General features: G+C 44.9%; 2 protein-coding genes across 11 annotated transcripts; both read right to left on the reverse strand.

Moving 5' to 3' along the window:
* Positions 1 to 1,084: 1,084 nt before the first annotated feature.
* GALNT17 (polypeptide N-acetylgalactosaminyltransferase 17) lies at positions 1,085 to 110,281 on the reverse strand. The gene is made up of 11 exons (XM_053366492.1): positions 108,065 to 110,281; positions 73,006 to 73,189; positions 57,402 to 57,568; positions 51,449 to 51,623; positions 45,318 to 45,515; positions 24,756 to 24,873; positions 15,162 to 15,347; positions 14,145 to 14,282; positions 7,039 to 7,134; positions 5,270 to 5,437; positions 1,085 to 4,026 (listed from the first exon to the last, which is right to left on the reverse strand). The coding sequence occupies exons 1-11, from the start codon at positions 108,300 to 108,302 to the stop codon at positions 3,898 to 3,900; spliced, it is 1,797 nt and encodes a 598-aa protein (XP_053222467.1). The 5' UTR covers positions 108,303 to 110,281; the 3' UTR covers positions 1,085 to 3,897.
* A 41,388-nt stretch (positions 110,282 to 151,669) lies between these two features.
* On the reverse strand, positions 151,670 to 841,214 carry AUTS2 (activator of transcription and developmental regulator AUTS2). 10 transcript variants are annotated; one of them, XM_053367367.1, is made up of 19 exons: positions 840,784 to 841,214; positions 711,452 to 711,661; positions 582,930 to 583,031; positions 567,521 to 567,556; positions 372,944 to 372,973; positions 216,520 to 216,568; positions 186,457 to 186,931; positions 184,877 to 185,127; positions 182,998 to 183,218; positions 181,254 to 181,298; positions 175,572 to 175,667; positions 172,093 to 172,164; positions 169,895 to 169,924; positions 167,962 to 168,033; positions 167,252 to 167,393; positions 165,998 to 166,075; positions 164,012 to 164,095; positions 160,786 to 161,008; positions 151,670 to 156,031 (listed from the first exon to the last, which is right to left on the reverse strand). In XM_053367367.1, exons 1-19 carry the CDS (start codon positions 841,132 to 841,134, stop codon positions 154,795 to 154,797), a joined length of 3,804 nt encoding a protein of 1,267 aa, XP_053223342.1. In that variant the 5' UTR covers positions 841,135 to 841,214; the 3' UTR covers positions 151,670 to 154,794. The 10 variants fall into 10 exon arrangements, with proteins under 10 accessions (XP_053223342.1, XP_053223341.1, XP_053223340.1 ...); XM_053367366.1 differs by having other exon boundaries at positions 165,998 to 166,090; XM_053367365.1 differs by having other exon boundaries at positions 182,977 to 183,218.
* Between the last annotated feature and the right edge of the window lie 248,698 nt (positions 841,215 to 1,089,912).

The raw sequence follows: 1,089,912 nt of genomic DNA on the forward strand, positions 1-1,089,912 counted from the left end.
TGTGAGATGTGGGCTTACAGGGAACCAGGTAGAGGGCCTTCTTGGTGGTGGTGCCCACCCTGTGGAACACCCTCCCATCAGATGTCAAGGAAATAAACAACTATCTGACATTTAGAAAACATCTGAAGGCAGCCCAGTTTAGGGAAGTTTTTAATGTTTGATGTTTTATCCTGTTTTTAATATTCTGTTGGGAGCCGCCCAGAGTGGCTGGGGAAACCCAGCCAGGGTATAAATAAATTATCATCATCATCGGTCATCAGGCAGAAAGCAGAGGCAGGCACAGCAGGGCAGGGGGGGAAACTGCAAACAGGCCAAGACCAACCTGTCATCACTGGCTTTGTCTTCCAGGTGAAGGAAGGCCCAACTTCCTGCTGGCTTGATGCTTTTACCACACAGGATAGGCCCATATACTTAACAGCTGTGTCAATCCTGGGTGGGTCAGTCCTGAAGGATGTGGGTGACGCTCCACAAGCAGGTTTCCTTTAGGAATGCTGCTTCCGGAGCATCACCCACACAGGACCGGTCCCCATCACCAGCACAGGATAGACCCTCCCACCAGAAAATTCAATTCAAATTTCATGGAAAGAAGAGATCCAAAGGAGTGGGAACTTTGGTTCTGTGTCTCTCAGCTGTGAGCCTGAAGTGGCTGTCAACAGACATTTGCAACACAGCAGGAGAGTCTCTTCTTCATTATTGGGTAGCACACCTAAGATAGTTCTTCGGCTCTGAATCAGAACACCTGGTGCTGAATCAAACATTTCCCCCTTTTAAGAAAAATTTAAAAAAATTCCCAATACCAATTTATCCTAACTAGGGAGCGCAGTCATACATGGAGGTACCCCTAGGACAAAGTTGTAGTTTCTGCAAACCATTTAAGGAGAAATTGGGGGCATTGCATGCAGGGAGGTGGTGTTGTGGGACAACCTGCCAGCTGAATGTTTTCATGGAGTGGGTGACAGTGACATCTCGTGGCTGCCAGCTGCTATTGTTTTTGCTCCTTCACAGCAGAGCAGGAAGCAGACATACTCTCCTCACTCATCATCACGCAACACGGTCATGAAGCCAACCAAAATGAGGCCAAAACTTTTAGAGCCAGTTGGGAATTCATTTATTTTCAAAGCTGCTGGAACTCTAGCAAATGCCACTGGGGGCAGAAATGCTAGGCTCTGGCTGTGCCTGGTTTTCTTTCAAAATGTCACAGTTTAGGGAAACAGTTGGAAGAGTCAGGATGCATTCAGACACAGGGAATGTTGCTTTAGCTTTCCTGATACAATGCCAGTGCTTCTTTCCCATTTTCTCATGCTCCTTTCATACTGCAGTAGCTGCTGTGTTACAGAACTGTTGCTTTCTGAGCAATACACCGACACGGCGTGCTAAATTTTGCACACATCAGCCTGTGTTGTGTGATGCAGAAATAAACGTCATCGGACAACATTTCCACTCCCTCACCCTTTTCCCACGTGCATGCTTTGGTTCTCCCATGAGCCCCCCACGAAAATGGCAGGGAAGAACTGTATGCTAGTATACCACCCCAAATTTTGTCATTTCATTCATGGTTTTCTGGTTTGCAGATGTAAACTTCCACTATGTTCCATTAGAGTTCCAAAAGTGGCTTTTACGCTGCATGCAAGCTCAAATATGCTACAGAAAGTAACAGGGAAATGTTACTGTGTTTTGTGTGAATGCAGCCAGAGTTAGGCCAAAAGAGAGTGACTGGCCAAATACCTCCTGGCAGGCTTTATGGCTGAGCGAACTTTGGAAGGAGGGGGAATATTCGTATGATTTCCCTTCCACTGACTGTTTATGTTCTTAGGACATTGTGACTTTTGGGATTGCCAAACAGGCTTGCTCTTTTAAAAAAAAATGCGCACGCAGGGATTTGGAAATCAAATGAATGTGCAGGCATCTGAAGATAAAAGCAGCCTTGCTTTCAGAGGAAAGTTCTATCTTCCCAGTGGTCAACTGGATGCATCTGGAAAGCAACTGGACTTTCACATTGAATGGTCCCTTCACAAACATCTGAAGTTCTACTGATGCCCCCAGCAACTGGTCATTGATTCTTGAGTTTACATAATTCCCTTCCAAAGCTATCTAAGTTGGTGGCCTTCACTTAGGGTTGCCATATGTCCAGAATTTCCCAGACATAGCCGGTATTCAGCCCTCATAAACAGCATCTGGGCGGGAATCACTTTAATGTCCAGGAAATTCTGGACGTAAGGCAGCCCATGTCAGAAATTCTACTTCACTGTATTGTCTGGCAGCAGCTTCCAGAAGTTAATTATACTGTGTGTCACTTATGTAGGATGACCAGGTTTTGTGGTGACCCAATACCCCAATCAGCATGGTCAATGGTCAGGAATGATGGGTGTGCAGTCTACAAACATTTGGAGGGGCACAGCTGCCCTGTCCCCACACAATGATAAGAAGTAGTTTCTTACAGCCAGTGTGGTGTAGTGGTTAAGGGCAGTGGACTCATAATCTGGGGAACCAGGTTCGTGTCTCCACTCCTCCACAGGCAGCTGCTGGGTGACCTTGGGCTAGTCAGACTTCTTCGAAGTCTTTCAGCCCCACTCACCTCACAGAGTGTTTGTTGTGGGGGAGGAAGGGAAAGGAGATTGTTAGCCGCTTTGAGACTCCTTAGGGTAGTGATAAAGCGGGATATCAAATCCAAAACTCTTCTTCTTTAGTCTAACCCAGCAGTGGGAACCTTTGGTCTTCCAGATGTTGTTCAGCTACAACTCCTACCAGCCCTAGCAAGAATGGCCAGAGATGGTAGTTGTTGTTCAGTAACATCTGGAGGTCCAAATGTTCCCAACATGTGGTGAATCTGAATTTACTGATCATCAGCTTTATTAGATGGCTTAGGAAATGGAGAAAATGTTCTCTAACCATCAGTGACCTAATCCCTCTTTTTTTTGGAGGGATTGTGTGTCCTCAAATCCTTCCTTTTCCTACACCCCCAGATGTAAATCTGTTGCTAAAGTCCTTTATCGCCAGCTACTGGTTAAGGAAGAAGATTGCCCTCCAGAGCCACGGACATGGCATAGCAGAACATTTCTGGTCTCTAAAGCACAATTGCACAAAATTAAACTAGGAGAAGCAAAGTTAATCTGATTATTGCACATTTAAAAACCACTCAAACACCCAATTAATCATTGTTGCTTTGGGTGGGGATTTGTCATGAAATTATTCCTTCCCTTCCCTCTTGGCATGTTCATGGAAAATAGCACACTTCTCTTAATGACTGGGTAAAGGATGAAGTGCCTGTGCCAAAAGGGGCCTTTTTGTAAGTTCTGCTGATTGCAGCAGTGCACGGTTGGCATTCAGGATGTCCCCCTCACACATACATCAGGCTTCACAAAAACAACAACAGCAAGTTGTGCTTAGTATGGAGGAAAAGGTTCTGCAAGAAGCTTATGAAATGTGCCTTTAGTAGTCCAGGATTCTCCCCAAAGTTTCTCAAAACCAGCTTGAAGTAGGATTGAAGGAATATTTCTAGGGATCCTACAGTAATCGTGGCCTTCACGGTTGATATATTATCACTTGCGAATTGCTCATCCTTTGATTCTCCTGCATCTTCTGCGGGCCCATTTGGAGAAAGTAATATTGCTCTGGAAAATGTTTAAAGCATTTATTACAGTTCTTCAGCAGAAATGCTAGTTGAGCGCTCACATAATGATAACTGCAGACCTAGAATGTTTTCTTCCAGCTGGTTGGAGTCAGCAGAGAGATAATCAAAGTTCAATAAATAATTATTTTTTTGAAAAAGAAAGAAAATATTCTCTTCCCTTAAGAGTTTTCCCTGATATTGTGAACAGAGCAGAGGAGATGGAAGGATGTCTACCCTTGTGAAAGATCTAAATTCCATCAGTTCTTGAGCAAAGGAGAAAGGGCATTCTACTTGATGAAATTCTTAATTGTCCACCTTTGTCCTGTGCAGCTTCGAAGAATAAGATCCATACCTGACATGCCTTTATTCTCAACTTCCAAACAGCGGCCTGTCCCTTTGTTTAGAATTGCACCGTTCTGAAAAAGAAACGGGAAAGAAATCAATGCATGGAACCATAAGTAGGGGTATTGGAGAATCCAAACAACTACAAATAAACAGAGATTTGAATTGTAAGCATTGACTTATTCTATTTCTGGAACAGTAATCCAGTGCGTATGATTGGTACACACTGTCGGTTGTTGTGTTCAGTTTGCAAACAACACATGATGGATTACATCAACCATCCATTTGCACTGCGCTTCCTTTGCATGGAAATGAACGAGGAGGAATAATGCAAGTCATCATGAGATGAATAATGTAGTTTTTTCACAGGAGATGAACTGCAGCAGAACAGAAACAGAGCTGCATGTACAAATATAGGGCAGAATGGAAAAGGATGTCCGTTAGCCATCAGTCTAACTTAAAACACATGCCCCATATGTGATGCGGGTGGTGCTGTGGTCTAAACCACTGAGCTTCTTGGGCTTGCCAATTGGAAGGTCGGCGATTTGAATTCCCTTGATGGGGTGAGCTCCTGTTGCTCTGCCCCAGCTCCTGCCAACCTGGCTGTTCGAAAGCACACCCGTGCAAGTAGATAAATAGGTACCGCTGTGGCGGGAAGGTAAATGGCATTTCTGTGCACTCTGGCACTTGTCACATTGTCCCGTTGCACCAGAAGCGTGCAGCCTGCTGGCCACATGACCCGGAAAGCTGTCTGTGGACAAATGCCAGCTCCCTTGGCCTGAAGCGAGATGAGCGCCACACCCCACAGTCACCTTTGACTGGATTCAACCATCCAGGGGTCATTTACCTACCTACCTTTTACCACCCCCATTGGGAGACCCAGAGGTCAGTGGTCTCAGAATCCCAACTGTAGAACAAGCAAAGAAATTTCTTCCACTTGGCTGGTTGGCACCCAGGCTGGGAGCACTCCATGCTGCAACTCTTTGTTGTTAGAGCTCACGTCTAATGTATCTGCTTTGGAGATTTGGCTTCAGCAGGAATGCTTGGAATGAAAATATACCTAGATGTCTGTTGAAGTATGAACTGGATTCCACTAAATTCTTGTGCTTAGTGGGAGCCAGTCCAAGGCATCTCACTGGCTGCCTCTGTATGCCCCCATGTCCCCCACACCCCAAACTGGCTTTACGGGGTTCAGGAGAACCCTCAGAACAGCACACAGGGGAGGAGAGTGGAGGTTGTTTCATCAGGCGTGCTGATGGAACCATCACCTCAGCATAACGCCCTGTGACACTCTGCGAAATGATGGAAGTCACAAACCTGTATGAAACTCCAGCGCTTATGTAGACTGCTCTTGACCTTTTCACAGTCCAGGAGTTGTGGGAATCGGTTTTTCATATTATCCACCAAGCAGCGGGTATCAGGCAGGAGTGTCGTGGTCCCAAGAGCACCCAAGTGAAGATACCCTTCTTTGGTGTAGCGGGCAAGCTGGGTGGGAATAGGTGGGGAGGGAAAAGAGGCCGGGTTAGAATCGTGAATCTTATCTACTTCAGTCCCAGTATGTCTCAACCCTCGGTTTCTCTAAGGAAGCTCACACATATTTCCTACGCTCACAACAGCTCTGTGAAGCAAGTTCAGGGGAGGGACAGGGAGCACTTTGAGGGGGAATTTGAACCCAGTACTGCACCAGCCTAAGGCCAACACCCTAGTCAGGACATAATACCATATTGAAAAAAAGAGAAAGGACTGGCAGCCGGAGGGAAGGGGTGCGCTTTATCCTCTCTCTAGGGCAGGAGTTGGAAACATTTTTCAGAGAAGGGGCCACATTCCTGTCTGGGAAAGCGTCTCACGGCCAGATGTCTGTGGTGGGAGGAACCAGAGGCAAAAGCAGGCAGAACAATGAATGTAATGTTGACCCTTGTTCAGAAGGCTAGCTGCCACTCCCACCCACAGCTCTCTCTAGCCTCCATCCAGGCAAGCAGGGGAAGTTATTATGGCTAAAGGACACATTCCAGTCAGGCCAACTCTAGGGGGCCAATGTTTCTTTGACCCCCTCAATATTGGGCCTCTTGTGCATTATGTGTGCATGATGTCACGCACCACAGCTTCAGCACCCGGCTACACCAGAGGGCTCGGCCTCCTCTAGAGGACACAATATTGCACACAGGCCTGTGCAATGTCAGGAGGCACCGTGGGGACCGGTGTGGCCTGGTGCAGGGTCGCACTGTCCTGCACAGCATTGGGCGACACTGCAGAGACTAGCACAGCCTAGCAGAAGGCTGCAGTGGCCTATGCAGTACTGGGAGATTCGTGTGATGTCACACACAAATGGCACACACCAGGCCCCCTCAATCTTGGGGGCAACCTGGCACCTCTGCCATCAGTCAAAAATACTTGAGACAGAAATCAGGGTCAGTGAGTGGTGGGGCCCAGGGAGAGTTCTGGGAGCTAGACAGAGGGGCCTGGCGAGTGTCACAAGGCCCACAAAGTCTGAGGTTTCCCACTCTTGTCCTAACGAGGAAAGAAAAAAGAGCTACTTGATTGAAGAAACTGGTGGGTTGTTGTTTTTGCAACTCTACCCCAGTAATTCTTGTCCCTGGAGTGATGTGGATTGGGGAAGCTCAAAAATGTGGAAACCCCCCAAGCCCCCTCCCCAAAGGTCTGGGTCCATTTCCAGATGGGTCCGACTCACTTTGAGCTAGACCAAATTCACACTTTAACATTGAGGGCAGGGTTCAAATTGTGTGTTCCTCCCCACCTGTTTTTCCTCCAAGAAAGAAAACCTCACCTTACCTTGGGAAAAGTGACTACAGGTAGGAAGCGATCCTACATAGGATAGGCCCCACAAAGTCTCTTTATTCACCCCTCCCCCAAGCTTTTAGTCTTTTCTCTTTATTAGGAAAGGTATGGGATGACTGTCAAGGAAGAGGGAGCCACACCTCTTGCTAAGCTACAAAGAATTCTGGGAATTCTTGTTTCATTTTTCTTGGTTTCAGATTTGGCCACATGGGGCAGATGCATGTTGCGAATTCCCCTGAATTGAGATAGCTGCTGGTATCACATAACAGTTAGCTCATGTGTATTCTAACCTGTGGCCCCCAACCATGGCACGGATACAGGATGGCTGTGTGGTTCTCCTGTGGTCCTTGATCAAGACAGACATCTTTCACCTTGTTGTTGCGCAGCTGTAATGAAGGCAAAAGACTAATCACTGCATAGATCATTGAAGAATAATCACGCATAATGCTGTGTACAGAGATGCACAAAGGCAAACATATAAAACTGCTTTGGGACTGTTGAGGGGGCTCAGAACTTACAGGGTTAAGAGTTCTGAGTGATGACGCCTCACATTCTGAGGGCGGGCATAGAACACGGAAAGGGAGTGGTTTTCTCTGTGTGCTTTCAGTCTGCGTGTTTGCTTCAAGGAGAGAGCAAGCGAGATGTCGGCTCTCTCGCCAGGCAGGAAATTTATAGCTGTTGTGTTTTGCTAAGGAATAAAGACTTTAAAGATAAGGACACTGCCTGTCAGCCTGAGTTATTGCTACCACACGACAGAACGTTCAAGCTTCTACTTCCGCTGTGTTTTACGCTCTGCTGAGTCAAAGGTCCCGGGGGAAGACCAGAGCTACGAGAGGGAAGTGTGCCGGACCCCGGTCGAACTTGACCCCGAACAGGTTATGGCGATCAGCAATAAAGATAAGCAACGTTCGTGCGTGTGAGGAGGCTGCAGTCAGAGGCCAGCTGATGAGACGCTGGGGAAGTGAAACTTCAGGCACAATCGGCTGAGGAGCAGCCAAAGGCCAGCTAAGGAGTAGCTGGAGCCAGCCGGGAGGAGCTGAGATCTGCCGGACCGGGAGGTACCTGTGAGTAAGCTGGGCCCCCGGGGGAGAGATGGCAGACAGCCATGAATCGCGTGCAGTCCCTTTTGAAGAGGCAGACGGGAAGGAGCCCTGGGTCGGTTGGCAGGCACTGAAAAGAGTGGGAGCCACACCAGAGGGGGCTAGACGCCAGCCTGAGGGACGCCCAGAGGGGGCCAGAAGCTGCACAGAAGCTGGGGAACGCCCAGAGAGTCAAGGAGGGGCTGAGGAATGCCCAGAAGGCCCAGAGGGGGCTGGGACTGTGTTGGAGGGCTGCCGGAATGCCCCTACATATGAGCTGCATGCTGGAAAGCTGCTGGAAGCTGGGAAGAGGAAAGCAGTGGCTAGCTGTTCCTCTGGAGGTTGTGCACCCAAGTTTGGGGGTGCAGGCCAGGAAGGCCAGTCCAAGGGTCTTGAGAGTGCCCAGGCTGTTTGGCAGGAGCTGGAGGGGGTTTGCAGAGAAACCACAGCAGAAGCCAAAAGCCATTTTCCCAACGGCAGAAAAGCCTCGAGGAGGATTGCTGCTGGAGAGGTTGGGGGGGCAGCGAAGACCAAAGGCACGTTTGAAAAGTTTTCCATTCGTTGCTGTTTTGTTTGCGGTTCTCCAGAGCACCTGCGCCGAAGCTGTCCACAGCGAGACAAAGGGCAGGAAAGTCCCAAGGACATTTCCCATGGGAACCAGTCGGGTTTCCATGGCAACAGCGCAGGCAGGCGTGTGAAAGTTTATCAACTGTCTGCTTCGATGGCGGTTTTGGACAGCAACACCACCTGCAACGAGAGCTCCAAGGTCGGGGGCAGCAGGAAGTCAGTTGCTAAGGCAACAAAGAAGGACAACTCCGGTGGGGGGAGAGTGCTACGTTGGGTTGTTGACTCAGCTGCGAATGCCCATTTGGTAACAGCGCCACCTGATGGACAAATGTGGAACTGCAAAGCTGTTTCAACTGAGAAAACTGTTAGATTTGCTACAGGTGCACAGGGGCGTGTAACCCATGTTTCTAACATGTTCGTCTCTTTTTTACAGGCTGAATTGAAGGTTTATGTTCTCCCTGAGATAAAACATTGCTTGCTGTCTGTACCTTCTCTTTTACAGGAGGGATATTCTGTGAGTTTTGAAAAAAATGTTTGTACAATTTCCAGAGGTGGAGAGCAACTGGTACGTGTTGAAAAAAATCAGAACAACCTCTTTGTTCTGGAATCACCTCTCGAGGGTGAGGGGAAAGCCACTGACCACACTCATGTGTCGTGTGCTTGCGTGTGGCACAAGAGGATGTCACATGGGTCCTGTGAGGACGTTCAGATGTTATCAGAATGCACCAAAGGTTGCAAGGTAAAAGAATGTGGTAAACCTTTGAATTGCAAGGCTTGCAGGAAAGCCAGAAACAAGGGATTTAATGATCCCAGGGTAGAGAGAGTAACCACAAAGCCTTTTGAGCTTGTGCATGCAGACCTTTTAGGTATGCCACAGCCAAGTCTGGGCAAGGCCAAGTGGCTGATGGTGCTGACAGATGATTTTACTAGGAACGCATGGGCTTTCACGCTGAAAGCTAAGGTGGAAGCAGCGCAACTGATCAAAGATTGGGTTGCAGAGGTGGAACTAAGGTTCTCCACCAAGGTGCAAGGTTTCCAGTTTGACCGTGGTTCTGAGGTCACTGGGTCTGCTCTAAAGGGTTTCTTTCGCCAGAGGGGGATACGTCACAAGGTGACTTCTCCTCAGGAGAGTGGCGTGGCAGAGCTGAGGAGTAAAGCTCTGGTTCGAGCATCCGAGATTCTACTGGATGACTCTGGTTTGCCTCACAGTTTTTGGGGGGAGGCGGTAAAAACGGCCAATTTCTCGTTGAACAGGTGCTACAATGCAGTGGTAGGTGACACCCCATATTTCTTGCTCAACGGACAGAAGCCACAGGTGCATTTCTTCCGTTCTTTTGGTTGCAGGGCCATGGTGCCTGTACCAAAGTGGTTGCAGCAAGAGGGTGGTCCAAAGTACCAGGAAATGATCTTCTGTGGGTATGAACCCGCGACCAAGGGGTGGAGATTCGCATACCCAGAAGGTGATCAGACCAAGCTTCTGGTCAGTAAACAGGCTGAGTTCTTTGAGCAGGATGGCTGGGCAAGGCGCAAAGTGCGCTCTGACGTTCACTCAGATTGTCTGTACGACTCTGAGGAGGAAAGAGAGCCAGAGCCTGAACCTGCTGGTGGAGACCAGGTCCCTGAACAGAGTAGGGCGTCTCCACAGGTTGTTAAGGGAGTGTCCAAGAGTGAGCCCTCATCTCCTGTGCGCATAATGGAGAAAGCTCACAGACGTGTCAAGTCAGAGGGGGAGTCTTCTGATGAGGAAGACGCACAAGCTGGCCCCAGTGGGTCAGGAGGAGCACCCCAGTTTGTGCCCAGGCGGTCTTCAAGGGCTACAAAGGGAATTCCACCTGAGAGGTTTCAGGTCACAAATGCGTGGGTTGGTTTCGCACAGTGCGAACCTGAGGTTCGTGAGGTTCAACAGGTGCCTAACAACGATGCCAGGAAGGGGCGGAAGGCAATGGGGAAGGTGTTGAACACTCAGAAGTCCTCTCAGAATGTGATTCGAGAGGGGGTGTTGAGGGGGCTCAGAACTTACAGGGTTAAGAGTTCTGAGTGATGACGCCTCACATTCTGAGGGCGGGCATAGAACACGGAAAGGGAGTGGTTTTCTCTGTGTGCTTTCAGTCTGCGTGTTTGCTTCAAGGAGAGAGCAAGCGAGATGTCGGCTCTCTCGCCAGGCAGGAAATTTATAGCTGTTGTGTTTTGCTAAGGAATAAAGACTTTAAAGATAAGGACACTGCCTGTCAGCCTGAGTTATTGCTACCACACGACAGAACGTTCAAGCTTCTACTTCCGCTGTGTTTTACGCTCTGCTGAGTCAAAGGTCCCGGGGGAAGACCAGAGCTACGAGAGGGAAGTGTGCCGGACCCCGGTCGAACTTGACCCCGAACAGGGACTTTGGTAGGTATCTCAGAATTTGGGCATGTCCTGTCCATGAGTGTGCTGCACATCTTGAGTGTGTGGTGACTGAGCCAAAACCATTGGAAATGGATAGTGGATCAGGATTGCAGATCATATGGTCTAATAAAGCCTGGAACAGACTACTGCTCCCAAGTCCCAATTGCTGCCAAAACAGTGGAGATCCTTAAAGGAATAGAATCATAGAATTATAATATTGTAGAGCTGTTAGGAACCCCAAGGTTATGTAGTGCAATGCAGAAATCTCCACTAAAGCATCCCTGACAGGTGGCCATACAACCTCTGCTTAAAAATCTCCAATGAAGGAAAGTCCACAACCTCCTGAGGGAGTCCATTCCACTGTCAAACAGTTCCTCCTGTCAGAAAGTTCTTCCTGATGTTTAGTCGGAATCTCCTTTCTTGTAACTTGAAGCTATTGGTTCAAGTCCTACCTTCCAGAGCAAGAGAAAACCAGCCTGCTCCATCTTCCATGTGACAGCCCTTAAGATATTTGAAGATAGCTATCATATCTCCTCTTTTCCAGGATAAACATACCCAGCTCCCTCAACATTCATCATAAAGCTTGGTCTCCAGACCCATGGTCATCTTGGTTACCCTCCTCTTCACATGTTCCAGCTTGTCAACATCCTTCTTAAATTGTGGTGCTCAGAACTGGACACAGTATTCCAGGTTTGGTCTGCCCAACTCAGAATAGAGCAGAACTATTGCTTCCCTTGATCTGGACACTATACTTCTGTTGATGCAGCCTGGAATAGCATTAGTTTTTTTGCTGCTGCATCACACTGTTGACATGCTAAGCTAGTGCTCCACTAAGACCCCTAGATCCTTTTCACATGTATTACTAGTACATGGATAATTCACAAGCAGGCTAGTACTCGGTCACCTCTGAGCAGTTCCTGACTTCTGTTTTTGCAGGAAGGCAATGGGGACCTGTAGGCCCTTTAGGGAATTCTGGTTCAAGATGTGCTGCCTATGGGGGTCCCAGTTCAGAGGGCTGTGTACCAAGGGGCTTCTGGTTGTTCCTCTTTATTAGGGATGCAAGAATGAATTATTTTCCATTCCACTCAGTATTTGACACATGCAGCACTGTCTCCATTCTGCTGCAGTTCATCTTCCACTCAAGGCTACACTTATCGTCTTGCTGTCAGCAATTAATTATGTAAATTACATTGTCATTGCATTATTCCATCCCATTCAGTCAATGCAAAATGGGGTGAAAATGCAATCAATTACGTATCATTTGTGGACCGAAAGCAACAACACTGGATTTATTTCCACTGTAGCCATGGAACAAACATGTGAATATCGGCAATTGCTACTCCCATTTCCATTTTTGTTGAAATTCACTGAAAATCCAACTCCTAATCTGGTTGGATCTTTCTCATATGCCTGCCAAGCATCTTGGCTGTGGCTTCCCCTTTATCTTACAGGACACTGATGATTTCATATTTTTTTTAATTGTCTTGGAATAATGTTTACAAGCACCAACAATGAATTCCAATTACAGCATAGTTAAAAGAATGATCAAGATTTTCCTCCCCCCACAAACACACCTTTAAAACATTAGTTGACACAAATTTGGTTGCAATCCTAACCATGTCCACTCAGAAGTCCTTACTCACAGGTAGGTGTGGCTAGGACAGCAGCCTTAGTTGCCTTGGAATAATTGGCATGGATACCAAAAATGGTACCCGTGTAAATCATGCTTCTAAGTAAGAGACAACAGGTGGAGAAGGTGCCTAGATCTCTCTTTAGAGTACTGGGAGGGCAGAACTGGATGGAGAAACCAGATTGGAGGGAGCGCATAGCATGCTACAAGTTTCTGGAGGTGAAGCATGGGTAGGAAATGTTATTGAGCAAAGATTAGCAGACATTGAAAATCAACACAACCTCGCCAGTGGTGGGGGTGTCTGCTCCCCCAGGTACCACGGAATAACCCCACCACTTGGCCTTCCATCATACATGTCATCTCTTTCATCAGTACCACACTGACTCGCATTTATTCGTGCAAGGTTCAATGTCTTTCCATCGAACCTGCTGAGCCACAGATTTTCCAAGGGTTTGGTGTCTCCGCTATGCGTGTGTGACGGGAAAACTGTTGAATCTCTTCCACATATAATGTTCAACTGTCCCCTACATAGCATAGCCAGGACTAAATTCCTGGGTCCTGCTTTACTGCGCTTGGTTGGCAGGCCTGTTGAGTTACACGCCGCACTGCTTTTGCAGGATACAGATCCTTCTGTAACTCTGCAGGTGGCGAGATTCCTGAATGCGGTTATCTCATACACAAAAACCACCAAAAAACAACAAAAACACCAAAACTAATCGGACTGTTATGATGAGAGTGCATGTCAGATCTCGTCTTCAGTTTTTCTTTTTCTGTGAACCGTCCCTTGGAGCTCTCCTGGCCCCAAGCTGTCATTTGGCTCTGCTCAATGACCCACCCTTGCATCGTGGTGTTCACCTTCTGTTGTCGGATATATCGGTCTTTATGTCTCTGTGTTTTTTATGTTTGTACATATTTTATGGGCTAATAGCCATAAGTAAATAAATTTAGGTAGGAAATGAGATCTTACCTCCCTGCACTCTCACGTCCCTTTTGTCTTTCCTAGTTTCCTGTCTCTCTCCACCACCTTCTTTTTTAATAAAAAAATTATTTTTGCATCTGCTATTTTACATAAACAAGCAAATTAAATACACAGATATATAATCCCTTTTGACTCCCTTCCCCTATTGTGGATCTTAATATAATGATCCCCCCTCTGCATCTATTTCATGGATGATTTCAGCTCCCATTTGAAATTGTAAGTGAGAGGATTTGAATTTTCACAAAACCCACATTGTGTTATTTGGACATAAAATCCTAAGTGATGGTTTGCATTTGGAATGCACTGTCAATGGGAAATGATTTATGGGTTGAGTTAGTTTTGTCTCTTTCCTTTAAAATGAGAGCATCACCGTCTTCCTGAGCTAACAGCACTAGTGGCAGGACAGGTGGTTCAAACACTTCTAAAGGATGGGGATCCCTGGCAATTTCCCAGGTGTAACAGAGGGTTTATCTGAGGTACAATTAAATTCACTGTAACTGAAATATGGGGTGATTGCCATTAGATCAAGTAATGCCCACAATCCACCTGATCCTCAACAATCTGAAAGCAGGGAATATGGCAAAAGATTATCGTGACCAGCCAAGATGATTCTAAGAATGGTCTTAAGAGAGTTAGACACATTCAGAAATCCCCCATAGATCTCATTAAAAATATTGGAAACAAACAGAAACATGTATTCAACCTGAGTCCCTAGAATGGGCATGCGTGCTCAGTGTCGTGCTTTCCTCTCCTAATTACCTCTCCATATGCAATGGTGTTATTGTATCTTCTCATTTCTGGGTAGACGTGGTCTAAGTACCATTGGAAGTTCTTGCACTTCAAGCTTTTTCTGAGTGCTTTTCGCTCTGAAACATCTCCGATATCAATTCCAGGATTCTGAAAGAAATACATTATTGGTCCTTAAAAGATTGGCGTGAGGGCCCCAGTATGGCATTTTGGAATGTAATTCAGTGGCTGTCTGATTCACACTGGGAACTAATTTGAACCCTAATTTAGGAAAATCAAAGCTTCATGCCATCCCATGTCTTTTTGTCTTTTTGTCACGACTTAGTGAAATCTGAAGTCATAGTAACAGCTCCTGAATGAACAACACTTGCCAAATTCCAGATAAATAGGTGTGCAGAGTTTTGTGCTAGGCACCCGAAAGAAGGAAACATTCTGAGCGGGACACGTGTTTAATGGAACAGTCTAGGTTGTTCTTGTTGTTGTTGTTTGCATAAGTGCTTTAAATTTGCAAGCATGGCAGTCATTCATTTTTTAAATGGTTTTAATCTGAGTTATAAAGTATTTAATGCTGCCAGTGTGCTGTCCTTTGTCATTAATTGTTGTTTTTTAATTATGATTACATATTTTGCCTTTTTCTTTTTTTGTTGCAAGCTACCCGGTGATGTTTATTGATGGGCAGCTATTTAAATTTAATAAGTAATAATAATGAGGATCAGGTTATATGAACTCCCCACCTACTGATGCCCAATTAGCCCTATACAAAAAGGGTTTAGGGCCAGGATATCTACAATATAAACTCCTCCCATATAAATCTATATGCAGTGAATTAGTATCTACTTGGTGCATCTGACAGGAGCATGGGACAGGAGCCTTTTTAGCCGTTATCCCTAGATTGTGGAACCAGTAGCATAGTGGTGGGGACCGGGGGGCTGTTGCCCTGGTCACACAGTTGGAGTGTTTGTGCAAAACAGGCAACCCCCCACAGAGATCCCCATGATTGTTCTCACAAGTGAAGCTATGTAACTGTACCTCCAGTGGCAGGTTCCACGCAATGTACACATGGGACTTGTAGTCATCCATCCACACCTCGGCCACCCGCAATGCGTTCCTCTTTGTGTAAAAGCCAATGTTATTGTTGTAAGGTTTCTTCTTGCGCTCAATGTGGGCAACTCGAGAGCAGGGCAGGACTTCCATGCTGCCACCGCAGAGCCATACCTAGAGAGGGAGAGAAAATGGGAGACAGACAAGGAGTATGTGGAAGCCAGGGAAACCAAGGCAACATCTATGACCAGCTGCTTCGCAAGAGGATCATGTCTTATGTTCACCTGGTGCCATCATTAGATATCTTTAGGTGCCAGGATAAAACATTGATCTCCATCAGGCCTTTGACTGATTTGACTTAGATCCAAATGTGAAGTATGTATACCACTTTGAGTCCATTGGAAGAAAGGTGAAATAAATCATCACCATCATCATTTTGATGGATCTACCTTGAGTCCCGAAGGGATGCGGGTGGCACTGTGGGTAAAACCTCAGCGCCTAGGACTTGCCGATCGCATGGTCAGCGGTTCGAATCCCCGCGGCGGGGTGAGCTCCCGTCGTTCGGTCCCAGCTCCTGCCCACCTAGCAGTTCGAAAGCACAATTAAGTGCAAGTAGATAAATAGGTATCGCTTTCTAGCGGGAAGGTAAACGGCGTTCCGTGTGCTGCTCTGGTGCCGGTTCGCCGGAGCAGCTTCGTCACGCTGGCCACGTGACCCGGAAGTGTCTGCGGACAGCGCTGGCTCCCGGCCTCTAGAGTGAGATGAGCGCACAACCCTAGAGTCTGTCAAGACTGGCCCGTACGGGCAGGGGTACCTTTACCTTTACCTTTTACCTTGAGTCCCCATCTACACTATACATTTATAGCCTCTATACATTTAACAGTCATGGCTTCCCTCAAATAATTCTGGGAATCATAGTTGGTTAAGGGTGCTGAGAGTTGTTAAGAGGACTCCCTCCCCCAATTCCCCTCACAGACCTCCAATTGCCAGTGTAATAATGATAATGATAATGATAATCTATACCCCATTTTTCCCCTGATGGGGCACAGGGCAGCTTACAGATAAGAACTAGAATTGCTAAAAACATAGGGGAAATAAACAGTCATTAAAATAATAATAATTAAGCATTGATAAAATTAAAGTGTTCCTCAAGAAGGGGGATTTCTGGGTAAACCACTCCAAGAATTGTAGTTCTGTGTGGGGATTAGGTATCATGGCGCTTTACATGTGTAGTGCAGATTGGGCCCAAAACACAGAAGAAAAGTATCTGTTCACCCAGGCCATTACTTATCCTAATAAACAGTCAGCCCCCGGTCTGAATCATCAGAGCACTAGGAGGTAATTATATACTATTATAGTTGATAACAGCAATGGGGACGTAAGAACACTTTTACAGTAATTTTTCTTTTGGGGGGTGGATATGGAAAAACTTGCTTCATTTAATTACACAGCTGGAAAAGACCATCGTGCCAAACCCTGCTCAGTGCAGCGTTTCACTACCGCATCCTTGAAAGGTGGTCATCCACGCATTGCTGACAAACCTCTCGTGAGGGAAAGCATCCCACTTCCAGAGACAATCTGTTCCACTGCCAAACAACTCATACCAGTAGAAATATGCCTATGGATACCAGTTGCTGGCAATTCCAAATGGGCAGAGCACTGGTGAACTCAGGTCGCGTGGCGATCCTCAGGATTGGAAGTGGGTTTGCCAAATAAAGGTAAAGGTAAAGGGACCCCTGACCATTAGGTCCAGTCGTGACCGACTCTGGGGTTGCGGCACTCATCTTGCTTTATTGGCTGAGGGAGCCGGCGTACAGCTTCCGGGTCATGTGGCCAGCATGACTAAGCCGCTTTTGGCGAACCAGAGCTGCGCACGGAAACGCCGTTTACCTTCCCGCCAGAGTGGTACCTATTTATCTACTCGCACTTTGACGTGCTTTCAAACTTCTAGGTTGGCAGGAGCAGGGAACAAGCAACGGGAGCTCACCCCGTGGCGGGGATTCAAACCGCCGACCTTCTGATCGGCAAGTCCTAGGCTCTGTGGTTTAACCCACAGCGCCACCTGCGTCCCTTGCCAGGTTGCCAAATAGGCAACTCATAAAGCCCATATAGCAGAGGGAGGAAGAATCCTGTTTGGGGAGAAACCAGCTCCCTCCACATCCCAATTGGCCCAAGGACCCAGCTGAACCTTCCCTAGCAACTCCCCAAGGAAAAACCATTTGGAGTCTTCTTTCCAGGGGCAGTTGAGGTTGGGCAAATTCGCTCCCACTTGAAGGTGGAAATAATGTTGTGGCTAAGAACATCAGAGAACTCTTAATGAAAACAGAAATGTGAGCAGACATTGAATACATTCAGCATTTGTTTTTGGTGCTTTAGGTCTGCAAGAAATATGTAACTGATTACAGCCCCACCCCACCCCATTTGCATTGCATTTAAATGTTTCTCAAACTTGGGTCTCCAGCTGTTGTTGGACTACAACTCCCAGCATCCGTAACTAGCAGGACCTGCAGACCAACAACAGCTCGAGAAACGCTGATTTAAATGAATGGGGCGCTATAAAGAAAACATAACTTGAGTAATTCATGTAATTTACGTAATTTTGTCACAGCAGAGAGTGAGGTGAATAATATACTTTTTGCAAGAAGATGAATTGCCGAGGGACAGAAACAGTACTGTATTCCACAGGGCTGGATGGAAAGCAATGTTTTCTTACCTGTCTAATTGTGGCATCTTGTCAACAGTAAAAAGCTTACCCAATAGGAATTGCATCCTTTGTTACTACACAGGAGCAATTCCTAGTGAGAATGTGTTCCTCAGAGACTCTAGATCAGTGTTTCCCAAACCTGGGTCTCCATCCCTAGCTAGCAAGACCAGTCGTCAGGGATGATGGGAACTGCAGTCTGAAAGCAGCTGGAGACCCTAGTCTGGGAAACATAGCTCTAGCCTGAGACATTCCACCATCCACCACCAAATAGCAAGAGTGGAAAATGTGGGAAAGTTTCTTAAAAGTTCACTGGGAAGTCTCAATCTCCATGCAGCTATGTTTTAATCTCATAGCCACCTGAACAAAGAAGTCTGTGTCTTCTCTGATGCCTCAACAAAAGTAAGAGCAGTGGTGGGTCTACTTGGTCACCAAAGGAGAAGACAGGAGCTCATGGGAGTTGTAGCTCAAAACATCTTGAGGGCATCAGCTTGAGGAAAGTTGGTGCATACAATACTGAGTTAGATGGACTCTATACAAAGCAACTTCATAAATCCCTAGCAGTTAAATGAAAAGGGGTGGGGACTCACACCTTGAGATGAAACCTATTAATCTCCAATCCAGCTCTGGCCAGAGACCCTTAACATGCAGTGAAAGGAGAGCTATGATTTCCAGCTGAGTGAAAGTACTCTTAACAAGTAAGAATTCAATTAGAGGGTTGGAATTGGGTTTTTCTGTTCACCCGAATGCAGATGGCACCTCAATTTCTGCTCACACTTAACCGAGTGGAAAGAAGGAGCCTTAAATCCCAGGATCCTGAAAGCCAATCTAATTTTCTATAGACCCCATGTTCACCTACTGCTTCAAGAGAAAGGGCAGTGTCAATCTATTAGTCATTCTATCAGCTCTGATGATGAGAGAGTGAATGCGGTATTTAAAGCTGAACATGATGAAAAAAATGATTAGAAGGACAGGGAATTGAGAGCAAGACATGACTGAAATAACAGGAGGTTGCAGTGAGCAGAATTATCTCGGGCAGGAGTTCTCTTTGTACCGTGCTGAATCTGTTTTCTTACACACAGATACACAGATACACACACACACACACACACACACACACACACCTTGTTATCAGTTATGGCATTTCTGGATGTTTTTTGTGTTACAAGACTGGTTCTAAAATCTATTTATTTCCTGCTGAATGTATGTAAAACTAGCCAAATGTACAAAGGCAAAACTTACACCTGTTGCTTTGCCTGTTTTTGCCTGTCATGACCCCAGTATCCAGCACTGAACTGGAAACAGAGATGGAGACTACAGGAGCACCAAATGGGGAGCCAGGGCATGTTTAGGGCTCACAGCTGATAGTGGAAGAGAGGGAGACCATTGCACCTGAGGTGACTAGACAAGAACTGGGCCCTCATGAACATCTTTCCCTGAACATGAAGAACCAGGTGCCTCCCACCATGAATCCCCACGGATGAATCCCCATGAAAACCCACGGATTGCCGTTAGTTCTGATTTAGAGCTAAAAGTGGAGGGGGAAAGGTAAAACTGCTTGAACCTGTGCCTGGAAAGTCCAGGACAAGGAGAAAACTGCTCAGACCCCCCCTTCTTTCTTTCTTTTTGGAACAAGCAAAAGTATGGACAAGTCCTTACTATAAGAGGACTCCTCTAAGAAGAAAAGTAACGCCCCTTTCCAAACTTCAGGCCAATCATGAAGACAGGATCACTGACAAGCAGTAAGCCCTTAATGTTACATTTTACAAAACCCTAATTTTCATCCAAGTAAAATTTAATAAATCAAACAGATTTCAATGCATTAGTCTGCCTGTATCAATCAGTGTTTTGCACTAAGTCTTCACTGTTTTATCTCCTCTTACCACAGAAGATTTGACTGTGGTGCTGTTTTGCTAAATAAGCAACGGATCTCATGCCTAAATGTCAGGAATAGATGGTATAACAGCTCTGAGCATAAAATGTGTCTGTCAGCTGGCAGAAACTAAAGTCTCTTAGAAATCAACTAAAGTTCATGGCACTTTGAAGAATTGCCAGGGAGAACTATGTCAGAAAGCAGCCAAGATCTGGGGCGAGGAATGGTTTCAATTATTTTGTTGTGGGGAGAGGGATTAACTTTTCTATTCCAGCACTTCATATGGAATATTTATTGTTTTTAGTCGTATTATGCTGCCGTGCCAAGAGTGACTTTTTCCAGAAGAAGAGGAAGAGGAAGAGGAAGAGGAAGAGGAAGAGGAAGAGGAAGAAGAAGAAGAAGAAGAAGATTTTGAAAAGTTTTTTGTTGTTGCAAGAATGCAAACTTTTGGCAAGGATGATGCAATTTTTTGAATTTGGGGGTCATTGTAGGGTAATAAACATAGAGGGTTGGTGTTGTGTGGTTCCTTTTTGTGACAAAACAGGCAGCTTTTCAAACACCAAAGCACCAGTGATGAGGAACGTAAAGGAAACATGCTGATGGCTGATTTTATATGCAACTTGGTGACAGGGGTCACATTAATCTATTTCATCTGGTAAGATAAGGTACTGTATGTATTTCCTTTCCTTATTTTATCCACTTGGCATCCCCCCCCAAAAAAAAACCCCCCAGCAGACTAGCACTAAATGCAAACAGAGGGATGAATCTAACATTCTGTGTCCACCAGCACAAGCACATCTGTCGTGGATGCTTTAGCTAAGATTCCTGCATTGCAGAAGGTTGGACTAGATGACCCCTGGGTCCCTTCCAATTCTACAGTTCTATAATTCTTGCAGTAGCAGATGGGAGAGTGTTAATTTTGCACAACAGAGCACTTTGCAGTAATCCAGTCTCATGGTTTACTTGTACATGGACTGCAGAAGCCCATCACCACTTGAAATATACAGAAGAAGCAGAAAGGCTGTTCGGAAGCTGTAGCAACTCTGTGCAACTGGAAGATGGGAAATCTATAGTGGCCATTTAAATATTCTCCAAGTCCTCAGATGAAATGAAATAAAATGATGTTTTGATTTTTCTGATTTTTTTTGCTACGGTAAAGATATCGGAATGGATTAGATTCACTTTATGAAGTAATAAATACATTGTAAATGGATGTCATGATGGCCACTTGAGGAATATATTGATCATAACAGCAGCCATGTAATAGGGCATAGTAGATTGGTTTTATTGGAATTCAGATATTTGTTTAATTACGGAATGATAAGCAATTAAAAGATGCTAATAAAATTGAGTGCAAAGTACTACAGATAGGGATACCAGAGAAATTCCAACAAAAACAGAAATGGGAGGGGCAATTGCCGCTTATTTATCCCTCGTCCAAAGCAGAAGGTAGGTAATGGGGCAGATAACGTAGTTTCTGGAAGAGGATGAACTGCAGCGGAACAGAAGCAGTTGTTGCAGGCAAGAAATACAGGGCAGGATGGAAAACGGCACCCTCTCACACCCCTCTCCACAGGTCAGAACGAAGCACCCATTTTGAAAGGTGCAAACATCCAAAAAGCAAAACTGTCATAGGACATCTCCACATTTGGCAGACATACATCCTGGCTTGGGTTTGACCCAATGATGTATGCAGTAACGCTTTGTGAGAGACACCATCTGCCTTGAAGATCTGAAACTTTACTGCTCCTCCATTCAATATTTCCAAGCAGAATATTATTAGTATTACAAGTACGATTTCCGCTGTCAGCTATAAAGCTCGCTTTCTTCTCTCTTTTCTAGCCTGCTCGAGGAATGATATGGAGAACAGTTGTTTGAAAAGAAAGGTCCTGCTGCAAAAAGAGAGAGAGAAGTCTGCTCGGAGAAGGCTTTCAGATCTCTAATCATTTCGGTATGCTAATTCCAGGCATCAATGGTCACCCCAGTAGATGCTGATTGCCTCTTGAACATCGTCTCTATCAAAATATAATTAATCTGACCAGTGACTCTACACAGCTAATAGCTTAGAACCAATTCAAGATTTGTTTAGTTGATATAGGCTCTAATCCTTTTGCAGAGCACGAAGGGCAAATATTCTGTAGTGGTTGCTCCACATATTCAGGCCCTAGCAGCCAGTGTTTTCCTGTTTTACCTTTTCCTACCTCCCCTGATGTGACAATGGATCCCCCCACCCATAAAAGATATTCATCCCTCAAGAAATTGGTCCCTTCTAAGGAAATGTTTCCCTCTTCCTCAAGGTGATGGACTCCTTCTGAGAGACCTTAATTGTCTCCAACAGCAGGGGAGATGTCATTATGGTAGTGGGGCACATTTATAATGTCCCCCAAAGCTTCATCCACCATTCTCACTACATTTCTTACCTTTTCCGGGTCTGCTGTCTTGGCCTCAAGGGAATAAACTTGTTCCCAGAGAGCCAGGAGCTCACTGCATTTTAGGCATACCCAATGAGGAGACTGTCATACATATTGCAGATAATGCAAAACACTTCCAACCTTCGTGTTTCTTTGTTTTAGTTTATGAGAGTTTAGGATTTTGCTGGGCAGAGTGGGGTGCCCTGGCGGCTCTGCTGCTGAACTCACACATCTGCCTAACTCACCTTGACCCTTTGTCAGCTGGGGCTGAGACACTTCATCAACCAGAACTCCCTCTAGTTGCATGGAGGCACCATTGGAGGAAATGTTGTCTGGAGCCTTCTAGTTTGGGTTCAGAAGGGAATTGGTCCTGGTCACCCTGGAAAATGACCTTGTTCGAGGCAGATACTGCAACTCTGCAGCTGCTGTCAGATCTCTCTGCTATTGACCATGGTATCCTCCTGGACTGCCTCTGCGTGGTTTTACAGTGGCTCCACTCTTACATGCAATTACTGGCACCAGAGAATAGTATTGGGGGACTACATGAGACATCTTGGCAGCTTAGCTTTGGGGTGCAGTAAGACCTGATTCTGTCCCCAATGTTATTTGACCTCCATATGAAACTGTTGGGAACAGTCATCAGGAGATTTGGGGGTACAGTGTCATAGGCATGATGATGTCTTTTTCATTAAATCTGAGTCAAGAGAGGCTGTGCGTAAGCTGAACCACTGGCTGGATGCAGCAGTGAAATGAATGAGGGTCAATAAGCTGAAACCTGAATCCTGCTAAGACAGAGTCAGTGCGGGTAAGTAGTTTCTAGGTCTGAGAATTGGGGAGTCTGTCTGTTCCAAGCTGGTAACGCCACATGGACTTCAGATGGGCTGAATATCATCACAGAGTGGGGGAAAAAATGCCCTGCTTCTATTTCTGAACATGACACCATTCAAAGTACAACCTAGTCATAAGTCATAAATTCAGTGACACATCATTGTATTATAAAAATGATAACAGGGCATCATTGTTACTATAAGTGCACCCGGCGAAAATGTTTTACATGAATATAATAGAAGCCAGATTCATTGTTCTGGTGGGTGGATGGGATTCAAAAGGGCTGCTTGTGCATCAGGTATAATGAAACATTCACATGCAGACTCATCAGCTATTTATATCCTTTGGCATTTATATATATGCCTTTGTTTCTCAGGCAATTATCAGGTACAAATTAATTCTCCTCTTAACATCTCCATGTTGATATGGCTCCAGCACTTTTGCTGATTGTTTTAAGCCTCCTGCATGTGGCCAATTCTAAATTTAACTTAAAAAAAAAAAGGACTTTTGTTTGATTGCATAAGCAACTTTCCAAATGTTAATCTTCCAACAGCGACTCAAGATGAGTGGGTGCATGGAGGGTCTGATCTGTCTCATAATTGGAGCTGGAGGAAAATGACTCCCCCTTCCCCACACACATTTAGGGGAAACAGTTCATCTCTCGAGCCTAGTCAGAGCTGATTTGCCCCATTGCCACTAGATTTAATGTTGCCTGTTCCTTGATAACTCCTTCACTTGAACTTCTTTCCCTTTGACTAACCTCTCAACCTAGGCTGAATTTCTTCAGCTTTGGTAGGCTGTAAACACATGACATTTTATTCTAGACTCAAGAGAGACTCAGTGCTTGATTTTACTATGTAGCCCCCACAGTCTAGATCTATGGCTTATTCTTTGCCCTTCCTGAAAAAAATGGTTTGATTCCAAAAATAAAAGCTCATTGCAGATGGATTCCTGCTTGTCCCATAATGTGTCCATTTGGAAACAGGTGAAAACAAATGTTTGTGGGGTGTATGCGTATCCATACCTGACAATGTTGTTGTGGGGGGGGGCTTAAAACAAGACTGCAAGAAGAAGAAGAAGAAGAGTTTGGATTTGATATCCCGCTTTATCATTACCCTAAGGAGTCTCAAAGCGGCTAACATTCTCCTTTCCCTTCCTCCCCCACAACAAACACTCTGTGAGGTGAGTGAGGCTGAGAGACTTCAAAGAAGTGTGACTGGCCCAAGGTCACCCAGCAGCTGCATGTGGAGGAGCGGAGACGCGAACCCGGTTCCCCAGATTACGAGACTACCGCTCTTAACCACTACACCACACTGGCTCTCAATCACCACTGCAATCACCACCTCCTTCTTTATTCACTTGGAGAATGTGCAGGGAGGGAAATACATGGGTAACCAAACTGAGAGGAGGGTTTTCAAATGTGTATCAAGTCACCATTCCCATCCTTGTGAAGGTCAGGATCTGTAAGCAATCTAGATTGGAAGCAGCATGTTGAGGAAGAGCATGAATGATTCCAGATTGAGGAAAAACTACATTTTTATGCTACAGATAGGTTAGTGTTTACATAGCCTAGGTCTGAAATGAGAAGATTCCTGAGAACCACTGAGTGAAATTTACTACGACTTTTTTTTGCAATAAAGATCCTAAAAATGGCATGTAATATGTCACAAATCATATTTCTAGAGTGATGGCATGAGAGGAAGCAGGAGAAGGATTTCAGTCTTATTGGCTCCTAACTTTCATCATCTAATTGCAAGCTTCTCACTGACCTTAATTCCAAGCTCTATGTTCTCTCCACCATAAACATCCATTCCTGGATCAAGAAGTCCAATTTCTCCAAAGAACTTCCGGTTCACCACAAAAGAACAGCCTATCATAGCTGGAGTCCTAGAGGAAAAAGTAGGAAAGAAACGCAAAACTTCCCATTATTTTGGTGGAGGAATGCTACAAAACTCAAGTTCATTTAATCTAAACAGAAGTTCTCAATTCATGATCCAATTGCAACACATGTTCGGTTGATTCACACAACTCATAGAATCAAAGAGTTGGAGGGAGGGATTGCAGGGCGTTGGGACTAGATGACCCCTGGAGTCCCTCCCAACTCTATAATACTGTGATTGTATGAATTTAATTCATCATCTGTTATAATCAAATGCATTTTCCTTAATTTTCACCCAAGAAAACTGAAACACCAACTCGGACAATTCTATTGGAGAGGCAGAGCTGACTCCTCCAGCCCCACTCCTAGTTTGTATTTTTTCCTTGTTCTAAGAGACAGCAAGATTTATTTTATGCTGCAGATTTCACTAATAAGACCGTGGAAATGACTGGAATCTCACAGAGATGGATGGCCAACTCCAGCTTGATTTCAAGACACACTGCAGTGCTTCGTGGCTTGCTATTTAAGAATCCAATTTCACCGTCTTAAGTTGTAGCACGATAACTACCATAAGCTGAAACAATTAATTTTCAAAGTGATAATAACATTAGAGGTGCCAGACTCTTAACAGCTCCATTATTCGTGATTACGAGCAAGAATTAAGACAAAGGGGAAGGAAGGGGCTTCCAGAAGAGAACAAGTTAACAAAGACTTTGGAAGGGGCTTGGCTGTGGGGGAACAGAAAGCTGAAATAAGCAGGCCTTTCTGTTTGGGAGGAAGATGTATGGCTAAAAAGGGAGTCATTAGGTGTGGTATAGTGGTTAGAGTGTATAACTAGGACCTGGAATTAGGTAAGGTAAAGGGACCCCTGACCATTAGGTCCAGTCGTGGCCGACTCTGGGGTTGTGGCACTCATCTCGCTTTATTGGCTGAGGGAGCCGGCGTACAGCTTCCGGGTCATGTGGCCAGCATGACTAAGCCACTTCTGGCAAACCAGAGCAGTGCATGGAAACACCGTTTACCTTCCCGCCGGAGCGGTACCTATTTATCTACTTGCACTTTGATGTGCTTTCAAACTGCTAGGTTGCCAGGGTTCAAATTCCCACTCAGCCATGAAGCTCTCTGGTTGACTGTGAGCCAGTCATTGCCTCTCAGTCTAAGCCACCTCACAGGGTTATTATGGGGATTAAATGAGGAGGGGGAAAACCATGAACGCTAGAAAAATGTGGGATATAAATGCAATTAACAACAACAGCAACAACAAGTGCAAGCCGAACAAACTTGCTTCTTTATTATTAATTAATCCATTACCATTTACATATATAGGTGGTATCTAAATAAGGGCTCACCCATACTTCTTTTTGTGCTGTCTTGCACCTAAGATTGAGGGGGCCCGGGATGCATTGTGCGCGTCACACACATAGAATCATAGAATCATAGAGTTGGAAGAGACCACAAGGGCCATCGAGTCCAACCCCCTGCCAAGCAGGAAACACCATCAGAGCACTCCTGACATATGGTTGTCAAGCCTCTGCTTAAAGACCTCCAAAGAAGGAGACTCCACCACACTCCTTGGCAGCAAATTCCACTGTCGAACAGCTCTTACACATGTGACATGTTCAGGAGGAGCCGGTCACTGAATTGCACCACGCTTGGTTCTGCGCTCAGTCTCCTCTTGCTCCTCATCCACATTGAGGGGGCCTGGCCCCCTGCCAGCAAATATTGAGGGAACCGAAAAAACCTCTGCTCCTACGAGTTGGTGCACCCGATGAGAGCCATCTTCAAATATCTAAAGGACTATCACATGGAAGATAGAGCAAGCTTGTTTTCTCCGGCTCCGGAAGGTAGGACCTGAACCAGTGGGTTCAAGTTGAAAGAAAGGTGATTCTGACTAAATGTCAGGAAAAACATTATGATAGACGAAGAGCTGTTTGACAGCAGAGAGGACTCCCTTGGCAGGTGGCGGACTCTCCTTCATTGCAGGTTTTTAAGCAGAGGTGGGATGGCCATCTGTCATGTGGAGATGCCTGCATTGCAGAGTGTTGGATTGATGACCTTTGGGATCCCTTCCAACCCTACAATTCTATGAAAGTATTTTACTGAACGAGATTTAGCCTCCCATTCTCTCAATGTTAATATGCACAGAAACACATGCACTCTTCACAGCACCATTATTTCTGACTATTTTGGGTGTGGGTGTGTGGAGGTGAGGAATCCCCAGTATTAAAAATCAAAACTGTTCTCTTGCTCAGACCATCTAGTATAGTCATCATGTGATCCAGGAAGAGCACCACGAGGTCTGAAGATCCTCCCCCATTGTAGGCACTCATGGTCAAAACCAGAAGAGACCCCACAGGATCAGACAAAAGACCTCCCTAGCCCGGCATTGCTAGTCACCAGCCACATGTTTTCCAGGAAGCCTGCCAGCAGGTCACTAACACAACATCCCCCTCTATCACAACTCCACTATCAATGCCAACAATCTTTATGGCAGAGGAATCAGGGGTGCAGAACCAGCATGGTGAAGGCAAGCGATGTTGGGGAGACCATCCTCCCCCACTCACATTCCATTTATTTCATTTCATCCACAAAGCAGGTTGTGGACCAATTCAGAGGCATGAATGCCATCCAGAAACGCCATCTGTCCTAGGACCTTTGTGCAATTGACTGGGCTGCTGTAATTTCTTCATTTCCACCTAGTAGGCTATTATGGTTTACTTTTGCAAACATACTTTTTTTGGGAAACAAGCTTTCATTGCAGCTAGCCCAGAACCTCCTGCATCTACATGTCTGAAATTTCACAAAGTTAATCCCTTCTTTGGGGGCTACTATATTAGCAGGTTCTGTGTACATGTGTGAAACAAGCCACAGAGTTAGGGCCCATTTGTCAATGGGAAGACTGAAGGTTTGGTGTTCCAACTATTGCTGTGGATATTGGGTCTGTGGCGAGCACCCCTTCCCCAAGATCTGAATTGAATAAGGAGGCCAATCAGAAGTGCTGAAGCAGGCTCTGGAGCACAGCCTTGGTTAATACTGTCTCCCAGTGTGCAAATACAGACCGGGTGCATCAATTCTCCTTGCTGTGCACCAATAACCTGGCTTAATTATCTGTTTCAAATGGACTTTTCTTCCTACTCTCACTAACAGCTTGGGTATCGGAGAAGCAAATTAAAAACACCAGAGAAGATCCCATAAAAGAGCTGTTAGATTAAGTGTATCTCCCACCCTTAATTCTGCAGGAGTTTAACAAGCCTTTACATATATATATATATATATATATATATATATATATATATATATATATAAGCACGGGTCTTAGAAGCCTAATCTTACGGCTGAAATTCAGTCTTCAAGCCTGCAAGCTTTTCAGACCTGCCTGCTTTAAAATGATGTTGGTGTATTTATTAGTACAAGAGGAGTCCAGAAATGGAACCCCCTCCAGTTTAGAAATTGGCTAAATGGTGCAGAGAGCTGATTGGCCAGAGAACAGGAGATTGACAGAAATATCTCCAGAAACCAGTCTCCCTAAGTTTAAATGGGAGGATGTGGGCATCTGTGGACCAGGAAAGAGTGGGGCGTTGGGATTGTCACAGAACTGTAGAATTGCAGAAGTGGAAGGGATCCCAAGGGTGATCAAAAAATGTTGGTTGTCACTTCACCAGGTGAGACAATTCTCCAGTAGCAGAGGCACCAGCTTCTCCAGAGGATTGGAGAGGCCCGAGTGCAACATCCTCTGAATATTGAGGGGGCCTGGCCCCCTAAAGACATATATGCAGGGAGCCAAAACTGCCTTGGCCACTTAGGGAAAATACTTATGTCCACCTTTTTGGCCACCTTTCACAGACATCGGAAGGCAGTTCTGTATTGGGAAGTTTTTAGTGTCTGATGTATTGTGTGTTCTTTTATACTCTGTTGGAAACCAGATTGGCTGGGGCAACCCAGTCTGATGGGTGGGATACAAGTTGTTGTTGTTGCTGTTGTTCCACTGACCTAAAGCAGCCCTTGGTGGGACTCTTCCAATAACACTAGGCCTTGGGCACAAGAAACTAACCACAATTACCTTGAATTTCTGCTTAACCCTCAAGAAAAAGGGGAATTTTCGCTGGCCAGGTTTAATTCAAATCCATCAAACCTCCTTTGGGGAAGGTTCTCAGGCAGGGTGGAAGGAGAAAGAACTTGCCCATGTGAAGACCACCTGGTGGAAACACTTACACATATAGTTCTTAATTGTAAACTATATGCTGATCTCCATCAGCAATTTCTAGATCAACTGTGTATCCCCAAATGGAAACCAGAGTTGGAGGTCATACATTATCTATTACTGGGGAATGATCAGGAGCTCACCAAGCGGACACGGAGCAATGGATCCAAACTACAAGAAAGAAGATTCCACCTAAACATTAGGAAGAACTTCCTGACAGTAAGAGCTGTTCGACAGTGGAATTTGCTGCCAAGGAGTGTGGTGGAGTCTCCTTCTTTGGAGGTCTTTAAGCAAAGGCTTGACAACCATATGTCAGGAGTGCTCTGATGGTGTTTCCTGCTTGGCAGGGGGTTGGACTCGATGGCCCTTGTGGTCTCTTCCAACTCTATGATTCTATGATTCTAAGTTAGTGGCTACATATCTCTATTTGGTTTTTTGTTGTCAAAATACACTGCTGACGTCTGATCTCCCTGGAGACCTAGAGATGTGACGATAGACTGCTCTGCCTACTTTCTTTTAGCAAATGTTTTGTGCCACTGGGGAAGTGGTAATTCTGTATTGATTTGTTTTGGATGTTTGCATGTGATGCTAATAAAAGGTTTGAGGTTGATGATGATGAATAACATTAGGCACTGCTTGGTCTACTAAGCTGCAATGGAAGTTCTCCAGGAAGTAGCCAGGTGGATGGGTCTACTCACACGACATTTCCTACATTGCCCAAGTCAGTGGCTTTATTATTTAAAGGATTGTCTAGTTCTAGTTGCTTGACATTACTCTGAATGCCAGGCTGTAAAAAATAATGACAAAAATAAGAGTGGCTGGACAGGCTCCAGCAGTGGGGCCTGCCAGAGTCATGAGGCCTTGACAGGTGCCCAAGGATGCCAGGGGCTGACATGAGCTCTGCCTGTGCCAAAAACATTTATGCCACCTTGTAAGCCCTCTGCATTCCCTCAAGAGTGATTTATTGCTGATTTCCCTACAGATAATGAAGCCTGAGAAAGGTTGCGTGTGTTACGAGATTTTGGAACGGCAAGCAGAGATCAATAACTGAATATTTTAATATACATGGGGAGAAATGATTCAAGGGCTGGAAAATATATAGCAGATGACAGGCGGAATATGTTCCCGCTCCTTAAGTAACTGAACATTGAGAAATTCAAGGAACAGATAGTTTAGGAGGGAGAATATATGCAGGTCCCCTTTCAGATATAAATCTCGGCTGGCTGCGAACAGTTTGGATATGACAAGTGGAAAGGGGCCAATGTAGCAGGAGAATGATGCTGGAAAAACGTTAGATCTTTGGCACACAAAGGAAGCCTGCTGGGATCAGCTGAGCTACAAAGTTCCCAGTGGGGAGCTGTGTAGCACAGCCCATCACCGCAGGCCTGCTGTCACCAACCATCAGCTGATTGGCACTGACAGCAAGCATCCCTTGACATTGCCAAGGGGCTCCCTGCTGTTCTTTGGCAGCATTATTATTATTATTATTATTATTATTATTATTATTATTATTATTTATTAAATTGGTATACCACCATTCCTCTGAAGATCACAGGGTAGTTCACAACATAAAAATATAAAATGGGGACACTAAATACACAATAAAACAAAAGCAAACCAACGAGGCCCCCTCTCACAAACGCATTAAAAGGCCTAGCCCTAGATAAACGTTTTCACCTGGTGCCTAAAAATATGTGATGAAGGCACCAGGTGAGCCTCCCTGGCCATTCCACAAATGGGGAGCCACCACAGAAAAGGCTTGTTCTCATGTTGGCTGCCCTCTGGATCTCTCATGGAGGAGGCACACAAAGAAGGGCCTCAGGTGATGATCACAAGGTCCAGGGGCATTCCTTGAAGTAATGCAGTCCATGTTTCCACCTGTACCCACACCTGAGGCCAGGTACAACATCCGGTGTGGGAGAACTGGGCATGGCTTGGGGGAGATTATTATTGTTTTACTTATTTACATCTATTTGACACTTCTTTTTTTTACAAAAGTGACCCACTCTGAAACCAAGTATTATTTATTCAAAGAATTTATATACGGCTTAACATCCATAGTCTCTAAGTGGTTTACAAAGAGACACCTTTGAAAAGGCCTCTTCTCGTGTTGCCATCCTCTTGGAGGCAGCACAGCCATTGACAAGAAGTGCAGGGCCTGAGTAGGTTCATGTGGAGACAGGCGGCCTCCTTGAGGTATTGGGGTCCTGAGCTGTATTAGGCTTCATAGGCCAAAACCGGCACTTTGAATTGAACCTGGAAATTTATCGGAAGTCAATGCAATTGTGACATGATTGGTTTCACATGCTTAGATCATCTTGCCCCAGGTTAGCAACTTGACCATTTAACTCTCCACCAGCAGCAGTTTCATACCTTCCCATACAAAGTGCCCCAACAGCAGGACACTGTCTTTCGGGGCTGCACTCCTGTGTGAGTCACATGACCCATGTGAGATTCACCCCCAAAAGTGATTTGGGGGGGGGCACAGCACCTCAAAACACTCATTTTGGGGCGCTGTGCAAGATTGCTGCCCCCAAACACACACTGCCGTCTCAGAGCTTAATGCTGTTCTGAAGTGGGGACATTGGAACCCTCTGTTGATTCCCAATGATGGTTTTTCTATATCTGTTCTTATTACAGAATGACAAAGCCTGAGGAGAACAAAGGCATTAGTGGATAGATCTTTCATTTCTTTTCAGGGAAAGGGGGGGGGGAAGCAAATGGAAAATCTCTGCAAAAGCGTCAGGACTATGCTGCCATTTGCATTTCTGGTCACAGATATTTTTGTTTCCCACCGTGATGCAGGACAGAATTTAGTCATTTAACTTTGCTGCACCTCAAACTCAAGGCAACATCCAATCTGTTTGAAGTGGTGGATTTTGCAGTCAGCCCTGGCAACGTTCCAGCAGACTGCAGGCCCTGCGACGACTCAGACACAAAAAAAGCTGCAAGTGGGAGCAGCATGTGTGCACACAGTGTGGTGCTTTGAAAGGCTGTTAAAGGGGAAGTTGTTCCATCTTTTGAAGGTTGCCCTTTTATCTTCGGAATCTCACAATTCTGTGTTGAATTACAAACCAGATGAAGGATTTGGAGTAGGGGGTGTTGGTGTGTGTTTGTGTGTGTGTAGGGCTACCCGGGACATTTAAAATTTGGGACCCTAATCCTCTCATTTCCCCGCTCTCCACATACACACCCACATAACTCCGAATCACTCTCTCTCTTTAGCCCAGCTACAACATAACATGTTTCTTTCATGCAAACAGATTTCAAAAGATTACTGCGGAATAAAAGTGGTGAAATGGATTGCACAGGCTAAGCAGAGAGATGGAAGGTGGGGACCACAAGTAGATTTTGCTGAGGTATTCAAAGAGCAAGAAATGACTGTTGGGTCGTCATTCTTTTTAGCAACCACAGCACATCAGTGACCACATCTCTGAATACCAGGCATGAGCAACAATTTCGCTCCCCCAACAACCCTCCAAGATACACTGCCGGGGTCTTATTTCACAAAGGGGAATGGAGCAAAACATTGAGGGCCTATTTCCATGGGGTGGCTCATATGCTCAGGCCTCGGTCCTGTATACCTGAAGGAGCGTCTCCACCCCCATCGTTCAGTCCAGACACTGAGGTCCAGCTCCAAGGGCCTTCTGGTGGTTCCCTCACTGCGAGAAGCGAAGTTACAGGGAACCAGGCAGTGAGCCTTCTTGGTAGTGGTGCCCAGCCTGTGGAACACCCTCCCATCGGATGTCAAAGAAATTAACAACTATCCGATTTTTAGAAGACATCTGAAGGCAGCCCTGTTTAGGGAAGCTTTTGATATCTGATGAATTATTGCATTTTAATGTTTTGTTGGAAGCCACCCAGATTGGCTGGGGAAACCCAGCCAGATGGGCAGGGTATAAATATGTTGTTGTTGTGGTGGTGGTGGTGGTGTTGTTGTTCTTGCAAAAGCAGTTGTCTGAGGGGCGACAGCTGAGGTGGGGCTGAAGCCCACACTTCAGATGTTGTTGAACTGCAATTCCCATCATTCTGGATCATTATCCCTGCTGGACTACTAAGGAAGGAGGAGGAATTCTATTCAGTTTGCATTTAAAGGTGCACCTACACAATCTGCACTTTTAGAAACAATGAGAACTGAAACACAGCCATCCTGTGCTTGTGAAAAAATTGACTCGTGAAAGCAAATCATCATCATCCTTCTTCAAAATTTGAACTTCTCTGAATTTCGCGATGCACTTCTTCAGCAACGCAAAATGTACAAAGAAGCATCTACTGAGGTAAACTGTCCATAAAAATGCACATGATAGTGAAATTAACATACAAACTTGCATTATTTTAGGGGAAACTGCTTTTTTAAAAAGCCATGTACGCTAGGCAAAACTGCATACAAATGCATATATTGAGAGAAATTGGCAATGAAATGCTTATGAACCTTATGAGGACTTTTTTAAAAAATCACAAAAAGATGACAACTGAACTTAAGCTTGGAAAAACAAGAAACTGAAAGAAACCAAAACTGACAACCTAGCAACATGAAATATATTTTGAGTCAATGCAATCCAGTTCAGCCAAGCCACACAATTATCTTCCATATGGTTTTAAAGCCAAGGCCTCCACAAAACTAGAAATGTGGCAATCCTTAACGTGTTTGCGGTCTCCCACAGGATACTTACTGCAACTTACATCCAAGTTTGCTATTTCTGTTGGCTGCCCAACACTCAAATTCAATTGTGTTTTTGGTAAAATAAAATAAAATAAAATAAATAAAATAATTATCTAGCAGGATTAAGGCCCTACAGCAGGTGTTCCAATTAGGGTTGTCTCCAAGTTCCCAGGTGTCCATGGGCATCAAGCCTTCCTGAGTCTTCCTCGCTCCCTTTCCTCAGGTTGCACTCCTCCTGCTTCTTTGCCTCACCTCTTTCAAGTCAAACTAATATGGCAACCCCCTATTGTGAATTAAAAGCAATACAAACATCTCTCTTTACCAACAGCAAACCCACTGCGTGCTTACTTTCCCTGGTACAGTATAAGGCAGCTTTCTATGTTTCTTCCTAGTGGGCAGATATGTGAGGAGATCAAACATGGCTGCCACTTTGAACTGAGCCTGTAGTAAGTGTGGGTGGTATTCAACTAAGCCTTGCTCAGAGAAGACCCATTGACATTAACGGACATGTTATTTTCAGTGTGCCTACTGTCGGCAAAAAGGGACGTGGGTGGCGCTGTGGTCTAAACCACTGAGCCACTTGGGCTTGCCAATCATCAGCAGTTTGAATCCCCATGATGGGGTGAGCTCCTGTTGCTCTGTCCCTGCTCCTGCCATCCTAGCAGCTTGAAAGCACACCAGCGCGAGTAGATAAATAGGTACCGCTGTGGTGGGGAGGTAAGTGGTGTTTCCATGAGCTCTGGCAGTTGTCACGGTGTTCCATGCACCGGAAGTGGTTTAGTCATGCTGGCCACATGACCCGGAAAGCTGTCTGTGGACAAACGCCGGCTCCCTCGGCCTGAAAGCAGAGATGAGCACTGCACCCTATGGTTGAATTCAATTGGACTTAACCATCCAGGGGTCCTTTACCTTTACTGCCAGTAGAACCTAGTTCAATACTACCCAAAATGTATTCACTATTCACAACAGTCTTATCTCCTCTATCACAACTTAGCAAATTCCAGGCCCTAAAGTATGTTCAGACTGAGCTCCGGTGTCCATGACTACCACAAGAGTAAGTCTGTTTCAGAGAGAGAGAGATGTCTCAGGCAGACCCCCTCAATGCCCCTATTTTCCAGGGACAGCCCTGGATTTACAGAAGCCATTCCAGTTTCTGATTTCATTCCAGAATGACCCGCTTTTCCTTAGGACTTCCCTATTTTCATTGGAGAAATGTTGGAGGGTATGGTCTCAGGTACGACAGAAGTAATATATGGAATTCCCAGCATCTATTTCCTGCATGGTAAGAAGCCAAGGTCTCCCTAAGCTTGATACAGGCCATAACCAATCTCCACAGCTCCCTAGACAAAACCCAGGGGATCTAATTTCGAAGCGACAAAAAAGATTTTCCTAGTATGGTTGCAAAAACTGTGCCTCATCCATTATACATGGGGAACAGGCTGTGCTTCTCTGCATTCATTACTCCATTCCAGCCATCACCATTCCACAAAGAGTACATCATACATCAGCCCAAGAGATGTAACATTTATTTGTAATGTAACTCAGGAGTTGATGCTAGAAAACCAAGTTTTAATATGCAGTGATGTTACTGTGAGTGTGTTGTGTACGTGTGTATTTTTTCCCCTACAATTACTGCTGTAATGCCATGATTTTTATTTTTTTAAAAAAACATGTTTATGGGCTCATTTAGATACCCACAATCCCACAATCTTATACCTTTGGTGTTTATTTCTGGTTGACTTTAACTGGTGTTTAAGTGACCCCAATACTTTAACTGTATTATGCAATCACATTCTATACATGCTCATTATAAGGACCAGGATTAATCCTGAGAGATATTGGTTGTCATTTTCTTTCTTTTCATATATATATATATATATATATATATATATATATATATATATATATATATATATGACAGTGTGAATAGATGCTTAGAAGTGTATGGCTAGCCAGGAGATTTTTTAAAAAATAAATATTATTAACATGAACACATAGAAATAAAGTAGAAGTGATAAGTGTAACAGATAAAAATGCATATAGAAATAGAAAAAATAAAACAGAGGTACAATGGAGAGGAAAACCTAGGAAACAACTAAGAATACAATACTGCATTCAACTATCACATACGAAAAGAAGAGAAGAGGGAGAGGAGGGAGAGTAAATTCAGTTCTCAGTAAAACCTCTCCACATATTTATCTGTGGAATAAGAGGTTTAGTGGGCTGTTCAACTGAGTTAGCAAAGGAGAAAAACTTACACCATGCTGAGTAAAAATGATCTTTTTTTAATGAAGCCTTAAGGACTCTCCATTTGTACAGATGAAGGGCGGTATACAAATTTAATAAATAATAATATAACATAATATACTAGTAACAGTAATATTAATATGTAAGATGTTCTGACAGTGCAACGTCCCATACTTGCACCAGCCACTCCTCTTGGGAAGGAGTTGATTTGGCCTTCCAATGGGAAGCCACAGACAATCTGGCTGCAGCAAGAAGCCTAAACACAAGAGATTTATTTATATATGATGGGCAAGTTGGTACCATGCTGCCAGGGCTGAGTCTGGGGAGAAAGTTCAGTGTTTCCAGAGGAGAGTTCTGCAGATATTTAATGGTTTAGGATGGGATTTCGAATGTAGCAATACAAAAAACCAAAACCCTCCCACAAAACTACTTCTTGCAACCTGTTCCGCTTCTCAGTCCACTGTGAGTGTGGGGCTCCCCCCCTCCATGGGTCCCATGTGCCCACAGAAACTCTGCACCTGCCTTTTATCAGAGGGTTCTGGTGAACGCTTCAGAGTCTCATGCTAGACTCTAGAGGGTTCTCATTCCCAGGGCTGGATTTAGGTTTGATGAGGCCCTAAGCTCCTGAAGGTAATGGAGCCCTTTATGTGTCCAGCTGTCCTTTGTCAACAACAAATTGTTCCTGGTTTTTTGTGTTGAATATATGCTATATGGTAATTTATGGATCTAACAGGTATCTAAAGCATTTGCACATGTTGCCATGTAACCAGTCCATGCAGAATGTAGGGACCCTGTATATAGAAATGGGTAAACCAGTGATATTTTAGGGAGCAGGCTAGCAGGCGGGGCCCATTACTTACATCATAGGAGCCTACACAACACAAAATACTGTTGCTATATGTAGGTTTTATTTTATTTGTTTTTTATCTTACATTTTGGAAATGTACACCCAGGGTTTTTTCCCTTTAATTTTTTTTTGGGGGGGGGGCCGAAGAGAGTGGGGTCCCAAGCTAAAGCTTGTTTAGCTTATACATAAATCCGGCACTGCTCATTCCCCATCTTTGCATAGCCATCAAGTTTCCCTGTTTACTTGGTTGCATATCTTTTGCATACCCTCCAACATCCCACTGTTCAAAATCGGAATGTTCCTTTTTTTGGTCTTGAGCTCTCACACGAACCAGCCAGTACATACAAGAGTGTGAGAAAAAACAATGAGCATCATTTGGTCCAGAGCTCTGGATTGAGCCAGCTGACTCATGCCAGAGTGGTGGACCAAAAAAACCAGGGTAGATTCTGTGATTCCAGGATGTCCTGCTGAAATCAGGAAGGTTGAGAGGTATGGCTTTGGGGAGAATTCCACAGCTCAATAATAAAGCATCTGCTTTGCATGCAGAAGCTCCCAGGTGCGATCCCTGATATCTCCAGGTAAAGCTGGATAAAAGAAACCCTTTTCAAACCCTGGAGAGCCACTTTTTCGTTTTCAAACTTTTACAATTATTTATTTGAAGCTCTGCAAGGCTGTTTGCATCTCAACGCAAAAAGAAGGCAATATAAAGGACAAAGGGAAATGGAATTTAAACAGGGAGCGGAGATTGTTACACACTGTGTATCACCATCATATTATTTCACAGCACATCTCAGAAGATTTCGTGGAGAAATGGAAACATATTGCGCCTCTGCTTATTTTGCACAGCAAAATGCCACAACTTATTTGTCCAAGTACAGAATTATGCATGCCGTGTTAGGTAGCAGAAACTTTTAAGGGCAGCTTAACCAAATTGTGGAAACAGAGAGATTATTGCAAGACCTACTTGCTATGCTAGTATCACACTGGGTGATAATGCTAGCTCATTTTCTGCCCCGGAACTCAGTGTGCACAAGAATCACAAGTTTACTGTATTCAGGGACCATGGAGGCAGAAGAGGCTGTCTCCCATCAAGTCAGGCCTATGGATGTAGGAAGGCATCGTTTTCCATTTGATCCTGTATTTGACACCCACAGCTCTATTCCCCTCTTAGAGCTCCAATTCCCAGAGTTCTCTGAAAAAAGGAAACCACTCTGGGAATTGTATCTTTAAGAGGGGGAATATGGGTCTCCTAATAACTCCATAGAAGCACCATAGAATTCCCATGATTCTTTGGTAGAAGCTGTGACTATCCAAGCAGTATAATAGTGCTTAACAAGTACAGTGTGGGTGTGGCTGCAGTTAAAGTGTGATTATTCCTGACTTTGAATCAACATATAGAAATTAACATCTCCAAATTTTAGGCAACAATATCTCCTCTCCCCCCCCCCCCAGTGATGGCCACCCTACTGTTTTGTACAAGTAATTTGGAAGTAAAGCTCCTTGAATTCAAGAGGGCTCACTCCCAAAATAAGTGAGAACTGAAACACATCCTAAACAACAGAATATCAGATACTATCAGATACAGCAATGCTCATTACACTTGCATTACACAGCTGCTGCAACTGTTCCAATTTGTCTCTGACCTCTAATGGCCTTCTGCACGAGATAGGAAAAAACCCGTTTTCCTGTTCCACAGATCATTGTCTTCCAGTTTGTAAATTCTTCCACGCTCCCACATCAAACACTATCTATTGTGCAATGAGAGGCTTTCCTGAGGCTATTCAGCAATTGTCTGCCACAATTTGGCAGCTATTTGCTCATTACCCCACCCCACCTCCGACTTGCATACCTTCAGCAAGCTCAGAGCAATGAAATGTGCATTGGAAACCCAGTGCAGGGCATTTAGGTGTACTACGTGCTCTGCGGGGCCAGCTGTACCCTTTTGAGAAAGCTTGGCAAACAGCGCAAACCTTCGGGGCAAGAAGCACAGGCGACGGAGAGAATGCTATCCAAAAGTACAGGCGTGTCACTAGCTGAAGAACAGTCCTGCAGTCAAAACAAAGAATACAGCCACCTGCAGAGTTTTTTCTCTCTCCATGTCTTGACATAGTGCCCTGCTGTAAGGCGCTAAGAATGACCTGGCCACACCAGCACACTGCCCTCCTGCGACTGGCTTTCAGAAGCGTATCTGCACACTGAAGGCAGAACATAACCCAGCACCGAGGGCCTTCTAGCGGTTCCCTCACTGCGAGAAGCGAAGTTACAGGGAACCAGGGAGAGGACCTTCTCAGTGGTGGCGCCCACGCTGTGGAATGCCCTCCCATCAGATGTCAAAGAAATAAGCAACTATCTGACGTTTAGAAGACATCTGAAGGCAGCCCTGTTTAGGGAAGTTTTTAATGTCTGATGTTTTAATGTACATACTTTTAATCTTCTGTTGGAAGCCGCCCAGAGTGGCCAGCCAGATGGGTGGGGTATAAATAAAATGTTGTTGTTGTTGTTGTAGATGATGATGATGATGTTTAGGGTTAGTAGCCCTTGATAGCCTTAAGTCAACGTGATTTTGTCTTAAGGGCACATCCTGACTTCCTTTCACTCCACGTTTTGAAGCGTTGATTGTGCTTTAGGCATTGGGAAAGCCTTTGTTTGGACGGAGGGGAGGTTGTAGACTCCACCTGCCCCTGCACATTAAGGGTATCTTGTTAAAGGGATCCGGGGGTGTAAATTTTGTCTGATGCCTGGACATGGGCTAGGACCATGCCACTACTCCAATGGGGACCCCTCGGAGTGTCCCTAATTGATGTAAGTCATAGGGCTCCTCCAACTGGTGGTTTACCCTTAGATGGACTCCCTGAAGATGGGCAGGAGTGTAATATAGCCTGGCTTCACCCCAATGCCCAAGCCAAACCGCTCACATCTGTAACCAATAAAGCTGTGGCCTATTTGAATCCATAAACCAAAATACTTGTGCCCGTGTGTTTATTATCCATCAGGGAACTGCGGGTTGCAGGGCCTTGGCACGCAAAGCTCAATGTTCCAGCAGCCCCCTTCCCTTGTGAAAATCCACTCTTTACTGCTGAATCAGAGCAAACAGCAATCCACAGGAAAAACCCAAATTGCTTTTTGTTCCAATTCAGCGCTAAAGAACAGGTTTTCCTGGGGAGAGCATGAAGGCAAAACAAAAGAGCTTGGATGTGGTACTTTAAAGGGTGGACCTCATCCTAAAAAGCATGGTGCAAAAGGTAGGCATGCATGAGCTCTAATCCTCTTTTAGAGCCACTCAAACAGTTGGCCTCCATAACATTTTCTGGGAGCAAATTTCAGTGTTTAAGTATGTGCCGTGTGAATGAGCGCACAGGTGCTCCCACTGTCTCAATTTACTAGGGCTATAGTCTGTATTTTCTGGGATCTGTCCTTTAAAGTAAACTACAGCTATGAGGACCGATATCAGACTGCAAGAAAAGAGGTTCGTAAGTAAACTGTGGAACTCACTCCCACAGCAAGCGGTGGTGGCCACCAACCTGGGCAGCTGTAAAAGAGAGGATTGGACAAATTCATGGAGAATAACGCTATCGAAGGCTACTAGCTGCTATTGCTCTGTTCTGCCTTCAGAGTCAGAGGCAGCACAGATTAACGTCCCCAGGTTACATTCCAAGCACTGCGTGTTTAAGCGCAGTTGCGTATAATTGAAACACCATTGGAAAAGCCTGCAAACATCCCGTCCCACCCCTTACCCCCTTTGGTGACTTTTCAGGTCACTTCTGGCTTAGCATAGTGACACACATATCAGATGCACCTAAAACATTGCAGCCTGTACTGTTTCTGAATACCAGTTGCTGGAAAATGCAGGAGGGAAGCATGTCTGGCTACTGTGGAAACAGAATGGTGGACCTGATGCACCTACCGTGGCCTGGAAGGTGCGTGATAGATTGGACAGAAGGATAATGCAATTTTAATAGTAGAGTTATGAAATGGCTTATAGTTGCAAATATTAATTTGCAACTATACAAAATTTATCTGTGATGGGCTGCTTGATCCTTTTGAAACCAATTGTAATTCTATTTATATATTACAAAAAGAATCATGTGGGGTGTAGGGAGTGGCCAGTGACTTTTGGAATGAGAATTAGGGAGTTATAAGCCTGTACCTATTTTTATCTGTGGACATACTGATGGGGTGGGTGACTGCTGGCTGGGTTATTGCAAAAGCATAACAGTTTCTGGGGAATTACTCCCACAAAACACATCTGTGCCTGGAAGAAACACAACTACTAAACAACAACAAAAGTACTATTAGGATCTGCCTCACCGTGGGCCCTTTTTGTTCTGGCATCTAGTGCCATGTTCTTGTCAAGTCAACTTAAGGCAACAAATCCAAACAGATCCTTGCCCATTAAAACCCCATTGGCGGCATTATGCATGTAGCTTTTTTCAAGCGGAAGAGACTGCAGTGCATTTTTTAAAAGTTGTTTTTTTTAAAAAAAATGGTACTTTGTCTTCTCAAGATCAGCTTTAATAAATTATCACCCTTTAGCTCAAAATACAACTTTTCTCATGCTTGTGTATCTGTGAAAGCCCACCTGCTGGGAAGCAAAGGAAATATTCACATACTCCTTAACATCTCATTCTCTCTGACATGCTGCATGGTGCTAAGAGTTCATTTGGGGGTAGGTTTATTCTAAATGGGGAATAAACCCCGAGGAATAAATTTGCAAGCCATCCCTGTTTGTTTTAGAAGGGATGAACAAGACCAATATGATACAATGAATCACCATGGGTTCACAGGAGCCCAAAAGGTCAGGTCTGCCTGAAACCTGGTTGAAACAAGCCTTAATGGCCATTGGTTGAGGTGCTGTGATGTCATGGAATGCTCACCTATTCAGAAGTGGTCTGTAACTAATTCACATGGCAAAGGACTTCCCTGTGGTTCCCTGCCAATATTTACATTATACTGATATGACCCAGTGACAGACAGCTCTGGGGAACTCATTCTGGGCTGCTAGCCTTACCCACATACCTGGGAGCATGTCCCATTGAACAATCGGTTACACAAATTCATGGAACATAATGTCATCAGCAGCTACTAGACAGGATACCTATGTTCACACTCTGCTATTGGATGTGTTATAGCAGTTTGCAGGGAATCACAGGTGAGAAGAGTCCTGTTGGGCTCAAGTTCTAAACTAAATGAGTCCTGGTCCTAGTGCACCAGAATTCTTATGCAGTTATGAAATGGTAAACATGCCTAGGATTTTGCTGTTAGAATTTTGTTCTCGTCTTCACCCCCATCACACACACCCAGTTAAAATGAACTCAAGTTTGCAACATCTGCAGCACTAGAAACATCACATCACTAATCTGCTAATCTGCACAGTGGTGTGGGAGGGAGAGGAAGCAGATACGCAGCAGCACATTTCAATATAGCTCATCTGCTAAAATGGAAAAACAAAACAAAACCCTGCTTTGTTTCATACATCTCTGTCACACAGTCCCAACTCATGCCAAAAAATCTCACCAGGAACAGAGGTGGAGAGTTCTGCCAAGCACACTGTTACGATGAATGGAAGTTGGATTGAGTACGCCCTTTAAGGTGAGGACTGTTGTACCTCCAGCTCCTTCCATCATAATTCTAAAATTGTACACAGTTCTCTCAGGCCATCTTTTTTTCCCCCACTTGATTTGCTCATGTGTAGGTTTCTTTAAAAAAAATTTGGTTCAGAAATAGCAAATTGAATCAATGGAACAATCTTTTTGAGTCTGCTATCCACTTGAGCCAACCATCTGCTTTCTGCGTCTCGACGTCTTCCAGGGGATGTGTAATATTGATTGGAATCTGGCTCTCTCTCACACACATACACACATGAAATATGAACCTTCTTTTCCAGACAGTTCAAAGCTGGGATACAGCTAGGAACAGGAATGGAAGGATCTGTCCATTTTGGTTCTCATCGTTTCTCATTTCTCCATTCTTCAGTTCAGTTCCTCACGCTTCTACAGCAATTTATTTATTTTTTATATAAAAACAAATTCTTCAGGAACATTATTCAGCATTTTAGTGCAAATTTCTCTCAGTAAAAATACTTTCCCCCCCATGTATAGTGTGCATTTCTTCTAATATGATGAATTTTTGTATGTTATTTTACTCATTTATTCATTGTGATGCACATTTCCCTCTAAATTACGCATTTCTGTGACACCTCTGGATCTGTTGTAAGAGGGCAGGAAGGTGGCTGAGGACAGACTGAGCTTTGGTGCCCCATTCACCTTAATGGATGAACCTCAACTGGCCTTCCCTCTGATCTTTAACACAAAATTCTTGATGATACTACTTGCAAGGAAAGTATTTTGCTTTCCTTTTTTGTAATAGATCAAGCAAGCACTTTTCTAGAACCACCACCTGAAGTTCATTTCTGAATGAAGCATTTTATTTGATTCCAGACAATTTGCCCCATGAGAGAGATCCTGTATGCTTCTTCAATCAAAGGAAAATCATTGCACAGACAGTGTGCGAGAAAAATGCGTTTCAAATATACCAGACCTTCTCAGGGGAGTTGTTCTTCTTCCACCAGCCGCCATGATGACTCAGCCTACAAAAACATTAACTCTATTCTGATGATCTTATCTTGCCCAATTCCAAACTTTGGGGTTCATCTGTCTTCCTGCACACATGTGATGCTCTAATTTCACTTTTTTTTGTTTCCAACACTGTTGGACAGGCTGTGCTAATAGAAATGGGAAAGTTTTCCAGTGTTCTCCTCAGACTGAGCACAGGCTCAGGAGTGGGAGTCTCTTTCTGCCCACTGTCATGCAGTCTAATGGCACACCTCTTCTCCATTTATTTGAATGGGGACAGGCAGGCAGATACTGTATGGAGGGGTTGGATCACAGGGAGGAATGGCCATCTGCCCATGAAGGACCCATCCCCTCTAATTTTGTCCCAGCAGAATCTCACCCCCCAGGGGGAAAGGGGGAATGAGGCTCCCAAAATATGCAGCAGAGGCAAAATCAGAGGATGAGGGAGGAAGACTGATCTTATTCTATCCCCATATCTTTAACCAACAAGTGCTTCTTTGTTTTAATTGTATTTGTTTTGCCAAAATCTTGCAAGGGCATTTTACTTTGGAAATCAGGGCTGAAAAGAGGGTGAACACAACAGGCTAATGATGTAGGTGGCCATTGTGGTTCTTACACTTTTCTTCCCCATGAGTCACTTGAAAGTTGCCGATGATCTGGGTGAACCGCTTAAAAGATTTGTCTGGCTGTTGCAGCAATTGAAATGTGCTGTGTATGATTTTAAGCACATTTTTAATTGCTGATTTTTTAAATTGTATTTTATGGCGTTACAATCTGTGTTATATAGAACTGAAATTGCAACACAGCAAAATGCAATCGAAGAACTGAAAGAAGCAATAAAAATACAATTAAAAATCAAAATGACTATTTAAAGCAGACATGACACAAGACAGTTGACTTAACCTAACAGAACACCAGTGAACCACAGATTTGGGAACTCCTGCAATGCTGCCCATTATGCACCTAAGTACTTGTTCATGTGACAAAATCATCAGACGCGTGCCAGTATGCAAATTCTATATAAATGAAGGATTGCTCTCACTCGTAATCCTTTCTTATGGCGTACAGCCAACATGATTTTGGTTCAGTTGGTTGACAGCTCTCCAAGCCTGCGGCATCTGGGTTGGATCTGCTTTTTCAAAACTCTTGCTAGTCTCCAAATGTCACACAGTACATCCCAATCCTTTTACTATTAACTGCTACACTCAACTCACATTTGGAGTTTTAAGACTTTCAGAACACAAGAAGCAAGATGGCTCCAAGAACAGCAGACTATGCAAGGCCTCAAAAGTGCTGATGTTTCCATTCCATTCAAAGTAATCTAGAATAAGATATTGGCTACATCTTGCACACTTCATGTGGAAAGTATCTGCAATTAAGCTGTTGGAAAATCTGATTGTTCTGCTAGAGATTGCATGGAAAGCTGGAAAGGATTATTCAGCCACTTGCCATCTTTAAAGTGTTATGATTTATCCTCATCGTATCTCTCCTTGACATATCATAATGCCTGCTCCTCACCTTTCCCATCTCTTATGGAGAACAGTCACAGAATCATAGAATTGTAAAGTTGGAAGGGATATTGAGGGTCATCTAGCCCAAACCCTTGCAATTCAGGAATCTTTTCCCCAACGCAGGGCTCGAACGCATGACCCTGAGATTAGGAATTGCATGCTCTACTGACTCAGCTTTTCCAGAAGAGATAAGATCTGCAATGGACAAAGGTCAGTAGGAGCTCCATTGTCCCTTCCCAATTTCTCCACTTGTTTCTGGGAGATTTTTGCTGAATTCTCCAGTCATAAAGACTGGCCGACACATCAATGTGACAAGTAACTTATAACCAGAATCTTAATGTGGGTAAATCTGAATTCACAGATTCTCATTGAAATGCCTGCTATTTCACATCATGCTGTTCTGCAACCAACCTGATTGGTAGTGAAGGGTCTCCAGCATCCCACCAGTCTTTCGGAGGGCTAATGTACATGCACCACAGTTCCCAACTGTATCCATGGGCTGAATTTTCATAGCGCTGAACCTCAAAGGTGTCCTGCTTGATATTGTCAATAGAAGGAAGAATGACTCTTTTCCGGTTTTCCTGGATCCGTGAAAGAACAGGCTCAGCCCTGAAAAGGAAAGCAAAACAGCTTTGAAGGACGTAGGCATCTCAATCCTAACTAGGGTGGGGTGGGAGACGAGGAGTGGCAGCTGCTCCTTCGCTTCTGAAGGCCTACCTGCCCACATCGACTAGGGCAAAAGGTAGGTGCTTGTGGATTACTGCAGCCGTGCCGTGGGGTTTCCCCCAGACAGACCCCTAGGAACGTCACACTCATCGCTGAATGACATAAGAACTTTGGGCTGTTGAGTAAAACAAAATTTCAAATCTAGCACGGCAATAGATTCTGACAGGATATAAATAGAATCATCTATGTATGATATTTGCATTTGAAATGTAATGACAAAACCTGCACAGCCATAACCATACAAGTGCAAGGCTTCTTCTTTTTCTTTTCTTTTCTTTTTTTGCGTTCAGGGCTTTTACACAGACTGCTTCAGGGAAGGTATTTACAGTGGCTATGTCTACTCAGAAGCAAGCCCCATCAAGTTCATTGGGACAGCCCCCCCCCAAAAAAAATTAAGAGAGTACAGAATTACAGCCTAAATCTGTATTTGTGTTCATTTGCCTGATTTGATTTATACACCCTGCCCTTAACAGCCCCCTGTTGTCAACATGCCCCAAAGCTTTCCTCTGCTTTTGTGAAGATGAGAAACCATGTACTTGAGTCACCTTGAGATAACACAAAATGTAGGTAGCTGAAATGCTAAGCCCTTCAGCAGCATCACCTGCTGTTTTCACAAAGCATTTATGATGGTGTTCTCAGGATAATAATAATAATAATAATAATAATAATGCTTTTGTATAAGCCAATTCTTATTGCGACTGTGAACACTGAGTGTGGGGGGGTGTAACTTAAGGAAGGCCACATCTGCATCACATTTTTAAAGCACTATTATACCACGTTAACAGTTACAGAGTCAGGAAGCTATTGTTTGTTAAGGGTAGAATTGTTAGGGTTGCTGAAAGTTATGTGGAGACCCCCATTTGTCTCACAGAACTACACTTTCCAGAGTTCCCTGGGGAAAGGGATTGATTGCTAACCATTCTAGGAACTGTAGCTCAGTAAGGGGAACGGAGTCTTCTAACAACTTGGGAACTGTTGTTGTTGTAACAACAACAACAACAACAATAATATGCAACAACAATAAATGTGTATTTCATCCTTCATTTGTATATCTCAGGGTGGTTCACAACCTAAAACTACAAGATAAAAAACACAAAATGCATAATAAGAACAAATCAATAATCCTCTTCCCCCCTTAAGCCAGCATGGTGTAGTGGTTAAAAGCGGTGGACTTGTAATCTGGTGCACTGGGTTCAATTCCCCACTCCTCCACATGCAGCTGCTCGGTGACCTTGGGCTAGTCACACTTCTTTGAAGTCTCTCAGCCCCACTCACCTCACAGAGTGTTTGTTGTGGGGAAGGAAGGGAAGGGAAGGGAAAGGAGAATGTTAGCCGCTTTGAGACTCCTTAAAGGGAGTGAAAGGCGGGATATCAAATACAAACTCTTCTTCTTAAACTACAGTTCCCAGAATTCTTTGTGAGAAGTATTGATTATTAAAGTAGTATGCATATGATTCTATAATTCTACCCCAAACCCAACTTCAAATCTTGGTAGAAGGTGTGTGTTTAAATTTGAGGGCCCCTTCATAGCTTCCATTTGGTTCTGAACATCTACCTTGCGCACATACATTGGAATTCAGAAGGGGTCAATGATCTTTGGAGGTCCTTCTATGTCTTACGGCTTTGAATAAAGCAATGGATCCCCCCATTTAGACTCATATGCTCCATCCCCATAACCATCTTGCCTGTGAGACTCAGAAGACCTGCTCCCTGCCTTGCAGACCTTTTCCCACCTGACTGATTCCAGCTACAAAAGGTGAGGCTGCAGACCCAGGTCATCGAGTCTGAGCTTCCACAGCCACTGCCCGCCATGAACCACCATTGGCAGGATCAGGAGCAACAGCAGCAGATACGTTCCATGCTTACAATGACATTTCATCTCATAAGAATCATAGAGTTAGAAAGGTCCTCCAGTCCAAACCTCTACAATGGAATTTAGAATCCCTTATGGGGATCGAACCTGCAACCATGGAGCTGTCTGCACCACGTTCTAACCAACTGAGCTATTTATTCCCTTGCTAATTATGCTGTTCTAAATGCACGTTTTATATTTGACTTCCTTCTCTGATGTTTTATTCTGGATTGCTTTATTTGATGTAGGTTGTAAACAGCTTTTAGACACCCCACCCCTTAAAAATATAAAGCAGTATCGAAATGAAATGAACAACAATAAAAACAGCAACATAATCCAAAGCAAAGTACTGCTGTAATTGTAAAGCTCTCTGTGTAGTAAAACACAAGGGGGAATTCAATGCTCCATACATCAAAGAAGCCCTTTCAAAACACAGGAGTTCAGTCAATTATAGTGTCCTCCTTGCTCCACCTACCTTGCATGAGTGAAAAACCCAGTTCTGAAGTGCAAGTGACTTGAGCGATAATAGCATTTAGCTTAGCTCGGTGTACAGGTGCGAGCATTGAAAATAAGCCTTCTGAACACATCCTTCAGCTTTATTGTTCAAAGGAAAGCTCAGGTGACTCCACTCAAAATCTGTCTCTCCTCCACCTTGCTTGTTGTGTAGATATGCCACTATTTTACTCCTGGGTGCTTTCTGCATCTTTTTCAAGGCACACAATGAAACATGCATTATAGGCTCACGTGTCACACATATTTCAAGAAGAGCAAGGGAGATGGAATTTTCTTTTTTCTTTTTCTTTTTTTTAAAAAAGAAACATAACCTGTTCTGTTGTAAAAACATAGGAAGAGGAGGGGGGAGCAGCACTTCTCTTTCAGCACACAGAAGTAGAAACAGCATAAAGCCCTTTCATAGCCTTGACACTCCAGAAAAAGAAGCGTGTGTGTACTGTGGAAGCATTTTGCAACATGTCATTGACACAAATTAGCAGTCAATTTATCCTGGACTGTCCATACAGTGGCGCCCGCCCTATGAAACACCCTCCCATCAGAAGTCAAGGAAATAAACAACTATCCGACTTTTAGAAGACATCTGAAGGCAGCCCTGTTTAGGGAAGTTTTTAATGCTTGATGTTTTATTCTGCTTTTAATGTTCTGTTGAAAGCCAGCCAGAGTGGCTGGGGAAACTCAGCTAGATGGGCGGGGTAGAAATAATAAATTATTATTATATTATTATATTGTACAGCATTTCTCCTTATTAAGAACTTAAGAGTTTTATCCACTGCTAGACCCATTCAAGTGAATAGGTGCGGCTAACTTAGGCTTATTACTTTTAATGGGTTTACTCTGAGTAGAACTTAGCTGGTGACAATACGTAAGTATAGGCAACACCCACCCACCCCTTTACGCAGGGGTTACGTTCCAGGACACCACACGCATCTGTGAAGTCTTATCTATTTGAAACACCTCTGAGAAAAGCCTGGAAATACCCCGTTCCACCCCTTTTTGTGATGTTTCCGGGTCACTTCTGGGTTTGGCGTGATGTGCATATGCGAGGCCGCATATTGAACATGTGTAAATTGGCAGGTTTACATAAGTAGAGCATTGTTGAATCAGGCCAATGGCCCAACTAACCCAGCACCCTATTCTCACAGGGGCCAACCAGATGTCCATCAGAAGACCACAAGTGGGGCCTGAGGGTATGAGTATTCTCCTCACCTGTGATTCCCAGTAACTGGTATTCAAAAGCCCTCACTGAGTCAGAGAATCATACAATTGTAGAGTTGGAAGGGACCCTGAGGATCATGTAGTCCAAGCCTAGGCAAACTCGGCCCTCCAGATGTTTTGGGACTACAACTCCCATCATCCCTGACCACTGGTCCTGTTAGTTAGGGATGATGGGAGTTGTAGTCCCAAAACATCTGGAGGGCCGAGTTTGCCTATGCCTGATGTAGTCCAACTCCCTGGAATACAGCAATATGCAGCTGTCCCATATGGGGATCAAACCTGCAACCTTGGCATTATGAGCACCACGTGCTAACCATCTGAGGCATCTGGGATGTCCATAGTACCTCTGGCAGCGGAGGCAGAACATTGCAACTGTGGCTCGTTGTTTTGTGGGGATTCCTGAACGATAATACCACCTTATTGCTCTCTGGCAGGGGATTCTTGAGCTATAGCACAACAAAAGTGGGACGAAAAACAACCACACCTGGAACATCTGCGTTATGAAAATTTGCAGGATTCAGCAGAATGTGACAGGTGAAAGGTAAAGGTAAAGGACCCCTGACAGTTAAGTCCAGTCACGAACGACTCTGGGGTTGCGGCGCTCATCTCGCTTTACTGGCCGAGGGAGCTGGTGTTTGTCGGCAGACAGTTTTTTCGGGTCATGTGGCCAGCATGACTAAGCCGGTTATGGCGAAACCAGAGCAGCGCACAGAAATGCCGTTTACCTTCCTGCCGGAGCAGTACCTATTTATCTACTTGCACTTTGACGTGCTTTCGATCTGCTGGGTTGGCAGGAACTGGGACCAAGCAACGTCAGCTCAATTAGAAATTAAGCCAAATGTCTTCTCCAAAACTTTAGCAGATACAAACGGCGTTGAAAGCATGGCCTTGCATAACTATCCCAATGCCATCACGAGCACAAATTATCATGAATGCGCGTTTATGTCTAGAGAAGTCCCAGGAGAGGCATTTTAAATGGCTTTCTGCTGCCTCCCATTTATTCTTAGTGCGGGAGACTTAGGCTAATGTAACCATTACTAACTTAAAGGGCGGAATTCATTGTTCCACTGCTACAAATTTTCCATCCATGCAAACATTGCAGCTTGACCGGTGGAATTATCTTCCCCCCTCGCCCCCTTCCCCAGGTTCTAGAGGTTCTGGAGGTTCTCCCACCCACCCCAAGCCAATCTTGGGGTACACCGAAAGAAAATGGACGGAAAGCCCAGTTGCATAAGCAGAGGTCCTTGCAAAGGGCTTTCACTGGTGGGGTACGTTAGGTGAACCCCATCCAGTGTATTCCTGGCGTGAGCTCTTGAGGCTGAATTTGAGTCAATGAAGGGTAGGGATGGAGGGAGAATGTGTCCTTGTTTTTACATCTTCATACAAGCCAACCTAATTTTCACTTCTCCAAATTCTGTGATACGGTTCTCCAACAACAACAACAACAACAAATGTACATATTATACGGAAATGCACCCAAAAATTAATGTATGAGTGAAACATATATATATTTTTAATGTATTGTATTAGGGAGAATTGCTTGCCCAAATACATATATTATGCAAATGCATTTACAAATGCAGCCTTAAATGGAAACAGACACCTTGGTTGCCAAACAGTGGCAGACTTTGGGCTCTCAAATTTCAGCAGCGGCCTGTGTGATGCTAAATTTGGCGCCACACCCTGCCTCTAATAATAATAATAATAATAATAATAATAATAATAATAATAATAATTTGCTTAAAACCTGCCCATCTTGCTGAGTTTCCCCAGCCACTCTGGGCAGCTCCCAACAGAATATTATTATTAATAATAATAATAAAGCGATAAAATATCAAACATTAAAAACTTCCCTAAACAGCGCTGCCTTCAGATGTCTTCTAAAAGTCAGGTAGTTGTTTATTTTCTTGACATCTGATGGGAGGGTGGGGAGGGTGTTCCACAGGGCAGGTGCCACTACTGAGAAGGCCCTCTGCCTGGTTCCCTATAACTTCCCTTCTTGCAGGGAGGGAACCGCTAGAAGGCCCTCAGAGCTGGACCTCAGTGTCTGGGCTGAGTGATGGGGGTGGAGACGCTCCTTCAGGTATACTGGGCAGTATCGTTCTGGCAACCCCTGCAGTGTGGCGCCCAGAGGGACTGCAGTGGTCACACTATCCTGAAGCCATTTCTGTTGCATGATGACCAGCACATTGTTCTGCTAATGAGTTAGCCCTGGGGCCTTAAGCGCTTCACGTACCAGCCTGCCGTGAACTCCACGTGTGCGTCGAAGAAGCCAGTGATCTGGCCCAAGGCAACCTTCCAGCCTTCAATGCGAGCTCGGATGAGGCCTTCCCTTTTCTGATTGCGGACCACCTTCACCAGGCCAGGGTATCGCTTGTTGACATACTCTTCCAGGGGCGCCTTCAACTCCTCTAGAATGAGAAAGAGAAACCCAAAGAACTGGAGTGACGCAGAGACTTTGGGAGTCAAAGCAGAAGCTGAGATGTTCTCATGTAGGACACCATCTCAATCAAAATGCCATGTGTCAGACTAGGGTCTGTGCACACCTGGATTGAGAACCGATCATCTTGGCTTCCAATTGCATATTTAAGCCATGGTTCAGAGCTGCTGGACTGCTTCACTTTCTCATAGATAGATAGATAGTAGATAGATAGATTGAAAGTTTTTGACATAAAATACAAGAAGAATCAGACTAGTCTACAGAACAAGAATAATAATAAAAAACCCCCCAAAAAAATAAAAACCAGGAGAAAAAGAGAAAGAAAATAACTATAAGGCCATTTACCATATTTATATCATATATTAGGGTTGCCATATTTCAAGAAGTAAAAATCTGGACACAGTTGCTCAACTTCTTTGGGGCGATAGTCCAAAAAGTTGTTGAGCTTTTCCTGAGCAACCATCCAAAGTTGTTGAGCTTTCTTTGGGGGGACGGCAGTGGTGGACGGCGGGCTTCTGAAATCATCGTCTAGGAGGCAACAAGCTGCACAGTGCTTCCGCCGGGGAACAGATGAAACCCCGGACATTTACTATTATTTCCCCCCTGGTTGATGTCACCCCCCCCGGGTGACATCACCGGAATTTTGCGGTACATATGGTGACCCTATCATTTATCCACACACAGAGAGGCAGACTCTCACATCTCCCACTTACAAGCATACAGTGGTGATTCAGGTTACATACGCTTCAGGTTACAGACTCCGCTAACCCAGAAATATTACCTCGGGTTAAGAACTTTGCTCCAGGTTGAGAACAGAAAATGTGCTCTGGCGGCACGGCGGCAGCGGGAGGCCCCATTAGCTAAAGTGTTGCTTCAGGTTAAGAACAGTTTCAGGTTAAGAACGGACCTCTGAAACGAATTAAGTATGTAACCAGAGGTACCACTGTACTTATTCTCTCACCCTGGACACCCCCCTCCCTTCTGACTGTCCCCTTCCTGTGTCTGTCCTCCTCAGTCCAAGGTAAAGGACTTCTTCCCCACTCACCCACCAGCTTTTCATCTAAACTGCTCTCACTTTTCATCTGCCCAGGCTCTCTTTGACATTCCCAAAACAAGCCATGGCAGGCCACTGTTCAACAGGTTCAGCACTCCATGTCAAATAATATATATTGGGGAAACCCCCACCCATTGAATTTCTGTCTGTTGTGAAGCTGTTAAAAGCGCGGAAGTGTCACTACAAAAACCAAGGCAACAGCAACCCAACCTACTGAAACTGGCTTAATTCAATTATAAATCACTGCTGCATCACAGCAAACTACTTCATTGCAGTTGAAGATGGCAAATTGACTGAGGCATGATTTTCATTCAATAATTAGAAAAGACGGGGCTAATTTGAGAGAAGCACTAAATCAAAATAGGTTTTTTTCATTCAATGCACTTAAAAGTTATTTTTGTTCCTCACACAAAGTACTTCGCTGCAGTTAAGGCTGGGAAATATATATTAAGCATTCTTCTGCTCCAGCCCTAAACATTCACCATTTCCATTAGGAAGAGCAGCATAGAAAATAGTTTGTATTTCATGTTCAACATTGGGGAAATCCAATTCCCCATTTTCATTTTTTAACTAAAACTATAAGAGAGGCAGAGACACACACAAAGCGAGAATCCTTAGATCTTCTGAGGTGAAATGAGGGAGAAGATTTAGATACTCATCCATGTAGGAAGCCAGTTGCTATCAAGGCTGTAAAAATAGCATAGAGAAAGTAAATAGAGAAAAGTTTGTCTCCCTCTGTATGGGAAATGTGTCCAGAAGACAAAAATGTATCGAGGAGTTAGTGATCTGACAAGGTTACCCTTCCTGCGTCTGTTCCTTCTCCCTCCCTTGCTCTTGTTAAGTTTTTTGAAATCCATGAATCTGTTAGAATTCCTGCTCCATGTTTGCAGTCATGGGATTTTTGTCTTTCACATGACGGTGACTTGAGCCACACCTGCACCATCCATTTAAAGTACGGCTATACTGCAACTGTTCCTCATCTCCCCCCTCCACTACACCCCCACAGCACTTCTGACAATGAAAGGTATCATCTCTCAATCAAATCCGCCTAGAGATTCTCATCTATAGTCAATGCCTTTTGATATTAGGCACCACATTCAAGTTGCAATGAAATGGCTGGTTTATGTGTGCTGCTTATCTATTATCCAAGGTGCAATGGATATCAAGGTTCCATGTTATATATTTAAAGCACTATGTGACCATTTTAAATGTCATGTCTTCCCCTAAAGTATTTTGGGGGGCATAGTTTGTTAAAGCTTCTGAGGGTTGTCAGGAGACCCCTGTTTCCTTGGAAAGTTCCCTGGAAAGACAGATTGATGTTTAAACCACTCTGGGAACAGCACCCATAACAAACTATGTTTCCCAGGACTCTTCAGGGGAAGCCATGACTGTTAAAATGGCTCCTATGGGTGAGAAATTGGCTCTTTAGTTCCTGCACACCCTAAAAGGTTTTTGTTCCATTCCACTCTTTTCTCCAAATACTGGTGGGGGGAAAACAATCTCACTGCAGAACTTCAGGAATTATTCCAGTTTCTCTTTCTCAGAGTCTACTGCTGGTAAAGACATTTGCAAGGTCAACATGCTTTGGAGATAAGTGGCAAAGCAGGCTGCTACTTCAAGAGAATGTAGGAATAAGAAATAAAAGGAGTGGTAAACAGCAGAGCGAAACCTCATGGGCTCAGGCTGAGATGGCGTCAAATGAAATGGGTTCAGGGCTCGCACTTTGAATGCGCAGACTTCTTGTGTGTGCAAATAAAGCTGTATTTGCAGGACACAGTTCCCCTCACGCTGCACAGCCATTGCCCCCCATTTATTGCCCTGCCTTTTATGCCAAAGCGGAGATGCAGGAACAAAAGGGGAATGTCAAAGCAGCTGCGTGGCAGATTCCCACTCTGCCCCTCTAAACGGAAGTCACTTCCCTTCTGAGGAAATTCAAAGAGGCAGAGATTATAAATTGTCTCTAAGTCCCATAAGGCTGGTGTTGGGTTTCTTCATAGCATTGTTTTGACATAAGGCAATGCCATTAATATTTCAAAGTGCAGGCTTATGGCACAGGCTCAGCACCACCCAGGCTGCAAAAAAAACAAGGTTTAAGTTGTTCATGAAGGAACAGGAGGCAGCTGAAAGTAGAATGCAAGCGAGATAAGTGGGAATTCGCAGTGCAGTGGGATCCCAGGTTGAATTCCTGGCAGCTCCAGGTAGGAATGGAAAAGAACTGTCTGAAAGACTGGAGTGTCCCTGACAGCCTAGCCCCTCTGGGCTATACATTTAAGCATCATTATACCACTTTAATGGGACGCGGGTGGCGCTGTGGGTTAAACCACAAAGCCTAGGGCTTGTCGATCAGAAGGTCGGCGGTTCGAATCCCCGCAACGGGGTGAGCTCCTGTTGCTCGGTTCCTGCTCCTGTCCACCTAGCAGTTCGAAAGCACGTCAAAGTGCAAGTAGATAAATAGGTACCACTCCGGCAGGAAGGTAAACAGTGTTTCCGTACGCTGCTCCGGTTCACCAGAAGCGGCTTAGTCATGCTGGCCACATGACCCGGAAGCTGTACGCCAGCTCCCTCGGCCAATAAAGCGAGATGAGTGCCGCAACCTCAGAGTTGGTCACGACTGGACCTAATGGTCAGGGATCCCTTTACCTTTACCACTTTAAATCACCATGGCTGCCCCTCCCAAAGAATTATGGGAACTGTAGTTAGTTAAGGGGCTGAAAGTTGTTAGGGGGCAACCTATTCCCCTCACAGAGTTACAATTCCCAGATTTCCCATGCAGATGGATGGATTGTTAAAGCAGTCTAGAGACTGTAGCTCTCTGAGGGGAATAAGGATCTCCTAACAGCACCCTTAAACTATAGTTCCCATGATACTTTGGGGGGGGAGAGCCACAACTGTTTAAAGCTTTCAACAATGAGGCAATATATATTTGCCTAGGCTTACTCAGAGAATGGCGTGCTCTGGTCCATGGGGTCACGAAGAGTCGGACACGACTAAACGACTAAACAACAACAACTCAGAGAATTGATGCTACATTGCATCAATTGAGGTTACATTCATTAAGAGGCTGGTGAATGTAATGTAAATGAATAATTGAGAGCACAAACTACAGTTCCCAGAATTCTTTGGGGAAAGCTAGGACTGCTTATTTTTTTTAATTTTTGAAAATGTATTTATTTGGTTTTTCAAATTAAAATTTTACAGAGAAATATCAAATATAAATAATAAAAACAAGATTCCAAGGAATCTCCTGGACTTCCACCCTCCCTTTTGTGGATCCTATTATTAATCTGTTCCTCCCGCATCTTTTATGGTGATCCATATCCTTTACCTCTTCCGTTACGTCCATAATTCAACGTTAAACTACAAGTGATATTCCAATCCTACTAACGATTTTAACTGTTTACAGTGGTCTTTAAGATATAAATTCTCCCCATTCCTCATTAAAATTTTGGTCTTCCTGATTTCTGACTCTTCCAGCCATTTTCACCATTTCAGCATAGAAGCTAGGACTGTTTAAAGTGGTGTGAGACCGCTTTAAATGTATAGTGCAAATGGGGCCTTGGTTGGCTCTTATTTGTCCTTCGCTCTGGTTCCATGCACTGTTTGAACTCCCTGCCTCCCAATGGACTCAAACCACCACTGCTGGGTATGAAATTCCCAAACCCACCCCACCAAGGTCACCCTTTCAAGCTGAACAAGTTCGGTTGAGGGTTTTCAGTTCAAATGCCTTAACACATCCATTTCATTGCATTGGGAAAGATGCCCTATCTAGAATTCCCCATGCAACCAAATGATCCACAGATAGTCTACTTCATGGGTAGGCAAACTAAGGCTGGATGTGGCCCAATCGCCTTCTAAATCCGGCTCGCGGACAGTCCAGGAATCAGCGTGTTTTTACATGAGTAGAATGTGTCCTTTTACAGTGGTACTGCAGGTTAAGTACTTAATTTGTTCCGGAGGTCCGTTCTTAACCTGAAGCTGTTCTTAACCTGAAGCACCACTTTAGCTAATGGGGCCTCCTGCTGCCGCCATGCCGTCAGAGCACAATTTCTGTTCTCATCCTGAAGCAAAGTTCTTAACCCGAGGTACTATTTCTGGGTTAGTGGAGTCTGTAACCTGAAGCAGATGTTACCTGAAGCGTATGTAACCCGAGGTACCACTGTATTTGAAATGCATCTCTGGGTTATTTGTGGGGCATCAGAGTTCGTTCATATATAGTCCGGCCACCTACAAGATCTGAGGGACAGTGGACCGACCCCCCACTGAAAAAGTTTGCTGACCCCTGGTCTACTTTTTATTAATAGCATCTGTGGCACCAGGCGTGGGGAGGAGGGCAGATATATACGTAAGGAAGAAACATATCAAATTTACCCTTCTCAGCCCCTGTCCCTAATGCACCTTTCTACTCCTAGGAAGGATGTCCCCCTCCCTCAACACCGGGTGCTTCCTAGTGGGTTTCTGCATGGCCAGTCCTGTATGATTCATGAGGCAAAGAGATAAGAGGGCAAAATAAAGAAGTGTGGTTTGAACACAAGGGAGTGCTAACTGGCTATGAAAGGCAGCGGACAGTTGTACAACTTGCAGGTAGCTCTGGAGTCCAAGTGAGCATCCATTGGAGGTTGGTCCATCAGGGCAAAAGGATGACTACTTTGAGAATGGCCTGCACTCATTGTCCTCCAAAGGGATGAGCTCACTTACCTTCGTCACTGTTGTCATCTACGAGAATGATCTCCTTCAGCAGGTGAGCAGGTGTGTGATTCACTGCACTGTGCACTGAACGCAGGATGACCGACAAGGCCTCGTTCACGAAGATAAAGATAATAGAAATCTGCGGGAGATCCTTTGGGTATTTCAGCTCTTTACACCTGTAAGGCAGAGAGGGAGCAAAGCGAAGTTAGCCAAAGACTTAGGACTCGGCTACATTAGTCAAAAAACAGTGTTCTGAATGCATTATAAACATGCAACACCAGATAGCGCTGGGGAGCAAAAAATAAATAAATAAGAATCTAGGTGATTATCCATAACCTTTTTCTTTTGTTATAACAAATTAATTTCTCACTTATTTATAGCGTTTTTTTCCTGTGTGTGGATCAACCCTTAGAATACTTTCTATAACCATCAGAAGCAGAACATCCACAAGAACTGTTATCGCATTGAACCAGGGATGAACGGATCAGCCAATTTGTTTCCATGTCACTTTTGCCTGTGTTTTTTTTCATAAGTCTGTCCCAATTTTGAGCCAATCTGTTTTTGGTTTTTTAATCTATGTAGAAATTTGCATTTAAATACATATTTTCCAAACCTATTTTCTTGCAAATTACACATTTGAGCAGAGAAACTGCATCAGAAAATTTGAGGAGGGCAAAAGCCAGAGGAGAAACTGGGTTCCAATCTGCACATTAGTCTGAGAGATACTAATCAATTAATCTGCAATTAGTCTGAGAGATACTAATCAAGTCAGTTCCTGTCTGAAATCAAAGCTGAAATCCAATTCCTCAAGCATCCTGGGAAGGACGTCCTGGGCTTCCCTCCTGCATGGTTGCAGGATCAGGTCCACCAGTCAAGCAGGGCTTGCTTGTGGAAGATGTCTGGGAGATGAACCGGATGTAGAAGACTTGGGGAGAGACACCGCTGTTGACAAAGCTGGCTTGTTTCCACTAACTGTAGGGATAATGAACCATCATTTATGTTCCTACAACATGCTAAAGTACATCAAGCATAAAAGAGAAGGAGAAACCTTCCATCTCCTCCTCAGGGCTGCAGTGGATGACAGGAGAGTACATGAGCTTCAATGCTGCTCAAACTCCTACCACTAAACTATGGCTTAGCATGACATCTAAAACAAGTTCAATGAGTTCACTTTTCACCCTGAGATTTAACTTTGACTGAACTGACCCTGTTAAGTAGCAGCAGATGGGATGCATAGATACTGCATGCAGCAAACTGTATAGATTTAGAATCCTACATGACACTAAGAGCTGTTTGACAGTGGAATGGCCTCCCTGGGGAAGTTGTGGCCTCTCCTTCTGTGGAGGTTTTTAAGCAGAGGTTGGATGGCCATCTGTCATGGATGCTGTAGCTGAGATTCCTGCATCGCAGGGGGTTGGATTAGATGACCCTTGGTGTCCCTTCCAACTCTACGATATCCACTAGGGTGTAACTATTAACCTCTAACGACAAAAATGGGGACTAAGGAGAATGTTGGGAGGGGATACCTGGTAGGTTTTATCGTATGTAACACCACTGCAGCAATACATCTCTCAGGCGATTCCACTTTTTCCACTTATGCAGTAAACTAAGTGCCCATAAACATATTTCAACATTTCGCCTTTGAATTATGGCAAGCGTTGCTGTGCTTTCTGAAGTAAAGCACCTCTGGGGCTTCTCCCCAACAGTTCTATGCGCCACTATGACTTGTGGGATTAAAGACCTAAGCAGGCAAATGGCCTTCCTGGTTATAGAGATAAACAACATTGGCCCTCCTTTGAATACTGTTATATTGATGGAAAGTCACCTGAACTATGCCAAACTTTCATGGAGCAGGCCTAGCTACTAGCAGCAGCAAAGGCAGCTCAGTTTTAGCAAGTTAATAAATTTCCTTAATGTCTCCACTTTGCATCCCACAGAGATTTCTGGTACCATATTAGAATATAGGAGGCAGAAGGATGAGAGTGTTTTGCCTGGAATAGCTTCAGAGCTCACGTTAAGAATTCTTTTAAGTGCTTGCCATTTTAACAGAGAGGTATACTACCATCCTTGTTTGCAAGCAAATTGGTGTGGTAGAAAATTCCCGTATTCAAGAGGTCAGGGATGCTTCCTATATACAGTGGTACCTCGGGTTAAGAACTTAATTCGTTCTGGAGGTCCGTTCTTAACCTGAAGCACCACTTTAGCTAATGGGGCCTCCTGCTGCACTGCCACCACGCGATTTCAGTTCTCATCCTGAAGCAAAGTTCTTAACCCGAGGTACTCTTTCCGGGTTATCAGAGTCTGTAACCTGAAGCGTCTGTAACCCAAGGTACCACTGTAGTTGGCTTAATGACATCAGAGCATCAGAACATTGCTTGGAGATCCCAGTGTAATGTGGATTAATTCTTCACACACAGGTCTGGAGAACCCATTCCAATCAGCATGGGGGCACAATGGCCCCTTTGAGGTCTTCCCCACGAATCCACTGAGCCCCCCACTCACCTCCCCCTTGCTCATGAGATGTAGAGGATAGCTTCCTTTCTCTCTCTGGAAAAGTACAGAGAGCTGAAGGAGGAACTTAGAAGAATGACACTCTTTCCCACTTCCTCTTTCATCTTGGTGGTCTCCAAGGTGAGAGCAGAGCCAAGCACAGTGTGGCTTCAGTGGCCAGCTCCTCCTGAGCACACAAAAGGAGGAACCACCTGCCATTGAAGACATGCTGCACTGAGCTCCACACTCAGCCTCCTCCCAATGGTGTGATGTCATGTGCATGACATAACATGTGCATGGTGCACAATGGGCCTGGTCAGTCTTGGGCACAGCTTGGCACCTCTGGCCACAGCTCTGTCAAAGAGTGCATACGTTGCATAGCAAAGGTCTCCCGTTTATGAAGCAAGGCATTTGTAAATTGGAAAGATTTCTAGTAAATAAAAATAACAATGCATACCACCAATTGCCACAAGGTGTTAGCGGTGAGAGGCAAGCCCAAAATAACTTCAAATCATCCAGAAATGCAATACAGCTTTTGTCCACCACCACTTACTCTTCATAATAAAAAGCTATTTGTCAAGTTGCTTTTGATTCTCAGATGAAAACAACCCTCTTTCAAATATCCATTCATACCCAGAGTGTTAGTTATTGCCTCGATTAAAGCGGCTGAGTTGAAGGATGCTTGATTAATTTTCTTCCACACAAACACCGAGATCAACCAGAAAATTAACTGAGCTGTGCATAATTACGCAGAGCATCTGAGAAGTCGTTAAGAGAGAGAGAAACTTCAGAGTTATATTTATGAGACGTCCCTTTCCCAGCTTCCCTAAGCTGAACGACATGCTTTGATTTAGATGCTTATTTTCCTTTGTGCTTTGCTCGTTCCTTTACGCCTGCCACCTTTCAAAAGGAAGATATCCATAGGAAGTCAGTTTATGTGTAATTTATGAAGCACCAGGTAAGAAATCTTTCCTCTGAACAAAGATGCTCTTCTCCCCAAAGACTTGATGATGAAATCCTTTGACAGAGTTGGCAGCAACAGAAGCAGCGCCAGAGTTACGTTACATGTAAGGACAGATGAATATGGCCGTTTCAGTTTCTCTCGGCTCCTCATTTTCTCAATCTTAAATTCAGTGCTCCAGTTTTGCAGCAACTTACAATTCCCTCCCTGCCCCAAAACACTCCTCATGAAAATTCATCAGCATTCTAGCAGGGATTTTTTTTTTCTAAACATACCCATTTTTGTACACAGTTTGGACTAACACGCATATTTTTTGCAAATATTTTTCCTTCCGCATTTTTTCATTCTATTCTCATTAAGGTACGCACTTTTTTGCACACCCAAATAAATGATTTTTTTGTGTGCACGTCGGTTGGTTGGAGAACTGCATCGTGAAATTCAGGGAAGTGCAAATATTGGCTCCCCTAGAGTAGGAAGAGAACACTTTCCCATTCAGGGTGGGGTTTTCCCTGTGCCATTTTGACTCTTAGTCCATAGCTGCCTACAGGTATCTGCACAGATATTGTAGGCTCTCTTCAGGCCTATTCATGCATTCAGGGCAAATGCATGAAGCCTCAACATGGGTGGGTGGGTGGAAATTGGCAAGCATATGTAACCCAAGGTACCACTATAAAAGGACACATTCTACTCATGTAAAAACATGCTGATTCCCGGACCGTCCGTGGGCCGGATTTAGAAGGCGATTAGCCCGGATCTGGTCCCCGGGCCTTAGTTTGCCTACCCATGCCCTAGGGTTTGCAGTACAGTGGTACCTCTGGTTACATACGCTTCAGGTTACATACGCTTCAGGTTACAGACTCCACTAACCCAGAAATAGTGCTTCAGGTTAAGAACTTGGCTTCAGGATGAGAACAGAAATCGTGTTCCGACGGCGCGGCAGCAGCAGTAGGCCCCATTAGCTAAAGTGGTGCTTCAGGTTAAGTACAGTTTCAGGTTAAGTACGGACCTCCGGACAAATTAAGTACTTAACCCGAGGTACCACTGTATTAACAAGATTTTAGGGAGGGGAGACAGAGTCTAATGAGGACTGAGCATGCTCGGTGGCCAGTAAATGCCAAGTTAATGTGAGATGAGGGGATGCAAACCTGAGAGGAGAAAATGAGTACTCTGGCCAAGAGTGCAATATTTTGCTACAGGTCCCACTGAAATGATATATCAATTGGGCCCTAAATATGGGGTGGGAGATTAATGGGAAAAGAATGGAAGGAATCAACAGCTTTCTCTTTCTCTCTCCTTTTGTATGGAAAACTATTTGATATGTTGTCAAGGGGACAGGTTAAATTTTTTTGCTTGGTTGCAACTCTTCTTTTATAAAACATTCCTTTTTTAAAATTGTCTTTTGCAGCGTGGGGTTTGCAGAACCGCGTTTTCTATTCATACCTTAACACACTCTCATTGTTACCTCCCACACGCGGGAAGAATTCACAATCAACCTTCAGATCCATTAAGAAAACGCTATGGCAAAGTTCAAAGGAAGATACCCAAACAAAGAAGTATTGTATTGGCAGGAAGCAGTGGGAGAGAATCAGCAGTGAGAGAGTCTATTGCTTCCAAATTTCTGTATTCTTGTTGAATCTGGGTAATCAAACTCATAAAGCTATATTCTTGCCTCCAACGCCAGAAGAGGCAAGGCAACACAACAAGGTGTGCAGGAGATGGGATCTATTTATTTGCACCCAATCATGCAGGGTCGTTTTTTGTTTGTTTGTTTTTTAAAGCACATTTTCCAACTGTACAATTTCCCCATCAGACACCCCCTGCAAAAAAGAAGAAGAAATGAAAAAAGAAAAATTAGAACACGCACAACATACGCTTTCCTCCTTAGGAGAGGAGTCAGTAGATCTACTATACCTGTACAGCCAAGATTCATTTATGAGTCTGCCTTAGTTTAATAACTACCAGGCACACAAAGGGGAGTACTTTAAGGGCATGCTATGAAAATAATGGTGAAGAAGAGGAGGTTCATTCAAAAAGAAGGTGTTTTGTGCTACTTCCTTTAAGTATGGAAGCTGAGTGAAATCTATTCTTATATAATAAATTCTGAACATGCTGTCCTTGTTATTGCCTGTCATTTAAGTGCTTAATCAAGTACAGTGGTACCTCGGGTTAAGTACTTAATTCGTTCCGGAGGTCTGTACTTAACCTGAAACTGTTCTTAACCTGAAGCACCACTTTAGCTAATGGGGGCTCCTGCTGCCGCCGCGCCGCCGGAGCACAATTTCTGTTCTCATCCTGAAGCAAAGTTCTTAACCTGAAGCACTATTTCTGGGTTAGTGGAGTGTGTAACCTGAAATGTATGTAACCTGAAGCATATGTAACCCGAAGTACCACTGTACATACAAACAACATGATTAATTCCACCCCCATTTTTTTAACTGCTATTTTTTACCCCTGATTACCACATTTGGTTCGTAACATGCACACACACATGCACACACAACCCTTGCCACTAACCATAGAAGAGAAGAAGAAGAGTTTGGATTTGATATCCCACTTTATCATTACCCAAAGGAGCCTCAAAGCGGCTAACATTCTCCTTTCCCTTCCTCCCCCACAGCAAACACTCTGTGAGGTGAGTGGGGCTGAGAGACTTCAGAGAAGTGTGACTAGCCCAAGGTCACCCAGCAGCTGCATGTGGAGGAGTGGAGATGCGAACCCGGTTCACCAGATTACGAGTCTACCACTCTTAACCACTACACCACACTGGGAAAGCAACTCAGAGCTGCATCTGAGCAAAGCCATAAGTTGTCCTTCAAGCGGCAGTTAGCAGGATCACAATCAAGAACAGGAGCCCAGGCTCCAAGGAGGAAGGAGCAGCCAGATCCATCATCACCCAGCAGCACCAGAGGTCAACACAGGACTACCACAGGCCAAGGCCAGCAGCTCAGCAGTTCCTGAGCCCAAGATCCCCAAATAAAATCTCTGGTGCCCATTATCTACAGAAACAGCACCCCTCTGATGTACCACTGGCAATAGCTGGCTTTCAACACTGTGATATATAACCAGTTAAACATCGCAATATACCGCTATAGCACAATGTCTGAAATAAGGATGGAGCTACGTAGAGGCATTGGGCTGGCTTCACGGTTCTTCCTGCATTGTGATTTTTGCCGGTGCCTGCTATTGTGATTCGCTGCCCCCTGAAGGAGCCAGGGCAGGGCTGAACCGGCAGGGACTGCAGGAATCGAGAGAAGCGTTGGCTGCCTTCATGGTTTTTCCCACACTGCATGCATGCAAACACACACACACACACACACACACACACACACCACCATCATCATGATTTGCAATATGTTGCCTGGTCAAAAATTATGAAACTGATTTCATGGTAAGGACCAGAGCCATCTTTCCCATTGGGTTTACTGGCGCATTGCGCCAGGGCACCAGCCTGCCAGGGAGCTGTGCGGCTTTGCTGGTGGCCTCCCCTCTCCCTCCTGCATGCCCGCCACCTGTGCCCCATCAACCATATGGCTGGCTGGCGTCCAGCTTGCCTCCCAAGCCTCCTTGGAAGGAGAGCAATCCCCACAGAGGCTTGGGAAAAGGTCGACAACTCTGGGAAATGGGGGGTGGGGTGCCAGATGAATCTTTGCACCATGGTGCCAGATATGCTTAAGACGGCCCTGGTAAGGATTCTAAACCAGTTTTGGACAATTTATCAATATATTGCCCAGCCCTACCCATTAGCCGGGACATGGGTGGCGCTGTGGGTTAAACCACAGAGCCTAGGACTTGCCGATCTGAAGGTCGGCGGTTCGAATCCCCGCAATGCCCCCGTTGTTCGGTCCCTGCTCCTGCCAACCTAGCAGTTCGAAAGCACATCAAAGTGCAAGTAGATAAATAGGTACCACTCCGGTGGGAAGGTAAACGGCGTTTCCGTGCGCTGCTCTGGTTCGCCAGAAGCGGCTTAGTGATGCTGGCCACATGACCTGGAAACTGTATGCCGGCTCCCTCGGCCAATAAAGCGAGATGAGTGCCACAACCCCAGAGTCGGCCACGACTGGACCTAATGGTCAGGGGTCCCTTTACCCTTTACCTTTTACCCACTAGCCACTGAAAGCCAGGGATACAAGGTCAGTCTGGCAGCACAAACTATGCGCTGAGAGGGACTTGTCAGAGTAGAGAAGGAGTACTAATTTCTGAGCCTTCTGCTCCTCAAGGAATCAGCAGAGCCTGGCAGGGAGGTAGTGATCTGGGACCTGGAAAAGCAGGGATGAGGAGATGTTTCATTCCGTTTGCATTTAAATGCAAATCTACTTAATCCACAATTTCTGAAGCAACATGTGAACCTTCTAAATCTGTATTTCTGGCTTTTGCTATGCAGTTTTCCAACCATATTATACAATATGCATATAAATGCACATATGAGTGAAAACAATACACAAGCATGCATTGATGTAGGGGAAATTGCTCATCATCAAAGCCAGAAGGTCGAGCCAAAGAACATTTTGGCCACTAGCCCTGGTGACCATGCTCTGCCTCCTCAGTTGGAGACAGCAATGCTTCTGAACAACAGCTGCTGGAAATCGCAGGAGGGGAGAGGGCTCTTCTGCTTGGGTCCTGCTGGTGGGTTTCCAGAAGAGGCATCTGGTTGGCCACTGTGTGAATAGGATGCTGGATTAGATGGTCCACTGGCGTGATCCAGTAGGCTTTTTTATGCTCTTAATTTTGAATGTCTCAGTCAGGAACAACTATCCTTGCCCAGGCAAATTCTCAACCTGAACTGGGAAGCTTTTGTAGATCTGTAGAGGTGAGCCAACTTTAAGCCCAAGAAGGTGGCATGGTTATACTACTCAACCTCTAGCCTTCATGGCTCACTACAATGTGCCTTGGTTTTCTTGATTCTCATCCCCACAGCTCCTGACAGTATTTATCATCCAATCTACAGTGATGAAACACAAGGTGTATTGCACCTGAAGCAAATGGATTCTGGGGCTAACATCAAGCAACGTTTCTTTAGAAGGTTACTTTGCACTTCTGAGATTCCTTAAGCTGAAGAAAAGGTCAAAACTACTTTTGCTGAAAAGAAAAACACAGGTTTTTTTGTTATTATTATTCAAGAAAATGGCAGATCACAAAACAGGAAGGGAGGCTGCCAGCCTCCTTGAATCTGTTGGTTTTGCAAATTGCCTAGTGGTTTCTATGTGTCTATGCATGCTTTCAGAGCTATGATTAGATTAATACACAGTTTCAAATAAGCCAGAGGGGGGCTTAGCCAGTTTCCCCTGCTAATAGAGCAATTTGAAACCCATTTGAGCTGAATTCCTTAGACTTGTATATATTTTAATCAGATGCTAAGATGAGTTAAGCATTTAGGTTCCCCACCCCTCATTCGCTTTTAACTTCTACAAAAGACTCACATTCTCTCTCCCCCCCCCCAAGAATATATATACATGTAACTTGCTTTCTGAAAGGGAGGGAGAAAACAGGAAAAGCCATGTCTAGCAATATCGTGGCATATTTTTTAACAGAATTAAGTTTTCCCACATAGGCACATTCAAGTCTTCTTCAGACATTCAAAATAATGCAAAATGTCTCAAAATGAGCAGAGGTGCATGGGTGCACGACCAAAACCTCTATGCGCTGCCACTGCTCTTTGAAGAAGGAGTCTTCAGGGAGACTCTGTGTTCAACTAAACAGTCAAGAACCCAGATTGTTTAGGGTTCCCAACATCAATGATGATCAGGAGAGAAGATCAGCATGGGAGGATATGTGCCTGTGTGCATATCTCTCCTAACTTTAAGTTCACACATGCTGCATATTACCTGAAACCAGCATGTGGGAGAAACAGCTATGAAAGTGCAAGTGTGGGAAAAAATAGAAATGCCCCCCCCCCCCACTATTTTAGCTTTGCGACTCCAGAGTTTGGCAGACATGTCTGGCTCTTGTTTCCTTTGCCAAAAAGCACTCTGGGTGCTTGGCTATTGTGGGGAGTTGTGTGTATGGGGGGGGGTATCAGAACAGGTACTGACAATCACTGCCTAGGGCATCTACCCCACCATTTAGTGCTATTGAAGTTGCTTGCTATACTCACTATCTTGGCAGCCACTTGCCTTCTAATTTTAAAAGAAACATGTTTGTTCTTGTCAAAGAGAAAAGCATGGCCGTCCTAAAATAGGTTAACCTTTTGATATATAAATTTGGCACTCGCAGGGGGATGAAATACCAGGCTGTGTGCCGTTCAGAGAGTCTGCGTGCCTGCATTTAGATATACGTGTGTTACGAGAGAGAGGATGGCTCTCTAACAAGGACAAAATAGGGACAGAGATTTGCCAAGTCCCCAGAATACAGGGAGCTGCCCCTGGTAAATAAGGCAAGCTGGAGAAAGTGACAGAGCTAGGTGCCATTAGCATATCGAGGGCACTGAACACAAATGCTTTGGGTGGCAGCAAGAACCTGAGAAACTGTTGTGGGTACCACATACAGCCATGCATATACAAAAACCCACACATTCCCTGACCACACTTATTCCTCTCTGATGCCAGCAATTATGCTTCATTCCAGCAGAGGTGAGGCCACATACCCAATAGTACCTTTTTTCAAGTCTAATTGCCGTGGACAATTGTATCTTCAGCCAGGGAGTGTAACCCTTTCATTTCCCAAATCATTCCTCCATCTTAGACCCCATCTGCACTGCACGTTTAAAACAATATCATGCCTCACAGAGCTACAATTTCCAGAGTGGTTTAACAATCAAATCCTCTTCATGCAAGAATTGTAGCTCCGGGAGGGGCAGCTGCAGAGATAAGAAATGAAGAGTTGTTCCATTGTCTGGAGAGGCCACTTCCTGATTTGCCTGGAGAAGCCATTTTCAACAGAGCCCAGCAATCGAAGCCTACAGTTGTATTGATACAGCACTAGGTGTTGAAATTTTGCTCCCCCTAACAATTTTGCACCCAGGGCAACCACCACTGGTCTGAACCAAACTCTAATTTGTTAATAGCCACCCCCTAGCAGCAACACGCCACATAACAGAGGCATGGGGACCAGATGCTGCAACAAGCCCAGATATCAATTCTTTTCCCAGGACTTGCTGATCGGAAGGTCGGCGGTTCGAATCCCCATGACGGGGTGAGCTCCCGTTGCTCGGTCCCAGCTCCTGCCAACCTAGTGGTTCGAAAGCACATCAAAGTGCAAATAGATAAATAGGTACCACTCCGGTGGGAAGGTAAATGGCGTTTCTGTGCGCTGCTCTGGTTTCGCCAGAAGCGGCTTAGTCATGCTGGGCACATGACCCGGAAAAACTGTCTGCAGACAAACGCCGGCTCCCTTGGCCAGTAAAGCAAGATGAGTGCTGCAACCCCAGAGTCATTCGTGACTAGACTTAATTGTCAGGGGTCCTTTACCTTTACTTTTTAATCATGCCACACCCAACCAGAGCCGCCCATGGGGCGGGGCGAAGGCAGGCAAGCTACCCATAGGGGTGGAGCACACCACGGGGCCTCCGGATTCTGCCTGCCTCCTCCCACTCAGCCACCCTAAAGCTGGGGGACAGGCAGTAGGAGGACCATTTGGCAGCACAGAGCCTGCATGCACCCAAGCCACTACGTCTTTCCCAGGAGAGACGTGTGGCTAGGGCACTCTGCAGGCCCCATGGTGAGTGCCACCCAGCATTTCATAACCCCCTTAGTGATGACACCCAGGGCGGATAGCACCCACCACACACCCCTTCCTCCGCCGCTGCACCCAACATCCCCACAGCCCTTCCCTAAGGCTAACATTTCTCTTTCTCTCTTTTTATCTCTCCCACCATACATCTAATCAAGTCGATTCTGGTCCATGAAACCTTGTTTTGTTTTGTTTTGTTTTGTTTTGTGCAACAGACTAACACAACAATCTTTCTGGGAGAGGCTTATCGTTGAAATCTGTTAAAGGGGGCCACAGCTTGGAAGAAGATCTGAAGGTAAAGACAAGAAACAGTACTTCTGAGTGGTGAGAGAGGCGTATGATCATGCATAGGAAATAAATCTTAGTTGATCAATCATGTGAGTTTTACTCAACTAAATAGCATACCTTGCAGACAAGGGGGGAAATGTACTTTTTTTAAAAAAAATGACATTCAGGTGAGGGAAGTGTACAGCATAACATTCATCTTAGAAGAGGCATTCGCTCCTTCAAGAGGAAGGAGGTTAGGCTGTATCCAATTTCTACTCAGAGAAAACCTACTGAAATTAATGGTCCTATGCTAGTCATGCCCATTAATTTCAGTGAGGAAAAGTAAGTTGGTTTTACAGCCCAAAGCCTTGAAACAGGTTTTGTAAGTAGTTCAGGGCTTGTTCTCTCTCTCTCTCTCTCTCTCTCTCTCTCTCTCTCTCTCTTTTTTTTTTTCCCCTTTCTTCAAAGAGAAGCCATTCCCAACATTTAGAGTTCCAAAGGTGGGTGGGAGGGATAGAAGAGCAATTACAAAAGAACATCTGCACAGTTGAAAAATTCAAGGCATGCAAAAATTCAGTTCTGCCAAGTGCATGCAAGCTGTTAGGTTAACAGAGCTAAAAATGACTAATGGTGATGTGAGACGACGCCAGGAAGCTGCCTTGCACCATTGGCCAACCTAGCTCATGTATTCTTAATGCCAGAGGTGGGAACATGTGACCATCCAGGTGTGATCAGACTCCAAGTCACTGACCATTCTGGCTAGGGCTGATGTGAGGGCCACAGGCTTCCAACCCCTGCTAAACAGTGAGCAGCTGTGGTCTTCCCAGGATTTCAGATGGGAGTCTTTCACAGCAATACCTGGAGATATCTGGGATTGGCTCTGGGACCTCCTTCCTGCAATGCAGTGCTCTACCACCAAGACACAAACCTTTCCTCCAGGCTTCGCTACAACCCCAGACTCTGACCAAGCTTTCCCATTTCTCCTTCCCTGGCCAAAAACACCCTGCACCACCTGCTCTACATTGTTTTGCCTGAAGGCCTCCAATGCTGTGTTTCTGTTGCTCCCACTCATTGGCAGGAAATAAATTGTTGCACACACAACCCCTTTGTGGGAAGCCGAGTGCTGGTCTATCCCAAGGGGAGCGGGTGGGGAACCATAAGGGCAGATGGGTGACTGAGCAGCTATTTATGCCTATTCCACCCCCTCCTCTTCATTGAGCTTCTACACACCCCATAACTCTACAGTGGTTCTCTCTCTCTCTCTCTCTCTCTCTCTCTCTCTCTCTCTCTCTCTCCCCCTTCGCAAGCCACTATTGCTGGGGGTTATCTAGGGATTTGTCTTGAGTGCAGGGAACCCAACTCCCCATTTTTGCTGATTTCACACTGTAGGGTCCTCCTGGCTTATTCATTATCTGTGTCTTTGGTCTGTTTGGCATTCAGTTTGGAAAGGAAAGGCAATTGAATGGCAACCTGAGGCATTATGGAACTAATGTCACACTTGAGTCGCATTCCCAAGACTTCAAGGTTGCTGGTGTCTTTGTGGGGGTGCTTTTTGGCCTACCTTGGACAGCAAGGCCTGGGTGCACATTTTGGATTCATGTACCCAAAGCTCACACAGCAGGGAGGGTGAATTTACTCCCAAATCCTTAGCTGGGGAGCCATGGAATCGCCATCATTATTATTTTTAGATTTTAAGCATCTTTATTGAAAGTTCAAAAAGTGCATAATTATATGTGAGACATAAATAAAAGAGAGAAAAAGAGTAAGAGAAACAGAAGGGAAAATAAAGCGGTGGGGGGGGGGAGACCCCAAACGGTATATTTTACAAGGTTGTTATTGTACTCCACCACATCTAAACCTATTACAGTATTTGTAAGAATGGATTCCAAATATCATTGAATTTGTCTGTGGCAGGTCTGCATTTATATGCAAGTTGTTCATATGTTGCGAGACTGTATAAATCTTCAAACACCAGCATTATTTTATTATCTGTACTGCACCCAATTGACTGGGTTGCCCCAGACACTCTGGGCGGCTTCCAGCATAGACAAGAACATAACAAAACATTAAACATTTAAAACTTCCCTATACAGGGCTGCCTTCAGATGTCTTCTAAAGGAATGTGGCTTCCACATGCCCAGGGGGGTTGAGGGATGCTTACCTCCTGGATGTTAATTCAAACTCACCTGCCTGTACTTGCATACTTTGGTTATTTATTACCAGGTGTTTTGTTTTGGTCCATTTCATTCCGTTTCATAAATGGGGCATTTCCACCATTGCATATCTCTTTCAGAGTGTGTTGGCAATGCACCCGTCCTCCCCCCATGTTTAAAATAAATAAATAGATCCCCTCACTCAGGGTTTCATAGGAGCTCATGATCCCACTTGGGTAAAGCTTCAATACAACACTCATCTTCATTAGAGCCATCGGGAGTGGATGTCCTCGCCTTCTGTGTGGATTTCCAAATGTTATGGAATGAGACTCCAAGCAACAGAGTACATGCCTACACTTTACATTGCGGGATCGCACATAGTGCTACAGTTCCTAGGGAACTTACTGGCTAACGGGGACTGGCCTGCTTCTCAGTGTTATTATTAGGAGGTTCGCGTCCAACCTCAGTAGTCAAGTTTCACTGCTGGGAGGTGGGGCCAGTCCCAATTATATATATAGGGGGTGGAGCCGACAGTAGCCAGGTAGTCGGCTCTGGAGATTCACCCTCCAACCCCTCCCTTAGTTTAATGTCTTCTTGTTTGCAGGTTAACTTTTTCTTCCTGTTTAGCGGGCGCTGCTATGGTCTTTGACTGGTTGCTGTTGAAGGACTGGAGAGAAAATTTTCCTGCATTTGGCAGGTTTTGTCTTCCCCGTAGCTATTCGTCCCCACTTTTGCGGTTTATGGCCTTGGGTGGAATCCTTTAGTCCTTTCTTCCCTATATGGGGGAGGACATGAAGTGGTGATTCCCCCCCCCCCTGCGGTGTCGATTCCAGGATCCCCTCTTAAAAGAGGTTATATAATGGGTGTCACTGGCCATACACCAAAAGGCTGTCAGTGAACTACCCTGCATGCAGGGATATGGGCTGCGCTGCCTGCTACACATATGTCTCACAGTGCGCCCCCATATTCCATTTACCCTGATATTCCCCAGTTCCCCAGCTGGAGGGCTGGGGGGGTACATGCCCAAGGCCTAAGCCGAGGTCTTCATACATTTGGAAGTTTAATAAAGTTGTGGCCTAATTTAATTCCCTAACATGTTGTCAGAGTCTTTATTCCTTTCTTATGATCCCTGGGGGCTGGGAATGTCACGGCCTGGTCACGCAATTCTGATCACAACTGTACTGTGCCAAAACTTCCCTTTCTAAAAGCCCTGTGTATTTGAAGTAATATTAATATCTGTGCATTCATTATATATAATGTTAGGAATGATAAGTCTTCCTGCATGCTCCCTCACTGAGCTATCGCATACCCCCCAACCTTTCTCCAAAGAAAATAGGGCATCCTATTCCATAATAATGATTATTATAATTTTATTATTTATACCCCGCCCATCTGACTGGGTTGCCCCAGCCACTCTGGGTAGCTTCCAACATATATAAAAATACAATAAAGCATTAAATATTAAAAATCTTCCCTGGGGGGCATTGGGACTGGAAGGGCAGAAGAAAGGAAGCCCACCGGTAGGTGGAGTCAAAGCCGATCTATTCGTAGGGAGATTAGGCAGTAGACTAACATTTCATAGAATTATGAGAGAATGTTGTCTGTTTCGTGATCATTCATTCTGAGGTTTGATGTTGCAGCTTCAAAGCATGTATTGCGTGTTCAATAGGAGAAATTCACACTAAAATGCTGATAATTGTTTCATGAGCAAAAATGTGGAGAACTGGATCAGGGTTCAGAAAAATACAAAAACAAGAGCAGAAAAATGGACCAATCCATTGGTCCCTAGTATGAAAGGACAGATCCTGAAGCTGAGGCTCCAATACTTTGGCCACCTCATGAGAAGAGAAGACTCCCTGGAAAAGACCCTGATGCTGGGAAAGATGGAGGGCACAAGGAGAAGCGGACGACAGAGAACGAGATGGTTGGACATTGTTCTCGAAGCTACCAGCATGAGTTTGACCAAACTGCGGGAGGCAGTGGAAGACAGGCGTGCCTGGCGTGCTCTGGTCCATGGGGTCACGAAGAGTCGGACACGACTAAACGACTAAACAACAACATGAAATGAGGGACTTACTTAGTTGGTCGATAGTCTGGTATGGTACGGTCCAGTGATATTTTCTCACTGAGGTAGGAATTGTAGCCATATTTCTCATGCGGTCCCTTGGCTTTTTCTTCCTCCTCAGGGGAAAGCGTGGCAGGAAGCCCTCCTTTCCCACGGCCACCATAGCCTTCAATGAGCCCCAGTGATTTGGATAGACCTGGAGAGAGAGAGAGACAGGATCAGTTTTCAAAAATGGGAGTCAACCATTGCTACTTTATCCCAGAATCAAAGATGTAACCCAGGCGTTGCTAAACCTTCTGGGCCTGTGAACACACTTCATCTTTTTTGAGTGAGTGTGTGTTGGGGTTCCCACTCCTTCCCCTGGTAATTTCTGTCCCTCACCTTTCCCCAGATCAGCTGTCCCTGCTGCAGATAGTGTGTGTGTGTCTTTGCACACACACATTTACTTCACTTTTCCAAGTGATTAGGGTAAAAGCAATATCCAATAGAATTAATCTGAGCCTTGAATAACACAAAGAACTGAAAGAAGGAAGCTGGAAAAAATGGCACACCCTCTCTAGGGATGTAAGAAGGTTTCATTTTCTTTTCCACCTTGTATTCGTCACACACAACATTGTTTCTGTTCCACTGCATTTCTTCCACCAATACCTACATGATTCACCACCACCACCATGGTCATTTGTATGCTGCCTTTCCATAGGTAAAGTTCTGCTCAAAGTGGCTGACAACTTATATCTTTTTAATTACAAACATAACAAAAGCAGTCATGAACAATAAATAAACTGCATTAAAAAGCACACAACCAAATTGAGGGATTTCCGCATAAATCATAAGATCTAAAAGTAAACATAAAAAAATAGTATTAACAACAGCAATGAAACTCCCTAAACAGTACCTCAACTCCAGCAGCCTCAGCTTTTGTAGCTGGAGTCAGTCGGGGCCCTGCCCACTGGAAGCCAAAAGAGAGAAATCTCCCAGCTGCGCCCTGCCTTTCATGGGCAGGCCACACCCCCTGACCGACCGGATTGGCCGGCCCAGCCAGTGACGCAGCTGGGAAACCCCAATCGCGCAGGGTTGGCCACCCACCCCCTGCGCACATCGAGGGGCTGTGAGAGCCCACAACACCACCTCCTCTTAAGGCGGAAGTGGCCTTGCTGTCTGCTGTGGGAAAAATTATTTGACCTATGTAATGTTCCATTCAGCTACTGACCGAATATGAAGATTTATATATGTGCCACGGAGCTATAAGTGCCTGAACCCTGTCGAATGACTGAGCCCATGTGTCTGGGCTGAAATTAATTTTGCAATGGCACAACGGAACAGGGACTCTTAGCAATACTAGAACTTGGGGACAACCAATGAAGCTGAATGCTTGAAAAGTCAGAACAGGAGTACTTCTTGCAAGACATATTACAATTATGGAATTTGCTCTCACAAGAGGGAGTGAAGCATCAATTGGATGGCTTTAAAAAGGATTAGACAAATTCATGGAAGATCTGGCTGTAGGTTGTTTTGAATTAAGTCCTAGGGCTGAGCAATGCCCAGTTTTCAGCATCAGTGGTATACTGATATAGCACGATGTCTGAAATAAGGATGGAACTATGGAGAGGTGAACTGGGTAATGTCCTGGCAAATGCTACTCATTAGAAGACACACTTTTACTTACCCAGTTTAGCATTTTGTTGCACCTGTTGTTTTATAGAACAGAGCAATAGGGGCGGGAGAAATCAGGAGAGAAGCGGTGGTCAGCTTCATCATTTATCCCACATCACAATTTTTTACACAGCACACACATGCGCATTGTGATTCACGATACATTGCCATGTCCAATATTATGAAAACGTTTCCACAACATGGACCCATTTTGGATGATGTCTCGATACATCACCCATCGCCCTATTAGAGTAGACCCTAAGTCACTCCCTTCTATTAACTTCAATGTTTAGGGGTAATGTTGAATGCCACCCTGGGTTTCTGCCTCCCCTGTTTGAGGCAGTTTGCTGTTCGGGTCCTGATTTTGAGCTTCGCATAGACACCTGCTTAGCCACTCTGAGAACAGGATGCTGAGCTAGGTGGCTCCCTGGCCTGATCCTGCAGGGCTCTAATAATAATAATAATAATTTATTTATTCCCCAGCCACTCTGGGCAGCTTCCAACAAAATATTAAAATACAATGATGCACCAAACATTAAAAGTTTCCCTAAACAGGGCTGCCTTCAGATGCCTTCTAAATGTCTGGTAGTAGTTGTTCTTTTTGACATCTGGTGGGAGGGCGTTCCACAGGGCAGGTGCCACTACCGAGAAGGCCCTCTGCCTGGTTCCCTGTAACTTGGCTTCTCACAGTGAGGGAACCACCAGAAGGCCCTCGGCGCTGGACCTCTTATGTTTTTACCTTTATTGGATTCCTCCAGTCCACCCCCATCTATTATCGGTATCATGATTTAGCTACTTCCCACTGCTTTGCTGAAAAGGGACTAATTCAGAGAAAGGGAGGAATTGCCAAGTAAATACCTATCTTTTCGGTGAATGAATCATAGGATTGCAGAGTTGGAAGGAAATTCAGGGATTATCTAGCCCCAATCCCCAGCAATGCAGGTACCATGTCTGGCAGATGGCCATCCAAGCTCTGTTTAAAAACCTCCAAAGGAGAGTTCACCACCTTCCCAAAGTAGTCCGTTCCACTGAGCTAAAATGAATGCAGATATAATGGCCAATTTAAGCTTTCAAACAAATAAATAGGACACAGCATGCACAATACACAAGCCTTGGACTTTCTGCAACACAAAGTGTTTTTTCCTCCACTCTCTTTAAGGAAAGAGCTAAGGGGCAAGAGCGAGTGTCAAAGAAAGAAAAGCCAAGCACATTAAGAAGGGATGGAAAGACAAAGTAATATTTTATGACATGCTTCACTGTGCATTATAGAGAGCAGTAGCACCTGACATTTTTACATTTATTTTTAGGAGAGATTCACACCTCCCTCATTGTCAGGCACTACTGAGCACTTTGATGGATGATTTTTATTCTTAGCGGTGATATTTATTTTCTCATCGCTTCGGCTGAGGGACCCTGTGACCCCTCCAGGCAGGCCTTTTGTGTCGTTCCGTTATTTCGACAGGAGGTGAACAAGAAACAAAAGAGCGCAATGCCACAAGATCTGGATTCATGCGCTCCCCAATGTGATGTTGCAGTGCTGGTGTTCTCTTCCTTCAAGGCACTGTGTGTGAGAGAAAGGGCGGGGGGAGGCAATGTCAGGGACGGTATTTTAACCAATTAAATATGGTTAAAATGCAATCAGTTTCCATACTTAAAAACAAACCGTCCAAATCATCTTCAAGTATATTCTTCTTACCCGAACCTCCAATTTAGGCCTTCAACTCAAAAACGGGCATTCTGGGGGTTTGATGTGGGAGAGACATACCTACTGCAATCCATGTTTGGCTCAGTAATATGATGACCCAGTGGTGGAGGAAGAGGGGGGCGGGGGAGCACACTCCCCCCCACAGTGCGATACCAGTGGGGTGCCATCATGGATGCCCACTGCTTGCACTGAGTGCCATGCCACCAGGACACATGCCACGCCCCTGCGGGCAGCGTGCCACACCCCCAGGATGCGCACCAGCCATGCCCCCCAGTGCCTGCTCTCCGCCACTGTGATGGTCTAGGGCCCAGTCTTCAAAACACTGGTCCACATGCATCTGCCAGCTGAGCTAGCAGCAGCCCCTCCCAGAGGCTCCTTAATAGATCTTGCAACATGTTCCTATAGTCATGGATCAATCGGTTGCCTTACACAGCAATTCCAGCTCCTGGAATCCGTGAAATAAGTTCAATGCATCATAAAGCCAGTCCACTCCTATCAGGAAAAGTTCCACTGCACCACACTCCTTTCCAGGTCATTTCCTCCCCATCCCACATCTCAAAAGGCACCCAGAGCCATTGTCACAAAAACTTAAGTGTTCTCAGGTGAGATGCAACCGTTTGGATATGTGCATTCCCATTCTGCCCCAGCCCTGCACGTCATCCCACTCGCCACGCTCCCCGTTGCCAGATCAGCCTGTCAGAAGAGATTCACTAAGGCAGTCAAAGTGTCACTTTGTTTTAAAGTGTATGCAACGGCAGATCCGCAAAACGTAGACAGGTGCTCTTGGTGGGAGGAATATATTAAGTGCCCGGCATCAAGATTGGAAAAGACAATGTGACTCCGCAGTGATTGAAAAGTTGTCTTTGAAATACCTGGCCTTGGAAAAGGAGGAATCAGTCCTAAGGCTTTCCTGAAGGAAAATACCTCGATTCATTCGAGTATATAGTGGTTGATGGGTACTTCAACCCCTCCACCTTGGAAACTAGGGAGCTTCTGCAAATGGGATGCTTGAAAAAGCTTGAACTCTCAAGGCACCTCTCAAGGATTTGCAAGGAAAATGAGAAAAACATAAAGGGTTTCATGCTCCTTCCTCCACCACACTCCGCCACAGTAAACAAACAAAAGGAAGACTCTTGCGGTTTCAAAATGAGAGGAGTCACTAGCAACAATGTGGACTGACAATGCTGAAATTGGCTAATAATAATAATAATAATAATAATAATAATAATAATATATTTACAGTGGTACCTCGGGTTAAGTACTTAATTCGTTCCAGAGGCTCGTTCTTAACCTGAAACTGTTCTTAACCTGAAGCACCACTTTAGCTAATGGGGCCTCCCGCTGCTGTCGCGCCACCGCACGATTTCTGCTCTCATCCTGAAGCAAAGTTCTTAACCCGAGGTACTATTTCTGGGTTAGCAGAGTCTGTAACCTGAAGTGTATGTAACCCGAGTTACCACTGTATATCCCATCCATCTGGCAGGGTTATCCGAGCTACTCTGGGCTACTACATTCTAAGCCTACTACAAAACCAGTTCCTCCGTCATAAGAACAATATATAAGAAAATAAACAGAACCTGCTGGATCAGACCAGTGGCCCATCCAGTCCAACATTCAGTTCTCACAGTAACCAACCAGATGCACATAGGAAGTCCACAAGCAGGACGTGAGCATAACAGCACTCCATTCACCTGCAGTTCCCAACCACTGGGACATAGTGCCTCTGATAGTTGGTAGCGATCCCTGACTCTTGCGGGGGGAAATTCTATAATTCAGCTGTGTGAAAAAGTACTTTCTTCTGTCTCTCTTGAATCTTCCAACATTCAGCTTCCTTGGGTGACCCAAAGTTCCGATGTCATGGGAGATACTAAGAGTCCCTGTTTTGTTGGGCCATTGAGAAATTCACTTCATCCCAGGCACAAGGGCTCAGTCACTCAGTCATTCAACTAGGAATGCCAGTGTACTCTGATAAAAAAAGTTTTTATTAGGGTTTATAAAGAAAAATACAAAGTTTTTTATCAAATATCTCTTTTTTTGTCCAAATTAAAACATTAATCAAAAGAAAAGAAATAAGTTAAAGTGAAATTCTTTAAGCTCAGGTTCAGACATGTTCTTCAATGGCTCATGAAAGCCCACCTCAAGAAAGAAGTGAACTTGTATTGACTTCTATGTTATCTTTTATTAAACCACCTCAAGGCAGTTTACAATAAAAAACCTTTATAATACAGTTAGAATTTTAAAAACATAAACCAGCAGTATTAACAGTCAGTACAATTGTTGTAACACACTTAAGGCCTCAAAGTTCTCCATCGTGAAATAACACCCAAACCAGGGAAGAATTAAATCAGCAATACCAGGGAAATCATGTACAGGTGGCCTCGAGCTCTGATGTGCGCTGCCGCCAGGTTTCTGCTCCAGTCCTGCAGTGAGAGCTGGAGGACTGTTGTTTGGCAATCTGTTCATGCACAAACTCCTGCAGGCTAACTGCTTAATTCTGCTGACCCATCCCTGCTGAACGTATGTGGGCTTGGACACCGTAATTAAGTCTCTGGTGCCACAGAGTTGAACGTGGGGTTCAAGGCTCCATTGAGCACCACCAACAACGTCATGCTTAGGCATGGTGACGGTAATGATGGTAAGCCCAGTTGCTGGTCATGGGCTCTGCTGCGACCAGGCCCTTGCCCTGGTATGCCACATATTGGTACTGGTCTTGAGAATTTCCTAGCACCTAGGAAGGCAGGAAGCTGCCTTATACTGGTCCGCCAAGCTCAGTATTGTCAACACTATACGACAATGGCTCTGCAGGATTCCAGAGTCTCTCCAGCTCAAGCTGGAGGTGCCAGGAATTGAACCTTCATGCAAACCAGGTGATCTGCTACTGAGCTACAGCTACTGAGCTGCAAAGCAGGTCCTCTGTTACTGAGCCATGACTACTTAGCTATGATGCACTTCCCTGGAATTTTGAGATCAAAAGGGAGTTCACCTCGTCATGCAGATTCGAACCGCCACCCTTCCAATCATCAAGCCCAAGAGGCTCAGTGGTTTAGACCACAGCACTACACGCATCCCTTGGTCCTGTACATTATATCATAGGGATGGCCCAGGGCACAAGAACTTACTAGAGGCAGATTGAAATAGAACGTGTCAAGTGATTTGGTGAGTTCCCCGAGATTCTAGGGCATGCTGCTCTTAACCAGAAAGCATAGACCTGTTGCCAAGTATGGAGCAAATCTTACGAAAGCTTGGAGGAGCAAGCCATGCACCCAGACACTGGTTTTCAAAACACAAGTGAAACAGAAGGATTGTTGTTGTTTATATTAAATAATAAAAAATACAAGAAGCAAAGATAGAGATGTTTAGTGTATCTGAGCACTTATGAAACCCCAAGTTCCCTCCTGTGTCATCCTATCTCCAGATTAACAAAAGACCTGGGGGATGCTCGAGGTTTTGACTCAGATTTATTATACAAGCTTTCCATCTAGAAGCTTCTGTACACCGGTGATTTTTGTCATTGAGAGAGCTCTTAACTTGTCTCTCCTTTTTCCTACATCCAAAATACATGGTACTTCTGTTTGACTGAGTGATGGTGACACTCTGCAGCAGCACTGAAAAGAAAACACAACCTAGTATTCCTCCATGTGAAGAGAATGTTTATTAAAGAGCTTTTTTCTGTACACTGCAGAAAGTCCACTAAAACTGCTGCTACTAATTAGATTATTTAGCAGTCATGTTGTGCCTGATGTTGTACAGATCATACAAGTGACACAGTAAGTGCCTAGAGCTTTTTTTGATCTTATGGCATCTTCAGGCAGGACTGGGAAAGACTCCCTCGTCTGAAATTCTGGAGAGTCATTGCCAGTCGCTGATGGCAATGCTGAAGTATGTGATTGTCCAACCTCTGCTTGAAAACCTCCAATGACTTTCCCCAAAAAACCACAGTCCTTCCTGTTGGGAATAATCCAGACTGAAATTCCCAGGTGTCAGAAAAGGTTATTCAATAGATTTTATTGCATTAGCCGTGTGGCCATAGCATGATATACATAGAAATAACAACATAAAATGGGGGTGGGGAGGTAAAGGTAGATATCGTCCTAGGCAAATACTTACAGGGGAAAAAAGAAAAAGAAAAAAAAGAGATAACAGAAGCGACAAGAGATTTAAAACATCGAGTGACCGATAGTACAAAAACAAAAAGACAAAAAACTGCTGAGGGTGGAGGAGAATCGTTAAAGGGGTCCTTCAGCTCCTCAGATTTGTCCTAGCTCCATTGACCTTGTACAATAAAGCTACTTGGAACTTCGTTCGATTGTGCAGCGTATCAACTGCAGGTGTGGTGTTAAAAATGAAGTTAGTGAAAAGGTTAAAGAAAAGGTTATTTATGTATGCAACAACTGCAGCCCGTGTTTTGTTAGCCCCAAAATGGAAAATGAGCGAGGTCCCAACCAAAGAAGATTGGCAGCTTAAGTTGACAGAATATGCACAACTTGCAGACTTAACATATAGAATAAGAGAACAAGAAGAACATAGGTTTAAGGAAGATTGGAAAACGTTTATTGAATTTATGGAAAATAATTGCGTACGCTGGCAGCATTAAGATAAATTCAACGGTGTAAATAAGTTTTGATGGATGTAATAATGGAAAGCTGATTGGTGTAGTTTTTCTAAAATATTCAGGGATATAAGGTATGCAAAATGAAGCATGGAAAGAGAAGAAGGGAAGTCACTGATATCTTAAGTATTTAAATGTTTATTTGAAATTGTAAAAGAGATAATTCAATAAAAATCATATTTTTTTAAAAAATGAAAACCTCCAGTGAAGGAGAGTCCACCACCTTCCCAGGTAATTTCATTCCACTGTTCAACAGCTCTTACCACCAGAAAGTTCTTCCTAATGTTTAATAGTAATTACCTTCCTTCGAATTTGAATTCATTGGTTGGGTCCTACAAAGATCACTGGTTTAATTCACCATAAGGCAGCAATACAACGCAGGGTTTATCGCTCAGTGGTAGAACATTTGTTTTCCAGGCAAAATTTCCCAGTTCCATCTCTGGCCTTTCAAGGTAGGGCTGGGAAGGACTCCTCCCTGAAAAGAGTAGAGAGCCACTTCCAGTCATTGTGCAAAGAAGACTAAGCTAGACGGACCAACAGTTTGGGCATGTGAAGGAAGAAGAGTGAGGGTGAACATAGCACAGCACTATTATCTGCCGCATCTGTTCTGTCTCTTGCATGCACATGTTAAAAGGTGGGAGAAAAGATTCTCAGTCATATGGCACCATTCTGTTATGGCTGAGAGCCTGGTCCATTTCATTTTAGGAAATTAGAGTGCTGCGGCAGTCCGAAACTGAGCTCTGAAAAACAATCACGTTCAGCATCTCCGAAAGATGTAGAGGAAGGAAGAGGATATAAAGCACCAGGCACAAAAACCCTGCCTTAACTACATCAGAGAGCTGGACCGAAGGCTATGGGGCAGTTAAGTGCTTCATAATATTTATCTTCCCTGAGTGAAAGGAAATACAACAATTCATGGCTGGTGGAGACGGAGGGATCAAATTTCTCTCTCCACTCAAGGAGATTAACATCATAAAAGATCCAAGTCGTCATGCGTCATTACAGAGACACATTGCTAAGTTGTGAAGTAAGGACACTTTTGGCATTTTCCATGAAATAGGACTAATAATATTCAGTGGGGATTTTTTTTTTGTTTTGTTTTTTAAAATGAAAAGTTGGAAGAGTGAGATTTCCTGCAAGCTGGAATCTGATGTCCATAACTGTAGCCAGGAAGAGAGCTGCTGGAGAGTTTATTGATGTGGAAATGAGTCAAGGAATGCAGAATATTGTGGCAATGAGTGCAGCCACTTTGTTGATTCACTCCTCCCCTTAAAACAATTCATTGGAGAGACCTGTCAGGAGTAAGCATGGACCAATGGTACCAAATAGTATGGGAAACAGCCCTACTGGAAAAATTAACTAATAAACTGAAACTGACACGGGGACAAACAGAAGAAGACACCTTCACCCCGGTATGGCTCCCCTTTATCACATACACAGCCCAACAAGACAATGACAATAATCCACCAACAGCATACAAATCAATATGGCTAACCTGATCCAAAACACCCACCCACCTCACTCACACACGAAAATAAAGATCACCACAGCCAATCACAAACAAACAATCACACCCTACGCCAACCCCAAACTCTCTCACCACCAAAGGAACACAAGTGAACAACACAAACAACGCTGACACCAAACTCTACATACACTAAGCATAATAGAAACACCACCACCTGACCCCACCCCCATCCATCTTCCCTCCCTCCACCCCCTTTCTTTTTCCTTTTTTTTTCTTCTCCCCCTAATGCCTCAACAAATGAAACGGATTTGTAAAAATGTTACATGGGGGGGGGGAAATACGAGGCATTACACTTCTGTAAAACAAGAAAATCCTAAATAAAATATTAAAAAAACAATTCATTGGAGTGCAGATCAGATGCTGTGATGTGCCACAGCAAGGCCCACCCAGCAGGTAAGATGAGGCCAGGTGGGAGAAGGTTCTGGCTGACTGAAGGTAAGGCAGGTTTCAGGCTAGGTTCTGGGGCAGTAGTCTGCATCCTTTTTCACCCCAAACATGCATTTCGGGACCCATTACATGAACCCATTTCGTGACGCGGGTGGCGCTGTGGGTTAAACCACAGAGCCTAGGACTTGTCGATCAGAAGGTTGGCAGTTCGAATCCCCACGATGGGGTGAGCTCCCGTTGCTCGGTCCCTGCTCCTGCCAACCTAGCAGTTCGAAAGCACATCAAAGTGCAAGTAGATAAATAGGTACCGCTCTGGAGGGAAGGTAAACGGCATTTCCATGCGCTGCTCTGGTTCGCCAGAAGCGGCTTAGTCATGCTGGCCACATGACCCGGAAGCTGTATGCCGGCTTCCTCAATAAAGCGAGATGAGCATCGCAACCCCAGAGTCGGTCACGACTGGACCTAATGGTCAGGGGTCCCTTTACCTTTTTCTTGAACCTTTGCCATATATGTGCATGGTGGTAGGGCACCTGTTGTGAGCCACCTTGGATCAGACAATGACCCACTGGTGGGTCCTGCCCCACCAGCTGAATTCTGGGGGAATGTGGAGCTCTGAAGTTGCTCCAGCAAGGAACAAGCTGAAACAGAGCCCTGCTATGACTGCATAGCAGCTTCATTGTCAGCACTGCAGGATTCTCCAGTAATCTCCAACTGTAATGGAGCAGGAGCCTCAGGTCTTTCTAGGTCTTCTGCAGGAGAGTCCTCCCAGTCAGGGGATGGCAGTGCTGCATCCTCAGGCCAAGGAGTCCTTGGCCCAGTAGGTTCATCTGAGAGTGTTTATGAGCCTGCTCCTGCATGTCCTCCCCCTCCTGCTTCAAAGCCCTCACCCCCAACCGCTGAAGCTGAGGAATCTGACCAGAGGTGGAACAAAAGAGGTGAACAAAAGTGGCCCGGATTGAAATGGCCTCATTTGCATATTTAACTAGGCACTTAACTTAAATTATGATGGATTTTCATGATGACGTGTGTGTGTGCGTGGGTGGGTGGGTGTGGGTGCATGGCTGGGAGAGTTAAGGAACATTGATTCTAACGCACCTCTGAATGCATGCTTTACCCTAATATTGGTTTTCAGTATACCAGCTCAGAGCTCTGGCCTGCAACAACACAACTCCCTCTTCCTTTGTGACAACACTCTTACCCTTTCTTATTTGGTGGAGGCATTTCCACTGTGGCAAATGGAATAGTGCACCACTAAGCTCAGCCTGCCCACCTCCCTCGCTCCTAACTTATAACCAGTCCAGGGGCAGGTCCCAGCATTGAAAGTTGTGGGAACAAATCCAGAATTCATTTGCTTTCTCCAATATTGGCTCCTCTTCTTTCTTAGTCTCAGTACTGCCCTTGCAGAACTCAGCCGGCAGAAGGATAAGGACTAAACTGGCATGACTTGGCTCTGCCTGTTGTTGGCTCTGGCGCCACCTACTGTTGGGCTCCCAGCCTTCTGCGCCACTGGTTCTAATGAGCACCAGCCTTCGCTTCTAAGGAACACCTGCACTAAGTAAGAACCCCCTCACGTTCTCCGCCATTCCTGCCCCCACATACTCACAGTTGCTAAAAGATGTTTATTCTTTTATCAGGAGCACTTCAACCTGCTAAGAAGAAGGGAAAGTGATCTTGAAAGATCTGCCATTAATCCTTGGGCTGACAGTGTTAAGTGGGTCAGATAGGTGGAATTTAGAGTGTAACCGTTGGAGGCAGATGACATCAGATGCCAATGAGATATATTTAATCATGCACCTTCCTGTTCAAACAAAACCCAGACTTCTGAATTTTAAAATGAAAGATGCAGTATCACAATTTAAACAATTTTGGAAATATACTTTAAAAATGAAACCTGGGCTCTGCAGTGCTTCAGATGGGGCAGCGCACTCACCAGTCCCACCCAGGGACTGTGGACAAGCACCAAGTAATAATGAATTAAGCCACATGAGGGGAGCCAGTGAGTCTCCAGATGTTTTAGATTGCCCTGACCAATGTTCAGTTTGGAGGCAATTTTAGGGTAGCATGACTGGTTTGGCTGCACTGGATGCTGGGGGGGGGGGCAGCACAACGGAGGAGGAGCCCACTAAAAATTGAGATCCACCACTGTTCAGTGATGAATAAATTTGTGGAGCAGGAGGGTCACAAGTTACTGACTCTTGTTGCATTGTATTACAGTGGTACCTCAGGTTAAGTACTTAATTCATTCCAGAGGTCCGTACTTAACCTGAAACTGTTCTTAACCTGAAGCACCACTTTAGCTAATGGAGCCTCCTGCTGCCGCTGTGCCGCCGGAGCACAATTTCTGTTCTTATCCTAAAGCAAAGTTCTTAACCCAAGGTACTATTTCTGGGTTAGCTGAGTCTGTAACCTGAAGCGTATGTAACCCGAGGTACCAATGTATTGGCTTAAATACCACACAATGAACAAAGCATCTCAGCAACAAAGTAAGCACATTCACAAAACAGCTTGCGAAAACTTAGCCAGCATTTGAAAGTGACACACAATAACACACACACACACACACACACACACACACCCTCAATTCTTACTGACTTTCTCTCTCACACACATGCAAACATATGTAGTGCACAAACACTAATAAACAGGATATAGATGATAAAGAACAACTAATCTTGGAATATATAAGAAATGAATTACAGAGTGACTATTGCAGACTGTCAATATGAGGACCAGTATCCTTTACCCTAATATTTTCTTTTCCTTGTTCAGCAAACTCAGAGGTGAATTAGATGGAGGCCAGCCACGTTCCTCAATGTTTCTGAAAAACAATGAAATCATGCCATTCTGCCCAAACCAATTATTTCTGCACTGGCCTTGTATCACCTTAAACTTACATGTCACATTTCCAAGTAAGGCTACCTCCCAGAGCTTTTGGTGCCAGAAATCCCTAGTGACTCCGCAAAGTCATGGCAAGCCTGTGCCACCAATAACAAATGGTTTATTTAGCTCCCAACTTCTGCCTGAAAAATAAATTGAAGAGAGCCAGTTGCAGAGAGGGTCGCATTGTCTTGCAATTAGGGCTGGTAGGACTTGTCAGTTTGGGTTCATTTTTGCAACTAAATTCAAATACCTACATTTCTGCAGCAACCCTCATAGAAAATTATTCAGCATTTTAGTGTGAATTTATCCAACTCAGGCAAAGCCTAAAGGTGTGCGGTGAAATTAGGGGAGCAGTTAAGGCCAGAGGCACCAGCTTGCAAGGGTAATTGGGGAGGGTGACATCATGTGTGTGACATCAAGACATCCCAATGTTGTGTGCATGAACATTGTGGCTCCCTAAGCCAGGCAGAAGCTTCCTGGGCTTTGGGGAGGAGGCACCAGGAGAACATTTAGGGGAGTAGCCTAGTTCTCCTAGTCCAGGCATAGACAAACTTGGCCCTCCAGATGTTTTTGGGACTACAATTCCCATCATCCCTGACCACTGGTCCTGTTAGCTAGGGATCATGGGAGTTGTAGTCCCAAAACATCTGGAGGGCCGAGTTTGCTTATGCCTGTCCTAGTCCACTGATCACACACCACTCGGCAATCCCCCCCCCCAAATCAGCCAAATTTAGGCACAGACCTAGTCATTCTTTTGTTTGAGAGCCAGTATCTTTTATCATAAAATGTAGATCTCCTCCCTCCCCATACACACTGAACAATACAGTCATCCCAATTGTTTGAAAGAGGAGGAAGAGAAAGCTGAGGGCAGACATAGCTCGGCGGTGGAGAATTTATGAGGGAAGAAGAAAGGCAGAACACATCCCATTTAAAGCAAAATGATAGTGGGAAAGGGATAATTTACTCCAAGCCAATTAGAGGGTCATTTATAATGCTTTCTGCTTTCTTCCGATTACCAGTAATTAGAGGAGAAGGGGGGGGAGAAAACAGAGAGACAAGAGTAAAGAAGCAAAAATATTTGTTCGTGGGTAAATTTAAACAACACGGTGCCACCTCCCCCGCAGTCAACACCACCTCACACATTTCCAAAGCACAAGAAGACAGAACTCAGGCATTTCTGCGCTCTGATGATGGATACACGATGAGGAGAGAATTACAGAGCTAAATGGGACCAGAATGCAATCAAGTTCAACCTTTCGCATCAACCCACACACTTCCCCAGAGATTAACCCATGAAGACCACAACTGCTCTGTTGTGTAGCACAGCACCGCTCAGCACAGAGAGAACATCCTATGAAGCAGTTCCTGCTTTGTTTTTTGAATTATTATTATTATTTCCCTCGAAGTCTAATTAAGGACTCCAGACAGAATCGCCATTTGCTGGGGCCTGTTCCCAATAAATCAAGGATCCCCATCCGTCCTCCACATCCAAGGCTCACTCTCACCCACTCCCACCAACCACATAGATAATGAATCCCTGGACAACCCACTATTGGAGAGCAGGTATTTGACCTACAAAAACAATTGTGCACAGAGGACGGTGACTGAGATGTTCAAGGGTCTGGGAACCAAGCCTTATGAGGAGTGGTCGAGGGAGTTGCGTGTGTTTAGCCTAAAGAAGAGAAGACTGTGAAGGCCACCTTCAGATATCGTAAGGGCTGTCACATGGAGGATGAAGCAAGCTTGTTTTCTCCGGCTCAAACCTATGGATTTAAATTAGAAGGAAGGAGATACCTACTAAATATTAGGAAGAACTTTCTGTTGCTAAGAGCTGTTTAACAGTGGAAGGAACTACCTGGTCAGGCTATGGGCCATCGACCTCTGCTTAAAAATATCCATTGAAGATTCACTGGAGATTTTTAAGCAAAGGTAGTTGGCCATCTGTCAGGGATTCTTTAGCTGTGATTCCTACATTGCAGGAAGTTGGAACAGATGAACTTTGGGATCCGTTCTAGCTCTACAATTCTCTGAGCGTGGAAGCATTAGAGCTATGTCTGTGTTTTGTGCTCTGACGTTATTCAGAAACGTCAAATTGGCTTGCTTTTTAAAGCTAAACATCTGGAGGTCCTGCTAGCCTTGCCCCTCAATGAAATCCCGCCCCTTCGATTCATCCCTCAACAACCCTGCCAGTAATTATACACCACTCATTTTCTCCTACTGGATAATACCTTCAGCTGCTACAAATGAAAGCAACTTGCAAATTCCAAAAAGCAGCTGTGTTTCAGTTTACATATTGTGTTGGAAAGTGCAGGTTCACCTTTACATGTGAACGGAATCTCCCCCCATTTTTAATTATGGGGAAATTAGAATGACAGCTATGCCACCCAGTCCAACCACTTGGGACCATGACTTCTGTTAGTATCAGGAAAAATATATATGGGGGGCGGGGCGGCTCAGTGTCATTTGTGAGGTGGGGGCAGGGACACCAGCATTTGTCCAATTATGCGATGCACTGGTCTTGGCCCTGTCCTCAAATCACGGACAGCCTGACAGGTCTGAGGAGATTTTTTACAGGAAAGCTGTGATAGGACTTTCTAAAAACAACAACAACAAGAAGAAGTGACCTGTTATTATATTACCCCAAAGCCACAACCTTCACCCACCCACCCGCCGTCTCTTGTTAGTCTCTCAGCAGCAGCTGGAGAGAAGGGAGATAAAATGTGTTTTAAAAGAGATGAATTGCCTTCCTACCTTCTGGCCTGCATGCTGGATCACAAATATTAAAGGTCCAATGTCAGGCAACATTATCATCAACTGTGTGTGTGTGTATTATAGATATATGTCTGTCTATAGATAATGCAACATAAACAAACACCCCCATCTCCTCCCTGCCCCCGAGGCTTTGCTTCCTGCTCTTGGGAAATACAGTGGTACCTCGGGTTAAGTACTTAATTCATTCTGGAGGTCCGTTCTTAACCTGAAACTGTTCTTAATCTGAAGCTCCACTTTAGCTAATGGGGCCTCCCGCTGCCACTGCGCCGCCGGAGCACAATTTCTGTTCTCATCCTGAAGCAAAGTTCTTAACCCGAGGTAATATTTCTGGGTTAGCGGAGTCTGTGACCTGAAGCGTACTTAACCTGAAGCGTATGTAACCTGAGGTACCAGTGTTCATAAATTATGGAATAATTGTGGTAATAATTTGACCATATTTATTTCAATTGTCAGATGAGGGTAAAGCATGACCTGGTCAAGTTCAACTGCAGCACCACATTAACCTTTGAGAAGCCGCAGAGAAAATGTGGAGTTTGGAAACTTCTCACACTTCTTGCATTCAGCAAAAGTACCAAAACGAGCCCAGAAGGCCAAGAAAAATAGAAGGCAAATTATCTCGAACACGGGCTTCGTGAGAGAAAATTATCCATCCCCATCTCTGTAAGGATTCTCACAGAGCTAGACAATGTGAGGAAAATGGCAACCTTGGAGGATCTTGTTGCCTAGAAACAACAAACTGCCAGTAACAAAAGGTTGCTTCCATAATGGGTCAAGTAAGAGCCAGTGGCTCCGTCCCACTTCTTTGTTTCAGAGGACCTCAGCAGGAGTTGCTTCCTGGTCTACCACTAGAGAAGGACAAGGGCAGGAAATGCTGCCTGTGTGACCTTCGTTCCATTAAAAGCATCATGCAATTTCTGTTCCTGTACTGGCTTTGAGTGTGATTTTATTTTGAGATCCCTTTGCAAGCCACCAAGGTAATACAGAGGTAGCCTGGAACCAGACAAATCTTTTCACTTGTGATTTGTCTCAGTTTCCCAAACTTAAATCAGTTTGCATTAAGCCAGCATTTTAGTGCTAATTTCTCCTAAAATACACATTTTGGGGAGCAATAATGCATCTTCTATGTTATCTTCACTACCATTTTATGCACACTTTCTGCTAACATATGCATTTGTGTACACAATATTTGTTTGGAAAACTGAAGTGCAAAACTGTAGAGAAGTGCAAATTTAGCCAAATTTCAGTTTACATGTTATTGCAGGAAATGCAAATTAGACATATTCGCATGAAAATCTGAATCAAACTGAACTTTTGCACCATCCCTACACATGGCCCAGGGGGAGGGGAGATTATTGGGGTTCTTTTCCTGCACTTCCCCACAAATATTATCAGTAGAAAACATATAAACACAAATTTAAGTATTTATATCATTATTATATGCATGTATTAGTTTAGTTCAAGTATATCTAATGCGCTGCCTACCACATGTTGTTGGACTCTTAACTCCCATCAATCCCAGCTAAGGTCCTATCTGCAGTATCTCAAATTAAATCAAAGCAGTATCATACCATAAACATGGCTTCCCCCACAGAATCCTGGGAGCTGTAGTTTGTTAAGGGTGTTGAGAGTTATTAGGAGACCCCTATTCTCTCACGGAGATACAATTCTCAGAGGGATTTAACAATCAATCTCTCTTCCTGGGGAACTCTGAAAATTGCAGCTGTGCCAGGGGAATAGGGTATCTCCTAAAAACTCTCAGCAGCCTTAACAAACTACAGCTCCCAGGATTCTCTGGGGGAAGCGGCAATGGCTTCAAGAAGTGGGATACCGCTTTAAATGTATCATGTGGATGGGCCCATAATCAAAGGCCAGGGATGATGGAAGTTGCCATCCAACAATATCTACATGACATCACATTGATGACCCCTGGTTCAGTATGCAACAATTAATGATAAGCTGATTAATAACCATGAATAATGTCAATTCACTAGATAGGCAAACCACTTCAATGGAAGAACATCTTGCAACATCAGAAAATTATAAATCATCATTTTCTCTATCTAAGTAATATTGACAATTGCACAATTGCTCAAATTAAGAATAGATAACATCAAATATTTGTTCAATGCAAACACAAGTCCTTTATTAGAATGATTAATGAATCATTTAGTACTAAAGAGGCAACTGGCTTGAATTACTTCTTCCTTGCCTTCATTTAGGCAAACTTATCAATGAAACTGTCAAAAGAGATTTGGCTGGCAAGCTATGAAAATAATAATCTATATATGGTCAGTAATTCTATCCTTTCTTTCCACCAGTTTTCCTGGAACAGGCATTAGGGTGGTCACCCTGTAATTTTCTTCATCCCCTTTTTAAAGGTTAGTGTTACATTGGCCACATTCCAGTTTTCAGGAATGGAGGCTGAGCTTTGTGTTGGGATACCAGTAATAATAAAGAGGCCAGAGAGTATACATCGGGTAAAGTAGGACCACTTTAGTAAACTATATCTTAAGAAATGATGCACTTAGTCTTACACAATTGCACAGAGGGAAATGTACCCTGTGTGGGAAATCATCCAAAAATCTATCAAGTTCTGAAGACCACTTACTAAGTGACTCTACCCTACAGGCAGTAAAAGTTGACTCAAAAGCTGATTCTTTCCCCTGCCATTCCCCTTCAAGTGAGAAGAGGACATTCCTGATTCTTGGCCCCATGGAGCCACACAACCCCAAGTGAGTGGTACAGGTTAACCCCAAAAGTGATTCATACCCTGCCCCATAGGTCACAGAACCCTGTGTGCAAATCTCTGCAGTCATTTGTCACCTGAAGGTGCCTCAGGGTGCTTGCCACCTCTTCCCTTTCCCACCCACCCACCTTCCAAGTGACTAAACCAATTAAACAAATCAACCTAATTAATCAATACTCACCACTAACTACACCTACCCAGCTCTACAATGTGGAGTAGTCGGAAATATATCCTACTGCTGGCCAATCGCAGAAGGAAGCAACCAGTTATACTCACACTGCATACTGACAGAGCAGTCTGGGTGCTGCTTTTGGAAGAAGGAAACTGGGAGGTGAAGCCTTAAATACCCTCCCATCCACTCCTCTCCTGTGCTGGAACGAGCCAGCTTCAGGAGACCAGAAGGAACTTCTTGCCAGTCTTCTGGTCCCACTGCAAATGAGTTGTCACCTGGACTCCTTTTGGAGTGGGAAAGGGGGAGCATTTCCGTCAATTTCACATTTGACTTCTTCAAGAATCCTGAGGTGGGTGCCATCCACATTCAACAATGTGTCAGTTTTTATTTTATCATTAAGTCCTAGAATATCTCTCTCTTGCACTGCTATTTGCATCAGATTCTCAGCCTCCCTGTGAAAGCTAATTCAAGGCATAGGCCTTACATTTGCTGTGAAGACAGAGGCAAAGAATTCATTCAGCTTATCTGCAATCTTCCTTTCCTCCTTTAGTACACCATTGACTCCCTTGTAAGGCAAAGGTCTAAGTAGCTTCCTAGCTGCTTTTGTTATTCCGATATATCTAAATACAGTGGTACCTCTGGTTACAAACTTAATTCATTCCAGAAGTCTGTTCTTAATCTGAAACCGTTCTTAACCTGAGGTACCACTTTAGCTAATGGGGCCTCCTACTGCTGCCGCGCCACTGGTGAACTATTTCTGTTCTCATCCTGAGGTAAAGTTCTTAACCCGACATACTACTTTACAGTTAGCAGAGTCTGTAACCTGAAGTGTTTGTAACCCAAGGTGTTTGTAACCCAAGGTACCACTGTATATCCTTTCTAAGGCAGTGTTTCCCAACCTTGGGCCTCCAGGTGTTTTTGGACTACAACTCCCATCATCCCTAGCTAGCAAGACCAGTGGTCAGGGATGATGGGAATTGTAGTTCAAAAACAGCTGGAGGCCCAAGGTTGGGAAACACTGTTCTAAGGAATCATTTCCATTTTCCTCAGTGTGGCACTGTCATCCCCCCCCCACCCCAACACCTCATTCCACAGGGCAGCATGGAAGCTGCCATCTGGGAGCAGGATCCATCACAAATTAAAAGAGGTGGGTAGTGTGAATGCCAGAGGAGTGCTATTGAGCCCAGGCGATTCCTTACAACGGAGATGGGAAACATCTGACCCATAGGCCATTGTTTGCCCCACCAGGGGCTCTAAATTGACCCACATCTCTGAGCCCTCTGTACCTCAGCTGCCACTGATGCCTGCAGATTCAAAGAGCAGTGCGAGCAACTCATAAAGCCCTTTCAAAAACAGCTCAATGCTGCTCTTAAAACCTCTGGAAACTGGATATTTAAAGGGCAGCCCAGGGCTCCTGAGGGGGGAAAGGGCTTTCAAATCGCTGTGTGCTGCACTTTGACACCCAACACTCAGAGTTTCAAAACAAACCATCCTCCGTTGTCACTGTGGTTGGAGTTTGCCTTATATATAATGCAGTGCAGAGAAGAGATAGTCTGGTAAGATGGCTGGTTGAAAGAATAAGGAAACTTAATAAGGTTTATTACTCCCGAGTCCTGGCAAACAAAGCCATTCCGAGCACAAGCTTAGAAGTGGCCATCACAGAGTCAGGAGGTTCACAAAAGGCAAGGTCTAACATGAACTGAAGCGACAGCAGGAAGGAAGTCAAGTTGGAGAGGAAAAACCATCTACGGGTAGTTACTCAAGAAGGAACCAGTGAAGGGAGAATAGGTTGCCTTTCTTTCTCTCACCCACCACTGGTTCGGGGCTCTCCTTGATTAGAGGCTTTTAAGCAGAGGTTGGGTGGCCATCTGTCATGTACGCTTTAGCCTGAGATCCCTGCATTAAGATTCCTGCACTAGATTACCCTTATACTCCATTCTAACTCTACATGTGTATGGCTCTATGATTTTACGAACTATGATGTCAGATGATTGCCAGATGGGAAGCCCCATCCACCTGTCAAATGTGCTCCTCCAAGGATGGGGAGATAAGCATCTGGGCTGCTGATCAGAAAAGTTTCTCCACCCCTCCCTTACAATAACCATAAGTAACTTACGGCCCAAACCTAGACAGCATCTTAAAAAGCAGAGACATCACCTTGCCAACAAAGGTCCTTATAGTTAAAGCTATGGTTTTCCCAGTAGTGATGTATGGAAGTGAGAGCTGGACCATAAAGAAGGCTGATCGCCGAAGAATTGATGCTTTTGAATTATGGTGCTGGAGGAGACTCTTGAGAGTCCCATGGACTGCAAGAAGATCAAACGCATCCATTCTTAAGGAAATTAGCCCTGAGTGCTCACTGGAAGGACAGATCCTGAACCTGAGGCTCCAAGACTTTGGCCACCTCATGAGAAGAGAAGACTCCCTGGAAAAGACGCTGATGTTGGGAAAGATGGAGGGCACAAGGAGAAGGGGACGACAGAGGACGAGATGATTGGATAGTGTTCTCGAAGCTACCAGCATGAGTTTGACCAAACTGCGGGAGGCAGTGGAAGACAGGAGTGCCTGGCATGCTCTGGTCCATGGGGTCACAAAGAGTCAGACACGACTAAATGACTAAACAACTTACGGCCCGTTGGTTTCCCTCCATCTGACCTATGGCCTCCCCTCCTTGGAGCAAACGTGTGACTGTTTTCAAGCCTAATTGCTCCCTTGGGGGGCATTTTTGGGGGGCAGGGAGGGTTGTGTTAACCCTCCCAATCTGGCCATTTTGTCTGAAAACTGCATCCAATGAAAGGCTGTTTACAAGCCTAATTACTTGGTGGAGAGCCCTTTTTCTGAGGGGGTTGTCGCAGCTGGGGCGAGCTAAAACCGAAGAAAGGTCGTGGAGGGCAAAATGCATTCATTTGCTTCCACGCTCATTTGGTTCCTGCCAGGGAAACTTCTGAAAAGGGCCAGAAAATGCAACTTGTCAACAGAGATCTTTAAAGTTAAATAAAGTAAGGAGTGTCTTTAAAAATCATTCTTTCTGCCTTTAAGTAGGTCACTCTGTTTTCGCTATGGAAATCAGAATCTCTTCAAAAAGCAGACTTGGCTCTGCTTCTCCCTTATCTACTTAATGCTGGAAGTCTGGGAAATCATCTCTTAAGAGAGGAGGAAAGGCTAGAGCTGTGAAAGAAACACATTCAATTTACCCCATAAACATGTGAAGGAAAACTGATTACTTTTTAATCAGAGATGCACCTAATTTTCCACTTTTTAAATGTTCTGATTAATATATTTTATTTTATTTTTTTAAAAAATGTTATTTCAAAGGGAATGGAAACTGGATGGAGTAGCTTTAAAAGATGAGGGGTTCTGTTGGAAACACGGCAACCCTGTTTTCCATGAAAAACAGCCAACATGGGGTAATGGGTATATGACGAGAATGAAATAGGCACACGCAAAAAAGAGAAGAACAAGCTAACTAGCACCTATGCATTAGGTATGCTTGAGGGGTTTAAATTCTGGGAATACTAATGTGAACTGACCTGATCCACAGCTCTTGAACTAATGCGCAAATTGAAACATAATTATCTTCCCCATTTTTCACTTCTCTGACGTCTGCTCAGGAAAAAAGTACCAGATGTCGTATTTTAAAATAAAAGACGTTTTTAGAAACGCACCCATTAATATGCTACTTTTCCCCCCCAAAAAAGAAAATGTGTACTTTGTTAGATATTTCATCTCAACATATGCACTTATAAATGCAGTTTATCCTAAAATACACCAGGGGTGTTTAGAAATGCATAGACTGACGTTTAAATAACGATAATATGGATTTTAATGTAAAATAAAAATAATAATGCAGCATTTGCCTGGGGAGCTTGTAGCCAGAGCTGTCGCAACGAACAGCCACACGAGCCTTTGGGAGGCAGAGATGCGACAAGGCATCAGAGGAGGGAGGAAACAAAAGAGGGACAGAGGCCTTTGTTGCCCATGGCACCCCTATCATTCAAGGCACCCCAGGGTGCTACAGCACACTGGTGAAAACCACTGGGTTAAGGGCAGTCTTTGGTCACCCTACAACTGCATTGATTTGTGGATCTCTAAAAAGGGAAAGGGACCACTGACCATTAGCCAGTGTGGTGTAGTGGTTAAGAGTGGTAGTCTCGTAATCTGGGGAACCGGGTTCGCGTCTCCGCTCCTCCACACACAGCTGCTGGGTGACCTTGGGCCAGTCACACTTCTTTGAAGTCTCTCAGCCCCATCACCTCACAGAGTGTTGTGGGGGAGGAAAGGAAAGGAGAATGTTAGCCGCTTTGAGACTCCTTAAAGGGAGTGAAAGGCGGGATATCAAATCCAAATTCTAGGTCCAGTCGTGGCCGACTCTAGGGTTGCGGCGCTCATCTCGCTTTATTGGCCAAGGGAGCCGGCGTACAGCTTCCGGATCATGTGGCCAGCATGACAAAGCCACTTCTGGTGAACCAGAGCAGCTGTTATGCTGATCAGTGGGGCCACAGGGCACTTATAGGTTCACATGCCCAAGCCTCTCATAGCAAGGAAGAAGCATTCCTTCCGGTCCTTGGTTGATTCAGTTAATATTCTTTATTTCTGCTTTTTTGCAGATCCCCTATGTTGTTACATTTAAATAAATATAGCATTTGTTTCCACCACAGTTATAGTGTCTCAAGTCTTCACCATATGGGCATGATGGCAATTTCTCTTAAAAACAAACTTGGGCAGGGCACCCCTTCAAATAGAGAACTGTCCTCTAAAATAGGACAAACATCCCTGTATTCCATATTCTAGTCCATTGTGGGGAAAGAAACACAACACAACAGAACAATTTAATGCAGTGCTCCTGGGCTTGAAAAGCTCTCTCTCCTCCTTGAAGTATTCCTTTTATGGTCTGCAAAAGAAATGCAGGATTTGTCAGATGACATCAGGAGTTCAGCTGTTCCACATGCCATGTGAAATCCTTGTCCCAGTTTGCACTTGGTTTCAGCACAACTTTCGGTCATCATGCCACTTCATTACTGCATTATTTTTAGATAATTGCTACCACCATGATAGAACGTGGGTCAATAACTCTGCCAGTTGGAGCAGTAAGAGAGATAAACTATCCAACTAGGAATATAGGAAGCTGCCTTATACTGAGTCATATGTTGATGCTGATGATTGTTGTTTAGTCGTGTCCGACTCTTCGTGACCCCCTGGACCAGAGCATGGCAGGCACTCCTGTCTTCCACTGCCTTCTGCAGTTTGGTCAAACTCATGCTGGTAGCTTTGAGAACACTGTCCAACCATCTCGTCCTCTGTTGTCCCCTTCTCCTTGCACCCTCCATCTTTCCCAACATCAGGGTCTTTTCCAGGGAGTCTTCTCTTCTCATGAGGTGGCCAAAGTATTGGAGCCTCAGCTTCAGGATCTGTCCTTCCAGTGAGCACTTAGGGCTGATTTCCTTCAGAATGGATAGGTTTGATCTTCTTGCAGTCCCTGGGACTCTCAAGAGTCTCCTCCAGCACCATAATTCAAAAGCATCAATTCTTCGGCGATCAGCCTTCTTTGTGGTCCAGCTCTCACTTCCATATATCACTACTGGGGAAACCATAGCTTTTACTAAATGGACCTTTGTTGGCAAGGTGATGTCTCTGCTTTTTAAGATGCTGTCTAGGTTTGTCATTGCCATAACAGTGTAGTGCAGATCATTAAGACCAAGTTGTTAAAGGAACTCCAAGATCCCTAAACTTACCTCTTGAAACCCCTAGGGATTGTGTCTTGCACACTTTCACTGCTGGGTCTTTGACAGCAGAGTAAATTTGTGCTTCAAAGAGTTCTGTTTACACCCACAAACTCATCTGATGAGCCCAAATCCACATTGGATTCCCTTCTCTAACAGTTGGAGGGAGGGCTGTAGTTTAGTAGTTGAGCATCTGCTTGCATGCAGAGGGTCTCTGGTTCAATCTCCATCTTCTCTAGGTAGGGCTGGCAAAGACCGCAGTGTGAAATCCTGAAGAGCTACTGCCGAAGAATTCATGTTTTGAAAACATGTCCCCTTCCCTGCAGTGTTGGTGGGGTTTTAGCACACAGGACACCTACTGCCATGTGTAGGGAGGCTGTATTCATGTAAGTAAGAGTTGAGGTTTAGTGGTGATGGAAATTGATTTAATTACCAGTTGAAGAATCTTACTAGACCCTCAGCTTTGCTTACATTCCCTGTTTGTGGGTGGTAACTCTAATGGTCCTTGTAAAACTCTGATTACTCATTCGCTGCTCACCGACCACTTGGTCACAGCTCAGGGTTGGCAGGGTACTTTTACATATGCTGGTTTTACATACAAACTGGTTTTAAAAGCTCTTGTTTATTTCCATATATGAAAAACTGAGTCATCAGCTGTGGGTTATTCAGGGAGATGTGGATCCAGTGGAATTTGCAGCCATGAGATGGTTACTTGCAACTTATATGGCAAAACAAACACAGGAATGGCAAATTCCATCTAAATGTGATGTTAAATGGAGATTATATTGCTTTGCAGATTGTACACATTGCCATTGTACTCTCTGTATGCCATTTATCTTGCTGAGTTTGATCTATTCCAAGTTCGTTCTGTTATATGGCTCCATGTATGCTTTAGTCCTCTTTTATCAATAGAATTTTTGCAGAAAGAGTGAACTGCTTGAAGGGAAATAGAAGAATCAACACACACACACACACACACACACATCTAACCAGGTACAACATGGACATACGGATATAAAAAGCTGAAAATGATGTGTTCCTTTCCAGGCATCACAGCAGTTCTAATTTCTGTAAACCACCATTGCTTATGTATATAGCCATTTTAGATAAATGTATTTATTTAGGATTTCTAGATCTTCTTAGCCTAAAGTATGTGCCGCATTACCCTGCATGTCAAAAATAGATGGATTAATTGGCTATTCTAGTTAATATTTGCTGACATTCCAATCCTTTTGCATTTCCCCCCATAATCACCCTTTTAAGTCATTTAATCCTAACATTATTTTCCATGGGCTGAACTACCATCATTCATTGAGCCAGCCCTTTATGCTTCACTATAGCACTCAATAGCTTCAACCACTGTCCTAACAAGTTGTATCAATGAAAAGAAGCTTTATGTCGGACTGCCAATCAATCAGTGCAAGAGCAAACAGTGCAAGCAGCAGTTTTGACTCAAAGTTCCCTAGAAAAGAGGCAGTTTCAATAAATTTGACAGATGCTGTTCTTATGAACAGGGCACATCTCAGATCCATTGAACCTAATGGACACAACTAACTTGGGGCCATTGGTTTCAATTGGTCTATTCTGACTACAAATTAGCTGGAGAGAAGCTAATGTATTACCAGTCCGCAGACTGATAGGCAAAGCTGAGATAGAGCCGCATCCTAACTGCCTTTGAGACAGTCTAAACACTATGGGCTCCCCTGTTCTGTAAAAATGCTCGTGCTTTGCTGTTTCTTGTAGACATGCATCACTCCAAGCACATGGCTCAGAGGAGCCAACAGACAAGAGGTTGTCTCTCTCTGAAAGTCGACCCAATGCATGTTAAGAGAACCGGGCAGGGCTTCGGAATACAGGGCAGCAAAAATGCCTGGTTTCAGCACTGTCCCTGGCAGAATCTCTGTGGACAGCTCCCTGCTCTCCTGCTTTACTGCAATGGGTTATAGCTCCTTTGCCTGGTCAAAGGAGTTTCCAGCACCTATATAAGCACCAACTTGGACCAAACCTGGAACTCAGGAGGAGTTACAGTGCTATTGAGTGATGTCCCAGTTCCTTCCTGCACCATTGGGTGCAAAGTCTCACTCCTTAGAAAGCAGATTCTGACTCAACACCAGGAAGAACTTTCTGACAACAAGAGCTGTTTGACAGTGGAACAAACTCCCACAGGTGGACTCTCCTTCCCTGGAGGTTTTTCAGCAGAGGTTGGGTGGCCATCTGTCATGTATGATCTAGTTAAGATTCCTGCACCAGGTTGGACTTGATGACCTTCCAGCTCTAGAATTCTGTAATTCTATTGGATGAAGTTGCTTTTGTTTTGGGGATGTTCCATAGCCCTCAACTTTCATTACTCAGTAGGAGCTTGGCTAGGGGGAAAAGCTGGTTTACGATTCTTAGGACTACAAAACCTATGATGCAATACAATGATTAAGTATCTATATATGTGGTGGGTGGAATACACCAAGACTGTAAAGGAGCCTAAATGAATCATCCAGCCCAGACACTGAGGTCCAGTGCCGAGGGCCTTCTGGCTGTTCCCTCGCTGTGAGAAGTGAGGTTACAGGGAACCAGGCAGAGGGACTTCTTGGTAGTGGCACCTGCCCTGTGGAACGCCCTCCCAGCAGATGTCAAGGCAATAAGCAACTATTTTACTTTTAAAAGACAACTGAAGGCGGCTCTGTTTAGGGAAGTTTTTCATGTTTGATGCTGTATTGTTTTTAATATTTGGTTGGAAGCCACCAAGAGTGGCTGGGGAAACCCAGCCAGATGGGCGGGGTATAAATAATAAATTAGTAGTAGTAGTAGTATGTAATCACAAAGGCAAGCATAATGGTGAGGGACACCAGTCCATTGAGTTCCACAGAAGTAACTTCACTGCACGTAGCAGGTGGAAGTGGAAGGATTTTATAGCAGCATCCACTAGAAGCTTCAAATGAAATGTGCCTGGATTCAAGAAAAATGTCCAATCCTGAGTCACGCCCAATGGTCAAGGTGCAAAAGAACTTGATTGTCCCCCTCAACCAGTAAGAGCAACAGAAGTGAGCAAGAACTCGAGCATGCACACATAATATAAAAGCTCAAATAGGTGAGCTATAAATGGAATATAAAGAATTACCCAGCATCTAGATCACAGATGTAAACATACACATAGAAGTCACAAGGTATCAAAACTGCAATAGTGTTTTTTTTTAAAGAATATCCATCTTTATAGCTGGTGGAGCACATTTTTACATCCTGCGCTACTTAGCCTTGCCTGAGAAAAGTGAAATGGAACTCACCAATCCACACACAAGTGGAAATATACAATACACAATGGAATTAATCCAGAGCATCCCTGTGTGAATTCTTGCCCTTGTGAAGCACTAGCAAGCATTTCCATTCTGCTCCAAACCACATAAGTCTGCAAGCCCCTGATCACCAGAACAATCTGGTTGGTGAACAGTTTTCCACTCCCCCCCTCGAAACTCAGAACATGAAATCCATTCATAAGAGCAGGCAGCACTCAAAGAATAATAAAAAGTAAAACACCCAGTAAAAGATAATAGATGGAAACAAATTGCTCATGCGTTTGAGCCTCTCCTTGTGTCCTTTTCACTGAGCATCCATCATGCCTGGTGCCCATGATGCTATAGGGGCAGTTATATGTATTTTGCTCTATAAGACTCACTTTTTCCCCTCCTAAAAAGTAAGGGGAAATGTGTGTGCGTCTTATGGAGCGAATGGAGGCTGCACAGCTATCCCAGAAGCCAGAACAGGAAGAGGGATCGCTGCTTTCGCTGCGCAGCAATCCCTCTTGCTGTTCTGGCTTCTGAGATTCAGAAAAATTTTTTTCTTGTTTTCCTACTCCAAAAACTAGGTGTGTCTTATGGTCTGGTGCATCTTATAGAGCGAAAAATATGGTAGTTGTGTTTTCAAAACCATTTGGGAAGGTGGTCATACTGCTCTGTTTGCAATAGGTGCGTTTCCCATTAAAATCCTGTATGTTTTCATACCAAAAATGTTCCGGGGTTGTTGTTTTGTTCAACTTCTGTTGTACTATAGTGCTAGAGTTTCCCACCAAATGACCAACGGTAGGACCGGCCCTGTAGTCTCCACTAAAATCAACAATCTCTCATCTTCTGAAAGATTCCCACTTCCCATTGCAGTTTAGGGAATGGCAGCCTGGTGTGAGCTGGTCCCAGTGAAATTCGCTTTCCTAGATTCTACCTCTTCTTTGTAAAATACAGGTGGATCATTGTAATGGTGGATGAGCATGTATAAACAAGGATCAACAGGATGATTGCCTCTCCTCTGAAATGCCAAGCCGATTCGCAAAGAAAACACCATTCTGTCCCTGTGCAACCATGCATTAATTTAATGCTCAAAACTCAAGGAGAGAACAGCTAAAGTTCAGGCACACCGCACAGAAAGTTAAAGGTGGTGGGGTGTTGTTTTTTGCTTTTGTTTTTTTCCAGTGCACACAGCAAACTGCTTTTAAGCTCTGCAAGAAACAAAGCTATCAAAAAACAGCGCTTGGCATCAAGATCACGCCTCAATTTGCAAATCCATAGGGGATGCTTAAGAAGAGAGGGTGGAGCTGGTGGCCTTTGAGTCAGCTTTTAATTAGATCTCTCACCTAGATTCCTTACAACTTCCAACCATGTTCCTGCATCCCACACAGCAGCTTTAAAGCTCCCTCCCTACATCTCAAAAGCGTTGTACCTTGTGAGATTGTAATAGAAATATCTCCACTGTGCCATAAAAAGAAATGTAGCTTGAGGATTTAATTAGCAGCTGTCAGGGGTGACCCATACGTATTGCTGAATTGTTTAACTTGTTCCAAAAGGTACAAATCACTACATTGTGGGGCAGGGGGGGGGAGTGATGTTTCAGAAACTTGACATCCCTTCAATCCCCATCTTTTTCTCCCCAACACCATGACGTTTCTGGTAATCAGAAATTGCTGCTCTGCTCCATGGACACCATACATAAATTATTAACACCCACATCACCAACCTGTAAATGAAGCCAATATTAAAATCACACACAAATAAACCCCACAGGTGCATCTGAGAAAACAGAAGAGAGGGGAGGGAACCTTGCCCCATATGTGCCCACTTGACCACTTTGATCTGTGGAACTGACATTATTACAGGTGCCATGTAACGCTCATTCCTCAGCTGTCAATCTTTAACTGTGACAGAACCTATACACTTTGGAACTCCCTGCCAATTGACAACAGGCAGCTGCCTTCACTGCACACTTTTCTTGCAGCTGCCTAAAACATTCTTTGTTTAGACAAGCCTACACAGACATATATAAGGTTAATGCATTTCAATTTCTGTTTTCTTAATTTTAATTCTCTTCAAATGTCCTTCGTTGTTTTTAACACTCTTCAGTGTTGTTGCTAATATTTCTTGTAAACCGCTAAGAGGTTTTACTACAGTGAAGCTGCATATGCGTCTTGTCAAATGGAAACCATAAAGAAAAAAAAATATCTAAGCGAGTGCTGCTTGCAGAAAGCCCCAAGTCGTCTTCCCAAATCCCTCTGCATCTTAAGTGTAAAGGGTCAAGTGATGGGGAGCACCTCTGACTGGGGATCAATTGTGCTGTGGGCTCTTTAAAACAGAGATTGAAAACATGGGAGTCAAGGTGTGGATCAGAGCCCTGGGTGATGGTGGTGGGACAGGAGGCAGATAAGAAGTTTAAAATCCCTATCTGCATCAGGGCCCTGATCAATATGAACCTCCACACCTGCATTATTATTGTTATTATTATTATTATTATTAGCCAAATAAATTTTGTGATTCGCATCTTGTCAATGACCCTGAAACTTTGGAGAGTAGGACAATTATCTGCTTCTGAAAAGCAGGTGATCACAGCAGGTGTTGTGCAAAATCCTCTTGGGTGCCTGCAACACTACAGGTTTATTATTTATATTTTATTTTGCATTTATATCCAAGGAGCTCAAGGTGGTACTTCACCTCTGCAATGAATACTCACAACCCCCCTGTGAGGTGGTCTTCTACTTCTTCTTTGGCGATCACTCATAGCCGAGTAAGATTGTCTTCCACAAACATGGTTTTAACAGTGAGTCCATAAGTGACTGTGGAGGCCAATTCCGGCTGCACACGTCCTTCCACAGTGGGGACATTGGTTTCCGGGTGGGAGTTGATCACGGTGTGGGTTTGCCAAGCATGCCTTCCTCTTAGCATGTTCCTCCCTTTCGTCCTGAGTTCGAGCATCTTCAAAGCCCATGACACCTTTGGTAAAGGCTATTCTCCAATTGGAGCACTCACAAGTCAGTGTTTCCCAGTTGTCAGTGTTTATACTATTTTTTTTAGGTTTGCCTTGAGAGAGTGGATGCCGATGAAGATATTAACGAAAAATTGTTTTATTCTCAGCTGGATACCATCCTATCAGAGACACCTAAGAAGGATAAAATTATCTTCTTGGGTGATTTTAATGCAAGAATTGGGCAAGATTTCTGTCTGTGGCCCCTGTGAGGTAGGTTAGGCTAAGAGGCAGTTACTGGCCCAAGGTCACCCAGAAAAATTTATTGCCAAGTAGGATCTTGAGCCCTGAGTGCTTACTAGAAGGACAGATCCTGAAGCTGAGGCTCCAATACTTTGGTCACCTCATGAGAAAAGAAGACTCCCTGGAAAAGACCCTGATGTTGGGAAAGATGGAGGGCACAAGGAGAAGGGGATGACAGAGGACGAGATGGTTGGACAGTGTTCTGGAAGCTAGCAGCAAGAGTTTGACCAAACTGCGGGAGGCTGTGGAAGACAGGAGTGTCTGGTCCATGGGGTCACGAAGAGTCAGACACGACTAAACGACAACAACAAGGATTTTGAACCCAGGTCTCCCAGGTCCTAGTCCAACACTCTAACCATGATGCTGTGCTGCTCAGGCATATTAAGCCTAAAATGGAAGACATCGGGATGTGATCTTGCACAGTCTCTGGGCACCTCCAGATTATCAGTATTTGGCACAAGAAAATCAAGTGCCTCCTGGAACTTTAGGTATAGGGTTTAAGTGGGTGGAAGGGCTCTGTTGAGGTTTTTTTTAGGGGGGGAACCCAGAGTTGCTGAGCTTTTTTAAAAATTCACTGATGAATATCTCACGCAGCACTAAAGCGATCATTACTTCCGGTTGCCAACGACACCACTGTACACTGCTGAAGGGGTGGCGGAAGACGGAACTAGCGCCAGGGGAGGGGAAACGCAAGATTACTTGCCCAAGATTGCCCAGGATCAAGCAATCAACCTGCAATTGACCAGGGACACCCAGTGATTTACCTGTAGATCTCGATGGACTGGTTGGACTTGTCTGCCCTAGTACAACAAAACCACTTTTAAGAAATAATAATCTGACCCTCAGTGCTTTGGAGCCAGATGGATTAAAAAGTGTGGGAAGAATGAATGAATACTGGGAAGGCATGTGAACACCCCACAAGTGAATCAGGATAAAATGAAAGTGAATGCCCATTGTGATATAACCATCCCACGAACAAATGCTGACTAAAGGCTTGATATAATGTAACCTCCGTGTAAGCTTTGTGCAAGAGAATAAAAGAATGCTCTATAAATAAGTCATCTGGAGGGGCCTTCCATTGAGGCATGGTACTGTTGACTCTGATCACATGACTTCAACCACTGAAGTCTGAGCTAACACACCAGCCTCCTGCTAGCAGGAGGCATCATGCAAAAGGTGGTGAACTTTCATACACAAAATCCTGCTAGGCGTCCACAGAACTTCATGTTATATAGTAGCAGACAAATGACATGAACAAGACCTACATAATTTGTTGAAGCAGAACAGCAGAGATCATTCAGTTTGTAACTTAATGGTTAATTCAGTTTTCAGTAGGTCAGCTGATGGGGGGAGGTGTTTCTAAGCAACCAGGTGGAGTGGCATGATGCTTGCTGAGGTAACATGTCCCCCTATTGGCTATGTAGTTCTGAGGGACTCTTTCCTTTGTAAGTTTGTTTGAATGTCTCCCTGCTATGCACCACGCCTGAATTAAATAGGTAAAAATTGCTGTTCATTTCTCTTCAAATCATACATTGTTTTTGTTCAGTTTCCTCAGCAAAATCTTATAAGGATTTCTTGTATTGTGTTTCAATTTGCTGGAAGCCACCCAGAGTGGCTGGGGTAACCCAGTCGGATGGGAGGCTTGTAAATAATAAATTATTATTATTTTCTTTCTGGATTGTTAACACATGGTTTGCTTCGTGATCTGACCGTGTGCTCCAAATTCCATCTCTTGTGAAGTACAGCTGCCTAGACACCCCACTGGTGTTTTTCTACAGAGAAATAGTGCCGCCATCATCCCTGTCTTAATACTTTAGTCTGAAAATGTGGACAATCTAATTTACAGTATTACAAAGTGGGAAAGTGACAGGCTTAAGTCAAGACTGCCCTCCCTTTTTGAGGCAACGCCTCATTATTCATATGCAGCTTTCTAATACAGAGACATTTGTTGAGGGTTTCAAAGGAAATGGATGGGGGCCAAGACAGGATGACAACTATCCCAGAATTTACACATACACACAGGGGGAAAATACTTAGCATATGGTTAAGGTCATAAAATAACTAAGAGAAGAGGTACCTGCTGGATCAAACCAAAGGCCCATCTACTCCAACATGCTGTTCCCACAGTGATCAACTAGACACCCCCATGTGAAGCCTACAAGCAGGTAAAAGCTAAAGGTAAAGGGCCGCTGGATGGTTAAGTCCAGTCAAAGGCGACAATGGGGTTGTGGCGCTCATCCGGAGCCAGTGTTTGTCCACAGACAGCTTTCTGGGTCATGTGCCCAGCATGACTAAACTACTTCTGGCGCAAGAGGACACCGTGACACAAACCAGAGTGCATGGAAATGCCGTTTACCTTCCCGCCACAGTGGTACCTATTTATCTACTTGCACAGGCATGCTTTCGAACTGCTAGGTTGGCAGGAGCTGGGACAGAGCAACAGGAGCTCACCCCATTGCAGGGATTCGAGCCACCGACCTTCCGACTGGCAAGCCCAAGAGGCTCGGTGGTTTAGACCACAGCACCACCCGTGTCTCCTCAGTTGCAATTCCCTGCAACTAGTACTCAGAGGCAACCTGCCTCAACAATGGAGGCAGAACTTGTACATGTTTACTCAGGATTAACCCCCACCCCTTAAGTGTGCATAGGGCTGTGGCCCCAGGCATTTCAAAAAAGTGCTCCATAAATCACACCTGAGTGATTATCTTATCAGGACTGGGGGAGAGGAACACACGCTGGAAGCCATTACTCCAGGGTAGGTAAATCTGTTTTACTCCAGGGTAGCTTCCTTTCTATTGCCAAGTTGCTGAAGTGATAGAACATAGTTGCCTCCTGGCAGATTCTCCCTCCCCTTTTGCTACCAACAGACGCAACAAAGAGTGAGCATTAACTTTGCCTGTAGGGAGTCCGCATCAAAAAAGCAAACGCACAATGGCTGCAGTTGAAAGCTTGGTGAGGTTCTGTAAAGCTTTCTGTGCTTCAGAAGTAGGTAATTGTGCTGGGTTTTCACACAATCATGTGCACAGAGATAACACATGTTGAAACCACTGTGTGTACAGATAATCCCCCTCCCAATAATGATTCTAAGTGGGGAGGGGAAGAGGACTGTAGTGAAGGCAGTAGGTATCTACAAAAGCATAGAAGGAAGGCAGCCACCACACTTCAGAGCACACATCTTACTTCAACTCAAGGAGCATGTCCTGCTCATTTCAAGCTTGGAATGCTTTGTTAACATCTGGGAGTCCTCACCAGACTTCAAAGGAAAAGAGAGAGCATGCAGGATTTAACATATAGGATGCTGTCTTCTACCAAGTCAGATCATTGGGCCCACCTAGATCAGGAGTGAAGAAGATAATGGACTCCAGATGTTGGATTATAGCTCCCATCATCTCTGACTATTTGTCATGGTGCCAGGGGCTGTTGGTGGCTTGCAGTCCAGCATCATTGGAAGGCCACAGCTTCCACACCTTTTGATGTACACTGACTCCCAATGGCTCTCCAGGGATTTAGATGCAAGTCTGAATCCGAATATGCCAGGGGCAGAACTGGGAACATTTGCAAGCAACACACGTGCTCTACGACTGAGCTGCAGCCTCTTCTCAAAACATTGGAAGTTAAGAACATAAGATGAACCTGCAGGATCAGGTCAAAGGGGGTCTACCTAGTTCCTCATCCTGTTCGCACAGTGCCCAACCAAATGCCCACAGAAAGCCCACAGGCAACAGCTATCTGAGTGGATAGCTCAGTTGGTTAGAGTGTGACACTGATAATGCCAAGGTTGCAAGTTCGATTCTCACATGGGACAGCTGCATATTCCTACATTGCAGGGAGATGGACTATATCAATCTCAGGGTCCCTTCCAGCTCTGCAATTCTATGATTTTGCCTCTGACTGTGAAAGCAGAACATACCCATCAGAGATAGCAACCACTGATAGCTTTCTCCTATATGAATTTGTCTGATACTTTTTAAAAGCCATTCAAGTTGGTGGCCATCACTGCTTCTTGAAGGAGCATATTCCATAATTTAACTATGCACCATGATGCCTTATAGTTGTCCTAAGCATTTATACCATTAGGACTATTAGTCCATATAGCCCCAGAATCATTTACTCTGACTGGAAGCAGCTCTCCAGGCCCTCAGAGAGGAAATTGTCCCATCACTTGCTATCTGATCTTTCAAGCAGCTGGTACCAGTGGTGGAACCTGGAGCCCTAGCCATGCATCTCACGCACACTGGCCTTTAGTTATATTATCTTCCCAATTCATCCCCCATCATCCAGCTGTTTCTTTGCACTGCAGCCTAAAGCAGGTCTAACCACAGCAGAGGTACAGATAAAAGAAAGCAAGTTCCTCTAGATTAGGAGAAAAAGAGGGTGCACACCTACCATTGAGCTGTCTGTAGACAATGTCTTCGAGAAGCGACAGCCTTTTCAAAACTGCATCCTGAATGGGGTTTCCAGCACGGGCAGTCAAGTTGGACACTTCTGCCCTGGGGTGGATTTCGTGGAAGGAGTCCCCACTCTTCACGATGATGGGCCTGCACTTGGCCAGGAAGAGGACGAACCCAGCGACTGCAATCAAGTTTAAGACCAGCAGGACTTTCACTCTCCTCAGAGAAGCCATCAAAGAACTGCCCAAAGTGGGAGATGCAACTCAGGTGACTACTTGGGCAATAACCAAAGGAGAAAGGTGGAAGCAGAAGTTGGATGACCTGCTCTCTGGCTACTTTCACTAGGAGCAAGAGAAGGAGGAGGAGGAAGGGAGGAGGTGAGAACACATTTCCCCATCAGCTTGTCCTTGTGGGCAGCCTCCCTCCTTTTTCTCCAGCTTGCACAGCTGGGCTATTCACAGCAAGGGGAAGCGACAAATGTTTGCAGGTGGCGATAATCTTGAAAGGCAGCTCAGATCAGCTCTGCCACTCCAGAAATAGGTGCACCTGCTCCTGGAAAGAAAGCCAACCATTGCTCTCTGCAGGTCCCAGTGAAGCAGGGAGGTTTTGAAAATGTCCTTTGAGTTTCCAATCCCTATTGGAAGGAGATACCGGAAGACCTCTTCAGCAGCTGCCCCCACCCCCCTACTTGCCAGCAAGAGCCCCTTGACACTACTGGATTTCGGAAAAGCAAACAGCTCAGACTTGCATGAAAACTCTTGCAGAAGGAAACAATTCAACTTCGTTGCAGAGGCTTTGTACTGCTCCCGTGGTCTTTGAAATGGAACTTCCTTGGCAGCAGAAGATCCAAGTGTCCCAAGGAAGGAGGCCCCGGGATTGTGGGTCAACCCTTGAGGTCCTTTAAAATAAAGCAATAGCTGGACAAGGAAGAACCTTATCCAATACAGGATCGGCTCAGTTCGCAAGGGACTCAAATGTTGCAGGAAAAACAAGATAGAAAGCAGGGAGGAATGGCAAGAGAACACAGTATAACTTGCACAGGGAGGGGGAGGAATCCTAAGTGGGGTTACTGGGAGGCTTCCAGACTTTAGGAAGGGGGCCAGGTGGTGAGAGGGATGACATTCCCCCAAGAAAGGTTGTATCCTGCTTCTCCAACAACTGGGGTAGGGGCAGGCAGGGGCTCACAGAGTCTCTCCAAAAGGAGAAAGAGCAAACAAACACGCGTCTCTTCGCTTCTCTTTACCAATACCTTAAGAACCTTGGGGGGGGGGGAATTAAAGGCTCAAAAAACCCACTAATTGTTAGGAAATGCAGAGCGGGGGGAGGGAAGAGGGAGGAAACGTGCAGACAGACAGTGACAAAAGACTTCGTAGGGAGGGGTAGGGAGAATCTGCAGAGAGACAGAAGAGGAGAGAAAGTGACTTTAACAAAGATACGGATAAAAGGAGGCGAAAGGAGGAAGCAAAAGGCAGCAACCCCCCGTTCCCATTCCGCTTGGACCCCCTTCTGAGATGCTTTTAATTGGTCTTTAGGGCGCAGCGCCCGCAGCTAGAATGGGAATCGCCTGCGCTCTGGATGTGAAAGCGACATCGCGGGAAAGGGGGGGGGGAGGCGGAAGCAGGTGTTGCTAATAATAGGACCCTCCGCCGCCTTTCTTCGCTTTCGCTCTCCCCTCCCTGGTCGCAGCCCCTCGCCGGCTCGCCAGACGCGCATTCCCTCTCCCGCCGAGGGGGGTTCGGTGCTGCGGCTGCCCCCCACCCCACCCCGCAGCTCGCCTCCGGTGCGCAAAGGATGTATATCTAAATGGTGGCGAGGCTGGAGAAGAGGATGTGGAGGAAGAGGAGGATGGGGGGCGGTACCCCGGGAAATCAGGTCATCGTGGCCTCCACGAAGCTGTTCCGAGGGATCTTCCGGGGCCCGAGCGAGGAGGAAGATGAGGAGGAGGAGGAGGAAGCAGCGGTAGCAGCAGCAGCAGCGATGGTGGTGATCGTGGCGGTGCCTGCGCGGCTGATGGTCCTGCGTTGCGCTCCCCGGCCGCAGCTTCCCATCGCAGCCGCCGTTGGAGCCATCCGCTTTCACTGTGCTGGGAGGAAAGGGGGAGAACAAAATCCCCCTTGCATGGCTCAAAGGAGGCGTTGCAAAGAAAACCTGGGCTGGGGAAAAGAAGGGGAATTGGCCACCGGTTCGCGATTGGAGGCCGGGCTTGAAATGATGCTCTCAAATGCTGCATGCAGGCAGAAAGAGAGGGGTTCTACGGAGGAGGTTTTAACCCCCCCCCGCACCTCTAGGAGTTAGGCTCTCTGAACACCACGACACAGGCGCACACCAGATTTTGCCGAAATTAATTCTATTCGCCCAATCCTGCTGGTTGCCAACTTTTAAACCAGACCGGGCAGCTTTCCTTTTAAGCACAGTTTAATCTGCAAATGCCCAGGTTTTAAAAACGCCCTGAGATGGTGACGAAAGCTTCTGCTGCTGCCTTTGGATCGATCCAATCTCTCCTGCTAAGGGACCCAGCCTTTAGTGTGGCAAGCTTTGCCCTGTGGAACTCCCTGCCAGGAGAGGTTTTGGTAGGAATCATTCAACACCTCCTTTCAGACGGCTCCTAAAAACTTTGTGATACAGACAGGCCTCCGCAATATTTTTAAAGCAACCAATATTTACTGAATATTTCACTGGTGCTTTTAATTGCAGTGTTCTGTGCTGTATACTGTCTTGCTGTATTTTTTTATGGAAGTGTGGCCTGCAAAGTGGTGCAGGGCCCGGTGGTGCTTTGTGAAGCTGGGAACATTCCAGCCTTGCAAAGCAGCTCGGGTCTAGCGTCGCTCCAGCGGTGTCAGTGGCAAGGGCCGGGCTAACATGCAATGGGCTCCTTTCACCTTCTGCCCTGCACACACACACACACACCACACACAGGTGAGCCCTGGGCGCCATTAAAGCATGCTCTGCCACTCCATGGGAGTTGGGTGTTCACCAGTGGTAGGTACTGCCAAGGCACAAAGAGGATGGAGCAAAAACCAAAGTTGAGTGGAGCCATAAGAAGATCCTGCTGGCCAGTGGCCCATTTAGTCCACCATCTTCTCACAGTGCCCACAAGCGGGACAGGAGAGCAGCCATGCCCTCCCCACTTATGTTCCTCAGCAACTTATATTATGGCACCCTGACTCTGATCCTGGAGGTAATTTACAGAAGAAGAGCCTGCTGGATCAGGCCAATGTGGTGTAGTGGTTAAGAGTGGTAGACTCGTAATCTGGGGAACCGGGTTCGCGTCTCCGCTCCTCCACATGCGGGTGCTGGGTGACCTTGGGCTAGTCACACTTCTCTGAAGTCTCTCAGCCCCACTCACCTCACAGAGTTTTTGTTGTGGGGGAGGAAGGGAAAGGAGATTGTTAGCCGCTTTGAGACTCCTTATGGCAGTGATAAAGTGGGATATCAAATCCAAACTCCTCCTCTTCATCATCTAGTCAAGCATCCTGTTATCACAGCGGTCAACCAGATCTAGGAAACCCGCAAGCAGGACCTGAGCACAACAGCTCTCTCTGCTCCTGCAGTAACTGGAATGTAGAAGCGGGCTGCCTCCAACAGTGAAGACAGAGCATGGCTGGCAGGGATAGCAGACCTTGATAGTCATATCCACTGTGATAAACACTCATTCAGACATATTTACACTTATTCACCCACACAAGCACCACAAGTGAGCAGAGTGATGGAAGAAAAGAGACCTCTGCCATCATACTTAATCTTTTTCATGAAAAAAGAAAAAAAAGTTTCTTTTTTTTAAAAAAGTTAAAACTTCTTACATTATATATATAATTATATATTATTATATATATTGTATATTACACACACACACTTCCCAAGTGGTGCATAAATCCATATAATATATGGATATAACATTATATTATAATTATATTATATTATATTATATTATTTGCCTTTGGTGGTGCTCTTTGCTGATTATATTCTAATACATTGTACACTATGTTGATACATTTTTATGACACTGTAGATATGCATAATAAACAAAGACATGACTGAAATACAAACCCATTTGAAAGTGGCCTTTCCCTAAAGTAGACAGTTTCCTCTAAAAAAAAAGAGTCTGAATTCCAGAAGTGGGTGGGGCAGAAGAGCTGCTTTCCCTACTGTTCTGAAAGCCTAAGTGGTATGAATTGGTTAACTAGCAGGGAGCCTAGGGACAGAGTTTATGGATTTAATTTACGGCCTCTGCAAACTTTCTTCCAACAATCTGAGCACTGATGAACAACACATGTTTTAATGGGCTTCACCCAAGTCAGCATAATCGTCATGATTATTGGAGCACAATCAATGTCCACTAGCCTTTACACATTCAGTAGAAGAAAACAGTGCCTTTCACTGAACTTCCTGTTCACTTACCAAATTTGGTGGTGGGGGAACCTCCAAGAGCTACATCTCCCCCATTGCTCAGCGTTTGGGGGGTTGAAACTCCTGGCTCCTATAATCTGCTCACCCTCCTGTTTCTCCTTGAACCAATCAGCAATGAATGGGAAGTCTGAATCTACATTCACTGTGCTTGTGCCCTTGAGTGCTCACCAAGGCAGCCATCCACTGCCCTGCCCACAATGGAGTCAGCATAAACTCAGTTAGGATGCATACCATACATTTGAACCACACAGCTCCAAGAGAATCCTGGAAACTGTAGTTCCCCGCCAACAGAGCTACAATCCTCAGCACCCTTAACAACAAAAATTCCCAGGATTCTCTGGGGGCAGCTATGTGCCTTAAGTGTGACTCTGCTCACCTGCTGACTACCAGATCAAAAAGCCCTTAGATTGGTAATAAAGAGATCACACCTTCCCCTAAAAAGACAAACAATTGTCACCTGTGGGAAGGAGGAATAGACAGTCAAATTCTATAACGTGCGAAATAAGATCCACTGTTAGCTGTGGTGAGCCTTGGGCTTGCCGATTGAAAGGTTGGAGATTCAAATCCCCGCGACGGGGGGAGCTCCTGTTGTTTGGTCCCTGCTCCTGCCAACCTAGCAGTTCAAAACATGTGAAAGTACAAGTAGATAAATAGGTACCACTCCAGCGGGAAGGTAAACGGCATTTCTGTGCACTGTTCTGGTTTCACCAGAAGCGGCTTAATCATGTTGGCCACATGACCTGGAAAAACTGTCTGCAGACAAACGTCGGTTCCCTCAGCCAGTAAAGCAAGATGAGTGCCGCAACCCCAGAGTTGTTCACGACTGGACTTAACTGTCAGGGGTCCTTTACTTTTACCCATGGGTAGACAAACTAGGCCCGGGGGCTGGATCAGGCCCAATCACCTTCTAAATCCGGCCTGTGGACAGTCCAGGAATCGGCATGTTTTCACATGAGTAGAATGTGTGCTTTTATTTAAAATGCATCTCTGGGTTATTTGTGGGGCATAGGAATTTGTTCATTCCCCCCCCCAAAAAAAAATATAGTCCGGCTCCCCACAAGGGACAGTGGACAGGCCCCCTGCTGAAAAAGGTTGATGACCTTCCTTTACTTTTAAGATCCACTATCAACCAACAACAATCCCTTTCCTGAGCCCCATCTCTCATATCTCAGACCAGACAATTACGAACTCTTGGCGCCCAGGACGATAGCTGCTCCAACTCCTTCTGAATTTTATGAGGCCCATCCCTTTGACGAAATCATTCTCATGAAAGTGGATCAATAACCCATTCAGGACAGCACCTCTGGCCAAAAGATGACATGAAGTCAACACACACACACCGTCATCCCTGAACATGCTGATGGAAACTGGAGTCCAACATCTGGAGAGTTACAGATTCTCCATCACTGCCCAACAGGGTTAAAAGAAAGGTAAGTGACCAAGAATCAAGTGAATTCTTTGGGATTTGAGCACTGATGCTTTTTTGGGGGGGGGGAGCAGGGCGGTTAATGTTGGAGGAAGAATACCAAAGCTACTTTTAGAACAAAAATGCTTGAAATGTGGATATAAAAAAGACTTCGGCTTCCAGAACTGTCAGCCCCAACACAATTCTGCTGCAGTAAAATGAGCTTAAAACTGTTCTAATCACATCCAGACTTGTTTATCTCACAAGAGCAGCCACGTGGCAGTCAAAGCACTGGGGACAATGCGAGTCTCTAGCATATTTTTAACTGCATGGAATTTCTGGGGTGGGGAGAGGGGAGAACAGAAAAGAGCAAGCCTCTGAAACTTCCATATGGAAAGGGGGGAAAAAAACAACTGTTGAAGTTGGATGGCTTTGCTATATATGGCTCCAGCATTTCTGTTGCCACCTTTTTGACGGTGAAGTTGGACGGGGTGGTTTTCTCCACCATGTGCATGCATACTTTTCACGGTGAGTCTCCTCAAATATATCCTTTTAGCTGTACCAAAGTGACACAACACATTCTATAAATGGAATAAGTAATAACAAAAATTCTCATTCTTCCAGATGGCATCTGCACTGGCCTAGATTTGCCAATTCCACACACACAAACCACAGCCAAGACTCCTGGCCTGTTTAGCAGATTGTGACAGGTAGTAATCCACCAGGTAAAGCTCTACTTGCTAAATCTCGAGCTTTCTCGAGCAGTCATGCAGTCTGGTCCAATCAATATTGATTGCTTGTAGGCACGGACCATTGCAAACACAGTAAAATGCCTATTGGCACACACATAAAACACAGATAAATATACACACTGTTTTAAATGCAGTCAGTTAAAAATTAAGCTTAAAACTTCTTGGAGTTACTCGTAGATTTGGTTTGCTCAGCTTAATGAGTCACCTATACAAACTGCGGACATTTGGTTCAAGATTCATACCCATATTTTCTGTGCTGCAGTTGCAAACAGTGCAGCTTTATAGAATTGACGCTCATATTCACAGGCGGGCAAATAAATTAATATGGGTTGTATCCAGTGCGATTCTTACTCAGACTAGACTCAATGAAGATAATGGTCATGGCTAACTTGGGTCCATTAATTTCTCTTGGGTCTACTCTGAGTAACACTTAGTTGATGAACCTCTGTTCTGTTTTGGCCATTGTGGCACAATTTCTTTCTAGGAAACAGATGCACCGGGCAGTGCAATGCACAATGTACAAAGTCCTCTATAAAACCTGCTTCTTGCAGGGATATGATGATACCTGTCACCCGAATACGTACAGTGGTACCTTGGGTTAAGAACTTAATTCGTTCTTAACCTGAAACTGTTCTTAACCTGAGGTACCACTTTAGCTAATGGGGCCTCCCGCTGCCATGCACCGCCGCTGAGTGATTTCTGTTCTCATCCTAAAGCAAAGTTCTTAACCCGAGGTACTATTTCTGGGTTAGCGGAGTCTGTAACCTGAAGCATCTGTACCCCGAGGTACCACTGTAGAGGAACCTTGCCAAGAAAAAGTTTGCCCGCTCCCTCTCTTCCCTAGAACCAAATCCCTCTCTGACTTACAATCTTAGAATGTTAAGAATTGGCACAGAACTTGGAGGTCATCCAATATGAGCTCCTGCTCAATGCAGGAGCTACAGTGCTGGATACAACCACAGCAGGTTCCACCAACAGTGGGCACATTTAGAATATTGGAGGGGGGGAGAGAATACCATGGATGCAAACCACAAAAGAGCTGCTATCATTGTGCAACGTAACCGAATGGCTGCCACATCTGAAAGAGAGAAAGGCACACCACCATCAATACCCCCTAAAATAAATGAGAAATAAACCACACATAACCATCAGTTGGAGATAGGTACATTCCACTCCAGTGGAGGATTGCATAACTTCCTCTCAAAGATGAAGAATTGGGTGATGGAGTTCGTCTAGGCTACTTTGGCCTTTGTTAACTGCCCATTTCCCCTTCATGGATCACTGCCTTGTTGCGGTGAAGGGGCTTGAATAACTCAAAGAAGCTATGAGCCATGCAGGGCCACCCAAGACAGACAGGTCATAGCCGAGAGTTTAGACTAAATGTGATCTACCTGGAGAAGGAACTGGCAATCCACTCCAGTATTTCCATGGACATAAAAAAAGGAGACAATTTGAGAAGAAAGTGAGAGTTTCCAAGCTATGCTATGGTTCATGGTGTCATGGAGAGTCGAAATCGACTAAGACGGTTAAACAACAACCTGCCCATTTAGGTTGTGTGCCAACAACTGTGTTTTGAGATGAGTGCAAGATTTCCTTCTTACATTTTAATAAATACCTATCTTTTGACCAATACCTGTGGTTGAGCCTTCATTCTGGGTGTGGGGCAAAAGCCATAGCCATATTTGTTCCCAGATAGAAGCTCTCGCACCTCTCAGAGAAGATGGCCAATCCTGGCATCCAGTGAAATATGGCATGTTTCAGAGGGCATGTTCAACAGAGGAGAGACTGAAGCAATAGGAGCTGAGCAGGAAAACCAAAACAGTCTCTCTTGCATTGTAGATTTTTGAGGAAGTATTTAGTAAGATCTTTTGTGGATGCCATGGGGAATACTGATGATGGACACTGGCACCCCCTGAATTACAGCATCTCTGCCAGATCATTGCCCAGCCTCTGCTTAAAATATGTACAGCAAAGAAGAGCCCAGCACCTCCCAAGTCTGTTTGCTCCACCGCTGAAAAGCTCTTACCATCAGGAAGCTACCACCAGGACCTAATAATTAGCTGAAATCTTGCTTCCACACAGTTTCAACCCATTGGATCTAATCCTGCCCTCTAGTGTGTGTGTTTGGGAGGACAATGGACCTCAGGCCCGTGGGACAATCCTGCGCTGCCAAGCCATCCTGAGGCCATTTTCACCAAATGATGCCCACCTGCCCATCTGCTAACATCTCTCATTATGTCATCTAATGGGTGGGAGAGCAGGGTTAAACCCTGCAGGGGGCTGCACAATTTTGTTCTGAGCAGGAACATGGACACACAGCCAAAGCAGCAGGATTTAACCCCCGCTTGCTAGCTGATGAGACAGTGGGGATTTAAGTCCTTCTCAGTTCAGCCAGATCCCATGCAAAGCCCTCTCTGATTCAGGAAGGGATTTGCATTGCAATCCCCTGCTAAAATGAAGGTTGTTCCTCCTGTCTTTAGCAAAGCTTCTGAGGCAAACCCCATTGGATTCGCATTGAAAGCCTTGCTTAAATAGAGGTGGGGGGGTAACTTTCGTTTTAGCAGCTCCTTTCAAGATGCTTTGAAATCCTTGCATTTGATCTTATTGTGATATCAGGAGATTGACAGGTGGGTGTCTCCTCCCACCTGTCGAATTTGGCCTGCAAGGCTGAGGGAACCAAAGAGACAGAGAACAAGCCTTTGAATGACAGCTCTTCAGATATTTGAAGGCCGTTATCCTGCCTTCCCTCAACCTTCTCTTCTCTCAGCTAAACACAGCCAGCTCTTTCAACCATTCCTCATAGGACTTGATATTCAGAGGCACTTCACAATCCTGGTTGTCTTCTATGCTCTTCCAAAAGTAGCTGAATTTTGCCTAATACTGAAGGCTCATATTTTGTCTGATTCGTTTTTGACTTTCCAAGGCACCCGTGCCTCCTAAAAATATCAGAGCTGACAAAAAGCAGACATCCCTTGGGCTTTAAAACCGTGCAGGGCCTTTGTAACAAATATCCCCTTAGCAAATCCCAACTGCTTGCAGATGTTCCCGGTCTCCTGTTTCTCTTTAAATCCTCCATTTCTTTGTTAGGAAGAGCAATGGCTGTGGAGAATCACAGCCCTTGAACAGTTAAGAGTCCACAGGAGAGAGATAGAGCTTATTGTTTTGTACCTGTCTCTCTGGGTATTGCTCTGATAAGTTTCTACATTTCCCTTAAATTTGGAATGGGGTGAGGAGGAGAAATGGCTTCCCATAGATATTATTGTTTCTACCCCGCAGTGAACAGAATCAAAGAACTCACAAATAGGGGTGGGCAAATATCTCAATTTCAGTTTCTCTTAGGGTTGCCATATTTTGAGGAGGGAAAAAAAAGAACACTATGACGGTCATTCAAAGCAAATAAATGCAATTTGTCTCAAATTTTTACCCCTGAGTAAGAGGAAACATGGCAACCCAAGTTTCATATTATTCCAATTTAAAAAAAAATAAAAAATGCTGGAACTGAATTTAAGTCATCATGAAATTTCATCAGCATTTCAGTGAGAATTTTTTTTTCATTTGCACATATTTGCAAAGCAATTTCCTTTAAAATGATGGGGGGGGGTTGTAGGTTATTTTCATTAATGTGTTTAATTCTATGGAAACTTTACCCAAGTTGGCTTTCAAGTATTCTGCACTACCAGTTCTGCAAGATGGGAGGGAGATCCTTTCTGTCCAGTAGGCTGGATTCTTCTCTCTCCAGTCTTGGAGGGCCAAATTTGACAGGTGGGCAAAGCCCCCAACCTGTCTATCACCTAACATCATAGTGACAACATGACATGCTGCATTTTGAAGCCCTGGCTGTTGAAACTGCAAAGCACAGCACAGGGCTGTTTGAAAGCCCTTTTGCAAAGAGCTCCACAATGCTCTTTAAAACTCCAGTTTATTTAGGTTTAAAGATCAGTGCAGGGCTATTTACAAAGGGGCTTTCAAAGAGCCCCACACTGCAGTTTGGCTCCACATGCCCATTCCCAGCAGGTGCACACAGCCAAACGAAGCAGGATTGAACCCTCTCCTCAGCAGAAGGGCAGGAGTTTCAATCCTGTTGTCTGCAGAGGTCTCTTTTGCCATTTCTTCCCTATAGGAAAGACACTAGAAAAACAGAGTCCATTCAGTGGCATCAGGGGGAATAGTATTGTGGGCAAAAATTGGTCCATAGGCTGGATGTTCCCCACCAGCCCTCACAGCTCCTACTCACTTTAACATTCTATACTTCAAGCCCTCTCCTTCCACTCCCCCCCCCAAACACAAGCCCTAAACGTGGTTCATTACACAAGAGAAGACAGGGGGAAAGTCAGCTGTTCATTACAGTATTTTACACACTGCCCATAAAATTAACCAGTGTGTGTGTGTGTCAATAACTCCCTACCATTAAACCCAGATACAAGGTCATCACCCATGTTCTAAATTGCCCACCCTCATAGATAATGGCATCAAAGAAAACAAAAGCAAGTGTTTTATAACTCTTCCATGCAGAATAAACACATTTCCTCCTGTTTCTTGACCTACTTATCTCTCTTCAAAATCTGCCGTGGTTTTTTTCTTTGTTTGTTTTTTGCTGTGTTGCTGGCTTCTTTAATTTTTTATAACCATCTTTAAACCCTCTCTCTGAAATTTATTTGTAATTTCTTCGCAGACGAAAACAAACAGTATGCTGCTTGTAGTTAATATGCCAGCATCAGACAACCAGTTAGAAACATCAAATTGGACTAAAAATGACATAAATAAGAGGGACTGTAAACTCTTTCAGTACGCAATAACAGCAGCGAGAATATTGATGGCCCAAAGATGGAAACAAGAAGAACTACCAACTCTGGAAGAATGGAGAGCAAAACTAACAGACTATGCAGAACTGGACAAATTAACTGGGAAAATCAGACTTCAAAGAGACCATAAGTTTCTAGAGGACTGGGGAAAATTCAGAGACTATTTGAAAACTGTATGTGAGGAAAATACAACGCTAGTGTGTTTTAAAGAAGCTTTGTGAAGAAAATAAGGAATATTGCAAGAATGTAAAAGAGGATAGAAAAAATGTATTTAAAGGCGATACTATAATTAAGGAATGTGAAGATAGAAATTTAATTATGGATGATTGTCAGAGGAGTTGAGGGAGGTTCAATAAGTCAAAATATGTGATGTGAAAATTGTATGATTGGAGATATTATGGAAAAATTTAATAAAAAATTATAAAAAGAAACATCAAATTGGAAGGAGCACAAGGATTATCTTGTCCAGCCCCCTGCAATAGGTTATGGGTGCCCAGCGCATGCACCATGATGTCATGATGTCACATGTCATACGACCTTGGAACCTGAATTCTGGTGGCACTGGAAGGCAGGTTCTGAGGTCTTGCAAGGCCTCAGACAGCATCTCCAAGGTCTCATGAGGCCTTGGACCTCCATTGCTTTGCAGAATTTTTTCTGTTTGCAGCAATACTAAAAGCATGGGAATTAGACTATAAAGCTTTGTTTTGAGCAAGTCCTGCTATCGAAGGAAGCTGGCTTCCCCCTGCTTCCCCCACTTAAGAAAGAATCAGGCAACAACTTGTAAAGTAAGTTTAACAAGAATATTTACTTACTTTATAATCATGCATTGGTTCACTGAAATGACAGCAGTAAAAGCTATGAAGGCAAAATACTTATATTTACTGTATAACCAGTTTCAGGCATGTACCTAAAGCTGGAGCAGGCAGAGGCATGTCTGCATCCAACACTGGTCAAAATAAGAGAGAGAGAAACAGTAGAGGAGGGGAAATGACATCACACAGAGCCCTCTCTACCAATTGTATTTTCTATGGTCTTAGAACCTACCTATCAGCAATACATCTCTGTGGACTTAGTCCTTTCTCATGCTAACTAGCAACAACATGCATTTTAAAGGTTTGGCTGCTAATCTTCCACAAAGCCCTGGCTTCAGAGTTCCAAAGGAACCTCCATATCCATTTATTGCTGACCCTCCATCCCTTGCTGAGGACAAAAAAACCTCCACAACCCCACATGGTTTTATAATACATGCTGTTGCCTTGTGGTTTTTAAAATTACTATCACTGCTGCCATCAGAGCTTGTGTTAAATGCTGCTCTGTGCTGTGGAGATCATTTTCCTATAAGCCGACATGGAGTTCAATGAGATTCCTGTATTGTTTTACTGTACAACAGCTCCTCAGTTTTGTAACTGTAGTGGAATTAATTGTTAGATTCATTTTTGACCTGCATCCTGCTGCAGCAAGTTCCTCTCTTGAGCGCTAAATGGAGCCTTTGAATTATGACCGTAGGCGGTTAGCACATAACCCTTTTAAAAATACAGGGTTCACTTTCGGCAGACCCATGACATACATTGAAAGCACACCCAATGCACATTTGAAGCAGATGGCTTCCTCAAAGAATCCAGGGACCTCACAGAGCTACAATTTTCAGACCCCTTCACAACCTACAGTACCCAGGATTCTTGGGGGAATCTTATTTTTCAGTGGCCCTGTTTTATCTCCGCTTCTCTTGGCACTCACCACCTGTATTTGATTTCTTTTTAAAAAAAAAAATGGTGAATTTTATGTCACACTTGGTTGTAATCAAAGCTCAAAGTGGTTACAGGGAACATGCTGGCAAAGCAGCCCCAAAGAAATAGGTATGACATCATCATGTAGCATAGCTCCTGGGGGCTGCCGGGAATGGGAACCAGCCGAAAACATGACACATTCTGGCTGCTGTTGGTGAGTTTTGTAGCCCATGCTGCAAACTTAGGGCTCGTCCAGACTTCTGCTTGTCTCCTGCCTAGAAAGTACGGGTCTGAGTGTTTTTGCCTTTGCCACTTCCCCCCACCCTTTCGCGCTAAATCAGAATAAACAGCAATCCATGGAAAACTCTTTTGCCATTTGTTCCAGTTCAGCACTAAAGATTGGGTTTCCCAGGGGAGAAATGGCTGGGCAAATGGAAGTGTGGATCAAACCATAGACAACTCCCTCCCACACAAATTGAGAATCTACCCTGCTTTCATCGTCAAGGTAAAAACAGAGAACCGCAAATGAATTGTAAGTTGTGGTGAACTGCAGACACAACAGTTGCAGAATTAAACTTTAGAATGGGGCGGGGAACGTTTTTCAGCCCAAGGCCACATTCCTTTCTAGGCAACCTTCCAAGGGCCACATGCTGGCTGTAGTTAGGAGCCAGAGGCAAAAGAGGGTGGTGCAATAAAAGTGAATGTTGCCTTGCTACAGTAGGCTAATTGGTTCACACCCACACTTCCTTCTCTGTTCTCTACCCAGGCAAGTGAGAAGAATCATCAGGATTCAAGGACAAATTTGAGCAAGGCAAAATCATTCAAGAAACTTGCAAAGTGGGGCAAGTGAGGGGTGTATGGCTCAGGAGGATGCATGGACTGGGTAAGAGGCAGAGGCAGACAGAGATGGGTGGAGGGGTCTGAGCCTCCCCATGCCTGCTTTAGAAGTTCACCTTTGTGCCGACCTGCCTGGAAGAGTCCGCGACCAGAAGGAGGAGTAGTACCAGGAAGAATGGAAGAAATTTAAAGGCTATTCAGCTAAGTATGTTAAGATAACTTAATTGGAAAAGCTTGCAAATATTAGATAGGCTTAGGATTTAAGTATGCAAGGATAGGATTTAAGATGTTTAAACCTAAATTAGAAAGAATGAAAGATGTTAAGTGATCAAGTTAATTTTTTATTTTTTTTTGGAGAAAATTGATTTTGAAAAACTGTTAAAATGATATATAATGAAATTCAACCAACGGGATTCGAGGAAGTCACTTAATAATGTTACCAAGATCTAAACGGTATGTATGTATGTTTGTTTGTCTGTTTGTTTTAAACTTTTGGAAAATTAATAAAAAAAATGGGGAAGAAAGGAGTTCACCTTTGTGAAACTCAAAAGGTACGGAACACAAAGCAGAGGAAAACCAAGGAACAATCAGAGCAGTCCTTTGAGAACAGAAGATCCTGTCTGGTTGGAGCATGCCACTGACGTATCTAGTCAAGCATCCTGTTCTCACAGTGGCCAACCAGATCTCAATAGGAAGCATGCATGCAGGACCTGAGTGCATTAAAAACATAATTCTCCTGTTGAAGAGAACTGCTGTGTTGGAAATGAATTAAGAATTTTGTTTGCAAGGCAGCATTCTCTGGACCTGCTATGAGATGAGTCTCCTGACTAGCCCTGGGACATAACAGAATGCTGGTGAACATGTACCTGTAAGTCCACAGACAACAGGTGCTTCTAATCCAACTCCTGGTCTTGGTTTCATCAGTTGCTAAGAGTACCTCACTTGAAACAACTTAGCAACATCAGATGAAAAGATTGTGGAGCTGCATTCTGCCTTTAACTGCCCCCCCAACAGCAACCCAAGGAAGAAAATGCTTAAGAAAGCTTGTAAAACTCCTCATAAATTTTATTGCACCACAGGACTGCAAAATGCTTGCTGCAGTGGTGGGTGAAAAACTAATACTGGACCAATCACCTTCAGAGAAGCTATTCTTGCTTAAATGATAGATAGATAGATAGATAGATTCTTTATTGTCATTACACACGTGCAACATTGCACAAGTGCAACGAAATTGGATGCCATCCCTTAAAAACAACAAAAACAAAACAACAACAACAACCAACAAACCACATTCCAGCCACACCCACACCCATCAATCTCCCAGGTCACACTATCGAGTTACAGCATTCAAAAGGGCCACAGCTCTCGGGTAAAAACTGTTTTTCAGTCTATTTGTCCTTGACTTGATGTTTCTATATCTCCTGCCAGAAGGCAGTAGTGCAAACAGACTGTATCCCGGGTGAGATGAATCCTGCAGGATGTTGTTTGCTTTCCTAAGACAACGGGAACCGTACAATTCTTCCAAAGATGGGAGAGGTTGACCAATAATCCTTTGTGCTGTGGTTATGACCTTCTGGAGCACCTTCCTCTCCCTAGCTGTACAACTGGAGAACCAAGCACAAATACAGTATGTAAGAATGCTCTCTATGGAGCCTCGGTAGAAGGACACCAGCAGTCTCTCACTCAGATTGTTCTTCTTTAAAAGTCTGAGGAAATAAATTCTCTGCTGGGCCTTCTTCACCAGAGCAGTGGTATTTGCGCTCCAAGTCATGCCCTGATCGATAGTTACTCCCAAAAACCTGAATTCCGCCACCCTCTCCACCCGTTCCCCATTGATATGCAAGGGCTGAATGTCCGCCTTTTTTTTCCTGTAATCCACCACTAATTCCTTGGTCTTAGCCGTATTAAGAGCCAGATTGTTCTCTCCACACCAAACACAGAGCCGCTCCACCTCGTCCCGATAGGCGGACTCATCCCCTCCTGAAATGAGCCCTACCACCGTAGTGTCATCAGCAAACTTGATGATTTTGTTGCTGGAAAACAAAAGCAGCACAGAATTTGATTAGTGGTGGTAGTGTTTGAAAGCTCTAAAATGTTTGGAATTTATTTGCAAACCCACGTTAAGTGGGTGGAAAGATGTTGGAATGAGATTTGACATGTTTTTGTATTGGTATTTTGGTCTGCACTGCTTTCCTCTCACTTTCATTTATCCCTGAAATATGCACATAAAACTGTAACGGGCCTTGAACAGTAAATAAACCAGGGCCTTGTCACATGTTACATTGGCAGAGCCAAACTGGATGTGATGCTGGAAGCGCCATATTTTTAAACCAGGATCACATCAAATCAGATAAAAAAACTAAAGTTGGAGTATGTTTGTCCAGCAGCAATTGGGAAGAAATTAAATTAGTAGTAGTAGTAGTAGTAGTAGTAGTAGTAGTAGTAAAATTTCTATACTGTCATTCATCTGAAGATCACAGGATGGATTTGCAATATAAAAATACAAAAATACATACCATAATATGAAACAAAAACAATACCCTCACCTTCTGCAATCATAGGCCCAGAAATGCCCTCCTTGAGCCCTGTCTAAGAACTAGTGCTCCAATTGGTGATCCTACCTCAAGGGATGTTGTTGGGGCCTGTAAAGAAGGAAGTAGGCTGAGCAGAGCAGATTCAAGTGGGATTAACTTTGGTCCAGTTAAGCAGATGTGGTAAAAGTTAGCCAAGCTTCAGTAAGTCTAGGTATAGGTAAGTCTAGGCATTACAAAGCTAAGTCAGTTCACTATTGCCTTAGTCTTGGCAGCAATCAGAACCACGGATAGCTCCAGCTGCAATCTTCTAGCTGAGCTGTGTAAAGATGTTGCTTCAGCAGAGGACCAGAATAATAAGAAGTCCTTAAAAGGTTTGCAGGTTCCAATCATCAGTGGTTCCACCCCCTGGAAGGTCCTTTAATGGGCCTGTAACTGATTCTGTAATTACAAGTTCCTGCATGGCTATGGAGGAGGAAAGACTACCAGGGAGTCACCCCCAGACTTGAAGGATGATGAGAGAACAACATTCTCAGGCTTGGGAGAATGTAAAATCGAGTGTCAAGGCTTTTCCCAGGAGCAGAATGATCTGTAATTCGTCCAACTATGGATCCACCTCAGGGGCATGCTGGGATCCAGAAGCAGGGGAAATGACAGTAGGAAATACTAAAAGGTAACCATTTTATCCTGCTGTCACCTGTTATCAAGGAGCCCACTAGAGTGGGGGCTTCCGGAGCGTACTTGACCGATTTGAATCTTTAACAAGAACACACAAACTGATGGTTTTTACAATCAGTGGAAGACTCGCAACCAAATTCATCCGTTCCTTTATTTATTTCAACTATAGGTCACTGTTCAAAATATATTATCTTCCCATGGCAACTTACACAACAAATAAGAAGTTTAAAACTGTATAAAAGCAACACACTGGTAATAATAGCAGCAGCAAAACGCTTCACTTCTTCTAATCCAATTCCGCCAGCCAGCTGTCCTAATCAAAATAGAGAGGCTTACCTTTTAAACGCCCCCACTAAAAGCAATTGGGAAGGGAAACATTTAGAGCCCAGATGAATGCCAGCAAGGAAAGGAGTGAACTCATGTTCCACAGCCACAAGTCAATCATGGAAAAGTTCCTAACCCTTGTGCCCACCATGCAGCAATGTGGAAAAATGGTGCTTACTGTAGCTTTCAACAACAAACACTAGCATGTTGAGAAAGTGAAATCATTGTGCAATTATCCAGTGGTGAAAACCAGGGGTTGGGAATCTTCTTCAGCTTAAGGGCCACATTTCTTTCTGGTCAAGCTTCTGAGGGCCAAATGCCAATCCAAATGCCCAGATTGGACTGATTGGAAGGGTGCATGCCTGTTGCATCCTCCTGATGCCCTGCTAGCCCCACGCTGCTTTGCGAGGCTGGGGTTGGGGATCACACAGGGTCCCCGGACGTTTGACGGTCTATTGATCCCTGTGCCACCACTGATTGCTTTCCCGCTGCCACCAACCCATTTCTCTCAGGTACACATGGAGTCCAGACAGTTGTTAACATTAACAAATAATCAAGTTTATTTTATAGGCATGAACAAGCTTACGGTTTCAGTTATTTTTTCTTGGCAGTTTCTTAATCTTAGTTCCTTTACTGACCTATACGTTCCTAACAACTTCAAACTGATTATCCCAACTATCTATCTGACTCCACCTAACAGTTCCTCTCACTCTCTCACAACACAACTCGACCAATCCACAGACTTATCCTCCCTCTTCCTTCTCCAACTCCCAACCCTCAACTGACTTCCACACAACTCTGACTCTAACTCTAACTCCACCCCTTGGGTTCCCACTGGCCAATCACATCACACTCATTTAACCCTTTCCTTATGACCCACCTAGGAGGCAAACGCCACAGTGGGATCAGACTCACAAAGCAGCACGGGGTTGGCAGGGACAGTGTGAGGAGGAAAATGTGCCCTAAAAAAAATAATGCCTGGGGCAACTGCCCCTCTCGCCCCACCCATGCCATGCCTGTGTGGCCAAGTGGTGATTTCTTGTTTCCCAGTTTCTAGGTTTACCACTCTAACCGGAGAATTACACTTGCTCTCACAAGCACATCCCGTTTTCATTTTGGAAATGTCCCTTGGATAAGCAAAATGCTAATGATGTCATATCAGCTTCTGCTTCATAAGGCCTAGGGCGGGAAGCCATATTCTGAATTATTTCTTTACCCTAATTGAATGCAGAGAATGCTGGTATACGAAAACAGATCCACCAAACATTGCAAGGAAAACCTACTTTTTCAACAACAACAACAACAAAAATAGCTTGTAATCACACCAGGGGAGAAAACAAGCTGCTTACACCCTTGGCATTCCTTCTGTTCAGCAGGCACAAGAGGAACACAGAGCTGACTCACTCCAACACAGCTCTCACTGACTCGATAAATATTTAACGCCAAGGAGCTATCAGAGATCGGAGGGAGGCCGTTTCTGGGAAATGTGAGCATGATCCACATGTGCCAGGTAAACAAAGCCCTGGGAGGATGGCTCACTACTGTGAGAAACTGAACAGAGGCTAGTCCTATCACTGTGTAAACTCATCAGTTGAGTATTGGTCCTATCCATCTGGCCAACCGTCAAGCGGAAAGTGGAGCTTCAGAAAGTAGCGAGTTTCTTACAGCTTGCACAAGTACGTAAACATTAGCCGATAGGACGTGAGCATGGATCATTTGCCATGCAGATTGTGGGCGAAGTTCATTCCTACAAGGCACTGGGGTGGAGTTAGGAGGTTTCTGTATACACAATTTGCATCAGAGCCAATTAGCAGATTTCAGGGAGAAATCCAACACAGTCCACTTAGGGTACTGCAAATGATGAGGTTCCTCCAAGCCTGTGAATACCTAAGAACATAAGAAGAGCCCTTTTGGATCAAGTCAAATGCCCATTTAGTCCAGCATTCTATTTTCAGATATCTGCTAGGAAGCCTCCAAGCAAGAATTGAGCCCCACTTGGGATTCCTAGCAACTGGTATTCTGAGCCATACTGTCTCCAGGAGTGGACCAAACTTGGCCATGCTCATTAATTTCAGAGCATCTCTTTCGTGTTTGGATGGAGTTGTTCAGGCTGTATTTACCACCACTTGCATTTTGTATTCCATAGGAACGTACAAAGTTGCTTCATACTGAATCAGACCATTGGTCTATCTGCCATAATGGCTGGAAGAGGCTCTCTAGGGTTTCAGGCAGAGGTCCCCCCACCTCTGCCTGAGATCCTATGTTCAATCCCCCACCCAGGGATTGAACCCAAGACCTTCTGCATGCAAGGCAGATGCTCTGCTTCTGAGCTACTGGCCCTTCCAGTCTGCTTTGGGGTGATTTTATTCACTCAGTGCTGCTGCTGGCTTATTTTATTGTTTTAATGAGTTGCAATCTTGGGTTTCATTGGGTTGTGGCCAATGAGATTTTAATCAGGGCAGACCCACTGAAATTACTAGAAAGGAATTAATCATGCCAATTAACCAATAGGTATACTCTGAGTGTGGCAAACATTGGATCAAAACCCCATTGTTTGCTTTGTAAGCTATTTTGGGAAAGTACATTCCCCGAAATGGTGAGATTTATTTTATTTATTTTTTTGAAAAAAAATCTGTTAAGTGGAAAAACAAACATATTTGCAGCTTTTATCGTCCCTGATGCCTTTCCATTAACATATTGTAGGGGAGCTGAGCAGAATCTGGGATCTCAGCAGCCCAGCAGTAAGTAGCGTACCATTTCCAGTTTCCTATTTTCGCTGTAACACTCTTCGTGGTTTTGTTTGCAGATTTTCAATCTGGAAACAACAACAACCTATCATATTATGACAGCCTCTTTTGCACCATCACTCTCTGCTGTTTTTGTATCATCTGCACACTAGATTGAAATAATGAGAGTGTCTAAGCAGTCTCAGCCCACAGAGCTACACACACATGCACACACAGCTACCTGCATATATGTGACTGGGTGAGGTGTGGGGTTTTGGCGGTGCATTTGTCCTAGAGAGTTGCAAAATCCAGTCATGTTGCTTTGATTCCCCCCGCCTTGTGTGGGCAAGTTTTAATAACAGGAGAGCACCGACAAAGGCTTTTGAGGAATGTTATCAAAAACTGGAGGAGGAGAGAGAGAGGAAAAGTCTCCACTTGAGCACTCCGTTCATGTTGTCTGACAGGGTCTTTTTGTGGTAGGTAATACAGTCAGAGGAGAGCCTAATACCATCTACTTCCGCATCCTAAACACAAAGCAGGGACCTTCAATAAACTGACCCCTTGATCCCATCTCCCCCGCCCACCCCACAAAACATCACAGACCAACCTAAAGTATACGGCTCACTTAAGTATCATTGATTCAACAGGACACAAGTGCAACTTTTTTCAGGTTGGAATCAAATCTGTTGGATCTTCAAAACAATGGACCATGGGTAGCCATATTAGCCAAGCTATGCCCACCTGTCCCATACTTGAGGTCTTATATGGTGTCACCCAAACGGGTTGATGGATGGCCATCTGTCATGGATGCTTTAGCTGAGATTCCTGCGTTGCAGGGAGTTGGACTAGATGAGCCTTGGGTCCCTTCCAACTCTATGATTGTCAGGTCTTTCAAAGCCCCTTGCAGAGTGTTCTGCAAGACCTGGCAATCAGCTACCTATCAAGTCCTTCTGTATGTTCTGAAGGCTCAACAGCTGTGTGTTTGCCTGCACTGTTTGATTTCAACATGTGCAAGCAAATAAAAAGTGTCAGCTGACATTATTGTGCTGTCAGGTGATTGAGAGGCATGTAACCCCACCACCAAGACCTGTCAAACTTGCCCCCACCCCTTGAAATAGATGTACTCAATTGTTCAGTTATGGCAACACTGTGATCCAAACTACCTGCCTGCTCTTATGGTCTGTAATTGTATTAGGGAGGAAAACTGTTCATCTCTCTGCCTCACCTAAAATTAAAGACATTCATCTACTTCATGTTTTTATCGTGAACTGGCTGACTATTTTTATGCTGTCTAAACTTTTCCTCTAAGCCAAGGATGGGGAACCTGTGCCCTACAAATGCTATGAGGCTTCAACTCCTATCTGCTCTGACTGATTTAAAAATCATATAAAGGTTAAATCAGTTTCTAGGTTCAGATGAGAATATTAACTCTAATACTACATTAGTGTTAGGGAACCTCTGGACCAGGGGCTAATCTTGACCCACCAAACCACTCCAACCTGCCCATCAGCTGTTGTCACCAGCAATGTCAGTTGATGGATGGAAGGACATTGGCTGTGCACCCTTTTCCCAGCATGGATCAGGCATCCCAGGCAGCAGGATTTAATCCCTGCTCATCAGCTGATGAGTGTAAAGAAAAGCCGCTTGCATTTCTCCTTTATGATAGTGGCAGATGAGCAGGGTACTCCCTCACCCCACTCCTACCGCCTGCATAAAGGAGAAGCAGAGATGCTTCAAAGAGTGCTTTTGCAAAGGGCTTTGAGACAACCTCTCTCCCCGCTCCCATTTCAGTCTGTTCCAGAGCCTTAGATGGGAATGCGGGGGCTGCCTTAAAGTCTTTGCAAGTCTCCCCACAATCCCCTTTTAAACCTCAAAGATTGGCAGTTCACAGGATAGGGGAGACTTGCCAAGATGTGCAAGGGATTTTCTTCCCCAGCCCTGCACTACATCATATGAAGCTGCCTTATACTAGGTCAAACTATTTCCTCATTTAGTTCATTACTATCAACTCAGACTGTAATTGGCTGTCCAGACTCTCCAGCAGAGGTTCTTTCACATCACCTGCTTCCAGATCCATTTAACTGAAAATGCTTAAGATTGAAGCAAAACATGTGTTCTACGCGTTGAGCTATGGCCCCACTCCTAAAATGTACAATGATCTTAGCCTGAAACAGGGCTTGTCAGGAATATGAAAACAGGGCTTCTCATACTCTAAGTGAGAATCATATGCCTAACCCAGCTTTCTCCTACCTGATGTCTTCCATTCATTTTGGACTCCAGCTCCCATCAGCCTCAGCCAGCATGGCCAATGGTCAGGTGTGATGGAAGTCATCATCCAAAAAGTTTAGAGGGCATCAGGTTGGGAAAAGCTGGATTAGGCCAATAGCCTACTAGACCATTATATGCTCTGTGGTCTTCAGGTTGCATGGAGATTTACTAGTTTTTACACATGAGATTAAAATATGAGGCGGCAAGAGATATTGGCTGGTTCAGAAGATACTCACCCCAACTGACCCAACATGTGAGCACAAAGCTAATCTCCTCCCATGTTGTATGCAGTGTCTCCACTTCTTCCACTTCTGCTTGTTCATGTGGGGGAAATAATCCAAATGGCATCTCTGTGCATGCACAACTGTGTGATTGATTTAATTAGGGAATCAGCCCCACAATTTTGTGGGGTTTTTAAATCATTTTTATTAAATTTTACAATTTCAAATACTCATTTTACATCCTTAAGATTATCAGTGACTTCCCTTCTTCTCTTTCCATGGTTCATTTTACATATCTGAACTCCCTGTATATTTTATAAAAGCTATACCAGTTTTCCATGATTGCATCCATCAAAACTTTTTTACACTTTCAAATTTATCTTAATGCTGTCAGTGTTTTCAGATGTACACAATTCTTTCCCATATATTCAACAAGCGTTTTCCAATCTTCTTTAAACGTACGTTCTACTTGTTCTCTTGTTCTATGTGTTAGGTCTGCAAGTTGTGCATATTCACGTTAAGTTGCCATTCTTCTTTGGTTGGGACCTTGCTCATTTTCCATTTTGGGGCTAACGAAACATGGGCTGTTGCATACAGAAATATGCCCCACAATTTGTACATTTCTAAACTCTAATTGGATAATCTATCCCTTCATGTACAGGTGGAGATAGCACACCGGGGAGATGTTGAGTTGTAAGAATGTTGTCTTCTTCTTTATAATATTTATTATGTTTTCCATTTTAACAATCCAATAAAAACCACATTAATAACATTCCAAATTATAAAAGAATCAAACAATCCAAATTTTATGCCAAATTATAAGTCTTTGGTTGGCTTCCCATGCTCTGAGGTTCAGGAGGTGATGAGGATCTCACTTTTATGCTGCTTCTCTTAATTAGTCCAGGTAGCTCCAATAAAGCAATCCGATTTAATCCTTCGTTTATTTTTAACAGCCTCTGAGTTAGTCTGGCAAGCAGGTTAGACCAATAAAGAATGTTGTCTTCTTGGGATATCTTCATAGCTCCAGTTATGATGCTTTGCTCATGCATCCTGGATCAGCTTACAGCTGAGCCTATGCTCTTATGAGCCTAAATCTTGTCCATACTCTCAAGTGAGAACCACTGTTGTTGTGTTTAGCGACAGAAACCTGATATTGGGTTCAGGTTATTTGAAGGACCATCTCAATCTTTTTTGTCCATACGCCGATATCTACTTCAGGGATCCTTTTGGGATCCGCACACCTTTATCCGTTGGGTTGGTATGCCCAGGAGCCAGAGCCATCACAGTGGGCAGCTCCAGAACTATGAATTCCTCTCCAATAAAGTTACACTTCACCCCTTCATCTCTGGCATGATTTAAGTAGGCCTTAGAGAACTTCCTCTTCCCAGCTGCTTTTAATACCACAAATCCTTGGTTTCTCCAAAGCAGCCTCTCAATTTAATCTGTACAATGTGTTCTGCTGTGTCTGATTTTTCTCATAAGGACACAGGATAGCGCCTTATACTGCATCACCCGCTAGGTCTATCTAGCTCAGTATTTCCTACACTGACTGGCAGTGGCTCTCCAGGGTTCCAGGCAAAGAGGATGTAAATGCCATTGGGGATTGAACCCAGGGACCTTCTGCATCCAAGGCAGACACTCTGCCACTGAGCTTCAGTCCTTCATTTTAATATAAAACCCTTCTCTCTCATTGTACACCACTTTGTGAAGTCATAGCTCTACAGAGTCGCTTAAAATACTAAACACAAATGCATACTGTTGGCTGTTTGCAGTATGGTAACGCTGCAGAGAGCTTGCTGGGAAGACCATGCATTAAAAAGAAAGGACTCAAAAATAACTTAAACAAGGTTTTAATAAGAAAAACAAAAACTCCTTTTACACTAAATACATTAACAACCAAACCAGACCCAACCACCAACCCATCCCCCAGGGTAATGGGAGAGCTAGGTGCTGCTCCTTATATACTACACCCAAATGCTGACACACCTTAATCAAATACAACTCAGCAGCACCTGCTATGCTTCACAGCTGTAAAGCTGGGTCTCGTTATCTTACTCTGGCCCTTGCTCTGGCCCCTTAAAGACATACACATCGGGTGGAACAATGATGAACCTTTACATTTAAAGAAACCATTCAACATTTCCCCTGCGGTTCATCATTGTGGAACAAAAACATAAAGCATGCTTTGTACATGTCTTTCATGTGTAACCTTTGGAAGTGCTTTAGTAAAAATGTCCGCAATTTGATTGTCACCTGGAACATATTCAAATACAATCATTTCGTCAGCAATTAGTTTCTTTACAAACTGTAAATGTAACCTTAAGACTCTAGTGCGCTGCGTATTGGTCTCTGAACACAGGATAGCAAGTCCGCTCTGGGAATCAAGGTAAACTTTTACTGGTAGTGTTACTTGCATCTGTAGGTCTGCAAATACTTGCAGATACCATTCTACATCACGAGTGGCCTGAACGCATGCACATAATTCACTCTCTGTTGTGGAGAGACAAATAATGGTTTGTGTCTGGGACTTCCATTCAAATGGACAACCGTTATAACAAAACACCATACCAGATACACCCCTGCAATTATTTTGTTCCACTGCATGAGATGCATCGCAGAAAATTTCAAAACCTTTGTCGATACATGTTGTAAACTGCAACCTATAATGTTTGGTGTGTTTAAGGTAATTTCTGAACATCACTGTAGCTTTTTGGCTCAAAAACTGCCTTATTGGCATACACAGTATTAAAATGTTCATCTGCAAAACGTTGTGGCTTCTGCCTCTTTCTATCTGAACGTCTCAGTCCGGAAGGAGAGTCAGACTCCTCAGACTTAATGGGACTAAGTGAACCACTAGTTTCAGGTTGTAAATCATTGTCAGATTGAAGAGATGCCTGTAAGCTAAGCTCACGGTCAGAAAACTCAAGAGAATCTAACCTCCCCTTGGGTGCCTTTGACTTTAAATCATCAAACAAATCAGATTCAACAGACTTTTTGTCTTTTCCCATTAATTCAGAAGCACCATTTCCTGCTGCTGCTGCTGCTGCTTCCTCTTCTTCCTCAGTATTATCTATACCATCAGTATCTTGGAAGACAGCAACTCCATTCCAATTTACAGTTTGTATCATGCTTCTGGTAATATAAAATTTGCCAGTTGCTGGTATGTAAATTCTGTACGCCCCCTGCTGGTAGCCCATTAATTTTCCCTGGACACTACGTTCACCCAATTTCTGCTTAGCGGGATAATGCATAATTACATCTGAACCCCAAATGCGTAGGTATTTCAGATTAGGGCGTTTTTTAAACAGCTTCTCATAGGGGGTGACATCTAAACCAGAATGATAACTGCGGTTTCTAACATAACAAAACGCATTAAGCGCTTCAGCCCAAAAGTCTTTGGGCAGATTAGCATCGTGCAGATACGTTTTAACCCCTGCCTGTAGGTCACGCTGCACAACTTCAACAAGCCCATTTTGCCAGGGACTTCGGGGGCAAGATAACTCATGAGTAGTCCCCTGCGCTTCCAGGAATTTCTCAAAATCCTCAGAAACAAATTCCCCGCCCCGGTCAGAAAACAGGTTCTTAATTGATTTGTTAAAGTGCGTTTTTACCCAGTTGCAAAAAACTTTGTACTTCTCAAATGCTTGGGACTTCTCAGCTATTGCATAAGTCCAACAATATCTACTATACTGGTCTATCAGAGTAAGCCAGTACTTAGAACCTCCTAATGATGGTGGGAGTGGCCCAACTAAATCACAATGTACACGCTCAAATGGCTCAGTTACTTTCCTATCTGAGCATCTACCCTTGCGTGCAACCTTAATCTTATTCTTGCAACAGGATAGACATTGCATAAAGAATTTACATGGTTTTAAGTTGAGGCCATTAACAATATTCTTTGTCTTAATTACATCAGCAAAATTCAGGTGTCCCAGAATTCTGTGTGCCTCATGGACACACCCGGAATGTGGCCTTACATTCCTCAACCCCTGGCTTGACTGTGCTGCTCTGCAATTTACAGGCGATTGGGAGTAGGTGCGAAAATACAGTCTATATAAACCATCAGATTCCCGGGCATATAATAGACGTTTGTTCCCATCAAAAAACTCACACATTGACTTTAAGAAACGCACAGTTATGCCTTGACGAGCAAAGCACCTTACTGACAATAAATTGTCCACTGACGGGCAGTAAATGCAGTTCGCTATTGTAATGTTTAAAGAGTCAAGTTTAACAGTACCCCTGCCAAGCGACTGCAAGACTTGTGAATTGGCTAAATGTACATTACCAATTTCCTCTTCGAAAGAAATAAACAAGCTTCGATCGTTGCAAATATGCTGAGATGCTCCTGAGTCCACAACAAAAGACTTCCACTTGGCACGTTTAAGTCTTTTACGATCTGTTGTCCTAGCATGGAAAACTCGCGGCTCGTTTCTGTCTCTACTATACGATGTCGGCTGCTGGGCTGACGACCGTGACTGACGAACAGAAACAGGCTTGGGAGTACTTTGCTTTCTTTTGGATCTGCAGTCCTTTGCAAAATGTCCTTGCTTATTGCAGAACCAACAACGCTTGGCAGCTTTAAATACAGTTGTATCACCACAAGTTTGCATATGGCGTTCCTCATTCTTTCTGGAAATAGGAGTGCTTATGGCACAAGCCTCCCTTCTATCCAACTCGCCCATTAATCTTGCCGTCACCCCTTCCACAGTTAATTGTGCTGGTGGAACGGCAGATATCTGGCTAGCTATACCATCGAAGTCCTCATTAAGGGAACAAAGAATGATAAAAACATACTGAATATCAGGTATGTCCATGTCCCTTCGAATTAATTTGCAGCGTATTGCCTCCAGACATCTCAAGTGTGCTGCCAAATCACCACCAGGCTGCAACTTCGTCTGGTACAACTGCTTGAAGAACGTCAATGCAGATGCTGACTCTTTTCTAACATGCACTGCTGCAAGACTGTCCCACATTTCTTTGGCAGTTTTCTTATTTCTTATATAGACTACTTGCTGGTCGCTGACTGCCAAATTAATTATCGCCCTGGCTTTTGCATCTCCTTTCGACCAAGCATTAGTCGCAGGGTCAGGAGGGTCATCAGTTACATAGGTCCATACTTCTCTAGAGGTCAAAAGCGCCTCCACCCGAAAAGACCATAAACTATAGTTCTCATCTGTTAGCTGTGGGAAGACCAGAGCCTTCTCAGCTTCAGGAACCCGGTCAACCATTCTGGAACTCTTCCAGACCCACAGAACTACGCTAACAGGAGAAGGAGTTTTCAAACCTTTCTCAGAGTCCAAAAATATGCAGTCATCCACTCAGCAGCTGGGCCCATAACCAAAGATGTTGGCTGTTTGCAGTATGGTAACGCTGCAGAGAGCTTGCTGGGAAGACCATGCATTAAAAAGAAAGGGCTCAAAAATAACTTAAACAAGGTTTTAATAAGAAAAACAAAAACTCCTTTTACACTAAATACATTAACAACCAAACCAGACCCAACCACCAACCCATCCCCCAGGGTAATGGGAGAGCTAGGTGCTGCTCCTTATATACTACACCCAAATGCTGACACACCTTAATCAAATACAACTCAGCAGCACCTGCTATGCTTCACAGCTGTAAAGCTGGGTCTCGTTATCTTACTCTGGCCCTTGCTCTGGCCCCTTAAAGACATACACATCGGGTGGAACAATGATGAACCTTTACATTTAAAGAAACCATTCAACAGTGGTACCTCGGGTTAAGAACTTAATTCATTCTGGAGGTCCGTTCTTAACCTGAAACTGTTCTTAACCTGAAGCACCACTTTAGCTAATGGGGCCTCCTGCTGCCACCGTGCGATTTCTGTTCTCATCCTGAAGCAAAGTTCTTAACCCGAGGTACTATTTCTGGGTTAACGGAGTCTGTAACCTGAAGCGTCTGTAACCCGAGGTACCACTGTGTGTGTGTGTGTAATATATATATGAATGAATGAAATAAGGAAGCCAATTTAAGGGATGAGACAAGAGGTAAAGAGAAAGGGCAACCATCTGATCCAGATCATTATTTGTCTTTCCTCACACAACGCAGAACACATTTGCATGTCATAAAAGAAAATTACTTTCTTACAGTCTTCCGTGAATACCAGTTTGATTTATTATCTTTTACATAGTGTGTGTGTGTGTGGAGGGGGGCAAGAAACAGCTACATCCAAAGGTGCCTCTATCCTCATTCCATGATAAGGATCAAACTATTCAATATGCCTGCCCCAAGATTTATTTCACTGTTTATTTCAGCAACAAGTAGTAAGGAGCTCTGTCAACCCAATTACCTCAAGTAGTTAAGCACATTGAGACACCTGGAAGGAAGAAATGTGGGGTGGTTGCCTAGAGACGCCACAGAGCAAAAGTGTAAATAGGACTTCATCCTGGGGAGGGAGGAAGAAAGAATAAGATTGCATTAGAAGAGTGGACTCTGAAACCAATATGAGTGGGTGGGGAGCGTAACTATGATGAATAGCATACCCATGAAAGCAAACAGGTACTAGATATGAACTCAGAAGGATGGCTGGGGAGAAATTCAATTCAGCTGGAATTTTAAGACAAACTGACCCCATTCACACTTTCTGAAGCAATCCTTGAGCTGAGACAAAGCCATCGTTCAGTATTCACACATCTCTGAATTTCTCCAGTCAAGTAGTATGTATAAAAATGCATATAATAGAATAAAATCTGAACTGAAACACATACAGTCATACCTCATGTTATGTCTGCTTCATGTTATGTTCTTTCGGGTTACGCCCCTTGGTGACCCGGAAGCACCAGAAAGGGTTACTTCCGGGTTTCGCTGCTTGCACATGCGCAGACGCGCAAAATGACATCATACGCATGCGCAGAAGAGGCAAATCGCAACTTGTGCACGCACAGACGTGCCACTGGTGGTTGCATTCTTTTCATGTTGCGAACAGGCCTCCGGAACAGATCCCATTAACAACCAGAGGTACCACTGTACATTAGTGGTATGGAGCACACAAAAAGTTAAGGAAACTTCTTTCCAAAAACATGTTACATAAAGAAGAACTGCTTACTGAGGACCAGAATGTTTGAGGACTACACATTGACCAAAAAGAGGGTGGTGATCAGTTCCTCCTTGTTGGTGAGGATAAGGTTGAAGATAGCTGACCTCCTTGTTGCTTCTTCCACCTTCTGCGAAACAAAACTGTCGGTGAGGCAATTGAGGAATCTGTTGGATGTCACATTCCTGGAAGAGATTAAGTCCCAACAGATATCAGGGTAGTTGAAGTCTCCCATGATTATTATAGCTCTCCTTATTGTACATTGGGGAATGTGCTCTGGAAAGGCATGGTCCAAGTCTTCATTCCAGCTCGGAAGTCCATAGCAGACTCCCACAGTAACGTCACTGTTGTTTCCCTCTCCGACAATTTTTACCCATATACTCTCAATATGGATTACTTTTTTCACCAAACAGTGTTCAGCATTAATCACAGTTTAATGCACGGAGGAAGGCACATTGGCCTTGTCATGAAGCATTGGGGTGAAGCCAAACTGCCGCTACTATTGGTGCAGGCAGGAAGGAGGCAGCTGGAAAAGGAAAGGTAAGGCTCCATTTGTGATATACCACCAGGTGAAGGCGCCATCACACACTGGCCCTCAAATCAGTCCTGGACAATGTATCCATACATCGCCCAGGCCTAACACACATGATAGCAGCCATTTTGTGACTGGAGACCACAGCGCTTTCTCAATGTTCCAAATGAGCCCACCAGCTTACAAATTGGATGGGGAGAATCTCCGAAGCATCCCCTACTCTGGAGAACGCTTTCACAAATTCTGTCCAAAAATGCCTCAAATTTGCGGTTCAAATGCTGATCAAAAAGCATTTTGGCACTACAGTTCTGTATCCATTAAATACGAAAGCTGGGATGGAGGCAGCATTGAATCCCAGCAGAGGCAACCTCAGAATGAGGTGTGTTTGCATAGCACTTGAAAGCTAAAGCATCGATCTTCAATACAAATTACATTAACTTGAAGCAGGGGTTTTGCCAACAATAGCAAATAGGGTCCCACCCCCTTCCCTCCTAAAAAAAGCCTTAGGACAAATCCTCAAAGTCTTTTAAATAAGAGATTTGATTATATGCCTGCTAATGAGTGTTCGAAGACAGGAGTGCCTGGCATGCTCTGGTCCATGGGGTCATGAAGATTCGGACATGACTAAACGACTAAACAACAAAATGGGTGTTCTAGCTAGACAACCTTTTCTATGTTCTCATACAAACCCAGAAATCAACCCAGTGTGGTATATAGTGCTTAGAGTGTTGGACTAGGACCCAGGAGCCAAAGGCTCAAAACTTTGCTTATTGGGTAGCCTTGGGCAAGTCACAGTCTCTGAGCCTAACTTACTATTATTGTATTTTTATTTTTTTATTAAATTTGAATACCACCCTATACCCACAAGTCTCAGGGCAGTTCACAACATAAAATCAAAATATAAAAACACAAAATACATAATAAAAAAAACAAGAACAACTCAATAATCCATTAAAATTTGGATATTCTCAACCAAAAGAGCAGCACAAACAGTCAAGAAGAGGAAGAGAAGATTTAACATATCAATCACCCCAGCTGCAGAGGACATGAAGGCTGCGATGCTACCCACAGGATTGTCGCAAGGATAAAATGCTTAGATGGGCTTCGACAATCTTTGCTTTCTATGCAGACTGGCCACTGTCATCTGTCTGCTTTTGTGTTTTTTTGTTGTGGTGCAATCCTAGGCCAGCCTACCCAGAAATGCACCCATCTGAGTTCAATGGGACTTACAGGGACGTATGCATGGCAGGGACCTCTGGACACCTCTGGGCCATGAAAGGTCTCAATTAATATCCATGATCCACCAGAGAATAGTGGTTGTTCTGCCTGCTCAGTGCCTGTTTGCACTGGCCCGTTTCTCCTGCACTGAGCAATATAATGAATATATTCTGTAGACTGGTGGACATCCATCCTGGCATCTTGCTTCCTGCCACAAATAGTACAGAACAAATGCCTCCCAGTTGGAAAAGGAGCATCGTTTTCCCATTTTTAAAAAAGGGGGACAGGAGCGACCCTCATAACTATTAGCTTCCTAGGTATTTCCTCCAAGCTTTAAGCTCCGAATCTTCTACAAAAATTATGAGACTGGTTGCAAACAAAGAAGAGGCAAAAATTAGGAGAGGATATAACACCATGGATCAATGCTTTACTCTGAACCACATAAAAAACTCCACACTTAAGAATTTTAAGAATAATCTCTGTGCAGCCTTTCTTGATCTTTCTGCTGCTTTTGACTCTACAAATCGAAACAGTGGGAGAAATTATCAAGTTCCAACGCAGACCACAGACTTTTGCTATCGATTCAAGAATTATATAGCAATAAGGAAATGGGGGCCAGAGTTGTTCTAAATGGAGGTATGACTGAAGGCTTTAAAACTTCAAGACGAGTGAAACAATGGTATATATTGGCTCCCACCCTTTTAAACATTTATATTAATGAATCGGTACCACAGCTGGCTTCAGCAAACTCTCCTTTCCCAGTGATTAGGGATAGGCAGATATTCATTTTGATGTAGGTGGATGAACTGGTGCTTCTTTCCTTCTCCTGCCTGAGTCTCAAAAGTTTATTTAGTATGTCTTGCAAATAGGGAAGTTTAGCCATAAACCACTCTAAAGCTCAGATTGTGGTTTTTCACAGACACATCCCTAGGCATAAATGGTTTTCAGACCAGCAAGTTATAGAACAAACCCACTCATTTAGATATCTGGGTGTTCACTTTAGGGAAATCTTTTCGTGAAAATGGCATATGGAGGCATTGAAATCTAAAGTACAGAAAACAATAGGAGCTTTGATGAAATTTTATCATAACAAGGGAGGTCAACCGGCCAAACCTGCCCTAAATATTTTTGATAGTAAGGTGATTACCCAAATGCTTTACGGTGTGGAAATTTGGGGCTCAGATTCTAATTCAATCAAAGCCTTAGAAATAGTGCATAATAAATTTCTTCAGAAACTTTATTCCCTCTCTTCAGGTATCTCTGGAGCTCTCTTACATACAGAATTGGGGTGGCCAAGAACTAAGGCAATGGCTGGCTGTGCCCAGCAAAATTATATCAAAATGAATTGCAAACTCAGCCTACTGAATGTTTTCTTGCTTTGTGTTATATGGAATGGGGTAATAACCAACAATGGAAGTCTATACGCCAAGACCTCATAAATAGCTATTACTCCTCAGAATTGAATTCTGCTCTGACCATGAATGAAAGAACTTTGGGATTGGCTTTTCTGGATAGAATCTAGAAGGCATTTCTGAAAATGGAGCATTTTAGAGCAAGTGTCAATCACTTCTTCTACCTAGGCAGGTATCTTTCCACAAGGGCTAACACTGATGCCGAAATCCAGCACCACTTGAGCTCTGTGAGTACGGCTTTCTCCTGATTGAAGTGCAGAATGTTTGAGGACCAGGACATTCGCAGGGAAACTGAAATGCTTGTTTACAAAGCTATTGTACTACCAACCTTACTATATGCTTGTGAAACATGGACCACTTATAAATGCCATCTCCAACTCCTGGAAAGATTCCATCAACGGTGTCTCCGAAAAATTTTACACATCATTTAGGAAGACAGGCAAACTAATATCAGTGTACTGGAAGAAGCAAAGATCACCAGTATTGAAGCAATGATTCTTCAACTCAACTTTGTTGGACTGGTCGTGTTGAGCGGATGCCTGATTATTGTCTTCCAAAGCAACTACTCTATTTCAAACTTAAAAATGGAAAGCGTAATGCTGATGGTCAACAAAAGAGGTTTAAAGACTGTCTCAAGGCAAATATAAAAAAATGTAGTATAAACACTGACAACTGGGAAACACTTGCCTGCGAGTGCTCCAGTTGGAGAACAGCCTTGACCAAAGGTGTCATGGGCTTTGAAGACACTCAAACTCAGGACGCAAGGGAGAAACGTGCTAAGAGGAAGGCACGCTTTGCATATCCACACCATGATCAACTCCAATGTCCCCACTGTGGAAGGACATGTGGATCCAGAATTGGCCTCCACAGTCACTTACGGACTCATTGTTAAAACCGTGTTTATGGAAGACAATCTTACTCGGCTACGAGTGATCGCCAAAGACGACGATAAACTCTTTGAATGATTTCTGAACTGTTATAAAACTTTGCACACTATCTACCAGATATCTTTTCGCTATGTATGCAGAAGCAGATTGTGCCAACTGCACCCTCGAAGTGGACCTCATATCAATTAGACCAGCCTTAAGCCAACAAAGCTTATAAGGCAAATAATTGGAAATGGTTCTTCCTGGTAGATATGCTGTGGGCAATAACCACCTTGAGTAAAGACTTAGAGCCTGAAAGGAGGCTTCAAAGATGACAGTAATGAAGGCCAAAAACACAGAAAATGATTGACGTCACTTTAAAATTCCTTTGGCCCTGCAGCAATGTTTTCTTTTGAAGCATCAGATTCTGCCTTAGCCTTCTTTTGTAAGCATGTCAGTCTCATTACATTAAACTTAAAGCAGTCATGGGCAGGATTCCAAGGCTAAACACCAAAGGGATTTATCCCTTGGAGGAGTGACAGCAATGAGGGTGCTTCCTACCTTGGTTTCTGACTCCCATATCATCCTGTTCTCACAGTGGCCAAAGAGATGCCTATCAGAAGCCCACAAGCAAGACCTGAGCACAATGGCAGTCTCCCCTTCTGCAGTTTCCAGCAACTGGAATTCAGCCTCCAACTGTGGAGACAGAACCTATCCATCATGGCTGGTAGGCATGGATAGTCTTCTCCTCCATGAATTTATCCAATCCTCTTTTCAAACCATTCAAGTCGGTGACCATCCCTGCCTCCTGGGGAAGCAAATCCCATAGTTAAGCTATGCACTGTGTGAAAAAGTCGTTTCCTTTGTCCTGAATCTTCCAACATTTAACTTCATTGCAAGTTCTAACACAGAAAAGGAGGAAAGTCTTTTCTCTAGCCACTTACTTGACACAACGCATGATTTTATACAGGTCTCTTGCTAGCCTTTTCTCTAAACTAAACAGCCCCAGATACTGTAACCTCTTCTCATAGGCAAGTTGCTCCATTCATGCTGGGGAATAACTTGGTGATGGGTTCACCTCTGTTACAGAAGAGGAACTTCACAGCGACGTAGTTCACAGAATTAAGCTCACTGAGTGCTGATGGTAAGACTCTTAGGCTCTGCACACATTTCCATGCCTCTAGCACCACCTGGCGACCATTTCACTGTGCAAACCTTACCGTCAATAAAATAGATGTGAGAGATGCAAATCCATTTTAAAAAAGAAGTCGGAAAAGGCAGAGTTTGGGTCTCTTTCACAACTGGTTGTAGGCTGAGGTTGATAGGTTAATCTCCCATTCACCCTAATGGCTCAGGCTCCACTGAGTCTGACCTGCATTGACTTGCAGCAACTCTTTTGGGACTCAGGCAGAGGTCGTTCCCAACACTACCTGACCTGAAGATGCCAGAGATTGAACCTGGGATCTTTGGGATGTCAATATTCTTGGAGCATCATGCAGCATAAAAAAAAAACTATATAAAAAAACAACATTGAAAACAATCAATATAAAACAGAGAAACGTAAAACCATACCAACATCAGATCAATTGTGGCTCAAAACAGAAAATGGAAGAAAGCCTCTCATCGTTCGGTGGGCCTTAAGGACCATATTTTTCGCTCTATAGGACGCACCCAACCATAGGATACACCTTGTTTTAGAGGGGGAGAACAAGAGGGGGAAAAAATCTCCCCCTCTCTGCGCAGTGCCCCTTAGCTGAAGGTGTGCTGCGCCTTAGCTGAAGGGGCACCTTCAGCTGCACTCCGGAGGCTTCAGGCGGCTATCTTTGAAGCCTGGAGAGCAAGAAGGATTGGTGCGCACCGACCCTTCTTGCTCTCCAGGCTTCAGCAGAAGGCAACCCGAAGCCTCCAGAGCACGGAGGGAGCTCCCACTGTGCTCCGGAGGCTTCAGGCAGCTATCTGGAGAGCGAGTGGGTTCCTTTCGTCTTCGGGTTCCTTTCGTAAGACTCTCCTGGCTTCAGCGAAAGGAACCCGAAGCCTCTGGAGCACGGCGGGAGTGCTCCTACTGCGCTTCGGAGGCTTCGTGTTGCTATCGCTGAAGCCAAGGAGCCTGCATTCACTCCATAAGACGCACACACATTTCCCCTTAATTTTTGGAGGGGAAAATGTGCATCTTATAGAGCGGAAAATACGGTAAGTACACATAGGATTTCAGTGATAATCCTAATACCACTGGAATTATAATGTAACGGTGGCATAGTGTAGGTCGCTGGCACCCGGGGTAGGACAAATGTTATGCCCCCCCAGTGGATTGTGAAGCTGGAGTGGGGGCATGCATGGGGGGGGCATGGACCCCATATTGAGGGTGAATGGAGCCCACCTCCAATAGGCTCCTTGTCAGCTGCCTCCATCCACCTGCCCATTAGACCAATATACCCACTGCCATGTCTCACCCACCAGGGCTGCATACCTGTCATGGGGGTGCCAGATTGTGCCCCTCAAAAATGTGTGCCTGGGGCCATGGCCCCCTGTCCCCCCCCCCAACTATGCCTCTGTAAAACAATATCCCTCCAAGCAAGAGTTCTCCTCTATTCCCCACCCCATCACCTCCCATCAAGGCTCAATTCCCCTTGTAAGGTAATCAGAAAGAAAGCACAAGGCCCCTGAACTTATACAGAGTGCCTTAGAGTGGCCACAGAGCACTTCAGGCACTGAAAACAGCTCTCTGAACATGTATTGAAATCACCTTTTTTATTGTCTGCATGGATACTGCAGTAGTTCAACAATTTTAGAATAAAATTAACAACATATTAACACAATACAAACAACTATGCCAACACATAAATCAGCATAAAAACCATCATGAAACGCCGCTCCTTCTCCACTTAAGACACTCTCTCCCCTTTTAAGACTCCCAAACACAATGCTGACAGAGAGAGGAGGTGAAATATCGACATAAGTATTAAATCCTTCTCAGCTCTAATGTCCAAAGTTCCCTGGAGAGACGGGTTGATTCATAAACAACTTTGAGAATTGTAACTCAGTGAGAGGAAAAGGGGTGACCTAACAATTCTCGGCACCCTCAGCGAACGACAGTTCCCAGGATTCTTGGGAGGAAGCCATGACTATGACTGCCCTTCAAGCTTGCTCTGTGGGCATAGGGACAATAAATGTGTTTAAGATGCTGCCTCTGGATATTAAAAGTACAGTGGTACCTTGGTTGAAGAACAGTCCGGTTTAGGAACTATTCGGTTTACAAACTCCACAAAACCGGAAATAGTGTATTGGTTTGAGAACTTTACCTCGGTCTACGAATGGAAGCCAAAAGGTGGAAGGGCACCAGTGGTGGGAGGCCTTGTTAGGGAAAGCGTGCCTTGGTTTAAGAATGGTTTCTGTTTAAGAACTGACTTCCGGAACAGATTAAGTTTGTAAACCGAGGTACCACTGTATACCACATTGAGTGTACATCAAAATGTTTCTATGTGCACCAGAATAACTGGACTGATGTCGATGCAATGAACCCCTTAATGAGATGGTGGAATGCACTTCACCCACAAAGCACAGATCAACGAGAAAGAGAGAGAGAGAGAGAGAGAGAGAGCCTTTGCCTCCAAATCTGTACCATTAAAAGCACTGAACAGAATTACTCCCTAAAGTGGAGATGCAGATATTTGTCCCTGCTCTTTTGCACCTGTTAAAATAGAAAGGGTAGCAACTCTAGAACCCTCACCCCCAGCTGGGGTTTACCAAACTGTTCCAATTAACCATCAAACTTGTATTGCAATTTAGCTTAAGTGAGCACTGCACTTGAACCCACTGGGGATAACACCACTCTTTCCCCCTTCTCAAATTAAACACCTTGCATGCTAGGATTTGAAATCTTTGCTCCACCACCATCTAGCGGCTTCACTAAAGCATGGCAGCTCATATCTGTAAAGAGAAATAAAACAGTTTGTGGCACTGGGTGCTTCCCCTTACCTTAGAAATCGTGGCTGAAAGATACGTGTATTGTATTGCCATTAGCAACAGAGGCTGCTTCTTTAAGGCAATTGCCCAACCAACTGCAGCTTGCCCCCAAGCCAGCCCTGACCTGCCCACCTTCACCTTTGCAACTGGTCCAGACTGCCAACTTTCTCCTCCTTCGTCTGCCATGTTGCCCTTGCAGAACTCAACCATGGAGACGATGGGGATAAAACTAGAATTAACTGGCAAAGATTCCACCTACCATTGGACTCCCTGCAGTCTGCTGTACAAGTCCTAACGGTCATGAGCCACCACTGGTTATGAAGGAATGGATGATGGGAAATGTTGCAGATATTCATCCTGGGGAGCTGCTGGAAGTGAGTGTAGCTTATATTAAACCTGATGGACAAATGGTCTGAGATGGTAGAAAGCAACTTTTTATTGAAACAGGAGGGTGCAGATGAGCAAGGCAGAGCTTAATGTTTGGCTCACCTGAAACTCTTGTCCCTTAAGTGGTTGTCCCACATTCAGGTGGTCTGTGGCTCGTGATGAATTAAGAGTCACCTGGCAATCTTTGGTGGGATATTAGAAGCCAACAGGCTGCACTCTTTTTTAATATTCTCTTCAGAAATCAGCTTGAGGTCATTATTCTTTAACACACTTATTTTATTTTAGGCATTTCTTTATGAACAGTTTAATTGTGTGTGTTTGCCTATGAGATGCTTTTCAATGCATAAGTATGTTAGAGGAAGCTGGGTTTTAATTTGATTTCATGGGTCCTAGTGCAGTTGTAAACATTTAGATTGTTTTAAACAATTCGTTTAAATATAGGTAGTTGAGAGTTTATTGGTTATTGAGGGGATTTCTCTCTCTCTCACACACACACGTCCCACCCTGGAATATTAAGGTTAAGGGTAGGTAATTAATAAACAGTAATAATGGTGGTGATAATTAATAATAAATCTGCATGCTGCACCTTTTGGGAAGGAGCTTTGAGTTCATAAAGGGACATTTAACCCCTTGCAATGGGTATTAAGGAGTGTTGCGAGGTGATCTCTCTATATGCCTACTCTCAGTCTAAACAAAGGAGGAGAGGAGGGAGGCCAAGAGAAAGGGATGGGTCAGGCTTGTGAAGAGGCATAGGAGTCTAATCTATGAGGACATGACCTCCTGGGGGTGAGTTCCTGAGCTCATTAGGCCTAACACTCTGCCAAGTCTATGCAGATCCTGTTCTTGCAAATAAAGAGTTACATTCGTCGTGAAAGGTATGATTTACTGCTGGCTCGCTCCTGTCAGTTGGACACAACCATAATGGTTTAGTCTGGGGTCACCAACATTTTGGGGGCTGTGGGCACATTATGAATTTTGAGAAGGTGTCATAGGCTCCACTCACAAAATATATTGTTGTTCAACAGATTGCACAACAAGAACCAGTTGTTGTACAAGAAGTTTCTGCTAGCACAACAGTTGCATTATACTTCTTTGCTGCACATCCTTTAAACCCTGCCATTTTCTAGTACAAGGGCTCTTGCACCAGTGAACAGAGAACACTGAATATGGCTGCTATTCTGCTAAGTGATTGGTCCAAGGTCACTAAGAGAGCTTCATGACCGAGTTGAGATTTGAGCTTCAGAAGTTACTGGGCTGTCCTTTGTTAAGCCAACCACCAGGGATTCCAGAGCAGCAATGGGCTACCTGTATTGGACCTTTGAGGTCTCTTCCCATGCTAAATTTCTTTGATACTGGGCCTCCCCAGTCCTTGTTCAACACTCTAACCACTGCACCACATTGTTTCTCTTTCAACCCACATATCGATGGGACTCTGTGAAAGCAGAATGTGGACAGAAGAATACTGAAGAAACACAAGAGAGATGGTACGTCATCTGAACCCGATATGTCAACTCTGCATTCAAATGTACACCTGCAGTGGCTTTTGGAAGTACAAAGCTCAGTGCTGACAATTATGGCAATGGTTAGTAATATCACGGATGTTTCTCTGAGCACCAGCAATGGAGATTTTCCTGTCCTCCCAAGCCATTTATTTATTTGCTTATTTTAGAGAAAGACCGCTCCCTTTCAGAAAATGTCTTTAATTTACAAAGTCTGTTCCCTAGTGGCTGCAGCATGGTTCACCATTTCTCCCTCTTCCTTCTCTTGCTCCCACAACAATTAAACCACCACCATGAACTTCCCTGTCAATGGAGCTGTCTCCTCAGTCCGAGCCAAATAACGCTATTGCTTTGATCAGGAGATCCCGGGACGTCAACTTCTTTCCACATGACGATATGCAATTTTAAGTAATACTAAGAGCACATAATTGTTTTATCTTTGGAGCGATAGCGGAATAAGTTACATTATCCTTGTAAAAGCAAATATATAAAAATCAAGGGAACAATCTGCTTGCAACCTGTGTTTGAGTCAGACGTCGTCCTTCGCTTGCCTCTGCTTGCATTCCTCTTTCTAAATTCTTGCTTTTTTATTTCTCTTGAATAGCCAACAGTCGCAGGGAGAAAATCAGGCTGACCAAAGCTAAAGGTTTCTTCAGCTATGTTTGAAGCAAGAGGAAGAACAAATAGCAGGTTCTCTGCATGGAGAAGTTGCAGAAACTGTCCTAACAGCATCCACATTATAGAAGAAGAGTTTGGATTTGATATCCCGCTTTATCACTACCCGAAGGAGTCTCAAAGCGGCTAACATTCTCCTTTCCCTTCCTCCCCCACAACAAACACTCTGTGAGGTGAGTGGGGCTGAGAGACTTCAGAGAAGTGTGACTGGCCCAAGGTCACCCAGCAGCTGCATGTGGAGGAGCGGGGAAATGAACCCGGTTCCCCAGATTACGAGACTACCGCTCTTAACCACTACACCACACTGGCTTCCTTCCCACTTTGATCAGTCTTGGCTTTCCTCAAAGAACCCTGCGAGCTGCAATTCCTTTACTATTTATTCATTAATTAAATTAAATTAATTAAATTTATATCCTGTCCTTCCTGCTGAGTGTTGTTAGGAGACCTCTGTCTTCCCCTCACATGGCTCCAATTCCTCAGAGTGGTTTAACAAGCATTCCCTCTTCCCATGGAACTCTGGGAATTGGAGCTCTCTGAGGGGGCAGAGGGGGCTGCTAACAAGCCAGCACCTTTCACATACTTCAATTCTGAAGATTATTTGGAGGAAAGCTAGGGTTAGAGGCGCCACCTTCTCCAGAGGATTGAGAGGGCCCACTCAACATCCTGACATGGCATATGGGGGCCCTATGAACACTGAGGAGGCGGCAACCTTGGTTAGGTCTGTTTAAAGTGGCTCGACACTGCTTAAAATGTCAGAGATCAAAGAGAGACAGCACGGTTGCATGAAGCAATCACTTACCAAACTGGCAGGTACTCTGATGAATGTGACGTTTCCTCAGCATCACCAAAGCTTGAGATGAAAACGGAGAACTGATTAAAAACCACTCATCCAGAATATAAGCAAGTACCGTATTTTCTGCTATGAAAACAAGAGTACAGCAGCCGTTTGTTCCATTTCCCTATTCTTCCACGGTGTGATGGCCTGGGATTCGGACTCAGAGGCTGAACCTGAGGAATCCCAGCCTGCACAGGAGTCCCCGCCTCCAGAACCAGCTGAGCCTGGGCTGGGGCCTGAGCCTGAAGGGTCCTCACCTGTGCTGGATCCTCAGGTGCAGGCACCAGCTGAGTCTGCTCTGGCCACTGAGGTGATGGAGGACCACAGGTGCTCCACTCTCAGCCCCGTCAGGGGAAGAGGAGGTTGCCTCTGGGTCCGGTAACCCTCCAGCCTCTCCTGAGCTGCAGAGGCTCAGGGCAGAGAGGCAGAGGGAACGAAGTTCCTGCAGGAGGAGTGCTCGCCTCCAGGCCAGGAGAGGCGAGTCACCTGTGGACCAGGGCTGCCCTATGCCTCGGGGCAGGTAAAAGCCAGTCAGCCCTAGTCCCAGGTTGTGGGAGCAACATTGTTGGTAGCCTGTTCCTGCCTGCACCCTGTCCTGCTCTTCTGCCAGAGTTCCTGACCACACCCGACTCCTTGCCTTGGACCCCGCTTCAGCCTTGACGGACAGCCTCCATACCACACCCTTGACCTCAGACTGGACTCAGACCTCGCCTCTCGGTTAGCCCCCAGGACCAGCACACACGGTTGGCTTTCACATTATATTTGGGGTGTCGCAACGTGTAGAAGCTACTTCCGGAAATCTAGCACGATATATTGGAAGTTTGGCACTCGCTTCCATGTTGAGTTGATTCTGGAAATAATTTGTTTGCAGCCCCATTCACTTGGGAAATCGTGGGAGTGGAGGGGAGGGGAGTGCTCTGCCAGCATACAGTTCTTCCCTGCCATTTTCATGGCTGAGTTATTGGGGAATGCCTGTGTGGAAGGGATGGGCAAGTAGCAACATTGTCTACCAAGGACTTTGTCATGCCACACTCACTGAAGTGAAAGATATTGAAGCATGACATGCCAGATCTGAAATTCACTGCATGCTAGGATTTAAAAGATAATTTCATGAAAATGCTCTACAGGTGGTACCTAACACCTGCAAAACTGGCCAAAATGTATAAATCTAGGGAAAACATTTGTTGGAGATACAGGGAGGCGGAAGGCACTATGATCCACATGTGGTGGAACTGCAAAAAATAATAATCAGGGAATTTTGGGAAACAATCTATAACGAACTTAAAAAATAATGTTTAAATGTTCTTTTCCTAATAATAATAATAATAAATTTTATTTATATCCCGCCCTCCCCAGCCGAAGCTGGGCTCAGGACGGCTAACAACAATAAAATAGTACAACATTCTAAAATCATTTCATTATAAAAGTAATTCAAATCAAATTGATGGCAACCATTGGGCCAAAGTTCTGTGAAGATTGCCAAAGGAGGGAGTCAGGCTGTGCCCTGACCAAAGGCCTGGTGGAACAGCTCTGTCTTGCAGGCCCTGCGGAAAGATGTCAAGTCCCGCAGGGCCAGGCCCTAGTCTCTTGTGACAGATTGTGCCACCAGATTGGAGCCACAGCCGAAAAAGCCCTGGCTCTAGTTGAGGCCTTCCTGCTAGGCATACTGAGCAATGAAATTCCAAAGAAATATAGGAGAATTTTTATGCAAACAATAGCAGCAGCTAGGATTCAAATCGCACAGGGATGGAGACTCCACTTCATCCAAATTAGACTGGCAGAACAAAATGTGTGAATACGCAGAATTAGCAAGACTACCAGCAAGACTTCGAGATGACACTGACCAAATATTTAACAGAGAGTGGGACGTGTACAGAGTTTCTCTAAAAGAACATTGTAAAAATATAGATTCTCTGACAGGCCTGGATTGACTTTCTGCATGAAATAAGAGAACTTTATAAAATTATTATAACTGAAACAACTTAGGAGAGATAAAGATAAGTGTGTAGTTAATAAATGTAACTTAGGAACCACAATGAGGGGGCTGGAAGTCATGTGGAAATTAATCATAATTTTGTTACCTATAACTATCAATTTTGGATTGATTTTTCCCCCTCTGTTGATTGATTTGTGTGGTTTTGTTTTTGAAATCACTAAAGCATTTTTTTAAAAAGAAGAAGAAAGACATTGAAGCATGATATGCCAATATAGTAGTCAAGAAGCCTGTTCCACAACACAACAGGTACTGCAGAGTGAAAGGAATGCTAGCAAACAACTATTCCCCATGTCTGAATACACCACTCTAGCAGGAGTGGAAGACTTCGGTTCTGTTGATGGTCACGTTCTGGCAGGAGCTGCCTACTGGGAGTGGGCGGAGCCACAGCTGGGAACGGGTGGAGTCAGTAGATCCTATGGGCTCCCACCAACCTTCCTAGGCCTCCTCTTGAGGGTCACTCCAAACAAAGAAGCGCCTACCAGTTTAGTTCACATTTTTTAATAACATGGCACAGATTTACATTACACAAGTCTTCGCTCATGAGGGAACATGCTGTGGATTGAATGTCGCTTCAGGGTTTTTTGTATTTTTTGTTTCCTTTTCACATAGGATCTAGAAAGGACTTTATTACATACAGGAGAAACAGCAAAAAGATTTGTATATAACAATTTCTTTACAATACTGAAAGCTATCACTACAGTGCCAGTGTACATCCCCCCCGCCCCAGGATTTTCTTACGTCTTTTTTTTTGTCCGTTTTGTCTTGTTCTTTATAAAACACTGCACAACATCTGGAGTTCACAAAATCTGAAGTTTACAACTAAAACTTTTTTAGTTGACTACTAAAATAGAATTCTGATCATTAGAAACAGCTGTCTGTAATTAGACTTCTCTTTTTCTTTTTTGTCAAACAGGAAAACAACTTGAGATACCACTTTAATACACTAGAAGACCAATGGAACTATTTTTTTTATTCCATACATATATATTTTTTTTACAGTCCAGTAGTAGACAAGATATTGTAAGCTTCCTGATAAAGTCATATTCTCTCCAAATTATTTCGAAACACAACGTAAAAAATAAAACTTATGAAAACAGAGGTTTTCAAAAAGGCTAAAACAATTTCCATTCTTTAAAATTAATATATATTTATCTTTTATCTTGTGAATCCATTGCCACTGTGGTTAGAACATGCTGAGCTAATAGCAGAAATTACAACCAAAAAAATAAAAAAATGAAATGAATAAACTAATCCAATAATTGATTGTGCAAGAAAGAAGTATCAACATACAGTGCAATTGTTTCTGAAAAGCCAGTGCAATCCATACAGGCCTACTCAGAAGTGAGTCCCATTGAATTCAATGGGGTGGACTCCCAGGTAAGCATATATACCATTGCAGCCTAAATGTCTTGTTTAATGAAGCAGATTTCTGCTGACCAGGGGAAATGGGAAGAGAGGAAATATGCATCCAACCCAAAACAAGAGGCATGAATGGCTGCCCCACTGCTCAGTCCCCACAACACCAATGAAATCCAGAATAACCAGACAATTCCAAGAAGAGCTGCGTTAAAAATTATACTGTGCATATCCCTAGAAGTGCCAGGTTCATAAACCCTGCATTTAGAAATAAATTGGATCAATGTTACTGTGGTGCCTATTTATGTCCTGCCACTCTGCAGATTAAGCCCACGAGCTTCCAGAAGTAACAATATATAACAAAAGGAAACAAGAACACATTAGTTCCACTGTTTATTTTCTTTACAGCCTGTTCCTGGGACACTGTTAAAACCAGGGCTTGGGGGGGGGGGGGCTCACAGGAACTCAGTTCCAGCACCGCTCAAGTGGGTGCCATTGCCATTCTAAGAGAATGAGGGAGGTGTTCATGGTGAGTCACGGCACCTCTTTTTCTAGAAAAATAGCACTGGTTAAAACCATCACATTTTGGGGAGCAAGGTCCAATGTGGGTGTGCTTTGTCATCACTATAGTCTAGGTGTGGCTAATTTCAGAAAATGGATGGAGTCACCAGGACAAGGCCCAATATCTTGGGGCATCTGAGACATCTCTTTCCTATTCCCTCCATCTCAATGCTCCTTCAAATTCAACTGGTGGTGGTTAAGAAGTACACCCCTCCCTTTTTCCAGCAACTGATGAGTTGCTTGGCAATGTAGCACCTTTGGGAAATGGCTTCATCCATCTGGGAGAGGCAGTGGCAGGCAGGGAAGAGCAGGAGGTGATTAGAAACCAGCCAGTGGGATATACAGGTAGTGACTGCTCAGCACCACTCTATGAAGTCAAATGCCTCATTTGCTGAATGGAGTTATGTTAGCCCCAGAGTTCTGGCAACCCTATAGTTGGACCAGAAATTTGAAGGTGACATCAGGGACTGGAGGAGTTGCCCATTGGCCTCAATTAAGGGATCACTGCACATATAGCTGAGCCATGATGTAGCACCCTTACACAAGCAGGCACCATCATTTTCCCTGGTAAGATACGGGGCTTTAGCAAGAGAGAGAAAACGTAAAACCATGGACAGAAATTTGGTTTTGGCTCTTGGAGACACGAGTTCAGGCCTGGCCTGGCTAAGGATTCATTAAGTTGCTTTGAGCAAGTCCTTGCCTCAGACTTAAATTCCTGATTTGCAAAATGTGAATCCTAGTAACCCCGGTAGGGCTACAACAAGTTGGACGGACATGATCAAATACTGTACAACACTTTGCAACTGAAAAGCACAAGACAAAAGTGGTAATAAGCAGCAGCAGCAGCAGCAGCAGCTGATACTAAAGTTCTGTTTGCTGAAGTTTGGATGGCTTACTTTTTTCATCAAAAAAGGTGGCAAGCAGGTGAGAAAAGTATGTTCAGGGAAAGTATGACTTCTAAGTGGGTGGTTGAGTTTGTTGACAAGGCTCCTTTGAGTTTAAAAGAGGCTTTTGTGAAAAGCCCTAGAATTCATTGCATAGCTGAAGGGATTTAGCTGTCATATAACAAGAGAAATGCTGCAGGCAACTCAGCAGTGGCCTTGCACGCCATTAAAAGTCTGCAAAGAGCACAGTTTAAGAAGTATTAATGTATTATGTTACTTAGTTTTCTTTCTATTTACATATTTACAAAGTAAAGCTTTCATCTTACCCATTTTGCATAAATGACCCATTAACCCATGAAGTAATATGGGGGGGGGGCGGGGGGAGGAGGAAACATCTTGCAGGGAAAAGAAAGATCTACAGTTTTCATCATTTTAGCATGGGTGGAGGGGGAGAAAAAAGAGGGAGCACTTTGCTTTTTTTAGAGCCAAGATACTGACTTGCAGCATCTTACTCCTGCTGGGGGGGTGGGGTGGCGGTTCAAAACAATAGAAAAGAATTAGGGGGGCATAAAGAAAACGCATCAAATTTTTTGTCTAAAGTTTCTGAAAACATATAATATACAACCCAACATAATATCATCGTCATTATTATTTTTTTAAAAAAACCAACAAATATATTTGCACAATTGAGTCTATACATTTTTATACAGTTGGGTCATAACCAAAGTCTAAATTTGTTGAGTAAGAAGATCTGCACTGACATTCCATTTAACAAAATGTCCTCTCCTGGTCTGATTCTGTTTGCCTTATCGTGCTTCTATGTCCTTGAGTGTGTGTGAGGGTGGTCTGTCCCGCATTTCTGACGACAAAGGGGTAGTCCTGCGTGGGGAGCTAGGTCTAGGTCCCAGAGTCGAAATGAGAGGGGGAGGGGCACTTAGAGCCGCCGTCGGGGGGCTTTTATTGAGGATCCCATTCTGAAGTCCTGAGGAGGGGCTGACCCTGGGATAGTGCATGCTTGGAAGTCCTGGGGTGATTAAGCTAGGGTGAGGCAAATGGCCGTCCAGAGCTGCAGGGTGAACAGAGTGAAGCCGTACGTGCTCATAGTCCTCTCTGAGCATGTGCAACCTCTCCCTCTCGTCTAGGTGGGCCCCCCTTTCATGCTCACGGCGAGGGTCGACCGAAAGTGGGTGGTGATGGTGACTGTAGTCATGTGGCTCTCTGTCCCTGAACGACCTCTCTGCATCATATAACCTCGGTGCAGAAAGACGGTGCAATGGGTCATTCCTCAGGAGAAACTCTCTGCCCAAAGGGTCTCTCCGGTGGATATCCAAGTCTCGGTAGGGATCTCTCAACGGATCCCTCATTGGGTCCCAATGGAAGGAAGGGTAAGGGAATCGTTCGCTGCCTGGAATTGGGCTGATCCCCATAAAAGGTGTCATCATGCGAGTCCTGTCTAGACCGCTGATATTGTTCATAGGATGGATGCCGGTGACACCCACAGACATGGGCATTGACACCAAAGGGCCTGGATGAACATTGGAGGTGGGCATTGGTGGTGGTGGTGGTGGTTCAGACGGCCTGTGTGTCTGTGGAGCTTCAGGTGGGATGTCATGATCCTCCTTCCTTTCCTCCTTCACTTTAACTTCGCTGGATTTCTTCAGACTCTCATACGCAGGCTCACTCTTTTTCTCGGTATCTCGGCTAGAGGTGCTGTTAGGTCTGGTGTTCTCCACAACAGCAGGCCTGGTATAGGGTGAAGGTACCCGAGAAGATTGCTTAGACTCTTCCAGTGGTCTGTTCTCATGGGTTAGACCTTCTTTTTCTGAAATATAGTTGTCCTTTGCCTTGTGCTCATCAACGTTAACATCTTTCCGAGGTTCGGACTGATCCCTCTCGCGCTCTTTGGGTTTCTCTTTTTCCCGTATCTCTGGGTTCAGGTGGCTCCTTATCTGCTCAGCTGAGCTACGGCCATGTCCAAGGGAGCTCACAGAATGGACAGGTGCAGGAGAAGGATGGCTGGAGTGTCTTTTCTCTATACTCTCCCTAGATGAAGGAAAGCACAACAGTTATCTGTTGCAGGACACTACAGAAAGTAGAGGTCTATACCCAAAGCTTGCAACTCATTTCTCAATAGCATACACCAGGTGTGGAGAACCTTTGGCCCTCCAGGTACTGCTGAACTACAACTCCCATCATCATGGCCATCGGCCATGCTTGCTAGGGCTGATGGGAGCTGTAGTTCAGCAACATCTGAAGAATCAATTGTCATCACACCTACCATACACTGAAGTCTCTTTAATTTCAGTAGAGTTGACAACTCAGAAGTCCAAATGAGTTACAGTGAGTTAGGATGGCAACACACACTTTGTTGTGTCCCGGGACGACAACAATATTTTCTATAAGAAGAGTCCTACTGTGTAAGATAAAATTTCTATCTAGTCCAGGATCCTGTTTCCAAAAGTATCCAGCCAGATACTTTTGTTGAGGGGGCTCAGAACTTACAGGGTTAAGAGTTCTGAGTGATGACGCCTCACATTCTGAGGGCGGGCAGAGAACACGGAAGGGGCGTGGAATTTCTCCGTGTGCTTTCAGTCTGCGTGTTATGCTCCAAGGAGAAAGGAGCAACATGAGCTGCGTCTCACCGGGAAGATTTACGATGTGTTGATCTGTACAGCAATAAAGACTTTAAGATAAGGAGAGCTGCGTGACAGCCTGAGTTATTGCCACCACACGACAGAACGTTCCGGCTTCTGCTTCTGCTGTGTTTACTCTGCTGGAGTCAAAGGTTCCAAGGGGTAAGAGCAGAGCTGCGCGGAGGAAGCGCGCCGGACCCCCTGGTCAAATTTGACCCCCCGCATAGGTTATGGGAGACCAGCAATAAAGATAAGCAACGTTCGTGCGTGTGAGGAGGCGGCAGCCGGAGGCCAGCCGATGAGAAGGCCAGCTAAGGAGTAGCTGGAGCCAGCCGAAGGGAGCTCGCTGGGAAGGATCTGCCGGACCGGGAGGTACCTGTAAGTAAGCTGGGCCCCCGGGGAGAGATGGCAGACAGCCATGAATCGCGTGCAGTCCCTTTTGAAGAGGCAGACGGGATGGAGCCCTGGAGAGGTTGGCAGGCACTGAAGAGAGTGGGAGCCACACCAGAGGGGGCTAGACGCCAGCCTGAGAGAGGCCCAGAGGGGGCCAAGAGCTGCACAGGGGCTGTGGGACGCCCTAGAAGCCCAAAGTGGGCTGGAGCCGTGTCCAAAAGCTGCTGCGATGCTTTGACACGCCAGAGAGACAGGCAGCCGTGTGCTGGAAAGCTGCTGGAAGCTGGGAAGAGGAAAGCAGAGGCAAGCTGTTCCTCTGGAGGCTTTGCACCCAAGTTTGGGGGTGCAGGCCAGAAAGGCCAGTCCAAGAGTCTTGAGAGTGCCCAGGCTGTTTGGCAGGAGCTGAAAGGGGTTTGCAGAGAAACCACAGCAGAAGCCAAAAGCCATTTTCCCAACGGCAGAAAAGCCTCAAGGAGAGCTGCTGGAGAGGTTGGGAGGGCAGAGAAGACCAAAGGCACTAGGCGATGTTTTGTTTGTGCCTCGGCTGAACACCTGCGACGCAACTGCCCACAGAGAGCGAGAGAGCCAAGGCAGGATGCGCCCAAGGTCGTTTCCCATGGGAACCAGCCCGGGAGAAGAGGCCAGCGTGGAAAGTCCCAGGGTCGGCCGGAAAGGGAGGAGAGCGTTTTTCAACTGTCTGCTTCGATGGCGGTTTTGGACAACACCACCTGCAGCGAGAGCTCCAAGGTCAAGTCAGTTGCTAAGGCAACAAAGAAGGACAACTCCAGTGGGGGGAGGGTCCTACGTTGGGTTGTTGACTCAGCTGCGAATGCCCATTTGGTAACAGCGCCACCTGATGGACAAATGTGGAACTGCAAGGCTGTTTCAACTGAGAAAACTGTTAGTTTTGCTACAGGTGCACAGGGCCATGTAACCCATGTTGCTAACTTGTTTGTCTCTTTTTTACAGGCTGAATTGAAGGTTTATGTTCTCCCTGAGATAAAGCATTGCTTGCTGTCTGTACCTTCTCTTTTACAGGAGGGATATTCTGTGAGTTTTGAAAAAGATGTTTGTACAATTTCCAGAGGTGGAGAGCAACTCGTAAGTGTTGAGAGAAATCAGAACAACCTCTTTGTTCTGGAATCACCTCTCGAGGGTGAGGGGAAAGCCACTGACCACACTCATGTGTCGTGTGCTTGCGTGTGGCACAAGAGGATGTCACATGGGTCCTGTGAGGACGTCCAGATGTTATCAGAGTGCACCAAAGGTTGCAAGGTAAAAGAATGTGGTAAACCTTTGAAGTGCAAGGCTTGCAGGAAAGCCAGAAACAAGGGGTTTACTGATCCCAGGGTGGAGAGGGTCACCACTAGGCCTTTTGAGCTTATGCATGCAGACCTTGTAGGTATGCCACAGCCAAGTCTGGGCAAGGCCAAGTGGCTGATGGTGCTGACAGATGATTTTAGCAGGAACGCATGGGCTTTCACGCTGAAAGCTAAGGAGGAAGCAGCGCAACTGATCAAAGATTGGGTTGCAGAGGTGGAACAGAGGTTCTCCACCAAGGTGCAAGGTTTCCAGTTTGACCGTGGTTCTGAGGTCACTGGGTCTGCTCTAAAGGGTTTCTTTCGCCAGAGGGGGATACGTCACAAGGTGACTTCTCCTCAGAAGAATGGCGTGGCAGAGCTGAGGAGTAAAGCTCTGGTCCGAGCATCCGAAATCCTACTGGATGACTCTGGTTTGCCTCACAGTTTTTGGGGGGAGGCGGTAAAAACGGCCAATTTCACGATGAACAGGTGCTACAATGCAGAGGTAGGTGACACCCCGTATTTCCTGCTTCATCGGCAGAAGCCGCTTGTGCATTTCTTTCGCACTTTTGGTTGCAGGGCCATGGTGCCTGTACCAAAGTGGTTGCAGCAAGAAGGTGGTCCAAGGTACCAGGAAATGATCTTCTGTGGGTATGAACCCGCGACCAAGGGGTGGAGATTCGCATACCCAGAAGGTGATCAGACCAAGCTTCTGGTCAGTAAACAGGCTGAGTTCTTTGAGCAGGATGGCTGGGCTAGGCGCAAAGTGCGCTCTGACGTTCACTCAGATTGTCTGTCTGACTCTGAGGAGGAAAGAGAGCCAGAGCCTGAACCTGCTGGTGGAGACCAGGTCCCTGAACAGAGTAGGGCGTCTCCACAGGTTGTTAAGAGAGTGTCCAAGAGTGAGCCCTCATCTCCTGTGCGCATAATGGAGAAAGCTCACAGACGTGTCAAGTCCGAGGGGGAGTCTTCTGATGAGGAAGACGCACATGCTGGCCCCAGTGGGTCAGGAGGAGAACCCCAGTTTGTGCCCAGGCGGTCTTCAAGGGCAACAAAGGGAATTCCACCTGAGAGGTTTCAGGTCACAAATGCGTGGGTTGGTTTCGCACAGTGCGAACCTGAGGTTTGTGGGGTTCAACAGGTGCCTGACAACGATGCCAGGAAGGGGCGGAAGGCAATGGGGAAGGTGTTGAACACTCAGAAGTCCCCTCAGAACGTGATTCGAGAGGGGGTGTTGAGGGGGCTCAGAACTTACAGGGTTAAGAGTTCTGAGTGATGACGCCTCACATTCTGAGGGCGGGCAGAGAACACGGAAGGGGCGTGGAATTTCTCCGTGTGCTTTCAGTCTGCGTGTTATGCTCCAAGGAGAAAGGAGCAACATGAGCTGCGTCTCACCGGGAAGATTTACGATGTGTTGATCTGTACAGCAATAAAGACTTTAAGATAAGGAGAGCTGCGTGACAGCCTGAGTTATTGCCACCACACGACAGAACGTTCCGGCTTCTGCTTCTGCTGTGTTTACTCTGCTGGAGTCAAAGGTTCCAAGGGGTAAGAGCAGAGCTGCGCGGAGGAAGCGCGCCGGACCCCCTGGTCAAATTTGACCCCCCGCATAACTTTCTCACAAGTTCAACTGGCAGGTGTCAACCATCTGACATGTCTCCCAGTAACTAGTTTTCAGTGGGACACTAGCTGTGAACATAGAAAGCTGCCTTTCAACTGAGTCATATGGTGGGTCCATTTAGCCCAGAATTGTCTACACAGTGACTGCAAAAAGCTCTCCAGACTGAACGTGGGACCTTCTGCATGCAAAGCAGATGCTCTACAAATGAGTTGTGGTCCATATCTATCTATCATCTATCTATCACCTATCATCTCCTACCTCTTTCCACCACCCCAGGAGATAATAAATAAAAGTAATTAAACTATAATGGAATTAAAACAATGCCAAAACAAATCTATTAAAAAGCGGATAGTATAATTAAAAAAAGCAGTTGGTTCCCTAAAGCTTGAAGGAACAGTCTTCACCTACAACAAGCAGGAGCTACCTCTAGTAAGCCTAGCAGCAGCCGCTGAGAAGGCCCTCTCCTGCATCCCTATCAAACATGCCCATGCGAGAGGTGATCATGAGAGAATGGCAGTATCACCACCTGGGCTGGTTATAAGTAGATGGGCAGGCAGGTTGGAGCTGGCTCAGAACAGACTGAGCTTGTTGGGACAGTGCCCTGTTTGCCCTCTTGGACCAGCCTCCACTGATCCGGAGTTTTCTTGCAGAACCAGCCAATCAAGGGGACCAATACTATGGCTGCAGTTCCATTCTATGTCTGAAGAGGGCTCTGCAGCCAGTCAGCGTGGCCGATGATTAAGGAACTTCTGGGAAGACCTGGTAGTTGCATAAGTAGGAATGACAAGCCTCTCGGCTCCTTGCCCCGGCGTTGCGCTCAACGATGCTCAGAAAAGTGTTCTTTCATACCTGTCTTTGTCATCTTTACTAAGAGAAGAGTCTCCTTTATCTACATCTCTATCTCGCTCATGAGCTGCAGCAGACGAACTGCGTTCCAGCTCACCTGGCTTGAGCCAGGGCGGAGGGGTCGGGAACGAAGGAGGAGTTCGGTGCAGGCGGTTCCAGGGCTCATGTGGGTTGCTAAAGCTCTGCATACTGGGGCAATCCTTGTGGCCGAACATAGTGTTGGGCGCTGAAATGGTGAAGGGGGGAAAGAAAAAAAGAAGAAGCAATATGCTCAGTCGATGGTACTTACCAATCAAACCCAACCTTTTTTTTATTTTTACAGCACTCAGAGTTTAAAATGAATACATATATTGGGGAGCTGGAAAAAGGAAAGGAGATTAACAGATAAGCATTAGCATTGGGTAATCCTCACATTTGGAAGGCAACTTGCCATTCAATCTTATTTGTGCATTATGCATCTGTGAAAGAGACTGCCTTTTTGAGGGTGGCACATCAGCTTTGGAATACCCTAACCCGAAAGGAGGTAAGATGGGTATTGTCCCTATATCCATTCTGGATGCCTTATTTGCCCAGTATTTGAAATGATACTCCATCATTTTGGCTGGTTGGGTCATTTCAGTCTTCAGATTTCATATTGGGTTGTACCTAATCAAGTTCTACTCAGACCCACAGGACTTAATGGACTTGAAGCTAGTCATGTCCATTGATTCCACTGGGACTGGACAAGTGAATACCAGCATTTTTTGCTTTTCTTGGAATTCTCTGACATCCTTACTTACTAGTGACACAAACACTGGAAACCAAATATGGCCTCCGATAATTTGGTACAGTTGGAATATTTGGGGTGTATTCAGAATTGTAGAGTCGGAAGGGACCATAAGGATCATGTAGTCCAACCTCCTGCAGTGCAGGGATCTTTCACCCAACATGGGGCTTGAACCCATGGCCCTGAGTTTAAGAGTCTCATGCTCTACCATCTGAGCTATCTCAACTAACTTCTGCTCCACTGAAATGAATGGAGCTAGGTTAGTCGTTAATTTCAATGGTTCTGCTCTTTGCATGACTTGCAGTGGATACAGCCAAGTCAACTAAACTTCATTCAGAGTAGATCCAAGTTCGCAATACCCAATATTTTCAATGGGTCTACTCTGAGTTGGATTAACATTGGCTAGAACTCCGCTTTGTTTTCAAACACTTATACTGTGGCTTTTCTGTTCACAGTGAGCAGCTGACACAACTAGAGGAAACCAAAGGAATAGATACATTAAGAAATAAGCAAGCATAATGGTCATTCATCACAAAAACCTCTGCAGTGGCAGAAAAAAGGACACAAACACAGTAATACAAGGCAGAGGCCCATCAGGACAAAAACAAGAAGAAGGAGGAGATGACAGTGGAAAACTAGGAACAAGATTGGACCAACCATGGTTTCCCCCAAGGAAAACTGAGAATTGTAGTCTATTACGGGTGCTGATAGTTGTTAGGAAACCTCTATTCCCTTCATAGAGCTACAATTTCTAGAATGGTTGAGAATCAATCCCTTTTCCTAGGGAACTCTGGGAAATACAGCTCTGTGGGGGGAATAGGAGTCTCCTAACAACTCTCAGCATGCTTAACAGACTAAAGTTCCCATGGTTTTTTTTTGGGGGGGGGACTATGGTTGATTCAAGTGGTCTGATACTGCTTGAAATGTATAGTGCAGATGGGGCCTTGTATAAACCCAAATCCAGAGTCTCTTCAGAGTCAAAGATGAGCCAATTTAACACCTGTTCCATGATTTTGGGTTCTCTCAGCCAGCTGTTTCTTTTGCCCACACTGTATCCAAGACCAATGTAGTCAACCGCTTGCTAGAATTTGTTTTCCAACTCAAGGGAGTAGAACAAATTCTAGCCCTGTCAATGGCCTACACTGGAAACAACCCTCCAGTCTCCATCTCATAATTTTCAGAAACATGAAAGCCTATTTTTCAAAAGTTGTGGATTTCTATGTTGGTTAGCATGATTTGCAAGCAAATCCCATTGTATAAAAGCCCTTTTAAATATGACCACTTTTTACTTTAGTAGCTTGTGAATGTACCAGAACTTTCCACAATTTACAAAACATTCATAAAAGCAGGAGTGCTATATATGCTATATTACTTGAACCTTTATAGTTTGGGGACCGGGGATGTAGGTGAAATTTGACTGGATCAGGCCTGAAAACAAGATATAGCAGCTCACCAGAAATAATGCAAGAGCATCCAAAGTCCACAAATTCTTCTCCAGAATGGGATTGCCCCTTCTTTGAAAAAAAATCACCCTTTGGTATCCTAGGGTTGGCATGCAAAACTGAGTGAGGTGTATATCCTAGATCAGAACAGCTTGGCCTCAGTTGTTTTCCTGGGCTACTTCAACACACTTTACTTGGGGCTGTGAGTCTACTCTGAGTAGGCCTTGGTTGGACTCAACTGTGCATTTCAATGTCTGAAAAGAGCCTACCTTGGGTAATGTCTCTTCTGAAAATTCTCTTTATGGTGAGTTTTCTTTAAATAAATAAACCCAGCCTACCCCTGTTAACATTTAGTACAACTTACCATGTGAATTGGGGACCACTGCTTGCCAACACTATTGATGAAGGGATTTCATAGTGTGCTGGCTCCCCCAATGCACATGGTGAGTTATTTTACATTTTATGACTCTCATGTGTATATCCAGTTTCAGTTATTATTATTATTATATAAGCAATACGACTTGGAGTTTCACTACTTCAGACTGCAGGCAAGGCATCACGTCAATGAATGCTCCTTGCATACAGAGGGCTAGTATATCAAGTGAAATGACAACATGCTGGTTTCCTATGTGCAGCAGACTTCTTGTGTATGTGTAGAGGAGCATGTTGAGCCCTCCACATATAGACTGAAGTGCTGCAGGAGTGAGGAACCTGTGTCTATAACTCTATAACTTCTTGGACTCCCAACTCCTACCAGCTCACCCAGCATGGTCAAGAGGGTGGTCAAGGATGCTGAGAGTCCAGCGCTGCCTGCAGGGCCATTAAGATCCTCATACCTGCCCTAGACTCAGGTTCTCCATACCTGTGAGAACTAGGCCATGGAAGAGGGTTTCAGGAGGCCCAAAGGTTTAGAGAAACAGAGGCAGTCCTCTCTTTTTGGGGGGACACCAATTAGCCATGGTTTAGCATCCTTGATGATAATGCAAACCAAACACAGCCACAGCTGGGAGAATTTACTCACTAACGGCAGGGTTCCCGAGTCCCCCGAAGGCATTGCCGCTCACGGCTGCAAGGCTGGTGAACGTCGTGGGCCGATTAAATGTCTCTGAAACCAAATGGAAAGAGACTAATGGGAAGGGCGTTACCTATGATGGAGCATTTGTGGCTAGATGTGTGTTACAAAGAAAACACAATTATCTATCCCAGGCTTCCTCAACCTCGGCCCTCCAGATGTTTTGAGACTACAATTCCCATCATCCCTGACCACTGGTCCTGCTAGCTAGGGATCATGGGAGTTGTAGGCCAAAAACATCTGGAAGGCCAAGGTTGAGGAAGCCTGATCTATCCAATGCTAGCTCGACTCAAGAATAGACCTATTGGCATTGATGGACATGGCTAATATAGGCCAATGGGTCTATTCCAAGTAAAATTTAGGTGGATACAGCATTCTTCCCAGGGTCACCCATGGATAATTTGGGTAGGTGATTCCTTTAGGGTGGAAACCCTATTTTCACCCCAGTGTCCTGCCTCATAACCCCCAATATAAGAAAGAAGTGGCCTCTCCCCAGCTCTACCCAATATTGTCTCATAATGCTTATATCCCTTGAGTTCCACTCTGCTTGTTTCCCAGGAGGAACAGCAGATTTTGAAATGTCAAAAGTGGAATGTGTGTGTGCACTCTCACTAAATAGCAAGGCCTCATTCACACATAACAATAAGCTGCAGTCAGGAATAAACCCTGGGCAGTTTCCAGTGCACTCATTCCAGTAGCACAAGGATTTACTCTTGCACAAGAGAACCTTCTTCCCTCTCCGCCTCCACATATATGCTCCCCAAAATCTCTTTCAGCCCTTATTGCAGAACAGGGGGAGGAAGGGGGGAATTCCAGGGATCTTTTAAACCAGGCAAAGGTTCTCCTATTGATTCTACCGGCAAAACTCATAATTTTTTTCTTTCCCAAAGAGGGCAATTGTAATCCTACAGCAGCTGCACGCAACCTTTGGCCTTTAAGATATATATAATCCTCACACCTGCCTCTTTTCCCCTGCTGGGTATTTTTTCCTCTTTTGGCTCTTTTTTAAAAAGTGTATTTTGTTTCACTCCCTTCTTTAAGGTGCTGCCCAAATGACTGTGAATTGAAGAACGACGTGAAAATAATATAAATATAATAGCACTCCTGAATATGTGAATGTCACGAGATGCCCCAGCCCCCATGAAGTGTATCTGCAGGGCTGAAATGCAAAAGATGAAGCAGAATTTCCAGGACTAGGATTGCAGGGAAATAGCTGGACACTCAGACAAATTTCCTAATTATAAGAGCTATTTGATGAGAACTGATGGCCTCTGGAGATGGTGCAATCTCCTTCACTGTTGGCATTTAAATGGGGCGGGGGGAGTGTCAGAATGATAAACCACTTTGGGAGTTGTAGCTCTGTGAAGGGAATAGGGGTCTCCTAATGACTCTCAGCACCCTTAAACTACAGTTCCCGGGGTTCTTTGGGGGGAAGGCATGCCTGTTTAAAGTGGTATGATACTGCTTAAAATATACAGTGGTACTTCAGGTTAATAACTTAATTCGTTCTGGAGGTCCGTTCTTAACCTGAAACTGTTCTTAACCTGAAGCACTACTTTAGCTAATGGGGCCTCCTGCCACCGCCGCTCCACCGCCGTGCAATTTCTGTTCTCATCCTGAAGCAAAGTTCTTAATCCAAGGTACTATTTCTGGATTAGCGGAGTCTGTAACTGAAGCGTCTGTAACCTGAAGCGTCTGTAATCCGAGGTACCACTGTATGGTTTAGATGGGGTCTTAGAGGGAGCCCATGTTGTGGCATCCTGGTGCACTCTGGCTCCCTTCGGTCCCAGTCAGCATAGCTAATGTACAGCAACATCTGGAGGACATTGTGTTGGCTCCTTCTGCACTAAATCATGTAAAAAATGCTCTCAAGGGTGATGGGCCCATTGCCACAGTTGCTTGGCAGCTTATTACAAGTTGGTAATGCCTACTTACCTAAATGAGCAGCAGGGTTGAGGAAGTTGCTGTGATGGGGGTGAGGGCCAAAAGGGGGTGCGGCTGGGTGGGCAGCACCTATCAGGACAAATTCAAAAGCAAAAATAAAACAACACTTGAATAGCAGGTTCAGAGAAGATACACAGTGCCAACATATCACAATGCTGAAAGCAGGTCCTGTCTTCTAGAACTGAGGGGTATACTGTATATCGAGACCTTCCCTTGTAGCCCAGTAAACAGTTTGATGAAAAATGGCTGACAAACGTGTTTATAGTCACTGGACGTCGTACACAGGTGTTTCTGGCAAAACTGGGATTGCATTCCAAATTTGGTTCACCTAGATGCTGTGTTGGTCTTGTCACCTGATCTCATGCAGATGTATCATTAGGACACTTCCAGCATGACTCTCTACAGGAGGCTTTTGAGAGACTCCTTTGCTGGAAGCATTTAAGCAGAGGCCGGACTGCCCTCTGCCAGGGATGCTACACTCGCATTGCACATTGTAGATCCTGGGACAACCAGCTTTAAAGCCATGGTTATGCACAGTTCTGAAATTGCATGGGGAGTCTGCACAAGTTTGGAAGGCTCCTTGCGGCAGACATTCAGCTCCCCACACATAGAGGGTGGTGAGGCTCTGCAGAACAGGTGTGACTAAGGGTGTGGGCCCACTCTCACCCACACTTGATTCCAATTGGAAGTGGAGGGGAGCAGTGAATCATTGGAAAGATTTGCCTGTTTGGAGCTATCCAGGGTCCTGAAATTCCAGCCTGACCCTTCCTGACTAAGACAGCTTCAGGCATCCCCAGGGACTCGTAGTCAAGACAGATTATTCCTATGCATGTTTTCGGCTTTCCTTCAGAATTGCTCTGAGAAGACTGGCCACATTCCTTTTTTCCACCTTTTATTTAGTCACACAGCACACATGGAGTTTGCTCCCGAAGGAGGCAGTGACAACTACCAACTTGGATGGCTTTAGAATAGGATTAGACAAATTCGTGGAGGACAAGACTAACAAAGGCTACTAGCCATGATGGCTATGTTCTGCCTCCACTGTTAGAGGCAGCAATGCTTTTGAATACCAGTTGATGGAAACTGCATGAGGGCAGAGGGCTCTTGTGACTGGGTCCTGCTTGTGAGTTTCCTCACAGGCATTGGCTTGGCCACCACAAGATGCAGAACTAGGTGGGTCTTTGGCCTGATCCAGCAGGCTTGTACTATGTTCTTCAATAATGGATCAGTGATATGCATACTCACTGGCTGCAGAGAAGAGAGTGGAGGGCCGAGCTAAGTCATGGGGATGGTGGATGGCCCCAAAGAGACTAGGACCTGGTGGCCGACTCAGAAATTCAGGTTTCAGGCCAAAATCCAGTTTATGGGGATCTGATTGCATCTGTTTCTGTAATAGGAAAAACGAACAGGAAACAAACCACAATCATGAACAAGACATTGGCCCAGCCCAGTGGAATGCTCTGCCAACAGAGATTAAGCACATAGCTTTGGTTTTAGTTTTGAAACATCTGCTGAAAACTTTTCTATGCCACCAAGTTTATGCGTGGAATTAAGAAAATATCTATGGGTAAGAGTTGATCTTTGATTTTAATTTTTTACATGGCTTTTATTGTATGTATGTTTGAGGTAAACTGCTTTGATTAATTTTTTTTAATAGTAGCATACAAATATTTTTTATAAATAAATCAATAATGAGCAAAATACAGGGGAACATAAAGAGCTACCTTAGACTAGGTCAGACTACCTAGCTCTGCTCTAACTAGCAGTGGCTGTTGGGAAGCAAAGGGTCTTCTCCATCATCTGCTATGTGATCTTTCTAAACTAAGATGCCAAGGACTGGACATTGCACCTTACTATACAAAGCACATGCTCTGGCTGTGTAGCTTTGGCCCCTCCCCCTAAACATGCTCCTTTGTATTCCCTTAGGAAGGTTTCACTTGCCCAAAGGGACTCACCTTCACTTTCTGTTGATGATGGTATATTTGCCAAGCAATATGGACATGCATAGCGCACCATTTTCCTGGTTTCTGTAAAAGAAGCAAAAACACAAGAGGCTATGAAAATGACACCACTTAGCCATAACAGTAAGATCTGAGCCTCTTCTCATTTAACAGCCATTACTTTTTACATTAAATGCCATGCCTTTCTTCCATTATGAATCTTAAAATGGTAAAAATCTCGTGGTTGTAAAATCTCTCATGGTTGTAAAATCTCTCATCTCACTCTCATGGTTGTCATCCAATCCAAGCCCTGGCCAGACCATGACCTGCTTTGCTTCAGTTGTCAAGCACTTTCAAAGCCATGCACTAAGAAAATAATGAAACAGACTGAGCTGGTGAAGGAGACAATTCAGACATTAGAAGTGAGCATAGAGTGGTACTCTGCAAACCAGGAATAAGAAATCTGTAGCCTCCAGCTGTTGTGGGATTCCAGCTCTCATTAGGTCCAGCTAGCAATGGTCAATGACAATGAGGATCAAAGTTCAACCACATCTGAAGTGCCACTGGTCTACAGTAGATCCCTGTTGTAAAGCTCTTACTGATTTATTGGTAAGTGGGAAAGTGGAATCTGGCTACTTAGTGAGGTTAATTATATTATGCCCCTACATGACACAGTAAATTCACTTTCCCATGGGTCCGAATGCTGCATATGATTGGTGCTTCTATGGCTGCATTCATCTCATGTTTGCTTTATAAGAGGGAACCCTATCCTAAATGGCGTTCCACATACACTCAAGTCAAAGTCCCAGTGAGACGACTTTACTGTATCAATGTGGCAAATGTTTGAATGCACACATCACGCTCCAATAATAATAATAATAATAATAATAATAATAATAATAATAATAATAATAATAATTTATTTGTACCCCACCCATCTGGCTGGGTTTCCCCAGCCACTCTGGGCGGCTGCCACAGAGACCAAAAATACACTAAAATCCAAGTCTTCAGTAGTTAAACATTTTGTTGTGGGGATGCAATAAGCACACTTTTATAAGGACTTGGCAAAAATGTGAATTTTGTGAATGGGGTGCATCTGCACATTTCTGCCTTTTCCAGAAAGGTGATACATTCATGTTCCATATCCTGACATTGCAATTCTACTCAGTGTACCCTTGAGAAAGGCAAGCTCAAGTTCTCCTAATCTTAGCTATGAGTCCTGGAAGACCTGCTCCCTGCCTTGCAGGCCTTTTCCCACCTGGGAGGGCAGGTTCCTGACTGACTCCATCTACAAAAGCTGAGGCTGCTGAACAGACCCTTGGGTTGGGGTATTGTTCGAAGGGGGCTGTTGCTGATATTGATATTATTTTTTTGTATATTTAATCTTTAGATCTTATTGTGCTTTATGTGGAAATGGTTCAATTTGATTGTGTATTTTTGGATGTTTTATTTATGACTACATTTGTTACATTGTAACTATGCATTTTTTCATGTTGTAAGCCACCTTGAGCATGGTTTTAACAATGGAAAGGTGGCTTACAGATAAAATTACGTATGCATATTTGTATGTATGTATGTCATCAGTTCTTTCCAACTGGATATACAACCTTCAAAATGGCCTAATAACCAAGCAGCTCTCCTTATTCCAAGTTTCACTCTCATCTTCCACATGCAACCTCTGTCCTTATGAGGCTGTTATAAGCTGGACATAATACGAGTCCTACCAGATTTGACCAAAAGCCTATCTAGCCCTACATATTGCTTTTCACAGTGGCCAACGGGATGCCTCTTGGAAGCCAAGAAGCAAGATATGAACAGTCACTCCCCAGCACCTAGGGCAGGGTTTTCGACTACAACTCCCATCACCCCAAGCTAGCAGGACCAGTGGTCAGGAATGATGGGAAAGACAGACAGACAGAGGTCAACCAAGACTTAGTGGACTTCTTACCCTCAGCATAGGTCTGAAGGGATCTGTCAACTGCAAAGAGAAAGAAAGAGGCATAGTCAATAAAGGAAACCTTGCCACTCAAACAGTTGCTCATCTAATCTGTACTGTTTCACTTGGGAGAGTGGAAATTAAAATATTAGCATTTTCATTTCACTTGTAGTCTCTTTCAAAGTCTTAGCAGGCATGTTGCTTCATCTTGACAAGGTGTGGGGAGGTTTTTTACTCTCCTGATGTTGCAGAATTGCCGCTCCCATCATCCCTGGTCATTGGGGTTGATGGGAGTTGTAGTTCTGCAACATCTGGAGGGCTGCAGGTCCCCCATACCTGATCTTAAGGGTAAATTACTCCCACGTTCACTCCTTTCCATCTCTGCGCCAACAAAATCTGGAAGGACACAGATTCCCCCGCTCTGCTCTGCAGGATTTATGCTTCCAAGTGTTGACAACCTACCAAACATGGCCCCCAAGAGGCATTCTGACCTGGAGTTTGCCTGCTAATTCACTCAATTTAGCACTGTAAAATAGGAAACAATGCATTTTTTTAAGTGACCTTTTGATGGACCTTTTGAAGATATAGAGGAGGGCAGTATTTTGGAAGAGGCTTACTTTTCCACACACAATTGCTAACAGAAAAAAATTCAGTAACTATTACAACAGGAGGAGCAAACCCCCCTCCCCCGTTTTGTTGGACCATAACTTCCATCATTCCTGAACATTATGAGGGGTCTGATAGGAGTTTGAGTGAACCACAGTTTTGTTGGACCTCAACTTCCAACATCTTTGACATTATAGAAGACTTCACTCAGCAACACCTGGAGGACTCCACTGTGGTTAATGCTGGACTGCACATACCCCTCCTCTTTTAAAACCAGTTCCGAGTCACCCAATTATAAAAAAAGCAAGTCAAATGATACAGACTGGTATAGACTGGTTGCTCTGTGGTGCAGATTTTCACACTGGAACAAATGTGGATAAAAAGGATTCATACAAAAATACTTTTTGACTCCCTTCCCACCCCCTCAAATCCATTCAAACCCATGCTGAATGGGAGGGCTCCTCTTGGGTCACAAGAAGAGGCCTTTTCTAACCCTGCTACCTGAAACGTCATTTAATTAGAGGTGTCAATGAGTCTTCCCAAGATCATACATGGTCAGGTGCTCCACATCGAGGATGGCTAACATCATCATCCTGACCCTGACTTGAAGACATCTGGAGGACAAAAAGTGTCATCTGTGGAAGTGCTGAACCTAAACCCAGGCCTCAACACTGAACCTGAGCTGAAGTGTGTCAACCTTGACCCTCTCCCTAAAGCAGAAACCCCTGGAGGCAGAAACCCATAAGAAACAGTCTCCCAAGAGCATTATGCTTTTCAAAGCCTGCAAAACCTTTGAAAGAAATGCAGAAGGCTGAGATGTAAGAGCCTCTAGGTCAGAAGTCTACACCTTTAAGCCTTTCTGCTATTCTGGATGTGGGTGGAGTCTTGGAGGTGAAGACTGGTCCAAGAGCAATGAAACACCTCGGCTGAGCTCTAGATGTAATCACAACACCCTGTCTGCTTGGAACTATCTGTGGTCCTGATACTATAGTCTTATGCTCTCTGGCACCCTCAGGTTATCTGTCACACCCTGTGCACTCCCACTCACAGCCCGTCCACTTAAGGACCATGAAAGTTAGACCCTGTGCTTTATGTTTTCCAAATTCCACACTTTCTCAATTTAAGCTCAGATCAAATAGCAATAAGGGACGCGGGTGGCGCTGTGGGTTAACCCACAGAGCCTAGGATCAGAAGGCCAGCGGTTTGAATCCCTGTGATGGGGTGAGCTCCCGTTGCTTGGTCCCTGCTCCTGCCAACCTAGCAGTTCAAAAGCACGTCAAAGTGCAAGTAGATAAATAGGTACCGCTCTGGCGGGAAGGTAAACGGCGTTTCCGTGCGCTGCTCTGATTCACCAGAAGCGGCTTAGTCATGCTGGCCACATGACCCGGAAGCTGTCTGCGGACAAACGCCGGCTCCCTCGGCCAATAAAGCGAGATGAGCGCCGCAACCCCAGAATCGGCCATGACTGGACCTAATGGTCAGGGGTTCCTTTACCTTACAAATAGCAATAAAAGGTGGAGTTAGGATAACCACCTCAGCTTCATTCATCATTCAATGGTTGAATGGCCCTTGGTTTGAAGAGGCTGTAACATTTTAGAACTTACCCTGGGATCTTTCTGCAGTAGGGTGTGTGGAACAGCTCCAGGTCTCGCTGCAACATCAATAGGATTCGAAGTCTACAAATGTCACATACACAGAAACAACGGCAGTGTAAATTTATGTGCAAACTTTTAAACTTTTAGAAGACCTCAAAAGAATTAGTTAGGCAGTAAGTGAGGATCTCCATAAAAAAAGAAAGGAACTGAAGAGTATTTATCCAACTATTCATTTAGTTACAGCAGAGATGGAAACCTGGTGCCCTCCAGATATAGGGACTACAACTCCCATCAGCCTCTGCCAGTATGGACAATGATCAGGAATGATGGGAGTTGGAGTCCTGAAAAATCTGGAGGGTCAAGGTTCCAAACCTTTGGACTACAGTTTCATGTACTCAGAAATGTCATTTCCAGAGTGCCTTGCCTTGGTGCACACAGAGTCATAATTTCTGCCCTAGGTTAAAGACGGTCTTAGGTTAAATGAGTCATAGATCTGTTTAGCTTTAGAAAATGAGATCTTGGCTCTCTAAGTTTCACCATGTTTTCCTGTTATATTTGTGAGTATTCAAATCTGTTCTTTTTGTGTGTTACAAGATGCCATTGAACAGCCTTAACTGGCGAAAAACCCATCACTCTCTCACTGTTGCACAAAGCAAGCTAATAAGATTCACACATGTCTTCTATCAGTTTCTTCTTTTCTAACCCAACAAACAAACTATGTTGTGTTCACAGGTTTTCAATTCTCAGGTGTTCCTTCTGCAAAGGGCTCACAGTTGTTGTTGGAGACAAGCCTCCTCCCTCTGTTGAGGTGCAAATGCATGTTGCAGTGTACCCACTTCAACAAACACACACCTCAGCACTATTCACACTGTGCCTTGCTTATTTATTTTCCAGGTCCGAAAGTAAATATACCCTTGAAGCACTAGGAGTCCCCTGGAAGCACTCTGAGTGTAGCTTCTGACAGCATCTCCTGGACCACAACTTCCAGCATTACCTACCACAGTACCGCCCATGCTAGGGTTTTTTGGCCAAAGTTGTGGAGCTTTCTTTTGCAAAATCGCAAAGAAATTGAAAATTTCTTAGCTATTTCTGAGGAAAATTGGCAAAAATGAAACAGCCAACATAGGCTGCCATACGCATGGATTTTCCCGGACATTTCGCCAAATTCTGCTCTGACACTGCTTGCGGATGCAGTGTTCAGGGTATCCCATACAAATTTCCCGGACATATGACAACCCTATAGCCATCCAGCAGGATGGGAAGTGGATTCCAACCAGAGCTGGTGGCCTTCCATTCACACAGAAGCAAGGAGCATAATAAAAAATACAGGCTCACTGATAGTACAGGTGAGAAGCAGGTGAGAAGGGAGGGAATGCCAAGCTGGAGGTGGGGGTTGGGAAAGGGGAGTCAAATGGAATATTGCTGGGATAAAAATCCAAGCAAGAGAGGGACAGTGTGAGGGACAGGAGCTGAACAGTGAACAATTTGGGCTTGCACCAATAAAGGGGGTCAGAGAGAAGGGGAAGCAGTTCATATCTAGACAGCTGCCTATAGTTGTGGGTACTGAAATAACTTCAAGTGTTGGGAAATAGCAGAACGTTGGGGCATATAGAGAGCCAATGAAAGGGGAACATAAGACCATGAGCCCTGCTGGATCAGACCAAAGGCCCATTTAGCCTGCCATCCTGTTATCACAGTGGCCAACAAGATGCCAACTGTCCTCTCCCAGAAAATGGCTGAAGGTCTTGGCAATCTGACTGAGAATGTGGATAAGGGTTTGAAACAGATGGAACACATAATCCATCAATCCCAAACTGTTGATTTTGACATCAGTAGAGGCAGATGTCTCCATTCACAAAGTAAGAATCACCAAAACCGTCTTTCCAGAATAGAGCTTTATAATGTAGTCATGAGAATGTTAAAACCTGACTTGCGAAGAACCCCACACAACATTTAAAAAACAACAGCCATACACGCAACCAAATACTAGTAAATGGTTAAGCTCAAATGGATTCTTAATAGCCTAATTATCATACATATGAGGACCTTTACTAATGAACCACAATCTGCATATTTAAGAAGCTTGAGTGGTGGAGCGGGGATAGTTTTCAGATTGGACAAACACAGCTCAACATCTAGCCTCAAAAGATTAAATTTAAAATACACTGGTGAACAATGAGGATTGCAGTTCTTTAAGCAGAATGCATAAGACTGACGTCAGTCTACCCCTGGGCTGAGAAATACAATACCTGGTATAAAAGAGCAGAAACAAACAGTTTAGAACATCCCTGAATACCTTGAGTTCCATGATAGAAGAAAGGGAAGATATAAAATGAAAGAATGGAAGATTGCATCACATGTTCATAAGTGAACATTTTCAGATGAAAAGATGCTTTTTCAGGGCTCCTAAAATGCCCCCAGGGAAGTTTTACTGCCTAATTTTGTTTACTGCTAATTCTAGGCCACTGCTTCAGCCCAAAGTATGCCCCCACTCTACCAGATTTTGGTTCTTCTGTGCAAAGCTAGCTAGTCAATCAGCAATCACATTGAAAATGTAATGGCAAAACAGCCCAATAGTTTTTCTAACTGGGCCAGCATCACCAAGAAGTGTAGACTTTCCAAGGTATGTTTTGTTGAGACTTTGCCAATCGGTGGGGAACCTGCGATTATCCAGATGTTCTTGGAAACCAAGTCCCATCATCCCCAGCCAACATAGCTAATGGCTAGGGATTATGGTGACCACAGTCCAGTAAGGACCCGAGGTACTACACCACACCTCTGATATAGGGCTTTAAAAGCAAGAACCAGCACCTGGAAGCCTACCGGAAAGCAAGTATCAACATACCTCTCCACCCCGCCTCTGCCTCCCCTGCCGCCTCAGTAAATGAGAGTGAATCAAGGGAACACATGATGAAGGTTCATGCAGAGCTCTTTTCAACTGATTTGCCCATCATCCCCAAGAGAGTTTGAGTCCCAATCAAGCTCAAAGGAAACTCTGGGATTTTGTGCCCCACATTGACCTAGGGAGGAAATGCCTTCCTGTAGACTCATTCATCTCTCCCAGCAGAGCCATCTCCAAAACCAAAGATGGGGAACATTTGGACCTCCAGGCTACAGCTGGACTACAGCTCCCAGCAGCCTCAGCCTGCATAGCCAACAGTGAAGGATGATGAGAGTTGAAGTCCTGCAGCATCTAGAGCAGCGGTTCTCAACCTGTGGGTCCCCAGATGTTGTTGGACTATAACTCCCATCATCCCTGAGCTCTGGCCTTGCTAGCTAGGAGTGATGGGAGTTGTAGTTCAACAACATCTGGGGACCCACAGGTTGAGAAAGGCTGATCTAGAGGGTTGCAGGTTCCCCATGCAGGCCCAAGGCAAATAAAAGCACTGCTCCTCACCTGGAACTGCAAGAAACCACAAAGCTACAAGACACATGTCCATAATAGGAAAGAGTCTACACAACACACACAAAACATGTTTACAATTTACCTTGGGTTGAAACGCCCCTTGTAGTGAGCCAAAAGGACCAGTTGGAGGAATCATTGGAGGGATCCCTGATACAGCAGGAGGGTACGAGTGGAATAACTGTGACAAAGGGAGGATAACATCAGCAAAGGACCCCACACACATTTTCTAATTGCACATCATGCAATTTCAACTCAGAAGAAAGCAAAAGAGACATGGAGGCAGTTTATGAATTATGCAGTTCACATGATTGCTGCTGTTAATCAGTCAGTGATCCAACTGCATAAAAATCAGTGCTGGACCACTGATGTTGGGTACTTGGTAAAGGAGGTGGCGATAAGCCTAGGAAAAAGACAAAGGCATCTGACAACAGCAATGAATAAGGGATATAATGGACATTCACAAAATGTTAGACGACAAGATGAACAGATTTGTGTGGGAAGAACAGATTATTTGAAAGCGTAAGGGGTAGAGAGCTGTCTCAGAATGGATTTTTATAATGAGGGTTATTATTATACTGTATTATAATACTGCATTACAGAAAAAAGAGAGGATGCAATGGGAAGGAACTGGAGGAGAAACGTGATCTCATTGTCAATTGCATTAGTTGTAGCAGTTAAACAACAGGAACAAAGGAAGCTGCCTTAATATTGAGCCATGAGACTGTAAGAAGAGCCTGCAGGATCAGGCCATTTCTCACAGTGGCTAATAAAATGCCTCTGGGATAAGCAAGAATGACTTGAGTGCAACAGCACTTTCCCCGTCTGTGGTTTCCAGCACTGGAATTCAGCCTTCAACAGTGGAGGTAGAACAGAGGCACAGATAGCATGGGCCTCCATGAATTGGTCTAATCCTCTTTCAAAACCATCAAAGTTGAGGACCACCCCCGACTCTTGTGGGAGCAGATTCCACAGCTCAACTGTGTGAAGAAGTAATTTGTTATCTGGTTTGAGTCTTCCAACTTCCAACTTTATTTCATGGTCCATGAGTTCTAGGGTTCTGAGAGAGCATAATTTTATAAACTCCTATCATGTCTCCTCTTACTCCTCTTAGTACTTTCTGTAAATTCAGATGACCCTAATGTTGTAACCTTTCCTCAGAGGGCAGTTGCTCCATCCCCTTGATCATTAAGATTGCCCTTTTCTGGTCAAACCCTTGGCTCTATCGAGCTCCAGGGTCTCGCCCTGAAGTCTTTCCCAATTCTGTCTGGAGATGCTAGAGATTCAGCCTGGGACCTTCTGCATGCAAGTTATGTGTTCAACCACTGAGGGGTGGCCCTACCCAACATTCACCACAAGGCATGGGTAGGACGTTGACAGAATCCAATGTGGGATGCATGCCAATAGTGGTGTGGTCAAAACAAAAGTGGGTGCAGCCAGAGGGCACAACCTCCCGCCCACCAATACAAACAGAAAAAAATCACATACACACAGGTAGTTTGCATCTTATGCTTATTTTACTTACCCAATTGCAGCTTTGCATGGGGGTGGGTTGGGGTGGGATAAATAAATGGAGAGCAGAGCAAACTCATTTTCCATTTACTTATTCCCCCTCCCCATACCTGTGCAAAGCTGCAGTCATGAGCTTACCCAGCTGTGAGAAGGCAGTGTGAGGGCTCTGGCAGCATCCCAGAGCCCTTGCGCCCCTTCGTCAATTTTCCTGAATTGCCCTACAGCAGTTTGGCTTGGGAAAAGCCTTTGGCCAACAGATGAGGCCTTTTTCTACAAAATCGCAGTGCAATTCCCTTGCAAATGCATTCCACTGACTCATGGTGCCTGCCTGAGCCAAAGATCTAAAAAAGCACAATAGTCAGTTTCATTGTATTGTTCCATGAGGTGCACCTAAGCACACTGAAGCATATCTCTCTCTCTCTCTCTCTCTCTCTCTCTCTCTCTGCAATTAACATCATTAAGAAAATGCAACAATTTTAAGGCTTTCACTGAACCACCTGGCCCAGTTCCTCTCCCCACTCCTTTCATAGATCATTGCCGTCTTTTAATTCTATTTCGCTTCAACGTGAACTTCCAATGGCGCAGAAAACGTTTCCAAGATTAGATGATATTGAATAGAGGAGCTCTCAAGAACCCATTAGGCAGGCAAGCGTCTTGGGTTGCAATCACTTTTTAATACTGAAAATGAGCATGTTAAAGACTCTAGCATCCATAACGCTTACTGTTCTATATTAACATGCCAGTTTACAAAAGCGAAGGGAAGTTAGAAATTTCATTGTATGCTAGTTGTTAACATATAGATGGTGGGAAAGGATGGGGACCTTTCAGAGTGTCTTGGAACTGCCACTGCTGCTTGAAGGCTTGGATTCCCATGTTGTCAACAAAAGTAGAGAGCTATCAATGACCCATCTTAGCTGGGCCCCAAGTTGCAGGACAACTTTTAAGTAACACAGCTTCTGTAGGTTCAGGAAGCACCAACAGCCAAAGCCAAACCATGATCCCATCCCAGGCAAACTGGGGTTCAAGTGAGGGCTTAGACAAGAGAAAAGTTGAATGGCAGCCTAAGGTCCACTGGCAGGCAGGCAGAAAGTTTGATGCAAGGGACATACAAATACATCCCAACAGCTTTTCCAGCCTGGTGCTGAGGCTCTTGAACTGGAGCTGCCAGAAGCACACCCAGGGCGCAGCTGAACTCCATCTTCTGTCATCAAAAGAGAGGCGTCATCATGAAGAGGACTTTATTTGTGAGGAGACCTTGACTCCTGAGGAGTGTTCTCCCGAAAACTGGAACGTCTCCTCGTGGGAACATGTATCCACCTGCCATTTAAGGTACTGTCTCTTGTGGGCTGGCGGCCAGTTCAAGTCTCAGTTTCTGAGTCTGAATTGCCTCTCCTTGTCATTCTAGTAAAAAAGCTTCAGCCTGTGATCTGGTGGATCAAGGATAGCAAGATCTGTCCCTCTGCTGCCTGCGTGAGTAGAACTCCTGATAGCAATTAGTTGAGTTGTTACCTGCAGAACTGCTTTACCTGTCAGTAGCTAGATTAATCCTTTAAAGTCCTCATCACCTCTCTCTCTCTCTCTCTGAAGCAGGAATGGAGAAACTGTGGCCCTCCAGATGTGGCCAGATTCCTTGCCCTGTGAAGCTTGGTCCCACCACTACAATTGCCTTCCACTGGCTGACAAAGACTTTAATGGTTTAGCAGGTTTTTAGTTTTCCCGGTAGACGACCTTTTATTTGAGATTTACTTTTACTTTTAATTATTTATTAAAGTATTTTAAGCCACATTTCAGGGTACATTAGTAATTCTTGAAAGAGCCTCTCCACCCCCAGCATTCAGCCCGGACAGGTCCAGCTCCAAGGGCCTTTTGGTGGTTTCCTCAGTGCAAGAAGTGAGGTTACAGGGAATGCCCTCCCATCAGATGTCAAGGAAATAAACAACTATCTGACTTTTAGAAGACATCTGAAGGTAGCCCTGTTTAGGAAAGTTTTAAATCTTTGATGTGCTTTTAATTCTGTTGGGAGCCGCCCAGAGTGGCTGGGGAAACCCAGCCAGATGGGTGGGGTAATAATAATAATAATAATAATAATAATAATAATAATAATAATAATAGTTATTATTATTAACCAACCACATTTTTAAATGGTCTCATTTTTGTAGATTGTTCCTAACTTTTTAAAAAATGTTTTTAATTGTTCTCAACATGGTTTTTTGAATATTGTTTTAATATTTTGACATTTGCCACCCTGAGCTCCTTTGGGAGGAAGGAAGGGCTGCAAATTTAATAAATTTAAATTATGCAGCAAAAGGGGGGGAGTAGCATTTTTTAAATGAAATAACATAATAACCATAGTTAAAAATACAGATGCCATACGGTTCCCGAATCACACTTTCAGCATCTTGTGTTAAGAAAGCACATTCCAAACCGAAGGTAAAACCGCCAACAAATGTTTTAAGAAAGGAAGAAAAAGGAGCAATTCTACTTTGCCTACAAATTTAGACCGTAATACCTTTTGATCTGGCCCATTAAGTGAAATCCACTGGTTAATGCATTTTTAATAACATGCCAGTTAAAAGTTTCAAGTGCTTTAATCTTGTAGCTTTTAACCTCTGTTAACCATTGAAATGGAACAAGCCATCAGGTTAGATACATCTGAGGCAATGAAAGAGAAACACAAATGACCTAACACTCATTTGGATTCTGTGATTTCTCACCTATTGGAGAAAGGGAGGGTGTATAACCATTTGGATCAACCATAAAGCTTGGCTTTCAGGGTGCTGTCAATTCCTTAAGATTCCTTTGGCACAAAGGCCCCAAGGTAGATATCTGTGCCTCTTCAGGCCTGCACAGGGATCTTGCATGTGTCTGGAGGTGTCCTAGTCCTCTGAGTGGAGGGAGAACATAAGGGCTGAATGAATCAATTCATTTGGGGCTTGGTGGTGTTGTGGTCTAAAGGTTGGCGGTTCGAATCCCCAAAACAGGTTGAGCTCCTGTTGCTCTGTCCCAGCTCCTGCCAACCTAGCAATTTGAAAGCACGTCAGTGCAAGTAGATAAATAGTCACCACTGTGGTGGGAAGGTAAACAGCGTTTCCATGTGCTCTAGTGTCCGTCACAGTGGTCTGCTGTGCCAGAAGCAGTTTAGTCATGCTGGCTGCATGACCCAGAAAGCTGTCTGTGGACAAATGCCGGCTCCCTCAGCCTGGAAGCAAGATGAGCACTGCAACCCCATAGTCACCTTTGACTGGACTTAACCGTCCAGGGGTCCTTTACCTTTTTACCTTCATATCAGGGCAAGGACGTTCCTATAGAAAATCAACCCTAGGTCTTTGCTGTTTCAGTGTGGTGTTAAGGTAAGCTGCAAATATTTTTATGTGGTCTTTGTTAGAAGGAAGGTTTTGCTGTTGTTAACTTTATTTTGTTAGTTTTCATTATTGCATTTCGTATTTTTCTTTATGAAGTTTTGCATGCCGCCCAGATAATTTTTTCTAATGGGAGGCCATATAAATTTAACAAATCTTTCATAGCACTTTGCATTTTTTTAAATTACCAAAAATGCTATTTAAAACCAATATTTTATTGTGTTTTTCTCCTAAGAAACATTTTTTTTTGCATGCAGTTTTGACATTTTTACATGCAACTTACCCCAGTAAAATGCATTTTGTATGCTATTTTCAGTAATACAGACCTTTTTATAATACTTTCTCCATATTATATGTATTCTTGTACATGTTGCTTTGTTGGAAAACTGCATTGCAAAATTCAGAGAATTGCGAATTTCAAAGGTAAGCCTGTGTTTCGGTTTGCATATAAGTTGAAGAAGTGTGAATTAGGTAGTTTCTCATTCAAATGCAAACAAATCCCTCATCAACCCAGGACTTCATATATCTTCATTACCACATTGGAAGCTAGAGAAATGGTCACAAAGATCTGCTTGTGCCATTGAAATGAGCAGAGAAGACAGCAATAACAGAGAGAATCTGGGCACCTTTGTAGTCTCCAGTTCTTGATTAAAGAGTTAGATTTAGGCATAGCTTCAGAGTTTGCTTTTTCTTTTTAAGAGATATCACATCTTTCAGAAGACGAAAAGCTAAAGCAAATGACAATATCGATGATGGACTTTTTAGAGTGATGGACAGAAAGGGAGAAGGAGGGAAACAGAAAATGGGATGTTCTGCCACTGATCTGAGTGGTGATCTCAGCCCACCAATGGGAAAAGAAGCAATTAATACATTTTAAGGCAGTAAGAAGAACTCACACTGTGTCGGTAGAAAGGGTCAACTTTTGTAGGGTATTTGTCAAACTGCAAAAAGGATCAAAACACAAACTCATTATGTTGTCTTCCTAATGGGGCATACATTTCTTTGATTCAGTCAATGGTTGGGAACTGGTGAAAAAACTGGCAATCGATGGAGATGTGGGGAAAGGGGAGGATATACCTAAAAATGGCAGGTGTTCAGAGATGAAAGTATGGACAGCAGTGAGAGCAGGAAGAGATCAGGAGCAATTTAGATAACAAAAATTCCAGGTGCAAATTAAGTAGAATGATTGGAACCAACAACATAATACTACAATATATTCCCTACATAACAGGACTGCTCCTGACCAGTGTTCTAGGCAGCCATTTTCTGCAAGGAGGACATTTTCCCCGGGCTCTCTCCCCACCCTGTTCCATTTTCCCATTTAATGTTTTTCTTTCCAATCTGTCACTCATTTGCCTGCATCCTTTTTTTTACGTGTGTGTGTGTGTGCCTGTTCCCAAACTCTGCAGTTCCCTGAGCATACTGACAGCTCCTTCATGTTTCTCAGTGAGTCCATTTGGACTCCATGTCCTCCAACACTCACCACTTGAGCTTGCTATCTGAGGGGGAAAGGCCATGGGTTCCTGAGGCCCATACACCTCTTTTTCACCTCTTTAGTTAGGCAAACAAAGCAGTGATACCAGCAGGCTGAGGTTCATTCCAGACTAGTCCCTCCACCCTGTGAAATACTATCGTTTCCTCACTCACCCTTTAGGAAGAATGCACATGCCATTACCGAATGGCTGTATATCAATCTTTTCTTCTCATCCTCCCCCTCCCCCAAGCCTGATTTCTGACCTTTTATTTTGGCAGTAAAATGCAATCGCAATGTCCAGTGTGGAACAGCAGCGTGAAATAATCAAGACATGGCAGAGTTACTGTGCTTTTAACCGAAAGCTTCCTGTTCTGCAAGTTCACTGCTTACTTTTTCACTGCAGCTAGAGCATGCTGTCTCCAACATGGCGTGGAGATTGGCATGGTGGGAAGATGCCAAAGGAGTGGGGAACTGGAAGATGCCAGGGATTGAACCTGTGAAGTTTATTATGTTCTACCTCTGCTCCATGGCCCTTCCTCAAGAGCTTAAGATTGGTCCAGAATGAAGGGACCTGTGTTCTGAAACATCTTCATATCTCTAATAAATTCTATTAGTAGGCACCAACCAGTAAATGCGGTGGGGGAGGGGGGCAGCCTGCCTTGCACCCGCTAAGTGTTTCTGTTGCCTTTGAGTTTAGTGGAGGACACTGCCCCACTGCCAGTTTGGAGTAAGACTCAGATGCCAGTCAACCAGCTGGCCATCAACCCTCTGGGCTGATGTCGCTCGCACTGTGCCACATTGTTAGTACTGTACTGCCTTCCATGACAAAACATAGAAAGCAATTACGTTAGAATGGAGGGTTCAAGTTTAGCTTTATGGCCTCACTTTCAATTTGCACCACATTTTTTGCAAACAAGGGAGCCACATGCATGGGAGCCTCTAGATTCTGACACGGAACTTCCCAGAAATATCGAACGTTTCTCACTTTCCGAATTCCCCGAGTTGCAAGGTGGGAGGAGCATGCTTCCTTCCTCCCAGAATCTCTTCCTTCACGCGGACATCTTCCCCCATCGTCACAATTTTATCACCATTTTGCAAAAGGAAAGAAAAAGATCCAAAGAGAGTTGTGCTCTACTTATCCTCACATTTCTGCCTGGGGTACGCACCATGGGAGGTGCCGGCGTTGGCATGATGGCGGTGGGCGGGATCGCGTGGGGGAAAGGCGTGAAAGTGTGCTGGTGCGTATGTTGGTGGGTGTGCTGGTGCTGGTGCTGATGCTGGTGGAACTCCGTCCTCAGGTAAGGCGGTGGGCCCAGCGAGGCGCCGCGGTCGGCACTCTGTGAAGCCAGAAATCGGGTGTTCAGCTCCTGGCGGAGAAGATCTTGCTCTGAAAACCAAGACAATGGCAACATGAGGTTTTATCCTTCTCGTTTATATACCACTCAGTCTTTCCCTTTTCCTTTTTTGGGGGGGGAATCACACTTCCACAATGCGCAATTGATCTTTGTTAATAGATGGATGTTTCCCTTCATCTCTGTTCCTCCATTAGTGCCAGCATGATGATGGAGAACCTATGGCCCTCTATGTGCTGATAGACTCCCACATGAAACAGCAGCCACCGGCATGGGCAATGATCATGAAGTTTGTTGGACAGCAACATCTGGAGGGCCACAGATTCCTCAGCCTTGTGCCAGAGTTGAGTTTCCCAAACTTGCATCTCCAGCTGTTTTTGGACTACAACTCCCACCATCCCTAGCTAGCAGGACCAGTGGTCAACTGTAGTCCCCAAACAGCCTGAGACCCAAGTATGGGAAACCCCATGCTAGAGGAAGAACAGAATAGCTTGCTTTTCTGTTTTAAATTCTCCTACTGGAATTTGGTACAACCTGCTTGCGTAAAATATGTCCAAACCCAAATTTAAGAAGGATACGTATTGTGGGTGTGGACAGACTTCTGGCTTGTCAGATCGATTCTTGGTTTTTTGCCCCTGTAGAACCCTAAGATCTCACAGCCAGAATAAGCAGTGGTGGGCTGGTGCCCATCTGGACTGGTAGGATCATCAGTAACTATAGCCGAAGCCAATGGCAGGCAGAACCAACTAATTCCAGGTTTCTCTCCATCTTCTTCCTCTCTGCTGAGTTCTCCAAGGACAAGACTGAGACTTAGGAGGAGGATGCAGACAGCCAGGACTGTACACTGGGTTGGTTGGTTGGTTGTAAGTAAGGAAGCGGGCAGGTGGCAGCAGGCTGTGGGGAGACTCGTAATTTGGTGATGGAAATCCATTCATCCATTCATGAATCAGCTTCCATTGCTGAGATGGGTTCCTCCTTCCTTCCCCTCTTACTCAGCCCCCCAACTCATCTCTCTAATTCCCTTCCATCCCCCTCTCCACCCCTCTCTCCCAGAATGTGCTATCCCTGTGTGTATTTATGTGTATGTATGTATGTATGTATGTATGCATGTGTGGGACGCAGTTGGCGCTGTGGGTTAAACCACAGAGCCTAGGTCTTGCTGATCAGAAGGTCGGCGGTTCAAATCCCTGCGACAGGGTGAGCTCCCATTGTTCGGTCCCTGCTCCTGTCAACCTAGCAGTTTGAAAGCACGTCAAAGTACAAGTAGATAAATAGGTACCGCTCTGGCGGGAAGGTAAACGGTGTTTCCGTGCGCTGCTCTGGTTCGCCGGAAGCGGCTTAGTCATGCTGACCACATGACCCGGAAGCTGTACGCCGGCTCCCTCGGCCAATAAAGTGAGATGAGCGCCGCAACCCCAGAGTCAGTCACGACTGGACCTAATGGTCAGGGGTCCCTTTACCTTTACCTTGTATGTATGTATGTATGTATGTATGTATGTATAGAATCGTAGAACTGCAGAATTGGAAGACACCACAAATGCCATCTAGACCAAACCCTGCAATGAAGGAATATTTTGCCCAACCTGGGGCTCAAACTCACGACACTGAGATTTAAGAGTCTCATTCTTTACCAGCTGAGCTATGTAGCCCCATTGCATAAAGTATCTACCAGTAAGTATATGCACATTCTTACCTGAGTAAGCACTTCCAGCAGGATGACCTGGAACTTGCAATGTCCCTGACGTCAGAGGAGGAGGAGGGGGCAATGCCGTGGGAGGGGCAAACATATTGGGGTGATGGGCGTGCGCAGGAGGTTGGAGGGTGGGGGTAAAGGTATTGAGCGGGCTGTGGTTTGGCAAAGAAAGGGGGAAAGGTGATGCTGAGGGGTGGTGGCCTATATGCGGAGGGGGTTGAGTCTTGGCAGGAGTGCTGCTTCTGCTGCTGCTGTTGGTGGAAATAAAAAAGAGGTGGGGAGGAAATGTTAGGAAACAGAGCTCCCGGAAGGTGTGAGAATCACGAAGCAAGAAGAAAACAGAGAACCATCTAACCCAACATGGTACCATGAAGCGCAACCAAGTCTTCCTCTTCCTTGTCCCACCTGCCCCAAAGCAACAGATGGCCTGATCTTTTCCTCTGGGAATGGTGATGCAACGTGGCTCTATTATCTGGTCAGCTACACCAGGATGGAGGAGTCTGGAAAAGATGCAGATCTTCCTTCTACCAGGCCAGCAGCCTATCTAACTTTGCACAGTCCACTCTGACTCACAGACTATTTCCAGGATCACAGGTAGAAAGGAAGGCTTCTGGGCCTGAGATAGGCTTTCTTCATTCACACATTTATATGTAGTGTTTCTTCTGACATGGAGCCCAAGCTGATGTGTGTGGGCCTCTTCCAACAGAGAGCTGCCCAGCCTCTTCTTGAAGTCCTCCAGTGTGGCAGTGTTCCCCTCATGTCTCACCCCAGCAGCTGGCTCCACTGTCAGACTAATCCTGCTGTCAATCAATTCCTCCCAAATCTACTGTCCTGTAACTTGAACCCATTGGATCTTGTCCTCTCCTCTAGACCAGCAGGAGAGAACAAGGCTTTGCCCTCTATGTGTGACAGTCCCTGAACAGTGCTATCACCCGTGCCACACCCTCAACCTTCTCCTCTCTAATAATGCCCAGCTCCTTCAGTATTCCTGACTGAATCTATTTCATTTTGTCTATACTCTTCTTAAAGCAAACCACACAAACCTGGACACAGTACTCCAGATCAATAGTAGTGGGTGTCAATTCAGTGTTAGAAGCTCAGGTGTATAAGCTAATTGCCAAATGGCACCTTAAACCTGGGATGCAGTCACCACAATGGAATGTCTAGGCACCCTTCTCCAGCGAAATTTGTTGTTGTTGCTTTCATTTCCATACCACATTATAGTTTAAAGAAGACATCTCAAAGCTCATTGAAACATTTTTTAAAACCCAGAATAAAACAAATGCAACCTTCAAGGAGAATATGTCGAAGTGACATTTCGTTTTCCCCATATTAATTTACCTACTTAATTTATAGGAACTGCCCCTGAGCAGAAGGGCTCTAGGAAGCCAGAGTGGTACAGTGGTTAGAGTGTTGGACTAGGACCTCAGAGTTCCAGGTTCAAATCTCCTTGCAGTCATGAGGCTCCCTTGGGTTGGTGGGGCAGTGCCCCATTTGCCCTAATGGACCACCCTCTGTTGCTCTAGGTAGCACCTTCAACAACAGCAGATGCTTGGAAAATGCACCCCAAGAGGACTCACCTCAGACTGTTGAGGCTTAAGCTGCTGCTGTTATATGCCGACAACTGCTGGGCGAGGCTGCGGGAGGGAGGGCGGAGCTGGGCAGGTGGCAGGTTTTGACGGGCAGGCTGCCCGGGAGAGGGCGGCCTTGGCGGGCGCTGTGTGGGAGTCGGAGGGCCGGTGGAGTGCTGAACCTCTCCCGAGGCCTGCAGTCTCTGGGGGGCTTCAGGTTGTGATGGGTGGTGAGGCTCCTTTGGCTGGATGGCAGCAGGACTAGGAGAATGTGCCTCTGAAGCAGGTTCCAAATGAGGCAGGATCCAAGTCTGAGAAACCTGAGGAGAAAGCTCTTTAGGTGCGACAGGGTCAAGCAGCGGATCTCTCCCGCCCTCCTGGCTCTTCTCTTGACTCCGTTCTAATCCCGATATTTTGGGGACTGCCAACGCCCTGGCATCTTGGTCCTCATTTTCCGTTAGTATGCCAGCTCCTATATCAGTATCTGGAAACAGGAAGAGATGACACAAAAGAGGGTTAAGGTTACACCATGCCAAATTCATAAACTGAAGCCAGGGTTTCCAGCACATCTTGAATCCAGTCTTCCACTACCTGCATTCAACTAGTGGCACTGAGGTTATGTTCTCTCCCCCAAGAAAAATGAAGTTGGTAGAAATAGAACACTCACAAACAGTCCAATTTTGGTGTGAAAGAGAAGTGGAAGGAAAGAGGAAGGAAATGAAGGACTGTAAAGCTGATTGGAAAGAGATCTGTTGTAGGGATGAGGAGAAAATTGATTTGGTTTGGATTTAACGGCCAAGCTCCCTCATGTGCACTTCCTGAAAGCAACACGCTAACTGAAATGCAAAATTCACACTTCTCCGAGCTTTGCAAGGCAATTCTCAAACCAAGCAATGCATACAAAATGTGCAAACTTAGAATAAACTGTGGATAAGAATGCCTGTATTTGTAAAATAACATAAAAAATGCATGTTATGTTAGGGGAAACTGCTTGCAAAAATGAACCTATTAAGCAAAATCTGCACTAAAATGCTGGTGGGTTTTCAGTAGGACTTCTCTAAATAAAGTAATTCTTGAAATGATGTGGAAATCTGCAAAATTGAACTGGGAAAATGTGTAACAGAGAGAAACCAAAATGGCCAGATTTGCCCAGTAACACTGTCTTCACCAAAGGGGGTTAGTGCAATTTGGTCTGTCCAGGTCACTTAGAGCCAAAAGAAAGGAGGTGTTCCCAATTGGCTCTCTAGATGTTTTGAGGATGCTGTGGCCAGATCTGAATTTAATCAAAGAACTGGAGCTGAGAGGGGGCTGGCAACCAGTTCGTCCCTCAGTGCAATTTCCCTGATTTACCATATTTTTTGCTCTATAAGACTCACTTTTTCCCTCCTAAAAAGTAAGAGGAACTGTGCATGCGTCTTATGGAGTGAATGCAGGCTGCGTGGCTATCCCAGAAGCCAGAACAGCAAGAGGGATTGCTGCTTTCACTGCGCAGCGATCCCTCTTGCTGTTCTGGCTTCTGAGATTCAGAATATTTTTTTTCTTGTTTTCCTCCTCCTAAAACTAGGTGTGTCTTGTGGTCTGGTGCGTCTTATAGAGCGAAAAATATGGTAATTCCCCCACCATCACCACCAAAAAAACAACACTTACTCTTAGACCCACGATGGAAAGCATGCAGCTAAAAATGAAAATGTCAAGATTCCTGGATTTCCCTGTTTATCTGTTTGCTTGCTTTTGCCAATGTGAGTTTACTCAGAAATAAATTCGACTGTGTGTCCAATGAGCTTCATTCCCAGGGAGGTGTGTTTAGGATTTCAGTGAAAGAAAAGAATAGGGGTCTAAGAGATAGAAGAAGGGGATGCTGCAGAGAAAGGTAGTTGGAGGGGAAAGAGAACACAAGAAATATCTGATGGATCAGGCCAGTGTCCCATCTAGTCTCAGCATCTTGTTATCATAGTGGTCAACTGTGGGAAGCCCAGAAGCAGTGTTAGAAACTTGCATATATAAGCTAGGCACCAAATGGCTCCTTAAATCAGGGTTACAGTCGCCAAAACAGAATGTCTAGTTGCCATTTGGGGGTCAGTGGTATTTTTCAATAAAACGTTTGGGTTTCTGAAATTCATTCTGAATGTGCAGATAAAGTATCATGGATAGAATTCTAAAGGATGTTAGTGTGTGAAAACAGACAAGATCCATGAATCCCTCAGCATGCACCTCCAGATGGTGGACATGTTAGGCACCATCCTGGTGCCCAGGCATCTTATCTTGGTTGCATGTGGCCAACAGCCAGGTGCAAAATTCGCCTGGCGCCTGACTAATTTTGAAAGCTGCCCAGAAGCAGGACCCAAACACAAGAGCACTCTTCCCTCCTGCGGTTTCCAGCAATCGTCATTCAGAAGCACCACTGCCTCCAACAGTGGAGGTAGAACATTGTGATCTTGGCTAGCAGCCATGGATAACCTTATCCTCCATGACTTTGTCTAATCCTCTTTTACAGCCATCCAAGTCGGTGGCCATTACTCTTGTGGGACTGATTTCCATAGGTAATGTGCTGTGTGAAGAAGGACTTTATTTTGCCTGCCCTGAATCTTCCGGCATCCCACTTCCCTGGATGCCAGGCCAACCACAGAGGGCAACAACCAGTACATAGTGCCATCAAGAACCACCTTTCCAGAAATAAAAATTGTAATACTGAAGGAAAGGGAGGGGGAGAGATCACAATAATTAGAGAGTTATGCCTTCCTGTTAGAAATCCCCCGTGAAGAAACTTTCTCCCTCCACCCCCACAAAAAAAGGGACAAAGCATTTTCCAGTGGAACTCCCTGACACACAGAGTGTTCCACTATCACCTGGGTGTTAGATGTCTGGTCTCTCTCAAATGCCAGATATTTGTCTGATTCTTGAATAGGAGTGTGAAGCATAGACTCCAATCTTTCAAACATTTTTTTTAAAAAAAAGCTTTCCTTCTTCAAGGTAATGATAAAACAACTTATAATTTAATATAAATCTATTTGCTCCAATAGGGCCTGGTGCAGGGGGGTCTGTTAGAAGGCACCATTTTTCATTCCGCTCATTTTTGTTGCATGCAGCACTGCTTCCATTCCACTGCACTTCACCTCCCAACAAAAACCACATTATTCATTGCACGGTCTGCTGCAGCAAAATTACATAACTTACGCTGTTATGTACAAAAACCACATTGTCCTCGTGTTATTCCATCCCAGTCATTTCAATGCAGAGGAAAAACAATGCAAATGGCGGGCAAGGAGACATAATCTTATTTTTTCTTTGCAAACCGAAAGCAACAACTACCGGGAAAGCCAGCTGTATTTGCAGGATTGATTTCTGGTACCTATAAGTGAACATGGGCGATTTCCACTCCCGCTGTCATCAGAATTCTCAACTGCAGCCCCAAACTGCAAAATTTAGGAGCAACTTAAAAGCATCACAGCATCAAACAGGACTTGACTGGGGGTAAGAACTGCAGCGTTGGTTCCTTTTACCAGATTATATGGGTATTGGATGCTGGAGACAGGCTATTTCTTTGCCCATTTATTAAAGTTCTTTTAACAAAGGTTTTGCTTGTGTAGGCTTCCAAGCTCCTTTCCCAGAGGGCAAACTTGGAGCGTGGCCTTCCACCTGTCACCTTACCAGAGGCACGTGACTTATCCTGGCTGCTGAAATTGGTGAAGACATGTTGAGGGAAAGCTCCGTATTGGTTTTGCTCAAATTAGCTCTGTAAAAATGGGGAGGTGTAGCGATGAGAAGGGGGTTGGCAGCCCGTACAAAGATTCCATTTTACGCTTGTCGTTTTGGGTAAACATTCATTACGGATCAGGAAAGTCTGCATTGACCTCAGCCCCCATCCGCACCCCCTTTCACCAGGCCTCAGCAGGATAGGAGGCCTTGTATTACGGAAAACCCTGGTAATTGGGAGCCTGGCTGGCAGCGCCAGGCATTGCTCAACGAGCAAATCAGACTTTATTAAAAACAGCTGAATTTTCTTCGGCCGCAGTCTCTAAATAATGGAAGAAAACCATGCAACGGGACATGGTAAATGAAACCGTATCAACTGCTCTCACGGGGAACTCGTTTTTCTGTTTCTAGAGACAGCTGTGCCCATTGTTAGTCCTACTCAGAGTAGACACACTGAAATGAAAGGGCACAACTAAATGAGATCCACTAGCTTCAATAGGCCTACTGTGAGTAGGATTTAGTTGGCTTCGTCCCCCACCTCAATATAAAGAGAACTGTTGGATCAGGCCCATCTGGTCCAGAAAGAAGAGGAGTTTCAAGAGGACTGGAGGAAATTTAAAGACTATTTGAATAAATATTGTAATATAAAAAATTAGAAATTACTTGAAAGAAACAAATAGGCCTAGGATTAAGCTAAGTTATAATTAAATAAATGGGATTTAGAATGTTAAGAAAAGTGAATAAGATGGACTATAATTGAAAATTGTTTTAGTTTAATAATGATATTGGAAAGCTGTTACTTTTAATTACAAGGAAACTCAGAAGGGAGGGATTTGAGGAAGTCAACCAAGATGTTTAAAAGGTTGGATTTGTGAAGAATTAAGTTTGTTGTTATTGTTTATCTGTTTATTGTTCCCTTTTTGTTCCCTTTTTCTGTTTTTGTGTATCATTTTGCTTTGTGGTTTGTGTTATCATTGTGGAAAATCTAATAAAAAAAATATTTTTTAAAAAATATATACTCATTCATTGTTTGGAACCTTCTTGAATTGTCCACTTAACAGTGCAAAAGGTGGTATTTGGTAGTTTAGAGGGGGGCAAACAACAGATCACGGTATTCTTGGGGGGACGCTATGTGCTTTAAATGTGTGGTATGGACGTGACTCAAGTCAGAGGACTGGTCCCACTAGCTCAGCATTGTCTACCCTGCCATATGGTTAGTCTTTCCCAACCACACTGGCTGAAATCCTTAAACGGCAAAAGCCTGGGGTCGATCTTGAGCCCCTTTTGCATGCAGAACATGTCCTCTACTGTTGAGCTTCCCAGACATCCCATTTTGCCATCTCTGGGAACTGCAATTTTTAAAAGGAGATTAATACCAAGTTATAATAAGCACCTCCAGCACAGCACTCAAAGACGCTTTGCTCCCCCAGCATGGGAAATGAGATTACAGGCTCCAAGTGTGCTGGAAATGCCACATGAAGGCAAAATCTACGAGCTTTGCTTGCCGACATTGCAGGAGCCTCTGCTGAAATGCAAACACGCAACCGCCTCCATCAATTATGGTAATAAAACAACGTGTTTTTCATCCTTCAGCCAAGTTCTGCTCTGAAAACTGGCTCCCTAGAGTGCAAATCCTTCCAAGAACATAATACCCCTCTGTTGTTTCCTTCTTGAATTTGTTCAGCTGTCATTTGGGATAGACAGTAAATGGGCAGTATGGGTTTAGCTTCCTAACTCTTTGTGACACTCTGTGGAGGGAGAAGATGGAAAGAGGGACATAAACCGTCTCAGCCCTGGACAAATCTATATTTTAAACAGCTGGTTTCCTAACCACAAGGGGGCCATTTCTCCACATGCAGATAAACAGAGCGCATTATTAAATCAAAAAGTGGTACTTTAAAAACAAAACAAAGCCCTAATTCTAGGAGCTACTAACTCAGGGCGGGAAAGCCACACATTAAAAACAGAAAGTATTAAAGCAAGTATCCAATATTGGATATTGGTGTTTTCTGAAATAACTTCCTCTAAAAAGAAAGCTAAATGAAAACTTTTTTTATGGGGGAGAGTCTGTTATGGTTGAAAAGCTCAAAGTCAAGCTTGCCTTACAGATCTTTAGTGTGCAAAATCCTATATAGCACAGGTAGTCCACGGGGTCTCTTTCAAGGTTTTTGAAGTACAACTCCCATTGATATCCCCCCAAAAGCTAGATAAAAGCAAACATAGCCTCCCATCTCCAGATATGGGCTTCAGCTTCCATCAGCCCCCAATTCTCAGCCTGACCAGAGGTCAGGAATGGTGGGAGTTGTAGCCCACAACATTTGGCTATCATCGCATCAACTGTCCCTGATGCATAGCAAGTATTCATGATCATCCAAAAGGGAGAAAGGAAGGTGGACAACTTCACAGGCTAACAAGCAACTCTCAAAATATCTCATATGCAAAGTAAGAGACAGCATATGTCAAAGCGGAGATAGCCTGGCTGCAGTAACCTATGCTGTGATAACTTCTACAGTATATTGTATGTAGGTTTGCTTTAGAAGGCGGGACGTGGGTGGCGCTGTGGGTTAAACCATAGAGCCTAGGACTTGCCTATCAGAAGGTCGGCGGTTCGAATCCCCGCAACAGGGTGAGCTCCCGTTGCTCAGTCCCTGCTCCTGCCAACCTAGCAGTTCGAAAGCACGTCAAAGTGCAAGTAGATAAATAGGTACCGCTCTGGCGGGAAGGTAAACGGCATTTCCGTGCACTGCTCTGGTTCACCAGAAGCGGCTTAGTCATGCTGGCCACATGACCTGGAAGCTGTACGCCGGCTCCCTCAGCCAATAAAGCGAGATGAGTGGCACAACCCCAGAGTCAGTCATGACTGGACCTAATGGTCAGGGGTCCCTTTACGTTGCTTTAGAAGATGGTTTGGAAACTGCAGGTGATCTAGAATGCAGCCTCAGATGCTGGAGGCACCCAGTTTTGCCTATCTTTACTCACAACAGGTCTTTGCAAGGTCTTAGGTAAATGTGTTCTTTGCCCATTTCAGACGCTTTTAGCAGGAGGTACCAAGGACTGAGTCAGAAACATTTGGGAAGCAAAGACTGTGTTTTGCTCCTGAGCTTTAGCCTAGGGGTACAGAGTCTTTGGCAGGGGGGATGAGAGTTGTAGTTCATCTGGAGAGCCCAAGGTTCTCCACACCAGTGGCATGCAGTGTAATTCTTTGTAGGAGAACATTTAGGGCCAGAGGTGCCAGCTGGTGAGGGCAATGGGGGGCCAACATTGCACATATAATGTTGTACATGTGAGCATTGTGCCACCCTCCCTAAGCAGTGCCGAAGCTTTCTGGGCTTTGGGAGGGAGGTAACAGGCTTCTGATTGAATGCTGGAGCCCTGCTGCTTCCTTCCCAATTCTGCTTTGGGAAAGTGGCAGGAGGGCTCTTGGACCCCTGTCGGAGCATCACACCTTCCTCCCTAAACCAGGCAGAAGCTTCCTGGGTTTTGGGAAGGCGGCACCAGACTTTAATGCTTTAATGCTCTAAATTACCGGGAACATTTAGGGGACTAGCCTGTTTGCCCTACCGACTACAGTGGTGCCTCGGGTTACATACGCTTCAGGTTACAGACTCCGCTAACCCAGAAATAGTGCATAAGATTAAGAACTTTGCTACAGGATGAGAACAGAAATCGTGCTCCAGCGGCGCAGCAGCAGCAGGAGGCCCCATTAGCTAAAGTGGTGCCTCAGGTTAAGAATAGTTTCAGGTTAAGAACGGACCTCCGGAACGAATTAAGTACTTAACCCGAGGGACCACTGTACACGCCATTGCTTCACACCTGTGCTAGCCTGTTCACTAGCAGCAATTTGATGATTACACTCATGGTCTTTTCCCAGGTTTCCCTTCACACAGACCCTTCACTCCTGTAATGATCAACACAGATATCCCATCTGATGTTGGAAGGCTGTTAACAACATCTACATGAAGTTCTATAGCTGCCACTAGCAACAATAGTGTCTGAACAGCTTATAGAACGAAAAGCAAAAGGTTATGCTAGAGGAAGCTTGCTGCACACCTGCTGATTCCTGTTGTGCAATCTGTTGCACTACAATCTTGCTCAACAACATTTCATCAGTGCAAGAGGTGTACCATCAAGCGACTTTAACTTAATGTTTAATGGAACCCAATGGTCTTTTTAAAAACAACACCTAAAACAGTGAGAGCCCAAGGTTTATTTGGAACACAAGGTTGTTTAAAAGTTTGCTTGATAGCAAGGCAGGCAGATAGAGACACCATCAGGGTCTGCATTAGTCAGATGGTTCCCTGCCCCCCTGCCATGGGTCAATGGATGTGATTCTGCCCCAGGAGAAGGAAGGAAGAAGGCTGGTAGTGGGGTTGCTTGTGTTTTATTTTTAACTGCTGGTGAGTGAGGTAGGAGAAGTGCAAAACTGTAAATTGTAAAAAATGCAAACTATTTAGTGCCTTGGCAAAAAGATGGGATATAAATCCAAAAAACAAAGCAGCAAACAAATTAATAAATAGCAAAAGGTCTGGAGGAATAAAAATCTATTCACCTGTTGTGAAAAATGACACAGAAAAAGTGCCAGGTGAGCCTCCCTGGGGTGACAACTCCATAAGTGAAGTGTCACCACAAAGAAGTTCTCTCCTTCATAGACAGCTGACTCGCATCATTTGGTAGTTGTCACCCAACAAGACCTCAAAAGAAGATCTTTAGATCTGGAAAGGTGTTTCTCGGAAGAGTCTTGCCGCATCTATTCACAACATCAATTTCTTCTTCATTGTAACTGAAGGCAAGAGTTTACTTGCTTCGGGGAAGCTAGATCAGCACGTCTGATGCCTTGACAGCAAACAAAACAATCAATGCCTTCACATTCATACTATTGACTCTCCTCCAGCAGCCCAAAGGCATGAAGTTTAAAATTTCATCTGAAGGAGGTTCAAACTGCACCATTTTCCAGAGTCTGCACATTTTACCCAGGCTTATATAGAAATTCCCCCCGCCTCCCACCCAGACTTCTAGAGAGAAGTCAAAGACAATAGGAATGCAGTGGCTAGAAGGCAGGAGCCATAGAATTGAAGAGTTGGAAGGGACCCGAAGGATCATCCAGTCCAACCCCCTGCAATGCCACATGGAGGGAAGTGGGTAACCACTAGGGAGAGGTCCTTTTCAGTAGCGCCATCCTGGTTATAGGGCATCCTTCTCAGGGAGATTCAGCTGGCACCATCTTTGAGATCATTTTGGTACTAGGTTGATAGGGATGGGGGGGGGGATCTGATTCGGTTTGCATTTAAAAGGCGAACCTACCAAATTCACCCTTTCCTAAACAAGATGAGAACCAAGACACAGTCGCCCTTTGTAATCTGCACTTCTCCAAATTTTGCAATGCTGCTGTATGGCCACGTAAGGGGCACAAGAATGCATACAGTAGGGTGAAAGGTGCATATAAATGAATATATTAGTGAAAATAACACAGGGGAAAGTGCCTTGCAAAAATGTGTGTTAGACAAACTTGCATTCAAACAAGTGTATATTAGGAGAACTTCACACTAAAATGCTGATGAATCTCCAAGAGTTCTATAAACTTTTAAAATAAATAAATAAATAAATCAGACTGGTGTGGAAATGTGGAGAGATGAACTTACAACTGGAAAAATGGGTGAAATGGCTGGATTCTTCCATCCCTACCAAGCGAAAACCTTTTTGTTTACCCAGACCTTTAAATAAAATCTTGGTATGGACCTCTGTGTTGTTGGTTTTTAAAAAATAAAAATAAAAATCTGTTTTTAAACTGAGGGCATGTTCTTTTTCCTTATATTCATGCAGCATTCATTTTTCTTTTAAAAAAATCTTACTTTGCATTTTAGCGCTCTGTGTGTGTGTGTGTGTGTGTTTGTGTGTGCTTACATATTTATTGTAAGCCACCTACAGAACACTATGCTAGGGGGTGGCATAAATAAATTTAATAAAGTGCATCTGAAACACTCAGGACTAGAAGCTTGGTCTCCACCATCAAAGCTTGCAAGGCAACTACAGTGGTACCTCAGGTTACATACGCTTCAGGTTACATACACTTCAGGTTACAGACTCCGCTAACCCAGAAATAGTACCTCGGGTTAAGAACTTTGCTTCAGGATGAGAACAGAAATCATGCTTTGGCGGCGCGGTGGCAGCGGGAGGCCCCATTAGCTAAAGTGATACCTCAGGTTAAGAACAGTTTCAGGTTAAGAACAGACCTCCAGAACGAATTAAGTACTTAACCCGAGGTACCACTGTTCCTGACTATAATTGAGGCATTAATACAGCTAAGTTATGGCAAATTTATGTTTAAGACATCCACCACATAGGTGCACACACGCACACACACCCCAAATAGGATTAATGATTCGAAAACCACACGCTGCTAGAGGCCATGGGGAGCTACAGATAGCAAATACCTAATTATTCCCTCCTGGCTGTTCAGGTGTCAATCGACCTCCCGCTCATATTTCTCAGCTGCACATTTCGTTTGGCAAAAAGATCTCCTTGGCTTTGTATAAACTTACCAGCCTAATCCTCCTGCTTCATAAAGGCCACATTAGCTTTGCATTTAGCATACAAGCACACCTCCACACTTCCCTCCTTGTCAGGCTGGCAAGAGAAAGCTCTTAATCTTCTTGAAGAGACTGAGGGTGCGTAGGATGGCTCCGAGAAGATGTCAAGCCCCACGCATGGAGATAAAGCAAGGTGGCATTAAGCGCCACTGTTGATCTTGGCAGCTGCCACCAAGCTTAAACTTCATATCATCATCAAACATCTGCAACCTCAGCAGGGAGTTTTTCTTAGTCTCCCACCGCTCCTTATTAATTTTATTTATTAAATTTATATCCCACCTTTGCTCCTGGAGGAGCCCAGAGTGCCAACTACACAAGTGATAAAACAATCATAACATTAAAGCTATTCCAACACCCATCAAACCCTAGTATTGAAGAAATGTAAACAGGGAGCAAATAATCCCAAAGTAAGGTTGAGGGCAGAGGGAGAGAGAACGAGGAGCTGTAGAAATAAATAATGGTTTTACATCCTCTCGATAAAGTTCTGCAGTGCCCATAAGACAAGAGATGTAGCCCATGTATTTGCATTATATGAGAAGATTTTGCCTCCTCCCACATTTACCTAACGAAACACTCATCTCACGATCCAAGTCCAACCTTTCTAAGTGCCCTTTGCCTGGAGAAGTACAGAAGGAGGATGCTATGGACGAAAGTGCATTTTTGGCAACGTCCCCTCCCTGGTGCCTACGTTAATAACTTTTTCAGAGCCGGGATGGTGGGGAGATGAGGGAACTGTAAAATAGGTTGAAGTCCTTTCAAATTACGTTATATAGTTTTAATTCAGTTTAGATTTCTGGATTTTCTTCCCCTCCGCTATTTTAAAGCTGTGGTTTTGTAACGGTGATGTGTTAATTGAATTTGGGTTCTTTCTTGTTTTGGTTTTGGGTTGTTTGCCTTTGTATCTGTAAGCTGCATGCAGAACTTCAGCTACACAGTGACCTATAAATTGCTATTTATCAGCCAGACACCATCTCCCTATAACAATAACAATAATAAATTTTTATTTATACCCTGCCCTCCCCGGCCAAGACCAGGCTCAGGGAAGCTAACACTGAATATAAATACAGCAAAAACATTAAAAACAAAAAAATACAGTTGATTAAAATATGTTAGAATATAGTTTAAAATGCAGCTTAAAATGCATTTAAAATGCATTTAAAATATTCTCTTTTTGGCATCTTTTGAAGACATTCTACAAGCGCAGGGTTTGTTTGTTTTTAATCTCAGTTGGTACAGCTCTTGGATATGTTCCTACTGTATTATGAAGTCATTTTCAAATGTTTCATAGGAAGTGACCTGAAAGATCACCTCACCCTTTATATACCCAATTGATCGCTGTGCTCTGCAAGTGAAGGCATCTTGCAGATCCAACAGTTAGGCACTTAAATTGTAACTCCATCCAGTTACACATCAGACAGCTGCCATCTCTGTTGCCTTTTCAGTGCCTACTGAATAGCTTGGTTGGTAGAGCACGTGACTCTTTATCTCAGGGTTGTGGGTTTGAGTCCAAACTGGGCATAAGATTGCTGCACTGCAGGGGGTTGAACTAGATGGCGATCGTGGTCCCTTCCAACTGATTCTATGAAAACCCAAGAAGTCCTTTAAGACGAGATCTTCCCCAGTCTGGATCTGTATTGGAATTGTTTTAAGATATTTTCCAAGTTTTATGGAAGATGGAAACTTGTTTTCTCCTGCTCTGGAGTGTACAACCCAAACCAATGAATTCAAGTTACAAGAAATGAGATTACGACTAAACACCAAGAAGCACTTTCTGACTGCAAGAGCTGTTCAGCAATGAAATGGACTCTCACAAGAGGTGGTGGACCTTCCTTCCTTGGAGGTTTTTCAGCAGAGCTTGGAAGGTCACCTGTCATGTATGATCTACTTAAGATCCCTGCATGGCGGTGGGGGGGAAGGTTGGACTAGATGACTCCTGGGTTCGTTCCAGCTCTACAATTCAATGATTCTATGTGTTTGCTTCCTTGGGTTCCACTGGAAGGAAGGAAGGGTTATAAATCGTAAGCAGCAGCAACAACAGCAACCTGTTTCCCTTGTCTTTTCCTTAAAGAAACAACAACCCAGGGAAATGAGAAGCTTTATGTTCTTAGCCTAACACATTTGTAAAAAGGAACAACTGCTCCCACTCTCCCAGCTCAACATCTGTTCTAGGAAATCAGCTGCACAGCTAGATGTCACCAGAGACACCTGCCTCTGCATGTGCTGTAATGAGGATCCTGTTTTCTAGGGCTGTCATTCTGGGATGTCAGCACCAGCGACTCTTCAAACAATTCATCCTGATATGCACCAGGAGTGAGCTGACTGTTGCGATCGGCAAGCCCACAATCCTTGTCAGAAAGTCCTCCGAGCCGAAGGTGTGATGCACCCAATTATTTGTTTGTCAAAGATCTAGAGGCTGAAGGGGGTTCAGCACACTTTGTCAAAAGCTATTTTTGGCCCACACTGCGACAGCAATGTATAATGAGGCCCCAGGTGGCTGCTGATCATGCCAGGTTGTGATGGGGATGAGCAAAGGGGTTGAAAAAATCCAGATGGCAAATTAGTGGGCTCGAGTCAGATAAGAGGAGTCAAAGTTGCTGGCAAGGAGAAGCCACCATGACAACTATGGTGCGTAGGAAGGATATTAATATATTTTTTTAAGACAGTAAGAGGGGGAAGCAAAGACAAAGACTGTTATCCTTCCAATCCCATATCCACATGGTATAAAATAAAGGTTAATTTCAAAATAAACAGATAAACCAGATAGTGGGACAACATTTGTGGGGTTTGACAAACCAATTTACGAAGTCCCGAGTTACGCAGAACCCTTAGCAGGTGACAAATGTGTTCTTTGCTTACAACGAATGGAGTCAAAGCCAAACTACCCAAGTTTCAGAAGATCTATAATCAGATCTCTGTTTTCACCAAAAAAAAATGGCTCCAGTTTGGATGGGACCGTTAGGGTCCTTGCCTTCTCCATCCTTACCCAGTGAGGTTTCTCTTGTGTGGAGGAGGCAACATAGCTGGGGCTTGGAGGAGTCTGAATACCTCCATTAAAGCTCAGAGAAAGGTCACAAGGCAGAAACTACAGCTAACAAGGGTACTTCCCCGCTCCCCAGTGTCTCTAACCCCCCACATTTCAGTTGGAGGGTTGGTAGAGAGAAGGAAGAGGTGCCAAGTCACATGAATGCCTGGAATGGGATTAGTAGTAGAGCACCTGCTATTCATGCAGAGGGTCCCAGATTCAATTGTTAGTGTCTCAACATAGGACTGAGAAACCCTGGGGAGACAACAGTGAGCAAGATGGACCAATGGTTCGACCCAGTGTAAGGCATCTTGCAATGCTCCTATTGGGGTGAAAAATCTCACAGGCGTTTTAATGATGCAATCCATACTTGACATTTTCAATCACTCTGAATTGTCACCTTGCAAGGGTATGCATATGTGAGCCTGTTTGAGTTGTTTCATAGAATCATAGAATTGTAGAGTTGGAAGGGAACACTGGGATCAGCTAGTCCAAACCCCTTGGAATGCAGGAATCTTTTGCCCAACATGGGGCTTGAACCCATAACCCTGATATTAAGAGTTTCATGCTCTACCAGCTAAGCTATCCTAGAGCTGGCTTGTCAGGTGGATAGTCATGGCTTAAGAAAAAGATTGTGACTGTCAAAGCTATTTTCAGTTTCTTTCATAAACGCAGGGAGCTGTTCCTGTCTGGATGGGAGGCCATGCATTTCTCTTCCCTGTGGAAATATATTTTCTCTACGGGTAGCACAGAGGTATGTTTATTTAACTAGGTCTTGGGTTTGTTTTGGAGTTGCTTTTCTAAAAACTTCTCCTCAATCTGGATTGCATTCAGTCAGCTATCACTCCAATTAACTAACAATTATTTAACATTAACAGTAATTACAGACACCAGTTAAGCGCCTACAGATGTCAACTGTTAGCTTTTTGTACCTAATCACTCAATGAAATGGAGAAAGTTCAACAAACTTCAATTAGGAAACCAATTAGTTTGAGTTAGAAGAGTGCACACTATCATGAGTGAGCTGATTCGATTTATTTTCTTTTGGCAGGAAAAGGCGCATTGGCCAACAAGCCTCTATACACTACTGAGATAAGATAAAGCTGCATTACACAATGACAACCTTTTTTTAAAAAAAAACCAAAACATTTTCACTATAATGTAGGAATGACATGATCCGTCATAGGTATTCTGGTACAAATCTCTATTCCAACCTAGTATAGCAACAACCTTCCTAACACACACAGTCCATTGTCCAGCCCATACTCTGATATTATTAGATTGATTTTCCTTATTATTATTATTATTATTATTATTATTATTATACTGCCTTATACCCACAGGTCACATGCCATTAGGTTTGCAAACAGCCTCTCTTGCACTGCCTTCAGGGCCAAAAGTTTAGCTAACTAGAATTAGTTAAAACAAAAAAATAAAATAAAAATCATGTTTATCTTCTATTTCCATTTCTTTTCAAGATTCTCAATTAATGGATGTTGCCTGATGGAGGCAGATGGGCTGAAAGTGCAATGAACAAGCTGATACTGAACTTGTATTGTCCATCAACAAAATATGAGGGCTTCCCCATGTCCGTGCTTGGAAAACACAGCCTTGTGTGCTAGTTCAGGCTTGCAAATAGCCACTTGCCCAGTCAGCAGATTGCCTCCAAGCAAGTTGAAGAAGGCTTTGTCAAATGGAAGAATAGCTTCTGTTATTCTTGTTAGACATGAAAAGGCCCACAAATAACAGACAGTGTGGTGTATTTACTCCCAAGGGGCTTACTCCTGGAGAAGTGGGCCACAATCCTATAAACACACCGACCTGGGAGTTAAGTGCACTGAAAGCACTCTCTATTTACAGTGATACAGTTAATGTCTGGTCTTTGTAACTGATACCCTGGACATTTCATCACCTGTCACTGTTATTAGAGAGCAAGGGTGGGGTTTTCCACACTAGTAGTAGGTTGTGCCTACTATCTATGGGGAAAGATTCTGTGGGTATGGTGTCACCCCTTACATACCCTTGTGTTCCTCCAGCCAGTAAATGTCAGAGTTATGAGCATGCATAAGATAGCCTTTTTGCTGCATTTTTGGGGGGTGTATTTAATGCCTAGGGTTCCAGAATTCTACTCTGGAGATTAGAGGAGGAACTCAGTGTCTACCTGAGCCATGGCGAAACAGGTTGTTGTGATGGAATTTTGTCTGCAGCTCATGTTCGCTGCCATGGGCAGTGCTTTGACTCAGTATTATTGTCTCTACCAGCCACTTTTCTCCTCTTAACCGAGGTTGCCAACTGATAGCTCTCACCAATCCAGAGGGTTTGGGGACAAAAGCAGGTGTCTTCCAAGCCCCACCCGTCAGCCACCAATGCCTCCACACAGAAACCAGGAGGATGTTTGTACACATGTGTCACAAATGAAGATATTGAGGATCCATTCCTGATCTTTTGCAACAGTCCTTTCTTTCTTGCAGTAGGGGGGGGGGAGCATGTCGCTCTCTAAATACATTATTCTGGAAGACTAGCTGAATGTTGTGCGACAGAATGTAAAAAAAAAATCTCCCCAAACCCTGTCAACTGCTTTAAATGGTAAGGGCAAAAAGACCCTCTACAGTATGTACAGTGGTACCTCAGGTTAAGTACTTAATTCATTCCAGAGGTCCGTTCTTAACCTGAAACTGTTCTTAACCTGAAGCACCACTTTAGCTAATGGGGCCTCCTGCTGTCGCCATGCCGCCGGAGCACAATTTCTGTTCTCATCCTGAAGCAAAGTTCTTAACCCGAGGAACTATTTCTGGGTTAGTGGAGTCTGTAACCTGAAGCATATGTAACCCGTAAGCGTGTGTAACCCGAGGTACCACTGTACATATGCATAGGACTGCAGTTAGATAACTAAAAAAAAAAAAAAAAAGGCTAATGACTAACAACGTTTTTTTACTGGCAAGTAACAAATCAACACATTTCCAGCTGGTTAAATGTATCCCGCAAAATCAACATTTCAAAAAGTAAAAACTGATAACCTTAAAAGAAGTGAATCCTGAAATTCTGCCAGGATTTCATGGCAGTTGTGCCGCTTTAAGTGCAAGTGATGTGTGTGTGCTTATGAACGTAACAACCTCTGTGTTGAATGATACCAAAGGTGCAGTGTCAGAAACTCAGATATATATCAGCTAATTACCAAATGGCACCTTAAACTTAGGTTACGGACACCACAGCAGAATGTCTAGACATCCATTCCCCCCACCCCAATGAGATTTGTTGCTATTGTTAATTTCGTTATTATACTGCTTTATATTTTAATGAAAAAGATCTCCAAGCAGTTTGCAACACATTAAAACAGGCATCCCCAAACTTGGCCCTCCAGCTGTTTTGGGACTACAACTCCCATCATCCCTGACCACTGGTCCTGTTACCTAGGGATGATGGGAGCTGTAGTCCCAAAACAGCTGGAGGGCCGAGTTTCGGGATGCCTGCATTAAAACATCAAATAAAATAATCCAAAATGAAACAAATTCAGCTTTCAAGGAAAATATTTCAGATCCTTCTCTAAGTGACATTTTGCTTTCTCCATATTTATTTATCTACTTAATTTATATAGCTGCCCCATGTTGTTGTTTAGGTTTAGATTTACATTAAAAAAGTAAAAGGTAAAGGACCCCTGGATGGTTATGTCCAGTCAAAGGCGACTATGGGGTTGCGCCGTTCATCTCGGTTTCAGGCTGAGGGAGCTGGCGTTTGTCCACAGACAGCTTTCTGGATCATGTGGGCAGCAGGACTAAACCACTTCTGGCGTAACAGAACACTGTGATGGAAACTAGAGCGCATGGAAATGCCATTTACCTTCCCACCGCAGTGGTACCTATTTATCAACTTGCACTGGTGTGCTTTTGAACTGCTAGGTTGGCAGAAGCTGGGACAGAGAAATGGGAGCTCACCCCGTCGCAGGGATTCGAACCGCCGACCTTCCGATCAGCAAGCCCAAGAGGCTCAGTGGTTTAGCCACAGCACCACCCACATCCTTCATCACAAGATCACAGGGCAGTTGAGAGTTGCTTTTGAACAGTAGTCAGCCAGGAATTTCACTAGCAGGAAGGCAAATTAGGAGTCCATGAGGGCACGGTAACCTTTAGCCTCCTTTGCTCCATCCTGTCTCATAGGCTCTTCACTGGGACCTGGACAGGAAATCCTTGTGGGTTCATGAAGGGAAGGAGGCTTACAAGGCCCAAGAGCAAGATGTCCTCCGCTCTCCAAGCTAATTCTCATCCTGTCAGCGCTACAGTTCTGAATTAGCCACTTGGGGAATTGCCATCTGGATGCACCCTGATAAATCAATCATGTTTCAAGCTGGGCTTTCAGAATGTTTATACTCTGTACAGACAGACACAAAATCTGGTGTTGATAAGTCTTTCCTGAGAAAGTTAAATAAAAGCTTAATCTCTTAAATAAACACTGCCGTCAGGACAGATAAAAAATTATGCATTAGTAAATATTACCATTTTTTTTTTGAGCTGGCAGTAGATTAGACCGACTTGGCTAAAATCAACAGGCTCAAATTCTTAAGAAATCAGAACAGATATCACAACATCCATTTCTCACAAAATCTTCATGGTAGTATAGATACATAAACACACACACACACACACACACACATTACTGTGACTAAATGTTGTACTACTACCAAGGCAGAGAAGACCCAAATATATTAGTATTTTGTCACAAATTCACAGATAAAGTGTTTTATTACTTCTCTATCAAGGTCCCTGCTCCTGCCAACTCAGCAGTTCAAAAGCACCTCAAAGTGCAAGTAGATAAATAGGTACCACTCCGGCGGGAAGGTAAACGGCGTTTCCATGCGCTGCTCTGGTTCACCAGAAGCAGCTTAGTCATGCTGGCCACATGACCCGGAAGCTGTATGCCGGCTCCCTTGGCCAATAAAGCTAGATGAGTGCCGCAAACCCAGAGTCGGTCACGGCTGGACCTAATGGTCAGGGGTCCCTTTACCTTTACCTATCAAGGTCACAATTCTATACAGCAGGGATGAGCAACCTGTAGCCTTCTTAGTGATGTCCGACTACAACTACCATCATCCCCAAACAGTGGCTAACACAGCAAGAACGGCCATCTACATCTACATGAGCCCTGATTGCATCAGTGTTTATTAAGGCCCAGGTAGCATCTCACATCCCACATCACCTTAAGATGATTTACAATTGTGCAGGAAGTCTACTAGCACAGAGCAGGTTCCTAGATACAGAAGCTCAGGCAACCCAATCTCTACTTCTTGTGGGGAAGAAGCTGTAGAATTGCAGGTGTGTGGCTGGAAGCATGGCCAATGGGTGTGTCTCCATTTCAACTGCATACTCCCCTTGCTCCATGCCTGCCAAACTGTAAGGTCCATCCCTTGTTGATACTTCCCAGTATGATCCCTCCACCAGAGGTGGATGCTGCCCATTGGAGTGGTGGGGCAGAAAGCAGGAAGTCCACCCAACAGTGGAGCCAGAGCCGACGTCAGGCAGAGCTGGCTAATTCTAGTTTTGTTCCCATCCTTCTCCCTGCTGACTTATACACTGAAACTGAGAGGGCAGCTGACATGCTCAGTTACCTCCTGAGTGGGTTTGCAAGTAAGATGGGAGACAGGTGAGGGCTGGTTGTGGGCAGGCTGAGGTTGGTAGAGAAGGGCCCCCAATGGACTAGCCTCCACTGCCCGCCCCCCAGGAAGTAACTCTTTTTAGCAGTGCTGAGAAATTAAAGTCACAACAAAATGATCTATAATACAAGGAGCCCCGACAAGCGCAGAATTCAGCACTGAGTACTAGTGATGGGAGGAGAAGTTCCATTTGGTAAGCATTTTAATGAGAATCGACTGAATTCCCAATATGCAAAATGAAACACATCTCTCCTTTGAAATGTGCACTGATATGAATTGTGTGCACAGCCAAGCATTATTGGCAAAAATGAATATATTGTGCAGGGGGGAGAAGGCACAACAATGGTTATATTGATAGAAAAACAAAAACAAAATTCACAATTCATTGTATTAGGGGAAATTGATTCCAAGAAAGTGTATATTAAAAATCACACGAAAATCCAATTGAATTTTCACGAGGATTAAAAAAAAATCACAAATTTTTGCAGGGAACGGAACTTAACCTTAGAAAATTGGGAAACAGAGAACTGAAAAGGCAGCTTTCCCCATCCCTACTAAGCATAGGATCTAGCATTTGGAATCCATTTGTTTTGAAGAAGTGAAGTTTTTGACCCTCGTAGCACAAATTTCAGGAACCAGGGAAAGGGGGACAGCAGAGCAGAATTTTCAGTGGTCAGAACTTCTAGCACAAAAATATTCCTCTTCTCCCAGGCCTTGGCTAATTAAACAACCTACAACCTTTTAAATTGGCAAGGGGTGTGTGTTTTCATTTGTTATTGTGTTATGTATTTTTGTGTTTTTATATTGTAGACTGCCCTGTGGTCCTCGGACGAAGGGCGGTATAGAAATTTAATAAATAAAAAACCAAACTATCATCCACACAAAATTCCCATGATTTTCCAAGTTAAGTTGCAACCTTTTCTCTCACACGCATAGAAATGAGCCCTAAACTTCCACTAGATTCCCAGAAGTGGCTTTAACACAGTGTTCAAAACTGGGACAGGAATGCTAGGTGCCACATGGTGCCTGGAAACTGGGTTCAGGGTGCCAAAACAGAATGTCCAGTTGCATTTGTGCCCCATGGATCTGCCAGCTCGCACAGCAGCCAAAGGGGCATGTCCTGATGTATATTTTGCTCTAGGAGGCTTTTGCTCTAGGAGGCTTAGGAGTACAGTGGTACCTCGGGTTAAGTACTTAATTTGTTCTGGAGGTCCGTATTTAACCTGAAACTGTTCTTAACCTGAACCACCACTTTAGCTAATGGGGCCTCCCGCTGCTGCCGCACCACCGGAGCACGATTTTTGTTCTCATCCTGAAGCAAAGTTCTTAACCTGAAGCACTATTTCTGGGTTAGCGGAGTCTGTAACCTGAAGTGTATGTAACCTGAAGCGTATGTAACCCGAGGTACCACTGCACACACTTCCAGAGTTAGCGCTAAATGCTTTGTTTCTAGTAAATGAACCACCATAGCTGCTGGAGGACTGTGAAAAATTGTGTCCTGGGCTTTTAAGACTCATCTACCCATATACTATCTGAAACCCAAGGTCCATTGGTTGTCAGATGTGATTTTTGTAAAGTTCTCCTACCCCACTATATTGCCTTCTCCAACTTTTCCCAACTTGGTGCTCTTCAGATGTTGTTTGATTTCCATTATCCCAGACCACTGGCAATGGTGCCTGGGGCTGATGAAAGCTGTAGACACCAGTTTTGAGAAGGCTACCCTAACCTGATTGACAGTGAATGTATGAATACAGAAAGCTGCTTTATACAGAGTCAAACCATTTGTCCTTACAGCTTAGTAATGTCTGCACTGGCAGAGGCTCTCCAGGATTTTAGGCTTGGGTCTCTCCCAGCCATAGCTGAGGATGCTGGGGATTGAATCTGGGATCACCTGCATCCTAGGTAGATGGTCTACCACTGGGCCATGACCCTTCCCCCATGACTCTCCAAGTCCTGGGACAGAGGTCTTTCATATCACCTGCTCCCTTTAACTGGCAACGTCACTGGTGCTACTTCCATGCAAAGTCATTTGCCCTGCCACCGAAGGGCCAGTCATCTGTGTGACACAATTAAAGCCTCTCTGACCTTCGTTCATTCACAACCCTCAAGGCACAGAAGCAAATCAAAGGAAAAGCTTCTCAAGTTACATTGAGGAAATAATCGCACTCCACCTGAGCATTGCTAACCACCGGTTATCCTTGCAAGTCCTAAGTAGCAATTTGTTTGGCTAAGGTTTTCTGGCTTTCCAGTTGACCTCTTTTTCCGACAGTGCCGTTGCCAAGGCATTTTGGACTTCAGCTACCATTCCAAGAGAATTTGGCGTTTGTGAAGCTGAGCCACAGAGCTCTCGAGTTTCTCTGGCTTCCAGGCCACACAGTTCTCAAAAGCGCAACAATCCAGGATGGTCTCTTTGATGGCAAAAAGAAGATGTCAACAAGCAAGAAGGTGGGGGGGTGGGGAGTTTGCAACAAAAACCTGTTTGAGTCCATCTGGCAATTCCTGAGTGTGTTTGGCCAAGTGGCTGGCTTCCAAAGTTGAGGAATTCGGCATGGGAAGAGGACACAGTTTAAAACACAAAGAGGGAGAATGAGAGAGCTCACAATGGATGCCCAGTCATGAAACTAGATGAAATAAACCCTTTGTGAAATGGATAGAGAGGACAGCAATTTGCTAGGTTGAGAGATCCACTGCAGTCTTTTCAGGAGAAGGCCGTGAATAAGGATTGTGGGTGCAGGGAGAGGTTCAACTAAGTTTGTAGTTAAAGGAAGTTTACCCTATTCACACATTCCAGGGTTGGAATACAGCCACCCGTCAAAATCCATACTTCTCCAAACAAGTAACGTGTTGTTGTTGTTGTTGTTTACTCATTTAGTCATGTCCAACTCTTTGTGACCCCCATGGACCAGAGCACACCAGGCACTCCTGTCTTCCACTGCCTCCCACAGTTTGCTCAAACTCATGTTAGTAGCTTCAAGTAATGTGTACAAAATTGCAAATACTAAAGTATGCATATATGAACATTCTATGTATCTATTTATAAAAAAATATTAATAGACCGTTGAAAACACATATCAATTAACCAGTGTGGCATTTTAAATCTGAAACAGAAGGTGATTGTTGAATCTCTGTTGGCAGAGCATTTCACAATATTGGGTTAATGCCACTAAAGGCTCGGTTTTTTTATATATCAAATGAACCTTACTAGCTTGGAAAGTGATCAACAATCCTCCTGCAGATGATCTTGGTGATCCCTGGCATATCCTGACCCAAAATTGTTGAGGGTTTTGTAAATCAATACAACAAGCTACTGAAGTATGAAAGGAATGTCAGAAACCAGGGCCAAAGTACTAGCATTATAACTGGGAAATCTAACACACTGAACCCCATATGCGAATGCAGCCATAGTTAGAAGTAACATGGAAGCCAAGGCTTCCATCCCATAATGCCTGCCCTTTGCCATTAAGGCCACTCTGTTCCATCAGACTCTCCTCCTATTTGCCAGTACTTTGAAACCAGTGTTAGAAATTCAGATACTGTATATATCAGGTAATCACAACATGGCACCTTAAACCTGGGTTATGGTGGCTGCAATGGAATGTCTAGGCACCCTTTTCTAACAATGACATTTATTGTTATTCGTTTCTATTATTACTTTATATTTTACAGAAAAAAATCTCAAAGCTGTTTACAACACATAGAAACATCAAATAAAACAATCCAGAATCAAACAAATTCAAAGGAATTCAAAGGAAAATATTTCACATCCTTAACATTTGGCTTTCCCATATTTATCTACTGATTTAATTTATAGAGTTGTCCAAAAGCAGAAGAACTCTTGGAAGCCAGTATGGTATAATGGCTGGAGTGGCAGACTAGGACCTGGGAGATCAGGGTTCAAATCCCCCCTCAGTAATGAAGTTCACTGGGTGACCTTGGAGTGAGTCACAGCCTCTTAACCTCCCTGACAGGGTTATTGTAGGGGTCAACTGAGGCGGGGGTGTACCATACACTTCTTGGAGAAAAAGGTGGAATAGAAAAGCAATAAATAAGCTCTTCTGCTTGCCAGCTTAAGAAAGCCGGAGGAGTCAGCAAAACGAAGTTGTCAGTCGTCAACCTGGCATCCAGAGATCTCTGCGTGGTCCCAACTAGATTCATGCAAAATACACCTGGCATCTGGCTAATTTCTAACACTGTTTGAAACCATAGCCAAAAGAGCTAGACTGTTCCCACAAGTTTGGCCTCAGCCCAAATAAGAGCCCTGCTGGATCAAATCAAAAGTCCATCTAGCCCAGCATAGCGGTGAGACAGAGGTTTCTAGCAGGCCCACAGTAGAACATGATTGCAACAATCCTCTTCTCCTATAGTCACCCCCTCCAGCAAGAAGTATTCAAACACATCCAAACCCTACAAGATCCCCCCCTTCAGCACAATGATCTCTGTCTTTCAGCTGGGATATGCATCTTGCTAACAGATGGCTGATGTACCAGGGCAGAAGGATTCATAAAGTTTACATGAACCTCCTGTAAACATAAGCCGAACATTTAGAAAGCCCTAGCGCAACCAAAACATGCTCTCAATCAAAGGGAAACTGCACCCCAGCACACAGACCGAAAACCTCACCCAGTTGAGAGCAGAGCTGTCAGTTTAAGAGACTGCTCTCCAGTTATTTATTTAAAATGCATGAGCTTTGCACTTTAACTGTCTGAAACATCGAAGGGTGTTTATTTCAGCTTCGGAGACACTGCACTTGAACTCAATTACGCCAAAGAAAGTGACACCACATGATTTGGATCAAAACCTTGAAGGATGCCCCAAGTGTCACATTTCCATGCAAAGTCTCTGGTTCAGACTAGAGGAACAAGCTACATTTTACATATTGAATTGCAGGCCCCTGATGACAGACTTCCCAGTTGGCACCATAGCCGCTAAATGTACTGAGGATAATGTTATCTACGTATTACTATTACAATATACTATATATAATATTATTACAAGGTGACCCTTAATCCAGAAGAATAACAGCTTCAGCAAATCATATTAACAACAATATAACTAGGCAAGCCATATAAAAGGCTGCAGACAATGTACAGAGATTATACACTGTAGGTGGGGATAAAAGGAAGAAATTCCCTTAAAAACAAAATCAGTGAACACACTGATCTCAGGCACTTAGTAGAAGACCTCTCTAGCTTCTCACATGCATCTAGTTGGCCACTGTGAAGAAAAGGTTGGGTTTGTTTTTGACTTAGGAAGGGGGGACACCTTGGTAAGCAAAACCCCACACCTGATTAAATTCTAAAGATATTCTGAAGAGTGCTACAGTTTAGGCTGAACAAGGGTAAGAAAACTTGCAGGTATTGGAAGGTATGTTTCAGCACAGCACAGAGACCCTTCTGCAATGTTGGAGAGATACTGCCAGTGAGTAGAGCAGGGCAACATCTGGTTTTCAACATCACCATGTACCACCAGCTAAACATCACAATACATCAAAGTATCACGATGTCTGAAATAAGGATGGCACTATATAGAGGCAAACACAATGAGCAACCACCAGGAATGGCTAACTCATGGCTCCCCAGATGTTGAAGGACAGCTCCAACTCTGATCAGCCCTAGTCACCTTGGCCACTGGCCAGGGATGATGGGAGGTGATTTATGTTGACAATTTATATACCACTTAATTATGATGGTATTTAAGCGGCATACAAGAAACTCAGTACGATGCAAACAAAAACCAGCTAAAATTGTAAGATCAGACTTCAGTTAAAATGTCTGCTGGGATAATGATTTTGAAAAGGCATTCAGTAGGTGCTAGCAGTTCATCTGGAAGGAGTTTCATAAAACTGGACATACAATACTGAATGCAGCACAGCTCCTGGTGGAAATGAGCCACGGGGGACCACTAACAGTGACTCCCTCAAAGACCAAGCAGGGATATAAGCTTGTTCCTAAGGTATCCTGCAGCTAAGTTGCTAAGGGCCCTATAAATTAATATGAGAACCTTGAAGCTGGCTGGAAAGCATAGGGATAGCCAATTTAAGCTTTTGAGCACTGGACATATGTGATAGATTAGGTATGTTTCAGTCCAACAACACCTGAAGGTTAGCCACCACTCCTGGTGTAGGCAGTTCTGAGTTAGACGGACCATTGCATTTCTTATGTTACTGTGATCTAAAGCAGAAAGAGACGCATACTTAAGCCACCAGTCAAGAAAAGAAGAAGAACAAAGACTTGTACTCTCATTAAACACCCATAGCAAATGTGATCTCTCCTGTGGCTGTTTTACTTACCTCTGGACATAAAAGCTAACTCAAAGAGGCCTTGAATTTCAAACAGAAACTGCAAGCTTCTCCGTGCAATAGGGGATAGGAGAAGAGAAAGAAAGAGAGCTGAAAACTGCAATACAAATATCTACCCCATTCAATTACCCATGGAAGGCAAGAAGAAGCACTTCTCTCCCTGGGTTTGCATCCTGACAGCTGGAATTCTAATCCTTTACAACAAAACTGTTCCCTTATGCTTTGAAAACAAGGGGGGGAGCCACTCTCTCTCCTCTTAATCTCGCTTGGTAGTAAAAATGGAGTCAGCCTGGTTTTGAAGCACCTGGATTTTCATGGATTCTTTCCTGGTCATTCATGTACCCAACAGGAATTAGCTAATGGCACAAAGATGGAAATTCTGGCGGCCGAGAAGAAAAGTCGCCATTTCGATGGAAATCAGGAGCAAAATCGTAATCTGCCATTGGCAAAGAAAGAAAGAAAGAAGCTTATTTGTGTACAGCTTCCCAAGCAAAAGGCAAAGAAAGACCTCGTGTTGACTTTAGGCTGACACAAAGGAATCCTTAATCCTTTCATGGGAACTAAATCACCCCAGCACAAACCCCCGAAAGACCCAGGAGAAACAAGTCTCCCCTGTCAATGTGAGGTTCATTCACAAACAAAGAGATGGCATGAATCAAACTAAGTAAGTAAACAAAATAAGAACCTGAGGTGGGGTGGGGGAGAGAATAAGGAGAAAGGGGGAAGAAAGGAGAAAGGGGGAAATGTACCCCCTCTCTATCCATCACTGCCTGTTCTTCATCTGAAGGAGAGCAGCGCCTTCTTCCTGGTCACTGTCTCTTCCTCCGAAATGTGGCTTCCATTTCTGTTTGACTCCTTTCTCAAGATCAGGCATCCTTGCATTCCACACACTCAAAAGAAGGCATTAGCAAAATAGAGATGCACTCACCATGTTTACTGGGGGGCATAGAGTGGGGAGATTTGACCTGTTTGAACAAATACAGCCTTCCCACCCACCCCACTTGCCATCCCCAATTTTGACCTCTTCTCAATGTAAGAAGAAGCTCATCTGTGTATGCCAAGACAAATAAATCTATTTAGCTTTCCCCCCCTCTATCTCCCCCAGCCCTCTAAAAAGGGGTAGGGAGGGGAAAATCCCTTAGTTCAGAACTTCAAAGGGATGCTAATACATGAAACAGGACCAGTGCTCCATTATGCAATTAAAAATAGATATAATTCAATATACATCAAAGTCATTTCAGAAGGAGCAGCGTAATTGCCAAGAGGATCACAGACCTAATGAGTGGGCTTGAGTATTAAGCCTTGCATCTATTCCTAAGGCTAGAGAGAGAGACTGGCCGGGGCGGGGGGGGGGGGCGGGAGTGCACACAGAATAATCCATCACAAAACACAAGCTATACATTAAAAATAAGCCAGTAAGCAGTATGAATCACGTACGAGAACAAAAAATAAAATAAATCCATCACAACTTAGTCACTCTTTAAAAATATGCCGGTAAGAAATATGGATCACATATAATAGCACCAGAAGACCAGTATCTAAATAGTAGAAAGTGACAGTGTTAAAATAAAAAGCTTTCACCCTTGCATACTCCTAACAACTAACTGATCTGTTTGCTAACCCACATTTCTTTTAGACGGGAAGCAAGACCCATCCATTCCACTGGAGTTTTACAGAGGTATGCATAGGGTTGCGATTGGAGACTTGAGACGGATAATGACTTAAATCAAGAAATAATTAGGTTTCCGTGTCAATGAAGCATTCATCTTGCCACACCCACATCCCGAAAGGTAAACTCAAAAGAACTTACGAAAACAAGATTAGGAACAACTGTAAGGCTCTCAAAAATATGTATAAGAAAGAAGATCCAACTCAACTCGACCCCACTAAAACATAAGGAGAAAATTAAGACCCAAAGGCCTGTGTAAATAAAGGTGTTGTTGCCTGGTGTCTAAAAACAGGTAGTGATGGCGCCAGGTGTGTCTTGCCGGGGAGAGCATTCCAAAAACAGGGAGCCCCCATGGAGAAGGTGTCACACACACACACCTCCCTTGGAGAGGGAATATTTAGAAAGATCTCAGCCAAGCATCCGTCCATGGTTCTCAAGCTATTCTGGAAACCAAAAGCCCTTTTCGTTTCTGTTCTGACCAAGCTTCCCCAACCAAGTTATCATGACCATCAGCAGTGCCAACCTAGTCTTGTACGTTCCACGCACCTAGCACAATCCTGCATTCCTACACCATTTGTAGAGGCAGAGGACATTTCAAGCCCAAACTGGAGATGCCAGCGCTTGAACCATCCATGCGAGGGGGGTATCGTTCCTATTTATTATTATGGTATGTATTGGGGGGGGGAGGCTATATCATAAACCGCCCTCTGTGATCTTTGGATGAAGGGCAATATAGAAATTTAATAAATAATACTAATAGTGCCAGGCTGATGCTCTACCACTGAGCTTTGCCTCTTTCCCCAATCAGAGCATCGGCAAGAACATTAGGGCTAATAAGCTGAGCTAAATTTTGCAGACCCCTCTCCTATCTCCAAGTACCTATGACTGAATAGAGGGTTTGGCCTTTTGACTTGGGGGGGCATGTGAAAGTGGGAGGGAGAGAAAGGAACCTTGGTGATGAAAAGACTGACATATGAGCCATGAGATAAGAGCGACTGCAGTTAAGACCATGTGCTCTGTTGCACAGAAATGTTTACAAATCACCTCAGAAGCAAGTGGTGTATGTGTTGAAAAAGCCCAAATAGCTCATGGTCACAAATTACAGAATGTTATCCTGGTGTTCATGCGCAGACTGGTGTAGAGTCTTACTGTCTTACTGCATATATATATAAGACTCTACACCAGTCTGCACATGAACACCAGAATGTTTTTAACTGCAATCCCCATCACCCCCAAATATAAAGATAAGAAATATCTGTGGTTGTGTTATGGTTTTCAAGGTCTGTGATAGCTGAAGGGTTATAATTACATTTTTCAACACTCACACACACACACACCAATAACCCAAAGTACATTTTTGTACCATTTTGCAAAGTAATGACATTTTGCTTAAAATTTATGGACAAAGTCCTTCAACACAAGAGCAATGAAAGCCCAGGGTTTTCTTCAAGCAGATCTTGCAACTGCGCAAATTCCCCATCAGACACCCCAATAATAATAATAACAATAACAATAACAATAATAATAATAATGTCAAATGAGCACAACACATGCATTGCTCCTTGTTTACATCCTGTATCGGTGGCAGTTTCTCTGTAGGAGTGACTAGTTCTTATCTACTATACAATGATCATTCATTTATGCTTCTGCCCTAGTTCAGTAACTAACAGGTTCAAACCCAAGAGCAGTTTAGGGGTATCTGAGAGGATGATATGATGAAGCATGACCTGCCCAAAGTTAAAGGTGAAGAAGAGGAACTTCTGGCCAAAAAAAATAAGGTGTTTCCGCATGGCTTCAGCAGTTTTAAGTATATAAACTAAGCTTATTCTGCCCTTAAATAAATTGTGCATTTGCTGTTCCTGGCATTGCCTGTATAGGCATCTCAAGGTATGAATCCACTTTCTACTGAGACAGGTCACTGGTTCACCTAGAGTAGATTATGGGCATCTTGTCTGCTTCGACTGCCCACAGCTCTCCTGTGTTTTGTTTCATGTGGAAGGGCCCTTCCCATCACCTGAACCTTTTAAACTGGAGCTACTAGGGATCAAGCAAAGCATTCCACCATTAAGATGCAGCCCCACCTCTACAAAGGCTGTCAGGCTTTTTCAGGATACAATACTCTGGGAAAGAATGCCCTCTCTATGCTACTTCGTTGGCTCAACAAAATCCACGAGAGATGAGAAAACCAGAGGTTAAAAGGAGTCTCACCACATGAATTAACCAACTTACCAGCCTCCATACTATCATAATCAAAAACCAGAACACTGCATGCAAAATTCCGACCCCACAAAGCACCACTGCAATGCTTGCTATGATCTCCATTATAAAAACAAACATTTGGAAGGCATTAATGGAACAATGCATTTGTTAAACCTGTGTTTCTGCCTGCCTCTTATTGATTGATCCCACCAGACAAAGCTGAAGGTAACAACTGCTGCCACACACATTCCAGATATCACGTAACAGTAACTGCCTGCCCTACAAACTGGCTATTCATAATTCTGTATCCATCACACAAGCTGATCAAGAGGCAAAGCATATTTAAACATTCCCCAAATCGACACGTTATTGAAATGAGCTCAAAACTGAAGCCTTTTTAATGCTGTTTTTTAATATATTATGAATTCATGCCTGGCCATCCAGATATACTTTATGAAAGGTTTTAAGCACACCATACATTAAAAGCACTATGATACCGACTTTAACAGTCACAGCTGGGAACTGTAGTTTCTTAAGGGTGCTGAGTTTCTAGGAGACCCCCTATTTCTCTCACAGAACTACAATTCCCAGAGTGGTTTAGCAATCCCTCTTCCCAGGGAACTCTGGGAATTGCAGCTCTATGGGGGGAATTAGGGGCCTCCTAATAATGCTACAGCTTCCATGATGCCTTTTTTGGGGGGAGCCATGACTGCTATAGTGGCACCATCATGTTTAAAATATATGTGTGGTGCTGGTGTGCTGTGTAGATTTTTAACGTTTTGTAAAAAAATGCTTTTTTTAGCAGAATAGCTCAAAAATACCCAACAGCTGGGAGAGTCTCAGGAAATACTGGAGATTCTGAGCACAAAACCTTTGGTTTAATTTGTGACTGCACATACAAAGATGTGATGCAGCAAGCAGGCAGGCCTGGAATCAGATCTGGGAAGATTATACTCTTACCTTTGTTTGCAACAGTGTTGAACAACTTTTCAGAACAGGAGTCAGAGACCTAAAAAAACAATTGAAAAGAAATACACATTAGATTGTTAAGTCAAGTATATACCAACATGAAGGCAGTGTAGGGGAGAGATATTTATTGTTTTACACTTCAAGGGCACAAAAAAGAGATTTTAAGTCACAGACAGAAACATAGCTGTCAACGTTTCCCTTTTTTAATGGAAATTCCCTTATTCCGAATAGGATTCCTCGCAAGAAAAGGGAAAAATTAACAGCTATGGACAGAAATAAATTTTGGTGGAGGAGAGTGAAATATGGATCTCAAACCCTAAATGCCCAGAAGATGGTGCTATTGGGCCATGTCTTAATTACTACAGTAGATCTGCCAGTGTTTTCTGGGGTTTAGGGAGAGAACGCTGAATATTTCTGCGGGTCTGTTTTTAATTGTTGCATATTCAAAGCAGCAGCAACATGCACGCACGCACAAATATATATATTGTGTGTGTGTGTGTGTTTTCTCAATACAATACGAACTCTAAGCAATTACAAACCACATTGCAATCCGAGAGAGATATGGCAATAAACATTTGTATCCCGTTCTATCCAAGCAGACCTGAGAAGGCACACAGGAAGCTATCCATCTGGAGGCACACCCTCTGAAGTAGGTTAGACAGAGGCATGTTTAGCCTGCTCACAACTGAGCGCAGATTTAAATTTCCACACCGATGATAATCTGATGTCACAAACAACCACAACAGGTCCTCCATACAAACTCCTTGACTTCCTTTAAAACATCTTAGACCAAGGTTAGGAAAGCAGTGGCTTTCCCATCTCTGCCTTAGTACCTGCTCATTAACCAAACTTGGAACATTTCAGAACGTCTGCGCATCACATCGCTGTGCGCACCCATCACTGCTGTGGGATGTTTTATCAGACCAAGCCGCAAACAGTTGCCACCATTTCAATAACGCATTAATCTTGGTCAAAATAAGCAGGATGAAAAACCACTTTTCTCAGTTGCATTGATAACTACTATTATAACAATAAAAATACTATTGCGTGTGTTTCTTAGTCATGATGCCAAATTTGAAATAAAAATACGAATGGTTTTAATCAGCCATTCTGGAGCTTTGTTTACAAGAGAGCTCATTTGCTGTTCGACATTATACAAGCAGACTAGAAGCCACCTGAACACTAATCTCACCTCTTAAATCTCTCTAAAGACTTCCTGAAAAGCAACCCCCTCCCATAATAAAAAGAGAAAAGCAGTCTCCATTGAGCAAATCTATGCAAATTGATACGCAAACGCACATGTTTTAGGATATTTTGCCAAACAACAGGCATCCAGCTAATTTGTTAGCACAGTCTTCCTCAACCTGGTGCTCAGTAAATGTTTTGACTATAATTCCCAGCAGCTTCAGCCACGACCAGCATCGCTGACCATCAGCCATGTTGCTTGGGACTGGCAAGAGTTGGAATCCAGACTGCACATTGACTAGCCCTGTCATAGTGCAATCCTATGCATGTGAGTCCCGCTCTCTTCAGTAGAATAAGCGTACACACCAAATGGCAGGCTCCCACGGTTGTAGCCACAGGAATATAATCTCTCTTTCTAACCGGTCTTGTAATTCACAATTGCCTTCTCATTTGAACCCTCTTCTTTCACTCATGGAACACGTTTACTAATGCAAAATTTGTCAGGTAGTAGTATATTGTGGGGCTCAGATTTAACGGCTTCTGCGGCCGCTAGATTACGTTCCAAAGCCTAAGAGATTCACAAGCATAGCTGCAGTCAAGATCCACCATCTATATGCTCACAGGAAATTGCTTTCATGAGTGGGAAAAGATGCCATTCCAGCCATTAAGATTTCCTGCTAGCAATTAGTGTGAGAGAAAGAGAAAGCTTTGTGCATGTGAAAAACAAATTAAGAACTCGACAAAAGCCAGCTATTTGTGCTCTATGCGTCGGCAAACAATGGATAAATGGTAAGTTAAATTGAACGTTAATATGTAGCGTATGAAGAAATTAAAGCCACACTCATACATTTGTGAACATCAGGGATACTAACTACTTGCTTCTACAGCTGACCCTACACATGTTAACTTATAGGTAAGTTCTAACAGGGATTACACTGAAATAAATTTACACAAAACTGCATCCTTTATCATTGAAAAGCCGACCGAAAAGACCAAAAATGTTTTTATTTACTGGTAATTCTTCATTTGGTGTCTTGTTGTTTTTAAGGCTTTAGTCTCAGTATTCTGAAGTGATTTCAGCAGATTAGGACACAGCAATACAAAATACATTCCAACCCCCATTACAAATGTTGGGTGTATTACCTGCAGACAGATTCATCCTGCAGAACAGCCAAGCAAATCAACCAGAGAGAAGTTTGCCTTCAAGAGCAGAGGAGTCACCCAGTTTCACCCAATTTGAGAGGTTCCTCATTGCTTTCCTAACCTTGCCATTCAACCGGATCTGCAACGCAGAAGAATAGCTTTCCACACTGGCTTCACCCGCTGCCATGCGTTCGAATCCAGCTCTCCCCCAGAGATCCAAAGCAATGCTTTGAGTGCATGTTGTGTGCTCATTCCTCCCCTATTTAATTTGCAACTTTCAATAGTTTAAAGGAAGGTTTATTATCGTAACTGCTATGTTACAGTATTTTGATACTTTGGATGCACAAGGTAACTTGTATTTAACACATCCACCCTACTTCGGCGGGTGGGGGGGGCGGGTAGAGAGTTCCCTCATGTTTGCGATGACAGCAAATAATTAAGAAAAACACCTTATATCTATGGAAGACTCCTGCAGTCTCTGGCAGAAACCCTTTCTCAATACCGCTGCTGAGGTTGCTCGGGGTATTTGCAAATCACAACACAACACAAAACAGATATTCCGTCCAACATTGCGCTCAGAGTCATATCGACTTTTAGTAGCATGCTCCCCAACACCATTTAAGAAATAAATTATTGAGGGGAAAGAACACCTGAAAGGAAAGAGGACACATGCTTTGAACTTTTGTTTGGACTATTTAGGGGGTGGGGGACAGGAGGCATTTGGGAACTCCTTTACAAATCCGATTTCCTCCTTTAGTCAAATTGCAGAGTGCAAACCCCTGTCCTTTTATTCTGAATGATTTCCTATTTTCTTCAGCAAAGAGAAGCTGGAGAAGCCAAGATAAGAAGGTGTCAAATGGGTTCCACTCTCAAATGAACTCAAGTTTTTTTATATACAAAAATAAATAAATAAATAAATAAATAGGGAGAGGCATGGGGGATGATGGGCAGGAAATCAATTTATTAGCAGCAGCAGGAGGAAATTTACTCTCTCCGGGAGAGGAACAGGCAATGGGATCTGCAAAGTTCCATTTATCAAAGGCCATTTTTTTCCAGATGGGAAATTATAATTCTGACACGGGTAGGATAAACGGGGCCTCTTTTGCAAGGTGGCAGGAGGGGGACGGGACCCTTTCATTTCATTTCTTCTCAAGGCCTTCTTTCAAAAGGCGATGGAAAACGCGTGCCCTGCCTTGTTTGCCATTGGGGAGCCAAGTGTGTTCGGATGCGCTAACGCCAAGTTCAAGGTACATTTTGACAAGCAAGTCTCTCGACAGATAGAGATAAGGAACGTAAGACTCTGCCTCATCCTAAGTCAGAGCATTTGCTCCATCTGGCTCAGTGCTGCTTACACAGACTGGCAGCAGCTCTCCAGGATTTCAGACAGGGAGTCTCTCTCCCAATCCTACCTGGGGATTGAACCAGGACTTCCTTCATGTGGGGCAGATGCTCTACCCCCAAGCTATGGCCCTTGCTCCCCCAGCAGTGCCTTCAATCCAATCCTGCTTTTGACAAAAGCATCATCAGCTCTTCTGGCTACAGACATTGTGCGGACAAAGATGAGTTTGGGGAGGGAGCCACCATCTCCCTCCCTCCCTCCCTCCCTCTTTCATTTTCTCCTTGCCTTTAAGGTTAAACCTTTTAGCTCCCAAGCACCCCCCTCCTTCATTCCCCTTGGACTCCAAACGTTAAAAGTCAGCAAACCTCCAGGCTAAGGAAAATCAGTTCCTCCTCTCTTCCATCAAGGAATTTATTGCCATACAGGGGGATGTATTACTCAAAAAATATTTCCTGTCCAGACAGAAAAGGGGTTGGCGCTTTGCTTTCTTGGCATGAGCCAAGGCCAGGCACTTGCAAAAACATCAGCTCTGACATGAAAGGCTTTTTGAAAGCGGGATCCAGCCACCGCAAGCCACCTCCCGCCTAAAGGGGGGGGGGGAGAGAGAGAATCCTCCAAGCCATAATTAGGGGCCGAGAGACTGCTTTGCATCAAGGAAAGCCTGCCCTCGCAGAACAGAGACTCTGCACGCTGCAACCTATTAGCTGAGTGCGCAGAGATCCTCTTCCCCTGCTCTCGGCCCATGAGCACAAAACTGGGAGGGGGGGAGCAACACCCAGATGCTTTTCCATTCATCCTCCCAACCCAGGGATCTATTTTTTTCACAATCCTAACCTTCATCCCAGAGAGCAAGAAAGCAGCCTCTCCGTTCCTCAGACACCCCGTTCTTCCGACACCACACAGATGGAGGCAAAGAAGACAATGGAAGTTCTGGTTGTTTTTAGAGACCTGAAAGCAGGCATACGACATGTTCTGTGGACATATATCTGGTCCAAGAGACCCACAGCAGGTCAGGAGATATATGTATATATATATATCTCACTGCAAGACCGCTGCAAGGACGCCAACCTATTGAGGGTGATGGTACTTTACCATACCATAATCCAGTCTCTGGCGAGAGAAAATGACCCATCCACACAGCCTACTGGGAGACCTTGGGTCAGCCGGTACCTCTTTTTCAACCTAACCTACCTCACAGGGGTATTGTGAGGACTAGGAAGGGAGCAACAGTAAGTGTGTGTTTTGTGTCTCCCCCTGGATTTCTTGGAGGTAAAGCAAGATAAAAGGAGTAAGTAGCAGCAGCAGCAGCAGCAGCAGCAGCAACAAGAACCCCTTTTTCGCTGTGCCAGAGGATAGCCGCTGTGTTTATCTACATCGGAAGACCCAGACAGCAGGGGGATTGGCCAGGCATGGTCTGAAAAACAGACAATAAGGCAACTTGGCTGAAATCAAAGCAGGTCTGAGGAACGGCAAGATAGAAAAGCCATGAATTTTGAAAAGAGGTGCCCAAACCAGGCAGGAAAGCCTGCAGTGAGATCACCCCATAACAAAGTAGTGTGCTTGACAGGCTACGTGGAGATGCAAGAGAAATACTATTTTGGGTGGGAGTGCAACAGCGCTTTATTTATTTATTTATTGCTATGTACCTTCCATAGGCAAGCACCAGTGAAAAGGAAAGAAGGGGGACCACTTTGGAGTTAATTCCTTATGCACAACACCAGCCTAGCCTCAATCAGGATGTAACAGCAGCAATATGGTATCATAATGAGGATATGCATGCCATATACACTGAGGGTGGGGACAGTTCACCCAAAGGAAACCACCACCAAGCCCATCAGGTAGAGAGAGAGAGAGAGATTTGCGGATGTCAAACTCATTCGGTCTCCGAAACCTTCCCAATCCAGGTTCCACGCTCATGCATAACAGGACAGAGAAAGAAATTAAGTTTCTCCCTTCAATTATTTTAAAAGCCAGTAAGCCAGGACATGGAAACTGTTCGCTCATCTATTCAACAAGAGCCCTCCAGATACTGGAACACTGTTCCCAAACAGACTTTGGGACGTTGTTGTTTTCCCAACGAAAGAGGACACCCTCTTCTGCACTGATGGATTGGATTGGCTTTGTTTTCTTTTAGATGAGGAAGGGACAGAGGTGATATGACAGGCTTGTGGCTGTGGGACAAACCTGCCCAGCCCTCTCCACCACCACGAATATTTTTCTTGAGGGTGGTGGGCAAAAAGGCACATCCCCCATCCTTTCAACTTGCGCCATTTCAGCGTGGACTGCAAGCTAGCCACAAGGAATTCTGATTCCAAGAAGAAAACAGGGGAGAGAAGCACAGCAACCACAGCCTCCGCAAGACCATGGTTTGTGGCAGGTCTGGGGGGCAACTTTCAATGCACGAAGCCGCTACCCCCATACACACACACACACACACACATTGTACTAAACCAAGTAAGCCTCCCTCTCACCAGACACAAACGGTGCGTTAAAGAAAGCAAAGGTACAATCCACACAGATACACAGAAACGCACCACACCTAGCGGGTCGTTCAAATTTTGCCCCGAGCGCAATTGGATGAGGCCATTTACCTGATCGCGCAAAGGGTTAACCCCAATTGACAGCCCCCAAGTTCATGGTGTTTTGTTTTGTTTTTTAGAGGGGCGTGGTGGAGATTGATTCTCCGACAAACTCGGATCCGTCTGCTCTGAAGAAACGCTTATTCCCAAAAGAAAAACCAAACTATTCCATCCAAGAGCGAGCCTTTCCTTGTTGTAGGTCTTCCAGAGTGCACGGCCATTCCGGGAGGAAGAGTTGTTGCGACGGAGTGGCTTTGTGGGTTGGGGTGGGGGGCGTAATCGCCGGTCTTTCGATGGTTAGGGAGGAAGAAGAAGCCGCCGAAGGGCTAAAGCGGCTAAGGAAGAGGAGGGGCTGGGGTGGAAATCAGGGGCCGTGCTGGGAGATTCCAGCCGGCAGAAGAAAGGGAAGCATGTGCGCCCAGGGCGCAAAGAACCCCTTTTGGCACCGCGCGGTTTGGAGAGGCTCCGGGCGCCCAAAGACGGCGGCGTCGACTGTTCCCGTGTGGTTGCCTCTCCTCCTCCAGAAGGGAAGAGAAAAGGAGCTCGCAGATCCACCGCCTCTTGTTCGCGCACACAAAGCGCCTCTCCAAGCTGCCCCCCTCCCCGCTTCAAGTGAATTCCATGGGCACCGAGGCGCGCCGGCAGCGGAGCGATCCCATAATCCAGAAAGTCCAAAAGCGTGGCCCAAAGCGAAGGCGCCCCCCTCCCCGGACGGCCCGGGGCTCCGGAGCAGAAGCCGCCGAGGAAAAAGCAGCGCCTGTCCGCCGGCTGCCGCGCGCCCGCTCCCTCCGACGGCTCCGCAATCTGGCACGGCTGCTTTCCCACCGCCAGCCAGCAGCGCCGCCTCGCCCGCCCGCTCCGCCCCGGCGCAGGCTCCGCCTCCCGCTTCCCCGCCTCCGCCGCTTGGCTGCGCCGCGCGCCTCCCCAGTCCGGCTGCAGCCCGGAGTTTCGTTGGAAACAGCTCCCGGCGGGATAACTGTAAGGCAGCTGGCGCCCGCGTGGCAGAAAATCTCCCCGCGCGCGACGAATCCCTGAAAATAATTTAGCAGAAGGGCGCCCCCAAGCCGGAGAAGTGGGTTGAGGAAGTGAAGTAATACACCCAAAGTGTCTTTTGAGTCAAAAAGCACCTAAGGCCACGTAGATCATAGAATTGGAAGGGACCCTGAGGGTCATCTAGTCCAGCCCACTGCAAAGCAGGAAGATGCAGCTGTCACAAACGGGGGGTCAAACCAGCATCCATGGCATTATCAGCACCATGCTCTGCCCAACTGAGCACTCCAGGCTGTCAGATCTACACTTTACATTTAAAGCACTACAATACCATGTGAACACTCTGGGTTTCTCCGCCACCCAACACACCAATGAATCCTGGGAACTAGAGTTTTCTATGGGTGCCATAGCAGCCAATTCCTAGGGGCTGAGGTCCCTTTGCTCCCCCCCATAAAATAATTGAGGGGCTGCCCTCCCCCAAGTTGATGGGCATTGTCATTCAAATAGTGTGGGTATGCCCCAACATGTGATCAGTTATGCGGCGCATGGTTTACCTCTCCCCACTCCATATTTTATTCAAGTTGACACTAACACTATTTTAGGATGCATCACCAGAAGTACGTATAGTGTCCAGATCAAAGGAAGTAATAGGATCACTCTATTCTGCCTTGGGCAGACCACACTTTGAATACTGTGTCCAATTCTGGGCACCACAATTTAAGAAGGACGTTGACAAGCTGGAACATGTACAGAGGAGAGCGACCAAGATGATCAAGGGCCTGGAAACCAAGCCTTGAAGGAGCTGGGCATGTTTAGCCTGGAAAAGAGGGGACTGAGAGGAGATACGATAGCCATCTTCAAATATCTTAAGGGCTGTCACATGGAAGAGGGAGCATGCTTGTTTTCTCCTGCTCTGGAGGGTAGGACTTGAACCAATGGCTTCAAGTTACAAGAAAGGAGATTCCAACTAAACATACGGAAAAACTTTTTGACAGTAAAAACTGTTTGACTGGAACAGACTCCCACGGGAGGGTGTTGGACTCCCCTCCATGGGAGATTTTTAAGCAGAGGTTGGATGGCCATCTGTCATGGATGCTTTGGCTGAGATTCCTGCATTGCAGGGGGTTGGACTAGATGACCCTTGGGGTACCTTCCAGCTCTAAGATTCTATGATTCAATGACACCCCTGATGGGTGCTGAGAGCCCTTACAAGGTAAAGGGACGTCTGCCCGTTAGGTCCAATCGTGGACAACTCTGGGGTTGCGGTGCTCATCTCGCTTTACTGGCCAAGGGAGCCAGCATACAGCTTCCGGGTCATGTGGCCAGCATGACTAAGCTGCTTCTGGCATACCAGAGAAGTGCACAGAAGTGCTGTTTACGTTCCCGCTGGAGTGGTACCTATTTATCTACTTGCACTTTGTTCTTTTGAACTGCTAGGTTGGCAGGAGCAGGGACCGAGCAACGGGGCCGTCGTGGGGATTCGAACCGCCAACCTTCTGATCTGCAAGCCCTAGGCTCTGTGGTTTAACCCACAGCGCCACCCGCATCCCTTAGGAGAGAGAGCCCTTAGGAGGCCCCTATTCCCTTCACAGAGCTGCAATTCCCTGAGTTCCCTGGGAAGAGGGTTTTGTCATTAAACCACTCTGACAACTGTCACTCTGTGAGGCGAATGGAATCTCCTAAGAACTCTCAGTACCCTTAGCAAACTACAGTTCCCAAGATTCTTTGAGGGAAGCCATGACATGACTCTTTAGTGGTATGATACTGCTTTAAATGTATAGTGCAGTTATTTATTTAACAAAATTTTTATACTGCTTGAGTGTAGTAAAACCTGGTTTACAATAAAAAATAACCAATAAAAATAGTTTAAAGCAATTAAATATATTTAAAGTTAAATTAAATTGCCGGTAAAATAACCAATAAAAATAGTTTAAAGCAATTAAACATATTTAAAGTTAAATTAAATTGCCGGTAAAAATGAATAAATAAATGCAGCCACATCTACATCTGTGGATAGGCTTGCCTAAGCAAGTATGCTTCAAGCAGGCACTGAAAAGAGTGCAGGGGAAGTGTTTGCCTGGTGTCAATAGGCAGGGAGTTCTAAAGTGTAAGGTAAAGGTAAAGGGGCCCCTGACCATTAGGTCCAATCGTGGCCGACTCTGGGGTTGCGCCGCTCATCTCGCTTTACTGGCCGAGGGAGCCGGCGTACAGCTTCCGGGTCATGTGGCCAGCATGGCAAAGCCGCTACTGGCAAACCAGAGCAGTGCACGGAAATGCCATTTACCTTCCTGCCGGAGCGGTACCTATTTATCTACTTGCACTTTGAAGTGCTTTCGAACTGCTAGGTTGGCAGGAGCAGGGACCGAGCAACGGGAGCTCACCCAGTTGCAGGGATTCGAACTGCTGACCTTCCAATCAGCAAGCCCTAGGCTCAGTGGTTTAACCCACTGCGCCACCCGCGTCCCTCCAAAGTGTAGGTGCTGCCAAAAAGAAACTGATTTCTTACAACTGAAATAGTCGAGTGGGCACATACAGGGTAAGGCAAACCTGTGAGTAAACTTTAATAAATTCTAAATTACTTTATTAAATTTAAGAGTCGTGGGCTCGCCTTGCTGGAGATCTGCCCCAGAATTCGGACAACCACATTCAAACACCACTGCTGGAGGCAATATGCCTCTGAGTACCAATTGCCGGCAACTTCAGGTGGGGAGGGTGCTGTTGCACCCATGTTCTGCTTGTGGCTTCTGGTTGGCCTCTGTGAAAACAGGATGCTGCATTGGCAAGGCTTATCTGGCGCTCTTATAGGTTGGGGGTGTTTTTGCTCTCAATTTCCTGCCTTGAGCCCCCAACCTCCAACCACCAATGTCTCACAAGACTTGTTCCAATTCTACATTTAAAACTGTTTTAGTTTGGCTGGGGCGTGCGCCCTGCAAAGAATCAGATTGTTTTGACTCCTTAAGAAAACCGAACCCCGAACCCCCTAACAGGGTCTACATTATGCGGCCGTGCAAACTTTAATTGTTCCCATCTTTCTCATGAAAGCATTGTTTTAGGAAATGTATCAGAGTGCAGATGGGAGACCTACTTTGTGTTTCACCACCGAACAAGAGCTTAATGTTTGCATTACACGGGAAATGGTACTGCTTTGCAGTGGATAATAGATCCTCTTTGTGCTTCACATCTACACCACATATTTGAAACAGGTTTAAGAAACATGGCTTCCCCAAAACAATCATGGGAAATGTTATGTGCTGGGAATTTAAAATTGGTGTGGGATGATGAACTACAGCTCCCAGGGGGAGAGATCCTGTGTTTCCTGACAAGGACAGGAAAAGGTATTTTAAGGTATGGGGTGACCTAGGGCTGTACAACTGCTTTGCCTGATTCCCAGGGTGAGGGGGGCATATTTGGAAAGAAGCAGAGGCCATTTGAGATGAGGCTAGGTGAGGTGAAGCAATCTGAAGCTCTTCAAATATTTTTTTTAAAAAACACCCAATTTCCACAGGGATTAAAAATATCCCCAATCACAGCTTGCCACATAAATGTTGAGAACTGAATTTAAACCAATGACCCAACAGTGAAACCCCCTGTGATGCAGAATATGCAGCTGTCCTACACAGGGATTGAACTTGCAACCTTGGCATTATCAGCACCTTGCTCTAACCAACTGAGCTATGTATTGAGGGCCCTCCTGCTTATTCTGCTAAATGGGACCCTGGGATCTGGCTCCAGAAGCCTTCCTGCAGGTCACCACTGCCTAAACCAATGTAGTCCTGTGCACAGCCTCCTCCCCTACAGGACCCAGGAAACACCCAACCCATCTAGGATCTAGCCTGGATCTGGTCCCAAATCAGTTTTAGGGATAGGGCTTATGTTTAATTAGTTTTAAACCCAAGTTCAACAATGGCCAGGAGGGGAAGGGGGACAGGCAATGTTGCAAACTCAAGCCCAACGCAGAAGGGTTCAGTCCTGCTTCACACACTTGCAAAGGAGCAGTCCTCTGGATTGAGCCCTCTGCTTAGCAGATTAGTGAGCAGAGGGCTCGATCCTGCTGGGTGCTGCTCACCCAGCATACTGTCTGCATCATACACACCGGCAAGACAGCTTTCCCATGCAACACTCATTGCCTCATAGCCCTGGATTGCTCCAGGCAGCCCAACCTAGAGGTGTCTCAACCCAAATGGGCCCGATTGACCCAACTGGAAGTAATTGTTACTACCTGAAAGAGTGTTATGTGGCAAAGCAGAGTTTATTCATGTCTGGGGACCCCCAAACTCCAGTTCTATCATAAACCAGTGCTCTGAATGTCTGGAAGGAAAACTTATGGTCCTCAAGACCAGTAACTCCCTTATGGAATACCCATAAATGATGGCCGTCTTTGGTCCAGGATTTGATGTTTTGAATCTGTGTGCGGAATACACAGAGATCTGTATATACTGGAGCTGGCTGTCTCCTTTTTGTGTGTGTGTGTCTCTCATTTTGACAAATACTCCTCTCTCTTTCTCTTTCTATCTCTCTCCCCCCCTCCCACCTCCCCTACCCCCGTCTTTCCTAGGGGGCTGTGACTGACAGATTAATATATGTCTAGCTACGTGTCTTCAAAATCAAAAGGAAGGTGCTGTCAGAATTGCTTGTCAGAAAACGAGATTAGGTGCACTCGTCATTTCAGAGATAAGGTTGCATTTAATGAGCACAAAAAGGCTGCTTGTGGGGGAAAGAAAAGGCAGTGGGTAGGGGGTGGGGTGGGAAGAAGAGTGAGCCCCCCCCCCGTGTCAGCTGAGTGCTTTTTTGTATGTGGTTTGATACTACAGCACCCTGTCAAGGCCGTGATAATGGCTTTGGGGCCTCTTGCACCTCTTCAGCATCAAAAGGGACGGTGGAGTGGTACCCTGGCTTTTAAACTCTTCTCGGGTGTCTCCTTAAGGGGAGAAGGAAAGGTGAGGCGTGAGAAAGGGAGGCAAAACAGATGTATATATTTTAAAGGAAGGAGCCTGAAAACATCAACAACCGCGTGGTTAAATGGATCGCTGCTCTTCCCCACATAGATATATATCACAGTGGGGGTTCTGTGAAATATGGAACTTGTCTAACAAGTGAAGGGTAACTAATGAGAAACAGAGCACGATCCCATTGAAACCAATTGTGTTTTGTTGTGGAAAATATTTATCAAGTGCTCATTTCCTTCAAGCCCCCATGCTGCGATTTGCTGGTTATCTAACAGAGCCGTAATCAGAGCTCCGTTTGATGTGGTGTTCTGCATCCCTTCCCTTGCCCAGCTCTGTTGCTGTTTTGCTGTTGGGATGTTACTGTTAAAACTCCGCCCCTGAATAGTTCCTCACCCTCCCACCTTCCACAAGGTGAGGGTTCATATTTAAAGAAGGAGCATGTTTCTCCTGTCTGTTCCTTTGTAGGTCTGTGGGCTTACTCTGCTCCAAGTTGCACACCTTCCTCTTTAGCTCAAGAGGATTTCTAAAATCCATTTAGGGATTTCTGGAGCATTTTTCAGCAGCTGACAGCTTTATATATTTCATAAAATGTATATTCCGCTTGAGATTGTTAGAATGGAAAGCCTCAAAATGGTATACAAAACCAGCTTTCAGTTCTTTCTGTTTATTTCCATGGCAAATACGCTTCTGCATATTGTTGAAATGCTGCAAAGCGGAATCTTATATGGCTCTGCACCCCCACCCCTAAATCTGACTGAGGGCCTGATCTGGTGGTGAGCAGACGGTTCAGCCCTGCTGGGATCTGCTTCATCTGTGCATTCCCTCAGGGTTCCCAAGACTCACCACCTGATAAGTGGGATGTTAAATCCTGCTCAGTTTGGCTGTGTGTTCCTGTTCTCCTGCCAGCAACAGGTGCCCATAGTCAAAGTGTGGGGCTTTTTGAAAGCCCTTTTTCAACCAGCCCCAGGCTGCCCTTTGAAAAGGCTGTTGTGTGCCTCTTCTTGGTATGAAAACCAGGCCTTATGAGGAATGGTTGAGGGAGTTACCGGTAGGGATGTTTAGCCTGGAAAAGAGGAGACTGAGAGGAGATAGGATAGCCACCTTCAAATATCTCAAGGGCTATCACATGGAAGATGGAACAAGCCTTTTTAACCTGCTCCGGAGAGTAGGACCCAAACCAATGGCTTCAAGTTACAAGAAAGGAGATTCTGACTCAGGAAGAACTTTCTGACCATAAGAGCTGTTTGACAGTGGAACCTCAGGAGGTTGTGGACTCTCCTCCCTGGGAGGTTTTTAAGCAGAGGTTGGACGCCCATCTGTCATGGATGCTTTAGCTGAGATTCCTGCATTGCAGAGGGTTGGACTCGATGACCCTCAATGTCCATTCCAACTCTACATTTTTATTATTCTATTTTCCTACTTGCTGCCTGAGGCCCTGCCTTCTAACAGCCCTGGATCACTCTGGTGCATTATGTAGGCAAACTAAGGCCCGGGGGCCGGATCCAGCCCAATCACCTTCTCAATCTGGCCTGCGGACAGTCTAGGAATCAGCGTGTTTTTACATGAGTAGAATGTGTCCTTTTATTTAAAATGCATCTCTGGGTTATTTGTGGGGCATAGAAATTCATGTATTCCCCCCCAAAAAAATATAGTCTGGCCCCCCACAAGGTCTGAGGGACAGTGGACCAGCCCCCTGCTGAAAAGGTTTGCTGACCCCTGTGAGTCTGGTGGACCAATGTGACCCAGGGTTGTCTCATCCCAATCTGTCCAAAGCTCAGATCCCTCTGAATCTGCCCAATTCACTTTGGGATCCAGTACTCAGCCAGATCAGGTGCACAACGTGTGTGGGGGGGGGGAGGAGAGAGAGAGAGAGAGAGAGAGAGAGAGAGAGAGAGAGAGAGATGGGATTCTATGTGCATCAAAACATGCTTGATTCAATCAACAGCCACAGCAAGATGGTTGTCAGGTTCTTGGGGGGGGGGTTGCAATTTTTATTTATGTGCCTAATAATGCTTTCCTGCACGTGTCCCCCAGCAAGTCCTTCCTCTGATCTTGGGGGGGGGGCAGCACATAGTCTTCACAACTAGCAGCCCTTATTGTTGCCTTATGCTCTCCATGAATTTGTCTAATGCTCTATTTAAAAGCCACCCAAGCCAGTGCCCACAAGAGCTTCTTGCAATAGGACAACAATTATTATCATTATTTTTATTCATCGCCCAGCACCCACACATATCTCAAGGTGATGCGAAGTTTGGAATAATTAGCTAAACCACGTCTTAAAGCCATGCACAATGTGAAGAAGCCTTTTCTTTTGTCTGTGCTAAATTTCCCACCATCCAGCATCACTGGAAGTTCCTAGGTTCTACTCGCATTAAATAACATGGGGAGCCTTTTCCCATACCATGCACACTTTTATAAATTTCTGTTACGTCTCCTCACTCCGGTAAGTATAGAAGCACCAAACATTGTAACCTATTTCCACACAGGAGTTGCCCAGCACCTGGATCACATCGGGTGCCATTTACTACACATTTTCTGACTCTGCAATGGCCCATACCCTCCAACATTTCTTTGATGAAAATAGGGACGTCCTGTTCAATAATAATAATAATAACAATAATAATAATAATAATAATGTTATTATTTAAACCCCACCCATCTGGCTGGGTTGTCCCAGTCACTCTGGGCGGCTTCCAACATATATAAAAAATATAATAAAACATTAAGCATTTTAAAACTTCCCTGTACAGGGCTGCCTTCAGATGTCTTCTAAAGGTTGTAGAGTTACTTAGCTCCTTGGCTCAGGAGTCACATAACTCCATATCCTCTGATGAAAATAGGGACATCTTACCATACTCTCCCACATTTCTCCAATGGACATAGGAATGTCCTAAAGAAGGCTGATCGCCGAAGAATTGGTGCTTTTGAATTATGGTGCTAGAGAAGACTCTTGAGAGTCCCATGGACTGCAAGAAGATCAAACCTATCCATTCTTAAGGAAATCAGCCCTGAGTGCTCACTGGAAGGACAGATCCTGAAGCTGAGGCTGCAATACTTTGGCCACCTCATGAGAAGACTCCCTGGAAAAGACCCTGATGTTGGGAAAGATGGAGGGCACAAGGAGAAGGGGGCGACAGAGGATGAGATGGTTGGACAGTGTTCTCGAAGCTACCAGCATGAGTTTGACCAAGCTGTGGGAGGCAGTGGAAGACAGGAGTGCCTGGTGTGCTCTGGTCCATGGGGTCACGAAGAGTCGGACATGACTAAACGACAACAAAAGGAAAAGTGGAACAATCTGGGGTCGAATCAGAAACCGGGACGGCTTCTGTAAATCCGTGACTGTCCCTAGAAAATAGGGACACTTGGAGGGTCTGATGTCCTGGGAGGGTGCTTTACACAACCATCTGCACTTTTGTCTGATCCGGCTGCAGTGGAAGGGCCTTGAGCCTGAAAGTATCAGCCACACTGAGCTATCTAAGGATTCCCTAGTGGGAAACCGGGAAGCAGGGCATGATTGCTCAACTCTTTTCATCTTTGTTTCCATTTGAAAACTCCCCCACCCCTCAACCCAAAGAACCCTCATAAAATTGCTGGCAGAGCAACTGCCTTGCTGTTTGGCTAAATGAGAATTCCAGCGTTTTATGCTAATTCACTTTAGTTTTCTTTGAACCTGCAGTTTATGGCCCTCTGCTTAAAACTGCAATCTGTTCTGGATAAAAGGGAGGGATTACAAAGTGTTTTTTAGTTTTGCAAAGGCTGCAGAAAAAAAATATAACCAATGTAATGTGGTAAGGGGGGGCAGGAGTCTAGGGTTGCCATTAATACTATGAAACAAAGGGTACTGTTTTTGCCAAGTTGCAAAGAAGAAGCAGGAGCCTTTTACCAAAGCGCCTATTGTTCTTGGTTATCGGTGCTTGCTGAAAACTGACTTCTAGTCCCAGGCTTTTGCTGGTTGTTAATGAGGCTAACCTGACTGGCCACATCCACACCATACATTTGAAGGACTATGATGCCACTTTGAACAGCCATGGCTTCCTTCACCCAAGGAATCCTGGGAACTGCAGTTTGTAAGGAGGGTGACAGTTGTTAGGAGAATTTTATTGCCCTCACAGAGCTACAATTCCCAGAGTTCCAGTGACTGACTGCTGAAGCACTTCAGAACTGTAGCTTTGTGAGGGGAGTACAGTGGTACCTCAGGTTAAGTACTTAATTGGTTCCGGAGATCCATACTTAACCTGAAACTGTTCTTAACCTGAAGCACCACTTTAGCTAATGGGGCCTCCTGCTGCCACCACGCCACCGGAGCACAATTTCTGTTCTCATCCTGAAGCAAAGTTCCTAACCTGAAGCACTATTTCTGGGTTAGCGGAGTCTGTAACCTGAAGTGTATGTAACCCGAGGTACCACTGTAACCCCTTTAGGAGAGCCCACCACCACCACATTCCCCTCCAGAGCTACACTTCCAAGAGTGGTTCAACCATCAATCCCTCATCACAGGTAGCTCAGGAGAGGAATAGGGGTCTCCTCTCAGCACCCATAGCAAACTACAGTTCCCAGAATTCTCTTTCTTTTTCAGGGGGTGGAAGCTATGACTGTTTTCACTGGTACCAAAGTGCTTTAAATCTATGGTGGGAATGTGGCCTCAGCTGCAGTTGAATTTATTGGGATTCCTTGTTTTTATTAAAGATTTTTGTGGGTTACAAAAGCATTGTCTCTATTTCCAAGTCACAGAGTCTTTTCTCACATTGAATGTAACTGATCTGAATTTATGGTTCCTACTGAATTTTTTGTAGTGTTTCATTGTGAACCCCCTCAGGATAATTGCAGGAAATAAGGTAAAATGTATTTTTTTAAAAAAATAGGACTTGCAGATTTGCTGTATGCTCTTTTTCTTTTATCCTCTGCTCTTATCCCGTAACATGCTGAGCAGAAGCATCAACTGACAGGGATGAGTACAGTGGTACCTCGGGTTAAGAACTTAATTTGTTCTGGAGGTCTGTTCTTAACCTGAAGCACCACTTTACCTAATGGGGCCTCCTGCTGCTGCTGCGCCGCCGCTGCACGATTTCTGTTCTCATCCTGAAGCAAAGTTCTTAAGCCGAGGTAATATTTTTGGGTTAGCGGAGTCTGTAACCTGAAGTGTATGTAGCCTGAAGCGTATGTAACCCGAGGTACCACTGTAGGTGGGGGTTTGGATCAGGTCGGATGCCTGATCGTGAGGGGCAAGGCAGGCCAGGAGCTACAGCACTATGGACAGCTCCAAGTGACAAAGGTTGAGAGCAGACAGAGCCTTTGTGAGCCTCTTCCCCCAGACTACCTCTCCCAGGCCCAACCCTTTGTGGCTAACTTTCAGTTCCTAAAGGGGCAACTCTCTGCCCTGAAGATGGACACTACTCTTGTGTTCCCTAGCTTCCTGTCTGGTGCCTTCTCTACCCTGCTGGACCAGTGTGGTCCTGTGTGAGGCATTTGGTTCCTCTGACTCAGGGGAAGCCACCGATGAGGGCCCAGGCTCCGACTTTACAGGCCATGGTAGTCCTTATAGGGTCTCCCACCCACCAGCCTCAGGCTCAGTGGTCTTCTGATCTCTATCAGCAGGCTGAGAACCCTGAATGTGGTCTTGCTCCTTAGCTGAAGACCATGCAGCCTCTGACACAGAGTCTTGACTGATGCTGGACTCTGGGGTCATGACAAGGCAAAGATGCCTTTCCAATGGTGCAGGAACCTAGTTCCATTCATGGAGAGGTAAACTGCCTGCTATCTGCATCAATGCTGATCCACACCACCAGTGCCCAGGGTAAGTCTTGGGCCAAATTCCACCCCATACCAGGATCATCTTTGGTACTATGTATCTACTCATTTCTTCAGCTTTTGAATACTCTGTTCTTTTTGATTGCAGCTGTACCCCATTTCATGACTTTTGCATCACTTTGATGCATGATTCACCCTTGTCAAGTAAGATCAAAATGATAATAATTGCAGCACAGGTCTGTTCACAAAGCTTTCTCCCACACATAGACACACCATTCATCAAATAGGCACCAATGTTGTATTTTTGCTGTTGAATCATAATTCTAGAGACAAATGGCAACCCTCCACTGGCCATATAGCAGTAGCACCATCTTGACCTGTCTCTCCTATGGTTGAACCTCAACAGCAGACTCTATTTGCCCCCAACCCAAAGTTCCAGTTGGCCTATTAGGGTGGTAAGTGTGATTATTTTCAGATGGGTGGAGTGGGGGCCTCTTTTATTTCATCAGTGGAGCACCAAAATCAATGGTCTAGGGACATAGAAAGCTCTCATATTTCAAGGCAGACCATTAGTTCATAAAGCCAGGGCTGGCCCACTCATGAGGCAAGCTGAGGAACTGCCTCAGGTGGCAGAATCCGCAGGGGCAGCAGATTCCAGTGTTTGTCCTGATTACCCCCTTGTTCCTGATTTAGATCTTCACTCACCACTTCTTCTTGGATAGGGTAGTGGGGTCCTATTTTGGGGTCAGCCCTGCACATGTAGCTCAGTATTGTCTTTACTGGCAGGGAGCAGCTCTCCAGGAGTTCAGGTAGAGCAAATTCCAAGCCCTGCGTGGAGACACCAGGGATTGTACATGGGACCTACTGCATGAAAATTAGAGGCCCTGCCACTAAGCAGGGGAAGAGAGAAGAAGAAAAAGAGAAAAGAGGGGAAAGTGGAAGGGGTTTTGGCGAAACAATAGAATATATTGCGCAGGAACACAGAAAACAGCATTAGACAGAGTCAGGCCCTTGCGCCTCATGTGGGAGCTCCAGGTGGTGCTAAAGTCTGCAGCTAGACTGCTTACTGGGAACAGACTTACCACCAGCAACTAATCCAAGCCCTCTTCCATGATCTGAGAGCGGAGGAATCACTTGATATAGCTATCACTAGCAGAGGGTAAAGAGAGAGCTATATCCTCCTCCCCTCCTCAATGGAAGGGGCGGCCCTTGATGTGCTAGAGAACATTTGACCCATGGCTTAATGTTTAATTTGGTTGTGTCCCCTTCACGGAACACAGAACTACAGCAAATGCTGCAGGACCTTTTGCAAGCCTGAAGCACAGAGATTAGAACCCTGTAAGAAGCAAGCTGTCTTGACATTTTTCTCTCCCCCCAGAGCATTTAAGATGAAAGGCCTCATCTCTCACTTGAAATGGTGGGGAGGGGGTGAGTTGCCCAGAAGTCACACATGTCCAAAACCATTATATGTATATGTCCTCCACACTGAAAATCATCTCTTTCCCCTCTCTCTTTCCCCCCTCTCTCTCCTCCCTCTCCCTCCCTCCCTCCCTCCCTCTCTTGTCTCTCTGTCACTCTCTCTCTGTCTCCTTGCTCTGCCCCATCCTTTACAGCTGAAACAATTGACTCAGCACCACACAAAGATGCAAAGTTGCAGAGGGCTGGCAGGAATTGCCAGCAAAAGGTTTTGTGTGCTTGTCCTTTGGGAATGCAGCGGCGGCACCTGTCCCAGGATTTCCCCCCCTTCCCAATCCTTTGGGGAGGGTGGGGAAAGCAAAGATCCTGATAAAAAAATCCCTTTAAATAGAAGGAAGGTGGGGTGGGGGGATGGGAGGAAAAGAAGAGGTCTCCGGACTTCAAAGGCAAGCCAGATTGTTGGGCAGCTTGATTCCAGCTCTCCAGTGTCTTAATTCTATTTGCCTCGGTCAGATAATATACATGGTTGGGCGTTTTGTGCAGAACAGTCACGCCTTGGCCTATCGCTTTTCACAGGCCATCTGCATGATGTCATCATCAGCAACAACAAAACCTCTCATGTTTTCCCTGTTCAGCATTTTTTTAAAAGAGCTCAAAATATGCAAGTTATTTGAACTCAGTTGTGTTTTCCTGGGTGCTAGATAGCCTGTTGCACAGCTAGGTTCCCTCTCTATGGCACCTCTCTCCTTTCTAGGAATCATCTCTATTCCTTTAACCCTTCCATTCTCTTGGGTGAAGTGCAATTCTACTGCAACGAGAGAGGCAGGGAGCGGGTTGGAATCACATTACCCACACCAGGAGACCCCCTATTCCCCTCAGAGAGCTACAGTTCCCATAATTCTCTGGGGGATTTTGATTTATTGTTAAACCACCCTGGGAATTGCCAAAATGGGAACTCGGTGCAATGAGAGGGACATGTTGCCATACTTGGAAAAACCACAAGGTTTGCAGAAATCAAACAACAACAACAACAACAACAACGAGGTACCTAACCACCACTACTCCAAAAATAAAATGCACAACCCAATAAGAACTGACCATGCTGAGTCATCATGAAATATTTACAGAAAAGAAAAATGGTGGTTGGGGGGGAGTAGAATGCTCTTCTTGAGCTTCTTTCCACTCATAGTAACTTGGAGGACAGCAGTAACTCTGAACAAGAGCACTTCTGCTTAGAGAGGCAGATACATTGCAACATTTAGTCTCCCCCCCACCTTTTTTGTTCATTGTAAACTAAAAATCTCCCAGCACTCAAGCCTTTCCTCATAAGGAAGGTGCTCCAACACTGATATTATATGTTCTTATAGCCAAGCTAATTTTTGCTTTCACTGCCCCACCCCATCAATTAGCCTTTAGCAGTTGAAGATTCATTTTGCTATTGTTTTCTTCACTCCCCCCACTAAGAAAAAGATCTTCATCTCAATTTCTTTGTGTATCGCAAAGAGGCCCCTGCTCCAAATGCAAGTCTATTTTTCATTTGCTGATGCCTCCTCTTTGCATTCCCATTTTAATAAATGCATTATAAATGAGCAAGTAGGAAACAGTAAGGAAACGATGTTTTACTTTTAAATGCTAATTACGAGGCACGGCACAGTTAATGTGTGGGGTGTTCTGTCAATTTTTAATGTTTATGCCAAGCGTAGTCTTCAATTTAACATGAGCTTTTAATCCTTTGAGTACTGAATTGCCTTTTAATGCTTCCAGCACGACATTGTGTTTGCAGAAAGTCAGGCTGGAAAAATCGTATTTGGTGCGGCTGATGTACGTGTGCGCGCATGAGTCTGTGTGATGGAGGGGAGGCGCATCAGCACAAATGCCTCTGTTTGGAACAACAACTGGGGCTGGTGATGTACTCCAGTCACGCTGGCTCAGAATTTGCCAAGCTGTTCCTCAGAATTCAGCAATAAGGAGAAGACTGCTGGTGGAAACAGGGGCTCTGTTTAACTGCTATAATCACAGAATTGTAGAGTTGGGAGGAACCCCAAGTCCAACCCCCTGCATTACAGGACACAGCTAAAGAAACCTTGACAGATGGCCATCTAACCTGTATTTCAAAATCTTCAACATCAACTTCATTGGACTGGTCATGTTGTGCAGATGCCCGATTATCGTCTTCCAAAGCAACTACTCTATTCCAAACTTAGAAATAGAAAGTGTAATGCTGGTGGTCAACAAAAGAGGTTTAAAGACGGTCTCAAGGCAAATCTAAAAAGTATAAACACCAACAACTGGGAAACACTGGCCTGTGAGAGCTCCAGTTGGAGAACAGCCTTTACCAAAGGTGTCGTGGGCTTTGAAGACACTTGAACCCAGGACGCAAGGAAGAAATGTGCTAAGAGGAAGGCATGCTTGGCAAATCCACACCATGATTAACTCCAGCCCGGAAACCAATGTCCCCACTGTGGAAGGACATGTGGATCCAGAATTGGCCTCCACAGTCACTTACGGACTCATTGTTTAAACTATGTTTATGGGAGACAAGAAGACAATCTTACTCGGCTATGAAGAAGAAGAAGAAAGAGAGCCCACATCCATCCAATTCCACCACTGTTTCCAAATGTTTCCAAATGCACAGCTCTTATCATCAGAAAGTTCTTCCCAATAGTTAGTCGGAATTGCCTGTGATTTGAACCCGTTCTAGTCCTCCCCTCTGGAGCAGCAGAAAAAAAATATTGCTCCATCTTCCATGTGACAGCCCTTCAGATATTTGAAGAGGGCTATCATACCACCTCCCAGTCTTCTCTTCTAACAGTACACAACTTCCTCAACTGTTGTTATGTTCCAGTGAATGGCCCTTGGAGCAGGCGTCCCAGTTGCAGAAGGTCTAAACTCATGGTTGGAGTTTGTGGGTAAAACAAGCTGGGGTGAAACATAGAGCATCAGTTCAGATCTAATATGTGATCCAGAGACCAGGCCAAGCTACAGGCCAAGATCAACAATACTGTAGGGAGTCTAGGCAAAGGGCAGCTCAGCAAAGCTGGGTATTGGAATCAGGATTAAGGAAACCAGCACATCTGCTGTTCCCAGCAAGTGGAAGTCTCCAATGGGAGTCTCAGGCCTCCTAGACCTCACCTGAACCACAACTTGGGATAGTGAAGGAGTTCCAGTGATTACTTGCACACAGGGAGACCCCTGACCCCTGGAACTTTGCGTTCCAGCATTCTTGAGGATGGGAGGGGTGACTCCTCTTCCTCTTCTGCTGAAGGCAATGTGAATGCAACAACTCTGGAAGCTTACAAGTTCCCCACCTCTGTTGTGCTACATTCACAGGTTTACAAGTTTATTAGGGCATCAGGTTTTGTGGACCTAAGTCCAGAACGTGTTAGCCTTTAATTTGGTACAAAACACTTTGTGGTTTTTTTACAATGGGGAGTGTGTGTAATCTCACTGCTGACAACATGTAATAAGTATTTGGGTCCATTACACAGTCCCAGTACTTAATATAATGATTCTTAGTAATTAGGAGCTGGAACAACAACTAGTTTTCAATCAGAGTGTTGTCAGGCAGTCAGGTTCCACCCAGCCCGTTGCCCATTATCCAGGATTTATGTCTAAATTACCACCCCAATGTTTCCTTTAAAGAAATGTTTCCAAATGCACAATCACTGCAGGCAGTTTTGCTGTTGTCATTGTTAAGGTTTCCGATTAATGTCAAGACAAGTACAGTCGTACCTTGGTTTTCGAACAGCTTAGTTCTTGAATATTTTGGCTCCCGAATGCTGCAAACCCAGAAGTGACTGTTCCGGTTTGCGAACTATTTTTGGAAGCTGAACGTCCAATAGGGCTTCCGTGGCTTCTGATTGGTTGCAGGAGTTTCCTGCCGCCAATCAAAAGCCGAGCTTTGGTTTCTGAACATTTTGGAAGTTGAATGGACTTTGGAACAGATTCTATTCAACTTCCGAGGTACAACTGTACCAAAAGGCTACAAGGAAGGCAGGACAAGGTGAGGAAGGGATCCTAAATGCTTGACCAGTGACCATATCTCATGATCCATGGGTAGCAGCCTATTCATAACTGCCCCTAGATTTTAAAAATAATGATGCCCAAGCTCCATATTTTGCCATCAGATAAAGCTTCTTAAATAAAGAGGGGTCAAAACACTATAAAACACCAAGGTTCACATAATTCCCCTTTTAAATGAGCAGCAAAATAAGACAGCATGAAATTATAGGACTGTGGTGGTTTCTCGTAGAAGAAAAATGACCATCACATGCCAGAAAGTCAGGCAGGCTGAGGTTTTGCAAAATTACAGCAGTTGACTTCCTCGTGCTGACAAGCGACACAAGAACTGGCAAGACCAGGTTGTTGTGTGGTTTGGGATGTTGGAGACAACGTCAGCACATTTTGAAACTGCAAGATCAGAACTTATCAAATCTGGATCGTTCCAGTGCAATTCAAGACAATTTGGAGGCGTATTTAATCACAAAATAAAATGTCCCACAACATGTTCCCCAGTTAGCATGAAAAAGTTGCGAACATCTGGTCAGCTGAGTGGAATCCTCCTATCTTAAAAGAATCTGAAATGTATTTATTTATAATCAAAAGTATTTACCGGTATACATCTCCTTTTATCAAAGCATCTCAAGGCAGTTTACAATAAAATACATGAAAATACATTAAGGGCTGTATCCAATACTGCTGTTCCACTATTGCAACAGACTTCTGCATCTGCAACAGAACTTTCCACTCTTCTCCCTTCCCCTCAAAATCTTCTCAAGAGAATTGAATGACCCTCTGGATCAGGAATCTGTTCCTGTGGTACTTTGAAACTATGCTTAAACTTAGTCTTTCTCTACTCTGAAGTAAGCCTCACTGGGTTTGCTGAATTGTTTATTAAAACATTTGTACACCTCCATTAGATTTTTTTTAAAAAATTACCAAAGTGGCTTACAGCAACCACGTAATGAAAACCATGAAAACCATATTATAGAAAGATATTTTCTTAATTGCTTGCACATGGTTGGCAGGATGGAAAATTTTTCAGCAGCCATTGAGGGGGCTACTTTCAAATAAATGTAGAGAGGATTTCCCCACCTCTACCCCAATACCACGGACCATTATAGCTACTACTCTGGAAAGCAAGTGAAATAAGTTCCTTTCTGACTTGAATGTTGCTGCTGTGTTTTGTGCAATGGCTTCAGTAGTTCAGAGGCAGAGATTCAATACTCTCCCTGTCTGCTCCATGCATGGCTCAGGCTGGAGACTCCAGGAATGTACAGAGGCAAGCAAGGCTCCACTACTACCATGGACAGCTCCATGAGAGCAGGCGTGTTGCTCCAGCAGCAGTTGTGCTCAGACTGAGCCATAAATAGGATCTGCAGCTCTGGTTTAGTTGCAAGATCCTCCATATTCACTTAAAGTGGCCCTAACCACTTTATCAGCTGTCAGCTCAGATGGAGTGGGGAAGACTGTGGTTTAGCTGGGGTTCCTGAAATGGAGTCCTCTGAGAGAAGTACAATGTTCATAGGTGGCAGAACAGGCCCTGCTTGACCAAGCACCAGGGGTGCCAACTTGAATAAAATACCGGGGGACCCAGGTAAGCCCTGCCCATATAATCAATATCATGATATGGTGCGCACACACCATTTGAATTGCAATGCACATCAACTTTGGGGCCCCCGGCCCCCTCAAATATTTTATTAGGCGGGGGTTGAAGGGACCTCGGCTTCTAAGAGCTGCTCCTATATCATTCATATCACATCTATATCATTCCTAACTGAATCCAGCCCCAGACCAGGTTGGAGAGGACCTGGCACAGCCCTAGTGTTCAGAAGAAGAAAGCCTCTGGATATTACCTGCTAGGGAGGAGCTGGGACAAATAAAAAATAATAAGTGTTTTGCCCCATTCTGTGTCCAGATTGTGTGCTTCTCAAAGATATGCCAGATGGCCACTGAGGGAATCAAGGCACTGTACTCAAGAAGATCTTTAGTCTGACCCAACAGAGCTCTTGTTACATTATTGTCATATCACACGAGTGGCCGACAGTGTCAAAGACAGGGCAAGTCATTTGGTTTCCCTTTGTCTGTCAAGGTCAGCAATGAAAGCCTTTGTCATCTCGCCCCAGTTTGGGGAATCCATTGGTTTTTACCCTCGTGAGACTAATTATACCAAGTCATCTCACACTGCACCCTGGGCAATGTTTTGTGAAGTTGGCTTTATGCTATTCAACATCCATCCCCACCACTGGTATCTTACTGTCATGACAGCTGAAGATGAATGATTCCCTGTTATAACTGCTGCAGGAACGAACCGGTCCACCTGCCAAACAATTATTAGCCTCCAGCCCCTTCCTCATCAAAGCAGAAAAGCAAAGGGTTGGGGGTTTTTTTCTGCTGGAAGGAGCCATCAAGGCATAACATAAAAGAGTCCTGCTGTATCAGACCAATTGTCCATCTTCTCCAGCTTCCATCAGTAGCCAACCAGATGCCCATTATAGAAAACATACAAGCACAACCTGAACACACCACTCTCCCCTCTTACAGTTTCCAGAAAACTGGAAACTGGGCGACTGAAGACAGTCCTCTATTTGGAGTACTGCCCTCAGTTTGGGGGTAATCCTGGATACAGCATTGTCACTTGAGGCCTCAGTGGCAAGGACTGCCTATTTTCAACTCCAGCTGGTTCTCTAGCTGCATCTCCTTTGGGACAGAGATGACTTGACCATGATATTCGATGCTCTCATAGAATTGGAGACTTGGGAGGGACTCCAGCAGTCATCTAGCACAGATAACTTCCAGACTGGATAACCACAATGCAATTTAGGTGGGGTTGCCCTTGAAGACTTGGAAATTGCAGCTGGTTCAGAAGGCGGCAGCCAGATTACTGGCTGGGGTTGCCTTTAGAACTCATATAAACCCTGTTCTGAAATAGCCACATTGGCTGCCAGTTAATTTATGGACCCAATCCAAGGTGCTTGTGCTTGTATTTAAAGCCCTAAACAGCTTAGGCCCCAAATACCTGAGACTTCCTGCTTCCCAATAGGCCCTCTTAGGTGTTCAGATCAGCTGATAGTTCTGTTCCCCTCAGAAGTTCAAGGTGGGGGTGGCCTGGCAGAGGGCATTCTCTGTAGCAGCCTCTAAGTTGTGGAAATCCTTCCTCAAACAGATGGAGCTGGAAAATGCTGAAGATGTACATAATGAGGCCCACTGGCTTAATGAAAGGTCAGACAAACTCATGGAGGCTTTGTCACAACTGAACATCCAGGTACAGGACAAGTGAACCACTGAATGAATACCAGCTGCTGATGGGCAAGTGATGAAGGAGGGTTCTTGTCTTGGTCTAAAAAGCCTTTAAGGCTTCTTAGAAGCATCTAGCTGGCAATTGAACTGAATCCTATGGGACTAGGGGTGGTTGAATCTGTCAATTTTGATTTCCCTGTTTCTCATTTTTCACATATTAAGTTCTCCACATTTCAACTGTGCCTAATATACACATTTGTGCAAAACAATTTCCCCCATTTTAATGCATTTTTGTATGTTATTTTCACTAATATGGACATTTTTTAAATGCACACATTATACTAGCATATGCATTTCTGTACAAATTATTTGGCCGGATAACTGTATTGCAAAATTCAGAGAAGTGCAAATTCTGAAGAATGAATGTGTTTTGGTTCGTGCAATCTTTGAGAAAAAGGTAGGTTTGCCTTTAAATGGGAAGTGAGTCAGATTTCTCCTCCATCTCTATATTGGCCGCTTGGGCTGATCCTGGAGAGATCTTCTTAGGGATCAACTTCCTTCCAATTGGCCTTCTCATTGCCTGCCCTGCCATAGCTGCCTATGTTTATGTCTAAACATAAGGGTTGGCCCATTAGCACACATATCTCCATTGGCCCTTTATGTCTTAACCTCCCTGCAGAACTAGGTTGCAGAGGCATAGGGTGTCATCAGCTTGCAATCTTTCCCTGGGAGGTAATTAGTTTCCATTTAGAGGGATGACAAATTGATCAGGCAGGGATCTTGCCGAGCCTAAGAGTGAAGCTAAATGGGGCTGGCGGAAGCCCCTGGCAAGTCAGACTTGTAAGCCTGTCAATGCATTTTACAGTTTCAGAATTTAATCACCCAACAGCAGGAGAGGGGAGACATTGCTACTAGGTGGAAAGTGTGGCAGCGGGGGGGGGGGGGTCAGAAAGAAATATGGGGAAGGAGGAGGAAAAGGAGGAGGAGGAGGAGGAGAGGAGCAGGAGGAACCAACACTTCTTCCTGCAAGTTCATTATCGCCTCTCTAAAGCATGACGACTTGTGAAATGGGTTAGATGCACGGATGCCTCCGTTAACGGCCAAAGGAGGAGGAGGAGGGATGGGAAGAGTGTGCGCGGGGCTGGGGCTGGGGGGGGGTTGCACATCATTAGGAACGGAATAAACGATACCAAGGCACAGAGCAGAAATGATTTGATTAGCAATTTCCAGTTTTGAAGAGACCTGGATGCAGACCAAATGACTATACAGAAGGTGCGACGGAGTTCTTAATTGCTGTAGCTGCACAGGGAGACGCAATGATTTGTGACACATAATACAGCACAGTACGCCGACGCTAATAACTGTTAATTAACTGTGGCAGTGATATACTCTCAAAATGCACATATGAGTTACCATAATTTCTCGATTAAAAGCTACACTGTTAGGAGCCAAGAGAAGGAGGCTTGATGGGTGTATGGGGGTTGTTTGTGGGGAGGGGGGGAGAAAGAGATGGGAGTAGCGTCATCATTTTTTTTTTTTAATGTAACCTTCCTTTGGAGCATGGTTCATCTCCTGTTTCGGAGCCAAAGCAGCTAGGAAACGCCAGGCATGAAAAGATCCTCCTGCCAAAATGCAAAACAGTTCCTGAATGAACCTTTCCCTCCAGAGAAGCAGTTATTAATTCCGAAAGGCTGTTCCTGCACCACGCCATCTGGCAGGCAGCAAAAGAGTTCAGGGGAGGCTTTTCCGCAAAAGGTTCCGCCTGGATCCCGCTCGCCCCAGTGACATCACTCACGTGCAAAGGCTAGCCAGAGGCCCAGCCCCACCTCCCCTTCATTTTCAAGTTTTAAAATGTTTTGAGTCATGGCATGGCAGTGAATGCACAGAAGCGGATGGACCCACGGAGCCTGTTAAAAGAAACGTACAACTTCCAGATGCAACAAGGAGAATAATAGTGGAGGCTGGTTCATTATGGAGAGTGGAGCATTGCTCCACCAACTTCTTCCAGCCCCCACCTGCTTGACTTCTTACATACAATCAGACCAGGAGGGCATAGGAGACAACTCCTAAGGGTCAAGGTCTCTTCAGCCCACACCCCCAATAAAATATTTGAGGGAGCCAGGGCCCCCAAAGTTGATGGCTATTGCCATTCAAATGGTTTGTGTGCACCACATCATATGATCATTTATGCAGGACAGGCCTTACCTGCCCCCCATATTTTATTCAAGTTGGCATCCCTGCAGGGGGGTAGCCCTAGATGCCAGCTTCCTCCTCGACCACCTTAATCTCAGTTGTTGCCCCTGAGAATAGGGACAAACTAGAATTAATGGGTTCTGCCATAGACTCCACTGGAATTCCAGCTCTTTCTGAGAGTATCTATACCCAGGAGAGCCCCATAGCTCAGTGGTCCACCATGAAGAAGGAATGATAAGAAGTAGCATGACTGGAAAAGACCTCCATCTGGGAACAGATGGTGAGCAAAACCTTTGCAGGACATCCTGGAGAGCTGCTGCCAGACAAAGGAGACTGTATTGAGGTTGATGGATCCATTGGAGGCTGGTTCCCTGGGGCAAATGGGGCTCTGCCCCACCAGCTATGTCTGTCTTCAGCAAGCCCCCACCTGCCTGCCTTCTTACTTATATCAAGTCCAGCAGTTAACCACATAGCCAATCAGTTTCCACCTGCTCCTTTGTCTTAGTGTTGCCCTTGTAGAACTCAGCAGGGGGAGGCTGGGGACAAAACTAGAATTAATTGGCTCTGCCTGCCATTCGCTCTGGCGCCACCTACTGCTGGGCTCCCTGTCTTCCACCCAACCACCATTGGGGGGACTCGCATGCCATTCTCACAAATGCTTTACATGCATGCAGAAAGTCCAAGGTTCATTCTCTAGTGTCTCCAGCTAAACGAACTTCAAGAAGTGCTCCCCTTGGGAAGGGCTTTTGCTACTTACAGCAGAAAAAAACCTCATTTAATATGGATCACTGTATCATAAGAATATATCAAAGTGGTTTAGTAATAGTATATAGATAATAATTAATTAAAAAAAAAACAAGCTCTTAACAGTTTAAAATCAGAGACCGTCAACTAAGCATTGTGGAAAGATGGGTTCCTACTTGCCCACCTAAGCCTGGAGAGTTTTCAAACAGGCATTTAAAGGTTGAAACAAAAGGCGCCTGCTGAATCTCTGTTGGCAGAGTATTCTACAGGACTGGACCGATGACATTAAAGTCTCTGTTTTGTGTTGATGTCAGATGAGCCTCGCCAACTCGGGGGACAACCAGTGACACTCCTGCAGATGATCTCAGTGATCAAGCTGTGACCTAAGGGCTCAGGCAGTCCCTAAGGTACCCTCGAGTTAATTGTTCAGGGCCTTGTAATTCATACAAGAGTCTCAAACTTGGCTCAGTAGTAGATGGGCAGCCAGTGCAGATGTTTTAACAGTGATGTCACAAGTTGTTGGCCATGTGCCCCATCAGAGCTCTGGCAGCCACCTTCAGGGATATAAGGCAACTGTCAGAGAAGCACCCATGCTAATTGCAGTGTGTTTATGGCACTTATATGCTGCTCAACCAGTAGCATTTGTAAGTGGTACACATCAAAATAAACCATACAGGGAATGAAACAGCACACATTCATTTATAACAAACTATCGCAAACCTGAACACTACTTCAAAATGCCTCCTGGAACAAGGAAGTCCCTGTCAGGCACCTGATGTTCAGCAGGGAGGGTTTCATTCATTCAAGCTTGGGCATGCAGCACTGAATTCGTGGAGGTGCATCTGAGTTGGGGGGACCACCAACAGGACTGCCCCAAAGATCTCAGTGATCTGGAAGGGCTAAAAGGGACCAAGCAGTCCTTAAGATACCCTGGACCCAATTTGTTAAGGGCCTTGTAAATTATTACAAGAAATTTGAACGTGATCTAGTACCATTTATGAGTAGACTGTCCAAACATTTAAGGACCAGAGTTAAGTGCTGACCCCATTAATAGTCTAGTGGCAGAATTTTGTACCAGCTGGAGCTTCTGCACCATGCACAAGGGATTCCCCACATAGAGTGCATTGAAGCAATTTAGTCTTGAAGGTACCGGTGCATGATTCACAATGGCCAGGCTACCTTTGCCCAAGAATGGTTGTAATTGGCACATCAGCCATAGATGGCAAAAAACACACACTCCTAGCCACTGGGGTTACCTGACGCTCAAAGATGGACCAAGGAGCAGCTCCAAATGATGAACTTGTTCTTTCAGAGGGATACTAACCCCAATCAGGACTGGGAAATGCCCAAAAGCAACTATTGCACTAGGACTCGTTTGGTGGACTGTTTTATTGGTGTACACATTCCCTTGAGTGCATTGATAAAACTCTGCAAAAAGGCATTGATTGCACCAGGGGTGCTTCAGTTGAGATTCCTGCATTGAAGGGGTTTGTACCAGATGACCCTCAAGGTCCCTTCCAACTCTCCAACTCTATGGTTATATGATTCTAGGACTGTCTATGCAAGTACTTTATGTGATAGTGGGGGTAGGGGAAGCAACCCAAATACTGCACTGAGGATCTTTCTGTGTGATGTTTAACAACACATTTGCACCATATACTGGAGTCAATGTGAGTATCGGAAGAACACTACTTACACATCACCAAAAAAGAGGACAAACAGATTTGCATAAAATATCCACATTCTAATTTATATGTATGACTATAATTTAAATAAGAAGATTGTATATCTTGCCAGAGGTGGATTTAGTGCAGCTACACTAGGCGCACAGCCAAGGGGGGTGCCCGGCAAGGCATTGGGAAGGAGGTATGAGGGCTCTGACCTCTGACCGGGTCCTAGAGTCCTCCTTCCTCCTTCCTCCTTCCCAAAGCTGAACAAGTGCCTACTGGGCTTTGGGAAGAAGAAGAAGAAGAAGAAGAAGAAGAAGAAGAAGAGGAGGAGGAGGAGGAGGAGGAGGAGGAGGAGGAGGAGGAGGAGGAGGAGGAGGAGGAGTTTGGATTTGATATCCCGCTTTATCACTACCCTAAGTAGTCTCGAAGCGGCTAACAATCTCCTTTCCCTTCCTCCCCCACAACCAACACTCTGTGAGGTGAGTGCGGCTGAGAGACTTCAGAGAAGTGTGACTGGCCCAAGGTCACCCAGCAGCTGCATGTGGAGGAGCGAGGAATCGTACCTAGTTCACCAGATTATGAGTCCACTACTCTTAACCACTACACCACGAAAGGGACCCTGCCAGAGCCTCACACCTCCTTCCCAAAGCTCGGCTTAAGCCAGCACCACGAGGGCTGGAGGGAGGGTGTTAAATGTTGGCTTTGCACAGGGTGGCATATTACCAAGGTCTGCCCCAGATCTTGCCATTGTGCAGAAGACTGTGACTAGGTGACCTATGTGTGCCTTGCTAGTCTACTGTCCTGGTGCTATGTGTTGACGGGCAACTTCAAGGCCCCACTCTTCCCTTCTTAGGGTTTGTTATCTCTAGATTGGACTTGGACTTTCCTACCAACAGAGGACTCTAATTCTAATCAGACTGGAATAAAGGAGGACCAGAATGCAGGGCAGAGTGAACAATGGGAATAATAATGGGGTGGAAATGCGACTATTTCCCCCCCCATTTTCATTACCTGTGAAATACCTCCATTTATTTATTGAAATATTGAAGCTCCCGAGATACCAAGGCTGTGGACACACACAGCACATTTAATTTTTGGCGGCAACTCTCTCTCTTTAATGATATTTCCAAGAGTTATGGGTTTTTAAAAAGTCACATCTAAGATTGCTTAATGAGCATTGGCCACAGAGCAGAGGAAGCCAGGCCTGGTATGGTTTAGTCAGCTGTTAGCTTTATCGCCTCTCCTCTGTAGTAAAAGTGACAAGTTGAACACATTACAGGGAGCTCAGATGTGTTATGTAGATGAAGCCTGCAGCAATAGCCGCCTCCTCTCGATTATTTATGACGTCTATATAATACAATGGACCGAGATTTAAACCATTGTGGTGCCGTTTGTTTTCCAGGCTTCCAAAAGTACGGCAGATTTTGTGCCGAGAATTGCGTCTCTGTTACATATTAATCAAAAGCTCCGTGTGTGCGGCTCTTACTCGGCAAACGAAAGGGAGAGAAAGATTAAAGTGCTTGGCTTTTTCCTCAGCTGTCAAGGACAGGCCATAAAATCATAATAAAGGCTTCTAAATAATGCGCAATCTGACAGGCCTCGGTTCAGCTGCACACTCCTTTATGGGGGTTAACTACAAAATAACTCCCAGTGAGTGATTGGGAACAGGCATGCGGGTAATACTGTAATGCCAATGGCTACATAACTCTTTGCAAAGTTCATTTGGCATCGCTTCTACCCAACTTGGCGGAGGCAGATGGTTCTTCACACCCAAGACAGCACGCACAAAAACAGGGTTTCTCAAAGAAATTATGAGCTGGAACAGGCCAGGCTTCCATAATAGCCTCTGGCTGCAACTCCAGACACAGTCACCTGGTTGTAAGTCCCACTGAACTCAATACGATTTACTTAAGCAGCGGTAGCTCTGAGCATTATGCCTCTGAACACCAGTTACTGGGAATCATAGTGGGCTCTTGTGCTCATGTCCAGTTTGTAGGCTTACCACCACAGGTGTCTGGTCAGCCATTGTGGGAACAGGTATGTGGGACTAGATGGGTCCAGTGGTGTAGTGACCATAGGGGCAGTTGCCTCGGGTGCAAAATTGTTAGGGGCGCAAACTTTCAACACCCAGAGCTCAATACAGCTCTGCACTTCAGTTTCTGGACTCCATTGAAAACAGCTTCTCCATGCAAACCAGGAAGTGACCTCTCCAGACAATGGAATGACTCTTCTTTTCTTAGCTCTGCAGCTGCGATCTCCTGGGTGATGCGGACACCGTTAGGCAGTTGACTGTGCATGTGTACTCCATCCATTCCCTCTGTGATTGGAATAAACATCTCCTAACATCTCATAGCCCCCTTAAGAAACCACAGCTCCCAGGATTCTTTGGGGGAAGCCATGGTTGTTTAAAGTGGTACGACACTGCTTTCAACGTACAGTGCAGATGGGGTTCTTGTTTAAAGGGAGCTAGAATATCAAGATGTGGATTTCCCCCTCTGAACCATTAGATTCTTAAAAAAATAATAACGATGAGATGAATTGTGGAAGTTATTAGACTCATGGATTTTCATTTTTATTTCCCCCTTGAAGTAGAACTGGGCCTGCCAGGCAGAGTTTCAAAATTTCATAAGCCTGCCTTTGCTTTATTATCTTTGCAGCTGCTGGAACCAAAACGCAGCAGGACTGTGGGTGGTCTGCCTGCTTCTCATAGTGATATTTAGACATTATTCTGAAGGTGTCGGGCACATGCCAGAGAAACACCCAATGTTGTCCATTTTTGTTGACAAGAACAGCACAAACGTCTCACTGTTATCTCGAGCATCGGGGAGTTGTGGAGCCATAGGTGTCAGCTCCCAGGGGCTGAGGTCCCTTTGCCCCCCCTCATGCCCCGCCCCAAGTTGATGGCCGTTGCCATTCAAATGGGGGGGTGCCACATCATGTGATCAGGGTGGGGCTTACCTCCAATATTTTATTCAAGTTGGCACCCCTGTGTGGAGCACAATCTTTTGAAGCTCACAGCACAATCCTTTACAAGCCTACTTTGATGTAAGTCCCTCTGGAGCATACTCACAGGAAGTGTTTCTGGAATTACAACCTTGGTAGCTGGATCAGGTACGTGGTCCATCTAGTCCAGCATCCTGTTCCTACAGTGGCCAACCAGATGAAGCCCAAAAGCAAGATCTGAATGTAGCAGCACTCCCCTCCTGTAATCTCCAGCAACTGGTATTCAGAAATATAGCGCCTCCAATGGTGGAGGTTAGAACATAACCATCAGGGTTAGTAGAAGCCATTGATAGCTCTCTCCTCCAAGAACTTGTCCAATCCTTGCCATCTAAGTTGCCAGCAAATTCCTTTAACTGTACACTGTGAGGAAAAGTACTTTCAATACTGGATGCAAACAACTGGCTGCACAGATGATGTCACTGGGAGATGCGGCTTCTAGGATCAGAGTCTCTGCTTCCTTGAGAAGATGGGTTCTGGAGTGGATTTAGGACCGCTTGACCAGTTCTGCCACACTAGGTGCCAAGCCTAGGGGGCATCACAGGGTGGCACAACTATGAAATAGTGAATTGAGCAGAATGGAAGGTGAGAGGTGGGGTGCTGAATTTTGGTCTCGCACAGGGTGCTGCTAAAACTTGATAGACCAAAGTCTACCCCGATGGGTTGTACCTCACAGCAGTTGCCTTGGGTTTGCTTATTTCCTCTCTTCCCCTCCATGTCATGTCTACTTACATTGTAGCATCTGAAGGGAAGGGATGGTGCTATTTCATTGATAGGTAAACTGATCTAGGAGCCTTTCTGGCTGAAGCATAAGGTATAGATACTTTGAATAAATGCGTAAGTTATTGCCAGGACGGTTACAACAATCCTATAAGGTCACATGCACACCATGCTTTGATAACACTTTAATGGTCATGGCTCTGTAGTTTGTTAAGGATGCTGAGAGTTATTAGAAGACCCCTACTCCCCTCACAGAGCTACAATTCACAGGGTTCCTTGGGAAGAGGGATTGACTGTAAAACCACTCTGAATATTCGAAATCATCCATGGCTGGGCTTAGCCATCAATCCATCCATATTCTCATTAAACCATTAGGTTGCTTTTAGTGAATAGGTTATTTAAATGCCCCTTTTGAAGTTTCAGAGCACACACACACACACACACACACACTATAGTTCTGTGCACAGTAACTCGAATTTAAATTCAAAGCATTCAGCATTTAAGTGTGTATAATGGTATGTAGGAGTGTGGCCAAAATACCCAGTTAAAATCAGACAAATGGGTAAATTATTCATGTTAAAATCCACAATCTCTTCTGGAGGGAAGCCCATTTTTAAAAAAAGTCTTTGAAAGATTACTGGAATAAGCTTTAATGCCTCCCAATTCTAGCATGGCAAAGTTCTCTCTGGATTTCGGAGTTTTGAATTAATCTAGCCTCATTTCCAAGCACAACCACGGACCTCAGGGCTCTCTGTTTCTAAATTATGTACAAACTACTGGGCATGTGTACAGTGGTACCTCGGGTTGCATACGCTTGAGGTTACATATGCTTCAGGTTACAGACTCCGCTAACCCAGAAATATTACCTCGGGTTAAGAACTTTGCTTCAGGATGAGAACAGAAATCGTGCTCTGGCAGCGCAGCAGCAGCAAGAGGCCCCATTAGCTAAAGTGGTGCTTCAGGTTAAGAATAGTTTCAGGTTAAGAACGGACCTCCGGAACAAATTAAGTACTTAACCCGAGGTACCACTGTAGTTTGCTAAAGTTTGAGGAAGCCTGGATTATAGTTTTATGCATTTGTTAACTTGGAAAAGCACAATAAAAGTAACAACAACAACAAATTTGTGAAGCTCTTCCCATTTCACACCACAATCCTTGGCTTTGAACTGCAGTTGGGCTTTAAAGCAAAGAGCTGTAAGTATTCAAAGCTATGTGCCCTTTTCTCCAGAGGTTTGCCTTGCCACATGCGCTGCCATGCCTCCTGCAAACCACTGACAGGCTCATGCTGATTATTCAGATCATCACCGAATGATTCTGATTGCCTTTCATTTCAAGGAGATAATATATAACATTGAAATTCAGATAAGCCTCTTCTTCCCCCCTCCCAACACCCTCGCTTTCTTCCGCCTGATAGCTGCAAAGTCTTAAAAGATCATCGAAAAAGGAGCAGGTCACATTCTGAGATGTAAGTGCCAACTGTATAATTTCCTGCTCTCTGAGGAGCTTTAAATCCTGGCACTGCTGACCTGCCAGCAGGAGATGGGACCTTACATTTGCCCTTCTTATCATTGGCTAATAACCATTAGGGACAATAGTGAGAGCTCACACCTGCTGCCCAATAGGAGCACAGTTGGAGCTCAACAGGCAGCTCTGAGATGAAATCTTGCCCCCCTTTCGCTACAAAGGCTGCTCTCTGTCTCTTGGACACAGATACACTTCCCTTCACCCAAGAGGGATCAAGGGGAGGGATGGGTGAATCTGTCCATTTCAGCTCATCTCAGTTTCTTCAATTTAGCCACCCACATTTCCACATCAGTTTGCACTTAAAAAAGAGAGAGGAAAAGTCCTCATGAACATTCATCAACACTTTAGTGCAAATTTCTCTAATATACATATTTCCTGTAACATATTGATATTTTTGTATGGGAGCAATTGAGATTTTTGTGAAACTGGGGGATTTCAGGAGAGCCCTGTTGGCTCGGGCCAGTGGCCCATCTAGTCCAGCACCCTGTCCCCACACCATGACCAACCATATGCCTATGGAAAGCACCCAAGTAGGACATGAGTAGAACACCCCTCTTCCCTCCCGAAGTCTCCAGCAATTAGTATTCAGAAGCACCGTGCCTCCAAATCATGGTGGTAGGACAGCCATCAAGGTTAGAAGCAACTTACAGCTTTTTTCCTCCATGCATTTGTTTAATTCTCTTTTAAAGTTATCCAAGTTGGTGGCCATTGCTGCTATAGTTTACATGGCAAACTTGGTAAGACAATGCTCTGGACCCGATACTTTTGATAGCCCTATGTTAGTTTTTGTTATGTGATTGATGACACAGCCCACTAATTGGGAACCACTGTCCTAGAACATTCCGGAATCCATTGAATTTAATAAGTTTCTGAGGGCAGACCAACCTCAGGATGGATAACTTTGTGGCCCTCATGATATTGCTAGACTAAAACTATCTTCATTCCTGACCACATTTACTGTTGTTGCATTTTACAGTGTTTATTCTTCTTCTTTTATTGCAATTCTGTAGTTTTTTTAAAACTTATCGTAGCTTTTATTCTGAAGCTGCCCATAGATGTGTTGCCATGAAACAAGCAAACAAATGAATGAATACATATCTGCACTTGACTGCTATGCAGTTATTTGACACCATATTTCAGCTTTGATTTATTATCTTATTATGCTTGTAAGTTGCCTTGAGGTTGTTTGACATGAAAGCCAGGAAATAGATTCCATAAATGCATTTGATCCCTCTGCAAAGTCTAGCCCACCCAAAAACCTAACCCTTCCTCAGGAGATTTTGCTGTTGCCCCTAGAATTGGCTGATGTCAGGGACTGGGCTGAGAAGGGCTGCACTGAGGAGGAATGGTGGGAGCCACCCCTTCCCCCTGCTCCTGCTCCTGAATCTTCCCAGTGGTTTGCAGAAGGGCATAGTTGGAAGGCAGAAGCTGGGAAATACTGGATGTGGAATAGCTAGCAGAACACTAGAAGAGAGAGCTAACAGATTCAGTCTCTGGACAGCATCCATCTCCCTTCTCCAGGGACATGGAGAGCTCAGAAAGTGTTAGAACAGAAAGCACAGAGGGTACAAACTCAGATTAGAAGATGTAGGAGTGACGCAGATTAATAGGGATAGAGGGGAGGAGTATACCTTAATTGGGAGCACCACCATTTGTAGGAGACGTGTTCTTTGTTCTCGCACTGTGATTATTAAAGATTCTAACTGGTAAGAAGTTCCTTTTGTTTGATCTTTTGTTTACTGCCATGGGGGAGGAAGCCGATTCTCCAAAACTTGACAGCTAGTGCTAATGATGGTTATTTGTACCCCACCTTTCCCTGATGGAGCTCAAGGTGGCTTACATAGGTTCTCAATTTTATCATCACAATAACCTTGTGAAGTAGATTAGGCTGAGCGACAGTGACTCAAGGTCTCCCAGGGAGCTTCAGGGCTGTGTGGTGATTTGAACACTGGTCTCCCAGGTCCCAGTCCAACACGCTAACCACTACACCACACTGGCTTTCCATTGGTAGCAGCCAGTAGCTATATCCCCACACCTCCCATGACAAGATGATTTTGTGTGAAAGTTTTGAAAGGGGAAATAATATTCAGTGCCTGGAATCAGGGTTGCTACAAAATTCTGACAAAAACAGAAATGGGAGCAGAAATGGCTGGTGTTGCTTATCCTTTTCATGTCCAGAATGGAAATCAATCCAGCTAATACAATAAATGCTGTATATTGCTGTTGCATTCAGGCTGCAAAAGATACATAATTGATTACTTCCCTCCCTCATTTTGCAATGTGCTTCTTTTGCATTGAAATAAATGGGGTGGAATAGCAAAATGGCAGTGCAATTTATGTAATTCATAATGTAGCTTACGTAAGGAAGCACAGCAAGATGAATAACATCATTTTTGGCAGAAGATGAACTGCAGCAGAATAGAAGCAGTGCTGCATGCAACAAGTATGATGTGAACCACCCAGAGATCTTTGGATAAAGTGTGGTATACAAATATAATATCTTAGGGCCTCATATTGTATGACAAAGCTATACTAATTTTAAAATGTTATGTAACTGGTTTTAAAATAAAGGCAACAGGGGAAATAGAGTCTTTAAAAGACATTAGCTTTCTGATATGAAAAGATATACTTAATGGTGACACACCATTCTTCATAAATCTATGCAGAAGTAATGGTAATATAGCTTTCACATATGCTACATAAGAAATCATAAGGCATTTTCATTTAAAAGCATTTCATATGCAAATAGGTTTATTGCAAGATCTGTTTTAGTTAGATTGCTAGTTTTAAGTTGCATCCTTGCCTATGCACAGGTATATATGCAAATATAAATGTTTATTATTTCTATATTCATTGGATATCATCCAATGCAAGTCTTACTGAGAGTAGAACCATTGAAAATAATGGACACATAAAACTTATTTTGATACAACTCTTTGTGCTTTTTGTTAGCAGTAAACACGGGGGATGGGTAATGCTTTATGGAAAGAGTAGCTCTTTCTATGATAGGTTTTCCATTCACTAAGGTCCCACCTGAACTAGATAGTTAAAGCAGTATCATAAAACCACAGAATTGTAGGGTTGCAAGGGACTCCAAGAATCATGTAGGTGCACCCCATGCAATGCACAAATCACAGGTAAAGAATCCCTGAAAAAGGTCATCTAACTTTTCTTTAACAGCATCCAGTGAAGGAGAGCAAACCACAGCTCTCACAATCAGAAAGTTATTTCTCATGCATAGTTGGAATCTCCTTCCTTGTAATTTGGATCCATTGTGTTGGATCCTACCCTCTGGAGCTGAAGAAGAAGAAGAAGAAGAAGAAGAAGAAGAAGAAGAAGAAGAAGAAGAAGAAGAAGAAGGCTGCTCCATCTTCCATGTGTCAGCCCTTCATATATCTGGCTATCATATCATCTCACGGTCTTCTCTAATCTAGACTAAATATACCAAACTCCCTCAACAGTTCCTTATAAGGCTTGGATTCCAGATTCTTCATCATCTTGGTCACCCAATACCCTTTCTAAACTGTGGTGTCCATAACTGGACATGGGGGTCTGTCCAAGGCAGAATAGAGTAGAACTATTACTATCATACAACTTTAAACTGCCATGGCTTCTCCCAGAGAATTCTGGAGATAGTCTGTTAAAGGAGTCGAGAGGTGCTAAGAACCACAGAATCATAGAACTGTAGAGTTGGAAGGGACCCTGAGGATCATCTAGTCTAAGCCCCTACAATGCAGGAATATGCAGCTGTCCCACACGAGGATTGAACCTGCAACCTTAGTGTTATCAGTGCCACACTCTAACCAACTGAGCTACCCAGGCCCCCAGTCCACCTCACAGAGCTCTTATTTCCTATCGTGGCTTAACAAGCAACCTGTCTCCCCAGGGAACTTTGAGAAAACGTAGCTCTGAGAGGGGAACAAGGGTCTCCTAACGACAGCCCATCATTTCCCATGACGGGGACTGCATTGCTGGCAGGAGACCAGGAAAGCCCTTGTGGATCAGCCAAGCCGTACACAGCTTTTACACCAACGAGCCTCCGTGCCCCCAGCTCCCCATATCCTTTTTTAAAAACAAGCTTATTTGTCCCTACATTCTGTGCCTGCAAAGCAGCAGGAGTGGCCCAGCCCCAACGCCGCAGTGAAGTATTAACTCATACTGAACACAGTTTGTCTCCAAGGACCTTCCTGGCCCCTTCGTCATCCTATGCTGACATTTTAATCGTGCTTTTGTGGAAGCCGGCTGGCAGTATGTCATCAGGAATGGCGCGGCAAGGGGCCAGGGAGGGCTGCTCACTGTGGCGGCTGCCGAGGGACGCAGCCTATTCTGACAGACTGAGCAATAATCTGAACTTACTGCACTGAGCCAGTGGGACACCAGCAGGGCCGCTTTATCTTCTTCATTAAAGTGTGCTCAGGAAAAAAAAAATCCATTTTCCTTTAAAGTCTCAGGAACAGATGGAGTAAAATTAATTGCGCCATTAAGTCCCGATAGACAATACCAGAGTGGTTTTCTTTCAACGGTGCATGTGTGTTACAAAGTGCTCTTCGTAAAAGGCAATTACTGCAACATTTGCCATAAAATAAAGGTTGCTTTAATGGGCAATAAACACAGGCTTCAAATTTTGTATGAAATGGGTCTCCAAAGGGCGCTGTTATACGCTGCTCAAAGGCACAACTGACTTTAGCATTGCAGCTCTGGCTCCAGCTCAACTAACAGAGAACAATGATTTCTAAGACCCTTGGATGGATGGATGGTTATATATATATATATATATACATACACACACACACACACACACACACACACACTGAAAGAATTATGCATGCAACGGTACCTCATTGCAAGCCCTTTCAATCTACTCCCACCCCCATCTCTTTTTATCCTGCTCAGGAAACTATGAAGAGGAGAGACTCTGGCAGCTGGTCTGCTGGCTTCATCGACTGCTTTAGAAAGAGTGTACAAGGCAGCAGAGGCATATGGAGAACAGACAGGAAGAACAGGTAGATTGGGGGGGGGGAGCCCACTGGAGAATCGGTTGGCTTCCAGATGGAGGAAATAACAAGGCTTGATTTCCTCACATCATTGTCCTGACAGCTAGACAGAGGACTCAATATTACGATTCCATTTGGGATGGTGGGGAGAAAAGAAATCCAGAGGCAACCCACGCCAGCCTCAATAGATTCCTCATAGCTGTAATCTAGTGCAGAGGCTCAGAGTTTTTTTGGTGTGTGCAAAAGCAAAACAGCAAATGAAAGCAACAGTCCTGATCAATTGACAGGACAGTCAGGGTTGGGGGGCCATCAACATGGCATTATTAACATGCAAGGTGATTGATGTAAACAGTATAGGGCTTGAAATTATAATTTAACAACCGGAACCTGTGACACATTGTTTGATTATTCATTCATTCAAAACATTAATATATAGCACTATTTCATAAAGAAAATAGCACAACTTTAAATAAAACAGATACAATGAAAACAATATGAAATGAGTTAAAATCAGAAATCAGCTAACTATTGTGGAAAGACATATCCTGAACACCTGATGGAATAGAAAAGTTTTCGTCAGCAGTTTAAGAGTTGGAACAGAAAGTGCCTGCTGAATCTCTATTGGCAAAGCATTCCACCTTACTGTACTGGTGACAGTAAAAGGGTTGATTCCTTGTTGATGTTAAACGAGCCTCATTAACTCGAGGAATGACCAGAGATGCTCCAGCAGATGATTGTTGCAGGGGTGCTCCTTCTTTAGGGGTCAGGGTTGCACCAAGCAGGGCATTCCACCCTCTCCCACCTTCTTCCGGCTGTCTAGTTTTCAACTGGCACTTGACATTCCATGGCTACTGAGCATGCTCAGTCATCATTAGGCTGTTGGGTACTTCTGCAAACTCCTGGTGCCCTAGAGCAGGATGATAACACACTCCTGTCTCCCAGTGTCCCAATTTTGCTTCCACTCAGTTTCCTTTGACTGAGGGATTTATATATGGGGTAGGTGTGCATGCAGAAATTACATGCATGAGGACAGGGTCTACCTGAGACCCTGTAGATGTTGCTGCTCAGATCAGCCAAGATTGAGGCAGGTCATAGAACTATAGCATCCAGGAGAACATCCAACACGACTTGAAGCAGCTCAGGCAGGGAATCCTTGGTGCAGCAGAGAGGTCACTACACCAATAGGAGTCCTGTACTGCTCCTATTGCTCATCTTCCAGAACATGCTAATAGGACAACCTGGTGGAAACTAATGACTTTCTAAAAATCACTGCAACCCGCCCCCCTGCCCACAGAACCTGGGTTGCTGTGTGGAAGAGAAACCTGTTGGACAAGCAGCAGCAGCAAGAACAGACCCATCTGCCATGTCCAACCAGGTCTCTGTTACGCATGTCAGGTCAATTCCTCCATCCACGATCAAGTCATGAAGCCCGTACTGCCACCTCCCACTTAAGCAAAAATGCAGAGCTGCTTCAAAGAGCACTTTTGCAAAGAGCTTCCAGACAGCCCTTGTGCTCCCATTTCAGTCTCCCGTCTCAATTATGTTGAGAGATTCAGGATAGACAAAAGAAAGTACTCCTTCATACAGCACCTAATTAAACTATGGGATTAGCTCCTGCAAGAGACAGTGAAGGCCACCAACTTGGAGGGCTTTAAAAGAGGATTAGACAAATTCATGGAGGATAAAGCTCTCAATGGCTGCTAGATGTAATGGTTATGTTCTACCTCCACTGTTGGAGCCAGCATGTCTTTGAATATCAGCTTTTGGGAACCATAGGGGAGAGAGTGCTATTGCTTTTGTCTCCCTGCTGGCACCTGGTTGTTCACTGTGAAACTACATGGGCCAGTAGTCTGATCCAGCAAGGCACTTTTTGTGTTCTTAAGATTCAGGTGTTCAGTTAGGGCCACAATTTTGTCACGCTAAGGAATTTGCAACATGAGAGGCAATTGGGAAAGAAGTGCAAATTCCCCTCAGCATGAATTGTAACTCAATTGACAATTGTGAGCATTGCATGCTTGGGGAGGGGGCATATTGCTGGTTCCCCCCCCCGTAAGTCTTGTAAATTGGCTTGCAATCTTTTGTCCATACACCACCTCACAATGCCTCTTGGGAATATTGTTGTGGCGCTGCCGAGGCTGACCCCTCAAGTCAGCACTGATTCAAGAGGCTGCTTCACACCTTGGGATGGGGATAAATTAGATTCAGTTCACATTTAAAGGTGAACTTTAAGTTGCACTTCCTGAACTCTAGGTGAAATCTATGTGAATTGAAAAGAGCCATCCTTTGAAATCTGCACTTCTCTGACTTTTGCAATCCAGTTCGCCAGCCAAGTAGTATGTACACAAATACACAGAATATGATAAAGTATGTATAAAATACATATATTAATGAAAGTAACAAACACAAATGCATTATATTTTGCAAAATTTGCTTGCAAACATGTGTATACTGAGAAAAATGTGGAGAATGTTGATGAATTTCCATGAGGATTTTTTTAAAGTGCAAACTGATGTGGAAATGTGGAGATCTGAATTCAAGATTGGAAAAAAAATGAGTGACTAAAAGAAACTGAAATTGACAGATTCACTATTTCCCGGAAATAGCCAGGATTCGGCAGTCTAAAACTGTGCCTGGGCAGAAATTGCCACAATGTCTGGAAAAACCCGGACGTATGGCAACGCATGTAGATTTTGGCTAATTTCCTTTAAAAAAAAAGCTCAAAAAATTATTTTTGAGATTTTGCAAAAAATAAAAGCTCAACAACTTTGCCCAAAAAATACTCAGCAACTTTTGTGTCTGGATTTTCACCTTTTGAAATATGGCAACCCTAAGTTACACTCCATTGATAAGTTTAGACACTCTTAACCCGGTGGTCTTATGGACGGTAGGGAAGGGGGAGGGAGCAGCAAGATATTCTCTTACTTCAAAATTTGGAACGCCAACCCTACTGTTTTAAGGGACCCTCCTCCTGATTCTGCTGAGAAGGATCCCAGAATGTTTCCCCAAATTCCCATGCTGACAGTGCCATGTTACCCACATGCTTCCCTCTGATGCACAAACAAACCAAGCAGACCAAGAAAAATGAGAATATTCCCATAACTTCTAGCAAAACCTCCCAGTAGTAGATGGAGCAAATGACGACCCAGATCCATCTGCCCTCAGCAAAATACAGCCAGTACATGCAATCCTTAAGCAATTGAGTTGCATTTCTCATTTTGAAGATTTCAAGCAAATTTCAGCCAACTATAAGGTTTAGGAGTTGAAGTAATCAACATCTTGAACATTTCCTGTTAGTGGACACCAGCTTAGGATGCAGACCACGTAGGCACGGTATTGGCATATATGTTCATAATCCAGCCTCGTTTTGCAGTGTACAAATTTAAGGGCAAGAGAGCTCGACTTGCAATACAACAGAGCATTGTGAGTTGTTAAAATGCATATTTCAAGCCCTTTCTGCTCAGACCTTGGCAGCATCACTAGCATTCAATCCTTAGGGGTGTCAATGTTTGGTCAACCTTCCCATTCCTTTCCTAGTGCCAGGATGCACTGAAAGATCTAAGGTAGGGTGATAATAGACATATCCTCTTCCTAGAGATTTATTCCAAGTGGCCCAATAAGAGTTTGCTTAAAAATCACAAGAAATTAGCTATGGGAAGGACCTGGAGTCAACAGAGCCCACACAGATTAGTTCTCAAATTTCAGTGCTGTATATCACAGCATTCATAGATTTTTCCTTCCCTCAAAAAGGAACACCCATCTAAAGGTCAAATTACATTTGGCACCCACGAAAAAGGCAATTTGCTGCTGCTCCTCCTCCAGCGCCTTCATCATAATATCTTAATGTACAGGCTTTCTTGCTCAAGAAATAAACCCAAGCTTACCATCCAAGATGATAAGAGTACATAATTTTATGATTATGAATATGTACTAAAGGCGAAAAGATCTATGCAGAATGAAAGGTCAGAAGGATTCAAATCAGAACCTTCTGCCACAGCAAAAGGGCATTTCTTAAGGGAGATTACACCATCGGGAAGAGATTGTGTGAGTCAGTGGCGAGGAAGCAAGCAAAGGGTTAAGCGTTCATAGCCATTAAGGGCATCCTTCAGTTTGGTGTTTATTTTCCTTACAGAACATTAAGCTCAGTGGGACAGTCAGAAACCCCCACGGTGGGCTATTAAAAGAATCAAGCTGCAACACGCCAACATCACAGCTCCCTCCGTTCTGCAAGAGCTTTGGTGGCAGTTTAACACTATCAGCACTGACCACTGAAAAGTCAGGAGAAGGGGAGACCTTCTAACATTTCACAGATGGGGGGGGGGAAACCACCAGGCTCCAAGTTTGAGAAGTCATTTGACAACATTTTCTACTTTATCTAGCCGCAGTGTGCATCTTGCTCAGTGAGTCGCCACTTTAATTCACCACAATGCCCCAGGGTGATGCTAAATCACCGACCAATCAGGAATCAGGTAGGGCAGGCATCTTGAACCTTTTCAGATCCACAGGATCCACTTTTAACCCAAGTATACATTTGCAGACTCATTTCTTAATATTTGACCATATATTGGTGGTAGAGCTCCTGTTACAACCGCCCCTGGTCCAGGCAACAATACACCAGTAGGTCCTGATCCACCAGTTGAAGACCAGTGAAGTAGGGAACACAACAGTGTTCAATCCCAACCTAATTCACACCTTCTGAAACAATTTACAATCCAAAACACAGCTGCCCTTTGAAAGTCACAGTTCTGCTGCCAAGTAATGTGTATGATAATGCAAATAATATGGTAAATCATGTAGATAAAGGCATATATTGATGAAAATAACATACCAAAACACCTTATATAGTAGGGACAACTGCTTTGTAAGTATGTATACATTAGGCAAAATTCCATGAAAAGATGTACATATTGTAGGAGAAATTCATACTAAAATTCATAGTAAAACATTTCTTTTCATTAGGACTTAAAAAAAAATTGATAAATTGATGTGGAAATGTTGAGAACTGAATTTAAGATTGGGGAAATGAAAAACTGAGAGAAAGCAAAATTTGAGATATTCACCAATTCATACCACCACATAATGATGTCGCACGGTCATGGGCTTCTTGGACAGGAAGCGCTGGACACAAACTCAATAAACAAACAAACAAACATAGGGCTCTCCTAACATTTCCCAGCACCCTCAGAAAACTATGTTTCCCAGTGATTGTCCCTGTTTTCAGGGAAGAAATGCATTACACCAAGGAGAATCACCTTAGGGAAATGTGTATATTAGAAGAAATGTGTACTAAAATGCTGAAGAATTTTCACAAGGACTTCATTAATTCCCACTCCCCAATTGACATGGGGACTTGAGATTGGAAGACCTGAGAGATGGAAAGAAACTGAAAGCGACAGTGAAAGTCTGTGACTAAAACTGGTGCCACCACCAGGCCCCAGCCAGAACCATCAAACAAATATGGCAGATGAAGAAAGAGAAAACTTCCATTTCACTGTGGGGAGAAGTGTGTTGCGCTCGAGGGAACACTCCCTTCCCATTTAACTGAACATTTTAATTCCTTTCAAAGCATCCTCAGCTTCAGTTGTTGCAGCGGATAGATTTACTGTTGGTCCCAAGTGGGAAGTCAAACCTTTTAAATGGAGATATTTCGCTAACGTTAACTGTCGATGCTGAGGTGTATGTGGGGGGAAATCAATCTGACTTTGTGGGAGGGTGAGGGCTCCCGCCTTCACTTCTTGAAGGAGAAATAATGCTTTTTAAGAAGAACATTACATCTGAAAGAACCTAGATTAGTAGAGTCTAAAAAGATCATGCGCAGCACCCAAAACAAGGAAGGCAGAGTTAACTGGAGTCAAGGTGCTACAAAACCCTCCAAGAGCAATATTTGGTAGGTGGGGACTGACTCAGGGCAGACTCAGGTTGGTGGAGCCCAAATGAACAAGTCTCCACTGGGTCACACCACCGATGGACATCTGCTGTAGCTTGATACTGCCTATTCGGATTAGAAACCGCACTTCAAGGGCTCAGGCAGCGATCTTTCCCATCCTCACTACTAGGATTCCTTTGAATGAGAGATGCCAGGGACTGACCACCTCCATTGCTGGATCAGAGGAAATCCCTTGAGAAAACCTTTCCAAACATTTGTTTTGAAGGAGAAACTGATGGAGCTTAAGAACTGCTGCCTGATCCCACTAATTAGATTTCCACACAGCGGGAACCTTTGTCATCTGCTTCCTCCTCCCCAAGTTTCAGCTCGTCAGGAGGATCGTCTGCTGACTGTTCATCCGACTCTGACAACCTGAGGGCCTTGCTTCCATCAATGGGAGCTTTGTCATGCTTTTCAGTGAAAACAAGGAAGGGCTCTTATATAAGTAGCACACACATCTCTTTCTTTTCTTTCTTTTTTTAAAAAATGCAACCTTATTTAAATGTAAACACAACAGCTTGATTCAAAATGTAAATGCAGTAAGCTGCAGAGGAGGGGGGGCAAGTTGTAGCCCTACATATTTTGTGGGACTCCATCAACCCCTGGCCAGCATGGCCAATGGTAAGGGAAGGTTGGTGTCATAGGGATTTAATCACTGCACATGTTCCATTAGCATAAGGATTTATACTTGTATATTGGAATTTACTGCTTCTCCTCCCCCTTGTGTGCATTCTGTATCATCTCCCAATCTTCTCAAGAGAACTGGGAAAACACCTACAACAAATTTTCAGGGTGAACACGGAGAGGAGGGGAGAGTTCTGTTGCACAAGCATAATGCCTTGCTCTAACATAATGAGTTACTTTGTACTACACTGGATTCAAGCCAAAAACCAGCCAACCCAGAGGGCCACAGGTCCCATCATCCTGCAACCCAGGTAGTGACTTGAGGTGAGCTACTGGATCCATGGGAAGAGCAGGAGTCAGAACCAAGGTGCAAGCCATACCCTGGAGCTGCAGGATGAGGCCAGAGGTCCATACAAGAATGCGCTTGACCTCATGAAGGCTTTGCCTCTCAGGCAATGGCAAAGCTCAGACAGGAAATTTAGGTAGTCCTTCCTGTCCAGGATGGTCCAACACCCATCTTGAGTAGCTGAGGTCAATCCAGAGCTTTGACTCACAAGTCCGATGTGCTCAAGCCTGCAGTCTTGTGGCTCACCACACAATTTTAGCCACATGGAGATCCAAAGATTCCCTAGCAACTGTAGATTTGCTGTAAGATGCTGTAGAAAGGGGCAATGTATTGGTGGCCAAAGACTGCCTTCTCTAGCCTGGAGGCCTCCAGATGTTTTGGGCTTCAATTACCACCAGCCCCAGTTGCCCCAGCTGTGCTGGCTGGGTTAATGGGAGTCATAGTCCAAAATATCAAGAAAGCACCAGGTAGGTAAAAGTAGCCTAAGCCTTAATGTGATGAAGTAAGAGGAGGTAACAGGTGATGAGGGACTACCTTGGCACAAGAAAGGCCTCACAGGGCTCTCCTAAACTAAAAATGGTGCAGGGAACATCATTTCCTGATGGATATTGAGAGTCTAGCATTGGTCTTGCTGTGTGGGAATAAGGCTTCCCCACTGCCTGGCACTCTCCCATTCTCAAAGCCATACTTTTGAGAGTTGATATTTCATTCCCTTCCCAGCTGAAATCTTAAGTCATCCTCTGGGTACATATCAGCAACGTGTTCCAGACATGGGGAAAATAAGTAAACATTAGCAATTCCCATCCCATTTCCATCAGAATTCTCCAAAAGCCCTAGAAAGAACATCTATCATTGATGACCAAATACCAAGGCGTGATTCAACTGTTACTTTAGGGGGTGGAGACAGCCTACATAGTCATTATCTTGAGGGGTGGGGCTCAGAATTCAATGTTTTGCTTGTGTTAATAGAAAACAATAGCGACCTAAGAGGGGGCACTTTCCATGGCACCCCCCAAGCTGTGGAATTGCCACCCCACAGAGATGCCTCCACCATCCACATTATATTGTTTTTGTCATATGCTGAAGATAAGCCTCTTTACCCTGGCCTTTGACACCACACACACACACACACACGCACACACACACACACGCACACACACACACACACACTGAACTGTAATTTGTTTTACACTGGTTTTAATATTGCATTTTTAAATAGCTGCAACCTGCCCTGGGTCCTAATGGTAAGAAATCTAAGAAGAAGAAGAAATACTACTATTATCAACAACACTTTACCACTGGGCAACAACAACTCTTCTTCATAGTACGAACAATTGTGGTGAAGATCTTGAATTTTTAGAATGTACCATTCCAACTTCTTTAAATTGTCCCCCTCACTCAATGACAACATCACTGGCAATGTTTACCCACATCCTCAGTGTGGGGCAGTCATGGACCCCAGAGCTGGATTCTCCTTCCCCAGGGCATGGAGTTCAAGCATTCTGAACCAGAAGGGAAAGAGTACACAGGGCCTCCTCCCACCAACTTTGGGGATAGTGTTTCTCCAGCATGAGGATGTGGCACTGCTGTCCCCAGTCTGAGTACTCCATTGCAGAAGCTGAAGTGGGACCCCAAACTTTCCAACTCTATTGCAGTAGGAAAGTACTGGAGCATGATTGATGATGGCTGGTGCCTACTGGAATGTGGAAGTAAGGCCAAAGGTTGGAGGCAGTGACAGGCAGAGCCAACTAATTTCAGTTTTGTCCCCCTCTTCTTCCCTGTTGAGTTGCACAAAGGAAAACCAAGATTAAGGAGGAGGATGCTGAAAAGAAGTGCCACACCCTGGGCTAGATGTGAAGAAGAAGACAAGGAGGAGGAGGAGGATTCTCCAAGCGGCTAACAACAATCTTCTTTCCCTTCCTCCCCCACAAAGGTGAGCAGTGTGGGGGCACTGAAGTTGGTTGGGCAGTGCCCCACTTGCTCTAATGGACCAGTCTCCCTGGTCACTATCTCCACTGAAAACTGAGTGAAAAGTAAACAGAAACATGAGAAACTGTTTTATCCAGAAACTCCCAGATTCCACCCCCTAGCATCTGCTGCCTGAAACCCTGCAAACCAATTCCAGTCCATGTGGCCAAAACTCAGCTAGATGGAACAAATAGAAGGCAACTTCCTATGCCCCCAGTTGCACCTGGCACTGATGCCAATGTGCTAAGGCAGTGGTTCTCAACCTGTGGGTCCCCAGATGTTGTTGGACTACAACTCCCATCATCCCTGAGCTCTGGCCTTGCTAGCTAGGGATGATGGGAGTTGTAGTCCAACAACATCTGGGGACCCACAGGTTGAGAACCGCTGTGCTAAGGGAAGGTGCAGACCAGAGCCAGTGTACTGTTGTCTGTTTGTCCCACTCCAGTGCGAGTCGTTCCCTGCTCTGACTGACCAGCTGCTATTCTCCAGGATCTCAGGCTAAGAACCATCTTTTTCATCACTTACTTCCTGATCCATGGTACCTGATACACGGGTGGCGCTGTGGGTTAAACCACAGAGCCTAGGACTTGCTGATCAGAAGGTCGGCGGTTCGAATTCCCGCGACGGGGTGAGCTCCCGTTGCTCGGTCCCTGCTCCTGCCAACCTATCAGTTCGAAAGCACGTCAAAGTTCAAGTAGATAAATAGGTACCACTCCGGTGGGAAGGTAAACGGTGTTTCCATGCGCTGCTCTAGTTCGCCAGAAGTGGCTTAGTTATGCTGGCCACATGACCCGGAAGCTGTATAAAGCGGCCTCAGCATGATTGATGATGGCCAATAAAGCGAGATGAGCGCCGCAATCCCAGAGTCGCTCACGACTGGACCTAATGATCAGGGGTCCCTTTACCTTTACTTTACCTGATCCTTTGAACTTGGGGGAACGTTCTGCATCCCAATCACCTGCTCTTTGGGGCTCCTGAAATGAAATTTGAGTGCTATTTGGAATTTACTTGCCCATCTCAATGATGCCAGTGCTGCCAATGGAAGATTAAACAGTTCCCTCCTTTCCGGTGGCATCATGCCAAAGAGACATAGAAAACTGGAATCTGGATTGTACTCTTTTTTTTGGTCTTCAAGGAAGGAAAGAAGGAAGGAAGGAAGGAGGGGATGATTCTCCAGCCCCCGCCTCCTCCCTCCCTGCTACCCCTGGCGCGCTACTCAGGCGCTTCTCTTTAACGAGCAGCTCCAAATGACAGCTTTAATCACTGCCTCTGGCCACTGAAAGAGGACGCTAATGATAGGAAAGAACAGAGAGCCATTTGCATCAATCAGCTAGGGTCTAAATCACTTTTTATGATAATGCGCCGAAGCGGAGAAGAGTGTCTCTGATGTCTCCTGCATGATGATGTACTGCAGGGCTGTCTCCTCTTCTCAGACCTCCACATAAATCTCTGAAAGATGCCCCCCACAGCCCCGCCCTGCGCCAGGCAAAGATGGGCCTATTTTCTACACCATTAATGATCTACCACAAGGGTAGAGTCAGAAGAGGTTAAGCAATCAGTTCGCTCGGCTCCTGCTTTCTGTGGGCAAAGCCCCACCTCTAAGAAAGCCCGATGGTGTGTGGCAGGGCAGGAGGGGGGGTGCGGGGAGAGAGAGAGAGAGAGAGAGAGAGAGAGAGAGAGAGAGAGAGAGAGAGAGAGAGAATCTCTTGAACTGAGCAGCAAGAAAAGCCAAGTCTTGCAAGCCAGAATAGCCAAGGCAAATGTTGCAATTCTATTTCTGTGGTTTGGGGACTAACAGATGGGCAACAAAAGAAGGCCCTGCAAGCCCTTGTGGTCACAAAGAGACCTAAACTGCAAGCATAAAACACCCATCATCAGTGGTCTGATGGTTGCTTCTGTGCTTGAACACAGTACGTAGAACCGTCAGCCTCATTTAGAGATCTCTCTGGACATATGGACAGCCTACATTAATTTAAACGTTTAAGTCAAGGTGGAGGGAATCGTTTCCTTGTTTATGTCAGCTGACAACATTGATAATTTTTCTGTTATATTTGCAAAAGTTACACACACACACACACACACACACGTTTATGAGTTATGCACAATCAAACTAAAATTCCTAGCTTGTATTACTGGCACAGACTGGCATGGCGGGCACAAATAAAACCACCACCATCACATAGAATTGTAGAGATGGAAGGGACCACGGAGATCCTCTAGTCTAACCCCCTGTAATGCAGGAATCTTTTTCCCAATGTGGGGCCCGAACCCATGAGCCCTGAGATTAAGAGTCTTATGCTCTAGTGATTGAGCTCCCCCCCCCCCAAGAGTTTCAGGGCCCAAGTGGGCATTTGACCCTGGTCTCCAACATCCTCCTGGTTCAGCACTCTAGCCACTACTCCATGCTGCCTCTCTTATTCTATATGGGTCGAAAAAGAGCAAGATCTATAGTTGATGCAAAAGTAATGGAACAATGAGAGTCAGAGTGGAGCAGTGGTTAGAGTGCCAGCCTAGGACCTGGAATCCAGGGCTGAAATCTCCACACAACCATGGAGATCACCGGGTGGCCTTGGACCAGTCGCTGCCTATCAGCATAACCCGCCTCACAGGGTTGTTGTGAGGATGAATGGAGGGGGGATAAATGTGAATACAGTGATACCTCAGGTTACATACGCTTCAGGTTACAGTCTCCGCTAACCTAGAAATAGTACCTCGGGTTAAGAACTTTGCTTCAGGATGAGAACAGAAATTGTGCTCCGGTGGTACAGCAGCAGCGGGAGGCCCCATTAGCTAAAGTGGTGCTTCAGGTTAAGAACAGTTTCAGGTTAAGAACGGACCTCTGGAATGAATTAAGTACTTAACCCGAGGTACCACTGTACCACCTCAAGCTCCTCAGATAAAATGTGTGATATAAACGCAGTGATAAATAAATAAATAAATTGCCTTACTAATACAGCCACAGAGTTGAAAGAGACACCAAGATTCATCTGGTCCAACCTACGCCAATCAATGCAGGAATTCTATTACCACATCATCCCTGATTGGCCGCACTAACCACCTGCTGCTCAAAAACATCTAGCAAAGGAGATCCCAACACATTTTGTGGCTGTCTGTTCCACTGTCAAACAACCACCAGAACATTATTTTTAATGCTCAGTCTAAATTCATTTTCCTTTTCTTGGGGGTGGGGTAATATTGAGACTAAATCTCTTTTCTTGTATTTTGAACCCATACATAGAAATGCAGAGTTAGAAGGGTCCTCAATGGTCATCTAGTCCAATGCAATGCAGGAATCACAGCTAAATAATCCCCGGCAGACTAGATGACCCCCAGGTCCAAAGCTACAATTCTGTGATTCTAGGGGGGTGGAGATACCAATGGCATCTAGGCCATCCAGAGCCCCAGCATGCTAGTTTTACAAATTAAGCCTTCGTCACAGGATCAAGCTGTTAATGCACTAGTCAAAGAAGAAAGATGATTTTGCCAGCTGTAGCCCTGGTAAGTTTTCTTTTTAATGACTCTCTCTTAACAGCTTCCCCCCTCCATTACATTGCTTTTTATTACCAAAAGGAGTTGGGGAGGGGAACAAAATCTTCAAAAGTCCATTTGATCCGCCAGCATGATGTTCTCTGTCCACCAGGAGTTCATTTAAAGCACTGCCGTGAAGACAACAGTGTCTGCGTGGCTCATTTTCATGTCAGCCGCATACAATTCCTTAATGTTGCCTTGCTTTGCTTAAGCGGAATGCCTGGCGCATAAAAGCTGGAAATATACAAGCAGATCAAATGCACCCTTTGAAGTGTATTACAATGAAATATCTCTTAAAATGCACACACACTGCAAACACACAAAAGAGGGGGGGGCGCCTATTAAGCAGCTAACAATATCTACATTGCATTTCGTTTTATTCCTCTCCCCCTCTGGTGAGCCAAAAAGAATAAGCAGGGAGGCTGATCCCTTACAGCTCTAACCTGTGTGATAAATCCTGTTTCAGCAATAACAACAAAAACAGCACTCCTTTTTTGTGTGTGGGGGGGAGATGCATCTAACCTTCAACAATGCACTGGTGAGGAGTGGAAACTGTGCCGGCAGATCAAATGAAGTCTTTGAGGTTTATATCTTAAAGTAAGGGAACCAATACATCAAGATCGATCCCAACACTGAACTTGGTGGGGTATTGTGTGGGGAGCTGCAACACATTTTTAAAGGAAAACCTGATTTCCGTCCTTGGGTCTTATTATTTAAGCACCATGAGATCTTATTATTCAAGTTTCTTCTTGGGGAGCAAAGGTCCCAATCAAATAGAACGTTAAGACCAGTTTCTCATTTCCCCACTCCTATGCTCCATTCTTCACATCAGTTTGCAATAATAACAGAAGAGGTTTGCATGGAAATTCAACGGTATTTTAGTGTGACTCTTTCCAAATATCCACAGTTTACCATGCAATTTTTTGCTTCATTTGCACATTTCTGCAAAGTAGTTTTCCCCCAACGTAATGCATGTTTTATGCACACTTTATGCACATTTTTGCACCCAATACTTGGCTGGGGAACTGTATTACAAAATTTAAAGCAGGGTGATTTCTGAAGGATGGTTGTGTTTTGGTTTGTGTATTGTTTTGGAAAGTGGAAATTGGGCAGGTTCACTTTTAAATGCAAATTGAATTATTTTTTCCTCCATTCTTCATTATGGTTGTCACTTAATTAAAAGAAAACCTAGTTGGTTGAGGGACCCATCCTAGGCTTCCTGGGAGAGCTAATGCCAGGCTATGGAGTGAGGTGGGAATGACCTGGCTATCAGGTTAAGTTCAAGGTGCTGGTTTTGGAGCATAAAGCCCTATACAGTTTGGGAGCCAAAATGGTTAATCATATAGAAGTTGTCATTGGAAAATAAAATTCCTAAATACTGAACCACCTTCTTCTTTAACCTGAAATGTAGTTTGTTTTCTTCCAAACTTTTACATTGTTCTCCTGACATACAAAGAGCCAGTAAGTCTGTTTCGCATACATTGCAGGTTGTATTTTTTCCACTGTTTTATCTTTTTGTAAACCACGTTGAGGTTTTGTTTTGTTTTTAACAATCAAACGGTGTACAAAATGCATGAAATGCATACATACACTTCACAGCCTGCCACTTTACCAAAATTTCTGGCAAGATTCATAAACTCAGACAATGGATCACCTGGATCTAGGTCTCCAACATCATTTTAATGGCACTCTTATTTTCTGAATTCATAACTGGATTATAACATTACCTGCTCTGATATCACCTATCGTGAAATGTGGAATATAAATATAGAATCAAACAAACAATGCCCTGCACTGGATAGTCCCTCCCCACATTTGGTAGCTGACCATTGTGTACTTAGTGTCTGAATGTGGCTTCTATGTGTGTTCAACTGAGTGAGCATAGGAACATGCAAAGAACAGGGGATGGAGGGGGCAGGGTGTGCATGTGCATCGCTAACCCTTCCTACAGATATTGAGCCCCTGTGTGATCAGGCAAAATGCTGAAATAGGGCTCAGGTGAAATCTTGAAACCTACCCAACCCACCCACCTATCTTCAGAAACACATACAGTGGTACCTTGGTACAGTGGTACCTCTGGATGCGAATGGGGTCCGTTCCGGAGCCCCGTTTGCATCCTGAGCAGAATGCACCCCGCGTTTGCACTTCTGCACATGACGTCATTTTGAGTGTCTGCGCATGCGCGAGTGGCGAAACCCAGAATCAACCCATTCTGTTACTTGTGGGTCACCGTGGAGCGCAACCTGAAAACGTTCAACCTGAAGCATCTTTAACCCAAGGTATGACTGTATTCGAACAGCTTGGCTCCCAAACAAATCGGCTCCCAAATGCTGCATACCCGAAAGTAAGTGTTCTGGTTTGCAAATGTTTTTTGGAAGCTGAACGTCCAACGCGGCTTCCACTTGAGTGCAGGAAGCTCCTGCAGCCAATCAGAAGTTGTGCCTTGGTTTTCGAACGGTTTCGGGATTCGAACCGACTCTTGGAATGGATTAAGTTTGAGAACCAAGGTACCACTGTATTACAATTTTGGGGGGGGGGAACCTCTTTGGATGCAATCATTATTAGTTGTGTACAGCATGCAAATATCATATCCCATTTGAGAGGGGAAAATACTATTCCCCGCTGACTCCATCGTGCCCCTCCTGCTACCCCATAGATTGCTTTGATCGTAATATTGCTGGATTTCCGATGAATAGCACAGATCAAATCAACATACACTTGAACGCTTCTCACTCATCCATTTAATTTGCCACTAGTCACCTACGGTGAAGCTAATTGTACAGAAAAGTCAGAGTATTGAGAAAACATTACTCATGGCAAGCAACTACCCAAAGGGATTCTGGTGCAAGCCTACTTCTTAATGTAATCTGTAAAACTCAACGGCCCCAGAAATGTTATACATTTATTAAGCATTGCACTTTGTGAAGAAATATCTGAAAATGGGGAGGGGCCATGGATTGATGGTGAGAGTCATGCTTGGGTCAATGGTCTGACTCAATGTGAGGAGCCTTATAGGCTCAAGCCACCCAGTTGTATGAAGCTGGCTGTATTCATGCAGCAGTTCATTCAATTTCCCTGTTTGCCTAACTGTTAATTTCCATATGATATTTTAGCTTTTATGTAATGTAAAAACTACTTCCAGAAAATGAATGGAATAGAGAGCATGTTTTACACCTATTTCCATGTTATTTGATTCCATTTAAAAAAAAATCCATTTGCAACCCTCTTAAGCCTTTACACTTATGGGAGTAAAGTGACAAAATTTGGGGTGGTTTACTGGCATACAGTTCTTTCCTATTTTTTCCATAGTGGATGCGGAGAAATGGTGAGAGGAACCAGCTGGGGAACCCCTAAGGGAAGAAGGCAGTGAGACGATGGTGTGTAGTCAGAGAGAGAAGAGGGAGAAAATTGGGTGGAGGAGGTGCTGGAAGCTGAAGAGGTAACAGGGTTTTGTGAGCAGGGAGAGTCTGTGGCAGAGAAAAGTCTAGAAGCAGAAGCAGGGGAGGAGGGAGGCCAAGAGACAGAGATGAGTCGAGCTGGTGAAGAAACCAAGATGTCTTCCCCTCCTGCTGTAACAAGCTTCCCCCTGCCTCAGACTCCCAAGACCAGGAGAGGTATGAAGTGTGAGGAGCAAAGACAGGCATGCTGGTGTGTAGTCTCAGATTGCTTGGGAAAGACCTGAGGGAGGAGGAAACTTATACAACTGTGGGAAGGTGGGGACCATGCATGCCATTTTGTGTAAACAATTCCCCCCAAAATAATGTACATTTGCATCTTATTTTCACCAATATTTGCATTTATATGCACACTTTATTTCCCTATATGCATTTTTTTGTTCACAATGCTTGCCTAGAGAATCACATTGCAAAATTCAGACAAATGTAAAATTTGAAGACTTTCTCTGTTTCAGTTTGTGCATTGTTTTGGGAAATGCAATTTAAGTAGTTTTGTCTTTAAATGGGAACTGAATCCAAGTCTCTCCCCCACCCTCCCATTATTATACTGGGATGGCGGTTATACCATCCATTGGAGTCTGGTCCATTGGAGTGAAATTGGGCCAAACATTTTCCTCTCCTGGATTAAAATTTAGTCAGGAGCTGAGTAGTCAAATAAAAATATGTTGTGTGCTTGCCCATACACAGCAGATTTTAGCCAGGAATATATATTTTGGTCTGCCTCCTCCCTTTCTCAAATTCTCCATCTGCACTATACATTTAAAGTGGTATCATGCCACTTTAACCATCATGGCTCTCCCCCCTCCCCCGAGAGAATCACAGGAACTGTCATTAGTCAAGACTCTTCCCCTCACAGAACTCCAATTCCCAGAGTTCCCTGGGAGGAAGGATTGGTTGTTACACCACTCTGGAAATTGTAGCTCTGTGAAGGAAATACGGTTCTCCTCACAACTCTCAACACCCTTAACAAACTATAGCTTCAAGAATTATTTGGGGAAAGCCATGATGGTTTGAGTGCCATCATAGTGCTTTAAATATATGGTGTGGGTGTGTCCTTAAATAGGAATACTATCCATCCCACAATTAAGGCTTTTTTTCTGCTATACCTCACCAGAATTCAGTTCTGGCACCTCTCAGGTGGATGCCATTGCCATTCTAAGAGAGCAAGGGAGGCATTCATGGTGAGTGCCAGCACCTCTTTTTTCTAGAAAAATAGCACTGCCCACCATAGTGGAGAAGACAATGGCTATAACAAACTGCAGCTCCCAAGATTCTTTGGGGGAACCATAATTGCCAAAAGTGTTATGGTGCTCCTTTGAATATATAGTGCAGATAAGACCAGAGAGAAGAGTTCAATCTGTTTCTCGCACCTCTGAGAAGCCAACTGGTAGGAACCGGAGGAAAACCAGATAAGAGCTAATCTTGTTTGAACAAATTAAAAAGAGCCTTTAGAGGAAATGCCACCCCACTGGTTCAGCCATATATTACCTGTTGCTAAATCACTTGAAAGCAGATGGAGGCGACCCAGGTGACAACAATGGAACATGTAACCGCAGCGGGACACCCACCGCTCAGAAACAAAACACACATTGCATTGGAGAGTGTCTTGAGACTTGGACACCACAGGGGAATGGAGAGCAATTTTAGACTCCTAACCAAAACATTCCATGTTTGATCCCTAACAAAGCAGTTAAGATCAACACCTCCACCTCCCCCAGAGAGAAAAGCGAGAACCGGCGACAGGAGATTACTCTAGAGGAACAGAGTCTAAATTGAGGCACACTGGTGTTGCTTCTCCTGTCTCCTGATTTTCCATATTATAGGGCAATTAACCCCTTGGGCTCCTCTTACTGGCTGCCAGCCAGCCACAGGCGCCTGTGTGCACAATCAGGGCCTCTCGCATCACCAGCAAAGGGAGAGGAAGCGTCTATATTGAGGGCCGGTCTCTCAGTTAAACAGTTGCTGCTTGTGTAGCATGCCACAGTGCAGGCTTGATATAGCGCAGAGCTAAACCAAAACTGGATCCTATTAGAAAAAAAAGTGAGACTGAGAGAGCATTTTAACAATAAAATAAATTTGAGGGATGGGATAACTTTGTTGATTTCAGTTTCTCGTTTTTCCAGTTCTTCACATTTCCTCATCAATTTGCTACACACACACACACACACACATATATATATAAACAAGAAAGGGGTCCTTATGAAAATCCATCTGCATTTCCATACAAATCAATTGTTTCAGTTCATGTATCATTTCTGAAAGTGTGGATCTTTTAGCTTCACCTTTCATGGAAACTCAATCAAATTCCTTCCCTCACATCCTTAGATGAGAGACATAATTCTAGACCTGTGTGTGGGTTACTTATTGGAATGAGTGATGGAAGCACTTACAGTACTAAATTACAGTCGTACCTTGGTTTTCGAAGAGCTTAGTTCTCGAACGTTTTGGCTCCCAAACACCGCAAACCGGAAGTGAGTGTTCCAGCTTGTGAACTATTTGGGGAAGCTGGACGTCCAACATGGCTTCCATGGCTTCCGATTCACTGGATAAGCTTCCTGCAGCCAATCAGAAGCTGCATTTTGGTTTCCAAACGTTTTGGAAGTCGAACGGACTTCTGGAATGGATTCCATTTGACTTCTAAGGTACGACTGTATGGAAATTAAACTTTTTAAGCCCTTCCTAGAGTCTAGGAGAAATGGAAGAGTTGAAGGAAAAGCACCATCCCATGTCTCCTGTTAAATTGCCAGCAGTCAAAGTAAGCTGACTGGGGAAGGTGGCACTGCCTGAGCTGCCATGATAATGAAGAGAAAAAATGAGGAGTGGAAGCACTGTGGGGGTAGCCTGGGTGATCTGATTCTTTTTTGTGCCAGCCCTGTTCTTATTATTTTTATATAGAGGTTTTATATAGAGCCCCTAGGGACGCGGGTGGTGCTGTGGGTTAAACCACAGAGCCTAGGACTTGCCAGTCAGAAGGTTGGTGGTTTGAATCCCCGCGATGGGGTGAGCTCCCGTTGCTCAGTCCCTGCTCCTGCCAACCTAGCAGTTCGAAAGCACGTTAAAGTGCAAGTAGAGAAATAGGTACCACTCCGGCTGGAAGGTAAACGGCATTTCCGTGTGCTGCTCTGGTTCGCTAGAAGCGACTTAGTCATGCTGGCCACATGGTCTGGAAGCTGTACACCGGCTCCCTTGGCCAATAAAGCAACATGAGTGCCGCAACCCCAGAGTCGGCCACGACTGGACCTAATGGTCAGGGGTCCCTTTACCTTTACCTAGAGAGCCCGTGGGTCAGTCTTGGCCTGCCAGTGTGTTCAGATTGGCCCATGAGGCGACTTTCTCCCCAGACCACTCCCACTTGCCCATCAGCTGCTGTCCATGGGTGACATCATCAGCTGACTAGCAGAGAACTTCAGTCATGCTGGGTGCTGTTTTGCCAGGATGTTCTCCACAGTGAAGCTTTCACGGTGTCAACCAGAGATAGCCAACGTGGTGGCATGCAGGTGTTTAGCACTATATAACCCATCAGCCTTGGCCCATGTGTGTAATGGTGAGGGAGGGATGAGGGCTCTAGTCTAAAACAGCTCAAGGTTGCCCACATAGGCTACCCTTGATGTAAAAGGATCATTTATTGGGGGTGGGGGAGTAAATTTTGGTTTCCTTCTGGTATCGTGGGAGCAATTCATACTGAGCTTTTGTTCCTCCTTATATAAGATGGCCAGGAAACAAAACAGCACAGCTTTTAGACTTATCACTGCAGATTGCATCCTTCATCCTAGAGCAATTCCACGCCCACCAGCTCTTTCCTGACTCCAAAGCTTCTCCCTTGAAATTACTCATTTCGCTCAGTCATTAACAGAGATGGTTTAAGCACTCAAGAGAAATGTGTGTTTGTGTTTGAGGGGGGAGGGGTTGTGTATTTTCTTCCACAACATGCCCAAACGAAGATTGGGGGGGGGGATCCCACCACTTTCGCCAAGCTCCATTCTATTTTCTGAGTCGAATGGCATATTCATCCACATGGGAACAAAGGAGAAATTTTGTGATAAGAGTTCTTTGCTGAAGACACAAAGTGCTCAGCAACTGAATTATCCCTTGGGTTAACTTAAAATGTTCCATTCTATCCATTACTCAAAAGTAGGGATGGGTGGATATGCCGAGTTTGGTTTCTCTCAGTTTCTCATTGTTTCAGTCTGAAGTTCAGTTTTCCATACTGGCACATAAACTTGCAATTTCTTAAATTAAAAAGAAGTCCCCATGAAACTTCCTCAGTGTTTCTGAGCTAATTTCTCCTAATATACTCAGTTGTATGCAATATTGCCAAATGCACACATTTTTGCAAAGCAATTTCCTTAATATAATGCATTTTTTGAACGTCGTTGTCAGCAAAATGCACATTTCTATGCAGACTTTACCATGTCATTTGTACCTTTTGGACATGTTACCTGGCTGGAGAACTGCACTGCAAAATTCAGAAGAGTGAATTTTGCAGGGTGGCTGTCCTTAAGTGTTTGCATTGTTTCGAAAGGTGTGCATTTCTTCATTTCACCTTTCGGGGCAAACCGAATCAAATTTCTCTCCCATCCTTAGAGGTATATCACAAAAACCCTCCTGTCTGCCTTTGAAATTAATGCAGGTTTGACCCATGAGACAGAGTGAGGTAAGGCATTCTTTGCAACTAAGTGCACGCTTTGAATTTGATACAGGTCTCTTCCATAAAATGGGTGTCCATCTCCACTTTGGAACACTGGCCCAGACTCCTCTAAATTGCTTTGTAGAGCCCTGCCTTAGATGCTGAAGCTTCATTTCAGACACTGCAGAGGGAAAAGGCCATTTGATACATTGCTGCACCAAGTGACAGTTTCTTACAAATGGCAAAAGAGGAACAGATGTCCAGCAACCTTTCCACCAGACCCTGCATGGTTCTGCCAAAGTATCAATGGTTTGCCTTAAGGGGAAACACCTTGATGAAGATTTTTCCTCCATTAAGTGAACAATCTTACACCTGGGTAAATGGCCAACACTGTGCTCTCAAGCTTGACCTTGCTCCAAGGGCTAAACTGAATCCAAGTTGTGCCAATGGAGCTGCTTCACTGGAATTGGATGTTGGCTCACCTTTAATTCCAACTGCAAGCGACTTTGCTCAGATAATAGACCTAACATAACACTTCTCCCTGCTTTGCCGTAAAGCCCCGTGAAACAAACACCATGCTCTTAATTAAAAGTGAAAAACTTAATGCATCTCCGATGTTTCTAGTGCCACCGCTAATTCCACTCAATTAGGACAATAGACTTCCCATTATTACTGAACTCTTAATTGCTGGAAAGTTATCCTGCTTCATAATTGCTCACTACTAAGCACGGTCGTGCTTACGGATGTACAATGCTATCATATGAGACTCAACTCCGCCCCCCCTCCTCACCTTGCCCCAACAAAGGCATGCACGATAATAGCAATAATAAATTTATTCCGACAGTGTATCACCTTTACCTTCTCCTTGTCCGCGCTTAGAGAGCAGATCTATTTTGTACAGTATCGACATCTTGGGATCAGTGCCACAGTTATTTGTACATGTCATGTAATGGACTCGCCGCAACCAAAGTAATCACTGTAGCTGTCATGTCAGTTGAGGGAAGGAAATGCCAAAAAAAAGAAGATGATGAAACAAATAGGATCACATAAGAACACACTGGATCCACTGTTCTAAAGCCATCCAAAATGCCACGTCAAGAGGCTAAGATTGAGCTGGAGCCACAGAAGTGAGCTCTATGAAACATGGGATTAAAAAAAAGCCCCACAAGCAAACCAAAACTCATATCCCCTTGGACAAAGGACTCTTGTATGCATCTTCTTTGCAGCAGATGGACAGAGAGAATTCTTTCCAGCGGTGCCCCTTAGACACCCAGAGTGCAGATGTTTTGCTGGGAGTTTACAGGAATCAGGCAGTCCTCCCTCCGTCAATAATCCCCTGCCACTAAATGTGGCAAGCAAAGATCTTGCCTTGTGAGCTGATCACGCTGATCACCGCCCCAAGTCGTCAAAAGGACATCAAGCATTATTCTCACTCTCCACAAGGCAAGAGATGTCTAAATCCCCATGATAAGGCAGCATGAAACTTGAACTGCCTTGTCCCTTCTTTGCCAGCTGAGATCTGCTTCGCTCTAAGCCCCAACTAAGTCAGCTTTGTGCTAATTTGCTGAGGCGTGCACACACACACACACACACGCTAAAGGATTATCTCCAGCGCCAGACCTAAGCAATCTACTCAAGCCCCACTGATTTGTCTCCCTTTACAAAGCAGAAAAGGATGCACAAATCAGAACCTGCTATTTCAAAAAATTGAATCCTGTGAGGTCAACAGTCCTGCCATTGAAGGCAGCTGAAAAATTAGCTACCATGAAAGGTCATGTAGCACTGAGCACTCTGCACATGTTCAGTTGCTGTACTTTTGCCAACCTAGATTTAGGATGGGCATATGCCCTACTTAACAGAGGATCATCCTCTATTTGAATGGGTGTCCATTACAAGGATCTCTCAAGAAAGTCACCATTGTGCAGGAGAGGTTCAAGCACATGCCTGAGTTTTTGTGCATTTAAAGTGAAATAAAGCACGTTGTCTCCCAAGTGCAACAAATCCACTTTAAAACAAACCTTTTGCAGTATGGAAACTGATGAAGAAAAGCACTGAAAAATGTGGGATGAGGAAATGATTGGCAAGATGACCTATAAACACCCCACAAGCATATCAGAATGAATGCTCACTGTCACATATATGCCCCATAAACAAATTAGAACAAATGCTCAGTGGATATGATGATGATGATGATGATGATGATGATTATTTATATACCGCCCTTCATCCGAAGATCTCAGGGTGGTTCACAAGATAAAAATACAGGTTAAAGCACAAATAAATATGCCTCCATATAAGCTTTGCCTGCATCCAAAGGCATTTCCTGCTTATTTTTGTATTATATTCATGTTTTCACATGAGATCAAAGCCACTTCTGGAAACACAGTGGTACCTCAGTTTTTGAACGTGATCCATTCTGGAAGACCGTTCGACTTCCGAAACATTCGAAAACTGAAGCATGCATTTCCGAAAGCATTTACATCTGGAAAACTCAATACGGAAGCCACGAGGCACATTAGGCTTCTGAAAAGTGTTCAAAAACCGAAGCAGTTACTTCTGGGTTTTCGGCGTTTGAAAGCGAAATGTTCGACTTCCAAGATGTTCAAAAACCAAGGTGCATTGTGGAACATAGTGCAAATTTAGTGACTTGATCAACATCACTGATTTTTTCCTATGGGATTCCCATTTGGGGTTTATGATATACCTATCGGCCAGCCATCTTCATAACGCAACATACTTGCACCAGCCATTTGAGTGACAGCAGATTCATTTGATGTATCTTTACTCTGTTGTTAGAAAAGGTCACACCTGGATCAGCAAAACTGACCATCTTCACCAAGCACATTGGGGGGAACTGAATTGGGGGTGGGACACAATAATCTTCCTGAGAACAACAGAAGATCATCACATACCATATTGGCCCGAATATAAGCCACACTTTTTTTTCCAAATTCTGGCTGTGAAAAGTTAAACAGCAGCTTATATTCATGACCTTATGGTATCGCTATTGAAAGAGTTGCCCACGAGGGCTGTCGGGGGTGTGGGACAATGGTGCCCGTCCCGACTGCAGCTCCCAAGCCTCCCCCAAACCACCAGAAAGAAGGGGGAATTGGGGAAGGCTGCCAGCAAAGAGGAGCGGCTCCCCCCTGGAAGCAGCCCAGGAGTGTGAGGGAATGGTACCCATAGGATTTTCTTCTACATTTGCCATTTACGGGTGTGAGTGCCTGCAGAATTTTAAGGGAGCAGCTTATATTGTCTTCCCCCCCTCCCAACACTTGAATTTTAAAGGTGCTGCTTATTTGCAGGTGCAACTTATATTTGTGCCAATACGGTAATGTTGTTCTCAAACAGATGGGTGGTGATGGCAGCCAGTGGACAGAGCTCTACTTGCTGCCACTTAATTTCCCCTGCATTTTGCCTTGCATCCAATACGTTACAAAAATCTCCCCCACCCTGATTTCACGGTTCATGATGGGAGTTGGGGTCAGACTATGGGCAGCAATCTGAGATGAGTCAAGAGCCAGGAGCTTAAGACAAGCCAGAAACTAATTGCAAAGAACAAGATGGGTTAGCAGAACAACCTAGAAGTCAGGACCAAAGGATGGACCAGTAGACTAGATTGAGAAGCAAGCCAGAAATTGGGGCTGACAGCCAGCCATGGATAAAAGAACACACAGATGTTCAGAGACCTTGTTCCTTGAGCTGGAAGCCCTTTTATACTCCATCCAGCCTAGGAGGTTTATTAAGCCAAGCTGAGTGGACAGAGGCTATGCAAAGCCAGAAGATTCTTCACTGAGACGGCTGCCACCTGCAGTTCAGCGGTTTACCACATGGGGTAGTCACATTCAGGTTCCAGATATTCCTGGCCATGGGACAACAAAACCGATGGGGGGATTTTGGCTCAGCCTTTATGGAAGTCTGTGGCTGAAACTCTGCATCTCATCACTGTCTGAGCTCTGGGACAGTATGAGCCATTGCTCATCAGAGTTTCTGTGGGTGCCAGTGCCTGGTCTATGATGCCAGGTGTTCCCTTCATTTGCCAGCAGAGCTTCTGCTCTCTCAGATGTCAAAGCCCTCATAAGCTATGTTGACAAACGTCTTTATACTGCAGCTTTGGGTGGCATCTGGGAGCTTCGGAGTTGGCCTTCTCACCATCCTTTGGCCTGTGTCCCTCTTCTATGCTGTGCTCTTGCCCAAGTGGATAGTGAAGAAGCCATCTCTTTGAGAAGAGCTGGTGTGCTGGTCCCGGGGGCTAACTGAGAGGCGAGGTCCGAGTCCAGTCCGAGGTCAATGGTGCAATATGAAAGCAGTCCGTAGAAGTTGAAGCTGGGTGCAGAGCAGGGCGTCAGGTGAGGTCAGGAGCTCCGGCAGGGAAGCAGGTCAGGGATCAGGCTGGAACTGTCAACCAATGATGCTGCTCCCACAACTTGGGACTGGGGCTGGCTGGCTTTTATCTCCCCTGAGGCATAGGGCAGCCCCGACCCTCAGGTGACTCATCTCTCCTGGCCTGGAGGCGAGCACTCCTCCTGCGGGAACTTAGCTCCCTCCGCCTCTCTGCCCTGAGCCTCTGCAGCTCAGGAGAGGCTGGAGGGTTACCAGACCCAGAGGCAACCTCAGCTTCCCCTGACGGGGCTGAGAGTGGAGCACCTGCAGGCAATGGGTCCTCCATCACCTCAGGAGCCAGAGCAGACTCAGCTGGTGCCTGCACCTGAGGATCCAGCACAGGTGAGGACCCTTCAGGCTCATGCCCCAGCCTTGGCTCAGCTGGTTCTGGAGACGGGGACTCCTGTGCAGGCTGGGATTTCTCAGGTTCAGCATCCGAATGCGATTCCCAGGCCATCACAGCTAGGATGCTTGGCTGGTTGACCCAGACATGGACCTCAATGAGCTCTATCTTGTCAGGAAATAGATATTAACAACAAGTTTTATTACTTCTCTATGGGATTCTCTATCAATATGGTCAGAAGTACTCACCTGAAACATAAAAGTGAGAACCTTTGACCAAAGTGATAGATGAGGTGATAATCAGGTTAACAGAAGTGCACTGCCAGTATGACACACCTACCCACTTGTGTCTTGTGGGAGGGCTCAATTCACACATAGTGCACTGAGCCCAGAAAATCCTTTTGGCCCGTCATAGACCAAAGTAAGCTCTAGCAGGAAGCTCCAGTGTTTTTCCTGTTACATTTGAAAGTTGGCCTAAATTTGCATCCAAACATATAAATCAGAACATGCAAATTTGTACTCCAAATCTTTTAAGCAATAACCCTTGCCTCTTTCTCGTCTCTGGATTCCACCTCTATACACCTTTCTCAAGTCTCAAGTGGCCTTACTCCTCTGATTGTGAATGAGGGTGGGAGATTCATAGAAGTTTCTCAACCTCAGTTTCCCATGTGAAAAAGTGGGAATTATGCAGAAGCACATCAACATGGGGCGAGGAAGTGCCCTCCTTGACTGGCTATGAGTGAGGAATAGCTGACCACTGTTCCATGTAGTGAAGCACACAACTGCTGCTCCACAGTGAAGAACTTTCCATGCTCTGCTTTGGCTCCATCCACGGGCCATTGGGCCATCTTCTTGAATAGATTGTTGTAATGCAATATATGTGGGGCTGCCCTGGAAGGCAGTCCACAAACTGCAGCATGCACAAAATTAGGCCACCTGTTTGTTGATCCAATCAGCTTATCAGGACCACATAACACCAGTTCTGAAGGAGATGCACTGCCTGGCAGTATGCCACCCAGCCAAATTTAAGGTGTGAGAGATAACCTATTGAGCCCTTAGGGGACACAGGTGGGCTGTGGTCTAAACACTGAGCCTCTTGGGCTTGCCAATCAGAAGGTCGGCAGTTTGAACCCCCACAATGGGGTGAGCTCCTGTTGCTCTGTCCCAACTCCTGCCAACCTAGCAGTTTGAAAGCACACCAGTGCAAGTAGATAAATAGGTACTGCTGCGGCAGGAAGGTAAGTGGTGTTTCCATGCACTCTGGTTTCCATCACGGTGTCCTGTTGCGCCAGAGGCAGTTTAGTCATGCTGGCCACATACCTGGAAAGCTGTCTGCAGGCAAACACTGGCTCCCTTGGCCTGAAAGTGAGATGAGCGCCACAACCTCATAGTCGCCTTTGATTGGACTTAACCGTCCAGGGGTCCTTTACCTTTACCTTTTTACCTACTGAGACCGTAACAGTTTTTGACCTAAATACTTAAAGAACCACCACCTCCCATATCAAACTGAATGTGATCTCAACTGTAGCTGATGAGTATATAAATCATTTTAAAGAATAAAATAAACAAGTGTAACCTTTCCACAGCATGAAAGACTTCTAAACTACTTCTACACCCCCAAACTCTGTGTTCACACTGCACTGTCTTCCTTACCTCCTTCCCTTTGACTTCACATGCCTCTGTAGGAACTGCTACAAAATGTTCCAGAGACAACAGAAGCTGCCTGACAAATATTTCAAAGAGGTTCCATCCTTTCCCGTGAATACAAACTTCTCTCCCTGATAATACAAGGAAGGAGTCAAGGCGAAATAAACTCAGATCTCCAGACTGAAGCTTCTTTCCTCCCCTTAAAGAAAAAAAAGCTCTAGAAATCTATGCACGGAGAAGGAGGCTGAAGGTGGGTGGGTGTCGATGGAGGAGAACAAAAGCACACAAAGTGCTGGAAGGGAGTGACCTTTCATATTGAGCCATTTCTCCCACTGGACAAAGTCCCTGCCCGTGCGTTACTTTTTGATGCAAATGCCTATCAGAAAAGGAACTGGTGGGTAACAGATTAAAAAAAAAAAAGGAATAGTGATGTCAGAGGAAGGGGGGACTGAAACCTTCAGAAAGGCTACGTCTTCCATTAATCTCCAACACAGAAGCCTCAGTTTCTGAACACCCCCAACACACACACACACACACACATGGAGAGAGATTTATTCAAACAGGATTGTTCAAGCGATAGTTGTGGCTAGTGGTGTTGCTGAAGGTTATAAGTTGAGTGTCCCAGGATTTGTTCTTTTCTCTTTAATGGGTTTCTGTAGTTTCTTACCACTGTGTTGCACTTCTATTCTGCTCTTCGAGGCAGTGAACGTATTTGCATATGGAACATTTCTAACCCTGGCTTGAAGACTGCAATAATCAATCAGATTTACCATATGTGGAATACACATTTGCCCAGTGTGCAATGCTCGGATCTAGGTTCGAACCAAAGCGCTGTTTCCTGACAAAGTTATTCTCATTCTCAGAACATTATAACTAGGGATGTAAGAAGACAGAGATTTCCCTTGAGAATTGTCTTTGTCAGCATCAGCACGGCTTGGTTTCCACCAAACAATACAATATTCATCTCGCTATCCACCAACATAGTTTAAATAATGTATTTTTCTGTGTATAAGACTATATTTTTTCCTAAATTTTTGAAGTTTAAAATAAGGGGTTGTCTTATACATGGATAGTGCATAGTGCATTTTCTTAATTTTGGGTTAAAAAAATAGGGGTCGTCTTATACATGGGGGCATCTTATACACGGAAAAATACGGTATATATTTATGTAAGTTGTGAATAATAGCTACTGGGAATCACAGGTAGGGGGCAGGGTCTGGCCTGGAAGGGCTACTGGCCTGATCCATCAGGGTCTTCTTATGTTCTTATAATTATGGGCCGAATTACACACCTAGCCTGCTGGTAATTCTTGGGCGTATAATGACAAGTTTTTGTGGACTGTGAAATAGAAGTTCAATAAATCAATGGACAGGCAAATAACGAAATGAAAAGAGAGCCCTCACTTGGATGTCCTGTTGGGTGCTGGCAGTGCTCATTTTCTTTTCACAACAACCCTTTGGGTTGAGAGGAAGGGAGACAGTCAGACAGACAGACAGACAGACAGACAGATGGATGAATGCAGGGAGGGAAGAGGCAATCGTCAGCCACTGAGAGGAGACTTGAATCTGGGTTTCCATTCTGCTAATTTGACACTCTAACTCAGCCCATGTGGAAATGGGGCCTTCCAGATGTTTTGGGCTACAACTCCCATCAGCTGCACCCAGCTAATGGGAGCTGAAATGCAGAATATTTCCAGGGTGACAACGGCATTGGCCCACCCATGCGGAAAGGTGAAGCGACTACCTCAAGTGGCAGTATTCACAGGGGCAGCAGATCCCGAGACCAATCTTTCTTCCTGCCTTGTTCCTGGCACACCAATGTATGAGTCTTTGTACATTGGGTTACATTCCAGCTACGCATCTGCATTATACATTTAAAGCAGCATTGTACCACTTTAAACAGTCAAGACATCCCCCAAGGTATCCTGGGATCTGTAGTCTGTTAAGGATGCTGAGAGTTGTTGAGAGACCCCGTCTCTCCTTACAGAACTACAGTTCCCAGAATGCTCTACCTCTCAATCCCTCTTCCCAGGGAATTGTAGCTCAGTGAGGGGAGTCAGGCTCTCCTAGCAACTCAATGACTATAATCACCGCATTTTTGAAGGAAAGGCCTGTTTGAAGAGGTAGCTGAGTGCTTTAAATGCAGTGTGAATGTGGCCTTAGTCAAAACAGACTTTGTTCCTTAATCATACATTTTTAGCTTTTTCTTGTTTCATATTCTATCCTAAACTGTATATGTTTTGTGAGTTGTTTTCATGCCGTGGAACCTTCTGATGAAGATGGTTAAGAAATATTTCAGATTAAATAGACTCAAAATGCATTGGGCTGAGAAACTGTCTTCTGCATTCTTTGGTTTTCTAGAATGTGTACCAACCGTGAGATGGGGGCTCAAATGCAGCTTTAAGTGATGTGTGAATTACACGCGAAATCTATCTGTATTTTTGATTTTATATATATATATTATTTTTTCTAAGCAAAATGAAGGGCCCTTTTGTCTGACACCAAGATACAGTGCTGTGGTTTTTATTCTGTCAGTCTGTGGTTTGAGTTTCAACGTTCAGCAGGGAGAGAAATGATAGCTTTGTATACCAGGAGATATTTGCTGGAAACATGAGGTTTATTGAGGGTTCTGTTTTATTTATTATTAATCCTTAACCAGCCTTATTAACTCTTAACTGTTTGTGAATTAGTCTGACAGGCTTTTTCCCCCCTGACCTGCCTAAACAGAGATCCATTCTTCTCAATTGGGAGACGTTTTGACCCTTTGAGATAGTCTGATACGCCACCATGTATTTTTAAATGGAGCATTGTGTGGACAACCGAAGTAATTTCCTTGTGAAGTTAGTTTAAAACGATTCCCCCGTGAGTTTAAGAAAATGCTTGTCTAGACTTTTCCTCCCCTTTCCTCCCGCTTCTTACCACATTTCATTAACGCAAAGTATAGCGGGTGTGTGTGTGTTATACTTCAGCTTTCTACGTTTCGACCACTGAAGGGTGTGCTGGGGAGATGTTATGTCATCTGTAAGCATGATTGCGCTTAAGCAGTGCTTACACGATTGGGTGTATGTGTGTGTCATTTTTTATTTTATTTTTTGCAAAAAGCAAACATAGCTGACCCACAAGGGGGAGAAAAATCCCCATTTATTAGGCCATCGGAAAAGTCGCAAAATAGGGGACAAGTTTTTGAGTTCTCCACAACTCTTCATCAGGCTGGGCTGAGGGAGGGGGGGAAAGTTGGTTTACTGCTAAAGCCACAAAGCCTGCATTGGTTTCAAGATGGAGTGTAGGTAGAGGCAGCAGGCTTCAGAGCCAGTGTGGTGTAGTGGTTAGAGTGTCGGACAAGGGCATGGGAGACCTGGGTTCAAATCCCCACCCATCCATGGAGCTTGCTGAGTAACCTTGAGAGGGAGGAGAACCATATACAGTGGTATCTCGGGTTAAGAATTTAATTCGTTCTGGAGGTCCGTTCTTAACCTGAAACTGTTCTTAACCTGAAGCACCACTTTAGCTAATGGGGCCTCCTGCTGCCGCCGCACAATTTCTGTTCTTATCCTGAAGCAAAGTTCTTAACCCAAGGTACTATTTCTGGGTTAGCAGAGTCTGTAACCTGAAGTATCTGTAACCTGTAGCGTCTGTAACCCAAGGTACCACTGTATTCATATTGAGCTCTTTGGAGAAGAGGTAGTATGTAAATATACACGTAATAATAAATAAATAGCAAAATAAAATAAAATCATAGAATTGTAGAGTTGGATGGGACCCTGAGGATCATCTAGTCCAACCTCCTGCAATGCAGGAATATGTAGCTGTCCTCTACGGGGATCGAACCTGAAACCTTGGCATTATCAGCAAATAAAACAGATTGTGCATATTTTAGTTTATAGCCTATTTTAGCTCACAGCTAAGTAGGAATGAAGAAAATGTTATGCTATTCATATGTTATCCTTTAGTCCAAATGTTATCCTTTAGTCCAAACAGTCCTCTATTTGGAAGGGCTGCCTAGTACAATGATGAAAAACCGTAAGGGCACAAGAATATCACCTGCTTTTGGTTAGTTTGAAGGCCCATCTAGTCCAGCATTGTCTTCTCACAGTGGTCAGTCAGGTTCCACAAAGGGAAGCCAAAAAGCAGGAAGAGTTCACTTGTGGTTCCCAGCAAGTGGGAAACACTGGGCTGTGAGCACTCCAATTGGAGAACAGCCTCGACCAAAGGTGTCATGGGCTCTGAAGATGCTCAAACTCAGGACGGAATTGGAGAATTGTGCCACGAGGAAGGCAGACATGACAAATCCTCACCACAATCAATTTCTGCCTGGAAACATATATCCTCACTGTGGAAGGGTGTGTTGAGCCAGAATTCGCCTCCACAGTCACTTACAGACTCACTGTTAAGATCGTGTTCATGGAAGACAATCTTACTCGGCTACAAGTGATCGCCAAAGAAGAAGACTGCCTTTGACGGCGGAGGTAAAACATAGCCTTATATATACAGCTTTTTAACAACTATAATAATATATAAGTTGAATCCATTTTTTATATTCTTTTTCTTCCTCTCCCTGCCCCCTGTTTCATTGCAGCCACCATTGATGTGGCCATTGATAGTCTTATCCACCCTGATTTTCTCTCGTCATCTTTTAAAGCCATCCAAATTGGTGGCCATTCCTGAGTCTTGTGGGAGTGGATTTCTCAGTTTAATTGTGCAAAGAAGTGCTTCCTTTTATCCGCCCTGAATCTCCTGCCCCTCAGCTGAGGATGACCTCAGCTTTTTCCAGTATAGTATTCTAGAATTGTGAGGCAGGATGAGAAAGTTGAAGAAGAAGAAGAGTTTGGATTTGATATCCTGCTTTATCACTACCTGATGGAGTCTCAAAGCGGCTAACATTCTCCTTTCCCTTCCTCCCCCACAACAAATACTCTGTGAGGTGAGTGGGGCTGAGAGACTTCAGAGAAGTGTGACTGGCCCAAGGTCACCCAGCAGCTGCATGTGGAGGAGCAGAGACACGAACCCGGTTCACCAGATTACGAGTCTACCGCTTTTAACCATTACACCACGCTGGCTCCCTCTGGTACTCTCTATCTGCTTTGCGCACATGATCCTAATCTTAATGGGATGAGATGTTCTGTATAAGATTGTGTAGGTCTTTAATGCTGAACAAAAAACCCTGCACTTTAAATAACACAAGAAGAGCCTGCTGGATCAGCTCAGTGGCCCATCTGGTCCACCATCCTTTTCTCACACTAGCCAAACAGATGCCTACAAGAAATCCACAAGCAGGACCAGAGCATAACAGCACCATCTGCTGCAGTGATTTCCAGCAAGCCTACTGCCTCAAACTGTGACTGCAGAGTAAAGCCATCATGGCTAACAGCCTACTCCATGAACGTGCCTATTTCTCTTCTAAAGCCATCCAGATTGGTGGCCATCGTGGACTTGTGTGGGAGCAAATTATGAATCTTCGTGGCTCATGATATACAAATTTTGAACTGCATCTTAAGAGTCTGTACGCTGAAGCCCTACCGGTCACATCTGGACACCATTCCTCCAGAGGAGGTGCTAACACACATTTGATTCCCTCCCCCAACTTTACTGAAGAAATGAGAAGATATAGAAGGAAAAGGCCCTGGCAGAACCTAAGCTGGGCAGAGGCTTCACATAGACTTTTCTGCTTTAACATTCTACAAGCCTTTTCAAGTCTTTTTTGGCCTTGACTAATTTGCATAGTGTAGGGTCAGGAAGGCTCCCTGATTTCACCACCATTCTACTGTTTCGACGGGGTCACAGCAGTGACATATGAAAATAACCCAACTTTAATTGATACCGGAGCTGCCAAGCGGCTGAATTTAAAACTCCCTTCAGCCCCCTTCCTTGTAAGTCTAATGTTAATGTATGGCCCCATTTGCTGAAAGGTGCCAGAGACCATAACGTTCTTTTTTGCAGTTGTAGCAATTGAGGCTTTGAAAAATTCATGCCATGCTCTCCGAGCCTGACAGTTTCTCTCCAGTGCTGGTGCTAAATTTCTAAAATGAGAAGGACCAGGCCTCAGACTCTGACCTGGATCCTACCCTCTAATCCCTGACGTGTGGGAGAGCTGACTGGAGTGGCTTAGTGAGGAAGGAAGCAGACTTTTGTTCTGGGGAGGGGGTCGCAGCAAAGTAGGAGAGGAGCTGCTTTGCATACACACCAAGCCAAAGTTCCATCTCTGCCACCTCCTTTTAAAGGTTAAACTATATCTGGTGACAGCTGCTACCAACCATTACAGGTCTAGATGGGCCAACGGTGTGATTTGCTTCCTATTTCTCCATGCGGATGACACTGACAAAAATAATAATAATAACGGAAAATAAAGTAGGAAAATAAATGAATGTGGACTTCAGGTTCGCTATAGGAACACCAGCAGAGCCATGCTAGATCAGGCCAAACACTTCCCTAATCTAGCACTGACCAGACTTATTGATAAGATTTGTTACCCTCCTTTCATAATAAAGTTGCAGGGTGGGTTGCAATAATGCAATCATACAGTTAAAAGACATGTAGAGCAGTTAAACAAGGTGTCAGGGACTGGACAGAGGAGGAATGGTGGAGACCACCTCCCCCTCCTGAACCTTCCAGAGAAGAGGAAGATAGTATAGATTTAGAACAGTGGTTTGAGGAAGGTCACCGTTCAGAGGTAGATGAAGAGCAGAGTTGAGAATTAATGGGAGAAGAAGGGGGGGCTGCAGAGCTGGAGCAGTTGGCTGACACATTATCACTAGAAAGCATTCCAGACCCTCCTTCTCCCAGAACCTGGTGAGCATTGGAAGGGCTTGTAGGAGAGCAAAGGGCTTGTAGGCAAATGGCCCTAAGCGGCCACCCTAAGGCTGAGTGGTGCTGTTGACGATTGAGGAGGGAAGGGGGGTGAGGTTTACTCGGAGCAACGCCATTACTCCTAGAGGCTGCATTTCTAAGCCGCTCTCTGTGAATATTGAATAAAAGAACTTGGTAAGAGATTTCCTTGTCTTTTTTTTTTAATAAAATTTTTATTGGTTTTTCAACATATATTATAAGACATTACAAACAACAATACAAAAACAAACAAACATATAAACATGTATAATTTCATAATCTTTTTTTCTTATACCCAATTTCAACGACTTCCCCATGCCTCCCTTTTCTGCATCCCTGTTTTAAACTTTTTCAGCAACCCCTGATCTAAATTACTTATAAATCCCTTTCTTTAACCCTTTTTTTCTCTCTTATCCAATCATTTTTCGCTGCAAATCTGCTATGCTTTACCCATGACATTTTAACACTCACTAATTTTACAACAATTTTTAAGATAAAATTTAAATTTCTTCCAGTCTTCTTCCACCGTCTCTTTCCCTTGGTCACGGATTCTGCCCGTCATCTCCGCCAGTCCCATATAGTCAATCACCTTCATCTGCCACTCTTCCAGCGTGGGTAGTTCTTGTGTCTTCCAATACTTTGCTAGTAAGTCTTAAGAGATTTCCTTGTCTATCTGTTCCTAGCAGCCTACCATGTGGTGGTGGGGATCAGATTCCCTGACAACTGACGCAAGATCATTCCAACCCAAGCAGAACAGTATAGAGTCAACCAAGGGGAAAGGGGGTCTCTCAAAAGGCAATACCTTAGCTGTCAAAAGGTGTATCTCCAGCGTATGGTGGAAGCTGTACAACAAAGGTACTAGGGCCACCTTTCTGGAAGGAAGTTCCACAGTTTAGGTGTTCGTTGCCACAGAGGAAGTCCTGTCCTGGGTCACCACTCCCCGCACTCCAGAGGATGGCAGAACTACCCTCTGCCTTCTGGAAGCTGCTCTGTTAGATAAATTGGCCACAGTCCACCAATTTCAGTCTGCCCTCAGCCAGCCCAGACCTGCCTGCCTTCTTACCTGCAACCAGTTTAGAGGGTGACCCTGGCTGTCGGTTTTGCTCTCAAAGAACACAGAAGGTAAGAGGATGGGGGAGAAAACCATAATTATGGTAGTTGGCTCCTCCTTTCAGTGGTTCTGGCTCCACCAGAGCTTCCAGCCATCCACCCTGCCATTGTGAACCTGAACTTAACTATGGTTCAGAAGCTGGTTAACTATGGTTCAGAAGCTGTCACCACCAGAAAGCTACTGAAATGTGAGCAAAGAGTAGGAAAAGATGTCAATCTACTGTCGAGGCTTAGCTGCTTTTGCTGGTGCTTAAAAAAAATAATGTAATAGACCAAGGTTTAAGTTATTGACTGTCAGACACTTCAACTTTAATGATGGTTTATTAACTGTAGATAACATCAGCTATGGTTAACATAGCATGATCTGGTGTTAACGGCAAGCCAGCTCTCTGCTTATTTGATTTCCGGAGTTCTCTCAACATTAGGAACAAGCAGTTAGTCTATACACCTCAATAATGGGTTTGCTCTTTTTTATGATACACACATGGAGGGGAGTCAAAACTCACTGCTCAAACATGGCTTTGCATGATGAAGGTCCCAGGTTCAATTCCAGTTGACTCTTGAAATAAATTATATTCTTAAATAGAATTTTAAAACTCCATTCCTATGATGAGGGAACCAACATTGAAAGTGAATCCTGCAAGCTTTTAAGGCAGCAAAGAGACTTCTGCTTCAAGGTTGGGAGGATAAATAGCATTCCATATTCTACTCAGTGGTTTAAAAGAACTTACTGCCCATTCTATGCCTGAATGCACATTTTCTCATCAATCAAATTTGGATATAAAATTTAGACATATAGGTTGGAAGTGCAGCAGTAGGGATCATTCAGTTTGCAATGCAAGGGTTAACTCTTTTATCAGTAAATCAACTAACCAAGATGGTAGGCGTGGAGGTGTTGCTTAGCAACCAGTGAAGGTGGCATAGCCTTTAGCCAGGCAAGAAGTTCTCTGATTGGCTGTGAAGATGTTTCTGGTGAATGACAGTTTATATCTAATTCTGCTTTTAATGAGGTCTGCCTTAAAAGAAAAAGAAAAAAGAAAAAACCTCTTTGTTTCTTTCTCCACAAGTTATATATTATTTTGTTCAGTTTTCTCAGTAAAGTGCTATTGTGATTTTCTTTCTCCCACTGAACTCCATCTGCATTATTTAAATGACTTTGCTAACAATATGGACTGCCTATATTAATAAATATGTTTGAATTAGAATTGTATTATTCTTATCCTTTATGTGAGCTGGCATTATTTCATTTTTCTTTCTGTTACGCAAGCAACTCCTTGTTTATGCTTGTTCAAGTGTACTGCTGCAAACTCGGAAGTGGCATGAAAAGGGGCAAAAACGGCCCCAAAAGAGCATGAAAATGGCAAAAAAGGTGCGAAAACAGCACCTGGCAATCCTACAAGTCTTTGCAAGGGCAATCCCAGGAGCCCTTGAACTGACCTTTGAGGCTTGTGGAGAGTTGGAAGTTTAAGCAAGGAGGTTTGGAGGGAGGGATTGTAGTAGAATTTGGTGGATCTGGTAAGTGCTGTTGTTTTTTAAAAAAAAGGGTTTTCAAGGGTTTCCAGAGGTTTAGAGGGTGCTTGCAGGCTTTTGCAATGGTGTTTCCAATACAGTGGTACCTTGCTTCTGAAACACCTTGGTACTCAAACAACTTGGAACCCAAACACGGCAAACCCGGAAGTGTTCCGGTTTGTGAACCTTTTTCAGAGCCTTAAACGTGCTCCGTTGCGAGTGTTACGCTTCCGATTTGAGTGCCACACTTCCGATTTGAGCGTTACGCTGAGATCTGTCTGTTTTTGCTATTTAATTTGCATTTTTGTTTTTGCGGCTCTTTTTGTTTTGTTTTTGTGACTGTGCGAACCCAGTTCAGCTACTGATTGATTGATTGATTGTGACTTCAGTACATTGTTTATTGCTTTCATTTTATGCATCAATGGCCTCACTAGATAGTAAAATTCATGTTAAATTGCTGTTTTAGGGGCTATTTTTAAAAGTCAGGAACGGATTAATCCATTTTTCATTACTTTCTATGGGAAAGTGTGCCTTGGTTTTGGAATGCTTTGGTTTTGGAACGGACTTCCGAAACAGATTAAGTTTGAGAACCAAGGTACCACTGCATACACATTTTCACTTAAACGCACGGTGCCTTGGAACATAAGCCTCACGAAAATGGGGGAACTGCCTTTATTTGCAATAATTGCAAATATGCAGAATAACATCCATCTAGAACACTGTGGAGCCACATCCCAGTTCTCTTAGTCTAATGTCTTATAAAGCAAACCAATATGTTTGGACAGAGATAAACAGAGTTGTTTAGAGCCATTTAATAAATAATAATGATATGCTACATCCATTCAGTCGAGGGGCTTTTGAGGACAGCTATCTCCCATCAGCCCGCAGGAAAGCCCTTGAGCACAAAGCGAGTGCAGGCCAAAGCCACATGAGAAAGGACACCCTTTCAGATGCTATCTTTGGATGTGAAAACAGACTCTGGGAAGAGTACATTATAGCTGGTTATTTGTGAAGTCGCAGCTAATGGATACGAGGATGTGCTGACATCTGACGCAAGACTGACAGGCCCGCAGTTAACTGTCACCCCTTACCAGACTTAATAGCATCGCTAGACACCCTCCGAGCAAATGAAGAGAAGAAAGATGCCTGTGTGTGACAGCATTCAGAAAGAATGCTCACGAATGCCACTGCAGTATTGAAAATGTCAGGTGCCAGTGAAAGAGCCCTGATCAGATAGACAAGCATCACGCCGCACGCTTTTAAGGTTATTTGAAACCTGTCATTTCTGTTAACAAGCTAACCGCAAGTGGAATCAGTCTCGAGTTTGTTTTTGCATGCTACAGATGCGCGCGGGGGGGGGGGGAATGATGATGAAGAACAAGGCCTGGACCACTTTGCTCCTCTGCTTATTATCAGCTGACGTTGGCTCAAGAGCAGAGTGGGCATTTAATTCCCCTTTGCGCCTGCTCATTAACGGCTGGCAATGCAGAGCCGAGCTGAGTGGACATTGGCACACACCGTCTGGCTTTCCAATTTCTCAGAGCAGGCCAAAAAGCAAAGCGGGTGGGGTGGGGGGACGACCCACATCTCAGTAGATTTAATTAAAACCACAGCGAGCAGATGGGGAAGAGAGAAAGCAAATGCAACCAGAGAGCTCTCATCTGTCTGGGTCTTGCCACTATAATGAAGCCAGGGCAGCTGGAGCTTCTCTTCCTAACTCACACGGCCCCTATTTGTGAAGATTGACTTCTGGTTACGCAACACAGCAAAGTTATGTTCTTATGTACACAGGAAGGACTGCATCCAAGCTTGCATAGCTTGGGTAGCTCAGTTGGTTAGAGCGTGGTGCTGATAACGCCAAGGTTGCAGGTTCGATCCCCATATGGGACAGCTGCATATTCCTGCATTGCAGAAGGTTGAATTAGATGATCCTCAGGATCTCTTCCAACTCCACAATTCTATGATTCAGTGATTCCATCTCAGTGGCAGAGCACCTGCTTCACATTTAGGAGGTCCCAGAGTCAATCCCTGGCCTCTCTGGTTCAAGCTCAGAAAGTCTTGTGCTTGAAATCTTGGAGAACCATTGCCAATCAGTGTTGACCTGACTGAGTTCGATGGACCAATGGGTTGACTTGAAAAATGGCAGCTTCCTATGTTCCTCTGAGGCAGCTTCCTTAAAGCAAGCCCCCTGAAAAGGGGTCCAAAGTAGAAATAACATTTTCTGCATCACATACTTCTCCATTGTGTCCCAAGACAGACGGATGCCCGCCAGCCTTCATGGGTCTTCTGCTTTGCTCCTCTCTGTATTGCACCCTTTTAAAATTCATTTTTTTAAAAAAAACTGGGAGATTTCCCAAAGTGAATTCCAGAAGTGCAGAATATGCAAGTGGTTGTAACTTTCATTCATTTGTTTTTGTCATCAGTCTGGGCCTTGCTGGACACAAGTAAATACAGTGGTACCTCGGATTAAGAACTTAATTCGTTCCGGAGGTCCGTTCTTAACCTGAAACTGTTCTTAACCTGAAGCACCACTTTAGCTAGTGGGGCCTCCCGCTGCCGCCATGCTGCCGGAGCACGATTTCTGTTCTCATCCTGAAGCAAAGTTCTTAACCCAAGGTACTATTTCTGGGTTAGCGGAGTCTGTAACCTGAAGCGTATGTAACCCGAGGTACCACTGTACCATCTTTGGCAAATACCTAAGCAGCCATGATGAATTAAAGTGGTGGACCATTCAAGTGTCTCTATTTTCCAGGTGCAGTCCTGGATTTACAGAAGCCATCCAGGCTTCTGATTTGATTTCGAATGTCCCTATTTTCATCAGAGAAATGTTGGAAGGTATGGAGTTATGCGAACCTCTGTGGCAAGGAGATAAGCAACTATACAATATTTAGAAGACATCTGAAGGTAGCCCTGCATAGGGAAGTTTTTTAATGTTTAATGTTTTAATATATGTTGGAAGGCACCCAGAGTGGCTGGGGCAACCCAGTCAGATGGGTAGGGTATAAATAATAAATAATTTTCTTCCTCCTCCCCTTCTTCTTCTTCTTCTTCTTCTTCTTCTTCTTCTTGAATAGGGCATTCCTATTTTCATTGGAGAAATGTTGGAGGGTATGAAATGGATAGCAATTATGGAAACACTGAACTTGTTTCAAGTTTCAGAGAAAAAAAAATATTTCTTCACATTGTGTACAGTTAAACTACAGAACTCGCTCCCACAGGAGGCAGTTATCCCCAGGGCCGGATTTAGGTTTGATGAGGCCCTAAGCTACTGAAGGCAATGGGGCCCTTTATATGTCCAGCTGTCCTCTGTCAACAACAAATTGTTGCTATTTTTTGTGTTGAATATATGCTATATGGTAATTTATGGACCTAATAGGTATCTAATGCCATTTGCAAAGAACAAATAGGAGCCTACACAACACAAAACACTGTGCAAGTAGATAAATAGGTACCACTCTGGCGGGAAGGTAAACGGCATTTCCGTGCGCTGCTCTGGTTTCACCAGAAGCAGCTTAGTCATGCTGGCTACATGACCCGGAAAAACTGTCTGTGGACAAACGTCGGCTCCCTCGGCCTGTAAAGCGAGATGAGCGCCGCAACCCCAGAGTCGTTCGCGACTGGACTTAACTTCAGGGGTCCTTCACCTTTTGCCCATCAAAAGTCGGGGGGGCACCTTAAAGTAAAATGAAACAGCTCCTCTCTTTCCAGAAGGTGGGAGAGAGAAGAGGAGTGATAGAGTTGCTCAGAAAGAATGAAATATATGCTCATTTTAACAATATTTTCTTGCAAGTCCAAAGAAAGCATTGAACTGAGGCTCCTTGTTTACGAAAAGAATTAAGTCCAGGAGCTTGCAGGCCTCAAGATGTAATGCACGGATCCTGAGTGGGGATACTACCCACGACCCTCCGACCCTGCAAACACCTCTCCATTGAATCAAGCTATGGACTGGTGTTAGTGGTTGGGGGGGGGAGAGAGAGAGAGGAGTGCATTTTGCTCAGCTAAGTTCCCTACTATATTAATCTCATTATTCTTTGAACCGTTTAACCGGCAATGCCAAATGCAATTTGTATTCTGCAGCAAAGCAAATGCTCTAAACTGATTATCGCAATATGAACCATGGCAATCCCCGATATTGAGGGCCCTGAAAAGCTGCCTTTCCTCCTGAATAGGGTTCCCATATGCCTTCCTGAGTTTCATGATACAATGTTGCGTCTCCTTTTGCGAGGGATAAATTAAGCGTGTGAAAGTCTTAGCAAAGCCCTCATTTTCCAGTTAATCAAATCTCCCCCTAATCAAATTAGCACACATAATTCCTCTGCATGCATGGCACAAGGGTGGAGGGGTTGGGGAGGGAAAAGAAGAATTATCCCCCACCTTTGGAGTTGAAAGAGAGGAAACAGTGGGGTGCTATTCTCCTCTGCTTGAGTGGACCTAAATAGGGGGACTTCTCCAGAAAGAGAGGCCAGGGCAAACTTTGGCAGCATTTGCGATTCCCAGCTCATTAAATCGGCTGCCTCTAAGGCCACCTCCAGGGACCGCTGAAGCGTTCTGTAATGAGATACTTGTTTAATTTCCTTTCAAAGGCTGGACATCTGCGACAAACCGCCCCGTTTCCAACCCCACACAGACAAACCTATCAATAGACTTTAGGCCTCTCTCCGTTTTGATGGAGTGTTTTCCATTGAATAAACCAGATAATAAATTTTGAAGAGAAAGGAACAATTGCCATTAACTCGGCACTCTCCGAAGAGTCGAAGTCCATCATGAAAATTCAATAGCAGCTGAGCTAAATGGATAAATGTTCACAGTCAACCTTTTTTAATTGATTTCCCTTCATGAAATGATCTAGTCTCTCTGAAGCTAGCCGTTCCCGGAGACCCTCTTTTAACCTCTCTTTTCATTCTGAATGCGTTTAGGAGCCCTGAACAAAACGGAATAGCTGAAATATTAATCTCCCTCAAGAGCAGAAGAAGGGGAGAGAGAGAGAGAGAGAGAAGAAGGAGAAGCCTAGAACTTCTCAGAAGCACAATGGCCCAAGTACGACTGCTGCACAAATCCCAGCCAATTCAAAGGGAGCCCTTCAGCCCTGGTAGGCCTGCTTCCCCCCTCCCAAACCCACGTCGAGGTTTTCAGATCAATTCCCAAGAGTGTCAGCAGGCCATAAAAGAAGGAGCAACACTTTTCAATGCCTTCAGCATGGTGCTGATTTTGACCTTCGGTTGAAACCAGCCACCATGTCCTGACACTGTCAGAAAACTTCAAGGCCTTTCGCAGCATAATAGAAATTCAGCGCTTATATAGTTATGTCTCTTTTGCTCAGTCACTTTTATTTAAGCCATAATGAGCCCTGAAACAAGCATAATGAAAGCTGTCTCAACAATATTTTCACTTTAATGCTTTATTATGTCTTTGAATATGTTTTAAGGAGTAATATTTCAGCACTTGGGGTTTTTCTCCACCGCTCCCCCCCCTTTCCTTCGCGCTTGGGAGTTTGTGTGTGTGTTGTGCACGCACGCACACACACGCGCGCACACACACACGTAGATAATCAACTGTCTGCTAAGATCCTAACTATTTCAGCAACATGTAAGGGAATACATACAATGACATATTTTTTCTTTCTCGAACCAAGACCACAGAATATTTGAAGCAGTGCTTTGACAAAATGCTCTCTACCGGGGGGAACCAACTGGAATAAAATATTGGGGGAGGTAGGAAGCCCTGCCCCTCATAACTGAACACAGGACACACATAGAGACAGCATTTGAATGGCAATGCCCACCAGTTTTGGGAGCCCCCAGACCCCTCAAATATTTTATTGGCAGATTGAAGGGACCTCAGCCCCTAGGAATTTGCTCCTATGCTCCCTAGCTCTTCTATCTCCCTCTTCACAAGATACAACATTTTTTTGGCATTTCAATGATTTTGTGGTGATGAACGTGCTCTTGAGTGTTGGAAGGTGCCATTTCCCTCCCTTGTTAGTCTCCCGGGTGAGGGCAGGAAGCACTCTCCCCTTTCCTACTTCACTTAATAGTGACATCATATTATGACATCATGAAGCCAAATCTTGCCAGGAGTTAGGACTCCTTGGAGTACAATTTCTACTGCCAGCTAGACCATGAACAGGCAAAGAGAGAGAGAAAAGAGTAAGGAAGTATGTGAGGAGAAAGGACTTCCCCAGCAATAAACAAGGGCAGTTTGGAGAACATATCTCTTCTCCTGGCATGCAGAGATAAAGCAGAAACAATGAGATGGAGGCATAGGCTTGATGAGGAATCACAAAGCTGAGAGAATCAGGGGAGAAGGAGAGGAAATGTCAGGATGTGTTCCATCTTGTTTGCAGATTGAGCTATTTAGGGGAACAGAGATAAGAGGGTGGTGCCTTCTAAAGCAGCATCAAAAGAAAAATGAAAGAAGTAAATGGGATTTGGAGTCGGGAGCCCTCACTTTTTTGGGGGGGGGGGGAATGTAAGGGAACAAAAACTAGGAGATTGGTTGAACATAAGGAAAGTAAGGACAGGAGGACAAGCTCAGAGGAGGTGTCCAGTGACGAAAAGGATATCTTAGCTCTTGTAGCAATGGCCTCACCCAGAATCCTCTGAAGTAAAAGTATATTGGCACTCTCAGGACCAACTGGGAGGATAAGAACAGAAGGACTGGGACCAGGTAATAGCATAAATACAGACTCACAATATCTCATTCGAAGTCATCAGCCTGTTAGACATTTTTGTCTTCTGCTGGCCTGCTTGACCATTGCCTACTTGTGACAGATTTGGATCTCAGAAGTTGTCTTAACCTGAGTCAGATGATTGGTCCATCTAAATCAGGACTGCTTTGGCAGCCTGGTGCTCTTGGATAAAAACTGATGGAACTTATGAAACTCGTGGTCCAAAACATTTGGAGAGAACAAGGTTGGGGAAGGCTGCTGGCTCCTTAAGGTTTTGGACAGTGGTCTTTTAGAACCTTACCTAGAGATGCTGGGGGTGGAACTATGGCAGGCTTGGATGTATGGCATGCCAATGATGTACTGTACCACTGAGCTATGGTCCCTCCCAGGCCTTATATTTGCCGTATGTATAAATAAAGGCAGAGATGTGCCTTCGAAATCAAAGAAAACAAAAACCACTATCCAGGCTGACACCAACATTTTCTCCATTCTACAGAGAGAACAAGTAGAATTATTATTCTACTTGGCGATCTGTATGGATGGACTCATCTAGTTATCAGAGTTCAAAGTTGTTCAGAGAAAGATTTACATTTCCAGGGATCTCAGTGCAGAGAATTTTGAACTCTGTTCAGCACAGGCCAAGCAAGACCGTCTGGTGGGGGGGTAGGGGATCAAAATGCCTGTGAGCTGAGCCATTGATTTTCATGAAAATGTTGAAACAATGTAGAAAGCTAGACGACCTCGAAAGCCACGTAGCATGACATCAGTTTCCTAGGGAGATTTTCCCACCCCATTGTGGAGAAATCAAACACCCTATTTTACAAAGTCTTAAAACTGGAAGAGAATTGAATTGTAATGCCCAGCATCCTCCCCTCCAACAAATTCACCTGGACATTCTAGACCATAGTAGAACATCAGTAACATGTGTGTGCATGGTGTAAATGTGCTTGCTGGAGACAATCTTGTTAGGATATTTCCGTTCCACCTTAAAAGGGAACAGGATGTTTGTGTCACAGCCTGCGTATTTCCTGTTCACAGGATGTTGATGTTTTCAGTTGCTTTCGTTTTCTTCTTCTTGCCTGAGCAGACCGAAGCAGACGGTCATGTTTTTCTTTGTTCTGACCAACGCTGAATAAACTGTAAATATGCTCTCCTGCTGTGCATCTTTTGCTGTGTGAATTCTGCTGATAGAGTGTGCACCAGCCTAAGAATGTGGCAATCTATTCTGAGGCTTCATGTCGCTAAGAGCTGATACTGCGTGTCTACAGGAGATCGATGGATCGTCCGGCAGCCGGCTTGGGGCTAAGATGGACTTTGTCTCCCTGGCAGTATCCCAACAAATCTGTGGGCATCATGCATAGTGAGCAGTCTGAAAGTTGCACAGGCAAATCAGTCTATTCCTGATCTAGACTAACCTTCGCCTTTGTCTGCCCATAGGTCCTGTCTCCCATATCTGAATAAGTCAGATATGTAAAGAAAAGCACACAGATTCACATTTGGATACTTATTTTTTACTTAATTAATTATTTCCAACAATTTGTACACCCACTTAAACACAATCATCTCCAAGTGGTGTGCAAGAGACCCAATGCAGTAAGACTAAACTTGAGTTAAGATGATAACATTAGAGTTCAATTTAAAAAAAAAAAACTACTGGAAGAAAAAGGAGGAGGAGGAGGAGGAGGAGGAGGAGGAGGAGGAGGAGGAGGAGGAGGAAAAGGAGAAGTCATCTTCAGCAAGCACTGGAAGTTCAACATGGAGAAGGCCTGTCTGACCTCAATTGGAAGGGAGTTTTGTAAAATTAGGGCCACAGTACTAAATGCAGCATGACTCCAAGTGGATACAAGGAAAAAGCAAACCACAGGGGACCACAGTCCTACAAATACCTAAGTGATCTGGCAGGGACATAAGGATAAGGCAGTGCTTCAGGTATCCTGGAGCCAAGTTGTTCAAGACCTTGTATATTAATACACAAACCTTGAACTTGGCAAAGTAGCACTGGGCAGCCAGAGTGAGCTTTTGAGAACTACAGTTATGTGCTGGCAATAGCCTGTCCCCATCAGCGGTCTAGCCACAGTGTAAGAACATTTTATCCTTAAAAAATGCTTATATCTAAAGATGTTTTTCATGTATTTTTGAGCTGGGAACAGTATGAGAACAAAAGCCAGTGAATAAATAAGTTCCAGGAATCTGCACATTAGCTGAAGTGGGCAGTTAGGTCAATTCATATTGGAATTCATAAAGATTGTATTCCTCAAGTTTCCATAGCTCTCAACCTTCTAAAAGTCCTAATCCAACAAATCGATTCCTGCAATCCATTGGAGCATAGTTGTGCTCTAAGTGCTGGTGCTCCAGGTGTTGCTGAACTGCAACGACCATCATTTCAGGCTGTTGGCCATGTTTGCTGGAGCTGCTGGGAGTTGTAGTTCAGCAGCATCTGGAAGGCCAAACGTTCCTCACTCCTGCGTTGAGAGTGCAACCACTTGCCATTCCACATAGTTCTCAATCTCTTCTTTGGCTGAACCAGCTTTGTATTTCAGAAGACAAAAGTACCTGGAATATCAGGGTTAGATTCCAATTATGTGATGTGGAAAGCTGGTCATGTGTATTAAATCCAACAGTGGCCAACAGGAAGATAGGAAGCTGCCTTATATTGAGCCAGACCATTGGTCCATCCAGCTCAGTATTGTCTACACTGACTGGCAGAAGCTCTCAAGGATTTCTGAAGGGAACATGACCAGTACTAGCTGGAGATACCAAGGATTGAACCTGAGACCTTCTGCATGCAGAGCAAATGCTCCACACCACTGAGCTACAACCCTTCCTCCATCTTCAACATTTTTCTTTGTGCCAAAGCAGAAACGCCAGCATCTTCTACTGTAGAATAAGGTAAAGGTAAAGGGACCCCTGACCATTAGGTCCAGTCATGACCGACTCTGGGGTTGTGGCACTCATCTCGCTTTACTGGCCAAGGGAGCTGGCGTACATGTGGCCAGCATGACTAAGCTGCTTCTGGCGAACCAGAGCAGCGCATGGAAACGCCATTTACCTTCCCGCCAGAGCGATACCTATTTATCTACTTGCACTTTGACGTGCTTTCGAACTGCTAGGTTGGCAGGAGCTGGGACTGAGCAACGGGAGCTCACCCTGTCGCGGGGATTTGAACTGCCGACCTTCTGATTGGCAAGTCCTAGGCTCTGTGGTTTAACCCACAGCGCCACCTGCGTCCCGTCTACTGTAGCTTACATCCTTTTAAAAGAAGAACCCATTTTCTTCCATGCAATGACACAGAGATATTATAACAGCTCCTGGGAAAGGGGAAGGAGAGAGGCAAGGAGAAGCAACATCCAAAGAAGCAGTTATTCCACAAGGCTATCTGATTTTTAAAAAATAAAAATAGTTGAGATGGATGAAGGCTTTAGCCTTTATCTCAGTGGCTGACCTTGCTAATACAGTATGTAGATCCTTTGGCAGCTAATCGGCAGTCTGTAAAAGCAAGGCTTCCAGCTGTGGGCAATGATCTGTGGCAGGAATGAATGAGTGGGTTTTAGCAGCCAGGATCTGTAGGCTACTATCTGTAGCTGACAGCTGTCACCCTCTCAACAGAGGCCAAAGCAGAGCCCTCCATTTAGAAAGCAGCATGGCTGATCAGATTACTCGGGCTGTAAGTTAGGACTGATTGCACAGCACTGGCGTGAGCGAGTGAGGACTGGGGCAGGGGAGAACGGGGGCTGGAAAGCAAATTCTACAAACAAATTCTGCATCGCCTCTGGAAGTTATTGAAGGGCAACTGATGTTCACAGATCAAAAGACTATCTGGTTTGACACCTGACGTCTGCCTATCCAGCCACCGCCAGTGGATCACCCCATGAAATTCTGTGTTGGGGGCATGCGTCTTTTTGGGGACAAATGAAAGATGGAACCAAATAGGGGTTTTCCATTTGGTTCTATTTCCACTCATTCCAAAATGAGTAAGAAATGGGTATAGTAAGAATGGATTTGCTTCTCACCACTCACATTTGTCCCCATTTCCCAGTCCTTTTGGGTACAAAAGAGCACTGACTTTCTTTGGCAGCAGAGGCTATTCCGTTGCCGGCTCTTGATGGTTGCCATTTTATTTTCCCAGAATGCCCTGGAAAGTTGTGTTGTTCCAGGACATTAAGATACATTTTCTGCCACAAATGGGGGCTCCCATTTTTTTATGTGGCTGTTCTTTACCCAGCCCCCTAACCAACCTAAAAGCCTTGGGAATCGACACCAAAACATTGAAGGGCAGTTTATCCCTATGCACTCATTGATGATTTACTTGTATTAATTCAGATTATGTTTATGATGATAATGATAATAATGATATTACTGCTCTATACTTGCCAAGTGTCCCACAAAAAAAGCAGAAACACACATACAACAGTTTTAAGTATAAATCGACAGTAAAGGTGTCTGAACAAGCCATTGTGGGATTCTACTACTCTGAAGTTTAAAACCAATTTTTAAAATGAATAAATGTGTATGTTTACAAAATACAATGCTGTTGTAACACTGTGGTTGTTGTTCTTAGTGTTGCTGTACTTATTTTATATATAACGGGACACGGGTGGCGCTGTGGTCTAAACCATTGAGCCTCTTGGGCTTGCCGATCAGAAGGTCGGCAGTTCAAACCCCCATGACGGGGACAGCTCCTGCCAACCTAGCAGTTCAAAAGCACGCCAGTGCAAGTTGATAAATAGGTACCGCTGTGGTGGGAAGGTAAACGGCATTTCCATGCACTCTGGTTTCCATCACGGTGTCCTGTTGTGCCCGAAGTGGTTTAGTCATGCTGGCCACAGGACCCGGAAAGCTGTCTGCGGACAAATGCCAGCTCCCTCAGCCCAAAAGCAAGATGCGCGCCGCAACCCCATAGCCACCTTTGACTGGACTTAACCGTCCAGGGGTCCTTTACCTTTTACCATTATATATAATACCATCAATGTGTGTGGCACTCTTAAAATGACAAGAGAATGCATCTCTGCCCCCAAAGAACTAACAAATAATGATGATGATGATGATGATAAACCAAACCAACATCGACAGGAAATGGAGCCAAATAAGGGAAAACTTTCCATTCATTTGCTTAAGATAGTTAATATTAGTTGGCTTTGGGAGAAGGACTGGAGAGCTGAGACTGGTAATCCCAGTAGGGCCTAAGACAATGCTTCCTCCAGCAGAATTAAACTTACATCCCATTTCAAAATAAATTAGGGGTGGGAAGCTCCTTTGAATGAATATAAAGCATGGAATCAAAGCGCTTGAAGGATGTCAAATGTTTACGAGGAGAATCCAGAGAGCATCACACAAGTCTTTCATGGGAACTAAGGTGCTCTGAAGAAAGCATCCCATTGGCTGGTGGGCACAAGTTTGAAACCTGCCAATATTTCGCTCCCAGCAATTGCTTAGCATGTCCTCCACAGAAAAGTGTGTGTGTGCATACACACACACAGCCCCTCCTGTTAGGCAGGTGTTGCACTGGACCAGCCTTGGAAAGAAAGCTGCAGTGGTTTTTTTAATACACAATCGACAGACGCGTCTGCGAGGATTTGAGGAAATCTGCGAGGAGCTGAGCGCTTTCCCCACCTATTGACATTTACAAAGCACATTAAATCATGCATGAGGAGCCTCAGGCGGATGCAGTTCACACAGCAAGGCTCTGCATTCCCAGGGAGTTTAAGCTGACCAGCACGCTTTATTAGAACTGACAGTGAAAGACAGAGGTTGCGAAATCAGGAGGAGGGATGTAATGCGGAGATGACAGCCAACATGTCAATGGAGGTATTATGCAAACCAGCCTTAGACCCACCAGATGCCTTGGCAGTGGAGGCTGGTCCATTTGGACAAATGGGGCACTGCCCCAGCAACCTCTGCCCACCCCCAGCCAGCCTCTGCTTGCCTGCCTTCTTATTTGCAATCAGTTTATCCTTTCAGCTTTCATCTCGGAGCTCATCCACACTTCCTTTCCCCCCTGCTGCTCTCCCCCAGGGAAAACCACTCTTTAGCAATCAATTGGAGCAAATGGCAATTCAGGTATTCTCCAGATTGATGTTTGCTCTGATTTGGCACTAGAGAGCATGTTTTCCCTGGGAAAGGAGCGGGGCAATGGGAGTTGGGTTCAAACCCGTGCTTAGGAAACCTAGATTGAGAGGGAAGCCACTCAGACCAGTGCTTTCTAGGCACAGGACAAGTGGAAGGGTGGACGAGCCATCAGTGTTGCCCTTGTAAAACACAGCAGGGGGGTGGATAAGGAGGACAAAATGGCTCTGGCCAGGGGCACCATCTCACCCTCAGGATTGTGGGTGCCCGTCGCCGTAACGCAGGCGTGCAGTGCAGGTCCACGTTGCGGCACTCGCCGCCGGCTCCTCTTTCCTACTCCTCTCCACCGCCAACAAGGCACCTTTTTCAGCAGGGAGGGGCTTGGATTCAGAGGCAGAGACTTTGCCTCTGCATCTGAGCCTCCCCCCCCCCGCAAAAAAAGGGTGCCTCACTGGCTGGCTGGCTGTGGAAGGCAGAGCTGAACTGCTTTTCTCTCGGAGGCAGCACTGCAGAGGCTGGCTGCCTCTCTCCGGCTTTGCTCACTGCCTGGCCCCCACAATAATATTATTGTGGGTGCTGAAGCACCCACAGGCCCCTGGAGTTGGCTCCTATGGCTCTGGCTGTCTTTGGCTCTGGTGCCACCTACATTTGGGCTCCCCGCTTTCTGCCTTACCTCAAGGGACACCACCCACCACTGTTCTTTGGACTACAACTCCCATCAGTCCCGGTTGATCATGCTGGCTGGGGCTGATGGAAGCTGCAGCCCAAGAAATCTGGAAGGCACCAGGTAGGAGGAGACTGATGCAGATCAACCAAATTCTTATTAAATATGCTTTCCAATTCCTCTTCCTCATATCACAAGGGAGATTTTCCCTTGCTTTTTTTTTCCCTCCAAGGGACCTGCTTCTCCAAATTCCTTCCACTATCATCTTCTGTTGTTGGTTTTTCTGGGGTGGTAGATATGCTGAGCTAGCTTCTGAAGATAAGGCAGAAAGGATTAAACACCAATGCAGCTCAACCTTCACCCCAGCAGGGCCATATGCTTAAGAGATAAATGCTTTCAAAACATTTTTCAAAAGGTTACTTTCCCCTGATAGCAGCACAAAAGTTTTTTCTTTTCTTTTTTCTTTTAAAAAGGAGATTGTTATCTACAGCTGGCCTGTTGGAAAGCCATCCAACTAGGAGTTGTAAGATTTGAGGCACGGAAAATAAAGTGGCGCCCACAATTCCCTATTTGCCTTTGCAAACACATCTTAATGGCAGGGGAAAGTGGATTTCCCTGGCTCTGTCCCGCTGTTGTTTAACAGGTTCACTCAGCCTGCATGTTCAACTCTGCCAACGTTCTGATTTAACATGGAAAACTTCTGAAACCACATCTGGAACTGGTTCCCCTGGAGTTGGCCTCAGCTATCCTAGATTCATAATGTCCAAAGAGACATCAGAAAACCAAATAGAGGCATATCCACTTTGGTGGCCATCCAGAACCTGCTTAGAAACCTCTATTGAAGGAGAGTCTACCACCTTCCAAGTCAGTGTGACCTGTTATGTCCATTGCCAAACAGCTTGTAAGATCAATGCATTCTTCCTAACATTCAGACAAAATTCCCTTTCTCATCATTTGAACTTGTTGTTTCCATTCATTCTGTCTGTCAGGCTTCGGGGGAAATCAGCTCCCTCCCACGAGGCAGCCCAGAATCAGAGAAATTGTAAGAGTTCTTACCAAGCTATTTATTCAATGATTCACGATGAAGGAATGCAGCCTTCCTAAAAATGGAGTTGATCCAACTGAGCTCCTCCCTCCTCCCTTCCTAGCAACAACACTTCCCCTTACGGTGGCCGCCAGGGGCTAATTGTCTCTTTGTCCTTCGCTCTTCAACTTTCAATGCACGTTGAGTTCTGGGAGAAGGGGGTCAGAAATGCTCTCCAGTGATAACATGTCAGCCGACTGCTCTGTCTCTGTCTTTCCCTTCTCACCTCCCAACTCTTCTGTTTACCTATTTCCGAGCTGTGACCTTCCTCAAACCACCGTTGTAATTCAATACAGTCGTACCTTGGAAGTCAAATGGAATCCGTTCCGGAAGTCCATTCGACTTCCAAAACGTTCGGGAACCAATTCACGGCTTCTGATTGGCTACGGGAAGCGCCTGCAGCCAATCAGAAGCCACAGAAGCTGTGCCAGACGTTCAGTTTCCAAAAATCGTTTGGAAACCAGAACTCTCACTTCTGGTTTTCGATCGTTTGGGAACCAAAACGTACGAGTTACAAGGCATTCGGCAACCGAGGTATGACTGTACTGCCTTCCTCTTCTCTAGGAAGTTCAGGAGGAGGAGGGGCGGTCTCCACCATTCCTCTGTAGTTGTCCCCCTCAGTCTAGTCCCTGGCACCGTCTGAGGTGGCAGAGGTGGGGAAGGGGGAATACTCCATCTTCTATATGCCAGGCTTTCATATATTTGGATGTCACATTGCCTGTTAATTATCTCTTCTCCATGTTCACCACATGCACCTCCTTCAAGGACTTGGTCTCCAGGTCCATCACCATCTTTGACACCCTGCTGTGGGCATGTTCCAGTTTGCCTACGCCCTTCTTAAACTGCTATGCCCTTGTCTCTCCTCATACCACCATCACCATCCTACAAATGCTTAGAATTAATCACTTGGCAGGCCCAATAGTCAAGTAGGTGCTAAGACCTCAGTGCCTCAAAAGGACCCACAGGAGCTGATAACTGCTCTGCCTCCCCATGTGGGTGCATGACTGATAGTCGGCAGCTATTTGAATTTCTTGCAATGCCCCAGAATCATACCACATCAAGCACTCTGGGGAATGCAAATGGCTATCCTTCAGTGCCATATACATCCATGGTTAGAAGTCCAGTGATGTAGGAAGGGGCCCACCAGGGGGAGGAGCTTAAAACAATAGGTTTGATTAACCAGTTCCTCCCAAGTGACAGGAAGTGGACACAGCTAAACCTGGCAGGACAGCTTATTCTATTACCATATTCTATGAACCCCTTCATGTATTAATCAGACTTAGGAATGTTGGTTTAATAATAATAATAATAATAATAATAATAATAATAATAATAATAATATTTTTTATTTATATCCCACCCTCCCCGGCCAGAATCAGGCTCAGGGCAGCTAACATCCGGTTATCTGGTTATCCCACATAATCAAGAGTTTTAAAGCCCCATCAACTGGTATTCAGAAGCATTGCTGCCTCCAACTATGGCGAAAGGGCATAGCCATCTTGGCTAGCAGCCATCATTAAACATCCATTCCTGCACAGCCCCAGTTCGCTCCAGAATCAGCTCAGTTTGGTTTGAGACTCAGTCTTTGGATGAATCCTGTGCACAGTTAGGGTTGCCATGTGTCCTCTTTTTCCAGGATGCACCCACTTTTTCAGAAGCAAAATTTGAGACCGATGGCATTTATTTGCTTTGAATGGCCATCATAGCGCCCTCTTTTTTCCTCTTCAAAACATGGCAACCCTACTACTGGACAGCCCTTCGAACAGAGATCCCCACAACTCATTTAGCTATGTATTTATGCAAATACATAAATATTCATTGCGTGCAATTATACAACTAAATATTTAAATCTTCAGTCAAAAAGCAGGAAGAGAGGGGCTTACAAATAAGTAAAAAGGAGGCATCCCCTGCCCTCAGGCTTACAATGAAAGAAGACACAACACAGAAAGGGAAACTATAAAGGCAGCAAAATTCTTTTTGAAACTAGTGAAGTGTGATCTCTTCCCCTTCATTTGAACAGCGACTGGATCGCTAGGAACACAGTGATCCCCTTTCCGTCAGCGTTCCAAACCGGCTCCTGGTTTTTCTTGCTAGATGTGCGTTCACAGCAGTGCCTTTGAGAGAAATGTCATGCAAGGGTTGGGGGAAAGGAAGCTTGTTTTTCTCTTTCTACATTCAGTCCTTGTGGGTGGCAATGGCCTCAGAGGCAGCCTTCTTTCCACCTGGCTTGGGAGGGTGGGGCCCTGACTGACTTCAGCTAAAAAAAAGCTGAGGCTGCTGAAGAGGCCAGAGATCATCTTGGCTGTGAGTCCTGGGAAGAAGCCAGAAGCGGCTTAGTCATGCTGGCCACATGACCCAGAAGCTGTATGCCGGCTCCCTCGGCCAGTAAAGCGTGATGAGTGCCGCAACCCCAGAGTCATCCGCAACTGGACCTAACGGTCAGGGGTCCCTTTACCTTTACCTTTACAAATCATACCTGGCATTCCCAAACCTGGCCTTCCCACTGCAAATGCATCCTCATGTTAATATGTTGAGTCAATTCCATCCATCAAGGACAGTTACATTTGAGAGAATTAAAAGTAATCAAGTAATGTAGTCCACATTTGTCTACTCTGAACAGCAGCTAGAAACTCTGAGAGGTCTTTTCCAGTCAAGTTACTGCAGAGTTGTTTGACTTGAAGTTCTGGAAGCTGAACCTCTGACCTTCTGCCTGCCTCTTACTATGGCTGAGCAGTAAGCCTCATATTATCTATATATTATTTGGATACTCAGCACCTGACTTGAAGCTGGGCAGACCCTGTGATCTTCTGCACACAAAGAATATGCTCACCCACTAAGCTGTTGCCTCTTCCCACCTGTGGAAAGGTAGAAGTATCCCTGAGGAAGTGGCATAAAATTATGGATGAGCCTAAGAGGATGGAGTCCCTGAAGAGGACATAAATTATCTGGGACAATTTATTATCCATAAATTATCTTGCATAAGGGCAGGCTTGTGACATCTCTGTTATCTTTTGCATAAAGCAAAATCCAAACCAATTCCATAGTTAAGAACATAAGAAGAGCCTGCTGGATCAGGCCAATGACCCATTTATTGTCCAGCATCCTGTTTTCCCAATGGCCAACCAGAGGCATAGGTGTAGCCCACAAGCAGGAATTGAGTGCAATAACACTCTCCCACTTGCCTGATGGATTGATTGAGTTTACTTATATGCCACTTTTCCACAATGAGCAAAAATCCAAATCTCAAATACAGTGGTACCTTGGGTTACAGACGCTTTTAGGTTACAGACGTTTCAGGTTACAGACTCCACTATCCCAGAAATAGTACCTCGGGTTAAGAACCTTGCTTCAGGATGAGAACAGAAATTGCACAGCAGCAGCGCAGCGGCAGCGGGAGGTCCCATTAGCTAAAGTGGTACCTCAGGTTAAGAACAGTTTCAGTTTAAGAACGGAGCTCCAGAATGAATTAAGTACTTAACCCGAGGTACCATTGTACAGTTGTACCTCGGGTTACAGACGCTTCAGGTTACAGACTCCGCTAACCAAGAAATAGTACCTTGGGTTAAGAACTTTGCTTCAGGATGAGAACAGAAATCACGTGGTGGTGGCATGGGTAAAGTGGTACCTCAGGTTAAGAACAGTTTCAGGTTAAGAATGGACTCCTAGAATGAATTAAGTTCTTAACCCAAGGTACCACTGTACACAAAATACAGAGCAATTGGTCAGGAATTTGAAAAATGTCAAAAATCAACAGTTTAACAAACACAGGATAAATTCAATTTTAAAAACCGCACCAACAGGGTTTAAGTACATAAATACAAAGCAAAACTAGAGCTAATTGACAATAAAGTTTTTGGTACTGGTCTTCCTGTACTCCAAGGAACCTGCCTTAAGAAGAGAGGTTGCTCTCACCAGGTTGGGGAACATGCAACTGGCTCCCATATCGTTACTCCAGAAGAGGCTGATGGCAGCAAAAGACAAATTTTGGAGAGGGCAGTGGTGGTCAGTCCATTCCTCAACTTCTTGGAAGCACCAGCTGCTGGCACAGGTCTTGCTGTGATTCCCAGCAGCTGGCATTGCTTACGACAAGATATGCATTGAAGGCCACTCTCCAGGATTTTAGAAATGGGACATGCCCAGTCTTGCTTGGAGAACCTGGGGGTTGAACCAAGGACCTTCTGCATGCAAAGTAGATGCTATCCCACTCCATCCTTCCCTGCCTTAAAAACAGTCGGGCCACTGCTCTATCTCAGAGCCTCTAGCAATTCAACATGTTGCCGGGTTGCATCCTCTCCGTATTACACAGTCATCATTTCTTCTTTGGCTGGTACGTCTGGCAAAAGCAAAGGATAAAAATGCCCCCCTCCCCAGCACACACAAATGTTGATCACTACCGTCAACATCAAATCTGACTGTTCCCGACAACTCCTGTGATACGGCAACCTCGGGGACTGGAAGCCACATCTGTGAGTCGATGTAGTAGCAGCCATCTGTATGAACTGCATTATTTAACGGCGTTGGCACAGATTAACATTTGCTGTAACCTATGGTAATGGGCTCAAGGGGCCTCCCATGTCTGCTGCGAGATGGCAGCTGATGTCTCCTGTTCCGTCCTCAAAACAGGATGCTTTAATTTTTAATGGAGCACATGTTCAATTGGCTGTACAAACAGGCTAATCTGCAAAGCATGTGCTCGGGAACAAGCCAAAATATGCAGCCAGAATAACAACGCCGCTTCGCCGCGGCGGGGAGGGAGGCGAGGAGGCGTCCCTGCGTTGCGGGCGCCTCCGGTGACAGAGGCCGGCAACCAAGAGGAGCAGGCGGCGTGTGTCGCCAGCAGAGGTCCTGCCAGCTAGGGAGGAAATCTTCGTAGCGGCATGAGCTTGCGGGGTAGAGTTGACAGGCTTCAGGTGCTGAGTGTGGCAGCATCTTTGTGAAAAGACGCAGCCAAGGCGCAACTGGAAATGGTGTGGGATGTTTAAAAACACAATCAAACCAACAATTCGTGTTTCCCTAGATAAGCACATGACAGCAGCTGAAGCTCATAGAGTTGGCCTGTAAACTTGCTAGAGAGAACTCCGTGAGAGACACTCCCACTGTGCCCTGACAGCGGGAGGGCAGAGCTATATATTCTCCTACCTGCCTGAGTACACCCTCTTTTTTCGTCACTTTATCACCAAGACAACTACGTGAGAACATCTGCTCAGACACCATTTTAAGCTAAACTTGTGTATGTCTTTGTAACCAAATTACCATTTTAAGCCCGCCTGAACAAAGCTGCTGTATTTGTTACTCTTCAGCAAGTATTCTGCATAAGTAAATGTTATTTTTTACCATTTACAAGACTGTTGATGTGATTATTGTTTTATGGGGAGAAGGCGGAAATACCAGAAGAACCCAGTCTGCCTTAATGTATCCTGGATTACTTGGACTAAAAGGACTGAAACTAGCCTATCTAGGCTTCCCTTTATGCCGCAAAGCTGTGGCACTCTGCTGAACTCACAAACTTGAAGTAGGAAGGATAATATCTAATAAATATATCCTCTCCTACCATCTATTCACATCTGGCTCAAGACTGTAATACTTGCAGGACTGATCCTCCCCATATAAACCATCCCAGATTCTGATCATCATCTGAGGTCCTTCTTTATGTGCCTCCTTCACATGAGGTCTAAAGGGTGGCAACATGAGAACGGGGCCTTTTCTGTAGTGGCTCCCCATTTGTGGAATGCTCTCCCCTTCAACCAGGCCTTGGGCTGATTAATATTCCACAGGCTTTTAAATGTGTCTGTGGGAAGGGGGGTTACTGTTTTGCTGTTTTGTTTTGTTTATTTTCATGTTTGTATGCTGTATTTTATTCAGTCAACTGCCCTGAGATCTTATGATGAAGTCTATAAATCTAATAAATAAAACAAACAAATAAATCCCAACAAATGGAACTGAGAGCACACTAAGACTCCATCTGCATTGTACCTTTCAAACACTACCATGCCACTTTAAATAGGCATGGCTTCCCCCAAAGGATCCTGGGAGCTGTCACTTGTTAAGAGTGCTGATGGTTGCTAGGAGACCTCAGTTCCCTTCACAGAGCTACCATTCTCCAAGTTCCCTGGGAAGAGGGACTGACTGTTGAACCACTCTGCAAACTGTAGCTCTGTGAGGGGAATAGGGGGGTCTCCTAATGACTCTCAGAACCTGTAACAAACTGCATTTCTCAGGATTATATTGGGGGGGGGGGGAGAGCCAAGACAGATTAAAGTGGTGTGATCCTGCTTTAAATGTATGGTGCCATCTACATAAACAGCTGAAGGGAGCTGGAAGCAGCCTAGTTAGTATCTTCTGAGTTCAATCAAGCAGAGGAGAGAGAGAGAGAGAGAGAGAGAGAGAGAGAGAGAGAGAGAGAGAGATTTCACTTCATACAGTCCCCTGACAAACTCCCCAATCTTCAACAGTTGTGCATGCACAGCCCTCTAGAAAACATTTGGAGAAGAAGAAGAAGAAGAAGAAGAAGAAGAAGAAGAAGAAGAAGAAGAAGAAGAAGAAGAAGAAGAAGAAACTGAGATTTCCTAACCCATTGGTTCCATCCTGGAAACCAGACTGCATTTTAATGCAGAAGCTCCAAAATCCAGAATTTTGGAAGCCTCCCTCCCCTAGTAATCCTGCTGAGTTCAGTTGCAAGCACATAGGGGGGCTTTTGCTTGCTATTTCATTCTTTAATTAGCTTATCACAAGAGAAAAGAAGGGGGGGCGGACTGATGACTAAACCTGCGCTGATCAAATCAAATATTAATCGCACATAAACTGCAGATCAAAATCAGCCGGGGGTTTCAACGCATGAAACAGGCAGATAAATCAGTGTGGCTCTTTTCCCCTCAGCATGCGGCTCCCCTTTTCTCCATCTACTGCCAAATTAGAAACTTCCTACGGAAAGCATAGCCTGTTTCTCTCCCGCCCCCCCCCCCACACCATTATCCCACACTCCCCAAGTACAACATTAACAAGACACTAGAAGTCTTCCCTCCCACGACACGCACTTGCTCTTAAATATTGAAAGTGGGGGGCAGAAATGAAGCCGGTCCTTTAAATCTTCCTAAACCCTCGTCTCCGATTGGGTTCATTAATAAACATTCTGGTTTTGTTACAGAGAGTGACATATGGCATAATCCTCTAACAGGAAGAAGTATTTTGCATTTTATTGTAGAAAACAAACATGCAGACAGGTTCCAACAGATGGCTTTTTTAGCTTCTGGGAGAAAGGAGGGGTGTGGGAGCTTAATAAGGCTTGAAAACAAGATTCTCTCCCCCTTTCGCTCTTCCTCAAGAATAAATTTTAAAGAATCTGGAGTTGTTCTGCTCCAAGCATTTTGGGCAAATAGGAACATAGGAACGACTGTTCCAACTAGCTCAGAATTTTCTACACTGGCAGGCTGAGGCTCTCCAGGATTACAGACAAGGAGTCTCTCTTAGTGCCACCTTGACGTGCCAGGGATTGAACCCAGCACCTTCTGTATGCAAGGCAGATGCTCTCCCCACTGAGCTACGGACCTTCAAATCAGTTTACATCATCTAGAAATGGTAAATACCAACTTGCCTAGCGCCTCTTCTTCACACACACACACACATGTGGTGTTTCCCTCAGCTAGTGCTCAAACAATAGGACTTAACCAAGTTAAGGGCACTCAATGAAATCCAAATGTTTTACCCCAGCCCGAGTTTTAGCCAAACCATGCCCTCTCTTGCACCTTAAAGGTAAAAGGTAAAGGGTAAAGGACCCTTGGACAGTTAAGTCCAGTCAAAGGTGGCAATGGGGTTGTGGCGCTCATCTCACTTTTCAGGCCGAGGGAGCCAGCGTTTGTCCACAGACGGCTTTCCTGGTCATGCGGCCAGCATGACTAAACTGCATCTGGAGCAACGAAACACCATGACGGAAAACAGAGCACCCGGAAATGTCGTTTACCTTCCTGCCGCAGCTGTACCTATTTATCTACTTGCACTGGCGTGTTTTCGAACTGCTAGGTTGGCAGGAGCTGGGACAGAGCAATGGGAGCTCACCTCATCGCAGGGAATAGAACCGCAAACCTTCTGATGGGCAAGCCCAAGAGGCTCAGTGGTTCAGATGCGGGTGGCGCTGTACCTTAAAAACAGTGGCTAAGGCACCATTGTAAAATGTCAGCAGCACTCTGCCGTATTCCTGCACCCATTGCTCCTGCTAGAATTTTTCTGTTTCAAATCATGCCACCCCTACCTAGAAAGAGATGTTTCTCATGAGTAAGTCTTATACTGCATTGGGCCATTGGGCCACCTCATTGCACTGACTCTCCAGGTTTATCAGACGTTGTTGTTGTTGTTGTTGTTGTTGTTGTTAACATTTGTATACCACCCTTAATCCAAAGATTTGAGGGTGGTTCACAAGAGAAAAATACAAAATGACACAATGCTTAATAAACCAAAACCAAAACAAACTTATAACTTCCCTCCCAACAAACATTTTAAAAGCCATAGAATGTTAATCAGCTGATTGAAAATAAACATTTTCACCTGATGCCTAAAGATATGTCATGAAGGCACCAGGCGAGGCTCCCAGGGGAGAGCATTCCACAAATGGGGAGCCACTGCAAAAAAGGCCCATTCTTGTATTGACACCCTCTAGACCTCTTGTGGAGGCACACAAAGAAGGGCCTCAGATGCCTGGGTCAGTTTGTATGGGGAGAGGTGGTCCTAGAGGTATTGCAGTCCTGATACATTTAGGGCTTTTATAGGTAAAAACCAGCACTTTGATTTGGACTTGGAAACTAATTGGCAACCAGTGCCATTGGGCTAGGGTTGGTATTCTACTTTAAGCTGTCTTGCCCCAGTGAGAAACCTGGCCACCAAATTCTGCACCAGCTGAAGCCTCTGAACCATCTTCTCAGTCCTGCCCAGTCACTCAGGCCAACTGCATAAATGGAGAGCAGTTGCACCAGCCTCTCTTGAGTTCAAAATGTGCTGCATGGGGGGAGGGGAGGGGTCATCTGACATTATGGTGTTGTCAGCCCCTGCCCACCTGCGAAAGTGGGCTGCTGCGAGCTGACAACCTCAGGATCCAGCTGGCTGCATGGAATAGATTGTAATTTCAGTGCAATTTTATATGTCGACTTAGAAGCAAGCTCTCCTGACTTCAGTGGGACTTACTCATAGGTGTGTATTGTATTCTGGTTGATTGGTAAAACCCACAGGGAAAGAACCAAGGCTGGTAAAATCTTGCTGGACCACGGACAGCTCCAAGTAAGAGACTTACCCTGACAAAAGCTGGGAGACAGAAGCCTTTTATACCTCTGCCTCCAGGCCACCTCCTCCAGGCTTGAGAGAACTTTGGAGTTGTAAAGTGTGGTGTAGTGGTTAAGAACAGTGGACTCGTAATCTGGTGAACTGGGTTCGCTTCCCTGCTCCTCCACATGCAGCTGCTGGGTGACCTTGGGCTAGTCACACTTCTCAGCCTCACTCACCTCACAGAGTGTTTCTTGTGGGGGAGGAATGGAAAGGAGATTGTTAGCCACTTTGAGACTCCTTTGGGTAGTGATAAAGTGGGATATCAAATCCAAACTCCTCCTCCTCCTCCTCCTCCTCTTCTTCTTCTTCAAGGACCAACCCTCTGGTCTGTAGACAAGCACTCCTCCTCCATTCTCCTCCTAGCGTGCTCCCTGTGCTGCTGGACTGTTGATGTGTAGTGGGAGGCACCTGGTCCTTCAGAATCAGTGGAAGCTGTCCCTGAGACTCTGGCCCTACAGGTCTTGATGGTCTAGGAGGTTCATCTGGGGGCTTCTGTCCAACCGCCTCAGGTGCAATGGTCTCCCTATCTTCTGCAGTTAGCTCTGAGCCCTGACTCAGAACTGGCTGCTCACCTGGTTCCCCCGCACCTTCTGACCCTGTGACCAGATCACAGAGGTCATGACAGTAAGTAGATATTGTATTCCAGCCTTGGCATTCTGCAAGTGTAAACCAATTCCCACAATTGTGACATGTTGGAATGTATGCAATCTTGGCTTTGGTCCAACGTAAACCTTGTCCACTTCCTCAGTGTTGTATTTTTGTTGTTGTGTACCTCCCCCCCCCCCATGTTTCCTTCCTCCTCCTTGGGTGTTCCATTCATGCACAGTATGCACCTAAAGTGTAAGCTAACAAGTCCAGCTGTACTTTGAGAAAAATACACGGCCACTCTCATCCAAAAAAAGTCCATTAAGTCTCAAAAGCCTGACGTTTTGAAGCATAAAAGCCTAATCAAAAGAAACCATGCCTCAGTTCAGCCAGAAATGGGGGAAATAATATTCCATTCAACTTTATGTGAAAAAAGAAAATAATTGGAGCAACATTTGTTTGAAATGGGAGCAGGGAAATGGCTGTTTGCCATCCACTTCCAAAGGAAATCATGATTTTTTTTTCAAGGAGGGGGACCAATTTTTAATATTTGAAGAGTGTTTTTATTTTGGAACATGTTTTTCTGTATTTTCACAAGCTGCAGGCTGAAAAGGGAGACGCAGGGAGAGTGGGTAATGGCGTACAATCATGGCTCAAGCAAGCCACGGTTCTAATTGGCTCTGGGAAATAATGAGGTTTCAACATTTTCCTCTGATAGTTTTGCATTCGTTTGGCACCCCACAGGACTAAAAAGAACGAGGGTTGCCTTCAGAAGTTATAGGAGGCAGAAACAACGTTCCCCCTCCATCCCCTACATTTTTACAGCAACGATTGCAACAAAATATTGTAAGCTGTGGGGATGCTTCAAAATGTCTCATCCTTCACAAGACTCTGGGTTTTGGAGCTCCACACAACAGGATCATGTTTTTAAAGGGAAATGATACATTAGCAACCCTCTATGGTTCATCTGGTAGCCCCCACCCCCAATTTTGGACAGAATGTTGAGCATGCCCCAAGCCGCATCCTTTAGAGCACAGTCCTGTGAACATTTACTCAGCGAGTTCTACAGAGTTTAATTGTGATGTGTTTGCTAAAAGAGCTAAAGTAATCTTATGCGGCATGAACCAGGCCCTCCAAGTGTCCCTATTTTCTAGGAGCAGCCCGGGATTTATAGAAGCCTTCCCAGTTTCTGATTTCATCCCACTTTTCCTTAGGATGTCCCTATTTTCATCAGGGAAATGTTGGAGGGTATGGAGTTATGTGACCCCTGAGCCAAGGAGATACAGTGGTACCTCAGGTTAAGAACTTAATTCGTTCTGAAGGTCCGTTCTTAACCTGAAACTGTTCTTAACCTGAGGTACCACTTTAGCTAATAGGGGCCTCCCGCTGCCGCTGCGCTGCCACCGCACGATTTCTGTTCTCATCCTGAAGCAAAGTTCTTAACCTGAGGTACTATTTCTGGGTTAGCGGAGTCTGTAACCTGAAGTGTCTGTAACCTGAAGCGTCTGTAACCCGAGGGACCACTGTACAACCTTTAGAAGGCATCTGAAGGCAGCCCTGTATAGGGAAGTTTTTTAAAATGTTTAATGTTTTAGTATATGTTGGAAGCCATCCAGAGTGGCTGGGGCAACCCAGATAGAAGTGTGGGGTATAAATAATAAAATGGCTGTTGTTGTCATTGTTATCATCATTATCGCCATCGTCATCATGGAATAGGATCTCCCTGTTTTTATTGGAGAAGTGTTGGAGGGCACAGTGTCAAGATCACAAGACCTAGTTCCTGTCTATTCCATGCAGGCCAGAGTGAATCTGGGGTGCTGTGCCCAGCTATGGTCACCATATTTTAAGAAGGATACTGACAAACTAGATCACATCCAGAAAAGGGCCTTTGTGGAAGGAGGAAGCACAGCTAGGTGAGGACTGAGCAACTCAGAAGGCCCCCTCACCGGTCCAACTCAGCTGTGCCAACTTAACATCCCTTTCATCAGGCTCCTGTGCAAAATTCCATAGACCTATGGACCACAGCACTGCATTTTGCATAAGTAAAAATGGCCAGTGGCCACTGTACTACCATTCACCCACTGCTAAAATGTAACCAGGGAGGTGCAAAGTGGTGGTGTTGGTGGAGTGAGGGGAAAAGGTGCAGTCACTTTGGGTCAGATGTTCTTTGTATGTTGGGGGCACATTGGGGTCACCACTGAAGTCTGGTGCCATTGCTGGTTAGAAGTCCCCAATTTTCCCTCTGTAGGCTTCAGCACTGTTTGCTTTTCATACATCCATGTCAGAAAGGTGAAGCCCATACTGTGGCTCAGCAGCTTTTTCCACTTCCTTTCTTGCATTAATTCCTTCTTGATATTTAACCTTTAGATTTTTCAGAGCCAGGGAATGCATAATGGCTCCTTGGAAGCATATCATTCTAAGGCAACTCACAAGAGAAAGGTCTTTATGTGACTTTTCTCAGAAAATGTGCATGATTTATGGGCCTTTTCTCACTTAACGGGTTAAGTACGCTAACTTCTCTTCCAAATATCCTTTATTAGTAATGGGGCCGATTACAGCTGCCTGCATCAGTTCTTGAGACCCTTAAATTGTAAGCGGAGGAAAGGAGAAGTACTAGCTGGAAAACCTCATTTCATTGAAAAGCTTGGTTTAACTTTAATAGGGTTTGCATATATATCATAAATCAACTAAGCTGAGGGCACTAGGGAGGAGGAGGAAGAACTTCTGTCTTCCACTCCTTCTATTTTAGATGGTGTCTCATCTTTAGTTCACGCTGTTATGCAGAGTATAAAAGCATGGCTGTGAGTTTGTTTTGCTGTTTTAAAGTCCTAGAATCAAAAATAAGGTAAGAGCCTTTCTGGGCTTTGATAGCATACCTGAAGGTGCATCTCAACCCCCATCGTTTAGCCCTGACACTGAGATCCAGCTCCGAGGGACTTCTGGCAGTTCCCTTGCTGCGAGAAGTGAGGTTACAGGGATACAGACAGAGGGACTTCTTGGTGGTGGTGCCCACCCTGTGGAACACCCTCCCATCAGATGTCAAGGAAATAAACAACTATCTGATTTTTAGAAGATATCTGAAGGCAGCCCTGGATTAGGCCAATGGGCATTCTAGTAAAGCATCCTGTTCTGACAGTGGCCAACTAAATGCCTGTGGGAAGCCTGCAAGAGTACAGGAGTACAACAGCACTCTCCCCTCCAGAAATTCCCAGTGGCTGGCATTCATAATGCCTCCATTAGGGGAGACAGAACACAGCCATTGTGGTTAGTTGCCATTGATAGCCTTGTCCTCTATGAAATCGTCTGATTTTCCTTTAAAGCCATCCAAGCTGGCGACCATTACTGCCATACATTGAAATTCAGACGTATCTGAATTTTGCAACGCAGTTCTCCAGTCACAGGATCATAGAATTGTAGAGTTGGAAGGGACCCTGAGGATAGCACAGCTGGTTAGAGCATGGTGCTGATAATTCCCATATGGGACAGCTACATATTCCTGCATTTCTTGTTTTCCAAACTAGGGTCTCCAGCTGTTTTTGGACTACAGTTCCCATCATCCCTGACCACTGGTCCTGCTAGCTAGGGGTGATGGGAGTGGTAGTCCAAAAAAGGGTGGAACCCCAAATTTAGGAAACACTGGGCTAGATGATCAAGTACAAAAAATATATATAACAGCATAAATTGTGTCTATAAAGGCATTTATTAGTGAGCATGGCGTGCAAAAACACATCATATTAGGGGAAATTGCTTTGTGAATATTGGGCAAAATTGCATCCAGAATGTATTAAAGTGCTACAGAATTTTCATTGGCATTTTTCTTCTTCTTTTTAAAATCTCCAACTATTGTAGAAATGTGGAAAGCTGCATTTACGACTGAAAAAGAGAGAGAACCTCACCCATCCCTACCCACACTGGGAACCAGTAAAATTCAAGAAAACTCCTAGCCTAAATTCAAATATCTGGGCATGAAAGATTTACAATCAAAATGCAGTGTTCTTATCCATCCAATAATGGAGATTACACTAATTTACTGTTTCCTGTGGGTTGTTTCATACATTTCAGCAGTGCACAGAATACTTAGCCTGCTGCCATTAAGTTTAAACAAAAGGAATTGCATCCAAAAGTCTATGGCAGTGACCAGGCACAAAAGGAAACCAGTAGAGTGCTGTGGGTTAAACCACAGAGCCTAGGACTTGCCGATCAGAAGGTCGGCGGTTCGAATCCCCGCGATGGTGAGCTCCCGTTGCTCGGTCCCTGCTCCTGCCAACCTAGCAGTTCGAAAGCACGTCAAAGTGCAAGTAGATAAAAAGGTACTGCTCCGGCGGGAAGGTAAACGGCGTTTCCGTGTGCTGCTCTGGTTCGCCAGAAGCGGCTTAGTCATGCTGGCCACATGACCTGGAAGTTGTCTGCGGACAAACGCCGGCTCCCTCGGCCAGTAAAGTGAGATGAGCGCCGCAAACCCAGAGTCGGTCATGACTGGACCTAATGGTCAGGGGTCCCTTTACTTTACTTACTAGTCCCCTCAGATCACCTTAGCATTTTTTGCAAGGTTGAGGCTACATTCTCTTTTAGAAAAAGAATCTGGGGTGGTGGAATGCTGAATATTAGCAAACCTTAAATCCTATAATGATATGTCCTCATACGCTTTTCAATATTTTTTTAAAGGTGTTAGGGATACAGTGTTGATGGTTCCTCATCTATGTGGATCTAATGTGATTATACTCTCCTGTAACTCACTGTGTCTGGAATGATTCTAGACTTCTGGGCCATCGTTAATAATTTTCTCTAGACATTAAGACTGAGCAGAAAGTTCTCAGGGGAAAAGAGAAAACCTGACAATATTTTTTGAAGATTTCCTTTTTAAAGCTCTGACTGAATTGTTGGGGGATTTCAGTCTTTGCCTGGGGGATTTTCAGCAAAATGGTCTCTGTTGTCCAGTTTTAATATTGTCTCCTACTTAACAGTGAATGAAGCAATAAGTTTGGCCTCTCTTCCTTCCTCTTCTCCTCTCAGCAGAGAGTTTTTGAGAGGCAAAAAAATGTTATCAAATGTCACTCCTCACCCCAAAGCATATTCAGCGAAGACATAATTATAAGGGTTTTTTTGCTGGATTTTACTCAGAGTAGACCCATTGAAATGAATGGCATCTGGTTGGCCACCATAAAAAACAGGATGCTAAATGAGCCATTGCCCTGATCCAGTTGGCCAGACATAGGCAAACTCAGCCCTCCAGATGTTTTGAGACTACAATTCCCATCATCCCTGACCACTGGTCCTGTTAGCTAGGGATCATGGAAGTTGTAGTCCCAAAACATCTGTGCCAGCAGTAGGCTCTTCTCACATCCTTAACAGACCCAAGTTACCCATGTCCAGTTTTGTTGTGGGGCAAGGCTAACACACCCCACATGTGTTATCCCTTCCACACTCAGGGAGGCTTTCATGTGGTGCGAGATAAACTCAGCTCCATTATCGCTGACCAGGTTTGTGGGTTTCCCTGAAACTTGTTGCTCACCATGGCAATGTACTTCCTGAATATATTAACTGTTTCATTTTTTTTCTCCTTTAGAAAGTACACAACACAATACCTTCAGAAATCATCCATCTTCAAAGGACAGGTTCATGTGTTTTTCCATACATCGGTCCAAAAAATTGCACAGGCAGCAAAATAAGTGAGCTAAGCCTAGCAGGACAACTTGCTCTATGGTTTTAACCCCATCATATATTAATTAGACTTAAATAAGTTGCTTATATGAGGCTGGTTATCCCACACAATGTTGGTTTTGGTGGGAGCTAAGGGTGGAAATCTCTGCCTCCTTATATCCCCATGGGTCAGAACCATAAGTGGGCCACACCCTCATTTAAGGTTAGTTCCCTTACTGGCAGGAGGGGAGAGTGCTGTTTGGCTCAGGTCCTGTCTTTGTGCTTCTCACAGGCATCTACCGTTAGAAGAGGATGTTGGACTAGATGAGCCCACTGACCTGATACATCTCGTTCTTCTTATGTTTGATGCCTCCTTGTGCTACAGAAACACCCCTGGTTGCAATTTCCCATTACAGATTGCCAGTGCTTATTCACAAAGGGTGGGCGTTAGGAGGCACGGAAAGTAGTGCTCATCTTTATTCCTGAGGGTGTTGAAAAGTGGCAGATGATGGGAAGGAGCAATGCAGCGGGGGCCAAATCTCCAAACCGGAATGGAAGAGGTACATCCTCACACTTTGTCCGCCCACAACCACCTCCAATTCTTCCACATTTAAAGAGTAAGCCGGCCTCCCACGCAAGGGAGGGGGGGACCAAGGTGGGAGCATACGGTTTCTGTCTGCGTGGTGCAGAAACTGATTAAAAATGCTAACAGCCATGATCGTCCAACGACGAGACTCTCCCTGGAGACTCATCCAAACAGATGGTGATTAGTTTGGGATGGCCGGAACAATCACGCGTACCATGTTGCAGTAACACCCACAGACTATCTGTCATCGTCCCAGGAGGCCGTTAAAGCCTGTTTACTTCATACAGTTAACTTGAACCATAAGCTTTACAAGGCTCTTTGATACATTTTTAATCACTCTCCTCATAAACCTATAACATTTTTTTTTCCTCCTGCAAGGCTGCACATTTTGCTTCTCTTTTTTCGTGTGCATGTATATATCACAGATGCCACGCAGGAGACTGGGAGAAAGCAGAAAGAGATGCCCTTTGGCATGGCCAACCTGCTCTAAGAGACTACCAGGAGCTTGGCCAACTGGCTGAAACCCACCTGGGTAAGGGCCTTGGCCTGGCAGCCCAGATGGACCTAAGGGAATCATTTTGGCATCTGTTCGGGGAAAGCGCAAGGAAATGACTGCAAATGGCTGTATAGGCTAGTGCTGGATTTAGAAATCCAAGGGAAGAAATTTGCTGCAGAGGGAAAGGAAGAAGCCAGAGAGACTGGGAACCTGGAGTAGAAGATTCACATCCACTATATCCATGCAGGCCCAAGTGAGAAAGCAATGGGCTTGTTAGAAACACTATTACTATTACTATTATTAATATTATTATTACAGTGGTACCTCAGGTTACATACACTTCAGGTTACAGATGCTTCAGGTTACAGATGCTTCAGGTTACAGACTCTGCTAACCCAGAAATAGTACCGTGGGTTAAGAACTTTGCTTCAGGATGGTGGTGGCGGCGCGGCGGCAGTGGGAGGCCGCATTATCTAAAGTGGTGCTTCAGGTTGAGAGCAGTTTCAGGTTAAGAACGGACCTCCAGAAGAAATTAAGCACTTAACCCGAGGTACCACTGTACTATTATTACTTACACCCCATGTTTCCTCAAAAAGGAACCAGGACAACAAAGAAACACACGATAAATAAATTAAAACATCTACACATCGGTAGGTGTAGATTCCTTGGAGATTTTTAAGCAGAGGCTGGATGGCCATCTGCCATAGATGCTTTAGCTGAGATTTCTACATTGCAGGGGGTTGGGCTATCTGATCATCGGGGTCCCTTCCAGCTCTACGATTCTATGATTCGGCGATTCTCAATATATTCCATTTTAAATGCACAATACTGCATTTGTTGAGCTAAGAACTGCACTGCAATATTTCAGAAAGTTTACAATCTGATGGATAGTTACATATATGCCGATCTGCACTTTAGCATGGGAGATGTGCATTAGGCCACACCGTTTCATAATGTGCAAAGGCAGAATTCCTCAAGCATGCTGACCACTTAGCTGGGGGATCATGCTCTAGTCTAACGCCAGCTCTCATGGGGCTGGGCATGCCAGCAGCTGCAGGACCATGGACAGCTCTGAGTGGGCAACATGCATCAAAAGAAGTTGAGAGCAGATCGAGACTTTGTAAGACAGACATCGGGCAATTCCTCTGTTTCAGAGCCTCTCAACAAGTGTGCTCCCTGATTCCCTGGACCAGCGAGATACCATGGGAGGCATTTTGTTCCTCAGAGAAAGACATTCATGAGGGCCCTGGCTCTGGCCCAGTGGCATGGGAGACTCTCCTGTCTGTCAGGCTCAATGGTCTCCAACAACTGCCATGCTCTGTGATGCAGCAAAGCAAGGCTCAACCGGGATGTAAGACAAGGTTCAGGTGGGACGCAAAGCAAGCCAGGCTGTGCTCTGGGGGAACACAGAGCTCTGAGGTTGCTCCAGCAAGAAGCAAGCTGAAACTGAGGCCTTACTCAGTAGTAGTAGCAGCAGGCTCATTGTGAGCACCACCCATGCTGCAAGATGCTGTTCTACTTCAAGGGTCCTGCCTTCTCCACTAACCTACTGTGAAGGAGTGAGGAAGCCTCGGGTCTTCTTGGCTCTTTTGCAGTGGAGTTATTTGAATCAGAAGGTGGCCGTGCCATGTCTTCAGGTGTGGGGACACACACACACACACTGGCCCTGCAGGGTCACCAGAGATTGCTTCTGCATGTCCTTCCTCTTCTGTTTCAGAGTCCTCACCCTCATCCCTTGAAGCTGAGGAATCAGACTCCAGAATCATGACACTACCAGGCTCAGAGTTTGGTCTGTGTTCTGGTCTGGCTCCTAACCCAGAGGCCCTGCAGCCATGACATGTGGTTTCTGTACATGGAAGACACCCCCCCCAAAAAAAAATGTGGCCCATGGTTAACCATAAAAACCACAATACCAGAGGTGCTGCTCCCCAAACTTTATGGGCAGAAATCAGCCACTCCACCCGCTTAGCTACTGCGCTTGCGCAGTCATTAATTTTTCAGAGCCTTTGTTGGAGCGGATAGGAGCCTTCTGGTCAAAGGTTTCCTTGCATTAGCAAACACTCTATCGAGCTCTACCACTATAGATGCTCATCAATCATTCATCCAAAAAGAAAAGTATATACACACACACACACACACACACACACACACACACACACATATGGTGGCTGAGGGAGGGGGGCTGCAGGGAATTAATCTCCTCATATTGACAAACTATTAAACATTAAAGAGGTGGAATGGCCCCAAAGACAGCCCAACCACCAAACAAAAGACTTTAGGGAAGCTTTTAAAAGCAGGGGTGGCATTTCAAAATAATGCAAGCTGTATTGTCAGGTGCTCAGGTGAGGATAGGGGCAAGTATCTTTGGTAGGAGGGAGGCAAGCAGGAACAAGCAGCCAAGCTGGAGCTCTATATTAGGAGGGCTGGGGTGGGGTGACCCAGAGATCCAGGTTGCCTAGACGGCAGGAAGGTGGCAGCTCTTGGAAGTTCTGAATTACAGACCTTCCAAGTGTCCCTATTTTCCAGGGACATCCCTGATTTAGAGAAGCCATCCCAGTTTCTGATTTGATCCCAGAATGTCCCACTCTTCCTTAGGATGTCTCTATTTTCATTGGAGAAATGTTGGAGGGTATGGAGTTATCCAACCCCCAAGCCGTCTGAAGACAATCCTGTATAGGAAAGGTTTTTTAAATGTTTAATGTTTTATTATGTTTTTATATATGTTGGAAGCTGCCCAGAGTGGCTGGGCAACCCAGTAAGATGTGTGGGGTATAAAAATTATCATAATGGAAAGAGACGTCCCTATTTTCATTGGATGAATGTTGGAGGGTATGGAATCAGTTACTACACTTAAAGCATAGGGGTATGTCCTGAGTAGGATTACAGTGGTACCTCGGTTTAAGAATAGTCCTGTTTAAGAACGATTTGGTTTACAAACTCCACAAAACTGGAAATAGTATGCTGGTTTGAGAACTTTACCTCGGTCTAAGAATGGAATCCAAACGGTGGAAGGGTACCGGCGGTGGGAGGCCTTGTTAGGGAAAGTGCACCTCAGTTTAAGAATGGTTTTGGTTTAAGAACGGACTTCCAGAATGGATTAAGTTTGTAAACCAAGGTACCACTGTATAAGCTTTTTTTCAAATGTCCCTTGTGGCAGTCTTTCTAGCCAGCAGATTTACTGAGCAACTGGTAGGCAATAGCTGTAATAAACCAGGTTTGTACAGGACGCTTCAGCTTGTTATTTTCTTGGTCTTGTGTTTTATTTAAAAGGTGTAATGGGTAATGAACAGGTGGTGTAGAAGTAAATTCTTAGCACACCACACAGTTTCTATTCCATTGAAGTTTGTCTTCTACCCAAAACTATGTTATTCATCTCGCTGTCCAGTGTAACAAAAATAACTTACATAATTTACGTAATTAATTACATAAATTATGTTGTCACTGTGTTTTTCCACCCTATTCATTTTGGTGCAAAGCAAACATAATGCAAATTGGGGGGGGGGAGCATAATCAATCACATATTGCTTGCAAACTGAAAGCGATGACAACAGTGAATACCAATCATATTAGCTGTATTGATTTCCATTCCAGACATGAGACAAATAAGTAAGCATTGGCAATTTCTGCTCCCATTTTCATCAGAATTCCCTGACATCCCTAGCGCTGAGCTGGAGTTCCCAGTGGTCAAGGCTGAAGCATCTTACCTCTTATTCCACCAGAGTGCCATTCTGACCATAACTCTGGTTGAATGAGATCAGGACTTTAGAGCCCCTCTACTAGAGCACTGGGAAGGAGCCATGGCTAAAATGACAAAGCTCATGCTTTGCATGCAGAAGGGTCTAGGTTCAAGCCCAGGCATCTCAAGTTACAGGGCTGGCCCTAACATTAGACAGAGTGAGGCATACTCCTTTGGCAGCAGATTGTACTGGTGGAGAGAAAAGGTGTGATGCTGGAAGGCAGAACTTGATTGTACCTGCAAGACGCCATCTTGACCGTGAGCTCTGCAAGGTCTGCTCCCAGATTTGCTGCTTAATCCTGCTGGGTCCAGGAAACTGGAGCCCTGGCTGATTCCAGCTACAAAAACTGTGGCTGTTGAAGGCAACAAGAGACCATCTTGCTGCTAGTCTGGAGAAAACATGCTGCCTTGGATGGTTAGAGACCATAGCAGCCAACTCCTAGGAGCCAAGATCCCTTTGCCTGTCCCCCATAAAATATATGAGGTTTTTTAAAGAAGAGATCGGATGGCCATCTGTCATGGATGCTTTAGCTGAGATTCCTGCATTGCAAGGGGGTTGGACTAGATGGAAGTCCCTTCCCACTCTACGATTCTATGATTCTATGCAGTGGACTGTAGGTTCACTCTCCAACATCTCTACTGTAGGTAGGGTTGGGATATAACCGTAGAGAGTGCCTCTCATTCAGTGTAGCCAAAAAGAAGGGTGAAATTCCTCATCTTTGATGTAGAAGAGTGAATTTTGGAATGTGCAAATTCTCATACCCCTGGCAACTCTCAAATTTCTACCTGTGATACAGCTATTATAGGTACAAGAGTTCTGTCCTAAAGGGAACATGGGCAAAAATACATAAAGAAATGATAGGGAGATAATAGCAATCTCCCTCTAAAGCTGCCTTGTAATTAATTCACCCCTCTCCAGTCAATAATTCTTGGGGGGTGGGGGAAAGTTTTTTTAAACTTGGCAAGCTGCTACCATTCAGTGTGGACAGTGTTGAGCCAGTGGTCTCGTAAGTCAGAAAGCAGGATCCTATGATCCTAGAGACATTGTCTTACATCCATAATATGAGAGAGGGAGGGAGAGGGAGCCCATTTTGTAGGTAAAAATTGTGTTGCTTAGCTAGGAGCTAACCCCTACGACATACATTACCGTCTTTCTGTTCAATCAGCGCTCTAGTACAAGAATCAGTTACATTCAATCATCTGAAAGAGCTATTAAAATGCTGATAAAAAATTCATAAAGTAACACACTGTAATGAATCAGGAGAATTCAGCAAAGTGAGGCCTACCCTTAGAGCAGGGCAAGAATGAAGGTGAACGATCATTCGGGCCTAGCGGGCATGAAATACCCTTTTGGAAGATGAATAATTCTGTTTGGGGCTGATAAGTCGAACTAATTTATAATGCTGTTTTAGGTCCACTGCTGAAATATTTCAAATCCCTCAACTTTAAAATGCATTGCCTGTCAGAAGCTGGTCTCTTAACAGTTTCCTCTTAACATTTTTCAAAATGTAACCTAGACCAATTTGCATGATTTACTGCTTATTGTATTATAGCATGCATGATTTAAAATGGGAAATAAAATTAAAAAGAGGAGAGGAGAGCAGAGCAGAGGCAGGTATGTGTGGAGAGGCAGAGAAGTGTGTGTGTGGAGGGGAACGGACTAGGAATTGCTGCATTGGGGGCGAGGCCCTACTAAAAAGCTCTTCCTTAGATCCAAATTAAACACGAGGCAAAAGATTTGTTTTTGTTTCCTTAATAATAATAGCAGCCAAAGGGGAAAGTGGGTCTGTATCTCAGCGGGACCATGGAGATGGAAGAGCAAAGGTTCATCAGTTTCACCTGCAGCATTTTCCCAATTAAAAAGATGCTCCTTTCAAGACAGCTTCCCTTTGAGGAAGAGAGACTTCCCTATGGCTCAGAGGCATGGCTAGCATCTACCAAGAGCCAGGCTGCATTCTGTATTGTGGGCCCAGTTTCATGTATCTATCCCCCTCTGCCAGACTGCCACCTTTTTTCACAGCCCCAGATCACTCCAGGTGGACCCAATCCAACCTTAGGGGAGCCGGGGCTGCCTCAGTTCGAGCCAACTAAATTCCGGTGAACCCAATTCAGTTTGGGATCTGGGATTCAGACAAATCTAGGGCAGACCCCCTATTTCAAAGCAGACGGAAAGCACTGCTCTCTTTGATCTGCTCATATCTCCAGTGGTCCACACATGACCAGCCAGTTATGCTGCTTTCAGCTTCTTTCAAATCGTACTTCAGGAGACTCAAACTTTTTTTGTCTTGATTTAGTGGGGATGGCAACAAAAATATTGCCAATCTCTCAGTTTCCACCAACACAAGGGAATGTTTTGAGGAAACAGGAACCCAAGCTCAGTCCCGCAGCCTGCCATCATGCAACAATCAAACACAATAACAGAACTATGATTATAAAGGTCTTTGTTTTTAGGTATTTTTTCACCTGTTTCCTATTAGGCAGATTACTTACACACACACACACACCACTTCATCTGTCAGCACTTGAGAGCTTAAAGCAGAGTGTGCCTCTTTTATAATTGCTGGCACTACTGGAAGCCAAGTTTTGAAACCTTGTTTAGAATGGGAAGGAGGCCAGTGAGCTGAAACAAAAATCCTGACAAGATGGAGGTTCTGTGGGCTGGTGGTCCCTGTTTCTAGGAATCAGGTTCTGGATGGGGTTGCACTCCTGTTGAACCTACAGATACACAGTCTGGGGCTGCTCCTGGATCTAGCACTGTCACAGTTCCTTTGTAGTGAGGAATGCCTTTTGCCAGGTCCACCTGGTTCACCAGTTACAGCCATTTCTGGACAGGGACATCCCTGCTAAATTGCCCCAAGCCTGGTAACCTCTCACTGGGATCCCTGTACCAGGCTCTAGGATGGTTTTGCCCTTGGGGATGGTTTGGAAATGACAGCTAGTGCAGAACGCGGCAGATAAGCTAGTAATTATGTCAGCCTATTGGGTTCATAATGGACTACTGACCATGCCAATTTGCCTCTGAGGACAAATCAAAGTTCTCTTAATGACCTAAGCAACATAGGACCTAAATATTTGAAGGACTGTTGCTTCTTCTATCAGTCCCCCCATGTTCTAAGATGAATTTTGCACACTGTGGTAAACAGGATGCAGGACTCAAAAGGACTTTGATCTAATCCAGATGCCAGGATCTTTTTATGTTCTCAGAACCTCATTGACCTTCTGACTGAATGGGAATTGATTTGAAGCTCCTCAGTCCTGCAGGAACACTCCAACCACTGCATACTGCTGGCTCCTCATTAGGCATGAGAGTGAAATCCAGTTCACCTTGCATTTAAAGGCAAAACTACCTAATCTGGACTTTTGCAACATTATTGGAATCAAAACACAGCCATCCTTTGAAATTCACACTTCTCTGCTTTTTACAGTGCTGGTGATGTGTAAAAAAATGCAAACACTAGGCAAATTGTACCTGAAGATGTATATGGGGTGCAGAATGTATTATTATTATTATTATTATTATTATTATTATTATTATTATTATTATTATTGCAATTGCTTAGCTAAAATGTGTGTATTCGGGAAAATTGCATAAATATGTGTATTTTACAAGGAAGTTGCACTATAATGCTGACAAATTTGCATGAGGCCCATTTTTTTTAAACACAAACTGATTCAAATGTGGAGAACTGAATTTAAGATTAGAAAAATGAGAAACTACAACTCACAGTGTGAGGCCCATAACAAATCAATCATAAAATGCAAACTATACTGAATACGAAAAGGGGAGACTATTTGTTCTAAGTAAGGTCTCAGTGTTTTCAACTAAGATTTGTAATTCTTGCTTCGTCTTATCTTCACACATAAGAGGTTTGGTTTACCTCCTCATACAAATCTTACACCAACCTAAACAATAATAGCAACAGCAACATTACCAACAAGAATTTTGTGTTGGTGTGTGATGGTTCTCACCGGACTGGAATACCGCTGTCTCTTTTTGCTGCCCATGGCAGCCATTTTGTGCTGTCACACACGGCACTTTTGTCAAAATATGAGTACTGCCACCTCATTCTCAACCCCCCCCCAAACACTGACGGTACTAACAATGCCAGAAAGTGAGACCCATCTTAACTGAAGAATCAGAGCATTAGGGTCTGAATGGCCTAAAGCTGACATTACATTTGTGTTTCATCAGCACAATGGGGAAACAGTTTCCCTGCAAGTCTTTGTGTGAATTTAAGCAAGTGGCAAGGTTGTTCACACCAGATAAAACCTGCTGATCCAAGAGAATGAATGAATGAATGAATGAATGAATGAATGAATGAATGAATATGCCTCACACAGAAGTGTGTGTGAGCGGGGGGGGGGGGAGAGAAACTTTGATGAAATTGTGCAAAACGTAGGTTGTGAAAAGTCACAGTTTAGGACTGAAATCACCAAACAGCTCCGTGAAACTGAAGACTGGGTTTTGTAATAGATTTTTAGAAGCGGTATGTGAGTGTGTATTTGTAGTGTATTCTTCCTCTTTACGAGGGTGCTGGTGTTCAGGGATCCAGCCAGTCACTCCCTCCAAGAGGGCCAGGCACCCCACTCTTCTCCCTCTCCTTGATTCTCCCTGATTTTTTCTAGGGAGATCTCTTGGGTTCCAGCAAGATCCCCCTTCAATTTTTTTCTCCTTCAATCAAGCAGTATATAAATTTTGTAAATAAATCAATCTCACCGAGATCTCTTTTGTGAGATCTTGTGATATTTTAGTGAGAACTTGTGAGGTGTTGCCGCAAGAAGCTGCCACTCATGCTTCTCTGCTGGTGGAGGAAGGAGTAGGGCAGGCAGGGCACTGCCTCTTGGAGTACTGCCACCTAAGGCAGCTGCCTCAGCTTGCCTCATGAGTGAGCCAGCCAACCCTGGAAGGGGGCAAGGAGAAGTTTACAAGGAAGGGAAGAATCTGCTTCTAAAAATGCTAAAACACCAGCAGATATGGCCATTGCTAACTTCTGGAAATCACTTAAAGGGCTTACTTTATAAAATCTTGGTATAGAGGCATGTGGTTTATAGCCTTGCAAGTCACAACTGACAAGAGGAATACATTTTAATGACACTTTATTGCCTTTATTGTCTTTTTCAAGAAAGTGGAAGACCAGTCCCAAGGGTTTATACTTTATACAGGCATGTCCAAAATCCATTCTGGGGGCCTAATTTGGCCCACTGGTCAGTTTAATCCACCCCCTGTGGCAATCTACCTTTAAATACAACTTTGGAGTAAAATCGTAAAAAAAAAAAGGGTCAACAACTTCAATCCTAAAAAAAACCCCACAACTTTGGTCGGCCCTCATGCATGTTCAGATCTGGCCCTTTGTGAAAAAAGTTTGGGCACCCCTGTACTAATAGATGGATTTTACGATCACACACACACAGAGATATATAATCAGTATCTATTTATAGAAATATCTGCCATTACCATGTGGGAATTGTTATTGTTAAAAGGGTGAAGATATCTCCTGAGTGGGAAGTTGTAGTTCTTTGGCTTTATTTAACCTTGATTATTGTAACACAGCTGAAAAAGTGACAATATTTTTGAAGAGCTAAGACAAGCATATATTGGTATAGGCAGACACTAGCATACCCACCGCTTCATAAGGTGAAGCAATTTCACCAATATAGTGGGGTCTTCATACTTTTCAAACTGCCAAAGGTGCAGGAGGGCAGCTGTAATTGACACCTGGGACCTCAACAGAAAACAAAGGTGGATTAATGAGACAAGCTGAAATCTGAAAGGATTTTCCACAGAAATCTCTGTGCCTTGGCCTTAAGATGTGGCTTTGGCATGAAACTCTTCATGGAGTTTTGCTCATCCCTAAGTAAAACTGGTCCCACCACCTCCTGGCAAATAGAAGGGGAAGAAATGGAGGCAGTGAGAGATTACTGCAGATGGTGACAGCAGTCATGAAATTAAAAGACACCTGCTTCTTGGGAGAAAAGCAATGACAAACCTAGACAGCATTTTAAAAAGCAGAGACATCATCTTGCCAACAAAAGTCCGTATAGTTAAAGCTATGGTTTTCCCAGTAGTGATGTATGGAAGTGAGAGCTGGACCATAAAGAAGGCTGATCGCCGAAGAATTGATGCTTTTGAATTATGGTGCTGGAGGAGACTCTGGAGAGTCCCATGGACTGCAAGAAGATCAAACCTCTCCATTCTGAAGGAAATCAGCCCTGAGTGCTCACTGGAAGGACAGATCCTGAAGCTGAGGCTCCAATACTTTGGCCACTTCATGAGAAGAGAAGACTCCCTGGAAAAGACCCTGATGTTGGGGAAGGATTGAGGGCACAAGGAGAAGGGAACGACAGAAGATGAGATGGTTGGATAGTGTTCTCGAAGCTACCAGCATGAGTTTGACTAAACTGCGGGAGGCAGTGGAAGACAGGAGTGCCTGGCGTGCTCTGGTCCATGGGGTCATGAAGAGTCGGACATGACTAAATGATTAAACAACAACAAGTAAAACTCGCCTTAAATTAAGAGCACACATTCATTTTCTAAATGTCTGAAGGAGTATATATATACACCTAACTTTGTTTCACATTTGTCATAAAGTGAAGTAGGGGTTGAGGGAGGACAAATGGGAATCATCATCATCATCACCATCACAATTCAGCCTTTGTTTTTGTTTACTTTCCTCTAAAATGGATGGAACGTTGTCCAATCCATCTGAAATTTGGACTGTCTATTCTCTGGGGGTAAGGATAGTTAAGAGAAGTTTGGTTCCTCTCCATTTCTCATTTTTCTAATCATAAATTCACTTCCCCACATTTCACATCAGTTTGCGAACCCTTAAAAAAAAAAGACCTTATGAAGATTCACCAACATTTTCTCATGTATATATTTTCGTTTACAATTTTGTATATAGTACATTCTATTGTTTTGTGATTGATTTAGCTTGGTAAGTCTATGTTTGATGAAGAAGCACGTAAACTGCTTTTAAGAAACCCCAAATAATTTTAATTTTACCTTCTGAACATGTCAGGTAATGCTTAATAATAAAAATAAAAATAAATATAACTCCAAGTACTTGGCAATCATTTTTAAAGATTTCTATGGAATTTTGCACACACTTTAACTACTAAGCAAAACTAAATCATATTAATGTAACCATTCTGAATTTCCAAGTCACGTTACAACTTTTTAGCACTCCTCCTTTTTGGAATTAAAAAGTTGAAAAATTCAATGTGCGCCCCCATTCCAGGCTACAGCAGGTCCAGTGAGTTGCTCAAAAGGGTCTCAAAAATGGCAAAAATTTGACACCCCTATACTCTCTGTTATTTCTCTGCCCTCTGTACACACCTCTTCTCTTCCAGCTGGCAGAACTGCTGGCAGAGAAACCCAGTTTGCATTCTCCTTGCACACCATCGCAGCAGCCTTGCCTGCCTGCGTTGACCCTGCCCAATTAATCGCAAGGCCTTCTTCGTCAAAACAACCAGCAAAAGGCAGCTCTCACCCTCACCTAGCGCTTTACAGTTTAAAGACTAGAGAAGCAACTGATGTAAACAGGAACGACAACTAGATTGGAAGTCTAGCTATCACACATGTTTGTAAAGGAAGACAGGGGTGGGTGGGGGGGAAAACTAGAAGAACTCCTCCTCGCCATGCCATTCTCCTGGAATTGCTAGTTAAAAGATGACTTTTGCTGCTGAGAGTGTGGGAGAGGATGGATGAAAACAAAATTTAGGTAATTGAAAGAGTATTCAATTCAGGCAAGCATGCTGGCTGGTAAGCACTTAGATCATTAAAGCTGCCAGCTAACGAACATCAAATGCAGGCCAATATTAATGAAGCAGATGTATTAATTTCCAATTTCTAAGGAAGCGAAGCAACTGGATGGCTAGCCTTCTTTCCCTCCCTCTCCCTCTCTCTTCCTGACAGCAGTATTAATGAGCTTTAATGCCCCACAGGCACTAATAGGATGCTTTGGGAATCTAGAAATACTGCAATTTGTACTGAGGATTTAGACATAGCCCCACTCTACCAAAAGAGAAAAAGAAAAAGAAAAGTCCCTCTCTGCTCCAGGGAGCAAGCATTTGATCAGTCATTTCCCCTGGTGGAATAGCATAACAGAATAATAAATGGCAAGCCTGCGATTAAATCAAGCTGCCGGCTTGGAGTGTCAGGAAGTGTGTGATTGTCACTAACAATCTAGTGCTTGTTAACACCACCAGAGTATAAGCAAACAGCAGTCAACACCGCCCCCCCCAAAAAAAAATCTCCTGCACCCATCCACCCTATCTTCTCGTTAATAAATACACATGCAGACATGCAGAGAAAACAAATCCTGGCAGTATTTGGGTTGTTGTTGTTGTTCTTGAATCATATTTTTGTCTGCTTTTTTTCTTCTTTTTTTAGAGGGAAAAAAACGCACAGAAGAAAACCAAAAGGCGAAGAAACAAAACAATGAACCATCTGCCATTGCATGAAGCCAGCCAATTACACCCGAGAACATCTGATTGGAAAACGTGTTTGTGTTCAAATGCAATTTGATTTGATGCGACGGGAGTGGCAGAATCGGTTCGAGTCCCTTGCGGTTGCACACACAACTTTGCTTGAACCACTAGATGTGGCATTAATTAGAAGGAGGTTCGATCCAGCGGAGAATTGTACGGAATGGTATGATGGGGATACAGAACTGCCAACATTGTGTAGGTCCCAAAGCTTGACTAGGGAACTTGTGTCAAAGGCCTTTCACCTCTGCTTGGGAACTGAGCCATAGAGAGGGGGAAACCCCCCTGGAAGATACCATATTTTCCTGTGTATAGCACACCCCCATGTATAAGACCACAACAACAAAAAATTGAGGGGGAAATTGCCCAGAGTTGTTGAGCTTTTTTTGTCTGCACGCTCACAGCCCAAAGCCAACCTGTCCACTCAATGCAACCACAGCCTATTGCACTCATGCCTGACCGCTGCCCTATATCGTCCCCCCAATTGCCACAGCCAATCATCAGCAGGCCTTGCCGCAGCAACCAATCACATGCCCAATTGCCATTATCAAGCTCATGCTGGCTGCGGCCACCACCAATCGCCCATCCCCCCTCTGCTTTCCATGTATAAGATGACCCACAATTTTTGCCTATTATTTCTAAGGAAAAAATATCATCTTATACACAGAAAAATATGGTACATATGTTAAACTAAGGTGCATTAACCAGAATCACCCATCTGCACAATGAGGCGACTGCTTTGGGTGGCAGACAGTGTTAAAAACTCAGATATATAAGCTGGACAAAAAATAGCTCCTTAAACCAGGGTGACAGTCACCAAAACGGAATGTCTAGTTGCCATTCTGGGACCAGATGGCTTCAAAATAATATTTTTCAATACAGTGGTACCTTGGTAGTTGAACGGCTTGGCTTCCAAACAAATCGGCTCCCGAACGCGACAAACCCAGAAGTGAGTGTTCCGGGTTGCAAACATTTTTCAGAAGCCGAACGTTCAACACTGCTTCCGCGGCTTCCGATTGAGTGCAGGAAGCTCCTGCAGCCAATCGGAAGCCGCGCCTTGGTTTTCGAAGCATTTCAGGAGTCGAACGAACTCCTGGAACAGATTAAATTTGAGGACCGAGGTACCACTGTATGAGTTTTGGGGCCTGCAATTCTTTCTGATTGTGCAGATAAAATACCATGGGTAGAATTCTACAGGATTGTTTCTTATCAGAATTTCTAGATATCAAATACCATAAGCAGGGCAAGAGAGACAGCACATTGTTGGATATGCATGTTGACGGGGGGGCATTGTCTATTCCCACCCACCCAGGCACCTAAATGTCTTGTTGCTTTGGCCACACCTATCTGTTTCTGCAGATCACAATCATCCTTCCCAACCCATATACATCACCAGTGTGGCCGCGTGCTTCCTTCCCTTCAGTCAGCTTTCCCAACACTCCTATACCTTCTGGGGACCTTTGTTCCTTCGGTTGTTGTCAGACTCCCATTAACCCCAGCCATCATAGTCAATGGGTCAGGAATGATGGACATTGTGGTCCTGAAACATCCATAAGGTCACAGGCTCCCCACCCCTCACCCCTAGCCTATGCATTTCAATAAGTTGTGGAGAATTTGTCTGGCTGGTCCTGAGGACTTCATGTATTGTATTGATTTCTTAAGTTCTCTTCTACCTGCATATCTACAATGCAATTTTATTCACCCCCCTTCCCCTGCAAAAGTTAAGCACAAGACCCACCCTTAAGTGATGACTTCATGGAGGTTATTTTTACACCAAATGCCTTCAGACGTTCCTGGGATTATTGGATGGGAAGATATCAATCAAGCAATTGAACATGTCCATTCTCTTTAAGTGAATGATGGATCTTTCTTTTCCAGCCTGTCTTAAGCTTCTTTGCTATGTAAGTCACATTTCCCAGCTGCCTATTCATACTTCATTCACCCTCTTCCTTACCTATAATCCCTGTTATTTTTGCTGTCGACTCCTCATGCCTCATTAGATATGTTTGACACCTGTGCACAGAATACCTTTTCGCCAGCAATTGCTGGACAGGTTTTGACAAGAGCTAACAATAACTTTCCAAGAGGTCTTCAAAGCTCACATTGTGTTTTTGGTGGGTTAATACAATTTCCCCTTCTCCGCTCAAGACAATTCAGATGTTATCCCTATCTCTCTTGTTAGCTGCGACCAAATTCCCTTTGTCTTACCTAAGCCCAGGTGGGTATGAAGAGGGGGTGGGAAACCCTACATAGCTTATCCAAAATATACGAATCAACAATAACACTTTTGTAAAGCTCAAAAGAGTTGCACATGTGCCGCCTGCATGAACAAGCATAATTTGAGTTGACTGTTGCAGTTCTGAAAGGCTACTTCTGTCCTGCCTCCACCTCCCAAACACTCCAACAGATGCCCTTACTTGTTTTTTTTTAAATAATATTTATTAGAGTTTCAGACAAATCACAAAAATAAAAAAATAAAAAAAAACAAAGCACAACAAAAAAGAATAAAAAATACAAAATACAAAGAAGTAAAGCCAATTAAACACAAATCAATCCTTCCATATCTTATCTTTCATTTGCTTGTTTCTCAGACCTCCTCACACCTCCCTTTTTTGTATTCTAGTTCAATAGTTGTTTCAGCAAATCCTTACCATTTTTTCCTTTATCTTAATTGTTTATCTTAATATATTGTAACTTTACATTCTCACCTGTTAACAATCCATTTTTACATACTCCTTAATAACCTTACTGCTAAAACCACATAACTTCCTTCCAACATCCTTCTAACATTCCTTAATTTTACAATATTTCTGTAAATAATCTTTAAATCAGATGCCCTTACTTGTAAGCAAGGAAGTGGTTTTTCTTAAAGCAGAGTAAATGCAGAAACTCAGCAGCAGGACAGGATCCAATCCAGCCCCACAGCTCTGACAAGGCAAAAGGTTGGTGGGCTTGGACCAGCTCTAGAAGCAAGCGCCAAGATTCAAGAGTCCAGGATTAGTGGCAATAAGTTCCAAGACTCATGGGAGCTGAGAAGCTTTCCCAACAAGTTTGCACACCCAACCACCAAGTCTTAAAGCTGTGGTAGGGCACAGCTCTTATTTATGAGAATTATTTTTCCTGAGTAAATGTCTAGCCTGCAGGTGAGCACTATGTCTAGGTAGGTGTGCCTCCTCCATTCTCTGGGAGTGTAGATTTGTCCTAGAAGACAGAGTTGGACCAGCCTCCCTTTCTAAACATTTTAGCCCTCACTGGTAGACACAGTACTCAGACCCCCGACTCGGTTTTTGCCAATGGTTTGAATGCATTGATCAGTGTGATACATAAATTAGGTTAGAAGGCATTCAGGTTAACAGGTATCAGAGTAACCTATCTGCATGACTAGGTATAAATGAAGGCATTGTCTCAACACTTGACACACACCCCAAGCTCTCCTCAGTTTCTGTTCTCTCCCTGAGTGGCAAGGTGCAATGCCACTTGGAGATGCCACCAAGGTCACATCAGTCTGCTGTGGCATGTCACTCAGGGTGTCTGGTGGCATCAATGCAGGCTTAGCCTGACAGTCTGCTCCATGACCCAGTTCCTCCATTTCTGTAAGATCATCCCATTCATCTTGCTAATCCTACAGATATGATTTCAGTGGGGTTTATAAAACTGAATCATGAATCATGCTAGGGTGTGGCTCAGGGCCCTCTCCAAAGACTGACACTGCTCTCTACTGCACAGGAGGTGAAAGACTCCTTTCTTAACATTGCGGCCTGACACATTCAGAGGGTGTCCATGTTTTCCAGCCTTGCCCTCTTATTTCTCCTTGTCTTCCTCCACTGTGTGCAATCCCAGGTCTGAGCCTGAAGGTGCTGAGGAGGTCATGACAACTTCCCACCCCATGGGTCAGGTTCACATTTGGTTTAAGTCACATACATAGCACCCAAATTTGAATGGAAGGCTGAGCAGGGTGGAGTGAATATTACTTTATTCATTAGCAGATCCTGGTGATGTTGGGTATGCAATGGAAGGAACACGAGGGAGCTAAAAGGCAAACCTCAGGACTATCCATTGCATGAGTTGCCACTTGCGAGGCACAGCCTGGCAGGTTAAATTGGAATGAGCAAGATGTGAAAAGACAAAAGACGGCCTTTCAAAGATGAAGTCTCTTTCTGGTGACCTTTAACTGGCTTAACACTATATTATGCATGCCTGCTTTCTTGACAACCACAGCAAAGGCCAAACCACGCCGAAGGTGTCCTCTGGTTGCTCCTCACCAAATGTTAATGTCCTGTGAGCGATGCATGGAGACATCAGAAGCACTTCAACTTTCCACAAGCATCTCCCTCACACCTCCACCGAATCGTGAAGGTGGCAGGCTGCGACATTAAAGGAACCCATCCAAGTTTCTCTCAACTTACCTCAAAGGAGCTTGAGACTTTGCAGAAAGTTGACCAGGCATCATCACGGTCTTTGCTATCACTCGTGGTCACCCTCTGCTGCAGATGTTGCTGGACTACAAGTTCCACCATCCCCGATCATTGCAAAGCCCCAGGCTAAACAGGAAGCCTATCTAGCCCTTCCAAATCAAGAAGTGCCGATGGCCTGTATTGAGGTAGGTGGACATGGTTAGGTAGGAGCCCTTTTCAGGACAGTGAACCAGGGTTGTCACCTTTGGTTGGGCAAAATATGGGATAGGTTGGGGGTGGAGATTGGGGGCACACACCCACCCATGGCACCCAATCCTCGGCTCTTTGTGGAGGGAGGTTCCCCACGTCCAGCCTCCTGCCTCCCACACCACCTTGGCTCCACTCTTCCCCTCAACTCACATAGAAGGGCAGGGGCCAGGGTTAGATGGCTGTCTCCCATGGGCCATTTGAGCCAAAGCTCCAGCCTCTTGCCCATACTGGTGTTGGAAGAGACTCGAGCATGGAGGAGGTGGAAGGAGGAAGGAGGAAGAGAGGTCAGGTCTGGGTGGTAGAGGGGGCCAAGCAGTGGCAGACCTGTACCATGCTAGACCAGTGGGCGGGGACTGAGGTGGAGCTCCAGAGAGAGGGAAGGAAGGAGGGGGTGAGGGAAGGAGAGGAGGTTGCTTCTTCCCCCTTTTCTCTATTGTCAGCCTCCTCATCAGCCACACTAACAGCGACACAACCGCCATTTTGGGCCAGCTGAGCTCAAATACGTTAAAAAAAAAGGTGTCCTGCTGGAAGTCCAAACAAGACAGAGGACACTTTTGTCCCAAAAAGGGGGGCAATCCTGTTTTTCTAGGGACAGGTGGCAACCCTATAAGGAACACTCAGACCTCCTGTCACCAAGGTTTACCACACAGATCACAGATCTGCTGGGTTTCGCTTCATGCCCTTGCAGCCCCCAACACAAATGTGGAGTACTTTTAGTGGATTGCACTGGAGTCAATGTTCACATTTATTGTTAGAAATGCAGCAGCAGAGAACATTCTGAGCAGAGAACATTCTGTGCACAACTAAAGGGTTAACAATTCAATTCAGCCCTGGTAGGGTCACAAAAACATCTACCTTCTTAGACAGTCCAGTTATGATTCCTATTGGAGCTTGTTGCCTTGACCTTGGAGGACAAAGCAGGAAATAAATTAAGCCCTCCATCCATCAGGCCATTCGGAAGATAAACACTGTCAGGCACATTCTAACACTTCTTTTAAAAAGTGTTATAGTTTGTTTTCAAGCACCTTATTCATGAGAGAAAAGCCTCCTTCATACCAACTCCCTGTGCCTTGAGTTACGGCCTCCCAAGTACCTGAGGTAACTGTGATCCTTTTGTTCCTCAAATAGGCAGCCCACCAATCCAAACAAGGTTCCGATGGTGTCTATGTATACCGATCCGTCCCTCTGCTTATGTGGCTCTCTGTTTGTGGGTTAAATAGACCCTGCCAAATGGTGGGGTGGGGGGTTTCCTGGTCTGTGGAATAAGGCAGTCGAGGTCAGCTTCTCAAAAGGGCTTTTCTTAGCTCTCAATGTGGATTCCGGCCAACTCAATTTCCATATTTCTAACTCCAGTGGGAACACTGGTCATTATGGTAAAAAAAGAGGGGGGGACAGAGAGGTAAATAAGAAGAGGGGGAAAGTTACCAGGTTTTTAAATGCTCAACTCTGCATTAACAGAAACCAGATGTTTCGGTGCAAAATTACACATCCAAAATTACAGAGACAGCTTCTGGTTTGAGCTGGAGATGAACGGAAGTCCACCATGTTCTCCTATTTCCTTATCGATCCTCTGCTTCACTTTGCTCCATGGACTCCAGAATTGGAGCATGACTTCTAGACCCCCAAAATTTGTGCCATGTTTGACTGACATGCATGTAGGCACCAGTGAAACACCGGCAAAAGTAAGATTCTCTATACCGCTGTACATGCAAGCAGAACATCACTGATGCAATGTCACAGAAAGCCAATTCCCATCATCCCTGACCACTGGTCCTGTTAGCTAGGGATGATGGGAACTGTAGTCCCAAACATCTGGAAGGCTGGAGTTTGCCTATGCCTGCTTTATTACCTCCCGCAGCAGAGACAACACACCTGTGAGGACTGGTTGCTGGGATCATGAATGGGAGAGGGCTATTGGCTTCATACCCTGCTGGAGGGCTCCCCAGAGGTATCCAATGTGCCACTCAGAAGAAGAGCAATCAAAACTAAATGGACCTCTGCTTTGACCAACAGGGCCCTTCTGCTGTTTCCAAGCAAGCAGCCCTCTCAGGTCTTTCCCTGAGTCAGAGGGTGGCCTCTTCAGGAAGAATGCCTGTGTATTTTTGTATTTTTTAATCCCCTCCTTCCTCCCAAAGGAGCCTACAGTAGCAAACACTAGAGTGATAAAAGGCTACAATTAAAACTGAATTAAAAACCTATTTACAACTTTTAAAAGAATAAAATAGAAGAATCTAAAAAAACTGTAAAACTCGGATATCCGCACAACTAATGATTTCAAGGTTCTCAGGAGCAGTCTGTTCTGACTATCAAATGCCTGGGTAAACAGGAATGTTTTCAAGTTCCTCTTGGTATTTAATAATCAAGAAGTGCCTCACCAAAGAGGACATTGCACAAAGATGAGCCACTACCAAGAAGGCCCTGCTACAGGTCTTTTTTTTTTATGTCTTTGAGTACTTTAGTTCCTTTGGCCCCAAGCAATTTAGATGGGTTCTACCAGAACTGGAACGGAATCAAACGATGAGCTTAACATAAAAAGTGGGGCAGAAAGACCTGTAAACTGATCCCTGGGGAAAAGTCAACAGCCACAAAATTTCACAGGTTCCTTTCTACCTGAAGGTTTGCATTGAAATCTGAACTGAATTTCCTCCCTATGCCTAGTTATAGGACCTGGTTTCCAGACCCCTCACCATCCTGGTTGCCCCGTTCCAGATGTACTGTAGTTTGTCATTATGGTTCTTAAAACATCGTGTTCCAAATTGAATCAGAAATAAAATAAATCCCGGTGGCCAATTCTGCAGAAAATAACAACGAGAAACTTCCTTACATCTATACAAATTCATTTCTTTTGACCAGCCTTTGCAACCTGGTGCCCTCCAGACATTTTGGACTACAACTTCCATCAACTCCTGCTAGCACAGCCATTCTTGGCACACACACCCTCCACTCTCCTTTGCTTCTCTAGACTTTTTGGCATGCCTCCAGTTCCCCAGGAGAGATTGAGGGCCTTGTAAAACCCACTGCGCAAACAACCAATTCCTGTTCATTTATCACATTTAGCATGCACACTTCTTCCACACACTCGCGCACATCGCTCTCTCTCTCTCCCCCCCCCCCCCGGTCTCTCCCCTTACGCCAGCGCCTGCTAAGCCATTTCCCTTCTCCCAATTACAAATTAGTCCATTAGGCTGTCTGCAGTAGGCCCTCTGTTGCCACTTGGTAATAGCTCCGGAGACTTCCATCATAATCGGAATGGCTCCCCATGCATTCGTGAGGGCAGATGGAGGCCGCTCGTGGGTAATGAGGTATCATGCTACCAAAGGGCACTGCTTGGGGGTTCATTAGTTAGCCACAGCTGAATCGTGTGTGTGTGTATGGGAGAGAGAAACAACAAGGTTTTTAAAAGCCCCCTGCCCGTGGCTCCCTTCAGCATATTAAATGAATACTCCACAGAATCTCCATAACCACATTTTCTTTCTTCTTCCCTTGCCTTTGTAAACTTTATTTTTATTCTCTCTGCACAAATTGCGGAAAACAGAATGACAGCACAAAAGCAGAACAGCAGGAACAGCAGAAGTGTTTTGCTGCACGATACATTTACTGTACCACAGATTCCACCAAAGAATTCTGGGAACTGAAGTTCGTTAAGGGTGCTGCGAGACTTCTTTTCTCCACACAGAACTACAACTCCCAGCATTCCATGGGAAGAGGAGAGGATAGCTGAACCACTCTGGAAATGGTAGCTCTCTGAGGGGAATAAGGGTTTCCCACCGGCAAAGCATGTCTTCATGGTGCCCAGCATAGAGGTGTGTGGATGTGCTGGGGTGTGGGGCTTGGCAGCCCAGCCCTCACTGCCGCCATGATGCCAGCCCCGATCCGCTTTGTGAGGCTGGAATGACCCCACTAGGGTGAGAAACATTGCCTTTCTGTGCAAATTGGACTTGTTATTTCGAAATATGCATTCATACATAAAAGCCAGCATATTCAATTCTTATGCAAATCTGGGTCCTCTTTTTGACTTCTTTCCAACGATCTGTCCCCCTCCCTCTTTTTCTTAAGCAGTTCACACAAAGCTGCCTAACACAAAGTTGACAGGCACATCTACGGAGGTGATTGGAGTTCTTGAACCATGTTCTCCCACGCACGAAAATATGCATTTATGAGCTTTGATTCCTACACAGTGCTCCTGGTGAAATTTTGATATGGATTTTTTGAAGATGTAAAGGATGGATAGGACATTTAATCAATGTCATAAAAAATGTAAAATCCATTGGTCTTCTAAAATGAAATTAATAATCTGTGCAATAAGTATCATTAGGAGATAAGTGACGTTTTTTAGGCTTTGATTTGCACCGCGTAGCAAATCTTGCTTCCATGCATTTCAAACACCTTGAGCTCCATCCATCTTGATTAAAACATACCCAAACCTTGGTGACCCCATTGGAGTGGTCCATCAAATTCCATTCCCCCCCCACCTTATAATATCCTTAGGGATGGGGGTGGGATACATCATTGCCTGCATCCTTTGCTCATAATGAGGGGGAGAAAGGAGGCATGGCTCCATATCATATTCAAATTAAATCTGGGATTTCAATACTCCCTGATTATCAGGAAGCCTTGTCATTCACTAATAAATTTCTCCTTCATCTCACGCTGAATAAGCCAGACATCTCACTTAAATACTGAAAGGGGGGAAATGAAGAGGAGAAGAAGATCTTGCTAAATGGCTGGGAAAATGCAAAGTTTAAAGCAATCTCCTTGCAAACCAAGCCAGAATCCTCTTTCCTTTGTGACGAATGGGAATACCTCAATGGCGCACAGAGCATTTGCAAAAAGATGCCCAGATACACCTCACCTCCAGTGAAAAACATCTTCAAGAAGCAGGGTGAGGGTGAGGAGGCTTCTCACTTCAAGTTAACTAATGAGTTATATTTTACATATTTCTGGGCTGCTTTGAGGACTGAACCTTTCTGAAGGTGTCTCCCAAGCAAATAAATGCAGTGCAGTGTGGTCAACATCAAAGCACAATTAATGAACACCAGCTACTTTATATTTATGTATTCTTACATAATTTATATATATATATATATTATATTATTACATAATTTATATTTATGTATTATTACACAACGCGGGTGGCGCTGTGGGTAAAACCTCAGCTCCTAGTACTTGCCGATCGCATGGTCGGCGGTTCGAATCCCCACGGCGGGGTGCGCTCCCGTTGCTCGGTCCCAGCGCCTGCCAACCTAGCAGTTCAAAAGCACCCCCGGGTGCAAGTAGATAAATAGGGACCGCTTACCAGCGGGAAGGTAAACGGCGTTTCCGTGTGCGGCTCTGCCTCGCCAGGGTAGCTTCGTCACGCTGGCCACGTGACCCGGAAGTGTCTGCAGACAGCGCTGGCTCCCGGCCTATAGAGTGAGATGAGCGCACAACCCTAGAGTCTGTCAAGACTGGCCCGTACGGGCAGGGGTACCTTTACCTTTACCTTTATTATTAAATTTATATTCCGCTTTTCCTCCCAAAGGAGCCTAGGGTGGGGAAGACTTCTGTCATTTATTTTATTTTATGGGGGGGGGGAATACAAAATTTAAAATGAAATAATTCCCTATTCAAAACATTTAAAAACTGTTTCAAAACACATGGAAACACCACACTTAATAAAACACCTAAAACAAATTTAAGAACAGCCCAGTGCAGTACATCTCCAATGGCTGATTCCTTCTCCTCTTCCTCCTACTGTGAAAAGGTAAGGTAAAAAAAGGTAAAGGACCCCTGGACAGTTAAGTCCAGTCAAATGCAACTATGGGGTTGTGGCACTCATCTCGCTTTTAGGCCGAGGGAGCTGGCGTTTGTCCACAGACAGCTTTCCGGGTCATGTGGCCAGCATGACTAAAACACTTCTGGAACAACAGGACACATTGATGGAAGCCAGAGCGCATGGAAATGCCGTTTACCTTCCCACTGCAGCGGTACCTATTTATCTACTTGCACTGGCTTGCTTTCGAATTGCTAGGTTGGCAAGAGCTGGGACAGAGCAATGGGAGCTCACTCCATCGCGGTGATTCGAACCGCTGACCTTCTAATCGGCAAGCCCAAGAAGCTCAGCGGTTTAGAGCACAGCGCCACCCACGTCCCTGAAGAGGAAGGAGGGTCAAAACAGCCTCCTGCTGGTGGCAGCACCCACAACAGGAGGAGGAGGAGCCGTCAACCATTGAAGATGGCTCCTCCCAATGTCCCGACATCACTTGCTAAATGTGAGGACATCACACACATGTGACGTAACACCATGACATAATTCCCCCCCCCAAATAACCCTCTCAAGTTGGCGCCTCTGCATGCGAATAAGCGTACACAGTTTTTATACAAATCCCCACTGTACTTTGCATTTCCTCTGTTTTTGGCCAATGTGTTCACACATTGGTTTGTGTTAACTGGCAGAAACATGCCAGCTTTTCCAAATGTAACATGTAACTCCATGTCTGGTTAGAAAAGTATATGAAGGACTATATAATTTATTCGATACTTACCAAAGGAGTGGAGGGAAGTCCAAGGCTCAGTTGAGACTAGCTCAGTTATGTATTTTATTTATGATTTGTGAAGTGGATATAATTTGTATAAGGTATGTGGTGGATTTTTTGTTTATGTTTTTCCTGGATATATGTGCAAATATGAATAAAAAATTTATAATTAAAAAAAAAAGTATATGAAGGACTGCTAGCTCCCATTTCCCTTCATTTAGCAAATTAATTCCCTAATTTCTCCATTAAAATGCTACCTTAAGTAGCAACGATTTAAAGAAGAAATGTGGAAGATAAAAGAGAGCAGGAAAAGAGAGAGCGAATGAAACAAAGCAAAGCCATTAAGAACACAAGAAAAACCAATGGCCCACTGAGCTCAGCACCCTGCTCTTACAGCGGCCAACAAATTGCCAATGGAAAACCTGGAAGTAGAAGCCAAATGCAACAGTGCTCTCCACACTCAAGTGTCCTAACAAATGGGGAACTGCCATAGAATCAATTTGGTGAAGGGTTCTACATCAATACTCCAGACAAATAAATACATTTGTGATGCAATCATTTTGTTACCATAAAATAATGTCCAAATTTTGCTCAATGAATGAATGAAGGAATGAATGGGCAAATAGAAGACCCTTGCTATATATAGGTTGGATCTATGCTTGAGTGCCCATACGGCTATAACTACATAAAAAATTTCCTAGCCATAAGATCTTATTAAGAAGGTACATCTCCCAAGAGCACAAAGCCATCATGCTGTAAATTTTATTTAATTTCCCATAGGGTTTTCCACCTTCATACATATAATTAGAGTGCAGCACAGAATTCGGGGTGTGTGTGTGTGTGTGTGTGTGTGTGTGTGTGTGTGTGTGTGTGTTCTCAATAAACCACACCAGGGAATGGTCAACATTTAAGATGACAAGCTTTAACAATTGTTTTTAGGCAACTCCCCCCCCCCCAGCAATCCTAGTGAGCACTCCAGGAAGCTAGTCTTTAACTTCCTCTAACTAGAATTCAGGACAATGAATGAATTGAATTTATTACGGTCCCAAACCAGACTCACATACCGTACTAAACAAACCAGGAACACAATAAAATTAAGTTTAAATTAACAATCAATATAACGATAAACAATACAGTTATGGCAGCAGTTAAAATATGGTTTAAGTCTTAATCTCTACAATATTATCTATAATTTGCTTCTAGGGCCTTAATCTTTATAATAGCACAGCTAGTTCCCTAAGTTTTATGGCAATTGCACAAAATTTGACCACCTTTAACATGATCTTTGGATCCTTGTCCTCTAATATCCAGCAAGGCACTGAAGACTTTCCTCTAGCATATCCCTGCCTCTGTGGTGGACTTGATATCTGCCTTCAGGGATGTCTTTGATTTGACTGCAGGAAGTCAATACGAACTACTGTAGAACCAAGTAGGGTCAGGTGTCCACAAATTATTAAAAAATTACAAAGGTTCCTATGATGGGTGTCACTCAGTCCTGTGCAGAGATGTGTTCAAATTCATCATTCACTGGAAGGCAACCCTTTTATAGGACGTAATTATGGTACATACTACAACTTCTGTCTACTAATGCCATTCCTGTTGTGCTGCCCCAGAACAACTACCTCCCACTTGCGCCTGAATTCCTGCATATATATTGCCAGGAGACCCAAAGTGAATGAAATACTTTCTGGAGGAGTTCACCTGTGGCTCCCAAAAGCTGACAGCGTGCCACAGCAGCTACATCCCAGGAACGCCTTTGATTGGCCAGCTAAACCAGGTGAGGGTAGTCGATGGGTCTCAAACCTTCAGTGAGTTAGGGACTTCCCCACATGGTCTCAAGGCCTGACCTGAAGTTTCTAGTATTTAGCACCCTTCTCAAGCCTTCTGGGAAAGGATTAAAATTTCAACCCAAAGGGATAGATTCTGGGACACTGAAGGACAACAGGCTTTCCATATGAACCTGCTCATTTTCTGGTAGCATTACTGGAGCGCTAAAGAGCCTAGGACAAGGGTACCCAAATGGACTGCCTTCTCCCATGTTGCCTGTCAGAGAATATCTGGGGTAAATTCCAATAAATTGGGGTCCTATTCTGTTTCAAGAAGTGGAATTTTGTTAGCAAGACTTGAATCCTGACATATATAGGAACATAGGAAGCTGACTTACACCGAGTGAGACCTTTGGTCCATCTACCTCAATATTGTCTACACTGATTGGCAGTGGCTCTCCAGGGTTTCAGATGGGGGACACTCCCAGCCCTACGTGGAAAGGTCATGAATTTAATCTGGGACCTTCTGCATACAAAGCAGATGCTCTAACCATTGGGCAATGGACCTTGCCTCTCCCAGGCGCACACTTCAATCTACAGTTCATCAATATACCTTTCAAAATGTTGAACTGGAAGTGCAATTTGCAAAAGGACAATCTGAAGCACTTCAGCACCTTGCCCTAATCTAAAAAGAGCCGGCCCTATCGTTGGGCACAGGGAGGTGGCCCCAGTGAGCAGCTGATTTGGGGTGTTGCAAAAGGGCAGGAAATGGCGAGTTAACTTGCTACTGTCACCAGGAAGGGGGACAAAATAACTTGGATCAGTCTTTGATTCCATGCATCTTTGACATCAGGGTGGGCCCTGATTCCAACTTACGCTTCAAAGAGGCTTTGCCCAGAGCACAGCAGGGAATATGGCAGAAAAAGAATTTATGATCCGATTCCGTGACTTAGTGCAAAAGGCTGGTGAGCTGTTATGTGGCTGCTGCCCCAGCTAGCTGTGAACTTATGAAATGCATTTGGGGAATAATTAAACCGAGAAGGGGGGGGGGGATTGTTTTCAGCTAACTCTTGAAAACACCACATCGCCCTCACTTTCCCCCAAAATAAAGCTATCACCTCATTATCAGCATCCTCCTCTATATTGCTCCTGACCTTTAAGAACGGAGCTGAAATCTTTAAGCGTGCCCATGAAAGAAACATGTGGGAAAGTACTTCAGCGAGCGAACGGTTCGAAAACAAAACAAAACCCACCTTGCAACCATTAAGCAGAAGATTTGCTAACCAGGCAGCTTTGAGGTCCAAGTCATTACAGCTCATTCAAAGGAGCTGAATACCTTCTCCAGTTACTTGCTGGAATTCATAAAACATCTGAAGGTGTTTTATGGGCCCTGTAAATGTGGAATGCTCGTGCGTGCTCACCAAGAGTGTAAGATCCTAAATTCTCTTACTATATATTTTTTTGGCATCAGCTTTTATTCTTGCATGATGAAAAGCAGCCTAACAAAGTAACGCTGCAAGTTGACAGATGTCTGCTTGGAAGGCCCAATCTGCACGATGCTTTTGAAGCAGTATCAGACCATGTTAACAGTCATGGCTTCCACTCAAAGAATGCTGGGAAGTGTTGCTTGTTAAAAGGGCTCAGAGTTGTTAGGAGACCCCTATTTCCCTCCCAGAGCTACAATTTCTGAAGTGTTTTAACAATCAATCCTTAGGCCCAGGGAACTCTCACAACTGCAGTAGAAACAGACCCAGATTGCTGTGGGTTGTGTTGAGTGCACCAGAGCAATCAGGGAGGGGGGTGGGTCCAAGCAGGAGGGAGAGGCAGGCGTTGTGGGAGGGGACTACCACAAAACAGCAGAGAGTGACCTACCAGAATGGCCATGCCTTCCAGACCCTCCAAGTGTCCCTGCTTTCCAGGGACAGTCCCAGTTTTAAAGGCGCCATCCCGGTTTCTGATTTGATCCCAGAATGTCCTGTTTTTTCTTAGGACGTCCCTATTTTCATCGGAGAAATGTTGGAGGGTATGGAGTTATGTGACCCTGGAGCCAAGGAGCCAAGTAACTTTACAACCTTTAGAAGACATCTGAAGGCAGCCCTGCATAGGGAGGCTTTTTGATCTTGAATGTTTCATTATGTTTATATATATGTTGCAAGCTTCCCAAAGTGGCTTGGGCAACCCAGTCAGATGGGTGGGGTATAAATAATAAAATTGCTGCTGCTGCGACTGCTGCTATTGAATAGGACATCTCTCTTTTCATCATATAGGGATGCGGGTGGTGCTGTGGTCTAAACCACAGAGCCTAGGGCTTGCCAATCAGAAGGTCGGCGGTTCGAATCCCTGCGACGGGGTGAGCTCCCGTTGCTCGGTCCCTGCTCCTGCCAACCTAGCAGTTCGAAAGCACGTCAAAGTGCAAGTAGATAAATATGTACCGCTCCGGCGGGAAGGTAAACGGCGTTTCCATGCACTGCTCTGGTTCGCCAGAAGCGTCTTAGTCATGCTGGCCACATAACCCAGAAGCTGTACGCCGGCTTCCTCAGCCAATAAAGCGAGATGAGCACCACAACCTCAGAGTCCCTTTACCTTTTCCCTTTTCATCAGAGACATTTTGGATGGTATGGTCTTCCTAGAGAAGGTAGGAGTACCTGCCTGAAGCTCCTTCTTTTCACTTGATGCCCTGCCTGCTGAAGCACCACCACCAAGGATGGAATCCATGCTATGGGATTCAGTCCTGTGAGGCGCAGGATGTTGTGCCTTCATGTGGGTCTTCCCTATTGAGAAAGTGCTCATGACCAAGCAGCACCCTGCAGGATCAAACCCTCCAGCTCTCACATGGGAGTGGGGAAGGAGATGCAGTATCTCCACGTCCCTTTCTCCTGTATGTTGTATTAGGGTTTAAAAACACTTAAATAAACATGAGCACCACCTCCAAATTGATCAGGGGCTGCATATAGGGAAGGCAGCCCACAGCCCTCATTGCTGAGCCCACAAGGAAGCATGAAATATAGGAAGAGTGTTTTTGTGGATGGGGAATTCAAGGATCCCAGTTGATTGTCATCTGTTTGGAAGCTGCGGCTGGAGACTGAAGCGGGGCTCAGACAGAAGAGCTCCTCCAGCCTCTTGAAGGAGATTTTTACGAGGGTTGCTTTTTACCAATTAACTGCCACTTTGAGGCTTATCAGTCATCAAGGTCTGAGCGTTGTTCTGGTTTATTGCAGCTCAGCAAAAAGTCTTTGATAAGATTCTGCAAATGTGACAGCAAGGTCGTTTCAATAAAAAGGCTGGAAGGAGCCCATTTGTAAGTGCATAATAACATCCCGTACAATAGCTGCAGTGAAATGCACAAGGTTGTTGTTTTTTCCTACATAAAAAAAAATCACCTAAGCTTTTGGTAGAACTAATATATACAAAGCATGAACTTATAAGAGTTTTCTGTGGTGGTTTATGAATAGAGCTGTCATAGAATGACTATAAAAACACACACATATACACACACCAATTTTAAAAGACCTATTCAGTAGCAATGGAACATACTCGGTACAAAAGCTGCCGTTTTCATGGCTGCTCTATCAGCTGGGAGGTACAGAGGGTAGAAGGCTTACATTAAGGGTGGATTCAGATGTGGGGGTTATTGTGTTCGCTTCCCTGGTTTTAACACTGGCCCGGTTTTTAACGTTCATTCCGCTATGCATTACCTGTTGCATTATGGAACTCCAGCTGTTTTATTGATTAAGTTGTAGGAAAGAACTGCATGGCTGTACATTGTAACCATCAACTGCCCTGGAAAGAAATGGGACATCTTCTCTTGCAAGAGAACAGCGGCCAAAATGATTGTGGCGATTTTGCATGATTTGGGGCTGAATATTTTGGGGGGGGCATGGCACTGAAAAACGTGTGTTTTGGGGGACCGTGCAAGATCACTGCCCCTCCAAAAAAGCATTTTTTTCAGGGTATTGATCTTGTGTGGCACCCCAAGACACACATTTTGGGACACCGTGCCTAGAAAAAGCCTTTTTTTGGGGGGGGGACAATATCGCACAGGTGTCGACCCAGAAAATGGCATCCTGGATTTGGGCCATGTCGTGTTGGAAGGTATGGTATACCATCCCAAAGTTCATCCATTCCCACGAGTATCTGAATTAATGGGGTTGCCAATGGATTTGGTTTTTTTCCTGAACACAGTTAACATGGAACTGCGCACAAAAATTCTGCAAGATTCCCTTGATTTCCAGAAGTGGTTTTGTATTGTGTGAATTAAAAAATAAAGGTCCTTCTAGTTCAATATCTTGTTCTCACAGTGGCCAACCAGATAGATGCCTGTGCGAAACCAGGGAGGAGAACATGAGCTCAAGAGCCCTCTCCCCTCACATGGTTTCCAGCAACTGGAATTCAGAAGCATTGCTGCCTCCAACTGTGGAAGTAGACCATAGCCATCATGTCTGGTAGCCATTGATAGCCGTATTCTCCATGAATTGGTCCAATCCTCCTCTAAAGCCATCCAAGTTGGTGGCTGTGGCATTTGTATGGAGCCCCTGGTCGTCTCATGGACTATTGACCCGTACACCACTAATCCTCTGCCACCAACCAGGTCCTCCCCGGTAAAGCACTTAGTCTCAGTCAGGTTCTTAAGTTAACAAAGAAGAGTGTGCAATGGTACCTCGGGTTACATACGCTTCAGGTTACAGACTCCACTAACCCAGAAATAGTACCTCGGGTTAAGAACTTTGCTTCAGGTTGAGAACAGAAATCGTGCTCCGGCGGCACGGCAGCAGCTGGAGGCCCCATTAGCTAAAGTGGTGCTTCAGGTTAAGAACAGTTTCAGGTTAAGAACGGACCTCCGGAACGAATTAAGTACTTAACCCGAGGTACCACTGTAGTTTATTGCAAACACAAATAAACTTTAACTGCATTCAAACATTGTTACTCTTCTTAGACTTATTTTATCCTGTCTCTAACTCTTCTACCTCCCCTCACACAAGAACCAACTGCACTAACTGTCTCTCTATTTCCAACTGCCTGCCAACAGCTTTCCCAACTGCCTTTCCCAACCAACCAACTAAAACCAACCAACCCAAACCTCGGGCTAAGCCCTTTTATAAACAGGCAGGCTCCGCCTCTGGCTTTTCTATTGGTCTACCTATTAACTCTTTCTCTCCCTCTATACAGACATTTTCAAAAGAATGGGCAAACGCCACAGTGGCCATCACTGCCTCCCTTTTTTTCTGCCCTGAATCTTCCAACGTTCAGCTTCACTGGTTGCCCACAAGTTGCAGTGTTATGACAGAGGGAGAAATACTTGTCTCTATCCACTTTCTCTATGCCACACATAAATTTATGCACTTATATCACCTTGCCTCTTATGACATGTTGTGGTGCAACGAAACAGTGAATGTCATATGTGCTGTTCCCCCATGAAAACAGAAGGAAATATTTGTATGTCTGTCCCAAATTTCATCTCATGATTTTCTGGGCTAACAGGGTTGGAAATGGATTTTTTCCTGAAAGCAATTAACACAGAGATGAGTGCAAAACTTCCATCAGATTCTGCTAGATTTCCAGAAATAGTTTTGGTGCCGTGTGAAAGATCACCTAAGATGCAAAAATTATCAGGTAAGGAAACACTGGGAAATGAAATAAAGTGCTGTCTGAATTCAGCCCGAGGCAGGGCTTCTCAAATATTTTGAAACCAGGCTTAAGCAATGTCCTGATAATTACTACAGGAGAAAGACTGGTATTGATGAACTGGAAAAATAAAAATGCAGCTCACTTCCATGATTGGATTGAAAATATGTACAAACTCACTACACGTGAACAAGTTGCATACAAACATAGACTTGCCGTGGACAAATGTAACAATATTTGGAATTGATTTTCTTTCTTTTTTTAATACCATATTCGGTTAAGGCCTGGTTAACTACAATAACAAATTTTGTAATGTATACAAGTTGTGGTTGTTGTTCTGTTTAGTTTTCTACATGGGTGTTATTTCTTTTTCTTCTTTTTTCACTTTTTCTTACTCTGTGCGCTTCTAATTATGTACTTTTAATCTTTTAATAAAGAAGATAAAATAATAAAAAAAGAAACTAGGAATAGGCAAGACACAGTGATATTAACCTAACAGAACTGGACAACAGGGGCAAAGCAACTTCTTATATACATTTCTGAAGGCCTGGGCTACTCCCACTCCCACCGTGATTGGCTGTCTAAACTTCCAAGCTGCGAATCACGACTTAGAGTTCAAGTGCCAATGGCAGAGGCCCAAATCCTGAAATGTTCTGTGATTGGATATCATATATCGAATCAGAACACAGGGGCTCAGAATCCTTAGTCCAGACTCAAGCTCAGGCAAACACAGACCACTGAATACATAGGAAGATGTTTTTTTGAGATCCAAGTCCCCAGGTACTTCTAGTGTTGCCAGGAGAGGTATTCTTTTGGCGCTGTGGGTAAAACCTCAGCGCCTAGGACTTGCCGATCGCATGGTTGGCGGTTCGAATCCCCGTGGCGGGGTGTGCTCCCGTCGTTCGGTCCCAGTGCCTGCCAACCTAGCAGTTCGAAAGCACCCCTGGGTGCAAGTAGATAAATAGGGACCGCTTACCAGCGGGAAGGTAAACGGCGTTCTGTGTGCTGCGCTGGCTTGCCAGATGCAGCTTGTCACGCTGGCCACGTGACCCGGAAGTGTCTGCGGACAGCGCTGGCTCCCAGCCTATAGAGTGAGATGAGCGCACAACCCTAGAGTCTGGCAAGACTGGCCCGTATGGGCAGGGGTACCTTTACCTTTATCTGATCTTTTTACTCATAGCTGCCAGAAGAACCTTAGGCTCTACAGTTTGTTAAGGGTGCTGAGAGTTGTTAGGAGACCCCCTATCCCTCTCACAAAGCTACAGTCACCACAGTGGTTTAACAGTCTATCCCAGGGAACTCTGGGAATTGTAGTTCTCAGAGAGGAATAACAACTCTCAACACCCTTAACAAATTACAGTCCCCATGATTCTTTTGGGTAAGCCATGACTGTTTAAAGTGGTTTCATAGTCCTTTAAGTCTATGGTGTGGACATGGCCTGACATAATACAAGCAAACTTCCATGTCCTCCCTTTCATGTCAAGCAAACAAATTGTATATTTCCTGCTCCAATTTCATTTTGAGGACATTTTTATCTTCCTTCTTCCTCAGAAGCAAGCAACCCTGAGCCATCTCCAGCAGCAGAAAAATTCGAAATTTGCAGGGTTTCTTTTTCTCACACAGAAGTAGTTCAACTTAAATTCTTTTTTTTTTTTGGAAGAGCATCATTTTTGTGCTATAGAAGATGGAGTGACAGACACAGAGAGAACGGTAGGCCCCTCTCCCCAATACAAAGCCATACTTCCAGCTCTGCTCAGTTTGGCAGAAGGCTAGAAAGCCTTAATGAGAAACTTTGATTCCTGGAAGCATAATAGGCATGGGGACTCAGAGCACACAGAGAAAAGATTGTATTTCTCTGCTAACGAGAGACCGGGGTCATGAGTTAAGGTGTTTTTGGTTTGAGTTTGGGTTTCTTTCTTTCTCTTTTTTTAGAATTGAAGCTTGGAAGAGACCATCGTTTCTTTTTTAAAAAAAAAAAAGTCCTCAAAAACATACAATGAAGAATCTCTTCTTGGCACACTGCTTGGATTGATTCAGTGATGAAGTTTCAAGAAGGTATATATATCTGTCAACTACATGGTAATGTAGAGCCTTTAGCAACACTGCTTAAAATTATTCTTGGGGTGCTACGTGAAGGCAGAACCTGTCGCTAGGGAAAAGTCACACTCCACAGGATGTCTTCCTACCTTAGATCACATCTGTCCCTTATTTTTAAAGCAGTCATGGGTCTCCTTTAATAACTCCAGCATACTGTCCAACTTTTTCATTTCAAGAACCAGGACATTCTTAGGCAAGCGCTTTTTGCAGGGTGAGAGTGCAGTGTGTGTGTGTGTGTGTGTGTGTGAGAGAGAGAGAGAGAGAGAGAGAGAGAGAGAGAGAGAGAGAGAGAGATTGCGGCACCCAGAATGACTGCCATGATCTTGCAAGAAAAGAAAAAAACCAAGATGTCCCGTTTTTCCGGGGCACTTGGCAAGAATGCTCTGGGAGCTGCAGTTTGTCACAGGAGCTGAGAGCTGTTGGAAGACTCCTCCCACAGTTCCCAGAGTTCCCAGAAACTGATTGTTAAACTGCTCTTGGGAATGGTAGCTCCGTGAGGGGAACAGACGGTCTTCCTAATAAACTGTCCTTTTTCAGGATTCTTCGAGGGAAGGCACAGCTATTTGAAGTAGTATAGTATCGCTTTAAATATGTAGTGCAGATGTAGCCTCAGCATGGAGCCATTTAAATGAATCAACACAATTAACACAGGTGCAGTGATTTCAGTGGGACTGTCTAGATTAGAACCTCGTTGGATACAGCCCCTGGTAGTTCAAGGCCAATCTAAATGGTATGTTAACTGATTGAAGGCAAATAACATGCACATTTTTTTGTGGTGGAAATAGTGGTAAAAGAGACCAGCCTTGGAACCAATGCAGGTGATGGTAGCAGGGCTGGGTTTAGGTTTGATGAGGCCCTAAGCTACTGAAGGTAATGGGGCCCTTTATATGTGCAGCTGTCCTTTGTCAACAACCAATTGTCACTGTTTTTTGTGTTGAATATATGCTACATGGTAAGTTATGGGCCTAATAGGTATCTAAAGCTGTTTGCACATGTTGCCATGCAGAATGTAGGCACCCTATATATAGAAATGAGCAAACCAATGATATTTTAGGGAGCAGGCTAGCAGGCAGGGCCCGTTACTTACATCTTAGAAGCCTACACAACACAAAACACTGTTGCTGTATGTAGGTTTTATTTTATTTGTTTTTTATCTTACAATTTGGAAATGGACATCCAGGTTTTTTTTCCTTTAAATTTTTTGGGGGCTCCCAAGAGAGTGGGGCCCTAAGCTATAGCTTGTTTAGCTTATACTTTAGCCACCTCATGAGAAGAGAAGACTCCCTGGAAAATACCCTGATGTTGGGAAAGATTGAGGGCACAAGGAGAAGGGGAGGACAGATGATGAGATGGTTGGACAGTGTTCTCTAAGCTACCAACATGAGTTTGACCAAACTGTGGGAGGCAGTGGAAGACAGGAGTGCCTGGTGTGCTCTGGTCCATGGGGTCATGAAGAGTCGGTCATGACTAAACAACAACAAAGCTTATATGTAAATCCAGCACTGGATGGGAGACAGGAGTGCTCCCTTTTCTCCCTGACACAGTCCTGACAATCTCCTTTCAGAGACTGCCCTTTGCATTCCAAAGGAAATTCTCAGTGCTGCCGGCAGAGATTGTCCTAACTGGAGGCTAATGTTCCTAATTGCCATCTGGAAGTGGGGAATTTTTGTTGGTACCGTAGCAGGGAGAGTAAGAGCTAAAGTCCCCCCCTCCCCAATGTGAGAGTTGCGAGCTTGATCAAGTGTGTTATGGTAAATAGCAGCCTCGTGCAAATGAACAAGGAAAAATAAATAAATCAAGAATCATACAACTGGAACAGGTCATCCCGGAGTCATAGAATCATAGAATCATAGAGTTGGAAGAGACCACAAGGGCCATCGAGTCCAACACCCTGCCAAGCAGGAAACACCATCAGAGCACTCCTGACATATGGTTGTCAAGCCTCTGCTTAAAGACCTCCAAAGAAGGAGACTCCACCACACTCCTTGGCAGCAAATTCCACTGTCGAACAGCTCTTACTGTCAGGAAGTTCTTCCTAATGTTTAGGTGGAATCTTCTTTCTTGTAGTTTGGATCCATTGCTCCGTGTCCGCTTCTCTGGAGCAGCAGAAAACAACCTTTCTCCCTCCTCTATGTGACATCCTTTTACATATTTGAACATGGCTATCATATCACCCCTTAACCTCCTCTTCTCCAGGCTAAACATGCCCAGCTCCCTTAGCCGTTCCTCATAAGGCATCATTTCCAGGCCTTTGACCATTTTGGTTGCCCTCCTCTGGACACGTTCCAGTTTGTCAGTGTCCTTCTTGAACTGTCATCTCTCCCAAATTGCTGCAATGCAGGAATCCTGCCCACAGATGCCTCTGGGTGGGTTCGAACCACCAACCACCTGATTAACAGCTAGATGTGCTGACCCATTGCACCAAGAAGGACAAGGCTACTTGTTGTGATGGCTACTAGTCATGATGGCTATATTTCCTCCAGTATCAGAGGTAGTAAGCTTCTGAACACCAGTGCCTTCGTGTCTTGAGTGGCACAGGGTTGATGCACCCAGGTCCTGCTTGCAGACTTCCAGCTGTGAGAACAGGGGGCTGGTCTAAATGGCCATTACGCCCCCCCCCCCAGCAGGCATCACAACAAAGCTACTACTTCTGTGAATTTGTGGCTTTGAGTTCTTTTTCTCCATTAAAAAAATAAAACAGACTTTAGGGGGAGTCATTCTTATTTCCATTTGCTTTAAGAAAAGTGGCTGCTTGGTGCCATTTACAATAAGTGGACGTTAATTAATGCTAAATTACAATGGAATTTCTGTTGAATTGGATATGACATCTACATTAATAGCCAGCCAGTTCATTCTGATTAATGTTATCACAGCCGTTAAGTGCTGGGATTTATAATCATTTGCCAAAGCTGCTAACTGAAAGCTCTTTAGTCAGTTTTTCCTTGAACAGAAACACGCATAAAATGTAATGAAAGTCTACCATTAATTTAAATAAGCATTTTGTTACATATAAATTGTGTGCATGAACACATACACACACAAACCCAGAGAGTTTTCTGTTTAAAAAAAGTCTAGGCTGACGTATTCCTGGAATGAAAATGGTGAATGGAAAGCTAAATAGGCCTGTGCTTGGGTTGCATATTGGACAAGAGGTCGTTTGAAATATTAATGTTAAAAAGAAAGAAAGAAAACATTTGAAGGAATACAAGGCATTTTTTGTATGCAGTTTTCACAAATGTGTGCACTTTCACACCCACTTTATCCTAGCATGAAAATTTTTGTACGCATTACTTGACTCGAGGACTGCATTGACAAAATTTCATAGTAGTGCAGATTTTGAAGAATAGCCACATTTCTGTTCCTTTTGAGAAGTATGAAATAGGTAGTCTCAATGTGAACTTAACTGAGTTTCTCTCCTAGCCCTAGACGCAAATGAAAGTTGAGGGCAATTTGTGTATGCTCTGTACAATATTTGGAATTGCAGGAAGGGAAACAGATACTATAGGGAACTCTTAATGTACTCCTATCCAAATCAGAAACAGGACTGGCTGATTTAGAGATCCTAACCGAGGACAGGGATTCAGATTTGCCCATTGATCTGACCTGGCATTGACACCCCCTATTCCATCTGCCCTTCCCTTAGATTCTCTCTTCTATATGTTCCCATTATTCTGTTTTCTGGGACCCAGCTTCTCAGAAATCCCCTTTTGAAAAGGTCTCAAATTCTAGCTGGCAAGGTTAAGTGGTACCTACCGTGATGCTGTCCCAAATCCCCAGCTGATGATCGAACTGCTACATATGTCACGGATACACGATACCCTCCCAGCACCTGAAACTGGTTTGCAGCTAAGAAACAGAGTCACAACTATGCATTAACCACAGAGTTATCCAGCTTCCCTGCCTGCAGGAGAACTGACAGAATGGATAAGTCGTAGGATAAAATCACTTATCAGTGAATCTAATGCAACTGGATTCTAAAAATGATACCTTAGAAAAAGAACGCCATCTCTATGTGGCCCAATTGCTCCAACTACTGTAATAAGCCAACCCAATTAGGCTGCTGCTGTTATGGAAGAGCAACTTCTTGAATGTGGTCCACGAGGCCTAATTCACAAAGCCTCCTTGTTTTACATGCATCCTCATCAGCATCAAAAGATACAGGCCACAGCAGACATTGAGGCCTGGAAACCATGCACCTGGAACCATATAAACTAAGAAAAAATGCCATCAAAATCCATACCCTCCAAGAGTCTCTATTTTCCAGCAACGTCCCTGATTTAGAGAAGCCGTCCCAGTTTTTGATTTGATCCCGAAATGTCCCGCTTTTCCTTAGGTTGTCCCTATTTTCATTGGAGAAATGTTGGAAGGTTTGGAGGTATCCGATCTCCCGAGCCATCTGAAGGCAATCCTGTATAGGGAAGTTTTTTCAATGTGTAATGTTTTGTTATGTTTTTTATATATGTTGGAAGCAGCCCAGAGTGACTGGGACAACCCAGTAAGATGTGTGGGCTATAAATAGCAAAATTATCATTATGGAATGGGACGTCCCTCTTTTCATTGGAGAAAAGTTGAAGGGTATGTAAATCTAGGGATGCAGCAAACCTTCTGTGATCTCCAATTTCTAGAAATGAAATTGCAGTTGTAAATTGCAAGTATGGTGAAAGGTTTTTGGACAGGTAGCATGGCTCCAAAATAATGGAGAAAGATTGATGACTGGGCAGCCATGGCAGAGATACCATAGCTACATCCTGTCAGGGTTGAGGAGAGAGGGGATGAGGCAGAGAGTGCAGCTGGAAATGTGCTGGAATGGGAGGGTGATGAGAATGACTCAGGGGAAAGGACCAGTGACTTGTGGGGTTCAGTACCACCAATGGAGAGAAACCTTCCTCTCTCTGCAATTCCTTCACTGACACCAGCTGCATCTGAGAGGTTGCTCTCAGCAGAGACAGAAGTAGGGGATCGGGAGCTGGGTGCAGGGCAGCAGGTTATTGTATTTTAGCGTTCTGTTGGAAGCCGCCCAGAGTGGCTGGGGAAACCCAGCCAGATGGGTGGGGAATGAATGAATGAATGAATGAATGAATATAGCAAGAGCTAGGGAAAAGGGTGCAGGTTCAGGAGTTGAGGGAAGAGCCTCTATGGCTGCGGCATGTTGAATTTTTCAACTTTCAACTTCCAAAAATGAGGGGCACTAAAAAAAACCACATTGTAGCATGACCTGGGAATTCAAAAGGTATTTTGGTTAGATTAATATAATTTAGTTTTGCTTGGTAAGTAAAATGTGTGTAAAATTGCTCAGAAATCATTAAAAATGATTGCCAAGTACTTGCAGTTATATATATTACCATTACTTAGCATTACCTGACATTTTCAGAAGGTAAAATTAAAATTCATTGGTTTTCTGAAAGCAATTCATGTGCTTCTTCATCAAACATAGACCTACCAAGCTAAATGTTGCCCCATCACAAAACTTAATAGCAGGTTTGAATTCCCCACACCCCAAAATGTATTTTTAAGACCTTTCACTGAAGAAACGTGGAAGAATTAAGTTTCACACACACCCTAAAATGACGCACCCTGCTCCAGGGTTCCCTGGATTCTTGGAACCTGTAGAGCACTTGGATTAGACTCTGCCTGAGACCTTGCTTCCTAGAGCCTCCTGAACCCTCCAGAAACTATCTCCATGCCTGATGAGGAATTTGAGGAGGTACAGTTATAGCAGCCTCCTTTGAGGAGTCAACATCTACTCTAATGCGTCAGCAAAGTGGTTGGTTAGAGGGAATTCTCTGGTGCTCCAACTTTCCCTGCATGGCACAGATTATCAGCAGTGATAATCTTAGCAGTGATTTGCTTAGACAGCTAATTGGAGATGTGATTTGCCATTTATCACTTGTGCTGATTAATTCATCAATAAAGAACAATAAAAATCCTGCCATATGTCTTTCTATGTCCTGGTGCTAGCTGAGACATCCTACATTGAAGATCATGCATTGAGCAGAAAGCTGGACCAGGTGGCCTCCAATGTCTTCTCCAATTTCTCCAACCATCAGCTGTTTCTGATGTCTTGCAACTTTTTGCCCAGGTTTTCCCTGAGCCATAAGATTGGATTCTGCTTTTATTTGTTTGAATTCTTGTTTTCATTTTGATTCCACACTACAGTTCTAGGGGTTTTATGCTGTATTTTTGTTTTCATCATTTAATCGTGTTTATGTTGCATACTGCTTAGAGACTTTCAAAATATTGAGTTGTTTATGAATGCTGTTGAACAAGAGCAAAGAATCTCAATAACCTGAACATTTTGGCCAGGTTCTTAGACAATCTCTGCAGTCTCCCCAAACCTTCAATTCTTTCCCATGCTAAGGAAAACAAAACAAAAGTTCTGATTATCTGCAACCTTTTTACCCTTCTGAATTGTTCTAAGGGCACATAACTGTGCTTAATCACAGAGTCAAATATTTCTGATCTGCAGTGAGGGAGGGAAAGTTTACTATTTTCCTCTGGTGACAATCCAGATAGTCACTGAAACTGTAGGAATCCTCATTTAACGAGGGCTAAGGAAGTCCTTTTCAGCCTGAGCTTACAGAGGCAGCTGGAGGGTGGGATGGAAGCCATGGGTAGACTCTTGGAATGACTTAAGCATGGTGAGTAAATATGCCTAGGGACAGTGGCATAGCAGGAGTTGCCAGTGCCCAGGGCCACGTGGAGGGGTGGGGTGGGGAGGAAACGGACAGAGTACGTATGTGTGTTTAACTGCCTAACAGTGCCCACATCACCCAGGAGATCACAGTTGCATAGATAAGAACAGAAAAGTCATTCCATTGTCTGTAGAGGTCACTTCCTGGTTTGCACTTGTGAAGCCAATTTCAATGGAGCCCAGTGACAGAAGTGGCTGGGTGCTCTCTGCACTATGCCACTGCCTGGGAAAATGTGTGCACATTCAGTAGAATATTTGCAGGGAGGGCTGTCATATATAGGACCCCTTAAGACTTTTAAGGATTAGTCACTCCAACTGTATAAGAAGGACAGGGAGGATGTCTTGAGGATAGCGTTGAAGAGAAGTAAAACAAGTTAGAAAACCAAAAGGGATCATATTTCTGTACTGAAACAGAATCATTACTGGTAGTTGAAACAGGCCCCAAAATTAATTCAGTCCTGGATATGTACTTTCACTTCCCATGCCCCAAAAGTCCAATATGGTGTACCTCGGAAGTTGAACGGAATCCATTCTGGAAATCTATTCGACTTCCGAAAAATTCGGAAACCAAGGCGCACCTTCTGATTGGTTCCCAATTGCACAGGATTAAACAATAGCGGAAGCCATACTGGACATTCAGCTTCACCAAAAAAAAGTTCGAAACCCAGAACACTCACTTCTGTTTTTTGATCGTTCGGGAGCTGGAACGTCTGACTCCCAAGGTATTCTGGAGCCGAGGTAACTCTGTTGTACATTTCGGTTCTCAAAAGCTGAAAACCCGGAAGTAACTACTTCTGTTTTCAAACATTTTCGGAACCCAAACGTGGATTACATTCGAGAAATGAGGTACCACTGAACTGAGATGGAGAATGAAAGGAAGGAGGTATCCAAAGCAGGTTGTGTTGTAGTGATTTGTGACTTCATTTACCATCAAGCGGACTGGATACATGTATGTTCCAGTCAATCTAAATGGAGGAAGTGCAGTAGCAGTGCCTAGGATAACAATTCAGAGAGACCAGAGAACTGCATGCTGAAACAGAAGCAGAGGTTGGTGGCCATCTGTCCGTGATTATTTAGCAGGGGTTCCTGCATTGCAGGGGGTTGGACGGGGTGACCCTTGCAGTACCTTCAAACTCTACCATCCTATGATTGTCTGCGGAAGTGAATGGAGTGTGCATTCATTGCTTGCCATGATCAGCATCTTAAAAGGGAGACTTGAAAGCCGACAGGTGGAGAGATAGTCTGCCCATGCAATACTCGATGCCCCTTCTACCATATGCTACTCTCATAGCAAGGACTTGCTTCGATTTGCCTTGCCTTGTATTCAGTCTCTGCCCAATAACTTGCCTTTCCTCACTTGGGAAGAGATCAGTGCTTGCATCCGAATGGATACGAGACGCTCCTGCCACGGCCTGCCTTCCATGACAGTTTAGCCTAACATCAGAGGAGGGCCTTGCCACCGAAGGGGTAAAAATGACAAGGAGAGGGGGAAAGGAGCAGAGCCTGTTTTTCCCGCTGACATTGAGTCTCCTTGGTGTGGGCAGTTAGGCCCTCGGAGGTATCCGTCAGTATGCCTGCCTGAAGCGCCGGCAGGAGTCGAGGAACTTGCTGGAGAAGCTAGTAAAATTTTAATGCACTCTGTAGTGCGGTCATGTCACACTCACTCATGGCAAATAATCCCCGATGCCTGCAGAGGTAAAATGGAGCTGTAATGTGCTTTCCTCCTAACCCGAGCTGACAGCAATGATGTACGACTACCATTAGCGGAAAATATCACTTCAACTAACCCATGATCCAGCGCCGCTAAGGGTCATATTATCCATGAGGAACAAATTACATTCCCAAAGTAAATACAAATTTTCGACACAAAATGGGCACCGAAAAAGAAAGAAAAAGAAAGAAAGAAAAGAAAGGGAGAGAAAAGGGGGGAGGGAGGGAGGGAACAGTGTGTGCCTGCATTGTGGGGAGGGAAGGGAGAGTGGGGCTCCTGTTACCGATACCTATGACAATGAGTTGCTAAGGGGGAAATATGTCAGGAAACAGAATGTACCACCACCTCTGGAGAGAATGTGATGCGTATAAAAGCTACTGAGCAGGTGTTCAAGCCTGTGAACCCCACATACCCCCTCTGTCTCTTTACCCCATCCTGTATCAAGAGCAGAACCTAATAATAATAATAATAATAATAATAATAATAATAATAATAATAATAATTTATTTGTACCCCGCCCATCTGGCTGGGTTTCCCCAGCCACTCTGGGCGGCTTCCACAAAGACCAAAAATACACTAAGATGTCACACATTAAAAACTTCCCTGAGCAGGACTGCCTTAAGATATCTTCTGAATGTCAGGTAGTTGTTTATCTCTTTGACATCTGATGGGAGGGCATTCCACAGGGCGGCCACCACTACCGAGAAGGCCTTCTGCCTGGTTCCCTGTAGCTTTGCTTCTCACAATAAGGGAACCTCCAGAAGGCCCTCGGCGCTGGACCTCAGCGTCTGGGCAGAACGATGGGGTGGAGGCCCTCCTTCAGGTATACTGGGCCAAGCCCATTTAGCAACACTGCTATGCTGGCCTTGAATTTTATCCCCATCCTTGCACCAGTAGTCCTCTCCATACAGTTCTCCCAAATAAATGCAAGAAACACTAGACAAGAGGCTGGACCACAGGGAGCCCTGGTGATGACCACTTGGGAGACGAGGGATCAAAGGCAGAAAGTAGCCACCACACTTTGGCAGAACTGATGTTTTGCATGCAGGAGGTCCCAGGCTCCTTCCCCAACATCTCCAGGTAGGGCTACGAGAGACTCCTTCACCATAATCCTGGAGAGAGGCACTGCTAGTCAGTGTAGGCAAGGCTGAGCTAGATGAATCAATGTAGTATACAGTAACTTCCTGTGTGCCCCCCTCCCACCTGTCCTCGCATTATTTCTCAACATGGTTGGACACTGCATCTTGGGCAATCTGACATGGCAATAGCTCCGTGCACATAGCAAGTGGTACTCATGCCTGGGGGAGGAGAGAGAGGCAGTGAGCAACTGGTGGCAAAGAAGCCAGCCACAATGGCCAGGCTGGGCAGCATCTCTGATGGCAACACAGGTGGTCAGGATAGAGGTCAGGGGTCCAGGTGTACTGTTGGAAGGCTTGGCAATGCATCTTTCTGATCCTCTGGTCCCTCAGCCACAGTCTGCTCAGGCCAGCCTCTAGTACCTGCCCACGTCATGTTTTGAAGCCCCCCCCTTTTATTGTTATTGCTAACAACTCCTGTCATTTTCTGATGCTACCTCAAACCCCCACCCCGAAGAAGGAAGATCTGAGAGATCGCCGCCCGTCTGAATGAAAGGAAACTCCGACTTGTCAGTTAAACAAAGGAATAACACACAGCCTCTCTTTATGGCGTGTACTTTACCTGTCATTCAACAGACCATTATCATGTCACGCCAGAGTGCTCTTTTCTCCAGGTCACTTTGTTTAAAATGACATGGATAATGCACATGTCAGCGAGCTGACAGTCTCGACCGTCCTTCAGAGATTCTTTAAAAAAAAAAAGACAAATGCCTGTTCTTATCTGCAGGCCTTGCCTCGGTCTATCGTCTAAGTCAGGGAGAACATGATTTCTCCAGGGAGCACTTTTTTCATTTCCGATTTAAAGAAATCAAATAAGCGCCATTCGTCTTCATCTGAATATGCTTGACCCATTCAAATGATGATGTGTCACTTCGCTCTCTCTCTCAAAGGCAACGCACGCTGAATTCACAATGAATATACCAAGCCCCATATCCCTGCAATGGGCAACCACAACAGACTATATCTGCCTATATACAACACTTCTGCACCCACAACCACATTGGATAAGGGAGCTTGTTTTTTAAAAGATGTAGAACGACTTTGCAACCGTTGAGTCAAAACCAGTAAGCAGAACAAAATGAAATCATTTCCTCCCCCCAAACAACTCATTGTCTTACGGTGAAAAATGTGTCAGCAATGTGGCTGAGTTCTGGATTGGGGAGGGTGCATTCGGAAAAATTAAGCCCCAATCCTGTTCAGAAACAACAAGCATTTTCTTATGGTCTGAGCCAAAACCCCTCTGAATTCACTCTCAGCTTTAGAAATTATTTTTATTCATCGGATTTGTTAGCCGCTGTTTACCATTGAAACAAACCAACATTTTCATACAAACACCTGCAATTCATAAACACGCCCTTTAAAAAAGGGGGGAAGCTTTGGCAACACACTAGCAACAGAATGAAATCAGTTCAGTCCAACGAAAGCCTAGGAGAAAAGGTGAATCTCAACAAATAATGAAATGACAACCAAAAAAAGATGCCAATGAAGGTGCAAAGTGGGACTCACTGGGGAGAGCATTCCACAGACCCACAACTGAAAAGGTTCTTGTCATCAGGGACAGCAATCTCAAATGAACCAGGGGGCAAAAGTCAAACCGAAAGTCAGTCTGAAAGAGCAAGTCAGTCAGTCTAAAGGCCAAGCTCGGGTGCTGAGACAAGAACCAGTAAGCCTTCTACCTTCATGTTCTGATATAATTCCTGATCTACGTCAGTGGCAGGCCTTGAGGTCTCAAATTTTAGCTATGCCCTGTGTGACACTAAAATGCAGCACACCTCTACCTCTCGCCTTCCATTCTACATCATAGTTGTGGTGCCCCCTGCAGCACCCCCCAGACTCCATGGCCAGTGTGGCCCAGTGCATGTGAAGACAGGCTCCAGCAGGCTGAGTGGTCGAGACCAATAATGGGCTTAACAGTCAAGAAGGTGGTTTCTGCATGTGCTTCAGAGGGAAGTGAGGGGCAGGTGGGGCTCATCAACCTGGGAAGGCAGCCCATCTAGGAGAAGGAAAACTCTGATTCTAAACCTCCACTGCCCTGCAGGATATCAACCCTACACAAATCCATAGTGCAGTCCCTAAGACAGTTGGATGGTGCCTTGAATGCCTTCTTCAAGCAAGACCTTCAACCAAGCTGGTATCAAACATATTGCTGTGCTTTTCTTTGGACCACACCAATGAGACCAAGAGTGGGGTTATTTCATCTGGGTAGTCCTTCATACCCATTACCCAGACTTGCACCCTGGGGAGGTCACTTCGGTGCTAACACGACAGCTTGACTTCACCCCCAGGCACACAATCCATTGTTTCTTGAGACAAGACGGATGCCAAAAATGCTGTATTTTTTAATTCCTGAAAGGTCCTTCGAGACCTAGATGGTGAAAAGTGGGAGATTTATATAATACTTTGTATTTTTCTCCACTATCTTCCCTCCCCAAATCCAATTGTCTTAAATTATTGCAGCTGGGATAATAGTCTACATGCAAGATCAGATCACCATGGTGGTTATAATAATGCTGCAGTCTGGAAGGTCCTTAAAACAGACACAAAAACAAACAGTTTGGAGCAGTTATTGAACAAAAGCCATTGTGGTATAATTTGATCATGAGTGACTTAAAAGTTCAATGAACCAACAGCAGAATCCTGATGAGTAAAAAGTGGAATAACAAGAATTTATTGGTAAGAACTGTGGATACAAACCATAGATAACCTAACAAAAATGCATCACTTTCCATCCCAAGCTGATCAGATACAGTTGCTTTCATTGAAGAAATCATTATACCAACATATATTGCCATTGAAGTTATCGTGTGTGTGTGTGTGTTGTTAACTTATATTTCAATAATGCAACAGGTTTGAGAGAACATCTTCCATTCTTTATGACTATTTACACCACCCCAAAACCAATAGGACTGGTAGAGGAGGTTGTTGTTGTATTCATATTTCACCTACCTAAATAGTTCATAGGCAGTCATTGATCAGCCCCTGATGACCAATGGTTTCACAAATGACATCTGATTATGAAATGTTCTCACACAGTGTATCATTCCTATTGCATGCAATCAATATATCTCAAGATGCAATATATTTAATTTAAAAATTAAATATGCTAGTAGGAAGACTTCCTGTCCTTTTGTTCAGACATCAACATTCAATAACTAGCTACAAAATATTGTTGAAAGGGCAGGTGTCAATCTTTCAAACAACAGTAATAAAAATTAGTACAGTTGGAACTGTGGAACACATTCAGTAGTTGACCATAGTTACGTTTTTCTTAGATGTTGTTTTAGGATTAGGTAAAACAAAAAATATATGTCAGGATGGCATGAGCATAAAGTGAAATGAAATTAAACTACTAGGAAATTATCTTAATTTCTCTTATGATATGATCTTTTAAAGACAGACAGACAGACATCTTCCGAATCATCGTAGAGATTAAAAGTTACAGCTTTTGCAAGAACAGCTATGATACTTGGATCTGAACTTGAATGATCTCCCCCCCCCAAAAAAAAAACACCCCATAATATTTTGCCATTAGTCCATAACTGCATGTTGGATCTACTTTCACTTAGTGCCTTGGAATGAACTGATTTGGTTCAACAAAGTTAACTGAATTAGTTCAAAAATCTCTGAAAGTAGTTCCTGTCATGTAAACTAAAAGAAGTTCATTTTGGGGGCAGAATCTTGAATAATTTCTAGTTCACCTTGAAGTTCACTCTCTTACACGTGCCTTTTCCTCTTCAAACACTTTGGGAATTTGTGCTTAAAGATCATAATTGTTGGGGGGAAATAAATTCAGCAATTTATTGTCCACTCGTCTCTCTGTGTGTGTGTTTTACTGTTTTCTGAGTCTTCTTAAGTATATTTTATACTTCAGAATGGCAAAAGGCAGCATTCTAAACGCTGCCAGAATTTTCTGAGGATCATTTTGATGAACTTGAACTGTGAAGAACTAGTTTATTTTGTAAAGGGATGAACATGACCTGGAATTAGTTCCCTTTTGGACAGGCTGAACTTAAAGTAGAACTAGTTCCCTTTTAAAATGAACTCGTCAGGCTCTGTTACCATCACCTCCTAAGATGCACACAGGGATCTTTCTCAAATAATGGTTGATAAATCTGTACAGACTTAGCAAAGAAGAATAAAGGATGTCTTACTCCAAAATTGTCAGAGGCCCTTGTAGGAAGAAGATTAAGGGTCCAGTAGGGTATGGCAGACTAGTGAATAATCTGCCTCTGTACCTTGACCAACCACAGGACATGATCCTTGGTGGAACATTTTTAAAAAAGGCATGATGGCTCGAGCACATCAAATATAGGCTGCATTCAGACAATAATAATAATTTGGGGACAAGGGATTGATTGCATTTGTTTTCCTGCTTTTAATGCCAATGCTTCTGCCCTGATTTCTAATGTTCCTTTTACATTGCAGTACCTGTTGCATTATGGAACTGTGGCGTTATGAACACTATGCCACCACGGTGGGAAAGAACTGTATGCCAGGATACCGCCCCATTTTTTTGCCCTCTGAGTCATGGTGGTGGAAACCATGGGGGTTTTGGAAACCATGGGGGAAAGTACAGAGAAAAATTCCAAGGACTGTCTGGGTTTTCAGGGTTCCAAATATTGTGTTTTCTGGAAATAATCAACATGGAAATACAGTGGTGCCCCACAAGACGAAAATAATCTGTTCTGCGGGAGCCTTCGTCTTGCAGGGATTTTCGTCTTGCAGAGCTCCGCTATCAGCCGATCAGCTGATAAGCGGTAAAACAGCTGATAAGCGGCTTAGCGGCTTTTAGCGGCTTTTAGCGCTTAGCGGATTAGCGGATAAGCGGCAATTTAGAGATAAGGAGCTTAGCGCCTTTCAGAAAAGGCAAAAAAAAAGGGAGACCACGGAAAAAAATTCGTTTTGCGAGTAAGCCCCATAGAAAAAAACGTTTTGCGAAGCAGAAAAATGTCGGAAAGCCCTTTCGTCTTGCGCGTTTTTCGTTTAGCGGGGCATTCGTCTAGGGGGTACCACTGTAAGTAAGGAAACACTGGGAAGGCAGGATGAAGGGACATCTGAATGCAGCCATAAGGTGTAGACCACATCAAAATGTGCTTCCTCATTAGCTAGAGAGAAGATGGAAACAGATCCTGAAACACATCAGAAACAAGACATCAGGAGCATGCATTGGAAGTCTGTCTTTACCTTTTCTTCTTGATCACTATCGCTGTCACACTGTAATAGAAAGGAAAAGGAAAACGTTAGGGTTGTGGGGGGTTTTTTATAAAAGGAAGAAGAATGCACAAATAATTGTGTGTTAATTCCAAGATCTAGAGAGTTCTGAAAATACACACAAAGCTTTTCCACAGGGCTGAAAAAAGTATCTGGGCCCACGCATTGCACAGACCATGAAAAGTGGGCTAGAAAATAACAACAATTATAGGAAGTAGATTGTGGCAAGTATGAGACTCCAGCCATGTGGGTTCTTGAGGAAAGCAGGTTTTAATAGTAGAGCATCTCGTTTGCATGTAGAAAGTATTTACCCTATACATGGTGTTTTGCCTCTTTGTTCCCAGTCTCCTAATGCAACATACGAAGGACACTCCAATCTTTGCATAAACGTAATCTAGGTTGGCTAGAACATACATTCACAACTTTCACATATACATGGGAAAGGAACAAGAATGGTTCAAAGGAACTTTTCGTGTAATATATATTAACAAATGCTCATCAGGGCTGCATCTACAGGGCCTGACCTCCGCCCACCATGCAGTGATATTCCAGGACCATCCGCAATGGCTCAGCTCTCTCACTCTCTTTCCTAAAGCAAGCCTAGCCCTTGCACTTGTGGAACTATAAAGAGAAATGGGGCGACTGCATGCTCCCCAACTGCTTGCGAATAGTAATTTGCTCCAGCTAAATGATAACTTGCTCTGTCCACTGCATCTGCAACAACAACCTCTGCAAAGGCCAACACAGACACACACACATTAAAGGGTAGCTAACTACGACCATCCAAACTTATTGGGACTTCAACTCACATCCTCCCTGATTATTGACCATGCTGGCCGGGGCTGATGGGAGCTGGAATCCAACTGCATCTGGAGAGTGACAGTTCTCCCAGCCCTGTTTTAAAAGTGAAGGCTTCATTACCTGGGAGTAAACCCAACATAGTGCAATTACATGACATATAAGTCTAATTATTTGGTGGCTTTCTGGTTGATTCTCTTAGGCTCTCTGCACCACACAATACCTGGTTACTGGCCCAATACTGATAGACCAACGTGCAGTGTGATCCTCACACGTCCCACTGTGCTGAATGGGGCTTACTCCACATGAAATGCGTTTAGGATTACAACCAGAATCATGAATGGATACATTAGTATTTATGTTAAGGTGAAAGATAACACATAAGTTTTAGCCCAATGCAAAACTCAGCAGTCATAGGGACAAAGGAAGCTGTCTTATACCACACTGAACTCTTAATCCATCCACACAAATATTGCTTGCATCAGGGATGGGGAACCTGTAGCCACCGAGATGATGTTGGATTCCATCTTCCACCAGCACTGCCCATTGGCCATGCTGACTGTGGCTGGTGCGGGCTGGTGTTCAACGACATGGAGGGAGCACACATTCCCCACCCTTAATCTACACTGACTGTGGTTCAGGCTTCCCCAGCCCTGCCTGCAGATGCCAGGGATTGAACCAGGAAACTTCTGCTTGCACAGCACGTACTCTGCTACTGAGCTCGGGTCCGTCAAAGAGCTATACCAGTCGCATCATATTGGTGTATCATTTCATTCCCATTTACGTGTTTGTGCATTGAGCGTAGTAGGCTTACTTGGGGAAAGAGAGCATCTCTCGCTCTCTCTTCTGCCACCTGCCCATCCCACAACTCATTACATCTCACTGTGAAACTAATCAACACCATCTGAATTTTCCAGGACAATGTTTTCCTGCACTGCGGTGATGCTGCAGAGAGTGCGCTAGCAGCAATGCAATCCCCGGGAACCATCATTTCCATTGCCAATGTATTAAACTTCCCTGCCTCTTCTGACAGTCCAGTTCTAATTTCAAGGTCCACTTAATTCCTCCATCAAATCATTACCGCTATATCCAGCAGCACCTTGTCTCTAGAGCCAAGCATATGGTGAAAGACCGAGACCGACTGATATCCATTATGGAAGCAGTACAGGTGCCAAGCCGATTTAAAAAAAAAAAGGAGAAGAGCAAAAGAGCAGAGAATACCCAGCCTCTCGTCTTGCCTGTTGACTGACAGCTTCATGGCTTCGCCAAGCCATAGGGGTTTGCCAAGGAAAGTCCAACCAGGCTACAGCTCACATGGCTCAGTGTGAAAACAAGTTCCATTTGTGGCAGTAAATTCCCACACTGACCCAAGGACTTTGCCGGTTCTCTCAGCGTGATCGGGCCATCCAATTTACAGCTCAGTCCTCCAGAGCCTGCCATGCCAGCGCCTGGCAGAGATGAACGATGGTCAGAAAAGACCCTCCAGCTCATAAATTATGCAGAGGCAATAAACACACTCGGCAAACAGCTCCGAATGTTCACCCGGCCAGCCTCCTGGAGGAAATGCTGGGAGCCCTGAACGCACAGCCAGGCATCTCTGAGAAAAAGTGTTGATGAGAATGAGGGGGCGCAATGAGAGAGAGAAAACCCACAGCTGTGAAGAGTCACTTCGCTCCAACAGCAAGGCGATATATGGGCACAGTTACATAAGGGATAAAAGGATCTGCCCATTTTGATTCTCTTGGTTTCTCATTTTCCCCAACCATAAATTCACCTCTCCATATTTCTGCAGCAATTTGTGTGCTGCTTTTGTTTAAATCCTCCTAAGAATTCATCAGTGTTTTGATGCAAATTTCTCCAAATAAGTCCATTTTTGTATGCACATTTCTTAGTAATGTGCTTTTTGTGGAGGGAAAGATGTTTACCTTAATATATGCCTTGTTGCAACATTGTTTTGTTGGAGAACTGCATCGCACAATTCAGAGAAGTCCAAATTTCAAAGGATGGTTGTGTTTTGCTTTGTTTGTTAATCCCACGTCCCAGGGAATGGGGAACTGGGGTCTCCTCAAATCTCTCAACATCAGTGCATTCTTTTTTCATGGCATACTCAGGAGTACACAGTACTAGCACCTTTCTTTTTTGTTTTTAAAATGTGTGGCACTTACTGTAACAAACTTCATGATGAGTACCAGCACCTACTTTTCTAGGAAAAAAAGAACTGCTCAGCATCCTTAGCTGACTATAGTTCCCAGAATTCTTTGGGGAAAACTTTGACTTTTTAAAGAGGCCCACAACTCTGCAGCAACAGAAAACTAAGTTTGACTCATCATCTACAGGACAAGCCTTCAAATATTTATAAAGGTAAAGGTAAAGGTACCCCTGCCCGTACGGGCCAGTCGTGACCGACTCTAGGGTTGTGCGCTCATCTCGCTCAAGAGGCCGGGAGCCAGCACTGTCCGAAGACACTTCCGGGTCACGTGGCCAGCGTGACGAAGCTGCAGCTGGTGAGCCAGCACCAGCATCGCACATGGAAACGCCGTTTACCTTCCCGCTATAAAGCGGTACCTATTTATCTACTTGCACTTAGGGGTGCTTTCGAACTGCTAGGTAGGCAGGAGCTGGGACTGAACGATGGGAGCTCACCCCGCTGCGGGGATTTGAACCGCCGACCTTACGATCAGCAAGTCATAGGCACTGAGGTTTTACCCACAGCGCCACCCGCGTCCCTTTCTCAAATATTTATAGATGGCTACAAAAATCCATATGGTTTTCCCAGTATTGATGTATGGAAGTGAGAGCTGAACCATAAAGAAGGCTGATTGCTGAAGAATTGATGCTTTTGAATTATGGTGCTGGAGGAGACTCTTGAGAATCCCATGGACTGCAAAAAGATTGAGTGCTCACTGGAAGGACAGATCCTGAAGCTGAGGCTCCAATACTTTGGCCACTGTATGAGAAGAGAAGACTCCCTGGAAAAGCCCCTGATGTTGGGAAAGATTGAGGGCACAAGGAGAAGGGGACGACAGAGAACGAGATGGTTGGGCAATGTTCTTGAAACTACCAACATGAATTTGACAAAACTGTGGGAGGCAGTGGAAAACAGGAGTGCCTGGCGTGCTCTAGTCCATGGGGTCACGAAGAGTCAGACACAACTAAAGGACTAAACAACAACAACAACAAAATTACATGACCTCTTAAGTCCTCTTCAGGAATCCCATATAAAAGAGGGTTGGGGGACCTTTTTCCAGCCTGTCACAGTCCCTTGTGGTAAATTTTCTGAGGGCCACATGCTAATATTGGGTGGGGTGAAAGGCAAAAGTAGGTGGACCAATGAATGGTACTCTCACAGCTTTCTGCAGTGGGCTCCATTCCAGCCATGTCCCCACCTGTACCTCTCCATCTTCCTACCAGGGAAGCAAGATACCTTATTATAGCCACCAGCGGATGGACCAGCTCTTTGAACCAGTTTAAGGCACATTCATGCATACCTTGAACAGATGCTGGCTTCCAACATTAAAGAGAAGTTAACATATAAGCCTACCCACAGTTTGGAGCAGAAGGTGACATTTGCAGAGTGTAGCATTGTTGTTTTACAATGACACCGGGTGGGTGCATCGTTCAATGGCTATTGCAAGGGGAACAGAAAAAGAAAAAGAAAACACACTTTCATATTTCAAATCCATTTATCATTGACACCTAAAACCTTCCGCAGCTCAGATCGGGAATTGTAATGCACCTCTCTCTCCCGCTCTAAGAAATCTGAAGGAACTGGAGGGGAAAGCCCCCCACAGACCTCATCTAATGCTCTCCTTGCTACTAACAATATTCTCAGTCATCTATCTGGCAATGACGAGCTGACAGCTTAGGAAAAGGGCAGAGATTAGATTTTAGCTGCACAATTAGATCCTTGCTTCTAAAGGGGGAAGCAGGGAATTACCTTACAGATGAAAACAGACGCAGGCGAGGAACACACCAGCATGAGTGGTGGAATGAATGGTCCTCCTTTGAGAAAGAGTCCTTTACAGCTTTGAGGCTTGCTAGCATATCAGCCTGGCTAGCCCAGCTGACAAGGAAAACAGCCAAGCTATTTCACCAGCGTTTTAGACCCCATATGCACCATTTAAAGCAGTCAGTATCATACCACATTAAACAGTCATGGCTTCCCCCAAAGAATCCTGGGAACTGTGATTTGTTAAGGGTGCTGAGACTCCCATGTCCCCTCAAGGGTTTACAATCCCCAGAGTGGATTAACAACAAATCACTCTTCTTAGGAAACTCTGGGAATTGTAGCACTGTGAAAGGAACAGGAGTCTCCTAACAGCTAACAGCAGCCTTAACCAAACTAAAGTTTCTAGAATGCTTTAGGGGGAAGCCATGGTGATTACAGTGGTATAATAGTGTTTCAAGTCTATGGTGCAAATGTAGCAAAGCTGTGACTATATTAGCCAGTTTTGCCAAATATATACAGTCATACCTTGGTTTTCGAACAGCCTAGTTCTCAAATGTTTCCTGAATGATGGAAACCCAGAAGTGACTGTTCTGGTTTTAGAACGTTCTTTTGGAAGCCAAATGTCCAATGGGGCTTCTGCAGCTTTTGCAGGAGCTTCCTGCAGTCAATCAGAAGCCACACTTTGGTTTTAGAAGGTGAACGGACTTCTGGAACAGATTCCATTCAACTTCCAAGGTACGACTGTACCTTTCCCCCCATATAACAATAGCATTTTTTGCACTCTATTTCTATATAAGCCCACAGAGGGTATTGGTTGTTTATTGATTATCTTTTTGGTGTATTCTATACTTTGGTGAAACTCAGACCTAGAAACAGGCCTAAGAATGAGAGCAGGGAAACACCAAAACCCTTTGTGCTCAAACATGGTCCTTGGGGGCAGCCCTATCAAAGCATGCACTAGGATATATACTCCAAATTTCCCTATTGATCATGGCCAATCCCAGTCCAATGATCCTAGTGCCTGAAGATGGGGGATAAATTCAAAGCAGCTCACATTTAAAGGTTAACCTACCTAATTGGCACTTTCTGACACACTCTGAGAACCATAAGATCCCTCCAAATTTGCACTTCTCTGAATTTCACAATGCTCTTCTCCAGCTCAGAAATGTGTACGTGAAATGCATATATTGGGGTGCATTAAAATGCATAGATCAGTGAAAACAGCATACAAACATACTTTTTGTTTGTGAAACTGCATACAAAAATCTGCATATTAGGTGAAATTTCACACAAAAATGCTGATAAATTTTAATGAGGGCTTAGAATCATAGAATTGCAGGCGTGGAAGGGACCCTGAGGGTCATCTAGTCCAAACAGGAATCTCAACTGAAGCATCCATGACAGATGACTATCCAACCTCTGCTTAAAAAATCTCCAAGGAAAGAGAGTCCATCAACTTCCAAGGGAGTCCTAAATTGCAACCTGATGTGGAAATCCATCTACAGTCATACCTTGGATCTTGAACGCCTTGGCTCCCAAACAAATCGGCTCCCAAATGATCAAAACCCAGAAGTGAGTGTTCTGGTTTTTGAACGTTCTTTTGGAAGCCGAATGTCCAACGAGGTTTCCTTGGCTCCCGATTGGCTGTGGGAGTTTCCTGCAGCCAATCAGAAGCCGCTCTTTGGTTTCCAAATGTTTTGGAAGTCGAACGGACTTCTGGAACAGATTCAATTCGACTTCCAAGGTACGACTGTAATTGAACTTAAGATGGGGGGGGGAGGCAGGGAATGAGAAACTGAAAGAAACTAAAACTGACAGATTCACTCTTCCTTAGTCACTATTACCCCTGTTTGCATCTGCCTTTGGAGGATGCCTTGTTAAGATGTTTCATATGAGCTGCTAGAGTTGTCAAACTTCAGGGTTCAGCTTCCTCCCCAGACTCTAGCAGTTAAATCTCTTGGGGTAGTGGAAAGGGATGGATGCGTTTCGTCCCTATTGCACATGCATCCACACAAAGCTAAGGCACGGTGCAGTCTGTGGCCTGCAGTTTCACAAACACTGCAGCTACAGAGATGTATTTTTGAACTGTCAGCCCAATTCCTGGGACAATTTTGCAAGAGCAAATACGCTTCTAGCTTTTAAACCAGTGGGAGAAGAGCACTTGCAGGCTGAATGAACGCAGAAGGGAGAGGAAAGACCGCAATATGAGATGTTGGAGAATTTGGATGAAAAAAAGGCACAGGAGCAGAAATTGCAAAGTGTCAGGAGTCAAGGTTCCCAGCTTGATAACACAGTAAGTGTAGGTAATTAAAAAGGAGGATTTATTGCAAACACAAACAGATAGCTCCGGACGGCTCTAACAAAGCCTCCAGCATCATTACTCACGATGACCCTTCTGAAGACTCCTTCTGGCGTCGACAGAAGATATTGAACTTACGACCCTTACGTTTCTTGTTTTGCTTCCTATCTAGCAGCCCTCCCATTCGCTGACTCTTTGGACTTATTGAATCAGCTCCAACCTCTTCCTGTTCCAAGAGGCTGTCTCCGAGTCTGTTCATGCCTTTTTGTGCTTCCTGCGAGCTTTGGCTGTGTTCTAGCCTCCTCTCAGCTACTGCCTTATCAGTCTACCCTTCAAGGTCAGGAAGAGCCGAAGTCTGCAGCTGCCGGCTCTCCCCTGCCTGACTAACATCTAAGCCTCTCTGTTCCTGGCTGCTTTCTGCAGTTGGCTGCAAACCTTTGCTTGGATCTGGCTCATTCCTGACACGAAGGTTTATTTGCCCCATGTTGGCATAGGGTAGACACATGCTGAGCCAGTCAGTGTAGTGTGCAGGCAGCCCTGGACATCGAAGGGCATCTCAGACTTGTTATTGCTCAATTTCGGGTGGCTGAATACCACTTGTCCCTCTCTTACATCATGGGTGTTGGCTTATATTATGGATCTATGCTCTGTATTATTTTATTAACACTATTGCTACAAGCCTGTCACAGCCTCTGGCTATAACAATAAACTTCTGAACTAGAACTATTTGTCCCATGTCAGGGATGGAAATAAATCCCGGGAATAAGATCAGCATTTGCTGCTGTTGTTGCCTTCAGTCCACAAATGAGAAGTAACTGATTACTCCCCCACTCCCATTTGCATTGTGTTTCCTCTGTACTGAAATTAATGAGGTGAAATAATGTAAAGGCAACATAACTTACACGATTAATTATGTGAATTACTTAATTTTGCTGCAGTGGACAGTGAGGTGAAGAACGCCATTTTGGGCAGAAGGGAAATTGCAGCAGACAAGAAACTGTGATGCATGCAATGAATGCAGTGTGAAATGGAAAATGATACCTTCCCACATCCTTGGCAGTGGGAGAGCCAGTGTGGTGTAGTGGTTAAGAGCGGTAGGCTCGTAATCTGGAGAACCGGGTTCACGTCTCCGCTCCTCCACATGCAGCTGCTGGGTGACCTGGGGCTAGTCACACTTCTCTGAAGTCTCTCAGCTCCACTCACCTCACAGAGTGTTTGTTGTGGGAGAGGAAGGGAAAGGAGAGTGTTAGCCACTTTGAGACTCCTTCGGGTAATGATAAAGTGGGATATCAAATCCAAACTCTTCTTCTTCTTCTTCTTGGCAGCAGCGGAGCATGTGCCTGTGCTGCCCATGGCGGGTGCACTCCCGAGGGGGGCTGGGGACAGAGGGTTACCTCCCAGTTGTGGGATAGCCACTCAGGTACAGGGAGCAGCACGTGCACCCTGCAGCTGGGGCAGAGCAAGCCGCCCATGGGGGCGGCGTGAGCTGCTGATGGCAGGCACTCAGCATGCCACCCACCCGTGACTCCCAAGCCTCCCCCAGCTGTCAAAACAAAGGGGGAAGGGGGGAATGCTTCCGGCAAAGTGGCGAAGCTCCCCCCTTCCCCCGATGGCTCAGGGTAGGCCTGGAAGTCACAGGCAGGCAGCACACCAAATGTCACCCCCCTCAGCAAAGACACCAAGGGCGGTCCACCCCCACCGCACCCCCTTCCTCTGCCCTGATGCTTGGTAATGTGTTCTTGTGTGTAAGCCTTGGTATGAGAAGTGCATAGTGTTACCACAAACAGACACACACACACACACACAAACAGATCAACAGTTGGTTTCAGAAGTAAATGGCATGTGTACCATATTGACCTGAATGCACACTGCGGTTTCCTCCTCGAAACTGGCTTATAAGAAACCTATGTGTGGTCTTTATTTGGGGACAGCCTATATTTGGGTAATATGGTATGTTAGCTTTTATTTCCTCCTCCCATTTAGGGGTTCACACAATCCCCAAACAACTGAAGTGCCATATGCGACTTGTAAAACAGGGTTCCATTTACTCAAACATGTTCACACTCTCAAGTATTTTGTCTGCCTTTCATCCTTTGAGATATTTTGCCTCCTGTAAAAACCTCTATGTTTTCTTTTTACAGGTAAATTAGAATAATCTTCTTCTCATAATGTGGTTTCCATATTATCTTTTTAGATGCAAAAATGATACAATTATCTGCACGTATTTCTTTCCTTTATAGGGAGAGAGAAGAAACACAATCTCCAGGAGGCAGGAGTGGTTTAGACCAGAAAGGCTATATGTAAAGAGGAATCACATCTTCAGTGTCTCAGACAAAGACCAGAGCGGGGACAGAGTTACAGCAGGATCTACGCCATCCAGAATCAAACAACACAGAATAGTTATTCTTTGCGGTAGGAAAATATAACATGTCCCTGTTGTGCTCAGAGTGCCATTGCGATTATGTGAACAAAATGGCACACTACCCACTAAAGATAAGTGAATCTGTCAATTTCAGTTTCTTGTTTTTTCTTGTTTAGTTCTCCACATTTCAGCATCAGTTTGCATTATTTTAAAAAAATCCTTTTGAAATTTCATCAGCATTTGAATGTGAATTTCTCTGAATATAAACATTTTAGTAGGCTAGGGTTGCCATATTTCAAAAAGTGAAAATATGGATTGTTGACCTTTTTGTTTTGTTTTTTGTTGCCCAAAATTGTTGAGCTTTCTTCCCGAAATCTCAAAGGGAAAAAAAATGAGTTGTTGAGCTATTTTTAATGAAATTTGCCAAAATCTACACTACCGACATGGGCTGCCATACGTCTGGATTTTCCTGGACATCTCAGGGATTTCTGCCCGGGCATTGTTTACAAGGACTGAATACCGGCTATGTCCGGAAAGTTCTGATATACAATTTTGACTAATATATTATTATTATTATTATTATTATTATTATTATTATTATTATTGTTGCAAAATGTGATATAATGCATTTTTGAAAGGGGTGGGAGTCAAGGGAGGAGAAGGGATAGTGAATTACACAAATGCAGGAACTAAAACCAGGGTTTGCCCGTCTTAAGTCTTGAATCTTTGAGCAGAGGTGCAAATGCAGTGGAGCCAAATAAGTGGGCAGGAGAGAAATGGTAATAGTCAAAGGCCCAACTGGTCCATCATCCTCTTTCCCACAACCCCAATGAGATGCCCACAAGCGGGACCTGTGTGCAACAGTCCTCTCCTGCTGTTGTCTTCCAGTAATTGATATTCAAAGATATGTTGCCTCTGATCCTGGAAGCATTTGATTGATTGATTGATTGATTGATTGGATTGATTTTATATACCACCTCTATTTTCCAAGGAGCTCAAGGTGGTGTACATGGTTCTCCTCCTCATTGTATCCCCACCCAGACCCTGTGAGGTAGGTTAGGCTAAGATATCGTGACTGGCCCAAAGTCACCCAGAGACCTTCGGGGCTGAGTGGGGATTTAAACCTTGGTCTCCCAGGTCAAAGTCCAACACTCTATATCCATTACAAGCCACTGGTCATTTCCCCCTCCATGACTATGCTTAATCCCCCTTTAAAACAAATGGAGACCATGTACCATCACCATAACTTATATTTCCTCCAGGGAGCTCAAGTTCTTTGCCTGACACTCTAACTACTACATGACATTGGTTTCCTTATGGAGCAGAATGCAATAATTTTTGCTGGGGCTTTGTGCCAGATCAGACCAAATCCGAGATCCCAAACAGCCAATTTGGATAGACTCAGGATTCGGCTGGATAAGGTTGAAGCAGCCCTGCATCAACCTCGCTCAGTTTGGGTCCATTTGGAGTGAACTGGGGCTGTCAAATAGGGCATGGTCTCATGGTAGGTGAGGAGAATGAGATGTATCTCCTTTCCTTCTCCCGACTGCATGTTTAACCAGGGTTTAAAACTCTGGTTAAACATACAGTCTGGAGGTGGGTGGAAGGGAAAGCATGTCTCCTTCTCCTTACCCCTTCCAACCCCATGACTTTGCAAGGCTTGGTTTGGGGCTTGGATCCATGTCAAGCTTGCCCCAGATTACCCCAGGTCAGATCTGGCCCTGAATATGATTTGAATTTGTGCATGTGTGTGTTAGGTAAAGGTAAAGGGACCCCTGACCATTAGGTCCAGTCACGGACAACTCTGGGGTTGCAGCACTCATCTCACTTTATTGGCCGAGGGAGCCGACGTACAGCTTCCGGGTCATGTGGCCAGCATGACTAAGCTGCTTCTGGCAAACCAGAACAGCGCACGGAAACACCGTTTACCTTCCCGCCGGAGCAGTACCTATTTATCTACTTGCACTTTGACTGCTTTCAAACTGCTAGGTTGGCAGGAGCAGGGACCAAGCAACTGGAGCTCACCCTGTTGCGGGGATTTGAACCGCCGACCTTCTGATTGGCAAGCCCTAGGATCTGTGGTTTAACCCACAGTGCCACCCGCGTCCCAATGCATGTGTGTGTTATGTGCTTCCATATGTCTGTTCTGAATTTAGTGGTACTGGATGACACACTGGGGTGATAGATAAAAATGGATGCACGTAACGGGTTAAAATAACACACAGGCCCTTCCGCTTTTTTCTCCCACCCCAACCGTGTTGTGATCCGTAAGAAATCACCCTGAACATTTGCTTCTTTCTTCTCTGCCTGTGAAGCCAATTGCTTTGATTGCAGCGATACGAGATTGCCGGGATGACTTGCCCTTGCTTGCGAAGCAAATGGAACATGCTAATAGAACTTATCACATTACCCGATGCAGAAGTGCCATAGCTCATTACTTTAAGATAAAGGGATATCATTGCGGACGGGAAGCAGGATTGACTTTCGGAGGCCCGACTTGATGATGATTTAATCAACTGCTCTCTTTCACTTCTCATCTCTGCGCCTGTCGGTTTCGCAGGTGCCGTTAAATGAGACACTCAGAAAGGGAGCGCAGGGAGAGAAATTGCTGTCATTACTTCTCAAGAAAGAAAGTATGCAAATCCTCGACAGACAGATTGCGTTCATAATGGGCCCAGTAAAATACAAGGAGCACGCTTGACAGGTGAGGGCAAGTTATTTGTACGTCCTTAAAGGGAAGCAACTGTCCTCATTTAGAAATTGTGCTTGAGAAGGTGGGGGGAGAGGGAAATGGCAGGTGAAAACCAGGCATTGCAGATCAGAAGCTGGGAAGGGAGTCCTCTAATGTCAGGGTGGGGAAATCTCAGGCCCAGGGGCCAAATGCAGCCCTCCAGACCTCTTCATCTGGCCTCCATTGGCCCTGCTTCACCCCCAAGTGCTTTTGTCCAGCCATAACGTGTCCCAGAATGCCTTGAGTGTGTGTAGAATCTAGCCCACTCTCCAAAGATAAAGTTAGCATCTGCTGATCTGTCCACATTGGCATCTGAACCTGCCTATGACCCTTGTCATGTGGACCCTAGAAGCTTGTCACGAAGGGGATGCAGCCCTCAAGCTTAACAAAAAACACTCGTCCTCTAATACAACACCATGGTGTGGCAAGCATTACGGCTTGCTAATCACCCTCCTTTTATGCATTCCGGCCAACAATGAAAGTGGGAGATTTTTTGTCATATAGGATGCATCAACAGAGGTATAGTGTCCAGATCAAGGGTAGTAATAGGATCACTCGATTCTGCCTTGGTCAGACCACACCTGGAATACTGTGTCCAATTCTGGGCACCACAATTTAAAAAAGATGTTGACAAGCTGGAACATGTACAGAGGAGATCGACCAAGATGATCAAGGGCCTGGAAACCAAGCCTTTTGAGGAATGGTTGAAGGAGCTGGGGATGTTTAGCCTGGGAAAGAGGAGATGGAGAGGAGATATGATTTTGTTGTTGTTTAGTCGTTTAGTCGTGTCTGACTCTTCGTGACCCCATGGACCAGAGCACTCCTGTCTTCCACTGCCTCCTGCAGTTTGGTCAAACTCATGTTGGTTGCTTCTATAACACTGTCCAACCATCTCGTCCTCTGTCGTCCCCTTCTCCTTGTGCCCTCAATCTTTCCCAACATCAGGGTCTTTTCCAGGGAGTCTTCTCTTCTCATGAGGTGGCCAAAGTATTGGAGCCTCAGCTTCAGGATCTGTCCTTCCAGTGAGCACTCAGGGCTGATTTCCTTCAGAATGGATAGGTTGGATCTTCTTGCAGTCTGTTGGACTCTCAAGAGTCTCCTCCAGCACCATAATTCAAATACATAAATTCTTTGGCAATCAGCTTTCTTTATGGTCCAGCCATCTTCAAATATCTAAAGGGTTGTCACATGGAAGATGGAGCAAACTTATTTTCTCCTGCTCTGGAAAGTAGGACTCGAACCAATGGCCTCAAGTTACAAGAAAGGAGATTCTGACTAAACATACAGAAAAACTTTCTGACAGTAAGAGCTGTTTGACAGTGGAACAGTCTCCCTCCTTGGAGGTTTTAAAGCAGAGGTTTGATGGCCATCTAGCTATCATGGATGCTTTAGCTGAGATTCCTGCATTGCAGAGGGTTGGACTAGTTGACCCTTGGATCTCTTCCAAAATTCAGCCACATTTTAGTGTGAATCTTGTCTAATAAACATAGTTTATGGAGAACTGAACTTAGTATTGGGGAAATGAGAATTGGGGGGGGGAGACCAAAATTGACAGATTCATCCATCCTTATTAAACAGAGACAAGTCCAAGGAAACTAGGGACCGTCTCTGGTCAATACAAATAGCTGGAACATATTCAAGAGGCATATATATTTTGCATTTAGGTATCAAAGGATGCATGAAGCCAGAACCTCTTTGAAATACAGCACACACACTTGCTCATTCGCTCTGTGGCAGCGGCAGCGGGTGGGGTGGGGGGGAGAAAGGGAGAGATGTCAACCTAGCAATTGGTTTGTATGCATACTGCCTGTTTACATCTGTTAGATTTACGGTAATCCTTGCTTTCCCCGAGGTCTTGCATGGACAATTTAAATTATAAATCATCCCAAGAAGATAAAAGCTGCCATAAATAATAAAGAGTAAAATAGATCACAACTATGCCAGTAATGAATTATAAACCAGGAAGAAAGGGTGGGGGGAGGGAGGGAGAAAGGGAAATACATTTTATAAGATAGGGCTAGATGGAAGAGTTGTTTCCCTGTGTTATTACAATGAGACTGAGACAAATTTAATGGAAATGTGAAACCTGTCGGATGTGGATGCCTAACATTCCATCCATGCCTATTCATATATCACTTTAGCTCAGTTATATGTTGGATGTTGCTGGACTACAACTCCCAGAATCCCTGGCCATTGGCTGTGCTGACTGCAGCTGATGGGATCTGGAGTCTAACAACATTTGGAAGACCACAGATGGATTAAACCACATCCCTGGTTTAAAAATGCCCAAGCTGTAAAGTACTATAATTTTTGAAGGAAACCCTCACCCCAAAGAAGAATGCACTCCTTTGGGTTTTTATTGGGTTGTGTCCAACCAAGATCTACTCAAGAATGACCCATCGAAATTAATGAACCTATGTTGGTCGTGTCTATTAACTTCAATGCGACTACTCTGTATAGGACCAGCATTGGCTACAACCCACTGAGAAGGCCTAGCCCCATGGTTCTTATCTGGGAGACAGGTGCAGTTGGAAGGAACAAAGGAATCACAGAATCATAGAACTGTAGAGCTGAAAGGAACCCTGAGGATCTTCTAGTCAAGACCTTTGGTCACCCTCCTCTGCACATGTTCCAACTTGTCAGTAGCATTCTTAAACTGTGGTGCCCAGAACTGGACACAGGACCTCAGGTGTAACCATGTCTGAATAGAGTGGCACTATTACTTCCCTAGATTTGGACACTATACTTCTGTTGTTGCAGCCTAAAATAGCATTAGTGTTTTGTTTTTGATTTTAGGTTTTCTTTGTTTTGTTTTGTTTTGTTTTGTTTTGCTGCTGCTGCTTCACAGTGTTGACTCCTGTTAAGCTTGTGGTCTACTAATATCCCTAGATCCTTTTCACATGTACCACTGGCAAGCCATGTGTTCCCCATTCTATATTTGTGCATCTGATTATTTCTGCCTAGGTGCAGAACCTTACATCTGTCTCTATTGAAATTCGTGTTGTTCGTTGTTGTCCACTTCTCCAACCTGTTAAGGTCATTTTGAATCCTGACTCTGTCTTCTGACAGTTTTGTGTCATCTGCAAATCTGATGGGCATCCCCACAATCCCTTCATCCAAGTCATTTATAAATCTGTTGAACAACACCAGGACCAGGACAGAACCCTGTGACACCTTGCTTGCCACTTTTTTCCAGGACAATGAAGAACCATTGATGAGCACTATTTGGTTTTAAGCAGTCAACCAGCTACAAACCACCTATCTCAAATCACTGAAACGCATCACTCCTACTGGTGGGGAAGGGAAAACACTCCAATTCCTGGATTTAAAACCTGAAACTCCCCTTGTCTTAATTTCTGGAGGACTGGAACTGAAGGTAAAACAGAGGAACAAGAAGACAACAGATTAGGGAAAATGAAGAAACCTGCCCTTTCTGAAATCTACAACACCCCCCTAAATTCAAGCTATATGTGGGCCTGTTGCAGCATGCAATAGTAACACACAATATTCTCTCCTTATGATCATCCACAGGCTTCAGCATGCCTTTGAGCAAATGGCAAAAGTCCCACATGAACTCCCCATCTACATGGGGTTTGCAGCCATTCCTGCTAGACACAGCCTCCGGAAATGTAACCTCATGTCGCCAATGCAATAAGATTCAGAATCTGTACTGTACTGAATAAATCCTGCTGAAAGCCAAACACAATGACCCATTACAAATAATAATAATAATAATAATAATAATAATAATAATAATAATAATAATAATTTATTACTTATACCCTGCCCATCTGGCTTGGTTTCCCCAGCCACTCTGGGCAGCTTCCAGCAGGAGATTAAAAATACATTAAAACATCAGTCATTAAAAACTTCCCTAAACAGGGCTGCCTTCAGATGTCTTCTAAACGTCAGATAGTTGTTTATTTCTTTGACATCTGATGGGAGGGCATTCCACAGGGTGGGCACCACTACCAAGATGGCCCTCTGCCTGGTTCCCTGTAACCTCACATCTCACAGTGAGGAAACCGCCAGAAGCCCTTGGCACTGGACCTCAGTGTTCTGGTTGAACGATGGGGGTGGAGACGCTCCTTCAGGTATACTGGGCCAAGGCCATTTAGGACTTTAAAGGTCAGCACCAACACTTTGAATTGTGCTCAGAAACGTGCTGGGAGCCAATGTAGGTCTTTCAAGACCGGTGTTATGTGGTCTTGGTGTCCGCATGCATAAATACATACATACAACTGACCATGAAATGAAGGAAAACCACCCCACTTGAGGCGGCAGCGTTCGCTTATCTACATTGGGAACAAGTGTTTTCAGTGTAGATCTACATCGGGAATGGGTGTTGGGGGGAATCAAATCATGCCAGGCAAGTACAGACCTCAGGAGACTCCAGAGGGCTATTTCCTCCCTAGGGATGGGGGCAAAGGAGCCAACTCCTAAGAGACCAAGTTCCCTTTGCCCCCTCCAATAAAATATTTCACACAGCAGCCCCATAAAAGCTGATGGACATTGCCATTAAAAATGGTATGCATGTTCCACATCTTGTGACCAATTATTGCCTCCCCCCATATTTTATTCAAGTTGGAACCCCTGGGTGAGAGGCAAACAACAGCATCTCCTCTTCGCCAGGAGTCCACCACACAGGCGGCATGGTGGGGGCCTGCTGTAATGGAGGCAGATTCAGCCTTCAAGGAGCAGACCACAGCTGTTGTTGCCACTGCAGCTAAGGTAGCATGTGATGCATTTCTTGGAGACCAGATCTGCAGACCTTGTGTATTCTGCTGCCTGAGGTGGTCACCTTACTTTGCCTCATAGGTGGGCCAGCCCCAGGAGACACAGATTCTGCCCTTTATTCATGAGGTAGCAAATGAGCGCTTCGCAGACTTTAACCCCAAACCCAGCTATTCTTTTCAATTCTCCACATTTCACAATGCAGTTCTCCGGCTAAGTAATCTGTACAGAATAAGGCATACATGTGCAGAAAATTTGTGCAGGGAAATGGCACTTTGCTACCCTGTAAACAGCAATCAGTGGTGGCACAAGGGATGGGGGATAAATCAGATTCAGTTCACCTTTAAATGCAGATCTACCAAATTTGTGATTTCCAAAACAGGACACAAACTGAAATGCAGCCATCCTTTGAAATTCACTCCCCTCCTCATTTTTATTTTTGCAATGCATATGAAAAGGGGAAGTGTGCTTAAAAATGACACATTAGTGAAAATAGCATATGAAAAACGCATTCTATTGGGGAAAATTGCATACAAAATGTGTGAATTAGTAGAAACTAACTCTAAAGTTCTGGTGGATTTTTCAGGAGGACCTTTAAAATAATAATAATTGCAAACGGATGTATAAATCACTGAAGCATAGAATTGCAGAGTTGGAAGGGGGCCCAAGGGATATCTAGTCCATTGATTGATTGATTGATTGATTGATTGATATGTGTGCTTTTCATTATGTAAATCTCCCCCCCAAAAAAAAAATGAAATAGGGATTAAGGGGCTTTCCTGGGATGGCGGAGGGCATGTGTGCTGTGTCCTGTTGGTGTAATGGTGGCTGACATGCTTTGAGTGGCGGGGGGGGGGGACAAAAAATTGGGGGTCAAGGAGGGTCAGTTGGAGGGGGGAGTGGGAAATGTTCATATTTTCATCTGAGGGATGTTTTTTTGGGGGGGCAGGGGGGTTTCCAGATGGAGCTTACCATAACTCAATTCCGGCACCTCTCAGATGGGCGCCATTGCCATTTTCAGAGAACAAGGGAGGCATTCATGGTGAGTTCTGGTGCCTATTTCTCTAGAAAAATAGCACTGGGAATGTTGGAGGGTATGTGACTCCCTCTGGGAGCCTTTTTGACTTGAGGGTGTGGTACGTACTGTTATGTTTTCAGTGGCCTGTGTTTGCTTGAGCTTGAGTCTGGACCAAGGATTCTGAGCCCCTGTGTTCTGACTCGATACATGATATCCAAATCACAGAACATTTCAGGATTTGGGCCTCTGCCATTGGCCCTTAAACTCTGAGTCATGATTCTCAGGTTTGAAGTTTAAACAGCCAGTCACGTTGGGAGTGGAAGTGGCCCAGGCCTTCAGAAATGCATATGTTGTCCAAGTCTTTTAGTTCAGTAAAGGTTCTTGCTGTTATCACTGTGTCTTGCCTCATGGGAACCCACCTACACTTCACATATGTTCTAAACAAATAAAATGATAATAATCTAGCTTGGTCCATGGGAGCTTCCTCATTTTCTAAGTTCTCCCTCCTTGAGAATTTTAATGCAGCCTGGCGATTGGAACCCTTTACCAGATGCATTTGTACGCCTGCTACAAATTCCGACCACGGAGCTATCCGCGTTTCTGGTGCGATACAGAAATGCAGTGCCACTTTAAAAGAAGAAGCAGCAGCAGCACGAGAATCAGCACACAGAGATGCTCAGAGACCTGAAGGAGTTAAAGCCTGCAAAACAACCGGCGGTCCCAGGACATCTTGAAGGATGGCTGCCACCGCCGCCACAGTCAGACATGACAGAGCCAATTTGACAGGCTGCCATCAAGGGCCTTCCTAAGAAGCCTCGCGCCCTGATGGTTTCCTGATGTGAACAGCCACATTGCAAAATGGCTTTCCTCTCCTGCTGCCTTTGCCTCCATCTGCTGCTGGGCCCCGGCACCGGCAGCCGCCTGCCTGTCACAGCATGCATTAAAATTAGCCGGGGAGGAGGCACTCCGTCGTGCTAATTACATTTTAATCATTGGAAATGTGTTGGCAAATCAAGCTTCGATTGCCATCTCGGAGCCTGCACTCCTCCAGCAGAGCGCAGGGCCTGCCTGCATTAGCCGAGGCCTGCTGGGCCTAGTTCATTCGCACAAGATAGAAGAGGAGGCCTCGCGGCGCACCGCTGAGAATGCTTTGGCACATTATTAGAAAGCCACAAGGCATGTTTCAAATCATCGCTGTGTGAGATCTGCTCATTCTCACATCCCTGGGTAGCCCCGGCAACTGGCTGCACGCTTTCGCTGCAGCCTTCGAACGCCGGCGTTTACCTCCCAAAATGGTTGCCGTGTGAGTGGTAGCATAAAATAAAACAACAACAACAACAACAATGGCGTTCAGTGGGAGGAACAGTATGCTCCAAGTGTTCCCATTGACAACGGACAGTGCCTGTTTTCCAGTCCCTCCCCCTTTGCCCCAATTTTGGCATTTTACAGAGGATGCTTTGTTAAGACAGATTTGTGGGAGACAAGGATCTCGGTGGGTTCTAGTTGTGATGGTTATATATCTTTTCCGGGATCAGAGGTGGCCCGATTCTGAATTTCAGTCCCAGAGGATCAAAAGCAGCAGAGCGCCTATAGTCCTGCTTGCAGGCTTTTCATCAGCAACTGCTTAGCCACTAGAGAAACAGAATGAAGAACTAGACAGGCCTTTGACCCGATGATAATAATAATGGTTCCCCCAGCTACTTACAGCATAAATAAAAACATAATAAAATATCAGACATTGAAAACTTCCCGCTACAGGGCTTACTTCAGATGTCTTCTGAAAGTTGTGCAGTTCTTTATCTCCTTGACATCTGAAGGGAGGGTGTTTCACAGGGCAGGTGCCACCACTGAGAAGGCCCTCTGCCTGGTTTCTTGTAACTTTTCTTCTTGCAATGAGGGAACCAAAAGAAGACCCTCAGATGAGGACCTCAAGTGTTTGGGCTGAACGATGGGGGTGGAGACATTCCTTCAGGTATACTGGGCCAAGGCTGATCCAATTTGGCTCTTCTTATGTGTGGTTAGAGTGCCAGAGTAGGCCTTGGGAGACCAGACAGGGCCTGCCTGCCCATGAGGCAAGGTGAGGCGACTGCCTCAAGTGGCGGAAGTCCACAAGGCGGCAACTCCATAGGTTCCTCACCACCTCTGCCTCTGCTGTCAACAAAGTGCTGCCACCAGCAGCACATGGTTTGGGTGAAATCTCATGAAATCTCAAGTTCTTGAGATATTTCGGCAAGATCTTGGCACTGCCGTTGGTACTTTATGGGTGCCACCATCCAATGTAAGTTTGGGAGGCTTCAGTCATGGTTAGACAGTGTGGCATCTTCCTGTTTTGCCTCAAGCAGCAAAATGGAACATGCTGCCCCTGAGACCAGGGTTCGAATCCCTAGTCTGCTATGAGGAATACAGGACTACTTTGGGTCAGCCACTGCCTCTCAGGCTAATCTACCTCACAGGGGTGATGTGGGGATTAAATGGGGAGGAGAACTGCCCGTGCCACCTTGAGAAAAAGGCGGGATATGAATGCAACAACAACAACAAAAAGAACAAAATGGGAGTTGCTAGAGTTGTCATTTAAAACAGGGTGATTAACAATGTTATCCTAAGCACAGAACATCTGTGGTGCTGTTGCTGCTGATCCCACCAATGGTGGTTCATGGCAGGAAGTAGCTGTGAAAGCTCAGGCTTAATGACCTGGGTCTCCACTAAGAGGCAGCCAAAATGGTCTCTGGCCTCCTCAGCAGTCTCAGCTTCTGTAGCTGGAGTCCGTCAGGGCCCCACTTCCCAGGCCAGGAAGAAAAGGCCTGCAAGGCATGGACAGGTCTTCTAAGTCTTTATCTGAGTTGGAGAAGAATTTTAAGGTTTGCAAAGCCCACACCTTATTTGAGGCAGGGTTTTATGATCCCTTGATGTTTGCTTCCATGTTTGGCCTTGGTGAAAAGAGAGAAAGAAAGGAAGAAATAGGGAAGGGCTGTAGTTCTGCATCTGCTTTGCATGCAAAAGGTCCCAAGTTCCATTTCCAGTACCTCCAGGTATGGCTGGAAAGATCTCCTTACTGAAACCCATGAGAGCCACTGCCAATCAGAGCAGACGATGCTGAGCTAGATAGACCAATAGTCCCTCTTGGTGTAAGTCAGCTTCCTGTATTCCTACCAACAGTCAGTTAGTCTGCCTGTCCTTCTCCTTCCTCCTCCCTCAGAACACCTGAATACACTGGCTTGGCTTCCACCAGCAAACAGCCTTCATTGTTCATCATATCATTTTTAGTATGGTGCAGAGCAGGATAGGCAAAAGATGAAGCCTGCTGAACCTTTCATTAGGCTTGAGATACTTTATCTGAAGCCTTTGCAAAGCTGCCGAGAATGCCATAAGGTGCCTGGAATACTAGCCAAGAGAAAACCTTCAGGGCCACACACACTACTGTTTCCAAAGCTGTTCTTTCATCTGATGTGCCAGTCGAAATTACTTCTGCAAGATGGGCAAACACAACCCGGGTGGGGTTTTGAATATATCTGATTGCTACTGGCATACTGTGTGTGTGTGTGTGTGTGTGTATACACATATACTAACCTAGACAAAAGCAGATTAAACTTTATTGCAAGAACAGCCAGTTCTTATCTTACGCATACTGCACCATTTCCAAGCGGCATGTTTAAACAAGATAATTACAGATAGCACCAATGACCATAGATGTGGGGTAAAGGATGCTTCTGAAATCCTTATTTTAATGTCTCCCAAGATTTTGGAATTCCAGATTACCCGGACTTCTTCTGAAGGGAAACTACAGCTTTCAGAATATTTCAATGCTCCGTTGTTGTTGTTGTTGTTGTTGTTGTTGTTGTTGTTGTTGTTGTTGTTGTTGTTGTAATGGTCATCGTCTAACAGTTGTCTATGACTCAGCTTTGAAAACAGCCCAGTTCAGGTTTTCAGATAAATCATCACAGGAGGATCATAAGAGATAGGCGGGCTTTCCTTTTCCAGAGATATTGAAGCAGAGGATGGGCAGACCTATGTCAGGGATGCTGTAGTTGATTCCTGCATAGCAGAACCTGCACTGAATAGGGAGCTTGACTAAATCAGGGGCTCCTAAACTGTGGTCCTTGTCATGAAGTAGTGATCCTGTGAGCAAGTATCGCTGGGTGGGACACCCCAGGCAGGTGGGGGGGCAGCATGTGATGGGGCTGGCTGGTTGCCAGCATTCCCCAGCCCCCCTATAAATCCTCGAATTACCCTGCCAGGGGAGGGAGAGAAGACGCCATGTATAAGACTTGATGTTCTGTAGCTGGTGCCAGAGAAAAAGCCCTGTTTGGGGCAGGGTGAGTCGGTCATTCTTTGGATGTCTGGCTAGGGCTCATTGCATAACTCCAGCATCCCTGACCATTGGCTATGCTGAGAGGGATTAATGGGAATTGTGGTCTGAAACATGTGGTGGGCAGCACATTGGCTATCCTTGGGATAGGTAAAGATAAAGGGACCCCTGACCGTTAGGTCCAGTTGTGGATGACTCTGGGGTTGCGGCACTCATCTTGCTTTATTGGCCAAGGGAGCCGGCGTACAGCTTCCAGGTCATGCAGCCAGCATGACTAAGCCACTTCTGGTGAACCAGAGCAGTGCACGGAAACGCCGTTTACCTTCCTGCCAGAGCAGTACCTACTTATCTACTTGCACTTTGATGTGCTTTTGAACTGCTAGGTTGGCAGGAGCAGGGACCGAGCAACGGGAGCTCACCCCGCCACGGGGATTCGAACTGCCGACTTTCTGATCGGCAAGCCCTAGGCTCTGTGGTTTAGACCACAGCGCCACCCGCGTCCTTGGGATAATATATATCAAATAAAAGATGCAGTGAACAGATGCTTTATTTATTGGTTCAGATGAATGCAACCCTATAATATCCAGTCAGTCCTAAGTCCTACTGATTTCAAGGGGGCTTACTCACAGTTAAGTGGGTATAAAATGGTAACACTGTATATTTTTAGCACATCATGCAGCTGTATCATTGCTTTCATATTTTCACTTCTGCACTAAGCAGCATGTTTCAAATTTGCCACCATAACCATTTGGAACTCGCTACATTTTTAATTGGTCTTTGTGTTCCTGGCTCAGATAGAAAATCACTTTTCCATTCCTCCACCTCTCCAAACTTTGATGTACGTGGCCAGTTTGCTTTCCGGTGGTATCATTCAGGGGTGAGTTGATTCGCAAGCACTCAGCTTTCTATTTTAATCTTGTGGTCTCACTCCTTCGACTGTCTTGATGGCAGAGAATAAGATGTTGGCAGCTTTTAAGTAAGGAAATATCTACCTATGATTCTATCTGCCTATCTATCTGTCTACCTACCAACCTATCATTCCCCCTTCGGTTAAGAAAAATGACAGCTAAGGGGACACATGGGGAAGGGTCAAAACTCAGTAGTGGAGTACGCACTTTGACTGCAGGTGGTCTCTCCCAGCCACACCTGGCGAAGCAGGGAATTGAAGCTGAGGTTCCCTGAATACAAAGCAGATGCACAACCAGTGAGCATCCCTCCCTCTCTGAACATGTCCCCAGTCTCCGAACAGAGGCAACTGCTGAGATTTAAAATGGGATTGGACAAATTCATGGAAGAGGAGGTCTAAATGCAATTTCCATGCTCAGAGGGAAGATGTTGTCAGCCACACTGAGTGCCGTTTTATAATGGAAGTGCGGGATATAAATTACCGTAGTAAATATGCCTCTTAGTTCCAGCTGCTGGGGAGCGACAGTGGAAGAGAGAAATTGAACTCATCCCCTGCTTGTGGGCTTCCCAGAGGCATTTAGTTGGCTACGAGTTGGAGCTGGAGTCTGAGCCAGCAGGACTCTTTATTATGTTCAGCAAAATCCAATCTAGTAGCAGTCCAATTCAGGATAGCAGCGATCCAAGACAATGGCATACCAGTGCCTAGTCTCATCAGAAACTGCGTGAAATCCCAGCCAAGCAGGCCGAGAATTCAGAAGTGGGTGTGTAGCAGGCACATAAGAAGGCATCATTTTCCATTCCAGCCCTTATTTGTCACATTGCAGCAGTGTTTCCGTTCTGCTGCGGTTCATCTTCTGCCAAAATATACATTATTCATCTCTGCGGTGTTGAAATTACATAATTTATGTTATTCACAAGAATTACATTATCATTACATTATTCTACCCCATTGGTTTTGTTGCAAAGGAAACAGTGTTCGGGTAATCAATTGTGTATCATTTGCAGACAGAAAGTATCAACAGCAAATACCAATCAATTTCCCTGGATTGTCGACATATGGAATGAACAAGTGAACATCAACAACGTCCATTTCCATTGGAATTCTCTGACATCGTTCTCTGCAGTGCTGCAAGAGTTAATGAATCTAACAGGGGGCTGTGGGGAAGGGGAGAAAGAGACCAAAGTTTTCTTCAAAACAAATCATCAAGCAAAGATTCCTCTTCTCAACAGATGTAAAGGCAGTGCCCAAAGTAGAAGCTGGCAGAAACAGATGGCGCCGAAGGGCAACTTTCTCTTCCAGCGCTCTTGGGGACCAGGCTAGGCGAGATGGGAGGTGTGGAGGGGGCTGTGTTTTCCATCAGCAGGTGGGGGGGGAGAGAAAGAAAGATCTATTTGTCACACCAGCTCCAACTGGGTTCTCAGCACAAAAGTTAATATCTGAAACCAATGAGGCATTACTGCCCTGTGATTTCAGCCAAACAGTGGAAAAATACTCTGATGAGCAGTATGAATACCGGGTTCTTGTTTTCAGCAGGGGTGGTGGAAGGAGAGCCACATGGCAAACGATTCTTTCTTTGTGAATGCACGGAGCTTTTGAATCCCCTTTTCAAACATGGGGAGCGGGGGAGAGGAAGGGAATATGAGCCACGCTGAAGAAATGTGTTTCATCGTCTCGAACCATCAGGGAGGAGTGCTTTTTTAAAAGAGAGAGCAAGGAATCTGATTCTTTCTGCAGTTCTCCACAGAATAACATCAGTAAGTAACCTTATAAAAGGAGCATCTCTGCTATGCTCTCGGAAACACAGACACACAAGTCAACACTGGCAATAAATCCCCCTGGCTACCATAGCTTTTCCAATTGCCAATCTGTGTGCCACATTAAGGATCATTTTTATGAGCACTTTTTCAGCTTCCAAGGTTCCACCTTCATAAATGGTTAAAAAATATATATCCCCATTTATCTTTTTTTGTGCCAAGGAATCAAGGTCAATAAACCATGCTGGTGCTCCTCCCTTCCTTCTTTCCTTCTTTCCATCTCTCTCTCTCTCTCTCTCTCTCTCTCTCTCATGTTGTCATCCATGCTTTAGTGAATATCTGAATGAATTTTTAATATTCCACAAAATGCTCTGCTGTTCTATTGTGTTGCTGGGAGTCTATAAATTCTGATAACACCCAGGAGTTCTCACAGCAATACCCAGCACTGAAGAAACACCGTTTTAAAGTTTAGTCATTCTGATGGAAAGTAAAAGCTTATATCGGTGACAGGTTGACAGAAAGAGATGGGGTTTTCCCCCCCATTTCACAGAGTTCTACATACGAACGCTATGAAACATGTCAGGACTTTTTCGGTGCCTGTGAAGACAGAGATGGCATCCGTTCCCAGTGGTGGGGCCCTTCTAACCAGTAACAGGGTAACATTTCAAGATCTGGAATCCTGATTGACAACCAAAAGAAAGGCAGCAAAGAGGTATTTGTTTACTCTGTTTCACAGGATGATAGTCAATGGCTTGCTTTGACACATAATGCATATTTTAGTGCTTTGAAGAAAATAAGCAAGCCCACATTTGCATTGTTTTTCTTAACAAGTTTATAAATTTGAATAGCTGGATATTGTTTCTAGTAATGGGGTATGGATGTTCTCACCACATGACTCCTGTGCTCCTTCCTGAACCAATTCTCTTCTTGGAAAAATGAGCCACTTCCCCAAACTTGAATCTACTGCAACCACTGCTCCTGTACCAGTAGCCAGAGGTGTCTCTCCCCATCCCCAGCATACCATTATTGTTGCACCCCAGGAGCCAGGGAGCAACTCATTTCCCAGGGTGCCTAGTACTCTCAGCCCTCATGACATATTATATGGTTCATTAAATTCTTGGCATTTGAGGTATTATATCAGTGCTCTGCATGACAGGGGACAGAGGTGTAAGTGTGTGAGAGTCTGACCTCCCTTCCTACCAATACAGTGGTACCTCAGGTTACAGACGCTTCAGGTTACAGACTCGTCTAACCCAGAAATAGTACCTCGGGTTAAGAACTTTGCTTCAGGATGAAAACAGAAATCGCGTAGTGGCAGCGCGGTGGTAGCAGGAGGCCCCTTTAGCTAAAGTGGTGCTTCTGGTTAAGAACAGTTTCAGGTTAAGAACGGACCTCCGGAACGAATTAAATTCTTAACCTGAGGTACCACTGTACTGTATTTGCCACTGTAGCAGTAAATGCAACAGCCAGCTAAGTGGGACTTAAGTGGAAGGGATGAGTTCTTCTCCAGTTGAGGTTGCAATCCAAGCCAGAGAAGAACTCTGAAGGGAATGGTCCTTGATTTGGCTTACTCTACAAGCTAGGAAATTCAAGAATTATTCACACCCTTCTCCTCCTTAAGGGTTTTTAGGAGTGGGGTTGGGGATTGACGCAGGGTTCTCAGCCAGAAAGCCTTGCAGGCAAAACTTAGTGCGTCATGGGTACCACCGAGCCTGAAGTACCAACTCTGCCACCTGACTGAGCTAAACTCTATCCACCAAGCCCTGAAAATGCTCAGCCTTGGAGCTTATTTCTCAGTGTGAGGAACTTATCTCACCAGAGAAGACCTTGACTTGCTAAGTTACTATTCTGAGGTAGGGTATTATTAATGATTATAATGTAAGTTCTTACCTGCCTTTCACCATAAGATCCCAGGGTTGGGTTAGAACAGCCATAGGCAAACTTGGCCCTCCAGATGTTTTGGGACTACAACTCCCATCATCCCTAGCTAACAGGACCAGTGGTCAGGGATGATGGGAGTTGTAGTCCCAAAACATCTGGAGGGGCGAGTTTGCCTATGCCTGGGTTACAAGGAGCTAGCATCCTGCCCCCTGGTTCATAAGTTGAGAAGAAAAAAGTCCAGATCTAAAGTACTGGCTTTATAAGGCAAGAAAGGTAGATATTTAATGGCCTAGAATTTATTTCCTTACTATGGTTTGGTTCTCATTTAAAGAAACAATCCATGTAAATGTATGGATTCTTATGTACAGAAACTGAGACAATCTGCCCCACCAACTTAGCATGTAACAGCTTGAAAGAAAGTCACATCATCAATACTTCCGCCCGACTTTGAAATGAGTAGGGTTCTGCTGCTAAAGCAAGAATGGAGAACAAAACAAACACTTTAGCAAACAATTGACTGGCACAGCATTCACAGGCAAGCCTGACAACTCCTTCAAAGCAGTCAGGTTCCTACAACCCATGTCAAATAAGGGCAGCCTTGGGATTTCCCACAGAGCCTTGCAGGTGAAAAATGTCAGCATATAAACCAGCAAGAGCTGTCGGCTGTCATCAAGCACGGTGCCAGAGCAGATGCCTGCTGCTCAGCCAAATGTACCAGGTGCGGTGCGGAAACATTTGCACAGTTTCTCCAGAATGCCAACAGGAATAGAACAGCATCTCCCACATTTCAGTGGGACAGAAAAAAATGGGCTGAACCCCTGCAGTTCCACCACTCTGATGTCACTGCCTTTCCTACCATGAAACCAGGGGAAGTCTCAACTGTGTTACACTAGTGATAAAGAGCAGTCATCTTGGGAACAGCCGCAGAGCAGGTTGGAGATGAAAGATACTGAACAAAAGGCCTCCAGTCCTTAATGCATCTCATAAAACGCCCCCTATTGAGGCTATAGCTGCTGAAAATCTACACAGACAAGACTGCTGGCAGAGAGATATTGGCTGTGGCTCCAAGGGAGTAGATCTGGTATGACCAGCAAACCTCCCTCCCAAGAGGTTAGGAGCTCTTTATCAGAGAGAGGAAGTCTGCAATAGAAATGCCAGCAAAGTTCTCCAGCAAGATCTGCAAAGACCTTGGGCCAATGATCCAAATAGTTCACTGATCCATTAGAATGAATGGGGAACCACCCCACCAATCTCAGTTGCCCCCACCTGACTGCCTTCTTACAACCAGTCAAGAAGATCAGCTATGGTCTCTTAATTTCCTCCTCTTCAATCTCAGTGTAGCATTTGTAGAGTTCATCAGTGGGAAGGAATTAGCCTTAGGCACTTTCTTTGTCTTTGATTGGTTCTGAGTCCACTTACCCTTGACCTCTCTGCTTTCCACCCTACCACTCCCAGTGGGCACTAGCCACCACTGAGAGTGTTTGACCTGATGTTTCCCAACATCTCTGATTAAAAAAAGAACCCTACAGATAGCCAGCAAGGTCAACTGCCTTTTCTATTCTCTTAGAAACACAGAAAAGGCCCCAAGGGATGGATGCAATAAGATATTTCCACCTGGATAAATGAGGAATGGGATTTCCCTTGCACTATAGCCTTCACTATCCATATCATATAAGAGTGTTTCTGCAAGCTGTACCCTGCAGCTTGGGGTGAGCCAGGGGCTAAGAGCCACTGGGCAAGCTAGATGCCAGCACCAAAGCACAAACCAGAATTAAAGGATAAACCAGGAGGGAGAGCCAAGAGCAAGTCAGAAGAACCAAGGGTGTAGGCCTTGGAAGGAAGCCCAGGAAGCAGGAACAGGAAGCCCTCTATATTTCTTTCTACCCCAGAGATCCAAAGGTCAGTCTGTAGCTGAAAAGCCTGCAGTTCTGTGATTTTCATCACAGAGAAGCTATAACACAGATCCCTGTAACTTCAAAAGTGGACTTGATCCTAGAGCAGGGATAGAGAACTTTTGAGTCCCCAAGATGTCTGTTGGACTCTCAACAATCTGGTAGGGCCACGTATGTTCTTCATCCTATCAATTAAAGGACCTCACGGCTTCTGGACAGTTTTATCCTAAAGTATCTCCTACTACATTTCGTTAACTGTGTTGTGTTCTGATCCATGTATTCGAGGCACTTTTTCTGTGCCAATAAAGGAGATTGGTTGATTGTTCTTCATCCCAGCCATACTTGTAACAACCATATCAGAGGTACAACAGCTAGGTTTGAGAGCTTTTGTGTTGAGGTTCATTCATCTAGTACTTCACGAACCATGAACACCTTCAGACCCTTTTCCTTGCCCCTTCACTGGGTCTGCCAAAGAAGACCCCTGGAAGACTCTATCACATGCACTGATGCTTGTATCTTTGCAAATCCTTCTCAATAAATTAGTGTTTTGAGCTTAGCAAATGGCTTTGTTCTCCTGGCTGTGACTCTCTCTCTCTCTCTCTCTTTAAAAATAAATTTAAAAAATCAAGTTTCTATGGAATATACTGCTGGCATTCCAAGCCCATATGATATATGTTTCCTGTCAGTGCTGAAATAACAGCAAATGCATCCGAACAGACTCCACCTGCCAACCAATATGTTCCGAATCCCTCCGGCAGAGCAGAGCCACCGTCAGCTAGGAAAACTTCCACCCAGCCAGCAAATGGCAATGCTGAGCAATATAGGCATGCATACACAATGGGCGTGGTGGGAGGGAAATGTGTGTGTTTGGCTTCATTGCACTGCGCTTTCATATGCATTATCACAAAGATAGTAACACAGCCTGCTAATCATATACATTGTTACTAGAATTTACTGAAAAGTTAGCTTGTTGGTGGTTGATTCATGGGCTCTTGTAAAAAGATGAGAGGAGAAGAAGAAGAAGAGGAAGAGGAAGAGGAAGAAGAAGAAGAAGAAGAAGAAGAAGAAGAAGAAGAAGAAGACCCCACTCATTTCTGATAAACAATCCTTTTTTTCTGCAGGAAGTCGCTAATGCGTGAGAGCTGCCTCTAGGTTGCCAGAAGTGTCATAAAAACTCACAGGCCAGCTCTTATCTGAACTGAATTGATCAATTTGATTCTTCTCTACCACCTATAGTTTTCTCATCATCCAGAGGAATTACCAGGGTAGGGAACTGGATTTCATTCTCTCTCTTCCCCTCCCCCTCCTCGCAAGGTGATGGACTGGTTTTTATATTTATTTTCCCAGAAGGGAGAGAGTGACTTAAGAAAAGAAAGGAAACAAATGAAATGGAGTCGGTTTCCGAAGATTTCAAGACAAAAGTTGAGCTGTGCTACTGTTTCGAAGAATCATAGAATGGGAAGGGACTCTGATGGTCATCTAGTCCAACCCATTGCAATGCAGGAATATGTACAGGTAGATGTCCCATACAGGGATCAAACCTGTGACCTTGGCTTTATCAGCACCACACCCTATCCAACTGAACAGTTACCACTTCTGCTGAAGCAGGTCTGTAGGATTGATTAACACTCTTGGACACCAGGCTCTAAGTGACTAGGTGGCATCCTTGGTTGGCTACATAGGGACCCAACACCCCAGAACCACCAACTGCTAATGCTAGCACTGGATCCCCACAGTTAGTCCCAAGCACTGAGTAGACCTTCGGTCACTCTCTCTCTTAGTTTAGCCTACTTCATAGGTTTGTTGCAAGGGTAAAATGAAGGAAGAGGAGAATCATGTTCATAACTCCATGGAATAAAGGTTCCCTTTCCTTATGAATAAATGCAAACATAAAATAAAATGTGATTAGCTCCACTGAGGAGCTATGAAGTCATTCCTCATATCAAATAATCACTAGAAATGTTGGAACACCTTTTCTACTGCCATTGTGCATAGCAAATGGCACAGGACGAAGAGTCAAGCTTCTGTAGAGACATTTTCCAAACAGAATTGCTGGCTCCAACTTCTCATCAAGCTCTTTTCTATACCCTCTAGGGAAGCGGTGTGGAACCTGCAGCCTTCAGATGGACTTCAGTCTCCATCATCCCTGAAAATTCATAAGCTGACTTGAGCTGATGGAGGTTGGAGTTCCCCACCCCTGCCCTACAGGTCAAATTTAAAAGCAGGGCTAATTGCTTCCTGTTAAATAAATGCAGCCCTTTTGATCCTCTGTAAAAAAATAATAATTAAAAATCTTGTTTCAGCTTGGGTATTTTTACATGGTCACAGTTTCAAAGTGATGGCCACCAACCAGGATGGCTTTAAAAAGGGATTGGACAAATTAATGGAGGGAGATAAAGCTACTGGTGGCCACAAGCCACAATGGCTCTGCTTCCACAGCTGGAGGCAGCAATGCTTTTAAATGCCAATGGCTGCAAAGCACAGGAGCGGAAAGTCCTCTTGGGCTTGAATCCCACTTGTAGGTTTCCCACAGGCATCTGGCTGGCCGCTGTGCAAACAGGATGAACAATAAGATGAGGCCCTAGCAGGTTTTTTTCTTATGCTCTGACTTCAAAATGTGGCGAGCCAGCCCAGCTGCATTTGGGACTCCTCCACGTTAGTGAGGCTCCAAGCTTATGCCCCATAGTCTTGTCCTAATAGCAGGACTATCAACTCTCAGTCTACCTCTTGGGGTCTATTTTTGTCTTGTTATAAACTCCAGATGTGGAGATAATGGCTGGAAAGGTGGGTCTCCATTTCCAGCAAAAGAAGATAAAAGGTTATACTCTTTGTGAAAACGAAGGATTTATCTATCATATTTATCTATCATCAGGCATAAGTGGGCCATATTCCTGGCTCTCAGCCTAATGCTGGTGATGAAGGGCCACCTGAACCTGAGGGTAGCACATTAGAGCCTGCTGAACAAAATCCAACTGCACAGCGGACCATAGAACCAGAGTTGGGGCTTTCATAGGCACCTATATCTAGGCTTAGGAAACCAAGCACCTCCTACACGAACTTGTCAGATCAACACTGGGGATGCACCAGACAGGGGGCCATGGAGTGAAGGAGGAGCTCCCATCTACAAGCTAAAGGGTTGACTCTTTAATAATCCCTAGTGGTCCCGTAAAAGGTACACAGCGTAAGAGAGGGAAAGTAGAGGCAGAGTATTAAAAAGGCCCCAGCCCACCCCAACCCTTGTCAGAATGAGCTGCTGGCCAGGAGCTCTCCTTGGTCCTGAAAAATGCCTGCCTTTTGTTGTCATGCTCTGTGGGCTCCTTCTTGGGAGCAGAATGGGAAAGGATCCCCCCCCCCATTAAAAGGAACTATTGACTATAAAAACAAAGCAAAAACAAAAACACTGCTGTTCTCAGTGTTCCGATAGGAGAATATTGTTATCAAGCATCCCATGAGGTGTGGGAGAATTGGAGAATAGTGAAAAGCTCCTCTTTTTTAAAGGTAAGAGGAAGAAGATGGCAAGGCAAGCACCAGCCTTGATTATGGCATTTGGGCAGACAGTGAAAATGTCTTTCCATGATTTTTAATATGATTGAAGGTTTGACCTCTGTCCCTCTTGCTTTTTGTTTTTGTTTTATTCACATTGTTATTTTTGTTTCATGTTATTATTATAGTTGTTACAGCTGCTATTGTTATTTTGCTTCGTAGTTTGTTTGGTTTGGGTATTGCTCCTCTATGTACTGTAAAATACTTTTAGTGACCCAGATTAGGGCATGCAAATCATCGTAACAATGCTTTTTTTCTCTCTATATACAGTATATATCTTAATGAGAGGACTAAGAAGAGCCTGCATGCCAAAGTAGAAATGGGGAAGAAATTCAAGGTTTTTTTTGTTTTTGTTTTTGTTTTTGTATTTTAATTAGAAACTATCTAATCCACACTTTTCAAAACATTACACAAATTAGAACACAGCTATCCTGCAAATCCACAGTCCTCTTAATTTTGCAACACAGTGTACAGAAACAATGTGTACTTGTGTTCATAAAAATGCACATATTTGTGAAAATAGCATACAAGTGTATTGTATATGGGGAAATTGGTTGCAAAGCTGTGTACATTAGTAAAGGTAAAGGGACTCCTGACCATTAGGTCCAGTCGCAGATGACTCTGGGGTTGTGGCGCTCATCTTGCTTTATTGGCCGAGGGAGCCGGCGTACAGCTTCTGGGTCATGTGGCCAGCATGACTAAGCCGCTTCTGGCGAACCAGAGCAGCACACGGAAACACCGTTTACCTTCCCACCAGAGCGGTACCTATTTATCTACTTGCACTTTGATGTGCTTTTGAACTGCTAGGTTGGCAGGAGCAGGGACCGAGCAATAGGAGCTCACCCCATCGCGGGGATTCGAACCGCCAACCTTCTGATCAGCAAGCCCTAGGCTCTGTGGTTTAACCCACAGCGCCACCCGCATCCCATGTGTACATTAGTGAAAACTCATAAAAACTGTGTTTATTAGAAGCAACTCGCACAAAAATGCTGATGATTTTTATTTAGATTTTTTTAATGCAAATTGCTGTGGGAATGTGGAGAACTGGATTGGAGAAATGGGAAAACGAGAAGCTGAAATAGACAGGTCTGTTCATTCTCTGGTCAAAGGCCCATCTAGTGCAGCACTCTGTTCTGAGTGGCCAACCAGATGTCTACGGGAAGCCCACAGACAGAACCTGAGTGCAACAGCAGTACCTCCCCACCTGCGATTCCCAGTTCATTGGCCAGTTGCAAGACATCTTATAGGCAAAGTCACATCCCTGATCTGTTAACAGGGGGCTGCAGCTCACCCTATTGCTCGCTCATGGATCTGAAGGAGCGGTGTGGCTTCATAATGAGGCCACATGCTTTTCCCTACCAGGCAACCAGTGTTTTCTTGCTCCCATTGTCCAAGATGGCAGTAGGATTGGATGGAAAAGAGACATCTCAACCGGCTCCCCTTGGGAATTAAGTGGGCCATTCCAGACACCGAAACAGCATCATAATAGTGGACTGAGCCTTTGTGACAAAGCTCTCTGGTCTACCAAATGCACAACGCAAACACAGGGGGAGAGAGAAACACACGCGGAGGATGGGTTTCCAAAAGTTGCAAGAAACACAGGCAGCTTGGGTTGGAAATAACAGATTCAAGACATCTCTGCAAATGTGTGCCTTCCTGCCAAAAGAGAGAGGGCAATCCCTCAGGTCTTAATTACCCAGCCTGCTTTACGTGCTGCTAAGAATAAAATTCCCCAAAGGGTCCGTTAAGGATCCAGCATGAAAACCTTGGCTTCTTGCGAGACACTGAAGAAGAAATTAAAGGGCAGCATAGCCGTTCCCGAATAAGAGCAGATATTATAGTATATGTGTTTGTGTCAAATGCCATGTTCCACATTTACAAGCTGGTGAGTCCTAAGTAGCAATGCAACAATCATTAAAAGAAACCATTAAAACACACACACACAACACAACCCTTGTTATCCAATACTCACGCTGCAAAGGCTTTCTATCCACACATTTAAGAAAATCTAGAGGGAGCCATAAAACCCAATTCAATTTAATTGGGTGCTCTCCTGACAGAATAGTTATTAATAAGTCTGTGTTGTACAAACCTTCTCCGAAATCCCAAATGCAGCCGAGATGTGTAAAGGAAGGGGAGAGAGAGCAAAAACAACAGCCCACATTTAACACTCAGCAAACAGCACACCAGCCAATCACTTGGCTTCCTCCCTCTGCGGTGCCCTCTTCCCCTCATCTCTCGATGCCCTCTCCCCGTCTGCCATTTTATCTAATTCTCAAATTAGAAAAGGGGGGGGGGAGAAATGCCATGAAAGGTTCCCATAAATTATTCACACGGTATTAGATTGTATGTCAGCAAGTCTTGCAGTGTTTAAAAAACTTAACTAGAAGCCAATTAAAACGTAAGCCGAGAAAGACGGATGGGGCACAGTTGATCTGGTGTGAACTTAAGCGGCTCCTAACAATGCACACTGCAGCGGCTGGATCTACTAATTTGACAGCTACTTCCACCAAGCACAGTGTGTGTGTGTGTGAAGTATTTCTCAGAGGACAAGATGTTGCAGAGACAAACAAACAAGCCCCCCGCCCCGCCAAAGCTTCTGGATGTCAGGCTATATGTTTCAGATAGAATATCTTCTCTTTTTGGCAACTCAGCATTGGGAAGCCATGTGCCATGCCCTAAAAAGTCACTTGTTCTCTCAACACTATCCTAACCCTGCTCATCCCACCACTGTCAACCAGAGGCACCAACTTCTCAAGATGACTGAGGGGCCCCACGCGCAACATCGTGCAATGGTCACACACGCAATGCAAGGAGCCAGGGATAGAGCCAAATGCCCTTTGGAAGGGTCCCAGCCCCCTCCCCAATTTTTTTTGGGGGGACCAAAACTACCTTGGCCCCTAGGAGCTGGTGCACCTGCTGGGTCTACTAGAGGAGAAGTTAGAAGACAATGTGAGAGGCTAGTGATGGAGGAGAAATTTCTGCTTGAATTTACCCAATTTGTGATTTCCAAAAACAACAGGTTGACTGAAACACGGTCTCCCTTAGATATCCACACTGCTCCAAATTTAGCAAGGCAGATCTCTAGTAGAGTTGTGTGCGTCTCTGCTAGAGCAACTGTTGCATGAGATTCCTGTGTTGCAGAAGAGTAAAACTCACCCATCTGCTAGTGCAAGAGCCCTTGTACTAGTGGACAGATAATGTTGGGCATGGCCCATAGGTGGCAGCTGGAGCCTGGTGCCACGATGCCACATTCTTCCATTGTCAAATAGTCAATGGCTTAAAAGGAACGTGGCTTCTCCTAGTCCTAGGGAAGGGAGGTTGAGGGGAGTCTGGATTGCACCAAATGAGGTCAGGTTATTCTTTGTGCCTGAACAGAGCACACTCGGCACATGATCAAAGTATCTCATTCATTCACATGGAATCCTGTTATAGAACACAGATGGCTTGGGTGTCTGAAATGAAGCTCTGAAATCTTTAACAGTAGTCGGCTCACTTTCTTTTGATTTAGAACCAATTATTGTATGTCCAGAATACCACACATCTCTTTCTAGTGTGGAAGTATTCTCAGGAGCCCTGACTCTGTCCCTTATCAAGACCGCAGTCTTTAAAGAAATCTATACGGCTGTGCTAAAACAGCCACAGTCCTGTCACAGAAGTATTCTCCGATAAATACCTTGGCTGGATGTTTCCTACTTGCTAGCGAAACATGCATTAATCTGAAATTGATCTTAGCTAAGAGTTAAACACTCCTCACTTTTTCGCGAAGAGTCAGACGCTTAACTCTCCAATATTGTCAATTACCAGATAATGGCATCCATTTCCTCATGCCTTGCTGCTTAACCAGGAAGATCGATAATTAAGAGTACACAATACCATTAAACACCTGCTGATGTGAACCTGCTGGTGCATTGAAACACTCTTTTTTAAAAAGCAACACATACGTATTACAATTTCCTATACCCACAAGAATCAAGAGCTTATACAAAACAACCAGGTGCTAACCAGCTTCTGGTGTCTTCCCTGATGTTGAGTAACTGGAAAAGACAGTGGGAAAGAACTGCTGGTGTGTCTCTTATTCCATTGGAGGGTGATTTGCCAATGAGAGCTAATGGCAGGAGAGGGACAGAAGCAGAGCCCGGCTGGATCAGGTCAGTGGTCCATCTTATCCAGTATTCTGATTTCACAGTGGCCAACCTGATACTCCAATGGGAAGCCTGCAAGAAGAGTGTAAGTACAGTAGTGCTCCCCTCTCTTGTGATTCCCAGAAACTCATATCCAGAAGGAAACTGTCTCCAACAGTGGAGATAGAACATAGCCACTGAGGTTACCAGCCATTGACTTCTGCTCCATGAATTTGTCTAATCCTCTTTTGAAGCCATCCAAGTTGATTGCCATCAATGCCCCTTGCACAGTTTAACAATGCACTTTGTGAAGAAGGACTGTATATCCAGATAGCTAGAGAGCTCTCAAGTGTTATGACCCCTCATTAAGTAGTCATTAGAGTTTGGTGGTCCCAGCTGAAAGATGTGTGTGTGTGTAAAAGAAAAGTCTGCCATGTGTGAGACTGAGAGGCAGGGTAAGAGTTGGTTAAGAGTATATTGGAGTGCAGAACCTCTTTATGGGGAATCTGGGATCTATCCTTTGGAGGAGTCCCTATTTGTTGCAACTTCTGTTATTCTTGTATACTTATAAACAAAACATGGATGGGGATGTTGCTGGACTCCAGTTCTAGCCTGTCCCAGCCAGCATGGCCAATGGTCAGGAAAGCTGCAGACAAGGGTCTGGATGAAGCTTGGCCTTCTTGTCACCAACCCCACCATCTCACTGGACTTGTAAGGCACGCCTCTCACCCCACCCACCCCCCCAGCCTGATGTCTCATGAAAAATCCAGGGCTTCTCAAACTGAGCACCATACCTTTGTCATAAGCATGGGTTTATCAAAAATAAGTCATACCAGAAGAATCTAATTTCCTTTCTCTTTTTTTGATAGAGTTACAAGCTTGGTGGATCAAGGGAATGCTGTGGACATAGTATATATTGATTTCAGTAAGGCTTTTAACAAAGTCCCCCATGATATTCTTGTGGGGAAGCTGGAAAAATGTGGGCTGGATGTAAGTGGATTTGTAGCTGGTTGACTAACCAAATGTAAAGAGTGCTCATTAATCGTTCCTCAACATCCTGGAAAAAAGTGACAAGTGGAGTCACTTATAATAATAGATGAGAAAGCAATGGGCTTGTTAGAAACATCATCATCATCATTATTTTATTTATACCCCACCCATCTGGCTGGGTTCTCCCCAGCCACTCTGGGCGGCTTTCAGCAGAAAATAAAAACATAATAAAACATCAAATATTAAAAACTTCCCAATACAGGACTGCCTTCTTTTTTTTAATTATTTTTATTTTTTAAATAATTTTTATTCATTTTCCAAACAAGTTTTATACAGTCAACAAATTATTTTACACTCATGCTTCAATTTTTGACTTCCCTCAGTTTCTCTGTCAATCTTTCGAAAAATTTCTATTTATTGACGCATTTCTAAACATGATATTGCCTTTCCCCACTCCTTTTCCTCTTACTCTCTTTTTTGCAGTATTTCTTACTATTTCACAGAGTCTCTTCAAAACCAACAAGCGTTGTCTGTGTATCACATATATTTTTCAGATATTCTGTAAATTTTCCCCAGTCCTCAATAAACTTTTGGTCTTTCTGGTATCGAATCTTCCCAGTCAATTTGTCCAATTCTGCATATTCGGTCAATTTCCTTCTCCATTCTTCCACTGTTGGAATTTCTTCCTGTTTCCATCTTTGGGCCAGAAGTAACCTACAGGACTGCCTTCAGGTGCCTTTTAAAAATCGTGCAGTTCATTATCTTCTTGACATCTGATGGGAAGGCATTTCATAGGGAGAGTGATACCATTGAGAAGGTCCTCTGCCTGGTTCCCTGTAACTTCTCTTCTTGCAGTGAGGAAACCGCCAGAAGGCCCTTGGAGCTGGACCTCAGTATCTAGGCTGAATGATGGTGGTGAAGATGCTCCTTCGGATATACTGGGCCAAGAATGTGCAAGCACTGTCTCCTTACACATTGGTTCAGAACAGAATGTGTACAGGGTTGGAGTGGAATCCTCTGCAGATCTCCTGCCAATCACCTAAAAAAGTTTCTCCTGTTTATTAAAAGATGGTGTGTAGGGGGCTGTTGATAAACAAAATCTGCCACAATATTATTTATTGTGTTGACCTTTCCATACAAGCTCCAGAAAGGACCTCCTGACTTATTTTCTTCATAGGCTTGCCCATAGGGATCGTTTTAATAAATTTGATTTTCTGTCGGGTAGTAAATAGAAGGCAATAACTCATTTCACGGGTTTTTTTGTTTGCTCAGTTTCGTCAATCTGAATGTCATGTTGTCATGGTGATGTGTGTGTGTGTGTGTGTGTGCACTTTTCTATGTTTCTTAAATAAGTAACCGTGATTTGAACTTCAGTGTTTTGCATGATCATTTTTAGTCTGAAATGTTCATTTCACGATATACACATGCTGTATACCAGAGGGCGGCAAACAGGATGCCCTCCAGATGTTTTTGGACTACACCTTCCAACTGGACTGATGGCAACATCTGGAGCCACATCTGCTGGGATTCACAAGTGGGGATAGAACTATGGGACTTGGGTCTTGCTTGCAGAAACTGGGTTATTATGGGCTTTTAGCCTGATCTTGAAGGGCTCTTCTTAGGTACATATGATTAGACTTACTAACTTAATTACCCTATGCTGGACTATTATGAGCCTTCAGCCTGATCTCACAGGGCTTGTCATGTTTTTATGACTCGACTTACTTATAATAATAAATTTATTATTTATATGCCACCCATCTGACTGGGTTTCCCTAGCCACTCTGGGCAGCTCCCAAGAGAATATTAAAAACACAATAAAACATCAAACATTAAAAAGCTTCCCAATACAGGACTGCCTTCAGAAGTCTTCTCAAAGTCAGATAGTTGTTTATTTCCACAGGGCAGATGCCACTACCGAGAGGGCCCTCTGTAACTTTATTTCTTGCAGTGAGGGAACCATCAGAAGGCCCTCAGAACTGGACCTCAGTCTCCGAGCTGCACGATGGGGGTGGAGATGCTCCTTCCTTACCCTACTCAGTCCTGGATTCATCACTCATGAAAGTTCAGGTCTATATCTTTGTCCTATGGACAACTGGAAAGGACAGCACTTGTTCTCAGGTCCTGCTTGCCTGCTTCTCATAGGCAACTGCTTGGCCGCCGTGAGAACAGGTCTCTGGACTAGATAGATCACTGGCTTATCCAGCAGGCTCTTATTATATTCTTAAATCTTCTTATAACCCTAGCTATGTAGTTGTGGTGTATAACAAAAGAGGGAAAGGGTTTGCTCTCCACTGTCCCAGAAGGTAGGATTAGATCTTAAGTTACAGGTAAATTCTGAATGTATGTTAGGCTTATTTTGACAATAGAACCAATGATTGAGGGAGACCGTGGACTATCCCTCAACAGAGGTCTTCAAACAGAAGCTGGACAGCTGTCTATAGGCTTTAGTTTTGGGTTGCCTGCATCCAGTTGGAGAGCAGCCTTTACCAAAGGTGTCATGGGCTTTGAAGATGCTCAAGCTCAGGAAGAAAGGGAGAAACGTGCTAAGACAAAGGTACGTTTGGCAAGCCCTCACCATGATCAACTCCTTCCCGGAAACCTATGTCCCCACTGTGGAAGGACGTGTGGATCCAGAATTGGCCTCCACAGTCACTTACAGACTTACTGTTAAAACCATGTTTACGGAAGACAATATTACTCGGCTACGAGTGATCGCCAAAGAAGCAGCAGCAGCAATTTGGACTAAATGGTTAACAAATCACCCTCAAAGCTCTATGGCTTTAGGGTTTCGCATTCATACCATTCCCCTCTTATGTCCAACAAGTGTATGTTGAGGCAGGGGTAAGTTAGAGCACACCTGCTAGCCAAGCGCCTAAACACAGATGTACCCACTAGAAACATGCTGAACATTCGATATCCATGGAAAAAGGTCCATACAAACAATGATGGCTGGCGATCATTAGGACTGGCAGGCCAGAAGGTATGGAGGCCAACAGTAGGTGGAGCCAGAGCGAACTAATTGTAGGCTTGCTCATATCATTTCCTCTGCAGAGTTATACAACTGCCATATTGATATTAAGGAGGAGGAAGATGACAACCCTTGGGTTAGTTGTGAGTAAGACGATAGGCAGATGTGGACAGGTTGCTCATTAACATCAAATAAATGGCTGCTATGGGGAATGACCAGTGTGCATATTCCCATGTTCATTAAACTCTCCTAATATTTCAATACTGTATCAAGTATTTGGAGGCTGGGAGGGTTGGTTCTGGAAAATTCAGAATAGGAAAATCCTTAAAATGCCACATCAATTTTACATGCCATTCAAATACTTTCCCTCTTTCCCTCAGTCACCAGATGTCACTGAATGGAAATGTTTGACTGAGGGGAAGAGGTGGATTCATAGAAAGTGTGCTAAATTGAGTTTAAAGGTTACATTAAATTGAGAGAGAAAAATAATCAAAACATGGCATCGACATGCATTTTATTGAGATATCAGTAATTTAAAGCCAAGGGAGTAATCCTAAATTTGTAAGAGGGGTCCTGAGATCCTTATATGATTAAAAGAGTTGTAAATGCTGGATGAACTTGGCTTTGCCACGTCAATGTCTTCTTAAAGGCTCCCCTATTTTTTTGCGGAGGGGGAGCTTCCTCTGCTTCTCTGACTCCACAGAATAATTAGTCTAACTGTGGGTAACTTTATCCTTTGTAGTACCCATAAGTCTGTTAAAAAGATTATGCATTTCTGGAAGGGCTGCTTTAAGAAGGAAATGAAGTTGGTTTTGGGGAGGGGGTGTTTTGTCAAAGGAAAGTATGAGCATTTGAAGCTCTCTGCTTTCAGCAACTTCTGTTCTATTTAATAGCTTCCCGAGTCAAGGAGGTCTCAGGTAGACCTGAGTTATCCAGACACAAGAGCAATTAGCTGCTCCAGACAGTATGCCTGGTGTAATGTAGTTCACTTTACTTCACATGGTGGAACAGCTTCCTTTAATGTGCCACTTTCCCCTTTCCTATTATTTCATTCCCCTGTCTCTTGGCAACTGCCAGCCGTGACACCTGACCTCCGGTTGCTCCTCTTATTCACCGTCTCAGGTGCTATTAGAGAATTAAATTCCTTAGCCATTCTCCAGAGAACCAGCTTGGGGTTCTCCAAATGCAAAGGCGAATTCAGCATTAAAAGTCCTCATGGAGTCTGGGGTGTGCTGTGTTGAAGGATCCGGGCGCTCTTCCTGAGACAAATCTGCAAAATCAATCCATGCAGGTGGTCTTGAGAACTGAATACCTTCTATCAAATTAAAATCTGATGAGTCAGAGAGCATTTCCCTATATTAAGTGCCCCCCCTGGGTCTACTTAATAGAGTTTTGTGTAAGGTCAATCCATTTGCTGCAACAGTGATGGGAGGGAGGTGACACTCAAGAGACCCATCAAGGCTAGCATTTTAAGATTTTCCCCAAAATACCATTTTGAGTGGCATTTGGGGAGAAAAATAGCAGCCACAATTTTTTTGTGTGGGAGATGCTGCCCCCCCTCCCCAAAATGTTCCTCTCTGCTTTGCAAAGCAGTCTACCAGTTCCAATGGACACTAGCCATCACCGGGAGAGAAGGAAGGAAGGAAGGAAGGAAGGAAGGAAGGAAGGAAGGAAGGAAGGAAGGAAGGATCAGGTACAAACCATTTTGGTTGCATTATAGCTAGCCACAAATTATTTTGCTATTTTATCCCTATAGAGAAAGAAAGCAAGAAAGAGAAAGAGAAAGAGAAAGAGAAAGAGAGAGAGAGAGAGAGAGAGAGAGAGAGTAGTTAACTAAACAGGAAACTGTAAATAATGGCCTGCCTGATAAGGATAACCATGCCTAATAGAATGATTTGCTTAAGATTTTATCAGTGTATTCCAAGAAAGTAGTTTCTGCCAGCTTATTTATCTGTCCTTCATTACATACTGCCACTCAACCACTTAAATCCCGTTGCACTAAATATCACCACAGTCATTTGACCAGTTATTGAGTACAGACAACAGGGCACAATTACGACTACAATAAAGCATGACAACATATGTCAAAAGGCATATTTTAAGGTAAAACATGTTTAGAAATGAGTATGTTGAGATAAAATGCATACGTATTTTGCGATAAAATATGCATTTAATGTGGTTATAAGTTAATTTTTGTACTTTTTATTTAAAAAAAGATTCACAGATAAATATTGAACCTGGATATAATGGAATTATGAATGAAAACTGATACAGGACAGAAATAGACACATCCACCCCTATCTCACACCCAAGATCATGACTTGAGCTCTCTACTAGGGATCAGCAAAACTCTCCATTTTGGTTTCAGGGCCCCTCATTTTTCCAATTTTAAGAACAGTCCTCTGCATTTCCACATCAGTTTGTGACTACACACACACACACACACACACAAACGTATCTCCTCCTGAAAATTTATCAGATTTAAACTGTGAATTTGTCCTACAATATACATTTTGGCGGGGACGCGGGTGGCGCTGTGGGTAAAACCTCAGTGCCTAGGGCTTGCCGATCGCATGGTCGGTGGTTCGAATCCCCGCGGCGGGATGAGCTCCCATCTTTCGGTCCCAGCTCCTACCCACCTAGCAGTTCGAAAGCACCCTTAAGTGCAAGTAGATAAATAGGTACCGCTTTATAGCGGGAAGGTAAACGGCGTTTCCGTGTACTGCGCTGGTGCTGGCTCACCAGAGCAGCTTCGTCACGCTGGCCACGTGACCCAGAAGTGTCTCCGGACAGCGCTGGCCCCCGGCCTCTTAAGTGAGATGGGCGCACAACCCTAGAGTTGGTCACGACTGGCCCGTACGGGCAGGGGTACCTTTACCTTTTATACATTTTGGCATGCAATTTCCCCTAATATACACATTTTTGCAAAGCACTTTCCCTAAATACAATTCTGCATGTTATTTTCACCAATGCATGCATTTTTATGCACACTTACCCCTGATATATGCATTTATTTAGCTTGAGAACTGAATCGCAAAATTCAGGAAAGTGTGAATTTTGAAGAATGGCTGTATTTTGGTCGGCATATTGTTTCAGAAAATGTTAATTTGTTAGCGTTATTCGGTTAACTTCTGAGTGCCTGTCTGTCCCATATGGACTTATGAAGCAGTATTAATCAACTGATCACAACCCTTTTCTTAAAGCCACCAATTATTATTATTAACGACAACAACAACTTGTATACTGCCCTTCATCAGTAGATATCAGGGTGGTTCACAACATAAAATCACAATACAAAACCCACAAAATACATAATATAAATAAGAACAAAAACAAACCAATAATCCCCCCTACCACAACATATTTAAAAGGTCATTGGGTGTCATTCAATCAACAAATGCTTCAAAGCAGGTTTAACCCTCACATAAGGGGAACCTAAAAACATAGAAAGCTGCCTTAGGCCATTGGTCCATCTATCTCAGTATTGTCTACACTGACTGTCAGTGGGTCTTTAGAGTTCCAGGCCAGGAAACTTTCCCAACCCTACCTGGAAACAGAGCGTGGAACCTTTGGCACGCAAAGCAGATGTTCTCCTTGAATGGATCTGCTTGGAATTATTATAAAACAGAGGGAGCCTGCAACAAACAGTTGTACTCATTGCCTCCATGTCATCCTTTCATCTTCCATTCCCTCTCCCCCCAACAGCACAGTACAAGGCACATCAATGCAAGCCTAACTTAAAGTCAATTATTAAGACAGTAATTCTGGGAGTAAACCCCACTGATTGCCATCCTGAAGCATCCCTATCCTGATTTACCACCTCCAAATGGGGCACAAGCACATCAACACTGAGAGAGCGCAGGCACATGATCCATTGCCGACATTTCAGAATCTACCGTTTCTACTGGACATATAAGAGAGCAGATTTTGGGGGTAGTGGGAAGCTGGAATTATCATGGAACATATTCAAGGGAGACCTGTGGCTCAATAGATGCACCATAAAAAGGATCTCTCTCCACACCCACACCCACACCCCCAAATCTATCAATCCTTGAGGAAGTGCTTTAAGAAGAGTAAATTGAGAAGTAGATCCATGTCCACCATGATTCCTGTTTGTGGATGGGTAGGAGAGGAAGAGAAATTACTCATCCTTATTCCCTTAACAGCTGGAACGGAGCCAAAGGCAAAGCTGTTGGGAAGCTAACAATGAATGCCATTTACCAGCAAGCTTTGGGGGCCTGATCTTGCCAAGGTTTGAAGCACAGAAAACCATCACCTGCTTCATTTGGGTGATTCATGCTTTTGGTTCCTGCAGTCTTAATTATCTGAAGAAAGGTCAGGGAGGCCAATATCTTTTATTGACACAGGTGCAAATATATTTTGAGGAAATATATTTTGAGTCAAACTGCCCCTCCCCGACACACCTCTACTGGTCCTAAACATCATAGAGGAAGCCTTAGGCTATGATCCCATACAGCCACTTACCTAGGGGTAATCCATAGTTCTATGGGACTTGCTTCAGAGAAGACAAGTATACGATTGCAATGTTTGTCTAGAAAAAGTCAGAAGACAGGTACAAAAGGCCACAGACCTTACAACAGGCATGTCCAAAGTCCATTTTGGGGGGCCCTGTGGCAGTTTATTTATTTCCTGGGGTAAAATCTGAAAAAACCTAAACAACTTCAATCCTAAAAAAAAGGTCAACAACTGGTTGGCCCTTTGGTTGGCCCTCATGGCCCTTCACTTCATCAAATCTGGCCCTCTTTGAAAAAAGTTTGGACACCACTGCCTTGTTGTTGTTTAGTTGTTTAGTCGTGTCTGACTTTTCGTGACCCCCATGGACAGAGCGTGCCAGGCACTCCTGTCTTCCACTGCCTCCCACAGTTTGGTCAAACTCATGCTGGTCAAACTCATGCTTCAAGAACACTATCCAACCATCTCGTGCTCTGTCGCCCCCTTCTCTTTGTGATGATCTTGCCCAACATCAGAGTCTTTTCCAGGAAGTCTTCTCTTCTCATGAGGTGGCCAAAGTATTGGAGCCTCAGCTTCACGATCTGTCCTTCCAGTGAGCACTCAGGGCTGATTTCCTTAAGAATGGAGAGGTTTGATCTTATTGCAGTCCATGGGACTCTCAAGAGTCTCCTCCAGCACCATAATTCAAAAACATCAATTCTTCAGCGATCAGCCTTCTTTATGTTCCAGCTCTCACTTCCATACAACACTACTGGGAAAACCATAACTTTAACTGTACGGACCTTTGTTGGCAAGGTGATGTCTCTGCTTTTTAAGATGCTGCCTTACAAGGTGATTATTCAGTATTCTAAAACCCTGTGATAAGATGCTAAATCTTGTTGCAAAATTTCCATAATTTCAAAACATAAAAAGAGCCTGCTGGTTCAGGCCACTGATGCATCTTGTTTTCACAGTGGCCAACCGGATTGCCTTTGGAAAACTCACAAGGAGGACTTGAGGGCAAGAGCACTCTCCTCCTGCTGTGGTTTCCAGCAACTGGTATTCAGTTTTCACATGCAAAACCAAATCCTAAATCCTAGGATTTAGCAAACTTTTCACACGGACTTCCTGACTGGCCTGCAACCTTTCTGCTGGCCAAATATTCAGAGCCTCTGTGCTGCATCATTTAGGGCAAGGCTTGCCATGCACTGATTCACAGCCACCTGTGACAGTCCCATCAAAACAGCAAAAGGATAACCTGTGAAGCCCCTGTATCCAAGCTCCCTATACCAAGTATCTGTAAGGAAAGCCAATTATCTCTCTCCACAGTTTTTATCTATCGCCATCCGGTTTTGCTGACAAGTAAGAAGTGGTGCTTTTTAAACGAAGCAATAAATTGCATTATTCAGTCATTAGTGGCTAAGAAACAGAAATTAGAGGACATTTCCCTTCCCCTCCATCCCTTCCCTTGTCCTCCTCCTCCTCCTCCTCTCTACCTGGTACTGCCAACTATTGATTTGAGGCAACATAATCCTCTGAAAGGGGTGGAATAGCAACCTAAGACAGCACTTTGAAGGATTGTTTTGTGGGGAAATTAGGCCCAGGGCTCCTCAAAGAAAAAGAAAAAAAAGAAATTTTTTAAAAATCCCACCTTCCCTCTGTTTGATCTTCACGTTTAAGTGACTCACCCCTGACGGCTTAACGCCGTGTTAAATCTGCTCCTTGTTCTTAAAAGATCATTAATTACAGTGTTAAGAGGTAAAAGAAGAAGTATTGATGGCATTCTCTTGCCCCAGCTCAGGTAATGTTGACTTTCCCAACATTTTCAGCCCTGAAGGTACATAGAGGGGGGCGGAGGAGGCCCCACCAAGACCAATTAAGGCCTTCACAAAGAGTCTGAAAGAAGACAAATGGAGGCAAAAAAGACCTCTCACAAGGAACCTTTGTACAGTTGTAAAGCAATTAGAATGGTCTCAGGGGCAAGCTGGGATGGAACCTTAAAAGGAAAGGTTGTATAACATGTCTAAACTTGGAACAATCCCTCTCTGGTTCACTCTCTCTCTCTCTCTCTCTCTCTCTCATTTTGGTTAAGTGTATAAGTGAATGCTTTATTAGCATCAAATATCAGTTGATAGCTCTATATCAATTTCCTCCTCCGCCTCTCCCCCCCCCAATGCTAAAAAGGGGTGAAAGAACATAGAAGGGAATAAGGATCCCAGGTGGATGACAAATGTACTAAAGAGCTTTTTGTTATTTAAAAGTGGAAGGCATACCTTGATGCTGATTCCTGCTCCCCAGAAAAAGAAAATACACACGAATCTTGTTTTCTTGTTTTATTCTGCCTTGCGTGCAGAAGGCCCCTGGTTTATTCCCCAACATATAGCTAGGTGAGATCTCTGTTTGCACCCTTGGAGACCCCTTGCTGGTCAGTGCAGAGATAATACACAGGACAGGTATGTCTCCCAGTGCTTCCCACAAAATGGACATATGAAGAGAAGGTGCAGGGTCTGTCCCCCCCTTTTATAGCCCGTGTTTTCTTCTGGAAGGAGACTTGAACTGAAAAGGAAACACTTTCCCGAAATTCGAATTGCTGATAAGATTTCAAGTGGGGCGAAATCAAGAGGGTGTCAGAATCTCATCACCAGGGGTACCAACTTGAATCAATTTTTATTTTTTATTTTTTTGAATTTTACCCACCATTACAGTCCTATACATAACAAAAAAAGAGAGCTGCACTTCAGTGGGACTTACTCGTGGGAAAACATATACACAATTGCAGCTTTATAAAGTTATTTATTTATTTATTTATTTGTTTATTTGTCTGTCTGTCTGTCTGTCTGTCTGTCTGTCTGTCTGTTTAAGATGGGAATCTTTCCTAGTCCTACCTGAGGATGTCAGGAATCGGACATGGGTCCTTTGGTTCCCAAACATGTGCTCTGCCATTGAGTCATGGTCTAAACCAGTATTTCCCAAACTTGGGCCTCCAGCTGTTGTTGGACTACCGTTCCCATAATCCCTGACCACTGATCCTGCTAGCTAGGAATGATGGGAGATGCAGTCCAACAACAGCTGGAGACCCAAGTTTGGGAAACACTGGTCTAAACAATCAGGCTTGCACACGGAATTTATCTAATGCATTTTGCACCAATTGGATTTTCTGGGCACCATGCTAAGGGCACTATTGGTGGACAAAGTGGAACATAAATATAGCAAGCAGATAGCCAGCTGAATGCTCCTTCTTCCAAAATTGAGCTTAACTGCTGCAGTTAAGGAGTGTTTTTGTGACATACAAACAGCACAAACATCCACACACGCCCCATCCTAGATTACCTGTATTGGAGAAGCTGATGCAGAGCTCATTATATAACAGCACTAAAATATATATTCAAAATTTATCTGAGCGCCGCATACACACATTAATTAAAAGGAAAAGGACAAAGGGCAGAATGTCCATCATTAATAATGAGGGCAGTCATTTAAACACTGCTTGCGAATGTTACACTGATTATGATGACCTTTACACCGAAAAAAGCGGGAGAGAGAGAACTTGGTGGGGGGGGGAGAATGAGGTGCAAAAGCTGGTGAAATTACACAAAGGTTGCTAGAGATCCTCTCACCTATGATTACACGCTCCCTTCAAGCCAGAAGACATGAGCTCACACAGTCACTTTCGCTCAGACTTAATGACTCCCCAATAAAGTATTCTGGGGTTTCAAACAGTGGAGACAGAGAAAGCCCATGTCAGTTGCATTTACTAATTACATGGCTATCACGACCCTCCCCTCCAAGGAAATAAAAGTATACCCTCCCTCTGTATACTGCAGAGCTTTAGTCACTACTTAATTAGAAGCTGACTCATGCTAAAGGTGTACAAAGAATCTCCCTTACATGTTCAGTGAATGTTTGACAGGGCAGGAGGAGTGTACACAATGGCCACACCCCTCCCACACCCGTGCCCGCTAACCACATCCCACAGCCCTCTTGCACTCAGTGTTAGCTCTCTGGAACCTGGTTTGCATCACCACAGCCTGATGAAAATCAGCTCATGTGGATGCAGAGGTGGGCTTTTTCACTAATGGCACTGGTGTTGTGGAATGCACCCCCTGCTGAAATCTGAGAAACCCCATCTATATTGGCATTCTGCTGGCTTTTGAAGACGCCCGTTTGCATAGGCATTCCTTTGACCACTTGACCCAAGTCTCCTGTCTTAATTGTAACAATGTATTTAATGGGATTGTATCTATTGGTATATTTTAATCATGGGCATTTATATTTTAGCATTTTAACGGGGTGGTTTTATGCAGTGGCGAAGGAAGGCATTGTGACACCCGGGGCAGGCGTCACTATGTAGGGCGCATGTGCATCATCACTATGTATAGCGCATGTGTGCAATGCTGCACATGCGCTGTACTTAGCAGCGCCGGCGCTGGGATCCTCTGCTCGCAGCTACAGCCGCGAATGGCAGATCCTCCAAAGGTGGCTGCAGCGGCGTGAGCACCCATCGCGCCGCCGCAAACCCCCCACAGGGTGACTTCTTGTCACCCCCGCAGATATGGAACCCGGGGCGTACCGCCCCCACACACCCCATTGCGACGCCACTGGTTTTATGGTGTGCTTGAACTATTATTCTGTATGTTTAACTATGCTGTGCTTTTATATTTTGCAAGTTGCTTAGAAGCCATTTGGGAATGAAGTGTTATATTAGAATATCATACCTGTACGTCAGGGCTGTATGACCTCTCAGCATTCCTAATCAAGTGGAGGAGCCTGAAATGCATATAGCTTTATGCACATGAAAGCCCCTTTCTCATAAATGCCAAATGTGTAGGCAATGGGTAGTTGTAGTCAGCTGACATATCAGGGTTGAAGAGGGTTGGCCAATGAGCACAAACCTACCATCTCCTCTTGCTGTCATTGCACAGCACAGGAAGCCAACCCTACTGGAACTATGTAGTCTGTTTATTGTATTCTTTTGGAAGGAAGGGTAGGATATGAATTTCATAAATAAACACGTGTCCCCTGCTGGTGTGGAGAACCTTTGCCCCTCCAGATCTTGCTGAGCTCCCACCATTCCTGGCCACTGACCATGCTTGCTAGGACTGATGCGAGTTGTAGTTCAGCAACATTTGGGTGGTGGCAGTGGCAAAGTTTCTCCACATCTGGTCTACCTGGCAGCACATCTCCAAGCTCTCAAATGAAAGTCAGGCCACATTCACACCACATATTTAAAGAAGCACAATGCCACTTTAAACAGTCAAGTCTTCCCCCAAAGGATTCTGGGAGCTGTAGTTGGGTAAGGGTGCTGAGAGCTGTTAGGAGACGCCACCCCATTCCCCTCACAGAGTTATATGTTCCCAGGAAACTCTGGGAAATACAGCTCTTTGGGGACAATTGTTGTTGTTGTTTAGTCGTTTAGTCGTGTCCGACTCTTCGTGACCCCATGAACCAGAGCATGCTAGGCACTCCTGTCTTCCACTGCCTCCCGCAGTTTGGTCAAACTCATGCTGGTAGCTTCAAGAACACTGTCCAACCATCTCGTCCTCTGCTGTCCCCTTCTCCTTGTGCCCTCCATCTTTCCCAACATCAGGGTCTTTTCCAGGGAGTCTTTTCTTCTCATGAGGTGGCCAAAGTATTGGAGCCTCAGCTTCACAATCTGTCATTCCAGTGAGCACTCAGGGCTGATTTCCTTAAGAATGGATAGGTTTGACCTTCTTGCAGTCCATGGGACTCTCAAGAGTCTCCTCCAGCACCATAATTCAAAAGCATCAATTCTTCGGCAATCAGCCTTCTTTATGGTCCAGCTCCATACATCAATGCTGGGAAAACCATAGCTTTAACTTGGGGACAATAGGGACTCCCTAACAACTCTCAGCATCCTTAACAAACTACAGCTCCCAGAATTCCAAGGAAGGAATTCTTAGTCGTGCCAGCGAGATTCTGCAACCCAGAGATACTAGAAATTGAAGCTAGGACCTTTGGGCACAGAATGTTTCTACTCTTCCACCAAGCTCTGGACTCTTAAAGGAACCTTCATAAGCCATTTCCTTAAGAAGTGTTTCGGCCTCAATTCAACAGCCCTCAGGTGTCTCTCTTGAGGAGGAGCTCCCAGATTCAAATTTAGTTTTTGCTTTCATCAATGTTCTCAGCATTTGCAGTTTGTTGTGGCCAGGCTCACAACGCAATGATGGGCTTTGCCACTTCTGTGTGGCCTGCTTTCACAAGGAAGAGCTTTCCAGAGCTCCTCATATGGAGAGAGGGTACAGCTAAGGTCAATCTGCTAAGTTCCACCCAACCAAAAGCCCAGCACATTATCATCAGATATAGAGCTGGTAATTAGCCAGAATCATAGTAGGCCTATTAAATGTATATTAAGAAGGCAGATATGGCATGCAGAGCCTCGAACATTCAGCAGGGAAATGATTGAGAGCTTCAGAGCTAGCTGTAGAAAGATAACGCTGATGCCGGCATGAAACTGCAGAGCTGATAAAGAAAGGGGGGGGGGAATACAACTGAGCATTAATTAGGTACAAGCAAACATCTTTGCTAATAGCTCATATTCTCATTCCTCGAAAAATGTCAACAATAGATATTAGTTCCAGATGCTGATATTACATTTCCCATGACTGAGTTAGCGGGGGGAGGGGTGGGTGAGGAAATGCCAGGTAAGAACCAATCGGGTGCTAAGGTTGGGTTCTTACGTCTAACTGAGAGAGATACATTGAGAGTCTTCCACTGTGAATCATCTCCAGATATCCTTCTCCTCAATCGCCCAACCTGAACATCCTGTTTTCAATTCTGTTTTCCCTGTTTTAATTGCTGTGTGGTTTAAATGGACTTGCTTTGTTACACACTTAACCATGGGTGCTTATTTTAAGCAGCTTTCCTTTTTCAGATTTTCGCTGTCCCACGCTGTGCACCCTATGCAGCCTTGTGTCTAGAGGGAGGTCAACACAAGGTAGAGACTGTTGCCTGGACGAGATTTCTTCTATGCTGGTTCAACATCTGCCTTACAACAGAAAAAGATCCCCTCCTCAGCGAAGTTTTGTTAGATCCCTTTCTTTCCCCAGGGCTACAACAGTTGAACAAGAAGGTACAGCACCTTGGGCTGTCAATGGAACTTTTGTGTTCAGTGTCCCTACCATCTGCCAAGGCTATAATAAAAACTAAGTTGTGGGACATTGAACGCCAGAAACTAACAGTAGCAGCAGAAAAAACATGCGCCCCTCTTTACTCACAAATTTCTTGGGCACATGAAACTAACCACAACTATGTTAAATTTTTGTTTAACCCTCTAGAAAGAAGGGCATTTCCACTGGCCAGGTTCAACTCAAACCCATCAAACCTCCTTTGGGGAAGGTTCTCAGGCATGGTGGAAGGATGTAGAATCTGCCCATGTGATGACCACCTGGTAGAAACTCTTATTAATATGGTTGTTAAATGTAAACTACATGCTGATCTCCACCAGAATCCTTGCAAAAAGAAAAGAAAAGGGGGGGTCATCTGGCCAGGGCTTACCACACATAACCATCAAAAGGCATGTCTTCAGCATCTGAGGACAACTATATAGGGAAGAGGCTCCTATTACATTAAAGGTAAAGGGACCCCTGACCATTAGGTCCAGTTGTGACCGACTCTGGGGTTGTGGCGTTCATCTTGCTTTATTGGCTGAGGGAGCTGGCGTACATGTGGCCAGCATGACTAAGATGCTTATGGCGAACCAGAGCAGTGCACGAAAACGCCATTTACCTTCCCGCTGGAGTGGTACCTATTTATCTACTTGCACTTTGATGTGCTTTTGAACGGCTAGGTTGGCAGGAGCAGGGACCGAGCAACGGGAGCTCACCGCGTCACGGGGATTTGAACGGCTGACCTTCTGATTGACAACTCCTAGGCTCTGTGGTTTAACCCACAGCGCCACCCACGTCCCATACCTATTACATTAAAGGTAAAGGTACCCCTGCCCGTATGGGCCAGTCTTGCCAGACTCTAGGGTTGTGCGCTCATCTCACTCTATAGGCCGGGAGCCAGCGCTGTCCGGAGACACTTCCGGGTCACGTGGCCAGCGTGACAAGCTGCATCTGGCGAGCCAGCACAGCACACGGAACGCCGTTTACCTTCCCGCTGGTAAGCGGTCCCTATTTATCTACTTGCACCCAGGGGTGCTTTCGAACTGCTAGGTTGGCAGGCGCTGGGACCGAGCGACGGGAGCGCACCCCGCCGCGGGGATTCGAACCACCGACCTTTCGATCGGCAAGTCCTAGGCACTGAGGCTTTAACCCACAGCGCCACCCGCGTCACCTACCTATTACATTACATTGTCTCTATTGGCTTTTAGTGGATATTCTTATCCCATTCTATGCCAGTCGGATTCAAACTTGTCTTTATTGTTGATGTTTTCAGTGGTGTTTTTACTGGGAATCTTTTTGGGACGTCTCATGGGAAATGATTCACAGAGGAAGCGAAAATGCTATTCTTATTCCAACATTTCGACATGGCCTTCGCCATAAGGTCTACAGCAATTTAGAGTTAACTATCAAAACAGTTTAAAACAAATTATAGCCCATGGGGTAGGGTAGGTTCTGAAAATACCTATCCCAGGGGACAAAGACATGTGTCTTCAGCAACAAAAAAGAAAGTATAATGAACATTTCAGATGTGACTCTAGAGCAGGAGTCAGCAACCTTTTTCAGCCATGGGCTGGTCCACCATCCCTCAGACCATGTGGGGGGCCAGACTATATTTTGGAAAAAAATATATGAATGAATTCCTATGCCCCACAAATAACCCAGAGATGCATTTTAAATAAAAGCACACATTCTACTCATGTAAAAACATGCTGATTCCCGGACCGTCTGCGGGCCAGATTGAGAAGGGGATTGGGCCGCATCCGGCCCCCTGGGCTTTAGGTTGCCTACCCCTGCTCTAGAGCAACGTTTCCCAAACTTGGTTCTCCATTTGTTTTTGGGACTACAGTTCCTATCTTCCCTGACCACTGGTTCTGCTAGCTTGAGATGATGGGAATTGTAGTCCAAAGACCACTAGAACCCAAGTCTGGGAAACCCTGCTCTAGAGGAAGGAACTTGGACAGAGAATGCTCTCTCCCTGGTCACCTCAACACTTCTGACAGAGCTGGAACTACTGAGAAAGCCCCTCTGCTTATTTTAACACCCAGGAAGTTTGTGGGGAAAGAGATGGACTTTCATATATGTTTGTGCTTGTGTATTCTTGTAATTGGCTTTACACTTGTAAACCACTTAGAAGCCACACCTCACCCACGTGTATGTGTGTGTAAAAAATATTCTTATTGTTGTTACTATATTATTATTATTATTATTATTATTATTATTATTATTATTATTATTTTGCAGTACCTTATCTTAGCCTCCAGGTAGTGGTGGGAAGAAATTCATTTTGGTTCACATTTTAATGCAAAAGCACCTAATTTACACAATCTGAAACAATATGAGGGCTGAGAGCTATCCATCAAAACCTGCATTTCTAGATGCAGTTCTCCAACCGAATAATGTCGGCATCGTGAGGAAGTGTGCATAAACATACATACGTTAGCAAAAACAGCTTTCACAAATGTGTTTTATTAGGGAAAATGGCATATAAAAGAGCATGTCTTAGGATAAATGCACACTAAGATGTTGATGAGGAATTCTCACGAGGATTTAAGAATAATAATGACAGAAGTGTGGAGAACTGAACATTTAAGACTGCAAAAATGAGAAAAAGATGCCAACAGATTTACCTGTCCCTGCCTCAAGGTGGCTAGGAGCATGAAATGGGATCCTAAATAATGTTGAACCCTAAGAAAAACTGTCATCCTTGAAGAGTGTGCGGACTATTTTGTATGTATAGCTTGTGTGGGTATCGTATCCATTATACCTGAAGGAGTGTCTCCACCCCCATCGTTCTGCCCAGACACTGAGGTCCAATGCCGAGGGCCTTCTGGTCGTTCTCTCGCTGCGAGAAGTCAAGTTACAGGGAACCAGGCACCAGGCAGAGGGCCTTCTCGGTAGTGGCACGTGCCCTGTGGAACGCCCTCCCATCAGATGTCAAAGAGAAAAACAACTACCAGACTTTAAGAAGACATCTGAAGGCAGCCCTGTTTAGGGAAACTTTTAATGTTTGACGGACTATTGTATTTTAATATTTTGTTGGAAGCCACCCAGAGTGGCTGGGGAAACCCAGCCAGATGGGCGGGGTATAAATAATAAATTTATTGATTATTATTATATTTTTATTTTTATTTTTATTATGGCAAAGGGAGCACTGTCCCACCACTCTCAGTCTGCCCTCATGCACCCCTCACCTGTCTCTCATATTACCTACTACCGGACCAGAGGGTGTGATTGGCTGTGAGGTTCCTTCTCCTCTGCCTCTGTATTGCCCTTGTAGAATGATGCACCATCAACACCATCAAAAAAGGGAGGGAGTGCAGTCTAGCATGTATTTTGCATGTGCTGAATAATACACATCCATGTCACCTTAAAAATAATTACTAGAATTTAAATTCCACAAAAGGCAAGCCAATTTTATTCACACCTAAATCGCATTTACAAAAAAAATCTCGAATTAATTTGAACACTACCCCAGATCACTCAAATCCATTTTATGCAGCTCATTTACTGCCCAGATAATATAGATTCTGCTCCAAAATCAATTTCCTTTCAATTAATTGTCCCATTCAATTCAATAATCAGATCATTACTGCGCAAATAAAATTAAATTCAAAATAAGTAGGGTTCCCTTTGCAATTCCCTTCATGTGGGGGGTGGGGGATTCTTACTCTGAGACAACATGACTGGTTTTTCTTTCTTTTTTTAAGAACTAAAGGCGAGCCAGAAGCTGAGCAGCTGCTGGTGTGCTAGAGCTGAGCAAACTGAAATATTAGTGCCTGGCTTGGGAAGGGAAATCACATCACTACTTCTTTTCAAAGGACAGCGTATAGAAAAAAGAAATCATCCAGCTTACACACAGACTTACGTAGGATCAGCCATCTCTTGCCCCCAATCAATGTCTCTTGAAAGGAAAAAGAAGTGATGTCATATCCCTTTCCAGAGCTGTAAAGTCATCTCTCCTTTGCAGCCTTTTCAGCTCTGTGCTTCCAGCCTATGCACTCTGCCATAATTGAAGGGTGCGGACAGGAGTGAGCCAGCAATAAATTACACTGAGCACGTTGAAGTTAACTCTTTACTAGCAAAAAGGACAGGAGTGTCAGACCTAATGAGCACAGCAACTCATCTCCAGCAGGTCTTGTTCCCATGGAGCAGTTGATGAGACTGAAGGTCCCCACTTCCTACAGCTGCCTAAGTTCCCTCCTCTCCAGGGTTTCCGCCAAGCAATCTGAGACTGTGCCTGTGTGAAGCTAACTTCCCCTCCGCTCTTTTCATGCCTTTTCTGGTTCTGAGAGACATGGGGGGAGGGGAACTTATCACAGCAGGAGGGAGAGACACCCCTGCCTCTTGACCAGCCGAACTCATCTCTGCTTCTTTGCCTCCTTCCTCTCCTGCTTCAGCTTCTGCCACGGACTCCCCCCGCTCACTAAGCCCTGTTACCTCTTCAGTTTCTGACACCTCCTCTTAGTTGTCTCCCTTTTCTGCCTCTGACCACTCATCATCGCCCCACCACCAATCCCTTGACTCTGAGCCTTCTTCCCTTGGGAGTTCCCCAGCTATTTCCTCCCACCATTCCTCTGCATCTAACCGGTCTGTGACAAATACTATCCCCAAATTCCTTATGAAGAGAGAAATTACCCATGCGGAGGTAATCTGCCTGAAGATTTACCCCACTACTTAATGATTTGCCCAAGCTGCAAGGATTTAAGAGCAGCCTTGTCCGAAGATTTAACTTCTCTCAGTTGAGATATCGATTGGGTATCTGATTAACTTTTTATTAGAGAACAGGTCCCCTTGCCCTTATGAAAACGTGGCCTGTTTTGCCATTAGAGCAGCAATTTTAAGGAGAAAGGTTTGTGGGGATGGTAAATTAAATTCTGCAGGGGAGCAAACTGCTATCTGACAGAACGCCTGATTTTAACACTTCTTTTAACTGTGTAATGTATTTTATTTTGGCTGGTGTATCTTATTTTTGGTAATGGCTTTGGCTGCACAAATAAATAATATTTGCATTTGTATTCCCTTTCCAGGGTCAGACACTGAAATTTCAGTTTGTGAACATAGCTGGCTTAGGGCTGTCCCAATCTCCAGAAGGCTCAGAGCCCTGGACTTCTGGCTCCCTTGCTGGAGACTCTGCAAGATCTGACTCTGAGTTGATACACTGGGAAACATATTTTTTTCCCATTTTCTGTTGCATGAGATTTTTCAGTTGTTCTTATATGTTCTTTCAATGCTGATTTCAAATCTGAAATCGAGTTTCATGTACATGCTATAGTTATCTTTCAATTTCCGACTTTTGCCGATATGTCATATTTACACTGGGGATAAGTGGACAGTGACACGTTGATCTACCCTAACCACATGGTAATTATTGTTTTGCAAACTTAATTTTTCTTTATTTTTATAGTTTTGTAACCAGCATTGAAAGAACATGTAAGAATAGTTGAAAAATCTCATGCAACAGAAAATGAAGGGGGGAAAATGTTCCCCGCTATACTGTGTATCCCAAGGGAATACATTTTTTTTTTTGCATACTTCCAACTGTATATAGATACACGTGTCATGTTCAATGCTATACATGTCATGTTCAATGCTATATAAGTCACTTACGTTTATACGCATATTGTACTACTTTGGCTATGTTTTTAATAAAATATTGAATTCTTGCATTGTGAAAAACAAAGAATATGGTGAAAAGTGGAAACATGAATTGCAAAAAAAACCTAGAGCATACAGAACAAAACCAACTTCAGATATGAAATCAGCACGTCGAAATTAGGTTAGAACAACTGCAGGTGTCAATGCAACAAAACTTTGGTTTCCTAGTGAGGGGTGGCCCATCCTGTTTTGCCACCTAAGTTGAAACGAGAATGTGCCACTCCCTGCCCCTCATCTTACCATTGCTGGAATGCCCCGCCCTTCTCACCAAATGGAGTGAGGGCCCGAGCACTCAGCCCCAGGGATAGAGAAGACAAGCAAGAAAGCCATGCACCAGAATGCCCCATCTCGCTGGTGAGAGGGCAACATTCTGGTAGTTGCAGAAGCAGTGGAGCAGGTGGAGCACTGCCTCTTGCACTTCCATTGTCTGAGGCAGGTGCTTCACCCTGCCTCATTTGTGGGCTGGCTCTGGCTGGACTCTGGGGTCATGACACACCCCAACTGCTTTTTGCCTGCAGAGCAAAACATCCATACCTATTCTCAACCAGTGCTTGAGTGAGAGACCAGTGCTGCTCCCAGGGTGTGTGAAAGAGTGTGCCTGGCTTTTATTGGGCAAAGGGACTTTGGGCAGTGTACCTCCTCCTTTCTCTGAAAGTGCCCTCCTCTTCCTGTCTACCATCACCATTGGCCATTTGCTTGCCCTCTCCCCTATATGCTCAGTCTGTGGAATTGCTGAGATGGAGAGCATAAGACAAATGGAGGGCTGTGCTCTATCTCCTCATTCGCTTCATTCTGGGCATGCTCAGATAGGACACCTGGGTAGGCAGCAACACCAGAAATTATGACAAGCATGGCCAGTGGGCAGTACATGGCAGCAGACCATGTGCCCAAAAATGCCATCTTTTGACATCAGCCCTACTATAAAGACTTCAAAGGAAGTATGGGAAACCAATGCAACAACAAGAACAAAGACAGACAGATAGATAGATAGATAGAGAGAGAATCAGAAGTCTGTCATAATAAACCCAAATGGGATCTTTTAAGCATAACACGGGCTTTTAAAAATCATCTTTGGCTTCAAATCTCTAAAATCCTGGATTATCTTTTGATCTCACATTGAAATTGAATTACACAAATACTGTCCACATAGCTCTCTGTCTGTCTGTTTCTGTCTCAATCTCAGTTCCTCTCTCTCTAACCTGACCCAAGCTTTCATTACATCTCATTCAAACATACACAATAAATAAGAATAAATTACAACCATAAAGCTAAAGGATATAGTATATGCTGATTAATATGTGCCTTAAAAAATAGTCTGTGGTCAATCTTATTTTGGGTGTCAGAACAGATGTACTTGAAATTGGGTATTGAGATGGCTGTTTTTGGAGACATCCATGTGAGAGATGGATGGAATTTGAAAATATGTATAAGGATCATTATGTATGCAGCTTAGAGAGTGATCCCTGTGATCTAATCAGCAGTGTTCAAGCCTATCCCAATTTTTATCTACAAAATGTTGGAGGCTTTGCATGGACAACATATTTTTATGCTGGATAAGAAATTGCCTTCAGCTCACAAAACAATCACTTTAAAATAATAATAATCACAACGTACATGAATGCTTTACTTATGACTTATTCAGATAGGTTTTTTTGCACTCCTGTGATTTGGGTAGAGGGGCCACCAACAAATAATCCAAAACAGAGGAATTGTGTCTCAAAAGAAAGAAAAGATAAACTTGCATAGAAGCAGATTTAGGAAATTATATTAATTAAACAGAAATACAATGCATCTCACAATCCTGGAGAAGACTATGGCCAGGTCAGTGGTGTGCCTGCATAGTCTTCTGCTCAGGTGCTAAACACGTATTGTTTCAGAAAGTGTGAATTAGGCAGAGTTACCTTTAAATGAGAATGGAGTCAAAATCCCAACTCCTATCCTTACCTGTGGAAAGGTAAGTAGCAGAGTCAAAGCCAGCCAATATGGGGCCTGCTCTAAACAAGAACGAAAGCTGAGAATGTATACTGTTCCTTTAAAGGGGGAAAAAAATCTAACAAAGCAAACATTCAAAAAATCATTGGAATTCCTCTGAAAGACAGGCCAAGGACATCCCATCTCAAGCATTAAGATTTGGTTGCACACGAGATGATTAGACTCATCCATGCTAATTACACTAGAAAGAACTAATTAGAAAAATCCACCATTCAGCTAATGAGGGCTGGGCCCTTCCAGAGCTGCATGCTTCATTTCTCCGGTTTAAAATATTACTCTCTTTGCACCCTGCACATCCCTCTCTGTAGACGTTGGCCGCCATACTAATTCTACTAATAAATGGGGGATATTAAGGATCAGCTAAATTCTTGCAAGAGGCAGCGGTTCATCAAAGGCTGCAGGGCACATTGTTGTGGTCACACCCTTTCTGATTCTATAGTCTATATATTCTGCATATACAGGAAGCCTTGCCTATATTATTAGCCTTGCCACATAAACAGCAGGATCCTGTGCCTGTCTACTTAGAAGGAAGCCCCCTTAGGTTGTTATTTTTACATCTATTTAATTTAATAAACTTAATTTCAAAATAAGGTCTTGTCTCACGGTGGCGTACGACATCTAATAAAATTAACTAACAGCATGTGCAATATTGCATAAAACTATATACCATAGACAACAATGTGGTATTATAGTAAAACACCATCTTAATAAGCAGAAAGGTGGCTTGTGTCCAAAGGAGTACAACATGTTTCACCAGTGTGAGGATTTTTGCTTGCAGAAAACGTAATGTTCCCCCCACCAACACCACACACATACACTCACTCACTCACAAACCCTGACACCCTTGAAATCTGTCCTAGGGTTTTTCTCCCAATCCTATGAAGATTCTGTGGGGTGCATGTGGAGGAGCAGGGGATATTCCACTGCAGAAACAGAAATCTTTCTGCTAATGGATCAAATACATTGGATACCACTCAGAAGAGCCACTCACCAGAGAGACTAAAACACGCCACTTAGAACAAAACATGTACTCTACCTCTAAAATTTTTTTTTAATAAAATGGATGTCCTCAAGGCCTGTCTAAAAGAGGCCTTTACTGAAATACTGAACTATTTCCAAAATAGTTCAGTAATTTTGAAGTCACCACTGAAAAAACACTCTGTAATCAATAAAGTTGTGGCCTTTATTGATTACAATACCTTCTCTATGCAAGGTTGCCTTCAGGTGGTTTAGGGACCAGATAACTCCATACCCTCCAACATTTCTCAGATGAAAATAAGGAGAAGTGGGACCTTCTGGGATCAAATCAGAAACTGGGATGACGTCTGTAAATCCAGAACTATCCCTGGAAAATAGGGACACTTGGGAGCGTCTGAGTGTATAATTTTATGTTATTAAATAAATACGTAAATGAAATCAACTTTGCAAGACCAGGGTTATCCCATCAAACCAGGTGTCTTTGCTGAACCCTGCTCCCATGCAACAGAATGGAGTGGGAATGATGGAACTGCGATGATCTGGGACGCTGACCCCGAGGCACCAAAGGGTTGGGCATGGCTCATATGTGGGGGTTTGGAATAACTCAGCTATTTGCCAGATTTTAGAGGAAACCGTTATTAGCCAATCCAGTGGTGAATTGAATTGGGGGGGGGAGGGGATGGCCATGACTTGCCTTAAACTAGTGTTCCACTAAGCCTTTGAAGCTAAGCAGACGAGGAGGGGATAGGCAGGAAAACCCACACAGGAAGAATAATATCGCGCACAGAAAGCTTCTCAGAGATCTGAAGACGAACATCATCATCAAGGCTTACCAAGGATTCATTGAGGAAGTGAAGTGATGTAGTAGGAATAATGAAACGCTGCTAAATCAGCACCTTTCATTATGCAATAAATTCATTAATGTAACTGCAAGGAAAAAAGCGAGCTTGCCTTGGTGTATATTTTTAGGCAAACCACGATGAAAGCTTCCTTCTGTATAAATAACTGCAATGATCAGTGTTTTAATTCTGTGGTAACTACATATTTAGATGCTAGTTTTAAAGTTTAATTATCATAAAATAAACCTGTGAGATTTGCATAATTTTTTAGAGAATTGTTTCCTGATAAGCTCCAACGGACTATCAATGGCTAAGAAGCTAGATTTTCAGAACAAACTCAGTCTACGGCCCCATCTGCACCACATTTGAAGCAGTATAACACCACTTTATCGGGGCGCAGGTGGCGCTGTGGTCTAAACCGCAGAGCCTAGGGCTTGCTGATCAGAAGGTCGGCGGTTCGAATCCCCGTGATGGGGTGAGCTCCCGTTGCTTGGTCCCAGCTCCTGCCAACCTAGCAGTTCGAAAGCACATCAAAAGTGCAAGAAGCCAGAAGCGGCTTAGTCATGCTGGCCACATGACCCGGAAGCTGTACGCCGGCTCCCTCGGCCAATAAAGCGAGGTGAGCGCCGCAACCCCAGAGTTGTCCGCGACTGGACCTAATGGTCAGGGGTCCCTTTACCTTTAACACCACTTTAATAGCCTAGGCTCCCCGCCAATATTTCTAGGAAGTGTAGTTAGTCAAGGGCTCTGAGTATTATTAGGAGACCTCTATTCCCCCCCAGGGAACTCTGAGTACAATAGTTCTGTAAGGTGAATAGGTATGTCCTAACTACTCTAAAAGATCGTTAACAAACTACAATTCCCATAATTCTTTGAGGTTTGACACTGTTTTAAATGCATACTCTAGATGAAACCTAGAATGGTCACCCGTCTCAGTAAAGAAGTCAAGAGCGCATTTAAAATATGGCAAGGATCTATCTGTGTACTTAAATCTTCTCCTGTGCTTTTCATTTTCTTTGTCCGTAGGAGGAATGTTGGATGAATTCGATTCAGTTTACTTTTAAACGTGAATTTACTTAAACAACAAGAGAACTGGAAACCAGCCAGCCTTTGAAATTTGCACAACTTTGAACTTTGCAGTGCAGTTCGCCTGCTGAATAATGCGTACAAAAATGCATATGAGGGTAAAGTGAGCATTAAAATGCATATATTAGTGAAAATAACATACAAATATGTATTTTATTAGGGAAAATTGCTTTGTGAAAAAAATGTGTTTATTGTGCAAAATTGCATACAGAAATGATACATTCAGAGGGAATTAACTCTGGTGATATTTCATAAGGAATTTTTTGAAAAGTAAACAAATTGTGAACAGATGTGAAAATATGGAACTTAAGACTGAGAAAGTGAGAGAAACGAAAACTGATGGATTCACCCGCCTCTAACCCAAGGTACAACTTTTCTCATACATTGAGAGGTCTGTCTGTCTCCAACTGAATGGTGCTGAGCTATATGTAAGCCAATATATGAGAAAAGCCCTAAGACATATCTGGCCAACTATAGTCCAGTAGCAGCACCATCCTATAAACATCTACTCAGAAGTAAGACCACATTGAGTGCAGCGTGGCTTACTCCCAGTCAAGTAGGTACAGGAATAAAACTTAAGTCTTTTGTATATCAGAGGGAGATTGTTTATCTGTTTTCTGTGGAACTAAACTAGAACAAAAGGAGATCAGGGCATCCAGCCTTACATCACCACTGTATCTTGGATTCCATTCAAATAGTGTCATTTGAAGAAAGTGTTTTCGCTCCCCCTTCCCCCAAGAGCTGCTGTACAACAGCCAAAACCTGCGCTCATGAGGATGATTGACACAAAATTCATATCAATGGGAATGATCAGGAAAACAAGCTCCTGCTGTCAGATGGCTTGTTCCACCATTTTAAGTCTTTTCCTGCGTACACAATGAATCAATATTGAAGCAAAATCCATTTTAAATATTCATATCCAAAACAATCTGCAACAATATCTGTTAGAATCTGTTAGAAGATGTATAATAGGGTTGCGTGCCAGGCATCAGATGCCCATGCTCTGATATCTTGAGAAGTAACCAAATGCACAAGAGAACAAGTAGATTTTGCTACTTAAAGTCCTCCCCAACACACATTGTTCCAGTGTCCAAGGGATTATGACGTACCTTCTTTTTCCTGAAATTTACTATCTTCATGTCTCTTTTTTTCACTAAAAAAATATATATCCTGCTATTTGGGTTCATTATGTGACTAATCTCCATTCCCTATGTTCTGTTTTCTTCCTGTAAAAAAATCTGAATGTCAGCTTCATTTTGTGATGGAAAGTAGGGGAAAGAGAGGATTTCTTTTTCTTCTCCAGCAGGGCTGTTATAAAGAAAAAGGGAAAGTACTCACAGCCAGAGGTGGAGCTAGCTGCTCCGGCACCTGGAGGGGCGCGCATGCTGTGCACCACGGGGGCGAGGCTAGCTGCCCATGGTGAGTGGTGAGCGTCCCGGGGGTGCCACATGTGGTGAGCATACTGGGGGGGCGCTGACCATGACAAGCATCCTGGGGGGGTGGCACACCGATGTCACCCCCCCTCAGGGATGACACCGGGGTCGGACTGCCCCCACTGCCCCCTTCCTCCGCCACTGCTCACAGTGGTGCTGAAATAATTGTGTCATGGGACTCCAGATCCCACCTCCAACCTGTCCCTGCTTTTCTCAGCTTGAGAAGGGTGGAGTATTCAACTTGAGGACATCACAAGTAGGGTTTAATTACAAAAAGCCCACAGACGAGGCACAAACGTGGCAGGGCATGAGCACAACAGCCTTGTCCTGCTTGTGGTCCTCAGAAACTGGTGTTCAGAAGGATCATAGAATCATAGAATCATAGAGTTGGAAGAGACCACAAGGGCCATCGAGTCCAACCCCCTGCCAAGCAGGAAACACCATCAGAGCACTCCTGACATATGGTTGTCAAGCCTCTGCTTAAAGACCTCCAAAGAAGGAGACTCCACCACACTCCTTGGCAGCAAATTCCACTGTCGAACAGCTCTTACTGTCAGGAAGTTCTTCCTAATGTTTAGGTGGAATCTTCTTTCTTGTAGTTTGGATCCATTGCTCCGTGTCCGCTTCTCTGGAGCAGCAGAAAACAACCTTTCTCCCTCCTCTATGTGACATCCTTTTATATATTTGAACATGGCTATCATATCACCCCTTAGCCTCCTCTTCTCCAGGCTAAATATGCCCAGCTCCCTTAGCCGTTCCTCATAAGGCATCGTTTCCAGGCCTTTGACCATTTTGGTTGTGTAAAGGAGACTTTACACAAGTCATCCATCCCCTCAGTTCACCACATTCTTTTGGGGTATGTAAGAAGAATCCTTTTTTTTTTTTTTACAACAACAAAAGATACATCAATGTATTACAAAAATATCCTGCAGGCGAAGTGTGCAGGAACGAAAGAGCTTCAAAGATTATGGGGAAAGGAAGAGCTGTGAAGCAGAATGGGCTCGATGATTTGTGAAAAAATTAACGAAGCAAGACGACATCGCGAATTACATCCCTAATGACCACTGTGAGTTGGGAAGGGCCATAGCTGCTCAGTGGCGGCACATCTGCTTTGCATGCAGAAGGTCTGAGGATGAATCCCCAATGGCATCACCATGTGGTGCTAGGAAAAGGAGTCCTGCCTGAAAGTCACTGCCAGTCAATGGAGACATCCCAGTGACTCCTAGAAGACCTACTCCCTGCCTTGCACACCTTTCCCTCCTGGCCTGGGAGGGCAGGGCCTGGACTGACTCCAGCTACAAAAGCTGAGGCTGCTGAGCAGAACTGGTGTATTGGGTTTTTTTGGGGGGGTGTTGCTGTTATTGACATGAATTTTTTTGTAATCTTTATTTTATATCTTTTGATTTATGTGGAAATGGTTCAATTTGGTTGTGTCTTTTCTGATGTTTTCTCTATTGTTTGTGACTACTTTTGTTACATTTGTAATTAACTATTTTTTTTCATATTGTAAGATGCCTCGAGCATCATTCCAAAGATGGAAAGGTGGCATATAAATAAAATTATGCATGTCTATATGTCTGTATTGCCGAATGAGATGGACTGGTGATCAGACTCAGTATAAGACCAAGGTTCTTATAGTCCTAATATAACTGGTGGTGGCAGCAAAAACAGCTGTGTGTGTTTAATCTTTTTTTAGTTTATTGCTGATTTTATTTTTCTCAATGATTTAAATTGTTGCCGGTGAATGCATTTATAACATTATTGTTTTATTCTTTTTTTGTAAACTGCTTTGAGCTTTTTCTTTTCTTTTCTTACAATCAAGTGGTGTATACATTTTGTGAAGTAAATAAATAAACTGTGTTGGGAGGTCTGGCCACTATTTTGCATTCTCTACAATGCTCTGGACCTTGTGTTACTCCAAGGCATTCTTGGTGGCAGGAGGGGAAAGATGGATCTACCACTTTCGGACAGTGCAGAAAAAAATAGAGTTCTCTCTTGATTGTAATGCTGCAAGTTCTTCCTGGACTATATCCTCCAATCCTGGGCTTGTGGGGGGCATAGCTCAGTGGTAGAGCTCATGGTCTTGAATGGAGAAGACCCCTGGTTCAATTCCCAGCATAGGGAGAGCCATCTGAGAGCCATCGCCAGTCAGTGTACACAACACTGAGCTAGTTAGATCACTGGCTTGACTTGTTCTACACTAGTTACCAAGGTTCTTAAGTAGGTTATTGCATGATTGAATGGTCTCCCTTTTAAAAAATAATAATCAAAATCTTGTGTATCTCCTTGTACATGAAAAGCTGATGTATTACAGACAAGGGCCCCCAGTTTATCTGGAAGGCTCCTAGTAATGGTGGCTACGTAGCTGTCACTGAAGAACACAAGGAGAGCACTACTGCCATCATCTCTTGCTTGTGGATTCCCGATAAGCCAACATGAAAAACAGGAAGGTGGATGAGATGGCCTTTTGTCTGATCAGGGCTTGTTCTAATTCTTTGTCCTTAAGGGATTCCCTTTCTTACAAGCTACATTATGCTCCAGGGGCAGCCCATCCTGTTTTGCCACCTAAGGCAAAATGGAAAGGTGTTGCTTCCCACCACCAAGTCAATGCCACCCAAGCTTTATTTACCAGGGTCGTGTGTCTGCGGTTTCCAATGAGAAGTCTGAGGCATCTCTCCAGAACCTGAAAGCCACAGCTGCTTCTCCTTGCTTCTCCATCAGTGGAGGGGTGAGTGGGGCACCACTCCCACCATGGGAGAAACAAAGAGAAGTGGCAGCAGTGGCGAGATCCCCTGCAAGCTTTGTCAGGTGTCACAAGATTTTGCCCAAAGCTGTCATCACTTCTCATCACCTCTCCACACCACTTCTCCCCTGCAGTGGTGGCCAGGGCAGGGCAGGAGCCTGTAGGGGCACCACCCAATGCCATTCCACCACCTGAGGCAACTATATCCATCTGCCTCATGGGTGGGTCGGCTCTGTTCCTCCTACTCCAAGACTGAAGGGGTCTAGTCTTGAAAGGACACCATCATGGGCATTTTCTGTGTTGTTGTTGTTTTAAATCTGTGTGGATGAGTAAGATGGGAAGGAAATGCTTTTCAAAACGTGTTGGGTTTTTTTTTTGGGGGGGGAGAAACATAATATCCATCAGGATAATTAGAAATATTATTTCTTGCTTTCCTTTTCTCCCCGCAGAACAATGGATTCTGCTTATGGTGCACCAGTTCACCTACAGATTTTATGTTTCCACTGTGGGGTTTTTTTAAAGATGCCTAATGCAAAAATTGTGTGTATTTTGTCAGGCAGTCCCCAAATAGATATCTTCCATTATCTGTTATGTCAGCTGTGCCTGAAAGAAAGATCAAGTGAGAAACGGTTTGCACCCCTAATAGTAAATCCTCAACATGCAATTAGGTGTTCACGTGGCAATCAAACCATGCCTATATTTCATGTTTGCCTTCCTTTTCAAAGCCTCGACTAGAGGGGTACTTACTCTGTCAAATCTGCTATAGTAATCAAAACACTGAAATTACTTCTTTCCACACTAAATATACTGGAACTGGTTGTTTGATTAAATGGAGAGCAGAGTGCGCAATTTGCTAAATTACAAGTATTCTGAACATGTAAATATAGTTTAATTACTGCAATTAAAGAAGATTACTGGAGATTGGCAGATGGGAATGTAATACTGTTTTAATTAGAGTTTTTAATGCACTGTAACATAAGCATAATATTAACCCTTTATCCTAGAGAGGGATGGTTGCTCTTTGAGGAAGGAGGGGCACACACAGACAAATACAAGAGAATGCTTTGAAAATATATTGATGGGGGAGCAAGGGTCAAGACACCAAGCAATTTGCCCATGCTCAGAAGGCCCGGCATTGTATTTCCTGTGCGTGCGCAAAGGGGTGTGTGTGTGCATGTGGTTTAAACATTTCAGACTTCATTCATTGTATACAAAAAAAACCAAAACAAAATACAAGACAGATTGTTCTTAACAAACACACAATCCTGCAAACAGCTAATTGGCCGTAATATGTGCCACAGAGGGAAGAGTATTGTTATTGCTATTAGCTTATAGTTTCCTCTTCCTGAAAGCAGAGCCAAGACTAACAGCAAATACAAAATACAAAAATCAAAACAGGAGGGTAAGCGCTGTTGTGCAACTAAGTTACCAGCAAACCGTTTGTGCATTCTCTTGTGCAACAATGTCCCACTGGCACAAAACATTCCCCCTGCCCCCAGAGGAACAAGTATACTGCTAAGTGACTTTAATTTATTACCACTTATTATTTTTAATTTCTCATAATCTGCCTTTCCTCTTATGAATGTGCAGGCTGGATAACAATAAAGAAGCATCATTAAAAGCAAAGGCGGGAGCACAGCATTGCACACAAAATGCAAGTCGCAATAATAATCAACATTACATTGTGAAGGACTAATTGTGTTGATGCTAATGGATGTGTGAAGGGTAATAACCCAAAAATGGAGCGCTGCATAACTTTGGTTCAGTGAATTGTGCAACAAATAGCCAACAAATAGCCACTCTGAATTATACATTTAAAGCAACATCAAACCACAGGCAGCCCCCAGTTTACGCACATTCAATGTATGCACAACCGTGTATGTGCACATTCAGTATGTGCACAATATGCGCACCACTGTGCTGAACCCATAAGTCATAAAGACATAACTAAACATAGCTAAACATGACTAAAAGGAGGAATCAGGGTGGGGTGGGGGTGGGGTGGGGGTGGGGTGGGTTGCTTGTAGGCTTTTCCAAAGGCTTTCAATTATACGTGATTTCACCAACTTGTGAAGTGTCTCAGAACGTAACCCCCACTGCCTGTACTTGAAAATATACTGAGGACTGTAGTTCGTTAAGGGTGCTGGGAGGAAACCTCTATTCCCCTTACAGAGCTGCGATTCTGTGAAAAGGCATAGATTTTTCAAAGTGTGGTGGCTAGAGCGCCTCAATTTTTTAAAAAAAAAGTTAGGTTCATTTGTTTCTTTTAATTTCCCTATTCCTTTCAAAAGTGCTGAACACCAGAATAGGGAAGCCGGATTTTGTTTTCGTAAACTATCATAACAACAGTGGCCTACTTTGCAGATTTATTAAATGCATTTCTCATTGGTTATGAGTGAATACACATGTCTTCCTCCAGACTCACTCCCAACTAATGACTCTGTGTCAGACTGGCATTCCACAAAAACAGAGAACCACGTTTCATCCCACAAGGCATCAATTACTCTCAAAAGTGACCAGATGTTCATCCAAGAAGGAAGGGAAGAAGAACAGTCGAAGTGGTGAGCTGGAGAGAGGGAAGTTTTCATCAGCCATCCATGCTCTCGTAATGTCCCATTTGGATTACTAGTGTGATGATTTGTATCATTGTCATTTATTAAATGTATATAATGGCCATCATCTGAGGATCATGGGGCAGTTTACAGTACAAAAACACAAAAACACATAATGTAGTAACAAAAATAATAATAACCCACCCACCCCTGTTTAAAGGGCCATAGATGGTTCAAGTAGCCAAAGGCCTGGGAGAGTAACATTTTCACCTGGTACCTAAAGATATGCAACGAAGGCACCAGGCGAGTCTCCCTAGGGAAAGCATTCTACAAAGCGGGGGCCACCACTCCCCACGCCTTTCAAAAAGTTCCAGCCTTTCTTGGCTAAGTTCCAGGTGATGTCTATAGCCCTATGCAGTTTTGGATATTATGTCACCCATTACAGGTATATTCCCAGTCAATCACTGATTAAGCTTTGCTCAGTATCTTATCAGGAGGTTTGTTCCACACGACATAGGAATCAGCCCTTTAGTGATTTGGAATTCCATACCATTAAATATTAGACAGGCTCCATCTATGCTGTCTTTCCAGGGACCAGTGGAGGTTTTCATCTGTCAACACAATTTTTTAAAATTGGGATCATCCCTAAGGTTCCCACTCCCTGCTTTCCCCCCTCCCTCAAACAAGGCTCAGCTTGAAAAAGGAAGCCCTTTATGTTCTTTCCTGCCCAGAAAGATCCACTGGTTAGCCTAGGTGGGCGGAGACAGTCTGGAAGATTCTTTACTGAGGAGACTTTCAACTGCAGTTGAGCTCTTCAGCACACGGGGCAGATTCTAGAACAGCCCAACACCAAGAATTTCCAAGGAGGCTGAAATATTGCAAATCATAAAGTTGTATGCGACATCAGAAGAATGCTGGACTTCAATTTCTTAGGGAGGATGAAGAAGTAGGGGGATACGTGGTAGAGAGGGGGCAACAGATAATATTGTCACGGTCTCCACTTATTGTCCTTCAACCTGAAGAGCCCTATTTCCTCCATAAAGCAATATCCCTTGAATGCAAGACACAATTTTTTGCCATCTCAAAAACGATGGCTTGCAACATTTTATCCATTTAAGTCAATAGCCTATTAGAAATTCTAATTGAAAGTTCAATATTCTGCGTCAGGTCTTACAATAAAGGTGCTTTTGGAAAGCCATTTCAGGTCTAAATCTCTTTATCATTTGGTATTTTGAAGCCTAACTTTGTTCTTGTTAGGCGGATCAATGGCATTAATTTACAAAATGGGGGGGAAATGTCACCCTTCATCCTTTAAATCTCAGCACGGCAAAGAGACGCGTAAGCGAATCCAACCATTGCTCTCCCATATTAGCAGAAAACGGTGCCATGGGAGGCTTGACCTACAAATTTTAATTACTGCATGAAAAATTCAGTTCCTGGAAGATGAATAGAGACCTGAGGGAAGGAAGAAGAAAAAAGCAGAGGTCCAGCTCCTGACTGACTGCTGAGATTAACTCTTTCAAAGCTGGCTAGCCTAAGGAAGGTCTGTTTTCATTATTTGGCCAGAGCTGATCCATCTGCTATGACTCTTGTGGCTCTCTTTTCCCTCCACAGGCTGTATTTGTTTGAAATGACCCTTGCAATATTCTCACCATACATTTAAGGCACTATGATACCACTTTAGACAGCCATTGCTTCCCCCATGGAAACCTGCATTCCCCTGCAATAATACTGTTTAACCAACAGTTCCTCTTCCCAGGGAACTCTGGGAATTGTAGCTCTCTGAGAGGTGTAGGGGTCTCCTAATAGCTCTCAGCTCCCTTGGCAAACTCCAGCTCCCAGGATTATTTGGGGAAGGTCATGGCTGTTTAAAATGGTATGATACTGCTTTAAATGCATGGTTCGAATGAAATGCCTTTTGGGGTCCCTGCCTCAAAAAGTCCCAAGGCAGCCCCGGAAAAGCATCTGCAGAGCTGTTGAATAAATGAAGGTACAAACTTGGATGTAAGAGCTTTAAATTGCTTGATCCCTACTATTATTCATTTTATTTAGATGATTTAAATATTTCCCTTTGAATAAGCCACAGGACAGTTTACAACACAGGAAATAAAAATTACTTGAGCTTTTAAAAACACATAACAGCAAATTAATGAATGACAATTATTAATTGCAGGAGGAACAAAAATAAATGAATAAATAAAGTGCCTTAACCAACCACCTAAAACTACAGAGGGATGGAGCTGGACACACCTGTGAAGGAATGGAGCACCACATATGAGGAGCTGTCACTAAAAAGCCTTTCCCTGGAGTCCCCCACCAGTTACCTAGTATTGCAGATGGAACACCCCCAGGAAGGTCTCCTTTGCTGATCTTAATCTTGGAATATGTGTGTAGGATGAACATGCAGCTTGGAAGCTGAACTGAGTTCTGAATCTCTGGTGAAGAAACAGACTTTGCCCTTGGTTATAACCACACTGGGGCTCTTGAGTTTAAGAAAATAAGAAAGCTAAGTTTATTAAAGGAAATGCTCCATCGGAAGTTCTAAATGGTAGACTTAGAGGCATCCTCTATCAGAATAGGCTTTGTTTATGTTCTCAGGACATCAATTATATGAAGCATATCCTACTGCATTGTGGGCAGTATGAGCAAGTAAGGGATCAACTGATCAAACCCTTACTAGCAAATTTGCCAGGAAAATCTGAAGCCTCCCATATTAAATATCTTCTGGAGGATAGGTCAAATGATATTACACTGACCGTGGCAAAGTTTCTTTCAGAGGTCGCAAGAAACAAAGACCATCATGCTCTAGACATAACAAAATGTCTACCTCGGTCTCTTTCACCTGTTGTTTGGTTGTCTTAACTGTATCTTGTTTTGAAATTGTTTTGTGGGTCTATGAACCACCATACACACACACACACACAGAGAGAGAGAGAGAGTGGATGCTCGGCTTGTGAACGTGATCCGTGCAGGATGCACATTCACAACCTGCAGTGTTCGTAACCTGCATCTGCGCACCTGTGGGTTGCGATTTAGCGCTTCCAGTACTTCTGGGTTCCGGCGGTCCGCAACCCGAAAAGATGCAACCTGAAGCGGCTGTAACCCGAGGTATGACTATGTGTGTGTGTGTGTATATGGAAATGCAGACTTGATACAAAAGAGCCTAGTTCTATCTAACTAGAGTGGAGATACAAAGACCCATGCTTGCTCTTTGTTCTCAGCAGGAGAGACATGTCACATCTCCCAAGGTGAGGATGAAAGAGGAGAAGAAGGAAATGAGGAAAGCAATTCTGAGAGCATCAGTCTAGCACCTGAGGGAAGGTCAGCAGAAGTTAAAGGACAGTCTAGGAAGCTTGGAGGTTCTGCTCCATCTCCACTTTCTCCCCATGCAGACCCACCAGTCTTCAATACAAGCTGAGTTGCATCCCAACACTTCCTACACAAAAGAGAACAGGCAGGGCAAGATGGAAGAAGGCGTTCTTGCACCTATTTGGATCCCAAGCCATTTGGGGCTTTAACCACCAATTACAGTGCCCCATTTGCCTGGTTTGCTGGGGGAATCAGAGCACTGATGAAGCTGGAGACAGGGCACCCTAGACCAGCTTATAAAATCCACCTGTGGGGCACAGTGTGCCAGAGCGGTAACCCCACAGTCAGGCTCACAGTGGCAATGATCACATTCTGAGACTGCAAGCTCACGGCGAACCTTGGAAGATCGAGAAACCTCATCAGGACGGGAAGGGTTAAAGCAACCTGAATCGCCAACCCCCTGCAGCTGTGATACAAGCCAGCTGCTTTTAGACAAATTGAGGGGAAATAGTCCTTTCAGCTCAGCAGGCACATGACCAGCAGCACAAAGGGACCCTTCTAGAAACGCCTTGAATACCCCCATTATCCCGAGGATCACTCACGAAGCTCCACTTTTCATGCCCACCGCCACCTGTGATTAAGTTTTTTTTTCTTTTTGCTAGCGTCATTAGGGAGGACTTTGATGGCAGATGATTGTTTAAAGGCCTGGCTGTGCAGGCCTAATGGGGGTGGAGAACATGGCTCCATCGTTCTCCAGTTGCTCCATCTATCTCACTAATTTATGAGAAGCAAAGAGGGGCTGGAGGGTGGGGTACAGGGGGAGCCACAACAATAGGAGGCCAATAAAAAGAAAACACTTAGCATAAAATGCATTCAGTGTTCCTCAAACGCAGGAGTATCATGTTGAGGGGAACTTTGATACGCGATCAGACGAAAAGGCCGCAGTCATTTGAGCCCGGGACAATGTCTTTTATACAGGTTTCTTTTTCTTTTTCCTTTTATGCATTTAGCAGAGTCAAAGAAACAGGGGAGGGGGGGAAAGGAGCCAGAAGCAGGTGGGGAGGGGACGAAAAAACCCAAAGCCAGCTAATGGGAGCCTCTGCTCCTTTGTTCTTGGTGCAAGTACTTTGGAGCGAGAAAAAGAAAGGAAGGTGGAGAATTTGTGGAGAAACGGAATCAAAGCAAGGGAGCCTCTCTCCACTGCAAGAAAGGAATAACTGCAGCGTCATGCAACTGTTCTGATTGGTTCCAGCCCCACCCTACCCTACCATGGCCACACACACACAGGGGCATGTGATGCAAGTGGTTGGGGTCTGAAATGTGACAATTAGCCAGTAGCTAGAACAGGGGTTCTGAAACATTTTCACAGTAGAAATACCTAATGAATACCAAAGGAAGCTGCCTTATACCGTGTCACTCCATTGGTCCATATAGCTAAGTACAGTCTGCACTGACAGGCAGCAGCTGCCTGGATTTCATCCCTACCTGGAGATGCCATTATTGAACCTTGAGAAGTAGGTGCTCTACCACTGACCTATGGCCCTTCCCTATAAGGGCATCTCCAATGAGTAAAACCACTGACTAACCACCCCCAAAATTAAGAAGTAATGTAAAGCTTGCTTATGCCATGGTTTAAGCTTAGCAGATTCTAGGAAGAAGAAATTCATTTCCAGATGCATTTAAAGCCAAGTCTATCAAATCAGCACTTTCTGAAACAATATTCACACTTATCTGGGATTTTGCAATGCAGTTCTCCAACCTACGTTTGCAAAAATGTGTACAGTAGGGGAAAGTTTGCATAAAAATGAATACATTGGTGAAAATGACTTGCAAAATGCATTCCCTTAGGGCAGTGTTCCCCAACCTTGGGCCTCCAGCTGTTTTTGGACTACAACTCCCATCATCCCTCGCTAGCAAGACCAGTGGTCAAGGATGATGGGAATTGTAGTCCAAAAACAGCTGGAGGCCCAAGGTTGGGGAACACTGCCTTAGGGGACGTTGTTTGCCAAACTGTGTACATTAGTCACACCTGCATATGAAATGTATTTATTAGGAGAAATTTGCACTGAAATGCTGATGAATTTGCACCAGGATTTTCTTTTTAAAAATTCACAAACGGCTGCAAAACGAGGGGAGAATTGAATTTAAGACTTTAAGAAAAAATGAGCAGCACAGACAACCAAAATTTATGGATCTTTCCATGTCCAGGGGAGGCTGCTCCATAAAGGCCAATGGGGCACTGCCACACCAATTGCAGCCTGCCCTCACCTCTTCCTTCCTTCCTTCCTACTTACACCAATCATGGCGGTGGTCCTTGCAGTCAGCTTCCTTTTCCTTAGTCTCAGTGTCACCCTTGCAGAATTCAGCAGAGAGGACAATGTTGGATGCAAAACTAGAGTTGGCTGGCTCCTCCTCTCATTGACTCTGGCTCCACCTACTGCTGGGATCCCTCCCTTTTGCCCCAGCAGTCCCAATGGGCACAAGCCACCACTATTTAAGCTTCACTTGTATTCTGCTCAGCCAGCCAGCCAGCCACCATTCACCCTTGTTCCTTTCACTTAGCTTCCTCCTGCTGCCATCTTTAATAGAAGGTATGGGACTTTGGCTGCATACACGCCATGCATTTAAAGCACATCTTCTGCCCCAAAGAATCCTGCCAACTGTTGTTTACCCTCTTGTTTACCATCTACAGTTCCCAGGTTCCCCCCCACAGTTTTTTTGGGGGTAGGGATGGGAATGGTCTTTAAACATCCTTTAAATGTTCTGTGTGTACACAGCCTTCTTCTTCAAATAAAGATTCAGCATACACAAATGGAAGGAGAAACAACAACACATTAGGGAAAGGAGGAAGGAATGTAAACAGTGATGAAAGAAATGCCCAGAGGCTCCTGCTTTTGGTATGTTCTCATGAGCTTTCCACTTCAAACCAGTCAGATAAAGTGCCCCCACCCCTGAATGACATCACCTGGGGAATCTGTCATTTGCACCTTGAGACCACTTCATTCTGCTTCAGCTTTCAGATACATTTCCAGCTCCTTTAAAAATCTGGCTTGGAAGAAGGTGTCTCTGTGTGTGTGTGTGTGTGTGTGTGTGTGTCTCTCTCACACACACACAAAGAAGTGAGACTTTGCTTCTCTGTCTCAAGGACCAGTGCATTCATTATCTAATGCAAGCAGTCCAGGCTAAAGGGAGTCCTCCTAACCCAGTCACAGGCAAACTTGGCCCTCCAGATGTTTTGGGACTACAACTCCCATCATCCCTGACCACTGGTCCTGTTAGCTAGGGATGATGGGAGTTGTAGTCCCAAAACATCTGGGGGGCCGAGTTTGCCTATACCTGTCCTAACCTCTCTATCTGGGCCTCAGGACTCTCCCCAAGCCACACCCTCTCTCTGCAGGCCACACCCTTCACTGACCATGCTGTGTGCTCTCCTTGAGTGATTTTGCATGTTTTGCATGTGTCCTTAACCTGTTATAGCGCAGAGGTGGGTTCCCTAGATGGATAATGGAGAGACTTGTGTTTGTGTGTGGAAACTTCTGATTTTTGCGTGAGTGGAATGCAACTTGCTTTGCAAAGATGAATCAGACCTGTTTCTCCACCAATTTATGCCTCTGGCCTCATCCATTCATCTGCGAATGTTGCCCATGTGGATGAAAAGATTCTCAATCTGTGGTCTCTCTGGATATATGAATGTATCAGTGTAAATATGTAGCATTTGTGATCTGAAATACACCGCCCGCCCTGGAAACAAGAATGTATGAGTTTTTCTCTTTGCTTTCCCCTAGTTTCATGGGAGCAGTAGAATATCCCATCAACTGAGACTACTGCTGGGAAAAGGACATTAAAGCTACCAATTCCATGAATATATTACTAATAACACCGGATAGCAAAACAGATGCCTACATTACTCAATGGATTATTGAGTTTGACACCTTCAAAGCACACTCAATAGTAATACAGTTTCAGTAACATTTCGATGTGATCAAACACTCATTTTACAAACCATGTCTGCAGTGGAAATTCTTAGAACTTGATAGATTCCAGGGTTTATCCTTTCCTCCACCATGGTTTAGTTTGGGAAGAACAACACCAGACTCCTCAATTGTTCATAACCAAAGTCTTGTCAGACAGTAGTAAGATATCAAAGGGCTGTTCACAGTCCCGCTGACTCAAGCCAGAGCCCCAACCTTGAATTCTCAAATCAACAAGAGACCAAAACTAAAGCTATACTTCAAAATGTGCAAGTCTCTGAATTTTGTGATGGAATCTCCAGCCAAAAGAATGTGTACAAAAATGCATTGATTAGTGGGAAATGACCTCCCCATACATGCATCCTATTAGGGAAATTTGCTCGCAAAAATGTGCATATTAATCCCAACAGCACATCAAAATTCGATGAATTTTCATAAGGATCTCAGGAAATAGCAAACTGCTGAATTTCAGTGTGTGGCTGAATTTCAGAAATATGGAAAAGTGAAGCTTGAAAAAAGTGACGATACGATAATCTTTATTGTCATTGTCCCATACAGAACAACGAAACTGAAAATCTACATCAGACATTCAGAAACCAACCAGCCTGCTATCCCAGCTATCCCAGCCTCGTTAGCCCCCTAAAAACTCTGATACCCCATAATTAAATACAATATACTCCCATAGAGACTACCTTACGCTGCGTTTAAAACCAAAATCGCATTTGAATAGAAACTTTCTCAGGCAGCTAGTCCTAGTCTTTATAATCCTGCACCTTCTTCCAGAAGGCAGAAGCTGAAAGAGATCATTTCCGGGGTGTGCACTATCCTGCACTATCTCTGCAGCTTTCTTATGGCACCTGGAAGCATAGATTTGATCGAAGGTGGGAAGAGTGCCCCCAATTATTCTCTCCGTAGTCTTTACAACCCTGGACAGCATTGTTTTTTCCCTGACCGTGTAGCTCCCAAACCACACAAAGAGACCATAACAAGGTAAGAGAACCCAGAACTGTCCATCTCTGTCAGCTTTTGAAAATGGGGTGCGTGTCCAAGGCATGGGGGACGGGACGGGACCCTAACAATGATTGCTCTAAAGATCTCAGTAATATAATCACTCAAAGTGTTATAAGGAATCAGATCTGGAGTCAGTGACTCAGTTCTCCCAGCTCCTTTGATGAGGTGTAGCTTGTCTTGCATCAGAACATGTTGTTGTTGTTTAGTCATTTAGTCGTGTCCGACTCTTCATGACCCCATGGACCAGAGCACGCCAGGCACTCCTGTCTTCCACTGCCTCCCGCAGTTTGGTCAAACTCATGCTGGTAGCTTCAAGAACACTGTCCAACCATCTCATCCTCTGTCGTCCCCTTCTCCTTGTGCCCTCCATCTTTCCCAACATCAGGGTCTTTTCCAGGGAGTCTTCTCTTCTCATGAGGTGGCCAAAGTACTGGAGACTCAGCTTCAGAATCTGTCCTTCCAGTGAACACTCAGGGCTGATTTCCTTAAGAGTAGATAGGTTTGATTTTCTTGCAGTCCATGGGACTCTCAAGAGTCTCCTCCAGCACCATAATTCAAAAGCATCAATTCAAAAGCATCAGAACATGGTAGAGAGCTAAAGCCTTGGGATAGCAGCATGAAGGACATGGGACGTCACAAAAGAAATGTGGGGATTCAAAAGAGATATAAGGGTCTCTTGATTTTTACCCATCAAGTGACATGGTCTCCATTTTCTATATATATTATTTCTAATTTGTTAACAGCCCCGCATTCTGCACTTCTCAGCTCTCCGGGGACCCATTTTTAAGAGGCAGCAGGTATTTAACATACAACCACCCACTTATTAAATATAAATGAAATACCTACTCGAGACAGCCAAGGCGACACACATCTAGCTTTGGTACACAGGGGGGAATCCACTTCTGAAGCTTCCATTAACTTTAATAGGAACTAGAAGACTTAGTGTTAAATTATATAATTCCCATTACCCCATTACCCGGTCACAAATGCATCACCCTATTTTTGCTCGGAACATGCGAAGCAATTTTGTAATGGTCCTTTAGCAACTGCAAACGAATTGAGTAAAATAAAAAAAGCATGAATGACATGAATGAACTCCAAGCAGAGTATAATGTAAGGTACATTTAATATAGAACTGTATCTTAATAAGAGAGTTAAAGCATTCCTTCCACTCAAGAGACACTGGGTTCTATCCAACATGAGATAGAATAGGCAACTTGAAACGAACAGGCATGACTACCACTGATTCATTAATTTCAAGGGGTCTACGCTGAGAAGAGCTTACTTGGGTTCAACTCCTAAAGGCTGTGTAGAGTCAGTTGGGAACTTTAAATAATATATTTCATTTTCATCCTACAAATTGCTCAGAGCAGTGCAGTGATGAGCATATTTCCTGCTTGCATCAATTTCACATGTGTCTATTTATGTCCGTTCCATCCCGTTTCTGCCTTGTTCTGCATTATTGTTGTTTTTACAAATCTACTCCAAAATGTGTATGTAAAGATATGCTTTTGAGCATACCTTTCCATCAGAATATACATATATAATCTTGAAATACACATTTTTAACCTGTTTTGGTATTTTATTTTTATTTAAGTCGGGAACGGAATTGGAAAAAAGTTGGAGAAGTGTCCTACCCAAAGGGTAATTATGTTCCCGTTTGCCCATTAGTCTGGGGGAGGTGGATCAGGTCCTACTACTCAGAGTTCACCCATTGAAATTAATGAATCTAAGTTAGTCATGTGTATTCATTTCAATGGATCTACTTTGTGTAGGACTTACTTGTCCTATATTCATTAAGCATTTCTAGTGTGTGTGTCAGGCTTCAGGGAATTGGCTCTCCACCCCACCCCACCCATGGCAGTAGATAAGCAGAACAAAGGAAAAGGAGTCTTCTTACCAGTTAAAAACTTTAATAAAAAACAGCAAGAGAACAAAGAACCCATCTCCTAGAAATGACGGTGCTCCCAATTAAGAATCCCACTCCCTTACGTCCCTATTAATCCACGCCAAGTCTACGTCTTGTAATCTGAGTCTGTCCCCTCTGTGTTTTGTGTGCTTTCTGTTCTGCCATTTTCTTAGCTCTTCTTGACCTTGGGGAGAGTGGACGAATGCTTTCCAGAGACAGTGAGTCTGTTAACCCTCTCTCTCCCAGTGTTTTTTCTCGTAGCTGTTTCCCATCCAATATTTCCCAACTTCTGCCTTCTAAACTATGCCCCTCTGCAAACCACTGTTCCAAATCCATACTGTCCTCCTGCTCCTGGAAGATTCAGGAGCAGGGGGAGGGGGAGGCTCCCACCATTCCTCCTCAGTGCAGCCTTCCTGAGCACAGTCCTAACAGTGTGTGACATCAGAAACTTTATCTAAGAAACCCGTACACAGCCTAGGCATGAGCACAGATTAGGTAAAAAAAGGTAAAGGACTCCTGGATGGTTAAGTCCAGTCAAAGGCGACTATGGGGTTGTGGAGCTCATTTCACTTTCAGGCCGAGGGAGCTGGTGTTTGTCCACAGACAGCTTTCTGGGTCACGAGGCCAGCATGACTAAACCACTACTGGAGCACAGAGGACTGTGACAAGTGCCAGAGCGCATGGAAACACTGTTTGCGTGGCAAGTCCCCTCCCCCATGTGAAATGAAGACACCGGACACAAAATTTTTAGGTTAATGGGCATAAAAAGGCCACAACTTTATTGATTACAGAATTGGAAGGTATTGGCCTTAGGCATTGGCTCCTATCGACTACCCGGCATGGGGACCGGGGAGGGTTGTCCACAAACCGTGGGAGTCCTGTTGAAGTATGCCAACTAGGATCCCACGGGTGTCACCGCTCTGGGGCGTGCCGGAGGCCCTTACCTCCCTAGGTTTCGGACAAGGCCACGCCCCTCAGAGTCCTCTACCAGACTACCCTTACTTTTGGGGAAGGTGATGGCGCTTCCTTCCCCCCTTCATTTGCATAACAATTGACCCCTGCCAATGCCTAACCACCAATACCAAAAATAAGTTGTGACGTTTGCTACGAGGTAGGCGAAAAAACCAAAAGGCTTGAAGTGCGCCAACTTGGAAAAATTCCTACCAGGCCCCTTGCGGCGACCAACCAAAGTCCATAGCAAGGTCAAGGCTAGCTAAACCTAAAGGGAGGGTGGGATGGGAAAACCGCTCAGCTGGAAAGGGGGCAAAGAGGGCGGTCCCCGGTCATGCCTAGTCTTAAATAGGCTAGGCCACGCCTCCCCAGCCCGCTGATTGGAGGGCCGGGTCGCTGACATGCCCGGGGATTCCCTAACCACGCGGGGGCAAGGGCCAGCCCCCGCGTGTGAGATGTGGGAGGGATTTCTGCCCGCAACCCCCTCTCCTCCCAGGTCGGAAATGGCTTTACCTTCCCGTCACGGCGATACCTATTTATCTACTTGCACTGGCATGTTTTTGAACTGCTAGGTTGGCAGGAGCTGCGACAGAGCAACGGGAGCTCACCCCATCACAGAGATTTGAACTGACGACTTTCCGATCAGCAAGCCCAAGAGGTTCAGTGTTTTAGACCACAGCGCCACCCACATCCCGGTAGCACAGATTACAGGGTACAAGGCTCTCGAGTCCATAAGTGGAATTCCAGGATACAGGACTGGACACAAACTAAGATGCTGTCTTACGTGTTCTCTTGCTCTTCTTTTGAGCAGCCAGGCAGTGCCTGTCACTCACATGGATCACGCCCATGACACAAAGATTGCACCTGGAAGTGCCACCTTCTTTGGAGGATTGAGGGAGCCACTGGGTTCCCTGCCCTGGTCCACACTGGCAGCAGATCTTCTGGGTTTGATGCTGGGGACACTCTCAGTCTTACCTGAAGATGCCAAGAGTTGAACCTGGGACCTTGTGCATTGAAAGCAGATGCTCCACCACTGAGCTGTGGCCCCTTCCCCATTTGTGATTAATTTTGCTATTAATTCTATTGCTAAAGACAATGAAGGCGGTGTGTGCTCAATCTTTGGTTACCCTTTCCTCAGCCTGATCTTGGCCAAGTTGCGGACAATTGTGTGGCTGGGTCTCCTGTTTGTCTAAATCTTGGCTCTGCAGAAAGCGTTTCCTAGCCTGTTTAAATGAAAATGCCTTTTTTTATTGGTCTGCCTGGCCAGCTTCCAGCCATTCCACCTTTAATTATGGGATGCCACAAAACCAGCTTGTGAACACAGCTCCCATCCCTGGCCCTGTTCCTGTTTCCACAACACCACCATCCATTTTATTTAATCTGATTGGAAGGAAAAGGCATGGGGAGGGAGAGGGAGGGACAGAGATGAAGGAAGGACAAAGGGCAATTCTCTGTCAGTCTGGAAATTCTTAATTGGTTCGTAAGCTGGCAAAACAGGCTGTAGCATTCTTCTCTGCTCACATTTAAATTCAGCCTCAGGTTATATATCCCTGGTTTGAGCAGAGTGAGGGAAAGGAAAGACGAGAGCCAGATAATAAACACAGAAGACATCCTTTAACACACCTTCCAAGTGCAGATACATAGCCAATTAGCTCACATGAACTATTCTCCCCCCCTCGTGGTGCTCCACAATGGTGTGCGCATCGCCCATTTGCATTATCATAGAAATTTGTTGGCTGTTGCCTTGGTAACAATGACTGTTCCCTGGTGCATGCTGGGGGAGTTTTGCACAAGGCATGCTAAGGATTCGGACACCACGTATCGGATTCATAAATTATAAAGCTACAGGCCAGGGAGGGGCCTGTGAAGATTCCGTCTTGGTTGTTTTATTCAAAGAAGAGCCTGCCATTCCAATCCTTTGCGCATTTAGTCAGAGGGTAAGTCCTGCCATGTTCAAAGGGGGTCAGTAGCAGATGAGCATGCATAGGGGTGTCATCTGATGTCCAAGGAGCATTATGGTCTTTAGCTGTATGTTGTAACAACAAGCATTCCTCCAACCAAAGAAGAATGGGTAAGTAAGATAATGGACTATGCAGAACTGGCAAAATTAACAGCAAAATTAAGAGAATCTTATGATGAGTGTTTTATGGGAGAATGGATGCCCTTTTCAGACTATTTAAAGAAACAGTATAGTTTGCTGAACTCGCGAGCAGGATTTGGGCTATGAGCAACAGAAGTGATTAGACTGGTTATGATTTAATAGATATGGTGCAGCAGAAGGGACAAAACAACAACTCCATGGGAAACAGGGCGGGAAGTTGATAAAAAATAAGAGAAAAGACGAAATTGTATTTTGATTGTATATGTTAAAAATGTTGGAACCTAATAAGATACAGTTTTTAAAAACCTAACAACAAGCATTCAACTTGGGAAAAGGCAAGCATAATTGCCTCTACTTCATCTTGTAGCCTCTGCCACAGGCTCTTAAACCAGTTTTCCACAACCTGATGCTCTCCACACATTCTTGCACTACAGTTCCCTGCTTCTGGGCACAAGGCACTAAAAGGGATTATCGTAATGCAGCTGCAAGCATTCTGGGAGGAAATAGGTTCTCTAGACCAACCTTTCTCAACTTTGGGTCCCTAAATATTGCTAGACTACAACTCCCATCATCCCAGACCAGGGCTGGATTAACCATTAAGCAAAATAAGCACATGCTTAGCTTAGGACATCAAGGGAAGAGGGGCACCACTGAAATTTTCCATTTAACATTAATGGCCACAAATTGCTCAGCTGTGCATTCATTTTCTCAGTTGAAGTATATTAAAAAAAAATCCCAACAGAATAACTATGCAACAGGGCAGGCTGAATTCTTTATCTTCACCATGTATAGAAGCAGGTGTGTTACATAAAATTACTTTTGAGGATCTGATCAAAGACTTTGCAATTAGAAAAAATAGGAGGATTTCCTCACAAAATATAAATAAAATGGAAGTATACTAAAATAAACATTATTTTTCCATCTTAATGTAGGTTTCAGTGTGTGTGTGTGTGTGTGTGTGTGTGTGTGTTTATATTTTGAAATATGGGGGCACCATACAGTGCTTAGGGCCTCTAAAGGTCTTAATCAGCCCCAAGGTTGAGAAAGGCTGTTCAAATTCCAGACTGCACTGAGACCCAGGTTCAGGACTAAAACTGCCTTGGTTGCCCTGATGGATAAACTATATCAGAAGAAGGATGCGTGTGGGGTGCAACCCTGTTGCTCTTTTGCATCAACTTTTGACACCACACCGTTGACCACAGTATTCTCCTGGACCATCTATGGGAGTTAGGTATCAGAGGTACTGTTCTATATTGGCTCCAGTCTCAACTCCAGGGACACTTCCAGAAGTAGCATTGGATTAATGTTTCTCAGCCCCCTGACTGTTGAGCCAAGGGGTGCCACAAGGCACTGTATTGCCTCCAAATTTATAACTGGCATGAAGCCGCTGGGAACAGAGATTGGAAATTTGGGAGTATTGGTCCATCTAGCTCAGTGTTGTCTCCAGAATTTCATAATGGGTTCTCTCCCAACCTGGAAAAGTCAGGGATTGAACCGGGGGGGGGGTTGCATGCAAAGCAGACGCTCTGCCGCTCAACTGCCCCCTCCCCAAAAATTTGATTCTAACTTGACATGGGTGGAAGGCAGAGTTTTGGCAGAATCAATGAATATGGCATGTGAAGAGCCTTGAGCAATGTATAATTTGGGAAGGGGAAAAACCTTGGACAGTAGTCCTTGGAATGTAACTGTGAATGTTTCAGTTTCGTCAGTGAAATGCTGTAAGGCAGCCTTCCCTAACCTGTGGCCTTCTAGATGTCAGGGATGATGGGAGATGTAGTTCAATGACAGCTTGAAGATAGGGAAAGCTGCTGCTAAGTTACAGAATTTATTCCTGCCGCCTCGGGGTATGCTGCTACCCACACACTGAGTAGCCTTGCCAATCTCCATCCATGCTGGCACTCGGCTTTGTGATTTATACCTAGAAATAGGTAGCTCTGCATACACTGAAAAGCACTTCATGCAAGTAATTTCAAATGATGTGTCACCCGAAAGAACTCTTCCACTTCTTTAAACACTTCAGATCTGTTCTAGCTGCTGTCATGTCATCGCTTGCCCATGCCATCCCAAACAACACACAATCATGATGAAAGCTGTTTTAGATGAAACACATTCGCTCTTCTGAAGACTGTCCCCTGTCAAAAGAAAAACACAAAACCAGTCCCAACCCACTCCATTTCCAGAAATAGCAGCTTTCCACATTTAGGCATCATTTGTAACTTGGAACAAGGATACGCTTGTAGAACTGTAGAATGGAGATAAACTAAGAACTCCAAGAGGATGGAGTAACTCACTGGTGAGGACGCATTGCAGCATTCGGGGCATTTAAGTTTAGAAGGGAGAGTAAGAGTCAAAGTGTATACAGGTATGCATGGCATAGAAGCTTAGATTCATAGAGTTGGAAATTGCTCCAAGAGTCATGTAGTCCAACACTCTGCAATGCAGGAATCACAGCCAGTGCTGGATTTACGTATAAGCTTAGGGCCCCACTCTCTTGGGCCCCCCAAAAAAATTTAAAGGAAAGAAAAACTGGATATACATTTCCAAAATATAAGATAAAAAACAAATAAAATAAAACCTACATACAGCAACAGGGATGCGGGTGGTGCTGTGGTCTAAGCCACAGAGCCTAGGGTTTGCCGATCAGAAGGTTGGCGGCTCGAATCCCTGCAACAGGGTGAGCTCCTGTTGCTCGGTCCCAGCTCCTGCCAACCTACCAGTTCGAAAGCATATCAAAGTGCAAGTAGATAAATAGGTACCACTCTTGCAGGAAGGTAAATGGCGTTTCCGTGCACTGCTCTGGTTCACCAGAAGCAGCTTAGTCATGCTGGCCACATGACCCGGAAGCTGTACGCCGGCTCCCTCAGCCAGTAAAGCGAGATGAGCGCCGCAACCCCAGAGTCAGCCACGACTGGACCTAACGGTCAGGGGTCCCTTTACCTTTACCTTTTACATACAGCAACAGTGTTTTGTGTTGTGTATGGACCTATTAGGTCCATAAATTACCATATAGCATATATTCAACACAAAAACCAGCAGCAATTTGTTGTTGACGAAGGACAGCTGGACATATAAAGGGTCCCATTACCTGCAGTAGCTTAGGGCCTCATCAAACCTAAATCTGGCCCTGATCCCAGCTAAAGAATCCCTGACAGGTGGGCACCCAACCTCTGTTAAAAAACTTCCAGTGAAGAAGAGTCCCACACTTCCAAGTCTCCCTAATATTTAGTCAGCATCTCCTATCTTGTAATTTGAATCCATCTGTTCAGGTCCTACCCTCTGGAGCAGCAGAAAACAAGCTTGCTCCAACTTCATGTGACTGCCCTTCAGGTATCTGAATGTGGCTATCACAGTTCCTCTCAGTCTCCTCTTCACAGTCCTGCTCTTCCCCCTGACACAAGTGAGCTGAATTGCTGAATAAGGCTAGTGGTTTATTAGCGCCAAGTCTCAGCATGGCTTATTTTTTCAAGCTTTTCAGTGAGTAGAGCTCTGACCGCAGAACTGAAGGGTTTGCTGAATTGGTTGAAAATGTCAAAATACACCTCAAAACAATTAGCTCGCATTGATGCCATGACACAAAATAAAATGGTTGCCTGAGAATAAGGCTCAACCGGGCAGCTAACAGGAAGAGCTCATTTTCTTTGTTTCAATGAGGAATATGTCCTCCTTTAATTAGAGTCCTACTGTTTTGTTTCTTTATTATTATTATTATCAATAGGCATCATCTGTAACTTGGAACAAGGATACACTTGTTAGCAACAGTAATAATAATTTTTATTAAAATATTCAGTTGTAGAAAATAAAGCGATGAAAGAAAAAGAAAGAAAGAAAAAAGAGCAAGAAATATGATAATATACTACTGTTTTGTTCCTTACTATATCTGTAGCATCATCATCACCATCTCCCCAAATGGAGAAATTCACAAGATGCTAATGGAAGGTGTTGGTGATGTTGCTGTTATTCCTAAAGGAGAAAATACATGTCTTTCAGATCTTTTTCTTTCTCTGTTTTGTCTTCTACTTAATGATTCCTTGCAATGCTTGAGTTGTAAGTGGTTGGAAATCTAATCAGCAAATAAAGGTCTTCCTTCACTCACCAAAGGAAAGGAAACTGGACTTTATAAATCTTATGGATTATGTTGTGTGTCTGTGGGGTATCTTCGGTCTAAATGACAACGGCCCCCAAGAGGATTAGAATATATCACCCTGCTCCCTGGCCCCAGCCCCAGTGCCAGCAAACAGGCTCACAGGGCAGGAATCTGCTCAAGACGGCACATTGATTATTGCACATGCTGCCTGGCGAGATGAATTGACCTGGCGTGTTTGCATGTGCGCACCAGGGAGATCCGTCTTTTCAGTGACCAGGACAGCTGTGTTCACGAGGGGATCACCAATCATCCTGCGAGGAACTGCTTCTGTCCTTCAACAGGCAATTAACGTGAGTCCATTACTGCTCCCTGGAGGCCCCCGGGGGGCTGCAAAAAAGGCATTGACTGAAAGGTCACAAACCTCGTGAGGGCAAGAAAGAAGCTGTGCCTGGCGAAATGGAGTGGAAAGCTGTAGCTATTTATCACCTGCTAGTAATTCCAGAGTGGGGGAGGAGAGGGAGGTTAGAAGCAGGGGTGGGGTGGCGGGGGGACGGGGAGAAGAGAGGGTTGTGCACTCAGTGTTCATAACTGTGAGCATGAGGCAGTGATAAGCGCATAAATAAAAACTGTAGGAGCATGTCTTATTTGGGCGATGTGGGGAGAGAGCATTAAGCCCGCTTTACTTGAACACTGAGGTGGGCAAGGAAGTGACAAGCACCAACCAAAGTCATATTTCAGCAGTGATGGCCGAGTAGGAGAGCATCAGTTGATTAATTCCCAGCCACTGTGCGCCAGAGAAGCCAAGGCAGGGAAAAGACATTCCCTCTGCATGAGGTCTGCTGCTCTGAGCCAAAGATGTAGCCAAGAACTAGCAGAAGTAATTTAGCACTAAAACAAAAACAACAAAAAACGAGAAGTAGAATTATACATGCATGGAAACGGTCTCTCTTGGGGTTGTGTAGGAGCCAAACAACATGAAAGGTGGGGCTCCACAAGAGAAATGACAGGCTCTTTTGTTTTCATAGGAGACCTTGAGACAAACAAACCCTACAAAAAAGCAACCCCACACCCTGGCCACTAGCGATTTGGAAGCTTCCAATACCATGTGTCTAAATAAACCACTAACTTAAATTGGCAGTTTTATGACTAAAACACAACATGGTCAAATGACACATGGGTGGCCAAGGGAAGGCTGGTTTGGGCTATGCAGAAGACCTCATTTGCTGTGGTTTGGAAGTCAAAGGGATCTTTAATTGGTTCACGATGTGCATCTGGACAGACCTTCGCTTTGGCAAAGGAGGAGGCTTTGCACTCACAAAAGTTATGTGGTATTTTTGGGGGTAGGGAGACAAGGACTCTAGTAGAACTGTTTGGTCTGTGCCACATTTCTTGGAGAACTTTCAAGAGAAATAACCTTTCTCTTTTTTAAGGAGAAAGGTTCAATTTGCCAAGGCAATTAGCCATTCTACAGCATGTTTGTTCATCTTGCAGTGTATTTGTGTCCAAGATAATTTCTGTTTATGCTACTTTGTCTTACTTTTATGCTGTTCCGCATTGTTTCACAATGATCTAAGAACCAGGGACAGATAGGGGATTCTAAATGTTGAGAAGCTGTTGCTTAACAATTTGGTGTGCAAAGAACTTTGGTAGCAAACAGCTACGGGCAATGGCAGGACAAGAGCTGGAAGGAAAAGTGTCAACTGGATTGTTTAACTAGGGTGCAAATGTGGCCAAAGAAGGGCTAAGAACAGCACAAAACATTCAATCCATATAAAATGGGGTGTTTTATACACTCATTCTGCTTATCTTTTTGGGGTAGGGGGAATCCATGACAACCTTGTAGACTAGAAATTTCACAGGAGGTTTATTCAAGATTCCAGGCAGGAGGTGTCCGATTTGGTCACAGTGACACATGCCTTAGTTACATCATGCTTGGATTACTGTAACACACCATACATGGGGCTGCCTTTGAAAAGTTCTCAAAAACTTCAACAGGCTCAAACAGCTGCAGCCGGATTGTTGACTGGAATTAGTTATAGAAAACATACAACACATTTACTATAACTGCTCCACTGACTACTACCGGTCTGTTTCCAGGTACAATTCCAAGTTATCACCTATAAATCACTATATGGCTTAGGTCCAGGCTATTAGAAAGATATTCCCTCGTATGAACCTGACTGGATTCTGGGATCTTCAGGGGAGGCCTGTTCTTGCGGTCCCATTACCCTCACAGGCAAGTTTGGTGGGGACATGGGTGGCTTTTTGGTGACTGCTCCCAGATTTTGGCACTTCTTCCCTAGAGATGTTAAAAGTGGCGCCCTCCTTGTGGTCCTTCTTCTGGCAAGTAAAGACCTTCTTGTTGTTCCAACAGGCTTTCAGGAACGGAATGCTTTTAAGGAGAAGGCTGGTGCCATGCTGTTTTAGTTGTGATTGTCTGCATGTTTTTAGTAGATCTTCTATCAATATTTAAATGCTTTTTAATTGTTGTCCCCCCGGCCTGTGTCTTTAGCTGTTCTTATTTTACCTGTAAGCCACCTTGAGTTCCTGTCAGGGAAAAAGGCAGAGTATAAATGAATAAATACACAATAGAAGCTATTTTGGTCCAGGTGTTAGGTGTCAACAGCAAGAGAGAACTGTTTTCTACAAGCCCTGTTTGTGGACGTCTTGGAGGTATCTGTTTGGCTGCTATTGAACAGTGTGTAGTGGACTTGATCAACCCAATGCACTTTATGTGTGGCTACTCTTTGCTCCAGCCTGGAAGTTCCTGCTGGTGTAAAATGCAGTGGCTGGACGGCTGGTGAGGCCATACTACCACCAGCACATAGCTCACATGCTGAAGTTGCACAGGCTCCCAAATTGGCTACTGGACCAGTTGCAAGATTGTTGTATTGATTTATGAGGCCCTTAACAGCTTGGGTCCAGAATGCCTTAAACAGACCCCATCTGATTCCTGATTCTACCTTTCCATTTCATCAGGCATTTTAAGTCAGTTTCCATATGCTTATTTACTGAACTTCGCCTTTTACCTGCAGTTAGTTTCTTTTAAGGGCCACATTGATGAAATGTCCTATTGACTAGTGTCCAACTGATATGGTAAGATGTGGTCTTGAAATATTGGAAATAACTAGCTTTAGTAACAGGGAAGGACTGCTGATACTAGGGAGGTTCAGACAACTACACAATGTTCATGGGTGTGTGTGCATGGTATATGTGTGTATATGTGTCAGTTAACATCTGGAAAGGGCTTTAGTGAACCAGTCACACAAAAGACCAGCTTTGCCCCCAAGACTTCTTCAGGCATGGAAAACAACAACAACATGGTGTTTCCTTGTGATGACTGGTTCAGATGACTGGCTTATTTTAGCATGAGGACATCTTGATTGAGGATTCTGTTTCAAATGAATGAATGCCATTATGATTGCATTAAGATGCTAAGAGTGTTTTATCCAGTGCTCTCTCTCTGACACACAGACGTCACACCACACACACAAATAGAGAGAGAAAAGTCAAAGACCTTTCCATCAACTCTAGGTCTCAAGTTAAATTAAAACAACAACAACCAAAGAGCAAATGAACGAATAATATAAAGAGAAATGAGAAAGCAGGCTTACATAAATTACATAAATTAAATCAAAAGGTAGCAATAAAAACAGAGCATTGGAAACCTCCACTGTCCATTTAGCATAGCAATGTGAACTCTGACTGATGTTGGCTTTTAAGAGTCTCAGACAATAACCTTTCCCATCACCTGCTAACATATTTCATCCCCAGCTCTAAATTGGACACCTTTAGAAACCATATTTCAAACACCTCTGTGGTTTTTCTCAAACCCCTTTCTAGTTATAGCAGCTGACCTGTTAGAACTTTAATAGCTGGTCCAGTTGCTAGATCAGGAACCTGTCTATTTCACACTTCCCAGAATAATGTGAATTCAAACTCAGACTTTCTTTAAAAATTCACACTCATATGAATTTTGCAATGCAGTTCTCCAGTCAAGCTGTTGTCGCTCTTGTGTTTTTAAATCACGTGCAATGGTAAAGTGTGCATTAAAAATGACTATAGTAACGAAAAGAAAATGTTAAAAGGATTGTAGTACAGAAGTTGTTTACAAAATTGTGTATGTTAGGCACAATTGCATAAAAAATACGAATTTTTGGACAGTTTTGTAAAAAAAAAAACCAAAAAACTTTCCATCATTCTTTAGAATGCAGATGTAGCAACAAGCTCAAAGCTTGATGTTTTTTTTTCTCCAGCCTCAAGAGTGAACATTCTTAAAACCCTGATCCCCATGCCTGCAAAGCTTGGTTGTAATTTCATAACCCTGGAAAAGACACACTGTTGTCCATAACACAATCAGCATAAATATATCTACTTGTTTTGTGTTTGAAAGCCCACACAGACATTTCTTTCTCTCATCCCCCCTCCCTTTCCTCCCTGATAGCTGCAGAGATTAAGCTGGTATTAACCTTAATGGGATGAAATGTCTAAACCTTGCAGATTACCAGTCAATGATTGATTGGAAAGTCTGGAAGATTATCCAGTGTGGATTTAAAGTATTTGTTTCCATGCCACCTGCTGACCATCGTATACTTCTTTATGAGGATTTGTCCAAAAGGTGACAAGTCAATGTTTAGTTCCAGTATCCTGCAGGTTGTCCGTGGGAGACATGCAGATGTAGATACTGGGAGGAGAGCAGCAGAGACCATTTGGTCTGTGACATAAGGAGTTAATTCTGTTACAACAACGCACTCTGATTGGCTGGAGGTTCTAGTCAGTTGGGAGTTAGCTGTCAGTAAGGAAGACTGTTGAGATTTGGCAGATAGAACAGTTTGAGGGGAAAGTAGTTCTGAAGGCATCCCACGCCACTTGTGTAGGCCTGACCTGAGAAAGACGGACATCTCTGATTATTATTCTTATTATGTAACTTTTGTTCAGTTTACCTATCAGCTTCTGTTCTCTCTAGATTCCACCTGCTTTATTCCAGTCACTCTGTCAGCAGTATATAGGATGCAGATATACAGATGTATTGTGTGCAATTCTGGGCACCACAATTTAGGAAGGATGTTGACAATCTGGAACATTTGCAGAGGAGGGCAGCTGTGATGGTCAAGGGCATGGGTAGGCAAACTAAGGCCCAGGGGCCGGATCTGGCCCAATCGCCTTCTAAATCCAGCCTGCGGCCGGTCCGGGAATCAGCCTGTTTTTACATGAGTAGAATGTGCCCTTTTATTTAAAATGCATCTCTGGATTATATATGGGGCATAGGAATTCATTCATTCCCCCCCCAAAAAAAAAAATAGTCCGGCCCCCTACATGGTCTGAGGGACAGTGGACTGGATCCTGCTGAAAAAGTTTGCTGATCCCTGATCTGGGGTCTAGAAGCCAAGCCTTATGAGGAATGGTTGAAGGAACTTGATATGTTTAGCCTGGAAAAGAGGAGACTTAGAGGGCATATGTATGATAGCCATCTTCAAATATCTCAAGGGCAGTCAGATGGAAGATGGAGTGTTCTTGTTTTCTCCAGCTCGGGGGGGGGGGGAGGAGGACTTGAAGCAATGGCTTCAAATTACAAGAAAGGAGATTCCTTCCATAGAGGTTTTTAAGTGAAGGTTGGATAGCCATCTGTCATGGATGCTTTAGCTGAGATTCCTGCATTGCAGGGGGTTGGACTAGATGACCCTTGGGGTCCCTTTCCTTCCCTTCCCACCAACTTCCATATGGTTGCAAAACTCTCTAGTGCATTAAACATGGTGCACTTCAGTGGAATGCAAAGATTGATGATCTCCATTGATGCCAAGCAATTCCACCTGATACCCATATTAAATCACTAATCCCTTCTACAGTGTGGTCAAAGAGACACAGTTTAAGGCTCGGGAAGGGGGTGCCATACAGGCTTAAGAACTTCTATATCAATACCTGTCCACTCACAGAAGACCAATTAGGAGATAGATTAGCCAGAGTTCTTGTTAACTGGATTAATAGCTAACAAGGAGATTCAAGAGCAAACGACAGGAGTTCTCATGCTCTAGAGGCTTTGGGTACAGTGGGATGAATTGAGGGGGTTTCATTTCAAAGATATACTGTGCATGAACAGAAGATCCCATGGAAAATATGGTTAGCCTTTGGGAAAGAACATATTCCACCCAGTCAATGGGACAACATTTGGAGGGTGAAATGCTGCAATTTTGTTTCTGTATATATCAGAGAAAATGCATTAAAAACAATCTGCATATGACATTATATCCCAGCAAGATTAAGAGATATTAGGGCTGTGCACAATGCCCCACTGATCTGATTCAGGGTCCAATCTGGCACTTCAGAGTATCCTCAGTCTAACCCAGGTTGATTCAGGGCTGATTCGTGATCTTGCATATGTTTAATGAAGATGAAAAAGCCTCATTAAACATGTGATGGGGGGGGGAGAGGAAGAGGCCGTCCTGGTGTTAAGCAAGGGTTTCAAATCCCAGCATAGGATGTGGTTTGTCAGGGGAAGAGATGTGCATTTCTTTCTACATTCAAAAGCGGATTGCAAGTGCCTTCCGAACCCCAGATGTTCCTTATCTTGCCTGGTGAGCCTCTCACTCTTTCCATCGGAAACACGAGAGGAAGCAGCAATAGTTGCAGTCTACATGTTTAACCTTGGTCAAGAATTACTTTTTAAATATTTCCTTTACATAGAAATGATTGTAAGTCACATAACTTATGTAATTTGCATTAAACAGCAGACAGTGTGATGGACACTGTCAGTTGGGCATCACAGTTCAAGAAGGACACTGACAAACTGGAACGTGTCCAGAGGAGGGCAACCAAAAAGGTCAAAGGCCTGGAAACAATGCCTTATGAGGAACGGCTAAGGGAGCTGGGCATGTTTAGCCTGGAGAAGAGGAGGCTAAGGGGTGATATGATAGCCATGTTCAAATATATAAAAGGATGTCACATAGAGGAGGGAGAAAGGTTGTTTTCTGCTGCTCCAGAGAAGCGGACACGGAGCAATGGATCCAAACTACAAGAAAGAAGATTCCACCTAAACATTAGGAAGAACTTCCTGACAGTAAGATCTGTTCGACAGTGGAATTTGCTGCCAAGGAGTGTGGTGGAGTCTCCTTCTTTGGAGGTCTTTAAGCAGAGGCTTGACAACCATATGTCAGGAGTGCTCTGATGGTGTTTCCTGCTTGGCAGGGGGTTGGACTCGATGGCCCTTGTGGTCTCTTCCAACTCTATGATTCTATGATTCTATGATAGACCTGACATTTAGCTAGCCTCATTGTCTTTGCCTCCTTCTCTGAAGACACTGAGTTGGTTCCACCAGCATGAACAGAACTCCCAAACTCTGCCTACTTGTAGGAGTTTCCTCTGTGTTGGCCAGTCCCACTCTTCTGAAGCGGGGCCTAGGGTGTGGAACAATGTCTTAGCTTACACCTGGCCATGTAACTCAAGCTACGTTGGGGAAGTGTACTGAAATATGCAGCTTACAATCACAACACCCAAGGAGTGAGTCTGAATTGGCAAGGAGGAGCCAGGACAAAGGTCACTGTGATGGACCAATATTTTCATTTGAAAAAAAATAAAACCCAGCCTTGTTGGCAAAAGAGTAACCAATGGTTTAGGCATTAATCAATTATATGTGCTTTATAGCGGGCGGGCTGAAAGACTGCTGGCAGAACACTATGCATGCAGAACATCTCAGGTTTAATCTCTGGTATCTCCAGGAACAACTGGGAAAGGTGACATGAAACACTGGAGCACTGCAACAATTCACAGTAGATGCTACACTGACTTGGAACAAGGCATCTTCTGTTCTGACTTGTTTTTGTCACAATCCACACTGTTTCCACTCCACTGCATGTCAGTTTCCGCCAAACCCTATGTTTTCATAGAATCATAGAATCATAGAGTTGGAAGAGACCACAAGGGCCATCGAGTCCAACCCCCTGCCAAGCAGGAAACACCATCAGAGCACTCCTGACATATGGTTGTCAAGCCTCTGCTTAAAGACCTCCAAAGAAGGAGACTCCACCACACTCCTTGGCAGCAAATTCCACTGTCGAACAGCTCTTACTGTCAGGAAGTTCTTCCTAATGTTTAGGTGGAATCTTCTTTCTTGTAGTTTGGATCCATTGCTCCGTGTCCGCTTCTCTGGAGCAGCAGAAAACAACCTTTCTCCCTCCTCTATGCGACATCCTTTTATATATTTGAACATGGCTATCATATCACCCCTTAGCCTCCTCTTCTCCAGGCTAAACATGCCCAGCTCCCTTAGCCGTTCCTCATAAGGCATCGTTTCCAGGCCTTTGACCATTTTGCTTGCCCTCCTCTGGACACGTTCCAGTTTGTCAGTGTCCTTCTTGAACTGTGGGTTCATCCACTGAGAAGGATGGTTCCTTGTTGCTGAGGGCAGAAGAGCCTAGTTCATGTCTAATGGCAGTGATATTCCAATCAGGTTATCCAGTGACATTGAGGTAGGTCACTCTTCTGACAGCCCATTAAGTCCTTCCCCTGAATCCAGGTCTTCACCTTCCATGCTGCTTGGACCTCCTAAAGGGTCAGATTCCTTCCAAGGTTTCTGGTCCTATACCCCAACACACTAACCTTCCCTTGGTTTAGACTCCCCCAACCTCCTCCCACTTCACCTCCTTGTCTGATCATCCAATCCTCTGAGCTCCTTAGGACTCGTAACAAGATTAGAATTTTTTCATAAAACATTAGGCAGGAAGCCAAGTGGCTGGGCCTGTCAAATATCTGATCTCTGAACCTTGGTGAAGTCTTCACTAATTAGGGAGGAAGAAGAAGAAGAAAGAGGAGGAGGAAGAGGAAAAGGTGTGGAGGAGAGGCAGATTGTTGTGTTTGTTTTGGCATTATATTTTTGAAATATCATAGCCAAGGTCTTCAAATGGAGTATGTACAAGGTTATTAGGAACTTTGCCAGTAAGTAGGCATTGAGCCAGGCATCTATCTGAACTGAGGGCAGCTCTGGGAGGTCTCGTCCAACACCAGTTCTTAAGAGTGAGCAATAACTAGGGTCAGGAAGGCAAGGAGAGGGCAGCTGTATATTTGTCCTGGGAGAGTGTCTACAGAGAGCAAGGCTAGATCACAAGGTAAGACTGATATGAATGACTATTAAAAGGAACGTGCTGCAGTGAGTGCGTTTCACTGGACTGTGCCAGCTCCCACTACATTTCTGAGCAAAATTCAAAAGGCTGGCTAACATTTTTTTTCCCTGCCTTGATTTTCCTCCAGTACTGGAGCCCAGGAAACTTAACAGGAAATTGAGATGCAACTAAACTGTTAGTAAATGTTGATATACCAGTGGCATAAAAGCTTTCAACATCAGCATCACAGAAAGATCTCGCCTTATCTCAAAGGTCTGCTGGAAGAGCCAGGTTTCAAGAATGACTCCTGAAAGCTCCATCTGCATGGCGCTGTGCTCTCATTCATCTGGCTAGAGGGAAAGTAAGAGCCTCAGTCTGAAGGACAGGAAGGAATAGCCAGGCTCCCTGCCCCCAGTGAAGTTCTTCTTCACAAAAAAGGGAGTTTTTGCCCCCACTCTTGCCAGAGACCATCTTCAGGCTCTCCCTTAAGCCCAATTCTCTGCGACCAAAGAGGGAATCCCTGAATCCTTTGTTTACCCAGCCCTCTTCCTTCAAAGGGAGGCATGAGAGTCCTGGGCTTCAGCCCGCCAAAGTCAAGTGCCTGAAAGCCAATAGAGAATATTTTAAAATAGAGCAGGCCACTGAGAATGGCATTTTAACTTTAGATGGGGGAGGCACACACACTAAGTTTCTCAACTCCGAAAAGACAGATCTATGCCCTATTGTTTCTGATCAATATCAAGGCTAAATGCAAATAGGAGAAGGCAGAGGTGATATAAGCCCAGGGCATCTGGAAGGAGAGGAGGTCCAGTGGGCAAAAAGGACATGTATATACACTTGGGAGAGGGGTGTCATGTGAAATGTAGCCTTATACAAGCTTTTCCACAGAAAACCTTGTTCAACAGATAAAAGCGCTAAGGACTGAAACCTTCAACCACTTATTCATTCTAGACAGTCGTCTTAACTCATTAACTTGGAACAGGATCCTAGGAAGCTATCTTCCACCTGTTGTCCATATAGATCTCTATAGTCTACACCAGATATCTTCAACCTTTTTCAGACCTAGCACACACTTTTAACCTGAAAATACATTTCAGGAACCCATTTCTTAATCCTTTGCCAAGTATTTACAAGGTGGTAGTGCTGTTGCCGTGACCCACCTTTGACCAGACCATGACCCACTAGTGGGTCACTCAAGACCCACCAATGGAAGCCCAATGGTGTACAATGACTGGCAGGGGCCTCTCCCAGGGACCTCAGAGATTGAACTTGTGAACTTCTGCACACAGCACAGAGGATCTACCACTAAGTCCCATTGAGCATAGGGAGACATACTTCTTAGCAGAAGAGTATAGGATTGAACTAAACACCTGTGTTTTTTTCACGAGATGTTGTTTTCAGCAGATATTGGTGCCCATTAGGACTAGTTGGGCAGACAACAAGGAGGTGAACAGTAGGGAGAAGTGGAGTCAATCACAGGTTAAGCCAACTAATACTAGTTTTGCCCTCATCCTCCTCCCTGCTGAGTTCTCCAAGGACAACACTGAAACTAAGGAGGAAGAAGATGACAATCAGTACCATCCCCTGGGCTGGTTGTAAGTAAGAAGGCAGGCAGACTGAAGATGGATGATGGGGCAGTGCCCCATTCGTCCTAATGGTCTTGTCGTAAGCCAGCAGTCCAGATCTGATGCTCTGCAGATCTTGTTGGACCAGAACTCCCATCACCCCAGACCATTTGCTATGATGTCTGAGGCTGATGGGAGTTGTAGTTCAAAACATCTGGAGAACACCAGGTTGGTAGTAGACTGTTTTGTATGCTGTTTTGATTTTTCATTGCAATGGAAAGATGGGGCATAAATGCATTAATTTAAATCAATCAGGCAACTGGGGTCTGCTAAAGAGATCATTGCTATAAACATCCTTTCCCCCTTTTCTTTTCTTTTTAAAAAAGGTCAATTTAAATGAACAACATTTTTAAAGAGAGATAATTTTGCACTGGGACTTTAAAAGCTCCCTGTAAATAGGATTTATGGTTTCCGATAATTGCATTTCCTTTCCGTTTGTTTGCAAAGTCACTGAGTCGCCAAGCAAAATGGAAAAAAGGGGATGGCAATTATAATTTATTATGCAGTAATTGTTACCTAAATGTTTTTGAATAAGCAAAAATCACATCTGTTTAGGAGTAAGTTGCGAGCCAAGAGAATTCCCTTTGAAATGGGAGGCAGTGTTCTCAAATTCTGTAACTGTACACATAAAACAACGTATTTATTTCCCCACTGAGTCCATTACATTCCCAAGTCAAACGGCATCTTCTTTTCCCTTCCCATATTAAAGCCTTTGATTTAATGGAGGTTTTAACTACTAGTTCTTTGGGGAATTTTCACTAGGCTCTGCACAGATTAGGTTATTGGAAAGTATAGTTATTTGCTTGTAAAGTGGCAGTTCCGTGTCAAAATTGATTTTCTCCGGTGCTGCAACAGTAAGACAGATAAGCCTCTGCTTTGCATCCAAAATAACATGATCTCCCAGCCTGGATAGTTTTTCTTTTCTCTCTCTCTCCCCCCCCCCCACCCTTTCTACTTTTCTTCTCAACGTAAGCACTTCATTTAAAGTGCTGCTTTGCACAGGGGGCACAACTGCATTGCAAAAACACAAACACAGAGGCATTGCTGGGACCTCCGCAGGCTTGCTCGCCTCCAACTAAGTCTTACCATATGGGGAAGGCCATAGCTCTAAGCACTGAGTACATGTTTTGCAAGCAGAGAATCCCAGTGTTCGGTGGAGGGCATTTTCTGTTAAAGAATCTCACGGTCAGAGCGTTGGGTCATCCAGCTCCACGTAGACTACACTGATTGGCCCATGAGCTCTCAAGGATTTCAGGCAAGAGTCTTTCACAACCCTAGTTGGAGATGCTGAGGACTGAACATGCATTTACATGCACAGTTTACCCTAATATGTGTGGGGTTTTGTTTGTTTGTTTGTTTGTTTGTTTTACGCATTAAAACTTCATTGCTAAATTCATGGAAAGGCAAATTCCAAAGGGTGACTGACCTTCAGTCCTCATATTGCTTCAGAAGGGGCAAATTATGTAGCTTCGACTTAAATTGTGGCCTGAAGTGCATTTCCCCCCCCATCCCTAGCCTGGATACAGCCTTGTTGGTACAGCAAAGATTTCAGCAGGCACCTAAAATGAGACAGTGTGGTGCCTCCTCTTGGATGCAGAACTGCATTGCAAAATTCAGAAAGGAGCAAACGTTGAAGGATGGCTTTGTTTTCCCTTGCCGTATTATTTTGGTAAGCGCCAAAAATGTGAAATGAACTGAAAATCTTCCCCACCTCTAATGATGGCTGTCTTAAAGCCTAAAAACTGTCTGCTTTCCAAATGTAGGGCATTCTGCATGCTTCCCCTTCTATCTGTTTAGCTGGGCTGTCCTTGCAGCTCTCTCTCTCCCCACACAGCTTACAGAATTGTTGTCCCAAGTTCCCGAGAGATTAATGTATTTACTGACTTCTTTAAGACGTTGTACCAATCAATGTTAACCGTCTCTGACAGAGACATAAAGGATCTATTAAATTAGATCCAAGGCCCTATTAAATTACCCGGCGAGAAGCAGCGCGACTCACCTTATCTAGGACAGAAATTAATGCATGTTATTAGAGGCTTGTATTTAAGGGAAATTCTCAGAAGGAACTGAGAGCCTTGCAAAATGGGGTGGGGAAAAAAACGAGTGTTGGAAGAAAAAGAAAAGGCGCTGCCGCCATTAAACTGCCTCTGCAATTTCTATGATGCCATCCTTTTTGTAGAAAAAAAAGGCGAAACCTCCAGCAGCCTCCCACCCACGAGTTCCCCTTTGCTAATCAGATTAGTGACAAATAAAATTAAACCATTAAGGCAATTAAGTAATTCTTAGTTAACATTGGATCAGTTGCTTGCATGCAAATGTTCTCGTTTCCTTTCTATTAAAGGGGCTGATCAAATGTAATTTCCAAGTTCCCTAGGAGTCATTTGTTTCTCAAGAATTCACGGGTTTCCATTTGCTGCCTTGCTGGACCTCGTCTGCTCAGCGGAACATTACTTAGCTGAAAATTCATGACGGGTTTGGGGGAGAAGAGATCCCCTTTTTAATTAACTCTTTATCCAGGGTTGTTAATGCAGGGGGTTGTACAAGAAATGGTTGAGTAGTCTCTCTGAGTTATGATACAAGCCGGCCACTTTTTCACCTCCTGGATGAATGCACAGAGCATCCATCAGATTTCACACTTCTCTGAGTGCTTATTTATTTATAAAAGTATCCACATCTCACCCCCTCACAAAACATCAGGGTGGTATAGAGCAACATTTAAAAAATGTTAAGAGCAGTACAGAACAACCATTAAAAAGACTGGCCACTCAAGAAAATTGTAAACAGTTGCAAGGACCTGTCAGTATTAAAAAAAAGTCTTTAAGAGATGCCTGTACAGTGGTACCTCGGGTTAAGTACTTAATTCGTTCCGGAGGTCCGTTCTTAACCTGAAACTGTTCTTAACCTGGAGCACCACTTTAGCTAATGGGGCTTCCTGCTGCTGCCGCACCGCTGGAGCACGATTTCTGTTCTCATCCTGAAGCAAAGTTCTTAACCCGAGGTATTATTTCTGGGTTAGCAGAGTCTGTAACCTGAAGCGTATGTAACCCGAGGTACCACTGTAACTTGAAAGTGAAAATGCTTATCAAATCTCTGCTGAAAGAGTGTTCCACGTTATAGGGCTGGCCATTCAAAGTACCTCACTTCTGGTTGAGGCTAGATGGACCTCAGTAACATAGGAGATAACTAACAGCACTCCTCTGGATGAACTCAAGGCTCAGGCAGTCCTTGATATCACCAAGTTGCTCAGGGCTTCGTATATCAACCCAAGAGACTTGAACCTAGCATATAGATGGCCATTGTAAATATTCTAGCAGAGGTGTCACATGCTGTCTGCCACCCCTACCCCCAGTATTATTCCATCCCAAATTTTTCCATTCCATATTTCAGATATGATTTCTGGATTGGGACTTGGCAGGCTGGAATCCATTTTGGAGTCTGATTCCCAAGATGTATTTGTTGGGAATCTGAGGTCAGATACCCATGTTGCAGAAGTTTCCCCCAGATTCAGTCACCGCACAGAGGCAGCTTAAGGTCTGAAATGGCTTGCTGCTGAAGAAAATAAGGCTTCAGTAATACGGTTCCAGACATTGATATATACATATAGCTTGTAGTCTTTGCAGATACAGATATACGCTACAAGTGCAAAGTATCTCTGTTGCTCCAGAACTTCAAGATGTAACACAGACTCTGACTTACTTCCCAAGACTGACTCCAACACACAGCTGCACAAGACCCCAGACCCAATGAGCTGACATGCCTTAATCACTTATATAGACTCTACTGGGCCACTGCTATAGCAACTGGCTTGGCCAACCATGCACCTGTTGGCTTATCTAATACATAGGGTAATTTGTGCTCATGAAAGAAATTAACCCTTTCTTCCACATCTAGTTCCTCCAAAAGTAGTTTGTGGCCTTTGTCTGTGACTTCATTAGTGTAGAAGGGTGCTTGTTGAAGGTCAACACCAGCACTCTTAGTTGGGTCTGGAAATGGGCCAGGAGCCAGTGAAATATTGGCATAATAATGGTGCAGTTAGAAATCATGCAGCCGTTTCTTGTACCAGTTGAAGTTTCTGGACCATTTTGAGAGATAGCCCCTTTTGCAAAGTATTTCAGGGATCCAAAGGGTGTGGGAGTGGAGCTGAAAGCAATAGGGAGATTCAAAGGGGAAACACATCATTAAAATCATTTCTCCCTCTGCAAGTCTCCAATTGTGAAAATGTCCCCACTGAAACCAAGAAAGGGATCAGAAGGTGCTGTGACCAAACAATGTTTCTTGATAAGCAAAATGCATCTCACCGCTGAAGCCATTGAAGCCCCAACACCCAGGGACAGTGCTGTGAGCCTTTCTGCCACCATGATCTTGATTTGATATTTATATTCCATTTCCCCAACAATCAAAGCTCAGAACAACAACAAAGCATTAACAGACAAACGGGACACATCCTAATCCAAAAGAAATATACAGTTTTGAAAAGTACAGCAGGTGCAAAAAAAAGAATCAAAACAACATAAAACAGAATCACAAAATACCAATCATTCACACTGGGTTGGCAATTAATGTCAATAAACCCTGAGGCTAGAAACAGAAAAAACCATCCATCAGGATCCCCTATCTCTCCCCTGGGTTGTACAACTCCTCTGTCATCTCTCACCTACGGGGGGCAGGTTCCACCAGCAGGGTCTCACCCTTGGACAAAAGCCACTCTTCTCCCCCACTGCAGCCAACCAGTCAGCAGACAAAATATTCATTACAGTGCTACCTCGGGTTAAGTACTTAATTCGTTCTGGAGGTCCGTTCTTAACCTGAAACTGTTCTTAACCTGAAGCACCACTTTAGCTATTTAGCTAATGGGGCCTCCTGCTGCTGCCGCACCACCGGAGCACGATTTCTGTTCTCATCCTGAAGCAAAGTTCTTAACCCGAAGCACTATTTCTGGGTTAGCGGAGTCTGAAACCTGAAGCATATGTAACCTGAAGCGTAAGTAACCCGGGGTACCACTGTACCCCCATATTATAACAACCAGAGCCTGTGTGGAAGACTCTACTAACCTGGCATTGTCACAATCGCACAATTGTTGGGGAAAGCTAGGAAACCTAAGGCAATAAACCCCACATCTGAATGCAACTTTCGTTGGCTCAGTCTGTCATTGGCTGTAGCTCCACCTGCTGCTGGGCTCCCTCTTTCTGGCCCACCAGTTCCAGTGGACACCAATCACCACTGCATGTGGGCTGACTCAGATGCACATGTTCAACATTTTCTGTTTATTATTTTCTCCATAGTCTCTCTCTCTCTTTTTTAAAACAGCAAGCTTCTCTTTGTTCTTTCACCCCATTTCCTGATGCGTCAGCATCCTTCCTTCCTTCACTGAACTGCAAGGTGTGCCCTATGGGCGTCTCTCTCTCTAAATCATCCATGATGTATTGTGCGTGCCTTAAATGAGTCTGCTCCATTTACACAATTGCCCTATTAATTTCCTCCTCATTGATTTACACCACTTTCTGCAGAAAACCATCCCCCCAGGCCCCACTTCCCCACGTGCTTGCAAGAAACTCTGGTCTGTGTTTCCTATCTCCCTGTCACACCTCCTCACCATTTGTCTTCATTCATCCATCCCTTATCTTCTGTCTCCCTTCCCCTCCCACCGTTCCGTCTAACTTCTGTTCATTTTGCATCCCCTCCTCTCCTCTCCCTCCCTCTTTGCTTTAGTGTGGCTAATAAATCTACAGCAAGAAGGTTAGAATCTCAGAAGATACAGGTTTAAAGGCAAAGTATAACGCCGCCAATAAAATTCAAGAGTCTCCAGCATAGGGGGAGCAGGCAACAGAGAGGCTCCCAAAGAATTTACTACAATCCTGAGCATTGTGAGCATAAGTTAGGGATGCGAAGGGTTGGGTGAGTTGGGGCAAAGACCATAGCTCAGTGCAGCATCTATTTTACATCACAGTTAAATAATGGCATATCCAGGTAGGGATCAGTGAGTTTGACCAAATTGCGGGAGGCAGTGGAAGACAGGAGTGCCTGGCGTGCTCTGGTCCATGGGGTCACAAAGAGTCGGACATGACTAAACAACTAAACAACAAAAGGTAGGGATGGGGGAGGCTCAGTACAGTGGTACCTTGGTTGTCAAACAGCTTGGCTCCCGAACTAATCGGCTCCCAAACGCCGCAAACCCGGAAGTAAGTGTTCCGGTTTGTGAACGTCTTTTGGAAGCCAAACGTGTGACACGGCTTCCGTGGTTTCAGATTGAGTGCAGGAAGCTCCTGCAGCCAATCAAAAGTTGCGCCTTGGTTTTGAATGGTTCCGGGAGCCAAACGAACTCCTGGAACGAGTTAAGTTCAACAACCAAGGTACCACTGTATGGACAATGTGTTTCCTGGAGGTCCGAAATAGATTATGGATTGAAATTATTTCCCATGCCAACCCAGCAGCAACTGGAACTCTTAGATTAGCAATTGTTGAGGTTGCCCAGACGATGAAAGATCTTGTCACAGAATCATAGAGTCATAAAGGGACTCCATAGAGTTGGAAGGGACCTTAGGGTCATCTAGTGCACCCCCTGGAATCTCAGCTAAAGCATCCATGACAGATGGCCATCCAACCTCTGCTTAAAAACCTCCAAGGATGGGGAGTCCACTACCTCTTGTGGGAGGCAATGTACTCTACTGCCAAACAGCTCCAATTGTCAGAAAGTTTTTCTGAATGTTTAGAAACATTTGGAACATCTTTGAAAAGAAGGAAGGAAGGAAGGAAGGAAGGAAGGAAGGAAGGAGAATGCCCTGAATGAGAATCATTTTCACAAAATACCCCCCCACACACACACACTCCACTGCAAAGTGTGAAGTGCAGTCTGAATTCACTTTAGCATTACATTTTGGCTGCAATGCTTATTCACACCTATGAGGAAGCATGTAGTGCACAGCATGGCATTTACTTCTGAGTTAAACCACAGAGCCTAGGACTTGCCGATCAGAAGGTTGGCGGTTCAAATCCCCACGATGGGGTGAGCTCCCGTTGTTCGGCCCCAGCTCCTGCCCACCTAGCAGTTCGAAAGCACATCAAAGTGCAAGTAGATAAACAGGTACCGCTCCAGTGGGAAGGTAAACGGCGTTTCCGTGCGCTGCTCTGGTTCTCCAGAAGCAGCTTAGTCATGCTGGCCACATGAAAGCGCATGGTCAATAAAGCGAGATGAGCGTTGCAACCCCAGAGTCAGCCATGACTGGACCTAATGGTCAGGGGTCCCTTTACCTTTACCTTTAAGCATTCAGAAGCTCAGACAGCATGCCTAATGAATGGCTGGGGCAACCCAGCCAGATGGCCGGGGAATAATAATAATAATAATAATAATAATAATAATAATAATAATAAAAATGCACTAGCTTCTATTTTGGGTGCTGGAGGTTAGCTGCCAAAAAACGGGCCCATATTCAAGAGAGCATAAGAGCTGCAGTTACAAATCAGGGCAACCAAGAGATCTGTGTTCCACATGAGAAATGCGATGTAACTACAAAGCAATTGCAGGCTTAGGGAGCAATAATTCAACCGTTGATAAGCTGAGTTCCAAGCTACAGTTTCCATGTGTATAAACTGCATTTTTAAAAGGGCTGCATAATGCAGTTCGGAAATCACTCATTTTTGCCCTCCCACCAACGAAAAGTGTACGCAGTTCATATTGCATACAATTATTGACTCGTTGTGGTTTGTTCATGGAAAAACCAATCCAGTGAGCACAGCACGGGGAGCCGGCGGGAGCTGGAAAAGAAAGAAAACAGGGAGGAGGATTTTTTGAGCCCCTTTGGCTTATTGGCTGGCATCTTGGATGAAGGCATGACAGATCGGTTGGAGCCCTGAGCATAGAATAATAGAATTGTAGAGTGGCAAGGGACCCCGAGGGTCATCTAGTCCAACCCCCTGCAATGCAGGAATCTTTTGCCCAACATGGGACTCAAACCCACAACCCTGAGATTAAAAGTCTCGTGCTCTACTGATTGAGACGATTCCAGCAGCAGCACTTTTGTTAGCAATAAGTATATATACAGTGCAGCAGACAGGGTGTCAGACTAGGACAGGGCAGACCAGGGTTCAAATCTCCACTCAGCCATGAAACTTTCATTGGGTTGGTCACCACCTCTCAGCCTAACTAACCTCACAGGGCTGTTGTGAGCATAGTAAAGAGAGGGAGGAGTCATGTATGCCACTGTGAGCTCGATAGAATAAAGATGGGATATAAATACAAGAACACTTCAATTTAAACCGCTGTACTGCTGGGGAAAGCAAGGCTGGCTCTCCATTGGCACTCCTGAGAAAATAGCTCCCCCACACATAACTTTAATAACTGGTGCCCGAATTACTCACCCTCACTTCTCTTCTTACTCTGTTTACTTTTTGTGCTGGGTCTTTTATATTGTAACTCTGAGACCAGGGGCTTCTCCCCTATATATACCGGTATATATATACCTTTTTGATCATGTAAAACACTCTGGGATATTTTCCAGCTGAACAGCAGAATAAAAACAGGTGCTTTAAAATAAACAAGGCATTGTAACAATTTATTGGTGGTCTCACTAATACACACACATGAAAATCAGCAATATCTGTGCACAGAATATAGGTGACTTTTAGGAGTCAGATTTGCAGAACCAACAATACTGGTTTGGGGGGGGGAGAGAGAATATTATTGACAAAGCTTTGATTACATGGTTCATCAGAACACTGAAGGGAACACCTAGCCACCCACGACAACGGGCAGATAATCCCGACAATTTTCATTTCCCCAATCTTAAATTGGGTTCTCCATATTCTGCAGCAATTTGCAATTAAATAAACAAACAAATACAAATCCCTCAGTGTTTCTGTGCAATTTTATCCTAATATACACTTTTTTTGTATGCAGTTTCGACTAATATATGCATTTTGCAAGAAATTTTCCCTGATAGGATGCATTTATTTTGCATGAACTTTTCTTTTCTTTAGTAAAGGTAAAGGGACCCCTGACCATTAGGTCCAGTCGTGACCGACTCTGGGGTTGGGGCACTCATCTCGATTTATTGGCCAAGGGAGCTGGCGTACAGCTTCTGCGTCATGTGGCCAGCATGACTAATCCGCTTCTGGCGAACCAGAGCAGCGCACGGAAACGCCATTTACCTTCCCACCGGAGTGGTACCTATTTATCTACTTGCACTTTGACGTGCTTTCAAACTGCTAGGCTGGCAGGAGCAGGGACCGAGCAATGGGAGCTCACCCCGTCACGGGGATTCGAACCACCAACCTTCTGATCAGCAAGTCCTAGGCTCTGTGGTTTAACCCACAGCACCACCTGCATCCCTTTATTTTCTTTACTAATGCATAAATTTATATGCAAACTTTCCCCTTATATACACACACTGGTTGGAGAACTGCCTAGCCCGATTCAGAGCGGGATGAACCTCTGGGGATAACTGTGTTCTGGTCCACATACAGGTTTGACAAGAGTGTGTATTAGGCAGTTGCTAATTAAAATGCTAACGCCGTCCAAGTCTTTCCCCATCTCTGCCCAGAACCCCCATCCTGCCTCTGTAGCCAGAGGCAGACGGCAAGAATGAGCCACCTCCAAGCAGAGATGTAGAAGGAGCGTGGCACCATTTTAACAAGCTAAATTTCCTGTCGCACACATGGCTGCTCCCTGCTGGCGCAGCCCTCGTTTTAGCCTGATGAAGTCAGTGTGATGAACTCCCGAGTTTTAGCCTGCCCTTGAGCCTCACATCTATCTGATCTTTCATTCTGCTAGCCGCACATTTCTCGCTAAGCACACACAACTCCCCGGGCCCCAGCGGAGACGGCTTCGCTTCGGCTCGGCATCAATATGTTCGGCGCTGAATTCATTTCTGCAGGGAGCCCGGTAAATCTGAACTTTCCAAAATCATTTGGCCCCTATTACTGGTAAGCACTGCTCTTAAATAGGTTGTAACTCCGACTAATAGGCTCTGTAATCGGAGCTGAATTGAACAAAAGACTCTGCTATGGGCGACTATCAGTCATTTTTATTGCCAATCAAATGCCTGGGTATAGGAAGGAAAAGAACCTCTCCTTTTTTTTTCACTTTACACACTCCTAGTTTGCTGGAAAACCTTACACAACTTAAACCAAGCAACTCCCCCCCCTCATCCCCCCCACACCTACACATTTTGCAGAGATTTCAAATAAGGACATTTGCCACGGAAGGGCTTTCCTCATAGTTTAAAACAGACACTTTCACTCTCCTTATTTGTCAAGGACAGTCTCTATTGCCATCACACCGGCAAATATGACTTGAGACACAAATAACTGAGCTGAGGGAAAGGTTACATTCAGCGCTATTTTTCTAGATAAAAAGAGGTGCTCAAACTCACCATGAATACCCCCCTTGTTCTCTTACAACTGCAATGGCGCCCACCTGAACTGAGTTCCAGCTGTAAAATAAACCCTGGTTACATTTATAAAAAAGAGACAACAGTGCTGAGGATCTGCAGGAAACCAATTAAACAAGATTAAACCAAATTAGCCCAATCAGCACAGTCAGAGAAGGCAAGTTCCCTAATGACGAAAGGAACATCTCCCTTCCCTCCTTCTGCGCATGTTTCCAGGTGCCACCTGTGGCCCCACCACCAAAGATGGAAAGGGATTCTTCCTCCTTACTATGAGAGCCTTGGGCATATGACTTGTCAAGTGCACTGTGGGGATGCCAAGTTGTTGTTCACCCTAGGGTGTATGTCAAGCCTAGCAGGCACCCCCTGTTACCCCACAAAAGAATGCAGCGTAGGGTAACCAAGGAGTGCACTAACTCCTTAGTGGCTGGGGCAACCCAGTTGGATGGGTGGGGTATAGATTTTTTATTATTATTATTATTATTATTATTATTATTATTATTATTATTATTATTTCAGGATTTCTCCCTGCAAAATTTTTAATTTTTCTTTCCTACCCAAACTAGAAGCATAGAATCATCTAGTCCAGGCATGTCCACTGTGTCGATTGTGAACCACTGGTCAATCGCGGGGTGTCCCTGGTCGATCCTGGTCAATATTAGAACCCTTAGTTATACACCCAATCCTGGCTCCCTAAAAAAAGCCCAACAACTTCAGCTTCCCAAACTAAGCTCAACAATTTTTGACAATGGGTAGATCACTCCCCAGGGATGTGGGTGGCGCTGTGGGTAAAACCACAGAACCTAGGTCTTGCCGATCAGAAGGTCGGCGGTTCAAATCCCAATGATGGGGTGAACTCCCATTGCTCGGTCCCTGCTCCTGCCAACCTAGCAGTTCAAAAGCACGTCAAGTGCAAGTAGATAAATAGGTGCTGCTCTGGCGGGAAGGTAAACAGCGTTTCTGTGTGCTGCTCTGGTTTGCCAGAAGCGGCTTAGTCATGCTGGCCACATGACCCGGAAGCTGTACGCCAGCTCCCTTGGCCAATAAAGCGAGATGAGCGCCGCAACCCCAGAGTCGGCCATGACTGGACCTAATGGTCAGGGGTCCCTTTACCTTTTAGATCACTCCCCATTTATCTCTACTGTGAGTAGATGGCAGTTTCTTGGGAGTTGGTCGTACCCAATCTAGTCCAACTCCCTGCAATGCAGAAATATGCAGCTGTCCCATATAGGGGTCGAACCTGCAACCTTGGCATGATCAGCACTGTGCTCTAACCAGCTGAACGAAACTGTGAAATCTGAAGCCAAACTGAGCGAATCTAAACACCACTCCAGAAGCATGACTCCCAACAGTGTGGAGAAGGTGAAAAAGAGGAGTCCTAAGGCCAATCAGGGGCTCCCCCATACCCCCCCCAAATCAAATCCTACTTAGTCCCTTAAACAGGTAACTACCAAAGCCCACGTTGCGGAGGGAGGGAGGGCACTACAAAGAGGAAAAATGGTATCACCCCACATAGTGGGTTACCTGCACCAGGCAACTTACTATTCCACTTTTGTTCTTGTTTGTGGACACTTTGGGGGCTGTAACTATTGTGTGTAGGGCATAGGTCAGTGCTAGCTCTTATGGGCTTAAGTTATAAGAGGGCAGGTTTCGGTCGAAAATTTAGAAGGAATTTCTTGATGGCAAGAGCAGTTTGACCTCTTAGCAATAGGAGTGAGAGGTCTCTCCTTTGTTGGAGGCAAAGGTGTACCCAGGGGTTGGCGAAACTGGTCCCCAGTGGGGGCACAGGACAGTGGGGGCCACAAAAATCACCTATCAGACTAGGTAAAGGTAAAGGACCCCTGGGCAGTTAAGTCCATTCAAAGGTAACTAGGGGGTTGCGGCACTCATCTCACTTTCAGGCCGAGGGAGCTGGCGTTTCTCCACAGAAAGCCTTCCCGGTCACGAGGCCAGCATGACTAAACCGCTACTGGCGCAACGAAACATTGTGATGGAAACTAGAGCACAGGGAAACGCCGTTTACCTTCCCGCCACAGCGGTACCTATTTATCTACTTGCACTGGTGTGCTTTCAAACTGCTAGGTTGGCAGGAGTTGGGACAGAGCAACGGGAGCTCACTCCATCACAGGGATTTGAACCGCCGACCTTCCGATCAGTTAAGACCATAGCGCCACCCATGTCCCTACCTATCAGACTACAGAGGGTATGACATACATGTGTGTGGCCTGCGCAAAGTCTCAAGATGTGGCTGGTGGGCCACATTTGGTCTCTGGGCCTGAAGATTCCTACTTCCGCTGTATTTTGTGTGTTTCTCTGCTGTGGTTGTAATGTACTGTATCTGACATTTATGGCCTACAACACGCAAAACATGAACATCTCTTCTTCTTTTCCTTAACAAGGCATCCACCACCAAAGGCGAAAGTAGAAAAGGGGGGACAGCAATTTACCAGGGAATAAGACTAGAACATAGCAACAGCTGGAGGTCATGCGTTTTGAACAAAAGGATGAACCAAATCACTTAATTACATCTTTCCTCATCTTGGTCAGATTTCCATGAAGAAAATAACTTCTGTTGTATCATTTTGCCTTGTGTTTTTTAAAAAACAAAACCCAGAAAAAATGGGGGGGGGAGGAAATCGCTATCAAAACCTTATCATCAAAATTGATAGTGTTTACTTAAAGCTTCTTCCAGCTTTGCTGACTTCAACAGATATTGAAGACACTAATAAATCTCGCCCAAAGATTCTTCGCAAGGTCCATCTCTTCTTGATGCAAAATGTGTCCTCTATGATCTATATCAAGCTAGAGAAAATAGGATCCTCATATGTAATTTTATAGGCATTTTTCTTGTGTGTCTTGGTTGGTGTTTTTTGTAAGCAGTACAAAAATTATTAGGTAGTAAGCAGAAGAGACAGTAATGCGCCACATGGTTTATAGTGTCTTATTCCTTTTTCAGCTAGGCTTAACGTTATGTTAACTGGATCCCAATCAACTTCTGATAGTGTAAACGTGGTTCCTAATCCATGTAGGGGAATGTGGAGCTCATAGATTTAGGGAGGTGCTATAATTCTATAGCATAGCACAGACTTTAATCCAAGGTTTAACCCTTGGCATCTCTAGGTAGGGCTCAGAAAAATCTAAGGGTATGAAGAGATCACTAATCCTGCACAAACTTTTTATCATCCACAGTACTATAGAGCAGGGGTCAGCAAACCTTTTCAGCCATGGGCTGGTCCACTGTCCCTCAGACCTTATGGGGGGCCGGACTATATTTTGGAGGGGGGGAAATGAACGAATTCCCATGCCCCACAAATAACCCAGAGATGCATTTTAAATAAATGCACACATTCTACTCATGTAAAAACACACTGGTTTCTGGACCATCCACGGGCCCGATTGAGAAGGTGAATGGGCCGGATCCAGCCCCCGGCCCTTAGTTTGCCTACCCATGCTATAGACGTTGCCATTACAGGAAAACTAAATCTGTCCTTCTGAAACTTGGTAGGATTCATCCCTGCAAAAAGACTATCATTCCTATAAAAATATATATTTAAAATGTCAAACTTTGAACATGCTCAGCACGCACACACCAAGACCCTAGAACTACTTGCTTGTAATTTGGCAGGCTTATTCTATTTTTAATTTTTTTATTTTGTAATAAATGATTATTAGTTTTCAATTACAGTCCAATAAGAGCCTCATTATAACGATACCAATTTATAATACAGTTATTAATACCAATCATTCAAATATCAAATTATATAATTTAGTTAAAGTGCCCCCTGCCCCCAGAATGCTAGATTTGATGGTTTCACAATTTTCTTTATTTCTGCCTTCCAAAATCGTATTAGTTTCAATTACATTCTGGTCATAATAATTAATAATCCCTTATACAACAACTGCAATATTGATAACTTCTATTCATGTTGACATATTAAATGATTTATAAAATTGCAGGTGAGGAACACAAACTATATCCTTGTTCTTCCTTTGTGTGGCAATTATTCAGTCTGTAGTGTTTCTTCCTGTCCTTGTATGATGTTATATCTTTCTTTCCCCCAATTGCTGCTGTTATCCATCATGCCTTGGGTGGAGCTGATATCCCATTGTTGTTCCAGAAATTTCTCTATTACTCCATCCCATGCTTCATTGTTTTGCACCAAGAACTTTAACAACAGCTGCAAAAGTCGCTCTGCCCCAGTAAATAAACTGTTGTCACCATTTTTCCTCTCACCCTGGGAAGAAGAGCGGTCTGTCAAATGGCAGATGACTCAGTAAAGAACCTTATCAGTTCCTTGGCAGCTCACAGAATCCTTTCATCCTTCCTTCCAGCTGAAGATATATGAGCAATTATACTTCCAATTAAATATAATTCCAAGGCCTCTTAGCATTATTCAGTTCACTTCATAAATAATAAAGGATGGGGAAGAGTCAGCTCTAAGTTTGCCTCGTAAACCTTTTGCAAAAGTACCTCCCTCCCCCCCCCCTTTTTAACACACACAGTTCTGTTTGATGTTATATTCCATATTTATAATCCAATTTCTTCCATCTTTGCTTGTACAAATATAATTTGAACTAACACTCAGAGGGTTGCCAAATCATAAATGTACAGAAGAAAACTTTAAATAAAGAAAACATAGGCTCCCCTCCCTGCCACCGTCTTTTGCACTGCATGAAGTCTTATCTCAAGTTCAAACCTTAAAGTCCTTGCAGGTGGTTTGTTCCACAGTTTGTGATCTCATCTCTTCTAGCACATGCCTGTACTTCAGTCCAATTAAGATCTAATTAACAGGAGAAGCTCTGCTTCTTAATGGTGGCATTGGAGGGTTTCCGCCAGACAAAGTGCTTTTGCACTCAGCACCTCCCTGCCCCCTGCATTCCATGCCGGAGTGAGATCCAGGTACCAAGATGAATTGCGAGTGAAGCCTGTTCCCCCCATCCCTAGGGAGGAATTTGCAAGGATAATTACCCTAAATCATCCTTTTTTTCCCCCTTCACCAACGATACCCCACTGCCGTGGGGGCTGCCTCCATTAAGGCAGAGCAGTACCAGAAGCTTAGACTTTTTCTCACCTGGAGGGGCCCCTGTGACAACAAATTCAACCCACTTTGTCACAAAAAGTTACTGGGCTTTTAAAAATCCAATACTTGTGGTGGTGGGAGAGAGAGAAAGAGAAAACAAAGCTTTACTTTTCCCAAAGTGAACTTGACCTCAGATACTGAGCTGAATCAGGCAGTTTCTGAAGTGTTTTAGGCCAAGGGAAGATGTTGGGGGTTTTTTTAAAGCACTGAACTGGGGTGTGAGCCAAATCTTTTGGTTGGTGCACAAATGTAGGAAAAATCTTGTTCTGATGTCCTAGGCACCTGCTGCAATCAGTATATACAATCCTAAGTTAAATGGGCTGATTACTTGACTTAACATGGTGGTTTCCTAGGTGCCTAAGTTGTGTTCTGCAAGCATAGATATGTTTTGCAGTTCCACTGCAACTGAAATCAATGGGAAGTGAGAGTAGGTTACGGTGAAGGACTTCTCCACCAGATTTTAGATACTAGTAGGGGTTTAACAATGACATCCTTCTGGCAGTTTTTTTTTTTTTAAAGAAATTAGTTGAAAGCCAACAATTGTAGAGTAAAAGGAAGATAGCACCAAGAGAGCAGAGGAGAAGCTTCAGCGACATGAAAGGATGCGAGAGACAGTGGGGAAAGGATTTGAGCTGTCACCCTTGGTGGGATTTTACAAGGATGCCCCTGTTTAAATATGTGAACTGATGTAGGGTACAGAAAACGCACCACACCACCCTGAGGACACGGCAGGCCCAATAAAAAGGAGTATCTATGTTCTATGCAGGCAATCCTTTTTCATCTGCATCCTTTTCATCTCTTCCCTCCTCAAACGGGGGCAAGGAATAAAAGAGGGAGGTTTTAGGCCTAGTGGTGGTGGAGGAGACACAAGGCGTAGGTCTATCTTAATAGGGACTGGAAGCATGCCTCCGATGTACAGTGGTGGATTTCACAACTAACATGCTTGCTACATTAAAAAAGCAAAAAAACAAAACCTGAGACACGTTTCCTTTAGCCAGTTAGCGGTTTTGAAGTAATGATGTAAAATTCATTTCATCTCTCCTTCTCTCTGTCTTTTATCCAAAGCCTCACTCTTTCATACACAACATCGAGGTTGTCATATCTGAGGAATTATTAAAATAAGACGGAGGCGGCTTGAGCTGAGCAGAAACGCTGCTTTGAGCCAGCGTCCTCGGGAGACTTGCGAGCTCAATCTCATTAGCTGTTGCCGGGAATCGTCCTCGCCACCAGGTTCAAGGTGATGAAAGATTAGGCCGTTTGGCCTCCGCTCATTCCGTATGCGCCGCACGCCGCTCTCTACCCGTGAACACGAAATTACATTGAACCTGGGGAGTCTAACTCCATTAATTTTAAATGGAAGATTAATTTAACAATATGCGGCAGATATTTGTTACAAACCTATCATGTAAAAGTGACGGTTGGCAATAAATTGTAGTGACTCACGACTGGCCGGTGGCTCAGGCTCAAATAAATCAGACACCATTTGCACATAATTGCTGTTTTTTAAAGACAGGGAGAAGAAAGAGATACGTTGCTTTGATGAAAGATCGGGCAACTTCATTCAAGGAACCAGCGGCAGATATTAAAATGCACTGCCACCTGCTTTGGGGAAGCATTTTGCTTAAGGATGCCACCATTAGACTTTCATTCAAAGCACAGGAAGGCAACGTTTGAAATGAAGACATATATATATATATATATATATATATATATATATATATATATATATATATGAAAGTACAACCTTATTTATCCAAATACCCAAGGGATATCTGAAGCATACAAATGCCCAGGTCCAGAAGGCAGCAGCAAGGATATTACATACCCTCCAACATTTCTATGATGAAAATCATCATCATCGTCATGATTTTATTATTTATACCTTGCCCACCTGACTGGGTTGTCCCAGACACTGTGGGCAGCTTTCGGCATACAGTGGTACCTCGGGTTAAGTACTTAATTCATTCCGGAGGTCCGTTCTTAACCTGAAACTGTTCTTAATCTGAAGCACCACTTTAGCTATTGGGGCCTCCCGCTGCTGTCGCGCCGCCGGAGCACGATTTCTGTTCTCATCCTGAAGCAAAGTTCTTAACCTGAGATAATATTTCTGGGTTAGCGGAGTCTGTAACTTGCAGCGTATGTAACCTGAAGCGTATGTAACCCGAGGTACCACTGTATATAGAAACATAATAAAACATTAAACATTAAAAAACTTCCATATATATATATATATATATATATATATATATATATATATAGTTATTTTAAAGGTATTCTTCACCCAACACTGAAAAGGACCACAAAGATGGTGCCAGGTAAACTTTCCACGGAAAGCTATTCCACAACCAAGGTGCCACTACTCAAAAGGCCCTCTTGCTGGTGCCATCCTGTCTCACATTGTTATGTGGAATCAACTGGAACAGGTAAGTCCACAAGAGCGAAGTGGGTTTTTATATTGTATCTAACAGCACAATCCTAGCCACATCTGCTCAGAAGTAACTTCTGTTAAATGCAAATGAGCTTACTACCAAGTAAGTGGGGTTAGGCGTATTGCAGAACTGTCTACCCTGTAAATTAGTTTTTGGAAAATGCAGTATGCAAAAATGGAGATATATATATATATATATACATGCTGCATAAACAATACGAAGACGACTCAAGGACAGTTGATGCTCTGAGCAGTAGGAGGAGCAGGAAGAGCTTGAGCTGTCTCAAGGAAACCAGAAGGTTAAGTGTCTGAGCACACTTGCAGTCCCTGGAAAGCATGTTATTTGAATCGCATTCCTTTGGAAACTCTTGAGCCTGCCGCTTCTGATGCACATCACTGAGGCAGCCTGAGGCGCGAGAGCAGCAAACAAGCGCAACATGGAATCCTTGCTAAATGCATCCGTTTAAATAATAGAACCACTTTTGAAATCCATTTGGAAGAAAGGAAGTGGGGGGGGGCACACACAAAAGCATCACTTGCAGGGTGGTTTTCATATCATCTTGCTTCTTCTTCATTTCTTTTGTTCCGATCCCGTTTTTCTGTGTTGTTTTTTCCAGCACGTCGCAGAATCAAAGAACCGGATGCTCTCAGAGTTGTATGGTCAGAGGACAGACTCCCTCTTTGCTCATTTTCTTCCTCCGCACTGCACAATTATCATCATTACGAGATGAAGTGTGCGGGAGAAACTCTTTGAACCCACCCCCTCACGCATGTCCTCATTGCTTTTCCTGCAGCTTCTTGGGAGGGGCCTACTGCAGGGAGCCCCATGGAAGATCAGGACCCTGAACTTCATGGGGAGCTTCCTTGAGTATAGTATGCCACTCACAGCAGCCACTCAGCCGTGAGCCTTTAATCCCAGACAACTCCTTTCCCCCAGGCCTCACCTTTTCACCGCCACTACTAGGCCTCACTTCCTCCCTGTTCCTTCCCACCCCGTGAAGGATCTGATCCGGTGAGGTGCTTGCCAATGACTTCCTTTGCATTCAGGGAAACTCTGGTGAAGGAGCAGAACCATGCATAATCAGATCCTCTTAACAGCTGTTAAGTAAGTGGTGTTAGGATATTTCCGTTCCACCTTAAAAGGGAGCAGGCTTTGTGAGTCACAGAGTCTGCGTATTTCCTGTTCACAGGATGTTTATGTTTTGAGTTGCTTTCGTTTTCTCTTCTTGCCTGAGCAGACCGAAGCAGACGGTCATGGTTTCTTTGTTCTGACCAACGCTGAATAAACTGTAAATATGCTCTCCTGCTGTGCATCTTTTGCTGTGTGAATTCTGCTGATAGAGTGTGCACCAGTCCAAGAATGTGGCAATCTATTCTTGAGGCTTCGTGTTGCTGATTTGCTGATATTGCCTGTCTACGGGAGGTCGATGGATCGTCCGGCAGCCGGCTTGGGGGCTCAGATGGACTTTGTCTCCCTGGCAGTATCCCAACAAGTGGGAGAAGGCCACTTCCGCCTTAAGGAGCAGGTGGGGTTGTGGGCTTCACGGCCCCTCCACATGCACAGGGGGTGGGAGGCCAGACCTGCATGACTGGGAGGTTCCCGGTTGCATCACCCCCTGGCCAGCCAATCGGGTTGGTCTGGGGTGTGTGACCTGCCCCATAAAGGCAGGATGCAGCTGGGTATCTCCCTCTTTTGCTGCCTTCCAGCGGCTTCGGGTTCCCCACCCTCTCGCCCTTTAAAGTTTTCTTTCATTGACCTTGCTATGGACCTCGGTTGGTCACTGTTGAGGGGCCTGGTAGGAATTTTTCCACTTGGCAAACTGGCACCAGCCACTTGGTTTTTGCCTACCTCGTAGCAAATAGTCACAACTTTCTGGGTATTGGTGGTTAGGCATTGGAATAGATCTGTAGATGGAAAGAGGGGAGGTAGTGCCATCACCTGCCCCAAATATTGAAGGGTAGTCCATTAAAGGATTCCAGGGTATGTGGCCCTGTCCGAAGCCTAGGGAGGTGAGGGCCTAAGGCACGCCCCCTATCGGTGACCCCGGGGGACCTCCTAGTTGATGTGCATCAACAGGACTACCCTACTGGTGGATAACCCTCCCCGGATTTCCAACAGACGAGCTGGAGTCAGATATAGTCAGTTAGGTCCAATGCCTAAGCCAATACTGCTCATCACCTGTAACCAATAAAGTTGTGGCCTTTTTTAACCTTAGTAATTGTGTCATGTGTCATTATTTCTACCTGGAGGGGTCGGGAACTCGCTGCACAATCTAATCCTTTGCGATTGGAGTGCTCCCCTTCCAGGGGCAACAGCTTCCGGAGAAGAATGGGGAGCTGGCAGCATGCGGTGTGTGATGTCTGTGTGATATCAGGGCGTTGGAGGATCTGAGGTGGAGCTGAACATGGTAGCAATGTGGCAGGAGGGCAGCTTCAATGGCCCTGGCTCCTCCTTCTGCCACCACCACTGGCCTGGGTCTGCTTTCCACATCCTTCCTCTCCATAGCAGCAGGGCAAGAAGGAGCTGGCCTGGGGCTGTGCTCACCTCTGCACTTGGCCTCACCTGCCACTTTTGGATGGGGGGACCTGACCCTCTCCTAAAAAACTTTTTTTGGGGGGGGGTCCTAGGAGATGGTCTCCTTTTCTAAATCTCCTCTTTTCTAAATCCCATTTTGACTGTAAAATAGCATTCGAACCCCTTTGAAAAAAGCAAAAAAAACAACAACACAAAAAACCCTAGCCCCACCTTCAAATTATTTTAGGGATGGATCTGGCAATGACAGTGAATCATTGTGAGCTAAAAGCCACAGAGCATGGCCACAGGGTGGATTTGGTGAAAATGGGTATCCATGCACAGCCCTAGTATAAACATGTTACAAGCAAATCAGAATGAATGTTCATTGTCACCCGGCAAACAAAACAGGATGGACACTCAATAAAATCTAGATCAGGGGCAGCAAACTTTTTCAGCAGGGGGCCGGTCCACTGTCCCTCAGACCTTGGGGGGGCAGACTATATTTGGGGGGGGGGAATGAATGAATTCCTATGGCCCACAAATAACCCAGAGATGCATTTTAAATAAAAGCACACATTCTACTCATGTAAAAACACGCTGATTCCCGGACCATCCGCGGGCTGGATTAAGAAGGCGATTGGGCCGGATTCGGCCCCCGGGCCTTAGTTTGCCTACCCATGGCCTAGATTGTCCTTTACTGGGGCTTTTGCTTGAACAGTGGTTGAAAGCTTGTATTCCTTTAGTCAGAGGATGGGACCAGAGTGTCCAGCAGTACAGCATTACCTCGGGTTACAGACGCTTCAGGTTCCAGACTCCGCTAACCCAGCAATATTACCTCGGGTTAAGAACTTTGCTTCAGGATGAGAACAGAAATCGCGGTGTGGCGGCAGCAGGAGGCCCCATTAGCTAAAATGGTACCTCAGGTTAAGAACAGTTTCAGGTTAAGAACGGACCTGCGGAACGAATTAAGTTCTTAACCCGAGGTACCACTGTATAATGTAAAGTATTGATTTTTGCTATCCCTTCATTGCAAAATGCTTTGAGTTTAGAGCTTATGGGGAAGTGGTATATTTTTGGGGCAGGGCAACCTGCTGTAAATTGTCCTGTGCCATTGAGATGAAATGGGACGTAAATGAAATAAATGCAAATAGTTCAAATGCAAGCAAACCCATGCATCAACAACTCATGAAACCAGAACAACAATCTAGAAAGATTGTGTACATTGAATGGGCTGCTGTGCTGCTTGTCGCCTAACACAATTAATCACCTCCAAAGAGGAGGGGAAGAGAAGAGAGAGGATTCACTGTAGCTTTAAATCCAGTGTGACACCCCTGTTGCAAGCAACAGATGCCTCCAACTCTTTTATTTTATTTTATTGGTGCTTTAATGCAGAATTTCTTATGGGACCATATCACCTAATTAGAGGGATTGATAACTGCACTGCTCCATAATGAGGCCAATACATTTCAAAGTCATTAAAGATAACTAAGGCAATAAGTCTGTGTTTAAGCAACGCTTCTTTGGAATTTGTGAGTCCGGGGTGGGGGGCGAGGAAGTGAGAAAGAAAAAGCAATCTTTACCTATTCAACTGTAAATGCTAGGTTATTGGAATCTTTAAAACAGGCAGCATGTAGAAAATTGCATGGCCAAATCTCCTTTTTCCCAGTTAATGAAGAATTAAGACTCCCATTTACCATATTAGAAGGTTCATCAGAGGCCTCTCCTTTCCGTAGCGGCTGTTTGACAGCAGTGTCAATTTAGCTGAGCCCAAATGCAGAAGTGCATGACAGTACATCATTCATAACTGTCACATCTATTTAGCGCTCTCATTGTCACAGCATTAACGAAATTCAAGCCCTGTTTGGTGGGGGTGGGGTTGCAAGTTTCCTACGAAGTTTACACACTCGAGTGCCAAGAGACGTGAGCTAGATCAGGCATAGGCAAACTCCAGCCCTCCAGATGTTTTGGGACTACAACTCCCATGTTCCCTAGCTAACAGGACCAGTGGTCAGGGATGATGGGAATTGTAGTCTCAAAACATCTGGAGTGCTGGAGTTTGCCTATGCCTGAGCTAGATCTAAGGTTTTCAAACTGGATTCTGATGGACCTTCAAGATCTTCAGCGATTGTGATGTATGCTCCAGCTAGAAATGAGAGCGCTCAAAAAATGCTATCCCCATTTTAACTCAATCTGAGCATTTTGCCACCCAAACTGGAAAACTGGATCAATTTTCTGACCCCAAAACCCATCCCTGCACCTGGTCCACAAGGTCCCAGGGAAGGATGGAGCCATGGTCAGGTTGGGAGAGCTGGGGAACAACTGTGGCACAAGCATGTGGGCACATCCCGCAAGGAGGGAGCATAAAAGGGCTGTTTTAAGTCTCTTCTGCTCCTTGTTCTGCCTCTTTGCAGCTTGCCAGCACCCACCCAACCTCTTTCTGTTGCAGGACAGAAGATAGTATAGCAAAATATTGAGCTTCTGTATTTGAAACTCTCTAATGGAGGATGGATCACTGCCTTGCCGTGGCGAAGGGGCTTGAATAACTCAGAGAAGCTATGAACTATGCCAAGCAGGACACCCAAGATGGATAGGTCATAGTGGAGAGTTTTGACCAAACGTGATCCACCTGGAGCAGGAACCGGCAAGCCACTCCAGTATCCCTGCCAAGAAAACTTCATGGACAAAGTGGAAGACAGGAGTGCCTGGCGTGCTCTGGTCCATGGGGTCACGAAGAGTTGGACACGACTAAATGACTAAACAACAACAACAACAACAATGGAGGATGTGAGGAGTCTGAAATGCAATGCACATGAAACATTTTCTCCTGCCCCTTTGTTTCTTGCTCCCCCTGCCCACAAATAAGCCTGGGGTTTCCTTTTTCTGAAAATATCAGATAAGGACAATCTAGATGAACGCACGGTGATGGGCAATTTCAGTTGCCTGCACCTCTCCATCACTGCACAATGTCCTAGAACTCTACATCGGAGGCAGTGGGGGAAATTAAAATGGTGGCTAGACTCAGTTGCCCTGACTTTGTGTCATTCCCACTCCTCTGATGGATGAAGAGGCTTTTGTTTATGGGAAGAGGAAAGGAAGCATTGTCCAATGGGATCAAATTACTGACAGAAACAATACCAGGTGTGTGTGTGTGTGTGTGTGTGTGTGTGTGTGTGTGTGTGTGTAAACCACCATTAACTTCTGCACACTTCAGAAAACTTCAAGAACTCAAATAGATTGCCTGACCCCCTGGTAAGTTCCACTACAACGTACAAGCACAAATTGTTTGCCTCAAGCTGGGTGAAATATACATTCAAATTCAGACTCTTGAAGGAAATTATTAAGTAGAGCTATATTAGCTTTCTCTGAAGCTTTCTCGTTTTCTGTATTGCCACTATATAGACCAATTATGTTACCTTTCCATGCTGAGAAGTGATTGTTCTGCTAACACAGATCTGGTAAAAAAAACACACCAAAAAACATATAAAGCACCACTGCTTGAACCTTAGGGGATTTTTCTTGTGTTATTTTTTAGTGTGTGTGCGTCTGTGTGCATCTGTAAAAGCTGCTCCCTTGCTACTTCCATCAAATGGAAAACATCTTCCATTAATCTAAATGCAAAATTTGTTTCAGCCATCAGAAAAATAAATATAAAAAAGCAACTTGAAAAATGTTAAGCAAAAAGCAATAAACTTTTTTTATGCTCCTTAGACCACTAATGCTTTGGAGTTCTCATATTCATTTTGGAGAAATGAACATTTTATGGTTCACAGAGGAATCGCTACATGAATAATATCTGAGATTATAATGCATCGAGCAAGAGGGGTAGATTAAGTTTATGTAAACTATTTAATCAGACGTGAAATTCTCTCTAGAGAATAAAAGTGTAGGGGGTGTCTCTGGCCTTATTTAAGTTTCAGAAAATGCATTGATGTACTTTGTGAACATAAGATGCTGCTTTAATCTGAGTCAGACTATTTGTCCATGTAGCCCAAGTCCCAGCAACCCTGACCATTGACCACGCTGAGTGCAATAGTGATGACCACCACTTCAGATGGGAAGGGCTTTAGCTCAGTGGTAGAGCATCTGTTTTGCATGCAATAGCTCCAGGTAGAACTGGGAAAGATTTCTGCCTAAAACCCTGGAGAACAGCTGCCAGTCGGTGCTAACAATACTGAGCTAGATGGGCCAATGGTCTTCCAGTGTTCCAGGAATGGCTTTAAAAGAGGATTAGCCAAAGTCATGGAAGATGAGGCTATCGGTGACTTCTAGCCATGGTAGCTAGCTATGTTCTCCCTCCACTGCTGAAAACAGCACGCCTCTAATAATTACAGGTGAGAAGAGTGTTGTTGCACTCAAGCTTCTGGTTGCAGACTTCTCATGGGCTTCTGGTTGGTTGTTCTGGTTGAAGAGGATGCTGGGCTAGATGGACATTGGCTTGCTCCAGCAGGGCTCTGATCTCAACAAGTTACCCATCTCTGAGCTGGCAGCAGCTCTACAAGGACTCAGGTAGAGGCCATTCCTTGCCCTGCTATCTGATTAAGTGCTTAGATGGACTATTCATTGACTTGCACGGGGATACAAAAATGGTTGCAGTCTAGGAATGTGATGTGTGCTGGGAAAGGTCCTTGCTCTCTGTGCTCCACTGTGAGCAGTTGGTGGGGGAGAAGGGTTCTTCTCTCTATATTTTTTCTCCCTGGAACTCAAGTAGCCCAGATCCCTTCTTTGGTTTCAGGGACTGGCAGGATGCTGATGAGTGCGCACTGGTGGCAGGGGGGGCTGGAGTCTGACTCAGGAGAGGGGGGCAGTGGTTTGGGGGGCCCTGTACCAACCAGGTGGCAAGAATCAATGGCAGGAGAAGCTTCAGAGCTGGAGGGTGGAGCGCAGGATGTGTTGGAAGAAGAGGAGAAAGAGGCAGGTCAAGCAAGTGAAGGGCCAGGTGCTTCCCCATCTTTTACTTCACCACTATACCCCAGAACCAGAAGGGGATTGAAAAGGGATGAGCAGAGGAAGTTTCCATACAGGCACAGTCTACAGCTACATGTATGCAGCCCATTGGGGGAAGGTATATAAGCTGGTGGAGGGGAGTGGTCCCCTGTTGCTGCAATTCCTCAATAGAGTGCAAACTTAGGAATAGCTGCCTAGCTGAAAAGATTGGTATGTGTTGGTATATTCAGAGCTGTAGTAGCGACTGGAAGTGTTGTCTTTGACAATAAATACTTAACTATCTGCTGTGTGCATTCCTTTGGCTGGGAAGTGCCATGACATTTGGTGGCACCCCACTGCTGTACAGAAACACCAATACCATTTCATCGGGCTATCCTACTGATTCTTTACTCCCGGTTTTGTTACATCTTATTGTTCTGTTTCATGACATATCTTTGTTATAATGTTTTGCATCCTTTTGTTCTGTTTTGCTCCTTATACATTATACATGGTAGCTGCCCTGAATGTTCTTTAGCGTGAGAGAGAAACATGATGACACTTCATTGTGTGATAAATGTCCTGAAAACCCACTCCACAATGAGTGATGGCTGGTGTCTATTGGGACTAGTAGAGAGGAAGACAAGGAGGCCAACAGCAGAGGGAGCTAGAGGCAGCAGCAAGCAGAGCCAACTAATTCCTGGTTTGCCCCCATCATCTTCCCTGCTGAGTTTTACCAAGGCAACACTGAGACTAAGGAGGAGACAGCCAGGGTCACTTCTTGAGCTGGTTGTTAATAAGAATGAAGAAGAAAAAGAAGAAGAGGAGTAGGAGGAGTAGGAGTAGTAGTTTGGATTTGATATTCCACTTTATCACTACCCGAAGGAGTCTCAAAGCGGCTAACATTCTCCTCTGCCATCCTCCCCCACAACAAACACTCTGTGAGGTGAGTGGGGCTGAGAGACTTCAAAGAAGTGTGACTAGCCCAAGGTTACCCAGTAGCTGCATGTGGAGGAGTGGGAAATCAAACCCAGTTCACAAGATTACGACTTGGCACTTAGGTAAAGGACCCCTGGACGGTTAAGTCCAGTCAAAGGCGACTATGGGGTTGCAGCGCTCATCTCACTTTCAGGCCGAGGGAGCCGGCATTTGTCCACAGACAGCTTTCCAGGTCATGTGGCCAGCATGACTAAACTACTTCTGGTGCAACAGAACACCGTGACGGAAACCAAAGCGCACAGAAATGCCATTTACCTTCCCGCCATAGCAGTACCTATTTATCTACTTGCACTGGTGTGCTTTCAAACTGCTAGGTTGGCAGGAACTGGGACAGAGCAATGAGAGCTCACCCTGTCATGGGTATTCGAACTTGGCATTTATCCACCATTCAAATGGGTGGAATAAAGGCCCTAGGGAGGCTTCACAGAGCAATGGGCATAGTCTTCAAGCAGCATCCCTGGGAACCAAGACCATCTTCATGAAGCTTAGCCTCCGTAACATTTGAGAGCATTTAGGAACAGAGGAAATTGCCTTATTTTGAGTCAGACCATTGATCCATCTTGTTCAGTATTATCTACTCTGAATGGCAGCAGCTCCCCACAGGTTCAGGCAGGAAACGTTCTGAAACATACTCGGAGTCCTGTAGTGATTTCATGGTCTTTATTGCAGCTTGTAAAACAGTGATTGGATTGCCCCGCAAACCTCGGGCTTTTATATACATTATTTACACAATGAGTCCCGTCTGATTGGCTGATTCTGCTTCCCTCCTGGAACCTGATTGGTCTTTTCCTGCAAGCAAATCAGTTGTTGCATTCTAAGATCCTACTTGCCTATTGTTCTAGGATCCAAGCTTAGTACATAACAGTTTCCTAGCCCTACCTGGAAATGCCAAGGATTGAACCTACGACCTTTTGCATGAAAAGCAGGTGCTCTACCGCTGAGCTATGGTCCCTCAGCACTCCTTCCTCCACCCCCAGTTCCTAAATATTCAAAAACAGGCCACCCAAGACGACATCTGCCACAACACAATCTGAATAAACCGTAACTCATTATTCTGACAAGTTCCTGGCTTGGCGCAGAGCGAGGGGAGACCTGGCATGAAGGATGATGAGACAAAGATTGGGTGTAACAGACAATGGGAAATGAAAGGGAGGCATCGATGTCAAAGGAGCACACATGGCTTCTCCTCAGTGGACTTGCCAGATCCTTGATGCAGTAATGAGTTATACAAGGATGCCAATAACTGGCTGTCAGTTCAATTGCACATCACTAGAATATGAGATCAATTGGCAGAAGGATCTGATGAGCACTGTGCTTAGGTGTAGGCAAAGGAGTCTGCAGTGATAGTAGTTGCATGCAAGCTCGGCTCATTGGCTCAGATGACGGGGCTGTGTTTTAAGTTGCTCTGCAAGCTCCAACAGAATGCAACAGTGAGTTGCTAACAGGTATTCACCCATGGAGGGATGTGGGTAGCGCTGTGGGTTAAACCACAGAGCCTAGGACTTGCCGATCAGAAGGTCAGCGGTTCAAATCCCCGCGATGGGGTGAGCTCCCGTTGCTCAGGTCCCTGCTCCTGCCAACCTAGCAGTTCGAAAGCACCTCAAAGTGCAAGTAGATAAATAGGTACTGCTCCGGTGGGAAGGTAAATGGCATTTCCGTGCGCTGCTCTGGTTCGCCAGAAGCGGCTTAGTCATGCTGGCCACATGACCTGGAAGCTGTACGCCGGCTCCCTCGGCCAGTAAAGCGAGATGAGCACTGCAACCCCAGAGTCGGTCACGACTGGACCTAATGGTCAGGGGTCCCTTTACCTTACCTTTATTCACCCATGGAAGCATGCAGCACCTATATTTCAACAGCTGCACTGGCTTCTGGTTCACAGAATCATAGAGTTGGAAAGGAGTCATTGAGTTCAGCCCCCTGCAATGCAGGAATCACAGCTAGAGAATCCCTGACAGATGGCCATCTAGCCTCTGTTTCAAATCCTCAAAGGAAGGAGAGTCCACCACCTTCTGAGGTAGCCCATTCCACTCTGATAGCTCTTACCATTGGAAAGTTCTTCATAATGGTTAGCCAGAATCTGCTTTCCGGACATTTGAATTGATTGGTTCTGGTGTGGCCTCTGAAATTGCAGAAAACAAGCTTGCCATGTCTTCCATGTAAAGCCTTTCATATATTTGGAGATGGCTCTCAAGTCACCTCTCAGTCTTCTCTTCTTCAGGCCAAACATACCCAACCCCTCAACCATTGCTCATAAGCAACTCCCTCATAATCATTGCTTGGTTTCTAGATCCTTGATCATCTTGGTTGCCCTCTTCTGCACACATTCTAGCTTGTGAATATCCTTCTTAAGTTTCCCCTCAGCTCCAGCCACTGTAACAAATGGTCAGGGAAAATGGGAATTGTAAGGCAACAACATTTGCTGAGCTACAGGGTTCCTATCCCTCTTTCAAATGACCCCATTCATCTCTGCTTTTGGGGCCTGCTATCTACCTTTGGTTTAAGAGTATTGTGCCCTATTTTCTATTGCCCTGGGACTGTCAAGTGAAGGGTTAGTAAGAAATCTCAGAAATCAATAAATAAAACAAGGGCATAAATATGGGCCCAACCTCTGTTGTGTCATGTGACAGTCTGTAAAAGTTCTCAGTATTTATTTATTTTCAAGTGTGTACAAGGGCTCTCTACCCAAAATAGAGCTATTTGCAAAAGTAAACATTCTGATTTGTTCCATATGCAATTTTGCATATTGAAGCTCTTCTGGATAAATTTTTGGAATAATCCTAGTAGGGATTGACAAATATGCCAGTTTTAGTTTCCCTTTTTTTACAATCTTCAATTCAGTTCTCCATATTTAGGAAGCAATTTGAATTAAAGAAGAAGAAAACCCCTCATTAAAATTTGTGATAATTTTAGAGTGGATTTTCAAAGTAAACACACATGTTTTATATGGTGTTTTGACTAACAGCCACATTTTTGAAAGCTCTTTCCCTTAACATAATTTATTTTTGTATCTTTTTTTCAAAGCTTTCCCCTAAATTATGCATTTATTTATTTTTACACTTTGGTTGATTGAAGAACTGCACTGCAAAATTTGGGCAAGTGTGAATTTTGAAGGCTAGCTGCATTTTGGTTGCTGCAATGGTTCTTAATGTATGAATTAGGTAGTCTCACGTTAAAATGTGGACAAAATCAAATTATTTCTCCCCATCTCTAATTGCTAGCATCACTGCAACTCCATGGAAGCCACACAGCTTGCAGTTAAGCTGGAGGTGCTGTGAGCTTTCAGTGGAACTACAATTTGAAATCGTTAGTATGCGAACATACATTTTTTAAAAAACACACACCGTAAAATACATTATTTTCAGTGACGTTCACAGCTTGCTCAGATTTGCTTTCCATCTCCATCCCTTTTGTCCGCCTGAAGCTCTACATCTCTCGTTCTGCCCTCTCCCAACCCTGGCCCTTGTTAGCGCTCACCGTTAACCACGGCATCAATGTTGTCAAACAATTTTGCAGTGACACCCTGTCTCAGGCAATGTTAGGCCACCGTCAACAAGCGCCGGGTAACCGGGGCTGACAACGTATTACAGTCCTGCCATAACCAATCACTGTCTCACCCAAGAAAAAATGGCAGCTAAATTATAGGAGCGAATGCAACAGCGTATGGATTAAATTGCCAGAGCAACTTGCTAAACAAAAATGGGGCAATAAACAGAGAGGAGATTTCTGAAGGAAAAACAGCATCTCTGCCTTTTAAAATGGGGTAGGTTATTAAGGGCTTCTTTTAAATCCATCCACAGCCCCCTCGGAAGCTGTGTTGTGAAATAATATTCTAAGAATATGGTTTAGTTAGGGATACAACATCTGATCTGCTGCTCACCTTCACATGGTCCTTTAAAAAATGCAAACATCTTGAAATAATGCATGCAGTGCTTCCCCCCCCAAAAAAAATATGTTTAGAGGTACTCTCATTTTGACTCAAGAAAAATCACCATTTTATAGTTCACATTGGGGGAAATAAATACAGTAAATGGACAAAAGTACAAAAATTCACAAAATGTTTAGGGGTATGCATACTCCTGCATCTCCCCAGAAAAAAAGCACCAAATACATGCAATTATACTGCTAAGATCATGCTAGCATCAATGCCTCGTCTTCCTCCTCCTCCTCCTTTTTCCTCCTCCCTCTTCCTCACTATTATTTATTTTCGTTTATGAATCACCTCCTATGAAACATCTCAAATCAATTTATCAGTACAATAAAAAAAAAATACAAAATGAATGCATATATCACACATGCACACACACACACACACACACACACACACACACACACCTAAAAGCAATTGCAGAAAGAAAACCAATTCAGATAAATTCAGATACTGACTGGGTACAGGGGTAACTAGACATAACTAGAGGTACCACTGTACAGTGGTACCTCAGGTTAAGTACTTAATTCGTTTCGGAGGTCCGTTCTTAACCTGAAACTGTTCTTAACCTGAAGCACCACTTTAGCTAATGGGGCCTCCTGCTGCTGCCACGCCACCAGAGCACAATTTCTGTTCCCATCCTGAAGCAAATTTCTTAACCTGAAGCACTATTTCTGGGTTAGCAGAGTCTGTAACCTGAAGTGTATGTAACCTGAAGCGTATGTAACCCGAGGTACCACTGTATTAGGATTCTTCTTCTTCCTTCTCCTCCTCCTTCTCCACCACCACCATTGTGGGTAGCTCAATTTATTTTATATCCATTTCACTTGCACATCTGTTGTCCCTTAAGACCATCCTGTTTCTTTATTTAAATCTGTGTTCACAGGTAAATGCATATCAAAATACATATCAAATCCCTCAAGCATCCCTATCCATCCACATGCATGCCACTAATTTAGGGACCAAGAGGTTGACACACACTCCCCTGCTAACTTCTTGCCTTTATGTATTTCCAAGAAGCTCCAAATAAGCATTTCAAGTCAAAACAGAATCTGGTCAGCGTGGAGTCCACCCTTTTTAAAAAGATCTATGACTCCACCTAGCTCCTAGCCAAAATTGGTCAAGCTACTAGGCAGGGTCAATTCGTATTTCCTTTTCTTCATTCTGTCTTTTGTGTAGTGGAGGTGGGTTTTCAGCTTTCCAACCAGGCCTCTACGATTGCACACAAGGACCCTTCTGAGCTGCCCTAGCCATCTGCCAGAATCTTAAGAGAATGCGGGAGGAAGAGTGCATTAATTTGACCTGCACCGGAACTAGGGGTGACCCCCCCAAACCAGCTAGGGAGACAGCTTGCCGCAGTTTTTAGCACCTCCACTGGCGGGGAACGCAGCTGTTGCATGGCGAGTTCCCGCTTCCCCCCAGGAAAATAAAGGCAGAGGACACAAGAATTCAGGTTAATGGGTCAAATTAGGCCACAACTTTATTGATTACAGGAATTGAGCAGTATTGGCTTAGGCATTGGTCCTAACTACTAACCGGCTCGAATGCCGGTAAGGGTTAATCACTAGTGGGAGGAGTCCTGCTGAGGCACGTCAACTAGGACCTCCCCCCGGTGTCACCACGTGGGGGCGTGCTGTGGGCCCACACCTCCTTAGGCTTAGGACAAGGCCACGCCCCAAGGAATCCTTTACCGGACTACCCTTGTTTGGGGGAAGGTGATGGCGCTCCTTTCCCCACTTCATCTGCATAACAATAGAACAGTACCCCCACCAATGCCTAACCGCCAATACCAAAGAGTTGTGACGGTTTGCTACGAGGTAGGCAAAAACCAAATGGCTGGTGCCAATCTGCCATTTGGGAAAATTCCTACCAGGCCCCTTGACGGCGACCAACCGTAGTTCATAGCAACGTCAGAGAACCTACCTAAAGAGGGTGGGATGGGAGGGAAAAAACCGGGTCAGATGTAGCGAGGGAAAGAGGAGGAGCCTCAGTTGCAGCAAATCTAAATAGCCGAGGCCCTGCCCCCGGAGCCAGCCGATTGGCTGGCCCGGGGTATGATGTGACCGAGGATTCCCTTTGCTATCACAGGGGCTGGAGCCAGCCCCCGTGAGTGTGGGAGAGGGACTTGAAGCCCGCAACCCCACCTCCTCGTTATCGCGGAAGTGCCTTTGTCAAACTGGTATCTGTTTAGGGCTGCCCCGAGTCGCCCTGTGACTTACTGTAACAACCTCATGGTGAGTTCCAGCACCTTAAAATTTAAAAAAGTACAGCTTGTCTATAAAATCTGTGTATCCAAGGAGAATCAGAATGGATTCCACACCTAAGAAATTAAGACAAGGCTGCTGGATCAGGCCAGTGACCCATCTAGTCCAGCATCTATTTCTCACTGTGGCCAATCAGATCCTTGTGCCCAGTTCCATTAGCTTCTGCCCAGTTTAAGTAATATTTATTGGCTAAATGTGAGGCAACCCTTACCCTCTTGGATGTCAATAAAAAGGAGTATTATAATTAGAAGACGGGGAGAGGTGGGTAGGGAAAGGCGCCTGCTACTCCTGGCCGTAGACGATTCAGTGCGGTTGTGGTTTATTAACCTAACATACTGCAAATCTAATTAAAAGTCAAATACACAAAACCCTCATCAAAATCCAAATGTTCTTTACAGAAACATCAAGGAGGAAAGGAGCGTACAGGGGACAATACCTCCAAGGTAATCAGAATTCATCTTTAGGGACTCGTACCTTATTACTCTCAGCTCATTATCAGTACTCTGCATAGTAAAGCAACGCCGAGAGATTGCATCATTAGCTTTTTCCAACACCAACCATTACCACACAACGTGAGATGCTGAAACAAAGAAGCCAGCCCAAACATATAGAAAAAGCTGGGGGGGGGGGAGAGACTGGATTTCTCTTCTTATTTATTGCAAGCATGTTCAAAGTCCGGTTCAGGGGCCTAATCCGGCCCACCGGTCGGTTTTATTTGGTCCCCGTGGCAGTTTATTTACTGGGGTAAAATTCTAAAAATACCTCAACAACATCAATCCTAAAAAAAAGGTTAACAACTTTGGTCGGCCCTCACAGCCCTTCACTTCATCAAATCTGGCCCTCTTTGAAAAAAGTTTGGGAACCACTGATTTATTGGAAGAAGAGGAAAATATTCTTTAATAGTATACATGAATACACCTGCCAACCTGGATAGCAATGTTGAAACTGGCCTTTGAAGTTTGGGCTTGCAGGAATCTAGCTACGCAATAAGGTCCTACTCTGGTCAATCTGCCTCAGAGAAAAAATGATAGTATAAATCAGGGACGTCCAACTCCAAATAGAATGCAATCTACTCACAGTATTTAAAAAATGGCAGTGATCTATCCATTGTCGTTGGATGGACCAAAGTTGTTGGTTTTTGGGATGCCAGAGTTATAGAGTTTTTTGGGGAAAGGCAAAGTTGTTGAGCTTTTTTGGGGGGGGATGAGATCACTGGGGGGGGGACAGAGATCTACCACAATCTACCAAGAACACCCCACGATCTACCAGTAGATCATGATCTACCTGTTAGTCATGCATGGTATAGATTATCATTTAGGGAAAGTGCCAAAACTAGATCTAGGAGAACTCCTAAACTGCAAACCAGATCTTTCAGGGGTATGTGCTGTCCCCTCCCCATGCTGAAAAGATAAATCATCTACAGAACATCCATTTTGGTGGGCTTGAGCTTCAGTTTCTTGTCTTTTATCCAGCCCACTACTGATTCTGAGCACTTTCAGCTCCTCTGCCACCTCAGCTGACTCCTTGTGGCGCTGCCACTGGGTCCTGCCCTGTTGACATGGCCTTCTCAGTGGTGGCTCCATGTTTGCAGAATGTCCTCCCAATCATTATTTACTTTCATTTGCAAAATAAAAATATACACATTTATATGGCTGAAAGATGCTATTCCCAACTACCCGTAAATCACTGGCTAAGAGAAGATGACTGTTTATAACTATTCCTACAATATTTTTAAAAATATATTGCTGTTGATGTGTTCACCCTGAACTAATTTGGAAGGGCTGGATATACACAGAAGAAAGAAGAATTAGCAGCGCTCTGCAGGTCCACCTCCCCAGCAACTTTATGTGTATGTTGAAAAGCATGGGGCATGAGATGGAACCCCGTTTAATAAAAGGGGGAGCCCATTGCCTAAAAGGCTTGGGGTTCACAGTAATTGCCACCTATTGAGATATGAACCTCCTTTTGTTTGTGTTTGTTTTGTGTGTCATCAACTTTGCATGCAGGAGGTCCCAGGTGTGGACACTTTGACTGAAAACCTGGAGAGACAACATCAGTCATTGTAAACAGTACTGAGTTAGATGAACCATGGGTCTAACTCAGTGTAAGGCAGCTCCCCTTCTCTCTCTCTCTCTCTCTCTCTCTCTCTCTCTGTGTGTGTGTGTGTGTGTGTGTGTGTTATAGATCTTGGGGAAACTCTAGAAATTTATAAATGCGGGGATTTTGGTTATTTGTGATATGAAGGGAGAATGCAAGCCACAAAGGAATTCCTGAACTAGCTTATGCAAAACAACCTGGCTGAGCTATGGCTATCAGAAGAACAACTGAGGGACATTAACAATACAAGAGAACTCCTTCCCCCTTGCCCCAGAGACTGGGAATTTGGAAGGTTGCCAGGGTTACTGCTGGGGACGGGGGCACCAAGGGATGCTGGGAGGAACAAGGAGGAGGAGAGCTGAGATCCATTTTGGGCAGATACTTAGAAGGATGCCTCTTGAAATGGCCATGCCATGAGATTTGGACTCCCTGCATGCAGACTGAAGCTGTAAATAGGGGAATAAACCATATTTCTTAAAGCATGGAAACCTCCGCTGCATCTTCAGTTCTCCAAAGGAGCACAGATCCTGCTTGTGTACATGGGACCCCATGGGTTCTTGCCTCCACTCAGCAGAGAGAGGGGCAGGCACCTGACTTTTGTAACAGTATGTACATACAGAGGTGGATTGAGAATGGAGATGCTACAAGGGGAACCACAACAATGATGCAAAGGCACCAAATTTTGGTGTTGCACAGGGAGCCATTGAAGTTTGAGGTCCCAAGGTCTGCCACTGGTACATGTGCTTGTTTATGTGTACATGTATGTATATGTGGTGGGATGTGGGTGGCTCTGTGGGTTAAACCACAGAGCCTAGGACTTGCCAATCAGAAGGTTGACAGTTTGAATCCCCGCGACGGGGTGAGCTCTCGTTGCTCGGTCCCTGCTCCTGCCAACCTAGCAGTTCGAAAGCACGTCAAAGTGCAAGTAGATAAATAGGTACCGCTCTGGCAGGAAGGTAAACGGCATTTCCGTGCGCTGCTCTGGTTCGCCAGAAGCGGCTTAGTCATGCTGGCCACATAACCCGGAAGCTGTACGCCGGCTCCCTCGGCCAATAAAGCGAGATGAGTGCCGCAACCCGAGATTCGGCCATGATTGGACATAATGGTCAGGGGTCCCTTTACCTTTACCTTTATGTACATGTGAGTGTGAGTGTGCATAGCCATGGTGTTCTGGAAGGCGCCACCTCATATCTAACCATTCGACTCCAGAACTTTCTGCAAATAAAGGACTGCCCCTCTGCATGCATTCCAGTTGTTTTGTTACCAAATCGTTGCTACGGGTGCACTTTGGGGGCCTCTTGCTTTAATTTATGCAATTGCTTAAAATATTTTGTTAGGGCTGAGTGAGACCATCTGTGCGAGGAGGAAAAGATGCCTAAGGGTATCATCAGCAGAAACAGTAATGCTGAATGCATGGAAGGGAAATTGTCTACTTAAGAGTTTGCATCCACCGCTGTGACCTTTCAAACACACAGTCATTTCCATATATTGCCCACATCTGAAAGAAAGAAAGAAAGAAAGAAAGAAAGGAAGGAAGGAAGGAAGGAAGGAAGGAAGGAAGGAAGGAAGGAAGGAAGGAAGGAAGGATAAAGAGAAATGCAGGATGCTTCTCTTAATCCAAACACAGTAGCACCATGTTTTCAATTGTTGTTGTACAGAAGGACCAAAATGCTTCATGTTCAGCTTGTCAAGGATCATAATCCTATAGGCCATATGCAAGCCAACCCTTTTACCACTTTGCTCAGAATCAGCTGACCTTTCATGGAGGTCAGGAAGACAACCTGAAGCTGCTGGCTGAAGTCTGGAAATGGGAGGAAGAGGAGTAAGTTGGGACAAGGTAGAGGCCTATTAAATTGGTGTAGAGATAAATGAGAGATTGCGTGTGTTTCCACCAACCCTCAGACTAAAAAGTTTGAGAAATGCATTGGTATAATATTCACAGGGACAGGCAGATCCATTTATTTTTGTAGCATGTTAATTCTGCATGTGCAATTTTCCGGGGAGGGGGAATCTGAGATTTGTTTTTCTCCCCCACCTCTGAAAAAGAAGTCCACTTTGCAGAACTTTCTCTGAGTATTCTACAGTGGTACCTCGGGTTACAGACGCTTCAGGTTACAGACTCCACTAAGCCAGAAATAGTGCTTCAGGTGAAGAACATTGCTTCAGGATAAGAACAGAAATCGTTCTCCGGCAGCGCGGCAGCAGCAGGAGGCCCCATTAGCTAAAGTGGTGCTTCAGGTTAAGAACAGTTTCAGGTTAAGCAGGGACCCCCAGAATGAATTAAGTACTTAACCCGAGGTACCACTGTATATGCCTCACATACGCACAATGTCTGGACAACCCTAGATGCAAAATGGTAGCCAGGCTGCCATTGACAGAGGCAGCAACGACAAAACGAAAAATAAGGAAGGCATCTTCTTCCTGCTGCTACTAATCCCCAGGCTTGATAAACTATCAGAGAATTCGTCCTGCAGACATTTGGTGAAATATGCTCCCCCTGGCAGTGGAAATGGAGTAATAAAGCATCTAACCATTTGTTGACTTTCCATGCTATCCAAACTCAGTTGCTTGAGACAATTGTCTAACTCTGTCTAATGGTAGGGCTGGCACAAAGTGACAGATCAGGTGGGGGGGGGATCCTTACCATGGAAAAAGTCACCCTGTAACTGCAGAAGAGACCAACCAGGATCTGTGATCAGGCAGCCCACACCCGACATTATTGCACAGGTGAGCACTTGCTAGCCAGAGGAATTCGTGAGCATGAAATACAGGTGATCTGTTGGCTTCTGTTTTCTTTAGAGACTGAAGTTGTTTCAGAAACATAAACTTGTCATCAGGGATGGCAACCTTGCTCTTTAAGAATGACGGATTGCTTCCTACAAGTCTTAAATTAACATTACAAAGGCTTGACCTTGTGTACATTAAGTATTCCCTGGGGACATGATGGAATATTTCATGAGTTGTTTCGTTTTGCTGTCTTTCGTTTTGATTACCTTGGGGATTTATTAAGACACACATTCCACACACCCATACAACTCAGTTCCCATATTCTGTTTCTTGGAGGGGCGCAGCTCATAGATGAATTGAGAATGCAAATTGATGTTGAAACTGCATTTAAAGTTCAAAGATGAAAGACTTTTATTTAAAGGAAACACTTTGAAATAAAGTAGCAAGCCCTTTTATCTGGGAGTATTTTCCTCTCCTAAAAAAAGAGAGAGAAGGGTGGGGGAAGCAATTAGATATACCCAAGGTACATAGTTTAGGAAAATATTCGTGCAGGGCTTTTTGGGGGTGTGTGTGTGAAGGGTGGTGGCAATAAAGGTAGACAATCTATACCAATATGAGATTTCGTATTATGCAAATCGCAGAGACAGGCCCTCTGATCTAGATCAGGACCACAGTGGGAGATAATGGGTTAAAATCTCTCTACACCTCCCCCAATGTCAGGGTCCACTCTCCTTTCTGAATGAAAAAGTGTGCCCTCCAGGACAATCTATGTTGTTAATAGATTAGCATCTGGTTTAGGGTGTATGGGACGTTGGGGGATGGTAGTATCCCTGGTGGGGGACACATCACGCTCCTGCTAGGGAAGTTTGTCCACCTTGGGTCCCCATCCTGCACCCAGCTCCTCCTGTGGCTCCCAGAAGCTGTCAGTATATGACAACAGCCACACTCCAGGAAATGGCTTTTGACTGGTTGACTAAACCAGGTGAGGGTAGCCAATGGGTCTCCAACCCTCAGCGAGGTAGGGACTTCCTCTGCATGTGAAGACAAGCTTCAGCAGATTGAGTGAACGAGACCAATAGTGGGCACATTGGTCAAGAAGGTGGTTTCTGCATGTGCTCTACAGAGAAGTGAGGGGCAGATGGGGCTCCTCATCCTGGGAAGGTAGGAAGGAAAACTCGGATCCTAAACCTCTGCTGCCTTGCAGGATATCTTCAGCAGAAGAAAAAGACTAAGGAGTAAACCCTACACAAATCCAGTGTGGAGTCACTAAGATAGTTGGATGCCTTGTACGCCTCTTTCTGACAACTCCTGCAACCAAGCTGGTGCCAAACATGTTGTCTGGGTAGCCCAGGATCTCCATACACATTTCCCAGGCTTGCACCCCAGGGAGGTCCCTTCAGTGCTTCTAATGCAGCAGATTGACTTCATCCCCAGAGGCACGCTCCATCATCTATTGAGACAGAGGGATGCCTCAAACCTAGTTTATTGTTTCCTTCCCCCAAGTTTAGAGGAGCTAAGTGAGGGCCGGGAAACCTGTTTCTCTCCAGATGTTGTTGGACCACAGCTCCCACCATCCTAGATCACTGGCCATGCAGTCTGGGCCTAATGGGAGTTAGATCCCAAGAACATCTGGAAGGATGCAGGTTTCCCCTAGCTAAATGTTCTCAGTGGTTTCTGCCTTGCCTAGCCCCGGCCTGGCACCAGGTACTGTGAACAGGCTGAAGAGCTTGAGGAGCATGCAGGACCCCTTGAATCCAATCTTGAATATTTCCTGGAGGGTCTTCTGGGTTGAGAGATGATGAAGAACCCTTGGAGCAGCCTGTGGAGAATGTGCAGCGCTCCTTCCCCAGTCCTTGAGAGTGCAGATGCCAAGACTTTGGGTCCAGACCAAAGAGTGATGACCAAGTGCATGCCTATGTACCCCAAAACAGCAGTCTATTTATGAATAGGGGTCTGGATGTGAGTAAGCAATCCCTCAGGCCTGTGCAGAGCTTGTCTGAGGCCTGGGGCAGGAGTCTCCAGTAGGCTTGGAGGCCTGGGGCGTTGTTGGCATAACAGTGTAAGTCTGGCAGATCCCCGGTGGGGCCTGCTGGCCTGTTTAGCCCTCTGGGGCAAGTGTACCTGGCTGCCCCTCCCGACAGCATGAGCCAGCTGCTACTCCTTCGCTGGGAGTGCGGTTAGAGTGTTGTTTAGGAAGCCAGAGTCCACAAGACCTATTCTGGAGCCCAAACTTCATTCGACATTGACCTTCGACTGCTGCACCACTTTGCCTCTGTATCACACCATGACCTAGACTGATACTCTACACTTGACCTTGGTTTCCTTACACTATGCTGCCTCTGCAGCCCTGTTCTTTGGGTGAAAGGCTTAAATCTTTGTACTAAATACAGGGCTTAAATCTCCTGTTACTGGGACCTACCTTAGGCCCTGAGAGGATCCCCCTAGAGTGTGACAGTGGTGTTTGCTGAAAGCGTAAACCTCTGAACAGATTGGTGGCATTTTATAGACGTGAGCCAATAATTTTTGTTCGCATTAAGTAAAGAGATATGGATCGTGCTCCCTTTAAAAAGACTAGCCAAGTTCACTCTATGTCTAGGAGGATCAATGCAGTTTGTAGCAGTTGCTATGAAGTCTAGAAGCACCTTTGAGATGTTTGCAGACACACTGCTGGACTTCTTAGCAGTAACTTAACACCAAAATACGGCTGGCCGGGGCATTTATGATTATTAACCAGCTGTAAACACACCTCATTGGGCAGCAAAGGAAGTGATATCCTTCGAACCCGCTCTGCAGAAGCAAGACTTGACAAGGGAGGTGGGGGAAAACCGCCCCAAATTCATCGCAGCTCGCCAAGTCTGTTGGAGGCCCGTAATGAAATACAGTTCTGTCAATCTCAGCCCCTGGGTAACATTTTCACTTTTGCATTCCATTTTCAGTTTAGGTCGAGATTTCGTAAAGACGACAGCAAGCAGCATTCCACGTCCCAGGTGACCCGATTGGCTCCGATTTAGTCTTTGAATGTTGCAAATTAAATTCCCTCATCAGTCTTCTAATCACTCTTACCAGATGGGGCTTGTGCTCAATTTTGGATCCACAGGAAATTTAATGGTTATTGTTTCTGTTTAAATAGGAGATTATTGCATTTTAATAAGTTCTCTTTGGGACTCCGAGCAACAATGGAGCGCTATGAATTACTGTAGATAGCTGTTATGGCATGCTGGGGAAAAATCAAGTTACTAAGTGTGACAAGTTGCTTTTTCTTTTCCTTCCAGCAATCGCTCGGAGTGTATTTACCACCAAATTAAGTATGTGCCGTGGGGATAATATTTTTATCCTGCCGAGGGGGGAAGGAGCTTGTCTGTGGATTTTCATTAAAATGACACATCTGTTCAGCAATTTCATAAAGTAATTCTGCTGAAAGTTTTATCAGCTAATTTTAATTATTCACTCCAGTGGGTTGAATACAGGATTCATCATGTTGAATTAATACATTTGACGGGAATTTCACAAAAGGGGGGGGAGCAATTCGGAGGAAGGGGTGGAAAGAGAAGACTGAAGGGGGGGAAGAAGCAATCAACAAATTGAATTGTCATGCAATATGGATTAAATTGAGATTCTTTAATTAGGATAAGCCTAAGATTCAGTATTTTAAAGGTATTAGAAAGCTTAGCAATTCAGTGGTGAAGATTAAGAAAATGCAATTAAATATTACACTTTAGATACATTCGGTGTATCATATGGGCAGGGAATACAAGAGGCCTATTCAAATCAGGATTTTTAAGAGAATGACTTTCCTAGGTTTTCAAATGGCGAGGAATATCAGAGGCGGCATGCAGCGTGGCTCCAGAAACCGCCTCCCGCAGAAGAAATTGTAAAAAGGGAGGGGGAGAGAATAACCAAGATAAATAGCAAACACTAGATATAAAGGAAGCAGCCTCGTACCAAGTCAAACTAATGGTCCATTTTGCTCACTATTGTCTACACTGTGCAGCTCGCCAGGGTTTCAGCCCTACCTGGAGATTTTAGAGATGCCAAGCAGATGCTTTACCACTGAGCTGCAACATGAAATCCATTGCAGTCGCACCTTGGATCCCAAACACCTTGTGAGTCAAACGTTTTGGCTCCCGAATGCCACAAACCTGGAAGTGAGTGCTCTGGTTTGCGAACATTCTTTGGTACCCAAACATCTGACACAGCTTCTGATTGGTCGCAGGAGCTTCCTGCAGCCAATCGGAAGCCACGCCTCAGTTTCCGAACATTTTGGAAGTCAAACGGGCTTCCAGAACAGATTCCGTTCGACTTCCGAGGTACCACTGTAGTTGAAAAAACCCTTTAGATGAAAGAAAAAGTGCTTCTCTATTTAGCATGAGATGTAAGATGATGATGAAGAAGACGACATTTAAAACTGCAGGTAGCAAACCTATTTACAATGCCCCCCCTCTCTCACACAGGTGGGAATGCTTCATTGAGAGATACCTGCTGCATCTCATTTTCATCCCGTTCACCAACTGTTCTGGAGCCAAAATCGGGATGTGCATCTTCTGGGATGCATGTCTTCTGGGGTGTACTCCCAGGTGAGCCAAGTGAACTGTGCCACACTCTTAACCTCCCCCCTCAGTCCCATCCCATTATTATTGTTGTTGTTGTTGTTGTTGTTATTATTATTATTATTATTATTTACTGCAATGCAATTTTACTCAAGCAATCCACCAAGGATTTGATCAATGGGAAACGATGGAAGAAAAATAACCTCCCTGCTTTGCAGTCATGTCAAGGGGCTGGGAGCAGATTTAACCCTTTGGATCCAAGCTTTTATGGGCTCTCCTTGGCATGTCCCATTGGCATACCCCAATCCAGTTTGTAGCTATTACTGGTATTTTTAAAAATATAAGGTCTTTTCCTAATTGACACATTTTCATACGCAACTTTGCCGCAAGACATTTTTCTACATCATTTCTCGCCAAGGTGCCCGTTTTTGTGCCTTGTTTGTTTGTTTAAAGGTCCGCACAGCAAAATTTAGAGAAGGGCAAATTATCAAATTATAACATTGAATATTGGTTTGGAAACTGCATAAAAATGTGGAGCAAACCAATTCTTACCCCCATCCCTACTGGTGGCTGCCATATTTCAGTGCCCTTCTCCCAGTGCTATTTTTGCTTTTAAAAAAGACCACCACCCTTGTTCTCTTATAATGGCAATGACATCCACCTGAGAGATGCCAGAACTGAGTTCTGGTGAATTCCGGCTGAGAAAAAGCCCTGCCTGCCCCAAATACCATGGAACAATGCTACATCCCAGTCACTGGAGTTAAGAGAACAGCAATCACGCCACTGAGTCAAAACCCAAGCATAGAAAAGGAGTGTAAATGCCACATAAAAATTATTGATGAAATCACTGTTCAGCTATGTATGGGTCACATCCACACCTTTCAGGTTGCCATATTGCAAAAAATGAAAATCCAGACACAAAAGTGTTTTGTTTTTTTTCAAAATCTCTGAATAAAATGGTGTCTTGTAGCTATTATTTTTACGAAATTTGCAAAAAATAAATAAATCAACACCTCCGATATGGGCTGCCCTATGCCTGGGTTTCCCCAGATCTTTCAAGCACTTTTCAAAAATTCTGCCCAGACACCATTTTTGAAGGGGAAATTCCGGACGAATGGTAGCCCTCCACACCATACACTGAAAGCATCTTTAGCATGTATAGCTTCCTTCAAAGAATCCTAGGATATGTAGTTCATAGGGCTATGGTTCCCAGGATTTTTGGGGGGGAGGTGGCCAGGTGTGTAAACCTCATGGAAAATTCCCCATGCAGGTAGTGTCCAAGCACATTCAATGCACATGATTTCCTCCAAAAGGGAACCATAGTTTATCCACCACAGGGCTACAGTTCACAGCACCCTTAACAAACCACCGTTCCGTTGTTGTTGTTGCTGCTGCTGCTACTGTTGTTGTTTTGGGGAACCAGGTGCTTTAAATACATGGTGTGGATGTAACCACGTATAAAGAAGAGACGTGGGGAGGGCGAGGGAGGAGAAATATGTCAAAAGTGCAACCACTTCTGGGCATAATCAACAATTTACCATCACGCACCAGCATTTCCTACAAACTCAATTTCCCTGTTTTGTTGTGGATTTAAGCCACACCCAACCCACAATGAAGCAAATTGTGGCCATCTGATTTCCTTTGCACATGGCACATGGCAAGGAGCGCCTTTCTGTAGGAGAAGCAGAACTGCGGAGGCAAACAGGAGCTCTGACGGATGGCAGGAAAGCCTTTTTCAATACAGGCTGAGCAAGTGAGAGGAGGGGAAAGTTACCCGGGAAAATGATATTCTTTTTACAAAAATACATTTTTTTATACACACATACACACACATATACACTTGTTGGAGGCACTTTATCCCGCTGCTTAAATAAGTATTTTGTATAATTTCAAAAGCTGTCATTTCCTGAAGTGTAACCCATTAAGGCAGTATGAGGGAGTTTTACTTGCAAGTGAAAATATTGTGAAAAGTCATTCTGAACCATTAGCTGGCCTGTTGATAGCTTTCTCAAAGGTATGCCTGGATTTCACTGTAATTACAGCAGAGTTCCATTATGCAACTTTTTTTCTGGCAATTGGGGAGCGGGTGCTAAAAGGGGAAAATAAGGGAATTTTTTTCATCTCGAGTGTGGAAATGTTGCTTTTTTGGGGGGGGAGGGAGTTGGCGGCCGGGCAGGCAGCTTACCGTAAGAAACAGTCATGACATCAGACTTATTTCTTAAAACATGGGGTGGTATCCACTAAGCTTCATGCAAAGCAGACCTGCTGAACCTAATGAACCTAAGATAGGTCCATTAATTTCATTGGGTCCACAATGAGTAAAGGTTTACTGAATGCTACCCATAAGACTTTATCCAACATTATCACTAGCCAGAGTTCCCCTATTTAAATCAATGAGCACAAATTAGGTTTAACAATTTCAGGAGGTCTAATCTGAGCAGGCCTAACATTAGATGGAATCCATAGTTCGGCCATGGGCATAAATGACAGCGATGGCTGGCATGTTCCCATAATGACTTGCTGCAAATGATGCCATGGGATGCCAAAGCACTATTCAAGAAGCACTGACTTGAGGGTGAAAGATGGTGATGCCCAGTAACACCTCTGGAATACCACCAGGTAACTTCCTGCCTCTGAGAATCTGTAGAATTTCTCCTGCCTCCTGAAGAAGACCACATATGTACAATTATACCATTTTAAACAGTTATGGTTTCTCTTACTTATATTCCTGCCTGATCACATGGAGATCTTTCTAGGTGGTCCCCCATGGCTCAGGTGCACAGTTTGTAACAATTAGGTACCATGTGTTCAGTGTTGTGGGTCCAAGCCGGTGAAACAGAACACCAAACGGGGAGGGATAGCCACTACCGCAGAAGATAGAATGAGTATTCAAGATGACCTTAACAAACTGTAGAACTTGACCCAAACTGACAAAATGAATTTCAGTTGGGAAAAATTTAGGTTCTACAGTTAGTTAGGAATAATCAGATTCTGCTATCCTAAGTAAGAAACAGATTTAATAGAATCCATAAACTGTGATATTGTGCCATGTGCAAGTCAATTAATTGACTACCATTTTTTTAATTTTAAAAAATATGTCGTAAAATCCCACAGTTGTATACTGTATCCTATCAAGTATATTGTGTGCAGAATTTATGGTATTTTCAATTTAAAAAAATGCTTCTCTTTCAAGGACATCAAATTTATATCATTTTTTTAAATCCACCATTTGGTACAATTATTCCTGACCATTTACACATCAAACTGGGTGACTCCTTTTTTTCCTGCCCAGATAGTGAACCTCCCCTCCCCTGGCACGACATTCTGGACTTATCATAATCATAGATGTAGTTGAGTGGGAAACAGTTAAAAAGAGTGAGAAACTGCTATCATGCTCCGCTAAGGTATAACTCGATGAGCAAAATTGACAGGAAAATTGTGTACAAACAGCCCACCAACCCATAATGGGTTTCCTCTCCTTTGAACTTCATGCCTACTCTTCAAAGAAATCTCTTAAGCGGTTGTCATGTTCACATCAACGGTGATGGCAGACATGAATTTTGCTGTGACACACTGTATTCTTTCTTACGGTGGCTTCAAAGATAACATCAGCATTATTTTCAAGGTGTAACAAGGGAATCAGGAGGTCAACATGATGGGTAGCAGTCAACGTCAGTCCTGATTTAGCATGAAGGCACCTCTCTTTGCGGCATTCAGCAGCCGTGCAAAGCCAGATGCAGGCCGTGCAAATTCAACTGACAGAGGAAGTTAGACTCTGTGGTGTCAATTAAGTGATAACCTAAATCAGCACAAGTTAATAAGCCCTTTAAAGAAACGCTGTTTGAAAACTTGCCACATAATTCTGATTTGTTTAAAGATGGGCTCCCTTATGAATACATAATTTTTTACCACCCAAATATTCAATCACAGACAACAGCATCCAACATTTTTATACCTGGCAATGCCCTCAGATCTATTACTGTTGTTGCTTATATGGATAAAATATAGTTTCAGCTATAAGACAGACTACCAAGAGTGTAGAATTGTCAATTATTTGATTCCACTCCTATAGAAACACCAAGGTGGAGAACATCATCCATACAGGAATGTTTAAAACAGGCATCCCCAACCTGTGGCCCTCCAGATGTTTTGGCCTACAACTCCCATGATCCCTAGCTAACAGGACCAGTGGTCAGGGATGATGGGAATTGTAGTCCAAAACATCTGGAAGGCCGAAGGTTGGGGATGGCTGGTTTAAAGTGTGGGATAGGCAGCCTCATATACCCAACATGCTTAAGTCTAGTTAATGTACGAAGGGGTTAAGTCATAGAGCAAGTTGTTCTGCTAGGTTTAGCTAGGTCAGCCCTCTCTCACCTTGGGAGGAAGGGTTATCAAGCTCTTTGTTCTTCCATTCCACCATCTGAACCCTACCAGTAAGGAGGTCTGAGATGGTTGCTCCAAGCTCAGACCGCTTGGCTCAAGCAAGCTATCTTTGTGTTCCTGTACAAATAAATTAGAAACATTCACCATTTTGGAACCTAAGTTTTACTGCCTATGTTTTCTCAACTGCTGCATGGAAAAGCATGTGAATCTGACCTTTGAAGAGTTTGTAAGTACACCATTTTTAACTTACCAAATGTGTAGTTTCTTTCTATGCTAAGGGAAGAGGGAAACTTAGATGGGGACATTTTAATGGTCTAACAGCCTATATTTCCACACTTTGCTGCTCATTTTGTGATTTTAAATCTCTGCTAGGGTTCTCTCACCAAATATTACTTGCCCCCAAACTGGATATATATATATATATCTGAAACAATTTCAGAGAGAGAGAGAGAGGAGGAAGGAAGAAGAGGGAAAAGGAGTGCCCCAGTAGGGGCATGACAGCAATCCAATTTTGTTAGCATTTTAATGAGAAACAACCTAATTCACACTTCTCAAACCAATACGTGGGTGAAAACATAGCAATAATCTGAAACACACACTCCTCCAAATTTTGTGATGTAGTTATCCAGCTAAGGATTAAGGAAGTAAAGAAGTTAGGGACAGAGGGAGGGAGGGATGAAATTGTGTGGAAATCTTAATTTAAGGTTGAAGAAACAAAAAACTGAGATATTGCCAGATTATTCCATCCTCATGCCACACCCATCACTGGCTTCAGCTTCCCCCATCCCTCATTACTAACATGAAGTCCCAAACATATTACCTGCAAGAGAATGTGGTATCAAAAGAAAACAGGTTCTCTAGCCCTTATTTAAAGGAACAGATTCTGCTGAGTGATCCATCTCACTCAGGTTCTTAAGAGAGACCCAGTGGTCTTGGCCATCTGCCCTAAAGTCCTGCCCTGAAGGTGCCACCGGCAGTAGCTTTTGGGCTATGCTTTTTGTCAAGCCTGAATTCTTAAGTCTATGTTTCTGTGCCAATGTGGAATTATAAGAATTACAAAATACAAAGTGATGGTAGGTGGTGGACAAATAAAATTTGGTGTTAATAAAGCATAATACCGATTTATGACAAGATGCACAGATCTCAAACCACAAGAAAGAAAGAAGGACTGTCACACACAGGGGTGTGTGTTTGTGTTTCTTTTTGTTAATTTTAAACAATTACATGGAAGACACACTTGCAAATCACTGGTGTCTCTGTGCATCTGAATGGCTTTGTTGAGGAGCATGTGTTGTGCGCTACACTGTTTATTTACAGGAAATGAAGCCAAAAGCTAAGAAGAAAATGAATGCTAAATTTAAGATTATGTGAAAACAGAGTGAATTGGTGAATTGATTTAATTGGAGCATGAAAAGGGACACTTAAATTAGCTTCCTCTGGGACAGGAAGGGAAGACGATACGAACACACACCAACTCACAGGCATAGTGGAAAAATTTCTCTGTAAATTTGACATTTCAGAAGTATTTACATCTAGTTGAACCACAAGGCCAGCAACATAAACTTCTGGTGTCAATTTCCCATCATCTGCCTCCGAATCCCAGCTGAAGTTAATGCTAACACGTATTTCATGAAGACAGACAATTTCAAATAATGAAATGTTTTAAACTATGGATATGTCAAGGCCCTGGGCTCAGAAGAGAGGTGGGCGAGTCTCTCAAGTCTGCCTCAGTTCCTCATTTCTGCAGCATTAAACTCAGTTCTCTACATTTTCTGAAATGGTTTTTTATTCTTATCAAGTTCACGTGAAAATTCGCCAGCATTTAAGTGTGAATTCCCACTAATATACAAATACGTGGATGTAATTTTGGCAGATGTACATATTTCTGCAAGCATTTTGCCTTGACAGAATGATATCTTTATGTTGCTTTGACTCATGCGTGCTTTTTAAAAGCACACTTTCTCCTAATCAATGCATTTTTGTAATAATGATGATGATTACAATGATAATGATGATGATAATGATGGTGGTGGTGGTGGTGATAATAATAATAATAATAAATATATTATTTCTACCCCACCCATCTGGCTGGGTTTCCCCAGCCACTCTGGGTGGCTTCCAACAGAAGGTTAAAAATACATAGTACACATCATTTGGTTAAAGAACTGCATCACAAACTTTGGAGTACTTTGAATCTGAAAGGATACAAACATGAAAACAGCCTGCTGAATCAGGGTGGTGCCCCAGCTAGCCAAGAATCCTGTTCTCACTGTAGCCAACCAGAAGTCCCTATGGAAAACCCAAAAGCAGGACCCAAGTTGAACAGCACTCTCCCCATTTTTTATTCCTGACATCTGTTATATGGAGACATACTATTTCTGAAAGTAGAAGTGGAACATACCCACCCTTCTCAAACATGGTTGTTCTGGGTGACAGTGTTACCAAAGTAATGCAGTTGGAGTCCAGAGAGAAAATAAATCCTAGTAATATTTTGCTTATGCGCTGCTCTTGTTCAGTTTGCCACCTTAAGGAAAAAATAAACAGAGAGGCTTTCCCTCTCCTAGCAGTTCCGGTCTAGTCCATAGCATGGAGACATAAGACATAACACTCACTGGAAAACTCCCTCAAAGCTACACAGCCAATCAGAGCACATCCTGCCTCACAAAGGGTCATGCCACCTCCCTGGTTACTAAGCAACACCTCCACCCTCTCCCCTTTGCCATTGGTTAACAGAATTAACCGTTTAGTTGCACATGGAATGATCTTGACTGTTGCACTTCCAACAGAAAGAGACATGGCTCATGCGGCTGGACAACAGTCCAACGTGAGCCAGAAACCAGGGGACAAATCACTAATCAGGCTCAAGTGGCCATTCAGAAGGCAGGACCAAAGGAGAACCAAGAACGCATGAGGAGACCAGAGCGCAAGAAGACCGGGTTGACTTCAGAAAGCTCAACTAGGACAGGAAGCCTTTTTATATGTCTAGATGGATCCAATGGCCAGTCCAGGTGGATTCAGTCTAGGGCTTGAAGGTACTGGGAAGCTGCAACCTCCAGTTCAACTGGCCATCACCATATGATAAAGCCACACACAAATCCTGCAATTCTGGGAAGACAGGCAGGTATCAGGTCACTTGCTCATTTTGCATTGGGAGCAGGCAAGGGACGGTAACATCCAAACAATTTTTTTGAGCTAGGGTTTAAAAACGCCTTTGATAGACCCTCTACAATGTGATGTGATGTAATAAAGAAGGAAAGAGAATGGAGACAAAGTAAAAGAGAGCAGAGTCTTTGTTCCAGCCCAGTGGAAGTAGCGAGCGGATAAGTGTGTTCAGCCCGGCTGCCATACGGCATGCTCTGCATTTACACATACAAGACAAAACATGCCGAACAAAAACTGTTGAAAACAACAGAAGGAGCAATAACAAGGATAATATATTAACATGTGTGGGGTGTGCCCCCCCCCCGCTTTTGCTTCTTTTTTTAAATGGTACTCAACAGCTTTTGAAGACTCACATTCATGTTTGGTGGCTCAGGCATAGGAACAGATGTTGCCTCTAAAAGGTGAGGGAATTTTGCTTTATTCGCTCCTTATCCATTCAAAGAAAACTTTGCCTAGGTGCTATGAGGTAAGACATGAGACTACCTCACACTCTGGTGGCAGCCCTTCTTTCTGGGACGTGCCCATGTTAAATCACAGCCCCTGTTTTTGCCTTTTGCAGATGCCCGGTTTGAAAGAAATGAGGTTCTTGTGTGTTGCTAGAATTGCCATTTCACAGAGGCTGAAATCCTACCCTCACTTAACTAGGAATAAGCCCTGTTGGACTCAATGGGACTTCTGGATCAGCATATACAGACCAGCACAGACCAGTTGTTTGTTCAAGCATCAGTATTATATCTTAAAGTCCACAAACTGATGCAACTGGACTTATGGCAGAAAACTGAAAGAAATCATAATAGCTCAGGTGGAACAGCATGAGAATTTGAATCACAGGGTCATGGGTTCAAGCCTCATGTTGGGTGAAAGATTCCTGCACTGCAGGAGGTTGAACTAGATGATCCTTGTGATCCCTTCCAACGGCCTCGGTCCTGTATACCTGAAGGAGCGTCTCCACCCCCATCATTCAGCCCAGACACTGAGGTCCAGCGCCAAGGGCCTTCTGCTGGTTCCCTCATTGCGAGAAGTGAGGTTACAGGGAACCAGGCAGAAGGCCTTCTCGGTGGTGGCACCTGCCCTGTGGAACGCCCTCCCACCAGATGTCAAGTAAATAAGCAACTGTCCTACTTTTAAAAGACATCTGAAGGCAGCCATGTTTAGGGAAGTTTTTATTATTTAATGCTGTATTGATTTTAATATTTGATTGGGAGCCACCCAGAGTAGCTGGGGAAACTCAGCCAGATGGTCTGTGTATAAATAATATATTATTATTATTATTATTATTATTATTATTATTATTATTATTATTATTATTACTCTACAATTCTGTGATTCTCTAACATATTTATCCCACCCTGGTAGGGATGTTGGAGACATCCAATGGAAATGGGAGCCAAAATGGCCAACATTCACTTATTTCTTCCATGGCAAGAATGAAAATCAATCCAGTGATTACGATTGGCATTTTCTGTTGTCACTTTCAGCCGGCAAACAACATGATAGCGTTTCCACCTAATTTGCAGTGTGCTTCCTTGGCACCGAAATGGATGGAGTGGAATTACACAATGACCATGTAATTTGTGCATTAATGTAAATTCCATAAGTGATGCAATTATGCCGCAGCAGGCTACAATGCAATTAATATGGTTTTAGGCTGAAGACAAACTGCAGCAGAATGGAAGCAGCGCTGCAGGCCTTGCCTTCTTACTAAAGGTAGGTAAATACAATAAATCCGAAATTGCTGATGAAAAACTTAATTTCTTAAAGTATATTGTCATTCCCTTTAATAAAACAAACAAATCTGCAGATGCATGTCTGATGTTGTATGCTACCAAAAAAGAACAAATGGGTATTTTTAAACATTGGCTATGGAAAGCTATTGAAATTCATGTGTTCTCTCATTCCTCAAAAGAATACTTTTTTTTCTTTTTCTTTTTTACTGAGAGGTCATGACCTGGTGCTTTTTTCTCTCTTCCAAAGAGCAGTCGGGGGGGGGTGTAAATAAGAGTAAAAGGCCACTTGAACCCTCGAAGATCGGATCTAAGCAACTGTCCTGGAGCCCATTTAACACAAGGCTGTAACATTTTAAGCATCTCCTGGCCACTGTCTCCAAAGGGAAAGCTCATGTCATCCCTTCCATTTTCCCATTGTACACATCATTTCCTGGCGAATTCAGGATTTATTCCCCAGCTAAACCTTTCTTGACAGGTTTGTTATCTGCTCACCCAGTCGGTGAGCCCCAGAGAGTCAGGGCCTAGCTGTTAGAGAGCGGGAAAGAGGAGGAGGGGAAAGAAAAGGGACTGGGAAATAGGGCAAGTAAATGTCAAGTGAACTGCCAAAGATGGATATTATAGCTGCTGGGGGCCTTGGAGAGTATCATGCGTCTTTTGTGTCTATTTTACAGTCTGTGCTTCATGTAAGACGGCAGGGCTGAGCAGAGTATTGATTTACTCCTGGGCATCTACACACCACTTTAGGATTACAGGGTCGACCAAGAAAATATCCACTGGCTTAAACCAACAGACGCTCCTGTATACAAAACAAACTCAAAATGATGATTTCCAATCTACTTTCTTTTTTTACTTTTCAGCCATTCCGTTTAATTAAAACATCTTATTATGCAGTGATCCAGTAGGTGAAGACATTTGACTTCATGTTCAATAATATTATAAGGCTTCGAAAAGCAACAACAGGGCCCTGGGACCAAGTGAAGGCCAACCTCAACCTTTCCGGTTGTTATGTGGAAGCAGTTTAGAACAAAACTTGTACCATGGGTGGGATAATTATGTACACATAGTTGATCAAGGCAGATACGGCTTCCTATGTTGACCTCATCTAGATTTCAGAGTCCCAAATTATATAGAGCTGTTTCAATAGAGCTGGGGTGTGGAATCAATTTCTGGCAGGTGGGCTACATCATCATCTCCCCACCTCAGGTGGGCCACATTTGACAGGTATGTAGTGCACCAGACTGATGTCTGGTGATGTGGTGCTGTCAGGATGCTGTCAGCGGCTCCCAGCTGGTTGCCCAGGAAAGTATAAAGACAGAGAAAAGCTTCTGACATTCCTTTTTTATTCCATTCTATACAGAGAAAGAGACCATAGAACCAAGCCTCTTGGATAATGGCATTGACCCAAGTGAATCTGCATCTCCCCATCTCTCCCACTTCCTTATTTGTCCTTCTCATCACCTCCTCTATGGGTACTCCTCTGTCTTCGGCCTCTTTGCTCTCCTACTTTAAGGCTCGCAGGGTTCTGGGAGATGGAGGGTCTGGAATGCTTTCTAAGGACAACGTGTCAGCAAGGCGTTGCTCTGGCTCTCCCAGGATTTCCCAGATTTCCACCTCACCTGCCTCTGAGCTGTTACCTCCCTCAAACCCCTGTTGTAAATCTATACTGTCTTCCTCTTCCTCCCCCCTGGAAGAGTCCAGATGGGGAGGTGTTCTCCACTATTCCTCCTCTGCCCAGTCCCTGACAATTGCCTGCTTGTCAGGACTTCAAAGCACAGCACAGGACCGTTTGGAAGACATTAGGAAGCTGCTCCTTTGGAAGCCATTAGGAAGCTGTTCCTTTAAATCTTGGCCAATTAGCGGTTTAAGGAGCAGCGCAGGGCTGCTTCAAAGAGCTGCACTGTGAGGGAGAAATGGTTTTACAGTGATTTGGAAACTACTTCCCCCTCCTTGAGCAAGGTGTGCTCCCATCACCCATCAGCTGATGGATGAGTAGGAATGCACCTTGCTCCAGCAAAGGAACAACTGGAAGCCTATTTTAAGCTCCTGCTGATGCCTTTGAAGCCCTGACCTTATACACCCCACACCAGGCATCTTGAATGACATTAAGTGAAGGGGGAGTGTGGGTGGATTCCTCAAAGTGGCCTCTTGGGCCAAATAGGAAGGCCTAGCAAGATTTTGCCTTCAAGTCAGAGGTTGTCCACGTCCCAGCAATAGAGAAACTGATGTATTACTGTGTCTCCATAGTTGAACAGAACCTTAAGGGGAAATGGTATAGGGTGGGAGGAAGAGCTGGGCCTAATGCCAGCTTGACTCCCTGAAGGCTTAGGATCCTGAGAGAGAACATTGGCATATTTCCCCGCACATGGGGCAAATCTACATTCATTGCTTTTAATTCTTAGGAAGGATTGAGGAATGGTTTTGATAACCATATGGACACATGACATCCAGCTTTTAACATTCATAATGCATTGCGTGACCAGGCGCGACAGCCCCAGCCCCCAGGGATCACAAGAAAGGAATAAAGACTCTGGCACGTGTTATGGAATTAAAATTAGGCCACAACTTTATTTAAACTTCCGAATGTAGGAAGATCTTGGCTTTGGCCTTGGGTGTGTATCCCTCCCAGCCCCCCAGCCAGGGGAACTGGGGAACATCAGGGTAAATGGGATACGGGAGTGGTTTGTGAGATGTATGTGCACGCAGGCAGCCCACCCCATATCCCCGCACGCAGGGTAGTTCACAGATGACCTTTCAGTGTATGGCCAGTGACACACACACACACACACACACACACATATATATATATATATAACCCCTTTAAGAAGGGGACCCTGGAATCCCCGCCACAGGGGGGTGAATCACAACTTCACACTCCACCCCCAATAGGGAAGAAAAGACTAAAGGATTCCACCCAAGGCCTTAACCGCCAAAGTTGTGACAAACTGCTACGGGGAAGACAAAACCTGTCAACGCAGGGAAATTTCTTCCCGGTCCTTCAACAGCAACCAGTCAAACACCGCAGCAGGCTCCGCTAAACAGGAAGATAAAGTTAACCTGCAAACAAGAAAACATTAAACAAAGGGAGGGTACGGAGGGTGAATCTCCAGAGCTGACTGCCTGGCTGTTGTCAGCTCCACCCCCTATTTATACTAGGACTGGCCCCACCTCCCAGCAATAAATCATGACTACTGAGGCTGGGCGTGAACCTCCGAATAATAACACTGAGAAAGCAAGCCTGCCCCTTATTTCTAGTAAGTTCCCTGGGAACTGTAGGCCCTCGCGCGATCCTGCAAAGGGCACCCACATATAAAGTGTGAGTGCTCATTATTAAAATGTGACACCGGAGGGCGCTGCAGAGCAACCAGCAGTAGTGAAACAGCGTTTTCACAAAAAAGAAACAAAGGTAAGAAACTCTTCATTTTACAGGCATGCCCTGTGACATTTTAGAACGCTGTGTCTAGCATTGTTTTAGTAACCTTAAACAGGTTGGTGGAGATCCAGCCATGGTCTCAGTCTCCCCATGTAGTTTTTAGGTTCTTAATTTTGAATGCTCTTAAGCTGCAGTTAATAAAGTAGCGCTAGTTATACTCCATATCTTGTGTCTTGCCTCTTTATTTCTGATCTCCTAATTAAAACAGGTCCAGTTGGTGTGGTTTCAAGAAGTCTGCTTCAAAACATGAGTCTAATGAAACCCCTAGAATTCCCCTAGTACCCTGGAGAGCTCCCACCTCGTTTCTCAGTGTAGACATCATTGGGTTGTAGCGTAGACGTTACTGACTCAGGCCACACCTGAACAAAACATTTAAAGTACAGTGGTACCTCAGGTTACATACGCTTCAGGTTACATACGCTTCAGGTTACAGACTCCGCTAACCCAGATATACTGCTTCAGGTTAAGGACTTTGCTTCAGGATAAGAACAGAAATCGGGTTCCGGCGGCGCAGCTGCAGCAGGAGACCCCATTAGCTAAAGTGGTGCTTCAGGTTAAGAACGGACCTCTGGAATGAATTAAGTACTTAACCCGAGGTACCACTATACTATTATATCACTTTAAATGACATGTCTTTCTCCAAAGCATCCTGGGACTTGTAGTTTGTTAAGGAGCGTTCCCTGGGAAGAGGGATTGAATGATTCTCAAAGCGGTTTGTTTCTTATGAGCCAGATCAAACCTCAAACTTCTATCTGCCAGGTCATGTGGACACTTCTTCATAGGTGCTTTATCTGACCATATCAAAAAGGACTTTTATTACAGCCTGCTCCACACAACACTGGTGATTCGAAGCACACAGGCAACCATGCCCCACCATTAAACTCTTACAACATCTGGCTACTGGTAAACCATAATGATATCAACACAATGCAATAAACTTTCATTTGGAACATCTTGAAAGAAGAAAACCTTCACTAATGATATTTTAATGAGGAAATACATGCACTAATTACTCGATGTCTACTGACTGGTCTGTAAGATCCAGAACCAAGGAGATGTAAACATCATTTGATTCGTGCTTTGTGGGGAACAAGAGAAATGACGCTTGCTCCCTCTCTGCCGTTTGTGTATGAATTTGTCGGAGTTGAAAGACTCTGAAATAAACCAAAGTGCCCACCATTAAAGAAATTTGAAACGTATTGTCCTTTAATGTAAAGGGGGGGGGGACGGGAGACGATTATTGTAGAATGAGATAAGTTTCCTGCTTTCATGCCTCACACAAGTGTGTTCTTTAAGAGGCTGATGTTAAAACACTGAAGCGATTATTACTAGAAAAGTATTAAAATGTAATATACTCCAGTCTACTAAGCAGTGCTATCTGGGAGCATGTATACTCACAAGCAAAGCATTTACCCTCCAACATATCAAAAGTGATAAGAGAGGCAGACTTAAAGCTCTCTGATGGCACAAGGCTGGCATGATATCTACACTGAGAGAGCTGTCCATGGTCCTTTCACTAGGGTTAGGTGCCACCCTGGCAATGAGAATACTTCTCCATTGATTTATTGTCAAATGCACCTTAATGCAGGCTTTGAACTGCACCCTAATATTTCTTTGATCAAGTAAAAGCTCTGTTTGGAAGCAAGTGGTCCTTTTTGAAACCCAGGTCATAAGCTGCATATGGCTTTATATAGGTCAAATGCTTGGATGCTTGCTGTGTCTCTAAAAATGTATAGGGCATATTGCAACATGGGTGACTTATGTTCCAAATGGATTATCCTAGTTAACAATATTAAACTCTTCCTCTGTTCCCTACCGAAAGAATATGAAGGTGAGAGATCAACAGCCATTGTGCAGCCTGTGACCTGTGCACCAATAAGAGCCTTCCCAAAATTAAGTGTCAACACCAATTTAATCTCATTATTGCCCTGGGTACAAGTCTTCATTCAGCTTGTATCTGCAATTTCTAATTTATATTCTCACATTCCTCACTATTTCACCTTGCCCTCCTGAATGAATTCATGAATGAATGGATAAATAAACAAATAAAGTCAGATAATGTTTTATTTAAGAATCTGATCCCAGGCATATTAGTGCATTAAACATGCACTCCCGACAGAGTCAGCTTGTTGCTTTTACACTGATTGAATTGTCAATCATTTCTATTCAGTGAAGACCTTAGTTGCAAAGACCCGTGTCTCGAGAGATTAGAATGAGATGGGCTAGCAAAATGACATCCCCTGAACACAATCTTTGTCAGCCCAAAAAGTAATTCTTACATCATTGCTGTCATTATTCCTAACACCAACAGCAGAGAACATGTCTTAGCAGACCATTTCCTGACTCATAATATTAGTACTTTTTAAAAAAGTTGACATTGTAATATGTACATTTCCTACAACCTGGCACAATATGAGCACAACCAGGCACCAGAAGCCATTTTGATTTCCCAAGTCCAATTATTCCGTACTGTACAAACCTGTGGAATAGGTCTTCCCACCTGGGGACAACAGATGCCTTAAACACATCACGTTTAATAGATCCCCAAAGGTTCTCTTCACTTCGTTGCTTCTAACTAATAGGCTGTGATCGCTCCCAAACCACGGCCACCTCACTGCCCCCTTCATACGCATCACTGTGGACACACACTTCTGAAAGACCTCAATTCTTCTCAGAGTCGGGTTGTTGAAATGAGTGGTGCTAAGTGGAGGGGAAGAGCTTCGTAGCAGTTATCTCCCAGCTATGAATAGAATAATCTGCCAAGAACTATAATGTACTACTAGCAGATGAAGAAAAATACCTCTGCCCCAAGACCTGGTTTCCCCCAAACCAGGTTTTAATGCTTTTAAAAAAAACAAATAAGTAAAAATTGATGCAATGCTGCTTTGTGATATGCTTATGTTGGCTGTACATTGACTTTTGCGTTCTAATGGGTTTTTTTAACTGACGGTTTTAAAGTTTTGATTTGTAACAAACTGTATCGATTTTAAATTTAGGAACCATCCGGAGGATGTTGTCTATTGAGTGGGTGGTACATAAACGCAAAAGTAAAAATGAACAATTTGAATAAATATGAAAATCCATTTGAATGCTGTAAAATCAAACTGTTCTAAAGGTTAACAAAATTCAGAGGGAGAGAGGGGGAGAAAGAGATGGCTTCATAATTCCTGTGAACCAGCTGGTCCTGAATTTCAAAAGAGGTTTTCTGGAGGAAAAAGAACCATTTTAAAAGGGGAGAGAACTTAACTGTGGGGGATTTGTCACAACTTTTGTCCAGGTACATCAGATACTGATTATATACAAATCAAAAAATGTCAACAGTACCAAAAAGGGTTTCCTCCACCTTATTAGAAATGGATGATTAATCCTAGGTAATTGCTAACATGATAATCTCTGTGCTTTGTTTTGTTTTGTTTTAAAAAATGGAGCAAAGCAAGAATCTTCTCAACTCTTTAATTAAAATCCAAATAAGAAACAGCACGGTATTTCAACCTTCTAATTAAAATGCACAGATTAAAAAAACAAACAAGCATATGGCCATCAAAAGGTAGAAAAATACAAATATAATCAGTTGCATAGAAATGGAAAAGCTAGCATTCAAATCAACAAAACCCAAAAGCTGGATTGCTAGAGTGGGAATGATTTATCTCCCCAACTTCCCCCCTGGAAACTAGGTGTCTGTGGCTCACTGGCAAGATTTCTGGGTTTCTAAGGCCAGAGCTTGGGTGTCTAACATCTCTTTGGATGGGAAAGATTGGTGTTGGCTGCAATAGTATACCCTGCAAATTGGAGCTACAGGAGCTCAGTAGCACCTTCTGGAAATGCATACCCCTAAGACCATTGCAGTCCAGTCCCATGGACTGCAAGAAGATCAGACCTATCCATTCTTAAGGAAATCAGCCCTGAGTGCTCACTTGGAAGGACAGGTCCTGAAGCTGAGGCTCCAATACTTTGGCCACCTCATGAGAAGAGAAGACTCCCTGGAAAAGACTCTGGTGTTGGGAAAGATTGAGGGCACAAGGAGAAGGGGACGACAGAGGACAAGATGGTTGGACAGTGTTCTCAAAGCTACCAGCATGAGTTTGACCAAACTGCAGGAGGCAGGGGAAGACAGGAGTGCCTGGCGTGCTCTGGTCCATGGGATAACAAAGAGTTGGACACAACTAAACAACTAAACAACAGCAAGAAGACTATTGCAGGTAAACCTCTCGCATGTTTACCAAGCAGGCATCTGCTTGCTGTTGATTGTACACACCAAGCCCCTTTCACCTGTTCAGCTGAAAGAACAAGCAATGGAAGTTGATGGGACTAGGGAAGGAGCAATTTGTCAGAGCATTTTTTATTTTCTTTAGCCTTAAATTCAGTACTCTGTGTTTCCGCAGCAATTTGCAATTTATTTATGTTTTTAAAACCCTCATGAAAATTCAACAGCATTTTAGTGCCAATTTCTCCTAATATACACAGTTTTGCATGCAGATGTGGACTAATGTACACCTTTCTCCAACTGTTTCCCCTCATATAATGCATTGCTCCCATGAACGCATGCATTTAAGGCACATTTCCCCCCAATATATGGATTTTTGTCTGAATTCATTGGTTGAGAACCACACTGCAAAATTCAGACAAATGCATTATTTCAAACGAGAATTGTGTTTCAGTTTGTATATTGTTTCTCATTAAAGTGCAAAAAAATAAAATAGCTCAAATTTCTTCCCTATCTCTATTTGGGGCTAACCAGCACACAAAAACACACACAAATACACACACACACACCTCAAGGAGCCTCCCACCAGGTGTAAAATTAAAAGCCTTCAGGACTGCATTCAGCTGCTGTCTGCAATGATTTACTAGAATTAGAAATTAGTACAGATTTCTGAAGAATGAGTGTTCTCCTAGTCCTGTTCACACAAGCCAGTTACTGAGCCTCCTCAAGTGGGAGATTTGTTCTGTTTGGAGCTGGGACTTTGCCTAAGTAACAACAACCGTCCTGGATCTGGTTTGTGTTTAGTTTGTTTGGCTCCAATGTCAGTCCTTCTGGCACAGTTACTGACTTCCGTCTCCTGTCTGATACCTTCCACCTATGGAACAGCTTTGATACCCCATCATGCATCCATGGAACTGAATTTATAGAAGTGTGCATGAGCATCTATGGGATGGTGAGGTGGAATGCAAACAAACAGAAGGAGCTAACCAGGATAGAAAGCTGCACTTCTACAGAATGACATTGATGCCCCTCAACAAGCCAGAATTCAGGAGAAAGGCGATATGAGGAGCACTGCTGGATCAGGCAATTGGCCCATCTCGTCTAGTATCCGGTTTTCACAATGGCCAATCAGATGCTCCAACGGAAACAGTGGTGGACTTTGCAGTCTCGAATTTCAGTGGCACCCTGTGCGACACCAAAAATTCAGTGCCCATCCTGTCTCTCACTTTCCATTCTACATGATAGTTGTGGAGCCCCTCGTGGCACCCCAGAGACTCCCTGCCCAGTGTGACCAAACCAGTTGTGCTCCCCTAAATCCACTTCTGATGGGAAGTCTGCAAAGAGATGACTGTGGGAAGCTCGCAACAAGATACCTATGGGAAACCCACCTGAGCACAACAGTACCGAAGTGGGATACTGGACGGAACATGGAAGAAACAAGGACTCAAAAGGGGAGACTCTTCATTCTTTGCCTCTAACTCACACAATTACATTTGCACAACACATGGCTTTTTATATTCAAGTTTGTGGGTGGGGAAAATAGATGGAATTCAAATAGATCATTTGAAAGAGCTTTCAGAGATTGCTCTGCACTTCTCTGCTATATAAAGGGCATGATAGTATCATTTAATTACATCTGGCAGTTAGCTGCAGGTACCATGTGTAAGCCCAAATTAACCCTGCAACTTCCTTCTTTGGCCAAAATAGATTTTGATGTTCTTAGCGGAGACTTATTTTTGTCTTCAAAAATCAAATCCGTGCCTAACTCTGGAAAATAAAATGGCAGGTGCTTAGTGATGGGAAGTGGGATGGGGCGGGGGTGGGGGAAATGATTCAAAAGTTTATCCTTCTGGGAATACCCAAGTATTTGTTCCACCCAATGCACTAAGGCTGTTATATGCGACTTCCAGATACAGTTTGCATTTGAAATAAGATTTCCGAGGGAAGTCAGAACATCCTATATTTCACGGATATCAATGTTACAGACTTTTGCAGAGCCCCTATTAAAATGCATTAAAGACTCAACTCAGGTTGTCTTCATGTTCTGTCACTATTCTTAAGCTGTTCAGCAGCTACTAAGCCAATCTGGCGGGAGTTTTGCCCCCCTTCCCAACGTTCCTTTGATGTTCCCCCCATTATCTTTTTATAGCATAATCACACATTTTGGTACATTGTAGATCAAAGGGAAGCTGCAGCTTTTAAGGCTAAGCCTGGACATGGTGCCCATAACTAAGTGAATTCATTATATTTAATAATACTCTCCGAGGAATGGAAAGCGGAAGAAAATCATATGAAATAATAAACAGCAAGGTAAATAGGGGGAGATCATTAAAATAAGCTAAATGTGGAGCAGGTTGGTGCAGCAAGAGTCTCAAATGAGTTTTTCTGCTTGCCTTTCCTCTGACTCGAACCTCTGTCACGGAAAGGTAGATAATTGGCCGTATCAGACATAAATTTGACAATGTTCATGGGATGTTTATGGAAGCAACTGTCAAGCTGCTCTTGCTGGAGTTAAGGAAATGCTTTCAATTTATACTGTGCTTTTCTGATGTGCTCAGAAATTAAGACATTTCATTCAGAACAGCCGCATAAGAAGCACCTTCGGTTCCACTGACTCTCTAGTCAGGATAAGAAGAATTTCCTCGTCCTGTTCCTTTTTTGTTCTGCTGGTTCTGTCAGGAGCTACTGGGGATCTGCGGACAGCTGATCCTGCATGATGAGTCTTCAGTTTCTCAAAGACCTGGACTAACTCCACCCATCCAGGCTGGCCTATGGATCCTCCTGAACTGGCAGCTGTGTAAGAGGGCTTCTTATTTCATGTCCTGCTCCAAGGGATGCTCTCAGGGGCTAAGGACCCAGCTACAGAAGATATGTGCCTTAACCAAAGTAAACAACAACAAGGGTAGGTTTGCAGGTGAAGCACAGAACATCAAGAAACAGCCAAAATGTCAATTTCAGCCAGAAGAAGGACCTAGAAGCTGCTCCAAGGAGCCAGAGGCTGGTGTTGTTTCCAGCAACTGGAAGGCTCAAGGGGGAGGCTAAACACAGCTCCTGGCAGTGGACTCCCAGTATCATGGATTGCTTACACATGCATAGACCAACCACTCATGGTCCATAGATGCATACTGTGTTATTGCTCTTCGGCCTGTATCTGAAGATTTTGGTGGTAGTACTCTTGACGACTGGGAGTGGGTGCCTTCATCTCCTTCTCGGGCAGTTCCAGGGGTTCTTCACCAGGTAACAACCCAGAGGGTTTTAGAAGTGAATCATCAGCATTGGATTCAGGGGGTCCTGCCTGGTTCTTGATCTGTGGGGTTGTTTGGTTCATTCCCTGAGGGCTCCATGGCTCATACTCCATGACGCCCCATTTCAGTCCTGCTTGAGCAGCAATAGCTTCCTGAGCTCTAGCTGTTTCAGACCACCATATTCTGGCTATGTCCAGGGAATTCCAGATGCATGGCAATGTTATTCTAGCTCAGGCATCCCCAAAATCGGACCTCCAGATGTTTTGGGACTACAATTCCCATCATCCCTGACCACTGGTCCTGTTAGCTAAGGATGATGGGAGTTGTAGTCCCAAACATAAGTACCAAAGTTTAACCATGCTACTTTCTTTTATCTGTCCTGAATCTTCCAGCATTCAGTTTCATTCAATGTGCAGATGTTAGAAGCATCCCTAGTCTGGACTCTTCAAGGCTGATGCATCCCTAATTCCCTGCCTTCCCCCACAGCAACTAGCAGCCTCTCCTCTTATTAGGCCACTTATGAGATCAACCATTGCCTTTTAGAATGTTCTGTGACATCACAGCAGTTAAGCCAATGCCTGAGGAGCACAGGACTGCAACTTTATAGGATTCTCTCACTCTCACTCTCATACCAAAACTGGTTGCTAAAAGAGAACATCAGGGGTGTCAAATGATCCATTAAAAATCCAGCCAATAATGTGGTTCTAATAGTTTTCCTTGTGTGTTTTTCAGCAAATCTTACAGGGCTGGTTCTGCTTTCTTCCAAACACTGTGTTCATCTCCCTCCCTCTCCCTCTCTCTCTCCCTGCATCTAGATGAGAGAGACATGTTGAGCTTGCAACAAGTCTCATATATTTCAAGCAATGTTTCAAATCCTATAGTTTTTCGTTTCAAATTACTCACACCCTGCCGTCAGGCTTGGCAGCCAAAGCTGTTACTGGCTTGCTTTCTCTCCATGGGCTTTGCAAAGTTTTCCCAGTTACATATTGTTCTGATGAACTTCTCTCCTGTGGGTTTGGACTCATGAACATAATATGCCACATACGCACCATTAATGTTATCGTGGCGCAAGAGAATTCCCAAACATCCACTCCATTGGAAAAACACCAGTTTGGAAAAGAAGATGAAACTGTGTCAGATGTCAAAGTTTTGTGGTAAGCCAAAGAGAATGAGTAAAGGAGTTAAGTGCCTTTCAAAGGCGGCTTAGACCAATTCATGAATGATGTCTCATCAGTGATTATTAGTCGCCATGTCGACACCACCGAAGAGAAACTGATGTGGAGAAACAACAAGAAACAGAGAAACATGGGAAACTACCTTATACTGAGTTGGACCATTGGTCCACCGAATTCAGTATCGTCTACATGATTGGCAGTGGCTAGCCAGGATTTCAGACAGGGATGCTCTCCCAGTCCTATGTGGAGAAGTTGGGAATTGAATCTGGGACACTAGGGGTGCAGAACAGATGCTCAGACACTGAGCTTTGGCCCTTCCCTACCGCATATGGTTGCATCCATCTCAAGAAGGGAACCATAGAGCAGAAAGGGGCAGTATAGAAGCTCCTTAGACATAAGTGGTCCTTCAGTACTGTTTACACCAGGAGTAGCCAATGTGTTTCTCTACAGATTTTGTTGGATCCTACTTCCACCAGTCCCAACCAGTATGGCCAGTTAGGAGGGATGTCCATTGATGGGTGGGTGGGTGTGATTTTTGGAAAATAGCATCACAGGTAACTTGGATTCCCCTGGTGGGCCAAGACTGGTCCAAAGGGCTGGAAGTTCTACACACCAGCTGCATGAGAAAGCTTGCAATACTCCTATTACCAAGCAAAGAATTAAGCCAGATTAGCATTATTAATGTGAGGTGTTTGTGTTTTATAGATATTTTTTCATAAATTACTGATAATCTTCTTGACACTTGCAGCTGGCTTAGAAGATGGAGGAACTCTGAAGTCGGGTCTTTAGAAAAAAGCTACACCCCTGAGCAGCATACGTACTTATTGGGGGAAAGCCACTTCCAAATTGGAGAGGAGGTGGAGTTGCAGGCTTCATGCCATCTCCACGTGCGCGGGGGCTGGCTCTCAGCCTCCGCGCAATTGAGGGAATCCCCAGCCGCATCATCCCCTGGCCAGCCAATCAGCTGGCCTGGGGGGCGTGGCTTGCTCTATTTAACAGTGGTGCGGCCAGGGATCTCCCTCTTTTGCCGCCTTAGCTCCTCGGGTTTTCCCACCCTCCCATTGGTTGCAGGGTCTGAGGGTATTGGCGGCGAGCTTTTGCTCAAGTAGGGTTAAGCATTGGTATGGGTATTGTTATGTAGATGAAGGGGGGAGGAAGCACATCACCTCCCCCGCATATCAAAGAGTAGTCCGGTAAAGGATTCTGGGGGGCGTGGCCCTGTCCGAAACCTATGGAGGTGAGGGCCTATGGCACGCCCCCGAGCGGTGACCCCGGGGGAGTCCCTAGTTGACGTGCATCAGCAGGTCTCCTCCTACTGGTGGTTAACACTTCCCGGACTTCAAGCAATCAGGCTGAAGCCGGATAGTTGGTTAGGACCAATGCCTAAGCCAATGCCGCTCATCACCTGTAACCAATAAAGTTGCGGCCATTTTTAGCCGATTAACCTAATTAATTGTGTCATGTGTCTTTATTTACACCGGGGGAGGTGGGAACTTGCCACGCAAAAAGGGATGACTCATGAATCATGGCCACCAAGAAATTAAGCCAAACAACATGGTATCCCCTTATCTCCCATATGAACAGTCTTCATGACACATCTCAGGTGTCAATTGTGGGCAGACACTCAAGCATAAAAAGCCTTTAGAGATTGTGGTGTTTAAAATTTTATGTGCAATGTATTATTTGCACACCGCAATACCTTGTTTTGTCATTTTGAATTGTGCAACACTCACACAACTCTCTAATAAATATATTGTAATATATTGTTATAATTAGAAGATCACCTTTCCTGGGGGAAAGGTGACATTTTAAATCCTGCTGATCTCATTTAACATTCTGATCTGGAGCAGAAATTCCCTGGGAAATGAAGCAAAAATTGCAACACACCTCCTCCGTTTTGTGTACTGGAAATTGAAACACTTGGCACTGCAGAGCATCTTCTTGCATTTAGGGGAGATGCACTGGGGATTTTCTTTTTGAGAGAGAGAAAGAGAGAAGCATCTCTTTGGACTGCATAATGCCATTCTTCATGATCTTCTGATCTCCTTGATAAATGCTACATAGAGGTTAATCTTCACAAATCCATGGTGTTATGACCTTGTCAAACCACGCTATATATCAGTTTGTTTTGAGAGTGCTAGAGGAGAATATACAAATGAACCAGTACCAGCCTTGGGTAAGCAGGGATGTTTTGAAGTTTCTGCTAAAAGTTAATAGTGAGGGAGACAACCATACTTTACTAGGCAGGACATTCCACAAATGGCCACTGAGAAGGCCCTCCAAGGTCCCTTAGGCCATTAAATAATCTATGGCCATTTATTTATTATTTATTTATTTATTTATTTATTTATTTACACATTTTTATACAGTGGGACCTTGGTTCTCAAATGGCTTAGTTGACGAACAAAATTGGTTGCCGAACGCCAAAAACCCGGAAGTAAGTGTTCCTGTTTTCGAACGTTTTTCGGAAGCCAAACATCCGATGTGGCTGTCGGCTATTGTTTCCAGGGTACCTGCACCAATTGGAAGCCACACCTTGGTTTTTTGAACGTTCCAGGAATCAAACCTTCCAGAATGGATTAACTTTTTGCATTATCTGCAGTTTTATTCTAGATGCCCTCTTCATGCGGCTTCCTCCCTTTGCTCTAAAACAGTGTGGCCAGTTCTACCAAATCCCAGTATCCAAGTCTCTTGATGCCTGAAAGAGAATTCTCTCTCCTCCTTTTCATATTGAATTCACAGACCATCATGTTTCTCTACCCCCGCTCCAACTTTTCTCAGATAAATATGTACATTTTTCCCCTCAGTGTAGCTTCTTTACACCCCATTACCGTAGTTACTTCCTCGCTGATATAATCTTGCAAACTACTGGCCTAATTTCCCATATCACAACAACAAAACAAAATCTAGGAGACTTATCCATACCATTTCCATATTGAATATTTGCAAAATACATACTGCGTGTCTCCCGCATCCGCTGCCTCCCCCCAGCCCAGCCCACTCCGCTGTAAGGGCATTTCATCAAAGTAGATAGACTGATAAGTAATCATGTTGCAAACATAGGAAGAGCCCTGCTGGACCTGGTCCAGCATCCTGTTCTCACAGCAGCCAACCAGATGCCTCTGGGAAGCCTGAAAGTAAGGCCTGAGTGTAACAGCACTCTCCTCTCCTGCAGTATTCAGCAACTGGTATTCAGAAGTGCAGTTGTACCTCAGGTTACAGACGCTTCAGGTTACAGACGCTTGTGGTGTAGTGGTTAAGAGTGGTAGACTTGTAATCTGGTGAACCAGGTTCGCGTCTCCGCTCGTCCACATGCAGCTGCTGGGTGACCTTGGGCTAGTCACACTTCTCTGAAGTCTCTCAGCCCCACTCACCGCACAGAGTGTTTGTTGTGGGGGAGGAAGGGAAAGGAGAACGTTAGCCGCTTTGAGACTCCTTAGGGTAGTGATAAAGCGGGATATCAAATCCAAACTCTTCTTCTTCTTCTACAGACGTTTCTGGTTACAGACTCCGCTAACCCAGAAATAGTACCTCAGGTTAAGAACTTTGCTTCAGGATGAGAACAGAAATCATGCGGCGGCAGCGGGAGGCCCCATTAGCTAAAGTGGTGCTTCAGCTTAAGAACAGTTTCAGGTTAAGAACGGACCTCCAGAACGAATTAAGTTCTTAACCCGAGGTACCACTGCTACCTCTGAGAGTGAAGGCAGAGGATAGCCACCATGCATAGGAACCACTGACAGTATTCTCCTCCATGAATTTGCCTAATCCTCTTTCAGAGCCACCCAAGTTGCTTGCCATCAATGTCCCTTGTGGGAGCAAATTCCAGTGGTTATCAATGCCCTGTGTGAATAAATACTTTCTTTTTATCTATTCTGACTCCTAGATTCAGCTTCATTGGGTGTCCATGAGTTGCAGTGTCCCGTGAGGGGAAAGCTTTCCTTCTTCCACATTCGCCATGCCATGCCAGATTTTATAAACTTGTATCATGTCACCTCTTGCTCACCTTTTCTAAATGCTCAAAAGTCCCAAATGCTGCAAACTTTCATAGAATCGTAAATTTGGAAGGGACCCCGAGGGTCATCTAGTCCAACCCCCTGCAATGAAAGGAATCTAAACTAAAGCACCCATGACAGATGGCTATCCAACCTCTGCTTAAAAACCTCCAAGGAAGGAGAGTCCACCACCTTCTGAGGGAGTCTGCTCCACAGTCAGTTTTTTCCTGATGCTTAGTTGGAATCTCCTTTTTTTGTAATTTCCTCATAATCAAGTTGTGTCGGAGCCTCTGTACGACTGAGCTGTAATGGCTACTCCTCTGGCCGTACCTTCGGAACCCCATCTAGGCTCTCCTCTGACGGTGGTTAACGACCTAAGCCTTTGAATGAGACTTCAGGCACACTCTCCTTTGAGCAGAGTACTCAGCAGCAGAAGGAGCCAGAAATATGTGCTACATTGCTACTTTATTTCTAACTACGCAAGACAGAAAAGAATATGCGTCTGCTCTCTGTGAGAGACAGAAAACAACAGAACAAAAAAACAGGAAACCAGTAACTTCAACATCCGCCTTCTGCCTCCCGTGAGACTTCCAACAGTCTGGAATGTCAACAGAGTCTTGTGACTCCAAGAACTGCACAGTGGCATAACAGAAACCTAACAAGTTGCTCCATCTGCCTGATCATTTTGGCTGCTCCTTTCTGAACATTGTCCAACTCTACAATACCCATTTTGAAGTGAGGAGAGCAGAACTGCACAACATTCCAAAAGCAGTTGCCCCAGAGCTTAGTGAAACACTGATGCTGTTGACATAATACTATTTTCAATTCTTTCCCTAATGACCCCCTAGCATGGAATTTGCTTCTTTCATAAAATGGAAGTAGTCACACTAAATCTCCAATTTCCAGCTGAGGCCAATTGGACCTCAATGCAGTCAAGACCAGCCAGCCATGCAGTGAAGCATTAACCATGCTCTGGACCCAACCAATCAGCCCCACTATGCAAGATTTAATAAGCCAGGAGGGATAGAGTCAAGAGGGCACATGGTCAGATACAATACCACCAGCTGTCCTGGCTGCCAGTTTGTATACAGCTCAATTTGAGGTGCTTATGTGTGCTTAAGGCCCTAAATGACTTAGTACCCAAATATCCAAGACACTGTCTTCTTTCCTTCAGGCCCTCTCAGGTGTTAAGGTAATTGTAGGGGGGACTCTTAGTAGCTCCTCCACCTTCTGAAGTTTAGGGAGGTGGCCTGGAAGAGGTTATTCCTGTCTTGTGGAATAACCTCCCCACAGAGGTGTGCTGGGCACCTTTACTATACAGTTTTTGGTAAATGTTTTTACCTTGGCCTTTGACACCTGAGATGTGTGTTTTCAGAACACCCGATTCTGGTGGCTGTAATCTGTTTTAACTGTTTGAAATACAGTCGTACTTCAGCTTCCGAACACCTTGGGAGTTGAACGTTCCAGCTCCCGAATGATCGAAAACCAGAAGTGAGGGTTCCGGTTTTCGAACATTTTTTGGGGAAGCCGAACAGCCAGGGTGGCTTCCACTATTGCTTCCATAATGCCTGTGCAATCGGAAACCGATCGGAAACCGCGCTTTGGTTTCCAAACATTTTGGAAGCCAAATGGACTTCCAGAACAGATCCGTTCGACTTCCGATTATGACTGTACAATGATTTTTAAATGGTTGCAACCCGCCCTGGGACTTGCTGGTGAAGGGCAGGTAATAAATAAAGGTAAAAAATAATGCTAATGATACTAATAATCGTGGCCTGGTGGGTAGTGACTAGGCACATTGGATGATTGTCTTTTCCATTTGCATGTTGATAGATTCACTTTTGTTAATATCCTTATCTCGCGCTGCTTGTGGCACACTGTGGTCCAGGTCGTGGAGAGCACTGGAACCATGTTTCAATTACTTATGAGAAAGAGAGGAACTGTTGCATTCATCTTCCAGGTAAGGGCATGTAAATCTACGCATCCCCAGAGCCTCACTCGGTGGGCCAAGCTGCTGAGATCTGTTCCCATTTGCTAATCACCCAGACTCACGAACTTTCACAATCATTATAGCTCAGATACACTCGTAATGAATCTCACCCAAGTAATGCAGTTTGCTGAGGAAGTAAGGTCTTGGCAGGTAATAAAATTCCTTGATAATAATGCAAAGCAAATAGGTTTATTGCACTGAGAGAGATATTAAACTGGGCAAAAATGCACCAGGGGAAGTGATATTTTAGATGTACATATTTTCAGGTTATTAAATTTTTAAGAACCAAATACACACGCAAGTCATAAAGCTGATATTAACAATACAGAAACCATTTTGAATGAAGGCTTTAGGACCCCAACCACCTTGCATAATGCGATTGGGATGCAGTTGGTTGAAATGATGGTATAAAAAACAACAATTCACTTACCCATCCATTATTTTCCATGGAAGCTATTCTCAACATTGAATCACATTTGGGCAAATCACATTTGGGCAAACTCCCCACCCCCACCCCCGAGAAGGTTGTCATTCAGTTTCCACAATAAATCCATTTCAACCTCCCAGGACATTCTGTGAGTGACTTTAGAGTATTCATCCTGGAGTAGAGGACTTGCAAAGGGAGGCTACCGTTTGGAACCAGTAAATTACAATATAACCAAAGGTTCAGTGCTATCACTTTAGGATTGAACTAAGACAAATAGCACATTGTGTTAACTGGCTGACCAACCAACACCAGGAATTGTCATCAACAACAATTTTGAAAAGTGCTGTACTTAATCACATAATTATTACTATCCATTCTCTTCTGCATTGCATTTCCTTCCAACCTTCCTGTTTACAATCCCACCCTCTCACCCCCCCCTTATGTACCTGATGAAGTGGACCACCCTCCAAGGAAGCTTTATGCCACCATAAATTGATTAGCCTTTAAGGTGTCCTCTGCTTTTTTGTTTTTTAAAAGCATCCATGAAAATTCATCAGTATTTTAATACGAGCTTTCGCCTAACATGCACGTTTTCCATACGCCATTTTGATTACTATAACCATTGTTTGCAAAGCAGTTTTGATTTTGTTTTTTTACATTGTTTTCATGACAATATACATATGGATGCAGGCTTCCCCCTTCATGCATGTAGTTTTCTGCACATAACAGGGCTGGAGAACTACACTGAAAATTCAGGGAACTGCAAATTTCAAAGAATCATAGAGTTGTACAGCTTGAATGGGTTCCAAGGGTCATCTAGTCGAACCCCCTGCAATGCAGGAATTGCAGCTAAGGAATCCCTGACAATGGCCATCCAAAAAACCTCCATGGAAGAAGGTTCCACCACTTTCCAAGGCAGCGCATTCCACTGCCAAACAGTTCTTACCACCAGGAAGTTCTTCCCCATGTTCCTTTCTTGCATTTTTGAAAGATGAACCTGAAATTGTTTGGGGGAAATGCTTACTCCTAGTATTATCTGGGCAGCCATCTGTCAGATATGTTGTAGATTCCTTCAATGAGCAGGAGTAGGCTGAATCAGATGCCCCTCCAAGTCCCTCCTAACTCTAAAATTCTGTGATTAGTTTCTGTGTCTTTTCTTTCCCAAATGGGCGCCCGCTATAACTCCCTGGCTCAGAATTAATGCCAGATCTGGAAGCAATTGAGATGTGTAGGTCAGTGTCCATAACTGTTGTACAAACTGGAGGCTTTACCATCCCTCCCAGCCCACTTAGATAAAGAAAACACAAAGGTAAATAAAGGGTCAATGGAGTAGGGTCTTGCAAAGGTAGAAACTTGGAAGGACAAATGCAGGTGATACTTGCCTTTCCCAGTCACTACCTTGTTGGGAAGACCAAAGCAGCTCTGGAACAGAAGGGTTACTCTGCAATACCCCAGATCAATTCAAAGAGATGCTTTGAATGCCGTATTGTGTAATCCCAGAGTGGTCTGGACCTCTGCCTCTCCCCCTCCTCCCCAAGACGTGTGCTGAAATGTAGGTCTCCAAACCAAAAAAGAGTGAAAGAAAAAAAACATTGTTTATAATAAAGACTACATTCTGTAGCAATTTCCTAGATTCCTGGGGTTAGAAATCTAGATTGCCAATGGATAAGTGAGCCTTAAAATCACTTCCCCGCTGACAAAAATTCATTTCTTATAACCGTCTCCATTTACCAGAATGTTGAATCTTTCCCATGGGGAAGGAACAAATGAAAATGTTATTTCGCTGCTCATGAACTCATACCTTTCCGTCTGCTTTTTTCACTGCTGGCAATTCCATTCTCTTCCAAATTTGACTAAAGCTTGTGACCTGAGGGAAATAATGTCTATATAATAATCTTCTGAAAACTCTAATTCTGTGTCATGTTTTTTTCCCCCTTCTTCTTTTTCTTCTTCTTCTCCCCTCCCCTTTCTACTGATGGATGTTTCTTTTGCAGTTTATGAAAATTGTACCAAGCTATGAAAGGTAAGCAATGCGATGTGCCAGCATTAATGCAATCATTTTGTCTGGAGAACGTGCTGCTGCTAATAATTATGATGAGAATAATAATATAGCAACATAGGAAGCTGCCTTGTACCAAGTCAGACTATTGGTCTACCTAGCTGAGTATTGTCTGCACTGACCAGAGGCAACATCTTGCCAGGGTTTGTGGTCAGGGAATCTTCCCTCAACTCCATCTGGAAATGCCAGGGACTGAAACCGGGATCTTCTCAGTGAAAAGCAGGAACCACACCCTTTTCTTTAGCTCCAAGACTTCTCAGATCCAGCAAGACTTCAGATGATAACCCCAGGACCCACTCCTGCACTTCTTTTATTTACTTAAAAGAAGCATTCCACAAACAGGGAGCCACCGCAGAAAAGGCCCGTTCTTGTTTAGCCACACACCCCAGATTTCTCATGGAGGAGACACACTAAGGAGGTCCTCAGATGATGAATGCAGAGCCCGGGTTGGTTTCTGTTGGGAGAAGGGGTCCTTCAGGTATTGTGGTCCTGAGTTGGCATAATGGGGCACCTGAAGTAGTGCCAATACCACCGATTGAAGTGGTATACAGGGCACATGTGGGGTTAGGTGATCTCGATGACTCTTCCAACATTCAGCTTCATTGGGTGTCCATGATTTATTTGCAGAAGCTGCTCTGCATTTTGCCCTCCAGTCAGGGAAGCAAGAAGCACTTTCAGAGTTTCAATACACATCCTATAAGGCAAAGCACACTTGAGGAGGACTTGAAATAGGGCTGGGGAGATTCCTAGGGGCCAGTTAGAGAGGTCTGGAGGGCCTCAGCCTGAGCTTCTCCAGCCTTGCTTTACACAGTTTATGCTTTTATAACTCTGCCTGCCCATAATCTGACCTCACCCACATGCCCAGTTCAACATGTGCAAATTGGGCCAAGTACTGTGGCTTCGATGCAGGAGGGAAACAAGACAAAACCACGGTCCACATAGACAACCACAGGCAACCTGAGTGATTTCCCCAAGGTCACACATATCAAACTACCGACAGTGCAGAGGAAAGAACCTTTATCTTCCTGAGCCCCAAATCTCCAGCCTGGCTAAAGCAGAACAGATTTGCTCTGCCGAATTTTTAATACAATATATACCAATTCATATTCCAATATATCCCTAAAGCCGGCGCTTCAGAGTCTGATTTTTCATTAAGTTTCAACTTTGTTGTAATGCCAGGATTGTCAGTCATAAGAGGGACTTTTCTTGATAATATTATCCATTCTCTCTCCCTCTTTCTCTTTATGACATTGACTCAGAAGCCAGAGGAGAGAGGAGAGAGATGGGATGTTTAGGCCTTTCCATGCCACTGCCTGGACCTCAAAGACACATGAGATCACCTTATTGGAGATAAGCAGATCAGGTCTCTTGTCAGTGCCTGAGTGGCATAGACTATAAGGGAACCTCATGCATGAGGGCCATGGGAAAAAGTTACATATGAGTGCAGTAAAATAAAAATAAAAAATCCAACTAAGTATATCCAGCCAAGTTCTACTTAGAGTAGACCCATAAGAACTAATTGACATGTTAGCCATGTCCGCTAACTTAAAACCATAGAGTCAAAATTGTCAAGTTGAAAGGTCACCTAAGGGTCATCTAGTCCAACACTCTGCAAGTTGGTAGAGCATGAGACTCTTAATCTCAGGGTAATGGGCTTGAGCCCCACATTGGGCAAAGTATTCTTGTATCGTAGGGGGTTAGACTAGATGAGCCTCGGGTCCAAACTGTACAATTCTATGACTTTGTGCAGGAATCTCAAGTAGATCATACAAGACAGATGGCCATCCAAGCTCTGCTTAAAAGCCCACCAATGAAGGGTGTCCACCACTTCTCGTGGCAGTCTGTTCCACTGTTGAACAGCTTTTACAATCAGAAAGTTCCTCCTGGTGTTACTTGGAATCTCCTTTCTTGTAACTTGAATCCATTAGTTCAGGTCCTTCTGTCCAGAGCAGGAGAAAACAAGCTTGCTCCATCTTCCCTATGACAGCCCTTTAGATATTTGAAGATGGCTATCTTTTCCAGGCTAAACATACCCAGCTCCCTCAACCATTCCTCATAAGGCTTCATTTCCAGACCCATGATCAACGTGGTCGCCCTCCTCTAAACAAGTCCCAGCTTGTCAATATCCTTCTTAAATTGTGGCACACAGAACTGAACACTGTATTCCAGGTGTGGTCTGACCAAGGCAGAATAGAGTGATACTGTAACTTCAAGGGCTCTACTGTGAGTGTGATTAGCACTGGATTCAAGCTCATGATTCCAAATAAATAATGTTTGTTTTTTTAAAGCAACTGAGAGATTGGCAAGATTAGGAACAGCAATCCTGCTAGAGTAAAGCACATCCTGCTTTTGATTTATTCCAGCGACTGCTTTCATCTGCATGTAATTTGAAAGCACTTCTTTCAATAAATGTTTCCATCTAGTAGTATTATGTGGCACTAGGTATGGGGAGGGGCACCATCTCTCCCCACTGCCCCGTCAAGTAGAATAAACAAAGCTAGAAGCAACAGCCAGCAGAATGGCCCAATAATATCTCAGAGCAGCCTTTCCCAACCTGATGTCCTTTAGATGTTTTGGATGGCAACTTCTATCATCCTCAGTCAGGACATTGGTAAGGGAAGACTGTCCCAGAGGATGCAGCTGTTGGACTCTTGGTTGGCCATACATAGCTATTTTGTTCTTTTTGCTTCTTGGTGGGTAAAATTGCCAGTTGGTGGCATTCAGCTAAGTTTTATTCCGTGTAGACTTACTGAAATTAATAGACATAACTTAGTCATGCCCATCAAGTTCAACTCGGAGTAAAAGTTGGTTGAATAGCAACCAACATATTTAGAGATGGGGGAATCTGTCAGTTTTGGTTTCTCCCTGTTTCTTGCTTTCCCCCAGTTGTAAATTCGGCTCTCCACTTTTCTGCAGGCATTTGCAATTAAAATAAACCTCCTTATGGAAACGTGACAGGATATTAATGTGAATTTCTTCTAATTAGTGCACTGTACATCTTCTGTATGCACTTTTGACTAACTTGTACATTTTTGCAAGAAATTCCTCAATATAATGCATGTTATTTTCACCAATGCATGCATTTTAAAAAAACGCTTTCCTCTAATGTATGCATATTTTTGTACATGTTTCTTTGCTGAAGAACTGCATCACAAAATTTGGGGAAGTGCAAATTTTCAAAGATAGCAGTGCTTGGTTGGCGACTTGGGTGGTTTCTCATTTAAGTGCAAACAAAACAGAATTTCTCCCGCGTCCCTGTTTGTATTCATCCAATAGTGTGAGTAGACTATTGGCCTTCTCCTGAGAATACTCACAACCTCTCAGGGATTCTGGGCAGAAGCACCCTAGCCCAACCTTGTAAGTGAACACTCCTTAAAATGAGCTCTCTCTTCATTTAGCAGAACTGTCTTTTTCCCTGATGGCCTTAGCAAAGAAAACTTCCTGGGAAAAGTACACGTTGCCAGATGGTTAACTATTGAAAATCTATACTAAAAAGATTAATGTTACCCCCATTGCAAGGATCAGTCAGTTGTAGAGATTTGCTACTATACACTGTGACATTTGTTAATGGCTGGATGGCTCTGACTCAGAGGGGGGAATAATTTGGCACTGAGAGATTTTCAAAACATCAGGACACCAGATGCTCAGCTATCTGGGATAATTCAATATGTGTGTGTGTGCACGTGTACATGTACAACCCAATAAAATGATTTTAATTGATTAATCATATGAGTTTGGGTCAATTGACCTATCAATTAAATGTTCACAAATGTTCCAGCTTACTAGGAAAGGCAAAAGCACTTCAGGCCTTTTAGTTTAGAAAAAAAGGGGGGGAGAGGAAGAAGTATACAAAATTATACATAGTGTGCAGAATCCCCCCAACTCCTAATACTAGAGCCCAGTTCTATCCCCTGGAGTAGCAGAAAACAAGCTTGCCACCATCTTCCATGTGACAGCCCTTCAGATATTTGATGGCTCTCATCACCTCCAAGTCTTCTGTCCTCCAGACCCAACTCCCTCAAACGTTCCTCCTAAAGCTTGGCTTCCAGACCCTTGGTCATCTTGGCCACCCTCCTCTGAACACATTTCAGCTTGTCAAAATCCTTCTTAAATGTGTGTCATGCCCAGAACTGGACACACAAGTCCACAGAAGTCTGAGCAAGGCAGAATAAAATAGTGCTACTATTCCATTGGCCTGGACACTTTAATTCTGTTAATGCAGCCTCCAATTGCATCATCATCATCACTATCATCATTACTTTATTTATTTATATTTTTGCTGCTGCATCACACTGTTGGCTCATGTTAAGCTTATGGTCTGCTAAGACCCCTAGATCCATTTTACATGGATTGCTGTCAACCCCATCCTATATGTGTGCATCTGATTATTCCTGCCTGAGTGCAGAACCTTACATTTGTCCCTATTGAAAGTCTTGGAAAGAATTTGTGAGTGGTGCCTAGCATCCTGCCTGTCCCTGCACTTTGTTTTAATTTTAAATGTTGTAAGCCAGCCTGAGTGGTACTTTCCTACCAGATGGGCAGGACATAAATGCTTAAATAAATACCTGCATAAAAATATCCACTGGGTAGCACTTACGTGATATGTGACAAGCATATAATGCATACATTGTCATTTTCAATGGAGGAAAAAGAATAGTGGACCTATCACATATGCAGCCCAATGCCCAGCATGGCAGAAATAAAGAAGTCAAGAAATCCAGCACAGTTATGTTCACCAACACGCACAATGCGGCTTCCTTTCCAACAAATCTCCACAGCTCAGTGTTTCATAACTAACCTATGTAGAATAAATCAGGGAAGTACTTGGGAGAGACTGATTAAACCTGTTGGCAGTTTGGGACTTCCACACACACACACAAAGCAATCAAAAATCTGCAATGGAAAAAGTTATTTATCCAAAACTGGCTACAAAGGGAATTTCATCATTCATCAGTGAAATATTTAACACACATAAAATTAATCAATGCTGTTGCCAGACACAAAGCCCTTCTCTTCTGGGTGGCTGTTGGTGACAGCCAAGCAGAAGATCCACAGGAGAGGGTCTGGATAGAGGGCTCACATCCAAGGCAAGAAGTGGAGCCAGAGACGGTATGATTGCATCAGGAATCTCCAGAGAGAGCTACTGGCCTGACACATTAATGCAGGGTGAGGGAGATGGATGTTTCAGCACCGTGTCATTGCTCACATTTCAGAATCTCTCCATAATTTTGCAACACTGCTGGCCCTATCAGAAGATGGACTGACATGCAAGAATCCTGCTGACAGCGGAATTGGGCCTCTTGCGATCTGAGATAATCTCCATGGCCAGATGGATGGAGAGAGGCCTTGCTGGTTCTGAAGCTGGAGAAGATGCAACTAAGAGAAGATGGGGAAGGGAAGGCAGACCGGAGAAAACTGGGTCAAGCAGTCTCAGTGCAGTGGCCACAGGTTACTACCAGATTGAGTGGGATGACCCAGCTAGCTTCAGTTGTAGAGGTCAGTACAGTTAAGCAGCTTTGGGAGCTCAAGGAGCAGCTGGGAGCTGTGTGGGGCTGCTCCATGTGGTGAACCTTTGACTTGTAGGTGGCAGCTTCTCAATGAACTGCTCTCCAACCCTGGATTGACTCCACCCACCCATGTTGGCCAATGGATCCTTCTGGTATATAAGAGAAGTTCCTGTTCAAGTTGAAGCTTGGTCAGGAAACACAAGCCACTTTGTTATTATTTAGTTCCAGTTCCTTGACCTTCCTTTTGGTTCCCCCCCTGGTTCTGACTTGCTCCTCACTCCGCCTCTTGGCTTGCTCCTGCTTCATGGTCTGCTCTTCAGTCCTAACAATTAAGTTGCTCCTCAGTTTCTGGTGCCTGACTGCTGCTCAGGGCCCAGTCCTGGGACCTTGGGAGGGTTGACCCCTGACCAGCTGCTGCCTCATAATATTGTAGCAGCTCATTAACATAGCAGCAATGCTATGTTAAGTTATACCATGGAACTTACTTCCACCAACTTAAGTAAAGGTAAAGGGACCCCTGACCATTAGGTCCAGTCGTGACTGACTCTGGGGTTGTGGCGCTCATCTTGCTTTATTGGCCAAGGGAGCCAGCGTACAGCTTCCGGGTCATGTGGCCAGCATGAATAAGCCACTTCTGGTGAACCAGAACAGGGCACGGAAATGCCGTTTACCTTCCCGCTGGAGCGGTACCTATTTATCTACTTGCACTTTGATGTGCTTTCGAACTGCTAGGTTGGCAGGAGCAGGGACCGAGCAATGGGAGCTCACCCCGTCGTGGGGATTCGAACCGCCGACCTTCTGATCAGCAAGTCCTAGGCTCTGTGGTTTAACCCACAGCGCCACCCATGTCCCTCCACCAACTTAGATGGCTTTTAAAGAGGATTAGAGAAGTCAATGGAGGAGAAGGCTATCAGTGTCTACTAACCATTATGGCTATGCTTTGCCCACAGAGCTGAAGGCAGCAATTGCTTCTCAATACCAGTTGCTGGAAACCACCTGCTTGCAGGTTTCCCACAGGCATCTGTGCAGGAGGAGATGGGTCATTGGCCAGATCCAGCAGGCTTTTCTCATGTTCTTAAGTCTTGATTTCTGCCATGGGAGACTTCCACCACGGTGTCCCAAGTGCTTGTCTTGAATTACTTTCTCTGAAAGCTGCGTACAAAATCTTTGACATTTGTTCCTTCTCTTGTCCATGAACCTGCAGAACACCAAGCCCTTAGAAACCTGATGGGCATTTACTTCCCTTCCTCTCTCCCCCCCCCCCCTTCCTTGAGGAAATGACACGGTGACATGGGTAAAAGGTGATTTAGATAGACTGCTGTGTCACAAATTGCCAGGAACTGATTTAGAGACCTTGCCTTTGTCAAGGAAGACAGTTGGGTGTCTGCTTTAAAGAAGTAGTGGGAATATTTTCATCAAAGGCTTGAATTGAAAAACAGTGGGAGGTAAATATCTGCGAAGGCGCCAAGAAAAACCGCTAGATCCACGCAATTACCATTAGCAGGGGACAGCGCCGGTTCAATGAAGTAATTCAATCTTGTGTCCTACATTTTATCAGACAGCAATTGTGTGCTCTGACACAAATTGTTGAGGAAGAGGATTGGGGACTTTTGCTTTTTTCCCCTCCCACAATGCAGTTCACCTTACTTTCTTACTTCGTATTTCCCACCTTACCTCACACCCCCAATCTGAATCATGCAAACCGGTGGGGATTTTTCTTGGGGGGGGGGGAGATTGGGTGGGCGATCAAAATAAAATGAGGTGCTGCTACACCTGTCTCGATAAAACTGCCATGGGTGCCGGCACAAAATGGCTGCCATGAGCAGCAAAAAAATACAACAGGGCTCCATACAGGTGTGTAGTGTCACACACATTTAAAAAGTACTTGTGCAAACCTACCACCCTCTGGTAGATATTTCCACCTTTGATATGACCTTTCCTTTCTCAGTGGCTTGTGTTCCTATCTGCTGCCCAAAACGTCCCCATACAGCCATCAGTTAGGAAAACAGACTTAGGAAGTGACCTTACACTGAGGCAAACAAGTGGTCCAAAAAGCTAGGTTCCCGGTTCCCCCCACTTCTCATGAGCAAAAGAACCAGTGGTCCCTCTTCTTCAGCATCCAGTTCTCTCAGTGGTCAGCCAGAAACCTACAGTAAAGCCACAAGCAGAACCTCAGGGCTACAGCCCTCTCTCCATTTGTGATTCCTAGCAATTTCCTGCAATCCAGAAGCATCACAGCCACTGACAGTGGAGGCACCCAGCACAGCCATCAGGGATGGTAGCTGCTGGTTGCCTTGTCCTCCATGACTTCCAATGCTATGGCTGTATAGGCATCCAGTTCGACTACTGTCCAAAAATATGGCTTTTGTCCTAGACACAACAAAGGGAGCTGGTGCTTCGGAACAGGACATTTCAATTTTCTGAAGCCAAGACTGTCAGAAAAAGAAGGCTTCTTTTCCGACAGCCTAACTGCTTTGCAATCACCCTAATTTGGCCCAAAGTGAGTTTCCAAGTGCCATAATGCATGTCTGGCAATCAACGAAGCAAATCTGGTTTAATTCATAGGTTCATATTCGTGCTTGGTGTCACGTGGGAAAAGGAATGTGTGGGGTGGTGATAGGGAAGTGGCTTAGGGTGGGGGGGGGGAGATGAGCAAAGAATATATTCATTCCATCCCAGTGAATAATAATAATAATAATAATAATAATAATAATAATAATAATAATAATGGTCTCGTTGTAATAAAGCTAGCTTGACAGACTGAATCTGGAGTGACAGCTAATCTCAGGCTGCTTCCTGCTTGAATAAACCTTGTAATCTTTCCAAGAGGGAGCTGACAAAAAAAAAATCAAGTTTGATTATGCTAAAAAACTGCACTTGGGCTCTTTGAAAAGTGTGTTTAAACAAAGATTGGCTGAGAGGTTGGCAAGAGGTTGTGTGGGGTGGGGGGCTTGCTGGGAATGTGACTTTGGCACTGCTAGGATTTTGACATTTGCTAACAGGGACTCCTCCCACCATTTGTGGCACTGCTAGGACAAGCCAGGAAGAAGGGGAACTAGCTCACAGGCAGTGCACTGTGATAAAAGATGGCAGGGATTTTGCAAAGAAGCTTCTTAAAGCTTGTGAAGGGGAGGAGCTGCGGCTCTCCCAAGGCATCTTTGGATTAACAATTCTGCCTATAAAGCTCCTATTGTTGTGGGACAAGCACTGAGGCTTCATGATCATAGGTGCAAAACAACTGTCTGGAACCTACTCAACTATGACAGAGTAAAGACCGCCCCAGAGGACATCACAGAAAACACCACCATAGCCGGGGGTACAGGAAGAACCCAATGAAGTCCTAAAGCAGCCAGAAGTACCAAGCCTCATGAGCATCTCAACTGGGACCCTCTGACAAGGTCGCTCTCACCACAACCTGAAGACATTTCTCCTGTGCTCCATGGCTTCTTACTTTGTGTGCTCCATGCACTGCTGGATGAATCAAGTCCTGTGCAAGGCATTTGGTTCCTCAGCAGTAGATGTCCTTGCATAAATGAGAGTGGATGAATCAAGTCCTGTGCAAGGCATTTGGTTCCTCAGCAGTAGATGTCCTTGCATAAATGAGAGTGGATAGCTCAGTTGGTTAGAGTGTGGTGCTGATAACGCCAAGGTTGCAGGTTCGATCCCTGTATGGGACAGCTGAATATTCCTACATTGGAGGGAGTTGGACTAGGTGATCCCTTCCAACTCTACAGTTCTAGGATTCTATGTCCAGACTCTGTGGGCCATGGTGGCATGGAAAATTCTTCTGGGGGCTGCTGTCCCTCAGTCTCAGACACAGTGGCCATCTGATCTCCACCAAAAGGATCAGAGGCCTGAACCTGGTCTGGCTCCTTACCTAGAGATTCTGCAGCTAGAACATATGGTTGGTTGCTATTCATCGTTTACTGAATACTGAATAGTTCATTTATTTTTTATATATATTCTCGTTGATTTTCATTGTAAACCACTTTTGAGTATTTTAACAGAAAAAAACAGGTCCAAATCTAATCACAAGAGTTTGCTGAACGTCCTTTACTTGGCCATTTCCTCATATGGACTATTTAAATAGACCCTCTCAACTCTTCTTTTTTTTTAAAAAAATATATACACCAGGGGCACTGCTACTGCTGACAAACATTAAAATTAATTGACCCGGAGATTGTGCGAAGTGTATTTACGGGATAATGGTGGCCCATTATATATGCAGTTAACAGGGCACTGAATTTTCAAAGGCTCCTGGAGTATAAAAAATGAACATGTACAACATTTCAGATGAGCAAAGTTCACCATCATTACTTGAAGTGCCAGCCTGATTACCCGGTTTCCCAGCTCCATTTCTGACGAGCTGCACTAAGATTTACAAATCCTTAAAAAGAGCAAAAATCAATCAAAGAGTTGTCTCTCCAGGAAATCATGCCAAACACTCTTGCGGGCATGTATGATGCTGAGGCTACCATCCCATGTGTGCTTAAGTGGGATTAAGTCATAGGACTGTAGAGTTGGAAGGGATCACAAATGTCATCTACTCCAACCCCCTGAAATGCAGGATTCACAGCTAAAGAATCCCTGACGGATGGCAATTCAACCTTTCTGTAAAAACCTCAAATGAAGGAGAGTCCACCATGTTCTGAGGGAGTCTGTTCCACTGTCAAACAGCTCTGACCGTCGGAAAGGTCTTCCTAATGTTTAGTCAGAATTTCCCTTCTCAACATCGGATTGGGTCCTCCCCTCTGGAGCAGCAAAAAAACAAGCTTAAACCATGATAGCTAATTTCCCTTCAGAAACCAGACAGGCAGTCCTATTGACATCAGAGAGGCTTACTTCTGAGTAGGCCCAGGCTGCACCTCTTTTTCAATAAACAACACACAAACACACATTTTGTGTTTAGGGAAGCCAAATATGAATAAAATTTCAATACACCTTGATGCCAATGGGTTAAACTGAATGAACACACATACACACACCCCACAACATAAATTTCTTCTGCATGTTACAAAACTGCTAGAGTCTTAAAACAACTACAAAGAGAAGAGAAAAGAAGATCTGCAGATCAGGCCAATGGTTCATCTTTCTATATCCCATAGTGGCCAACCAGATGTCCTAAGCTCTATTCTCCCAACAGTGGTGTAATGATAAATTTTGAAGTGATTGTCATGGCGCTCCCATGGTCACAACCCTCTCCATGTCTGCAAGAAGAGTCTAGAAATACAAGCATCTCTCTCTATATATATACATACACTAGTGGCCACAATTGTGGAAACCTTTTGGAAAAAGTGTATTTCCAAGGTTTGATGGCTTATAACACCTGATTGGCTCTCTAAACACTCATGCTCATTGGCTACATTCAAATCAAGGAAAGCTACTGCATATCAACCTAAGCAAGTTCTGCTTCCTTTTTCTGGTTATTTGACTATAACTTTTGATAGAATACAGATAATTGAATAAACTTTGTTGCATTATATTCTTCATTAAATTATCTTCCCATTGATATATAATTTTATGGTATTACTAATCAAAAAGTGGTGTTATGAGTCATCAAACCTCAAAAATATACTTTTTTCCAAAAAGTTTCCACAATTTTGGCCACTAGTGTAGTTTCCTTGGAGAGAGCTCCATTGAACTTGGCATTGCTTATTTCCAAGTGCCTAGATTCACCTTGTGAAGCTCAAACTAAAACTCTCCAGCCAACTGAAATGCAACTTTTAGCTTTTAATTCTAAATGCAAGCTATCTTGTAAGGAAGTGCTACCATCAAAAGTCCCAGCATGAAGTAGGAATCCCATCAAAGGAAAGGAAAGATGTATCCACCCCTTCTGTTATTTTCCTCATGCTGCTATACTACAACTCCCATGGTTCCTGACCACTGACCTTGTTGTCCAGGCCTGATGGGAGTTGGGCATCTGGCAGGTACCACATGGTCTATGCCAGGCATAGGGAAATTCAGCCCTCCAGATGTTTTTGGGACTGCAACTCCCATCATCCCTAGCTAACAGGACCAGTGGTCAGGGATGATGGGAACTGTAGTCCAAAAACATCTGGAGGGCTGAGTTTGCCTATGCCTGGTCTATGCTAACCAGTCACAGAGACAAACTTAAAACCCTCACTATGACCTCATTCAAAGGAGGTCTGCCAATTGTTCTGGTGCTCTGACAAATGATGTCCTCAATCCTGCTCTGGTCCATGCCAAAGGTCTATGCAGTCCAGCATCATGTTTCATATGAGGGCCAATCAAATGCTTAAAGGACGTCCGTGATGTGAGCTTGAAGACAGTAGACCGCCTCCACTTTTGTTCCCCCAAACTGGGATTCTGTTGAACACTGGCATTACAATTGTGGTGATTTTAGGGTGGGGAAATTTTCTAAGGTCAAGAGCAGAAAGATATGCCTGAACACTGAGGGTTTTCTCTTCTCTTCTTTCTGAGCTCAAACCTTGGAAGATCTGAAGTCAATTGACTGGCCTTCAGATTTCAGTTTGATGTTTTCAGTCATTTGAATTTCGCTGAATTCAGAATCAGTGCAACCATTTCCTGCTGCAGCAATTTAACACGGGACGACATGAGCTTACAAGATGTTCTTGTGCAATGCTGTTCACCAAAGGTAATTACTGTGTAACAAAAAAAATAAAACAAAAACCTGGCATTCCGTCATTAGCTGCACTAAGGAAATTAAGGTCTGTTAACAATGATTTATGGTGCCAAGTGGTAGCTAACAAGAACCAGCCTTTGCAAAAGATATGCACAGACACAAGTCGAAAAGACACGGCAGTGTATTAACTGCAACACTTCCAAACAGCAAGTCACCAGGGTGCCTTTGTGCAAACTCACTCATTTCAGAATGGATAAGCATTTTCACATGAGCAAAATGCATTGAAGTGTTCAGCTTCTGGAGATAAGCGAAGTGTCTGCAACACCAATGTGTCTTGTTTATTGTTATCGCTGATAGTAGGAAAATGCCTTGCGAAGCTAAAACAGCACCACTCTCTCCTTCCGCAGCAACCCCCCACCCCTAGATGTCTTGTTTCTACAGTCATATATATTCATACATGGATATACTTACTTGTCCAAAGATATACCAAAAAAATGATACATTACAAAGTACCTTTTTTTATAATACACCTAAATACTTACTCTAAAAAAAAACAGAGGCAAAAAGAATATTGTAAAAAAGGAAGGAAGGAAGATAAATCAAAGGAAGGGGAAGAGAGAGAATAGAGAAAAATAAAATGATTTCTGGTTCTCTGTCCTGCAGCTAAATATAGTATTCACTCATTGACATCCAACCATTCTATCTTCTGTAAACCATTTCCCCCCCAACTTCAAATCTAGATAATACAAGTTCATCTTCTTTTTCATGAAAAAAGTCCCAGTCCTTAATAAATGTCAATAATAATATTTCTCTAATTAAACACATTGACTTTGCCATCTCAGCCAAGTCCAACAGTTTTATCAGCCATTCCTCTATACTGGGTAAGGCTGCATCTTTGTGCATATAGCAATGTCTCCACTGTATTCATATATTGGAACAATCTTCCATAGCCCTTGTTTCTACAGTCTTAAAGCAACATGTCATAAGCTCTGTTCCAGCAAGGAATTCAGACCTGCAATAAAATGTTGCAGCATGGAGTGCTCATGTTCAGGTTCCCAGGTTCCATTACCTATCCTCTCACAAGTTTTCCATCCCTCCACCCTCAACAGCCAGACTGTTGCTTGCCTACTGAGCGTGCTCAGTCTTCACTGGACTGTTTCAGGTCCCAACCCTCTGCAAGGATAGCCATGCCAAGAACTGAGATCTCAGCTATACATGATAGCAATTTGATTACGTAGAAGCAAAAATAAAAATAAAATAAAATATGGTTTTGGACATTGTTCAGAATAAACAGAAGAGACTATATATTGAAATGAAGAAAATGCTTAAATTGGCTATTCTCAAAAGACCAGAAGCTTTTCTTATATATACAATAGGGAAGGAAGTTCCAAGGAGGATGATCAAACTATTTATGTAGCTAGAATATTATATGCACAGAAATGGAAAGAAGAGAAGTTTTCATTGAGGGAGTAGCAGTTCTTGAAAGTAACCGACTATGCAGAAATGGCAAAGCTGCCAGCAAAATTAAGAGTGCGAAATGATGAACTTTTATAGAAGAATGGAGGCCTTTCATGGACTATTTTTTTTTTTAAAAAAAAGAAATATTACACTCAAATGAAATTGTGGGCAGGATTTGAGATAAAAGCAGTTGAAGAAAAATGACAAAACAGAGAAACTTTTTTTGCAATGGATAAAGACATAATGCAGTAGAAAAGGTTTGAATAAAAACACTGTGGGTGGGAAGTCAACATATGAAAAAATGTATTTGCTTTGATGGTTGTTGTGAAAATTTTATACACAGAGAGAGAGAGAGAGAGAGAGAGAGAGAGAGAGAATAAAAGAATAAGCAGGAAGGATGACTTAAGGACCTTTCTCTTCCATTTTTCCTGTTATTGTCAAGAGTAAAGCAACAACAACGGCTGCTGTGAGTTACCACAAAGGTAAAATTGACAGGTCATTGCTCTGCCTACTCTTGACATGCCCACATGTGCCATGTGAACCCTGGAATGTGGCCACCAGGATAAAAATGTTACCCCCATCCCTGCCTTCCTGGCTATCAGATTGTCCACACTGACCAATGGTCTGACTGAGCTTTCAAGGCTGCTGCATGCTGAGAGAAAAGATGCAAATATGCTGCAGGAAAAGAAACAGGCGCAGAACACAGCCAAAAGTGTGGGAATCAAAACCAAAGAGGGAAGGCTAAAGCTGAAGCAATATTCATCCTGGAGGTGGCGCAATTTCCCTTTCAAAAGGGGGCATGGGAAATGTTGTGCTTTGGGGAGGAAGGATGTGAGAGAGATTCCCATGGGCACTCCAGCCTGGGAGGTGTATTTATTTGCAGTATTTAAAGTCCACTCTTCATTGAACCTTTCCAATCCCGGAGCAGGGAACAAAAAGAAGCGAGGTAAATGAGCAAAATTGCAACAACATAAAATAGTATTTCCAATTTAACAAAATATCGGGCCTCGAGGTCAGATGGGCTGTCAGGTCGTGATGTGCAGATGGATTTGCGGGCCTCCTCAATTTTGCTTCTCCTTACCAGCTGGCACAGACAGTGTTCAAGTTCCTCCAGGGTCCTGGGAGGTAGGTTTGTAGAACCACTCCTTATATAGGGGTCTCTAGGACGAAAGTCAGTCAATAAACCACAGCTGGTGTTTCTCTCCCCTTCCCTTCCAAGTTTGAAGAACAGGTGGGGAGTCAGAAGTGGAAAACATTGACACCTTGCAGTAGTGTAAGCCAAACCTTCCCGCCCCCCTCACCAGAAAACTTTATGGAATTTGTCCTAATATCTCTCCAATTTCAGGCTGATTTCTTGTCACCTCAACCTCCAAACTGTTGAGAAAAGCATAATACCCTCCAACATTTCTCCTATTCAATTATTAGGGACGCAAGTGGCGCTGTGGGTTAAACCACAGAGCCTAGGACTTGCCGATCAGAAGGTCGGCAGTTCAAATCCCCGCGACGGGGTGAGCTCCCGTTGCTCGGTCCCTGCTCCTGCCAACCTAGCAGTTTGAAAGCACGTCAAAGTGCAAGTAGATAAATAGGTACCGCTCCAGCAGGAAGGTAATTGGTGTTTCTGTGCGCTGCTCTGGTTCACCAGAAGCAGCTTAGTCATGCTGGCCACATGACCCGGAAGCTGTACACCAGCTCCCTTGGCCAATAAAGTGAGATGAGCGCCACAACCCCAGAGTCGGTCATGACTGGACCTAATAGTCAGGGGTCCCTTTACCTTTATTCAATTATTATTATTAGTATTGTATTGTATTGTATATCCCGCCCATCTGACTGAGTTGCCCCACATACATTAAAACATAATAAAACATTAAATCTTAAAAAAAAACCACTTCCCTATATAGGGCTGCATTGAGATATCTTCTAAAGGTTGTATAGTTACTTTTCTCTTTGGCTCAAGGGTCATAGAACTCTGTACCCTCCAACATTTCCCCAATGAAAATAGGGACATCCTAACTGAAAGCAGGACATGCTGGGATCAAATCAGAAACTGGGGCTGCTTCTGTAAATCCAGGACTGTCCCTGGAAAATAGGGACACTTGGAGGGGCGCAGAGAGAGAGAGAGAGAGAGAGAGAGAGAGAGAGAGAGAGCTCTAATTGAAAATCCCCAATGTGGTGCTTCCACTTTGGAAGCAAGAGCAGGTAATTCAGAATTCTGAGACCCAGGGAAAACTGAGAGGTGATTTCTGGAAGCATGCCTGGTTTACTTCAACACAACACACACACACACACACACAAACACACAGTGTTGTGTCACTGTGTGAGAATGTGAAATGGTCCGTGCTTGGCCTGTTGTGTCTGAGAGTGCAAGCACAGCTTCCCTGCAGTTCCTGCTCTGAAAAGACGGCGGCTCTTCCTCGGGGTCCTTGCCTTAACACAGCTGTCTCCTTGCTCCGCTCTCCAGGGAAGGGCTTCTGGAATGTCATGCAACAACGCACCATGCGAAGTCCCAGCGGCATCTGCAGCAACAGCGCAAACAGCTGTTGAACTCGCAGCCTTTTAGGTCCGTCTTTACGAAGGCAACAGAGAAAGCTACATCCTAAGGGAGCGTTTCTGCAACGTATGCTTCCCAGCTCTCGCCAGATTGGGTGCAGATTAAAGGCCTCCCCAGCCGAGAACTGGAGAGACAGATTGTTTGGTAGCTGATGAGCAAATGTCAAAACATCTCAACCACTCTCCTTCTCCGTAATAATAATAACAATCATAAAAATCATCATCATCATCTCGCACCAACCTCACCTTCCAGAATTCACAACTAAACAGCAATCCAATGTGGGAATCCGCCAATATTAAAAAGGAATGTTGAGATATAATGACACTACCTGAACTGTTTATTTAAAGCTGAATTATGCCACTTTAAACTGCTGTGGCTTCCCCTGAAAGAATCCTGTGAACTGTAGCTTGTTAAGCACGTTAAGAGTTATATGCACCTCACAGTTCTAGCAAATCCCCCAGCCTTTCTCTGATGAAAACAGGGGTGTCCTATTCTATTAGTAGTAGTAGTAGTAGTAGTAGTAGTAGTAGTCAGGCATGGCCAAACTTGGCCCTCCAGATGTTTTGGGACTACAACTCCCATCATCCCTAGCTAACAGGACCAGTGGCCAGGAATGATGGGAATTGTAGTCCCAAAACATCTGGAGGGCCAAGTTTGGCCATGCCTGGTAGTAGTGGTAGCATTTATACCCCACCCATCTGACTGGGTCGCCCCAGCCATTCTGGGTATCTAACCAACATATATAAAAACATAATACACTATTAAACGTTAAACAACTTTCCTCTACAGGGCTGCCTTCAGATGTCTTCTAAAGGTTGTATAGTTACCCATCTCCTTGGTTTCGGGGTTGCATAACTCCATACCCTCAACATTTCTCAGATGAAAATAGGGACATTGAGGGAAAGCAGGACATTCTGGGACCAAATCAGAAACTGGGGCAGTTTGTTTTTATCTATGTTGGAAGCCGCCCAGGTGGCTGGGGCAACCCAATGTATAAATAAGTGAGGAATAAATAATAAAATTATTATTATTAAGGAATAGGATGTCCCTATTTTCATTGGAGGCTATGCATTTCATCTTGACAGAAAAAAATCATGCAATTATAGTAGCAGTAAGCAGCAGCAACATGCTAAAGATAAAATGGCTCTTTACCAGATTCACTGTGTTTATTCAGCAGCAAATATTCCAGTCAGAAATATATGTTTCCTTCTTGACAGTAATGACTGCTTCCCCCCCCAAAAAAAAATCGTGTTTGAATGCTAATGATACATGGATGCAAAAAATTCCAGTTTGCCTGCAATTGGATTACTGTAGTCAGATAACAGATATTGTGGGAGTTTCTGTGCAACTTATAAGTACTCACTCATTCTTCCAGATATTTGATTCGCCCTCCTCCCCTCCATTTTCTTCTTATTTTGTCTAGCGCAGGCCTAAGTTCCATCTGGCTGATGCAAGAGCCACCATACATAGAGTGATAATCTTACCTTCTCCGAAGTATTTTCTTCTTCAAATAAAATTAAATGGCAAGAGCCCGGATAGGTTATTTATTCATACACTTACATCCTGATTGAGACACTCAAGTACCAGAGCCGCAGAAACTATAGCAGGAGCTAAAATTATGTAAAATCGTCACAAATAACTCCCCTAGCCCCATAACGAAATACACATTGAAACACTGGTGTCTTGGCCTGACACAATGGCTGCATTCGCATAGCAGTTCATTCTGTTTCCCTGACGTTTCCCTATCTGTCAATATCTGCATTATATTTGAGCTCTCAGCTCTCACCTGTGTCTCCCAGAAGCTGTCAGCAAGTGACGGGGGCCAAACCCCAGGAAATGGCTTTGATTGGCTGGCTAAAGCAGGTAAGGGTAGACAATGGGTCTCAAACCCTCAGTGAGTTAGGGACTTCCCCTGCGTGCGAAGACAGGCTCCAGCAGATTGAGTGGAGGAGACCAATTGTGGGGCCAGTGGTCAAGAAGGCGGTTACTGCATGTGCTATAGAGAGAAGTGAGGGGCAGATGGGGCTCATCAACCTGCGAAGGTAGGGGAAGGAAAACTCGGATCCTGGCTTCTGCTGGCTTGCATGATATCTTCAGGAGAAGAGAGTGGAGTCCCTGAGACCATTGCATGGCCCCAGCAACTCCTGCAGCTAAGCTGGTACCAAATGTATTGGTCTCCTTTTCTTTGGACCACGTCAGCAAGGCAAAGAGTAGGGTCTTGTTGCCTGGGCAGTCCAGGACCTCTATACATACTACCAAGAGATCACTTAGGTGCTTCTAATTCGGGAGGCAGCAATTATGAGTTATCAGTCTCTGCAGCCGCAGCAGGCACTGTGATTCTCCAGAAGTTTGGCTTCACCCCTGGAGGCACACTCCATTGTCTCTCGAGACAGACGGGTGCTGACAACAACATAAATTAAAAGCCACTTCCTGAATATGGCACAAATTTAGTGTTCATTTCTGCGTTGTTTTGCTTCCAGAAAAATAGACATTTGCAGATAACCTGCAAATGAGTGCTAGACTTGCATTATATTCCACTCTGTTTCTGGAAATGGCTTTTATATAATGTGAAAGTTCAGATATACAGTCATACCTCGGGTTACAGATGCTTTGGGTTGTGCAATTTTGGGTTGCGCACTGCACCGAACCTGGAAGTACCAGAACTGGTTACTTCCGGGTTTCGCCGCTTGCGCATGCGCAGAAGCGCTAAAGCGCACTTTGTGCATTCACAGAAGCACTGAATCACAACCTGCGCGTGCGCACACGCGGCGCTGTGTGTTGCGAACGTGCTTCCCACATGGATCATGTTCACAACCCGAGTGTCCACTGTAATGCAGAAAAAAAGGCACAGAAATGTCAGGAAAACAGAATAAACTCCCGTGTGAATGCAGCCTAAGCTATATACACATATACATATATCGCCTTTGAAATGCACAAGGGGCTGTTTGTTCGCTGTGCACTTTAGCACATAATGATTTACACTTTGCACATATCTTTGCGTAATCACAACATCAAAAGCAGCAGCTACTATCCAGGTTGTCTAAACACACAAGAGGGCATGTTTCCAAACTAATACACAATCGTCATTCTCCTCCCCTCAATTGGTGTTAACACAGACTTTTTTTAAAAATGCCTACCCACACTTGTGTATATCACAGCCTTTCAAAAGAGAGAGACTGGAAAATGGTGTGTTGATATACTGATGCCAGCTTAGGTTCCATGGTGGAAGAAAGCTGAGGGAGAAATGCAAAATAAATAAAATAAAATAAATGAAGGCATTATCAGCACACCTATAAAGAAGACTCAAGAGGCAAAGTCGATGGTAAAAGAGTTATATTTATTAAATATAACAAATTAGGGGATCCGCGCAGCCCAAGTAAACAGGTTAGCCAAATCACTGGAGTCCAGGCAGGTGAGTTATCCAATAAGAAATGATGGAATCTTTTTTTAATCTCCCGGGCATGTTTACAGCTGCAAAATGTGGCCACACAGCAAGGAGTTAGAAAGAAATTCTCCCTCCTTGCTATGTGACCCTTGGATATATGAACCTGACATGCACACTGTGGCCCCACTGTCAAGCGTTCGCAGACTCCCCACACCGAATTCCTACTCGGCTCCCAAATAGGGGACTAGCAAAGCCCACAATGTAAAGTGGGGGGAGATGGGTGCTACAAAGAAGAAGGATGAGTGGGGGCACAGCAAGCTTAAGGAGGCTGGCAAGCACCTCTTCCTTATTAGGGGTCAGGGACTGGGCAGAGGAGGAATGGTGGAGAACGTCTCTCCATCCTGACCCTTCCAGGGAGGAGGAAGAGGAAGACAGTATAGATTTACAACAGGGGTTTGAGAGAGGTCGCACCTCAGAGGCAGAAAGTTGGGAAATTATGGGAGAGCCAAAAGAACACTGAGCTGACACATTGTCCTTAGAAAGCATTCCAGACCTTCCATCTCCCAGAACCTGGTGAGCTTTAACAGTAGGAGAGCAAAGAGCTCAAAGACAGAGGACATGTAGCAGCACCCGTAGAGGAGATGATGAGAATGAGGAATAAGGAAGTGGGAGAGAAGGGGGGTGGAGATTCACTCAGGGTGCCATTATCCAAGAGTCTGGGTTCTATAGCCTCTCTCTGTAAAGATTGAAATAAAAAAGGACGGTAAGAAACCTTTCCTTGTCTTTATACTTTCTTGGACAACTAGCCGGAAGCTGCTGACAGCGTCCCGGCATTTGGTTTATAAGTCCATGTGCCCTGAAACAGGACCTCGGTGGGAAGAATCTACTCCAGGCTTCTTCTCAGAGGAAGAGGGGTGTGGTAGCTGACCCCTATTTGATGGTGGAAGCAGATAGTGCAAATAGATTTAAGCATGTACAAAGCTCTCCTAGTAAAATCAAAAGGACTTAAAATCAACAGGACTTAAAATTGTGACTGGGTTATGTTGGGTGTGCATATATTCAGATGTGCGCAGGGAAGCCAGTGTGGTGGAGCCCAGTGCAAACAGTGATGGGCAGACTTTTTTCACCTTGCATTTGGAATTGGATGATTATACATGGCAATGCTCTGCAAACTACACAGGCAAAATTTGAGATTTAAAAATTAGGGAGAAATTTGATTTGGGTTGCATTTGAAGCCCAAACTACCAAATCCACCCTTTCTGAAATCACGGGGGAATCAAAACGCAGCTAGCCTTCAAAATTAGCACTTATCCAAATTTTGCGAGGCAGTTCGCCAACCAAGCAATGGCTAGATTAGGGTATAATGTGCATAAAAATGAAAATAACACTCTAGGAGAAATTCTTTATAAATATTTTTATTATGAGAAATTCACACTAAAATGATGGGTTTTTTTAATGTATATATAGATGACAAAATGTAGAGAACTGAATTTAAGATTCAAAGCATGAGAAACTAAGAGTACTGAAACTGACAGTTCCGTTTATCTCTAGCTGAAGCTAGAAAATAAACTAGGAGAGGAAAGCAGGCTGACTCCATAAAACACCTGAATATTTGGAACCCAAAATGGTACTGTAAATTTTGGTGATGCTGCACCACCCATTTCAAGGCACCATGGTCTCCCAAGAGTGAAGATGTGAATTCCTATGGGGGAAGGGAAGGAAGGAGTAGGCAGGAGAGATGGATAGATAGAAAGAACTAGCCTGCCTGAGCTCAAACAAAGTGGCCCATGCTTTGGGAACGGCAGCAGGGGTGGGAAAAGAAAAGACAGTGCCACATTGTTAGCACACAGCCTGTCTGTTATTGACAGCTTGAGCGGACTGCAGATTTCATGACAGCTGCAGCTATTGACACCTCATCTTGTTTTCAGGAGGTGTGCACCATGCCCAGGATGCTAAAAAAAGTTTATTTTCCTCAGTAACTGATGACAGACGGATGGATGGCTGTTGGTGGAAGAGGTGTTGTTGTGAAGGAGACGAACAGTACAGAGGGAGTCGGTCTAAACGAGGCTGTTGACATTTTGGCAAAAACTAAGGCGGGATGACTAGGAAGCCAGTTAAGAGTCTATAGGTAGGTCCCATTGCTGTAGATAGGAGTGATGTAAAGGTTAAAAAGAAGAGCACTCAAGGTGGTTGAAGTGAATGAGTAAATAAGTGGATAGCTAAGCCCATGGGTAGAAAACCTGTGGTCCTCAGGATGTAATTGGTTGCGGGAGTTGGGCATGTTTAGCCCGAAGAAGAGACAACTGAGATATAATAGCCATTTCCAAATATCTAAAGGGCTGTCACATGGAAGTTTGAGCAGGCTTGTTTTCTGCTACTCTAGAGGGTAGGACCTAAACCAATTGATTCATATTACAAGAAAGGAGATTCCAACTAAACTTTCTGACAGTAAGAGATGTTTGATAGTGGAACAGACTCCCTCGGGAGGGAGTTTGTTAAGCAGAGGTTGGGTGGCCATCTGTCAGGGATTATTTAGCTGTGACTCCTGCATGATGGGTGGTGCTGTTGGACTAGACAACTTTTGGGATCCCTTCCATCTTTACAGTTCTATGATTTTATGATTCTGTCTCCATTAAGTCCCAACAAACATGGCTGGTGCCCATGGTTGATGGGAGCTGTAATCTTGCAACATTTGGAGTGCCATAGGTTCCTCACCCCTGACTTAGCCAGTAGATGGTAAGGAAGGACATCTGCCTGGCATGCACAAGGCCCCAGGCATATTCAGGTACAGCTGGAAGAGACTCCTAGAGTCAAAACCTTGGAAGCCCACCACCAATCAGCATAGACAGTTCTGAGCTAACTGGACTAATGGTCTGATTCAGTAGAAGGCAGCTTCTTCTGTTCCTAGGTTTGAGGGTGATCCTTACAGAGGAAGAAATAAAAACAAGTTCCCAGTACATGATATCTTGATACCCCCTTTGTTCCTAACACTGCTTGTCTCCCACCTGGTTCTCTTAGAAGATTGAAGGTTAGAAGCTAGTGTCATCCAATGAACATAAACTGGGCAGGTGGGCTCTACATGGACAAAAGGCTTCAGAAAGAGTTTCAACAGAGTTTTACTTACATACCACATAAACCTCAAGCTATGCCTGGTTTCCTGGCTTTGCCTTCCTCTACAGCAGGCATGACCAACTTCAAGTACTACTTGTACTTGGACTACTGCAATGCACTCTACGTGGGGCTACCTTTGAAGGTGACTCGGAAACTACAACTAATCCAGAATGCGGCAGCTAGACTGGTGACTGGGGGCGGCCGCCGAGACCATATAACACCGGTCTTGAAAGACCTCCATTGGCTCCCAGTACGTTTCCGAGCACAATTCAAAGTGTTGGTGCTGACCTTTAAAGCCCTAAACGGCCTCGGTCCAGTATACCTGAAGGAGCGTCTCCACCTCCATCATTCTGCCCGGACGCTGAGGTCCAGCGCCGAGGGCCTTCTGGCGGTTCCCTCATTGCGAGAAGCAAAGCTACAGGGAACCAGGCAGAGGGCCTTCTCGGTAGTGGCGCCCGCCCTGTGGAACGCCCTTCCAGCAGATGTCAAAGCGATAAACAACTACCTGACATTCAGAAGACATCTTAAGGCAGCCCTGTTCAGGGAAGTTTTTAACGTGTGATATTTTACTGTATTCTTGGTTTCTATGGAAGCCGCCCAGAGTGGCTGGGGAGGCCCAGCCAGATGGGCGGGGTATAAATAATAAATTATTATTATTATTATTATTATTATTATTATTATTATTATTATTATTATGATGTAGGCTGTGATCTACTATACCGTATCAAAACATGGCAGTGATCTACCACACTCTCCCATTGTCATTCTTCAACTTCTTCACTTTAGGGGTGAGGGGTAAGGTGTTGTTGGTGGCCAGGAAAAAACCCTTTCTTTCCTTAGCACGGATTCACGGTTGATTCCATCTCCCTCTTCTAAGTATTACCCAGCTGATTAAGCCACAGGCTGCTCTGTATGGAGGAGGAAGGAATGCCATGCTCCTTTTATCCAGCCTCGTCCCAAATGCGGAACATCGACACCCCCGCACCCCACTTTCCTTTCCTCTCACATTGGACATGCCTGCTCTACAGTACTGTTGCAACAGCACTGAAAGGCAGAGGAGTGCAGTGGTTATAGTGCTGGAGTAGAAGACCTAGGCCCTACCCCTCAGCCATGAAGCTCACTGCTTAACTTTGGGTCACTCTCCCTTCTAAAACAAAGTTTTTTAAAAGAGAAAACACCGACAACGCCCAATGAACAACAGGAAGCAGGCTCCCAAAATCTTTTTACTCCTCTCCCACTTTCAACAGCTGCAAATGGGGGGTGGGCAAAATGGAGGGGAAGCATTTCACAGGAGCCCTAGAAATGGGCTCAGACCGAGTGCTTGTTTCCTTGGTTTTATATGGATAGGGAACAAAACTCTTGCTTTCCGCTACACAAGAGATGAGGTGCTGAGATCACCCAATCCAGTTCCAAGGGTTTGAACACCCCACCCCAAAAATGTGCACATGTATATATGACAGCAAGGAAAAAAGCTGTTCTAAATATTCCCCTTTGAGAAGACACTGCCAACAACCGACAAAGGTTTCACTGATATACCCACGCCGCTGACATTTTTGAAGAGCGAGACTTCATAATAATATCATTTCACATTTATATTCTTCAGGACTCCAAGAATACAATAGCCACGTTCTCCAGAACTGAATGCCCAGTGTACCATTTTGGTATATTGTCCCAACACAGAGACACACGCAGCCTGCTGTTGCATTCCACATCTGGTATACATTGCACACCAAGGCAAAATCTTACATTTTAAAAAATACATACATTTTTTTAAAAAAATAAAAAGAGTGAGTTTGGGGAAAGCTGGTGGGGGTGGGGAAAAACTGACTTAAACCAAAATTCTGTTAAGCATAATAAAAAAAAGCCCAAAACTACTGCCATCCACACACTTGACAATTATAACCAAAGCATCTTATTTGAGCTATGGCAGCTTTGGCTAGTACGAAAATAGCAGAGTCAAAACATTATAAAGACTAACGCAGTTAAATGAAACAAGACCATAAAAAAGCTGTCCTTGTGCCCTCAGGAAAGTTTGGGGGAAGTGAGATGAGTGTCTCGGGTTCCAGCTGGGTCAGGAAGAGCAAGTTGTTTTGAGGCGTAAGCTAGACAATATGCCAGAGATACTCTTGGCAGTAAAACAGGAAGCAAAAAAAACCCCCAAAAAACAAACAAACAGATAAGTAGGGGCAGAGCTGGAGACAAAATAGTGCAGAGACACTGGCTGAAAGGTATTTGACTGTATGGGATTGGCAGAAATGACTGGCAGAATCCGTGACCAGGGAGAAGAGTCGGCAGAAGAAGACTGGAAAAAAATTAAGGACTACTTACAGAAATATTGTAAAATTAAGGAATGTTGAATGATGCTGGATTGAAATTGAGTGGTTTCTAGCTGTAATGGTATAAAGGAACATGAAAAAATGGTTGGATAGAAAATAAGGTGTTTTTATAAGCTGCAATGCTTTGAGTTAAGGATTTGCTGAACAAATAATGTGAAATGGAATACAAGAAGGGGAGGTATGAGGAGGTCAGAGAAATATGTTATTGAAAACTACGTATTATGAACTATATGTCTTTTTTAAATCTTTTTGTTTGTTTTTTGTTTGCATAAAAAATTGAAAATTTTAATAAATATCTTTTTTAAAAAAAGAAAGGTATAGACATTTGGGTAGAGGTAAAAGAAAGGTGGTGTGTGGTTCTGAGGGAAAACAGCAAGGAACCTGGGCAGTGGTGGGCCAGGCAAAAGAGGGGGCACAGACCCCCAAAAGAGTTTGGGAGACTGAATTCACAAGTGTTAGGAAGGTTGCAGCCCTGTTCTACCACCATGTCTCTGCAGGTACTCAAACAGTTGACCAAAATCCATCAGCTTCACATTCCATTCCATTAATTTTATTTCAGTTCTGTCGAGCATCGGAGAGGTAAACAAGATCAATCACAGATACGTAAATACCCCACCCCCAGGGTCTCACAGAAGGCTCAATGAAAGAATATGTGGCTATATTTATGGCATTGATGATTTGACTCAGAATTTGTGTATAGACATCTCCTACACCTTTCCAAAACATCCATCTAAAAAGTCGAAATCCACTTACGAAGTAGCCTGTTCCCAAGCTGGATGGGGCTGAGCTCTGGAAGAGAAAACAAAATAGATACATCAGAGACCTCTCTCTCCCTCTCTCCCTCTCTTCTTCTTCTTCTTCTTCTTCTTCTTCTTCTTCTTCTTCTTCAACCTGCATCTTTCATCACCAGCTCTTTTTAAATAAATAAATCAAGTTTCTCATCAACACAACACTGTTTGCCCCTTGTCATCCACTGGTGAAACAAACACACTTCCGTTCCCTTATTCTTTCCTCCACACCCTTTTTTTACATTTCTCAACAGCTCGCCGACAGTAACGTGCTATTTACTGAAAATCCAGACTCCAGCGGTGGGTGTAATTGCCAATTTATTTGACAGGCAGCTGGGTAATGAATTAATGATGGCATTTCGGCCTATGCTGAGACTAAATAGACACACATCAACCAACCTCCATGACATGCTGGCATCCGATGCCCTGGACTCCAGCTACTTAGCTTTGTGGCAGGGAAGGGGTGGGCAGGAGAGGAGAGCGAGTGGGAGATGGGGGTGGCTGAGAATCCCTAGACGAACAGCATTCAAAGGGAAATGACCCTGTGGGTTTGGATGAATGGATGTCACTTCTTTCTTTACTTTCCCTTGCAACATATGAGTTTGCTTGTCAACTTATTCCCCAGTGTTAGCTCAGTTGGTTTTCATAGGCCCCATCTGCACATTTTAAGAACTACCACACCACTTTAAACCATCACATCAGCCACCCCCAAAGAACCCTGGGAGTTGTAGTTCATTAAGGGTGCTGAGAGTTGTTAGGAGACAATTTGAATCTACTGTGCAAAATCTGGGCGCACAACTTCGACATCTGGGGGGAAAGCTTGAAAATTTAAAATGAGCATGAGTTGGCCCGAGTTCTCTTACTTATTAGAGAAAGACCATCAATGGTCCATTCAGCAGGTGAACTCACAAAATAGACTTCTGCATACAGTGGTACCTCAGGTTACATACGCTTCAGGTTACAGACTCCGCTAACCCAGAAATAGTGCTTCAGGTTAAGAACTTTGCTTCAGGATGAGAACAGAAATCGTGCTTTGGCGGTGCGGTGGCAGCAGGAGGCCCCATTAGCTAAAGTGGTGCTTCAGGTTAAGAACAGTTTCAGGTTAAGTATGGACTTCTGGAACAAATTAAGTACTTAACCCAAGGTACCACTGTATTTGGTTAGGGCTACACTGGCAATTCCCAGGAGAACAGCAAGAGTCGAAAGCTGTTTTTCTCACTTATGGTCAGTTTTGTTTTGTTTTATTAATGAATTTGTTAAAGTTACAGTGGTACCTCAGTTCTTGGACATAATCCGTTCCAGAAGACCGTTCGACTTCCGAAACGTTCGAAAACCAAGGCACAAAGGGCTGGCTGCAAGTTCAGTTGGAAAAATTGGAAAACACACAGCGGAAGCCGTTTGACCTTTGAGGCGCATTCGAACATGGAAGCACTACTTCTGGGTTTTCAGCATTCGAAAACCGAAATGTTCAGCTTCTGAGACTCTTGAATACTGAGGTACCACTGTATATCCTACTTTTCCTCCAAGGGGCTCAAATGGGTCTCCTCCGTCTCCATTTTGTCCTTTCAACAACTCTGTGAGGTGGGGTAGACGGAGAGTCAACAACTGGTCCAAGGTCACCCAGTGAGCTTCAAGGCTGAGTGCGGATCAGAACCCCAGTTTCAGAGGTCTTAGTCCAACACTCTAACCACTACACCATGCTGGTGTTTTAGGTCCACTTGGGTCTCCAGCTGTTTCAGACTACAGTTCCCATAATCCCTGATCACTGGTCCTGCTAGCTAGGGATGATGGGAGTTGTAGTCCAAAAACAGCTGAAGACTCGAGTTTGGGAAATACTGCTATAAGTCATCATAAATACATTACTAGAATTTAGATGAACTTGTATTACATTTTGTGGCAACAAACACAAGAAACCATTTGTTACAAACTATAATTATACTGTTGTAGCTTATTCTTAATTTTCAACTAGTGAGTTGTTCTTGATTTCTTCCCCTTGGTGAAGAATTGGTGGCAAGAAAAGTAAACAATTGTTACAGCAGTTCTGTGAACATTTTTGGATGTACTGAGGTTGTGGTACACCTGCAAAATTAAGAGTTAAATTAAAACAGTTGATAATTTTGTCTTAAAAGGCCTGCAGACTACAATCATACCTCAGAAGTTGAACAGAATCCATTCCAGAAGTCCATTCAACTTCCAAAACATTCGACTTCCAAAGCGCAGCTTCTGATTGGCTGCAGGAAGCAGCCAATCAGAAGAATCAGATTTTCAGCCAATCGGAAGCCGTGGGAACCTTCTCAGACATTCGGCTTCCGAAAGAACGTTCAAAAACTGGAACATTCACTTCTGGTTTTCAGTAGTTCGGGAGCTGAAACGCTTGACTCCCAATGTGTTCAGGAGCCGAGGTATGACTATTTATTATTATTATTACTATTATTATTACTATTATTACTATTACTATTATTACTATTATTACTATTATTACTATTCCCCACCCATCTGGCTGCCCACTCTGGGTAGCTTACAGTACAATACATAGTAAACCCAAAAACATTAAAAATGTCCCAATGCAGATGTTTTCTAAAAGTCAGATAGTTGTTTATTTCCTTGACATCTGATGGAAGGGCATTCCACAGGGAGGGTGTCACTACCAAGAAGGCCCTATGCCTTGTTCCCTGTAACTTCATTTCTTGCAGTGAGGGAACTGCCAGAAGACTAGATAAAATGCCTCCTACATATTTTTGCAGGGGGGTGAACTTTAAGGCTGGTTATGGGTTTGGAATACTCTTCCCAGGTGTTTGGGGATATGGTGTTCTTTAAAGCATTTTTCAATCGCAGCAGGAGAGACAGAGACAGAGACAGAGAGAGAGAGAGAAGCAATAGTGGCTTGGTTGCAATGGTTCACAATGAGGTTTCTCCACATGAATCCCCAGAGACGGCACGAAAAGCCAAGTGGTCCCTCACTAGCATGAATCAGACTTAAGGGGACAGAACATTAGAAGTGGACCATTTCACTGCAAGCTGAGATCCCAATTAGCTGCCCTAAGGTGTTAAGAGGATCAGAAAACATTTTGCTATGTGGTGCGTAGCACTTCATCAGTGCAAATATGATTCTGTTTGCATTTTAATGAGCAAGTACCTAATTCACACTTCCCAAACCAACACGTGAAATGAAACACAGCTGTCCTTCAAAATGTGCTCCTATCCAAATTATGGTACGCCATTCCCCAACCCACAAGGTGTGCAAAAATGCACAGAAATGCACAGATTAGTGAAATTAGCATACAAAAAATATACTCTGTCAGAGGAAACAATATTATTATGTTTATATCCCATCTTTCAAGGTGGCATACACAGGTCTCCTCCTTTCCTGTTTTATCTTCACAACAAACCAGTAAGGTTGGTTAGGCTGACAGGAGGTAACTGGCCTAAGGTCGCTCAATGAGTATCCTGGCTCAGGGAAGATTTGAGACTGGACCTCTCTGGTCCTAGCCTGATGCTATAACCCCCACATCACACTGGCTCCCAGTTACTTGAAAAGGTGTGTGTATTAGTCACACCAGAAAAAATGTATATTGGGAGAAATTCACTCTAACATGCTCGCAAATTTTCATGACAGTTGTTTTCAGCTGTTTAGTGTGAACTTCTCTTAACATGCATATTTTTTGTATGTAGCCTTTGACTAATATGTTGCATCTTTCTATGATTTTTTCCCCTTCTAATGTATGTATTTTGAGGCATACTTTCATCTTAACATGTGCCTCTTTTTTTACACATCATTTGTCTGGAAAATGGCGTTGCAAAAATTCAGAGAAGCTTCGGTTTTGTATGATAATCGTGTTTTGGTTTGTGGGCGATTTGGGGCGTTTCTCATCCAACCATAAACAAAACAACTCCCCCCCCCCACGATGGTTGATTCAGACACCCACAAGCAGAACAGGAAACACAGATCTTAGAAAGGCTTTGAGTCTGCAAATAACATCCAATCCAGACGAATTTCAATAGGCTTTCGGCTATTGTGCTGTTTTAAAGTGAGGAGTGTTTTGGCCCTGGGATGCAAAAGAAGCGGCTCTCCTGTATTCAGCAGCTCATCAAGAACCCATAGAAATTACACCCTTCAGGTCTTAGTGGGCCTGCTGTACCGCTTTTGCATATATATTGTGAATTACGAGAGGGATCAGGGTGGGGAAGCAACTTGCGCTGCTCCTGTTTGTTCTGGCCATTGTTTATGCAGGTCTGACAGAATGAAGGAACAGTGGGTATCATTTCAATTTCTGATGTCAACATCAAATTACTTATTTAATTTCATGCCTGGCGAAGCATTGTATAGCTACATGCAGAAGCCTTTCACTTCATTTGTTGTGCTGTGTTTTCGCAGCCATTGGTTTGCCTTCCAACTGACAGCTTTAATTACGACATGAATTTGATTGCACTGCCGAGGAATTAACATAATGCAACAAAGCATTTGAGCGCCCGGCCTCGGATACGCACATACCCAAACACAAAACAAGCACATCGGAAGAAAACAGGGGCGACATGCGGCGCTTCCCCCTCGCAGCCCCGCATGTGCATTGTGAGCTGGCTGTCATTCAGCAGACTTGGTGGTAAGAAGAATTTGGTGGAGCTCCGAGACACACTACTTTTATTACACTTGCGGCCAGTGCAGTTTTGCAAGGAAAATAGGTGCCAGTACTCACCATGAGGTTGTTATACCAAGTCACCAGGCGACTCGGGGCAGCCCTGAACAGATGCCAGTTTGACAACAGCCACATTCATCGCCCGTGGAGGTGCAAAAAACTACGGCAAGGTGTCTCCCTAGCTGCTTTGGGGGTCTCCCCTGGTTCTGGTGCAGGTCAAATACATGCGTCCTGGCCTCCCTCGTTCTTTTAGATCAGGCAGTTGGCTAAGGCAGCTCGGAAGGGTCCTCATGCAAACGTGTGTGCGTGAAATGATAGAGGCCTAGCTGGAAAGCTTAAAGCCTGCTGCTGATACATGGGAGACGGATTGAATAAAAGGAAATAAGAATTGGCCCCACCCCGTAGCTTGACCAATTGCTGCTCGGAGCAGCTAGGAGCTAGGTGGAGTCATAGAACTTTTTTAAAAAGTGTAGACTTGCACAAGCTGGCCAGCTTCCATTTTGACTTGAAATTTGGGGCCTCTCAGAAGTATGTAAAATATGTAAAGCTGTTAGGAAGAGTGCCAGTCCATAATGGAGCCCACCTGAGAGGTGAGTTCTGGCATGCTGTGGCTGAAAAAAAGCACTGCTTGCAGCCATCATTTGCCTATGGCAGAAGCAGCCAACATGACACCCTCAAAATGTTCCTGGACCACAATTCCCATCATTTCTCACCATTGGCCATGCTGCCTGGGACTGATGAGAGTTGGAATCCCACAACATCTGGAGGAGCACAGCTTCCCCTGCTACCTGATACACTTACCTGAAGGTGTCAGGGATGGAAGCTGGGGTCTCCTGCATATAAGGCATGTGCTGTGTCGCTGAGCTATGTCTCCTCCCCTAGAGGCAGTCATAGGGAGTTAGGAAAGAAACAGAAATTTCCCCAGGTGTTGCTGGACTACAATTCCCATCATCCCTCACCATCTTTGTGCTGGCTGGGGCTGACAGGCGTTGGATCCCAACAACGTCTGGAGAGTACCATGTTTGCTACCCTAGTGCTATGTGTCAAGTGCATGTTTTACATGGAGTAGATCGTCAGTCCCTTGCATCTCTAGTTTGAAGGGCCTACTCTGTGTAGAGAAGGGATGGAGGAGAGCCTCCAGTCTGCAGACCCAATTAGACCTGGCCAAGGCTCCCTATTTGGCCTGTGAGACCATTTCCCCACCCATGCTGCCATGTATTTGACATTAAGTATGGGGCAGGTGAAAGCTGGACCATAAAGTGGACATTCAGTATGGGGACATTAAGAAAACTGGACATTAAGTATGGGGCAAGTGAAAGCTGGACCATAAAGAAGGCTGATCGCCGAAGAATTGATGCTTTTGAATTATGGTGCTGGAGGAGACTCTTGAGAGTCCCATGGACTGCAAGAAGATCAAACCTATCCATTCTTAAGGAAATCAGCCCTGAGTGCTCACTGGAAGGACAGATCGTGAAGCTGAGGCTCCAATACTTTGGCCACCTCATGAGAAGAGAAGACTCCCTGGAAAAGACCCTGATGTTGGGAAAGATGGAGGGCACAAGGAGAAGGGGACAACAGAGGACGAGATGGTTGGACAGTGTTCTTGAAACTACCAGCATGAATTTGACCAAACTGTGGGAGGCAGTGGAAGACAGGAGTGCCTGGCATGCTCTGGTCCATGGGGTCACGAAAAGTTGGACACGACTAAACGACTAAACAACAACATGGGGCAGGTAGAGATAGAGATGGATCAACTGTGAAATCATGTTCCCAAGGGGAACGGGACACACGGTCAAGCCCTGCAGGAAGTGGGCATGGAGTTACAGCTCAACAACTGATCAGTGGGGGCTTCAAGCAACATATGAATGTACACATCCAGCAGATGATAAATGCATCCCAAGAGTGCTATTGTGGACTCAACGATAGCCCTAGTGAGCTGTGTAGAGGCAGAAAAGATTTAGGGATCACATGTCCTGGCACCACCCTTTATGTCCACCCACACCCCTCCACTCTTGGCCTCCATTCATTCAGTGGGGAGGTCAGTTCTTCAGCCAGTTGTGCCTTGAAGCTTCCCCACATTCACGTTGGCAAGACAGCTTCAAATGACATTTGGCTGACCTCCCTTCTGACCTTCATGTGGAAATGATGGACGTTGGGATTGGAGGAGTTGGAACCAGTGCATGGGGGGATATTGGGGCCGAGCCAGCACACACAGGGGCATGCACACAACCCCACACCCACCAAATAATTCATGCCCTCACACATTTGCTTGAACACCAGGCTAAAATGGCACAATCAGCAGGTTCACCTATTGTTTTTGGGTTTTTTTGTTTTGCTTCTATAGAGCAAGCACAGCCACTCCTATGATCAAAGTGTGGACTAGATGGTTCTGAAATGAAATCAACAAGCCACATCTGCTCAGCCTCCACCCAGTTTCAGGCAAATCATACTGCTAAAACCAGTCACTAAGGGGCTGACATGCACGGTTAAGGATCAGGCCCCCTCTGCCTCCTCTGTAGTTCAGGGGACACCTTTCCCCCCTTGCAGCTAATTTTATTTTTTTAGCCTTATGTTCTATGGCACATGTGTATTTGTGTGTGCTTGTGCTACCTATTCCACTCCTTTTGTGGTGGGATGTCATAAACTATGAATAATCACCAAAATGGAAGCACACTGCCAATATAGGCCAATAGTCCAATTTTTGACAACACTCCTGCCCCCTTTCACCACACAATCCCTAAGATTGTTTGCTTTTCTGACAGTGGCTGTACATTAAGCTAATGTTTCCAGGGAGCGATTTCCACTAATTCACAGATCTCTTCCACGATTGGTAACAAGAGCCAAACACAGAGCCCTTGGTTTGACATCATTTAATTGTTTACTTTCTTCTCTCTCTGTCTCCCAATGCCCAATTTGCTGTGGCATTTTCTATATTTCATTAGCTCTAAACACAATTTCCAATGCTCCATTAGCAAATTCCCTTAATGCCCTAGAATATTCTAGAACCGATGTGTGGAGATGAGAGTCTATAAATAAATAAAAAAAGGAGGGGGAGGGAGGAAGGGAAAGAGAGGGGGGAAAGAAAGAGAGAGGGAGAGAGAGAGAGAGAGAGAGACTCGAAAATGTGCTAAATGCGTGAAAATACGAGCAAGTGACAGTGGGAGAGGAAGAGAACGTTGGGCTGACTCAAATTCCAGGTTGAGGAAAAACAGAAGGAGCAGCCATCTTGCCTTAGAGCAAAATCTCAGCTGAGCGAATTCTACTGCAGGCGAGATTTTGATGAGATGAAATTGGCGACAGCGCTCTGCTTTACATAAGGAAGGGGAGGGCTGACAGCTCTGGCGTCTCTGAAGCCCTGAGGGCAGCCTTATCCAGAGAGCAGAAAACAAGTTGTCATCCTCCCCGCCACCCAAAGCCAACAGAAGCAGAGATACAGCAAGAGGAGAGGGGGCAGGAAGGTTTAGGGGACTCAACATGGATTCATCACCATGGTGTCAAGTGCTGTTGGCTAATTAATTGCCCTTAATCTACCAGAGGGCAAGTTTTCTGTTCATTAATTTATTTCAGAGATGTGCTCTCTCTCTCTTTCTCTCTCTCTCTGACTGAATTACAGGCGAGGGGACGGGGGGGGGGGGGGAGATAAAATCTATATTTGATCAGAACCATGACCCATCTAAGGCTTGCTCTAAGAGACGTCTCGGAGAATGCAGTCGGAGTTCCTCCACTGTGTTTGTGCCTTTTTCGCAGCCTGTGCCTCCCTTAACACAAGGATGCTTATTTGGAAGCCATTATTCTGCCGATCCTCATCTTCACCCACTTAGGAAGATTGACTTTGCCTCCACAGCTGTCGCCAATCAATGGTGGAAACACAGCCACAATCTTTGCCAGCTCGTGAGATTTTCAGCCAACTGGGTATTTACTGTTAGAATTGCTTCTTCTTACTCTGCCTGGGTTTCTTATTGCAACCTAAGTTTCTTAGTCTGGGTGTCATGGGCCAGGAGTTAGCTTGACCTGATGAACAGCAACCTGAAGGGGGAGAAGTGACTCCATCAGTCTTCGCAGAGGAGAAGGCACTGATGAGAACCAGATGGCTCTGGCTGTCTTAAAATAGAGCTCTCAGCAGCAGTCAGATGCTGGAAACAACACCTGCAGTTCTTGGCCCTACCTTGCTGCTTCCTGGTCTCCATCTGGATTCCCTGACTTCTGGACTGGAGCCCTGGCTCTGTGACCATCTGGAATCCCTGACCTCTGGACTGTCTGACTTTTTATGTGGATTCTGCTCTCAGGCAAGAGTTCCTCGGGAACTTAGCTAGTCCCTGCTTGCTCGGCAACGGGACTCGGATGGGGCTATGTCACTGGGTCATCAACCACAAGAACAAAGGTTGCAACCTGACTCTCCCAGGAAGAACATCAGGGCAATGTGACCTCAGCTATTGACTAGAGAAGGAGTGGCTGTAGAGCTTGGAAGAATACCTGACTCAAACTGACCTTTGCTCTCAGACTGCTGGTGTGCGGGGAAGCCAACGCTGACCTCTGCCACTTGTGAGAGGAACAAGATCGCCTGGGTTGGCTGAAGCTCCTCTCTTCAAACAAGGCCACCCACAATGGAAGACAGCTGTGGAGAACCTTTGGGCCACCAGAGGTTGCTGAACCAACAACCAAGGCTTCCTCCAAGAATCTTGGGAAGCATAGTTTGTTTACAATGCTGAGAGTTGCTAGGAGCCTCCCCATTCCCTTCACAGAGCTACAATTCACCAAATTGTTTAACCATCAATCAATTGATGGTTTAACCATCAAGCCTCATCACTTAGACCTCTGGGAACTCTAGCTCTGTGAGGGCAGTAGGGGCCTCCAAACTATTCTCAGTACCCTAAACAAACTACACTTCTCATGATTCTATGGGGAAGAAATGGTCATTTAAAGGGTTATAATAGTGATTTAAGTGTATGGTATGAATGTGGCCCAAATCTGGCAGCCATATAAAGGATCATAAGTGCTCCTTCATCCCTCAAAGGCAGACAATCCCTCTCCCTAATAACTCTCAATGAACAAACACTGCTATTTGTGTATTCTTTAGCAAAATTCCCATCTCCCCTTTTTATTAGGAGTCAACCGGTGAGCCACCTCTCATCCCAGGAAGGCTCACCAAACAGAAACAATTTCCGAATCCCGGCTGAAGACGGGATTTTTGTTGTTGCTACAACAAGTTGGAAGCCTCACAAAATGTTGCTAAGAAATGCAGACAATATTTCTTCATTTGATTGAGCTGGAGGAAAATGTAGAAGACTATTTACTTTTCATAACGAAAAGAATCTGACAAAAAGGCTGGAGGCCACTACAAGTTTGGCTAGCAAGATATTTATCTCCTCGCGTGCTTGTTATGTCTCTCAGTCAAAGTCACCAGCAAGCTGGAGATTGTGAGGCTTCGGAGGAAAAGCATGCTTAAATTACTGCTATGTTAGCAAAGTGTGCGAAGGATTGTTATTAGCGGAGATGGTGCCAAGCTTTTTTGACAGATCGGGTTTTTCCTTGGTGGGGATGGATTACAATCACCCACACCCCATTTATCCCAGGGCTGTCAGTTCTTGTGATTTTAACAAAAGTCTCCAGAACTTAGGTATTTCCAAAGCTCCGGCTGCTGAGATGAACGCCGAGCCAAAACCACTCAAGTCCCAAACTTTTGTTTTCAGTTTTGTCTGAAAAACGATCCACTTTCTCAGCTTATCTTTGGTACCTCTCGTGAAATATTTCTTTATTTAGAAAAAATATATGGTTTGGTCCGCATGGCTGTTTCCATGTCCTCATACATAGGAATGCCAGTTGGCTGCAATCTTATTGGCTCAAAATGGAATTACAACCTCTTGGCCAATGACTAGGATTAGGTGACCCCAAACCAGGGGAAAGAAAAGTCCAACCGAGCTGTTATTTTTTGCTGTTAAGTGTTCATCTGTGTGGTATCATAGCCTACACATGTGAACTAAAGCATCATGAGGAAGAACTTCCTGGAAGTAAGAGCTGTTCACCATCAGAAGAGAACCAGTGTGGTGTAGTGGTTAAGAGCAGTAGACTCGTAATCTGGTGAACCAGGTTCACTTCCCCGCTCCTCCACATGTAGCTGCTGGGTGACCTTGGGCTAGTCACACTTCTCTGAAGTCTCTCAGCCCCACTCACCTCAGAGTGTTTGTTGTGGGGGAGGAAGGGAAAGGAGATTGTTAGCCGCTTTGAGACTCCTTAAGGGGAGTCTACTTCTTCTTCTTCTTCTTCTTCTTCTTCTTCTTCTTCTTCTTCTTCTTCTTCGGTTTTCAAGCAGAGGTTGGATGGCCATCTGTCAGGGTTTCTTTAGCTGTGATTCCTGTATTCTAAACTCTGCAATTCTATGATTTCTGTGAAATGTGTCAGTTTTATTGTGTTCGGTAGTGGCTGGTGCCCATTGGGTCTGGTAGGGAGAAGGGCAAAGAGGCTACTGAGGAAATGACAGGCAGAGTCAGCTGATTCTAGTTTTGTCTCCATCCTCCTCCAGCCAGGGCCACCCTCTGGACTAGCAGTAAGGAAGAAGACAGGGCAAATGGCAGCCAGCTAAGAGCAGACTGAGGCTGTTAAGGCAATGCCGTCATGGAGCAGCCTTCACTGTTTGCAGTGCCTAAACCAGCCTTATACAACAGAACCAAGGTGCATCTAGTTGAGGGCCTCATTTGCTGCTGGGCAATTTCTTGGGGGCCCCATGCTATGGTGGAGGCCAACAACAAATGCTATTATACAGTCACAAACCTGGTAAAATACTGTATTTTTCGCACTATAGGACGCAATTTTACCCTCCAAAAATGAAGGGGAAATGTGTGTGCGTCCTATGGGGCGAATGCAGGCTCCTTGGCTTCAGCGATAGCAACGCGAAGCCTCCTAAGCCTGCGCTCCGGAGGCTTCGCGTTGCTTTCGCTGAAGCCAGGAGAGTCTGCTCTTTGAGGCTGGCAGTGGGGGAAAGCAGCGCTTCCCCCCACTGCCAGCCCCACAAGCTGGGGGGGGCAGCGGGAAGGCACGCGATGCCTTAGCACTGCTCCCCGACCCAGCTTTGAGGCTGGCGGTGGGGGAAAGCAGTGCTTCCCCCCACCGCCAGCCCCACAAGCTGGGTCGAAAAGCCCGCAGGAGCCGCGCAGCCTTTAAAGAGCGTGCCGCTCTTGGGGGCTTTTCCCCAAGGAGGGAGAAGGGACTGGCTGGCCGAGTCAGTCCCTTCTCCCTCCTGTGGGCTTTTGTGGGAGATGGGGAAATTCCCCCACCTCCCGCAAAAGCCCGCAGGAGCCGCGCACTCTTTAAAGGCTGCACAGCTTCTGAGGGCTTTTCTATTCCCCCACCTCGTAGAAAAGCCCGCAGGAGCCACGCACCCTTTAAAGAGCGCGCCACTCTTGGGGGCTTTTCCCCAAGGAGGGACAAGGGACTGACTGGCCGTTTCAGTCCCTTCTCCCTCCTGGTCGAAAAGCCCAGTGGCGTAGCGTGGGTTGTCAGCACCCGGGGCAAGGCAAGTAATTTGCGCCCCCTAACCCGTGGATTTGCGCCTCCTAACCCGTGGATTTGCGCCCCCTAACCCTAACCCCCAGATGTTGCGCCCGGTGCGGCCGGCCCCCCCTGCACCCCCCATGCTACGCCACTGCAGGGGTGTATGGACAGCTAATCCTACTTGTGTTCTCCCATAAATTGTTCATTTATGCTTGCTCTTTTTTAAAGGGAAAAAAATGCACAGATTGACATGTTTCCCAGGTGCTCCAAGAGAGGTGGGAAGCAGGGTGCAAAGCTCATGATGATCTACAATAAGCCTGCAACTTACCCCCAGGGATCGCGCCAAAAGCCAAAATCGTGTCTCGTCAAAGACATGCTGGGTGCAATGGCGGGTGGCATCACCAAAGTCTTTTTAAAAAATTTAAAAATTCTACTCCGCGCCTAAAGCTGAACGCACCCAAGTTGAATGTGCATAAAGTTGCTGGCTTACTGAATTTATTCTCTGTTTATGTCTGGGGAGCAGGGTGCCAACTTGAGTAAAATATTGGGGGGGGGGAGGTAAACCCTAGCCTGCATAGCTGACCACATGAAGCAGCAGGTGCACACTATTTGAATAATGCTCCGTCAAAGATTTGGGGGGGGGGTGTCAAAGGAACCTCAGACCCTAGGAGTTGGTTCCTATGCTGGGGGGGGGGGGCGCGTCTGCTGAGGACCCCAAGGAGAACCTCTTCCCTCATCTCTCCATGGGAGCTTCTCGCCCCCTGATTCCACGACGGAGTGGGCGAAGTGGCTCCCTTCCCGCGCCCCTGAAGGAAGGATATTTATTCTCCATGGTGCTGCTGGTGGTGGTCCTGCCTCCTCCGCCTACTCTTCGCGCCTGTTCCTTACTGCGATGGTCTCAGCAGCTCCCAGCGCGGCATAGCCCGCCTACCCGCCCGCCCGAAGGTCTTCCAGGCTCCTGCCCGGAGGCGCGACCGCCCTCGCCGGTGTCCGCGAGGCGATGGAGGCGCGGGGGCGGGCGCGGTGCCTCCCCACGGGCGCGCAGCTGGAGAGCTCCCTGACGTCACACAATGGGCCGCGTCACACTCGGCTCCCGACGTCACCGACGTCATAACACCGCAGGCCGTTGCCAACGAAGCGCAGCGGCTTGCATTTTCTTTCTCTCCCCCGTTTGGCCCTTTCCGGACCCCCCCCCCCCCCGTAGCGCACATACAAACAAAAGTGTCAGTTGTCCCTTCCCTCTGGACTCGCGCCCCCCCAGATGTTGCGCCCGGTGCGGCCGGCACCCCTGGCACCCCCCACGCTACGCCACTGGAAAAGCCTGCAGGAGTCGCGTGCTTTTGCGGGAGGTGGGGGAATTCCGCCACCTCCCGCAAAAGCAGGGAGGTCTTGGAGTAGCGCACAGGCTGCTTGCAGCCTGTCCGCTGCTCCCAGAGCTGCGGGGGGTGTCATATTTTTTCCCTTGATTTCCCCCCTTGAAAACTAGTTGCGCCCTATGGGCCAGTGTGCCCTATAGGGCGAAAAATACGGTACATCAAAATAATAGAATTTCAAACATACGGAGAGTTAAAATACGTGGAACCTGGCTTATATAAAAGGAAGAAACTATCCAATTTTAGGGTGTGTTGAATTTTTCACCTTTCAAATTCCAAAAATGAGGGGTTGCTAAAAAGTTTTAACATGACTTGGGGATTCAAATGATATTTTGGCTACATTGATACAATTTAGTTTTGATTGGAAAGTAATGTGTGTGTGAAATTGCATAAAAATAATTAATAATGATTGCCAAGTATTTACAGTTGTATTATACATTAATATTTTCAGAGTGCTGTGATTAAATGGGTATATAAGGTGTGAGACAATATTTCAGGTATCCTGGTCCCAAGATGTACAGTCATACCTTGGGTTGAATGTGCTTCGGGATGAGCACGAGTTGCGTTCTGCAGCAACCCGGAAGTAACGGAGCGTGTTGCTTCCGGGTTTCACCGCTTGCACATGCGCAGACATTCAAAATGACATCACGCGCATGCGCAGAAGTGACGAAAAGTGACGTGCACGTGCGCAGACGTACCATCACTAGTTACATTTGCTTCTAGATGTGAACGGGGCTCCGGAACGGATCCCGTTCGCATCTAGAGGTACCACTGTATAACAAAATGGCTGGTTTGCATGTTTGAAAGAGGAACAATGAGAATTTAAGCCATTGTACATATGTAAAGCAATGATTCAAAATGGAGAAAACTTGAAATGGCAAACAACGTAAGCTTAAGAAAGTCACACATCTGCTCACAGCATCAACCGGTCAATACCTATCTTCAGAAGCAAGCGCCAATGACTGCAGCTTTAGGTCTGGAGCCCCCAGAATTCTGAAGCCAGCGCTGCTTCAGCTGCTAATTTGTGTAAGTGTTCAGAGGATGAATCAGAGGCCAAGTCAACAATCTTTAGCAAAAACAGATGCTCTTAGCTCGTCTACTTTCCATACTAGAAGCAGTAGTCATAAAAACGAAACAGGGGTAGCTGGTGCCCATCAGAGCTGGCAGGGTGGAAGGCCGGGAGCCCAACAGTAGGTGGCGCTAAGGCCAATGAGAGGCAGAGACAACTAATGCTAGTTTTGACCCTATCTACTCTCTACAAGCGTGACACTGAGGTAAGCATTAGGAAGCTGAAAGGCAGTTTTACCAACTGGCTGTAAGTAAGGAGGCAGGAGAGAGTGCTGGCTGAAGGCAGACATCAGTTGGTAGGGCAGTGCCCCATAATATCGCAATTTCCACTGAAATGGCCTTAGCCCAGTATACCTGAAGGAGCATCTCCACCCCCATCGTTCAGCCCAGACAGTGAGGTCCAGCTCCGAGGGCCTTCTGTCGGTTCCCTCCCTGCGAGAAGTGAAGCTACAGGGAACCAGGCACAGGGCCTTCTCAGTAGTGGCACCCGCCCTATAGAACGCTCTCCCATCAGATGTCAAGGAAATGAACAACTATCTGACTTTTAGAAAACATCTGAAGGCAGCCCTGTGTAGGAAATTTTTTAATGTTTGATGTTTTATAGCTTTTTATATTATTATTATTATTATTATTATTATTATTATTATTATTATTATTATTATGGGAGCCACCCAGAATGGCTGGGGAAACCCAGCCAGATGGGTGGGGTATAAATAATACATCATCATCATCATTATTATTATTATTATTATTATTATTATTATTATTATTATTAACAACAAGGTGGTACCCGAAAATAAGTTGCACTTACGTCGCTGAGTCTCTCTCGGGAGCTGCTCCGATGGAACCCTTTCGACTCTCCACTCGCACTTTCGCTGTCACTGTCCCGGCAGCTGTTCTGCCCTGGCTTGAGCTGTGGAACAAGAGATAAATCAAAGTTTGGATCTCATCTCAGGATCTCTCTGTGAAGGTATCGAGCCAGGTGTGGAAAATGTACAAAGTCAAATGTGCAGAGGCAGCCATCCGGGCTTGTGTGACTGAACACACAAAGCTGCCTTTCCCCCTATAGCCTGGTTCGTTCCTCCTTCCACACACGCGCAACATGCTGGAATTGTGGTCCATGTCCTGCCACCAGTATCACCAAGTGATGGACACCACTTTGGGTGTCTCTAAAAGGGGACTAGGCATGATTCATGGAGGATAAAGCTATACAATCAGGACAGACAAAAGGAAGCACTACTTCACACAGCATATAGTGAAACTATGGAGTTTGCTGCCACAAGATGTCGTAGTGGCCAGCAAACTGAATGGCTCTAAAAGAGGATTAGATAAATTCACAGAGGTTAAGACTCACAGTGGCTACATTCCCCCTCCACTGTCGGAAGCAGTATGCTACTGAACACCAGCTGCTGAAAATCACGAGTAAAGTGTTGCTGAACTTGGGTCCTTCTTGCAGACTCCCCACAGGGGCATCTGTTGGGCCACTGTGCAAGCAGTTTGAGCTTGGCTGAGAAAGGCCCTTTTATGTTTGTATAGCTGATGATGGTCAGTACCTGGCTCCTGTTCCACATTTAACTATTGGCTAAGTGCTGACACAAATAAGGGAATCCTGCCTGTGCCAGCTCTTGCACATCTTAACCAAGTCACTACATGGGGTATGTCATTATGGAATGACAGTCTATTCACAACGACCAACCCCTAGATAACAGTCTTACAATGTAAACAGAAGCATTTATGTGAGAGCAAATAAATGCAATATAGTTTGAACAGAACCAACCCAAGATGGCACCCTTTTCCTTCTCCCCCTTGAACAACAACAATGGAAGTGGCCCAGGGAAGCCCTGGAATGCTGAACGCAGTGGGGGGGGGGAGAAAGGAGCAAGTGGTGGCAGCAGCAACCTGGATCTTTCCAGGCAATGGTGAACAGTGTGCTCCTCAGGGTCTTCAGAGCTATGCAGAGAAGCAGAGGAAGAGGAGGTGAGCCTCTGCAGGTTGAGGTTCCTCAGATGTGGCATTATCCACAACTGTCCCCAGCCTGAGACCTGAGGCAACTGTCTCAGTAACAGTGGTGGGTGGGATGGCCCTATTGTATTGATCTTTATTACGGCCATTGGCCCATCACACGACAGTTTCCCATGCCAACATAATGTACTTAAACCTCCAAATTTAAAACCGCCAAGACTTACAAAAAACAGACAAGAACCAAAGCAAAACGAAAACAAAAGACCAACATCATACATTACAATAAATTTGTAACATAAACATCGCCCTCTACTCATAAATTAGTAGAAGACATCAATGGTGAAATCACCTAATTACATCCTAAAACATAGATCATAGTTTAAAGAGATTATCCGAGCCGCACAGGAGTCCGTTTCTCTTCTTTAGGGATAGGACGCTGATCAAGAATCTGGCAACCATGAGTGATCTTAGGGGGTCATCATCATTTAATACATATCTCAGTTTGGCTTCATTCGTATCATCGGCAATTCCCTTTAGATATTGAGCAAGAAACTTGCTCCTGGCCGGTGGGATGGCCCTAAGTTTGAAACTTTATTTTTAAAAAAGAATGGAAAGGAACCCTTAGTAGCCAGGCACTGGGAAAAGAAAATAGAGATAGACATCCATTGTAGCAGGTCTCCTTTCTGGGTTTGTTTTGCTCTCTGTACCATTCACTTTGCTCCTCCAAAGTCCTGGGCTTAGATGCCTCAGTCTTCCAGCTTCCATGAAAATTGCATTGAGAAAAAATGGACACCTGCTGAGATTCACTTGTTTCCCTCTAACCAGCTGGAACTACCACCCGGGGGAAGGAAATAAAAAAAGAGCCTGGCTGAGCACTGACTAATAGCTGAAAGTTGTGCAGAGAATATCCCCAGCCTCTGCTGAGCCTCGGGGTGACGGGAGTTTTGTTAGGTCTTTGGCAGAAAGCAACACAAACAATGATCAAACGTTTCCTCGCTCGGTGTTAAAGCTGGTTGACAATCTAACGAGATCAGATCCCCAATGGCAGATGGACCCATTGACCAAGCAGCCAAGTGAAAAACAAACAAAGCACCAGGGGAAACAAACAAGCCACTAGCCTGGATACTATTGATTTGATTAGCATTGGTCTGGTCCTGTCAGGCTCCCATCACTAAAACCCAATGACAGCATCTCTTACTTGTAAGAAATAAGAGCTCTTTATTGAGGCTGATCATTGTACAGGCTCAGCAGCAAGTGGGAAGCGAAGAAGTGCAGATTCCAAGGTACCCAGGTAAGGCAGAAAGTTTGTAACCAAATGGAAGGTACGGAGATGTCATAAAATCATAAGATTGTAGAACTGGAAGGGACCTCAAAGGCCATCTATTTTGACCCCCTGCAGTGTAATAATCATAGCTAAAGAATACCTGGCAGATGTCCATTTAAACTCTCTATAAAAACCTCCAGTGAGTCCTTCAACAGTTGAATAGCTCTTACTGTCAGAAGGTTCCCAACAGTTGGTATGCCCCTCTTGCCAAGCATTTAAAAACAAGGTAGGATGAGCTCACTCATGGGACTCTTGCCACCCTATGGTTGGATCAAATCAATCCAAGGGTTAAGGATCTTTTAGTATCCAGCGAACACACCAGCCTATAGTTGCCTCCAGGTAAGGTAAAGGTATCCCTGACCATTAGGTCCAGTCGCAGACGACTCTGGGGTTGCAGTGCTCATCTCGCTCTATAGGCCAAGGGAGCTGGTGTTTGTCCGCAGACAGCTTCTGGGTCATTTCGCTTCTGGCGAAACCAGAGCAGCACACGGAAACGCCATTTACATTCCCGCCAGAGTGGTACCTATTTATCTACTTGCACTTTAATGTGCTTTCAAACTGCTAGGTTGGCAGGAGCTGGGACTGAACAATGGGAGCTCACTCCATCGTGGGGATTCGAACCGCCAACCTTCTGATCGGCAAGCCCTAGGCTCAGTGGTTTAGACCACAGCGCCACCCGCGTCTCAATTTCCTCCAGACAGCAGGGCAAATCTATGTGTTCCTACTTTCTTGCCCAGCAGTGTCATGAGCCCCACAGTATGGTCAGGATTTGCTTGTGATGGCAGGAACTGATGCAGGATGAGGCAGAAAGAGAGGAGGGGGCTGAATGGTGGGAACGTGGGTTGAAGGGGATCTCCCCTTTCCACTCCTTTGGACGGGGGAGCAGGTTATGTTGGCTCTCCTTTCTGACCTTCCTGTAGACCAAAAATCCTGAGTGAAGGCTGGTGGGTTAGGGCTTTGATAAGCAAAATGGGGACTCTGAGCAGGAGGCAGCAGCCTTTGCAGGTAGGAGAAAACCCACCCGCCCTGATGGATAACTTGCTCACCAGCCAGACATACTGATAAGGCAAGAGAGTCCCCTGGGGAAACGTGCCATGCCTAATCTTTAAAAGCTGGCGGGATGGGATGGTAAACTTGTTGGGACATTTTCAACTCCCCCTTGAAGTCCTGAACTTCTTGGCCTGCTCCTGCATTGTGACACCTGAGCACTGTGTCGGCTGCTAAACCTATACCATTATTTGTCCGAATGAAGTTCTCCTCCTTACTTACAAGTAATAGCCTTTGCATGCATTGGCTGGGAGCCAGGACAAGGAGCCCCTGATTGCATGAGACTGGAAAATCACAACCTCCAGCACGATTTGTACGCTAACCTGATATATCCTTTGAATGCATAAACAAATAAGTGCTTGTCATCCCACAGTAATGGATCATGTCCACAACCCATAATTGATTTTTTTTCTGCTCAGGATGTTCACGTTCTTGCCGCAGAAGACGCATATGCAAACAAACACATGCACAAATTACACATGAAGTTGAGACGCCTTCCCTGCCCTTCAGTGCATTCAAATATACAGGAAATATTCTCCCCTTAGCCTCCTGCAACTGTGAGCAGAGGAGCTGGAGCCCCTGACAAACTGCAAAAAGCTCTCCGCGCTTTGGCACTCCATGTTAAAAGGGCACCGGCGATCAGCGCAATTGCTCTTGATAGCTGCTTAATTGCTCCTTGTTGGTATTAGACATCTCCAGGTCTGATTGATCCTGCCCTGTTTTTGCCATTACAGTTGCAACTTCCCAATTATCTCCTTGCAAGCCAACTGCAAGCTGGCTTCTGAAACTTGAATAATTTATGTGGCCAGACAGCTAAATGGCTTAAAATAGTATTATGTTTTCAAGTTAATAGCTCAGCCCACAAAGCCTCATTTAGTTCTTGCATGTCTTCTTTAAATATATATATATAGGGGGACCATGAATCAATACCCACCATTCCTTCTTTCCCTGCATTGGTTTTTTTTTTGGGGGGGAGGACCCAGCACCATCTTTCTTCCCTGAGGAAATAGTTTTCAACTGAGTCAGACCATGACCCATCTAGATTGGGTATGGATGTGCCATCTGATTCAGGGAAAGGGGGGGCAGGACCTAGAGTCCTCTAGATTTTTGTTGGGGTCCAAGTCCCATCTCCTCTGACCATTGGCCACACTGGCTGGGGCTGATGAGATCTGGAGACCAACAGAATTTGGAGGGTCACAGGGGCGCCATTTTATTTTTTATGTTGTTGTTTTTTTTAATTAAAGGTAAAGGTAAAGGGACCCCTGACCATTAGGTCCAGTCGTGGCCAACTCTGGGGTTGCGACGCTCATCTCACTTTACTGGCCAAGGGAGCCGGCGTACAGCTTCCACGTCATGTGGCCAGCATGACTAAGCCACTTCTGGCGAACCAGAGCAGCGCACGGAAACGCCGTTTACCTTCCCGCCGGAGCGGTACCTATTTATCTACTTGCACTTTGACGTGCTTTCGAACTGCTAGGTTGACAGGAGCAGGGACTGACCAATGGGAGCTCACCCCGTCGCGGGGATTTGAACCGCTGACCTTCTGATCGGCAAGTCCTAGGCTCTGTGGTTTAACCCACAGCACCACCCATATTCACCTTCTCACAAAGCATCAGGGCACTGTGCAACAACATGAAAAAATGAAAAACCATGCAAAGCAAACATTAAACAACTAGCTACTCAAAGGGCACTTTAGAGAACTTCATCAGCCTGCAGGCATTTTAAAAAATAGTCTCTGTGTGATGCCTGGAAGTAAAATCACACACACACACACATACACACACACACGGTGCATGCTGAATCTCTGCTTAAATAGTGTTCCACAGCATTGGAATTACACTTGTATCCTTGCCCACTGCTGCCTTGAATGGGAGGTTTGCCTGGTAAGAGGGTGGACTGACAGAAAGGATTGGTTGCCATTAGGAAGGGGCAGGAAATCCAATTCACTTCATATTTATAGGTGAACCTCCCTAACTCTCACTTTCCAAAAGAACGCATTGGCCAAAAGACAATTATCCTTTGAAATCCACACTTATCCCAATTTTGCAATGTGGTTCTCCCACCAATCTTCTTTTAAAGCCTCCCAAGTTGGCTGCCATCATTGCTTCCCGTGAAAACGAGTTGCACAATTTAACAGTGCATTGCAGAAAGAAGAATTTTCTTTCTGCCCCGAATCTTCCAACATTCCACTTCATTTGATGTCTAAAAATTCACAGAATCATAAAATTGTAGAGTTCGAGAAGCACCTCAAAGGTACAGGGTGGTATATAAATTCAATTAATCATCATCATCATCTAGTCCACCCTCTGCAATGCAGGAACAGACAGGTGGCCTGTACACCGATTGAATCCACAACATTGGCATTATCAGCAACACAATCCACTTTCTCCATGCCATGCATAATTTTATAAACTAGTATCATGTCACCTCTTACTCGCCTTTTCTCTAAACTCAAAAGTCCTGAACACTGCAAGCTTTCTTCACAGGATACAGTGGTACCTCCGGTTGTTGACGGGATCCGTTCCAGAGGTCTGGTCGGATCCCAAGGTTTCCGAAACCTGAGGTCCACTTCTACGTATGCGCAGACCGCTTCTGCACATGTGCGCCTAGCAAAACTCGGTAAAATACTTCTGGGTTTGCCGCGCGCACATCCCAAAGTTTACATAACCAGAGGGTTACATAAACAGAAGGCGGATCGTACTTGCTTCATCCCCTCAATCGGTTCAGACTCTCCCCCTGAAATAATTCTGGCACTGGGATGTGCCCTATGTCCTCCATTGTGAAAACAGATGCAGATAATTCATCTAGCTTCTCTGCATCCTCGTTCTCCTCCTTCAGCATGCCTTTGACTCCCTTGCCATCCAAGAGCTTAACTGCATCCCTGGATGGTCTCTTGCTACTAATATATCAAAAGACCTTTGCAGCCTATGGGATGTGTGTGTGTACAGTGGTACCTCGGGTTACAGACGCTTCAGGTTACAGACTCCGCTAACCCAGAAATAGTACTTCAGATTAAGAACTTTGCTTCAGGATGAGAACAGAAATTGTGCTGTGGTGGCATGGCGGCAGCGGGAGGCCCCATTACCTAAAGTGGTACCTCAGGTTAAGAACAGTTTCAGGTTAAGAAAGGACCTCCAGAACGAATTAAGTTCTTAACTTGAGGTACCACTGTATATACAACACAGAGAGAGAGAAGCAGAGGAGGAAACTGCTGAAACTCTGCCACTGGAAAACCGAGGTTTCTATTTATTCTATTTCACGCAGAAAAGTTGAAAGGCAGGAGCCAAACTTTGCTCATCTCCGGAGCTTTGATGGCTTGTGCTGCTCTTTGCTTACGATTCTGCAGCACTGAAACAGAAAGGGGAGACTGATTGATACAATGACGTGCTTGGCAAGGTGTAATTTTAACAGTGATATTTCTCACTGTGCAGCCATTAGAATGCAAAGGGTCAGGAGAAGCCTATACTTTGTTGCAATTCAGCCCTTTAAAGTACACCAAAATACTCTTCATTTGTTGCAATTGCAGAAAGCACTCAGTTCCATACCTCTCTTAGCGGGTTGCCTTAAAGCCTTTTTCCTTTCAGTTGTTGCAGCAAAACTATGCAATTTCCAACAGCCATGCTTACATTACTTTGTGCCTGCTTTTTGGCAATATTCCTTAAAAAACACACACAAAAATATTGGGAATAAAGCAACAATGTTGCAACAAGCTACCTGAAGCTGAAAGGCAACCTCTTTTTCCCTCTCTTATCTCTGCTTGAGTAGATCATTTTCTCTCAGGCTTCACTTCCTTTCGCCTTCTCTTCCAGGTAGTGTTGCAAGTGCATCTCCCGACTACATGAAGAGCACCTGTAAGCTCAGAATGGTCTTGTTTGCCACAAGTAACAAACCTAAAGTTTCCCTATTCTTCCAACAAGCTCTCTTACCAGGCTCTTTATTTCTGGACCCCACTGCAATACAATGGTACCTCAGGTTACATATGCTTCAGGTTACATACGCTTCAGGTCACAGTCTCCGCTAACCCATAAATATTACCTCGGGTTAAGAACTTTGCTTCAGGATGAGATCAGAAATTGTGCTCCGGCGGTGTGGCAGCAGCAGGAGGCGCCATTAGCTAAAGTGGTGCTTCAGGTTAAGAGCACTTTCAGGTTAAGAACAGACCTCCGGAACGAATTAAGTATTTAACCCAAGGTACCACTGTACACACAAACACACACAATATACACTAAACTCCAACAAGACCAAAACCCTACATCAAGGGTGCAGTCCACTCTGTGCCAAATATTATTTGGCCCAGGCTTCATATGTTCTGCATGGGGCTACCTTTGAAAGTGATTCGGGAACTATATAATTAATCCAGAATGGAGCTGCTGGACTAGGGACTGGGAGCAGCTACTGGGACCACATAACAGCGGTCCTAAAATATCTACATTGACTCTCAGTATGTTTCTGAACACAATTCAAAGTGTTGGTGCTGACGTTTAAAGTCTTAAATGACCTTGTATACCTGAAGGAGCGTCTCCACCCCCATCGTTCAGCCCAGACACTGAGAGGTCCAGCGCTGAGGGCCTTCTGGCGGTTCTCTCATTGTGAGAAATGAACTTACAGGAAACCAGGCAGAGGGCCTTCTTGGTAGTGGCGCCCGCCCTGTGGAACACCCTCCCATCAGATGTCAAGGAAATAAACACCTATCTGACTTTTAGAAGACATCTGATGCCAGCCCTATTTCAGGAAGCTTTTAATGTTAGGTGGTGTTGTTGCTTTTGTTGGAAACCATGCAGAGTGGCTGGGGCAACCCAGTCAGATGTGTGGGTATAAGAAATAGATTATTATTATTATTATTATTATTGGCCTATTCTAGAGCAGGAAATTAACTGCTGTGCAGCTGCCTGCATGCCTGCCCTCAAACGACACGTCCCAATAGGCACTGCTTTAGAATAACCATACACTAAAAGATAGCGAGCCAATTTTGAAAGCCAAAAAATAAATAGTAGAGGAAGTTCATAATTAGCAAAACCAAGACGAAAAGGAGAGGCGGGTTACATTGCCATAACAAATGATCATTGATAGAATACCTATCCAGCACTAAAGATGCATAATATTCTTCGCTGGAAGATAAACAATGAACATTTCCCAAGCAGTGGATAGATTTGATCTTTAAATTAGCCCACCAGGACCCCCAAATAGAACATCAGCATGTGAAAATGTCCCATATTACACCTTAAATCAACCATTATACAAGCTCAGCAAGCTCCAGCGCTTTCCCAACATGCATTAAAAAATGTCAGCTCGTCCTTGGTGACCAATAATTTACAAAAGAAAGCAGCCATGGAAAATATGGGTGGTACACATCTAGGGAAGATATTTTGGGTATCAAGGAGGGTAGGTGTGTGTGTGTGTGTGTGTGTGTGTGTGTGTGTATTCCTTCTTCTGCTGCCAACATTCCCCAAAATCTCAACAGATCAAAGTTTTGTAGACAGGGAGGGGAGTGGGGGGAGAAAACAAGCCCCACAAAATTAATAACTATTTAAGTATTCTGTTTCATCATGATAACAAACAGATGGTTTTAATATTCTAGAGGCTAATTTCTGAACAATTAAAAACACAGCAAGACATTAGCATCTAATGAAACATTTTAACTATCAGCCTAGGCATCTGCCATTAATTTCCACACAGTAAGGACTTGGGTCTCGCCAATCTGTTCTTTGTTAAGGAAAGTTTTTTTTCCCCCACTTGGAATTTAGTGGAGTAGAGAATTAACAACTGTTTTCAATCAGCAATCAGCAGGGCACTTCACGAGCATTCACAGAGACCATCCATACCATGGGGCATAAATATACCCCTCGGATGGCTTTGATGTATATGTATAACTGGGATTTCAGAAGGGAACTCAGTTCCTAATTACGCCTTCCTTTTGAAATGCATGGATTAACCCCTTGTAATGGTGCCATGTCTCTTTTTATTAGGTTCTTGGGTGGGGATTGGGGTGGCGGGCAGGGGAGAGAGACGTGAATATATCAGAAATGGCCCTTAAATTCAGTTTAGCTGAAGCCAAAATTTGTATTGGGTGGGTGGAGGGGGTGGAACGAAAGTCAGCTAAGACTTTGTTATGAATACCATGTGCACCAAACGTTCTTCAAAGGCAACTGAAAATCCTATATTTATGACCTGATTTATGATCTTTCTGCTCATGCGAGACATGAGCATTGGGTGGTGTTCCTCATCAAAGATAACAGGACTTGGAACTAGCTGTTATATCAAAAGTGCTTCCTTGAGCTGCCAGAAACAAGCCACACAATCCCACCATATTTAAATGAGGAACGGCGACCAGAATGAAAGAAGAATCTGTCTGAGGGATTGCCTGAAATCAGACAGCATGCGATGACTCAAAGATGGCTCAGTCCAAGCTTGGGCAGCAGGTCTCAAAGGTATTGCATAGACCCTCTGTGACATTTCATGGAAAATAAAGACACCAGGCAGCCCCGTTTGCTGCCTGAGAAACCACATGACCACTATGGTACTATCTGGTAAGACTCTGGGTCTAGGAATCCAGGATACCTGTCAGGCTTCCTCTCCCCATGGCAGTAGATAAGGAGATCAAACAAAGGAATGTCCTACCATTTACAATTCTTTAATAATCACAGCGAGAGAACAAAGAACACACCTCCTTGAAACGGCGGTGCCCCCAATTAAGGATCACACACCCCTCTGTCCCTATTAATCTATGTCACTCCTATGTCTTGTAATCTGAGCTTGTACCCTCTGAGCTCCCATCATTCCTTCTCAGTGCAGCCCTCCTCAGCACGGTCCCTGATACCACCACTCAGCAGAATGAGAACTGGGGTAAGAAGAGTGGGGGGCACACGGCCATGTCCAGAGTCTAGAATGACCCTTCGTCCATGTACATTCGAGCGGTTCATAAATAACTTTTTTTAAAAAATGCCTGCTCCAAAGGTCTTATCTTACTACACTAGACATTATATAGCTATATCTGAAATTTTATGCATATCAGTTAATATCTTGACCCTGGTTCAGCCTTCACAACATAGGAAAACAGCCAGTAAACAGCTATTTTTGTGAAGGAGGGTCAAGATATTAACTGATATGCATGGAATTTCAGATAAAACTATATAATCCCTAGTGTAGTAAGATAAGACCTTTGGAGCAGGTACAGTATTTTTTTTAAAAAAAGTTTTTTTATGAACTGCCCTAATGGACATTACAGTGGTACCTTGGGTTAAGAACTGACTTTGTTCTGGAGGTCCGTTCTTAACCTGAAACCGTTCTTAACCTGAGGTACCACTTTAGCTAATGGGGCCTCCCACTGCCACCGCGCGATTTCTGTTTTCATACTGAAGGAAAGTTCTTAACCTGAGGTACTATTTCTGGGTTAGCAGAGTCTGTAACCTGAAGCGTATGTAACCTGAAGCATCTGTAACCCGAGGTACCACTGTTTTCCAAATTCTACTCTCTTGGTTTGCGAGTTGGATTAATTTCCTATACAGTTGATTTCCTGAACCCAGTTGATTTAAAAGTAGACCAGAATGTTTTCACTTTGGGGTAAAGAAAACAAAGCAATCAGCCACCAATATTGTCTTGTAATATGTTAAAATGACCATGACCTGACATGCACCCGCATGCACCGATATGCAGGTCCACATCTACATCATCACTTTGGGAATTGCAGTTCTGTGAGGGCACAGGGAGGCTCTCCTGACCACTCTCGCAACTCTTAACAAGCTACGGTTCCTAGGATTATTGGGGTGGGTGGGGAAGCCATGACTATTTGAAGTGCTATCATAGGGCTTTCAACGTATGGCGTGAGCATGGCTTCTGGTGGAAGCAAGATGGCGCATCTCAAAGCGTTGATGCCAAAGAAGAGGGACGTAACTCCCTAAAAAGCAGAGCACTGCAACCCCCCTCCTGCCCCCAAGTATCTCGTAGCAAGCCATGGCAACAGCTGTGTTTCTCCATAGCAATAAAAGGGAACAATTTAATAGCTTTTATTGTTCTGCTGTGATGTTTGAGCATCACCATTTCCTTCCCTCTGAGGGCTCCCGAAACCCCGCAAGGGCCGCAATGAGAGAAGATCTCATTTACCTAAAAGCGCTGATAAATTTTTAATTTGCTTTAACAAGTAAATTAACAAGTCCCTCATTCAGGCAAGTTTTATGGCCCCTCGCCACTTGGGGGAGGGCCATAAAACTTTTATAGATAATCCAGAGCTACCAGGGCTGCTCGTAATAAATTGTCTGTTTCCTGTTATTTTTTCAAGCCATTGGGTTTCTTAATGGCTTAAAGTCACAGCTTCCTTATTTCTAGGGCTTTTTTATGGGCCTATATTTACAAACTGTAAAGAATATCTAAAATTATACCAGGCCCTTGCTAAATCACTGCGAAGAAAGCTTCTTGAAAATGTTTATTGGCACCTCCTCCCCCAACCCGTAAAGGCTCCAGCAATTTCTTGCTTGCAGGGAACACTGGACAGTAGTCCTATTCAAGCGGTGTTATCCTCACACGATGAGGGAGAGAGGGGAACATGGTAGCTAACTTCACCCCATCCATCCCTCCATAGCTGCTGGTCCTGCCACTCTCCAGGTGATGGAGGGCAAAGGTCTACAGCAGGGAGCCTGCTGAAACTGTGTGAAGGTTCCCTCGGCTGATCTGGAACCCTGCACAATCAGGAAGTTAACATTTATTGAAGGGAGGCATTAATGTTAGGCCATATTTGCACCGCACATTTAAAGAACTTTCACAGATATGGCTTCTCCACAAAGAATCCTGGGTTCCTAGTTGGTTAAGGGTGCTGAAAGTTGTTAGGCGACCACCACCACCCTTATTCTCCTCACAGAGCTACAATTCTCAGAATTCCCTGGGAAGGGTAACCATTTGTTAAAACACTCTGGGGTTTGTAGCTCTGTTCAGATAAACCCACTCGAGAATCCTCAGCAGGCAATTCCGTCAGAAGCAGTCTTCTTCTGAAGACCAGTTGCTGCAAACTTCAGGTGAGGAATGTCTTGTTGTACTTAATTCCTGCTTGTAAACTTCCCACAGGCATCCAGTTGCTCACAAGCAGAAGAGGATACTGGACTAGGAATGGGAGAATCTGTCAATTTTGGTTTCTATCACTTTCAGATTTTTTCCAATTTTATGTTTGGTTCCCCACATTTCCAAATCAGTTCGCAATTTTATCACCATTATTTTAAATCCTCGTGAAAATTCACCAGCATTTTAGGGTAAATTTCTCCTAATATCTGAATTTTTGCAAAGCAAATTTCTCAAATACAACGTCTGCCTATATTTTACTTTCATGAATATCTGCATTTTTATGCACACTTTACTCCATTGTATCTATTCTTGTACACATTCCTTGGTCAGAGAATTGCATTGCAAAATTCAGAAATGTGCAGATTTTGGAGGCCTGGCTATGTTTCAGTTCACGGATTCTTTCGGGAAGTGTGAATTGGGCAGGTTTGTCTTTCGATGTCAACTGTATCAAATTCCTCCTCTATCCCTACTTCAGCCTAATACAGTGTATGCCATCAACACACATGTGCCAACTTTCCAAAACTCTCCATAACCAGATTATTGTGGGCTGTACCCAACGTTCTCTGTCGGCTAGCACAAGAGTCCTTGCATTAGCAGACAGCAGAGTCTAAATGTTGTTCAACAAGGGAATTCAATGCATCAGTTGTGCTAGCAGAAGCCTTTTACGCAACAGTTGGTTTTGGTTGTGCAATCTGCTGCAGAACAATCCTGTCTCCAAATTTCCACTGTAGAAGTCTGAGAACTCCAAATCCGCTTGCCAGAACAAACCAATGACCACTTACCTGCCATTGGGGAATGCTGTCAATATACACTGACATAGGGCCCTGCCACACCATCCTTGCTTTTGAGTGGTCCCTCTTTGCCCCCTTTCCAGCTGAGCGGTTTTTTCCCATCCCACCCTCCCTTTAGGTCTAGCTAGCCTTGACCTTGCTATGGACTTCGGTTGGTCGCCGCAAGGGGCCTGGTAGGAATTTTTCCAAGTTGGCTCACTTCAGGCCTTTTGGTTTTTTCGCCTACCTCGTAGCAAACGTCACAATTTAATTTGGTATTGGCGGTTAGGCATTGGCAGGGGTCAATTGTTATGCAAATGACGGGGGGAAGGAAGCGCCATCACCTTCCCCAAAAGTAAGGGTAGTCCGGTAGAGGACTCCGAGGGGCGTGGCCTTGTCCGAAACCTAGGGAGGTAAGGGCCCCCGGCACGCCCCAGAGCGGTGACACCCGTGGGATCCTAGTTGGCGTACTTCAACAGGACTCCCACGGTTTGTGGACAACCCTCCCCGGTCCCCATGCCGGGTAGTCGATAGGAGCCAATGCCTAAGGCCAATACCTTCCAATTCTGTAATCAATAAAGTTGTGGCCTTTTTATGCCCATTAACCTAAAATTCCGTGTCTGGCGTCTTCATTTCACATGGGGGAGGGGTCTTGCCACGCAACAAGCTTGCTTCCCAAAAAGCTCAGACCAGTAAGGAAAGTGCTAGGAAAAAGACTTACCCTCCAACATTTCTCCAAAGCCATTTCCGACCTGGGAGGAGAGGGGGTTGCGGGCAGAAATCCCTCCCACATCTCACACGCGGGGGCTGGCCCTTGCCCCCGCGTGGTTAGGGAATCCCCGGGCGTGTCAGCGACCCGGCCCGCCAATCAGCGGGCCGGGGAGGCGTAGCCTAGCCTATTTAAGACTAGGCACGGCTGGGGACCGCCCTCTTTGCCCTCTTTCCAGCTGAGCGGTTTTCCCATCCCACCCTCCCTTTAGGTTTAGCTAGCCTTGACCTTGCTATGGACTTCGGTTGGTCGCCGCAAGGGGCCTGGTAGGAATTTTTCCAAGTTGGCGCACTTCAAGCCTTTTGGTTTTTTCGCCTACCTCGTAGCAAACGTCACAACTTATTTTGGTATTGGCGGTTAGGCATTGGCAGGGGTCAATTGTTATGCAAATGAAGGGGGGAAGGAAGCGCCATCACCTTCCCCAAAAGTAAGGGTAGTCCGGTAGAGGACTCCGAGGGGCGTGGCCTTGTCCGAAACCTAGGGAGGTAAGGGCCTCCGGCACGCCCCAGAGCGGTGACACCCGTGGGATCCTAGTTGGCGTACTTCAACAGGACTCCCACGGTTTGTGGACAACCCTCCCCGGTCCCCATGCCGGGTAGTCGATAGGAGCCAATGCCTAAGGCCAATACCTTCCAATTCTGTAATCAATAAAGTTGTGGCCTTTTTATGCCCATTAACCTAAAATTCTGTGTCCGGTGTCTTCATTTCACATGGGGGAGGGGACTTGCCACGCAATGAAAATGGGTACATCCTATTCCGTATTAATAATAAATATTAATAACTTTATTATTTATACCCCGTCCAACGGGCTGGGTTGCTCCAGCCACTCTGGGCAGCTTCCAACATATATAAAAACATAATTAAACATTAAACAACTTCCCCATACAGGTCTTCTAAAGGTTGTATAGTTACTTATCTCCGTGGGTCGAGAGTCGCATAACTCCATACCCTCCAACATTTCTCTAATGAAAATAGGGACATCCTAAGGAAAAGCGGGACATTCTGAGATCATATCAGAAACAGGGACAGCTTCTGTAAATCTGGGGCTGTCCCTGGAAAAAAGGGACACTTGGAAGGTCTGTAAAGGATGGTGCAACACCATCTAACCTCCTCACAAATAAATAAGAATGAATGCTTGTTAAAGAGCCAAAGTTGTCTAACTCTCCCTGGAAACAAATCAGGACAAAGGCTCGATAAGCAGGTCATCTAGAAGCACTCATCATGAACTAACAGGAACAGATTTATTATGGTCAGATAATGCATTGATGGGATAACGTGGCCAAAAGCAATGGTGAGTACAGATGTCACCCTTCTCCACTCTAAGCTCACGTGCCTGGCTCAAGTTCATATTTTCCTTTTAGAAAGAAGGATGGCATCATTACCCCCCCCCCCGATCTCCCCAAGGACTAAAGGCATTTGCAACATCAAACAGAATAAACCATTGCAGGCCATTTTCTAGAAGCGTATTACGCTGTCAGCTCGCTTCTTAAGTGCAACCAAGGGAAAGGACTTATATACTGACTCCAGAGCACTTGCTTAAGGGGAGCGTTGGAAAATAGCCATCATTTCTCTAAGCTACCGCTGCATTGCATTTCTCTACAGAACTCATAATAAGATGGGCAGAGATCCAAACAAGGAAGAAAGGGGCCCGGGCGACTCAAACTTGAACCGTACATTTCCCCCGCCACGACCAGGTTACTTTCAATTTCTGGCAAAGGACAAAGCTGTGGTCTCACCAGTGGTGGACTTCTTTTCCTCCCCACCACACATGCAGCCTTATAAATTGGTTAATAAAATTCAGGCCCATATGAAAAAGAGGCTGAGGAGAGGTAAGGAAATGATGCTTAAAAGGGGAGGAGAATCGCTGGGGGGGGCTAGTTTGGGAGATTACATTGACTAACCCATGGGTAGGCAAACCAAGGCCCGGGGGCCGGATCCAGCCCAGTCACCTTCTCAATCCGGCCCGCAGACGGTCCGGGAATCAGCTTGTTTTTACATGAGTAGAATGTGTGCTTTTATTTAAAATGCATCTCTGGGTTATTTGTGGGGCATAGGAATTCGTTATTCCCCCCCCAAAAAAAATAGTCCGGCCCCCCACAAGGTCTGAGGGACAGTGGACTGACCCCCTGCTGAAAAAGTTTGCTGACCCCTGATGTATCCATCTACATATCTGATGCCTAAAGAGATATATAGATTTTTCTTCCTTTTCTCATAATATTAGATCTTGGGCAGAGGGTGTCACCCAATGAAATTGCCAGGAGTTTCAAGAGATTTATATAAAGAGGGCTTCTCTGTAAAGTGCATACTTAACTTACGGAATCGTAGAATTGGAAGCGACCCTGAGGATCATCTAAATACAACCCCTTGCAATGCAGTTGTCCATATGGGAATCAAACCTGCAACCTTGGCGTCATCAGCCCCATAGTCTATCCATCTGAGCTATCCTCTGGTGCTCACTACTGCAAGATATGGGCCCGGCCACCAACGTTTTAAAAGGGAATTAGGCAGATTTGTGGAGGAGAGATGAACCATCAGCCGTTACTCGTAATAATTACGTGCCACCAGCATGTTCAAAGGAAGCAGTGCACCTGAACACCAGCTGTGTGGCACAGCTTAACCTTCCAGGCTCTGAAATATAAACCTTGGGGGATTTATAGCACTCATCCAAAATCCGAGCTGAAGAAGAGTCTCTCTCCAACGTCTGCCCCACTGATCCACCCAACCCCCCCCAAAATGTCGTCCCTCCTCCTTTATACCTCATTGGCCCTGCTGGCCCTCATCTTGAATCTAGGGCTACATTTGTACTATAAAGCAGTATCATAGCACTTCCCAGAGTTAACAATCAATCCTCCTACCAAGGGAATTCTGGGAACTGTAGCTCTGTGAGGGGAACAGCTGTTTCCTAAGTACTATTGGCACCATTAATAAACTACATCGCCCATGATTCATTGGGGGAGCCATGACTGCGCAAAGTGTTTTAAATATATGGTACAGAGGCTTTGGCTTTGGTTTTGCTGCTGCTGTAAATAACAATGACTGCTTTGACAGCCTGACCACCATTTTGTACCCTCCACTATGAGAGTATTCCTCAAATGCTCATGCTATTATTATTGTTGTTATTTTTTTAAGGGCAGTAACTCAGAGAACTTCCTTTGCATGCAGACTTGTAAGCCACTATGTCTGTGGGTATACAGCAGCGAGCTACAGGGGCAACTTTGGTTCCTACAGACAAAACTGCCCCTGGCAACCCTTAGATCACTAGGGTTTAGGTTGTGTGTGTTTTTAGGTTTTTAAAACAATGTTTTATTATTGACATTTGCTGCCGTGGGCCCCTTGGGGAGGATATAAATTGAAGAAGTGAACACAGTGGTACCTCGGGTTACATACGCTGCAGGTTACATATGCTTCAGGTTACAGACTGCACTAACCCAGAAATAGTACCTCTGGTTAAGAACTTTGCTTCAGGATGAGAACAGACATTGGGTGGTGGTGGTGCAGCGGCAGCAGGAGGCCCCATTAGCTAAAGTGGAGTTTCAGGTTAAGAACAGTTTCAGGTTAAGAACGGACCTCTGGAACGAATTAAGTACTTAACCCGAGGTACCACTGTAGATGGAATGAAGGAACAAGACAGCTTGCCTTGCAAAGCCCTGCCTCACTCTTAAGAGAACCAGGGATGTTGGTGCTGGAAACCAGGCAAGACTCTTCTGTGGGCAGAAATCCACAGCATATGGATAGAAACCGACACCCGGCAGAGCTGAAAATGAAGCGGGAGAAGCACACAGAGGGGTGGGTGGTGGTGGTAGTGGTGGTGGAAGAAACGCTGAGCGGGAACCCTTCCAAAACTGCAGCTGTGCCGGCCCATTAAAAAGCTGAAACTCATTTTGCTGCTCGACCCCATGCTTATTACCACATAACTATTCATCAAAGAAATTTCAGTGCAATTAATTAAATTATTCCCATGCTTGTGCCGCGGAATCATTATCCCTGTATCAGCTTTCACTCACCCACTCTACAGCCTGGGCTCCTATGCCAAGAGGCATCTCTGGGGCTGTCCAGCCGCTATGAAGCCATATTTGTTGCCACTCACACCACCTCTCATCTCTCTCTCTCTCTCTTTCTCCACTTATTTTCCATGTGGAATTTCTTGCCGGCATGTTGGCAGGGATTCCAGGCAAGAGGGATACAATGAAATCTACCAGCAGAACTTAACATCAGGGTCAAGCGTCGACCCGGCTCACGTGAAGCCGTAATGCAATAAACAAATGCTTACAGGAGGGTGATTTTTTTTTAATCAACTGGCAGGGGATACTCCAGCACCAAGGACTTGGATTAAGTTGGGAAAGCCTCATGTTTGTGGATGAACTGTACTTAGGAAGAGAAAACTGAACTATGAGATAGAACGCCTTTTCATCACCCACAAATTGCTGCAAGGAATTACATGGGAACATAGGAAGCTGCCTTAGACCGAGTCGGACAATTGGCCCATCCAGCTCAGTCTTGTATACACTGTCTGGCAGTGGCCTCCCAGGGTTTCAGACAGGCGTCTCTTCCAGTCCTACCTGGGGATACCAGGAAATTGAACCTGCAACATGCAAGCAAAGGAGAACATTTCCGAGCACAATTCAAAGTGTTAGTGCTGACCTTTAAAGCCCTAAATGGCCTCGGCCCAGTGTACCTGAAGGAGTGTCTCCACCTCCATCATTCAGCCTGGACACTGAGGACCAGCTCCTTCTGGCAGTTCCCTCACTGCAAGAAATGAAGCTACAGGGAGCCAGGCAGAGGGCCTTCTTGGTAGTGGTGCCTGCCTTGTGGAACGCCCTCCTACCAGATGTCAAGCAGATAAACAACCATCTGACTTTTAGAAAACATTGGAAGGCAGCCCTGTTTAGGGAAGTTTTTAATGTTTGATGTTTTATCGTGTTTTTAATATTCTGTTGGGAGCCGCCCAGAGTGGCTAGGGAGGCCCAGTCAGATGGGCAGGGTATGAATAATAAATTATTATTATTACTACTCCAGAAGGCACCCCCATTGTTCTGCCCGGACACTGAGGTCCAGCTCTGAGGGCTTTTTGGCGGTTCCCTCACTGTGAGAAGTAAAGTTACAGAGAACCAGGCAGAGGGCCTTCTCGGTAGTGGTGCCCGCCCTGTGGAACACCCTCCCATCAGGTGTCAAAGATAAAGAACTACACAACTTTTAGGAGACACTGAAAGACAGTCCTGTAAAAAGAAGCTTTTAATACTTGATGATATACAGTCGTACCTCGGAATTCGAATGCCTTGCGACTCAGACGTTTTGGCCCCCGAAAGCGGCAAATCCGGAAGTGAGTGTTCCGGTTTGTGAACGTTCTTTGGAACCCGAATGCCCAATGTGACTTTTGCAGCTTTGGATTGGGACTGCACTATTCCAGGATGTAGGTGGGGGTCATATTTTTCAATGCTTTTACACAAGAGAGAGAGAGAGAGAAAGAGAGATACCTGCACATGGAAATGTAAGCAAAACAAAACACTGTGTGCTTCATGCTTCTAGCTTCCCATGTTATGGGAAGTTTGAAAGATCTTTACCGGAAGAACTGCATCATATCCCTCATCTGAGCATTTGAATCGGATATTAGTCTAAGGTAGATCAGATCCTTCCTTAAGGATGTTTCCTGCTTTCTACATCCTACTCATCTCCCATCATCCAGGCTCATCTTTTACACACTCTCTAGAATTTGAATGGATTTGTCTTTTTATTTGAGGGGGGGGGAACCCTTCTGAAAACTGGCATCCCTATTTTATACACCAGATTATGATTCCGCTTGGAGTCTCAAAAAGCCATCTGTGTAGGCGGACACCCGACACCCACTATTTTGGCTAGTTTCTTCTTTATTTCTTTCTTTTTCTCTCCCTCAACGGCTCAGCTCCCAAAATGAAGGCCAGATTTTCCAAAGTGTTCAGCACTTGGCCTGCTTTGATTGCAACATTTAACAGCCAGATTTCCAGAAGAGTGGGGGGGGGAGGGGCTGGATCAAAGCTGTTCTTTTTAGAACATATTGTACACATGTGGATTCATTTGTCATGCTAAAGCAGACCACCATGTTTTAATTTCCCCCACTCTCTCTACAAATACAGACAGAACCCACAGCTCTCGTTCTGATGATGTAGAGCATTATGCTCTTCGTTTTCTTTTCTTTTTTCCCTTCTCTTTTTTTTTAATGGATCTCTCTCTACCATCAGCTCAGCAGGAATCTTCCCATCGCTTTTGTTATGGCTTGCACCAACACTCTCCTCTGTGGTGAGTGGACTCCTCTCATTTTGTTCTTCCCAAAGTTCACTCTGCCCTCCTGAATCTTGGCTCCTAGTAGCGATGGAGAGAGAAATTTGGTTTCGTGATAAACCACCTAATTCACGCTTACTGAACCCAAACACATTTATGCTTGGGAAATTGCACTTCTCCGCTTTTTGCAATGAAATTGTCCAAGCAATCGTACCAAAATGCATACCAATGGGGGGGGGGAGCGTGAATGCTTTCAAAAACACACTTGCATTGGTCAAAACTGCATACAAATACACATGCGTATTAGGACAAATCTGCACTAAAATGCTGGGGAATTTTCAAGAGGATTTTTAATTGTTGTGGAAACATGAAAAACCAAATTTAAGACTGGAAAAACAAGAAAGTGAAATTGACAGATTTGTCCATTTCTAGGTCCTAGAAGGTCAGGAACTGACTTCTGCCAAGTCTGACCACTGGCTCATCTAGATCGGAATGGTATTAACTGGGGAATGACTTTGGTCATGCCTGCAAGGACTTTAGGACTGGTGAGAGCCACAGGTTCCCCATCTCTGTTCAGCAATGCTGATTGGCAGTGGTTACCCAGGATTTCAAGCAGCAGATGACAGGGATTGGACCAGATACCGTATGCATGCAAAGCAGGTCATCTGTCACTGTCTTATAACCCCTCTCGGTATTTTACTATGAGAATTTCTAATTTTTATCCCAGAATTAAACAATGTGCCATTTTCAGTTCCTGAATTGGCCTCTTCTCCTCCCCTCCCCATTACAGCAGTGACAAAAGCGTGTAGAAAAGAATTGATGATGTGACTATATTTATGATGGCAGTTAGATGCTGTTGTTACTACTATTAACTGATATTAACTTTTGTATCTTTATTTTTATGTGGAAATTGTTCGATTTGGTTATGTAGTTTTTAACGTGTTTTATTTATTTTTATGACTACTTTGCTATGTTTGTATTGATGACTTATTGTATTTTATTATTTGCTGGAAGCCACCCAGAGTGGCTGGAAACCCAGCTAGATAGGCGGGGTATGTATGTATGAATGAATGAATGAATGAATATGAATGAAATAATAATTCAGTTCATGCTGGGTTTCCCCAATGCACACACACCCCTAGAGCAGTAAAGCACCATACTAAATCACAGCAAGGCTGATTCTTTGCCGATTTTTATTAACACACATGGTCCCACTGTCAGCCAGTAGAGTGGCTGTGACCCAGAGGCTGGCTTCTACCCTTCCTCTCTTAGCCTCAGACAGCCTCCAGGGTGTCAGTATATTTTGGGATGGGTTCAAGCACAAACTGGAGATTCAGGTGTGCACATTTAAACTGTATTAATGAGTTTTGTTTTGTTTTAAATAGCTTTTTGGTGCTGATGGTTTTATTGTGCTACTCTTTTTGTAAGCTGCTTTGAAGTTTCATTGCAATCGAGTGGAATATAAATCTTGTGAGATAAATATAAATAAACAAATTATAGCTTGTGTCCAATGTTAGGTTTACTCAGAGGAGACCCATGGGACTTAATGAGCAGGGTTGTCTTAGGACCATTTATTTCACCTTATGCCCTTTATGTTTTATATCAGAGTCAGCCGGCGTGATGCTGCCCAGAAGTTTTTGACTACAGCTCCCATCGTCCCTCACCATAATGTCTGGAGCTGATGGGAACTGTATTCTAAAACATCTGGAGGGTACCACATTGGCTAGCCTTTTTAATATGTTTTCAAATTGTTTTAAATGTTGTAAGTCACCACAGGGAAATTCTGCCATTTGAACAATGGGTAAAAACCAAATGAAAATAATGGTGTTAACTTTCATTAACACACTCCATTTCTTCAGCCATTTTGTTTTTTGTTTTTTTTAATAATTTTTATTAACAGGCCAATCACATCATATTGTTCAAATCACATTAGTTCCAAATTATACAGCCAAATTTTAAATTTTTTGGGGGGTACCCATATATCAAGCTCCACACGAGTCCAAAATTCCGGCTAAGTCCAGACTTCACTTATTTTACTGCATTAATTAATCAGTCCTATCCAGTTCAGTCCAGATAGTTCTTTATATATTTTCTTCATCTTGTTGTTGTCGTACATTCCTTTCTTTGCGATCTCTGATGATTCTCATAAGCAGACTGAAAACTGGTTTCTCTGTGTGGGATTAGTCCAGGACAGCCCTGTTCAACACCTCCGTAAACAAAATTAATCTTCATTGTCTTTTATTTTTCCAGGCTAGCCGAATAAATAAAATAGATCAAGGGGCTCTGTCAGATCAAACTTCAGTTTCGTACTCCTTCTTTTTCCAGCATTCCTGATTCTTCAGCCATTTTGAGCTGTCTAGTGATTGGTTAACCTTCACAGGGTACAGAGGTGGGCATGGACTAATAAGTCAATTTCTATTTCCCTCAGTTTCTCATTTTTAAAATATTAATATTAGTTCACCACATTTCCACATCAGTTTGCTTCTTTGAAAAAGTTCTCATGAACATTCACCATCATTTTAATGTTTCTTTCTCCTAATACAGCCTTTCTCAACCTGTGGGTCCCCAGATGTTGTTGAACTACAACTCCCATCACACCTAGCTAGCAAGGCCAGAGCTCAGGGATGATGGGAGTTGTAGTCCAACAACATCTGGGGACCCACAGGTTGAGAACCACTGTCCTAATATAATTTCTGTACACAATTGTGCCCAATATATACTTTCTTTCTTTTTTTTTGCAGATCAATTTTCCCCAATAATAATCTTTTTTCAGGAAATTTTCAGTAACATATCCATCTAATACATGCATTTTTTTTGCACACATTATGTGACTGAAGAACCTTATTGCAAAATTCAAAGAACTGTGAATTTAGGAGGCTGTCTGTCTTTTGGTTCATGCTACGGCTTCAGGGAATGTTGATTAAGTGAATTCACTTCTAAATGTGAACTGAATCAAATTTCACCCCCCTTCCAAATGAAGGAGCTACCAGGTAAGAATCTGGATGCTCAGCCTCACAGCCTCGGAGACATTCTCATTTCCTGAAACCTCTCTTGCATCAGTGCCAATTGTAACACACTCAGTTAACAAATTACCTTGCCAAGTGACTTTCCCAGACATTGCTGGTGTCAACAAAATTAATGTGACATTTACAGCTATTTTGAGAGTAAAGACGAGACCGCTTACATTATACCATGGAACACAACACAAGACAGAATTATTTAGTTGACAAAATCTAATTAGGTGTAAATTATTGCCAGTTACGTGAATTATACAAGCTTTCACAGACATACTCAAACTCAAACTCAGAGCTCTCCGTGCTGAAATAATGTGTTGTTTGACTATTGGGTTTTTCCCCCCCTCCCCCAGGCTAAGATTCATAAAGACATAACAGTTAACAGACCAATGGTAATGAAATAATTTAGACAGCCAGAATGGTGTAGTGGTTAAAAGACTCAAACAAGGACCTGGGAGACCTGGGTTCAAATCCCCACTTGGCCATAAAGCTCACTGGGACCAGCCACTGCCAGGACCAGTCACTGTCTCTCAGTCTAAGCTACCTCACAAGGTTGTTGAGGGGATGAACCATATACACCAAGTTGACTGCCTTGAGAGGAAAAGTCTTCCATAGTGTGGACGATCCCTCCTCAGCTTCATCTAAAGATCTGGGCTCCTTGCCCCCAGACTGAACCTAACCCAGGACTTGGTGCAATGGTGGGGCCTCCAGGTCATCCTCTGATGAGGAATTCCTCACACCAAGACATGACATCTGTGTACAATCTGGTTGCCACTCACCAGCCGAAGTCACCTCCAAAGTAATATCACAGATCATTCATGAGTTGCATTCCAAACCACTTAATTCAAGACTCATCCGTTCAATGAATTCTCACTTGATGTGGGAACACGTCCTAAACGTGCTTGCCAAATTCGCCTCCCTGCCACCGCTAACCAGAGCAAAGTTTATCTCTCGACAAACGGTTCAGCAGCCCATTTGTAAGTGTAGCCATTTATTTCCAGTGCTGTAATTCATTGTTAAAAACCAAGCAGCCTATTTAAAAAGCATTCAAAGGGCCCTTTTCAATCAATTAAACCACTGTACTTTGACAAGCACTGAAAAAGGAGCATCAAGAGACAAGCGCCAACATTGGCAAGATCGAATAAGCAAGCAGAAAGATTGGCCGGGGCCACGGAGGGAGAGAAGATTGTCAATATGGATTATTGTTTTTAATAGTTTTGCTTTGCAACACAGATTCTAACAAGGCATATTCAGGCAAAATAGCTCCAGATGACAGCATGTGGATAGCACCAACAAGTGGAACCAGCACAATAAAACAGAAAAACCGTGATCATCAATACTCCCCCCCCCCCATCACTATATACTGGTGACATAACTACTTTTTAAAAATTCCTGTTGCTGGTAAATCACCATCCTTATTTTGGCAAGCTGGGTGTGCTTAATGTTAAGGGTGCAATCCAAACCCAAGATCTGCCAGGATGAGTGAAAGTCTGGACTAGGTGATTCTCCAGCTGAGCTGGCTAGGGCAACCCTGGCTGAAGTTCCTCATCCCAGCTTAGCCAGAGATATGATGGCATAAGTCCTCTATCCTGGCTCAGCAAGGATTCAGCCAGCTCAGTAAGTGGTGAGCTGGTACTGAGCCGCAGCCATGGTAGATCCTGAAAAAAAGGGGGCATTCTGGGGGCAGGGGCAAATGAAGGCTAACCGACACCCGAGGCGGGGGAACCGCCGGCTGAGCATGTGTTGCGCTGCTATGTACGATGCATGCATGGTGCCGCTACGTAGGGCACATGTGTGGCGTCGCTACATACAGCACATGCGTGCGACACTGCACATGCATTGTACATAGCGGTTTGCCACCGGTACCACTTGAATGCCATACAGATGGTGGCGGGATCCTCTGCTTGCAGCTGCAGCCATGAACGGAGGATCTTCCACATGCAGCTGCGGTGGCACAATGGCTGCTTGTGCCGCCATGCCCAGGGACAGCAGGGCAAGCACCCCGCGGGGTGCCTTCTTGTCACCCCCCCCAGACATGGCACCCAGGCTGCACTGCCCCCCACCCCGCTTGTGATGACACTGTCTGGGGGCATGGCAACGCAAGTGCAGACCCACCCATATGCCAAACTCTGTTCCTAGCTTGGTCATGTAACCAACAGCACAGCTGAAGTTACACTGGTCAGATAAAGCCCTCTGCCTGGTTCTGTGTAACCTCGCTTCTCACAGTGAGGGAACCACCAGAAGGCCCTCGGCGCTGGACCTCACTGTCTAGACTGAACGATGGGGGTGGAGATGCTCCTTCAGGTATACAGGGCCAAGGCCGGTTAGGGCTTGAAAGGTAAGCACCAACACTTTGAATTGTTCTCGGAAGCATACTCGTAAGTTACAAGAAAGGAGATTCCAACTAAACAACTTTCATGAACAAAGAAAGCTTTCAAGAAATTGGAGGACATGTTTCAGAATAATAAGAGTCTGATTTATGGCTAGATATACAAGTGCAGAGTACACATATTTTATTTCTTTATTATTAAGCTCATATCCCACCCATCTTCGCAAGGGAACCCAGGGCAACAAACCATAAATTAAGGAAACATTAAACAATCTAAAAAGAAATCTAGTACAAACACAGACTGGGGAAGATCTCCACTTAAAAGGCTTGTTGGAAGAGGAAGATCTTCGGTAAGCATCAAAAAGACAGTAGAAAAAGCAGCGCCTGTCCAATATGGAGCAGGGGGGATTTCCCAAGGGTCAATGCTATGATACTAAAGGCCTGATTCCTATATTGATAAGGAACCTCATGATCAGATGGTTTCTGCAGGAGGCCCTCATCTGCAGATGCAGTGATTAGCTGGGTATATAAGGGGCAAGGCAATCTTTCAAGTATCCTGACTCCAAACTCTATAGGGCTTTATACACCCAAACCAACGCCTTGAACTTAGCCTGGTGTATATAACACACAACATAATCTCTAACAGTGGTGGCAACGGCTGCCTTAGGTAATGAGCCTGGGATGGGTAAAAAATCACCCTTGCAAAGGATATAAGATTGCCCCTATTTTCATCTCTGAAATGTTGGGGAGGATACAGCGGGATTGACTAGATTATGCTTGGAGACTCTTCCAACCAGGGGGGGGGGTCAACTCGAATAAAATATTGTGGGGGCCCATGCAATCAATCAGCTGATACTCAGTAGTGGCACCAGCCCTGTGGAATGCCCTCCCACCAGATGTCAAAGAGAAAAACAACTACCAAACTTTTAGAAGACATCTGAAGGCAGCCCTGTTTAGGGAAGCTTTTAATGTTTAATGTTTAATAGGTTTTTGTATTTTAGTGTTCTGTTGGAAGCCGCCCAGAGTAGCTGGGGAAACCCAGCCAGATGGGCGGGGTATAAATAATAAATTATTATTATTATTATTATTATTATTATTATTATTATTATTATACGGTGCACACACACCATTTGAATGGCAACGCCCATCAACCTGGGGTGGGGCTGGCCCCCTCAAATATTTTATTGGTGGGGCAAAGACCCCTCAGCCCTAGGAGTTGGCTCCTATGCTTCAGATGTTGCTGAACACTCATAAGTCTCAGCCAGCACGGCCGATAGTCAGTTGTAGTGCAGCAACATCTGAAATGCCATATGGTAGACCTCCTTGTTCTAGAGACACCCTTAGCTTGGCCTTCCCAGTCTTCAAAGAGTAAAATGTTCAATTGGGCCTTGGGAAGAGATGGTCTTAATTTAACACCAATTAGATCCCAAGCAATAATGTACTTGCGATGGCATCCAAGGAATGTGTCCTACCAGTGCAAGAATTTACATTTGCACAATGGATATTACGGCCCCTAGGTGCTGGCTCTTATGCTTCCAGCTCTACAATTCTATGAAATGTAGGTCTTCTGAAACTGAATTTGGAGTTGGGGGGGGGGAGAGGGAGAGAATGGAAAGCTCCCCCGCCACATCTTCTGCAGTCTGCCAGTGCTCACCCCCAATTCTGCAGGCATCAGAGGCTGCCAAGTAATGGGTATGGTCGGAGCCGTCCCTTGAGCTCCTGCCAACGTTACTAACCCGGCTATTATCAGAGGCTTGACAAGCTGTGTCAAAGCAATCTGCTGAATGCCTTTGAGTGACAAGCGATCAATACCCTCCACTCTCGTGGGTCATCACAGGTGGCAGAGGCCTAAGTAATAAAACAGCCTTGGCTGCCTCCACTAACTTAAATGCTTCCCTGGCTGCAATATTTCTTTTCCTTTCCCTTCTCTGCACCCTGCACTGCGCCCGCTCCACTCCTGCCTAAATGCCTCCAGCTAAATTTCTCACAGATCGAAACTTGTGATGGGGAGACATGGTTCTGAGGAGTCGCAGTGTGCCGCCATTGAGGCTGGCTGGTGAAAACAGTGATGTACATCAGAGGACAGGAAGGGGGGAAGAGTTCGTAAAAAAACAAGCAAAAGGCAAGAGGCAAAGTTGTAATCTGCCAGCGCTGAGAACGGGAGCAGCGTGGTGCCACAAAGGAAAGCACATGGACAAATGAGGAGCAGCAGAAAAACTGCCCATTGATTGGAAAAGCCAGCATCCTGGGTTTTATACCTTTTCCAAGAACAGACCTCCAAGTGTCCCTATTTTCCAGAGACAGTCCCAGATTTACAGAAGCTGTCCCGTGTTTCTGAACTGAGCCTGGAATACCCCACTTTTACTTAGGACACCCCTATTTTCAGCAGGGTGTTGGAGGGTATGGAGTTATGTGACACCCCCGAGCCAAGGAGATAAGTAGCTATACAACCTTTAGAAGACATCTGAAGGCAGCCATGTATAAGGAAGTTTTAAGAACAATAATATTATAATGTTTTGTTATGTTTTGATATATGTTGGAAGCTGCCCAACATTGCTGGGGCAGCCCTGTCAAATGGGAAGGGTAATAATAATAATAATAATAATAATAATAATAATAATAATACAGTGGACACTTGGGTTGCCAACGTGATCCATGCAGGAAGCACATTAGCAACCCACAGTGTCCGCAACCCACTGCGACACGTCTGTGCACACGCGGGTTGCGATTTGGTGCTTCTGTGCATGCACACATGCCAAAACGCAGAAGTAACCCATTCTGGTACCTCCAGGTTTGGTGTGGTGTGCAACCAGAAATCGTGCAACCCGAAGCATCTGTAACCCAAGATATGACTGTAATAGATAAAGGTAAAGGGACCCCCGACAGTTAAGTCCAGTCGCGAATGACTCTGGGGTTGTGGCGCCCATCTCGCTTTAGAGGCTGAGGGAGCCGGCGTTTGTCCGCTCCACAGACAGTTTTTCTGGGTCATGTGGCCAGCATGACTAAGCCGCTTCTGGCGCAACAGAACACAGACACCAGAGCAGCGCACGGAAACATCGTTTACCTTCCCGCCGGAGCGGTACCTATTTATCTTCTTGCACTTTTGTCGCGTGCTTTCGAACTGCTAGGGTGGCAGGAGCTGGGACTGAGCAATGGGAGCTCACCCCGTCGTGGGGATTCAAAACACCAACCTTTTGATCTGCAAGCCCAAGGCTCAGTGGTTTAGACCACAGCGCCACCCACATCCCTAATAATAATAATAATAATAATGTCCTATTCCATTCGTCCAATGAAAATAGGGATGTCCTAAGGAAAAGCGGTACATTCTAGGTTTAAATCAAAAACTGGGACGGTTTCTGTAAATCCCCCTGTCTCTGCAAAATAGGGACACTTGGAGGGTCTGGACTATATGTGATTTTGGCTTTAGGTGTGATCCCTGGAATGTAACCCCTGAGAAAGTTGTGGGTTTATTGCATCTTTTCATAGCCAAGGCGAGGCTCTGGTCCACATCCACACTACAGCAGTCTTTGCTGGTCCCTGGTGGATGCAGAATGCAGGACTAGATGGTGGTGGTTGTTGTTTTCAAATCACTTCCAGCAAGGCAAGGACTTTGTAGTCAATCTGGAAGCAATCCGACAGTTTGCATATCTGTCTCAGAAACAGCTTAGCCCCACTTTCAGGTCAGCCCTGACCTGGTAGGTAATATTAAGGGTTTCAAGCCCCCGTCTCCTCCTCCCACCCCAGCTGTCTTGGCCTAAAGCAAGATGTTGCCAGCCTAAATAGTAATCATACCCGGTCGTAATCCAAGGCTTCCCTGCACCACAGAGAATTTGCAATAAGTGGGGATATATATATATATATATATAGGCACAAGAATTGCATGCAGTAGAGAACGGCTTCCATTAGCGCTATTAAATCGTCCTTTCAGCATAATTCTTCATCTGGGACTTATTCCAAAACACAAGAGTTAATGACACTAATATAAACCATCCCAACATACCATGTATTTCGTTAGCTCTTATTCCCATGACTAAATGGCTTTTTAATGCACTTTTATTTGCTGTGGTGGGACTGGGCTTTCCTGCTTTGCTGTAGTACAAAGCTGCAGTCACTCCGATTAACCCCCTCAGAGTCAAAGCAGCCGTCATACTGTTTCTCAGAGGGACCTCCAAAACCCATGGTGCAGGCATTGGGGGTGCTAAGGAAGACCCTCTTAAATTGGGAAGAGCCAAATTAAGCGGCAAGGGCCGTGTGGTCAACCTGTAATGAACCAAAGGAATGGAACATGGTGGGGTCAAAAAATGATGGGGTCAAGAAATGATAAAGGCATCTCTGCTGAATGAGATCAAAGGTCCATCTAACATAAGAATATAAGGACATAGGAATAGCTGGATCAAACTGATGGACTGTCTAGTCCAGTATCCTGTTCTCACAGTGGCCAATCAGATGCCCATGTATCTGGGTAGGAGAGCTGAAAATAATGCCAATATATTTCACACCTGGCAACTAATGAACCCTTTGGGTTTCAGATAGTACATGGGTAGACGAATCAAAAAGTCCCGGGAGACAAATTTTCATGGCCCTCTACAGCTAGGGCAGCTCATTTCCCAGAAGCAATGTATTTAGAGTTAACTCTGGAAGTGTGTACTCAATCCTGAGCAAACTAAGCCTCCTAGTGCAAAATATACATCAGCTCCTGCCAGCATGGCCAGTGGCCAAGGTTGATGGGAGTTGGAGTCCAATGACATAGGACCTGCCCTATTCCTGTGAATAGAATCCATTTTAACTGTTTTCAATTCTGAATTTAAATTGTTGTAACCAGCCCTGTGATCCACTGGTGAAGGACAGTTAATAATTAATTAATTAATTATCATCATGGCACCACTTTGGCCACCCCTGGCTTAACAAGTCTCAGCAATAATTACAATGACATCCTCTTAAGCCAGGGGGTGGGGATTTTTTTAATTTTTATTTTTAACCCAAGGACCTCATTCCTTATGTGTAATATTTTTCGGGGAGGGCACATTCCAGTACTAAGCCAGGGCATCCATCATGGTGCCTTCAGACCTTCCAAGTGTCCCTATTTTCCAGCTTCAGTCCCAGATATACAGAAGCCATCCTGGTTTCTGATTTCATGCCATAATGTCCCTGCTTTCATGGGAGAAATGTTGGAAGGTATGGAGTTATGTGACCCCCCGAGCTAAGGAGATAAGTAACTATGCAACCTTTAGAAGACATCTGAAGGCAGCCCTGTATAGGGAGTTTTTTTAAAAAATGTTTAATTATATTTTTTGTATATGTTTGAAAGCCGCCCAATGTGGCTGGGGCAACCCAGACAGATGGCTGGGGTATAAATAATAAAATCATTGTTGTTATTATTTATGAAATAGGACGTCCCTATTTTAATCAGAGAAATGTTGGAGGGTATGTGCCTTCCAGATATTCTGGTGAAGGCTGAAGCCTTATCCTTGCCAGGGAATCGTTTGCCTGCGTCCCCAGGGCCGAAGAGAGAGCAAAAAGCACCAGGAAAGATTCTTCTTTGGAGAAAAAAAGTTTTATTGAAATCTGTGCACAGAGGTGGCCAGTGGGATCGTTCCCAAAAGACTGGCCCATAGATACAAATAAACAAGCATCTTTATACCTGAGAGTCTGCCCATCTCTTCCCACCTCTTCAAATTCTCCAATCAGCTAGCAAGGTTAAGCTTATTTCCTTATATGGTATATAGCTATCTGGCTAGCTAAGCCCCCCTCCTTCCCTTGTTTGTGTGTTCCTCTCTTGCGTTACTGCAGCAAAGAGCATGTGCAGAGAGTAGTTCCTGGTTTGCAGAGCTCAAGTAATTGCAGAGAGGAAGTAGCTCCCAGCTTGCAAAGCTAAAGCAATTGCGGTTTTGTTAGCTGCTTAACCACAACTGCAGAAGTTAGCTTAGGTGCAGATAGTATTGAGATTAACCCTTTCAATTCCCTCCTCTTCTTTTGGACAACCTATCTCCTAGGTTCGTCCTGGTCTCTTGGGTTTATAATCCTGGGGGAGAACAATAAGGGCCATGATATTTTTATTTTTTTTTGCATCACACCTTGTAAGCATTGCACCAAGCAGGGTATACAGAGGCAAAAAAGCAGAAGGATTAACAGCGGCCCTGCTAATAATACCACAATATGCCTGAGCCAACTGCCATGAGGCAGCCAGAAATATAACCAACCCCATAGATCACCTCCTGTAGTTTTCAGCAGGTTCCTGGCTATCATTGTTTCCATGTGATCAATGGTGGCTGAAATGCTGACATTATTATACGGGACATATCTATTTTATTGCTGAAGGGCCCACTGATACTCGTGCTCTATCAGCTGCCTTGCTTCTTGGGAGGTTGTATCCCACCTCTCTGAGGAGGAGCCTATTATCTTAACCAATTTTCCCACCTGTCCCCGTGGATGCTTAATACTCTCATGATTTCCTCCCAACATACTGTATCCGAAAGGGGCTTCTCCCTCTACATATATTAACAGATACCCACAGGAATATATATATCCACCCTTGCAGAGGCCTGACACACGGCTGGCCCCAATATCAAAAGTCCTGGCGGTGCCTTAAAATTTGCTGGGAAAAAAAAGTCTCTACGTTGGGGACGCTGCCCGCGGGCGTCCCTCCCATCCACTTGTCCAGCCGTCTGGCGCTCTTCTGGAGATGGTTAGCTTCAGAGGATCATCAGGATTTGGTGTAACTGTCCAATCTAAAATAGCCTTCTTCACTTAAGTGTGGTGGACCCAAGGGGTGAGGTAACAGCAGTGGGCCTGGGTCCACCTGTTAAGAAAGAGACAAAATCTCGGGAGAGTTACTGCACATAATTATCAAACTGCACATTTTGACTAGCATGGGGGGGTTATTGCAAAACTGAGTGGACAAAGGCTGGTCCATTGTCAGATCCTATTGACCTAGGTAGTCCATAGCGGGGAATGATCTCCCTAAGCAGGCACCTGGTTACTTCAAATGCCTTTTCAGTTCTGGTGGGCCAGGCTTCAACCCATCCTGTATACGTGCAGACCACCACAAGCAGGTAGCGGTATAGTCCACAGCGGGGCAATTCAGTGAAATCCACAACAAGGTCTTCCATGGGTGCAGTTCCACTATGCTGAATCCCCGGGGGAGCTAAGGGTCCGGTTCTGGGATTATTCTTTTGACACAGCAGGCACTTCCTGGAAATCTGGGCTGCCAGTTGATAAAGGTGGGCTATGTAGAAGCACTGCTTCAGCTGTCTGGTTGTGGCATCTGGTCCCATGTGGGTGGACTCATGGTATCTCTGAGTAATCTGCCGAGAAAGGGACTCTGGAATCCATATTCTGTCATCATGAGTAAGGTACCATCCTTCTTTGGACATGGTCAGCCCCTGGGCATCTGCAGTGTCCCTCTCCTTTTGGTGTATATTGGCTTATCAGCGGTGTTCAAGATCCTTCCAGGGACCAGTGCTCCAATAACTGACGCGGGAGCTGGTTCTCGGGCTGCTTCCTTGGCCACCCTGTCTGCTAGTCGGTTTCCTCTGGCCACTTCTCCTAGTCCAGTTTTGTGTCCATAACAATGGATAACTGCCACTGCCTTGGGCTCCCATACAGCATCCAGAAGGTTCAATAAGGCTTGTGGGTGGGCCACCTGGTTTCCTCTGGAGGTAAGCAAACCTCTTTCCTTCCATAAGGCTCCATGGGCATGTAAAGTCAGAAAGGCATACTTAGAGTATAAATGTTTATCTTCTGTCCCTTTGCTAGGGTCAGGGCTCTGGTGAGCGCTGTTATTTATGCCAGCCGGGCCGACGTTCCAGGCGGGAGTGGCTGCACTTCGATCACTTGGTCTTCCAAGGCTACCACTGCATAGCCTGCCTTCCGCTGTCCAGCCTTAACAAAGCTGCTTCCATCCACAAACCATGAAGGCCAGTGGGGGTTTGCTTCATCTTTGAGGTCAGGCCTGCTAAAATATTCTTCATCATCTTTGCTTGGGAGAGGAAATAGGTACCCTTCATGTCAAGCAGAGCTGGGACTGCATGCGGGGTCACACAAACAGTGTCTTGGCCAAAAGTAAATTTGTCTGCTTTGTTCAGTAGGGTGGCTACTGCCACAACTGCTCTCATGCACGGCGGTAAGCCTTGTTCTGTAGGCGTCAGGCGCTCAGATAGGTATGCCACTGGCTGTTGCCAGCTTCCCAATTTTGGCACAAAACCCCTTTCGCTGTCCCTTGGTCCTCATCCACGAATAGAGTAAAGGGTTTCTCAGGGTTTGGGATGCCAAGCGCTGGGGCTTGCTGTAGTGCCCTCTTCAAATCCACGAAGGCTTGCTGTTGTTCTGTGCCTCAAACAAAGGGGTCTCTCTCAGTTCCTCTGGTTGACTCATGTAGAGGCTTGGCAATGATGCTGTAATTAAATATCCATATCCTACAAAATCCTGCAGACCCCAGAAAGCCACGGAGTTCTTTGGTTCTGGTATCAGGATAATAGCCTGCTTCCTTTCTTCACTGGTAACAAAAGGGTGTTCCACTATGATTGGCATTGCCTCAAGATCCTATGTTGGAGCAGTCGCTCTAGATGCACCCACACTCCTTCAGTCGCCCTTCGTGGGATGGGATACTTATTTACTACAACAGGATTGGCAAATGGCTTGGGCTTCACAATTATTGGTGGGATATTCTTTGCCATTCCTGGGGGGTTCACTTGTTCCAGAATACTGGCGGGGATGGGTCCCTCCTCTTCTTTTACCATCATGAGGCGCCAGTACTCCCTCAGGGGTGCCTCCACAACCAGTTCCCCAAGTGACATAATGGACATTGTGGCTTCTCCCGATGGCTTTAAAAGTAATTTGGGCTTGCAACTTTACCAACAAATCTCTTCCTAATAATAGAATAGGACATTCTCTCTTCCAGTGCCCTTCCTGTCGGCAGATGGCGCACTGATTCCTCCCCAGACGGCTTCGCCCTCCTCCCCGGGCACTTCCTCTTTTCTGAGGGGTGGGTGTGGTAGCCTGTAATGTCATCAACTTCCTTGTTTGATACTTCTCCTTTTTTCTCTGGGCCTCCTCATCTCTCTGATTGTAAGTGGTTTGAGCTATTTCCAACATCTATTCCAGCCCATGGCCGATGAACCCCTTATGCTTCTGGATTTTTTTCTTTTGGCGAATATCGGACGCTGCCTGAGCTACAAAGGCAGCCTTTATAATGGGGCGTTGGCAATATCATCTGGGTTCTCCTCAAAGGTAGGGTTCTAATTTCTCCAATTGCACACATCAGCACTTGAAAAAGGCACATGTTGGACTGTATAAGTGCATGGTGGTGCTTCCCCACCCTGTCCTGGGGGGCTGGTGGGTCATACACTCTGCGTAGAGGCATCATTGCAGTCCCACCCTTTTTCTGTGCCTTATGGGACTTATAGAGGGACGCCCTGGTTGCTGCTTCTATCCATTTCTCCTGCCATTTCTTCCCTTGTGTTGGGGAACACCCTGCTGCTGCCAACAAATGGGAACTAACATCCACTTCTTTCGCATAGGGTTGTACATACTGTTGCAATCTCAATTGTCTGATACTGTGTCCACATTTTTCCTTTCTTTGCTAACTCAATTAGTCCCTTCATAAACTCCTCATCATCCTCTTCCTCTTCGCTCTCTAATTCATCAACCTTGGAGGGTTCAGGCTGAGGGCCGGCTCCTCCCTGGTCCTGGGGCCCTGGGCCTGGGGGATTCACTAGAGGGGCAGTTGGTGGAGCATAGGGTGGCGGCGGTTTAATGACTTCCCCCTCTTCTCCTTCCGGCTCTGGTATCACCGGGGGCTTTTCTGACTTCCCTGCCGGTTGGACTGCACAAATTGTATTTTGTGGGGCGTCGCCTCGGCAGGCTTTCAGCCACGGTGGATTCTTTTCTACATTGGTTTTCCAGGTAGAAATATAAGGGATCTGGTCTGGGTGGACGTTCAAGATATTTTGATATAGTGGGTTGATTAGTTGCAAATTAAATCTGCCCTCCGAGGGCCAATTAGTTCCTTGGGTGGGCCAATCAACCTCACATAATGTCCTCATCCTCTCTCTTCTCAATTTGAACCCAATCATCATGCTTCGTAGCTGCTTTCCAGTTGGTTAAAAAGCATTTCAGAGGACTACGTTAGCTTGCCCCAGACCCCATTTTTTTTTCTTTTCAGATACTCCGCTCCTAACCGGGCTTAAGATCCTTTCACACACCAACCACTACAGACTGTGACTTGGCGAACTCTCGTTGCTAAGAAATGCACAGCCCTGCAATCGCTCGGCCAAGGGGACGCTAAGCCCCGGCCCACACTTGACAATTCAACCACTGGAGTATCTGACATGCAACATACAAAACACACCAAAATAATTCCAACATGCAACACACAAAACACACCAAAATAATTTTCCCTCTGTTTCCCCTTTCCCCAACCTTACTGGCGGCACTCTACTGCCACCTCTGTTTCCCCTTTTCCCTTTTCCCGTCCCTGTCTGGCGGGGCGGCACCTTATTGCCACGGCCAGTTCCCTTGTTCCTTTTCTGGCGGCACTCTACTGCTCACAGCCAGACCCTTTATCCCTTTTCTGGCGGCACTCTACTGCTCACAGCCAGGTGAAGCTGTCCAGGCTTCCTACCACGCCCTTTCCCTTAGGGTTACCTGTTCCGCTGCGGACCCCTCCTTCGGCCGTCCTCTTTTCTCCCTCGACCAGGTGTCTCACTCCGGAGCGGTGTGGTCGGCTCCCCCCACGAACAGGCAGGGGTGCGCACTTGGAGCCGCGAACGCCGGTCCGGGGCTGTTCACCGAGGTCGGGCCTGGCCCTCCCCGGCCCCCTGGGGTGGGGCAATTCCCGGGTCAACGCACCAAAATGAAGGCTGAAGCCTTATCCTTGCCAGGGAATCGTTTGCCTGCGTCCCCAGGGCCGAAGAGAGAGCAAAAAGCACCAGGAAAGATTCTTCTTTGGAGAAAAAAAGTTTTATTGAAATCTGTGCACAGAGGTGGCCAGTGGGATCGTTCCCAAAAGACTGGCCCATAGATACAAATAAACAAGCATCTTTATACCTGAGAGTCTGCCCATCTCTTCCCACCTCTTCAAATTCTCCAATCAGCTAGCAAGGTTAAGCTTATTTCCTTATATGGTATATAGCTATCTGGCTAGCTAAGCCCCCCTCCTTCCCTTGTTTGTGTGTTCCTCTCTTGCGTTACTGCAGCAAAGAGCATGTGCAGAGAGTAGTTCCTGGTTTGCAGAGCTCAAGTAATTGCAGAGAGGAAGTAGCTCCCAGCTTGCAAAGCTAAAGCAATTGCGGTTTTGTTAGCTGCTTAACCACAACTGCAGAAGTTAGCTTAGGTGCAGATAGTATTGAGATTAACCCTTTCACTGGGATATCAACTCCCAACAGCCCCAGCCAAAATGGCACCTGGTAGTGGACGATGGATGGAAGAGTCCAACAGCCCTTGGAGGGTCCAAGAGATGTTTCTCACCCCAGCATAAGATGTTAAGATGTTTCCATGGGAGGAAATGTGCAATTCCCCCCCCCCTTTGTGTAAGGATTCCGAAGGCTGTTTTCAAAATGAGGAAAGGCAGACGGGAGTGGGGTGGGTGGGTGGGATGGGCATGGAGAAAAGATTTAGCTCAAAGGAGGGAAAAAATCTTTTAATTTAAATGGAATAAAAGCTTTGACTCTTAACTGGCAACAGCAAAGTTCAGTGAGGATTGCCTGAGGCTAGGAGTTTGTTCTCCGGAATGGATGCCCCCTCAGGAAAGCAGGAGGAGGTGGGAGCTCAGAGGGAGGGCAGGAATCCAACCCTCTAAGCACAACAGATTTCACATAACAGCAGCGAGGAGGAAACAGGTTTTCTTTGTGAGGGATTGGCACAGAAGTGTTGCGGTAAAACTAAGCGCACAGCCAAGAAAGAGAAGCTGTAAAGGGGGGGGGGAGAGAGAGAGAGGACGGGAGGAAAATTGATGCTGGATGTGGAGCAGGGGAAGAGACTCAGGGATTTGGCACTGGGTTTCGGTGACTGTAGATTGAAGGGAGGGAAGACCTCACCAAATGCTACAGCAGGAAGTCTCCTACTTTCCCCTACCCCATCCTCTGAGCATCCTGCCAGCAATGGAAGCCCATTGATGGATGGGGCCCAGAAGGTTGCCCACAGCATTGCCCCCGTTATGACAAGGTCTGCTGGGCCAAGGTGGAGGGAGACTGGTGAAGAGCCAAATGGAAGCAAAATGCCTCTTGCAAAACACTCACTGCCTAGAGGAGCAAGATCAAAGAGGCCTGGAACCAGACCCTGAAAATAAAGGGCACCATACTCGTCTTGACTAAATCCTCTAGGGCATGATGGGAAGGAAGGCCACATCCCAGTCCATCTTCTGGCCCAAAGTGGCAAATTCTTCCATCATTGCTTCCTTTTTCTCTGGAGGTGTCAGGGACTGAACCTGAGACTTGCTCCATGTAAAACATTACTCTACTATCAAACTGAGATCACTCTGTATAAAAAGGTAAAGGGACCCCTGACCATTAGGTCCAGTCGTGACCGACTCTGGGGTTGCGGCACTCATCTTGCTTTACTGGCCAAGGGAGCCGGCGTACAGCTTCCGGGTCATGTGGCCAGCATCACTAAGCCGCTTCTGGCGAACCAGAGCAGCGCACGGAAATGCCATTTACCTTCCCGCCGGAGCGGTACCTATTTAGCTACTTGCACTTTGACGTGCTTTCGAACTGCTAGGTTGGCAGGAGCTGACCCGAGACTTGCTCCATGTAAAACATTACTCTACCATCAAGCTGATATCACTCTGTATAGGCAGGTGCAAAAAGCTCAGGTTTTTCTAGGACAAGGAGATTATTGCATTATTTATCCAAGTTATGATGCTAGCACTTCTGTACCTGTTGTGTGTTATGGGACTCTGTGGCTTTTTGACCGATACGCTGAAAATTTCATTCACTTTGGTGGGATGTGGGACACAGGAGTGGATAGTATGGGAAATGTTATGTCAGCGCCATCCTACCGTTTATGCGCATGTATGCTTCTGCTATCCCATTAAAAATTGAGAGGGCACTGCATGCCGTAAAACAGCCCCCAATTGCACCCTGTGATTTTCAGAGTTAACAGTGTTAAAAACAATGCGTTTTTTTCTGGAAGCAATTAACACAGATATGAGCACTGAATTTCTGCTAGATTCAGCTACATTTCCAGAAGTAGCTTTTATGTTGTGTGAAAGATCACATAAAACATGAAAATCATCAGGTAAGGGAACGTCAGGAAAATGGAATAAAGTGCTGTCTTAATGCAGCCTAAGTGTCAGGCTTGGAGGGGATATTCATCTCATGTTGTGCATGAGTGCTTTGCAGAAGCAAAGCTTTATTTTAGTAGATAAATATACCCTTTAAATACACACACGAGCAAAAAGAAATCAGAAGTTTAATGACAAGAAGCCCAAACATTTGTCATCTGGCTCCTGAATCTACAGGGCAAGTTCTTGCCCTTCCTTCCTTTCTGACACTAAATAAACAAAAATGGAGAGCTTTGTTAGAATGATCTGTGCTCTGTTGCCAACAGCAAGATTCATTGCAAAAGAAGTGGGAGTAGGCTCATATGTATGTGTGTGTTGTGTATTAAATGACAGCTTTAATTTAATGTACTTGGCAGGCCAGTTCTCAGCTAGGGCTGAGCCAAAAATGTGCAAGGAAGGTTTTTCTATTGGCTCAAAAGGAAGCTTTTCACATTTTCCATCACCTGCCCATGGTGAAGTGAGGTCAGGGGAGTATCTTCCTTGCCCCTCACTCTGTTTTGGCTTCAGACCTCATCGCTCAGTGAAATCTCATTCGCTGCATGCAAATATCAGAAAGCCAAATCAGAGTGAGGGAGGACATTTGCTTTTTGCTAATGTATGTGGAACCGACTTTGAGACTGCACCCACACTGTGCATTTCTAGCCCTATGATACCACTTTAAACAGCCGTGACATCTGCCAAAGAATTCTGGGAAGTGTAGTTTGTTACGAGAGTTGTCAGGGACCCTTCACGGAAGAGTCGTTCGGAGACCCTTAGTGATGCTGTGAGGGTAGCAAGAGCCGCCTAACAACCCTCAGCGCTCCCAGGATTCTCAGGATTCTTTAGAAGCCATGGCTTCTAAAGTGATATAATAGTGCTTTAAATGTGTGGTGCTTATAAGGCCTCTGTGTGCGCCTGTGTCCATAGCACGTGTGCTCTGCCTATTGCCACCCCCTGGCACTGTGGGTTAAACCACAGAGCCTAGGACTTGCCCATCAGAAGGTCGGCGGTTCAAATCCCCGCGACGCGGTGAGCTCCTGTTGCTCGGTCCCTGCTCCTGCCAACCTAGCAGTTCGAAAGCACGTCAAAGTGCAAGTAGATAACTAGGTATCGCTCCGGCAGGAAAGTAAACGGTGTTTCCGTGCGCTGCTCTGGTTCGCCAGAAGCGGCTTAGTCATGCTGGCCACATGACCTGGAAGCTGTATGCCGGCTCCCTCGGCCAATAAAGCGAGATGAGCGCCGCAACCCCAGAGTCTGTCACGACTGGACCTAGTGGTCAGAGGTCCCCTTTACTTTTACCCCTAAGGTCCACCAGCTATCAGCCATCCTGCCTCCTGCCCTTTCCTTTGCCCCACCAGTCCCATTTTTCATTAGGCACCACTGCTTTTAACCACTGCTTGGTACCAGCTATGTCCAAAATGCATCCAGATGCAACGAATTCCACATACAATGACATGAACGACTGCCAAGAGAGTCCATTGTCAGTTTCAACTGAGGTGAGGGGTGGAACCTGCTGACTTGCCAGAATCGAATGAATTAGCACATGGGTCGGCAAACTAAGGCCCGGGGGCCAAATCCGGCCCAACTGCCTTCTGGATCCGGCCTGCGGATGGTCCGGGAATTGCCGCGTGGATCGGCGTGGGGATTCTGATGGTTTGGGCTGCGCCATTTCCCCCCTCTCCCTCCCTCACACACACCGCGTCAGCGCCTCCTCCCTCCCTCCTCCTGGCTTCTCCCTGCCCTGCCTAGAGGAGGAAGGGGGCTGGGCTTTGTTGAGCTGCAGTTGGCCGAGCGCCATTTTAAGCTTCCCCTCTCTGGAGCCAGCCCTTTCGTGCCGCTCATCGTCCCTCCACCGCTGCCAGTCCCTGCCGCTTGCAAGGCACAGGAGCTGTGGTTGGCTGAGCGCCATTTAAAGCAGAGCAGCCCCTCTCCAGAGCCAGCCCTTTCACGCCACTCATCGTCCCTCCATGGCCGCCAGCCCCTGCCGCTCACAAGGCACAGGTAAGCAGCCACTGGGGCTCGTCCGGTGCTGTGGAGAAGGGAGGGGAGAGTTGGTGGGTTGTTGTTTTTTCAAAATATAGTCTGGCCCCTCACAAGGTCTGAGGGACAGTGGACCAGCCCCCTGTGGAAAAAGTTTGCTGACCCCTGAATTAGCATCATTCAAGAAGCATAGGAACCAGAGAAGGGGTGCATTTGTTATCTAAAGTAACAGCACTGGCTTTGAATAACTGTAATCAGATACAACCGGCGCCCTACTCGGCCCTGAGCAGCATAATCACAGTCATATAGAAATGAAAGCATATTGCTTACAGTCGCGGTCCTATAGATAGAAAGACACACTGTTTACTGTCTTCATGCATGCCTACGCACGTGTATTTCTCCACCCAGACCTTCCCATCAAACCTTCTCCCACCCGTGGAGGAATGACTGATTTGGTTTATCACACTCCTAGCTGGTAGGGTGATAGTTTAACATACATTCAGTTCTGTCCATCTGGGAATAGCTGAAGTGGCGGCGAGAGCCAGCCACAAGGACTTTTCCCTCACACAATCTTCCCTCCACATACTCTCTCGGCATTCAACCATCTGTGGGCTGGAAACTAATCCTAGAAGAAATTAAAATGCATGTGCGTGCTCTCTCTCTCTCTCTTAAAAAAAAAATACCCTCCAAAATTAAAAACTCATTTTCAGAAAGAAAAAGTAGCCTTAAACGGTTTTATAAACATAATAAACCGCAGCAAGCCTTGGTCACAATAAATATCCAGTTCTTGCCTACAGCTATGAAAACCCACCAGTGTGTTCTTAAAAAGTTTGCCAGCGCAACAGAATATTTATTCCAACCATGATTTGTCTTTTGTGGGTTTTATGTGCGCTCGCTCTCATGTTTCTTTCATATGTTTACAAGGAAACGGAGAGAGAGAGAAAGCTTTCCAAAAATATGTTCCTCATCTCGACGAGCAAAGATGGTTCCTCTGAAATGCTGCCACTTCATAACTGTGAGGTCCGTCTGGGCCCCAAGCGAGGTGGGAAAAGAACGAGGAAGGAAAGGGCAGCGCTCTGCCTTCTCCCCCTCCGACTTCCCCTTGTTTTGTTTGTAATTAATTAAAGCTGAGCAAATTGGCCCAAAAATAAGCTAATTAGAGGATAGCACAAAGTGAAGGAGAGAATCTGGGCTGCCTACAGGCAAGGCTATCCAGTTTGACAGAGGAGAGAGTTTGCCAGCTCTGCTTCTTACGGCGGGTGCTGCTAGAATGCTGATGTTGGCTGAACCACGGGGAAGTCAATCGCTATCTCTCTCAGTCACCACTAGTGAAGCCGTTCCTGTTCCAGCACTAATTTCACCGGCTTGATTGATGTAAGAAGCATATGCTCCATTTAATAACATTTAGCCAAGAGACTCACAACCTTCTAGTAAATCCTGGCCCTACTCTGTCTCGCTTTATTTTTTTTAAAGCCATTTGGGGATGCTCTCCTAAAATGCGGTGACTGTGAAATGCAAGAGCTGCTGGTCTGTAGTATAGGCTAGGCGTGGGGAACCAGTGGCCCTCCAGATGTCACTGAACTACAACTCCCAACATCACCAGAAAAGCATGGCCAATGGTCCTCCCCATATATGGAATGGCACACACACATGGAAACACACCAGTTTTGCTGTTGTTTTAGCACCAGACAAGGGCGCTTTTGTTTCCCCGGGCATTTGGACAACAACAAAGATATAGGGTATTTTTACTCTATATATTCTGTTGTGGTGTACAGTGGTACCTCGGGTTAAGTACTTAATTCGTTCCAGAGGTCCGTACTTAACCTAAAACTGTTCTTAACCTGAAGCACCACTTTAGCTAATGGGGCCTTCTGCTGCCGCCGCGCCGCCAGAGCACGATTTCTGTTCTTATCCTGAAGCAAAGTTCTTAACCTGAAGCACTATTTCTGGGTTAGCGGAGTCTGTAACCTGAAGCGTATGTAACCTGAAGCGTATGTAACCTGAGGTACCACTGTATTTTATTCTTGCTAATCGCTTCAGGACTATCTGTTGTGAGAAGTGATTCAGAAATCCAATATCGTAAGTAGCTAACTTCCCTGAGAAGAGTTCACTTTTTGAGTGCATTCCTCCAAGGCCACATGCACACCATAAATTTAAAGCACTACAATAGCACTTCAGACAGACATGGTTCCCCCCCCCAAAGAATTCTGGGAGCTGCTAAGAGGCCCCTATTCCCCTTCTAGGGCTACAATGCTTAGACTGGCTTAACAATCAATCCCTCTTCCCAGGGAACTCTGGGAAGTGTAGGTCTGGGAGCAGAAAATGAGCTTCAGCATCTTTATCATACTACAGCTCCTAGGATTCCTTGGGGGAAACCATGGCATCATAGTGCTTTCAATATATGGTGTAAATGCGGTCCAATCTGGTGTAACAACAAAGAACCATAAGAAGGGAGAGGAAGAAAGGGCTGGAACTAATTTCCAACCAACAGTTCTCATCCAGACAGAGGACTGAGCAGGCACATGGGTCACCTGCTCACGGTTTGCTCCACTACAGTGAGATGCATTGGGTTTCCATTTAAAATATAGCCCCTTGTTTCCAAATGTGCATAATATAGCCCCTTGTTTAAAATATAGCCCCTTGTTTCCAAATGTGCAGGGTTTCCCAGGCTTGGGTCTCCAGCTGTTGTTGGACTACAGTTCCCATCACCCTTAGCTAGCAGAACCCATGGTCAGGGATGATGGGAACTGTAGTCCCAAAACAGCCAGAGACCCAAGTTTGGGAAACCCTGATCTAGACATACACATTCTGGCAGAGGTGGGGAACTTCATTCAGCACAGGGCCTGCACTCCTTTATGGTGCCAACAGTGGGCGGAGCCAGAGGCAAAGGTGGGTGGAGCAACACATGCAGATTTTAACTTTGTACAGTAGACTAGCTTTAACATACACTCACATTCGCCTCTTTGTTCTCCCTCTAGTCTAGACAATCAAGAGGCATTATCAGAAAAGCCTTTAAAAGGTTTGTTTATATTGACAGCTATTGTTTATTCAAAAGGCGCTGGCTGAGTTATCTCCTTCACTTCCCAACCACCTGCTGGTTTTGACTTTTTTCTTTTCTAAATTTGTTATTAATGATGATGATGATGATGATAGGGCATGATCAAAGTCTGAGGACATATTCATGCCAGGCAAAAACCCTCAGGGTGTGATGCAGGGGCTAAAAGTAGGGTTGCCATATGTCCAGAATTTCCCAGACATAGTGGTCGGAAGCAGCTCAACAACTTTGCCCCCCCCCCGAAGCTATTTTGTCCAGATTTTCATTTTTTGAAATATGGCAACCCTAGTCTCAGGCTTCGGGAAATCAGCTTCCTCCCCCCGTGGCAGTAGATAAGAGATAAAACAAAAGCAACGCCTTACCTGTTAGAATTAATAATCATCACAGTGAGAGCACAAAGAACACATCTCCTAGAAATGGCGGTGCTCCCAATTAAGGGATACTCCCCTCTCCACCCCTATTAATCTACGTCACTCCTGTGTCTTGTAACTGAGCTTGTGCGCTCTGCGCTTTCTGTTCTGACACTTTCTGAGCTCTTTGTGACTTTGGAGAAGGAGGGTGGATGCTATCCAGAGACTAAATCTGTTAACTCTCTCCCTCCCAGTGCTTCTCCTCCTAGCTGTTCCCCATCCAGTATTTCCCAGCTTCTGCCTTCTGAACTATGTCCCTCTGCAAACCACTGTTCCAAATCTATGCTGTCCTCTTGCTCCTGGGAAGATTTAGGATCAGGGGGAGGGGGTTGCCTCACACCACTCAGCCTCAGTGCAGCACTCCTCAGCATGGTCCCTGACACCTAGCTATGAGTGGTACTGCCCCTCCCAGCCTGCTCTCAACCAAACCCCACCTGCCTGCCTTCTTACTTGCAGCTTCACTTCCTAGTAAAAGAAGTGCTGCAACTCACAATGAACAACTCCCTCATTCTCTTGTAATGGGAATGGGCCCACCTGAGAGGTGCTGGAACTGAGTCAGATTTGACAAGTTCTGGCTGGGGGGAAAAGCCCCCCTTGCAACCAATTCTAGAGGGGTAGCCATGGCTTTAAATGCATGGTGCGGATGTGACCAGAATCTCAGGGCATAGAAGTTGCTTCTGCTTCCTGCTGGGCTGCATCATGGGTGCTAAGTATGGGAGATTAGACCCTCTAAGTGTCTTTATTTTCCAGGGACAGTCCCAGATTTACAGAAGCCATCCCAGTTTCTGAATAAATCCAGGAATGTCCCGCTTTTCCTTAGGATGTCCCTATTTTCATTTGGAGACATGTTGAAGCCGCCCAGAGTGGCTGGGGAAACCCAGTCAGATGTGCAGGGTATAAATAAATTATTATTATTATTATTATTATTATTATTATTATTAGGTATGGAATTATGCAATCCCTGAGCTATCTCAAGGCAGCCCTGTATAGGGAAGTTTTATTGGAATATTTTATTGTTTTTATATATGTTGGAAGCTGCACAAAGTGACTGAGGCAACCTAGTGAGATGAGTGGAGTATAAATAGTACATTATTATTATTATTATTATTTCATTTAGGATGTTCCAATTTCCATCCATGTTGAAAGGTATGGGGTATCCTATTCACAAACCCACATCCAGTTGGGCCCTTCACTTTTCTCTTGGTGGGAACAGAACACAGAGTGCCTATGTTCATTTAAAAATAGACGCACCAGACAATACGCTGCCATATCAACCTCAGCGCGTAGTCTCTGCTTTGTGCTGCAGGAAAGGATTCACATATGTTTAAATCAAATGCAGCCCCCATGAAACTGTAGCTCAGAAGGGCTGTGTGAGAGTGTGTGTGTGTGTGTGTGTGTTTGAGATATATGAAGGGGGTGAAACCTCTCTCTCCCTCTCCCCCTCACTCTCTTTCTGCAAAGGTATTCTCAGCCCCTTTTCCTGGGGTTCGCCAGGCCCTTTCAAATCGCCTGGCTAACTACCGCTGAGTCCAAATACTTTTGTCAGCCTCGTTTCAGAGTCAATGGACTTTTACAAGCTTTCATGATGCTTCACGGGGGGGAAATACAGACATATAATTGGCAAGAGTCTGTGGAAATAAGACTCTTTTCCTTCCCTCCTTCTCCTCCTCTCAGAGAAACTTCCAGAAGGAAAGGAGGTAGATTTTCACTTTTCTATTTTTTTTTTTTTTTGAAATGGAACTAAAGAGTGCCATCTGGTGCAAAAGAAAAAGGCAAACACCCTCAACAGTGGAACAGAAGCACAGCACGGCTATAAGACATGATGTTAAAAATGTCAGACGGGCGTTGAGTTGGGATGGCATCTCCAATGATGTTTTGACTTCAGAAATCAGGAAACCCAGAAGCGACCCACACAGGAATCTGGTCCGACATCTTGTATATGAAATGGGTATATCTACAGACTGGGATATAGGGTGGCGCTGTGGGTTAAACCACAGAGCCTAGGACTTGCCGATCAGAAGGTTGGCGGTTCGAATCCCCGCGACAGGGTGAGCTCCTGTTGCTCGGTCCCTGCTCCTGCCAACCTAGCAGTTCAAAAGCACGTCAAAGTGCAAGTAGATCAACAGGCACCGCTCCGGCAGGAAGGAAAACAGCGTTTCCATGCACTGCTCTGGTTCTCCAGAAGCGGCTTCGTCATGCTGGCCACATGACCCGGAAGCTGTATGCCGGCTCCCTCGGCCAATAAAGTGAGATGAGCGCCGCAACCCCAGAGTCGGCCACGACTGGACCTAATGGTCAGGGGTCCCTTTACCTTTTACAGACTGGGATAGCTCCATCAGTAGAGGATGAGACTCTTAATCTCAGGCTCGTGGGTTTGAGCCCCATGTTGGGTGAAAGATTCCTGCATTGCAGGGGGTTGGACTAGATGACCCTCATGCTCCCTTCCAACTCTACCATTCTATGATTCTACCCCTCTTATAGTTCTAAGATGACATGGTGGCCTTCTGACGGTGTTGGACACCAGACCCTCCCAGTTCCAGAAGGCAAAGCTTCCCCACACCTGGCGTGGTATTGCAGCTCAATCTCTCAAGCCTTCAGCAATGTGTGATGTGGGTGTGGGAGGGAAGGGGTTGAGATGGGTTCATTAGAGCATGGATAGCTAACCTGGTGCCCTCCAGATGTTGATGAAGTAGAACTCCCATCATCCCTTGACCACTGGCCAGGCTTGCTGGGGCTGATGGGAGTTGTAGTTCAGCAACAACTGGATCACATATGTGCATGTGAGTGAACTTCACTGGATCCTGCCTTGAGTTTAAAATCATGGCAGGAGGGGCATGTCAAGAGATGAAATCATGGACCTTGGAATCTTGGCTTCTGGGCATTGTGCTTGCTGCTGTCTGTACTGCTGTTAGTTGGGATAAAGATTGCTTTCAAGTAAGAGCCACCATTGGTATTTTGGGGATAGAAACCTGACAATATACATCAATCACACAAACACACGAAGGGTGGGGAACCTTCCGACTTGTGGGGCAAACTTAGTTAGCCCATGGAGGCATTTCTCCCCAAACCACACCCACCTCCCCCACACCTGACACCCATGTTTCCATGGGGAACCTGGTCACACAGACGATCCCGACAGAAATCAGGCCTGAAGTCAGCTGATAAGCGGTTACTTCGAGCCTGCTGATCACTGGTACTTTGAAGTCCCAGCAATCATCATCCGTCATCATCGTATTGTCTTCACCTGACATCATTGTGATGTCAGGTGACTGACAGGTGGGTGACCTTACCAGTATGACATTCTCATGATTTCCAGGTAAACAGCATTACAACCTTTTTTTTCCTCCTTCCTAGCAGCAGTTAACACAGAAATGAGTGCCAGGTTTCTGCTAGATTTGCAGAAGATTTACATTGTGTGAAAGATCACATAAAATGCAAACCTTAACTGGTAAGGAAATGCTGGGAAAAGTGTAAAGTTCTGTGGAAATGCAGCCTGTAATTATAGAGAGGTTAAAGCCATTCCTGATCTAAAGATCTAAAGCCTAAAGATCTACCAGGAGGTACTGAATGACCTGCTGCCCATCTCTGTTCTACCTTGTAGCCCTAACTTTCTCAGGATTGCCCCGAGTAAGTAGCAGGAGACACCTCACACATTGCATAACAGGGTAAGATATCAAGGAGATCAGGGCATCTACCCAAATCTTTCAGACCAACTTCAAACACCTAAATCCCCATAGCACTTTTCCTGCCACCTTAGCTAGCTATGGAAATGTCACCCCCGCAAGTCAGTCTGTCAGTCTCCCATCTCGTCTCTTCTTCTAGCTCATTTATGCCTGCAAAACACAGAAGACAAGGTACCCCCTTACAACCTGCAGATGGTGCTACTGGACAGCTTTTCTGCTCTGCAAAATTGTTCCAGTTCCCTAAACAATAGATAATCTGCTGCGACCACACACCGGCTTGTTTTCACTGCCGCCTTTCAAAACAGTTTCGAGCTTTTCAAAGGACTGTAATTTGAACGCAAAAGGCGACCGCAGAAGTACACATAGCATTAATCCTCTTCCATGTTCTTTCTTGCATTGGAAGTGTGCACAAACAGTGTCCCAAAGGCTCAAAAGTGATTTCTTAAAATAAAATTTAAAAATCCACCCAGGTGTACCCCAGCAGCCTTAAACCTGCAAGCTCCCAACATCCTACGAAGACTCCAACCTTTACAAATTCTAACCTCACCTGAACTTCACTTTCTGGCTTAGTGCGCAGATCAATACATAGTTATCAACTCGCTCCGGCGCTTTCTGAATGTTACACATCGTTCTCAGCTCAAAACAAATATGTGAAATTGTATTTAAAATGTGTATTTTGATTAAAAAATACATTGGCATTCAACAAGGTACTCCAAGGACTGTCGTGGAGAACAGGACAAACACTCACCCTCTGCTGTCCTAGTGACCTGGGCTAGATCTAACAGACCAATTAGAATAGGGTAAATTTTGGCTGAAGATTTTGGCTTCATCTGCGCAGCACATTTGAAACACTCGTACTACTTTCCACAAAGAATGGCTTTCCACAAAGAATCCTGGGAACTGTAGTTAGTTAAAGGTGCAGAGAGTTGTTAGGAGACCTCTATTCCTTCACACGGAGCTACATTTCCCAGAATTCCTTGGGAAGAGAGACTGGTTGTTAAAGTACTCTGCAAATTGTAGTCCCTATGAAGGGAACAGGGGTCACCAGCACCATTTACAAACTACAGTTTTTGGAACTCCTTGAGGGAAGCCATGACTGTTTAAAGGGTATCAGAGTGCTTTAAATATGGATGAGGCCTAGAGAAATTGTATTGATGGTAAACACAATTTGACAGTGCAGCCAGCATGTTGGAGGTCTTCGTGTAGAGACTTGCCAACCATCTTTTCTGGGATCCTCTTGTTTTGGATTAGATGACCTACAACACAGCCCCACACACCCCACACAACTTAAAATGCTGCTATTTAAACGAAGAGCCAGTTCAACAGGTCCTCTGCAAACCAAGTGTTCCTAAATATTAATCTCAGGTGTCAAAGGCTAGAGCAAAAGGCTGTGTCTTTAGCATACAAAACAACAACAACAAAAACGGCATAATGAAGGTGCCAGATGTACCTCTATGGCATACGGAATTCTACAGCTTAGAGCTGCCCCAAAGCATGCCCTCTCCCAGGGTGCCACCCCTGAGTCACTGAAGATGGAAGAACTTCCAAGAGGTCCCCTCTGGATAGCTTAGCACTCAAGAGGATACTAAAGTCATTTAGAGCTTGAAACACTAATCAATTGTGCCCAGAAATACTCTGGCAATCAGCAGAGCTTTTCTAAACCGCGGGTTCTATGAAGTCTAAATGGAACTCCATACAGTAACCTGGCTGCTGCATTTTGGACCAGCCAACATTTCTAAGTCATCTTCAAGGGTAGCCCCATGTGGAATGCATCGCAGTAATCCAGTCGGGAAGTTACCAGAGCATGGAGTACAGTAGCCAAATAATTTCTCACCAAAGGAGTCTGTAGTTGGAGAACCAACTGGAGCTAAAAACAGGTATTCCCAATCACAAGCTTGGATCCAGACCTGATCCTTCCAGACGAGTGCAATCCCATTACTTCTGGGAACCATATGCTGGAATGACCTGCATACGAATCTACAGCGGTACCTCTGATTACGTACTTAATTCGTTCCGGAGATCCATTCTTAACATGAAACTGTTCTTAACCTGAAGCACCACTTTAGCTAATGGGGCCTCCTGCTGCTGCCGTGCGACCGCCACGCGATTTCTGTTCTCATCCTGAAGCAAAGTTCTTAACCAGAGGTACTATTTCTGGGTTAGCGGAGTCTGTAACCTGAAGCATATGTAACCTGAAGCGTATGTAACCTGAGGAACCACTGTACCTATAATTTACTGCAGATCAGGAATTGGGATTAATCTGGAAGTGTGGGGAGCCCTTTTTTTGTTTCTTATTGCTGCTGTTGTTTAACTCTTGTGAGAGCCAGAAATTCTGGCCAGCCTACTGTCCTGTAGAGGCTGCTTCTCTAAGGCAAGTGGGGCACTGCCCCACCAACCTATGCTTGCCCTCACCCAGCCCCAATCTGCCTATCTTCTTACTTACAACCAGTTCAAGGGGCGGTGCCACTTGTCATTGGCGCCACCTACTGTTGTCCCCCCTCTCTCTTTTCCGCCTCTTCCCAGCTCTCCCCTACCACCAGCCAAACCTTGATATTTTGAAAAGTTGAAAACCTCACGGACACCAGGTTCTCCCTTCCCTCTGACCTCCCTCCTTGCCGCTGCGGTCACGACTGCTATATTTAAAGGTTACAGTGATTAAGCGGTGTGATTAATTTAGTCTCAACAGAATCAATTCCACTCAACTACAAATCTAATTTACATACTGGAAAAGGATTCTTCCACCCGCCTTGAACAGCAAGGCCTCAGATTTCCAGCTCAATCTCCCGGCCTCACCCAAGAAAAGAACTGCTTCTTTTCCCCTCCCACAATGAGGGGATCAGAGGTTAATTAACAAACGTTTTGACAAAGCTAATAGGGCAGATCTATTTACGTGCCGCTGTTTACTCAGCTTAATTTTAATCCATCGTCTCTCGTCAGATTTGCCTGGGATGAGTATCCAACTTCAAAAAACCCATTAGTGTGAAATCCAGAGGACAGCGAAACATCTATTTATATCAGCCAGAGAGGACATTAACATGGCATGAGGTAAGGTTAGGAAGAGATGGGTGCATAGACAGACAAAGTGCACTGATTTAACTTTAGCTTTTGAATGAAGGGCACCTGTTGTTGAGCAGAGGAGTGAAAAACGTGAAGGGAACAGTCCCCCAGTCTACAACCCAACATGGTGCATTCAAGAGGCAGAATGGCCACATCTAGGTAAAGGTAAAGGGACCCCTGACCATTAGGTCCAGTCGTGGCCGACTCTGGGGTTACGGCGCTCATCTCGCTTTACCGGCCGAGAGAGCCGGCATACAGCTTCTGGGTCATGTGGCCAGCATGACCAAGCCGCTTCTGGCGAACCAGAGCAGCGCATGGAAACGCTGTTTACCTTCCTGCCGGAGCAGTACCTATCTACTTGCACTTTGGCGTGCTTTCGAACTGCTAGGCTGGCAGGAGCAGGGACCAAGCAACGGGAGCTCACCCCGTCGCAGGGATTCAAACTGCCGACCTTCTGACCGGCAAGTCCTAGGCTCTGTGGTTTAACCCACAGTGCCACCCGCGTTTCAAATCTACACCACACATTTAAAGTGTGTATCTTTCCCCCAGAGGATCATGGGAACTGCAATTTGCTAAGGGTTCTGGGAATTGCAGCTCTGGGAGCAGTAAATTATAGCACCTATGATTCTCTAGCGGAAGCTATAAATTTGTGGTGTGGGTGTCACAGGGGTCTTGGGACTTAGAAGCTAAATTCACCTGTCCTGGTCCATTGTCACTGATACACCTGTCCACTATCATGAACTTTATCAATGAGTGAGCCTCACTAGGCAGGTTCAAGATTGGACTTGATCATCATCAGCACAATAGAATTTCTGAATGCCCCCCGCCAAACATTTTCTGTGAAATCCTCTTCCTCCATCACAATAAACATAAGAATCACAACGTTCTGGTGGCTCTTTGCCCAAACCTGCAAACGGCATATTTCAAATATTTCATTTAAATTTGATCTCCGCCACCCTCCATTCCTAAATTCTCCACATTCCTGCAGCAATTTGCAAATCTCGCCCCTTTGCTTTTGCAAAGCCATCACGGAAATTTGTTGTCATCTTGGTGCAAATTTCTCCTGACGGACACGTTTTTGTATACAGTTTTGATCAAAAACACATTTCTGCAGGCCATTTCCCCCAATATAATGCATTTTCGTTTGCCCCCCCCCATAATATATACATTTCTATCCACATTTCCCCCTAATATATGGCATTGGGGGGCACATTGCGTGGTTGGATCTCAGAACTGCCAAATCTGGAGAACTGCTGCATTTTGGCTTGCATCTTGGCTGGAGAAATGTGAAGTTGACGACTTCTGGTTAAGATGCAAGCAATATCGAATTTCTCCCACCCACCCCCATCTCTATCTCCAACCATTCAACCAAGCCCCGAAGATGGCAGTCGGGTTCCACCCTGCCCAGCACTGCCCCCCCCCGCCCGGCTCTCCATCACAGGCTGATGCTCATGGCGCAGAACGAAGGGAGCGGGCCTTGACAGATGCCCAAAGTGACAGCTTTGCTTTGTCAAGGTAGCACACTGCCGTTGTGCCAGGGCCTCCCGTCAGCTGGGGAAGCTCAGCGAGGGCCGAGATGACAGCTTCTCCGGTTCTTTCATCAACCAATGTGACTGGGTGACCTTTCCTAGCTCAGGCAGCTGCCTGCCTCCTTCATCCGATCATGGCAGAAAATAAGTCCCTCGGGGTAAACTGTGCCCTTTCCCTAATTAAAATAAAATCATAAAGAGAGGAGGAGACGGCAGTCGCAAATTGCCACCGCGGCTCTCCTCTCAAAGCCAGATGCGGAAGCGAGAGGAGGATTGTGGTGGGCAGAGAAAGAAAAGCGTTGGGGGCAGGGGGTGAGGAAGGGTGCCCGTTACAAGCAAATTTAATGAGCATGAAATATCGTCTTGCCCCATATATGCTGAGTTGACCCCTTCGATCTGCAGACGTGGAACTGTTGTAGGTGCCACATAATATGCATTCCATGTTTCTAAGAAATTGATTTTTTTTGTGTGTGGCACATATACACCTTGGAACTCCCTGCCTATTGACACCAAACAGTTGCCCCTGCTGAACTTTTTCCACCTCCTCATAAAACATGTTTGTTAATGTATAAGGGTTTATGTTTGCTGAAGGGGGAAAGGACAAGAAAGGGTTAATTTTGGTGTGCTGCTTAATGTAGGTGTGATGATGACTCAGCAAGCATGTGAGAAGGACTCTGCACAATTTGCTCTTGGCCTCTGCTCATGGCCAGAGCATAACCTATATGCTGTAAGGCATCTACAACTGTATGCAACTGAAACTGCATTATACTGTCAGAAAAGCAACTGACTCTTCCTGGGGCTGTTTAACATTTCTTTGTTCTTTTGGCATCAGGATGGGCACTCTGCACATGCCCCAACAGCTATCCAGACATGTACATAGAATGTTGACATGTACTTCAGTCTGGCTTTGAACATATCATTGATTTTAATCAGTGCTTTTTTCTTAAAAAAAAGAAATGTTTGGGGGTACTCTCATTTTGACTCAAGAAAATCACCATTTTATAGTTCAAAAGGGGGGAAATAAATACAGTAAATAGACGAAAGTACAAAGATTCACAAAATGTTTAGGGGTATGCGTACCCCTGCGTACCGCCAGAAAAAAAGCATGTTATGAACATTTTAATCAGTTGTTTTTTAGCTTTTCAAGTGATAGGTTTATTGCTTTATTCTTTTCATAAGCCACATTGAGGTGGTCTGGGTAGAAATCTCTGTAATGTCCAGGAAAATCCAGAGGTATGGCAGCCCTTATCGGAAGTCTTGATTTTGGCAAATTTCATTAAAAATCATTTTGATTTTGCAAAAAAAAGAAAGAAAGAAAAGCAGCTCTGGATTTTGAAATATGGCAACCCTATTACAGACATACACATACAAGATTGGGGGTGATATAAGCAACGATTGCTGCAGCTCAGCCTGCTACTTGCATGAAACTGTTTCCTACAGATTCAGAGTTCATCCAGATCAATCCTCTAACTGGCAGCAGCTCTCAGGGAGTCAGGATGAGACATGTTCCAACACTTGCCATCTGATCATTTACACTGGAGATGTCAGGGAGGGACACTTAGTCCTTCTTAATGGAAGGCAGGGACTCTATGGTTGTCCTACGGCCCATCCCCTGAATGATGACCACCATAAACATTTCTTTGGCACAATTTATACAGCACATCTCACATTATTGCCAATTCTGGAATAGAATTCATTGAGTTTGATTGTACTAATGTGGGACACGATCAAGACCAAGGTATTATTCTATCGGGACCAGCTAAACTGTGACGACCTCATTGGAGATTTGTACTGAACTGTCAGTTTTACCACTTGCACGTCAAAGCATTTTTACCCTATAGATAGAAAGCATACACACAAGCCAAATATACACACATGTGCGCATATAAGTAATTTGAAGTGCATCAGTTCCATTGAAATTCCATTGTACATAACTGAACTTGCACATCACTCTCCTGAAACTGGAGCGCCTTGCATTTTCAGTGTGCCCAAATGCTTAGCTTTGGAGCATAGAAAACAACTCTTCCTCAGTGTACTTCCTGCATGCCTTCTCCAGAATGACCTTGGGAGCCAAATCCTCAAGAGATGGCTCATCTCCTTTCACTCTGATTGACTCCAATCATCACTAATGGCGAGAAGACTTATTCTCAGTGCCTAAAAGGCTCGCCCTCATTCTGATTGGGCACATCTATGATGCTGGAGACAGGGACCCTGCTGCCGAAATAGTAGCAGAACTTCTACCTCCCACAACCCCAGGCTAAGAGTAGAACTTAGTTGGACAGCACACACTGTGTCCAGTTCTAGGTGCCACTTTTCAAGACCTATGCTTTCTCACTTAAATCGGGGGCAGCTCCAGCTTTCTTGGCCATGACAGTGGTGCCAGAGCAAAGTTCAGGATCCTTCCTAGGAGCACCCACCTTCAGCCAGTCCAGGATGCAATCAACTACCATCATTTTGGCTTGGGTGTGTGTGTTGCTGCTGACCCACAGCTCTTCCTACGGCTCTCTGACCCAGGTATCACACCAAGTCCTCAAGTAGCTATGGTCCACAAGTAGTTCACCTACTGTCCTGGAGAGGACCATCATGAGCTGTTTTGGAAGGAAGGGTAAGATAGAAATTTCAAATACTTTATCCCATATGTTCAACCTCGAACACCAAGACCCTCTGATGGGGCACTTCTTGTGGTTCCCCTCCCTACACCCCTGAGGTTCAGACAGACTTTACTAGGGGCTGACTTGTTGATGAGGCAGGCCAAGCTCTGCCAGTAGAGGTTCAGCTGCTACCTTCTTTTAGACATCTCCCACAGAGCCTAAGACTTGCCAATCAGAAGGTTGGCGGTTCAAATCCCCATGACGGGGTGAGCTCCCGTTGCTCAGTCCCTGCTCATGCCAACCTAGGAGTTCGAAAGCAGGTCAAAGTGCAAGTAGATAAATAGGTACCGCTCCAGCGGGAAGGTAAACGGCGTTTCCGTGCACTGCTCTGGTTCACCAGAAGCAGCTTAGTCATGCTGGCCATATGACCCGGAAGCTGTACGCCGACTCCGTCGGCCAAAAAAAGCAAGGTGAGAGCCGCAACCCCAGAGTCGGGCAGAACTGGACCTAATGGTCAGGGGACCTCTTACCTTTACCTTACAGGTGGTATTAGAAAGGCCTTTGCAATGTGAATTTCTTCTTAGTAGCCGGTAATGTGTGTTTATATGATGTACGCCATCTTCTTCCTCTCCCCCCACCCAATCCAATTGCTCTCCTAACAGGATAACAGGCACAACAGAGTTATCTGATTGCTACATAAAAGATAGAAACAGATGCAAGATATTTAGAACATGGGGGAAGGGGGGGAAATATCAAAGAGCTCCCACCATCTGTCTATAGAGCTCAGAAAACAGAAACAGCTAGGGGAAGATACTGCAAGATGCCAAGCCTACCAGTGACAAGATGGGAAATGACAGCGAACAGATTTTCACTCTTCTAAGAGCAAAAGAAACACGCAGGCTGTGGTCTCAAGTTTGAAAACCTCCAGATGCTGTCCTCTTCTCACATTTCCATATCTTTGTTCATACAACATCTGATATGTTTTTCTTTTCTTCCTTTTTTTTTTCAGGGAGGAAAACCGGGGAGGTGGGAGGGAGACAGACACCACGCACCCAACCAAGTGCATATGTTTTTATTACTCAAGAGGCGAGAGTGAATTCATTGTAAGGGCCCTCAGATCTAAAAGGAAAAAAATAAGGAAATGAGGAAAAGCAGTGCATACAGTGGAGTAGCGTGGGGGGTGCAGGGGGGGCCGGCCGCACCGGGCGCAACATCTGGGGGTTAGGGGGCGCAAATCCACGGGTTAGGGGGCGCAAATTACTTGCCTTGCCCCAGGTGCTGACAACCCACGCTACGCCACTGAGTGCATATTTTTTTCTTGAAAGGAAGGATAATCCAGACCTTCCAAGAGTTCTTGTTTTCCAGGAACAGTCCCGGATTTATGGAAGTTGTCCTGGTTTCTCATTTGATCCAGGAATGTCCTGCTTTCCCTTAGGACATCACCTCTATTTCCAGTTCTAGATGCTGTTAGTGTAAGTTGTTAAGATGTTCTAGGTGTCTCTAATGGATGGGGACCAAGCGATTCCTCTGTGGGGAAAGGTTACAGGTGGAGCTTTTTAGTTTAGAGAAAAGTCAAGTAGGAGGCAACATGACAGACGTATATGAAATTACTATGGTGTGGAGAATGTGGATAAAGAAGAACTTTTCTTCCTTTCTCATAACACTAGAATTCACGAACATCCAATGAATGTTGGGAGTTTCAGTGAAACTATGGAATTTGCTCCAACAAGGGGCAGTGATGGTCACGGACTTGGATAGCTTTAAAAGATGATAAGCTAAAAAGTAGAGACATCACCTTGCCAACAAAGATCTGTATAGTAAAAGCTATGGTTTTCCCAGTAGTGATGTATGGAAGTGAAAGCTGGACGATAAAGAAGGCTGATCGCCGAAGAATTGATGCTTTTGAATTATGGTGCTGGAGGAGACTCTTGAGAGTCCTATGGACTGCAAGAAGATCAAACCTCTCCATTCTTAAGGAAATCAGCCCTCAGTGGTCACTGGAAGGACAGATCGTAAAGCTGAGGCTCCAATACTTTGGTCACCTCATGAGAAGAGAAGACTCCCTGGAAAAGACCCTGATGGCATTCAGGTCATGTTTGTGAGCATCTGGTTGGTCAATATGATAACAGGATGTTGGACTAGATGGGCCATTGGCCTGATCCAACAGGTTGTTCTTATATTCTTAAGACTGTGACCAGGTGACCTACATGCCTATTCGGTTTCCTGTCCATAACAGAATATGGTCCCTGCTCTCAATTCTAATGGTGTCCCTCAAATCAGACTTGGGCCAGTAAGTCCTCCAGAGAGAGAACTGTCTTCTGGTGGTCTTTCAAAGGCCTCTGTAAAGTCGGACAGTTGGTCAAGCTGCTGACTTATACCCATAGCTCCTCCTTGACAAATAACCTATTTTATGGGACTTGCTAGCTAGTCCACAACTGGACAATTTTTGTGTGTGCAGATGTACAGATGTGAGACCAGCAAACCAGTCCCTTCTATCTACAAGTATTGTATCCTGTAATGTAAGCCCAAACATGGCAGATGGACATGTCCAAGACCTAAGAAACCCTTACAAAACATCCTGCAAGCAAACTAGACTCCACTGCAGATGCCGAGTGCCTGGAGGTGAGAGACTTTAACAAAAGTTAATTGAATATGACATTGTTTCAAATGGCAAACCACAACAGATTAACCAGAATAGACAACAGCTGTGAATCATAGCGGTGCTAAGGAGGGAGGCCTCCCCACCCCCACCCCAGGGGAAAACATGAAGTAGAAGGGTAGAATATCTCCTACTACTTGGAGGCAGTTGAGAACAATTAGGGCTCAAGAGTTCATGTTGAACCCCCAAAATTTTACTGTTCCTAACACTTAAGGGGGGGAGACTAACTCTTCAGATTAAATTGGAAAGAGCAGAGAGCTATAAAGGTGGTGCTTGGTTTCACTAGTATACATGATCATTTATTAAGATGAGATACTACTTTTCAGTTATACAACTTGAACATGAGTGAATCTCCCTATGCTTGATTTGGAATTGAGGTCAAAGTTATTTTCCTTGAGGATTTGGCAGGTGTGTGTGGCTCAGTTTTTCCAAGACCAATTCTGAATTCAGAAACTTACTGTAAGTGAAATGGGGTTTCTGAATGCCTCCTGTAAACCCCCTAACTCCCCACAGGTACTGAAACACCCCCACAGGAACAGAGGGTGCTGTAATCTGCGCAGCATTATCTACACTGACTGGAAGCAGCTCTTCGGGCTTTCAGGCATCTGTCCCTCCCAGTCGTACCTTGGAGATAGGGGGGATTGAATTTAGGACCTTCTCCATGCAAGGGACATGCTGTCTCACTGATCTATGACCCTTCCTTAGAAGTCCTCTGTGACGGGCAGCTAAGCTAGACTATAATCTGGTGATGCAGTGCCTCAGAATTCCACCAGAGGGCTAGAGGCTCTTTCTGATTGGCTATCAGTCCAGTATACCTCGGTCCAGTATACCTGAAGGAGCGTCTCCACCCCCATCGTTCTGCCCAGGCACTGAGGTCCAGCTCCGAGGGCCTTCTGGCGGTTCCCTCATTGTGAGAAGCGAAGCTACAGGGAAACAGGCAGAGGGCCTTCTCGGTAGTGGAACCCGCCCTTTGGAACACCCTTCCACCAGATGTCAAAGGAAAAACAACTACCAGACTTTTAGGAGACATCTGAAGGCAGCCCTGTTTAGGGAAGCTTTTAATATCTGAAGGACTATTGCATTTTAATATTTTGTTGGAAGCTGCCCAGAGTGGCTGGGGAAACCCAGCCAGATGGGGGGGGTATAAATAATAAATCTATTATTATTATTATTATTATTATTATTATTATTATTATTATTATTATTATTATTTTAAGACAGCTAGCCAGAGTGGCGTGGAGCAGCACTTTGGGAGGGAATATAAAAGGAGCAATTTCTGAGAGTGCGTTCAGATAGTTTGAGATGATAATTTAAGGGAAAGAGCTGCGGGAAGCGTTGAAGGGTTGGTTCTGAGCTGTGTGTAACATCCACTCTGAAGAGAATATTTACAGTCAGAATCACAGAGTTGAAACAGACCCCCCCCCCTAAAAAAGTCATCTGGTCCAACCCCCTGCATTGCAGGAATCTCAGCTAAAGCATCCGTGACAGATGGCCATCTGACCTCTGCTTAAAAACTTCCAATGAAGGAGAGTGCACAGCTTCTCAAGGGAGACCATGCTACTGTCAAACAGCTCTTCCTGTCCCTCCTTAAAAGAAAGGAGATTCCCTGCCTTGCACGTCTATCTCAGGCTCTTCCTCTCCTGGATGATATCCAAACACCTCTGACTAATAATAATAATAATAATAATAATAATAATAATAATACTTAATTAATTAATTAATAATAATAATAATAATGAATTTTATTTATACCCTGCCCTCCCGCCCTCAGGGCAGCTAACACCAATAAAATTTCAGTAAAAACATAATGGGGGAGAACCAATTTAAAATACAGGTTAAAATGCAATTTAAAATGCAGCCTCATTTTAAAAGTCAAAACCCTAAGGGGAGGGAAACATAAGGATCAGACTGAGTCCAAACCAAAGGCCAGGCGGAACAGCTCTGTCTTGCAGGCCCTGCGGAAAGATGTCAAGTCCTGCAGGGCCCTAGTCTCTTGTGACAGAGTGTTCCACCAAGTCGGGGCCAGTACTGAAACGGCCCTGGCCCTAGTTGAGGCCAGCCTAACCACCTTGTGACTTGGGACCTCCAAAATGTTGTCATTTGTGGACCTTAAGGTCCTCCGCGGGGCATACCAGCAGGACTTCTGCTCTTCTCACCACTCTGCAAGTTCTTGGAGACCAGGGACGATGGGAGTTTGTCGCAGGAGGAGAGGGACAAACCCTGGATTTTTCAGCAGTCCCTTGACCCCACTCCTCAGCTTCAGACTTGGATTCTGAACTGCTGCCTGTCACTGGCTCTTCCTGCCCACTTAATCCTGCTGCTCCTTCAGCATCAGACACATCTTCTAACTCTTCCCCCTGTGACCTCTCCTTTGTGTCCCACCACCAATCCCCTGGCTCTGAGCCTTCCTCCTCGGGGTTTCCCCTTGGGGTTTCCCTGGCCACTGCCTCCCACCACTCCTCTTTATCCAGCCAGTCCCCGGCATCAAAGTCAATGGGAGGCTAGAATTCAGCAGTTTAATCTTGATTCAATTAAAAATCAAGACAGCGTCTAGCACAATGCATTCAAACTGCTATAATTGGCAGAAAAGTCATTAAACAGTCTGCCAAGACCCTCGGCAATTTTCAAGTGGTCCATGGGAAAAAAACCAGCGTTTGGGAACTACTGTTCTACGGTGTTGCGCTTGCCCCAAACAAACCAAATTACGGCATAAAATGAAGGAAAATTATGGCTCATTCCTGTCGTTTATTTCAGCTCTCAGAACTTGGTTGCCTTCATAAATCTGTGGGGGTGAAGATGAAGGCAGCAAAACCAAAGAAGTCAGGGAGTGTAATTACAGCCATATTTCTCTGCCAAACATTGCAGAGCCTCAATACAAAGAGGCTTGTTTGACTCCCGAGAGCATGTGATGTATCAGCAATGGATCTGAAAGACGACCGGATACAATGCCAGTGTCTGAGAGGCACACCAACATTTGGAGTGCTGACTACAGAGGACTTATTGAAGTGAGCAGGCCTCGTAGGAGTCAGAGGTCACCAAAGGTGTGGGAGCCGTTCCAAGATTTAAGCCAATGCGGAGTGAAACACAAGGCAGGAAAGGATTTGCCAAATGATGCTATCAGTTGTGTTCAAAGAATGAAGCTTTCTAATAGATAGAAGAGGAAGGAAAGAGCGTAGGTGGAGAGAGGGCTTTGTTTTAAAAACGCAACCACCTAGAGTTAACTCACAGATGTGGGAATGAAAGACAAAGGTCTAAGTCTGCATTTGCTTCTCCCTGGTTCTGGGTACTGGCTCAACTAGGAGAGCAGAGAATTCCTTACAGGAATAACAACGAATAGCATGTAGTCCTTTTGAGCATTTTTTTAAAAACATCACATGGATTTTAGCATTTACTAATTTATTTAGTTTTTTATTTCATGTATGCCCTGTTTAATCTCCAGTCATGTTAAACAGGCAAGAGTGAAAGCAGCAGAACTGGAAATAGGAGGAAGCTACTAATTAACATTGCAGAAAGACAGAACCAAGAAGAAGAAAGTTACTAATCATTGCACAACCATCTATGTGTGAGTAAGCTTTATTTACTTACTTAATTTTATTACATTTATATCCCAGCTTTCCTCCAGGGAGCTCAAGGTGGTGAACATAACTCTCCTCCCCCATTTTATCATCATAACATGGGGCCATGAAGAGTCAGACACGACTAAACAACTAAACAGCAACAACAGCCCTGTGAGGTAGGTTAGGCTAAGAATGAAGTATAGGCCCAAGGTCACCCAGCCAGTTTCATAGTTGAGTGGAGATTTGAACCCTGGTCTCCGAGGTCCTAGTCTGACCCTCTGACCACCACACCACACTGGCTGAGCTACAATTCACAAGAGTGGCTTAACCATCAAGCCATCCTCTCAGAGAACTCTGGGAGTTGCAACTCTCTGAGGAAACGACGGGTCTCCTTAACAACTCCCAGCACCCTTATCAAACTACAGTTCCAATAATTCTTTGGGGAAGCCATGCCTGTTTAAATGTATGTATATAACAGATGTACAGTCATACCTCGGGTTGAAGACGCTTCAAGTTGAGCGCGTTCGAGTTGCGCTCCGCGGCAACCCAGAAGTAATGGAGCGCATTACTTCCGGGTTTCGCAGCTTGCGCATGCGCAGACGCTCAAAATGACGTCACGCGCATGCACAGAAGCAGCGAAAATGACGTCACACATATGCGCAGAAGCGGCGAAAAGCGATGCACGTGTGCACAGACGTGCCGTCGCTAGATACGTTTACCTCTAGATGCGAACGGGACTTCGAAACAGATCCCGTTTGTATCTAGAGGTACCACTGTATATAACAGTTCAACTTTCTCATAATCCACCAGAAAAAAGTGAACTTGCGCTGATCTTAAGAGAGTCCCTTGAATATGCTGAGACAGACCACAGTGAGACATACACAGGGAAATGTAGCATGAAAAAAGGGGTCAGTCATCTGTTTCATATTATCTTTTACTTTGACCCCCCAAGGAAAACATGCAGTCATTACCTGTTCTTGTTCAAATTAAATACTCTAATTTTCCAACAAGTGTTGTAAACAACTCATTTCAGCTAATCAAAACGCATCCTGAACTGATACTTTTTGGAATGGGCCTATTCCCATACTTTCCAAACTCCTCAAACAAATGACATTTAATTACAGCATTATAGGGAAGATTAAGACCTGGCATAAACCACCCCGGTTTATTTTCATAGATCCTGTGGACCACACAAGTTATATACAAAGAAATGACAGCTGATGCCTTCTGGAGAGGTGGAAAGGGAAGGAATCATACAAAAAAGGTCAGAAGGAACAAGAGCAGGCTTGGCCATGTGCTGAGGTGAACCAAAAACATATCCTTTTAAAGAGATGTGACCATGAATACATAGGAAGTTGCTTTAAACTGAGTCAGGCCATTGGCCCATCTAGCTCAACATTGTCTCTGCTGACTGGACGCAGCTCTCTGGGGTCTTAGGCGGGAGTGTCCAGGAATGAGAAGCCAAGGAAGAAGTCCAAGTCAGGGCCAAAAAAAGTCTGTAAGAACTAGAGGAGCAAACCAGAAATCAGAACCTAAAGGATAGAGTACACACCAGAGTCCGGGAAGACTCTGGAACAGGAAGTCCGTTCTAGGGCTTCCTGCCCAGGGAGATCCAATTGGCCAGCTGATGGTGTGGTGCTTCACTGATAAAGAAGCCACTTGCCACTCAAAGAATCATCATATGGACCTAGAAGCTTCAGATAGCTTTTGGTTGCCTTCTTCTGTGTATGTATATACACACCGCCAACGCATACAGTCAAACCTCAGCTCCTGAACGCCTCCATTTTGGAACATTTCAGCTCCCAAACGCAGAAAACCCGGTAGTAAATGTTCTGTTCTTTAAACGTTTTTCAGAAAACCAAATGTCCGACACAGCTTCCACTTGAGTGCAGGAAGCTCCTGCAACCAATCGGAAGCTGTGCCTCGGTTGTCAAACATTTCAGAAGCCAAATGGGCTTCCGGAACGGATTACGTTTGACAACCGAGGTTTGACTGTATAAGATATCAAGGTGGTAAAATAATAGAAAATAATAGAAAAGAGCTGTTCAGGCCTGTTGGCAAAAGAAAGAAAGAAAGAAAGAAAGAAAGAAAGAAAGAAAGAAAGAAAGGTCTTCTAAAAGATGCTTGGAAGTGAACAGTCAGGGATGAGAATTTCTGCCAGAATAAGTTTCCACAATATGAAACGGGACACTAAAGGCACTGTTATGGAATCCTTTAAAATGCTTCATTGGAAGCATCTAATAAATGAATGAATGAATGAATGAATAACCACTACCACCATTTTAAATCTGGCAAAATCTTAAGAGCTTGTGTAGATGGTTCTTTCAAATGTTGAGTGTTAGCTGAAATTCAGCAGCAGAGTTTAGAAACTTCATTCTAAACTCGCTACTGATCTTTTGTTTCGTGGAAACAATGTTATGATCCAGCCATTTTTAACCTAGGTCCAAAGACTGACCTGCTGAACTGCTCCAGCTTTGGCTGAAGCAAGAATTCTTTATTGGGCAAAGATCACTAGGGATGAGGGAAAAACCTAAGAAGGTTCACCTTTGAAGGTGAATGGAATCAATTCACACTTTCTAAAACAATCTGACATCCAAAACACAGTCGCTGTTCAAAATTTGCACTTCTCTAAATTTTGTAGGGCTATTTTCCAGGCAAGTTATGTGTACCAACATGCATATACCAGGTTGTGGGGTCTATAAAGACACATACAGTGGTACCTCGGGTTACAGATGCTTCAGGTTACAGACTCCGCTAACCCAGAAATAGTACCTCGGGTTAAGAACTTTGCTTCAGGATGAGAACAGAAATCGTGCAGCAGCAGCAGGAGGCCCATTAGCTAAAGTGGTGCTTCAGGTTAAGAACAGTTTCAGGTTAAGAACGGACCTCCAGAACAAATGAAGTTCTTAACCCGAGGTACCACTGTATAGTTGTGAAGTGTCCATAAAAATGCTTGCATCTGTATACTGCGCAACATACAAAAATGCAGCTTGTTAGGGAAAATTGCTTTGCGGAAATTGCTATATTAGGCAAAATTGCATACAGACATGTGTATTTCAGGATAAAATGCAGGTGAATTTTCATGAGGGATTTTTTAAAAAAAGAGTGCAAACTGATATGGAAATGTGCAGAACTTAAGGTAAGAGTGCAAAAATGGGAAACTAAGAGAAACAAAAAAAAGAAGTGACAGATTATCCCACCCATGGCAAATGGGAAGAGAGTATGATCACTGAAAGTGCATCCTACTCTTCAGTATCAAAATGAACTGCTTCCAGTAGGCAAAACTCAGAATATAGAAGGTCACTTGCTATTTACATTGTGCTAGAAGCAACACCATCAATCAGAGCTTGCACTGGTAGTTTCTGTATACAGACAGAGAAGAAAATAAAGGCTATAAATACTCCCAGAGTAGCATTTATCCTCCAGGACAGAGGAAGCAAGAGGGGGAGTAGAGAAAGTACAAAAACATGACAGTCCAGCTCCCCCCTCCCATGTCAACTGAATGGTAATGGCCCTCTGGGAAAAGAAGAGGCCTTTGGGTTTAGCGGAGTTGACATTCAGTTCTCAGGCGATTAGACAAGGCTCTATTTAATAACTTTTTGTCTAATACTGATCATCAGTGGCTTCGTAACAGGAGCATCTGGGTGACACTAATACCATTTGTGACTAGAGCTGAAACAGAATTTAACACAAATTGAGAATTTGGACAAAAATAAGAATGCAGATGTTGTTGTTTTCTGTGTTTCTCAAACTGGAGACCCAGCTGTTGTTGGATCGCAACTACCATCACCCCGACCACTGGACCTGCTAGCTAGGGATGATGGGCGTTGTAGTCCAACAACAGTTGGGGACCCAAGTTTGAGAAACACTGGGTCAGAGTGGGCCATCACAGTCTGGGAAGCCTTGTTCTATTATTTGAACATAGGGCATTTAATCTATTGGGCCAAAGTCCTGGGAATGAAAAGGATATGAGCTGATTTATACTGAGCCATAAGTGAACAACAAGTGGTATAGAATAATCGCCGAGTGGTTGGTGTCCACCAGGAGGGGGAGTATATGGCTGGTGGCCTTGGAGACTATGGAAGCCCTATTCCCAGGAGAACCTAGTATCAGAAGGAGAATCCTCTTGGGTTCAAATGCATGTCTGTGAATTACACCTAGAGACTTGTGTTGAAAAGTCATAAATTAAAAAGCCAAGCTTGTCAAAGATGCCAGATGCCATAACCAAAGCTCTATGCACTAATGTTTGGAAAGGCCAACAGCTCTAACAAAAGGAACACTGAACTGCTAATCATCCATGAATCTAGCAAAACACAATTTCAGGTAAGTCCAAAATGTATGGCTCTGTAAAAGCATATCTGAACTAAACAATTTGGGACTGGGTTATTAGGAGAATTGGTTGTGCCGGCATGGACTTCCCTCTCTCTTGAGAGAGGCATTCAAGGTTCTTTTCTCACATTCCTACTGGATGGACAACTTTGCCCATCTGAGTTGCTTTTCAGCTCACCTTACCAATGGTATATTCTGCATGCACAATAAGAGGGACAGGCAGGTTACCGGATCTGAGTTTTAGACAGAGCCAGAGAAATAATATCCCCAACCACTTAAACGGATTAACGGATAACATGCACACCTTTGAACCTGCTTTGCTACCAAGTGAGCTTTCACAGCTCTTGCTCAAGGACATAAAACATTTCAGCTTAATGAGTTAAGACTCGGCTCTCACCATCTCCTAAGCCAATCTGTTAGAAACCACCACTGGAGTTGCAAACACAAGCAAAGCTTGATCATCACTGTAACATATTCATCAGCATTTCACAAAAGAAAAATAGGGATGCACTCAAGATTCCTGCACAAGTCACCCACCACCCACTATTTCAAACTGGCTTCTATATGCTGCACTCACTGACGCCGAAATGGCCTGTTTTCCATCAACCAAATAGCCAGAAGGATTCATGTTAGCTTCTGTTACAGGTACAGAAGGAAAAGAGAAGTGCCCTCAACTTCCAAAACAATTGACTAGCCATTGGAAGCTGCAACAAAATGTTGCAGCATGGAGAGCATCTGTTCAGGGTTGCAGCCAGCCATGCCCCCTTTCCAGGATATTCATTTTCCCTCCCTCCATCCCAACTAGTTCTCCTCCCCGCCCCCAGCAAAACATAAAACCCTGTCAGCCAGCATTGTGCATCCACTGAGCATGCTCAACCATCACTGGGTTAGTTCTGGGATCCCTTCCTTCAGATCTCCACACCCCCAGCAATATGTTTTGTGCATCTGCAAAGTGTGCCTGATTATTCCTCCCCTCTTCTGCTTGGGTGACACCATTTTGGATACATGAGCAATGACACTCACAGCCTAATCATTGGGAATAACCATTCCAAATTTATTCAAGTAGCTGCCATGGAGCTGTCAGGCCAGGAACGTCCAGAGTAAGGAATTAACTCTTTGTTGTTAAAAGCACACTTAAAAATTAGGGAAAGGCACGTCCATCAGTCCTACGTCTCTCAGCTACTCCTAGGTGTGTGCCCAATGAGGCAGTTGCTGCAACAGAGAGGCCCTGCCCCTGACCTCAGCTAATGTATCTCCTCCATCCAAGCTGTGTGCAAGCAGACAAAGAGACTCCACCTGCATGTCACCTTCTGCTCCTCCCTCTTCAATCCTCTCCTGGTCCTGGGGCAGCAGGAGGAGATATGGAACCCCTTGACTCTCCACCAGCCTGACCTCTCTCTCCTGCCTACTGCATTTGTTCTTCACTTTCCAATCCTGCAGCTTCTCCTGCCTCTGACTTTCATCTCCCGGCTGTTACAGGCTCCCCCAGATCCCTGAACCATTCTTCCAAGCCAAGTCTCCAACTCCATTTCTCCTGGTGCCCACTCCTCAGTGTCTAGCCAGTCCCTGGCAGTAGTTGAAGGTATATCACCATCCATGCACATCCATTTATGGTTAACAGTTTTGGTTCATCTCCATCTCTCTCTGTCTCTCTCTTTTCACTCTTACATTCAGTTCTCCACATCAACATGCATTAAAAACAACAACAACCCAATGGCAACAAGTCATTGTGGTTCGAGGACCCGACCCCCACGATGTGGAAAGAATACACAAGGACACGTTATATAAGGTTAATGGGCAATGAAAGGCCACAACTTTATAGATCCCTGAACCATTCTTCCAAGCCAAGTCTCCAACTCCATTTCTCCTGGTGCCCACTCCTCAGTGTCTAGCCAGTCCCTGGCAGTAGTTGAAGGTATATCACCATCCATGCACATCCATTTATGGTTAACAGTTTTGGTTCATCTCCATCTCTCTCTGTCTCTCTCTTTTCACTCTTACATTCAGTTCTCCACATCAACATGCATTAAAAACAACAACAACCCAATGGCAACAAGTCATTGTGAAAATTCATCCTGATCTATGTTTATACCAAATAAAGCCTCTGAGAATTCTTAAGCCAAGAGTTGAAGCTGAGTGGAAGCCAAAACAATGAGCATTGGTCACACTGGCTGAGGCTGATGGGAGTTGGAGTCCAGGAACATATGAATGCAACCAGAATGGGAAATGCTGTTCTAATGTGTTTCCTGGGAACACCCTGTCCTAGGCAAAACACAGAGTATCTGGATAACAGTGAGCTTAACAGCTGTTCTGTAAAACCATTCCCATTTTTGAAATCCCAACTCAAGTTCAACATTAGTCTGAAAACAGCTTCATTTCAGAGTTAGGGTGAAAACAGTAAACTTTCTGGGCCCGATGGGTTCAGCTATACTGGGTCAAAATGGGCACATGTACCCAGAATATATCCCAAGTTGAACGATGAACCAAGTCAGGATTTCAGGAAACGAGATCTCAGCTTGTGGTACAATTGAATCTTGAAAGCGAGGGGGTGGGGGTGAGAGTCATATACTTTTCCAGTTATCTGTCAGCATCACTGTTGTTAAACATGGTAGCGGTCTAGTATTCCTCTTCTCTTTTAAAGGAAAAGTATTACATAGGAATGACCCCGCGTGTGACACCCAATCTCCCCCAAGCCCACCTTTTGACATTGAATGCATCCTGAATATTCAACCACCTGGTTGTTACTCGTTGTACCTTCTAAAATGTACTTCGGGGTTACAAGTCAAAAGCTGCCATCCACAACATATTTGACAGAATCCCACTGAGCCTTTCTCTGTGTAGTCTTCTTGTTCCTTCTCTTCGTCACAAGCCTGTTCCCTTCCAGGCAGGCGCATGCGGGGGAGGGGGGACCACCCTCTCATCTTTGTTCAATGCCCCCAAGGATACAGACAGTGAACATCCCTTCTAACACTCTGCAGCATCCGTTCACATCCACATAGGCTTGTCCCCCCCCCCCCCGACAGCAGAAAGGGAAGGCATGGAGATTGGGGAGAAATCAGGTCCACTTTGCATTTAAAGACAAACCAACCTAATTCACATTTTAGATACAGCAGGAGAACAGAAGACCCTGAATTTGTGTTTCCCTGATTTCTACAAGGTTGTTCTACAGCCAACTGCTTTGTATAAACATGCATATACTGGGGTAAAATGTGCATTAAAAAGAAGCACAGGGAGGGAAGGACTGGGATCTTTTCATAGTGCTGGGCAACCCCAATGAGCCATCAATGCAGAGCCAGAACAGAGTACAGAGTACACATCAGATACTGTTTTAATCTTGGTGATATTCCCTGGCCTCATGACAACCATTCAATCCCTAAAATGCCCAGATTCCATATAATACTCCAGAATTTCCCAACTTTTGCTGGTCTCTTTATTCCAAGATGGAGAAGCCATAGTCTCCAGACACTGTTTCATTGCAACTCCTGCAGTACCAGGCTACTGGTCAGCTGGGACTGGTGGGAGCCTGAAACCCAGCAACAACTGAGGATTCACAGATTTGGTTATTCTGAGGGATGGGTTGAATGAGTCCGTTTCCATTCCATATCACTTTTGAATGTGTTCACCCAGAAGCCCATTCCATCCCATTTCTGCATTAAGCTGCTATGATCCATGCATAGCTGAACTACACGCCCTGCCCTGCAGCTACTTAAAAGTCTCAAACTTCAAAAGGCAATTGTGTCCCCAAAATTACAGGCATGCAATTGCAAACATTCCTGGGCACTTCTTGCGTATTTGCAAAGAATACCAATCTCCCTATCTGTGGAGAGGCTTTCCCCCTCTGCTTTGATCTTCTTGCAGAGCGAAACACACTGGAGAACATCAGAGCCCTCCCCACTCCTCGCCGAACAGCTGACGGTCAGGAGGAGACTCTGAAAGCCACACGGGATCTCACCATGGAGCATATCTCAGCCTCTGCTTTAAATGGAGAGGGAGAATGAGCTAGGGACCATTTTCATGCAAGGCATGAGCTTGACCCCTGAGCTATGGGGGAGCTTTGGGTCCTGTCCTCCACCAATCTGCTTGCCCCATTTCAATGAGGCCTTGGCAAACTGCATCCTGATAGGCATTCTCTTACATCACTGGGCTAGCCTGAGCAAGTAGGAGTAAGAGATGGTGGTAGTGGTAATAAGACGCAACAAGTCCTTGGATCAATGGTGACCCGGTGAGTTGGGGACTATCATTTATTTTTCTCAAATGCCCCACTATTTCAGCAAATAAAATTTAAATGCTCTCAGACTTGCCCACCTGGTGCTGATTGACACGGTGGAGAGCAAATGCCTAGTGAGTCCCGCATCTGACTAAAAATGCTACACGGTGACACCAGGCTTGTTCCTAGCCCATTACACACACCCCACTGTGCAAAGTTTATCTGTTTCCATGCATCTTTGTTGTGCAGTGAGCTGTAAAAGTTGTCTGATAGTCAATAAAAAATTTACGCCTTGACAATGGAAATGTTTTTCTCCTCCCCATCCCCTGTCCTTTCTGGGTTGCTGCGAATCTGCTCGACGTGCATTTCTCCCCCAACATGAAGAACACAATGGAGCGAAGATGGTGGTGGCTCGTGCCCATTGGGCCTAGGAGGGCGAAAGGCAGAGGAGGCCAACAGTAGGTGACAACGAGAGGCAATGACAGGCAGAGACAACTCACTCCAGTTTGGTCTCCCTCCTTCTCCTCCCTGCTGAGTTCTATTAGGGCAACATTGAGACCAAGGAAGAAGGTGGTGACAGCCAAAGCCATTCAAGTAAGAAGGCAAGCAGACTGAAGTTGATGGGGCAGTGCCCAATCCTAATGGGCCAGCCTCCACTGGTGAACCAGCACTTGGGAATAATTAAGCCTGAAGTTAAGAACCTAGGAAGGAGCCTTATCCTGAGCCAGGTCCTTCATCTAGCTCAGTATTGCCTACAATGGTTGGTAGCAGCTCTCATGGATTTCAGGCAGAGATCTCCCCCAGTCCTGGAGAAGCCAAGGATTGAACTTGGAAACTTCTGTGTACAGAGCAATGTACTCCACCACTGAGTCACAGCCCTTCAGAGTTGGTGGGGCAGTGCCCCCATGTGCCGGAATGGACCAACCTCCACTGGAGAAAGACTTTCTTTTCCAATTCAAACTAGACTTTGAATGTCTTCCCTGGATGGAGGGTGACAGGCAGGCACCTTAGCAAACATTATTCCTGTACGATGCTTGAAGCCAAGGGATTACAGTGGTACCTCGGGTTACATACGCTTCAGGTTGCAGACTCCGCTAACCCAGAAATAGTACCTCGGGTTAAGAACTTTGCTTCAGGATGAGAACAGAAATCGTGCTCTGGTGGTGTGGTGGCAGGGGAGGCCCCATTAGCTAAAGTGGTGCTTCAGGTTAAAAACAGTTTCAGGTTAAGAATGGACCTCCGGAACGAATTAAGTATGTAACCAGAGGTACCACCGTATTCTCAAGACTACCCTCAGCTTCCAGATCCCACAACTAATCCCGCAATTTGTCAATCAAGATGCCCCACAGAAGGTGACTGATGAACAAAATGACTCCAAACGATCCGTACATCAAAAGCGTTGGCGAGCCTTGATTGCGGCCTCGAGATCCCGCAGACCACAGGAATTTTGGGCTCTGATAAACAAAAGAGGAAGGAAGTACCCACTGACGATTATCCCTGCGCCCACATGGGAACAATTCTTGAGTAAATATTTCTCCTTGGCAGAGGAATCCAACTCTTCCACGGAATTCCGAGCCGACCATCTACCTTTGTGGCCCTCCACCGACCCAGACCTGATAATGGACTTGATATTAGATCTGAAAACGGGCAAAGCCCCCGGGCCGGATCTAGTCCCTGCTGAGGCTATTGTTGCGCAACCGAGGTGGTGGGCTGAAATTCTGGCCAAAGTCTTTGATGCAATTAATTCTACAGGGCTTATCCCTAGGTCATGGAAGGAGGCCGTGATCGTGCCAGTCCATAAAAAGGGTCCCCCTGCTGACCCAGAGAACTATCGGAACATCAGCCTTTTGTTTATCATCGGGAAAATCTATGCAAAATTTTTGCTGTCTAAGCTGTCCCATTGGGCAAACGACTCAAACTTGATTGGCCATGAGCAAGCGGGCTTTAGGAACAATTATTCGACCTCTGACCATATGGTAATCATGTATCATCTTGCCAGAAAATATTCTGCCCCGAGTCGGGGGCGCCTATGTGTCGCTTTTATAGACCTAAAGGCTGCCTTCGACAGTATCCCAAGAAACTGCCTATGGAAGAAATTAGAGAGATGGGGCATAGATAGAAGGCTGTTATGGCTTATAACCCAATTACACCATGGGTCGTCGGCTAGAGTGAGACTCACACCGGCGGGAAACCTATCCAACGAGGTCCCAATAAATAGAGGTGTGCGCCAAGGCTGCATTTTGGCCCCACTCCTCTTCAACTTGTTTATTAGCGATATGAAGCTCTTTCTGAATGAGTCTCAAGCCAACATTCATGCCCCCCGCCTAGCTGATTTTCGCTGCCCTCTGCTCCTATATGCCGATGATGCAGCGATCCTCTCCTACTCTAGAGTTGGTTTATGCAGAGCTCTAAAGATTTTTGCGGCTTATTGCAAACTTAACCAACTGACAATTAACCATGGGAAATCTAAAGTCCTGGTCTTTTCCAGGTCTCGGAAAACTTACAGCTGGAAGTTAGATGGAGTCCAATTAGAACAGGTTTTCAAATTTAAATACCTGGGAGTCTTTTTTCATTACAATCTAAGCTGGAAGCCACAGATACAGTATTTACTAAACAAAGGGAAAACAATACTTTATACTCTACTCCAATTTTTTGCGGCCGACGGAGCCTCTCACATCCCTTCTGCATTGAAGGTATACCACACAAAAGTGGTCTCCACCCTCTGTTATGCTGCCCCGCTCTGGGCCCCAGGGTCCAATTTAACATCGCTGGGGACATTGCAGAATCAGTTTCTCCGTCGCCTTCTGAAACTCCCCATGTGTGTGAGCAACGCAGCCATACGTCTGGAGTTAAGGATTGCATCATTGGAGACTGTCATCTGGAAGCGAGTCTTTGGCTATTGGCTGTCCAGCTGGCATAGGCTTCCCGACCATTACCTTTTTCAGTGCCTCTGGCGGGACGTCTTTGTCAATCCGTGGGTAGGAAAAATCCATGCCAAACTTCTGAGCATCGGAATTTCCCCAGCGGACTCCTTAAAGATGAACTTACGCTCAGCCAAAAGCCTTATTGAGCAAAGATTAGCGGACATTGAAAATCAACACAACCTCGCCAGGGGTGGGGGTGTCTGCTCCCCCAGGTATCATGGAATAACCCCACCACTTGGCCTTCCATCATACATGTCATCTCTTTCATCAGTACCACACCGACTTGCATTTATTCGTGCAAGGTTCAATGTCCTTCCATCGAATCAGCTGAGCCACAGATTTTCCAAGGGTTTGGTGTCTCCGCTATGCGTGTGTGACGGGGAAACTGTTGAATCTCTTACACATATAATGTTCAACTGTCCCCTACATAGCATAGCCAGGACTAAATTCCTGGGTCCTGCTTTACTGCGCTTGGTTGGCAGGCCTGTTGAGTCACACGCCGCACTGCTTTTGCAGGATACAGATCCTTCTGTAACTCTGCAGGTGGCGAGATTCCTGAATGCGGTTATCTCACACTCAAAAACCACCAAAAAACAACAACAACAGCAAAACTAATCGGACTGTTATGGTGAGAGTGCATGTCGGATTTCGTCTTCAGTTTTCCTTTTCCTGTGATCCGTCCCCTGGAGCTCTCCTGGCCCCTAGCTGTCATTTGGCTCTGCTCAATGACCCACCCTTGCATCGTGGTGTTCACCTTCTGTTGTCGGATATATCGGTTTTTATGTCTCTGTGTTTTTATGTTTGTACATATTTTATGGGCTAATAGCCGTAAATAAATAAATAAAAATAAATAAAAATCCGTACCAGCCACCCAAGTAGTAAACATGGTACCAGGGGAGCAACCTCCCTCCCCCAACACTACCTGGTCTTTTGCAAGAGTAAAATCTGTCCCAGCCCTCCAAAGATGGCAAAACAGATGAGAGCAAGAACAAGTCCCCAGTCAACCAATTTGATTGGGCCACTACACAACCAAAGGCTCTAGCTTGAATTGTTCCGGTCTCTGATGTTCCTAATAATAGGATATCCCCAACTTGGAAGGGAAGCAACCCCAAGCCATATGGAGGAGGGTCACAGGACAACAGTTCAGTGGTTAGATTATCTGCTTTGCAAGCAGAGGGCCCCAGGGTCAAACCTTGGCATCTCCAGGTAGGACTGGAAAGATCCCCTGTCTGAAACCTGGACAGCGGCTGCCAGTCAGTGTAGACAATACTGAGCTATTTGGACCAACGATCTGACTTGCTATAAGCTAGCTACCAGTGTTCACAGTCATGCAGAGCCATGGAGTGCAGCAAGAGAACAAAACAAGACAACAACAACAACAACCTTGGCATGTAACATTTCTAGATAAGTTGTCCAGCTGGAAAGAATTAAAATGATGGCCATGGCAAGGGAGCGGGTGCAATTTTGGTCTCTGCATTTGACCCATAGAATATGGTTCTTCCCCCAAAGGAACTCCAGATAAATAGATAGGTGGAGATCCCCCGCTCAGCTATTCGACAAAATAAAATGAAAACCAGCATTTTTGTTTCACCCCTGCCACCTCACTGCCCTGCTACAGAACTTTTACTTCTCCAACAACTGCACAGAATAAAATATTCCTTTCTCCTCTTGCAGGAAATATACACACACTTCTTTCCTGTGGCTATTTCAAAGAAACCAGGTCACAAACCAGACCGGCCGTTTCCCCACGTTACTCGCAGGCAAGTCAGATTGCCAGACTTCCAAGCCTTTGTACAGATTTCAGCCCAAGAATGACCATAGCCAAGGAAAACACATGCGGCTTTGAAACTTCAAGGCAGCACTCAGGACCACGAGTGACCAGGAATACCTGTCTAAAAGTGGGATCTGTGCAGGAAAGATGCCCACATGCACCTCTCCTCCCAGGAAGGAAATATATCAGCTTCACATACCTTTTCTGCATACTTGAATTTTACGTAGAACCAGCTCGACTTGATCATCGTCTCTGACTCTCAGGTAAGCTTTTTTCCCCTCCAAAAAAAGATGCCAGCAATGTTTTTTCCTCCTTTAAAAAAAGGATCCCAAGGGCTCTCTCGAACAGCAGAATGTTTTTTTAAAAAAAGAAGAGGAGGAGGAAGGGAGAAAAAGGAAGGAAGAAAAGGGAATGGGAAATAAATTCTCGCTTTCAGCTTGATAGCTCTGCACCCTCGCTGAAGGAATGCTGGATTTTGCCTCCCCGTAGCTGCTGTCCAAAATGCCTCCGTCTGTGCTCCTCTGTTGACTTGGCTGCCTGACAAGACACTTCCACAAACGGACCGCAAGCTGCATTCATCACAAGTGGCACATGTCAGTAAATCCAAGAGGCTGGCTTCAGAGCTGGCAGCCACCCAGGACCGTGACCTCCCCTGGCGGAATGAATAATGAATTCCATCGCTTCCCCCTCCAGACACAGATTAACACCTGGCTAAACATTATTCTGACAACCAAAGGCTGAGCGGCTTTTGGCTGGCCTGCTTGGAGAGCCCACGGTGGCGGGTTTAACCCTTTGCACTCGCCGCGTCCGGATCCCTACCACCTTTCCTATAAACAACAACAAAGTGTGGGGAGCAGGGGAGGAGGTTCCTGCCCAGCGAAAAACCTCTTCCTCCACTTCAAAAGGAGAGGAGAGGAAGGGGGAAAAAAAAAGATTACAGGCCTAAATATAGCAGAGAAACTATAAAGCCTCTTAAGCAGAAAGCCACGGTCTCTTTCCCAATTCTGCGGTCAAATCTTTTGTATTCCAAATGCCATCACAGGAATGATGTGAGGTCCATCTCCAGCCCTCCCTGCCGTGCTTCTGGCATCCTTCAATATGCCTCCCGTTTTGAGAAAATGTCTTTTACAACTCAATACATTGCAGCCCAAGAGTAAATAATGAACATCACCCTAGCCTGGGTTTAATGGCAATAACAGAGGTGGAGAGGCTACCTCTCTCTGCCTCTCTCTAAGCCACTCCCTCTAAGCCTGGAGCTCCTCCCTCTTAAGTCCAGATGAGTCATGATTGGCTGGGGATCTTCTGGGCAGGATCATTAAGTCAGGGGCTCATAACAGCATGCCTTGGGGAGTCAGATCTATTCGGGACGTGGGCATGGGATTAACCCCTGGCTGTCAATGGAAGAAGTCCCCTTAGACCAAACATAATTGCAACCCTTGAAGTCCTCTCCTCTATGGAACCAGATGGAACTAAGATGCTTGCAGAACAGGGAAATATGAATCAACATGCCTGTAGGGTGGCTCCAGAAATTCTCATTGTTATTATTTATTTATTTAGCAAGATTTTTATACCGCTTAACCATCAAAAGCTCTAAGCGGCTCACATGAAATCTATACAGTATTAAAATTACTGATAAAAGCCAAACCACACCCCCGGCCTTCCACACTACAGCGGACTAGTAAACAATAGCACACTGCCAACAGAGTGGAACATATATTTATAGTATTTTATTTAATAGCAATTTAACTTGAAGCTTTAACCCAAAGTTAGCAACCACATGTTATCTGGCTCCTCCACCCCAACTTTCATTTTTTTCTGAATCATGGTGACAGTCAACCAAAAGAGGCTCATTACATGCCTTTTCAATAGATAGGACTGCAACTAGGAAGCTAGCAGGACCAAATAGAGTCCTGTGGAATTTAATTTCATTTAAAACATTTACGGGGAGGGAGCACTTTTTTTCTGAGTGGTTTAAAGCAACTAAATGCATTTAACAAACTACCGGGGTTGTATTCACTATAGTGAAAGGAGATTCTTCCCTCAGGCAAGCAAAAAATGTTTTTGTTGATGGAGCAATCTCCCCTTTCCATGTGCTGTTCTGGGGGTCTTCCCAACCCTCAAGAGCTGATATTTGGAGGCCACAGATGGAGGAGAGGCAGGGAGGTAAAGTTGCACTCAGGGCCGGGTTTAGGTTTGATGAGGCCCTAAGCTACTGAAGGTAATGGGGCCCTTTATATGTCCTTTGTCAACAACAAATTGTCACTGGTTTTTTGTGTTGAATATATGCTATATGGTAATTTATGGACCTAACAGGTATCTAAAGCCATTTGCACATAATATGTATTTTATCAAAGCAATGGTTGAACTAAAATACAATTAAGAAGTATATTAATAGTGAAATGGGGGGGGGGTGAGAGAGAGTAGACCTTAAGCTATAGCTAGTTTAGCTTATACTTAAATCCAGCACTGGTTGCACTAGCAGAAAACATTGCACTGGCTTCTGCTAGCACAACATTGAATATGGCCCACAGTGTCAAAAAGAAAACACAGAAAAGCAAAACCATAAAAAGGTAAGAGGTCATCCTTGATACCTGTGGGTCTGAGGACTCTAAAGATCACAGCAAGCATCCTGCATTGGCCAAGAAGCAAAATACATATTGTATGTAAACAATGCAAAACACACACACACACCTAAAATAAAGGTTGAGTGTATATTATATGTTGCCTGCAAAACACCAGTGAAAAGAATGCTTTAGGTTGGTTGTGTCATAAGGCTGTAGAATTGTAGGCTTAGAAGGGGCTTCAGAAGTCTTCTGGTCCAATTCTCTGCTCCATGCAAGAACCTATCAATTGCACAGTATCCCGGATAGGTTGGCTGTCCAATTCCGGCTTAAAATACTTTCAGCCAATGAGAGCCCATCGCCTCCCAAGGCAGACTGTTACACGGTTGAACAGCACAGCAAGATGTTCTTAATGTTTAGTCAAAATCCACCTTATTGTAATTTGAACCCGCTGCTTCAAGCTCAACAGAAAACCAAATGTGCTCCATCATCTTCAAATGTCCGAAGAGAGCTACGCACTATTTTTTAAGGTTTTCTTCTCCAGGATAAACATTCAGCCTTTCCTCATAGCACTTGGTCTCTAGGTTCCTTTCTGGGTGGAGGTCAGTCCATTAGGGTATAAAGCCTTCCCTCACCTGCCTGCCTTCTTACTAGCACCCAGTCCTGGGGGCTGCAATGCCTGGCAGCTTCCCCCTTCTTGGTTGTGTTGCCCTTGTAGGACAGGAAAACAAAACTGGAGTTAGCTGGTTCTACCTAGAATTGGCTCTCACTTGTGGATGCATGCCACTCGGGGTGAAAGCCTGGATGGGTTGGGAAGGGTGGGAAGTGAAAGGGGCTAAGTTGCTCAAACACCAGACAGTATAAATAATTAAACCTTGACGCCAGGGCTGGAAGGAGCCAGTGGGTGTCCACAGAGTGGAGCCCTCTTCATGTGAGAGACAGAGGAGAAGTGAGTGGGCAGCCGTAAGTGGGGAAAACAGGATGGGAACTGTTACTTAAGAGCCCATTGCTTGTTTAAACGTCTTGGGTTTGGTTATTTTACCTAGGTCTTTGGCTAAATTGAAAATTATTTTTTTTGTGTGATAGTAATTTTGCTTCTTTCCCTTTTGACAGTGTTGCAGGACACACACACACCCAACCGTACATCGGATTTACACCAGTACACTTTTATTTTACTCCATGAAGGAAGGACTACAAAATGGGGAAGGTTTGATACAGGGCAGCCATAATCCCTTGAGCATACCAGTACATACACAGGAGCCCTGCCCAGTTGCTATGCCAACCCTGATGGTCCTAGACAGAAGACCATCAAGGTCACAAAGAACTTGCATATAGGAGTGGATTCAGCACAGACTGGAACAAAGGACAATGATCAGATCTTCCCTCTGGGGGCAGGAAACTGCCAACTCCCCTTTGTCCTCTGGAAATGACTCATGGGGAGGGGGAAAGGAGGAACCAGCCAGGTGACAAGATACTCAGGTTACCGCCACAACTCCTCCCTCAACCTCCCTTTTTGTGATGTGTCAATGATGCAGTCATGATGTAGTTGTGATGTAGTTCTAGGGGTGTAGCTTGGGGGATTAGTAACTAATAAAAGTTGGGGTCTTCTTTTGTTCTGGGCTTCCATTTTGTTTCACCTGGTGGCAGGTGGGAGTCCTGTCGCGAAAGTCTTCAATAAAGACCAAGCCTACTGGCTGCTGTTTTGCTCTGGTATTCCTGGCTGGTGTCATTGGTTTTTTTGTCCAAGGGAGCCCTCGGATTTCTCCGTTAACAACAGAATTGTTCATTTGCTATTTATTGGAGCTGCTTATATGACTTTATAATCTTTGCAAATATTCAATGAAGAGTGGGCTATGAACACTGTAAATTTGTTGGTTTGTTTTAAATCCCCAATATCTCCAGCTAGGGCAGGGAAAGAACTTTGCCTGAGAGCCACTGCCAGTCATTTTAGGAACTCTATAATTCTTTGGTTCTGTTATTTACTGAGATAGATGGACCAATGGTCTGGCTTGGTATAGGGAAATGTTCCTTGCATCTTCCCCCCCCCCCAAGTATTTATGTTCAGGAAACTGCAACATAACACACTTACAGCAAGTCTAATAGGAATACTCAGGATTAAATGGATTGTGAATAGCAGCCATTCTGTCTGTGCATGGGGAAATATCACAGCTCAATTCTCAGTGGGGCGTTTTATCTTCACGGCTTTGAGAATAACACCCTTGTTTGTTTCAAAGCTTCCCATGTCAGCATTTCCCCCTGAAAACTTGTTTGTTTTCTCTTCTTACAGTGGCTATTGTCTATGCCAAAATGCGACCATCGCACAATAGGCCGGCTTCAGCTAGATCAATCACCCTAGCTTGTTAACAGGCCTGTCCATGTGCATACCAAACGACCACACAAATCAAGAAGCCATCCATCCGCTCCGCTAGACTGTCACGTCCCAAATGGTTGTGCCTTCTAGCTTGTCTCACAGAGAGCCTTGGAGACAATTAAAGCTGTGTGGGGTGTTTCAAGTTCTCTTTTCTACCACAATCAGAAATCTTTCTGTTCAGCTGGAGAGAAGTGCCCTTGAACTGCGAAACAGAGCCATGGGCCAGTCACTGCCTCTCAGTCTAGCCTATTGTAAGGATGAAATGGGGAGGAAGAGAACCATGTATACCTTGCAGGAATGGCGGGATATAAGTGTAACCAATAATCAAATAAATAAGCAAACACATAAAAGAACGGCAGGTAGGTAGAGTGGGGGCTGCAGGGGGATCAAATCAGGTGGGGCAGTACCCCGCTTGCCCTAATGCATTTCCGCCCAAAATGTGGGCTTCAACCCACAAGTAGGTCATAAACCCATAATAATTACTGCTTTTAATCCTTAACAGGTCTGATGAATGCCTCTTGCATTTTGTTTCGTTTTGTTGGCTTTATAATAATGTTTTTTTTGGAATCCGTAACTGAATGTCAGAAATGTTTCAACACTTGGGATCCATTCTCTGGAGGCTGGTGGCAGATCTGGTGACAGTTTGCCACAAAGTGCTTGTACCAGGAGTTGTGAGTGACCGTGACAGCTCTCCTCTGGTGTACAGGTACCAAAGGCAGCAGCTATGCATCAGAGACAAGCCGCAAGAGACACTCAAGGCAACCCCCTGTACAAGCACCTTGTGGAGAACCGTCACCAGATCTGCTGTCAGGATTCATTCACAGAATTGTAGAGTTGGAAGGGACCATGGCGGTTATCTATTTCAACCCCTTGCAATGCAGGAATCTGCCGAGGGTGAGTTGACATGTGCTTAGTTGAAACAAGAAATAATATTATTGTCCTATGTATCAATTAGGGCAGGGGTCAGCAACCTTTTTCAGCCGTGGGCTGGTCCACCATCCCTCAAGACCATGTGGTAGCTGGACTATATTTTGAAAAAAAATGTGAATGAATTCCTATCCCCCACAAATAACCAAGAGATGCATTTTAAATAAAAGGACACATTCTGCTCATGTAAAAACACACTGATTTGTGTGGGCCGGACTGAGAAAGCAATTGGGCCGCATCCGGCCCCCGGGCTTTAGATTGCCTACCCCTGAATTAGGGCATGTACAGATCCCCAATCACATGGCTGTATTGTGCAATTTGCTCTGGGCCTCCCTAGTGGCAACCCACCCCACTCCACACCCATCCCCCCAGCTTTTGAAATCAGGGTTTAGAAGCCATGTTAAATATGGAATCAAGAAGGGGGCAAGGAGAGGCTGGCATTGTGCCACCCCCAGCCCCATGCGGCTAACTGCTGATGATAGCCATCTCATGCTCAGTCAGTAGAGCATGCGACTCTTAGAGTCATGGGTCTGAGCTCCACATTGGACAAAAGATTCCTGCATTGTAGAGGGTTGAACTAAGTAACCACTGTGGTCCCTTTCAGGTCTATGATTCTATGAATCTGTCTAATCCCCTCTTGAAATGTTTCAGGCTAATGGCCATCACAGATTTTTGCTTTAAAAAATGCTGTACACGTACTTTTAAGAAGGACAAATTTTTGGTCTTTAAGGTTATGTGAAACGGCTAAGAGAAGAAAAAGAAAAGGGAGGGTATGTGTGACAGATAAATCAAGGACTCCGCTCTAGCCCTAAGAAAACCAAACCCAATGTTTCAATCACAATTGTTTTTTGTAGCATTTTCCTAATTGCTGCATCATTTCAGGAACACAAGAGCAATGCAGATCCCTTTGCCTTCTTGCTAAATAGAAGGTAGAAGTGGAATTATACCATAATTAGAGAGAATAAAACCATATGCCTTCCCTAAATCCCCTGTAAACATCTACAGTGTTTTCCCGAAGAATGATGAGGTTTATTAAGAGAACCGTGCACTACTTAACGTTATGGATTAAATCCACTAGGATCGATTCTTAGAAGAAGGTTCAGCAACTACAAGGAGCTCTGGCTTTCGTCCCAGATTCAGTGCTACCTTCATGTGTGTTCTTCAACTTGGTAAGTTGATTGGATTTCAAGGCTGCCCCATTCCAGAAGACTCATACTGACTACCTCGTGAGATAAGTTCTCTCATGTGCACAGTTTACGGATGGGTGAATCATCATTTTCAGTTTCTCTCTGTTTAAAATGTTGCCATTCTCAAGCTCAGCTCTCCACATTTCTGGATCAGTTTGCAATTTATCTATCTGTTTTAAAAAGACCTCATTAAAAACCACCAGCATTTTAGTGCAATTTTCTCCTAATATAGACGTTTTCGTGTGCAATTTTGGCTAAGGTACATCATCTGGCAAAGCAATTTCTCCTAACGTAATGTTATTTTCACCAATATAAGTTTTTTGATGGACACTCTGACCCCAGTATGTGCATATATGTATTTTGTACTCATTAGTCTGCTTGAGAACTGCATTGCAAAATTCATGAAAATGTGATATCTTAAATATCAAATATCCTAAAGATGGAGCAAGCTTGTTTTCTCCTGCTCCGGAAGGCAGGACTTGAACCAATGGCTTCAAGTTAGAACAAAAGAGATTCTGACCAAACATCAGGAAGAAAGTTCTAACAGCAAGAGCTGTTCAACAGTGGAATAGACTCCCTCAGAAGGTGGTGGACTCTCCTTCCTTGGAGGTTTTTAAGCAGAGGTTGGATGTCCATCTTCCAGGGGTGCTTTAGCTGAGATTCCTGCATTGCAGCAAGAATTATGCTGGCCCAGAATTGGAAAACAGAAGTAATATCCACCATTGCGGAATGGCAGGTCAAGATGATGAGTCATGCAGAACTGGCCAGATTAACGGGAAGAATTCGAGACCAGGATGAACAGAAGTTTCAAGAAAGCTGGAGTAAATTTATGGTGTACATAAGAGATAACTGTAAAACCTTTAAAACACTGGCAGGACTGGAATAACTCTCACAACGTATGGCAGATATAAAGTTGAATTACAGTGGTACCTCTGGTTACGTACTTAATTCGTTCTGGAGGTCCGTTCTTAACCTGAAACTGTTCTTAACCTGAAGCATCACTTTAGCTAATGGGGCCTCCCACTGCTGCCACACGATTTCTGTTCTCATCCTGAAGCAAAGTTCTTAACCCAAGGTACTATTTCTGGGTTAGTGGAGTCTGTAACCTAAAGCATATGTAACCTGAAGCGTATGTAACCCGAGTTACCACTGTAATAGAATACACGATGTAAGGAAACAAGATACTTGCCGAAGGGGTGGAGGGAGGTCGGAAGCTCGGCAGAGCTAAAGGTAATTATGTGACATGTGTATTATAAGTGTATGTTTAAAGAAAATAATAAAAAAATATTGGGGGGGGGGAGAGATTCCTGCATTGCAGGAGGTTGGACTAGATGACCCTCAGGATCCCTTCCAACGTTACAGTTCTATGATGCGCAATTCTACCCTACAATTCTGTGAGTCTGGGATCAATGGATCCTTCCACACTGCATTTTATGCATCCATACTCTTATTCCTGCTCAGTTCCTGAACCAAACTATGATCCTATGCATATGAAGGAAGCCAGGGAACAAAGCCAGAATGAGTAGGAAGGAGGAATGAATTCAGCTGTCTCTGAAACAATGAACAAAAGCACTCTGGGATCTCTGTCCTCAGGGGACCCAGAAACATAAATCACATAGAAATCTACCAGTGAGGCTGTGTAATGGTTGTCCATGTAAAATCAAAGAGGTGAGCTGTATCCTGCTGACACTGTCAATGTTTACACCAGGGAAAGAGAAACTTACGGCCCTCTAGATATTACTGGAGTTCAGCTCCCCATCAAGCTTGAAAATTGACCAGACTGACTGCAGCGGATAGGAGTTGAAATCCAAAAATATATGGAAGGGTCACGAGCTCCCAGCCCTGATTTAGATAGTCATTCAAAGGGTACTGTCAATGACTGAGATAAAAGGTAAAAGAAAAAGAAAGAAACCAGAGCACATGGAAACACCGTTTACCTTCCTGCCACAGTGGTACCTATTTATCTACTTGCACTGGTATGCCTTCTAACTGCTAGGTAGGCAGGAGCTGGGACAGAGCAACAGGAGCTCCCTCCGTCATAGGGATTCAAACTGCCGACCTTCTGATCAGCAAGCCCAAGAGGCTCAGCGCCACCCACGTCCCTACTGAGACAGAGAAACAACATGAAAGGGTCTTTCATTTTTCTTTATTCTGTTACCTCTTTGTTTGCTCTTCGTTTCACACTCTGCTTTTCTTATTTCTTGTTTCTGTTTTCTATTGCATGTTGAAAAGTCTCAATAAAATTGTAATAATAAATAAGGGAAAAAAACCATGGATGGCCTGAAGAGGAGATGAGACACGTTAAAGCTACTGATGGCTGCTCATCACAATGGCTGTGAGCTCCCTCCGGAATCGCAGGCAGTGTGAATCTCTTCGCCAGTTGTTGAGAATCAGAAGGGGGGGTAGTGCTATTCCACATATGTCCTGTGTTCAGATGGCTGGTATCTCACTGGCACTGCATAGGAAAGGGCTGTAGTGCAGTAGGAGAGCATCTGCTTTGCATGCAGAAGGTCCCAGGTTCAAACCATGGCATCTCCAGGCAGGTTTGGGAGAGACCCTTTGTTTGAAACCTTAGTCACTGTCAGCCAGTGTAGACATTAAGGAGCTACATGGATGAAAGGTCTAACCAGAAGCATTTCTACTTAGCATTGTAGGGGAGGATATTAACAGACAGGATAATAAACTGTTTTTATATGCAATAACGGCAGCAAGAGTACTATTGCCACAGAAATGGAAACAAGAAGAACTACAGTGGTACCTTGGGTTAAGTACTTAATTCGTTCCGGAGGTCCGTTCTTAACCTGAAACTGTTCTTAACCTGAAGCACCACTTTAGCTAATGGGGCCTCCTGCTGCTGCCGTGCCGCCGGAGCACGATTTCAGTTCTTATCCTGAAGCAAAGTTCTTAACCTGAAGCACTTTTTCTGGGTTAGCGGAGCCTGTAACCTGAAGCGTATGTAACCTGAAGCGTATGTAACCTGAGGTACCACTGTACCAATGAAAGAAGAATGGCAGACGAAATTAATGGACTATGCAGAATTAGATAAAATGACAGGAAGGATTTGAAACCTGCGGGATCAGAGATTCTCAGAGGACTGGAGTAAATATGTGAATTATTTGAAAAGCAATTGTAATCAACAGATTACGCTAGCAGGACTGCAAGAAGTTTTGTAAGGAGGACTATTCGAAATATTGCAGAGAAAAGCATGAAGAGAATTATTAGTGAAGGACTATTAAAAGTAATAGTGAAACTAATGAAATGCAGATTAAGTGATAAAGATTGAAAAATCTTCAGATGTGGTTGATGGAAGTCCAAAACACTGTATAAGATAATTAAATATGATGTATGTTTTTTGGAAACTTTATGTAAAAATTAATAAAAATATATTTTTTTTAAAAAAAAAAAAGGTCTGGCACATTTCCATGATTTGACTGACTTTTTGTTTAAAGATGAGCCTGCCTAATCTGCCATTCTCAGAACAGAGCACAAACCCAAATATACCCACCCTTTGAAGATTGCACTTTACTGGATCTTTTTCAGTGCTAAATCTCCAGCCAAGGAAATTGTGCAAAAAGTGCATATGCTAAAATGTGCATAATAATTCATTCATTGATGAAAACAACAAAGGCTTTTTTATTACGGGAAAGTGCTTTGCAAAATTGTGTATATTCGGCAAAACTGCATAGAAGAAATGTGTGTTTAAGGAGAAAACTGCACAAAACATACTCGTTTTTAATTTGCTTATATGTAAATCACCTTGAGATGGTAGTTTAGAAGTTGGTCAATAAATCAAGTATGATGGTGGCAGTGACGGAAATGACATAATTATGATGCACATTCATGAGGGTGCCTTTTTTACGAAAGGTAAATTCCTCCAGAAATGTGAAGAAACGACTCTACCATTGGAAAAAATGGATGAGAGAAACTGAAATGGTCATATTTGTCCTTTCCTCTAAGAGATGGAAGGAGATTGAACTCAGAATGAGGGAGGAATACCCCCCTACCAAAAATAAAAATGAGGAGCTATGTTTTTCATGCCTCGAACATAGGCAGAAAATGGAGCTCTCCTTCCCATCATCCCTCATAATACCGCTTTAATTATTGATGCAGACAGTCTAAGCAATCTGTAAGCCATATACATAATGCATTTACTTGGAAAATCCACACAAATCCACATAGTATTACAGAGTAAACTACAAGCAGATCTGAGAGCCCTGCCTTAAGAAGCAAGTAAGCTGTATCCATGTACTCAAAAAAATCTGTTTGACGAACGGAAAGATTAGATTACTCTTCATAATCCAGAGTCTTGCTGCACCACGTTCTCTCTCTCCCCCCTCCCCAACTTATACATTTTCTCCTTCCTTCTTAAAACCCTCATAGCATGAAGAGCTGTGATAGTCACAGTCTAGTGGAACTAGATCTGTCATGCGCTGCAAGGCGATTATTATAAGGAAGAGAATGATCCTTGCTAAAACGTCACACACAGATGTGTCTATGGAAGCCCCCCACCCCGGCCCTGACTTCTAAAGAAAAGCATTTTTCAGGTGGGGGATATTTGGAGCAAAGAAATGTTTGGCAGGGGAACTGCTGGCTTCTGGAACTGGATGGGTGGAGGCCAACAGGCACATGAGCCAGAGCAAATACAGTGGTACCTTGAGTTACATAGGCTTCAGGTTACACACTCCACTAACCCAGAAATAGTGCTTCAGGTTAAGACCTTTGCTTCAGAATAAGAGCAGAAATCGGGCTCAGGCAGCGCGGCGGCAGCAGGAAGCCCCATTAGCTAAAGTGGTGCATCAGGTTAAGAACAGTTTCAGGTTAAGAACGGACCTCCGGAACGAATTCAGTACTTAACCCGAGGTACCACTGTATCAGGCAGAGAAAACTAATTCTAGTTTTGTCCTCTTCCTCCTCCCTGCTGACGTCCACAAAGAAACATGAAGACAAAGGGTTCATCCACACTTCCACTCACCCAGGCACTTCCAGACCCTCCAAGTATCCCTATTTTCCAGGGACAGTCCTGGATTTACAGAAGTCATCCCGGTTTCTGATTTGATCCCGAACACCCTGGTTTTCCTTAGGACAGTCCCTATTTTCACCAGAGAAATGTTGGAGGGTATGGAGTTATGTGACCCCCACCCAAAACAAGGAGATAAGTAACTATACCACCTTTAGAAGACATCTGAAGGCAGCCCTGTATAGGGAAGCTTGGTTTAATGTTTAATGTTTTATTATGTTTCTATATATATGTTGGAAACCACTCAGAGTGGCTGGGGCAACCCAGTCAAATGGGTGGGGAAGAAGAAGAAGAAACCCCCATTTTCATCAGAGAAAGGTTGGAGAGTATGCACTTACCCCCAGGGAAACCCTTTGGGTACTGCTGAACCCGAGCGAACTGCAGTTCTGTGTCAGGTGTGTGTGCAGGAGCCAGGCCCTGTGACCAACAGGACTGTGCAGGACTGGGGCCTTCCTAAGTTTTATCTGGAGAGGCAAGGCAAGGCCTCACAGGTGAGGCTGCTTGCGTGGCAAGTCCCCTCCCCCATGTGAAATGAAGACACTGGACACATTATTTAAGGTTAATGGGCATAAAAGGCCACAACTTTATTGATTACAGAATTGAAAGGTATTGGCTTTAGGCATTGGCTCCTATCGACTACCCGGCATGGGAACCGGGAAGGGTTGTCCACAAGCTGTGGGAGTCCTGTTGAAGTACGCCAACTAGGATCCCACGGGTGTCACCGCTCGGGGGCGTGCCGGAGGCCCTTACCTCCCTAGGTCACGCCCCCCGGAGTCCTCTACCGGACTACCCCTTTCATTGGGGGGGAGGTGATGGCGCTTCCTTCCCCCCCCATTCATTTGCATAACAATTAACCCCTGCCAATGCCTAACCGCCAATACCGCGGAAGTTGTGACATTTGCTACGAGGTAGGCGAAAAAACCAAAAGGCTCGAAATGCGCCAAGTTGGAAAAATTCCTACCAGGCCCCTTGCGGCGACCAACCAAAGTCCATAGCAAGGTCATCGCTAGCCTAGCCTCAGGGAGCCTAACCTCAGGGTGGGCGGGATGGGAAAACCTCACAGCTAGCAAGGGGAAAAGAGGGCGGTCCCCGGGCGTGCCTGGGCTTAAATAGGCTATGCCCCACCTCCCCGACCCGCTGATTGGCGGGCCGGGTCGGAGACACGCCCGGGGATTCCCTGTTCACGCGGGGGCAAAGGCCGGCCCCCGCGCGCGTGTGGGAGGGATTAGCCCGCAACCCCCTCTCCTCCCAGGTTGGAAATGGCTTTGGTAAAGCCCTTTCCGAGCCTGCAGAGGAGAGGGTGTTGCGGGCAGGGCCCTCCCACATTCGCGGGGGCTTCCCTTGCCCCCGCGAGAGCTGGGGGAATCCCTGGGCGTGCCTGCAACCCAGCTCGCCAATCGGCGGGTGAGGGGAGGCGCAGCCTGGGCTACTTAAGGCCAGGCACGCCCAGGGACCGCCCTCTTTTCCCCCTCGCCCAGCAGCTGAGCGGTTTTGGTTTTTGCAGCTGTAGGGCTTCTTTTGTTTTATTTTTGCGAGCAGTTTACCCCCAGCGTGCCTGTTCGCAACATAGTTAAGCGAGGACCCGCACGGGGGTCTAAAAGGAGCTTACCTGGTCCTTGGAGCGGATTCAACGCAGGCACAACGTCCAGCGGATCGCAAGGATTGGCAGAGGATCGGGTGCCAAGTAGAAGGGTAACGTGTGCTTGAAACGTGAGCTTGAAATATCCATCCCCCCCCCCCTTTCCTGCATGGTCCTGTCTGTTGCGCCTGTTTTACTTCCAGCCGTCATCCCGGTACGCTTGTTTGTTGCTTCCTGTATCCCTTCCCCCCCTCAGCCTCTCCTATACGGGTCCCCTGTTGTGCCAGCTTTGTTTCTAAGCGTAATCCCTGTACGCCTCTTGCAGCTTGTCTGTAGTGCCTTAGGGGAGGGTTTCCTTCCATTGCCGGTTGCTTGAGAAGCCACCGGGCGTCACTGTTGCGACACCACGTGGTGAAGGCAGGGAGGCCATTTTGAGTAAGGGCAGAGTACTGTTGTTCCCCTGCCGGTCGCCATTTTGGGAGGCCACGTGTGAAGCTAGGGCAGCCATTTTGTTTAAGGGAAAAGGGCCTGGCAACCGCATTTAAAATTTTAAATATCTTTGCCTTGGATTTGTTTTGAGTTTATACATATTTCCCGTGGTTCTAGGCTTTGATACACTCGGGTTTACTATCAGCGCGCCTCTAAGACACCAGCAGGGGCGCCCCTGCCAGCGCAGTTCGCTGGGATTGGGCATTAACCATTAAATAAATAAATAAATAAATAAATAAATAAATAAAAGCCTCATACTTACGCTCCTAACTGCTAATCAGTAAAAATCTAGAAGATAATACTAATATATATCACATCTGCATTTGGCAGCTACTGTTTATTTCGCATTCTGGTGAACAACAAATTTCTATTTTTAGTTACGTTGGTTGGAGCTAGGTTCCCGTCTTTTGCAGTGGGTTTAAGCGAACTCATGGCGAACACTGCCATCTAGTGGCAAGAAATATATTTGCAGTTTTTCGTTTGTTCGTTTTTTCCAGATCCCTTATTTACAGCAACAGCCAGTGATTGTTGGTAGATCGGGTTGCCTGTTTCCCATTGCGGTTGTTGAATATATATAATATATAATTGCCAGGTATTATAATAAATTAATAATAAATGAACGAATAATTAAATAAATTTAATGTTAAGTGAATAAATAAACAAATAGATAAGCAAGAGAATAAATATTTAAATGCATAAATAATTATATAGCTAAATTTTATATTAAAATAAATAAATAAATAAATAAAATAAAATAAATTAATCTAAATAGGGCAATGAAAGTTTTGAATTAAAATAATAATAATAATAATAAAATAAAATAAAATAAAATAAAATTAAAATAAATAAAATAAAATAAAATAAAATAAAATAAAATAAATAAATAAATAAATAAATTTTTTTTTTTTTAAAAAAATTTTTTAAATAAATAAATAAATATAACTAAAAAGGGGAGGAAAAGGAAGCGTATTTGCTGTCAGTGTAGCCCATACTGAACTGTCCTTTGGACCGTGGGTTATTTGCCTTGGAGTTAGGAATGGCTTCAGGTGGTGACCAGCAGCCATCTACTTCTGGCTCCCAGCCAGCATCCAATAGTGCTGGGGGTGAACAGGTACCAGCCATGCCATGCGACCCTCAGGCTTTCGCCCAATTTTTTGTGGCGTTCGAAACCTTTTACAGACAATGCAGGTCTAGAGGATCGCTAGCGCTTCCACCACCCGAGCCATCAGAAGACGTGATACCTGATACGCCCCCGAATATCCAAGGGCAGCAGGGTGCTGAGGCAAATCCGGGGGTCAGCGCGCATCCCGGGCCCTCAGTAGCAAGCCGCCCTAATACTCGTGCCCAGGCAGCCATTGCTAGGAAGGCGAGCCAAAACGCAGGCAGAGCGAAGGCGCCAGCGAAGGGTCCCGGTAAGGGGAAGGCGCCTACCAAAGGTACCAGCGGCAATGCCCTCTCACTGGCTGCAGATATCCCTAGTGTCTTTCAGGGACAGCACCCTCAGCACAGCTCAACAGAGGACAGTGCATGTTCCGCCTCCGAGGGGGAGCAACCGGATCCTCCAAGTGCTCAGCCGGCGGCCAGCGGGAGCACGCCAATCAGTGAGGCGCAAGGGGGTAAGAGGAAAGCTAAGAAGAAACATACATCGGCTAAGAGGAAACGGAACAAGCAGTCAGAAACCGAGGATGACTCAGGTACGTCTTCTTCCGAGTCGGACTCTGAGGACCAGATGGATGGGTACTGGGGGATAGGCGAGAACAACCATGGGATTCCTCTCTGGGCACATGAAAGGAGGGCTAACTCCCACCGCAAAACTTTCAATGGAGTGCTGGAATGGAGGGATGGGGCGCTGGTCGAGGATGTGAAAGTATCCACCAACCAGGCTACTGATTTCATATTAGGGAACCATTTGTCCCAAAAGAAGAGGAATAAGATCCTCAACGGGGACTATGTCGATATCTTTACCCTCCTACCCCCTGCCAAACTAACGGGAAAGGGCGAAAAGAGGCGTTCCTACGGTAAACGGAGGTATAGAACGCCTAGGGCGGAGCGCACCTTTGAGAATTGGTTAGATGGGTACCAGGTTTTCATGGGCGTCGTTTGTGCCGCTTATCCCCGGCGATCCATGGATCTAGTGGCCTATCTGGCTCACGTGAGAAGGGCGTACTCACTCGCGGGAGAAAATGCTGCGTTAACGTATGATGAGAACTTTCGTAGGAATGCCTCTCTCCTGCCGTCCACCCGTTGGGACCTAACTGATCCTAATTACTGGGGCGAGGACGTCAATCCCTACATAGAAAAGAAAAACCAGGACCCGGCCAAAACTGGTAAGATTGAAGCAAAAAGGCGCCGACAGTGCTGGGAGTTCAATCGGGGCGTCTGTTCTCGCCCCTTTTGTAAGTATGCCCATGAATGCGAGCGGTGTTGGGGAAACCACCCCGCCTCCTCGTGCTTTAAGAATAAGCAGCAGCCCTTTCGGGGGGGCAGGGGGTACTTCCACAACAATGCCAGAGGTGCCCCCGGACCATCTCATCAAGGACCTAGTAACCGCCAGTAATCACGAGCTTAGGTTGGCCCATACCCCTATCCGACTCCAGCCACTAAAAGCCCTGCTAGATCTTTACCCGGACCAAAAAGCTGCGCAATACCTGTGGGAGGGTTTCTCAAAAGGCTTCAGAATCCCTGTGGCTGTTCCCCCTACCCCCAGAGATCCGCAAAACCAAAAGTCTGTTAGGGAAATGCCTGACATAGCCAGGAAGAAGATAGAAAAAGAGATTAAGGCCGGTAGGGTGGCAGGTCCCTTCTCTGCGCCTCCATTCGAAGGGCTTCACCTATCCCCGTTGGGCATCGTTCCAAAAAAGACTCCAGGAGAATTTCGCATGATCCATAACCTATCTTACCCGAGGGGAAGCTCTGTCAATGATGCCATCCCCCAGGAACTTTGTACGGTAAAATATGCCTCTTTTGACCAAGCAGTTAAAATGATTCGGCAATTCGGGAGGGGAGCGCTGCTAGCAAAATGTGATATTGAGTCAGCTTTCCGTCTCCTCCCGGTCCACCCAGCTGACTTTCGCTGGCTGGGCTTTAAATTTCAAGGGGAGTATTTCATCGACAAAGCGATGCCTATGGGCTGCTCCGTAGCCTGTGCGGCTTTTGAGTCTTTTAGTACTTTCCTCGATTGGGCCCTCCGCTTCAGAACAGGGTCTGTGGGCGTGTCCCATTACCTCGATGATTTTATTTTGGTGGCCGACAGTAGGCAGGGCTGTTCCGCCCTCCTAGGGGCTTTCACAGCCCTGGCAGAGGAGTTAGGGGTCCCCCTGGCCGCCGAAAAAACGGAGGGTCCAGCCACTTCCTTGGTTTATTTAGGCATTGAATTGGACACAGTGGCGCAAACATCGCGACTACCGGAAGAGAAGCTGTCCGCCCTTAGAACGGTGATCCAGCAGCTTCTGCCCCTTAAGAAGATCACCCTTAGGCAAATCCAATCCCTGCTTGGCCACCTAAATTTTGCCTGTAGAGTTGTTGCGCCAGGCCGCCCCTTTTGCATCCGCCTGGCTAGATTGGCCGCTGGACTTAGGGCTCCCCAGCATAGGGTTCGCCTTTCCAAGGAAGTAAAGGCGGATTTGGGCATGTGGCTCCAATTCCTCGACAAGTACAACGGCGTATCCTTATGGCAAGGGTCTATGTCCCTAAAGGCCGACTTCCAAGTTCAGTCGGACGCTGCTGGATCCCTGGGCTTCGGGGTTTACTTCCGGGGACAGTGGTGTGCCCAAAGGTGGCCTTCAGAGTGGCAGGGCCAATCCATCACCCGGGACCTCACATTCTTGGAATTCTTCCCTATCGTAGTAGCGGTACATCTTTGGTCAGAGCAGTTCCGTAATCATAGGGTTTGTTTCAACACGGATAATCAAGCTGTAGTAGCGGTTCTGTCTAGGCAATCGGCGCGTTCCCCCAGGGTCGGGAATCTCCTGCGGTTATTTGTCCTTCGGTGTTTAGAGCATAACATATACTTTTCAGCCAAATTCGTTCCTGGCATTAACAATGACATCGCGGATGCTTTATCTCGCTTTCAGATGGAGCGCTTCCGATCGTTAGCGCCGGACGCGGAGCAATCATCGATGCCTTTCCCGGAGCATCTCTGGAGTATTGGGAGCAAGAAGTGATGGAAGGGTTATTCGGTGCCGTGGCCCCTTCCACGATGAGATCATATGAGAAGGCCTGGGCCGACTTCTTAAAATTTCGCAGCACCAGGCCCAACGCAGGGCTGTTTTCCATTCCCTCTACGAGGGAGGTTCTCTGCTACTTGGCTCATCTGAGGGGGTTGGGCAGGGCCCCAAAAACTCTTAACATTCAGTCCGCAGGGATTGCATACTTTTGTAAAGCCTTTTTCGCCACAGACCCATGTTCAGCTTTTATTGTCCGTAAGACTCTTGAGGGTTGGCGTCGGCAGCACCCCCCCAGTGTGGATAAGAGGAGGCCCATAACAATAGACATTTTGACCCAGATTCATAAGAAGTTACGGGCAATTTGCTGGTCAAAATACGAAGCGCGCCTGTTTTCGGCCGCCTATTCCATTGCATTCTTTGGTGCTCTCCGCATTGGGGAGGTGGTCTGCGAACGCGGAGCGGTTCACCTCCAGAGAGGTATACTATTAAGTGATTTGTCCCTGTCTGAGTCCGAGCTAATCGTCCAGGTGCGGAGCTCTAAGACAGACCAACATGGTAAGGGTGCGCTCCTACGATTAGCGGCCGTGCAGGGTAGTGGACCCTGTCCCGTAAGAGATACACGGCGTTTCCTCTATTTGAGACCCAGTGGCCCCGGCCCATTTCTGATACATGCGGATGGGTCACTCTTGGCTAGACACCAGTTCACGCGCGTGCTTCGCACCGCACTAACAGCTTGCGGTCTTCCCGCGGCGGAATTTGCAGCCCACTCCTTCCGCATCGGGGCTGCTACCACCGCAATGCATCTAGGACTCTCCACGGAAAGGATCAAGGATCTTGGGAGGTGGAAATCCAATGCGTACAGAGCTTATGTCAGAAAGAACCTATGACTCGCAGTGATAATCCTGACCGTGGCTTTTCTGTATGCTTCCCTTTCAGAATCCAAGAAGGTGCGCATCTGGTTGGTGGGCCACAGCATAGTGTACTGGGCCAAAAACCGTGCTATGAGTTCCGGAATTGGGCATAATTTGAACCTGCCGTCGAATGTTGAACTGGCGTGGATTGCGCGTAGAGGAATGCGCTGGAATGAATTTAAACCAGCTGTTATGGCGAGAGCTGCCGCTGAGGGGCCGCCCGACGCATTATTAATTCAGTTGGGGGAAAATGATTTGGCGTACCGCAAAGCTATCGATTTGAGATGGAGCATTTTTGATGATTTGTCTGATTTGAGGGCGGTTTACCCAAACATTACCATTTTGTGGTCCTCGCTGCTTGAGAGGAGGACATGGAGAGATTGTGTGAGCCCGGCAGGAATCAATAAAGCAAGAAAGGTTTTGGAGCGGGCTGTTGCGCGTAGAGTGGCGGATCTGGGCGGGTGTGTCATCGGCCACCCAGGCATCCAGTACAGCAATGAGGCCCTCTACAGATGGGATGGCGTGCATCTTTCAGATGCAGGAAATGACATTTGGTTGGGGGACATCATAGCAGGGATTAGGGGCTGGTTACGGGCCTGAAGGTATTGGCGGCGAGCTTTGCTCGTGTGGCGGCTAGGCATTGGCATGGGGCAATTTGAGGAAGAAGGAGGGGGGAAGGGAGCGCCATCACCTTCCCCCAAGAAGAAGGGGTAGTCCGGTAGAGGACTCCCAGGGGGGGCGTGGCCTTGTCCGAAGCCTGGAGAGGTAGGGCCGCCGGCACGCCCCCGAGCGGTGACACCCGTGGGATCCTAGTTGGCGTACTTCAACAGGACTCCCGCGGTTTGTGTTCAACCCTTCCCGGTCACCGTGCCGGGTAGTCGATAGGAGCCAATGCCTAAGGCCAATACCTTCAATTCCGTAATCAATAAAGTTGTGGCCTTTTACGCCCATTAACCTTAACACAATGTGTCTGAGTCTTCATTTCATTGGGGGAGGAAACTTGCCACGCAAAGCCCTTTCCGAGCCTGCAGAGGAGAGGGTGTTGCGGGCAGGGCCCTCCCACATTCGCGGGGGCTTCCCTTGCCCCCGCGAGAGCTGGGGGAATCCCTGGGCGTGCCTGCAACCCAGCTCGCCAATCGGCGGGTGAGGGGAGGCGCAGCCTGGGCTACTTAAGGCCAGGCACGCCCAGGGACCGCCCTCTTTTCCCCCTCGCCCAGCAGCTGAGCGGTTTTCCCATCCCACCCACCCTTAGGTTTAGCTAGAATTGACTTTGCTATGGACTCCGGTTGGTCGCCGCAAGGGGCCTGGTAGGACTTTTTCCAAGTTGGCGCACTTCCTGCCTTTTGGTTTTTTCGCCTACCTCGTAGCAACCGTCACAACTTTCGCGGTATTGGCGGCTAGGCATTGGCATGGGGCAATTTGAGGAAGAAGGAGGGGGGAAGGGAGCGCCATCACCTTCCCCCAAGAAGAAGGGGTAGTCCGGTAGAGGACTCCCAGGGGGGGCGTGGCCTTGTCCGAAGCCTGGAGAGGTAGGGCCGCCGGCACGCCCCCGAGCGGTGACACCCGTGGGATCCTAGTTGGCGTACTTCAACAGGACTCCCGCGGTTTGTGTTCAACCCTTCCCGGTCACCGTGCCGGGTAGTCGATAGGAGCCAATGCCTAAGGCCAATACCTTCAATTCCGTAATCAATAAAGTTGTGGCCTTTTACGCCCATTAACCTTAACACAATGTGTCTGAGTCTTCATTTCATTGGGGGAGGAAACTTGCCACGCAACTCACTGCACCTGGTGGCAAGAGCTGGGAAAGGATATAAGGTCAGCATTTCCCTTTGCCTCTTTGCCACAGCAACTCGTGGCCTTGTTGCATTTGGCTTCTTGCTTCCTGATCCTCAGACCTCGGCTTCTTGACTCCTTGCTTCTCGACCCTCGGACCCTTGACTTCATGACTCCCTGCTTCCTGACCCTCGGACCCCTGGCTTCTGGACTCTCATTCCTGCTCCCACCCTGCTATCTTGCCCCCGGTCCCAATGTCCTCAGCCGGGACTTCGATCACCCATAGACCAGACCGTGACATTCTGTTTTCTCTGAATTGACATTTACTCTGATTTAGTGCTAAGGAGCAAGTTTTCCAAGCGAATGTGGCAAGGAAAAGGCAAAAGAGCTCAGGACCTGTGCCTTCTGGGCACGGAATACATTTCAAGGACCTGAATTCGGTAAAAGAATCTTGGGAGCTGTAGTTTAATCTTCACAAAAATATAATTCCCAATACCTTTAACAAGCCAAACCATAGCTTAAGACTGGATGAGGAGCAAAACCACTGTGACTTTTTCCTGTGATTCCCTGCAGACTCACCCATTCTTAAAGGTAAAGGTAAAGGGACCCCTGACCATTAGGTCCAGTCGTGACCGACTCTGGGGTTGCGATGCTCATCTCACTTTATTGGCCGAGGGAGCCGGCGTACAGCTTCCGGGTCATGTGGCCAGTATGACTAAGCCGCTTCTGGCGAACCAGAGCAGCGCACGGAAATGCCGTTTACCTTCCCGTCGGAGCAGTACCTATTTATCTACTTGTACTTTGACATGCTTTCGAACTGCTAGGTTGGCAGGAGCAGGGACCGAGCAATTGGTCCCTTCTTACTTAGCCCTAATTTGACTTAGCATTATGTGTCAACCAGGCCCAAGGGTCTCTGCATAACCCCATCATCGCAACCATTACGTGTTATGATTTCCAACAGACATCAGATTGGTATCATTTTGATTGTTACATACATTTAGCCACATTATCCGCCAGGCCTAGGAGATAAAGGCCAGCTGCCCTCTAAGAGCAGAGCTGGAACCGACGGCTACTTTTCTGCAGTGCCCCGTTGAATGCGATCGCTCTGTTGTAGGTCACAGTCTGTTTCTAATCTTCTGATCAGTCACCAGCATGCAAGCAGAAACCTTCAGACAAACACATGCTTCACTTCCTTCAAACTGTGTTTAGTGGTTTCTTTTAATCTTTTAAGCTCCCGAGTTTAATCTAACAGCCGCCATCAGAACTACTTAAGTAAAATGGAGAATAAGAGATAGGAGTTCCCAACTGAAGGACGGCAAATGGGTGCATGGAGGCTGAATGGTAAGGGAAGAGCAATCCGTGAGTCTGCTTAACATGTTTCCTTCTTACATGGCATGGAAATTACGCCCAGATGCCTTAACTTGCCATTTCTGTGAGCTCTCTCTCTTTCATTTTAAAAAAGCTCTGTGTGGGTTAACCTCTCCCTCACCTATCATCTAAATCAGTGCTCTTCAGCCTTGGGTCCCCAGAGGTGGGTGGACTACAATTCCCATCATGCACAGCCAATGTAGCCCAATATTCAAGGGTGAGGGGGGTTTTTTAGTGAATAAATTGATAAGTTATAAATTGCTTCACAGCATAAAGCTATCAGAGTGGTGAAACAGAGTGGTGAAACATAAAAACACAAACTTTATGAACAATAAAATCAATTCAACGAATTATATTTATATATTTAATTCAATTTATATACCACAGAATTTGATGTTGTGAACCACTCTTAAATCTATGGGTATAGGGCAGTATACATTATTGTTGTTGTTGTTTTGTTGTTGTTGTTGTTAATGATGATTATAATAGTTGTTTGGGGATTATACAGTGGTACCTCGGGTTACATACGCTTCAGGTTACAGACTCCACTAACCCAGAAATAGTACCTCAGGTTAAGAACTTTGCTTCAGAATAAGAACAGAAATCGTGCTCCGGCAGCACAGCGGCAGCGGGAGGCCCCATTAGCTAAAGTGGTGCTTCAGGTTAAGAACAGTTTCAGGTTAAGAACGGACCTCCAGAACGTATTAAGTTCTTAACCAGAGGTGCCACTGTACTGTACCATTGTACACTGTAAAGGTACCACTGTACCATTGCACCAGCTGAATTTCTCTGGAGCTGCTTCGGATACAGCCTCCTGTCTCTTTTTATTATTACTGTGATAAGGCACTTTGGGAGAAAGCAACTGTCTGGAAAGTGGGATCGAGCCACTTTATACAAAGAAACAAAGGAGCTGTTGAAGTAGCCTTGTCATCATGTAGACAATAGGCCTGGTAAACAAATGCTGCCTGCCACCCTATTTCACAAATATGAAATGCCACCTTGTCTAACTATTGTAATTCAGGATGTTACCGTTCACTCCAGGGGGTTTCTCTCGAGATGTCATCGGGTAACATGTGAGAAACAGGATACGTGCTGAAAGCTAGACATCGAGATGCACCATGTCACATTACAAGGTCAGGAAGCGATGGCAGGCTTTGGAGAAGAGACCTTAGCATGCCTTTTTGGAAGCATCATGTAGGGGCAGCCAATGGCAGCAAGCAAAGTATTCAGAATCTCCCCCTTTATCTTTAACCCAAACATAACCGTGACTTAACATTAATAATTTCTTGCCCATGCCTAGCAAAATATATTGCTCATTTTCTGGCTCCCTGCATGCATATTGTTCAGTTTTAGACCTGTGAGAACTATTTACCTCAATGGTTTCTGCTGCATCACTCCAGAAAGCCTTGTCTTAGCCTCTGCATTTGGAATAAGTGTCTTTCAGGCCAGAACTAGGCAACCTTTTTGACTGCAAATGGCTGCATTCTATTGGAGCTATTGACTGAGAATGGATAGCTCAGTTCATTAGAGTGTGGTGCTGATAACTCCAAGGTTGCAGGTTCAATCCCCACGTGGGACAGCTGCATATTCCTGCATTTCAGGGGTTGGACTAGATGATCCCCAAGGCCCCTTCCGACTCTATGATTATATTTGAAGGGCTGCATGCATGCAGCGGGTGGAGCCAGAGTGTGAATGATTGGTCATAGGGGGGGAAAGTGTTCTGGATGACCTAATCCAGAATAAAAGTTGGCTGTTATGAACTGGCTGGATGCAGAGGAGTGGCGAGGGGAAAACCCTAAGGGAAGAAAGCCCAGAGACAGGGGAGTGGCGGTGAGATGATGAGGAGCGATCAGAAAGAGAAAAGGCAGCAGACTGAGAGGTGGTGGTGTCAGAAGCTGAAGAGACAACAGGGTTTGGTGAGCAGGAAGAGTCTGTGGCAGAGAGCAGTTCAGACTCAGATGCAGAAGCGGAGACTGGAAAGGGAGGGGGTGAAGAGGCAGAAATGAGTCAGGCTGCTGAAGAAGCCAAGGTATCTCCCCTTCCTACAGTGACCGGCTCCCCTCCCTCCTGGTCTCCCACAACCAGATGAGGTATGAGGAGCAAAGAGCAAAGAAGGGCATGGCAACAGGATCTCAAACTGCTGGGGAAGGACCCAGGGGAGGAGGAGATTTAGGCAACTATGGGAAGGCGGGTACCTACAGACCCCACAACTGTCTCATAGGAGCTAGATCTACCAGGACAAGTTGCTGGGCTCACTAGGCATAGCCTCCTGAGTCGACCTGGCTTCCTTGAATAAATTGTTAACTTCACCGACATCGTGTGATTTATTGCTGACCTGCTCCTGACAATGACCCTGCTTCAATTTTCACCATGACTGCCTCAGTTTAGGAAAAATGAGGAAATGAAAAGGGAGGGATTCTAATGGAATGGAAGAACAAGGCAGAGACAGAAGGTGTTGGGAGGTTACATAAAATGAGATTGGATGAGGCTGCACATTGCACACCTGTGTTCAGAAGTGGGGAGAGCGCTCTTCATGGAGGGTGGGGCAGCTTGACCTTTGCTGGATGAGGCCAATAGCTCATCTCACACAGCATCCTTTCCTTATTGTGGCCAACCAGATGCCTATGAGAAGCAGGCTCTGAGAGCAACAACACTCTATCCTAGTGTTTCCCAAACTTGGGTCTCCAACTGTTTTTGGACTACAACTCCCACCATCCCTAAGTAGCAAGAGCAGTTGTCAGGGATGATGGGAACTGTACAGTGGTTCCTTGGTTCTCAAATGCCTTGGTACTCAAACAACCTGGAACCCAAACACTGCAAATCTGGAAGTGAGTGCTCTGGTTTGCGAACATTTTTCAGAAGCTGAACGTGCTCCGTTTTGAGTGTTATGCTTCCGATTTGAGTGCCACACCTCTGTTTTGAGTGTTACACTGAGGTCTGTTTTTGCTATTTGTTATGCAGTTTTGTTTTTGCGGCTCCTTTTGTTTTGTTTTTGTGACTGTGTGGAACCCAGTTCAGCTACTGATTGATTGACTGTGTGACTGCAGTACAATAATAATAATAATTTATTATTTGTACCCCGCCCATCTGGCTGGGTTTCCCCAGCCACTCTGGGGCAGCTTCCAACAAAGATTAAAAATACATTAAAATGTCACACATTAAAAACTTCCCTAAACAGGGCTGCCTTCAGATGTCTTCTAAATGTCAGGTAGTTGTTTATCTCTTTGACATCTGATAGGAGGGTGTTCCACAGGGTGGGCGCCACTACCGAGAAAGCCCTCTGCCTGGTTCCCTGTAACCTCACGTCTTTGCTTCTCGCAGTGAGGGAACCGCCAGAAGGCCCTTGGAGCTGGACTTCAGTGTCCAGGCAGAACAATGGAGGTGAAAACGCTCCTTCAGGTATACTGGGCTGAGGCTGTTTAGGGCTTTAAAGGTCAGCACCAATACTTTGAATTGTGTTCAGAAACGTACTGTGAGCCAATGTAGGTCTTTCAGGACTGGTGTTATATGGTTTTGGCGGCCGCTCCCAGTCACCAGTCTAGCTGCTGCATTCTGGATTAGTTGTAGTTTCCGGGTCACCTTCAAAGGTAGCCCCACGTAGAGCGCATTGCAGTAGTCCAAGCAGGAGATAACCAGAGCATGCACCACTCTGGCGAGACAGTCTGTAGGCAGGTAGGGGACAGCTGTGAGTCCAAAATGACTCCCAGGCTGCGCACCCCATTCAGGACCAGGGAATCCTCCGCACCAGCCCGCCCCCTGCCCCCCAAGAACAGTACTTCTGTCTTGTCAGGATTCAACCTCAATCCATTAGCCCCCATCCATCCTCCAACCGCCTCCAGGCACTCACACAGGACCTTCACTGCCTTCACTGGTTCCGATTTAAAAGAGAGGTAGAGCTGGGAATCATCCGCTTATTGATGGGCACCCAATACATTGTTCATTGCTTTCATTTTATGGGTCAGTGGTCTCATTAGATAGTAAAATTCATGTTAAACTGCTGTTTTAGGGGTTGTTTTTAAAAGTCTGGAACAGATCAATCCATTTTGCATTACTTTCTATTGGAAAGCGAGCCTTGGTTTTGGAATGCTTTGGTTTTGGAACGGACTTCCGGAACGGGTTAAGTTTGAGAACCAAGGTAACACTGTAGTCCAAAAAAGAGCTGGAGGCCCAAGTTTTGCTCTATCCACTTGTGATTCCCAGCAACTGGCCTTCAGGAGCATTCTGCCTGCAACGGCGGAGGTAGGACATCTGCAAATGATTGTCATGCACATAGGGACCTCTCCGTGAAAATCAATCATGTGAAGATGAAAAAGAATGGAAACTATGAAAATGAGTGGAAAACAAAAACAAATGAAACCTTATGCGTTTCCATTTTTCCATTTGCTTTCGTTCATTTTGATTGCTTTGCATTACAGGGCTTGGGAAAACAATTACCTAGAACTCTATGTGTAGTTAGCAGAAAAGTCCCAGTGAGGAGTGGGGAGAGATAGCAGTGAAACTGACATAGAGAACATTAATACTAGAATTCCTCAGGGGTCACCAACATGGCACTTGTGAACACCAGAGCACCCACCAGTATGTCCTGTGACACCCGTGAAAGGTCTCAGTAACATATAATAATAATTTCTTATTTATACCCTGCCCATCTGGCTGGGTTTTCCCCAGCCACTCTGGGCGGCTTCCAACAAAGTATTAAAATTACAATAAAACATCAAACATTAAAACATTAAAAACTTTCCTAAACAGGGCTGCCTTCAGATGTCTTCTAAAAGTCAGATAGTTGTTTATTTCCTTGACATCTGATGGGAGACCGTTCCACAGGGTGAGCGCCACTACCAAGAAGGCCCTCTGCCTGGTTCCCTGTAACCTCACGTCTTGCAGCGAGGGAACCACCAGAAGGCCCTCAGAGCTGGATCTGTGTCTGGGCTGAACGATGGGGGTGGAGACGCTCCTTCAGGTATACTGGGCCATGGCCGTTTAGGGCTTTAAAGGTCAGCACCAACATTTGAACTGCACTCAGAAACGTACTGGGAGCCAATGTAGGTCTTTCAGGACTGAAGTCATGTGGTCTCAGGGCCACTCCCCTCAAAAATCCACAATGCACAAGAAACTGTTCACACTTTCTGCTCAGTTCCTGTTCACCTTGCTCAGCTGCTGTTACATTTCAGCCGTTACAGCAAGCCCGCAGAGCAGCTATTTCTATGACGCGCCACACCTCCACAGCAGCCACTGTGTGAAGGGCGCCCCCAGCCATTTCTCAAAATGCCAGATGTGCCCACTGGCCCCAAAAGGTTACCACAAAGCTGGAATGTGCCTCTGCAGATTTCAGAAAGTTTACATGGAACTAATAGGAGCAGAACAGTGAAACTATCAGATCAAAAAGAAAATAATTTTGGAAGCATTTCTGGAGTCGATATTATTCACACCTTTGCTAGTTGCATTTGTGTTAAGTGTGAGAATCACTAACCACTAACTGCATGTAGTAGCACAACTATAGATGGTAAAGTAGATGACGCATTGCAATTCAGACCATATGTTTAGGATATCTGGAGCCTGTATTGTTTTCAGTAATAGACCATGTATGGCAGTGCAATGTCTTCACTAGGGATCAGCCAGATCTGATGGAACAGTGAAGTTACTTTTAAACTGTATGTCTGTGCCCCTGTGTGTATGTGTGTGTGCATGTGTAAAAAACACAGCTCATCTTGAAAACAATTCTACCTATGCAGAACCTCAATAACTGCCTTAGGTGGAGTTCAAACCCAAATCTAATTATAAGTATTTATCTTGAACTTGAAGTGTGATATTCTGTTGGTGGGATGCACTTCATTTCCATGACTCGTCTTAGAAGCATGTCTTATGCACAACACTTGACTTTCTCAAGGATCTTCCAGAGACAAATTCGCAACTCCTTGAGAGGGAGAGAGTGTTCTTGACACAGCTTTTGCATGCATTCTTGGAACAGTTGAGGTCAAATAACTCCCGGCTCCAGCCTTGTATTGTCATATGCAACAGAACTGTTTATATTTCACATCTGCACACTGTGCCAACAAAGCCAAGAGCATGACCATCTGTCCTTTGCACTCATGTCTCTTGTTTGGGCTTTGGGTGTCCTCTGCCACTTAAGGGGGCAGTCTGCCTCATGCCCTGCATGGTCCAAGCCCAGATTTTACATTCAACCAGGTAAGAGCTGTTGGAGATCTCTCAAACAGGTGACTCGATGGGGTTGCCATACAGTGGTACCTCAGGTTAAGTACTTAATTCGTTCCGGAGGTCCGTACTTAACCTGAAACTGTTCTTAACCTGAAGCACCACTTTAGCTAAAGGGGCCTCCCGCTGCCACCACGCCGCTGGAGCACGATTTCTGTTCTCAACCTGAAGCAAAGTTCTTAAACTGAAGCACTATTTCTGGGTTAGCGGAGTCTGTAACATGAAGCGTATGTAACCTGAGGTACCACTGTATTTTGAAAAGTGAAAATCCAGACACAAAAGTTATTGAGCTTTCTTTAGGTTTGCCCTAAGTTGTTGAGCATATTTTGCAAAATGTTTTTGAGCTATTTCTAAGGAAATTCACCAAAATCTACACTTCTGACATGGGTTGCAATACGTCCAGATTTTTACGGACATTTAAGCAATTTGCGTTTGGGCGCTGTTACAGACAGCTGAATCCCAGCTGTGCCAAGGACATTCTGGGCGTATGGCAACCCTACACTTGCAAATCTAGCCACCTTCTCTTCCACCATCGTCAAAGCAAATGTCCAGCATCTTCCACACAGTCGAAAAAACTAACATGTTTTCTTCTTCTTAAGTGGAGGTTGTGGTCTCCCCACTCTGAACCTGACTCTATATGCTCTTTCTCCTAAGCCATGGGCTCCTATACTTGACAGTATATGCCAGTAGTTTATAATTCTGAATTCCTCATCCAGTTGTGAGGAATTCTGGGAGCTTTGTCTCTCATGAAGGAACCCTGCACTTCTGAACTTGCCGCTATGGCTAAGGTTACCAGATTTTTTTCAAAGAATCCGGGGACACTTTTTTTTTTTTTGAAAAGAGAAAAAAAGCTATTTTTGAAAAAGTTTATAAAAAAGAAGTAATAGCTTCTCTTCTGTAGTCTCCTCTGTCATGCGGTCTTCCTCTGGGCCCCGGCCTGCTCTCTTGGAGTGCTAGCCACCATGGAGTAGGCTTGGGTTGGGCCTGGGCTCGGCCATGTGTCCTTGCCCTCCCAGTGCTCTCCTACCTCTCCTCCTCAGCGGCGGTGGCAAAGTCGGGGTCCCCTCTTTTTTCTCCTTCCTCTTTCTCTTTCTTCCTTCTCCTCTCCTCCTTCTCCCTGTGTTGGCTCTGGGGTTTTCCTGGCCCCGGAGCATCACTGGGAAGTCAGCCAGGTGGCTGGGCACTCTTGCTCCCAGCTTGATTTGGGTTGCGGGGGGGATCAGCAGTTCCCCCAGTTGACGTGCCGGGTGTCCCCGATTCCCCCTTGGCAATGGCAGCAGCAGTCTCAGCAGCCCAGAGTCAGTCTGGTAGTGCAGTTGGCTCTGGCTGGCATCAGGAGCTGCTCACTGCCATGGCGCCCGCCGTTTTGCCTCACAGGAAGTCCCCACATGATGTGTCTTGTGCTGTTGAACCAATCACGCAACATTCATTCCCTACTAATAAATCTACAACACTTAAAATATAAATCCGGGGACATTAAACTAAATCCGGGGACATTCCAGGGATGGATTTTGTCCGGGGACAGATTTGTAAATCCGGGGACTGTCCCCAGGAAATGGGGACATCTGGTAACCATGCGCTTCACTGCTGGTTGGGGGATCCAGTCAGGGGTCTCCAATGCCACATACAATATGGTCCTTAAGGGAACCAAGCTGTTAAATGATTTACACCTACCCACCCAAGAAGGTTCAGCAGAAATGGGCAAGTGTGTTGCTTTCAGTTTCTCTTATGTTCCCATTTTTCCCCAAGATTAAGTTCAAGTTCTCCACATTTCGTGGTGTACTTTAAAAAAAAACAACATTGTGATAATTCACCAGCATTTCAGCACAAATTCCTCCCAACACACACATGTCATTTAAATATTTGTATTTCTTTATTTAATGAATGAACATATAACCAAAAATAATACAGATGCCTCCTGCAAAATATGCTACAATTCAGAATTCCTATGCCCTTTTAAATTGTGGGTTTTTTGGGGGGGTTATTGGGTTGTTGTTTTTATTTTGATTATATATTTTGTGGTTTAATATTCTGATTTTGTTCTGTAAACTGCCCTGAGACCTCCAGGTGCAGGGCGGTATATAAATTCAATAATAAATAAGTTATTAGTAAGTTTTCAGCTTTCAAGACCTGGAAGACAATATCCTGATATTCATACATTAAGTAAATGTTTTCAGAAAGTGGGAATAAGATAGGTTTGCCTTTAACTGCGGACCGAATCAAATATCTCCCTCACTCCTAATGATCTGTGTAGCTAATAGTTGTTCTACAGTATTTATTCAGCAGGTTAACCCAGCATAGCCCATGATCCACAAGAGGGGAAACAAAGAAGGGCACCAACAGCTGTTGCGGCGACTCCAAATTAAAGGATGCCAATCTAATGAAATTACACTCCAGAAGGGCTGTATTTAAAAATAAACCACAGATTTGCTTTGATTTATGGAAGGCTCCAAGGCCAAAGATGGTGGAAGGGGTAGGAGGTTCCTGTCGGCGTTTGGCAGACAGACAAAAGGATTCTTGCAGAGTGAGTGGAGAAACCAAAAGCGTTTTGAAGTGCTCTTCGGAGGGAAAAATAAACAGACAGTCCTATCGAAATAGTAGAGAAGATAAGTGTGCTCTTCAAGGCGTATGGCTGGGGCTAGTTGAATTAGGCAATGAACTCTCGACTGTTCTCCTCCGGCTGCCATGATAAAGTCAAAAGCATCTGCACACCAGTCCCTCACCAACAACCACCACCCATTAAGTAACTTCAGCATGAATCAGGCAAGTGAGCTTAATCACTGGCTATTTCTAATATAAGGAAGCAGAGCAGGGAATTTCCCACCAAATTCAAATGTAGTAATTGGACATAAGGGTACATCTGAATCTCTCCCAACCAAACTTTATCCCAGGTTTTGAAGTCTTGGAACGACTTCAAATATGGGGACGGTGGTAATGATGGTGATGGTCAAGAATAGCTTAGATCTAAGGTGGGTTTTTAATATGCACCTTCTGGCTGTATGTTTGTAGGGACGGGTGATGGTCATAGAATGAAATGCTCTCCAACGAAAAAATCAAAACCTGCATATAGGAAACTGGCACATCCAAATAAATTTCTTTCAGGGGAATTATTATGCTAGTTCTCTAGCAAGACAGTGATCTTTATAGTTAAGCAACCATATTTCCCCAAGGGTAACGTGTCAGGGGCGAAAACCACCAGTAGGTGGGATCTGAGCAAAAAATGGGTAGGACATATTTTGTATCTCTTTGTCCTTCTTCCTTCCCCCCATGTTTCCCTTTCTTTGCTACATGCAGGTAATTAGGGTTGAGGGCCACATAAAATAGGCCCTCAGGTTACAAGTTGCCCTCCCCTTCGGGAAGCCCCAAGAAAAGGGCATTTCTAACCAATCAGAGATTTTCCCTGCAAAGTCTACTTGGTCCTTTTGTTAGCAGACTTCTAGTCTCCTATTGTTAAACCACTAAGGGGAACTATATCTCCGTGAGTTGAATAGGGATCTTATAAGAACTCTCAGCACCCTTAACAAACTACAGATCCCAGGATTCTATAAGGGAAGGTGCAGAAATGATCTTGCTTGGCCCTTGGCCTGATGCAGCCAATAATAATAATAATAATAATAATAATAATAATAATAATAATAATTTATTATTTATACCCCGCCCATCTGGCTGGGCCTCCCCAGCCACTCTGGGCGGCTTCCATAGAAACCAAAAATACAGTAAAATATCACACGCTAAAAACTTCCCTGAACAGGGCTGCCTTAAGATGTCTTCTGAATGTCAGGTAGTTGTTTATCGCTTTGACATCTGCTGGAAGGGCGTTCCACAGGGCGGGCGCCACTACCGAGAAGGCCCTCTGCCTGGTTCCCTGTAGCTTTGCTTCTCGCAATGAGGGAACCGCCAGAAGGCCCTCGGCGCTGGACCTCAGCGTCCGGGCAGAATGATGGGGGTGGAGACGCTCCTTCAGGTATACTGGACCGAGGCCGTTTAGGGCTTTAAAGGTCAGCACCAACACTTTGAATTGTGCTCGGAAACGTACTGGGAGCCAATGTAGGTCTTTCAAGACCGGTGTTATATGGTCTTGGCGGCCGCCCCCAGTCACCAGTCTAGCTGCCGCATTCTGGATTAGTTGTAGTTTCCGAGTCACCTTCAAAGGTAGCCCCACGTAGAGCGCATTGCAGTAGTCCAAGCGGGAGATAACCAGAGCATGCACCACTCTGGCGAGACAGTCCGCAGGCAGATAGGGTCTCAGCCTACGTATCAGATGGAGTTGGTAAACAGCTGCCCTGGACACAGATTTGACCTGTGCCTCCATGGACAGCTGTGAGTCCAAAATGACTCCCAGGCTGCGCACCTGGTCCTTCAGGGGCACAGTTACCCCATTCAGGACCAGGGAATCCTCCACACCTGCCCGCCTCCTGTCCCCCAAAAACAGTACTTCTGTCTTGTCAGGATTCAACCTCAATCTGCCAAGACATTTCCTATAAACATATTGGGAGTTAAATCTCAATGCAGACTGCCAATGTGAGGAAGTGAATTCTAGGAAAGGAGTGCATTTGGAAAGAGGTCCTGCTCCTGCCTTCTTCCCCACAACCTCCACCTCTTGAAATATACAACTGGCCCATTTGGGATCCCACAGGACGGCCCTTGGCTCCCAAGCATTCCTCTTGAAGCTGCAAATCATTCCCAGAAATGGAATTCCACAAAAAGCCGCATCTAACCAAGGCAATATGCTGTACCCAAACTTCATGTTGGTTAAAAACTTCAGCGCAGGCCCGCAGGGCACGGTCTGCTGCAGACACCCGTCAACTGCAATAATGGTCAAACAGCAGAACGAAGGAGGCAGGCACGTTGCAGCCGGCAGAGCTCAATCAATTAAATTAATAAAAGATGTGCCGGCCAAAAGGTGAAGAAGACAACCTTGCTCAAAACCGACAGTAGTGTACATAGTTCTGCAGAGAAGCAACTGTAGCATCAAACTAGAACTCTGCCATATTTTTAGCTCCAATTCCTTGTAGATCCCTGCATGAACTGGGTCTCTCCTCCTTCCATTGCAGCTTTGGGGGATGTTTTCTTACAATTTAAAAAAAGCATTTCAGGAGACCTTCCCAAATCTAGTCTAGGAGGCTTCTGCTCCTTCAGTGTGGTCCAAGTGCTGCGAGAAATGGCAGCAGTAGCAAGCGGTGCTTACTGAGACTGGAAGGGCGGAAAGCAGGGAGCCCGCATGCCAGGTAGAGTGAGAGCCAACTGCTTCTAGTTGTGCCCTGAACATTGCAGTCTGCAAATAACATTCGGTGGAGCAAGCTAATTCTGGTTTTCTCCCCATCCTTCACCCTGCTGAGTTCTACAAAGACAGAGCTGGGGCTAAGAAGGAAGAAGCTTACAGGCAGTCGCACCCCATGGGCAGGCTGTAAGAAAGAAGGCAGGCAGATTGGGGCTTGCTGAGTTTGGTGGGGCAGTTCCTGACTTGCCCTAAAGCAGTGTTTCCCAAACTTGGGTCTCCACCTGTTTTTGGACTGCAACTCCCATCATCCCTAGCTAGCAAGACCAGTAGGCCGGGATGATAGGAACTGTAGTCCAAAAACAGCTGGAGACCCAAGTCTGAGATCAGCCTTCACTGGGGTTTAGTACAGACAAAAGATCGCTGAGGGATCTGTGGCCCTCAAGATGTTGTTGGACTCCCAACAACCAGCAACCCCAGCCAGCATGTCCAGTGGTCAGTGGTGGTAGCTGTAGACCAGCAACATCTGCAGTGCCAGAGGTTCCCCATCTGTGGTACAGACAGTGCTAAGCTGGGTGGACCAATTGTCTCGCTTGGTATAAGGCAACGTCTTATATGTTCTATCTGTTTCCCACAGACATTAACTATACTGACTGGAAGGAGCTTCCCAGTGTTATCAAAGACTCTTCCAGTCCTACCTAGCGAGAGAAGAGAATTCCTCACCATCTGCATTTTAAAGTGAATTAACCTAATTTGTGCCTTCCAGATCGGAACATTATTATCCTTGGGGTTCTGCATGTCTCTGAATTTCATTGTATGGTTCTTGGCTCAAAAATTGCTCCAAAATGCACACCAAAAAATATATATTTTTAAAAAAATAAAAAATAAAAATGTACGCTATGATAAAATACAAATATTTTGCAATAAAAGCCATCTGTTTAATAAATACAAATTTAAGGGAGGGTTTTTAAAATGCCACAGATGAAAAAGGATGGAGCATAAGATAAAAAAGGTAAAGGACCCCTGGGCAGTTAAGTCTAGTCAAAGGCGACTATGGGGTGCCGCACTCATCTTGCTTTCAGGCTGAGGGAGCCAGCGTTTGTCCACAGACAGTTTTCCAGATCATGTGGCCAGCATGACTAAACCGCTTCTGGCAGAACAGAACACCGTGACAGAAACCAGAGCACACGAAAACACCGTTTACCTTGCCGCCGCAGTAGTACCTATTTATCTACTTGCACTGGTGTGCTTTTGAACTGCTAGGTTGGCAGACTCTGGGACAGAGCAACACGAGCTCACTCCATTGTGGGGATTTGAACTGCTGGTCTTCTGATCAGTAAGCCCAAGAGACTCAGTGGATGGAGCATATGTATGAAAGAACAGGTGTGCAACTGATGGGAGCTGGAAACAGTTTGATGTGTCTATCCTGAGCATGACCAGAAGAAGCTGGAGATTCACCATGGGACATTTTCCATGAAAGTATCCACTGCTCTACCACTTGAGAAGGGTTATTCTTCTCAAACTAAAGTAAGATTCCAGTCTTCATGGTTCTGAATCAAGGGCTGTTTTAAGTAGGAGCACAGGAATCTGGCTTAAAGCAGGTCAAACGCTGGGGTCCATCTAGCTCAGTATAGTTTTCTCCCAAATGGCAGAAGTTCTCTCTACACGGATATGTCCAGGACTGAATCTGGAATCCTCTGAATGCAGAGAAAATGCTCTAGCACTGACGTACACCCTCAAAGTGGGGACGCTTAGTGGGTATGGATATAAAGCACAGTAAAATCCACAGGGTATGCTGTTAAAGAGCAACAAGAAACAGCTCCACTAGTAACAAAGTTTATCAACTTAACCAGGATGCAAAAGGAGTGGACGTGGAAAGCAAACTTTTCTAGTTTGCATTTCCTACATCCACTTGTTCAGAAATTATTATCAACATCATCATCAATTTATTAATTTCCTTCTATGCAATCGTCTCAGGGCAATGTACAATAAAACAGCAAAAACAGTTAAAACACACACACAAAACCAGCCACTGCATTTAAACAAAGCTTAAACAATACTCATGGCAAAGACCCATTCATCCAGCTTGGACAGCTGGGGGGGGGGGATGTATTCAATTGTTCCCGAAGGTGCAGGCAGTGGGTCATAGCTCAACTGGAATGCCATTAACCTGATCCAAAACACCCACCCACCTCACTCACACACGAAAACAAAGATCACCACAGCCAATCACAAGCAAACAATCACACCCTAGGCCAACCCCAACCTCTCTCACCACCAAAGGAACACAAGTGAACAACACAAGCAACGCTGACACCAAACTCTACATACATTAAACATAATAGAAACACCGCCACCCGACCCCACCCCCATCCATCTTCCCTCTCTCCACCCCCCCTTTCTTTTTCCTTTCTTTTTTCTTCTCCCCCTAATGCCTCAACAAATGAAACGGATTTGTAAAAATGTTACATGGAAGAAGAAGAAGAAAAAATACGAGGCACTACACTTCTGTAAAACAAGAAAATCCTTAATAAAAAATATTTATTAAAAAAACCTGGAATGCTATTCCACAGAACAGGGGCAACCAAACTAAAAACCCTGCTTTGAGTTACTGTAGAACAGGTTTCTGAGATCTTTGGAACTTGCAAGAGAAACGTTCCTGCAAACCACAGGGATCTACTGGATGCATAAGGGAGATCATTAAAAATCAACTCACTGTGAATTCTTTTTTATTATTATTTCCTTCACTCCTTTCTGTATGTTGAAGTTGATAATTTACTCATCAAGGAATTCCGAGGCATGAACCGAGGTTGCTCCCAAAAACCATTCTTTAATATGGAACGTTATAAAACGAAGTCCAACACTCTTCTAAATTTTCCATTGGGTGAGTTTTTGTGTCATTCCCAACATGAAACACCCTGAAACACCTTACTGCTGTTTTATAGCAGAAAATAATGGTACAAGCAATACCAGAGCAAAAGAATAACATTTGGTTCCTTCGAAGTCCCGCAGAAACAATTGTGCTCCTTACAGTGACACACTAAGCAAATTGAGAGGGTGGCCAATGGCTTCTTCTTAAAAGCACTCAATCTTAAGTGATTCAAACAGTGTCCCAGCATGAATGGACGGAAGCTTTGCAAGCTACAAAAACCCAACGTTTTCTGTTGCCAATGATCAAGTCCTGACAATTAGCAGCAGTTTGAGGCAGAAAGAGGCTGGGAAAAGGTTTAAGACCTTGTGGAAAGCTGGAAAACCAAAACAACAAAAGACACTTTAAAGACAAGGGCCCATTACCAGTGCTTGGAATGAACTCATTCAGTTTAACAAGGTTCACTGAATTAGTTCAAGCTTCTCTGAACTACAGCCAAAAGTAGTTCTTCAAATATCTAAAGCACTGCCACATGGAGCAAGCTTGTTTTCTCCTGCTCCGGAGGGTAGGACCCGAACCCGTGGCTTCAAGCTCCAAGAAAGGAGATTCCAGCCAAACACCAGAGAGAACTTTCTGACAGTAAGAGCAGATTCCCACAAGTCCATCACAGTGGAAAAGATTCCCTTGGAAGGTGGTGAACTCTCCGTCCTTGGAGGCTTTTTAGCAGAGGCTGTATGGTCATCTGTCTTGTATGATCTAATTGAGATTCCGGCATTGCAGGGGGTTGGACTAGATAGCCTTTGGGGGTCCCTTCCAATGCTACAATTCAATGAGTTAGGTCTGCTTGTGGCTGTTTGCATTTCCAGCAGTCTTCCATGGGTGTGGTGCCCTTCTGTTGTTAGGTCTTGGAAGACTTCCAGTGGTGAATCCCATCAGCATGCATACATAAAGAGCCTTGGGGAGAGGGGGGGGGCAAACTGCACTTTGTAAGAGGAAGAGTGGAATTTCCCAAATGACTGCAGCAAAAGGGAGAAAAGCTGATTCCTCGCTTCTGCTGGTTGGAATCAGCAAAAATGTTTTAGAAAGAAAAAAGGAGCATTTTCGCATCTTAGTCTGCAGGGGGGGCTAGAACCTAAGAACATCATTCTCCTGTGAGATTCTCTTTGCTGGAAAAGCCAGAAATGCTTTCAGAGAATCAACGTTCAAAACAGCCCTTGTTTGAGCAGACAGAATAGGAGAGGGGTGTCTCAAGGGAAACAGAAGAATTAAATAACTAAAAAAGAGGGGTGAACCATCTAGACTAGATAGATGATAGATAGATGATAGATAGATAGATTGATATAGATAGATAGATAGATAGATGATAGATTAGATAGATAGATAGATAGATAGATAGATAGATAGATAATAATGATGATAGATAGATAGATAGATGATAGATAGATAGATATAGATAGATGATAGATAGATGATAGATGATAGATAGATAGATAGATAGATAGATAGATAGATGATATAGATATAGATATAGATATAGATGATAGAGATAGATTAGATAGATAGATAGATGATAGATAGATAGATAGATAGATTGATATAGACAGATGATAGGTGATGATAGATAGATGATGATAGATAGATATAGATGATAGATAGATAGATGATAGATGATAGATAGATAGATAGATAGATAGATAGATAGATAGATAGATATAGATAGATAGATAGATAGATAGATAGATAGATAGATGATAGATGATAGATAGATAGATGATAGATGATAGATAGATAGATGATAGATAGATAGATAGATAAATAGATAGATAGTTTCAGCATTAAAATCTTAATTCATAGCTCCTTAAAACTGAATACTCTCCATCATAGGTAGAGATTATGTTTCACATAATTTGCAATACAGCAACCCCAGGGTTGTGTTGTGCAAGTTCTGTCCAGTTCCCCTATAGAGATGAGTTGCCCATGCTCTAGCTAACTTTTAAGTTAGATGACTGCAATGACTCTGTTTCGGTCTTGCCTTTGAAGACTGTCCACAAAACCACAAGACACTGTGGCTGTGATGCTAACAGGCATCAGATATCGAGATCATACCTTGCCTATCTTGAAAGAATTCCTGCCTCCCAGTAAGTTTCCAAGCTCTGTCCAAAGTGCTGATATTAGCCTTTGAAAAGCCTTTGAAAACCCTATACCACTAGTACCCAGATATTTGCTGGATCACCGCAGGAGAGGGAGAAAGAGAGAGAGGCTCTTCAGTGGTGGCTCCTCATCTCTGGAGTCCCTAAATACCAATTTACCACTAGAGGCTGACAAATTAGGGTGAATGAGACATTGTGCCACCAACCTCAGCCTGCCCTCAACTTATTTAAAGTTGTTTCCAGGTGACTTTTCTGTATTCCTTGAAACAGACTTGGAGAGTCTACCCACAGGGTAGCAAGATGGGGCAAGAAATCCCATTCAGTTTGCACTTGAAGGCAAATGTACCTAATACACACTTTACAAAATGATATAAGAACCAAAACATAGTCATCAGTCATTTTTTGTTTTGCTTTTTTAATGCATATGCTAGGCTAAATCATGCGTAAACATGCATATTACTTGTGAAAACAAAAAAAATGCATTACATTAGAAAGAAAAACAATGCTTGTAAAAGTGTGCATATTTAGCAAAATTGCCTACAAAAATGTGTGTGCTGTGTGAAATCCACATTAAAATGCTGATGAATTTTCATGAAGGCTTATTTGTTTAAGGAAGTTGCAAACGGATGTGGAACTGTAGGGAACTGAACTTGTGGCTGGGAAAAATGAGAAAGTATGACAAACCGAAATTGACAGATTTGCCCATCCCTATATGTAGGTGCTCCTTCATGGATCACTGCCTTGTTGTGGAGAAGGGGCTTGAATAACTCAGAGAAGCTATGAGCTATGCCGTGCAGAGCCACCCAAGATGGACAGGTCATAGTGGAGAGCTTTGACTAAATGTGATCCACTTGAAGCAGGAACTGGCAAGCCACTCCAGTATCCCTGCCAAGAAAACTCCATGAACAAAAACAAAAAGCATATGACAGGAGTGCCTGCCGTGCTCTGGTCCATGGGGTCATGAAGAGTCAGGCACGACTAAATGATTAAACAACAACAAATATGTAGGTGAGATCAGTGTCCGGGCTCCCACTCAGGCCACGATGGCAGAGGCTCCCAGGTGAGAGTAAGCAAGGGACCTTTATCAAGGCAGATTAAAGGTACAGGCTCATAGCAGCCTCAAAACTCACACAAGCTGGAGTGGAGAGCAGGACTAGGTGGTCTGGAAGCAACAGCCCAAGCTGAAGGAGTCCAAGATCAGGGCAAGATGTTCAGAACTGCACAGGAACAATGGAGCTGTCCCAACAGGTTGGCATGCCCACCTACCAAGTTCAGCCACAAAACTCCTCTGCCTTACAGGGACATTGAGTGTGCAGATGCATACTGTGTCACAGAGGACGGGTCTGTTCCTAGAAGGGCCTCCTAGTGCTGGACAACCAGGCTGTAACCTCCTGTTCTGAATCCGGTTCCTCCACCCCCAGTTCTTGGTTGATGCCCACTTAATGGAAGCCTGCTGGATCAGACCAAGCAACTCATCTAGTCCAACATCCTGTTCTCACGGCAGCCCACCAGATGCCTATGGAAAGCACAAAAGCAGGACCTGAGTGCAACAGCGCTCATTGCTTTTGCTTGCCACACACTTGGCTGTAGAACCAAAATTGATGGTTCCAGCCTCATCCGGATGCAGATCCCAATGGGTTTCCAAAGGGCCCATTCCCTCGGAAGCAACACAATGTACTCATCAGATCTGCATTTAGATGAACAACCAATTTGGACCTGTAGCTTCTGTTTCAGTAAGTAATAGGTTGGCCATAGTCTCCTTCTGCATGTAGATCTCCTTAATGGGTTTTAGGGTTGTCTGAATAGTGAGAGCAGCTGGAGAAAATAACTGGGAAATGTCACATTTATTGTGCTGTTCTCACTATTTGGCGTTGGAATACAATGAAAAATGCAGAAAAGGAATGAGGAAATTATGGGACAGGTCTATGCTTATATCGCCATCCATAAATAAGGAAGAAAACCCATCCATCAAATGCAAGGAACACTACATATTATTCCATTGCAAGCCACAAATATCTGTCAATCATTCTAATACGATCCTTGACCTTGAACCAAGAAAGATTCTATATTGAAAGAAGGAAGAGCCAGCAAGGAAAGGAAGAGGAGATAAAAGATTTTCAACTACAGAGGGAATCTATTTATGCCTTAGGACTCGGTAATGCATACTCTTAAGGCCACACTGTTTTGGATTTTCTATTACCCCTTTGCTATAAGGGCAGACATAAAATGAAGATGTAAGACCTCTTGGCTTCTGCAGTGTATAGTGAGTAAACAGAAAATCCCAACCAACAAACTGAGAATTTAACAATGTTGGGGAAAGATTCCTCACCCTCCAAACTAGTTTACTGAAGAAACTTCTGCAGTGACAGTCACTGTTAGTTATAATTGTTCAATTGCACATTGAAATGGAGAGTGCCTGTATGTATATTGCTGAAAGGCTTAACATTGGAAAATTCCACTGGCATATACAGTACTAAGCTAGAAGAGAGCTTTCTGAGATTCTAACTAGGTTAATGATTAACTGTTGCTGTTCTCTGCTCTTTCACACGAGTGTTTAACCTTAGGTCACATGATTAAGGTCATAATTAAAGCTGTAGCTCCATGGTTTGGGAGACTGTACCTGGGCCACCTGTGTGCTTGCTTAGACCACTGTCCAGGTGCTTAAACTGCTCTGGGAACTGTAGTTCTGTGAGGGGAAGTGGGGGCTCCAAACAGCTCTCAGCATCCTTAGCACACTACATTTCCCAGGATTCTTTGAGGGAAGCTATGACTGTTCAAAGCAGTCTCATGGTGTTTTAAATTCACACTGTGGATATGGGTCGAGCTTTTTCTTGCGGGGTGCTTTGCCAATAAATCGGCAGGAGCCACACACTGAGGATCTTGACACAACCACAGGTTTAACTGGAGTAAAAGGAAAGCTAAATCACTAGACAAAATGCAGCCAAGGCTTTCTGAAAAATGCATACGCTGTATGGTAAGAACAGAGCAGGAAGATTTTCTAAGAAGCAAGAAAAAGATCAGACAACTGGCTGCTTTTAAGATCTTGACTTTTCCCCTCTCCAGTCGCTCGGATTCTTTTTGTTGCTCAAAGTGTCTCCGAAAGGTCAGAAGCTAAATATACAGTATTTAGTGAATAAGTAACTGGATAACATCAGGAAGCAAGAAAACGTTGCAGTTTTCTTAATGGCCACCAGCACAAGGTTTATGGTTTAGAAATTGAATTGTAGGAACCTACTGTACTATCCCTTCCCTCCCCCCCACTTCCCTGTAACAACCCCATTGAAGTCAACAAATTGCCGAGATAAATAGTCCTGGATGCTCAGCCTATGTTTCGGCTGAGCAAATTTAGAGTGCTATGCAGCAGGTACTGGAAGATGATGGAAGGCCACAGAGCAGAGTCACTGAATGTCAGGGACTGGCTGAACCCTGAGGAGTGGTGGCTGGATACTGAGGAGTGGGTGCCGGGAGAAGGAGGGGTGGAGATTGACTTAGGAGAAGGGATCAGTGATCTGGGGGAGCCTGAAACAGCCGGGAGATGAGAGGTAGAGGCAGCAGAAGCCGGAGGATTGAAGAACAAGTGCAGTAGGCGGGAGAGAGAGGTCAGGTTGGAGGAGAGTCAAGGGCTTCCATATCTCCTCCTGCTGCCCCAGGACCAGGAGAGAATTGAAGAGGGAGGAGAAGATGACATGCAGGTGGAGTCTTTGTCTGCTTTCACACAACTTGGATGGAGGAGATACATTAGCTGAGGTCAGGGGTGGGGCACCTCTCTTGTGGCAACTGCCTCATTGGGTGCACACCTAGAAGTAACTGAGAAACGTAGGCAGGGCCAGATTTAGGTTTGATGAGGCCCTAAACTCCTGAAGCTAATAGGGCCCTTTATATGTCCCAGCTGTCCTTCGTCAACAACAAATTGTCGCTGTTCTTTGTGTTGAATATATGCTATATGGTAATTTATGGACCTAATGGGTATCTAAAACCATTTGCACATAACAAATAGGAGCCTATGCAACACAAAACACTGTTGCTGTATGTAGGTTCTATTTGATTTGTTTTTTATCTTATATTTTGGAAATGTACAGCCAAGGTAGGCCAAGGGTTTGAAAATGGTATAGGTGCAATATATTCTGAACAGAAGGCAAAATTAATTGTAAATAATGTGGTAACAGAAGAGTTTAAGATTGAAAAAGGGACACGTCAGGGGTGCCCTATCTCCCCATTACTTTTTATTTCGGTCCTGGAGGTTTTGCTTAATATGATTAGGAAGGACCAGTTGGTGAAAGGGGTTCAGGTCGGAGTTAAACAATATAAACTGAGAGCATTTGCAGATGATCTAGTACTTACTTTACAGGAGCCAGAAGCTAGTACGAAAAGAGTTTTGGAGATAATTCAAGAGTTTGGCCAATTGGCAGGATTTAAACTGAATAAGTCAAAGACTAAGGTATTGGAGAAAAATTTAACACAGATTGAAAAAGAAAGGTTTCAGAATGAGACGGGGTTGACTGTGGTTAAAAAAGTGAAATATCTGGGTGTGAATATGACAGCTAAGAATGTGAACCTATTTAAAGACAATTATGAAAAAACTTGGACAGAAGTGAAAAAAGATCTGGAGATCTGGTCAAATCTGAAGCTTTCCTTGTTAGGTCGAATTGCAGTTATAAAAATGAATGTATTGCCAAGAATGTTGTTTCTGTTTCAAGCATTACAAATAATGGATAAAATGGACTGTTTCAAGAAGTGGCAGAAAGATATATCTAAATTTGTCTGGCAGGGCAAGAAGCCCAGAATAAAATTTAAGATATTAACGGATTCAAAGGAAAGAGGGGGGTTTGCCCTGCCAGACTTTAAATTGTACTATGAAGCGGCAGCTTTCTGCTGGCTAAAAGAATGGCTGCTTCTTGAAAACACAGACATTTTGGATTTGGAAGGATTTAACAATATTTTTGGGTGGCATGCATATTTGTGGTATGACAAGGTTAAAGCGCACAAAAGTTTCAAAAATCATATTGTCAGGAAAGCACTATTAAATGTCTGGGTTAGATATAAGGACTTGCTGGAAAATAAGACTCCAAGATGGCTATCACCAATGGAAGCTAAGGCAGTTAAAAAGCTAAATATGGAGTCGAAATGGCCAAGATATTGGGAAATTTTGGAAAAGGAAGGGGACAAATTGAGATTGCAGAGTTTTGAAAAACTAAAAGGGAAGGTGAGAGATTGGTTACATTATCATCAAATAAATGAAGTGTTTAAATTAGACAGTAAAATAGGCTTCCAGGTGGAAAAATCAAAATTAGAGACTGAACTATTAGAATCCAGTACTAAGAATTTGTCAAAAATGTATGATCTGCTGCTGAAATGGAATACACAAGATGAAATGGTAAAATCAAGTATGATTAAATGGGCTCAGGACATTGGTCATAACATCATGTTTGCTGATTGGGAAAAGTTGTGGACCACCGGGTTGAAGTTTACGGCGTGTAATGCCTTAAGAGAAAATATAATGAAAATGATTTATAGGTGGTACATAACCCCAGTCAAGCTTGCAAAGATCTACCACTTGCCTGATAATAAATGTTGGAAATGTAAAGAAAAGGAAGGTACATTCTTTCACCTCTGGTGGACGTGCCCGAAGATTAAGGCATTCTGGGAAATGATTTACAATGAACTGAAAAAGGTATTTACATATACTTTCCCCAAGAAACCAGAGGCCTTTCTCTTGGGTATTGTCGGCCAGGGGGTGTTAAAGACAGATACAACTTTTTTTATGTATGCTACAACAGCAGCTAGAATACTCATTGCAAAGTACTGGAAGACACAGGATCTACCCACACTGGAAGAATGGCAGATGAAGGTGATGGACTACATGGGCTTGGCAGAAATGACGAGCAGAATCCGAAACCAGGGAAGAGAAGCGGCGGAAGAAGAATGGAAAAAGTTCAAGGACTATTTAAAGAAATACTACAAAATTAATGACAGTTAAAATGATGTTGGATTAAAATAATTGGTTACTATTAGTAATGGCTAAGACAAAGAGAATAAGGATGATTAACATAAATTTATAGTAAAATAAGGGAAGATTCGCTGAATAATTATAAGAATTTGGAATACAGAAACGGGAGGCAAGAGGAAGTCGAGGAAGAAAGGTTAAAGAAATTAGGATATGAAATGGTACCTGTTTTTTGTTCTGTTATTGTTTGTTGTTTGTTTATGTATGTTTTGTTTGTATTAATATAAAAATTGTTTAATAAAAATATTATTAAAAAAAAAGGAAATGTACACCCAGGGTTGTTGTTTTCCTTTAATTTTTTTTTTGGGGGGGGGGGCTAAACTATAGCTTGTTTAGCTTATAAGTAAATCCGGCACTGGACAGAGGACTGATGGGCATGCTTTTCCCTAACTTGCAAGTATCTTTTTGCCACTGTGCCATATGCTTATAGCATTGGCGAGCAAGAGTTTATTCTAACGCTCTCATCTTCCAGTCTTGGATGATTATGATGATTATTCCGTTCCCCAGGAAATGTTTTACGAGGGGCTCTAAAACAGTGTGCAACACAACGTCATTTCTTTTACGGCTTGTGGAAATAGCAGGCCCATCGGTACCTCCAGTACAAACGTACTTCCAATCATTACACCCGAGGGTATTGTTATCTGAAAGCTAAATGTAGGCCAGGACCATTTGCAATATTTATTGAATACTAATGCAAAAAGTTAATTTCCAACCCTGCTGGTGCCAAATTTTAAAAGTGGAAAATAATCATCTTTTAATCAAAAAACAAAATAATACACTGTCATCATAAGCTCAAGATGGGTTGTAACTTTAAACGGCCACTCCTCTGGGGGAAGCTTTTCTCAGCAGCATCCATCTTTTGCCTATAGAAATTAATATGGTTTTATTAACTCCCTGCCTCTATTTGCATTAACAAATATATTTTACATGGTACCACATGGACCCTCTCTTTCCCCAGGCTCCAAGTATCAGGGAACATTCGACTAAAGTTTAAGGATGTTGGGACATAGGAAGAACCTGCTGGGTCAGGCCAAACCCCCATTTAGACCAGCTTTCTGTTCTCACCATGGCCAACCAGAAGCTTATGGGAAGCCTGCAAGCGGGACCTGAGCACAATGGCCTTCTCCCCTCCTGTGGTTTCCAGAAACTGGTATTCAGAAGCATATTGCCTCCAAAAGCAGAGGCAGAACAGAGCCATCATAGCTAGTAGCCACTGGTGATGAGCCACTCCATGAGATTGTCTAACTCTCTTTGAAAGCCAACCACATTCTTGGCCATCACTGCCTCTTTTAGGAGACCCTCCAAGTGTCCCTATTTTCCAAGGACAGTCCCAGAGTTACAGAAGCTGTCCCAGTTTCTGATTGGATCCCAGAACATCCTGCTTTTCCGTAGGATGTCCCTATTTTCAACAAAGAGATGTTGGAGGGTATGGAGTTATTGGACCCCCGAGCCAAGGAGACAGGTAACTATGCAACCTTTGGAAGACATCTGAAGGCAGCCCTGTATAGGGAAGCTTTTTTAATGCTTAACGTTTTGTTATGTTTTTATATATGTTAGAAGCTTCCCAGAGTGCTGGGGCAACCCAGTCAGGTGGGTGAGGTATAAATAAAATTATTATTGAATAGGACATCCCTATTTTCATCGGGGAAATGCTGAAGGGTATGTTTTAGGAGTGAGTTCCATAACTACATGCTGTGTGAAGTAGTAAGTCCCTTTTCTTAACTCCCTTCCCTCATTTTCTTGTATACACATTTATTTTACTGTATGTGCCCATGTCGGATGAAGGAAAGAAGTACAACAATGCGTCAGGCAAAGAGGAGACAAGCTCTGGTGCTCCCACTACAGGTGTACGGGTTGCATTTGTGTTTCAGACTTCAAAACTCTTTCAGATTCATTGCAGAGTTGCAAAAAGAAAGAAAGTTACCTCACAACTTGCTTAAAGCTAGATTTTGAAATCAGTTTTACAGAACAACTGGGGGGTTGGTGGGGTGTTCCAATAAATTTATAGCTCCTGAAGGAGTTTTGAACTCCAAAACATGAAGAGTAACCACAATGAATATCTTTCTTCAGTAAAAGCACTGGATTTTGACTCTTTGTTGTCCGACGCCTTTGTGGGCATTATAGATTTATCTGATGTGGGTACCAAACAGCCAATACTCTGTTGAGTAAATTAGTCCCAATGGAAGACGGAGATTATCTGATTCACACCCACCCATACAGAATGCTTACAAAAAGGGGGTTCAGCATATGCGCACACTGAAAGAAAATGCGATGGAACTCAGATTCATCAGTCAAGCGATTCAGCTGCAACGCTCTAAAGGTGTGTCTGTGTGTTCACTTTATGTTTTTATATGTGTGTGTTTAATGTAAGCTATCATGGACCAGATGGTAAGATACCAAACAGAATTAATTTAACACATTTTCTTCAAGATGTTACAATATTCAACAGCGTCTGCAATAAAGTCTCCTCCGCCTCCATCCAAGAAAAATTCAGCTCTGGTTCCTCCCACCAGCCCATATTTTATGTGAGGTATTTTGTTTCCATTTCTAAACAGAGCAGACAATTGCGAACTCTAATACAGTGGTACCTCGGGTTACATACGCTTCAGGTTACAGACTCTGCTAACCCAGAAATAGTACCTCGGGTCAAGAACTTTGCTTCATGTTGAGAACAGAAATCATGCTATGGCGGCATGGCAGCAGCAGGAGGCCCCATTAGCTAAAGTGGTGCTTCAGGTTAAGAACAGTTTCAGGTTAAGAATGGACCTCCGGAACGAATTAAGTACTTAACCTGAGGTACCACTGTAATGGTCAGTGGAAGCAAGGGAAAAAAACCTCTGCACCATCATTACCAAATAGGAGCAGGGGAGGGAGGAAGAGATTTCAGTTTTGGGGAGAAATGAGGAACTCAGCGACATCAAAGCCCCATCCGTACTATACATTTACAGCAATATCTTGCCACTTAAAGCAATCAAGGCTTCTCCCTCTTCCTGGGAATCTTGTGGAACTGTAGCTCTTCAATGGGAATAAGGTGTCTCCTAACAACTCTCAACCTTAACAGGCTACAATCCCCAGGATTCTTTGGGGGAAGCCATGACTGTTTGAAGTGGAATGATACTGCTTTAAATGCACAATGCAGACGAGGCCCCCAAACTGATACAGTCACCCATTCCCAGCAGCAGAACTATACTTTGTGTCTGCAACCTGACCCAGGTTCAGCCCTTGACATCGCCAGGTAGTGCTGAGAAGACCCCATCTCCAAAACCTCAGAGAGCCCCTGCCAGCCAGTGTAGTCAATAATGAGTTTTACAGACCAATAGTCTGTCTCAGCTGTTTCCTGTGTCCATGTATGAATATCCAACAATTCTTACACTATAGATGTTTGCTTTAGTAGGACAAAGAGTCGCACATGGCAGCAGTGGACAGCTTCCACCCCTTCTCCGAATTGTTTAGCGCCCCCCTGCCCTGGCCAAAGTTCAAAAGCCACCTGCAAGCAATCAGTTTAAACCTCTGGCAAAAGTGATTCTTCCAGCTGTAACCTACTGGGCAAGGGAGATAGATAACAAAAAGAAGTGACTTCTCCATTTACATTTGACTCTGGTCCCACCTGCAGTTAGTAGGCGGCCCCTGATATATTAACCGAGTGACAATGTGGCATTCATCAGGGGGGAAAGTTGGCCACACCTGTTATAGGAGAGACACAAGCGTCATCGAGCATGTTACTGAGCAGCACCCACATACAAACCTGTGATGGCCTGGGAATCGGATTCGGAGGCTGAACCTGAGGAATCCCAGCCTGCACAGGATTCCCCGCCTCCAGAACCAGCTGAGCCTGGGCTGGGGCCTGAGCCTGAAGGGTCCTCACCTGTGCTGGATCCTCAGGTGCAGGCACCAGCTGAATCTGCTCTGGCTCCTGAGGTGATGGAGGACCCATTGCCTGCAGGTGCTCCACGCTCAGCCCTGTCAGGGGAAGGTGAGGTTGCCTCTGGGTCCGGTAACCCTCCAGCCTCTCCTGAGCTGCAGAGGCTCAGGGCAGAGAGGCGGAGGGAACTAAGTTCCCACAGGAGGAGTGCTCGCCTCCAGGCCAGGAGAGGCGAGTCACCTGAGGATCGGGTCTGCCCTATGCCTCGGGGGAGATAAAAGCCAGCCAGCCCCAGTCCCAAGTTGTGGGAGCAACATTATTGGTTGTCTGTTCCAGCCTGTTCCCTGACCTGCTTCCCTGCCCTGCACCCAGCTTCGACTTCTATGGACTGCCTTCATATTGCACCATCAACCTCAGACTGGACTCAGACCTCGCCTCTCAGTTAGCCCCCAGTACCAGCACAAAACCTATGGTACTGCTTTACCCAGAGTCAGTCTGCTGTTCCATCTAGACTAGAATTTCCCAAACTTGGGCCTCCAGCATTTTTTTGGGGGGGGACTACATTTCCCATCATCCCTCACCACTGGTCCTGCTAGCTAGGAATGATGGGAGTTGTAGCCCCAAAACAGCTGGAGAGCCAAGTTTGGGAAACACTGATCTAGACCACTACTCCTTATTCTAGTTGGTGGTGGATCTCCAAGTTCTTAAGCACTTGAGATCCTTATTAGGAACATAACTGGAACCTGCTGCATCAAACCAGTGGCCCATCTTGTCTACCCATCTGCTCTAACCATGGCTGGCCGGCTGGCCCTATGGGAAGCCCGTAAACAGAACCCGAGCACAACAGCAGTGCTCTGGAGCACCCCAAAACTGCAATGTCTGCATGCATGCCAAACATTCCTACCCCACCCTTGACCTTCCAACATTGAGTAGGACTAGGGCTTCCAAGCATGCTTAAGACATCTTGGATTATATTCCAGGGAGCTCTATATGCCTTTGACTGATAAATCCTTAGAAGGCAGGCGTATACATTTGTTTCAGAGGGATTGGCAGGCAGCATAAATTCTGGTGGAGTCCAATCTTAAGTTAATAAGATTGTCAAAATAAAGCCAGGATAGAAGCCTGTGTATTTGATACAGTCACGTCAATCCGTTCTTCCCTCCTTCTCTGAAACCCACCCACTGCTTTCTTTTCAATTAGCAGTTCTTGGATGGGGAGTAATGAAAGCAGTTGCTAAAGAGCACTCACACGTCAACGTTGAGGCTGCAAATCCAAAACTTTAAATAGCATGTTGTAAATCGCTTGTCACTGCTGTCAACTTGCCTTGGAACAGCACAGCAAGACGCAATCCAAACTCATCGGCTTCGCTCCCCCCCCCAACTGTTGGCACAACCAATCAGACACTTCTCCCCTTCCCAGCTTCAATTTCTACTGTCTCGCTAACACTCTACCAAGACAGGTGTGCCCCACCATTGACAAAAAAAAGTGGGGGAGGAAGTAAAATGGTTTAATCCTCTCCCACACCTGGACCCAGTTTTGGCAGCTGGGTCCTTGTCACACAACCCAGGCTGCATTCACACAACGGGTGGGTGTTTCCCTAATGATCAATTTCCACCTTATCTTTGAGCTTTCACACAGTCTAAAAACCGCTTCTGGAAATATAGCAGAATGTAGCACAGGATGAGGCAGGATGCACATCAGGCAGGGCTCTTTTGAGCATGGATCAAGCAACAAGGAAGATCTCCAGGTAGACTCTACACATGAGTAGCATCACTACCCCTCGTGGGGGGGGGGAATCCCATTGCTGAACCCTGTGTGAATAAGTACTTTCTTTTAACAGTCCTGAATCTCCCAACATTCAGCTTCATCAGAGGTCCCAGAGTTCCTGTATGATGTGAGAGGGAAATTATGCTCCTTCTCCAATCCTTTCAATGTTTTATACACCTCTCCAACCTGTCCCCCTTTTCTCTAAATTTCTAAGCCTTGCAGATGTTCCTCTTTGTGTATGTTGTTATGCACAAGTGCAATGTCCAGCTTTATATTATGAGGTACTTCTTGGCCAGATGGCTATCTTCAACACTTCCAAGGAAGCATTTCCTGAACAGTGGAAAGACCACTGCAGTCAGCACCGGGTGACATGGACATGCCTGGAGTCTGGCGTTACAGTTCATTAAAAGTGACACAATCCGACAAGAAACAAGATGAATTTCTCATTCTGACTGTGCGCCAAGTGATATTTCCTTCCTACTTGGAACTGCTCAAAACCTCCCGTCTTCTTTTCACAAGATTCTCAGATTTGGAACACCAGAACTCAAATATTGTGTTGGAATATGGAACGTCACATACTGAATATTTACTGGGCTCTAACCAGATGCTACTATGTAGAGCTAAGAAGTACAGAAATAAAACAATTAATAATCATAATAATAAATGTGTTCTTATAATAAACTGTTCAGAACAGTTTCAGTCTTTGCAGAAGTCTTTTTTTTCTTTTTCATTTCAACCAATCCTTGCTTGTGCCTTCTGCCAGATATTCAGAGGGTGCTTTATGTTGTTGTGAGCAAGCTTGCAAGACAAGAGGTTTGCTCATGTCCAATTTGTTGGATCTACCTTTACATTAGACGAGGCTTCCTCAACCTTAGCCCTCCAGATGTTTTGAGACTACAATTCCCATCATCCCTGACCGCTGGTCCTGTTAGCTAGGGATCATGGGAGTTGTAGGCCAAAAACATCTGGAGGGCCGAGGAAGCCTACATTAGACCCTCCCTTAAGCAATATCAGAGAAACCCTTGCATGCTTTGGGGACTCCCAAGAAGCAAACTGTGCCAGAAAGCTTTTCTACAAAGATTCATAAGGCAGCTCATTTTGTTTCACATCAGGCAGGGCATTCAGCACCACTGAGAGGTTGCATGTTGTGTCCAAATGAGAATAAGCAGGCATGCAATGTCTCTTCCTCTGTGAGGAAAGACAGCTTTGAGGGGAGAATATGGGAGAAATGGTTGGGATCAGATGCCTGGCCACCATCTCTCCACTTCGGAGTAGTTTCACCTTTCCACCCAAGTTCAAAATGCAGGTAAACTTGCATTTTGAAGAGTTTGGATTTGATATCCCGCTTTATCACTACCCAAAGGAGTCTCAAAGCGGCTAACATTCTCCTTTCCCTTCCTCCCTCACAACAAACACTCTGTGAGGTGAGTGGGGCTGAGAGACTTCAAAGAAGTGTGACTAGCCCAAGGTCACCCAGCAGCTGCATGAGGAGGAGCGGAGACATGAACCCAATTCACCAGATTACAAGTCCACCGCTCTTAACCACTACACCACACTGGCTCTCTGGATCTGATTTGGGCACAGACAACAACTTTTGGGGCCATTTGATGTCAAGGAGTGGCAAGTATACAAAGTATACAAAAGGTTAAGCAACCATCCCCTACTTGTTCGTTTAAAATTTTCTGCAAAATTTTTCTTTGAATGGTGTTGCAATTCCATGGTGAATGTTTGCGTCGATGCATGTACTTCCTAAGTGCGCTTGCGCACGCACGCGCGCACACACACAGGAAGCCACTTTATACTAGAAACGATCACTATTATTTCAGAAACCATATGGTCACCCCCCCAAAAAAAAATCCTACTTAATTATGAACACTCCATTAAGGGTTTGCCTGTAAGAAAAGGCGAAGGAAGATCATGGCTGTTCTCGCCATCATACAGCATGGCAGGGTAGCCAAGGGCTCCTGTGCTACAAACCAGCAAGTTCAACTCCCTGCACAAGCCAAGAGTGCATCCTCAGTACATAGAGATGTCATGCCAGCGTAGCATCTAGGCAACGTTTGTACTATGCACTCAACAACAGGTTAGGCACCTTCCTAAGATGCCATTCGTATTGTGCCTGTCAGCATCTGTTATGAGCCCTGCATCCAGCAGTGAACTGGACATAGAGGCTGTGGGGGCACCAGATATGGAGCAGGATCTAGATCAGGGCTCAGGGCAGATTGCAGAAGATCACTGGAGGCAACTGCACCTGAGTCACTTGGACAATAACTCCCAGAGGAGCCTCCCAGACCACCAGGGCCTATAGGGTCACAGCCCAGGCTCTCAGAGGCACCTTTCCTTGATCTTGAAGGACTAGATGCCTTCTACCACACATCACCAGTACAGCAGTACCAGGAGCACATCAGGAGAAAACTATGGAATGAAGGCGGAGTGTCCATCTTCAGGTCAGAAGGTTGGCCAGTTAAGGCCCTGAATTTCTCTCAAGGGGGTGGAGCCTGGAGGAGGTTGAGGCACCAAAGGCCTCAGGCTCCTCCCAAACTTCATAAGAGCAAGTTGCTCACTTGGAGCCATCTGTGGTCGTAATGAACAAAGCCAAACGGTGACCCGTTTCCTTAAAAAGAAAGAAACTTTACAAAACCCTTCTGGAGGAAATGAAATTCTGATCCTACCAGGTGGGGAGGGGAAATGAAAATATAATATAATAAATAAATCCTCAACATTTGAAATAGGGTGCTATTTGTCCATCTAAAATCACCATTGGAAACAGCCATTCCTGTCCCTGAAATCTCCAGCTCATCTGTCCTTCTATGTTCATTAGTTAGTTTTCCATTTTTTTCTCCTTTAATTGCTAACCCCTGGGATTTTAGTAAAAAATATTTAAAACAACAACAACCCTGCTGTTGTAGAGGTGCAATGGATGTATCTCGTAAAGCAGAAATGCAAGTTGTGGGGAGGAATCCAGCAGACACAGATCCCAGAAGCAATCCTGCTTACAAACTCATTTGCACACACCACCTTCTGGTGTGGCGCTCAACGCCATTCCCCTGGAGCTGTGCCACCTTTGTTGCCCCCCTAGGCCACCTGTAATACTGAAACAACCCTAGTCCCATCAGTTCCATTGACTGGAGTAGCAACTCATTTATATCTAGGAATCATTAAGCCAGAGAAACACCCAAGACAACATCAGCCCAACTTTAACTCAACGTTCCATTCCCATCTTGCCAAGAGGCGACCTCAAGGGCCCAACCCCAAGAGGAGAAAGACGTTGCAGCAGAAACCAGGAGGGAAAGCAATGCCAGAGATAGCAAACAGATATGTCTAAAGTGGAGAAATAAGGCCATTCCACTCCAATACATTTTTCAACGCTTCCTACCTGACTGAGTCCTTTCAGGAACTTCTTCCTTTTCCTGAGATGTTGGCAGAGGTTGCGGTCATTCTCCCGGTCTGAGCTGTAGTGGCGATGGTGCAGTCTGTTCTTTTTCAGGTGGTATGGCAGTCCATTAGTGAGCACGTCCCGTTTCTTCTTCACAAAGGGGTCCAGGCGCTTCTCCATGAGGTCATGAGGCTTCACCACAACCTCCTTCTGTATGGTTGGGAGGGGAGAAAGAGAAAGGAATCCTGTTGTTGTTTTGGAAGACTATCAACTACAAGTGCAAGGTTTTAGTGAATCCAGCTAAGTTTTCAAGTTCAGTAACACGGTGGCCAACTTTTAAACTAGATCCTGCAGCTGCCGTAGCTTAGTGGAGAGCACATGCACACGGGAAAGTCACTTTTGCCATTCCAAGAGTGGTTTATCAATCAACACCATTTCCCGGGTAACTCTAGTTCTGCGAGGGGAATAGGGACCTTCTTACAACTCACAGCACTCTTAACAAACAGCAGTCCCGTCCCCCCGGATTCTTTGGAAGAAGCCCTGACAGTTGAAAGGGTTAACTTGGGACCCATTAGCACTATACAATCTGGAACAGTGGTGGGAGACCCCATTTTGCCCAAGTCATGCCTCTCTGCTCCACACCTGATGCCATCAGGTGTGGAGCAGATTGGGCATGGCTGAACTGCAAAGCAGTTGATTCTGGTGAGGTCAGACTCCTATGTATAGTTTGCTCTAGGGAGCTTAGTTTGGTCAGAATCGAATACAGTGGTACCTCTGGTTATGAACTTAATTCGTTCTGGAGGTCCGTTCTTAACCTGAAACCGTTCTTAACTTGAGGTACCACTTTAGCTAATGGGGCCTCCTGCTGCTGCCGCGCTGACACCGCAAGATTTCTGTTCTCATCCTGAGGTAAAGTTCTTAACTCGAGGTACTACTTCCAGGTTAGCGGAGTCTGTAACCCGAAGTGTTTGCAACCCGAGGTGTTTGTAACCCGAGGTACCCCTGTATACACTTCCAGAGTTAACGCTAAATTACTTCTGGTTAATGAGTCACCATAGCCGCTCCAAGGGCTGTTAAAATTTGTGTCCTGGGCTTTTTAGACTTGTCGCAGTGGAAGACAGGAGTGCCTAGCTTGCTCTGGTCCATGGGGTCACGAAGAGTCAGACATGACTAAACAACAGCAACCCATATGTTATCTGAAACCACAGGGCCACCTTGGTTGCCAGAGGAGATTTATTTTTCCCCTAGCACTCCTGGAGTGGCTCCAGTTGTGTGGCTCCAAACTGGCACTGTTGCCCCCTCTGTCACTGAGGACACGGAGACACCAATGCCATTGTGAAGAGACGTTTCATGGCCAGCCCACCAGGCGGAGTTCTTTTTGCTCCCTCAGGCGAAATATGCCTCTTGCTTGCCATGCTGAGGCTGTGCCCGCTCCACTTCCTCCTAACAGGAGCCCAGGGAGGATGTCAACTGCTGGATCAATGTGTTCGCTTGCGCAGCTATGTCTTTGCACCTGCTTATGTATCACACTGATCTCAGCATGAAAGGTTTTGACAGAAAACGTAATCCGAGTCCAAGCCCTTCATCCAGTGGGAGCCAGGACAAAGGCTGGACTTAACGCTTATCTAAGATCTCAAATATCACAAGTGTTACTCCCAATGGCAAGCAAGGAAGGAACAAGTTCTGCCGTTAAAGGTCACCTACCGATAAGACAAAAAGAATGGCTAATCCGGCAAAAAGTAAACATGAACCACGGGGAGGGGGAAGACTTATCACCACTTTGTAATACAACAAAAAAAGTAACCCAACCAGGAAAATATATAGACACATAATCCAAAAAGGCAGGATGAGACATCCATGCCCAAATCAGAAGATAGTTTAATGGGCATACCACTATCTAGCCCCTTTATTCATATAGGCCACCAGAGAAATGGTCCTTAATCAAAGTATAAATCCAGTCCAAGGCAGAGGTTTACAAAATGACAGAGGTGCCCTGGCATTAACCTTTTCCATGCAGTGAAATTTCAACTCTATCTGGCTGTGCTGGGAGATCATAAAAGTGGGGAACAAAAAAGCATCCTGTGAGGCCCTATACACTCAAGTTCTGACTCTTGTTCATCTGGGGCCCACTAGACCTGCAGAACCAGCCACTATGATGAATACAAAGTGAACTATAGGTCAGCCATGATGGATTAAACTGGATGACCCCGTGTCATCTCAGTATCATGTCTGTTATAAGCTGCCTGGATCTTGATGCTGTTTGCTAAGACCTTGGCATCCTCAGCTGACAAACAGGCATGAAGCCAGAGCAAATGGCACAGCAAGAGAGTGGTGGGGTGTGTCAAGGTGCCTCGGGTGGAGAACCGCTGGTGAAGCAAGGATCCCATTTTCCCCGCCCCCAGGTATATTAGGGTAATTTGTTACCCACCTCAGTCGTAGAATTGTAACATTGGGAGGGACCCTGAGGATCATCTAATCCAACCCCCTGTAATGCAGGAATATGCAACTGTCCCATACGGGGATCAAACCTGCAACCTTGGAATTATCAGCACCACGCTTTAATCAACTGAGCTAACAAAACCAATACAAAAGGAAGGAAAAGTTCACCCCTGGGGTGTACAGAGAACCCTCCCCTTCCTCAGTGTATCTGGACACCCACCCACCTAATAAACAACTGTGATTGATCCAGTTGCCTTCCTCACCACATACACCATCTTACCAGGGCACTGAACGAGGCAAATATATTATGGGTTGCATACATTATGTTGCTCCTCTCTAGGGGCTAGATCCTCATGAACTGGAAGAACTTGAAATGGGTGTGTGTATGTGTGTGTGTGTGATAGAATCATAGAATTGGAAAGGACCCTGTCCCATACAGGAATCGAACCTGCAACCTTGCCATTATCAGCACCACACTCTAACCAACTGAGCTATCCAGGTTGCCAGGTTTTGTGGGCCAGCCCTGCTGTCAGACCATGGGCCCATCATCCACACATTCAGCCAGCAGATGAAGAGGGTCTGCACCCATTCGGCGAGTCTCTCCCCTCACAGGGCTTTCTTTCGCATGTCAACCAGATGTGATCAGTTCATATAAGCAGAATCAGCTTAGTGTGGAAGGAAAATGTTCTCTATTTAAATATGCACTTATTGAATCCATCAGGGTGAATAGTAAAGTTTATAAAACACTGTGCAGACATGGCAGAGGGAGAGATCAATAGAGAGATGATTGCTGAGTAACTGGAGAATTAGATGTCAGATTTATCCCTAAACAGATTGAACGAAATGCTCTGTGATAACCCGGTAAGATGCACCATCGATACCTTTAATTCATAATCTATGATTTCAGAATTTACTTAACTTGCAGGAAAGACGTCTTGATTTGTTAAACAGAAAAGCCTGAAATGGCTACAAGGGAAGGGGTCCCAGCCTACCAGTGCCTGAAAGGAAAACTGTTTGGCAGGACTTACGAGTTTCTGGCAGGAAATTCAAGCTATCAGATACTAAGGCCCGATACACAACTTATATTTAAAGCATCATTATACCCCTTAAACAATCATGGATTTCCCCCAAAGAATCCTGGAGAATCCTTTGGCCCCAAGAATTCTTAGGAAACCCAAATTCCCCTCACAGAGCTACAATTCCCTAGGAAGAGAGGTTGATTGCATAGCTGCCAAGTGTCCTGGAAAAAAATGGGACGTCCCATTTTTATTTTTTTTTTGCTAGATTGCAGCAGATATTTTGAGTGCCATGCTTTCACCTCTAAAAAGCACTGCACAAGATCACGCCCTGAAAAAGTGCAGCGTGTGGAGTTTTTTAGCGAGATCATGGTGCAGGTAACGTGACTTGCTGTGGCGCATGTCCCGACAGATGCACATCCCAATTTTTGATCTGAAAAAGTTGGAACAGTATGTGATTGTTAAATCACTCTGGGAATGAGGAGTCTATGAAGGGCATGGGAGACATCTGAGTACCTTAAACTACAGCTCCCAGGTTCCATCCCCAACAGCTTCAATTAAAAGACTCAGAGAGCAGGTGATGAGAAATATATTTCTCTCCTTAAGACTGCTGGACCATTAAGAGGCGGGGGGGAGACAAAACCTCAGCAGTACAGCGTCTGCTTTGCATGCAAAAGGTCCCCAACATTTCCAATTAGGTCTGGGGGAGAACCCTGCCTGAAACCCGGAGGGTTGCTGAAAGTCATTGGTAGGAACTTCAGAAGCTGCATGAAACTCCATGAAATCAGGCATGGTTCTCTCTCAGAGCCCTGACTGGAGATCAAATCTGGGATCTTCTGCATGTAAAGCAGATGTTCTACAGGGAACAGTGCAGACTATGCTGAGCTAAACAGATAAATAGCCTGGCCTGGTGTAAGGCTGCTCCCTCTGTTTCTATGTGGCTGCAGGGAGGAGAGTGTTCACAACACTGGGTTATGTGAGCGGACTTCATCATTACGGAACCCACAGGCTAATCAATGTGTGCAAATGCCACTTGAAACTGATCTACCGCTTTGCCACTTCTTTGCGGCCTATCCAAAGAAATGAGCTCATCACAAAGACTGGATGGCTCTATCTAGTAATCCTACCCCAGAGGCATTGGGTGAATTCTTTCTGAGAGCGATCTAGAAATTACAAGCCCAACTGAAGTCTCTGAAAATGCCACTTCACCAATTAACCCACTTGCATTTCTGAGAAATAGCTAGCATAAAGGAATGTCTGGTGGGTGGGTGTTTCTCTCCCCCCCCCCACTTTTATGTATTAAAATTTTAACCGTTAAAGTCTAGGGTTGCCATATTTCCAGAAGTCAAATTCAGGACACGAAAGTTGGTGAGCTTTTAGGGGGAAATGAAACTCAAAGTTGGTGAGCTTGTTTCTGCGCCCCGCCCCCCATTATGCCAATCCCCTTAAATCCTGCCTACACCCATGACCCTTTCCCCTGATAATTACCTTTCAGATACAGTGGTACCTCAGGTTACAGACGCTTCAGGTTACAGACTCCGCTAACCCAGAAATATTACCTCAGGTTAAGAACTTTGCTTCCGGATGAGAACAGAAATCGTGCGGCGGCAGCGGGAGGCCCTGTTAGCTAAAGTGGTACCTCAGGTTAAGAACAGTTTCAGGTTAAGAACAGACCTCCAGAACGAATTAAGTTCTTAACCCGAGGTACCACTGTATTTTAAGCCTCCACACCCTCAACTGCTCCCTGCCTTGACCTGCCCTTCTTTGGCTGGCCTGATTGCAGCTGGAACAGCCCTGGTTCTTGTTATAAGTGGATCGGGTCCTCCTTAAAGGGCCAGTCATATCAGAAGCCATTCTGCCTGCAGATCTTCTTAGGGCAGTTTTCAACGAGGCTCTCGCTCACAACCCTTTACTCTTTTCACAACCCAGGAATCTTATCCTCAGAAGGGAACCTCCCCACACACCAGTGAGCTGAAAGAGGCATGAGCTCCCACCTAGATCTAAAATTCCGCAATGAAAACAAATCATCATTATTTAAAAAGTCATAAGGAGGGTGGGAAGAAAGGGAAAGAGCTGTTGTTGTTGTGTCCCGTCCCCCCTGCGCTTTGCTCCCAGCTGATCAACCTGAGAGCAAACAGAACACAAGCACTATTTGGAAGGCAATATTATGGTCCTAGTAGTAGTAGATTAATGAATGTAATTATCTCCCATTGTGAAAGAGCAAGCTGCAAGGCCTATAATTTATAGGGTGCTATAAAGTTCTAATGTGTTTTTACGTCCATAAGCTGCTTAACCATAATCTAATGCATTTGCGCCCAACCCTCTTCCTAAGTGGTTTTCAGCCATGCAATGAGAATAAATCCCTCCAACCCGGCCACTTTCGCCCGGTGTTACTCCACTGGATAAACCAACCTTTCAGCTGGGCATTGGGAAGGCAAAATACATGGGAGCACAAGAACTGCTTTCACTGATTTGGCTGAAGGCCAGAAGGCCAGGATTTATATATATATAAAAGCAACAAAGCACGCACAGTTAGATACATGGAAATGCATTACAAATCGAGCAACCCTTCCAGGGAAAAGGTTCCTCTGCTGCTCAGATTGTCAAATGAGATTTCCAGTGGGTTTCTTTTTTTAAAAAAAAGCTTGGGGTGTCCTGGTTTTTTACTTTTTGAAATATGGCAACCCTAGCAAAGCAGATTGTTTTTTTAAAAAATGGCTATAAGCATCTTTGATTTCTATCACAAACCCGCATTACATAGAACATCAGCACAACCCAAAATATGTCCTTGCGTATTTTATTAAATGTGTTCATCCTGTAAATGGAGTCCATTTGCATCTCTCCACAGTACTAACCACTCCCCCGACTCTGATTATCTGAGACTTGACCTCCAATTCTCAGATAATTAGATGGTTAAGAATATTGATGTACAACAACAAAAAAGATGTCAATTAGAGATTAATTTGTAATATACGCATCAATGGGGAAACATTATGGACTTCTCCAAGAACAGGAGTGGGAAACCAGTCTTTGGGGGGGGAAATGTATAAAATTAATTTCAAACTGACAATGATCTGTAACAAATTTGGAAAACCAATAGAAATCACTTGTGGGGGTGTCCTGTTACCATTCAGATATTCCTGCCCCTCTTTTAAAGGTACAGGGACCCCTGACCATTAGGTCCAGTCGTGGCCGACTCTGGGGTTGCGGTGCTCATCTCGCTTTATTGGCCGAGGGAGCCAGCGTACAGCTTCCAGGTCATATGGCCAGCATGACTAAGCTGCTTCTGGTGAACCAGAGCAGCGCACGGAAATGCCATTTACCTTCCCGCCGGAGCGGGGTATCTACCTGCACTTTGACGTACTTTCAAACTGCTAGGTTGGCAGGAGCAGGGACAGAGCAACGAGAGCTTACCCCATTGTGGGGATTTGAACTGCCAACCTTCTGATCGGCAAGTCCTAGACTCTGTGGTTTAACCCACAGCGCCACCAGCATCCCTTGCCCCTCTTTCAGAGAATATTTAATTATTATTTTTTCCCCTGCCTTGATTTTGCCAGCAGTCAATAGGATGGAGAATTTGAGGGAGGTCATTTTTGCACAACCCGACCCCACCACAAATATATATAAAAAACTGACCTGCATTCAAATTACTTTGCAAGACCCTCATCTTACACCCCCCCAATTAATAATCTGACGTACATGCATTTGAAACCCTAGCTTCAAATAAAACATCCATTAAAGATAATTTGAACAAGGGAACAAACAATCTTAAAAGCAAATCTTCTCAATGCCGGAGTGCAAGCCATTACATGGGCAGACTGCATGCGAGGGAAGAGCAGGCCGGGCTAAAAAGCTCATTGCGGATAAATTAGAAACATGGTCAATAAATAATGGATGCATATATTTTTTTCCAGCTGAAAATGGATGACTTTGAATCTTCCATGGGAACAAGAGGGTACGCTTCGGATTTGGTTAGGGACAAGAACAACTTGCTTGAAAGAGGTGTCCCTTCATAAGGTCAGGAGGTTTTCATTCCCTTATGTAGCCTCAGGCTGGATCTACTGTACACTGACATGTTTAACAATATTTCCCCCGATTAGAACAATATTCTACCTCCAACAACAGAGGTAGAATGTAGCTATCATGCTGCTTTTTAAAGACATCACTGAGGCCACTAAGAGACAGGTACAGGTGTTGGCTAACAGGTCCCTGCTGACTGGTGAACCAGCTCTTTGGCTGCTGTGAAAACATCAGGCAAAGGAAGTGATGTCAGGGCTGGCTCAGGTGGCTCCCCCTCCACTTCTGGGTTGTCCAGTGACACCAGCGGGTAGGCCCTCTCCCAGCACATGGCTCGAGTCCTGCCCTCCACATCTCTCTTGTTGGACTTTTCCTTCCTCTCCGACAGAGGTTGCCCGTCTCTAACCTCTTGGATTGCTGCTACAGTACTCATGACACAGAACATGCTTTGCATGCAGGTCTCAGATTCAAACTCTGGCATCTCAAGTTGGAAAGATCCTCCTGTGTGAAACCATGGAAGAGTCGCTGTTGGTCAGTGTAGCTCAGCCTCTCTCAACTTGGAGCCCTCAAGACTAAAACTCCCATCATCCTTGAGCCTATTGGCTGGGGCTGATGGGAACTGTTGCCCAGCAACATCTTGGGGGCAGCAGGTTGAAGAAAGTTGACACAGTCAATACCAAGCTAAGGATGTAACAGTTTCCTATGGTTTGCAAGGTAATTCTGCGACGTGGAATGTCTTCCTTTGTACCTCAAAAACTTTTGATACTCTTTACCTCCAGATTAGTTTTGGTAAGCAGTCAATTTCAGTTCTGTTTTTCCTTTTTCCAGTTTTAAATTCAGCTCGTCTTTCTGTAGCAATTTGCATTTTAAAAATTCTCATGAAAATTCATCAGCATACAATATTTCTGATAAGCAATTATGAGAAACAGATATGAATAGTGCAATAGATTAATATATAATCAAAGCTATATAGAATTAGCGGGCAGTCAATGGAACTAAAAGAAGACTGTGAAAGAGTGTAACAAATATTGAAAATACTTTTGTTTTTTGTTGTTCGTTTTTATGGATAACTGATTTTGTGTTGTGTTTTTCTAAGTTTAATAAAGCAATTTAAAGAGGAAAATTCACCAGCATTTTAGTGCAAACCTCTCCTAATAAATACATTTTTATATGCAGTTTGGGACGCGGGTGGCACTGTGGGTTAAACCACAGAGCCTAGGACTTGCTGATCAGAAGGTCCCTACTCCTGCCAACCTAGCAGTTCGAAAGCACGTCAAAGTCCAAGTAGATAAATAGGTCCCGCTCCAGCGGGAAGGTAAACGGCGTTTCCGTGTGCTGCTCTGGTTCGCCAGAAGTGGCTTAGTCATGCTGGTCACATGACCCGGAAGCTGTACGCCAGCTCCCTCGGCCAATAAAGTGAGATGAGCGCCACGACCCCAGAGTCGTCTGCGACTGGACCTAATGGTCAGGGGTCCCTTTACCTTTAACTTATGCAGTTTATCACTAATGCCCATGCTTTTGCAAGCCGATTCCCCTAATACCATACATTTTATATACTATTTTCACTAATATCTTCATTTTTACAAACACTTTTCCCTATGTGTCTTTGTTCACACTTTAGCTGAAGAACTACAAAATTCGTAGAAATGCAAATTTCAAAGGACATCTGCATTCTAGTTCACATATTGTTTCAGGACGTGCAAATTTGAGCAGGGATGTTTCTGAATAAACATTACAGTAAGGGGCTAGGGAAGTGGGGAAACTTCAGTAGTATAAAGGAAATGATCATTTATCTAAATTAACATTCCACTCCAGATGAAGCAATTAATTAGGGGAAAGAAAACAAATCTTAGCACTTTGCTCTGATAATTAACCATGCTAAGTCTTCCATTGAAAATACTACTGTACACTGGGAAAAGGAATGTTCAGTCGTTTGATGCTACTCTTAACACGAACACCCATCACACTGTGCAATAATTCCACCAGGAACTAAAACCAAGACAGCCTGCTAGCAAGAGAGACTGTTCAGCCTCTGCTAAACTGTTGGTGGTCACAGAGGAAGCCACTTTAAAGTGATGAATTATTGTTTGGATGCTCCAAGCCCTTTTATTCGTTCAGTTTGGGGAAACTGAAGGTGCTGTAGTCTACATGCTTGCCTTTCTACTGTCTGTAGAAAGCTGTTGTGCATTCATTTGCAAAGTTGTAGCCCGGGGAGAGAACTGAAAGTATCCAAGCTCTCTCTCTCTTCAGGCATTGCAATGAGCATGTAGTTCCAGGTGGAGCCTGCCATCAACACCGCTGGCCCATGTGTACATGACTGCTGTTGTTGTTGCAATGCGCTCTGTGTGAGGCTACCTTTGAAGGTGACCTGGAAACTACAATTAATCCAGAATGCAGCAGCTAGACTGGTGACTGGGAACAGCTGCCCAGACCATATAACACCGGTCCTGAAAGACCTACATTGGCTCCCAGTATGTTTCAGAGCACAATTCGAAGTGTTGGTGCTGACCTTTAAAGCCCTAAACAGCCTCGGCCCGGCATACCTGAAGGAGCGTCTCCACCCCCATTGTTTAGCCCAGACACTGAGGTCCAGCTCTGAGGGCCTTCTGGTGGTTCCCTCGCTGAGAGAAGTGAGGTTACAGGGAACCAGGCAGAGGGCCTTCTCGGTAGTGGCGCCTGACCAATGGAACATCCTCCCATCAGATGTCAAGGAAATAATCTGGCTTTTAGAAGACATCTGAAGGCAGCCCTGTTTAGAGAAGTTTTTACTGTTTGATGTTTTATCGTATTTTTAATATTCTGTTGGAAGCTTCCCAGAGTGGCTGGGGAAACTCAGCCAGATGGGTGGGGTGTAGATAATAAATTGTTGTTGTTGCATTTATATCCCTGCTTTTCTCCAAAGAGCTCAAGGTGGTATACAGACAACTCCGTCTCTCCATTTTTTTCTCACAACAATCCTTCTGATCTAGGTTAGGGTGGAAGATCATGACTAGCCCAACATCACCCAAAGGGCCTCTTGGATTAGTGGAGATTTGAACCCTGGTCTCCCAGGTTCTAGCCCAGCCGTCTAACCACTGCTCCACCCAGGCTTTCAGTTCACATTGCATCAAGTTCATATTAATTTACATGGCCTTTAACATCTTGGGTTAGGATACCTTAAGTGGCACCTCATTCCTTAAGTCACTGCCTCATTGCTGAGATCTTCAGGAGAGCCTCTCTTAGTGGGTTTCTCATAATATTTCATTTCATTTCACTTTTAATTTGTATATCATCTTTCCATACACAAGGCAGTTTACAAGCTGAAGAAACAGCAAAGATTGCACACCTTATAACAATCTGACAATCCAATACCAAAAACATCATAATAAAAACATAACTTTAAAATAAACAACTTATATCAAATAAAGTAATATTAAATAATCCATTGGAATATAATAGTCCACCATAAAATTAAATACCAGCAACAAACAATTAAACAGAAATCCACTCTAACCAATTGCAATAAATAATTTCTAAACTATAATCAATAAAAGCAACAGAAAGTCACAATGCATAAATAACACAATACAAATTGAGACGCAAAGACACACGACTGATGAAATTATTTTAAAAATATATCCCTGAACTCCTCTCTTCACAGCTGCTTCTGCTGTTCCTAAAGTCATGATCTGAAAAGGCTCCTAGGGCTGGAGGGTGGGGCGAGGCAGTTGGGAAAAGCCAATTCCTGGTGGACAGCAGAAAATCTCTCTCCCCTCACAGTCTCTCCCTCATAATATGACCTGAACCACGAGGAATACAGTTTCTACTGCATTCTGTACCCATCATACCAGCCCATCACAGAGAGCCCTGAGGGTGAAGTTAGTGTTGCCATATGTCCAGAATATGGCAGTTGGAAACAGTGTCGGGGTGGAAATTGCTGAAATGTCCAGACATATGGCAACCCATGTCGGAAGTCTAGATTTTGGTGAATTTTGCAATATGAATTTTGCAGTGCACTCGTGTGTGTGTGTGGGGGGGGGGGTGTGAGAGAAATTCTGACAGTGATACTTAGCCCATGAGGGTCAGTGAGGCCCAGTCTCACCAGGCTGGGGAAAACTGGGAGGAGTGGCAGATCCAAGAGGCCAAGAACATGCCACTTGCCACCTCCTGTGCTTGTCACCCCGCCTTCTCCTCTGCCACTACTGCCATCTGCTCCTCTCCAGCCTCTGCCCACTGCCTTCAGTGAAGTGGCAGGGGCAGTAATAGAGCGGGCACCATTTTCTGTTTTGCCTCCTCCTCTGCCACCACCAGCACTGCACTTATGGCAGCAAGGGAGACAACAGAAGGCTGGAGAGGAGCAAGCAGTGAGGACTCAACAGAGGAGGAAGCAATACACAAAATGGTACCCGCCGCCACCTGCCTCTCTCCTGTATTCTTTTTTTTCCCCTCTGCCACCCTGGGAGGAGGGGGAGAGACACCTGTTTCTGTCTTGTTTCAAGTGGAAAATGTCCTGGGCCAGCCCTGAATAGGGGTCTCACAAGCAGCCCCTGCCCTGTGTTCATCTCTGAAAACATAAAAGAATGTGGTAGTTCTCTGGATGGAAAAAAGAAACCCTTCTCACATGGCCACCGGCTTTCCTCCAACAAGATTGCGGGTTCTTTTAACATCTTATCCACTGCAAATGATGTAGGAAGTCTCTCTCCCCTCTTGTAATTTTACGAGCCTTCTCTCTCCCCTCCCCCGTTATGAGCCCATCAAATCTCCCATTTCAGACATGTTGCCCTTCTTATGTAACCCCATTAAAGTGCTGTAAACAGCAATATAACTGATGTCTCAGCCATTTGTTTTGATGCGTCTTAGCCTTTAATAAATCAGTGGCTGCTCGGTTAATAGGAATATGAGAGTGAGGGGTATGTTGTTGCCAGCAGCTGCTAGTAAATGAAAAAGCGATCATCTGTTGGCTTGATCTGATATATTTATCTTAGCTAGAGGGTAGACAAAATGTTTGTTTCCTACCTTCAAAGAGCTGAAAGAAAAAAGAAAAAGAAAACACACACAACAACAAAAGATCAACTGTGGATCATTTTTGCTCTGTTGGCCCTGTGGTTCCCATCCTTCCACCACCTTGTTTGCTCCCCTGGCCTCATTGGGGAGATAAACTCCCTTCTCAAATGTTGCTGCAGCACCATCGGATTTTAGACTTGCTGGGCAGTTTGTGGGGCACCAAGTCTAGCTCCTGGTCAAGGCAAAGTCTACGGTACAGAATGCTATGCAGCAGGGCCCTCTCCTGTCCTCCAGAAGTTGCTGGATTCCTGGCCTCATAAGCCCCTGCTTATGCTCTGGGGTGACTGGTGTTGTAGTGCATGCCAACAACATTAGGAGGTCCAGAGGTTTCTCACTTCTTGTTTTGTTTGTTTGGACAGCAGCATAAGGGGGCTACATTGCTCACATGACACACACCCTCCTTCTGACTGAGTCACTGCTGCATACCAGGAACAAGATGGGGAGGGACAAGTTGGTGCCAAGGTTGATGTGGTGCAAATGTGCCGGTGGAGGCAAGTTGATGTGCCTGCCAGCGTGGTGTAAACTGTCAGGAATTCAGCGTACACTTGAGTAGGACCCTGGTAGAGATACATGCCCAACTGGCATGTTCTCTCCCTCCTGGTCTTTCGTTCGGGAGCTTCAAAAGCTTTCTTCAGCCCAAACATCACAGCGACCGATGCCAACAAACACCAGCACACTTAGAGATCTGCAGAGTTTGTGCACCTTGCGTGACAGACCTCAGCAACTCAGCATATTGGCTACTCTACTTTATAAACACACACGGAGCACTGCAACATGGCTCCCTCTTTCTCTAGCATCAGACAGCAAAAAGAAAAAGAACAAATAGTCCCACTTCACGGAACACAGTAACACAAACATCCTGTCTCCATCACTTCCCACTCCGTGGAGTCAAAACATATACCGTCATGTGAAAGACAACAATCCTATGACTGCAATCATGGAGCAGGAATTCTAACACCCTCTTGTCCCTCTCTCCCTGCTCAGAGGGAAGGAGATCAGGTGAGTAGCACAGACCCACATCATCTGCTGGCGGAGTGGATGCATCTAGTCTCCAAGGCACACATCTGTAAATCAGAGTTTCCCAAGCTTGGGTCTCCAATGGTTTTCAGACTACAACACCCATCATCCTTAGTAAGCAGGACCAGTAGTCAAGGATGATGGGAATCGTAGTCCAAAAACAGGTGGAGATGCAAGCTTGGGAAACACTGCCACAAATGCTTGTGCATGAACACTAAGGCAGCATGTAACACCCAGTTGCATGCCATTTTATGTACGCTATCTGTTGAGGTACATGTTTTGGTCATGTTGGACTCCCAGTGCAGTGCGTCTTTCTGCCTTCTGAAGCTCATCAGGACACCTGCTCTGGATCCTTCTCATTAAGGTAAAGGTAAAGGGACCCCTAACCATTAGGTCTAGTCGTGACCGACTCTGGGGTTGCGGCGCTCATCTCGCTTTATTGGCCGAAGGAGCCGGCATACAGCTTCCAGGTCATGTGGCCACCATGACTAAGCGGCTTCTGGAGAACCAGAGCAGCACACGGAAATGCCGTTTACCTTCCTGCCAGAGTGGTACCTATTTATCTACTTGCACTTTGATGTGCTTTCAAACTGCTAGGTTGGCAGGAGCAGGGACCGAGCAACAGGAGCTCACCCCGTCACGGGGATTCGAACCACCAACCTTCTGAACGGCAAGTCCTAGGCTCTGTGGTATAACCCACAGCGCCACCCGCGTCCCTCCTTCTCATTAGTCTGGTATAATAAACCAGTCTGGACTGGTTGTAAGTAAGAAGTTAGACAGGTGAGGGCAAGATAAGGTTAGGGGGGCAGTGCCCCATATGCCCTCATGGGCCAGGATCCCCTGGAAGCCTTTGTAACAGCCAGGGAGCATCTCAGCTGATCTGGGCAAGGAAGCTTCCTTGGGCAAGTTGAGTGGGTATGGCCAGAGGTTAAATCCACCCCGGTGGTCATCAGTTCAAAGCCCACGGTGGATTCAATTCCTTGCAGAATTCCTTTGAAGAGCAAATTGCTATGCCATTACCTTAACTTACCTGCTTTCCCCGTGATTCATCTCTGCTTGTGCCCTGCCCCCCAGCACCCCCCAACCTATACTTCACAAGGCCAAGATAACATTTCTATGTGATGTCTGAGTTCCTCTTTCACCCAAGTATACCCTTGCTCTGTGAAAAGATATGCCTGAAAGGGGGCTTTGAAATTAAAAGCAGCTCAAAAGCACATGCCCCTGTATCTGCGGTGCTGATGGAGGCTAATGGCTGATTCCTTTCATCTTCCCTGACAATTCCCTTTATGCCCAATCGTTTTGCAGCCCAGTTGCTCCCAGCCTTTGGTTCTCCAGAGCTATCAAAGGCCCAATGACTCCAAATATTAGGTTTCTCCCTTTTAAAAATATTTTCATTTAAATGTAGATTTTGACCTTCTTGCCAATGAAATATTAATAAGTGAATTACAGATTGCACCTCTTCTGAATGAGTGCTCTCCTTCTCTTCCTCTCCTTTTCTTCCCTCCTCTCTCTCTCTCACACACACACATTTTGTTTGACTTGGAAAGATTCTTTATTCCGTCGCTCCCTCTTCCTCATTTCCCCCGTACTTTTGAAACAGGATGCAAAGTACCGAAGAACATCTCCCTTCAATTTACCAACAGAAATAAAGAAAGGAGAAATGGGGGGGGGGGGGGAGAGCAGAACCTCTTATATCTTTTCAAAGAAGTCACAAAGGCAAACTAATTTGGTTTGAAATAGCTCTCTGTCTTCCCAAATAAAGAGACAGTCTGAAGATTAACTCAGGCCTACATTTCTTGATAATAACCGCAGACCATTAAGCAGAAGGGGAGGGGATGAGCCTCACAAACTGCCCTGCTTATCTTTCTTTATCTCTATCGTTATTCGATCAGCTGAGAGTAGCCTTCCCTCCCCCAGTTATTTATTCTCCAGTTATGCTTCCCCTCCCTGTGCTGTTTAAGGAAATAAAATGAAGACACTTCAGGGACTGGGGTGGGGGGCTTTGGGGGAAATGGTTCAGTGCTCTGACACTGTCTCCATTTCCAAACTAGCAAGAGAATACAGGCAGGATCCATCCATCTCACGCACACAAGAACCAAGCACTCCCACACTTACACAGCATTTGCATGAATGAACACATATTTTCTATAGGCTGCCATGCCGGCAGACCTTCCAAACTCATTTGCATATGGGGGTGTTTCTGGAAAGGGGAACAAAAGCACCCCCCACACGTGAGCAGAATGCCATGCCTGAGTTTTCATTTAGGCCACATTCATGCCATGCATTTACAGTGGTACCTCTGGATGCGAACGGGATCCGTTCCAGAGCCCTGTTCACATCCTGAAGCGAATGCAACCCACGTCTGCGCATGCGCGGGTCGTGATACATGACTTCCGCGCATGCACGTGATATCATTTTGAACATCTGCGCATGCACGAGCAGTGAAACCCTGAAGTAACGTGCTCCGTTACTTCCGGGTCGCTGCGGAGCGGAACCTGAAAATGCTCAACCTGAAGCACATTTAACCTGAAGTATGACTGTAAAGTGATTTAAACCTTCATGGCTTTCCCACACACACACACCCCAGTGGATGCTGGGAGCTGTAGTTCATTTTGGATGCTGAGAGTTGCTTGGAGGCCCATCACAGAGCTACAATTCTTGGAGCTCACTGTGAAGGAAGGTACACCATTTTGTGAGAGGAATGTGGGTTGCTAGCAATACTCACAGCACCCTTAACAAACTACAACTCTTAGAATTCTTTAGGGGAAGTCCTGACTGCTGAACATGGCAACATAGTGCTTTACCTGCTTCCTTGCGGGAAATTTTCCAGGTCATGTGGCCAGCAGGACTAAGCTTTTTCTGGCGAACCAGAGCAGTGCACGGAAACGCCGTTTACCTTCCCACCGGAGTGGTACCTATTTATCTACTTGCACTTTGATGAACTGCTAAGTTGGCAGGAGCAGGGACTGAGCAACGGGAGCTCACCCCGTCGCAGCGATTCGAACTGCCGACCTTCTGATCAGCAAGTCCTAGACTCTGTGGTTTAACCCACAGCACCACCCGCGTTCCATAAGAGACAGGGTAGGGTTGCCATATTTCGTACAGTGAAAATTCGGACACACAGAAAATGAAGTTTTAAAGCTTGCTTGCTTTCTTTCTCTTTCTTTCTTTCTTTTCGTAAATTCACCCAAAAAAATTTAACACTTCTGATATGTGATGCCCTACGTTCGGGTTTTCACAAACATTTAAACCAATTTGTGAAAATCCCACCCAGACGCTATTTTTGATGGACCAATACCGGCTATGTCCAGGAAATTCTGGACGTGCAGCAGCCCCTATGACAGGGGTAAGAAACTCACCTAAGCAAGAATAAGGGGAAAGAGCATCACCGGCTGTAGTGAATTAAGAGAGGAGAGTTTACTGCTGAGTGAAAGGGGATGGCAATCATTATAGTGATGGGAAGAGCCCTAACCACGAAAGGTGTGGGGTCTCCAGGCATCTCTGAAGATAAGAGACACACCGGGGCTCTGAAGACACTTTGGAACCAGAAGTAAGAAAGACTGGAATCAGCGCAGGAATAAATATATGGCATAAAGTCTATGAGGAACCTGGGTGTTGCTTTTTGGGGAGCGGCCAGAACAATAGCCTTTCATCCCCCAAGTGTGTCACTCTGACATTTCTTTCAAATACTGTTATTTAAAGCCCTCAGATTGCAGAGCTGCAAAAATGGACTAACAGCAGCTTGCAGCGCACCTCTTCCCCTGCCAGCTCAATAAATTGTGTCGAGGCTGTGATTTGTGTTTCGGGAGCGAACTTTTCAGCAGCCGAGCTATTGCTTTACACTGTCAACAAACTCGCTATCAAGACACACACACGCCCCAACCAAATCAAAGTGAATGATGCTCTGGGAGCTTAAAACGTACAGACATTTAATGACAGGGTGTCTGGCAACCAATTGGTTTCGAATACGGAAAGCAAAGCTGTGCTTTTGGGACCATTTGTTGAGTGGGTGGGGCAAAACAAAATCCTCCTGGAATATCATAGGGCAGGGAGAAATGCATCAAAAAAAATTAGGGGAGGGGTGGCATTTACCTTACTTAAACTTATGAGGTGGCCAAGGGTTTTAGTGTTTTTAATTGTTTCCAAAAAAAAGGGAAAAAACCTCTGAGATGCTGCATTTCCTGGAATGCACTGGAAGCCACATTTATGTCATATCTTGTCACTTCCAAGGCATTCAGGGAAACTTGGCTTCTCTGTGGGACACACGAGCTCTTGCCACAGTTCCCACCAGACATGCTTCCTGGCAAACCCCGCTAAAGTAAGCAGCAACCGCCTCCAAAAAATGAATCCAGAGGAATTTCTCATCCTTCTTAAGAAAGCAGCAGAAAACCATCATCATCATCATCATCATTTTGCAGGAGGAGATAATAAGGTGTGTGGGGAAGATTTCAGCCTAGCCTTTATTGAAAGTGGAGAATGCTTGCAAGCTCTCAATATGAATATTCAGTGCTCATAGATATATTCACCAGCGATACATTAGTTTGTTTTAAAGCTGTGGGTTAAACCACAGAGCCTAGGACTTGCTGATCAGAAGGTTGGCGGTTCGAATCCCCGCGACGGGGTGAGCTCCTGTTACTCGGTCCCTGCTCCTGCCAACCTAGCAGTTCGAAAGCACATCAAAGTGCAAGTAGATAAATAGGTACCGCTCCGGCGGGAAGGTAAACGGCATTTCCGTGCGCTGCTCTGGTTCGCCAGAAGCAGCTTAGTCATGCTGGCCACATGACCTGGAAGCTGTACGCCGGCTCCCTTGGCCAGTAAAGCAAGATGAGCACCGCCACCCCAGAGTCGGTCACGACTGGACCTAATGGTCGGGGTCCCTTTACCTTTACCTTTAACATTACTGCAATGCATTATATGTAGGGCTGCCTCTGAAGACAGTTCAGAAACTTCACCTGGTGCAGAATTCAGCAGCCAGGTTTATTCATTGGACCAAGACAGTTTGAGCATATTATATCGATCCTGCCCAACTGCACTGGCCACCAGTTGGTCTTTGGGCCCAATTCAAAGTGCTGGCTTTGACCTATAAAGCCTTAAATGGCTCAGGACCGCAATACCTCAAGGACCGCCTCTTTCCATATGAACCTACCAGGACCCTGAGATCATTTTCTGAGGCCCTCTTTTGTGTGCCTCCTCCTTGAGAGGTCCAGAGGGTGGCAACATGAGAACGGGCCTTCTCTGCAGTGGCTTCCCATCTGTGGAATGCTCTTCCCAGGGAAGTTCGCCTGGCACCTTCATTATGCACCTTTAGGCGCCAGGCAAAAACGTTCCTTTTTGTTGTTTTGTTTTGTTGTTTTGGTTGTTATTTTTATTTTGTATTAGGTATTTTGTGGTTTTATATCTTGATTTTATTCTGTGAACTGTCCTGAGACCCCCGGGTGTAGGGTGGTATATAAATTCAATAAATATTAAATAATAATAATAACATTTATGTTCCAAAAACACCCACAATCCCTGCTACATATCCATGATCTATTATTGGATGCCTCACATTTTTCCTGGTTGACACATGTGCTATGCCTTTATGTGATTTTCCCCCCTCTTTGGGGTCTTTTTTTAATATATTTTTTATTAATTTTCCAATAAAAACAAATTTATAACACAATTAAACATTAGGCATTCATCACACGTCTTTTTTCTTTTAGACTTCCATCAACATGTCTGATAATTTTCCGTAGTTATTACATAACTTCACATTTCTTCATTTATATTGCACTATGTATATCTTGTCTTACCATGTACCCCTCTTTGGGGTCTTTGATGGTTTCATAATGTATTGGAGCTGGGCTAACTTAAATTTGTTATTTTGTCTTGATTTGCAATTCCCAAAGGTGTCCTTGCCACTCTTAACAGCGCTTTCCAATTCTCTTTTCTCATTGGTACGTATTTTTATGCTGCTATTTCTAATTATAGTCTTAATCAGTGCTAGTTTTCTAGAAAAAGAGGTGCAAGAACTCACCATGAACACCTCCCTCGCTCTCTTAGAATGGCAATGGCACCTACCTGAGAGGTGCCAGAACTGAGTTCTAGAGAGTTCTGGCTAAAAAAAAGCACCCCTGGTCCTAATAAATCTACCTCCTCAATCCTGGTGTGGTTTCTTTGGACAAGCATTGGAACTGACTCCAGTTAATTGCTTGGTCCACCTGCTACCAATTTATAGAGGCTTTAGGCTTGCAGTGAAAAGAGAGTAAGGCTTTCTGTTCTTGTTCCTCAAAACTCAAGTGACATCCAGTAAGGTCCTGGGAGTCTCCTTGCCTCGAATGGTGGTAGTAGCAGTATGTATAATCAAATCAATCTTTATTACGGTCCAGAGCAAATACACAAAGCAATACACAATTCATACAGCCTACCTCCAGGTTAAACAAGCATTTTGTTCAAAAGATAGGGATCATTGGTTCTTGCAACCACCGATAAAAACTTTGCCACTGCTAATGTTCTAGTATTTGTCTGGTCTTCCAATAGGAACCTGACATAGTGAGCCTCTGATTTTCCCAGGAAAGGTACCAGCAAGGTTAATATCAGTTCAGCCCTGGCTTGCTCATATTTTGCACAGTGCAACAAAATATGTTTTATGGCAGCGATGTCTTGAGCACACGAGCAAAGTCTGTCCTGGTAGGGAACTCCTCTTAACCTGCCATCCAACACTGCAGAAGGAAAGACGTTTAGTCTGGCTTTGGTGAAAAGCCTTTGATAATTTGGTACTGCCAGGTTTTTAATGTAAGATGTTAACTTAAAGACATGCCCATATTGTACTCCTACTGCCAGCGGACTACAGACTGCGTGTGATCGAGATCGCAAGTCACTGTGTGCATTATCCCATAATCTTTGCTTTAACGTCTTTAGGGTACCTTCATAACCCAGGTAATACAGTTGGGGGGGGTGACAGACCAATAGAGGTGGCTTTTCTAGCCATGGTTTTCTGCCATTTGCTGACAAACTCCTCATTGGTCAGGTGTTGGTACAAACCCTTCCTTAGATCAAACACTGAAATCCTGAGCCAATGTTTTAGCGCAGCCCACCACGCTTTAGCTGAAATGGGGCATTCACCAGCTTCTAACAGAAGTATGGAGTTGGGGACACAGTTGGGTACCTGCAGGTCCCCATTATGCCAGACATTTGCAGCGTACAGGAGTTGGGAAACAGGTTTTTAGTATGTATATAGTAAACCTGTAAGCAGCAATTGAGAAGAGGGGAGAACCCCAACTGGTGATGAAGGTCTGGGGTAGAGCACATGCTCTGAATGCAGAAGAGTCCCAGGTTCATTCCCTGTTAAATGGGTCTCTGGTAACAAGGCCACAAAACAACATCTACCTGAGACTGTACAGAGCTTATTCTATGCTTAAAAGGGCAATATTGTGAAAGGAAACTTTTCCATTTGCCCATCAATGTAGCTTCATCCTTGATGTGACATTCCTGCACTTTGCTACCCAGGTATACATAACCCTAGGAGAAAACATCTTGGAAGAAGCATCTCACAGGCCTCCCAAACCGTTTGGGGAATTGTTGACGTGCTGAAAAAAACAACACCTCTGGCAGACTAGCTGAAATGACAGTACATGAGGCAGGATACCTCTGCACCATCCTTTACCACCCACTATCGCTGCCCTTAGGAGGTGTCCAGTCGCCAAGGGAAAGCTCAGCGGAGCATTTGCAGTTTGCCAGATAGATGACATGAGAACTGCATGTCTACTCGAAGCAGCAGAGTGCTTTTTACAGTGAAAACCTGGCTCCCCAGAGGGACAAAGGCTGAGGTTTTGAAACAAATCCTTACCTGAGTGGTAAAAGGTACCGCTGTCTTTGCAAAAAGAACTCCTGGCGAAATAAGTGAACACACTCTGCAGAGTGACACACGAGCAAGCAAAGCTGTCGCTTTGGGTTTCCCTGCTTCTCTCTCTCACTTCCATTCTTAAGTTCACTTTGCCACAGTGTTGCAAAAAACAGAATCAAAGAGTTGGAAGGGACCCCATGGGGCAATCAGGTCCAACCCCCTGCAATGCAGGAATGATGATGATGATGATGATGATGCTTTGACTCCACATAAACTAAACCAAGGGACATGGGTGGCGCTGTGGGTTAAACCACAGAGCCTAGGAGTTGCCGATCAGAAGGTCAGCGGTTCGAATCCCCGCGACGGGGTGAGCTCCCGTTGCTCGGTCCCTGCTCCTGCCAACCTAGCAGTTCTGAGGCATCTGATCATAGCCTGCATTTTAATCAAGGCTTATATTTTGATCAGATTCCTGTATTCTAAAAATGACCTTAAAGAAATATATATTTGTAAATGTTTGTATCTCTCATGCCAGGCAGAAACCATACTCTGGCAGCTGTTTATCTTCTTGATCAAGGGCCCCCCTGATCTATAGCAGTGTCTCAGGGTTGTAAAAGGAAATTACAGGCTAGGAGCAAAAGGTCACATTGACCATACAAATTATAGAATACAATCAAGGTTGCAAAAACACCATCAGAGCACTCCTGACATATGGTTGTCGGGCCTCTGCTTGATGACCTCCAAAGAAGGAGATCTTTCATTGATAATGTGTGGGAAGGTGAACAAAAAGATCTGTTCAGATAAAATTAGCCCCCATCTGTTTTGGAGTGAATAGGGCAATAGGGCAAAAGATGAAATGTTAGTTAAGGCGCCTAGTCTAGGGCAAAAGGTTATCTGGTAATTAAGGTGCCTGGTCGAGGTAAATGTAAGATATATGACTACTTATTTGCCAATTATAAATAGAAGGAAATATAGCTCTTTGTCTCCCATAAAAGGTAATAGGAAATGGGTGTATCTTTTATGATTGGTTCTAGCAAACAGCCAATAGGAATTTTAACCAGGCTGATTGGACAGAGGCAGCCAAAGGAGGAGCAAGGGGGCTGAGCTGAGGGAATATAAGTGCTGGCCATAATGGCAGGAGGCCAGGCCAGAGCTTGGTAACCATATACCACTGTGCCTCTTATTTATTTGTCCGACAAATAAATTATTATTTTAATTTCTCTATTGCTGCGTTGAATATTTCATTCCAGCTAAGCGTTAACCACAAGCAGGGTGCTACATTTTATGGTGCCTCTGTGACTCGGATAAGTGGTCTGCTGGAACGCAGCCCCTTCGCCTTACTGGGCAGGGTACAAGAGGGAGGACCACTGACTGCTTACCCAGCGCGCACTGGAACATTTTTCCAGGGGAACGCAGAAGTCTCGTCTGTCTGATACCCTGCCCACCGACGGCGACGGACCGGGGGGAACCAGAGAAATAAACTGGGAACCAGCTAAGGGTAAGTGCACAAAGGGTTTGGCCCTCCAATTAATTAGGAGGAAGAGAAGTCCTGATCAAACTTCTGCGTCTCAGTAAGGGGAAACTGAGTACGCTACATGGCTGGGTACATCAGATGGTGATCTGATGTAGGGAAAAGGGAAAGGTTGGGAGGTAGAGTGTGGTGAAGTATCCAGCGCATTGTATGTGTGAGAAAGTACAATCTGTAAGTGTGGAGTGGGTACTACTTCGTTTCTCAGTAAGGCGAGTGTGTGAGTGACTGAGTGGATACTTCACAGGCCCATATAATGGGAGTTGGAGGTTCAAAGGGGGGAAATACACCTCTTGAATGTATGTTAAATAATTTTAAGAAAGCCTTCTCAGGGGCATATGGAGTCAAAATGACGCCAGAGCGCTTGAGAACGTTATGTGAATTAGAGTGGCCGAAACAAAATACTGAATGGCCATCTCAGGGAACCTTTGATATAAATTTAGTAAGCAAACTTTGGTCTAACATCGCCAAAGAAACGGGAGGGTGCCCAGAACAATTTTCATATATAGATTCTTGGCTGAGCACATTAAATAAAAATCCTCCATGGATAAGGGAATGCAAAGTCCAACGATGCAAATTATTGGCTGTAAAAGCCGAAGCTAGGAAAGGAATCTTGCCAAATAAACTCAAACCCATTTTTGAGGGACCAGAGGAAGAGGTGCTTCCACCTCCACCCTATGCTCCACATCGAAGGGAGCCTAATCCAAATACTCCACCAGTTGTAACCCCAAGGCAAGAAAGTGGAACGAATAATGGGGGTGGAGTCACAGAACTTGATTCCTTGATAGATTATGATAAATATCTTCAGGAGGCCTTGGAGTCCTATAATAAAGCCCAAGCAGAAGTGGTTATTCCACCTGTGAGTCCCAGTAGAACTCCATCTACAGTCTCCTTTAGTGGAACAACCAATTGCCCACCCCAAACCCCTGTACATCCAAATCCTAGAGAACTATTACAGAAGTTACAGGGAGACCTTGATCGGTCAGCAAGCAATACAGCCAGGCGTATAAAGCTGCTAAAAGAACGCCTTGGGACAGATACCATCCCCTATGATTTGAGGCCCCTAGAGCAAAGCGAAGAGAAAGGTCACGTAGTAGCCCCTCTTAGAAGAGTATTTGATGCACTTGAGGAGCCTGTGCTGGTTAACGGGCAACCCAGACCACGGCCACCTCAAACTTCGACCCTCCAGTACATTCCATTCACAACTACGGATCTGATGAATTGGAAAACACACACCCCATCTTTCGCAGAAAAACCTCAGGCTATGATGGACTTGGTGACTTCAATAGTAAATACTCATAGTCCTACTTGGACAGATTGCCGCCAACTCCTGAATACTCTGTTCACCACTGAGGAAAGAAGAGACATAATTGAAAAGGCACAGATATATTTGCGTGCGCAGGCCAGAGTGGGAAATATTTTTAATATTGACCGTCATCTCCAGGATAACTTTCCCTTGGAAGATCCTAATTGGGATCCAAACAATGCAATTCACCTGGCCAGGCTTACCACCTACCGCCAGACGCTTGTGCAAGGTATCCGCAGGGCATGCCAGAAGCCCACTAATATGTCTAAAGTCTCAGAAGTAGAACAGAAACCTAATGAGAGTCCGGGAGACTTTTTAGAGAGGCTGCAGGAAGCCTATCGTATATGGACTCCTTTTGACCCTGAAGCCCCTGAAAACAGCAGAATGATTACTGCTACATTTGTGGCCCAGTGTGCTTCTGACATTCGTAAGAAAATTCAGAAATCAGAAGGATGGGAAGGGATGCTGATGAGCCAAATTATGGCCATTGCACGCCGAGTTTATCGGAATAGGGATGAGGCTGAGAAACAAGAGAAGAAGAAGTGGCAGAAGGAAAAGATGGTAATGCTGGCCACAGCAGTGATGTGTTACCCATAACACTGTTTCGTGTTCGGTGCGCACCCACAAAAAGACTTAAGTTGTCACGTTTTGAGCTCCTGTATGGGAGGCCGCCCTCCTTTGTTCAGGATATTCCAGCTGACCTCAAACAAATAGGAGACCATGTGACACAGGGACAAGTGCAATCTCTCTCCCGTGTTTTTGTCTCTCTCCCGTGTTTTTTGTTGTTGTTTCTCTTAACAGGTGGGCCCTCAAGCACACGCCGTGCAGCATTGCCGAGCCGATTCATCAGTTCCAGGCTGGCATAGCGTATGGGTGAAAGAGTGGAAACGTGATCCACTTGCACCTAAGTGGCGTGGACCTTACACCATCTTGCTCTCTACTCCAACAGCGGTGAAGGTAGCTGAGGTGACCCCCTGGATTCATCACTCCCGTTTGAAGAAGTCCGAAGGCAGTTGGACGTGCAAAGGTGACCCCTCTAATCCTTTTAAAACTGACTCTCTCCAAAAAAACCCTGTATCTAGCCCTACGGGGAACGGGCTAGGTCACGGGCAACATTAGACGACTGGCCTGCTGCAGCCACAACCTGGAAGCTGGCTGACCTGCGCACGCCTGAAGCTTGAGGAGCACCTGAACCAGCGATTGTGAACAGGAAGATTCTCTTATACAATTGATTGACTGCCCCCCTCTTTGTGGAATAATTATCAGGGATATTACTCATTGGGGATCCTTGGGATATATGTTTTGGTCTTGGTGGTTCCCCATTTCTGTCACTGGGGGAATTATATTGGGGCTAATATTTTTATGCTATCACAATAAGGTAATCTTTTGTGGAAGGAATGCATATACTAGACATCAACATGATTTATTATTAATCCTGATCCCTTGGGAAGGGGAAGGGTCCTTGAATCTGACCAAATTTGCTAAATATGGATTCCGCCATGACCACAATATGTGGGTAGGCTTAGCTGAGATGGTAGCCAATGTTACAAATAGGACCAATTGTCTTGTTTGCTCTCTTGGGCCAGATGATTCAGAGGGAGGTATGCCCTTATTACCAATACCATTAAATGCCATTGGTATGGTAAGCGAAATGCCACACCAAACAGAAGTACAGAATTTCCCCGGATGGAACTCAACTAAACCAATACGAGTTATACCTGTACAAGGGGAATTCTGTGTACATAAATCATCAGAGGCAGCTGATTCTACCATGATAGGCTCTTCTCATTGCCACTATACTTGGGATTATATTAAGAATAGTCAAACCTGGGCAAACGGTACTACCTATCGAACTCGGAATACCTTGCCCTGTGCACCTCCTTTTATTCATGCATGGAAAATGGTGTGGAACATAACTATGACAGAAAAAGGCAATCTAACATACTGCACTGTGAACTCTGTACCCCTTTTGATATTTCGCCTTATGCACTCCACATACCAAAAACCTCAGACCCGATGGTTGTGGTGGATATGTGGAGAATGGGCATACAAGAAACTCCCTTCCAAATGGAGTGGGACTTGTTTCCTGGGATGGGTATTACCACCAATGTGGATTATGCCCACTAGTTCAGCCAAGCGTACACGAAGAAACGCTGATATTTCTCATATAGCAGGAGGAAGTACCCAAAGTTGGAGCGATACTGATGATTGGCCACCAGAGCGCATTATAGCCTATTATGAACCTGCCTCCTGGAATCCTGATGAGCTCATACAAGGGGCTCGGGATCCTATTTATAATCTAAACAGAATAATTCGATTGCAAGCAGTAGTGGAACTTGTAACCAATGCAACGGCCCAGAGTTTGAGACTTATTGCACAACAGTTGGATGAAAGTAGAGCCGCCGTTTTGCAGCTGAAAATGGGAATGGATTATGTACTTGCCAGGCAGGGAGGCCTATGTGGAGTCTTGAACTTGACAGGGAATGCCTGTTGCTTTAACATTTCTGATAATGGTGAGGCAATCCGTGTGTTGGCCACAAAGATGGAGAATATAGCACATGTCCCAGTACAAACATGGGAAGGATGGGATATGGGATGGCTCACCAACTGGTTACCAAATGTCGCAGGACTCAAAGGGATACTATTGTCTTGCTTGTTTTTCTTGACGGTAGTAGTAATGGTTTTGTGTATGGTGCCATGTATCATTTCATGTTTTAGAAGTACAATTAGCAAGATGATTTCAAATGAAACTCTACCTCATATCATGGCCCTATACAGAGCTTTACCTCAGGAATATGATGAAGGTCAAGCTATCAAGGACACTTGGGAAGGTCCTTGAGCTTGAAAGGGGGGAATGAGGCATCTGATCATAGCCTGCATTTTAATCAAGGCTTATATTTTGATCAGATTCCTGTATTCTAAAAATGACCTTAAAGAAATATATATTTGTAAATGTTTGTATCTCTCATGCCAGGCAGAAACCATACTCTGGCAGCTGTTTATCTTCTTGATCAAGGGCCCCCCTGATCTATAGCAGTGTCTCAGGGTTGTAAAAGGAAATTACAGGCTAGGAGCAAAAGGTCACATTGACCATACAAATTATAGAATACAATCAAGGTTGCAAAAACACCATCAGAGCACTCCTGACATATGGTTGTCGGGCCTCTGCTTGATGACCTCCAAAGAAGGAGATCTTTCATTGATAATGTGTGGGAAGGTGAACAAAAAGATCTGTTCAGATAAAATTAGCCCCCATCTGTTTTGGAGTGAATAGGGCAATAGGGCAAAAGATGAAATGTTAGTTAAGGCGCCTAGTCTAGGGCAAAAGGTTATCTGGTAATTAAGGTGCCTGGTCGAGGTAAATGTAAGATATATGACTACTTATTTGCCAATTATAAATAGAAGGAAATATAGCTCTTTGTCTCCCATAAAAGGTAATAGGAAATGGGTGTATCTTTTATGATTGGTTCTAGCAAACAGCCAATAGGAATTTTAACCAGGCTGATTGGACAGAGGCAGCCAAAGGAGGAGCAAGGGGGCTGAGCTGAGGGAATATAAGTGCTGGCCATAATGGCAGGAGGCCAGGCCAGAGCTTGGTAACCATATACCACTGTGCCTCTTATTTATTTGTCCGACAAATAAATTATTATTTTAATTTCTCTATTGCTGCGTTGAATATTTCATTCCAGCTAAGCGTTAACCACAAGCAGGGTGCTACAGTTCGAAAGCACGTCAAAGTGCAAGTAGATAAATAGGTACCACTCCAGCGGGAAGGTAAACGGCGTTTCCGTGCGCTGCTCTGGTTTGCCAGAAGTGGCTTAGTCATGCTGGCCACATGACCCGGAAGCTGTACGCCGGCTCCCTCGACCAGTAAAGCCAGATGAGTGCTGCAACCCCAGAGTCGGTCACGACTGGACCTAATGGTCAGGGGTCCCTTTACCTTTAAACTAAACCAAATATATGGATCAACACAGCATAAAAGAAAAAGAGATTAAAACACATCAACATCTCCATGTCTGGAAAGGCTGGCCTAAACAAAAATGTTTTAAGCAGGTACCAAAAAAGAGGAAAGCAAAGATGCCTGTCTGATGTCAACAGGCAGGGAGTTCCAAAGTTCAGCTGCTGCTGCCATGCTAAAGGAACAGTTTCTTACAAGAGCAGAACAAGCCTTGTTATGTGGCATCTGTAGCAATGTCAGTTCTGCAGAACAAGGTAGTTGATTGGGCACATATGTGGAAAGCGATCTTGGAAGCAAACTGGTCCCAGGCCACTAAGGGCTTTTTTATTACAATAAAAAAGGTAAAAAGGTAAAGGACCCCTGGACGGTTAAATCCAGTCATAGGCGACTATGGGGTTGTGGCGCTCATCTCGCTTTCAGGCTGAGGGGCCGGCGTTTGTCTGCAGACAGCTTTCTGGGTCACGTGGCCAGCAGGACTAAACCGCTTCTGGCACATGGAGGACCGTGACGGAAACCAGAGCACACAGAAACACCATTTACCTTCCTGCCACAGCAGTACCTATTTCTCTACTTACACTGGCGTGCTTTCGAACTGGCTTTTAGAAGACATCTGAAGGCAGCCCTATTTAGGGAAGTTTTTAACTTTTAATGTTTTATTGTGTTTTTAGTATTCTGTTGGGAGCCACCCAGAGTGGCTGGGGAAACCCAGCCAAATGGGCGGGATATAAATAATAAATTATTATTATTATTACTCTCCAACAAATCAGTTCTAAAAGCATCCACTACTTTTTATATGGCTTGCTCCTGAAAGAAATGAAATCCCAATAACACTGTTTCAAAAGGCTAATGAAATAACAAAAGCATTAGCTCTTTACAAAACAGGAAACAGATGGATTATCCTATCCTTGTTATCGTAATGAGAATAAGACATAATAATAATAATAAATGCTTGTTGGTTGCTTCTGACACACGGGTGATAAAATGTTAGCGTAGTCCGCCCGGTTTTCCTAATTTCAAAGGCCTGGTTATACTGTGCGTCCTCCGCAAAACATTTTGCGATCTTTACCATGCTCGCCACCACGGTTGGCCACAAGCACTGCCGTTTTGTAATAAAGCTGGAGTTAACATTTGGCTCTGGACTACCCAAGCAGACAGGGGTAATCTGCGGACTCTGCTTCCTCGGGATCTCTTGATGGTAAATGCAAAAATAGAAAGTAGGGCATCGGCAGGGATTTGACCTACATCATCACAAGCTGCTGGAAACAGCAGTATAAAGGCATGGGTTGGCAATATTTCACGCAGGCACAACGGCCTGGCCCTGTGTCGCACCCTAAACACTGATTTGCTGACAATGCGTTCATTTTAAAGCCTGCTCATGAAGAGTCCCCAGATGAAAAGGGTGTTGCGGTGAACATAGCCAAGGCCAGCCAATTACAGAGCATGTACGGGGAGATATTCATACTGACACATTCTCTCTCTCTCTGTCTCTCCTTTCTGAAGCCAAACTAATAAAAATGGCACCAAGAGGCCCTTAATTGCAACTTTGATAGCAGACACTTTGGACTAATTACACACGTGGCTGAAAACCAATTTCATGTAACGTTTTTTAATAGGCTTTTAAAAATACAGTTGATTAGGGTACCTTAACCTCAGGCTCAGAAAGAGGCAGCTGGAAAGATAGTCAGTCGCCCCTCAGCCTGCTCACTGCTCTTCATAGCAAAGATGGAACCTAAAGCCAGATTAATCTAGACTGCAACATTTCACAGATGAAAACAGGGGTGTCCGTCTACTCCTCTGACCAAGAAGCAAGGTCCCAGAGCTCTGCATCCACCACTACACACTGCTGAAGGCTCTCCTTCGGTCTCAGTATGTGGTATATGGCCATTCGACTTCCACTGAATAAAAAGGCAAAAGAGTGTCTTGTTCTTTGTGCACTCTCTCTCTCTCTTTCTCTTTTAAACTGGAGCTTCCAGATCCTGGACCAATACTTTCATGGCAAGTATAGAAACACAGGAAGCTGCCTTATACTGAGTCAAGCCATTGGTCAATCTAGCTCAGTGGTTCTCCGTGATTTCACACAGGGAATATCCCCAGTCCTACTTGGAGACACCATTAGCAACTGACTCTGGGACCTTCTGCACACAAAGCACATGCCCTACCACTGAGCTATGGTCCTTCCCACGCCTGGCAGGCAGAGTTCTGGATTCCAAGGGTGCCATCAAGGCTCCAGGGAGGACTCCATTGCCCTAGTGCAACAAATCCACTTAAAAAAAACCCATGCCCTTAATTTTTTGCAGTTTGGAAAGTGATGGGGAAATGCATTGAAAAATATGGAATGAACAAATGACTCAAGGGAAGAATCATGAACACCAGCAAGCATAAGAACATGAAGACGGATCTGCTGGATTAGGACAGTGGCCCACCTAGGTCAGCATCCTATTCTTACAGCTGTCAGCTAGATGCCTGTGGGAAGCTGGGTATGAGTGAAGCAACACTCTCCCCAGGAACTGGTATTCAGGACAGAAGAGGTAGAACATAGACATTGTGGCAAACTAGGGTGAGACTGGGATCAGTGGCATAGCATGGGTGCAGGGGAGCCATGGCCCGGGGCACGACCAGGAGCCCCTGTGGGAATCCCCGCCCCACCCTAGTGAAGGTGGTAGAGCAGCTCAGGCCCATGGAGGAAGGGCACAGATGGAGGGAGGTGGGCAAGGGAAGATCCAAGCTTGGCCCAGCCCAGTGTTCCTCTCTGCAGGCAGGCAGGCGGCACAGCTTGGCCCCGCTTGGCTCCAGTTTGGGGGTGGGGGTGCCCCAGTGGTGGTGGTGGCTTGCCCACTCCAGGGAAGCGGAGCCAGCAACCCACGCTATGCTGCTGATTGGGATGAATGCTGATTGCCATATAACCATCAGAAGAAATGCTCAACAAAGGCTGGACATGGCCTAACCCAGGCTTCCTCAAACTCGGCCCTCCAGATGTTTTTGGCCTACAACTCCCATGATCCCTAGCTAGCTGGACCAGTGGTCAGGGATGATGGGAATTGTAGTCTCAAAACATCTGGAGGGCCGAGGTTGAGGAAGCCTGGCCTAACCACTCTGTAAGCTGTGTGCAAGTAAATCAGGAAGAATGTTGAATGTAATAAGGTAATCTGGAGGAGACATACAAGTCAGGGAGTGGTGAGGACTGGTGAGAATTGGGAGTCCAGAGACATCTAGAAGCCTGCAGGTTCCCCGTTTCCCCAATCTAGAACAAGCTATGATTCCTTTAAACTGGCAGTGCCAGGGCCCCACATTTTAATAGATGCTCATCTGGCATGCAAAGTTGGCTCACTTTAGAATTGACATAGCACCTAATTTGCAGCTGCTAAACTCAAATTATCACCACTTGGCAAGCAGTTGCTTTTGATTTAACAAACTCCTCTGGTTTTGTGTGTGTGTGTAATGCAGATCAGACCCTCAAGTGTGGTTTCACTGGCACCCTGCTCCCCAAGAGAGAAATAAAACCCCTTGATTGTAACACCTGCAGGAAGCTTCCATGTAAAGAGGTCAAATGCAATTTTAATGGGTGCTAACAATGCTTTCTTCGTTTTATTACCCTTATGGCACTATCAAACTTATTGCAATTACAATTTTTAATTATAAGAAATTAAGCATGGAGTTCCACAATGTATTGCTCATTACTACATAATCAATTAAAGGGGAATAAAGATGGCCATAAAAACGAATGGCTATTCATGCCTAATACTAGGATTGCCCAAAGTTCTACACAGGGGCCACAACTAAATTGAGAAATTTCTGCACGGTTGAAAGCCACATTTCCTCCTCTCTGGACCTTTTGCACAACAGTATCATCATCTTTCTTTGAGACTTTTGAGAGTCCCCTGGACTGCAAGAAGATCAAACCTCTCCATTCTTAAGGAAATCAGCCCTGAGTGCTCACTGGAAGGACAAATCGTGAAGCTGAGGCTCCAATACTTTGGCCACCTCATGAGAAGTGAAGACTCCCTGGAAAAGACCCTGATGTTGGGAAAGGTGGAGGGCACAAGGAGAAGAGGATGACAGAGGACGAGATGGTTGGATAGTGTTCTCGAAGCTACCTGCATGAGTTTGACCAAACTGCAGGAGGCAGTGGAAGACAGGAGTGCCTGGCATGCTCTGGTCCATGGGGTCACGAAGAGTCAGACACGACTAAACGACTAAACAGCAACAACAAGGAAAAGCAGGACATTCTGGGATCAAATCAGAAACCAGGACAGCTTCTGTAAATCTGGGACTGTCCCTGGAAAATAGGGATACTTGGAGAGACTGGAGCATCCTTTCAAAGCTGTAGATGTTTTCAGGCCATCAGGCACTGCTTGTCCCAGAAATCCACTCTCCTCTCTAATCTTAGAGAGATGCCTGACTTGCTCACCCTTGTAAAAATCAATAAGACTGCATCTTACAGAATCTGAGCGTAAGTCACTTCTGCCTGGGGGTGGACCGCACCAGGTGCCCTGCTGCTTGTTTTGCATCCGTGGTAAGTGGAGCCATCCCGCTGCTTAAGACTCCTAGTTTTACACAGCTTGTTGTTGCTGGCTGTTGATTTTCAGCTCCCTTTGGGGAATAAAGCAGCAACAGAATTCTCAAACAGCCCCAAACAGTCACACACACCCCACGGCGGATGGAGGCAGCAGGGGAGGAGAACAGGTGATCTGCTTACTCAGAGAAAGCATTTTATTTTTAGAAATAAACAACGGCTGTGTATGTTCAAGGCAGGGTGGCAAATCTGTTCCATATGGCATTAAGATGATTTAAACATACAGGCTTCCATGCAGCTGCCCTTACCATCAACATGGCAAAACAGATTCTCCATAGCAAGCCCCCAACTTGCTCACCACAACTTGCATAGGACACAATGCAAAATTCATTTCCATGAAGCAACTGAGATGCTCACACATCCTTCCCAAGGATGTGTTGGGGGTCTGTGGTCTGTTGCCATCACACTTCATTATCCTTGGTGTTGTTCTTTTTTATAATTAAAAAAAAATCAGAATACTAAGAATGTGCTAACATTGATGCAAATGGGTATCCTGCTACATAGTCCGAGATCAGAACTTTGCTATTACAGTCGTACTTTGGAAGTGGAACAGAATCCGTTCTGGAAGTCCATTTTACGTCCAAAACATTTGAAAACCAAAGTACGGCTTCTGATTGGCTGTAGGAAGCTCCTGCAGCCAATCGGAAGCCGCAGAAGCTCCGTCCGACTTTCAGCTTCCAAAAATAGTTCACAAACCGGAACAGTCACTTCCAGGTTTGCGGCTTTCAGGAGCCAAAACTAAGCTGTTCCAAAACCAAGGTACAAATCTATTATTTAATCAAAACGATCGCGTCTATGTAAACAGCTTAAGAGGCCTGATGAAAGCATGCACAAACACAGAACCCAAATGCCCACGGAATCTATTATTCCAGCTCAACATGAGCTCCGAAATCATTGATTGTTTTACAGAGCATATTGATGGTATACCATTTCAGTCTGTACACATCGGCAACAGGAAGCATACACAGCTGTGCAGAGGAGGGTGACCAAGACCATACTCCTCAAGTGTCCCAATTCAATTGGGACATCGCATTTTGGGGGGCTGCGCTCTCACACAAGATGCCTAGCTCCTGCAAAATCACAGCCCTGAAAGATGCAAATTTGGGGGGCGCTGTGCTCTTGCACGGGTCACATTACTCATGTGGGAGCTTGGCCCTGAAAGATGCACATCCCAGTTTTCCACTGGGATATGTTGGAGGGTATGCAAGATGATCAAGGGTCCAGAAACCAAGCCTTATGAGTTACCACTAAGTTACCACCCTGGCCATTGAAGATGGGGGAGTGAATTGGCTGTCCTTAGGTCTCGTGCATGTTGCTTTGAGGCCCTGGCACCATCTGCCTCAGGCAGCAAAAAGTTTCGGGCTGGTCTTTTTCATACTCAGGATGGAGGGAGGGAGGGTTGTGATTGCCAAGAATTGTCCCCTTGGCGACATCTCCTCTGAACCCTCATAGGCCTTTTCTTCTTCTTCTTCATTTTTAAAAAGGACAGTCATTATTTCAAAAAGTGGTCTGAATGAAGATGTTTATCTACAAAAACACAATTAGGCAAGCTTTTAAGCTGTAAAACAGCTGAAGTACATTTCCCATTAAACGAATGACCATCCATCACGGTGGCCGTTCAGACAAGGAAGGCTGCAGCTAATTTCATTGGAGATACAAAAGTCTGCTTTGTGCATATTGCAGAAATCATCACTCAGCTTCTGCTATCTCTCTCTCTCACACACACACACACACACTCCCTGCCCCCCGCTTTCCCCTGGGTTGCATCCCATGCTTGGCATGTTTCCCGCTCCCCCTTCTTCCTCCCCTCATGTCTGCAATGTTCAGCTCTAATACAGGTGTCTCTGGACACTATCAGGAAAATGCTCACCAAACATGTCTGTTTATGATCTTATCACTCGTCTAATTACTGCCAAAACAATGTAATAAGAAGCACGCTTCCGGGTTTGAGGCTGGTATGTTTAATAGATTACTCGATATTGGTTTATCTGGCGCTGTCAAAATGACAGACCCACTTACGGTTAATCAGGGGTTATGTGTGTAAAGAAACAGGGGTAAACCGGGCTCGACTCGGCGGAATTATTGAAGTGGCGAGGTGCCATCAATATGTTTTGATCTCTGTGTCAAATACATTTGGTTCCTTGTTAAATCCCTCGCTTTGTGTCCCATTGTTGCTAAATTGTGTTGTCATCTGTGCGGATGCAGCCCTTCCTAATTGTAATGCTCAGATCGTTTAGGCAAATCAACAAGGCCAGGCCTGCTTTTCATCCCCACGCTGGAGATCAGATGCTCTCATGTTTATCGGCTTATAAGATAAGCGGATAATGCACGTCTCAAAATTGCAAGAGGCAGAAAAGCAAAGCAGAGTCGAAACCACTTTGAGGTTGTTTCGCAGGCCTTTTTGTGGTGCAGAAAAATGCTTCCCTTCCCTATAGTGTGAGAAAGGTTTATTGAGTTGCTTACATTGTCTTCATTTGCATACCCTCTAACATCTCTCTGATGAAAATAGGGACGTCCTATTCAATTATTATTATTATTATTATTATTATTATTATTATTATTATTATACCCAGCCCATCTGATTGGGTTGCCCCAGCTACTCTGGGCAGCTTTTGATAGATATAAAAACATAATAAAACATAAAATATTTAAAAACCTCCCTATACAGGGCTGCCTTCAGATGTCTTCTAAAGGTTGTATAGTTACTAAGCTCCTTGGCTCGGGGGTCGCATAACTCCATACCCTCCAACATTTCTCCCATGAAAATAGGAGCACCCTAAGGAATAGCAGGGATGGGGGGGGACTGTGGTCTAAACCACTGAGCCTCTTGTGCTTGCCAATCAGAAGGTCGGCGTTTCAAATCCCCATGATGGGGTGAGCTCGGTCCCAGTTATTGCCCACCTAGCAGTTCGAAAGCACACCAAAAGTGCAAGTAGATAAATAGGTACCACTCTGGCGGGAAGCTAAATGGCATTTCCATGCGCTGCCCTGGTTTCAGTGTTCCGTTGCGCCAGAAAATTGCTTAGTCATGCTGTCCACATGACCTGGAAAAACTGTCTGCGGACAAACACCGGCTCTCTCAGCCTGTAAAGCGGGATGAGTGCCACAACCCCAGAGTCGTCTGTGACTGGACTTAACTGTCAGGGGTCCTTTACCTTTTACCTTTTAAGGAATAGCGGGACATTCTGGGATCAAATCAGAAACTTGGACAGCTTCTGTAAATCTGGGGCTGTCCTTGGAAAAGAGGGACACTGAGAGGGGCCGCATTCATCATCAATTGATATCATTAAATAGCCAAATATGGTGATGGTCTCCATGGAACATGGTCACATCCTCCGTGACTGTGACTGGATAAAATCACTCATGTGACTAAATCTGCAAAGCAGGGGAGGGAGGCGAGAATAGCATAGAATAAGAAGCAGTCACCAGGGCAATGGCACCAAACAGGTCCATAAAAAATGATAAACCTTCACTGCATCTAAATTTTCACCAGATAATAATAATATTGATAATTGTAATTGAGGACTATAGGTGCATTCAGGTGTGGGAAATGCATTAACACGCATTAGTTTTTTCTGATTCTAATGCTGGCGTTTCTGCCTCATGTTCCAATGTTCCTTTCACATTGAAGTACCTGTTGCATTATGGAACAGAGTCCTTTTGACTGAGACACCATCACATTACGCTGGTGTTCATTCACACCAGAAGGTGGGGTGTGGCAGAACAAAAGTTAATGTAACTGGACAACATTGCCACTTCTCCACCCTTTTCCGCAGCTGTGTGCTTCTATTTCCCCACGATTCACCCACAAAAACGGCAAGAAAAGAACTACTGCATATGCCGGACCACCACCCCAATTTTGGTCACGTTGCTCCCGCCCTTTTCTAGGTTAATGCAGTTGCAAATGGATTTCCTGGAAGCAATTAATATGGAAATGAGTGTTAAACTTCCGCTATATTCCACCAGATTTCCGAAAGTGGCTTTTACATCATGTGAAAGCTCAAATATAAGGGAAATGCTAGGGAAAGGGAATGACGTGAATGCAGTGTTACATTTTGGTATTAAAAACACAGGTCGGAATCCAATGTTTCATGTGTGCAAAAGGACACCCTTGGCCTGGCTGTTTCTCAATCGGCAGGGACGTGCGATTTTGAAAAGCGATGGGTGATTCCAAAACAGTTTGTGATAAAGCATGAAGTGTCTTTCCTTGTTCAAGGGGGCGGGGAGGTTTCTTTTTAAAACGAAAAGAAAAAAGAAGATTCCCATTGGGCCTGCATAAGCTGCCTTTATCAAAGACCGGAGAACAAAGGCACAATATGTGATCAAGGAAGGGGAACCACGTTTTACTACGCAGAATCTTACAGGAGACAGATGTTGTTGCACTAACCCGTTTGAAACCACGTTACTGTTACACATCTTCAGGGATACGTTGGATCAATAAAGTCGGTGGTGTGCTCTGCTTAATGCAAGTCCGTCAGAGAATGCAAAGGCATGCCACAAAGGGGTAGAGAAACACACTGAGAGAGATACATATGCTAACATATCCAAGTCACTTGGGTCTGTCCCTATATTCTGTCTCCTCTTCTGCCCCACCAACCAAAACAGTCTCTAATTGTTATAGCTGGCACCTGTCTGTCTTGAGAGACAATGGAGTGCGCCTCCAGGGGCGAAGTCAAACTGCTGTTTAGCAGCACCAAAGTGACCTCCCCAGGGCACAAGCCTGGGCAGTGGCTATGGAGGTCCTGGGCTACCCAGACAAGACCAGCCTTGCTGATGTGGTTCAAAGGAAAGCTGAGCAATACGTTTGGCAGCAGGAGTTGTCGGAAGGAGGCATACAAGACACCATCCGACCATCTTAGGGACTGCACTCTGGATTTGTGTAGGGTTTACTCCTTAGCCTTTTCTTCTCCTGAAGATATCCCGCAAGGGTGTGGAGGTTTAGGATCAGAGTTTTCCTTCTCCTAGATGGGCCCCACCTCTTCCCTACATAGCACATGCAGGAACTGCTTTCTTGACCACTTGGCCCACTGTTGGTCTTGTTCACTCAACCTGCTTGAGTCTGTCTTCCCATGTAGAGTCCCTTTGAAAGTTTGACATCCATTGGCTACCTACACCAGGTGTGGCTGCTGTCACCTGTTATATACACAAAATATCAAATATGGTGACGGTAATGATAATACGGGGGACGCGGGTGGCACTGTGGGTAAAACCTCAGCACCTAGGACTTGCTGATCACATGGTCGGCGGTTCGAATCCCCGCAGTGGGGTGCGCTCCCGTTGCTCGGTCCCAGCGCTTGCCAACCTAGCAGTTCGAAAGCACCTTCTGGTGCAAGTAGATAAATAGGGACCGCTTACCAGCGGGAAGGTAAACAGCGTTCCGTGTGCTGCACTGGCTTGCCAGATGCAGCTTGTCACGCTGGCCACGTGACCCGGAAGTGTCTGCGGACAGCGCTGGCTCCCGGCCTATAGAGTGAGATGAGCGCACAACCCTAGAGTCTGGCAAGACTGGCCCGTATGGACAGGGGACCTTTACCTTTTTTTAATGATAATACAGTGGTACCTCGGGTTACATATACTTCAGGTTACAGACTCCACTAACCCAGAAATAGTACCTCGGGTTAAGAACTTTGAACAGAAATCGTGCTCCGGCAGTGCAGCAGCAGCAGGAGGCCCCATTAGCTAAAGTTGTGCTTCGGGTTAAGAACAGTTTCAGGTTAAGAATGGACCTCCAGAATGAATTAAGTACTTAACCCGAGGTACCACTGTACAACAGAACAACACCACAAACTGGCTTATAAGTATAAAACCAAATTTACTAGAATAATAGCTAGAATAGAGATAGACTTGTAACCATTCAAACAACAAACATACTAAGGTGCCATGTGCAAGACAAAGCCAGAAGATACTGTAAACATGGAGTGGACAAATGTACAATTCTATCTTAACAAGTTACATGTGCAGTAAATGTTATACAGACTGGATAAATGAACCGTTCAACAAGTAGTGTAAGTCCAATCACAGAACGGCAACCCCGCTCAGGGGTAGCATAACTAGTGAGCATGCCAGAGTCTCTAACAATGTCCCAGGGCAGTTTACAACAATTAAAAAACAATGTAATGTTCAAAACAGTTTAAAACAACTTACAACTACAGATATAAGGTGGTTCTTAAAAACTGACGTCTCAGGTGTCAAAAACCAGGACAAAGAACCACCACATTGGGGCAGCAGTACACAGGTCGGTGGACTCTTGGTTCCAGCCCTGGTTATTCATGGCAGCAGAATCACTTTGGAAGGGACCTCAAAGTACATCTAGCTCTTCCAATGCATCCCTGGAAATTGGCTACTCAGTCTCTGCTTTAAAATACCTTACAAAAAGCAAGTCAACCACGTTTTGAGACACAGCTGCACCGCTGAACAGCCTGCATCATCTGAAACTTCTGCCTCAGTGTTTAATCAAAATCCTCTCCCTTGTCACTTGACTCAAGAGCAGCAGAAAGCAAATTTGTTCTGTCATCTGTGACAGCTCTTCTAACAGTTCCACCGAGATCCAGAAGGTGGCTAAATAGCCCCATAAAACAAGTAATTTAAACCAAAGCTGATCTTCAGAACTTTCTTGGTTTGCAAGTGGGGATTTCAGAAGATGAGAACTGCCCTTTCCCCAACTCGTCTTTTTCATCAACATCATGTGCTCCACTGTTCTTTCACCATCAACAATCATGTTTGCGGCTAGCTCCTGGAATCCATTGTTTAAAAAACAAAAAACCCTCACCTTTGACCTCCCTCTCATTTGGCTTTAGACTCGTGCAGCATCATTACAGAGCCAGATCAGAGTGAGGGCGCTATTTATGCCCTCACTCTGGAATCTTGTTCATAAAAAAACCAAAAGTGCACTTGCAGACTCAGGTGACATTGTCACCACCAGTAAGATCTCTTCCCTACTTTGTTCCTGAAATCTTTGCCCCAACTTTGCAGTCTGCAAACAATATTCAACGAAGCCAGCTAATTCTGGTTTGGTTTCCATCCTTCTTCTCCCTGCTGATTTCTACAAGAACAGAGCTGGGGATAAGGAGACAGTCAGTGTCACCTGTTTCTAAATAACGTAGGCAGGCAGGTGAGGAATGGCTGAGGGCAGACTGCGCTTGGTGGAGCCCAAATGCTTCCACTACCTTCCCCTTTGTGAGCAGGATTCCAGCAGTGTGTGTGTGTGTGTGTGTGTGTGTGTACCTAACACTTTAAAAAATAAAACAGACACACCTGAACCTGTGGTTATTTTAACGCTGTCTCTCCAGACGTAAAGCCAGCTTAAACCAGAAAAGTGCCGCGTCTCAATTGCTTCTGAGGCAGAGGTGATGAAGTGCCCCCCCCCCCACGGTAACCTATTTGTCAATCGCTTCCTCCCCTTCAATCCCGCCGTTGCCATGGGAACGCCTTCCGCTGCACAAGGACCCGCTCTCAGCAGCAGCTATGAGGCCGTGATTGGCATTTTGGCTACCCCGCATCACCGCTGGGAGATTCCAGGCACTCATGTTGGATACTCCAGGCTCTTATTACATTGTTACACAAATCAACTGTCTTGCCACTTCACGGCACTTCAGGAGAAACTGCCGTCCAGCATTTTGAAAGGGGGCCGAGGGATCTTCGCAGCTTCCAGAAGAATTGCCTGGGTGGTGTGGGCATTGTAGCCCAAAGTGGCAAAAAAAGGAAAGAAAGATGCAGCTTAAAGGTGTCTCTTTGTGCAGTCAGCTCCCTCGGGAGAACGACTCCATTTAGGCCTGTGATGTGTTTACACATGCGAGATGTGAATTGGAATTAAATTGAGAGACACTCCTGAAAACAATCGTCTCTCTTTCATCGCAGAGTTAAGTGCCCACAGAAATAATAGTGGGATAGTCATTTGCGATGATGGGTATATCTCACAGAACGTGAAACCATGACTGAAATTTACTATATTTTTGCCATATTTCAAAAAGAAACCCATCATTTGGGAGCAAACCCAGATTGTTGAGCGCTTTTTTTTTAGCTGTTTCCACTGTTTTTCCCATTGCATTGCCATACATCTGGGTTTTCCCTGACATTTTCCCTGACACCATTTTTACACCCGAAAACTAGGACACGTCAGGAATTTTCCTGACCTATGGCAAGCCTACTATTACTACTACAAGCAACAAGACCCTTGTAGGAGACCCCTCTAGACTTGGCACTTTTTTTGCAAATTCATTCTGCAATATGTCATTGATGCAACAATTATTATTATTATTATTATTATTATTATTATTATTATTATTATTATTATTATTTAAATTTGTGTACTGCCCTATACCGGCAGGTCTCAGGGCGGTTCACAACATAAATGCACAAAATACACGATAAAAATAAAAACAAGAACAAACCAAAAATTCTCACCTCCCCAACACATTTTAAAAGGGCATCAGATGTCAACCAGCTAAGGCCTGGTTAAAGAGGAATGTTTTTGCCTGGCGTCTAAAGGTGTATAATGAAGGCACCAGTTGAACCTCCCTGAGGAGAGCATTCCACAAATGGGGAGCCACTGCAGAAAAGGCCCTGTTCTCATGTTGCCACCCTCTGGACCTCTTTTGGTGGAGTCACACTAAGAAGGGCCTGAGAAGATGATCCCAGGGTCCGGGTAGGTTCATATGGAAAGTGGTGGTCTTTGAGGTGGGACATTAGAACATTAGTTTGGCTTTATATTGGACTGTCTACACATCATTAATTGGTCTGCGATGCATCACCTACTTTACTGCATTATTACTGCCTGGAGGAGAACTCTTGCATTCTAGCCAACCAAAACAGGACAAAAACAAAACAACTTATGTAGCTTGAAAAGTTACAAAGTTACAGGATTTCAGCAGGAAGCTATGAACCAAGTGGAAACGAAGCTTTACGTCTGTCAGCAAAACAGTGTCAAAAGTAGAATTGTGTATAACCACCCCAATATCTGCCCCCCCCAAAAAAAATTGAAAGCTGGGTCACCTATAACCACCCCAATGAGCTCAATGGGTCGTACTTCTGAGTAGGCATGTATAGGACTGTACTGCATTGAGTCCAGTTGGTCTGACTGCCAGGTAAGTGTGTATAGTGGTACCCCAGGTTAAGAACTTAATTCGTTCTGGAGGTCCGTTCTTAACCTGAAACTGTTCTTAACCTGAAGCACCACTTTAGCTAATGGAGCCTCCCGCTGCCATCACGCGATTTCTGTTCTCATCCTGAAGTAAAGTTCTTAAACAGAGGTACTATTTCTGGGTTGGCGCAGTCGGTAAGCTGAAGCGTCTGTAACCTAAAGTGTCTGTAACCTGAAGTGTCTGTAACCTGAAGCGTCTGTAACCTGAGGTTCCACTGTATAGGATTGCTGCCTGAAATAATCACATGCTCTATCCTTGTTTATCTCTGCCTCCTCCTCTCCTCTTCCATCTCCTATATGAGAGTTCGTAAGCTGGGGCAACTCTTTTTGTGCTCTGTGCTGTGGGTTAAACCACAGAGCCTAGGACTTGCCAATCAGAAGGTTGCGGTTCGAATCCCTGTGACAGGGTGAGCTCCCTGTGATGGCTTGTGAGTGCTCTCAGCAAGAAATGCCTCTGCTCACTCAGAGATACATATATACATCCTTTATTTTACATATGTACAAGCAGCACACATAATTATGCGTCCGAATCCTGTGAATCAGATTCCCGAAGTGACTTACATCCGCCCCTTTTCCAACAGAAGAGGCGAGGCATTCTCATTTGATGTCTCTGCCCCCTCCGCTTTAACCCTCTCCTTTCCTGAGCAGATGGAACCGGCACTGTATCGCTGTCCGTGCCAGAGCTTCCTGTGCGGAGTTGAGGCTCTGCTCCAACATCTGAGAGCCTCCCCTCCTCCTGACCTTCCCTCCTTTCCACCATTGGCACTTCCTGCCCCCCTTCCTCTGCTTGTCTCTCCTCCTCCTCCCCTGCATTCTCCGTCAATACCATGACACTCCCGTTGCTCGGTCCCTGCTCCTGCCAACCTAGCAGTTTGAAAGCACATCAAAGTGCAAGTAGATAAATAGGTACCACTCCGGCAGGAAGGTAAACGGCATTTCCGTGCGCTGCTCTGGTTCGCCAGAAGCAGCTTAGTCATGCTGGCCACATGACCCGGAAGCTGTACGCCGGCTCCCTCGGCCAATAAAGCGAGATGAGCGCCGCAACCCCGGAGTTGGCCACGACTGGACTTAATGTTCAAGGGTCCCTTTACCTTTTTAAAGTATCAAGCATATTTATGGCACTTTGGGATGATTACACATACAGCATTTTTGTACCTTCAAGAGAGATGGGGAGCCTCAGGCTAAATGCAGCCCTCCAGTCCTTTCCATTTGGTCCTCAAACTCTCCCCAGGCCACCCCCCCTTTCCCAGGCCACCCCCCCTCACCTCCTTTGCAACCTTTACAGGTGTCTGTGCCTGGCTGGAATGTGTCCTGGAACTTTGCCCATGCATCTTGCTTGTCTGGGTGGAGGTTATATAAAACCAGCCTACTGTATGATGGTAAAATTTGCATTCATTGCTCCTCATGCTTTTCTCCCTTGCCCTGCCCACTGTTGCCATGCAGCTCACAGAAAGTTCCCCAGAAAGGAATGCTGCCCTCAGTATGAAAAAGCTTTCCCACCCCAGGTCTGGATGAGATACTATTGTGATTGAGCAACACACACACACAAACACACACACGGACACACACACGTTCCTGCAAGGCTAAGTCTGCCCCCACCCCCAGTGCTAGTGGATATGAAACTTCCTCCTGCTGTGTCGGAGCCAAAAAAGAGAAAATAACACACAGTCCAGGGGTACAAAGAACCCACTTCATCAACCTTCCTTTAAAAGCTGACACATTTTTAAAAGTATGCATTATTCCTCCGCTTAAACAAGTCAATCTTTATACTTCATTTGCTAGCACGGGAGGGGGGTCTTTCTCAAGTTATCTTGTGTCATAAACAAACTCCCGCAGACATCACTGAACAGTTGCATTCCATTTTGTGGCTCTGTCTGTCTGCCGACAAGCATGGGGAGTGGGGCGTCTGCCTGAGATTATTATCATAATAAGATTACGCGAGAGACCTTTTCTTTTTCATCACGCTTAGTACACAAATCGGGTAGCAAAGCAGAATATCTTGAGAGCAGAGGCAGTATGCCGTTGAACATCAGTCTAGGACAATTCCGAGCACAATTCAAAGTGTTGGTGCTGACCTTTAAAGCCCTAAACGGCCTCGGTTCAGTATATCTGAAGGAGCGTCTCCACCCCCATCATTCTACCCGGACACTGAAATCCAGCGCCGAGGGCCTTTTGGTGGTTCCCTCGCTGCAAGAAGCCAAGTTACAGGGAACCAGGCAGAGGGCCTTCTCGGTAGTGGCACCTGCCCTGTGGAACGCCCTCCCATCGGATATCAAAGAGAACAACAACTACCAGACTTTTAGAAGACATCTGAAGGCAGCCCTGTTTAGGGAAGCTTTTAATGTTTGATGCATTACTGTATTTTAATATTTTGTTGCAAGCTGCCCAGAGTGGCTGGGGAAGCCCAGCCAGATAGGCGTGGTATAAATAATAAATTATTATCATTATTATCATTATTATTGGAAGCTACTTTATAATGAGTCAGACTGTTTCGGATGGGAGTCTTTCCAGCCCTACTGGGAGATGATGACCATTGAACTTGTTGGGTTTTTTGGTGCAAAGTGTGCACTGTTGCTTGTCCCAAATCCGACCATTGGTCCATCGACCTCAGTGTTGCTTGCACTGGGTGTCTCCTGGCTGCCAGAGATTCCCTTTCCTCTGCCACCTGCTATGTTTGCAGAAGGGCCAACTCCATCCAACACCTCTTGCCCCTGAAATGTTTTTACACTAGCTGCTCATTATAAGAACTACATATATACAACTTCATTGCGGTCCATAAACCCAAAATGCACAGTACAATGATGGTATATATCGACAACTATTAAGGCGGAGGAGTGGCCTTGCTAGCCAACCGAGGAGCTTTAGCCCGTAGATACTAATTTCTGATTCTTACTGCCTCTGAGAGACATTTAGCTACAGCCAGTGTAATAGTTATCAGTCTTATCCTCAAGGAGAACCTACACGTAAAATTAGTCAGCAACTCCAGGTTTTCGTGTTAATATTGATTTGGATTAGACACTGTCTATCCCGTTTATACAAACCACACAGTGTAATAAAATGTGTTCCGTACATTCAACATCCTGGGAACATGGGCACAGCCTAGCTTGGTATGGGATGCCAGCCAATCTTCCACTCAACACTTCAGATGGGAAGACATTTAATCTGGCTTTAGAAAAGCAGATGGCGATAGTTTGGTACGGTCAGATTCTTAAGGTAGGGAGATAACAGAAAACCCTGAGGATATTGTATTCCCAACACAGATGGGCCACAAGTCACACAAAATTACTATGGAACAATTTAACGTGTATGTTTGCTTCCCCTCCTCTACCCTCCTTGTCCCTTTCTCCTTGTGTGTCATGTTAGTTTAGATTGTAAACCTGCAGGCAAGGACTGTCTTGTTTTAATTGACAGTAAGCAAGCTTCACTAGGAGCCCTTTTGGTTGAAGAGTGAGGCAGCAGCATAGCGTGGGTTGCCGAAGCCCAGGGCAAGGCAAGTGCTGTGTCCCTCTGGTGGACTGGGCAGCTGGGATGGGGGCATGAACCAGGGGGGTGCCACCTCCAACAGGCTCCTTGCATGCTGCCTCCATCCACTTGCCCACTAGACCAGCCCACCTTCCACCCTGCCTCAGCTGCCAGGGCTCCATACCCGTTGTAGGGGTGCCTGATTGTGCCCCTGAAAAAGATATGTGCCTGGGGCTTCCCCCATCCCCCGTACGCCTCTGGAGTGGGGAACAAATGCTCTCAATTAAATTAATACGATTTTTAAAAACCATCAATCCTTTTTACTGACAACAACAGGGGGTTGAACCTGGAATATTTTGGATGCAAGTCTAGGACTTCACCACTCTCCACAGTGCATCTAATTCAATATTATATTAAACAGGGGTAGGGGAAATACGTGTGGCCTTTCAGATTTTGATGGATTCCAGATCCTATCAACCCCATTTGCAGTATGGCCAGTTGTATGGGGTGACAGAAGCCAGAGTCCAGCAATATCAGAAAGTTCACAGGTCCCTGAACCCTTGCCTACACTGGCAGGTAGTGACTCTTCTGGGTTTCAGACAGAAGTCCTTCTCAGCCCTACTTGGAGAACCTGGGGGTTGAACCCAGGATATCTGACATGCAGAACAGCTGCTCTGCCACTTGTGTATGGTCCTTCCCTGTTGCTACCAGGGGCTGGGGAGCAACAGTGGGGAAAAGTTATTGCCTTGATGCTCTTCATGTGGTGTTGCTGGCTGAGCACTTTGGGAAGCAGGACGCTGAGCTAGACGGACTCGTCTTTGATCCAGAAAAGCTCTTCTTATATCTTGCTTAACCAAATATCCCTAAGGAAGATGAGCATAGGCTGAAAATGTTTTCAGGGAGATTAACGCCATGAGTGGCTGCTAACCCTGAGGCAGTGTTCTGAATGCCTGTTGCTGGAAGCCACAGGAGGAAAGAGCATTGTAGTGCTCAGGACCTGCTCGCAGGCTTCCCATAGGCATCTAGTTGGACACTATGGGAACAGAATGCGAGACTAGATAGGCCACTAGGCTGATCCAGAAGGCCATTTTTATGTTCTTACATATGGCGTGTGTATCTGATTGAGACTCATCCATGGCCAAAGGTCAGGGTGTTAGGATTCTTTCCCCATGTTGCAGTCATGGGATTGGTTTTATCACACGGCGGTGTATGCTTTTATTCCACATTCTGGGAAGTGACGGAGACAGGATGTTTTTATTACTGTGTTTCCGTGATATAGGACTTTTGTCCTTTGTTTTCTTTTTGCTGTCTGATGCTGAAGAGGAAGGAGCTGAGAGACGATGCTCCAAGCGTATATGTGTAAATAAACGTAGTTTAGCCAAAAAGCTGCGCTACTGAGTCTGTACACTGTGCGCTGACGGCCTATACTCTGCTGATCCTGAAATGTGATGATGCCTCTGAGGTATCAGTTGATGTGGTGCTCTGGCTGGAGAAAGATTTTGAATCTCCCAAACGAATGACCAGGAGGGAGAGAACATGCCAGTCGGGCATGTGTCTCTGCCGGACACCTACTCACATTATACATACCCTCCAACATTCCTCAGATGTACATAGGGACATTTCTGACTCACCACCACCACCAAACTGACCCTCCTCGACCCATTTTTGTCCTCTTCCACCCCGTAAAGCATTTCCACTACCCTGCTCCCTGCCTGCACCTTGGAGGCGGTGCGTCACATGAGGCTGGGCCTCGGTGACGGTGGCAGCCTCTCCTACTCCTCGCCTGCTCTCCAGCAGCTGCTACAAGCTGCCCAAGAGGGGAGGCCAGCAGCAGCAGCCATGGCGAGGCAAAACAATGCTCTCTTGCAGCTGCCACTGCTGCTGCTGCCACCGTCGCTCAAGACAAGCACTGACTCATGCTCATCCACACAACCCCAGCTCAACGGCAGTGGCACTGATGGGGGAAATAGGGACATTCCTGGATCAAACCAGAAGCCAGGTTGGCTTTCAGAATTCCAGATCCCCTTAGGACACTTGGACAGTATGCATTATGGCTTATGTGACAAGAAATCTCACGATTGTGGAATTTATTCCTAGGGAGATATGGGAGATAAGGGCACATCTCATGTTGGACTGTTATGCTTCTAGAGCAGGGGTAGGCAACCTAAGGCCCAGGGGCTGGATGCGGCCCAATCGCCTTCTAAATCCAGCCTGTGGACGGTCTGGGAATCAGCGTGTTTTTACATGAGTAGAATGTGTCCTTTTATTTAAAATGCATCACTGGGTTATTTGTGAGGCACAGGAATTCGTTCATTTCACCTCAAAAAATATAGTCCGGCCCACCACATGGTCTGAGGGATGGTGGACTGGCCCACAGCTGAAAAAGGTTGCTTACCCCTGTTCTAGAGGCAGCCTTCAATCATGAAAGCTTCAGTTCATCAGAGTCGGAAGTGTTTGGGGAGCTGTTCTAGAGAACATTGCGCAATTGGGGCATCCCCACCTTGAAGGCCTTTTCACTGGTAGCCAGTTGCCATACTTCAGATGGCAAAAGGACATCTGATGATTAACTTAGTACACACACAGACATTTATAGAGACCTTGGTTGACTGCAGCCCCTATCAGGCCCAGCCTGGCCAGGAGTAATGGGAGTCATTGCAGTACAAATATCTGGGGGAGACTGGGTTAGAGAAGGCTGCTTTAGACAAATGTTGGCAACAGAACCTTTTCTTTCTTTCTTTCTTTTTTAAACCAACTGTGTGTGTAGTTATTAAGTGCTCTCGGCTTTCGGGGATGGGAATAGTTAAAACCAACCAAACAACCATTGAAACAATATGCCCCTACAAAACATTCTCTAATAAGATTGTGGACCCGGAAAGGAGGAGAAAATATTCATTTTCTACCGAACGTATAGGCTCACTAGAGTCTAACCACTTTTTAATTAAATTTTCACACATGACAAATTCTTTGTTAACCAGGAAGGACCCCAGAAACATTCTTTATCGTGTCCAAATTTACCCACAGAAACCAATTTCCTCTTTTCAGCACTATATATATATTGCTGCCCTGCTGCACCGCATGGTTTCTATTGAAGAAATGGAGAGCCTGCCTGCAGCAATGTTTATACCCCGTTCTTTTGAATGTGGTTAGCCGTCTGTGCACCATAGGGCTTGCCCACACTTCTTATTGTCCCACTTCCTTCCCCCGCTGGGGAAAAACCACTCTTCAGCGCTCAACCGGGACAAGTGGCAATTTGGGTTTTCTCCAGATTGATGCTTGCTCTGGGTTAACACGAAAGAGAGGGCTTTCCTTGGGAAAGGAGTGGTACAAAGGGAAAAACACTCAGACCTGTGCTTTCTAGATATGGGACAAGTGAGAGTGTGGATAAGCCCATCGTCACCATGTTGTTGTTGTTGCAACGAAAGAGGCATCTGTTAAATCTGTCCAGCAGTAAAATCCTTTTGGGGGCAAGTGGTCACAAATATTAATGTCCCCATAAGAGACAGAGCAAGGGACGCGGGTGGCGCTGTGGGTTAAACCACAGAGCCTAGGACTTGCCGATCAGAAGGTCGGCGGTTCGAATCCCTGCGATGGGTGAGCTCCCGTTGCTTGGTCCCTGCTCCTGCCAACCTAGCAGTTCGAAAGCATTTCCCAAGGAAAGTGCAAGTAGATAAATAGGTACTGCTCTGGTGGGAAGGTAAACAGCGTTTCCGTGCATTGCTCTGGCTCGCCAGAAGCAGCTTAGTCATGCTGGCCACATGACGCAGAAGCTGTACGCTGGCTCCCTCGGCCAATAAAGCGAGATGAGCACCACAACCCCAGAGTCAGTCACGACTGAACCTAATGGTCAGGGGTCCCTTTACCTTTACCTTTAAGAGACAGAGATTACTTTTATTATCTTTATTGGATGGGAAAAGTGCTGTTGCTCTTTGTAAACCCATAATGATTTATTTGATGGCAGTACACTGAGCTATTTCACAGGCATGGAATGATGCATTAGCATTTATTTTAGAAAGCTGGGACAAAAGTGTTATTCACAGCAATTTCTGAGTAAATTAGGCCTCACTAACACAATACATTCTAAGCAGTTTCCTGCCACTTTAAACAGTCAAGGCTTCCTTCGAAGGATGATGGGAACTGTAGTTTGTTGAAGGTTCTGAGACCTGCTGTAATATCACTATTTCCCTCACAGAGCTGCAATTCCCAGGGATTGATTGATTAACCACTCTGGGAATAAATGTATGGTGCAGAGGAGGCCTCTCTCATTATTTGTGCACTTTAGGAGTACAAACCAAACTAGAAGACTATGCAACAGTGTGAAAGAATTTTACATTGCACATGAATAGTTAATCTTTCCAGTCTCTTATACCTTTGAAATATGAATTTGTGTGTAGAAATTTGTAACCATTTGTGCATGTTTATATATTTGCGTATTTGATATTGTTCTTTGTTCATTCTGATCTTACGTTCTTGTCATTTGAATTCATATGGAATGCATTTGCCTTTCCCCATTTTTTTTTAAAAAAGAGTATCAAGATATTATCCCCTCATGTTCAGAAATTAGCTGGCTATTCCATGCTCTAATTACGTCATTACGCATGAATCCCTTTCAGACTTTCACTGTGGACAGAGCAAACATGGGGAATGAGGTTGTGTTGACAAGCTCCAGACATGATGCATGTTCAGATCATTTGAAGGGCAGGCGAGAGACTACATCTCTTTCTATGGACCTCCTTCCACAGCTGGGAACACTGCAAAAATACACCCCCCTCATCTGCAAAAGGAAAGAGCCTTTTTGGAATGCTGCTCCCACCTTCAAAGGGGAGTTCCTTTGCCACACCCCAGCTCCCCTTTGAAGAAGACCTGGGATGGTTTATCTCATGGTAGAAGTTGAGGACAACCACATGGTCGTGGGGAGCCAATTGGACTGGAGGAGAGAGAGAGAGAGAGAGAGAGGCCAAGTTTATTAGCTGGCTCCTCCCCAAACTCTCCACCTTCCCTATTGTCAGGCTTCAGGGAACCAGCTTCCTCCCCCCCTTTGGCAGTAGATAAGCAGAACAAAGAGAAAGGAGTCTTCTTACCAGTTTGAAACTCTAACGATCACAGTGAGAGAAGAAAGAATATATTTCCTAGGAATGAAGGTGCTCCCAATTAAAGGTTGGGAGTCACTACTGCACCTTGTAACTTGATCTCGTAACCACTGTGCTTTCTGTGCTGCCACCTTATCTGCTCTTCTTGACCTTGGGTTGAGCGGATGAACGCTTTCCAGAGAAAGTGAGTCTGTTAACTCCCTTCCAGTGCTTCTCCTCCTAGCTATTCCCCACCCAGTACTTCCCAGCTTCTGCCTTCTGAACTATGTCCCTCTGCAAACCGCTGTTCCAAATCTATACTGTCCTCCTGCGAAGATTCAGGGTCCTGATCAGGAGCAGGGGGAGGGAGGAGAGGCTCCCAGCATTCCTCCTCAGTGCAGCCCTCCTCAGCACAGTCCCTGACACCTATGCAGTATGAGCTTCTTAACCAGGGATGCCAGCAGTTCCCGGACATAGCCGCTATTCAGCTCCCTTAAGCATTGCCCAGGCAGAAATCACTGAAATATCCTGGGAAATCCAAACATAGGGCTAAGTTGCTCAACAACTTTGGCAAAAAAGAAGAAAGAAAACCAACACAAATAAGCTCAACAACTTTCGTGTCTGGATTTTCACTTTTTAAAATATGGCAACCCTATCTTGATGCTTGTTTAGGGGCAGAATAGGAATTTTTTGAGGGGAGTCCCTGATTGGCCTTGGGCTTCCTTTTTCAACCTGCTTCATAATGATGGAAGTTTTTCTGCTTTTGGCCTAGGCAGGAAATATAGTTTGTGCATCTGGTGGAGTAGATATCAGTGGCATTGTTGGTTTAAGGGCACTCCTAGATTGCCCAATGCTGGCTTGGCTTTGGAGGACCTTGGGGTGCCATTTAGACTTGGTGTGCACATCTGGGTCAACGCTGGCAGGGCTTTGGTGTGCACTTCAGGTTTGCATCCCCTTAGCTCTCATAGCAAGCAGGAAGGCTTCCTTCCAATGTTTTGCTGCAGGGCCACAAGTGGAGCCTGTAAACATGCCCAGTGAATTTCTCCTAGAACGCATTTTTTGTATGCAGTTGTGCCTAATGCGCACATTTTTGCAAAGCGATTTCTCTAATAGAATTCATTTTTATGTTACTTTCACGAATAGATGCATTTTTTGCACAGTTTGCCATAGCATATGTATTTTTGTACACATTACAGTGGTACCTCAGTTCTCAAAAGTAATCCATTCCAGAAGACCATTCAACTTCCGAAACTTTCAAAAACTGAGGTGCAAAGGGTGGTCTGCAAATTTAATTGAGAAAATTGAGAAACACTCAGCTGAAGCCGTTCAACTTCCGAGGTGCTTTCGAAAACGGAAGCATTTACTTCCGGGTTTTCGGCGTTCGAAAACCGAAACGTTCGACTTCCGAGACTTGTTTGAAGTTTTATTCTGTTTTGAATGTTCTGTTGAAAGCTGCCCAGAGTGACTGGGGAAATCCAGCCAGATGGGCGGGGTAGAAATAACAAGTTGTTGTTGTTCTTGGTGTTGTTGTTGTTGTATTCAAAAACTGAGGTACTAGTGTACTTGGCTAGACAACTGCATTGCAAAATTCGGAGAAGTGCAAATTTTGAAGAGCAGCTGTTTTGGTTTAGAATGGCGGCTTTACAAATAAGTCAATCTCACCCTCCAGAGCAAAGCACTGGGAACCATGCATAGGGCAATAGCAGTCCTTTTGCCAAGCAGATTTTGCTTCTCTGTAACCCAACTCAATGTGCTTTTAAATCATTGGCTTTCTGCTAGTTTAGGGAAACTAGGCAAGGCAATCTCATAGGCATTTGCAACAATCCTTGTTTCTTCTTTTGGCACCAAGAATGATCTGCTATAAATGGTGTTTGCTATTCAAGCCCTTTCTTCTCTGTGTTTTGTTCAAATGATTTTAAACAAAAAAACCCCATGCTTTCCCCCCATGCACAACCCATATAACCTGCTGTAGTTTCTAATTTACAACGGCAAAATATAATCTCCTCCATGAATTTGCATAAAAATGAACAGACCTTGCAGCACGATATTAAATTTGAAATTTGCATGCAAGGGTAGCCAAGTAATAAGTTTGCATTTCGAGATGTTTGTGCCTGCAAATTCACAAACTAGCAGATGTAATGAGGAGATTTGTACACCTCCCTGAAAGCAAATCAGCGATGAAAACACTTGGAGGCTGTTGTTACAGATCAAAGAGCATAGGATGTACAGGGTGGTATCAGAACTGGCATACAAACCAAGTCAGCCAGCCATTTCGCTTGGCAACAGGCCCTGCTCAAAATGGAAGACAAAAAGCAGAAAATGCAGCTGTTCCTTCATGCAAGACTCCAGAACAATGCAGACACAATGCCAATAGGCACAGGAGTAGCTGGTGCATTAGGGCAAAGCGGGCAGTGCCCCACCAACCTCAGTCTACTCTCAGCCAGCCTCCACCTGCCTGCCTGCCTGCCTGCTTACATCCAGTCTAGGCAGTGGCACTGGGGGTCAACTTTCTGTTCCTTAATCTCAGTGACGCCCTTATAAGACTCAGCACGGAGGATGATAAAGACAGAACTGGAATTCGGCAACAATAACACTATGATACCACTTTAAGCAATCATGGCTTCTGCCGAAGAATTCTGAGAACTGCATGTAAGGGCACTGAGAGTTCAATCCCCGTGATCTATCATTTGCCCGATAATAAATGTTGGAAATGTAAGGAAACTGAAGGTACATTCTTTCACCTTTGGTGGACGTGCCCTAGGATTAAGGCTTTCTGGGAAATGATATATAATGAATTGAAAAAGGTATTTAAATATACCTTCTTGAAGAAACCAGAGGCCTTTCTCTTGGGCATGGTCGGCCAAGTGGTGCCAAAGAAGGACAGAACGTTTTTTATGTATGCTACAACAGCAGCAAGAATACTCATCGCAAAGTATTGGAAGACGCAAGATTTACCCACTCTGGAAGAATGGCAGATGAAACTGATTGACTGTATGGGATTGGCAGAAATGACTGGCAGAATCCGTGACCAGGGAGAAGAGTCGGCAGAAGAAGATTGGGGAAAATTTAAGGACTACTTACAGAAATATTGTAAAATTAAGGAATGTTGAATGATGTTGGATTGAAATTGAGGGGTTTCTAGCTGTAATGATATAAAGGAATATTAAGAAAAGGTTTGGATAGAAAACAAGGTGGTATTATAAGCTGTAATGCTTTAAGTTAAGGATTTGCTGAACAAATAATTGGAAATGGAATACAAGAAGGGGAGGTATGAGGAGGTCAGAGAAATATGTTATTGAAAAGTATGTTTTATGAACTTTATGTTTTTTTAGTTTTTTGTTTGTTTTTTGTTTGTATAAAAAATGGAAAACTTTAATAAATATCTTTTAAAAAAAAGAGAGAGAGAGTTCAATCCCCGTGTCCCCAAGCTTCAATTCCCAGAGTTCCACTGGGAAAAGGGACTGATTGTTAAGCTGACCATTTAGTGGTAGGGAGTGGGGAATGTGGGCAAGAGATTCAATGCCTGACATCTTTTTGTGGTGGGGATGACGGTTATGCAATATTATGGGAGGGGGTTGTGTTTTTGTTTTGTATTTTTATGTTGCAAACTGCCCTGTGATCTTCAAATGAAGGGCGGCACATACATTTAATAAACAATAAATCATTACCGCCATCGCCAAATGCATTTGGAAAATACTCATTTCTAGAGTCGCTACCCATCCATGCATACGGTTCTGAGCTACATAGAGCAATGTTCTCATACAGTGTCAGCCAGTTTTGCGTGTTCATATAAGATGCCACTCTCTCAGCAACTGGTGTTCTCAGATAGTTTACTTCTGGACACTGGAGTTCATAAGAACGTAAGACAACCCTGCTGGATCAGGCCAATGGCTCATTTAACCCAATATCCTGTTCTCACAGTGGCCAACAAGATACTTGTAGAAAACCTTCAAGCTGAACTGGAGTCCTCTCCGCTCCTCTAATTCCTAGCAGCATGTATTCAGAGGTTTAATTTAAGCATCATGATAGACATGTCATCTAGTGACTCTCATCAACATGGCAGGAACAGCTACAAAGAGTGGACATTCTTTCTTCTGTGCAACTCTTAAGAATTCAGGTGACTTCCCAAAGTCTGGTTTTATCAACCTTGTTAACCAAAGACAAGACACTGATGAGTTTTCTTGAAGCCTAGATCATGTCAAGACGTTCTCAGTGGTCCAGACAGACTTCCAGTCTCTCTTGTCAAGACAACTTCCTCTGTTAGCTTCATATATATTTTTTTCTGAATGCTAGTGTAGCTCACTTTAGGTTTGTTTGGTTTTTTGTTTGGTTTTTTAAGGATCTTGTTAGCTCCCTAGCACAATCAAGACCTTTATTATTAAGTCTTCTTTTACCACCAGAACTGGGAGTGTAACAACCCGCTTATTCATAAGCTAATTTTACCTAAGAGGTTTCTCAGCAAAGCTGATTGTTCGTGCTGGATCCTTTATACAATTAAAACGGCAAAAGGGAAGGAAGAAAGAAATCACTTTAACATCATTAAAGCCCCCGTGTTGCACAAGCCTCTGTGAGAGTCAGCAATTTAATGACTGAAACATGAGCAGCAATGCCACCAAGTCAAATGACTCATTTACAGATCCCCTCCTCTCTCCTTCCCTGCCTTTTCCTGTTCTTCTGAGGTCTCTGACCCAACTAAACTGAGATGAATCAACAAAGGCACTTTACAGGTGAAAACAGCTACCTGGCTAAGATCAAGCCACTGGTTTGGGTGTACAAAGCCCTATACAGTTTAGGATTGGGGTACCTGAAAGATTGCCTGATCCCTTATATTCCCAGCCAATCTGCAAATGAGGGCCTCCTGCAGAGGCCATCTCATCAGGAGGTACGTACTGTACAATATAGACATCAAGATTTTGGTATCAGGGTACCTGCTCTATGGAGAGATCTCAACTTGAATATCAGCCAGGTGTCATATCTACTGTCCAGGAGCACCATCTATGGGGAGGCCAGGAGGGAGCCCCCCCAAAAAATGGATGAGGTGGCCGGGCCCCCTCAATAATCCTCAGCCAAGGGGTCCCCGTCGGGCCCACCCATGGCTGCAATGGGCTCCATCGGGCCCTCCCATTGGTGCCAGGACTGCAAGTTCATAGGAAGCTCAGAGTCCCATTTTGCAGCCTTCCTACAGAGAACCTGAGGGTTCAGGGTGTGTTTTCTTGTGCGTGCAGCTTTCTACAACCTGGAGGCTAGCACTGTGATGCTCTTGAGGGGCAAAATGCGACTGACAACAAGCTGACTGTTAAGAGATTAAAATACAGTCATACCTCTGGTTGCGAACATGATCCGTGCAGGAGGCACGTTCGCAACCCGCAGCGTTTGCAGCCTGAAGCGCTGTTTCTGCGCACGCGCATGATGCGACTCAGCGCTTTGGCACATGCATGAGCACCGAAACCCAGAAGTAACCCGTTCTGGGACTTCTGGGTTCGGCGCGGTCCACAAACCGAAAATGTGCAACCCGCAGTGTTCTCAACCCGAGGTATGACTGTAAAAACAAAAACCAGCAATTGCTAAAATTATAATTTTCTCTCCATTTTGCAGGAGCACCACTCTTTTTCTTTCTGCGAGGGATTGAATCTGACCTCTGCTCCTGATCATTTTATCTGATGAGTGAGGCTGCAGTAATGTTTATCCTGGAATAACAAATCACCTTGACTCCCCCCCTTCTAAATACAGTGCATACCCCCCCAATACTTTGGGAGGGCATTTCGGAACACCCCACCGCCACCCCACTGACCCTGTCCATCCCCCCTGATGCTGACACTTCCTCTCTCACCCCTCCCCTCCACCTACCTTTCTCCAGCCACCCTCCTCCACAGCCTGTGGGAGTGTCAGCTGCCGCTCCTTCTGGAAGGCTAAGCCAGCCTTCCATAGGCCAGCGTCAGCCTCCACAGCCTCAGGAGATACAACGCAGGTCAGGCCGACCTTCTGGCAGGCACGCCGGGCCTGTGCCCCTTCGGGAGAAGTAAAACACCCCAACATCACTGATGAGCTGCATTTAATATTGCAGGAAATCAGAGGTTGCTGCCATTTTTGATAGTAGTTAGGTGTACAACATAATGTGATGTTGCAGAAGACCAGGGCAGGGTGGCACTGGTCTTCTGTGACATCACATTATGGTGTACGCCTAACTACTACCGAAAATGGTAGCAACCTCTGATTTCCTTTGGGAGAAGTGGCATGGCCTGGTACGGCTTGCCAGAAGGCCGGCCCAGTGTGCACTGCATCTCCTGACCCAAGGTCAGAGGTTGCATGTCTCCTGATGTGGCACAGACTGAACCAGCCTCTGCCACCACCTTCCAGCACCACAGACGAACTTCCGGAACAGGAGGTCAAGGTAAGTTTTTCTTCCATTTTTTGGTCCTGCTTCTGGACTCACACCACAGCAGAACTAAAAAAAAAAATGCCTGTCTTTTGATCCCTTGCTCTCGTGCGACCAGTGCGGGGGAGCAAAATTGGGACATTTGGGTTTGGGAGGAAAAGCAGGGGCATCTTCTGCCAATTCGGGATGCCCCAAATAATTCGGGATACTTGAGGGGTCTGACAGCGAAACCTTCATTTTTGGCTCAAATACCAATCAGGATCTTCATTTCCGCTCTCTGGAGGGGTGCGTGTGCCTTTTCAGTTAATCTCCATGGTCATCCCTCCACCCCCTGGGCTCACAAACGTGTCAGGATGGTCCCCCTAAGTCACTTGCTAATGAAAGTGTAATATACAACAATGGGCTGCATGATCAGCCTAAGAGAGAAGCCTCCTGGGGGATTCTCAAAATGAATACTGAATCAGCGTCAAGTCAGATTTTAATCTTCCTTCAGACTTCTCATAAATTAACTAGAGACACTCTGTGCCACTGATTCAAATTCCATTCTGGTACTTTACACAGCAGCTCCCCCCTCCCCAAGAAGAGTTCTCCTTTTAACCGACATGTGAATCACAGTCCTTTTGCCTTTGGCTAATGAAACAATCTATGGCCTTTGAAACTGGGGCGGGGGAGGGAGTTATTGTTTTTCGCTTGTTATTATGTTATGCATTCTTTTGTGGTCTTATACTGTAACTTACCCTGTGATCCTCGGAGGACGGGTAGTATATAAATTTCAGAAATAATAATACTAATAAATAAGAAGGATTTTAGAAGTTCCTGGTGGTCATGAGGCAATCGGATTCTCCCCTAGCCCCAATACTAGGTATTTGTTTTTCCAATACTAGTTATTTGTTTCTCTCTCTCTCTCTCTCTCTCTCTCACACACACACACACACACACACATTTATTTCATGGAGGATAGGGCTACCTACTGGCCACAATGACCAGTAATGCTACTGAATGCTAGCTGCTGGAAATCACCCATGTGCAGAGCATTGTTGCGCTCATGCACAGGCTCCCCATCGCAGCATCTGATTGGCCACTGGGAGAGCAGAAGTGGATGAACCATTGGCCTGATCCAGCAGGCTCATCTTATGTTTTTATGTTCTTTAAGGGGGAAATCCTAAGCTGGGAATCGCACCCAAATGAGTACTGAGCATGGCCATGGAATACTGACAGAGTGGGCGGGAGGCAGAGCCGGCCCATGAGGCATGGTGAGGCAGTTGCCCCAGGTGGTGGACTGGGGACTGCTAGGAGACGTGGCAGATCCATGCCCCCGAGGTATGTACCTGCCACAGAGTGAGCTGACCAGTAAATCTCTCAATTGTCGGAGTTAACTCTTTATTAGCAAAAACACAAGTCTTCACAGACTTGGCTGAGTATCAGGCCTAAAGAGCACAGAAGCTCGTTCCCTGTAGGTCTTACTCCATGAAATCAGTTGCTGAGACTACATCTCCTCACTTCCCCACAGCCATCTGTGTCTCCTTCTCTCCTGGTTCTGGGAGTCAGGAGGCAAAAGGAGCATGTTTCAGCAGGAGGAGAAGACACCCTTGCCTCTTCAACTCCCTCCTCTTGACCTCCTGCTTCAGCTTCAGCCTCTGCTTCTGGACTGCTCTCTGCCACAGCCTCTTCCTGCTCACTAAACCCTGTAATCTCTTCAGCTTCCGACACCCCCTCCTCCCAGTCTTCTCCCTCCTTTCCCTCTGGCCACTCATCGTCATCCCACCACCATTCCCTGGGCTCTGAGCCTTCCTCCTTTGGCGGTTCCCCAGCTGGTTCCTCCCATCATTCCTCTGCATCCAGCCAGTCCATGACAGTACCACTCACGATCTCCTGCCCTTACTGCTGACCCTGCCCCCCTTCCTCTTCCACAGCCTCCCATTCCTCTCCGGCCTCCTTCAGGGCACCAGGCCGCCTCCAGCTGTCTCAGGTAGTGGCAGGAGGGACAGAGGAGGGGAAATGGGTGCCATTTTCTCATTTGCCTCAAGAGGCAACCCAACTTGGGTGGGCCCTGGCAGAGGGTGAGGTGTAAAACAGAGAATCCTGGAGGACAACACTGAGCAGGAACTTTCCAAACCACAATATTTTATTGTAGCTCCCACTTGTAAGAGGATGCTATTTAAGATCTCCCCAATTATAAGTTTGCATAGAGAAGCAGCACATTATCTGCTGCTAATTCAATTTTTAATAAGCCTTTCCAAGGACAAATCTTAGTGGCTCACAGAAGAGACTTTATAATTAATATAACGTTCAGAGGGTTCCCCCCCTCTCTCTCCATGGCAATTAGCTATTATACAGGTCAGCGTTTTAAAAAGTGTTCGTCGCAGGAACCAGTTCACACTCATTAAGTGGCAGAAAGAGCTTAATCACATCCAGTGCACAAGCCAAAACACACAGGCCAAAATATTCAGCGCAAATTGTTGCACAGAAAATATTGCTTTAAGTGAAATCTGGGTTCTCATATTCTATGAAAATATTTAGGAACACAAAAGAGAAAGAGAATGCCTGATGAACCAGAGATGTTTGTGGCTGCGGTAGAGATACATCCCAGTGAAATTCTAGCAATCTGAAACAGACAAAAAAGCTCAAATGGTTGTATCCAATTAAGGTGAGTAGATCCACCAAAATTTGCACCAGTCAAACCCATTGCCTGCAATGGATCTACACTGAGTAGGGCTACCCTTGGCTACAACACCTTGTATGTAGGCCACATTCACAACATACATTTAAAGCACTATGATATCTGATTTGATCCCAGAATACCCTGGTTTTCCTTAGAATGTCCCTATCTTCATCTGAGAAGTATTGGACGGTATGGAGTTATGCAATCCCCCGAGCTAGGGAGATAAGTAACTATACCACCTTTAGAAGACATCTGAAGACTGTATAGGGAAGGTTTTTTTTAAAAAAATGTTTTATTATGTTTTTATATATGTTGGAAGCCGTCGAGAGTGGCTCGGGCAACCCACTCAGATGAGCAGGGTATAAAGAATAGAACAGAACAGAACAGAATAGAATGTTCCTATTTTCATTGGAAAAATAAATGTTGGAGGGTATGGGAATTTGCATTGAATTCTGCAGAACCGACATCCTGGTAAGCATGTAGGAGATAGGATTGCAATGGACAAGACAGGAGTACATGCACACTGGATTTTGCATGCTTAAGGTATAAAGGAATTTGTGCCCTGGTGTCAGCATTCAGGGACATCAGAGGTAGGGTAGAAATATAAGGGGGGGGGTGTGTGCGCCTCGCTGCCTGTGGCACAGGCTGGATCAGACATATCATCTATTCCAGCTCAGTGTCATTCTAATCTAAGACAGTTTTATATCAAACCCGCTTGTCAGTTGAAAAACAGCAAGGGCTCCTGCTATGAAAAGGCAAGGGGAGGAATGTGAATGACACTGTACTGAGAGCAGACGGCGATAGCAGCTGCATGCAGCATTATAATGGCTGAGCAAAAGCACAAAGGCATTAAACCTCTTGAGCGACAATGCAACTATTTTTACTCTGCACATCCCTTAATGGAGAATCTGGAATGGGTAGGGAGCTATTGTTAGAAGTGCAGCAGAAGAGATCATTCAGTTTGCAACTTAGGGGTTAATTCTTTTACCAAGGGAGGAGGGAGTGCAGCTTAGCAACCAGGCTGAGTGGCATGATCTCTGGTGATGTAGCATGTTGGCTGTTTAGTTTGGAGGCAGCATTTCCTCTGGGTGTTTGGCTGAATGTCTCCCCACGCTGTGCATGGCCCAAACAAAAAAGGGCAAAAGCTCTCTGCTTTCTTTCTCCTCACATTATACAGTGGTACCTTGGTTCTCAAACTTAAACCGTTCCAGAAGTCCGTTCCAAAACCAAAGCGTTCCAAACCAAGGTGCGCTTTCCCATCGAAAGTAATACAAAGCAGATTAATCCATTCCAGGCTTTTAAAAACAACCCCTAAAATAGCAATTTAATGTGGATTTTTCTATCTAACGAGACCACTGACCCATAAAATGAAAGCAATAAATATTGTACTGCAGTCACACAATCAATCAATCAATCAGTAGCTGAACTGGGTTCCACACAGTCACAAAAACAAAACAAAAATGCAACAAAAACAAAAACGCAAAATAAATAGCAAAAACAGGCAGACCTTAGCATAACACTCAAAACGGAAGTGTGGCACTCAAATCGGAAGCTTAACACTCAAAGCAGAAGTGTGGCACTCAATATGGAAGCGTAACACTCAAAATAGAGCACTTTCGGCTTCCAAAAATAGTTCACAAACCAGAACACTTACTTCCGGGTTTGCAGTGTTTGGGTTCCAATTTGTTTGAGTACCAAGGCATTTGAGAACCAAGGTACCACTGTATACTATTTTTGTTCAAATTGTGCAGTAAAGTGATTGGGATTCTTCTCTCTTGACTGGTATTTAAGAGACGTTACTAACAGCTATAGTTACAAGGTTACCCAAAGGGTCGTCGAGGTCAACCCCACTGCAAAGCAGAAATCACAGCTAAAGAATCCCTGGCAGATGGCCACCCAAACTTTGCTTGAAAACCTCCAAGGAAGAAGAGTTCACAGACAGTCCGTTCCACTATTGAACAACTCTTATTGTCAGGAAGTTCACCCTAATGTTTAATTGAAATCTCCTTTCTTGTAACTTGAAACCATTGATTCAGGTCCTCCTCTCTGGAGCAGGAGAGAACAAGCTTGCTCCATCTTCTATGTGATAGCCCTTTAGATATTTGAAGTTGGCCATCATATCTCCTTCTCAATCTCCTCTTTTCCATACCCAAACTCCCTCCCAAACATATCCAACTCCCTCAACTGTTCCTCATCAGGCTTGGTTTCCAGACCCTTGGTCATCTTGTTTGCTGTCCTCTGCACACCTTCCAGCTTGTCAACACCCTTCTTCAACACTGGTGGCCCAGAACTGGACACAGCATTACAGATGGGGTCTGACCAAGGCAGAATACAATGGGACTATTACTTCCCTTGATCTGGACACTATAATTCTGTTGATATGATGTGTCTGCTGCCCGGGGCTTCTTCAGGAGGAGGAGTTGGGGTATATATAAATTGAATGGATGGCTGAATAACAACTGCTGCATTACAAAGTAAACTATGAGACTCTGTATATTTTTGTGAACCTTTTTGAGCTCCCCCCCCCAAAAAAAACGTATATATTTTATGAAATAAATACAATAAAAAGGTCACCCAGTGAGCTTCATGGCTGAGTGTAGATTTGAACTCCGGTCTCCCAGGTCCAAGTCCAACACTCTAAATCACAGCACCACACTGGCTATCAAACTGGTGTATGTTTACCACTAAGTTTAAAATGTCAGGAATTAAAGCTTCTTATTATTTGCCCTGGTCCAACATATTCTCTCTCTCTCTCTCTCTCTCTCTCTCTCTCTCTCTCTCTCTCACACACACACACACACACACACACACACACAGCCTGTCCCTTTCCATCCCACCCAGAGGCATCTGCTATGCAAGCTGCTTAGCTCTCATTCAGTGCTTGCCCTGCGGACCACAGGAGGGCAAACAGCTGAAATCCAATCAAGCAACTCTCTTTGGGGCGAAGCACATGATGTGCCTGCCTGCCAGACTCTGGTTTTAATGGACATGGCAAAAGAAAGAAAATAAGCTTATGCACAGATTCAGCAAATAATGCTTTGTTAGCAAAACGTGAAGCTGTCAGGTCTGTTTTGCATTAGCCAGCCTTTGGGGAAAATGAAACAGGGAGGTGGGGAGAGGGGGGGAAGAGAGGGCGGGAGGAAGGAATTATTTTTGACAAGCCCTTGCCCTGCCCTCCATCAAATGCTCGATATTTGCTGCTAATTGTTATACAGAAACCACCTGCAATTTAAGAGCACCGGGGACTTTCTGCATCACCATCTCCCTGTGTGGCAGGGCTCTGTTTTGCCTCAATTGTTGTAAAGACAGGCAGAAATCCCACAGGCACAGCTTTGCAAGTCACAGAACGCAGATGCCACAGGGAGCTTTTCCTGATGAATTTCCATCCATTTGTTACATTCAAATGCCCCGACTGTCCTTACTGATCTGGGGGTAGTCCTGGATTTCCAGCTTCTTGTCCCCATCAGTTTAATCTTCCAGGTGCCTCTTGCAGTGGGTGCCATTGAGCGTGAATGGACCTGGCACCGAAATTTGTGGGTGCCCGGCCTCTTCACTGGGAATTTTGTGGGTGCTTGGGCACCCAGGGCCCTGGGAGTTGGCACCTATGCACATCATTTGTCATTTTTGACAAGCCCTTGCCCTGCCCTCCATCAAATGCTCAATATTTGCTGCTAATTGTTATACAGAAACCACCTGCAATTTAAGAGCACCGGGGACTTTCTGCATCACCATCTCCCTGTGTGGCAGGGCTGACAGCTGGCTTAAGAAGGAACCACATCAAACAGCAGTATTTGTCAAGAAACAAGGGTTCTGTATTAGGAAACACAGATCATATCTGTTTCCATTCCATATCACCTTCATATGTGCTCACTTGCAGGCCCATCCTATCCCCCTCTTTTTTTTTTTTTTTTTTTTGCAGATTAAAACACACACACAATACTGTTTAATTCGCCTTCTTTGCCCAGTCTTCCCCCTAAATATGAATTTTCGTATGCTTTCCATTATATTTCCCCCTAAAATACACACTTTTAAAAATGCATTACTGGGTACATTTTAAGAGCAAACCCTGAAACTGCATCACGGAATTTGGAGAAATAAGTAATTTGATCAATTAGATTGCAATCCATATGTGAACCTGGGGCAATCAAATTTGTGCTGCTCATTTTAAAATGCAGACCAAACACGTTTGTCCTTCTTCCCTAATACTGCTTTCAAAAACAGAGATATGTGACTCTGTTTCCAGAAAGTTCCCAGGAACTGCTCTTCAGAGGGATCGCTCAGTCCGCAGAGCTTGGGACTTTCAGTCTCAGCATGGGACTCTTAATCACTGGCTGGTTTCACTGCCCCTGTTTCACCCTGCCCCAACCCGCATCCCTGTCTCCTGCCCAGCCCGGATGGGTCCATTTCCTCTGATACAGTAGAGAATCAGGGCTGCTTGTCCCAGTTTTGTTTGGCACTCCATCCTTTTTGCATGGTTCTTATCTATTTGCAGCTAGAAAGGCCTACAATGCTCAGAGATATTCCACTTTGGTGTAGCAAGACATTGCAAGTTCAGGAAGCTTATTTGCAAAAGCAGACAATGGGATGATGATGATGATTTTGCACCTGTGTAAGATTTTCTGAAGAGTTATTTCACACACTTGCACAGGTGTCAATCAATCCCATTAAAAGATTTGCTAATTCAGAGCCTGTTGGGGCAAACTTAATTCTTATTCCGTGCTGAAGCGCTGACTGGCTTGCTGTTTTCACATGTTGTTGCTCAGTGACTCATCCTTCCGCTTGTGCTTTACAGATCCGCATAAATCCATGTGTGCGTCAATAAAACACCACGTGGAAAATAAGTCTTGATGAAATTATATAAATGATGAGTCAGCTGTGCGATGCATTTCCAGCTTGCATCAACAGAAGTACGGTGGGCAGATCATGAGTAAGAATGGCCACAAGAGGCGACGATGTCCACCAACTTGGATGCATTGAAAAGTGGATTAGACAAGCTCATGGAGGATAAGGTCATCAATGGCCACTAACCCTGATGGCTACTCTCTGCCTCCACTGTGACAATACGCTTCTGAATACCATGAATAACAAATAGGGAAATGGCATACCCTCCAACATTTCTCTAATGAAAATAAGGACATCCTATTCCATAATAATAATAATAATAATAATAATAATAATAATTTTATTATTGTTTATACCTTGCCCATCTGAGTGGGTTGCCCCAACCACCCTGGGCAGCTTCCAACATATATAAAAACATAATAAAACATTAATCATTAAAACTATACAGGACTGCCTTCAGATGTCTTCTAAAGGTTGTATAGTTATTTACCTCCTTGGCTCGGGGGGGGGGGTGTCAGATAACTCCATTTGTTGTTGTTGTTTAGTCGTTTAGTCGTGTCCGACTCTTTGTGACCCCATGGACCAGAGAACGCCAGGCACCTCTGTCCTCCACTGCCTCCCGCAGTTTGGTCAGACTCATGCTGGTAACCTCGAAAACAGTATCCAACCATCTCGTCCTCTGTCGCCCCCTTCTCCTTGTGCCCTCCATCTTTCCCAACATCAGGGTCTTCTCCAGGGAGTCTTCTCTTCTCATGAGGTGGCCAAAGTACTGGAGCCTCAGCTTCACAATCTGTCCTTCCAGTGAGCACTCAGGGCTGATTTCCTTCAGAATGGAGAGGTTTGATCTTCTTGCAGTCCATGGGACTCTCAAGAGTCTCCTCCAGCACCATAATTCAAAAGCATCAATTCTTCGGCGATCAGTCTTCTTTATGGTCCAGCTCTCACGTCCATACATCACTACTGGGAAAACCATAGCTTTAACTATACGAACCTTTGTTGGCAAGGTGATGTCTCTACTAACTCCATACCCTCCAACATTTCTTGAATGAAAATAGGGACATCCTAAGGAAAAGCGGGACATTCTAGAATCAAATCAGAAACCAGGACAGCTTCTGTAAATCTGGGGTTTCCCTGCAAAATAGAGACACTTGGAGAGTTTTAAATGGTTGTTGCACTCAGGTGACACTTGCATGCTTCCCATAAGTTGGCCACGTTGAGAACAGGATGCTGGACTAGATTCAGAATGAAAAAATCATTATCCTCCCAAACCTCTCCCTCCCTCTTTCCATCCCTCTCCCCTCCGTCTCTTTCCCCCCAATGTCTAGGACAATAGTGTCTCATACAGAATGTAACTGAACTGTGACGAAGACTCTATGAATTGAAAGTGGAGATGCTATACGTAACTTTCCTTGCTAATTTGTTTGTTTTGTATCACAAGAAAACTGCAATAAAAACTATTTTTTAAAAAAAGTAGATTTCCTCCCCCTGAACTTGAGACAATTCCCCTCCAGGAATAGGAAGGTGAAGAGAACAGCAGGGCACACAGAGCTAACATCCTGGGAAAAGGCCAGTAGTGTAACAGTAGAGCATCTGCCTCACAAGCAGAAATCCCAGGTTCAAGCCCTAGTGTCTCCAAGTAGGACTGGGAGAGACTTCCTGTCGGAAACCCTGCAGAGCAGCTGCTGGTCAGTGGAGCCCCTAATCCAGCTTTTGTAGGAGAAGGATTGTAGCTCAGGAGCAGACAGGGCCGGCCCACCTGTGAGGCAAAGTGAGGCAATTGCCTCGGGTGGCAAGATCCACAGGAGCAGCAGATCTGGCCTCCAAGGAATGCATTGCCTGTGGATGGCGCTGCAGCAACAGTGATAGCCGCAGGGCACTTCTTACAGACTGGATCTGCCACTCCCTTGGCAACACTCACCCCTCCCAGTGCCACCTCCACAGTGGTCTTTAGGGGAATAGGAGGTGCTGCTGGTCACCTCCAAGTCTTGATCCCTACATAGATCTTTATCCTGCCCTCCTTGGTCCTGATGTAGATCTTCACTCAGCCATTCTTCCCTGGTAGGGGTGGTGCCATCTTGCAGCTTGCCAAAATCCTTTGGGCTGGCCCTGGGAGCAGAGTATCTATTCTGCATGAAAAGGGCCCCAGGTCCAATCCTTGGCTTCTCCAGGGAGGGCCGACAATGTCCCTTGCCTGAAACTTTGGAAAGCCTCTATGAATCATTATTGAGCTACAATGATTGGACTCCAATCAGAAGTTTCATCATCATCATCATAATTCATTTATACCCCACCCATCTGCCTAGGTTACCCCAGCTACTCTGGGCGGCTCCCAACAGAATATTTAAAACACAGTAAAACATCAAACATTAAAAACTTCCCTAAACAGGGCTGCCTTCAAATGTCTTCTAAAAGTCAGGTAGTTGCTTATTTCTTTGACATCTAATGGGAGGGCATTCCACAGGGCGGGTGCCACTACCGAGAAGGCCCTCTGCCTGGTTCTCTGTAACTTCACTTCTCGCAGTAATGGAACAGCCAGAAGGCCCTCAGAGCTGGACCTCGGTGTGTCAGGCCCTCTACATGGTTCCCTGTAACCTCACTTCACCTCAGTTTCTGAGCTGAACGATGGGGGTGGAGACAGGTATACTGGGCCAAGGCCGTTTAGGACTTTAAAGGTCAGCACCAACACTTTGAATTATGCTTGGAAACATACTGGGAGCCAATGTAGGTCTTTCAAGACCAGTGTTATGTGGTCTCGGCAGCTACTCCCAGGCACTAGTCTAGCTGCCGCATTCTGGATTAGTTGTAGTTTCTGGGTCACCTTCAAAGGTAGCCCCATGTAGAGCGCATTGCAGTAGTCCAAGCGGGAGATAATTAAAGCACGTCCCCTTGTGTGCTTAGCTTACACTCAATGTGCACACCTGAAAAGGACTTATATTTGTGGGGTCTCTCAGGAAACTCCCAGCTGGTTCCCCACCTACATCGGTGTCCCCAGCTCACTGGTAAGGCTTAACTGGAGACAGTTGCAGCACTGGGGAGCTTGGGTGTGCCAATCAGCTAAAGGAGGCTCCCACTTTTCCCCAGAGCTGGCTCTGGCTGAAGCTGGCTTAAGCCCCAGCCTGCAATAAGCTGTATGTTCCCTCAAGACATTTTGAGCTGCTCTGCTTGAGTTCTGCAGAGCCCAGCCAGGAGCGGTGGAAGCTACTGTTTGGGTGTATCCTTCGAAAGATAACGATCGTTAAATTGCTTTGACATCCCACTGATGAAATAGCGCTGCATAAGGGCTTAGCGTCGTTATTCATAGGGATAATGGCGTTTTATCATCTCAAAGAAAGTGGTTTAAATTCCTGAAGGGAATCGGAAAGCTCCAGCTGTAGCCTGGAAGTATTTATTAAGAGACTAGACTCTCTTTTTTCCTCCGTTCTGAAATGTATCTGTATATACATTCCTATACAGTATACATAAAGTTGTCGTCTCACAGCTCTTACTGGAAGATCCTACTTCACAATCCTGTAGACTTGCAGGAAGTCAGAACGCAGCCCCCAGGGGAGGGTTTGCAGTGCCTCATCTGAATCCTGAATCAACATGAAGAAATGGAGTTGGGAAGCTGAAAAGCCAGCTTGGTAGTTTCATGGGGTGGGAAGGGAAAGCTTTAGGGCAGTGGGTGATACCACCCCCTAGGGGCACTGGACTGATCCAGGGGGCGGTAATAGCCTTGGGTGCAATGGGGGGGGGGGCACTGAATAAAAATAAAGGAGCAGTGGAACCATAAAGAAAGAAGAGAAGAAAATTTCAAAAAACAGTTTGGGCATGTTTCATCTGTTGTGTAACGATGCTTACCACTAGGTAAGGAGCTGTTTTGGGATGGCGACAACACCTCCCCTGGATCCAGCATTCACGCTGGAGGCAAGGGGTATTCTTGAGATTGGGTGAACCCTTTTCTGGCTTCACCCAGGCCCGGGAAATAGATTGCAGCTTGCCTGCCTATATGGCCAATGGCCAGTGAGCTGCGACGCCAGCCCTGTCCCTGGGCGGATCGGACTGAGCCGGCAGGTTTTAATAAATAATTTTAAAATTTCAAGCTTCCCAATGTCTTATTTACAACAACCTCTTTCTTTACTATGTTGTAGGATGTAGGTGGAAATATAGATAGATAAAAAAGAACACAAATTTATCACTGCATCTTTGTTTGCTTAAAGAAGGTCGATTTCCATGGGGGCACTGGGCTTTTCTTTTTCTGAAAGGGGGGCGGTAGGTCAAATAAGTTGGGAAAACTCTGCTCTAGGGGTTGATCTGGAGGAAGAAAAGCAAGGAGGCTGGCATGCAAGATAAGCAGAGGCACAGCCCCTACGAGATAGATGATAGATAGATAGATAGATAGATGATAGATCCAGAAACTATAAGCATAAATCCCACAAGATCAAACATCAATCTGCATTGAGTTTTACCACAATCCAGGCTGGCAGTTATGGGCTCCAACTGGACCCAAGATGTTTTGTTGCCTGAGACAAAGACCACACGACACGTCCTTCCAGGTACAGTAGCCAGCTAGCTTTTCACTACAACACTGGTGATGGGACAACATCATCCACCCCAAACTTGAGACTAGTGGAGCACTGATCCATCAATCTCAGCCTTTCCTCAGCCAGTAAGCACCTGCCTGCCTTCTGAAGAATGACCAGTCCAGCAGGTGGCGCTGGCTGCCAGCATCTCACCAGGGAGGAGGAGGAGGTCAAAACTAGGATGAGTTGACTCTGCCTGTCATAGGCTCTGGCGCCACCTACTGGTGGGCTCCCTGCCTTCTGCCCCATCAGTACTCAATGGGCGCCAACCGCCACTGCCATCAGGAAACCTCAGAATAAAGAGCTGCAATATTCAAAAGTGGCATGAATTTATTAGCCAAACATACACACGCTGCAACAGCAAGCAGGTCATGATCTCAAAGTGCAATTAAGGCCAGGGAACATTCATCTTCCCTGTACAGTTAAAATAAATATAGCAGGTCTTTGTTGCATCCTTTTTCGCAAAAACTTGCAGTGCTCTAGAGGCAACCCCACCCCGCCAATACAAACTAGGTTAATTATTTCCAAAGAGCACATCTAAAGGGTCAAAGTAGACACTGTGCTTGTGGTGTATTCTGCCCTGGAGTGCTTCATTTATTTTTAAACAAATAGCTGGCATGTGGTGGATGCAGCTGGGTTAGGACCAAGAGGGGTGAAGGTGGGGAAATTCTAACTTTTCGCTCCTGATTTGGTGCTGATCAGAATTACCCCCTCTTCCACTCCTGCTATTCTTAACGGGAGAAGAGCTCTCTCTCCTCAACAGATACTTAATGTGCATATCATTAACCTCCAAGCAGTAAGAGTTTCCCACCTGCCTTGCCTGGGACACTTGGAATGAGGACCTGATCCCTGTCATGTATTGCTGCAGGGGAGAAACCGTGGGAGCCAACTAAGGCAGGCTGCGGAAAACTGGAAGAGAAACTCTTGTGGGAGAGTTGAGCTTGCATGCAATACACCGCATCTGAAGAAGTGTGCATGCACACGAAAGCTCATACCAAGAACTAACTTAGTTGGTCTTTAAGGTGCTGCTGGAAGGAAAAAAAATTTTTGTTTTGACTATGGCAGACCAACAGGGCTACCTATCTGTAACTGAATGTATGCAAGCTAATTGTAGTGCGCTCCTGTGGCACATTGTTTAGGAAGAGTGACCCCCTTCCCCCCCCCATATAACTTTGTATGCTACCATTTTGTTTCCTTCTTGGACTTTGTTGTCTCTCTGGTTTAGTTTTAAGTTGTTAAATTAGGTTGGCTTACTTCTATTCAGCCTGTAACATTGAAGCCAAAGGGGTCTCAAACAGGGGTGCCAACTCTAGGGGGCTGAGGTGTCTTCACCCCCTGAATATTTATTAGAGGGGGCCTTGTGTGCATCCTGCATGTGTCATGCTCGTGACAGCAGCATCAGTGGCCGGCTCCTCCAGAGTTCTCAGTCTCGTCTAGATGCCCCCTAAATCTTGAGGGCAACCTGGTGTCTCTGGTCCCAACCAATGGAAAAGGTAGAACCTTTATTTATTTAATGTAATGTAATGTGATTGTTTAATTTATATCCCACCTTTCCTCCAAGGAGTTCAAGGTGGCGTACCTGCTTCTTCTTCTTCTACCCATTAAAGTCAATTAAAGATCCAATTGAATGGAGAACCTCTGCATAGGAGGGTTTTCGAGAGGCAAAGTGCTTTTGCATTCAGCGCCTCCCACATTTCATGCTGGAGCAAGAGCCAGGTACTGAGACGAACTGTGAGTAAATCCCATTCACTCCGTCCCTGGGGGGAATTTGCAAGGATGATATGCCCTATGTCATCCTTGTTTTTCATTCGCCGACAATCCCCCGCAATCGTGAGGGCTGCCTTCATTAAGGCAGGTGGGACTAGAAGCCTAACCACGGACTGCTCTGACCTGACACTGCCTCTCGCCTGACCCTTGCTATGACTTCTGCTAGCTCGAACCCTAACCTTGGACTGCTTTGACTTTGCCTTTCACATGACCCTTTGTTGGGAACTCTGCTTGCTTGGACTCTGACATTGGGCCAGCCCTAGATACTGCTTTGGTTGTTGCCCCATCGAAGTCAGTGCCGGCAAGCAGTGGCGTAGCAAGGTCAGGTGGGACCCAGTGCGAAAAATTTCTTGTCACACCCACCCCCCCACATCTAGTTGGACTTCCAAGAGACTGCGATCTACTCACCGTATAAAAGGACTGGCTGTGATCTACCCATTGTCATTGCCAGGAGTTGTTGATCTTTTGGGGGGTTGTAGAGTTTGGGTCCTGAGCTGAGAGAGCTTCTGCTTCTCTCCTTCCCGCCACCCTCTGCTGGTTTGCTCACCTGCCTCCTTCCTGTCCTCTCGCTGCCTGCCTAAATGCCTCCTCCGGCAGCCTGGGACCACAGGGCTGTCAAAACAAAGCAGCAAAAAGCGACACAACTACTGGTAGGCGGGATGCACGGGCAGGCTGCGGGCCGAATGTCACCCCTCCTTGGGGGTGACACCCGGGGCAGTCCGCCCCCACCTTGCTCCGCCCCTGCTGGCAAGTCCTCTGTGAGAGGCCCAGTATGAACAGGACAGTCTACAGCCAAGGTCTTCCCCATCATTTGCTTCCTGCTCTTCTGAACCGGAGGTGCCCTCTGCTTTGTCACTGAGCTGTGGGCCATCCCCTCTGATGGCACCTGGAACTGCTTACTTGCCTTGTTCCATCCTTTTGTTGGCAATCTCTGATCTATCTGAAGAGCCATGGGATGTTGCGGGTTAGGTTTTCACATCGCTGTGCTGTGCCTGGAGCTTTCAATAAAAGGAATGGAAGCCTTCCAAGCTCCAAGGGAGCGTTCCATCTGCAGAACATTTTTATTACTCCAGCAGCCACAGAAGAAATTAGATCCATTAAAGATTGCTGGTTCGCTCAGGAACTGGAGGGCCAGCCTTGTGTTAGGTTGAGGAAGGGTTATCTGAACCGCCATAAATCACGTAGTGAGGGAATTGGCATGGTGGTGATTGGAGCTCAGCTGCGAGGGGGAGGGGGCAGGAAGTCCCCATTCATTTGCAAAATGAGTAAGGGTGGGTGTCTTTCCATTTGAAGGACTGTAAGAGGGCAGCTGCCCCATTTCAATGAGCACTGAGGATGCATCTCTTTAGCCTAGAGTATGATACAAGAGTTGTATATTTTTCAGGGCCTCCCCTGTTTCCTGTGACTGTAATGAGTTCTGAGCCATTTTTAATATTGAATTGTAAAACACTGTAAAACCCACCCTGGGACCTTATGGTGAAGAAATCAAATAAATGGTAAGAAATCAAATAAGGATAACGACGACAACTTTCTTACTGCATACCCTCCGACATTTCGCCGATGAAATAGGGACATTTTATTGTACATCGGGAAGCTTCTCACACATCTGATCTCGCTGTACACATAGACATCTTATACACATAGACATGTCACCTTGAGCCAATTGCAACCTCACCGCCAAACCTACCACACAGGATTGTTGTGAAGGAAAAATGTGCGAGGGGATATTGTACAACACATTCCACAGATAAATGGACTGAAATAAAATTCTAGCTGTAAGCTGCCTTGAGTACCTGTCAGGGAAAAAGTTGGGGTAAAACAACAACAACAACGGAAACTATGAGAATAATCAAGAACATTGTTGTTGTTGTTGTTTAGTCGTGTCCGACTCTTCGTGACCACATGGACCAGAGGCCACCAGGCACTCCTGTCTTCCACTGCCTCCTGCAGTTTGGTCAAACTCATGCAGGTAGCTTCGAGAACACTTTCCAACCATCTCGTCCTCTGTCGTCCCCTTCTCCTTGTGCCCTCCATCTTTCCCAACATCAGGGTCTTTTCCAGGGAGTCTTCTCTTCTCATGAGGTGGCCAAAGTATTGGAGCCTCAGCTTCAGGATCTGTCCTTCCAGTGAGCACTCAGGGCTGATTTCCTTCAGAATGGATCGGTTTGATCTTCTTGCAGTCCATGGGACTCTCAAGAGTCTCCTCCAGCACCATAATTCAAAAGCATCAATTTTTCGGCGATCAGCCTTCTTTATGGTCCAGCTCTCACTTCCATACATCACTACTGGGAATCAGGAACATACAAGAGAGTACATCCTATTGAACTCAGTGGGACTTAGTTCAGAGTAAAAATGCTTCGAAGTCCAGTGTAAGGCTGCACAGTCTTCGGCCAGTCATCTGAGAGTAAGCTCCATTGAATACAGTGGGACTTTCTTCTCAGTAGACAGTGTAAGGCTCCATTTACAATAATGGAATAAACACTCCCTGCATTTCCTATATATATATATATATATATATATATATATATATATATATATGTATATGTATATAAAAGGCTAGCTGCTGAAGCATTGCAACTAAAGAATTTAAAGTGAATCTGTGACCTTTTCCTTCAAAATTATAGGAAGGGCTTTGTATGCCATCATCACCATTTCCTTCATTCCGGGATCAAATCAGACACTGAGATAGCTTCTGTTATTCCAGGACTGTCCCTGGAAGACAGGGATACTTGGAGGGTAAATTGCTGTCTTGTCTCAACAGCAAATTCCGTCGCGTTCATTCCAACCTCCTCTTTCCTGCTGAATGTAGCAAGAAACCCACACAAAGGACATTGTCTGTAACGATCGGATGCGTTCGCAACAATTTCCTTCTTACTGCGTACACTTGACTGCTACAATTAATGAATATCTGCTCAGAGTTTCCAGAATGGCAACATGCCATACGGAGAAAGAAAACAGTGTTACTGCTTGTATATATGTGTGTAACGGTGGGAGATTGTGGGGCTGGAGGAAACAACTTATAAAAATCAATAAAAGCTTTTATGGGGTAATTTCAGTGATCACATTACACAAAGCTGGAGACAGACATCAAGTAAAAAAAAAAAAGTTTTATGGATTCCTCCCCATTATGGATTGATTACTAGTGCATTTCACCACCATGATTTCCTTCTAAAATCGATACTCTTTTGAGTTTCCCGTGGCACGATAACCTAGAAAAAGTGTTCGGGTTCAGAGCCTGCTTTGGGGGGGTTCTTCCAACCCCCTCCCCCCCAAATATTCCATCTCACCGTAGGGTGCAAGCAGACAAGCCTAGCTGATATTACAATACCTCCATCCACTCCTCGCGAAACGAGGGCTATGAAACAAAGGCTCCAGCTACAGAGACAAAGCCTTATCTTCCTTCATGAATTTGCCCGATCCTCTTTCAAAGCCATCCATGTTGGGGGCCATCACTGCTTCTTGTGGGAGTCCCTGAATTAACTATGTGCTGTGTGAGGAAATGCTTTCTTTATCTGAATCTTCCAAAAGGGTAAGTCATGCTGAAGGCAGGATACAAGCCCTCAGTAATGGGTATAGTTGAGGGGAAAGAAGCAGACTTGGATCCTTGGTGTGAGGATTACTGGGAGATCCAGCTAAAAGGATTGAGTAAACCAGGGACTAGATCATTACCAGAATTGACTTGTGGGCCAACTTTGGACCAGCCAGTGTGGTGTAGTGGTTAAGAGCGGTAGACTCGTAATCTGGTGAACCGGGTTCACGTCTCCGCTCCTCCACATGCAGCTGCTGCGTGACCTTGGGCTAGTCACACTTCTTGAAGTCTCTCAGCCCCACTCACCTCACAGAGTGTTTGTTGTGGGGGAGGAAGGGAAAGGAGAATGTGAGCCGCTTTGAGACTCCTTTGGGTAGTGATAAAGTGGGATATCAAATCCAAACTCTTCTTCTTCTTCTTCTTCTTCTTCTTCTTCTTCTTCTTCTTCTTCTTCAACACAACAATCCCTTGACATCAACATGATGGACAATTTATGGAAGAGTGGAAGCCTTTTTTTGGATTATTTGAGAAAAATATCATAACCAAATGAAATCGAGGGCAGGATTTGAAATATGAGCAACAGGAAGAAAATGCTAATACAGTCGTACCTTAGTTGCCGAACACTTCAGCTCCCTAACAATTGAAAACCAGAAGTGAGTGTTCCAGTTTTTGAACGATTTTCAGAAGCCGAATGTCTGGTGCAGCTTCCATGGCTTCTGATTGGCTGCAGGAAGCTCCTGCAGCCAATCGGAAGCTGTGCCTTGGTTTTTGAACGGTTCCAGGAGTCGAATGTGTCAGATGAAATGCGTGATATTATGAAGTATATGAAAGGGACAGGTGTAAAAGCAGCATGGACCGGAAGATGGGAAGTCAAATTATGAGAGAAATGTCTAACAAATTTGAAATTTGAAACTAATTGGTTAAAGTTATGAAAATGTGATAAAAATCTTAAATAGATAATAATAATAAAACAATCGCTTCGTTTTAACAGGGTGTCCCATGCAAACCCCATCCTGAATCGGGAAAAGGGTTACATGGAATCCAAACTGAGCAGGATTATTGCTGCTTTGGCTGCATGTGTCTGTTCTCTGCAGGAAACAGGGAGACACAGCCAACACAGGATGTAACCTCACCATACTGCCCATCAGGTGACATTCCAAATGATGTCAGCCGACGATTGGGACAGGACTGGCTTGGGAAATGACCTCACGGGCTAAAAACTGGAGCTGCTGGAGGGTCAGGATTAGTCCGTGGGCTGGCAGTTCCCCATCCATGAAGTAGAAGATACGGAAGGTCTCTCTCTTCTGGAGAGCTGCTGTTGGTCGTATTATACAATGCCAGACTAGATAGACAAATACTCTGACCTTGCATAAGGCAGCTTACTGTGTCCCTTACCCAGGACATCTGAGGATTTGTTGTTGTTGTTGTTGTTGTTGTTGTTGTTGTTGTTGTTGTTGTTGTCGTCGTCTTACATCTCCCACCATCCCTGTTCACTGCCTATGCTGAACGGGTCTGATGGGAGCTAGGAGTCTCCAACAACCTCAGGAAGTGAAAGCACAGGATCCTCATCCCTGTGGAATATGTTGACTTCCTACGTTTCTGAAAACTGACATTTCCTAAGAGTGATTCTAATTTTTGCAAGTAAAAATAACGGGTGGCGTATGTCCCTGCTATGTCAGCTAAAGGGACCTCTTGATGAAGAGGTCACAACTGTCTCTGGATTCTGCTGCTTTAAAATAAATATAAATCCAGCAATGCTATAGTGAACAGTTATCTACCAGCCCTTTCTACATGATGAAGAGTACCACATACTCCTAGGCCAACACTACAACAAGAACAAATTCCCCTTACCTATTTTGGTATTCTCCCTTGCTACTCACAGAGCTGCACACACCACTTCTCTTTTGATTAGGCAGATCAAACAATTTATTTCCTAAAAATGAATACGTACAAGACTGGAAAAACCATTTCAGTATACCGTGGTAGAAGCTGTGAGATTCCTCCCGCCCCGCACCCCGCTGCTGAACCCAGTCGAGGCTGAAATATTGTTTACTGTAGTTGAAAATTAAGTTCCTAACTTGCGAGGCGTAACTGGGGTGCTGAGCAGAAAATGGGGATAAGATCACAAACCTGGCTGAAACAAACGGCATGCCCGCCATCCTTTCCCTGTGCGGAAAGGTACAGCAGTAAGAATGGAAGTTTCTCGAGCTGGGAGGTTTCTAAACTAGGATGTGGTGTTACAGTAATGCCAAGGCTGCAGGCTCCAAAATGGTGGTGGGTTAGGAGGCTACACCACACTGGTTTTCACAGTGGCCCACCAGATGCTTATGAGAAGAGCACAAGCAGGATGTATGCTCAGTAAGCAGTCTCCAGCCCATGAGTCACAGAAACTGATACTGGAGATTGCTTCTGGCGCTGGAGGCAAAAACCACGGAACATAAGAACAACTTGCTGGATCAGGCCAGAGAACCATCAGGTCCAACATCACATTCTTACAGTAGTCAGTCAGGTGCTCATGGGAAGCCCACAAGCAACAGTACTCTCCTTTCCTGCATTTTCAGGTATTCAGAAACGTACTTCCTGCAACACAAGGAGATGGAACATAGCCATCAGGTTAGTAGCCGTTGATAGCCATAGCTGCTGTGAATTTATCCAATCTTTTAAAGCTATTCAAGTCGGTGGCCATCCCTGCCTCCTATGGAAGTAAGTTCCCCACAGTTTATCTTTGCACTACACAAAGAAGGGCTTTCTTTCTTTTTTCCTTTCCGGAATCTTCCAGCATTCAGTTGAATTCAATGTGCAGATGTGAGAAGCATCCCATGTCTGGACTCCTCAAGGCTGCCGCATCCTAATACCCCCCCACTTCCCCACAGCAGCTAGCAGCCCCTCCTCTTATTAGGTGACTTATGAGATCCACCACTCCCTTTTTGAATGCTCTGTGACATCACAGCAGTTAAGCCAATGCCTGAGGAGCTCGGGACTGTCAATTTACAGTGTTCTCTCCTTCTCAAAATTGGCTGCTCAAGGAGAAAAACAGCAACTTTAGGGCTGTCTAATGATCCACACAGAAGGCCAGTCAAGAACACAGTTCTAATAGTTCTCCTTGCATGATTTAAAAACACAACAAAAACCCTTACAGGGCTGAATCTTTTTGCTTCCAGACATTGTGTGTCTCCCCCTCTCTCCTGCATCTGTAATCCTGTAATCCAAAGTAGTGCAACCCACTCCCTGATCAACCATCACAGTTACAACTGGATCCCATTAGGCCAGAAAGGAGGAGACTATAACTCCTTGCTTGTTAATTGCCTTTTTGCAAAGTCTATCCTGCTTTTGCAACTGGACTTCCTTAAACTGACTCCTCTAGCTCCTATAATCTTTGGGGTCATCTCTGTCCTGATGAATGCAGAGGCAGACATCTGAAGCACCACATCATACTTGACCTTCCCAAGTAATAATCCCACTATCTTTCCCTTTCCTACAGTGAGCTTTTATATATATATATATATTACAGAAACATTAAATATTTACTTTGATTGTTAGTCTCTTTCATTAGTGACTGAGCCATAGCGGGCTCTAAAATGCTGAAAGGGAGCAGCATGTGAATGCATCACTGTCTTGGGAATATGGCTGCGTTTGCAAAAGGCAAAAAGGAAACTACACAAGCTCTGCTCCCTGTAGGGCTCAGCCAAACGTCTGGTTCGCTAGCAGTTTACAAATGGTTTCCCTGATTAATCATTCACAGAAAACGACAGCGGTAAACAGCAACCGAGTCCAAGGCGATGCTAGCAAAACCACAAGTGTCAGCCACAATCAGCATAGCCCGGCCCTACCGTTAGGCGAAGGGAGGCAACCAGGTGGCTGAGGATGGAAGGTTCGTCTTCATTTGCTTTTGCTTTGCTTTTGTTTTTGCTTTTAAAAATGCATTGGTGTTCTCATTTTGTATTTTCCTGTTGCGGATTGCCCTGCAATCTTAAGGTGCAAATTTAATAAATAAATGAATAAATGTAATAATAAATTAATAAATAACTAAATAAATAAGCAAACAAAAATAACAGTGGAAGCTCCCAAACAGGGCCGGCCCGCTCATGAGGCAAGGTCAGGAGGTTGCCTTAAGGCAGCCTTTCTCAACCTGTGGGTCCCCAGATGTTGTTGAACTACAATTCCCATCACCCCTAGCTAACAAGGTCAGAGCTCAGGGATGATGGGAGTTGTAGTCCAACAACATCTGGGGACCCACAGGTTGAGAACCACTGCCTTAAGGTAATAGATTCTGGATAGGTGGAAAAGGCTACAGATCTGCCTCCTGCTCCTGCCAGCTTCTTTGCTGTGTGCTCACCGCTTCCGCTGGGTAGTGGCTGTTAGCATTTCATGCAGCCGATCCTGCAAATGTGACTGGTATGTATCACATGCCTGTCTGAGAAGACTGTGGGAATGGAAGACAGCCTTATCTCTCTTCCGCTGTACAGTGGTACCTCTGGCTAAGTACTTAATTCATTCCGGAGGTCCGTTCTTAACCTGAAACTGTTCTTAACCTGAAGCACCACTTTAGCTAATGGGGCCTCCTGCTGCCGCCATGCCACTGGAGCCCAATTTCTGTTCTTATCCTGAAGCAAAGTTCTTAACCTGAGGTAATATTTCTGGGTTAGCGGAGTCTGTAACCTGAAGCGTATGTAACCTGAAGCGTATGCAACCCGAGGTACCACTGTACTTTGTAACGTACTTTCACTTTTGGTTGTTCTCTCGGAGGGGAAGAGAATGGTTGCCATTATGCTGTGCATAGCAGGGAGACAGTCAACCAAACATATAGAGGGGAAATTCTGTTATAGAGCTACACAGCCAGTCACAGCATGTGCAGCCTCAATGAAGACCATGCCACTCTGACACACGCAATGATCTCGGTTGCTACACTTCCAACACCAACAACATCTGGAAGGCCACAGGTCCCCCTACGTTAGAGTTAGTGGATCCATCTTTGAGCATTAGCAGCAGATGTTGTTTATATATCCAAGTTGTCAGTGGTTTAAGCTGAAAGCCTGCTTTTTATTTTTAGGATTGACTGCTAGCCATGTTGAATCTCCCTCCTGACAATCCAGCACTGCCCCCCATGCTGAGATGAGGGATAGAGAAACTGAATATAGGGTGAGTTCACAGGGGTAGGAGGACACTTTCTGCCCCCTCGATATGCTCACAAGCCTACACACAACATGAGCACCATCTTTTCCTGCTGAGGAGCGTGGGTTTTGTAGCTTCTCCCACCTACCCGCTGCCAAGTATTTCTCCTCAGCATGAGATGGAAGCTTCCAGTTAATGGGAAGAATGAACAGTCTCTGTTGTCCCTAGTGAAAATTAGGAGAACATTGAGTGGGAATAGTGGTTTTTGTCCATTGGGACTGGTAGGGCAGAAGCCAGGGAGACAGACAGTAGGGGGAGCTAGAGTCATTGTTAGACTGTAAGATGGAGTCGACTAATTCTACAGCAGTAATAAATTCATCCTAATAAACAAACATCAATTGTTGGGAGGTTCGCCCATTTGCTTCCTTACCTCTTTCTTTCCTTCCCAAAATCAATATCAGGTGTGTGGGTGTGGGTGTATATGTACATGTACATGTACATGTACATGTACATGTATATGTATATGTATATGTATATGTATATGTATATGTATAGAGATATTAGAGGACATTTGAAAAGCTTAAGGGAAGCAAAAACAACACCACAACCCAGCTTATGAAATCTCCCCGGAAAAGTCCTTTTGGATTTGTCCCCTAAATTGTGATACTTTAGTGCAGGCATAGGGAAAATCCGGCCCTCCAGATGTTTGGGACTACAACTCCCATCATCCCTAGCTAACAGGATCAGTGGTCAGGGATGATGGGAATTGTAGTCCCAAACACCTGGAGGGCCGGAGTTTGCCTATGCCTGCTTTAGTGGTCAACTTCTCAGAAACCCACTCCTTTCTATACCACGCTTCTGAAGAGAGGCCCCCACCAAACCTTTCCAGAATCTAGGGAGCAAAATCATTTGTATGTGTGAATTTTACAATATTTGGTTTGACTTTGATGATCACATAGCAAAGCTGCCAACAGAAAAGCAGCGCAGTGCACATTTATATAAGGAACGAATTCAGCTTCTTGTGGCACATCGTGAGTCAAGATTTTTTTGGTGAAGTTACAGATAATAATCCCAATTATTTGCTTGTTTTACTATTTGTTGTTATGATAAATGCATGTATTAGGGGAAATGGTCTTGGAAATTTTGTCATCACATTTGTTTTGTTTAACTCAGTAAAGTTTGCCTGCGGGGGTGCAACAGCAAATCTCTCGGGGGAAATGCACACCCCTGTGATAAATTTTAAGGAGCCCCTCCACAAAAATAAATGTTTATGTACTTTCTTTCGTCTCATCTGTCAGCTGACATCTTCAATGAAAAGTCGGTGTCAAAAGAGAGAGACAGAGAGAGCATGTGACGGATAGCTAGTTCAGCCTTGCTATTGACTCCTGGCAGCTCTTGTATTTTGCAGTTCATTTGGAGACATATCACTGCATTTCAAAGAATGCTGTTGACTGTCGGATTCATCCCTGACCACGGAGCAGGTGCCCTCAGAATAAACCCCACAGAGAAAAATAGAAGGCTGCGTGTGGAGAATGCTTCAGTTGCGTGTTTCCCCCGTCATATGAGAGGCTTTCAACAACAGAAAAAAAGCACCAAAACAAAAAGCAAAGGACCCACTCAGGCAAAGGGAAGCTGAGATAAGAGGGAGCTTTTGTAAGGCTGGCTGTGCAGATAGCATGAACCAGACAACAGATCTAAGCGACTTCCGTGACAATGCCCAACGTTATTAAACGCAGAGAACAGCTCTCGCTCAGTTTTGCTGTCCTTTCACAATGAATTTGAATCAAAGGAGGGAACTTCCCAGGGCTCGGGGGAAACCTCAGGTGCAGAGAGGGGGCTCTCTCTCTTACCCTCAGTGCTCTCCCCAGGACACACCCTTCCAGGAGGGTCTACTGCAGTGGTCCTCAAACTTCCAGGATAAATATTTGCTCGTGCCACACCAATGTTTTTATTGGTAAGATACACATTGGAAAACAAAAATACACTGGAAAACAGAAGAGCACAACTACTTTACACATACCCTCCAACATTTCTCTGATGAAAATAGGGACGTCCCATTCCATAATGATAATTTTACTATTTATACCCCACACGTCTTACTGGGTTGCCCCAGCCACTCTGGGCAGCTTCCAACATATATTAACACATAATAAAACATAAAACATTAAAAAAAACACCACTTCCCTGCGCAGGATTGCCTTCAGACAGATCAGGGGGTAGATAACTTTATACCCTCCAACATTTCTCCAATAAAAATAGGGACATCCTAAGGAAAAGTGAGGGATTCTGGGATCAAATCAGAAACTGGGATGGCTTCTCTGAATCAGGGACGTCCTTGGAAAACAGGGACACTTGGAGGGTCTGCTTTGCAATGTGATACTGGGACATCCAAAAACTGTAAAACAAAGCAGCTACAGAAGAACACGAATCATTCCCAAAATATAATTATAAACAAGCCTCTTATGTACCTTAAATATGGATACAAACTCTATGAGAAGTGTGAGCTTGCTTTCGCCAGGTAATCTCATTTATATTAGGTCTAACTGGAGACAAACAAACTCTCATCTCCTAATCAACACAAAGAAGACTTTGACTTTTCTGGACTTTCATATTTGTCAGAGTTGAAAATCCCTGTTCACAACACTGCCATGGGTGCTGAAGCAGAGAATCTCCAGCCAAGATGACTTCTGAAGTACCTTCCAACTCTATGATACTAGGAGCCAGGAGAAAAAACACCTTTCTACCCCACTTAGCATTCACACTTTGAGGCATGCAAACACGGGTTTTCAGGTTTACTCTGCAACTGACAGAATCACCATCTCAATCCAAAAGGACAAAACCAACCAGAAGCTAAATGTTTCCTTCAGTTTCTCTCTTGTCCCTCCATCAAGACATTACTTGTATATCTCCCCCAATCATTTTGAGCCTCTCCAGACCATCTGTTGTTAATTTTCTAGCTCTATTCAGTTACATTCCTGGCTACATTTTTAAGCAATGAGGCCAATTACACACAAGGCAGGTTTTGGCTGTAAAACTTTAATGCGTTTAAAGCATATAGATAAAAAAATAAAAAACCACCACCAATAGCTATTTTGTGCAGTTGACCTGTTTAAGATGCACAATTCAACAATGCTAAACAAAGGTATCAAGGCTTTTCCCAACCTTAGTCTCACTGCAAGGAGCAGGAAGAGGACAAAAGAAGACTTCGTTGACTCTACCCATCATTGACTCCAGCTGCACGTACTATTGGACCCCTGCCTTCTGCCCTACCAGTTCTAACAGACTCCAAAACCCAGTGGAATAGCGTGGAGAGGCCACAGGGCTGCTTGCCCTGGGTGCAAAATTGTTAGAGATGCAAAATTTTGCTGCCTCAATATAGCTGTGTGCTTCTGTTTCTGGGCTCCATTGAAAACAGCTTCCCCATGCAAAAACCTGGAAGTGACCTCTCTCTCCCTCCCTTCCACATAACCCTGGGTGCTGGCAATCCATGCTATGCCACTGCCCAAACCACCGCTGAGTATTGCCAATAATATAACAGTGGATGCCAAAGAATCAAGACTCTCTACTTTTCCACACCACTTTGTGATTGATTGATTGATTGATTGATTGATTTTAAATTACTCATTTCATCTGTGAAACTATCCTAATATGCAAAGCATATTATTTTCACCAATATCTATCTGCATTTATGTGCATACTTTACCCTACTATATGCACTGTTGTACACTGTTACTTGGCTGGGGAACTACATTGCAAAATTCAGAGAAGTGTGACTTTTGACGGGTAGCTGTGTTTCAGTTTGTGTGTTGCTTCTGAAAGTGCAGATTAGATAGGATCCACTTTAAATGCAAACTGAATCAATTTGCTCCCCGATGCCTAATGCCCACATTCATTCATCACTGTGCTGTTGCGGGTTCTCCTGTTTACATTTCCCCCCTTTGCACTACAAGCTTGGAGATTTCCTTCACTACTCTGCTGATAATTCCCCCCCCCCTTTCTGTGTGAGTCACACTGTTTTAGTTGCATAAAGATCAGTGGTGCTCAGAGCAGCACAGCAGAAAAAGTGCACCAAAGGAGAGAGGGAGACAGCAGCTCTTTGGGACCCCGGGGCTTCGTATTGCCTGGTGTCCCAACAACTCACTTATCACGCTCCGACTTCACTTATTGGCTAAAAGCATTGACAGACAGGAGCAGCAAAACTGGCTCACTTTACAGAAATTGATTAGAATTCTATCGGCACATCCTTTCTAGGAGGGCTAGAGACTTACTTATTTTTCAGAAAATGAAAGCTCAGAGCCTAAGATCTTTCCCTGGGGGTGCTCATGAGAACCTTTGGTGGTGGCATGGTGCCCACAAGTGCTGGGTGGCAACCCCTGTTGCATAGGATTCTGTACATGTGTCCTAAGCAGTCAGGTTAATAAGATTGCTCTGTGGATATATCCACCCAGATTCTTTAATATTAACCTCTCCTGAAACACAACTCTCACTTGTTTGTATGAATTATGTGCCCATCCAACTAACCGGTGTATTCATTTCCCCCATCTCTTGCCACTTCAGCTTATAGGGTTGTTTTTTCTCGGGTCAAGGGACCAGCATGTCCCATTTGGTCGCTTGAACTCATCACCTTCGTGGTACACGAGATTTACAAGCACCTGCCCAAGGGGATGACCAGCCAACTGGAAAAATACATACTTGAAAGGCAACGGCATAGGCTGATGTTTAATGCAGAATTCGCCAACAGCTGGGTTCTCCAAAGTCCACTAAGGTGACTCCCCTAGAGGCAAACAGGAGAGTGTTTTCCCACCTGAGCACATCTGAGAAAGCAGCAAGAAAAGGCTGTCCAGATTTTGACACTCACCATCCCTAACAGATCTCCTTTCTTTTTTAACCACATTGCATTCCAAACAATGTATGTGTTGATCTGCTAAAAGTTCTCTTTTTCAAACTCAGCACTGTCATTTTCGTTCAAAGCCTGTCACTTTTCTCCGTACAGAAGTCTCAGACCTCTGAGGCAACATCTAGATGGAAAGGGTAAAGGTAAAGGTAAAGGACTATTAGGTCCAGTCGTGAACGACTCTAGGGTTGCAGCGCTCATCTCGCTTTACTGGCCGAGGGAGCCGACGTACAGCTTCCGGGTCATGTGGCCAGCATGACTAAGCCGCTTCTGGTGAACCAGAGCAGTGCACGGAAACGCCGTTTACCTTCCCGCTGGAGCGGTACCTATTTATCTACTTGCATTTTGACATGCTTTCGAACTGCTAGGTTGACAGGAGCAGGGACTGAGCAACGGGAGCTCACCCCGTTGCGGGGATTCGAACCGCCAACCTTCTGATCCGCAAGTCCTAGGCTCTGTGGTTTAACCCACAGCGCCACCCGCGTCTCAACATCTAGATGTAGCAACACCTTATTCTTCCAGAGAGTGAGAGGTACTGATTTTGGAACCTCAAAGCACTCATATTGGGAGCCACAGGTAGAGAACTCAACATTAACCAAAAGCGTGTGGTTTAAAACTTCAGTGTAAATTCATTGTTTTAAGAACTGCTTGCCAGGCATCCCACTTTTTCAGAATTTTACAAGCATTATGGTGCTACAGTTGAGATCCATTTGCTCTCTGACATTTGCCCTTACTTTATCCTCTGTCAGTTTTGACAGTCAATATTTACCAGAGAGCTTTGGAACACCTGCCAAATACTTGATATTTGTGTTTGAGTATGGGTTCTATGGTATCTAGCTGTCTGAGCATTAGCAAATCAATGGACTTTAACACTTGACAGCATTTGAAACCAGGCTGAGTTTTTCTTATTCTTATCATCAGGGAGGCTGAGCTGATGTTTGGCTGTTGTGGATGGGCGTTGGAAAATTCATAGGCAACACTCCAGCTTTACATGGATGGAAATAGGTGCCCAGTGGCAACCTTGTTCTAATACCAAAGCACACTGTTTGAGCTCCCCCTGCCCCCAATTATTACATAGAAAACTTGAGCTGCAGTGTGCAAAACGGTGCCACATGCTACCATACTGTGCATGTTCATTCTTTAATGAACATGCATGCATAAAGGACAAAATCCATCCACTCCCCATCAGAGATTTAAGTTCTAGAGACCTTGGGAGGGACCTAGTTATAGAGGAACAACAATACTAGAAATTCATCCTGGGGGGATGTTGAACTGTTTTTTTAAAAAAAGATTCAAACTGGAACATTAGAATCAGGAAACAGAAACTGGGACTATCTAAAAATGGATGGCTCTCTCACATTCAGGTTCTCATTTCCCTTAAGTTCAAATTTTGTTCCCTAGAACCTCAAATTTAGTACTCTGCATTTAGGCACAAATTTGAATAATAATTAAAAAAACCTTCCCCAAATTTCTCAGTGTTTCAGTGTGAATATCCCCCTATACACATGAATTTGACTAATATATACATTTTTAAAAGCTATTTCCCTTAATACAATGCTCATTTGTATGCATTAAAATAATGCATGTTTTCATGGCTTCCCTAAGCATTTACACATCAGTTGTTTGAAGAACTGCATTGCAAAATTCGGAGAGGTGCAAATTCTGAAGGAATTTGGTTCATGGCCTGGCTTGAGAAGCATGGATTCATGTCTTTGCAAGATGCAACCAAAATCACATTTCTGCTCCCTCTCCAGAGCTCTTCCTGCTAAGCAAAAGCAGCTAGAACCCACGAAAGAGCAGTACAGTAGCCCCAAAATCCACTGAGGGGAAAAATTAAGGCTTGTTGCATTTTGCTTGCAAACGGGGACATGAAAGTCTGTCCCTGAAAGAGCGATTTAGCAATCCATTAGCGTCTGCTTACAGTAAACACAGCCCAAGCTGTTCAGAATGCCAATGCAACAGCACTACCGTTAATGTAAAATATTAATGTCTCATTTGTTCAACAATTTGGTGGAAAATGAAAAACTTTTAGGTTAATCATACACTGAACAGTTTTAATTAAAGCAGTTATAAAACAATTAATCCACAAGAACTGCCTTGGCTCCATGCCAGGGTTATTGGTTTAATGCTGCTAGAAAAAAAATGCCTATTCTCCAACACCCCCCCTCCCCGCCTTTGACTTAATGAATGCTAATAAGAGACACAATATATGCATAAAGAGCTCCAAAAATAGTTGGCCCATCTGGTTTCCATTACAGTTTGGATTTGTCCTTTCACATTGATAGGGGGGTTTTCTTTTCTTTTTCAAGAATGCTTTCCTTCTCGAAAAGCATTCAGAATTCCGTGGCACATTTTGCTAAACATAGGGGTGGCCCATGAGTAGCGCTGTGGTCTAAACCACTGAGCCTCTTGGGCTTGCCGATCGGAAGGTCGGTGGTTTGAATCCCCATGACGGAGTGAGCTCCCGTTGCTCTGTCCCAGCTTCTGCCAACCTAGCAGTCTGAAAGCACACCAGCGCAAGTAGATAAACAGGTACTGCTGTGGTGGAAAGGTAAACGGTTTTTCTGTGCGCTCTGGTTTCTGTCACAGTGTCCCGTTGCGCAAGAAGCTGTTTAGTCATGCTGGCCACATGTCCCGAAAAGCTGTCTGTGGACAAACGCCAGCTCCCTCGGCCTGAAAGCAAGATAAGCACCGCAACCCCATAGCCGCCTTTGACTGGACTTAACCATCCAAGGGTCCTTTACCTTTATCTTTTACCTTACAGATCAAACAGCCACCCAAGGCAGTCATGGGGGTGGGAAGAAACAGCATGAAAGCTGTGAAGTGTCTTACCATCTCACACAGAATGAGAAACTCTCAAATGACACAATGCACAGAATTTGCCTGGGTGCACTGGCAGAGGAAGAGGCGGGCAGGGGGATTGCACCACAATGCCAGTAGGGTGCCATCACGGCTGCCCCCCCCCCGTGCTGGGTGCCACGCCCCCACAGGCACCATGCCCCTGGGATGTGCGCCAGCCACACCACACCTGCTCTCTGCCCCCGGTGCCGGAGCGTGAAGCTCTGCCACTGCCAGGATGCAACCCTTCAGGAGAAATCCCTTAACTGCAGTTAGAGTTGGCCATGTAAGAGCTTGGTATCTCTTATAGAATCATAAGTTGGAAGGAATCCTGAAGGTCATCTATCTTGACCCCCCGAAATGCAGGAAATGCAGCTAAAGCATCCATGACGGATGACCATCCAACCTCTGCTTAATAAACCTCCCATGAAGAAGAAGAAGAAGAAGAAGAGTTTGGATTTGATATCCCGCCTTTCACTCCCCTTCAGGAGTCTCAAAGCGGCTAACATTCTCCTTTCCCTTCCTCCCCCATAACAAACACTCTGTGAGGTGAGTGGGGCTGAGAGACTTCAAGGAAGTGTGACTGGCCCAAGGTCACCCAGCAGCTGCATGTGGAGGAGCGGGGACGCGAACCCGGTTCCCCAGATTACGAGACTACTGCTCTTAACCACTACACCACACTGGTTCTTATGAAGGAGAGGCCACAACCTCCCAAGGGAGGCCATTCCACTGCTGGAAAATAAATAAATAAATAAATAAATAAATAAATAAATATAAAACATTTTTATTTATACCCCACCCTTCCCAGTTCAGAAAACAGCTCTTACGGTCAGAAAGTTTTTCCTGGTGTTTCGTCAGAATCTCCCTGCTTGTCACTTGAAGCCATTGGTTCAAGTCCTACCATCTAGAACAGGAGAAAACAAGCTTGCTCCATTTTCAATGTGGCATGTGCCCTTAAGATATTTGAAGATGGCTATTGTATCTCTTCTCAGTCTCCTCTTTAAGATTTGGAAACTATGAAAGGAGAGAGAAAAGCTCAATGATATTTTCATGGCTGGGGTGCCTAGTTTTTGCTCTGCATATCTAGCTTCTGTGTTGACCGATGAGCTCTTGTGAGTCTCCTTTCCTTCATTCCGCAAATCCCTCTCACCAGCGATCTGCACTCTGCAACCTTCTCAGATGATCGTGCTTTGTGATGGGGGAGAAAATTGATTTCATTTGCATTTTAATAAGAAACAACCCAATTTACACCTCTCCAACAAATACATTAAAATGGTAATGAATTTTCATAAGGATTATTCAAAACAAAAAACAAATTGCTACAGAAATGTGAATTTAAGGTTCGGAAGTAAGAAACTAAAATTGAGTGATTGGCCCATTAGGGCATGTCATTTTAGGGGGTAAAACTTAATTTTTGCAAATTTATTCAGTGAGGGGGGTCATAAAAATATGTTTTTGTGTGTGAGGAATTCAAATCTGCTATTTTTGTGATTGGGCATCATTTAGCTTGGTAAGACCATGTTTGATTTAGAAGCAAATAAAGTGCTCTCAGAAAAACAGAGAATTTAAATACTACCTTCAGAAAGCATCAGGTAATATAAAATTGTGTGTGTGTGTGTGTGTGTGTGTGTGTGTGTACATGCATACATATACAAACACACAAACTGCAAGTACTTGGCAAACATTTCTAAGGATTTCTATGCAATTTTACAGACATTTCATTTTCCAAGCAAAGCTAATTCAAATATCTTTTGAATTCCCAAGTCAGGTTACAACTTTTTTGCAGCCTTCATTTTCAGAATTTGAACGCTGAAAAATTCAACACGCCCTGCTGGCCCATTCCTTCTGGAGATCTCTTCATAGCTGTCAACGTTTCCCCTTTTTAAAGGAAAATTCCCTTATTCTGAATAGGATTCCTCGCAAGAAAAGGGAAAAGTTGACAGCTATGGATCTCTTTACTCTTAGTTCTGAAATGAGCTGGGACTTTGGGGTGAACAGGTGGAGTTTACCCTCTCACCTCTGCTCGTGACAGCAATAGAAATCACTATTCTATTTTATAGAAGTAGCTCCCTTGCCAATGCAAATAGAAGTGGCGTGTGGGGCATGTGTGTGTTTCGGAATTTTATTTGGACCTGTCTTGTTCCACTCTGATGCTGGATTCCAATGGAGAATGTGGTGACGTGAAAGCTGGTTAGAAGTCACAATGCCACAGGCAGCTCCAAGTGAGCAACTTGTTCTGACAAAGGCTGGGAGCAGACTGTAGCCTCTTAATTCTCTGTCTCCAGAGAAGAGATCTTCTAGAGCTCTTCAGAGCTTTAAAGAACCAATATGAACACTCCCCCACCATTCTATAGCCTCTCACCTAATGCACTCCCTGTGCCAATGGGCTGGTTTGAAGAGTCATGTGACACACCTGGTTCCTCCAGCACTGGTGGCCCAGGAAAGATCTCTGGGGGCTCCTGTCCACCAGTCTTGGTGCAGTGGTCCCCTGATCTCCTGCAGCTGGCTCAGAGCCCTGAACTTGATCTGCCACCTTACCTGGTGCCTCAGCAGCCTTCAAGTCTGCATCTCCCCACCTATGTGGTCTTGATGCTGCTCAGGCTCCGCCGCGGCTGCTGTTTACATAACAAAAATGTGCAACTACAAAATGCCCCCTTCTGCCTTCAAATTCCCCCTTCAAAGGGGATTTCCACAAACCTAGATGCCCCCTCTGCGGGTGACAAGGCTGCTGCAAAATGTTTCGACAGTTCTGCTTTTCTGGGAGAGAACCTGCTGAATAGGTTAAGTGGAAGCCCTGAGATCTTTTTTTGAGCATTGTGAACCATTTAATTATCCAGAAGTTCCTTTGCCACATGCCTGTTTCTGAGCTTGTTAGTGGGCTGACCTTTTGCCTGTGGGAACCTCTGCCTGAGCGCTCCCAGAAGAATGGATGGCTCAGAAAAGCTATCATGAATGACAAGGAAGAGAGCGCCATGAAGTACACAGCTGAGACCTAATGGCTTGCCCTTGTCAAAGATGCTCAGGCATCACCCAGAAAGAGACAAATCAATGTTGTGCCTCATTGCGCTCTGTGATCCTCTGCAGATATCCTTGTTTGGGAAGGACATTCTGAAACCAAAATGCTTTAGACTACCAGCACAAAAAGTAGGCCCACATATGTGTGTGTGTGTGTGTTCAAGTATGTATTTAATCCACCTGCACTATCAACACTGTGTTACAAAGCTGCCTGGAAATGTGTCCTGAAGACTTGCAACATCAACCCTGCCATGTAAAAGGTAAAGGACCCCTGGACGGTTAAGTCCAGTGAAAGGCGACTATGGGGTTGCGGCGGTCATCTCGCTTTTTGGGCCAAGGGAGCCGGCGTTTGTCCACAGACAGCTTTATGGGTCATGTGGCCAGCATGACTAGACCGCTTCTGGAGCAAAGGGACACCATGACGGAAACCAGAGCACACAGAAACACCGTTTACCTTCCCGTCGCAGTGGTACCTATTTATCTACTTGCACTGGTGTGCTTTCGAACTGCTAGGTTGGCAGGAGCTGGGACAGAGCAGCAGGGGCTCACCCCATCAATGAGATTCGAACCACCAACCTTCTGATCAGCAAGCCCAAGAGGCTCAGTGGTTTAGACCACAGTGCATCCCTGCCATGAAGGATTCTCTTACGGATGAGCACAGTGTGTGGCATAGGGTAGCATTCCCTGTTTGGCCTCTAGCAGCAAAAGGTCCTGGACTGCCTCTGCCCAGAACGCTGGCTTATCCAGACAGAATAATGCTTCCACTGCACAATCTTGCTCCAATCAGACTGAGCGTGCGTCTGCTAGCAAGGCTACACCTTGAGCAACACTTAAGGATATGCAGAATAGAAGACGTCTCTGCTGTCAAAATCCTATTACTCTGCAGCAGGTCCCTCCTTGCCAGATAACACAATGCCAGCAGGCCTGCAGGGTATCCTCCAAAGCCAATAAAATAAAAACAAATCCAGTTACACCAGAGTTAATCTACGCAAGTTCTCTTTCAGAGCATCAGCTGCAGGGGCAGGGCACAGGGAACCCAAACAGAATCATTCAAATGGGCTTAACAAATGCATTGTAGCATCATCCCAGCAGGCATTGCTCAAGGTGCAGGAAGTTTGACACATACACACGCTCCGAAAAGTAAGATTTCAGGAGAAGTGCGTTTTTAAAAACAACAACAACAGAAAAGAATAGAACTGTTAATCTCACTGTACTTTATCTATCCATTACTTTATACTGCAGTTACATATTTCTTATATAATTTCTTTTTACCTCCCTACGAACTTATATTTATACAATACAAGGATCAGTCTAATTCTGCCAAGATGTTTCCTTTTATTCCATAGTTTTCTAAATATTCTTCAAAGATTCCCCAATCCTTATAGACTTTTTGTTTTGGTTGGCCTCTTACTCTTGCTGTCACTTTCGCTAGCTGCAGATTATTAATTGGAAGTCAGTTTTAAATTTCTTCTCTATAAGTTTTATAATTGTGTTCAGTATCAGGAGTATATATGATGATAATTATATTAATCTTCTTGTATCTTATAGTGTGGTGGTTTGTTTGATTTTTCTGTTATTTGTCTGTTTGTTTGTTTGATTGTATGTTTGTTTACTTGTATGTACAACTGTTTTCTCATAAATGTATTTATTTTAAATTAATAAAGATATATGTAATTTTTTTTAAAAAAGAATAGAGCTGTTCTGCCTACACGAAGCTTGACATAATTCCAGTGCTGGGTGCACAAATATTAAGAGCTTATGCAGAGGTACAGAGAAGAACCATTGCTGGATGGCTATTTCAATGCCAAGTTCTAGTAGCATCAGAAAGAAAACCTCTAGCCTGATGGGAGAGAAATTCGATTCAGTTTGCATTATAAAGGGGAACCTTCCTGACTTGCACATTCCAAAATAATGCATGAATAGAAGCCATACTTCAACAGTCACACTTGCCTGAATTTCACCATTCACTTCTCTAGCCAAGTAATGTGTATTTTTTTTAATAAATAAAAAATTCATATATCTGGGCTAAGTGTGCATAAAAGTGCATTTAACGGTGAAAACATACAAAAATGCCTTGGCATTGGGGAGAAATAATTTTCAAAAATGTGAATTTTAGGCAAAATTACATAGAAAAGGATGCATGTTGGGAGAGATTTGCACTAAAAAGCTGGTGAATTCTCATGAAGATTCTTTTTAAAAAAAATCATTAACTGATGTACGAATGTTGAGAACTGAAGAATGAAGAAACGAGAAACAGAGAAACCACCATTGACAGATTCATCCATTCCTGCACTAACCACTTTCTCTGCACCATTATTTATTGTTGATTTGTCACGTTTATATCTGCCTTTCCTCCCAGGAGCTCAAGGTGGCAAACATGTTTCTCTTCCACACCACTGTATCCCCACAAAATAGCCCTGTGAGCTAGGCTAGACTGCGAGACTGTGACTCGCCCAAGGTCACCCAGTGAGTTTCATGGCTGAGCGGGGATTTGAATCCTGATCTCCCAGATTCTAGTCCAACAGTCTAATCTAAAGGTCAGCAACCTTTTCCAGCCATGGGCTGGTCCACCGTCCCTCAGACCATGTGGGGGGCTGGACTATATTTTGAAGAAAAAAAGGAATGAATTCCTATGCCCCACAAATAACCCAGAGATGCATTTTAAACAAAAGCACACATTCTACTCATGTAAAAACCCCAGGCAGGCCCCACAAATAACCCAGAGATGCATTTTAAATAAAAGGACATATTCTACTCATGTAAAAACATGCTGATTCCTGGACTGTCCGTGGGCCGGATTTAGAAGGCGATTGGGCGAGATCCGGCCCTGGGACCTTAGGTTGCCAACCCCTGCTCTAACCACTACACCACACTGGCACCATGCATCTTTTTGTACTAGAGCTGGGTCAAAAAATCTCTCTCCAACTTCCCTGTGCCATTGGCGCTGTGCAAAAATGGGGCGTGGGTTGTGCTACTTCCATTGGAAAGGATTCTACACAGCAGGGAATGGAGTGATAAATGGAAGCATCCGTCTCTTTCTCTCCCCTCCCACCCTCTTTTACCAACAACATCTCTGGGAATGGCATGACCTTAGTAGGTTTTATTTCTGTGTTAAACAGCCTCCCCCAACCTGTTTGGGACTACAACTCCCATCTTCCTTGACCACTGGTTGCGATGGCTGAGCTGATGGGAGTTGTGAAACAAAACACTCATAGAGGGCACCAGGTTGGGAAAGTCAGATTTCAATGGAAGAGCTCTAAGGAAAGCCTTTTCCCACATTGTAGCATAGTGTGCTGGTCCCGGGGGCTAACTGAGAGGCGAGGTCCGAGTCCAGTCCAAGGTCGATGGTGCGGTATGGAGGCTGTCCGCCAAAGCTGTAGCTGGGTCCAAGGCGGGGAGTCGGGTGGGGCCAGGAACTCTGGCAGAAGAGCTGGGTAGGATGCAGGCAGGAACAGGCTACCAACAATGTTGCTCCCGCAATCTGGGACTGGGGCTGACTGGCTTTTATCTGCCCCAAGGCATAGGGTGGCCCCGGTCCACAGGTGACTCGCCTCTCCTGGCCTGGAGGCGAGCACTCCTCCTGCAGGAACTTAGTTCCCTCCGCCTCTCTGCCCTGAGCCTCTGCAGCTCAGGAGAGGCTGGAGGGTTACCGGACCCAGAGGCAACCTCAGCTTCCCCTGACGGGGCTGAGCGTGGAGCACCTGCAGGCAATGGGTCCTCCATCACCTCAGGGGCCAGAGCAGACTCAGCTGGTGCCTGCACCTGAGGATCCAGCACAGGTGAGGACCCTTCAGGCTCAGGCCCCAGCCCCGGCTCAGCTGGTTCTGGAGGCGGGGACTCCCATGCAGGCTGGGATTCCTCAGGTTCAGCCTCTGAGTCCGAATCCCAGGCCATCACACATAGAGTTGAATCCCTCACCCACTAAAAAATGATACTAAATTCATCTTCCCATCCGGGATGCCCCTTGTTTCCCCAACCCCCAAAATAAGCTGGTCTGCAGATCTATTTCATTATCTCTTAATAACTTTATCTGCTTTCCACTTAGCGAACACCTGTCACAAGCAGGTAGCTTCCAGGGGAATCAGTAGGAAGCACTGGCAGAAACAGGTGTTTCCCCATCACACCGAGAGTTTATCAAGGGTTTTGTATTATGATTCCCCGCTTGAAGCAGGTAAATTACTGAATCAATATAATGCTTCTGCCTTTAGGCATCCAACCATCCCCACCCCAAATGTCTGAAGTGTTTTAATTTCACAGGGTTTTTCCTCGCTACCTCACATCACCATATGGGAAATGAATCAAATGCATCAAAGGAAGGCCACGCCAGCGATTAGTTTTGTTCAGTTAAAACAAATATATAATTCACCAACACAGCAAATTAGCACACAGTGGCAGCTGCTTTTTCCTTGATTTAAAACATCTGTCATCAAAAGGTTAGAGACTCTTGCCATCAAAAAAACCACAGCTGAGCAATGGGATATAAAAGCGGTACTGGTTGCATTCACACTGCACATCGAAAGCACACCACTTTCCCCCTCCCAAAGAATCATGGGAAGCACAGTTTGTCAAGAGTGTTGGGAGTTGTAGTTTTGTGAGGGGCGACCCCTAGTTCCCAGGATTCTTGGGTGGGGGTGGGGAGCCATGTACGTTAAATTATGATTGTGCATACAGCCCCTGTTCTCTGCTGAAATGCTAAAATTCCCAGGATTTAAAAAAATGTGGAAAGCAGGAATATGAAAAGAAAGAAGGGGAGGCTCTGAGGCTTGTTCTGGGGGTTTTCGGGGGGGGTTAAACATTACAAAGTGATGTTCAAGCACTTTGAGGGAATTTCTCTTAAAGGATTAGACTACCACAGAAAGTTATTATGGCAATGAAGTTCATATAGGACTTGAATGCATTCTCCAATCAGATTAACTGGTCTAATAGGATTCAGGGAAGCTCTTGGAGGGGCAGGCATGCTGGACCCTCCAGATGCCGTGGCCATTGGATTTAATCTAATCGAATCAAGCCTGACTAGGCATACTTTGTTAACGGGTCTATCTGTGCACTGGGCAATTGCAAGCCAGCTTCCACCCTGAGCAAACACATGGCTCCCAGCACTGGGAAGATGCACATAGAGAAGTCAGTTGTGGCTGACGCCCATTGGAACTGATAGGGCAGAAAGTAGGGAGCCCGACAGTAGGTGGCGCCAGAGCCAATGACAGGCAGAGCCTATTCATTCTAGTTTTGTCCCCATCCATCTCCCTACTGAATTCTACAAGGGCCAACATGGAGACTAAGGAGGAGAAATCGACAGGCGGTGGCAACCCCTGGACTGGTTGTAAGTAAGAAGGTAGGCAAGTGGGGAATGACTGAGGTTTGGTGGGGCACATAGGTGCCAACTCCCTGGGGCCCTGGGTGCCCGAGCACCCACAAAATTCCCCATGAAGGGGCCGGGGACTCACAAATTTTGGTGCCTGGGCCTTGCATGCTGCATGGCACCCCCAGCCGTGGGAACCCACAGTTGCAGGGCCAAGAAGAAGAAGAAGAGTTTGGACTTGATATCCTGCCTTTCACTCCCCTTAAGGAGTCTCAAAGCAGGTAACAATCTCCTTTCCCTTCCTCCCCCACAACAAACACTCTGTGAGATGAGTGAAGCTAAGGGACTTCAGAGAAGTGTGACTGGCCCAAAGTCACCCAGTAGCTGCATGTGGAGGAGCGGGGAAGCGAACCCGGTTCACCAGGTTACAAGTCCACGGTTCTTAACCACTACACCACGTTGACACTCCTGGTGGGGCAGCATCCCATTTGCCCTAATAGACCAGCCTCCACTGAGAAAATGTCACAGATACAGCAATGACACAATGACTTCACCTACTTGGACAGCAGGCATGCCTAATTTGCTGCCTGTTTCCATGAGGACTGGTAGCCGCGGTCTGCCCCAGTTTGTGAAATGTTCCCTTTAAAAGCAGCTGCAACCCAGAGAGTGTGTTTTCACACTGGAGGTGTCGCCCAAACGCCCACACAGTTCTATCAGCTACATTCTCACTACTCGAAAGATAAGAAACACAGAAAGCGCTCACATAATAATTGCTGTGCTGGGTACCAAAAGCTTACATCACCTCACATCCTTTCCCCAGCCAGTGCTCCCAGGAAGCCCCTAAGGAAGGCATGGAGGCAAAAGCTGCTCCACTTCCCTTTATAAAGACCCACTTTCTTGGAATAGCTGTCAAAAGGTGCAGCCATTTGTAGAAGTCCTTGATTGTCTGTGCAGGGAGGGAGGGAGGGAGGGAGGGAGGGAGGGAGGGAGGAAGGAAGGAAGGAAGGAAGGAAGGAAGGAAGGAAGGAAGGAAGGAAGGAAGGAACCGCTAACCCCGAAGATTCATTAAAACAGGCATGGGGGGAATTTCTGGGGGGTTACCTTGGTGGAAAGTTACCATGGCCAACTTCCAGGACAGACCTATAAAATCACATATTTTAAACATAGACATATGCAATGAGAGAGGGGGTATTCCCTGTGGGAAAAGAGGCATATATTTAATTCTTAGTGACTCAACTAGACATTTCATCTTCCATTTTTCCAGATTTTTTTTAAACAAATTTTGTAGGGGAGAAACACCTCTCAAAGTCCTTAATCAGTCCTGATAAGCAAGAAAAAAACTCTCCAATTCCAGCTATACAACGTAATCATATACAGACAAGTTGAACTGCAACGCCTACTTCACAGTATAGTGAAAATTGAATGCACAGTTGCAAAAACTATGTCAGCCTGGATAGCTCAGTTGGTTAGAGCCTGGTGCTGATAACGCCAAGGTTGCAGGTTCAATCCTGGTATGGGACAGCTTCATATTCCTGCATTGCAGGGGGTTGGACTAGATGTTTCTCAGGATCCCTTTCAACTCTATGATAGGGTTACCATATGTCTGGAATTTCCTGGACGTAGCCGATATTCAGCACTCGCAAACAGTGTCTGGGTGGAAATCACACAAAAAATGTCCAGGAAAATCCAGACATATAGCAGCCCATGTCGGTAGTGTAGATTTTGACAAACTTCATTTCAAATAGCTCAAAAACAAAATTTGGCCAAAAAAAACCCCTCTTTGCATATTTGCAAGGAAGACCAATCTACAGTGGTAACTCGGGTTAAGAACTTAATTCGTTCTGGAGGTCTGTTCTTAACCTGAAACTGTTCTTAACCTGAAGCACCACTTTAGCTAATGGGGCCTCCCGCTGCCGCCACACGATTTCTGTTCTCATCCTGAAGCAAAGTTCTTAACCTGAGGTACTATTTCTGGGTTAGTGGAGTCTGTAACCTGTAGCGTCTGTAACCTGAAGCATCTGTAACCCGAGGTACCGCTGTACTGCTCAGACCTTTCCTCCTTCTTTTTCGATCTTTTTGCAGCAGGCCCCCTTTTGCAGCAATTGTGCATTTCACACAACGCCAACGCCCTTCTCCCTCTCAGCTTGAGTCCTGCTGAACAGCCAAGGACCTGGAGGAGACCCAGACAGCTGGTTCTGGCTATGTGTTGTATTTGGCCCATGGGTGGAGAACCCCTAGCATTAGATAGACCCACACTCCAAAGAACCCTTAGTCCTCAGAAAGAACACCTGATTATTTCAGAGAGCAGGACAGAAGTTGGCTTTGAAGATACCTGAACAGTATTAGACTTTCACTTGCATTCAAAACTATGTTATTATTTAACAAAGGCTAGCATTTCAAAAAGGGGTGGAGGGGACCCCATCTCTCAACTCATCATCCATCTTGCCTGTAAAGCGCTGCACTACAATCCACAGCTGACATACTTAGGAAACTTTAAAATACAGCCTCTCTCCGCTGTTACAATTAAGTCACTCTAAAATGTCATGGAAAGCAATCTAACCCCATTAAATCTTCACACTCTCATTAAAAAAGCACTTACAGACTTGACAATGTTCCTAATACATTATTTAAAGACACAAGATGTACAGTGACTTAAAAACCCAGCACAAGGGGTGGGGGTGGGGAGAGAGAACAGAGAGAGAGAAATAGAGCACACAACCAAGCCCGCCTTTAGAAATCTTACTAAATGCAAAATTGTAATTAGAATCAGGTCGTTTCTACAACAGCAGGTAGCAACAGCGCTGCAGTTGGCCTCATTGATATACGCTGCAATACAAGCCTGACTTGTGGACAGAGTTATGCAGTCGGATGTATTAAACCAAAACACAGAACATCTGGTTTTTTCGTCTCATGAAATGGGGCCCTAAAATTCTTCATGGTAGGCAAGTTCCCTCCCCTCTCCTGTGGCCAACTCAGACTAGATTGGTTCAGAAACAAGCCAAGCTATCGGCAAAAAGATCAGAGCATTTCGGAGCCGATCTAAATTTGGCCCAGCCCTGTTATTAGGCATGGTGAAGCGGTTGCCCTCAGGCAGCTAATTGTGGGTGTCAAGAAAGGGTTATCCAGTTCCTTATTACAGTGGTACCTTGGGTTAAGAACTTAATTCGTTCTGGAGGTCTGTTCTTAACCTGAAACTGTTCTTAACCTGAGGTACCACTTTAGCTAATGGGGTCTCCCGCTGCCGCACAATTTCTGTTCTCATCCTGAAGCAAAGTTCTTAACCCGAGGTACTATTTCTGGGTTAGCGGAGTCTGTAACCTGAAGCGTCTGTAACCTGAGGTACCACTGTACTGTCTTTTTATTTTTACCACCAGTGAGGGTGGTGGGATTTGTCAGCTGTGGGACTTTCCGCTTAGAGTCCTAAAGTATGTTTGCCACACACCCTTGAAATGAGGACTCCATTAGCAGTTTTGCAATAGGTAGCCAAATGGGTTCTAGCACATAGGGGAGTACAGGTGTGCTGAGTTGTGCCCAACATTTGGGGAGAGGTGTCGTGCATGCATGATATCACATGTGTGACACACACACCTATCCAGCCAGGCTGACTTAGCACACCATCACCCACCCAGTCACCACCAGCTGCCTCACCTTGTGAAAGGGACGCACAGGGCGAAGATGTTTTGCACCATCCAACTGCATCAAAACAAATGGGAACTGCGAACACCCAAGCTCGCATCTGCACATTAGTCTGATTATTTTGGAATTGATTCACTCAGACATTTGACAGTGGATAGAGTTATGGTAAGAAGAGTCTGCTAGATCAGGCCTGTGGCCCATCGAGTCCAGCATCCTGTTCTCACAGTGGCCAACCAGATGCTTGTGGAAAGCCCTAAACAGCCTCAACCCTGTATACCTGAAGGGGCACCTCCACCCCCTTTGATCAGCCCAGACACTGAAGTCCAGCTCTGAGGGCCTTCTAGCAGTTCCCTCACTGTGAAAAGTGAGGTTACAGGGAACCAGGCAGAGGGCCTTCTCGGTAGTGGCTCCCGCCCTCCCATCGGATGTCAAGGAAATAAACAACTATCTGACTTTTAGAAGATATCTGAAGGCAGTCCTGTTTAGGGAAGTTTTTAATGTTTGATGTTTTATCATGTTTTTAATATTCTGTTGGGAGCTCCCCAGAGTGGCTGGGGAAACCCAGCCAGATGGGCGGGGTATACATTTATTATTTATTATTATTATTATTATTATTATTATTATTATTATTATTATTATTAGGACCTGAGCGCAACAGCACTCTGCCCACCTAACAACTAGTACTTAGAGGCTCGTTTAGTATTAGGTAACTTCAGATGTCCAAGTCTCTTTTTTTCTTCGCTTTCTCCCTTTCCATGAAAATGTGGCAGATAGCCTGCCTTCCTCAAGCACCGGCAAATGATGAAGGGCCAAAACAAAAACAAAAAACCACCACGTTTGATTGCCAGCCACTGGATCTTTCAACCAGCTTCCTTTGGCAGCAAACAGAAGGAGCAATGACAGGTGTAGTTAGAAGGTCTTGGCATTGTTCCACTTACAGCAATTAGCTCCTCTTTGCAGATGAATAAAAGAAGCCATAAAGTAAAAGGCAAATGTAGCGCAGGACAGCTTTGATGCTGACCTTTGTCTGGCCAGCGTGATGAGTGCTGCGGCCATTATTTCGTAACACATTTCCCCTTGCCTGGCCAAATGCGCTTCGAGACTCTCTTGTGCCTCTACTCGAGTGATGGAGTGGCTCTTGGGGCTGCAAAAGGTTGAGCGCCACTTAGGTACTTGAAGCACTGATGATGATCAAACTCTCTGCGCTTCCGGTGCAAAAGCAGTCCTCTTATCTCCCAGCCGCACACAGCATCGGCGGTTTCACAGATGAAATGGGGGCACGTTTTCAACATCCCTGTTGTCATGCCAAGGCATTGAAGGCTAAGGCCTCCACTCATCAATAGGAGTATAGCATCTAGATCAAGGGAAGTAATAGTGCCACTGTATTCTGCTCTGGTCAGACCTCACCTGGAGTACTGTGTCCAGTTCTGGGCACCACAGTTCAAGAAGGACACTGACAAACTGGAACGTGTCCAGAGGAGGGCAACCAAAATGGTCAAAGGCCTGGAAACGATGCCTTATGAGGAACGGCTAAGGGAGCTGGGCATGTTTAGCCTGGAGAAGAGGAGGCTAAGGGGTGATATGATAGCCATGTTCAAATATATAAAAGGATGTCACATAGAGGAGGGAGAAAGGTTGTTTTCTGCTGCTCCAGAGAAGCGGACACGGAGCAATGGATCCAAACTACAAGAAAGAAGATTCCACCTAAACATTAGGAAGAACTTCCTGACAGTAAGAGCTGTTCGACAGTGGAATTTGCTGCCAAGGAGTGTGGTGGAGTCTCCTTCTTTGGAGGTCTTTAAGCAGAGGCTTGAAACCATATGTCAGGAGTGCTCTGATGGTGTTTCCTGCTTGGCAGGGGGTTGGACTCGATGGCCCTTGTGGTCTCTTCCAACTCTATGATTCTATGATTCTATGATTCATCCCTGAAACAGACAGCCACGTTGCTGAAGTCTGGACTTTGTATTCTTTGCATGGGATGGGGGATTATTGCTTTGTTGCTGTTGCTATTTTTACTATATATTTTGCTGGTTTTATGTTGTGGACTGGCTTGAGATCTGTGGATGAAGGGTGGTATACAGAGGAGGAAGAAGAAGAAGAAGATGATGATACTCTGTATCTTCCTTGCATGAATTTAAAAGCCATTCTTTGGGTTAAAGCCATGCTAGGAGCAAAAACATAATAACAGTATTGTCCTGCTGCCTATATCAAAATGAGCCTCATCAGCTTGTGAAATGATAAAATCATAGAATCGTAGAGTGAGAATCATCATCTGGGAATCATCTAGTGCAACCCCTTGCAATGCAGAAATATGCAACTACCACATAAGGGGATCCAACCTGCATGTTTGGCATCATAGCACCACATTCTAAGCAATGGAACTATGAACTGAGCTAGGAATAAAATGTAGCTATTAATTTAATGTATATCCCACTTTTCCTTCTGAATGAACCCAGGGTGGCAAAACATCCACAGTTTAATAATACCTGCCATCTCTAGGTTGGTGTGAGAAAGCCATGTCTGAAACCCTGAAGACCTGCTGCTGGTCAGCAAAAACAGAAGTGAGCGAGATGGACCAATGGCCAAAATCAGCATAAGGCAACTCCCTGAGTCAACCGCTGTAAAGACTGAACGCATCCACTCAGGTGTTTAACTGCTAGCAGACACTGTGCAAAGGGCACTGAACCTGGAGATGCGGTAGAAGTTCTCCTCAGTCAGGCTCAGATATGAACTTCAGTGGTTTGTAGAATATGGCCGAAAATGAAGAAGTGAGCTTCTGCCATTGACAAATTCTTCTGCTGCTGCACTTGGATCCTGCGCGCAAGCTTCCCAGAATGGGAATATAGTTGGCCCCAGTGTGAAAAGGACGCTGGACTGGAACAGCCACTGGAACAGCTTCGGGCGAGTGTTCGCAAGCCTTGCGCGCCCGGCGGGAGCTCCCGCCGGGCGCGCAAGACTTGGGGCGGCAGCCTGCACCCCGAAGCATGCGGAGCCCTCCGGAGGGCGCCCCGTGCTTTGGGCGAGTGTCCGCAAGCCTTGCGCGCCCGGCGGGAGGTCCCGACGGGCGCGCGAGGCTTGGGGCGGCAGCCTGTCGCCCGAAGCACGGGGAGCCCTCCGGAGGGCTCCCCGTGCTTCGGGCGAGTGTCTGCAAGCCTTGCGCGCCCGGCGGGAGGTCCCGACGGGCGCGCGAGGCTTGGGGCGGTAGTCTGTCACCCGAAGTACGGAGAGCCCTCCCCCCCAGCCGCGGCTGCCGCCCCAAGCCTTGCGCACACCTGCCCGAAGCACGGGGCGCCCTCCGGAGGGCTCCCCGTGCTTCGGGCGAGTGTTCGCAAGCCTTGCGCGCCCGGCGGGAGCTCCCGCCGGGCGCGCAAGACTTGGGGCGGCAGCCTGCACCCCGAAGCATGCGGAGCCCTCCGGAGGGCGCCCCGTGCTTCGGGCAGGTGTGCGCAAGGCTTGGGGCGGCAGCCGCGGCTGGGGGGGAGGATAAATTTTTTTTATTCATTTCCCCCCCCAAAAAAACGAGGTGCGTCCTATGGGCCGGTGCGCCCTATAGAACGAAAAATACGGTAATTCATTCCGGAGGTCCGTTCTTAACCTGAAACTGTTCTTAACCTGAAGCACCACTTTAGCTAATGGGGCCTCCTGCTGCTGCCGTGCCGCCGGAGCACGATTTCTGTTCTCATCCTGAAGCAAAGTTCTTAACCTGAAGCACTATTTCTGGGTTAGTGGAGTCTGTAACCTGAAGCATATGTAACCTGAAGCGTATGTAACCCGAGGTACCACTGTATATTGATTACACACACACACACACACACACACACACACACACACACCCATCTCATACACATGAGAGTTCTATGGAACTATCCATTTATTTGCTATTTTAAGAGTTGCACTCTCCACCCTCTCCCCATCAACAAAGTTTTTAATTTTAAAAAAAAGGTTCCTAGATGGTTGCACTGTAAGATGGGTTATCTATATAACTCTATCCACTGAGGCATTTTGGGAATGGTGAAAACGGAACCAGCAAAGACACACCACAGCTGGTGCGCAGGATTCCTGCATTCAGGGAGTCGGACAAGGTGACGCTGAAGGTCCCTTCCAACTCTACAATTCAATGATTTGATTATTTCTATCCTCAGATTACACCCAAATTATTTCAAGGGCAACAAGCGCATCAAAATTCACCAGAAGCACATATACACACAGGCCTTTGTGGGTTCAGACGCATGTGCTGGGAAAACCACTATCAATTATGCCCCTCAATTGTACATCATAATCGAATTAGAGTTAAACCTTGCTCATTATCTCCCGGTTCAGAACCTGTTGAGCAGCAGGCTGGCCGCATGTTGTACTTAATGACAGACGCTTTGCCGCATTAACCTTTATCCAGTTTCAGCAGTATTACTGCTTTCTGTGCCTTCCAGCTTTCATCCTAAATGCCATTTTGGTCAACACCCAACATTTGCGAGAAAACTAGAACTCCTGAGAACAGCCACTGAAGCATTTATCTCCCTCCACTCCCCCCACCAAATGTGTGTGTGTGTACACACACAGTCGTACCTTGGTTCTCAAACGTGATCCATTCCGAAAGTCTGTTCGACTTCCGAGTGTAACACATTTTGAACAGAGTTCTTCTGCAGGGGTACTCATGGGAAAAAAACCAATCTCAGTCCTTTCCCCAAGAAAATAAATTTGCTCAGTTTGCTTTTCATATATACCTGAAGGAGCGTCTCCGCCCCCATCGTTCTGCCCAGACACTGAGTTCCAGCACCGAGGGCCTTCTGGCTGTTCCCTCACTGCGAGAAGTGAAGTTATAGGGAACCAGGCAGAGGGCCTTCTCGGTAGTGGCACCCACCCTGTGGAACGCCCTCCCACCAGATGTCAAAGAAATAAACAACTATCTGACTTTTAGAAGACATCTGAAGGCAGGCCTGTTTAGGAAAGCTTTTAATATTTGATGAATTATTGTATTTTAATGTTTTGCTGGAAGCTGCCAAGAATGGCTGGGGAAACCCAGCCAGATGGGCAGGGTATAAATATTATTATTATTATTATTATTATTATTATTATTATTATTATGGCTCACCAACCGACTTTGATGCTTCCAAATCTGCTGGGATGTAACTATTGATCAGGCTGTGCACTTCTCCAAATTTTGTGAAGCATGTTGGTTCCAGGAGCACCAAGTGGAGGCAGCACCGCTCTGCCCGCAGTAGCCGTGGCAACTCAAGTTTCCCCTCCTCTTCCTCTGCAAGAGCAGGCCCCTCCTCTCTGACCTGGCTCTTGGCCACCACTCCCACTGGCGCCCAGTGCTCCCCAGGCCCCACTGCCTCCATTCTCGCTGCCTCACAGGCTGGGAGATCCCAGGGGCGGAGAGGGCATGGGTGTCCGAGGAGGAGGAGGCACCATGCTAGCCTCACAGGGCAAAGGACCAGCCTGGGCATGACTTGCTTCTCTGAGACTCTTGAAGGTAGCAGGAGCTCAGCAAGGAGCTCTGCCACAGTTGCAGCCCTCTCAGGATTTTGCACCCGGGGCCACAGCCCCCCTGACTCCCCACAACCCTACACCTCTCTTTCTTTCCATGCTCACTGAAGATCAGTTTCTCCTTAGTTTCCAACTGTTGAACTGCACACTTGTGGTTATTGCCTAGTGGGGACCTGGAGTTTCCCCGTGGTGTAGTGGTTAAGAGCGGTAGACTCGTAATCTGGCGAACCGGGTTCGCGTCTCCTCTCCTCCACATGCAGCTGCTGGGTGACCTTGGGCCAGTCACACTTCTCTGAAGTCTCTCAGCCCCACTCACCTCACAGAGTGTTTGTTGTGGGGGAGGAAGGGAAAGGAGAATGTTAGCCACTTTGAGACTCCTTCGAGTAGTGATAAAGTGGGATATCAAATTCAAACTCTTCTTAAATGCTATGCAGAATAACACTCCTGCCTCTGTTCAGATTGTATCACACCTTTGCATAATTGCAAAAAAATCTAAAAAAATAAAACGAGACGGTATCTCCAGATAATGGAGAGAGTCAACAGAGAAGGAAGGACGATCAAGCCCAGAAAACTACTGGCAGTCTCTCTTAGCAACAGCCACTCTGAGTCCCGACAAGGACAGACAGAGGAGCAAGGCAGATTTACGCAGAAAAAAATAGACTAAATAGTGCCAAAGAGTGGGCAAAGAAACAGGTTTTCTATAGAGGGTACCAGGGCAAAAGTATGGCGCTGCCAAATAACAAAAGTCAGGATTTTGCCAGCAAGTGTGGATCAGCCTTAAGCCAAATTAATTTGTAACCAAAGAGATCCAAGACACTGGTTTAGGAGCACAGCTTTACCCAAATAAATACACCGGCTTCTATTAACACAAAAATAAAAAAGAACCAAATCTTGCCTTGACACTCCTGCTAAGACAAGATGCTGTTTTAAGTGTTTCCAGAGTTTAAGCTTTAGACCGCCTTTCCTCTTTTTATTAGTTTTACGCTGCAAGGATGTGTAGCCGCAGTTACAAGGGGGCAGGAGCATTAAAAGGGGTGATAAACATTTAACAGCCCAATAATTAGTTATAATCAGAATAACCAGTGTTGGGTAATTAACTCCCATTCCTCCTTGCTCGCTTGATAGATGTCGCAGCCTTGCAAGGGTTCTTATGATGATGGGCACTCCTTGGAATCTCATAAACCAAAAAGCCTTTCGATGAAGGTAAAATGCAACAACGTCATTAATTGCAGGGCAGTAGATCCACATTCTGCTCGGTGGCGATACACCATCATCCATTCACTTCTCTAATCAAGTCCCCCCAGAAGGAATTCCTCACATAACACCACACTGGCTACATTTCAGGTAGCATGCTGGATATAGTCATTAACAAAGCAAACACAGAAATTGTGGCAGAATTAAAGCAGAATGGCATTCATCAAAAACAAGAAATTAATCTCGCTTCCCCACCCCCTGCCCGCAACACTGAGAAAAGTAAATAGTTCCAAATTTTACAGCTGGATCAAGATAAACGACTTAACGATGTGTGTTATTTTATGTAATGTTAACTACTGGACCTCTCAATTAGTCGCTTGTGCAATAATTAAATATCTGAAAGCTTGCAGAGAACTTTTTATTCCTTGTTTTCCTAGGAAGCAGGGCACTTTATCACTGTGATTGTAATAATGAAATTGTTATTTCAAAAACGTGCTAAGAAAGGTCCATCATATCTTCTAGAGGAGGGGTGTGGAACAGGTAAAATACAGTGGTACCTCAGGTTAAGAACTTAATTCGTTCCGGAGGTCCATTCTTAACCTGAAACTGTTGTTAACCTGAAGCACCACTTTAGCAAATGCGGCCTTCCACTGCCGCCACACAATTTCTGTTCTCATCCTGAAGCAAAGTTCTTAACCCGAGGTACTATTCCTGGGTTAGCAGAGTCTGTAACCTGAAGCTGTAACCTGAGGTACCACCGTACTCCAGATGTTACTGGACTCTGAATCCCTATCAGTCCCAACCAGCAGGACCAATGGTTAGGTATGATATGGGCCAACATCCTCTAGAGGGTGCCAAGTTGGCCATACTGACATTTCATGCTAGAAATTTTAAACATCTACATAATGTAGAGGCATATGTCCCATAACAGATCATGATTCTTTGTTAACCTGCTTGGCATCGACGATTTACAGTTCAGCTTTTGGTCTTTGACAGTCTTGTGCAGCAAATCAGTACTGCTTGAAGTGGCGCCATGGGTCAGTGCGCCTGGCTGTTAGCCAGAGGGTTGGTGGTTTGAATCCCACCCAGGGACGGCTGTGGGCAGGATTCCTGCATTGCAGGGGGTTGGACTAGATGACACTCAGGAGCCCTTCTGCATTTCTATGATTCTAATTTCCAAAGCAGCCAACTCCAAAACAATCTTTAAAACAGGGTGGATTTGATTTAAATCAAATCAATTTAAATCATGATTTAAATCACTAGTCAATAAGACTTGGTTTAAATCATATTTTTTTTACAGAAAGACTCATTCTTGCTGATATAATCTTAATATTTACATCCAGAGGAAGGTTTCATTTTTGGAATAATAAATTTTCAGAGTAGTTTTTATAGTTATATGAAATATTACTGGTTTGCTTATACTATTAGAAATACATAGACAGATACTTATGAAATTATTGTGAGGTTTAATAAGTTAACTGTTTATATTTGGACAACTTTTCTGCTATACTATATTGGAAGGAGAAAAATAATCATTTCCTTAATAACAATTCAAACAATTTATTTAACCAAAGCAATAACATTATATAGAATATGTATCCATGTTTGTTAACTGATGTGGTTAAACGTGAAAAAAATAAAACAAATCCTTATTTCCTGATGAATAGCCTTTGGACTATAATGTAACTTAAATAGAAAACTATCTTTAGAAAGATTTTTCCTCCAAAAGCATTTTATTTTAAAAATCTTATTTAAATTTTAAAAAATCCGATTTAAATTTTAAAAAATCCGATCTAAATTTTTAAAATCTGATTTTATATATTTTTTAAAAAATAATAATAATTGATTTTTATCCACCCTGCTTTAAAAAGTGCAAAAGTCAGGCCAACCATTTGTATTATGGCCAAAATCACACACACACTTTTACAACACAAAATGAATAACTCTTTCAGATGCAGGTCATGAGTACTTTGCTGAACACCCTGGCAAAAAAACTGGGCCTCTTCTACTAGATACTAAGCCTTCTTGACACAGAATTAGGGTTAGGGACCTATGGGTATCATAAAAAATGACACACACACCCCAAAAAGCCTATAACAGTATATTTGTCATATGAACGTTTTAAGCTGCATTTTTCCTAAGGAAAACATTTTTGCCTTGGAACTTATAAACACATACACCCACTTGCCTTGCTTTCACACAGCTGAGTTGCCACCATTTGTTCACCTGAACACACAAGCAGGGACAAGGTTAATGTCTCATCCAGTGGATGATCTCAGGGGCTAGATCCTCAGTCCCCAGGAGATAGAAGCTTACATGCCATTTCAGGCAGGGTTTCTGGTGCAGCGCAGTTGAAACAAATCAAGTTCGAATGTAGGACTATGTTCAAACATGGCCTGGAAGCAAGGTCAGGAAGCATCCCAAGTTCAATATTGCAGGGCATTCCACAAAGGGCAACACAGAAAGGAGGAAGGAACAACAATTGGGAGCAAGGCTAAGGGGACCAAGGAGCCAAAGACCTTTCCAACAACTGAGAGAGGCCTCACATACTCTGATCTCCTGGACCACACCCTGACCACAGGGGCCAAAAAAGTTTCAGGGATTGCTTACTCACAAGCAGCACTGCAGTTCTGGGTCCATAGACGCAGGCCACAAAGCCAATCCGGACTCAAACCTCTTGGCACCAGCATTCTTCAGGAACGAAGGTGGTTCAACCTCCCTGCCAGGTGTCTGCCAGGTGTGCATGCAGGAGCCAGGCCCTGTGACCAATAGGACTTTGCAGGACTGGGGCCTTCCTAAGTTTGTTCTGAAGAGGCAAGGCAGGCCTCACAGGTGAGGCTGATTGGTAACTCACAGCACCTGGTGTCAAGAGCTGGGAAGGGATATAAGGTCAGCATTTCCCTTTGGCTCTTTGCCACAGCAACACGCTTCCTGCCTTGGGCTTCTTGCTTCCTGATCCTTGAACCTCAGCTTCTTGACTCCCTGTTTATTGATCCTCGGACCCCTGACTTCGTGACTCCTTCTTCAAGACCCTCGGACCCTTGGCTTCTTGACTCCCGGCTCTCTGACCCTCGAACTCTTGGCTTCCTGGCTTCTGGACCCCCGTTCCTGCTCCCACCCCGCCATCTTGCCCCCGGTCCTGATGTCCCCTCCCAGGACTTCGATCGCCCATGAACCAGACCATGACACTCCCCCTCTGACACCTCCAAAGGTTCTCTGTCAGAAGGTCCCAGAAGGGTAGCTTCCGCACAGGTTTCAGGGTACCCTGCCTGCCACTGAAAGTCCTCGATTTTGGGGTGTCTGGTTCATCTGGTTCATCCTCGGAGGACTCCATGTTTGGTGCCAGTTCAGGGCTAAGCATAATGGGTGTGCCTGCAATGCTCCTGGGCACATAGACTTCTCTTGAGACCTGTCTGCTAAATGGGAAAAGTTCTGAAGAGCATCTTGTATGCCCAAAACCATTGAGGGCAGTGGTCGCATGTGAATCCCTTGCCCATTTTTACACCTCACATGTTCAGTAAGCAATGTCATTCATAAGATATTCTTAAAAAATATTTATATATACTCTGGTTGCCTTTAAATTCTGCTCCTTCTAACAACACACACAGCTCTATGATACAAGGTGGCAGAGAGGCTCTGTTTGAGTTCTTCCTTTTAATCTAGCTTCCCCCCATCATGCTGCCCTCCAAATGGAGTTTGACTCCAATCCAGTCCAGCAGGTAAAAGCTAAAAGGTGCCAGGTTCCCTGCCAAAGCTCTGATTAGGGGTGCTGTGTCAACTAAAGAATTGTCACCAGTTTTTGCAGAGTTCTAATTTCCAGAGAAAGACAGATCATTCTCACCGTAGTGAGGGAAGAGGGAGTGGGGCAAAGCAGTTTAATGTGCACAAGTGTGTTGTGGTGTTGTTTTTAAAGAAAAGCTAATATTGCAGCTTTTTGGACTAATTAGAGGAAGCTGCAAAATCAGCATCTCTAATTTCATTTAAAAATTAATCAAGTTTTCGAACTAAAATGAAGATTGAAGATGGCACTAATGATTCTCTTTTGAAGCTCAAGGAAGAAAGAGAACATCACTTCTGTAGCTGGTCTGAACGCAGGGCTTTTAAAGTCACGTTGAAATTACACCTCTTAGTCCCTGGGCTAGGCACCTTCCCCAGAGAGCTGTGTCATGAAAGGGGCAACCAAAATGGGCAGTTATTTCGTTTGCTAGCATTGCACTTTACATCTAGGGTAGGAAGGAAGAGATGTCTGTGGGATGTTGATGATGGCCATAACTTTACCTGGTTTCAGTACTATGCCTACTTACTGTGTTTGTTGGTTTGTTGGTTTGTGCACAATTTGCTCTTCTGTTTCGAAAAGCCAGATATGTTGGGCAAAGCCTATTTTCTCCACTGATTCTTCTTCAGCCCCCAATACATTAGATATTATATGAAAGAGACTCGGTTTCCCCATTTTCACAGCCCTTTGCAATTCAGACAGGTGCCTCACTGATTTGTCAGTGGTCACAAACAGAGCTTACTTATCTTTCCTACACAGCAGGAATAACAGCCATGTTTCCCCTTCCCTTCCCCATTCAACATCCAACGTGGTTCCCTCCCCATCCATTCCGAGTGAGAGACGTGTGATCCAGGAAGCATTGCCCTTACCCTGAATTGGCTGCAATTCGTGTTCCAAATGTCGGAATGCAGAAACAGAATATCAGAATTGACTGTCTGACACTGTGGCACCACATTCAGAGGGATTCATTTTGAGATCCATGCTCAGTCATGCAGCTCACGTACCCTACAGTATTCCTCAGGTGAAAATAGGGACATTTCTCAGTCCCCCGCCAACTGATACTCCTCGACTGCCCATTTTTTCCTCATTCCCGCAGAGCATTTCCTATCAGAAGAAGGGCAAGTGCCACCACCATGTCACCAACAGGACAAGGGAGGAGGCCAGCAATGGCAGCCTTGGAGAGGCCATGGAAGGGAAGCAGGGTGTTCCCTCGCAGCCGCCACTGCCATCGCCATTGCTCAGGACAAGCGACACCTCATTCTCCTTCCCTACCTTGGCAGCGGTGCTGGCAGAGGAAATAGGGACATTCTGGGATCAAATCAGAAGCTGGGGTGGCTTTTGTAGTTCCGGGGCTGTCCCAGGAAAATAGGAGGGATGTACAAACATGGTCTGCAGCTCACCCAGGCAACATAAGATTAGTTTAGGGAGACTGTGACTCGCCCATTTCACAGTAGCAAAAAAAAATGGGATAAAGTTTCTTAGCCAAAAGGCAGGACAAAGAAAGAAGTCAAGTCAAGTACCTTTATTGGCATCACAACATAAAACATTTCAAGTCACTGGGATAATTTAAAAGGGCAAGGGTGAAGCTGTTGAGGGTATTAAGGTTACACTGTGATCATGTGCACTTAGATATTCTGCTTCACCCTGTCTATTCCCAAAAAGGTTGGTTCATTTCTGATAAAATTGTGGCTAAAAGGGAAGCTACTAAGGCAGCGATATATTGGTCCCGATTTGCCAGGAGAAACTTCATTTGGCTTCTTCTCGGATTTGTGGGCCAGAGGTCCAACATTGTGCTCAGCATCAGTTGGCAAGGTCTGCTGTGTAAAGAGCAGTCTAAGAGAATGTGGTCCATTGAATCAGGTACACCTTGGTTGCAGGTACACAAATGGGCTCAATGTGGAGTATGTGAGAATCTGCATGTGGTCACTGCAGAAGGGAAGGCATTTAATCTCGTGAGCATAAAGGCTCTTCGATGGGAAGGGAGTAGTAGATCCTAATACCTAAATATGAAAAAAAACACCTTTCAGAGCTCTTTCATAAGAAAAAGAAATCTTTCCATGAAGGCCGTTGGCATCATCTGCTCAGGGCAACCCAAGCAAAGGGCAGCAAAAAAAGAAGTCATTAAGCAATTCTCCCACTGTTTCCTCAATTCAAAGAGCTGGTTTTGACCTATAAAGTCTTTTATGGCTCAGGACGCCAATAATGCCACTCTGCACATGAACTGGCCCAGACTCTGTGGTCACCAACTGACAGCCTTTTTCATAGGCACTCTTCATGGCAGGTTTGCAGGCTAGTAACACGAGAACAAAATTTTTCTGTGAAACGCTCTCCCCAAGGAGGCAATGCCTGGAACCATTTATATCTAGCTTTAGGCACCAGGCAAAGATTACAGTGGTACCTCAGGTTAAGAACTTAATTCATTCTGGAGGTCCGTTCTTAACCTGAAACTGTTCTTAACCTGAGATACCACTTCAGCTAATGGGGCCTCCTGCCGCCGCTGCGCGATTTCTGTTCTCATCCTGAAGCAAAGTTCTTAACCCGAGGTACTACTTCCGGGTTAGCGGAGTCTGTAACCTGAAGCGTCTGTAACCCAAGGTACCACTGTATTCTCTTTATCCACACTTTAGCCACTTAATTTGAAGGGTGGCACCTAAAAGAATGGCCTCTTTTAGTAAGCTGGGGTCTGTTAATCGTGTGTGTGTGTGTGTGTGTTTTAGGTTGCCCTTAATTGTTTTCAATGCAATTCACTTTGGGTCAACTATGTGAGAAAAGCAACTAACAAATGCTAGCAACAACAACATAATTTCCCGAATGCTCTTTGTTTCAGTCTCTAATTAACCCGTGGGTCATGCAAATGTATGTCAAATAGTGGAAACTAATTAGCCAGGAGTTCACACACGGCATGTCCAGCGTTGCAAATTGCAACGGGCAATTTCTGTATGTCAAACAGCTGTCACCAAACAAAGCATATGATTTTACTATAAAGGCCATCAATGCATGTCTCTTGCTACAAAACATCACAGAGCAGGGTACAGCGAGCTATCAAGCGATGATCACAGCCAATGTGTGAAGGTATCACTCTGCAAAGATTTAAAGCATCCTAGCTTCCGACTCCTCCCAAATATTAGTTGCACACTTCTAGCCCTGATCTGGCAAAGGCACAGCGTACAATAAGAGCTCTATTGTTGTCAAAAAGCCCAGACAAATGCCAGGTTAATAAAAGTGTTCGGTTTCCCAAAACCACACATGCAAGGAAATTTGTCAATGTCTTTTTTTATTTGCATATCTGGCAGCCTGCCCTAGACAGCCAATACATAAAGGAGAACATACAGGTGTTTTCATTTGCGGCTTGTCTTTAATCTAGAAGTGCCAATTTGCTTCTGTTTTAATTACATCCTTCTCGGCATACTGTTACTGTCTTATGAAATCTCTTCATTACTGGCAGCGCACAACCAACGGCGTTGGCAGGAGATATGGAAGCAGCGGGAAAATGTGGATCTCCTTCACCTCCCAGGCCCCCCAGGCCCTTCAGGCTTTCCTGCCCAAGCCCCCGCACGAGGTTTTCCACCCAGCCAAGCCAACATGCCTTCATATAACAGTAGCGCCAATTGGAATGTCAACATTCCATGACTAATCCTTCTCCCCCCCCCCCGACCCCCGAATCCCTGCATGGGTGCCAGATTGTTCGAGTCAGAATTCAGAAGCTACAGAAGTGCAGTACGCAAGATTTAATTTTTAGGTTTTTGAAATAAATAAATCTGGCTAGATTAACAGAGGCAATTAGAGACCACACTAGACAAGAGTTTCAAAAAGCATGGGGGAAATGCAGAGAATACTTCACAAAACAGTGCCCTGTCTGTAACCTGAAGCATCTGTAACCCGAGGTACGACCGTACTACTATTACCCCCACCCATCTGGCTGAGTTGCCGAACCACTCCGGGCAGCTTCTAACATATATAAAAACATAACAAAACATTAAACATTTAAAAAAAACTTTCCTATACAGGGCTGCCCACAGATGTCATCTAAAGGTTGCATTTCCTTGGCTCGGGGATCACACAACTAGTGTTGATAATGCCAAGGTTGCAGGTTCGATCCCCATAAGGGACAGCTGCACAATCCTGCATTGCAGGGGGTTGGACTAGATGACCCTCAGATTTCCTTTCCAGCTCTATGATTCTATGACAATACAGCCATTCACTTGAGCCTTGCTGGAGGTCTTCTTCAACAAGAGGGGAAGGCACAGACTAGATCTCCTACAAGAGCTTTTCCAGCTCTTAAGATTCTGCTTGTGGTCTTCCCAGGAACATCTGTCTGGCTCCTATCAGAAACACAATACTGGGAAGAGTCTTGGTTTGATCCTTAAGGGCTGTTCCCAAGTTCTTAACAGTGGGGTGTGCATCTTTCCCCCCCAAAAAAATAATCTTTATTTCACACCATACACCCATTTCTGCAAGGTCTACAGAGCAGGAACTCTCTTGGTGGTGAGCTCTGGGTTCCTATGCCAATTGAAAGCCTCCTTTTCCTGAATACATGGAGGTCTCAACAGACAATATCAAGCTTCTCAGCAGAGAGAGAAGGGAGGGAAGAAACCGCAAGTCCTTCATAAATGCATTACTTTATAAGTAAGCGGGAGCAACAAGGGCCCACCTAGAGACATGGCACTGCTGCAGCCCATGATGGCATTAGGGGCAAACAAAGCTCCAACCTGCATTAGTCATTTTCCTGCTACTTATGGAATGGATTTTGCTCGTATCCATTTTAAAGCACATGAGGTTTTCCCTAAGACGATAATGTTCTAAAGCCACTCACACTGTGGCCTGCTGCCAAGAAGCAAAGGCAGGAAGCCTGAAGATAGACAATGCATTTTAAAAGAAAAGACCGAAAAAGGAAATTAGCAGCAGTATTTTACTGCAGACAACTTTGCATTCGGCACAATTTTTAAGAAACGTTTTAGAATCTATCACAGTGCACAGCAACTGCGAAACAATAGGCGGGAAAGAAAACCATTGAGGGGTCCCATCAAGACCTTCAAAAGCATTTGTCAAGCAGTCCAGGAGCAGGGGGACGCGGGTGGCGCTGTGGGTTAAACCACAAAGCCTAGGACTTGCTGATCAGAAGGTCAGCGGTTCGAATCCCCACGATGGGGTGAGCTCCCGTTGCTCGGTCCCTGCTCCTGCCAACCTAGCAGTTCGAAAGCACGTCAAAGTGCAAGTAGATAAATAGGTACTGCTCCAGCGATGTTATGTACTGAAGTTCTCACCCTGGGCCAGCAGGGGGATACTGTAGATAGTTATGCAAATAAGGGATCGAAAGTGATGTTCAGTGATTGAATTGTTTTAGAAAGTTGTTACAATTATGTGTACTGGAGCTCTATATAAGCAGGCTGACTGAACCCTTCAGTTCAGTTCTGTTCTGGCCTCTGAATAAACAAGAGCTGTTTGAAGAATCGCTGTGTTGTCTGATATGTTCACCCACAACTTAACAGGCGGGAAGGTAAACAGCGTTTCCATGCGCTGCTCTGGTTCGCCAGAAGCGGCTTAGTCATGCTGGCCACATGACCCGGAAGCTGTACACCAGGCCCCTCGGCCAATAAAGCGAGATGAGCGCTGCAACCCCAGAGTCAGCCACAACTGGACCTAATGGTCAGGGGTCCCTTTTCCTTTACCTTTTACCAGGAGCAGGGAGGTTTGGGAATCAGTGATACAGAAGACACAACATGCCATGATAAAGCAAGCTTCCTCAACCTGGTGCCCTCCAGAGGTTTTGGATTCCAGATCCCATCAGTCCCCAGAAGCAGGGCCTATGGTCAGGGATGATGGAGGATGTAGTCCAAAAACATTTGTGGATCCAAGACTGAGGGAGCCTGGTTTATGATTAGGAGGGTGAAATACAGTGGCCTTTTCACCCCACTCCCTACATGGCTGCTAGGAGATCAGAAGCTTCTTCTTCCATCTGAGATTAACAATTAAGCATCATATCTGAACACTGGAGTTTGGCTCATGGTTGGTTGTGTTGAATGGTCACTTTAAAATGTGAAGGTTCATTATTATTTCACAAGTTGTGTATGTCTTTAAGGGTCAGGGCCAAGGCGGATAACAAGACCCAGTCTTGCAGCTGTGAAACATAGCAGGTGCTGCTGAGTTGTGTTAATCAAGCTGTGTCAGCAATTGGGTGTAGTATATAAGGAGCAGCACCTAGATCTCCCATTACCCTGGGGGATGGGTTGGTGGTTGGGTCTGGTTTGTTGTTGATGTATTTAGTGTATAAGGAGTTTTTGTTTTTGTTATTAAAACCTTGTTTAAGTTATTTTTTACTCCCTTTTTAATGCATGGTCTCCCCAGCAAGCTCTCTGCAGCGCTACTAAACTGCAAATAGCCAACAGGTTGAAGCAAGCCAGTTCCATCAAACCATGATCTGAACAGGCTCATTTCCACTTCTTTAAACTATGGTTTGAAGCAGTGTTGTTTCAAAACAAACCATAGTTAATATGAACAGAGTGTGTTGGGTTTGGACAATATGGCAAGCCACAGTTTCCGAGCACAATTCAAAGTGTTGGTGCTGACCTTTAAAGCACTAAACAGCCTCGGCCCTGTATACCTGAAGGAGCGTCTCCATTCCCATCATTCTTCCCGGACACTGAGGTCCAGTGCAGTTCCCTCACTGCGAGAAGCCAAGTTACAGGGAACCAGGCAGAGGGCCTTCTCGGTAGTGGCGCCAGCCCTGTGGAACACCCTCCCACCAGATGTCAAAGAGAAAAACAACTACCAGACTTTTAGAAGACATCTGAAGGCAGCCCTGTTTAGGGAAGCTTTTAATGTTTAATAGATTATTGTATTTTAATATTCTGTTGGAAGCTGCCCAGAGTGGCTGGGGAAACCAGCCAGATGGGTGGGGTATAAATAATATATTATTATTATTATTATTATTATTATTATTATTATTATTATTATTATTTATTATATTGAAACCAAAATGAAAGCATCCAAACTTCTTCATGCAGTCGTGATGAAGAAGGAAGCTCCACCGCCTCACCCGGAGGCCCTGAGGTTGTCACCCATGTCTTTGTAAATGAATGTCTGCACAGGTTGGGCATTACAGGCTGCTATTGCCACTGACTCTCTCATCCAGGCACTGTGAATGACACTGAGGGGCACCCCCGACAAATGCAGCACCATCTCTTAGCCCATTTTATCCTCACAAAGTATTAAGATGAAATGTGAGAAGTGGCTCTTATAAAAACAGGTTAAGCCGCTATCTCCAAATCCATTTGCTGTGATTTTTATAGTGCAATATATTCAGCCTGGAGAAGGGAAGACTGAGAGGTGATACGATAGCCTTCTTCAAATATTTGAAGGGCTGTCAGGTGGGAGATGGAGCAAGCTTGTTTCTGCTGTTCCAGAGGGCAGGACCTGAACCAATTGATTCAAATGACAAGAAAGGAGATTCCAGCTAAATCTTAGGAAAAACTTTCTGACAGTAAGAATGTTTGACAGTGGAACAGAATTGTAAGAATGTTTGACAGTGGAACAGACTACCTTATAAAGTGGTGGGCTCTCCTTCTACAGAGGTTTTTAAATAGAGGTCGGGTGGCCACCTGTCAGGGATTCTTTAGCTAGATGTGATTCTTGCATGTCAGTGGGCTAGACTAGATGACCCCCTGGGGTCCCTTCCAACTCTACAATCGTATGATTCTATTATTATTAAAAGCAGTTTGAAACAACACCCACCACATTTGTGGTGTGGAAAAAGTGCACAGTCTTAACCAGCACTGGGGCATGCACTGATCAGAAAGACAGCAGTACGTTTCCCCCAACATTTTTGCAGGCAAGCAGAGGCAGTGTGGTGTAGTGGTTAGAGTGTTTGGCTTTAAAGAAGAATGGGAACCTTTTACAAAGTATTTAAAGAAACAACAAACTGAATTGGACTCCTTGGCAGGCTTTGAATAAACATTCACAAATCTTGTATTGGCAGTATATAGATAGAAAAACTAAGGATATTTACAATCTTATAACATGCAGAGAATAGAATGTGCTGAAAAACCAGGGAGAGGAGCTGAGGGAAGTCGGGGGGGCTGGGGGTTGTTTTTTGGGGAGGGGAGGGGAGGGGGGAAATGGGGGGGAATGAGCTTGATGTATCTTTGATAAATTTTTATGTTGAAACTTTTAATAAAGTGTTTGACTGAGACCTGGGAAACACCAGGGTTCAAATCCCCATTTAGCCATAAGACTCCCTGGGTTGACCTTGGGCTCACAGCCACTCATTCTAACCTACCTCACAGGGTTGTTGTGGAAAGTAAAGGAAGAGGGGCCATACCATGTGTGCCAGCTTCAGCTCTTCAGAGGAAAGAGTTTGGGCATAAATGCAACAACGTAAATAAACAGTATTGAAAGTAGGATCACATATAGTAGCATCATGAACACAGATCAGCATGAATGTACAATGCAAAGCCCCATCTACTACATCAAACTAGATTTCTTGTAGGAGAAAAGGCACGAAGGTTTGTAGCAGCTGGCAAACTGGACCGCGAGCAAAGTTCATAGATTACGGAATGGAGAATTCCTGCAAAATTGTGAAACTTTAAATATATGGACAGATAGAAATAGGTAGGAGGTAGATTTCCCACATCTATCTGAAGTACAACTCAAAAAAGGAAGGGAGAGTTCATATTTCCACCCTCCCAACTTCCAAACTCCATTTTTATTAATTACATCGGAGACTTCTGCAGGAACTCAAGCACTTGGGCTATTTTTAATAAGGTTCATCCGGCTCAAATGTATTGTTCCGCTTCAAATGAAGATCAAACTACTAATTTAGCTGGAGATAATTGCACGCCTTTCAGGTCAGCTCCCAAGTGGGATACAGCAGGGTCTCATCGCCAAACCAAAATGATCAGGCCTAGAAATAAAAAAAATTAAAAGAGGCCACCCAATGCAATACAGAGGGCCAGCCCAAGACGTTTTGGCACCTGAGGCAAACCACAAAATGCCACGTCCCCCTCCCTGCCAGGGAAGAAGGGGTGAGCGAAGGTCTACCTCAGGAACAAGGAGGTAATAAAGATCTACATCAGGGTCTGATGCCCCTGCGGATCCTGCTGCCTGAGGTGGTCACCTCATGTTGTCTCATGGGTGGGCCAGCCCTGGCAGTACTGAATCCTCAGGTATCGGTACATCAGCTCAATACGTTTAAAGCAGTATTATACCACTTTAAACACTCATGGTTTCCCCCAAAGAATTCTGGGAACTGTAGTTTGTTAAAGGGTGCTGAGAGCTGATGGCAGACACCTCTATTCCCCTCAGAACTACAGCTCCCTGAAAGGTTTTACAATCTACCCCTCTTCCCAGGGAACGGACTTTGGAAGTCCAACCCAATGCTCAATGTGCACTCAACAACACTGAACAAATACGGAATACGTTTTTATGAGGGTGCGTCCAAGATCACAGGGGAAGGTAGTTATCGCCGGTGACTATTCAATGTCCTAGTCAGGTTCCATTATGGTGGGAGGGATTTTCTGGTTCACCTCAGACAGCAAAATGTCTTAGGCCAGCCCTGAACATCCCTCTCATTTCTGTTTTTGTTGGAGCTGTCTGACAGTCCTGCTGACAGGAATCTGGTTACCAGCTGTACGCAGGAAGAGACAGCAAAGCCATAATCGGCCTACTTTCCCAAGCTTTTAGCTGGGTTTTTTAAATGGCCTCTTGGTTTTAGAACATAAGAACATAGAGCCCTAAACAGCCTCGGCCCAGTATACCTGAAGGAGCGTCTCCACTCCCATCATTCTGCCCAGACACTGAGGTCCAGCGCCGAGGGCCTTATAGGTGGTTCCCTCTCTGCGAGAAGCAAAGCTACAGGGAACCAGGCAGAGGGCCTTCTCGGTAGTGGCGCCCACTCTGTGGAATGCCCTCTCACCAGATGTCAAAGAGATAAACAACTACCTGACATTTAGAAGACATCTGAAGGCAGCCCTGTTCAGGGAAGCTTTAATGTGTGACATTTTAATGTATTTTTAATCTTTGTTGGAAGCCACCCAGAGTGGCTGGGGAAACTCCTCATAAGGGAGCTGTTCCTGGAGGAAGAACTGTGAGGGGAGAGACTCCATCAGGCAAGGCCTCCTTCCACCTGCCTTGCTCTACCCTCTGCTTCTCAATGTGTATTGTTTTATGTACTGTGGTTTGCCATTGTTTTATTGATTATAGTTTAGATATTATTGTAACTGCTGAGTGGATTTCTGTTTAACTTTTATATGTTGATATTATTATTTTATACTATTCTAATGATTGTTGAATGATACTTTTTTGATGTAGGTTGCCTATTTTAAAGTTATGTTTTATTATCACATTTTTGTATTGCATTAGATTGTTGTAAGATGTACATTTTTTGTTTCTTCAGCTTGTAAGCCACCTTGAGTATTGTAAGATAGGCAGTATACAAATTAAAAATGATTATTATTGCCTGCTGCATCAGGCCAATGGCCCATCTAGTCCAGCATCCTGTTCTCACAGTGGCCAAACAGATGCCCATGGGGAACCCAAAAGCAGGACCCAAGCACAAGAGCAACGCTCTCCCCTCTTGCAGTTTCCAGCAACTGGTATTCAGAACCATTACTGCCTCGGACCATGGAAGCAGAGTATAGTCATCATGGCTAGCAGCCATCGATAGCCCTCTCCTCCATGAATTTGCCTTAATCCTCTTTTAAAGCCATCCAAGTTGACGACCATCACTGCTTCCAGTGGGAGTGAGTTCCAAAGGTTCAAGTTTTAAACCTTTATGAATCCTTTCCTAAGTCCTTTCTAAGAAAGCTTCAAGTCCTTTCTGGACAGTTGGCTTTTTGTCGCCATTTCATTTTTGTCTCCGTACTAGGATGGCGTTGTTATGATGCATTGTTTTAGCGAGTTGCTATAAGCTGCCTCGTGGAGAGGAATAGACATCCTTCGGATGAGCAAAAGAAAGTGACATTTCTGGCGTTACATTTAAATCAATTCCCTTTTAGTACTGTAAGCTCTGCAAAGCTCTGAAATCTGGAAGAAAGCTACTTCCTGGGAACTGTCTTGTAAGCACGATGCTGTGATTCAGTGTGTCTTACAACAGGAGTGGGGACCAGATGCCGAGCATCGGATGCCTTGACACCCACCCTTGGATTAAACACAACCCCTTGCACACAACTTCTGAATCAGCTCAGGGTACAGCTCACAAGACCCAACAGGTACATTAATAAAGCCTAGGATACATGGCTAGGCGTAAGCAAAGACATTGCCCCAACATTTGATGAACTCCTCCCATTCTTCTTTAAAGCAGCCTTTCTCAACCTGTGGGTCCCTAGATGTTGTTGAACTACAACTCCCATCTCCCCTAGCTAGCAAGGCCAGAGCTCAGGGATGATGGGAGTTGTAGTCCAACAACATCTGGGGACCCACAGGTTGAGAACCGCTGTTTTAAAGGAACAGGGTGGGATCTGTAATTTGTGCAGGTCCCATCCCAAGCGAGAAGATGGATCTTGCAGGCATGCACTCCTACAGGGGGCTAGCACCCTTCGCACCTGCACTGATCACAGAGAATCCTTGGCAAGAAGACTTCAATCCAACCCTCTGACTTTCCCTCTGAACCAACCAGCTGTGCAAGCCTCACTCTCAGAAGGCAGGGGAAGGATTTGCTCATCTGGCTCACTCCCTTCCTGTTCTGGGACATCCAGCGGCCCTGAAAGAGGACCTTCCTCTCAGTCACTGTTTGAGTTGTCTCCACTTAGAATCATAGACGGGATCAGAGATTCTTAGAAGACTGGAGTAAATATTTGAACTATTTGAAAAGCAACTGTAATAAACAGATTACGCTCGTAGGATTGCAAGGAGTTCTGTAAGGAGGACTATTTGAAACATTGCAAGAAAGACTATGATGAGAATTATTAGTTAAGGACAATTAAAAGTAATAGAGAAATTAAGGAATGCAGAACAAGCGATAGAGAACGGGAAATCTTCAGAAGTTGTTGACAGAAGTCTAAAATATTGTATAAGATAAGAAGTTATGTTAAGTGATTGTTGGAAATGATATGTTAAAAAATACCCAATAAAAATGTATATATATTAAAAAAAGAATCATAGAAGGTACCCCCAAGACAACTCAAGCCCAACCTCCTGCAATGCAGGAATCTCAGCTAAAGCATCCATGACAGATGGCCATCCAACCTCTGCTTAAAAACATCCAAGAAGGGAGAGCTCACAACCTCCCCAGGGAGGCCGTTCCACTGTCAAACAGCTCTTGCCATCAGAAAGTTCTTCCTGATGTTTAGTCAGAACCTCCTTTGGTTCATGTTCTACACTTCAGACCAGGAGAAAGCAATCTAGCTCCACCTTCCAAGTGACAGCCCTTCATGTATTTGAAGGGGGCTATCCTATCTCCGCTCAGTCTCCTCTTTCCCAGGCTAAAGATACCCAACTCCCTCAACTGTAAGGCTCGGTTTCCAGACCCTTGGTCATCTTGGTCATTCCTCCTCTGCACACGTAAATAAATGTGTGTGTGTGTGTGTGTCTTTTAAGGAAGCAGTTTAACCCAGAGTCCTCTGGGAATTAGGAACATTGGAGTGACCCACTGAAACAAAACTGAATCAAACACCTGGCAACTCTGGTTTTGTGGGTAAGTGCATTATGAAGAACTGTAGGTTCAAAACTACAGGTTAGTGACCAAAGAAAATGCTGCTGACCTTCAGGGTGCTATGAAGCTTCCAAAATAAACCTCAACATAAAAACAATCCCAAAAATGTAAATTCCATTTACACTCAGAACAAACAATGTCCTAACAATGTTAGAACAAACAATGGTGCGCATTTTACGGCAAGTTCTTTTAATACCAAAGTAGGCCAGCTGTAGTAAACACAGAATGACCTATACATCTGTCCATCAGCACCATGCTTAAGATGTCTCGAAAAGGAATGAGGTTTCTTATTCTGCAACATCCTTGCATCACTCTTCTTCCTCCTCTGTTCAGAACGTAAAACAACTGCAAGCAACATCTGGCTGGATCGCATGAAACATAATTGAGCAACTGCTTACAATTATGCTCACTCAGTGGATGGAATGATATGATGCAGATTTGGAGAGCAAGCAAGATAATGTCTTGCTGAACATTTGTTCCCTGTGCCTGGAGATTGCGTTGCACTTTCTCTGGAGGTCATTTAGCCAACGGGCAAAATAGTTCAAGTTCGGCAACACAAAACTGATGAACCCTATATCCTGGAGGGCCAGACAAACTCAAAACTCAAGACTCACATATTAATAATTATAACAAGAGTGGTTTGATTTCTTATCCACCCTTCACTGCAAGGTCCCAGGGTGGGTTACAGCCATTTGATGCACAATATTATGCGCAAACTTGTTTTCTCCTGCTCTGGAGGGTAGGACTTGAACCAATGGCTTCAGGTTACAAGAAAGGAGGTTCCAACTGAACCTCAATAAGAACTTTCTGACTATAAGAGGTGTTTGACAATGCAACTGATGCCCACAAGAGGTTGTATGCTCTTCCTCCCTGGGGGTTTTAAGCACAGGTGAGATGGCCATCTGTCGTGGATGCTTTAGTTAAGATTTCTGCATTGAAGGCTGATGGTGATTCTTGCCATCCCTTCCAACTCTACAGTTCTATGATTCTATTAGGAACAGCAACAACTGATTGCAATGAAGAGACTAGGGTGGGTCCGTAAGAGAGAGAGGGAGAGAGGGAGAGAGGGAGAGAGGGATGGGGGGGGGAGTTAGTTGCCAGGATAAAGATGCGTGTCTTCAGAATATGATGAAAACTGCATACAGAAAGTGCCAGGCGCTTTGTGGCGAAGCTCTGTGGCGAAATAATTCAACAGCTATGGGGTTGCCACAGAAATTGCCCTCTTGCTGCCACCCCCTCAGCTTCTGAAGACAAGGGAGCTACTAGGAGGGCCACCTCTACTGACCTTAGCCCTCAAGAGGGTCTGTAAGGAAGGAAGCCTCTCATACACCACTGATAGGTGCTACACACCTTTAGCTACCTAATCCTTACTCAGATACGTACTCTCTGATATGCTAAAGCAGGCATAGGCAAACTCGGCCCTCCAGATGTTTGGGGACTATAACTCCCATCACCCCTCGCTAACAGGACCAGTGGTCAGGGATGATGGGAGTTGTAGTCTCAAAATATCTGGAGGGCCGAGTTTGCCTATGCCTGTGCTAATGTGTTGAGGATGGAGGAAGACCACATCTCTTGGCCTTGCCCCTGTGGGGAACAGCTGTCTCCTAGAAACTCTCAGCACCCTCAACAAACAACAGTTCCTAGGATTCTTTGGGGTAGCCATGACTATGAGTGCCTAACGTGGTACGATACTGTACAGAAAGGTTGCCATGTTTCAAAAAGTTAAAATCCAGACACAATCTGCAAAATCTCAAAAAAAAAAACAACCCCTGAGTTTTTGAGCTATTTGTAATGAAATTTACCAAAATCTACACTTCCAACACAGACTGCCATACGTCCGGATTTTCCCAGACATTTCAGCGCTTTCGGCTTCTTGCAAACGCCGGTTATGTCTGCGAAATTCTGGACATATGGCAACCCTACATATAGTGCAGATGGGTCATGTGTTTAAATGCATTTGATGGCGTTGCTTTTTTTAGTGAGCAATTGGATAGACTTAGACACTTATATATCCACCATTGACAAAGGGACAAGGATTGTCATTCTTAAAAGTAGAATCCACAAAAAGGTCGGGGAGAAATCTCCTTGAAGAGGCTTAGAACCCTGAGCCACTGCACCACACAGGAGTTATGCCTGCCCTACCCCATAATTCTCAAATCACAGGTGCATATTTATTTATTCCAGCCGTGAATGTTCCACTGTGGGTGTTCACTTGATTTAACAAATTTTATGAGGATCATTTGAGCTTCTCCTTGTTGTGAGCAGCTTTGTGTTAAGGAAAGCAATATTTTGAAACCTATTTACAGACAACAGGGACAAACTCTGAAGTCTATATTCTATTCTGCAGAAACACAACCTGCCTCCTCGGTGCAACATTGACACCCACACTTAATAGCAAATCCAAGGAATATCAGAATCCAGGGTCATCGTTTTAATAAGACTAAATATGTGCTGTGCTGCAGCAGTACAAAAAGAACTGCCAGCCCAACCACACAGAGCAGCTGTGTGCACTTAACAACAGCAGCAGCAACAACAACAACAACTTATTTATATGCCGCTCATCTGACTGGATTGCCCCAACCACTCTGGAAGGCTTCCAACAAACTAAAACACTGTAAGACATCAAACATTAAAAACTTCCCTAAACAGGACTGCCTTCAGCTGTCTTATAAAAGTCAGAAAGTTGTTTAGTTGCTTGACATCTGATGGGGGGGTGGTCCACAGGGACTACTGAGAAGGCCCTCTGCCTGGTTCCCTGTAACTGAAAGAGAAATGGGGAGATTTGCTCATTCCTGCACTGCACCAATTTTATACACTGAATGGCAAAGTTTTTCCTGGAGTGTCCCATTTCAGGCTGCGGGTATCTGGGGAATAGTAGGGAGGGAGGGAGGCGGTTCAAATCCCCATGACGGGGTGAGCTCCCGTTACTCGGTCCCAGTTCCTGCCAACCTAGCAGTTCGAAAGCACACCAAAAGTGCAACTAGATAAAAAGGTACCGCTCCAGCGGGAAGGTAAACAGCATTTCCTTGCGTGCTCTGGTTTCGGTGTTCTGTTGCGCCAGAAGTGGCTTAGTCATGCTGGCCACATGACCCAGAAAAACTGTCCGGGGAGCAGACAAACGCCAGCTCCCTCGGCCTGTTAAGCGAGATGAGCGCCGCAACCCCAGAGTCGTTCGCGACTGGACCTAACTGTCAGGGGTCCTTTACCTTTAGTGCTTTTTTCTGGGGGGAAGCAGGGGTAGGCATACCCCTAAACATTTTGTGGATCTAAGTTTGGCATCATTGAGAGGCGGTATTTCAATATGAGTAGGAAAATGAGAGTACCCCTAAACGGGGTTTTTTAGGAGAAAAAAAAAGCACTGAATATTCTCATATGACAAACAAGCTCGTGGTCTATAGAGAATTAGCATGTCAGGGCAAAAGGCTTCATCCAGACTTATGGCATACAATCTTTTCACTTGCGTACAATTTATTTGTCATGGCAATAAGCGTTCAGAGATGCGGCACTTACACTTGCAGTCTGAACGAACCCCCTGGATTTGAAAATGCATTCACTTAAGCGGACTTAGAATCATAGAATTGTAGAATTGAGGATCATGTATTCCAACCCCCTGCAATGCAGGAGCATGCAATTGTCCCATACGGGGATCAAACCTGCAACCTTGGAGTTATCAGCACCACGCTCCAGCCAACTGCGCCATTAAAACAGATCCTTCATTGTGCAGTCACACAAAACAGAACCAACAACAAGACAAGTAAAATATCACAATATGCAAAAGATATCCAAATAGGTTTGTAATTCATAAATGACATCAGGAGTGATTAAAACACATCTTAAAATATGATATCTCATTATAAAATATGGAAGTTAAAAGTGAGCCAAATAAATAAATAACAGCATGACAACCAGATTATAAATAAAAACAGCACCCAGGCAACAATAATTTTATTATTTGTACTTTTGCCATATTTCTATCTTGCCTGTCTTCCAAGGAACTCAGGGTACAGTACATGGTTCTCTGCGCTCCTCCCCCAATATTATCTTCCAAACAACCCTGTGAGAAAGGCCTAGTGTCATACAGGGAGTCCAGGAGTGCCAACTTGCCCCCACATCCGTGGGTGCCCAGGGTCATGGGTGCCATACAGCATGCATGGCTCTGACACTGCCTTTGTGGGTACCCAGCCCCTTCATGGGGAATTTTGTGGGTGCTCGGGCACCCAAGGCCCCAGGGAGCTGTCACCTATGCAAGAGTCAGAATTTGAACCCGGGTCCCAATTCTGAAATGCTAACCATTGTGTCATGCCAGCTTACCATGCCAGTTAATGCACCCCACTCCCTGTGTATACATTCCTTAGACGTAACAGTTGTTGCCAATTGTGCTGGCACACTTTCCTAACAGCCGCTCTTCTGCATCTAGTTACACAGAGCATGGGACTCCAGGATATGTGAGTTTTGCAGATCCACTGTGATGTGACAAGTTTCACCCACCCAAACTCCCTCTTTCTGCACACCTATGTTGTCTACTGTCAGCACCTTACTGAAAGGTTGTTGCTCATTGACAATTATTTTCAAAATAGCATTTGAGAGAGTATGCTTGCCTTGGCACCATAAGACAACTGAGGCTGTCACCCTAAGCATCTTTTCAAAGGAATAAGGTCCACTAAAATCAATGGAATATTTATTGATTTCTGTGGAGGCAGATCTCTGCCTAAACTTCTTTCAAGTGTGTTTATTTTAATAACTTCTGACCTGCCCTTCATCCAGATGGATCCAAGGATGGTGTGGGTGTGTGGGTGTGTGGGTGTGTGTGTAGCAATAAAAGCAAGACATCAACCATCATCAAAAAATTAAATGCCCTAGAAGACAACAGAAAAGCAGCCTGAATAGGAACAGAACACTTTCAAAGTGCTTGGGCAAACAAGGAAGTCTTAACCTAGCTCCAAGAAGATTGCACTGTGTCAAATACAAGTCCAGCCTCTCCAGGGAGTCTATTCCAAAGCCAAGGGGCCAACACAGAAAAGCCCATGCGAGTGTTACACACTTCAGCAAGTGACAACACTCAAGAGAAAGGCCTCGACTAAATATCTTACTGTACAGGCAGGAAAATATAGGAGGAGATATTCATACCGGTATACGGACCCCCAAGCTGCATACAGAGAGCAAACTGTGGGGCCATAGAGCCAAGATACATATAAGCAAAGCTCCAAAACTACTCAAACAACAGCAACTGGCAACACTGTACGCTAATACATAGAAAGAATGTATACATTTGCCAAACCTCAAACCACCACATAAAATGTCCAAGTCTTTCTCTCCACCCCCACCATAAAAGCATGCAGCTCAATGTTTCTTGATCCCATACCTCATGCATTTCAGCAATTATTGTCCTTGCTTGTGTTTTAATCTAATGAATGCCAGAAAATTCAGAAAAGGAAAATGCTTTGCAAGTACGGAGAGTTTATAAGGTGGGATTGGCCTACTCGGCAGTTCATATGCATGCTTTTGAGGGAGAAACCCCAAACCTTGAATCCCTCTATTTTTCAAATCAAGGAAGGAAGGGATTTTTGACTGGTGGGGATGTGGGGGTGAGAGAGAGACTGAAGGAATTGAATGCAAGGAAGTTTACAACCAGGTGGGTATTGTAAGTGGAAATCACTGGTACACAAATGTTTCTATACAACCAGGGACACCGTAACAGCTGTTTTGAATTCACAAGAACATCAGAACTGGAGGCATTTTTGTCACATATTCTGAAGGGGGTTTGGAACAGAGTAATGTGCTTGCTCCCCCCCCCTCTCTCCAAGTTAAAGGGCCAGCAACCATTGTCCAAATCAGCCTTTAACTCAAGAGAAATAAAACACGTAGGTATCTTGATATACCCAAAGGCAAGGACATGTTGGATTAACACATACTCACTCTAGAAAGACACCTAAGCTTGAAAGGTCTAACCTTGAATGCCATGCAATGTAAACACAATGAAAAAGAACAGGGAACCCAAGGCCAAAAAGTTGTGCGAAACTGATTTGGGGAAAGGGAGTGAATGAAATTGACAAAACCAAGAAATTAGCCCTAAAATATGGGGGTCAAGGAGGAGGGGGGGAGAGATGGAAGGAAGCTGGGAAATAATGGTATTATGTTAACCCTCAACTGTCAGATTTGGAGAGGGGGGAGCCACATGCTTCTTCCACAACTCCTGTTTCTCTTCCACACCACGTTTGTGACAATGTGCATAGTACTGGCATTGTCTTTCAGCGATACCAGTCTGATTTCCTCTCCCCAAGAAATCATGTCAAGGTAAGATCTCACCCTGCCCATCATCTTCCAACTTGCCCTTTCTTGATGTCACACACATACCCCTTTCTCCCCAGGAGAACACTGAAGGAGAACACTGAAGGAGAAAAGTGCATTGTGGGGAGGGAGGGGGAAGAAAGCAGCACCCGGCGAGTGTTGTGTGGAATAAAGAGAAGTCTCCACTTGTCCACACCAGACACACAAAAGCACTTTTTTTTTTTTTTTTGCAACGAGAAAGAAGGGGAGGAAGGGGATTAAGGCGGCATTGACAACCAGGTTCCACTTGCAAGCAGCCCTTCAGATGACAGCCAGGGGATGTTCTTTTGCACATCTATTCAGACACACACCCCTTTTTCATTCCATCCATGCTTTAAAGGGCCAGCAAATAAATAAACCAACCCTTCTGGAGCATAAAGGAGATGCAAGTCCAATGCCGTTGCCCGTCTCTCCTTCTGCCCCCCCCCCGCCACCTCCAAGTTCCTCCAAGCCCCTCCTCTTCCCACCCCCTCTCGCTCGCAATGAATACACCCCGATTCTCTCCCCACCTCCGAACACATAAAGCACCACCACCACTCCCCAACAGCTGGAGAGAGCGAGGGGAAGGGGGGGGGAGAGACAGCCAGCCAACTCGCTCCTCAAAGCAGCACATCCATCAAACTGCAGCCCAAACAAAAATAAATATACTCAGCGCACAGCAAGGCAGGGGAAGAAGCCACCTCGACCTATAAATATTTGGAGTAGCCAAGGGATTCGGGGGCGGGGGCCAAGAGAGAGATGGGGATTCCTGGTCTGCATTGTTATCCCAGCAGTAGGGACCAGAGGAGAGGAAAGAGGACCCCCCCCCAAAGTGCACACCCTCCTTCCTCGACGCACACACCCCTCTCTGCTGCCATTACCCCCCACCCACCCACAGTCAGCAAACAATGAGCGAGAGGGCAAGCCCGGACGCCCCCTCCCCTTCCGGGCTTCCCTAGAATATAGCCCCGCCGCCGCCACCCCCGACGGGGAGCCCGGGCGCCCTCACCTCCAAGGCTTCCAGCGTGACGAAGCTGGCCAGGGCAAAGCCATCGATGATGTCCTCCTCGGGCGAGGAAGACTCCCTCCGCTTCCTCCTGGGGGGCTTGGGCCGGCACGTCGGCGGCAGCGGCGGCTTGCCATTGTTGTCGAGCTCGGAGCCCGAGGAAGAAAGGACGGACGGGGCGGGGGGCGTCCGCCTCGGCTCCGCCGCCACCACCACCAGAGCCGCCCCGCCGGGAGCAGCAGCAGCAGCAGCAGCACCTTGTAATAATCCGCGTTTGGAGCGCCTCGCCCGGTCGCGCTGCGAGCGGGAGCGCCGCTTCTTGCGAAAGCCGTTGCAGAGTGTGGGGCCGTCCATGGCTCGCTCGCTCTCGTCGCAACAACAGGGCCCCCCCCCACCCCCGGACAACTCCACACTGCCTTCGCCCTCCCTCCCTCCTGCTCTTCCCCCCACCTACCCACCCCCTCCAACTTCGCCTCCCCCCACCCCCGGGTGGAATACAGGGAGGGAGCGAGGGAAGGGGGGGGGGAGGAAGAAGGAGAAGGAGGGGGGCAAGAAAGGGAGACTCCCAAGGAATGTCAGCACCCGGGGGGGCGGGCGAGAGAGATGTCGAGAGATTCCTCCGAGCAAACCCAGGAAAGTAATGGCTGGTCACTGGTCTTCCTTGGGAAAAGAGATATGTGTAATTCCTTCCAACCTCGGCAGCAGAAAATAAATTAGAGGAACAGAATGCCTTGATCCAAAGGCAGAGGCAGGCAAGCGTGAGGAGGGGTGTGTGTGGCGGGGTTGTCTCTTGATTCCGCACCCCCCCTTTTTGATTTTTTTTAATCCATTGAGAGGGGGGAAGGGGGGGGAGACAAACTATTCCTGCACCCGAGAGGTTGGCTCCTTTCTTCTTTTCATGCTTGCAGAATTGAAGGCAGCGACCACGTAAATATATATGGATATATTCACACACGTATAAGTAAATGGAACTCTTTCCCCGCCCCGTTAGATGCTTTGGATTAAACAGGGAGAAGTTGCTTCCGATTTGGTGGTGTGTGTGTGGTGTGTTTTTTTCCCGTCCCCTCCGCCTTGTCTTGTTTCACGCCGGAAAATCTCCTCGTCGTGGTTCAATCCGGTGGGGCGAGCGAGAGAAGAAAACCCTCCAGCTGGAATAGACCGACGCACCTGGAGTGGGTCGAGTGGGTGCCCTGCCAGCGCAGAGACACCCACCTGCTTCAAGTTTCCCCCTCCACCCTGCACCCTTGGGCCCTCCTTTCTCCAGGTTAGCGCTGCCTGCCCCCCAAAAAACCCCACCCCTCAACCCCCCAGAGATGGAGCCCCAGCAGCCTCCTCAAAGTCGCACAGCCCGAGGTGGGGAAGAGTTCAGCGCCACGGAATCAACGCCGAGCATCCAAGAATCCAAACACAAAGGAAATTGACAAGCTCCTTCTTTCTCTCTCTTTCCCCCCCTTCTCTCTCTCTTCCCTTTCTCCTCCCAGGAGGAGCCACACAGCCGAAAGGAGGAGAGCCGAGAGGTGCTGCTGGAGGAGATGGAGAGGCAGGGGGGTACACGCCAAACAGCCACCACCACCCCAAATAAATGTCTCTGGTGGTGGGAGAGGGGGGCAGGAGGAAAGGGGCTGCTGGGTCTCCGCGAAGCTGCCTCTCCTCCAGACTGGGGAGGGGGCGACAACGTAACGGCACGAGAAGGGGCCAAGAGATACAGGATCCTTCCCTGGGGGGGCTGCTGCTGAAGATAAGAGAAGATGTAATCTCGGTTTGGCTCTCCCCGCACGCCTCCGGCAGCGGCAGCAGCAGCAGCTGGGATCCAGCCCCTTTCACATCTTCCCTACCTTTCTGTGTGTGTCTGCCTCTCTCTCTCTCTCTTTCTCTCCCTCCCCCTCGGTCACATGACTAACTTTCCTCTCTCTTCCCCCACCCCACCCCCCGTCCATCCCCACCGCGCAGGGTGAAAGAAAGCTCCCCTAGCCGCGCGAAATAAGTTGCAGGCATGCGCGCCGAGTTTGCGCGCTGCCTCTGCGCTCTGCTCCATTCCAGCCCAGAAGGAATGAATGGGGAAGGGAATTCTCGCGGGAGCCTCTGGCCCTTTAACGCGGCGGGGGGGAGGGAGAGAAGGGGGCGGGGTCGTGGTAAGGAAGGTTGATTGCTGCAGAGAAGGCTGCTTGATGGCTTGCAAGAGCTGGGAGGGGGCAAGGACTTATGTGCCTTGAGCCACTACATGAAAAATGCAGCAATTCAGCCAGTGAAGTGAATGGGGAGGGGGAGTGAATATAAAGTAGTGAATGAAAGAAAGAAATCCAATGTCATCCACTGGATAGCAAGCAAAGTTGTACCTGAGATATTTTAATAATACAGTGGTACCTCAGGTTAAGAACATAATTCGTTCTGCAGGTCCCTTCTTAACCTGAAACCGTTCTTAACCTGAGGTACCACTTTAGCTAATGGAGCCTCCCGCTGCTGCCGTGCAATTTCTGTTCTCATCCTGAAGCAAAGTTCTTGACCCAAGGTACTATTTCTGGGTTAGTGGAGTCTGTAATGTGAAGCACCTATAACCTGAAGTGTCTGTAACCTGAAGTACCACTGTAATAATAATAATAATAATAATAATAATAATAGTTGTTGCTGTTGTTTAGTCATTTAGTCGTGTCCGACTCTTCATGACCCCATGGACCAGAGCATGTCAGGCACTCCTGTCTTCCACTGCCTCCCACAGTTTGGTCAAACTCATGCTGGTAGCTTCGAGAACACTGTCCAACCATCTTGTCCTGTGTTGTCCCCTTCTCCTTGTGCCCTCCATCTTTCCCAACATCAGGGTCTTTTCCAGGGAGTCTTCTCTTCTCATGAGGTGGCCAAAGTATTGGAGCCTCAGCTTCAGGATCTGTCCTTCCTGTGAGCACTCAGGGCTGATTTCCTTAAGAATGGAGAGGTTTGATCTTCTTGCAGTCCATGGGACTCTCAAGAGTCTCCTCCAGCACCATAATTCAAAAGCATAACAATAATAATAATCCTATTAATAATAAACCCATTGAGTGGATTGCTCCGGTGACTCTGGGTGGCTTCCAACAAATTTAAAATTTAAAAGCATCCTAAAACATCAGACATTAAACCTTCCCTATACAGAGCTACCTTCAGATGTCTTCTAAAAGTTGTGTAGTTATTTATCTCCTTGACATCTGATGGGAGGGTGCCACTACCCACAGGGCGGGTGCCACTACCGAGAAGGCCCTCTGCCTGGTTGCCTGTGACCTCACTTCTCGCAGGGAGGGAACTGCCAGAAGGCCCTTGGAGCTGGATCTCAGTGTCTTGGCTGAACGATTGGGATGGAGATGCTTAAACTTTTTAAAGCTCAGCACCAATACTTTCAATTGTGCTTGGAAAGGTACTGGGAGCCAATGTTTGTTATGTGGTACTGTCCAGTGCTATTTTTCTAGAAAAAGAGGTGCCGGAACTCACCATGAAACCTCCCTTGTTCTCCTATCATGGCAATGGCAAACAGGATGTGACACGAACGTGGCGAGGAGTGAAGAGCGGGCAAAGCAAAACTCAGGCACTGATTCATAGAATCAAAGAATTGATTGGAAGCAAGCCCTGAGGATCAACTAGTCCAGGGTTTCCCAAACCTGGGTCTCCAGCTGTTTTTGGACCACAGTTCCCATCATCTCTGACCACTGGTCCTGCTAGCTAAGGATGATGGGAGTTGTAATCCAACAACAGCTGGAGACCAAGTTTGGGAAACCCTGATCTAGTGCAACCCCCTGCAGTGCAGGAATATGCATTTGCCCCATCGAACCTGCAACTTTGGTGTTATCAGAACCACGCTCTAACCAACTGAGATTTCCAAGTGGTTATGTAGCAACTGCACAGATATAAAACGAATCTGCTATAGTAAACATAAATATTGTAGCTTTATAAATATATATATATATATAATGCTCTGTTTATTCTTGGCCCTGGCATAGCCATGATTTTGTTGCCTTACTAGGGCTATCTGTAATTAATGTGGCCTCTTCGTCAGTGTCTGAATTAATTATGAAGTGGAACCTGTAATTAATTCAAAGGACAAATTAATTACAGAGTAGGACCCAGCAGTTCTGCCCATCCCTGTATTCAGCTGGTCAGTTACGGTCATTAATGCAGGATTTATTTATGTTTTGCTTGGATGGAACGCTAAGGATTTGTTCTATAGGCAGTTGGAAGAGCCTACCATAGCAAAAGTGCACCTCCTTTTTATTTGGAGCCGATAAATTGATGGCACCTATGCAAACATGTATCCCCGCGGCGGGGTGCGCTCCCGTTGTTCGGTCCCAGCGCCTGCCAACCTAGCAGTTCGAAAGCACTCCCGGGTGCAAGTAGATAAATAGGGACCGCTTACTGGCGGGAAGGTAAACGGCGTTTCCGTGTGAGGCTCTGGCTCGCCAGAGCAGCGATGTCACGCTTGCCACGTGACCCGGAAGTGTCTCCGGACAGCGCTGGCCCCCGGCCTCTTGAGTGAGATGGGCGCACAACCCTAGAGTCTGGCAAGACTGGCCCGTACGGGCAGGGGTACCTTTACCTTTATGCAAACATGTAACGGCAGAGTCATTTTTTCTGCTGAACAGCCCTACAATGGCTAATTATCAACAGAGTGTTACTTTAAAAAGAAATGCAAATATGAGAAAGACAGACAGACAGAAGAAAGAAAGCTCATGTTAACAAGCAGAGTAATCAATCCTAAGTTAATCATATATATTAATATAGGCACTCTGTATGTCGAAACAGATATGCAAAGAAGAAATGTTTTTGTTTTTTTGTAGAAATATTAGTAATAAGGTGGTGGTACTTGTATCTTGAGTACCTTGTCAAATGCCATTGCTACCCCTCCCATCTCCCTCAACCCACCTCTACTGAATTTGTGATTAAATGGCAATTAAATGTTGATTATAAAAATCAAAAATGAAAATTTAAAACATTTAGCATTTTCTAGATACTACTCATTACATTGGTTTTTAAAGAATTAAATAAAATGAAAACATATGAAAATTAGGGTTTCAATGTGGTACCAGTCACAAAATGGCCTGTGTGTGTGTGTATGTTAACACAAAATGGCTGCTGTGGAGCATGGCTTAACACAAAATTAGATGCTTAAGATTTTTTTTTGCCGTGACATGCATCATTTTACATTAGTTTACACTGAATTGCATTTTATTGCACATTCATTCAATTAGAAGAGGTCCTTTTGAAATATTGTCACCAACGGCTGCCACTGGGCATATCTGTGGCTGATTCGCTCTCTTTTTCCATGCACAAGAGTTCGGAAGGATGGCCGGCAGACTTACCCGGGCAGCCATTTTGTGCTGGAGCCAAGAGCAATTTCATCAAGATAGGAATACCATTGATCTGACCATGGCCTTGTCCTCAAAGCAGGGATGAGGGTGGGGTGGTGGGCATGCTAGCTCATGGGTAGGAAAACTACAGCCCAGGGGCCGGATGCGGCCCAATCGCCTTCTAAATCTGGTCTGCGGATGGTCCGGGAATCAGCCTGTTTTTACATGAGTAGAATGTGTCCTTTTATTTAAAATGCATCTCTGGGTTATTTGTGGGGCCTGCCTGGTGTTTTTACATGAGTAGAAGGTGTCCTTTTATTTAAAATGCATCTATGGGTTATTTGTGGGGCACAGGAATTCGTTCATTATTATTTTTTAAAAAATATAGTCCGGCCCCCCACAAGGTCTGAGGGACAGTGGACCAGCCCCCTGATGAAAAAGTTTGCTGACCCCTGTGCTAGCTAGTTCCACTGTCTTTGCTATTTCCCAGCCAATCACTGGAGACAAATGTCTTCATCTCCATCTGTGTGCTCCTGGGGGCTCCCTCTGAAGTGTAGCATTTTGCACCTTGCAGGGTACAGGGAGTGTAGAGCTCGCCAGCATGTCCCTTCCCTCTTCTCCAATGCTTTTACAGTGGTACCTTGGTTCTCAAACTTAATCTGTTCTGGAAGTCTGCTCCAAAACCAAAGTGTTCCAAAACCAAGGCATGTTTTCCCATGGAAAGTAATGCAAAATGGATTGATCTGTTCCAGGCTTTTAAAAACAACCCCTAAAACAACAATTTAACATGAATTTTGCTATCTAAAGAGACCATTGATCCATAAAATGAAAGCGATAAGCAATGCACTGCAGTCACACAGTCAATCAATCAGTAGCTGAACTGGGTACCACACAGTCACAAAAACAAAACAAAAAAGAGCCGCAAAAACAAAAACACAAAATAGATAGCAAAAGCAGACAGACCTCAGCGTAACGCTCAAAACGGAAGTGTGGCACTCAAAACGGAGCACGTTCGGCTTCCAAAAAATTTGTTTGGGTTCCAAGTTGTTTGAGTACCAAGGCATTTGAGAGCAAAAGGTACCACTGTAATTTTGTGGGGGAACTGAGTGTCTGAGAAGGTCTCCGATTCAGGAGATATGCAATGCAGACCAAATCCACAAACTAGAATGGAACATAACAAGGGCAACCCACTCACCTCTGTGCTTAACAAGAGGAAGGCTGAATACAGAAACATTCGCAATACAATATTCTGCATGTCCATTTAGAAGTGTTCAGGAAATTTGCTTCAGTTTGGGTTGTGCAAACAGTGGCGGACTTGGGTACTATGGCGCCCTGTGCAAGGCCAAAATCTGCCCCCCCATGCCCTCACACTGCCTTCCCAAAGGTGGGAAAGGAGGTTCAAGGGCTCTGGCAAGGTCCTAGAGCCCTCCCTTCACCTTCCCAAAGCTGGAAGGTGCTAACTAGGCTTCCCAAAGCCCAGCACTTCGCTTACCCAACAATTTCTCAGCTCAGCACCTGCTGATACAGCCCTAAATCTAGCCCTGGTGCAAATGACTCCATGTCTCATTGGAAGAAAATGAAGTTTCAGATGTAATCAGGGTATCACACAAAGATCTTGTAGTACCAAATTTGCAGAGTAGCCTCTGGCATGTGTGAAGAATTTTGTTCCATAGCTGGAAACAGAGAAGGTAACTCATTGCTTGGGGAAATTGCAAGAACCTTGCCCCAAGCAAGAATAATTTGTAACGGCATATCAGAATAAATGTTGAAAAGGCCTTTTATCTGTGTGCAGTACTCTCTGGAGTCAGGAGCGGTTTCTGGGGAGAGAAGGCAGCGGGCGAGAAGGGACCATGAGAGGATGAAGTTGATACATCTGAAAACATGTCCTTAAAGCCTATCCAACTTAGATCTAAGATTGTGTCTGCAATCCTATGTATTTGGAGGGAATAAATCCCCTTGATACCAATTCTGAATACCTATAGGTTGCAAACTTATTTTGTGAGATATCCCCGTATCTGTGTGATCTGCCAGAGCTTCTGAAAGGAAAGTGCATTATGAATAGCAGTCGAAGCATGTTTGGGCACATCACAGCCAGCCAATAATTTCATCAAAGCGTGTTTTGGAGAAAATATAGGACTGTCACTCAGCAAGCACACTCTGAACAGAAGATTGAAGGAAGCTTTCAAAAACCAGTCAGGGAAGGTCCAATCCAATCTTACCGTACTTCTGTAAGTTGAGAGATGAGCAAGAAGTATTTACTGTTTCTCGGATCTCCCAGTGGAGATGGAAAAGGAAAGGCCTTCTCATTTTTCAAGGGCCTTCATCTTCAAGCAGAAATGTCCTTTGACCACCACACCTCTGAGTACCATTTGTTGGAGAACGACACCAGCAGAGGGCTAATGCACTCTCATCCTGCTTACGGGGAAAACGTGCTTTAAATGTATGATGTGTACACAGGGAAGGAGCCACTATCAACAGGCAGCCCTGTTTAGGAAGTTTTTAATGTTCGATTCTATTTTTTATATTCTGTTGGGAGCCGCCCAGAATGCCTAGGGAAACCCAGCCAGATGGGTAGGGTATAAATAATAAATTGTTGTTGTTGTAATAATATTATTAAACTAATGAAGTTTAATGTGCCAGGAACCACCAAGGCAGCAGCCCCATGGGCACTCCATAGCCCCAAAACCACTATCAGCTGAAATTGCGTGAGATCTTGCAAGCGCCCAAGGGACTCTGTCATGCAATGGGTCAGTTTGTCTGGCTGTTAACCAGAAGGTCAGTGGTTCGAGCCCAGCCAGGAATGGCTTCCTGTATTGCAGGGGGTTGGACTAGAGAACCGTCGGGATCCCTTCCAACTCTATCATTCTAGGATTCTAAGATCTCATGAAATTTCAGCAAAATCAGCACCGATGCCAGCGCTGCTTCTCTGCCAGTGGTGGAGGTGGCAGGGCAGGCAGAGATATGGCGCCGGCAGCAACAGATATGCCAGCGGCAGGAGCGGCAAAGCAGGGTAAGGTGGCACTTCTCGTTTTGCTTCGAGCAGCGAAATGGGATGTGCCACCCCTGCAATGGGCACTAGCCGCCACTGGGCAGGATTGTCCCATGATCTTCAGTTCAGCATTGCATGGCAGCCTATAAATAACAGGTACAAAAAGCCTGGCCTGGATTTCCTGTTGCACCTCCTGCTAGCAGTCTGCGTTGCCACGCTGTTGACTCTACCTGCCATTGCACAGTACAGCAGCGGAGATAGTTTCAGTGCCGTTAAAAGATGGCAACTTCATTTGAAAAGGCAAACAGCACCAGCGCTTTTGTTGTTAATACCAGGAGAGAAGATGTTGCTTTTGCAAGACAAGGCTTTGATTTCCCCCATCCCCTTCGCTTTTTATTTATTTATTTTCCTCACAAAGGAACATGTTTCCGTGCTCTCCCTTAAAAGATTCAAAGCCCCTTTTGCTATACAACAACATACACACACACCGTGGGCTCATTATGTTACAACTATTTTGAATCAAGCTCAGAAGGGGGGCTGTTGTCTCTGACACCCCCAGGAAACAAGTCTGAGCTGGCTCTACTAGTCCGGCGCCTCAGGAATCTGAAGCAGAGGCACTCATGCCATTCAGCACCTCTGTTCAGATCCTGACGAGCAGCGGCAGCTAGTTCCCATTGAGACCGGTAGGGCAGTAGGCAGGGAGCCAGACAGTAGGTGGCGCCAAACCCAATGACAGCAGTGGTGACTGGTGCCCATTGGTACAGGTGGAGTGAACAGCCAGGAGACCACAAATAGGTGACACCAGAGCCAATCACAGGCAGAGCTCCTCTCTGACTGATTGTGAGCAAGAAGGCAGACAAGTGAGGCTGGTGGCGTTGTGCCCCATTTGCCCGCATAGGTCATTATCCCCTGCTTATGAGCCAAACTGAAGTAGAGACTGTCAGGAGCTCATCCTACACTCAAGTAGGACCCTGGCAGAGACACATGCTCGACTGGCATGTTCCCTCCCTCCTGGTCATTTGTTCGGGAGCTTCAAAAGCTTTCTTCAGCCTGAACATCACAGCGACTGATGCCAACAGACACTGGCACACCTAGGGATCCGCAGAGTCTTCGCAGCTTGCATAACAGACCTCAGCAACTCAGCGTTTTGGCTAATCTACTTTATTTACATATAAACACATAGAGAGCACTGCAACATGGCTCCCTCTCTCTCTAGCATCAGACAGCAAAGAGAAAAAAGAACAAAGGACAATAGTCCCACTTCACGGAACACAGTAACACAAACATCCTGTCTCTGTCACTTCCCACTCTGTGGAGTCAAAACACACACCATCATGTGATAGACAAAAATCCCTTGACTGCAACCATGGAGCAGGAATTCTAACAGAGACTGGCTGTTATGAGCTCTCCCTGCCATTATTTTGCTTGCCTCCTGACAGCACCAGCACCTCCCTCCATGGTACACCTTCTTACCCCGACTTTAATCAGTTCTTTAGGGAAGGGGAAGGAGTCGCTGCGCTCACATAGACATACAGAGTGCATTTTTCGACTGAGCCTAAAAGTCCCAGAATCCATAGAAGGAAAAGATCTGACACAAGAGTCCGTTCCTTCTCTTCCTCATTGGCAAATCAAATAGACAGTGTTTTAGCCTGATGGGGAGCCTGAGAAGTCCCAGTAACAGTGTTGGACTAGGACCTGGGAGACTAGGGTTCGAATCTCCACATGGCCATGAAGCTCACTGGTTGACCTTGGGCCAGTCACTATCTCTTAGCCTAACCTACCACATGGTTGTTGTGAGGGTGGCATGGGGAGAAGGAAAACCATGTAACACCACCTTGAGATCCTTAGAAGATAAAGATGGTATATAAATACAATAAACAAACAAACATGTGTCTGTGGGAGTGACACTCTGCACTATCAGCTTCCCTTCATCCTTCCCTCAAATAGATGTCCCAAAACTTTAAAACCCTGATTAAATGTGTAGTTTGGGGGTTGGCAGAGACGCATGCAAGCCCTTGTGTATATGTTTTTCGTACACATCACTTGACTGCAGAATTGCATTGTGAAGATGTGTGGATTTCAAAGACTCGTGTATTATTTTGGAAAGTACAAATCTGACAGGTTCGCCTTTAAATGTGAATTTCATTGAATTTCTTCGCCATCCCTAATTCAGACTGAGGATCAAAACCAGGATTTGGGACTCGGAACATTGTTTTCACTCGTGCCGTTCCCCAACGCAAGCCTCCAGGATGGATCAGGCGGCAGACTCGCCTAAAATAAAACAGAATAGTCTGTGTACTTAGCACTCTTGCCTCTATCAACACATCTTGTTTCCCGTGTATGTTGAGTTTCCTCCTGGGTGTTTGCATAAATGAATTTGGATTCTCTTTGCATATTTATTTATTAATAATGTAGCAATCATGTCATACCTGTAGCTTCCTAGAGGGTATTCAACTCAGAGGCTTTTTAAACAGCTCCCCTGTATTAGTTCCAGAAAAGGGAATTTACTCCAAACACACAGTAACTGGGCTAATTATGGGCGTCTCAAGATCAGATTAGCTACTGCATGTAGAGAAGAAGAAGAAGAAAGGAAGGGTTGGCAGAAAGAAAACAAAGGGAGAGGAGAGGAATTGTTGCTAGAACAAGTTTTGCTGGCATCCATCTGTCTCGAAAGACAATGGAGTGTGCCTCCAGGAGTGAAGTCAAACCGATGGAAAATCACCACTCCTGCTGCGGCTGCAGAGACTGGTAACTCATAACTGCTGCCTCCTGCATTGTTTTTGATGTAGCACCAAAGTGACCTCTCCAGGGTACAAGCTTGGGCAGTGTGTGTGGAAGTCCTGGGCTACCCAGACAACAAGATCATCCCTCAGCCTTGCTGAGCAATACGTTTGGCACCCGCTAGACTGCAGGAGTTGCCAGAAGGAGGCACACAAGGCACCTTCCAACCGTCTTATGGATTCCTCTCCAGATCTGCGTAGGGTTTACTCTTCCGGCATTTTCTTCTGCCAGTGTGTTGTCCCACAAAGCAGCAGGTATAGATTTTCCCTTGGGCTTTACTCCTGAATCCACTCTGGATTTGTGTCAGGTTTACTTTGGGTTGCCATATTTCAAAAGTGAAAATCCAGACACAAAAGTTGTTGAGCCTTTTTTTTTGGCAAAGTGGTTGAGCTTTTCCTTTGAAAAAAGAAAAAGTTGTCGAGCTGTTTTTAAGGAACCTCACCAAAATCAACACTTCTGACATGAGTTGACATACGTCCAGATTTTCCTGGACATTAAAGCAATTTCAGCTCAGCTGGAAGTCTTGTAGCTTTTTTTATAAAAAAAACAAACAAACCAGGAAGTTTGGTTTGGTCAAAGAGACTTTTATTATTATTCATTCTGTACCTCCGTATTTCTTTAGACAAAGATGAAGAGGGTAAACTCTAGGTCTTGATAGCATCTCTAGGCATGGGCCGCTGAGTTTCATTAACTCTCTGAAATGATGCTCTGGCATTTAGCTTTAAGTATTTCCCATTTCCCCCAGCTCCCGACCTTTCCCTTGCTCATATAGCTCTTGCTCAACACAGCAAGCAAAGGCAAGAAGAGGCCATTCCCCATGGCATCCAGCTAGTGCTGACCATTAGCATTCATCATGCGGCTTTCCTCCAGCTTCTTCCTCCTCCTCCTCGCTGTTCCCCCCTTAGCCCCCTCCCACTCCACTGGCTCCATCTGGAGGGCTGCTCACTTTGCTGGTGATCCAAGCAATCGCTCAGCAACAGGAGCAAAGCAATGAAGGAAGATGCACTGAGCCAGAGAACAGAGAGATGAAAGTGGGAGGCGCTTGAGGGATTCAATTTCTGTGACTCCTTGGAGGAAACAGACCTGATCCACACCTCATGCATGGATCAGAACATAAAAATGACCCTTTGGATTCCGCAACTTCTGCAAAAGTTGTGATTCAGTTCCTGGCTCAAAGGGGAGCAGAGTAAGCATCAGAATGGTTTAAAATGTGTCTCTTAGGTTCAAACAGGTTTGGAAATGTGTACAAAATTTTCATGCAGCTGGTTATTTATTTTGGATGGCAGAAATAGATCTGGAAGTGATTTATGGATGAGCAGATGTCAAAATGGACATGGATCGGAAACAGGGGGTTGTATCCAGCTAAGGTCAGAGCTTTGTTTCTGCCAGAACTCACCAGAACTCAATTCTGGCATCTCTCAGGTGGGCACCATTGCCATTCTAAGAGAACAAGGGTGAGTTCCGGTCCCTCTTTTTCTAGAAAAATAACACTGGCTAAGATCATATCCCCACCATATATTCAAAGCACCATTCTGCCACTTTAAATAGTGCTGGCTTCCCCATAAAGAATCCTGGGAAGTATCATTTGTTAAGGGCGCTGAGAGATTTTGAGATACCCTTATTCCCCTCAGAGAGCTTCAATTCCCAGAGTGGTGTAACAATCAGTGCCTCTTCAAAGGAAACTCTGGGAATGGCAGCTTTGTGAGGGCAGCAGAGGTCTCCTTAAAAAAACCTCTCAGCACCCATAACCAACTACTGTTCCCAAGTCTCTCTGTGGGAAGTCATGACAGTTAAAGAGGTCTGTGCTCAAAACCTATGGTGGCCTAAGGCCTGCTCAGAACAGGCCCATTGAAATTAACGAGCTCAAGTTATGAGCCCAAAATCAGCCTGTTGTATCAGGCCAATGGTCCACCAAGTCCAACAGCCTGTTTTCACTGTGGTCACCCAGATACCTGTTGAAAACCTGCACGCAGGACCTCAGCGCAAGAGTGCTCGCCCCTTCTGTGGTTTCTATCAACCGGTGTTCAGAAGCCAAACGCCTCTGACTGTGTGGGTAGAACATAGGCATTTTGGCTGGTAACCACTGGTGGTAGAAGAAGCGGCTAACATTCTCCTTTCCCTTCTTCCCCCACAACAAACACTATGTGAGGTGAGTGGGGCTGAGAGACTTCAAAGAAGTGTGACCAGCCCAAGGTCACCCAGCAGCTACATGTGGAGGAGTGGGGACGCGAACCCAGTTCACCAGATTACGACTCTACCGCTCTTAACCACTACACCATACTGGCGCACTAGGCATGCCCATTAATTGCAATGAGTCTACTCTACATAGGACTAGCATCGGATGCAAAACCGATAGCTCCATCCATCTGTAGTTGAAGGACGATGAGTTCCCAACAGTTAATATAGACCATACTTCTCTGCAGCAGTAAACAGGAGAGAGATAGAGATAGAAATACAATGATAAGGAATGGGCTGGCAGATCATTTTTCCATAATCTCCCCACTTCCCTGCTCTAAGGCAGTTGTGATGGCTATAGTTAAATGTGCTGCCAGTGGCCCATTAATGTCGCCAAAGGCGTCCATCTAGCAGAATGTTCTAATGCTGGCCATTTATCTGTTGATGCACCCTAGCAGAATTGCAGAGTCGGTTTTTTCCCTCTCTCTCCTTTTCCTTTTTGGGTGAGGTGGGGGGGGGAGAGGATGCATTGTTGGAACCAAAGGCAGGCTCATGATGGACTGGGCTCACTGGAGCATGAAAAGTTCACTTAGGGGTGGGGGTGGGGAAAGAGATCAGGAAAAGCCAAGGGGAGAGAAAGCTGGAGAGAAAGAGGATATACAGCCACACAGTGAGCTTATCCTGCTCCTGAAAGGGTGGTGGCAGAGTCACAGATATATCCACCCCACAAATCATAGAAACTTAGAGTTGGAAGGGACCCCAAGGGTCATCCAGTCCAACCCCCGAAGAAGCTGCAAAGGTGGTAGTGGGTGGTCTGAGAGACAGAGATAGCTGGATGGCCAGCAAGTTTTCAGGTCATCCAAGCTAATGCTCACCTCTTTTGGTCAAATTACATTGTGAAAATTAAAGTGCACATTAGATTCAATGGCACATTTACATTTGCCAGCAAATACTTTTTTGGGGTTCCGAAAACTGAGATTTGATGGTGCATTAGACTTGAGTAAAGACGGTAATTTGGGGTTCCATCTGCACTGTAAATTTTAATCACTTTGATCCCCGCTCCATGCAAATAATTCTGGGAACTGTAGTTTGCCAAGGGTGCTGAAAGTTTGCTTATTTTATAGATTGCTATGTTTCATTTCATTTTATTTTATTTAGTACCATTTCTCTTTTGAATGACATGGAGGAGGGGCACCATAATCCTTTCCGTGCTTAGGGGGCCTGTTTTTGTGCTGCTTTATTGCTTCCCATGAACATCTGGACTGATGACTGAGAAACAGTATGCTAGGCTAGAGAAGTTTGAATGGCTTTGAAATAGGATTCAGAAAATTCCTGGAGGATAAGGCTATCCCTGGCTACTAGCCACATGACTATGTTCTACTTCCATTGTCAGAAGAATTATGCCTCTGAATACCAGTCACAGGTGGGCAGAGTGCTGCTGGGCTTGGGTCGTGCTTGCAGGCTTCCCAAAGAGGCATCTGGTTGGCCACAGAGAGAACAGGATGCTAGATTAAATGGCAGAGCCTCCAACATTTCTTGAATGATAATAGGGACGTCCTAATGAGAAGCAGTACATTTCGGGGATCACATGAGAAACCAGAATGGCTTCTGTAAATCCGGGTTTGTCCCTGGAAAATAGGGACACATGGAGGGTCTGAAATGGGCCATTGGCCTGATCCAGCAGCCCCTCTTATGTTCTTATATTCCTGGTTTGACCTTCTTGTGTTCATCCGCCGGGACCATATAACATTGGTGCTAAAAGATTGGCTCCCAGTATGTTTCTGAGCACAATTCAAAGTTAAAGCCCTAAATGGTTTAGACCTAATAATAATAATAATAATAATAATAATAATAATAATATCCTGCCCATCTGGCTGGGTTGCCCCAGCCACTCTGGGTAGCTTCCAACGCATATAAAAACATAATAAAATATCAAACAGTAATACTCTGATCCAATATAAAAAGTCACAATCACTTTAAAATAAACAATTCGTATCAAACAAGGGAACATTCAAGAACCCATCAGAATCTAATAGTAAACAGTAAAATCAGCAAATAATAATTAAACAGTTGTATACCTGAAGGAGTATCTCCACCCCCATTGTTCAGCCCAGACACAGAGATCCAGCTCCAAGGGTCTTCTGGTGGTTCCCTCACTGCATGAAGTGAAGTTACAGGGAACCAGGCAGAGGGCCTTCTTGGTAGTGGCACCCTCCCTGTAGAATGCCCTCCCATCAGATGTGAAGGAAATAAACAACTATCTGACTTTTAGAAGACCTCTGAAGGCAACCCTGTTTCAGGAAGTTTTTAATGTTTGATGTTTTTAAACGTTTGATGTTTTTAATTTGTTGGAAGCGGCCCAGAGTGGCTGGGACAACGCAGTCAGATGGGCGGCATATAAATAATAATTGTTGTTGTTGTTGTTGTTGTTGTTGTTGTTGTTGTTGTTGTTATCAAAAGCACTTGTCCTCTGATACCAAGGCAGGACCTTGCAGCATCCCTCAAGCAACGAACCTGGTCCTTAAGTGTGTGAGCAGGAAAGCTCTCCCATCCAGAACACTGCTACCTGCCAATGGCTTTTGTTGTGTTATCCTGCAACAGTGGCGAAGTACACTTGGCATGGGGATGTGTTGCATGTTGATATAAAAATAATGGGATTACACTATCATAAACATTATTTCTGATTCAGTTCATTTCCCCAACAGCAGGAACAAAGAGATTAGGAGGAGGCTGAACAGAACCTGAGCAGAAACGACAGGGCTAATGAGCTTCAAAATAGCATCAGAAACTGCATGATTTCTAATTATAGTGACTAGGAAAGGATAGGGAAAGAAAGATGAGGGGAAAGTAAACATCTCTCAATAGGCAGAAGAATTGGACCAGGGTGAAGATGTGTGGGGATTCACACCTGGTGTGGAATTCAGCCTCCTAGGAATCTCAAATTGTGTTTGTGTGTGTTTGCGTTGTTCTTGTTTTGTTTGTTTGTTTTAAACCCACACTACTCATCCGTAAGATTAAAACGAAAAGAGGCTACATGGCATGTACAGATAACACATGGTGAAATCTGTGAAGCAGGATAGCGTGATGGTCAATGAATGGTCTTTCTGGGGGTGTGGTGAGAGCAAAGGGCTTCAGTGCTAGGCATGACTGTTTATCTTCTCTTCAGATAAGCAAAAGAAGAGGAAATACACAAATGTGGATTTCCATAAGCCTTGCAGATTGCAGAATTTTGCTTTCTTGACATGGAACCTGGATGTAGAATTTTCACGGCGGGTATTGTTTAAGTGTGGGGGTTGCTTGCCACACCTATCACTGTCAGAACTTGTCAGGATGCTGTCAGCGGCTCCCGGCTGGTTGCCCAGGAAAGTAGAAAGACAAGGAAAAGTTTCTTACCATCCTTTACTTATTTCAATCTTTACAGAGAGAGGCTATAGAACCCAGCCTCTTGGATAATGGCGTTGCCCCAAGTGAATCTCCAACAAGCCCTTCTCTCCCACTTCCTCATTCGTCATTCTCATCATCTCCTCTATGGGTACTGCTATGTGTCCTCTGTCTTTGAGCTCTTTGCTCTCCTACTTTTAAGGCTCGCTGGGTTCTGGGAGATGGAGGGTCTGGGATGCTTTCTAATGACAATGTGTCAGCAAGGGGTTGCTCTGGCTCTCCCACGATTTCCCAGATTTTCCCCTCATCTGCCTCTGAGCTGCGACCTCCCTCAAACCCTTGTTGTAAATCTATACTGTCTTCCTCTTCCTCCTGCCACGAAGAATCAGGATGGGGAGGCAGTCTCCACCATTCCTCCTCTTGCTCAGTCCTTGACATCTCTATAGAAGAAGAAGAGTTTCGATTTGATATCCAACTTTATCACTACCCTAAGGAGTCTCAAAGCGGCTAACATTCTCCTTTCCCTTCCTCCCCCACAACAAACACTCTGTGAGGTGAGTGGGGCTGAGAGACTTCAGAGAAGTGTGACTAGCCCAAGGTCACCCAGCAGCTGCATGTGGAGGAGCGGGGAAGCGAACCTCGTTCACCAGATTATGAGTCCGCTGCTCTTAACCACTACACCACATAGTTTTGTTAAGGGTGCTGAGACTCATCGGAGACCCCTGTTCCCCTTGCAGAGCTATAATTCCAGGAGTGGTTTAATTATCAATCCCTCTTCACAGGGAACTCTGGGAATTGTTGTTCTGTAGGGGGGGACAGGGGTCTCTAAACAACTCTCAGCACCCACAACAAGTTACAGCTCCCACGTTTCTATGAAGTGCTTATAGTGGTATGATACTGCTGTAAATGTATAATGCACATGGAGCCTTAAATTCAGTTCTCCACATTGCCACTGCTATTTGCATTTTTTAAAAAAATCTCATGCATATTAATCTGCATTTTAGAGTAAGTTTCTTCAAATATATGCATTTGTGCATGCAGTTTTGTATGCAATTTTGCCTAAAATGCACATACAGTATTTGTGAAGCACATTGGTTAGTTGGAGAACTGTACCGCAGTGATAAGTATGAGTGATAAGTATGTTTCACTTCTCATAATTTAGGACTGCCATATGTTCAGAATTTTTGGCAGTCCCTTGAAACGTCCAGGAAAACCCAAACATATGGCAACCCAGACCAGAAGTGTTGTGGGGTTTTTTGTGGGGGGGTTTTGTGGGGTTTTTTGCGAATTTCAAAGAAACAGCTATAAAACTTATTTATTTATTTGTTTGTTTGTTTGTTTGTTTGTTTGTTTGTTTGTTTGTTTGTTTAAAGCTACAACAATTTTGGCAAGAAAAGCTCAACAACTTTTGTGTCCAGATTTTCACTTTTTGAAATAATGTCAACCCTATCGTAGTTGTTCAAGAAATGTGAATGAGGTAGGCGTGCATTGAAATCCAAAACCAAATCAAACATATTTCCCCACCCCTAGAACAGTTCCTGACATGAAGATGCACACTGACTGGTCCAGGTTGCTTAAGGAAGGCACGGAAGATACATTTTGGATGCAGTCAGTTACATGAAACCTGCAGTCCTTTTGAGGTTGCAGCAGAATGCCTGATGGGAATATCCTTTTAAGTGAACAACCATGCCAATGCAATTGAACATCATTCTTACTGGTGCCTCCTCTTATCATTTTCTTAACCCCTCCCTCCCTTAAGGTTGAAGTTGGGGCTTTTCCTCTCCTAATTAGACAACATTACGATGCACTAATTTGTTAACCTATGTTCACAAATCATTTTAATTACAGCAGATGCCTTGGATGTACTGTCTTTGCTCAGTGACGGCAATTAAACAGTTCAATAGCTAATGGAGGGTGGGGGGAGGAGGAAGGGAGGAAGGCTTCTTTGTTCTTTCCCAGAGGCATATTCTTCAGTAACCCTACTCTGTCCTGAACATTTGGGGAAGAAACAAGAAATGTTTTGAGACCACCAACATCTGGGCGGCTGCTGCCAAGTGATTTGTCAGAGACCAGGCCGAGGAGTATAGTTCTGATGAGGAATGGCGGGAGCCTCCCCCCTCCCCCTGCTCATGGCCAGGATCCTGAAGCTGCCCAGGAGCAGTGGAGCAGTATAGATTTGGAACAGTGGTTTGCAGAGGGGCATAGTTCTGAAGGCAAAAGTTGGGAAGAACTGGGGGGTGAATAGCAAAGTGAAGAAGAACAGGAAGAGACATAGAGCTAACAGACTCTCTCTCTCTCTCTGGAAAGTGTCCAGTCTATCAGTCCAAGGTCACATAGAGCAGAGAAGGTGGCTACACAAAAGGCACAGTGGTTGTGAGATCAGGTTGCAAGGAACAGAAGTGACTAGGGGGGAAGTGGGTGGAAACCTTAATGGAGAACACCGTCATTCCGCTGCTTTGTTCTTTTTTTGATCATTAAAGACTCTTTAAATCAGGCATGTCGGCCCTTTGGTCGGCCCACACGGCCCTTCACTTCATCAAATCTGGCCCTCTTTGAAAAAAGTTTGGACACCTGTGCTTTAAATGGTAAGCGACTCTTTTCACTTTGTACTGCTTATCTACCGAAGCCTGACATGATTGGAGCAAGGAGGTGGAACTGGCTATGGCCAGTGGGCCACATCAGTATCCCTCCATCCCCATGGGCTAAATTTGAAATCACAATGACACCAGTTACCCCTTAAATAAATATTATATGAAAATGATGTATCGATGGTACCTCACACCGAGTAAAATAGTAAAAATGTATAAATCCAAATCAAATAAGTGTTGGAAATGTAAAGAGAAAGAAGGTTCTTTTTTATCATATGTGGTAGTCTTGTATTAAGGTTAAGCTTACTGGGAAACGATATATAATGAATTGAAAAAGATGTTCAAAATAATGTTTGTTTTAAAAAACCAAAAAACAAAACAAAACCAGAAGCCTTCCTTTTGGGAATGATAGGGCTAGAACTACCAAAACTGTATAGAAATTTACTCATGTATGCGACTATAGTGGTCCCAGAGAAATTAAAACAGATACAAAAACTCGTAGAATATGCAGAAATGGTGAGACTTACCAGAAAAATAAGAAATCAAGATAAACTTTTTTTAAATAAAAGAATGGAAATGGTTTATTGAATATTTACAAATAAACTGTAAGCAGATAAGAACATTGGCAGGAGTATTGTAATAACCTTCAGTTTTATAAGAGTATATGTTTAAAGTAATGAATAAATGAGTAAATTAAGTTAGTTTGGAATATGCAGAAAATACATATTAAAAATAAACTTAAGGAACCGCAGAAAAAGGGGGAAGGAAGTCGAGTTTTGAAATGTTAAAATAATTGTAAAATTACTGAAAAGTATAAAACTGAAAATCATAAATAAAGCAAAATAATGATGATAAATAAATAAATAAATAAATCCCTGAGCCAAATTTACCCTCCAAGACTTTGATGTTGCCATTGTGTTTGCAGACTGAGAAGGTAGGGCAGGGGGGAACCAGGGTCATGAAGAGGGCCAAATGTACTAGGAGCAGCAATCATGTTCCCAGATGAGAGGGGGTGTCCCTTTTCCTTAATGGAAGCTCTGCATCCTGCAGTAGCAGGAGAAGAAAGCCTTCCTGAACTCAAGAGCAAACCTTGTACCACTATATTGAAGCGGAACTTGTACCACTATATAAAAGCATCTCTTCATTTGAAATGCCAGCCTCAGAACCCAGGAATGACAGGACCTTTTGCCAGAGGATCAATAGGACGCTTGGAAAGAAGCATTTTCAGCTTTGTGTTCCTCATTTATCATGGGCTCAGTTTTGCTCGCACCTAGGCAGTGGAAGCCAAGAAGAAGACAAGACATAGCTCTTCTTCTAATCTATTAACAGAAGTGTCTTTGGATTCACTCGGATCCGGATTGGGCAAGAAACAGAAGGCTAATGATGTATACAGCGAGTAGGAATGGATGAGAAATCTGATTCCATTAGCATTTTAAAAAGGGAACCTACAAAATCTGCACTTCGAAAAGAGGATGAGAACCGAAACACGGCCACCCTTCAAAATTCACACTTCCCTGAATTTTGCAATGCAGATTTCCAGCCAATTATTTTATATACAAAAATGCATACCGTGTTGTGAAGTGTGCATTAAAAATGCAAACATTAGGAAAATAACACTCAAAAAATGTATTGCATATGGGCAAATTGTTTTGCAAAGATGTGTACATTCAACCAAAAAAACACAAGTGTTTATTAGGATAAATTTGTATTAAAATACTGAGAAATTTTCATGAGAATTAAAAAATGGAATTGAGATCCCGGACCTTTACTCTTAAAACTTAAGCTCTGTGACTTTCATCCAGCAGTTTCTGAGTCTCCCTGCCTCTCTCTTCCTGGAAGTGTTGTATTTGTGATTCTTCTGTATTGTGTGAGAAAAGGAAGACAGTCCTTTTCAATATTACCCTTCTGTGTAAGTGCTTCCAGAAAGGGTGAAATCGTAGCCGAGATGGGTTATAATCACAATCAATGCAGTAAATGGAACTATCAAACTAGGGAGGAAAAGAGATCACATGGCATTTAAGATAAAGGTATGACTTGTTCCAGCAATGGGCTTATCAGGCTTCAGCAGCGAGAGAGTTTTTCTGTTGCGTCGACTTCCTTTAAAAAGCTCATTGATTCGCAGCTAATACTGAGTTGTCATAGTTTCATGAGTAACAGCTCCACGGCTCACAGAATCAAAGCCCTTTTCCTTCAATCAATAAGAACAGATTCAGAGAGATTGCCCGAGCCCACAGTGAGAGAAGCAGTAAATTTATGTTTAGGCTGCAAAGGCTGGGGAGGACTTTGAGCGGCAAGGACAGGAGTGTGTATATGTGTATGGGAAGTGGGGGTTAAGGATGGGCAATGGTGGGAAAACTAAAGGAGAATATAGCCCTCCCCATCTGTTGCCCATTCAATGAAGCTTTAATAGATAGCTTTCAAAGGAAATTAGACATGGAGGAGAAGACTATCAATGGCTACTGGCCATGATGGTCTACGGCAGCCTTTCTCAACCTGTGGGTCCCCAGATGTTGTTGAACTACAACTCCCATCACCCCAGCTAGCAAGGCCAGAGCTCAGGGATGATGGGAGTTGTAGTCCAACAACATCTGGGGACCCACAGGTTGAGAACCACTGGTCTGTAGTCTTATCTCCTCAATTAGAGACACTATGCTTCTAAATCCCAGTTTCTGGAAACCACAGGTGAGAGTGCTGTTGCTCTTGGTTTCTCCTTAGAATATTATAACAGTAGAGTTGGAAGCGACCAAAAGATTATTTAATCCAACCTGCTGCAATTCAGGAACCACAACTAAAGAATCCCTGACAAATGGTCATCCAACTTCTGCTTATAAACCTCCAGTGAAGGGGAATCCACCACCTTCTGAGGGAGTCTGTTCCACTGACAAACAGCTGTTACTGTCAGAAAGCACTTGAGGGTTTTCCACAGGCATCTGAATAGGCCCTGTGAGAGGAGGACGCTGGACTAGATGGGTCTTTGGCCTGATACAGCAGGGCTCTTCTTAAGACGAATGTGGGGTGATTCAGGACAGGAAAAAGAAAGAACTTCTTCACACTGTGTGTAGTTAAACTGTGAAATTTGCTCCCACGAGGGGTAAAGATGGCCACCCACTTGGGTGGCTTCAAAAGTGAGTTAGACCAATTCATGGAGGATCAGTGGCCATCAATATCTACTAGTCATGATGTCTATGTACTCTCTCTGTACCATCGGAGTTCTTATGGCTGTGAACACCAGTTAGTCCAGATCACACGTGTTACTGCTCTCCTATCGTGCTTCTGGGCTTCAGTGTAAGGAAGGCCTTGTATGAGTCAACAGGTCTCTTCTTCAGTTCTGATGCTAAGGCTGTGATTAACATCTTGCCTAGGTTGGCCCTTAGTTATGTGTTTGGTGAAGAAGTACAGTGGTACCTCAGTTTACGAACTTAATCCGTTCCGGCGGTCGGTTCTTAAACCGAAACTGTTCTTAAACTGAGGCGCGCTTTCCCTAATGAGGCCTCCCACCACCGGTGACCTTCACCATTCAGATTCCATTCATAGACCGAGGTACAGTTTGCAAACCAGGACACCACTTTCAGTTTTGCAGGGTTCATAAACAGGGCTGTTCTTAAACCGAGGTACAGTGGTACCTTGGGTTACAGATGCTTCAGGTTACAGACTCCACTAACACAGAAATAGTACCGCAGCTTAAGAACTTTACCTCAGGATGAGAACAGAAATCACATGGCGGCAGCAAGAGGCCCCATTAGCTAAAGTGGTACCTCAGGTTAAGAACAGTTTCAGGTTAATAACGGACCTCCAGAACGAATAAAGTTCTTAACCCGAGGTACCACTGTACTTTGGAGAAGATCCTGCCAACTCCACCCCTTGCTTCTCTCCCCCATGCTCATCTACCAGGTGGTTTTGGAACCAGGTGCCCTGTGAGGAGAAGGAGCAGCAACACCAAGAAGACTGGATAACCGAGTGATTTCTCAGGAGTTGCCAAGATCCCTACTTGCTTGCTTCTTGCTTTAAATTGCTAGCTGTTCCTTTTAATCCAAGCCGGCCATTACAGAACTTTGTAAACATCAAGAATTTGGTCCCTGAGTTTGCCTGCTTTCTTCTTCCCTTCCCAGTCCCTCTGTGTCATGTCTTTTAAGACTGTAAACCTGAGGGGTTGTAAGTCAAAGGGCCGGGATGTTATTGTGAGCCACTCTGGGACTCTTCCTGGTTAATGAGGTTCTGGATATGTTTTATTTCATCCATCCTGAATAGTGACAAACCCTGCATTGCAGGGGATTGGATTAGATGACCCCTAGCATCCCTTCCAGCTCAGTAGAATCCCTTCTGTGATTCTACTGCTATTCCATTTCAGTTCTGCACCTAAGATTGCAAAGAGCCTCCAAAGTCACTTTGTACTTACTGAACTGTAGCTCTCAGCGGTGAGGCCTCTGGTGTCTTACTTCCTGTACCACTAGGGAAGTGTCCCTACCATCAGCTGTACAGAGGGAGCTCTTCTCAACAACACCACAGAGGCTTGAGTATCAGCTCCATCCCTTGGCCAGCTGACACCAAGGACCAATTTCTGCTCACTGAGCCTTATAAAGCATGCATCAGGGAGCCTCAGGTCCTTGGAGCACATGCAGCCATCCAGTCACCTCTACCTGGACCCCAGAACTCACCTCATTCCACATCCTTCAGTGGCTCTGTTTTGCACTCCCAAGTATTTTTATCTAGCTGGGATGTGTCATTGAACTGTAATTGTGCCTCTTGCTTGGCAGGGAGGGGGAAAGAGATGTATGTGTGCAGAAACTAAGTAACTGTACAAAACATAAAATGCAGTTGTTGTTCTTTCCGCTTTTGCCACTAGCCTTACTTCCTGCTGGCAAGTGTTCTTACATCACCCCAAAGAGAGCTGGAATTGTTTTTCCCACCCCTGTTATAAAGGAAGACCCTGAGACTGGGGACTTTGGTCTAAGCCAGTGGTTCCCAATCTTTCTGGTAAGGGTGATGCGCTATTCCGAATTTATTTGGTCTGGGGGCACATCAATTTATTGTTACACGAATTTTGGACCTTAGGTCTTTGGCAGCCATTGAGTGTGTGTGTGTGTTAGCAATAAGTTTGCCGGTTTTATAACCATTGCTTAAGGCATCCAAGTGAAAATGTACTTAACATCCCTATTAATGTGGAATTTGTTGAAATATTTATAGGACTTACAAGGTTATTCACAGTTTTGTTCATGGGACTGTGAGCACACCATCTGATTGAAGGATATTTTGGGCTTACTTATAAAGGCTTCATGACCCATTGATGAGTGGGGAAACACTGGTCTAAGCAATCCATCTTGCTGCAAGAGGGTCATATTTAGCTATAGGATTTGAGAGCCAACTCACACTCAGACATAGAAACCCAATGTTTTTTTTGCCTCAACATCAAATAGATCTTGGACACTTTTGTGGCAACCCTCATTAGATGGCGGTGGTCTGTTTTCTCCAGGATTCATTTTTAGTTTGCTGGGCTGCCCAGGTCTACATACTTACCAAAGGATGGAAGAGTTAGAAGAAAACTTGTATGTCCGCCTTCCTTCTGTGTCTTCAGCATTATGAACCAATTTAACAAGGAGATTTGCCAAAACAAGAGCTTTTCACAGCCCACCAGCCTTGAAACTTGTCGTGTTTTCCAGGTACAAAATCCAACAAAAACAATTAAGAAAGCTGGATAATGGTGTGGTTTTTAGGAATATTTCACATACCTCTGTGAGTGTAATGTGATGGCTGGACTGAATATTTTGATTAACAGGCCCCTGAGCACAGAAAATGCAGCTCGCCTTTAAAAACACAAACACAGAATTCATTCCACAGTAAACCCAGAGAATATTGCAAATATGTATTCCCCAATGGCAATTGTCAAAGGACCCAGAAACAATAATACTAATATCTCTACAACAGCCATTCTGGCAAGCGATGTTCTTTTTATAATATATACCATCATTACAAGCTATGTGAACTTCAATAACAGCATGCAAGAATATGTGTGTATACATTGTATGATATATATAAGGGCACATCCTAAAGTACAGTAAGCACACAACTTATGTGGGGTTACATTTTGGGGATAGCACCTAAAGCCAAACTTGTGTAGAGTCAAAACACATTGGGTGCAATAGCGGGTGGATTTGCCAAAGTCTCCCCCCCCCCCCAGCTACCTTCCCACCCCTTTTTAATTTTTATTTTACCAAGCACTTAAAGCTGAATGTATGTAAATTGTGGGCTTACTGTACAAGGTTGTATCAGTTTACTGTCAAAACTTCACCCAAAGAAACCTAAGGAGTGTAGCTGGTGAGAGCATAGAGTTCTGTTAAAGATGCCTAAAAACTGCCCCACATGCATAACATAGACCATGAGTGGGATCTATGTCACAGCCAATGGACAAGTCTGGTGAGAGTTATAGCCCATCAACAGCTGCAAAGCTGCAGATTCCCCATCTCTGCTTTAGATCCTGAGTGCAAAGCAAACCCCCTCTCCATCATGATACCCCACAGAAAATGAGGTTCACCCAGTAGAGAACCTTTGGTACCCTCTTCCATCTCCTTGCCAGTTTATGTGGCCCTGCCTTCATCCTCCATCCAAGTGAGCACTCCAAGAGTACCCCAACCTCCCTGAACTTTCTGAAGCCAATGGACAGGACTCAGAAAACAGTCCAAGGATACCTCCACCACCCTGGCCTTGTTGAAGCCATTGGATACAAAATCAGACAAGGATCCTTTAATAAATACAGCCAGATCCTCCAAGCAGGTGGCAGTCAACAATAAGTCAGGTTGTGACATCCTTCATAAGCTTCAGCTCTTTGCGGAGATAACATCCATCTACAGTTATAATAGAAGGTAGAGTTCCAGCCAACAGGGCCAGGTGGGAGCTGTCCATGGTGCTGTCCTGTGCTGGAAAATATATAAATTGACTTGATCCAATTCAGTTTAAGCTGTCTGGGGATAATTGGAATTGTAGTCCAAGAACATCTGGGGACCCAAGGTTGAAGAACGGATATAGATGGTTTGCAAACAGATCTGAGCCCAGAAAAATGCTTGGGGAACTGATTTCCACTCCTATTGAGAGTGTTCAGGACCATGGAGATGTCAAGAAGCACCTTTTCCCCCTTCCCTTACTGCTCCTGCCTACCTCTATTTGTTATATTTGACCCATGCATAGCCCTGATCTTCTCCTCTCTTTTTCATTTTTGCAGGAAACCAACTGCCACATGTCAATGGGGATATATGAAATAATTGCATTCTTGCCGCAATCCAATTTCCACTCAGCTGGTTCGCAACAGAAAATGATGACTAATGTGAGACTAAACAATATTATGAGTTGAGTGACTTTATGAGGGGCTGTAAAGAAAATTGCATTTAATTCGAGTTGACTTATCCAGGTACGCCAGTCCTCTCCCCCTTCCCCCCCTTTCTTTTCTCCCCAAGCAGAGCAAAATAAGTGGTGGCAGGAATGTCGGGAAACAGCTTTGCAACTGAACTGGAATAGGCAATTTAAAAATAAGAAAAGATTACTTCTAGGTAGTTTATGGCTTTAACTCCATCAAGACATAATCCCCACAGCAAACTGCATAATGATGCTCCTTCGCTTCTATATATATTTTTTTATTAAAAAACCCAACCCTTGATGTCAAATGTCTTCAGTCAGTCATGCTTTATATGAACACTATACAGTCTATTGAAAGTGATTGAAATGTAACTAGAGTTTTGGTTTCATCTTCTCCTAGTAATATTTATAGGTCTGGTTCAAGCTACATTTCATGAAAGCCACAGAAATCATGCAGCCTGAAACTGCAGCAAATCCATAAGGTTGAGAGGAATTATATATGCGCTTTCCTGCGTGTATCGGATCCAGATGAATCCCAAGGAAATGTGGGGCTCCTTCAATGTATTTTTTGTTTGTCAGAGGTGAAGAGGGATGTCTGCAAGGCGAGTCAAAGATGAGATCTCTGAAGCACATCATGTCACCTTTGTAGGGATGGGGAGATTCAATTCTGGCTGCATTTTAATGAGAAAGTACGCAATTTACACAAACCAACATGCGAACCGAAACATAGCTGTCATTTGAAATTCGCACTTCCCTGAATGTTGCAATGCAGTCCCCCAACCAAACAATACGTATAAAAATGTATATATCAGAGGAACATGTGGAAAAAAGAAATATATCAGTGAAAACAACATACAAAAATGCATTATATTAGGAGAAACCACTTGTCATAACTCCATTAAAAGTGTGTTTATTTGGATAGAATTAGACTAAAATGCTTGTTGTTGTTGTTGTTGTTGTTGTTGTTTAGTCGTTTAGTCGTGTCCGACTCTTCGTGACCCCATGGACCAGAGCACACCAGGCACTCCTGTCTTCCACTGCCTCCCACAGTTTGGTCAAACTCATGCTGGTAGCTTGGAGAATACTATCCAACCACCTCGTCCTCTGTCGTCCTCTTCTCCTTGTGCCCTCCATCTTTCCCAACATCAGGGTCTTTTCCAGGGAGTCTTCTCTTCTCATGAGGTGGCCAAAGTATTGGAGCCTCAGCTCATGAGTAGATTAAAATGCTAAAGAAGGTTTCCCCTTCCAAATCCACAAATTGCTGCAGAAATGTGAAGAACATAGGGCTGTGTCCAATGCTAGTCCCACTCAGAGTAGGCCTATTGAAATGAACAGTTATTGCTAACTTTGGTCCATTAATTGCTACAGAAATGTGGAGAGCTGCATTTAATGTTGGGGAAAATGAGAAACTGGACCTGAGACATTTGCCCACCCCTAGATGGTAGTCTTCTGCTCCAGACTCAGCATGACATGCTCCCTGGTGAAGATCAGGAGCTCTTGTGAAGGAGGCACCTGACTCCTATGGACCACAGAAATAAGACCCGAATAAAGAGCTGCTGCTCTCTGCTTTGCCAAAGGGCTCGATTTGCTGCCCAGAGGGGCTGCTGCAATAGCTGCACGGCAGATGAAGCATAATTCAATCTTCATGCTTGCTTCACTCGTGGATTTTCTGTGAGTTAGCCATGCTGAAACTGTGCCTACAGCTGAGGGTGTGTGTGGCTCTCTCTCTCTCTCTCCCTCTCCCACTCTCCCTGATGCATTGCTTGAGCCGAAGTGCTACTGATTTTAATTCCACTTTTGACCTCAAGCTGAGCTTGATTCACAGCCTCAGATGTAAATAGAATTATTTACCCACACACAGTATAAATAAAGCCATGCATGCTGTCAGGGTGCCCAGCAGAAGTGACCAATATTTCCCTGCGAGAAAGCAGATCGTTCCCTCGTTCAGCAAGGCTGGGTCTCTGCAAATGGAGAAAAGGCAGCTCATTTGTGTAGCTCAAAGCTGGGACCAGCTTTGACCTAATTTTTCGTCAGTCGTCAATTAACAGCAGCTGTCTTGAAAATGTTGGGATGCCCCACTTCCTCCAGAACAAAGGGTGAGACCCCCCTCCCCCAATTCCAGTGTGCCTCCAAATACCAATGGATGTGCCCCATCGTGCTCTGCAGCTACTGACAGAGCATAAGAAACTTTATTTTATTTGTGGCATTTATATCCTACCTTTACCTACAATGAGCTCCAGTTGGTGTACATGGTTCCCCCCCCCCATCCTTTAATCCGCACAGATCTCCTTTCCTGGACTCTCCTTCCTTGGAGGTTTTTAAGCAGAGGTTGAATGGCCATCTGTCATGGATCCTTTACCCAGGATTCCTGCATTGCAGGGGGTTGGACTAGATGACCCTTGGGGTCAATTCCAGCTCTACAATTCTAAGATTCTAACCCTGTGAGGTAGGTTAGGCTGAGAGGCAGTGAGTGGCCCAATGAGCTTCATGGCTGAATGGGGATTTGAACCCTGGCTTGTCCCAAGTTCTAGTCCTCTAACCACTACACTGGCTCATGGAAAGGTTGTCCTTTTGATTTCCTACAAGGCTCTGGAAATTTTAAATGGGGTGGGAAAAGGAGATGCAGTGTCTCCTTTCCCCCTCCTGGCTGAGAGCAGGGGGGTTCGGTCCTGTGGGGTGCTGCTTCGCAAAAGCATTGACTGCAGAAAGAGCACCGTGTAACCTGTGGAGAAGTCAACCCTGCATGGTGCTGTTCTCAAGAACCTTCCCTGTGGGAAGCACCCTGCAGGATCGAGCCTCCCTGCTCTTGCTCAAGAGTAGTAATAGTAATAGTAATTTATTATTTGTACCCCACCCATCTGCTGGGTTTCCCCAGCCACTCTGGGCGGCTTCCAACAAAGATTAAAAATACATTAAAATGTCACATGTTAAAAACTTCCCTGAATAGGGCTGCCTTCAGATGTCTTCTAAATGTCAGGTAGTTGTTTATCTCTTTGACATCTGATGGGAGGGCGTTCCACAGGGCAGGCACCACTACCGAGAAGGCCCTCTGCCTGGTTCCCTGTAGTGTAGCTTCTCGCAGGGAGGGAAGGAAGGAACAGTGCCCTGCAGCTGACAGGATTGAATCTTGTGCTCAACAGGGAACAGTCTTGAAAATCAGCACTTCCTGTCAGGTGCCCTGCCCCCTGACTGCCCTGGATTGTTTTGGGTAGGCTGATCTGATGAAGACCAATCCAAGACTGACTTGACCTTGCTTGGTGCAAGCCTTGATTCCACACCAAAAAATCACCCTGAGCTAGATGGTCAACGTCTTGACTTGGCATAAGCCCCCTTCCCTTTGTTCTTATGTTAACTTTGACCACATCCCCACCACGCATTTAAAGCACTAGGATACAACTTTAAACAGCCATGACTTACCATAAAGAATTCCGGAGGCTGTTGTTTGTTGAGGGTGCCTGGAGCTGTGAGGAGACACTTATTGCCCTCAAAGAGCTACAATTCCCCAAGTGGTGTAACAATCAATCCATACGGAAGTCTGGGAATTGTAGCTGTGGGAGAGGAACAGAGGTCTCCTAGCAGCTCTCAGCACCCTGAACAAACTGCATCTCCCAGAATTCCTTGGGGGGATCTGTGACTGCTTGCAGTAGCATCATAGCGTGTGAAATGTATGGTTTGACACCAGAGGAACAATGTTTTTTTGTACCCTAGCCCAGAGTTCATGATGAAGCTGGATTTGGGAGAGGAGGCCCATGCATGGACATAAGGAGCTGCTTGCTTGCAGAAATTTGATCAAGCAGCTCTTTTATTGCCTGCCATAAAGACTTCCCTTCTGGAGAGAGCGCTCGAGCCATATTTCCTTCTTAATGGCATGTAGAGAAGCACAAATGTGCTGAATGGATGCGTAACTCTCTTGGATTGGTCTGAATTGGCTTGTCAAACGGCATTCAAGAGGCCATTTTTCCCCCAACTCCTGGAGTGGGAGGAAGTGCGAACCAATAAACATGACTGGTGTGCGTGTATGTTTGTGTGAGAGAGAGACAGAGAGACAGAGATTGGGGAGGGGGTCTGCTGCCTGGCTCCTCATTCAGTGCATCCCATAGACTGAAGAAATGAGGAAAGTTGGGGGGGGACTGCATGTATATCAGAAAGAAAATATTAAAAGGCTGCCCAATCTTTCTCTGCAACTCTGCCTGATCTATTAGATTTCCACCTGTGACACACTATTATCCTAAAATTTGAATGCAAGCAAGGAATATGAACAGGGAGTGGGGTAGAGGCCAGCAAAATGAGCCAGAATAAACACAGGAACCACACACGAAGCTGCCTTTCTTTGTCCCTTGGTCCATCTACCTCGGTGTTGTTTACAATGATTGGCAGTGGCTTAGCAGGGTTTCAGACAGGGGTATCTCCCAGCCCTGCCTGGAGATGCTGGGAATTGAGCTTGGGACCATCTGCATGCAAAGCAGATGTTCTACCACTGAATGATGCAGAGGTGCCAACATGAATAAAATAAGGGGGGAGCAAGTAAGCCCCACCCTGCATAATCAATCACAAGACACGGTGCATACACACCTTTTGAATGGTGATGCCCATCAGCTTTGCAGGAGGCTGGCCACCTCAAATCTTTCATTGCAAGAGGGAAGAGATGTCAGCCCCTAGGAGTTGGCTCATATGGAGTGATGGCTATTTCCCCTAAATTGTCTTTGTCCCACAACATGGGAAAGCTGGTGTGGATGCCCAGCAGCATGACAATACTTTAATATGAATGTATTGCTGTACACCAGGAGTCACGTAAGGGGTCTGGAGAAAAGATGGATCTAGTATAATTAAAAGTACCCTCTTGAATCTTACAGTAATAGACCACACAGTGCAAATTACAAATCAGGTGCTTGTGGCATTGATCATAAGTGAATCTGTAACACAGCTAAAGAAATCCAGCCAAGTAGACGTACATTCGCCTGAATGGTACAGATCTGTTGGATCAAAGTTTTCCAGATTCCACTCTGGTCACTTAGTGTTAACCCATTTTCTAGGGTTGTGCAGCAACTTCTTGATCCTGAAATTCAGGCTTTCAGCTGGATTGGGTTGAGACAGCCTCTGAGATGGCTGTGGGCAGGAGTCCTACAATGCAGTGGGTTGGACTAGATGACCCTTAGGGTCCCTTCCAACTCTACAGTGGCTGGCTGCCACACTTTCTGCCTCCTGCTTTGGCAGCCTTGGATCCCTACAGGTGAGCAACCTGACCTGGGTTGACCTGTGGCTGACTTAACCCAATCCTGCTGAAAGCCAGATTGGCCTGTTCATTTCAGGATCAAGAAGTTGGCCGGATCTGCTGCACAACCCTAGAAAATGGGTTAAGGCTAAGTGAGAGTGGGGTGGGAGATGGGTGGAGCTTGGGGTTTAGTAGGAAATCACAAAGTGTATTCTTTTCAAGAAGGTTGAGGAGAAAATCAGAACAGACTGGCCCTGTCTCCAGGGACCCCCTTGGCTGTCCCACTGGCTCCAGTGGGTATTCTGAGAACAGTATGATCCCTTAAGTTACAAATGGAATGATCCCTGCTGTGGCACTTCCAACAGCTATTAGGTACTTTGCAATGGTGGTTAGCAGTTACTTTTGTGAGTGCTGCTTCTGTGTCTTTAGAGGCTGGGGAAGGGGAAACTGTTAGAATTCCTGCCCTGTGATTGCAGTCATGGGATTGTTGTCTATCACATGACGGTGTATGTTTTGACTCCACAGGGTGGGAAGTGACAGAGACAGGATGTTTGAGTTAATGTGTTCCATGAAGTGGGACTATTGTCCTTTGTTCTTTCTCTTTGCTGCCTGATGCTAGAAAGAGAGGGAACCATGTTGCAGTGCTCCGTGTGTTTATATGTAAATAAAGCAGATTAGCCAAAATGCTGAGTTGCTGAGGTCTGTTACACAAACTGCGAACACTCTGCGGATCCCTAAGTGTGCCAATGTCTGTTGGCATCGGTCGCTGTGATGTTTGGGTTGAAGAAAGCTTTTCAAGCTCCTGAACGATCGACCAGGAGGGAGAGAACATGCCAGTCGGGCATGTGTCTCTGCCAGGGGCCTACTCAAGTGTAGGACGAGCTCCTGACAGAAACAGCCCCACTGGCTCTCTGTGCTGCTCCAGCTATGGAGAAGAGAGATTTCTCTAGCAATGGGAGAGGCCCTCAGCCAGCCAAGAGGGGAAGATGGACAGCTGGAGGAGGAGGACTGAGATGGGCTGACCCCCATTCCATTCTTGGGAACTCAGCACCACCACCTCTGTTGGAAGCAGAGCCATGCCATTCCCCATTCACAGGAACACACATCTCCAATACACCAGGCTTTGTAGGGAGAAGCAGTCTTGCAGGTGAGCATGCCACAATGGCACATCTCACCTTTCAAAGATGGCAGGAAGGGTGTGGCCATTTGTTGAGATGCCTTCACAGGTTTCATCTGGCCTCGGACCACCGATGCTGATCTCGAACTCCCCAGATGTGCCTTGGAAATCTGTAACTGTAGCCTTACTTGTACTGCTGAAAGTCTTGAATGAACCTTTCTTTGTGTAAGAGCCTCCGTTGGTTGTAGCATTTGGGATGGGAGCCAGGAGAGCTCCCAGCTGCAGAGAAGCTGTCAAGGTTTATTGAAGCCAAAGACTTCTGAAAGTGTAGGGAAGTCATACGAGCTGCCTCCAACTCCTGCTTGCAACGGCCCATTTTTCACACCTCCCTGCAACACCTGTCACTCTAACACTGCACTGAGATGGAAAGGAACACTTCAGGAAAGCACAGTTTTGTCTGACATGAAAGCTCTCCAGCTGTCTCTGACCCCACCCTTCCCCCAAAGTTGAGCAAAGAAAACCCCCCACCCCAAACCCCAAAATATGACTAGTCATGCAATCTAAATGGGCCATTATATTTTATGGTGCTTTTATGGGAGAGTTGGGGGGCATGAATTACGATGTTTGTTTCACCTCCTTGCTATGGAAGGGAAATTCTGCTAAAGGTCTGAAAAACAGGTCTTCTGAGCCCATTGCTGTGCAACTCAAAAAATAATAAATTATGTAAGGTGTGTGGAAAACAAGACATATTATTCCTGGGCCAGTCCTGTCTTGAGGCAGCAGAGAGTGCGGTTGACTCCAGAGGCAGGGTGTCCAGCCAAACATTTGGGGAATATTGCTCCCCCATCCAGCTCCAAAAGGGGTCTGGGTGGGAGTGCAGAGGGACTAGAAGACTGGCAAGAAGCCATTCCCAATTCCCAGAGCACATTCCAGCACAAGGGAGGAGCAGGCAGAAGATATTTAAAGCTTTCCCACCAGCCTCCTCCTCCTCTTCTTCTTCCTTCCAAGTGAAGCACCCAGCCCACCCTCCTGGTCTGCAATATGGGTATAACTGGCTGCCATCTTTGGGGTTGAGTAGGGTTTTGGATTTTTGTTTGCTTCTTTACCCCTCAACTAATAAAATGAGTGTGGTCTTTGTAGGATTTCTGTCATACCTTTTGTCAAAAGACCTCAGGGCAGGTAACAACATTTAAAATGCATAAGCCAAAGTGTTTTAACAATTCACACTCAAAACTTTCAACAGGGGGAAAAATATCTGTGCTTGGGGGGGAAAGGTCTGTGCTTGTTCTGCAGTAGACTCTAATTCATTTGCCCAATCTGAAAGAAGCACCTGCTGACTCCTCGCCACAGCAGACAAACACCAACATTTTGCAAAGAGTCCACCCATGATAGTTGTTGATAGAGTATTTACCTCTCAGTCACACACCCCATCCACTCCGTGGCCCAGTTCTAGATCTGAAGTCATTTTCGTCATTGCCTGATGAAATCTGAGGCTCAGAGTTTTTTTAAAAAAAGGTATTAAATATTTAGCAGTTGCATAAAGGCACCTTGGGATAAAAGCAATGATGTGACAGAGCTGTCATTGTAACCTTTCTTAATCACATTTCTGCTCAGAGAACAACATGCCTCGTGTTGGCAAGGCGACTCCCACAAACTTCATACAATCTTTTCATCATATTTCCTTTTTTCAACTTGGAAGGCGTCAGAAATCTGAAAATAAAATGGAGGGAGGAGAAGTCCTATCAGGAGAGGCTGGTCTGCAGGAAGGAGTACAGAAGAAGAGCTGGCTGGATCAGGTCAGTGGCCTGTTTAGCCCAGGATCCTGCCCTCACAGTGGGCAGCCAGATGCTCCTATGGGAAGCCCACAAAACCTTCACTGGATGCTGGATGGTCATCTGTCATGGATGTTTTAGTTGAGATTCCTGCATTGCAAGGGTTAGAAGCATAGCTGTCAACTGTCCTTTATTTGGTGGGAAAGTCCCTTATCCCAGTGCCGTGTCCCGCTGCTGTCCCTTATTGATGATGTCCCTTAAATTTCCCGGGTTTCAAAGGAAGCAGCTCCTCTCCCTCCCTCCCTCCCTGCCGGCCAGGGAGGAGGGAGGCTCCAACTGTGTTGCTTGGCTGCGTTGCTCACCCAATAAGGGGTCTAAGAACAACTGGGGGGTGGAGCTTGCATGTCTTGTGCTGATCAAATTGGCTGCATTGCCTAGGGACTCGCCTTTGCCCAGTGCTTCCCAGCGGAGAGGTGATGGTGGTTTTCCTTGCTGCATCCCCTTTGCCGGGTTGCTGCGCTGTGGGAACCACCGCTTGAGGCTTCGTTTGGCTGCTGGCTGGGCTTTCTGCCTTTGGCTCGGAGGTGCTAAGAAGTTGAACATACCTGTGCTAGGAAAATCCCTTACTTTGGCTGCTGATCCCTTATTTTCAAGGCTGCTGGTCCCTTATTTTCGAATCTGTAAGTTGACAGCTATGGTTAGAACAGATGGCCCTCAGGGTCCCTTCCAACTCTACAACTCTATGATTCTGTGTTTCTATGTAGCAGTGGGAAGCAACTTGATCAATTTCAGAGCTGCTCTGTTCCCACCCATCCCCACCCCAGTTTGACTTGTTATTTGGGTCTGTTAAATCCAATGTTTTTGTGCCCTCCTACCAACACCAGTTAACTGCAATGGCTTCATCGAAGTGGATGAAATGTTACGCCAATGAAACCCACCCACCCAAGTAGATTAAACCTGCCAAGGACATCCAGGCTGGAGTGAAACCATTCTGTAGAGAACCATTGGATTTGCCTTTTTAAAAAGGAAAACAAACAAAGTCCCCCAAGTTCTTATTTTCTGCCTCAGTTTGATACAATTCGCAGGCATGGTCACTCCTTCTGAGAGAACGGACCCTTCCAACTTTCAGAAAAATAAATGCCACAAACACACAGACTTTATCATATCTGGGTGGGTAAAATATAAATTGCTTAACCTCCCCTATTATTTCGTGATGATGGGTGACAATTCTGAAAATGGGTGACAAGAGGGAGGGAGGAAAGTGAGAAATGGGTTGATATGCTCATCTGATTTGCTCATCTGATCAGAAGATCGTGCAACTTTACGATCTCTTAGGGGCAGGGGGTTGGCCTCCACTGAAGTGGTTTCTCCACATTTTTCCTCCCAAGACTATCCATGAAAACAAACCTGTCCAGCCTATGAGTCCCTTTTCTGATAGAAAAAAAGGAATATATGGCATTTGGGGGTAGAGGATTGAACAAGTAAAAAACCAGGAAATGGAAAAATGTTATGGCGCTTTGCAAAGGGATTTTGTTTTATCCCCCCCCCCTTAGAGTTGTTTTGTTACAAAGGGTATCTATCCTGTTCTAAAACGCATCCCGGCTTCATTGATTAAGCTCTAACAGCCCAGATGGAGGCCATTTTGTTTTCTTGGCAGCTAAATAAATGGCTCGAAGACTGGACGGCCTGAGACTAAGCCAAGGGTATTTAATCCAGCAGGATATTAACTGCCAGCAAATATCCTCAACAAGAAGTCATTAGTGCAATGAAAGACCCAATAAACCACTTCTCACCTCCTGGCATGGCCCCCACAAGTAGAGCAGAGCAGGAAAAGGCTATTCTCTGGCATTGTCCCAGTACCACCAATAATGGAGCAATGAAGTTCAGATTCCTTGTTTATTAGCAATGTAGTAGAGTGGTTGTTAGGGATGCGGGTGGCGCTGTGGGTTAAACCACAGAGTCTAGGACTTGCCGATCAGAAGGTCGGCGGTTCGAATCCCCGTGATGGGGTGAGCTCCCGTTCCTCAGTCCCTGCTCCTGCCAACCTAGCAGTTCGAAAGCACATCAAAGTACAAGTAGATAAATAGGTACCGCTCTGGCGGGAAGGTAAACGGCGTTTCCGTGCGCTGCTCTGGTTCGCCAGAAGCGGCTTAGTCATGCTGGCCACATGACCCGGAAACTGTACACCGGCTCCCTCGGCCAATAAAGCGAGATGAGTGCCGCAACCCCAAAGTCAGCCACAACTGGAACTATTGGTCAGGGGTCCCTTTACCTTTACCTAGAGTGGTTGAGCAGGGAAAGGAGAAGGTCCAGGAGAGGGAAAGTGAACGATCCAAACTACATTTCTTATCATCCTTGGCCATTGGCCATGTTTGACCAGGGCTGGTGGGATCTCTAGTCCAATGACAACTTGGAGGGCCACCAGTTAAGCCAGCCCTGCTCTAGATCCAGAGATCTAGAGCTGATGCTAGATCCCAGCTATGGAATTCAAGTTTCCTTGTTGTAAGCCATGACTCACTTAGGATGTTGTTGTTGTTCCCCTGCGAGGTGTTCTTTTAAAAATTCACCAATCAGCCTCAAAATAGATGCCTGATCTTGACTTGTTGCTGCAAAGTGATTTTTATTTTATTTTTTGGTCCTCCAGCCAGCCTTTCATCCTCAGCTATCAAGCACATCATATTTCTATTACAAGAGGTAATCACAGTGCTAATATAAGCTGCATAATGGGATGCTTTTACGCCAGACACAGTAGTGGTGCAAAGCTGGCTGATTTATACAAGGTAGACAACACAAGCAAGCTTTTTGCACCGTTAAGCCACAATATTCACATAATTCTTAATACAATAACAGATCTATCAGTAAAACACCTTTTGAATTGCTGACCACTTTATCTTGGAAAACATCAAAACACTGTGATCTAGTGATGTTGCCAAATCTCATATTAGAATCCTCCCTCCCTTCTCCTCCTCCTCTTCCTCCTCCTCCTCCTCTTCCTCTTCCTCTTCCTCTTCCTTCTATATTTATTTAAACCCTGCCTTTTTCCCTGGCAGGGACACAAGGCAGCTTACAGATCAAATAAGAACATCTAAAAGCATAGGGGGGAAACCATTAAAAGCAATTAAACATTAACAGAATTTATAGATAGATAGATGAACATTAAGACATCACAACAAAAACAGCATAAACTAGACCCTTCATTAAAAGCAGTTGGTTCCCCAAAGCCTGGAACAAGAAGGGAGCCAATTTAACTTCTCTGGGGAGGGCGTTCCAAAGTCTGGGAGCAGCCAATGAGAAGGCCCTCTGAACTGGAGAGGCTCTCCTCAAATGCCCCTTCCACTCACCAACTCCCACTTCCTTACACCCACATATTGATCCCCCTAAAGGGGAAGACCTCCCTCTCTTCCTGTTTGCCTCTACCTGCTACTGTGGAAACAGCAATTGAAGTCAGGCAAGTGAAATGAGTGGGGGGGGGGGTTGGGCGATCAATGGGGGGAGGACAATGGGGCTGATGGGATTGTTCTGTCCCAGGCTAGGGGACAGGGTTCTAGCCCAAATGTTTGTTCATGTGCAAGGTACAGATTCCAGAGACATGAGGTTACATGTCACTAATACCAGTTCTGGATTCAGGAAGCAAAGTAAGGTCAAGCAGAGGTCAGGTTCCAGTAAGGCCAAATCAGTTAAGGAAGTTCAGGCAAAGCAGAATTCAAACTCCAAAAGCCAAACCAACAAGACGAATAGCATCCTGGATAGCTCCAGGTAACATCAAAGAAAGACAAGGCAGGCTTCAAAGATGCTCCAAAAACCAGCAAAACCAAGCTAAGCCTTCAGTAGAACTGCAGCTTTCTCTGAGTACGTAGCTCCACTCCCAATGGGTGGCACGGCTGCTCTTAGGGGTCCAGTCTCTGTGTGGGTCATACTATGGTCCCTGAGCTGGAGCCATCAGCATCCTTGGCAGGGAAATTAGGATTTAAATGCAGCAGCAACTGAAGGTACAGGATTGCTGTCTGAGCTACGCCTGGCTTGAATTCGAGCTACACCATGCATTTGCTAGGTGTTCTTAGCAGTTCATGAACCTGGTAAGAACTTCTGCTTGAAACATATCCTCAAAGGATTACTCTGAAACATGTCAGTATTAAGTGGCTTCTTCAGCTCCTGGACTTCCCTACATTCCCCCCCACACACACACACACTTGCTGGTATTACTTTTCTGGGGTCTTTCTGGTCATCTCTCTCAGCATCAAATCACCACCACTTCAATGCAATATGTGGGTAAAAAATATTCACTGTAAACCACCCTGTGATTCTTGGATGAAGGGTGGTATATAAATGAGGAGGAGGAGGAGGAGGAGGAGGAGGAGGAGGAGGAGGAGGAGGAGGAGAAGAAGAAGAAGAAGAAGAAGAAGAAGAAGAAGAAGAAGAAGAAGAAGAAGAAGAAGAAGAAGAAGAAGTTGTTTTGATGGTAGTGTTAGGAATTTTTGGATCTGAGTGCATGTGTCCCAAATGGTGAACCACTGGACTGCAGGAGGCAGCTACTCTCAGTGAAGTAGCTTCAGGCCCTGGGGCAATTACCTTCCAGGTTGGTTACCCATCTGCCATGACTTCAGGAAGCAGAGCCATGGCTGCCTCCAGGACTGTGAAAGGCAGGAAGAAGACGAAACCTTCCCATCACCATCCCAAAGCTCCTGAAGAACTCTGTTCAGTCCTACTTTGGAATGGAATGTAACTGGATGTGTTTGTGGAGCCACTGGAAGGTGGTGTGACACTACTGAACAGTTCTCTGGGGGAGGGGAGTGAAGTCAGATGTCACATAGAAGCAGAACTCCCACCTTCCACAACAGGACTGGCAAGAGTAGGGACCTAGATTTCCCCAACCCCTGTGGGTCATGTTTAACACGTGGGCACACATACCCAATCAATCAATCAATTAATCAATCAATCAATCACTCACAACCAAACTTTTCTTTTTTTTAAGTTTAATATGAAGACACTCAGGCAAAGCCACATCACTTTGCAAATACTGCACCAAATGCACAGTGGTTGAGGCAGTGATGGCCACCAACTTGGATGGCTTTAAAAGAGCATTAGACAAATTCATAAAGTGGCTATGCTTTACCTCCACAGTCAGAGGCAATATAGTACCAGAGGCAGATTTCGGTGAGTGCAACTGGTTCTGCCACACTGGGCACCAACACTAGAGGGTGCAGCAGGGCTTCACAAATGTAGCATAGTTAATGGAGCAGAACAGAAGGCGAGAGGTGGGGGGACGTCCGATTACATCTTTGCACAGGGCTTCGCTGAAGACCAAAGTCCACCACTGATTATACCTCAGATATTTCAGGGATTGCCTGGTTCCTTATATCCCTGGCCAATCACTGAGGTCTTGGGAGAGTTGCTGTGAGCAGCCCTCCATGACTCAGACGCATCGCTTGCCTCCTCCGAGTGTCATGTGATCAGTACTGCGGGCAAAGTTTTATGGAAACCATTTCAGTTAAGGTCACACAGGTCCCTCTCCCTGTTGAAATTCTGGCACTTACTGAATACTTTTTTTAAAATTTCAGCAGAATCTTAATTGAATCCTGATTTTATTTTTTTTAACTCATTTTTAGTTTTGCTATATTGAATAAACAAAAGCCAAGGCTAATGTGACAGAAGTCAACCAAGGAATATGGACACCAGGCTTCCTTAACCTGGTGATCTGCTAATGGTTTCTGCTACAGCTCTTATCAGCTCCAGCCAGCAGCGCCATGTTGGTTGGGGGTTCATGGGAGTTAGGACCATAAGAAGCTGCCTCATACAGAATCATACCATTGGCCCATCAACTAGTAGTGTTATAATCAAATAATTAATTAAATACATTTGTATACTGCCCTTCATCCATAGATCTCAGGGCAGTTCACAACATAACATTGCAATATAAAAAACACAAAATACATAGTAAAAATAAGAACACAGACAACCCAATAATCCCATCTCCCACAACACATTTAAAAAGGCATCAGATGTCAGTCAGCCAATTGGCCTGGTTGAATAGAAACATTTTTGCCTTGCGCCTAAAGGTGCATAAGGCAGGCACCAGGCAAGCCTCCCTGGGGAGAGCATTCCACAAACGGGGAGCCACTGCAGAAAAGGCCCTGTTCTCGTGTTGCCAGCCTCTGGACCTCTTATGGAGAAGGCACACAAAGAAGGGCCTCAGAGGACCACTGCAGAGTCCAGGTCAGTTCATATGGGGCGAGGCACTTCTTGAAGTATTGTGGTCCTCAGTATTGTCCACACTGAAAGACAGCAGTTCTCCAGTGTTTCAGGTGGGAGCCTTTCCCACCTCTACCTGGTGGTGGTGACGATGATGATTCGAAAGCTACCACCAACACCCTCATATATGAAATTTTCCCTCACACTCGGAGCTTTAAAATGCATGCAAAATATTTGGTTTATCCTTAAAAAATCTTCTCGGAGCACAAGCGGCAAAAGTGATTTTTTTTTTCAGTTGTGCCATATTATTATCTAGTCAATTTGCTTTGGAGGTTTCCCTGTCTCACCCTGCACAGATCCCAGAAGGCTGGGACCAAAGAGAGTGAAGTAAATCTAATTAGCTCCTCTCAAGGGTATTGAGTGCCTGCGAAAGAAAAGCAATGTGGCATATGTTGCGAACGCCTGGTATTTTGTGGCATTCCCCCTCCCCACTTCCTCAAACTCAATTATCAGCAGCAGCAAAGCTTTCCTTTCTGACGCCGTGGTTCATATCTACAATGAATTCCCATTTATTCCATATACACCACCTAAGGAGAGCTGCGTATATCAGACCAATGCTGTGCTCTCCATTTGCCTGAAACTAACAAAGTTGCCGTCTGGTTAAGAATGGTGAATGTTTTGCTGAGTTGATATAATGCAGATGCCATTAAAGCAGGAAAGAGGAGCCTGTGGCCTTTCAGATATTGCTGGGCAAACCTCCCATCACCCTTGGTGTGATGGCCTGGGAATCTGATTCAGAGGCTGAATCGGAGGAATCCCAGCCTGCACAGGAGTCCCCGCCTCCAGGGCCGGCTGAGCCGGGGCAGGGGCTTGAATCTGAAGGGCCCCCACCTGTGCTGGATCCTCAGGAGCAGACACCAGCTGAATCTGCTCTGGCTCCGGAGGTAATCGAGGACCAATTGCCTGCAGGTGCTCCTCTTCCAGCCCTGTCAGGGGAAGGTGAGGTTGCCTCTGGGTCCAGTAACCCTCCAGCCTCTCCTGAGCTGCAGAGGCTCAGGGCAGAGAGGCGGAGGGAACTAAGTTCTCTCAGGAAGAGTGCTCGCCTTAAGGCCAGGGGAGGCGAGTCACCTGTGGGCCAGGACCGCCCCAGGCCTCAGAGGAGATAAAGGCCAGTCAGCCCAGTCCCAGGTTGCGGGAGCAACATTGTTGGAAACCTGTTCCTGCCAGCACCCTGACCTGCTCTTATGGAGTTCCTGACCACGCCCGGCTCCTTGCCTTGGACCCCGCTTCGCCCTTGATGGATAGCCTCCAGACCCTTGACCCAGGACCGTACTCAGACCACACCACACAGTAAACCCCCCCCCCGGGACCAGCACACTTGGCCATGCTGGCTGAAGCTGGTGAGATGTGGTGTAGTGGTATGGGTGTTGGATTAGGACCTGGGGGACCAGGATTCAAATCCCTGCTCAGCCATGAAACTCACTGGGTGACCTTGGTTCAGCCAAAGCCTGTCAGCCTAATCTATCTTGCAGGGCTGTCATGAGGCTAAAATGGAGAGGAAGAAGTCCATGTGCACCACCTTGGAAGAAAGGTGGGATAGAAATGCAACAAATACAGTGGTACCTCGGGTTAAGAACTTAATTCGTTCCGGAGGTTCGTTCTTAACCTGAAAAGGTTCTTAACCTGAGATATCACTTTAGCTAATGGCGCCTCCCGCTGCCGCCGCAGCACCGCCACACAATTTCTGTTCTTATCCTGAAGCAAAGTTCTTAACCTGAGGTACTATTTCTGGGTTAGCGGCGTCTGTAACCTGAAGTGTCTGTAACCTGAAGCGTATGTAACCCGAGGTACCACTGTATATAATAAAAAAAACACCTGGAGGGACACAGTTTCCTGAGCCTTGCATTAGAACATCAACAACCCTTGTACTGTCTGAAATAGAAAAGTAGCTGCCCTTATTTCTTTGAGCCTCCATTCCATCAGAGCAGGGAATGAAGATAGATGATGTTTTGACATTCATACAACCTCTGTCTTTCTACCTGTAATAAAAATAATAGAATTCAACTGAAATATATATCACAACAACATCCATGAGCTGCCTCAGCAGACTTGGTGTTGGGCTGAGATCAGGACCTTGGACAGCTCCGTTCCTGAAACGTGGAAAGGCTTAAAGAGGCAGTCCTCAGTTATTCAGTTTCTGCCTCCCCTGGTGACCGATCACTGAAGATTTTGAGGCCTTGCTTTAAAGGAGTCAGGGGATGTAGTCTTTGGGGATCCAATGTTTTCTTTTTCTTCTTATTGTTGGGGTGCAGAGACTCAGGTTCAAGAGCTCACTGCCAGGCAGGCTTGGTATTGAGGCCTGGAATGCTATTAACATAAGAAGAGACTGCTGGAGCAATCAGATGCTCATTATGGGAAGCTCACAAGCAGAACCTGAGTGCAACAGCACTCTCTTTCGGAAGCATTACCAGCTCCAACTGTGGAGGCAGAGCATAGCCTTATCCTCCGCAAATTGGGCTAATCCTCTTTTAAAGGAATTCAAGCGGGATGTCATCACTGCCACTCAGGGGAACGAATTCCATAGTTTAACTGTGCATGCTGTGTTGAAGTACTTCTCCTTTTCAGCCTTTCCTGAATCTTCCATAATTCAGCTTCACTCAGTGTCCCTGAGTTCTGAGAGAGGAAGAAAAACCTTTCACTGCATCTGTGGCTTGTCGCCCTGACTGATGCTCAGGATTAGGTTCGTGGCAGCTCACTTCATTAGCCTGAAAGACAAAGAATGGGGCAGGATGGTAATTTTGACCTTCAAAACCCTAACCGTACTGGGTCCAAGATATCTGATGGACTGCTTTCTCCATATGAACCTTTGGGCCCATTGGGGTCAGCAAAGATTGGCACTATAAATGACACAGCCCTCTCATCTCTTTGTAACCCTTTGGGCTACAGGTGGGAAAGGACAATGCCACTGTTTTTTATTCTCTCTTATTTTTGCAATCTTAAATTTGGGACTGTTGCCAACTAAATTCTTCACATTATTGCAGCAGTGGTTTTTTGTTTAGTTTTGTTTTAAAATCCTTACCAATGTTATTCAGCGTTTTAGTCCAGAGTTCTTCTCAGTGCTTTTTTGGGGGGTACGTGGGGGTTCACATACCCCTAAACCTTTTGTGAATCTAAGTTTGACCTCATTGGGGGGCAGTATTTCAATATGAGTAGGAAAATGAGATTACCCCTAAACTTTTTTTTTTAATAGAAAGAAAGTGTTGGTTCTTCTAATAAGCCCAAACTGGTATGCAGTTTTGACAAATACGCCTTTCTTTTGCAAGCAATAACATAATGACATTTGTATGTTCTTTTCACTAATGCATGCATGTAAATGCACACTTTGCATACGTATGTGTATGTGTTTGTAAGCTTGGCTTGGCTGGAGAGCTGCACTGAAAAATTCACAAAAGAGATATTGAAACTGTTTCAGTTTGCATGTATCTTTGGGAAGTGCAAATCTGGGAACTTGAAGCACAAACTCAATTGAATTCCTCCCCCATCTCCTGCTACAGGGTATGCAAAGTGAGCATGAGGTTTGCATTAGCTGAGCATGTGTCCATAGAAATCCACTGGCACCTCTCCAAAAACATCAGAGGAGAAAATGCCCTTTCATTCATATGGCTGACAAACTGTCAATTCCATTCCCATCTCATTATTCACCACAAACGTGCCCCCTTCGAATTTGCCTGCTTACTACCTCCTCTCAGAATCATGGGATGCTCCTATGTGTTTGGCCGTCTCAGTATTCTGCATTTTGATTGGCTGGCTTGCCTTCCCCTTTATTCTTTCACTGTTACTAGTCTCTCCAAAGGCAGGGGGGAAGGGAGGATAAACAGCTTCCTCCATGAATGCAAAAATGCTGAAAAGGGCACAACATGCTATTACAATAAATTACCATCATTCAGAACCTGAAGTGGGCATTAAACTGATGATGTATTGCCAGAACAGAGATTGGCAGGCAACGGGAGCAATTGGTCGAAGGTCAAACAGCCAGATGGGAAATGGGATAAACATTTTCAGCTACACTCTTATTATAATCTTGTGACTCAACTCGGCTGTCAAATCATTGCAATGATAAAAGCCACCCTGTGTGAACTACAATTTATCACCATTTCCAAACACTTCCAAACGAATCGGGGGGTTGGGGGGTGGGGGGGCCTAGGAAAATAAATAAATAAATAAATAAAAGAGACAGAATTGTGCCAAGATCAAGGAGATGAAACCTCCCACTGGTTATTTAAATATAAAGGGTGAAACTTTAGCAGCTCCAATTCGTCTTCATACGCCTGCAAGTCAGACCAGGGGGACGGTTAACTGAAAAATAATGATGTACGAGAGTTGCAGGCGACCAAAGGTGAATGTAGGGATGGGATTATACAATCATCTTCTCCCCAGAGGTGGGATTTGGGTTTAATTGTCAATGAAAGCCTGAAAGCACTGGGGGTAGAGAGCTACCCATGTAACAGATTAAGAAGTCAGCCTGCTGAACATACAGAGGTGGTGTAAGACACTTTGCTGGCAATGGACAATATGATGTGCCTTCTTACCTTAAAAATAACACAAGATTCCAGTCCTTGTGGTTCTGAAATAAATGCTGATTTGATAGGAACATAGGAAGCTGCCTATAACCAAGTCAAAACATTGCTCTATCTAGCCTAGTATGGTCCATGCTAACTGGTAGAGGCTGTCCAGGATTTCAGACTAGGGGGTCCTCTCCTAGCCCTGCCAGGAGATTCCAAGGATCGAACCCAGGACTAGGGCAAGACTAAGTTAGGTTAAATACTCTCAATGGGCCCTCTCTAAGTATAAGTTAGTGAGGTGCAAGCCAAAACTTCCATTTCATCCACCTAACTGCCACACAGAGGTGTGTTTTTTTTGTAATCAGCATGCCTATGCAACGCAGTCCAGACAACTCCCATTCCAAACCCAAAAAAAGGGGAATAAGGTTGTATCCAATGCTAATTCTACTCACAGGAGACCTATTGAAAATAATAGACAAGACTAGATAGATGCATTAATTTAATGAGTCTACTGTGAGTAAAACTTCTGGTTTGCCCCTAAGGCAGCCTTTCTCAACCTGTGGGTCCCCAGATGTTGTTGGACTACAACTCCCATCATCCCTGAGCTCTGGCCTTGCTAGCTAGGGGTGATGGGAGTTGTAGTCCAACAACTTCTGGGGACCCACAGGTTGAGAAAGGCTGTGGCCTAAGGCAATGACAATAGAAACCCAACTTCCTAACCCCTTACTCAGTTTCTCCTGTTCGGTTCTCATCAGTAGTGCTCTGTGTCCATTGAGACTGGCAGGATGGGAAGCAGCAAGCGCAACAGTAGGTGGAGCCAGAGCCAATGAGAGGCAGAGACAACTAATTCTAATTCCCTCTCCCATCCCTCCTCTCTTCCGAGTTCTACAAGGACAACAGTGAGACAGAAGAGGAGGAAGCTGACAGACAGGGCCACTCTCTGGGCTGGTGGCAGGTCAGAAGGCAGGCAGGTGAGGGCTGGCTGAGAGCAGACTGAGATTGGTGGGGTAACAGCACCTTATTCACCCCAATGGAGCAGTCCCCACTGCTTCTCATATTTCCTCAAGCACTAGTTACATTGGTTTTTTTCACGTTTCTCCCCGCAGTAATATTATCATAGAATCATAGAATCATAGAGTTGGAAGAGACCACAAGGGCCATCGAGTCCAACCCCCTGCCAAGCAGGAAACACCATCAGAGCACTCCTGACATATGGTTGTCAAGCCTCAGCTTAAAGACCTCCAAAGAAGGAGACTCCACCACACTCCTTGGCAGCAAATTCCACTGTCGAACAGCTCTTACTGTCAGGAAGTTCTTCCTAATGTTTAGGTGGAATCTTCTTTCTTGTAGTTTGGATCCATTGCTCCGTGTCCGCTTCTCTGGAGCAGCAGAAAACAACCTTTCTCCCTCCTCTATGTGACATCCTTTTATATATTTGAACATGGCTATCATATCACCCCTTAACCTCCTCTTCTCCAGGCTAAACATGCCCAGCTCCCTTAGCCGTTCCTCATAAGGCATCGTTTCCAGGCCTTTGACCATTTTGGTTGCCCTCCTCTGGACACATTCCAGTTTGTCAGTGTCCTTCTTGAACTGTGGTGCCCAGAACTGGACACAGTACTCCAGGTGAGGTCTGACCAGAGCAGAATACAGTGGCACTATTACTTCCCTTGATCTAGATGCTATACTCCTATTGATGCAGCCCAGAATTGCATTGGCTTTTTTAGCTGCCGTGTCACACTGTTGGCTCTTGTCTAGTTTGTGGTCAACCAAGACTCCTAGATCCTTTTCACATGTAGTGCTCTCAAGCCAGGTGTCACCCATCTTGTATTTGTGCCTCTCATTTTTTTTGCCCAAGTGCAATACTTTACATTTCTCCCTGTTAAAATTCATCTTGTTTGTTTTGGCCCTTGGTTTGTTATTTGGGCCAGAAAACCTGTACAGTGGTACCTCGGGTTACATACGCTTCAGGTTACAGACTCCACTAACCCAGAAATAGTGCTTCAGGTTAAGAACTTTGCTTCAGGATGAGAACAGAAATCGGGCTCCGGCGGCGTGGCAACAGCAGGAGGCCCCATTAGCTAAAGTGTTGCTTCAGGTTAAATACAGTTTCCAGTTAAGAACGGACCTCCAGAACGAATTCAGTACTTAACCCGAGGTACCACTGTATTTCAAAATATAATAAAAACCCAAAGATGCTGGAGATGCTGAATGCCCTGCCAGTCGTTGATTTTGTCTGCTTTCCCTGTGGTATTGTGGAGGCAGAGAGCAGCCATGCTGACATCACCACCATACCCATTCACTGTTTTCTTTGTGGTATCACTGAGGCACAGAGCACACACCTGGCCATGTTGACGTTACCATCAAGGGTGGTGGTAACCAAGGGTGAGCCCTGAGGCCCTTCATACAGCAGCATAGAACTACCATTCAGGTAAAGGTAAAGGACCCCTGACAGTTAAGTCCAGTCTCAAACAACTCTGGGGTTGTGGCGCTCATCTCGCTTTACTGGCCGAGGGAGCCAATGTTTATCCGCAGACACTTTTTCCAGGTCATGTGGCCAGCACGACTAAGCTGCTTCTGGTGAAACCAGAGCAGTGCACGGAAACGCCATTTACCTTCCTGCCAGAGCGGTACCTATTTATCTACTTGCACTTTGACGTGCTTTCGAACTGCTAGGTTGGCAGGAGCTGGGACTGAGCAACAGGAGCTCACCCCGTCGTGGGGATTCGAACCGCCGACCTTCCGATCGACAAGCTTTAGGCTCAGTGGTTTAGACCACAGCACCACCCACGTCCCATTCAGGTAGGGACCAACTATTCTTTCTCACAATTGTAATTTTATTACTTGTACCCCGCCCACCTTGACTGGGTTGCCCCATCCACTCTGGGCTGCTTCCAACAAATATTGCAATTGGAGGACAACAGTGAGGGGCATACTGACACGCTTGGAGGGGGGGCTTAAGACCGTTCAACATGAAGGAAGAACTTGCTGCAGGAGTCTTGGATCAAATGTCCATTGGTCCCAAAATTTCAGTTAGGGGGGAAATGGGGGGGGACCCTAATAGGCAGCAGAAGATCTATTCAGTCTCGGCTGCTTTTGCTGCCGGCCTGCAATGCCTCTAACATGGTATAAACAGACCTTAACAGGTAGCCCAGGGAGAAGGGGCTGCGTTAATCTTATGAGCTGCAATCCATCAAAACAGCACGAAAAGGAGTATTGGCCAGATATTAATCAGCAAAGCAGTGTGGGAGATGTCGGCTTTTGTTCCAATACGGGTTTTGTGTTGCCAGCAGAAAACCATAGTTGACATGTAATTCAAATCCCATGATGCTGGTCTTCTCTCCCCCCACTACTCACAACAAAAACACGCAGGAAGAATGCATGCATGCATTTGTGTACAGAGAGAGAGATTGTGTGTTTTATGTAATTCTTTTTAGCAAAGGCACGTGAATATATAGGGCTGTCATGCATCTTGAATTTCCTGCACATAATCGGGATTCGTCCTGCAAAAGTGGCATCCGGAGTGTTTGCAAAACAGCAAAAATATCAGGGGAAATCCCAGGCTTACGGCAGCCCATATCAGAAGTGTTGATTCTTCCGCAGTTTTCCTAATAAATAAGGGGGAAAGCTCAACAACATTTGTGTCTGAATTTTCGCTTTTTGCATTATGGCAACCCTGATATACAAATTCCTTTCTTTCCTTAATCACACTTTTAGATTAGGGACACCTGCACTGATAACACCTGTTTCTTACACTAAGGATTAACACTTAAATATCCAAAGCGCACCCAGTGTGCGATAAGGATACTGGAAGCTTTCTTATACTGAGTCAATACTCAGTATTGTCTGCAGTGGCTTTCCAGGGTTTCAAACAGACCTCTTCCTCAGTTCAAGCTGGAGATGTTGGGGATTGAACTCAGGATCTTCTGCAAGCAAAGCATGTGTCCTACCTCTGACTTGCTCTTCAACTAAATACTGCATTTTGTATGCACTTACTCTGCAGTAGCTGTCCTACACTGGCTTCTTGAAGCTGCTGCGGGGCATGATAATAAATTGACTACATTAAATTTATTTATTCTTTCTTTAATTGAAGAACGACCCACATCATGGAGCTACTGACAGTTGTCGTTTTTTTAACAGAAGTGCTGCAACTCAAAACACGCTCACCACAACATTTCCAAAAGGCAAACAAAATTGAATATCTCCCCTCTCCCTAACAGGCATGCTCTCTTGAGCCAAGATGCTGTCCACCCCAGCTCAGGTATTTGAACCTTGAACCTGGGCCTTGGCAATGGAAGCCAACACCAGGCAAGGCCATGTCCCCTGTCAGCATCTGTCTACCTGATGAAAGTGGGCTGTTGGCCTTTAATGTAGCTACATAATTGTTATGTACTAAACTTGGATCCTAGAACAAAAGGCAAGTAGGATCCTGGAATGCAACAACTGATTGGCTTGCAGGAAAAGACCAATCATGCTCCAGGACAAAGTTAATCAGCCTATTAGGCTGGTAGGATGTTGTTGTTGTTTAGTTGTTTAGTCGTGTCCGACCCTTCGTGACCCCATGGACCAGAGCACGCCAGGCACTCCTGTCTTCCACTGCCTCCCACAGTTTGGTCAAACTTATGTTGGTAGCTTCGAGAACACTCTCCAACCATCTCGTCCTCTGTCGTCCCCTTCTCCTTGTGCCCTCCATCTTTCCCAACATCAAGGTCTTTTCCAGGGAGTCTTCTCTTCTCATGAGGTGGCCAAAGTATTGGAGCCTCAGCTTCAGGATCTGTCCTTCCAGTGAGCACTCAGGGCTGATTTCCTTCAGAATGGATAGGTTTGATCTTCTTGTAGTCCATGGGACTCTCAAGAGTCTCCTCCAGCACCATAATTCAAAAGCATCAATTCCCTTCGGCGATATGGTCCAGCTCTCACTTCCATACATCCCTACTGGGAAAACCATAGCTTTAACTATACAGACCTAATGCAACAACTGATTGGCCTGCAGGAAAAGACCAATCAGGCTCCAGGAGGGAAGCAGAATCAGCCAATCAGACGGGACTCATTGTGTAAATAATGTATATAAAAGCCTGAGGTTTGGGGGGCAAAAAAACCCACTGTTTTACAAGCTGCAATAAAGAGCATGAAATCACTACAGGACTCTGAGTATATTTCAATAATCAAGGCAGCCCACTAGATGCAAAGCTTCTTTACACATTCTTCTCATCAAAAAGGTGCAGACTGCAGGCGAAAGGTGATTGTGCTTGGAAAGATTACTAATAAATTAGACCAGAATCTTCAGGGTTTTCTCAAAATGGGCTATCTCCCCATTCAAACTCCTTCAAGTCACACAGACTACAAGAGTTAATTCAGATCAAATAAGGATTAAGTAGTTTGTTTTCACCCAGAACAAGATGCTAATAATAATGGATTTGAGGGTTTTCCTTTCCTTTCAAAAGAAGAAAGAAAAAGGTGGGAGGGGGAGCCAGAAGACCTTATGGTACGCCTGAACTTCTTGACAGCGAGACCTCTTAGAGTATTATGCATTTGCAGTTAGGTACTCCGTGAGAGCAAGGAAAATATGTCTTAATAGTATTTAAATCCCTCCTGCTGATGAAACGCTGCCTTTTTTCCAATTAGGTTATCTCGGCAAAATCAGATAAAGAGATGGGAATAAATGGTGTGAAGAAAGGGCATCCAAGAGTATCATTTAAATTGTTATTGACTGTGAGCAGGGGGGGAAATGGATGTGCAACAGCATGAAAACATACTTAATAAGGAAAGATAATGAGACGGTGATGTTAGTTTTTGCAATTTGGAATACAAACCTAATTTTTTAAAGAAACGTTTAAATATTTCAAGGCTAGTTTTCAGAGTATCGGAGAACTATAGTCACACATTGAAAAGATTTTGTCTTTATAGATTTGCATGCAGCTAATATTGGGGGTCTAGTTTCTGTTGCTGGTTGGCTTCTAGCAATCACCTGTAAATGCACACATGGACCACAGGAGTTGTAGGTGCATCCAGGGACACAGCATGGTAGGAATTGCATAAGAATACAGTTTATTGTTGTTGCTTTGGCCATCATGTTCATATCAGCCACAGAAAAAAGTAACAACAGCAGCAGCAGCATCTACTAGAATATCAAGGAACAGCATCAACCAAATATGTTTGTACAACAAAACATAAGTAAAGGTAAAGGACCCCTGGATGGTTAAGCCCCGTCAAAGGTGACTATGGGGTTGTGGGGCTCATCTCACTTTCAGGCAGAGGGAGCTGGCGTTTGTCCACAGACAGTTTTCCTGGTCATGTGGCCAGCATGGCTAAACCGCTTCTGGCACAATGGGACACTGGGATGGAAACCAGAGTGACAGAAATACCGTTTACCTTCCCGCCACAGCGGGATCTGTTTATCTACTTGCAATGGCATGCTTTTGAACTGCTAGGTTGGCAGGAGCTGACACAGAGCAATGAGAGCTCACCCTGTTGTGGGAATTCGAACCGCTAACCCAAGAGACTCAGTGGTTTAGACCACAGCACCATCCTCATCCCTTACAAGAAAACATACAGTGGAACCTCGGTTTTCAAACTTAATGCATTCCGGAAGACTGTTCAACTTCCAAAAAGTTCAAAAACTGAGGATCAATGAGCTGGTTGCAAAGTCAATGGGGGGTGTGAAATACACAGCTCAGAAGCCGTTTGGCTTCCAAAAATCATTCAAAAACCGGAACAGTTACTTCTGGGTTTTCGGTGTCTGGGAGCCAAAACATTCCAAAACGGAGATGTTCGGGAACTGACGTTTGACTGTATCAAGATAATAATGATATGCAATATTACAAAAGGTTAAATAACAATAAAACAATATATATATATATTCTCTCTCTCTCTCTCTCTCTCTCTCTCTCTCTCTCTCTCTCTCTCTGTGTGTGTGTGTGTGTGTGTGTGTGTGAAAAACACAAATGGTTAAGAGAATTAATACATTTTAAAGCATCATTATTATTTTTTCAAAAATTAAGTCATTTGATTAAATTTGCAATTTATGATACTAACCTCAATCCTGTGTGGTAGAAAGTGATCCTGTGCAAGCGGCTTCCCTGATTGACTGTATGCCAGGGGTGGGGAAATGTTCTCAGATTAAGTGTCAAATACCCTCCCAGGTTACTTTCCATTGGCCACATGCCATAGACAAAAAAAGTGAGCAAGACAATGAATGCATCTTTTGCCTCTGTACAATAGGCTCCTTTCTACGTGCATAGACCTCTCTATCCCCCATCCAGGAAAGCAAGAGGCATCATCAGAGTTGAATGGCACATTCCTGTCAGGCAAAAACACCTGAGGAAATTGTGAAACAGGGGCAGCAAAGGGGAAACTCCTGGGAATTGTCCTAAGGCAGGCATAGGCAAACTCGGCCCTCCAGATGTTTTGGGACTACAACTCCCAGCATCCCTAGCTAACAGGACCAGTGGTCAGGGATGATGGGAACTGTAGTCCCAAAACATCTGGAGGCTGAGTTTGCCTATGCCTGTCCTAAGGGCTAGACAAAGAGGCCTGGAAAGGGACATTCTTTCCCCCCCAAGACCTGAGGTTCTACACCGCTAGTATATGAAAACACATGGGATGGGGGAGAGACTAAGCCATCCATCCCTGTTTGCAGAATATTAACATCTCTGAGCAAAACAGCACAAACTTCAGAAGAGCAGCAGCATCTGTCCGCCATCAGAATTTACACTTTGGTGACAGGACAAATCTGGCAGCAATTACTTATATCTTGACAGCCTCTCTGCACAGCTCTTGAAACAGAGCAGAGTAGGAAAAGAGAGCTCCAAGACAGCAGGAGAAGTCACCATCCCAGCTGTGAGAACATAGCCAGTGCTGTTGCTGCTATTCCTCAGAGACCTTCTTAAGGAAGAGCTGAAAGTGGATGATCAGCACATGGGTCATCTAAGTGGGCCCGTGATTGCCCTGAAGACTGTTAATGTGCTCAGTTGGTTCTTGAGTCTGTTAATCACCTGTTCCCATTATTTATATCCAGTGCTGTTTTTTTCTAGAAAAGGAGGTGCCTGAACTCACCTCATTCTCTTAGAAGGGCAATGGTGCCCACCTGAGAGGTGTCAGCACTCAGTTTCAGTGGGTTCCCACTGGGGAAAAAGCCCTGTTTTTATCGTGCCACATGCCACCACCATAAATTGTAGTGGCACCAGTCGTGAGTCTAACTCTAGCTTCGCAAACCGACATGAATCCCGAGACCTGCTTTGTAAAGATTAGTGTCACTCACACTTCTGAAGATGCTTAATGAGTGTTGGTTCCCCAGAATAGTGGACAGTATGGTGGGAAAGCCATGGTCACTTGACTTCCTCTTGGTCACCCTGCTGCTGTTTACCAGGAGTTTGTGGGGTGTTGTAGCAGTGAATTGGATTCCACCAGTGGGGCTAGTCTGTTGCCCCTGTTGGTGTATTTGCACTGACTCAAGAATGGAAGCATCTTAAAAAGCAGAGACAGAGAATGGCAGCATCTTAAAAAGCAGAGACAGCACCTTACCAACAAAGGTCCGTATAGTTAAAACTATGGTTTTCCCAGCAGTGATGTATGGAAGTGAGAGCGGGACCATAAAGAAGGCTGATTGCCGAAGAATTGATGCTTTTGAATTATGGTGCTGGAGGAGACTCTTGAGAGTCCCATGGACTGCAAGAAGATCAAACCTATCCATTCTTAAGGAAATCAGCCCTGAGTGCTCACTGGAAGCATAGATCCTGAAGCTGAGACTCCAGTACTTTGGCCACCTCGTGAGAAGAGAAGACTCCCTGGAAAAGACCCTGATGTTGGGAAAGATTGAGGACACAAGGAGAAGGGGACGACAGAGGACGAGATGGTTAGACAGTGTTCTTGAAGCTACCAGCATGAGTTTGACCAAACTGCGGGAGGCAGTGGAAGACGATGTTAGGATATTTCCGTTCCACCTTAAAAGGGAGCAGGATGTTTGTATAACAGCCTGCGTAAGTTCCTGTCTCACAGGATGTTTATGTTGTAAGTTCGTTTCGTTTTTGCCTGTTTTGCCTGAGCAGTCGGAGCAGACGGTCATGCTTTTCTTTGTTCTGACCAACGCCTAATAAACTGTAAATATGCATGTTCTGCTCTCATGCTGTGCAACTTCTGTTGTGTGAATTCTGCTGATAGAGTGTGCACAAGTCCAAGAATGTGGCTATCTTTTCTTGAGGCTTCGTGTCGCTACAATTGCTAGATACTGCGTGACTAAGGGAGGTCGATGGATCGTCCGGCACCGAGCTTGGGGCTCAGATGGACTATCTCCCTGGCAGTATCCCAACAACAGGTTTCGGGCCCAGATTCACGGCACTTGCAGAAGAGTAAGACAGCGACAGACTGCTGAAAGGTATGTTGGAAAAGCGAAAGCAGAGGCTTTTCTGTTGCCGCGGCAGCCTCTTTGATGTCCGGCTGGCCTAATTGGCCTGGGAACCGAGCCAAGCAGGCTTCGTGATTTATGGGTGCCAAGATAAGGAGTCTCTGAAGTGAAGAAGACTCACGGCTGGCGTTAAGAGGTGGAATGGAGTTTTTCCAAGCCTCTGAAGCTGCTGAGTGTCCAAAGTTAAATCCGGACAATTATCAGAGCTGGGCAAAATGGTGTGAGAGTTTGCTGCGTCAGTTTGGAGTCTGGCATACTGTCTCTGAAGCCACTCCAGATCCTCAGACAGAGAAATGGCAGGCTCAGAATTCGAGAGCCATAGACGTAATAGTCTTGTCCGTCTCTCTGGAGGAAATTGCTACGCTAGCTGGCAACACGACTGCACGTCAGATGTGGAATGCTTTGAAGATAGCCCATCTGCCAGTCATCCCAGCCCAGAGTTTGACTGCATCGGAGGTCCTGGCTGTTTCCCAGAATGCGAGTGAATGCAGAGATGCCGAGGGCACCGGTTGCTCCAAAAGGCAAGGAGTCTAGCAGGCAGGCTTCCAGACCCTACCAGCTAGTTCACGCAGACCTGGTAGGCCCTCTAGCGCCCTCTTTGGGAGGAGCAAGGTACTTCATGGTTCTAATTGATTCTTTTTCCAGGTACATTCATGTGTTTATGCTCGAGCAGAAATCGCAAGCATTTCCTAAGTTCAAGGCATTCTGTGCTTGGTTGGAGAATGCTCACGGTAAACGTATTGGTTGTCTGTTTACTGATCGAGGCGGGGAATTCACTTCTCAGCAGTTTGAAGCTTTCCTGACTGAGAAGGGAATCCAGCATGACTTGTCAACGCCTAGATCGCCATGGATGAATGGGCTTGCGGAGAGAGCAAATCAAACGTTGCTGCAAGGGATAAAAACCTTGTTGCATGATGCCAACCTCCCTGAGAAGTTTTGGGGGGAGGCTCTCTCGAATTTTGTTTACAGTTTTAATCGCAGACTGTCATCACCTATTGGCTGCACTCCCTATGAGAAAATGTTTGGTAAGAAACCTAACACCAAGCACTTGAGAATCTTTGGTTCTGACATGTGGGTACACACCCCACAAAGCAACAAGCTTGGGAAGCGTGGGGCACATGGTTTGTTCATGGGGTACGAAAAAGGTGCATACAGGGTATGGATGACTAACTCTAAATCCATAAAGTTCACAAGGAGTGTTGAGTACAATCCTAAGTGGGGGGAAAATGTGGGAATTTTCCAGAGTTACCCAGAGGAGGATGAAGGTGATGTGAAGAAAGCAGATCATGCTGAGAAAGCTGAGGAAACTGAGGATGATGATGATGATGATGGTGATGATGATCAGAGTTCGGATTCCAGTTCAGTGGGCGGCGCTGCTGCTGCTGTCAGTGACAGTGATGACACAGCAGACTACAAGAGCGCAAAGGCCTCAGTCAGACCATCTGATGAGTCTGACAATGAACTGGAAGAACCACTGTTCACCATTGGTCACTTTTCTCCTAAGAAGGAGGAGATGAGTCCAGAAGACTTGCGTCTGGTTCGCAGGTCTGAAAGGGCGACCAAAGGCAAACCTCCAAAGAGATTTGCTGATGAGTTTGCTAAGATGGCAACTGCTGTTCTTAGTAGCTCAGAGAAGGTGTGGGAACCTTCAAGCTTCAAAGAGGTCCAGGAGTTAACCTCTAAAGATGCTGAGCCTTGGCTTAATGCCATGAAGGCTGAAGTTGATTCCTTGAACAGGAACCAAACTTGGGAACTGGTACCGGTAGTCCCAGGAATGAGACTGGTTGGCAGCAAATGGGTCTTCAAGGCCAAGACAGACCAGAATGGCAAGGTTGTCAGACACAAAGCCAGATTGGTTGCCAGAGGTTTTTCACAGGTACCAGGGCAGGATTACCACGAGACCTACTCACCCACGGTCAAATATGAGAGCATTCGGCTGATGCTCAAGATCGCTGCGGAGGAGAAACTGCGTGTTTCCCATCATGACATAAATACAGCTTTTTTGTACGGGATTTTGGGGGAGGAGCTGTACATGCTTCCACCTGACGGGATGCAGATACAGAAGGGAATGGTCTGTAAACTGCGGAAATCCTTGTATGGTCTCAAGCAGAGTGCCAGGTGTTGGAACACAAAACTCACTGAAACGTTGCTTTCTCTAGGTTTTCACCAGGGCAAAGCAGATCCATGTGTGTTTGTCAAGGAGGAGGGGCAAAACAAACTGCATTGTTTATGTTTTGTTGATGATCTTCTGATGTTTTGGAAGAATCAGGCTTTCTACCAAAGCACCCTAGCTCAGCTGAAGGAGCACTTTGACATGAAGGATCTTGGTGAGGTATCCAACTATCTTTCTCTGCAGGTGGAGAGGGACCAAGCAGGTAATTTTCTGGTACACCAAACACAGAAAATTGCTGATGTATTAACCAGGTTGAATTTGGTTGATGCAAACCCAGCAGACACACCGATGGTGACAGGTTACCAGGTAGACAGTACTGCTGAAGCGTTTTCTGACACAACGCTGTACAGATGCATTCTAGGCAAGTTGAATTTCATTGCTAGATGTTCGAGACCTGACATTGCTGTAAGCACTAACCTGCTTAGCAGACATGCTAACAATCCTACTGTTCAGGATTGGAAAGCTCTGAAGCGCATAGCCCGCTATTTGAAAGGGACTATGCACTACAGGCTGAGGTTCACCAGTCAGAAGACTGGAGGTCTTGAAATCTTTGCAGATGCAAGTTTTGGAAGTGACACCACGGATGGTACAAGCACTTCTGGAGTATGCTACATGTACAACCACTGCCTGTTTGACTGGTTGTGCAAAAAGCAGACGACAGTTAGCCTAAGTTCCTGTGAAGCAGAACTCAATGCTCTGTCATTTTCACTCATGGATTGTGAATGGTTGATGCAACTGTTTAAGGACATTGGGGTTTCTGTGAAATGTCCTATACAAGTGTATCAAGACAATAGATCTTGTTTGGCTTTGCTGAACTCGGAGAGTTGCAAGCAAAGGACCAAGTACTTGCAGATTAAGCTACATCGTGCAAGAGAGTGTATTCAGAAAGGACTCATTCAAGTGTCCTACATGCCAGGAAATGAAATTCCTGCTGATCTGTTGTCTAAGGTTGTTAACAGAGAACAACTGAAGGTTTACGCACAAAGGTTGCAATTGGGTTGAACCACAGGTACTACAGGTTACACGGAAAGGGGGAGGATGTTAGGATATTTCCGTTCCACCTTAAAAGGGAGCAGGATGTTTGTATAACAGCCTGCGTAAGTTCCTGTCTCACAGGATGTTTATGTTGTAAGTTCGTTTCGTTTTTGCCTGTTTTGCCTGAGCAGTCGGAGCAGACGGTCATGCTTTTCTTTGTTCTGACCAACGCCTAATAAACTGTAAATATGCATGTTCTGCTCTCATGCTGTGCAACTTCTGTTGTGTGAATTCTGCTGATAGAGTGTGCACAAGTCCAAGAATGTGGCTATCTTTTCTTGAGGCTTCGTGTCGCTACAATTGCTAGATACTGCGTGACTAAGGGAGGTCGATGGATCGTCCGGCACCGAGCTTGGGGCTCAGATGGACTATCTCCCTGGCAGTATCCCAACAGACAGGAGTGCCTGGCGTGCTCTGGTCCATGGAGTCACGAAGAGTCGGACATGACTAAACAACAACAACAACAAGAATGGAAATACCAGTGGACAACAAAAAGAGATTTAAAGATGCTCTCGAGGCAAATCTATTAAAAATGTTGTATAAGCAGGGGGAAATTGTGGAATGTGAAACACATAGCAGTCAAGAACAACATTCCTAGAATGGACATGCTAGGGGACACTTTGTACCAGCCAGAAGAAAACTTCCTGTTTCCTCCTGAGCTGGAACAAACTTCCTCTGCATGTGACTAGATGTGGGTGTGGCCTAATCTGGGCAGGGGAGCACACCTCCTTCTTTTGCTCTCTTCTCCATTTTGCTTTTCTGACAGGCAGAAGTGACTGCCTGTCTGAAGTCACTTGGGACTAATTCCCTTATGGGATATTTCCACATGTATATATACTTTTGTAACCTAAGTCTGCCTTCCGGGATCCAACTGTGAATTAAATGAATGTGAATAAACTACTTTTATATTGACTTTAATATGATTGTCATGTCTATTCTTTTTAAGAGGGACAAGAAGGAATCTTATAGAAAGAGGCTCAGACGAGCCTGCAACAAGCAAAGGGGAATGTTTTAACTCTGCCAAGATATAGAACTTGCTAATGCAAGTTAAGAACGATATCATTAAACAATATATCCTCTCCTTCCTCCCTGAACATTCCCACAAAATTGGGAAACACTGGCCTGAGAGCGCTCCAATTGGAGAACACCCTTTACCAAAAGTGCCATGGACTTTGAAGAAGCACAAACTCAGGACGAAAGGGAGAAACGAGCTAAGAGGAAGGCATGTTTGGAAAACCCTCACCGTGATCAACTCCTGCCCGGAAAACTATGTCCCCACTATGGAAGGATGCATGAATCCAGAATTGGCCTCCACAGTCACTGATACACCATTAAGACCATATTCATGGAAGGCACTCTTACTTGGCCACGAGTGATCACCAAAGAATCAACAGCACCATATTCACATTGTCACAGCCTTGCCCCTCAACCTCTGCCTCCTGGTAAACAGCAACAGCTGACTGGGGGTCAGGTGAACACTGCCATCACACCACACTGCCCGATTCTTATCCCCTCCCCCAAATCTCTTCTGAAATAGATCCACCAGGTGTTACACACCTATTGTGGAAAAGGGGCTTTATTCTTGGCAAAGGAACTGTCCAAGACCAGTACCTACTGATGCAGCCACTGTGGCTAGTAACCACTGATAGCCTTTTCCTTCAGCAATTCATCCAATTGTCTCTTAAAGCCATCCAACTTGGTGGCCATTACTATGTCTTGTAGTAACACAGTCCATAGTTTCTTTTAATCGGAGATGATGGGAAGTTGAATGTGGGGTTTCGTCTATGCGAATCATGTCCTCTACCACTGAGTCATGGTCCTCCGCATTGTCTCTGCTTCTATTAACTGAGACACTGGGAAACTTTCAACACTCAGATCAAACCCCCTCCCGCTCCCACTATGCAGTCTGTTCAACAGCTCTTTTCATTTTAAAGGTGGTGGTGGCTTTTAATACCCACCCCCTTCACTTTCCTCCGGGTTCCCCCCCCCAGCCCCCTGTAATCTCATTTTTTACAGCTCATTTGGATGTTTTTATTCAGCTTAACTTTTCTTTCTTCCCTTCTTTGCCTTGCACATGTGGATCTGCTTCCCCCACCCCCCACGTCTGGCACCTGTGATTATACCCTTCAATTTCACCGCACAGACTTGCCTCACAGTAAGTAATAACAGGGGGCGAGTTGCCTGACTGCAGCTTTGATAAAAGAGGTGGGGAAGACATAGTCTGGGCCGCCATTAAATTCATGCCTGGCAACGCAGAGCACTCTGTGGTGTTCAGAAGCTGATCAAAACTTCAGATTTCCACCTGTAATTATTCTCTTCTCCTCCCCCCCTCAACTCCCACCACTAACAACCTTTCTTCAACATTTTCATTTGACAGCACTGTTCTCAGTGGTGCAGCCTTTGAGTGTTGGAATGTTCATGTGGAGAACATTCTGTTTCCAAAATCTCTTTGTTTTAAAACAGAGGCAAGGAACCTCAGGCCTGGGAATGAGATGTAGCCTTTTGGAATCATAGAAATGTAGAGTTGGAAGGGACCTTCAGGAGTCTGGTTTTTGAACTGGGAAGGGCAGGGTATAAACAAACAAACAAACAAACAAATAAAATATTATTATTATTATCATCATCAACAGGCAGGAGTATGCAGCCATCCCACATGGGGACTGAACCTTCACCCTTGGTGTTATCAACATCAAGCTCTTTTAGCTTCACCTCCAGCTCTTGGGATTCTCACTAAACCACACACCACTGGCTGGCCTGCTCTCTACCTCTCCTCAGGTGCTTTTGCTCAGCTGAGACACATCCCTGTTCTCTGATATTGCCTTTACTTTGCCCAGAGGTGCATCCATTAGAGGCATCCATTAGGAGTGATGAGGAATCCATTTCAAATTGATATATGCACAGTATTTTGAAGTTCTGACCTGACTGAGCTTAATGTAAGAACTTAAGGAGAGTGCTGCTCTCAAAGTGGCCAACCACGTGTTTATGGGAAACCTTTAAGCAGGACCCAAGCACCCCTCCTGAAATTTCCAGCAACTGGTACACTGGTACCTCGGGTTACAGATGCTTCAGGTTACATACGCTTCAGGTTACAGACTCTACTAACCCAGAAATAGTACCTTGGGTTAAGAACTTTGCTTCAGGATGAGAACAGAAATCGTGCTCCGGTGGCATGGCAGCAGCAGGAGGCCCCATTAGCTAAAGTGGTGCTTCAGGTTAAGAACGGTTTCAGGTTAAGAACAGACCTCTGGAACGAATTAAGTTCTTAACCCGAGGTACCACTGTATTCAGAAACATTCTGCTGTGTAGGCAGAACATAGCCATCATGGATAGTAGCCATTGATAGCTTTATCCTCCATGAATTTATCAAGTCCCCTTTTAAAGGGGATACTATACTATCAATAGAAGGATTGTGTACAGATCAAATGAAGTGATAGTGCTACTTTATTCTACCTCGGTCAGACCACACCTGGAATACTGTGTGCAATTCTGGGCACCACAATTTAAGAAGGGTGTTGACAATCTGGAAGGTGTGCAGAGGAGGGCAACCAAGATGATCAAGGGTTAGAAAACCAAGCCTTATGAGGAACGGTTGAAGGAGCTGTTTAGCCTGGGAAAGAGGAGACTGAGAGGAGATATGATCACCATCTTCAAATATCTCAAGGGCTGTCACATGGAAGACAGAACAAGCTCTGGAGGGTAGGACTCGAACCAATGGCTTCAAGTCACAAGAAAGGAGATTCTGACTAAACATCAGTAAGAACTTTCTAAGAGTAAGAGCTGTTCGACAATGGAACAGACTCCCTTGGGAGGTAGTGGACTCTCCTTCCTTGGAGGTTTTTAAGCAGAGGTTGGATGGCCATCTGCCATGAATGCTTTAGCTGAGATTCCTGCATTGCAGAGGGTTTGGCTAAATGACCCTTGGGGTCCCTTCCAACTCTACAATTCTATGATTCTATGACTAGATTGGCGGACCATTGACCAGATCCATCAGCCATTTTTATGTTCTCATGTTCTGAACACTACCCCACGATTTGCTGAAAGTGCATGAACTGCTTTGGAGATTTGCCAAAAGGTTCAGGTTTGGTTTCCAATAGCTTGAACCCCCAGAACTACATTGATTTGATATATCTGAGCATCCTGTTGTCCCCCTGGTCGCTAGGCAACCTAGTTCTCATCTGTGTCGCTCCTGGGAGTCAGCCTGTGAGTGATACTGTTGTGTGTATATGATGCTAAATGGACCATGGGCACCATTTGTAAGCAGGGAAATGTATGTTTTGAGTAAGTAGAAGAATATCTGTTTACTCAGGGCTGTCAGCATGGTGATTTCCTTCCCTCCCCTGTAATTTCCATGTGACTAACAGAACAATGAATATTTACTTTAGGCTACACAATGGGGGCAGGGGGGTCTTTCATACTGTTCAAAGAAATCTCATAGACCACTAAAGCTGGACTCACACCAGAAGTACTGTAGGACTAGTTACTGGGAAGAAATTTGAGTCTGTTTACATTGAAGCTTACCTGATTTGCACTTTTTGAAATAATATGCAAAGTGCTGTATAACCATTATTTGAAATTCAATTTTATCTGAATTTTGCACTGTAGCACTCCCGCCATGAAGGCAAACAAAAATGCATAGATCAGGGGGAAGTATGCATAAATATGCACAATTTAATAATAATAATATTTATATATATATATATATATATATATATATATATATATATATATATATATATAAAATTTATTATTATTTATACCCCGCCCATCTGGCTGAGTTTCCCCAGCCACTCTGGGCGGCTCCCAATCAAGTGTAAAAAACAGTACAGCATTAAATATTAAAAACTTCCCTGAACATTATTAATGAAGAAAATATACACAAAGGCATTATAGTAGGGGGAATGGCTTTGCAAAAATGTATACATTCAGGAAAATTGCGTGCAAAAATGTGACCATCATGAAAAAGTAATGCTAAAATACTCTGCAATCTTCATGGTAACTTTTTTTTTAAAAAAAGCAAACTGATGTGGAAATATGGGGAGCTGCACATAAAAAGGTCCATAGCTCAAGTGCCACAGCATCTGCTTTGCATGCAGAAGGTCCCGGGTTCAATCCTTGGCATCTCTGAGCAGGGCTTGGAATTGCCCTTTGCCTGATACTATGGAGGGTTGCTGCCAGTCACTGTAGACAGTACTGAGCTAGTCAGATTCAGTCTAAGTCAGCTTCCTGTGTTTCTAGATTGGAAAATGAGAAACAGAGAAGCCTAAATCAAGATATTAGGGACGCAGGTGGCACTGTGGGTTAAACCACAGAGCCTAGGACTTGCCGATCAGAAGGTCGGCGGTTCGAATCCCCACGATGGGGTGAGCTCCCGTTGCTCGGTCCCTGCTCCTGCCAACCTAGCAGTTCGAAAGCACGTCAAAGTGCAAGTAGATAAATAGGTACCGCTCTGGCGGAAAGGTAAATGGCATTTCCGTGTGCTGCTCTGGTTCGCCAGAAGCAGCTTAGTCATGCTGGCCACATGACCCAGAAGCTGTACCCCGGCTCCCTCGGCCAGTAAAGTGAGATGAGTGCCGCAACCCCAGAGTCGGCCACGACTGGACCTAATGGTCAGGGGTCCCTTTACCTTTACCTTTTAAATCAAGATATTGGCCCATCCCTAAGCAAGACTTTCACCTTGGAATGAAGTCAAGAGTGAGTCAAAGGATTTTGAGGGATTGCAGGAAAGTGGGGAGAGGAAGGGGAAGAGAAGCTTGCAGCTCCGGGAACTGTGTCCAAAGTTCATGTGGTCAAACACCCCAATTCACAATACCCAGGTCAATGAACCAGGTAAGCAGTCCTTCCATATATGTGGGTGCCTCCTTGCTTTTTGTAGTTTTGACAAACCATATGCATATCTATCTACCAAGAATTCTTTAATGCATTAGTTCCACTTTGGAAACCAAACAAGGCAATTTGGAACTCCAAACCGGAGGAGAATTTTGTATGAAAATTTCAGAAGTATCCCTAATTCAAACTAAATCTGCTCTGCCTTTGATTTTTAAAACCTGGCAAATGAAAATCCATGTGCCTGTCAGCATTGTTTTTAATCAATATAAATTGTCTCACTAGTTAAGTAGCGGGAATGAAAGGCTCTATACAGATTTCAACAACCTGGTGCCCTTCGGAGGAAGTCCTCAGTTCCCTTCTGGGTCAAACTATAAACTGGAGCTGTGCCACAGTTTAAATGAATCGTTTGAGCTGCTTTGGAATTTTCATCTCTTGTGATTTATGATGCCATCAGCACTTCTCAATGGATTCACAGTTTGGTAATCTGTCTTCCAGTCCAGGAAATCACTAAGTATAAGACCGTATTCAGACCTTTCATTCTAGAATGGAGTTTTCCAGTGTTACCCGTTGGGTCTCGGTGACTCCTTTGATCCCCAAACTCCCCAGGGCTCTTCCACCAGCCTCTTCCCAAGATGGTATCCAGATTAGTTCTATTCAGAAGAGGCCCGTTGAAATAAATGGACTTAAGTTAGCCCAAGTTAGTTTCCATGGATCTACTGTGAGCAGGACTGATATTGGACACGCAACCCCAAGTCACATCCCAAAATGTGTTCGAGCAGCAAGGTTTTAAGGAAATCTTCATGAGAAAGACTGAAGAAGCAGCTTTTCTGGCTCATAAACTGATTAGTTTGCTATGTCATAATGAGCTACGGGGACGTGGGTGGTGCTGTGGGTTAAACCACAGAGCCTAGGACTTGCCGATCAGAAGGTCGGTGGTTCGAATCCCCACGACGGGGTGAGCTCCCGTTGCTCGGCCAACCTAGCAGTTCAAAAGCACGTCAAAGTACAAGTAGATAAATAGGTACTGCTCTGGCGGGAAGGTAAATGGCGTTTCTGTGCGCTGCTCTGGTTCGCCAAAAGCAGCTTAGTCATGCTGGCCACATGACCTGGAAGCTGTACGCCGGCTCCCTTGGCCAATAAAGCGAGATGAGCGCTGCAACCCCAGAGTCGGTCACGACTGGACGTAATGGTCAGGGGTCCCTTTACCTTTTTAATGAGCTACAGACTTTCCTAAAGTGGTGGTTTCATGGAAGATAGGACTCTTAGTCCTGATGGCTGTGCTCTGCCTCCATGAATACCAGTTTCTGGAAACCGCAGGACAGTGTGTGGGTTCTGCTTGTGGGCTTTTCGTAGACAACCTGTTGACCACCATAAGAACAGCAGGCTCTTCCAATGTACTTATGTGGTGGTGATTTGTGGTGGGGAGCACTGTGCAAAATGTACCACTCAGCTCACGAACAAGATTACCAAACCCTAAGATTGCAACAAAGGGGCCTTTCAAGTTCCTTTATGGATGCTTTCCAGGGTGGGGATGGTGTCCAAAATATCAAGTTCTACTTTCTGCTCACTTGGAAGATGGATTGAAATATTTGTGTGTCACTGTAAAGCATTTTTCACAGGGGAAAGGGCTCTGGGAGCAGTGCCTAGCATCACTGTGATATGTAAATGATGTCAGCCTGGCCTGCTGCACCTCATCCATCACTGGTGCTGATTCCTCTTTGTTTTCCTCCGTGGGAAGAAAAGGCACCTTGGTGCCTGCTCTCCTCTCTTTTAGCACTTCCTTTCCTTTCCTTAACATTTAGAACCCACCCCAAGTTAAACATCTGGGCACAATATGCATTCACTACTTTAAATGATGCCATTATTTCTATCCACCAAAGGTAAGGTGGCTGGAGATGGCTGTGTTTTCATTCCTCACCTTGTTTAATCTGACCATAAATTGAAAGGCACATACAAAGGGGAAACTGTTAATTAAAAAAAAAATCAGGCAACTGAACATTATCCATTTCTTTCTTTATTGCCAATTTACTTCCAGAATGTTGGATTCACACATGCATGTTTGCTTTCTTTAAAGGTAAAAGGTAAAGGGACCCCTGACCATTAGGTCCAGTCATGGCCGACTCTGGGGTTGCGGCGCTCATCTTGCTTTATTGGCCGAGGGAGCCAGTGCACAGCTTCCAGGCCATGGCCAGCATGACTAAGCTGCTTCTAGCGAACCAGAGCAGCGCACGGAAACGCCGTTTACCTTCCCGCCAGAGCAGTACCTATTTATCTACTTGCACTTTGATGTGCTTTTGAACTGCTAGGTTGGCAGGAGCAGGGATCCAGCAACGGGAGCTCACCCCGTCACGGGGGTTCGAACCGCCGACCTTCCGATCTGCAAGTCCTAGGCTCAGTGGTTTAACCCACAGCGCCACCTGCGTCCCTTTCTTTAAAGGTAGTTTTTCTCATAAGAGCTGGCATGGAAGAGGAATCTCTCTGCATCGTGCCGGAACTATTTCTTTCCTCCTAAGCAGAAAGAGTAGGGAAGCATGCTCTTTTCAGAGTCAGCAATTTCCATATTGCCTTGCTCAATGGAAAAGGCTGAGGGAAAGCCATTGTTTCTCCACTCGTTGGCAAAGCACAGGATGGTAGGTTTCCCAGCCCCAGTGAAGGATGCAACTGCAGGCTAAAAATGGAAACTGGATTCTATCTGAGCAGAATCACTTATTTATGGTTTTTAAGAAAATAAGAGTCTGCTCGATCAGGTTAATGGCCCATCTAGTTCAGCATACTATTCTCACAGATGCCCCAAAGGGAAGCACACCAGCAGGACCCAGGTGTAACAGCACTCTCCTCCTACCTCTGACAGTGGAGATAGAACATTGCCACCATGGCTCTACAAAATTGTCTAATCCCCTTAAGAACATAAGTGCCCTGCTGGATAAGACTTAAGGCTTAGCTATTCTAGCATACTGTTCCAACCAGATACCTATGGGAAGCCCACTTGCATGACCTGAGTGCCAAAGGACTCCCCGGTATTCAGAAGCATACAACCTCCAAATGTTTGTAACCATGGATAGCCTTCTCCTCCATGGATTGGTCTAATCCAGGCATAGGCAAACTCCTGCCCTCCAGATGTTTGGGACTACAATTCCCTGTAGCTAGGGTTGATGGGAATTGTAGTCCCAAACATCTGGAGGGCTGGAGTTTGCCTATGCCTGGTCTAGTCCTCTTTAAAAGCCATCCAGGTTGCTCACCATCACTGCCTCATGGAGGAGAGGATTCCATAGTTTAGCTCCTCACTGTGCAGAAAAGGATTTGAGCCACCCACTTTTTTTGCCTATCGAAAGAATGTGCAAGAGAAATTGACTTGGGGGGGAGGCTTTTGTGATTAAAGAGGCGAGATAAACCAGGCTTGATCATGAATCGGCCTTTCTATAGTTAGGAAGGTGGCAGGAGAATGCATTGAAAAGCATGAGGTGCACACCCTCCAAGAGTCCACCAATTAAAATCAGGGCACAAATCTTTCGGTACCACACTCCCGTGGCAGCAGCTCTATTAGAGGTTGCCGACCTTAACCGCTTCCCAAAGTGTCTAGCAGAGCTTCCCTGGCGGCAGACGACAAGAACTGTAGTCACACTCGAATGCACTTTCAAGAATTACTTTATGCAAGCATTTGGTTATACAAGCATTTTCTGTTACTACTATCTACAAACTATTTAGAGTCCTTCTTCCTCTCTTCGGCACGGTATACTTTCAGTCTAGTAATAAACAGTGGTGATACCACAAACTCATAGTATCTGCAGCACACTTTTACCATACATCCAAACTAACTGTAAGCATGCATACTGACAGCGTATGTGTGCTCTCCTCGTGCCTCAAATTGTAAACTCAATTTCCTCCTTTTAATTGTGTCTCCAGCTGACACCAATTAAGCCTGCAGTGCCACTCCCACACATTGAAGAAACTTATGGAATGCTTTCTAAAGTTTCTAGGAACTATTACTCTGTTTCATGAAGGATGTATTCCTAACAAGCTCTCACAGCAAGTGCCAGAAGAACATCCTCCAGCTTCTCCTCCTCTTCCCCATCATCATCAATGTCATCTTCTCCTCCTCCTCCAGCAGGGATGAACCTGGTGGGACAGCCTGGCCTGCACCACCAGCAGCTAGCTCCCCCTCCATGGACTCCAGTTCAGCCGCGTTCTTTTGTGTGAAAGATACGCATCTTTCAGTGCTGAGCTCTCACTGACTCACCAGAGAGACCAGCACTGAAAATGAGACATTCTGGGAACCAATCAGAAGCTGGGATGGCTTCCAGGATGTCCCAGTCAAATCGGGATGACTGACAGGTATGCAGATGAATGAATGACTAACAGGAAGATGTGCAAATACCCTACACACAAAATCAAGATGAATGCTCATTATCCTACAACTGCCCTGTCAACAAATCAGAATGAATGCTCAGTAGTGACAACATCTGGATGAATGTGCAATAAGAGCTTGATATAGTCTAACCTCTGTGTAAATTTTATGCAAGCAAATAGGGATAAATGCTCCAGGTTGTCTGGAGGAGTACACACATGTGCTTTCACACTGGTGAAACACCACACACACAAACACACATATCTCATATGTGCAAATACAAAAACAGTAGAACTACTTGTACAATCACATCAAGTTTGTGTTTCTGATGTTTATCAATGCACACAAGCCCACTGGTAATGTAGAATTGTAAAAGACATGAAGGAACCCAAGAATACAGCAATCTGCACATGCATGGTACAACTTTTTCAACACTCTAGTTTTTATTTTTTAAAAAAACAGAATAGTTGAGAACTCATAATGGAACTGTTATTTGGAGTTCGAGAAACCTGCTGAAAAATTCAGGTGAGAATTTTGGGTGTGTTCCTAAATCACCCTCACATTAATAGACATTTGTTTCCAAATGGAGAAATGCTCGAGGTGCTTTAGCTGACCTCAGATCTGGTGGGCAAGGCATGTATTGTGATGGGTATGCATGTGTGAAAGAGAGAGAGTAAAACACTGTATAATATGAAAAATTCTCCAGACAAACTCATAAATCATCAAGCAAATGAAAATAAATACTGCTAACAATGCTTCCATGCTGGTTTTTTATTATGATTATTTATAACAGCATTGAAGAATTTTGGAAAATTAAGTAAATGTCAAGTGAAACGTAATAATTTTTCCCCAGGGTTTGGCACATTTGGGAGTCTGACAGCTTCCCATTTTTCTTGATATCCAGCAAAGACAGGCGGCCAACAGGGCTGAATTTTTGTTCCTCACTTTGTTTAATTTGATCATAAATTGAAAAGAGAGCTGAAAATACGGACCACAAAAATCAATCGGGCAAGTCAATGCTTCTAAAAACATCATTGATGCAAACATATTAGGAGTCGCCGGTAATTTAAATGTCTTTCCCTACCTAACCCCAATTGTAGGATACAAACATTTTGTGCATTATGTTGTGAAGATGATGGACCAAAGGCAACCCTCTTTGGTCTGATCCAGCAGTTATTTGAGTTATTAAAAATAAAGCAGTAAATGTAAATAATTACAACAGTAATATCCACAGTAACAGTGATCACCTTTACACATTTGCTCATACCTGTGTTGGAGGCCATAGGTTTTATACTCCTTCTTCAACTATCCAGACATTTACTCCTCTAATAGAGTAGTTTGAGCAATTGTAATTTGTGCCAACAGCTGAGATCTCTCCTGCTGATTCCACCCATCTGCCATGACAATCTGCACTTCACCTTGCTCAGATGTAGAGAAATTATGGCCTATAAATAAAACAATCGCCAGCTTGGCATGAATGTATGTGCAGGCGCCATACTGTGGCACCTCAGGGTTCATTTATTTATCATTTGGATTCCCCCTGCCTCTTCCTTTACTATCCGCACAGAGCTCAAGATGTGGGTTACAGAAATATATGGCAAGTTCTGAGTTAGAAAGGAAAAGGCGCCAGCCAGATGGGTGGGTTATCTGAGCAGGTTAGGACTATGACAAAAGAAAATAGAATTTCCTTCTGGGGAGTAGCTAGGACAAACCTCTCTCCCTCCTCCACCCTGAAACTCACTCCTCGCTTTCGCCTTGGACACATGAGAGGATGGAGATAAACAAGGCAATGCAAACCTGAGATTGGGATGAGCGAGTTTGGAATCTTGAGCTGTCACAGCAGAATCAGGGCTAAGCCAACTGGGGGACATAGCAACATAACACCCTCAGTGCAGTTGAACCAGAGTATTGCCAGTTCAGCAATGCTGGCTCTGAGATTTCAGTATAGTAATACTGTGGGGGCATTGTTTTTGTTTGTTACTGTGGTGTGTATTTTTGTGTTTTTGTATTGTAAACCATCCTGTAATCTTTGGATGAAGTGCAGTACAGTGGTACCTCAGGTTACATACACTTTAGGTTACATACACTTCAGGTAACAGACTCTGCTAACCCAGAAATAGTACCTCGGGTTAAGAACTTTGCTTCAGGATGAGAACAGAAATTGTGCTCCAGCGGTGCGACAGAAGCAGGAGGTCCCATTAGCTAAAGTGGTGCTTCAGGTTAAGAACAGTTTCAGGTTAAGAACGAACCTCCGGAACAAATTAAGTACTTAACCCGAGGTACCACTGTATAGAATATATCATCATCATCCCTGAACTGCAGATGGTACCTCATTCAGTGCCATACCTTCATGTCCTGGTTTGACTTCATCCACCCAGGCTGGCCATTGGATCCTACTAGACAGGAAGTTGTCTAAAAGAACTTCCTGTTCCACTCAAGCTATGTTCAAGTAACAAGAACATAATGAGCTCTGGTGTGGCCCCGGCAGGTTCCTAAGAGTTTCATCAACCAACTAAAGTGGTAAGGAAGGACAATATGAGAGTCATGTGGGGTTCAAGTCACACATTGTATTAGAGGGCCAATAGCAGCTTAGTTTTACCCTATTAAGAATGTCGTCACCCCTGATTCTAGCATTAATCTGGATACAGAGTTGCAGGTTGTGGGGCACCATATTGGGAGATAAGTCATTCAGGGCTCAGAGCTGTTGTAGACAGGGAGACCATTGCACCTGAGGCTGTTGGACAGGAGCCCCCCCCCCAGAGGAACCTCCAGGACCACCATGGCCTGTAGGGCCAGAACCCAGACTCTCATAGGCACCTTCCCATGAAGTATCAGATGTCTCCCTCCACATATCACCAGTATGGCAGCACCAGAAGTGAAGCTATGAAATGAAGGAGTGCTCATCTTCAGGTGAGGGGCTTGGTCCTTTAAGCCCCTGAAGTTCTCTCAAAGAGGTGGAGCATTGAAGAGGTGGTCTGGAGATAAAAGGCTTAAAAGGCTCCATTTTGCTCACTCGGAGCTGTCTGTGGTACTGCAACCTTTGGCCAGCCTTGCTGTTTTCTCTATGGGATCCAGCATTGTGCTAGAACAAGACAAGGAAGCTGTCTTATGTGAGGGAATGATATTTGTTTATCTAACCCACTATTGAATGGACAGCCATTCCCTGGTGTGTCTTGCAGGTGTTTTTCATATCACTAGTTACCTTATCATTTTAAGTAAATAAGCTGGGGATTGAAGCTGTATGGGGAGGAGGGGCTCTGCCAGAAACAAAAATGGCAGCTTGGGACACTCTGGAGTGGATTTTACCCATGTGAGTTAGCCTGTCTCCAGAGTGTCCCAAGCTGCCATTTTTGTTAGTGGCAACACAGAGAGTTGATTAGGCTGGCTAATCAAGAGCTCCAGTTTCCATGAGGATGACAATGAGAACATCCAAATAAAGCAACAGGCCTCCTACTACAGCCACATCATTGTTTTTCTTTTCTTCTTTGCCTGAGCAAATTTAATTTGGATTCCTTGCAAGCCACCAGCTCAGCAGTGCACCAGCAATATTGGAAAGGTCACCAAAGGTAATGTCAGACATATCGTCAAACATTCAGACAGTGATGGTGAGTCACGAGTGGCCTCTGTGCTTATCTAAGTGATAATACATCACATAGGGTCTGGGCAGATCCGAATATTTGCTACCTTTATTTCATTTACCACCCCAGAACCCCTGTGGTGAGGAAGATCATTGACACAGCCTAGAGAAGCTCTTGAAACTCACTTGAAGGTCCATGACTCAGAGCATCATATCTGCATGCAGAAAGTCCCAGGTTCAATCTTCAGGTAGGACTGTAAATGTTTCCTGCCTGAAACACTGGAGAGCAGCTGCCAGTCAGTGTAAGCAATACTGAGCTAAATGGACCAATGGTCTGATGTAGTATAAGGCTGCTTCCTATGTTCCTAAAATGTGGAAGGTCCTGCTGCAGAAGAGGCAGTGGTGGAGGAGAAGATCGCTTTATTTTGGTTCAAAGGTCCTTGTCTGCAAGCCAGATGTTAAACAGGTTAGGCTGAGAGTTGCCTCAGCATGGTAGGCACCTGGGCACTGGCTTCCTGGCTCCCTGGCTCCTCACCTTTCCACAATGGACATAAATAAAGTCAGGCTGTGGATAGAAGAAAAGGAGAAAGGACAGGGGGCACCATCCTGATAGGTGTCAGTTAAGGAAAAACAGGAGAAAGGGAGCTAATCTTCCCAAAACTTTGCAGACTACCCCCACACAAAGGAGATATGGCAACTAGACCAGAGACTAAAGCAATCCGTCAATGGTGAGGTACACTAGATAACAAGAAACTATCTGGCAAGGAAGGAGAATGATTTGCTTCAAGACTGAATAGGCCTCAATTGAGCTGTTTTATAACTGACTCTGCTGCCCACGTCTATCCTGGCATGCCACTGGGGCCCTGGTCCAGAGTACATGAGGAGTACATGAGCATGATTCATCCCCATGGGTACAGCTTTGAGGTCCCAAGTGAGTACTGTGGCTTTAGTCCTGAGCTTCTACACAGACACACCACAACCTCTGTCACTAGGGTCATGGGGGAGATCTTCGAAGAACTGGAGGGTGGTGGGAGAAGTTGTGCCATACGTCTTTGCCTGAGCCTACTAGCCACGATGACTATGTTCTACCTCCACCGTTGAAGGTAGTATGTTTCTGAATGCCAGTTGGTGGGGATTTCAGATGGAGAGAACATTGTTGTGCTCTAGGTTCTGTTTGTGACATATGGTTGGGGACTGTGAGAATAGAGTGCTGGACTAGATGAGCTCTTTTAATGTTCTTCTTCTTAGGCCTGCAGGATCAAGTCTTCCCTGTTTTGTGTGTGAGAGAGGGGGGAGGAGGGAGTGTTTCTGCTTACTATCTTTTGAACTCTGAAAGTATAGGAACTTTCTCCAAGTTCTCATGTGGTTCTCAGATAGATGATGAAAGTGATGGTATTTGACAACATCACAAGCCACAATAGTACAAAAGAAAAGAAAAAGAAAAAGAAGCTCTAAGTGTTGAGCAAGAAGAAGGGCTTGCATTCAGAAGGACTAAGGTTCAATCCTGAACATCTCCAGGTGAGCTGTCTGTAGCTCCAGAGAACTGCTACCAGTCAGTGTAGAGAATACTGAACTAGATGGACTGGGGGTCACATTCGGTATAAGGCAGTTGTGACGGTTGCCCTCCTAGGTGTGTGACATCATACTGGGTTCATAGGGAAAGGGTTAACTAATTGTAAAATGACTAACCGATGGGAACCCGGGGGGGGGGGGTAAAGTTTGAGTTAGGGTGGTTGAGAAGACAGTCTGGAGTTAAAAGAGACAGAGAGGATAAGTCTGTGGGTTGGGCTAGTCTGATGTGAGAGAGTGAAAAAAATTGTTAAGAGGTGTCAGTCAAACAGTTGAGATAATCAGTCAGAAGGTATTAGGAAGCTATAGGCCAGTAAAGAAACTAAAGTTAAGATACTGACAGGAATATTATCTGAGAAACTATAAACTTGTTAATGTTTATAAAATAAACTTGTTTATTTGGTTCACTTTTAACAACTGTCTGGACGCAGTGTTTTACCCGAGAGTAATGGGTTGGTGGCAGCGGGGAAGCGAGCACAGTGGTGCCACAAGGCTCAATAGGCCGTTAAACGTCCGGGGACGTGTTAGGATATTTCCGTTCCACCTTAAAAGGGAGCAGGATGTTTGTATAACAGCCTGCGTAAGTTCCTGTCTCACAGGATGTTTATGTTGTAAGTTCGTTTCGTTTTTGGCTGTTTTGCCTGAGCAGTCGGAGCAGACGGTCATGCCTTCTTTGTTCTGACCAACGCCAAATAAACTGTAAATATGCATGTTCTGCTCTCATGCTGTGCAACTTCTTGCTGTGTGAATTCTGCTGTCAGAGTGTGCACTAAGCCTGAGGCTTAGTGTCGCTGAATTGCTGATATTGCCTGACTACGGGAGGTCGATGGATCGTCCGGCACGGAGCTTGGGGGCTCAGATGGATTCTATCTCCCTGGCAGTATCCCAACAACAGGTTTCGGGCCCAGATTCACGGCACTTGCAGGGGAGTAAGACAGCGACAGACTGCTGAGGTATGTGTGGGAAAAGCGAAAGCAGAGGCTTTTCTGTTGCCGCGGCAGCCTCTTTGATGTCCGGCTGGCCTAATTGGCCTGGGAACCGAGCCAAGCAAGCTTCGTGATTTATGGGAGCCAAGATAAGGAGTCTCTGAAGTGAAGAAGACTCACGGCTGGCGTTAAGAGGTGGAATGGAGTTTTTCCAAGCCTCTGAAGCTGCTGAGTGTCCAAAGTTAAATCGGGACAATTATGAGACCTGGGCAAAATGGTGTGAGAGTTTGCTGCGTCAGTTTGGAGTCTGGCATACTGTCTCAGAAGCCCCTCCAGTTCCTCTGACAGGGAGATGGGAAGCTCAGAATTCGAGAGCCATAGACGTAATAGTCTTGTCCGTCTCTCTGGAGGAAATTGCTACGCTAGCTGGCAACACGACTGCACGTCAGATGTGGAATGCTTTGAAGATAGCCCATCTGCCAGTCATCCCAGCCCAGAGTTTGACTGTGTCGGAGGTCCTGGCTGTTTCCCAGAATGCGAGTGAATGCAGAGATGCCGAGGGCACCGGTTGCAAGCTGCAGGGGGAGCAGACTATAACGTCATCCCAGGCAGCATTCCAGCCTCCAGGGGGGGCCAAGGAGTCGGCAGCTGAGAGCTCTGTTTCTCGTGAGAACCAAGGTCAGAGCCTTTGCAGAGGCCGGAAGACCAGATGTAAACAGAGCAAGATGCTTGCAGGTGGCCAGGAGCGGGGGGGCAAGTTGCAACAGCCCACGCCAGTGGAAAACAAGGCTATGTTTGCTGGCACAGCTCCACCAAAGGCTAAAGGCACGTCTGATGGCCAGGAGCAGGGGGGCAAGTTGCAAAAGCCCTCGCCAGTGGAAAACAAGGCTATGTTAGCTGGCACAACTTCACCAAAGGCTAAAGGCAAGCTGCAAAAGCCCACGCCGGTGGGAAACAAGGCCAAGGCCAGGTTTATTGTGGACTCTGGGGCGACGCGCCATCTCAGCAAAGATCGCCATCTGTTTATCTCCTTCACACCTCAAGATGGAGAGGTCCAGCTGGCTGATGGAAGGACTTTGCAAGCTGCAGGAGTTGGGACTGTGAAACTTGCAAGTCTGCATCTTACCATCAAAGATGTACTTTTTGTTCCAGGAGCTGCGGACAATTTGATTAGTGTACCACAGCTGACTGGGCGTGGTTTTGAGGTTTCCTTCAAGAGGACTGTCTGTGTCATCAGAAAAGGCAAAGAGGACATTTTGCATGCAAAGTTGATGGATGGTTTGTTCTGTCTAATTTATGATGACAATGCTGTTATGTCTAATGCTGATTCTTGTTGTGTTGCACAAACTAACAAGGTTCTTCATGCAGGTTGCATTCATGATGCACATCGCAGGTTTTGTCACCTCTCTTGGCAAGCGCTAGCCAAGATGCCTGAGTTGGTTGAAGGTTTGGACATCAAACCTTGCAAATTTCACATGAAATGTGTATCTTGTGCAGAGAACAAGGTGAAGGTTGCTCCAAAAGGCAAGGAGTCTAGCAGGCAGGCTTCCAAACCCTACCAGCTAGTTCATGCAGACCTGGTAGGTCCTCTAGCGCCCTCTTTGGGTAGAGCAAGGTACTTCATGGTTCTAATTGATTCTTTTTCCAGGTACATTCATGTGTTTATGCTCGAGCAGAAATCGCAAGCATTTCCTAGGTTCAAGGCATTCTGTGCTTGGTTGGAGAATGCTCATGGTAAACGTATTGGGTGTCTGTTTACTGATCGGGGCGGGGAGTTCACTTCTCAGCAGTTTGAAGCTTTCCTGACTGAGAAGGGAATCCAGCATGATTTGTCAACGCCTAGATCGCCATGGATGAATGGGCTTGCGGAGAGAGCAAATCAAACGTTGCTGCAAGGGATAAAAACCTTGTTGCATGATGCCAATCTCCCTGAGAAGTTTTGGGGGGAGGCTTTGGCGAATTTTGTTTATTCTTTTAACAGGAGACTGTCATCACCTATAGGCTGCACTCCCTATGAGAAGATGTTTGGTAAGAAACCTAACACCAAGCACTTGAGAATCTTTGGTTCTGACATGTGGGTGCACACCCCACAAAGCAACAAGCTTGGGAAGCGTGGGGCACATGGTTTGTTCATGGGGTACGAAAAAGGTGCATACAGGGTATGGATGACTAACTCAAAATCCATAAAGTTCACAAGGAGTGTTGAGTACAATCCTAAGTGGGGGGGAAATGTGGGAATTTTCCAGAGTTACCCAGAGGAGGATGAAGGCGATGTGAAGAAAGCAGATCATGCTGAGAAAGCTGAGGAAACTGAGGATGAGGATGATGATGATGATGATGATCAGAGTTCGGATTCCAGTTCAGTGGGCGGCGCTGCTGCTGCTGTCAGTGACAGTGATGACACAGCAGACTACAAGAGCGCAAAGGCCTCAGTCAGACCATCTGATGAGTCTGACAATGAACTGGAAGAACCACTGTTCACCATTGGTCGTTTTTCTCCTAAGAAGGAGGAGATGAGTCCAGAAGACTTGCGTCTGGTTCGCAGGTCTGAAAGGGCGACCAAAGGCAAACCTCCTAAGAGATTTGCTGATGAGTTTGCTAAGATGGCAACTGCTGTTCTTAGTAGCTCAGAGAAGGTGTGGGAACCTTCAAGCTTCAAAGAGGTCCAGGAGTTAACCTCTAAAGATGCTGAGCCTTGGCTTAATGCCATGAAGGCTGAAGTTGATTCCTTGAATAGGAACCAAACTTGGGAACTGGTACCGGTAGTCCCAGGAATGAGACTGGTTGGCAGCAAATGGGTCTTCAAGGCCAAGACAGACCAGAATGGCAAGGTTGTCAGACACAAAGCCAGATTGGTTGCCAGAGGTTTTTCACAGGTACCAGGGCAGGATTACCACGAGACCTACTCACCCACGGTCAAATATGAGAGCATTCGGCTGATGCTCAAGATCGCTGCGGAGGAGAAACTGCATGTTTCCCATCATGACATAAATACAGCTTTTTTGTACGGGATTTTGAACGAGCAGCTGTACATGCTTCCACCTGACGGGATGCAGATACAGAAGGGAATGGTCTGTAAACTGCGGAAATCCTTATATGGCCTCAAGCAGAGTGCCAGGTGTTGGAACACAAAACTCACTGAAACGTTGCTTTCTCTAGGTTTTCACCAGGGCAAAGCTGATCCATGTGTGTTTGTCAAGGAGGAGGGGCAAAACAAACTGTATTGTTTATGTTTTGTTGATGATCTTCTGATGTTTTGGAAGAATCAGGCTTTTTACCAAAGCACCCTAGCTCAGCTGAAGGAGCACTTTGACATGAAGGATCTTGGTGAGGTATCCAACTATCTTTCTCTGCAGGTGGAGAGGGACCAAGCAGGTAATTTTCTGGTACACCAAACACAGAAAATTGCTGATGTATTAACCAGGTTGAATTTGGTTGATGCAAACCCAGCAGACACACCGATGGTGACAGGTTACCAGGTAGACAGTACTGCTGAAGCGTTTTCTGACACAACGCTGTACAGATGCATTCTAGGCAAGCTGAATTTCATTGCTAGATGTTCAAGACCTGACATTGCTGTAAGCACTAACCTGCTTAGCAGACATGCTAACAATCCTACTGTTCAGGATTGGAAAGCTCTGAAGCGCATAGCCCGCTATTTGAAAGGGACTATGCACTACAGGCTGAGGTTCACCAGTCAGAAGACTGGAGGTCTTGAAATCTTTGCAGATGCAAGTTTTGGAAGTGACACCACGGATGGTACAAGCACTTCTGGAGTATGCTACATGTACAACCACTGCCTGTTTGACTGGTTGTGCAAAAAGCAGACAACAGTTAGCCTAAGTTCCTGTGAAGCAGAACTCAATGCTCTGTCATTTTCACTCATGGATTGTGAATGGTTGATACAACTGTTTAAGGACATTGGGGTTTCTGTGAAATGTCCTATACAAGTGTATCAAGACAATAGATCTTGTTTGGCTTTGCTGAACTCGGAGAGTTGCAAGCAAAGGACCAAGTACTTGCAGATTAAGCTACATCGTGCAAGAGAGTGTATTCAGAAAGGACTCATTCAGGTGTCCTACATGCCAGGAAATGAAATTCCTGCTGATCTGTTGTCTAAGGTTGTTAACAGAGAACAACTGAAGGTTTACGCACAAAGGTTGCAATTGGGTTGAACCACAGGTACTACAGGTTACACGGAAAGGGGGAGGATGTTAGGATATTTCCGTTCCACCTTAAAAGGGAGCAGGATGTTTGTATAACAGCCTGCGTAAGTTCCTGTCTCACAGGATGTTTATGTTGTAAGTTCGTTTCGTTTTTGGCTGTTTTGCCTGAGCAGTCGGAGCAGACGGTCATGCCTTCTTTGTTCTGACCAACGCCAAATAAACTGTAAATATGCATGTTCTGCTCTCATGCTGTGCAACTTCTTGCTGTGTGAATTCTGCTGTCAGAGTGTGCACTAAGCCTGAGGCTTAGTGTCGCTGAATTGCTGATATTGCCTGACTACGGGAGGTCGATGGATCGTCCGGCACGGAGCTTGGGGGCTCAGATGGATTCTATCTCCCTGGCAGTATCCCAACAGTGTGATCACCACAGCAGTGTTCGATGTTCCTAAGTGATAATAGAAAATATAACCCATATTAAATTATCGACAATCAATTAATTCCAAACCCTTTTAACAAATACAGTGTGTAACCTGTAACCTCACCTTCTTCCAGTAGACACTGATGAAACAGAGAAGTTCAAACCAACACAATAAATAACACATCATCTCAAAATGGTGAATAATAGCAACCCATTATAGACATTCCATCAAATATAGCTGCTGAACATTAGACTGAGACACAGATGTTCCTTTCAAAACCAATGAAATACATGTGAATCATGAGTACTAAATGTTTCCAGAGAAGCAGGCCTGACAGACCTGCAGAAAGTATAATATAGGGACCATGTCCTTGTTAATCCTTTCCTACCTATCTCCCATTATCGTACCTTATTAGGACATCCCATAGACTCACTGTTTCTGCACCACTGGAGAGAGGCAAATGATGTCTTAATGAGAGATGTGCCCTAGTGCCGATAAAGAGCTATTCTCTCCTTTGGAAAGAAGAGATAATGTCAGGCATGGGATGTTGAAGTACATTTAACATAATTGGATGGAACATGGAAGGGTCTCCTCCCCCTGGGCTACTACAGAAGTCACAGCGAAATATATCAAAGTGGCAAAAATATATTATGTGTCATATTTCACTCAGGAGCAGATCCACGAGGGTTCTGCCTCAACTGGAAAGCAAGAGGAGACATCAGTCTGGCCAAGCTTCTTTGACCAGACCAGAGAAATGGAACTAATTTTCCATTGTGACAAAAAAAAAAGCTATGTGCTTTTCCATGTGTACAAGTAATGATTGGCACCCGTCTGTCTCAGAAGACAATGGAAGAGTGCGCCTTTGGGAGTGAAGTCAAACCACTGGAGAGTTACAGTGCCTGCTGTGGCTGTAGAGATGGATACTGACCGATTTTCATTGCAGCTGAGGCAGATGAAGGTGTCCAATGGTGTTGATACAGGTGTACCATGCTGTTTCTTTTTCTGTGCTCCTTCCAGCAATCATTTCTCCTCTGGTTACTGCTGTGAATACACGGCCTGACTGATTGTCTCTGGGACCCTTCTGAAGTGGTTGTCGGCAGGTGGGAGCTGGCTGAGGGCAGCCTGAGGTTGGTGGGGCACTGCCTCACTTGCCCTAATGTGCTAGCCGTCCTTTTGTCTCGCCCCTACCCCTACTTCATCCAAGTAAGCCGCAGCAATGCTGGAGTCAGGAAAGCAGCTCTGCCGCACTATATCAACCACTACTGGAAGCAAGGCACTAGAGCCTTGCTATGTTAGTCCCTGTTTCACTCTGACCATGCCTGTCTCCAGTCTCCTGGCATGCTCTGAATCTATCCCATTTTGGCTGGAGAAAGAGAATGCATACAATGGCAGCCCCAATATTTTGGAGTAAAGTCATTTTGTCAGAACTACAATATCCAAGCTGAATTCTGCTTTGGGTAAGTTTCCGCTTTAGCCTGTACTCAATGGAGCCTCTAACCCAGTTTGAAGGATATTGTGTGGCCAGTTTCAAGCGCACACACAAATATATCACCCTGTTTTTGAAATATGCAGGAATCTGTCACATGGTGCGCTTTCAGGTTGAGCAGGCCAACAATGCGTAAGCTATTAATGGAGGTAAATCCACACATATTGCCACTGATTTCTAGAAATAGCAGGAAAGGGATTTCTAAATCCTTTAAAGATTTGCAAAATGCTTCCTCTCTCTATTCCCTTAATCTCCTAATACGGAAAGCAAACTCTTTTTGTTCCCTGCCTGAAAGGGCTTTGACTGTATGGCAGCCCAACCATGAAGCAGAATAAAATTATTATTATTATTATTATTATTATTATTATTATTATTATTATTATTAGCTTGATGAACTGATATTTACAGTACAATCCTATGCATGCTTTCTCAGAAGTGAGTTACGTTAAGTTCAATCAGATATACTGCCATGCAATTCATTCATAAAATTATTTATTTTAAAATGTATAACCTGCTCTTTCATCAAATATAACAAGGTGGCTTACAACATATAAAATGCAATAAAGCCCATCTATAAATATCTATTATCTGTAAAACATATATAAAAATGTTAATAAAAACTCAGTAGATACTGGTTGGTTTGAAGAAGAAAAACATATTGTGAAGCCCTGTCTAAACTGTGCAGTTTTCAGAAGACATCTGCAAATGGGTAGGAATAGTTTCTGCCAAACATTTGCAGGTAGGGTGTTTCCTACCTGTTTGACAGTGGAATGGTCTCCCTCTGGAGGTTGTGGCCTCTCCCTCCTTGGAGATTTTTAAGCAGAGGTTGGATGGCCATCTGTCATGGATGCTTTGGCTGAGATTCCTGCATTGCAGGGGGTTGGACTGTTGGGTCCCTTCCAGCTTTACAATTCTATGATTTGCCCTCAGAAAGCATAGTTGCACCCAAACTTCCAACACAAATCTTGACCTCCACAAAACTAAATCTTGACCTCCACAAAATTCCTACACAATACCCCTGACTTCTCTCTGTCAGGCAGCATGTCTTTTGCAGGATCTTTCCTAGTCCTGCTACCTGGAATCCTTTTTACACAGAGGTGCCATGATCTTCCAATGAAAACAGAAACTGGAGTGGGAATTGCAGGTGTCCACTTATTTGTCCCATGCTGCTGCAACTGATATGTACGCAATTGACGACATTCTTTTCCCCCAGCTCTCAGTGCCTTCCGTTTGCACTGAAATGAATGGGGTAGGATATCATAATGATGTTGTACTTAATTATGTTACATTAATTCTGCTATTGGGCTCCATGATCACTGTAGATGGTGACAGCAGTCATGAAATTAAAAGATGCCTGCTTCTTGGGAGAAAAGCAATGACAAACCTAGACAGCATCTTAAAAAGTAGAGACATCACCTTGCCAACAAAGGTCCGTATAGTAAAAGCTATGGTTTTCCCAGTAGTGATGTATGGAAGTGAGAGCTGGACCATAAAGAAGGCTGATCGCCAAAGAATTGATGCTTTTGAATTATGGTGCTGGAGGAGACTCTTGAGAGTCCCCTGGACTGCAAGAAGATCAAACCTATCCATTCTTAAGGAAATCAGCCCTGAGTGCTCACTGGAAGGACAGATCCTGAAGCTGAGACTCCAATACTTTGGCCACCTCATGAGAAGAGAAGACTCCCTGGAAAAGACCCTGATGTTGGGCAAGATGGAGGGCACAAGGAGAAGGGGATGACAGAGGATGAGATGGTTGGATAGTGTTCTCGAAGCTACCAGCATGAGTTTGACCAAACTGTGGGAGGCAGTGGAAGAAAGGAGGGCTTGGCGTGCTCTGGTCCATGGGGTCACGAAGAGTTGTACACGACTAAACGACTAAATAACAACAACACAATTCTGCTATAATGGACAGCAAAGTGGATAACATTTGTCAGAAGCCAAACTACAGTGGTGTGGGAACAGGACTGCATGCAAAGAACATGGGTTGCGGCAGAAATAAATGCCTTCTTACATCCCTCTTTCTCACTAACCTATGACCACTCCCTCCAAACGCATGACAATTACTTTGTGCTATCATTTTGCTACCACTTCAGAGATTTAGGGCAGGGAGGTTTTAGTGTCACAGTACTGAAGGGATGTAATCATTCCTTCCTGGGGTGAGCACATTTCTGCCACTATGCCTTGTTTATCCCACATTTACACCATTGCATCAAAATGCCTCTGACTTTTGCCTCGCCCTTCTGTCTGTAGGGGAGATCTTGGATTGACGTATTTCCCCCTGCTAGGCATCGTGCACCAGTTCCTGTGCCTAGAGCCCGAGCAGGTCACACGTATATTTCAATGTGCCATTGCTCCCGTGATATATTTCGAAGGAAGCCCATTTCCATGCCACACTTCATCACCGGGGTGACAACTCTTTGCAGAGTACATCATGGAGAAAGATTACAGACGGCATTTGTATTTCAAAGTCTCGGTAATAGATCACAGGACATGCCATCTTCTTCTCAAGACCTCAAGGGTGGGTTGTCTTCAGAGAGAGCCAAAAAAATAAAAAGGAGCTATGTAAAGACTGTCAACAGAATATATTGGTCTGTCTGGAGACAGTTCTACATGTACACAAACAACCTCTCCCCTTTTCCTTTACAACGGATGCAGCTTCACATATAAAGGTAAAGGTAAAGGGACCCCTGACCATTAGGTCCAGTCGTGGCCGACTCTGGGGTTGTGGCGCTCATCTCGCTTTATTGGCCGAGGGAGCCGGTGTACAGCTTCCAGGTCATGTGGCCAGCATGACTAAGCCGCTTCTGGCGAACCAGAGCAGCACACGGAAACGCCGTTTACCTTCCCGCCGGAGTGGTACCTATTTATCTACTTGCACTTTGACGTCCTTTTGAACTGCTAGGTTGGCTTCACATATACACAGGTATAATTTCAATGGGATGCTACTTCAATGGGAAGGGTAAACATAGGACATTTGTGCATCTAAGGGTGTGCTTGCACCAAAACGCATCACATTTAATTTCGCTTTTCATCTTCAATGCCCCAGAACTGGTGCTCCCCTCAACTTATCCTGTAAATGTGTGCAGACTTCTGAGCTACCTGGGGGAATTCTCAGGGAAGTTTATGATTCTTTATTTACTTTCCTTTTCATTACAAAAGTAATACTGTGCCAATTCACACTGTTTAACATGACGGTGTAGAGCAATTTATACAATCAAATATGAAATCCTATAAAAACAGTACAAAATGGTTAAAATGACTGGCTCATCCAAAAAAAAATTAGAAGGTGCATAGGCCTGTTTGCTTAAAAGTCTTCCAACGATGCCAGAAAATCGAAAGCAAGTGTGGCTGCTGAACCTCAGCTGGAAGAGTAGTCCATAGCATGGGTCTGGCGACACTAGATGCTCAACTTCTAGTGGAGGCCAGCTGGGCTTCTGTAACATAGGTAGAAGCTAGCAGTGATGCTCTGGGTGATCATGGTAATGAAGCTGAGTTATAAGGGCTCAGAGGGGTTTTAAGGTATCCTGGTCTCAAGTTTTTCAGGGCTTTGTATACAATATGGGCTGCTGGGGAGATGTTTTAGCAAAACATGTTGTATCATGTCAATGATGAATTGAGCGACGCCCTTCACTAACTGGGATGTAAAATATAAGTACATGGCGCAACAAAATGTTTTATTTATGCATTTTTAAAAAATTATAAAATGTGTGTCTTTGTTTCTCAATCTGATCCTTTTACATGGTTTTGGTATTTTATGCGTTATGACTTGCAGTTATTTTTATTGATGATAGTTTAGTAATTATTTATTGCAATTGTTAAGAGTGAATTGCTGTTTATTTTTTGCTGATGTTTTGAGAGTTGATTGTATTATGTGCTATTATAGTCTAATAGATAGTTGAACATTAAGTCAAAATTATGTTTTATTATGTCTTTCTGTATTGGAGCAGATTATTATAAGGTGTGTGTTCTTTGTTGTATATTTTGTTCCTGTAAACTGCCTTATGTATGGTAATATAGAAAGGTGGCATACAAATTAAAAGTGAAATGAAATAGCAAATTTATATCCCACCCTTCCTCCCAAGGAACCCGGAGCAGCAAACAAACAAACGATAAAACAATTAAAACAGTTTAAAAACAATTCCAGTTCAGATGCAATCTCTTAATGGCTCATCAACTTTCCTTTCTTCACTTAATGGCCCATCTCCCAGGCGATCGCTTCATGAGGAAGCTAGACTGGCTTATATTTTAACACTTCAGCACCTAACAAGCTCATAACAATATATTTCTCAAACTCTAAAGGTAAAGGTAAAGGGACCCCTGACCATTAGGTCCAGTCATGGCCAACTCTGGGGTTGCAGCGCTCATCTCGCTTTATTGGCCGAGGGAGCCGGCGTGCAGCTTCCGGGTCATGTGGCCAGCATGACTAAGCCGCTTTCTGGCGAACCAGAGCAGCGCATGGAAACACCATTTACCTTCCCACTGGAGCGGTACCTATTTATCTACTTGTACTTTGACGTGCTTTCGAACTGCTAGGTTGGCAGGAGCAGGGACCGAGCGACGGGAGCTCACCCCGTCGTGGGGATTCGAACCGCAGACCTTCTGATCAGCAAGTCCTAGGCTCTATGGTTTAACCCACAGAGCCACCCGCGTCCCTCTTCTCAAGCTCTGTAAGGGCTTTATACACCAAAATAACACCTTGAACTTACTGTGGTCTGACAACTCCTTATTCAAACCCTGTTACAGATCAATGCTTCAAAATTTAAAGGGGGTATGGGAAATGATGTATCCTTTAAAGCAGGCATAGGCAAACTCGGCCCTCCTGATGTTTTGGGACTACAACTTCCATCATCCCTAGCTAACAGGACCAGTGGTCAGGGATGATGGGAATTGTAGTCCCTAAACATCTGGAGGTCTGAGTTTGCCTATGCCTGCTTTAAAGTAGAAATGCAAATCACCATTATTATTACTAATGTTGACTTTTTTATATGTGTATATTGGATGTTTGCTAAAACACAATAAACTGACTGACCCTGTTACAAGTAGTCAAATTTGCTCATGAAGTGCAGGGCAGAGCAGAGCAGACTTTTAAATATCAAAAAATGCTTGATTGGGGTGCCAGATGTTGATATATACCCTGCCTCAACCTTATAAGATTGTAATATCCCAGCCAAATGATTAAAAGATGAAGCTGATTTCACTTTAATATCTCCCATTGCAGAGGGGAGAATCTTCCCTTCAAATACACCAGAGTCATTGAGCGTAACTAGATTTAATTTCATGCTGAAGGGTCTGTGAATATTCATTTTAAAAATAGTCACCAACAGCCTAAATTCAATTTGTGCAATATACTTCTGCTTAAAGCACCCGTTCAAAATCCTTAAAAATATTAATGAATCCTTATAGCAATACAGTGGGGGGGTTATTTTTTTAAAAAAAATTATATGTTTCAAATAACCATTACGGGCTTTTAGTTTTAAACTCATGTTAAACAGATTTCACCATTAACAAAAATATGTATGAATTGAAAGTTAAGCACTGCTCCATTATTATTCACATCTAACATTTATGCTGAAAAGTAGGGTTGTGCACACCCACACCCACAATACAAGTTGCCACCCACAATTTATGAATCTGGGTTAGATCCACATCCAGGTTGCTACCTGATAAATACAACTCTTTGGAAATCTCATTGACTTGAATTGAAAAACCAACATGACCATAGCTTACTTGGTTTTTATTCCCACAGAGGGGCTTTGGAGATGTGGGGATTAACCCTGCCAAATTTCAGATGGGTAGTTCCACAGGTTTTCATACCTTTTTTAAAAAAAAAATCTATTAAAAATAGTTCTCAGTCATGCCAGTTCTCGTGCTCCTGTGTTTGATGTGTTCCTTCCATTAAGATTTTGAAAACATCTGAGATTTTTTCCCCTTGAGATACTAGGCATGGGCAGGCAGCATCAGGCAGACACTGGCACGCAGCAGCATAAAGGTGTGCACAGAGGAGGATGAGACAGGTACAGGTGTTTTTCGAAGGACAGGGCATCAGCAATCAATCAACTGAGCATCAGCAATGAGATAAAGTGATGGCTATGCTCTGCCTCAGAGGGAATAACACTTTTGAATACCAGTTGCTGAAATAATAATAATAATAATAATAATAATAATAATAATAATAATATATTTATACCCTGTCCAACTGGCTGGGTTTCCCCAGCCACTCTGGGTTGCTCCCAAACATCATCATTGTCATAATAATAATAATAATAATAATAATAATAATAATAATAATACAGTGGTACCTCGGGTTAAGTACTTAATTCGTTCCGGAGGTCCGTTCTTAACCTGAAACTGTTCTTAACCTGAAGCACCACTTTCGCTAATGGGGCCTCCTGCTGCTGCCGCGCCACCAGAGCACGATTTCTGTTCTCATCCTGAAGCAAAGTTCTTAACCCAAGGTACTATTTCTGGGTTAGCGGAGTCTGTAATCTGAAGCGTATGTAACCTGAAGGGTACATAACCCGAGGTACCACTGTAATGCAATAAAACATCGAACATTAAAAATTTCCCTACAGGACTGCCTTCAGATGTCTTCTAAAAGTAAGATAGTTGTTTATTTCCTTGACATCTAATGGGAGGGTGTTCCACAGGGTGGGCACCACCACCAAGAAGGCCCTCTGCCTGGTTCCCTGTAACCTCACTTCTCGCAGGGAAGGAACTGCCAGAAGGCCCTCGGAGCTGGACCACAGGAGGGGGGAGTTCTTGTGCTCAGGTCCTGCTTGCAGGCTTCCCACATCCAGTGCTATTTTTTGAGAAAAAGAGGTGCCGGAACTCCCTTGTTCTCTTAGAATGACAATGGCGCCCACCTGAGAGGTGCCGGAACTGAATTCTGGTGAGTTCTGGCTGGAAAAAAGCAGACATCTGCTTGGCCACTGTGAGATCAGGATGTTGAACTAGGATGGGTCTTTGGCCTAGTCCCGCAGGCTCATGTTACATTCTTATGTCTCTGATGAACATTTAGCTGCTTCAATATGAGCACGCTCTTGGATTTAAACAGGCAGTTCCTATCAGGAGAGGAGCTGGAAGCTGTGGTCTCCACACACTTTCGGGTCATCAGAACTGGTCTCAAATTGGGGTCCCGTCCCAGACTAGCAGACAAGCTGGCTCATTAGGCTGTATGGATTCAATTGTCAGAAATGATCCCAGGCCTCTGAACAAGCTCCAGCCTTTTTCAAATGGCTTCATCTAAATGCAAATGGGTGCCTGTTATGCTTGCCCAAGAGCCGAAAGCTTTTTCCCATTAAAAAGGCATGAGGAGGGGGGAATTAATTTAATGCTAAAACATTCCCCTGGATAAGAGGAATCTCCACTCCGTGCTTTGCATCATTTCCTACCCGTGATGTCCACAGCACCAGCAATATGATATATATTTTTTAAACCTCTTCTTCTCTCCCCCCTCCCCTCCCGCACCCACCACACTTCCTTACTGAAGGGAACAGCAACATAATCTGTTTCTCGAAATGACTTTACTGCTGGCACTCTATCAACTGAAATGCAGATATTTGTATTTCTTTCTGCAAGAAATGCCCCAGGGAAATGAAAAAGTGGAAGATGGCAGCAAAAAAATGAGATTGTTCACACATGTACAATTTGCAAGCGATAGCGGCTCCACTGCAGCATGGGCGGCAGGGACTACCTTTGATAAGTTGTACAATGGCTTAGGATTCATTGGGATCCAATAAACACCTCCCAATCCTGGTGAAGGCTGGTCCATTTGGGTGAGTGTGGCACCCTTCTTACTTTCACCTGTTTATCATGCACATTTTGCAACCAAGCACAGAATTCCTTGAACCTAGGAAACGCTTCTGATTTCTGCTTGAGATTGAACACATTAATATACCTGGAAAATGAATCAATGAGAACCATGAAGTACCTGGCTCCACCCAAAGAGCTGTTTAGAAGCCCTCTTGCAGTGGTTGTCTTCTTTCCTCTCCACGTGGCTCCCCCACCCCTTGATAGCCCCAGATCACTCCAGGTGGCCCAACTTGACCCAGGTGAAATGGCACACACACACACACACACACTGAAAAGCCCCACTCTTGTGTTGCCACCCTCCAGACTTCCCACAAAAAGGGTCTCAGATTATTCATATCAGGGGAGGTGGTCCTTGAAGTTTGGGGTTCTGAGCCACATAAGGCTCAGTTTTCATAGCGCCCTTTTCCAAACCTCCTTCCTCTTGTTCCTGATGCACACGCACGTCACACTTCTGTGGAGATAAAGAGCCACATGATTACATTTTAATTGAGGCCAGATTAGTCCAGGAAATGGGCTTTTTCACTCAGGAGGCCTCCCTTCCACTGAACTGTAATGAACTAATAATGAAGGCTCTTAAGTTATTAAATCAAAATTCATAAAGGGGGCAAATATTGCTTTATATTTTCTAATAAAGCAATTAAAAAAAACCACACACCATTGAGGAAGGAGAGATACTGGTTCTTCACCAGCAACTCCGGTAAAGAGGTCAACATTTTAATGTCGCATCGTATGATTTTCAGGGAGGGCTGGAAAATGGGGCAACTTGACAACTGGGATGCTGTTCATGTCTGCTTCAATCCGGAGTCATTGCCTCTTTGGAAACAAATTTCACTTTATCACCGGGATCACAAGCTGTGTTTCTTTTAATGAATCTTGACACGTGCTACCAACATGTATGTTTCAAACCAGCTAAATGGAAATGTGTTGTCAGCTTCATTGCCATCTCGCCGTCTGTATTCATCTGCCTCATGGAAAGGAGTCACAGTTGTGGATATGTGGGCACTGGAAACCAGTTTTTGAATGAGGGTGGATCAAATGAAGCCAGAGGGATGCATATTGGTGGCTGTGGCTCATTTTATGTATTCGTCACTTTTATATACTGTTTTTTCACCCATACCCCTCAAGTGCCCTGATTTTCTTGTGACATCCCAGAATCACAGAATGTCCCATTTTCCTCCTTCAGAGAGCCAGTGTGGTGTAGTGGTTAAAAGGGGTAGACTCGTAATCTGGTGAACCGGGTTCAATTCCCCGCTCCTCCACATGCAGCTGCTGGGTTACCTTGGGCTAGTCACACTTCTCTGAAGTCTCTCAGCCCCACTCACCTCACAGAGTGTTTGTTGTGGGGGATGAAGGGAAAGGAGAATGTTAGCCACTTTGAGACTCCTTAGGGTATTGATAAAGCGGGATATCAAATCCAAACTCCTCCTCCTCCTCTTCTTCTTCTGCTTCTTCTTCTTCTTCTTCAGAGCTGCCACCAAACTGGGGGAGGAGGATGAGCTGGCACCTGCAGCTGGTGCTGGCACTTGGCGCTGCAGTCTCATGCAAGTCAGTTGGCTCCCGCAAGAGCGCCACACCAAAGACGCAGGCCTTTTGGTGATGCACATCCCATTTTTTGTCAGAGTAACATTGGAGGGTATGCTGTTTCCCCCAAGGTAGTGCATATGGTTCAATAATAATATTAATAATAGTACCCCGTCCATCTGACTGGGTTGCACCAGCCACTCTGGACAGCTTCCAGCATATATAAAAACATAATAAAACACTAAACATTAAAAACGTCTCTCGTTGTAGGCTCACAACATCCCTGTGAGGTAGGCTCATCTGAGAGTCAGGGCCTGGCCCAAGGTTGGCTGAATGGGGATTCATCTCTGGTCTCTTGCTCCCAGCACAGTAGCCATTTATACCACACAACCATTACACCATAATGTGGGGCATAAGCGGTGGGAACCTCTGGCCTGTAGGCCTACTAGGCCTCCCCATTTGGCCCATGAGGCCCTTTCCCTCAAACCACACCTACTTGCTCCATCGCTGCTTTATATTAATAGTGAACATCAGTCCTTGCATAGCAAAAAGGGTATCAGCAGGCTTGGGAGGAACCAAAGGTTGGCGGAAATACTTCTCTCTTTTTTTAAAAGAAAAGAAATCCCAAAGGGTATGAAATGGCACAAGAGAATTGAGCAAGTTCAGTAGGCATAGTTGATTGATTGATTGATTGATTGGTTGGTTGGTTGGTTGGTTGGTTGGTTTGTGGGATGGGGAAAAACAGCAAATTAGGAGGAGATGATGAAATGGAGCGTAGTTGGCTTGAACACGAACAGTCTACTCTACATAGGAACATTTTGTTGCATCTCCCTCTGGTTTCCCCTAAAGCAAAGAATGGAGAACGGAAGGTTGTTTTCTAGTGCTTCAGTAGTGACTGAAGTTTGAACTTAAAGACAGACATACCTGACTGCACTTTCTGAAACAATACGCAAAACAACACACAACCATCTTTCAAAATCCACATTTCTTGGAATATTCAGTTCCCCAGGTACGCAATGTCTACAAAAATGCATAGACATGATAAAATTTGCAGGCACATGCATATATTAGTGAAAGTAACATACAGAAATGCATTGTATGCTGGAGTTAAATCTGGGGGGAAACAAAGATGAAGGAAGACTCAAAGCCCCGGAAAGATTCAGCTTGCAGCCTGGCAACTTTCTGCTTTCTTCAGAGACTGAGAAAAAGAAGGTGAGCAGAATAAGAATAGGTTGCTGTTATTAAGCAATGTGCCTGAGAAATATCAAGCAGTGGTCTGAGACAATAAAGAAATCCCCGGAGGAACAGAGGTTATGGCGAAAGACACAGAGCATCAAAGACAATAAGCAGACTGTGGAACGGATGTGTGTTTACAGAGGGACAAGGAACAACCTGGCTGTGAATCGATTAAGATCAAGGTAAGTCCCATTAAGCAAAGGTGTTTCGAAAAGCAGTCTTCCAGTAAGGAAGGAAAGTGCAGGGGTAGAGCACCTTCTATGCATAGCAGATCGTCCCAAGTTCAATCTCTGGTTGGTCCAGTTAAAAGGGTGTTAAATAGCAGCGTAGCTAGGAAAAGTCTCAAGGAAATCTCTTTTTGTTGTTCCTGTTGGGAAACTGACTTACAAAGAGCTGAACCACTGATCCACCTAGTCAATGGACGGAGAATTTAATCATGCAACACAGTTAAACTATGGAACTCTCTGTCACCCCAGCCCTTTCTGGAGAGGAAAAAACTTAAACACGATGCGGCAGAGTTTCCAAAAATAGACCAATGGCAATTGTACTTCATTCAGCAGAGCTTTACTGAAAGCAAATGAGCCTAATGGTCACTAATCCAATACATTCAGGATTGGCGCACCTTGCCAACGAAGGTCCGTATAGTTAAAGCTATGGTTTTCCCAGTAGTGATGAATGGAAGTGAGAGCTGGACCATCAAGAAGGCTGATCGCCGAAGAATTGATGCTTTTGAATTATGGTGCTGGAGGAGACTCTTGAGAGTCCCCTGGACTGCAGGAAGATCCAACCTATCCATTCTTAAGGAAATCAGCCCTGAGTGCTCACTGGAAGGACAGATCCTGAAGCTGAGACTCCAATACTTTGGCCACCTCATGAGAAGAGAAGACTCCCTGGAAAAGACCCTGATGCTGGGAAAGATGGAGGGCACAAGGAGAAGGGGACAACAGAGGACGAGATGGTTGGATAGTGTTCTCGAAGCTACCACCATGAGTTTGACCAAACTGCGGGAGGCAGTGGAAGACAGGAGTGCCTGGCGTGCTCTGGTCCATGGGGTCACAAAGAGTCGGACACGACTAAACGCCTAAACAACAACAGCAACATAAGAAATCCAGTTGCAAGCACTTACAATAAAACTTACAATGACTAAACCTCAACACTATAGCATACAGAACAGAACACCACAAAGAGAAAGTAAGTAACCCAGGCTGCTCCTGGCCTCACTATTATAGTTAGTATGACCTTGACAGAAAGATAACAGAACCAGTTTAAAACCAAGGTACTGCTGTATTGCCTACAAAGACTCTCCAAGGATTCCCACAGCTCTGCTACCTCAGATCTGTATGTCACTAGAGAGACCAAGACCTGAATTTCCTTTTTTTAAATAATATAATTTTTTAAAATAATTGTCAAAGATGAAGTAATACAGAGTACAGGCTTGAACTTTCTGAAACAATGCCAAACCAAAGCACAGCCATCCTTTGAAATTTGCGCTCCTCTGAATTCTGCAATGCAGTTCTACAGCCGAGTAACATGTACAAAACTGTGTATACTCTGGTGAAGTGTCCATAAAAAGTCATGTATATAAAAGGGGAAATTGCTTTGCAAACATGTGTAGGTTAGGCAATATTGCATACAGATGTGTTTATTGAGAGAAATTCACATTAAAATGCTGATCAATTTTCATGTGGACATTTTTTTTTAATACAAACTAATTTGGAGATGTGGAAAACGGAAAGATTGGAAAACTGGAAAACCGAAAGAAACCCAAATGGACATGTTTGTCCTTTCCTAGATGATAGGGAAGAACTCCCACCTCCATTGTCCACCACCACCACAAATTGAGCCTAGCGCACTTGGGTGTAGCCAGTGATAGTTCAGCAGTCTTCAAAAATTAAATGACAGTGTTGGGAAAGTACCATCTTGGAAAGACTCCAGGTTTTCTGAGCAGAAAATACATGGAAAATAGCCACCCAGAATGTGGTCTCAAGATGTGCACAGAGTGAGTACAATCATTGTAATAGATGACGCACAGAGGTACATAGTCTGGGTCTTGGTGGTATAAAATTATGGAATTAAAACAAGGTCTTTGGCTAAAACAAACAAATGCCAAACCCTCCAACATTTATCTGATGAAATAGGGATAATGATAATTTTACTATTTATATACCCCACACATCTTACTGGGTTGCCCCAGCCACTCTGGGCTGCTTCCAGCATGTGTAAAAACATAATAAAACATTGAACATTAAAAAACTTCCTTATACAGAATTGCCTTCAAACGGCTCGGGGGTCAGATAACTCCATACCCTCCAACATTTCTCCAATGAAAATAGGAACATCCTAAGGAAAAGCAGGACATTCTGGGATCAAATCAGAAAGTGGGACGACTTCTGTAAATCAAGTCCCTGGAAAATAGGGGAACTTGGAGGGTCTGGAATGCTCAGGTTACTTCTAAAGTGTCAGATTCTGCAGCCACAGCTTTTACATTCAGCTGGGGGGCATTGTGGATTATTTGTTACAATCTTCTCTTCTTAAAACTTTTAAAAAACAAAAACCAGCTAGCTTGGGCAGAAGTGACTTGGCATCAAAAATCCACATAGTGAAATGAGAGTGAATTGCAGAAATGACTCAAAGTGCTTGTTGCTTGCTTATCAATTAATGAGGCTTTGCTAACAAGGAAAGGCGAAGGGCAAAGAAATGTGAGTAATGCCACAGGAAGTCTGTAATAGTCCCAAGAGGCTCAGTGGGCCCTATTCTGCTTTAGAAATTTACCGGATCTTGCTGTAAATTAGATTACTGCAATGCATTATACATAGGGCTGCCTCTGAAGACAGTTTGGAAACTTCAGCTGGTGCAGAATTCAGCGGCCATGTTGCTCACTGGGGCAAGATGGTTTGAGCACATACAGTTACACCAATCCTAGCCCAACTGCACTGGCTGCCCATTAGTTTCCAGGCCCAATTCAAAGTGCTAATTCCGACCTAATAAAGCCTTAAATGGCTCAGGACCGCAATCAGTGATAGATTTGGGGTCTCAAACTTCAGTGATGCCCCGTAATGATCATTCTGTTCCTTCCACTAGGACGAAAACATCCACAATAACGGTACAAAAGGCTTACCAGAAAACAGGCAGAAACTCTGAAGCTATCTAATTACAAATGGGGACTTGCTGCAGCTGATTTCACATCCTGCCTCCCCCCTCCAAACAAACAAACAAATAAACAAACCCCATCACTCCTCCCTGAAGGAGCTATGTTGCAGGAGAATGTTAATGATAGCTAGAGTTCATTAGCAAGACAGAGTCGCCAGGCCTTCACGGCTTGTTTCTCGTTAAACTCACACACCAATGCAAGGAGATGTTGATGCTTCATCACCTTTCTGTTTGGCAGAGTTCTTGAAGAACATAATCTCCTAGCCGACCGGCTGCACAAGCTATTCATTTGCTGTGTTTCCTTTCCATTATAATAAAACACGGTGAGGCAAAGGCCAAGCCCATCGATCATTAGCCGTTCCTGTTAGGAAACATAACAGGGAAAAAGCTCACTTATGTTATGCCTTTGGATTTTCCTTCCTATTAGAAAACAGAGAAACAGAAAGGGAAGTGGGAGCACCTTTAAAGTCACTGCCAAAAATGCATATCTGCACTAGGAAGAATTGATTGGTGGAATGTGGGTTGCCTTCCATTCATAGGATATTTGAATACACGGGTCCACCCACTTACTTGGGGGCTAGGTTCTGGGCCCCTGCGCACATAATGGAAATCGTGTAAAGTGGGGAGCACCCTCTAAACGCCTGTTTTCTCCTGCTCTCCAGCTCTCTCTCCCTTCACCCAGGGGCGGAGCTACCTGCCCTGGCACCTGGAGCGGCGCGGGAGCCGAGCTAGCCACCTGCATGGCAAATCTTTTGCCTCACAATTCCAAGCACAATTCAATATGTTGGTGCTGAACTTTAAAGTCCTAAATGGCCTCGGTCCTGTATACCTGAAGGAGCATCTCCACCCCTATTGATTAGACACTGAGGTCCAGCGCTGAGGGCCTTCTGGAGGTTCCCTCACTGCAAGAAGTGAGGTTACAGGGAACCAGGCAGAGGGCCTTCTCGGTAGTGGTGCCTGCCCTGTAGAACACCCTCCCATTAGATGTCAAGACAATAAACAACTATCTGTCTTTTAGAAGACATATGAAGGCAGGCCTGTTTAGGGAAGTTTTTTAATGTTTGATGTTTTATCGTGTTTTTAATATTCTGTTGGGAGCCACCCAGAGTGGCTGTGAAAACCCAGCCAAATGGGCAGGGTTTAAATAATAAATTGTTGTTGTTGTTATAAAATGTGGTTTCCGATTGTAGTTTGTAGGGTAAGGACAAACCATGGGTTTTGGTGGGGTGCAAATGTAGCATCATCCTATAGTCCTGTTCATAGGACAGCCACCAATTTGCACCCTCAGGAATTTGTTGAAAGACCATTGGATTCCTTGTTGAGGGTGTTTCGTCTCCTGGTTATTTAAGTCCAGCATCTTTGGGAGAGCCTGTGATGTGGGCCACAGGGCAAGTACCATTTCTGGCCTTTAGCATCCATGAGCAAAAGGAGAATGAAGGAGTTATCTTGTGTTTCAACATGGGAAAGAGGCACCATCAGTGATCCACTTATTCCAAGGAATACACAGTCTCACCTCCAAGAAAACAGGAGTTTTTGAGGGTGGGGAAACTGCAGGTACAACGTGAAAGAATGGCAGACTCTTATGTCTAGATGTGGCTGAGGTGCACATAGGGGATTATTGCCCGGGCCAGGAAATAATTAATGGAAACTGTGTTTGCAAGGGGAGAAGGAAGGAAGGAGGGTATGAGTATCCTCTGTGCTATGTTTTGGAAGATCAGAAATATGACTCATTGTAATAATCCTTAATACCACACTCAACATAAATATGCACACTTGATGGCTATTGCTCCCTGCTCTCATAGCAACAACTCAGGTCTTTCCAAGTTTCCAAGCTATTGAAATATAGCATTTAATGTTGCTGCCATGAAATACATCTTAATGCAAGGGATTTCTAGTGGGCTCCTCCCACCCCAGACACTCCAAGAGGCCAGATGATGATTAATAGTTATCCTATATATTTGCAGAATGCTCAGTTTCTCCCCCTGTCCCTGGGGATTACTCCTCCCTTCTAAATTTTGTAAATGGCTGCTAAAGTGGAGATGAACACTATAAAACACATTTCAGTCATTCTCACTTAACTCGTTGGCAGCCACACAAAACGCTATTTATAAGGTGCTCCCATCAGCTGGTCATCGGCATTAGGCATTTCAAATCAATCTCCCATCAATTTTCATTCCTTTTTATTTTTCATAGAGGAGAAAGTTATCGATCCAAAGTGTTTCCAGTCTCATTTAATATACTGGAATGGCCTTTAAATTTCCCAGTGTAAACCTTGGTGGAGATTAGCAGCTTTGCTTTACTTATGGCAAATCACACCGGCTACCAAGCTTCATTCCGGGCCCAACTTGCAACTAGGGCTGGGCAATATATCGATATATCGTCCACAATCGGTTTGTTGTCATGATATTGCTTTCATAATTTTTGGCCTGCCAATATATTGTGAGTCGTGATGTGTGTTTGTGTGCTATGCGAAAATCACAATGTAGGAAAAACTGTGAAGGCAGACAGTGTTTCTCTTGATTCCTGCAGCCCCTGTTATCTCTGCCAGCTCAGCTTCTCCCTGCCCCCTGCCGGGGCAGCGAATCACAACAGCAGGCGCCGGCAAAAATCACAGTGTGGGAAACACTTTGATTGATAACTTTCCTGTCCCTTCTACTCTGAAGTGATGGACATGAGGCAGGAGTTGATAATGCAGGTGAGCTGCGCACATGTGAGCTGAAGCGAGCTGCTGGCCAGCCCTGTGGAGCTTCCTTTTATTGAGACAAATATGCAAACCAGGCAGATACATTTTGGGCTGTGACCTTTACACATCTTCCGGTCCCGAGATTGTGGGGTGGTACAAAGTTATTTTGGCACCTGTTTCCACAGTGTCATTTTCCCCTTGCACAATGACAAAGGAGACAAAAGGTCTCAGAGACAAAGGTTACAGACAGGACTCCGCAGACTACTGAGACCGCAAAAGGTTAGACAGAGGCAACGATGTTCAGACAGCCGTGGCTTTGACTGTGAGGGATGTGTGTGCTCCGCACCCCAAGGTCACGCGTGCAGGCAGACTGAGGCTGCCTGCGGGTGGGGAGTGTGCTCCCTCCGGACCCCACTCCCCACTCCGCGATCATCCCTACACTACTCCTTACTCTATCTTTTAATTTAATCTCACATGTTATAACACCACTGGTTTGCTAGTTGAAGTCCGATGGTCTAAAGAGTCTTTTTCTTCCAACGTATTTGTTTTTGGGAATCCTATCGGAGTTGCCACCATGATTGCTTGCACTAAAAGAACAGTTTAAAGGTCTTCTGAAGGTTGTGTGAGAGAGGCAAGGACACAATTCTATGCAATTTCTTTACATGCAGAACTCATTTGCGGATGACACACTATGGAAGTTGCTTCCCATGTTGAACTTCCATGGCATCTCAAGCAATTTTTTTTTTTTAGGGGCTTTGGCAGCCAAACTGAAAGAAAGCCCTCCACTGATGAAAGCCTTCTCTGTAAAACGTACCAGATGAACTCAGCGAAATGAAGCCTTCAAGAAATAAAACAAAGATGTTACTAAAAGCCAGACTTGTAAATTTTCAAACAATGAGAATTATGGAGAGGAAAGAGCTTTTCTGGGGTAAGAAAAAAAAGTCTTGGACATCTGCCGGGGGGGAAAGAGAGAAAGAAAGCAGACTTCTTTTAAAACGTTCTCTCCTCTCCCCACCCTCCTTTCCCTACATCTTCTTGAAATGAGATAATTTAAACTTGCAGCTGATAGTCTTGCTTTTAATAGTGTGCCTTAGATCCTCTAATTGGCTGCAAGATTAACTAAACAAAGGATTACAAATTGGAGAATGCAAGGCATGGACAAAACGGGGGAGGAATTCCATGGCTCAGGTCGATGTCCAACTCCTAGCCCTCAAGTGTCGAATATATGCATGGTTAAGTGGGAGTGCAGCTGTGCTTTGGATCACATCAGCAATGACCCTGAATTTGCCCCAACCCTCTGCAAAGAGATACTTCTACGTGGCCAAATAAACGCACACAGGCACTGTGCACAATTATGGAAGGGTCCTGATTGGATGGAGTACCTAACGTGTGTTCAACTGCTCATAAGTACATCAGAAGAGCCCACTGGAAAGGAAGAGATCTGAGGTATAGCTGTTAGGAGGCTGTAAGTGTTAATGTGCGTAACAACCAGCCATTGTGCACATTCGCTAGACTTCATAGAGAAAGTGCAAATCATCCATCCATGAAGGGGCAATTGTGAACATCTATTGGTCTGTATGCATAATCTCCAGCAGGCCCTGGAGAAATTCCAAGTGTACTGTATATATCTACTGGGAAATGTGCACTTTGGAACTTTAAAGCAGTGGTTTTCAACCAGTATGCCGTGGAACCCTGGGGTGCCTTGAACAATGGTCAGAGGTGCCGCAGGCAACACTGCCCCTGTCCTTATTTCCTTCCCTCCCTCCTTCTTATGCCCTATTGCATCTTTGCCTCCCAAAGGCTTGCATGGCTATTGGTTGCAGCAGCCCCAGCTACAAGCTCCCCAGGAGAATGGTGCCTCTGGGGTTGGCCCCAGTGTTGGTTGCTAGGAGTGTTGGTTGCCAGGAGCTAAGGTGGCTATTGGTGTAAGCCAGCGGGCAAGGAAGCCTGCTTCCCAGGCCCCTGTGGGGCAGTGTGAAGAGGCACCTCTCTTTGGGGCAGGGGCAGCAGCTCAGAGACCAGGGGCAGCAGCAGCAGCTGCCCAGAGGACTCCGAAGGAGAGGAGAGGCGGCTGAGGGAACACTCCACAAGGAAGGGTGTTCGAAAAAGGGTGAGAGGCTGCCAGCTCTGCAGGCATGGGGTGATATAACTGGGCTCCTGTGCCCCACAGGGGTGCCACAGAAAGAATGTAGTTGGTTAAGGGAGCCATGGACTCAAAAAGCTTGAATACTTTAAAGAACCATCTTCACCCAGCTCTGCCTACCCGCTTGCTTATGCACCTGTCTGTGAAATCAGTTAAGTTGGTGGCTATGAAGAACTGGCCTTTGTCCCAGCTGTACATGGTACTTTTTCTTTCCAAATTTCCCCCAGGCACTACCTGTTCTTGGATCCATAATCCCTGAACTTGATACAGTGGGACCTCAGAAATATTACCTCGGGTTAAGAACTTTGCTCCAGGATGAGAACAGAAATCGTGCTCTGGCGGCGTGGCAGCAGCGGGAGACCCCATTAGCTAAAGTGGTGCTTCAGGTTAAGAACAGTTTCAGTTAAGAGTGGACCTCCGGAACAAATTAAGTACTTAACCCGAGGTACCACTGTATTGTGCGTTTGATATTGTTACAAAAGCCCGGCACCTATCCCTCTCTCTGCCAAGCCATGGCAAGAGCGCATGGGATCTCAGTAGCCCACACAGGGTCTGTGACCCTTTGGAGAATGGAAGACACTGCAGAGACTGTCGTGCTTTAAGAAATATGCCTTTATTCACATATTTACACCTTCAGTCTGCATTGAGGGGGTCCAGATCTTGCATCATGGCGCAGAGCACTGCAGACAGTCCTTTCATCACCCTTGCCAAGATGGATCTCCCTCTTTCTTCTTCCCAGAAACCCCATGCCCTCCCCCAGAGCAGTTACCCTGGCAACCTTCCAAATCTCCAGTCTCTGGTCACACCTGAGACAAGGAGTTGTTGATGACCCTCAATGGCTCTCTGTTGCAATGCTAACAGCTCTGGTCTTCCCTCTGCCAGTCAGACTGGTTTGTGTAAAGCAGCCCAGGAACTCCCTTGCAGCTTCTATTCTCCCTGCATATCACAAAGAACCCAAAATCCTAGCATTTATTAATTTCTAGAGTTTACCCCAAATCTCTAGCATGTTTCATTTGGTTTATCAACACCACTGCTTGAAACCCCAATGCCAACCCTGCCCCTTGGTGAAAAGAAGCCAATCAAAGCTGAAAGGATCATATTAGTGGAAAGGAATTTTGATTAAAACCTCGTTGCAACAGGCAACTAATCAGCCGGTCATTATCTCAGGGTGCTTGACTATCAAGTTGGAACATTCCCGTATTAAAAAAAAAGAAAACCCTGAGAGATCCGTTCTTTAGTTTAATCATTTTTGTAGGATATTTCATCAGGAAAGTTTAATCAGAGCAACAGAGGGCAATAATGCAGCTCAGACAGCTGCCATAATCATATAATTGACCTCATTGATATGTTAAGTGCCCAGGACTTCACCTTGCTGGAGTTGATGGCATTACATAGTCAATTATCTTACCATGATAACAGCTTCTTAAGGTCTATGTACTTAAATACTGGAAAACATCCAGGTTACTCAACCCATTTGTATTTTACATTCTGGAGGGTGTTAAATCTGTTCTTATACTGAATCGGTAGAACTGGCACTACTACAAGCGCCACATTTGTAAGAACTGAATTATTGAGAGTGGCAGTGTCTGAACTTTGGAACTCCCTGCCTACTGAGTTCCAACAGGCTCCTTCACACTGTGCTCTTTTTGATGCGGGTGGAGCTGTGGGTTAAACCACAGAGCCTAGGACTTGCAGATCAGAAGGTCGGCGATTCGAATCCCCGCGACGGGGTGAGCTCCCGATGCTTGGTCCCTGCTCCTGCTAACCTAGCAGTTCGAAAACACGTCAAAGTGCAAGTAGATAAATAGGTACTGCTCTGGCGGGAAGGAAAATGGTGTTTCCGTACGCTGCTCTGGTTTGCCAGAAGTGGCTGAGTCATGCTGGGCACATAACCCAGAAGCTGTATGCCGGCTCCCTCGGCCAATAAAGCGAGATGAGCGCCGCAACCCCAGAGTCGGCCACAACTGGACCTAATTGTCAGGGGTCCCTTTACCTTTAAAAACATTCTTGCTTAGACAAACCTACGCAGATGCTTAGAAGATTGAGGTAATTTTAATCTGTTTTAGTATTTTCACTTTTGTATACCTGAAGGAGCTTCTGCACCACCATCGTTCAGCCCGGACAGTGAGATCCAGCACCGAGGGCCTTGTGGCTGTTCCTTCACTGCAAGAAGTGAAGTTACAGGAAACCAGGCAGAGGGCCTTCTGGGTAGTGGCACCCACCCTGTGGAATGCGATCCCATCAGATGTCAAGGATGCCTTTTAGAAGACATCTGAAGACCAGCCCTGTATAGGGAAGTTTTTAATGTGCAATGTTTTATTGTGTTTTTATATATGTTGGAAGCTGCCCAGAATGGCTGGGGCAACCCAGTCAGATGGGCAGGGGTACAAATAAAAGTAAATAAATAAATAATACTAGGAAGGGTTGTGATTTTTTATTATCTCCCGAAGCTCACAAAATTGTAGGTAAAGTTAGTTCATCAGAAGATCTCCAAAAGCGAACTATGCAGAGCTGGCTAAACTAACATATAAATTGCGAGATAAGGACAACTGTGACTTCAAAGAAGAATGGGAACTTTTTACAAATGACTTTAAAAGACAACAAAATGAATTGGACTCCTTGGCAGGTTTTGAATAAACATACACAAATTTATTGATTGTTAACATAGCAGATAGATAATATAAGGATTTATACAATTTTACAATATACAGAGAATAATATGTGTTGAAAAATCAGAGGGATGAGCTGAGGGAAGTCTTGGGGGAGGGGGAGGGCTTGATGGGGAAAGGGGGAAAATAATGAATATGAGATGTTTTGATATGTTGATATGTTGAAATTGTTAATAAAAAAACTTTTTTTAAAAAAGAAGATCTCCAAAAGCCACAGCATGGCTATACTTTTATTGATACCAAAACTGTCACAGGCAGGGGGAGGGAGGGACTGTGAAGAGAACCTGAGCTTACAGGGTTAAACAGCTCAGAGTGTACGCCCCGCCTACAAATTGGGAGGAGGGGGGAGACACGTCATATCCGAGAGTCTCCAGCCTTTGTTCTTTCTCTCTACTTTCGCTTTTGAGGAGAGTGGACGTGTTTTCACAATGCTGTTCGACAATGGATAGTCTGCTGTAAATAAAAACTGCTTCTAGCTGCTAATATCCTGAGTGGACTTTATTTAAGCACACTGAAGGAAAGCACTTGAGTTTGCAGCTTTCTCTGGCCGCTGCTATTTTCTGCGTGTTGCTCAGAGCCTTTGGTATGTGGCCTTTGAAGTCCGGAGGCCTGGCTGGTAACTGCACAGCCGAAGCGGGCTGGACGCCAAGGCTTATCTGAGCAATAAATATTCTTCAGGGACTGCCCCCTCTTGCAGGGAAGTATCAATCACCTCTCTGACCCAGGCAGATATCCCCTCCCTGTTAGCTCTTATCAGCCAAGAGGGACAAGGGTCCAGAGCACAAGTGTTCACCCTGAATGATCCCAGGACCGGGCCCATATCCTCAAGCCTTATTGACTGAAACTCATCCAGTGCAACAGGAGATTGACAATGCAGAGATTCCTCTGCTGTAACGGAAGAGTCAATATCCCGATGGATGCAAGCAACTTTTATCGTCATAATGCTTTGCAAACAAGTCCCTGTGAGCTACTGCCAGCTCTGACACCACATTCTGGCCAGACTTTAAGAGACCCTGCACAACATGGAAAAGCTTTGCCAGACTGCACAAGGAGGATGCAACGAAGGCAGCAAAAGTATGCCTTCGTTGCTGACTTCATTGCCACTAGGTAGGTTTGATGATGAACCCTCAGCACTGTTGTGTTGCAGAGGTATTTTTAGAGTGTCCCCTACCCAAGGACTTCACTGCGGTCTGATAGGTTTAAGTGGCAGGGTGCTCTACTGCCATCCTGATAGACCTCCATGAACAGTGGCAGGTGATCAGCTCTGTCACCTCTTTTCACGCTGGCATCAGGGACCACCACAAACTTATCGGAAATAAAGTACTGTTCTGTGGTGTTGATTATTAGCACATTTACCAGATGGGTTATTTGTTTCCCATTCTAATTAGGTTTCATCTAAATATTAGTCAGAGGGAATCGGCAAGTTCCCATCGCTTCATATCTTAATGGACGCTTTACCTGCCAAAGGAAAAGGTGGAAGGAAGAGATGAGAGCCACACACTGTAAAACAGAGAGCAAGTCTGCAAATTTTGGAAAACAAGTGATTAATGAGATATGAGACGCACACCAGCATGTCATGAAGCCTTCAGCGCTTGCATTACTGTATCTGTATGTAAATGAGAATCAGGACTTGGTGGATAAACTACTAATTGGAGTTCTCTTAGTGGCTGCATGTATGGGTGTAGCCATATTCTGGAAAGACTTAAAAGGTGCAGATTTGAATGCTTGGTAAAAGAGAGGGTGATGTATTACCCTTATGGAAAATTGACTCACAAATTAAGCCTGACAAAGCACAAATATATATTTGTGGGAGAATGTTAAGAGTTTCGTTTCATTTACAAATTCTCTAGATAACCAAAGACTGGTTCTAAAGGTTTATACTAACTTGTGGGTCATAAAATTGCATATACTGGGGTATGCATCTTTAGTGAAAATAATATACAAAAGTAGAGAAATTACTTTGCAAAAATGTATACTTGAAATTGCATACAAAAATGTGTATACTCAGAGCTAATTTTCTAGAAAAAGAGATGCAAGAACTCACCATGAACACCTCCCTCATTCTCTTAGAATGGCAATGGTGCACACCTGAGAAGTGCCAGGACTGAATTTCAGCGAGTTCCGGCTGGGGGGGGGGGAAGCCCTGTGTATATTAGGAGAAATATACAGTAAAATGCTGCTGATTTTTCACAAGGACTTGAAAAAAATCACACATTGATGTGAACTGAATTTAAGATTGCCTTTTTGAAAAAATGGGAAACTGAAATTAATGGCTTTGTCCATTCCTATTCACAACCTACTGGTTACAATCTAGGAACCATTTCATCACAAGAGCTTGCTTGTCTTAACTGTGCCTTAGTCAATTGTAGATTCCTTTTGAAGAAAGTCTCCAATCCAACAGAGAAGCTGTATTTGCATTTTTAAACTCCACAATAATAATTTCTTGGGAGTCACAAAGCAAGCAGTGGAATCCTGCAGCTCTGCCAACAGTCCGGCAAGACAGCTTCCATTTATTCACAGATGAATCGGTAGCTTGAAATAAAGAATTGTGGCCGGCAGTCAGTCAAGTAACTCCTGGAGTGCTCTGCGCGGCCACTTCAGATCCTTCAAGAGGCTGTTGAGCACCTATCAATAAATAGAGGGGAGGGAAGATAAAAGATATTAAGGGCAATATGGAAAAGATGACAATAGCCCCTCGAGTGAAGCATACATCTCAAGGCAACTACGTATAATACAGCGCTTGAGGGCTTACCCTCACATGGTTTTCTGGGGAAGACTGCAAGCTCCTAACTCTGCATCCCCCCCCCCCGTTCTTTGCTCAGACCTGTTCATTGCGATAGGTAAACAGTTACTTTGAAAGCTTCCAGGAATGTCATTAAATGATCAGTTACAGATAGGTAGCCGTGTTGGTCTGCCATAGTCAAAACAAAAAAATTTTTTCCTTCCAGTAGCACCTTAAAGACCAACTAAGTTTGTTCTTGGTATGAGCTTTCGTGTGCATGCACACTTCTTCAGATACACTGAAACAGAAGTTGCCAGATCCTTCTATATAGTGAGAAGGTGGGGAGGGGTATTACTCAGAAGGGTGGTGGGAATGGGTGATTGCCAGATAGCTGTGATGAGCCTGTTGACGACTCTTAACGACTGCAATAGGTCTTACAGGAAAAAGCAAGGGGTTTTCACCTTCTCACCCCGTGTTTTTTCCTGTAAGACCTATTGCAGTCGTTAAGAGTCGTCAACAGGCTCATCACAGCTATCTGCCAATCACCCATTCCCACCACCCTTCTGAGTAATACCCCTCCCCACCTTCTCACTATATAGAAGGATCTGGCAACTTCTGTTTCAGTGTATCTGAAGAAGTGTGCATGCACACGAAAGCTCATACCAAGAACTAACTTAGTTGGTCTTTAAGGTGCTACTGGAAGGGAAAAAAAAAATTGTATTAAATGATCAGTCTGACTGTGCTGTCAGATGGAAGACAGGGGATGGTGTACCATGCAACTTAAATGATGGTGTCACTGTAGTATCTATCATGTTTCTGCAGCATCTTTTGATGTACACCATGCACACACAACAATACCAGATCATAGACACCCTGCCCCCCCAAGGACCCCCTGTGCTTGATAGTAACGATCAGAAGAGGGATCTAAAAGAAAGCTCCCAGGATCATTTTACTGAATTCAATAAATAAAAGAACGTTTAGAAGCTGCCACTACTACCACCACCACAAAATGCCAACCCTCCTCCCTGATTTTTTCCAACCACTATTCATATGTCTCCTGAGTGTTAAGACCCCTTTTCCTTTCAGCCTCTTATTGTGGAGCCCAAAACCTTCAGTGAAGAATATTTAACTCACCCCTAATATCAGACAGCAGTTAAGCATGTGATGTGTATATTTAGCCAAGCAAACTACCAGGTCCAAGCCAGTCTAATTATCACGGACAACCTGACTGTCTGCTTGGCAGGTGGAGGTGATTTAGATAGCCAGTAAGCTCTTACAAGAATGTTAAGTTCTACACATGTAGGTCTAATTTCAAATCTTCTTTTTTGGGGGTCCTGGGTTCAAGCCCCACATTGTGTGAAAGAGACTTGCATTGCAGGGAGTTGGACTAGATGACCCTTGTGGTCCATTCCTATAATACTATAATTCTGTATATTTAGCCAGGTATATACAGTATACAGGGACGCGGGTGGCGCTGTAGGTTAAACCACAGAGCCTAGGGCTTGCCGATCAGAAGATCAGCGGTTCAAATCCCTGCGACAGGGTGAGCTCCCGTTGCTCAGTCCCTGCTCTTGCCAACCTAGCAGTTTGAAAGCACATCAAAGTGCAAGTAGATAAATAGGTACCGCTCCGACAGGAAGGTAAACGGCGTTTCCGTGCGCTGCTCTGGTTCGCCAGAAGCAGCTTAGTCATGCTGGCCACATGACCCAGAAGCTGTACGCCGGCTCCCTCGGCCAATAAAGCGAGATGAGGCCTCAACCCCAGAGTCATCCACGACTGGACCTAATGGTCAGGGGTCCCTTTACCTTTACCTATATACAAGAGTATATGTGTGCCAAAATCTGTCATTCTGTTTCTTCTTCAGCGAAAGAGGCTTCCTTTTTTGCCTGCCTCATTCTGGGGCACTTCAGAATTTCTTTAGGAATATGGAGGTGTCAGGTTTTGAGCTTACCTTCTTATCGTGAGGAAACCGAAGGGTGGTGCATATGTCACTGTAAACATTTCTCCAGCTCCGTCTCTGCGGCCTCCCAAGCAGTCCAAAATTTTTGACCTGAAAAAGGTGTTAGGAGGGCAACAGCAAAGATCATTCCATGTGCCACTTAAGGGTTAACCCTATTAGTGTTATAGTGGTGGTGCTTAGGAACCAGTCAGAGTAGCAGGATGTTTGCTGAGGGAGCACAAAAACCCCTGCACCTGGCCATGTTACAAACATTCTATCTGGCATCAGAACAGACAGTGAACAACCTATCTGAGGAAAATACTGAAAAATTGTGTCTTCATTCAAAATGGCCTTTTTATCATTTTCTCGGGGAAATCAATTAGTGACAGAGCCGTGTGCAGGTAGACTTTAAATTAGCTACACTCTACTCCTCCACAGATAATTAACCTCACTGTCTAAATTAGCTGCCAAAAAAAAGAGAGAGAGAGAGAGAGAGAGAAGAAGCGCCCATTATTAGATTTTGTCTAATGACTAGAACTCAATATTTTGGACAGCTAAGCACCCTGGAGTTTAATTTAAAATAGACATACGACAGCAATCCCTAAAGTGTTCTTCAGATCATTAATATGCTTTACACTCCACAGTAGACTGAACTGATGATGTTCCTTTCGGAGCACTCTTGAAGGCCAAGCACTCCCTCGAATCAGCGTATAGTTTGATCTCCAAAATCATCTCTCCTTGATACCTAAAAGCCCCGAGCCTGACAGCAGAGTTAGTCTTCGATTCGCTCCCTGCCAAAAGCAAAATGAAAGGAGGGGGAATACCCACCTAGGACCTGATTACAAAATTTCCGAGCTCAGCAAGAGAACCCATCTCAGTGTCAAAAGGATTTGCTATGATACAGCAACATCAGCATGGATAATCTGTTAGTCAATAGTGAGGCAGGGGAAAAAATCAGCCTGAGGGCCATGTTCCCTTCTGGGCAACTTTCCGGGGGCCACAGGCCACTGGTGGGCATGCCCCGAGTCAAACGTGGGCACAGCAATCCATGTTGGTTTTGTGCAGGAGGCTAGTTTTTGCAGAGAGTCATGCGCCCCTCTCTGTCTTCCATCTAGGAAAGCCAGAGGCATTATTGGTGTTCAAGGAGAGACAATCTAGGCAGGCAAAAAGGCAAAAGGCCGAAAGAAGGGGTGTAGCCTCAGGAGAGTCCCCAAGGCAAGGTAGAGAGGGTTAAAGGTAAAGGTAAAGGGACCCCTGACCATTAGGTCCAGTCGTGGCCAACTCTGGGGTTGCGGCGCTCATCTCATTTTATTGGCCGAGGGAGCCGGCATACAGCTTCCGGGTCATGTGGCCAGCATGACTAAGCCACTTCTGGCGAACCAGAGCAGCGCATGGAAACACTGTTTACCTTCCCGCTGGAGCGGTACCTATTTATCTACTTGCACTTTGACGTGCTTTCGAACTGCTAGGTTGGCAGGAGCAGGGACCGAGCAACGGAAACTCACCCCATCATGGGGATTCGAACCGCCGACCTTCTGATCGGCAAGTCCTAGGCTCTGTGGTTTAACCCACAGCGCCACCTGCGTATTAAGTATAGTAATTTAATTCACTGCAATGGTAAATGCTTGCATGCATTGCTATGTGTTTAAATTTGGTTGGTGACTGAATTCTAGAGAGTTCTCTGGTAGTTCTCATGTGACTTGCTAACATCGGCCACATGGGAGGTATCTAGTGAAGGAGACTATTTTATGTGAATCAAGATGGCTGTGTCTTAGAATCCACTGTGAACACTGCTAAGTCGAATGGAGTGTTGGAGTGCATCTTCTCTGCTTGAAAGAACTAGAGCAAAGCTGCAGGTAAAGGTGGAAATCTCTCATAGGAGCTGCAAGGCATGGCCTGATTGAGATACAGAAGGCTGAGCGCTGAGCTTTGGAAAGGGAGGGAAATAGAGTTGTTTGGAGGTAAGAAGAGGAGACTGTAGATCCATGCTTGAAAAAGCATGTGACTGTAAATGTTATGTTTTAATTGATCTATAAAGTTTCTGCAATTAAAGTCTTTGAATGTTAAAGCCTGTACCTTGGTTTAATTTCCAAAGAAGGGTGTCAGTCATATATGATTTAAGCTTCTTAGCTGCGTTTTCTCTGCTCCTACTTCAACAGAGAGGCCGGGGTGTGTGTGTCCCTATCTCTGCAGCCATGGGTAAAAAATGTTCCTAGTTCAGAAACCGGATGGAATGGGCTTACATGAAAATGGCACAGGACTGAACTGTTACTGATTTGTACACCCTGTAGTAGAAAATGCGAGAGAAAAACTGAGGAGGTGTAGGTTTGGCCTTGCGCAGGCAACCCTTCCTGTGAGTCCTTGCAGGAGCAGTCTTGCCCTTGAGGGTGGCCCAGCTGGGGTTTGACTGCTCAGATTAAGAACCCTAATTGGCACAGGTGGCAGCTGTGGAGACATCCAGCCATGCCTGGTTGAGGCAGGTACAAATAGTGCAGAGCAATGTGGTTGAGTTGGGAGGGGATAATAAATAAATAAATAAATAAATAAATAAATAAATAAATAAATAATAATTATATCCCACCCTCCCCAGCCGAAGCTGGGCTCAGAGTGGCTAAAAACAGTGAAAATAACACAGTTTACATAAAATCAATTCTAAAATCAATTCATTCTAAAATCAATTCAGAGTCAAATTAATGGCAACCATTGGGCTAGAGTTCTATGAGGATTACAGAAGGAGAGAGGAGTCAGACTGTGCCTTGGCCAAAGGCCTGGTGGAACAGCTCTGTCTTGCAGGCCCTGGGGAAAGATGTCAAGTCTCGCAGGCCCTAGTCTCTTGTGACAGAGCATTCCACCAGATCAGGGCCATGGCCGAAAAAGCCCTGGCTCTGGTTGAGGCCAGCCTAACCTCTCTGTGCGCCTTTGGGAAACCCGCAAGCAGGATTTGAGCACAAGAGCAAACTCCCAAGCTTTGGTTTCCAGCACCTGGTATGATGAACCAAACACTGCTGAGAGTGTTCCCACGGTTGGGTCAAGTGTTGTATGTGGGTGAAGGTCTGGTGGGGGAAATTGTTTCTTTGGCATTGTTCCTTTGGGGTTATTTCTTGTTGTAAGGAGGTTTACTGTTGGGGGGGGGGTTGGTTGCTGTTTGAGGAGGTTTTCCTACTCTGTTCAAATAAAAATATATTTTCCCTTGTATATTGACTACCAAAGATCCTTTGAAGAACCCGCAGAGTTAATTGGCAAAACACAACCCTAATGTGCCAAAGATCTGGCTGGCTTTGATCACCTAGGGTCCTGGGAAACTGCTTTATACTGAGTCAGATCATTGCTCCATCTCAGTATTGTCTACACCAGGCATGGCCAAACTTGGCCCTCCATCTGTTTTGGGACTACAACTCCCATCATTCCTAGCTAACAGGACCAGTGGTCAGGGATGATGGGAACTGTAGTCCCAAAACAGCTGAAGGGCCAAGTTTGGCCATGCCTGGTCTACACTGACCAGCAGTAGCTCCCTGGGATTTTGGGCAGGGTCTCTCCCAGGCCTACCTAGAGATGCCAGGGATTTAACCTGAAACCTTCAGATGCTCTGCTGCTGAGCCACAGGCTGACACATTATTCATCAGATTCACTGGGGCTGCCTCAAATTCTTATCCCTCACTCAATCCAAGTCAGTCACCTACAAGCAAGAGTGATGAGTCTCTCTCTCTCTCTCTCTCTCTCTCTCTCTCTCTCTCTCTCCTTCTTCCAGCAGGCCATCAATACTCCAAGTTTTCAGGAAAGACCAATAGCAATAACAAAGCAATGAAGCTGAGTGTAAAAGGATAAGAACAATGGGCAAGTGATAAAACACCCACTACAGACAGGATGCGAGAGATGGTGCAATAAATAAGAGGAGAGAAAGAGCAAATGCACTAGAGGTGAAAAACAAATTTAAGTAAGACATGGACAGAGCTTTTAGAACACATGAACCTTCATAAGAAAAGTTTAGTAAGTATGATATACAACTCTGGGGTGAAAAAATGGAGAATAATTTATTGACACAAGGAGCAGCTGGTGGACTGGATAAACATGTCTGATATATATATATATATATCCATATTACAAAGGGTTGAAATAGAGATGGAAAAATTTGACCCCCTGCACATATAATGGTGAATCTATCAAATTTGAAATTTCCAAAACAATAGGAAAACTGAATCTCGGTCATCCTTCAAAATTTGCACTTACCTGAATGTTGCAATGCCATTCTCCAACGAACCATTGTTTACAAAAATGCATATGTAAGGAGAAAGTATGCCTAAAAATTAACAGGTCACAGAGAAATGAATACAGGGAAAAGACTTGCAAAATTTGTACATTCGTCAAAACTGTGTACAAAAATGTGTTGTTTAGGAGGAATTTGTATTAAAAATGCTGATGAATTTTCAAGAAGGTTTTTTAAAAAAATAGAATTTGCAAATTGCTGTGCTACTGTAGGGAACTGAATTTCAGACCGGAAATCTGAGAAACAGATCCTTCCATCCTAAAGTAGAATGAAGGAAAACGACAATGAACTGAACCAACAGAAAGTTTTTTAAAGGAGGAGGAATAGAATGGAGGGACAAGCTGAGCCATTTCATGACAGAAATGCAAAGAGATGAGATGAAGACTGTTTGCTGACAGGGGAAAATACAGGTATATAAAAGGAAAATTCCCTGGATGCCAAGATCCTGGTTTGGGGCAAGTACTTTTTGGTGAGAGAACATCAGCAGAGATTTAAAATCACAAAATATGCAGCAAAGAAAAGTGTGGAAATATAGGCTGTTTGGCCTTTAAAATATGCCTTTGTGAGTTCCAAAATACTCCCCTCTTTCCCCATCATAGAAAAAGACCACATGTTTAGTAAGTTAAAATTGGTTTACTTACAAACTCTCCAAAGATCAGGTTCATGTGCTTTTCCGCACAGCATTCAGAAAACACAGGCAGTACAACTTGTCTTAGTCACATTGGTGAAAGTTCCTGAATTAATGGTACAGGAACTCAGGAATGGCTTTTTAAAACCATGCTGTCTGAGCTTGGAGCAACCAGCTGAAAACTCTTTACACAGAGAGCTTGTCAGGTAGGCTGAGCGGAACAATAGGTTTGATTACCTTCATCCTAAAGTGAGGACTAAGCCTTCTAGGACTGCTTACTCTGTGACATTAAACTCTTTCATCCTCATATAACTAACAAATTATCCCACAAATATAAGTTTTCTGGGCAATCAGAAAAAGTGTCGGAACAATGCACAGCCTCATTGGTCTCATTCAGCTGAAATAACATTCAAAATGTATTACATTAGGAGAATTTGTACATTAGACAAAAGTGCATATAAAAAATGTCACCATTAGAAGACATTTGCACTAAAATGCTGAGGTTTTTCATAAGGTTTTTTTTTAATATACAGTGGACACACGGGTTGTGAATGTGATCAGTGCGGGATGCATGTTTGCAACCTGCAGCATTCACAACCCTCAGCAGCGCATCTGCGCATGCGCGGGTTGCAATTCGGGGCTTCTGCGCATGTGCAAAGCGCGATTTAGTGCTTCTGTGCATGTGCAACCTCCAAAACCCGGAAGTAACCCGTTGCGGTACTTCCGGGTTTCAGAGTGTCTGAAACATGAAAAAACACAACCTGAAGCATCTGTAAACCAAGGTATGACTGTACTATGCATTTTACTGCAAAATGTGCAGAACCAAATTTAACATTGGCAAAAGGAGAAACAGAGAGAACTGAAATTGACAGATCCTTCCATCCCGAGGTACATGTTGATGGTTTCAAATCCTCCCTTAAAAAGGTAAAGGGACCCCTGACCATTAGGTCCAGTCGTGGCCGACTCTGGGGTTGTGGCGCTCATCTCGCTTTATTGGCCGAGGGAGCCGGCGTACAGCTTCCGGGTCATGTGGCCAGTATGACTAAGCCACTTCTGGAGAACCAGAGCAGCGCATGGAAACGCCGTTTACCTTCCCGCTGGAGTGGTACCTATTTATCTACTTGCACTTTGACGTGCTTTCGAACTGCTAGGTTGGCAGGAGCAGGGACTGAGCAACGGGAGCTCACCCTGTCGCGGGGATTCGAACCGCCGACTTCCCTTAGCCATGGACTAATTATGTAACCCAGCTCATTCAAAGAAAAATGCAGATGAAAAGAAGATGGAGGCTGCCCCTACACCTACACACACACACACACACACCTACCTGGTTGTTAGAAAGTTCCTTGTGAGACATACTTAAGGTATAGGATTCACTCCAGAATATAAGCATCAGCATTGGATAACCAGCCTCCATCTGGGGACAAGAAAAAAGATTTCTACTGTCAGTTGCTAATATAGAAACAACCCACAGAAAATTGGTTGCAGCTAGCCAGCAGCAGCTGTTAATTAATAGGCTGAACTCAAGCCAAGATGGTCTATAACCCATGAACGTGCTGTCTCCTGGGTGCACGAGAAACAAACACTGTGCTCCAAAGACACTGGAACCGGGCACTAGATGATAAGCCTTATGCTGAGTGTGACCATTTGTCCACCCAGCTCAGTATTTGCTACACTGGCAGCAGCCCTCTGGGATTTCAGGCAGGGCACACTTCCAGCCCTACATGCTGGGCACTGGGCACTGGGCACTGAAGCTGGAAACTTTTGTGTGCAGAGCATGTGAACTGAGTTAACAGCCTTTCCCTAAAAGAAGTAACCAAACAATTAAACCCCTGTGTTGCAAACAATTACCAGTAATATCCAAGTACAACAATGCAATATCAATATAAACTCTTTATATAATCGATACGCAATGGAATTGAATAACAACAATAGCTATGGAGCAGTGGTCATAAGGTTATGTAACCACTGCGACTGGCTGCATGTTGCGAGGAACCTAAAAAGCCGACCCCAGGTGGTGGTCATAACTAGGAGATTGAGCTTAAAGATACAGTACAGATTAACGGTCAGAATATTAAAAAATCAAATAAAACAATTGAGATCCAGTTCAGAATTGAGTCCTCCCGGATGAACGGTTTTGAACATAAAGATAAACCGAGGTTCTTGCTGTTGTAACCATCTTTGATAATCTTGTCTCATACAGTGGTACCTCGGGTTAAGTACTTAATTTGTTCTGGAGGTCCGTTCTTAACCTGAAAATGTTCTTAACCTGAAGCACCACTTTAGCTAATGGGGCCTCCTGCTGCTGCCATGCCGCCGGAGCACGATTTCTGTTCTCATCCTGAAGCAAAGTTCTTAACGTGAAGCACTATTTCTGGGTTAGCAGAGTCTGTAACCTGAAGCGTATGTAACCTGAAGCGTATGTAACCCGAGGTACCACTGTACTTATAGCTTTCTAATTTACCCACAATATCAGCTTTTTTCCCTCAGATAAGAATCTGACCTATTGCTTCTTTCAGAGACTTGCATAGTCTACAAAGACTTTCAGAGACTTATAAGACTTTATTTGGTTCTATGTTTATTTCATTTATTTCATATTATTCAATGTTTCGTATAGATTATATACAATGGTACCTCGGGTTAAGTACTTAATTCGTTCCGGAGGTCCGTTCTTAACCTGAAAATGTTCTTAACCTGAAGCACCACTTTAGCTAATGGGGCCTCCCGCTGACACCGCACCGCCAGAGCACGATTTCTGTTCTCATCCTGAAGCAAAGTTCTTAACCTGAGGTACTATTACTGGGTTAGCAGAGTCTGTAACCTGAAGTGTATGTAACCTGAAGCGTATGTAACCCGAGGTACCACTGTAAAGAGTTTCCCTCAAAGAAGGCTTCAAATACTTGAGTGGCTGAGGTTGTCCATTCCCTTTTGCCTGCTGCATTTCAGCACACCTCACTCCATTGGGGTCAGGATTTGAATCACTTCCCATAGAAAGGCAAGGCTGCTGAACTCACACTTTCCAAGACAGTACAAGAACCCAAACTCAGCAGCTTGAAATTTGCACTTATCTGCTGAATTTTGCTATGCAGTTCTCCAGCCAAGTAATGTGTACTGGGGGGGGGGGGAATGCCTATACTCAGGTAAACTGGGCATAAGAAATGTATATATTAATGAAAGTAAACATACAAAGAGCATTATATTAGGGGATATTGCCCTGCAAAAATGTATGCGTGAATGTGAACTTTTCATGCGAACTTAAAAAGGGAAAAAAGATGTCAAACCAATGCGGAACTGTGGTGAACATCCAATTTTGTGAGAAAAGAAACTTTTCATCGTGCAGTTTGCACATAAGTAAGCCTACAAGGTTGTTATTCGGGACAATATTTCACACTGATTTACAAAGGACTAGCACTCTTGTCTAAACGGACTCAGAGGCTGCTAAAAATAAATGAAGGGTCAACATTGGAAATGTTTATTGGGACTATCTGACTAATTAAGGAATGCAGTAACAATATTAGATCTTCACTCCCTGAACTTCAGAGCATGGGAAGTCACCCAAAGATTTATAATTTGGCATGATTATTTGGCTGTTTTGTTGTCTTATAATTTGGAATGATTTAACGTGGTTTTTATTGGATTGTTAAATTGGAAAACTTAATAAATATTATTTATTTTAAAAAAGGTTGTTATTTGAGAACATTGTCACAAATAGTCACCTAAGGAATGTCGCTCATTTTCAGTCAGGTACTACTTAGCATTTTTGTTCTAGAAACAAAAATACTTCAGCATAACATCCCCTAGAAATGCATTGAATTTTGCCAATGAGGTGTGTTTATTACCCCAGTCGATGTTAGTGGGTTAGGGTAGTAAAACACTCTGTCGAATTTTTTCATAAGCATATTGTCAAGGCAGGTCAGAAAAGTGTCGGCACAACAGGTTGGCACAAACCATATAATCATTTCTCTAAGGAGAGACGGTTTTCCGGCAGCATTAGAAAAGAACCGCCCATAAATGTTCACATTAGATTTAAAATATGAGAAATAGAGAGAGACCAAAATAGACAGCTCTTCTAATCCCTGCTCCACAGTAGCTTCCTAGGCTAGGATGTCCCAGTCTCACATTCCTGTTTTGCCACCTTTTGCGTGGAATTTGTACGACATGCACACCTCGCCGTCGCAGCCGAGTTGAAAGTCTGTTTTCCTCTCTTGGCACTGTTTGATCTTGAATAAAATCATCCTTGGAGTATTTTAAGGATACCCCGTTCGGTCATGGCTTGCTGCTTTTTGCCTGGCTCACTTTGCCTCGCGGAATCGTCACAGCTGGGAAGCGTTTGAGCTGCTCCAAGGATAACTCGGCTGGATGGAGTTACATGCGGAGCAGGCCCTCAGGGCTTCTGAGCTAGTCTCTGCTGATCCCCGGCTCCCATGTGCTCCAGCAATTCCCTCTCCCTTGAAGTATCGGCAGTTCAGAAGCCCCCGAGCGTGACTGGAAGTGTAATTATACCTAAGCAAGTTACTCAAACAAACAACTCAGGGGCTGCATCAGAATCTATAGCTGTTCTGCTCCTTGTCTTATTTCTTTTGCCCATGCTCTGCTATTAGCCCTTTCTATAGCTCCTCCTTCTTTAAGATGTTACCTATGGCTGATAATAATAATAATAATTTATACCCCGCCCATCTGGCTGGGTTTCCCCAGCCACTCTGGGCGGCTTTCAACAGAATATTAAAATACAATAGTCAATTAAACATTAAAAGCTTCCCTAAACAGGGCTGCCTTCAGATGTCTTCTAAAAGTCTGGTAGTTGTTTTTCTCTTTGACATCTGGTGGGAGGGTGTTCCACAGGGTGGGTCCCACTACCGAGAAGGCCCTCTGCCTGGTTCCCTGTAACTTGGCTTCTCACAGCGAGGAAACCACCAGAAGGCCCTCGGCTAAAACATGTGAGAGTGTTTTTTGGCAATCTGGATTCAGGATGCCTTAAGGACCGTCCCTGTGCTTATTAGGGATGAGGCTGTCAATTTTTGCATTTCTCAGCCTTTTATTTTTCTAATCTGAAATTCAATTTATGTTTGCGTTGCTTCCTGTCCTCCCTTTCTTTCAAAAGTGTTGTAACTTTCGAACAAATGTTTTTTTGATTTTTTTTTTAAAAGGTCATCATGAAAATGCATCAGCTTATCCTAATGTTCACATACATGTATGCAAGTTGGCCTACAAGGTCATTTCCCCCAATTATTATTACTACTATTATTTACGAAATTTGTTAGTCGCTGTTTCTTACTGAGGCAGCTCGAAGAGACTCACGCCTATTAATCCATTTTTGTATGTTATTTTCACTTTGATGCATTTATATGCGCACGTTATAATATGCATTTTTGGATACATTACTTGGCAGCAGAACGGCACTTCAGAATTCAGAGAAATGTGGCTTATAAAGGATGTGTCTCAGTTCATAGAATGCTTCAGAAAACATGAATTAGATAGGCTTATCTTCAGTAGTGAACTTACTTGAATTCCTCCCTTGTGGGTCACTGAGATCAACCCAAAGAGTGATGTTTGTTGCCCCCCGCCATGTTGTTGTTGTTAATTAAATTTCTATACTGCCCTCCATGCAAGGATCGCAGGGCAGTTTACAATATAAAGGGACCCCTGACCATTAGGTCCAGTCGTGACCAACTCTGGGGTTGCAGCGCTCATCTCACTTTATTGGCCGAGGGAGCTGGCGTACAGCTTCTGGGTCATGTGGCCATCATGACTAAGCCACTTCTGGCGAACCAGAGCAGCGCACGGAAACGCTGCTTACCTTCCTGCCAGAGCGGTACCTATTACCTATTTATCTACTTGCACTTTGACGTGTTTTCGAACTGCTAGGTTGGCAGGAGCAGGGACCGAGCAACAGGAGCTCACCCCGTCACGGGGATTCGAACCGCCGACCTTCTGATCGGCAAGTCCTAGGCTCTGTGGTTTAACCCACAGCGCCACCCGCGTCCCTTAGTTTACAATATAAAAACACAAAAATACATAACATAATAACAAACAAAAACAATACTCCCCACATAGAGTTTAACAGGCCATAGATTCTCTAACTAGCCAAAGGACTAGAAGAAGTGGAAAGTTTTTTGCCTGGTACCTAAAGATATGTGATGAAGGTCCCAAGCCAGCCTCCTTAGAGAGAGCATTCCTCAAACAGAGAGCCACCACAGAAAAGACCCATTCTCGCTGCCCTCTGGACTTCTGACGGAGGAGGCACATGAAGAAGAACCTCAGATTGGGGGGGGGGGTCAACAACTTTGTCTGGATTTTGGCAACCCTGGATATTATATGTTTCATGATACCTGCATATTATGTTGTACATCATCCTGATATGTTATACGATGCAAGGTCTATGAATTTATATCTCTATTTTGGAAAGATGTTAGCCCATCTGTTCTCTATGGACGCCTCTTAAAGATAACATCATCAAATTTGGCACAATGGTCCCTGAGATCGAGGAGCAGGGTTTGGTCTGTTGTCGCCTACAATTGGGCACCATTTTGAATCAAGATGATAGAATCATTGACCTGTAGAGTTAAAAGGGATTCCAAGGGTCCAACCCTCAACAAGACAGGAATCACAGCTAGAGGATCCCTGATGGATAAGCACCCAACCTCTGCTCAAAAACCTCCAGTGAAGAAGAGTCCAGCAGCTTCCAAGGTGGCCCATTGCATAGTCCAACAGCTCTTACCACTAGAAAGTTCTTCCTAATGCTTGGTTGGACTCTCCTTTCTTGCAATTTGAATCTATTGCTTCAGGTCCTACCATCTGGAGAAGCGCGGGGGGGGGGAGTATTCTATTCTCCAGGATAAAGAGACCAAACTCAATTCATATGGCCTGCAATTGGTGGGTCTCTGGAGGCTCATGGTTATAAGCCTCCAGTTCATTCCACCAGCTCCCTAACTTGCTTTGTGACCTAGCGTGCAACCGGACTTCCATGATTTTTGACCTTGGGTTGCTTCTGGACCTTGCCCCTGTGTTTTGAGTTTGGATCTTGACCAGCCCTCGCTTTTTGATGGCTCCCGTAAGTGGACTTGGGACAGCTGGGTGTAATTTCATCTGAAGCAGGACAGTAAACCAGATTTGTCATGATGGTTCCTGAGATGAAAGAAGAGGTTTTAGTCTACGTTTGGGTACAATCAGATGCCATCTTGAATCAAGATGCTGAACTGGGCCTTTTAAAACCTCACCAATCTTTTCAGCTTCTTAGAACTCCTGAGCAGCACTGGGTATGAGGCTGCTAATATTTTTTAGAAAAAATAATAAGTAACTAAGCAGAGTATCCATAATCTAAAACGAATCACCATTACAATGGCAATATAATACAAAACCAGTGTAAGTCTAATTAAAATAGTTGCAGTAAAACTACATTTCTGATAAGCAGGAATGTAAGAGAATACTAATAAAAACAGAAATGGGAGTTGGAATTGTGAATTGTTTCTTATTTCCGTCCATGTCTGCAGTGAAAATCAAACCCACCAGCAAATATGGTGGTTGTTTGCTGTTATTGTTGATATCAGTCTACAAATGATAATTAATTAATTATGTAAATTACATAAGTTTAATTATTTTGCCACAGTGGACAGGGAGACATAGGACATCATTTCTGGTACAAACTGCAATGGAACCCAAAATAGCTTAGTCAGTAAAGCAAGAGACTCTTAATCTCGGCGTTGTGGGTTCAAGCCCCACATTGGGGTTGGACTAGATGACCCTCGTGGTCCCTTCTGATTCTATGATTCTATATTAGATTGGGGACCTCCTGCCTGTGCAAAAGGTGTTGCATGTGATTAATACAGGGCAGAACAGAAAATTATGCCTTCTTACATCCTATTGCCAAGACTACTGAGAGCCTGTCTGCATCTCTGCAACCCCTGAGAAAGCGAAATGTTTCCCAGTGTCGACCATGACTTAGATGAGCTGACTCATCACAGAAGCCAGAGCTTTCACTCTGCCCATCTACCAGTTCAATAATTCAGCTTTCTCCGTCCAGAAAAGGAAAGTTGTCCTTTACAAGCCTATTGCACAGTTCTGCATCACAACATCTCTCTAAAGCAAAACTCTGGAGCCAAATCTCTATTTCTGATTCCTACCCACCCACCCAAAAACAAAACAAAAACCCCAACAAAACAAAGCCAAGATTGCCATCATTCTAATCACAGTTTTTGGCATTGAAAAGCCTCTAAAACTGGGATGTTGGCAGGAACAATATGAAAATCACAGTAGAAGAGAAATAATGCATTATTCTGCTGATTTTTAATAGGTCCAAAAGGCAAGTGGAGGGAATTACTGGCACTTGCAAAACCCCAGATGGCAAAACACAAGCATTTTTCTCTCTCCCTCGCCAAAGTAGCAACGTGCTTCATAAACTGTAAACTCCTCTCTTTATTAGCCATTTATAAGTCACTCTTCACAATCCAGCTTCAATATTAAAACACTTAAAAGCTCACAGAAGACCTGTATAGCAAGAGAGTCCATCATTTACTGTCAACGCAGAAGCATGTCATTTCTTGATCCGTGGGGAATCAACACTAATCATCCAGATCCCATTTGCGAATGTGTCTTGCTCTGGCATGATAAGCTGTGGGGTTTTCATTAAAAGGAAGAAGCCACAGCCCGGATACAGGTGCTTCTAAAATTCTCCTCAGGTTTTTTTTCCAACCTGGATTTTGGATTTCCACAGTACCCTGCTTTGTTTTTGAAGCAGAACAGGTGCATTAGGAATTCTCCGTGCTTGTTTGTTTGTTTGTTTGTTTGTTTGTTTGTTTGTTTATAATAGTGAGAATTGTAATAGTGTAATAGTGAGAATGTTTGTAATAGTTTGTAATAGTGAGAATGTTTGTAATAGTTTGTAATAGTGAGAATGTTTATTTGTTTGTAATAGTGGCGTGCCTGGCGTTCTGTGGTCCATGTGGTCACGAAGAGTCGGACACGACTAAACGACTAAACAACAACAACAACAATAGTGAGAAATTGTGCCATTCACAAAATGGCCACCACGTCGATAAGGAGCAGGAAAAGAGGCAGAAACACAAAATTGTGGAAACATGCCTCCTCACCCGTGTTTAACATAGCATTTGCTGTGGAGACAAATTATTTAAGTAATCTGTACAGGTGGATTGATTAAATCAGAGCTTTTCTTTTTATAACAGGAGACATAAGCATATTGTTTCAAGGCAGGGGATGGGGAATGGCAAAGCACTAGTCTGGTATTCAGGTCTCACCTGTCTCAAAAGGATGCTACGCAGATGGGAAGATGCCTTTAATTTCCATTTTAACAGATTTAATTGGTGCATTTTCTGTCAACAAAGATCCCATCTAGTAAGGGAAGGGAAGAACAGCAAAGACATTTTCTTTTGCCATCTAGGAAGTTTCACAGATAACAATAAAGGATGTTATCCAACTAATCCAACATTAGAAGAAATTCACATAAAAGGGGGTGGGTTTTTTAAACTTTTAAAGAAGTACAAGTGGCAAACCACTTTGGAAATATGGGGAATTGAGTTTTTAAGATGGGGGGGGGGAATGCAAAACTAAGAGAAAGTGAAATGGACAGATCTGCCCATCCCTAGGGTATCATGATCTAAGCCAGCTATCATTGACAACAGGCAGAACATAATCTGTTTTATGAGCCCATATCTAGGAAATGTACATGAACTGCCAAAGTCTGTCATTGTTACCGTCACCTCCACATGACATCAACTTGGCAGCCTCTGTGCTGAGTGCGCTGGATTTGCTCCCCCGCGTGCCTTGATTTACAGATTTTTCTTTTCTAACTCCTTTTTGAATTTGCCACATTTCCACATCCATATAGTTGATGTATTGTTGAGTAAGGCATTTGTTATCTTCTCCAAATACATGCTTGTAGCTCAGTAAATCTATTTCCAGCCTGTCTTCCCAGACGGCCACTACAAGAGCTCCATCTGAGGCATCAATTTATCTGATGCAAAGAACAGAAATGTGACAAATGCAAAGGGAAGTCTCTAGAGCTCTGGTGCCCAGCTCCATTCTCCTGGTCTCAGGCTACTGTTTTGTTTGTTTGTTTCAGCATTAAGGCACTTTGCTAAAATCAGTTTGTTGAAAGTTTTCACATATGATAATGATGTATTTGACTCCATCACCTTGCCAACAAAGGTCCGTATAGTTAAAGCTATGTTTTCCCAGTAATGATGTATGGAAGTGAGAGCTGGACCATAAAGAAGGCTGTTCACCGAAGAATTGATGCTTTTCAATTCTGGTGCTGGAGGAGACTCTTGAGAGTCCCATGGACTGCAAGAAGATCAAACCTCTCCATTCTTAAGGAAATCAGCCCTGAGTGCTCACTGGAAGGACAGATCCTGAAGCTGAGACTCCAATACTTTGGCCACCTCATGAGAAGAGAAGACTCCCTGGAAAAGACCCTGATGTTGGCAAAGATGGAGGGCACAAGGAGAAGGGGACGACAGAGGACAAGATGGTTGGACAGTGTTCTCGAAGCTACAAACATGAGCCTGACCAAACTGCGGGAGGCAGTGGAAGACAGGAGTGCCTGGCATGCTCTGGTCCATGGAGTCACGAAGAGTCGGACACGACTAAATGACTGTGTGGCATTTGCCCGTTCTTTTAAAAATGTCTGTACAGGGGGAGAGAAAGAGTTAATAGGTAGACCAATAGAAAAGTCAGAGGCGGAGCCTACCTGTTTATAAAAGGGCTTAGCCCGAGGTTTGGTTGGTTGGGAAAAGGCAGTTGGGAAAGCAGTTGGCAGACAGATGGAAATAGAGAGACAGTTAGTGCAGTTGGTTCTCGTGTGAGGGGAGGTAGAAGAGTTAGAGACAGGATAAAATAAGACCAAGGGGGTAAAGGGTAACAGCGTTTCGAATGCATTTAAAGTTTATTTGTGTTTGCAATAAACTACAATTTTCATTGTTAACTTAAGAACATGACTGAGACTAAGTGATTTACCAGGGAGGACCTGGTTGGTGGCAGCAGATTAGTGGTGTACGGGTCCGTGAGATGACCGGGGGCTCCGTACGAACAAAACAGTGTGTTTTCATTTCCAGCAAACTCTGCAGTATTCCTGCCGACATGTGCTTCCTGATTTGAAAAGACCCGTGGCAGAAGTTTCCTTATGACATCTTTCCTGGGGATTTAACCAAAGCACAGGCATACAAGGAGGCTGCCCAATGCAGACCGTTGGTGAGATGATATGTAGAATGGAAGAGACAAACACGCCTCAGCCACCTCAAATGTATGGTAAGCACAAGAGAAACCCTGAGCCCCACCCATGAGAATTCACACACACACATACCCAAAAAACTACCCTTGGATAATTTTTGAATTAAATGTATTACAGTGGTACCTCGGGTTAAGTACTTAATTCGTTCTGGAGGTCCGTTCTTAACCTGAAACTGTTCTTAAACTGAAGCACCACTTTAACTAATGGGGCCTCCCGCTGCCGTTGCACCACCGCCACACAATTTTTGTTCTCATCCTGAAGCAAAGTTCTTAACCCGAGGTAATATTTCTGTGTTAGCGGAGTCTGTAACCTGAAGCATATGTAACCTGAAGCGTATGTAACCCGAGGTACCGCTGTATCTCCATCTACCTTGGAAGGGAGTAGATTCTTCTTTGTTGGAGATTTTTAAAGAGCAATTGGATGGTTATCTGTCCAGAATTCTTTTTGATTCCTGAATTGCAGGGGGTTGGAGGAGATGGCCCTGGGTGTCCCTTCCAACTCTACTATTCTATGATTCTATGGTGGAGAAAGGCTGGGGCAGGGCAGGGGAGAAAGCAGGGGGAATTTTCTGCATGGCACTAGTTTGTCAAAATAATTTGCAGCTTGGCCTGGACATATAGAATTCTGGACTGGAGCTTATTAACCATGAGAAACATCTGGGGCTTTTTAGTACAGAGAAAGGATAATTAGGAAGAGACCAGGAGAGAGGATTATCCAACTATGTACAATGTTGGAGAGAGAGGGAGAAGGCGGGAGGGTAGTATGCCTCTGAATACCAGTTTGGGGTGGGGAGAACAATAGAATGGGAAAGCTGGCTTCCCAGAGGCAACTAAATGATCACTACTGGAAGCAGGAAGGATGCTGCACTAGATGGATGATTTGCTTGATTCAGCAAAGTTCTGTATCTTTTCATAGAAGGGTAGAGTCAGAAGGGACCCCAGGGTCATCAAGTCCAACCCCTTGCAATGCAGGGACCTCAACTTGAGGTCCCTCATTCAACCCGGAATCACATAAGACCCTCCTTACCTTTGTAAATGTGCTAGCAGTTTTATTGCTGTAGTCAGAGCTTCTGAAAAAACCCCATGGCGGTGGAGAGGAGACAATTATCTAGCAGAGTTGGAAACAGATGTCTTTGGGACTCCAAAACCAGGTGTGGGGAAAACTTAGGCCCTCCAGTTGTTGCTGGACTACAACTCCCATCATCCCTAGCAATTGGCCTCAGGGAGGTTGTGGATTTTCCCTCCTTGGAGGTTTTTAAGCAGAGGTTGGATGGCCATCTGTCATGGATGCTTAAGCTGAGATTCCTGCACTGCAGGGGGTTGGACTAGATGTCCCTTGGATCCCTTCCAACTCTATGATTCCATGATCTGAAGGACCAAAGGTTCCCCACTTCTGCTCTAGAAAATTTCTGATAGTGAAGAGCCACATGAGCTCTTCAAATAGGCATTGGCCCCTGCCTTGGAAGCAGACCAGCTGCAAGGTTTGATCCACTGGAATTACACATCCCTTTTGGCTTCAAAAGAGAGGAATGAGAGTCACCTTTTAGTTCACTACAGTTCCACAAAGAGGCATTTCACAGTCATCTTCTCCGAAGGACTCGTCTTCTTTACAACGCAGACCCCAACAAACCACACAAGTGCTCTGAAGCCCCTCCTGTCCTTGCAAGATGTCTCCATCCTCATCAAGTCATGGGAACATCTTGGTTGTCCTGGCAACCAAGATGTGGGTGGCCTCTTTGCAGTCATTGCTGGGTGGCATCCTTCTCTTCCAGTTGCCCTGGCAACTGGGATTGCTGCATTTCCAGCCCGATTTCCAGCTGAACATCAACCAGCTCACATGCACGTTGGCACCAAGTGGACCATTGTGTGGCTCAGAGTCCCAAATGGTTGCCATTGTTTTCAAAAGAAAACACTCTTGAGACACAAAATCCAAGCTGGGAAAAGGGGTACAGGAAACACAAAGCAACATAGAACAAAGGTAGACGGCAATGGAGGATGCAGATTCTCCCCGCTCAGCCTGGTCCTTTGCTGAGACAACATCCTCCAAAGTTCAGCCAGCTGCAGCCCACTGGAAGAACTGTTGCCTTCTGAAAGCTTCAAGGAAGCCTTAAGAAGGCAACCTTCTTTGTTGTTGTTTAGTCGTGTCCGACTCTTCATGACCCCATGGACCAGAGCATGCCAGGCACTCCTGTCTTCCACTGCCTCCTGCAGTTTAGTGCAACTCATGCTGGTAGCTTCGAGAACACTGTCCAACCATCTCATCCTCTGTCGTCCCCTTCTCCTTGTGCCCTCCATCTTTCCCAACATCAGGGTCTTTTCCAGGGAGTCTTCTCTTCTCATGAGGTGGCCAAAGTATTGGAGCCTCAGCTTCAGGATCTGTTCTTCCAGTGAGCACTCAGGGCTGATTTCCTTAAGAATGGAGAGGCTTGATCTTCTTGCAGTCCAGGGGACTCTCAAGAGTATCCTCTATCACCATTATTCAAAAGCATCAATTATTCAGCGATCAGCCCTCTTAGGAGCCCAGTTTCCAGTGGTGGGTGAGGTGACAGGCAAAAGGTGAGTTGGACAATGGATCCAAGAATTTTTTTTTCAGCCAGAAAGAACTCACTGGAACTCAGTTCTAGCACCTCTCAGGTGGGCACCATTGCCATTATGAAATAACAAGGGAGGTGTTCATGGTGAGTTCCAGCACCCCTTTTTTCTAGAAAAATAACACTGAGTGTGACTCTATAAGAGATGTCAAAGCCACACATGTCATTGGTTTCTGCGTAAACACACACCCCTTTATCCAGGCAAGCAAAAGGGATTATTGTATTATTGTATCCCCCTCCAACATCCCACTCAACATCCCCCATCAAAATCGGAACACTTGATTTTTGGTCCTGAGCTCTCGCGGGAACTAGATAACTTGCACCAGAGTGCCAGATCGAAAAACGAGACATTTCAGGATCCAATCAGAAGCCGAGATGTCGTGTGTAATTCTGGGATGCCCCACTCATATCAGGAGGGTTGAGGTAATTTTAATCTTGTTTTAGTATTTTAACTTTTGTATCTTTTAAAGGAGGGCTGTACATTTTATCATCTTACCTTTTTGAAAACTGCTTTGAGGGTTTTTTTTATCAAATGGTGTATAATTTTTATGAAATAATAATAATAAATATCACACATCAAGGACATATCCCAGCTATGTGAAGATACTTGTGGAAGATGTAAAGCAAGGCAGGTGAGGGGCAGGTGTCCTAGGGAGAGTCCTGGAAGCCAGATAGGAAAGCCTAGAGGGATCATTTCAGATCCTGGGCCTGAAGTTCCTCACTCTTGTTTTACATCAGCTAATGCAGTGGGTAATGAATCAGTGGACCGCAACTACTGTCTTGTATGGCAACCCTGAGAAGCACCATTCCAAGGCTTCTGGCAGAAATACCTGAAGGAGCGTCTCCACCCCCATCGTTCTGCCTGGACACTGAGATCCACCTCCGAGGGCCTTCTGGTGGTTCCCTCACTGCAAGAAGTGAGGTTACAGGCAACCAGGCAGAGGGCCTTCTCGGTAGTGGCACCCGCCCTGTGGAACGCCCTCCCATCAGATGTGAAGGAAATATACAACTATCTGACTTTTAGAAGACATCTGAAGGCAGTTTTTCATGTTTGATGTTTTATCACTTTTTTCTTTTTATTACTATTAATATTCTGTTGGGAGCAGCCCTGAGTGGGCAGGGTATATATTGTTGTTGTTGTTGTTGTTGTTACCTTATATATCCTATGCCCTTTTAAAATGTGGCTCTTGGAGGAGGTATTGGGTTGTTGTCGTTTTTATTTTGATTATAAACATTATGGTTTTTATGTTGATCTTGTTCTGTGAACCGCCCTCAGACGTCCAGGTATAGGGTGGTATATAAATTCTAACAACAACAGTAACAACCACCTTAGTGGTGCCATAAAGTAGAGATAAACCCAGGCTGCTGGGAGTCTACTTTGAGACCACCCACATTCCCACCACCAAGCAGACAGTTTCCAACAGGCAAATTGTTAAGGAAGCACCGAAGAGGGGGAGTCTGTGGTAATGGAAAACAAAGTTTGGATTTGTTAAGATTTAAGGTTTGTTAAGATTTCATGGTTAGGTGCGCAGATATTCTCTGGTTGTTTTGCAGTGTCAGTGTAATAGCTAGTTTTCCCAGAGGATAGACAGAGTAATGAATGGGTTGTGGAACATGCTGATAAAAACAAAGACATCCATTCACTGCCTTGAGTTTCCTGGGACCTTTTTCCCCTCCTCTTTTCCCCCCCTGATCAGTTTATATTATGTCAGAAATTAAGCATTCAGCACGCATGCTGTCTTAAACACACATACACACACAAAACTACCTTCACCTTCATTGCAGGGTGATAAAACTTTTGCAATGGCATAAGCATTGCGATAATGCAGTCAGAAGGTTCCTTATGCCTTAATTAATATATGCTGAAACCCTGTGTATAAATACTATGCTGCAGGGGCTGTAAGGATACACTTACAGCAAAGGCAGTTTTAGCATAGTACCCAAAGTTTGCCATTGTGTATAGGATCTCTGGCAGTGCTTCTTAAAGAAAACACAACATTTACAATGCATGTCTCTTAAAAAGCTGACATTTCAAAACGGAGGTCCTTTAAAAATCAAAATATGGAGTGTCGGATAGGATTTTTGCATGGCAGGAAGAGATGTTCCCCAAGCAATCATGGGGATTATACTACAAGTTGTGGAGTTGCATACAATGTTAAGTCACACTCAGAGGAGATCCACTGAAATCAATGGGCATTACTGTTTGTAAGATTTCTGACCCGCATTTCTTTGTAAGGTCACAGCGTGGCTTACAACCAGGGATATTGGAGAATCCAATGGAAGCAGAAACACTGGTGTTTGCAGTTGGTCCCGTGTTTGGAATGAAAATCAATCCAGTAAAGGCAACCAATACTAACTGCTGCTGCTGTTGCTTTCAGATATGCAATTGGTTACATTTTCCCCATTTACACAGCACATTCTTCGCATTGAAATGAATGGGGTCAAGTAACATAATGACAATGTTACACGTTCTATGTAATTTCGCAGACAGTGCTGTTTTGGGCAGAACGCAAATTGCAGTCGAAGGGAAACAGTGCTGCGTGCAGTGAATCCAGGGTGGAACAGAAATGGGGACATAAGAAGGCTTTGCTTTCTGTTCCACCCTGGATTCACTGCACGCAGCACTGCTTCCCTTCGACTGCAATTTGCGTTCTGCCCAAAACAGCACTGTCTGCGAATTTAGCTAAATGGACCAAGAACATGAAGAGTCAATGGACTTGCCTCCTATTTGTTTCATTTTTCCTCTCATAGCCTTAATTTCAGCGAATTCTTCTTCTTTTTAACTTTTAGAGAATTTGCTCAATACCATTGAGAAATGCCCCTCCAATTTCAGCACCTACTAATAGGAAGCTGACCCCTTCGAGATAAAACCACGTGCTTTCTTCTGCTTTCTGTGGTTGAACCACCTTCATGAATGCAGATTATTTATTTTATTTATTAAATCTGTTTGTCGCTTTATCTTGCCCAGGGCAACCCAAAGCAACCTACGTAAAAATAAAGCAAACACAGAAACCCACATAGGTACATTAAAACCAAAGGGGGTGTACATTAAAAACATCCCAGCTGCAAACTGTACAATCTGTTACTGGAATGGAAAATGAAGGATGAAGAGGTCAAATCAGTCATGATTAAATGGGCACAAGATGTGGGACATAATATTCAGGCGTTCCTTGAGACATTGCAGGTGTTATAAGTCAAAACCAGCACTTGGAGGAGCACAAGCACCAAAGGGTGAATTATTAGTTGCTCCTGACTCCAGCTGACTCCAGGGATGTGGGTGGCGCTGTGGGTTAAACCACAGAGCCTAGGACTTGCCGATCAGAAGGTTGGTGGTTCGAATCCCCGTGACAGGGTGAGCTCCTGTTGCTCGGTCTCTGCTCCTGCCAACCTAGCAGTTCGAAAGCACATCAAAGTGCAAGTAGATAAATAGGTACCACTCTGGCGGGAAGGTAAACAGTGTTTCCGTGTGCTGCTCTGGTTCACCAGAAGCGGCTTAGTCATGCTGGCCACATGACCCAGAAGCTGTACACCAGCTCCCTCGGCCAATAAAGCGAGATGAGTGCCGCAACCCCAGAGTCGTCCGCGACTGGACCAAATGGTCAGGGGTCCCTTTACCTTTACCTTTACCTTTACCTGACTCCAGCTAGTAAAATGTTGCAAGTCCAACAGGTTTTTAATTCATCTAAGATCCAGCCAGTCTGCCAGGTACCTTTGAGGAAGGATATTTTTGCTGGCATTCCATGTCAGTTAAAAGTGTTGCTTCCTGAGGTAGCATCTAGAGCCAGCTGTCGACCATTGCGCTTGTTAATTCATTACAATCAGTTCTTTATCCTCTCAGGAAATCAGGGAGCTCACACTTACTGGCAGACAATAACATTCAAGGGCTGTGCTGCTGAACTTGCTGACAATATCCATTATTCAGTTTTCTGCCAATTCCTATTAGACTTCTCAGGCTGGAGAATTTACACTGTGTTATTGAATTAAACACACACACACACACACACACAGCTAAAAGCTTTAGGGAGCTCAAACTAATTAGACAGCATTTGTAAACCCCTTTGTTCATGGTAATTTGTTTACAAGAGTAGTTCAACCTTTTAATTATCGCATGTTCACAGCCTGCATACAGTACCTTTGTCTTGTGTGTGTGTGCATTGGGTGCGAAGGGTACAAATGTGTGCGGGAAGTAATTTTTGACTTAATGAGCAGTGACGACCTAGTCCTGTAGTGCTTGACCTAAAATGAAAGTGTGTTTTTAATTATAGCGGAAGAAAATTAAATGTCGCACGGGAGGCCCCGAGCACAGGCTCTGTTCTGCATCACAAAAGGTAGCGTGACATTTTCTTCTCTCCTTAGGAGTCCCTATTATGAGGTAGCATGAGGTGAGCGGGGTTGCCTCAGGTGACACATATTTTTTTTGAACAGCATCCTTGGAAATAGGAAACCCTGGCTCATGAGGCACAAAAAGGAACAGGAGAGAAATCTGAATTTTGCTGCAATTTAATGAGAAGCTACCTGATTCACACTTCCCACATCAGTGCATGAACTGAAACAGAGCTATCTGAGATACGTGCTCCTCAGAATTTTGTTTGCTGACCAATGTGTACAAAGATATTTGTATATTAGGAGGAAGTGTACATAAAAAAATTTGTATTTGGTAAAAAATGGCATACAAAATTAATTACCGTATTTTTTCGTCTATAAGACGCCCCTATGTATAAGACACCCTCTATTTTTGGGGACTCCGATTTAAGAAAATGGTGGGAGATGGCCCCCATGTATAAGATGCCCCCAAATTCTGGACAGTATTTTTTAGAGAAAAAACACGGAAAAATACAGTATATTAGGGGAAATTGCTTGCAAAAATGTGTAGCTAAGTAAAAAAGAAAACTGCATACAAAATATGCTTAGAAATACACACGAAAATGTTGACAAATTTTCGTTAGCACTTCCCTCTCCCCCGCCCCCTCAGTTGCTGTGGAAATATGGAGAGGTGACTGGAAAAATGGGAAACATAGGGAACCGAAATGGAATGGCTCATTTATGCCTAAACCTCCCTTGAACTTTGCAGGATTGCCCCAGCTCTTCAGAACAGCTGTTGAGGGGAGAGGGCAAATCTGGGGAGTGTGAGGCAACACAAGCAGCAGAAAAGCCACTTTATGTAGAAACTTTGCAGGGCCTTGACCAGTTCACAGGCCCACACAAAACCTTTTTCACCCTGGAAGCAGATGACCTGGGAATGAATACTAAAGTTGTGCTTTATTCCACCAGATTTCTAGACGTGATTTTTCAATCGTGTGGAAGCTCCATTATAATATGGAAATAGTTACGGAAACAACAGTTACGGAAACAGAATAAACTGCTGTGTGAATGCAGCCTCGGTCCTTCTGCTTCTTCGTAGCTCTGAACAAAAATTTTATTACAGAATATTTCGCCACAAATAAGCAGCAGCAACATTTAGCTGGAATTCTCACCATGATTTTACTACTTTTTAAACAAAATGTATTATCAAAAATCTGCATATTTTGGGGGTCTTCCTAAAATAAGATCAACATCCAGCATCTTTCAGGGTGTCCTGGTTTTTACTTTCTTGTCCAGAAGGGTCAGTCGCTATAGACCAATGTCTACCCACTTCCAGGCAGCAACACACAAAATGGAGGAGTCCCACCCCTAGTTTAAGTGGTTCGTCTCACCATTGCATTGCATCCATGACACACTATGTTAAAGATATAAAAATTTAATGTGCATAACGTGTGTTTGAATGCATTGCGTTTAAAATGCTTTTAAATAGAGGTTTGCGTTAGAGAAGGAGCTCTTACTATAGCTAATATGGTAAACCCAAGCAGCTATTGTCAGCAGGAAGTTGAATCCTGAGAAGTCAGAAGTCTCTATGTTGTGGGAAGCCAGCAGAGAGATCATCAGCTCAGCGTGTTGGGAAAAGGAGCTTCCAGCATAATGGAGTCTCTCTCTGGGATCAGAGAGAGAAGTTCTTGGAGAGTGTTAAAGGACCAAAAGGACTGCACCGTGTTGTACTTGAGTGTGATGTGTTACTTTGTATTTTGTTCTTTGTAAAGTGGTTTTGAGACTGCTCTGCAGCAAAGTTTTGAAACTCGTTCTTGGGGGTGGAAAGCTCATTCATTTCCACACAAGATCCAGATCAGGGATTCCTCTGAACAATTCTAACACACCGTTGGCTCAGGTGCTTGGGGAGTAATTTCGGGACCCACATGGGTTGGAGTAAAACTATTTGTAATGTCTGCAGGACGTAGGAGCCCATGGACCAGGCAGATCTGTATGGAAAGCATCCTGATTATTGTTTGTATGAAAGAGTAGCTAAAAACATGTCTAGGGTTAACTAATCCACATTAAGTGATCTCAAGAAGCGTCTTGGAGACGCCTCAAAGCCTCGACAGAAAATCAATCTCTTGCTGAGCCTGTTGCTTAGAAAGCGTTCCTTATTTCTTTCCCTTTTTTTATTCCCACATGCCTGTCTTTCAATCAAGTTGAGATGCAGGGAGAGGCTTTACTCATGTCTAGCTCAGGGTTACAAATGAAAGGCACGGGGAGAGGGGGGGGGAGGGAGAGAAACTCTATCTGAAGCTGCAGCTGTCGGTTTCCTTGTAACCGGGCTTGAGATCTATAATTTCTCATAGGCCCAAATGTGCTAATCCAACCTGTCATGTTGCTGCTGTGTTTGTAGATCAAATGGGATTAAAAGATTTAGGCAGAGCTCTCTGAATACATTTTAAATAACATGGCAAAGCATCTAATATGCAGGATATGAACATTGGAAGAAGTACTGCTGGAAACATGAAGAGGAGACTAGGAAGCCAGGGGCTAGGGACATGTTTGGATGGACAGAGATGTAATGTTCAGAGTGGGGAGATCCCTCACTCACTTGGGCTGCATTCACACAGCAGTTTATTCCACTTTCCTGCCATTCCCCTAACTGTTCGTTTACACATTATATTTGAGCTTTCTCATGACATGAAAACCACTTCTGGAAACCTAGCAGAATGCAGTGGAAATTTAGTGCTCATTTCCATGTTAATTTGTTCCAGAAATAATCAGCTTGCAAATGGGATCATCCTAATAGATGATCCTGGTTGCGGGCAGGCTCTCAACCTAGTTCCCCCCACCCTGGCGTGGGTGGAGCTATCACCCTCATGGCACCACAATCACCCAGGGCTATTGCCCAATCATGTCAAAGGGTGATAGTGGGGGAAAGTATAAAAGTGGCAGCGCGACATGTGCCAGGCTCCTGCTTTGCGCTGCCGAACACCCGCCCCCCTCCCTTTAATTTAGGTGTCCTTTGGCCTTGCTTTGGACTTTGGTTGGTTGCCCATCTTGAGTCTGGGGCTGGGTAGGAATTTTTTCCATTTGGCAAATTGGAACGGGCCACTTGGTTTTTGCCTACCTCTTAGCAGTCGTCACAACTTTGTAAGGTTTGGCAGTTAGGCATTGGCTTATGGTTGAATGAGGGAGGGGAGGTCAGCCATCACCTGCCCCTCCATTTTCAAGGGTAGTCCGTTAAAGGAAGCCGGGGCCTGGTTCTTGTCTGAAGTCTGCTTGAGGGGCTAGGGCCTCTGGGAACACCAGGGAAGATGGAGTCGGGTTCCTCTGAAGCAGTTTCCCTTTGGGTAGTTTACCCTTACAGACTTCCTGCAAAGGGGGCAGGAGTCAGATATAGTCTTGCCAGTGCCTAAGCCAATACCTCTCTCATTCCTGTAATCAATAAGGTTGTAGCCAAATTTTGCCCAAAAACCTTAAACAAAATATCTGTGTCTGTGTGAATTTATTTACCCTAATGGGGGGTCGGCTTGAGGGTCTTGCCACGCAAGCCCATTAACCCAGAAAATCATAGGAGTAAATAGAAGAGATTTGGGGTGGTATATCAGCATACAGTTCTTTCCCCCATACAAGGCACTGGACTAGATGACTCTGTCTTATGGTCCCATGCCTAGAACAGAGAATAATACAGCAAATGAAGTCAGAATTCACTGTTGTTGTTGCTGCTGCTGTTGCTGCCTTCAGTCCACAAACAGTACTTGATTATAGGTCCCTTCCCCCCAATCTGCACTGCATCTCCTTTGCATTGAAATGGATGGTATGCAATAACATAAAGACAATTTGATTACATAACTTACGTAATTTCACCACAGCCAGTCGATAGCAGGATGAATAACCTAATCTTGGGCAGAAGGCAAACTGCAATTGAATAGAAATAGAATTGCACATGACAAATATGAAGTGGGATGGAAAACGATGTTGTCTTACAACACTACTTACTATCAAGTGGTGGTACCACCACAAAGACCTCCCTTGCTGGCTGTAGGGCTTGGGACATTTGTTATTGGAGTCTAAAAGGTAAACGTAAAGGGACCCCTGACCATTAGGTCCAGTCGTGGACAACTCTGGGGTTGCGGCGCTCATCTCGCTTTATTGGCTGAGGGAGCCGGCGTACAGCTTCCGGGTCATGTGGCCCGCATGACTAAGCTGCTTCTGGCGAAACCAGAGCAGCGCACGAAAACACCATTTACTTTCCCGCCAGAGTAGTACCTATTTATCTACTTGCACTTTGACATGCTTTCAACCTGCTAGGTTGGCAGGAGCAGGGACCGAGCAATGGGAGCTCACCCTGTCACAGGGATTCTAACTGCTGACCTTCTGATCGACAAGCCCTAGGCTCTGTGGTTTAACCCACAGCGCCACCTGTGTCCCTAAGGACCTGCAAAACCAGGGGCCAGCCCTGAGAAAAGCATACCTTCAGTTTTAATCCAGGAGAGAAAAGAGGCAGGGAATGCCACTGGTATGTAATGTTTGGAAAATACTGGCTCAAGGTTACCCAATGGCTCCATGTTCACACTGCCTTCTACTTCCCTGTGAGTCCATCCTGCTCACAATGAATAATATTTAACTTTCTGTATATTGTTTTGCCAGTAATTACACTAAATGGCACTAATTAAAATGAAGCTCATAAAAAAAAAATCAACTGGGTTAATCAGCAATAAAAAAGAGAGAGGTTTTGGTGTGTGTGTTTTTATCTCCTGGTCTTCTTTCCCCCGATATTGTTTTTAATGAACAAACAGTGGCTTTTAAATTCCTTATTTATCTCCATCTGACTGTTAATTAATCAGTCCCAGTGCTCATTAACAAAGCTCTGTATTTATGGAAAACTAGTACTTCATAAATATAAAATTCCTCCGCGGTTAGTTGAGAAAATCCAGCAATTACGACTCAAACCATTCATTAGAATTCTAAGGTCGTTAATTTATAAACGGAAGTTTTCAACCTTATTTAGGCAAAGGAAACACTTTTATGTCATATTAGGTGGCTCTTTCTTCTGCAATTTTATCCATTTTTTGTATAAAGGAGTCTCTCCCACCTGATCTCATTATTGTAAAGTCTTCTGAAAGCTCTCTTCTTCTGATGTGCTCCATCTATTTTCTGCTGTGGTGGCAACATCACCTGATGGTTCAGAAGTCAGCACAGCCAGTGCCAGAGCGCAAATTCCAAGCTACAAGCATCTGCTCTTAAAAGCCATAAACTAGAAGAGAAGGTCATGTTGGACACCAAAGGTCTGGGATTGTCCTCTTTAGAGCAATTCACATAAGTGATTCCACCACTCCTCCCCAGTTCCTATGGTTATATATTTGTTTTATAATAACAATAATTTATTATTTATACCCCACCTATCCGGCTAGGTTTCCCCAGCCACTCTGGGTGGCTCCCAATAGAATATTAAAAACACAACAAAACATCAAACATTAAAAACTTCCCTAAACAGGGTTGCCTTCAGACATCTAAAAATCAGATAGTTGTTTATTTCCTTGACATCTGATGGGATGGTGTTCCATAGGGCGGGTGCCACTACTGAGAAGGCCCTTTGCCTGGTTCCCTGTAACTTCGCTTCTCACAGTGAGGGGACTGCCAGAAGGCCCTCGGAGCTGGACCTCAGTGTCCGGGTAGAATGATGGGGGTAGAGATTCTTTGTATGTCATCCTTTGATTTATGAACTCTCAGGCAGTGGTGGCTGCTGCCCATTGGGACTGGAGGGCAGAAGGCAGGGAGAGAATCAAGAGGTGGAGCCAGAACCGCTGAGAGGCAAAGCCGATGGGAAGCCCAGAAGCAGAACTCATGCACAAGAGCACTCTTTCCTCCTGCTATTCCCAACAACTGATATTCAGAAGAATAATGCATATAATTGAGGACCCGAACATGGGTAGATCTATATGAACATCCCTGGGTAAGCAAAACAATGTGTATCTGGAAACTGGACTTCTCTCCTCAGTCAAGCACACAGCCTTAATGAGATATGGTGGAGAGATGCAGGATGTAGGGGTTAGGGTGAGATGATGCCTTCTTGGCTTTCCAAAGCAATAGTTAAGAGAGCCCATCCCAAAAGACAGCCCCCTTGGCGCAGCTCAGATAATGAAATCCAAACAATGTATGTTTACAGAAGAGCAACCATTGTGGTAAATCACCTTGTAGGTGTTAGGCTTCAGGGAATCAGCTTCCTCCCCGCCCCCCTTTAGCAGAACAAAGAGAAAGGATTCTTCTTACCAGTTATAACCTTTAATGATCACAGCGAGGGAACAAAGAATCCATTTCCTAGGAATGAAGGTGCTCCCAATTAAGGGTTCCACCCACTTCCTCCCTAGTCACCCACGTCACTACTGCATCTTGTAACTTGATCTCCTAACCACTGTGCTTTCTGTGCTGCCACCTTATCTGCTATTCTCCACCCTGGGCTGAGCAGATGGATGCTTTCCAGAGACAGTGAGTCTGTTAACTCTCTCTCTCCCAGTGCTTCTCCTCCTAGCTGTTCCCCATCCAGTACTTCCCAGCTTCTGCCTTCTGAACTATGCCCCTCTGCAAACCACTGTTCCAAATCTATACTGTCCTACTGCTCCTGGGAATATTCAGGAACCTGGTCAGCAGCAGGGAGAGGGAGCGGGGGAGACTCCCAGCATTCCTCATCAGTGCAGCCCTCCTCAGCACGGTCCCTGACAGTAGATAATATTCAAGTTGAATCAAAGACAATGACAATTCAGAGGTAGATGAATTGGACAGGGCTAAGAAAGGAAGAAAATATCTCTGCGTGCACACTCATACACACACACACACACATCCAAGATTTCTATATTTTCTCCTAATTGTCATCTTCTCTCATGTTGCCCCAAATCCCATGCCAGGCAAAAGCCCCTCAGTGGGTGGCAGAGTAAGAGAGTTTTTTTATATATAGCTAAGGTCAAAATCTGAGCCAAAGAAGGAGAAGAGCCCAATAATGACCACCTTACATTGAAGACGAGCATTTTGTTGTTGTTTAGTCGTTTAGTCGTGTCCGACTCTTCGTGACCCCATGGACCAGAGCACGCCAGGCACTCCTGTCTTCCACTGCCTCCTGCAGTTTGGTCAAACTCATGCTGGTAAATTTTGCAACTGGGAGACTGGGCACATGAATTCTGGTAGCATCTCTAACCTGGTTAAACATGGCCACAGGGGGTGTGGCATATGCTGTAGACTCCCATTGGCCTGGCTGCATCCTGACACGCCCATGTTTCCAGGCTAACCCCTGGCTCAGCTTGAAGCCTCGGCCGCATAGGGTAGCTCCTCTCATCTAATTAAATTGCCTTTGTGCTTTGCAGAATGAAAATGCATGGTGGAGAAACAGCATCTGTTGATTACATAAAGCTAAGCAATTTCTTCAGCAATCATGGCAGGAGTTAGCTAATCGCAGGGTTGGAGAGCCTCCTGCTGTGTTTTCCATTACCTTGTAATTTTTGCCTTGTTCACTGTTGCTACGAAGCCCCCTCTGCTTTGAATTCCTCCAGCATCCCTGGCTCATCTTTGGCACCACTTGTGTTGTGTGTCAGATGCTTTCTGCTGCAGGATTTATTGAGCTAAGTTATTCGAGTTTAGCAGTGAGGCAAGCCTCTGATATTATGCTATTAATCTCCCAAATTTATGTCCTCACTTCCTTTTGAAGGTCTAAATGTAATCAGAAACAATTTGTTTGGGGGTGGCATTTAAAAATTCATAATTTTCCCTTACAATGCATGTGTGGCGGGAGGGGAGCCGGGAAACTGCAGCACTTGCCGCTCATTAGCGGTGAGATTCACAAAAACATCTGGCTCCCCCACTTTCTGATGGAATTGCCGGCTGCCGAAAGTTTTGCATTCATTCCACGCATCTCAACGAGGATGTACAATTGCTTCTCCAGGAACTCATTAAACGTGCCCACAGGTCAAACAGTATAATCATCCAAATGTGTTTGCCGAGACTTCAAATCCCCACCCCAACTCTTTCCTTACCATTACTCACCCAAATAGATGTACAGGACCTTCCCCATTCATTTCCCTGAATTCCTCTCCCCAGGCATAGAAAACAATTCTTATGAGGAAAGGCTGAAGTAGCTGGGTATTCTGAACCTCTTGGGAAGACAAGATAGCCCTCTTCAAAGGACTGCCATAGAAGAGGTTGTTCTCTGGTAACTTGAAGCAAAGAAGCCCTAGAACCTGTGGCCCTCCAGATTTTATCAGACTAGGACAGTGGTTTTCAAACTTCCCACCCTCATGGAACACTTGGAAATTGCCGAGGTTCTTGGGGAGCCACTTAATTATATTCCCGTCTGTTGTAGCAACTGTGGTAATAATAATAATAATAATAATAATAATAATAATAATAATAATAATAATAATAATTTATTATTATTTCTATCCCGCCCATCTGTCTGGGTTTCCCCAGCCACTCTGGGCAGCTTCCAACAGGAGTTTGGAGGAGTTTGGATTTGATATCCCGCTTTATCACTACCCGAAGGAGTCTCAAAGTGGCTAACAATCTCCTTTCCCTTCCTCCCCCACAACAAACACTCTGTGAGGTGAGTGGGGCTGAGAGACTTCAGAGAAGTGTGACTGGCCCAAGGTCACCCAGCAGCTGCATGTGGAGGAGCAGAGACGCGAACCCGGTTCAGCAGATTATGAGTCTACCACTACTAACCACTACACCACATTGGCAACAGAATATTAAAATACAATAATCTATTAAACATTAAAAGCTTCCCTAAACAGGGCTGCCTTCAGATGTCTTCTAAAAGTTTGGCAGTTGTTTTTCTCTTTGACATCTGGTGGGAGGGCATTCCACAGGGAGGTGCTACTACCAAGAAGGCCCTCTGCCTGGTTCCCTGTAACTTGGCTTCTCGCAGTGAGGGAACCGCCAGAAGGCCCTCAGCACTGGACCTCAGTGTCCGGGCAGAACGATGGGGGTAGAGACGCTCCTTCAGCTGTACAGGACCGAGGCCATTTAGGGCTTTAACGGTCAGCACCAACACTTTGAATTGTGCTCGGAAACGTACTGAGAGCCAGTGGAGGTCTTTCAAGACCGCTGTTATGCACTTTTCCATAGAATTTGTATTGCAATACAACAAAATGCAATGTAATGAATAAAAGAAGCAATTAAACAATGGCTATTGAATGTGGTGTGGCTGTGGACGCGGGTGGCGCTGTGGGTTAAAGCCTCAGCGCCTAGGACTTGCCGATCGAAAGGTCGGCGGTTCGAATCCCCGCGGCGGGGTGCGCTCCCGTCGCTCGGTCCCAGCGCCTGCCAACCTAGCAGTTCAAAAGCACCCCCGGGTGCAAGTAGATAAATAGCGGGAAGGTAAACGGCGTTCCGTGTGCTGCGCTGGCTCGCCAGATGCAGCTTTGTCACGCTGGCCACGTGACCTGGAAGTGTCTGCGGACAGCGCTGGCCCCCGGCCTCTTGAGTGAGATGGGCGCACAACCCTAGAGTCTGGCAAGACTGGCCCGTACGGGCAGGGGTACCTTTACCTTTATTGAATGTGGTGGGTGTGCCTCTTGCAGGGCCAGAGTGCCCATGAGGAAGACTGAAGCAGCTGCTTCGGGCAATAGGAGCAGAGCCCTTGTAGGTGCCCTTCCACACTGCCACCACTGCTGAGGTTGCACAGTGGTGGCTTTTGGTGAGATCTCACGAGAAGCCACCTCAGCCTAAGCAGCCATGCAGGTGGGACACAGGAGTGGGGGCCTGTTGTGTCTACCCATTCTACCTTCCAGGTGGAACACCAGCCTCTATGAATGATGGAGCACCCACTGTTCACAGCTGCTGCTCCTGCTGTCCTTCAGGCTCTCCACAGACCACCTGAATGAAGCCCCTGGACTAGCAAATACCCATCACCTTTGGGCAATATTGGCTAGGACTTATGGGAATTGTCAGGATGCAGTTGGCGCTGTGGGTTAAACCACAGAGCCTAGGACTTGCCGATCAGAAAGTCGGCGGTTCGAATCCCCGTGACGGGGTGAGCTCCCGTTGCTTGGTCCCTGCTCCTGCCAACCTAGCAGTTCGAAAGCACGTCAAAGTGCAAGTAGATAAATAGGTACCGCTTCGGCTATTGCTCTGGTTCGCCAGAAGCGGCTTAGTCATGCTGGCCTCATGACCTGGAAGCTGTATGCCGGCTCCCTTGGCCAATAAAGTGAGATGAGCTCCGCAATCCCAGAGTTGGTCACGACTGGACCTAATGGTCAGGGGTCCCTTTACCTATGGGAATTGTCACCCAAGAATAGGAGCACACATGCGCATAAAGGGTAGGGGAGTGCAGACATGTCTGATAATGTTTGCTGCTGTGTCACACCATGTTCACTGGTGTGAACGACGCAGATCTATTTCCATTATTGAACAGGTAACGCTGTTTAAAAGTCTGAAACCAGGATGGAACTACTAGCAAGGTAGGCAGGGAAACAAGTGCAATAAGCCCTATTTGTGAATGTACCATTAGCCACTTCTGGAGGAGAGATGAGGGAGGCAGCTGCAAATCATCTAGACCAGCAAGGCCCAACGCTGCCATGGCAAGGCCCAGCAAGGCCCGCCACCTCCGCAAGGCCCAGCCCCTCAAGTTTTTGGGGGGGGGCCTCAGCCACATCCCAACAAGCTTTGGGGGGAGGGTGAAGACACCTCAACCCTATGGAGTCCACAGGTGCTTACACAATTACTGTACTGAAAGAATACAGCCATACAAACTATACTGTCAGGGTTGTGTTTGTTTGTTTGTTGTAGTGTGTCATTAACCTGTACTGGAAGCTGCCCTTTGTGGCAGATTATAGGGAGGAGAGCCAACAGTCAGTCTGCATTGGAAGAGACACTCCAGGGGTAAAGGGACCCCTGACCATTAGCTCCAGTTGTGACCCACTCTGGGGTTGCGGCGCTCATCTCGCTTTACTGGCCGAGGGAGCCGGGGTACAGCTTCCAGGTCATGTGGCCAGCATGACAAAGCCGCTTCTGGCGAACCAGAGCAGCGCACGGAAACACCGTTTACCTTCCCGCTGGAGCAGTGCCTATTTATCTACTTGCACTTTGACGTGCTTTCGAACTGCTAGGTTGGCAGGAGCAGGGACCGAGCAACGGGAGCTCACCCCGTCATGGGGATTCGAACCGCCGACCTTCTGATCGGCAAGTCCTAGGCTCTGTGGTTTAACCCACAGCGCCACCCAAGTCCCTTACTCCAATAACTAGGAGCACTTTAATGCAGGGATGGGGAACCTGTGTTTTTCCAGCTGTTATTGGGCAACAACGCCCATCATCCCTGACTGTTAAGCATGCTGGCTGGAGCCATTGTGACCTTGAGTCCAGCAACATCTGGAGGCCTCCATCCCTGCTTTACTGCCATTGGAGATGCTTCAAATAAGGCAGTTGTGTACAGACTTCTTGTTATGGCTGGGGGAGAAATTCAGCTCAGTTGACATTTAAAGACAAGTCCAAATTTTCCCAAAATATGCAAGGTGAAACACAGCTGTCCTCTGAAATTTACACTTCACTTCTCCAAATTCCGCAAGCAAGGAGTACAAAGATGCAGATAAAAGGAACACGTGTGCATATAGAGGCATACATTTGTGAAAATAAAATACAGAAATGCATTATATGTGGGGAAATGGCTTTGCAAAAATATGTATATTAAGGGAAATTACATATTAAAATATGTATAGCAGGGGAAATTCACACAAAAATGCTGATGAATGACTTAAAAAACAAATGGCAAACAGATCCAGAAATGTTCAGAACAGAACTTCAGATTCCAAAAAAATAAGAAACTGAAATTGACAAACTTGTCTGTCCCTGTTTCTGGGTTCCCCAGTTATAGTTGTGACAACATTCCATGTCCCTTCTCAGTATGTGCTTTTATTCCTAACATGTTTGTTTGTTTATTTATTTGTTTGTTTGTTTCTATGGGCCAGACCCCCAAGAAGACATATACCATAGGGATTCCCTGCCCCAGGAAGGGTTAAATGACATTTTCTGCCTTTTACAACTCTATGATTCCATGACATGACACTGACCCAGCATTAAATCTGTTCCAAACATCTTTGCGCCTGTGCGAGGAAAGCTTAGAAGGCAATAGTCATATCTGCAATGATTTGCATAAAAAGCCGAAGAATGCTGATGGATCTTTGTAGTAATTTTTTTAAAATCAGAAATTAGCATTTTTAAAGCAACCAGTAGGGTTAAAACAAGCCCTGCCAATCCCACTTTGTCAAGCAGTTCCAGATCTAATTAAAAAGCACTAGACTATTGATTTAATTGGTAATCAGTGCCTGTAATTAAGGGCTGGTGTAAAGCAGGTACATTTTGTGCATGTTCCAAATTTCAGGGACTCCCCCAAGCACAAAGACACAGAGCCCAGTAATCAGTCTATAACTTTATGCTCTAGGGCCATGCCTACTGCACATTGTAATTGGTTGCACTTTGGAGCCATGTTGATTAACTTCATTCATTTCATTGCCATGGCGTATGCCAATATTATGGTACAGTATGATCAAGGTGAGAGGATTTTTCATTCATTCTCCCTTTTTCAGTTCAGCCTTAGGCCTTTTTGTTTCCAAAGGCTCCCTTCCCACCCATTGCATTTAAGAAAATGCTGCTGAGACACAGAATAAGTGAGACATCAGTCCAGTGCAATAAATTGGCTGATATTCTGAAGCTGTTTATTAGGACACCCAAAAATTGGTGGTGGAAGGCATGACACAGTAGGATGTGTCAGACCCTCCAAATGTCCCTATTTTCCAGGAACAGTCCTGGATTTACAGAAGCCATCCCAGTTTCTGATTTGATCCTGGAATGCCCCGCTTTTCTTTAGGACTTCCCTATTTTCATCAGAGAAATGTTGGAGGGTATGGAGTTATCCAGCCCCCAAGCTATGTGAAGGCAGCCCTGCAAAGGGAAGTTTTTAAATACTTGATGTTTTATTATGTTTTTATATATGTTGGAGCTGCCTAGAGTAGCTGGGGCAACTCAGATGGGTGGAGTATAGAGAGTAAAATTATTATTATGGAACAGGACATCCCTATTTTCATCAGAGAAATGTTAGAGGGTATGGTGTGTCATTTTTTGGGGGGGGGGTTAAAACATTTTTGCAAATTTCTTCAGTGAAAGGTCATTCAAGTCACCTTGGCCTGTGTTGCATTTTGAGGAACTAACACTGTGGCCTCCTCTCGCACCTGACCTTATCCAGTTCCTCTGCAGTTGCAGCTGTCTGCAAATAAGCCATTTGTCATTTGCTCTGTCTGGCAGCAGCCAACTAGAGAGCAGCCTTCTGCCAAAGAAAATTATTGCTACTTTGCAAGGGGGGGGGGAGCTACAACTGCCAAGGACAGAATGGATGATACACTGGTACCTCAGGTTAAGTACTTAGTTCGTTCCGGAGGTCCATTCTTAACCTGAAACTGTTCTTAACCTGAAGCATCACTTTAGCTAATGGGGCCTCATGCTGCCGCCGTGCAATTTCAGGTTAAGCAAAGTTCTTAACCTGAAGCACTATTTCTGGGTTAGCAGAGTCTGTAACCTGAAGTGTATGTAACCCGAGGTACCACTGTATAGGAAAAGGGGAAACGGGTGAAGTCTCCCACATCCCTGGCGATTGACCTGATCTGGATGAAGCTACATTCCATCTGAAACAACCAGTTTGGAGTTTGGGGTGCTGCCCCTTGCGGGTGGCACTGTGATCTAAACCACTGAGCCTCTTGGGCTTGCCAATTGGAAGGTCGGCGGTTCGAATCCCCATGACAGAGTGAGCTCCTGTTGCTCAGTCCCAGCTCCTGCCAACCTAGCAGTTTGAAAGCACACCAGTGCAAGTAAATAAATAGGTATCACTGAGGCGGGAAGGTAAACGGCATTTCCATGCACTCTGGTTTCTGTCACGGTGTTCCATTGCACCAGAAGTGGTTTAGTCATGACTTGGAAAGGTGTCTGTGGACAAACGCTGGCTCCCTCAGCCTGAAAGTGAAATCAGCACCACAACCTCATAGTCGCCTTTGACTGGACTTAGCCATCCAGGGGTCCTTTACCTTTTTCTTTTTCTTTTTAACCTTACCTATCTTTGCCACTGCAAGCTCAGATGAACTCAGTGGCTAGGAGTGCCTTTTACTTTGGAATGAATTCTGTGTGGGATGTAAACACAGGAGCAGTCAATGACAACATTCCTAGAGTGTACATGTTAGAACATGGGGAGGGATGTCTGTCTAGCAAGCAGGTAAACTTCCTGGGGACGGACTTCCTCCGCATGTGACCAGAGGTGGGTGTGGCCTCACCTGTGCAGGTAAATGACAAAAGCACAGGGCAGGCAGCCATCTCTCTCTCTGCCATCTCTCTTTGCCATCTTCCTTTCGAAGAAGAAGCATCTAAAGATGCTCTCTTGGCTCTTAGCCAAGAGAGGAGGAAAGAACTATCTTGCTATAAGATAGATTCCGAATGTATGTAACCTTTTTAAGCCTGTCTGCCTTCTGGGATCATATTGTGAACAGAACGTGAGTAAACTCTTTTATACTTTTATAAAGACTGTGTCGTGTCTTGTATTTTAAGAGGGAACAAAGGGGAAATTACCAGAGTAATTATTATAGAGGTTCTAGCAAACCTGTGCAGACGTTACCGTTGCGAACTTAAAGGGGAATGTCTATAAACTCTGCTGATATTTTGGGAACTTGTTAGCACAAGTTGGATTAGGATATAATCTCACAATTTATCCTCACCTGCACCCCTGAACATTCCCACATTCTGGAGGTTCTCCTGATTCAGAAAGAATGGGGCATAGGCAAGATCTGAACAATAAATGGGGGGAAAGGCAAAATTCACTCATCCCTTAACCCTTTACCAAAAAAAAGCTAACACAATATTGCTATCTGATTATTTTGGACCCCCAATCTCTTTTCAGTCTCTTACACCGGGGTTTTATACCTCTTGGGTGGAAATTTCCTCCTGTCCAACACCAGCAAAGTGAAGGAAAGAGGTGCAAGATTCTTCTTCTTCTACTGGAGGCATTGAGAGTACTTAACACTGTCCCTTTTAATTAGGAGCTCATTAATAAATCCGTCTTGTTCTCAAATCCCCACACACCATTGTACAGTAGTTCATTAGCTGAAGAAGAGGCAATTTAGATTTCCTCAGATAATAGCATCTGTCACTAATCACATTAAGAAACTATGCAGCAAGGTATCTGAAGCCAAACCAAGTGGTTGGCTCAAGGGGTCGGGGAACAGAAGCGCAACCAGGGAGGAGACAGCCTCACTCTGACGAAGGTGGGGTGGGGGAAAGATACTTCTGAAAAATCTGAATGCCTCCCCAGATTTTAGAGCTCCAAATTAATTGGCTTTGCTTCCAGCGTGGAATACATGCCTTGAAACTCATTCACTGTTCCATATTTTTATTTCTGACTTTCTACAGAACACTGTTCATGTGCAGATTGATGAAGCATTCCTTGGCTTCATTTGCATCTTTCTCCCCTCCTCCACCAAATTAACCATAAGCATTGATAAAAACACAGCACAAATTGCGGACCAGTGGACGCGGGTGATGCTGTGGGTTAAACCACAGAGCCTAGGACTTGCCAATCAGAAGGTCGGCAGTTCGAATCCCCTTGACAGGGTGAGCTCCCGTTGCTCGGTCCCTGCTCCTGCCAACCTAGCAGTTCGAAAGCACATCAAAGTGCAAGTAGATAAATAGGTACCACTCTGGCGGAAAGGTAAACAGCATTTCCGTGTGCTGCTCTGGTTCGCCAGAAGCGGCTTAGTCATGCTGGCCTCATGACCCGGAAGCTGTACGCCGGCTCCCTTGGCCAATAAAGTGAGATGAGCTCCGCAATCCCAGAGTTGGTCACGACTGGACCTAATGGTCAGGGGTCCCTTTACCCTTTACCTTTATAGGGGTTCAAGTGTTCAGCTACAACCCCAGAGCCCATGGTTCAAATCTCCACTCAGCCATTAAGCTCACTAAGTAACTTTGAGCCAGTCACCTTCTCTCAGCCTAACCTATCTCACAAGGGTGTAGCACATTGTTATATACAATTTTGACTACCGTACACATTTGTGCAAACAATTTCCCCAGATGCATATTATTTTCACAAGTTTTGTGTACACTTCCCCCTAAAAATGCAGAAACTGTTTTTGTGCAAATTGGTTGGAAAACTGCATCACAAAATTCGGATATGTATATATACCGAAATTGGCTGTGTTTTGGTTCACATATCATCTCAGAAAGTGGATTTAATAAATACAGCTATTATTATTATTATTATTATTATTATTATTATTATTATTATTATACCACGCCCATCTGACTGGGTTTCCCCATCCACTCTGGGCACCTTCCAGCAAAATATAAAAACATAATAAAACATCAAACATTAAAAAATTCCCAATACAGGGCTGCCTTCAGATGTCTTCTAAAAGTTGTGTGGTTATTTATTTCCTTGACATCTGAAGGGAGGCTGTTCCACAGGGAGGGTACCATTACTGAGAAGGCCCTCTTCCTAGTTACATGTAATTTCACTTCTTACAGTGAGGGAACCACCAGAAAACCCTCAGAGGTGGACCTCAGTATCTGGGCTGAGCAATGGGGGTGGAGACGCTCCTTCAGGCTGGCCTCAACTAGAGCCAGGGCTTTTTCGGCTGTGGCTCCGACCTGGTGGAACACTCTGTCACAAGAGACTAGGGCCCTGCGGGACTTGACATCTTTCCGCAGGGCCTGCAAGACAGAGCTGTTCCGCCAGGCCTTTGGCCAGGGCACAGCCTGACTCCCTCCCTCGGCAATCTTCGCGGAGCTCTGGCCCAATGGTGGCCAGTGGCTTGAATTTAATTAATTTTATAATGAATGATTTTAGAGTGTTGTTTGTGTTGTACCTTTGTATTGTTTTATTGTTGTTAGCCGCCCTGAGCCCAGCTTCGGCTGGGGAGGGCGGGATATAAATAAAATTTATTATTATTATTATCAGGTATACTGGATTGAAGCCATTTAGGGCTTTAAAGGTCAGCACCAACACTTTGAATTGTGCTTGGAAACGTACTGGGAGCCAGTGCATGAAAACAGAATTGGAATTCTCCCTCTTCCCTAGTGGTTAACCTTGATCAGGCTTCCTCAACCTCGGCCCTCCAGATGTTTTAAGACTACAATTCCCATCATCCCTGACCACTGGTCCTGCTAGCTAGGGATCATGGAAGTTGTAGGCCAAAAACATCTGGAGGGCTGAGGCTGAGGAACCCTGACCTAAATCCAGCCACTTCAGAGTGCTCAGAGTGGTGGGTCAGGAGCAATAAATAATAATAAGGTGAGGACAGGGCAGATATCAGCAGTGGACCCTTCTAAGCAACTGGGGCACTGGTGGGTGCTCAAGCATGCCAGGTGGTGACAGCAGCCCTGATCCCAATGCCTGAACCTGTAACCTTCTGTATGTAAAGTACATGCTCCACTAGAGCTATGGGCATTCATGCCAACGTGGTATTTCTCACGCCTCAGACAAGGTAGATTTTCATACCTTTTTTCACATTCTGGAGACTTGCCGTTAAAAGTCTCCATGCCAGATTGTGAAGGAGAAGCTGAAGGACACTCGAAAGCTACTGACTTGTCCCACAAAGTGCTTCTTCACTACTGCAAAATGAGCTAAATTAGGACAAGTACTTATCCATTTTTGTGAAGTCCTGGATTAAATACACACACACACACACACACACACACACACACACACGAGTCGTCTAGCAAATTTAGGTTTTAATACCTATTTGGAAGCTACTAATTACATTTAAATTGCAAAATGAAAACCAAGCACTTCATCTCCAAGTCATGCAGAACCATTAGAGCAAATGTGCATTTTTAATGGTCCGTGTGCATTATTTCTTTAAAGAAGAAGAAAAAAGAGATTAATGGACATTGAGGAACAAGAAGAGTTCATTGCCTTGACATCATCTCATTGTCTGACTCAAGCTCCTAGTCCATAAGACTAAGTTTTCACAAGCTTCAATTAAGTCCAGTTCCCTGCCCATTACAGTATATGAGTTCTCTTCTCCATCCAGCCAAGTGGGAAGTTACGATGCAAGGCTTTTTGTTGCATAATGAAAGTTTAGCCATAATAATGAGCATTGAACTAGTGCAATACCATCTGACATTCCACAAGTGAGCATGCTTGCAAAACCATATTCTCTTGCCAAACGTTGCAGTCTGAGCTCCACTCCAAAGAGTTGATTCCATCTGCTGCATTTGTTTGATTTGCAATAGCCTGTCCTCTGCCATTTTAAAAGTCCAATATGGTGTTTGTTCTTGAGCTTGAAAAACATCCCATTGCCCTACAAGCTGTTACCGACATTTCAAACAGAGCCTCACTAGTTGTAGGCTGTGCACTACATCAATTCATTTGTTTCTGGAGTTTCAAGTGCGAATACTCGGCAGAACTTCAAAATTTGCAAACTACAAAAAAGGGGGTGGCTAAAAAAACAGCCCATTAAAGACTGAGTGGGCATGGGGAGCTGGAGATTTGTTTGGGAGGAGAGGGGAATGAAGGAAAAGAAATCTGAAGGAGCACTCTGCGTTGAATGAAAATCTTAGTCAAGCTTTACTGCATGGATTTTATTCTAATTCCTGTCTTGCTCATTATCTTGATGAGAAGAGAGGAGGTTTTTTTACCGTTTCCCTTAAAAATACAATTCTCACATATTATATGCATTATTCTATAAACATACTATACATCCATACAAGTTTCCTGAAGAAACCAGCTCTAGGGGAAGGGGAGATCTTCCAAGATGCACCATGCTGTTCCAAAGTGACTCACTGTGGGGGCAGCAGATCATCAGAAGCCTAATTAAAACAGCACATCACATATTACGTGCATGTGGCGTCTGTGCTGAATCAGCTCACTTTTAAGGCTAGACGCATCCGTCCTTTCTCTTCCCATCACTAACATGACTGATTTGCCTAATGGAATTTGACAAGGAAGCTCTGTCCTGGTTATCAGGCTGGAGAAGGAATCTCAAGGGGGGGTGGCAGCTGTGAGGGTGTTTGGGTGTTGCGTGGCGAGTTCCTGCCTCCCACCAGTAGAAATAAAGACACAAGACACATTATTTTAGGATAATGGGCTAAAATTGACCACAGCTTTATTGGTTACAGGTAAAGAGCGGTATTGGCTTAGGCATTGGTCCTATCCAACCATCCGGCTTCGGCCAGTTTGCTTGAAGACCGGGAAGGGTTAACACCAGCAGGGGGAGCCCTGCTGATGCACATCAACTAGGCACTCCCCCGGGGTCACCGCTCGGGGGCGCGCTTTAGGCCCTGGCCTCCATAGGCTTCGGACGAGGCCACGCCCCCAGAATCCTTTACCGGACTACCCTTCAATGTTTGGGGGAGGTGATGGCGCTCCTCCCCCCCAACACATCTACATAACAATACCCCTACCAATGCCTAACCGCCAAAACCAAAGGAGTTGTGACAATTTGCTACGAGGCAGGCGAAAAACCAAATGGCCAGTGCCAATTTGCCAAGTGGGAAAAAATCCTACCAGGCCCCTTAATGGCGAGCAACCGAGGTCCATAGCAAGGTCAGAAGGGGAACCTTAAAGGGTGGGCGGGTGGGAAAAACACAGCAGCTGAGTGGCCCTAAGAGGGAGATCCCAGGGCTGCGCCAGCCTTAAATGAGGCAAGTCACACACCCAATTGGCTGGCTCAGGGGATGATGCGACCCCAGGATTTCCCTGATCACGCGGGGCTGGAAGCCAGCATCTGCCCGTGTGTTGTGGGCGTGAAGCCCGCAACACCACCTCCTCCCGAGGTCGGAAGTGGCTTTTGCACACATAGTCATTTGATGCACCAAAATATTTTGGTACTGGAGGCAAAAGACCAGATAAGAACATAAGAAGTGCCCTGCTGGATCAGCAATGGCACATCAAGTCCAGCAGCCTCTTCTCACAGTGGCCACCCAGATGCCTGTAGGAAAGCCTCAAGCAGAGCTCAAGCACAAGAGCACTGTCCACTCCTGTCATTGGCTCTAGCTGCACCTATTGTTGGGCTCCCTGCCTTTCTCCCCAGCAGTCCCAATGGGTACCAGTCACTACTGACTGGTGCTAGTGAAGATGTTTCAGTGATTTCTTGCTCTCAAGGAGATGCCTGACTCTTGTGAAGTCCTCCACTCCTGTTATATAATAGCTCTGGATCGATAAATGTGCTTGCGTTGCAGCTTTTTGAAGCAAGCATTCTGGTCGGAGTGGTGGGGACTCCACCTCTGTTAGGTATAATGGTTTAATTGTACATTGAAATGGAAAATGGCTCTGTATGTGTATTGCTAGAGGGAACATTGGCAAATTCCACTGAAGCTACTTAAGAGCTCTCTGAGTGCCTAATAGGTTGATAATTAACTGAAGATGCATCTCTACTGCTCTCTCATATGGTGTTTAACTTAGATCACATGGGAGCTGTATTCAGTTGCAAATCTCCATTTTATGGGAGTTCTTTTGGTTCTCAAGCCACTGATGTCTAAGTGTGTGCTTTGATTGAGAACAGGCTCAGGCTAGAATGGAGAAAAGGTTTTGATTTCAGGTCCGTTTGAAGTAATTTCGTATTTTTAAGATGCTGAACCTGTGCTTGGACAAGCACATGATTTTATGCAGCTATTTGAATGTATCATTATTGCTTTCAGTCTGTTTTGGAACAAGTTCTGTTAGTAAAGCTTTGGAACCATATTATTTGCCTGGGCAATTTTTATTCCAAGAAGAGTCAGTTCTTATTCATCCTATTGCTTCCATATGTGCAATATTAATAACTGCAATAACCTCCACCTGGCAGCACTGGAGTTCCTCCAGTAAGCCTCCCCCACCCACCCACTGCAGCCTGTTCCCCAAGGTCCTTGATCTGTAGGGTGGCTGGTTTCTCCTCCAAAGATTCATCTGCCAAGTTCTGGGTCAGTGGCAGGCATAACAATAATCAGGTTTTTATCGGGCCAAAAAAAGTGGGTGTTTCTTCAAAAACAAATAACTATTCATAGATTGATGGATGATATGAAAGCTAAATAGCCACTTTTGCCCATTTATAAACACATCAGGTGCTGTGCCCCTTCTTGCTCTGCTCTGCTCACCAACCCCCTGCCCTTTCCCCCACCCACCCACATTGACACCCTAGAACTTCCACTTCCCACTCCAGACAACTATTAAACTTGCTTTCCACTTTCTCAACCCCATTTCTTCACGCAAATTCAGGACTGTGATGCAGCCCTACAAATCTTCCAATGGGGGCTGTGTGGTGACACCCTTGCATTTTTATGTAGGAAGACATAGGGCAAGCATTTGAGACTAGCTTCAAGGAATCAATATCCAGATTAGTTGTTCCGCTTTGCACCAAAAGAACCAAAACCCTCCAAATGAGTAAACGCTTGGTGGAACTCTATTTCTGATCAGGAATGACTAGAATCCTTACACATACACATATATATATACATACGCTGCATTTTTTCCCCCAGTCTTAGAGGAAGGTGAAATGTGAAAGGAAAGGCATTCTCGCTGAAGCTCTCTCTGGTTTTGATTTATGGATTTGTTCCAGTCAGAGAGGCTCAGAGCTTCTTTTTGATAAGGGCTCTAAGTGATTAGAAAGTAATGAACTATGGAAAAGGATCAGAAGATGCTGAGATTAGATCTTCTCTGCCGGAAAGGAGCTGGAAATGGAACAATCTGCATGAGATGTCGTTTGGGTGTCAGCTTTTCAAAAGCATTGATTTATTTCTGTTATCTTTACATTTTCTCTCCAAAGAACAAGATATGTGGAATTAAGTCGGCAATGATAGGGACGTAGTCACCTCAGCTGGTTCCATTTGCCTCCACTTGAAGTTTCTTTTTTTTAAAAAAGCCATTCCCCAGCTGACTCTCGAACTCACAGGATTTAGCAGTAGGGTATCTCCTAGTCATGTGTGGGGCTGTGTGCCATTGTGCATTCTCTTAACCGATATACTAACAAAACCTCATCCTTCAAGACCAGAACAGCACCAGTCGTGGGAGATGAAATCAACAGGCATGGAAGAACTGCAAGGCCTGAAGAATTTGTGTGTTTATTTATTTTAAATAAACCCAGACTGAGCATGCTTAGTGCGCAAAAGTGCACAGACCCAGTTGTACAGACCCTCCAGTTTCTCTAGTAAATAGGTCTTGATCTGCCTGTGGTGGTTTCTCCCCAGCAAACATTTTGCATTTTGAAAAGGTGGGGGAACTGTGCCTTGGTGAATAAGGTAAAAAAGATCTTCTGGAACCTGCAGGATAATCTGGCTACCTGAATTAGCTGAAGTAGACTTTTTTTTCCCAGGGAAGAAAGGTTTTCCTGGACAATGCCCTCATTGATGACAATGTCAAAGTTTGCTGAGCTCAGGCTTGGCTCTAAGTTCCAGGAGCTGCTTAAAAGCTGACCTCAAAGAAGAAGCAAGTTTTAAGAGCATCAAATTCTTCTCCGGCTCAGATTAAACTTGGGGAAGGAGAAGAATCCCTGCCTAACCACAACAGCCCATGATGAGCCAGGAGCTATGACAAACAGAACAACCAAAGATAATGAGTTGTATCCAGTGGAAATCCTACTCAGAGCAGACCTACTAATGGTAATAGACATGACTAAGTTGGGTTCAGTATTCTGAGGATAATGTAGCTGGATACAACCCATAGGAACATGGCAGAGCTCAACAAACTCAGTCTCTAGGAGGAGGAAGAATTGGTTAATCAAATGCCTAACTGAGCCATACCCACTAATTCAGAAGCCTAGGAACAACACTGCATTACTTCTCTTCCATAAAGAGTTCCAACATTTGGGGCTTTTTAGTTTAGTGGAAAGGGGAAAGAGAGGTGACAGGCTAAAAGTTTAGAAATGTATGCATGGCATGGAGAAAGTCAATAGAGGGAACCTTCTTCTCCTCTCATAGCACTAGAGGAGTCTGTCTGAGGCGCTTTCTCGTGCATTTTTGAGGCCCCTTCTGGGCTGGTTCCTCCTCACAAGCGGTGCAGGCACACGCTGTCCTGCTGCTGCCGCTATTCCTACTCCTGCCTCGGCTTTCCTATCAGCTCAAGGTGTCCAGGCACCACTGGAGAGAAAGATGGAGGGAGGCGAAAATGGAGGAGCCCGCCACCGACGGAAGAAGCAGGAGCGCTCCCCGAAGAGGTGAGCAAACTTGGGCTGCTTGTGAGGAGAGGTTGAAGGCCCGCCTTGCCCCACTCACTTGTGGCCCCACTTCTTAGCTGCTTCCCCACCGCCCTCTACCCTAAGGGCTGCTGTGGTTTTACCGCAGCAATTTTTGTAAGGTTGCAAATTTAAGCCACCCCTGCTATGCAAAAATCTCCAAATGAATCTGAACTTCAAAGTCTAAAATCCCTGATAGAGGACAAGGATCCTGAGATCACGTTTAAGGTGGCCAAATTCTGTGTGAATGCCATAAAACTTAGGGAACAAGCTGTGCTATCATAATGATTAAGGTTTTAAATGATAATTTTAGGTTATATGTTAGTGACTAAGTATTAATTGTATATTTTTTTAACTGTTGCTATATCTGTATTGTCCCTGTTATACCTAACTGCAAATTCAAATGTATCCCTATCGTGTTTTATGACTTCCTTGTTGTTGTATGTGGGCTGCAACTGGTCTGTGACCGAAATAATAAAATTCATTCAAACCAAATTTAAGCTGCACTTTAACTTTTCACGGTCAAAATTTGGAAGGGGGAAAAGGTGTGGCTTATATTCAGGCCAATACAGTACCACCCCCACACACCCCACACACACCCAAGTACCATAATCTCTGAACTATTACCTCCTTTGGGCTATTCTCCTGGTAGTGGCTATTGCTTGCAGCCACAGAGATACAAAGCATTGACCAGAGCATTCTGCTGCATGCATTAAAAAATAAATAAAAGACTTGCCGATACGAATAAATCACGGGGCACATAATTTAAAACAAATGATGCATAAGGACTTGTAAAATAACAATACACAGCTGCCTTAAATTTCCCCAGGTGTCAGTTTGCCTGGCACAACTCCAGCTTGAAGGAGTGTGGCAGGGAAAGCAAAGAGAAAGGCTTGTCTTGTTGCAAAGTGGGAGCTGCACACCATGCAAGGAGGTCTAGCTGTAAGGGCCCCTGTTTCAGAGCCGAAGCTGCTGTACAAAACTGCTTTGATGCAAAAACATGGGCTTTTGGTGGAGAGCGTTCAGACCACAGCGATGCGTGCGTGGCCACAGCGATGCGTTCAGACCACAGCGATGCGTGCGATTTTCAGTGGCGGGCAGGCTGTAGAGCAATTGGTGTGGTGACACCCCCCCAAAGAATGCTCATCAACTCTGGGCAATCTCCCCCCAAAAAAACTTTTGTTCCAGTCCCCAAAAACAGGGGTTGTCTTATACATGGGGGCAGTGGCGTAGCGTGGGGGGTGCAGGGGGGGCTGGCCGCACCGGGCGCAACATCTGAGGGTTAGGGTTAGGGGGCGCAAATCCACGGGTTAGGGGGTGCAAATCCACGGGTTAGGGGCACAAATTACTTGCCTTGCCCCAGGAGCTGACAACCCACGCTACGCCACTGCATGGGGGCATGTTATACACAGAAAAATACAGTACATCATCCCTGTTCATTGGCCATGCTGGCTGGGACTGAAAGGCTTTGGAGTTTGACAACATCTGGAGAGAGCCACATCTTCTTCAGTCCTACTCCAAGCTTTGGCTTGGTGGGTCAACACATGAGGCAGTAGTCTCCAGCTCTATGTCCCTATAGCTATAGTCCCTATATGCACACAGCTGCCAATGTATCCTTGTCTCAGATTGATATTAGGGCAACCTCAGATTTGGGAGAAGGTGGTGTCTGAGGCTGGCATCACTGAGCATCTGCAGAGGCCCACACTGGAATAGGGGCTCCATTGTTAATCTCTGAAGATCCTTCGCCCTCCTCCTCCTTGCTGTGCCTACTTGGCTCTGAGCTAGCAAGCACTGAGAGGAGCAACATACACTCACATTGCCTCCTCTTCTCTCCCTTAGACAGGAATGTGGAAGACACTGGGATGTGGAAGCACTGCTGCCCAGTGCTAGAACATGTGCTTTGTTTGTCTCTACAGTGGTGTCCAAACTTTTTTCAAAGAGGGCCAGATTTGATGAAGTGAAGGGCCGTGAGGGCCGACCATAGTTGTTAACCTTTTTTTAGGTTTGAAGTTGTTGAGCTTTCTTTATGATTTTACCCCAAAGTTGTTGAGCTTTTTAAGGGTTGAAGAAGATGTTGAGCTTTTTTTAGGACTGAAGTTGTTAAAGGTATTTTAGGATTTTTCCCCAGGACAAAATAAACTGACCACAGGATCTGGATTAATCTGGCCGGCAGGCTGGATTAGACCCCCAAAACAGACTTTGGACATGCCTGTTTGTCTCAGGTTCAATCCTGGGCATCTCCAAGTAGAACTTCAAATGTCCCAAGTCTGAAACCCTGGGGAACTGCTGCCAGTCAATGTAGATAGGACTGAGCTAAATGGACCAATGGTCTGGCTTAGTTTGAGGCAGCGCTCTATGTTCCTGATCTCTCGCTGTTGTTGACCTATAACTTCCATCAATCCTTGCCATTGGCCATGCCGGCTGGGGCTGATGGCAGATGAAGTCCAATAACAGCTAGAGGACCACAGATTCCCCATCTGTTCTCTGGACCCCAGAAGGAGAGGCAAAAAAAGCAGAAAGGAGGAGGAAGCGCTGGTCTCATACGTGCCTGAGAATGCCTTTCCCTACAGCCCTTGGGAAAATGAGACCAGCCATGTTTCAGAGACCTGCATTTCCCTGAATCATGGTGGTGATATTTTCTTGGAACAACGGAATAGGGAAATGGAAGAAAATCAAGTAGGTAATGAGGTGTGCACTCAGGTAGTGGTGTGAGGCGAAGCTGCGAGCAGTTCTAAAATCCCTGCCTTTGCTTTGTATGCCAAGTTACCCAACCCTGGAGGAGCAGAGGAAAGATGCAGCATGCGTCATCTAAATTTAGTTCTGGCTCAATCCCCTGATTCAGCCCTTTGACGCCCACCAGCAAAAAGCTTGTTCTGTTCTGTTCTGCTCCAGGTGGCAGTGTCTGCCCCAACACTGAGCCAAAAAGCTTTCATTCTGCATTTCACTGATTTATGCTTTTTTAAAGAACACAAATACTTGCTTAGCGCGAGAAATATGAGTGCATGAGTCAGTGTTGCTGACCCCCACAACAAACACTGTCCAATTTCCGCAAGCCAACTGCTGTAGCCTTCATTATCATTGTACGTGAGGGGAATTTGAGAATTAAGGGGCTGTCAGGTTTTGATCATATTTGAGGTTGTTGGGCTTTTGTCTGTTTGTTTTTAGCTCTCTTCAGCAAAGAATTGAAAGGCATTGATGGAAATGTGTGCAGTTAAGAATCCTCTGCAAGGAGGATATTACAAGGGGCATTTTTAAAAAAAAACAACAACAACCACTTTCCCCCCTTTCTTATCCAAAGTTAGGGCTGAGTCACCCATGTGCCTACATCCCTCAGTGACTCACAGTTGAGTGCATGAGAAGTCTGCATTGAAATGTGCTGAGTTTGACCTGATCTGAAAGCTTTGAGGCATCCAATCTGGAATGGCTATGGGTTCATGAAATTACGGATGAGAGACTTGCTATAATTTTGCTTCAGTGCATTTTTAGGACGTCTACATCAAAGCGTTTTTCAGCACCATGGCAAGCTCCCTACACTGATGTGGGGTGATGTCAGGAGCCCTATGTGCAGCTTGCAAACAAGGGAGGACTTTAGTGTCTAGAATTCGCTAGATGTGCCTTTTAACAATCACAACTGGTTCAACAGCTATGGCTATTCCTGGACCAGGAAAGCCTAGTCATAGCAGTTCATACATTGGTTACTTCAAGACAGCGTTACTGTGATGCATCCTATGTGCAGCTGCAGCTAGGTCAGAACATTGCAGCAAGAGTGAAGCCTTGTTAGCATATAACACCTGTGCGCAAACATTTTCACTGGTTGTCAATTTGCCTACCAGGCCAAGTTCTAGTTGTTAGGATATAAAGCCCTTAACAACTTAGAATCCTAGAGCCATAGAGTTGGAAGGGACCCTGGGAATCATCTTGTCCAACCCCCTGCAATATAGGAATCACAGCTAAAGCATCCATGGCAGATGGCCATCCAACCTCTGCTTAAAAACCTCCAAGGAAGGGAGTGCATTCCACTGTCGCACAGCTCCTACTGTCAGAAAGTTTTTTCGTATGTTCAGTCGGATAGCCCTTATATCCCAGTCTGATCACCGAGATCATTTGGAGCACTGTTAAGAACATAAGAATTGCCTTCTGGATCAGACCAATGGCACAATCCAGCCTCCTGTTATCACAGTTGGCCAACCAGATGCAGCAGCACTGCTTCTGGTCACGGTCATGCCCCTGCCACCACTGCCGCCCCATCTTTTTCCGCCACACTGCCTCTTCTTTTCTTGCATCTGCAGCAACCCCCAGCAACTAACGGAAAGTAGCAGTGAAAATTGGGAGGGGCCGCTATCTTGCTCTCCTGCATGTCCCCACTGAGCCTGCAAGTCTGCTCCACCTGCTGATGAAGTGAAGGCTTGAGTCAGGAGTTGGTAATGCAGGTGAGCTGTGCATAAGCAAGCTGCCAGCTAGCTCTGCCAAGGCTCTTTTTATTAGCACAATATGCAAAACCAGTCAGATACATTTTGGACTGTGACCTTTACACATCTTCCAATCCTGAGATCGAGGGGTGGTACAAAGTTATTTTGGCACCTGTTTCTACCGCGTCACTTTCCCCTTGCACAATGTATGACAAAGGTCACAGACAGGGCACGGCAGACTACTGAGAAAGCCAAAGGTTAGATAGAGGGCATGATGTTCAGACAGCTGTGGTTTGTCTGTGGGTGGAAGTGTGCTCCACACCCGAAGGTCACGCAGTCAGACAACTAAGGCTTGTCTGCGGGTGGAAGTGTGCTCCACACCCGATGGTCATTCCTTCAGATGGTGGCAGTGGCTGTTGCAGTCTCAGCTGCAGCCTTCCTGCCTTGGCGCATCACCATGTCATTCATACGACATCACATGTGCGCAACGCCAGCCACCCAATCTGCAGTGCATGGTGATGCCTCTTCTGGAGGAGAAAGTCTTTAATCAGAGCAGTTCAAAGCACTACCAGAAGTCGTGAGTAGTCATCAAAAGAGAGCACAGACAAAAAATGTTGGTGAAGGACTGTGAGCAGCTCTAGACGTAAATAGCAAAGAATGTAGTTTGCACAAACATGGGTTTTTGTTTTGTTTTTTATCAATGTGGGGTGAACATTACCTTGGGTTACTGCTGACAGTCATTTCCTCCGAATATTGTAACATAAAGATGAAGTCATCCTCTCTGGCTTCTGATAGATGCTCCCATGACAATGTCATTAAAGGGCATATGTCAGTCATTTAGACTGAAAAGATACTGGTAAAAGATTGATCTGAAATGTGTAGTCACAGGAAGAATATATTAACAAAACACTATGCATAGCAGAGTAAAAGTCATAATTCTTGACATTTGGGGTGGGGATTAGAAACCAGAATCTACCCAGCTCCATCTTCCCATGTTGCTAATACAGGAGTCTAAACCATTGTAATCACTGGGCCATGGTGGGTGTGGCCAAAAGGTAGGTGGAACAACAGAGAGAGAGAAACATGTGCTCATTTACACATGCAGGTACGCACACACACACACCCCACCTGCACATCTCTCTCACTAGGGATGACAAAACCTGTCAATTTTTATTTCTCTCATGTTCTCATTTTTCCATTCTTAAGTTCAGCTCTCCACATTTCCACATCAGTTTGTGATTTATTTTAAAAAGCTTCCATGAAACTTTAATCAGAGTTTTTGTGCAAATTTCTTCCAATATACACATATTCATATGCAATTTTGCCTAATATACACAATTTTGCAAAGCACTTTTCCCGAATATGATGCATCTTTGGGAGTGATTTTTACTAATACATGCATTTTACCTCAGTATATGCTGTCTTGTAGACATTACGTGGCAGGAAAACTGTACTGCAAAATTCAGAGTACTGCGAATTTTAAAGGATTACTTTGTTTCAGAAAGTGTATGTTAGCTAGGTTCAACTTTAAATTTTAACTGAATCTAATTGCTCCCCCCATCTCAATCATAGAATCATAGAATCATAGAGTTGGAAGAGACCACAAGGGCCATCGAGTCCAACACCCTGCCAAGCAGGAAACACCATCAGAGCACTCCTGACATATGGTTGTCAAGCCTCTGCTTAAAGACCTCCAAATCTCTCACTCTCAGACACACAACTACATACCACACTGTCTCCGAGTGTTCCCCAAGAGGGACCTGTTTCTTCTTGAGCACTCAATGTCAAAGCAACAGCTTATGAGCTGCTGATAGCATGGAAGGTTTGAGGTAGAAGCTGCTGGAGATGTAAGAAGGTATTTTCTCCTGTTCTGCCATGTATTGATTGCATACAACACTGTTTCCATTCCCTTGCAGTTCATATACCACCCAAAACTATGTAATTTGCCTTGTGGTCTGCTGCAGCAAATTATGTTACTAATTGCATAGATTACATAATTGCTCTGTCATTATGTAATTCCACCTCAGTCATTTCAATGAAAAGGAAACACAATGTAAATGCAGGAGAAACATAATCAATTACATATCCTTAGCAGACTCAAAGCAACAAGAGTACCGATCATATTCACTTAATTGATTTTCACTCCAGACGTAAAACAAATAAGCGAACATTGGCAAATTCCACTCCCTTTTCTGTTTTCATCAGAATTATCCAACAACGTGGACCACTTAATCTGAACATGTTTTATAGATGTGTACTGTTATAATCTCAAAAAGCAGAGACATTACCTTGTCGACAAAGATTTGTATAGTTAAAGCTATGGTTTTCCCAGTAATGATGAATGGAAGTGAGAGCTGGACCACAAAGAAGGCTGATCGCCGGAGATTTATTTTTTTTAATTTCTTTTTATTGAGCTTCTCTTAAAAAAAACCAAAAGAAAAAAAACAAATCAACAAATTCAAAAGAAATATCCATACATAGCACAAAAATAACATCCATTACAGTTCTTTGTCTTCTTCCTTGAATCTTTATATCTTTAGATATTTAAACCTTTCCTCTACACACCCATTGACCTCCTTCCCTCCCGATTTCGGGCTTCTTAATAAAAATTCTTTCTTTTTTCTGCAGCTATTAATTGTTAATGGTTTACGCGTCGTAAGACTTATATCAAACCTGCTATAGTTTTTAGGTCTCTATAGTTTCCTTCAATGTATACCATAAATTTATTCCAGTCACTAATAAACTTTGTATTTTTTTGGTTTCTGATTTTTTGTGTCATTTTTGCTAAATCAACATATTCATATAATTTTGTTTGCCAATCTCTGATCGTTGGGGTATTTGGACTTTTCCAATTTTGTGCAATTAATATTCTAGCGGCGGCTGTGGCATATTGGAATAATGTCTTATCTTCTTTTTTGATTTCATCCCCAATTATTCCTAGTAGGAAGGCCTCTGGTCTTTTAGGGAAGGTATATTTAAATATTTTTTTAACTCATTATAAATAAGTTCCCAGAACTTCTTCATTATTTCGCAGGTCCACTAAGGCTTGCTGGAAGTGTAAAATCAAAGAAGGCAATTTCTACCATATGTGGTGGACCTGATCGCCGGAGAATTGATGCTCTTGAATTGTGGTGCTCATGGAGACTCTTGAGAGTCCCATGGACTGCAAGAAGATCAAACCTATCCATTCTGAAGGAAATCATCCCTGAGTGCTCACTGGAAGGACAGATCCTGAAGCTGAGGCTCCAATACTTTGGGCACCTCATGAGAAGAGAAGACTCCCTGGAAAAGACCCTGATGCTGGGAAAGATGGAGGGCACAAGGAGAAGGACGAGATGGTTGGACAGTGTTCTTGAAGCTACCAACATGAGTTTGACCAAACTGCGGGAGGCAGTGGAAGACAGGAGTGCCTGGCGTGCTCTGGTCCATGGGGTCACGAAGAGTCGGACACGACTAATTGAATAAACAACAACAACAACTGTTATAATGGGAATACAGATTTTCAACTTGTATTTTGGAGATCTCTGGGGAATATGTTTTTTTTAATGTGGGGGGAAATCTCCAACTTTCCTAAATCTGAAGGACTCTGTGCTTACTTCATGAGCTACCGGGGTGCCAAGTGAGAGTCCCCAACTCAGGATCTTCTGAGGTGTGAGCTACTAGGGCAGATCTTTCCAAACTGTGTGTCATGACACATTAGTGTGTCGGCTGCAGTGTGTAGGTGTGTCACAGAAACGGTCCCCACACTCCTCCTGAGGCTGGAAAGGCGTTAGTTTAACCTCTGGCTTGCTAGTAAAACTGGATGACTATGTTGCAAAATGATGCACGTCTAAAAAGTGTATCACCAACACAAAAAGTTTGGAAACTAGGGCTACAAGTTGGAGCACCTGTCTTGATAGCAATGGGCTCAGGTACTTGGAGTTATTCCATCTGTCTAGGCAGTCTGTTGGCGTTCTTCCACAGGAAGAGCTATGAAGGCTTCCTGTTCAGGCTGGGTGTTTATTTCCTGATTGTCTTTCCTGGCCTTTGGCATCCCACACAGTGCCTCAACTCTGACAGCCTAATCAATCGTAGACTGGCAGGTTTCCCACACACAGACCAAGATGGCAGTTTGGCCCCACAAGAAAAGATGGACCTCTCCTTTGTCAAATGGCCTAGACTCCCACTTTAGTGCAGCAACGGCAAATTGAGAGGATGGGGAAATGCTGTGGGAATAAGGGCTGGGCTCCCCCTCCACTGCCATTTATATAGCATGGAGTCTTTTAAGGCAGCTAAAATTGGTTTTTGTGGTTGGATCAGGAGAAACAAATCTTAGCTGGAGGAAAGAAACCCCCGTGGGGATCAGCGGAGAAGCTTTCCAAACTACGCTCAGACCAATAGTGAAGATTTACACACCCTAGCGAGAACAACTTGGGATAAAATGAGAGAGGGAGAGGGAGGCAGAGTGATATCTGTTAGTGCCTGAGGATGGCTTGAGCCAACAAGGCTTCAAGGAGGAGATAAAATACAGCAATTCAGGGAGGGGAGGAAACACCTCTGCTTAATTCAATCATTACTGCTCTCTTGCAGCTCAAAGGCAGGCGGCAGTGCTATCAAAGGAAGATTTACCCAGGAACCACAAAAGAGAAGCAGTAAAGTGAGGGAGGATCTCCAAGGACCACAAATTTGCAGAGTACATTCCATGCAAGTTGCTAATTAAAGCAGCTTTGAAGGCGGGAGCTTAAATCTGTACAACACAAACACTTCAGGCCACTTTGTAAAAATGAAAACCCTGTTTGTACAATGGATGAGAACACAGGAATGTGATACCGTTGTCCTTTGAGCTGATTGTTTCCTGCAAACTCACGTATGTAATTTTAAATGTTAATACATAACCTGACAACTGACTTGCTCCCTGCAGACCAGCATCTAAACAGGTGCCAGGAACATGGGGGATTCTATGTGAAATTGCTGCAAAATGAGCAACAAAACCAGAGAGAAAAGCAGTGACTTAATGGGAGCTTAAGATTTCCCTTTACTGGGAATTGCTTGTTATAGGGATAGGGAAGATGCATAAAGTAAGGGAAAGAACACACAAAAATGCATGCAACAGCATAAAAACATACCAAAATGCAGTAATTGGAGGAAATTGCTTGTCAAACTTGTATATTATAAAACTGCACACAATTAGGATAACTTTGCCTTAAAACATTGATGGGTTTTCATGAGGGTTGTCTCAAGTTACTGTGGAAACACGGAGAACTGAATTTAAGATTGTGACAAATGGACCTGCTGACAAGATGGTATCTGCGAAAAGTCCTCATCTGCAAAGCACAGTGTTTGATTGGGCATATAAGGGGTGAAAAGTTATTTCAGGTATCCTCGTCCCAAACTGTATAGGGCTTTAGAAATGAGAACCTTGAAATTAACCCAGCAGCTAATCAGCAGCTTTAACTAAGTGCAGCTTTAACATATTATTGCATGGAATTTTCTTTAATATAATGCATTTCAGTATTCTATTTTCTTTAATATGTGCATTTTATGCACACTTCTCACTAATATATGCATTTTGTACACACTTATTGGAGAGTTGCTTTGAATAATTAGAAGAAGTGTGAATTTCAATGGCTTGCTTTATTTGGGTTTGTGAACTGGCTCAGGAAGTGTGAATTCTTCACTTATCACTAAAAGGCAAACAAAATGCCATGACCCTATGTAGGAAATCCCATCTTAATTCCAAATTAGATTCATTTGCCTTTGAATATGCCAGTATACAGCCAATTCCTACGTAATGTAGTGATGTCCTTGCATGTTACCTGATTAACTCAGATCCCTTGAGAAAACTGCAACCGGGAGAGGATAGTAACAACAGTGCAAAGGGAGAATTCGGTATTTCCATGAGTGTTTCGTTGCTGGCAGAGTGACAAGCACACCCAGAGAGTGTTTGACTCGTTGTTACATATGACTTCAAAAAAAGAAGACAAGAGAAAATAATACTTCATGGAGGTGGAAGAACCAGTAAGACAGACACAAAGACAATGCAATTGCTGTGTGCACTGGGGCTCCCTCTGCTGGCTCAGCAGTGACCATATGTGTAGCTCTGATAGAATCACAGAGTGCAAAAATAATCTGGTCCAGTTGCCAATACAATAAACCCACTGCTAAAGCGTCTCTTACAGGTGGCCATCTGGTCTCATCTTAAAGTAAGAAGAGAGAGAGCTGGAGAAAGAAAGTCAGAAGGACAGTGGCTTCTTTCCACTGGCCCCAACTTTCCTGTGACAGCTTCCACAGTTCTTGTCCTACCACTGTTAGAATCTTATGTGAGTATGACCAAAAAAGGGAAGTGCTGAGGTGATGAGGGATGTGTTGGGGACAGTTTGGGGGTTACCACTAATACAGAGAGAGAGAGAGAGAGAGAGAGAGAGAGAGAGAGAGAGAGAGAGAGAGAGAAGTACACCAGCCTTGTTGTGGGAGGAGTGGGAGGAGGAGGAGGAGGAGGAGGAGGAGGAGGAGGAGGAGGAGAAGAAGAAGAAGAAGAAGAAGAAGAAGAAGAAGAAGAAGAAGAAGAAGAAGAAGAAGAAGAAGAAGAAGAATTTATTATTTATACCCTGGGTTTCCCCGGCTACTCTGGGCGGCTTCCAACGAAAAATTAAAAATACATTAAAACATCAGTCATTAAAAACTTCCCTGCATGGAGTTTGGCAGGGCCCTGAATAAGGCTGATGAACATCCTCCATTCTCCCCTGCCCCCTACCCCCTACCCAGCTACTAGCCTGCAAGCTTTAGAACTGCAAGGGGAACAAGAACACACAACATGATTTCACACATTCATTCAGGATTCATTCATTCATTCACCCAGAGGGAATGGCTTCCTGTTAAGTTCCATAAATGAATTGAGCAGTATTGAATGAAATAATCGCATGAGTACAAGGATTACCAATAGCACATCAGAACTCCTCACTCCTCCACCAATGCACCCCTGTGCCACCCCCATATCTCCTTCAGAAGGTTGAGGGGAAAACCGTAACAGATTGGGACATGTGGGGAGGAGAGCAGGAGAATATTTCATTGTGCAAGGAGAAATCCATGTGACCATAGTCTCAGTTGAATACAACCCATTGTGTATAACAGGAACCAAAGAACTTATTAACAGAAATGACTGGTATATTTTTAAGCATTAGAGTGAAACTTGGTCAAGAGTGTCCTGTTCTGTTCTCAGTGTGGCATTCAGGGGTAAAGACTGCAAGGCAGGAAGGCAGTTTGGTTGTATCAGCACCATGGAGAGCTCCTAGTGGCCAATGTGCTCCAACTATGGCTGAATATGAACTGTGGCCTTTTATGCTTCTGCTTCCTGGTTGCTAGCCTTTGGTACAGTGATTTCCTGATCACCAGCATGACTGTAGTTCTCTGTGGCAAGAGAAGGTCCAGTTGGGGTGTGTAAGACAAGGCAAGGTTTGCAAGATGAGGTGTGACAAGGTTCAGGAAGAATACAAAGCAAGGCACAAGCTGGATGCGAGGCTCAGGCTGTGCTCTGGGAGACACAGAGCTCTGAAGCTGTTCCAGCAAGGGACAAGTAGAAACTGAGTCCTATACAGTAATAGTAGCAGCAGGTGCAGTCTCATTGTTAGCATCACCTGAGCTGCAAGATGCTGTTCTACGGAAAGGGCCCAGCCTTCTCCAGCAATCTCCTACTGCAGCAAAGCAGGGCAGTGTTGGTCTTTCTGGGTCTTCTGCAGCTGAGTCCTCTGAATCAGAGGATAGCAGTGCCACATCATCAGGTCAAGGAGCACTGGAACTGCAGGTTCAACTGAGAGCACTTCTGGGGCTGGCCCTCCATGCCCTCCCCTTCTGCTATAGAATGCATGCCCTCACTCCCCAAGGAATCTCACTGCAGGGCCATGACAATAAGACAAAGTCAGGAACCTGGACTTTAACATGATGTTCCTGGTGGCCTGATGGACCTCAGGAGTTACATGACATCAGGAGTTAAAAGGCCAAACAATGTATTGATTGGGTTGTTGCTTGCTTGTTTGCCTGATAGGACTGTGATGTGATTAAATATTACCTACCAATATTTCTTGCCTGATTGGATTACTATTTAATCAACCACTACCTAATGAAGTGGATTACTGCTTGCTTGATTGGACTACTTATTGCCCACCAGACTGGGCTATCACTTGTGGGACTGATGGACTACTGGATTGGACTACTGCCTGCTCTTGACTGATCTGTTGCCTGCTTTATGAGCTTTAAATAAATTGTTGTAAGTGTGCTATGTCTCATATTTTGTTCTACTTAGATAACATTTAATTTAACGAACTGATCGCTCTAACCACCACTTCTTGATTAGAAGGCTGAATAACTTCAGATTATTAAATATATGCCTATGAATCCACTGCTGATTAATTTTGTATACCATACTGATTTATCATTTAAATGATCTAATAAACTGAATATGCAGTTTAAGAGGAAGAAAAAACAACTTCTACAGCCCACTGGGAAGGCACAGGAAGCACTGGGTCCCCAAGGATGGAGACAGAGAGCCAAGCATTCTGCAACCACCAGGGCAGGGTTCAATAAGTGTACTGAGACTGCTATCCATTTGCTCAGTTTTATTAGCAGGAAAACAGCAAAGAATCACAAAGCAGATCTTATGTCCCTTCATTTGCTTGGAACCCCCTCTGCAGCAATGGACTGGGCTGAGTTCCCTAGCATGCTCCACAGTCCTGACCCATTGTTCTGGTTCTTTTTTTATATATATATAAAATTTTTATTGGTTTTTCAACATATAATATAAGACATTACAAACAACAATACACAAACAAACAAACATATAAACATGTATAATTTCATAGTCTTTTTTTCTTATACCCAATTTCAACGACTTCCCCATGCCTCCCTTTTCTGCATCCCTGTTTTAAACTTTTTCAGCAACCCCTGATCTAAATTACTTATAAATTCCTTTCTTTAACCCTTTTCTTTCCTCTTGTCCAATCATTTATCGCTGCAAATCTGCTATGCTTTACCCATGACATTTTAACACTCACTAATTTTACAACAATTTTTAAGATAAAATTTAAATTTCTTCCAATCTTCTTCCACCGTCTCTTTCCCTTGGTCACGGATTCTGCCCGTCATCTCTGCCAGTCCCATGTAGTCAATCACCTTCGTCTGCCACTCTTCCAGCATGGGTAGTTCTTGTGTCTTCCAATACTTTGCTAGTAGAACTCTTGCTGCTGTTGTAGCATACATAAAAAACGTCCTATCTTTCTTTGACACCGATTGGCCTACCATGCCCAGGAGAAAAGCCTCTGGTTTCTTATGAAAGGTACACTTAAGCACCTTCTTAATTTCATTATAAATCATTTCCCAGAAGACCTTAATCCTTGGGCACGTCCACCAAAGGTGATAGAAAGTACCTTCAGTTTCATTACATTTCCAGCATTTATTATTGGGCAAATGGTAGATTTTTGCTAGCTTGACTGGGGTCATGTACCACCTATAAATCATTTTCATAATATTCTCTCTTAGGGCATTACATGCCGTAAACTTCATTCCGGTGGTGTTGTGGTTCTTTTTTGAAGCTTGCACAGGCTGTTTTTATACTACAAGCTGCATGAGCTTCTGGAGCCCTCACTCACTAGGTGAAATAAGCTTGAGCTGTGCATCTCGAAACAAAATATACACACCTGTGTGAGCAAGCTCCATCCCAGGTGTCATGGCATTCAATTAATGAGCATATACATTCCATGTTAGCTGGGATAATGGAGCTTGTGAACTGGTTGCTGGCGGTACCACATAACTTCCTCGCAATTATGATTTCTTCCTCATATCCGCGGCTGCTGGATTCTCCCTCCTCACTGTAGCAGAAACTTTTGTAGTCCTTACCCTACCAGTGTTAGATATCCAATAGAATCCTTTAAAATCTGCGTGCTTTTTAAGTGTTTGTACAAGCCTGAGAGCTAGCATAGTTTATTTCCCTCCCACTGGGAAAAATGAGATGAAAAGTATGGAGGGGGAGTTCCTCCAGGAAAGGACAGAGGACCATATAAAACATGAAGAAAATTTGCCAATCAATTTTTCACTGTTGTCTGATTGACTTCTCCTCCTGTGGATGACTGGGAAAAGGAAGGTTAAACACTTCAGCACAGAGCACAAGGACATAAGCACAGCCCTGCTGGATCAAGCCAAAGGCTTGTCTAGTCCAGCACATTGAGTTCATAGCAGCCAACCAGATGTCTATGAGAAGCCCACAAGCAGGACCTGAGTGAAACAGCACTCTCCTCACCTGCTTGTTCCTGATCAGCCACAGTACAAAGCCACTGAGCCTCTTGGGCTTGCTGATCAGTAGGTTGGTGGTTCAAGTCCCCACAACGGGGTGAGCGCCCATTGTTCTGTCCCAGCTCCTGCCAACCTAGCAGTTTGAAAGCATGCCAGTGCAAGTAGATAAATGGGTACCGCGTGGCGGGAAGGTAAATGGCTCTTCCATGTGCTGTGGTGTTCCGTTGTGCCAGAAGCGATTTAGTCATGCTGGCCACATGACTGTGGACAAACGCCGGCTGCCTCAGCCTGAAAGCGAGATGAATGCTGAAACCCCATAGTTGCCTTTGACTGGACTTAACCTCCCAGGGGTCCTTTACCTTTATCCTACAAAGCTGGAACATTTCCTTTGTAGGGCACCTGCGTTTTTTAAAAAAAAGATTGAAAAGCTATTATAACTGGCAGAGGATCTTCCTACCAAGCTTGTTCTTCACAGCCATGGCGAGGTGTTTGGAAGACCACCCGTTCAACTTCCAGATGATTTATGCATCTAGTTAATCAATAACAATAGGTCCATGTAGGTCTCACGTCTAATTTAAACTTGGGCACCTCAATGTACTCATTAAATAATAATGCATTTACATATTTTAATTATACTTTATGGACTTCAAACACAATGCAGTTAATGGGGAAGGGTGGATTTGGCAGAAGTGATTAATGAACGCGGGTAGCAAGATATACTGCATGAGCCGCAGTATGGAATTGGCTTCAACAACGCACACCGATCTATTCATTCTGATACTAGCAGCAAAGCTTGGATGCCTCTATCAGAAGTGATGATGGTATCATTGCCAGAATATCCTGAAGCACATACCGGTATATTACTCCTCCTAACATAGATAGCTCACGATCCGGCATTTGCAAGGAAGGAAAAGGTTGTATCCTGCAAGCCAATGGTTCCTGGGAAGGTGCATTTACTAAGGATGTGCAGAGGTACCAATATTCACCTAGTAGCAGTAACTGTGCATTTTAAAAAATCCAATCTGTTTCTGAGTCACTCTCTGTTCTCCCTGCTTCAATCTGTGCTCTGGATGCCAGGCCAGTTTTTTCTTTCCCATTTCCCTGTTCTGTGTTTCCCATTCACTATAATGGTGAATTAAAACAAAAAAACACAAAAAAACAGTTATAACTCTCACTCCATTAAAACCAAAGATCTGCCACAACTCTATCTTCCAGTGGAGTCTGGGGAAATGGACAGTACTCAAGAAGGGAGGAGATAGAGGAGGTGGATTGAGGTAGCAGGGGTGCCTGGTGTCCATTGTCATCATAGGACTGAAGGCATGAAGCCCAAACAGTAGGTTGAGCCAAAGCCAATAACAAGCATTAAGTCTAATTTTGTTCCCATCTTCCTAGCAGCATCTGGGTTCTACAAGAGCAACATTGAGACTACAGAGTAGGAAGCTGACAGGCAGTTTCATACCCATGGTCTAGTTATAAAAATGCAAACCGGTGAGGCAGCTGACATTGGTGGGGCTGTGCCTCATTGACCCAAATGGACCAGCCTCAGCTCGGAGGTTGAGTTCTGAGACAAGGATTGAATGCAATGCCTGAGTGAAACCAACTCACTCAGAGTCCTCTACACTGACTCCCTGGTCCTGAATGGGGTAACTGTGCCCCTGAAGGACCAGGTGCGCAGTCTGGGAGTCATTTTGGAGTCACAGCTGTCCATGGAGGCGCAGGTCAATTCTGTGTCCAGGGCAGCTGTCTACCAGCTCCATCTGGTACGCAGGCTGAGGCCATACCTGCCCGCAGACTGTCTCGCCAGAGTGGTGCATGCTCTAGTTATCTCCGGCCTGGACTACTGCAATGCGCTCTACGCGGGGCTACCTTTGAAGGTGACCCAGAAACTCCAACTAATGCAGAATGCGGCAGCTAGGCTGGTGACTGGGAGTGGCCGCCGAGACACTATAACACCGGTCCTGAAAGACCTACATTGGCTCCCAGTACGTTTCCGAGCACAATTCAAAGTGTTGGTGCTGACCTTTAAAGCCCTAAATGGCCTCGGCCCAGTACACCCGAAGGAGCATCTCCACCCCCATTGTTCTTCCCAAAAACTGAGGTCCAGCTCTGAGGGCCTTCTGGTGGTTCCCTCCCTGCAAGAAGTGAGGTTACAGGGAAGCAGGCAGAGGGCCTTCTTGGTAGTGGCTCCCACCCTGTGGAACATCCTCCCATCAGATGTCAAGGAAACAAACAACTATCTGGCTTTTAGAAGACATATGAAGGCAGCCCTGTTTAGGGAAGTTTTTAATGTTTGATGTTTCATTCTGTTTTTAATATGTTGGGAGCAGCCCAGAGTAGCTGGGGAAACCCAGCTGGATGGGCAGGGTATAAATAATAGATGATGATGATGATGATGATGATGATGATGACTGACAGCAGATCTTGAGAATTTCAGGCATGAGACATTCCCAGTCCTAAAGGATGGGGATTGAACCTGGCTCCTTCTGCATACAAAACTATGGCCCAGGGTTCCTCCAAAAAGGGTGCAATTCTTCTCTTTCCCCAAACTTTCCTCTGGGTGCTTTGGGAAATACAGTGGTACCTCGGGTTACATATGCTTCAGGTTACATACACTTCAGGTTACAGACTCCGCTAACCCAGAAATAGTGCTTCAGGTTAAGAACTTTGCTTCAGGATGAGAACAGAAATCATGCTCCGGCGGCGTGGCAGCAACAGGAGCCCCCATTAGCTAAAGTGGTGCTTCAGGTTAAAAACAGTTTCAGGTTAAGTACGGACCTCCGGAACGAATTAATTACTTAACCCGAGGTACCACTGTAGGTGTGTTTATCTACTAAGTAAACAAGCTCATTTTGTGTCATGTATGGCAAGCACCTCTCACCTGTACCTAACAGTGTCTCTGTGCTTACATAACCTCTTTTAATTCCATTTGACCATTGATTTGGAAATTAAATAATAAACATGGGAATGGGCCAGGCTACCAAAGGCTTCCCTCCCTCCTTCCCCCAATCTCTCCCTCTCCTTCTCTCTTTCATGCTTGATTTATGTGTTTGTTTATTTACTGATAAGTCTAAGTGTCCCCTGTTGCATTTCACGCATAATCCAGCAAATCCAAAGGATTTATTTCTGTTCCCCGTGCAATTGATTAGAAAAGTCAATGTTTTACACAAAGGATTAAAAAGAGAAATATCTTCAAGCCTTTGCAAAATCTCCTTATAAAAAGCTATTATCTCCAACACGCTCTGGGGCGCAGAGAAACCTATGTTGTGTTTTGTCAAGCATACGGAAATTCATGAATGCTTAATATGTTTCATGTTACCAGCACAGTGGCAATTATGGGAAGCTGCTCTCTAATTTGCACAGTGATTTTTCCCCCCACACGAGATCACTGTAAGTTGTTGCAAGTTCGCATGTTCCAAACACATTTATTCCCCTCTAAGCACTTAGTCCTTCTGGAATCCCTTTAAAGAAGATGCGCCCATGCAGGTTTGGATCTAATTATTTTCTGGGACACTCCGCTGAACAGCTGTTTTATTAATAGCAAAAAGGAAAGAGTGAACATTTTCTGGAACAAGAGTTCTGCAAAAGCACAATGGCTTTTCAGGAATGAAAGGACACACACACCTGCCACCATTCTGCTCCTATATTCCTGTCCTCTGTTGCACTAAGGATGCTCCCAAAATTCATTATCCCTAGATTTTGGAATTCTCAGTCTTGCTCTGAAAGGCAACTAAGACATAAAGAACGTGGGAAACTGTATTTAGCAAGACATCCCTCTACAAATGAACCCAGGTGGCCCAGTATACATGAAGGAGCTTCTCCACCCCATTGTTCCCGGACCGGCAAACATGACATGCACCCAGGGGTGGGGCGATCTACCCACAGATTCACCCATGGGGGTCACCGATCCTCCTGGGGGTGCCATCGGTGACAATCGATCCTCCCAGGGGGTGCCATCAGCAGCACGTTGATCCTCCCAGGGATGTCAGCACTGCCCACTGATCGCGCAAATACGCCCGGCATATGCCGCTGGCTGCTGGAGATACCTCTGGTTACAGCCACTTCAGGTTGCGTTTTTTTGGGTTACGGACCGCCGAAACCTGAAAGTACCAGAACGGATTACAGTGGTACCTCTGGATATGAACGGAATCCGTTCCGGAACCCTGTTCGCATCCAGAAGCAAACGCAACCCGTGTATGCATGTCTGCGCGTGCGCAGGTCGCAATTTGCCACTTCTGTGCATGCGTGTGACGTCATTTTGACCGTCTGCGCATGCGCGAGCGACGAAACCCGGAAGTAAGGTGTTCCGTTACTTCCAGGTCGCAGCGGGGCGCAATCCAAAAGCGCTCAACCTGAAGCACATTTAACCTGAGGTATGACTGTACTTCCAGGTTTCGCCAGTCGCACATGCACAGAAGCGCTAAACTGTGCTTTGCGCATGCGCAGAAGCGCCAAATAGCAACCCACACACGTGCAGATGTGGGTTGCGAATAATAATAATAATAATAATAATAATAATAATAATAATAATTTATTATTTATACCCCGCCCATCTGGCTGAGTTTCCCCAGCCACTCTGGGCGGCTCCCAATCAGTGTTAAAAACAGTACAGCGTTACATATTAAAAACTTCCCTGAACAGGGCTGCCTTAAGATGTCTTCTGAATGTCAGGTAATTATTTATCTCTTTGACATCTCTTTGACATGCGCATCCCGCATGGATCATGTTCACAACCCGAGCATCCACTGTATTCAAATGTCCACAAAGAGATTTGCAAATGAGCCTTTTAAAAAAAACATACCTAAGGGGGCAAAAACAAACAACCCAATGAGTCCTGTGCATGCTTGTATATGCAAGCAGGTCCTTGGTGACAGCCAGGAGGCATTTTCTTGATTGAGGGAGCAATCCAAACCCGGAGGGGGGGGCGGTTTGGAATAGGCAGCTCTCTGGCTGAGCCATCCAAGCCCGGGTTCAGCCAGGGCTACACAAGCTTCACAATACCTTCATCCCGGCTCAGCTGGAGATATGCCAGCAGGAGTCCTCTATCCAGACTCAGCCAGATCAAATCGCGTTCCAGCGGTGGGGCGGGGGGCAGGGGAGGCTTATCCCTGTTAGCTCACATGACCTAGCAACCCCATGGAGGTCATGCAGGCAAGAAAGGTGGTGTAAGTCAAACTCTCTTCTAATGGCTTGTTTCCCCTCTACCAGGATCGGGCAGCCAGTAGCTGTGCTTCTGAACGGAGTTTGAAACAGGGGTAAGTTGCGCTGGCGTAATTCACCCAGGCACAAAGTATACTGGCTTTCTCTCGTTTGGACTGCTCTGCCCAATTTTAAGGACTAATAATAATAATAATAATAATTTATTATTTATACCCTGCCCATCTGGCTGGGTTTCCCCAGCCACTCTGGGCGGCTTCCAACAAAACACTAAAATACAATACCTATTAAACATTAAAAGCTTCCCTAAACAGGGCTGCCTTCAGATGTCTTCTAAGAGTTTGGTAGTTATTTTTCTCTTTGACATCTGGTGGGAGGGTGTTCCACAGGGCGGGTGCCACTACCGAGAAGGCCCTCTGCCTGGTTCCCTGTAACTTGGCTTCTCACAGCGAGGGAACTGCCAGAAGGCCTTCAGAGCTGGACCTCAGTGTCTGGGCTGAACAATGGAGGTGGAGATGCTCCTTCAGGTATACTGGACCGAGGCCGTTTAGGGCTTTAAAGTTCAGCACCAACACTTTGAATTGTGCTCGGAAACGTACTGGGAGTTGTATGTAGACTGCAAATTGCCTCCCCTTTCCATAGAGCTGGGTTGGTTTTTGTGCTGCGCTCCAGTAAAAGAGCAGGTGGTTTGGCAGTTATATTACTTCTTCTGCAAAAAAAATTCCAAATAATATGGACTCCCCATCTACTATTTGTGTCAGTCCAAGTTTGACACGGAGAAGTGCCAGTAAATAACCTCCATTCCCTTCCTTGTTTTGTCATAACGCTTTTATTTGGTGCGTTGTTGTTGTTTTTTTGAAAATCCTAAATTCGAAAACACTTGCTTCCTTTAGGCCAAAGTGGCTCAGATTCCAACAGAACATGAACCTCTTATTTTTAAACCCAATTAGAAGATTATAATTACCTGTGGGACATAGATACACACACACACCAGACTATCAAGGTGAAAATATTCTATATTAGGAGCACCTCCCTGTTGCCAGAGCACTCAGACAAAGAGGGAGCTGGCATTCTCAGGAGAGCATTTGATAAAGAGACCAGTTTCATTTTTCAAGATGGGAATGAGCAGATGCTGGCTTTTGGTTCTGCTTCCATCCCCACCGCTGTGTGCCTTGGCTTCCCCATCTTACCAGTGAAATCCATTTGTTTTACAATTTAATTCAGAATGGTAAAATAAAGTTGGGACTAAACCGGACTTCAAGGCCAGGGCGGTATTACTCAAATGGCAGAGCAGGAGCATTTAGTGGGTCAGTTGCTATGCGGTTATTAGCTGGTAATATACAAGATTTCCAAAAATCTCTACTATGTGATAGCTCACGTCTCTAGCTCCTTCAAGGAAGTGTGCATTTTGAGAGATGCAGCTTTTCCCCTACAGAGTTCTGGAGGTGGACCAAAGTCTTTTCTTGAGACCTTCCCTTATAAATGAGGGCAGAACTGTTACAAAGAAGTTGCCAGGCTTTCCTGACAACTGATAGCACAATCTTCAGAAACCGAGAGCCACATGTGGACTTGCCTAGTCCTCAGGCATGCTTGGTGGGGACACAGAAGAGGGCCTTCTCAGTGGCTGCTCCCAGCCCTGGAACTCCCCCAGTGCAGAAGCAAGACTGGCTCCCTCCTTGTCCTTCTTGTTCTGACAGGCTTTGGGGAAATGACTGCTTTTAATGAGGGGGCTGGTGCGGTGCTGTGCTGTTTCATTGTGATTGTATGTTTTTCATAGATCACACACGGACACATATACATATACTTTTAACTCTATTAATGTTTAATTGTTTCTAATGATTCTTCCCCGCCCCTCCCCCCCCAAAAATGTTTTAGCTGGTCTTGTTTTATCTATAAGCCGCTTTAAGCCCTTATCAGGGGAAAATGCAGAATAGAAGAAGAAGAAGAAGAAGAAGAAGAAGAAGAAGAAGAAGAAGAAGAGGCATTCAACTAAGTTTTACTCAGAGTATACCTATTTAAATTAATGGACCTAAGGCCACATCCACACCTTATAATTAAAACATTATAATACCCCTTTAAACAGTCACGACTTCCCCCAAAGAATTCTGGGACCTGTAGTTTGTTAAGGGTGCTGGGCATTGTTGGGAGGCCCCTATTACCCTCCCAGAACTACAATCCCCAGAGTTCTTTGTGAAGAGGAACTGACTGTTAAACCACTCTGGGAATGGCAGTATTTCTCTGTCCTAGGAGGAGCCAAAGTGTCAAGCCAAAGGAAAATGTACACCGTGCAACTGGTTTGGCTCAGAACACAGTGATGTGGTGGCGCTCCATGTTGAGTTCCCGTAACTTGTATTGCTGAAGTGAAAAGAGAAAGCACATTGTTTTGTGTGAATTGCGGGAGGAACACAGTATAAATCAAAAGAGAAACAATGCCTGTGATATTAGACAGAATATTTATACTCGCTTGTCATGCTGTATCAGAAGGAAATAATAGGCCTTGAGAGGAGCTGGCACAGAGCATACAGAATTGCATAAAAGCCCCGGAGAGAGGCAAGAATGGAAGGTGCTCAATATCTGAGTGTGGGAATTTCTGAAGTGACAAAAAGGCATTTGCTCAGCAATCGTGGTTTCCTGACTGAGATTGCTCTGTTATCAGGATTTCTGTCAGTCTCCGCCAAACAGCTTTGCTCAGATTATTCCCCCATGAGCTGCTCTGGGGAATGTTTTATTCATGGGAACGGTTTATTTATTGGTTTGATTTCCAGAAGGATCCCCAAGGCATTTCCCAAAAAAATAAAATAATATTCATTCATTCATATGGCTACTTGTAATTTTATTTATCACTCATTCATAGAATTTATTTCCTGCTCTTTAGCTGGAAAAACTCCCAGAGCTGCCTAATGCTAACAACAGAAAAGGAAAAGGGTATGGGGAGGGTAGATGAAAACTCAAGTGCTGAATTTTTAATGTTATAGGGGCCTTATCATGGACAGCTTGGATGGAAATAGGGTGCTCACTGTTATAACTAACTAACTAACTAACGAACTAACTAACTAACAGCATGTTGGTGGCCCCGGATAAATAGCCTGGCAACCCAATTGTTCTGAAAGTGGCTAGAAGTTGTGAGGTCTTGGCTTTCTCTGTTAGAATCTGCCACCTTATTTTGTTTCCTGCTGCCTTATAGGCAGCTGGAACTAAAGAGGGGCCCAGCGCAGCTTGTGACCGTGTTAGCAAAGCCACTTAAGTAATGCAGAAAAGATCATGCCACTCTGCTTGGTTGCCAAGCAATATCTCCACCCATCTCCCTCTTGGCTAGTTGACTTTAAAGGTAAGAGAATTAACCCTGAAGTTACAAACTGAATGATCCCTGCTGTTACACTTGGTGTCTGCTTCTTCTTCTCTTGGCTGTGTTTATACTATCTCTAGGCACTTATCTTACAATCTTATAAGGGCAAGCCCTCCCTGTGGAACACCCTCCTTTCAGATGTCAAGGAAATAAAGAACTACACAACTTTTAGAAGACATCAGAAGGCAGCTCTGTATTGGGAAGTTTTTAAAGCCTTTTGTTTTGCTATGTTTTTATTTATGTTGTAAGCTGCCCAGAGTGACTGGGGAAACCCAGCCAGATGGGTGGGGTATAAATAATAAAATTGCTGTTGTGGTTGTTGTTGTGGTTGTTGTTGTTGTTTCAATTCTCTGTAGTTTTACACAGATTGCTTCCAAAAGGGATAAACTCCTAGTAAATGTGGCAGAGACATCACCTTGCCAACAAAGGTCCGTATAGTTAAAGCTATGGTTTTCCCAGTAGTGATGTATGAAAGTGAGAGCTGGACCATAAAGAAGGCTGATTGCCAAAGAATTGAGACTTTTGAATTATGGTGCTGGAGGAGACTCTTGAGAGTCCCATGGACTACAAGAAGATCAACCCTATCCATTCTTAAGGGAATCAGCCCTGAGTGCTCACTGGAAAGACAGGTCGTGAAGCTGAGGCTGCAATACTTTGGCCACCTCATCAGAAGAGAAGACTCCCTGGAAAAGACCCTGATGTTGGGAAAGATGGAGGGCACAAGGAGAAGGGGACGACAGAGGACGAGATGGTTGGACAGTGTTCTCGAAGCTACCAACATGAGTTTGACCAAACTGCGGGAGGCAGTGGAAGACAGGAGTGCCTGGCATGCTCTGGTCCATGGGGTCACGAAGAGTCGGACACGACTAAACGACTAAACAACAACAACAACAACAAATGTGGCAGTAGAGAAGGAGTTCAAAGGCCTCTCAGGTGCTGAGGCTTTTTCCAGTGATGCTTTTATGCTCACAGGGACCACACTAGGGAGCCCAGAGGTAGGCCTTTGGTCTGATCCAGGAACGCTCGTCCTATGTCAGTGTTGGTGAACCTATGGCATGCGTGCCAGAGTGCGCACTCAGAGCCCTCTCTGTGGGCATGCGTTCCATCGCCCCAGCAGGGCCATTGCTAGGTGTTGGCAAAGTGGGCTTCTCACACACACACACCGCTGTGAGCAGGAAATGCTCCCTGGAGCGCACACCGCCCACAGTGGCATCGGGGGGAGTTGCTCGCCATGCTGGTGGGGTTGGGAGTCCAGCAACATCTGAAGGGCACCATAATGACTGCTCCTGCATACACCAATAGCCTGCCTTTCCTTCATCACAGAACTCAAGGTTAGCATTCATGGGGTTCTTAGGCAAACTCTCATCAAATGGCAAAATATAATTATTATTATTATTAATAATAATACCCCAGCCATCTGGCTGGGTTATTTATTTATATTTATTTGTATATGCACATGCAGACAAGCATTATTATCCCATAGTAAATTGCTGTGTTGACACTTTGCAATAAATATGTGGGTTTTGGGTTGCATTTTGGGCACTTGGTCTCTGAAAGGTTCGCCACCACTGAGCTATGTTCTTCTTTGAAAAATATTTTCCCATTCCTTTTGTCATCATATCAGATTTCAGGGCAGCATACATCATACACAAAAATACAGAAAATAGAAATGATGCATTCTTGCAAAAAAAAAAGCAGACTAAAAGTTACTTCAAATAAGTAAACCTATTAAAAGGTATGTGCAAACATGTTATTTGGTCTGGAGCGAAATCCATGGCAGAGAATGAAAGGCGTTTAATAGAAGGCCATGGCTTGTGTGAATTATAAACGGTATCTTTTTAAGTGAGGGATTCGCCCTCAGTTCATAGACCGTCCCGTGAAAGGCTGCCCATCCTAAAGTGGAATTTCCCTCTTTAATTTTTAAAGCTTGTAGAAATAATGGTGATTTGCTGCATTGGGGAGCGTCGCCTAGGAATTGGCAATCACACCGCTGGGAGATATTACACTTCATCAGCATGCTGATATACGATTCCCTCGAGGTCTTGCTGTTGCTACCCAGCAAAAGGCAAGAACGGGGGGGGGGGGGATTCACCAACCCATGCACACACAGAGAGGGGGGGTCATGGAGAAAAGCCACTGAGATGTGGCAATGCTTTGCCTCTAGACAGAGAGAAAAGGCTCCTGGCAATTAAACAGACTGCTTAGCTATGCCAGTGTTATGTGCAAAGACAATGTAGCTTTAAACATGGCACATGATGTTGTTGTGTCTTCTCCCCTCCAGCATGAAAAGTAATTCTGCTCCTCTGAAATAGAACCTTGCTGTGCACAGCACTGATTGGCTAGCGCTCATCACCACTTCTGGCATCACCATGTGGCAGCCTTGAGAATCTGCTGGGGGAGTGGAGAAGAAGAAGAGTTTGGATTTGATATCCCGCTTTATCACTATCCGAAGGAGTCTCAAAGCGGCTAACATTCTCCTTTCCCTTCCTCCCCCACAACAAACACTCTGTGAGGTGAGTGGGGCTGAGAGACTTCAGAGAAGTGTGACTGGCCCAAGGTCACCCAGCAGCTGCATGTGGAGGAGCGGGGAAGCGAACCTGGTTCACCAGATTACAAGTCCACCGCTCTTAACCACTACATCACGCTGGCCACTGCCATTTTATCCCTTGTGGCTGGCACTGGAGAGCTTGCACTTTAATTTCCCACAATTCCCCAGAGCTGTGTTACATCGGGTGCATTGTGGGTAATTTAAATGGCAGCTATTTGACATGGTCTTGGAGTCCTACTTTCTGGTGACAAGAATATGGACCCAGAGTAACAGAGATTTTTAGTGGGGGGGTGATCAAAATGTTTCTCAGAGACCATAAGTTTTGAGGAGGGGCTTAAAGGAAATAAGAGAAGAGGAGGTCTTCTGGGAGGCATCTCCCTGCATAAGGAGCAACAACAGAGAATAGGTGGATCATTTCAGGAATCAGAACACCATGAGACGACTGAAGGTGAAAGAGCTGTCCTCTCATTTCTTCCCCACCGCATTCTTTAGAGAGGGCGTCTGCCTTTTAAAATTGTTTTAAGCCTAATTTACACAAGTGTTTATTCACTGCTTTAGAAAGAAAGAACAAAGGAAGAGCAAAGCTGTAAATCGGCTGTAGACATTAGGAAGGGTTTATGACATCACATGCTCCAGCCAATCCGTGCTTTGCACAGCAAACAGCTTCCATTACGGCAAGTTTCCCCCAGTACACATTTTCCCTTGTAATACATATTTTATTGAACAATATGGTGAGCATGCTTCCTCATATTAATGTACCACTCAGATTAACGTGCATTTGGCTAAATCTCTCGCGTGTCCATTTGTCTTCCATGAAAAGGGGGGGATATTTGGGTGTGGCCATGAATTGCTGAAAAGGCTGTTGGGACTTTGGCCCAGCTTTAATCAGGACATGTTCTATAAAGCAAAATAATGAAAGCTAAAGAAGGGGGGGAGTGACCAAATATGATATTTCTTCAATGAGGTGTCATAGCTCAAAGAAAGAACCTGTCGCTTGTTTGAAGAAGGTTCCAAATTGATTGCCTGAGATCTCCATGAGAAGGTCTCAATTGGCAGGGGTGGAAATAATCTCCAAGACCCAGGAGAACCCAACCAGTCAGAGCCAGTGAAACTTAGCAGGAAGTACCAACAGCCTGACTCCGTATGAGACAGCTTTATTGGAGGACGTGCCTGTGCCTCCTGCAACTTTAATAAGCCATTGCTCTGCTTACCATCAGACACAAAAAAAGGTCAAAACTGTTGTTCTGTCTGATATGGTATTTTGTGGGGTGCTTGCATCGCTGCACAGAATCTGCTACAGCATTATGAACCATCAGAGGAATTTTGCAGCTACAGAAACCTGATTTCCTCTTGGCCACAGAGCAATAACTCCCATTAACCTTAACACTGAGTCCTGTGCGTGATCTGAGCGCCCGTTTCCGATTCCGCTGCTTACATGTGCCTCTGCTGTGAACTTGCGGAAGATGAGCTTTCTGCTTCTCTTGGGAAATTGTTTCCAGTGTTTAGAAGTAAGTGTTGTTGCTTTTTGTAGCCAAAACCGCAGCTTCAATGGGCAGGAGGGAAGTATCAGAACACTTGGGGGGGGGCAGTAGCAGAAGAACTAAGAAAGGAGGACTGAGCTTTAGGGATGGGGTAGAAATGGCATTCAGTTTGCATTCAAAAGTGAGTCCACTGAATGCACAGTTTTGAAATAATACATGAACCAAAACATAGTCGTCCTTTGAAAGCCACACCTCTCTGAATTTTGCAGTGCCAAGGAATGTGCAGGGGGAAAGCTTATACTAGGGGAAAGTGTGCGTGTAAATCCACACATTAGTGGAAACTGTGTGCAAAAATGCATTAAATCAGGGAAATTCTTTTGCAAAGATGTGGTTCATTGGGCAAGATTGCGGAAGAATGTTAGGAGAAATTTGCATGAAAATGCATTAGCACCTCTTTGCAAACTAAATCAAATAATGCAACCTGATGTGGCAATATGGAGAACCACATTTAAGAGTAGGAAAATGAGAAACAGAGATCCAACCATCCCTACTGACCATGCTGAATGGGAACAGAATGCTAACTGTGTGTTGGAGCCATACGGAAGGAGTTCTCAGGGCACCTAAGCCTTTCTTTCATTTCCAATTGTCTTTTTTACTTCAAACTGCCCCCTCTCACAAAACTGCATTTATCTAAGTGGGCCTGCACTTCCCCATCCTTGGACTATTGCAGTACACAGACACTCAAGTGTGACTTGGTTATCACAAATTGCATCTATTTATTACGTAACACTTATGACTAACCAACTTATTTATCTATAACACTTTATGAGCTGCTTCTCTATAAATACACCCGAAGCAACACACAAAGGTGTTAAATCGTTAGCAGTGCTGTTTTCTGGGGGTATTCAAGGGTAAAAGTGTGACACTTACTGCAACAACATCATAGTGAGTACCGGCAAGAGCAGATTCAACACAACAAAGGTGTTAAGCCATCAAGCCCAACAACTTCCATCTTAAAAAACTTAAATCCTAAAAAAAAGGTCAACAACTTTGGTTGGCCATCACATATGTTCACTTCATCAAATCTGGCCCTCTTTGAAAAAAGTTTGGGCACCTTTGATCTAGAAAGATCCATCGCTTGCCACCCACCCCTTTGCACTGGTCATAATGAGTAGTTCGTCCTATATAATGCCAGTAGGCACAGATATGACATCAACAGTGCAGTGATGTGAACGCTCACTTGGAAATAAGCTTGACTGCTTTCAGAGTCAATCTGCAAAGCATTTGTAGCTTCAAACTGAGGAACTCTGGCAATTCCTTGATGACAGAGTCTCCATTTCTGGCCTGGCAGCCGTACTGTTCCTAAAGTGAAGAGTGCTAATGGGCTATTGCAGTGATTAGAATGCATTGACCTATTTGCTGGTACTTCCCACGATTTGCCAAAGGCTTCTGGGCGATTGTCTCAAGACATAAACTTAGGCCCCACCTGCAGCATCCTACCCACTTAGGCAGTCAAATAATCCTGGGAATGGTAGTTTGTCAAGGGTGCTAAGAATTGTTCAGGGAGAGAGCTATGAGGGTTTTTAAGGAGGAGGGATTGGCTTCTAAACCACTCTGAGCTTTGTGGTTCTGTGACTACACCTATCAATGTCCAGCACCCTTAGCAAACTACAGTTCCCATGATTATTTGGGGAGGGTGGCGTCATGACTATTTAAATGGCATGATACTATTTTAGAGTGAAGATGGAACAGAAGCTCAAGGCATTACTGTTAGTATATAAAGCTGTCTTGACCGTTATACAATCCCCAGATCACTGCAATTGTCTGGAAAAGCCCTCCTCACTGTCCCAGCTATAATATATATTGATTTGGTTTCTACACCAACGATGAGTTTCAACATTACAGCACCCATACGCCAGAGCATTGCTCCCATTCAAGTCAGATGGGCGCTTCCAATCCTGCTATTCCATCACATTTTTATTTGGCCAAGCATTTTTAAAGAATTACAGCGGGCAACCATTTTGCATGGGGTTCCGTTCCTGGTTCCCACAAGCATCAGCCAAATGAACATAACCTCGCCCCTCTCCATTACACCCCCATTATGCCTCACCCCATTACTCCCCACCCCACCCACCCTGGTTATACTCCTGTTCTGTCCTCTTTCGGACCTGCGCGTCAGCCAACATACGTCAATTGGACACATGCAAAATGGCCACCACCTGTAGTTTGACCGCAGAAATACCTGTCCTGTATTTTATGATGAGATTTGAATGGTTTTTGTTGTAAACTGCCATGCTACTCTTTTTGAATGAGTTGGCAGTTTATACAAATCATTAATAAGGACAACAATAAAATTCTCATGCCCTTCCAGCCACAACAGCAGAGGGAGAACAAAACCTTTCCCAATTTATTGTTCCGCTGCGAATGTTCTCCCAAACTAAACCCCACCTGTGTGTCCAATGTGGAACATCCGTTAACTTCTACCACAGAGCCTCTTTCCTCCACACACTTCCGGCTTGCAACAGAAAGCTGGGTTTTATTTTCAACTCTTCTCTAGTTACTTAGTCATGGTTTATTAACTGCTATCACTGAATGGTTCTTACTTCAATTTCCTTGATTTAATTCGGGGGAACGCTTTCCAGCTAGTGGCCAGAATGTAGGCTTTGGCTTAACTAATGAAATATATAATTAATCTACATTAATGGTGGTTAACAGTGCCACAAACTCAATTGGCTAAACTCTTTATGAGCTCCTTTTCTATCTCCCCCCCCCATCACCCGCCCCCCCAGCAGAAATGTCTGGCGCTGCCTCAAGGAATGGAAGCAGGCAAACAGAGGGGAAACCAGTTGGGTTTCTCCTCAAGGAGTATGTGAGCCATCTAGTGGCGCCAGCTTGTGGCTGCAGCCAGAGGCTCAGACAAAATGGCTGCCTTAACAGAACGTGCCTGACTGAACGGTGCTAGATTTATATAGACAGCTCCTATTAATCACTGGGGATCTCTAACCCACCACATGCTCCAGTTTGGAGTGAAATTGTGTTTGAAAAAAATCACCAAAGGGGACAGGAATGTGCAAGGGCACGGGGAAGGCAGCACAACCCAAGCCTGTCCACAAAATGCCAGCTGAGCCACATGTTATATTTGCTCTGAGGAGGCTGCCATTGTCAAGAATAACACACCATCCTAGGTGAAGTTCAGAAGGGGGAGGTTCAAGGGTTTCGCCCTTCCAAGTCTATTAGAAGTAGGAACCTTCTAATAAAATAATAAAATAAAATAACCTGTTTATTTTGCACTTTTTGAAAGAATACACCGACTGAAAAAGCAGCCATCCTTTAAAAGCTTCTCTGTTTCCTGCAATGCAGTTCTCAAGCCAAGTGGTATGTAGAGAAAGAATAGACTGAGGTAAGATGTGCATAGGACTGCATACATATGGGGAAACTGCTTGCAAAAAATTGGGGGGACGATTGCATACAAACATGCCTATTAGAAAAAAATCAGCATTAAAATGCCGATGAAATTTCATTAGTGCTTAAAAATAAATAAATCACAAACTGATGTGAAAATGCAAAGCCTCCAAGCAGTCCCTAAGATTGGATACAACACAGGATTTTTCAGCACGGAACACCTTTGAAGTCTCCCTCAGCACATTCTAATCAAGCAGATCCTTGGGCCTTATTTATTTATTAAATTTATATACTGCCTTTCCTACAAAGATCACTGGGCGGGTCACAACGTAACAACACAAAATGAGTAACGTATTTAAAAACAACAATCCCCCACATACATGCATTTTAAATGCCAAAGATCAGTGATTCCCAATTGGTGGTCTGTGAACCCCAGGTGGTACACATAACCCACGCTGTGCCACCATTCACATAACAAAAACTACCGTAGAGGCAGTGCTATTTTTCTGGAAAAAGAGGTGCCGGAACACACCATGAACGCCTCCATCATTCTCTCAGAATGGCAATGGTGCCTACCTGAGAGGTGCCATAACTGAGTTCCAGTGAGTTCCAGCTGAAAAAAGCCCCACATAGAGGTAGCAAAATTTTCAGAAGTATGGGGTCCATAGCTTGGCTTTTGAAAAACAGGCAGTCCTCAGCACTTAGCTAACTGGGAACCACTGACATAGTTCATAGTTTGTTTAACAGCCAAAGGCCTGAGTAAAGAGGAATGTTTTCGCCTGGCGCCTAAATATGTGTAATGAGGGTACCAGGCAAGCCTCCCTGGGCTACTGGCCACAACTGGTGACAAATCTCTGCAACGTAATGCAACAAAGGCCAATCTTCTTTTTTTTAATTTATTTTTCCACAGCATAGAATGCTGCCATCTCTTCTGGAAAGAAAATCCTATTATGGAAGCAGCTGGCTTCCTAACGGGGAAAGCGGTAATCATCATTTTTGAACGAAACTGAGCTGCCCATTGAAAAAGGGGTGTGTGTGTGTGTGTGTGAGAGAGAGAGAGAGAGAGAGAGAGAGAGAGAGAGAGAGAGAGAGAGAGAAATAGGATCTCAGTTCTTGGAGCTGTGCCTGGACCAAGAAACTCAGAGGCCTTTCCATATTGTATGATGAATTAAACCATAAGATAAACCACTGCCTGGCACGACACTCTGCCGAGTCTTAAATCAAAGCAGAGGAATATCTAAACAGGTCGCCAGGGCAGCTGTGATTTGGCCTGTTGGGCATAGTTTGGCTCCTCTTCATTTCTCTCTCTCTCCACTTAGTTTGGTGCTCACTCTGCCACATGCGTCAATCAAAAGCCTGCTGGTTTAATTCGGAGCAGCCAAATCAACAGGAGGGTGAACAATTGTTGTTGATTTCTGGCCATGTAACTAGATTGGTGTTTTATTTTAGGGGACAAGCAGCTGGGAGTATACAACTGCATTTTAATGTCCAAAAACTCACTTTCCGACTCATTAAATTTCCACTCGCATCTACCGATATCCAGGGCCATTGGTAACAGGCAGAAGAAGGCCAAATGGACCCCCCCACTTACATAAATGAATTTCATTTGTCTGGCAAGACTTTCCCTTCTTCTTTTATGGTTCTGTTTTCTTTCCAAAGAACAGCTGTTTGCTTTGTTTCCAGACAAGACAGATCTCATGACTGTCTGTCATGTTAAGCAAAACTGGAATGCTAAATCACTGGGGGAGGGAGGTGCAAATTATATGGCCCTGGACCACAGTACTGGCTGCCCCTCTTCCAACAAGGATGTGCTAATACATCATCAGAGGCCCTTTTCCACATGCCCCCTCTGAGAGGAGCTGGGAGAGGGGCCACAACACACGGGGCCTTTTTGGTTGTGACCTCCCCATCTCCTGTGGGATGCTCTCTTGAGTGAGGCCCACCTGGCACCAACAGTGTTTCGGCAATATAATTTTTTTTAATCCCCGTTTCTTTGGCATTTGATGGAATTTCAAAAGCTTTTAAACTTGGTTGTAAGATACCTAGAGATTTCTCTGTGGTTAGATGACTAACAAATGAATTAAACTAATTAATTAATAGGCACATTTGTCTTTTATGTATGAGCCAGAGGAAGAAAAGGGGCTTAGAAAACAAAGCTGATGATATTTGGTAGTCATTTCCTTTGCCCTCCTTCTGAAGTGCTAGTCCTCTTCCAATTGACTTGGACCCAGCATGCCTAACAGATGTCTCCTTCCCTACTTGATCGCCCATGCCTTTAGATCACCCTTTATTTCCATCCCTTCTTTGCCAGTGCAGGCTGGTCTATTAGAGCAAATGGGGCACGGCCCAACCCACCTCAGTCTGCCCTGAGCCAGCCCCCACCAGCCTCCTTTCTCACACAAAACCTCCTCCTTAGTCTCAGTGTTGAATGAGTTGGCTCTGGCACCTAGGCTTTGGACTCCTCGCCTTCCACCCCACCAGTCCCTCTGGGCACCAGCCACCACTGAGTGAAGCATAAGTGTGGGAGTGCAGAGTGATTGGGTCACAGTTGCACTGCATTGTGGGTTATGTAGTGTTAAGGCTGTGTGTACAGTAGAGCAGAAGGGTGCAGTACAGATGCAAAGAACACAAAACGTCTTTCTTAGCAATACCTTACAGTTCATCCTTTCATAGATTGTTACACAACCAGCATTTGCAGGTCTTATCCCTAATGCTCCTGAGAGCCCTCTTAAGGCTTACAGTGCAAGATTTTGACCAGCTACCTACAGCTCTCTGTAAAGCAAGATGGCAACCATCTTCCTATGCCCTCCTGCGCCTCTGCTTCTGGTCACTCTTGTTTGAACAGCAGCAGGGATCATTCAATTTGTTACAAGGATTGATTGGGTTCATGTTAAAGTCAACTAACCAAGGAAGGGTTGGGTGGAGGTGTTGCTTAGCAACCAAACAGAGTGGCATGATCTTCACTCGGGTAACCAATGCTCTGTGTAGTTCTGATGGAGTCTTTCCTCTGTATGTGTTGTATAGGTTAATAGGTAAAGGTAAAGGACCCCTGGACAGTTAAGTCCAGCCAAAGGCGACTATGGGTTGCAGCACTCGTCTCACTTTTCAGGCCGAGGGAGCTGGTGTTTGCCCACAGACAGCTTTCCAGGTCTTGTGGCCAGCATGACTAAACTGCTTCTGGCGCAACGGGACACTGTGATGAGAGCCAGAGCGCACAGAAACGCTGTTTACCTTTTCGCCACAGTGGTACCTATTTATCTACTTGCTTTTGAACTGCTAGTTTGGCAGAAGCTAGGACAGAGCAACGGGAGCTCACCCTGTTGCGTGGATTCAAACTGCCAACCTTCCGATTGGCAAGCCCAAGAGGCTCAGTAGTTTAGACCGCAGCGACACCCGCATCCCAACTTGTGTTGTATACCTCCTTGCTATAAACAAGGCCTGAAGTAAGTTCTCTGTTCCTTTCTCCTCAAATTATATACTGATTTTGTTCTGTGTTCCTTGGTGAAGTGTTATCAGGATTTATTTTCTCTCTGGCATCCATCTGCGATATTTAATTGACTTTGCTAACAGCCCTCTGTTTCAATTCTGATCCAGCCTATGGCTAGGACATCAAACTCTCATAGCCCAGCCAAAACACACCAAATTGGGCAGCAATCCCTTTTGCAGTCACTGAAAGACACCAACCTGGCTGCCAATTCAGATATGCTTTGTTAAACTCAAGCTGTAAAATATATTTGATCTATGTGCAGTCTACTTGAAAGATGCAACATCTAAGTTATCTAGAAAATTGCCATAATTAACTTTCATGACAGTTAAAGCTGAGAAAGGGAGCCCTAGACAAAAAATGTTGAAGGCAAGCAGAATGATAATTAATGCAGCTTCTATTTATTCAGGCATTTGTGCACAGGGATAAAGAGGGGATTAGTATAGGTCTGACATAACATTTTGCCCTAAGGAGATTCTGGGATGGATTGCAGGGTGCCTCTAAGACAGAAAGTGCCCTCAGGTTGGACATGGAATTCCCTGATTGTATTCATCACATCTGCACTGAAGCATTCCTTAAAGTGCTGAATTGTTCACACAACCGTAAGACTACAAAACCCACAATGCATCTCAAGACTACAAAACCCATGATGCAGCAACCTGTACTTGCTGCAATTCCAGGCATAATTTTAGAATTTCTTCTACTTTAACTAGAGCTTAGGAATAGTGGAGCCTGTGGGTCAAGTGAAACCAAATTAGAATAATTTCATTTATAAGAAGAGTGACAAAGAGAGAAGGGGGGGAGTGAGAGGGGGGGACATAGGGAATATGTTGCATGGCGAGTTCCCGCCTCCCCCCAGTGGAAATAAAGACACATGACACAGATATTTAAGGTTAATGGGCTAAATATGGCCACAACTTTATTGGTTAAAGGTGATGAGCGGTATTGGCTTAGGCATTGGTCCTAACCGACTATCCGGCTTCAGCCTGTTTGCTTGAAGTCCAGGAAGGGTTAACCACCAGTAGGGGGAGTCCTGCTGATGCACGTCAACTAGGAACTCCCCCAGGGTCACCGCTCAGGGGCGTGCCTTAGGCCCTCACCTCCACAGGCTTCGGACAGGGCCACGCCCCCCGGAATCCTTTATCGGACTACCCTTCAATATGCGGGGCAGGTGATGGCGCTTCCTCCCCCCCTTCCATCTACATAACAATACCAATACCAATGCCTAACCGCCAATACCAAGGAAGTTGTGATGATTTGCTACGAGGTAGGCGAAAAACCAAATGGCCAGTGCCAATTTGCCAAGTAGAAAAATTCCTACCAGGCCCCTTAACGGCGACCAACCGAGGTCCATAGCAAGGTCAAAGACGGAAAAAACCTTAAAGGGCGGGAGGGTGGGAAACTGGAGCAGCTGGTAGCGGCAAAGAGGGAGATCCCAGGCCGCCCCTGCGTTAAATGGAGCAGGCCACACACCCCAGGCCAGCCGATTGGCTGGCCAGGGGATGATGCAATCGGGATTCCCTCAATCGCGCGGAGGCTGAGAGCCAGCCCCCGCACACATGGTGGGAGGGTGAACCCCGCAACCCCACCTCCTTCTACGTCGGAAGTGGCTTTATAATACAATAAGTATGATCAGTTACATTTGCATACATTACTGTATAGATATGTATATAATGATAAACATATTTGTATTAGGACTGCTAGTCAGTGTAGACAATACATGCTCTGCCACTAAGCTACACCACCCCCCAGCAAGAGATTACAGACCTTGGGATCTCTTGGACTGACTAATTGCTTGTGTTTTAATGATGAATCTACCCCATTTGTCACTCCTTTGAACATTTAATTAACCAGTATTGCAAGACAATTAGGTACCGAATTAGGATAAATTAAGCTTGCTAGCATGCTGGCTTTCACGGGCATACAGAAACGATCCCAACCACTGTGAACACAAATGTTCAGAAGGGATTATTTATTTAAACAAATGTAACTGGAGAAGAAGAAAGTAATTTGCAATAAGTTACATGTTCTCAGCATACTGAATGTTTAAAGGATTGGTTGGGCAGACTGTAACTTGGTGGGTAAAGCACGTGTTCTGCATGTGAAAGGTCCTAGTTTCAACCCCCAGGGTCTCCACGTTAGTGTATCTAGAGAATTGCACTAGATGGTCCAACTTGGTCCATGGCAGCTTCCTATGAGCATCAATATATAAGATAATGCTAGAACAGGCTGGTAGTCATTCCATCAGTAGTCTAGATTAAGCAGTCTGCAATGGAAACGGAAGAGATCTAAGGAGGTGTAAGAAATACAGTGGTACCTCGGGTTACATACGCTTCAGGTTACAGACTCCGCTAACCCAGAAATAGTACCTCGGGTTAAGAACTTTGCTTCAGGATGAGAACAGAAATCGTGTTCCAGCGGTGCGGTGGCAGCGGGAGGCCCCATTAGCTAAAGTGGTGCTTCAGGTTAAGAACAGTTTCAGGTTAAGCAGGGACCTCCGGAACAAATTAAGTACTTAATCCGAGGTACCACTGTACTGGTTTGTAGAACGTGACAAGCCAACATTACAGTGGTACCTCGGGTTACAGACATTTCAGGTTACAGACTCTGCTAACCCAGAAATAGTTAAGAACTTTGCTTCAGGATGAGAACAGAAATCGTGCAGCAGCAGCAGCGGGAGGCCCCATTAGCTAAAGTGGTACCTCAGGTTAAGAACAATTTCAGGTTAAGAACGGACCTCCGGAACGAATTAAGTACTTAACCCGAGGTACCACTGTAGAAGATGCAATCTGTTTGGAGAACCCAGAGGCATCAGCTGCAGGGGCTTTCACGAAGTCCACATTTTTTAAGCAACCAGTTTTATGCTTCCCAAACGAACATGTGGATCAGAACAGATTTAGCCTTGGGTTTACACACACACAGTTCTCCAGCAGCATCCAGAGGACCATCATTTCCTCATCCCTGATCTTAGGGCACTTAAAAATAGCCAGGTGCAATTCAGTGACTCACCATGAGAAGGTGCTGCACAAGAATCTCTGCCGCTTCTGAGAGGGGCACAGTAGCACTCACCTATAGTCCTCCCCCTTTCCACAGCACTTGGTGCTTTTTTTCTCAATTACTCATGGAAATTTATCAGTGCAAATTTCTCCTAAGATGCATGTGTTTGTATACAATCTTCCTTCATATACACATTTTTGCAAAGCAGTTTCCCTCCATCTAACAAACCTTTTCTGTTTTATTTCCACTGATATATGCATATTTACGCAGTACCCCAGTAGACGCATCTTTATACACATTGAGTAGCTTTCATACGCATTACTTGCAAAATTCAGAGAAGTGTTCCTTTAGAAGGACTGTTGTGTTTCTGTTTATGTATAATTCCAGAAAGTCTGCATTTCATACACCTGACTTGAAATGGGAACTCTGTCTAATTTCCCCGATGCTTCCCTAGGCACTGCCAATGGAGGGTTTCTGCTAAATCTGGGACCCCCATGGAGTTTCAGAAGGAAACAGAAGACCACAAACCCGGCTGCATTGTGTCGAACGAGATCTTCTACTTCGGGAGACACGATTATTATTAATCTCGCTCGTGTTACTATGAATCCTGCAGTTATAAGCCTACATTTTAACATCCTGTCATTTTAGAATCACTGGGCCTGGTATTGTAACATCGCAGACTCAGTGGAGATTACACTGTACAAATTGCCACTCCGAAGAAAGCGCGCTGCTTCGGGGATGACAAGTATTGATTTCCTATCTCGTCCCGAAATGACTCTATCATTTGGAGTGAAGTCAAACAATTTGCTTCCCTTTCGCATTGCAGAACGGCCAGCCCTCCAATCTCCCTGGCAGGTAGGCTGAAGCCCTTCGGGAGCTATTTAATTAGAAACGAAATGGAAAGGGCCGGTTGTAACTCAACACCCACTTAGCAAGCCTTGGCTCTGGTGATGCTGCTCTGATGATGTTCCTGCTCTGATTTGCCAAGCTTACTTTCCCTCCCGGCGGCATCAGGATCTGACCTCCTGATTCACCTGCTCATTTTCAGCTATTTTGCATTGCAGGCCTAGACTCAAAAGTAAGTCTCGACCGAGTTCAGTGGGACTTACTCCCAGGAAACAAGCTGTAAGACTGCGACCGCATAAATCCTATGCACTCTTACCTGGAGGTAAGGCCAATGGGACTCCCTGCTGGATAAGCATGCGTAGGAAGGAGTACATTGTATAAGTGCCCTTCCGACAAGGTAAGAAATGATTTGTGGCCAATGTTAATCCTGCTCAGAGTAGGCTCATTGAAATTAACATGCCTTAATTAGTCCTGGCCATGCCTGTCAATGGTCTACTCTAGGACCAAGTTGGATGCAGCCCAAGGAATGGCTATCTCCCATTCCATTCCTACATTGGCCAGTACAGTGGTATCTCGGGTTAAGCACTTAATTTGTTCCGGAGGTCCGTTCTTAACCTGAAGCACCACTCTAGCTAATGGGACCTCCTGCTGCCGCTGCACTGCCACTGCATGATTTCTGTTCTCATCCTGAATCAAAGTTCTTAACCTGAGGTAATATTTCTGGGTTAGCGGGGTCTGTAACCTGAAGCGTATATAACCTGAGGTACCACTGTATTCTTATGCCCTTAAAGTTCACTCCAGTACTGGTGTCTGCAATCTGCTCCCTTCATTTCAGGGGTGAGGAAGCTCAGACCTTAACAGCCACTCTATCCAGCCTTTGGAAATCTCCTCAGGCCTCACCAGCCTTGCTCTGAATCTTCCTTGAGTGCTGTTGTCTGGCTGGATTGACTCCTTGAACTGTGATACCACTTCTTGCCTAGATGGGTCTAAGAAAGGGTGCATGGAGAAAGCTATGGCTTTTGTGCAGCTGAAATGCAGCATACTGCAAAAAGGGCCTGCCTTCTTTCCCCCTCACCCCACCCTCCACTGGATTGCAGCCCCTGAAATGTAGCCCACAAGGAAATCTCTGCTACCTCTGGCACTTGGCAATTCTTGGCCTCAGAGCTCCCTTGAAAGCTGTGTCTTGGGTACACACACTTCCCCACAGACCTCTTCTGCTCCAGCCAAAGATTTCAGCTCTTGGCTTAAAGCAGTCTTCCCAAGCCAGATGTCTGTCCTGTGCCTGGCTCCAGTTTCCCCTTCAGTTGACTTCTGGCTACTGCTGCTGTCCTCTTCTGTCTCAAGCCACAGTCAGGGTCTGTCAGTAGAAGGGAGTCAGAAAAAGCAAAAGGGTAGGAGAGGTGAAAATAATGTCAATATATTTCATCTCTGGCAACCAATGCACCCATTTTGGTTTCAGATGGTACATGGGTAGACGAGTCTGCAAAGCCTGAGACACAAATGTTCATAGCCCTCTAGCAGCTATGGTGGCTCAATGACCAGAAGTAATGTATTTAGCGTTAACTCTGGAAGTGTACAGTCAATTCTGACCAAACTAAGCCTCCTGATGTTTGCTCTAGTATGGTAAAGGTGCTCATCTCGCTTTATTGGCTGAGGGAGCCGGCGTACAGCTTCCGGGTCATGTGGCCAGCATGACTAAGCCGCTTCTGGTGAACCAGAGCAGCGCACGGAAATGCCGTTTACCTTCCCTTCGGAGTGGTACCTATTTATCTACTTGCACTTTGACGTGCTTTCGAACTGCTAGGTTGGCAGGAGCAGGGACCGAGCAACGGGAGCTCACCCAGTTGCAGGGATTCGAACTGCTGACCTTCCAATCAGCAAGCCCTAGGCTCAGTGGTTTAGACCACAGCGCCACCCATGTCCCTTCCAGTAGTGTAATGCAATAATATTTGTTTATTTATTTATTTATTTATTTATTTATACATACATACATACATACATACATACCCCCCCACACCTACTAGGTTTCCCCAGCCACTCTGGGCGGCTTCCAACGAAAGATTTAAAATACATTAAAACATCAGTCATTAAAAACTTCCCTAATGTAGCAGTATTTCCCGCCCCCACTTTTTTTCATTCACACTCTCCTTCCTTCCTTCCTTCCTTCCTTCCTTCCTTCCTTCCTTCCTTCCTTCCCCTTACTCTTTTTAGAAATGAAATTCTTCTAATAGAATGTTAATAAAAATATAAATAAATAAATAGGACTTATTCTCAGCAGATTTGCCAGGCGCACTCCAGCACTGTGGCTTCTCACGAGGTCAAGTACTCAGGCACATTGAGTCCGAAGTCGTCCACCATGTTGCTCAAAGGCATTTGTTGACTCATCAGATGCGATGCCACACTAAAAGAAAGAGCGGAATGGAGGGCAGTAATGGGCTGTGAGAGAACATGGAACCTTTCTGACAAGAGCAGCAAGTGAACTGAGCTTGCAGTGCAGGCACGGCCAGGGAATCGCTGTAGGAAAAAATGACCTCCTTTGACCCGGTTTTGTTACATTCTGGTCCTCTGAGGCTGTTTCACAAAGCAGACAACAAGAAAAGAGAACAAATCACAGAATTTCTATTCTAACACTTTGTGTTGCTCTAAGCTACTGGTTGGTACGCACGCAGACGCACGCACATTTAAATGGAGAGAGCTTTGTGACGGATACAAAGCAAGCATTTTCACGGCTAGGGCATCTCTTAGTGGGAATACAAGGGGTTGTATCCTAAGTTAGCTCCACTCTAAGTAGACCCATTGAAACTTATGGACATGGCAAATTTTGGGTTCATGAATTTCAGTGGGTCTGCTGTAAATAGAATTCGGTTTGCGAAGGCAGCCACACTCTGGGAAATGGCTTTGACCGGCTGGCTAAACCAGGTGAAGGTAGCTGATTGGTCTCAAAGCCTCAGTGTGTTAGAGGCTCGCCCTGCAATCTAAGAGAGGATCTGGCAGATTGTATGGTTGAGAAAAATAGTGGGTCCAATGGTCAAGAAGGCGGTTTCTGCATATGCTGTAGAGGGAAGTGAGGGGCAAATGGGGCTCATCAACCTGGGAAGGTAGCCCATCTAGGAGAAGGAAAACTCTGATCAGTGCAAGATTTACGTATAAACTAAATTATAACTTAGGGCCCCACTCCCTTGGGGGCCCCCAAAAAAATTAAAGGGGAAAAAACTGGATGTACATTTCCAAAATATAAGATAAAAAACAAATAAAATAAAACCTACACACAGCAACAGTGTTTTGTGTTGTGTATGGACCTGTTAGGTCCACAACTTACCATATAGCATGTATTCAACACAAAAAACAGCAACAATTTGTTGTTGACAAAAAACAGCTGGACATATAAAGGGCCCCGTTACCTTCAGCAGCTTAGGGCCTCATCAAACCTAAATCCGGCCCTGACTTTGATCGTTAACCTCTGCTGCCTTGGGCTATACTCACTCATGAAAAAGGCTTCAGGAGTAAACACCAAGGGGAAATCTGTACCTGCTACCTTGTATTCGGGAGAAGAAAAGGCTAAGGAGTAAACCCTGCACAAATCTGGAGTGGAGTCCCTAAGATGGTTGGGTAGCATCTTGTACATCTCCTTCTGGGAACTCCTGCAGCACCTAAATAAATAAAAAATGGGTGCCACACTGCACAGGAGGATTTAGGGCAGCACAACTAGGTCCACTGCACTAGGCGCTTGTCAGGGAACTGCCATCGGAATGAGAGGAGGAGGAGAGGCTCCACGACGATGCTGGAGAGGGGCCAAGTAGGGAGAGAGGCAGGTCTCCTGTTGGGGAAGAAATTCAGCGCGACACCAGGGATGGAGGGGGGCCAATGGGGGAAGCGGAGAGCAGGCTCCGAGACTCTTCACTGGACACCAGCGGAGAGAGCACAGGTCCTCCGCTACCCACGCCCACCCTGCGCAGAAGGCTTCCACGCAGGGAGGCTAGGAGGAGACTGGGCGTCAAACAACTTTTATGTTGGAAAAGGTTGAAGAAACGCCCACTGTCGGATTCTGCCAGCGACTGAGCAGCCACGAAGTGAGGGGCTGTCCAGCCAGGAAAGGTTTAACCAGGCCACCTACCCAGGAGTGGCGGCAACTTACGCACGAGCAACCCCATAACCATTAGAGCGCTGATCCTAGACATCACAACTCTGATGTAGTGAATTGAGCCGAATGGAAGACGAGAGGCGGGGGTGCCGAATTTTGGCCTCGCACAGAGTGCCGCTGACATTTGAAAGGCCAAAGTCCACCTCTGGTCAAGGGTTTGATTCGGCTCCGAGTCCTTTTAATGACAAGTTAACATTTCAGCCAGGGCAACACACCCAACTGGTGCATACACAAGAGTATATGGAAACCCAGCCAGATGGGCGGGGTATAAATAATAAATTATTATTATTAAAAGTACAATGATAGTCCTGCAGCAGAGGGCCAATGTTTGGCAACTTACAAAGGGTAAAATTATATAGTCGCTCTGCTGATTTTTTTCCTTCTGGCCTCTACTGGAAGGTGGCCGCCTCTCTAGAAGGTTGCCTAGAATGGGACCCTGACCCAAGAAGGTTCCCCACGCCAAGTCTACATGTCCTGTTTCAGGCACCAGTGTTTCCCTATTTTTGCCACTCACAAATAAATATCATGGGATTTTTTTGAGAGGCTATTTTCACTCATTCTAAAATAGCTTTCTTCTTCTTTGTTCTATTGTGGCTCTTCACGCTCTTTGCTCCTCAGCTCCTATTTCACTTACCTGGGAGTAAGCCCCAGCAAATTCAATGGGACTTACTTCTGTGTAGACACAATTAGAATTGCGGTCCTAATTCCTTAACTATGGTATTTTTAAAATCATTATTTATTAAATTTGTATGCCGCCCTATACTCGCAGGCCTCAGGGCGGCTCACGAGATAAAAAACAAAATATAAAAACACAAAATGCATAATCTTAATAAAAAAACCAGCCCAATAACCCTCCCTCCTTAAGATAAATGTGTGTAAACATGAGCTTTATCATAATCAGTCTTCAGCCTTGCCTACTGCGGCAGAGGTCAGGATGATTACTTTAAATATTTCTAAAGTAAGGTGCTTTAAAAAAGAAAAAAACCTGCCAGGGACAATTTATGGCACTATTAGGAGGAAACAGCTATCTTTTATCGGTCTCAGTTTGACTCAGTCTCTAATCTAAAAGAGAACACTAGCAGCAGCAACATCTGGTAAACAGATTTGCAGGGAAGATGGGATGCATCATGGCAAAGCATTAATTTTCATTTTCTTTCCCTTTGTAATAACCCCTCATTCCTGATTTATAGGAAAAGGGCCAGTGCATTATCATTCAGAAAGCCTGGAATTCAATTATCAGCCAGCTGTGCCCTCCATTTGTGATCTTGTTTCCCTTTTTAAATAACTGCACACTTTACTTCCAGCAGAAGGTCTCTGCAGCAGCCTCCTCCAGCCTAGTCCCCTCCAGATGTTTTGGAACACAAGACCCATCAGCCCAGCTGATCTGCAGGGACCAGTTTAGAGAAGGATGTTCTAGGGCAGCCTTTCTCAACCTGCAGATCCCCAGATGTTGTTGAACTACAACTCCCATCACCCCTAGCTAGCAAGGCCAGAGCTCAGGGATGATGGGAGTTGTAGACCAACAACATCTGGGGACCCACAGGTTGAGAACTGCTGCTCTAGGGAGACTATCTACTACCTACTGGTCAAATGTCTCAAGGGCTGTCACATGGAAGAGGGAACAAACTTGTTTTCTCCTGCTCTGGAGAAATGGCTTCAAGTTAGAAGAAAGGAGATTCCAACTAAACATCAGGAAAAACCTTCTGACAGTGAGAGCCATTTGACTGTGGAACCGTCTCCCTCAGGAGGTGGTGGACTCTCCTTCCTTGGAAGTTTTAACACAGAGGTTGAATGGCCATCCATCATGGACGCTTGAGCTGATATTCCTGCATTGCAGGATGGTCCTTGGGGCCCTTCCAACTCTATGACCATGCAAGATATGATCCATGATTCTCTAGATGACTTGTTTCATCTGAGCAGGTAACTGATCACTGCAAATGGTGACAGCAGTCACAAAATTAAAAGACGCCTGCTTCTTGGGAGAAAAGCAATGACAAACCTAGACAGCATCTTAAAAAGCAGAGACATCACCTTGCCAATAAAGGTCCGTATAGTTAAAGCTATAGTTTTCCCAGTAGTGATGTATGGACGTGAGAGCTGGACCATAAAGAAGGCTGATCGCCGAAGAATTGATGCTTTTGAATTATGGTGTTGGAGGAGACTCTTGAGAGTCCCATGGACTGCAAGAAGATCAAATGTATCCATTCTTAAGGAAATCAGCCCTGAGTGCTCACTAGAAAGACAGATCCTGAAGCTGAGGCTCCAATACTTTGGCCACCTCATGAGAAGAGAAGACTCTCTGGAAAAGACCTTGATGTTGGGAAAGATGGAGGGCACAAGGAGAAGGGGACGACAGAGGATGAGATGGTTGGATAGTGTTCTCGAAGCTACCAGCAAGAGTTTGACCAAACTGCGGGAGGCAGTGAAAGACAGGAGTGCCTGGCGTGCTCTGGTCCATGGGGTCACGAAGAGTCGGACACGACTAAACGACTAAACAAAAACAACAACAACAACAACTACGTCCCCTGTTTTACAGAAGAAAAGTCCTCTATTGTAAGGAGTCCTCTATTTGAAGGTCCAAGTCCAGTTTAAAGTTAGAAATCTATAAGAAGGGAGAGTATTGAAGTTAGAATCATAGAATTGTATAGTTGGAAGGGACCCCAAGACTCATCCAGTTCAACTCCCTGCTATGCAGGAACCACCGTGAAAGGCTCTGACCATGTTTAAAAACCTCCAGCGAAGGAGAGTCCACCACCTTCTGAAGGAGTCCACTCCACTGTTAAACAGCTCTTACCGTCAGAATGTTCTTCCTAATGTTGAGTCAGAATCTCCTTTCTGGTCATTGGAAGCCATTGGTTCCAGTCCTACCATCTGGAGCTGCAGAACACAAGCTTGCTCCATCTCCCATGTGACAGCCCTTCAGTTGCTTGAAGATAGCCATCTTATCACCTCTCAGTTGTCTCTTCTCAAGGCTGAACATGCACAACTCTTTCAACCATTCCTCATAAAGTTTGGTTTCCAGACTTCTGATCATCTTGGTCGCTCTCCCAGCTTGTCTGTGTTTCTGGACTGTGAAAATAGGATGCTGGGCCAGATGGGAGCATTGGTCTGATCCAGAATTGCTCTTCTTATGGCCTTAGCTCACAGGGCCAGCCCAATCTCATAGAAGATTTTCTAGTGAATGTAAGGAGATTCCCATGTAAGAATTTCCAGTTCAATGCATGGAGGTTAGGGGGTTTGGCCCCTATTATTGCATTCTTTGAGAACCAGTGGAAGTATGACTTCATGGCTTCTTCTGCATAAATGTGGACAAATCACATCCTGCATATGCTTCTGATCTGTCTGCCTGTGGCATCAGCTTTAAAATGCTTGAAGCCATAAACATTTTATGCTCTATAAGAAAGATTTCTGGGAATTCCTGGGGAGGCAATAAAAGAGATATGCAGCATCCACAAAAATCAGCGTTCTATCTCTTTCTGCAGTGTTTGGAAGTGGCTTGATCAATTCTGGATATACTGTGGATGCTCAGGTTGCGAACATGATCCGTGCGGGATGCACGTCGCAACCAGCAGTGTTCGCAACCCACGTCTGCGCATGCGCAAAGCGCGATTTGGCATTTCTGCGCATGCGCGACCTCCCGTTCCAGTACTTCTGGGTTTCGGCAGTCTGCAACCCAAAAAAATGCAACCTGAAGCAGCTGTAACCCAAGGTATGCCTTTTCCTTAGGATGTCCCTATTTTCATTAGTGAAATGTTGAAGGGTATGGAGTTATCAGACCATCTGAAGCCATCTGAAGGCAATTCTGTATAGGGAAGGTGTTTTGTTTGTTTTTAAATGTTACATGTGTTGGAAGCTGCCCAGAGTGGCTGGGGCAACCCAGTAAAACGTGTGGGGTATAAATAGTAAAATTATCGTTATGGAATGGGTTACTCCCTATTTTCACCGGAGAAATGTTGGAGGGTACGAGATAGCCATCAGAATGAAAGGGGAAGATCAGAATGAAAGAGGAGAGTGGAGCTCAACATCGGGAAAATGGAGGAGTGAAGAGGAATGAAAGGGCAAAGTGAAGATTAACATCATCTGAACCTGAGGACAATAGCATGGCAGCCGCTGGCTGAAATTCAAGCAGCCGATGAGGCAGAGGCATCTGTGACTCATCTTCATCTGCTGCCATCACCTCAGAGTCTACTAGTGGCTACTATGGTTTGTGCTATGGAGCTTGCCACCCGAGGCAATAGCCTCATTCTGCCTCATGGGTGCGCCGGCCCTGTCTTCAAGGCCTCTCCTGTTTCTAACAAGTCCTCCCTACAACCAGCCACCCCAACCCACCCCTTCTTTTTTTCATTTTTATTAATTTTTTAACATATCAGTTCCAACAGTCATACAACATAACTTCTCATCTTATACAATATTTTTGGACTTCCATCAACACCTCTGATGATTTTCCGTTCTTTATCACTTATTATGCATTTCTTAATTTCTATATTAAATTTAATTATCCTTGACTAATAATTCTCTTCATAGTCTTTCTTGCAATATTTCAAATAATCCACCTCACAAAACTTATTGCAGTCCTACTAGCGTAATGTGTTCATCACAATTACTTTTCAAATAGTTCATTTATTTACTCCAGTCTTCTAAGAATCTCTGATCCTGCAGGTTTCGAATCTTTCCTGTTAATTTATCCACCCCACCCGCTTCTCAAAAGTTAAAGACTAAACCAGTTTGGCATCGGTGTTGCCAAAAATATATGGCTCTTCCCATTGCAGACAAATAATTTTGGTTTTATGCACTATTTCCCTCAACTGCACAGGAATCCTTGTAAGTCTCGTCCCCCCAACTAGGGGAATGAGACTTATTTTTTAAAATTGTTCAATTAAGCAATGATCTGAAATATAAAAATATTTACAGTTGTTTGACAGTTATTACTTTAAAAGGAAAAGGGGGGAAGCCTGATGTTTTCACAAAAGGATGATTGATGCGCTAACCTCACCCTGTTTGCTGGGAGACATTCCACAGTGTGTCTCGACGTAACTTCTGAAGGGTCCCATCTGTCTTCCTGCGATCCTTCTGCTACCCCTTGGCTAAGAGATGTGTGCATATGGACTGGTGCAATGATGTCGTTAGAATGATAGATGATGCCCACTAAATCTATGCAAGCAGGAGAGTGGGAAAATACGGAGATATTTTTTTTCCCTGCTCCAGAAAAGAGCCCTAATTAGGAGAGTAACAGAGGGTACCAGATGGAGGGGTTGCCTCATTGCGTGGTTTCAGAGTTGCCTCACTCTGTGACCTCACAGGTTAGGAGACCCCTGCAGGATCAAGGACTGGCCCATTTAGTCCAGCATCCTGTTTCACAGAAATGGATGAGGCAGGCACAAGTCTGGCACAAAGGCAGTTTGTTGTTGCTGTTCTCCTCTTCCTCCTCTGCATTCAAACATGGGGTTTCATAGAATCATAGAGTTAGAAGGGATCTCAAGAATCATCTAGTCCAACCTCCTGCTGTGCAGGAATCTCCACTAAAGCATTCACGACAGATGGCATCCAACCTCTTTAGGGAGGAGCCAGTGTGGTGTAGTGGTTAAGAGTGGTGGACTCATAATCTGGTGAACCAGGTTCGCGTCCCCGCTCCTCCACATGCAGCTGCTGGGTGACCTTGGGCTAGTCTCACTTCTTTGAAGTCTCTCAGCCCCACTCACCTCACAGAGTGTTTGTTGCGGGGGAGGAAGGGAAAGGAGAATGTCAGCCGCTTTGAGACTCCTTCGGGTAGTGATAAAGTGGGATATCAAAGCCAAACTCTTCTTCTTCTTCTTAAAACTTCTAAGGGAGGGAAGTCCATTCCACTATCGAACAGCTCATACTGTCAGAAAGTTCTTCCAGATGTTTAGTCAGAATTTATTGCATTCATTTTCCTGGTTATAATGCTAGTGCTTCTCTCCCAATTTCTTATGCTCCTTTTGCACTGCAGTCCCCACTGGAAGGACAGATCATGAAGCTGAGGCTCCAATACTTTGGCCACCTCATGAGAAGAGGAGACTCCGTGGAAAAGACCCTGAGGCTGGGAAAGATGGAGGACACAAGGAGAAGGGGATGACAGAGGACGAGATGGTTGGACAGTGTTCTCAAAGCTACCAGCATGAGTTTGACAAACTGCGGGAGGCAGTGGAAGACAGAAGTGCCTGGCGTGCTCTGGTCCATGGGGTCACAAAGAGTCGGACACGACTAAACAACTAAACAAAAACCCCATTGCATTGTGCAACTGTCGCTTTTTGATCAATATACTGCCAACATTTTTAATGGCAGGATTCCACCCCTGTATGCCAGGATTCCACCCCAAATTTGTCACGTGAGCAGTGAGATCATGAAAACGATTACAGAAGTCTCACAATTTCCCAAGCTAATTGATGTGTTTTTTCCCCCTAGAAACGATTAACATGCAAATGAGAGCTATATGTCTGTTAGATTCACTCTCTTTCCAGAAGCGTCTTTTATGTCATGTAAAGGCTTTATACTGGAGGATATTACAGCGGTATACATGCATAGCATTCAAAAATAAGTATTTTGAAATGTTCATGTCCTGGGTTGCAAGAAAAATTATTTTGAAAAATAAAATAAAATGGGAGAGGCATGTTTTGCTGCAGCTGGGGCAGATGAAGGCATCCAGTTGTGCTGATGCAGGCGGATCATGGCGCTTCTTATCTCTGCATTCCTCCCAGCAGTCATTTTTCCTCTGATCACTGCTATGGATACATGACTTGACTGTCTCCAGGCACTGCGGTCGTTTGCAAGGAATTCCCACACGGCAGAGTTGATGCTTCCAGCCTTCATGTCTCATTTGCAGACATCGTTGTAATACAGAGCTGGTCTGCCAATGGGCCTGGTCCTGCCAACCCCAAATTAAGGGTTGGATCCAAGCCATGTTGGATGTTCCCTGGGTCGACCTGAGTTGGGTCAGGGTGGCCTTTGCCCAGCTCTCTTCCTTATTTCCTGGGCAGCGTTTGCAGACATTTTGGGAGGGAGCAGTAAGTTAAAAGGAGGCACCGTTTCAAAACATCCCTATCAGCCACATTCCCCAGGCACCCCTTTTGTTCAGAAAATTCGGAGCCACGTACAATTCCGTACCAAGGAGAATCCTTTTCCACAGGAATGGTTCACTTAGCATGTCATCCATGTTGCTAATTCAAACAGCCTGATGCAGAATTAGACATCCTGGGATCTGGAGTTTACCATTCCAGCCGACTTGAACGAGCATGAAAAAACGCAATATAATAATTCGTGCTGACAAGTTTAGAGAGAGGCATTCCTGACAGACAGGAATCTGGCTTCCAGTCACATAACGCTTACGTTTTGTCAATAACACACTGAAGGAAGGCGCGAATGAATCTTATTTTATTGGACAAGCAGCTCGGAATACAGATAAGGCCATGGGAGCATATAAACCTTTAAATAAATGTTTTAGCGCTATCTTAGAAAGAGAGGAATGTCATTGATCCCAATCGTTTCTGACAGAAAATCAGTTCCTCTAAAACTCTCAGGGCAACAAACAGTAAGTTGCATCTGTTCCTAATATAAAAAAAGATCTGAAAGTTCACCCAAATAAATATGTTTTCATTGGTGGCTTAATGGTGTCAGTGACTGCACCAGTTATCTTGCAGTTTCATTTAGGACAGTGCCAAAAAAAATTTCATTTTATTTATTTATTTTGACCATTAGTTTGATGACTGGGGTCAAGACCAAGGCCTCCTGAAAAATCTGGGGTAATGGGTCAATGGGGGTTGGTTGGTTGGTTGGTTGGTTGGTTTTGCAAGAGGGGAGGTTCCACTTACCGTACTTAACCTTAAAAAGTTCCAAGGTTTTTTCTCCCACACACCCCTTGGCTAGAGCACAACATACATCAGGAGGCTTAGTTTGGTCAGAATCGAGCATACAGTGGAACCTCGGTTTGCAAACATGGTCTGTGCGGGAGGCACGTTCGCAACTCGCAGTGCCACATCTGCACACGCACGGGTTGCGATTCAGTGCTTCTGCGCATGCGCAAAGCATGATTTAGTGTTTCTGCGCATGCGCGAGCGCTGAAACTCAGAAGTAACCCATTCCACTACTTCCGGGTTCGGCGCGGTGCGCAACCCAAAATCGCATAACCTGAAGCATCCGTACCCCAACGAACCACTGTACACTTCCAGAGATAATGCTAAATACATTGCTCCTGGTGACTGAGCCACCATAGCTGCTAGAGGGCCATGAAAATTTGTGTCCAGGGCTTTTTTAAAGGGCCAACCCTCTGGCCTGAACATGGGCACTCCTCCTCCATTCCACAGCCTCCTGGTTCTTCAGGAGAAGGTGTCCTTCAGGATCCAGGTCCTGGTCCTACAGGTCCTGGTGGTTTGGGTAGTTCCTCTGGGGGCTCCTGTCCAACAGCCTCAGGTGCAATGGTCTCCCTATCTTCAGCAATCGCCTTTGAGCCCTGGGTGTGTTCGTTTATATTCTGTTGGAAGCTCCCCAGAGTGGCTCAGGCAACCCAATCAGATGGGCGGGGTACAAGTAATTTGTTGTTGTTGTTGTTATTCTTGTTGTTTGCCCCTGCAGCCCCCGGTTGTGAGTCCAGATCCCTACATTGGCTCCAAGTACGTTTCCAAGCACAATTCAAACTGTTGGTGCTGACCTTTAAAGCTCTATATGGCATCGGCTCTGTATACCTGAAAGAGCGCCTCCACCCCATCATTCAGCCCGGACACTGAGGTCCACCTACAAGGGCCTTCTGGCGCTTCCCTCACTGCGAGAAGTGAGGTTACACAGAACCAGGCAGAGGGCTTTCTCTGACCAATGTAACTTCAGCTGTGTTGTTGGACACATGACCAAGCTAGGAACAGAGTTTGGCATATGGGTGGGTCTGCACCTGCCCTGCCATGCCCCCAGAATGCCCCTTCTTTTCAGGACCTACCCCAGCTGTGGCTCAGTACCAGTTCAGCACTTACTGAGCTGGCTGAATCCTTGTATACTTTCCATACTAGAAGCAGTAGTCATAGAAACAAAACAGGGGTAGCTGGTGCCCATCAGAGCTGGCAGGGTGGAAGGCCGGGAGCCCAACAGTAGGTGGCGCTAAGGCCAATGAGAGGCAGAGACAACTAATGCTAGTTTTGACCTCATCTGCCCTCTACAAGAGTAACACTGAGGTAAGCATTAGGAAGCTGAAAGGCAGTTTTACCACCTGGCTGTAAGTAAGGAGGCAAGAGAGGGTGCTGGCTGAAGGCAGACATCGGTTGGTGGGGCAGTGCCCCATAATATCGCAACCTCCACTGAAATGGCCTCAGCCCAGTATTCCTGAAGGAGCATCTCTACCCCCATCGTTCAGCCCAAACACTGAGGTCCAGCTCTGAGGGCCTTCTGTCAGTTCCCTCACTGCGAGAAGTGAGGTTACAGGGAACAAGGCAGTAGTGGCACCCGCCCTGTGGAATGCCCTCCCATCAGATATCAAGGAGATAAGTAACTATACAACCTTTAGAATACACCTGAAGGCAGCCCTGTAGAGGGAAGTTTTAAATATTTTCTGTTTCATTTGTATATGTATATGTATATGTATATGTATATGTATATGTATATGTATATGTATATGTGGAAGCCACTCAGAGTTATTAGTATTAGTATTAACATTAGTATTAGTATTAGTATTAGTACCATCATCAACTAGATTCAGGGGTCATGCCAACCACTTGGTGCTACAGAGATGAAAAGGCATGTTTTTACAAACTCTCTGTTACACAGCTGATATCTGCCCCATTCATCTTCCAGGAGCTCCGTTTCCTATTTCCTGTAATAACTGTTTGACCACGGCCATTTCTGTTGTTATTTTTATAATTACCTTTATTCTGGTGTTCTGTTTCCGTGCCCGCGCTGCAACCGAGGCCCCCACCGTTCTTTAATGAGACATACATTTAAAAGCATGATCTAATCTCGCCTTGATTGCTGCTGCATTGTGTTCGAGGTAATTACCATTCATTTGACTTTTGAGGCCGCAGAGTGAATTTTCCACATGAGATTCTTTAATTTGTACACATTTTATTGCTATGAAATATACATATTGGCAAGCTGCCTGAGCTGCAAATGCCTTTAAAAAAGAAAGGAAAAAAAGAGAGAAAATTTTCACCCTTGCACTGAAAACAGCAAATTAAGTATGAGTGCAAAGGCTTAAGCAACGATGTCCCTTGAAAAGCATTTTCCTGGCTGTCCTCTTCGTTGGCCTAACATGCAATTAATCAACAAACAGGTGAGAGATTTGAAGCATCCACTTCTAGCTGGAAGATCTACAGTCATAAGTACCGTATGTCTTTTTCTTTCTTTCTCTTTTTACAATTTCTTTTATTAGTTTGGGAGGATGCATTAATTGCAAAAGGGGAAAGTGTGAATTGCAGTCCAGAGGCTCACAATGTCTACACACACACACATGGCCGTCATTAAAGATGGGGAGCAATTCAATTCAATTTATATTTAAAGGATCTAATTTGCACTAGGAACCAAAACACAGGTAGCCTATGCAATCTGCACTTGTCCACATTTTCTAATGCAAAGTTACAAAATGGAACGCTCTCCCTCGGGAGCTTGTGGACTCTCCTTCCTTGGAGGTTTCTAAGCAGAGGTTGGATGGCCATCAGTCATGGATGCTTGAGCTGAAATTCCTGCATTGCAGGGGAGTTGGACTAGATGACCCTCCCAGCTCTAGAATTCTATGACTCTATCATTCTCTTCTCTCCATTCTTAAGGAAATCAGCCCTGAGTGCTCAGTGGAAGGACAGATCCTGAAGCTGAGGCTCCAGTACTTTGGCCACCTCATGAGAAGAGAAGACTCCCTGGAAATGACCCTGATGTTAGGAAAGATGGAGGGCACAAGGAGAAGGGGACGACAGAGGACGAGATGGTTGGACAGTGTTCTTGAAGCTACCAGCATGAGTTTGACCAAACTGCGGGAGGCAGTGGAAGACAGGAGTGCCTGGTGTGCTCTGGTCCATGGGGTCACGAAGAGTCGGACACAACTAAACAACTAAACAACAACATCATTCTCTTGCCAAATGATGAGGCAAGGTTTGAAATCTGAGTAATTTTTTAATCTAGAACATCTTTCACTCCCTTCCTCCTCGTTTTTGATTGCAAACAAACCGTGGAATTGATTCTGCCCACTTCATGTTTAATATGCAAAAGCGTGACTGACAGAATCACCTAGAAGGTAATAAATCTCTCAAATGTTTTGTTAAAACAAGCATTCGCCATAAACCAAGCCTCGTGGAAACCTCAACTAACAATAGCCCCTGGTAATGTATTCTGCTTTAATTACAGAGCTGACAAGAAAATTGCCCTTCAAATCAACATCATGTATATATATTTTTATTTTTCTAAAAAAGAACAATGCCGCACACACAATCACTGGGCTATTAGCATTTAACTGTTTTGTTCGATTTAGCTTCATGGATGTTTATTTTTGCAAAACTCCCTCTGCCGTGTTGAACTATCAAGGCAAGTAAATGTTTCAGAAGGAGCTGATGGAATTGAATGCAAACTAGATTATGTTATTAATGGTTACATTTGTTCTGCGCTGTGCAGAATATAAACACGATAGAGTTTACTAAGTGCAGCATTGGGGTGAATTGATTTACTCATTCAATCCCCTTATTGTTCCTCTGATTTGTTCTGGCTTAGGTTCCACTTGTCCTGAATTGCAGGTTTATTGCAATCAATTCTAAAATTAATTCAAAGATCGGAGGACAGATGTGCAGTCCAGTCTCAGCTTTCTGTCCCTTCAGTTAATTGTTCCTTTTCCTTGTTTTGGCCATTGTCCATGAATCGATAAAATCTTGAGACTGGATTGCTGCAAAGCTCTCAGCGTGGGGCTGTCCTTGAGTCTGGTCCGTAAGCTTCAGCTAGTACAGAATGCAACAGCTGACAGGGTCACATGGCTGAGAGCATGTGACTTCTCTCCTAAGACATCTGCATTGGCTGCCCATCTGCTGCTGGGCCAGGCTCAAAGCCCTTGTGTTGATATGCAAAGCCCTGAACAACTTGAGTCCAGGAGACCTCAAGAACTGCTAGGCCAGTACTTTCCAAACTGTGCGTCGTGACATGTTAGTGTGTCGACTGCATTGTGTAGGCATGTCACACGAGTGCTCCCCATACTCATCCCAGAAAGGGGTTAGTTTTAACCTCTGGTTTGCTAGTAAAACTGCAGTACAGTTGTTCCTTTAATCCGTTCCAGGAGTCCATTCAACTCCCGAAACAGTTCAAGAACCAAGGCACGGCTTCTGATTGGCTGCAGGAGCTTCCTGCAGCCAATCGGAAGCTGCCCTGAATGTTCGGCTTCCGAAAAACATTCAAAACTGGAACAATCACTTCAAGTTTTTGATCGTTCAGGAGCCAAAACATTCGAGTTTAAAGGCGTTCGGCTACCGGGGTTCCACTGTACTGTGTCACAAAATGATTCATGTCTAAAAAGTGTGTCACCAACATGAAAAGTTTGGAAAGCTCTGGCCTAAGCCGTTACATCCCAAGTGTGATCACCAAGATCATCTGCAAGTGCACTGCTAGTTCTCCCCCATCTTACAGAGGCCTGACTGCCTTCAAAGAAAAGTCAGACAGATGGGACCAGACCCACAAAGAGCGTGCTTGCAATCCCAATATCCTCACAGGTGACATGTAATGCCTCATCTCTAAAGGGGTGGGGAAACATGTCAGGACATTTTTGTCGCTCCTGTTCAGTTATGAACTTCTTGCTGTACTCCTGAGCCTTGTGTCCACTTCTGAGACCATACAATCACTATAAAGAAATGCATCTTTCTTGCTTCCAGATAAGAGCCTCCGTCTGCATGTGCTGGGCAGGAGCCAGGACAGTAAGACTGGTGAGCAGCGTGGCCTGGCGAGAGCAAGGCTGGCTGAGAAGGGTGTATGACCTGAGGAAGATTCCCATGGGCCAAATAGGCCTGGAGGGTTCCAGGATTGAAATATCTTGAACTGGCCAGACTTACAGGTTTCCTAAGAAATTATTCTAATGAGAAAATAAGGAGAGAGTGGGAAGTCTTTATAAATTATACGAAGAGAGCTGATTCCCAGATCCATACTTGGTTTAGCTTAGAATAAAAATCTCACAGGTAATTAGAATATTTCTCCAAAATTTAATCATTACAGACAACCAGTGATATGAGGAATAAAGATCCACATGGAGTTAGTCTGAAGTCACTTTTTTCTTTTTTTCGATTGTAGTTTATGTTATTATGTTTATATCCTTGTCATTTTGTTTTTGTATTTTCTTCTGTTTTTGTATTATCTGTTCATCTTATTCAATGTTTGTTTGTATGATGTATAAGTATAAATTTTAAAAAATTAAAAAAAGAGAAAAAAAGGATTGAAATAATCTCCTGTCACCGTGGTAGGGAATAGTCTTCCTCTAGTGCAGGCTTCCTCAAACTTGGCCCTCCAGATGTTTTGGGACTACAGTTCCCATCATCCCTGAACACTGGTGCTGCTAGCTAGGGATCATGGGAGTTGTAGGCCAAAAACATCTGGAGGGCCGAGTTTGAGGAAGCCTGGTCTAGTGCCTTGAATTCAGAGGCGACATGAAATAAGTTTATAAAATTATAGATGGCACGAAGAGAGTGGATAGACACCTTTTTCTCCTTGTCTCTTAACACCAGAACTCATCCAGTGAAGCTGAATGTCAGAGCAGATACCAGAAAAGATAAAAGAATATATAATGAAATTAAGAAGGTGCTTAAGTGTACCTTTCACAAAAAACCAGAGGCTTTCCTCCTGGGCATAGTAGGCCAATTGGTGTCAAAGAAAGACAGGACGTTCTTTATGTATGCTACAACAGCAGCAAGAGTTCTACTAGCAAAGTATTGGAAGATACAAGAACTACCCACGCTGGAAGAGTGGCAGACGAAGGTGATTGAATATATGGGACTAGCAGAGATGACGAGCAGAATCCGTGACCAAGGGAAAGAGACGGTGGAGGAAGACTGGAAGAAATTTAAATTATATCTTAAAAACTCTTGCAAAATTACTGAGTGTTAAAATGTCATGGGTAAAGTATAGCAGATTTGCAGAGATATGATTGGATAAGAGGAAAGAAAAGGGTTATAGAAAGGAATTTATAAGTAATTCAGACCAGGGGTTGCTGAAAAAAGTTTAAAACAGGGATGCAGAAAAGGGAGGCATGGGGAAGTCGCTGAAATTGGGTATACGAAAAAATTTATGAAATTATATATGTTTATATGTTTGTTTGTCAGTGTTTGTTGTTTGTATTGTCTTATATTATATGTTGAAAAACTAATAAAAATTTTATTAAAAAAAAAAGATAAAAGAATGACTTCTTCACACAAGACATAGTTAAACTATGGAACTCGCTGTCACAGGAGGCAGGGATGCCCAGCAACTTGGATGGCTTAAAAGAGAATTGGACAAATTTATGCAGAACAAGTCTGTTATGTATTCATTTGGTCTGTGTTTGCCTGAGCTTGAGTCTGGACTAAGGATTCTGAGCCCCTGTGTTCTGATTCAATACATGATATCCAATCACAGAACATTTCAGGATTTGGGCCTCTGCCATTGGCCCTTTGAGCTTTGATTCGCAGCTTGGAAGTTTAGACAGCCAATCACGTTGGGAGTGGGAGTGGCCCCGGCCTTCAGAAATGTATAGAAGCAGTTGCTTTGCCCCTGTTGTCCGGTTCTGTTAGTTCAATAAAGGTTCTTGCTGTTATCACTGTGTCTTGCCTCGTGGGAACCCACCTACACTTCAGGTCTATCAATGGTCAGTAGTCATGACGCTCTGTTCTACCTCAATAGTCAGAGGCAGTATGTGTCTGATTGCCAATTGCTGGGAATCACAGATAGGCAGAGTGCTGTTGTGCTCATGTCCTGCTTGTAAACTTCCCATGCGTATCTGGTTGACCACTGCTGACAGGATGCTGGATGCTGGATGAACCATTGTCTTGATTCAGCAGACCCTTCTTTTGTTCTCATAAAGCAGGGGTCAGCAAACTTTTTCAGCAGGGGGCCAGTCCACTGTCCCTCAGACCTTGTGGGGGGCTGGACAATATTTGGGGGGGGGGAATGAATGAATTCCTATGCCCCACAAATAAGCCAGAGATGCATTTTAAATAAAAGGGCACATTCTACTCATGTAAAAACACGCTGATTCCCGGACCATCTGCGGGCAGGATTTAGAAGGCGATTGGGCTGGATCTGGCCCCCGGGCCTTAGTTTGCCTACCCATGTCATAAAGGATTGCTGCTTCTGGTCACTCTGCTCACTAACCTCACCTGCCCACCAAACTATCTATTCCCCCACACCCGGCCAACGCCTCCATCATTTACACCTGACCAAATCCCCCTCCTTTTACACCTCGCCCACCCACTCACAGCTTGCTCCAAGCTCCAAGGCCTTTTAAAAAAAGAAGAGGCGCTTCAGAGAGCCCCCGTTTGCCAAACTGCTCCCCGAAGTACTTCTTCCCTTGTTAAACAACTCAGCTGGGCTGCCTGCCCCCTCATACTTCCTGCTTTTGTGCCTGGCTGCCTGCCATTCTTTTGTCATGTCACCTGCTGGCGGCAATGTAAACTGCAGCGTGATGACAGCCTTGTGTTTTTATGTATACAGGAAGAGATGCTCTTAGATCACCATCATCATTTGGCTTCCTTCCACCAGGCTCCAGGTAAGTTTCAATTTAGCTCTTAAGTATCGAGTCTCTCATAGATTTATGTTAATCATCTCTAAATTTGTGTGTGCAAATGATTTGAATGGCAGGGAGGTTTCCTAAGTGTCTTCAATTAAGCTGTCTGGATGGGCTCCAGATGTCCTGATCCCTTCCTTAAACCAGGAGGGAGCAATGATGAATGATTGCTAATAGAGCTATAAAACTTTCTGTATTTGTCTAAGTAATAAAGGGCTAATGCCTGGGTAAAATTAAATTTCTAATGAAAATATTATTAAAACAGGGCTATTAATGAATCCGGACAAATTATGGAGCAGGCATATTTGGCAGCTGTCTACAGCAGATACTTCTAAGTGGAAGTCTTAGTTCAATGGGAAATCAATAAGGAGAATCCCACAGCAGCGTGGAGACATTTTGATGACACCTCTGCTTTGCAGCTGTGCTAGATGGATTTGTCTTCTGAAGAATGTCAGACAGCAACATTTCCCACCAGATATCTGCAGCTATTTGCAACCATTTCTACCCTAGTTTTCTGCTGCTTGGAAGGGGAACGCATACCCTGCTGCTGAGGCAATTGAACTGCTACAACCTTGCATCCAAGGGTGCAATATTTTTAAAAAGCATTACACACTAATATATATATATATATATATATATATATATATATATATATATATATATATATATTCTAGAAATGTATATTTTGAAATATGCTGCATCTGAAAATATTAAATGCTATTTTCCATGCCTTTAAGAAATTCAGATTAATGCAGAAACAGGGTGAAAGATTCCAGATTCAGGTAGGTAGCCGTGTTGCTCTGACGCAGTTGAAATAAATATTTTATTTTTTTAAATGTCCAGTAGCACCTTAGAGACCAACTAAGATTGCACTTATTATTTATTTATTTCGACAGGGTGAATGAGTGAGCATTTGTGAAAGTGATCCTTACCAAAAATCATAGTTGTCAACGTTTCCCTTTTTTTAAGGGAAATTCCCTTATTCCAAATAGGATTCCTCGCAAGAAAAGGGAAAAGTTGACAGCTATGCCAAAAATAGAACTGATTCTTCCCTCCCGAAAGCAAGCACTTTGAATTGAGAGTTCAGTCGAACCTTGGATCTCGAACGCCTTGGCTCCCAAACAAATCAGCTCCCGAACGATTGAAACCCAGAAGTGGATTGTTCCTGTTTTCAAACGTTCTTTTGGAAGCCAAATGTCTGACGATGCTTCCGTGGCTTCCGATTGTCTGCAGGACCTTCCTGCAGACAATCAGATGCCGTGCTTTGGTTTCTGAACGTTTTGGAAGTCAAACGGACTTCTGGAACGGATTCTGTTCAACTTCCAAGGTATGACTGTATGTGAACCCCTCCATAATTGCATATCCATACAAAAAAACATTTAACCTATTGAATTTCTGCCTGCCACACAGCCTTTAAAGGCAGAAGAATGCTGCTTTGCCCCAGTGCCAACCCTAAACCAATGTCTAGGGTGTATCCCTGAACACCTGGGAGCAACAAAGCCCCATGAAACACAAAATAATTCTAGGTAATTTTTTTATCTCAGTCAAACTCACCACAGAAAAGATGCATCCTGGTTGTTAGGGGGGAAATGAAGGACAAAATACAGAATTCCAAGGATCATGGCATAAGCCAGAAACAGAAAAGTTGCACTGAAGGGGAGGAGAAACAGCCAATCACTAGGACCCCAGAGATTCCTGCCACAAACTCACTTATCTATTACAGCCAGTGGCGTAGCGTGGGGGGTTCAGGGGGGGCCGGCCGCACCGGGCGCAACATCTGGGGGTTAGGGTTAGGGGCGCAAATCCACGGGTTAGGGGGCGCAAATTACTTGCCTTGCCCCGGGTGCTGACCACCCACGCTACGCCACTGATTACAGCCCTGATTTCCCTCCATGGCTAGAAACACTGAAAGGTGGAGCAGCCAGGCTGGCGCACATCATAGAAATTGCTTAGACCTTTGAGATTCCTTCCAATTCCACAATTCTAATCTGGGTAATTGGGCCCATTGAATTTTCCTGTCTATCTTCAAGCACAGAGAGCATCACAGTAGTTGGGTCTCATTTGAGAAATGGGTGACAACCAACCTAATCAAAAGCTGCCCTCCTTTTTTGCGGCTTGATACTCGACATCTCTATGGCTGTGTAAATGCTTCTTAGGCGGCCGATAATCATCAACCCCGAGCCGTCACCTGAGACTATTGGAAAAGCAATGGGGATTTGTCTGGAAAAGACATTTATCCTTCAAAGGGCAGGGTGTGGGAACACCTTGAGTGCAAAAGCCGAGCAGATCGATTCTACTTAACCCCTGAACTTTCAAGCCTTATTATATCTTCACAGGTTTCCAAACATATAAAGCCACCCTAAGCAAAATAGAAAGAACAAATCCACAGATTAAAATGGAATAAGCTGGGGCAGGGGTGGAAAATATATATTAATCACTACTGAGTTGTTTTGTTTTGTTGAATGAAGGAATGAAGGAACAAACGAATGCATTGTACATAAAGATTTTAAGAGAGAATACTCAAGAGAGACAGTGTGCTGTGGTTGGACTCAGACTGGGGAAACCTGAGTTCAAAACCACACTAAGCGATGAAGGCTATTGGGTGTTCAGGAGATGAGGTCACAGCAGCCAAGTATGCAGCCCCATGGAGTGGGAGAAGATGGCATCGCTAGTGGTGGTGGGAATGGTTAACATGAGAACTTGTGGACTGGAAGAAGCAAAGATCACCAGTGTCAAAGCAATGATTCTTCAACATCAACTTCGTTGGAGGCGTCATGTTGTGTGGAAGCCTCATGATCGTCTTCCAAAGTAACTACTCTATTCCAAACTTAAAAATGGTAAGCGTGATGCTGGTGGTCAACAAAAGAAGTTTAAAGACTCAAAAAGCTAAAAAAAAAGTAGTATAAACACTGACAACTGGAAAACACTGGCCTGCGAGTGCTCCAATTGGAGAACAACCTTCACCAAAGGTGTCATGGGCTTTGAAGACACTCGAATTCAGGATGTGTCAGGAGTGCGTGCAGGAGCCAGGCCCTGTGACCAGTAGGGTTTCGCAGGACTGGGGCCTTCCTAAGTTTGTTCTGGAAAGGCAAGGCGCAGCCACACAGATGAGGCTGCTTGGTAACTTACTGCACCTGGTGGCAAGAGCTGGGAAGGGATATAATGTGACCATTTCCCTTCGGCTCTTTGTCACAGCAACACGTTTCCTGCCTTGCTCCGTTTGGCTCCTTGCTTCCTGATCTTTGAACCTCGGCTCCTTGACTCCTTACTTCTCGACCCTCCGACTCTTGACTTTGTGACTCCCTGCTTCCTGACCCTTGGACTCCTGGCTTCTGGACTCTCGTTCCTGCTCCCACCCTGCCATCTTGCCCCAGGTCCCGACATGCTCAGCCGGGACTTCAGTCACCCATAGACTGGACCGTGACAGGATGAAAGAGAGAAATAAGAGGAAGGCGCACTTGGTAAACCCTCACCATGATCAACTCCCACCCAGAAACCTATTTCCCCACTGTGGAAGGATTGGTGGAGCCAGAATTGGCCTCCACAGTCATTTATGGACTCACTGTGAAGACCGTGTTCATTGAAGGCAATCTTACTCGGCTACGAGGGATTGCCAAAGAAGAAGAGACCAATTTATGGAAGACAAGGCTAAGGAAGGCTCCAATGGCTCCATTGTACCATCAATGTCAGAGGCATTATCGATCTGAATGCCAGTTGCAAGTGGGCAGAGTGCTTAGGAGTAGCTTGCGGTTTTCCCATGGGCATCTGACTGGCCATTGTGAAAGCAGAATGCTGGACTACATAGGCTTGATCCAGAAGGACTTATCTTATGCTATTATGTCCTTATGGCCTGAGACACATTGGAGACAACAACACAGAACAGAGGTGTGCAGAGGAGGGAGGACAAGCAAGCAGGGCACAGCAGTTGCGCACAGACAGCAGGAGGGCCAGAGTGTAATCCTGCCGGCTGCAGGGCACCACTTCACAAGCACATTCCCTGCAGGGACAGCAATTGCAAAGCAGCACCTCCTAGCAGGATGACACTCTCTGCTCGCTCAGTCCTGCTGGCTGCAGGGGGCCTGTTTTGCCTGCATGTTCTCCACTGGGAGCACACTGGCAAAGCAGCAACTGACAGGATTAAACACTCCTGCTCTCTGCAGGGTAGGTGGGGAGGACACCGCATTTTAAAACCCCAATGAAACATTTGCCCTGGCCCCAAATTTATTCTGGGACAGATCTGGGCTGTGTTGGGTGTTCCCCAGGGCCATGCACAGCCCTACTGGTTATGCAGAGACCCAAATTAGGCATGATGCCGGCATGTGGGTTAAAACCAAAAACCAAAAACCGATGCAGGTGTTCCGTGCTGTTGACATTTCGTATATAAACTGCAGGTGCAGGCAGAGCTCAGGTACTCCTTATTGCTCATGCAAAGTTGAGCTGCAAGATATATTCCCTTCCTTCCTAGAAGAACCTAATGAGCAGGCTGGGGGAGCAAGAGTCATCACGGAGCCTGAGGGTACTTCACAGAGATGCAGCCACCTGTAGTTCTGTGACTCGGGTAGTTCCTCACAGGGGACGCTTCACACCAGTAGCCCCAAAGATCCTTTTTCACTGAAACATGGAGAATGGTGCAAATGGAACTCCTCTTTGACTTTAATGGAAGTGGACAGAAATGGCTTCCATGCTACAGAGGGCAAGAGTTCATTTCAGCTCTAGCGGGTCAAGACCAGGAGCTGGAATTAGAATTGCATCCCATTTGAGTCCCATGAAAATCAACCAGTTCCATGAAACCGAGAATGATGAATGAGATGCAAATGGTTGGCTTGTCTGTCTTTCTTGCTAAGCCAATTATTTCAGGACTCTTCAACAATGCACCACACACACACACACACACACACACACACACACTGTAAAAGCTGAATTGTTTGGTATTTTCCTTCTTTTAGATAAGGCTCTGGTGTCACCTCCCCTCCAAAGAAAGCAAGTAAATTACAAGCAACAAATTTGTGGGAGAGGGGAAGAGAGAGAGACAAGCTATATTCACACGATGCATGCAAAGTACTATGGTGCCATTTTAAACCGTCATGGCTTCCCCCCAAATAATCCTGGGATCTGTAGTTTGTTAAGGGTGCTGAGAGGCGTTAGGAAACTCAGATTTCTCTCAGGGAGCTACAATCCCCAGAGTTTCCTAGGAAAGAAGGATTGATCATTAAGAATTGTAGCTGTGAGAGAGGAATAAGGGCATCCTTGTGCTTTAAAGGTACGGTGTGGATGTGAACAGAGAGACTGAAACTGGATGTCATATGAGAAGAGGGCAGAAATCTCAAAAAGAACAAGCAGGTTGGCAACCCACGAATGTCACAAGAGGCTAGACAAAATGCTGCCGCTGGCCCTCATCAATTACAAACACTCAAAAGCCCATCCTGTGACAAACTGCTGGGCCATCATTATCCACAGTCTTGACATTTGGAACCACAGCATCCTGCCTAATTTATCGCAAGTGCTCTTGATAGGAGCAGGCACGCTTGGGTGAAAATAGCTATTCATCAAACGGCCCCTTTGTCCAGAATTGTGTGTTTTTGTGGCAAAATCAATCCAGCTCTTTCCTTCTCACCTCCCTCAGTCTGCCAAAGGCCTTCAGTGACACTGGAAAGATGGTCCAAATATTATAACCGAATATTGGCTTTGGAAAGCAGTGCACATTGCACTCGTTGAAAAACTCACTCACCATCTAAAGAGTTTTGCAGGGTGCTGGACTTCCATGACACATGTAAAGAATTGCCCGCACCTTAATATGGTCCCTGTTAAGTATGAGTTGATCTGGAAATACCTCTGATTTTTTACCTTTCCCTTACATACCTTGACAAATGCTTTCATTCTCTGCCAGGTTTTTAATACAAAACAAACCTGTATTATGCTCATATCCATTATACCCTCTACATATTGGTCTGTCATTTTTATGTATACTTCCCTCTTCTCACTACCTGGGGCTGGTGATAAAAAATCTCCCAAAAGAAATTTTAATACCCTGACTTCCTTCCCTCTTCTGTTAGAAGTGCAAAGCTGCCTAATTCACAATTCTCAAACCGGCACACAAACCCAAAACAGTTTTCCTTCAGAATTTTCACCTCTCCAAATTATGGCATGCTGTTCTCCAACAAAACCATGTATGCAAAAATGCATGCGCATATATAAAACTGCATATTGGAATGGCATGTGAAAATTGTGTTCACAAGAAGAAATTTCTGCTGAAATGCTGGAGAGTTTTTGTGGTGATATTTTTTATTGGGGGGAGGAATGGCCAATGGTTGTGGAGATGTAGAGAACTGACTTTAAGATTTAAGGGGGAATATGAGAAACTGAGAGAACTGTAGTTGACAGATTCATCCATCCCTGCGAGAACCCAAGAGAGCCTTTATTGGGAATTTACCTTTGGATTCTACTATCATCAGGGTTCCACAGTAGGCAGCAGCAAGGATGGGCACAGGAGGGCATTCTGGCACGGAAATGAGATGCTATTTTGGTTTCCTCAGAATATTTATGTAGGCGATCATACTTAAAATCACACTAAGGTTGTATATTTATATGTCTTTATTTTAGGGGGGGTTAACCTCACTCTTCCTGCCAACCTAGCAGTTTGAAAGCACGTCAAAGTGCAAGTAGATAAATAGGTACTGTCAGGGAACTGACATCAGAGACTAGCGGAGAGGGAAGTCGCTCCAAGGATGCAGGGGAGGGAACTAGCAAGGGGAGAGAGAGAGCTTCTGCTGGGGAAGGAAACCAAGGTGACACCAGGAAGAAAGGGGAGGCTGAGAGTACTTCGGAGGGAGGGCTCCGAGACTCTGCCAGTGAGATCAGTGGGGAGAGCGCAGGACCTCCGCTTGGCACGCCTACTCTGCGCAGAAGGCTTCTGCGCAGAGAAGCTAGGCGGAGACTGGCTGTCAAGGAATTTTTATGTTGGAAGAAGTTCAGGAAACGCCCACTGACGGATTCTGCCAGTGATTGAGACAGTCGCGTTGTAAGGGGCTGTCAAACTAGGGAAAGGTTTAGCTATACAACCCGTTTGGAGCAGTTTGGAGTTTTACGCACAAGCAACCCCAATTCCCACTACAGGTACCACTCCGGCGGGAAGGTAAACGGCGTTTCCGTGCGCTGCTTTGGTTCGCCAGAAGCGGCTTAGTCATGCTGGCTACATGACCCAGAAGCTGTACGCCAGCTCCCTCGGCCAATAAAACGAGATGAGCGCCGCAACCCCAGAGTCGGTCACGATTGGACCTAATGGTCAGGGATACCTTTACCTTTACCAACCTCACTCTTAGCTGGAAAAGCTTCCAAGAATAATTCACAAAGAGCAATAATAAGATGGTCCCTGTCCTCAGGCTTCTAATCTAAAGACATGGCAGAAAAGGAAAAGGAATGAGGAGGGAGGAGGGTAGAAAGCATGCTCAAGCACCAGTTCTGAATTACAAAGGTCCTTATAAGAGTTCTTTCTTCCAGAGAGGGAAAAAGCAAGCTCCTTGACGCTGGGGACAGTTTGATTTCCCCCTTGCCACAATGTTCTGTCTTGGAGGCATGGGGTGTAAGCTCCAGTGGCCTCTTGGCTGAGAAGCCGTTCCAAATAAGTAAGCCAACAAATAAATAAAAGCAATCTTCACAGGTAATGTGGAGCAGAGAGGGGTGGGAACCATAAAAGAGGAAAACAGAAATGAAAATGGCAGCAAAAACCTGAAACTAGAGAAAGGAACAATGGAGAATTCCTCAGGCATCCTGTCCGCTTTGGAAGCAAGACCAGATCATTTGGAATCCAGTGTGAAAATCAGATACACAGCTTCTGAAATGCTCCTTATGCGCAGCCTCTGTTTGTTGGCTAGCCAAGCTCTTTGCTCAATAATCTCTTAGAAAGAGACTTGATATAAGATCGTCCATCAAAGTCTTCCCACCCGTTTTTGTAGCGATTGCACTGCAAAGTAGGCAAACAGTTGATCTTTCCTTTACTTCTTTTTCAACCCTTCCCTTCGTTTGTTATAGTCTTGTTCTGCCATGGGAAATGTCAACCATTGTAGGAGAAATATCCTTCAAAAGGCAACGTGCATTTGAAGTCCTGAGTTTAAATTCTACATGGTGTTGCCTAAGCGAAAACAGATGAACAGTTTGCCTACCGCAGAGACCAAAAGAACGGCTTCACAATTGAACCTCGTTTCGGTTCGCATCTAGAGCTGTGTGGGTTTTTAACCAGATGGCCAGTTACCTACTACTTTTTTAATAAAAAAAAACTGTTTTCAAATATCTCAAGGGCTGCCCCTTTGAAGATGGAGCACGCTTGTGTTCTGCAGCTCCAGAGGGGAGGAACCGAACCCATGGCTTCAAGTTACAAGAAAGGAGATTCTGACTAAACAGCAGGAAGAACTTTCTGGCAGTAAGAGATGTTTGGCCGTGGAACAGACTCTCCTGTGGTGGACTCTCCTTCCTTGGAGGTTTTTAAGCAGAGGTTGGATGGCCATTGTAATGGTTATGGGGTTGCTCGTGCGTAAGTTGCCGCCACTCCTGGGTAGGTGGCCTGATTAAACCTTTCCTGGCTGGACAGCCCCTCACTTCGTGGCTGCTCAGTCGCTGGCAGAATCCGACAGTGGGCGTTTCTTCAACCTTTTCCAAGATAAAAGTTGTTTGACGCCCAGTCTCCTCCTAGCCTCCCTGCGCGGAAGCCTTCTGCGCAGGGTGGGCGTGGGTAGCGGAGGACCTGTGCTCTCTCCGCTGGTGTCCAGTGAAGAGTCTCGGAGCCTGCTCTCCGCTTCCCCCATTGGACCCCTCCATCCCTGGTGTCGCGCTGAATTTCTTCCCCAACAGGAGACCTGCCTCCCTCCCTACTTGGCCCCTCTCCAGCATCGTCGTGGAGCCTCTCCTCCTCCTCTCGTTCCGATGGCAGTTCCCTGACAGCCATCTATCATAGATACTTTAGCTGGAGTTACTGTATTGCAGGGAGTTGGACTAGATGATCCCTTCCAAATCTATGATTCTATGGTTCTAGCTCAGGGGTAGGCAACTTAAAGCCCAGAGGCTGGATGCGGCCCAATCGCCTTCTAAATCCAGCCCGCGGATGGTCCGGGAATCAGCATGTTTTTACATGAGTAGAATGTGTCCTTTTATTTAAAATGCATCTCTGGGTTATTTGTGGGGCCTGCCTGGTGTTTTTACATGAGTAGAATGTGTGCTTTTGTTTAAAATGCATCTCTGGGTTATTTGTGGGGCATAGGAATTCGTTCATTTTTTTCTTCAAAAGATAGTCTGGCCCACCACATTGTCTGAGGGACAGTGGACCGGCCCCCTGCTGAAAAAGGTTGCTGACCACAGTCTAGCTATTAAGAAGGGAGGATACTGCCTAATATTGAAACAGGCTGTTGTGGTATTTAACTCTGGTAAACTTAGCACTAATATATGCTGGAAGTGTAAAGAAAAAGAAGGTACATTTTATCATATGTGGTGGACCTGTAAAGTAACTGTTAAAAATTGGGAAATGATATATAATGAAATGAAAAAAAAATTCATTTAAAAAAACCAAAATGCAGAAGCTTTCTTAGTAGGAATTATAGGTACCGAGATCCCAAAGGACCAAAGGAAACTGTTTATGTATGCTACAACGGCCGCTCGGATGTTACTAGCCCAGAGATGGAAGGAAGAGGTAACCCTGACCAGAGAAGAATGGCAAATCAAGTTGATGGACTGTGCCGAAATGGCAAAACTAACTGGGAAGCTCAGGAATCAAGAAGACAAGAAATTTAAAAAAGAATGGGAAATGTTTATAATGTATATACAAAATCACTGTGAACAGGTCAGAACATCAGCAGGATTCTAAAGACACTTGTAATGTAACAGAACGTATAGATAATCTAGGAAGATGAAAAATTGGAGAAGTACTGATATGCAGTTGAAATAGAATCAATAGGACCCATGGAAATGATGGGAGGAAGTCAGGAGATTTGGAGCAATCTCAATAATTTGGAAATGGTTTTGTTGTATGTTTATATTTTGGAAAATCAAATAAAAAATTATTTCACACAAAAAAGAAACAGGCTGTTGGTCCATCTAGCCTAGCACTGCCTACGTTGACTACCAATGGCATTGGTAGTTTTAGGCAGGAGTGTCTTCCGGTCCTACCTTGGGGACTGAACCTGGGACCTTCTGCATGCAATAGCTCAGTTGGTTGGAGCGTGGTGGAGACAACGCCAGGGCCGGTCCCCCTCTGGAGCAGCTGCATATTCCTGCATTCCCACAGGGGGTTGAACTAGATCAGTGTTTCCCAAGCTTGGGTCTCCAGCTGTTTGTGAACTACAATTCCCATCATCCCTGACCACTGGTCCTGCTAGCTAGGGATGATGGGAGTTGTAGTCCAAAAACAGCTGGAGACCCAAGTTTGGGAAACACTGGACTCGATGATCCTCAGGGTTCCGTCCAACTCTATGATTCTATGAGATAGCTAAGGCACTGATGCCTTTCCCCAATATTGTTGAAGGCTGGATGCTTCTGAATACCAGTTGCTGGAAGCCACAGAAGGGGAGAGTGCTTTTGTTCTTGGATCCTGCTTGCATGCTTCCAAGAGAAATCTGGTTGGCCACCATCAGAAGAGGATGTTGGACCAGATGGGCAACTGGCCTGATCCAGCAGGCTCTTCATAGGTCCTTCTTTCAGTACGTTGTTTACTGAAATCAGGGCAAAATTCTCTGTTCACATTCCACTCACCGATGACTGTTTTGGATGCTTGGAAACAAAGCAAAGATTCGTTTAAAAAGGCAGGTTCCTATCAACCCTTAGCAAAGACATAATACCACGGTGCCTGAGACATTTGCAATTATAATTAAGTGCCTGCGTTTTAAAAAGCCAAAATAGAAACCTCTTGATGCAGGTTGTCTTATTGCTCGAGACAAGACCCGGACAGGAATAAATACTCCTTGCCTGTGCCTGTCAGATGTGTGGTTCATTAATGAATGCTAAGAGCATCATTTAAAACCCTGTTTCCTTGGTTAAGTCAATCCACTCAGCGATAACACCCACACCACCTGCATCTAAATGGTGCAATACCACCACCGTGTGCAGTAGACTTGTCTAGCAGGAGGGATGGTGGAAACAAAAGAAATGTTTCTTTTTGCTTGCAGTTATTGCCAAACGGGGGACCTAAAGACGAGAATCACCTGCATGGATCAGACCAGAACTGGCTACAGGACCTGGCAACCTAGGCACCTGCCAAGGTCCCCCAAAATTAGCAAAGGACTCAGCACCCTAACAAGCCTACAATTTTCCTGTGTGCATTTCCTGTGTACATGTCTCTCCTCTTCCAGGTTCTTGGGCGTGGGGGGACTGACACTGTGACTCCCAAAGCCACACACACAGACACACTCTAGGCAGCTCACAATCAGACCAAAGACTTTTTATAGAAATTTTCCTAACAGTTATTAGAAGCCCAAAAGCATATTGCGCCTCAAGTCTGGGAGGGTAGCTAAATATTGCATGCCAGGGCTTGCCAATGTGCAACTATAGGGGGAACACTCTAAGAGACAGAGCCCCCAAAACATCCCAGTGAGGACTGAGCAATGCTGACTGATGATTCTGGAGGTAAAGAAAGTAAAGGAGCCCTGGACGGTTAAGTCCAGTCAAAGGTGACTATGGGGTGAGGCGCTCATCTCGCTTTTCAGGCCGAGGGAGCCGGCGTTTGTCCGCAGACAGCTTTCCAGGTCATGTGGCCAGCATAACTAGACCGCTTCTGGAGCAACAGAACACCGTGACAGAAACCGGAGCGCACGGAAACACCGTTTACCTTCCCTCTGCAGTGGTACCTATTTACCTACTTGCACTGGCATGCTTTTGAATTGCTAGGTTGGCAGGATCTGGGACAGAGCAACGGGAGCTCACTCCATCGAGGGGATTTGAACCGCCGACCTTCCAATTGGCAAGCTCAAGAGGCTCAGTGGTTTAGACCACAGCGCCACCCGCTTCCTCTTGTGGAGGAAGTGTGGGTGGAAACTTGGGGGTTAGGAAAGAGCAGAATGGCTTAGTCCAAAACAGAGAATTCCTGCTCACCTTCAGCCCTCTGCTGTAGCAGGGATGGGGAACCTGTGGCTCCCAGATTTTGTTGAACTACAACTCCCACCATCCCTAACTATTGATCATGCTGGCTGGGACTGCTGGGAGTTGGAGTTTAACAGCATTTGTTGGGCTGCAGGTTCCCTGCCTTTGTTCTAGAAGTAATCTAAAGCCTCCAGCTTGCTGAAGAACAGCTGGAAAGTGTATGCCCCGGGACCCTGATTTTAAAGAGCGGCAATTCTCTGGACAGATATCTAGGGAGAGTAATTTGCCAAGGGTTCAAGAAACTGAGATTGCTTGTGATATATGAGGACAAGAGGGCAGTGGAAAGAGAGATGGGATGGGTGGGGGAAATGTTGTATTACGTTCTCTGCTAAAGTTGCAGGGTTTTCCCCCTCCTCTTCCGCAACACACAAGCCTGCTGCCATTTGCCAGGTTTTCAAAGCCATCTGCTTTCAGAACTTACCTTCCTTGCTGTTTACCACAGGCTGTCTATCTGTTTTAACAACCTCCAGAGGGATTTTGCACACCTCATTATGCTAAAATTGCTACTTATGCATTCACTCCGGCGCTTGTCTAAGTAATCTGCGCGCACAATGCCTTTTCCGCCAAAGATGCAACATCCCTCTTCAGAGGCTGCCGATCAAAAACAAAAGTCGGCTGTGTCATAGCAAGACAAAACACAGCCTCCTGTGTATTGCTGATGTGATACACGGCTGATCTGAGCTGCTGCTCAGAGTGAACTTTTTAAAAAATAGTAATTAGAAAGACACATTTCCCCTCTCTCTGGTGCATACACAGGCGCATAATAGCGTGTGTTCTGTTTCAAATACCTCTCCTTTAGCCATGCTGTGGAGACGGCTAGCTAAAACCCCAAACCTCTAGCCCCTTGTCTTTTAAGCACGTATTAAGAAAAGCCCGGCGGGGTCAGAATAAAGGTGCAAGCAGTCCAGAACCCTGTTATTCACACTAAGCAAGCAGATGCTTCCAGGAAGCCCAAGAGAGGGCAAAAAGGAAACAAAACTCCACTGTTGTTTCCTACGCACAACCACACACCCCACAACCATCCTGGTTTTCACAGGACATCCCAGCATTCCAGAAGCCACCTTGGCTTCAGATTGGATCCCAGAATGTCCCATTTCCTCCCTGCCTCCAGTGCCACCACTGCCAAGCTCAGGGAGGAGGATGAGCTTGTCAGGAGTTCAGCCTGCACTTGAGTAGGACCCTGGCAGAGACACATGCCCGACTGGCATGCTCTCTCCCTCCTGGCCGATCATTCGGGAGCTTCATAAGCTTTCTTCAGCCCAAACATCACAGCGACTGATGCCAACCGACACCAGCACACTTAGGGATCCACAGAGTTTGCGCATCATGCATGACAGACCTCAGCAACTCAGCATTTTGGCTAATCTACTTTATTTACATATAAACACACACGGAGCACTGCAACATGTCTCCCTCTCTCTCTAGCATCAGGCAGCAAAGAGAGAAAGAACAAAGGACAATAGTCCCACTTCACGGAACACAGTAACACAAACTTCCTGTCCCCGTCATATCCCCTTCTGTGGAGGCAAAACATACACTGCATGTGAAAGACAACAATCCCATGAATGCAATCACAGAGCAGGAATTCTAACAGAGCTTGCAGGTGGAGATGGTACTTGCGGCGGTGCCATGCTTTCACCCAAGTCAGCTGGCTCCCACAAGAGCATGGCACCAAAAGATGCACGTCCCAATTTTGTTCAACAGAACATTGGAAGGTATGCAGCCAGTGGTGGGTGGCATCCATTGGAACTGGTGGGGTAGAAGACAGCGATCCCAAAGCATGAGTGCCAAATCCAGCAACAACAGTGGAAATTGAGTCTGCCTTGATAGGCCTTTCCCTTGGTGAGGGACATCAGCTGATTGCTCTCTGCAACCGGCCATAACAATGACCATTAAAATAGCCTGGGAAGTGAGAGCCATTTTTGGAAAGGGGGCCTCCTCCTTTTCTCCTCCCACCCCCCTTCTAGTGCATTTAGATGTATGTGTGTAAAATAAATAACAAATTTACAGCTTAAGGGTTGTGTCCAATAAAGGCCACTGTCAGCAACCAGCTAGATGAGGAAGAGTGGTGGGAGTCATCCACCCAAGAGCCCCCCAGGGAGGGCACAAAAGACAATTACTTGGATCCCAGATCCTGCTGGTGGGATACTGAAGAGCAGTCTGGGGAAAGGGATGAGCTGAGGGGAGAGAGACGTTCTGCAGAGAATGGCTTCTCCACCTGCCTTGCCCCACCCTCCAGCCCCAGCAGCCTTTCCCAGACCATGACTTTGAGAAGCAGCTGGGAAGTGAGGAGTTCAGGGATATTTTTTTAAAAAAATAATTTTATAAGTTGTGTGTCCTAGTTTCTCAATTTGATCCTCTTACGTGGTTTTGTATGTTTTTTATGCATTGTGATTTGCTGTTATTTTTATTGATTATAGATTAGTAATTCTTTATTGTAAATGATAAGTGCGAACTGTTTAATTATTATTTGCTGGTGTTTAATTTTACTTTTCACTGTTGGATTCCAATTGATTTTTGAATATTGCTTTATTTGATACAAGTTTATTTTAAAGTTATTGACTTAAGTTTGTTTAAGTTATTGTGACTTTCTATATTGGATCGGATTGTTACTATTAATGTTTGATGTTTTATTATTATTATTTTTATGTGTGTTGGAAGCCACCCAGGGTGGCTGGGGCAACCCAGCCAGATGGGCAGGGTATTAATTATTATTATTATTATTATTATTATTATTATTATTATTATTAAGCTGGGAGGTGCTAGAAACAGAGGGTTGGCTGATCAAGAGGAGTCAGGAGACAGAGGGCCTTCCAGAACAGGGTTAGAGGCTGAGAGTCACAGTGTGAGCACAAACTCAGACAGAGAGAAATCAGTGGTTGCCCATACTTTAACTTACCACTGGGGTAAATCTCCTGTAGGAGCTGTGTATTCTTGCTCTGTTGGGATGTTTAAGCTGCACCTCCTGTATATTTGCAAATAAATCAAAATACAGTTGTACCTTGGAAGTCAAACAGCTTAGTTCCCGAACGTTTTGGCTCCCGAACGTCACAAACACAGAAGTGATTGTTCTGGTTTGTGAACTATTTTCAGAAGCCAAACATTCAACACAGCTTTCGCTTGAGTGCAGGAAGCTCCTGCAGCCAATCAGAAGCTGTGCTTCCGTTTTCCAACATTTTGGAAGCTGAACGGACTTCCAGAACAGATTCCGTTCGACTTCTAATGTACGACTGTATTACAAAATGCCAATCGGTCTCCAGCAATGGCGAAGCCCAGCTAAGTTTGGCGCTCCTGCAAGTCCACCTCAATGCTTGTAGAAGTGGGTCACCCATAACACTATTTCTCCAGCATTGTTTAATTGTCTCTTGGTCACCCCACCTTCTCATTACCTATACATTTCCTCTGAGCGAAGACGGCACCCATCTAGCACTCAGCTAATGAACACAACATAATTCACATCAGGCTTTGATTACCCTTATAAAAAAATACTGGCGTTTGCTGTGCTTTCACAATTACTGCTTCTCTAACTTCCAATTATCTCCCCTGTATTAACAATCAGCATTAAATGCATTAAATAATGTTTCCATAGCAATGCCATCCTGCTCTCTTGTGGCGTTCATTTAGGGAATCCTCTCCTAAATCGTGATCTGCAGCTGAAGCTATAAGCTTCAGAAGGAAGGACCTCTAGCCTCTTCCTTATGGTTTTACATCTGCAGTTAGCCGGAAGCAGATATCCTTGTATGAGCATTTTAAGCAATGGAAGATCACTGGGAACCCTTGCCCATCAAAATACAAAGGGCCTTACAGACGATGGATATTAGGGATGGGAAAAAAGTACAACTGAGTTCACATTTACAGTGGTACCTTGCTTCTTGAGCTTAATCCGTTCCAACAGTCCATTCGACTCCCAAAACTGTTCAAAAACCAAGGCACAGCTTCCAATTGGCTGCAGGAGCTCCCTGAACTCAATTGGAAGCTGCGTCGGATGTTCAGCTTCCAAAAAGCATTCGCAGACTGGAACACTTACCTCTGGGTTTGCAGCATTCAGGAGCCAATTTGTTCAGCAACTAAGCCATTCAGGACCCAAGGTTTGACTGTATAGGTAAACCTACGTAATTTACACTTTCCAATACAATCTGGGAACTGAAACATAGCCAGCCTTTGAAATCTGCACTCCTCCCACCCTGAGACCTGTGGGTAAAGGGCTGTATATGAATGATGATGATGATGATGATGATGATGATGGAGCTGGGTATGTTTAGCCTGGAAAAGAGGAGAATGAGAGGAGATATGATAGCCATATTCAAATATCTGAAGGGCTATTACATGGAAGAGGGAACAAGCTTGCTTTCTCCTGCTCCGGAGGTAGGACTTGAACCAATGGCTTCAAGTTACAAGAAAGGAAATTTGACTAAACATACAGAAAAACTTTCTGATAGTAAGAGGAGTTTGACAGTGGAACAGTCTCCCTTGGGAGGTTGTGGACTCTCCTTCCTTGGAGGTTTCTAAGCAGAGGTTGGGTGAGCATCTGTCATGGATGCTCTAGCTGAGATTCCTGCATTGCAGGGGGTTGAACTAGATGACCATTGGGGTCCCTTCCAACTCTACGATTCTATGATTCTAAGTTGTTAAGGACTTTATATAACAACAACAAGAAGAGGTTTGTGGATTTCAGCTTGGAGTTTCAAAACTCTCCCTGAATTTAAAGTTCCAAATTATCTGGTTCCTGACTCCAAAGTAGACCTTCCTTCCTTCCTTCCTTCCTTCCTTCCTTCCTTCCTTCCTTCCTTCCTTCTTTCCTAGCCCACATTTTCTCCAAGGAGCTCAATGTGACACGCATAGTTCCCCCTCACGCTGTTTCATCTTCACCACAACCCTCAAAGGTAGGTCAGTAGTGACTGGGCCCTGGCAGCTCAGCTTGTCTCTTGGCCAAGTGGTGGCTTGGAACTCTGGTCTCCCCAGTCCATGTCCAACACTCTAACCACTAGGCTGCAGCAGTTCACATCAAGAATCCGAGACCAGGGGCGTCATCAGTGGTTGGCAACACTGGGCATTGCCAGAGGCCCGTGCCCCTTTCATGGGTCCGCAACCAGTCCCTGGAACCTGCTGGCCTTGGTACTGCTCATTCTTCCTGCTGCCACCTGTTCACCTACCCAATGGTGGCTGCTGCCCATTGGGGCTGGTGGGATGCAAGATAGGGAGACCACCAGTAGGTGGAGCCAGAGCCAATGGAAGGCAGAGCCACTCTCTGATGGGTTGCAAGTAAGTGGAGATTGGTTGAGTCAGGGTCAGCCCAGGACGTTTTGCCACTTGAGGCGACATCCTGCTGCCTCTGCTGCTCCTGCTTCCTCTACCCTGCCTCCATACTTCAGGCCATGTACAGAGCAGGGTGGCATTAAATTAAACATACAGCGGAAAAACTCCCTCAGAACTACACAGCCAATCAGAGCACCCTGTCCCTTCCAACTCTACGATTCTAAGGGCTTTATATATTAACACCTAGAACTTGGCCTGGTAGCAATTTTTATGATTCTATCTTCTTCTTCATCTTCATCATCTGAGCTAGATGAATAGGGCAACTTTCTGTCCATTCACCTCTAGGACTCTCCTGATCCTGCCTTTTTTGTCTTGTTGCTTTTTTGGGAAATGAAGCAGGAAAGGAGAGCAGGAAAGCAAACCTCTGACATATTGCCGGTGCAGATAAGATTATGAACAGTGAAATGATTATAGCTTTTCCCCACTGCCTTCATATCTGAATATAACCAGTAATTAAGAGCAAACCAAAATAGCTGGTTTGGTCTGGGCAATCTGATTAGCATGTCCTTCAGCTGATAAACATGCTATATTTGGGGAGTGGGGTGGAATTAAGAAGCTATTAAGGTAGGGAGATAATCTGTTCTGAACAATGATTCCCTGTTACACTATTTTTTTAAAAGCATAAATAAGCAAGAGTCACCTGGCTTAAGTGTGTGAGGAGTAACGGAAACCATCTGGGAATCTGATAGCAGGAAATGATTGCTATTTTTTATTTTGTCTCTTTTGCAATATTTCTCCAATTAGAGAACCTTACTGGAGCAGAAATCCTCTTTACTCATAAGCCTCCATTTATTGTAATGATATTTTCAAATGGCCCACATGATTGATATATTCTAATGTCACATAACTGTGTGCACCGTATAGAATCATAGACTTGTACTAATGAATGCAGGTAAGCTAAGATGTTTAAAGCTTTTTCACTGCAATGCGTCTTGCAGAATATTGCATGCTTGCATATATATATGTGTGTGTGTGTGTGTGTGTGTGTGTGTGTGTGTGTGTAAAAGGGTTAGATACTTCCTTAATAGGAATTGGGCGACCAATATTATCAAGCATCTGGAAACCAAGCCTTATGAAGTGTGGTCAAGAGAGTTGTGTTTGTTTAGCCTCAAAAAGAGGTGACTGCGAGGAGATGTTCAAGTATCTCAAGTGACATGGAAGATCTTCAAGTCACATGGAAGATGGAGCAAGGTTGTTTTTCACTGCTCCAGAGGATAGGACTTGAACCAATGGCTTCAAGTTACAAGGAAGGAGATTTCGACTAAACAGGAAGAACTTTCTCTTCTTCTTCAGGGATCACTTGTAGCCGAGTTAGATTGTCTTCCATAAAGGCTGTTCTCCAATTGGAGCACTCACAGGCCAGTGTTTCCCAGTTGTCAGTGTTTATACTACATTTTTTTAGCTTTGCCTTGAGACAGTCTTTAAACCTCTTTTGTTGACCACCAGCATCACACTTTCCATTTTTAAGTTTGGAATAGAGTAGTTGCTGGGAGTACGAGATTCCCAACGGCTTCGCTCACAAGGATCATAGGAACATGAAAGCCACGACAAGGTGATGATCCAGCGAGGGAGTTTCTGATCATAAGAGCTGTTTGACAGTGGAACAGACTCCCTCAGAAGGTGGTGGGCTCTCCTTCACTGGAGATTTTTAAGCAGAGGTTGGATGGCCATCTGTCATGGAAGCTTTAGTTGAGAATTCTGCATTGCAGAGGGTTGGAATAGATGGTCCTTCCAACTCTACAATTCTACAATTCTAAGAGAAAAAGAGCACTGTACATTCAGGAGTAGCTCATGAGGTGCAGATCCCAACTTCCCCACACTGAGTACAGCTCTGCTTCAGTGTGTTTCCAAAGCGTGACATGAAATGAGATGTTGATGCAGCCCCTTTCCCCAGGGCATCCAGAGTTGGGGGTTTAGTATGTTTGTTTTCCTGCTTATAATGCTAGCACTTTGATTCCATTCTCTAACAATCCTGTTGTGTTATGAGACTGCAGCTTTTTAAACTGACATACCGGCCTGCAGCACTAAAATTTCATTCCCAACAGTGGCCATGATGTGATACAACAGAAGACATTGTCATGCTCATCGCCACCCTTGTGCTTCTGTTATCCCATGATTCCCCCGCAAAAATGGCAGGGAAGTATTTATGCCAGAATCCCACCCCAAATTTCTCCGCACAACGTGATCCATGCAAACCAGGGGGAAATCACAGTACAAAACGGTCGTTTTCCAGGTTTGGGGGTTGCAAACATATTTGGGTAGTGGAGGGAGCAATTAACATGGAAATGAGTGCTAAAATGAGTCCAAGAATTAACAGGTAAGTAAATGCTGGGGAAGGGACATGGGTGGTGCTATGGGTTAAACCACAGAGCCTAGGACTTGCTGATCAGAAGGTCAGCGGTTCGAATCCCCGCGATGGGGTGAGCTCCCGTTGCTCGGTCCCTGCTCCTGCCAACCTAGCAGTTCGAAAGCACGTCAAAGTAAATAGGTACCACTCCGGCGGGAAGGTAAACGGCATTTCCGTGCACTGCTCTGGTTCACCAGAAGCGGCTTAGTCATGCTGGCCACATGACTGGCTCCCTCAGCCAGTAAAGCGAGATGAGCGTCACAACCCCAGAGTCAGCCACGACTGGACCTAATGGTCAGGGGTCCCTTTACCTTTTAAATGCTGGGGGAAAGGGATAAATGCTGTCTTTAAAGGGTTCCTGTAACAAATGGAGGCCCATGTTGAACCCGAGCCTTTAACTTGGCTTGTCCAATAAATGTTTAGAGAGGGCAACAGAAGCACATGGAGTTGTTCCATTTCCTGCAAATAGCCAGCCAGCTGCTGGGTGAAAGCATCACTCTTAAAACGACCTTTTTCCTCAAAAGTCTGCTTGCAGGCAGAAGGAGGGGTAAATGGAGCTTGTGAGTATCTCATCTCATCAACATTCGATCTCCATTCTTCCCATTGGCCCACAGAATAGCTGGGTGAGTGTGTGCTTCATGCACACATTAAAATTTAAAGAGATTTCTCTTAACTAATCGCATCAAGTGGCATTTGAGCAACGCAAATATTTGCTTTGTTCCTTCAGCACTCTTCCAATTACGCGGAACATTTCAGAGAAATCAAATTATGGCAGATTTAATATTAAAAGGGGTGTTGTGCGTGTGCTGGGACAAAAGTGGGCCGGGGGGAAGAGAGAGACGGTAAGCTTCAAAAGGGAAAGGTGGTTTAATTTAGTTTGCACATTCCAAATTCATCCCTGTTTTCTTTTTCCAGTAGCATAGTTGTCAAAACCAAAGGTGATAAAACAGTTTCCGGTGGGCTGCACAAAATGCATACGCTTAAGCCTGAACAGACCTTGTTGCTGTTGCATTACAAGGATCAGCTGTTGTACAAAAGAAAGCTGTTGTGCAAGGGGGAAAACAAATATATTTTGAAAGATAACAGATTGCACCCCAAGAATCAGCTGTTGTGCAGCAAGCTTCCACTAGCGCAGCTGTGTTGTTGGGTTCCATTGTTGTGCTGCCTTTGAAATCTGCCAGCTTTTTCTAATCCTAAACGAAGCCCCAGCTCTTTCTCTTACTCTTTGTTATGTTGTAGGTGAACATATCAGATGACACAGCGATTCTTCAAACAGCTCTCGTTTATTCACAGGCCAGAACAGAACTGAACTGAAGGGTTCAGTCAGCCTGCTTATATAGAGCTCCAGTACAACGTAACTGTAACAATTTTCTAAAACTATCCAATCACTGAACGCCACTTTCAATCCCTTATTTGCATAACTATCTACAGTATCCCCCTGCTGGCCAAGGGTGAGAACTTCAGTACATAACACTCTTAACTCTAATTCTCAGACTAAATCTACCAGAACAAAGTTTGGGAACCACTGGTTTAGACTGAGAGTTGGGCTTGGGGTTTGGCTTAGGTTTAGGGATAGGTTCATACTTAGAGTTATATCAGGGGTCAGCAAACTTTTTCAGCAGGGGGCCAGTCCACTGTCCCTCAGACCTTGTGGGGGGCTGGACTATATTTGGGGGGGGGATGAAGGAATTCCGATGCCCCACAAAGAACCCAGAGATGCATTTTAAATAAAAGGACACATTCTACTCATGTAAAAACACACTGATTCCCAAACCGTCCGCGGACTGGATTGAGAAGGCGATTGGGCCAGATCCAGCCCCCAGGCCTTAGTTTGCCTACCCATGAGTTAGATTTAGGGTTAGGGTTAAGTTTACGGTTAGGCTTAGGGTTGGGGTTTAAGGTTAGACTAAGAGTTAGGGTTAGGGTTCAGCTTAGAGTAAGGTTAGGGTTAAGGCTGGGTTTAGGGTTATTTATTATTAATTAATTAATTAATTAATTAATTGACTTTGTTAGTCTCTTTACCTTGCCCAGGGCAACCCAATGCATCTTACAAACAGACAACGAATCCCTATAGATCTGTTAAAACCAACAAGAAAGAGAAATGCATTAAAAACATTCATACTTTTGGTTATAGTTAGCAAGTTCTTTTTTTTTTCTGGGGGTACTCAAAAGTACACAGTGGCCAGCATGACTAAACCGCTTCTGGCATAATGGAACACCGTGACAGAAACCAGAGTGCACGGAAACGCTGTTTACCTTCCAGCGGTACCTATTCATCTACTTGCACTGGCGTGCTTTCGAACTGCTAGGTTGGCAGAAGCTGGGGCAGAGCAACAGGAGCTCACCCCATTGCGAGGATTCAAACCTCCAACCTTCTGATCTGCAAGCCCAAGAGGCTCAATGGTTTAGACCACAGCACCACCCGCGTGTAGTGCCAAGTGTAGCTACCAACTCGCAAACAAACTCACAGTGATCCTGCTCTTACTTAGGGAGAGAAGGAATCCAACACACACAGCATTCCCCCTGAGTACAGCTAATTTTTCTACCAGAGGTTCAACTAAAATCCTCTACCCATCTCCCCACCAAAAGGAGATGTCCCCACCATGGCGTTCCCACCAAGGCATGTCAAGCACTGCTCTTCAGTGGTTTTGACTCCGGGCTGGTGGCTGCCTGTCTTGTTCCATCACAATTAGCCAAGCGGGGAGTGTATTTAGAAAGCTGACAGCAAGTATTTGGGGAATTAATGATCACTGATTTATGAATATTGAGTGGCATCCCAGTAACATAAGCTGAGCAGTCACTCACAGATGGATCGCGTTCTCCCTCCCATTATCATCCCTTCCAGTCACTCAAAGGCGGTTAAATGATTTTGATTTATGACCTTAACCGACAGAGCTTGGTACATTTGCTTTATCGGTGTGTAAATTCCTCCGATGTAATTCCCTGCCCCTCCAAAGAGCTCATTTAACGTCAACATTATGCATGAGCCGAGCAGTCTGGAATTCTCAGATCTCTTACTTCATCTCATTAAATTTGCACCAAACAATCTTGCAATTAAAATTTCATATAGATTCCCTACTTATGATTGGCATTTGGCCTTGGTTAAAAACACACTTGAACGGTGTCCCCCCGCCCAGAGAAGAGTCTAAAGTGGCTAGATTGATCTTGACATTGTTTGGTTGCCCAGTGATGACGGGGAGTCTAATGTTCCAATTAGCATTTGTGGCCACTTTGGAGGGGGGGGGGTCTGCTGCATGAAAATCTACACAGAGGCGTACCTAGGGACCCTCGGTATCAGTGCCCCTCCCTGCCCCCAAAAATATCTATGCTTTACCATAGTACAAGAAAGACAGGAAGCTTCTGCTTTTGATCTTGTTGTGACAGCTGTGTTGTGTTGCCTCACACATACCTGCCAACATTTATCCGATAAAAATAGGTATGCCTTTAATAATAATAATAATAATAATAATAATAATAATAATAATAATATCATTTATTCCCCACCCATCTAACGGTCACATCAGGCACTCTGAGTGCCTTCCAACATATATAAAAACATAATAAAGCATTAAACATTTTTTAAAAACTTCCCTATACAGTGGTACCTCAGGTTACAGACGCTTCAGGTTACAGACTCCGCTAACCTGGAAATAGTACCTCGGGTTAAGAACTTTACCTCAGGATGAGAACAGAAATCGAGCGGCGGCAGCTGGAGGCCCCATTAACTAAAGTGGTACCTCAGGTTAAGAACAGTTTCAGGTTAAGAACGGACCTCCAGAACGAATTAAGTTCTTAACCCAAGGTACCACTGTACAGGGCTGCCTTCAGGTATTTTCTAAAGGTTGCATTGTTACTTATCTCCTCAGCTCAATGGTCACATAACTCCATACCCTCCAACATTTCTCCGATGAAAATAGGGATGTCCGAAGGAAAAGCAGGACATTCCTGGATCAAATCAGAAACTGGGACGGCTTCTGTAAATCTGGGATTGTCCCTGGAAAATAGGGACAATTAGAGGGTCTGCACACACATATATGGCATACACTCAATCATCTGATTTTCCCAGTGAGGGCTGGTTTCGCAGATTTCTGTATTGAGAAGTTTTTAATGTTTGATGTTTTATTATGCTCTTATATGTGCTGGAAGCCACCCAGAGTGGCCGGGGAAACCCAGCCAGATGGGTGGGGTGTAAAGAATAAAATGATGATGATGATGATTCCCACAGACTCGAACCCACAACCCCAAGAACAAGAGTCTCATGCTCTACCAACTCTCCCCACCCAGGAACGGCCATTGCTGCTGCATCGGTTGCAGCTGGTTGAAGGACCTCCCATGACAGATTTGGATCCAGCAGACGCCCCAAACTTGCTGCCTTCTAGTTCTTACCATTTATTATTGTTTACACCTGCTTTGTTTTTTTTAATTTGAGTTGTTTTCTGTGTTTTCTTTTATTTCACCGCCCCTGCGGATTCTTATGGAAGGGCAGTAGTTGTGGAAAGATTGTGCAAAATAAAGAAATCCGCCTCCCTCTCTTGACTCCTACAGCAGCAACCTATAATGCAAGAAAGTTAGAGGAGGATACCCTTCCCCCTTTAAAAGGTGAATGAATATAAAGCCTGCTTTTGTGAAGAGCAGAGCCCTTTTAAAAAACGCAAGCCCATTTACAATTAAGATGTAACTGCTTCCAGACTGTGACGCCAGTTGCCAAATTGCAGCATGGTTCAACTTTCGTTATTAGCCCTGGGGAATCTTTAGAGAGAGAAATTCTTTGGGATACAGGCATTTGGAAAGATTTCTGCCTTCCCTTTCTACAAAGAGGTCAGAGCATATGCTTTTATCATGAGTTTGAAGCAAATCCTTGATTGACTAGCCTTTGTTCTTCTGACATTTACTACTGATAGGCCAATGCTGGCACATAAAGGGGAGAGGGATGCGTCTGCAAAAGGAGGCTGTATATCAACACCTGACATATTAAAATTAGCAGCACTGCACCAAACCCTATTTTACTTCTAGAAAATCAGAGGCATCACTCCCTTTCTTTCTCATATTTCTCCCCGAAGAGTAAGTGAGAGGTGTTACAGGAATTCTAAGGTCTCAAATGTAGAATAAAGGTTGATAATTGCACGAGGTAAACACACATATATGTATATAAGTATATAAGTATATAAACCACATGTCTAAAATAGTATAGGAGAGCAATCCAAGAGCCATCTTGGCTTTCCTAAAGACTCTAAATATTTCCTCTGCCTCCTTAATCAGATAGCAATCAGGGGAAGTTCCTGAAGGGATTCCTCTCCTATATCTATGAACCTCCTTGGTATTAATTGTCATTGTTTGACCAGATGCTCTGCATTGAGGGATGTCTCTAATGGGCATCCCGATTGTCTTATCAAATGCTAATATTTTGTGTAAACTGTGTCTAGAACATTGTAAAACTTGCTAAATCCTCAGGAATATCACACCTTGGCCATTCTGAGCCACAGTAACCCCATCTTACGTGTGATGTAATTTCTGACGGTTTGTAGAGGGGATGTCCTCCTTCTCCACGCCATAATGCAAACCCTTAAAAAGAGATGTTGCTTCTTGGTTCGGGGTCTCTCTTGCCTTCTTGCCTCTGTTGCAACAGAAAAATAAAGATCTGCCTTGCTTTCACTGCATCCTGCCTCCATCCATTCATCTCTGATGGATCATGGACTTAGGGGACTCAGTCCCTTGAGGAGTTGGGCAGCAAAAGCCAAGCACCCCTATTTTTTCTGTATCAGAGGGGAACCCAAAACTAGTCCAATGTAAGACTAATGAGGAATGAGCATGCTCAGTTGCATGGAATGCTGGCAAAGTGTGTCGAGGAGAACATGGGGAATGATGGTGGGAAGGCGAATGGAAAGGGATAGCTCATTCAGTAAAGCATGAGGCTCTTAATCTCAGGGTTGTGGGTTTGAGCCCCACGTTGGGCAAAAGATTCCTACAGAAGCAGAAGAGGAAGCAGGAGAGGAGGGAGGCCAAGAGGCAGAGATAAATTAGGCTGCTGAAGAGTCATAGACACCTCCCCTTCCTGCTGCAACAAGCTCCCCTCCCCCATGTCCCTCAGAACCAGGAGAGGCATGAAAAGGGCAGAGGAGAAGTTAGCTCCATGTAAGCGCAGTCTCAGATTGCTTCGGGGAAATCCTGGAGTGGAAGGGACTTAGGCAGTTGTGGGGAGGTGGAGACCTTCAGTCTCAGCAACTGCTTCATGGGGACAAGACCTGCTGGAGATGAGCTGCATGCTCAGTAGGCCTGTCACTTCTGTGCAGATCCTGCTCCACTCGCTCAGTGTGATTTACTGCGGCCTCCTGTCATCACACGACTCCTTTGCCAAAAGTCCACTCAGGGAAGGTGTGTCAACAAGGATGCCCAGCCTCCTCACACCTTAAGTAGCCCTCCCATTACCAGGTGCGGCTACAGGTGTGGGAGTCACATGCCCCTTGTCTGCCTTTTGCCCTCCGACCTGTGAACAGCCATACAGGGCTAAGTCCTCCTGCTTGTCACCAGGTGCCCCTTCTTGCAAGCCTTCTCCCACTTGCCTCCATGTCTTTCCCTGACTGCTGGGACCCTCCCCAGCTTCCTCCTCCTCAGACCAGGCATGGAGCATGGGAGCTTTCCATGACCCTTCTTAATTTTCACAATAACTACTTTAAAAAAAATAGATGAGGGTGGGGCAAATGACATGGAGTGGGGTGGAATTTTCCCACTCAACCATGTTACAAAATTTATTTTAATAAGGGGGTGCAGAAGATGACCCCCCCAAACCTATTAAACATTTAGTCAGCCTCCATTTCAAGCTGTAATAATGTGAGAGGGAATAATAAATTCAACAGACCTTGATCTCTGAGTGCTTTTCTTCATTCGTATCACTATTAATCGTCATTTATTCATGCGCCTCACCCCTCAGAGGGGTTTAAATGTTTCACTGCCTCCGTGTAAACGGACATGAATCTATTAAAGCTATCTGGATTGTAGAGAGATGCATAAGGGGCAAAAATATACACTGCTTAGGTGAAGCCTTTTTGTGTGTGTGTTCTGGTGCTCTAATAACCTCTAAGCTGGACTGATGCAATGTGTTATACGTAGGGCTGCCTCTGAAGATGGTTCGGAAACTTCAGCTGGTGCAGAATTTGGCAGCCAGGTTGCTCGCTGGTGCAAGACGGTTTGAGCATGTTGCACCAATCCTGGCCCTCACTGCACCGACTGCCAATTAGCTTCCAGGCCCAGTTCAAAGTGCTGGTTTTGACCTATAAAGCCTTAAATGACTCAGGGCCATCTCTCCCCGTATTGGTCATCGTGAACTCTGTGTTCATCATCTGAGGCCATTCTTCATGTGCCTCCTCCACAAGAGGCCTGGAGCGTGGCAACACAAGACTCTTTCCCCACTGATAATGCTGTTACAAGCATTACTGTTTGTTAATTGTTTGCCTTTTTCTGAAACTCAATCAAGCACAATTCACAGACACACAAAACCTGCCAGTTGGCACCTACTTCAATAGCGTCATGTTTTGTGGATTTGATTTTCCATAACTAAAATAAGCATCCTGACCCACCCCGCAATGAACAAGGTTAGATGGAAGCTTTGCAGTGGGCTTGGCAGAAACTGAGTAAGCCCTGGATCTGTTAACAGTCTTAATTCTATTTTTTCCTCGGATGCAACATCTGGTGGCTTTCTGTCACCTTCACTTGATGTTTCCTTCCAGCTTTGCATTGTTATGCGTGCCTCGCTGACACAAGCAACTGACAACACATCTGCCTCAGCAACCCCAATATGCTGTGTTGTTGCCTCCCTTCAAAGCGCCATCGTGTGGTTTCAGCTGTGATCTTAAACTCATTTATCAGCATAACCTACCCAGCAGTTTCAGTGGGACTTGCCTGTAGAATTTGAAAGGGCCACATTCAGACATCTTTCTTATTCTGAACTTAAGAAGAGTGTAGGGAAGACCTCAGCCATAATTGGCTTCTGTCTTAATCAACACAGCCAAAAGACTTAAAAACCAGGGGTGGAAACGTCGCCTCGTTGAACCTCATATCGCACAGCAGAACCGCTGGTCCTCTGTCCTCTCCCAGCCGCACATGCCCTCATATTGTAAACCCACAAACAGTCATGCCAGAACATGAGACTGGGGAGCAGGTGCCTCATATAAATGATGCGAGTGGAGCAAACAGATCCAGGTGACTCAAGGAGGAAGAGCCAACTGATGCATTTGAAAGGGAATAAAAAGCAAAAAAAACAACTTCAGAACAGCAAAGGCTGATCCATGAGGGTGAATGGAGCATTGCCCCCAACTGAGCTCAGTCTGCCCTCAGCCACACCCTGCCAGCCTGCTTGCCTGCCTGTCTACTTACAAACCAGCCCAGAAGATGGCCCTGCCTGCCAGATTCTTCCTCCTCAATGTTGTAAAACTCATCCAGGGGGAGAATGAGGCCAAAATGTCGGTCTCCCTGTCGTTGGTTCAACCAGCCCCAATGGGCACCAGCCACCACTGCTTTCAGATCAGAGCTCTGCTGTCTGTTTCAATTTCTAGACTGTAATCCCACCGGAGCAGAGACTTGTCCTCTCCTCCTTTAGTAGAGCACCCTATACTTTATGATTATCGGCTTGTGGCAACACAGAGGTGGGCTTTTCCACTCACGGCACAAGTGTTGTGGAAAGCTCTCCCTGCAGAAATGCAAGAGGCTGTTCAAGACACTCGTTCTGGCAAGCATCCCCCTGATTCACTGACTCGAACCTCTTGTATTAATTGTTTTTAATTGCTGCATTAACTGTTTCGATGGTGTTGTTTTGAATGGGCTTGTTTTTATTGCGGATGTTTGTTTTAATGATTCAGTGGAATTCTTTTATTGTGCATTTTAATTGTGCATTTTTGCAGCTGGTTTTATACTTGTAAACAGTGCTTTTTTCTGGGGGGGACGCAGGGGTACGCATACCCCTAAACATTTTGTGACTCTAACAGGAGGAGAAACTTTTAAAAAAAAATTTAAAAAATAGTTTCTTCTCTAGCATGGTGAATCGTCCGTTCCGTTGCGACCCCCGATGGTGGCCTCATTTCCTGTCACAGTGTTTCCTGATTCTCAGACAGAAGCGGGCGTTTAATGTGTGAAGTAGGAGTTGGAATCTAGAATGGTGATTGGTCAGTTTCATTGTTAACACCTCCAATGGCAGCTTCATTTCCTTTCCCAGTGCAATGCATGTTCTTTGTACTTTTGTCCATTTACTGTATTTATTTTTCGCGATTTGAACTATAAAATGGTGGTTGGTTTTTTTTATTAATCAAAATGAGAGTACACCTAAACATTTTTAGGGGGGGAGCACTGCTTGTAAACACCACTTTGAAGCTGCATTGGCAACTGAGTGGCATATAAACAAATCGCTAATCATTGTGATCCACGGATGGCAGAATAAAAGAAATGTAATTTTAACAAGGGCAGGTTTTAACCTCTGAATTATCCTCCCTGTATTTCCATCTCCACCCATCTCCAGGTCCTCCACTCAATCTTAATTGCAGCAAATCTTCTTTTCCTCCTGCTCTGGAGCACATGAGTGCCGCTGTATCTCTCTGCCACTCTTCCTGGAATTGATGAGCCGCTAGGCCAACCCCGCACTCTCCTGGCTTCGAAAGCAATTTGTCCCGAGCCTGAAATTTAAACAATAGAGATTCATTTAAAGCTAGATAATATACCACCTCTCTTACCGATTTAACATGCTCTCGCGGCAGACAAAGATGGAAATTGAGAGTGACACGCCGTGAATAAACTATCCCCAAACGTACAGTTGGCAGCTGTAATTTTATCAAAAGGCTTTGCGGTGAATATAAACAGTGTTTCTAAAAAATGCGAGCTCTAATAACTGTTGTCCTTTATGCCTACAACAGGCTGTGTTTTACTAGCAGTTATCATACTATCGGCTCAGCAGCACCGATGCAGGACAATTGCTTTAACCATGCAGGGACTTCTTGACTGATCCTTCTCCCCAGTCAGGCTCATTTGCATGGAGGAGAGCAAGAAATTGCCTGCCCATCTTCAACATCTTGAGATGCCCACAGGGGGTTGTGACCAGTGGAGGCTGGTGAATTAGGGCAAAGGGGGCACTGCTCCACCAAAATCAGGCTGCCCTCAACCAGCCTCTGCCTGCCTGCCATCTTGTTTATATCCAGTCCAGGGGGGCTGCCCTGGCTGTCAGCTTCTTCTTCCTCCTCCTCCTCCTCCTAAGCCTCAGTGTTGCCCTTGTAGACTCAGCAATGAGGAGGAGAATGGGTCCAAAAATATAATTAGTTGACTCTGTCCAGGCTTGCAAGCTACAGGGGATTGAAGGGTCTTTGGCCCCCTCAATACCTGGGGGCAAGGGGCTGGGGCCCCTGAATATTGAGGGGTGCAGAAGGGCAAGTGCAGAGGCTCCTGTCAACAGTTGGCCTTCCCAATGCGCCAAGATCCAAGGGTCACACTGGATGGCTGGATCTTTGGCATCCTGGCACAACCCTGCTGACGAGAGCACTGGTGCTGCACGTTGTGTGTGTGTGACATCATGCGACGGGCCCCCTCAATGTTGGGCACAACTTGGTGCCTTGGACTGAAGCAATGATCCCCCTTTCACACAGTCCCTTCAGACATTATTTTGTTTTATGCGCATTCAAGACTTTCAAAGTGTCTGCCTAAAGTGCAAACGTAATAAATCTTCTTCTTCTTCTTCTTCTTCTTCTTCTTCTTCTTCTCTTTCTTCTTCTTTGGCGATTACTCGTAGCCGAGTAAGATTGTCTTCCATGAACATGATCTTAACGGTGAGTCCGTAAGTGACTGTGGAGGCCAATTCTGGATCCACATGTCCTTCCACAGTGGGGACATAGGTTTCCAAGCAGGAGTTGATCACTGTGAGGGTTTGCCAAGCATGCCTTCCTCTTAGCACGTTTCTCCCTTTCATCCTGAGTTTTAGCATTTTCAAAGCCCACGACACCTTTAGTAAAGGCTGCTTTCCAACTGGAGCACTCGCAGGCCAGTGTTTCCCAGTTGTCAGTATTTATACTACATTTTTAAAGATTTGCCTTGAGAGAGTCTTTAAACCTGTTTTGTTGACCACCAGCATTACGCTTTCCATTTTTAAGTTTGGAATAGAGTAGTTGCTTTGGAAGACAATAATCAGGCATCCGCATGACATGACCAGTCCAACGAAGCTGATGTTGAAGAATCTTAACAGTTTGCAAGCACATGTAACCCTACAGATGCAGACATCAGAGTTTCAGGACTGGCAAAATTCTCTGGGTCATAACGAAGATCACTGCCTGGGCCTTGGTCCTTTGGAAAGGCTGCAGTTCCATGGTATTGATCTTGCATTGCATGAGGAAGGTCCCAGGTTCCATCCCTGGTGTTGCCAGGTATGTAAGGCTGAGAAAGACTGCTTGCTGAGACCCTGGAGCAGAGGTGCCATCTTCCAAAGTGTGTTGAGGGAGCCCAACGCAACATCCAAACATCACACATGCAATGTCTCATGATGCCCTGACGTTGCTTCACGCCCGGCTCCGAGTTCGGCCTCAACAATAGGTGGGGGGGACGCCTTAAAAAATAAAAGATTGAGAGTGCCCAAAGAGCTTTAGCCCCTTGGAGCTGGCTTCAATTTAGGGAGTTAAGAAGGCATTGTTTTCCACTCCACCCTGTGCTCATCACATGCAGCACTGTTTCCATTCTGCTGCAGTTCATCGTCTGCCCAATCCTACATTATTTGTCACACTGTCCACTGTAGCAAAGTTATGTGACCACGGAATCAGTTACGTAAAATTAGATAAGTTAGGTTGTCATTACAAACATTAATACACCCCATTTGTTGCAATGCGAAGGAAACACCTTGCAAATGAGGGAATGTAATCAATTGTGTCTCTTTTGTGTACTGAAAGCAGCAGCAACAGTAAATACCTTTTGGAATGATTTCCATTCTAGACACTGGAGAAATAAGAGAACATCAGCTATTGCTGCTCCCACTTCTGTTTTCATTGGAATTTTTCAGCATCGCAACCTCTGTTGCAATCTAATGTATACGTACCAAGGCACAACTATTGACTTACTTCTGAGTAAATGTGCTTACACTGCATTTTAATCCACTCTTCCTCAAAGAGCTCAGAGCAGTTTGCAAGGCAGAGCAAGGGAACTGGCCTAAAAGAAGCCAATTTCTCCAGGGCAAGAATCCCATTTGCATTGTCTATAGGGATGGGTTACGTTTTTTATCTCTCCCTTTGTCCAGAGATGTACTGTAACACCTTGATTTATCCTCGCAATAACTCTGTAAGGTATTTTGGAGAGACTGCCCCAGTGAATTTGCATTTGAATTCTAACCTGGACGTCCCAGCTTTCAATCCAGCACTCTAACCACTACAGCACACTGCCTTAGGACAAAGCTGTTAATCAGCAGTCAGGCAGATCTTTGATTTACAAAAGCACACAAGGAAGAAGAAAGAAAGGGAACAGCAGCTCACTGAATATGCATACAAATAATATGTGACATGAATATAGAATACCTGGTTAAGTCATTTCTCCGACAATTAAATAAGGCCCATGGGTTACATCTATTTCAATAGCTTTGATCAGAAACTTAAGGAGAAGAAGAAAAAAGCCCTCCAAAGCAGCATTTAATGCAGTTTGTACCTGACAGCTCTGATGTGAAAGAACCGAAACAGCCACATTTAATCCTGCTCAGCCTCTGGTGCAACACACTGAGGCTGGATGTGTCAGGTGGGCTGCAGTCTGTGGGGAAATGGCCAGGGGGGAGGAAATGGTTTTGGCCAAATAGACCAGTTCCTGCGGATCCCAAGGGGAAGAGGACTATGGCGCTCATGCTGTGCTTCCAGGTTTCTGAGAAGCATCTATTTCAGGCATAGGCAAACTCGGCTCTCCAGATGTTTTGGGACTACAACTCCCATCATCTCTAGCTAACAGGACCAGTGGTCGGGGATGATGGGAGTTGTGGTCCCAAAGCATCTGGAGGGCTGAGGTTGCCTATGTCTGATCTATTTGGCCATGAGAAACAGGACACTGGACTAGATGAGACTTTGTTCTGATCCAGCAGAGGTCGCTTTATATCAGGGGTCAGCAAACTTTTTCAGCAGGGGACCAGTCCACTGTCCCTCAGACCTTGTGGGGGGCCGGACTATATTTTTTTTTGGGGGGGGGGAGAATTCCTATGCCCCACAAACAACCCAGAGATGCATTTTAAATAAAAGGACACATTCTACTCATGTAAAAACACGCTGGTTCCCAGACTGTCCACAGCCAGATTTAGAAGGTGAGTGGGCTGGATCCGGCCCCCGAACCTTAGTTTGCCTACCCATGCTTTATATGTTTACGAAGGGGAGGCATGGAAGAAAGGTAGTGTGGCACAGTCACTGGCGGAAGAAGGGGGTGCGGTGGGTGCGGTCCGCCCCGGGTGCCATCCCTGAGGGGGGTGACATCACCACGCTACCTCCCTGGGACGCTCGCCATGGACAGCACCCCCCAGGACGCATGACGTGGGCAGCACCCCCACGGGCACAGCATGTGCGCCGCTCCAGGTGCCAGAGCAGCTAGCTCTGCCTCTGGGCACAGTCACTTCAGGGATCTGAAAAAGAAACAAATGGCCCCATCTGCATTATACATTTAAAGCAGTATCATGCCACTATAAGCAGTCGTGCCTTTCTTCCAAAGAACCCTGGGAAGTGTAATTTGTTTGGTTTCCCCCAAAAAAATTGTTTATTTGATTTTCCATATTAGAATTTACACTCATACCACAACATATTATATAAAAACAAGATTCCCACGAATCTCCTAGACTTCCCTCCTCCCTTTTATAGGTCTTATTGTTAAACCTTTCCTGCTGCATCTTTTATCATTATCCAATTTTTTATATCTCCAATATATCCATAGTCCTCGATACATTACAAGTGTTATTGCAACCCCGCTAATGTTTTTAACTGTTTACAGTGGTTTTTAAGCTAAATTCTAAATCCCCCTCATTCCTTATTAAAGTTATTAAAGTGTTGGTGCTGACCTTTAAAGCTCTAAATGGCCTCGGTCCAGTATACCTGAAGTAGCGTCTCCACCTCCATCGTTCTGCCCGGACACTGAGGTCCAGCGCCGAGGGCCTTCTGGCGGTTCCCTCGCTGCAAGAAGCCAAGTTACAGGGAACCCGGCAGAGGGCCTTCTCGGTAGTGGCACCCTCCCTGTGGAACACCCTCCCACCAGATGTCAAAGAGAAAAATAACTACCAAACTTTTAGAAGACATCTGAAGGCAGCCCTGTTTAGGGAAGCTTTTAATGTTTGGTGTATTACAGTATTTTAATATTTTGTTGGAAGCCGCCCAGAGTGGCTGGGGAAACCCAGCCAGATGGGTGGGGTATAATAAATTATTATTATTATTATTATTATTATTATTATTATTATTATTCCTGATTTCTGAGTTTTCCAGTCATTTTTGCCATTTCAGCATAGTCCATCAAGTGTAGTTTGTTGAGGGGGCTCAGAGTTGTTAGAAGACCCCAATATTCCCCTCCCAGAGCTACTGAAATATACTCAGAGTCGCAAAGTGATTTCATGCTCTTTATTCAGCTCATAGTGGTGAGGAGGAATGAATGAAAGTCCCCTCAAAGTATCTGCTTTATATACATTATTTACACAATGGGCTGCACATGATTGGCTAATTCCGGAATTCTACTGTAAGCCAATCAGGTTGTGGATTCACTTCTATCTGGAGCATGATTGGGTGGTTCCTGCCAACCAATCATACTGCTGCATTGTTCTAGGACCAATCAGACTGCTGCATTCTGAATCCTATTGTTCTAAGACCAATCAGACTGCTGCCTTTTGGATCCTATTGTTCTAGGACCAATCAGACTGCTGCAGTTTGGATCCTATTCAACTCAGTACATAACAGCTACAATTCCAAGAGTTCCCAGTGAAGAGGGATTGGTTGTTAAGTAGCTCTGGGAATAAGGGTCTCCTGGCAACTCTAGACAAACTACATTTCCCAGGATTCTTGTAGGGGAAGGCATGGCTTTTTAAAGTAGTAAGATACTGCTTTATATTCATTGGTTATATCAAGAACTGTGCACATAGACAGATACCTCACACTGAACTGCTGCAAAGGAGAGGAATTGTAGGAGCTGGATTTTTTTCCAGGGGGAGGGGGCAGCGAGGAAGAACAGTAAAGTTTTATATATTAAAAACTCTCCTTCAATATCTTGTCAACAATTCAGTGTTGCAAGGCCTGTCACAGTGATCTATAGCCCTCGGCTAGCACTGTAATATAGGCTAAATTGCCCAAGTCAGAGGCAGCGACAGAGTCGTTCCACAGGAAATTGGAAATCAATTCCTGTCATCAATGTACATTAACTTCTTTATCAGTTTCCAGAACATCCATGTAACACAAGAGACTGAAGCTGCGGGCTGGCAAATCATGACGAGGGCAATTCGCGGTGGTGAAGAAATAGGCATGAAACACACAAAGGAGTTGTCCTGGTGTTATAGTATCTGAGTGGATCGCAGGCTGGGGAAGTTATCTCACACCTCGTTGTCACTGAAGGGTGCCAATTCCCTGTGCCAATTCAGACTGCAGGTGAGAGCTCAAGATGAAGGGAAGTCACAGTACCGCTCCTCTGTTCTGCCTTGGCCAGACCCCACCTGGAGTCCTGTTTCCAGTTCTAAGCACCACAGTTTAAGAGGGATATTGACAAGCTGGAAGGTGCACAGAGGAGGGCGACCAAGGTGATCCAGAAACCAAGCCTTATGAGGAACGGTTGAAGGATCTGGGAATGTTTAGCTTGGGAAAGAGGAGATATGATCACAACCTTCCAATATCTCAAGGGTTGTCCCATGAAACATGAAGCAAGATTGTTTTCTCCTGCACCAGAGGGGAAGACCTGAACCAATGGATTCAAATCCGTTCAATCCGACGAAGCATGAGGGAGAACGTTCGGACGGTGACTTCTGTTCAACATGGAACTGACTACCTTGGAAGCTGGCGGTTTCTCCTTCACTGTAGGTTTCTAAACAGAGGTTGGTTGGCTGTCTGTTGGGGGGGTTCACTGTGATTCCTTTTTTGCAGAGAGTTGAACTAGATGACATTTGGGGTCCCTTCTAAATCTACCATTCTTGGTCCTATGATCCTATGCGTCCAGGACTTTACAGTGGTACCTCGGGTTATGTACTTAATTCGTTCCGGAGGTCTGTTCTTAACCTAAAACTGTTCTTAACCTGAAGCACCACTTTAACTAATGGGGCCTCCTGCTGCCGCCGCACTGCCAGAGCATGATTTCTGTTCTCATCCTGAAGCAAAGTTCTTAACCCGAGGTACTATTTCTGGGTTAGCAGAGTCTGTAACCTGAAGTGTATGTAACCTGAAGCATCTGTAACCCAAGGTACCACTGTATTTGGTAGGCTGCTGTTTTGACAGTTGGGCGGGTGATTGGCTGCTGGGACAGGAGATTGTCTCTGGTAGCACTGTTAGTGTGGGTGATTGGTGGTGTCCATGGCTTTATCCAGCTGCTGCTGTGGCAATTGGACCTTAGTTTGGTGGCTGCCCCCTCCCCCCCAAAATCTCAATAAGTGAGGAGGCTATCCTCTGCAATAAAAAATAGCTGAACAACTCTTGGGGTGGCGTTGGAACAGTTTTTTGGCATGTGTGCAGTAGCGGAGGTCAGAAGGGTGAGCGTATTTGGCAACATTTCCCCTAAAAAAATCTCAACAACTCAGGTCCCCCCCACCAAAAAAAGCTCAACAGCTCTGGGCAATCTTCTCCCTTTTTCTTAAGTTTGAGTCCCCCAAAATAGGGGGCATCTTATACATGGGGGCATGTTATACATGGAAAAATACGGTAAATTAAAACAGGCCACAGAAATCCACAGAAGAGGCTACCATGCTTCTAAAGAAAATATGCCCCCCCCCCAGACATCACCTGGTGTTCTCCGTCGCCACAAAGCAAACTTCCTTTCCACATCTCTGCAAGCCACAGCTGGGAGTTCCCCCAGGTGATGAAACCAAGGCTGGACTCACATTTGCCGACCACGTTTCTGTCTAGCTCGAATGAAGGTTCAGCGGCAATTGAATGCCGGGGAAAGAGTGTCAGTAGAATTGTACATTTCAGTTAGCAATGAGGATTTATGTAAAGCAACAGCGCCATCACCTGGTGGAGAACAGTTTGTGACAGTGGCGGTTTAACAGCATTTTATTGCCACAATGAGGAGCAAGGGAGCGTGATGTCTTTTTTGTTATCTGTTTTTACAAGCGTAGAAGCATTGGTTAAATAACGGGGGCAACCTGGAGCATCGTTTCACTACATGTGGTATTTTCAAAAGAAATAAACAATCAGGCTTTTATATTCATTCATTTCATTTCATTGATGCAATGCACAGTAAAATGATTGAAATACAATAGCACCCAGCTGAGGGAGGGGATTAAAATATTCTAGGGACAGTCCTGGATTTACAGAAGCTGTCCTGGTTTCTGATTTGATCCCAGAATCCCTATTTTCATTCAAGAAATGTTGGGAAGTATGGAGTTATGCACACCAGACAAAGCATTGCCAACTGATGACCAGCTGTGTAAGAAGCAGCCAAAGACACGGGAGCCTGGCCAAACGAAAAAGCTGGCTGACTCTAATGAACTCCTGATGCACTCCCTTTTCTCCAGGACATTGTCAGGCTTCAGGGAATCCGATCCCTCCCAAGGTGGCAGCCAAGAAGAAGGTAAACAAAAAGAGTTCTAACCAATTCTTTTATTCAATATTCACAGAGAGAGAATGTAGAAATATCGACTCTCTTAGATAATGGCGTTGCTCCGAGTAAAGTCCCACCCCCTCAGCCCCTCCTATTCTATGTCACCCTTGCGCTGGCTGATCTGTGTTTTCTGCCTCTGAGCTTTCTGTTATTCTACTCTCAATCAGTGGCATTGCAATGCGGGAGGCAGTGCACCCCGGGTGCCATGTCTGGGGGGGTGACAGGAAAGCACTCTGCGGGGGCGCGCAGGGGCGCGAGCAGCCATCACGCAGCTGCATGTGGAGGATCCTCCGATTGTGGCTGCAGCCACGAGCATAGGAGCCCGGCGCTGGCAGCAAACCCCTATGTACAGTGCATGTGCAGCGTTGCACACATGCGCTGTACGTAATGACGCCACACATGCACTGTACATAGCGGTTTGCCACCGGCACCGCTCAAGCGCCGTATGGATGGTGGTGGGATCCCTCCGTCACCGCTATAGCTGCATGTAGAGGATCCTCCGTTCACGGCTGTAGCGGCGATGGAGGGATCCCGGTACTGTCCGTGTGGCGCTGGAGCGGCGGCGGCAAACCGCTATGTACAGTGCTGCGTCGTATGTAGCGAGGCAGCACATACACTCTACATAGCGCCGCCCCGCCCGGGTGTCACAGTGCCTTCGTTCGCCCCTGCTCTCAATGCCTGCCTGGTCCTGGGGGTCAGGAATGCTTTCAAGAGACACTGAGTCTATCAGTTGTCTCTCCTCTAGTGCTTCTTCTTCTTCCTGCTCCTCTTCCAATATTTCCCAGCTTCTCCCATCTGCAGCCTCTAAACTATGACCTTCTGCAAACCACTATTCTAAATCTATACTGTCCTCTTCTCAGGAGGAGGGGGCCAGTCCCCACCATTCCTCCTCTGTCCAGTCCCTGACAGACATTTCCTCTCGCACCTTTCGCTTGAAATACAAAGGAAGGATGATTCTCTTTCTCCTGGGGTCATTAAACCTCTTGCTATGATATACAGGCCATGCCCTGAATTTGCAGAGACCATCGAACCTTCGCGTAGCTGGAGTTTAATATGTATCAATCATCTGCTTTTAGAGGTACTTAAATTTTAGTGATCCCAAGCCAGCGCTGCCGTTTTGCTGTCTCCATTCGTTTCCACCTGGGCTGTTAATACAAATTTAAACAGGTAGCTCAGTGATCAATACTGCCCGACAGATCGGGGATTGAACTAAGCTATAGATCAATACTGTAGAGCCTAGTCGGCCGGCAGGAGAACCTGCGTTCCCCAACAGGCTGTGGATTTATACACAACAACCTTGTCCCATTTGTAATGCACAGAAACGTTCACGGCTTCTATTACTGCCCAGGGTCCCCTCCCCAGCCCCCCAGCCCGCAAAAGCAATGACAGATAGACATAATAACACAAGGCCAATTAGTCATTGTGACGAACAGCC

The sequence above is a fragment of the Podarcis raffonei genome, chromosome 15 (genome assembly GCF_027172205.1).
Source record: "Podarcis raffonei isolate rPodRaf1 chromosome 15, rPodRaf1.pri, whole genome shotgun sequence".
NCBI classification, from domain to species: Eukaryota; Metazoa; Chordata; class Lepidosauria; order Squamata; family Lacertidae; genus Podarcis; species Podarcis raffonei.

Excerpts from the sequence above, each read along its gene's own strand:
- GALNT17 (XM_053366492.1), bottom strand. The coding sequence starts at position 108,302 with ATGGCTTCTCTGAGGAGAGTGAAAGTCCTGCTGGTCTTAAACTTGATT. Across the intron at positions 57,569-73,005 it reads CCAGACTATCGACCAACTAA|GTGTAAAGAGCTGAAATACC; the intron begins GTAAGTCCCTCA and ends TCTGCCTTACAG. Across the intron at positions 24,874-45,317 it reads GACCCTTCACTACCAATCAG|GACTCCAGCTATGATAGGCT; the intron begins GTTGGTTGCAGA and ends TTTTTCCTCTAG.
- AUTS2 (XM_053367364.1), bottom strand. The coding sequence starts at position 841,134 with ATGGACGGCCCCACACTCTGCAACGGCTTTCGCAAGAAGCGGCGCTCC. Across the intron at positions 175,668-181,253 it reads ACCCTTTCTACCGACACAGT|TTATTCCACTCGTACCCTCC; the intron begins GTGAGTTCTTCT and ends CCTTTGTCACAG. Across the intron at positions 168,034-169,894 it reads CCTTCAGACCTATGCTGAGG|AAACCAGGAAAATGGTGCGC; the intron begins GTAAGAAGTCCA and ends CTTCTTTTACAG.